Below are 1,132,177 nucleotides of genomic sequence, written 5' to 3'. Positions count from 1 at the left end.
GCGGTCCAACGTATGGGAATAAACTCAGCAATGCTTGTGAGAGAAAACACTATACGTGACAAACGGATTTTCCAGAACACGTTAATCTACAATATGTAAGACAACAAAATAATAAAAACTCGATATGATTCTGAGGTTTGGGTTTGTTTGACTGTGACTTTGGTTAAGAGAATTCTTGTTTTTTGTAGTCTTATATTGCTCTTATACCTTTTACCTTTTTCTAATATGATTTAAATATAAAATCTCGTCTAGCAAACAGCTGTTTACACTGATGCTGTTCAATGTACTCAACTGCAAAAACATAAAAGAAGAAACAGGAATGGGAGGTATTAAAAAAAATTCAGAGTGTAGAAACAAAAATAACAAGGAGTTAATTTTGTAACACTTCTTCTACCTGAAAAGCCTGCTTTCCACATGGAAAATGGCACAGTCATATACCCTGATTCTATATATTGTGCCCAGATTTCCATGCTGCACTCTATCTGCATCGGAGATGCACATGCAATGAAATGAACTAATGAGATTGGAAACATTGATGATGAAGTGCTAACAACCAATTCTTGACATTAAAAGGCAGTCTTAAATATCTGCGTGTGCATCTTGCTGCTCGGTTATTCTATAAAGCACAACGCCTAACTTCGATCACGTGTATCTGAAAAGTAGGAGCGGCCAGAAACATGTTGGGGGCGTTCCAAAAGTTGTGCACAGATTTACAGAATTTGCCTAAGTTGGGTGCCGGCATTTAACACCTGTTTCAACAGGCATAAGTATGGCACCCAAAACTTAGGTGCCGGATCCGCGCCAAACTCTATTCTATAAAGGGAATGCTTCTTTTATAGAATAGTGCTTAGCAGTCACATTTTTCAGTGCCGAATTTATGCAATTCCTTCCATAATGCATATAAGTACACACAAGACTGCATGTGCTTACGCATGCACCAAGCCTCGGTAATCCTTGGGGGCACAGTTTAATTGGAGCAGGGGCAGAGTTGGGATGTATGTGTGTATTACTCACGTACATACATACATAGAGCACAGTCCAACAAAGTAGGGAAGGGATGTAGGCCAACCAAATACATGTAGGACTCCACAGGTAGAATAAATAAATGTCTTTATTTTAAGAAAGCTGATAGATGGACTCAACAGGGTCCCGTGTTTTGGCAACAATATGCCTGCTTCAGGAGTCTTAAGTATCTGCTAAGTTTTCAATGTCTTTCTATAGTAATAAATAATTGTAAGCACCAACAGTTACAGTAGTTGATCCAAACTGCCACGCAAGACACCAAAGTGTGGCTCTGAAAGCACTTGTTGGACAGTACTGTCTCCGTAGGGTTCCTTCATTGTTTATCAAGTGCACGCATAGAGTACATACCTATGGCCTAATGGTTAGTGCAGTAGGTTGGGGATCTGGGGATCCAGATTCAATTGCCACTGTTGCATAGCAGTCAGCAGTGGGTTATGATCCTGGGAAACTGGGTTTAATTCCCTTGCAGCTCCATGTGACCCTGGGTAAGTCACTTAGCCCTCCATTGCCCCAGGTATATATACTACTTAAACTGTGAGCCATTAGGGACAGTGCAAGTACCTGTACAATTGTATGTAAACTGCCTTGATTCATGCTTAAAAGAGGCAGTATATCAAATTAATAAATAAAACTTTCATTTGAGCAAGTGAGAATTTGTGTGCCAGAGAGACAAGAATATTTCTTGCGAAGGGACATAAATGTCCATGTAGCCTTTATAAAATAAACACAGCACAGATGCCCTTGTGTTATTTTAAAAATCACCCCTTACATGGATATACTGTATGTAAAACAGGAGGAAAACACTTCCAGATTCAAAGACAAAAACTGAGGAAAACGTTGAAGTAAATGCAAATAATTGACTGTCAAAGAACACACAATAGGCCTACAGAAAAAAAACAACACCCCCCCCCCCCCCCCAAACATATCATTTTATTATCTCCCAGGCAGAGGGGACGGAGGATCAGATAGGCTTTTATGATAAGAGAGGGGGAGAAGTATTAGATGAGTATACCAGACTGAAATCAGTCAGGGAGAGATAGAGAAAAGGTCATGGCCCACAGTCATGAAATCAGATTTATGCTGTGCCTCAGAGATCGTGCGCAGTAGAGCAAAAAGTGAGAAAAACAAGAGGCTGCTTTTAGAAAGCTGGGTAAGAGGGAAGAGCTCATTATAGAATTATACCTGCATTATCAGCAGTAAGCAGCCCAGTAGAAAATAACAGAGAAAATGTCACATATCTCCACCACCACCTTAAATCCAAACATTAGCAATGAACACTTTATTTTCTCATAGTGCTGTATAGCTATTAACTTGACAATAAAGAGATTATGCCTGTTGCTCTTTAAGGCTCAGTGCACCCACATTCTTTCTGGCCCTTGAAGAGCAAATATCAGAGAAAACATGAAGAGCAGTTATCTGGAAGATATTAAGATGTTTGGAAGAACATGAAGAGATATTTGGGAGAATGGAAGGAAAGGCCACCACTGATGTTTTTAACACCCTCCTCTAACCAAAGATCTGCTTACTAAGATTGAGAGCTGGCTTTTTTTCGCCCCTGAAAGTCCACACTAAGGGGTCCTTTTACTATGCTCCGGTAATCACTAGCGCGTGCTCATCGCAGCTTGACAGGGCTTACCATGGGGCACGGTCAGGGCTTTTTTTGAGGGGGTACTGGGTACCGGCACCTTTTCCATTGTCTGCTAAAATTGACCCATGGACCCCAAGTTTTAAATGAAAGAGCTCAGGCTCTACACACCAATTTTGTCTTGTCGTAGATTCTGTGAATGGTTGCAGGGGACCTGGCTATTGTGGGGTGGGTCCATCAGCGATCACCCCACCCCTGAAGGATGGACTAGTATTTGAGTACCGACACCTTTTTTGCTAGAAACAAATGCACTGGGCATGGTACAAAACAGGTGGCAGTAAGGGCTCACTTGCTAATATTTGTTAATGGCCACATGCTAATTGCAACATTAGTACATGTCCAAGAAAGCAAATGGACAGACAATCTCCAAGATGCAATACAGGTAGCAAACTAGATTGATAGTAAAAAGGATCCATCAGCTGCAGACCCATAGGAGAGAGATTTTAATCAATAGGTGATACAAATGGATCACACCTTTTGGTTCTGAGACAGCCCCTGACGCAGCTGTTGAGGGGGTAAAACATGGCCGTGTCTGGTGTTTAAGTTTTTATATCTATATAAATAATTCTCACCTCAAACATTCTGAAGCTCACTCTGTGGCAGGGAAACACTGAAGCCCTGCACTGTTGGTAGGCTAGGCTGTCAGAACCACTCACTTTCACTCATGCACCACTCACTCTCACTCATAGACCCGCCCTCAGCCACGCCCCTTCCGGACATAATTCGCAACCCCAATGTTCTAAATGAAGCTGCAACTTCCTCTTGCATGGTGGTGTAGATCGAATGTGTCTTTTTCTCCATGAGTGTCAGCCCCGCCCTCGCGTCACAACGTGATGATGTCAGGGCGGGGCTATGACACTGCAAATCGCTCCCCCCTCCCTCCGTCCGACGTCAGCTGTCTTCACAACAAACCGGCCCACCGCAGCAACAGCAACAGCGATGCCCACCTCACACATCGCCGCCGCCACCCCCCCCCCCCCTCCGTCGTCAACTGTGTTAAAAAGGAAGCTGGCCACCGCACCGACAGCAGCAGCGGATGCACAGCTCACATATCGCCGCCCCTCCCGCCTCCCTCCATCCGACATCAGCTGTGTTGAAAAGGAAGTGCCCCACCGCTGCGACAGGAGGAGCGGATGCACAGCTCACACTTACCACCGCACCCCCCCCCCGGTTGACGCTCCTCCTCCCCCCCCCCCCGAGGCCGACGCAACTCCTCCCCCCACCCCCCGAGATCGACGCAGGCATCACTTTCAACTAATTCACCTGACTGAAGTCCTCCTGATTGTAAAAGAAGCACAGAAGAGCAGAGGGCAGGCTCACCTTCAGCCTTCCCTGCTCTCTCTGCACCCTGGCCAACAAGAAATGAGGGCGGGCGCTGAGACAGCAGGGTTAAGGCTGAAGGCGAGCCTGCCCTCTGCTCTTCTGTGCTTCTTTTACAATCAGGAGGACTTCAGTCAGGTGAATTAGTTGAAAGTGATGCCTGCGTTGACCTCGGGGGGGGGGGGGGGTAGGTGCATCGACCTTTGGGGGAGAAGGAGCGTCAACCTCGGGGGGGGGGGGGGGTAGGTGCATCGACCTTTGGGGGAGAAGGAGCGTCAACCTCGGGGGGGGGGGGGTGTAGGTGCATCGACCTTTGGGGGAGGAGGAGCGTCGACCTCAGGGGGAGGGGGAGGAGACAATATTAAAATTCCAGATTTATGTCCCTGTCTAAAAAGTTTAATTATTGCCCCCTTACCAGTTTGCTCAACATAGGTATAAAAATCGTTGTGAGAAGCTGGCAAAGGCATCACAAAGGGCTGTTAGGTTGCTCATGCTGTATATGAACAACAAATGAGAGGTCAAGATAAGTCAGCTAGAGAAGAAGTTAAATGAGCTGTATTAGTCTATAACATTCTGTGGAGCCTGCTGTCTTTAACAATCTGTATGCATTGGAAGGTCAATTAAATAAATTATTCCAAGTACAATTATAATAAAGCAAAGTAAGTTCACACTCTCCCACCTCACCAGACACCCCCCCCCTCAAACATCAAACACACTGCCCCCCCCTCTGAGTTCAATGCACCCTCTCTCATTTTCAGACACACACACCATCTGTCTCTGTGACACACATATACACACTCTCTGTATCAATCTCCTGGCCCATCATGCTCATATACACCCTTCAAAATTACTAATTATCAAGACATCAGATGTATCATCACCGTTCGTTAAACAACTAAACACATTACAGGAAAACCTTGCTATGCCCGTTTCATTTCAGTGAGAAACGGGCCTTTTTTCCTAGTATTGTCATAACATGGGACACTCTCAACAGGACTAGCCACCAAAGGGGTCCTTTTACTAAGGCGTGCTTATTTTTAGCCTTAGCACTAAGGCGTGCTTACATTTTAGCACGCGCTCAAAATAGGCATGCGCTAAAAGTTAGAGATGCCCATAGGAATACATTGGCATCTCTAATGTTTATCGCATGCTTTTTTTAGCGTGCGCTAAAAACATAAGTGCGCCTTAGTAGAAGACCCCCCTATAAGAGTGAAACTAATAAAATTAAGGAAGGCCAAGCGGCAATGATTAAAGAAAATATATTACTTCAAAGGAAAATAGAAAACCTAGAAAATCAACAAAGGATTAAAACTTTAAGGTTTATAAATTTTCCCAAAGTGCCTGCAGTGGCTCCATTGATAACTTTTAAGAAGTACCTTTCAGAAGTGCTAAAAATTTCAGAACAACTTTATCCTCCTGTTATTTAGCACCATATCTTAAGAAATGAACAGAACAAATATTGCCAAACATAGGAATTCCATTTGAGGAATTGAATTTAAATCTCTCACAAACTATAGAGGATGATTTATTAGGTATACAACCTGCCACCTTAATTGTGAACTTTGTCCTTCAGCCTGTCCGAGATTGGATTTTAAAGTCTTTCTTAAAACACCGACAGGAAGCTTTTCTGAATTGTAAAGTTAAAGTTTTTCCTGACATTTCTAGGCAAACACAAAAGAAGTGACAAGCCTTTCTGAAACTTCGTTCTCGGGTGCTTCAATTAGGTGGAACCTTTTGGCTTAATTTTCCCTGTAAATGTGTTGTAAAGTTTCAATCTGTTAAATATGGTTTTTTTGAAAGTGAACACTTGTTAGCCTTCCTGGACTCTAAACAGGACTCGACTACACTTCCCTCGTTGACAACTCCTATTATATCCACTCCGTAAAGAAATATACTCGGAGTACTTTCTATTCATTTTTCCTAAAAGTATCAGAAGATAAATCCTTGAATTGTGCCTTGCCCTAATTGTGGACTTAGTAGTAATTCTCATTGAAAATATGAATGTATATAACTATTTCCTGAAATGTAGAGATGATACTTCTTTCTGTACAAGTTCTCTTGTAAAATAAAAATTGGAAATTAAACAAAAAAAGAAGACCCCCTAAATTATGTTAACATCTCTTTCATTTAGCCATTGAACAAACTCATGCAATAAATCATCATTTCCTTGCCAGAACAGAACATCATCGATATACTGACGCCAGAGTTTAATATAAGACAAAAGGGTCTTTTAGAAAGGTAGCTTCAAAGTTAGCAACATACAGGTTCACCAAATCAGGTGCCACTGAAGCTCCCATTGCAGTATGTTTTATTTGTAAGTAATAATTGTTCTGAAAAATAAAATTCTCAGTAAGAGCATACTCAGCTAGTTCTACAATAAAGGACGTGGGGCTACGCAGATTGGATATGAATGACATAAGGATATTCTCAACTATCCTGAGTGCCTCTCAACGACTTTGAGGAATATTGGTGCACAAGGATTCCACATCTAGGGTCACCAAAATAATATCAGACAGATCCCCTTCATATTCATCTATAAGATTAATTATATTTGTGGAATACCTGACATATGATGGTATTTCCAGCACAAATGGTCTCAAAAATGTGCCCATGAAATCTAAAAGGGGCTCAGGAACAGACCCATTACCAGAGATGATAGGCCTCCTCGGTGGTTTTGTCAAAGATTTATATACTTTTGGTAATAGATAGATAGATATTGTCAGTATTGTAGGGTTTGTATGAATCAAAAATTTTCTCTCGCGGCTAGTTAGAAATTCTGCTGAATGTCCTATTTCTACCACACTTTTAATCTCATTACATAATATTTTAGTTGGGTGCTTTTCTAATTTCTGGTAATAACTGAAATCATTTATTTGCCTCATGACTCCCTGAATATAATCTGATCTGTTAAATACAACAATCCCACCCCCTTTATCTGCAGACGCTTTATCACAATATCACAGTTCTTGGACAGTGAGGAAATGGCCAAATATTCATCCTTCCTTAAATACATTCTATGTTTTCTAGATAAGTACATAAGTAATGCCACACTGGGAAAAGACCAAGGGTCCATCGAGCCCAGCATTCACGACAGCAGCCAATCCAGGCCAAGGGCACCTGGCAAGCTTCTAAATTTACAAACATTCTATACATGTTATTCCCGGAATTGTGGATTTTTCCCAAGCCCATTTAGTAGCGGTTTATGGACTTGTCCTTTAGGAAACCGTCTAACCCCTTTTTAAACTCTGCCAAGCTAACCGCCTTCACCACATTCTCCGGCAACGAATTCCAGAGTTTAATTATGCGTTGGGTGAAGAAAAATTTTCTCTGATTTGTTTTAAATTTACTACACTGTAGTTTCATCGCATGCCCCCTAGTCCTAGTATTTTTGGAAAGCGTGAACAGATGCTTCACATCCACCTGTTCCACTCCACTCATTATTTTATATACCTCTATCATGTCTCCCCTCAGCCGTCTCTTCTCCAAGCTGAAAAGCCCTAGCCTCCTTAGTCTTTCTTCATAGGGAAGTCGTCCCATCCCCGCTATGATTTTAGTCACCCTTCGCTGCACCTTTTCCAATTCCACTATATCATTCTTGAGATGCGGCAACCAGAATTGAACACAATATTCAAGGTGCAGTCGCACCATGGAGCGACATAACGTCAGTTATAACATCCTCACACCTGTTTCCATACCTTTCCTAACAATACCCAACAATCTATTCGCTTTCTGACCCGCAGAAGGTTTCAGTGTATTATCGACGACGACACCCAGATCCCTTTCTTGGTCCGTATTCCTAACGTGGAACCTTGGCATGACGTAGCTATAATTGGATTCGTTTTTCCCACATGCATCACCTTGCACCTGCTCACATTAAACGTCATCTGCCATTTAGCCGCCCAGTCTCTTAAGGTCCTTCTGTAATTTTTCACAATCCTGTCACGAGTTAACGACTTTGAATATCAGTTTGGTAATGTTTCTATTTTTATTTTGGCGTTTTTTATTTGACAGATGATGTTTTTATAAATGCTTATGTTTTTTATATTTATATGCATTTATATTTATTGTTGTAGACCGTCTGAAACTTGGCCAGGTTGAATCTAGTTTCTATAAAGTTACATTTGAGCAAACTTCTACTGTCTCGCCCTTCCTTGGACCAATGCTGCTGTTTGTACTGTCTGCTTGGATACTGCAGTGGGTTGTCTCCTGTTTTGTTTCTGTTGTTTTTGCCCACCAGATATGTGGCGCAAAGGAGCATACCATGCCGGACAGCCCAACGTCATCTGAACAAACTTATGGCACAGAGAGAATGATCAGGTGCCTCCTGCTTGTTAGTGTAATACATCACAAACTGATTGTCCATTTGAATGAGTACAGTTTGGTGAGACAGTCAATCTTTGAAAGCCTTTAGAGCGTCCCAAATCACTTAAAGCTCAAGGAGATTTATCTGAAGATCTGCTTCCTGGGCAGACCAAGCACCTTGAGTATAAAAAGCCTATGTACATGAGCTCTGCACCCCTAGGTAAGACACATCCATCATCAGCATTTTTTGCATCTGAAAAATTTGGAATGGAAGTCCCAGACTAAATTGGATAGAATGGTCTGCCACAACAGAGAGCGAGCGAGCTCTGGGAACACTCGGATGATATCCTCCAGACCTCCCCTGGCTGGGCACCACAGAGAAGCTAGGGTCCACTGAGCAGATCTCATGTGAAGAAGTGTCACGGGCATCACATAAACTGTGAATGCCATGTGTCCTAATAACCTCAACATCTGCCGAGCCATGACTGAGAGGTTCGAACCCGAGAAACCAGTGCGACTAGAGTGTCTGCTCTAGGCCCTGGGAGGAAGGTTTGAACTTTCTATGTATTGAGCAGTTGAATTCCATGTTGCTGGACAAAGTGCAAATGGGACTTGGGGTAATTGAACAATGAACTTAAAGAGCTATTGTTAGTAATTTGCAATTTATCTTTAAAATCAAGCATGGTACCGGAAGGGTGGCCAATGTAAGTCTGATTTTTAAAAAGGGTTCCAGAGATGATCTGGGAAATTACAGACTGGTGAGCCTGACGTCAGTGCCAAGCAAAATGGTAGAGTATTATAAAGAACAAAATTACAGAGCATATACATAAGCATGGATTAATGAGACAAAGCCAACATGTCAAGGGAAATCTTGCCTCACCAATCTACTGAATTTCTTTGAAGGGGTGAATAAGCATGTGGATAAAGGTGAGCCGTTTGATATTGTGTATCTGGATTTTCAAAATGCATTTGAGAAAGTACCTCATGAAAGACTCCTGATGAAATTAGAAAGTCATGGCATAGGAGGCAATGTCCTATTGTGGATTAAAAACTGGTTAAAAGATAGAAAACAGAGAGTAGAGTTAAATGGTCAGTATTCTCAGTGGGGTTCCACAGGAGTCTGTGCTGGGACCACTACTTTTTAACATATTTATAAATGATTTAGAGATGGGAATAACTAGTGAGGTAATTAAATTTGCTGATGACACAACGTTATTAAAAGTTGTTAAATCACAAGAGGATTGTGAAAACTTACAAGAGGACCTTAACAGTCTGGAATATTGGGCAGATGGAGGAAGACTTTTAATGTGAGCAAGTGCAAAGTGATGCATGTGGGAAAGAGGAACCCAAATCATAGTTAAGTGATGCAAGGTTCCATATTAGGCATCACCGCCTAGGAAAAGCATCTAAGTGTCACTGTTGATGACACATTGAAACCCTCTGCTCAATGTGCAGCAGCGGCTAAGAAAGCAAATAGAATGTTAGAAATTATTAGGAAAGGAATAGAAAACAAAACTTAGAATGTTGTAATGCCTTTGTATTGCTCCATGGTGAGATCACATCTCGAATACTATGTGAGGGTCTGGTTACCGCATCTCAAAAAGGATATAGTGGAATTAGAAAAGGTACAGAGAAGGGCGATGAAAATGATAAAGAGGATGGGACGACATCCCTATGAGGAAAGTCTAAAGTGGCTAGGGCTCTTCAGCTTGGATAAGTGACAGCTGAAGGGAAATATGACAGAGTTATTTAAAATACTGAGTTGAGTGGAACAGGTAGATGTGAACTGCTTGTTTACTCTTTCCAAAAATATTAGGACTAGGGGCACACAAAGAAGCTACTAAGTAGTAAATTTAAACAAATCGAAGAAAATATTTCTTCACTCAACGAGTAATAAAACTCTGGAATTCGTTGCCAGAGAATGTGGTAAAAGTAGTCAGCTTAGCAGGGTTTAAAAAAGGTTTGGATAATTTCCTAAAAGAAAAGTCGATAAGCTATTATTAAGATGAACTTGGTAAAATCCACCGAATATTCTAGGATAAGCAGCATAAAATCTGTTTTACTGTTCTGGGATCTTGCCAGGTACTTGTGACCTGGATTGGCCGTTGTTGGAAACAGAATACTGGGCTTGACAGACCTTTGGTCTGTCCCAGTATGGCAATGCTTATGTTCTTATGTTAAAATGAACACTTATAGCTCAAGCTCCCGAATAGTCCTCTGTATGGACTCCTGAGCATCATCCTTCAAAGTGCTGTTCACCAGTCAATCATCCAGATAAGGGAACACATGGATTTCCAGTCTGTATAGTGATGATACGATTACCACTAACTACCACTAGAGATTTGGTAAAGACCCTGGGAGCTGATGCAAGGCCAAAGGGAACACGTGGTACTGGAAGTGCTGTATTCCCAGTTGAAAACGCAGATACTTCCTGTGAGCTGGAAGTACTGGGATATGTGAGTAAGCATCCTTTAAGTCCAGAGAGCATGGGCAATTGCTTTCCTGAATCATGGGGAGAAGGGTGCCCAAGATAACCATCCTGAACTTTTCTTTGACCAGGAATTTGTTCAGGACCCTTAGGTCTAGGATGGCACATATCCCCCCTGTCTTCTGCACAAGGAAGTACCTGGAATAGAATCCCCGTCCTTCCTCCCCTGGTGGAATGGGCTTGACTGCATGGGCCTTCAGAAGGGCTGAGAGTTCCTCTGCAAGTACCTGCTCATGCTGACAGCTGAAATAATGAGCTCTCGGTGGACAATTTGGTGGCTTCTAATGCCAATACAGGGCGTAATCGTGACAGACTATTTGAAGAACCTATTGTTTGGAGGTTACAAGGTACCACCACCTTTCCTGGTAAAACTTCAGCCTCCCCTGACCACCAAGTCATCCAGAATGGTCACTTTTACAGTGACTATGCTCTGCTGGAACCAATCAAAAGCTTGTCCTTTGCTTCCACTGGGGAGCTGCTGGGGCCTTAGGCTCATGCTGTTGATGTGAACAAGTGTGCTGGGGTTGAGCCTGTTGAGGCAGTCGAGAAGAGGCGGTGTACCTACATCTCTGAGTAGTAGGCACCTCTCCTCGACTTGCCAAAAAACCTCCTAAAGAAGGAAGCAGATAAAGAAGGTGCCCACGGGAGACAGAATGGATGGTATCAGTATGTTTTTTGATCTAGTCATTAACCTCCTCCACCTTCTCTCCAAAAAGGTTATCCCCAGGCATGGGGCATCCACCAATCTCTGCTGAACCTCCAAGTCAAAAACACGCAACCATGATAGTCTGTGCATCGCTATACTCTGGGCAGAGATCCTGGAAACCACATCAAAAGTGTCGTAGGTGCCCCGGGCTAAGAACTTAAGACACGCCTTCTGCTGCTTGGCCAACTGGCAAAGTGATTTGGCCTGCACCAGGAGAGTGTGTGCCAAATCGAGCAGCTTGCGCACTTACAAGTACATGCTTGTGAAAAGCATGGAAAGACTGAATACGGGACACGAGCATAGAGGCCTGAAACATCTTATGCCCAAACAAGTCCAAGGTTCCAGCTTCCCTGCCCGGGGATGCCGGAAGCATACTCTCTAGAACTCTTGGCCATTTTGAGGGCAGATCCCACCATGAGGAAATGATGAGGCAACTGAGACTTATCAAACTCAGGGGTACTCTGAATCTGGTACATGGTGTCAATCCTTTTGGGAAGTACCAGAACAGAGGGGACTCCCAGTTCCGCACGAGAACATCCTGCAAGATCTTGTGAAGCAGGACCCTCACAGACTCTGTAGGAGAAGACTCATAGTCAAGGACATCTAGCACATTGGCCCTAGGCTTGTCCTCTACCTCCAAAGGAAATGGAATGGCAGCCACCATTTCCTTAACAAAAGAGGGGAAGGAAAGGCTCTTTGGAGGAGACTTCCTTCTTTCCAGCAGAGAGGAGGGTTTAGATGGAATGCCATAGGACTCATCCTCTGAGAAGTACTGTGGGTCCTCATCTGACTCCCATGAGAACTCATCATCAGTGTCAGCCAGAAGCTCCTCATGGGAAGGCTGAGATCGAGCCTGCCTCGACTTAAAGGAGCCATCTCCCCGAGCAAGGTGTGAGAGAAGTTGGCTCCCGCATCGACTACGTTGAAGCTTCTTCCATCAATGTTGAGGAAGTACCAGCTTGGGTGGCAGTTGATGCCGGGGCCGCACGCAACACTGGCATCAGAGAGGCCATACCGCAAGCTCAGGGCCAACGAGGCTGCAACAAGAGGCTTGGCAGGCACAAACACCCTCGATCCTGATGCACTCTGTTGAGTAAAGCCAGCCAGCAGCTCAGGGAGTAATCCCAAATGCACTCATCTAAGGCTGACGCCAGGAAAGGCTGAGGCATCAGTTCAGAGACAGTCTGCAGACTGCTGGGGTAGACAAGAGAGGCTGGTCCTGGCTGCAGGGACTCCAACACACCAGCACCTCCTGTATGGAGAGGGATAGTCCACCCAGCACCGACGCTTCTTGGAGGCCGAATCCCTTGACGCCCTGGAGCTCCCAGCAGCATGCGTCAAGGGGGATCGATACCAATGCTCCTTGGCCTTCGTCTGAAGTCATTCATCGAGGACCTTTTGTGCCAAAGAGAACGACATCAAATCCTTCCTGTTGCCTTGGGGTCGGACCCGGGTGCGATACAGGTCGGTACTGGGGGCTCTGCACATCAGTCGGCAACGAGGCAGGTGGAGACCCACTCAATGCACAACTGCTCCCAGTGTCAAAAGGTCTAGCCCCCGATGCTGATGCAATCCCTGACGTTGATGTCAATGTTGACATCAAGAATTCGGACCAGGCTCCAAAAATCTTCTCACGCTGAGCCTCTGTGGCCAACTAGGTCTTTTTTTTTCATACAAAGACACAGGACACAGTCGGAAGGGCTATGGTCAGACCGTAGACAATAAAGACACCAAGAATGAGTGTCTGTACCAGAGATGGTCCGATTACACCAGGTACAGCACAGTGAATGATACATACCTGTAGCAGGTGTTCTCCGAGGACAGCAGGCTGATTGTTCTCACGACTGGGTGACGTCCGCGGCAGCCCCCACCAACCGGAAGAAGCTTCGTGGGCGGTCCGCACGCAGGGCACGCCCACCGCGCATGCGCGGCCGTCTTCCCGCCCGTGCGCGACCGTTCCCGCCAGTTGAATGACAAGCAAAAAAGATGAAAACTCAACTCCAAAGGGGAGGAGGGAGGGTAGGTGAGAACAATCAGCCTGCTGTCCTCTGAGAACACCTGCTACAGGTATGTATCATTCACTTTCTCCGAGGACAAGCAGGCTGCTTGTTCTCATGACTGGGGTATCCCTAGCTCTCAGGCTCACTCAAAACAAGAACCCATGTCAATTGAACCTCGCAACGGTGAGGGTATAACAGAAATTGACCTACGAAGAACAACTAACTGAGAGTGCAGCCTGACCAGAATAAATTCAGGTCCTGGAGGGTGGAGTTGGATTTACACCCCAAACAGATTCTGCAGCACCGACTGCCCGAACCGACTGTCGCGTCGGGTATCCTGCTGGAGGCAGTAATGTGATGTGAATGTGTGGACAGATGACCACGTCGCAGCCTTGCAAATCTCTTCAATAGTGGCTGACTTCAAGTGAGCCACCGACGCTGCCATGGCTCTGACACTATGAGCCGTGACATGACCCTCAAGAGGCAGCCCAGCCTGGGCGTAAGTGAAGGAAATGCAATCTGCTAGCCAATTGGAGATGGTGCGTTTCCCGACAGCGACCCCTAGCCTGTTGGGGTCGAAAGAAACAAACAATTGGGCGGACTGTCTGTGGGGCTGTGTCCGCTCCAAGTAGAAGGCCAATGCTCTCTTGCAGTCCAATGTGTGCAACTACCGTTCTGCAGGGCGGGTATGAGGCCTGGGGAAGAATGTTGGCAAGACAATTGACTGGTTAAGATGGAACTCCGACACCACCTTCGGCAGGAACTTTGGGTGGGTGCGGAGCACTACTCTGTTGTGATGAAATTTGGTATATGGAGCATGAGCTACCAGGGCTTGAAGCTCACTGACCCTACGAGCTGAAGTAACTGCCACCAAGAAAATGACCTTCCAGGTCAAGTACTTCAGATGGCAGGTATTCAGTGGCTCAAAAGGAGGTTTCATCAGCTGGGTGAGGACGACGTTGAGATCCCATGACACTGTAGGAGGCTTGATAGGCGGCTTTCACAAAAGCAAGCCTCTCATGAATCGAACGACTAAAGGCTCTCCAGAGATGGCTTTACCTTCCACACGATAATGGTAAGCACTAATCGCACTAAGGTGATTCCTTACTGAGTTGGTCTTGAGGCCAGACTCTGATAACTGCAGAAGGTATTCAAGCAGGTTCTGTGCAGGGCAAGAACGAGGTTCTAGGGCCCTGCTCTCACACCAAACGACAAACCTCTTCCACTTGAAAAAGTAACTCTTTTTAGTGGAATCCTTCCTAGAGGCAAGCAAGACACGGGAGACACCCTCAGACAGACCCAACGCAGCGAAGTCTACGCCCTCAACATCCAGGCCGTGAGAGCCAGAGACTGAAAGTTGGGGTGCAGCAACGCTCCGTCGTTCTGCGAAATGAGAGTCGGAAAACACTCCAATCTCCACGGTTCTTCGGAGGACAACTCCAGAAGAAGAGGGAACCAGATCTGACGGGGCCAAAAGGGCGCAATCAGAATCATGGTGCCGCGGTCTTGCTTGAGCTTCAGTAAGGTCTTCCCCACCAAAGGTATGGGAGGATAAGCATACAGGAGGCCGGTCCCCCAATGAAGGAGAAAGGCATCCGACGCTAGCCTGCCGTGTGCCTGAAGTCTGGAACAGAACAGAGGCAGCTTGTGGTTGGTCTGAGAGGCGAAAAGGTCCACCGAGGGGGTGCCCCACTCTCGGAAGATCTTGCGTACCACTCTGGAATGGAGCGACCACTCGTGCGGTTGCATGACTCTGCTCAGTCTGTCGGCCAGACTGTTGTTTACACCTGCCAGGTATGTGACTTGGAGGAGCATGCCGAACTGGCAAGCCCAACGCCACATCCCGACGGCTTCCTGACACAAGGGGCGAGATCCGGTGCCCCCCTGCTTGTTGGTGTAATACATTGCAACCTGATTGTCTGTCCGAATTTGGATAATTTGGTAGGACAGCCGATCTCTGAAAGCCTTCAGTGCGTTCCAGATCGCTCGGAGCTCCAGGAGGTTGATCTGCAAATCCCTTTCCTGGAGGGACCACAGACCCTGGGTGTGAAGCCCATCGACATGAGCTCCCCACCCCAGGCGAGATGCATCCGTCGTCAGCACTTTCGTGGGCTGAGGAATTTGGAATGGACGTCCCAGGGTCAAATTGGTCCGAATGGTCCACCAGAGCAGTGAAGTGCGGCAGCTGGTGGAGAGGCGGATGACATCTTCTAGATTCCCGGTGGCTTGGAACCACTGGGAAGCTAGGGTCCATTGAGCAGATCTCATGTGAAGACGAGCCATGGGAGTCACATGAACTGTGGAGGCCATATGACCCAGAAGTCTCAGCATCTGCCGAGCTGTGACCTGCTGGGACGCTCTGGTCTGCGAAGCCAGGGACAGGAGGTTGTTGGCCCTCGCTTCGGGAAGGAAGGCCCGAGCCGTCTGGATATTCAGCAGAGCTCCTATGAATTCCAGAGACTGTGTTGGCTGGAGATGGGACTTTGGGTAATTTATCACAAACCCCAGCAGCTCCAGAAGTTGAATAGTGCACTGCATAGACCGGAGGGCTCCCGCCTCCGAGGTGTTCTTGACCAGCCAATCGTCGAGATATGGGAACACGTGCACTCCCAGCTTGCGTAGATACGCCGCTACCACCACGAGGCACTTTGTAAACACTCGTGGGGCAGAGGCGAGCCCAAAGGGCAGCACACAATACTGAAAGTGCCGTGCGCCCAGGCGGAATCTGAGATACTGTCTGTGAGCTGGCAGTATCGGGATGTGAATGTATGCGTCCTTTAAATCCAGGGAACATAGCCAATCGTTTTTCTGAATCATTGGCAGAAGGGTGCCCAAGGAAAGCATCCTGAACTTTTCTTTGACCAGGAATTTGTTCAGGTCTCTCAGGTCTAGGATGGGACGCATCCCCCCTGTTTTCTTTTCCACAAGGAAGTACCTGGAATAGAATCCCTGCCCTTCCTGCCCGGGTGGTACGGGCTCGACCGCATTGGTGCTGAGAAGGGCAGAGAGTTCCTCTGCAAGTATCCGCTTGTGATGGGAGCTGAAGGATTGAGCTCCCGGAGGACAATTTGGTGGCAGGGAGGCCAAATTCAGGGCGTATCCGCACCGCACTATTTGGAGAACCCACTGGTTGGAGGTTATGAGAGGCCACCTTTGGTGAAAAAATTTTAACCTCCCTCCGACCGGCAGATCGTCCGGTACGGACACTTTGAGGGCGGCTCCCGAGAGTCTGTCGATGCTTCTTCGACTTCTTGCGAAGCATGTCACCGGAGCTTCCCGGCACCGACGAGGAGGACGTAGAATCCAGCCGTCTCTTCCTCGGGGCCGAGGCCGAAGAGGGTTGGTCTCGGGGGGGCTGTACAGCAGGAGCCCTCAGGGTAGGGGGAGACCCACCCGAAGGCTCACCGCCACCAGCAGGGGAATGGACAGCCCTCACCTGCACTCCAGACGAAGCACCACCGTCCGACGACATCAGCAGACGAGGTCCCGGTACCACCGACGTCGATACAGTCGTCCGATGTCTCAGCGCCGATGCAGAGGGCCGATGCCTCGATGCACTCGATGCACTGGCAGCCGAGGAAGAAGGTCTGGATGCTGAAGACGTTGATGCACTCGATACCCCCGGTGCCGATGCCGACGAAGAGCCCGAGAACAAAATGTTCCACTGGGCTAACCTCGCTACCTGCGTCCGCTTTTGTAAAAGGGAACACAGACTACAGGCCTGAGGGCGGTGCCCAGCCCCCAGACACTGAAGACACGACGCGTGCCTGTCACTGAGCGAGATTACCCGGGCGCACTGGGTGCACTTCTTGAAGCCGCTGGAAGGCTTCGATGTCATGGGCGGAAAAATCACGCCGGCGAGATCAAAACTCGAAATGACGAAAATTGGCACCACTAAAATAGGGAGAAGAAAATTTCGACCGATGCCAAACTGAGGCCTACCCCGACGACGAAAGAAAACTTACCGGGGCGAAAAGCTCGAAATACGGGAAGGAAAAAACCAAACAGGCTCTTCCCGAACACTTTTTAAACTTTCTGAGAAGAAACGAGTCGAAAACGACGCGCGAGGTCAACTTTCCGGGGCACGAAAGGCGAAACACGACCGTACCGAGCGCGGACAAAAGAAGACTGGCCGGCACGAGCCGGTTCGGGCGGGAAGACGGCCGCGCATGCGCGGTGCGCATCGGCGCGCGAGGGCTAGCAAAGGCTTTTGCTAGTGAAGGTAAAATTATGTATCATACCTGATAATTTTCTTTCCATTAATCATAGCTGATCAATCCATAGACTGGTGGGTTGTGTCTATCTACCAGCAGGTGGAGATAGAGAGCAATCCTTTTGCCTCCCTATATGTGGTCATGTGCTGCCGGAAACTCCTCAGTATGTCGATATCCAAGCTCCATCCGCAGGACTCAGCACTTAGAGAATTACACCCACAAAGGGACACTCTGCCCAGCTCACCACCGCCGAAACGGGGGAGGGGAATTAACCCAGCTCATCCCCACACAAGTGGGGGAGGGGAATCCGTCCAGCTCATCCCCGCGGAGCGGGGGAGGGACACCACCCCGCCGATGCGGGGGGATCTGGCTTATCCTGCAACCGCAACCGCGGGAGGAGCTGACTGACCCTAACACCGCCGAAGCGGGAGGGGTACAAAGCTGCCCTACTGCCGCACGAAGCGGGAGGGAGCGCCGGCAGAATTTAAGTCTCAATCCAGCCCCGTAAAACGGAGGGGAGAGGAATGCAGCAGCTCACTGTAACACAAACTCGTCTCAACTCTTGAAGAATTAATTGAAAAACTTGAACACGAAGTCCTCCTGAACAGGAACTGAAGACTAAACTTGAACCTGAAATGCAACCAGAATATAAACAGTACAGATATCTGGGAGGGGCTATGGATTGATCAGCTATGATTAATGGAAAGAAAATTATCAGGTATGATACATAATTTTACCTTCCATATCATCATGCTGATCAATCCATAGACTGGTGGGATGTACCGAAGCAGTACTCACCCAGGGCGGGACATTGAAATCCCTGACCGCAACACTGAAGCTCCAAACCGGGCCTCCGCCCGAGCAGCCACAGTCAAGCGGTAATGCCTGGAGAAGGTATGGGCCGAAGCCCAAGTTGCCGCCTTGCAAATCTCTTCCAAGGAGACGGACCCGGCCTCTGCCATCGAGGCCGCCTGAGCTCTAGTGGAGTGAGCCTTCAGCTGGATAGGCGGCACCTTCCCCGCGGCCACATAAGCCGCTGCAATGGCTTCCTTGACCCATCTTGCCACTGTAGGCTTAGCAGCCTGCAGACCCTTACGAGAACCTGCAAACAGGACAAACAGATGATCCGATTTCCGGAAATCATTGGTCACTTCCAAGTATCTGATGATGACACGTCTCACATCCAGATATTTGAGAGCAGAGAATTCCTCTGGGTAGTCCTCCCTACGAAAGGAAGGGAGACAGAGCTGCTGATTCACATGGAAGTGAGAAACAATCTTGGGCAGGAAGGAAGGCACTGTGCGAATAGTCACTCCTGCCTCAGTGAACTGCAGAAAAGGCTCTCGACATGAGAGTGCCTGGAGCTCGGAAACTCTTCTGGCTGAAGTGATAGCCACCAAAAAGACTGCTTTCAACGTCAGGTCTTTCAGAGATGCCCTCGACAAGGGTTCAGAAGGTGGCTTCTGCAATGCTCTTAGCACCAGGTTGAGATTCCACGCAGGCACCACTGAGTGCAGAGGAGGGCGCAGGTGATTAACTCCCTTGAGAAAGCGCACCACATCTGGCTGCGAAGCCAGGGAAGCACCCTTCAGGCGGCCCCTGAAGCAAGCCAGAGCCGCTACCTGGACTTTAAGGGAACTGAGCGACAGGCCTTTCTCCAGACCTTCTTGCAGGAACGCCAACACTGAAGAAATTGGAGCAGTGAAGGGAGAAAGTGAGCCCGCTTCACACCACGCTGCAAAGATACGCCAAACCCTGGCGTAAGCAGTAGAAGTAGAGCGCTTCCTCGCTTCTCAGCATAGTGGCGATGACCTTGTCTGAGAAGCCCTTCTTTCTCAGATGCTGCCGCTCAAAATAGCCAGGCCGTAAGACCAAAGGGGGAGGGATCCTCCATCACCACGGGACCCTGATGTAACAGGCCCTGCTCCACTCGCAGCCGCAGAGGATCGTCGACTGAGAGCCTGATCAAGTCCGCATACCAGGGACGTCTGGGCCAGTCCGGACCCACCAGGATTATCCGGCCCGGATGCTTTGCCACCCGGTCTAGCACCCTGCCCAACATGGGCCAGGGCGGGAACACATAGAGAAGCTCTTGTGTCGGCCACTGTTGGAGAAGAGCATCTACTCCTAGGGATCGAGGGTCCCGTCCTCTGCTGAAAAAGCGCGGCAGTTGGCAATTGGCCGATGACGCCATCAGATCTAGGCTCGGCTGGCCCCAGCGCTTCGTGATGTCCAAGAACGCCTGAGCAGATAGCTGCCACTCTCCGGGCTCCAAGTTATGGCGACTGAGAAAGTCCGCCTTGACATTCATGACTCCGGCAATGTGGGCCACTGACAGCTGTTCCAGGTTCGCTTCCGCCCACTGGCATAGATTCATGGCCTCCTTGGCTAGAGGGGCGCTCTTGGTACCTCCCTGGCGGTTGACATAGGCCATAGCCATGGCATTGTCCGACAGGACCCGTACTGGCTTCAACGCCAGTACCGGGATGAACTCCAAAAGCGCCAACCGAATGGCTCTGAGTTCCAGGAGGTTGATAGACCACTTTGCCTCTGCAGGAGACCAGAGCCCCTGCGCTGTCCTTCCCAAGCAGTGGGCTCCCCAGCCCGACAAAGAGGCGTCCGTCGTGACGACAATCCACTCCGGGGTCACCAGAGGCATTCCTGCAGACAACTTGTCTGTCTGCAGCCACCAGCTCAGCGCCTTGCGCACTGCTGGGTCCAAGGGAAGGCGCACAGCATAATCCTCCGACATCGGAGTCCAGCGCTGCAGCAGAGAGTGTTGTAGTGGTCTCATATGAGCCCTGGCCCAGGGCACTACTTCCATCGTGGCCGTCATAGAGCCCAACAGCTGCACATAGTCCCAAGCCCGAAGAGGAGAGGCTACTAGGAACTGGTCCACCTGAGCCTGAAGTTTGACAATCCGATTGTCTGGCAGGAACACTCTGCCCACTTGGGTGTCGAATCGAACTCCCAGATACTCCAGGGACTGAGTCGGGCGCAGCTGGCTCTTCTCCCAGTTGATGATCCATCCCAGGGAGCTCAAAAGAGCAACTACCCGGTCCACAGCTTTGCCGCACTCTGCATAAGAGGGGGCTCGGATCAACCAGTCGTCCAGATAAGGATGGACTTGTACTCCTTCCTTTCGCAGGAAGGCCGCGATGACCACCATTACTTTGGAGAAGGTCCACGGAGCAGTAGCCAACCCGAAAGGGAGGGCTCTGAACTGGAAGTGTCGGCCCAGGACTGCAAAACGCAGAAAACGTTGATGAGGAGGCCAGATGGGAATATGCAGGTACGCTTCCTTGATGTCCAAGGAAGCCAAGAACTCTCCTGCCTTCACTGCCGCTATAACAGAGCGGAGAGTCTCCATGCGAAAGTGCCGCACTTTCAAGGCCCGATTGACCCCTTTGAGGTTGAGGATAGGCCGGACAGAACCTCCTTTCTTTGGTACCACAAAGTAAATGGAGTAACGTCCCTTGCCAATCTGATTTTCTGGCACCGGAACGACTGCACCCAGGCGGATCAGGTTGTCCAAGGTCTGCTGCACTGCCACAGCTTTGACCGGAGACTTGCAGGGAGAGAGTACAAACCCGTCTCTTAAGGGTCGGCAGAACTCTAACTTGTAGCCGTCTCTGATGACTTCCAGAACCCAAGCGTCTGAAGTTACCCTGGTCCACTCGCCCAGAAACGAGGACAGGCGTCCTCCAATCTGCACTGGGCCATGGACCAAGACCCCGTCATTGGGTACGAGACCCTGGGGGAGGACCGGAGGGCGTACCTCCGGGACGGCGGTCTCTGCGAAAGGAATGCTGCTTGGGGGAGAAGTTCCTTTTGAAGGAAGAGGGGCAGAGGAGCCCGATTTGCCCGGGCGGTACCGACGGGCTTCTTGAAACCGTCCTCTGGAGATACCGGGGCGAGCAATGGCCCGAGCCCTGACCTCTGGTAACCTCTTGCCCTTAGACGTGCAGAGATCGGTCACGATTTTGTCCAGCTCGACCCCAAAGAGCAGCTTGCCTTTAAAAGGCAACTTAGCCAGGCGGGACTTAGAGGCGTGGTCCGCAGACCAATGTTTCAGCCAAAGCCAGCGCCGCGCAGAGACTGTCTGAGCCATGCCTTTAGCCGAGGCTCTCAAGACATCATACAGTAAAGTCTGCCAAATAAGCCAAGCCCGATTCCAGGGCCGGCCAGTCAGCCCTCAAGGAAGGATCCGAGGGGGAAGCCCGCTGCACCAACGTCAGGCACGCCCTGGCCACATAGGAGCTGCAAACTGAGGCCTGCAAACTTAAGGCAGCCGCCTCGAAGGACGACCTTAAAGCCGCTTCCAATCTTCTGTCTTGGGCGTCCTTTAGTGCCGTGCCACCTTCCACCGGCAACGCCGTTTTCTTAGTCACCGCAGTGATTAAAGAATCCACGGTAGGCCAAACAAAGGCCTCACGCTCACTTTCAGGCAAAGGATAGAGGCGGGACATAGCCCTAGCCACTTTGAGGCTCGCTTCCGGGACATCCCATTGAGCCGAAATTAAGGTGTGCATGGCATCATGCACGTGGAAGGTTCTAGGCGGGCGCTTCGTCCCCAGCATAATGGCGGAGCCAACAGGGGCTGAGGGAGAGACGTCCTCCGGAGAGGAAATCTTCAAAATGCTCATGGCCTGCAATAACAGGTTGGGCAAATCCTCTGAGCGAAAGATCCGTGCTGCAGAGGGGTCATCCGCTCCATCCGAGCGGGAATCTGTCTCCTCCAAGGAATCCCCAAAGGACCGTTGGGAGAACTCAGATACGCTGCCCTCATCTACATCAGAGGAAACAGCGTCCTCTAAGGCCTGGGCATCCACCAGAGGGCGTTTACTTCCGGGGGCCTCAACCCCTTTATCGGACAAGGGAGAAGGGGCAGCGTTCTGCATAAGGAAGGCTTGATGCAGCAGCAAAATAAACTCGGGGGAGAAACCCCCCAAACTGTGCAATTCAGCAGCCTGGGCCACAGCCCTAGACGCACCCTCAACCGGCGCTCGCAAGAGCGGGGGAGAACCATGCTGCGCATCCAAGATGGCGTCCGGCGCGACACTCCGCGAAGGAGCCGCGCGGGAAGAACGGCGCTTAACTTTAGCCGCTTTTTTGCCGTCACCCAAATCAAGGGCGGCCATGGCATGAACGTCTCCCAGCTCAAGGGCGGCCCAAGAAGAAGCCGTCCGAGCAGAGTGGCCGGCCAAGATGGCGGAGGCGAGCAGCGGGGGATGGGCGTTTATGGCGGGAAAAACCGCCGCGCCGGAGGAAGACCCGGGACACTGACCGGCCTCCAAACTGACACCCAACAAGGGCGAATCAGACTTTAAAACCCCCGCATCCCCGCTAGAAGCGCACATGCGGTCCGGGGAGCGATTCTTCGCGCCCTCGCCCTCCGACGCCATAGGCCACGTGGAGATCAATCGGGGAACCCCCTGCCCGCTATAAAAAGGTAAAAATTACCTGCTTCTCGCTCCGAGCTGTAACGACCTGGTGTCCCAGTGAGTAGCTGCAATAAACGTTTAAATAAACGTCGAAATAAACGCCCTTAAGGACGTTCAAAATTTTTTTTTTTTTTTTTTTTTTAACGGAGCCAGCGGGAGGGGGGAGAAAAGGAGGGACCTGGCGCCACCAGGTTTGCACTTGCTCAAGAAGAGCCCTCAACCCCAGGCACTCAACAAAACCTAAAAATTAGGCTTGGAGGCCTAGCCAGAGCTACTGCTGTGTGTGACCACCACCTGCTGAGATAGAGAACATACTGAGGAGTTTCCGGCGGCAGCACATGACCACATATAGGGAGGCAAAAGGATTGCTCTCTATCTCCACCTGCTGGTAGATGGACACAACCCACCAGTCTATGGATTGATCAGCATGATGATATGGAAGATTCCGATTGGAGGGGCTGCCGTGGACGTCACCCATCAGTGAGAACAAGCAGCCTGCTTGTCCTCGGAGAATACATATCTTAATATCTACATTTAAGAAAAGGTATCAAATGCTAAAGAATAAAGTGACAAAAAAATGAAACTGCAAACTTCAGTATGTGTGTATGTATCTCTCTCTCTCTCTCTTTATATATATATACATACACACACACACACACACACATGTATGTATATATCTCTTAGGCAACTGAATTAAAATGGATTTTAAAAAAGTGTTAGTAGATGATGCCTACACCTCTATAGAGGCCTGCAGTCAGCCTCCTTCTCTTTTGCCTCTTCCCACTTGCCTGTAGCCCATCTGCCCTCTCTTTCTCTCTATCTCACACATATATCTTTCCCCCTTCCCTCCGAGAACTTGTTGATTTTGCCAGCTCATGAGATTGTGAAATGCAAGGTCAACAGGTTCTTCATGAACCTCAGGTTACTCCAACTGTCTGACTGCACAATTTGGAAGGCATGAGGGGGAGGGGGGAGGAAAACTAATAGACACAGAAGTAGTAGAGAGAAGGAATATGCTGGATCAGAGATAACAAGGGTGGCTCATCCAGAAGAGTGACATATACTGATGCAGGAATTACCACTATTGTTAGCAGAATCTGTGATACTTCAGGAGTCAAACACCACACACCAGAATGAGAGAGAAGTCTTCTTTATTTTCCAGCAAAGTAGAACATCAGCGCTAGACCTCTCCTTCTCTTCAGCTCTCTGTGTCTTATGTCTCTGTGTCTTAGCTCTTTCTCTCGTCTCTCTGTGTCTTGGCTCTCCTGTCTCCTTCTCTAACGTAAGCTGCTTCTGTTCTCATTTATATATGGTCCTAAAACCCCTCTAGCCCCCCTTTCTCACCAGATGGTAAGGAATAGATTGATTACCCTGTCTTGAACTAATTATCTCTATACATTTACTCAAAATATCAGTTACATAGGTTTCAGATATTTCCTAAACTGACCTACGACCTGGGGCCTCTCAAACTAGACAATGTGGCACCTATCTCCTGCATTTTATTATTATTAAATTCTCAGATTCCCAGTCATAGCTTAAAATACTAACCGGGCTCTGGCATTCATTAAGGGGCCAAGGGCCAAGGGGCCAGTCCTACACTTAACTATAATCCATCAAGGAAAAGAGTTGACTTTTCCTGACCTCTTTCACCTTTTAGCTTCATACACAGAACTAGCTAGGAATGTGGATAATTCAAACCAGATGATGACCTCTTAAACTGTAGGAAATCTCACTTGAAAAAGTCAGACAAAGATGTATTTTACAGGGAGAAAATAGAACTTATTAATTAAACAGAATAAAACATATTTTAAAATAAGCAGAAATCAGAATTCCTTATAAGACAGAATCTAAATTATCAAGAATCTCTAAACAGCATTTAGCCTAATCTTTTAAAACTGCCTGCTTGCTGATCCCCTCGAGACTGTCCAGTATGCCTTGCTAGAATGGCATCCAGATGTGGTTTATTATTATGCCCATGAACTAGCCTTAACAATCCATCACTCAAAAAGGGACAAAGAAAGTTTTATTTCTCACTGACCTTTCTAACCTCTAGTCTAGCAAAAGCTAGACATTTGAGTAATTAAAACCAGATGGCATTCTACCACTTTACAGGACTGAACCAAAGTTAACAGAATTAGCAAATTAATATGATTTCTCTGTCCAGGCTGCCTCAATACGACTCCAATAAATGAAATTGAAAGTCGATGAATGAGATTTTTCTCACAGTGCTTTCAATCTATAAATCTGAAATGGTGGTGAAGGCACTGAAGCCCAAGGAAGGGCTGCTGGCTATTCTTGTTGACAAGTAATACTTTCACATGCATTCATGGGTGACATGTTACATATTTTAGACTCAATTATTTGAAACACTTAATACTAAACCACATACAAACCTATGGAAACAATTCAACTGTATAAACTTTAACAATTATATGGGCTTGCATTGCTAACCAAAGAGCTCTAACATACAAAGGAAAAATCCTATCATACTTTCTAACTGAATACAACAATCTCAACACTGTGTTCTGCAATGTCTGCAATCTCTTCCGCAACAAATATGAGAATCCTGCATACACCACATTGCAATAATCCAACTGGCTAATAATTAAAGCTTGTACAACCACATTAAATTGATCAATTTCCAAACAATTCCTTACTCTTCTCAGGTGTCTCATGCCTAAGAAAATCTTGATAAGGCAGCAATCTGATTCTCAAATGACAGATAGAATCCAACACTATATTTAATACCTTCATCCATTTTCCCAGACAAAAATGAGACTTGTTGATAATTAGATTCTGATATAGTGATGTTTGTTGCTGAGAATATATCAGCATAAATTTTGCTTTCCATATTCTATTAGCAGGTATTTCTAAATTGTTCATACCTTATTTATATCAAATTGTGGAATAGTATTTCTTATTTTTTCAATTTTCCTCTTAAAAACATAGGGGCCCTTTTACCAAGCTGTGGGGAAAAGGGTCCTCAACTGGTGGAGGGGGCTGTTTTTCCCGTTCGCCAGGGCCCTTTTTACTGCAGCGGGTAAAAAAGCCCCCAGCACACATGGCCATGCGGTAAGAGAACTCTTACCGCATGGCCATGCGACAGAGAGCCCTTACCGCCACCCACTAAGGTGGCAATAAAGGCTCCAGCACTAACCCGGTGGTAACCGGGCAGTGAGTGGTGATTACCACTGGGTTACTGCAGCACAAGCAATTTCTGCGGGTTTTCCTTCACCCCTAGAAATGGCACCCGCTCAGGGCGGGACTACCACCAGCAGCTGCGTTGGGCCAGCAGTAGTCCCGAAAAAGCGAGCGGTAAGCCTGCATTGGGCTTACCGCCGCTGTCTAAAAGGGCCCCATAGTCAACTCTCCTGTTGATGGCTGGCCTTTATCCATAGATCTGAAGATTTAAAGTTCAAGGTTGCTTTTTACTACTACTACTATAAATCATTTCTATAGCACTACCAGTCGTACGCAGCGCTTTACAAATGCTTTTATTTGATTTCCGCTTAAGGCAGAACCATCAAAGCAGGTTACAATCAAAAATATTGTAATTCTTTATTATTGGATATCCAGGACAGCTCTATTCTGAGATTTACAATCAAAAATAATCAGTAGGAAGAAAGGAACTCTATTCCGTTAAAAGTAATAGGAGAGAGTACGGTAAGGGTGGGGGGGAGGAAGGGAAAGTTTTCATGTTCCACAGACCCCGGGGAGCGAAAACCTTCCAAGTCCAAAAACCAAATCATAAACTGAAGGCCAAGCGAAACAGATAGGTTTTCAGCATAGCTTCAAATTTAGGGCCCCTAAGCCATGCTGTAGGCATGCAAACTTTTTAGGGCACACTAAAAACAAACACACGCTAACGCTAGAGACACCCATAAATATATAATAGGTGTCTCTATTGTTAATGCATGCTAATTTTTAGCACTCGCTAAAAAGTTAGCACTCTTATATCGCGGCTTAGTAAACAGGGCCCTTGGGGAGCGTATCCTCCATGCACAATGATACCAGAAGAGCATTCCAAAAAGAGAGCTCTGTTACACTGAACATCAATTTGCTGAATGCACTCAGGGCACCTCACAGACCAAAAACACAGTCAACAAGTGTTGTTGACTAGAGCATAATGTCCTAGAAGGAGTATATGGTGTCAAACGAGAGAGTAAAAAGGTAAGGGAACCCGAATGTAAAATCTTGAAAATTAACAACAAAATTTGGAACATAATCCGATAAGTGAGCATATTTAGAAGTTTTTCTTAATTTAATTTCTCTGTACCAATTAATTTAGAGTAATAATTTTTCTTATTATCCTTTACTAAATTTTTATGGGGCCCTTTTACAATGATAAGGCTACCACAGCAATGGCACGTGGTGATCCGGCTCTACGAGCCCAGTAATAGTTCCGGCCCCCACTGTGTGCCATTTGCTCCCCGTACATATTTTTTTTTAGCATGAGCAGCAGGGGCCTTCAATTACCACATGGCCATTTCCACCCCCTGCCCGGAAATATCCTTTTACCAGGTAGCAGTGAAAGGGAGCCTCAGCATGAAGCAAACCTGTGTACCGCTGCTGCCGCAGGGATCATTTTACCACAGCTTGTTAAAAGGACCCCTATATTTGTTAATTTACATAGTAACATAGTAGATGACGGCAGAAAAAGACCTGCATGGTCCATCCAGTCTGCCCAACAAGATAAACTCATATGTGCTACTTTTTGTGTATACCCTACCTTGATTTGTTCCTGTCCTCTTCGGGGCACAGACTGTATAAATCTGCCCAGCACTATCCCCGCCTCCCACCACCGGCTCTGGCACAGACCGTATAAGTCTGCCCAGCGCTATCCCCGTCTCCCAACCACCAGTCCCGCCTCCCACCACTGGCTCTGGCACAGACCGTATAAGTCTGCCCAGCACTATCCCCGCCTCCCAACCATTTGTCTCCATTTTAACTTAGTTTACTCCATACTATGCTTTCGCCAAATACATTCTAAATTTTTATAATTTAATTAGATTAGAAGTAAAGTTTCATTAAACCAAGGTACATTTTTTTTGTCTTTTAATTATTCCTTTCCTGGAGCAATTTTATTCAATATTTGTATACTGCCTTCATGCCAAGTATTCCATTGTTGGTAGGGATCCCCTTCATGATTTGGCAATAACGAGTTGGCATGTTGCCAAAATAAAATGTTATCAGCTTTACCCCTGGTATGAACTAATTCACATATCAGATGATATAGAGTGGATGACATTCTCCTTTTTAAAGTAAATTCCAATTTATAATGACCTGACCATAACATGGGGTACCAATAAGAAGATGTTCCTACCCAGTTCTCTGAAGGACAATACGAAAATGAAAACAAATCTAATTGATGTCCTTTACTATGTGTAGGATTACTATTTGGTTGAATAAAATCTAATGAACTCATTAAAAAAGCCAATTCTTTAACATCTGGATTATCCTTCTGTTCTAAATGCAAGTTCAAATCTCCCAGTACAATTCAAAACTTAGAGTTTATAGTCTCATGTGCAATAAAATCATAGAAACAAAAATATTTCTGGTGAAGCAAAAATATATCAAAAGACCACCATCCTCAAAGGGTATCAAAATATCATGCAAACATGGTATCTTATCACAAACAACAAAAATAAAAAATCAAAAACAAGCTTTATTAATTTTTTATATTTCCCCAACAATTCCAAATGTCAGGAATATTCAAAACAAGGTATCATTTGTGATAAGATACCATCTTTTGCTTGATACAATAAAATCATAGAACACTGCACTATCAATTTTGAATACTAGGTAAGCTCCAGGGGAGAATGAGAGGGTGAGGAGAGAGATGGGTTTACTGTTGGGGACTGGGCTTTGAATCAGAGGGTGCCAGGTTTGCGTTGGGGGATGGACTGTTCTGATACCCCAGCCGGCTGTTGGTGCCACAGTTAGCACTGAGGCTGCGTTATATGCCAGTACCAATAGTGTGGAGGGCGTGCTCCATCAGCCCTGCCATGTAACACGGTGCCTTCTGTGATGTTTGGCCTTTGCAGTAAATGCAGGACAGATACAGGGCATGCTCCATGAATTTACCACACAGCCTTTGCACTTAATACAGAGTAATTTTGGTGTTAACTGTGCAGTAAGTGCAACATTTACCACGGTCTAGTAAAACAGCCCTCAGACTTTCTTTTTTTCTAGTACACAGGGTTTTAAGGACGCTGATCAAGCATACAATAACTAGCTCACAAGCAAATAACAGCTCTTGGTTCTATAAACTAGGAAAAGTGACACTTTCTCTATATGATTTTTTTCTGTCATTGCTTGAGTCACTATTGGAGTCAGAACTGGGCCAAAATCAGCAATATTTTAGATTTTCAAGATTTGGAACGTAAGCATATTATTGGAAATCCCTTGCTCTGCTGAGTGATATTGCTTAACTTATGGAAAAACTCTTTCTATTGCAGTTAAACATATTTTGCAAAACTGGAAATGCCTTGAAAATCTGAATATAAATACATGGTAGAATTATGCCTTACATACAGGTATGAAGCTACAAAGTGCAATATTTCCATGCAGTTTTGGAAAATATGGAAATCAATTGATCTAATAGTGTTGATCTGAGGTGCTTGGAGATTGAAATCTGTTAGTTTGAAATTTGTAACCCCTCTTCACAAAAGCAGGGACAGGGAAGAAGTAGGAAACTACAGATCAGTAAGCCTCACATCGATGATGGTAAAAATAATGAAGTTGCTGCGGAACGAAAAGATAGTTAACTTTCTAGAATCCAACGGGTTGCAGGATCCAAGACAACATGGTTTTACCAAAAAAAAATCCTGCCAAGCAAATCTGATTGATTTCTCTGACTGGGTGACCAAAGAACTGGATAACGAACATCCGCTAGATGTAATCTATTTGGATTTCATCAGGGTCTTTGATATCATTCTTCACAGAAGACTCATGAATAAGCTGAAAGGACTGATCTTAGAACCCAAAGTGGTGAACTGGTTGAATGACAGGCGACAGAGGGTGGTAGTAAATGGAATTTGTTCAAAGTAAAAGAAGGTGAGCAGTGGAGTGCTTCAGGGGTTGGTACCTAGGCCAATTCTGTTTAATATATTTGTGAAAGATATTGCTGAAGAGTTAGAAGGTAATTTTTTGCGGATGACACGAAGATTGCCACCAGAGTGGATACCCCAGAGGGAGTAGAAACCGTGAAAAGATCTCCAAAAATTAGAAGAATGGTCAAAGGTCTGGCAGTTAAAGTTTAATACGAAGAGGTGCAGAGTGATGCACTAGGGGTGCAGAAATCCAAAGGAGATGTATGAGATAGGAGGTGAGAGACTGAGAGACTGATAAGCACAGCTCAAGAAAGAGATCTTGGGGTGACGGTGTCTGAGAATCTCAAGATGACAAAATTTTGTGACAAGGCGGTGGCCATACCTTGCTAAAGATGTAAAAAGACTTAAAGTGGTTCAGAGAAAAGTGACGAAAATACAGGAAGATGGTAGAACTAGTTCTGGAGTGCCCCCTTGCTAGTCAGGTTTTCAGAATATCCACAACGAAATGTGCATGAAAGAGATTTGCACATAATGGAGGCAGTGTATGCAAACAAATCTCATACATATTTATTGTGAATATCCTGCAAACCTGACTGGCAAGGGGGCACTCCAGGACTGACTTGGGAAACACTGAATTAGAGGATGTGAATTTAAGTTGCAAGGGGGCTGACTGAGTAGTGTCAGGAAGTACTTTTGCACTGAGAGGGTGGTAGATACAATGAAGTTACTTAACTTTATCAGGTGTTTTCCAAGGACAGAAGGACAGGTATCCTTGCACTTGGGTGATGTCATCCTGATGGAGCCCGGTGCAGACACTGCCCAGCCCACAATAACTTTGCTTTTGTCAGCGGTCCCACCACGCATGAGCGAGTGCCTTCCCACCTAACACACAAGTGCAGGACCCTCAGTAACATAAAGTAGCTAAGACAGAATTCAACTCCAAGGGGAGGTGGGAGGGATGTAAGGATACCTCTCCTGCTGTCTTTGGAGAAAGCGAAGATACTTACCTGTAGCAAGTATTATCCAAGGACAGAAGGCTTCACATTCTCACAAGAGGGTAGAAGATCCGCGTCGCCCGGGAATCTGCACATTAGCCAGCAAAGAAAAACTTCCAGAGCCTTCTGGGGTGCGCATCACACCCCACCACGCATGCGCGGACAGCCTTCTTGCCTGCGTCTCCGCGCCTCCTCAGTTTAATACAATAGCATAAAAATGAAATAAATAACTAAGAAAGACAACTCCTGGGGGAGGTGGGCAGGATTGTGAGAATGTGAAGCCTGCTGTCGTCGAAGAATACCTGCTACAGGTAAGTATCTTCACTTTCTCCGAGGACAAGCAGGTTTACCATTCTCACAAGTGGGGAATCCCTAGCATCCAGGCTTACCCAAAACAACAAACACCGGTCAACTGGGCCTCGCAATGGTGAGGAATTAACAAAGATTAACCTGAACTAAAATACAACTAGATGAGGGTGCAGCCTGGAACAGAAAAAAACAGGCCTAGGAGGCTGGAGTTGGATTCTGGACCCCAAACACATTCTGCAATACTGACTGCCCAAACCGACTGTCACGTCGGATATCCTGCTCAAGGCAGTAGTGAGATCTGAATGTGTAGACTGAAGACCGCGCCGCAGCCTGCAAATCTCTTCAATGGAGGCTGACAGTGACGCAGCCATGGCTCTGACATTGTAAGCTGTGACATGACCCTCCAAAATCAGTCCAGCTTGGGCATAAGTGAAGGAAATGCAATCTGCTAGCCAAATGGAAATGGTGTGTTTACCGATGGCGACTCCTTTCCTGTTGGGATCAAAAAAACCAAACAACTGGGAGGACTGTCTGAAGGACTTTCTCCGCTCCATGTAAAAGTCCAACGCTCTCTTGCAGTCCAAGGTGTGGGCGTGAGGTCAGGGAAAGAATGTTGGCAAGACAATTGACTGGTTCAGATGGAACTCAGACACCACTTTCAGCAGGAACTTAGGGTGCATGCGGAGGACCATTCTGTTGTGATGAAACTTAGTGTAAGGTGCATCCACTACCAAGGCCTGAAGCTCACTGACCATACAAGCTGAAGTAACAACCACCAAGAAAATGACCTTTGCAGGTCAAGTACTTCAGATGGCAGGAATTCAGTAGCTCCAAAGGAGCTTTCATCAGCTGGGTGAGAACGATGTTGAGATCCCATGAACTGGTGGAGGTTTAAAGGAGAAGGGGTAGGACAGGTGGTTCTATCCAAAACCAAGGGAGACGTGTCAATTTCAAAACCTTTATTGAAGAACATTCAAATGACTCAATACAGCTGCCATGTTTTGGCGCAAAATGCGCCTGCATCAAGAGTCTTATGAATGAAGTCAATCACCTGGCATTTTATTACACAATATGATGCCAGGAGTAATGCTCAGTAAAAAAAACCCCAAAGGTTGGTGATAAGCAGTGGTGTGCTGGAGCCGGCTGTTAAATTTATTGGCATCTTGCGAGCCGGTTGTTAGGCAGTGCGAGCCGGCTCGCCTCTGCTCCCCCGCTCGTCCATCTTCTGTCTGCCCTCTGCAGCTCTGCTCCCCGATAGCCCTGTTTCCTCCCTGCGCCGCTGCCCTGCCTTTAAAAATTTTATTTTCCCTCGAGGCGCGCCGGCGTTGAAGCGAAGACAGCAGGCTCAGCTCATTTCCAGCCTTCGTTCCATTCCTTCGCATCATGGCTCCACCCTTGCGCAAAAGCGAATGCTACATACCTGTAGAAGGTATTCTCCAAGGACAGCAGGCTGATTGTTCTCACTGATGGGTGACGTCCACGGCAGCCCCTCCAATCGGAACACTTTACTAGCAAAGGCCTTTGCTAGTCCCCGCGCGCTCATGCGCACCGCGCATGCGCGGCCGTCTTCCCGCCCGAACCGGCTCGTGTTCGTCAGTCCCGTATGTAGCAAGACAAAACAAGGGAAGACACAACTCCAAAGGGGAGGCGGGCGGGTTTGTGAGAACAATCAGCCTGCTGTCCTCGGAGAATACCTTCTACAGGTATGTAGCATTCGCTTTCTCCGAGGACAAGCAGGCTGCTTGTTCTCACTGATGGGGTATCCCTAGCCCCCAGGCTCACTCAAAACAACAACCATGGTCAATTGGGCCTCGCAACGGCGAGGACATAACTGAGATTGACCTAAAAAATTTACCAACTAACTGAGAGTGCAGCCTGGAACAGAACAAACAGGGCCCTCGGGGGGTGGAGTTGGATCCTAAAGCCCAAACAGGTTCTGAAGAACTGACTGCCCGAACCGACTGTCGCGTCGGGTATCCTGCTGCAGGCAGTAATGAGATGTGAATGTGTGGACAGATGACCACGTCACAGCTTTGCAAATTTCTTCAATAGAGGCTGACTTCAAGTGGGCTACCGACGCTGCCATGGCTCTAACATTATGAGCCGTGACATGACCCTCAAGAGCCAGCCCAGCCTGGGCGTAAGTGAAGGAAATGCAATCTGCTAGCCAATTGGATATGGTGCGTTTCCCCACAGCCACTCCCCTCCTGTTGGGATCAAAAGAAACAAACAATTGGGCGGACTGTCTGTTGGGCTGTGTCCGCTCCAGATAGAAGGCCAATGCTCTTTTGCAGTCCAATGTGTGCAGCTGACGTTCAGCAGGGCAGGAATGAGGACGGGGAAAGAATGTTGGCAAGACAATTGACTGGTTCAGATGGAACTCCGACACAACCTTTGGCAAGAACTTAGGGTGAGTGCGGAGGACTACTCTGTTATGATGAAATTTGGTGTAAGGGGCCTGGGCTACCAGGGCCTGAAGCTCACTGACTCTACGAGCTGAAGTAACTGCCACCAAGAAAATGACCTTCCAGGTCAAGTACTTCAGATGGCAGGAATTCAGTGGCTCAAAAGGAGGTTTCATCAGCTGGGTGAGAACGACATTGAGATCCCATGACACTGTAGGAGGCTTGACAGGGGGCTTTGACAAAAGCAAACCTCTCATGAAGGGAACAACTAAAGGCTGTCCTGAGATCGGCTTACCTTCCACACGGTAATGGTATGCACTGATTGCACTAAGGTGAACCCTTACAGAGTTGGTCTTGAGACCAGACTCAGACAAGTGCAGAAGGTATTCAAGCAGGGTCTGTGTAGGACAAGAGCGAGGATCTAGGGCCTTGCTGTCACACCAGATGGCAAACCTCCTCCATAGAAAGAAGTAACTCCTCTTAGTGGAATCTTTCCTGGAAGCAAGCAAGATTCGGGAGACACCCTCTGACAGACCCAAAGAGGCAAAGTCTACGCTCTCAACATCCAGGCCGTGAGAGCCAGGGACCGGAGGTTGGGATGCAGAAGCACCCCTTCGTCCTGTGTGATGAGGGTCGGAAAAGACTCCAATCTCCACGGTTCTTCGGAGGACAACTCCAGAAAAAGGGGGAACCAGATCTGACGCGGCCAAAAAGGAGCAATCAGAATCATGGTGCCTCGGTTTTGCTTGAGTTTCAACAAAGTCTTCCCGACCAGAGGTATGGGAGGATAAGCATACAGCAGACCTTCCCCCCAGTCCAGGAGGAAGGCATCCGATGCGAGTCTGCCGTGGGCCTGAAGCCTGGAACAGAACTGAGGGACTTTGTGGTTGGCTCGAGATGCGAAGGGATCTACCAAGGGGGTGCCCCACACCTGGAAGATCTGTCGCACTACACGGGAATTGAGCGACCACTCGTGAGGTTGCATAATCCTGCTCAACCTGTCGGCCAGACTGTTGTTTACGCCTGCCAGATATGTGGCTTGGAGCACCATGCCGTGACGGCGAGCCCAGAGCCACATGCTGACGGCTTCCTGACACAGGGGGCGAGATCCGGTGCCCCCCTGCTTGTTGACGTAGTACATGGCAACCTGGTTGTCTGTCTGAATTTGGATAAGTTGGTGGGACAGCCGATCTCTGAAAGCCTTCAGAGCGTTCCAGATCGCTCGCAACTCCAGAAGATTGATCTGCAGATCGCGTTCCTGGAGGGACCAGCTTCCTTGGGTGTGAAGCCCATCGACATGAGCTCCCCATCCCAGGAGAGACGCATCCGTGGTCAGCACTTTTTGTGGCTGAGGAATTTGGAAAGGACGCCCCAGAGTCAAATTGGACCAAATCGTCCACCAATACAGGGATTTGAGAAAACTCGTGGACAGGTGGATCACGTCTTCTAGATCCCCAGCAGCCTGAAACCACTGGGAAGCTAGGGTCCATTGAGCAGATCTCATGTGAAGGCGGGCCATGGGAGTCACATGGACTGTGGAGGCCATGTGGCCCAGCAATCTCAACATCTGCCGAGCTGTGATCTGCTGCGATGCTCGCACCCGCGAGACGAGGGACAACAAGTTGTTGGCTCTCGCCTCTGGGAGGTAGGCGCGAGCCGTCCGAGAATCCAGCAGAGCTCCTATGAATTCGAGTTTCTGCACTGGGAGAAGATGGGACTTTGGATAATTTATCACAAACCCCAGTAGCTCCAGGAGGCGAATAGTCATCTGCATGGACTGCAGGGATCCTGCCTCGGATGTGTTCTTCACCAGCCAATCGTCGAGATATGGGAACACGTGCACCCCCAGCCTGCGAAGTGCCGCTGCTACTACAGCCAAGCACTTTGTGAACACCCTGGGCGCAGAGGCGAGCCCAAAGGGTAGCACACAGTACTGGAAGTGACGTGTGCCCAGCTGAAATCGCAGATACTGCCTGTGAGCTGGCAGTATCGGGATGTGTGTGTAGGCATCCTTTAAGTCCAGAGAGCATAGCCAATCGTTTTCCTGAATTATGGGAAGAAGGGTGCCCAGGGAAAGCATCCTGAACTTTTCTTTGACCAGATATTTGTTCAGGGCCCTTAGGTCTAGGATGGGACGCATCCCCCCTGTTTTCTTTTCCACAAGGAAGTACCTGGAATAGAATCCCAGTCCTTCTTGCCCGGATGGCACGGGCTCGACCGCATTGGCGCTGAGAAGGGCGGAGAGTTCCTCTGCAAGTACCTGCTTGTGCTGGAAGCTGTAAGACTGAGCTCCCTGTGGACAATTTGGAGGTTTTGAGGCCAAATTGAGGGTGTATCCTTTCCGGACTATTTGGAGAACCCACTGATCGGAGGTTATGAGAGGCCACCTTTGGTGAAAAGCTTTCAACCTCCCTCCGACTGGCAGGTCGCCCGGCACTGACACTTGGATGTCGGCTATGCTCTGCTGGAGCCAGTCAAAAGCTCGTCCCTTGCTTTTGCTGGGGAGCCGAGGGGCCTTGCTGAGGCGCACGCTGCTGACGAGAGCGAGCGCGCTGGGGCTTAGCCTGGGCCGCAGGCTGTCGAGAAGGAGGATTGTACCTACGCTTACCAGAAGAGTAGGGAACAGTCTTCCTTCCCCCGAAAAATCTTCTACCTGTAGAGGTAGATGCTGAAGGCTGCCGGCGGGAGAACTTGTCGAATGCGGTGTCCCGCTGGTGGAGCTGCTCTACCACCTGTTCGACCTTCTCTCCAAAAATATTATCCGCACGGCAAGGCGAGTCCGCAATCCGCTGCTGGATTCTATTCTCCAGGTTGGAGGCACGCAGCCATGAGAGTGTGCGCATCACCACACCTTGAGCAGCGGCCCTGGACGCAACATCAAAGGTGTCATACACCCCTCTTGCCAGGAATTTTCTGCACGCCTTCAGCTGCCTGACCACCTCCTGAAAAGGCTTGGCTTGCTCAGGGGGGAGCGCATCCACCAAGCCCGCCAACTGCCGCACATTGTTCCGCATGTGTATGCTCGTGTAGAGCTGGTAGGACTGAATTTTGGCCACGAGCATAGAAGAATGGTAGGCCTTCCTCCCAAAGGAGTCTAAGGTTCTAGAGTCCTTGCCCGGGGGTGCCGAAGCATGCTCCCTAGAACTCTTAGCCTTCTTTAGGACCAAATCCACAACTCCAGAGTCATGAGGCAACTGAGTGCGCATCAGCTCTGGGTCCCCATGGATCCGGTACTGGGACTCAATCTTCTTGGGAATGTGGGGATTAGTTAGAGGCTTGGTCCAGTTCGCCAGCAATGTCTTTTTGAGGACATGATGCATGGGTACTGTGGACGCTTCCTTAGGTGGAGAAGGATAGTCCAGGAGCTCAAACATTTCAGCCCTGCGCTCGTCCTCCACAACCACCGGGAAGGGGATGGCCGTAGACATCTCCCGGACAAAGGAAGCAAAAGACAGACTCTCGGGAGGAGAAAGCTGCCTCTCAGGAGAGGGAGTGGGATCGGAAGGAAGACATTCAGACTCTTCGTCAGAGAAATATCTGGGGTCTTCTTCCTCTTCCCACGAGGCCTCACCCTCGGTGTCAGACACAAGTTCACGGACCTGTGTCTGCAACCTCGCCCGACTCGACTCCGTGGAGCCACGTCCACGATGGGGGCGTCGAGAGGTAGACTCCCTCGCCCGCATCGGCGAAGCTCCCTCCGCCGACGTAGTCGGGGAGCCTTCCTGGGAGGCGACGGCAGCCAGTACCGCACGCGGCACCGACGCCGGAGACCTCACCTCGGGCGATGGACCAGCCGGCGCCACACTCGACGGTACCGGTGGCGCAAGCACCGCCGGTACCGGAGGGGTAGGGCGCAACAGCTCTCCCAGAATCTCCGGGAGAACGGCCCGGAGGCTCTCGTTCAGTGGCTGCAGAGAAAGGCATGGATGTCGATGCAGGCGTCGACGTCAGAACCTGTTCCGGGCGTGGAGGCTGTTCCGGGCTGTCCAGAGTGGAGCGCATCGACACCTCCTGGACAGAGGGTGAGCGGTCCTCTCGGTGCCGATGCCTACTGGGTGCCGACTCCCTCGGCAACCCAGAGCTCTCGGTGCCGACACGGGAAGGAGACCGGTGACGATGCTTCTTCGACTTCTTGGGACAAAGCATGTCACCGGAGCTTCCCGGCACCGACGAGGAGGACGTAGAATCCAACCGTCGCTTCCTCGGGGCCGAGGCCGAAGGAGGTCGGTCTCGGGGGGGCTGTACCGCAGGAGCCCTCAGGGTAGGGGGAGACCCACCCGAAGGCTCACCGCCACCAGCAGGGGAATGGACAGCCCTCACCTGCACTCCAGACGAAGCACCACCGTCCGACGACATCAGCCGACGCGGTCCCGGTACCACCGACGTCGATGCAGCTGTCCGATGTCTCAGCGCCGATGCAGAGGGCCGATGCCTCGATGCACTCGACGCACTGGCGGCCGAGGATGAAGCTCTGGACGCTGAAGACGTCGATGCACTCGATACCCCGGTGCCGATGCCGACGAAGAGCCCGAGAACAAAACGTTCCACTGGGCCAATCTCGCTACCTGAGTCCGCTTTTGCAAAAGGGAACACAGACTACAGGCCTGCGGGTGGTGCCCAGCCCCCAAGCACTGAAGACACGACGCGTGCCTGTCAATGAGCGAGATGACCCGGGCGCACTGGGTGCACTTCTTGAAGCCGCTGGAAGACTTCGATGTCATGGGTGGAAAAATCACGCCGGCGAGATCAAAAGTCGAAATGGCGGAAAAGGCACCCGAAAAACAAGGGGAAGAAAACTTCGACCCGAGGCCTAAAAGCGGCCTACCCCGGGGCGAAAAAGCTGGAAATAGCAGGGGGAAAAAAGACTAAAGAGTCTCTTTCCACACACAGAATGGATTTTTTTTTTTTTTTTTTAAAACAACACAAAGAACGCGCGAGGTCGACTTTGCAGGGCACGACACGGCGAAAACACGACCGTACCGAGCGCGGACAAAAGAAAACTGACGAACACGAGCCGGTTCGGGCGGGAAGACGGCCGCGCATGCGCGGTGCGCATGAGCGCGCGGGGACTAGCAAAGGCCTTTGCTAGTAAAGTGTTCCGATTGGAGGGGCTGCCGTGGACGTCACCCATCAGTGAGAACAAGCAGCCTGCTTGTCCTCGGAGAACAGGAAATACGTCAGGCGAGGGCGGAGCCATGATGCGAAGGAACGTAACGAAGGCTGGAACCGAGCTGAGCCTGCTGTCTTCGCTTCAATGCCAGCGCGCCTCGAGGGAAAATAAAATTTTTAAAGGCAGGGCGGCGGCTCAGGGAGGAAACAGGCAGGCTATCGGGGAGCAGAGCTGCAGAGGGCAGACGGATGATGGACGACCGGGGGAGTGGGGAGGGCTGGAAGAAGGCAGATGGAGGGGAGGAGGGCAGGGGGGAGATGAGGGTTGCTGGACATGGGGGGATGGCAGGGGGGAGAGGAGGGTTGCTGGACATGGGGGGATGCAGCCAGGGCAGGGGAGAGGAGGGTTGCTGGACATGGGTGGGTGGATTGGGTGGCAGAGGGAGAGGAGTGTTGCTGGACATGGGTGGGTGGATGGAGGGCAGGGGAAGGGAGGGTTGCTGGACATGGGTGTATGGAGCCAGGGCAGGAGAGAGGAGGGTCGTTGAACATGGGTGGATGGCAGAGGGAGAGGAGGGTTGCTGGACATGGGTGGGTAGATGGAGGGCAGGGGAAGGGAAGGTTGCTGGACATGGGTGGATGGAGCCAGGGCAGGGGAGAGGAGGGTCGCTGGACATGGGTGGATGGCAGGGGGAGAGGAGGGTTGCTGGACATGGGTGGGTGGATGGAGGGCAGGGGAAGGGAGGGTTGCTGGACATGGGTGGATGGAGCCAGGGCAGGGGAGAGGAGGGTTGCTGGACATGGGTGGATGGAGGGCAGGGGCGAGGAGTGTTGCTGGACATGGGTGGATGGCAGGGGGAGAGGAGGGTTGCTGGACTTGGGTGGATGGAGGGCAGGTGCGAGGAATGTTGCTGGACATGTGTGGATGGCAGGGGGAGAGGAGGGTTGCTGGACATGGGTGGATGGAGGGCAGGGCGGGAGAGGAGGGTCACTGGACATTGGTGGATGGAGGGGAGAGGAGGGTTGCTGGACATGGGTAGATGGAGGGCAGGGGGAGAGGAGGGTTGCTGGACATGGATGGAGGAGAGGGAAGGGAGAGAGAAGAAATGCTGGACATGGATGGAGGAGAGGGAAGAGTGAGGAAGGAGATGAGAAGAGGGAAAAGGAAGAGAGGAGAAAAACTGCACATGGATGAAGAAAATAGGCAGAAGCTGAGGACCAGAAATGAAGACAAAAGGAGGAAAGGAAAGAAATAAATGGAAAGGAAGCCCTGGAAATGGAGTTAAGAGGACAGATAGCAGCAGAATCGGATACTGGGCCAGCATGATCAGAAAAACAAAGTCACCAGACAACAAAGGTAGAAAAAATCATTTTATTTTCATTATAGTGTTTGGAATATGTCCACTGAGAATCAGGTGCTCAACATTAAAAGTTTATTTTTATTTACTTATTTATGGCATTTTATCACACATTAAACATGAATTATTGCCCCCCCCCCTCAGGCTCTCTCCCCGGCTATAGCCAGCTCTGCAATTTGGGGGGGGGCGCAGAGGTGGATGGGGGGGCGCAGAGGTGGACGAGGGGCGCAGAGGTGGACGGGGGGGGGGGGGGGGGCGCAGAGGTGGACGAGGGGCGCAGAGGTGGACGGGGGGGCACAGAGGTGGACCGGGGAGAGAGCCTGTTGTTAAACATTTACCAGCACACCACTGGCGATAAGCGTGCAGTCCAGTATGGAGTTCCTTTTTCAAATGACGCCAGGTGATTGACTTCATTCATAAGACTCCTGACGCAGGCGCATTTTGCATCGAAACATGGCAGCTGTGTCGAGTCATTTGAATGTTCTTCAAGAAAGGTTTTGAAATCGACATGTCTCCCTTGGTTTTGGATACAGCCACCTGTCCTACCCCCTTCTCCTTTATCTGAGTACTTTCGTAGGAATTACTGCACCTCCACTGTATGTGACTTTTTGCTCATTGGTGAAGGTTTGACAGGGGGCTTTGACAAAAGCAAACCTCTCATGAAGCGAACAACTAAAGGCGGTCCAGAGATAGGCCTACCTTCTACACATTGATGTTAAGCACTAATTGCACTATGGTGAACCCTTACGGAGTTGGTCAAGACCAGACTCTGATAAGCCTAGAAGGTATTCAAGCAAGGTCTGTGTAGGACAAGAAAGGGGATCTATGGCCTTGCTGTCACACCAGACGGCAAACCCCTCCATTTAAAAGAATAACACCTCTGAGTGGAATCTTTCCTGGAAGCCAGCAAGACCCGGGAGACACCCTCTGAAAGACCCAAGGAAGCAAATTCTAGGTTCTCAACATCTAGGATATGAAAGACAGAGACTGGAGGTTGGGATGTAGAAGAGACCCTTCATTTTTTGTGATGAGGGTTGGAAATCACTCCACGATTCCTCGGAGGACAATTCCAGAAGAAGAGGAAAACATATCTGCCGCGGCCAGAAGGGCACGATCAGAATCATGGTTCTGTGGTCTTGCTTGGGTTTCAACAAGGTCTTTCCCACTAGAGGTATGGGAGGATACACATACAGAAGGCCTGTCCCCCAATGAAGAAGGAAGGGGGCCTGAAACCTGGAACAGAACTGAGGGACTTTGTGATTCAGTTGACTGGCAAAAAGATCCACCGAGGGGGTGCCCCACACTCGGAAGATCTTGCGGGTTATGCCCATGTTCAGAGACCACTTGTGAGGCTGCATTATCCTGCTCAGTCTGTCGGCCAGGCCATTGTTTATGCCTGTCAGATAAGTGGTTTGGAGAAACATGCCATGACGGTGTGCCCAGAGCCACATCTGGATAGCCTCCTGACACAGAAGGCAAGATCCAGTGCCTCCCTGCTTGTTGGTGTAATACATCGCAACCTGATTGTCTGTCTGAATTAGGATAATTTGGTTAGACAGCTGATCCCTGAAAACCTTTAGAGCGTTCCAGATCACTCGGAGCTCCAGGAGATTGACCTGAAGATTCGTTTCTTAGATGGCCAAGCTCCTTGGGTGTGAAGCCCATCTACGTGAGCTCCCCACCCCAGGAGAGATGCATCCGTCGTCAGCACTTTTTGTGGCTGAGGAATTTGGAATGGTAGTCCCAAAGTCAGTTTGGACCAAATTGTCCACCATTGAAGAGAGCACACAAGCTCTGGGAGCACTTGGATGACATCCTCCAGACTTCCTGTGGCTTGATACCACTGAGAAGTCAGGGTCCATTGAGCAGATCTCATGTGAAGATGTGCCATGGGTATAACATATACAGTGGAAGCCATGTGACCCAACAATCTCAATATCTGCAGAGCTGTGACCTGCTGCGATGCCCGAACCTTGGACGCAAGGGAAGAAGGTTGTCTATACGTGCCTCTGGGAGGAGGCTCGGACATTCTTCATATCAAGCAGGGCTCCTATAAACTTCAATTGCTCAACTGGATGGAGATGGGACTTGGGGTAGTTCATTACAAACCGTAGAAGTTCAAGCACCCAAATAGGCATCCGCATTGACTTCTGAGCACTGTACTCCGAGGTGTTCTTCACCAAACAATTGTTGAGATAAGGGAACACATGCACTCCCAGCTTGCGTAGCGATGCTGCGACTACCACTAGACATTTTGTAAAGACCCTGGGAGCTGAAGCGAGGCCAAAGGGCAATATGCAATACTGAAAGTGATGTGTTCCTAGCCGAAATCGAAGATACTTCCTGTGAGCTGGAAGTATCGGGATATGAGTGTATGCATCCTTTAAGTCCAGAGAGAATAGCCAATCGTTTTCCTGAATCATGGGAAGAAGGGCCTTCGGGTCTAGGATGGGGCGCATCCTCCCTGTCTTTTTCTGCACAAGGAAGTACCTGGAATAGAATCCCTGCCCTTCTTCTCCTGGCGTAATGGGTTTGACCGCATGGGCCTTTAGAAGAGCGGAGAGTTCCTCTGTAAGTACCTGCTTGTGGTGATTGAATGGGCTCTCGGTGGGCAATTTGGGGGTTTAGATAACAAATTGAGGGTGTATCCTAACCGGACTATTTGAAGAACCCACTGGTCGGAAATTTCAACCTCCCTCCAACTGGCAAGTTGTTCAGCACAGACACTTTGACTGCAGCCTGTCAAAAGCTCATCCCTTCCTTTCCTGGGGAGCAGCAGGGGTCTTGGGCGCACGCTGTTGACAAGAACGAGCATGCTGGGGCTGAGCCTTAACAGGCTGGGGAGCCACAGGAGTGTACCTACCCGTAGTGCAGGAATAGGAAGAACTCCACAATCCACTAAAATACCTACTGGATGAAGAGGTGGTTGCAGAAGAAGTCTGGCGGGAGAGAGAAGACATAGCCTCTGTGTGCTTTTTGATTTGGTCAGCGACCTCTTCAACCTTCTCTCCAAAAAGATTATTCCCCCTACAAAGGGCATCCTCTATTCTCTGCTGGACTGAATGATCCAGGTTAGAAACACGCAGCCATGAGAGTCTGTGCATTGCTATACCTTGGGCAGAGATTCTGCATGCCATGTCAAAAGTGTTGTAAGTGACCCTGGCCAACAACTTGCGACACATCTTTTGCTGCTTGACCAGCTGGCAAAAAGGCTCAGCCTGCTCTGGAGGGAACGTGTCGACCAAGTCAGACAGCTGCCTCACCGAATTCCACAAGTAAACACTCATGAAGAGCTGGTAAGACTGAATACGGGTGATGAACATAACAGCCTAACACCTTTTCCTCCCAAAAGAGTCCACGTTCCTAGCTTCTCTGCCTGGGGGAACCGAGGCATAGTCCCTAGTACTCCTGGCTTTTTTGAGAGAAGAAGCCACCACATGGAGTTGTGGGGTAACTGAGACCTCACCAACCCAGGTTCCCTGTGGATCCGATATTGGGTATCAATTTTCTTGGGGACCACAGGGACAAACAGAGGGGAAGCCCAGTTCCGTACGAGGACTGCCTTGAGTACCTTGTAGAGAGGAGCCGTCACTGCCTCCTTAGGTGGAGAGGTGTAGTCCAGGACCTCGAGCATCTTGGCCCTGGGCTCATCCTCCACTTCTATGGGGAATGGAATGACCTGCGCCATTTCCCGTACAAAAGAGGTGAAAGAGAGACTCTCAGATGGAGACAGTCTCCTCTCAGGTGGAGGAAAAGGCTCAGAAGGTATCCAATAGGTCTCATCAGAGGAGAAGTACCTGGGATCCTCTTTGGTTCCCACGAGCGCTCTTCTTCAATATCGGACAGCGCTTCCCTCAGGGATGTCTGAGACCTGGCCCTTCTCGATGTGCAGGATCTATGTCCTCAGGATCGGTGTTGAGGAGTCAGCTCCCACCTTTACTCTGGTGAAGCTTCCTCCACTGACATCGAAGGAGAACTGACCTGGGTGGCAATAGACACTGGGGCCGCAAGTGGTGCCGGTGCCGGAGGCCACACCGCGGGCTGAGGGCCAGGCGGGGCTGCAGCAGATGGCACAGCAGGCGCAGGCACCCCCAATGCCAACGCACATCGCTGCATCAAGCCCTGCAACAGCTCTGGGAGCAAGGCCCGGATGCGTTCGTCGAGAGCTGCCATCGGTAAAGGCTGAGGGGCCAGTGTGGGCTCAGGTTGTCGAACCGTCTGGGATGTGGGAGCAGGATCTCGGCTGCTGGGAGACGCACACATCGGCACCTCTTGTATAGAGGGGGAGCGGTTCTCCCGGCGCCGACACATCTCGGGTGGTGAGTTTCTCGGCGCCCCAGAGCTCCTGGCACTGTGCATCGAAGGAGATAGGTGTCGGTGCTTCTTGGCCTTCACACAATGCACTTCATCCAAACTCCATGATGCCTCGGCGTCGGGTCTGATGATGGTCGGTCCCAGGGGGCCTGCATAGAAGTAGGCCTAGAGGCAGGTTGAGACCCACTCGACGCCTCACTGCTCCCTGTGTCCCAGGGTCTCACAGCAGCCATCCCAACCTCGACTCCCGACGCCAATGCTTCCTTCAATGCTCACGTCGCTGACCTTGATGTCAATGCTGACAACGAAGAACCAGACCAAGCTCCAAAAAGTTTTTTTTTTTGTTGAGCCTCTCAGGAAATTTGCATCCTTTTCTTCCTACGAAGACAAAGGACACAATTTGCTGGGCTATGGTCAGGCCCAAGGCACTGAATACAGTAAGTGTGTATCAGTACACAAGATGGCCCGGTTGTACTGGGAGCAACGTTTGAAGCCACTGGGAGTCTTCGATGACATGGAAGGGAAAATGGCTCTGGCAAAATCAAAAGTCGTGATTGTGCCTGAAAATGGAAAAAAGGCACAAAAAAGAAGAGACCCGTCCGAGCAGGCCTAAGTGGGGGCCCATACCGGAAAAAAAAAAAACAACTTAAATGCAGGCCAAAAAGAAACAAGGGGAACTAAGAGGATTTTTTTTTTTAAATAACGAAAAAAAAAACAAATAAACTGAAGAGAAAAAAAGGCACTGAAACATAATTAAGGCTCTTCCCGGGAATGTGCGCAACAACAAAAAGCGCAGCTGCTACCTCCCGCGGAAAGAAAGAAACTGAGGAGATGCAGAGACGCTGAAGGCGGGAAGGCTCTCTATGCACGTGGCACGTGCCCCAGAAGGCTCTGGAATTTTTTCTTTGCTGGCTAATGTGCCAATTCCCAGGCGACGCAGATTGTCTTCCTACTTGTGTGAATGGTAAGCCTGCTTGTCCTCGGAGAACACTTGCTACAGGTAAGTAACTTTGCTTTCTCTGAGGACATATGCAGGACAGATGTATCCTTACACTTGGGAATCCCTATCTCCCAGGCTCACCAAAAACAACAGTAGGATAACAGAGTCTTGAAATGGCAAGACTAACCTGAATCCAATTAACTTTATATACAAACTGATTGCAGAGATGCAGCCTGAGACAGAATAAAAAATGGTCCTAGGAGGGTGAAGTTGGATTCTGGGTATTCTGCTTAAGGCAGTAATGGGAGCGTGGACAGAAGACTGCGTTGCAGCTTTGCAGATCTCCTCAATGGAGGCTGACCTCAAGTGGGCTACCAAGGCAGCCATGGCTTGACATTGTGAGCCATGACATGGCCCTCAAGAGTCAGCCCAGCCTGGGCGTAAGAGAAGGAGATGCAATCTGCTAGCCAGTTGGACAAAGTGCGCTTACTGTTGACTGTTCCCTTCCTGTTTGGGATCAAAAGAAACAAAAAGCTGGATGGACTGTCTATGGGCTTTAGTCTGCTCCAGATAGAAGGCTAAGGCTTGCTTGCAATCCAAGGTGTGCAGTGCACTTTCACCAGGAAGGACATGCAGTTTGGGGAAGAATTGGCAGCATGATCAACTGTTTAAGATGGAACTATGACACCAATTTAGGAAGGAACTTTGGAAGTGTGCAAAGAACTACCTTTTTATGATGAAATTGTATGTAAAGTGAATAGGCTACTAGCGTTTGAAGCTCACTGACTCTGCAAGCTGAAGTGACCACCACCATAAACAGAACCTTCCTGGTCAGGTACTTCAGATGACAGTCTCAAAAGGAGCTCTCATCAGCTGGGTAAGGATAACGTTGAGATCCCATGACACAGTGGAAGGTTTGAGAGGGTGCTTTGTCAACATCAACCCTCTCATGAACCAACCAACAGAGATGGACTTGTCCCCTACATGGTGGTGATAAGCACTGATTGCAGAAATATGAACCTTTACAGAGTTGGTCTTTAAACCAGGCGTCAAGAGGTGTAGGAGGTATTCAAGCAATTTTTGTGTAGGACAAGTAAGTGGATCTATGGCCTTGCCCTCACACCAAACCTCCTCCACTTGAAAGTATAACACCTCTTAGCGGAATCTTTCCTGGAAGCCAGCAAGATTCTAGAGACACCCTCAAGCAGATCCAAAGACTGAAATTCTACAGTCTCAACATTCAGATCTTGATGGCTACGGTCTGGAGGTTGGGGTGTAGAAAAGACCCCTTGCTCTGTATGATGAGGGTCAGAAAACAGTTCAGCCTCCACTGTTCTTCAGAGGACAACTCCAGAAAAAGAGGGAACCAGATCTGCCTCAGCCAGAAAGGAATGATTAAGATCATGGCTCCCTGATCTTTCCTGAGTTTCAACAAAGTCTTCCCTATTAGAGGTATGGGAGGACACACATACAGGCGACTCTCTCCCCTATGTGGAGGACACTAGTCTGTCATGCAATCCGAGTCTGGAGCAGGACTGAGGGACTTTGTTGTTGAGTTGGGTGGCAAAGAGATCCACCAATGGGGTGCCCCACACTCATAAGATCTTGTGGGCTACGCCTATATTGAGAGACTACTCGTGCAGTTGAATGATCCTGCTCAGCCTGTCTGCCAGACAGTTGTCTTTTCTTGCCAGATATGTGGCTCTGAGCACAATGCAGTATTTGAGGGCCCATTGCCACATCCAGACCGCTTCCTGACACAAAGGGAAGGATCCTCTACCCCCCTGCTTGTTGACCTAGTAAATTGCAACCTGATTGTCCATTTGAATTACTATAATTTGGTTCACTGGCCAATCTTTGAAAACTCTTAGAGCATTCCATACTGCCACAATTCCAGGAGATTGATATGAAAAAGCACATCCTGGGTGGACCAAGTCCCCTGAGTGTGAAACCCATCTACATGAGCCCCCCCCTCGCTAGGTCGGATGCATCTGTGGTCAGCATCTTTTGGGGAGGTTGAATTTGGAAAGGCAGTCCCAGGGTCAAATTGGACCAAATTAGCCACCAGCAGAGAGAGTGCTTGAGCTGTGGTATGACCTTGATGACATCTGCTAGGTTCCCGGTGGCATGATGCCACTGAGAAGTTAGGGTTCATTGGCCCCTCCTGAAATGGAGGGGTACCAAGGGTGTAACAATTAATGTGGAGGCCATATGGCCTAGTAGTCTCAACATTTGCCAAGTTGTTACCTGCTAGAGTTGTGAACCTGGTCGACGACCACCAAGACAGCAGTCGCCTAATATTGAGGAAGAAAGGTTCAAGCGTACACTGTCTAGCAGAGCTCCTATGGTCTCCAACTGCTGAACAGGTTGCAGATGGGCCTTTGGGTAGGTGGCTACAAACCCAAGTAGCACCGACACCCGGATAGTTCTCTGCACTGATGATTGCACATCTTTCTGCAATGTACTCTCGACCAGTCAATAGCATGGAAACACATGCACTATCAGCCTGTGCAATGATGTGACTACTACAAGACATTTTGAAAATACACTGGGTGTGGATGCAAGGCCAAATGGCAGGATGTGTTACTGCTAGTGGTGTTTCCCTACTAGGAATCTGAGGTATTTCCGGTGACTGGGAAGTATCTGTATGTGGAAATGCATCCTTTAAGTCCAGAGAGCATTAAGATGGGAGGGGTTTATTCTCTTCTTTGTCAGGAATGGCTCAAAATCTAAACTCTTTTTTTCCATGTATTCTGGACATGCCCACATATTTGTTCATTTTGGAGGAGGATCATTCATTACCTTGAATTTTTCACGGGATCCATCATTCCAATATCAGCTTTGGGCTTTTTGTTGGACAAGCATGAGGTCTTTGTTAAGCAGAGCAGGGGTAGTCATTTATTATTATGTAAAGCAGCTCTCCTGGGTAAAAAAAAAAAAAAAAATAGTATGCTTAAGGTTTGGACTACCTCAGATTCCCTCTCCTTTTGGGGTTGGCATAATAGGTTGCATAATCTCATGTTACTGGAAAATCAAAAGATTGGTTTGTCTCAAAAGCACAAAAAGCAATTTTTATTAATTTGGGATTCCTATATCTATTCTCTTTCCCCTAGGGCTCAGAGTTTAGTGCTTAACACCTTATAAGGGGCTGGAACAGCTTGGGTGGCTGTGGGTTTTTTTTTTTTCTTGATTTTTTTTTTTTTTTGGTTAGGGAGGGGAGGTAGGGATGGTTGGTTGGAGTCCTTATTAAGAGAGCTTCTTATAGTTGAAAGATTTATTATCATGGTGAGAGGCTATAAGAAACAAAGCCTTTCATTGCTTGTTTAGAGACCCATTTGTTCGCCCTTCTGAAAATTAACATGTTTGAGGCTGCTAATTGCCTTAGTGACAACTCTTTGTTTTCTACTTCTGTACATGTTGTTAAGTGACTTGTTGTTGTTAATATCTCAATAAACAGATTTAAACATAAGTCCAGAGAGCATAGCCAATCGTTTTCCTGAATAATGGGGAGTAGGGTACCCAGAGAAACCATTCTGAACTTTTCTTTGACCAGATACAGTGGGGGAAATAAGTATTTGATCCCTTGCTGATTTTGTAAGTTTGCCCACTGACAAAGACATGAGCAGCCCATAATTGAAGGGTAGGTTATTGGTAACAGTGAGAGATAGCACATCACAAATTAAATCCGGAAAATCACATTGTGGAAAGTATATGAATTTATTTGCATTCTGCAGAGGGAAATAAGTATTTAATCCCTCTGGCAAACAAGACCTAATACTTGGTGGCAAAACCCTTGTTGGCAAGCACAGCGGTCAGACGTCTTCTGTAGTTGATGATGAGGTTTGCACACATGTCAGGAGGAATTTTGGTCCACTCCTCTTTGCAGATCATCTCTAAATCATTAAGAGTTCTGGGCTGTCGCTTGGCAACTCGCAGCTTCAGCTCCCTCCATAAGTTTTCAATGGGATTAAGGTCTGGTGACTGGCTAGGCCACTCCATGACCCTAATGTGCTTCTTCCTGAGCCACTCCTTTGTTGCCTTGGCTGTATGTTTTGGGTCATTGTCGTGCTGGAAGACCCAGCCACGACCCATTTTTAAGGCCCTGGCGGAGGGAAGGAGGTTGTCACTCAGAATTGTACGGTACATGGCCCCATCCATTCTCCCATTGATGCGGTGAAGTAGTCCTGTGCCCTTAGCAGAGAAACACCCCCAAAACATAACATTTCCACCTCCATGCTTGACAGTGGGGACGGTGTTCTTTGGGTCATAGGCAGCATTTCTCTTCCTCCAAACACGGCGAGTTGAGTTCATGCCAAAGAGCTCAATTTTTGTCTCATCTGACCACAGCACCTTCTCCCAATCACTCTCGGCATCATCCAGGTGTTCACTGGCAAACTTCAGACTGGCCGTCACATGTGCCTTCCGGAGCAGGGGGACCTTGCGGGCACTGCAGGATTGCAATCCGTTATGTCGTAATGTGTTACCAATGGTTTTCGTGGTGACAGTGGTCCCAGCTGCCTTGAGATCATTGACAAGTTCCCCCCTTGTAGTTGTAGGCTGATTTCTAACCTTCCTCATGATCAAGGATACCCCACGAGGTGAGATTTTGCGTGGAGCCCCAGATCTTTGTCGATTGACAGTCATTTTGTACTTCTTCCATTTTCTTACTATGGCACCAACAGTTGTCTCCTTCTCGCCCAGCGTCTTACTGATGGTTTTGTAGCCCATTCCAGCCTTGTGCAGGTGTATGATCTTGTCCCTGACATCCTTAGACAGCTCCTTGCTCTTGGCCATTTTGTAGAGGTTAGAGTCTGACTGATTCACTGAGTCTGTGGACAGGTGTCTTTCATACAGGTGACCATTGCCGACAGCTGTCTGTCATGCAGGTAACGAGTTGATTTGGAGCATCTACCTGGTCTGTAGGGGCCAGATCTCTTACTGGTTGGTGGGGGATCAAATACTTATTTCCCTCTGCAGAATGCAAATAAATTCATATACTTTCCACAATGTGATTTTCCGGATTTAATTTGTGATGTGCTATCTCTCACTGTTACCAATAACCTACCCTTCAATTATGGGCTGCTCATGTCTTTGTCAGTGGGCAAACTTACAAAATCAGCAAGGGATCAAATACTTATTTCCCCCACTGTATTTGTTCAGGACCATTAGGTCTAGGATGGGACAAAATTCCCCTGTCTTCTTGGCTACAAGAAAATACCTGGAATAGAATAACTGCCCTTTCTGTCCTGGTGGGAGGGCTTGACCGGATGGGCCTGGAGAAGGGCAGTGAGTTCCTCTTCAAGTATGAAAGCACATCCTGCGTGCACTATTTGGAGAACCCACTGGTCAGATGTTACAAGGGGCCACCTTTCTTGAAAAAAAATCAGCCTCCCCCCTACTGGCAGATCATCTGGGACGGATACTTTGATGGTGGCTATGCTCTCCTGAAGCCAGTCAAAAGCTCGTTCCTGCTTTTGACTCGGGTGCAGGTTGTGACTTCTGTAGAAGTTGCTGGCGGGCCCAAGGACATTGGGCCTGGGGCTGCTGCTGAGGATGGGTACAAGAAGATTAGTAGGAACTCCTTCGAGACCTGCTAGGGTACCTCTGAGTAGTGGAGGACACAGAAGGAGGCTGCTGGAAGAGGGACTGGATAGTATCAGTATGTTTCTTGATGAGGTCAACGAAAAGGTTATCTCTACGGCAAGGTACGTTTGCTAGCCTCTCCTGAACCGCAGGTTCAAGGTCTGAGACACACAGCCATGAGAATCTGCACAACCCCATACCCAAATTGGACACTCTGGATGCAATATGAAAAGTATCATATGCATCTGGACATAATATCAAAAGTATCATATGCACCCCTGTCCAGATATTTCTGACACTCCTGCTTTTTGCAAAAAAAAAAAAAAAAAAACAGCACAAAGGCCCTTTAAAAACAAAAGGGAACACAGTTCTTTCATTAAAATATCCTTTAATAATAGACTTTGATTGAAGAGAGACCCGACACGGGCCGTGTTTCGGTGCTACTGCACCTGCGTCAGGGGTCAAACCAATGACAAAGGAGGCTTCAACAAACTAATTTGTGTGCGTGTGCTTTGTACTGCGTTCCATTTGAAGGAACATATCACCAACCTTTGAACAGACTCAGCCTTTTGAAATTAGTTTGTACTTGGTTCCCTCTCTTTGTTGCATTACTCCTGCTTTTTGGCCAGCTGGCGAAGCTCAGAAGCCTGCTCCTGCGGGAGAGTTTCTGCAAAGTCTAGTACACTATAAACCAAGGATGGCTAGTAAAGGCTTATGTAGAGCTGGTAGTCCTGGATGCAGGAAACTAGCATCGAGGTCTTATTAAACTTCCTCCACAAAAAATCTAAGGTCCAGGTCTTCCTGTCCAGGGGTGCCAAGATATGAAACCTGGAACTTCTAGTCCTTTTGAGCGCAGATTTGACCACAGGGGAGTGGTGTGGCAACTGGACCTTCTCAAATCCTGGAACCTTCTGGATCCAATACATGGAATCCACCTTCTTTGGTACAACTTGCACAGAGAGGGGTCTCCCAGTTCTTCATCTGAGCATCCCAGAGAACCTTGTGCAGTGGAACTGTCACAGCATCTCTGGATAGAGAATCAAACTCCAGGACTTGGAATGACTCAGCTCTAGGTTTGTCCTCCGATTCTAACTTAAAGAGAATGGTATCCTCCATTTCCTTGACAAAACAGGTGAAGGAGAGGGGCTCAGGAAGAGACTTCCTCCTCTTATCAAGTAGGGACCTAGGGTATGCTATACAACCCCTCCTCTGAGATGTAGTCTAGCTCTTCCTCAGACTCCCATGACTGGTCTGTGTCAGACTCAGCAAAATATTTCTGAAGGGAATCTAGAGCCTGCGCCTGTCTCAGCTGTCTGGAAGGACATCCATGCCTCACGGTTAGGTGCCTAGGTGCATGCTTAGTTCTCGACTTTGAGGGAGATTCCTTTCCTCACGTCGAGTGTTCACATGTATGGGGCGGCACCAATATCAATGCCTCTCGAGATAAGGGGGTCAGAGACCATTCCACTGGTGAAGCATGGACCTCGGAGTCAAAGTGGAGGAGTGCTGACATGGGGGTCCCTTGGTGCCAAAGAGGATGAAGTTGAATCAGTGTCCTCGGTGTCAGGTCTAATTCAGATCTGGGGCTTACTACTAGCACCTGATGTCAAAGGAGGTAGAGACCTCCTTGATGCTGGTGCACTCAGGCCCCAAACACCCCACACACCAATTGTGCAGGTCAGATATCACCCAATTGCACTGGGTGCATCTTTTGAAGACACTGGAGGGTCTTCTGAGGCACAGCAAACTGCAGCTAAATCAAAAGGCTCAATGGTGAGGCCAAAAAGTGGCTTACCTTAAATTGAGCTTGGTGTTCCAGCCTAAGAGGGCCTCAGGAGCCGTGAAAAACTAGAAAACTGGAGTGGAGGAGTGGCCTAGTGGTTAGGGTGGTGGACATTGGTCCTGGGGAACTGAGGAACTGAGTTCGATTCCCACTTCAGGCACAGGCAGCTCCTTGTGACTCTGGGCAAGTCATTTAACCCTCCATTGCCCCATGTAAGCCGCATTGAGCCTGCCATGAGTGGGAAAGCACGGGGTACAAATGTAACAAAAAGAAAACCAAAAAAAATAAACTTAAAAGAGCCAAAAACACTAAGAAAAATATGAGGGAAGACAATAACTAAATGAGTTAAAATACCCACATGGGAAGGCACAACTATTCTGAGAAAAAGCACTGAAGAGATCAAAGAGACACAATCTCCTTGCTCTGTGAAAAAAACAAGACTGAGTGTCCTGTACTTGTACGCTGGTCAGGAAGGCACTCATGCATGCGTAGCCTCTTAAAGTTATAGTACACTGGGCAGTGTCTGCACCAGGCTCCATTGGGATTACATCACCCAAGTGTAGGATACATCTGTCCTGCTTGTCCTTGGAGAACTGGAATGCCTTCCCACGGGAGGTAGTGGAGATGAAAATGATAACAGAATTCAAAAAATGCATTGGATAAACTCAAAAGAATCCTGTATGGAAAGAATAGAACCAAACAAACTTAGCAGTGCTTAGATGGCAACCCCAGTAATTGGGAAACATAACCAGTGCTAAGCAGACATATATGGTCTGTGCCCTGATCATGGCTGAACAGATTTGGATGGGCTGGAGTGGGGCTTCAATGATAGCTTCAGTAGCTGGAGAACAAGGCCAGTGCTGGCCAGACTTCTACAGTCTGTGCCCTAAAAATGGCAAGGACAAAGCAAGATCATGTATGCATTTGTAGTATCACATCATACCTTATTCTGAGTTTATCTTGTTGGGCAGAATGGATGGACCGTACAGGTCTTTATTTGCCATTATCTACTATGTTACTATGTAGTTATGTGCAGAATGGCACTTCACAGTCTTAGGGGTTCTTTTACTAAGGCATGCTAGTGTTTTTAGCGCATGCTAATGATTAGGATGCGCTAAACCCTAGAGACGTCCATAGGAATATATGGGCATCTCTAGCGTTTAGTGCGTCCTAAAGCGAATGCTACATACCTGTAGAAGGTATTCTCCGAGGACAGCAGGCTAATTGTTCTCACTGATGGGTGACGTCCACGGCAGCCCCTCCAATCGGAATCTTCACTAGCAAAAGCCTTTGCTAGTCCTCGCGCGCCCATGCGCACCGCGCATGCGTGGCCGTCTTCCTGCCCGAAACCGGCTCGTGCCGGCCAGTCTCATATGTAGCAAGACAAAGAGAAGGGAAGACACAACTCCAAAGGGGAGGCGGGCGGGTTTGTGAGAACAATCAGCCTGCTGTCCTTGGAGAATACCTTCTACAGGTATGTAGCATTCGCTTTCTCTGAGGACAAGCAGGCTGCTTGTTCTCACTGATGGGGTATCCCTAGCCCCCAGGCTCACTCAAAACAACAAACATGGTCAATTGGGCCTCGCAACGGCGAGGACATAACTGAGATTGACCTAACAATTTATCCAACTAACTGAGAGAGCAGCCTGGAACAGAATAAACATGGGCCTAGGGGGGTGGAGTTGGATTCTAAACCCCGAACAGATTCTGAAGCACTGACTGCCCGAACCGACTGTTGCGTCGGGTATCCTGCTGCAGGCAGTAATGAGATGAGAATGTGTGGACAGATGACCACGTCGCAGCTTTGCAAATCTCTTCAATAGTGGCTGACTTCAGGTGGGCTACCGACGCTGCCATGGCTCTAACATTATGAGCCGTGACATGACCCTCAAGAGCCAGCCCAGCCTGGGCGTAAGTGAAGGAAATGCAATCTGCTAGCCAATTGGATATGGTGCGTTTCCCCACAGCCACTCCCCTCCTGTTGGGATCAAAAGAAACAAACAATTGGGCGGACTGTCTGTTGGGCTGTGTCCGCTCCAGATAGAAGGCCAATGCTCTTTTGCAGTCCAATGTGTGCAGCTGACGTTCAGCAGGGCAGGAATGAGGACGGGGAAAGAATGTTGGCAAGACAATTGACTGGTTCAGATGGAACTCCGACACAACCTTTGGCAAGAACTTAGGGTGAGTGCGGAGGACTACTCTGTTATGATGAAATTTGGTGTAAGGGGCCTGGGCTACCAGGGCCTGAAGCTCACTGACTCTACGAGCTGAAGTAACTGCCACCAAGAAAATGACCTTCCAGGTCAAGTACTTCAGATGGCAGGAGTTCAGTGGCTCAAAAGGAGGTTTCATCAGCTGGGTGAGAACGACATTGAGATCCCATGACACTGTAGGAGGCTTGACGGGGGGCTTTGACAAAAGCAAACCTCTCATGAAGCGAACAACTAAAGGCTGTCCTGAGATCAGCTTGCCTTCCACACGGTAATGGTATGCACTGATTGCACTAAGGTGGACCCTTACAGAGTTGGTCTTGAGACCAGACTCAGACAAGTGCAGAAGGTATTCAAGCAGGGTCTGTGTAGGACAAGAGCGAGGATCTAAGGCCTTGCTGTCACACCAGACGGCAAACCTCCTCCATAGAAAGAAGTAACTCCTCTTAGTGGAATCTTTCCTGGAAGCAAGCAAGATGCGGGAGACACCCTCGGACAGACCCAAAGAGGCAAAGTCTACGCTCTCAACATCCAGGCCGTGAGAGCCAGAGACCGGAGGTTGGGATGCAGAAGCACCCCTTCGTCCTGTGTGATGAGGGTCGAAAAACACTCCAATCTCCACGGTTCTTCGGAGGACAACTCCAGAAGAAGAGGGAACCAGATCTGACGCGGCCAAAAAGGAGCAATCAGAATCATGGTGCCTCGGTCTTGCTTGAGTTTCAACAAAGTCTTCCCCACCAGAGGTATGGGAGGATAAGCATACAGCAGACCCTCCCCCCAGTCCAGGAGGAAGGCATCTGATGCCAGTCTGCCGTGGGCCTGAAGCCTGGAACAGAACTGAGGGACTTTGTGGTTGGCTCGAGATGCAAAGGGATCTACCAAGGGGATGCCCCACACCTGGAAGATCTGTCGCACTACACGGGAATTGAGCGACCACTCGTGAGGTTGCATAATCCTGCTCAACCTGTCGGCCAGACTGTTGTTTACACCTGCCAGATATGTGGCTTGGAGCACCATGCCGTGACGGCGAGCCCAGAGCCACATGCTGACGGCTTCCTGACACAGGGGGCGAGATCCGGTGCCCCCCTGCTTGTTGATGTAATACATGGCAACCTGGTTGTCTGTCTGAATTTGGATAATTTGGTGGGACAGCCGATCTCTGAAAGCCTTCAGAGCGTTCCAGACCGCTCGTAACTCCAGAAGATTGATCTGCAGATCGCGTTCCTGGAGGGACCAGCTTCCTTGGGTGTGAAGCCCCTCGACATGAGCTCACCACCCCAGGAGAGACGCATCCGTGGTCAGCACTTTTTGTGGCTGAGGAATTTGGAAAGGACGCCCCAGAGTCAAATTGGACCAAATCGTCCACCAATACAGGGATTTGAGAAAACTCGTGGACAGGTGGATCACGTCTTCTAGATCCCCAGCAGCCTGAAACCACTGGGAAGCTAGGGTCCATTGAGCAGATCTCATGTGAAGGCGGGCCATGGGAGTCACATGAACTGTGGAGGCCATGTGGCCCAGCAATCTCAACATCTGCCGAGCTGTGATCTGCTGGGACGCTCGCACCCGCGAGACGAGGGACAACAAGTTGTTGGCTCTCTAGGAGATAGGCACGAGCCGTCCGAGAGTCCAGCAGAGCTCCTATAAATTCGAGTCTCTGCACTGGGAGAAGATGGGACTTTGGATAATTTATCACAAACCCCAGTAGCTCCAGGAGGCGAATAGTCATCTGCATGGACTGTAGAGCTCCTGCCTCGGATGTGTTCTTCACCAGCCAATCGTCGAGATAGGGGAACACGTGCACTCCCAGCCTGCGAAGCGCCGCTGCTACTACAGCCAAGCACTTCGTGAACACTCTGGGCGCAGAGGCGAGCCCAAAGGGTAGCACACAGTACTGGAAGTGACGTGTGCCCAGCTGAAATCGCAGATACTGTCTAAGAGCTGGCAGTATCGGGATGTGCGTGTAGGCGTCCTTCAAGTCCAATCGTTTTCATGAATCATAGGGAGAAGGGTGCCCAGGGAAAGCATCCTGAACTTTTCTTTGACCAGATATTTGTTCAGGGCCTTTAGGTCTAGGATGGGACGCATCCCCCCTGTTTTCTTTTCCACAAGGAAGTACCTGGAATAGAATCCCAGCCCTTCCTGCCCGGATGGCACGGGCTTGACCGCATTGGCGCTGAGAAGGGCGGAGAGTTCCTCTGCAAGTACCTGCTTGTGTTGGAAGCTGTAAGACTGAGCTCCCGGTGGACAATTTGGAGGTTTTGAGGCCAAATTGAGGGTGTATCCTTGCCGGACTATTTGAAGAACCCACTGATCGGAGGTTATGAGAGGCCACCTTTGGTGAAAAACTTTCAACCTCCCTCCGACTGGCAGGTCGCCCGGCACTGACACTTGGATGTCGGCTATGCTCTGCTGGAGCCAGTCAAAAGCTCGTCCCTTGCTTTTGCTGGGGAGCCGAGGGGCCTTGCTGAGGTGCACGCTGCTGACGAGAGCGAGCGCGCTGGGGCTTAGCCTGGGCCGCAGGCTCTCGAGAAGGAGGATTGTACCTACGCTTACCAGAAGAGTAGGGAACAGTCTTCCTTCCCCCCAAAAATCGTCTACCTGTAGAGGTAGAAGCTGAAGGCTGCCGGCGGGAGAACTTGTCGAAAGCGGTATCCCGCTGGTGGAGCTGCTCTACCACCTGTTCGACTTTCTCTCCAAAAATGTTATCCGCACGGCAAGGCGAGTCCGCAATCCGCTGCTGGATCCTATTCTCCAGGTCGGAGGCACGCAGCCATGAGAGTGTGCGCATCACCACACCTTGAGCAGCGGCCCTGGACGCAACATCAAAGGTGTCATACACCCCTCTGGCCAGGAATTTTCTGCACGCCTTCAGCTGCCTGACCACCTCCTGAAATGGCTTGGCTTGCTCAGGGGGGAGCTTGTCCACCAAGCCCGCCAACTGCCGCACATTGTTCCGCATGTGGATGCTCGTGTAGAGCTGGTAGGACTGGATTTTGGCCACGAGCATTGAAGAATGGTAGGCCTTCCTCCCAAAGGAGTCTAAGGTTCTAGAGTCCTTGCCCGGGGGCGCCGAAGCATGCTCCCTAGAACTCTTAGCCTTCTTTAGGGCCAAATCCACAACTCCAGAGTCGTGAGGCAACTGAGTGCGCATCAGCTCTGGGTCCCCATGGATCCGGTACTGGGACTCGATCTTCTTGGGAATGTGGGGATTACTTAGTGGCTTGGTCCAGTTCGCCAGCAATGTCTTTTTGAGGACATGATGCATGGGTACTGTGGACGCTTCCTTAGGTGGAGAAGGATAGTCCAGGAGCTCAAACATTTCAGCCCTGGGCTTGTCCTCCACAACCACCGGGAAGGGGATGGCCGTAGACATCTCCCGGACAAAGGCCGCAAAAGACAGACTCTCGGGAGGAGAAAGCTGCCTTTCAGGGGAGGGAGTGGGATCAGAATGAAGACCCTCAGACTCCTCGTCAGAGAAATATCTGATGTCCTCCTCCTCTTCCCACGAGGCCTCACCTTCGGTATCAGACACAAGTTCACGGACCTGTGTCTGAAGCCGTGCCCGGCTCGACTCCGTGGAACCTCGGCCACAGTGGGAGCGTCGAGAGGTAGACTCCCTCGCCCGCACCGGCGAAGCTCCCTCCGCCGACATAGTCGGGGAGCCTTCCTGGGAGGCGACCGCAGTCGGTACCGCACGCGGCACCGATGTCGGAGACCTCACCCCGGGCAAGGGGCCAGCCGGCGCCTCACTCGACGGTACCGGAGGCGCAAGCACCCCCGGTACCGGAGGGGAAGGGCGCAACAGCTCTCCCAGAATCTCTGGGAGAACGGCCCGGAGACTCTCGTGCAGAGCGGCTGTGGAGAAAGACGTGGAAGCCGATGCAGGTGTCGATGTCAGAGTCTGTTCCAGGCGTGGAGGCTGTTCCGGGCTGTCCATAGTGGAGCGCATCGACACCTCCTGAACAGAGGGTGAGCGGTCCTCTCGGTGCCGATGCCTACTGGGTGCCGACTCCCTCGGCGACCCAGAGCTCTCGGTGCCGATACGGGAAGGGGACCGGTGTCGATGCTTCTTCGACTTCTTGGGACGAAGCATGTCACCGGAGTTTCCCGGCACCGACGAGGAGGACGTAGAATCCAGCCGTCACTTCCTCGGGGCCGAGGCCGAAGAAGGTCGGTCTCAGGGGGGCTGTACTGCAGGAGCCCTCAGGGTAGGGGGAGACCCACCCGAAGGCTTACCGCCACCAGCAGGGGAATGGACAGCCCTCACCTGCACTCCAGTCGAAGCACCACCGTCCGACGACATCAGCAGAAGTGGAGGTCCCGGTACCACCGACGCCGACGCAGCCTTCCGATGTCTCGGCCCCGACGACGCAGAGGGTCGATGCCTCGATGCAGTCGCGGCCGAGGACGGAGGTCTAGACGCTGTCGACGTCGATGCACTCGAAACTCCCGATGCCGACAAAGAGCCCGAGAACAAAACGTTCCACTGGGCCAATCTCGCTACCTGAGTCCGCTTTTGTAAAAGGGCGCACAGACTACAGGCCTGCGGGCAGTGCCCAGCCCCCAGACACTGAAGACACGACGCGTGCCTGTCAGTGAGCGAGATTACCCGGGCGCACTGGGTGCACTTCTTGAAGCCGCTGGGAGACTTCCATGACATGGGCGGAAAAATCGCGCCAGCGAAATCAAAACTCGTAATTGCAGCAGGCACCAAAAAGAGGGGGAGAAAAAAATTCGACCCGAGGCTTGAAAAGGGCCTACCCCGAAGACGAAAGAAAACTTACCAGGGCAAAAACTGGAAATAGCGGAAAGGGAAAAAGACCGAAAAGGTCCTCTTCCGAAATCCTTTTTTTTTTTTTTAAACGCGAAAGTCAAAAAGAGACGCGCGAGGTCGACTTAAGGGGCGTGAACGGCGTAACACGACCGTACCGAGTGCGGACAAAAGAAGACTGTCTGGCACGAGCCGGTTTCGGGCGGGAAGACGGCCGCGCATGCGCGATGCGCATGGGCGCGCGAGGACTAGCAAAGGCTTTTGCTAGTGAAGATTCCGATTGGAGGGGCTGCCGTGGACGTCACCCATCAGTGAGAACAAGCAGCCTGCTTGTCCTCGGAGAATTATTAGCGCATGCTAAAAACACTAGCACACCTTAGTAAAAGATCCCTTTAGTTAGCACGTTGTACAAATTATTGTTGAATTTGTTTTCTCTGTGGAAAATTCAATAAAGAAGAATGAGCATAAGAGAAATAACAATACTCATATTTATTTAACACTGCTTTTATATAGCATCTTCACTAAAAGGATTTACACAGTATACATATATTACTATTCAATTATAATTGGTCTTCATTTTGTCTATTTTAAAAGGCTGAGCAGACTATGTTGGGATTTGAACTGGCAACCTATACTCTTGGAGCCTGATATTCAACCAGTGGTGATTAGCGTTGTGCTGACCGCTGGTGGCGTTATCCCTGGAAATTCAATGGTAGGCCAAGTCCGGGCTCTGGTATTGAATTTCCAGGCATACAAATTTGGTGAAACCATAGCAGATTAAGTGCGATATTCAGCACTTAACTGGCTAGGGCAAACTGCATAAAGATACCCTGGCCAGTTAGGTGCTGAATATTGATATTTAACCAGCCAAGTGCTGACTCATGGAACGGCCCCAAAGTAGCCATGTTCTAGTTGGGTGCTGACCAGACATTTTCAGCAGCACAATCCAGTTAAGTGCTGCTGAATATGACTGGTTAGCCTTGAACAAGTGATTTAACCGGCCAGGAGCCATTTCTAGATGTTTAAATTCTTTTGAATATCGACCCCTTAGAATAAGGAACTCTCATTTATCAATACAGAAACATCGAGATGTATCTGCCTTCAGATATTTGAACTACAAGTCCACAGATGTAGTGGGGCAAATCCAGATCTAAATCAAGGTTGATTTGGGGCAGTTTGCTACCCTATTTTCGAAAGAGAAGGACGCCCATCTTTCGACACAAATCGGAAGATGAGCGTCCTTCTCACAGGGTCATCCAAATCGGTATAATTGAAAGCCGATTTTGGACGTCCCCAACTGCTTTCCTTCGCAGGGACGGCCAAAGTTCACGGGGGCGTATCGGAGAAGTAGCGAAGGTGGGACTTGGGCGTGCCTAACACATGGCCGTCCTCGACCCATAATGGAAAAAAAAAAGAGCGTCCCTGACGAGACCTTGGACAACTTTAATTGGTCCTGTTTTTCTTATGACCAAGGCACAAAAAGGTGCCCGAACTGACCAGATGACCACCAGAGAGAATCAGGGATGACCTCCCCTTACTCACCCAGTGATCACTAACTCCCTCCCACCCTCAAAAATAAATCTTTAAAAATATTTTGTGCCAGCCTCAAATGTCATACTCAGGTCCATCACAGTAGTATGCAGGTCCCTGGAGCAGTTTTAGTGGGTGCAGTGCACTTCAGGCAGGCGGACCCAGGCCCATCCCCCCCCCCTACCTGTTACACTTGTGGTGGTAAATATGAGCCCTCCAAAACCCACCACAAACCCACTGTACCCACATCTAGGTGCCTCCCTTCACCTGTAAGGGCTATGGTAGTGGTGTACAGTTGTGGGTAGTGGGTTTTGGGGGGGGGGGGGTTGGGGGGGGCTCAGCACAGAAGGTAAGAGAGCTGTGTACCTGGGAGCATTTTATGAAGTCCACTGCAGTGCCCCCTAGGGTGCCCGGTTGGTGTCCTGGCATGTCAGGGGGACCAGTGAATTACGAATGCTGGCTCCTCCCACGACCAAAGGGCTTGCATTTGGTCGATTCTGAGATGGGCGTCCTTGGTTTCCATTATCGCTGAAAATCAGAAACGACCAAGTCTAGGGACGACCATCTCTAAAGACGACCTAAATTTCACGATTTGGGCATCCCCGACCATATTATCAAAACGAAAGATGGACGTCCATCTTGTTTCGATAATATGGGTTTCCCCGCCCTTCCATTGGGACAGTTTGCGAGGACATCCTCAGCAAAACTTGGGCATCCCTTTCGATTATTCCCCTCCACACCTTCTGCAATCCATATATACCAAAGTATAGTCCTAAGATGAAAATAGTGAAACACAAGTATGCTACAAGTCAAAACTTTCAAATCTATCTCATCTCCCTATTTCTTATCCTGTGCAGAAATAAAAATTTAAACTAAAATAAAGGACTTAACTTTCTACCAAATACAGGAAACATACTTTGCTCACATTTCCAAAGTTTTTCAGGAAAAAACCTTCATTATTTGAATGAGTTCCAGTTATCTACCTGGGGCTGGACTGGAGAATATGGACTTCCAGGGTCTCCACTCAGCAGAGTCTCACTGTTCATTTTAGTTTTCAAGCAGGAAATGTAACGACTGCAAAAATCCTTGCAGAGTTCATTTACCTTCTCCAACTCAAGTAGGTGAATTCGCAAAACCTGGATTGCTTTTACCATCTGGAAGAAAAGACACAAGAGCAAAGACATAAAAAGGGAGCAATGACTACATAGCATTTTCCATGCATATTTTCTTTATTAAGTTCCAGCACACACACTTTTCATGGTACACTTTTCATGAACCAATGAGCAAAGGGTATACAAACCTATCAGGCCAACATACACAAATCCGATGTACAAAAAAAAAAAAAAACTTACATAAGTATTGCTACACTGGAACAGACAAAGGTCCATCAAGCCCAGCATCCTGTTTCCAACAGTTGCCAATTCAGGTCACAAATACCTGGCAAGATCCCGAAAAAGTTCAAAACATTTTATGCTGTTTATCCCAGAAATAAGCAGTGGATTTTCCCCAAGTCAATTTAATAATGGTCTATGGACTTTTCCTTCAGGAAGTCATCCAGATCTTTTTTAAACCCCGCTACGCTAACCGCCTTTACCACATTCTCTTGCAACGAATTCCAGAGTTTAATTACACATTGAGTGAAGAAACATTTTCTCCAATTTGTATTAAAGTTACTACTTTGTACCTTCATCGCATGCCCCCTAGTCCTAATATTCTTAGAAAGAGTAAACAAACGATTCACGTCTACCCATTCTACTCCACTCATTATTTTATAGACCTCTATCACATCTCCCCTCAGCCGTCTTTTCTCCACGCTGAAGAGCCCTAGACGCTTCAACCTTTCCTCATAGGGAAGCCGTCACATCCCCTTTATCATTTTCGTCGTCCTTCTCTGTACCTTTTCTAATTCCACTATCTTTTTGAGATGCAGCGACCAGAATTGAACACAATATTTGAGGTGCAGTCGCACCATGGACTGATACAAAGGCATTATAACGTCCTCACTTTTGTTTTCCATTCCTTTCCTAATAAATACCTAACATTCTATTTGCTTTCTTGGCCGCCGCAGCACACTGAGCAGAGGGTCTCAGCGTATCATCAACAACGACAACAAGATCCCTTTCTTGGTCGGTGACTCCTAATGTGGAGCCTTGCATTACGTAGCTATAATTCAGGTTCCTCTTTCCCACATGCATCACTTTGCACTTGCTCACATTAAACGTCATCTGCCATTTAGACGCCCAGTCTCACAGTCTCATAAGGTCCTCTTGTAATTTTGCACAATCCTCTTGCGATTTAACAACTTTGAATAACTTTGTGGCATCAGCAAATTTAATTACCTCACTAGTTACTCCCGTCTCTAGATCAATTATAAATATACTAAAAAGCAGCGGTCCCAGCATAGACCCCTGAGGAACCCCACTATCTAACCTTCTCCATTGAGAATACTGATCATTTAACCCTACTCTCTGTTTCCTATCCTTTAACCAGTTTTTAATTCACAATAGGACACTACCTCCTATCCCATAACTCTCCAATTTCTTCTGGAGTCATTCATGAGGTACTTTGTGAAACGCCTTTTGAAAATCCAGATACACAATCAGGCTTATTTTCGAAAGAGAAGGGTGCCCATCTTCCAACACAAATTGGGAGATGGGCGTCCTTCTCTCAGGGTCGCCCAAATCGGCATAATCGAAAGCCAATTTTGGCCACCCTCAACTGCTTTCCGTCGCAGGGACGACCAAAGTTCATGGGGTGTGTCGGTAGCATAGCGAAGGCGGGACTGGGGCATGCCTAACACATGGGCATCTTCAGTCAATAATGGAAAAAAGAAGGGCGTCACTAACGAGCACTTGGCCGACTTTGCTTGGTCCATTTTATCTTGCGACCAAGCCTCAAAAAGGTGCCCGAACTGACCAGATGACCACAGAAGGGAATTGGGGATGACCTTGCCTTACTCCCCCAGTGGTCACCAACCCCTTCCCACCCTAAAAAAAAACTTACATTTTTTTTTTTTTTTTTTTTCTAGCCTCAAATGTTATACCCAGCTCCATGACAGCAGTATGCAGGTCCTTGGAGCAGTTTTAGTAGGTGCAGTGCATTTCAAGCAGGCGGACCCAGGCTCATCCCCGCCCCCTACCAGTTACACTTGTGGTGGTAAATGTGAGCCCTTCAAAACTCACCAGAAACCCACTGTACCCACATGTAGGTGCCCCCTTCACCCCTTAGGGCTATGGTAGTGGTGTACAGTTGTGGGGAGTGGGTTTGGGGGGGGGGGGTTGGAGGGCTCAGCACCCAAGGTAAGGGAGCTATGCACCTGGGAGCAATTTGTGAAGTCCACTGCAGTGCCCCCTAGGGTGCCCAGTTGGTGTCCTGGCATATGAGGGGGACCAGTGCACTATGAATGCTGGCTCCTCCCACGACCAAATGGCTTGGATTTGGTCATTTCTGAGATGGGCGTCCTTGGTTTCCATTATCGCCGAAAATCGGGGACAACCATCTCTAGGGATGACCATCTCTAAGGTCAACCTAAATGTGGAGATCTGGGCGTCCCTGACTGTATTATCGTAACGAAAGATGGCCGCCCATCTTGTTTCGATAATACGGGTTTCCCTGCCCCTTCACGGAAAGGAAAACTTGAGCGCCCCATTCAATTATGCCCCTCTAAATCAACCAGCTTGCCTTTATCCACATGTTTATTCACCCCTTCAAAGAAATGTAATAGACTTGCGAGGCAAGATTTCCCTTCACTAAATCCATGCTGGCTTTGTCTCATTAATCCATGCTTTTGAATATGCTCTGTAATTTTGTTCTTTATAATAGTCTCTACCATATTGCCTGGCACCGACATCAGAATTTCCCGGATCCTCTCTAGAACCTTTTTAAAATATTGGCATTACATGGGCTACCCTCCAATCTTCTGGTACCACACTTGATTGTAAAGATAAACTACATATTATTAACAATAGTTCCGCCAGTTCATTTTTCAATTCTGTCAGTACCATTCGGCCCAGGAGATTTGCTACTCTTCAATTTGTGAAATTGCTCCATTACATCCTCTAGGTTTATAGAGATTTAATTGTTTCTCCGACTCCTCAGCTTTGAATACCATTTCTGGCACCGGTATTTCTCTCAAATCCTCCTCGGTGAAGACCGAAGCAAAGAACTCATTTAATCTCTCCGCTATGGCTTTATCTTCCCTGATTGCCCCTTCTACCCTTCGGTCATCTAGTGGTGCAACCGATTCTTTTGCCGGCTTCTTGTTTTTTAATTTACCTAATAATTTTTTACTATGTGTTTTTGCGTCCAACGCAATCTTTTTTCCAAAGTCCCTCTTTGCCTTCCTTATCAGCGCTTTAAATTTGACTTGACATTCCTTATGCTTTTTCTAATTATTTTCAGTCGGTTCCTTCTTCCATTTTCTGAAAGATTTTCTTTTACCTCTTCCTTCAACTCCACTTTTTAAGCATGCCGGCTGTCGTTTGGACTTCCTCCCTCCTTTTTTTAATACACGGAATATATTTGGCCTGGGCTTCCAGGATGGTATTTTTGAACAGCATCCAAACCTGTTGAAAATTTTTGACCCTCGCAGCTGCTCCTCTAAGTTTGTTTTCACCGTTCTTCTCATTTTATCAAAGTCTCGTTTTTGAAAGTTAAACACTAACGTATTGGATTTCCTGTTTATACTTACTGCAAAGTTAATATCAAATCCGATCATATTATGATCACTGTTATCAAGTGGCCCCAAAACCATTACCTCCCATACCAGATCATGTGCTCCACTAAGGACTAGGTTTAGAATTTTTCCTTTTCTTGTTGGCTCCTGTACCAGCTGCTCCATAAAGAAGTCCTTGATTTCGTCAAGGAATTTTACCTCCCTAGCATGCCCTGATGTTAAATTTACCCAGTCAATATCGGGATAATTAAAATAACCCATTATTATTGTGTTGCCCAGTTTGTTAGCCTCCCCTAATTTCCAATAACATTTCTACATCTGTCTGTTCATCCTGGCCAAAAGACGGTAGTACACTCCTTTCTCTATCCTTTTCCCCAGATTGATCAATAGATAATGAAGGAATTAAACATTAAATATTTATTTTCTTAAAAAAAAACAACAATTATAAAATATGTTAAAAAAAACAGTATCACTAACAATAGTAAACTAAAACCTGACAAAGACCACATTTCAGCAAATGCCTATGTCAGGGGATCATAAAAGGGAATACTGGCACAAATAACAATCTTATTGCAAATGAACTAATCAGACAACTGTGAGTATTTATGACAGAAGATGATATGCAGAAGAACTTAACCCACAGCTAAAAGAAATACAAAATTAAATTAAGAACATAAAAATAGATGTACTGGGTCAGACCAGTATCCTGTTTCCAACAGTGGCCAATCCAAGTCACAAGTACCTGGTAGAAACCCAAATAGTAGCAACGTTCCATGATACTGATCCCAGGGCAAGCAGTGGCTTTCCCACATCTATCTCAATAGCACACGTTTCCTCCAGGAACTTGTCCAAACCTTTTTTAAACCCAGATATGCTAACAGCTATTACTATATCTTCTAGCAACGATTTCCAGGGCTTAATTATTAATTGAATGAAAAAAATATTTCCTCCTATTTGTTTTAAAAGTATTTCCATGTAATTTCATTGAGTGTCCCCAGTCTACTTTTTGAAAGTCTAAAAAATAAATTCACTTTTACCCATTCTACACCACACAGGATTTTGTAGACCTTCATCATATCTCCCCTCAGCCATCTCTTTTACGAGCTGAAGAGCTCTAACCTCTTTAGCTTTTCCTCATATGAGAGGAGTTCCATCCCCTTTATCATTTTGGTCACTCTTCTTTGAACCTTTTTTAATTCCGCTATATCTTTTTTGAGATATGGTGACCAGAACTGAACTCTCAAGGTGAGGTCACACCATGCAGCGTTACAGAGTCATTATGTTATTATTAGTCTTAATTACCATCCTTTTCCTAATAATTCCTAGCATCCTGTTTGCTTTTTTGGCTGCCGCGACATTCTGGGCAGATTTCAGCATATTGTCTACAATGACATCTAGATTTGTTTCTTGGGTGATGACTCCCAAGGTGGACCTTAGCATCAGGAACAAAATGAATGGTCAAAAATAAAACTAGAGACAAAAATGCAAAATCCAGTTAAGTGCTGCTGAATATGACTGGTTAGCCTTGAACAAGTGATTTAACCGGCCAGGAGCCATTTCTAGATGTTTAAATTCTTTTGAATATCGACCCCTTAGAATAAGGAACTCTCATTTATCAATACAGAAACATCGAGATGTATCTGCCTTCAGATATTTGGACTACAAGTCCACAGATGTAGTGGGGCAAATCCAGATCTGAATCAAGGTTGATTTGGGGCAGTTTGCTACCCTATTTTCGAAAGAGAAGGACGCCCATCTTTCGACACAAATCGGAAGATGGGCGTCCTTCTCACAGGGTCATCCAAATCGGTATAATCAAAAAGCCGATTTTGGACGTCCCCAACTGCTTTCCATCGCAGAGAAGACTAAAGTTCATGGGGGTGTGTTGGAGGCGTAGTGAAGGTGGGACTTGGACGTGCCTAACACATGGCCGTCCTCGACCCATAATAGAAAAAAAAAAGCGTCCCTGACGAGCACTTGGACAACTTTAACTGGTCCTGTTTTCTTACGACCAAGGCACAAAAAGGTGCCCGAACTGACCAGATGACCACCGGAGAGAATCGGGGATGACCTCCCCTTATTCCCCCAGTGGTCACTAACCCCCTCCCACCCTCAAATAAAATCTTTAAAAATATTTTGTGCCAGCCTCTATGCCAGCCTCAAATGTCATACTCAGGTCCATCACAGCAGTGTGCAGGTCCCTGGAGCAGTTTTAGTGGGTGCAGTGCACTTCAGGCAGGCGGACCCAGGCCCATTCCCCCCTCCCCCCCCCACCTGTTACACTTGTGGTGGTAAATGTGAGCCCTCCAAAACCCACCACAAACCCACTGTACTCACATCTAGGTGCCCCCCCCTTCACCCGTAAGGGCTATGGTAGTGGTATACAGTTGTGGGTAGTGGGTTTTTGGGAGGTTCAGCACACAAGGTAAGGGAGCTATGTACCTGGGAGCAATTTATGAAGTCCACTGCAGTGCCCCCTAGGGTGCCCGGTTGGTGTCCTGGCATGTCAGGGGTACCAGTGCACTACGAATGCTGGCTCCTCCCATGACCAAAGGGCTTGCATTTGGTCGTTTCTGAGATGGGCGTCCTTGGTTTCCATTATCGCCGAAAATCAGAAACGACCAAGTCTAGGGATGACCATCTCTAAGGACGACCTAAATTTCAAGATTTGGGCGTCCCCGACCGTATTATCGAAACGAAAGATGGATGTCCATCTTGTTTTGATAAAGCAAAGATACATACCTGTAGCAGGTATTCTCCGAGGACAGCAGGCTGATTGTTCTCACATGTGGGTCAACATCTGCGTCGGCCCGGGAATCAGACAGCTATTTTGCTAGCAACATATAAAAAAACCTTTCCAGAGTCTTGCGGCGCGTGAGCAGCACCCACCGCGCATGCGCGGCCATCTTTCCGCCCGTCGCGTGAGTGTTCCCGCTCAGTTTAATCAAAAAGCAAATAAACAACAAACAACAACTCCAAAAGGGAGGAGGGTGGGTTTGTGAGAACAATCAGCCTGCTGTCCTCGGAGAATACCTGCTACAGATATGTATCTTCGCTTTCTCCTAGGACAAGCAGGCTGCTTGTTCTCACATGTGGGGTATCCCTAGCAGCCAGGCTCACTCAAAACAATGAACATTGGTCAATTGGGCCTCGCAACAGCAAGGACATAGAAGAGATTAACCTGAAACCATAAACTACTAACTGAGAGTGCAGCCTGGAACAGAACAAAAATGGGTCTAGGGGGATGGAGTTGGATTCTAAACCCCAAACGGATTCTGCAGCACTGACTGCCCAAACCGACTGTCGCGTCAGGTATCCTACTGAAGGCAGTAGTGAGATGTGAATGTGTGGACTGATGACCACGTTGCAGCCTTGCAAATCTCCTCAATGGAGGCTGACTTTAAGTGAGCCACTGACGCAGCCATGATGCTAACATTATGAGTCGTGACACGGCCCTCCAGAGTCAGCCCAGCTTGGGCATAAGTGAAGGATATGCAATCTGCCAGCCAATTGGAGATTGTGCGTTTTCCGATGGCGACTCCCCTCCTGTTGGGATCAAAAGAGACAAACAACTGGGTGGACTGTCTAAAGGGCTTCATCCGCTCCACGTAAAAGGCCAATGCTCTCTTGCAGTCCAAGGTGTGCAAACTGCTTTTGGCAGGGCAGGTATGAGGACAGGGAAAGAATGTTGGCAAGACAATTAAATGCTTCAGATGGAACTCCAACACCACTTTTGGCAGGATGTTAGGGTGGTGCGGAGGACTACTCTGTTGTGATGAAACTTGATATAAGGTGCATGCACTAGCAAGGCCTGAAGCTCACTGACTCTACGAGCTGAAGTAACTGCCACCAAGAAAACAACCTTTCAGGTCAAGTACTTCAGATGGCAGGAATTCAGTGGTTCAAAAGGAGCTTTCATCAGCTGGGTGAGAACGACGTTGAGATCCCATGACACTGGTGGAGGTTTGACAGGGGGCTTTGACAAAAGCAAACCTCTCATGAAGCGAAAAACTAAAGGCTCTCCAGAGATAGGCTTACCCTCTACATGCCGATGATAAGCACTAATCGCACTAAGGTGAACTCTTACGGAGTTGGTCTTGAGACCAGACTCTGACAAGTGTAGAAGGTATTCGAGCAGGGTCTGTGTAGGACAAGAACGAGGATCTAGGGCCTTGTTGTCACACCAGACGGCAAACCTCCTCCATTTAAAAGAGTAACACCTCTTTGTGGAATCTTTCCTGGAAGCAAGCAAGACTCGGGAGACACCCTCTGAAAGACCCAAGGAGGCAAATTCTAAGCTCTCAACATCCAGGCCATGAGAGCCAGAGACTGGAGGTTGGGATGAAGAAGCGACCCCTCGCTCTGAGTGGTGAGGGTTGGAAAACAATTCAATCTCCACAGTTCTTCGGAGGACAACTCCAGAAGAAGAGAAAACCAAATCTGATGTGGCCAGAAAGGTGCTATCAGGATCATGGTTCCGCAGTCTTGCTTGAGTTTCAGCAAAGTCTTCCCTACTAGAGGTATGGGAAGATACGCATACAGAAGGCCTGTCCCCCAATGCAGGAGAAAGGCATCTGATGCTAGTCTGTCATGGACTGAAGACTGGAACAGAACTGAGGGACCTTGAGATTGATCTGAGTGGCAAAAAGATCCACCGAGGGGGTGCCCCACACTCGGAAGATCTTGTGGACTATGCCCATGTTTAGAGACCACTTGTGAGGTTGCATTATCCTGCTCAGTCTGTTGGCCAGACTGTTTTTTACACCTGCCAAATAAGTGGCTTGAAGAAACATGCCATGACAGCGTGCTCAAAGCCACATCTGAACTGCTTCCTGACACAGAGGGCGAGATCTGGTGCCCCCGTTTGTTGGTGTAATACATGGCAACCTGATTATCTGTCTGAATTAAGATGACTTGGTTGGACAGCCAATTTCTGAAAGCCTTTAGAGCGTTCCAGATCGCTCTTAATTCCAGGAGGTTGATCTGCAGACCTTTTTCCTGAAAGGACCAGGCTCCCTGAGTGTGGAGCCCATCTAAATGAGCTCCCCACCCCAGGAGAGATGCATCCGTCGTCAGCACTTTCTGTGGCTGAGGAACTTGGAATGGTCGCCCCCAAGGTCAAATTGGATTGAATCTTCCACCACTGAAGAGAATTCCGAAAGCTGGTGGACAGTTGGACTACATCTTCAAGATCCCCCGCAGCTTGAAACCACTGGGAAGCTAGGGTCCATTGAGCTGATCTCATTTGTAAACGTGCCATGGCAGTTACATGAACTGTAGAGGCCATGTGCCCCAGAAGTCTCAACATCTGCCAAGCCGTGACCTGCTGGGACGCTCGAACCATGGACACCAGGGACAGAAGGTTGTCCGCCCTTGCCTCAGGAAGGTAAGCTTGAGCTGTCTGAGTGTTCAACAGGGCTCCAATGCATTCCAATTTTTGGACTGGTGTGAGATGGGACTTGGGATAATTTATGACGAACCCCAGTAGCTCTAGCACCCGAATAGTCATTCGCATGAACTCAGAACACCCTCCTCCAACGTGCTCTTCAACAGCCAATCATTGAGATAAGGAAGCACATGCACTCCCAGTCTGCATAGCAACGCTGCGACTACAGCTAAGCATTTGGTGAACACTCTGGGCGCAGACGCCAGGCCAAAAGGCAATATACTGTACTAAAAGTGCTGTGTTCCTAACCAAAATCGAAGATACTTCCTGTGAGCTGGGAGTATTGAGATGTGGGTGTAAGCATCCTTTAAGTCCAGAGAGCATAGCCAATCAATTTCCTGAATCATGGGAAGAAGGGTGCCCAGGGAAACCATCCTGAACTTTTCTCGGATAAGAAATTTGTTCAGGGCCCTTAGGTCTAGGTTGGGACGCATCCCCCCTGTTTTCTTCTGCACAAGGAAGTACCTGGAATAGAATCCCAGCCTTTCTTCCCCTGGTGGAACGGGTTCGACCGCTTGGGCCTGTAGAAGGGCGGAGAGTTCCTCTGCAAGTACCTGTTTGTGCTGGGAACTAAGAATGAGCTCCCGGTGGACAATTTGGAGGTTTGGATTCCAGATTGAGGGTGTATCCTGACCGGACTATTTGAAGAACCCACCTGTTGGAGGTTATGAGAGGTCACCTTTGGTGAAAAAATATCAACTTCCCCCCGGCCCACAAGTCGTCCGGCACAGACACTTTTTCTGAGACTATGCTAAACTGAAGCCCGTCAAAAGCCCGTCCCTTGCTTTTGCTGGGGAGCTGCAGAGGTCTTAGATGCACGCTGTTGATGAGAACGAGTGCGCTGGGACTGAGCCTGGACAGGCTGCCGAGAAGCAGGAGTGTACCTACGCCTAGCATAGGAATAGGGAGCACTCCTCTTCCCTTCAAAAAACCTCTTAGATGAGGTGGTAGTAGCAGAAGACACCCGGCGGGAGAGAGAATACATAGCATCATTGTGCTTTTTGAGCTGGACAACTAGATCCTCTACTTTCTCATCAAAAAGGTTATCCCCCCAGCAAGGAACAACTGCCATCCGCTGCTGGACCGAATGATCCAGGTCAGAGACACGCAGCCATGAGAGTCTGCGCATCACTATACCTTGGGCAGCAATCCTGGATGCTACAACAAAAGTATCGAATGTACCCATGGTCAGGAACTTTTGACACACCTTCTGCTGCCTGGCGAAAAGGCTCGGCCTGCTCCGGAGGGAGCGCATCAACCAAGCTAGACAGTTGCCTGACCGAGTTCCGCAAGTGGGTGCGCGTGAAGAGCTGGATTTTGGAAGCGAGCATAGCAGCCTGATACATCTTCCTCCCAAAAAAGTCCAAGGTCCTAGATTCTCTGCCTGGGGGAGCTGAGGCATAGTCCCTAGTACTCTTAGCTCTTTTGAGAGCGGAGTCCACCACCATGGAATTGTGAGGTAGCTGAGACAACATCAATCCAGGTTCCCCGTGGATCCAATATTCGGATTCAGTTCTCTTCTGGATGACGGGATTAGACAGAGGTAACGACCAGTTTCGTATAAGGACTTCCTTGAGTACATTATGCAAAGGAGCCGTTGCAGCCTCTCTAGGTGGAGAAGGTTAATCCAGGACCTCGAGCATCTCAGCCCTGGGCTCATCCTCAACCTCCATAGGGAAGGGAAAAGCCGCAGCCATTTCCCGGACAAAGGAGGTAAAGAAGAGACTCTCCGGTGGAGACAGTCTCCTTTCTGGTGGAGGGTAAGGTTCAGAAGGAATCCCATAGGACTCGTCAGAAGAAAGGTACCTGGGATCCTCCTCTTCCTCCCATGAATGCTCATCTTCAGTAATGGACCAGACATCTCTCAGAGCAGTCCGAAACTGAGCCTGCCTCGACGCCGAGGAACAACGTCCTCGATGGCAATGCCAAGAAGTCGACGCCCGCATAGACTCTGGTAAAGTTTCCTCCACTGATGTCGAGGGAGAGTCGACCTGGGTGGCAGCTGACACCGATGCTGCAGGCGGCACTGAGGTCGGGGACCTCACCACAGGCGAAGGGCCAGATACCACTGTAGCAGAAGGTACGGAAGGCGCAAGCACCCCCGACACCGAAGCAGACTGGTGCAGTAAGCCTTCCAGAAGCTCTGGAAGCATGGCACTGATGCGCTCGTCGAGAACCGCCATCGGACATGGCTGTGGGGTCGGTACAGGAGCTGGTATCAGAATCTGTTGAGGCTCGGGAGCAGGTACCGGGCTGCTAGACTGACGCATCGGCACCTCCTGTATAGAGGGAGAGCGATCCTCTTGGCGCCAACGTTTCTCGGGTGCTGATTCCCTTGTCGCCCCGGAGCTCCCAGCACCGTGTGTCGAAGGAGAACGATGACAGTGCTTCTTCGCCTTCGCTCGACGTCTGTCATCTCGATGCGTCCCTCGATGTCCATGCCGACGAACTTGGTACCGATGTCAAGGTCTAAGGACCGGACTGAGCTCCCAAAAGCTTCTCTCGACGCTTGGGTCCATTTCTTCATGCGAAGACACAGACTACAAGCGGCTGGGCTGTGGTCAGGCCCAAGGCACTGGATACACCAAGCGTGGGTATCGGTCCCTGAGATAGTCCGGTTGCACCGAGTACAACGTTTGAAGCCGCTGGGTGTCTTCGATGACATGGAAGAAAAAACGGCTTCGGCGAAATCAAAAGACGCGATCGTGCCTGTTAAAAGAAAAAAGGCACAAAAAGAAGGGAGCAACCCGACTGCGAAGCTCGAAAAACAAAGGAAACTTAAAAAGGCAAAAAGAGTAAAGAAAACTATGGGAGTTATTTTTTTTTCTTTTTTAAACTATTGATTCTACTACAAGATAAGAAGAAGAGAAGAAAAGACAAAAAAGCAGTCAGAAAACTCTCTCCCGGGCCTGCGAGGAGCGGGGAAAAATCGACCGCACCTCACCGCGGAGAAAAAATAACTGAGTGGGAACACTCATGCGACGGGCGGGAAGACGGCCGCACATGCGTGGTGCGTGCTTCTCACGCGCCAGAAGACTCTGGAAAGGTTTTTTTTTAATATTTTGCTTGCAAAATAGCCGTCCAGTTCCCGGGCCAATGCGGACATCGACCCACATGTGAGAACAAGCAGCCTGCTTGTCCTCGTAGAATACAGGTTTCCCCGCCCTCCATCGGGACGTTTTGCGAGGACGTCCTCAGCAAAACTTGGGCGTCCATTTCGATTATGCCCCTCTAAGTAACCTGGAGTCAATGATCCCCACCAGCGAAAAGAAACACACCTGCATCCCAAATAAGAAACACAAGAGAAGCCCCATCTTAGATTAAAAAGATCTGGTGAGGAAAGAGATGTCTAGGTGTGCACTTGAAGGACGAGGGCAGTATTTTACAAAAGCTGTGGTGAAAGTGGAGACAAATGTAAAATACGTACGGCGTCAGAAACAGCTGGTCACGCCAGGAACTGCACTGAATGAAGGCGCTACTCCGGCGCCGAAGAACTAGATTTTCTTTGGCGGGGCCAGCAAACAACAAGGTATTTGAAGCGGCGGGGCGGGCGGCGACGGCGGGGGAGGGTTGGTGGCGGGAGAGAGGTTCAAGGGGATTGGTGGGGGGGGGGGTCGGCGGTGGTGGGAGGGGAGCTAAACAGTGCCCCCCCACCTAGGGCTGTGGCCCCCACTCCCCGCGAGGTCTGGCTACGCCCCTGGTCCTGGCACTGAATATTGACCGGAACCTGCATATTTGGGTTTTTTTTTAGCCCCCCATGATCACTCTCCCACTCCCTGATGCAGCCCCCCCCATTCACTCCAGTCACTTCCCCCAGCATGGGAAACACTGTTCCCTCTAAGCTGAGTGTCCTCCAACTGCATTGCTACCAGTACAGAGTGATGTGTTTTCAATCACTACAGACAGGCAGGTTCCCTGGAGTCCTGCAGAACTTGCCGGTCACTATTGAAAATGTGATAGTGAAACAGCACCCCCCCCCCCCCCCCCCACATACACACACACTCTAGTAGGACTGTAGATAGAGGACTCCTGCTCAGCTTGGAGAGAACAATGCCAAGAGAGTATAAGCCTCCCTTCCCCCTCTCCCAAGCATCCTCTCAACAACCCCTCCTCATCAGGCATACCTGATATCCATGGTGGTCCAGTGGGGGTGATGGAGGCAGGAGCAAAGCCCTCTTGCACCTGTCCCCCAAGAAATGGCTACCATGATCTCTCACGGCAGCTCTTGTTAGTACACTTGCCTCCATCACCCCCACTGGACCAGGTAAGCTGGGAGGGTGGGGGGGCTATCTGCACCGGGAGGGGTTCATACACTTGCAGGCTGGGGAGAGAGTGAATGGGAGGAGGGGGCGGCATTGGGATTGGTGGGTGGAACAGGGATCACGGGGTCTTAAAAAAAAGGTTATGCAGGTCCCAGCTGATATTCAGCCGGGACCTGAATATCTGTCTTATGTGGACCCCAGCTGAACACTAGCCGGGATAAGCTCCAGCAGCCAGTCCCACTGAATTTAGCACTTGATACTCAGTGTTGGTACCCACACATGGCCCAGCACTGAATATCCAGGCCTAATTTAGCCAGCCATGGTCAGTGTTTAAAAAATATCTACCCCATAGAGTGTTTATTTATTTACTCATTTATTGATTGTTAATTACTAACCGCCTTTATGAAGAGATTCACCCAAGGCAGTGTACAGCAGGTACAATTTAACACAAAACTTACAATTTTGTTAATAGCATAACAATAGTAAAATGACCAAATATAAACATAAATACAATAAATGAGGTAAACTTGAAAACAGCAAACTGAAGCCTAATAATAGAACTACCATGAAACAGTATCAAAAATATATACATTTAACAGCACTGAAAGTCAAATAATAGAGATATAATACGATGTCAGAACAATACTAATGAAACACTTAATAAACACGCATTAGAACATTCAAATAACATAAATATTATGCTAATGTTTTTCTACAATACAGCTTACCATGTAGCCAAGGGGCCAGGTGCAGATATATAGATGGGGATCAAGATGAGTGGTACAGTTGGGATAAATAGAAGGGTGGCTAAACTCAGGCAAGTTCTATGTACAATCAAACAAGATATAAGGAACTGGTCTAAGTTGCAGTGTGTGTAGCTAGCTAGTCCAGGTACAAAATGAATTTGTGGCTGGAGCAGGAAATGAGTCCTGTACATCAAAATGCCACAGCCCTATCCAACTAAGCATGCCAATGCTTAGCTTGTGAGATTCTTTGCATTGGTCTGAGACTAGCAGAGAAATGATTTGTGAGGCTCTGAAAACATATAGCAGGGCCCTCTAAAGGAACTAGCCCCAAATGCTGCAGAGGCAGAGAAAATAGCTGGCAGAGGAAGAAAGTGAGTATCAGCCCTACCAGCATCTATATCAGAACCTGGTTGGCTTTTGTTTAGTGATGCTAGTCAAGTATGAACATACATAAGAGGCTAGGCTGTGCACTGCATGCTTACACCAAGCAGCAAGGGCACATACCCTACAAAGGGTATACACAGTCATAAGTATAGCAAACCCTCACTTGAGGGGAAGGGAGCTGCCAATGTAACTAACATCAGCATCCAAATGAATGGCGGCATAGCATGTTGATTTGAATAATCACCATACTGCTTGGGATTATGACTCACCTAATCTGGGGTGCAACAGATCCTCCTCAAACCCTCAATTCACTATTATTCCACCCTTCTCCACCCCAATACCTACATTGAACCAGGGGCCAAAGAGTGACTTCCAGGATTGTATCCTCCATAGAGTGCTACAAGGTTAGTCAAAGCAAATGGTAAAAGATGGGAACATGGAATCTGGCCTAGATGTGTGCCCACAGCTATAGCACTATTCTTATCTTGTGCCTTTATTCCAAACTATCCATGTTGTGTCCATGCAGCCAAAGCAGCAACAAGAACACCATGGCATTTTGCAAACTCATCCTTCCACTGCTCCTCCACTCCCCTCCTCTCCACGTATGTCATCAGGGTACCCCTTGCACTCAATATTGCATTTAGAACCTGACCAAACATCATTGCTGCCCTGGCCACTACCTCTCACCTAATACATGGTTTGGCCACTCAACAACCAAGACAACCTGTAGGTGTTTCTCCCTTCAGTTCATATCAGGTATGGATTGTTATAAACCGGTGCTCTAGCTGTATCACCAAATAACACATTCTTTTATGCTCCAACAGCAGCAAGATCTGCCAGGAAACAAGAGGCAGGGGCCACCGAGAGAGTGGGCCGGGCCCGGGACAAGGCGGCCCCCCCCCCCCCCGAGATCGCTGCCGCTGCCCCCCCCCCCCCTCACAGGCCCCTGCACTATATGTAGATCCTTCAATAGGTAGTGTGTCATGATTTAGGCTCTACACCTTTTCTGATGTTTTGGTGCCACCTCAGGCCAAAACACAATATCTCCATTGCAAAACACTATACATAAACTTGTGCAAAAACCCACTCATAACCTTACCAAATCATAACAGCACTAATTCCAAGGACAGGACGAGCTACAACCTTATGTGTGGCAAGGCAGCACTATAATTACACCGGGCTCTAAAACACCAGTACACTACCTAATGAAAAACAAAACAAAAAGGGCTGCAAATACTACACACTAGCAGAATACTGCACCTTGATCACACATGAAAAACACATGACAACAGATATGACACAAGGAACTAGAAATAAAAAAAATATGAAGGCAAAATACTGAACTGGAAAGTTACCTCAAGAAGTCAGACTCAGCATGCAGCAATACTAGAAAAATTGAAACTTACATGACAAATATCACAGATACACATTTCCAACAGCTGACATATTCCAATTAATAAATTCTGAATAAAATACTTTTTTCTACCTTTGTTGACTGATCATTTAGTTTTTCTATTCACTTTGGTCCCAGTGTCTTCTGTTTTATGCAGTGTCTTCTTTCCATTTGATATTTTTTCTCTCACCATGTCCACCATCCTCCTGTGTCCTTATGAGTCCTGTCTACCATCTGTAGCCCTGTCCCTATCCTTCCTCCAGTTTCAGCATCTGCCCTGAAAGTGTTCCAATCCAACCCTTAAATTCAGCAATTTTCCCTCCATCCATATCCAGCATTTCTCCTCTCTCCCTTCTCCTCCATCCGTGTGCATCTCCTTCCTTTGTCTTTCTTTCCCTTCATCCTTGTCCAACATTTCTCCTCTCTTCCCTGCACTCCACTCCATCCATCCATGTCCAGCATTTCTCCTCTCTTCCCTCCCCTCCATCCATGTGCATCTCCTTCCTGACTTTCCTCTCCCCCATCCATCCATGTCCAGCAACTCTACATTCTCCCCTGGCCTCTCCTCTAGCCACCCATATCCAGTAAATTTCCTCTCTACCCTGCCCCCTCCATCCATGTTCAGCAATTCTCCTCTCTCCCTTGCCCTCGCCTGCGATCTCTTCTCCCCCCTGCCCTGCCCTCCTCTCCTGTCCAGCGATCTCTTCTCTCTCCCCCTGCCCTGCCCTCCTGTCCAGCGATCTTTTCTCTCTCCCCCCTGCCCTCCCCTCCTGTTCAGCGATCTCTCTCCCCCCTGCCCTCCCCTCCTCTCCAGCGATCTCTTCTCTCTCCCCCCTGCCCTCCCCTCCTGTTCAGCGATCTCTCTCCCCCCTGCCCTCCCCTCCTCTCCAGCGATCTCTTCTCTCCCCCTGCCCTGCCCTCCTGTCCAGTGATCTCTCTCCCCCCTGCCCTGCCCTCCCCTCCTGTCCAGGGAGCAGCAGAGTGAGTACATTTATAGGTTAGTAGAAGAAGTTTGAACAGGATGCGAAAACGGATAGGGAGCCAGTGAAGCGACTTGAGGAGAGGGGTAGTATGAGTAAAGCGAACCTGGCGGAAGACGAGACGGGCAGCAGAGTTTTGAACCGATTGGAGAGGGGAGAGGTGACTAAGTGGGAGGCCAGCAAGAAGCAGATTGCAGTAGTCTAAACGAGAGGTGACAAGGGTGTGGATGAGGGTTTTGGTAGAGTGCTCGGAAAGAAAGGGGCGGATTTTACGGATGTTGTAAAGAAAGAAACGACAGGCCTTGGCAATCTGCTGGATATGAGCAGAGAAGGAGAGAGAAGAGTCAAAGATGACCCCAAGGTTTCGAGCTGAGGAGACAGGGAGAATGAGAGAGCCATCAACAGAAATAGAAAATGGGGGGAGTGGGGAGGTGGGTTTGGGGGGGAAAAATGAGAAGCTCGGTTTTGGTCATATTTAATTTCAGGTGGCGTTGAGACATCCAGACAGCAATGTCAGACAAGCACGCTGAAACTTTGGTTTGGATGAAAGGTGAGATATCAGGGGTAGAAAGGTAGATTTGGGAGTCATCAGCATAGAGATGGTAGGAAAAGCCATGGGATGAGATTAATGAACCAAGGGAAGAAGTGTAGATAGAAAAGAGGAGGGGACCAAGAACAGAACCCTGAGGTATGCCGATAGGCAGAGGGTCAGAAGTAGAAGAGGATCCACCAGAGTGAACACTGAAGGTGCGGAGGGAGAGGTAGGAAGAGAACCAGGAAAGGACAGAGCCCTGGAATCCAAGTGAGGACAGGGTATCGAGGAGTATGCTGTGATCGACAGTGTCAAAAGCAGCGGAAAGATCAAGAAGGATGAGGATGGAATAGAGACCTCTGGATTTAGCCAGTAATAGGTCATTGGAGACTTTAGTAAGCGCAGTTTCGGTTGAGTGGAGAGGGTGAAAACCAGATTGTAGTGGGTCAAGAATAGCATGTGAGGAGAGAAAATCAAGGCAGCGGCGGTGAACAGCACGCTCAAGTAATTTGGAGAGAAAAGGGAAGGAGGGAGATGGGTCGGTAATTAGAGGGACAAGTAGGGTCGAGTGAAGGCTTCTTAAGGAGAGGTGTGACCTCAGCATGTTTAAAGGCAGCAGGGACAGCCGCAGTGGAAAGTGAGAGGTTGAGAATGTGACAGATAAAAGGAATAAGAGCAGGAGAGATGGCATTAAGAAGGTGGGTGGGAATGGGATCAGAGGAACAGGTGGTACATTTTGAGGAACTTAAAGTGTAAGAAATTAGCAAGGGCTCGAGATTTCCGCCAGAGGCATTCGGCGGAGCGGGTACAGGAACGTAGGTAGCGGATATTAGAAGTCAGCCAAGGTTGGGGTTTTGTACGCCTTACAGGGCGGGTCATCAAAGGTGCAAGAGTATCTAACGCAGAGGATAGAGTATTGTTGTAAGAAGAAACAGCCTCGTTGACAGACGTGGATGGTGCCACAGTAGAGAGGAGGTTTGAAACATGGGAGGATAGAGATGAAGGGTCAATATCGTGAAGATTCCTAGATAAATTAGATAAGATAGGACGGGACTGGGAGGGAGGAGATTTAAGTGTGAAAGTTATAAGATGGTGATCAGAGGAGGGAAGCTCAGAGGCAAGGAAACAAGAGGGTGAACAGTTGGAGGAGAAGATGAGATCAAGACACTGACCATTTTGATGAGTGGGGGAGGTGGAGCATAGTTGGAGATTAAAGGAGGGCGTTAAAGCGAGTAACTTGGAAATATAAGAGTTGGAAGGATCATTAGCAGGAATATTAAAGTCACCAAGGATAAGAGAGGGGGAGGAAGGATCATGGAAGAAGGCAAGCTAGGCGTCAAAGTCACTGAGAAAGGATGAAAGGGACTTATCAGGGGGACGATAAATGACCGCTATTCGAAGAGGCAGAGGTGAGAAAAGGCGGATAAAGTGGACTTCAAAGGAGGAAAAACAGTGAGATTGAGGTGGAAGAAGGGGTTGAAATCTGGAGGAGGGAGAGAGAAGTAGTCCAACACCGCCGCCACGGCCAGCAGGGCGAGGAGTATGTGAAAATAGATAACCGCCATGGCAGAGGGCTGCGACTGAAGCAGAGTCATCAGGGCAGAGCCAGGTTTCTGTTATGGCGAGCAGATGGAAGTGACGTGAGATGAAGAGGTCATGAACATATGGGAGTTTGTTGCAGATAGAGCGGGCATTCCGAAGGGCGCAAGAGAAGGGCAGAGAAGAGGAGGGGAGTAGAGGAATAGTGATGAGGTTAGAGAGGTCACGGTGAGATCTGTAGAGTTGGGATAATAGTTGGTGAGGAGGGCCAGGATTGGGATTGATGTCACCAGCTGAGAGTAAGAGAAGGAGTAAAAGAGAGCGGAGGAGAGTAGGAGAGGTGTGGCCATGAAGGTGTCGAAGGCGAGAGGTATTTAGGTGGAATAGGGAAGGCAAAATGGAAGGAAGAAAGAGATGAAGATTAAAAGCTAAGAGGGAGGAAGAGGGTAGGAGAGAAGGTGAGGTGATAAAGTCAATGGATGGGCAGTGAGTTCTTGTAGTGGAGAGAAGTAGGGGGTGAGGGAAAAGATTAGGAAGGGACAGGGCAAGGAAGAGAATGTGTATAGGGGCCATAGCGTGATTCAGAATTAGGTATAATTGGGTGGGGTCAGTAGTGACTGGGAGAAAATAGATGTAAAGAGAAAAATGCGCACGGCACCAAGAGCGGAGGCCCTGAGTGGATCGGAGTGGACCTGGGAGTCACCCCGGAGAAGGCTGTAAATGATATCCAGATGAGCTGCAAGTCCTTCACAGCACCTGGTGGGAGCGCTGGGCACCAAGAGCGGAGGCCCTGAGTGGATCGGAGTGGACCTGAGAGTCACCCCGGAGAAGGCTGTAAAGGATATGCAGATGAGCTGCAAGTCCTCCACAGCACCTGAAAGGCAGCCAGTGGTAGAGCTGGGCACCTCTCAGCTGAGGAAAAGGCTTACCAGGGGTTAAGCCGAAGCCAGCATTCCTCCCCCTGAGGGTTGCCCTCCAGAAGTCTGATTCCTCCATATCAGCCTCGAGAACATCAGACCCTAAGGCCTCTGGAGCTGCTCTCAACACTGGCAATGCTTTAGCACTGAGGAGGTCTCTGCCTGCCTCAACACTAAGCGCAAGTATCAGGCACATGGGTCGAGTGTCACGCTCCCACGCCTGTCACGAACAGTGAGCCCTTGGACCACTACCGACAGCCGGCAGTGGCAGGAGAACCCCTCAAACAGACAGCAAGACACAGACCAGACTGGAGCAGCTGGCCAGGAGTAGCAGCAGAGGCAACGAGCTGGACCAGGCCAAGCAGGAACCCAAATCTTCACCTGCGCTTAGCCACGATTCACTAGGAGTTGAGCCCCTGGCTGCAGGTGGCCGGCAGGACTTACCGGACAGGACTGGCCTGGAACAGAAGCACAGGCAGCGAGCAGGAGAAAAGTCCACGAAGCAAACAAGAGCAGGGGCAGGCAGCAGCAGAAGAATAAGCCAGTGAACAAGCCGGGTCCTGGGCAGGCAGCAGGCAGAAGAAAAACCAGTAAGCAAGCTGGGTCTGGGGCGGGCAGCAAGCCGAAGAATCAACCAGAAAACAGACAAGGTCTAGCTGACACAAAAAAGTAGCAAGGTAGCACTGCAACAAAACTCTTATAGAACAAACTCCACTGAGGACCTTTGTTGGAAGGCAAACTAGAAAGCCTCCAGGCGGCTAATAAAGGCAAACCACAAGGGTGGTCACCCGGTACGGGTACTGCTTAGTTCCAAAAAGTCCCAAGACAGACTGGAGGGCTGGAAGATACGGACCGGACCAGAGTAACCTCTGGAGCATGGGAACAGCAAGCAGTCAGTCCACGGCAGTCACCAGGTCTAGCCACCAGGTGGCAATATGAATGAGAGAAGGAAACATAGGCAATATCGTAACACGAGTTCACTCAGATCCAACGCTGAGGAAGCAACTGAATTCAGCGGTGTCCTCTCTGGTACCAAAGGACACCAATGCCAAGCACCGGCTAAAGAAAAAGAAGCATATGTAATGGTCCTCCTCGATGCATGGTGCCAGGAGCTCGGGGCATCAGGATCATTGACCATGAGAAGCGTCAGCGCTGTGAAGACTGCTCCTCCTCCATGGTAGTGGTGCTGACCTGCCAGTCTCCCTGAGGCTGGGATCCCACTCTTGATTTGACACCGTCTTCACAGGTTGTGGTCACACTGGCGCTCCCCTTCATCTTTACTGGTGCCTGCCCTTGAGGAACAGACCTGAGACTTGCTCCTGGAAGAATTGAGTTGTATCTTGGGCCTACATGATGCACAGTATCGAGGGCACCTGAATCAACTCTGGAGAAGTTCTAGCCTGTTCTGAAGTCCCATGCTTTGCCTGTCGGACAGTCTTCAATGTCAGTGCCTTGAAAGGCATTGGAGCTGGTGCCATCCGATGCAGCCACCCTGTCCAGCCCATCAGGGAAGTGCTCGTAGAGGAACTCTCCTCCCGTCTTGACGCCCATGTAGTTGAGCTCGTTCCACCAGGGGAAGAAGGGAAGGGATTCTATTCCTAGTACGTTCTTGTGTACAAGAAGATAGGGGGGAGGATTTCATCCCATTCTAGACCTAAGGGCCCTGAACAAGTATCTGGGTTAGCTCCTGCTTACATGAGCTCTCTTATTTCTTTATCATCAATAAATTTTCATTTTGATTCTGGAGAGTCTTTATTACTTCTTTTTCCTAACACCAAGAAGGGTAAATATAAAAAACCTTTTTGCTAGTACTTTTGCATATCAAGCCACTTCTCATTTGAATGGCCTTCTATTTAATATTAGAAGTCAGGTTAACTATGGCATTTTCTGGAAACTGCTGAAAACCTTTTTATTCAGAAAATATTTGATATCATTGTCTGTTGTTGACCTGTGGTTCCTGAGTTTGTACCTTAGGACCCGTGGTTTCGAGATCTTATTTTTATCTTTTCTGATTTGTGTAAATCTAATGTTTGATGTAAGATTTCCTGGGAATGTCCAGCCTTTTTGATTATGTAAGCCACAGTGAACTTGACAGGTATGTGTGGGGTATAAATAAACTGTGTAAAAAAAAAGTTGCGGATGGTTTACCTGGTTTTCCCCATGATTCAAACAAACGATTGGCTATGCTCTCTGGACTTAAAGGATGCTTACACCCACGTTCCCAAATCAAAGGGAAGTAGTATCTCAGATTTCGAGTAGGGTGGGGAGCCCATATAGATGGGCTTCACACTCAGGAAGTCTGGTCGTCTCAGGAGTCTGCTTTTCAAATCAACCTCTTGGAACTGTGGGCAACTGAAAGACTGACATACTAAACTGTGGTCAACAATCAGGTTGCCATGTACTACATGAACAAGCAGGGAAGTACGGGTTCCTAACCCTTGTGTCAGGAGGCCGTCGGGCTGTCGCACTGGGCTCTCAACCATGGCATTGTGTTTCGGGCCACTTACCTGGCAAGGAAAGACAACAGCATGTCAGACAGGCTGAGCAGAGTGATGCAACCACACAAGTGGTTTCTCAGCATGAGCACTGCTCATGAGATCTTCTGACAGTGAGGCACCCTCTCAGTGGATCTCTTTGCCACTCAACAAGGTCCCTCAGTTCTGTTCCAGACTCAAGAAGCACGGCAGATTAGCATTGGATGCTTTCCTCCTCAATTTATGGAAAAGTCTTCTGTCTGCACACCCTCCCATTCCTCTGATTAGGAAGACTTTGCTGAAACTCAAGCAGGATTGGGGGACCATGATCCTCATTGCACCATAGTGACCAAGACAGAAATGGTTCCCTCTACTTCTGGAGTTGTCCTTCGAAGAACCATGGAAACTGGACTGCTTTCAGACCCTCATCAAGCAGAATGAGCAAGCCCTTCTAAAACCCAGCCTCCAGTCCCTAGCCCTGACAGCCTGGATATTGACAGTGTAGAATCTGGCTCCTTGCAGCTGCCTGAGTCTGGTCTTCAGGATCCTGCTGGCTTACAGAAAAGATTCCACTAAGAGGTGTTATTCATTTAAGTGGAGGAGGTTTGCCATCTGGTGTGAGGGCAAGGCACTAGAATCCCTTTCTTGCCCTACACAAAAACTGCTTGAATAGCTCCTGTACTTGGTTTGAAAACCAACTCTGTAAGTGTTCACCTCAGTGCAATCGCTGCTTATCATCATGTGGGAGAGAAGCCCATTTCTGTACAGTTTCTAGTTGTTCGCTTCATGAGAGGTTTGCTGTTGACAAAGCTCCCCCATCAAACTTCCTACTGTGTCATGGGACCTCAAAGTCGTCCTTACCCAGCTGATGAAGTTTTTGAACCTGTCATCTGAAGTACCTGACCTGGAAGGTCTTTTTTTGGTAGTGGTCAATTCAGCTCACAAAGTCAGTGAGCTTGAGGTCCTAGTAGCTAATTTACCTACACAACATAGTAACATAGTAGATGACGGCAGGAAAAGACCTGCATGGTCCATCCAGTCTGCCCAACAAGATAAACTCATATGTGCTACTTTTGTGTATACCTTACCTTGATTTGTATCTGTCATTTTCAGGGCACAGACCGTATAAGTCTGCCCAGCACTATCCCTGCCTCCCAACCCCCAGCTCTGGGACAGACCGTATAAGTCTGCCCAGCAATATCCTCGCCTCCCAACCACCAGCCCCGCCTCCCACCACCGGCTCTGCCACCTAATCTCAGCTAAGCTTCTGAGGCTCCATTCCCTCGGAACAGGATTCCTTTATGCTTATCCCACGCATGTTTGAATTCCGTTACCGTTTTCCTCTCCACCACCTCCCGTGGGAGAGCATTCCAAAGCTTCCACCACTCTCTCCGTGAAAAAATACTTCCTGACATTTTTCTTGAGTCTGCCCCCCTTCAATCTTGTATCGTGCCCTCTAGGTCTACCGCCTTCCCATCTCCGGAAAAGGTTCGTTTGCGGATTAATACCTTTCAGATATTTGAACATCTGTATCATACCACCTCTGTTTCTCCTTTCCTCCAGGGTATACATGTTCAGGTCAGCAAGTCTCTCCTCATACGTCTTGTAACGCAAATCCCATACCATTCTCGTGGCTTTTCTTTGCACCGCTTCAATTCTTTTTACATCCTTAGCAAGATACAACCTCCAGAACTGAACACAATACTCCAGGTGTGGCCTCACCAACGACTTATACAGGGGCATTAAACCTCTTTTCTTCTGTTGGTCACTCCCCTCTCTATACAGCCTAGCAACCTTCTACTTACGGCCACTGCCTTGTCACACTGTTTTGTCGCCTTCAGATCCTCAGATACTATCACCCCAAGATCCCTCTCCCCGTCGGTACCTATCAGACAAGGTTTCATCATAAAACAGTAATACTCCACATACAAAGTTCCTTCATAAGGTGGTGTCAGAGTTCCATCTTAACCAGTCAATTGTTCTGCCAACATTCTTCCCAAAGCCTCATGCCCATCCTGGAGAAAGTGTACTGCACACCTTGGACTGCAAGCAAGCCTTGGTCTTCTATCTGGAGTGGAGAAAAGCCCATAAATAGTCCACCCAGCTTTTTGTATCTTTTGACCCAAACAGGACTGGTGCAGTCATTGGTAAACACACTGGGCCTGATATTCAGCCAGGGGGAGGCAGCCCGCATAAGTGTCGCGGTCAGCACTGACCCCAGATATTCAAAGCCTGGCCATTTCCACTGACTGGCATTGAATATCTGGTTTTATTTTAGGCCACCGGAACTTAACCAGTTAAGTTCCTAGCAGTTAAAGATAAGAATGCTATTTATATGGTCCTATTTAACTGCTTAACTCTGCACTGAATATCAGAACTCGCTATCTTCCTCTGAATATTAGTGGTTAGGTGGCTAAACATTATTTAACCGGCCAGGGTGCATCTCCTTTTCTTATGCCTAGGCTGATCTGACCCTAGAGGGTCATGTAATGGCCCATAATGTTAGGGCCATGGCCACATCAGTAGGTCACTTGAGGTCAGCCTCCACTGAGGAATTTGCAAGGCTGTGATGTGGTCTTCAGTCCACACATTCACATCCCATTACTGCCTTGAGCAGTTTGGCCAGACAATCCTCCTAGGCCCATTCTTTGCAGTTCTAGGCTACACCTTTAACAACAACAGGTATGTTTTTTAGTTCTTAGGTTTACTGGTTCTCATTGGCCTGGCTGTTGCAAGCCCTTATTGACCACTGTTTGTTGTTTTCAGTGAGCCTGGTAGCAAGGGATCCCCCACATGAGGGTTACCATATGGCTCCAGAAAAAGGAGGACAGACTGAGCCAGTCTAGGTTTCACTTCCATTGCTTTCAACGGACTGGATCAATGTGTCCTCCTTTTTCTGGAGCCATATGGTAACCCTACGCCCACATGTGAGAATCTAAATCCTGCTTGTCCTTGGAGAAAGCAAAGTTATTCACCTGTAGCAGATGTTTTCCAAGGACAGCAGAACTAGTAGTCTCACCAGAGGCGTAGCCAGGTTTTGATCTCAAGGGGAGCAGACTTTTACAAAATAGGCGCCAGATGTTGTCAGCTAGACAGCAGTGTCTGTGTTGTTGCTCAGGGGCTATGGCGGGCAATGATTAATACAGGCTGTCTCTGTTGCGTCCTGCCTACAAGGAAACAGTAAGTTACATCAGTAGGCAGGACGCAGAAGAGGTTCCTGGACTGGCCAGAGCAGGCAACCTGTCTTCTTAACTTCAAATAAAAATATTCAAATCGTGAGCATCACCTCAGGAATAGCACACTCAGTCCTTCCACTGCTTGACACCTTGTTTAAATCAGATGGGCTTTTGTTTGTGTGGTGGCTCTACAGGATATGAAGAACACTAGTCTTGAGCATTTTTATCTTGGGTGACCTTTGGTGGCCCTTGCCCCAGAGCCTAATTTCAAATAGGGCTAGACACTTTGTGAAATAACACAAACCCCTGCAAAAAGACACCCACAACCTATACTGAAAACTTACCACACCAAAACAGCCCTAACCCACCTATGAAAAGACAATGCTATAAATATTACAGTGGAACCTAGAGAAGTGTTTCCCTAGGTGGTCCTGGAGTACCCCCTTGCCATTCAGGTTTTCAGGCTATCCACAAATAATCTGCATGAAAAAGATTTGCATGTAATGGAGGCAGTATATGCAAATCAATGTCATGCATAATTATTGTGGATATCCTGAAAACCTGACTGGCAAGGGGGTACTCCAGGACTGCCCTAGAACACAAAACTTACCACACCATAACAGCCCTAAACCACCTATCAGAAGACAGTGCTATATATATTACACTGGGCTCTGGAGCACAAATATACCTACTATTGGGAAACTGGAACAAGCTGCACTGTTACTTATTCCTACACAGATACTACATGCTGGCAGAATCCTTCACCTCAGTCACACATGCAGAACATGGACAGACCCTCATCTATATAACATAAGAGTAGCCATACTGGGTCAGACCAATGGTCCATCTAGCCCAGTATGCTGTTTCCAATGTGGCCAACCCAGGTCACAAGCACCTGGCAGAAACCCAAATTGTGACAACATTCCATGCTACCAATCTAATGCAGAATAGGGAGCCACAACCCCACCCCCCCCCAAAAAAAAAAAAAAATTTGAAATAGAGACCCCCTGCCCAAAGAAGCCAGACTCTAAACAGTGCTATACTGGTTAAAAAAAAAAAGAGACAGAAATGCATTTTCTCCTGTACTTTGCAAAATAAAAATATAAAAAAATGTACATTTTATAAAGCAGGTACATCTCAGTGCTTACAAAGTATTAAATAAAAATAATTTTGTTCTACCTTTGTTGTCTGGGAATAGTCTTTTTTTCCATGTTCCATGAGTCAGCCTTACAAATTCTTTTCCAGATTTACCTTTCCATTTCTTCTCTCGCCTCTTTCTTCTTCCTTTCCTTCTCTACATCTGTCTCCAAGTGCACCATCATTTTTTCCTCTGCACCACTATTTGTCCTGTCCAGCATCTCCCTTCTGTGTCCCTTGTCCCTATCCTGCCCCCAAGTTCAGCATCTGCCCTTTCTGTGTCCCCATATCCCCCCCTTTTCAGCACAAGCCTACCTGGTCTCCTCACCTCCCCCTTTCTAGCATCTGCCGTCCTGGTGTCCCCACCTCTCACTTTTTCTAACATTGTCCTGTGTCCCCGTCTTCCCAGCATTACCCCTGTTACCATCTTCCCCCTTTCCCAGCATTACCTCTTTGTCCCCATCTCACCCCTTTTTCACCATTGACCCCATATCCCCCTTCCAGTGGTGCCCCTCTGTGTCCCTATCTCCCCCTCCCCTTTTCAGTAGTGCCTCTCTGTGTCCCTATCTCCTTCCCCTTTCCAGTAGTGCCCCTCTGTGTTCCTATCTCCTTCCCCCTTTCCAGTAGTGCCCTCTTTGTGTCCCTATCTCCTTCCCCCTTTCCAGTAGTGCCCCTCTGTGTCCCTATCTCCTTCCCCCTTTCCAGTAGTGCCAGTGTCCCTATCTCCTCCTCCTCCCCTTTCCTCCTTGCTTGCTTTGAACCGAACGGTGTGCGCGGGGGGGGGGGGGGGGTGAGTAAATTGGCTTCACCCTCTCTTCTGCCTGTCTCTCCCGTCTGCATGCTCACTTTTTATTTCCCGAAGCATTCTCCCTCCAGCACCGGCGATTCGCCGTCAGCCTGCCAGCGTCGGGGCTTCTTCTCCTCAAGCGCGTCCCACCTCTGCGGAAAACAGGAAGTTGCAGTAGGCAGGACGCGCCTGAGAAGAAGAAACCCTGACGCTGGCAGGCTGACGGCGAATCGCTGGTGCTGGAGGGAGAACGCTTCGGGAAATAAAAAGTGAAGTGACCTCGCGGATGGGAGAGCGCGGTCAGAAGAAATACGAAAAGAAAAATAAAATATTTATATTTATTGGGTTGAGGCCGCGCATAGGCGCCATTTTTTCTCATCAGCTGTTAGGGGAGCGACCGCTCCCCCTGCGCCCCACCTGGCTACGCTTCTGAGTCTCACATACCCTCCCACTTTCCCTTGGAGTTGCATTCTTTTTCTATTTGCTATTGGATCAGACTGGGGGTCCTGTGCCACTCCAACAGTCAAGAAGGCACTTATGCATGCCCACTAAAGGCTTCTTAAAGCTGATTCTGTCGATGGACACTTAGTTCCACATCTATGTGGACAATATGCAGCTACTCATACCCATTGAACCTGACTTTCCCAATGCCCTGAATTGGTTACCTGCTTAACAGACGTTCAAGGATCGGCTAAAAACAACAAGCTTTGCCTGAGCCCAAGTAAAACTGAGCTTCCATGGATCTTTAACACAAGTGAGCACATACCTGACACTGAAATCTCTTTTGGGAAATACAAACTCCCCCTCAAATCACAAGTCAAGAACCTTGGAATACAGCTAGACTCAACACTTATGTTGATTACCAAAATCCAAGCAACAGTTTATTAATGGGGCCGCATTGAGGATTTCTGAAGGTTCTGCAGGTTGTGCAGAATGTTGTTGCATATGTTCTTTTTGGGTTCTCACGATATTGTCATAGTACACCTATCTTGATAAAATTTCATTGGCTCCCTAATAAACAAATAATTATTTTTAAAATTTTACTTTTGGCCTTTAAAGTGTTGAATAATTTGATTTCACTTGTTCTCCCATCAACTTTATATATCTATCAACCAGTGAGAGCTTTGAGATCCTCCAGCTTTTTTCCATAAGTCTAATTACAGCCTTATCAGATTGTTAGACTGTTTAAGCTCCTGTTCGGTATGCAAGATCAAGCACAGATACACCTCTGGGTGTTTCTAAAAATTAAAACAAATATAAAAAACAAAAAACAAAATAGATAAAGCAATAACTAAGGAGGGTGGTAGGGTAAGTTAATGATTACAACAGTCACGAAATAGGGGCATATACAGAAATTGCTACTGAACCCCTGCGACCTATGAGACTTCCCTGCTTAAAGCAATACTATGCTGTCTGCATACGTTGATGAGTTCTACTGAGTTTTGTGAGGTATATATACCAAGTTACAGTAGAAGAGTGCCATTGCAGTAGATAGTCCAGCTTATAATCGAACGAGAATAACGCCCAAGTTCCGACCTAAATCGGGAGATGGGCGTTCTTCTCACAAAAACAAATAAAGCGGCATAATCGAAAGCCGAACTTTGGACGCTTTCAACTGCACTCCGTCGCGGATGCGGACAAAGTTGACGGGGGAGTGTCGGAGGCGTGGTGAAGGCGGAACTGGGGCGTGGTTATCACCCGAACAGAGATGGGCGCCCTTCGCCGATAATGGATGCGTTTGTAGCTAGAATTTAGGGCACTTTTCCTGGACCCTGTTTTTTGACGAATAAGGCCCCAAAAAGTGCCCTAAATGACCAGATGACCCCCAGAGGGAGTCGGGGATGACCTCCCCTGACTCCCCCAGTGGTCACTAACCCCCTCCCACCACAACAAATGATGTTTCACAACTTTTACTTTCACCCTCAAATGTCATACCCTCCTCCCAAGCAGCAGTATGCAGGTCCCTGGAACAGTTGTTAGGGGGTGCAGTGGACGTCAGGCAGGTGGACCCAGGCCCATCCCCCCCCTACCTGTTACAATTGTGCTGCTTAATGCTACTAGTCGTCCAACCCCCCCAAACCCCCTGTACCCACATGTAGGTGCCCCCCTTCACCGCTTAGGGCTATAGTACTGGTGTAGACTTGTGGGCAGTGGGTTTTGAGGGGGATTTGGGGGGCTCAACACCCAAGGGAAGGGTGCTATGCACCTGGGAGCTCTTTTACCTTTTTTTTTGTTTTTGTAAAAGTGCCCCCTAGGGTGCCCGGTTGGTGTCCTGGCATGTGAGGGGGACCAGTGCACTATGAATCCTGGCCCCTCCCACGAACAAATGCCTTGCATTTATTCGTTTTTGAGCTGGGCGATTTCATTTTCCATTATCGGTGAAAAGCAAAAACGCCCAGCTCACACCTTGGCGAATAAAGCATGGGCGTCTATTTTTTTTTAAAAATACGGTTCACTCCGCCCCTTCACGGACCCGTTCTCGGAGATTAACGCCCATGGAGATAGGCGTTTCTGGTCGATTATGCCCCTCAGTATGTCCTATAAATAAGCAGTGGATTTTCCTAAGCCCATCTTAATAATGGCTTATGGACTTTTCATTTAGGAAATTATCCAAACCTTTTTTTAAACCCTGCTAGGCCAACTGCTTTTACCACATTCATTGGCAACAAATTCCAGAGTTTGATTACACATTGAGTTAAGAAATATTTTCTCTGGTTTGTTTTAAATTTACTAAGTAGTTTATTGCTTGCCCCTAGTCCTAGTATTTTTGGAAAGAGTAAACAAGCGATTTACCTTTACCCATTCCACTCCACTCAGTATTTTATAGACCACTATCATATCTCCCCTCAACCAACTCTTCTTCAAGCTCAAGAGCCCTAGCCACTTTAGGTTTTCCTCATAGGGAAGTCATCTCATCCCCTTTATCATTTTTGTTGCCCTTCTCTGTACCTTTTCTAATTCCGCTATATCTTTTTTGAGATGCAGTGACCAGAACTATACACAGTATTCAAGGTGTGGTCACACCATGGAGTGATACAAAGGCATTATAACATTCTCATTTTTGTTTTCCATTTCTTTCTTAATCATTCCTAACATTCTATTTGCTTTCTTAGCTGCCACTACACATTAAGCAGAGGGTTTCAAACTTTTCAGAAGGTAGAGAGTCTGTTATACTGTGTACCAAGTTCCACATCTAGATGCTCATGTAAAGCAAGCAGACAGGACTGAATGTGTGATACACACATAGAGCCCTGATAAACCTTCCTCCAAAAAGACTCTAAGGTTCTACCATCTCACCGGGGGCAGGGGGAGAGGGCAAAGCATGGGTCCTAGAACTCTTAGATTTTTTGAGAGCAGATCTGACCACCATAGAATGGTGTGGCAGCTGCTGCTTTTCGAATATGAGGGCCTTTTGGACACTACATATACAGTCCACCTTCCTAGGCACAGGCTATACAAAAGAGGGGTCTCCCAATTCCTCATTCATGCAGAACGAAGGATGCCGTGCATGGGTACTGTCACAGCTTCCTTAGGGGGGCTCCTCATATCAAGGACGTCCAACATCTTCCCTGGGTTTGTCTTCAATCTCTAAATCAAATGGGGACTGATGCCAATGGATTGGACTTAGATGCACCAAAACGTTTCTTGCATAGGGCCTCTTCTTTTCTGGATTAGAACATAAAAACATAAGCATTGCCATACTGGGACAGACTGAAGGTCCATCAAGCCCAGTATCCTGTTTCCAACAGTGGCCAATCCAGGTCACATGTACCTGACAAGATGCCAAAACAAAATATGATAGAGATGTTTAAATACCTATGTGGCTTAAATGCACAACAGGCGAGACTCTTTCAATTAAAAGGAAGCTCTGAATGAGGGAGCATAGGATGAAGGTGAAAGGGGACAGACTCAGAAGTAACCAGAGGAAATATTTCTTCATGGAAAGGGTGATGAATTCATGGAATGGCCTCCTAGTGGAGGTGATGGAGACAAAAACAGTATCTGAATTCAAGAAAGCTTGGGACAAGTACATAGGATCTCTGAGTGAGTAAAAGGGAGAGTAGATGGCATGGATAAGCAGACTAGATAGGCCATATGGTCTTTATCTGCCATCATTTTTTAATGTTTCTATGTAAGTAAGAGCTGAGGACACGCTTGTCCCAGTACAACTTCATCACTGATGTCTTTGGAGACCTTTAGTACATCCTGCTCTCCTTTTGTATCTTAGTGGTCAATGTTTCCACATTATCCCTGTACCCTTACAATGCTTTAATATGAATTATAGGTTTCCTTGTGTTTCTGTTTCTAGTTTTCTCTCCCCTTATCAACCTATTTAGAATTGTACACCAGTTATACATTTTTAAACTATTTGTGGCATAACAAATAAAGTGAACTATGAACTGTGACTGCTCTGCTCTGTTCCCTGGAAAAACACAGCGGGCAGGAAGGTACACACGCAAGCACGGTAAGGCACTGCCACAGGCTTTAGAAAAATCCAGAATGCTGGCAGTGTCCATGCTGGAGCTCCATCAGTTGATCCAGCTTATTTTCGAAGGAGAAGGGCGCCCATCTTCCGACACAAATCAGGAGGTGGCCGCCCTTCTCCTAAGGGTGGCCAAATCGGCATAATCGAAAGCCGATTTTGGCCGTCCTCAACTGCTTTCCATCGCAGGGACAGCCAAAGTTTAAGGGGGCATGTCGGTAGTGTACCGAAGGTGGGACGGGGGCATGGTTAAGAGATGGCCGTCCTCGGCCGATAATGGAAAAAAGAAGGGCGTCCCTGACGAGCATTTGGCCGACTTTACTTGGTCCCTTTTTGTTCATGACCAAGCCTTGACAAGGTGCTCGAACTGACCAGATGACCACCAGAGGGAATCGGGGATCACCTCCCCTTACTCCCCCAGTGGTCACCAACCCCCTCCCACCCAAAAAAAAAAATTAAAAAACATTTTTTTGCCAGCCTCAAATGTCATACCCAGCTCCATCACAGCACTATGCAGGTCCTTGGAGCAGTTTTTAGTGGGTACTGCAGTGAACTTCAGGCAGACGGACCCAGGCCCATCCCCCCCCCCCCCCACCTGTGGTGGTAAATGGGAGCCCTCCAAAACCCACTGTACCCACATCTAGGTGCCCCCCATTACCCTTTAAGGGCTATGGTAGTGTTGTACAGTTGTGGGTAGTGGGTTTTGGGGAGCTCAGCACACAAGGTAAGGGAGCTATGCACCTGGGATCAATTTGTGAAGTCCACTGCAGTGCCCCCTAGGGTGCCCGGTTGGTGTCCTGGCATGTCAGGGGGACCAGTGCACTACAAATGCTGGCTCCTCCCATGACCAAATGGCTTGGATTTGGCCAGTTTTGAGATGGTCGTCCTTAGTTTCTATTATCGGCGAAAACCAATGGCGGCCATCTCTAAGGGCGGCCATCTCTAAGGTGGACCCAAATGTTGAGATTTGGCCGTCCCCGACCGTATTATCGAAATGAAAGATAGCTGCCCATCTTGTTTCGATAATACAGTCGTGGACGCCGCTTTACGGGGCCGTCCTTAGAGATGGGCGCCCTTATAGATGGCCGGCCCATTTCTATTATGCCCCTCGATATCACCTCTATGTGGCAAGTAGTGTCCTGGTTGTCCTTGGAGAAAGAGCTTATACGGAAAACAGGGGGACACAACTTTCCTTAGGTATGTTAGTGAGAAGAGGAAGAGTAAAAGCAGTATCATATGATTTAGAGGGAAAGGGGAGATCATGTACAGGTAGACAAGGAGAAAGAAGAACTGCAAAACTATGTATTTATGTTCAGCATTCTCTGTGGGAAAATCTGGAACAGGATCACAAAACTCCGTCAGAATTAAGACTGGAAATAGGATAGATCTCAAAGCATTCTCAGAAGACTGTTTTCATAAGGAGCTGCTAAAACTAAAAGTAGATAAGGCAATGGGATGGAATGAGATGGGAAGTAATACTGAAAAACTGAAAAATACTGACTACACAAAATTGCAGTCACAAAAAAATTAAAGGAAACTAACATGGCAAACAATCTAATTATTAAACCTAACAGGAATATGAACCACTATGCTACTAAAACTGAAAGCAGCCACATGAAAAGTACACTTCTTAAACCAAAAAAAAAAATAAATAAATAAAATCACACATACAAGCAAAATTACTTACCTGTAGCAGGTGTTCTCCGAGGACACCTGGCCAACTATTCACACAACTGGGTGATGTCATTCAACAGAGCTCTGTGTGGACGCTGTTCAGTGTACTGTCTGTTTAAGAAGCCTTTGGCAACAACCCACCAAGCATGCACAGGTGCCTTTCCACTCAACTTGTGAGCGACCAGCAATATAATAACATAGCTGGAAAAGACAACTCTAAGGGCAGGAGGGAGGGTTTGTGAGAATAACTGGCCTGCTGTCATCGCAGAACACCTGCTACAGCTGAGTAGTTTTGCTTTCTCTGAAGACAAGCAGGCCATAATATTCTCATAACTGGAAATTCCTAGCAACCTGGCTCGCTGAAAACAACAACGCTAAGACAACAGGGACTTGCAATAGCAAGACCTAAGAAACCAATCAATCTGAAACTATATACAGACTGGTTGTGAAGGTGAAGCCTGTAATTGAAATAACAGGTCTAGGAGGGTGGTATTCTGCTCAAGGCAGTAGTGAGATACGAATGTGTGGACTGCAGATCCCCTCAACAGAGGCCGACCTCAGGTGGGCTACCGACACAGCCATGGCTCTGACATTGTGAGCCGTGACATGGCCCTTCAGAGACAACCCAGCCTGGGCATAAGCAAAGGAGATACAATCTGTCAGCCAACTGGATAAAGCAAAGATACTTACCTGTAGCAGGCATTCTCTGAGGACAGCAGGCCTTCTAGTCTCACATGGGGGTAATGCACGTTACCCGCATGTGAGAATTATAGGTCTGCTTGCCCTCGGAGAATGTACATTTGCCAATAGCTATCCCCATCCTCTTTAGATCAAAAGAAGCAAAAAGCTGGGTGAACCGTCTATGGGCTTTAGTCCGCTCCAGATAGAAGGCCAAGGCTTGCTTGCAGTCCAAATTATGCAGCAAACTTTCGCCAGGGTGGACATGCAATTTTGGGAGGAATGTTGGCAGGATGATTGACTGATTAAGATGGAACTCCAACACCACCTTAGGAAGGAACTTGGGGTGCATGCAGAGAACTACTCTATTATGATGATATTTTCCATAAGGCGGATCCACTACTAGGACCTGAAGCTCACTGACCCTGCGAGCTGAAGTACCCATGTTTTATCATCCTCACCTTAGTAATTCCCTTCTCTCTTATTTGTCCTGTTTGTCTGTCCTAATTAGATTGTAAGTTCTGTTGAGCAGGGATTATCTCTTTATGTCCAGTGTACAGCGCTGCGTACGTCTAATAGTGCTATAGAAATGATAAGTAGTAGTAGTAGTAGAATGGTGGCCTCCATCTCCCTGACAAAACTAGTAAAGGAGAGAGCCTCAGATGGAGACTTCCTTTTCTCCTGCAGATGGGAGAGGTCCAAATATACGACATATGACTTCTCCTCCAAGAAGTAATCTGGCTGCTCCTCAGACTCCCATGATTGTTCCATCTCAGACTCATCAAAGCACTCTCTCTGAGAGTAGTGAGTCTGTACCTGCCTTGGTCTACTGGAGGATCACCCAGGCCTCAAAGGGCACCGAGGTACGGTTCTCTCACCTGACTCCGGAGAAGCTTCCTCCCCATACATCGAGTGAGTTACCCATTGAGGCAAAGGCAGCGGTGGCTTCTCTACAGGCAGGGCCCAGACCTCCAAGGAGGGTTCAGACTAGTGTATGCACTCTTAAATGCCATAGCAATGTGCTACCCGCCAGTCTTCCTTGAGCATGGACTGAACAAATCATCAAAGATAGGCATAGGAAAAGGATGGGCTAGAACCAGTGTGGAGACAGCCTGCAAATCCACTGGTACTGAATCGGAAGCAGGATCCTGGCTGAGTGGCAACTGCAGCATCAACACCTCCACAAGAAAGGAGGAATACTCCTCTTGACACAGACACCCCAGAGCTCCCAGTACCGTGCCTTGAGGGGGATCAATGTTTATACTTTTTAGGTTTGGGCAAATGTCGGGCATCAGGGTCCCTCAGTACCAATGAGAATGTCAAATCCCCATGCCTCCTCGGTGTCAGGTCCAACGCAGGGCAGTCCCAGGGAACTCCCCGGAGTTGAGGCAGAGGGAGACCTCCTTGATTCCAGAGCACTCCCAGTATCAGAGGCTGTTGCCATAGCCATTGGGGCCAATGCTGTCGATGCCAACATCAATGAACAGGACTTGGTGCCAAAAATCTTTTCATGCTAGTCTTCTCTGGCTCTCTGAGTACCTTTCTGCATGAGCAAGCAGCTATGAGTCCCAGAGATGACCCTGTTAGAGTGGGAACAGCGCTTGAAGTCACTGGGAACCTTCAGGGACATGAAGGGAAAAACAGCCAACGCAAAATCAAACAGCTCAAAGGTGGGGGGAGAAAAAGGCTGCTTGCCCCTGAAAAAGGTCGATGCTACCCGGCTGGAGCTCAGGCCTAAGAGGGCCACTGGAGCCGAGAAAGAAAGGAAAAAGAACTGGAAAAAAGAAAAATCACACTAAGGGCATCAGAAGAAGGGGAACAAAAAGAAATAAAAAAAGAAGGCAAAAATACCAGCAGGAAAGGCACCACAAAAATGTCAAAAGTTGACATGCTGAGGAGAGATTACAGACGAAACCTCTCAGCTCCACGGATAACTGACGACGCTGTTCCTGCACTCGCACATCGGGCAGCAAGGCATCCATGCATGTGCGGTGGGATGCTACCAAAGGTTTCTTAAAGAGATGACATCACCCAGTTGTGAGAACATTTTGACCTCCTTGTCCTCGGAGAAACAAAGAGAAAATTGTCTGTTGTGAGCTACAATGTAAAACTGGATGCAAGAACACCCAAATATGATCAGTCCAGCATGCTGGAAAGGAACAGAAAGCTTTACTTTCAACTTCTGTCCTGGGGCTCCATTGATTACACCATCTATCAATACCACTGGATATCCTGCTTGCCCTCTGAGAAACATAATAAAAGGAAAAAACACATTCACAAGTTTTCTAATACAAAAGGAACAGTCTTACTCACTAAACTATCCGTTTCAGGATCTTCACAGAAAAAGGGTTTGCCTTCCTTTTCTTGCTTCCTTACAAAGTTCTCAATATCTATATCAAAACTGGCAGAGGTGGTACATTCTGAACCTTGGGTAGATCCCTCACATTTTTCAAAAAGTAATGCTAATAAAGGAAAGAGAGGATGCCTGTGGAAAACAAAAACAAGAAGGGTAAATGCTTAAGTACATTTCAGAATCACTCTTAAACCTTTCAAATGTCTTTCAAGTTACAAAATATCAAATACTAATTAAGAAATGTATAATAATGCATTAATATTGCAATATATTAGAAAATATTTTATGAAGAAGCAGTTATACTATGAAATATTCTCAAATCTAATGAAACAAGTTAATTTATTCTTGATCCTCCCCTGATATTCCAAACCATTTAATCAGCCAGGAACAGCACCTGGTTGGTTAAATGGTACATAGCTGGCTATCCGGCGATATTCAGCAGGGGATAACTGGCTATATCCCGCTGAGTATTGCAGGTTAGCAGCTAGCCGAATATATCGGCCGATATAACTGGCTATCCGCCAATTTTTAAAGCTTGTTTAGCAGTCATATGTGGCCACGTGACAACATGGGATATCTGTTGCTGGTATAAAGATAACAGGCTAGGAATATCAGCTTAGCCAGTTATCTTTAAACTGTCCAAAAACAAACCGGATATTCAATGCCTGTAGGAGTTAGCTCCTCTGAAACTTGTGTAGGTTCATAGCTATCAACAGGATAAATTCTAACCATATATATACATATATATAGTATTTTGGTTAGAATTTATCCTGTTGATAGCTATGAACCTACACAAGTTTCAGAGGAGCTAACTCCTACAGGCATTGAATATCCGGTTTGTTTTTGGACAGTTTAAAGATAACTGGCTAAGCTGATATTCCTAGCCTGTTATCTTTATACCAGCAACAGATATCCCATGTTGTCACGTGGCCACATATGACTGCTAAACAAGCTTTAAAAATTGGCGGATAGCCAGTTATATCGGCCGATATATTCGGCTAGCTGCTAACCTGCAATACTCAGCGGGAGATAGCCATATATATATATATTAAAAAATATATATATAAACATGCACACAGTGGCCTGGTGGTTAGGGTGGTGGACTTTGGTCCAGGGGAACTGAGGAACTGAGTTCAATTCCCAGCACAGGCAGCTCCTTGTGACTCTGGGCAAGTTACTTAACCCTCCATTGCCTGCCGCATTGAGCCTGCCATGAGTGGGAAAGCGCGGGGTACAAATGTAACAAAAAAAAAAAATATATATATATATATATATATCAACAGCTTAAAGCAACATTTTGCATATGTTTAAAAATAACATGGAGGAAAAGATCACAAAAGTCCATAGTGCTTAGTGAAAATTAACAGAAACATTTTTAGCACTTATTGGACACTCACTTCATCATTGTGGAAAGAAGTAAATTGTTTTTGGATCTTGAAAAGGCAGGTCTTGAGGAGGATTTGAAAAAGATTAAAGACAAAGTATCAAAAACAGATTTTGACAGAGAGCAATGAGAAATTAAAACATCAGAAAACTAAAAATCAAAATTTGAACGGGATGAACAAGACTAAACAACCGAGTACATGTCTGGATGTACAAAGGTCAACGTAAAATCAATAATAATATAATTATCTCATCAAGTTTTATTTCAGACGGTTCTTTGCTTTTAAGCGGATTATCACTTGTTCCTGCTAACAGATTTGATCATTTCCAGTTTCAAATAGATCTAGAGCGTTTTGTCCGTAGGTTGCAATTGAAGATCTATTTTGACAAAATAGTCTATCATTGCTCCAGAGTATATCCTAAACTTACATGGATGCCCCCGATTCCTATAGATCCCATCGTGAGAATTTTTAAGGAAGTGGTGTCCCATGAGGTTAAAGCTATGTATTCTAAGAGTTATTTTGGTGGTAATCTGACCAGAGATGAAAGAAAATCTTTAACAGCATTACATCAGAATAAGAACATGCACACAAGGGCCTTTAAGACTGGGACAATGAATGAAAATTTATTCATAAAATGACACGACAAGGGCCGTGTTTCGGCGAGAGTCCGCCTACATCAGGGGTCAAAAACATCCCAAGTTTCTTGTTGTATCTTGCAGAATGATAGATAATGCCTGACAATACTACCGTTTTTTTTATAAGCGTCTACACAATCACAGAGAAAAACAACACGATTTTTTTTTGGTGGTAACTTTTTACCGACAATTTTTTCCAGTTCATCAAGTACCAAGATAGTGTTGGTCGTATTTACGCGACACTAAACATTTTTTGCTTCTGTTAAAAGAGATCGATATTCCACAGTCTATGAAGATTCTTCTTGTTACTTTCAACATGAAATCTCTGTATACGCCGGAGAGGTGTGACAGGCTCTGGGGTAAACAAATACAAGGTGATATTGTGTTAGGATAGGTTCATGTGGTAGGACCACATAAAAGACTCATTCAGCGGAAGAGTTGTGTAATGTCTATTACGATCTTTAGTGATGTGGTGTCACAGGGATCAGTCATTTATGTTGGATCAGTAGAGTATGCCTTTTTAAACAGGTGAGTTTTTAGTGTTTTTCTGAAGTGTAGGTGGTCGTATGTGGTTTTCAAGGCTTTTGGCTGTGTGTTCCACAGTTGTGCGCTGATGTATGATTTATATTTGAGTCCTTTGCATCGTGGGTAGTGCAGATTTAGGTACAAACGTGTTGATTTGGATGTATTTCTGGTTGGTAGGTCGATCAGGTCTGTCATGTATCCCGGTGCTTCACCGTAGATAATTTTATGAACCATAGTACAGATTTTGAAGGTGATTGGCAGTCAGTGAAGTTTTTCACTGAGGGGTTTTGTGCTTTCCGAAGATGAGTCTTGCTGCCGTGTTTGCACAGTCTGAAGTTTCTTTAAGGTTTGTTCTTTGCATCCCGCATAGATTCCATTGCAATAGTCTAGATGGCTTAGTACCATTAATTGTATCAGGTTGCGAAAGGTTTCCCTCGGGAAGAACTGTTTTACGTGTTTGAGTTTCCACACTGAGTAGAACATTTTCTTCGTTGTGGATTTTACTTGGCTCTCCAGTGTAAAGTTGCAGTCCATTGTAACACCGAGGATTTTCAGGCTGTCTGAAACGGGGAGGGTGTGATCTGTAGTGTTGATAGTTGTGGGGTTATGCGTATTGTATTGGGATAAAAGGATGAGACCATGTGTTTTTTTCTTAGTTGAGTTTTAATTGAAATGCATTTGCCCACGATTTCATGGTGTTCAGGCCGAGCTTGATTTCATTTGCGATTTCTGTCAAGATAGTTCTGTAAGGAATGTATATGGTGACATTGTCTGCATACATGAAAGGGTTAAGGCCTAGGTTGGATAAGGTCTTGGCTAGTGGGGTCATCATTTGGTTGAAGAGGATCAGCGATAGCGGTGATCCTTGTGGTACTCCGCAATCTGCTTTCCACGGTGATGATATGTTTGATTTTGATTTTACTTGGTATGTTCTTGTGGTTAGGAAACCCTTGATCCAGTTGTGTATGTTTCCACCAATTCCGAATTTGTCGAGTAATCTTATTAATATTATGGTTTACCATGTCGAATGCACTAGACAAGTCGAATTGGAGGAGGAGGATGTTGTTACCTGTTGCTATTTCCTGCTTGAATTTGGCTATTAGAGTGAGTAGTACTGTTTATGTGCTGTGTAAAGGGCGAAAACCTGACTGAGACTCGTGTAATATTGAGAATTTGTTTTAATCTGCATAGACATAACATGAAGAATGCTGGTGCCAGCTGGGTTCCTACCCCTGTGGGGCAGCACTTTACCAGACCAGAACACTGTACCAGTGATTTCATAGTAAGAATCCTGAAAGGTAACTTTAAAACAATACAGGAAAGTAAGACCTTTGAAGTCAGAATGATTGAATATTTTGACACTCAACAGACAGCTTAACAAGGACCTGGGTTTTCTAGCCCATTATAAACCATAAAGTTGTATTTCTCTGTTTATTACCCTCCTCTCACCTACCCACACCCATCCTGTTAGACTATCAATGAAATGCTTTGATGTCCTCTTGCATACCTCCTACCCACCCCCACCCTCCCACCCTGTCAGACTGTCAAAGTAATGCTTGGATGTTTCACTTATATATACTATCTGCTACCACATTTGCTTATTTCCGATCTGACGAAGAAGGGCAACCTTTGAAAGCTAATCAAGAAATGTATTAAGTTATGTCCAATAAAAAAGGTATCATCTTATTTTCTTTTCCATGTTTTATTTTGTTTGATTTCTATTGATAACCTTTAAGAGTGGACTAACACGGCTACCACACCTCTAAACTTTATTTGGAAACCTTCTGATAATTTACAAGTTCTCAGGTTTGAAGTAATTATAATATAAGTCTCATCTTCTGACCATTTTCAATTTTCAACAGTAGAAAGGTGTATTACATATCTTGATTATGTAATGTTGTAAGATCTCACTAAACTCCCATCATTTTACCCTATATTGTAATTATCCCTCTTGCTCAGTAGAATTTTTCTGCTTCATAACAATTTTATTGGTTGCTCTCTGCAGAGTATCCTGTTCTCCGTATGAGCCTCCTCATTCTCACTATCTACCTCACTTCACCCATGGTTGACATATTGTATTGGCATTGTTTTCAACTCATGTTAAGTCTTTTGCTGTCTTTTTTTCTCACTGTCGTATATGTTTATTGGGCACATCTGTTTTCATCAGGTTGTAATGCTCTCTCCATTTTAATATTATGGCGCAACTCCTTCATTTTTATCCACAAAAGTCAACACAAAACCATTGCTATGTCTTTTTATCTACTGCTTCTACATGAGAATTACCTCAACTAACATAAAAGGGTTAAACAATCCCATTAAGAGGAAGAAACTTTTAATCTATTTGCATAAATTAAATACAGATCTGGCTTTCATTCAGGAAACTCACCTTTTAGATTTTGATGTCAAACATCTTCATGATAAAAATTTCTCACTCTGCGCATACTCTGCTGCAGTTCATTAAAAAAACGGAGTAGCCATTCCCCACAAGAAATCTCTTCCAATTACCATCACTAAACAATCATTTGATGTTGAGGGTAGATGGGTCAAAGTGGATATTATGATCAATAACACTACAATCACTCTATTTAATGTTTACACCCCTAACAAAGATTCTCCTGAATTTTTCCATCAACTTGCCTCAGAAATCACAAGTTCTCATTCCAATCCCACAATTCTTGGTGGAGACTTTAATCAAACCCTAGATCCCCTCTTAGACAGGCAATCTTCCTGCCCATATAATCCAACCAAAGCAAGCCTTGTCATCTACTCTCTCAAAACCTCTTTGGGTTTAGTAGATATATGGAGACTGTTCAACCCCACAGAAAAAGACTTCATTTTTTTTTTCTCCTCTCCCCATTTAAGCTATCCCAGAATTGACAATTTTCTGATTTCCAAATCCATATTACCCTTTGTAACCAATTCCCAAATACATAGAAAAATTATCTCAGATCACACTGCTATTTCCTTAACTTTTACAGACATCTCTCCTCCCACAAAACCTGCAATGAGGAGATTTAACCCCACCCTACTACATAATGAATCATTTGTAGCATTATTAAAATAGTCTACTGAAGATTATTTCAATAATACCCCAATTTGTAACTCCCCCATTAACATATGGTAGGATGCCTACAAAGCCACCATTATAAGAAACTACTCTGCGGGTATACATAAAAAAAATGGATCTGCTAGAAAAAGAAATCAAATCTCTCGAAAAACAATATCTGAAAAATAATGATCATAATCAGTGGTGTGCTGGAGCCGGCTCTCAAGAGCTGGTTGTTAAATTTTTTGGCATCTTGCAAGCCGGTTGTTCTGTGAATGCAAACCAGCTTGCCTCTCCTCCCCCACACCCCGTGAGCTGCAGAGTCACAGACTCCCAGCACCAGCTCACCTGCCCACCCTCAGCTTCCCGACTGCCCTCCTTTCCTTCCTGCCGCCTCGCCTCCAGCCTTCCCTTCCCTCTCAGTGTCCCGCCCTCGCGGAAACAGGAAATACATCAGAAGAATGCGGGACATTGAGATGGAAGGGAAGGCTGGAGGTGAGCCGAGCCTGCTGCTGCTTTCAGTGCCGCCGCCACAACTTGAGGTAAAATAAAATATTTAAAGGCAGGGTGACGGCAGGAAGCAAAGGAGGGCTATCGGGGAGCTGAAGGCAGGCAGGTGAGCCAGCGCTGGGGTTGGAACTGGAACTCAGGGGCTGAAAAGGGGGGCAGGTGGAGGCTGGGGCGAGTCACTGCACATGGATGGAAGGGAAGGATAGGGGGCAAAGGAGAATCGCTGGATATGGATGTGAGAAGAGGCCGGGAAAGAGAAGAGAATTGCTGGACATGGATGGGAGGGAAGGATAGGGGCAGAGGAGAATCATTGGGCATGGATGGGAAGGGCGGACAGGGGAGAGAGGAGAGTTGCTGGACATGGATGGATGGAGGGGAGGGCAGGAGAAATGCTGGACCTGGATGGAGAAGAGGGAGGACAGGAAGGAGATGCACATGGATGGAGGGGAAGGGAGAGAGGAGAAATGCTGGACATGGATGGAGGGGAGGAAGGGAAGACAGAGGAAGCAGAAAGGCTGGACATGAATGGAGGGGAGGGAAGAAGATGCACATGGATTTAGGGGAGAGAGGAGAAATTCTGGACATGGATGGAGGGGAGGGCAGACAGAGGAAGGAGATGCACATGGATGTAGTGGAGGGGAGAGAGTTGAAATGCTGGACATGGATGGAGGGGAGGGAAGAGAGAGGAAGTGAGATGGAACATGGATGGAAGGATGGAGAGAGGAGAAATGCTGGGCATGGATCATGCACCACCAACACGCAGACAACTACAACAAAAGGAGACAAGGGTCCTACTAAAACAAAGGAACAACAACTAATCAAAATCAACACAACATCAAAAGTGGACCCTTACCAAATAATTCAAATAGGATACATAAACGCCAGATCAGTAGTCAACAAAACAACAATTATAACAGACTGGATCACAGCAGACAATCTTGACCTACTACTCATCAGCGAAACCTGGATCCAAGACCTCAAGGATCCCATAATTCTGGAACTCTGCCCCCCGGGCTACAAAATTACTCATTGGACAAGGAGAGAAAAAAGAGGCGGAGGACTAGCATTAATCTATAGATCCCACTTCAATGTAACAACAACAGCTGAGTCTATAACACCAGATCTTGAAATCGCCTCAGTCAGAATTAACCATACTAACCTGCTTGACAGCCTAAACATTGTCTTATTTTATAGACCACCAGGTAAATGGCAAGATTGTCATTCACATTTCATGGATTTCATATCGAACAACTGTGTTTCAAATCCCAATATACTTGTTATTGGAGACATAAATATACACCTCGAAGACCCTAAAGCAACAAATACACGTGAATGCAAAGACTTCCTACAACTATGGGACCTTAGCTGGCCCAATATGCAAGCCACCCATGTCAAAGGACACACAATTGACCTCATTACACATAAACTATCCTCAGACCTAAACCTTATACTAACAGATACAAAATGGTCGGACATACCATGGTCAGATCACTATAAACTAAACTCCACCCTACAGTGGAAGAAAAAAGGTATGCACCTCAAGCAAAAACCAACAACCTATACCACGAGAGGCCAAATTGATCCTCCAGCTCATTTTCGAAAGTGATCGCCGGCCATCTTCCGCCACAAATCGGGAGATGGCCGGCGATCTCGCAAAAGCGGCCAAATCGGTATAATCGAAAGCCGCTATTTTGACACCATTGCCGCTTTTCCATCGCAGAGCTGGCAAAAGTTCAAGGGGGCATGCTGGCAGCGACGCGAAGGCGGGACATGGGCGAGCATGGGCGGGGTTACGAAATGGTCGGCTTTAGCCCATATTGGGAAAAAAAAAACCCGACGATGAAGAGCATTTGGCCGCTTTTACTTGGTCCCTTTTTTTTCAGGTCCAAGCTTCAAAAAGGTGGCCGAACTGACCACATGACCACCGGAAGGAATCGGGGATGACCTCCCCGTACTCCCCCAGTGGTCACCAACCCCCTCCCAGCATAAAAAACAGGTTACAAATACTTTTTTGCCAGCCTGTATGCCAGCCTCAAATGCCATACCCACCTTCATGACAGCAGAATGTGTTCTGTCCTCCGACAGCCTTTGCCTGCTTGTGATGTGGCTCTGGGGTGAGTGTGGCACCTTTTCTGTTATTTGCACTGCAGAGTCACATCAGCAATGCATTGTGGTGGGTATAGGTATTGATAGTTGGTAGGCTCTGCTTTTCCCCCTGCTTACTGGGTCAGAGTGTGCCCTGTTTTGTTTCCTGTTGTAGTCCATGCGGTAGTGGCCATTTTTGTAAGACTGTTTTAGATCCCTTTCCTGTGTTACCCACGTCAGAGAACGTAGTTCTTACCTTGAATGGTGCTGAAAGAGGGCATTGTACACCACTGTGCCAGCTCTGACCTACTGCTAATCTTAGTACCAGGGGACTCTTTGCCAGTGGGGCACAACCTCTGATCTGCAGTTAACTGTGAGTAAACGTGGTTATTTCAAGAAAGGACTTTTTCAGAGAGATTAGTCTTCAGGTGTGAACTGGTGTGCCAAAGTTATACAGCAGCAATCAGTCCTAGAGGCTGTATGCAGGTCCCTGGAGCAGTTTTAGTGGGTGCAGTACATTTGTGGATAGTGGGTTTTGGGGGGAGGATTGGGGGGCTCAGCTCCCAAAGTAAGGGAGCTATGCACGTGGGAGCTTTTCTGAAGTCCACCGCAGTGACCCCTAGGGAGCCCGGTTGGTGTCCTGGCATGTCAGGGGGGCCAGTGCACTAAAAATGCTGGTTCCTCCCACGGCCAAATGCCTTGAATTTGGCCGGGGTTTGAGATGGCCGACATAACTTTCCATTATCGCTAAAAAACGAGGCTGGCCATCTCAAACCCCAGCCAAATCCAATGCATTTGGCTGGCCGGAACCGTATTATCGAAACAAAAGATGGCCGGCCATCTTTTTCAAAAATACGGGTCTGGCCAGCTGTTTGCGGCGCTGCCAAAATACATCGCCGGCCATGTATTTCGCCGGCGCCATTCGATTATTCCCCTCCCTGTAACATTCTGGCAGCAAATTTACAGCAATGATTGGATGACACAAACAGATTCCAAACATTACCTACTAAACTGGGATGACAAATGTAAGAACACATTAGACATAATTGCACCATTACGAACAAGAACTACACGTAGACAAAACTCAATACTTTGGTTTAACGAAGAACTGAAATCACTGAAAACACATGTTAGGAGACTCAAATGAGCATGGAAAAAAATGAAAGACGAATACACACTCAACGCATGGAAACAATTACAAAGAAAATACAAATACTCAATAAGACAAACCAAAAGAGCATACTACAAAACCAAAATAGGACCAGACCACAAAGATGCACATAAACTCTACCAACTTGTGAACAAGGTAATAGACACCACACCAATGACCACGGACGGCACAGACATCCCATAGGCAGACAACTTGGCCAAATACTTTAATGAGAAAATTATAAAACTGCAATCCACATTACCACTCAATACCACTGATCACGAAAAATTCATGGAATGCTTGGACCCAACCCCCGGTGAATACCCAGCAGATCAAACCTGGACTAACTTCGATCTGCTAACCGAAGAAAACATCACTCAAGCACTCAACAAATTCTGCAAAACCCATTCCAAATTGGATATCTGTCCCATCAACCTAATAAGGCTAGCCCCCCAATGCTTCATAACTGACCTTACATCACACATGAACTACATGTTGCAACAGGGACTCTTCCCCAAGGACAAAGGAAATATACTTCTTACCCCTATACCCAAAGACTTAAAGAAAAAAATTAAACGATACAACCAACTATCGACCAGTAGCATCAATTCCCCTGGTAGTTAAACTAATGGAAAGTATGGTAACCAAACAACTTACCAACTACTTAAACAAAGTCACTATACTACATGAATCACAGTCACTATTTCGATCCAACCATAGCACGGAAACAGTTCTAACCACTCTCATAACCAAATTTAAACAATTAATTGCAACAGGAAACAATGTGCTTCTCCTACAATTTGACATGTCCAGCACGTTCAATAAGGTCAGCCACCAAATACTCTCGAACATCCTGGATTACTTCGGGATTGGAGGAAACATACTTAGATGGTTCGAAGGCTTCCTAACAACAAGAACCTATCAAGTGATATCAAACTCAAAACATCAACTCCTTGGAAACCTGAATGTGGAGTTCCACAAGGATCACCGCTCTAACCAACTCTTTTTAACTTAATGATGATGCCATTAGCCAAATCGCTCTCCAACCAAGGACTCAACCCTTACATCTATGCAGACAATGTCACGATATACATCCCATTCAAACAAGATATAACTGAAATCACAAATGAAATCACACACAGCCTCCAAATAATGAACTCATGGGCGGACGAATTCCAACTAAAACTAAACGCAGAAAAAACACGTCTCATCTTATCCTCACAATACAATACAAACAAAACAAATACCATAAATACCCCAGACTACAACCTCTCGATCTCAGATAGTTTGAAAATTCTGGGAGTCACAATTGACCGAAATCACACACTCGAAGACCATGCGAAAAACACAGCAAAGAAAATGTTCTTCTCAATGTGGAAACTTAAAAGGATCAAACCTTTCTTCCCAAGAGAAGTATTCCGGAGCCTAGTACAATCAATGGTGCTAAGCCATCTAGATTACTGCAATGCCATCTATGCCGGATGCAAAGAACAAATCATTAAGAAGCTTCAAACTGCTCAAAATACAGCAGCTAGACTCAACTTTTGGGAAAGCGAAATACGAAAGCGCCAAACCCCTAAGAGAAAAGCTACACTGGTTCCCACTAAAAGAATTGCATTCAAAGTTTGTACCCTGGTCCATAAAATTGTTCACGGAGAAGCCCCGACCTACATGTCAGACTTATAGATTTGCCTACTAGGAACGCAAAAAGATCAGCACGTACATTCCTCAATCTCCACTACCCTAGCTGCAAAGGGCTAAAATATAAATCCACATATGCGACCAGCTTCTCATACATTTGTACCCAGCTATGGAACGCACTACCGAAAGCCATAAAAACAACGCAAGACCTAACCATCTTCCGAAGGCTACTGAAAACATCCTAAATACTAATAATAAGACTATACATGACCCAGACACAACCAAAATCTTCTCACTTGTCTGATTAACCTCTTTACTATTAGTGAACAAACAATATCACTTCAATCCTAATGTCGAACATGGTCTCTCCATAGTCGATGACCTAATGTATGTTATATTTCCAATCATCACTCAAGAACCTCTTCACTATGTATGTATGCACATGGTATATATATTGTGATAACCACAGTGTCTGCCCTTACTTGAGGAGGCCGCCAGAGGGCGCTCTCCCACTGAAAACCGGGAAAATGCCCAGTCTGGTCACTAGAGGGAGCTCCAGAGAGATAGCTGGGGGAGTGATAAGAGACTTCTAGGCCAGATCTTTCTGGAACCAGAGGGGCGAGGTCTCAAGAGGTGGGGAGGTTTATTGGACACCTCATAAATAGCTTCCTCTCAGTAGAGGAGGGAGTTTTGCCCGAGGGAGAGAAGATGGGAGCCTAGAGGCCGGAAGCCTGAACTGTGTGTCCCAGGGCTGAGGAGGAAGGACTGTGTGTCTGAGAAGCTGAAGCAGGCTGAAAGTCCTGGGGTAAGGGAAGACCCCAAAGTATGGAGGTTGGAACTGGGAAAGGTTTAAAGTGAACAAACAGCCGTGGGGTGGAGGATAGGACCGTAAGGTTAATGTGAGTAAAGAAGGTCCTATCCAGGGATGGAGGCTGTTATACCCTGAGACCCAGGTGTCCCACAGTAAATGGTCTCAGGGGAGTGAATTTGCAGTAAAAGAATAATAGTTGGAAAGCCAGGTTCCCACTAGACTGGAGCATAGTTCCAATAAACTGAATTTACATGTAATCAGCTAATCTGCATACTTCTGTAAGCAAAGGAATCCGCGCTATCTTCCAGAGAAGGGTGACCAGGGGGCCCCACCAGAAAAACTGGTAAGGTGGGTCGGTTACCAGGAGATACAGCGGGGAGACCGGGCCAGGACTGAAGGTTAATGAAGAGGTCACCCTGAGGGAAAGGGGAGGACCAAACATAGAGGCCCGAGTCAACGGCGACACAGAGAAGTTTGGTCTCAAGGTGGTTCCCTGAAGCAAAGGGCTGGTAAGGCTGGGCAGGAGCCACTAGAGGGCCACTGCACACTGGAGAGCACCCCTGCGGGCTTACAATATATATATATACATACCATGAACTGTTTCACGTATGATATGTTTCATCGATGTTACCATATATGTATGCACCTTAACGCAACTCCATTTGTAATTCTGTTACCCGGAAATGGCAACCGCCATGACGGCAAATGTAAGCCACATTGAGCCTGCAAATTGGTGGGAAAATGTGGGATACAAATGCTACAAATAAATAAATAAAATGGAGGGGGGGGGGGAAGGAAAAAAGCTGGACATGGATGGATGAGAGGAAAGAGAGAGGAAGGAGATGCATATGGATGGAGGGGAGAGAAGAAAGACGAAGTAGATGTCTTGCGAGGTCGCCCTTGAAAGTCTCGGCAGCCATTTTAAAGAAGATGCGGCAGGAGGAGGGTCAGCGCTAGCAGTGGGCAGGAAAGATTGGGGATATTTCCTGCCCCGAAGAATCCACAAGACCACCAGGGACGCTGCCTTCAGATATGCACTGGGAGTGGGACCCTTCGGCTCGGGGGAGCGGGGAGGAAGTCTGTAATAGGTAGGTGGGGTGGGGAGGATACTGTAAAAAAAAAAAGTTCAATTCTTCTGCATAGGGATGTACACATAACTTTTCATAGGTAGAGTAGTAATTTGTTATAAATCGTAATCAGTGTGTAATTTGGAGAGGCTGGTTATAGGGACACCTAACCCTGCTATTGGTGCAGAGATTTTTTTTTTCTCCTGGTAAAGGGCTTCTAAAACAGACATCATGTCATGGGAATCAGGTGCTCAACGTTCAGAGTTTCTATTTATTTACTTATTTATGGCATTTTATCCCACATTACACATGAATTAGATTGGAACCTGGGAGCATTTAAAAATAAAAATTCCCGGAGAGATTCTGAAGAACTGACTGCCCGAACCGACTGTCGCGTCGGGTATCCTGCTGCAGGCAGTAATGAGATGTGAATGTGTGGACAGATGACCACGTCGCAGCTTTGCAAATCTCTTCAATAGTGGCTCACTTCAAGTGGGCTACCGACGCTGCCATGGCTCTAACATTATGAGCCGTGACATGACCCTCAAGAGCCAGTCCAGCCTGGGCGTAAGTGAAGGAAATGCAATCTGCTAGCCAATTGGATATGGTGCGTTTTCCCACAGCCACTCCCCTCCTGCTGGGATCAAAAGAAACAAACAATTGGGCGGACTGTCTGTGGGGCTGTGTCCGCTCCAGATAGAAGGCCAATGCTCTCTTGCAGTCCAATGTGTGCAGCTGACGTTCAGCAGGGCAGGAATGAGGACGGGGAAAGAATGTTGGCAAGACAATTGACTGGTTCAGATGGAACTCCGACACAACCTTCGGCAAGAACTTAGGGTGAGTGCGGAGGACTACTCTGTTATGATGAAATTTGGTGTAAGGCCTCACCATCGGTGTCAGACACAAGTTCACGGACCTGTGTCTGCAACCGTGCCCGGCTCGACTCCGTGGAACCACGGCCACGGTGGGAGCGTCGAGAGGTAGACTCCCTCGCCCGCACCGGCGAAGCTCCCTCCGCCGACGTATTCGTGGAGCCTTCCTGGGAGGCTACCGCACTCGGTACCGCAAGCGGCACCGATGTCGGAGACCTCACCCCGGACAATGGGCCAGCCGGCGCCTCGCTCGACGGTACTGGTGGCGCAAGCACCCCCGGTACCGGAGGGGTAGGGCGCAATAGCTCTCCCAGGATCTCTGGGAGAACGGCCCGGAGGCTCTCGTGCAGAGCGGCTGTGGAAAAAGACATGGAAGCCGATGCAGGAGTCGATCTCAGAACCTGTTCCGGGCGTGGAGGCTGTTCCGGGCTGTCCAAAGGGGAGCGCATCGACACCTCTTGAACAGAGGGCGAGCGGTCCTCTCGGTGCCGATGCTTACTGAGTGCCGACTCCCTCGGCGACCCAGAGCTCTCGGTGCCGACACGGGAAGGGGACCAGTGACAATGCTTCTTCGATTTTTTTGGAACGAAGCACGTCACCGGAGCTTCCCGGCACCGACGAGGAGGACGTAGAATCCAGCCGTCGCTTCCTCGGGGCCGAGGCCGAAGAGGGTCGGTCTCGGGGGGGCTGTACCGCAGGAGCCCTCAGGGTAGGGGGAGACCCACCCGAAGGCTCACCGCCACCAGCAGGGGAATGGACAGCCCTCACCTGCACTCCAGACGAAGCACCACCGTCCGACGACATCAGCAGACGAGGAGGTCTCGATACCACTGACGCCAACGCAGCCCTCCGATGTCGCCCCGATGCAGAGGGCCGATGCCTCGATGCACTCGATGCAATCGGGGGCGAGGATGAAGGTCCGGGCGCCGACGATGTCGAAGCAGTCGATACTCCCGGTGCCGATGCCGACGAAGAGCCCGAGAACAGAACGTTCCACTGGGCTAACCTCGCTACCTGAGTCCGCTTTTGCAAAAGAGAACACAGACTACAGGCCTGAGGGCGGTGCCCAGCCCCCAGACACTGAAGACACGACGCGTGCCTGTCAGTGAGCGAGATTACCCGGGCGCACTGGGTGCACTTCTTGAAGCCGCTGGAAGACTTTGATGTCATGGGCGGAAAAATCACGCCGGCGAGATCAAAATTCGAAATGGCGAAAATGGCACCACAAAATAGGGGGAAGAAAAACTTCGACCGAGGCCTAAATAGGGCCTACCCCGACGACGAAAGAAAACTTACCGGGGCAAAAACTGGAAGTACGGGAAGGGAGAAAACCATAAAGGTCTTCTTCCGACACCTTTTTTTTTTTTTTTAAGAACGAAGTCGATAAACGACGCGCGAGGTCAACTTTAGGGCGCGAACGGCGAAGCACGACCATATCGAGCGCGGACAAAAGAAGACTGGCCGGCACGAGCCGGTTTGGGCGGGAAGACGGCCGCGCATGCGCGGTGCGCATCTGCGCGCGAGGACTAGCAAAGGACTTTGCTAGAAAGTGTTCCGATTGGAGGGGCTGCCGTGGACGTCACCCATCAGTGAGAACAAGCAGCCTGCTTGTCCTCGGAGAATGATTAATAACCTAGTTTCTTTTCAGGAATTATGTCAACAGTTTAATATCTTTCCAGAACATTTGGACTACTGGACTTAACTAGCTAAATCAATTGAACTACTTTATCCCTCTCCACAACACAGACAATGTACCTCGTCTAAATTCTCATCCTTTTGCCAAATCCTACTAATGGCTCCTATATCAGCATCTAAGGTTTACAAATATATAAAATCCCTTAAACAACAACACTGTTCTCACCTTATATCAGAATGGGAAAAAGAACTTAACATCTCCATAACTGCTTCTGAGACCGTCTCTCTCTGCAGCGCTACTTCAATCTGCCTACTTCACCATGCACAAATTTATTGGACTCCAGCTGAACTCTCTAAAATATCAAAGGATTCCTCAGAGTCCTGCTGGTCCTGTCAAAAAGACACTGGCTCATTATCTCATATGCTTTTTCATTGTACAAATTTGGTATCATATTGGTCTCAAGTATGGGGCATAATCAAATCTATATTTGCAATATCCGACAAACTTACCTATAAGATCATCATTCTACGCTATTCCACACCTGGCATTCCAATTTCCTCTGATTCTGCTAAACTGTTCAACTTGATGATCACACTTGCTATCCATATTTATTTATTTATTTATTTATTGTTTGCATTTGTATCCCACATTTTCCCACCTCTTTGCGGGCTCAGTGTGGCTTACAATAAGATATGAATAATAAAAATACATTTGTTACAACTTGGTTATGGGTTATATTGTACAAGTTATGCGAGATAATCGAATTATCATTAGGAATATCACAATGGGACATCAACATTGAGACATTGGGAGGAGACAATGGGAAGCTTAAGGGCAGTTTTAAGACACAAAGGCACATGGTGTACATATTTCTGTGAGTAAATGTATGAGTAATGTGGAAATATGGGGGATGAGAGATCATTTATTTATTTATTTATTTAATTGCATTTGTATCCCACATTTTCCCACCTATTTGCGGGCTCAGTGTGGCTTACAATACATTGTAAATGATGGAAGTACAATTTGTTACATTATGATTATGGGTTACATTGTGAATAGTTAAGGAAGACAGAGTCAGATCAATCACCTTTGGGGCGTAGAAGCTTAAGGATATGACGTTGGGGAATTATTATTATTATTATCCTTCACTGGAAAACAACTCAAATGTCTCCTTTTATGAATGGTGAGGCCATTATTTGTTTGTTTAGAAAATACGAGGAAATAATAGCCTTTAAAAGGGGATCCTTATCTACATTTCAGAAAATATGGTCACCACTTGATTCTTATTGCTTTTCTTCCTCATCTTCTAAACCCTTCTCTTAACCCTTTCTTTATCCCCTTCCCTTCTCACCTATACCCCTGATGTTGCTCCTCCCAACTCCTACTCCCATGCACTACTTGATTTATCTTGTGAAGTCTTATGGTTTATTGTGCTTTAATGTCATACAATTGTATCCCCACATTATCAGAAGTTATTTTCATGGTTTACTCTTTTCTTTATTGGTTCATTGTTTGAAAATTTATAAATAAAAATTATTTAAAAAAAAAAGAATGTATATGTAGTATCACATCATACCTTATACTATGAGTTTATCTTGTTTAGGAAGAGTGGATGGACCGTTCAGGTCTTTATCTACCATCATCTACTATGTTACCATGACATGTCAGGAAAAATAACTGAAGCAAAATCAAACGACTCAATTTTGGTCAGGTGTCCAAGGCCTAAATATGACCTAAACAGGCAGCGGAAAAGAAAAGAAAAATAATCTTAAAATGGCTGAAAAACCTTTCTAGGCAAATAAAAAAAAAGGAACAGTAAATGGTCCTTGCGCAACAGACGACAGGACTTAGACACTGGGTAGAAAAAAAACCTGCAAAAATCATGGAAACCAAATTTTGACATGAGCTCTAGGGAGCACAGAAAAGTTGCAACTGACTCACTCTGAGAAAAAAAAGTGACTGCCTAGGTCCTGCGCTACAGCAGCAGGCAGGAAGACGCATTCACAGTGCAACATTCTAAAATGTTTTTGTGAATAAGCAGTAAATGTTCCCATGCGGGCTCCATCAGATGATGTCACACCACATATATGGCTATTATATCCTGCTTATTCTTGGAGAAGTGGCAGTTACAAACTAAAAAAGCAAGTTACTTACCAGTAGCAGGTGTTCTCCAAGTACAGCAGGAATATATTCTCACATGTGGATGACATCATCCAAAGAGCCCGGTGCAGAAGCTGCCATAGTGAACTGTCACTTTAAACTTTAAGGCAGTACGCTCACTGTTCATGCGCGGGTGCCCTTCTACCTGATGCTTGAGCATGAGACCAGCAGTATAATACTAAAGCTAAGAAGACAACTCCCAGGGAAGGTGGGAGGGATGTGAGAATATGCCTACTGTCATCAGAGAACAGCACTGTGGTGTGAGGCTCTAACCTGCCTCTGGTAGCAGATTCCCAAATGGGGGTGAGTATGGGGTCTGTGCCAGAGCCAGTGGTGGGAGGCGGGACTGGTGGTTGGGAGGCGGGGATAGTGCTGGGCAGACTTATATGATCTGTGCCAGAGCCGGTGGTGGGAGGCGGGGCTGGTGGTTGAGGGGGCGGGGATAGTGCTGGGCAGACTTATACGGTCTGTGCCCTGAAAAAGACAAGTACAAATCAAGGTAAGGTATACACAAAATGTGGCACATGTGAGTTATCTTGTTGGGCAGACTGGATGGACCATGAAGGTCTTTTTCTGCCGCCATCTACTATGTTAGTATTATGTTACCTGCTACAGGTAAGTAACTTTGGTTTCTCAGAGGACAAGAAGGCATAATATTCTCACAAGCGAGACTCACTAGCTAGCTGCTAGGCTCAAAAATTTAATTATAATCTTGGCAACTAAGGAGAAAGTGAGCTTGGTAGAAAAAAGGGCTGGAGGGAAGAGTTAGCATTCAAGTAGTAAAAAAATCCAAATCATGGTTATCTGATGCTAGGGTCCACATTGGGGGTTAGCACTCAAGAAAAAGATCTGGGTATTGTCATAGATAAAACGCAGAAATCTTCTGTTGTGTGTGGTGGCAGCCAAAAAAGCAAACAGGATGCTAGGAATTATTAGGAAAGGGATGGTGAATAAGACCGAAAATACTATAATGCCTTTGTATCACTCCATGATGTGTCTGCACCTTGAGTACTGCATTCAGTTCTGGTCGCAGTATCTCAAAAAAGATATAGCGGAATTAGAAAAAAATCAAAGAGCGACCAAAATGATAAAGGGGATGGAATTCCTCTCGTATGAGGAAAGGCTAAAGAAGTTAGGGCTCTTCAGCTTGGAAAAGAGACGGATGAGGGGAGATATGACTGAGGTCTAGAAAAATCCTGAGTGGTGTAGAATGAGTAGAAGTAAATCGATTTTTTACTTGTTCCAAAAGTACAAAGACTAGGGGACACTCAAGAAAGTTACATGGAAATACTTTAAAACAAATAGGAGGAAATATTTTTTCACTCAACGAACAGTTAAGCTCTGGAACTCTTTGCCGGAGGATGTGGTAACAGCGGTTAGTGTATCTGGGTTTAAAAAATGGTTTGGACAAATTCCTGGAAGAAAGGTCGATAGTCTGCTATTGAGACAGACATGGGGAAGCAAATGGTTGCCCTACGATTTGTAGTATGGAGTGTTGCCACAATTTCGGCTTCTACCAGACACTTGTGACCTGGCTTGGCCACTCTTTCGAAAACAGGGTACTGGGCTAGATGGTCAAAAACAGCGAAGATGACACAAAAAAAACGAAAAAAAGGAAAAGAGAAAAAAACAAAAATAAACCAAAGAACAGTAGAGAAAAGAAATTTATAGAAAATGAAAAATACAAAATGTGCAAAAGGAAGAAGAAAAAAAATTATAAAAAATAAAATTGTGAATAAATTGTAAAAATCAAAAAGAATAAGACGACACAAGCAAAATGAAAAAAACTAAATAGATTTATTTAGGTGATATGACTCGACACAGCTGTGTTTCGGCCCAACTGGCCTGCGTCAGGAGTCTGTTACACCATGTATGTATTATCTGGTGATATCAGTCCTTGAAGAGGATTCAATTAAACGCACCTTTATTTAACAACACTCTACCTTTAAAAAGGCTGTGTGTACGGTCTGGCAAAAAAATCGTTATAGAAGACTCTGGTGCAGAAAATATATATATATCTCTCACTAGAATAGCTGTGAAACAGCTTGGTAGAGTGTTGTTAAATAAAGGTGCGTTTAATTGAATCCTCTTCAAGGACTGATATCACCAGATAATACATACATGGTGTAACAGACTCCTGACGCAGGCCAGTTGGGCCGAAACACAGCTGTGTCGAGTCATATCACCTAAATAAATCTATTTAGTTTTTTTCATTTTGCTTGTGTCGTCTTATTCTTTTTGATTTTTACAATTTATTCACAATTTTATTTTTTATAATTTTTTTTCTTCTTCCTTTTGCACATTTTGTATTTTTCATTTTCTATAAATTTCTTTTCTCTACTGTTCTTTGGTTTATTTTTGTTTTTTTCTCTTTTCCTTTTTTTCGTTTTTTTTGTGTCATCTTCGCTGTTTTTGACCATTGTTGTTTTTTGCGAAGACAGGTTTCTTCTGTATTTTTGACTGGGCTAGATGGACCATTGGTCTGACCCAGCAAGGCTACTCTTATGTTCTTATGTAAGATTTTGAAGGACTGCCTAGAATTCTGCTCCAGACAACAACGAGCAGTGAAGGTGTGGATAGCAGACCATGTTGCTGCCTTGCAAATTACTTCCATGGAGCAGAAATGGGCTACTGAAGCTACCATGGCTCTTACATTGTAAGCGGTGACACTGCCATGAAGGATCAGCCCAGCCCGAGCATACATGTAGGTGGCACAGAGGGGCATAATCGAAAGGGACACCCAAGTTTTCCTGGGGATGTCCTCGCAGGATGGCTCCAGCAAGGGACGGGGAAACCCGTATTATCAAAACAAGATGGGCGTCCATCTTTCGTTTCGATAATACAGTAGAGGATGCCCAAATCAGCAACTTTAGGTCGACCTTAGAGATGGTCGTCCCCAGGACTTGGTCATTTCTGATTTTCGGCAATAATGGTAAGCGAGGACGCCCATCTCAGAAACGACCAAATCCAAGCCATTTGGTCATAGAAGGAGCCAGCATTCGTAGTGCACTGGTCCCCCTGACATGCCAGGACACCAACCGGGCCCCCTAGGGGCACTGCAGTGGACTTCACAAATTGCTCCCAGGAACATACAGTGGGGGAAATAAGTATTTGATCCCTTGCTGATTTTGTAAGTTTGCCCACTGACAAAGACATGAGCAGCCCATAATTGAAGGGTAGGTTATTGGTAACAGTGAGAGATAGCACATCACAAATTAAATCCGGAAAATCACATTGTGGAAAGTATATGAATTTATTTGCATTCTGCAGAGGGAAATAAGTATTTAATCCCTCTGGCAAACAAGACCTAATACTTGGTGGCAAAACCCTTGTTGGCAAGCACAGCGGTCAGACGTCTTCTGTAGTTGATGATGAGGTTTGCACACATGTCAGGAGGAATTTTGGTCCACTCCTCTTTGCAGATCATCTCTAAATCATTAAGAGTTCTGGGCTGTCGCTTGGCAACTCGCAGCTTCAGCTCCCTCCATAAGTTTTCAATGGGATTAAGGTCTGGTGACTGGCTAGGCCACTCCATGACCCTAATGTGCTTCTTCCTGAGCCACTCCTTTGTTGCCTTGGCTGTATGTTTTGGGTCATTGTCGTGCTGGAAGACCCAGCCACGACCCATTTTTAAGGCCCTGGCGGAGGGAAGGAGGTTGTCACTCAGAATTGTACGGTACATGGCCCCATCCATTCTCCCATTGATGCGGTGAAGTAGTCCTGTGCCCTTAGCAGAGAAACACCCCCAAAACATAACATTTCCACCTCCATGCTTGACAGTGGGGACGGTGTTCTTTGGGTCATAGGCAGCATTTCTCTTCCTCCAAACACGGCGAGTTGAGTTCATGCCAAAGAGCTCAATTTTTGTCTCATCTGACCACAGCACCTTCTCCCAATCACTCTCGGCATCATCCAGGTGTTCACTGGCAAACTTCAGACGGGCCGTCACATGTGCCTTCCGGAGCAGGGGGACCTTGCGGGCACTGCAGGATTGCAATCCGTTATGTCGTAATGTGTTACCAATGGTTTTCGTGGTGACAGTGGTCCCAGCTGCCTTGAGATCATTGACAAGTTCCCCCCTTGTAGTTGTAGGCTGATTTCTAACCTTCCTCATGATCAAGGATACCCCACGAGGTGAGATTTTGCGTGGAGCCCCAGATCTTTGTCGATTGACAGTCATTTTGTACTTCTTCCATTTTCTTACTATGGCACCAACAGTTGTCTCCTTCTCGCCCAGCGTCTTACTGATGGTTTTGTAGCCCATTCCAGCCTTGTGCAGGTGTATGATCTTGTCCCTGACATCCTTAGACAGCTCCTTGCTCTTGGCCATTTTGTAGAGGTTAGAGTCTGACTGATTCACTGAGTCTGTGGACAGGTGTCTTTCATACAGGTGACCATTGCCGACAGCTGTCTGTCATGCAGGTAACGAGTTGATTTGGAGCATCTACCTGGTCTGTAGGGGCCAGATCTCTTACTGGTTGGTGGGGGATCAAATACTTATTTCCCTCTGCAGAATGCAAATAAATTCATATACTTTCCACAATGTGATTTTCCGGATTTAATTTGTGATGTGCTATCTCTCACTGTTACCAATAACCTACCCTTCAATTATGGGCTGCTCATGTCTTTGTCAGTGGGCAAACTTACAAAATCAGCAAGGGATCAAATACTTATTTCCCCCACTGTAGCTCCCTTACCTTCAGCCAGATGCACTAACTGAACGGAAAAAGCCCTTCCCTTACCGATCCCTTAGCGATTCGGAAAGGAACTGGCATGCATGAAGGAAATCGCATGCAAATGAACTGCTCGCTGTTAGCTCATTTGCACACGATTTCCTTCCTAAGGAGGGGAAGCCAGTGCATAGCAGCCAAGTGTTATGCGTGGCTGCTCTGCGCATGCCAAAGACGGCTTCATACATGCAGACAAGCTGCGTGTAAAATGAAGATACATACCTGTAGCAGGTATTCTCCGAGGACAGCAGGATGAATATTATCACTGATGGGTCATCGTCCGTGACAGCCCAGGAGACCGGAACCTCAAAACAAAAGAGAAGTCTCTGGAACGCTCCGTCACACGGCCCGAGCACATCGCACGAACAAGTTCCCGCCCGCAACACGAGCGCAAGTTCCCTAGTTTAATAAAAAACAAACCAGAAAAACAAGAACAACTCCAAGGGGAGGAGGGCAGGTATGTGAGAATATTCAGCCTGCTGTCCTCGGAGAATACCTGCTACAGGTATGTATCTTCATTTTCTCCGAGGACAAGCAGGCTGAATATTCTCACTGATGGGGTATCTCTAGCCCCCAGGCTCACTCAAAACAATGAACATTGGTCAATTGGACCTCGCAACGGCGAGGACATAACAGAGATTGACCTGAAAAGAAACACAACTAAATGAGAGTGCAGCCTGGAACAAAACAGAAATGGGCCTAAGAGGGTGGAGTTGGATTCTAAACCCCAAACAAATTCTGCAGCACCGACTGCCCAAACCGACTGTCACGTTGGGTATCCTGCTGAAGGCAATACTGAGATGTGAATGTGTGAAGACTACGTCACAGCCTTGCAAATCACTTCAATGGAGGCTAACCTCAAGTGAGCCACTGACACAGCCATGGCTCTAACATTATGAGCTGTGACATGGCCCTCCAGAGTCAGCCCAGCTTGGGCGTAAGTGAAGGAAATGCAATCTGCTAGCCAATTAGAGATGGTGCATTTTCCGATGGCAACTCCCCTCCTGTTGGGATTAAAAGAAACAAACAGCTGGGCAGACTGTCTGTAGGGCTTTGCCCGCTCCACGTAAAAGGTCAATGCTCTCTTACAGTCCAAGGTGTGCAACTTGTCTTCACCAGGGTGGGTATGAGGATGGGGAAAGAATGTTGGCAAGACAATTGACTGGTTCAGATGGAACTCTGACACCACCATCGGCAAGAACATAGGGTGAGTGCGGAGGACTACTCTGTTATGATGAAACTTGATATAAGGTGCATCCACTATCAGGGCTTGGAGCTCACTGACTCTACGAGCTGAAGGAACAGCCACCAAGAAAATGACCTTCCAGGTCAAGTACTTCAGATGGCAGGAACTCAGTGGCTCAAAAGGAGCTTTCATCAGCTGGGTGAGAACGACTTTGAGATCCTATGACACTGGTGAAGGTTTGACTGGGGGCTTTGACAAAAGCAAACCTCTCATGAAACGAACTACTAAAGGCTGTCCAGAGATAGGCTTACCCTCTACACGTTGATGATAAGCACTGATAGCACTAAGGTGAACCCTTACGGAGTTGGTTTTGAGACCAGGCTCTGACAAGTGTAGAAGGTATTCAAGCATGGTTCGTGTAGGACAAGAAAAAGGATCTAGGGCCTTGCTGTCACACCAGACAGCAAACCTCCTCCATTTGAAAGAATAACACTTTTTTGTGGAATCTTTCCTGGAAGCAAGCAAGACACCCTCTGAAAGACATAAAGAGGCAATTTCTAAGCTCTCAACATCCAGGCCGTGAGAGCCAGAGACTGGAGGTTGGGATGTAGAAGCGACCCCTCGTTCTGGGTGATGAGGGTTGGAAAACACTCCAATCTCCACGGTTCTTCAGAGGACAACTCCAGAAGAATAGGGAACCAGATCTGATGGGGCCAAAAAGGCGCAATCAGAATCATGGTTCCACGGTCTTGCTTGAGTTTCAGCAAAGTCTTCCCTACTAGAGGAATGGGAGGATAAGCATACAGAAGACCTGTCCCCCAATGAAGGAGAAAGGCATCTAACGTTAGTCTGTCGTGGGCCTGAAGTCTGGAACAGAATTGAGGGACTTTGTGATTGATCTGATGGCAAAAAGATCCACCGATAGGGTGCCCCACTCTCGAAAGATCTTGTGGGCAACGGCCATGCTTAGCAACCACTCGTGAGGTTGCATGATCCTGCTCAACCTGTCAGCCAGATACGTGGCTTCGAGAAATATGACAGGATGGTGCGCCCAAAGCCACATCCTGACGGCTTCCTGATACAGAGGGCGAGATCCAGTGCCCCCCTGTTTGTTGGTGTAATACATAGCAAACTGATTGTCTGTCTGAATTAGGATGATTTGATTGGACAGCCGATCTCTGAAAGCCTTGAGAGCGTTCTAGATCGCTCGTAATTCCAGGAGGTATATCTGAAGATCCTTTTCCTGAAAGGACCAAACTCCTTGAGTGTGAAGTCCATTCACATGGGCTCCCCACCCCAGGAGGGATGCATCCATCGTTAGCACTTTCTGCGGCTGAGGAATTTGGAATGGACGTCCCAAGGTCAGATTTGATCGAATGGTCCACCACTGAAGGGATCTGCAAAACTCGGTGGAGAAGGATCACATCCTCTAGATCCCCTGTGGACTGGCACCACTGGGAAGCTAGAGTCCATTGAGCTGATCTCATATGCAGGCGTGCCATGGGAGTTACATGAACTGTGAAAGCCATGTGTCCTAAGATTCTCAACATCTGCCGAGCTGTGATCTGTTGAGACGCTCGAGCCAACGACACTAGGGCCAAGAGATTGTCTGCCCTTGCCTGGGGAAGATAAGCTCGAGATGTCCTTGTGTCCAACAGAGCTCCAATGAACTCCAATTTCTGAACCGGGACAAGGTGGGACTTGGGATAATTGATTACAAACCCCAGAAGCTCTAGCAGTCGAATAGTCATCCTCAGGGACTGTAGAGCTCCTGCCTCCGAGGTGCTCTTTACCAGCCAATCATCGACATAAGGGAACACATGCACTCCCAGTTTGTGTAGTGATGCTGAGACAACTGCCAGGCACTTTGTGAAGACCCTGGGCGCAGATGCGAGGCCAAAGGGCAGTACACAGTACTGAAAGTGCTGAGATCCCAACCGAAACCGAAGATACTTCCTTGTGAGTTGGGAGTATCGAGATGTGTGTATAGGCATCCTTTAAGTCCAGAGAGCATAGCCAATCGTTTTCCTGAATCATGGGAAGAAGGGTGCCCAGGGAAACCATCCTGAACTTTTCTTGGACTAGGAATTTGTTCAGGGCCCTTAGGTCTAGGATGAGACGCATCTCCCCTGTTTTCTTTTGCACAAGTACCTGGAATAGAATCCCAGCCCTTCTTCCCCTGGTGGAACGGGTTCAACCGCATTGGCCTTTAGAAGGGTGGAGAGTTCCTCTGCAAATACCTGTTTGTGCTGGGAGCTGAAGGACTGAGCTCCTGGTGGGCAATTTGGAGGCCTGGATACCAGATTGAGAGTGTATCCTAACCGGACTATTTGAAGAACTCACCTAAGAGACCAGACATGGGCCGTGTTTCAGCGCAAAGGGCGCCTGCTTCAGGGGTCAAGGACGCTGTTCTGTAGTACGTAAAGTATCTAGGTCCAATGCCTCAAGTGATGAGAAAGTATCTCATAAAGGAGCGTGTCTGTAAAGGAGTTACATCCGCAATTTGAAGATAGAGCTCTGTAAGAAGCCTTCTTATCTCTTCTATCTATTTAGAATATCAGTTCTAAAAACCAGATATTACAGAGCTCTATCTTCAAATTGCGGCTGTAACTCCTTTACAGACACGCTTCTTTATGAGATACTTTCTCATCACCTGAGGCATCAGACCTAGATACTTTACGTACTACAGAACAGAGTCCTTGACCCCTGAGGCAGGCGCCCTTTGCGCCAAAACACTGCCCGTGTCAGGTCACTTGTCAATAAAGAACCATTGTTGTCTCAGTCTTGAAGGCTCAGTGTTACTTTTTCTGTTTATATACTCTTTATGTATGCTGTTCTATCCTCTATCTGTTTTGGAGGTTATAAGAGGCCACCTTTAGTGAAAAAATATCAACCTCCCTCCGCAGGATTAGAAAGAGGGCACGACCAACTCCGCATAAGCACTTCCCTGAGTGTATTATGCAGGGGGGCCATTGCAACCTCAGCAGGCGAAGAAGGATAATCCAAGACCTCGAGCATCTCGGCCCTGGGCTCATCCACAACCTCCATAGGGAATGGAATGTCTTTAGACATTTCCAATACAAAAGATGAGAAAGACTCAGATGGAGACATTCTACTTTCAATTGGCGGAGTAGGATCAGAGGGGACCCCACATGACTTTTCCTCCAAAAAGTATCTGGGGTCTTCCTCCTCTTCCCATGAGAACTCCTCATCGGTATCGGACAAAAGCTCTCTAAGAGCAGCCCGAGCCTGTCTTGACGTCGAGGATTGACAACCTCGTGGGGGGTGTCGAGAAGTTGACCCCTGCCTGGACTCTGGTGAAGCTTCCTCCACTGACGTCGAGGGGGAATCGACCCGGATGGCAGCCGACGCTGATACTGCAAGCAGTACCGAGGATGGGGACCTCACCACAGGCGATGGGCCAGATGCCACCTCCGCAGTCGTTACAGAAGGCGCAAGCAATCCCAACACCGAGGCAGACTGGCGCTGCAACCCTTCCAGAAGCTCCAGAAGAAGGGCCCTGATACGCTCATCGAGAGCTTCCATCAGAAAAGGCTGGGGGGGCCGGTGCAGGAGTCGGTTGCAGAATCTGAGGGGGCCCGAGAGCTGGTACCAGGCTGCCGGATGACCGATGCATCGGCACTTCTTGTATGGAGGGTGAGCGGTCCTCCCGGCACCGACGCTTCTCAGGTGCCGACTCCCTCGGCTCCCCGGAGCTCTCGGTACCGTGCATGGAAGGAGAACAATGACGGTGCTTCTTAGCCTTCGCTCGATGCCCATCATCGAGACTCCTCAGTACCGAAGAGGAGGACGTGGAATCCTCACGTCTCCTCGGGGCCGGGACTGACGAAGCTCAGTCCCGGGGGGCCTGCATAGCAGTAGGCCTCGAGACAGGTGGAGACTCGCTTGATGCCTCGCTGCTCCCAGCGCAGTGTGGTCTTTCAGCAGAAATTACCTGCACTCTCGATGTCAATGCTTCCCTCGACGTCGAAGCCACCGACCTCGTTACTCATGTCGATGCCGACGTCGAAGGGCTGGACCGCTCAGAAAAAAGTTTCTTGCGTTGCACCTCCCGAGCCACTTGGGTCCGTTTCTTCATCAAATTACACAGCTTACAGGCAGCTGGTAGATGGTCGGGCCCCAGGCACTGAAGACACCACACGTGGGGGTCGGATCCCGAGATGGTCCGGTTGCACCGAGTACAACGCTTGAAGCCACTGGGTATCCTCGATGACTGCAAAATTAAACGGCTCGATGGTGCCAAATAAAAGGCACAAAAAAGGAAAAAAATAGCCCGATCGAGAGGCCTAAAGGCAGCCACGATGAACAATAAGGAAACTTCAAAGGTTGGAAGAAAAACTAAGAAAATAAAGGAAAAAATGTTTTTTTGTTTTTTAAAATTTTTAGTTAAACACTGTAAAAAGTAAAATAAAAGAGGCAAAAAGAAGCAGTAAACACCCAAAAAAACAGATCTCCTGAGCCGAAAAAGGATCCCTATCGCGGATCAAAAAAACTAGGGAAATCACGCTTGTGTCGCGGGTGGGAACCCGTTTGCGCATGCGCGGTGTGCTTGGGCCGCGCGACAGAGCGATCCAGAGACTTCTCTTTTGTTTTGAGGTTCCGGTGAACTGGGCCATTGCAGACGACGACCCATTATTGAGAATATTCAGCCTGCTTGTCCTTGGAGAATAGCCGTCTACAACCTTAAATAAGTTGCCCTCTACAACCATAGAAAAACACAAGTCCAGGTGAAAACGTCCAAGTGCTCGTCAGGGATGTCTTTTTTTTTTTTTTTTTTTTTTAAGAGTATGGGTGAAGGACGTCCTTCGCTATGCCTCTGTCCTTGCGACGGGCAGTTGAGGGCGTCCAAAATGTGGATGTTTCTGTGAGGATATTCATGCCTTTGCTATGCCTCTGACACCCCCTTTATTTATTTATTTGGATTTTGGATCACAAGTAGCAGCAGTGGGATTTGAACCGGTCACCTCTGGATTGCAAGACCAGTGCTCTAACCACTAGGCCACTCCTCCATTCCACTCCCTTGAAATTTGGCCGTCCCTGTGGGGGGGAGGGCAGTTCAGGACGTCCAAAATGTTTGAATGAAGGACGTCCACGCCTTCGCTATGCCTCCACACACACCTCCCCTCCCAGGGACCTGCATACTACTGCGATGGACCTGAGTATGACATTTCAGGCTGGCAAAAAAAGTTTTTGAAGTTGCTTTTTTGAGGGTGGGAGGAGGTTAGTGACCATTGGGGGAGTCAGGGGAGGTCATCCCCGATTCCCTCCGGTGGTCATCTGGTCAGTTCGGACACCTTTTCACGGACTGGTTGAAAGAAAAAATGGACCAAGTAAAGTCAGCTAAGTGCTCGTCAGGGACGCCCTTCTTTTTTCCCATTATCGTTCGAGGACGCCCATCTGTTAGGCACGCCTCAGTCACACTTCCGACACGCCCCCTGGAACTTTGGTCATCCCCGCGACGGGAAGCAGTTGGGGACGCCCAAAATCGGCTTTCAATTATGTTGATTTGGGCGACCCTGAGAGAAAGACGCCCATCTCCCGATTTGTGTCGAAAGATGGGTGCCCTTCTTTTTCGAAAATAAGCCTGACAGTCAGCCAGCTAAGTCAAGACAGTACGTTTGGTGATGGGAATCCCTATTCTGATAGCGTTTAAGGATACAAAACGCTGGGAGAAATTCCTATGAGGTTTTGTACACTCCAGATAATAAGCTAGAGCATGCTTGCATTCTAAAGTATGCAATGCTGTTTCTCCAGAATGAGAGTGTGGCTTAGAGAAGAAGTCAGGAAGTACAATGGACTGATTGAGGTGGAACTCTGATACCACTTTAGTGTGGAATTTGGGGTTGGTTCAGAAAACAACCCTGTTGTGGTAAAACCTGGTGTAAGGTGGGTCTGCCACCAGGGCTTGAAGTTCACCTACTCTCCTATCAGAAGTAAGTGCTAGTAAGAAAAATACTTTAAACGTGAGGAACTTTAGAGAACAGGAATGGAGTGGCTCAAATTAAAGTTTCATGACAGCTGTGAAGATGACATTGAGATACAATACCACCGGAGGTGGTTTAATAGGAGGTTTGATATGAAATAAGCCTTTCATGAATCTCGTTCACACTGCTTTAAAAATTTACTTCTTTCATTTAGCATTTGGCTACCAGTGATGTCACCTTTCACAAAATCATTTGGGCAGTACCCTGCAGCGACGGAACAACAGAATATGTCTTTTATGATATATTTTGGGTTATGTTGTTTGATTTTATTTTGGGTGAATGATCTATGTTTCTCACATGCATGGAATGTTTGTTTTCTTTCCTATAATTTTATGGAGTTCTTTTAGATAGTATTTTGTTTTTATATTATATATTGCATATTGTAAATCATTCTGCCTTGCTTTGCAAATAGAGATGGTATAGGAAAAATAATAAATAATAAACAATAACTATCAAGGGATGAAATGAAATTGGCTTATTATCAATCCTAGAGTGAAAAGTGTTAGTGGCACTCAGGTGCACTCTGTGTTAGTTTTGAGGCCAGAATCAGAAAGATGGAGGAGGTATTCCATAAGGGTAGGAAGAGAGCACTTAGCAGGGTCAAGTGCTCTGGCTGTACACCAGATGGAAAATCTTCTCTACTTAAAACAGTAACATTTCTGCATAGAAGATTTCCTAGAGGCTAGGAGTATTCTAGAGACATAATCTGGAAGATTTAAGGAATATAAGTCTATGTCGTCAAAATCCAAGCAGTCAGGGCTAGAACGTGAGGGTCTGGATGGAGGAGGGACCCCTTGTTCTGTGTTATAAGGGTTGGAAAATGATCTAACCTCAATGTTTCCTTGCATGATAACTCTAGGAGAAGAGGGAACCAAATATGATATGGCCAGTAGGGAGCAGTTAGGATCATGGTTCCTTGGTCCGGATGTAGTTTGAGAACTGTTTTCCCAATTAGAGACAGTGGGGGAAAGAAGACCGTTCCCCAAGGGAGCAGGAAGGCATCTGGGGCTACATGGCTAGGAGAATGGATTCAGGAACAAAAGCGGGGAAGCTTGTTGTTCCGAGGAGAAGTGAATAGGTCTACTGCTGGGGTCTCCCACTCTTTGAATATTGGATGAGCCACAGGCATGCAGAGGGACCATTCGTGAGGCTGAAGAAATCTGCTCAATCTATTTGCCACAGAATTCTCTTTGCAGCTAGATAAAGCGAGGATACTTACCTGTAGCAGGTATTCTCCGAGAACAGCAGGCTTCACATTCTCACAAGTGGGTAGACGATCCCGCATTTCCCGGGTCGGTAGAATACCAAAGAAAAAGAACGAGAGCTTCCTGGAGCGCAAGCACCACTCCAACGCGCGTGCGTGAGCGCCTTCCCACCCTCTAGCACACAAGCAAAAACTGAAATAAAAAGTGAAAAAAAAAAAAACAACTCCAAGGGGAGGTGGGCGGGATTGTGAGAATGTGAAACCTACTGTCCTCAGAGAATACCTGCTATAGAAGTATCCTCGCTTTCTCCGAAGACAAGCAGACTTACAGTCTCACAAGTTGAGAATCCCTAGCATTCAGGCTCACCCAGAACAACAAACAGTGGTCAACTGGGCCTCGCAAAGGCGAGAACTTAACGCACATTAATCTGAAAAATATATACAACTAGATGAGGGTGCAACCCATAGGCGTAGTTTGACTGTTTCATTTGGGGGGGGCAAAGAATGGGCGGAGCATATTAGCATATCATTTGCATATATACATATGCAAATGAATATTTGCTAATGTGGAGGAAGGAATTGAATTTACAGGCAAAATATCACAGATGCACATTTCAAAAAGCTGACACATTTCAATTAATAAATTATGAATAAAATACTTTTATCTACCTTTGTTGTCTGATCATTTAGTTTTTCTATTCGCTTTGGTCCCAGTGTCTTCTGTTTTATTCAGTGTCTTCTTTCCAGTAGGCTTCCCTCTGCTCCCTACCCCTCGCAGTCCCATCCATCTCTTGCTCCTTCCCTCTGCTCCCCACCCCTCGCAGTCCCATCCATCTCTTGCTCCTTCCTTCTGCTCCCCACCCCTCGCAGTCCCATCCATCTCTTGCTCCTTCCCTCTGCTTCCCACCCCACCCAGTCCCATCCATCTCCTGCTCCTTCCCTCTGCTTCCCACCCCTCCCAGTCCCATCCATCTCCTGCTCCTTCCCTCTGCTTCCCACCCCTCCCAGTCCCATCCATCTCTTGCTCCTTCCCTCTGCTTCCCACCCCTCCCAGTCCCATTCATCTCCTGCTCCTTCCCTCTGCTTCCCACCCCTCCCAGTCCCATCCATCTCTTGCTCCTTCCCTCTGCTTCCCACCCCTCCCAGTCCCATTCATCTCCTGCTCCTTCCCTCTGCTTCCCACCCCTCCCAGTCCCATTCATCTCCTGCTCCTTCCCTCTGCTCCCCACCCCTCCCAGTCCCATTCATCTCCTGCTCCTTCCCTCTGCTCCCCACCCCTCCCAGTCCCATCCATCTTCCCTCTGCTCCCCACCCCCCCCCCCGCGAGGTCCAAGATGGTGACTCCGTTTACCCCCTCTCTTCCTCCCTCCCTCCCTCCCTCCCTCCGCCGCAGGCAACAGTCCAGCTTTTTCAGCGTTCCTGGCAGCGGTAGCAATGTACACGCTGCCTTCGGTCTGCCCCGGAAGCCTTCTCTTCAAGTTCCTGTTCCTACCTATGCGGGAACAGGAACTTGAAGAGAAGGCTTCGGGGCAGAGCCAAAGGCAGCGTGTACATCGCTACCGCTGCCAGGAACGCTGGAAAAGACTGCTGCCTGCGGCGGAGGGAGGGAGGGAGGAAGAGAGAGGGGTAGACGGACACGCTCCTCTCCGTCCGCTACTCCGCTTGGCTTCCCTGCCCTCTCTGTCTGCGTCCCGCCTTCCTCTGACGTCAGAGGAAGGCGGGACGCAGACAGAGAGCAGGAAAGCCAAGCGGATGGAGAGGAGCGCGTGCGTGCATGTGTTTTTTTTTTTTTTTAAACTAATGGCGCGGCGGCGCCTCATCGTCGTTTGGGGGGGCATTGCCCCCCCTCGTCCCCCCCAGTCTACGCCTATGGTGCAGCATGGAACAGAACAAAATGGGCCTAGGAGGGTGGAGTTGGATTCTAGACCCCAAACAGATTGTGCAACACTGACTGCCCAAACAGACTGTTGCATCGGGTATCCTGCTCAAGGCAGTAGTGAGATGTGAATATGTGGACTGAAGACGATGACGCAGATTTGCAAATCTCTTCAATGGAGGCCAACTTCAAGTGGGCTACCGACGCAGCCATAGCTCTAACATTATAAGCCATAACATGACCCTCCAAGGTCAGCCAGCTTGGGCATAAGAGAAGGAAATGCAATCTGCTAGCCAAATGGAAATGGTGCATTTACAGATGGCAACTCCCCTCCAGTTGGGATCAAAAGAAACAAACAACTGGGCAGACTGTCTGAAGGGCTTCATTCCGCTCCATGTAAAAGGCCAACATTCCCTTGCAGTCCAAGGTGTGCAAGCTGCTTTCACCAGGATGGGTGTGAGGACGGCGAAAGAATGTTGGCAAGACAATCGACTGGTTCAGATGGAACTCCGACACCACCTTCGGCAGGAACTTAGGGTGCGTGTGGAGGACTGCTCTGTTGTGATGAAACTTAGTATAAGGTGCATCCACTACTAAGGCCTGAAAGCTCACTGACCCTCCGAGCTGATATAACAGCCACCAAGAGAATGACCTTCCAGGTCAAGTACTTCAGATGGCAGGAACTCAGTGGCTCAAAAGGAGCTTTCATCAGCTGGGTGAGAATGACTTTGAGATCCCATGACACTAGCGGAGGTTTGACAGGGGGCTTTGACAAAAACAAACCTCTCATGAAGTGAACAACTAAAGGCTGTCCAGAGATAGGCTTACCTTCTACGCGCTGATGACAAGCACCAATTGCACTAAGGTGAACCCTTAAGGAGTTGGTCTTGAGACCAGATTCTGATAAGTGTAGAAAGTATTCAGGCAGGGTCTATATAGGACAAGAAAGGGGATCTATGGTCTTGCTGTCACACCAGACAGCAAACCTCCTCCATTTAAAAGAATAACACCTCTTAGTGGAATCTTTCTTGGAAGCCAGTAAGACCAGGAAGACACCCTCCAAAAGACCGAAAGGAAGCAAATTCTAGGCTCTCAGCTTCCAGGCCATGAGAGCCAGACACTGGAGGTTGGGATGTAGAAGGTAAAATTATGTATCATACCTGATAATTTTCTTTCCATTAATCATAGCTGATCAATCCATAGACTGGTGGGTTGTGTCCATCTACCAGCAGGTGGAGATAGAGAGCAATCCTTTTGCCTCCCTATATGTGGTCATGTGCTGCCGGAAACTCCTCAGTATGTCGATATCAAAGCTCCATCCGCAGGACTCAGCACTTAGAGAATTACACCCACAAAGGGACACTCTGCCCAGCTCACCACCGCGAAAACGGGGGAGGGGAATCAACCCAGCTCATCCCCACACAAGTGGGGGAGGGGAATCCGTCCAGCTCATCCCCGCGGAGCGGGGGAGGGACACCACACCCGCCGATGCGGGGGGATCTGGCTTATCCTGCAACCGCAACCGCGGGAAGAGCTGACTGACCCTAACACCGCCAAAGCGGGAGGGGTACAAAGCTGCCCTACAGCCGCACGAAGCGGGAGGGAGCGCCGGCAGAATTTAGGTCTCAATCCAGCCCCGTAAAACGGAGGGGAGAGGAATGCAGCAGCTCACTGTAACACAAAATCGTCTCAACTCCTGAAGAATCCAATTGAAAAAACTTGAACTCGAAGTCCTCCTGAACAGGAACTGAAGACTAAACTTGAACCTGAAATGCAACCAGAATATAAACAGTACAGATATCTGGGAGGGGCTATGGATTGATCAGCTATGATTAATGGAAAGAAAATTATCAGGTATGATACATAATTTTACCTTCCATATCATCATGCTGATCAATCCATAGACTGGTGGGATGTACCGAAGCAGTACTCACCCAGGGCGGGACATAGAAATCCCTGACCGCAATACTGAAGCTCCAAACCGGGCCTCCGCCCGAGCAGCCACAGTCAAGCGGTAATGACTGGAGAAGGTATGAGCCGATGCCCAAGTTGCCGCCTTACAAATCTCTTCCAAGGAGACGGACCCGGCCTCTGCCATCGAGGCCGCCTGTGCTCTAGTGGAGTGAGCCTTCAGCTGGATAGGCGGCACCTTCCCCGCGGCCACATAAGCCGCTGCAATGGTTTCCTTGACCCATCTAGCCACTGTAGGCTTGGATGCCTGCAGACCCTTACGAGGACCTGCGAACAGCACAAACAGATGATCCGACTTCCGGAAATCATTGGTCACTTCCAATATCTGATGATGACTCGTCTCACATCTAGATATTTGAGAGCAGAGTACTCCTCTGGGTAGTCCTCCCTACGAAAGGAGGGTAGACAGAGCTGCTGATTCACATGGAAACGAGAAACAATCTTGGGCAGGAAGGAAGGCACTGTGCGAATAGACACTCCTGCCTCAGTGAACTGCAGGAAGGGCTCTCGACATGAGAGTGCCTGGAGTTCGGAAACTCATCTGGCTGAAGTGATAGCCACCAAAAAGACTGCTTTCAACGTCAGGTCTTTCAGAGATGCCCTCAACAAGGGTTCAAAAGGCGGCTTCTGCAAGGCTCTTAGCACTAGATTGAGATTCCATGCAGGCACCACCGAGTGCAGAGGTGGGCGTAGGTGATTAACTCCCTTGAGAAAGCGCACCACATCTGGCTGCGAGGCCAGGGAAGCACCCTTCAGGCGACCCCTGAAGCAAGCCAGGGCCGCTACCTGGACTTTAAGGGAACTGAGCGACAGGCCTTTCTCCAGACCTTCTTGCAGGAACGCCAACACTGAAGAAATTGGAGCAGTGAAGGGAGAAAGAGAGCCTGCCTCACACCACGATGCAAAGGTACGCCAAACCCTGGCGTAAGCAGTAGAAGTAGAGCGCTTCCTCGCTCTCAGTATAGTGGCGATGACCTTGTCTGAGAAGCCCTTCTTCCTCAGACGCTGCCGCTCAATAGCCAGGCCGTAAGACCAAAGGGGGAAGGATCCTCCATCACCACGGGACCCTGATGCAACAGGCCCCGCTCCGTTGACAGCCGCAGAGGGCCGTCCACTGAGTGCCTGATCAAGTCCGCATACCAGGGATGTCTGGGCCAGTCCGGACCCACCAGGATTATCCGGCCCGGATGCTTTGCCACCCGGTCTAGCACCCTGCCCAACATGGGCTAGGGCAGGAACACATAGAGAAGCTCCTGTGTCGGCCACTGTTGGAGAAGAGCATCTACTCCCAGAGATCGAGGGTCCCGTCCTCTGCTGAAAAAGCGCGGCACTTGGCAATTGGCTGATGACGCCATCAGATCTAGGCTTGGCTGGCCCCAGCACTTCGTGATGTCCAAGAACGCCTGAGCAGACAGCTGCCACTCTCCGGGATCCAAGGTATGGCGACTGAGAAAGTCCGCCTTGACATTCATAACTCCCGCAATGTGGGCCACCGACAGCTGTTCCAGGTGTGTTTCCGCCCACTGGCATAGAATCATGGCCTCCTTGGCTAGAGGGGCGCTCTTGGTACCTCCCTGGTGATTGACATAGACCACAGCCGTAGCAGTGTCCGACAGGACCCGTACTGGCTTCAACGCCAGTACCGGGAGAAACTCCAAAAGCGCCAACCGAATGGCTCTGAGTTCCAGGAGGTTGATAGACCACTTTGCCTCTGCAGGAGACCAGAGCCCCTGCGCTGTCCTTCCCAAGCAGTGGGCTCCCCAGCCCGTCAAAGAGGCGTCCGTCGTGAAGACAACCCACTCCGGGGTCAAAAGAGGCATTCCTGTGGACAGCTTGTCTGGCCTCAGCCACCAGCTCAGCGCCTTGCGCACCGCTGGATCCAAGGGAAGGCGCACAGCGTAATCCTCCGACACTGGAGTCCATCGCTGCAGCAGAGAGTGCTGTAGAGGTCTCATATGGGCCCTGGCCCAGGGCACTACTTCCATCGTGGCCGTCATAGAGCCCAACAGCTGCACATAGTCCCAAGCCCGAAGAGGAGAGGCTACTAGGAACTTGTCCACCTGAGCCTGAAGCTTGACAATCCGATTGTCTGGCAGGAACACTCTGCCCACTCGGGTGTCGAAACGAACTCCCAGATACTCCAGGGACTGAGTCGGGCGCAGCTGGCTTTTCTCCCAGTTGATGATCCACCCCAGGGAGCTCAAAAGAGCAATCACCCGGTCTGAAGCTCTGCCGCACTCTGCGTAAGAGAGGGCTCGGATCAACCAGTCGTCCAGATAAGGATGGACTTGTACTCCTTCCTTTCGTAGGAAGGCCGCGATGACCACCATTACTTTGGAGAAGGTCCGCGGAGCAGTAGCCAACCCGAACGGGAGGGCTCTGAACCGGAAGTGTCGGCCCAGGACTGCAAAACGCAGAAAACGTTGATGAGGAGGCCAGATGGGAATATGCAAGTAAGCTTCCTTGATGTCCAAGGATGCCAGGAACTCCCCTGCCTTCACTAACAGAGCGGAGAGTCTCCATTCGGAAGTGTCGAACTTTCAAGGCCCGATTGACCCCTTTGAGGTCGAGGATAGGCCGTACAGAACCTCCTTTCTTTGGGACCACAAAGTAAATGGAGTATCGTCCCTTGCCAAGCTGATCTTCTGGCACCGGAACGACCGCACCCAGGCAGATCAGATTGTCTAAAGTCTGCTGCACTGCCACAGCTTTGACCGGAGACTTGCAGGGAGAGTGCACAAACCCGTCTCTTAAGGGTCGGCAGAACTCTAGCTTGTAGCCGTCTCTGATGACTTCCAGCACCCAAGCGTCTGAAGTTACCCTGGTCCACTCGCCCAAAAACGAGGATAGGCGTCCTCCAATCTGCTCTGAGCCATGGACCAGGGCCCCGTCATTGGGTACGAGACCCTGGGGGAGGACCGGAGGACGCACCTCCGGGACGGCGGTCTCTGCGAAAGGAATGCTGCTTGGGGGAGAAGTTCCTTTTGAAGGAAGAGGGGGCAGAGGAGCCCGACTTGCCCGGGCGATACCGACGGGCTTCCTGAAACCGTCCTTTGGAGGAACCGGGGCGGGCACCACTGGCCCGAGCCCTGACCTCCGGTAACCTCTTGCCCTTAGACATGCCGAGATCGGTCACAATCTTGTCTAGCTCGACCCCAGAGCAGCTTGCCTTTAAAAGGCAACTTAGCCAGGCGAGACTTAGAGGCGTGGTCAGCAGACCAATGCTTCAGCCAAAGCCAGCGCCGTGCAGAGATTGTCTGAGCCATACCTTTAGCCGAGGCTCTCAAGACATCATACAGCAAGTCTGCCAAGTAGGCCAAGCCCGATTCCAGGGCCGGCCAATCAGCCCTCAAGGAAGGATCCGAGGGGGAAGCCCGCTGCACAATCGTCAGGCACGCACTAGCCACATAGGAGCCACAAACTGAGGCCTGCAAACTTAAAGCAGCCGCCTCGAAGGACAACTTTAAAGCCACCTCCAATCTTCTGTCTTGGGCGTCCTTTAGGGCTGTGCCACCTTCCACCAGCAACGCCGTTTTCTTAGTCACCGCAGTGATTAAAGAATCCACGGTAGGCCAAAGAAAGGCCTCCCATTCACCTTCAGGCAGAGGATAGAGGCGGTACATAGCCCTAGCCACTTTAAGGCTCGCTTCTGGGGAATCCCATTGAGCCGAAATCAAGGTGTGCATGGCTTCATGCATGTGGAAGGTTCTAGGCGGGCGCTTCATCCCCAGCATAATGGCAGAGCCAGCAGAGGCTGAGGGAGAGACATCCTCCGGAGAGGAAATCTTCAAAATGCTCATGGCCTGCACTAACAGGTTGGGCAAATCCTCTGAGCGAAAGATCCGCGCTGCAGAGGGGTCATCCACTCCATCTGAGCGGGAATTCGTCTCCTCCAAGGAATCCCCAAAGGACCGTTGGGAGAACTCAGATACGCTGCCCTCATCTACATCAGAGGAGACAGAGTCCTCTAGGGCCTGGAAATCCACCCGAGGGCGTTTGCTTCCGGAGGCCTCAACTCCTTTATCAGACAGGGGAGCAGGGGCAGCATTTTGCATAAGAAAAGCCTGATGCAGCAGCAAAATGAACTCAGGGGAGAAACCCCCCAGACTGTGCACTTCTGCAGCCTGGGTCACGGCCCTTGACGCACCCTCAGCCGGCGCTCGCAAGAGCGGGGGAGAAACATGAAGTGCATCCAAAATGGCGTCCAGCGCGAAACTCCGAGGAGCCGCGCGGGAAGAACAGCGCTTAACTTTTGCCGCTTTCTTGCTGTCGCCCGAATCAAGGCCGACCATAGCATTAACGTCTCCCACCTCGAGGGCGGCCCAAGAAGAAGCCGTCCGAGCAGAGTGGCCGGCCAAATGGAGGGGGGCGAGCAGCGGAGGATGGGTGCTTATAGCGGGAAAAACCGCCACACCGGAGGAAGAACCGGGACACTGACTGGACTCCAAACTGACACCCAAAAAAGGTGATTCAGGCTTTGAAACCCCCGCATCCCCGCTAGACGTGCCCACGCGGTCCGGGGAGCGATTCTTCGCGCCCTCGCCCTCCGACGCCATAAGCCACGTGGAGACCGATCGGGGAACCCCCTGCCCGCTACAAAAGGCAAAAATTACCTGCTTCCCGCTCCGAGCTGTAACGAACTGGTGTCCCAGTGAGCAGCTGCAATAAACGCTGATATAAACGTTGAAATAAACACCCTTAAAGGACGTTCACATTTTTTTTTTTTTTTTTAACGGAGATAGCGAGAGGGGGGAGAAAAGGAGGGACCTGGTACCACCAGGTTTGCACTTGCTCAAGAAGAGCCCTCAACCCCAGGTACTCAACAAAACCTAAGGATTAGGCTTGGAGACCTAGCCAGAGCTGCTGCTGTGTGTGACCACCACCTGCTGAGATAGAGAACATACTGAGAAGTTTCCGGCAGCACATGACCACATATAGGGAGGCAAAAGGATTGCTCTCTATCTCCACCTGCTGGTAGATGGACACAACCCACCAGTCTATGGATTGATCAGCATGATGATATGGAAGCGACCCCTCGCTCTGTGTAATGAGGGCCGGAAAACACTCCAATCTCCACAGTTCTTCAGAGGACAATACCAGAAGAAGAGGGAACTAAATCTGTTGTGGCCAGTAGGGTAGGATCAGAATCATTGTTCCGCAGTCTTGCTTTAGTTTCAACAAAGTTTTTCCCACCAGAGGTATCGGAGGATACGCATACAGAAGACCTGTCCCACAATGAAGGAGAATTGCATCTGATGCTAGTCTGTCATGGGTCGGAAGCCTGGAACAGAACTGAGGGACCTAGTGATTGAGTTGTGGCAAAAAGATCCACCGAGGGTGTGCCCCATGCTTGGGAGGATCTTGCGGGCTACACCCATATTTAGAGACCACTCATGTGGTGGCATTATCCTGCTCAGCTTGTCGGCCATGTTGTTTATGACCGCCAGATATGTGGCTTGGAGAAATATGCCGTGACAGCGCACAGAAAGCCACATCTGGACAGCTTCCTGACACAGAGGGCGAGATCTGGTGCCCCCCTGCTTGTTGATGTAATACATTGCAACTTGATTGTCTGTTTGAATTTGAATAATTTGGTAGGACAGCCAGTCTCTGAAAGCCTTTAGAGCGTTCCAGATGGCTAGGAGATTGATCTGAAGACTTGTTTCCTGGAGGGACCAAGCTCCTTAGGTGTGAAGCCCATCTACATAAGCTCCCCAACCTAGGAGAGATGCATCCATTGTCAGCACCTTCTTTGGCTGAGGAATTTGGAATGGTAATCCCAAGGTCAAATTGGGTCAAATTGTCCACCATTGAAGAGAGTGCTCCAGCACCGGGGACATTTGGATGACATCCTCTAGGCTGCCCTGGCTTGAAACCACTGGGAAGCCAGGGTCCATTGAGCAGACCTCATGTGGATACTGTGATAAACACAAGACTGTCATAGCCTGAGGAGGCTGCCAGAGGGCGTTGTCCTAGGGAAAAAGTCTGGAAAATGCCCTGATCTGGTCAGTAGAGGGAGCCAAGAGGGGTACGTCCATGTATTAACCTGAAGGGACAGCTAGGGAGTGCTCATGGTATAGGACCGGCCCTTCCCTGAAGAGCCCACCAGGGGGAGCCCTCAGAGTAGGTGAGGGACAGGTGGAGATAGTTATGGGCCTGGACCTTTCTGGAATCAGGGGGAGAGGCCTAAAGAGGTGGGGAGGATTATTAGCAACCCTATAAATAGCCCCTCTAAGAAGAGAAAGGGGAGAGATGGGGACCTGAAGCCAGTTGGAGGAGATTCCTGGAAGATGGGAGAGAAGGCTCCCTCTAAAAGCCCAGAAAGTACTGACCTGGTAGGCCTTTTGGTAGAAACGAAACTGTGTATTATTGGAAGTTGAATGATATGCAGGAAAGGAGGAGATTCCTGGAAGTGAGAGAGAAGGATCCCTCTACAAACCAAGAAGGTGCTGACCTGGGATACCTTTTGGGGTAGAAATGAAACTATGTATTATTGAAAGTTGAATGAGATGCTGGAAACTGTGTCCACAGCCAGCAACCGGGTGCTAATAAAGAGTTATTGTTAATTTGCATCTGGTGTGGAGTGAATTTGCATATGGCTGAAACCTGAGAAACTCAAGTTATATTTCAAAGAAGGGTGACCAGGGGGCCCATCGGAGGAACCGGTAAGGTGGCCTGTTACCAGGGGCTACAGCTGGGCTGCAGGTCCACGAATGGGCATTAATGAAGAGGTCACCCCGAGTGAAAGAGGATCCCCAAACATAGAGACCAGATTTACAGGCATCACAGAGGAGCCTTGTTTCCAGGTTATTCCCCAAAGCAGAATGCTAGCGAACCTTGGCTGAGGACGGGGGAAGCTGGACAGGAGCCACAAGAGGGCCCTCAGCACATGAGGTACCCTGGGGGTTTACAAATGGCACTATCCCAGATGGGACCTTATTGTTGAATAACCACCTGAAGGCAAGGATATCAGAGGATCCCTGCTTCCCTTGGCAAGTTGAATACTGCTGTCTGAAAGCTGAAGCAGAGGCAGGGCCTCTTGGACCCAGGCAGTAATAGTATCCCCAAGAAAGTGTGCTGAAATGCCAACTGGCTAAAGTCCGGTTCAGGGAGAACCAAAGAACTCGTAGCGAAGCCTCAAGAGAGTGGAAAAGTCGTCAGAATCCAGAGAGAGTCTCCAGCGTGTGAGATAGTGGGATCTGTCGCATCCAAGAGGCAAGTCGGAGGAGTTCCAGACCAGACCAGACGAGTAGCCGGAGCGAGGTGGTGGTGTCCTGGAGGTTCCTGAAGCCCGTTGAGGGGGCCAACGCTGGCAAGGCGCATTACTCGCCTACCCAGGTAAAGGGTACCTAGGGGGGAGGCAAGGGAGGATCCCGTAAACGGAGAAGCACAGTTCCTGTAAAGTGGTAGAAAGGCTTGTTCTTGTGGGATTTCTGGTACGAGTTCCAAGAAGTAGCGCAAGTGTAGACCAGGGAAACAGGCAGTCCGCACTTGGATTCTTCTTTTGTGTTACAGGCTGCACCCAATCGGATGATCGAGGAGGACACGAAGCCATGGGAAGGCGGAGACAGCCCAGACCAGGCAAAAAAGTCCAGAGGCCAAAGAAGCTGGAGCTCAAGACACCAGCAGAAGGAATGGACATGGCAGACATGGACACCATGTTCCAGGTTTTGGGACTTGGAGGGGGACTTTGTCTAGAGACTGGTGGGACTATACTTAAGCCTGAAGGGGTGTCTGGGGAAGACAGGACCCCGAGTAGAAGAAAAAAGGTTGAGCCAGTATGTTACCAATGTGGGGAAATGGGCCATGTTGGAGAGTGGTGTCTGGCAGTATCCAGTTCAGAGGATGAACTGGGAGACGGAGGAAATGGGAAATCCTACAGTCAGTTGGTGGGGGTTACGTGACATGGCAAGCAAGAGGAAGCCCAAAGGCCATAGGAGTCAGGAGGTGACCCATTCCTTGGGGGCAGACTTCATGGTTAGGCTGGGAACCCAAGGGGAAAGAGGTGTCTGCAGGGAAGAGGGTCAGGAGGAACCTGCTGCAGGGGGAGCACCCAATGTCTCAGGGAGAGGGGGAGGCCACAAACCTGGAAAGTGCCAAGAGGGAGGGTCGGTGCCTGGACAAGGAAGAAAAAACCCAGTTGCAGGATAGTAGTAGTCCTGGTAAGAAGGGTAAACCCTCTAGGAAAGTGAAAGGGGGTATAGGCCCAGGTGAGAACTTCCCAGGTGAGAGGATGGAAAGTAGTCCTCATTGTTTAGGGGTAGAACCCAAGGAAGGGGAAGTAAAAGAACACTGTGAGCAGGGGTGTGAGAAAGCTGAAGAAAAAGTAGGCTGCCCGTGCCACGGTGAGGAATTGGCAGTGTTTCCATGTGGTGGGGAACCAGGGAGAGTTACCCCAAGGGAGAAATACTTGGAAACCCAGGGAGTAGAGGGTAGTAAATCTATCACCCTGGAAAGGGGATTAAAGGAATTTCCCAAAGATTGCCCTGAGTTTGGTGGGAAACTCTAGGAGGAATCCCAAAAAGAGAAGGTGAATCCACTATTAAAATCCCTTAAAGAAAGTATCTGGCGGGTAGAATGGGAGTTACAGACCCTATGTAAACCGGGAAAACCCCTTAGGCACTCGAAGCAATGTCTGAGGGAGGTCCTGGAACTAAATTGTTATGATTGGGGTCAGAACCCCTGTCAAACTTACCTCTTTCCTGGGGGTCAGCTTCTTAGCTGGCTTCTGTTTCTTTTGTCTGTCCTTTCTGAGCTGGCTCTGTCTCTCTGTGCTGGCAGCTTCCAGCAGCATGGGGTTAATTGTTTCACTTTACTACAGCTGTGTGGGTGGTCTGAGTTAGCTCTACCTCTCTTTGGGTGTACTGGCTTCAAGTGCTTCACAGTGTTGCATTGGTGTGGGTTGGGCCTCTCTGGGTCAGTGTGCTTTTGCCTAGGTCTAGGGAGTGTGACATCATCAGGGAGGGCCTTGATAAGGAAGTGGTGTTGTTTCCTTCAGAGCCTTTGCAACGGTGGGGTTTGCTTTAGGTAGGGTGGTGCAGTGTGCACTTTTGACTTTGTGTCTAGTTTCCCTGCTTGCTTTTGCTAAGGTCCAGGTTAGTGTTAGTGCAGTGTGCACTGGTGTTTGTGTGTTTAGCTTTCCTGCTTTTCCCTTGTGGTTCCCCTGCTTTTCCCTCTTGGTTTTGGAAGCATTGTTGTGTGTAGGGCTTTGGAAGCTCTGTTACTGTTAGAAGTACTTCAGGGTTTGGTGTTCTTAGGAACACTACAGATTTTGCTGTTAGAAGTACTTCTGGTGTTTGTGCTTTTGGGAGCATTGCAGTCTTTGCTGTTTGGGTTTTGGTGCTGTAGGAAGCACCTTGTTAGTTTTGTGTCTAGCTTGCTAGGGTAGTGCTTAGGAAGCTTGTTAGTTTTGTGTTTAGCTTGTTAGTGTAGTGCTTAGGAAGCACCTGTTCTGCGTAGGTATGTAGCTTCCCTGCTTTCCCTTGTAGTGTGTGGTAGCACTTTTGCTGTGTGTATAGTGCTTAGTAGCACCTGTGTTAGCTTTGTGTTTAGTTCCCTGCTCTGTTAGTTTAGGGCTTAGGAAGTCCCTTTGTTGAGCAGGGCTTAGGAGCTCCTGTTTAGTATAGGGCTTAGGAAGCCCTATGTCAGTTTACTATTAGGAACACTCCTGCTGGTTTAGGGCTTGGGAGCATGTAGATCAGTTTAGGTTTAGAAGTACTTCTGTTTCCAGTCCTGGTCCCTGTGTCATCCGGTATCCGGTAAGTCCTGCCGGCCACTCAAACCCAAGGACTCAACCCTTGGAAGGGTAGTGGCCAAGCGCAGGTGAAGCTGTACGGACCAGTCCAGAGTGCTCCTGTCCAGTGTGTTCCGGTCCGGTGTGTGTTCTAGTCTGGTGCGCTCCAGTCCAGTGTGTTCCGGTCCGGTGTGTGTTCCAGTCCTGTGTCCTCCAGTCCGGGGAATTGCAGTCCAGTGTTCCAGTCCTGTGTCTTCCAGTCCGGGGGATTCCAGTCCATGTGTTCCGGTTCACTGGGCAATACCTGCAGTCCCTGCCGGTGTGCTTGCCCAGTGTTGGTTGGTGGGTTTTGCCTGCTGCTGTCGCTCCTCGGCAGCAGCCCAAGGGCTCACATTTGCTCCAGAGCCCGGCCCTGCTGGCTCTGAACCTGAGAACCTGACATAAATAAGGGACTGATGGTAACTTTAGTGAGCAATATACAGCAGCAAGAGGAGTCCCATAAGGTAATGGAGAATAGTCTTAGGGAGACTGAACAGAAATGGGTCCTATTCGAGTCAGCTTGTAGGAAGGAAATGGCTGCTTCTGTGCAAGTCTTAGAGGCCAAACAGGCAGAGTCCCTTAAGCAGAAGAAAGACTGTGAGGCACTGCAGCCACGGTTAGGGCTGAGATGCTCACAGAATGTAAGCTTAGGGAGGAAAAGGAAGCAGAAGTAGCTCATCTTACAGCTACCCTGGAAGAGACCCAATTAGCAAAGCTGCAGTCCACATATGAGCAAGAGATAAGGGACCTCACAGACCAGTTGCAACAAGACCAGGAGCAGAGGGTAACCCTAGTTAAAGCTGAGTTCCAGAATGCTCACCAAGAATGGCATAAAGAGCAGGAGGCCCTAAGGGAAAGTATAAGGGAACAGCAAGCCTTGACTCTACTCCAGAAGTAAAGGGAAAATAAGCTTGTCACCTCTGTAAGGGCAGAATTAGAAGAAGCCAGGCAGGAGATAAAGCAAAAGGAGGTGGAGTTGGCCAAGATAAAGGAAATTATTAAGGAGATGGGCAAACAACAGCAAACAGCTGTAGGAGAGCTGAAGGGGAGTTTGACCCAGGTAAAGGCTTGGCTGGGAGAATTAAAGGGCCAACAGGAGATCCAGCTGAGGGAAGTACAGCAGTGGTATGATAAACTACTACTACTACTTATCATTTCTAAAGTGCTACTAGACGTACGCAGCGCTGTACACTTGAACATGAAGAGACAGTCCCTGCTCGACAGAGCTTACAATCTAATTAGGACAGACAAACAGGACAAACAAGAGATATGGGAATATTAAAGTGAGGATGATAAAATAAAGGTTCTGAACAAATGAATAAGGGTTAGGAGTTAAAAGCTGCATCAAAAAGGTGGGCTTTTAGCTTAGATTTGAAGACGGCCAGAGATGGAGCTTGACGTACCAGCTCAGGAAGTCTATTCCAGGCATATGGTGCAGCAAGATAAAAGGAACGGAGTCTGGAGTTAGCAGTGGAGGAGAAGGGTGTAGATAAGAGAGATTTACCCAGTGAACGGAGTTCCCGGGGAGGAATGTAGGGAGAGATGAAAGTGGAGAGGTACTGAGGAGCTGCAGAGTGAATGCACTTATAGGTCAATAAGAGGAGTTTGAACTGTGTGCGGAAACGGATAGGAAGCCAGTGAAGTGACTTGAGGAGAGGGCTAGTATGAGCATAATGACACTGGCGGAATATTAGTCGTGCAGCAGAATTTTGAACAGATTGAAGAGGAGAAAGATGGCTAAGTGATAAAGCTGTGGCAGAGTTAACCGTGGCATTGCAGCAGACCCAAGCTGAGGTCAGGGACCTGGAAAAGCTTAATGGGGAGAAGGTAATCCAAATAGAAGACCTACACAAGGTATATACCCAAAGGATAGAGGGGTTATTTGTGGAGATGCAGGAAGCACAGGGAAGGGTTGGATACCTGACCCAGAGTAAGCTGAAGTTAGAAACTCAGATAAAGGAACTGCAACAGGTTCAAGCTCAGGTGGTAGCTGAGTGGGCTGTAGAGAAACAGCAGGCCAAGGAAACCACAGAAAGGGCAGAAAGATGCAAGGAGGCCCTGGAAGAGAAGTGCAGGGTGTTGACCCTAGCAGTAGATGTCCTCTTCCAGGATGGTCAAGGAAGATTAATGGAGCTTCAGGAAGCAAAATCCTGCATTTTAGACCTCCAGCAAAAGCTCGAGGGAAAGAAGGACCCAGGAGGGGTTAAATTAAGTAAACTCCTGTCCATGAGTAGGAGTCATGATAGAGAGAATCAGAAGGGCCCTGTTAAAAGGGGGGTTAGACGGTTTCCTAAAGGACAAGTCTATAAACCACTACTAAATGGACTTGGGAAAAATCCACAATTCTGGGAATAACATGTATGGAGTGTTTGTGCGTTTGGGAGGCTTGCCAGGTGCCCTTGGCCTGGATTGGCCGCTGCCGTGGACAGGATGCTGGGCTCGATGGACCGTTGGTCTTTTCCCAGTGTGGCATTACTTATGCACTTATAAAACCACAGAGAGAGGGGCTGTAAGGTTTAAAGGGTTTAAGAGACCGCAGAAGAGCGAGCAGAAAAGGAAAAAGGCTGCCCAAGGGATGGATAGGAGATGCCTAGGAGTCTCAGGGAAAAGGAGACTTGAGACCCTATACCCAAACCACAAATACCAATCGGGGCCTAGTAGGCCAAGAAGTACAGCCCAGGGGTGTAGAAAGGAGAAGGGTAGGACTAGAAGTTCCCCTGATGTTATAGGAAAATTAGGCCTGAGGAAAATATGCCAGAAACCCATAGTTGGGTCAGGAAGGCGGGAGAAGAAATTAGGCACCGCGGCCTAGGGAGGCGTAAAAAGAAAGAATGTAGAATCCTTGAGCTTCAAGGGGTTACTGAGGAAGGCCCCCTAGAGATGATCAGAGCCTTTCTGTTAAGGCAGACCACAGGATATAAAGCCTTCTTGAGAATCCCTATCTTTGCTGTAGAAGGGGAAAGGACCCTCTTAAGAGATAGGAGAAAGAGTGAAACTGACCGAGGAATAAGTTAAGGGAGTCAGGAATTGCTGCTTCTCAAAGGATGAAAGACTAAAATATGTTTGAGGGAGCAGCAATATCTTAAGGGTGGGGGTATGTGATAAACACAGGACTGTCCTAGCCTGAGGAGGCCGCCAGAGGGCGCTGTCCCAGGGAAAAAGTCTGGAACCGGGTGCTAATAAAGAGTTATTGTTAATTTGCATCTGGTGTGGAGTGAATTTGCATATGGCTGAAAGCTGAGAAACCCAAGTTATATTCCAAAGAAGGGTGACCAGGGGGCCCATCAGAGGAACCGGTAAGGTGGCCTGTTACCAGGGGATACAGCTGGGCAGCAGGTCCATGAACAGGTGTTAATGAAGAGGTCACCCCAAGTGAAAGAGGAGCCCCAAACATAGAGACTAGATTTACAGGAGTCAAAGAGGAGCCTTGTTTCCGGGTTATTCCCCAAAGCAGCGTGCTAGCGAACCCTGGCTGAGGATGGGGAAAACTGGACAGGAACCACAAGAGGGTCCTCAGCACATGAGATACCCTGGGGGTTTACAATACGTGACATGGGAGTAACAGACTGTGGAAACCACGTGGCCCAGTAATCTCAACATCTGTTGAGCTGTGACCTTGGGCGCAAGGGAGAGAAGGGTATCCACATGTGTCTCTGGATGGTATGCCCAGACAGTCCTGGTATTGAGTAGAGTTCCTATGAATTCCAATTGCTAAGCCGGATGGAGATAAGATTTGGGGTAGTTTACAATGAACCCTAGTAGCTCCAGCACCTGAATAGTCATCCGCATGGACTTTCGAGCACCCTCCTCCCAGGTGCTCTTCACCAGCCAATCTTCGAGATAAAGGAACACATGAACTCCCAGTCTGCGTAGCAACGCTGCGACTACCGCTAGAGATTTTGTGAAAACTCTGGGGGCTGACGCGAGACCAAAAGACAACACGCAGTACTTAAAGTAATGTGTTCCCAGCCGAAATTGAAGATACTTCCTGTGGGCTGAAAGTATCGGGATGTGAAAGTATGCACCCTTCAGGCCCAGAGAGCATAGCCAATCGTTTTCCTAAATCATGGGAAGAAGGGTGCCCAGGGAAACCATCCTGAACTTTTCTCGTACTAGGAATTTGTTCAGGGCCCTTAGGTCTAGGATGGGATCCATCCCCCCTCCCGCCACTTTTTTTCTGCACAAGGAAGTACCTGGAATAGAATCCCTGCCCTTCTTTCCCTGGTGGAACGGGTTCGACCGCATGGGCCTTTAGAAGGGCGGTGAGTTCTTCTGGAACTGCCTGCCTGTGCTCAGAGCTGAAAGAATGAGCTCTCAGTGGGCAATTTGGAGGTTTGGAAAGCAAATTGAGGGCGTATCCGAGATGGACTATTTGAAAAACCCACTGGTCGGCGGTTATGAGAGGCCACCTTTGGTGAAAAGACATTAACCTCCCCCCAACTGGCAAGTCGTCTGGGATGGACACTTTGATTGGGGTATGCTCTGCTGGAGCCAATCAAAAGCTCAATCCTTGCTTTTGCTGGGGACCAGCAGGGGCCTTGGGTGCACACTGTTGACGGGAACAAGCGAGCTGGGGCTGAGCTTGAGCAGGCTGGTGAGCTGCAGGACTGTACCTACGGCTAGAATAGGAATAGGGGGCACTCCGTGACCTACCAAAATACCCCCTGGATGAGGAGGCAGCTGCAGAAGACGCCCAGTGGGAGAGAGAAGACATAGCATCAGTGTGCTTCTTGATCTGGTCAGCGACCTCTTTGACCTTCTCTCCAAAAAGATTATCCCTCCGGCAAGGGGCATCCACCATCCTCTGCTGGACTGAATGGTCCAGGTCAGAAACGCGCAGCCATGAATGTCTAAGCATTGCTATACCTTCAGCAGAAATTTTGGATGCCACGTCAAAAGTGTTGTAAGTGCCCCTGGCCAAGAACTTGCAACACACCTTCTGCTGCTTGACCAACTGGTGAATTGGCTCAGCCTGCTCTGGAGGGAGCACATCAACCAAGTCTGACAGCTGCCTCACCGAGTTCCGCAAGTAAATGCTCATGAAGAGCTGGTAAGACTGAATACGGGCGATGAGCATAGTGCCCTGATACATCTCTCTCCCAAAAGAGTCCAGGGTTCTAGGTTCTCTGCCTGGGGGAACTGAGGCATAGTCCTTAGTACTCCTGGCTCTCATGAGAGCGGCATCCGCCACCATGGAGTTGTGGGATAACTGAGACCACCAACCCAGGTTCCCCATGGATCCAATATTGATCCACAGGGACAGACGGAGGGGATGCCCAGTTCCTGACAAGGATTGCCCTAAATACCTCTTAGAGAGGAGCAGTTATTGCCTCCTTAGGTGAAGAGGTATAGTCCAGGACCTTGAGCATCTTGGCCCTGGGCTCGTTCACTACTTCTACAGAGAATGAAATGGCCTCAACCATTTCCCGCACAAGAGAAGTGAAGGAGAGACTCTCTGGTGCAGACAGTCTCCTCTAAGGTGGAGGGGAAGGTTCAGAAGGGATCCCATAGGACTCATTGGAGAAATACCTGAGATCCTCCTCTGATTCCCATGAGCATTCTTCTTCGGTATTGGACAGCACTTCCCTCAGGGATGTCCAAGACCAGGCCCGCCTCGACATCGAGGATAAATGTCCTCAGGAATGGTGTTGAGGAGTCGGATCCCGCCTTGACTCCGGCGAAGCTTCCTCCATTAACGAAGGGGTACCGGCCTGGGTGGCAATTGACACCTGGGCTTCTCGATATACACCTCTTCCCTTGGCTCGTTGATCTCATGTCATGGTTTCCAGTACCATCTCTATGCCGATGACACCCAGCTTTACCTCTCCACTCCCGACATCACAGTTGAAACCCAGGCCAAAGTTTCAGCCTGCCTTTCCGACATCGCTGCCTGGATGTCCAACCGGCATCTGAAACTGAACATGGCAAAGTCTGAGCTCCTTATCTTTCCACCCAAACCCTCTTCTCCTCTTCCCCCACTTTCCGTCTCTGTTGACAACACCCTCATCCTCCCCGTCTCTTCAGCACGCAATCTCGGAGTCATCTTCGATTCCTCCCTCTCCTTCTCTGCCCATATCCAACAGACAGCTAAGACCTGTCGCTTCTTCCTCTATAATATTAGCAAAATTCGCCCTTTCCTCTCTGAACAGACCACCCGCACCCTCGTCCACTCGCTCGTTACCTCTCGTCTTGACTATTGCAACCTTCTCCTTGCTGGCCTCCCGCTTAGCCACCTATCCCCCCTTCAATCTGTCCAAAATTCCGCCGCACGTCTTATCTACCGCGTGAACCGATACTCTCATATCACCCCCCTCCTCGGGTCGCTTCACTGGCTCCCAATCCACTACCGTATACAGTTCAAGCTTCTTCTATTGACCTTCAAGTGCACTCAATCTGCTGCCCATTACCTCTCTACCCTCCTCTCCCCGTATGTTCCCACCCGTAACCTCCGCTCTCAGGACAAATCACTCCTATCTGTACCCTTCTCCACCACCGCTAACTCCAGACTCCGCCCCTTCTGCCTCGCAGCACCTTATGCCTGGAACAGACTTCCTGAGCCCATACGCCATGCGCCCTCCCTGCCCATCTTCAAGTCCTTACTCAAGGCCCATCTCTTCTCCCTTGCTTTTGGCGCCTAACCACCTTCCCCATTCCTGTTACCTACACTGACTACGTAGTCTGTTACCGTTAGATTGTAAGCTCTCTTGAGCAGGGACTGTCCCTCCCCGTGTTTAAACTTGTACAGCGCTGCGTAACCCTGGCAGCGCTATAGAAATGCTAAGTAGTAGTAGTAGTAAGGGGTGCCAGCGTTGGAGGCCGCACCACGGCTGAGGGCCAGGCGGAGCAGCAGGAGCAGAAGGCATGGCAGGTGAAGAAACCCTGATGCCGATGAACATCACTGCATCAATCCCTCCAAAAGCTTAGGGAGCAAGGTCTGGATTCTCTCATCGAGAGCCACTATCTGTAAAGGCTGAGGGGCCGGTTGGAGCTCAGGTTGCCGAATTGCCTGGGGTGCGGGAGCAGGACCCCAGCTGCTGGGAGATGTATGCGTCAGCACCTCTTGAATGGAGAGGTAGCGATCCTCCCAGCATCGATGCTTCTCAGGTGCCGAGTCCCTCAGCATCCTAGAGCTCCCGACACCGTTCGTCGAAGGAGATCGGTGACAGTGCTTCTTGGCCTTCGCCTGATGCACCTCACCCAAGCTCCTCAGTGCCGAGGATGACATTGAATCTTCCCATCGCCTCAGGGTCAGGTCCAACGACGGACGGTCCAGGGGGCCTGCAAAGCAGGAGGCCTTGAGGCAGGTGGAGACCCACTCATTGCCACACTGCTCCCAGTGTCTTGGGGTCTCGCAGCAGCCATTCCTACCTTGACTTCAGATACTGGTGCCTCATTCAAGTCAACACCACTGACCTCAATGCTGACGTCGAAGAACCGGACCATGCTCCAAAAAGTTTCTCGCGTTGAGCCTCTCAGGAAATTTGAGTTCTCTTCTTCATACGAAGACAAAGGACACAATTTGCCGGGCTGTGGTTGGGCCCGAGGCACTGAATACACCAAGAATGTGTGTCAATACCCGAGATCAGGGGCGTAGGTTCGGGTGGGCCTGGGCCCACCCAATCTCAGCTCAGGCCCACCCAGTTTTGCGCCAGTGAAAAGTACACAGCAAAGTGGCAGCTGAACAGGCCACAGCCTTAGTTTCTGCCGTCGCAGTGGCAACCTGCTCAGCTGACGTCCCACGCACCTGCGTTTTGCCAGTCTCGGCAGCTCTTAACTTCCGGTCCTCCTCCTCCTCGGCCAGCGCTGCCTTCTATCCTACGCCACGGCCGTGCGTGCTGCCTCAGCCTCGTTCTTGCAACTCGCACTGAAATAAGCTCAGCTGCTGCATGCGCCGCAGCCACGCGGCACTGCCTGCTTCCCCGCGGTCCGCAATGCGCAGCACACGGCACGATGGTGCCGGCCGGGCCACACGTAGTGCCGCATAGGAAAGGCTGCTGTTGGCTTGGCTGTGTCGTGGGCTTCACTCCTTAGTCCACAGCTGTGCCTGCCGTCCACGTCTGAGTCTACTGTCTAGATGATTCAGTACCGGTTGGGTTAAACAGTGAGTCACTCGAATCTTCGATCACAGTCACAGAATCACTCCCCTGCGGCCCCACAACACAGTCTGAGTCAGCTACAGGAGCCAGGGTGCTATGCACCACATGACACGTGCAACTGCAAGCAGCTACACAGCACATCAGGTAATAAAATTTAAATACATTTTTTTTAATGTCATGTAATTTTTGTATTCAAAATGTTAGCTGATGGTGGTGGGCTTCTGGATGGGGGTGGGTTCTTCACTGCCTAGGGCAAAAAAGGTATATTTTAATCATTAAATATATCTCTTTTGCCCTAGGCAATGAGGAGCCCATTCCCACCCAGAAATTTACCAACAATATTACAATAAATTTTAATAGTGCTCAGTTAAATTTTTAAAAAGTTGTCTATTCCTCTCATTTTGGTGGGTTTTTGGGTGGTGATGGTCTCTGCAGTGCCCAGGTTAAAATTATAAAAAAAAAAAACTTTATATTTAATGTGGGTGGGGGCTCTGCTGTGCCCAGGACAATAAAAAGCAAAAGGTTTTATATTTAATGCTAATGTGTCTCAGGGTGGGGGAGATGACAGACTATGGGGGGATGGGTAGGGGGTAGGGTAGGGCTGACACTAGGCTACAGTGAGGGATGGAGGGTAGGGTAGAGAAGGGAAGGGCTGATGCTGGGCTATGGGGGTGGATGGGAGGTAGGAAGGGAGAGGTAGGGCTGATTCTGAACTATAGGTGTAGATGGGGTGGTAGGAAGGGAAAGGTAGAGCTGATGCCATGCTACAGGGAGGGATGAGGGGTAGGGAAGGGCTGATGCTAGGCTACAGGACAATTTAAAAGTTTTGGTCCTTTATGCTGTAATTGATGAAGGTTGATCTCTGTTCTGCATGTGAGAGATTCTTCTGGCATGTGACTTGTGTGGGTATCTATATCAGTCTGACTTGTCTGGCTTTTCCAGTAGGACACACATTGGTGTTGTGTATATTCACTGCTGCCTTTTTAAAGGTGCTGATATTGGTATTTGTGTGTTCAGAATTGGTGGTGTTAAGGTTTGCAACATAGGCTCCGAGTATTTATGTGGTTATGTTGATGCAGGATAGATGGGTAGATTATTTATTTAGAAATCCATCATCAAGTACACTCTAAGGCATTATTTAGGAGTATCCCAAGAAACACTACTCACACCTATATATACATAGTGCCCACCCATATTAGCTCTGGGCCCACCCAAAATATCAGATCTGGCTACGCCACTGCCCGAGATAGTCCAGCTGCACCAGGTACAACGTTTGAAGCTGCTGGGAATCTTTGGTGACATGATCCATATCTGGATTGCTTGTTGACAAAGATGGTAAAAACCTGTTCCTCCCTGTTTGTTTAGGTAACACATTGCAACCTGGTTGTCCATGTGAACGAGAATTATCTGATTGAGGGTGCGGTCTTGGAAAGTTTTGAGGGTGTTCCAGACCGCTCGCAATTCCAGGAGATTGATATGATATTTTTCTTGTGGGGACCAAAAACCTTGTGTATGAAGACCATCGATATGAACCCTCCAACCTACCATGGAGGCATCTGTGATGAGGACTTTGTGATGTGAAGGGGATGAAACAGAAGTACCCACGTGAAATTCTGGGGAACCAACTATCACTGTAGAGAGTGGCGTAGCTGTGAAGTAACTCAAATATGGGCTAAGAGCAACCCAGTGGCTTGAGACCACTGACAGGACAATGCTCACTAAGGTATTCGGAAGTGGAGCCAAGCCAATGATATTACATGGACTGTTGAACGAGCAGATAGAGCATTTGAACGTGCAGATACTTGGGTGGATCTGGACATATTGGTGGAGAGATGCATTAAGTTGTATGCTTTTGACCCTCAGTAGAGTACAGAAAAGCCTCGATGAACTGTAATGTCTGAACTGGTTGAAGATGATCTAGGAGACGTATGGTGGACAAAACTGAAGTCTGTACCAAATCTTGGGAGGCTGACTTGATTAACAAGTTGTCGAGGTAGGGGAAAGCGAAGTTTCTTACTTGAAGCAGGTATTCTCAGAGGACAGCAGGCTGAATATTCTCATGTGTGGGTGACATCACGTCGGCCCCGGAGTATTTTTAGCTAAAAATCGCCATAAGTCTCTTCTGGAGCGTTCCACCGCGCGTGGCGCTCGCACTGTGCATGCGCGCGCACGATTTCCCGCCCGCCGTGCGGTCACGCTCCTCAGCTGAATCCAACAGATGAAAAGACAGACAACTCCAAAAGGGGAGGTAGGAGGATTTGTGAGAATATCCAGCCTGCTGTCCTCGGAGAATACCTGCTTCAGGTAAGAAACTTCGCTTGCTCCGAGGACAAGCAGGCTGATATTCTCACGTGTGGGGTATCCCTAGCCCCCAGGCTCACTCAAAACAATAACCATTGGTCAATTGGACCTCGCAACGGCGAGGACATAACAAAGATTGACCTGAAACAAGAAACAGCTAACTGAGAATGCAGCCTGGAACAGAATAAAAATGGGCCTAGGAGGGCTGGAGTTGGATTCTAAACCCCAAACAGATTCTGCAGCACCGACTGCCCAAACCGACTGCCCAAGCCGTGACATGGCCCTCTAAAGTCAGCCCAGCTTGGGCATAAGTGAAGGAAATGCAATCTGCTAGCCAATTAGATATGGTGCGTTTCCCGACAGCAACTCCCCTCTTATTGGGATTAAAAGAAATAAACAACTGGGTGGACTGTCTGTGGGGGCTTCTCTGCTCCACGTAAAAGGCCAACGCTCTTTTGCAGTCCAAAGTGTGCAGCTTGCTTTCACCAGGACGGGTATGAGTATGGGGAAAGAATGTTGGCAAGACAATTGACTGGTTCAGATGGAACTCCGACACCACCTTCGGCAGGAACTTAGGGTGCGTGCGGAGGACTACTCTGTTATGATGAAATTTAAGATAAGGAGCATGAACCACTAGAGCCTGAAGCTACTGACCCTACGAGCTGAAGTAACAGCCACCAAGAAAATGACCTTCAAGATCAAGTACTTCAGATGGCAGGAATTCAGTGGCTTGAAAGGGGGTTTCATCAGCTGGGTGAGAACGACATTGAGATCCCATGACACTGGAGGAGGTTTGACCGGGGGCTTTGACAAAAGCAAACCTCTTACGAAGCGAACAACTAAAGGCTGTCCAGAGATAGGCTGACCTTCTACACGTTGATGATAAGCACTAATTGCACTAAGGTGAACTCTTACTGAGTTGGTCTTGAGATCAGACTCTGATAAGTGTAGAAGGTATTCAAGCAGGGTCTGTGTAGGACAAGAAAAAGAATCTAGGGCCTTGCTGTCACACCAGACAGCAAACCTCTTCCATTTAAAGGAGTAACACCTTTTAGTGGAATCTTTCCTGGAAGCAAGCAAGACCCGGGAGACACCCTCAGAAAGACCCAAGGAGGTGAATTCTAAGCTCTCAACATCCAGGCCGTGAGAGCCAGAGACTGGAGGTTGGGATGTAGAAGCACCCCCTCGTTCTGAGTAATGAGGGTTGGAAAACACTCCAATCTCCACGGTTCTTCGGAAGATAACTCCAGAAGAAGAGGGAACCAGATCTGACGGGGCCAAAAGGGCGCTATCAGAATCATGGTCCCTCGGTCTTGCTTGAGTTTCAGCAAAGTCTTCCCCACCAGAGGTATGGGAGGATACGCGTATAGAAGGCCTGTCCCCCAATGAAGGAGAAAGGCATCCGACGCTAGCCTGCCGTGGGCCTGTAGTCTGGAACAGAACTGAGGGACCTTGTGATTGAGTTGAGTGGCAAAAAGATCCACCGAGGGGATGCCCCACTCTCGGAAAATCTTTCTGGCTACAGCCATGTTCATCGACCACTCGTGAGGTTGCATTATCCTGCTCAACCTGTCGGCCAGACTGTTGTTTACGCCGGCTAGATAAATGGCTTGGAGAAGCATGCCGTGTTGGCGAGCCCAAAGCCACATCTGCACGGCTTCCTGACACAGAGGGCGAGATCCGGTGCCCCCTTGCTTGTTGAGGTAGTACATCGCAACCTGATTGTTTGAATTAGAATAATTTGGATGGATAAGCGATCTCTGAAAGCCTTTAGAGCGTTCCAGATCGCTCGCAACTACAGGAGGTTGATCTAAAGATGCTTTTCCTGAAGGGACCAAGCTCCTTGAGTATGAAGCCCATCTACATGCGCTCCCCACCCTAGGAGGGATGCATCCGTCGTCAGCACTTTTTGTGGCTGAGGAATTTGGAATGGGCGCCCCAAAACCAGATTGGATCGAATTGTCCACCACTGAAGGGAATTCCGAAAGTCGGTGGACAGCTGGATTACATCCTCTAGATCCCCCGTAGCTCAATACCACTGGGAAGCTAGGGTCCACTGAGCTGATCTCATGTGTAGACGTGCCATGGGAGTTACATGAACTGTGGAAGCCACATGCCCCAGAAGTCTCAACATCTGCCGAGCTGTGATCTGCTGAGACGCTTGAACCCTGGAGACCAGAGACAGAAGGTTGTCTGCTCTTGGCTCGGGAAGATAGGCACAAGCTGTCTTTGTGCACAACAGAGCCCCTATGAATTCCAATTTTTGAACTGGGCGGAGATGGGACTTTGGGTAATTGATTACAAACTCTAGTAGCTCCAGCATTTGAATAGTCATTCGCATGGACTGTAACGCTCCTGCCTGGGAGGTGCTCTTCACCAGCCAATTGTTGAGATAAGGGAGCACATGCACTCCCAGTCTGCGTAGTGATGCTGCAACAACTGCCAGGCACTTGGTAAATACCCTGGGCGCAGACACCAAGCCAAAAGCCAGCAGAAAGTGCTGCGTTCCCAGCCGAAACAGCAGATACTGCCTGTGAGCTGGAAGTATCGAGATGGGGAAGATAAGCTCGAGATGTCCTTGTGTCCAACAGAGCTCCAATGAACTCCAATTTCTGAACCAGGACAAGGTGGGACTTGGGATAATTGATTACAAACCCCAGAAGCTCTAGCAGTCGAATAGTCATCAAGCTCTAGCAGTCGAATAGTCATCCTCAGGGACTGTAGAGCTCCTGCCTCCGAGGTGCTCTTTACCAGCCAATCATCGACATAAGAGAACACATGCACTCCCAGTCTGTGTAGTGATGCTGCGACAACTGCCAGGCACTTTGTGAAGACCCTGGGCGCAGATGCGAGGTCAAAGGGCAGTACACAGTACTGAAAGTGCTGAGATCCCAACCGAAACCGAAGATACTTCCTGTGAGTTGGGAGTATCGAGATGTGTGTATAGGCATCCTTTAAGTCCAGAGAGCATAGTCAATCATTTTCCTAAATCATGGGAAGAAGGGTGCCCAGGGAAAGCATCCTGAACTTTTCTCGAACTAGATATTTGTTCAAGCCCCTTAGGTCTAGGAAGGGACGCATCCCTCCTGTTTTCTTTTCCACAAGGAAGTACCTGGAATAGAATCCCAGCCCTTCTTGCCCTGGTGTAACGGGCTCGACTGCATTGGCGCTGAGAAGGGCGGGGAGTTCCTCTGCGAGTACTTGCCTGTGCTGAGAGTTGAAGGACTGAGCTCTCCGTGGGCAATTTGGAGGTTTGGATTCCTGATTTAGGGTGTATCCTAACCGGACTATTTGAAGAACCCACCTGTCGGAGGTTACAAGAGGCCACCTTTGGTGAAAAAATTGTAACCTCTCCGACAGGCAGATCGTCCGGCACGGACACTTTGACAGCGGCTATGCTCAACTGGAGCCAGTCAAAAACCAGTCCCTGGTTTTTGCTGGGGAGCTGCAGGAGCCTGCTTCGGAGCACGCTGTTGACGAGAACAAGCGCGCTGTGGCAGAGCCTGAACCAGCTGTCGAGAAGCAGGTGTGTACCTACAGCCCCTAGAAGCGTAGTAAGCACTTCTCTTCCCTTTAAAAAACTTCCTAGATGAGGAAGTAGATGCAGAAGGCGCCCGGCGGGAGAGAGAATCCATAGCATTATAACGCTGATTGAGATGATCAATCAACTCTTCAACCGTCTCTCCAAAAAGATGATCCCCCCCAGCAACGGATATCCGCAATCTTCTGCTGAGTCCTTTCCTCCAGGTTAGAGGCACGCAGCCATGAGAGTCTGCGCATCACTATACCCATAGCAGAAAATCTGGATGTCACATCGCAAGTATCGTAAATGCCCCTGGACAGGAATTTGCGACACACCTTCTGCTGCCTGACCACTTGACGAAAAGGCTCGGCCTGCTCCGGCGGGAGCACGTCAACAAAGCTCTCAAGCTGCCTCACTGAGTTCCGCAAATGAATGCTCGTAAAGAGCTGGTACGATTGGATTTTGGATGCAAGTATGCCAGCCTGATACGCCTTTCTCCCAAAAGAGTCCAAGGTTCTATGCTCCCGCCCCGGGGGTGCCGAGGCGAAATTCCTAGAACTCTTGGCCCTTCTGAGAGTGGAATCCACCACCGCAGAATCATGAGGCAACCTCTGGTGCCGGACGCAAATGGTGCAGCACCGCTTCCATAAAACCAGGAAAAATAGCCTTGATGCGCTCATCTAGAGAAGTTGTCGAGGAAGGCTCCGGTGCCGGTGTGGGCTTCGGAGACAGAATCTGCAGAGGCTGGGGAGCCGGTACCGGGCTGCCAGACAACCGTCGTGTCGACACCTCCATCACAGAGGGAGAGCGATCCTCTCAGTGTCGACACTTCTCGGGTGCTGAATGCTTCAACGACCCGGAGCTCCCGGTACTGTGTCGAGAAGGAGAATGATGACGGTGCTTCTCCCGATGCCAATGCTGCCCTCGACATCGACGGTACCAAAGTCGACGTCGACGCCAAGGTACCGGACCCAAAAAGCTTTTCTCTCTGGGCCTCTCGAGAGAGCTGAGTGCGTTTTTTCATTTTTAGGCACAACTTACAGCTCTCCTGAAGATGGTCGGGCCCAAGGCACTGAAGGCACCAGGAGTGCGGATCAGTGCCAGAGATGGTCTGGTTGCAGCGGGCACAAGGTTTGAAGCCGCTGGACGTCTTTGATTACATTACGGGAAAAATAGCCTCCGCGAAATCAAAGGACGCGATTGTGTCAGAAAAACAGACACAAAACAAGGAAAAAATCCCGATCGAGAGATCTAAGAACGGTCGCAACGAAAAATAAAGGAAACTTATGAAATAGGACAAAAAAACTGGAAACTAAAGGAAAACTCTCTGGTTTTTTTTTTTTTGAAAGACACCCTCGACGAGGGAAAAACAAAGTTCACGAAGAAGTACAAAAGAAACTTCCACTCCGGAGGCCAGGAAACGCGAAGCCCTGAAACAGAAACTCCGTGTCTCCTCAGACGCGGAAAGGAAAACACTGAGGAGCGTGACCACGCGGTGGGCAGGAAATCGTGCGCACGCATGCGCAGTGCGAGCGCAATGCGCGGTGGCACGCTCCAGAAGAAACTTCTGGCAATTTTTAGCTAAAAATACTCCGGGGCCGACGTGACATCACCCACACATGAGAATATCAGCCTGTTTGCCCTCGGAGAAGATGTGTATACCCCACTTGTGTAACATTGCAGTTACCACTATCAGACATTTTGTGCAAGCCGAACAGTAAGACCTTGTAATGATAATGCAGAGTCCCACAGCAGAAGAACAGGAACCTCTTGTGGACCGTGAGAATAAGTATGTGAGTGTATGCCTATTTAGATATAGAGAGCAAAGCCAATCGTTGAGTTGGATCATGGGGAGAAGTGAGTAGGAATTTGTTGCACTCCCCCTGTCTTTTTTGAAATGAGAAAGTACCTGGATTAAAACCCTCGACCCTCTTCTGTGGAGGAACTGGTTCTATTGCATTCTGCTGGAGGAGGGCTGAGAGCTCCTCTTGAAGTACTATCTTCTGGAGGGAGTTGAAATGCAGACTCTCTCAGTGGATGGTCGGGAAGTTTTTTTCCCCCCTCAATGAAGAGCATAACCATGCTGGATAATTCATAGCACCCATCAGTCTGAGGTTATAAGTGGTGCCCTCTGCTGAAAGAGGATTAATTTGCCTCCTACCAGTAGACTGCTTTTTTTATTAGGCCGGCTACTTCCTCGTCTTTGTCCCCGAATAAGTTATCTCCTCAACAAGGGACATCTGCCAGATGCTCCTGGATGGCAGCTTCAAGGTCAGAAAATCTGAGCCAGGAAAGACATCTCATATTCCCAAGGCGGAAATGCAAGAAGAGACATCAAAGGAAAAAAAAGGCCTACCTTATTTGCAACAATCTAAAAGCTTCTGGTGAATCTTTGAGGAACTCATCAGCTTTTTCAGCAGGAAGGAAGTCTGCAAAGGAGACAGTACTCTGTATTAGAGACTTTAAGTAAACTATGAAATTAAGTTGATAATCTAATATGTGGTTTCTTAGCATACAGGCTTGAAGTGTTCTCTTGCCAAAAGAGTCTAATGTTCTAGCTTCACTGCCTGAAGGAGCAATAGCATGAGATCTTGCACTACGAGTACGCTTCAAAGCAGATTCCACAACTAAGGAATGATGGAGTAAGTGTGTTTTTTCAAACCAAGTGCATTTCTGTATCCTGTACATTGTGGGTCCTGTTTTGTCACCCAGGACACGTCCGAGACTGACTCTTCAAAATACTCCTCTTGGGAAGTACGTGGAAGAGAGTGTTGACTAGGGCATTGGCTGTGCATTGAAGTGCATCAAGGCAGACGAGTCTCCGATGCTGTAGAAAGTTCCTCTACTGACGTGAACGCATGCATCGGTTGGGTTCCTGGTGCCCCCGACAGTCGATGCCAAGCCGGTGTTCAGGACCTCTCCTGTGACTGTCTCTCCAATGTATCTACGGGCTGGGTTGAGCCTGGCGCAAGCACCCTGTAAGCCTGAATAGACTGAATATGCAGTAGCCCTGATAGCTCCTGTTTGAGAACAGCCCACATTTCCTTCTGTAGAGTAGGTGTTGGTGCCGGCTAAGAAAGGGATGCCTGAGGTACAGCACGAGCAGGCGTAGAAGATCTTGAGGACCTCAGAGGCTCTCGCTAAGAAATAAGTTGTAGAGAAGAAGAGTTATCACTGTGAGTTATCACTGTGGCATGGATGCTTCCCGTGCACTGAGAATGTCGATGCAGGGGAGGTGTTGGCAGAGTGCCTGGAGGGAGAACGATGGTGACGCTTCTTAGGTTTTTTTACGCTGCAGGCCCTCAATGCACATGGCATCGATGAGGAGGACGTAGATTCCTTATGCAGTCTCAACACCGAGTCCAATGTCGTACATTCCCGATGTTGTGTTGGTGTACCCAAAGTTGATGCAGGTTCCATGTCTAAAGCCTAATCTTCTGAAAAGCGAAGATACTTACCTGTAGCAGGTATTCTCCAAGGACAGCAGGCTGATTGTTCTCACATGTAGGTCGGTGTCCACGGTGGCCCCAGGAACGGAGATTTTCCAGCAAAATCTTCAAATCTTTGCGACAGCCGGTAGAGCGCATGGACGCACTGCGCATACATCTTTCCGCCCCCGCCTCAGTTAAATGAAAAGCAAATAAAACATAAAACAACAACTCCAAAGGGGAGGAGGGCGGGTTGGTGAGAACAATCAGCCTGCTGTCCTCGGAGAATACCTGCTACAGGTAAGTATCTTCGCTTTCTCCGAGGACAAGCAGGCTGCTTGTTCTGACATGTGGGGTATTCCTAGCCCCCAGGCTCACTCAAAACAACAAAGAAGGTCAACTGGACTTCGCAATGGTGAGGACATAACTGAGATTGACCTACGAAGTAACAACTAACTGAGAGTACAGCCTGGAACAGAACAAAAATGGGCCTAGGGGGTGGAGTTGGATTCTAGATCCCAAACAGATTCTTCAGCACCGACTGCCCAAACCGACTGTCGCGTCGGGAATTCTGCTGAAGGCAGTAATGAGATGGTAAAATTATGTCTTACCTGATAATTTTCTTTCCATTAGTCCCTCAGATCAATCCAGAGACTTGTGGGTTATGCCCCTCCTCTAGCAGGTTAGATGGAGAGAACTCAGAAGTTTGCTACAATAGAGCATGTGCAGCCAGCCTCACTTCGGTATAACGATACCAAAGCAGTAAGAAACATAGAACACTCTCCTGTCTCTGCAAAAGCAGCATAAACTTGGAAGAAACTCTCCGAGCTGCTATAACTTAGAAATGTAAATATAAACACACACTAACAGCCTTACCCGTCCAGAGACAAAGGAACGTGAACAGAACCGACTGAAATATACTGAATCCGATCAGAGATTACGAATGTGAATCCCAGGGAGGGGCTCTGGATTGATCTGAGGGACTAATGGAAAGAAAATTATCAGGTAAGACATAATTTCAACTTCCATAGCATCTCCAGATCAATCCAGAGACTTGTGGGATGTACCAAAGCAATCCTCATCAAGGGTGGGACCGGCCCACTCCGGCCGCCAACAAGCGCCTCTCGACGCACAACAGCATCAAGAAGGAAATGCTTAACAAAGGAATGCCAAGATGACCATGTCACCCTTAACAAATGTCCTCCAACGACACCAGCCGACACTCCACAAAAGAAGTGGCCTGAACCCTCTTGTAGAGTGCCCGAATGTGAATAGGGAAAGACTCCCCCAACAACAGGTAAGGCGACGCAATAGCCTCCCTAATCCACTGATCATGTTCGCTTAGAGGTCATGTTCGCTTTCTTATGACCTGCGAACAGCACAAAAAGATGATCTGACTTTCGAAACGAATTAGTCGCCTCCAAATAACACATCAGAGGTCTCCTAACATCTAAACCCCGTACAGCTCGAAAATTGTGAGGGAAATCCTCTTGCTTGAAGGATGGATGGCAATACCACTCCCTGGTTAACGTGAAAACGCGTGACTACCTTAGTAACCAAGGACGGCACCCTTCGAATTGTCACTCCCGCCTCCGAAAAAACTGAGAAAGGGGGCTCTGCATGAAAGGGCCTGAAGCTCAGACACCCGCATGGCTGAAGCCATTGCCACAAGAAACAGAGTCTTCAACTTGAAAACATTCAAGATCTTTACTCAGGGGCTCAAAAGGAGACCACTGAAACGCCCTAAGGACCAGGTTCAAATTCTAATCCGGCACCACCGGAACCCAAGGAGGTCTGAGATGCCCTACAGCCAGTTTCAAAGCCTGCTGCTCTAACCATTATGCTACTCCTCCACTCTACCGGCCCCTTAAGCCCAACCGGGCCGTCTTGGGCGGCTTCTGTACGAACTCAGAGCCCGAGGCAGCAGAGCCTCGAAAATGGCCGCCTCCTGATCCTCTCCCTCAGAGCGCAATAAAAACGCTTTGAGCAAAAGAGCACAAACTCCAGGGAAAATGCCCCCATAACAGCCTTTTCCGGGAGAGAAATCGAGCCTTCTCTGTCGGAGGGAGCCCCAGCAGATCTCGCCGCCGCATCCTGAGACCGCGGCGCTAGAGAGAAAATGGCGCCGGCAGATCAACCGTTCCAGTCACAGACTTTCCCACCAAGCGAGAAACGATCCCTTCTGGCACTGTGGTGCCCAACACGCAATCCCCTGAGCCGTACTAGGACTCACTACCGTCGCAGAACAAGACTCGCAGGCAAGCGACGTGCCACCGTGCCCCGCAGCGCGAGCCACGCTTAACGGACTCCGACGGAACGGACATAGCCCCAAAAGCCTTACGTTCTCCGCAGTCCCAGCCCTGCTCACGTTCCAATTAATCTGAACGGAGAATTGTTCCAAGCGCCAAGCAAGCCAAAATGAGGCTAGACAGGAGAATCGTTCCGTCTGGTTCTTTTTTTTTTTTTTTTTAAGAGACAGGAGAGGAATACAGCCAAAATCCTCAACAGAAATTAAGTAGGCTGACAGGGGGAGAAGGGAAGGGACCTGGCACCACCAGGTGTATCCCAGAATGTGCTCCAGCACCTCAACCTCATAGAAAGCTCAACACACCCGAGGGAACGAGATAGGAGCCTCAGGCCACAGAGCTGCACTTTATGCTCTCTTCTACCTGCTAGATAGAAAGAATACTGAAGTGAGGCTGGCTGCACATGCTCTATTGTAGCAAACTTCTGAGTTCTCTCTATCTAACCTGCTAGAGGAAGGGCATAACCCACAAGTCTCTGGATTGATCTGGGGACGCTATGGAAATGAATGTGTGGACTGATGACCACGTCGCAGCCTTGCAAATCTCTTCAATAGTGGCTGACTTCAAGTGGGCCACTGACGCTGCCATGGCTCTAACACTATGAGCTGTGACATGACCCTCAAGATTCAGCCCAGCCTGGGCGTAAGTGAAGGAAATGCAATCTGCTAGCCAACTGGAAATGTTGCAACTCCCCTACTATTGGGATCAAAAGAAACAAACATTTGGGTGGACTGTCTGAAGGAGCTTGTCCGCTCCACATAGAAGGCCAATGCTCTCTTGCAGTCCAATGTATGCAACTGACGATCAGCAGGGCGGGTATGAGGACAGGGAAAGAATGTTGGCAAGACAATTGACTGGTTAAGATGGAACTCCGACACCACCTTCGGCAAGAACTTAGGGTGCATACGGAGGACTACTCTGTTATGATGAAATTTAGTATAAGCAGCATGGGCTACCAAGGCTTGAAGCTCACTGACTCTACGAGCTGAAGAGCCACCAAGAAAATGACCTTCCAGGTCAAGTACTTCAGATGGCAGGAATCCAGTGGCTCAAAAGGAGGGTTCATCAGCTGGATGAGGACGACGTTGAGATCCAATGACACTGGTGGAGGTTTGACAGGGGGCTTTGTCAAAAGCAAACCTCTCATGAATCGAACAACCAAAGGCTGTCCAGAGATAGGCTTACCGTCTACACAATGATGAAAAGTACTAATTGCACACAGATGGACCCTTACGGTGTTGGTCTTGAGACCAGACTCTGATAAGTGTAGAAGGTATTCAAGCAGGGTCTGTGTAGGACAAGAGCGAGGGTCTAGGGCCTTACTGTCACACCAGATGGCAAACCTCCTCCATTTAAAAGAATAACACCTCTTCGTGGAATGTCTTCTGGAAGCAAGCAAGAGTCGGGAGACACCCTCAGAAAGACCCAAGGAGGCGGTCTATACTCTCAACATCCAGGCCGTGAGAGCCAGAGCCTGAAGGTTGGGATGCAGAAGCGCCCCCTCGTTCTGAGTGATGAGGGTTGGAAAACACTCCAATCTCCACGGTTCTTCGGAGGACAACTCCAGAAGTAGAGGGAACCAAATATGATGCGGCCAAAAGGGCGCAATCAGAATCATGGTTCCGCGATCTTGCTTGAGTTTCAGCAAAGTCTTCCCCACCAGAGGTATGGGAGGATATGCATACAGAAGGCTCAATGGAGAAGAAAGGCATCTGATGCTAGCCTGTCGTGGGCCTGAAGCCTAGAATAGAACTGAGGGATCTTGTGATTGATCTGAGTGGCAAAAAGATCCACCGAGGGGGTGCCCCACGCTCGGAAGATCTTGTGAACTACGCCCAAGTTGAGCGACCACTCGTGAGGTTGCATTATCCTGCTCAATCTGTCGGCCAGACTGTTGTTTACATCTGCCAGATACGTGGCCTGGAGAATCGTGCCATGACGGCAAGCCCAAAGCCACATCTGAATGGCTTCCCAAAACAGGGGGCGAGATCCGGTGCCCCCCTGCTTGTTGACTTAGTACATGGCAATCTGGTTGTCTGTCTAAATTTGAATAATTTGGTTGGACAGCCGATCTCTGAAAGCCTTTAGAGCATTCCAGATCGCTTGCAACTCCAGGAGATTGATCTGAAGACCTGATTCCTGGAGGGACCAAGCTCCCTGCATATGGAGACCATCTACATGAGCGCCCCACCCCAGGAGAGATGCATCCATGGTCAGCACTTTTTGAGGCTGAGGAATTTGGAAGGGACGTCCCAAGGTCAAATTGGACCGAATTATCCACCACTGAAGGGAATTGTGAAAGTCGGTGGACAGGTGGTTCACATCCTCTAGATTCCCTGCAGCCTGATACCACTGGGAAGCTAGGGTCCATTGAGCAGATCTCATGTGAAGGCGTGCCATGGGAATCACATGAACAGTGGAGGCCATGTGACCCAGAAGTCTCAACATCTGCCGAGCTGTGATCTGCTGAGACGCTCGGGCCCAGGAAACCAGGGACAGAAGATTGTTTGCCCTCGCCTCAGGAAGGTAGGCCCGAGCCGTCCGACAATCCAGCAGAGCTCCTATGAATTCTAGTTGTTGAACTGGAAGGAGATGGGACTTTGGGTAATTTATAACAAACCCGAGTAGCTCCAGGAGTGTGAGAGTCATCTGCATGGACTGTAGAGCTCCTGCCTCCGAGATGTTCTTTACCAGCCAATCGTCGAGGTAAGGGAACACATGCACTCCCAGTCTGCATAGCGACGCTGCAACCACTGCCAGGCATTTTGTAAAGACCCTGGGCGCAGACACGAGACCAAAGGGTAGCACACAATACTGAAAATGCTGTGTTCCCAGATGAAATCGAAGATACTTCCTGTGAGCGGGAAGTATCGGGATGTGTGTATAAGCATCCTTTAAGTCCAGAGAGCATAGCCAATCACTTTCCTGAATCATGGGAAAAAGGGTGCCCAGGGAAACTACCCTGAACTTTTCTCGGACCAGATATTTGTTCAGGGCCCTCAGGTCTAGGATGGGACGAATCCCCCATTTTCTTTTGCACAAGGAAGTACCTGGAATAGAATCCCAGCCCTTCTTGCCCTGGTGGAACGGGCTCGACCGCACTGGCGCTGAGTAGGGCGGTAAGTTCCTCTGCAAGTACCTGCCTGTGCTGGGAGCTGAAGGACTGAGCTCCCGGTGGACAATTTGGAGGTCTGGAGATCAAATTGAGGGAGTACCCTAACCGGACTATTTGAAGAACACACTGGCCGGTTATGAGAGGCCACCTTTGGTGAAAAAACTTTAACTCCCCCCCCCCCCCCCCCCGACCGGTAGATCGTCCGGCACAGGTACTCTGATAGCGGCTATGCTCAGCTGGATCCAGTCAAAAGCCCACCCCTTGCTTTTGCTGGGGAGCTGCAGGGGCCTGTCTGGGCGCACGTTGTTGACGCAAAATAGTGCGCTGGGGCTGAGCCTGAGAAGGCTGTTAGGACGGTGGATTGTACCTATGCTTATTGTAAGCATAGGGAGCACTCCTCCTTCCCCTGAAAAAACGTCTACCTGTTGAGGTAGATGCTGAAGGCGCACGGTGGGAGAGTTTGTCGAGGGCGGTTTCCCGCTGGTGGAGCTGCTCTACCACCTGCTCGACCTTCTCACCAAAAATATTATCCCGCCCGCAAGGAACATCCGCAAGCCGCTGCTGGGTCCGATTGTCCAGGTCAGAGGCACGCAGCCATGAGAGTCTGCACATCACTATATCTTGAGCAGCGGACCTGGATGCAACATCAAAAGTGTCATAAACACCCCTGGACAGGAATTTGCCACACGCCTGACCACCTCCTGAAAAGGCCTGGCTTGCTCTGGAGGGAGGTTATCCACCAAGTCCGCCAGTTGCTTAACATTGTTCCGCATGTGAATGCTCATGTAGAGCTGGTAAGACTGTATTTTGGACACGAGCATAGAGGACTGGTAGGCCTTCCTCCCAAAAGAGTCCAAAGTCCTAGCTTCTCGGCCCGGGGGCGCCGAGGCGAAATCCCTAGTACTTCTGGCTCTCTTGAGAGTGGAATCCACAACCGCAGAGTCGTGAGGTAACAGCGAACTCATCAACTCAGGTTCTCCATGGATCCGATACTGGGACTCCACTTTCTTGGGGATGGTGGGATTAGATAATGGTTTCATCCAATTCCTGAGCAATATCTCCTTAAGGACATTATGCAGAGGGGCAGAGGATGACTCCTTAGGTGGCGAAGGATAGTCCAGGACCTCGAGCATCTCAGTCCTGGGCTCGTTCTCAGTTACCACCGGGAAGGGAAAGCCCACAGACATTTCCCGGACAAATGACGAGAAGGAGAGGCTCTCCGGCGGAGAAAGCTTTCTCTCAGGTGAAGGGGTGGGATCAGAGGGAAGACCACAAGACTCCTCAGAAGAGAAATATCTGGGATCTTCTCCTTCATCCCAGGAGGCATCCTCCTCGGTATCGGACAATAGTTCTCGAACTGCAGTCCGAAACCGGGTCCGTCTCTATGCCGAGGAACCATGTCCTCGATGGCGATGCCAAGAAGTCAACTCCCATGCCGGCGGCGATGAAGTTTTCCTCCAACGACGTCGACGGGGAGTCAACCTGGGTGGCAGCCGAGGCTGATGCCGCAAGCGGTACCGGCGACGGGGATCTCACCACGGGCACGGAGCCAGCAGCCGCTTCCAACGATGGCACCGAGGGCGCAAGCACCCCCGGTGCCGAAGCAGGCGGACGGAGCAGCCCTTCCAGAAGGCCTGGAACAATGGCTTGGATGCTCTCATTGAGAGTCGCTGTCGAGGAAGGCCGTGGGGCTGGCACAGGAGTAGATGTCAGAATCTGTGGAGGCCTGGGAGGCGGTACCGGGCTGTCCGAAGAACGACGTACCGATACCTCTTGTATGGAGGGTGAGCGCTCCTCCCGGCGTCGACACTTTCCGGGTGCTGAATCCTTCGATGCCCCAGAGCTCCCGGTACTGTGCCTCGAAGGAGACTGGTGCCAATGCTTCTTCGCCTTCGCTCAAAGCACGTCATTGGTACTCCTCGGTATCGACGAGGACATGGAATCCACATGCCTCCTCGGGGTCGGGTCCGACATCGGTCAGTCCCGTTGGGCCTGCCCAGCAGGAGCCTTTGAGACAGGTGGAGACCCACCCGACGGCTCACTGCTCCCAGCTAAAGGTGAAGTTTGGACAGCCATTACCTGCGCTCCCGATGTCGATGCCATCCTCAGTGCCGAAATCGACGCCGCCGACCTCGGTACCACTGTCGATGTCGACGCCGAGGAATCAGTCGAAGCTCCAAAATAGACGGTCCCGAAGAGCTCTTCTCGACACCTGTGTCCACTTCTTTAAACTCAGACACAACTTACAAGCGTCTGGGCGATGGTCGGGCCCAAGGCAATGGATGCACCAGGACTGCGGGTCAGTGCTCGATAGACCGCTGGCACCGAGCACACTTTTTGAAGCCGCTGGGAGGCTTCGAGGACATCAGCGGAAAAATCGCGGCGGCAAAGTCAAACGGCTTGATCGTGCCAACGAAGGGCACAAAAAAGGAGAACCGCGGATGGGCGGCCAAAGAAGGCCGCAACAAAAATCGAAAGGAAACTTACCAGGGCAAGAGACTAGAAAAAAAAGGATTTTTTTTTTTAACTGGAAAAGAAAAACAAGAAAAAAAGACGACCTAAAACAAAAAAGAAAGCGATAAACGCCAGTGAAAGACGCCTAAGTTTAGTTTTTCCTGGGACCTAAGGGAGAGAGACCGAAAACAGCCACTCTCCACCGCGGAAAAGAAAAAACTGAGGCGGGAACAGACGTGCGCAGGCGGGAAGATGGCCGCGCATGCACAGTGCCACGCTCTACCAGCTGTCGCAAAAGTTTGAAGATTTTGCTGGAAAATCTCCATTCCTGGGGACACCGTGGACGCCAACCCACATGTGAGAAGAAGCAGCCTGCTTGTCCTCGGAGAATGCTCTATGCCAATGCAGAATCAAAAAGTTTTTCACACTGGACTCTGTGGGCTTAAGTGTCCTCGTCTGCATGCGCAGACAGAGGCCACACACTGTATGTCCAGACTTAAGCACTGAGCACACAGTTATGGGGGTCTGTGCCTGAAATGGTCTTACTGCATTTACACTTCTTAAAGCCACTCGGCACCCTCATTGACATGGAAGGAAAAACAGCTGACACGAGGTCAAAAGGCTCAATGGCCTGGAAAGCTCAAGTAGTCCATACTCGAAAATGGTCAGTGCTCCCCAGTCAAAAGAAGGAAAATGAAAAATAATTGGAAAAATCAATATATTGAACAAATTAATAAAGAAAACAAGAAAAATATGAGAAAAAATATCCCGAAAAGTGAAGGCACCAAAAAGGAAAAGTCTGATGCGCTGAGGAGAGATTAGAAACCCAACCTCTCAGCTCCACAGAAAACGCTAGACTGCTGGTCCCACACTCGAGAATTGGGTAGGAAGGCACCTGCACACTTAAGTTTTAAGGTGACAATGCACTGTGGCAGTATCTGCACCAGGCTCCGTGGATGGCGTCACCCACATGTGAAAATACTATGCTTGCTTGTCCCCGGAGAACAAGAGGTACAGTTGCACTGGACTTCCAAGAAGCTGGGTAGCCTACAAAATCTGATCATGGTTAAAACCAAAACATAAATTGCACATAAGGAAAACATCTGTTCTGGACAATAACCTAATTTTGGTAGCTGTGTGGATTATTATAAAACTTGGTATAAAAACATGGAAGGTGACATAGGCACAGGGTTAAGTATTGATCTTGTAAGAATCAAAGAGAAAGATGACAATGACTGAATGGCTTACAGTGGAAATGGAGGTGGTCAGCACCGAGACAGATTTTGTACATATTTGGGACATGTGTGGAGTACAATTATGCTGCCCTGCAATGGCAAAAGGAAGCAAGTACCTATTTTTACTGAAGCACTTGCTTCCTTTTGCCATTACAGGGTAGTATGGAAGGTCAAATGAAAAATAATGCTGGGGAAAGTGATTTTGGTATGTAGCAGATGGGACTTCAGATGTTCATCTTCCAAGACATAGAAAACCAGTAGAAATATCTTCACTAGGCAGACTGAATAGGCCCATTGTCTCTCTCTGCCATCATTTACTGTGTTGCTATGGTGCTTCCTGGGTTCCTCTATGAGCTTTTGAGCTTCTGCAATTATTTGACAAAACCTCAAGCTCATCACCAAATTGATAATCTCTTCTTGTATGGGAAAGGCTTTCATTTCAGTCATGTTTAGCAGAGCTTCTATGACTTGGGATAATAGTTTTTGCTCACTGATTCTCTGACACCTTCTTGAGATGTGCTTTTGACCAGCCAATCACACAGATAGGGAAATGTGCATCCCAATCTGGGTAGATGCACTGCAATACTGCTTTTCTATTACAAATCTGAGATATTTTCTGTGACGTGTGTGTATATCCTTGCTCATACTTCTACTCCCCTCATCCCTGCATTTCTACATTCCTATTTCTTTTATTACTCCGATAATACTCAATTGGTGATTAGAAGGTGGGGATAGTGCTGGGCAGACTTATACGGTCTTTGCCAGAGCCGGTGGTGGGAGGAGCGGCGGGTGGTTGGGAGGCAGGGATAGTGCTGGGCAGACTTATACGGTCTGTGCCAGAGCTGGTGGTGGGAGGCGGGGCTGGTGGTTGGGAGGCGGGGATAGTGCTGGGCAGACTTATACGGTCTGTGCCCTGAAAAAGACAGGTACAAATCAAGGTAAGGTATACACAAAAAATGGCACATGTGAGTTTATCTTGTTGGGCAGACTGGGTGGACCGTGCAGGTCTTTTTCTGCCGTCATCTACTATGTTACTATGTTAACGTATTTCTCTCCACCAATACTTTGTAATCCCAATTACTACGTAAGCCGTATTGAACCTGCTTTGAGTGGGAAAGCACGGAGTACAAATGTAATAAATAAATAAATCTATGGGGTTGTAAGCTTCCTTCATATTGAGGGAGAATAGCCAGATTAAAATACAAGCTCTAATGCTGACATGACGAAGTATATGGAGAATAGCAACTCTTGTTTGGCTTCTCTAAAGCCAAGATGCATTTCTATTCATTGCTCAAGAGGGGAAGAGGTTGAAACGTGAAAATATCTTTTCTCAGTGTAGTTTGTTTTATCTAGTCCTCAAATGGTCAGCATTATCAGTAAAGTAGTTCAGTCGCAACCTTAAGTTTACTACTACTTTTCTTCAAAATACTTGTTTCCCTTCTCCTCTACAAACCATTCTGCCATTTAAAATGTATCAAAATTACCTGTAAATTGCCTGCTTGTCTGCATCCATTGGATTCTGCGATTCCAAAGGCATTGAGCTGAGTCCCTCAGCATCAGTTCCTGGGCAGTTTGTATCGTCTTCAGTTTTTAAATCATTTATTACTTGCATCTATAGGAAAGAAAATTAAAATGTAATGGTACATCTAGAATAACTAATATGACTTCTGTTTTCCAAAAGAATACTGGTATTAGAAAAAGCCAGAAGATTGGTATGATTTATTAATTATTTTTTAAAAAACACATAAGGAATCAAGCAAAACTCATTTCAATGCCCTACAAGGCAGAATTCAAAAGGTCATTTCAAGATTTCGCTATTCTAAAAAGACAAATTTACTCACCTGTAGCAGGTGTTTTCCAAGGACAAATAGGATGAATATTCTTACTCTTGGGTGAGGTTATCCACGACAGCCCATGCAGGAATGCTCCCCATCATCTACTCTAAAAGCCAGGGCCATAGTAAGCTGTATTAGGCTACACAGGGCGCAAGAGAAGCCGTCCATTGGCTTTCCCTTGAGCTAACATCACCAAAGTGGGAGGCAGGAGCACACAGCATCAGTTGAGGGAATTACACACATGGAGGGGCATAATCGAAAGGGACGTCCAAGTTTTGTTGAGGACGTCCTCACAAAACATCCCGATAGAGGGGCGGGGAAGCCTGTATTATCGAAACAAGATGGACGTCCATTTTTCGTTTCGATAATACAGTCAGGGACGTCCAAATCTTGAAATTTTGGTCATCCCTAGACTTGGTCATTTCTGATTTTCGGTGATAATGGAAACCAAGGACGTCTCAGAAACAACCAAATGCAAGCCCTTTGGTCATGGGAGGAGCCAGCATTCGTAGTGCACTGGTACCCCTGACATGCCAGGACACCAACTGGGCACCCTAGGGGGCACTGAAGTGGACTTCATAAATTGCTCCCAGGAACATAGCTCCCTTACCTTGTCTGCTGAGCCCCCCCTAAAACCCACTACTCACAACTGTACACCACTACCATAGCCCTTATAGGTGAAGGGGGGCACCTAGATGTGGGTACAGTGTGTTTGTGGTGGGTTTTGGAGGGCTCGCTGTTTCCTCCACAAACATAACAGGTAGGGGGGGTATGGGCCTGGGTCTGCCTGCCTGAAGTGCACTGCACCTACTAAAACATGGACCTCAGTATGACATCTGAGGCTGGCAAAAAATATTTTTAAATATATTTTTTGAGGGTGGGAGAGGGTTAGTGACCACTGGGGGAGTAAGGGGAGGTCATCCCCGATTCTCTCCGGTGGTCCTCTGGTCATTTCGGGCACCTTTATGTGCCTTGGTCGTAAGAAAAACACGACCAGGTAAAGTCGTCCAAGTGCTCGTCAGGAACGTCCTAGTGTTAGGCACGCCCAAGTCACGCCTTCGCTACGCCTCTGATATGCCCCCTTGAACTCTGGCCATCCCTGCGACGGAAAGCAGTTGGGGGACGTCCAAAATCGGCTTTCGATTATACCGATTTGGAGAAGGACGTCCATCTTCCGATTTCTGTCGAAAGATGGGCGTCCTTCTCTTTTGAAAATGAGCCCAATAGTGCGTTTGGTGCATGTAATGCTCCTGCTAGAAGCTTTTGGAAGCACCTCACTGCACATGTGTGTGTCTTCCCACTTGTCACTATCGTATGGGACCATTTCAATCTAGAATGCATAGCTGATAAGAGTTCAATTCCAAGGGGAGGTGGGCAGGTAAGAATTTTCATATTACTGTCCTCAGAAAGAACACCTGCTACAGATCAGTAACTATTTTCTCTGAGCACAGGCAGGATGATAATATTCTTACTCTTGGGAATCCCTAGCTACTAGGCTGCTTGAACACAAAAAGGGAAAAATAATGAGGCCTGCAATAGACAAGGCCTAGAATATCTTAATCAACCTCACAGGTAACTCGTATCCTTTTTTTTTGTTGTTTGACAGACTAGAACAGAAAGAAAGGAGCACAAGGGTTTTTGAAAGATTGGAGCAGAAAGAAATGAGCATAGGGGAGTAGAGTTGGATTTTAGATCCCACAGAGATTATGAAAGATTGTCTGATCAAGCCATTTGTTATATTGGGAGTATGGAGCTAAACAGTAGTGAGATGTGAATATGTGGATAGTAGTCTGGATCCAAACAGTAGTGAGATGTGAATGTGTGGACTGAAGTCCACGTTGTGGCTCTACATATTTCCTCTATGGAGGCTGACCTCAAATGGGCTAGCAACACAGTAATTGCTCTGACACTGTGATCTGTAACATGACTCAGCCCAGCTTGGGCATAAATAAAGGAAATGCAGTTCGCTAGCCATTTTGAAAGAGTGTATTTCCTGATGGCAGCACCCATTGTTTGGGTCAAAGGAAACAAAAAGCTGGGTGAACTTTCTAAAGGCTTTTAAACTGCTTCAGCTAGAAAGTCAAGACTTTTGCAGTCCAAAGTGTGCAGTGTGCTTTCACCCTAATGGGTATGTGGTTTGGGGAAAAATGTTGTAGAGCCTGACCAATTAAGATGAAATTGTGACACTACCTTAGGAAGGAACTTAGGATGCATGCTAAACTCCATTCTATTGTTGTAAATCTTCATATAGGGTAGCTAATAGAGTCTGGAGCTTAAGTGACCACCACCAAAAATACTTCAAATGTCAAGTGGCTCAAAAGGAGCTTTCATCAGCTAAGTTAAAATGATGTTGAGTTCCTATGACACCGCAGGGGGCTGGATGGGAGGATTCATTAAAAGAAAGCCCCACATGAAGCGAACAAATAAAGGCTGAGCAGAGAGATGGGTGTGAAGATTTGAAGATTATACTTTAGTTGAAAGAGTTTCAAGTAGAAATGTGGGCACTGTAAAAACCATATTAAAAATTGTCTCTGGGAGTTCTGCTGAGTTGTTTGAATATTAGTTTCTGCTATGGCCTCTGAGGTCTTTTTCTCCCATCCAGGTATGGATGTCAGACATATATAGTTTAGTTGCACGAACTACAATATATCTTCATTTCAGGCTTGTATTTTTTTTTTAATGTAGAAGGGATCCCTTGATGAGAGTCAGGAAGCACTCCAGTTTTCACGGATCCTCAAAAGCTAACTCAAGAAGAGGGAACCATATCTGACTCAGCCAATAAAGAGTAATCAGGATCATAGTTCCCCAATCCTGCTTGAGTTTCAGGAGAGTCTTCATTATGAAAGGTATAGGAGGTTAGGCACACAGAAGAGCTGTCTCCCAATGGAGGAGAAAGGAATCCAAGGTTACTTTGCACTGAAAATCTAGTCTGGAGCAGCAGTAAGGCACTTTCTTGCTGAGGTGTGTGACAAAAAGATCTATCAAGGGGGTACACCACTCCTGAAAGATCTTCTGGGCTATGCCCATGTCCAAGGTCTGCTTGTGAGATTGTATAATTTGACTCATTCTGTCTGCAAGTCAGCTATCTTTCCATAGCAGTTAAGTGGCTCTGAGCATTGTTCCATGCAAGATGGTCCATTTCTACATCCTGACTTCTTCCTGACACAGGAAGTACAAATGTATGCCTCCATGCTCATTGACGTAGTAAATCACAACCTGATTGTTTGAATTAGAATAATTTGCTTCTACAATCGATCTCTACAAGCCCTTATAGCGTTACAGTTTGCTCTTTGCTCCATGAGATTTGTCTGATGCATGATCTCCTGAGCAGACCACAGATATTGGGTGTGGAACACATCTAAACGAGTTCCACAACCCAGTTAGATGTATCGGTTTTTTGGGTCTTTTGATCTTGAGGAATTGGGAAAAGCATACCCCTGGCCAGACTGTTGTGGGTTAATGATAAAGAAAGGGACTCTGTGAAAGGAGATGTGACAGATATTACACATCCTCCAGGTTTCCTCTGGCCTGTGATCACTGGGAAGACAGGGTCCACTGAGCCTACCTCAGATAAAGCCATGCCATGGAAAAAGAATAGAAAAAGGATCCAAATGAAAAAAATAAGAAGCAACATAAGCACACGTAAGTCAAATGTAAAGCATTAATAAAGAAAGCTAAAAGAGAATATGAAGAGAAACTTGCTACAGAGGCTAAAACTCATAGTAACAACTTTTTCAGGTATATTAGAAGCAGAAAGCCTGACAGGAAATCCATGGGAATGTTAGATCACGAAAGAGCAAAAGGGGAGCTCAGGGAGGACAAGGCCATAATGGAGAAACTGAATGAATTCTTTGTTTCTGTCTTTACGGAAGAAGATGTAAAAGATCTAACTGTACCAGAAACGATTTTCAAGGATGATGATGTGGGGAACTGCAAGAAATCTCAGTGAACTTGGAAGATATACTGAGCCAAATTGACAAATTAAAGAGTAGTAAATCACATGGACCGGACGGCAAGGGTAATTGCTGATCTGCTGTTAGTAATATGTAACCTGTCATTAAAATCATCTGTAGAACCTGGAGATTGGAGGGTGGCCAAAGTGATGCAGATTTTTTAAAAGGATTCTAGGGGTGATCCAGTAAATTACAGATTGGTAAGCCTGACGTCAGTGCTGGGCAAAATAGTAGAAACTATTATAAAGAATAGAATTAAAAAAACACATAGACAAACATGGTTTAATGGGACTGAGTCAGTATGGGTTCAGCCTAAGGAAGTCTTGCCTCACCAATTTGCTTTATTTCTTTGAAGGTATGAATAAACATGTGGATAAAGGTGAGCCGGTTGACGTAGTGTATCTAGATTTTCAGATAGCTTTTGATAAAGCTCCTCATGAGAGACTCCTGAGAAAATTAAAGAATCATGGGATAGGAGGCAAGGTTCTGGTGTGAATTAGGAATTGGTTATTGGACAGAAAACAGAGGGTAAGGTTAAATGGTCATTTCTCTCAATGGAGTAGGGTAAATAGTGGAGTGCCACAGGGACATGTATTGGGACCGGTTCTATTTAACATATTTAGAAATGATATGGAAATCGAAACACGAGTGAGGTGATGAAATTTGCAGATGATACAAAATTATTCAAGGTTGTTAAAACACGTGCGGACTGTGAAATACTGCAGGAAGACCTTAGGAAATTGGAAGACTGGGCATCCAAATAGCAGATGAAATTTAATGTGGCGAAAAGCAAGGTGATGCACACTGGAAAGAATAATCCGAATCATAGTTACCTGATGCTAGGGTCCACCTTGGGGGTCAGCACTCAAGAAAAAGATCTAGGTGTCATTGTAGATAATACGCTGAAGCCTGCTCAGTGTGCGGCAGCGGCCAATAAAGCTAACAGGATGCTAGGAATTATTAAGAAAGGGATGGTGTATAAGACTAAAAATACTATAATGCCCTTGTATCGCTCCATGGTGTGACCTCATCTTGAGTACTGTGTTCAGTTCTAGTCGCCGTATCTCAAAAAAGATATAGCAGAATTAGAAGAGGTTCAAAGAAGAGCGGCCAAAATGATAAAGGGGATGGAACTCCTCTCGTATGAGGAAAGGCTAAAGAGGTTAGGGCTCTTCAGCTTGGAAAAGAAGCGGATGAGGGGATATATGATATATATCATTGATAGGCCCAGAGCCCCAGAGGTCATGGATCTGGCTTTCTCGGGCAAGATAAACTCCAAAAATACCACTCCTGACACCACATGTGCTGCCCTGAGCAGGTGTTTCAGAGTGGGCCTGTGAAATAACACAGACAGACAGAGGTATATAAATGAAAATAAGTGGTTTATTAACTGAATACTAAGGCCTGTTACATCACAGGGCCAGGAACACAAGGTGAACACCTCTGTAATTCAGTAAATACAGTCTCAAGCAGGCCTCTGGCTGGTAGGTCCAAAACACAGTCTGTGTCTGGTGGGGCTGCCACACCCCAAACACAGCCTGTAAGTTCTCCGAGTTCCAGATCTGGCTCCAGCCAGACCTCAGAGTAAGTAAGGCTTGCTAGTCTCAAAACCAAGAAACAAAAGGTGACTTACCTCAGCAAGATCATGATCATTAGACATATGCAGGGGCTCCCATTCTTCTTTAACCTCAGTCTGACCCTGCCTTTTCTACTTCTTGGTTCTGACTGCACCCCTCCCGGCTCACACCCTCCCAGGGCGGGACCAGTGATCTTAAGGTGGCTCAGGCTATTTGAGGGATTATTCTTAAGGATGAGGGGTAGTGTTTTATAAATCCCATCACATACACAAAGGGAACATTAGATGCCAGCTGGTTCAATGAGAGCAGCACTGGATCTTTGTTAAATTCCACTGAACCCCAAGGGTTAACTTTATCTACATAAGTACATAGGTATTACCATACTGGGACAGACCAAAGGTCTATCAAGCCCAGCATCCTGTTTCCAACAGTGGCCAATCCAGGTTACAAAGACCTGGCAAGATCCCAAAAAACTACAAAACATTTTATACTACTTATCCCAGAAATAGTGGATTTTCCCCAAGTCCAATTTAATAATGGTTCATGGACTTTTCCTTTAGGAAGCCATCCAAACCTTTTTAAAACTCTGCTAACCGCTGTTGAATGGAAGGCTTTTTTCTGATTGTTTTGTTATTGGTACTTGGAACTAAGTAATGCCTCATGATTGGTTGATACGCCTGGAGAGGTGAAGCAGCATGCTGTTGTAATTTCTTAGCCCATGGGAGCCTCTCCTTACCCGCAGCCATCCTTGAGAGACGTGACAATGTGAACCAGGAGTTCGCAATTTGAATCCTCCTGACGCAGGTATATGTGAAACAGAGCTTCTGTTGAAGAATTTTAGGTCCCTGTATCAGGACTGAGTACAACTATTGGAAGATTTGGCTCCAATAAGTGACTGGAACATTGGCATCAAAAGAGCAGTAGAACATGATATGAACTGCCTGATATAAACTTTCACCATTCCTGGGAGGGGGGTTTGGTGTTTGAAAAGTCGATTAATGCAGCAATAATCTTCGTATGGCAGATTAAATTGCTATTCGCTTGGACAGTTTGTCTGTGGATTTTTTTTTCTGACCAGTGATGTATGTGCTGCGGTCTGTATTTCATAGGCCTGTCAGTTTTTTACCATGTCTTTTTTTTCCCACACTTTTTTATTTTTACAGCTTGTATAATAAATCCTCCCGGTTTCCTATTAAGGAAGTGGATTTCCACACAAAAAGTGTTACTGCTTATCTGTGAGCTAACAATTTTGATGTTCTCAGTATTTGAAATCACCCACTATTATTATATTATCCAGTTTGTTAGCGTCCCTAATTTCAGCTAACATTTCTACATCTGCCTGTTATTTTTGGCCAGGAGGATGGTAGAATAGTGGCGTAGCTACGTGGGGCCACGGGGGTCTGGGCCCCCATAGATTTGGCCCTGGACCCCCCTGCCGACGACCCTCTCGACCCCCCCTCCCACCTCCAACCCTCCCCAGCCACAGTTGGCTACCTTTGCTGGCGAGGGACCCCAACCCCCACCAGCCGAGGTCCTCTTCTTCCGGCGCAAGGCTTCGTTCTGTTTCTGTGAGTCTAACGGTGCAGGACATCAGACTCACAGAAACAGAATGAACTTGCGCCGGAAGAAGAGGACCTCAGCTGGCGGGGGTTGGGGTCCCCCGCCAGCAAAGGTAGCCGACGGTGGCGGCGGGGTAGGATTGTCGGCGGGAGGGGGGTCGAAAGGGTTGGTGGCAGGGGGGGGGGGATCAAAGTTGGTGGTGGCGGGGGGGGGGGGAGTCAAAAATGGTGGGGGGGGGGGGGGCTAAAATGTGCCCCCTCACCTCAGTCTCTAGACCCCCCTCCCGCCGAAGTCTGGCTATGCCCCTGTGGTAGAATACTCCTATCACTATCCTTTTCCCCTTTACACATGGAATTTCTATCCATAAGGATTCCAAGGTGTCTTGTGTCCTGCAGAATTTTTAATCTATTTAATTCAAGGCCTTCTTTAACATATTATTTATTTATTAGGATTTATTTACAGCCTTATTGAAGGAATTCACTCAAGATGGTGTACAGTAAGAATAAATCAATCATGAGCAACAGGCAATTACAGCAGTAAAAATATTCAAATAACAATACAAAGTACGGCATAGTATACTACTTACAATGTCAACACAATACGTAATAGAACATTTTAATTGATAGTAAAGGGCATAAGCAAAGATGGAACATATAGATAGGTAAGAGAGTAAGAAGAGTTAGAAAGTAAGGTGATTAATTTAAAGTTGACAATGAGGTCAGAGAGATGTTTAAATGTTATCTCAGCTAGGGTAGGAGTGGATAAACATATCCTGCTGCAGTATGTGCAGCACGTGTCACACCTTGTGTATGTGAGTGAGACTAACAAGTTAGTTACTTCTTCCATTGAAGGCCTGGTTGAAGAGCCAAGGATTCACCTTTTCACCTGCTTCATTAAGTAGAGATAGTCTTGTGCTAAGCAGAGCCTTACAGACAGTGCATTCCATAGTGTAGGAGCTACTCTGCAGAAGGCTTGCTTGCAGTTGTCACATCGTGTAATGTCTTTTAGAGAAGGTGTGGTTAGTAATAGTCCTTGAGAGGACATTAGTGTCCTTGGCAGTGTATAGAGAGGATCACCCTATTCTTCAGGTACTCAGGGCCAGATTGGAGGGTGGCCAATGTAACAGCAATGTAACGCCGATTTTTTAAAAAGGTTCCAGAGGAGATCCAGGAAATTATAGACCGGTGAGTCTGATGTCGATGCCAGGCAAAATGGTAGAGACTATTATTAAGAACAAAATTACAGAGCATATTCAAAAGCATGGATTAATGAGACAAAGTCAACATGGATTTAGTGAAGGGAAATCTTGAAGGTTGCGAGTGATGTGACCACATCACACCATTTTTGCAAATACTTCATTGGTACCAATACAATACAGGGCTAAATTTAAAACTCAATGTCTGATCTTCAAGGCCCTTAAAGGAAATAAGTACATAAGTACATAAGTACAAAATTACAGTGTTGCCATACTGGGAAAGGCCAAAGGTCCATCGAACCCAGCATCCTGTTTTCAACAGTGGCCAATCCAGGCAGTGGTGTGCTGGTAAATGTTTAACAACAGGCTCTCTCCCCAGTCCCCCTCTGCGCCCCCCCCCCGTCCCCCTCTACGCCCCCCCCCGTCCCCCTCTGTGCCCCCCCCAAATTGCAGAGCTGACTATAGCCGGGGAGAGAGCCTGGGGGGTGGGGGGGCAATGCATTATCCAGGAAAAAAAATTAAATGATCCCAGGTTCCAATCTAATTCATGTTTAATGTGGGATAAAATGCCATAAATAAGTAAATAAATATAAACTTTTAATGTTGAGTACCTGATTCTCAAAGTGAACATACTCCAAATACTATAATGAAAATAAAATGATTTTTTTTCTACCTTTGTTGTCTGGTGACTGTTTTTCTGATCAGGCTGGCCCGGTATCCGATTCTGCTTCTATCTGTCCTCTTAACTCCGTTTCCAGGGCTTCCTTACCATTTATTTCTTTCCATTTCTCCTTTCTTCTTCATTTCGGGTCCTCAGCTTCTGCCTATTTTCTTCATCCATGTACAGCTTTTCTCCTCTCTTCCTTTTCCCTCATCTCATCTCCTTCCTCACTCTTCTCTCCCCTCCATCCATGTCCAGCATTTCTTCTCTCTCCCCTCCTCTCCCCTGCCCTCCATCCACCCATGTCCAGTGACCCTCCTGTCCCCTGCCCTGCATGCACCTATACCTAGCGATCCTCCTGTCCCCTGCCCTGCATGCACCCATGTCCAGCAGTGTTCCCCTCCCCTGCCCTCCATCCACCCATATCCAGTGACCCTCCTGTCCCCTGCCCTGCCCACCATCCACCCATGTCCAGCAGTGACCCTCCTCTCCCCTGCCCTCCATCCACCCATGTCCAGTGACCCTCCTGTCCCCTGCCCTGCATGCACCTATACCCAGCGATCCTCCTGTCCCCTGCCCTGCATGCACCCATGTCCAGCAGTGACCCTTCTCTCCCCTGTCCTCCATCCACCCATGCCCAGCAGTGACCCTCCTCTCCCCTGCCCTCTATCCACCCATGCCCAGCAGTGACCCTTCTTTTCTCTGTCCTCCAACCACCCATGCCCAGCAGTGACCCTCCTCTCCTCTGCCCTCCATCCACCCATGCCCAGCAGTGACCCTTCTTTCCCCTGTCCTCCATCCACCCATGCCCAGCAGTGACCCTCCTCTCCCCTGCCCTCCATCCACCCATGCCCAGCAGTGACCCTCCTCTCCCCTGTCCTCCATCCACCCATGCCCAGCAGTGACCCTTCTTTTCTCTGTCCTCCAACCACCCATGCCCAGCAGTGACCCTCCTCTCCTCTGCCCTCCATCCACCCATGCCCAGCAGTGACCCTTCTTTCCCCTGTCCTCCATCCACCCATGCCCAGCAGTGACCCTCCTCTCCCCTGTCCTCCATCCACCCATGCCCAGCAGTGACCCTCCTCTCCCATGCCCTCCATCCACCAATGCCCAGGGACTCCCTTCTCTCCCCTGCCACCCCTCCCGCGTTGTTCACCGGCGACTTCTCCTCCCTCCCTCCGGATCCGTCCCTCACCGACCTGACTCTTCTAATTCTTCGGCAGGGCAGGCATTCTTGCCTGCCCGCTACCAGCACTGACTCTCCCCTGCCGGTTCGCGCTTCAAAATGGCCACCGAGACTTCAGTAGAAGTCTCGCGAGGCCGCCTCTGGAAGTCTCGGCAGCCATTTTTAAAGCGCAAACCGGCAGGGGAGAGTCAGCGCTGGTAGCGGGCAGGCAAGACTGCCTGCCCCGCCGAAGAATTAGAAGTCAGGTGAGGGACCGGATCAGGCGGGAGGGAGGGAGGAGAGCCGGCTCGCAGTGGGAAACAACCGGCTCGCAAGTCGGTACAAAATGTAACAACCGGCTCTTGCGAGCCGGTGCGAGCCGGCTCCAGCACACCACTGAATCCAGGTCACAAATACTCGGCAAGATCCCAAAAATGTACAAAACATTTTATACTGCTTATCCCAGAAATAGTGGATTTTCCCCAAGTTCATTTAATAACGGTCTATGGACTTTTCCTTTAGGAAGCCGTCCAAACCTTTTTTAAACTCCGCTAAGCTAACCGCCTTTACCACATTCTCTGGCAAAGAATTCCAGAGTTTAATTACACGTTGAGTGAAGAAAAGTTTTCTCCGATTTGTTTTAAATTTACTACATTATAGCTTCATCGCATGCCCCCTAGTCCTAGTATTTTTGGAAAGCGTGAACAGACGCTTCACATCTACCCGTTCAACTCCACTCATTATTTTATAGACCTCTATCTCCCCTCAGCCGCCTTTTCTCCAAGCTGAAGAGCCCTAGCCGCTTTAGCCTTTCCTCATAGGGAAGTCGTCCCATCCCCTTTATCATTTTCGTTGTCCTTCTCTGCACCTTTTCTAATTCCACTATATCTTTTTTGAGATGCGGCGACCAGAACTGAACACAATATTCGAGGTGCGGTTGCACCATGGAACGATACAAAGGCATTATAACATCCTCATTTTTGTTTTCCATTCCTTTCCTAATAATACCTAACATTCTATTTGCTTTCTTAGCCGCAGCAGCACACTGAGTAGAAGGTTTCAACGTATCATCAATGACGACACCTAGATCCCTTTCTTGGTCCATGGAACCTTGCATGACATAGCTATAATTCGGGTTCCTCTTTCCCACATGCATGACTTTGCACTTGCTCACATTAAACGTCATCTGCCATTTAGACGCCCAGTCTCCCAGTCTCGTAAGGTCCTCTTGTAATTTTTCACAATCCTCCCGTGATTTAACGACTTTGTATAACTTTGTGTCATCAGCAAATTTAATTACCTCACTAGTTACTCCCATCTCTAGGTCATTTATAAATATGCTAAAAAGCAGCGGTCCCAGCACAGAGCCCTGGGGAACCCCACTAACTACCCTTCTCCATTGAGAATACTGTCCTTTTAACCCTATTCTCTGTTTTCTATCTTTTAACCAGTTTTTAATCCACAATAGAACACTACCTCCTATCCAATGGCTCTCCAATTTCCTCTGCATTTTTTCATGACGTATTTTGTCAAATGCCTTCTGAAAATCCAGATGCACAATATCAACCGGCTCCCCTTTATCCACATGTTTGTTCACCCCTTCAAATAAATGTAGTAGATTGATGAGGCAAGATTTCCCTTCACTAAATCCATGTTGACTTTGTCTCATTAATCCATGCTTTTGAATATGCTCTGTAATTTTGTACTTATGTACTTATGTACTTATTTCCTTTAAGGGCCTTGAAGATCAGACATTGAGTTTTAAATTTAGCCCTGTATTGTATTGGTACCAATGAAGTATTTGCAAAAATGGTGTGATGTGGTCACATCACTCACAACCTTCTATGAATCTTGCGGCAGCATTCTAAATCAACTGGAGCTGTCTTCATCCAGGCGAGATTCCAGTTTCCATCCTTCGCGTTTAAGGATCAGAAGTTCTGCAGAAAACCAAGGTGAGCGTTTGTAAGTGGGGCATAAGACCTTTTTTAGAGGTGCCATTTTTCTCTACGGTCTTGGCAATGTGTGTATTTCCAATGTCAACCTATTCTGACACTGTAGTTGTCTTTTCATCCACATGTGGATAGTCCAAAGCCTCTAGAAAATTCTCAGTGGTCAGCTATTTTTTTTATCTCTGATCTTCCAAACTCTGGGAGGTGCCATTTGTTTCAGGTGTTCACTTAGGGAAAATTTAATTAGAAAATGGTCTGACCATGATACGGATGTTATTTCAATACTGTTATCCCAGAAATCTGGGATATCCACCCCTTTGTAGAATACCAGGTCTAGTATGTGACCCTTTTTGTGGGTTGGAGAATTGATCACCTGTGTAAATTCTAGTGCCGTCATCGTATCCAGAAAGACAGATGTGGTGGTATCTGGGGTTTCGATGTGTAGATTGAAATCTCCCATGATCTCCAGCCTGGAGTAAGTCAGGGTCACTTGAATAATCAGGTCTAGAAGTTTTTGCACAGATAATGTGTTGTTACAAGGTGCTCGGTATACCAAGAGCAGCCAGATTGGTTTCTCCTCTTCAAGTTGGATTAAATGAGATTCTGATTCATGTAGCTGGGGGATGGATATTCTGCACAGTTTGATTGTATCCTCAATCAAGACTGCTACCCTCTACCCCGTCTTCCTGGTCTTAGTTGATGTTGGATGTTGAAACCTGTTGGGCATAGTTCAGCCTGTGGTAAACTTTTCATCTAGCACTACCCCTCCACCAATTTGATCCACTATACAACTGTGATATAATTTGTACCCTGGTATGACAGTGTACCATCTAGCCCAGTATCCTATGATTCAGATTATTCTTCCCACTGTGCATCACTTTGCATTTGTCCACATTAAATTTCATCTGCCATTTGGATGCCCAGTCTTTCAATCTCCTAAGGTCTTCCTGCAATTTTCACAGTCAGCATGTGCTTTAACAACTTTGAATAGTTTTGTGTCGTCTGCAAATTTAATCACCTCACTTCACATTCCGATTTCCAGATCATTTATAAATATGTTAAATAGCACCGATCCAAGTACCCATCCCTGCAGCATTCTACTATTCAGTCTCTTCCATTGAGAAAAATGGTCATTTAACCCTATTCTCCATTTTCTAAGTTTCAACATTTTTTTATTGATGACATCACAAACAATACAGCCAACAGGCTCAGCATACATCAAGTTAGAAATAACACCAACGGTATAATAGCCAAATAAGGAGCTTGTCATCAAAAGTTTTAACATGTCACCCCCCCCCCCCCCCCGGCCCCACTCCCATAACCCAGCCCCTCGTACAGAACCTTAAACTTATCTAGAACAGAAATATCCCCTACAGCCCCTCCCCCCCAGACCACCCTGAAAATGAAATAACCAGCCACCTTTAACATATTTAACAGCACCTACCAAACACACACACACAAAAAAGGAGAGGTGTGCACACTGCCATTTTATATGTAGGCGCGTGAGGTCCAATTCCCCCAAACACAGTAAGTCTATCCTGAAAGAAGTCTCCTTGCACCACATACTAGAACACCCAAAATCAAATTTTGGTTAAGAATTAAGGGTTAAGCTCCTGACCCGATGTGGAAGGGACCGAATATACACAACATTTTTAGACGCTTGGGTGAACACTTTGCACACCGACGCTCTACAAGAATCAATGCATGCAGACGATTCCTCCAAGCCCAAAAGGAGGGAACCTCCTCCCCTACCCACACCTCTAGAATAATTCTCTTATCCAGTACTCCTGCTTTGCGGAGAAACAAAGCCTGTGAACGATTTTGGATGCAGAAAGTTTCATACTTATCTAACAAAAACCCCACAGGGGATAAGGGAACCACCCGGCCCAACAATTTAGTAATATAAATAGATATAACATTCCAAAAACTCCTAATCTTCGGACAACCCCAAAACAAAAGAAAAAAGAAATTTTGACCTTACCTGCACTTTTGACAAATTGGAGAATCTATCGCCCCCACCTTAAAGAGTTGTTCTTGCGTGAAATATGCTCTATGTAGCGTATGAAATTGACATTCCCTCAGCTCCACACTCACCGATATCTCTGGGATACGCTTAATAAGCTTATACAGATCTACGGATGTGCCTGAGAACCCCAGATCTCGACCCCACTTAGCACTCAGATCCCCAAATTTCTGAGGTGGTAAAATAGATTGCAATTCTTTATATAAACCAGACACTGACAGCCCTCCATCTCGAAACTTATCAAAAAACATCTGTAAACATATGCCCAGGGAAAACTGTAGGAGTATTTGCTGTGATCTCACCCACCCTGTGTGCAAATGAGAGCACCTTGTCAGCCAACATGGACGCTGCAACCTTTCACCTATATGTCTGACTACCAACTGTGCAGAAGTCAGCATTTCAGCTTGTAATAGATTTACTGAAGCCTGCACCACCTCCAAGGTCACTCTGTATCGGGGGAGAATGCATGTCCCTGAGGGAGAGAGAGAGAGAGAGAGCGTACGAGATAAGACGGACAAAGGAAGCTTCATACAGATGCTGGGAGTACATGGTGGGATTATTTCTGATTGGCTCCCAGAAAACGGATTGGTCTGAGAAGCGGGAACAGAAACAAGTTAGTTGCTGAAGAACCGAACAGAAGAAAAGAAGAGGAGAACACTTGCATTTCTGCAAGCACCTGATTTACTTGAGAGACTTACTGATAATACCTGGCAAAGCTTTTCCCCAGATTACAGCTGTCTACAGGATCTATACTGAGTCTGTATCATCTGTGGCTGATCAAGACAAGTGCATCACCTGAGCTTGTGGGACCTCGCTGAGACATTCGGCTGAGGTATCGGAAGGAATCTGATCTGGTGACCGGGACGGTGAGATCATAGTTTACTTCCTTCAGGCTGGGTTAGATAATTAGTCTGTGCTCGGACCCATCAGATGTGTGACGTCAGGATTTATGATCTCTAGTTGCTGTTAGCCTAGTATAAGATTTGTGTGGTAATCATTAGGATCTCGGTATTGTGTTTATCTGTCATTACAGATTTTAGCCAATAGGATAATCATAGTTATTCTCTATATTTTGGTATCATTGTACATGCAATCAGGAATTGCTGATGCTATAAGCTGATAAGAGTTTTCTATATTTTTGTATATAACGCTGTATAAATAAACTAATATATTCCATTGGTCTGTCCGTTATTTTCCATGCAGCTAAGGTTGGGCAGAGGCCACGCCCCCTAGACATAAGCGAGTACATAGGTAGGAATTGGCCTCTTACAAAATATATATATATAACCACCTACAAATTGGGGCTCTCGTCCGGGACGGTTGGTGCAAGAATAGCAGAAGTTAAAACTTTTCTGGGTCTTTTCAGAAAGCTGGTTTAACCCTCTGTTTCTTTTTGCACGAACTGCAGATTTACCCTAGCTGACGGCAGACCGTTGTTTATACAGCTGTGTTTTATTGCTGTAATTGGTTGACAGATTTATTACTCTGAGCTCCAAAAGAAAAAAACGGTTTCTCTAATTCTGTAAGGAAGGAAAACAGGGTGTGTTTAGTCTTTAACATGGCGACCGGCACGGTTGGCACATTGCCTGAAATTCTCCTGAGTGAACAGGAGAAGGGCGTGCTGAAAATATTACTGCCACTCTCTCATAGTAAGACGAAACCAACACCTCCTACAGTAGAGTCTGTACGTGCTTTATTTAGTAGCAGTTCACCGAATAGCTCAGAAGCATATGCTACGGTTTTAAATACAATTATAAAAGAGAAACAGCATTTGTCACAATGGATGCTTTGTGAACTGGGCGTGTCTCTTTTGGCAGTTAAAGACTCTTTGATGAATGAGATAAGAGAGGTATCTGCACCTCTAACAGATCGCATAGCGGAGTTGCAGTTAGATTTGTCCCAGACTAGGGAAACTGTCCAGGAGCGAGACAGCGAGTTAGCTGCATTACGAGTTGATTTAGAGACTGCCAAATCTGCTTTAGCAGGGACCAATGTAAGCCCCGCCCCACCTGACTCCTCTGAAGAGATTTGTACGGAGTGCCAGACACTGTATGATAAGTGTAAAACTTTGCAGTGTGACCTAACTGATTGTGAAGCACTTAATTACACATTAAAGCAAGAAATTGCCCAGTACCTCGTGTCTTTTGATTCGTTGCAAGAGAAATTTTCCCGTTTGACTGATGCATTACACAACCAGACTAGGGAAACAGATAAGTTGCAGACATTAAATCGGGAGCTAAAACAGGTCTCAGAAGGTGTTCAGAGTGAGTTGCGCAGGGAGCTAGTGACCACTCAAGAAGAATCTGTGTCTGTGTTTCAAGATTGGCACGCGACCTGGGGAATGGTCTGTGAGGTAGTCTGTGACAAGGATGTAACCATTCCAGGAAGAGTTCGGGATTTTTCCCTCAAGCTTCGCCTCGCTCAAGGACAACGTCTGCTGGATGATGTAGTGTTCTTTAACCCACATGCCCACTTTCGAGACCTTGGATTGGCAATTGGTGTTCTGCCATGTTTGGAGGTCACCGGTACCACCTTATACCTGTTGGTCACAAATCCACAGTCTGCTGAAGTGGAGCTATCTGCTGGAGATTCTGTTGGCTTTCTGGTTGGCCAGTCCTTCCATGATGTCGAGGTAAGTTTGCCTATCCTTGGCAGGCTGCCTTCTTCTTGGGACACCTGCCAGGGGGGGGAGACGACTGACAGTTGGTTTACCTCTCCCAGGGGCCTCGTATCTCTCGAGTTTGTTTGGCCCTATGATGCGACGTGTGCTCAGGTACAGGTGGAAGATGACTTCTTGTTTCTGTCCAGGGAAATGTCTGTACCTCAGAAGCCTCGAAGGGTGAATTCTGTGGAAACCTCAACCTTGCAGGAGGACATTGAAGAACAGGTGGAAATTTCATCCAACCAACCTTTCTCAGAGTTTGATGCTATGGTGAAAGAGCAAGTGGAACAGGCTGATGCTTGTGCTACTCACACAGAGAAGAGGAAGTTGACTCAGTTGTTGTACAATTACAAGGACCTTTTTGCTGTAGATTCGTATGACTGTGGACTTACGAACCTACATGTCACCAGAGTGCCTACGGAACCTGGTAGCAAGCCTGTCTTTGTGCGTCAGTATAAGATTCCATTGGCGTCCTATGAGTCTGTACAAGAGATTCTCAACACTTTGGAGACCAGGGGTATCATCAGACAATGCAACAGCACGTACAACTCCCCTCTGTGGCCCATCTTGAAAAAGAATAACAGCTGGAGAATCGCTCTGGATTACCGTCAGTTGAATAAGCGAGTACCCTTGTCCCGGTGGCCTATGGCTCCACTGGATCAGAACCTTGCAACCATCAGGGGGGCTAAGTATTTCACCAGCCTGGATTTGGCATCAGGGTTTTGGACAGTACCAGTCCATCCCACGATCAGCATAAACTGGCTTTTACGTTTGGGAAGAAGCAGTATACGTGGAACAGGACACCCTTTGGGTTTCTCAATTCACCTGCTGAATTCAACATTTTCCTACACAAAGCCCTACCAGATGCTGAAGCTCGAGGAACAGTGGTCTATGTGGATGACATTCTGATCAAGAGTCCTACCTTTCAGGAACACCTGGAGGAGATGGAGCATGTCTTCACACAGTTGGCAGATGCTGGAGCTAAACTGACTCTTGCCAAAGGACAATGGTGCAGGAAATCACTGAATTACTTAGGGTATGAAATTTCTGCTGAGGGTCTGCGACCCCAGAAGAAGCGAGTGCAGTCTTTACAACAGTTGAAACAGCCCACCAATATCACTGAACTTCGTTCCTTTCTAGGAATTTGCAACTACTCCAGACAGTTCATAGATGAGTATGCGGAGATCACCCGACCGTTGGTCAAGTTGTTGAAGAAAGATACACCTTGGGTCTGGGGGCCAGAACAGAAATCTGCTATGCAGGAGCTGAAAGACAAGCTTAGCTGCTTCCCATGCCTCGCATACCCCGAGGGAGGTCGTGAGTTCTACGTGGACTTGGGATATTCCCAACACTCTATGAGTGCTGTCCTATATCAGAAGTATGACACGGATAAGAGGGTAGTGGCGTATGCCAGTAAAGGACTAACGGATGTGGAGAGGAAGTATTCCGACTGTGAGAAAGCACTCCTGTCTACCGTTTGGGCTTTGCAACACTTCAGAAGTTACATCCAAGGTGAGAAGCTAATTGTGGAGACTTGCCACCAGCCCATCAGTTTCTTGGGTAGTGACCGAATTAAGACCGGTCGAGTGTCAAACAGCAAAATAGTCTCCTGGACATTGGCTCTTCAAGGCTGGCCTCTGGAGGTAAGGTATGCTCAGAAACATCGTAACGCAGTAGCCCAAGGTATGGCTGACCTACATGATTGTGCAGAACAGGATTCCATTGCAGGTATTCCCGAAGCAGATGTTCCCCCGCTAGAGAAAGAACCTCATCGACACCATCTGTATGATGAACAGACTTGTGCTACCATGCCTAAGGTCTATGTAGATGGTTGTGCTTACCGTCGTGATACAGTCAAGGAATTGGTTGCAGGAGTAGGAGTGGTATGGGATCCAACCAATCTTGAAAAGACCCTGAAGCACAGCTTGGGCTCGCGAACTAATCAGTACGCTGAGATTGTGGCAGCTCTGGTGGCGGTACAGTCTGCAATTCAGAAAGGAGTCCGACAGTTGGTCATATGTACGAATTCGGACTATGTGAGACAGAATTTTGTGTCCCATTTGCCCATCTGGAAGCAGAAAAATATGTTAAATTCCAAAGGAAAACCAGTACATCATGGAAACTTGATCCGGATTTTAGATCAACTGGTAAAGGACCATGACATGACCATCTATTGGAAGAAGGTCAAGGGTCATGCAAAAGTTGACAGTCCCGACAAGCTGGGAAACGACTTGGCCGATCACCTGGCCAAGGAGGGTGCGCTTACAGGAGAATTATGGCGACCCCCAGATGTGGAGACTGCGGCTGTCCATGCGGTCACCCGACGACAGGCGAAGCAGTCCAACGACACGCCGGTGGTCCAGTGGTGCAGGGAAGTCCCATCCTTTGATCTTGTCATGGCACAGAAATCCGACCCGGTGATCGGTAGATTTTATGAGTACATATGGAATCCGCAAGACTGTTCCCTGACGGACGAACACAAGCAAGATGAGGAAATGAGGATACTCTACGCCTCCCGAGAGAAGTTCAAACTTCACAAGGACCTGCTTATTCGGACGAGTAAGCATGGCATTGAGCAATGGGTGGTGCCTAAAGAATATCGAGGCATTATGTTGCAGCATGCCCATGACGAACCATGTGCTGGACATCGAGGGGAGAATATCACCTATGAGACCCTAAAGCAAGTAGCTTATTGGCCTCACATGCGACAGGATGTACAGTTGTACACGCGAGGGTGTTTGACCTGTTGTCGTTTCCAGCCATCTTCACCATCTCACCGAGCACCACTTAGGAAGAAGGGTATCGCCATGCCCTGGTCGGATATCCAGATTGATTGGGTTGGTCCTGTAGTTCGATCCACTCGTGGTAACAAGTACTTGCTCACGGTCACCTGCTTGTTCACCAAGTGGTTGGAGTGTCTGCCTGCACCCAACTGCACGGCAGAAACCACGGCTACCTTACTACTGAATCATGTGTTCAGCCGGTGGGGTTTGCCTATGCGAGTGGATTCAGACCAAGGTTCTCAGTTCACGGCGGAGGTGATTCAACATATGTGGAAGATGCTTGGAGTAAAGAGTAAGTTGCACATAGCTTACCGACCTCAATCTTCGGGACAGGTGGAAAGAGCTAATCGCACCATCGTGACCATTCTGAAGAAGTATGTGTCATCCTCAGGTAAGAATTGGGACATTGTTTTACCATTGGTCCTTATGGCGATTCGTTCCACACCCCACCGTTCCACCGGAGTGTCTCCTTTTGAGATGATGACAGGTAGGGAAATGACATTACCAATTCATTTGTTGTACAGGACTAATGATGTGAACTTGTCCAGTGCTACCTCCACTCATGAATATGTCACCCATTTGCGTAAGCATTTGCAAAGTGCCTTTGCCTTTGCTCAGAAAAATTTGGAAAGTAGCGCTAGAGGTAGAAAAGCCTATTATGATCAAGGGACTACCTCTAAAGAATACCAAATTGGCGACAAGGTATTCTACTTCAATTTTGCCAGAAACAAGGTTAAAGAAAGGAAGTTTCTGCCTAGTTGGCGTGGTCCATTCCCAATAGTGGAAAAAGCTTCACCTGTGGCTTACCAAATTTGCCTCAAGAAAAATACTAACGGTGAAGACACCCTTAAATGGGTCCACATCAATCAGTTGAGACCACGTCATCCCAGTCATTTGATTCCAGACGTATGTGTTGATGACACGAACTGTACTAACACCCCAACAGCATAGTCTGTTTTCTTTGTACCTTGCAGATGCAGAAAAGAACCCTGATGATCGTGTTCTTGATCTCCGTGCTGCTGGGATCGTGGTCCAAGATGATCGAACCTGGTCCCATGTCGGGAGTTGTTCTGCAAGATACCCCTGGCTTCCTGATTACCCAGTCCCAGATTGTTCCACAGAAAGTAGTTGTGTCCCTTGACCCAATGCATGTGCTACTGAAACATTTCAATATGAGTAACTTATCTCTGTCTGCTGTTACCCATTCCTGGTTTTTCAATTATATGCAAAATGCCCGTGCACAAGTGAAGAACATTTTGCATCAACTGGACAAAGTCATGGTACAACCTATGCAACCTTATAATTCCAGGTCCAGATCTAAGCGTTTTCTTGGTCTGGCCGGTGGTTTGATTTTTTCGGCCATTGGTTCACTTTTTGGTATTTCCATGTCTGTTGCCAACGTAGTTTCTGTCCAAAAGCTGCAGGCCAATATACAAGCCATCCAAGCAGACTTGAAAGCCATCGAGACCAAATTGGTAGTCCAACAGAGCCAACTTGTGGCCCAGGGTAAAACTATTGCTGATACGGTCACTCTTGTGAATTTACATACACATAAAATTAGTGCTAACACAGCTGATTTGTTGACAATTAAAGGTACCATGAATGAAGACCGTGTGTTTATACAACCTGTTAAGGACCTTATCCAGGATTTATTTAGGGAAGTAGATACCAGTGTTAGTAAGCTAATGCAGGGACAGATACCAACGTACCTAATACCATCTGATGTTGTTAAAGATGCCTTTGCCAAGGTTACCCGTTTGTCTATTGAACCTTTTCAAATTCAAATCGCATTTCATTTAGGTACTGCCTTTCCCCTTTATTTGGATATGGAGCGTATGGAAATTGCCTTCATCCTTAATTTGCCATTTATTATGCCTGAGAATGTATACCAGCTTAAACAAGTTGTAAATGTAGGTACTTGGCATGAGAATTTGTACCTTAATGTTGATACACCTAAGTATGTTGCTTACCAACAGGATGCTCCGCAACATTATTTGGTCCCTAACTTAGACCTTTGCCACAAAACTAAAGATGTTAATTGGCTATGCCCTGGTAAACCTTTCCTGAAAGACACAACAGAAGCTCTTTGTGGCTTGTCCACAGAGAATGTCCAAGAGAAGTGTAAGGTTACCGTGTCAAAATATGACGATTTTTCTGATACCACTGTAGCTGTACTGGATACGGTATGGTTAGTTAGCACACCTAGTACGGAACTTACTGTCACCTTTCAGAAGCATGATGTAATCAACCGTTACACTCTTCCTTGCAATGTTTGTGTGATCGCTGTACCCAAGTATGCTGTTGCCCATGTAGGAGGAGTTTCCCTGTTTTATCTTGACACAGACCCGGTTGTTTCTGAGTTGGAAGTGCTTGATGTATTTCGTGGACATCCTATTGACTTTGCTATGGACCTTATACCATTTTTACAGTCCAAAGACTCTCACACTGTTGAATTATCTGTTGACCATGAGACTCTCGAGGTTGCAGATTACAAACGTCGTTCATCTGATGTCACCCAGTTCCACATGTCCACTCACGTGGTCATCCCACTTTTGACCATCTCGTGGGTCATCATGCTCCTGTGTGCTGTAGTGTTTTGGAGAGACCTTCGTCATTTACGCTATCGCGTAAACACTTTGTCTCCTACGGCGATGAGATTGCAAGACTTTATGTAGTTACATCTGACCAGAGTTTTGCCAACAATTTATTCCGTTCACTTTTCTGTACTAATATGCTTTGCTTTGCATGATGTGATTTTCATGATCTATGTGATTATGGTTCATGATTTGTTTGATTAATTTTCATGTGTTAAGACTTTTAACTAACTGCACATGCAGGTTCTATTATTCAGTATTTTGCTGTATTAGCATTTGTGATTTCCTTGTGAACATTATTTTGCTTAATTGAACTGTTTGAAGAGCGTTAGTTTGCATTAGTTGAGATTTACTTTGAAACTTTTTGTAGTTTGACCATGAAGTTTGTACCTGAATCCTGACTGAACTGTCTGGCTTATTTTTGTAGTTAGGTTGGAGAAGGCCTTTACTCCTTTGCAGTAATTTCCATCTCCAAGGGGGGGAATCTGTAGGAGTATTTGCTGTGATCTCACCCACCCTGTGTGCAAATGAGAGCACCTTGTCAGCCAACATGGACGCTGCAACCTTTCACCTATATGTCTGACTACCAACTGTGCAGAAGTCAGCATTTCAGCTTGTAATAGATTTACTGAAGCCTGCACCACCTCCAAGGTCACTCTGTATCGGGGGAGAATGCATGTCCCTGAGGGAGAGAGAGAGAGAGAGAGCGTACGAGATAAGACGGACAAAGGAAGCTTCATACAGATGCTGGGAGTACATGGTGGGATTATTTCTGATTGGCTCCCAGAAAACGGATTGGTCTGAGAAGCGGGAACAGAAACAAGTTAGTTGCTGAAGAACCGAACAGAAGAAAAGAAGAGGAGAACACTTGCATTTCTGCAAGCACCTGATTTACCTGAGAGACTTACTGATAATACCTGGCAAAGCTTTTCCCCAGATTACAGCTGTCTACAGGATCTATACTGAGTCTGTATCATCTGTGGCTGATCAAGACAAGTGCATCACCTGAGCTTGTGGGACCTCGCTGAGACATTCGGCTGAGGTATCGGAAGGAATCTGATCTGGTGACCGGGACGGTGAGATCATAGTTTACTTCCTTCAGGCTGGGTTAGATAATTAGTCTGTGCTCAGACCCATCAGATGTGTGACGTCAGGATTTATGATCTCTAGTTGCTGTTAGCCTAGTATAAGATTTGTGTGGTAATCATTAGGATCTCGGTATTGTGTTTATCTGTCATTACAGATTTTAGCCAATAGGATAATCATAGTTATTCTCTATATTTTGGTATCATTGTACATGCAATCAGGAATTGCTGATGCTATAAGCTGATAAGAGTTTTCTATATTTTTGTATATAACGCTGTATAAATAAACTAATATATTCCATTGGTCTGTCCGTTATTTTCCATGCAGCTAAGGTTGGGCAGAGGCCACGCCCCCTAGACATAAGCGAGTACATAGGTAGGAATTGGCCTCTTACAAAATATATATATATAACCACCTACAAAACGATAAAGTGGACATATGGTGGAGGAGTGACCTAGTGGTTAGGGTGGTGGACTTTGGTCCTGGGGAACTGAGGAACTCAGTTCGATTCCCACTTCAGGCACAGGCAGCTCCCTGTGACTCTGGGCAAGTCACTTAACCCTCCATTGCCCCATGGAAGCCGCATTGAGCCTGCCATGAGTGGGAAAGCGCGGGGTACAAATGTAACAAAAATAAATAAAAAATAAATATCCAGGGAACGTATATAATGCCTAAACTGATTATATATTCAATGGCTATTTCAAAACAGTCTTCCAAAAAGTCCCACTTACTTACAAATGAAGGAAATTTTTCTGGGACCCAACTTACCACTCATTTGTCCACAATGTTCTTTCAAATAGCATATTTAACACCACACATTCCTTCTTCTTAGTGTCTTCACAACTAAACAATTTATTCACTTTTTGGGGACCTCAGCAGCGTTTACTGCCAAAAACATGTTAATATGGCAGTATCAATAACGCCAACCTCGTCATCGGTACACTCGATTACTGTAACTTGCATATACTTTTCTATTCTACTTTTACATAAATATATATTATTAAACTTATCTTCAACTATCAGATCCAGGGGCTCTGCTGCCCGACATGCATGTTTTGCTCGAGTACGAGCTGTCTAAAAAACCTCCCCTGCAAACAAAAGCAAAAAATCATGCACGAATTTCTCTCCCTGCTCCCAAAAATCACCCTTAACATCTTCAGCAGCACAGGATATTTTAAAATGCAATTTTACCCCATTCTCTTACCTAAGATCTAATCTAGCGCCAGCTCTGGCATTTAAACGCTTATTCAAAGATGGCGCCAGTGTTTTTTCACTCCCTTTAAATATCCTCATCATCAATGACGATTTGGTACCACCCCCTGACTCCTATAGGGCAGAGCAAAAAAACAACCTTCAAATCAGCGATGTCCAATCCAGCTTGGCATTTAAACCGGCTGGCATCACTGTCTGTAAAGTGAAAATATAGAACTGTTCCCTATAGTTTAATAGCTTTTTTATCGAACCACCCTCCACACCCGGCCTCACATGCTCAACAATCCTCCATCTAATATCCTCAACCGTATGATGATACTGCACCCAATGGTCTACCAGGGGTGCTTGGGCATTTTGAGTAGTGATCCTAGATTTATGTTCTGTCAATCGGATCTTAATGGGTCTAGTGCTCCTCCCAACATACACCAGTCCACAAGGACATACAATACTGTATACTACATTACTCGTGTCACAGGTCACCTCTCTCTAAGCTTCACAGTTTTCCCCTTCCCCGGGACCTCCCAAGATTGCCCCGTAATACTCATTTTACTCCACTGACAGTGCCCACATTCTACCTGACCCCCACCCAAATCACTCTCTCTAGATCTAAAAATAATTTTTGGAGACAAACGTTCTCCCACAGTTTTCCCTCTTGTGTAAGATATACGCGGGAACTCCTGAAAACAAGGGTACAGTTGCATAATATGCCAGTGAGTTCTAATGCTCCGCACCACCTTTTGACTCATCTCAGAAAAAGGGAGTATACACGTCAAGCATTCAATTTCAGCCTGCACCTCACTAGTCAAAACATGTTCTTGCAACAGCAGGGGACGCTGGGCATAGCGGGCATGTAGGTAAGCTTTTCTAATAGATGACTGGGGATACCTTCTAGAAGCAAAACGCTGTTTCAACTCCACAGCTTGATTTTTAAATTCTTGCAGGGAGGAGCACACCCATCGCACTCGCAAAAATTGACTAACAGGTAGATTGTACTTCAAATGATAAGGATGACAAAAACTCAATAGCCCTGAGTACGTTGGATCCTAATATTTCATTTACTATGTCAGCTAATCAAAGGGCTATTGAGTTTTTGGATCTGTGGATATACAAAAGTGGCAATGAACTTTTGACATCTTTGTATCATAAGCCTGTCAGCCGTAATACACTGCTACAGTTTGGGAGTTGTCATCCTTACCATTAGAAGTACAATCTACCTGTTAGCCAATTTTTGCGAGTCAGGGGGTGGTACCAAATCGTCATTGATGATGAGGATATTTAAAGGGAGTGAAAAAACACTGGCGCCATCTTTGAATAAGCGTTTAAATGTCAGATCTGGCGCTAGATTAGATCTTAGGTAAGAGAATGGGGTAAAATTGCGTTTTAAAATATCCTGTGCTGCTGAAGATGTTAAGGGTGATTTTTGGGAGCAGGGAGAGAAATTCATGCATGACCTTTTGCTTTTGTTTGCAGGGGAGGTCCTTGAGACAGCTCGTACTCGAGCGGGAGGTGGTGGAGAGGAAAACGGTAACGGAATTCAAACATGCGTGGGATAAACATAAAGGAATCCTGTTCAGAAGGAAAGGATCCTCAGGAGCTTAACCGAGATTGGATAGCAGAGCCGGTAGTGGGAGGCAGGGCTGGAGGTTGGGAGGCGGGGATAGTGCGGGGCAGACTTATACGGTCTGTGCCAGAGCCAGTGGTGGGAGGCGGGACTGGAGGTTGGGAGGCAGGGATAGCGCTAGGCAGACTTATACGGTCTGTGCCAGAGCCGGTGGTGGGAGGCGGGGATAGTGCTGGGCAGACTTATACGGTCTGTGCCAGAGCCGGTGGTTGGGAGGTGGGGCTGGTGGTTGGGAGGCGGGGCTAGTGCTGGGTAGACTTATACGGTCTGTGCCCTGAAGAGCACAGGTACAAATCAAAGTAGGGTATACACAAAAGTAGCACACATGAGTTGTCTTGTTGGGCAGACTGGATGGACCGTGCAGATCTTTTTCTGTCGTCATCTACTATGTTACTATGTTACTATGTAGCAGAGCCCCTGGATCTGATAGTTGAAGATAAGTTTAATAATATATATTTATGTAAAAGTAGAATAGAAAAGTATATGCAAGTGACAGTAATCAGGTGTACCGATGACAAGGTTGGTGTTATTGATACTGCCATATTAACATGTTTTTGGCAGTAAACGCTGCTGAGGTCCCCAAAAAGTGAATAAATTGTTTAGTTGTGAAGACACTAAGAAGAAGGAATGTGTGGTATTAAATATGCTATTTGAAAGAACATTGTGGACATATGAGTGATAAGTTGGGTCCCAGAAAAATTTCCTTCAACTGATTATATGCCATAAAATCCTTAGTCTCTACAAACCCCTGTTCGCGCAATATATTCCAAGAGAACATCCTACCTTGCCCATCCAACACACGTTGTAACAGAAAATAATCCCTCTCCGCCCATCGTCTAAAACTCACATTATCAAGCCCTGGTGAGAACTGCAAATTACCCAAAATCGGTAGCTGTTCTGAGATCTCAGGCTGGTCCCCCAAAAGTGGAATCAAATAACGCCACACCTGTCTCAATGACTGAAATATTACACTGCGGCGGACACTTGAGGGCAAACGGCCTGCGGGGGAATGCAAGAGGGAATGGACATGCCAAGGAGAATAAAAGTCCACCTCATATCTCCGCGGCGTATAACTATGCTCCTCCAATATCCAATCCCCCAGGTGTCGAAGAAGACAGGCGTAATTATATAAGCGCAAATTTGGAAGACCTAATCTTCCGTATCTCTAAGAACCAAGTAGATATTTAAAAGACAATTTCGGTTTCCGCCCGGCCCAGCAAAAATGAGACAGCAATTTTTTTCAACAACTTGAGGGGCAATAATTGAAGAACATACAACCACTTAGGAAATAATACCATATTAAAAATTGCAAAGGAACACGGTGGGATGGGTAAGAGGGGACGGGGACAGGGGAGGGGGCGGGGAAAGTGATGGGACATGCTGGGGGGTGGGGGGTGAGGGTGGTGTGTAAATACTATGTCACAGAAATAAATGTCAACTTACTCTCACACAAAACTTGTCTCAATCAGTCTTTGCCTGGCTCTGACCCCCAGGTGTGCACTCTGCTCTGCTATGTGGGTGGGAGGTGGAGGGGGCTCCTCATCCTGTTCATCTGGGGCCTGCTGCTGTGGTGGCTGTGGCTCTTCTGGGAGGGCCTGTCCTCTGCACATTGCCAAATTATGTAGCATGCAGAAGGCCAGGAATATATTTGCCACCTTTTGGGGGCTGTACAGGAGCTCCCCTCCAGAATGGTCCAGACATCAGAACCTGTTCTTAAGTTGTCCGAAGGTGCGCTCGATGATGCCATGGGTGGTCCGATGTCTATTGTTGTAGTTCTCCTCTGACCCTGTTTGTGGGTGCACTATGAGGGTCATGAGCCAACTCCGCTGTGGGTAGCCTCTGTCACCTTTTGGGGAGAAGCAGGATGAGAAAGATGAGTGTGTATTGTTTGGAGCGGGTACCTTGTGGAGGTGGGGGGGGGGGGGGGGGGGGGATAGTGGGTTGTGGAGTGAGCTAGAGGGAGACAGTGCTGAGGGGTGCCCGGTGAGGGAGGTATAGTTTGGGCAGATCCATGCTGCACTTACCTAGGAGCCATCCGCCGGTGATCTCCTCTTGGTCAAACCTGCGGAAGATTCCTCAGTGCTGCAATATATAGGCGTCATGGGTGGAACCTAGGTATCGGGCACACACGTCTAGAATCTCCCCCTGGGCATCACACACAACTTGCATATTGAGTGAATGGAATGCTTTCCTGTTCCTATAAGTGGCCTCTCGTGCCTGGGGGGGGGGGGGGGTCTGAGTGCGACATGTGTTCAGTCAGTGGCGCCTATGACCGAGGGAAAGCAAGCCATGTTGTTCTGCAGGGCCTGGGGGATGGTGGGGAAGGTGATGTACTCAGAGGTGTGGGTAAGGAAGGCATCAAGGAACTGGGTGAGGCAGTCAGAAATGGAAGCCTGGGTGAGACCCATGTTCACAGATAGGACAGATTGGAAACTCCCAGTGGCCAGAAAAGATAGAGAAGCAGTGATCTTTAGGTGCACAGGGATGGGGTTGTTGCTTCAGGTCCTGGGCTGCAGGAGGGGTTGGAGCTGGTCACAAAGGTGCTGAATGGCAGCCCTATCAAAGCGGTACCTAGTGAGATGCTGCAGGTCAGTGAGGTCTAGGAAACTGCTACAGGGCCTGAAAACTCTGGGGTATACATCCTGTGGTGCTGCCCCTCTTCCTCTAACATGTAAGCCACCTATGCATTTAGTGCCTCCATTTCCCCACACTACAGGTGCAATGCAGTGACACCAGTGCTCACCTCTCCCTACCAACTTGGTGAAACACAGCAGCAACAAACAGAAGTTGACAATGCAGTCACACACAGCAGAGCCACACTGCAAGCACTCTCTGACCCACTACAAACTCTCCTGCCACACCCTCTAGCCACTCACTCTCCAAGCAGCAAACAACAGTCTTCACAAACAGGCAGCAGCAGTACACAGGACAAAGAGACAAACAGAGACTACAAACAGGTAAGGGAATGAAATATGAACTTGGGGACAATGAATGGAGAGGGATAGGGAGAGGGGATGGGGGAGATAGAGGAAGGAGTAGTGCTGTCTGGGTTTGGGGGCTAGAAGGGTAGGGAAAGCTGAAAAGGTAAAACACAAATGAGGCAGGTGAGGGTGAAAATGTTCCAACTATGGCACACAAACAAAGGTAACAGGTACTCAACAAACTCTCAGCTTTCTCTCCCAACAACGCTCTCGCCACTCTCCACTGCACAAAAACGCTAATGGGTCTAAAGACGACTTCCCCCTTACCCTGGTCGCTTTTATTTCTAGGTCTAACTAAGGACGCCCATGTTCCAACCCATGCAAAACCATTTCGCTAGCCATTATATGCTGGGGGCGCCCATCTCGTAATGCCGCCCATAACACGCCCCTAACATGCCCCCTGTGGGGACAACCATAGATGGATGTCCTCACGCTGAGGACGCCCTTATGGCCCTGTTTCGATTATTGGATTTGGGCAACCTTCTTTCATGGGGACGCCCATGTGCCTTTTGCGTCGCTTTTTGGACGCCCTTCTCTTTCGAAAATGAGCCTGCAAATGGCCAAAAACTACATATGTTCTCTCTTCCTCCAAATTAATTACCTGTTCCTCTGATCCCCCTTCTCAGTTCTATCTCCCTTACTATCATCCCTTCCATCTGTCATATCCTCAATCTATCACTTTTTCCATTTGACAAGAAAAATCTATTGACATTTAATGACATGATCTTAATGTTCATTAATACTTAGTGCTTCATAAGATGCAGCATGTCCACCAATTCATGAACAGTCAGCAGCTTAAGTATAGCTTCTTCTCTAGCCCTATCAGACATCTGCAATAAGCAGTAAATGGTCAAAATGAAAAACTCTATCCATGAATTGGCAATATAAACAGAACACAGCCATGAGAGGCTCCTGAAGACTATCATGCTCTGGCTATATTTGACAGGTCTTTCAGATTTATGTAAACAAAGAGACCATATTTGGAATAACTTCACTCCTCTAAGCACCGAAATAATAGCTCACGCACTCAGAAAATTCTCCTCCGCCCACTGCCAACTAGACACCTGCCACAACTATATAATGAACCCCCCCCCCCCCCCCACCTAATCAATATGTCACAGAACTCACAGACCACCTTAATTATCTATTCAAAAGAGGCCTATTCCCACAGGACAGAAATATCCTACTAACTCCCATCCCAAAAGAGACAAAAAAAAAAAAAAAGAAGAAGACACCTTGAATTATAGACCGTTAGCATCCATACCCCTAACAACCAAATTGACAGAAGGCATAGTCGCCAAACAACTAACAGAATACCTCACTGATTTCAACATACTGCACAAATCTCAATCTGGCTTCAGACCTCAGCACAGTACAGAAACAATACTAACCACACTCCTGACTAGCTTTAAGCAGGAAATAGCAAAGGGTAAAAACATCCTCCTACTTCAATTTGACCTATCAAGCGCATTCGATATGGTTGACCACTACATACTACTGAGAATCCTCGACAAGATAGGATTTACAGAAAAAGTACTCTCCTGGATCAAGGGATTTCTGACATCCAGAACATACCAAGTCAAATCAAACTCAGATATATCTCCACCTCGGAAAGCAGAATGTGGAGAACCACAAGGATCACCGCTCTCATCTATATTATTCAACCTAATGATGACACCACTGGTTAAATCTCTATCCAAACAAGGCCTCAATCCATTTCTCTACGCAGATGACATCACCATCTATATTCCCTTCAAACAGAACCCCACAGAAATCACCAAGGAAATAATAAACAGCATGAACATCATGGAATCCTGGGAATCGGCATTCAAGTTAAAACTCAATAAAACCCAATGTCTCATTTTCTCGTCCCAATACAATAATGTTCCCCCCTCAGCAATTAATGCACAGGGTTCATCCCTCCCAATCTCAGACCACTTGAAAATCTTAGGAATAACAATTGACCACAACCTAAAGCTAGAAAGCCAAGCTAAGAACTCGACCAAGAAAATGTTCCACACTATGTGGAAGCTCAAACGTAATAAAACCTTACTTTCCCAGGGATTCATTCCGCAACATGATGCAAACCATGGTGCTAATCCATGTAGACTACTGCAATAGTATTTACGGAGGCTGCAACGATCAAATCATAAGAAAACTACAGACAGCACAAAACACGACTGCCAGACTCATCTTCGGAAAAACACACTTCAAAAGAGCGAAACCCCTCCTAAAAAGTTTACATTGGCTTCCTATTAACGTTCGCATAACATTCAAAATATGCACAATAGTCCACAGAATCATCTACGGACTTGCACCAGATTACATGACGGAACTTATCGATCTACCATTAAGAAACGTGACGAGAACAGTGAGAACCTACCTAACCCTTCACTTCCCCAATTACAAAGGTATAAAATACAAATCTTCATATGCCACCAGCCTCTCCTTTATAGGCACACAACTTTGGAACTCACTACCGAAAGACCTGAAACTCACAGAAAACAACCTACAATTCAGAAAAAAACTGAAAACACATCTTTTCAAGAAGTCTTTCCCCCCTGGATCTGCCTAATCCCACATCACCATACATCACGAAAAGTTCAGAAATGGAGGAGTGGCACAGGCGGTCGGTGGCCCAACAGTTTGGGGAGGCTAAAGGGGGTGGGGTTAGGGGTGGTGCCAGGGGTGGGGCTTACATCCATAATTGTCTGACAACACACAGAAAAAAAAATAGATAAAAGTAAAATAGTCACAATTAATACCTTATATTAAATTTAGATATTAGATATGTATAATATGTCAAAGAAAAAAAGCGGTTGCTCAAAGCATATATTAACCAATGTATACTATTCAAAAATGTTATCAATTATTAAACACTGCTATTTCCATCCATGGAAAATCCCAAAATGAAATGGTCACACTAGTGTAGTAACATCCGGCGACTAGACTTCACATCATAGGTGTCAATGATCTGCTCAGGGTTAATATCTCCAACAAGATCACTTTCAATGTTTAGTAAACATACAGCTGTCAGTCTTTCTTGATCCATTGTGGATCTCAGCCAGTTTCATACACATCTCATATGAAGGCAAAATACTGAACTGGAAAGTTACCTCAAGAAGTCAGACTCAGCATGCAGCAATACTAGAAAAATTAAAACTTAAATGCAAAATATCACAGATGCACCTTTGTTGTCTGAGCATTTAGTTTTTCTATTTGCTTTGGTCCCATTGTCTTCTGTTTTATGCAGTGTCTTCTGGAGGGCTGGGTCTTTGCCAGAAAACTTTATTTCACAATTTTCTTTTAACCATGTCAAATCTAAGAAAGGAGGATGCAGGAATCAAAGGCTTTAGGGATTAAACATATTTATTTCAGAGGTCGAAATACTTGTGGACATAGTGCTCTTCTTCCTCAAGTGGGAATGGCACCCCCTTTTGGCATCCTGTGTTGAAAGAATCTAAGATAGGAAATAGAGAATGACATGGAGCAAAGTTTGGCCCCATCCCCGCCTCCGTGGGTTCTGTCTCCGTCCCCATCCACTTGGGCTCTGTCTCCATCTGGGCACCGTCCCCGCAGGTTCTATCCCTGTCCCCGCCCCATCCCCACAGGCTCTGTCCTCATCTACAGAAGCCTCGAACACATGATTTTATATTTACATATTTTTATTAAAGTATTAAAAAAACAATATGCTGTGCAACTGTTGTTTATAAATCACAAATAGAAAACAATAATAAAAACTAGTAAATATAATAACCCCACCACCACCATCCTCAACCCTTCCAACCCCAACAATAGCTGACTTCTTCTACCCCAGGAGCCCTAATCCACCCTCTTAAAATGTCCAGGGGTACAAAATACAACCTGATCTGTATGCCCTAGCGGGGGAGAAATATGCCTTATGAAGCAGGATTCAGTCTAACTCTCCTGTCTTCCACAGTCCTTCCTGCAACAGACGATGTCTTCTCAGAAGATGTGCTGGTAGCAGGAATGCACAGGATCCCCCATGCAAATTTTGCCAGTTGTGGCCAGCATATTTGCTTGTTTTTCCAAAAAATCAAAATATATTTGTCTGTATCACTCTAATATAAATAACAGTCCAGTTCATTAACAGGCTTCAGAGCAGAGAATGACACAGGGACAAAGTCTGTCCAGGGCCACTGAGTGGGGGGGAGGCCCGGCGCTGGGATATCTCTCTCCTGCTCCTGACAGGCCCCAGTGATCCCATCCCGACAAGAGCAGGAAAGAGAAAACTCCAGCGCAGGGCCCCCCTCCAGCGGCTGCTTTTTCCCTCAGGCACATGCTTGGTTGAGACAAGAGAAAAAAGCAGGCATGGAGTGAAGAGCAGTGCTGGAGTCTTCCGCTGGCGGGGCCTCAGGATCCCCACCAGCGTCAAGGTTGGCAGCGGCGATCCTGGAGGGAGGGGAGTGGCGACGGCAATCTGGGGGAGGAAGCGGCGGCAGCAGCGGCCCTGCCCCAGGCCCAGCTCAGTCTCTCAGCGGCCCTGAGTCTGTCCCTGTCCCCACGAGCTCTGTCCCCATCCCCGCCCTGTGGGATCTGGCCCCATCCCCGCCCCATCCGCTCAGGCTCTGTCCCCATTCCCCGTCGTTACTGCTTTTCCCCGTCCCCGTGTCATTCTTTAATAGGAAATATAATCTGCTGCTACAGAGGATTCATGATGAAAAGAATCTAAGTCTAGAAAGTTCTCAAGCAGCAGTCTGTGAGACCACAGAGCGTGGGGAGGATTATATTAGCACATGTACATACTAAAGCTCAGAGTACATATTGAAAAGTAAAGAAACTGTCAGATCTTTAGGCAATGCAGAAGGAGGTTAATGCTAAACTTGCTGACCATTCAAAGCAAAAACAGATATTCTCATCTGGAATGGTCCAGATAGGGCCTCAGATCAGTTGAAAGTGGGTCATCTGGTTTTGATAGCAGAACTACAGTTAGAAGAATTTGGGGGTTGGTACACAAGCCATTAGGTGATTTGTAGCGGTGGGGAGAGGGGGGGAAGCTGAGGTCAAATTTGCAAGCCTGAGGAGCTTTACAGTATATCTATGGTATCTATTTTTCTTTTACTCCTGCATTAAGCCAAAGTACAGATGGGCTGTGTTGGTGGTGGTCAGGGTTGATAGCACTGACAGAAGTTACTGATCTGTGCTGATGGGACGGACACTTGCACTAGTAGAGCCACCATAAGAACAGAGTCAACCATGCAGGTCTGCACATACAGTACACTGCTTGGAAGTTTCAGTGCAGACTGGATTATGACTCATGTACTTTTAAAGGGGTTGTTTGCTTAAGCTCAGACCTGAAGAGGTCTGTGCTTTTGGCCTGGCAACCTCCAAGGAGCTTTTTAGCCATTGAACCAATTTCCAGGTCTGCTCCTTTGTGATTGGACTTTTGAAACCACTGCAGTGGCGTAGCTAGGGTAGTTGACACCCGGGGCAGGTCATTTTTTAACACCCCCCCCCCCCCCCCCGAAATCCAGTACTAGGCATACCGAGAATACAAAACACTCAAGACCTATAGAGCAATTCTACCATACCATAAGCAGTAATTTGTACGAGTCACACAAGGAAAAAGAAAGCATCTTAAACACTACAGTGAGCACTAGAACATCAATTCACCTATTGTAAAACGAAAACAGACAGATTAGTACAGATCGTCGATCCTGCACAGTCAATGCCAACCGAAAGCCATGTCTTTTTCACAAATACAGATATACCCTAATCCACTATAGAATGAGTAATCATAAACTTTCTATTTAGACAAAAATTAAACTGAACCCCCATGCCAGACTCTGCATACAATGCAACACCACAGAAACAGAAAATGTCCTCTAGTACTGTGCAAAATATAAAGACAGCAGATGTAAATTTGAAAAAACTAACAAATACCAATCACCACTTTACAAATTAACAAATAGAAATAAAACAAATAATATCATTTTATTGGACTAATACATTTAGCTTTCAGAGGCCAAAACCTCCTTCCTCAAGTCAATTCAGTATAGTACTGTTACAGTGTCCTATCCTGACCTGAGGAAGGGGGTTTTGTTCTCCGAAAGTAAAGCGAATGCTACATACCTGTAGAAGGTATTCTCCGAGGACAGCAGGCTGATTGTTCTCACTGATGGGTGACGTCCACGACAGCCCCTCCAATCGGAACTTCACTAGCAAAGGCCTTTGCTAGTCCTCGCGCGCCCATGCGCACCGCGCATGCACGGCTGTCTTCCCGCCCGAACTGGCTCGTGTTCGTCAGTCTCATATGTAGCAAGACAAAGACAAGGGAAGAAACAACTCCAAAGGGGAGGCGGGCGGGTTTGTGAGAACAATCAGCCTGCTGTCCTCGGAGAATACCTTCTACAGGTATGTAGCATTCGCTTTCTCCGAGGACAAGCAGGCTGCTTGTTCTCACTGATGGGGTATCCCTAGCCCCCAGGCTCACTCAAAACAACAAACATGGTCAATTGGGGCTCGCAACGGCGAGGACATAACTGAGATTGACCTAACAATTTATCCAACTAACTGAGAGTGTAGCCTGGAACAGAATAAAACATGGGCCTAGGGGGGTGGAGTTGGAACATAAACCCCGAACAGATTCTGAAGCACTGACTGCCCGAACCGACTGTCGCGTCGGGTATCCTGCTGCAGGCAGTAATGAGATGTGAATGTGTGGATAGATGACCACGTCGCAGCTTTGCAAATCTCTTCAATAGTGGCTGACTTCAAGTGGGCTACCGACGCTGCCATGGCTCTAACATTATGAGCCGTGACATGACCCTCAAGAGCCAGCCCAGCCTGGGCGTAAGTGAAGGAAATGCAATCTGCTAGCCAATTGGATATGGTGTGTTTCCCCACAGCCACTCCCCTCCTGTTGGGATCAAAAGAAACAAACAATTGGGCGGACTGTCTGTTGGGCTGTGTCTGCTCCAGATAGAAGGCCAATGCTCTTTTGCAGTCCAATGTGTGCAGCTGACGTTCAGCAGGGCAGGAATGAGGACGGGGGAAGAATGTTGGCAAGACAATCGACTGGTTCAGATGGAACTCCGACACAACCTTTGGCAAGAACTTAGGGTGAGTGCAGAGGACTACTCTGTTATGATGAAATTTGGTGTAAGGGGCCTGGGCTACCAGGGCCTGAAGCTCACTGACTCTACGAGCTGAAGTAACTGCCACCAAGAAAATGACCTTCCAGGTCAAGTACTTCAGATGGCAGAAATTCAGTGGCTCAAAAGGAGGTTTCATCAGCTGGGTGAGAACGACATTGAGATCCCATGACACTGTAGGAGGTTTGACAGGGGGCTTTGACAAAAGCAAACCTCTCATAAAGCGAACAACTAAAGGCTGTCCTGAGATCGGCTTACCTTCCACACGGTAATGGTATGCACTAATTGCACTAAGGTGAACCCTTACAGAGTTGGTCTTAAGACCAGACTCAGACAAGTGCAGAAGGTATTCAAGCAGGGTCTGTGTAGGACAAGAGCGAGGATCTAGAGCCTTGCTGTCACACCAGACGGCAAACCTCCTCCATAGAAAGAAGTAACTCCTCTTAGTGGAATCTTTCCTGGAAGCAAGCAAGATGCGGGAGGCACCCTCTGACAGGCCCAAAGAGGCAAAGTCTACGCTCTCAACATCCAGGCCGTGAGAGCCAGAGACCGGAGGTTGGGATGCAGAAGCGCCCCTTCGTCCTGTGTGATGAGGGTCGGAAAACACTCCAATCTCCACGGTTCTTCGGAGGACAACTCCAGAAGAAGAGGGAACCAGATCTGACGCGGCCAAAAAGGAGCAATCAAAATCATGGTGCCTCGGTCTTGCTTGAGTTTCAACAAAGTCTTCCCCACCAGAGGTATGGGAGGATAGGCATACAGCAGACCCTCCCCCCAGTCCAGGAGGAAGGCATCCGATGCCAGTCTGCCGTGGGCCTGAAGCCTGGAACAGAACTGAGGGACTTTGTGGTTGGCTCGAGATGCGAAGAGATCTACCAAGGGGGTGCCCCACACCTGGAAGATCTGTCGCACTACTCGGGAATTGAGCGACCACTCGTGAGGTTGCATAATCTTGCTCAACCTGTCGGCCAGACTGTTGTTTACGCCTGCCAGATATGTGGCTTGGAGCACCATGCCGTGACGGCGAGCCCAGAGCCACATGCTGACAGCTTCCTGACACAGGGGGCGAGATCCGGTGCCCCCCTGCTTGTTGATGTAATACATGGCAACCTGGTTGTCTGTCTGAATTTGGATAATTTGGTGGGACAGCCGATCTCTGAAAGCCTTCAGAGCGTTCCAGACCGCTCGCAACTCCAGAAGATTGATCTGCAGATCGCGTTCCTGGAGGGACCAGCTTCCCTGGGTGTGAAGCCCATCGACATGAGCTCCCCACCCCAGGAGAGACGCATCCGTAGTCAGCACTTTTTGTGGCTGAGGAATTTGGAAAGGACGTCCCAGAGTCAAATTGGACCAAATCGTCCACCAATACAGGGATTTGAGAAAACTCGTGGACAGGTGGATCACGTCTTCTAGATCCCCAGCAGCCTGAAACCACTGGGAAGCTAGGATCCATTGAGCAGATCTCATGTGAAGGCGGGCCATGGGAGTCACATGAACTGTGGAGGCCATGTGGCCCAGCAATCTCAACATCTGCCGAGCTGTGATCTGCTGGGACACTCGCACCAGCGAGACGAGGGACAACAAGTTGTTGGCTCTCGCCTCTGGGAGATAGGCACGAGCCGTCCGAGAATCCAGCAGAGCTCCTATGAATTCGAGTCTCTGTACTGGGAGAAGATGGGACTTTGGATAATTTATCACAAACCCCAGTAGCTCCAGGAGGCGAATAGTCATCTGCATGGACGGTAGAGCTCCTGCCTCGGATGTGTTCTTCACCAGCCAATCGTCGAGATATGGGAACACGTGCACCCCCAGCCTGCGAAGTGCCGCTGCTACTACAGCCAAGCACTTCGTGAACACTCTGGGCGCAGAGGTGAGCCCAAAGGGTAGCACACAGTACTGGAAGTGACGTGTGCCCAGATGAAATCACAGATACTGTCTGTGAGCTGGCAGTATCGGGATGTGCGTGTAGGCGTCCTTCAAGTCCACAGAGCATAGCCAATCGTTCCTGAATCATGGGGAGAAGGGTGCCCAGGGAAAGCATCCTGAACTTTTCCTTGACCAGATATTTGTTCAGGGCCCTTAGGTCTAGGATGGGACGCATCCCCCCTGTTTTCTTTTCCACAAGGAAGTACCTGGAATAGAATCCCAGCCCTTCTTGCCCAGATGGCACGGGCTCGACCGCATTGGCGTTGAGAAGGGCGGAGAGTTCCTCTGCAAGTACCTGCTTGTGCTGGAAGCTGTAAGACTGAGCACCCGGTGGACAAATTGGAGGTTTGGTGGCCAAATTGAGGGTGTATCCTTGCCGGACTATTTGAAGAACCCACTGATCAGAGGTTATGAGAGGCCACCTTTGGTGAAAAACTTTCAACCTCCCTCCGACCGGCAGATCGCCCGGCACTGACACTTGGATGTCGGCTATGCTCTGCTGGAGCCAGTCAAAAGCTCGTCCCTTGCTTTTGCTGGGGAGCCGAGGGGCCTTGCTGAGGCGCACGCTGCTGACGAGAGCGAGCGCACTGGGGCTTAGCCTGGGCCGCAGGCTGTCGAGAAGGAGGATTGTACCTACGCTTACCAGAAGAGTAGGGAACAGTCTTCCTTCCCCCATAAAAACGTCTACCTGTGGAGGTAGAAGCTGAAGGCTGCCGGCGGGAGAACTTGTCGAAAGCAGTATCCCGCTGGTGGAGCTGCTCTACCACCTGTTCGACCTTCTCTCCAAAAATATTGTCCGCACGGCAAGGCGAGTCCGCAATCCGCTGCTGGATCCTATTCTCCAGGTCGGAGGCACGCAGCCATGAGAGTCTGCGCATCACCACACCTTGAGCAGCGGCCCTGGACGCAACATCAAAGGTGTCATACACCCCTGTGGCCAGTAATTTTCTGCACGCCTTCAGCTGCCTGACCACCTCCTGAAATGGCTTGGCTTGCTCAGGAGGGAGCTTGTCCACCAAGCCCACCAACTGCCGCACATTGTTCCACATGTGTATGCTCGTGTAGAGCTGGTAAGACTGAATTTTGGCCACGAGCATAGATGAATGGTAGGCCTTCCTCCCAAAGGAGTCTAAGGTTCTAGAGTCTTTGCCCGGGGGCGCCGAAGCATGCTCCCTAGAACTCTTTGCCTTCTTTAGGGCCAAATCCACAACTCCAGAGTCGTGAGGCAACTGAGTGCGCATCAGCTCTGGGTCCCCATGGATCCGGTACTGGGACTCGATCTTCTTGGGAATGTGGGGATTAGTTAAAGGCTTGGTCCAGTTCGCCAGCAATGTCTTTTTTAGGACATGATGCATGGGTACTGTGGACGCTTCCTTAGGTGGAGAAGGAGAGTCCAGGAGCTCAAACATTTCAGTCCTGGGCTCGTCCTCCACGACCACCGGGAAGGGGATGGCCGTAGACATCTCCCGGACAAAGGCCGCAAAAGACAGACTCTCGGGAGGAGAAAGCTGCCTTTCAGGGGAGGGAGTGGGATCAGAAGGAAGGCCATCAGACTCCTCGTCAGAGAAATATCTGATGTCCTCCTCCTCCTCCCACGAGGCCTCACCATCGGTATCAGACACAAGTTCACGGACCTGTGTCTGAAGCCGTGCCCGGCTCGACTCCGTGGAACCACGGCCACGGTGGGAGCATCGAGAGGTAGACTCCCTCGCCCGCACCGGCGAAGCTCCCTCCGCCGACGTCGTTGGGGAGCCTTCCTGGGAGGCGACCGCAGTGTCGGAGACCTTACCCCAGGCAAAGGGCCAGCCGGCGCCTCACTCGACGGTACCGGTGGCACAAGCACCCCCGGTACCGGAGGGGAAGGGCGCAACAGCTCTCCTAGGATCTCTGGGAGAACGGCCCAGAGACTCTCGTGCAGAGCGGCTGTGGAGAAAGACATGGAAGCCGATGCAGGTGTTGATGTCAGAGTCTGTTCCGGGCGTGGAGGCTGTTCCGGGCTGTCCAAGGTGGAGCGCATCGACACCTCCTGAACAGAGGGTGATCGGTCCTCCCGGTGCCGATGCCTACTGGGTGCCGACTCCCTCGGCGACCCAGAGCTCTCGGTACCCACACGGGAAGGAGACCGGTGTCGATGCTTCTTTGACTTTTTCAAACGAAGCATGTCACCGGAGCTTCCCGGTACCGACGAGGAAGACGTAGAACCCAGCCGTCGCTTCCTCGGGGCCGAGGCCGAAGAAGGTCGGTCTCGGGGGGGGCTGTACCGCAGGAGCCCTCAGGGTAGGGGGAGACCCACCCGAAGGCTCACCGCCACCAGCAGGGGAATGGACAGCCCTCACCTGCACTCCAGTCGAAGCACCACCGTCCGACGACATCAGCACTAGTGGAGGTCCCGGAACCACCGACGTCGACGCAGCCTTCCGATGTCTCGGCCCCGACGACGCAGAGGGTCGATGCCTCGATGCACTCGATGCAGTCGCGGCCGAGGGCGGAGGTCTTGACGCTGTCGACGTCGACGCACTCGATACTCCCGGTGCCGATGCCAACGAAGAGCCCGAGAACAAAACGTTCCACTGGGCCAATCTCGCTACCTGAGTCCTTTTCTGTAAAAGGGCGCAAAAACTACAGGCCTGCGGGCGGTGCCCAGCCCCCAGACACTGAAGACACGACGCGTGCCTGTCAGTGAGCGAGATTACCCGGGCGCACTAGGTGCACTTCTTGAAGCCGCTGGGAGACTTCGATGACATGGGCGGAAAAATCACGCCGGCGAAATCAAAACTCGTAATTGCGGCAAGGCACTAAAAAGAGGGGGAGAAAAAATTCGACCCGAGGCCTCAAAAGGGCCTACCCCGAAGACGAAAGAAAACTTAACGGGGCAAAAACTGGAAATACAGGAAATGGAAAAAGACCGAAAGGCCTTCTTCCGAAATCCTTTTTTTTTTTTTAGTAGCGAAAAGTCAAAAAGACGCGCGAGGGTCAACTTAAGGGGCACGAACGGCGTAACACGACCGAACCGAGCGCGGACAAAAGAAGACTGACGAACACGAGCCGGTTCGGCCGGGAAGACAGCCGCGCATGCGCGGTGCGCATGGGCGCGCGAGGACTAGCAAAGGCCTTTGCTAGTGAAGTTCCGATTGGAGGGGCTGCCGTGGACGTCACCCATCAGTGAGAACAAGCAGCCTGCTTGTCCTCGGAGAAAATGTATTAAAATTAGTCCAATAAAAAGATTACCTTATTTACATGTTCTATTATAAACATTTATTAACACAGCTACAATACTACTTTATCCTAAAGCAAAAAAATAAAAATATATATTTAGAGTTCGTTGTCTCTGGTTTCTGCTTTCCTCATCTTTTCACTGTCTTCCTTCTATCCAGCATCTGTCTTCGCTCTCTCTCTGCCATCCAGTGTCTGCTCTCTCTCTCTGCCCCTTCCATCCACTGTCTGCCCTCTCTCCCTTCCATCCACTTCTGCCCCTTCCATGCACCATCTGCCCCAGTCTGCCATCTCTCTCTCCCCCTTCCATCAACATCTGCCCTCTATCTCTGCCCCTTCCATCCACCATTTGCCCCAGTCTGCCCTCTTTCTCTCTCCCCTTCCACCCACCATCTGCCCTTTCTCTCTGCCCCTTCAATCCGTCTGCCCTCCCTCTACCATCCATCCAGGGTCTGCCCTCCCTCACGCTCTCCCCTTCTATCCCCTCTCTCTCTGTCCCCTCTTTTCAGCCCCCTTATTCCACCTGCCCCTAGTTCCAGCCCCAGCCCACATCTCCCACCTGCCCCCCCTTTTCACTATCCAACCAGTCCCCAGCCCTTTTCTCCCATCAGTCCCAAGCTTCAGCCCCCAGCCACTTCTCCCTGTCCTCTTTTCAGCCCCTAGTTTCAACCCCAGCCCTTTTCTCTCACCAGTCCCAAGCTTCAGCCCCAGCCAGTTCTCCCTGTCCCCTTTAAAGCCCCTAGTCCCCACAGTTTCAGCCCCCTTCATCCACCACATGCCTTGCATCCCCCCTTTTCAGCCCCAGACCCATTCTCCCATCTGCCCCAGGCATGGACCCATTTTCCCTCCTGCCCCCTTGTCAGACCCCAGTTCCAGCTTCAGACCCCTTTTCCCATCTGAGCACCCCTCCCCCCTCCCCTCCCCTCCCCTCTCTGAGCACCCATCTGAGCTCCCCCACCCTCCCTAATCCCCTTTAAGCACCCCTCTGAGCTCCCCCACCCCTCCCCAATCCCCTTCTCCCCTCCTTGATGCTCTCCCACCCTCCCTAATCCCCTCCAAGCACCCCTCTGAGCTCCCCCAACCCTCCCCCACTCTTCCCCAATCCCCTTCTCCCCTCTCTGAGCTCCCCCACCCTCCCTAATCCCCTTTAAGCACCCCTCTGAGCTCCCCCACCACTCCCCAATCCCCTTCTCTCCTCTGAGTCCCCCCCCCCCGACCTGACAGCTGAGATCCATTCTCCTGCTGCTCCTACTCTGTCCTACTTTAAAATATTTTTTTTCGAAGCGCTGGAGAGTGGCAGGCAGCGCGCCTCGCGTCTGCCCTGCTAGTAAAGAAGATCTCGTCCACGTCGTCGTCCTTCCCACACTGAGTCCTGCCCGCCCTCGCGGTAATAGGAAGTTGCCACAGAGGGGGGCGGGACTCAATGTGGGAAGGGCGACGACGTCAGCGAGATCTTCTTTACTAGCAGGGCAGACGCGAGGCACGCTGCCTGCCACTCTCCGGTGCTTTAAAAAAATTTTTTAAGGCGGAGCAGCGGGAGCGGAGCACCCCCCCACCCGATGACACCCGGGGTGGACCGCCCCCACCGCCCCGCCCTTGCTACGCCACTGAACCACTGCACAGGATAGTGGATGGAAATTTGGTCAAGGAAGATCTAGAAAGAAGGGCAGAGTTAGCTAATATCTGCTCTCTTTCCCTCAGGTTAATAGCAGCCTCTTCTCCTCAAGATGGCTCTGAATCCAGATAGGGTGGTTCTTCTAGTCTCAGTGAGATAGGACCATAATGCTCACAATCAACTTCTCTATGCTTTGAACCAAGATCAATATCCACTCTAGCCCCTGGATTCTATAAACGGCGACTAAAGTTGAACATGCATATCAGTGCACGTAGCCAATTTGAACATGCAACTTAATTGCTTAACAAGCTAATCAGCAGCGATAATTGGTCATGAACAAGCAATTATCGGCAACTAATTTGAAATTATGCACACAACTTTAAAGCATATTCTGTAAAGCAGTGTGCATAAATTCTAACGTGTGGATCACAAAAGGGGCGTGGTCATAGGAGGGGCATGGGCAAGTCATGGGCGTTCCTAAAAATTACATGCACTGTTATAGAATACACCCAATCTGCTCCTAATTTAGGTGTGGGCATTTATACCAGGTTTTAGTTGGTATAAATAGTCATGCCTAAATTTTAGTTGCACGGACAGGTGCTACTGTATGTGTATTCTATAAACTGCGCCTAACTTTACGTAAAGTTTATAGAATAGCATTATGCACGTTTTTTTCCGGCACTGATTTTTAGACACCATTTATAGAATTTGGTCCCATATGCTTAATCTAGGTTTTGGATGCTTCCATCACACTATGGGCAGAGCAAGACTGGTTGGAATATATTCAAAAAGAACAAAATAATAAACTAATACAACATATCGTTTCTTTTTCTTGATAAATGATCAAAAACAATGTTGGAAAACGTTTGGAGGTTTAACTCTGAAGAATTACCAGGAAGGCATTGTTTTTGTGTTCATTTGTTAGAGTGGAAAAAACAAATCTAAGGAAACTGCTGGCACAGAAAGGGCCGTGCATGCTTAAAACTTCACACTTAACTAACTTAATCTTGCTTTCCAAAACTTATAATAGTTTAACCCCTCTGCATACTAAATATCTATCTCAAAATAAGAAAGCTAGATGGTATAAAGAATCTTAAATCACTTAAATGCCAGGTTTGCCACTTGGAACACAAATGGCACAAATCACAAGATTGGTCTCATCTTCCCACTTAAAAGGATTTAGCCAACTCCTATAAAAAAAATCAATAACAGCTGCTAAATTAGATTATTTCTCTAAAGAGATGGATGCTCCAAATTCTAAAACACTTTACAATATTTTTCATTCTTTTACCACACCTTCAAGAAAAAATATGGAATCATCACATCTGTCCTCTCAAGAGTTAGCTATTTTCTTTCAAAATAAGATCAATAAGCTACATATGTCTCTGCAATCACAACAGACAACATTATTGCACCCTCCTCATGAAATTCAATTCCAATGCTCTCTTCCTAGTACACTTTCAGCCTTTAACCTCCCATCTATAACAAACCACAGCCCCCTATGATTCAATCCCCACTAAATTATTGAAGAGTTGGGACTCATTTTTAAACCCCTTCCTCCATCATATCATTACTTTGATCCAACGTAGCTCAGTAACAACAGCATAAAAAACAGCTGTCCTCATATTAAAGATACCACAATCAGTGCCTCTCTAGTTTCCAACTATCGCCCTGTAGCGAATTTACCTATCACACCCAAAATATGTGAACGTTTTATTGTCTCTCATTTAAATGACCACTTGGATCAGACTAATGTTCTCCAAACTCAAATAGGTTTTTGTAAACACAGTAAAGAGTTAGCATTGACTGGATTAATTACCTACATTAAATCTAGACTCAATCAAGATAAAATAGTTACTTTCTTATCTTTAAACCTATCTACAGCATTTGATCTACTGGATCATGCCCTCCTTATACAGAGATTAGAAAATATAGGAATTAAGGGCATAGCTCTGAATTGGTTTTCATCTTAGGTTACAGGAGGAACATATATGGTACACTGGAACAATACTCAGTGTACTCCCTATTCTTTTATTTGTGGCATGCCACAAGACTCTTTACTATCGCCAATCCTGTTTAATATTTTATTTTTACTCCACTAATTCCACTTATTCAATCTTTAGACCTTACAGGTTTTGCTTATACAGATGACAAACAAATTTTGACTAGTACTGATCCTCAATGCCTTGGATATAAAAATTTTAAATTACAAACTAAACCTTGTAGAAGATTTGCTCTCTATATATAAATTAAAACTTAACCCAGAAAAAAAATAAAGGATTATTGTTCACACATAGAAGTCTGCCCAGCACCAGTTTTGCTTCCCAATTACCAGCGTCGCCACCCAATCTCCGCTAAGATTCCGTGGATCCATTCCTTCTAAACAGGATTCCTTTGTGTTTATCCCACGCATGTTTGAATTCCAGCACCATTTTCATCTCCACCACCTCCCGTGGGAGGGCATTCCACGTATCCACCACCCTCTCCATGAAAAAATACTTCCTGACATTACTCCCGAGTCCCTTCAATCTCAATTCATGTCCTCTAGTTCTACCACCTTCCCGTCTCCAGAAAAGATTTGTTTGCGGATTAATACCTTTCAAATATTTGAACGTCTGTATCATATCATCCCTGTTTCTCCTTTCCTCCAAAGTATACATGTTCAGGTCAGCAAGTCTCTCCTCGTACGGTTTGCAACGTAAATCCCATACCATTTTCGTAGCTTTTCTTTGCACCAATTCCAGTCTTTTACATCCTTAGCTAGATATGGCCTCCAAAACTGAACAAAATACTCCAAGTGGGGCCTCACCCACGACTTGTAGAGGGGCATCAACACCACCTTTCTTCTGCTGGTTATACCCCTCCTCTCTAAGCAGTCAGAATGGGTATTCCAATTGGACAATTCCTAAGAGTAAGGAAATTATGTGGCACACAGGAAAATTTCAAGAAAGAAGCAAAAGAATTATATAGTCTGTTCAGATCCAGAGGTTACCCTTCTAAAATAATCAAAAAGCCCTAAAAAGGGCATCCAGTACACATCAGCAATGGCTCTTAACACCTAAATGGCAGACTCCTCGTCCCTCCTTGCCGATTGATATATGCTACTCCTATGGCATTGTCTGACATTACTCGCACTGCTCGGCCTTCCAGGAGATGAAGAAACCACTGGAGCGCCAGACGAATTGCTCTGGTCTCTAACAGGTTGATGGAAAACAATGTCTCCTGATGAGACCAAAGCCCCTGAGAAAACTGCCCCTGACATTGAGCTCCCCAGCCGCTCAGACTGGCATCTGTTGTCACCACAGTCCAGCTGGGCTGATCCAGAGGCATACCTTTGGTCAAATTGGCCTCCCGAAGCCACCACCGTAGCTTGGAGCAAAAGTGGCAATCTTTGATGAAGAGAATCCCTCTGGGACGACCATCTCGACAGAAGTGACTTCTGCAGAGGCCGCATGTGCGCCCTGGCCCAGGGAGTCTCGATCGCCGCCGCCATGGAGCCTAAGATCTGTAAATAGTCTCTTGCAAACGGTCTCGAATTCTGTAAGAAGAGACAAATCTGAGCCTGTAAACTTGAGGACCCTGGCCTGCGGAAGAAGCATGCGGCCCTGCTCCGTGTCGAACCGGACTCCCAGATACTCTATCAACTGAGAAGGCTGAAGACGGCTCTTCTGTACATTGACTACCCAACCTAGGGACTGCAAGAATTCTACCACCCGAGCTGTAACCTGAACACTCTCGTGGTAAGACTTTGCCCGGATCAACCAATCATCTAAGTAAGGATGCACCAAAATGCCTTCCATTCGAGAGCCGCCGCTACAACAACCATGACCTTGGTAAACGTACGTGGAGCAGTCACAAGACCGAAAGGAAGGGCTCGAAACTGAAAATGCCGACCTAGAACAGCAAAACGCAGGAAACATTGATGGACGAATAGGAATATGGAAATAGGCTTCTGTAAGATCGAGAGAAGTCAGAAACTAGCCGGGCCTCACCGCAACAATGACGGATCGCAAAGTCTCCATTCGAAAAGAGGGCACCTTGAGGGCTCGATTGACCGCCTTGAGATCCAAAAGCGGACGAAAGGAACCCTCCTTCTTGGGAACTAGAAAGTAAATGGAGTAAAGGCCTTGACACTGTTCCGCCCAAGGGACTGGACAAATTGCTCGAAGGTCCAGAAGTCTGCGGAGAGTACTTCTGACGGCTCCGGCTTTGATGCAGAGAGTATCTATGATGGCTCCGGCTTTGATGCGAGAACGGCAAGGGGATTCTAGGAAAGCATCCAACAAAGGGTGAGCAAAATATAATGCGTACCCTTCTCGAATAACTTCCAATACCCACTGATCCGAAGTAATCTGGGCCCACCTCTCTTGAAATTGTGCCAATCGAGCGCCCACTGGGACTAGAGGCTGGGCCCGCACACTTTCATTGCTGAGAGCGGGAGGAGGAGGGAAGGGAACTCCCTGCCTCTCGACCTCCCCTACGACCTCCTCGAAAGGACTGAGTCCTTTGGAAAAATCTGGAGCATTGTCCCTGAAAAACTCTGGCCGGCTGAAAACGACGAAAATCACAGCCTCTACCACGAGCTGAGAAATTGCCACGACCAGACCCTCTCGGACGATCCTCTGGCAGCCTAGGGACCTTAGCCTCACCCAGGCTATTAACCAGCTTGTCCAATTCTTCTCCAAAAAGAAAAGAGCCCTTAAAGGGAAATTTACTAAGCTTTGACTTAGAAGCCACATCCGTCGACCAACCGCACAGTCACAGCGTACGACGAGCCGCAACAGCAAGAGCCAGACTTAGAAGAAGCCCGAAGCAAATCATAAAGAGCATCAGCCAAAAAAAATGAACCCATTTCCAGTTTCGCAACTTCATTATCAATAGCAGAGAGATCATCCGAAGAACGGTCCAACACCCGTTCCGACCAACGGAAACAGGCTCTTGCCACCAAGGACCCACAAATTGCAGCCTACACTGCCAGCGCCAAAACATCAAAAGAAGTTTTTAATAAGGTTTCAATACAGCGATCCTGGGGATCTCGCAGAGCCGTGCCACCATCTACCTGGACAGTATTCCGCTTAGTAACCGCGGAAACCACCGCATCAACTACAGGGAGGCGCAAAAGATCTTTATCTAAGTCCGGAACCGGATAAAGCCTGCCCATGGGCCTAGCAAGCTGAAAAGCCGAATCAGGAACCTCCCACTGAGCCTGAATAATATCTCTAATAACCTGATGCATGGGAAAAGACCTACCTGCTCTGCGAATCCCCTTAACCAGCAAATCCACCTTTCTGGGCTCGGTCACTGGAATATCGTGATCCTCAAAACGCAAAGTAAAAGAAACCTGTGAAATAAGCTCCTGAAGGTCATCTTTATGAAAACTTCTTACCACAGAAGAAACCTCCCCCACAGGAAGAGATTCTTCTCCATTTGCTGGCTGATCCAGGTCCTCAGAAAAATGCTCTTCAGGGAGCCAATCCTCCTCATCCAAGGATGGCTGCTCCTGCTCAGGGCCAAAAGAAGCATCCTGCTCTGTCTCCACAGATTGCCTTTTAATAGCCAAAGAAGAACCCTCCAGCGATCTCTTTCCTGGAAGGTCTACTGGAACCGATTTGTGCAACAAAAAGTCTTGGTACGTCTGTACCACAAACTCAGGAGGGAAACCTGCTTCCCCTGGAGACAAAATAGGATCTGGAGCAGCAGGCAGAGCAGGAAGAGAGGCCCAGGGCATAGCACTCGATGAGCTATCTAAAATAGCGGCGCTTCCCACCAAAATCGGGAGCGGGTGAGAGGAGGACGGGACCGCCAGCATAACGCTCAATTCGGTCCCCTCCCGGCGACGTTGCCGACACTACCGACAATTTTGCCACTCTTGCACCCTGCACCTCTAAAACCTCTGCTGCTGTGCAGAATTTGCAGACCCCGCTTGCCCCGAGGCCCCGACACTGACATATGGAGCACCGCCGAAGCTTCTCCAACATCGTAAAAACAGCTGATTCCCAAACCAAAACCAAAACCAAAACAGAAGCGCCCTTTAAAACAGCTATAACAGCGGAGCTGCCCTGCTTGTTTGAAATCCAGCCAGACACAGCTCTGCTACAAAACACAGACCAAAAGGCCCGGTTTTCTTTTTTTTTGTTAAAGCAGCTGCCTCTCCCTTTTTGCCTCTAAAGCACTTCCCACGAAGAGCTTGAGGGAAAAATTAGGTTCTTACCTTGGTATTTTTCTTTCCTTTAGTCACAGCAGATGAATCCATTAACTGATGGGTTGTATCCGCCTACCAGCAGGTGGAGATAGAGAACACTGAAAAACCACAATGACCCTTGGACAGCTAGCCCCAACTGCCTTCAGTATTTGAGATTTCCAAAGCAGAGTGAACCATAAAGGTATATTAACATAAACTTTCCTCACAGTGAACAAACACCCCAGAAAAGGCGCAATAACCATACAAAGGAGGGACGATCTCAACCTCCTGTAGTAGAACATCATGTAGAAATTCTGAGAACTGATTTCCAACTTCTCCCAATGAGATTTATATCTGCATGAAAGATCTGAACAAAAAACAAAGTCAGACAGGGAGGGATCATGGCTTCATCTGCTGTGACTAAAGGAAAGAAAATTACCAAGGTAAGAACCTAATTTTCCCTTCCTTGTCATCAGCAGCAGATTAATCCATTAACTGATGGGATGTACAAAAGCACTCCCTAAATAGGGTGGGAACAGGGCACACCGCGAGCAAGCACTTGTGCTCCAAAAATAGCATCCTGCTTCGCTGTAACATCCAGCCTGTAATGCTGGACAAATGAGAGCCGAGAAGCCCAAGTAGCCACACTACAGATCTCTTGAAGAAAGAGTGCACCCGTTTCAGCCCACGAAGAGGAAATCGCTCTCAGGGAATGCACCTTAAACGCTTCAGGCGGAGACCGACCTGAAAGCAGATATGCAGAAAAAATGACTTCCTTGAGCCAACGGGCTATAGTGGCCTTAGACGCCGGGCCTCCACGCCGAGGACATGACAACAAGACAAAAAGGCAATCAGAAGTCCTGAAGTCATTTGACATCTGTAGATACTGCAACAGCGCCCTGCGGACATCCAAAAGATGTAACTGCCCACAGCAGTCCGGGAACTCTTCCCTAGAAAAGGCAGGAAGAAAAATGGGCTGGTTCAGGTGAAACGCTGAAACCACCTTAGGCAGGAAGGAAGGCACTGTACATGTTACTCTGGACTCCGAAAATTGCAGAAAAGGGTCCCGACAGGACAGTGCCTGCAGCTCAGACACGCGTCTAGCCGATGTAATGGCCACCAAAAAGACTGTCTTGAGAGTCACATCCTTCTCCGAAGCTCGCTTAAGCGGCTCGAAGGGAGAACACTGGAGAGCCTTCAAAACCATCTCCAGGTTCCAGGCCGGACAGGGCAACCGGATGGGAGGACGGAGCCTAAGCACCCCTCTTAGAAATTGGGCAATGTCCGGATGAGAAGCAAGGGACAAACCAGCGACTTTCCCTCAATAGCATGATAATGCTGCCACTTGCACCCGCAGGGAATTGTAAGCCAGGCCTTTTTGTAAGCCCTCCTGCAAAAAGTCCAGCACGGTCGAGACTGTAGCCCGCGTAGGTGTGATCGCCTTTGAAACATCCCACGCCTCAAACTTTTGCCAGATCTGAGCATAAGCTGCGGAGGAGGATCGCTTGCGGGCCTGCAAGAGAGTGGAGATGACCTTGTTAGAGTAGCCCTTGTCTCTCAATTGCGCCCTCTCAATAGCCAGGCCGCAAGACCAAATTGGCAGGGATCCTCCATAGACACCGGACCCTGAACCAAAAGGTTCGGCACCAGGGGCAAATGAACAGGAGCGTCCACCAGCATCAGGCAGAGATCCGCATATCACGGATACCTTGGCCAATCTGGAGCGATGAGAATCACCAGACCTCGGTGCTGTCGAATCCGCAGTAGGATTCGCCCTATCAAGGGCCAAGGAGGGAACACATACAGGAGACCCGAGGGCCAGGGTTGAGCCAGAGCATCCAATCCCGCCGAGTGAGGACCTCTCCTTCTGCTGAAAAAGCGAGGAATTTGGCGTTTGCACTTGACACCATTAGATCCATTCCGGGAGTCCCCCATTTGGCACAAATCTGAAGAAAAACTTCTGCCAGTTCCCATTCTGCCGGGTCGATTTGGTGCCTGCTAAAAAAATCGGCTTGCATGTTGCTCTGACCTGCTATGTAAGCTGCCGACAGAAGCTGCAGGTGTAGCTCGGCCCAATAGCAAATCTGAGCAGCCTCCGCGGCCAGGGCCCTGCACTGAGTGCCTCCATGACGATTTATGTATGCCACCGCTGTCGTGTTGTCTGACAGGACCCGGACAGCAAGCCCCTTCAGAGTCTTTTGAAAGGCCATAAGAGCCTGGAATATCGCTCTCAAGCGATTGATGGACCACCCCGCTTCCACGGATGTCCACAGACCCTGAGCATAGCTTCCCTGGCAATGCGCTCCCCAGCCCAAAAGGCAGGCATCTGTTATCACCAGGCACCAAGAAGGAAGTGCAAGAGGCATTCCTTGGCGCAGCATCCTGTCGGAGAGCCACCCTTCCATACTGAGCCGGGCCGCAGGGAGCAACGTTAGTGTGCGTTAATATTCCTGGGACATCGGAGACCATTGTTGAAGCAGGGCAATCTGCAGAGGCCTCACATGCGCTCTCGCCCAAGGAACCACCTCCAAGGTAGCCGTCATCGACCCCAGCAGCTGGACAAAGTCCCAAGCTCGCAGGCGAGGCATCCGCAGGAGCAGACAGACCTGATTCTGAAGCTTGCACCGCCTTTGGTCAAGGAGAAAGACAAACCCTGAGGCCGTGTCGAACCGGACCCACAAATACTCGAGAGACTGAGAGGGGGTCAGGTGACTTTTGGGTATATTGACCACCCAGCCTAGCGCCTGCAGGACTGTAACCACTCTGGCTGTGGAAAGACGACTCTCGGTTGCCGAATCCGCTCTGATGAGCCAGTCGTCGAGATAAGAGTGAACTCTGACACCCTCTCGCCTGAGGCAGGCAGCTACGACCACCACTACCTTGGAAAAGGTACGGGGAGCTGTGGCTAGGCCAAAAGGCAAGGCCCAAAACTGGAAATGTTTTCCCAACACCGCAAAGCGGAAGAACCGCTGGTTTGGAGGCCAGATAAAAATGTGCAAATATGCTTCTTTTAGGTCCAGAGATGTGAGAAACTCTCCTGGCAGTACACCCGCAATGACGGAGCGCAGGGTTTCCATGCGAAAATGTCATACTCTGAGGGCCTCGTTGACTCTTCGTAAGTCGAGGATCGGTCTGAAAGACCCGCCTTTTCGAGGCACGACAAAATAAATGGACTAGCGGCCGCAGCCGCATTCGGCAGGAGGCACTGGGATCACCACTCCAAGGTGCGGCAAGACTTGTAAGGCCTCCTCTACCGCCGCACGTTTTACGGCAGTGCCGCATCGGGACTCCACAAACACATCTCATCGGGGCACCGAATGCCAGTCGGTAACCTTCTCTGATCAGGTCCAGGAACCACTGATCCGAGGTAATCTTGGTCCATTCCTCTAGAAAGAGGGAAAGAAGTCCTCCTATTGCAGGCATGGAGGAGTGGACCGGCATCCCATCACTGTGGAGGACGCCCCTGAACTCCTGGCCTTGAACTGGCCCCTGTGGAACATTTGTCTGAGCGAAAGAAGTTCCTCTGCTGAAAACGGGCACACTGAGAAAACCCAGCAGAGCGCCCCGGGCGATACCTGCGAGCTTCACGGAAGCAAGGTCTGGAAGAGGAGGGAAACACAGGACCCTTGGAAGAAGGCCTCGGCCTATCCTCAGGTAACCACTGGGGTTTAGAGTCCCCCAGTTCTTTCTCAATCTTCTCCAATTCCTTTCCAAATAACAGGAGGCCCCGAAAGGGTAACCTCACCAGCCTTTGCTTAGAAGCCATGTCAGCAACCCAATGTCGCAGCCAAAGAAGGCGGCGGGCAGACACCGCCACAGACATCTGATTAGCCGAAGCTCTGACCAGATCATAAAGGGCGTCAGCCAAAAATGACAGAGTCAACTCCATCCGCGGGGCAACCTCAGAAAGGGGGCCCGCACCCTCGGCGGGCTGTTCCACTGCCTGCTGTAGACAGGAAAGACATGCCCAGGCTGCATAGGAACTGCAAATAGACGCCCTCAAGGCAAGGCCCGCAATTTCAAAGGCGCACTTCAGCGCGGACTCCAGCCGCCGGTCCTGCATGTCTTTCAAAGCGACCCCTCCCTCTACTGGGAGAGTGGTCTTTTTTGTCACCGCCGTGACCAACGCATCCAGTTTAGGCATCCCCAAAGGGGCCAAGTGCTCCTCACTCAGAGGGTAAAGCTGACCCATAGCCCTGGTCACTTTCAAAGGCCCATCGGGGTCAGACCATTGAGCAGAAATAAGCTCTTGGATGGAGTCATGTACCGGAAAGGCCCGAGTAGGCTTCTTAGTACTCGCCATCCTAAGATTAACAGAGGAGGCCTCGCCTTCAGCAGGATCATCAATCGAGAGGGCCTGCAAGGCGTCAGTAATGACAGCTGGCAGCTCGTCGAGGTGGAAAATCCAGACCGCATTGGGATCATCCAAATCCAGTGGCAAACAGGCACCCTCCTCTGGATCATCCGTCCCTGAGGGTCTGCCAGACCCCTCAGACTCCCCACAGCCCGACCCTGGGGGGGGGGGGGGGGGAGGATATGCGCCACTTTCAGACGGGGAATTTACCCATCTATGTTTAGTGTGTTTCCAACGCTCGGGGGAGGAAATAACATCTGAAGCCATCCCTGGGGCCTCAACACCCGGAGAGAACCCAGGATGCAACGCAGTGTCAGACACCTGCAGCAGAGCTCTTTTAGCATGAAGGTTTTATGCATTAAAAGCACAAACTCAGGGGAGAAAATCTCACCCTGACCCTCCACCTCCTAATTAGGAGAAACGGATGTAGGAGCTCCTCTGGCAGCCTCTAAATGAGGCGTCCCCCTGCACTCAGACTCCTCCGCAACTGCGAGGGTCGAGACATGCGGCGCTTCCAAAATGGCGCCCGCTGCCAGCTCCACTGAGCGTCTAAGGAGCACGTTTTACACAGCCCCGCTGCTGATCTGCGTTTACCACAACGGGAGCAGCGCTTAACTCCCTCAGCAGCCATCGCTTGACTGGACGGAAATATGGCAATAAAATGGCGGCATCGCGCCAAAACGTACCCCGTTCGGAACGGCATCCGCGGGACCTCCCCAGAGGAGCTGGGCACCACCCTCACCTCAGAAGACCGAGTCAACGAGCTCCGGTCAAGCTGCACAGAACCAGAATCTCTGGAAAAAGCCTCAAAACAGCCACGCAGTAAAAGCGCGCTTTTTTTTTTTTTTTAATGCTGTGAGGAAAGTTGGAGGCAGGCAGCAACAGAGGGACTCCGGGAGGCGGGGGGAATGGGTAAGGCAGGGAAAGGGCAAATCTATATGCCTTTAAAGTGGGGACCACTAGCCACAACACCCCTGCTCAACTGGCAAAGCACAGGAGCCACCCGAGGCAGTCTGAAATCCAAGAGCTGATCAAGCTACATCCACACCTGCTGGGAGATAGAGAAATACTGAAGGCAGTTGGGGGCTAGCCGTCCAAGGGTCACTGTGATTTTTCAGTGTTCTCTATCTCCACCTGCTGGTAGGCGGATACAACCCATCAGTTAATGGATTCATCTGCTGCTGATGACAAGGAAGAAACCTTTAGCTTTCTTACTTTTTGGCTTCACACAACACCAAAAATAATCAGGGAGGCTAAGGGGGGAGGGACTCGGCCACCTGAGTGTGACACCCCCGAGGCAGAAAGAGACCCCCACAGGCCTCAGCCTCTGTAAACAGTTTTTTTTTCTAAGAGGCACAGAAATAATTATAACAAATTCTCTACCAGACAACCAAAAGAATATAGAATAGAGATAGAAAATGACACTGAAGGGCCCACCACCTTCCACCTGCTGGAAACTGAGATTACTGGATCTTTCTCTAGTTGACAAGGGCTCTTATTGGCTCACTAGAGTCACAGTTTTTTTCTCAGTCTCCATCTGCTGGAAGGCGTGCACAACCCATCAGCCACATTCTGGGCCGGTCCGGAGGGATGCTAAGGAATGTTGAGATTTGGGCGTCCCCAACCGTATTATCGAAACGAAAGATGGACGCCCATCTTGTTTTGATAATATGGGTTTCCCCGCCCCTTCACGAGGACGTCCTCAGGAAAACTTGGGTGCCCCATTCGATTATGCCCCTCTATGTCATATAGAGGGGCATTTTTGAAAAAAACGTCTAAATCAGAATTTGGACGTTTTACAAAGATATCCAAATTCCGAACAGGAAAAAAGGTCATTTTTGAAAAAGATGGACGTCTATCTTTTGTGTTCGAAAACACTATGGACTTCCTGTGATTTGCACATTTTTGTTTTTGGTCCATTTTCGAACAAAAAAAACGTCCAAATGCAAAACATCCAAAACAGAGGAGGAGTGGTTTAATGGTTAGTGCAGCGGGCTGTGATCCTGGCAACAGGGGTTCAATTCCCACTGCTGTTCTTTGTGACTTTGGGCAAGTCAAATGCACAATGGGCATTTTTGGATATGACATCTAAGCAGAGGCGTAGCCAGAAGGCAGTTTTTGAGTGGGCCAGTGGGCAGGTTGGGTGGGCATGCTTTTCCTCTTCCCTTCCCCCCCCCCCCCCCCTCCATGAACTTACAAAAATGAAATACTTTAGCTGGTGAAGATCTCTAGCCCACAGACCCCTGTTTAGAAAAGCACAGCAGTCAAAGGCACTGCTCCATGCTAGTGACACTGGCTTCGGCACCATAGGCATGCTCAGTTCTCATGCATGACATATTCCAATCATTAAACAGAAAATAACATTTTTTTTCTACCTTTGTTGTCTGGTCATGTTATTTTTCTAATCATGTTGTCCCAGTCTCTGGTTTCTGCATTCCTCTGTCTTCTCTTCTCTTAACTTTTTTTTTCCAATATCCTCAGTCCATTTGACCTTTCTTCTCTCTCCATGTCCACCATCCATCTCCCTTCTGTGTCCATGTCTTTATCCTCCCTCTGTGTTTTTGCTCTTATCCTCCCCCATGTCAAGCACCTCACCTTTGTGACCCTGCTCTTATCCTTCATGGCCATAATCTCCCCCTATTCCTTATCTCATGTCCAACATGTCCTGCATCCTGTCCTTCCTTGTGTTCAGATTCTTCTCCCATTCTTAGACTCATGTCCATCAACACCTCTCTGTGTCCAGTCCTTCCCTGCATCCATTCTTCCCCCCTCCGCCGTTCCTTCCCTCATTCCTTCACTTATCCAGCAACCCTTGTGAGCATTCATTCTGGGTATCCAAAATCTTCCACCATTCTTCCTTCATAACCAGCATGCCCTCTCTATGTCCTGTTTCTCCCTGTGTCCACCCTCCCCCCCCCATTCCTTCTCTTATGAGCAGCATTCTTTCCCTATATCCCCTACCCCCAATTCTGCATCTCCTCTATTTTCTGTCCTCCTCTGTGTCCTTTTTCCTCACCCCCAATCCAGCATGTCTTCTATTTTTCAGTCCTCCTCGGTGTCCTTCCTTATCCCAATTTTCCCCTTCTTGTTCTCTGGCACTCTCAAATCTTCCTGCCCCTACAGCAGCTCTCTCCCCTTCAACCGCCAACAACTCCTCACCACTAAACCCAACGATGCAGTCCTTGGAAGGCAGCGCAGGACCTCCCAGCCACGTCACGCTGATGACTCTGCGGTGTCTCACCCCTAAGACACAGATTTAGGGGAGGGACTCCCGCCCCTCCTGCCCTCTCAGGAACAGGAAGTCCGTGTCTTAGGGGTGAGACACCGCAGAGTCTTCAGTGTGACGTGGCTGAGAGGTCCTGCGCCGCCTTCCACAGACTACATCATTGCCGCGAGCCCTCGGATACCGTCGTTACTTCATCATTACCGCTACATGGATACCGGCGTCGTCGTTTTGGCAGCGATCCTCTCTCTCACCCCTGCCTTGCACTTTGTAGACGTGGCATCCTGCTCTGGAGCCCGCCCTCCGCCGCACTGATGCAACTTCTGTTTACACAGGGACATGGCAGAGAGAAGGCCCTGGAGCAGGACGCCACGTCTGTGAGTTGCTGCCAGGCAGCGCCAATAGTAAAGTGCAAGCGCCGCGGCAGGGGTGGGAGAGGGTGAGAAATGGATGTGTGTTTCTGGGTGGGCCCAAGGCAAAATTGGGTGGGCCCAGGCCCACCCAGGCCCACTCGTAGCTACGCCCCTGCATCTAAGTCTGAATTTGGACGTTTTTTTTATGAAACGTTCAAAATCAGAACAGGAAAGGTAATTTTCTATAAAAAAAAAAGGTCTATCTTTTTCTTTTGAAAGTGCTGTTTGGAAAAATGTTTTGTGATTTGGGGGAGTAAGGGGAGGTGATCCCCGAGTCCCTCCAGTGGTCATCTGGTCATTTGGGGTACTTATTGTGTGGAGTAGAGGAGTAGCCTAGTGGTTAGTGCAGCAGACTTTGATCCTGGGGAAGTGGGTTCAATTCCTACTGCAGCTATTCATTATAAAAACAGGTCTAGCTCAAAACGTCTGTTTTAGTCTTTGTTTTGTTCCATTATTGCTGAAAGACGTCCATCTTAGGAAAGCCCAAGTCCTGCCTTGAACACACCCATGGCACGCCCCCTTGAGATTTGGACGTCCTTCTGACGGACTTCAGAGAAAGACGTCCAAAATGAGATTTTGATAATACTGATTTGGACGTTTCTGTGAGATAAACGTCCAAATGCTGACTTACATCACTTTTTGGACATCTATCTCTTTTGAAAATGAGCCTGATAGTGGTATATCAAATAAAGATGAAACTTGTATAATTCTGGGTATACAGCGGGTATGAATGTGCCTGCTAGACATGTCATGAGGTACTTGAGGCAGGTGGGTGTAGTGAGGAAACATGGAAGTTCCCCACCCATGCATTCACATAATACCTTGCTTTGATCACAAACATAACAGAAGAAACATTGCTAAATACAAAGTACTGTATGCTATTTAATATCCCCCACTTGAATAATGCTGGGGTCTCTGCAGCTCCAACACCCTTACAGAAGAAAAAAAGACAGGGACTCAGTAGCCTCAACAATCCACCCACAATAAAAATGTTGGAGGCTCAGTGTACCAATCCTTGAGCAATTTGGGCCTCCATCTTCTACCTAGCACTAGTATCCTCCTAAGCTCCTCTTTTCCCTCTTGCCCCAGCTTCTTAACTCTTTTCTTTTGTCTCAGTTCACCTTTTCTTATGCTGTCCCACTATTCCCCAGTCACTTCTGCTCTCTCTTTTCCACTGCATCCGGCCTGTTCCTTTTACTTTCTTTCCCCTTGTTCCCAGTTCACCTCATTTTGCTCTTTCCCCTTGCCCTCCAGTCCCTAGCTACCCTTCCTCAGTCTTTTCCCTTGCTCCCAGCCCACTTTTTAGTGCTGTCCCGTCCCCTCTTCTCATGCATCACTTCTAGCTCCAACCAATTCTGATCTTGCTCTCTTCTCTTGTTCTGAGCCACCCCTTCTCTTGCTCTCTCCCTAGTCCCTCCTCCTCTTACTCTTTTTGCCTTGCATCTAATTTACCTCTGTCTCTAAGCAGTAGCAACTGAAACTGCTGTGACTCAGAGGTGATGTGCAGCCCTGGCACTTACTGCAGTAGAGGTCTGTAGGTGCAGTGGCAGCAATGGAAGCTGCCTGACTCTCTGCTGCATATGGTATCAGCTAAATGCAACGGTACAGAGTGGAAGTAGCAACTTGCAGAACTGCTTGGGGGCTGTAAATTGTGAATGGGGTTTCTAGTCAAAGCAAGGCCATATCCAAAATACATACCAGTTCATGTAGGCAGCTGGCACATAACTAGTTGATGTGCCCCTTCAAGACACCCAATTCTTCTGGCATTGCTGGCTGTTGTATCATACTAAAGATTTTTTTTTTAATTTCAGATTTAGCTACATAAGTGGCTGTGCAGGTTCCCACTGAGATTAGCATTGCAATCGTTGATAGGATCAGCTACTAGGGTTTGAAGGTACAGGGCCACACTTGTGACAGGAGTACCACAGAGTATGACGTTTGGGCTGCATCAGCCTCACAAGGTGAAAATGCTAGGATTAAATAATGGTAAGATGAAGGAAACATTGATTGCACATTACAGCAGCAGTTCAGCTGCATCAAACCCACAGGTTCATTCTGCAGCATGAAGCTGATGTTGGCCACAGACTTTATTGCACAGCAGGATTAGCAGGTTCTATTGGTAGCAATAGCCATACCCATGGTGAAAATTATTACCATGCAGCTCACAAATACAGTAGATGACCCCAGCCTAAGGTGGCAAAGAAAACCACTGCCTTGTAGGTAGGGAAAGGGGCTAGGAAGGGAGAAGAAAGAAACAAGTGGAAAAGGAAGAGATAGGTGAAAAGATGATAGGAGGATGTGAGAATGGGGTGGGGGGAGGGATGTTTCAACAGAATCTATAATATCTGAAGTCTACACTGTGATTCCTTCTACAACTACAATCCTCTGGACAGCTTATCCAGACCTGCTATTCTCAAAAACTGTTATGTTTTTAGGAGACAAGTGTTTGACCCAGTAGTTCCTCTGTTCTTTTCTGGCTCAGTCAGAAACAGTTCTGAAATTCTGCATGAGCCTTAATTCACAATTGCTCTAGGATTTTTTTCCCTTTTTGAGTAGATCCTCCTACTAGTCTGGTCATTGTTGCAATAGTCCTGAGGCTGGAAGCTATGCACTAGGGCTTCTTCTAGAACCCTGTATCATAGACTCTAAATCCTGATATCTATTGCCACCCTTAATGGTAACCATGACTATCCCCACCAGTGATTGTGAATGCTGCATCCACAGTATCCCTAACCTCATCAACTTAAAGAAAAGAATCCTTAATCCAGGCATCAAACCATGTACCCTCTGCAAAGCAGTTTGCTGCACTTCCATCGAACCATCCCAAAATTCTTAGTATGCATACCAAGAAAATATCCTTACCTGTTGGTCCTCTGGATAGTTGTCTATAGCTATTGTTTGTGTTGTCATCATGATTATAATCAAATAGTTAATGTCATGATTTAGAAAAACAGATTTTCTGTGGAAAAAGAGAAAGCAAACATATTTAAAAACCATGAAAAGAGAACAACTAGAATTTGAAACATAGAACCACTCAGAAACTAAGCTGCTTATCTGTTAACAGATATTCCATGAGGATAATCTATAACATCTGAAGGAGATCCAGAAGCTACAAAAACTTTCTAACATTCCCTATTAAAAAAGTGCAGGATATCCCACATCACAGTCTTGTGTGAAGTCCACCTCAGATATAAAGCTATAATTGGAGGTCAACTCAATAGGAATGAAAGGTTTTTGAGAGGACTGATTTTATTGCTGTCCTCATAGAACACTTTTTTACGTAAGCAACTTTGCCTTTTTAGAGAACAAGTAGGACATATACAGAAATTTCTAGTTACAGGCTGTCTTTAGAAAAAAATGGGGAAAATAACCATAACTAACCCAATAGGCAAAAGAACATGTTGGTTTTTTTTTATTAGAAACATCAATTTTAACATTTCTTTTTTTTAAACAAAGGTAACCCAGAAGTAATTTTAAAAATGAACCCTTGCTAGACAAATTGACCAAAACTACACTTATCCAAACGTTAAAATGATGTAAACATGTAGACAGAACTTCACATCTGAGCCTTACCATACCTTCCACAGAAACTGATCTCAGATGAAGCACCAAGAAAGGCTTTCATCTGAGTCATATCTAGCATAGCTCCTCTGAATTCCAATTTGGAGAATGGGCTCCAATAGGACTTAAAGTAATTTATCACAATTCCTAACAATTCCAATACGGACAATTTTGATCACAGATACTACTATGGCACCTTCCTGAGATGTGCCCTTGATTAGCCAGCTGTTAAACAGTATAAGCATCCTTTAAATCCAAGGAGTAAAGCCAGCCTCCTTTTTTCTTGGGAGCGAAACAAACTATGATGCTTAGGGAAACCATCTGCAACTTCTCCCTTACTAGGAACATTTTCAAGGTCATAATGTCTGGAATGGGACAAAGTCTTCAATTTTTCTCTAGGATCAGGAAATACTTTGAATAAAATCCCCACTCTCATTCCTGCAGTGGAATGAGGTTAATCATCTTGCCTTCTAAGAAGAAGAAGAGCTCCTTGATTAGTAGTTCCTGATGCTGAGAGGTGAACCCTGAACCTCTCAGTGAGCAATCTGGAGGGATTTCCAATAGATGGTTTTCTGTATCAATTTTATATAATACTGAACACCTTAGTTACTCTGAGCCAGCAGTTTATGTAAATCCCCAATCTTCCCCCTATATGAAGATTCTCCAGAACAGTTAAAGCGGTTACCCACCTACAGCAGCTGTTCTCCAAGGACAGCAGGACACATATGGTGATGCCATCTGATGGAGCTCAGCAGAGATGTTACCCAGCATGCCAGCACTTTTGAAGTCTTTTGCAGCACCATACCACACATGCACAGGTGCCTTCCTACCCAATGTGAATGCGCAGGACTCACAGTATAGTAGAAAAGCGTAAGGAATACAACTCCTAAGGGAGAAGGAAGGGTATTTAGCAATATGTGTCCTGCTGTCTGGGGAGAACACCTGCTACAGGTGAGTAACTTCACTTTCTCAGAGGACAAGCAGGACATAATTTGGAACAGAAAACAACAAATAAGACAAGAGGGACTTGCAGTAGACAAAGCCAACCAGGAATCAATTAACCTAGAACATATATACAAATTTGTTGTGTGGGTGCAGCCTGAAACTGAATAAAAATGGGCCTTGGAGGGTGGAGTTGGATTCTAGACCCCAAACAAATTTTCAGAACTGTTTGACCAAACCAACCGCTGAATCGGGAATCTTGCTCAAGGCAGTAGTGAGATGTGAATGTGTGGACTGAAGACCACATTGCAGCTTTGCAAATCTCCTCAATGGATGCTGACCTCAAGTGGGCTACCAACGCAGCCACGGTTCTGTCACTGTAAGCTGTGACATGACCCTCTGGAGTCGGTCCAATCTGGGCATAAGTAAAGGAGATGCGATCTGCTAGCCAACTGGATGAAGTACGTTTGCCAATGACTGCCCCCATCTTGTGGGGGTCAAAAGAAACAAAAAGCTAGTTGGACCATCTATGGGCTTTAGTCCACTCCAGATAGAAAGCCAAGGCTCTCTTGCAGTTCAAGATGTGCAGTGCACTTTTGCCTAGATGGGAATGATGTATTGGGAAGAATGCTAGCAGAACAACTAAGGTAAAAGTCCAACGCCATCTTCGTTGTTTGTTATAAACTACCCAAAGTCCCACCTCCTTTACTAGAGTTTTTATTTTTGTTACACTTGTACCCCACGCTTTCCCACTCATGGCAGGCTCAATGCGGCTTACATGAGGCAATGGAGGGTTAAGTGACTTGCCCAGAGTCACAAGGTGCTGCCTATGCCTGAAGTGGGAATTGAACTCAGTTCCCCAGGACCAAAGTCAACCACCCTAACCACTAGGCCATAAGATGTACAGAGATGAGCTTACTTGCCACACAGTGATGGTAAGCACCAATTGCACTGAGGTGAACCCTTATGGAGTTGGTCTTGAGGCCAGACTCAGAAAGGTATTTGTGAAGTGCAAGAAAGAGGATCTAAGGCCTTGCCCTCACACCAGATGGCAAAGATGATATGTAAGGGTGGTTGACTTTGGTCCTGGGGAACTGAGTTCAATTCCCACTTCAGGCATAGGCAGCTCCTTGTGACTCTGGGCAAGTCACTTAACCCTCCATTGCCCCATGTAAGCCGCATTGAGCCTGCCATGAGTGGGAAAGCGCGGGGTACAAATGTAACAAAAATAAAAACTCTAGTAAAGGAGGTGGGACTTTGGGTAGTTTATAACAAACTCTAATAGCTCCAACATCCAAATGTTTCTCTGCATTGTTTCCTAAGCTCCATCCTTGGACATGCTCTTAACCAGCCAATTATCTAAATAGGGAAACACGTGCATTCCTAGCCTGCATAGGCACACTGTGACTATGGCAAGGCAGTTAATAAAAACTCAGGGAGTGGACATGAGACCAAAGGGCAGTATGTAATACTGGTAGTGGTGTTTTCCTATTCAAAATCTGAGATACTCTCTGTGACAAGGACATTTTATTTATTTATTTAGGCGCATTTTTACCCCACATTTTCCCACATAAGCAGGCATAATGCAGCTTACACAAATTCAAGAGGATACAATACAATACAGAGAAGGCACAGATTCGGAGTGTGACAGGAGGGGAAGGAACATGGGATGGCACTGGTTAAACATTGGATTAGCCAGTGGAATAAGCCTTGTCGAATAAGAATGTTTTTAAGGACTTCTTGAACAGTTGATGGTCAACAAGCTCTTTGAGCTGTTTTGGCAGGACATTCCAGGATTTTGGACTGATGTAGGGGAAGGACGAAGCATAAAGGGTCTTGCATTTAATATTCCTGAAGGTGGGGTAATGTAAATTGAGGTAGGTTCTTGCAGATGCTAGGGCATTCCTAGATGGGAGATCGATTAAATGAAGCATGTATTCAGGGGCTTCCCCATATATGATCTTGTGTGTTAGTGAGCAGATCTTAAATATCTGGATGTGGCTATAAGAATTCTTAAATCCAGAGAGCAAAGAAGGCCAAGAGGGATTATGAAAAAAAAGATAGCATTAGAGGCAAAAAAACACAGCAAAAATGTTTTTCAGTATATTAAAAGCAGGAAGCCGGCAAAAGAATCGGTTGGGCCGCTGGATGACCGAGGGGTAAAAGGGGTGATCAAGGAAGATAAAGACGCAGCGGAGAGATTGAATGAATTCTTTGCTTCGGTCTTCACCGAGGAAGATTTGGGTGGGATACCGGTGTCGGAAATGGTATTTCAAGCGGACGAGTCGGAGAAACTTACTGACTTCACGGTAAACCTGGAGGACGTAATGGGACAGTACAGCAAACTGAAGAGTAGCAAATCTCCTGGACCGGATGGTATTCATCCTAGAGTACTGATAGAACTGAAAAATGAGCTTGCAGAGCTACTGTTAGTGATATGTAATTTATCCTTAAAATCGAGCGTGATACGGAAGATTGGAGGGTGGCCAATGTAACGCCAATTTTTAAAAAAGGTTCCAGGGGAGATCCGGGAAATTATAGACCGGTGAGTCTGACGTCGGTGCTGGGGAAAATGGTAGAGACTATAATCAAAAACAAAATTACAAAGCACATCCGAGCACATGGATTACTGAGACCAAATCAGTACGGCTTTTGTATGGGGAAATCTTGCCTGACCAATTTACTTCAATTCTTTGAAGGAGTAAACAAACATGTGGACAAAGGGGAGCCGATTGATATAGTGTATCTGGATTTTCAAAAGGCGTTTGACAAGGTACCTCATGAAAGGCTACAGAGAAAATTGGAGGGTCATGGGATAGGAGGAAATGTCCATGTCCTATTGTGGATTAAAAACTGGTTGAAGGAGAGGAAACAGAGAGTGGGGTTAAATGGGCAGTATTCACAATGGAGAAGGGTAGTTAGTGGGGTTCCTCAGGGGTCTGTGCTAGGACCGCTGCTTTTAACATATTTATAAATGATTTAGAGATGGGAGTAACTAGCGAGGTAATTAAATTTGCTGATGACACAAAGTTATTCAAAGTCGTTAACTCGCGACAGGATTGTGAAAAATTACAGAAGGACCTTACGAGACTGGGAGACTGGGCGGCTAAATGGCAGATGACGTTTAATGTGAGCAAGTGCAAGGTGATGCATGTGGGAAAAAAGAACCCAAATTATAGCTACGTCATGCAAGGTTCCACGTTAGGAGTTACGGACCAAGAAAGGGATCTGGGTGTCGTCGTCGATAATACACTGAAACCTTCTGCTCAGTGTGCTGCTGCAGCTAGGAAAGCGAATAGAATGTTGGGTATTATTAGGAAAGGAATGGAAAACAGGTGTGAGGATGTTATAATGCCGTTGTATCGCTCCATGGTGCGACCGCACCTTGAGTACTGTGTTCAATTCTGGTCGTCACATCTCAAGAAAGATATAGTAGAATTGGAAAAGGTGCAGCGAAGGGCGACTAAAATGATAGCGGGGATGGGACGACTTCCCTATGAAGAAAGACTAGGCTAGGGCTTTTCAGCTTGGAGAAGAGACGGCTGAGGGGAGACATGATAGAGGTATATAAAATAATGAGTGGAGTGGAATAGGTGGATGTGAAGCGTCTGTTCACGCTTTCCAAAAATACTAGGACTAGGGGGCATGCGATGAAACTACAGTGTAGTAAATTTAAAACAAATCGGAAAAAACTTTTCTTTGCCCAACGCATAATTAAACTCTGGAATTCGTTGTCGGAGAACGTGGTGAAGGCAGTTAGCTTAGCAGAGTTTAAAAAGGGGTTAGACGGTTTCCTAAAGGACAAGTCCATAAACCACTACTAAATGGACTTGGGAAAAATCCACAATTCCAGGAATAACATGTATAGAATGTTTGTACGTTTGGGAAGCTTGCCAGGTGCCCTTGGCCTGGATTGGCCGCTGTCATGGACAGGATGCTGGGCTCGATGGACCTTTGGTCTTTTCCCAGTGTGGCATTACTTATGTACTTATGCCTGAATAATGGAAAGAAGGGTGCCTAGGGAGACCATCTTGAACTTTTTATTGACCAGATATTTGATCAAGGACCTTAGGTCTAGGATGGGATAAAATCTTCCTGCCTTTGGGGGGACAAGGAAGAGAATTCCTTCCCTTTTTCCCCTGGTGGAACAGGATTGACCTCATGGGTCTTTAGAAGGGAAGAGCATTCTATGTAAATATTACCTGATGCTGAGAGCTGAGTTTTGACACTTTTGGTGGGCAATTTAGAGATGGACACCAATGAATAGTGTAACCCTCCTGGATTATTTGAAGTACCTACTGGTCTGAGAGTCAAAGAGGCCACCTTGTTTGGAAAAAATTCAGCCTCACTCAAACTGGTAGGCCGCCTGGGATGGGCACTTTTATGGTAGCTATAATCTGCTGAAGCCAATCAAAATCTCATCCCCTTCTTAGACTGGGGAGCTGGCTGAGATTTTTGGGCTTGATGCTGCTGAAGGCATTCTGGACTCTATGAACAAAGTGTCATCTTTGGCATAGGCTACGCAGTGAGCGGGGTCTTCATAATCAAGAATGTTCAACTTCTTGGCCCTGGGCTTGTCCTCAACCTCCAAATTAAATTAAATGATCTGAGCCATCTCCCTCAGAAAGCTGGCAAAGGAGTGCTCTCTGGGGGGAATTCCTCCTTTCCTGGGGTGGAGAGAGGTCTGAAGGCAAGCCAAGGGATCCCTCCTCTGAGAGCATCACTGGTTCCACCTCTGACTCCCAGCAACTCGGCAAGCTACTCTTCATGAATGTCCAAATCTGTGCCTGCCGCAGACCACTGAGCACAGACTCTGGGCTTGCATCCTCCCCAAAGGGCTGCAGAAGAGCTCTGGATTAGCCAATGCTGGCTCCGAAACCTACTGGGACATTAGCACTAATTAACACCTGACAGGCAGAGCATTGGTGTCACGGTTGCGGCCGTGCCCCAGGCCTATACTCACCTCTCCTCCCAATGACCAGGCCCTATGGCCGCTGTGGACTGCTTTTCCCCTGTTTCCCAATCATGTTCCAGAAATCATTCCAGTCCTATTCTGATGTTCCAGCATTCCAGCCTTACTCTGGTGTTCCTGTAGCCAAGCCTCGCTCTGGTGTTCCTGCTGCCAAGCCTCATTCTTAGTTGTGACATTATCAGTAAAGGCCCTTATAAGCACCTGGGAACTTTTATGCCTTGCCTTTGCAACAGAGATCTTCAGATGAGTTCTTGTCTGTGTGTGTTTGTTGCCATAGGCGGTCGGTGTCCCAACAGTTTGGGGAGGCTAAAGGGGGTGGGGTTAGGGGTGGTGCCAGGGGTGGGGCTTACATCCATAATTGTCTGACAACACACAGAAAAAAAAATAATTAAAATAGTCACAATTAATACCTTATATTAAATTTAGATATTAGATATGTATAATATGTCAAAGAAAAAAAGCAGTTGCTCAAAGCATATATTAACCAATGTATACTATTCAAAAATGTTATCAATTATTAAACACTGCTATTTCCATCCATGGAAAATCCCAAAATGAAATGATCCCATTAGTGAAGTAACATCCGGCGACTAGACTTCACATCACAGGTGTCAATGATCTGCTCATGGTTAATATCTCCAACAAGATCACTTTCAATGTTCAGTAAACATAAAGCTGTCAGTCTTTCTTGACCCATTGTGGATCTCAGCCAGTTTCATACACATCTCATATGAAGGCAAAATACTGAACTGGAAAATTACCTCAAGAAGTCAGACTCAGCATGCAACAATACTAGAAAAATTAAAACTTAAATGCAAAATATCACAGATGCACCTTTGTTGTCTGAGCATTTAGTTTTTCTATTTGCTTTGGTCCCAGTGTCTTCTGTTTTATGCAGTGTCTTCTTTCTATTTGATATTTTTTCTCTCACAATGTACACCATCCTCCTGTGTCCTTATGCGTCCTGTCTACCATCTGTAGCCCTGTCCCTATCCTTCAGTGTTCCGATACAGCTCTTAAATTCAGCAGTTTCCCCTCCATATATATCCAGCATTTCTCCTCACTCCCCTCCATCCATGTGCATCTACTTCCCTCCCCTCCATCCATGTCCAGCATTTCTCCTCTCTCCCTTCCCCTCCATCCGTGTGCATCTCCCTCCTTTGTCTTTCCTTCCCTCCATCCCTGTCCAGCATTTCTCCTCTCTTCCCTGCCCTCCACTCCATCCATGTCCAGATTTCTCCTCTCTTCCATCCCCTCCATCCATGTGCATCTCCTTCCTGTCTTCCCTCCCCTCCATCCATCCATGTACAGCACCTTCCCTCTTTCTCTCCTACCCTTTCATCCAGTGTCATCCCTCTTTCTTTCTTTCTTTCTTTCTTTCTTTCTTTCTTTCTCTATCCTTCTGTCCATTGTCTCCCTCTCCTTCTGTCCATTGTCTCCCTCTATCTCCCCTTCCTTCTAGACAATTCTCTCTCTCTCGACCCTTTTCCATTCAGCATGTCCTCTCTCTCACCATCCTTCCAGTGTCTTTCCTGTTTCCCTCTCTACCCTTCCATCCAGCATCTTCCCTCTTTCTGCCCCCTCCTTCCAGCATTTCCCTCTTTCTCCCTCCTTTCATTCAGCATTTCTCTGACAGCTAGGGTCTCCCCCAGTTTCTCCCCAGCTGCTTCTCTCTCTCTCCTGCCCATGTCCCCTCTTTCTCTCCCCATCTTTCCACTCATCTCTCTCTCTGTACCCCTCTTCCAACCAGAATCTTCTCTCTGGCTCTCCCCTGGTCTTTTCCATGTCTCCTCTTTCTCTCCCCATCTCTCTCTGATTCTCCTCTGCCCTTTTCCATGGCCCCTCTTTCTCTCCTCATCTCTCTGACTCTCCCCTGCTCTTTTCCATGTCCCTGGCTCTCCCCTGCTCTTTTCCATGGCCCCTCTTTCTCTCCCCATCTCTCTCTGACTCTCCCCTGCTCTTTTCCATGTCCCTGGCTCTCCCCTTCCCTTTTCCATGGCCCCTCTTTCTCTCCCCATCTCTCTGGCTCTCCCCTGCTCTTTTCCATTCTCTCTCTCCTCCAGCGTCCTCACTTCCTTACCATTTCCAGCCATGTTCTCTCCCTCCGGGCCTCTCTACAGCAGCACTGACACAAGAACAAAAAGAAGCGCGGGGCTGCAGCAGCCTTCAGGCATGCACTGTCAGCTCTTCCGGTCCTCTGCCCCCGGAATGGGAAATTGATGTCAGTGGGGGCAGAGGACGGCAGAGCTGACAGCGCATGCCTGAAGGCTGTTGCGGCCCCGCGCTTCTTTTTGTTCTTATGCTGGCTGCGGAGAGAAGCAGTGGCAGCAGTTAGTGCGGTGCTTGTTCCTGCCGCCGCTCAACAGAAGCAGCGGCAGCAGAATTCAGCAGGACTCAAGTCGGGGCTACATTTGGAGGAGGAGGCAGGTGGGGAAGGTCACAGCTGGGCTGGGGAGGCTTAGCCTCCCCAAGCCTCTTATATGGGGCACCTATGTTTGTTGCACTTCCAGCCTGCTTCCGCTTAGTCTCCGGTCTGTAATCTTGTTTCTGCTTCAGCTCTGCTTGTCTTTAGCTCCAGTTCCTTCCCTGTTTGTATTCTGTCTTGCCTGCTACAGCCCTGCTTTGTCTTTAGCTTTAGTTGCTGCCCTGCTTGTCCCAGTTCTGCTTATCTTCAGCTTTAGTTCCAGTCCTGCTTATTCCAGTCCGGCTTTTTCCAGTCCTGCCTGTCTTCAGCTTCGGTTCCAGTCCTGCTTGTTCCACTCTGGCCTGTTCCAGTCCTGCCTCTCTTATTTATGTATTTTATTTATTTATGTGCCATTTATACTCCACATTATCCCAAACAAGTTTGAGTTCAATGTGGCTTACAATAAACAGTATAGGATACATAACAAAGAATAATGCATAAGAAAGTAATTTGTTGTAAGAATCCAATTTTACAATACAATATCATAAACATACTGGGATAGCTATGGATTTTTAACATTTAGAAAATCTATTATGAATGAGAAATTGTACATGAAGCAAGTTATTGGTAAATAGAGTAATAACCAATTCAGGTAATAATTAATTGTTTGAGATATGGTTGTTCCTTGTGAGAGTTTGTTTGAACAGGAACAATTTGAGGAATTTGCGGAGTCTAGTATATTCCTGTATATATTTCTAATTTTGGATGATAAGGAGTTCCACCATTTGGTTCCTAGGTAAGTGAAGTCTGCAGAGTGGGCAGTTTTGTAGATCACTTTTTTGCAATTTAGGAGGTGAGGTCTGAGATAGTTTCTTGCCTCATATTTAGTGTTTCTTTGAGGTAAGTTTATTAATGGTACCATATAGTCTGGAACTGTGCCATTTAGTATTTGAAAGATAAAGGTACATAATTTGAAGGTGATTCTTGCTTTGATGGGAAGCCAGTGCAATTTGATGAATAAAGGGGAGGCACTTTCAAAACGAGAGATTTTATATATGAACCTTGCTGCAGTGTTTTGAGCTGTTTGGATTTTTTTCAACAGGTACTCTTTACAGCCAGCATATATGGCATTACAATAATCAAATTGGGATAATGTTAATGATTGTAGCAATAGTCTGAATATTTCTGATGAGAAATAGGGTCTGATCCTTTTTAGTTTCCAAACAGACCTGAAAGATTTTGTGATTACTGAGTAGAGAGGTGTGGTAGCCGTGTTATTGGACATGACTTAATACATTTCTTGATTAGCTTTCAAAGGTTGCCCTTCTTTGTCAGATCGGAAATAAGCAAATGTTGGTAGATGACAGTATATATGAGCGAAACATCAAAGCATTTCAGTGACAGTCTATATGTATGAAGAGAGGGGATGAGTGAAAACATCAAAGCATTTCAGTGACAGTCTAACAGGGGGGTGGATAGGTGAGAGGGAGACAGGAGAGCACTGCAATTTACAAAGCAATACAATTTTATGCTTTGTAATGGGCTTGTAAACCCAGATCTTTGTTAAGTCCTGTCTGGTGGGTGTCAAAATATTTAATCATTTTGACTTCAAAGGTCTTACGTTCCTGTATTGTTTTAAAGTTCTCTTTCAGGATCCTTACCATGAAATCACTGGTACAGTGTTCTGCTTTTGTAAAGTGCTGTCCCACAGGCGTGATATCTTTGTTTGTACTGGCACTTTTCAAATGATGTCTATGTAAATTAAATCTCTTCTTTAGCATTACTGAGGAAACTTGAATATCGAATGTTAAATGTTTGTCAATAATTATACCTAGAATTTTCAGATTATTGTCAATGGGGAATGAAGTGTTGCCAATTGTGAAACTGTTGTTTTGGACAAATAGGTTGAATTTCGTTTTTTCTTTATTTAGCTTTAGTTTGGATTCTGAGGCCCAGGTTTCCATCAAATTTAAGCCAAGTTTTGCCTTTTGTAAGATGTCTTTAATGTTCTTTTTGAAGGTTATGTATAAGGTAACATCGTCAGCATATACTGTATGAGAATCCTGCTGTTTCTAGTCTGTTGCCTAGTGGTGACATCATTATATTAAACAGAATGGGCGACAATGGAGAACCCTGAGGGACGCCACAGTCCGGTGACCAAGGACAGGATAAGGTTCCTTTCATTTTCACTTTGTAAGATCTTGACTTCAGGAATCCTTGAAACCATTTGTGGACTGTGCCACATATACCAAAGTTGTCTAGTATGTTTAGTAGGATATTATGATCTACTACATCGAATGCGCTAGACATTTCAAAATGCATTATTAAGCTCTAGACCCTATGCTAATTCTGAGATTTGATACTAAGGTAGTAAGGACAGTCTCAGTGCTACATCATGATCTGAAACCTGACTGCGATTTGTGTAGTAGGGAGAAATGTGAAAGGTAGTCCATAGTTTGTGCTGCTACTATTCCTTCCATCACCTTTATCATCAAAGGAATGGAGGCTACTGGTCTGTAGGTAGGTTGTTACATCAGTTATGGTTATTGAATTGTTTTTTGGTATTGGTGTTAGGATAAGAAAACCTTTATTATCAAGGAAAGTGCAGTGGAATAGTAGGAAGGAAATATGCTGCTGAAGCAGATTGATGAATATATTAAGAGCTTCCTTCATAAGGTAACTAGGACAAGGACCTAGTATGCATTGTGAACTTGAATATTTTAAGAGGTAATGTTTTACTGTGTCATTGGTTGGTAGTTGGAAGGAAGACCAGATTCTGTTGATGGCTATTCCTGAATGTGTGTCTGTTTTTTGTAAATATCTTGATGGTTGACTTTTAATTTGAGGACTCCTTCTCTGATTTTAACTACTTTTTGCTCGAAAAAAGTAGCCAGAGAAAGAAGTGACGTCACGAGGCTGAATGGCCGCCTGATTTACTAGCTCCGCACCTTCCCACCTTAAATCAGCGTAAATTGCAGTCTTCAGCCTTTCCCTTTTGAGCAAAAAGCAGCTGAAGGGAAGATTTTGAAGTCCCTCACAGAAATGAGTAAAAAAAGTAGCGGAATGCTAAGGGACGAGCGCCAAGCCACGTGCCAGCTGACGAAGGGTCTATCACAGCCTGCATCCCCCAAGTCGCGGAACACTCCAGGTGCAGATTCAGCGGCCCTTAGAGAACAGCGAGAGGACTCCGCCTCTACAACCGCTACCCCGTCGGAGATGCAGAAATGCTTCGAAGCGCTACGAGCGGAGATCTTGGCTTCGAAGGAGGAGATCTTAGAGCATGTAGACGCGCTGAGTGGCGATCTCTGTGAGCTTGGGGGTAGGGTTGAGGCCTTGGAAGAGAGAGCAGATGAGCAGACGAAAAAGAACGAGGCAGTGGACAGGAGACTGGCTAAAATGGCGGAGCAGGTGGAGGAACTACAATACCATTTGGATGATATTGAAAATAGAGTGTGCAGACAGAACCTCCGTTTTCGGGGGGTCCCAGAGAGCGGAGGCCTGGAAGACGTCCAAGAGGTGGTGCGTGCTATATGCACACAGCTCATGGGGGATGGCTTTGAAGCTGGAGCAATGGGCCTTGACAGAGCCCGTAGAGCGCTGGGGAAACCAAGAGACAACAGACCGCATGATATAGTGGTCAGATTCACAGCTTACGGGATTAAGGAGCAGATATGGCAGCAAGCGCGCCAGAATCCAGTGCTGGAATACAATGGAGCACGTGTCTCGATTTATCAAGACTTCTCTCAGTTTACATTGAATCAGAGGAGAGACATGAAACCTGTCATTGAGGTCCTGGCCAAAGAAAAGATACCCTACAGATGGGCCTTCCTGTTTGCTATCTGTTTCGAGATTCAAGGTGAGAGGGTCCGTTGCAGAAAGGTGGAGTCGGCGTGGAAACACTTGTTTGCAGCGGGGTTAACACCGACAGTGGCCCTTCCAACAGTGATGGCTCCCTCCACGAGAGTACGAACGCAGAGGTGTAAAAGAGTGGAGAAAACAACAAAGAAGAATGCGCCACAGACCTGAGGAGAAGATGCATTCTTTGGCGATGTCGATGCTGGGCCTCACAGCGTGCAGTACACAGCAATGAGGGACTTATGCCTGGAAAGAGCTGAAGAGACAATTCACTAGGGTTGGACTTTGCGGTGAGCAGTTGGGGGGTTGAAGGTAAAAGAAGGTGGGAGGTTGGGTGCGGGGCGGGTTGAGTTGGGGGTACGCCACTTGTTAGTATATTGATAAGACTGCATAATATTTGCTTGTTTGGCTGGTGGGGTTTCTTCTTCTATATTCCCAAGTAGTGTGGTAACACACTGGTTGGTGGGTGGTTAATAGCGGGAGGGGGAGGGGTTAGTAGGGGAGGTAGGCAGTGGGGAGAGGGGAGACTTAGGGACTCGACCATGTAGCTTAGCTAAACTGTATCGTGTAAAGAATAGTCAGGATGACAGATCTTAAATTTCTCACCTATAACATAAAAGGATTGAACTCGCCCTTTAAAAGACAAGCCCTGGGGCGAGAATTAAGCCTAACGCACCCACAGGTGGTTTTTCTGCAAGAAACTCACTTGCGCAGACGGCATGAAAGGCTCCTGACCACAAGGCAATACCTGCTGGTATGTTGTGCATCTGATACAAAGGGGGCTAAAAAAAGGGGTGTAGCAATCATGTTTCATAAAGATGTTAAGGTACAGGTACTACATGAGAAGCGGGAAGCAGAGGGGCGCTATCTTTTTGTACATGTAATGCTGGAACAGGAGGAATGCACACTAGCATGTGTCTATGCCCCTAATGAGAGGCAAGAACGCTTTTACCAGCGCCTTCAGAGGGAATTGCAGGCATTTGCAAGAGGCAAGGTGCTGGTGGCAGGAGATTTCAACGCGACTACGCAGCCCAGTCGAGATAGGTCCTCTCCTCCTACTACAAGCGATAACAGAGTCTCCCAAGCCTTGAAACATTTGGTGGAAGGGCTGGGACTATGCGATGTGTGGAGACAGAAACACCCGAGAGGTAGGGATTATACATATTACTCCCAGGTGCATTCCTCCTACTCAAGGCTGGACTATGTGTTTGTGGATAAATCCTTGTTGGGAGGGGGGAGTGACTCCTCTATAGGTCACATCACTATATCAGACCATGCACCGGTTTGGGCAAGTATTTCATCCCTAAGGGAAGAGGTGAGAGAACGAAGATGGTCCCTCAACAACTGTTTGTTACACGACCCAGGCATAGTCACTAGGTTTGTACCAATTTTGAAGGAATATTTTGACCTTTACGTAGATTCAGGCCCCACCTTAGGTACAGTCTGGGATGCCTTCAAGGCAGTAGCAAGGGGCCACTTCATCAAGTGGGCAAGTCAAAGGGCCAGAGTACGAAAGGAGCGATTGTCTAATTGCTTGGAGAGACTGGGGGTGCTGGAGTCTAGGTATAGGGCCACTGGCGCTGTGGCCGATTATCGTAGGCTCCAAAAGGTGCGGTTGGAGATGGCTGCGATGCATGAGGAGAGCCTGAAGTTTGTGCATGCACGTATGAAGCAGGTATACTATGAAAGCATTAATAAGCCGGGAAGGTTGTTGGCTAACAAGCTGCGGAAAATGAGGGTGGATAGGCAAATTCTGAGAATAAAAGACGATTCAGGAAACATGTTGAACGCCTCGAAGCAGATTCGGGAGCGATTTGCCCAATATTATGAATCGCTATATAGGGAGGATGCTGCTGTACAGACTGGGGAGATAGACAAATATCTGAAAGACAGAGGCATGTTGATGCTCACCGAGCAGCAGAAGAGGGATTTGGAGGCACCGGTGGGAGTGGACGAAGTGCTTCAGGTTACTAAAACTCTGCCAAATGGCAAGTCCCAGGGTATAGACGGATACACAAATGAGTTTTTCAAGACATTTGGGGGGGAGCTGGCTCCGTACCTGGCGATGGTAATAAATGCTGTGAGGGATGGGGCCAAACTCCCCCAATCCATGATGGAGGCGTGGGTGGCGGTCGTCCCAAAACCGGGTAAGGACAAGGTTGAATGTGCATCCTATCTCCCTATCTCGATACTCAATGCTGATGTCAAGATACTGGCGAAGGTGCTTGCTAATCGTCTGGGACGGGTGCTTCCAGACCTGATTCACCCAGATCAGGTTGGATTTGTAGCCAAAAGGCAAGCAGCGGATAACATACGTAGAACGTTGAACTTGCTGTACAGTGCAAAGGTGAAGGCCAAGCCTGTAGTGTTGTTAGGATTAGACGCGGAAAAGGCCTTCGACAGGGTCCATTGGGGCTATCTAGATAAGGTATTACATCGAGTCGGGATTGGCCAGTTTTATAGGTCCTGGATTCAGGCCTTATACTCGTCTCCCCAAGCCTGCGTGAGAATTAACGGTGGGAACTCGGGGAACTTCACGTTGGGAAGAGGAACTAGACAGGGGTGTCCACTGTCCCCTTTGTTATTTGCATTGGCGATGGAGCCCTTGGCCGAGGCTATTTGTGAAAATGTGGACATTACTGGAGTTCAGATAGGAGATAGGGAGCACAAAATTGCATTATTTGCAGATGATGTTCTCTTGTACATGACGAAGCCACTGGTCTCCCTCCCCAACTTGATGAGAGAGATAGAGGGATACGCTAGGATATCTGGTTACAAGTTGAATGCTAGCAAATCGGTTGGCATGGCGGTAGGTGTCCCAGAGGGGTTGATGGATACGCTGAAGACATCCTTTGCTTTTAAATGGGCTGAGCGAGATATAAGATACCTGGGGGTCTAGATTCCAAAAAAATTGTCTGAATTGTTTGATGTAAATTACCCAGGACTTAAGAGAGAGATAACAAGAGATTTAGATAGTTGGATGTCCCTGGGGCTCTCCTGGATGGGAAAGATTGCCACTATTAAGATGAATGTGTTGCCACGCCTTCTTTACCTGTTTCAAGTGATTCCAATGCGAATGTCCCGGGCTTATTTGTCGGGGTTGCAGGACAATATCATTAAGTTCATCTAGAACCAGAAGAGACCAAGGCTCTCCAGGGCGTTTTTATATAGGAGTAGACGGGAGGGAGGGCTGGGAGTTCCCAATCTCTATTGGTACTATTGTGCTGCACAGTCACGAGCTGCTGTGGAATGGTTTCGTAGAGAGGAGCATAAGCTATGGGTTCATATGGAGCAAAACATGGTGGGTTCCCGTAGGTTGGAACATTTAATGTGGGTGGATACACGTCAAAGAGGTCAGATAGACAAGTTCCCACCCACCGTACAGACCACATTTTATTATTGGGACCTAATGTTTGGGGAGCGTCAGCCACTTGTCTCTGCTTTAGCACCAACAGCGTATAACCCGGGGTTCCAGCCAGGGGTGAGAAATACTATATTTAGTAGATGGGCAAAAAACGGCTTGGACATGTGGGGGCAGTTGCATGTGGGAACAAATGTGACACCTTTTGAGACCCTAATGGAAGACTACAGTCTCCGGCGGGAAGATCATTATGCTTATGTGCAGACCCTGCATTATATGAGGGGTCCGGAATATGTTGAATGTATGAAGAGGGACGTACACCCCTTGGAGCACATATGTGTAGACTTTACGACGGTGCGTGGTATGATATCCTTTCTGTATGCCCATTTAACTGTCCGTCACAGACCCCCTCCAGTTCATAGGAAACAATGGGAGCGAGAACTAAATTTTACACTCACAGAAGCTGGGTGGCAGCAGCTTGAGAAAAGCCTATTGAAGTCCGCAAAATCAGTTGCATTGCAGGAAAATGCGATAAAAGTTTTTATAGATGGTATCTTACACCTGCCAGGTTGCATCATATGCTCCCATCAGTGTCGAGACTGTGCTGGAGGGAGTGTGGGGAGACTGGAACTATGGGACACATATGGTGGTCCTGTCGGAAGGCACAGGCGTACTGGAGGGGTGTTCAATCTCGGCTCCAGCATTGGGTGGGACGGTCTGTGCAATGGCATCCTCTGATCTTTGTGTTGGGAAGGAGGCCTGGTGGAATGCAGATGAACCAGTGGCTGCTGGTGAGGGGATCATTGCATGCAGCCCAAATTAACCTGGCTAAGCACTGGAAGGCAGTACGGGTTCCCTCGCTGACAGACTGGATCACGAAAGTGAGATATATATGTGAGATGGAAAGACTGACGGCGGTGAAAAGGAGAACATTGTATAAGTGGGAAAAAGTGTGGTTGCCATTCCTGACTAAATGTCCGTGACAGCAGTTGCACGGTCGAAGGGGGATAGATGAGGGGTGGGGGGATGGTAAATAATAAAATGGATAAAAAAGGAAGTACAAAATGTGCTAGCATTGGAATTGCTGACTCCATATGGGGTACTCTGTTGAATTCTTGACGATGTGGTTGGTTAATTCGAAACAAGATGTAACGAGTTGTTTTGAGTATGTTTGGTGCAATGTCAACAATGTTTAATAAAGACTTCTATAAATCAAAAAAGAAAAAAGTAGCCAGTTGCTCTGCTGTTGGTGGAGACTCTGTGGTTGTGGATATTTCTTTTGTGAATAGGCTTTTTATCAGATTGAAAAGTTTACTGGTATTAAGGAACTTACCACCAATTATTTTGCTATAGTATTGAGCTTTTGCAATTTTGATCTCATTTTTATATGTTTTGATGGCAATTTTCCAAGATAATTTGTTTTCATTTGATTTAGCCCATTTTCTTTCCAGTTTTCTACATTTTCTTTTCAAAAGAAGAATAGATTGATCAAACCAAGGTGAAATTTTCTGGGTTGGTTTGGATGTAAATTTGAGGGGAGCTATGTTATTTAAGACATTTTCACATAGGTCATCCCATTTAATCATGAAGTTGTTATTGTCTGCTTGAGGAAGAACAGGAGTATGCAAGACGTTAGACCAGAACGTTATGGTACTTATTTTTCCTCTAGTTTTGTGAGGAATCGTAGTACTTTTATTTTTCATTGATTTTGCATTTTCCCTCCAATAGAGGGAAAACTCGAATTTACTGTGATCTGACCAGGGTGTTTGAGTCCAAGTATGGTTACTTAGATGAAAGTTGTTGCTGTTCGCAAATTTATAAGCTAATAGGTCAATTAAGTGACCTTTATTGTGAGAGGTATGGCTGAATGGTTGTGTGAGTTGCCAGTAATTTAAAAAGACAAGTACATTTTTTGTATTACTGTCATTCTGATTATCTAGGTGTAAATTGTTGTCCCCTATTAGTAGGACATTATCAAATTTAATGCATATGTTAGATACAAATTCAGTGAAGATGTTTTCTGTTGATTGCCACCTCCCTGGTGGGCGGCAAAAAAGGATGATGCAGATAGGATCAGATAGTCAGTCAGTTAATTTTACAAGCAATTCTTTTGAGAGTAGGGGAATTAATATGAGATATCAGTTCAACTTTGAAAAATGATTTTTATATATTATGGCAATGTCTCCTCCTTTTTTTTCCCTTTTCTAGCTTGGTGAAGAATTTTGTAACTTGGGGGACATGGATCATCTTCCACATGTAACCAGCTTTCAGTAATCAATAGGAGGTCTAATTGTTCTTCTTCTAGCCATTCTCTGATCTGTGTTTTGTTTATTATAGATCTTACCTTAACATATCCTGTTGGGACTGGTGTAAATGAGAGTGAATTATGAGTGTTGCATTTAACATTTATAAGATGTTTTCTTGTTTAGAAAGGGTTATGTCTTGTTTCTGAGTAGGATCAGTGTTATTTGATTGATGTTGTGTGTATGATTTAGCTGATTACAATAACTGAATTTGTCATATTGTGTGTTATGGTTTCCTGCTTTAACTTTAAACCTGTTAGAAATAATGACTGGGATATTAAAGTAGGTTTCTAAAGAGATGGTGGGAGAACCAGTTAAAATTTGACATAGAATAGTAATACATAGCCAATGAACTGTGAATAACTGGAAGAACATTTTTTAGACTAGTGTGAAATAATGTCTGGGAGTAGACTTACTGCATATGATGAATTTAAGACAGATATTTGATAAAGATAAAGCAGGCGAAGAACTCAGGAGGCAGCACACATTTAAGTAATACAGTTAGTGATATCACTCAACAGTGTCTGGTTTAGAGTGAGGCCGCTTTTTCCCTGTTCTGTCTGAATGCTGGAAACTGCTCTCCCAATGTACAAAGGAGCAGACAGCAGACTTGGAGCAGGTGAAGAACTCAAGAGCAGCACACATTTAAATTTAAATAATACAGTTAGTGATGTCACCCACCAGTATCTGTTTTAAAGAGGCCGCTTTCTCCTTGTTCTGTCTGAGTGCTGGAAACTGCACAAAGGAGCAGAGGACTTAGAGCCAGTGGCATAGCTACGTGGGGCCAGGGGGGCCTGGGTCCCTGTAGATTTGGCCCTGGACCCCCCTGCCGACGACCCTCTCGACTCCCCCTCCCGCTGCCAACCCTCTCCCGCCGTGGGCTACCTTTGCTGGCGGGGGACCCCAATCCCCGCCAGCCGAGGAGGTCCTCTTCTTCCCGCGAAGGCTTCGATCTGTTTTTGACGTCCTGCATGTTGTACGTGCAGGACGTCAGACTCACAGAAACAGAATGAAACCTTGCCAGGCTTTGTTCTGTTTCTGAGTCTGGACGTCAGAAACAGAACGAAACCTTCGCAGGAAGAAGAGGACCTCCTCGGCTGGCGGGGATTGGGGTCCCCCGCCAGCAAAGGTAGGCGATGGCGGAGGAGGGTCGAGAGGGTTGTTGGCAGGGGTTGTCAAGGTTGGTGGCAACGGGGGGGGGGGGGTTGATAATGGCTGGGGGGGGTCGGCGGCTGGGGGGGCTAAACTGTACCCCCTCACCTCGGGCTCTGGACCCCCCTCCCGCCGAAGTCATGCTTGGAGCAGGTGACGAACTCAGGAGGCAGCACACATTTAAATTTAAATAATACAGTTAGTGATGTCACCCACCAGTATCTGGTTTAGAGAGGCCGCTTTCCCCCTGTTCTGTCTGAGTGCTGGAAACTGCTCTCCCAATGTACAAAGGAGCAGACAGAGGACTTGGAGCAAATGAAGAACTCAGGAGCAGCACACATCTTCAGCTTCAGAACAAGATGCATCAACCAAACATAAAAGAATCTAAAACGTAAAAGTGCTTACCGAATTTGAAAAAACGAAGAATGCACTAAAAACACACCTCAGAAATGTTCGGTACGGTATTCAAAAGTCAGATGCATGAAAGTTTCGCTAATGTGGTGCAATCCCCCGTAGTGGAGTAGGAAACACATGCGCACAGAAAGCACACGTTATCGGCATTAATCCACAATGTAAAAAAAAAAGGATCGGGAGGGGGCAAAGGCGCTCATCAGGAGCGTCCTTTATGGATGGCCTTGCCCCCCCGCCCCGCCCGAGGTCGCCGCTGCTCCCCGCTTCCCAAAAATCAAAACTTTAAGCTGCCCCCACCCCTCCTCCCTTCCTCTCTTCTCCTCTCTTCTCCCCAGCTCCGCCTCCCGCCATCCTCCGCCCCTGTGCCCCGCTGCCCCCTGAGGTCGTCGCCGCCATTCCCTCCCTCCACCGGGCCCCCCTTCCTCTTACCGGGCCCACGCAGCGCCTCTCACCTCTGTGTGAAGGCGCTGCACAGGCAAAAACTGCTGATCGCCTCTTCACGGAGTCTTCGGGCGTCCCTCCTTTAATCCTGGGCCCGCCCCCGTCTGACGTAAGTAACCTACGTAGGTTACTTACGTCAGATGGGGGCGGGCCCAGGAGGAAAGGAGGGACGCCCGAAGACTCCGTGAAGAGGCGATCAGCTGTTCTTCTTGCCCGTGCAGCGCCTTCACACAGAGGTGAGAGGCGCTGTGCAGGTCCGGTAAGAGGGAGGGGGGCCCAGTGGAGGGGGGGAGCGGCGGCGACGGCCTCAGGGGAGGAGGCGGGGCACGGGGGTGGAGGATGGCGGGAGGCAGAGCTGGGGAGAAGAGAGTTGAAGAGAGGAAGGGAGGGGGGCCGGGGCAGCTTAAAGTTTTGATTTTTGGGAAGCGGGGGGAAGCGGGGGGAAGCGGGGAGCAGCGGCAACCTCGGGCGGGGCGGGGGGGCCAAGGCCGTCCATAAAGGACGCTCATGATGAGCGCCTTTGACCCCTCCCGATCCTTTTTTTTTTAAATTTACATTTTGATTAATGCAGGGGGAGCAGGGAGCAGCGGCGACCTTGGGCGTCAATAAAGGACGCTCCAGACGCGCATTTTTGCCTCCTTCACGATTCTTTTTTTGTTTTTACATTTAACTTTTTAGCCGGGCAGCCCCAACGAGAGGTACAGACCTCTCGTTAGCTATCCGGTAGTTTTCCAGCGTTAGGGCAAGTGGAAAACTTTAGTGCATCTCATTTCAATAGGGTTTCTACATGAATTGCTCATCTGCATTCTGTTTTCGTTAGCTGCGTCATCGGAAAATGGCCTTTAATGCATGCCACGATTACAAATTTGTTTGGTATAGGGTCATTAAAGGCTCGTTTTGTTTAGTGCATCTGGCCCAGTTCCAGTCTTGCTTTTTCCAGTCCGGCTTGCTCCAGTCTTGCCTGTCTTCAGCTTCAGTTCCAGCCCTGCCTCTTCCAGTCCAGCCTATTCCGGTCCTGCCTGTTTTCAGCTTCAGCTCCAGTCCTGCTTGTTCCAGTCCTGCCTGTCTTCAGTTTCAGTTCCAGTCCTGCCTCTCTTCAGCTTCAGTTCCGGTCCTGTTTGTACCAGCCATGACCCTTGTTCGGGTGGTTTGACTGCTGCTGCCGGTTGCCGGCAGTGGCCCAAGGGCTCACTACTCCTGACTCTGTGACAGATTGCAAAGGCCATGAGCCACCTTGCAGAGGCTTCAGAATCACTCTCTTCAGCTTTCTCGTCATCATGAAGCCATCCAAAGTTTTGGAACAGATCCAGCAACGCATGGAGGCACTCATGGACCAGCTCTAGGAATGTATGGAGGCATTCCAGGACCACTACCTGAAATCAACAGTTTCTCAAGCTTTGATTCCTCTGAGGTCGGACCCAGTACTGGCAATAGCTCTTGTAATGTCAGGTATCGTCTTAAGGCACCACCGAGATATGACGGTGATCCCAAAGACAGTAGAGGATTTCTCAACCAGTGCAAAATAATTTTTGAGCTCTAAGCCCAAGACTTTCTTTCTGACAGAACCTGGATGGCTTATATTATTTCTCGATGGAAGGACAAAAAGAGCAGATCAATCAAAGAAAATAGTTTATTGAATGACAACCAAAAAACAAATCAGCCCGACACTGGCCGTGTTTCGCCCAACAGGGCTGCGCCAGGGGCTATAAAACAAATAGCATAACAATTAAAAACCACAATTAAAATAATAATAAAGATTATATATAGACTGACAAAATATGTAAACTGACAAAATATTTAAAAACTATATTACGTTACTAAAAAACAGTGTGTTAATACCCATGTATATAAAAATATGAAAATAGATGATATACATATCCTGATCCCCCAGAAACAACAGCATGTTGTCTGCAAAAAGATGTATTTTCTGCTCTGTAGTCTCCAACTGAATCCCCGCAATAGTAGCTGTTGTGCATAATTTAATGGTCAGGGGTTCTAAAGTAAGAACTAAAAGAAGCAGAGACAAAGGGCAATTCTCCCCAACAATGGGGGAAAAGTTGAGTGAATGAGTCCCATTTAATAACAGCTGGGCCTTGAGTGCCTTATATAACACCCGCAGCCAATGCAGAAAGTCCCCACCGATCCCAAATCGCCCCAACATTCAATGCATAGAATTCCAATTCACCCGATCAAAGAACTTTTCAGCATCCAAGCTGACTAGCTCCTCCTCCTCACCATGTATCCGAAGTGCCAACAGAGCCTGAATGATGTTGGTGAATGCGTACTGCCCCAGAAGAAAGCTGGTCTGATCTGCATGCACCAGTCTAGGGAGGATCAGGTTCAGCTGGGACACCAAAATTGAGGTGAAAATTTTAAGGTCTTGATTAATCAAAGAAATGAAAGGAACCCACTAACTCTGTATTCTTGCCCTGCTTAGGGAGAAGGACCTCGTGGGCCCTATTCTTTTAGAGTCCCATCATCCCAGTATTACTAAATTCCTTATATAAGGCACGTGAAGGGGCATAATCGAACGGAAATGTCTATCTCCATGGGCGTTTATCTCCGAGAACGGGTCCATGAAGGGGCGGACCGAACCCTATTTTCGAAAAACATGGACGTTTATCTTTTTTTGAGCTGGGCGTTTTTGTTTTTCAGCAATAATGGAAACCGAAAGCGCCCAGCTCAAAAACGAATAACTCCAAGACATTTATTCGTGGGAGGGGCCAGGATTCGTAGTGCACTGGTCCCCCTCACATGCCAGGACACCAACCGAGGCACCCTAGGGGGCACTTTTACAAAAAAAAAAAAAAAAAAGGGTAAAACAGCTCCCAGATGCATAGCACCCTTCCCTTGGGTGTTGAGCCCCCCAAATCCCCCTCAAAACCCACTGCCCACAAGTCTACACCATTACTATAGCCCTAAGGGGTGAAGGGGGGCACCTACATGTGGGTACAGTGGGTTTGGGGGGCGGTTTGGAGGGCTCCCATTTACCAGCACAAGTGTAACAGGTGGGGGGGGGGATGGGCCTGGGTCCACCTGCCTGAAGTCCACTGCACCCCCTAATAACTGCTCCAGTGACCTGCATACTGCTGCCAGGGAGGTGGGTATGACATTTGAGGGTGAAAATAAACAGTTGTGAAACGGCATATTTTGTGGTGGGAGGGGGTTTGTGACCACTGGGGGAGTCAGGGGAGGTCATCCCCAATTCCCTCCAGTGGTCATCTGGTCATTTAGGGCACTTTTAGGGGCCTTATTCGTGGAAAAACAGGGTCCAGGAAAAGTGCCCTAAATTCTCGCTAAAAACGCATATTTTTTTTCCATTATCGGCTAAAGGCGCCCATCTCTGATCGGCCGCTAGCCACGCCCCAGTTCCGCCTTCACCACGCCTTCGACACGCCCCCATCAACTTTGTCCGCATCCGCGATGGAGTGCAGTTGAAAACGTCCAAATTCGGCTTTTGATTATACCGCTTTATTCGTTTTTGTGAGATAAACGTCTATCTCCCGATTTGGGTCACAATATAGGCGTTTTTCTATTTCGATTATAAGCAGGATAGTGTGTCTGCCACCAAGTCGGCTATGAATTTATAAAACTGACTGACGAACCCGTCTGGGCCTGGTGCCTTAGCTGGTTTCAATTTCTTAATGGCTTGTTGAATTTCCCCCATTTCAATAGTGCACACCAGCAATGCCGCCTCTTGAGGTGTAATTTGAGGCAGCTCAAGATTTTGAAAAAGACATCCTACTGAGTCACATCCACCATATAGGTATTGGTAAAAATCCAAAAAAGCTCGAGCAATAGAAGGAGCATCATGTACAACAGCATCATTCAAGTGGATCCTGGTAATATTTTTGCATATTTTCAAGGGAAGAACTAGCTAACAGTTTACTTGTCATATTCCCCTATTTATATAGTTTGCATTTATATAATAATAAATTACAACTAGCTTTTTGATTTAAGGACATGTAGGTCACCCTTCTATGTACCTTTTCTAATGCCACTATATCTTTTTTGAGATGCGGCGACCAGAATTGAACACAATACTCGAGGTGCGGTCGCACAATGGAGCGATACAAAGGTATTATAACATCTTCATTTTTGTTTTCCATTCCTTTCCTAATAATACCTAACATTGTAGTTGCCTTAGCCGCAGCAGCACACTGAGCAGAAGGTTTCAATGTATCATCAACGACGACACCTAGATCCCTTTCTTGGTCCGTGACTCCTAACAAGGAACCTTGCATGATGCAGCTATAATTCGGGTTCCTCTTTCCCACATGCATGACTTTGCACTTGCTCACATTAAACGTCATCTGCCATTTAGACACCCAGTCTCCCAGTCTTGTAAGGTCCTCTTGTAATTTTTCACAATTCTCCTGCGATTTAACGACTTTGAATAACTTTGTGTCATCAGCAAATTTAATTACCTCACTAGTTACTCCCATCTCTAGGTCATTTATAAATATGTTAAAAAACAGCGATCCCAGCACAGATCCCTGGGGAAACCCACTAACTACCCTTCTCCATTGAGAATACTGACCATTTAACCCTACTCTCTGTTTTCTATCTTTTAACCAGTTTTTAATCCACAATAGAACACTACCTCCTATCCCATGACTTTCCAATTTCCTCTGGATTCTTTCATGAGGTATTATGTCAATTGCCTTTTGAAAATCCAGATACACAATATGAACCGGCTCACCTTTATCCACATGTTTGTTCGCCCTGTCAAAGAAATGTAGTAGATTGGTGAGGCAAGATTTCCCTTCACTAAATCCATGTTGACTTTGTCTCATTAATCCATGCTTTTGAATATGCTCTGTAATTTTGTTCTTAATAATAGTCTCTACCATTTTGCCCGGCACCGACATCAGACTCACCAGTCTATAATTTCCCGGATCTCCTCTGGAACCTTTTTTAAAAATCGGCGTTAAATTGGCCACCCTCCAATCTACCGGTACCACACTCGATTTTAAGGATAAATTACATATTATTAACAATAGCTCCGCAAGCTCATTTTTCAGTTCAATCAGTACTCTGGGATGAACACCATCCAGTCCAGGAGATTTGCTACTCTTCAGTTTGTACAACTGCCCCATTACATCCTCCAGGTTTACAGCTTCAAATACCATTTCTGGCACCAGTATCCCACCCAAATCTTCCTCGGTGAAGACCGAAGAAAAGAATTCATTTAATCTCCCCACTATGGCTTTGTCTTCCCTGATTGCCCCTTTTACTCCTTGGTCATCTAGCAGTCCAACTGATTCTTTTGCCAGCTTCCTGCTTTTAATATACCTAAAAAAGTTTTTACTATGTGTTTTTGCCTCCAACGCAATCTTTTTTTCAAAGTCCCTCTTAGCATTCCTTGTCAGCGCTTTGCATTTGACTTGACATTCCTTACGCTGTTTCTTATTATTTTCAGTCGGTTCAGTCTTCCATTTTCTCAAGGATTTTTTTTTAGCTCTAATAGCTTCCTTCACCTTACTTTTTAACCACGCCGGCTGTCGTTTGGTCTTCCGTCCTCCTTTTTTAATACGCGGAATATATTTGGCCTGCGCTTCCAGGATGGTGTTTTTGAACAGCATCCACGCCTGATGTAAATTTTTGACCCTCGCAGCCACTCCTCTTTTTTTCACCGTTCTTCTCATTTTATCATAGTCTCCTTTTTTTAAATGCTAACGTATTTGATTTCCTATGTATACTTACTTTAAAGCTAATATCAAATCCGATCATATTATGATCACTGTTATCAAGCGGCCCCAGCACCATTACCTCCCGCACCAGATCATGCGCTCCACTAAGGACTAGGTCTAGAAATTTTCCTTCTCTCGTCGGCTCCTGTACCAGCTGCGTCATAAAGCTGTCCTTGATTTCATCAAGGAATTTTACCTCCCTAGCATGCCCCGATGTTACATTTACCCAGTCAATATCGGGGTAATTGAAATCACCCATTATTATTGTGTTGTCCAGTTTGTTTGCTCCCTAATTTCCTTTAACATTTCTGCATCCGTATGTTCATCCTGGCCAGGCGGACGGTAGTATACTCCTATCAATATCCTTTTCCCCTTTACACATGGAATTTCAATCCACAGTGATTCCAAGAAGTGTTTTGTTTCTTGCAGAATTTTCGATCTATTTGATTCAAGGCTCTCGTTAATATACAGTGCTACCCCTCCACCAATTCGATCCACCCTATCACTACGATATAATTTGTACCCCGGTATGACAGTGTCCCACTGGCTATCCTCCTTCCACCATGTCTCAGCGATGCCTATTATATCTAATGTTTCATTTAGTGCAATATATGCTAACTCTCCCATCTTATTTCTTAGGCTCCTGGCATTCGCATATAGACATTTCAACCTATGTTTGTTGTTTCTATTTACATCATGCGCAATACTTGACAGTATTAATTTGCAATCTTTTGTCTGATTTTTATTTTTATTTAAGGACACCTGATCTACGGTCTCTTTTGCAACCTCACTATCAGGATACCCTATCTTCCCTGTTTCGGTGATATCTTTAAAAGATACCTTATCCCGAACCATTTGCTTTTGAGCGACTGTCGGCCTTCCGCCCCGTTTCTAGTTTAAAAGCTGCTCTATTTCCTTTTTAAATGCCGATGCCAGCAGCCTGGTCCCACCCTGGTTAAGGTGTAGCCCATCCTTTCGGAACAGGCTCCCCCTTCTCCAGAATGTTGCCCAGTTCCTAACAAATCTAAAACCCTCCTTCCTGCACCATTGTCTCGTCCACGCATTGAGACTCCGGAGCTCTGCCTGTCTCTTGGGCCCTGCACGTGGAACGGATAACATTTCAGAAAATGCTACCCTAGAGGATCTGGGTTTGAGCTTTCTAACTAAGAGCGTAAATTTGGCTTCTAGAATCTCTCTCCCACATTTTCCTATGTCATTGGTACCCACATGTACCAAGACAGCCGGCTCCTCCCCATCACTATCTAAAATCCTATCTAGGTGATGTGTGAGGTCTGCCACCTTCACACCAGGCAGGCAAGTCACCAGGCAATCCTCACGTCCACCAGCCACCCAGATATTTTCTGCCTCGCCTCACCCCATGCTTGGAATAAACTCCCTGAGCCCATTCGCCAGGCCCCCTCCCTGCCAATCTTCAAATCCTTGCTCAAAGCCCACCTCTTCAATGTCGCTTTCAGCACCTAACCACCATACCTCTATTCAGGAAATCTAGACTGCCCCAACTTGACATTTCGTCCTTTAGATTGTAAGCTCCTTCGAGCAGGGACTGTCCTTCTTTGTTAAACTGTACATCACTGCGTAACCCTAGTAGCGCTCTAGAAATGTTAGGTGATAGTAGTAGTAGATATCTATATGCCTAATGATCGAATCACCAACTACAACAACTGTCCTAACCTTTCCCTCCCAGGCAGCACTTGGAGACATATCCTCGGTGCGAAAGGACAATACATCCCCTGGTGGGCAGGTCCTGCCTACAGGAGTAGTTCCTACTTTACCAGGGTGATGTTCTCCTTCTAGGAGACCTCCTTCCTCCAAGATAGCACAGGGGCTACCAGACTGGAGGTGGGACTTCTCTACAACATCCCTGTAGGTCTCCTCTATGTACCTCTCTGTCTCCCTCAGCTACACCAAGTCTGCTACTCTAGCCTCAAGAGAATGGACACATTCTCTGAGAGCTAGGAGCTCTTTGCATCGGGCACACACATATCACATCTCACCAACTGGGAGATAATCATACATGTGACACTCAATGCAAAAGACTGGATAGCACCCCTCTCGCTGCTGGACTGCTGACTCCATCGTAGTGTTTTTGAGTTTTTCAATAATTTATAACTTGCTACAGTATTAAGGATATTAGCCTAATATAAAAGTGTCTTTTAGTTTATATAGTATATTGTATGATTTAGTGTTTCCTTCTTAGATGGCAATGAAATGTATTTAAAACTCTGTAATAGCACTCCTTGCTTGTTACCCTAATTAGAATAACTGGCTATAAATGAAGAGTTGTCCTAGGGATGGGCGGGTGGGAAGACTAAACTAGATCCTGCAATGCCTGCTACATTCTGTTAATGCTGTGGTGCAAAGTTTTTAAAACTAAGTAGAAAAGACTATGGAGATTAGTTGATAAAATTTGCTTTTTATATTTTTATTTTGCCTATCACTAACCTACAATTCCTCCTTTGAACCCCAATCTAAGTTCCCAAAGCACAAAGCAAAATTGTGTTCACTTACCAGAGAAATGTCCTCTTCTCTCGGAACTTCTCAGAAAGAAAGTTCAGTGGGACCTTTCCTCTTTATATAGTTTTGAATCTAAGGGGCCTTTTTTAAACAGGCTCTTTGAAGCTGACTCAGCAACCTATGCAAGTATTCTACTTCCCCACACCTTAATTAACACTTAATTGAGGTCGCTGGATGTGCTACCTCTACAGCAGCTAAGGAACAGAAAACAACTGCCTTTTAGAACAAGAGTTTTTAGCTGTTTAGTTTCTACCTCTAGAAAAGGTTTCAGTTTAAAACTATGCCTATTTCTAGAGAAAATTTCAGTTTAAAACTATGGGAAAAGGGTTTGTACACAATCAGCAGGTTAGCTGAGCCTGCTGCTGGTGTAGAACCTGAGCCAGGTTGGACAGCTCGTTCTTGTCTGGCGAGCTCATGGCTTCGGCTTACTGTTATGACTGGAGATGTGAGCCCTTGTGCCCCGACTGAGCATGGCGAAGATGGAGTGCACCGTACTCGGTCAGGCAGCCAGACAACCCCTAGCTTCATCTGCACTTAGCCACTATTCCCCAGGAGTTGAGCCCCTGCGTTCAAGCGGCCGGCAGGACTTCCGGAACCGGCGGGGTTGCAGAACCACCGACCAGACAGGTAGCCAACAGACACAGTCCAAGAGCCAGGAAAACAGTAGAGCTGAGAATAGTCCAAACACAGTCCAGGGTCAAAAGGCAGGCAGCAACACAACGCGTGGTCAGGAAACAAGCCAAGGTCGAAACACAGGAAACTCAGGAATCAGGTAAGGAACACGGATGCAGACCACAACCTCTGCGCAGCAGAAGCCGAAGCACTGAAGGGCTGGAGGCAGTGCCTTAAGTAGAGGAGGAATTAGGCTAAAGCATGTGCAGCTGAACCAAGATGGCTGCCCCCATCAGTAGAGCTCTAAGGACCAAATATGGGCTTCCTTCCTGTCCTCGTTAGTCCAAGATGGCTTCCTGGGATATGATCTATCCAAGATGGCTGTACCATTGCTCTAAGTCGGATGACGGCTGCCAGACTTAGGAAACCGAAACAGACCTTCCCAAGACCAATCCTCGTCCTAGCCAGGAGGAGCGTCGTACAGGTGAGGGACGTAATACTCTAACAGCATTTCAGTATGATGGCCAAACTTACTGATCGGCAAGGCTGTTACAGGGGTATGCAGAGAGTCCTTCTGTGTTCTCCAAGGTGCTTTCTCATGATTTGGCGGCATTTACTTCCTCATTGCCGGAAGATGTTACTCGTCTTTCTTATGTTTATGATTTGCTTCTCTCTACTCCCACAGCTGACTCTTGTATGTACTATACTCATAAGCTTCTTGATGTTTTACAGGACTGTGATTATAAGGTCAATCCAAAGAAAGCCCAAATTTGACAACGTAAATTTCATTTCTGGGTTTTCACATTGGATTGCAAGGTAAAACTAACTTGTTCATTTCAGGAGACTCTTTCCCAATTAAGCTATCCGAGGCTTCAGCAGTTACGAGACTTATTGGGACTCTTTAACTTTTGAAGATTGTGGATTCCTGCTTTTTCTACATGTACCCTACCTCTACGTAGGAATCCACATGGATCTCCTCCAAGTTCACTGATCTCTCAATTCTTCTTTTGGATTCTCCTTTTTTGTCCTTTGTCGGTATACCTTTATGTGCATCATCAAGATAATGGTTGGGCTGCGACTGGAGCCCAATTCCCTTCCTCTAACCCAGTGGCTTATTTTTCTGTTTTTTTTTTATTCCAGTGGAGCTTGCCTTTTCCCCCTATGAACAAGGATTGGTTGCAGCTTCTGCTGCCGTTCTTAAACTACAGGTGTCTCTGTTGTTCTTCATACTTCCCATGATGTTTCTTCTCTATTAGCTCATCCTCATTTTACCTTCGCTTCTTCATGTTTAGGTTCCTGTGTAGCAACTCTTCTGAAGTCTGCTGTAACCCTTGTTCCTATCCATAAATCTGATCCTTTCTCCTGGACCTTTTGGATTTTCCTTTATCCCCTCCTCCCCCACATCTTTGTGGAATCCAAACTCTTCCCCTTCCTTTTAATCTCATTTTATCCTCTGACCCCTTTCCTTCTGGTACTTTTTGGTTTACTGATGCTTCTTCATTGGATTCCACTGTTGGTTTTGCTTTCCTTCAATTTACCCAGAATGAACAGTTGCTTGCCTGTCATCAATGTCTCCTGCCCTCTGGATACTCTGTCCAGAAGGCGGAACTTGCCGCTGTGGCAGCTACCTTGTTGACTGCTCCTCTCAATGAACTAACTATTATTGCTGATTCTCATTATGTTGTTTCTTTCATTCATGAGCATTTGTGGAAGTGGAACAATTGTGGTTTTGTTTCTTCCTCTGGCTCCCCTATACAGGCTTTTCTTATTTGGTTCTTAATCCTTGAATCTCTTATTACTCATTCTGATTCTGGGCAGCCCACTGACATTTGTTGGCACCTGTCTCATACTGCTTCTACTACTTAGATAGCAAAAACAATGCTTTGGCTGATTTTGCTGCTAAGGATATTGTTTCTTATGCTTTGACTTCCTCCTCCACTATTTTTGTTTCCACTCATTCGACACCTTCCCCTCTGTCCACTTTTCCTTCCATACAGGATCTGCAATGTTTTGCTTCCACCGAAGAAACGGGTCACTGGGGGCAACCTGCACTTCTTCAGGCTGGTTTGGTCCTAATGATCTTCCTTGTTCTCCATTGGACTTTTTATTGCTCCTTTAGCATGAATACCACTACAGTTTCCACCACTCTGCTCAGGTGATGTTTGACTTGTTGTCTACTTTCCTATGGGCCCCAAACCTGAAGCAGCGCTGTCATTCTGTTGTTCAATCTTGTGCTGTCTGTACTACTTCTGTTCCCCGTAGGGGATCTATTATTCCTTCTGGTCACATACCTAAGCCTTCTGGCCCTTTTCTTGAATGGTATTGTGATTTTACTGATATGCAAGTTTCTTGTTCAGGCTATCAATAGCTTTTGGTGACAGTTTGTGCTTTTTATCAGTGGACTGAAGCTAAGCCATGCTGCTCTGAGTCCTCAGAAGTGATGGCACGCTTCCTGTTAATGACCTTGTTCCTCGCTTTGGTATTCCTCATTGTATTGTTACTGATAATGGAACCCACATTCGTAACACTCTTATGATTCTCCTTTCTGCAGATCTGCATTTTGATTTGTGATATGTATCTGTGTATTCGCCTACTTCAAATGGTTTAGTGGAGTGTTGTAATGGTCTACTGAAAACTAAACTTTTAACTGCATCTTTTTCTCAACCTTGGCTGACTGTCCTTCCTGCAGCACTGTATGCTTTGCGAATTTCTCCGCTCAGAGTTTCCAAATTGACTCCTTTTGAACTATGTACTGGGCGATTACTGACACTTCCGCCACTATCTCAATTTCCTATACCTCCCTGTAAGCCTGATGAAATGTCTGTTTTTGTTCGTAATTTACAGGTTTCAACACAACAGATTACAACACTCCGACAATCATCTACTACTCCTACTGTCATTTCCCCTTTGACCTATCGATATCAGTCTGGAGACCTGGAGGTGTATTTTCAAAGTACTTAGACTTACAAAGTTCCATAGTAACCTATGAAACTTTATAAGTCTAAGTGCTTTGAAAATACACCTCCTGATGTACCGCAAGAATTTTACACACAAACTTTGGACAGCTGCTGTGTATTCCGGACCCTTTTGCCTTGTGGCTATTACTCCTACAGCAGCTTTACTTAGCTGGCCTTCACCTACTGTTTCTTCAGGGACCTAGTTCACTTTGAACTTTGTTACCATGTTTTATTTGCCTTTTATTCTTTTTGTTCTTTTCCCTCCTCGTGTCCTTTTTGCTCAGTTTCCGCCTTCCTATCCCTCCTTTTCTCTTATTACACTCAATGCTACCCTTAATAGCATTAAGGAGATGGGATGGCGGTAGAACTAGAGGACATGAAATGAGGTTGAAGGGGGGCAGACTCGAGAAAAATGTCACAAAGTATTTTTTCACGGAGAGAGTGGTGGATACTTGGAATGCCCTCCCGTGGGAGGTGGTGGAGATGAAAACGGTAACGGAATTCAAAAATGCGTGGGATAAACATAAAGGAATTCTGTTCAGAAGGAATGGATCCTCAGAAGCTTAGAGGAGATTGGGTGGCAGCACCGGTGGTGGGAGGCGGGGCTAGTGCTGGGCAGACTTCTACGGACTGTGCCCTGAAAATGGCAGATACAAATCAAGGTTAGGTATACACATAAAGTAGCACATATGAGTTGGGCAGACTGTGTAGACCGTACAGGTTTTTCTCTGCCGTCATCTACTATGTTACTATGTAATATGTCCGCCTCCTCAGTTGCTTGGTCTTCTAATGCCTGGTATTATATGGTGTCCTCTGCTGTGCAAGTTACTCTTGTGTAGTGTGTGTGCACTCTTTCTTTGCTCTTACCGCTCTTTCCTTTGTTCTTTCTGAACCTCTTTCCATCCACGAAGTTTATTGTTTACTGCACGCTGGCACTTGCCATCGCATGCCCCAATACTTCCAAGTGCAGGTTGCTCAATGGACCACGCACAATTGTGAATGTGATTGTGGTCCAAATCCTTATGATATTATTCTTTCTTCCATCCATCCTTTCTACTCCCTCGCTGTTTGTTTCTTTTCCCTGTACGCAGACTCTCGTTGGAGATTCCCACAATGTATCCTCTTGCTATGCACGCAATGGTTCTGCCGTAGTACTCACTAAATTAAAATCTACTATATTTTGTACTTCCCTTGGTTTTCTTTCCTCCTATCTGTCAAACTCCTCACATTTACTCTTGGTTTGATAGCCAACTAATTACACTTACTCTAACTGAACTTTTCCTTAGCTGCATTAATCACCCTCTGCCTAATGCTTCCTTACCCCTTACACCTGTTTTTGTGGCTGACCCTCTTCTTTCAACCCCTCTTCTGTATTTCGTTCTCCAGCTCAGGCCAACATTTGGGATCTCTACTGTCCTGTGCCCAGATTGTTCCTTTTAATTCTTCTTGTTTTCTCTTTCCTTTCACGGATATTTTCTGGCAGTGTTCTACTTATTTATACCAATATATTCCCCGTAATGCTTCAGGCCTTTGTGCGCCTATCCACTTTTTTTCCCCTGTCGCTACCTTTCCTCTTTCAGATTTTCCTTTTACCTCTAAGCAGACTAAGCGGTTCAACTATTTTATTTCTACTGATGTTCCTAATGAATTTCGCTTGTTTTCTACCGCTGAAATTGGTGCTACTTCTTTCTTTGCTTCTGGGGTTCAAGCTGTTGCAAATGCAAAGTGGATTCAGAAATTTCATTATAATATGCTAAAATTTATTAATTTATCTACTGAAGATCTCAATGCCATCTCTAAGGAATTAGCTGCAAACACTCAAATGACTTTACAGAACCAAACTGCCCTTGACTATCTACTGGCTAGTCAGGGAGGGGGGTCTGTGCTCTTTTTATTTCAACCTGTTGTACTTCATTCTTCTGATGAGGGCAATTTAAAATTATTGCTGAACTTTATAAGCTTGAGTATCATATGCAAACAGCAGCCAACCCAGTTGACTTTTCAGCTGATGCCTGGTTTTCAGGCCTATTTTCTTGGTGATCTTATTTGAGTGCTACTTTTAAAAGCCTAATTTTTGCTGCATTTGGTTTTCTCTGTATTGCTCTCTTATTTTGTTGTGGTTTCTCATGTATTGTATCATGTTTCAAAAGATATGCTACTAAGGTCCTAATTGTTAATGGTCCATCCATTCCCCCTGAAACGCTTCCTTTGGTTTACACCACTTCTTTGTAATGCCTCCCTCACCTAGCCACGATTTTTTCCTTCTCCTGTGTTTTTATATTGTTTTATTACCCAGCTCCTTTATTCCCTGGCACTTAGCATGTTACTCTCTGAAGAACCCAGTCCCTCACCTTCTTGGGTGGAAGGCCTGAGCTTTGGTCGGGAGTTTTTCTGTCTTTTTCTGGTGCTTTTTCTCTTTTTGAAGCAACTATCGAGTTGTTTAATTTGGCCACTGAAAATAAAAATAAAGGAAACCAAAAAGTGGGGAAGAACCTAAAACACTACAGGAAGGGAGAAAAAACCCAGAAGGGCAAAACAAATAGAAGCAGGATAAAAATCTCGCAGAGAAGAAACAAAAAATTACTCAAAACGTTTATCACACACCATATGCTGTGAGGAGCCGCGAACGTGTTCTTGCCTTATGGCGGATGAGAATAGACTGCTGGTCCCATGCTTTCACAGCGGGTGGGATGGCACTTATGCATGTGCAATGGGAATGCTTGAGTGTGGCTCTTAAAGTTATATACACTGTTAAAGCATTCTGCACCAGGCGACCTGGATGATGTCACTCACATATGAGTATTAAATAGCCTGCTTGTTCTCGGAGAATTTTCATTTCACATATTTGTATTAGGAACTTTTTCTTCCAATTCTTTTTTCAGTTATATTTTTTTATGTTTTTATTTATGAAATTTTATATATTATATCCAATAATCCAAATTGAACAAAAATAGAATTAAAACAAATAATCAAATATCAGTCCACAACAGAAGGACCATGATTAAAGTGAATCAATATAGGAAAACACAAAAAATTCATATCACAAAGACAACAGAATGAATATAAGCAAGTCGGTTAAGGGCCAACTACGGGAACTGCCAAAAGATTCAGCAAGCTTTCTCTATAATAAAAAAAATAAATCCTGAAGCTGGTTAGGGGCAAGGAGAAGATCTTCCGTTATACTGTGTTTCATATTTTTTCTCTGTAAATAATATGTTTTAATTATTATTAATATGTACTCCTTATAGCTTATCAGTAAATACTAAGAGGTTTTGAACTAAAAGTCAGCTAATATAAGACGTGTTTCCAGAGTTCAAAAACCATTACTTATAACAGTCTAAGTCCTACGCTAAACAGTAGGAGACAGCGTGATTACTGATTCCTACACAGGTACTCAGTTGAAATTTGTCTGAATTAAAGGGGACTTGACTTGAAGTTAAAAAACACTGCCCTAATGTACCTGAATTTAACTCACCTAGAGCTACTGTAGGAGTGACGGCTGGATCTGGCCTGCATCGGTGCCGGATCAGGACTGATGGGACTACCTCAAGACCTGTGCATATTTAATCAAGGACTTTGGTTTCTTTATACTACAATTCAAACCAGAGCTTTTATAGAACTTTTATATTCTCTTGCACTGTACTGTAACTACAAACTGTCAGCTTCTGTTTGCAATATACCAAAAATGCTGGAATAACTGTTTCAGACAGGATGCAGGGCAGTAGATAATCGCTTGTAACATTTAGTAGCCAAGGCTTGTACACAAAACCAGCCTGCACGTAGTCGCTACATGAATAAAAGATAATCTGGGAGTGTAGCCACCCCCACCCTGCATCTCTGAGCCTTAAGCTCTATTGAGCCTTATAAACTCTGTGAAAGAAGCATTGTGGGATTATGTGTGTGTGTGTGTGAACGGGGAAATAAGTTTCGTTTTCCCTGCCAGTATCATTTCAGTGTTATGACGTGTGTATGTACTGTAAGAACTACAAGAACTACAAATGTTTACTGCGCATGACAACTGTGATGTATAAGGGGCCTAATGCGCAGGCCCAGAGGGGAGGTATAAATGTAAGTGTCAGCTGGTTTCTGACACACAGTATTCTGAGACGGAACTCAGTGCTGTACATTGCTAGCAATAAAGCTGTCTTGCTGGAACCAGTTGCCTCTTGTCTCCTGATTTACTCAGCTGAGGGTCCTGTTACATCTGGTGAGCCAGCCAGGAGTACATAGAGGGAAACGGATTATATTCTTTCCCCTCCCCCACCGCAGTTGGGTCGGGTGATCGCCCCCCTCCCCCCGAGCGGGTGGTGAGTGGCCACCGCTGAGTTCAGCGTCCACCTCCGAGGGAGGGCGGATAGACGCCGGCTGGCTGGCGGCGGGGCTGTGTGGGTCCAGCAAGACACCTTTCTAGAACTCAGGAGGAGAGCGCGCCAGCAGGCCACGTCCGAAGACGGCGGACAGGCGAGTACACTCTGGGTAGTGACCGACCCAGTAAAGGGTCGAAGAGAGGCTTGATCTCCCTCTTAGCCAGTGTCTAGTACGGACTAGGTCCCGAAACCCACTAGGCTCTGCGAAGGAACCGAACAGGAGGGTTTCTTGTGGCGTGTGAAAGTTGAGTGAGTGGGCCTGCAGTTTCGGATCGGGTGACCGCATTCCGGTCAGGCTGACTGTTGACCCTTTTGTGTCCGGTGGAGCGAGACCCCTTACTCCTCCACCATCTTTTTCCCCCTCTGTCTGTCTGCTATCCTTTGGCACTCAGGTTAGGATGGGCGGGGGTGGATCTACTCCGTTAGATTTAATGACTGAACACTTTAGCGAAGTGTTCGACCAAGAACAATGCAGTAGAGCCGGGATGATACAGCGATGTCAATTTATGTGGCCCGGTTTAGGGAGGTTTGTCGACTGGCCACCGGAGGGCTCATTCGAATATGAGAAAGTGGCTGCAGTTATGGATGTTGTTATAGTTGAGGGAAACCCAGGCTGTCCCGAGGATATCCCATATGTGGAGGGGTGGCTTAACGTGGTCCGGAACCCCTCCGGCCTGGGCCCAGCATAATGTGGAAAAGGCCGCCCTTATGGTATTAGGCCAGAGAAAGGGTCATAAGACCAAGTTGAAAGCCCAGGCCATGGCCAAGACTTTTAAATCCTCGGTTACCCTGGCCGTCACGAAGGCCATAGGAAACACCCCTACCAGTGTAGCCACACCCAGCACCACTAATACCCTCCCAAGACCCTCGAAGGATAGCCGAGATAAGGCCCAGGGCTCCCTAAATACTGGAAAGGGTCAGAAGGCCCCTATACTCAGTACGGCAGAGGTCTACGAGGAGGACCCGGTGCCACCTCCCTACAGTCCCATATACCCCAACCTCGCGAATTTGGCCGAGGGCCAGAGTACCGCCGGGGCCTCCGCCCCAGGGTCGGACGCTGAAGGAACTTCTGAAACTGAACCCGCAGCCCCCGGAACTTCCAGGAAAAGTCAGAGGGTTACAAAACTGGTAACTCGATTTCCCCAGTCGAGCCCGATAAGTACCCTCCCTCCAAGCCAACGAGCGGATGTCGCCGACCTGTTTCCAATCCGACAATCAACGACGTACACTCCGACCCCGGAAGGCCAGCCCATTGAATCAACAGTCTACACCCACGTTCCTTTCTCCAGTGCTGACCTGTATAACTGGAAAGTGCATGGACCTTCCTACGAACAAAAGCCTGAGCAACTTGTAGAACTGGTGGAGGGCATAATATACAGCTACAACCCGACCTGGGGTGATCTCAGACAATTGAGTGCCCACATCCTGACCACTGAAGAACGCCGCCTGCTACAACAGAATATGGAGGAAGCAGTCAGAAGAGCCCACCCAGACGAAGCGCAGATAGAAGATCGCATAAGAAGGGAGGTGCCCACCGCACGCCCCGATTGGGATTACCGGACTGAGGACGGTCAGAACCGCAACCGCCAATATCAGCAGGCCTATCTAACGGCCTTGCAAAAGGGAAAACAGAAAATAACTAATATGGGAAAGATCCACAACGTTGTCCAGCAGAAACATGAGAGCCCAGGGGATTTCCTAGAACGCCTTATGGAAGCATTTAGAAGACACAGCCCAATAAATCCCGAGGATCCAAAGAATGTCCCCACAGTGGTTATGAGTTTCGTTAGCCAGTCAGCGCCAGACATCCGGAAAAAAATTCAGAAGACCGAAGGATTTGAGGGGATGAGCATAAGCCAACTGAAGGCTATAGCTGATCGTGTGTTCGGATACCGCGACCAGGAAGAGAAATCTGAGGCCCGAAAAGAGGCAAGTAGACGGATGCGTGAAAATGCGGATGTGCTGGCTGCTGTGCTGGAGGAGCGCTTGGGGTCAAGGCCACGCAGCAGGGGAAGGGGCAGAAGGGGTAGGGGAACGAGGTCCCCTATAGGACGGAGCCAGTGCGCCAACTGCCGACAAGAAGGGCATTGGTGGGCGGATTGCCCGGAGAAGCCACGAGACCAAAACCGAGAGGCGGTGGATGACGACCGCCCAAGAGGCCCCAGACAGGGGCAACGAGGCCGAGGCCGGGGACACATCGAACAACAGGAGTGGCAGATGGCCATCGATGCGGCCCAGGGCTACTCCGCATGAAGTGACCGGGAGGGCAGAGTCCCCACTGACCCTCTGGTGGAAATCCAGATGGGGACACAACAAATGAGGGCCCTATTAGATACAGGGGCCCAACGATCTGTCATCACCACTGCCATAGCCCCTCCCACGAAAGAAACCATACCGATTGTGGGAGCCTCAGGAAAGTCCCTCACAGCCCCGCTCCTCAAGGAACGACACATTCAAGTCGGAGGAACGATGGTGTCCCACCAGTTCATACATATCCCTGAGTGTCCAGTCCCCCTGATTGGCCGGGACCTACTGTGTAAGCTCCAAGCCATCTTAAAATTCAAGGCTACGGGAGAAGTAGAAGCCCAGTTCGAAGGCCGACCAGTAACACTTGTCTGCCCTGTCCGAGAAGAATGGAGACTACACGCCCCCCTGATCGCAGGCCCTGACGACTGCCGCTATTGCCAGGATACCCCTTTCGCACAGCAGAGGAGAACCCTCATGGCCGGAGTGCCCAGCGTGTGGGCAGAATTGAACCCCGGAGGATTGGCGGTTAACGCCATCCCCATCTGGGTCAAACTCAAACCAAATGCCCAGATTGTCAACCAAGGACAGTACCACATCCCCTATGCAGCCCGACACAGTATGCAAACGCACCTACAGAAACTCCTTCAACAAGGGGTCCTTAAACCGGCCAGATCTGCCTGGAACACCCCATTGTTGCCCGTCAAGAAGCCAGGGACATCAGAGTACAGACCAGTCCAGGACCTGAGGAAGGTCAACAACCAGGTGGCTGACATAGTGGCCCTTGTACCCAACCCGTACTCCATTCTAGCCCAAGTGCCAGCCCAAACCAAGTGGTACAGTGTCATTGATCTGAAGGACGCCTTCTTTTCCATCCCTCTTGCTGCTGATAGTCAACAGTTGTTTGCCTTCAAGTGGGAAGACTTACAAACCGGGAGCAAGCAGCAATTCACGTGGACCCGGCTCCCTCAGGGGTTCAAGAACTCACCCACTCTCTTCGGAGATCAACTTGCCCAAGACCTGAAGTCCTACCAGTGCGAGTATGGGCCTGTCGTCCAGTATGTAGACGACCTGCTGGTGGCCCAGGAAACGTACACGGAGTGTGCAGAAGCTACCCTCTACCTCTTGAAAACCCTGGAAGCCCAAGGGTACCGAGCCAGCCGAAAGAAAGCCCAGATATGTGAGATCGAAGTCGAGTATCTGGGATTTCGCCTTCGAGAAGGAACCCGAAGGCTCGGTACACCCCGTACCCAAGCTATCCGCAACCAACCCATTCCTGCAAATAAGAAAGAATTGCATGCGCTACTAGGAGCAGCTGGATATTGCCGGATCTGGATCATTAATTTCGCTGTTTTGACCCAGGACTTATACACCAAGCTGAAGGGACCTGAGCTCGAGGGCCAAACCCTCCAGTGGGAGAAACACGAACTGAAGGCTCTTGCGGACCTCAAAGAGGCCCTCGTGGCCCCGCCAGCGCTCGGATTGCCAGATATGACTAAACCGTTCCACTTGTTTGTCGACGAGAAGAGGGGTTTGGCACTTGGGGTCCTCACCCAAACAGTTGGCACCTGGCAACGACCCATAGCATACCTTTCCAAGGGCATGGACAACGTGGCACGAGGGTGGCCGGGGTGTCTCCGAAGCATTGCGGCCGCATGTCTGTTAATACACGAGGCCAACAAACTCACCTTTGGCCAGACGCTCCTCGTGACAACGCCCATTCCATTCCATCCGTGGCCTGCTCGAGAGCCATGGACCCCGATGGATGACTAACTCCCGACTAGTCAAGTACCAAGCTCTCCTATGCGAGAATCCGGAGGTGCGAATCTAGGACACCACCAACCTAAACCCTGCTACCCTTCTCCTGGCTCCGGAACCACCACTCCATGACTGTGAAGAGGTAATGGCCACTGTACATTCTAGTAGACCCGACCTTAAAGACCAGCCCTGGCAGGGGGGAATCACTTTGTTCACCGACGGAAGTAGCCAAGTGATCGAAGGAATTCGGAGAGCTGGCTATGCCGTCGTATCCGAGGATCATGTGATCGAAGCAATGGCCCTGCCACCCGGAACATCAGCCCAGAAAGCCGAATTGATCGCCCTCACCAGGGCCCTCCTATGGGCAGAAGGGAAAATTGTGAACATTTATACTGATTCCAAATATGCTTTCCTCACCCTCCAGGTATACGGGGCCTTGAACAAAGAAAGAAGATTCTTAACAGCCGAGGGAAAAGGACTCGCAAACGCCACTGAGATCTGCCAACTACTCGAGGCTGTATGGAAGCCAAAGAAGGTAGCTGTGATGCACTGCAGGGCTCATACAGGCCGGACGGACCCCATTGCCCGGGGAAATCAGCGGGCGGATGATGCAGCCAAAAAGGCGAGTCAACTCCCTCATTCCTCTGACCCCGTGCTTTTTGTCCATCTCCCCACAGAGGCCCCCATCTATGCCCCACAAGAAACCGAATGGGCCCGGCAGGAGGGCCTGGAATCGCTCAATGGGTGGTGGCTACTACAGGATGGCCGAATATGGATACCCGAAGCCCTGGCCTGGACAGTGGTCAGGGAAGCCCACAACCGCACCCACCTGGGCAGAGACGCCTTGGGACGCCTGCTCGAGAAGACCTACTACATCAACAAACTATCCCTCTGGACCAAGAATGCTTCCAGTAGGTGCACAACTTGTGCCCGGAACAACCCGCGGACAGGACCAGGTCCTGCTCCCTGTAACATCCTCCGAGGCACCAGCCCATTTCAAGTCTGTCAAGTTGACTTCACGCACATGCCCCCGGCCCGGGGCTACAAAGCTATCCTTGTGGCAGTGTGTACGTACACCGGATGGATTGAAGCCATACCCACCAGGACGGAGATGGCTAAAGAAGTTACTTCCTTACTTATTCACCACATCCTGCCGAGATATGGCCTCCCCAAACAGATCAACTCTGATAACGGGCCTGCATTTGCCAGTGAGGTGACCCAGCAACTCAGTACTAGATTGGGCCTCAATTGGAAGCTGCATTGCGCCTGGAGACCCCAGAGCAGTGGGGCAGTGGAGAGAGCCAACCGATCCCTGAAGAACCAGCTAGCTAAACTATGCCAAGAAGCCAAAGCCAAATGGCCCGACTTGCTCCCACTAGCATTGCTGCACCTTAGGTGCACGCCCAAAGCTACTTGTCTCACCCCTTATGAAATGATGTACCCCAGGCCACCACCTCTGCCTTCCTTTCCCGACTCCTTGCAGATACAGGGTGAGAGTTCCCTAGTAAAACAGCTGAAGGCCTTACGCGATGTAGTGCAGGACATCCAACAGTACACTGAGAGTGTAGGCCCCTTAGTCCTTACTAGCCCTACACACCAGTTTCGGGTGGGAGATGAAGTGTGGGTGAAAGAATGGGACAAGTCTGATTGCTTGAAGCCCAAGTGGAAGGGGCCCTTCCTTGTCCTCCTAACCACCCCAACCGCTGTTAAAATTGCAGGCAGTCCAGCTTGGATACACTGGACCAGACTGAAGCCGGCTGCAAAAACCGACAGCCCACCCGGGAGGTGGACAGCCCATAGCCACCCAGACGCTCCGCTACGGCTAACCCTGAAGAAGCGGTGAACTACTTCCATGCCTAGCCAACAGCTCAGCCCCTGGACATTCTGTGCTCTAGGCTCACTGTTTATCGGAGCAGTCATCCTCAGCCTCGTCCTCTTCTTGCTGCAGTAACTCGAATACCTCTTCTCCTAACCATAATGCTCGGCCTGCTCCTCGTTCTCAACTCCTGCCCAGTCCCGGTGGAGATCACTCCCCTTAGCTCGAATTGTTCCGAGTGTCTGCGGCTGGTGCGTCATCGAACGGCTGAAGGATATAACCTTACCACCATGCTCATCCACCAGTCCCTTCCCCCGGAGAAGGGCTGTAACCCCATCGCTTCCTGCGTTATCATCACACCGGATGGCCCTATGCAACTTCACCGGTGCCTCATGAAAAACCTCACTATCTGCCACAGCCCAGTCAAGCCAAGGTATTACAATGTCACCCTTAGTGTGGGGTTGCCCCAGTACGTCATGTCTATGGGAGTCCAGGGAGACGGCATCTTGTATTACGTAAACTCTACCCTCGTTCTTGCAGGAGGTGCTCAAACCGTGGCCACCCTCATCTTTGATGTCTGTGTTGCTATGGACAAACACCCCTTGTCCCACAAGTGTGGAAGTAAAGCTTGGCGCAAGGCCTATGCAAATGATCACAAGTATGTTTGTCCCCCTTACTCTAGATGGAAGATATGGTTCTCCTTGGTCTTGGCTACCCTGTGCAGCGGACACCCGGACCTCAGGATGGGAAAGCGTGTGCGCTTATACGGGGGGCGGATACCCCGGGTGTACTGGTCTGGGTGAATTTCGCAGAGGTCCCGGCAACACTGTCCTCTTGGACTGGCCTATCAGAGAACATGGGGTCCCCTGGAGAGAAACCTGGGCGCTCGGCATCGATGGGGCCGGAATGGATCCGCTTACTTACATCACCATACGCCAGAGCCTCGATGCTAAGCCTCCCACGCATTACCAGACTACGATCGTGGGATTCCAGGAAGTTTATGATGAGATTGCCCGCGCTGAGCACGTGGCTACCCAGTTCCCTGTTTCACCCGAATCCCGGAACATGTTCCTGAACCTAGCCGAGAACATAGCCCTCTCCCTCGGGATTACTAACTGTTTTGTCTGTGGCGGCACGGATATGGGGGAGCAGTGGCCGTGGGAAGCTAAGGAGATTACCCAGCACATGTGGGATGCCCTAAATTTCACCAACATCACCTTTCCTCACCGACCCCGTCCATATGAGTGGGCGCTGAGAACGAATATCATTGGTACTCTGTGTGCCAGTCGGGCTCCCAGTAAACGATACTCAGTCCCAGTTGGCGACTCTGCCTGCACGGGAGTGACCCTATACAACGGCAGCTCAATCACCTGGTGGCACACAGATAACCAGTCTATGCCGACACCCTTATGGACTGTACCTACTCTGAACAACACATGGACACGTGGGGGTAACACCTCCATTCGGTGGATAGCCCCAGAAGGGTACTATTATATATGCGGTCGCAGGGTCTACGAACAGCTCCCTGCCCGCTGGTTTGGTACCTGCCTTCTGGGCACAGTACGACCCAGCTTCTTCCTCCTACCCCTTCAGGTGGGTGAAACGTTAGGCACCCTCTCTATGTCGAACAGGGGTATCGGAGTCGGAGGAAGCGGGTTGCACGAGGAACCAAAGTCCAGATAGGCGATTGGAAGGACACCGAATGGCCGCCGGAACGCATCGTCCATTACTACGGGCCAGCCACCTGGGCTGAAGATGGAACATATGGATACCGTACCCCCATCTATATGCTGAACCGTATCATTCGTTTGCAAGCAGTGCTCGAAATGCTCACGAATGACTCTGCAATGGCACTCAACATCTTGGCTAAACAAAACACTAAACTGATTACTGCAGTTTACCAGAACCGCCTAGCTCTTGATTACCTGCTGGCACAAGAGGGGGGGGTTTGCGGGAAGTTCAACCTCAGTAACTGCTGCCTGCAGATAGACGATCAAAGTCAGGTCATCAAAGAGATCACCGACCGTATGGTCAAGTTGGCCCATGTCCCTGTACAAACTTGGAACAGCGCTTGGGACTGGACGTCCTCCCTTACCGACTGGTTGCCCAGTTTAGGAGGACTAAAGGGCATCCTTGTCATGGTGGGCCTCTTCTTTTTGTCTTGTTTACTAATTCCCTTATCTCTTCCCTTCATTTTCAGATGTCTTTGCTCCACCATGGAGACCACTGCTGACCGCCGTGCTGCTGCTCATATCATGGCCCTACAGATCTACTCCCCCATCTCGGTAACCGACTTGGATGAGGCAGATATCTATTCCTCTGAGGAGACCTAAGGACCAACTCCCTTGTCACAGCAAAAGTCCGGCTACAAAGGGGGGGGGCTCCCCTAGGGACCCTCCATCTCAACCCTGGCGAAGCAACCAACAGCTGCGCAAGGGCCTAGGGTCCTCTTCTTGCCTCCTCATGCTAACTCTCCTTGTCTCTCTTCTTTTTCAGTACTCTTGAAGTTGATACTTTCCACCGCAGCGGATTTCAAGTATCAAAAGGGGGGAATTGTAGGAGTGACGGCTGGATCTGGCCTGCATCGGTGCCGGATCAGGACTGATGGGACTACCTCAAGACCTGTGCATATTTAATCAGGGACTTTGGTTTCTTTATACTACAGTTCAAACCAGAGCTTTTATAGAACTTTTATATTCTCTTGCACTGTACTGTAACTACAAACTGTCAGCTTCTGTTTGCAATATACCAAAAATGTTATTCCAGACAGGATGCAGGGCAGTAGATAATCGCTTGTAACATTTAGTACCAAGGCTTGTACACAAAACCAGCCTGCACGTAGTCGCTACATGAATAAAAGATAATCTGGGAGTGTAGCCACCCCCACCCTGCATCTCTGAGCCTTAAGCTCTATTGAGCCTTATAAACTCTGTGAAAGAAGCATTGTGGGATTATGTGTGTGTGTGTGTGTGAACGGGGAAATAAGTTTCGTTTTCCCTGCCAGTATCATTTCAGTGTTATGACGTGTGTATGTACTGTAAGAACTACAAGAACTACAAATGTTTACTGCGCATGACAACTGTGATGTATAAGGGGCCTAATGCGCAGGCCCAGAGGGGAGGTATAAATGTAAGTGTCAGCTGGTTTCTGACACACAGTATTCTGAGACGGAACTCAGTGCTGTACATTGCTAGCAATAAAGCTGTCTTGCTGGAACCAGTTGCCTCTTGTCTCCTGATTTACTCAGCTGAGGGTCCTGTTACACTACTACTGAAAAACTGAAGTTACTCACCTATAGCAGCTGTTCTCCAAGGGCACATTTTCTCACAAATGGGTGACGTCATCCAATGGATCCCGGTGCAGAGGACTTCCCAGCAACAGTTCTAGATACATTTGGAAGATTGCACCACACCACACATGTGCACCTTTCTGCCTGCTGAGTGGGGTCAGTCTATTATAAAGCTAATAGAATACAACTCCTATGGGAGGTGAGCGAGTATGTGAGAATGTGAGTACTGCTGTACTCAGAAAATACCTACTACAGGTTAGTAACTTTGCTTCCTCTGAGGACAAGTAGGACATAATTTCTCCCATATGGGAATCCCTAGCTACCAAGCTGTCCAAAACAAATAAAGGGGGAATACACAAGGCCTGCAACAGGTGGAGGCCAAGAATAGATTTTTTTTTTTGAACAGCCTGGAACAGAAAATAAATGGGTCTCGAAGGGGTGGAGTTGGATGCTAGACTCCAAAAAGATTCTGAAGGGCCAACTGACCAATCCTACTGCTGCATCAGGAGTCTTGCTCTAAGTAGTAGTAAGATGTGAATGTGTGGCCTGTTAACCATGTTGCAGCTATGTAAATCTCCTCTATGGAAGCTAATCTCAAATGAACTACTGACACAACCAAGGCTCTGACATTATGAGCTATGACCCTCCAGAGTCATCCTGGCCTGGGCATAAGTAAAGGAGATGTAGTCTGCTAGCCAATTGGATAGGATACATTTACCGATGGATGTCCCCATCCTATTAGGGTCAAAATAAACAAAAATCTGGGTAGACTTTCTATGGGCTTTAGTCCACTCCAGATAGAAGGCCAAGGCTCTCTTGCAGTCCAAAGTGTGCAATGTGCTTTCAACAGGATAACCATGGGATTTAGGGAAGAATACTGGCAGAACAACAGACTGGTTATGATGGAATTCTGACACAATCTTAGGAAGCAATTTAGGATGCATTTGAAGAACTACTCTGTTGTGATGAAATCTTGTGTAAAGTGGACAGGCTACTAGAGCCTTAAGTTCACTGACCCTGATGGCTGAAGTAACCACCATCAAGAATAAAATATTGCAGGGTCAAAAACATCAGGTGACAGTATCAAGTGGCTCAAATGGAGCTTCCAACAGCTGTGAAAGAACAACAAAAATTGAGATCCCATGACCCTGTGGAAGTTTTGGTTGGGGGCCTGAGCAACAACAAACCTCTCATGAATCAAAAAATAAAGGCTGTACAGAAATGGGCTTACATTCCACATGCTGACAGTAAGCTCCAATTGCACTGAGGTGAACCCTAACAGAGTTGGTCTTGAGGCCAGACTCTGCTGAATACAGAAAGTAATGAATTGATTTGCACTTTTCTGACCACTAACAAGTCAGTTATGACCCATGAACTGCATAGCTAAAACAGGCTCAAACTTAGAATTCCTATCTTTCTGTGCTTTCAGCTGAGAGCTAAGAATTCGAGGTCATACCAGCAAGGAGTGCTCTTCCCCTCCCCTGACAGAAATGGTGCCACCGACTCTAACTCAGCAAGGACACAAAGAATATGTAAACAGTTTGAGAGAGAGAAGATGTGTGGAGGTCGATAGACAAAACGATGATAAAGTCCTGGGTCTTGGGAAGATTCCTGTAGCAGAGTGGCGACTATAATCTCCTGTGAAAGAAACCTTGGATTTCTGTTTTTTTATAAACATTTAGATATTGTGTTCTGTATTCCATAACATTCAGATAGTATTTTTCCATTTTGTGTAAACAATAAAGTAAGACAGAAATCAGCTGAAATAAAACAGAAAATAGCTGAAATTGCAAGGTTGTATGATTTGGGAGGGAATTTCCATTGTGCAAAATAGTATATAAGTGGCTACTGTGTGGTATTTAGACAGAGGCTGAGATGATCAACTGAGTAACTCTTTACCACCGTGGTATCTCTCCCTAATTTGGTAAGTAATAAAGACTTTCCACTTCAAAGGAAGATAGTCTCTGTCTTCTCTGTTTCCTCTGTCCACTGTATCTTGGGGTGGGTGTAAGGAGGCAGAAACCCTATTTGCCTCACAGGTCCAAATGGTAAGTAGAAAGGAAAGTAGAAGGAATTCCCATATAATATAGCCGTTCCCTGAGACCAGGTAGTTATCAGCCTTTGTGGATACCAGGACAGCGAGGAGCTAGGCTCTCCAGGTCAACCTGTCTGAGCAGTGAGAAAAGCCAGAAAAGCAGGCAGTGCAGCCACTTGTGAACAGAATGGTTGAACATCCCTTCTACAGCCTGATCTGTTGCTGAATGGCTCTGAAATGTCATCTGACTTTCCAGTTATTACTGTTCTGTTTCTTTAGCACAGAGAGCTGCTTAACCTCAGCACTGGGTGGGCAAGCTGCTGATTTTATTTTTCCCCCTGAAAAACCAGAGGTCATACTGCATAAGGTCATCGTTAACAGTGTCCGGTTATTCACCAAGCAGTGTCTGCCCACCCGAGCTCTATGCATTATATTCCATTTTGTCCTAAAATCTGTCTGTCTTTCTCCAAACCCCAGCCCTCTTTTGTACATTCCGTCTGTGTAGGAGGGGTTATCCTGTACTCTTCCTGGATTTGGGCTTCAGCTGAATCATCTTCACATTAGACTACTGGTTTTTACAGCTTCATGTGCCCTCCTACAATATAAGCTATGTCTTTCTCCTGACTTTTAACAACACAGTGGTCTAAGTCTTTCTCCTTTTAACACCACACACTTTCCTAATATTGCAGTGTATTGGTATAGTCTTTCATTAGCTTCTGTGGAGTCATGTTGAATGATGATGGCATGGAGTTCTATCTCATGGCCATTTGGGGTATCTGTGAAATTGAGCAGTTGTCGAGAGCCTAGTTTTTAGTAAGTAGGCCAAAAATCTAACATTATTGGCATTATGTAAGCCACATTGAGCCTGCAAATAGGTGGGGAAAATGTGGGATACAAATGTAACAAATAAATAATTAGACCAGTCGCAGCAGAAGTGAGGGTGTGAATTGGAATGGTTAGTGAATTTTTTTTTTTTTTATGCCCTGTACCTCTGGAGAAATATAAACTGCATATAGATGTCAGAGAAGGGCTACCCTGTATTTGTTCACACCGGAGCTTGCAAAGGCCTCTCCGGTACTATAGCCACATTGAGCCTACAAATAGGTGGGAAAATGTAACAAATAAATAAATCAATCAAGGGGGGGGGGGGCCTTGGACTCCACTATAAACAGTATTCAAGCAGTTTTTCTGAGGACAGGAAAAAGGATCTAGGGCCCTGCCCTCACACCAAATAGCAAACCTTCTCCATTTAAAATTATATATCATATCTGAGTGGGTTCTTCTCTGGAAACAAGCAGGGGACACTTATAATTGTTAAGAGGTTAGTAGCTGACGTTCTCCATCCAAGCTGTGAGGGTCAGCATCTGTAGTTTGAGAAGCAGAAGCAACCCTCATTCTGAGTGATGAGGGCAGAGAACACTCGTCTCCACAGATATCTGGAGACTAACTCCAGAAGTAGAGAGAACTATTGCCTTGGCCAGTAGGCAGCAATGAAGATCATAGTTCCTCTCTCTTACTTGAGTTTAGAGACTTGCACGGGAACGGGGTTTGCGGGAATCCCGCAGAACCCGCGGGATTCCCGCAGGGACGGAAGCAGTTCTGCGGGGATCCCGTGGGGATGGAAGCAGTTCCTGTGGGGTTCCCGTGGAAGTGTATGCTGCACTTGCGCCAGCCTCTCACCTACCGAGTACCAAGTTCTTTGAGTGCTGTCTCCTCCTCCTCCTTACTTTAACAGCACAGTTGTGGAAAGCCTCCATTAAGGCGGTGGTAGAGATACAAATGGTGACAAAATTAAAAAAGGCATGGGATGAACACAGAGGATCTCTATTTAGAAAATGGAAATTATAAAAAACCTAAACTTAAATGGCTGCATGTGTGTGGATGTGTCGTGTGACACTTACATGGTGACTCTGGCTGTGATGAACTAGGGCCGATACCAGGAGACCTGTACGGTCTGTGTCTCATATATGGCAATCTGGTTTTGGATGGGCTGGAAAGGGTTTAGACAACAACTTTAGTGGCTGGAACATGAGGACAGTTCTGGACAGACTTTTACGGTCTGTGTCCCGCAAATGAGAAGATGAATAGGCTGGAGTGGGCTTTGAGGGCAACTCCAGCAATTGGAACATAAGGATAGGGCCAGGCAGACTTCTATGGTCTATGTCCCAGAAATGCCACAGAAAGACCATAATCATGTATATAATATCACAGTCATTGTTGATTTAATCATGAATTGATAAGGATTGTGACTAATGGGCAGACTGGATGGACCGATTCGGTTTTTATCTGCTGTTATTTACTATTACTATTAATCCTCTCTGCTTCCGGGCTGATGCGCAGACCTCAGCTCTGACATAAGCATGAGCATCAGATGTCACCTGACCTACTGGCGCAAGCATGTGCTGATCTCTTAGCACACAGTGCCAGTGAATCAGAGAAGCCTTATATGTGCGCACCAGAGTGTTCCAACTTCCATTCCTTCCTTGCCTGCAGTGCTGCGGCTCAAATAAGTACATAAGTAATGCCACACTGGGAAAAGACCAAGGGTCCATCGAGCCCAGCATCCTGTCCACGAGAGCAGCCAATCCAGGTCAAGGGAAACTGGCAAGCTTCCCAAACGTACAAGCATTCTATACATGTTATTCCTGGAATTGTGGATTTTTCCCGTCCATTTAGTAGTGGTTTATGGACTTGTCCTTTAGCAAACTCAGAGACTGAGAGAGCTGACAGGAATGTTTTTTAATGTACCATTAAATTCTTGTGGGTGAGGACAGGTTAAATTCTTGCGGGGACGGGTAAGATTCTACGTGGGGATGGGCGGGGTTGGGTTAGATTCCCCACGAGAACGGGCGGGGATGGGTTAGATTCCCTACTGGGATGAATGGGGACGGGTTGGATTTCTGTCCCCGTGCAACTCTCTACTTGAGTTTTAGCAAAGTTTTTGCTATTAGAGGTATGTGAAGATACACATACAGAAGACCTGTCCCCCAATAAAATAAGACAGCATACAAGACTAGTTTGCTAAGTATGAAGCCCATCTACATGAGGGTACCATGGATTTGGAATGGAAGTCAGTGTGTCAAATTGGATCAAACTGTCCACAAAAGAGACTCCTGCAGTGCAGAAGTGACATATATAACATCTGCTAGGTTTCCTGTGGTCTGTGACCATTGGAAAGCTAGGGTCTACTGGACTGATCTCAAATGGAGTCATAGGCGCCCCGTATAAGAGGCTTGGGGAGGCTTGCCCAGCTGTGACCTTCGCGGCGGCCCTGCCTGCCTCCCTCTCCAAACGTACTCCGAGACTCCCGACCACGAAATCTTCTGCTGCCACCGCTTCTATTGAGCAGCGCAGCGGCAGCCAGGAACAACACCTACGCTCATCCGCTGCCGGAGCCAGCATAGCATAAGAAGAAAAAGAAGCGGGGGGCCGCAGCAGCGTTCAGACATGTGCTGTCGGCTCTGCCGGTCTCTGCCCCGTGACGTCAATTTCCCGTTCCACGAGCAGAGGACTGGCAGAGCCGACAGCGCATGTCTGAATGCTGCTGCGGCCCCCCCCCCCCCCCGCTTCTTTTTCTTCTTCTGTCAGCGCTGCTGTAAAGAGGCCCGGACCGGAGGGAGAGAAGAGAACGTGTGGAAATGGTAGGAGGACAGAGAAGGAGAGCAGGGGAGAACCAGGGAACATGAACAAGAGCAGTGGACAGCCAGAAAGCGATAGGGAAAGAAAGAGGGGACATGGAAAAAAGCAGGGGATAACCAGAAAGAGGAGCCATGGAAAAGAGCAGGGGAGAGCCAGAGACATGGAAAAAAAGCAGGGGAGAGCCAGAAAGAGATGGGGAGAGAAAGAGGGGCCATGGAAAAGAGCAGGGGAGAGCCAGGGACATGGAAAAAAGCAGGGGAGAACCAGAAAGAGATGGGGAGAGAAAGAGGGGCCATGGAAAAGAGCAGGGGAGAGCCATGGACATGGAAAAATGCAGGGGAGAGCCAGAAAGAGATGGGGAGAGAAAGAGGGGCCATGGAAAAGAGCAGGGGGGAGCCAGGGACATGGAAAAAAGCAGGGGAGAGCCAGAAAGAGATGGGGAGAGAAAGAGGGGCCATGGAAAAGAGCAGGGGAGAGCCAGGGAAAAAAGCAGGGGAGAGCCAGAAAGAGATGGGGAGAGAAAGAGGGGCCATGGAAAAGAACAGGGGAGAGCCAGGAACATGGAAAAGAGCAGGGGAGAGCCAGAGAGAGATGGGGAGAGAAAGAGGGGACATGGGCAGGAGAGAGAGAGAGAAGCTGCTGGGGAGAAACTGGGGGAGACCCTAGCTGTCAGACTGAGAAATGCTGGCTGGATGAAAGGAGGGAGAAAGAGGAAAAATGCTGGAAGGAGGGAAGAAACTGGTAGGGAGGGAAAGAGGAAAGACACTGGAAGGATGGGGTGAGAGAGGACATGCTGAATGGAAAAGGGTCAAGAGAGAGAACTGTCTAGAAGGAAGGGGAGATAGAGGAAGACAATGGACGGAAGGATTGGGAGAGGATAATGGGTGGAAGGATGGAGAGAGAAAGAGGAATGACACTGGATGGAATGGTAGGAGAGAAGGAGGGAAAGTGCTGGACATGGATGGAGGGAATTGAACTATATGCACATGGATGGAGGGAGTGAGGAGAAATGCTGGATATGGATGGAGGGGAAACTGTTGAATTTAAGAGCTGGATCTGGATACTGAAGGATAGGGACAGGGCTACAGATGGTAGACAGGATGCATAAGGACACAGGAGGATGGTGGACATGGTGAGAGAAAAAATATCAAATGGAAAGAAGACACTGCATAAAACAGAAGACACTGGGACCAAAGCGAATAGAAAAACCAAATGATCAGACAACAAAGGTAGAAAAAAGTATTTTATTCAGAATTTATTAATTAGAATATGTCAGCTTTTGGAAATGTGCATCTGTGATATTTTGCATCTAAGTTTCAATTTTTCTAGTATTGCTGCATGCTGAGTCTGACTTCTTGAGGTAACTTTCCAGTTCAGTATTTTGCCTTCATATCTGTTGTGTCATGTGTTTTTCATGCGTGATCAAGGTGCAGTATCCTGCTAGCGTGTAGCATTTGCAGCCCTTTTTGTCTTGTTTTTTTTTACGAGGTAGTGTATTGGTGTTTTAGAGCCTGGTATAATTACAGTTCTGCCTTTCCACGCATAAGGTTGTGCTCGTCCTGTCCTTGGAATTAGTGCTGTTATGGTTTGGTAAGGTTATGAGTGTGTTTTTGCACAAGTTTGTGTATAGTGTTTTGCAGTAGAGAGATTGTATATTGGGCTTACTGAGGTGGCACCAAATCATCAGAAAGGGTTTTAGAGCCTAAATCATGAAACACTACCTCTTGAAGGATCTACATATAGCCGTTCATAAAAGGAGCTCATTGTGAACACTTTCCACCCTAAAAGGTTTTGTGGCTCTACATGAGAATTGTGATATTATGATCCCGTGTTTCATATTGTTGACGGTCTGCATTTTCCGTATGGGTGGTATATTGGTGTATTAGGTCTGCCCAGTGTAATATTTATGGTACAGTAAGGTTCTGAGTGTGTTTTTGCACAAATTTGTGCATAGTGTTTTGCAGTTGAGCAATTGTGGATAGTACATGCTTTGAGCAACCACTTTATTCTTTGACATATGATACATATTTAATATCTAAATTTAATAAAAGTTATTGTGACTTATTTTTACTTATTTTTTTTCTGTGTTGTCAGACAATTATGAATAGTTGCTGGGAAGTTCTCCCTACCAGGCTTCATCGGACATCATCACCCACAAGTTACAAATGATGTCCTGCTTGTCCTCAGAGAAAGGTGTGTGCTAGTAATAAAGGGTGTCCTTAATAATAGTAATTTAATGGCTTTTCATACTAGTATAAAGTTAAGATTTCAGTTTTAAATTCAGGAACTTATTACGACTTCACTTTTTCAATACATAGCAAATATTTCAATAAATGCTGCCACATACTTAGTGATGTTAACATTTCATGCTAAACTACACAGATCACTACAACGTCTTAAATTAAATGAGGCTGTAGAGTCCATCTGTATTTTGCTGTGAGGAAGGGACTACAGTATAAATGCTCCTTTAGACATCTATCGTATTTAAATTATAACATTTCTTGCATACTTAAAAGACAACGCACAACTCAGTGCTGGAATCCAATCTGATTCTGCCTGGCTATAAAGAAAACATCACGTATAAATAATCCTAACTCCTTTTTACCCTCACGCACTAATCCTAACACCGTGACCGGGCCTCTGGCCCCACCCTCAAAAGCTACTAATTTAGAGTCAGTCCGTGATGATCCCCTGCTATATTGATAGTCAGCCAACAGCTGCTCTGCACCTCCCTACCAAATCCAACCCCTCCTCTCCAACAATGATTTGTATACGCTCCCCTCTACTGCTGCGCGCGCCACCGCTCCCTCCCCCCTCGAAACGTGCGGTTTCCCCTCCCCCACCGCGCGCACCTTCTGTCTTCACAGAACGAACGGTTAATGACTCTGGAGGCTTTTCCAGAAATTTCCAACAGAAATGCAAATAAAGTAAAAAAAAAACGATATTTGAGTCTATAAGAAGCCTGTTAGCAAAGACGTAAACGGCCTACACTGCTTTCCGTCTCTATAACACCTTGACAATATTTTGGCTACTGTTTTGACTGATAGGGTACGAAAAAGAAGATTTTGAGTGACAGCTTACCTGAATGCCAATCTTCGTCACGCTGACAAGCGGCTGCAGCAATCGGGACCCGCAGTGGCGCGCCGCGTCAAGGCGTACAGCTGGCGATTCACGCTCCTCCTCAATATTCATCAAGAGGCGGGCTACTAAGTTTCCCCATAAAAAAACACGATATGAATATTCATAATGTGGGAGGGTTGGTTTAACTTGCGCATGCGTACATTTATTACAGTACTGGGCTGCGGGCGGCTGCCGCTGCGCTGCCTGTTAGAACGAAGTTTAATATATATATCTATCTGTACATGATGAAAGTATCAGTGTTGTCACAGTATGGTGTGGATATACAGAAACCTGCTATGACGCAGTGATTTTTGAATACAGCGGTAAACTCGAACAAGGGAAAACATATGGAATAGTGTGGCTCGTACTATTTTTTTACTGGGCGCCTAAGAGGTGTGCTGTGTTTTCAGCTATATGCATAGGAACCCCCACCCAACACACCAATTCTCCCCAGCGGGCGGGGCAATGGCTGCGCACAAGACATAGAAGAGTATCGATATCGAGCCCGGCTATCCTGCGAGGGGAGCGGCGCGCAGAGGCCGATTTTCTGGCCCTGTTCTCCGTGTACAGCCTCGACCTCTCGTGGTTCCCTCCTTTACGTGGTGGTGATGGCGTCTGTTGTCTGCAGAGCCCGAGAAGGGGAAGGGAACCATGACAGGAGCTAAGGCATAGAAACATGTGAAAATAAATGTTGGATCTGGCCACTGGAAAAACAGAAAGACCGAAGGATTAAAAGGAGAGGGAGGGGACTAAAAATACTGACAGGATTCATGGTGTTGGAATTACTACTACTATTTATCATTTCTATATCGCTACTAGACATACGCAGCGCTGTACACTTGAACATGAAGAGACAGTCCGTGCTCTACAGAGCTTGCAATCTAATTAGGACAGATAAACGGGACAACCGAGATAAGGGAATATTAAAGTGAGGATGATAAGGGTTCTGAACAAGTGAATAAGGGTAAAAGCAGCATCAAAAAGGTGGGCTTTTAGCTTAGATTTGAAGATGGCCAGGGATGGAGCTTGAGTACTTCCCCCTTCTCCTCCACTGCTAACTCCAGACTTCGTTCCTTTTATTTGCAGCACCTTATGCCTGGAACCGTCTTCCTGAACCCATCGCTCCATCTCTACCTGTTTTTAAATCTATGTTGAAAGCTCACCTTTTCACTACTGCCTTTGGCCCCTAACCGGTAATCATTTGCCCTCCTCCTTCCCTGTTCCTCTTTACCCTGTAATTCCCTTGCCCGTAATGTCTTGTCTGTCTGTTTTACTTAGATTGTAAGCTCTTTGAGCAGGGACTGTCTTTCTATGTCAAGTGTTCAGCGCTGCGTGCGGCTGGTAGTGCTATATAAATGTTAGTAGTAGTAGTAGAGTACTGGCTCAGGAAGTCTATTCCAGGCATATGGTGCAGTAAGATAAAAGGAACGGAGTCTGGAGTTAGCGGTGGAGAAGGGTGCAGATAAGAGAGATTTACCCAGTGAAGGGAGTTCCCAGGGAGGAATGTAGGGAGAGATGAGAGTGGAGAGGTACTGAGGAGCTGCAGAGTGAATGCACCTATAAGTCAGTAAGAGGAGTTTGAACTGTATGCGGAAACATATAGGAGGCCAGTGAAGTGACATGAGGAGAGGGCTAATATGAGCATAAGAGAAAGAAAATACAAAAAAAAAACAGGCTCAAACTATAGAGAACTACAGGATTGATGGGGCATCCAGGAAAGAGGGGCATCACCCAGAGGGCTCGAGTAGCTCTGAAACACTTAGGAACAGAAAAATTCCCAGCTGTGAGAAGACAGTAACTAGAGTTACTGGACTGTATGGAGTTTGAACTGTATGCGGAAACATATAGGAGGCCAGTGAAGTGACATGAGGAGAGGGCTAATATGAGCATAAGAGAAAGAAAATACAAAAAAAAAACAGGCTCAAACTATAGAGAACTACAGGATTGAAGGGGCATCCAGGAAAGAGGGGCATCACCCAGAGGGCTCGAGTAGCTCTGAAACACTTAGGAACAGAAAAATTCCCAGCTGTGAGAAGACAGTAACTAGAGTTACCATATGCTCCCTTTTAAGAGGACATGTCCAGGGCCAGTCTTAGAAAAATAGGCAGGCGATTCTCAAGATCCAGCACGGAATAGAAAAAAAGATGCGAATCGCCAATGTCAATGTTGAGAAAAATTATTTATTCACCACATTATTTAAAATAGGCCCGACATGGGTGCGTTTCGCCCTATTAAAGGGCTGCGTCAGGGGCTAGCATATAACAACCCAGTGGTGCAGTAAAACCAATTCCACCTACTGGACTAAAACAACTCCTCTCCTGAGAAGCAGCAGCAGCATTGCCATTGGTGATTCGCATCTTTTTTTCTATTCCGTGCAGGGCCAGTATTAGACAGGGACGGTCGCTTGGGGCTTTGCGGCGGCCTTAGCATCTCCCTCCTGCTCCCTGTGTCATGCCATCTCCTGTTCTCAATCTAACCACCTTCAGCTCTCCTACCCGCTCCCTTAGTTCCAGTTCGCAGCCTTCTGTCTTCTTTAATCTGGGCTGCTGGCAGCGTCAGTGAGGTAAGCAAGCTGCTTTTGGTGACCCGGAAACTTTCTCTGTGCTGCAATTTCCTGTCCTGCATAGGACTGCAACAGAGGGAGAGCTTCCAGGGCCGCCGAAGGCAGTGTGTTTACCTCACTGACACTGACAACGACAACAGCCAGGAAAATTGAAGAAGGCAGCGGTGCTGCAAGCTGGAACTAAGGGAGCAGGTAGGAGATAGCTGAAAGTGGTTAGATTTAGATGGCCGCTGAAGGCCATGATGTTGCGCTCCATTTTCCTGTTCGCTGCGCACCCCTTATCCCCTTACCCCAACAAAGCAAGCAAATCTGTGGGCTGCCACATCCTCGTCGTTCTTTTTTTGTTGGCAGCATTTTTAGTTGATCTCACTTATATTTTCAAACCTACCGGCTTGTGCAATATACGGATGTACACAGAGGAGATACTGGTTTCATCGGTTAGAGTAGTAATTTGTTCTACATTTTAAATCATTGTATCATTTGGAGGGGCTGGCTATAGGGACTCCCTGTATTAGTGCAGAGATGTTTTCACCTAGTAAAGGGCCACCACAACAGACATCATGTTATGAGAATCAGGTGCTTAACAATCAGACTTACTATTTATAAGTAAAATTTAAAAAGAAAAACATTAATTAGTTTGAGGCCCGGGAGCATTTAATATCTTTTTTTTTCCTGTGCCTACATCAAACGAAAAAGATGGCGTGTGGAAACTTGCTTCTTTTGCTTTGTGGAATGCAGTGGTATATTATAAAAAAAAAACACTTGCCTTTTTTTATTACTACTATTTCACAGAGAAGGTATTGAATAACGAGGGGTTTCCTTCATGCAGAACTCTCCAGAGTCAGTCTAAGGGGCCCTTTTACTAAGCCACGTGAGCGCCCATGCATGCCCAATGTGCATCAATTTTGAGTTACTGGCCGGCTACTGCGTGGCCTTGCAGTAATTTCATTTTTGATGTGCACCAGAAAATATTTTTATTTTCTGGCACGCAGGTGGTAATTGTCATTCTGCGCCCGTAGATCATTACCGCCCGGTTACCGTGTGAGACCATACCACTAGGTCATTGGTTTGTGGTAAGGTCTCAGCCCGAAAGTGGATGCGTGGAGATTTTCATTTTGCCGCATGTCCATTTTTGGCAAAAAATTTTAAAAAGGCATTTTTTACAGGTGCGTTGAAAAATGATTCTGCGCACACCCAAAATGCATCTACACTACTGCAGGCCATTTTTCAGCGCACCTTTGTAACAGGGCCCCTAAATATGCCAACACTGTCCAGTTCAGCATGCTATTAGCCGCCAAGTTCATGCAACGTTAATTATGTTCAGTGGAAAATAAATCTCTTGGCTCAGGCTGCTTACTATGTGAATATTCCATCACTGTTTCATTATTGCTACCAAGCATTACATATTAAGGGCATTTGTTTTAATTCTTTTATCCAGTCCTTACGTGCACATTGAAGAAAAGGATGCCGCCATTTTTGTAGAGAAGGCTAGACGATATTTAATATAAACAGTGTATTTACAATTTTTCTGCATAGCTCAATGGGCTATTGCAGGAAGCATTTCTTGATAAGCAATATACAAACCAGAATGAATGATTAAAACAAAGCAATGTAAAGCAAAGAAATCAGAATGCTATAGACAGACAAAGAAATTAGAATGCTCAAGGTAAATCGAAATGCTTAATACCTCTTTGTTTCACTCTGTTTTTATACCGTCCTTCTTTGGCATCTGACCAATTCTCTCATACAACATTCCTGTGCAAGTCTCTGAATACCACAAAGCTGTTAATCATGGGCAGAACATGCTACATCTGTTTTCCCTTATCGGCCCCCCTTTCTTGCCAGACTTTCTGGAGCCATGCCTTTGGCTAATGTGGGCCCCATCATGTCCCAGGAGGTTTTAGTGTTGAAACAGCTAGCTCTGCATGTTCTTTGAAGCATTCCACTTCTATTTTTTTTTATGCTTTTATTCAACATTTTTATGCTTTTATTCAACATCCTCCCTTTTGAGGACTGATTATTTCAGGCCTCAAACATCTGTTTCAGCTCCAGTCTGTTTCTTCACCTCCCTTCTAAATCTCCTCCCCCCTTGTTTGTGGCATTCAGTTTCTGCACGCTTTTTCAATATTTTTGGCTGACATATTAAAGTTCTATTTATTCTGAATTTCAGTTATCATTGTTATTTTAAAAACATCCTGGCACATCTTTGCAAACATGCTAATACATGTTGCATTAAACAGATTCAATTGTACTAGGGTACAAAATTTATATCTCTTGAGGTATATAATTTATAGGACAGTGAGCTTCATTAAAGGGAAGTGCACTGTCATTCATTCTTACTTTTCATTAGCTGATGTGGCATTAAAAATTACACAAATTAAAAGCATAATATTCATTGAATCAGTTGTTACAACATTCTGCGTGTAAGTGCACTTTATCGGGGGAATGTGTTCAGTTGTCATACTATTAATCAGACACCAAAATGATGTCTGTGGGTACTTGTCCATAAGCAAGGCTTGCTTATAAATAGTCTCATTTGTCCAATGAAGGTTTTCATCATCTCTTACACAGGTATTATTGGGATCACAGTCATGGTGCCCACTCAATTTTATCATTGTAGTTCCATATATCATAGCTGGCAAGGACAAGGATGTGGGCACATATGATACAATCAGTCAGATTCAACATCTTGGCCGCTGCAACAAGTCTATTATCATATGTGTTCATTGTCCATTAACAAACAACAACATCCCAATACCATCATGTTTCGGGACATGTTTGTTTATTCTTTGTCCATTTCAATATTATTAGTTCGTCGAATATCTGATAAGTGTATCCAAGAAGTATGACCTTCCAGACAGGCAGCGGTCTGAGTAAGGGCCGTGATAGCAAAAGGCCCTACATACACAGGATCCTTCCATGTTTTATGTGTAAAGTTCTTTCGTAGCACTAGGTCACCTACTTTAAAAGCACAAACATCATTAGTAGTTCCTGCCTGTGATACTACATTTGTTCGGATCATATCACTTGTCAGGTTCAACATAGGTTGTAGCTTTTGCCAGTACTGAGCTGTGCTATCAGTACTTGCTGTCTGCATCGGGAAGAAATGACGTCCTGTCTGAATTTGGAATGGGGTCAATTTAGTACGCCCATTAGGTTGGGCCCTTATAACCATCAAAGCTAATGGTAACAAATCAAGCCAGGTATATGGTTTACCTGCTGTTTCCTTGTTTAAAGCCTTCAGTAATACTCTCAATTTAGTTTTTAAAATACCATTGTAGCGTTCCACCAAACCATTGGAGGTGGGGCGATACACTGATACCTTTCTGTGTGTTAAACCCATAATCGTTTCCATTTCTTTCAAAACACTGTTATTAAAATGTGTCCCGTTATCAGAAATTATTCTAGATGGACACCCATGTCTTGGCATAATATGAGTTACCAGGCATTGTACCACTTCATGTGCTGTCTCCCTTTTACATGGAAATGCTTCTACCCACCTTGAAAAAGCATCCACCCAAACTAACAAATACCTTTTTCCCTGCACTGGAACAATCATATCGGTAAAATCAATATACCATTCTTTTGCTGGGCCTTCTGGTATTGGAAGTGTCCCAGGCGATATTTTAGGACCTCGTTTAGGTATGTTAATATTGCATACCATGCAATTTTGCACAACCTGTTGAATCAGGTTATCAATTTTTAAAGTCCAAAACCTTTGTTCAAACTGTTGTCTCATTGTTTCCTTATTCCAATGCATGGTTGCATGCCAACCAGCCAATACCTTAATCACCTGGCTCATTGGCATACAAGGTAATCCTTCTTCTGCATTAAACCATTCACTTCCCAATTTCATACATCCTCTCTTCAACCATTTTTCACTTTCCTGTCCCTCTGGCTGCCACATTTCAATCTTATCTACATTCGTAAGTGGCCCTTCCTGTGTCTGTCTAGTATTATACAAAATCTTTTCACTTTGCTTAACCACCTCCGTTGCTGCTGCATCAGCCATTGCATTACCTAGTGCCTCAAAGGTTGGCCTTTCAGTGTGGGCCGGGGTCCACACAACTGCAGTTTTTCTACCTTCACGTTCCCCTTTTGCCAAAATTTCAAACAGCAATTTCCAATATGTGTAATGTTGTAGATTTTTACCTGCACTGGTTATCATCCCCCTACGCTGCCATTTTAATATATGATACTGTAGTGAACTTGCAACGTAACCACTATCAGTATATATAGTAACATTTTGAGTCATATCAGTGTGTTGTAAGGCTGTAATAACGGCTAAAAGTTCAGCATGCTGTGCAGTATGATCAGGAGGGGTTTTATATTGTACTTGCATTATCTTTCTTAGATTCTCATCTACCTGCACGCAGGCAAAGCCTGCAACAGTCCTTTCACAAGCTCCATCTGTAAACCATATTAATCCATCAGATAAGGGTTCAAAAGTAAGACAGTGAAATGTAGGGATTTCTATAGTATCAATCTCACCCTCTTGATCGACAGGAAAAAGCAGATCTATCTTATTTCTCTGTTCTTTAGTTAATGGTATTATTCTTATATCTTGTCCTAAAAGTACTGCTTGATATTTTCCAAATCTAGTGGCTGTCAATGCTGTTTGGCTAGGGCTCAACAGCGTTTTAATCGTGTGGTTAGTATGTATTACAATAGGAACAAAAGGCATTTGTGCTCTCCATTTACCTACTGCAGCCACTATAGCTGTCAGTAACTTTGGTATCTCTTTCATTCCCTTTTCCACATGATTAAAAGAGCCTGATAAAAAAGCTACTGGTGCATTTACTTCATTGTTTTGATTAATCATAGCTGCCCAACTATTTCCCATGTCTTTTACCCACAAATTTACTGGGCAATCAGGTGCCACTAAGAAGGGTACCACAGCCTCCCTTGAACCGTGCGGTTGGCATTCCAATCGCACCAGAGTCGGTTCTGTTAGCCTTTTTCTTTGTTCTATCCCCGTAAATCCCACTGTTGTTCTATACTGATTTGAAAGCTTAACTCCCTGTGGTTTTGCACACAACACAGAGGTACTCGCCCCTGTATCTATCAAAAATCTCACAGGAGTTCCATATTTGCCAATTGTCAATGTAATAAAGGGTTCCCTTGTGTCTAATCTGAAAATCATTCCCTCCTCCTGACACTGGTCTGCTTCCAGTCAATAGCATTGGTCTGGAGTATTCTGCCAAGTTGGAAAAGCATTTACAGTACCCTGTCTCTGTACTGCAGCCCCTGGTCCCTGTGATTGCGTCACTGGCTGCTGTATTGCAGTCTGCGGGGCACTCACAGGCATCCCTATTACTTGTGGCATCAATCCTTGCTGCGTCTGCATTTGTACTTGGGGCATTCCTGCATTCTGATAACATTCTGAAGCATAGTGACCAAATTGCTGACATCCCCAACATTGTACATGTGCCCTCCTGTTAGGTGATAGTCCTGATCCTTGCATCCCTCGACTTCTACCCCTGCCTCTAACCATACCTCGTCCCCTTGGTTGGTACGGCCGGCTATATCCCGGTTGTACATAGTAAATGACCTGTGGAGGTGAGGCAGAGGGTGTTACCATTGTTTCCTGTTTTTTATTTCTATCCTGTTCCTTGCTTTCCAAATCCTTTAACTGCATAGTCATTAACTTAGAGGTTAATTTTGCCTGTTCTTTCTGTGGGGTCTCTATCAGTTTACGATGCACATTACTAAAATGCATCAATGTCTCTCTTATTTCTGGCCATGGCTTTGAGGACAGGGCAATGACAGCGTCTAAATTTTTACGCATATTATCAGGCAGTGTGGACATGAATAGGTGTAAAAATACTGCTACATTATGGTCCACATCTGCATCTTGCCCTGTTTGAGCCTTATACAAATTTATACATTTTGTTAAATGTGCCGAAAAATCAGTTTTAGGGTCCCATTTATTTGCTGTTATGGCTGAAAAATCAATCGGGGTTGGATACATCACATGCAGAGCTGCAGAAAGAGCAGCCTTAACATTCCCTGCATATACATCCACATCTGCAGTATGTGACGGCAGACGCCGATATCCACACTGCACTGCCAGTTGAGAAATACTAATACCTGACGCTGCACACAGGGCTTTAAAATCTCCAATAGTCAATTGAGTCCCTGCAGTTGCCTGTTCTATCCCATCTAACCACATACGAGCTCCTTTCACTATACTGGGAATTTTTGCAACTAAAGTTGTAACATCTACGGGGGTGTACGGTTTGTAATGGCGTACTCGATTGCCAGCTGCGTCTAAGCGCGTCATAACTGGCATATGTAAAGCACTACTATCTAAAGCACTGCAAATCTCCTGTTTACCTTCCTCTTCCACCTCTTCTTCAGCCTGTTTCATTTTGTAAAACCAATCGTCCCAGTACTCCAGCCCTGCTTTAATAAAGTCCAGGCTTCCCGCCTTGGGGCAATATTTATTTATTACGTTTGTCAAACTCTGTACGTCCTCATGTGAGGTAGGTCCTCCCTTATCACAGGGGAAAAGGAGGTTTTTAACTTCCAACAGGTTCTTAGTAGCTCCCCACCATTCTGCCCCATATTTAGTTTTATCCAATCTCACAAGTTCTGCAGCTACATAGGTTTCCTTAAAAATTGCCTTTGACGGTCTGGGTGTCAATTTGGGCGGTGTTTCCCTGATTTTAAACGTGGGTGTCTGAGGATCCACTCTAAAGGAAGGTTCAGGGGGTGACTCGGTACATAGCCGAAGCCGTCCCTCAATTTCAAATTGTGTTGCCAGCAGGGGCGTATCTGAACTGCGGCGGTAGGGGGGGCCAGGGCCAGAGAGGGGGGGCACATTATAGCCCCCCCCCCCGCCGCCGCCGCCGCCGCCGCCATTGCCGATCCCCCTCCCCCCAGCCGCTGCCATTGCTAACCCTCCCCCTCCGTTGCTCGCCTACCTTCGCTGGCGGGGGACCCCAACCCCCGCCAGCTGAGGTCCGCGTCCTCCTGCCGCTGCCGGCTGCCTTTGGTCCTTTCATTCTTCCATTGAAGCTGGCGCCGACGAAAAAGTTTCTTTTGAATCTGACGTCGCTGCACGTTGCACGTTGTACGTGCAGGACGTCAGACTCAGAAACAATTTCTGAGTCTGACGTCCTGCACGTACAACGTGCAGCGACGTCAGACTCAAAAGAAACTTTCGTTGGCGCCAGCTTCAATGGAAGAATTAAAGGACCAAAGGCAGCCGGCAGCGGCAGGAGGACGCGGACCTCGGCTGGCGGGGGTTGGGGTCCCCCGCCAGCGAAGGTAGGCGAGCAACGGAGGGGGAGGGTTGGCAGCGGTAGGGGGGTCCAGGGCGAAATCTGCGGGGGCCCAGGCCCCTGAGGCCCCACGCAGATACGCCCCTGGTTGCCAGGTCATATTGTTCTGATGTAATTAGGGTTTTCAAATCAGGGTAAGTGCCTGATTCTGCACTAGATTTTCCTTTTTCTTTCTGTCTCACCCGTTTTTTCTCCTTTTTCTGTTCCCTAGTCCCCACATCACTGTCCTCATTATCCCCTCCCTTTTCACTTTCTGACTCACTGGGGGGGGTCATCAAGAGCCGAATACCCAGCGCATGGCACAGGGCGCTTTGCCTTTGATTCCTTCATTTTATCAGTCGCCCTTAGGGGGCACAACGTGTCCCTGCTAGATTCATATGACGGGGGATTATTTCTTTCTGCCTCTTTTTGTATCCTATCTACATCAGCATGAAACAGATCTGCTGCTAAAGAAAATAAATTCCAAATTGTAAGATGCTTCTCTAAGCTTTTCTTCTTCTTTTTATTTTGTTGTAAGTATTCCAGGAGAGATAATAATTTTGGACGATCAAATGATCCATACTGAGACCAGTTTGCATCATATTTGATCCATTTCTCATGTATTTTTTCAATCTGTTTTTTTTCTAATGGGAATAATTCTATGACATGCTGCAAAGGGGAGCATTTTTTTGAACTATCTAAATCTAAATACATAGCATATACAGGAGGCTTTTCTTTCTTATCTGCCCCTTTCCCTTTCATTTTATTCTGACTATTACAATTTCTCCTATAGAGCCACAACCTACAAAAATATACTACTGCACCTAAACCAAGAAAATATACAAAACAGAAAACTACAAAGCTAAACAAATATACCAGTAATAAGGCCACAGTGTAAGCTTACTCACGCGTCTTCTTATTTCTCTTTTTAGCAAGCCCAGGAGTTATCACCTGTATGTCCACGTCAGTAGTTTGATCAATCCCACATCAGTGGAGCACAGAAATTAGGCTTAAACAACGCTTGCTCTCTCAAAATCCTGCAAAAAACTTCGTTAACAACAAACACTTAATTTGTTATTCGTCTGGCCTTCTCTTTTCCGTGTGCGGCCTACTCCTACTCCTGCTCCTGGCTGGCTCGCCACTTTGAAGAAAAGGATGCCGCCATTTTTGTAGAGAAGGCTAGACGATATTTAATATAAACAGTGTATTTACAATTTTTCTGCATAGCTCAATGGGCTATTGCAGGAAGCATTTCTTGATAAGCAATATACAAACCAGAATGAATGATTAAAACAAAGCAATGTAAAGCAAAGAAATCAGAATGCTATAGACAGACAAAGAAATTAGAATGCTCAAGGTAAATCGAAATGCTTAATACCTCTTTGTTTCACTCTGTTTTTATACCGTCCTTCTTTGGCATCTGACCAATTCTCTCATACAACATTCCTGTGCAAGTCTCTGAATACCACAAAGCTGTTAATCATGGGCAGAACATGCTACATCTGTTTTCCCTTATCGGCCCCCCTTTCTTGCCAGACTTTCTGGAGCCATGCCTTTGGCTAATGTGGGCCCCATCATGTCCCAGGAGGTTTTAGTGTTGAAACAGCTAGCTCTGCATGTTCTTTGAAGCATTCCACTTCTATTTTTTTTTATGCTTTTATTCAACATTTTTATGCTTTTATTCAACAACATGGTTTTGCTTTTTAAACCCAAAGGTTTCCTATGATAGCATTGCGCTTATTTGGATTAGTTTTTCTATACAAGTTTTTTTTTTCTTTATTTGAAATAAAAAATGTTAAAACATCATGTCAACAAGGGGTGGGGCAGGGGGCCCAGGGCCCTGCAGGTGCTAAGACCGGCCCTGTTTAGCACAGCTTTTTAGACATCAGGCTACAATTTTTAGCCGTATAGATTTTTTTTTTTGCTACGTTAGGCATATATTAATTAGTTAGGTTAATTCTTTCCTCACTTTCATGTTTTCAGACCACCTTTGTCCACTTTATAAAGATACATCAACAGAAACATCTGTGATTGCTCAATATTTTCATTGTCATTTCTCTTGTCAACTCTTAACTTGTATACTACTTTATTTTATCTTTCAAAATCACATTGCTTCATAAAATAAAATAAAAACAAATTACTTCAGAAGAGATCATGAGTTAGGTATATATTTTCCTAATTTTTGTGTTTTCAGACCACCTTTGCTTACCTTTTAAAGATACATCAATGGAAACAGCCACGATTGTTGATCATTTTAACTAAAAGATAATTCTCTTGTCAATTTTTAATTTGAACATCTGCATTAAGGATAGTTCTCTTGTCAATTTTCAAACCCACACATCATTTCATTTTGTCTTTCAAAATCATAATGTTTCATAAGATCTCACATTCATTTACTTTTAAAACATTGTTTACTTCAGAAGATATTTGTTTTATTTAATTTGTTCTAAGCATCTTAATAGTTGTTATATATTATATATTTTTTATTTCTTTCATTTGTCCTTCACAATAATTTGGGTCATTTTTTCAATTTTTTTTCAAAATTCCAGTCTATGCTTTAGATACTAGTATCTTATCCTGCTTATAATTGAAAGAGAAAAACGCCTATATTGTGACCCAAATCGGGAGATGGGCGTCTTTCTCCCGTGGGCGCCCAAATCGGTATAATCGAACGCCGATTTTGGCCGTTTCCAACTGCAATCTGTCACGGAAACGGGTAAAGTTGACGGGGCATGTCGGAGGCATGACGAAAGCGGAACTGGGGCATGGTTATCGGTCGAGGAGAGATGGGCGTCTTTAGCTAATAATCGAAAAAAAGGCGTTTTGACCGCGATTTTGGGTCACTTTTTTGGACCCTTTTTTTTCACCAACAGGTCCCAAAAAAGTGCCCCAACTGACCAGTTGACCACTGGAGGGAATCGGGGATGACCTCCCCAGACTCCCCCAGTGGTCACTAACCCCCTCCCACCAGAAAAAAACCCACTTTAAAAACTTTTTCCAGCCTCTATGCCAGCCTCAAATGCCGTACCCACCTCCATGATAGCAGAATGTGTTCTATCCTGTGACAGCCTTTCCCTGGTTCTGATGTGGCTCTTGGGTGAGTGTGACACCCTTTCTGTTATGCGCACTGCAGAGTCACATCAGCAATGCATTGTGGTGGGTGTAGGGTATTGGGCTCTGTGATTCCACTAGCTTGTGGCAAATGCTCACGATGTTGGTACTTGGTAGGCTCTACTCCCATGGTGCTTTTCCCCCTGCTTACTGGGTCAGAGTGTGCCCTGTTTTGTTTCCGGTAGTCCATGAGGTAGTGGCCATTTTTGTAAGCCAGTTTTAGATCCCTTTCACATGTTAGCCACGTTACAGAACTTAGTTCTTACCTTGAATGTGGCTGAAAGAGGGCATTGTACAGCATTCTGCCAGCTCTGACCTACTGCTCATCTCAGTACCAGGGAGACTCGTTGTCAGTGGGGCACAACCTCTGATCTGTAGTTAACTGTGAGTAAGCGTGCTTATTCTAATAAAGGACGTTTTCGGAGAGATTAGTCTTCAGGTGTCAACTGGTGTGCCAATGTTATATAGCAGCAACAAGTCCTAGAGGTCTGCGTGTATGCAGGTCCCTGGAGCACTTTTAGTGGGTACCGCAGTGCACTTCAGCCAGGTGGACCCAGGCCCATCCCCCCTACCTGTAACACTTGTGCTGGTAAATGGGAGGCCTCCAAAACTCACTGTACCCACATGTAGGTGCCCCCTTCACCCCTAAGAGCTATGGTAGTGTTGTACATTTGTGGGTAGTGGGTTTTGGGGGAGGGGGATTGGGGGCTCAGCACCCGTGGTAAGGGAGCTATGCATGTGGAAGCGTTGTCTGAAGTCCACCGCACTGACCTCTAGGGTGTCCAGTTGGTGTCCTGGCATGTCAGGGGGGCGAGTGTACTACGAATTGTGGCCCCTCCCACGACCAAATGGCTCGGATTAGGACGTTTTTGAGCTGGGCGTTTTTAGTTTTCATTATTGCTAGAAAAAACAAACACCCAGCTGAAAAACGTCCATTTTTTCAAAAATATGGTCTGTCCTGCCTCTTCACGTACCCATTTTCGGATACAGACGCCCATGGAGATAGGCGTTCACGTTGGATTATGCCCCTCTATGTAAGCCACATTGAGCCTGCAAATAGGTGGGAAAATGTGGGATACAAATGTAACAAATAAATAAATAAAAATAAAATCATATTTCTCGCCTGACACCTTTAGACTGCTAGCTCAATCCTTGGTTTTAACTCAGTTCGATTACTGCAATTCCATCTATGTTGGATGTAAGAAGGGTGCCCTAAAAAGGCTGCAAACGGCCCAAAATACTGCAGCTAGACTTGTCCACAAGGTATCGCATTTTGATAGAGCCCCACTTCATTATTAAACAAGCTGCACTAGTGCCATTAAAGCCAGGATTATTTTTAAATTATGTTTTATTGTTTTTCAAAGACTACCTTACACTTCAACTTCCAGATTGCAAGAGAGTGTGCTATGTCAGTTTACTCCGCAAACTTTAGATACTAATGTGCTAAATGGTGGAACTCACTGCCAACGGCAATTAAGGGTCAGCCTGATTACTTGGAGGGGCATTTTCGAAAGGGATGTCCAAGTTGGGATTTGGACGTCCTTGCAAAACGGCGAAATCCAGGGGCGGGAAAACATGTATTTTCGAAACAAGATGGACGTCCATCTTTCGTTTCGAAAATACCATCAAAGACATCCAAATCCTTAAATTTGGACATCCCTAGACATGGATGTTTCTGAATTTCGGCGATTTTCAAAACCAAAGACGTCCATGTCAAAAATGTCCTAATGCAAGCCATTTGGGCGTTTGAGGAGCCAGTATTTGTAATGCACTGGTCCCCCTGACATGCCAGGACAGCAACCAGGCTCCCTAGGGGGCACTGCAGTGGACTTCATAAAATGCTCCCAGAAACATAGCTCCCTTACCTTGTGTGCTGAGCCACCCCAAAACCCACTACTCACAACTCTATACCACTACCATTTGAAGACGGCCAGAGATGGAGCTTGACGTACCGGCTCAGGAAGTGTATTCCAGTGATATGGTGCAGCAAGATAAAAGGAACAGAGTCTGGAGTTAGCAGTGGAGAAGGGTGCAGATAAGAGAGATTTACCCAGTGAACAGAGTTCCCAGAGAGGAGTGTAGGGAGAAAGAAGAGTGAAGAGGTACTGAAGAACTGCAGAGTGAATGCACTTGTAAGTCAATAAGAGGAGTTTCAAATGCATACAGAAACGGAGAAGGAGCCAATTAAGTGACTTGAGGTGAAGGCTAATATGAGCATAACGACACTAGTGGAATATAAGTTGTGCAGCAGAATTTTGAACAGATTGAAGGGGAGAGAGATGGCTTACTGGGAGACCTGTGAGAAGCAAGTTGGCAATAGTCTATGAGAGAGATGATAAGAGTGTGGATAAGGGTTCTGGTAGTGTGCTCAGAAAGGAAAAGACGAATTTTGATGATATTTTAGAGAAAGAAACAACAGGTTTTAGCAGTCTGTTGAATATGTGTAGAGGAGAGAGAGGAGTCGAAGATGACCCCAAGGTTATGAGCTGATGAGACAGGGAGGATGAGAGCGTTATCCATAGAGACAGAGAACGGGGGCAGAGGAGAGGTTGGTTTAGGGGGAAAGATAAGCTCAGTCTTGGTCATGTTTAGTTTCAGATGACGGCAAGACATCCAGGCAGCAATGTCAGACAGGCAGGCTGAAACTTTGGCCTGGATGCCTGCTGAAATTTCTGGTGTGGAGAGGTAGATCTGGGAGTCATCAGCATAAAGGTGATACTGAAAACCATGGGACGAGATCAGAGCAGTGGTGTACCAAGGGGGTGGGGGCGGTCTGCCCCGGGTGCACGCCGCTGGGGGGGGGGTGCCGCGGCGCGCGCCTGTTGCCCTGTCTCAGTCCGAGTTCGCAATTTGCATGTGTTCACTGCTCCCTCTGAGTCTGCCCCCCCCCCCAAACCCACTACCCACAATGTACTGCACCCATTAAAATTGCTCCAGGGACCTGCATACAGCCTCTAGGACTTATTGCTGCTGTATAACTTTGGCACACCAGTTCACACCTGAAGACTAATCTCTCTGAAAAAGTCCTTTCTTGAAATAACCACGTTTACTCACAGTTAACTGCAGATCAGAGGTTGTGCCCCACTGGCAAAGAGTCCCTGGTACTAAGATTAGCAGTAGGTCAGAGCTGGCACAATGGTGTACAATGCCCTCTTAGGAATAGAATTGCACGCCAACTCCATAGATTCTATTCATCATAACTCCAACTTAATCCTGAAAACCCTTAAAGCTTTGCTGCATTCCTGGCATCCTCTACACTTGTCCTGGTGGGGCTGGCTTGAAACTATTAAAATGATGATATCTCCAAAAATTAATTATATCCTCAGTATGCTTCCGATCGTCTTCCCCCTTCCATTCTACTCACAAGTTGACAAATTATTATCTTCCTTTCTATGGTCAAATAAGCCTCCAAAAATTGCTTTGAGGAAACTTAAATGCACCAGGGAAAAAGGCGGAGTTTTATTTCCCGACTTCCTCACTTATCATAAATCTTACATTTCACAGCAGGGGTGCAGATGGTTCTTCCGCACTTCTGAATACAAGCCCATGTGGCTGCAATTGGAGGAGGCCATGGTAGCTCCTCTCACTTTACCGCTTCTTCTTACTGCTTCTTCATTTCCATCACATAGAGTTAATCAGATTATAGTCTCCACGGTCACATGTCTATTGGACCTCGACAAATTTCAAGCAATACCTTTCAGTAAGTCATCACATCAGTCACTTTGGTATAATCCGCATATCTTAATAAATAAGGCTCCATTCTTTTGGAAAGAGTGGATAGATAAGGGAGTCTTCTATCTGTCTGATATTATTAATGCTGATAATAGTTTTTGGTCCTTTTCTGAGGTGGTATCCAAATTTTCTCTACCTCCTACTATGTTCTTTCAATGGATGCAACTTACTGATAGTGTGAAGGCATCTGTTGAGCTGGCATCATTGTCATCTCAGCTGCCTTCTTTATTTGCCAACGCCCAGACACTAGTATTAGCTGGGCACACAGCTTCATCTATTTATAAAATTTTTATTAACGCAACACACAACTTCAATACTGCCCTTCAACATAATTGGCAGCTTGATACAGAGTCTGTGGTAGATGAAAATATGTGGTTCTGTTTCTGGTCTAAAGTTATGAAACCTCTTTCCTCTGCAGCGGTTTTGCAGTCTATGTTTTTTTTATATCATAAAACCAATTGGACTCCTCAAAAACTTGCTACTGCTGGCCTGAGCTCATCAGACAAATGTTGGCACTGTTCGCTGCAAGTGGGTACTTTCTCTCATATGTTATATGAGTGTCCTCCGATCTTTCAATTCTGGAAGGCTGTTTGGAATATTATACAAAAACTTTTGCCCATAACTGATGACCTGACTTATTCAATTGTAATTTTTAAGTCCGTTCATGCAACTTTTGATTTGACCTCCCCGCAATCAAAACTATTGGACATTCTCCTCACTACTGCTCAACGGCATATTTTGCAAAACTGGAAAAACGCACAGTTGCTGAATATTAATTTCTGGTGGAATACAGTCCTGCAGCATCAGAAGTTTGAGCTCGCCATGGCTGCAAAAAGTCGGATGATAGTATCTAAGAAAAAAATGTGGTCTATTTTGGACAACTACCTCCAAACTATTCAGGCCACACCTTAAACCAGTACAAAGGACTTATTTGTTAAACACCTGGATGCTTTCCCCTCCTTTTTTCTCTTCTTTCCTTTCTCTTTTTTCCTTTCCCACCTGTTGTGTTTCTTGCTTCCTATGTTTTTCCATCATTGTTTTCCTGTTATTTGTATTCTTGGAAATTAATAAAATATTTGGAGGAATTTGTCAACTGGATGCAGTAGTCCTGTTTGGCAAGTAAAAGAGCAGACTTGAAGGAGGCCAGCAAGAATTTTAAATGTATGAAGTCAGCATGGGCACGGGATTTCAGCCACAGCCGTTCAGCAGAGCAGGCACAGGAATGTAGGTATTGGATTCTAGAGGTCAGCCAAGGCTGGGGTTTGGTATGTCTTACAGAGTGGGAGGAGTGAAAGTATCCAGAGCAGAGGAGATAGTATAGGAAGAGACAGCCTCATTGACTTGGATAACATAGTGGTTGAGAAGAGAATTGAAACACTGGAGGACAAAGTAGAAGGGTTGATAGCCTGAAGATTCCTAAATGTATTGGTTGAGATTGGAAGGGACTGGTGGGGGGGGGGGGGGTGTTTAAGTGTGAAAGTTATCAGATGGTCAGAGAGGGGAAGATCTGAGGCGTGGAAAGTGGAGAGTGAGCAGTTGGAGAAGATAAGATCAAGACAGTGGCCATTCTGGTGAATAGGGGTAGCAGAGCAAAGCTGAAGAGTGAAAGAGGATGTTAAAGTGAGAAACTGAAAAGCATGAGTCAGAAGGATCATTAGCATGATTGTTAAAATCCCCAAGAATGAGGGAAGGAGATGAAGGTTCAAGAAAGAAGGAAAGCCAGGAGTCAAAGTTATTGAGAAAGGAAAAAAGGGACTTATCAGGGAGTCAATAAATGACTGCTACTCGGAGAGGCAGAGGAGTGAATGGACGGAGTGGACTTTGAAGGAAGAAAAGCAGCGAAACTGAGGTGGAAGAAGAGGTTGAAATCTACAGGAAGGTGAAAGTAGTAGCCCGACACCACCTCTGTAGCCCACAGGGCGAGGAGTATGGGAGAAAAGGTAACCTCCGTGAAACAAGGCCGCGGCTACCGCAAAGTCTTCAGGGCAAAGTTCAGTCTCAGGGCAAGTAGATTGAGAGTACAAGAGGGACCACATCAGCTCTCTCCAATCTGGCAGAACCTCTTTCATCTCAAAGATCTATTTAAAAAATCCTTAAGAGATTCTGCCAGAATTTCTCTGTGCTCCCTCAGTATCATGGGATGTATCCCACCCAGCCCCATAGCTTTGTCCACTTTCAGATTTTCAAGTTATTGCTTTCTTCCATAAATAGTGCAATATCCACTCCATTCCCAGATATACCCTGGGCAGCAGACCATGGTCCTCCCACAGGATTTTCTTCCTTGAACACTAAAGAGAATTATTTGTTTAGCACTTTTGGCTTTATCCTTATCACTCTCCACGTAGCTATTTTCAGAATATTTCATTCCTAGCTTTTCTTCTTTTTCCAATATATCTGAAAAATGTCTTATCACCTCTTTACATCTTTAGCCATTTTTCTTCTGCCTGTGCTTTTGCTAGCTGTATTTCCCTCTTTGCTTCTTCGAGCTTAATCCATTAATCTTTCCATGATCCTCTTGTTGAGTTCTTCTGTATTTCTTGAACACAACCTCTTTTCCCCTTAGTTTTAGGCCACTTATTTGGAGAAGTATATTGGCTTCCTGTTTCTGTCTCAGTGTAGAATGTGAAGCTAGAAGGCTTAAATTTCCCATCTCCACTGTGGTGATTTGAATAGAATACCCGCTTTCATCCCATAATCTAACCAATCACTTCACAATTCCTTCACTTTATTTCTGTCTGAACTGTTTGTTTATATCCAGCATGTCTGCCTGTGTAAAAACTGATTGTATCTGTGAAGCCCAATCCCCTACTTACCTTTTTTTGCTTTCGCTGGGTAACTGATCAGACAGTGCGTGCAGTTTCTTCATCAGTACTGCCTATCTGAATCTTCTCTGAGTCTAAAATGAAATCCTCTTTATCCTCAGAATCTGTAAGATTTCCTCTCCAAGTATCTGGGTCCCAATTTGGAGTACACATTATAGCCTTGACCTGCACAACACTGGCATATTTATACTTTGCCCCTTGTCTCAACTTGCAGCAAGCTAAAGTTGCATAGTTGTCTTCTAGCTCAGAAGTTCTCTGTGTGGTCGTTTCTAATACATATCTGGAGAGCATATTATTGTCTTCCAGGATCTGAATTTTTTTTTTCTAACTTGGAGATTTTATCCTGATGTAACCCAACACTCACCAACATTGTGAACAGCACTGAGGAGTAGCCATTCCAATTCCCCCATTCCATCTCTCTTATTTCCCTCATTATCCATTCAGAAAGTTTCTATAGCATCTTTAGCTCTAGTCCAGTAGGAGAAGCGTTTGCATCAAATTTGGGCTAGATCATTGGGCTTGCCCAGTTCCCCACAAGTTTGGTCACAGGGTTCCACTGTTCACAGTTAGACCACCCAAGCATGTGCTCCCCTTTCCTAATCTATCGCTTTGTACCCATCCTAAATTTAAACATGACTATATGTAGCAAACAGTTCTATAAGGATTAAAGAACTGCACAAGTAACAATAACAGAGACTCTAAAATAACTACATAAAAAACCCCAGGGTTCTCTAGCCAATCTTCAACAGTTAACACAGTTGTTACATTCAGAGCTGTAGTATTCACAGAGGTCTTTTAGAACATCTCAATTCTGACTCCATTTAATTTACACCGAAAGCAGCTACAGGGGCAGCATGGCTTAGTTCTTTTGCATTTTGTTTTGACGTGTGAATAAGCTACAAAGAAACACACACACAAGAATCAAATACAATTATACCTTTATTGTAATGCAGGAAATGTAAAATTATACCTTTATTGTAATGCAGGAAATGTAATCAGGCACAGAAACATATCACCCTGCAATCTTGTAACAGGTCAGGTTATAGTTTACAAGTGTCTTGCTGAATCCATGCAGAAGCTGCAGACTCTAGGCAAGGCAAGCAGGCATGGAAGGTCACACCGTCTGAGATCTGTGGAACATTTCTAATATGTGTGAAGATGTTTCTAACCTAAACAACCAAAAACTAGCACAATAATCTGCTTGAGGGGTGATGGCTGAAGCCCCCAATCAGAACTTGTGGACATACAAAAAGAACAAAAAAAAGTATTATATGTGGTTATAAGTAAGAAAGATGAGTACGTTTTTGCTCTCATAGTATGTCTCTCTTTCCCAAGCACCTCTGATATGAATAATATGCAACCATTGTGCATCCTAAGAAAGCTCTAAACTATGTGGAAAAATGAAAGTAAAAAAAAAGTCATGAGGCTAGTAAAAGAAATCATGCTATTAGTATAGGCATTGTAAACCTCGTGGGCCCAACTTCGATTAAAATAGACAGGATGGTTCTGTCCTGGATCAAGGGGAAACATGGCCATTTCAGTAACTTCAAATTTTTATGCTATGGTTTTACTAATAAATTTGATTTATTTGAACTTTTCTACTTTCTTTTGTGCTATTCCCTTATTTAATTCTTGTGTGCCACAGCACTAGCCTCTCCTTTCTTCTTTGTTGTTTAAATGTTCTCTACTTGGTCATTACAGATTGAGCTCTAGACTTCAATTACTGCAAAATACAGCTACAAAGTTGATAATGGGTGGGTGTAGATGAGAGAAAGCAACTTCTTTAAAGTTACATTGGCTACTTATAGAAGCCCAAGTTCTATTTAAGGTATTATAGTTTACTTTTAAAATCTTGCATGAGTAAATGGCAACCATGCCAATATGATCAATGTGCCATCCAGGTTCCTGCATGTGTCAGGAACTTGTAGGCTGAAGGTTCCTTCTTCAAAAGATACCGGCCCTAAAACTAATTTTGATAATATTTGTTAGCTATGGAGTTTCTTATTACAGGAGCGATTTATTTATGAGTAGATGACATTCTTGTACTCCAAGTTCATGACCCTGCATTTCTTAGCATTAAATCTTAGTTGCCAATTATTGGACCATTCTTCAAGCTTCGCTAGATCCTTCTTCATTTGATCCACATCCTCCAGGCTGGCTACCCTATTACAGAGTTTGGTATCATTGGCAAAGAAATTTAGGTCCTTGTTTACTAAGCTGCACTCTAGTGTCTCTTTGCGGGTGATACAAACTCTGTAATAAGGTAGACACTTTGGAAGGTGTGGATGGAAAGAAGGATCTAGCAAAGCTTGAAGAATGGTCCAATAATTGGAAACTAAGATTTAATGCTAATAAATGCAGGGTCATGCACTTGGGGTACAAGAATCCAAGGGAACAGTACATTAAAGGGGGTGAAGTGCTTCTGTGTACGAAAGAAGAGCGGGACTTGGGGGTGATTGTGTCCATTCAACGATTGTCTTATCTAAACATATGATTAAAGGTTTAATTTTCCCCTCTTCTTGAAGGCCCCTGGTACTTTTTGTTTTGCTTTTTGGACTTTCGTTTGTACTTTGCTCCCTCTCTTTGCTACACTAGAAATACTATCACAAGTCATAATTCTATAGATCAACCGGGCTGCAGTATTTTGAATGAGTTGTAATTTGTTAAATAACGTAGATGATAAACCCAGATATAAGATGTTACAATAGTCCAGATGAGGAAGGATCAACATTTGGACCAATTAGGCAAAAGAAAACTTATTAAAAGTACTTCTCACCAGTTGTACTTGTCTCACCCTGCAAAAGGTTTTCTGCCATAGATATTTATTTGGGCTTCAAACGATAGGGAAGAATCAAGGATGACACCTAGCATCCTAGATTCTTCCTCAACCGAAAACACATTACCTGAAGACAGAGTAATAGTATTAGGAATCTGAACATTACAGTTTCTGAACCACAAGATTTTAGTTTTATTAGTGTTAAACTTTAACTAATTACTCAAGGCCCAATGTTGAATTCGATCCATGCACGATATTAGGCTAACAGCAATATCAGCAGAGTCACACCATAAGCAGGCATAAAAATGTCATCTGTGTAAGACAGTAGCTCATTCATATGTAATTTAATGGAGCCCAATGATGACAAATTAAAAAGGAGCAGGCTCAATGGAGGGCCCTGAGGGACACCGGAACCAAAATTGAGAAACCATGTTGTTCTTTTGGACACAGTAAATTTGATTCTTCAAAAATTCACTAGACCAGTTAAAAACAGAGCTTGTTAAGCCAATCTCATTCAACTTTTGTAATAACAGATGATGTATGATCAACGGCATCAAAGGCCGTCAAGTTTCAAACTGTAGTAAAATAGACTGCTTGCCTTGGCTCAAAAATGTCTTAACATGAGGGGTCAAAACAAGCAATAATGATTCAGTGCAGTGACTGCAAAAGCTGAACTTTACTGAAAGCAGGAGCTAGTTGGCACTCATCAATTTCACATTAATCTTTTGGAAATCAGCTTAATACTAAGTATGGTCTGCCACAGATGAAGCTGCTGTTCTTGTAGAAGGCCATGAATAGGTATAACATCCATTACTTTTGGGGCTCTATAAAGTTTTCAAATTCAAAGACATCTGCATATGGTTCTGATTCTTGAGGAAAGAGGGAATGTGAATTCTTGCTATATGCTGTATGAACCTCAGCTAAGAGACATGTGCAATGTAATATGTTATATTCTGCCAAATCCTAATAAGGCCCAAAGCAAATGACAAAAAATTCCCAGCAAAAAGAATAAGTACATAAGTATTGCCACATTGGGACAGACCGAAGGTCTATCAAACCCAGTATCCTGTTTCCAACAGTGGCCAATCCAGGTCACAAATACCTGGCAAGATCCCAAAAAAGTACAAAACATTTTATACTGCTTATCCCAGAAATAGTGGATTTTCCCCAAGTCCATTTAATAATGGCCTGTGGACTTTTCCTTTAGGAAGCCGTCCAAACATTTTTAAAACTCTGCTAAGCTAACCGCCTTTACCACATTCTCTGGCAACAAATTCCAGAGTTTAATTACACGTTGAGTGATGAAACATTTTCTACGATATGTTTTAAATTTACTTTGTAGATTCATCGCATGCCCCCTAGTCCTAGTATTTTTGGAAAGAGTAAACAAGCGATTCACGTCTACTCGTTCCACTTCACTCAGTATTTTATAGACCTCTATCATATCTCCCCTCACCCGTCTTTTCTCCAAGCTGAAGAACCCTAGCCGCTTCTGCCTTTCCTCATAGGGAAATCTTCCCATCTCCTTTATCATTTTTGTTGCCCTTCTCTGTACCTTTTCTAATTCCACTATATGTTTTTTGAGATGCGGCGACCAGAATTGAACACAATATTCAAGGTGCGGTCACACCATGGACCGATACAAAGACATTATTATTTTTTTGTTATTTTTGTTACATTTGTACCCTGCGCTTTCCCACTCATGGCAGGCTCAATGCGGCTTACATGGGGCAATGGAGGGTTAAGTGACTTGCCCAGAGTCACAAGGAGCTGCCTGTGCCTGAAGTGGGAATCAAACTCAGTTCCTCAGTTCCCCAGGACCAAAGTCCACCACCCTAACCACTAGGCCACTCCTCCAAAGACATTATAACATCCTCATTTTTGTTTTCCATTCCTTTTCTAATAATACCTAACATTCTATTTGATTTCTTAGCCGTGGCTGCACGCTGAGCAGAGGGTTTCATCAACGATGATGCTGAGATCCCTTTCCCGGTCGATGACTCCTAATGTGGAACATTACACTACGTAGCTATAATTTTGGTTCCTCTTTCCCACATGCATCACTTTGCACTTGCTCACAATAAACGTCATCTGCCATTTAGATGCCCAGTCTCCCAGTCTCGGAAGGTCCTCTTGTAATTTTTCACAATCCTCTCACGATTTAACAACTTTGAATAACTTGTCATCAGCAAATTTAATTACCTCACTAGTTACTTCCATCTCTAGATCATTTATAACTACATTAAAAAGCAGCGGTCCCAGCACAAACCCCTAGGGAGCCCCACTATTTACCCTTCTACATTGAGAATACTTACCATCTTTTAACCAGTTTTTAATCCAAAATAGGATACTATCTCCTAGCCCATGACTTACCAATTTCCTCTGGAGTCCTTCATGAGGTACTTTGTCAAACGCCTTTCAAAATCCAGATACACAATATCGACCGGCTCACCTTTATCCACGTTTGCTCATCCCTTCAAAGAAATATAATAGATTGGTGAGGCAAGATTTCCCTTCACTATATCCATGTTGGCTTTGTCTCATTAATCTATCTTTTTGAATATGTTCTGTAATTTTGTTCTTTATAATAGTCTCTACCATTTTGCCCAGCACCAATGTCAGGCACACCGGTCTATAATTTCCCGTATCCCCTCTGGAACCTTTTTAAAATATCGGCGTTACATTGGCCACCCTCCAATTAACAGGTACCACGCTCGATTTTAAAGATAAATTACATATTACTAACAACAGTTCCGCAAGTTCATTTTTCAATTCTATCAGTACTCTGGGATGAATACCATCCAGTCCAGATTTGCTACTCTTCAATTTGTCAAATTGCCTCATTACAAGAGATTTCATTCAGTTTTTCTGACTCGTCAGCTTTGAATACCATTTCTGGCACTGGTATCTCCCAAATCTTCCTTGGTGAAAACCGAAGCAAAGAATTCATTTATCTCTCCGCTATGGCTTTCTCTTCCCTGATTGCCCCCAACTGGTTCTTTTGCCAGCTTCTTCCTTTTAATATACCTGAAAAATTTTGTTACTAGGTGGTTTTGCCTCCAACGCAATCTTTTTTTCAAAGTCCTGCTTTGCCTTCCTTATCAGCACTTTGCATTTGACTTGACATTCCTTATGCTATTTCTTATTATTTTCAGTCGGTTCCTTCTTCCATTTTCTGAAGGATTTTCTTTTAACTCTAATAGCTTGCTTCACCTCACTTTTTAACCGTGCTGGCTGTCGTTTGGTCTTCCTTCCTTCTTTTTTAATACACGGAATATATTTGGCCTGGGTTTCCAGGATGGTATTTTTGAACAGCATCCACGCCTGATGTAAATTTTTCACCTTTGCAGCCATTCCTCTAAGTTTTTTTTTTCACCGTTCTTCTCATTTTATCATAGTCTCCTTTTGAAAGTTAAAGCTAACGTATTGGATTTCCTGTGTGTACTTACTCCAAAGCCAATATCAAATCTGATCATATTATGATCACTGTTATCAAGTGGCCCCAGCACCATTACCTCCTGCACCAGATCATGCACTCCACTAAGGACTAGGTCTACAATTTTTCCTTCTCTTTTCGGCTCCTGTACCAGCTGCTCCACAAAGCAGTCCTTGATTTCGTCAAGGAATTTTACCTCCCTAGCATGCCCTGATGTTATATTTACCCAGTCAATACCGGGGTAATTGAAATCACTTGTTAGCCTCTCTAATTTCTGACAACATTTCTACATCCGCCTGTTCATCCTGGCCAGGTGGATGGTATTACACTCCTATCACTATTCTTTTCCCCTTAACACATAGAATTTCAATCCATAGATTCCAAAATGTGTTTTGTTTCCTGCAGAATTTTCCAATCTATTTGATTCTAGGCCCTCCTTAATATACAATGCTACCCCTCCACCAATTTGATCCACCCTATCACTACGATATAATTTGTACCCCAGTACAACAATGTCCCACTGGTTATCCTCCTTCCACCAGGTCTAAGAGATGCCTATTATATCTAATTTTTCATTTAGTGCAATATATTCTAACTCTCCCATCTTATTTCTTAGGCTTCTGGCATTTGCATATAGAACATTTCTTCCCTATGAAGAAAGATTAAGGAGGCTAGGGCTATTCAGCTTGGAGAAGAGACGGCTGAGGGGAGACATGATAGAGGCATATTACTACTACTACTACTATTTAGCATTTCTATAGCGCTACAAGGCATACGCAGCGCTGCACAAACATAGAAGAAAGACAGTCCCTGCTCAAAGAGCTTACAATCTAATAGACAAAAAAAAAAAAAATAAATAAATAATGAGTGGAGTGGAACAGGTGGATGTGAAGCGTCTGTTCACGCTTTCCAAAAATACTAGGAGGCATGCGATGAAACTACAGTATAGTAAATTTAAAACAAATCGGATAAACTTTTTCTTCACCCAACGTATAATTAAACTCTGGAATTCGTTGCCGGAGAAAGTGGTGAAGGCGGTTAGCTTAGCAGAGTTTAAAAAGGGGTTGGACAGTTTACTAAAGGACAAGTCCATAAACCGCTACTAAATGGACTTGGGGAAAAATCCACAATTCCAGGAATAACATGTATAGAATGTTTGTACGTTTGGGAAGCTTGCCAGGTGTCCTTGGCCTGGATTGGCCGCTGTCGTGGACAGGATGCTGGGCTCGATGGACCCTTGGTCTTTTCCCAGTGTGGCATTACTTATGTAACATTTCAAACTATGTTTGTTGTTCCTATTTACATTTTGCTCTGTAGTTGACAGTTGATGGACCTGAGCTCCAATGCTAACAACAAACCTGCACAACCTGACAGCAAACCAAACTATTCCTGTGACAAATGCTTGATGGTGATAGAAAATACAGTAATCACATATCAATAGATCAAGTCAATAAGAGATTTATTCAGAAAGGAAAATAATCCCACAAAATACTCAGCATTTATTTCCTAAAAGATCTTATATACCAGACACGCTAATTTAAGAAATACACTAGCATGTACTGGTAACTGGTGCAGGTGAATCAAGAAGGGGGGTCATACTATAAAACGTTTTCAAATGGAAGATCAATTTAGCTGCTGTATTTTGAATTAGCTGTAACTTAGAATAAAGCTTTTCAGAAATAGTTGCATAGAGACTCCTGCAATTATCTAAATGAGATTATTGCAATAGTCTGAATTGTCCTTATATAGGGACTCATTTCATCCTGGAGGAGACCAATCAGACAGAATCCCTGTACAAGGGAGAAGTGACCTAATGGTTAGTACAGCAGGCTTTGATCCTGGCAACCTGGGTTAAATTCCCACTGCAGCTCCTTGTAACCTTGGGCAAGTCACTTAACCCTCCATTGCCCCAGGTACAAAACTTAGATTGTGAGCCCTGTAAGGACAGAGAAAGTACCTGCATATAATGTGTACAGTGCTGCGCATGTCTAGTAGCGCTATAGAAATGATTAGTAGTAGTAGTACAATACTCAAGAGAGGACTCCATAAGAACATAAGAATAGCCAAACAGGATCAGACCAATGGTTCATCTAGCCCAGTATCCTATTTCTAACAGTAGCCAATCCAGGTCACAAGTACCTGGCAGAAACCTAAATAATAGCAACAGTCCATGCTACCAATCCAAGGGTAAGCAGTGACTTCTCCATGTCTTTCTCAATAGCAGACTACAGACCTTTCCTCCAGGAACTTTCCAAACCTTTTTTAAACCCAGATAAGCCAAGCGCTTTTACCGCATCCTCCAGCAATGAGTTCCAGAGCTTAACTATTTGTTGAGTGAAATAATATTTCCTCATATTTGTTTTGAAAGTATTTCCATATAACTTCATTGAGTGTGCCCTAGTCTTTGTACATTTCTTATATTTAAGAAAGTTTTTTTAAATATTTTGTAAAAATCTGCAACCATAATTTTATTGTGTATCCCTTAATCATAATATCACTTGAAAGAGTAAATAACTATAAATGACCCTAAGGAACTGTAGGGCTGCAGCCTGACCAGTCTTTTGTGTGCTTATGATGTCATTACCAAACCAACATGGATGGTACTGCAATATAGGTACTCTGGACTTGTTACACTGCACAATTATGAAAGAGACATTCCCTCTGTCGCTTCTTCCAAGCTAAAGAGTTCTAAGTTGTCTCTCTCCCTTGATTGTGAATGGTTGCTAGGATGGCTGGACTAAACTGATAACAGGAATATCAGAGACAAAAATCTGAGTGGCTACAATTGAAAGTTCATAATGCCACAGTCCAACAGTGGCTGGTTCCGATTGAGCTGGAAGCCAAAGGGAGGAGGAGGAAAGCTGCTAGATCAAACCCAGCACACCTTCAATCCCTCCACAAAATAAATGGAGGAGAGCATAAAAAAAATAAGACTTTCTGTTTAGGGTAAATTTAATCAAGCTGCACTTCTGATGGTTAACTCATAAGATACCCCATTATCAATTTTATTTAATTTTCTACAAACAGATATTCCAGTATTGTAATCGATTTATGTAAGGTCAGCATGTGCTTTACATACATTAATTTTTTCAGTATTTGTTTTATCAATGTCGTGGAGATGATCGCCCTGAAGATGGCTGAGGCTGACGAAGTTTTTCAAGCTGCACATCAAAATCCACAAAAGTGTACAACGTATAACTGTGATGCTGCATGTTCTTATAGATGGAATCATCCAGCGCCTGCTCAGCAGATTCTGAGGAAGAAAACAAAAAAATATTGCTTAGGGACAAAGCCAAATGTACATTTCATATTGTAAAGGTAATGTGTTAGACCTACAGCATTCTTGTTAAACAAGATGCTCTACCCTGATCACTAGGTCTGTACGTAAGAAAAAATCCAATATCTACTTTTAAGGATTGTTGCACCTTTTCAACAGTACTTAAAGGTGAGTTACATTCAGGTATAAAAGTCGTAGTCCAGAACTGCATCTTATGCTCATCTACATTGCTCCATTAAATGAGTATTAGAAGTGGTGGACCAATGGGACTGGCACATTATTTTTTATTTATATGAAGTCTTTATTGAACAGTAATATAATACAACGGAATCTAGCGTCAAGACAACAACATACAAATACAGAGATATCAGTTTAAACAAGAGTAATCTAACACTCTCAAGCTCTCTAATTATATCACCCGAAGGTTACTCTCAATTAACTTCATTGAGCTTTTAAAGTTTTTAAGGTTTGTAAAGTTTTCTAACTGGTGAGTTACCTCCCCCCCCCCCCAATCCCTCGTCCTCCCCCCTATCTTATCAACCCACAGAGGACCAGTCATCACCGTTTTTCTGCACAAATTCTATTATTGCTCACTATACACTTTTGGCACCAGTGATAAAGAAGTTCCATATCGAGTGCCATTTACTTTTCTGATGTCTTCGCTCCGCCCGGAGTCTCTCCATCTCGCACACGTCTTAGCTTATTGCACCACCTTGTAACCGAGGGAACTCTGTTTCCATTGACATGCAAGTACCACCCTCGCTGCGCCCGCTGCATGACTTACCAACTCTTGCTGACATGAGGTTAGGCCCCCCGCCCTTACAGAAAAAAGAAAAATCTCAGGAGCCCAAGCGATCTGACAGCCCAGCCAGAGCTGCAACCTACTATGAATCGCTTTCCAGTAGGCTCTAGCCTTAAGACAGCTCCACCACATGTGGCCCATTGTTCCCCGTTGACCACACCCCCTCCAACACAGACCAGAGGAGGTCGGATATATCCGTTGAAGACGGTCCAGAGTGAGGTACCACCGGTACAGCACTTTCACTGCATTCTCCCGTGACAGCACATGAGTGGACACTTTCGCTACTGCACATTCTATTTTCTCCCACTCCGCTTCCCCGAGGACTACACCAAGTTCATCTGCCCAGCTTTTCCTATGGTGGCTATAACTTAGGACCTGGGCACTGACACTTCTATACAAGCAGCCAATCAGACCTCGGGAAGTATGAAACTTTTCGCAAATTTCCTCCAGTGATAGCTTGACCCTCTGAATTACCAGTCCAACTGCTTTTGTTCTAAGGAAGTGAGATATTTGGGTGTATATAAAATCATCTACCTGCACCTCCGGATACCTTGTCTTCAATGCCTCAAGTGAAAGCAAGGTACCTTCTTCAAATAGTTGGCCCCAAGTTTTGACACCCTCCCTATACCACCTAGTGAAGGCCCCCTTTGTATTCCCTGGCAGGAACAGAGGATTGTACGCTATTGGTGATAGCCACGACAAAACGCATTGACCCGTAGGAAACAAACTGTCCCAGTAATGCAGCGTAACTCCAACCAACGGGCATGGCTCATCCCCCTATACTCTGAGTGACTTCGGAAGCCACATAAGTGCTGCTAACGGCGTGGCGCCAATGGAGTACTGCTCCAGTTGTACCCACTGCCTATCTGGATAGTCCTGGTACCATTCTACCGCAACCTTTCCCTGTGCAGCCCTGTAGTACCATGTGAGATTAGGAACCCCCAAACCACCCTTCTTCCTAGCCTGGTAAAGGAGTGTACGCGAGAGCCTAGGCCGCTTACCCGCCCAGATGAACCGCACTATACGATCCTGCAAGGAGGCAAGAAATCGCCTGGGCATCATCACAGGCAGCACTTGGAAAAAGTAAAGCAGACGAGGCAAAACGTTCATCTTAACAACTGCTATCCTGCCAAACCAAGATACCCCCAAATCCCCCCACCGCTCCAGGTCAACCGCGATGTCTCTAGCTAGATCTTTGTAGTTGGCCAAAAACAGGTCCGAGAGATCCGGGGTCAAGTTCACTCCCAAGTAGGTAATGTGCTTACTAGCCCACCGAAAGGAGTATGATGTTTTCAGAGACACCACCAGTTCCTCAGGAAGCATTACATTTAGGGCCTCTGACTTTGCCATGTTCACCTTAAATCCCGAGACCGCTGCATACTTGTCAATCATACTATTAAGTCTAGGGAATGTTGTCACCGGGCGAGTCACATACAACAGAACGTCGTCCGCAAAAAGGGCCATTTTGTGAGTTCTACCCTCCACTCTAGCCCCCGAGATCTCCGGATTCAACCGTACCCTAGAGGCAAAGGGTTCCATGACCATTGCGAATAAGAGGGGGGACAAAGGGCAGCCCTGCCGAGTACCTTTGGAAAGCGAAAACAGTTCCGGGTTACTGCCGTTGACCCTTACACAGGCTCTAGGAGAGCTGTAAAACGCCTGTATTCAGCCCCTAAAGGTCGCCCCAAATCCCATAGCCTCAAGTACCTGGTACATAAAGGGCCAATGGACCCTATCAAAAGTTTTTTCCGCGTCCAAGCTAAGCAGACAGAGTGGTTTCCGATTTCTCTTCGCAAGGTACATAAGATCAAGCGTCCGTCTAATATTATCCATCGCCTTACGATGGGACACAAATCCCACTTGATCTGGATGTATCAGGACTGGAAGCAAGGGTGCCAACCGACTTGCCAACACCTTAGCTAAGATTTTGACATCCGCGTTTAAAACCGATATTGGCCTGTAAGAACCACATTCAGTAAGATCCTTACCCGGCTTGGGTATGACTGCGATCCAGGCCTCCATCATTGAAGGAGGCAGCGCCCCACCAACTCCCACCTGGTTGAACAGGTCTGCTAGCAGCGGCGCCAGTTCTGGCGCAAACTGCTTATAGAACTCGTTAGGGAACCCATCTAATCCTGGAGACTTATAAGAAGGCATACCACAGATAGCCTTCTGGACTTCCAGTGGTGTAACCGGTGCATCCAACAGTGCTCTTTGCTGGTGAGTCAGAGATGAAAGGTCACTCTCTGCTAGATAATTCCAAATAGAATCTATAGTGGGATCGATCTCCTGTGTGTATAGAGTGTCTGGTAAAACTTTCCAAAGTGTTCACGTATTTGCTCTGCCTTACTAGCATCTCTCCCGTTCCATCCCGCACCTGTTTAATCATACGATCAACTTTCTGCCGACGTAACTGAATAGCAAGGAGACGACCGGCTTTGTTCGCAAACTCGTATGCCCCCACCTTATATTTCGCTTGCATCAAGCTAATTTGTTCAGAGTATATAGAGTCCAATAGCATTCTCTGCCTCCTCAGCTCCTGCCAGGTCTGCGAAGACCTACTTATCTTATGCTGGTCCGTGAATTTTTTCCAGACAAGCCGCTATCTGCTCCCTATCCTGCTTATAATCGAAAGAGAAAAACGCCTATATTGCGACCCAAATTGGCAGATGGGTGTCTTTCTCCCATGGGCGCCCAAATCGGTAAAATCGAAAGCCGATTTTGGGCGTTTCCAACTGCAATCCGTCGCGGAAACGGGTAAAGTTGACGGGGGTGTGTTGGAGGCATGGTGAAGGCGGAACTGGGGCATGGTTATCGGCCGAGGAGAGATGGGCGTCTTTAGCTGATAATAAAAAAAAAAAAAGGCGTTTTCACCGCAATTTTTGGTCACTTTTTTGGACCCTTTTTTTCACGAACAAGTCCCAAAAAAGTGCCCCAACTGCCCAGATGAGCACTGGAGGGATCGGGGATGACCTCCCCGGACTCCCCCAGTGGTCACTAACCCCCTCCCACCAAAATGAAAACCCACTTTAAAAACGTTTCAGCCTCTATGCCAGCCTCAAATGCCTTACCCACCTCCATGATAGCAGAATGTGTTCTATCCTGTGATAGCCTTTCCCTGGTTCTGATGTGGCTCTCGGGTGAGTGTGACACCTTTTCTGTTATGCGCACTGCAGAGTCACATCAGCAATGCATTGTGGTGGGTGTAGGGTATTGGGCTCCGTGATTCCACTAGCTTGTGGCAAATGCTCACAATGTTGGTAGTTGGTAGGCTCTGCTCCCATGGTGCTTTTCCCCCTGCTTACTGGGTCAGAGAGTGCCCTATTTTGTTTCCGGTAGTCCATGAGGTAGTGGCCATTTTTGTAAGCCAGTTTTAGATCCCTTTCACGTGTTAGCCACGTTACAGAACTTAGTTCTTACCTTGAATGTGGCTGAAAGAGGGCACTGTACAGCATTCTGCCAGCTCTGACCTACTGCTCATCTCAGTACCAGGGGGACTCGTTGCCAGTGGGGCACAACCTCTGATCTGCAGTTAACTGTGAGTAAGCGTGCTTATTCCAATAAAGGACGTTTTCGGAGAGATTAGTCTTCAGGTGTCAACTGGTGTGCCAATGTTATATAGCAACAACAAGTCCTAGAAGCCTGCATGTATGCAGGTCCCTGGAGCACTTTTAGTGGGTACCGCAGCGCACTTCAGCCAGGTGGACCCAGGCCCATCCCCCCCTACCTGTAACACTTGTGCTGGTAAATGGGAGGTCTCCAAAACCCACTGTACCCACATGTAGGTGCCCCATTCACCCCTAAGAGCTATGGTAGTGTTGTACATTTGTGGGTAGTGGGTTTTGGGGGAGGGGGGTTGGGGGCTCAGCACCCGTGGTAAGGGAGCTATGCATGTGGGAGCTGTTTCTGAAGTCCACCGCACTGACCTCTAGGGTGTCCAGTTGGTGTCCTGGCATATCATGGGGGGCGAGTGTACTACGAATCCTGGCCCCTCCCATGACCAAATGGCTCGGATTAGGACGTTTTTGAGCTGGGCGTTTTTAGTTTCCATTATCGCTAAAAAAAAACAAAGGCCCAGCTGAAAAACGTCCATTTTTTCAAAAATATGGTCTGTCCTGCCTCTTCACGTACCCGTTTTCAGACACAGACGCCCATGGAGATAGGCGTTCGCGTTCGATTATGCCCCTCTATGTATCCTAGCTCGCTTGCTAGCTAGTTGTAGGAAGTAGCCCCGGGATACTGCCTTCATAGCATCCCATACTATAGACAACCCTGGACCCGTACCAATGTTAAACTCAAGGTACTCCTTGAGCATTTTCCTGTAACCTTCCACCACCTCCCCTTCCTGTAGTAGACTAGTATTAAACACCCATCTTTTTTCTTTCACCTCTGCCCTTATGCTTGAGAGGGAAGCCCACACCGGAGCGTGATCCGATAGTGTCATACTTCCAATTCCCGCCTCGGGTTCTCTTTCCACCAAGTTTGCGTCCAAAAAGATGTAGTCAATGCGTGAGTAAGACTTATGTACTGGGGAGTAAAACGTGTAATCCCTTTCTGTCCCATGTGTCAGTCTCCACAGGACCAGTTTGCCCAGGGAAGCTGCCGATTCCAAAGCCTGTGACTCCTTTTTCCCCTCCACCCTTATGACCCCCGTACAGTCTAGACCAGGATGCATCACCGCGTTAAAGTCCCCTCCCTGTATTAAAGACCCTTTGACAAATGTAGCCAAAGAATTCCGGACCCTCACGAAAAACTCTTCCTGGCCACTATTTGGGGCATAAATCGATGCTACCGTTAAGGCCACGTGGTCCACTGTCGTGTACAAATATATAGCGCCCCCCAAGGTCCCTTTTGATATGCTCAACCTGTGCCACCACAGAAGAATGCAGCAATATCGCCACCCCTCTTTTTTTGGAGCCTTCTGCAGAGGCAATGCCCCCGAATAGCCTGGGCAGGAGAAAAGTCGCTCATATTTCTGACGCAAATGCGTCTCCTGTAATAGGACCACGTGTGGTCTAAGCCTTTGCAACTCTCTATAAAACCGCTGTCTCTTCTGAGGCATATTTAACCCCCTCACATTGTATGATAATATTTTCAAGTCCACACTCATCTCATTAAGCAAGTACAGCTCCTACCACTGCTGGCTTGTGCACAGTTAACTTCCCCTTTGTGATTGACCTCAGTTAGTCGTGATAATGCTAGTCCCCTGAAAGAACCACAGAAATGTCCCCTAGTATATCCAGCCCGCCTCCCTCCCCTACCACCCTTCCCCCCCTTAAGTTTCCACAAGCCCTTCACAGTCATACCCCCCACCAGACAGAACCCTAAGATCCTGAATGGGAAAACCCCCATCAGTGCCCCAACAGAAACCAAACGATTCCCCAAGCCTTTCTGCACACCCTGTTACCGCCCCCCACTACTTATACATTCACTCGATCCCAAACCCTCCACCCACCCACTGGATTCAAACCAGTCGCGTACCAACACAGCTTCTGGAAACTCCTGAGTGTAAAGAAAGGATTAATACACAAAGTCATTGTTATCACCACTGAGGTTATCATCAGCAACACACAGTCATATCAATCAAAGTCACAACTTGGTGCCTTGCTTCTTAGACTTCTGAGGGACTCTCCTCCATTTCTACAACTTATCTCTCATAGAAGGAGCTATGTCTCCCACGTGTACCGCCATTGATGTCAATCCAGCCTCTTGCATAAACCTCCACACTTCTGCAAGCCTGCGGAACCTGAGCTGCTTACCCTTAAACTCAAAGCAAATGGAAAAGTCCATCTGTAGGAGATCTTCTCCTTCTGCAAAATTTCCAGTGCTGGCCTCATTGCACGTCTCTGTGCTAACGTAAACAAAGACAGGTCCTGGTATACGGACACCCTTGCCTCGTATTCCACAAGTGGTTTTTGGCGCGCTTTAAGCCACACCTTCTCTTTAATCACATAGGAAGAAAATCTCACAATTATATCTCTAGGTCTATTGTCTTTAGGGTGTCCAAGTGCTCTGTGAGCCCTGTCGAACAAAGTTCCATCTTGCTCAAGTGATTCTCCCAGTATTTTCTCCCAGATTGATCTCGCAATCACAGGCACATCTTCCATGTTACCATTTTCAGGCACTCCATGGAATCTGAGATTTTGCCGTCTTCCGCGGTTTTCCAAGTCATCAATCTTATATTGTAATTCTTCGGTCTGCTTGCTCAGCTGCAGGTAACGGGCCTCTGCCGCGTCTGCTTTCTCAGCCTGTTCATCCATACGTTCCTCCAGTGTCTCAACTCTGCCTCCCAGCTCACGGAGGTCGAGGCTAATGGCGTCATCGTGCTTGAGAATTTCTTGCTTGGACGCCGTGATCTCTGTCCTTATCTCCTTCAAGCATTTAGCCAGTTCTTTGGATAAGGCAGCTTTCGGGGCAGCTCTCCGCACTTGATGCAGCCGATTCAGATCCCAATGAGTTCCCCGGGGCCGGCGACACATGTCTCGATCGGCTCTTTGCTGTCGCGTCGAGCTCCGCTCACCCTCTCGTGTCTGGGGCGCTGCTGTTTTACTCATCCTGTTCCCAAGATCAGCACTAGTCTCCAGAACCTTTTCCAGCACAAAAACGGGACTGGGCATCCACAATTGAAGCAATTTTAAAGCAGGAAAGCGCGGAGCTAAGGGCTCAAGCAACCATTCGGTTCCGTGACATCACTTCTGCCCCCGGGACTGGCACATTATTAATTTGTAACATATTCATAAGCAATACTGTACAGTGGTGGAAATAAGTATTTGATCCCTTGCTGATTTTGTAAGTTTGCCCACTGACAAAGACATGAGCAGCCCATAATTGAAGGGTAGGTTATTGGTAACAGTGAGAGATAGCACATCACAAATTAAATCCGGAAAATCACATTGTGGAAAGTATATGAATTTATTTGCATTCTGCAGAGGGAAATAAGTATTTGATCCCCCACCAACCAGTAAGAGATCTGGCCCCTACAGACCAGGTAGATGCTCCAAATCAACTCGTTACCTGCATGACAGACAGCTGTCGGCAATGGTCACCTGTATGAAAGACACCTGTCCACAGACTCAGTGAATCAGTCAGACTCTAACCTCTACAAAATGGCCAAGAGCAAGGAGCTGTCTAAGGATGTCAGGGACAAGATCATACACCTGCACAAGGCTGGAATGGGCTACAAAACCATCAGTAAGACGCTGGGCGAGAAGGAGACAACTGTTGGTGCCATAGTAAGAAAATGGAAGAAGTACAAAATGACTGTCAATTGACAAAGATCTGGGGCTCCACGCAAAATCTCACCTCGTGGGGTATCCTTGATCATGAGGAAGGTTAGAAATCAGCCTACAACTACAAGGGGGGAACTTGTCAATGATCTCAAGGCAGCTGGGACCACTGTCACCACGAAAACCATTGGTAACACATTACGACATAACGGATTGCAATCCTGCAGTGCCCGCAAGGTCCCCCTGCTCCGGAAGGCACATGTGATGGCCCGTCTGAAGTTTGCCAGTGAACACCTGGATGATGCCGAGAGTGATTGGGAGAAGGTGCTGTGGTCAGATGAGACAAAAATTGAGCTCTTTGGCATGAACTCAACTCGCCGTGTTTGGAGGAAGAGAAATGCTGCCTATGACCCAAAGAACACCATCCCCACTGTCAAGCATGGAGGTGGAAATGTTATGTTTTGGGGGTGTTTCTCTGCTAAGGGCACAGGACTACTTCACCGCATCAATGGGAGAATGGATGGGGCCATGTACCGTACAATTCTGAGTGACAATCTCCTTCCCTCCGCCAGGGCCTTAAAAATGGGTCGTGGCTGGGTCTTCCAGCACGACAATGACCCAAAACATACAGCCAAGGCAACAAAGGAGTGGCTCAGGAAGAAGCACATTAGGGTCATGGAGTGGCCTAGCCAGTCACCAGACCTTAATCCCATTGAAAACTTATGGAGGGAGCTGAAGCTGCGAGTTGCCAAGCGACAGCCCAGAACTCTTAATGATTTAGAGATGATCTGCAAAGAGGAGTGGACCAAAATTCCTCCTGACATGTGTGCAAACCTCATCATCAACTACAGAAGACGTCTGACCGCTGTGCTTGCCAACAAGGGTTTTGCCACCAAGTATTAGGTCTTGTTTGCCAGAGGGATTAAATACTTATTTCCCTCTGCAGAATGCAAATAAATTCATATACTTTCCACAATGTGATTTTCCGGATTTAATTTGTGATGTGCTATCTCTCACTGTTACCAATAACCTACCCTTCAATTATGGGCTGCTCATGTCTTTGTCAGTGGGCAAACTTACAAAATCAGCAAGGGATCAAATACTTATTTCCACCACTGTATAAGGACTATTAGGGAAGGATTGATGGATGATACCAAATTTTGGAAGGTATGAAAATATAGAGGTGGGATTTAGTAAAGCATAATCTATGGTCTACTAGAGCATAGCAGCTAATAGTTAAAACTATAAATATAAGGTCATGTATTTTGGTTGCAAAAACCTCAAGTGGTACAGTATAGGGGGATGAAGTCCTTCTGTATGTTCTTCTTTATTTCTTATGAACTGCAAAATACCCAGAAGAGTTCAGTGCAATTTACACATAATAAGAAAACTGGACATACTTGGAATTACAATAAAAATACATATGTATACATAACTCCACCTTAGAGGTAATTGTATCTGATGATTCTAAGGTAGTCAAATGCGTAGATAAGAAGTGATAGCAAAAGCCACCTGGATGCTTGAGTGGATAGGGAAAACAATGGGTATCAGGTGATTTGTCTCTAAGTCTTGGGTCAGACCACATTTGGAGTACTATGTACAATTATGCAGACTGTACCTCCAAAAGGATATAAACAGGATTAGTATTTAAAAAGTTATCAGTAATCTTCATCATAAAACATAAAGAAGACAAAGATCTAAACATGTATAAAGGGGAAATATGAAAGATATTTAAATACTTCAAGGTATAAATTCATAGGAAAGACAGTGCTGGAAGAAGGGATCATAGGATGAGAGTGAATGGGGACAGATGCAGGAACAGAAGGAAACATTTATTTATTTATTTATGCATGCGTGTATTCTTGTATCCCACTATTATCCAAGTTTCGGTTCAAAGTGGCTTACAATTGAGTGACGTTACAGTATTGTTTTTACAGTTTCTACTTAAGAGAACGTGTGTGGCTTGTGTGATTAAATGTAGAATTTTTTAAAAAGGTGTGCTTTGAGTTCTTTTCTGAAATGAAGATAGTTATAGATGCTTCTCATGGCTTTTAGTAACGAGTTCCACCATTTTGATCCCAGGTAGTTGAATCCTGAGGTACATGGTTCTGTACATTATGTTTCTGCAAATGGATAGGTGAAGAAGTAGGTAACTTCTGGTTTCTGGACTTGCGTTTCTTGATGATAGTTCTATCGTGTCTCCCATGTATTCTGGTGTCATTCTGAACAGTATTTTGAAAATGAGGGTGCTGGCTTTAAAGATTAGTCTTGCTTTGATTGGCAGCCAGTGTAGTGATTCGAGTAGTGGGGTAACTTTTTCATATTTTGACTTTTTAAAATTTGTATTTTTTTTATTTTTTGTTGCATTTGTACCCCGCGCTTTCCCACTCATGGCAGGCTCAATGCGGCTTACATATACAGGTACTTATTTGTACCTGGGGCAATGGAGGGTTAAGTGACTTGCCCAGAGTCACAAGGAGCTGCCTGTGCCTGAAGTGGGAACTGAACTCAGTTCCCCAGGACCAGAGTCCACTACCCTAACCACTAGGCCACTCCTCCACACAGTCTAGCTGCTGTGCTTTGGGTGGGCTGTAGTGATTTTATTGTGCTTTCCTTACACCTTATATATGCCACGTTGCAGTAGTCTAACTGAGATAGTATCGTTGATTGTACCAGTATCCAGATTGATTGTTTGGGAAAATAGTCTCTTATTCTTCTTAGTTTCCAAAGAGTTCTGAAGCATTATGTTGTTACAGCTGATATTAGATTGTCCACAGATAGGTGTTGGTCTAGAATGATTCTCTTTATTTTCAGTTGTGTTTCGATTTGGTACATTTGATTGTTGACTGTGAAATTTTGCTGGGCTGTGGTGTTGTGCGGGCTGCACAGGACTAGGACTTGTTTTTTTTCTCTGTTTAGTTTGAAAGTTGTTGCCCAGTTCTCCATAATGTCCTGGCCTGTTTTCACTTGGTCCAGTATTTCTGTGATACTGTTTTTGAATGGTATGTAGATGGTGACATCATCTGCGTATATGAACGCATTGAGGCCCATTATCTCCATTTTTCTGCCAAGTGGTGCCATCATTACATTGAACAGTATTGGTGATATTGGGGATCCCTGTGGAACCTCACATTCCGGGTTCCAAGAAGCTGATATTTATTTTTATTTATTTGTTGCATTTGTATCCCACCTTATCCCACCTCTTATCCGGTTCATCTTTAGAACGTGGATCTGGTTCTTACGAATCCATTGAACCATCTTGCCACTGTGCCGCATATTCCTCTGTTATCGAGTAGGGTCATTAGCGTTGTGTGGTCTACTAGGTCGAACGCACTTGACATGTCAAATTGTAGCAGTAGTATGTTCTGTCCTTGGTATATTAGGCTTCTGAACTTTATCATCATGGTGGTTACGACTGTCTCGGTGCTGTGTTGTGGTCTGAAACCTGATTGGGAGTTGTGACGTTTTGAGAATTGTGTTAGGTGTTCCATTAGTTGCTGTGCTACTAGTCCCTCCCATTGTTTTGGTCATTAGTTGTATTGAAGCCCACTGGTCTATAGTTTGTTGTATCATTGATCTTGCTGGTTGTGTTTTGGGGGATTTGTGTGATAACAAAGTTACATTTCTCTGTTGGAAACTGACCTTTGAAAACATGTATGCAATGTGATTGGTAAAGCATTTGCTGAACCATTCTGGTGGGTCTTTCATCATATAGTTTGGGCAGTTGTCTAGCATGAGTGTGCATGTGTTTATTTTGTCTTTACTGTTTTTAAGCTGCGTGTTTTGAAGGAGGACCATATCCTGTCTGCCGCAATGTGGGTGTCATTTGTTTCGCAGTGTAGTAAGAAGTCTAGTATGGATATTTGTGGGGTTTTTTTTAGGTCTGATCTTGTCTTTGTTATTTTTTGTTCAAAGTATTGTGCAAGCTCATCTGCTGTGGGTGGTGTTTCTGTTGCTGCTAGTACATCTTGGATATTTATTAGGTTATACATCATTTTGAATATTTTTTCCGTGTTGGTCTGTTCTGGGTTGATATAGGTGCTGTTGCTTTGCCTTTCTTTATGTTGGATATGTGCTTATGGCTTTTCTCCATGTGGTTTTCTTTGTGTTGGTTTTGGTTTTGGCTCATTTTCTTTCAAGTTTCCTGCATTGTTTTTTCATTTGTAATAGTTCTTCTGTGAACCAGGGTTGTGGTTGTTTTTGTTTTAAGTGGGGTAATTTCATTTAGTACATTTTTGCTTGTTTCATCCCATTTTCTCACGAAGTGGACGTCCTTGGGTATTATGTTGATGTATTCCTTCATCACGTTTGTCCAAGAGGGTTCGATTGTCCACCTTCCCTCTAGTTGTGTATGGCATACTGTTTTTTATATTCTTGCCATTTTCTTTCCACAGTAATGTGAACGTGAGCTTGCTGTGGTCTGTCCATGGTACTTCTTCCCATTTGTGGTTTTCTTGTAGGTGGTTGTTGTTTGTTGAGAATCTATGCACTAGAATGGGGTTGAGGTGTCTTGAGTTGTATTGAAATTCCATTGGTTTGGAAGTTCATTAGAGGTTTTGTGTTGGTGTCATTTTGTTTATCAAGGTGCAGGTTGATGTCTCCTATAAGTAGGATATTTGGTCGGTTTGTGTATATGTTTGATACGAAGTCCATGAAGTAATCTTGATCATTTGCACAGCTTCCTGGGGGGGGGGGGGGGGGGGGGGCAATAGAATAGTATGATGAATGTTTGATCAGCTAGTGTTTTGTCTGTGATTTTGCATGCCAGTATTTCAATAGCTGAGGTTATGTTTTTAGTGATAGGCTCCGCCTTAAAGCAAGATTTATATATTATTGCAACTCCACCACCCGTCTTTTTGGCTGTTTTAACGTGTATTGCTTTGTATTCCGTTGGGCAGAGTTCTTTTAGTGCTGGGCTGTTTTCGAGGTGTAGCCATGTTTCCATTATGAGTAGTAGTCCTAGTTGTTCAGTTTCTATCCAGTCTGAGTAATGTTGTCTTGTTTACTGCCGATCTTGCGTTTATGTATCCTATTGGTACTGGGGTGTATTTGTCATATTTGGTGTTGGTGTGTTTAATCATTTGTAGTTGTCTATGTGGTCTGTCAGTTTTGGCGTTGCAGTCTTGTTGGTTATTATTCTAATTTAGTTTGGTGTTGTTGGTTGCTAGTTTGGTCTCCGTTTTGTTGTGGTGGGTGTGATTAAGCTCTTCTAATTGTTGTTGAGAACGTCATCTGTCAGTGATGCGTACAGGAATTTTGTTCCAATTTTTTTGGCGTAGCAGCTGGTATCCCCATGATCCATATTATGATTATATGTAAGAATCCATATTCTTACGTTTGCCATTATGCCTGGTGGTTGGGTTCAAGGAGGTTTCTTTGCTTTGTTTGCAATATTTCCGTCTACCAGTCAGGTTTGATGTTGTCTGCCTTTCTTTTTTTTGTGAGGCATGCGTGTGTGTTTGGGACTTGGGGGATGTTTTTATTTGTATGCGTGTGTGAGATTATGGGGGCCTTGTCTACCTTTGTTTCTCCTCCTCTTCCCTGCGTGTTTTCCTTCTGGACTGTGTAGCTGTGTATCCACACTTTGGCTGGGGCTGTTCGGGAGCTGCTTTCGTTGTCTCTCTCCAGCTAATATTGATTTTCCTGTTGCTGAAAATCAGGTATGGCTTCGATAACTGGGACTTATTTGAGTAGTGGCACACTTATCGACTGAATAGATTTTAAGATCTTCTGGGACAGGGAAAATCCTACTATAAATAACTCACCCTGAATTACTACTGAGAAGGTACCAGCTAAATATAAATAAAATACAGCTGAGCAAGTGGGATGGCTGGGCAGACTGGATCAGTTTTATGACTATCTGCCATCATATATTTTTTTTGTTTGTATAACTATTTAGAATCGGGCAAAGCTTTGCTGCGTATTTTATACTGTTCTAGGGAAAGATATAAGGAAAGGGAAGAGAAGGGATTTTGAATTTAGCTCATAGCTTTTTCAGTAGTAGCTCAGGGTGAATTACATTCAGGGCATCAGGGCCGGTCTTAGCAAGTGCGGGGCCCTATGCAGACCAATTTGGTGGGGCCCCATCCTAGTCCCGCCCACTGTAGCCCCGCCCCCACCCTAGCTCAACCCCATTGATAAGATTATTCCATTTTAGAACATTTTTAATTAAATTTCAAATAAAGACAAATGAAGCTAAACTTGTACAAAAAAACTGATTGCAATAATAAGCACAATGCTATCATGAAACCTCCCCTCCCCAGAAATTATTCAGTTCAAATCCACTACAATTAGTAGTTCCAATTCTCATAACAAAGGAGAATAAAGGAAAAATATTAAGAAAAGATTCAGTACTTTCAAATTCCCCTATTACTCTGTAACCCATATATGCAATAAAATAAAATGAAATGAAAAGATATACAATAAAATTAAGTGATGTGTAAAATATAATGTACAATATAAAAACATATAGACCACCAAGGTATTAAAATTGTTTTAAAATATATACCACAACTCTCTGACTCAAGAAGACTCCGACTCTGTCTGTCATCCATAATTGTCTGACAACACACAGAAAAAAAATAAGTAAAAATAAAATAGACACAATTAATACGTTATACATCAATATACCAGCCATACGGAAAATGCAGACCGTCAACAATATGAAGCTAGCAAGGGATCATAATACCACAATTCTCATGTAGAGCCACAAAACACCCTTTTAGAGGTAGTGTGTCGTGATTTAGGCTCTACACCCTTTCTGATGTTTGGTGCCACCTTAGTAAGGCAACACACAATCTCTCCACTGCAAAACACTATACACAAACGTGCAAAAACACACTCATAACCTTAACAAACCATAAACAGCACTAATTCCAAGGACAGGACGAGCTACAACCTTATGCGTGGCGTGGAAAGCCAACTGTAATTACACCGGGCTCTAAAACACCAGTGCACAACCTAGTGAAAAAACAAAACAAAAAACAAAAAGGGCTGCAAACTATACGCTAGCAGAATACTGCACCTTTCTTGATCACACCTGAAAAACACATGAAGGCAAAATACTGAACTGAAAAGTTACCTCAAGAAGTCAGACTCAGCATGCAGCAATACTACAAAAATTAAAACTTACATGAAAAATATCACAGATGCACATTTCTAAAAACTATTCAAATTACAGCCCACCAGATAGAACAAATGTGGGGACTAAACTTCCATCCAATATCCTATTAGTGTCCCAAACATATATATTCACTGCAGGGTTTACAAATTTCTATAGTCATCCACGATTTACTCCAAATTATTTTCGGGGTTCATCAGATCTAACTGCCTCTCACATCCATCTGAACAGTTATGTTCTTTGCGTCACAAGCGCAATGGTGTGGTGCAAATCCTCATTGAATCCCCTTCTTATCATTCATATCACACTGTTTAATTTCCAAGTCGTATAATTTATGTAATCCAGCAAAAACAGTTTTTAATAATAAAATATGCCCAACATATCTCAGTGCTTAAACTTATCTTTAAATGACGGCAGCTTGTAAACGCTAGAGAACCCCCACCATTTCCAAAAACTGACATATTCCAATTAATAAATCCTGAATAAAATAGTTTTTTCTACCTTTGTTGTCTGGTGACTTTGTTTTTCTGATCATGCTGGCTCAGTATCCGATTGTGCTGCTATCTGTCCTCTTAACTCCGTTTCCAGGGCTTCCTTTCCATTTATTTCTTTACTTTCCGCCTTTCTTCTTCATTTCTTGCCCTACATCCGTAAGTAAAAGCTGGGTCCTCTGCAGACTTGCCTGTCCAGTGGATCCAGCTTCTGCCTATTTTCTATATCCATGTGCACTTTTTCTCCTCTCTTCCTTTTCTCTCACCTCATCTCCTTCCTCACTCTTCCCTTGCCTCCATCCATGTCCAGCATTTCTTCTCTCTCCTCCATCCACCCATGTCCAACGACCCTCCTGTCCCCCCTGCCATCCATCTATGTCCAGCAACCCCCCCATCCCCTCTGCCATCCACCTATGTCCAGAAACCCCCCTCCCCTTCCATCCACCCATGTCCAGCGACCCTCCTGTCCTCCCTGCCCGCCCCTGCCATCCACCTATGTCCAGAAACCCCCCTCCCCTGCCATCCACCCATGTCCAGTAACTCCCCCCCGTCCCCCATGCCCTCCACCCATGTCCAGCACGCGACTCTCCTCGTTTCCCTGCTCCCCCTCCCTCCAGGCACCTGAGCCCCCCTCCCGTCTGAGCCCCCCCCTCCCCGACCCGCCAAATGACCCTCTTCTGCTACCCGACCTGCGGCGATGCCTGCGTCTGACTAGAAGAAGAAAAACCGCTTCGCCGTTCGTCCATCGGCCGGCCTTCCCTCATGTCCCGCCCTCTGATGTAACTTCCGCAAGGGCGGGACATGAGGGAAGGCTGGCCGATGGACGAACTGCAAAGCGGTTTTTCTTCTTCTAGTCAGATGCAGGCATCGCCGCTTGGAGATTTTTAAAAAAATGTTGGGTCAGGTGAGGTGCAGGCCGGGTCGGGTAGCAGAAGAGGGTCATTTGGCCGGGGGGGGGGGGGGGCTCATACGGGAGGGGGGCTCAGGTGCCGGGAGGGAGGGGGAGCAGGGGAATGTGGAGAGTTGCGTCGTTTGACATGGGAGGAGGGCGGGCGAGCAGCGGCGGTCCGGCGGCGAGGCAGAGCTGAGGCGCGCCGCGCGGGGCCCCCTTAGGCGCGGGGCCCTATGCGGCCGCCTCGGTCACCTCTGCCTAAGACCGGCCCTGCAGGGCATATTTACTAAATCATGTAATCTATTTTAACCATGTAAAATGGTAGCAAGCTCTTACTGTCAGGAAACAAAGCAAAACTGTCACTGCTGGAAAAAGTGCTAATTTACTAAGAGAAAAGCCCTGAAATCTACTGTTCTCTACTTACTATCCCATATTATGAGATGGCATAGAGTTAAGAAAACAATTGTTTGAAAGTGCTAATGGTTTTAGTAATCTATGTAAATAAATGCAGTAGCTAGATTTAAGAGAGACTAATTAAGAGGTTTTTAGTGTGCTAATCAAGGCTGCCAAGAGAGGGGGGAGAGCAAAATTTCCCTGGGCCAGGCACCTTCAAGGCTTCTGGTGGAAGGCAGGCACACAGGCAGAAGGTTTTTTTTTCCCTCAGTCTGTCTCTCTCCTTCTCCTGTGTGCCAGGACCCCTGTTACTGTGTTAAAGCAGCTCTATCACCACAGGTCCTTCCTGCCTCCTCCTGTGTGAAGTACTTCCTGTTTCCACATTGGCAGAAGACGCAGCTGTTAGAAGTACCTGAGGTGGCAGAGCTATGTTAACAGGATATGCAGTAAGTGATGGGGGGGGGGGGGGGGGGCTGCTCTGTCCAGGGCCTGGTTTTGTCTCTCATCTGCCCTGGTGCCAACTGCAATCAGTTCTCTGAAATAGATCTATCAATCACTTATCTCTGCACAAGGCACATCTCTATTTTAACTCCATTAGCCAAGATCTTTTTCAAAGAATATCACTGAAAACACTTAAGGACACAAATGGTTCATCAAGCTCAATATTTTATCTTCAAACCGGGCAAGACCAAGTTGCTTAGAGAAAAGTATTCAACTGACCGTAATGGGGGTTCCATTATTTGTTCACATCCAGCTCCTAGTAATAAGAGGTAGTATTCTCAGGCCTACCTACCTAAAACTTCACTACATTGAGAAAACAAGTTAAGTCAAATACAGGGGTGGTGAAGAGGATGGCTATGGCAATACAAATTAACATGAACAAGTAACCTTACCTTACCTTTGCTCTTTCAAAATTATTCATGTCTATAAGTGAAGGGCAAGAGTAAATTATTCTAATTCTTAAGACATAGTTTTTATGATCATTGTATACACAAATATACATCAAATTATACAATGGACATTCTAAAAATCAGAGCTGCTTCCATCTGGACACCATAGGTGTATGATGAACTGAAGGATTCATGTTGCAAAGGTATCCATTTACAAAGGACAAAACATGAACTCTATATTTTAAAGTAAGGGTTTTCTGAGAGGGCCATTTCAAAAATCTAGTCTCAAGATTTTTCATTTTTGCTTTGTCCAAGGAATGCTATGTTTGGGCAGATTGTAATTTTATGTTAAATGGAAGATTTCTGTCTGTAGGTTTCTATATTATTTTACAGCACCATGTTAGATATTGTACAATCTGTGGGGAGCTTGGGGGATTCTGGACCCCTAATATTTGTATATGCAGAGCACTTCTCTGGATAATAAACATGGGTTACCTGTAAGATTTATTTTCATCCCCCATAATTATTCTGTGTGCTGTTTTCAAGCCTTGCTAACTAGATCAAGCTGCAAGGTGGCCTTGGACAGCCATGTGACCCCCACACTCCTACACTCTCTTCTGAACCCAAAAACATGTTTACGCACTCCCCCCCTGTTTTTTCTGTATTTTTGCTGACCAGTATTAGGGTCATATCTAGGACAAGATACTGTACAAGACAGCTTAAGAATTTTATTGTGAACTTTGTTACAAGTTTTCAGAAGTACATGCATATAGAATGGTCCAATGTAATTAAGATAACTTTAATGGATATTTAGACTTCTATTAATTCTTGGGTCAAGTTTTTCTGTTTCATACAGTTTGAAACCACATTGTAGCTGGATAGTGAAAAGGGGAAGTTAGGAACAGTTTGCTAACTTAACCACAAGGTCAGCTGGTATATAGTTTGGATATGTGATATAAAAAAAACTGCTGAAGTAGTATGAGGAGGTGGGATTAGAATTTGTGACAGAAGGTATGGCTTTGTTACTCAGAGACAGGTGGAGTGGTGTAACTGCTATTCTAAGAATTAGGGGTATGAACTGATAATTGATAGGATAAAAGTCATATGTGGGATTAGGAAAGTAGATGATTGGTTAGTGGGATGCGCTAAGATGGTAATTGGTTTCTGGGTTGTTGTATAATATATGCTAAATCTATTGTATAAAAATGAGGGAAACCTATGTAAGTTGGGCTTCCTTGCCCAAGGAACTCCATCTAAATTTGTTTTCTGTATCACTATAGCATCTGCTTGAGCAACTTTTTACTTGTTTCCTGAATAAACCTTTCTTTTTATTTCACTTCTGAGTAAGTATTAAGTGTTTTATTAGTATAAGAAACATATCCAAGAGTGTGTGTTTCTAGCAGTAATCAGTTGGGTTTTGGCTAAGGTGGGTGCAGACTCCAACAAATCTACTTGCATATTTTCTTCCAACATATAAACAGTTGAAAGGAACTTCTTAATCAGCTTGGTCTACTTAAAATATTTCAAATTTGGGAGGAAGTGACATCAGCTCCACAAATGGCAGCACGGAGCTGAGGCTCTGTAAGGGCTTGGCGATAAAAGTACAATAAAACCCTCTGCTTACTGTCTAAACCAACACTACATTAGCGTTCGTCACTACAAGTGGATGCCAAGAGAGGAGATGCAGTGCAGAGACAGCATCTCATAAACTTGTAAGTATTGGTGAACCATGTGGGGAGCACAGTAGCAACAAAATGGTGGCTCGCAGCTCTGAATCAGATAACGATCGTAGCACAGACACTGAATGTGGGAGCTATACAGGGCTGTGCATAGAACTGAAGATATGGATGAATATCAAAACTGAGATTCAGTTAATGAGACATGATTTAAAGAGTGGCACTTAAGCAGGTGGCCGATTTGGCAGGGCGCCACGAGGAACTGGAGGTATAGACTGAAGCTATAAAAGACACAGTGGAGGAAGTTTGGGAGCAGAAAAGAGTATTCAGCAAAGAGAAGCAAGACCTGTGGGACAGACTTGAGGACGCAAAGAACAGGACCTGCCACAGCAACATTAGTGTGCAAGGTGTTCCTGAGTAGGCAGTATATAAAAAGAGTGTGTTCAAGATAGGGGTATAGCCATGGGTGGGCCTACACCTACCCACTTTGGTCTCAGGCCCACCCAGCAGTGGTGCACACTTGACAGCACCAGCACTGGGGAGCAAATTAGGCTCCCACCATGTCTTGCATCCATAGGTGCCCGGTATAAGAGGCTTAGAGAGGCTAAGCCTCCCGCCTGCTGCAGCAGAATGGATCAGCTGTGGAGTCCAGCTGCTCTGAGGGGATTAAATTGTTGATTTACCTCCATCCTCACAGCAGGAGCTGCAGTGAAAGCCCTCTAGCAGTTGTAGAAATTGGTTTATGGTTTGTCTACCTTACTGCTGGGAAAGCAGGGGGGGGGGGGGGGGGTTGGCTGGAGGTGTCCTGGGTTGCCAGGGAGATATTTAAGGAGGATGACTTCCTGACCTGCACTGAGGACAGATAGCAGCAGAACGGATACTGGGCCAGCATGATCAGAAAAAGTCACCAGACAACAAAGGTAGAAAAGATATTTTATTTTCATTATAGTGTTTGGAATATGTCCACTTTGAGAATCAGGTGCTCAACATTAAAAGTTTATATTTATTTACTTATTTATGGCATTTTATCCCACATTAAACATGAATTAGGGTGTTTTGTGGTTCTACATGAGAATTGTGATGATATGATCCCTTGTTTCATATTGTTGACGGTCTGCATTTTCCGTATGGGTGGTATATTGGTGTATTAGGTCTGCCCAGTGTAATATTTATGGTACAGTAAGGTTCTGAATTTAATAAAAGGTATTGTGACTTTTATTTTTATTTATTTTTTCTGTGTGTTATCAGACAATTATGGATTTAAGCTCCATCCCTGGCCCCACCCCTAACCCCGCCCCCTTTAGCCTCCCCAAACTCTCTCTTTCTCTCCCTTAACAAGCTTCTGCCACCATCTTAAAAAAATAATAAAGCTTGTTTTTTGTTTGTGATAAGATACCATGTTTGCATGATATTTTGATACCCTTTGAGGATGGTGGTCTTTTGATATATTTTTGCTTCACCAGAAATATTTTTGTTTCTATGATTCTATTGCACATGAGACTATAAACTCTAAGTTTTGAATTGTACTGAGAGATTTGAACTTGCATTTAGAAAAGAAGGATAATCCAGATGTTAAAGAATTGGCTTCTTTAATGAGTTCATTAGATTTTATTCAACCAAATAGTAATCCTACACATAGTAAAGGACATCAATTAGATTTGTTTTCATTTTCGTATTGTCCTTCAGAGAACTGGGTAGTAACATCTTCTTATTGGTACCCCATGTTATGGTCAGGTCATTATAAATTGGAATTTACTCTAAAAAGGAGAGTGTCATCCACTCTATATCATCTGATATGTGAATTAGTTCATACCAGGGGTAAAGCTGATAACATTTTATTTTGGCAACATGCCAACTCGTTATTGCCAAATCATGAAGGGGATCCCTACCAACAATGGAATACTTGGCATGAAGGCAGTATACAAATATTGAATAAAATTGCTCCAGTAAAGGAAAAATTAAAAGACAAAAAAAAATGTACCTTGGTTTAATGAAACTTTACTTCTAATCTAATTAAATTATAAAATTTAGAATGTATTTGGCGAAAGCATAGTATGGAGTAAACTAAGTTAAAATGGAGACAAATGGTTGGGAGGCAGGGATAGTGCTGGGCAGACTTATACGGTCTGTGCCAGAGCCGGTGGTGGGAGGCGGGGATAGTGCTGGGCAGACTTATACGGTCTGTGCCAGAGCTGGTGGTGGGAGGTGGGACTGGTGGTTGGGAGGCGGGGACAGCACTGGGCAGACTTATACGGTCTGTGCCAGAGCCGGTGGTGGGAGGCGGGGATAGTGCTGGGCAGATTTATACGGTCTGTGCCCCGAAGAGGACAGGTACAAATCAAGGTAGGGTATACACAAAAAGTAGTACATATGAGTTTATCTTGTTGAGCAGACTGGATGGACCGTGCAGGTCTTTTTCTGCCGTCATCTATTATGTTACTATGTACCTTGTATCTATCTTGAAAGGGTTGCTGACAACAGCAGCGATTCTTACATGCTGCTGGCAGCTGAAAGCCTTCTCTCTGCCGTGATCCCCCCCCCCCCCCCAACTCTGATGCAACTTCCTGTTTACAGCCTAGGAGGAACGAAGCAGAGGGAAGGATTCTGGGTCAGCCAGCAGCATTCTAACACACTACCAGAAACCCTTTGAAGAAGACAGATGCTTGTTAAGATAGAAGACCAATACCTGGAACTTTCCATAGCAATGCTGAACAGGAGAGTGGGAAAATTGTTGGACATGAGAATGAGAGGGAAAGATGCTGCAGAGTGGTAGTGGAAGGGAAGATTGTTGCACATGGAGGTAGAGGGGAGGGAGAGAAAGATGCTGCGGGGGGGTGGGGGGTAGAAGAGAGGAATAATTGTTGGACATGAGGTGGAGGTGCTGCACGGGGGTGGGGTGGGGACAGAGGAAGAATTGTTGAATGTTGGGTAGGATAGGGTGGGGTAGGGAGAGGGAAGTAGAGATGCTGCCAGGGAGGAGTGAAGGATGAGAGAGGAAGAAATATGTCCAGTATCACTCTCTCTCTCCCTTGCACCCCAGGCCTAACATCTCTCTTCTCCACCCCCTCCCATGCATCTCCCTTGCCCTCCACCACCGTGTCCAACATCTCTCCCTCCCTCCCAGTTCCAACATTTCTTACAATCTCATCCTTCACCCCTCCAGTGCAGCCATCTCTCCCTCTCCCCATCCCACATCCAACAAGTCTCCCGCTTCCTTGTGCAACATCTCTCCCTCCCTCCTCCTCATGTTCAACAATTATCCCTCTCTAATATCCCCCCATGCAGCATCTCTCCTTCTCTCCCACCCCTCCACCTCATGCTCAACAATTTTCTCTCCTGCTCTCTCCCTGTTCAGCATATTTCCCCTGTCTCTCATCATGTCCAACAATTCTCCCTCTCCTGCTGTTCAGCATTTCTCTTGAAGGTCCCAGGTATGGAGCATTAATAAGTGCTCTGTCTTCTACATTAATAAGTGTCTGTCTTCAAAGGGTCACTGGCAGCAACTGTTACACGCTGCCAGCAGCTGAGCTAGAAGCCTCCCATTTGTTGTGCCCCCCCCCCCCCAAAAAAAAAAACCTCTGATGCAACTTACTATTTAGAGCCTGGGAGGAATGTGACAGAGGGAGAAGGCTTCCGAGTCAGCTGGCAGTGATCCTTACGTGAGTCTTCACAGTGGTATAACCAGACGGGCAATTTTGGGTGGGCCAGAACAAAATGTTTTCTCTACCTCCGCCATTCCTCTACCAGCACCTCCCAACTCAAAAAATAAATTCTAAAATGCACCTTGAGTATTGCATTCAATTTTGGATGCCGTATCTCAAAAAAAGATATAACGGAATTAGAAAAGCTTCAAAGAACAGTGACCAAAAGAAAGGCTGAAAGAGTTTAGGGCTCATCAGCTTGGAAGAGAAATGGTTGAGGGAAGATATGAGTGCTGTCTAAAAAATCCTGAGTGGTGTAGAATGAGTAGAAGTGAATTGATTTTTTACTCATTCCAAAAGTATAAAGACTAGGGGACACTCAAGGAAGTTATATGGAAATACTTTAAAAACAAATTGGAGGAAATATTTCTCCACTCAACAAATAGTTAAGCTCTGGAACTCTTTGCCGGAGGATGCAGTAACTGCAGTTAGTGTATCTGGGTTTAAAAAATATTTGGACATGTTCCTGGAGGAAAAGTCCATAGTCTGCTATTGAGACAGACATAGGGAAACTACTGCTTGCCCTGGGATTGGTAGTATGGAATGTTGCCACTATTTGGGTTTCTGCCAGGTACTTGTGACCTGGCTTGGCCACTGTTGGAAAACAGGACACTGGACTACATGGACCATTGATGTGGCCCAGTATATGTTCTTATGTCTACAAAATCCTGAGTGGTGTAAAACGAGTAGAAGCTACCATTGCTGGCACCCCACGCATGCTCAGTTGTCGGTGGCTGAAGGACACTTCTGCTCTCTGCCAAGCATAGTAGAAGGGAGTTTTGGCTGACTTCAGAAGATGTCCTTTGCTAGGTGGGACTTGGGGATGCTTATCAGCCACAGCAAGGGTGAGAGCTGGTGTTAGACATGCAAGGGCCAAGGGCAGAAAATAAAGAAGGCCATCCCAATTCCATTTCCTCCCTGCCCCCCCCATCTCCCCACATGCCATTAGTCACACTGACAGACCACCAAATACAGAACAAGGGATCACAAATTAGAAATAAAAATATTGAACTGAGAACATTGGCATGTACTGCAACAGTGGAGAAATAAAATGCACCTTGAGTATTGCGTTCAGTTCTGGTCGCCATATCTCAAAACGATATAGCAGAATTAGAAAAGGTTCAAAGAAGAGCGACCAAAATGATAAAGAGGATGGAACTCCTCTCGTACGAGGAAAGGCTACAGAGGTTAGACTCTTCAGCTTGGAAAAAAGAGATGGATGAGGGGAGATATGATTGAGGTCTACAAAATCCTGAGTGGTGTAGAACGAGTAGAAGTAAATCAATTTTTTTACTCATTCCAAAGACTAGGGGACAAAGAATCACAAGCATTGAAATCTTTGGCGTATTCACTTGGTGCTCTGGACCTGTGGAGACTGACACATAGAATGGAAAGGGACTACACTTATTATTCACATGTACATGAATCATACTCTCGCATTGACTATATCTTTCTGGACACCACTTTGGTAGAATGGGGCCCAGATGCTGGCATTGGCAGTATGACAATTTCAGACCACGCTCCAGTGTGGCTCACCCTGCCAAATATTTGACATGAAATTAAAGACAAACGATGGACCCTAAATACCAGTTTGTTGCAGGAGAGGGAGGTGGTGGAGGGTTACAGAAAGATGCTAGACGAATACTTGGAGTTAAATGTTGACTCTGGTCCCCCAATACATTTAGTGTGGGATGCTATGAAAGCGGTCTCCAGGGGGTACTTCTTGAAGTTGGCCAGTACGCGTTCAAAGGCGCGTAAGGCGCAGATAACAGCCTGTTTGATACAGATACACAAACTAGAGCAGCAACATAAGGTTAACAAATCACCACAGGTGTGGCAAGAGCTGTGTAAGGAGCGGTTGCGGCTGGACTCTATATACTCGGAGCAGCTAGCACTACTGTGAGCTAAACAGGGATTGAGGTACTATGAGTTTGCAAATAAAGCGGGGCGCCTTTTGGCAATGCGATTGCGTAGACACCGGGTGGATAGAATGATCAAACAAGTGAGAGACGCTAGGGGTGACCTACTGTGTAAAACTAATCAAATTCGTACACGATTCCGAGAGTTTTTCCAAGCCCTTTATGAACAGGAGATCAATCCCCCACAGGAATCTATTGAAACATACCTGCGAGACAGTGAGCTCTCTCCATTGTCTAAGCAGCATAGGGAATTGTTGGAACAGCCGGTCACTTCACAGGAGGTCCTGGAAGCCATAGGTGGTATGCCTATGGCTTTCCCAGCGAATTTTATAGGAAGTTTGCGCCCGAACTGGCTCCATTGCTTGCGGAATTGTTCAATCAAGTGAGGGTCGGGGGGACTTTGCCTCATACAATGCTTGAAGCCTGGATTGCAGTGATACCCAAGCCAGGTAAAGATCAGAGAGAGTGTGGCTCCCATAGACCTATATCTGTGCTAAATGCAGATGTTAAAATACTGGCAAAGGTGCTGGCAAACAGGTTGGCACCTTTGTTACCGACGCTAGTGCACCCTGATCAAGTAGGCTTCGTAGCTTACCGTAAGGCGATGGATAATGTCAGGCGCACGTTAGATCTCATGTATCTGGCAAAGAGAAATTGTAGACCCTTATGTCTTCTCAGCTTAGATGCTGAGAAGGCCTTTGACCGGGTCCACTAGTCCTTCATGTACAAAGTATTGGAGCGTATGGGATTTGGCATTAACTTTCGAGGGTGGATTCAGGCGTTTTATGACTCGCCAAGAGCATGTGTTAAAATTAATGGAGGTCATTCTGACTCATTTACATTGTATAGGGGCACAAGACATGGATGTCCCCTTTCCCCTCTATTATTTGCGCTGGTAATGGAGCCTTTTGCTTCTAGGATACGCCAAGATCCAGAGATCTCAGGGGTCCCGGTGGGAGGGAGAACACATAAAATAGCATTGTTTGCAGACGATGTCCTGCTCTATGTGACTAGACCCTTGTCAACATTCCCTAGACTTCTTCAACTTATTGAGGAATATGCTGCGGTGTCTGGATTTAAAGTTAACATGGCAAAATCTGAGGCTCTTAATGTTACAATGCCTGCTGAAACAGTAGCCGAGTTGAAGGCGTCTTTCCCATTTCGATGGGCTCGTCGACAGGTTAGATATTTGGGGGTAAACTTGACCTCGGATTTATTGGAGCTCTTTTCGGCTAACTATAAAGAGTTGGTTAAAATCATTGCTGCGGACATGGAGAGATGGGGTGAGCTTGAGACCTCCTGGTTTGGCCGGATAGCTATTATTAAGATGAATGTGCTGCCTCGTCTCCTATATTTATTCCAAGTGCTGCCTGTGATAATGCCCAGGCGATTTCTTGCCTCCCTACAAGATCGTGTTGTGCGCTTCGTCTGGGCAGGAAAATATCCAAGGTTGTCTCGTGCCCTGTTGTACCAAGATCGAAAAAAGGGAGGCTTGGGGGTTCCGAACCTCCATTGGTACTACCGGGCGGCGCAGGGGAAGGCAGCTATAGAATGGTACCAAGATTACCGAGACCGGCAGTGGGTACACATTGAACAACAATCTTTGGGGCCTATGCCGCTGGGGGCGCTTATGTGGCTGCCGCGGCCTTTTCGTCGTATGAAGGAGGGGGTGTGCTCTTCAGTGGTGGTTACCCTACATTACTGGGATAAATTGTTTCCAGGGGGCCGCTGTGTGCTCTCCCATCTGGCCCCAATTGCATACAACCCCTTATTCTTGCCTGGGACCACAAAAGGGGTCTTTACCAGATGGTATGGAGAAGGACTGCGCACATGGGGCCAGATGTTTGACGGCACTACCCTGCTTAGATGGGTGGCCCTTGCGGCGGACTTCCCTGGGGTAAATGAAGAGGAGTTTGTATACTGCCAATTGTCACATTTCCTCCGCACTGCGGCAGTGCGTCTGGTGATCCAGAAGGAAAAAACTCCCTTGGAGGTGATTTGTGAAAAATCTACCACTTCTTGTGGCTTGATTGGTAGCCTATATAGATGTGTCAGCGCACAGGTCCCGGTACATAGTACGCACAGGAGGGGCTGGGAAAGGGAACTGGGAGTGACATTGGGTGATCGGAGATGGGAGAGAATTGAGAGAGAAGTGATAGGTGTCTCCACATATGTACCACTCAAAGAGAATGCAGTAAAAGTACTATTCAGATGGTACCTAACGCTGGATCGCCTCGGGCGCATATTTCCGAGTTTGTCGGGCTTGTGCTGGAGGGGATGTGGTATGCGTGGCACCATGGGGCACATCTGGTGGACCTGCCGTAAGGTTAAAGCATTTTGGAGGGTGGTCCATATTAGGTTACAAAAGTGGTTGGGGTCTTCTATCCCGTGGGCCCCAGAGGTGTTCCTTTTCCCTACAAAAGTGGCTAGGTTACAGTCATGTCAACATCAGCTGCTAAAACAGGTGACAGGTGTAGCCCGTGTGGTAATTGCTCAACACTGGAAGCAAACAGGGATACCATCAGTTATGAAATGGCATAACAAACTGAAATATGTGTGTGAGATGGAAAGACTGTTGGCAGTACGAAAACATCAGATAAACAAATGGCAACTGGTTTGGAAGCTTTTACTGACGATGTCAACACTGTTTAGATTGTGAGTGCTGTATGTGAGTTTCGGGAACTCTGACATGACTCATCAGCTGGGTGGGTAGAGGGGGAGAGGGGAGGTTGGGGTAGGGAGGGTTTAGGGAAAGGAGGGGTTGTTAATTTTGAAAACTTTATAAATACTGAAGTTCTTAACAGATGTGTAAAGAAGCTATATAATGTTGCAGAGCTGTACTACATGGTATTAATGCTGCTTGAATTTTGATGTGATACTGTATTTACAGTTTGTTAAATGTTGCATGTTGTAATGAGTGCATTTTCAATAAAGACTTCTTATAAATAAATAAAAAAATAATAGTCTCTACCATTTTGCCCGGCACCGACATCAGGCTCACTGGTCTGTAATTTCCAGGATTACCTCTGGAATCCTTTTTAAAACCTGGCGTTATATTGGCCATGCTCCAATCTTCTGGTACCATGATTGATTTTAAAGATACATTACATATTACTAATAATAGCTCTGCAAGTTCATTTTAAAATTCTATCAGTACTCTGGGGTGTATATCATCCGGTCCAGGAGATTTGCTACTCTTCAATTTGTCAAATTGCTCCATTACATATTTCAGGTTTATACAGATTTTTGTCAGTTTCTCTGACTCAGCATTGAATAACATTTCTGGCACTGGTATCTCTCCACATCTTCCTCGGTGAACACTAAAGCAAAGAATTCATTTAATCTCTCCGTTATGGCCTTGTGTTCCCTAAGTGCCCCTTTTACGCTTTGGTCATCTAGTCGTTCAACTGATTCTTTTACTGGCTTCTTCCCCCCCCCCCCCCCCCCATCTTTTAGTTAGAATACCAACAAGCATGTTATACAATTAAAGCAATGATACAATAGTTTGTTGTTTTTATATTGTCACAATTCCAATCCACCCAACAAGATCCCCTCCCCTACCCCAAATTGAATACCAATGCAAGGACTGCAATTGTGGTGACTAACCAAAAAGGTAAACTGTTATAATAGCCTAATCCTTCATAGTGAAATATCTCGTCATCGCATACAGGATGTCCATATTTTTGAGAACTGCAGAAGGCGTCCATGCTTTTTAGCTGTGAACTTAGACATGAGGCAACAATAATCCACTTTGTTGAAGACCAGAGCCACAGATGATATAGTAGTTTGTTTCCAATGTTTTGACACCAAAATCCGAGCCACTGTATAAACGTGAGATAAGAATTGGTGAGTTGCCTTACATTCAACAGGCAGGTGTCCAGTTTAACGGTGGGAAGCCCTAGGATGCACTGAAGAATGGAGAGCAGCCCAAAAGTTGTGAATCTTGGGACATGTCCACCATATGTGCCAAAAGGTGCCTGGCCCCCCACATTGGCGCCAGCAACCTGTTGATCCAGTCTTAAAGATTTTTGACAATCTATGTGGGGTAAGGTACCAATGATATAGCATCTTATATCCATTTTCCACCACAGGTGTGGCAACTGAGATTCTCAACAGGTGTTTAAATATTTTTACCCATTGTGATAGTTCATAGGTAGACGATAACATCAAGTCCCACTTTTTTTTAATAGGGTAGTAGTGGTTGAGAGCTATGTAACAAAGCTTGATAGATTCTGGAGATCCCTCATCTGCGATACCTGAACGCAATGCACATTCAAGTTCCATTTCTACCAGCATTAACTCTGATTTAGTTCTACATAAAGTCTTTTATTATTTGTTGCATTTGTATCTTTTATTACATGTAATGATAAAAATCTCTAATAGACCATATTAATCTTTTAATATTTCAAAGGTAAAACATTCCCCCTCCTCCTTAAGTTGACCCAGCTCACGGAGGGAGGATGCTGTCCACCTTTGATATGTGGGGTCAGATTTGCCAGGAAGGAAACCTGAAGCGTACATGATGGGGGTTAAGTGGTATCGATGATCAGAAAACATTTGAGTTCTGAACCGCACCCAGGTCTCCAGCACTACCTGTCTGACCTCCTACCCGCAATGACATTCCACGTAACGCCGACAAGGGAAGCCAGGGAATGGCCCAAAAAGGAGTATCTCCCAAGTGTTGATCAATATATATCCATGGTTTGGAGACTCCCTTCTGCCATATTGCTACAGTTTGGAGTAAGGTTGCCTTATAATATAATGCAAAACTGGGGACCCCCATTCCACCATCTTAGATTGACAAAGGATATTCCAGTTTAGTCTTGGGGGTCTCTTATGCCAAATAAAGGCAAAAACCTTTCTAGTGAGGGATCTAAAGAACGAGTGTGGTATATTAATTGGCAAAGAGGGGCATTTTCAAACAGGGCCGGCCATCTCTAAGGGCGCCTATCTCCGAGGACGGTGCCGCAAAGGGGCGGGGCCAACCGTATTTTCAAACGAGATGGCCGGCCATCTTTCGTTTCGATAATATGGTTGGGGCCGGCCAAATGTCAGAGATGGCTGGGTTTGAGATGGCCAGCCTCGGTTTCCATTATCGGCAAAAACCAAGGCCGGCCATCTCAAACCCGGCCAAATCCAAAGCATTTGATCATGGGAGGTACCAGCATTTGTAGTGCACTGATCCCCCTGACATGCCAGGGCACCAACCGGGCACCCTAGGGGGCACTTCTAAAAAATAAAAAAAACCAACAACATTAAAATAGCTCCCAGGTGCATAGCTCCCTTACCTTGGGTGCTGAGCCCTCCAAATTACTACTACTACTTAGCATTTCTATAGCGCTGCCAGGGTTACGCAGCACTCTACAAGTTTAACGTGGGGAAGGACCGTCCCTGCTTGAGCCCTCCAAATCCCCCCCCAAAACCCACTCCCCACAACTCTACACCATTACCATAGCCCTTATGGGTGAAGGGGGGCATCTACGTGTGGGTAGAGTGGGTTTTGGGGGGCTCCCATTTACCACCACAAGTATAACAGGTAGGGGGGGGATGGGCCTGGGTCCATCTGCCTGAAGTGCACTGCACCCACTAAAAACTGCTCCAGGGACCTGCATACTGCTGTCAGGGAGCTGGGTATGACATTTGAGGCTGGCAAAAAAAGTTTTTAAAGTTGTTTTTTTGAGGGTGGGAAGGGGTTAGTGACCACTGGGGGAGTCAGGGGAGGTCATCCCCGATTCCCTCCGGTGGTCATCTGCTCAGTTCAGGCACCTTTTTGGGACTTGGACCTGAAAAAAAATGGACCAAGTAAAGTCGGCCAAATGCTCATCAGGGCCGGCTTGCTTTTTTCCATTATCGGGTGAAGCCGGCCATCTCGTACCACGCCCCCATCCCGCCTTCTGTACCCTGCTGACACGCCCCCATGAAGTTTGGCCGGCTCCACGATGGACTGCAGTTGAGGCTGGCCAAAATCGGCTTTCGATTATTCCAATTTCGCCAGCCTTGAGAGATGGCCGGCTATCTCCCGATTTGTGTCGGGATGGCCGGCCTTCTCTTTCAAAAATAAGCTGGAAAGCCATGAACAGATAAAGCAATCTGGGTAATAATGTCATCTTCACCGCTGCTATCTTCCCCACTCCATGACAAGCGTACACCACCCCATCTCTCCAATTCCATGAATAGTTCTTTTAATTTAGGTGGAAAATTCTCCTTAAATATTGTAGCTGCCTTTGGAGTTAAATTAACCCCCAGATATCTAATATAGCCTTTTGGCCCACTGGAACGGAAATTCCGCCTTTAGGGACAGCTGCATCTCTGGTGGAAGCCTGATAGGTAGTAACTTAGATTTCTGGAGATTGTTTTTAAATTCCGAAACTTTACTATACATTGTTAAACTATCCATGATCGCAGGAAGCGAGGCTTGTGGCTCGGCTAGTGTGAGAAGTACATCATCAGCAAAAATGATAATTCTAGTGTCTTGATCTCCCACCCAATCCCTTGTACTAATGGAGATTCTCGGACAAGACAGACAAGGGGCTCCACTGAGAGGGCAAATAGGAGTGGAGAAAGGGCACAGCCCTGTCGAGTGCCCCTAAATAGCTCAAAAGATGGGAGTATACATGCTATTGATTTTTAGCTGGGCTAGTGGGTAGTTATATAGGGTCTGTGTACGATGCAGAAAAGGCCCTGTAAATCCTACCCTTTTCAGGAGTGCAAAAAGATAGGGCCAGAGGTCCCTATCAAAGGCTTTCTCTGCATCCAACAACATAAACACCACCAGTTCAGCTTGAGTTTGTGCTCTATCAATCAAGTGAAGTGCCCTTCTAGTATTGTCAAAAGTTTATCTATTCTGAATAAAACCTACTTGATCAGCATGAATTAAATGTGGTAAAACCACTTGTAATTGTTTTGCTAAATCTTTGGTGAAGATTTTGTAATCAGTCCCTAAAAGTGAGATGGGCCGATAGGAGCCATATCTCTGTGGGTCCTTGTTAGGTTTAAGTAATAATGTAATGGCCAACGTCCACGATAGTGGCAGGGTTGTGTCGTCTGATATAGAGTTAAAGACTCTGACTAGTATTGGGGAGCAATTAAATTTTTATAACATTTACAGAAGCGGTTACTATATCCATCCAAGCCAGGCGTTTTCCCACTGGATAAGCCTTTAATCACCCAGAGGATTTCATCTATCCTAATAGGAGATGACAGTGTGTCCTGTTCTGCAGTGGTTAAGATTGGCATGTCCACCCTATCTAGAAATGATTGAATATCAATTAGCAAGAGTAACACTTCAGAAGTATAAAGCTGCTTCTAATATTGTACTAATTCCCTCTGAATATCAACCATCTAAGTACAAAGCTGCCCCAAAATATCTCTCACTGAATGAATCACATTGCGCTAGGATATTTGTTTCAGCTTGTAAGCCAGAAGCCAGCTCGCCTTGTTATTAAATTCATAATATTCCTGTTGTATGTGTTGTAACTGTTCCTGTGTTCTTTGTGTGCATCTGGTTTGCTGCGTTTCTTTTCCAGTTTTGGTGTGGCGTGTTTTGCGTGATCTTTCTGATTTGGCTGGCAGGCCGCTTTTGTTTCACTACATTCAATGTCCACATTGGAGTATAGATGCACTCCAAATAAGTATTAGTTATTTGCCCTCCCCTTGTTCCTTCCTTCTCACCCAGTACTTCCCTCACCTGTAACTGTCTTGTCTGTCTGTATTATTTAGATTGTAAGCTCTTTTGAGCAGGGACTCTCTTTGTGTCAGGTGTTCAGCGCTGCATGCGTCTGGTAGCGCTATACAAATGCTAATAATAATAATAATATAACATTAAGCTCCAGATCAGATAGTTGTATCCTAGCTTTGTGTAGTGCCGCCAGCTGTGTAGGGGTGGCCTGTTGATGTTTAGCTAAAGTATCCAAGTATGAATGTGTTTTCTGAGATCACGATCTTGTTGCTTAGTAGATTTATAAATATGCGCTTGTATGGAAATCAATTTCCCCCTCAGAACCACCTTCAGACTTTCCCATAAAATATCAGGCCCTACCTCAAGGGTATATCATTAAAGTGTAGGAATTCCTGCAACTCACCCTCAATGCGTTTGACATATATAGGAACATCCAACAGAGTGTCCAGGAACCTCTATCCCGTCCCCTAAGTGTGATGGTAATCGAGGCATGATCAGACCATGTTCGTGTATGAATGAAAGTTGCCTGTGTGTGGGAACAGATCCCCAGGCTTCCAATCCAGAGGTCTATACGGGAGTGTGAATCATGCGGTGCTGAATAATAAGTATAATCTCATTCCAGACCATGTGTGACCCTCCATATATCAACCAAACCCCAATGGTTAATAAAGCTCTGGAGCTTTTCCCTGTACGCCCTAGCATAAGAAACTATATTGGGGGAAGTGACGTCAGCTCAGGGAGATGGCAGCTTAATTGTAGAGCTCTGCTAGCTCCGGAGCGGAATTCTAACTTTACCCTCGCTAAATCGAGTGATCAATCCCCAAACAAAGCAGAAACTGCAAGTATGGCAGCTAGGAAAAAGCTGGCCAAATTTAAATACATGGAGGACGCACCGAATAAGAGCAAGGGAGCGGGCCTCCGGGCAGTGACACAAGGAGCCAAAATGGCGGCTGATGACACGGAATCCGACCCGGACCCTGAGGAGCCCATCGGTAGCGATGCAGAGCTCAGCAAGCACGATTTCACCCGGTGGTTCAAGGAGCTAAAGGCGGAAATGCTGGCGAACAAACAAAGCATTCATACGGCGGTAGCAGAACTCTGCGATGACATGCGGGAGATCGGCAATAGACTTGCAGAGACCGATGTAATCTTCGTTGCAAAGGAGTGCCCAAAGAGGACCAATATAAGGACTCAGTGAAAACTGTAAAAGAAATTTGTGCATTTCTGCTTCAACAGGATAACAATGATGGAAGCACTTCAGCAATGGAGGACACTGAGATAGAAAGAGCTCACAGAAGTCTGGGGCCCCAAAGAGGGGGAGTGCCCAGAGATATAGTGGCCTGCTTCCATCAATTTACAGTTAAGGAGCAGATCTGGAAAAAAGCAAGCAATCTGGGTGAAATAGACTGGAAAGCTGGAAAAATAAAAATATTTCAGGATCTGGCCAGAAAGACTTTACAGCGCCGGAGAGACTTTAAAGAAGTTACTACCTATCTGCAAAAGGCTGGATTGCGTTACAGGTGGTTGTACCCGTTTGGAATACAAATAACAGTGGGGAATAACACGCGCAGGCTTCAAACACATCAGGGAGCCTGGAAGGTTTTGCGTGAAATGGGATGCACGGATGTCCCGAGAGAGGACTCAGGGATGCCTCACTTGCAGCAGAGCCTGATCGCTAAGAAGCAGAATTGATGGCAGACGGTGGCTGGGAGGAAAGGCCGTCTCTCCCCTGGGGTGGAGAGAGCAGCGAGCGAAAATGGAGAAACAACCTGATCGGACCTGAACGTGAACATTCTATAATTTCTGGACAGTTGCTAGAAGGGGGGTGAGGCATACCAGATGGAAGTATAAAGGGGTTAGCGTTTGGGGAGATTTATGTATAAGGGGACGTAAGGGGGGGGGGGGGGGGAGTAACCATTAAAGTTTAAAGTTTGAGTTGCGGGTCTCTGGGGAGGGCGCACTTCCTAGAGGGCAAAACTGGGGGGGGGGGGGGGGGGGCGAAGGGACAAGCCAGTTGGTGGGGAGGCCTAGGGAACAAGGGAGGGGGGTTGAGGGTGGGATCGTGGAACGTTAATGGTTTAAACAGTCAGGGTAAATGGAGTATCATATTTAAAGAATTGCGTAGAATGAATTGGGATATAGCTATGTTACAAGAGACTCACATCAGGAAACAAGACGCCTCACTAATCCGAAATAAAGGTCTGGGAGAGGGCTATACACTGGCAGGTCCTAAAGGCAGTAAAACGGGAGGGCTAGTCATATATGTGAAGGATCATTTACAATTCACTAGGGAAGCAATATACAAAGATGATGAAGGGAGATGTTTAGCAATTAAGGGTAAGGTAAACAACCGTCCTATCACCTTAATAAATGTATATGCTCCTAATGCCGGTCAGGGAGGGTTTTATGACAAACTCAGAGCAGAACTGATTCCCTTTTTGGCGGGAGTGGTAATATTGGGGGGTGATTTTAATTACCCGATGGGAGAGATTGATCATTCAAAAGGAAGGATGGGAGTGGGTGGGAACCATATGCGGCAGCTACTCAAAATGATGAGGGAATTGGACCTGGTTGATGTATGGCGTATGCAACATCCGGGTCAAAAGCAATACACACACTACTCACATGCCCAAAGGACGTATGCTAGAATTGACGCGATCTGGTGTAGCAGAATAATATGGGGAGAAATTCAAATCACTGAGATCGAAAGTATACATGCATCAGACCACGCTCCGGTGTGGGTTTCTTTGAAAGGGCTGGGTACAAGGGGATTGGGAGCAGTCTGGCGTCTTAATGAATCTTTTCTGGACTGTGAGGCTCATTGTCAGGAAATCCGGGTAGCCATAAAAGACTATCTGGCTTTAAATTACAACGGGGAAGTATCTGAGGAGATTTTATGGGATGCCATGAAGGCAGTAACACGGGGACATCTTATTCGAAAGGGGGCATATAGGAAACGGGAGAGAGAGACATACGAGTTAGAGGTACGCCGGCAGTTGGTTAGACATGAAGCTCTACACCAAAGGGAAGGGGGAACACAACACTTAAAGGAACTTACAAAATGGAGAACAGAATTACAGATGAGACAGATGGAATTTCACAGGCGCTTAACGCAGCAGAAATTCTTTGAATTCAGTAATAAGGCGGGCACTATGATAGCGAGGAAACTACGGGAAAGACGGGTAAACAATACAATTACAAAAATAAAGGGCCCGAAGGATATTTTACATTATCGAGATGGGGAAATCAGAGAACAATTTGTGGATTATTATAAAAAGCTATACACCAGGAGTTCAAGAAACTATATTGGTGGTATTATCCAGTGTGGGGTTCAGAGTAAGATTGAAATCCCCTCCTATCAACAACTCCCCCTTTATACTTTTGGACAGTTTCATGGTCAGTTGATCACAGAATTCACCCTGTGCTTGATGGGGAGCACATATATTCAACAATGTATAAACAGACCCACCAATTTCTATTACCAACAGTATGTATCAACCCTCATCTGCCTTTTCGGAATAGATCACCCATGAGTGACCCTTTTTCAAGAGAATACCCACTCCAGCTGTCTTGGGGCGTACTCAACTAGAAAATAGATAGATCTGAGGATATGAACTATTATTAAGTAGGTATTCGTGTTTGGACAGCAAATGCATTTCTTGTACAAAAATAATATCACCCACCTGTGTTGCTTCCTTAAATAGCATTTTGCATTTGATGGGAGTTTTGAGACTCCGTACATTTAATGACATGCAAGTTATAAATGCCATGATATTATATCAGAGAGAATTAAATTTCCAAGATTGGAATGTAATTGGTTAAGTGTCACCATTTTCCCCATCCCCAGCTACATCTGAAAATCCCCCCACCTCCTCCCTGCAAAACATACAAAAGGTGGACCATAGTGGTCACGCTAGATAGTAAAGAAAGAGCGGCTGCCTATTGCATGCCCCACATTATACAAATTATGTGCTCCCTAGGAGCAGCTGCTGAATAGAAATTATTTACCCAGCCTATATTATAATCATGAAAAGTCACACAATTGCCTGAATATTTAACTGTCCAGTCGAGCCAATAAGTTGACGTCACACCTCCTTCCATCTCCCGGTGATTGCTCCAATCTCCAAGCTAGCAGATCAAGCATTGCCACTAGGTGGGAATTGTAATCCAGATTGTTGCCTGGTAAAGCGGCCTTTGCCACGTGCAATTCTTGCCTATCGCGGGCGTGTTGAACGCTCTCCTCCGGACTTGACAATCGAGGGATTCTCCCCTAATGTAGATGGTGGGGAATCTACCTCTGGTAGAAGGATGTGGGCTTCCTCCAATGTGCGTACCTACTGCAGCTTTCCCTCCATGTAGAAGGATAGGGTGAATGGGTGCTGTCATCGATATTTGATTTCCTTTTCTCGAAGATATTTAGTAAAATGTCTCAGTTCCGACCTCCATTTTAATGTTATTGTAGCCAAGTCCTGGTACAACTCTATTGGAAACGTTTCCCAATGTATAGGGGCAGACTTGCAGGCCTTGGTCAGCACCTGTTCTTTAATTTTGTATTCCAGAAAGCAGGCTATAATATCCCTGGGAACATTTGTTGTTGGATGAATAGCCACTCTGTGAGCCCACTCAATTTTAATCGATTCCATAGGTATCTCTTGGCCTTCCGAAGATAATAGCATACTTGTAATCTGTAAAGTCACCAGTTCGCTGTTGCGGTATTCAGCTTGTTCGGGTACACCCCGAATACATATGTTTGATCTGCGGCCATGGTTTTCTAGGTATTCCACTTTGTCTAATAGGAGAGTGTGGAGGGTCTGGTGTTCCCCCATTGTTGTTTCTAGCGATAGCAAGGTCTCTTGCTGATCTTCAATCCTGTTATCCACATCCTTGATGCGGAGGCCCAGTTCCAGAATCTCACCACGGAGATCGGTTGCCAGTGCAGTGCAGGAAGTTCCACTCAAACACCTTTAATATCGGTTCAAATCTCTTCCAGCAATTCGCAAAATTCACAGAGGGAGTTCTGTAGCCTCCTTCGCCCCATATTGTGATTGCTCATCGGTCTGTTCTAGAGAGCTGCACGGGAACGGGGTTTGCGGGAATCCCGCGGAACCCGCGGGATTCCCACAGGGACGGAAGCAGTTCTGCGGGGTTCCCGCGGGGATGGAAGCAGGTCCTGCAGGGTTCCCGCGGGGATGGAAGCAGTTCTGTGGGGTTCCTGTGGAAGTGTAAGCTGCACTGCATCAGCCTCTCATCTACCGAGTACCTTGAGTGCTGTCTCCTGCTCTTCCTCATTGCTTTAACAGCACAAATGTGGAAAGTCTTCCGCTAAGGAGGTGGTAGAGACACAAATGATGATGGAATTCAAAAAGACGTGGGATGAACACAGAGGATCTCTAATTAGAAAATGGAAGTTATAAAAATCCTAACCTTAAATGGCTGCATGTGTGTGGATGTGTCAAGTGACGCTTAGATGGCGAGTCTGGCTGTGATTAACTAGGGCCGATACCGGGCAGACTTGTATGGTCTGTGTCTAATATATGGCAGTCTGGTTTAGGATGGGCTAGAAAGGGCTTAAACAGCAACTTCAGTGGCTGGAACATAAGGACAGTGCTGGTCAGATTTTTACAGTCTGTATCCCACAAATGAGAAGACGAATAGACTGGAGTGGGCTTTAATGAGAACTCCAGCAGTTGGAACATAAGTATAGGGCCAGATAGACTTCTATGGTCTATGTTCCAGAAACACGAAAGAAAGTATATAACATCACACTCGTTGATTTAATCATGAATTGATCATGAGTGTGACTATTGGGCAGGCTAGATGGACCGTTCAGGTCTTTATTTGCTGTCACTTACTATGTTACAATTAATCCTCTTTGCTCCCGGGCTGATGTGCAGACCTCAGGTCTGACACCTGACCTACTGATGCCTGCATGTGGTGACCTCTCAGCACACAGTGCCAGAAATCAGAGACAAATCTTACATGTGCACACCAGAGTGTTCTAAGTTTCAGCTTCCATTCCGTCCTTGCCTACAGTGATGTGGCTCAAATCCAGAGAGAGACTGGGGGAGCTGACCAGAATTTTCTTTTATGTGCCATTAAATTCTTGCGGGGATGGGTGGGGATGGGTTAAATTCTTGCGGGGACGGGTTGTGATGGGTTAAATCTTTGCGGGGATGGGTGGGGATGGGTAAGATTCCAGTGGGGACGGGTGGGGATGGGTGAGATTTTAGCAGGGACGGGTGGGGATGGGTAAGATTTCTGTCCCCGTGCAACTCTCTAGTCTGTTCTGCTGCAGTGCCTGAAGGGCATGTTGAAGAAGACATCTTGTTTGCAGGAGTCTGTGATCGAATGGCAAATTCTTTTAAAGATTTACACGATGGTTGTTGCATTTTCCCCACCATGTAGCTTACAGATGAGTCGATGTTAATTGATGTTAGAGGATTAGTCTCAAATATCGCTGTTTTGGCTGGGTTTAGGCTATTTTTTGCCATGGGACATGTGGACCTGACTGATCATGCAGCCATTGCCGGATGTGGCATTGCCACTCTCTCCTGGCTTCTTTCTTCTAATATACCTAAAGAAGGTTTTTACTATGTGTTTTTGCCTCCAATGCAATCTTCTTTTCAAACTCTCTCTTTGCCTTCCTTATCAGTGCTTTGCATTTGACTTGTCATTCCTTATGCTGTTTCCTATTATTTTCAATTGGATTCTTCTTCTATTTTCTGAAGGATTATCTTTTAGCTCTAATAGCTTCCTTCACCTCACTTTTTAACTATGCTGGTTGTAATTTGGCCTTCCTTCCTCCTTTTTAAAATACATGAAATTATATCTGGTCTGGGCTTCCAGGATGGTATTTTTGAATAGCATCCATGCCTGATGTAAATTTTTTTTACTTTTGCTGCTGCTTCTCTTATGCTACTTTTTTGACTATTCTCATTCATCATAGTCTCCTTTTTCAAAGTTAAATGCTAACGTATTGGATTTCCTGTGTGCACTTACTCCAGAGATTAAATTAAATCTGATCTGTTATAATTAGGACTGTCCATCGATTAAAAGTTTTAATTGCATAAAGCAGCCCCCTCGCATTTCCTCCTGTACAGTGCAATATATGGATAGCACATGTAAATTCTCAAAACAGATATATTTCAATTACTAAACTAAAAATAAAATCGTTTATCTTACAGTTGTCTGGTGATTTTATCTTTCCAATTATCTTGTTCCCTGTCTCTGGTTCTGCTTCCCTGTGCTCTGAACTCTGCTTCCAGGGCCTCCTGTCTAGTATTCACTATTTCTTTTTATCTCCTCTTTCTCATCCTGCCTTATATTCATCTTTCACATTCAACGTTCATCCATTTTTTTCCTCCTTTTCAATTTTGTCTAGTTTCCATCTCCTCCATTCTCCCTTCCCTAGGCACCGTCACCTTCTGTCTCTCTCCCCTTCCCTTCCAAGGGCACAGTTTCCTCCTCTCTCTCTTCCCTTCTGTTCCTCTCCATGGGCACCGTCTACTGTCTCTCTTCTCTCCCCTTCCCTTCCCCTCCACAGGCACCATCTCTTCTCTCCCCTTCCATTTCTCTCCATGGGCACCGTCTCTTCCCTCCCCTCCACTCCACAATTACCATCTCCCTTTTTTCCATCACCTATATCCAGCATCTGTCCTTCTCAAACACATCTCTTTCTCTCTCTCCCAGAAAATCTTCCTATTTTTCTGAACCCTCCCCCCCTCATGATCCCCATTTTCCCAACAATTCCTCCTGTGCTTCTGAACCCTCATCCCTATGTTCCTTCCCCTCACCGCGGTCCCCATTCTCGCTCCCAACAACTCTTTCTGTGCTTCTGAACCCTCCCCCCCCCCCGCGGTCCCCATTCTCCCTCTTTTCCCCCAACAACGCTTCCTATGCTTTTGAACTCTCCTTGCCCCGTGGTCCCCATTTTCCCTCTTTCTCCCAACTCTTCCTGTGCTTCTGAACTCTCCCCCCGTCCCCCCCCCCCCCCCCCAGTCCCCATTCTCTCTCTACCAAATCTTTTGCTCCTGAACCCTCCCCCCCTCCCCCATTGGTCTGCATTCTGTGTTCTCTCTTTCCTTATACCTGTTCCTCTTGGCCCCTCCGTCTTGTCTTCAGCACTGCAGCACTGAAAGCATGCTGCTTCTTTCAGCTGCATGGAGCCTTCTCTCTATAGCAACAACCGGGAAACAGGAAGTTCTGTCAGAGGAGGTAGGACGCTAGAGAGGCTTCAGGCGTTATTAACGCTTTAAAATATGCAGCCCTAGTTATAATCACTGTTATCAAGTGGCCCCATCACCTTTACCTCCTGGATCAGATCATGCGCTTCACTAAGGACTAGGTCTAGAATTGTTCCACCTCTTGTTGGTTCCTGAACCAGCTACTCCATAAAGCAGTCCTTGATTTCATCAAGGAATTTTACGTCCCTAGTATGCCTTGATGTTACATTTACCCAGTCAATATCAGGGTAATTGAAATTACCCATTATTATTATGTTTCCCAGTTTGTTAGTCTCCCTAATTTTTGCTAATATTTTTGCATCTGCCTTTTCGTTTTGGACAAGTGGACGGTAGTACATTCCTATCACTATCCTTTTCCCCTTTACACATGAAATTTCTATCCCTAGGGATTCCAAGCTATGTTTTGTGTCCTCTATTTTTAGTCTATTCAATTCAAGACCCTTCTTTATGTGTAATGCTCCCCTCCACCAATTTGATCCACCCTATCACTGTGACCCAATTTGTACATTTCTTCCTCTCTCATCCCACTCTGCCCATTGTAGCATCTCTTTCTCCCTCGTCCTTTACCCCTCTAGTGTAGCATCTCTCCATACCTCATGTCCAACAATTATCCTGCTCTTCTACCACCCTGTGCAACATACCCCCTTTCTCTCCACTCCCATGCCCAACCATTTCCCCTCTCCCCTAACCCCCCCCCCCCCCCGGGGCTGCATTTTATCCTCATGTCCAACAATTCTCCATCTCTCCCGTTGTTCAGCATTGCTTTGGAAGGTCCCAGGTATGGCTCTTCCCCCTTTCTCCTTAACAAGTGAAGTTGTGTCAGATTTGGGGGGAGGATGCAGCAGAGGGAAAACTTCTGGGTCAGCCCCCAGCAGCATATAAGAATCGTTGCCTCTTCTGGCAACCCTCCCTCTCTCCCTGTTAAGGGAGAGCGGGAGATGCAAGACAGTGGTGGAAGCCTAGTTTGTTCTATAATGCCAGTGCTGTCAAGGGTGCATTGCTGCTGGGTGGGCCTTTGTTCAAAATGGGTGGGTCCAGGCTCACCTACATAGGTTACTTACGTCAGACGAGGGCGGGCCCAGGTCAGGAAAGGAGGGACGTCCTGAAGACTCGGTGACTATGTTCTTCTTGCCCGTGCAGCGCCTTCACTTAGAGGTGAGAGGCGCTGCGCGGGCCCGGTAAGGCGGAGGGGGGCGGGGCTGTGGGAGAAAGAAAGGAAGAGGAAGGGACGGGGCCGGGGCTGCTAAAGTTTGGATTTCTATGCTGCAGGGGGAAGCGGAGAGCAGCGGTGACCTCGGGCGGGGGGGGGGGGGGGCAAGGCCATCCATACAGGACGCTCCTGACGAGCGCCTTTGCCCCCTCCCGAAACACACGTGTTTGTGTTTTGGTTTTGTTGTTGTTTTGACGTTTGTGGCATGCGCAGAGCAGCCAGCATAACGCTTGGCTGCTCTGCGCATGCTTTAGGGGCCGATTACCGATGGGGATTACACCAGTTTAATGCATTGTACTTTACAATACCGCACCGAACACGTGCGACTTGTTTTTTTGGTGCATTCTTCATTTTTTCAAATTCGTTAAGGACTTTTACGTTTTAGATTTTTTTACGTTTGGTTGATGCATCTGGCCCTGAGTCTTTAGCTGACAGAACCTGGGGTTCCTCATGAGCTCGCATATTTATATTTTGAGTTGGGAGTTGCTAGGAGAGGGAGGCCAGGGGCAGAGAGAGAATTTTGTGCTCAATCACTTTTGGATCAAGCCCGCCCAAAAGTGGCTCGCTGGCTATGCCACTGGTTTAAGTAGTAAAACGACCTGCAGTCTATATGCTCAGTAGCCAGTCGGAGGGAATAACACCCCTGAAGTGAAGGTAAACAAATCACATAGGGCGCTGGGCCCAAGGAGAGAGAATCATCCAAAAGACATAATAGCATTCCTGCACGACTACAGCACCAAGGTATGGGTGATGGCAGTGGCAAGGCAAACAGGAGGTCAGTGGAAGAAATGTGGAGTTGTAATATTCCAGGATATATCACCTATAATGTTACAGCAGAGACAGGAATTAAGAGGAGTTACTCATTTCCTAATATCTGAAAATATTACACTATAAATGGGAGCACCCATTTGGTCTGCTCTTCATTGTGAAAGCCTGACACAGAGGGTTAAAACACCTGAAGAACTGTGGAGTGCATTCATGGAATTAAAAATGGAAAACATTCCAGAGGAGGTGCCAATGCAGTCATTTCCACTTCAAGATGGCATGCCTTTTGAGTGAGCAAGAGCATCAGAGAGCAGCAAGGCAAGAATCCACTTGAGCGGCAGAGATTGGCGAGTGATCTGGTGAACTCGATTACTGTTTAACAGTGTATAATAATGTATAAACTATACAAAGCTCTTGGTCATGCTAGAGGAATTTGGAGGACAAGCTGGGAGATAGAGTAATTGAATGAATAGTATAAATAGTAGAGTGATATTGGGGAAGGGATTACTAGAGTATGAAGAGGGGGGGGGGGTTCAAAACATTTGTAATAGTTGGCACTGGGTAAACTACCATCATGGAGAGGACCAATCAAAGATGGTATAGGGAAGTGGGGGGGGGGGGGGGGGGGGGGGGAAGAGGATACAGGAAGGAGAGTATAAGGCCTTGAGTATATGCCCGAGGAAAAATGGAAATTGTTTCAGCCAGTATTTAGTAAAGCTATTTTATCATGCAGCATGACCACATGACACCATCTTTAAAGGGACCTTGAATGTTAAAGGGTTGAACTCCCTACAGAAATGGTTTGCTTTTTAAAAGAATTGTATAGGCTGAGTGCCGCTTTCCTTCAGGAAACTCATTTTAATAAAAAGGGGAAGAAGTTGCTACACCACTTCCCACATATGAGCTTCAATTCCAAAAAGGAAGGGAAAATGAAAGGGAGAGTAGCCATCTTGGTTCATCACAATGCACCAATATAAATTAAAGAGGTAGCAAATGATACATACCTGTAGCAGGTGTTCTCCGAGGACAGGAGGCTGATTGTTCTCATGACTGGGTGATGTCCATGGCAGCCCCCTCCAACCGGAAAAAAGTCTTGTGGGAGGTCCCGCGTGGGGCATGCGCGGCCGTCTTCCCGCCCGTGTGCATCTTCCCACCCGTGTGCGACCGCTCCCGCTCAGTTAAGTAAAAAGCAAAGGAATAAGAAATAACTCCAAAGGGTAGGAGCAGTGGCGTAGGAAGGGGGGGGGGCGGTCCGCACCGGGTGCACGCCGCTGGGGGGTGTCGGCTCTGCGCTGGTGCACTGTCCTCTCTGCCCCGGAATAGGTTACTTCCTGTTCCGGGACAGAGAAAGCAGTGAACCAGCGCGGAGCCGACACACCCCAGCAACGTGCAGTTGGGGCGGATCGGCCCTCCCGCCTGTCCCTCGCCGCAGGTATGTGCTCCGGGGGGGGGGGGGGTGCGCCGTGCTGCACCCGGGGGGGGGGGGGGTGCAGCAGCAACCCGCCCCGGGTGTCAGCTCCCCTCGTTATGGCTCTGGGGAGGAGGGAGGGTAGGTGAGAACAATCAGCCTACTGTCCTCAGAGAACACCTGCTACAGGTATGTATCATTCGCTTTCTCCGAGGACAAGCAGGCTGCCTGTTCTCACGACTGGGGTATCCCTAGCTCCCAGACTCACTCAAAACAACAAAGAGGGTCAATTGGGCCTCGCAACGGCGAGGACATAACAGAAATTGACCTACGAAGAACAACTAACAGAGTGCAGCCTGAACAGAATAAAACTGGGCCTAAGAGGGTGGAGTTGGATTCTAAATCCCGAACAGATTCTGCAGCACCGACTGCCGCGTCGGGTATCCTGCTGGAGGCAGTAATGAGATGTGAATGTGTGGACTGAAGACCACGTCGCAGCCTTGCAAATCTTCATTAGTGGCTGACTTCAAGTGGGCCACTGACGCCGCCATGGCTCTAACACTGTGAGCCGTGACATGACCCTCCAGAGTCGGCCCAGCTTGGGCGTAAGTGAAGGAAATCCAATCTGCTAGCCTATTGGAGATGGTGCATTTCCCGACAGCGACCCCCTTCCTATTGGGGTCAAAAGAAACAAACAATTGGGCGGACTGTCTGTGTGGGCTTGTCCGCTCCAGGTAGAAGGCCAATGCTCTTTTGCAGTCCAATGTGTGCAACTGACATTCAGCAGGGCGGGTATGTGGACGGGGAAAGAATGTTGGCAAGACAATTGACTGGTTCAGATGGAACTCCGACACCACCTTTGGCAGGAACTTAGGGTGAGTGTGGAGGACCTACTCTGTTATGATGAAATTTGGTGTAGGGAGCATGGGCTACTAAGGCTTGAAGCTCACTGACCCTCCGAGCTGAAGTGACTGCCACCAAGAAAATGACCTTCCAAGTCAAGTACTTCAGATGGCAAGAAGCCAGCGGCTCAAAAGGAGGTTTCATCAGCTGGGTGAGAATGACGTTGAGATCCCATTACACTGTTGGAGATTTGACAGGGGACTTTGACAAAAGCAAACCTCTCATGAACTGAACTATCAAAGGCTGTCCAGAGATAGGCTTACCCTCTACACGAAGTGGTGAACTGGATTAAGAACTGGTTGACGGACAGACGCCAGAGGGTGGTGGGTAATGGAATTCGCTCAGAGGAGGGAAAGGTGAGTAGTGGAGTGCCTCAAGGATCGGTGCTGGGGCCGATTCTGTTCAATATATTTGTGAGTGACATTGCCGAAGGGTTAGAAGGTAAAGTTTGCCTATTTGCGGATGATACTAAGATTTGTAACAGAGTAGACACCCGGGAGGGAGTGGAAAACATGAAAAAGGATCTGAGGAAGCTAGAAGAATGGTCTAAGGTTTGGCAATTAAAATTCAATGCGAAGAATTGCAAAGTGATGCACTTAGGGAATAGAAATCCATGGGAGACATATGTGTTAGGCGGTGAGATTCTGATAGGTATGGACGGGAAGAGGGATCTTGGGGTGATAGTATCTGAGGATTTGAAGGCGACGAAACAGTGTGACAAGGCGGTGGCCGTAGCTAGAAGGTTGTTAGGCTGTATAGAGGTGTGACCAGCAGAAGAAAGGGGGTGTTGATGCCCCTGTATAAGTCGTTGGTGAGGCCCCACCTGGAGTATTTTGTGTTCAGTTTTGGAGGCTGTATCTTGAGAAGGATGTAAAAAGAATTGAAGCGGTGCAAAGAAAAGCTACGAGAATGGTATGGGATTTGCAATACAAGACGTATGAAGAGAGACTTGCTGACCTAAACATGTTTACTCTGGAGGAAAGGAGAAACAGGGGTGATATGATACAGACGTTCAAATATTTGAAAGGCATTAATCTGCAAACGAACCTTTTCCGGAGATACGAAGGCGGTAGAACAAGAGGACATGAAATGACATTGAAGGGGGGCAGACTCAAGAAAAATGTCAGGAAGTTTTTTTTCACGGAGAGTAGTGGATGCTTGGAATGCCCTCCTGCGGAAGGTGGTAGAAATGAAAACGGTAATGGAATTCAAACATGCGTGGGATAAACATAAAGGAATCCTGTTCAGAAGGAATGGATCCTCAGGAGCTTAGCCGAGATTGGGTGGCAGAGCCAGTGGTGGGAGGTGGGGCTGGTGATTGGGAGGTAGGGATAGTGCTGGGCAGTCTTATACGGTCTGTGCTAGAGCCGGTTGTGGGAGGCGGGGATAGTGCTGGGAGACTTATACGGTATGTGCCAGAGCCGGTGGTGGGAGGCGGGGATAGTGCTGGGCAGACTTATATGGTCTGTGCCAGAGCCGGTGGTGGGAGGCAGGACTGGTGGTTGGGAGGCGGGAATAGTGCTGGGCAGACTTATATGGTCTGTGCCCTGAAGAGGACAGGTACAAATCAAGGTAGGGTAAACACAAAAAATAGCACATATGAGTTTATCTTGTTGGGCAGACTGGATGGACCGTGCAGGTCTTTTTCTGCCGTCATCTACTATGCTACTAGGTTTACTATGATAATGGTAAGCACTAATCGCACTAAGATGGTTCCTTACTGAGTTGGTTTTGAGGCCAGACTCCGATAAGTATAGAAGGTATTCAAGCAGGGTCTGTGCAGGACAAGAATGAGGTTCTAGGGCCTTGCTGTCATACCAGACGACAAACCTCCTCCACTTGAAAAAGTAGCTCTTCTTAGTGGAATCTTTTCTGGAAGCAAGACTCGGGAGACACCCTCAGGCAGACCCAAGGCAGCGAAATCTACGCCCTCAACATCCAGGCCGTGAGAGCCAGAGCTGGAGGTTGAGATGCAGAAGTGCCCCCTCATTCCGAGTGTTGGAAAACACTCCAATCTCCACGGTTCTTCGGACGACAATTCCAGAAGAAGAGGGAACCAGATCTGACGGGGCCAAAAGGGCGCAATCAGAATCATGGTGCCGCGGTCTTGCTTGAGTTTCAGCAAAGTCTTCCTCACCAGAGGTATGGGAGGATACACGTACAGGAGCCCGCTCCCCAAATGCAGGAGGAAGGCATCCGACGCTAGCCTGTCGTGGGCCTGAAGCCTGGAACAGAACTGAGGCAGCTTGCAATTGTTCTGAGTGGCGAAAAGATCCACCGAGGGGGTGCCCCACTCCCGGAAGATCTTGCGTACCACACTCGAATTGAGCGACCATTCGTGTGGTTGCATGAGTCTGCTCAATCTGTCAGCCAGACAGTTGTTTATGCCTGCCAGGTACGTGGCTTGGAGAAGCATGCCATGCTGGCGAGCCCAGCGCCACAACCCGACGGCTTCCTGACACAGGGGGCGAGATCCGGTGCCCCCCTGCTTGTTGATGTAGTACATTGCAACCTGGTTGTCTGTCCGAATTTGGATTACTTGAAAGGACAGCCGATCTCTGAAAGCCTTCAGCATGTTCCAGACCGCTCTCAACTCCAGGAGGTTGATCTGCAGACCAGATTCCTGGAGGGACCACCGTTCTTGATTGTGAAGCCCATCGACATGGGCTCCCCACCCCAGGAGAGATGCATCCATCGTCAGCACTTTTTGCGGCTGAGGAATTTGGAATGGGCATCCCAAGATCAAATTAGAGAGAATCGTCCACCAGTGGAGTGAAGTGTGAAAACTGGCGGGCAGTCAGATTGCATCTTCTAGATTCCCTGTGGCCTGGTACCACTGGGAAGCTAGGGTCCATTGAGCTGGTCTCATGTGAAGACGTGCCATGGGGGTCACATGGATGGTAGAGGCCATATGGCCCAGGAGTCTCAACATCTGCCAAGCTGTGATCTGCTGGAACGCTCTGGCCTGGGAGGCAAGGGACAGAAGAGTCTGCGCTCTCGCCTCAGGGAGATAGGCATGAGCCGTCTGTGAATTCAGCAGGGCTCCAATGAATTTGAGGGACTGGACTGGGCATAGATGGGACTTTGGGTAGTTTATCACAAACCCCAGTAGCTCCAGAAGTTGAATAGTCCTTTGCATGGACTGTAGAGCTCCTGCCTCCAAGGTGCTCTTCACCAGCCAATCGTCGAGATAAGGGAACACATGCACCCCCAGCTTGCGTAGTGACACCGCCACTACCACTAGGCACTTCGTGAACACCCGTGGTGCGGAGGCGAGCCGAAAGGGCAGCACACAATACTGGAAATGTTGTGTCCCCAGACGGAATTGCAGATACTGTCTGTGAGCTAGCAGTATCGGGATGTGAGTATAAGCATCCTTTAAATCCAGGGAGCATAGCCAATCATCTTTCTGAATCATGGGGAGAAGGGTGTCCAAGGAAAGCATCCTGAACTTTTCTCGGACCAGATATTTGTTCAGGCCTCTCAGGTCTAGGATGGGACGCATCCCCCCCGTTTTCTTTTCTACAAGGAAGTACCTGGAATAGAATCCCAGCCCTTCTTGCCCTGGTGGTATTGGCTCGACCGCATTGGTGCTGAGAAGGGCGGAGAGTTCTTCTGCAAGTACCTGCCTGTGGTGGGAGCTGAAGGACTGAGCTCCCGGCAGGCAATTTGGCGGAGTGGAGGTCAAATTGAGGACACACCCGCACCGCACTCTTTGGAGAACCCACAGGTCGGAGGTTACGAGAGGCCACCTTTGGTGAAAAAATTTTAACCTCCCCCCGATCGGTAGATTGTCCAGCAAGGGCACTTTTATGGTGGCTATGCTCTCCCGGATCCAGTCAAAAGCCCGTCACTTGCTTTTGCTATGGAGGCGCAGGGGCCTGCTTGGTTGCAAGCTGTTGACGCGAACAAGCGCGCTGGGGTTGAGCCTGGGAAGGCTGTCGGGAAGGAGGATTGTACCTACGCTTGGAGTAAGTGTAAGGAGCAGTCTTCTTTCCCCTGAAAAATCGCCTACCTGAAGAGGTAGGTGCTGAAGGTGCCGGTGGGAGAGGTTGTCGAGGGCGGTTTCCCGCTGGTGAAGCTGTTCGACCAACTGCTCGACCTTCTCACCAAAAATATTATCCCCCCGGCAAGGGAAATCCGCCAGCCACTGCTGGGTCCGATTGTCCAGGTCAGAGGCGCGCAGCCATGAGAGTCTGCGCATCACTATACCTTGGGCAGCGGCCCTGGATGCAACATCACAAGTGTCATAAATACCCCTGGACAGGAATTTGCGACACGCCTTCAGCTGCCTGACCACCTCCTGAAAAGGCCTGGCCTGCTCCGGTGGGAGCTTGTCCACCAGGTCTGCCAGTTGCCACACATTATTCCGCATGTGAATGCTCGTGTAGAGCTGGTAAGACTAGATCTTGGTCACGATCATGGAGGAATGATAGGCCTTCCTCCCAAAAGAGTCCAGAGTGCGAGACTCACGCCCCGGGGGCGCCGAGACGGTATCCCTCGAACTCTTGGCTCTCCTGAGAGCAGAATCCACGACCGCAGAATCGTGTGGCAATTGAGTCCTCATCAACTCCGAGTCTGTGTGGACTCTATACTGGGACTCCGCTTTCTTCGGGATGGTGGGATTAGATAAAGGCTTCAGCCAGTTCCGCAGCAGTGTCTTCAGGACATTGTGCAGCGGAACTGTGGAAGACTCTTTAGGTGGTGATGGATAGTCGAGGACTTCGAGCATCTCAGCCCTCGGCTCGTCCACCGTAACCACAGGAAAGGGAATGCTCACAGACATGTCCCTCACAAAAGAGGCGAAGGAAAGGCTCTCAGGTGGGGAGAGTTTCCTTTTCGGTGAAGGAGTGGGGTCAGAGGGAAGACCACAGGATTCCTCGGACGAGAAATACCTGGAGTCCTCCTCCTCCTCCTCGGTGTTGGACATGAGTTCTCTGACTTCCGTCTGAAACCGGGCCCGTCTCGACTCAGAGGAACCATGTCCTCGATGATGGTGTCGAGAGGTGGATTCCCGCACCGGCGGGGACGAAGCTCCCTCCATCGACGTCGACTCCACCTGAGTGGCGGCCGAGACCGATGCCGCAAGTGGCACCGGTGTCGATGACCGCATCACAGGGCCAGAGCCAGCCGGTGCTTCCATCAACGGTGCCAAGGGCGCAAGCACTCCCGGCACTGGTAGAGACTGGCGCAGCAGCCCTTCCAGGATACCTGGAAGAATGGCTCGGAGGCGCTCGTCCGGAGTCTCTGTCAGGAAATGCTGAGGTGCCGGAGTCGGTGCTCGAATCTGCACGGGGCCAGGAGACGGTACCGGACTGCCCGACGACCGATGCATCGACACCTCCTGGCTGGAGGGGGAGTGGTCCTCCCGGCGCCGACGCTTCTCGGGTGCTGACTCTCGACGCCCCGGAGCTCCTGGTACCGTGTGAAGGGGGCGACCGATGACGATGCTTCTTAGCTAACTTCTTTCGATGCACGTCATCGGCACTCCGCGTACCGACGAGGAGGACGTGGAATCCACATGCCTCCTCGGGGTCGGGTCCGAAAGGGGTCGGTCCCGATGGCCCTATACAGCAGGAGCTGCCGAGGCAGGTGGAGGCCCACTCGGCTGCTCACTGCTTCCAGCGAAAGAAGGTCGTTGGGCTGGTACCACCTGTACTCCTGAGGTTCGATGCCATGTCCGGGGCCGAAGTCGACGCTGCCAGTGCCGATGCTGCCGATGTCCGGCGTAAGCTCCAAAAATAGCTTGCCTCGCTACCTGTGTCTGCTTCTTCAAGCAGAGACACAAGTTACACGCTTTGGGATTATGTTCAGGCCCGAGGCACTGAAGGCACCAAGCCGTGGGTGTCGGAAAGCGAGATCTGCCAGCTGCACCGACCACACTTTTTGAAGCCGCTGGGTATCCTCGATGTCATCGACGGAAAAATCGCGGCGGTGAGGTCAAAATCGGCGATGGTGGTGAGGAAAAGGCCACCAAGAGGAAATAAGGCGCGAACGCGAGGCCACAAGGCCGCGACGGTGGCGAAACAAATGAAGACGCTAAACTACGAAAAGGAAGGACTATTTTTTTGAAAAGAAGAAAAGGAGAAAGAAGGCGTGAACGGCGCCACAAAACAAAGAAAACGCGAACAAGCGCTACCGGTTTCCGAGGCTGACAACGGAGAGTGATGCAAAGCAGTCTCTTTCCAAGCGCAGAAAACAAAAAACTGAGTGAGAGCAGTCGCGCATGGGCAGGAAGACGGCCGCGCATGCGCGGTAGGCGTGCCCCGCGAGCGGGACCTCCCGCAAGACTTTTTTCCGGTTGGAAGGGGCTACCGTGGATGTCACCCAGTCGTGAGAACAAGCAGCCTGCTTGTCCTCGGAGAAGATTAAGGATGAGGTGGGCAGGCTGCTATTGCTCATGGAAAACTTAATGAGGAGGAAATTCCATTGTTGAACATTAATGCACCTAGCAATAACCTGTAAAATGAAACTGTAAACCGCTTAGGTCTAATCGGTATATAAATAAGTCATAAAATCACTCAAGGATATAAAATGGTTGATTTCTGGAGGGCACCCAAGTCTAACATGCATAGGTACACTTTCTATTCCACAGCACGACAGTTATTCTAGATGAGATGTTCTGCTGGGTAATCCACAATGCCTCAGAGGACAGGAAGGACTTTTTGGAGCCTGTCTTCTGAAGGATGAAAAGGTGCTGTTAGACCTGAGGGAGAGGGTGGTGTAGTATTTACTGTTGAACGACACTGGCAAGGTGGGGAATCATACTCTTTGGGAAGGTTTGAAAACAGTACACGAAGGAGGAGGGGCACAAAAACAGCAATAGGAACAAGAGGAAAGGTTATTGAAGGATATAAAATTGTTGGAAGGCAAACACAACCACCAGGAGTAATAAATTACAGAAAGCTGTAGAACAAAAAAAGAGCTGAGTTACAGATGTTAAAACTGGAGCAGGTGGAATACCATTTTGTGATTAACACAGCATATGTTTTTTTTTTATTGGGGGAAAAACCCGTCAGATTAATAGCTAGAAAACTGAAAAAGCAGCAACTGAGGAATATGATCTTGATGATACTGGGAGATGGGCATGAGTAGCTCTTCACAGGGAAAGGGTATTAAAAAATGTTTTCTGGAATTCTACCTAAAACTGTATAGTTGTGAAAATCAGATTAAAAAAACAACTCCCCCCCCCCGGCCTTACTTGAACACGATTGTCTACGATTCAGGGGGCGACGCAAGGGCTTTTGGATGGGGAAATTTCCCCTGGTGAGGTGGCAGCAGTAATTAAGGTCCCAGGTATTGATGGCTACCTAAATAACTTTTAAGATCTTTGTACAGTGGGGGAAATAAGTATTTGATCCCTTGCTGATTTTGTAAGTTTGCCCACTGACAAAGACATGAGCAGCCCATAATTGAAGGGTAGGTTATTGGTAACAGTGAGAGATAGCACATCACAAATTAAATCCGGAAAATCACATTGTGGAAAGTATATGAATTTATTTGCATTCTGCAGAGGGAAATAAGTATTTGATCCCTCTGGCAAACAAGACCTAATACTTGGTGGCAAAACCCTTGTTGGCAAGCACAGCGGTCAGACGTCTTCTGTAGTTGATGATGAGGTTTGCACACATGTCAGGAGGAATTTTGGTCCACTCCTCTTTGCAGATCATCTCTAAATCATTAAGAGTTCTGGGCTGTCGCTTGGCAACTCGCAGCTTCAGCTCCCTCCATAAGTTTTCAATGGGATTAAGGTCTGGTGACTGGCTAGGCCACTCCATGACCCTAATGTGCTTCTTCCTGAGCCACTCCTTTGTTGCCTTGGCTGTATGTTTTGGGTCATTGTCGTGCTGGAAGACCCAGCCACGACCCATTTTTAAGGCCCTGGCGGAGGGAAGGAGGTTGTCACTCAGAATTGTACGGTACATGGCCCCATCCATTCTCCCATTGATGCGGTGAAGTAGTCCTGTGCCCTTAGCAGAGAAACACCCCCAAAACATAACATTTCCACCTCCATGCTTGACAGTGGGGACGGTGTTCTTTGGGTCATAGGCAGCATTTCTCTTCCTCCAAACACGGCGAGTTGAGTTCATGCCAAAGAGCTCAATTTTTGTCTCATCTGACCACAGCACCTTCTCCCAATCACTCTCGGCATCATCCAGGTGTTCACTGGCAAACTTCAGACGGGCCGTCACATGTGCCTTCCGGAGCAGGGGGACCTTGCGGGCACTGCAGGATTGCAATCCGTTATGTCGTAATGTGTTACCAATGGTTTTCGTGGTGACAGTGGTCCCAGCTGCCTTGAGATCATTGACAAGTTCCCCCCTTGCAGTTGTAGGCTGATTTCTAACCTTCCTCATGATCAAGGATACCCCACGAGGTGAGATTTTGCGTGGAGCCCCAGATCTTTGTCGATTGACAGTCATTTTGTACTTCTTCCATTTTCTTACTATGGCACCAACAGTTGTCTCCTTCTCGCCCAGCGTCTTACTGATGGTTTTGTAGCCCATTCCAGCCTTGTGCAGGTGTATGATCTTGTCCCTGACATCCTTAGACAGCTCCTTGCTCTTGGCCATTTTGTAGAGGTTAGAGTCTGACTGATTCACTGAGTCTGTGGACAGGTGTCTTTCATACAGGTGACCATTGCCGACAGCTGTCTGTCATGCAGGTAACGAGTTGATTTGGAGCATCTACCTGGTCTGTAGGGGCCAGATCTCTTACTGGTTGGTGGGGGATCAAATACTTATTTCCCTCTGCAGAATGCAAATAAATTCATATACTTTCCACAATGTGATTTTCCGGATTTAATTTGTGATGTGCTATCTCTCACTGTTACCAATAACCTACCCTTCAATTATGGGCTGCTCATGTCTTTGTCAGTGGGCAAACTTACAAAATCAGCAAGGGATCAAATACTTATTTCCCCCACTGTAGATCAACTATCTCCACTACTGACAAGATATTATAACTCTGTATAAGAGCAAGAATAAATCTCACCAGCCAGAATACTGTGGGAATTACAATACCAGGAAGGGACAGCTCATGCTGTGACTTGTATCACTTATCAATACAGACTTAAAGATCTTGGCAAAAATTTTAACTCATAAGTTGGCTAAATTGCTACCTGCTGTAATAATTCCTAATCGGGCAGTGTTTGTTCCTGGCTGCTACATGATGGGCAATGTTAAAAGAGTGTTTAACTTAAAATGCGTGATGCACAAGGAGAACTGTCCAGCCATGCTGCTTGAAATGGATGCAGAGAAAGCCTTCAACAGGGTCAACTGGGATTTTGTGTTCAAGAAAGCAGGACCAGGCTTCTTGTCAATGGCTTTCCGCACTCTACTATAAGCTGCAGGCCTATTAAAAACAAACAAACAATGGAGGTTATACAAAGAGTTCCCCCATGTGGAGGGGTCAAAACAAGGGTGCTCCTTGTCACCCCTGCTCTTTGCATTGGTTTATGGAACCATTAGCATAGAGAATTGATGATTGTGGGGCTATTTCAGGAACAGTAATAGGAGGTAGTTCTCATAGGATTTACTTGTGACTCTGGGCAACTCACTTAACTCACCATTGCCCCAGGTATAAAAATAAATACCTGTATATAATACGTAAACTGCTTTGACTAACCATAGAAAAGTCCCATCCCCTTTCTCGTTCCCTTTTATTGTTTGCAGATGATATGACCATATCGCTATCATGACCCCACACTTCTCTCCCAGTAGTACTATGCAAACTGAATACTTATAGATATGTATCAGGCTTTAAAATGAATATTGATAAAACAGAAGCACTAAATGTTGATCCGAGAGATGACGGCCTGCTAAAAGTAAAGAATAATTTTACATTCAGGCGGGTGGGTGGCCATGTAAAGTATTTAGGAGTAAAGGTTCCTAGTGACCCAGGGTTTTTCATGTTAAATATTTGTCTCTAATAAATTAATACATTCTTCTCACTCTCCCTCCCACAAGTATGGTGTCTACCTGGCTAACCATCAGAGTTTGCCCAAGGAATTTTGGTACTCTAGCTGAACCTTCAGTCTTCCACCCCCCCCCCCCCCCCACCCACATCAAGGGGTGTCTCAAGGCCAGGGCCAGCCCATCCACTAAGCAGACTGCATCTTCCTAGAGCAGCATAATTTAGGCGCATAAACTACAACATGTCAGCTTCTTGAGTGATGTGAAAAAGATGTCAGCATCCTGATTTCCCCTATTGTCACAATGAATAGTTTCTGATCTTTAAACAAAATGTAATATTAAACAAAGGGAATCTCAGTAAACACAAACACAGTTTTTACATTAATACTACATTTATTTTTGGAACAAAGATATCCAACAACCATATCACTCATGTGAAAAAGTGCTCCCTTAATAACTAGTTGTACCACCTTAAATTTGATACCAGTCTTTCAAATTGCTGTTCAGGAATCTTAGCCTACCTTTCTTTGCAGAACAACTTGAATTCAGACATCTGTAGTTTTAGTGCATGAACTGCTTGTTTCAGGTCCTGCCACAACATCTCTATTGAGGCCAATACAAAATTTTAATGTTGTTTCTCCTCACCATTCAAATGTGGATTTGCTTTTGTGTTTTGGATACTTGTCTTGCTGATGCTTCAGTTTATGGACAGAAGACTGAATATTCTCCTTAAGAATTTTATGGTACAGTGTAGAATTGACAATTCATTTCAACAATGGTAAGTTTTCCAGGTCCCGAGGCAGCAAAACATCCCCACACCATCACACTACCATCACCATGTTGACTGATGGTATGATGTTCTAACAGGGGAATGCTTTATTTGCTTTATGCCAGGCATAATTGGAACTGTGTTGGCTAAAGAATTCCACTTTTGACTCATCTGTCCACAGAACATTATCCTAACACGGTTGGGATCATCCAGGTATGTTTTTGCAATCGTGAGATGAACATTGTTACTCTTGGATGGCAGCAGTTTCCACCTTGCTACTCTCCCATGAATCCCATTTTTTGTCCAGACTCTTTATTGTGGAATCTGGAAAACTGACCTTAGCTGAGGCAAGAGAAACCTGCAGTTCTTTGGGTGTTCTTTTGAGATGTTTTGTAACTTCCCAGATGAGTTTTTGCAGTACCCTTAGAGTAATTTTGGCAGGCCAGCCACTCCTGGGAAGATTGACCGCTGTTCTGTGGTTCAGTGGTGTTCCAGAGCTTTAGAAATGACTTTGTAACCCTTTCTAGACTATATATTTCAACAGCTTTCCCTCCCTCATCTCTTCTGTAATATTCTTTTGTGGGCGTAAAACAAATAGCACTCTTTTTGGGGCATTATTGGGGTAACATAGTAAATGACGGCAGATAAAGACCTGTATGGTCCATCCAGTCTGCTCAACAAGATAAACTCATTTTACATGGTATCTGATATTTTATACCAGAGTTTGATTTGTCCTTGCCATTCTCAGGGCACAGACCGTAGAAGTCTGCCCAGCACTGTTCTTGTACTAAGTTCTGAAGCTAACATTGAAACCCCTTAAAATTAAGTACTCCAGCCCATCCATATCTATTCAGTCATGATCAGGGCACAGACCGTAGAAGTCTGCCCAGCACTGGTTTCTCTTCCCAATTACCGTGGATCTATTCCTTCTAAACAGGATTCCTTTGTGTTTATCCCACGCATGTTTGAATTCCATTACCGTTTTCATCTCCACCACCTCCCATGGGAGGGCATTCCACATATCCACCACCCTCTCCATGAAAACATACTTCCTGACATTACTCCTGAGTCTGCCCCCCTTCAACCTCAATTCATGTCCTCGAATTCTACCGCCTTCTCGTCTCCGAAAAAGGTTAGTTTGTAGATTAACACCTTTCAAATATTTGAACAACTGTATCATGTCACCCCTGTTTCTTCTTTCCTCCAAGGTATACATGTTCAGGTCAGCAAGTCTCTCCTCATATGGTTTGCAACGCAAATCCCATACCATTTTTGTAGCTTTTCTTTGCAGCGCTTCGTCTTTTTACATCTTTAGCAAGATACGGCCTCCAAAACTGAGCACAATACTCCAAGTGGGGCCTCACCAACGACTTGTAGAGGGGCATCAACACCTCCTTTCTTCTGCTGGTTATACCCCTCCCTATGCAGCCTAGCATCCTTCTGGTCACGGCTGTCGCCTTGTCTCTTCACCTTTAGAGCTTCAGACACCAACACCCCAAGGTCTCTCTCCTCAGTCGAGCTTACTAGCCCTCCCCTCCTATCCAGTATCTCTCTTTTGGGTTTCTGCACCCCAAGTGCATCACTCTACACTTCTTGGCATGACAGTGTAAATTTATAACAAAAATGGGCTCCAAACAAGACTAACATTAGTAAGTACAGTGTCAAGAGTAAATATATCCCCTTTATCCCTAGATCCAAGCCCACTGCACCAAAATAATAAAAAGGAACTAACTCCACACCCAAATATTATAAAAATAGAGTATTATTTTATTTACAGTAGCAACAAATAATAAGGAAGACAGGAATAAAAACAAAGACAATCCTATTACAGAAATAGCTTGGAGTAAACACATGTAAATCCCTAGCTAGACTCTGAAGTACAAAGAGTCCCTATAAACCCCAGAGCAATATATACAAAGATACATGGCACATACGACCTGATGCTGTCCTTCAGATATCAGCGAATTCCTCAGATAACAGTCTGGTCCAACGCAGATTTTGCCCTCAGATGTGATGTTGACATACATGTTTGATCTCTGATAAGAGCTCCTTTTTATAGGAAAATTAGGAGCCTTATCTATACTGCTGACATACTTTCTGTCCTTGGATAATGTAAACAAGTCATGGTGACCAGATACTGTGGCTCCAAAATCCTGCATTGATGTTGATTACGATAACAGCCTGCTAGCATTGACGTCAATTCTTATAACAGCCCGCGTCAATGCTGATAACACTGTGACCATTATCATCAGCTTCTGCACAGTAAACAAGAGTTGTTGTGCTTCTCTTAAACTCTGCATTGTCTTAAAGGCTTTATAGATGAAATGTCTTGAGTTTGCATATTGTAATCATGTTGTTAATGCTGGATTATGACATGTATGTACGAGACCATATATGTTTCCATATAGTCACATGGACAGCTGGGCATAGTGCTCACAATAATGCTTGCATTGCTCCTACATTTGATTGTGGAATAGCATTCTTGTAGAAACTTTGTGGTGACTACTTTATTCTCGTGAGGAGGTACAATATATAGTGAGGTTCAGATTAAAAAAAGGTTGGCTGCAATCAAGCCTGGCTGTGTTCAACCTGCTGAATCTAATTATCAATTAAATTCGGTCAATTGGTTTGATTGAGCAACTAAAGGGGCAGTTACTTTTTCACATAGGTGATACTGATGTACCTTGTTCCTTAAATAAATGAAAAAATAATTTAAAAACTGTGTTGTGTTTACTCAGGTCCCCTTTGTTTAATATTACATTTTGTTTAAAGATCAGAAACCATTCAGTGTGTCATATATGCAATAAAAGGAAAAAAAATCAGGAGAGGTGGTGAAGGGGTGACTTACACATGGCTATATAGACGATCTTCATGGTTGGTATGGGGCATTGAGCACCTGTGTGTGCTCAAGACCTAATCGGGTCACACCTCCTCTGAAACACCAAGTTCGGAGGAGGCAGGAGCAAACAGGCTTTGAGCATGTGCAGATGCTCAAGGCCCTGCATCAGCTGAAATTCATCTTCTATAGATGCTGACTGCCATGTTGCCATTCGGAGAAAAGGAAGTAAGCTGCTTAGATACCTCACAGAGAAGAGGGGTTGGGAGAAGGAAGGAAAAAGATACTGGCAACTAAGTGGGGGGAGGGAAGTAGGGAAAGAGACAGATGCTGGACTCCATGTTGTTGTGGAAAGAAGGAAACAGATCCTAGAAATCACTGGTGGGGGGGGGGGGGGAGATATGCTGGAAATGGGGGAGGAGGGCTTTCAGTCATCCCTTCATTGGGGTGGGGGGGGGCACACATCTAAAGGTTTGCCAAGGACGTCAAAAACCCTTGGGTAGGCTCTAGTTTATTTATTTCCATAGCTTCTATACTACTAGGTGGTTTAGAACTTAATATCTATAATAAAACCAGAAAAAGTTTGAGACCTGTAAATTTTTCGCATGGCTTAAGCAGCTTATGGAAGTGTAAAATTTTCACTCTGCACAAATTCCCTGGAAGCATATTTGAAAGCCTGGCACTCTCTACATGAAACATCCTAGAACTATAAATCATCTAGTCAAACCTGTCTAAAGAAGGAACATTCAATAACAGTTGCAAGCCTTCTGTGGAATGAAAATACCTACTGTACTTACTGTAACTGTGTAAGTTGCCTTGAGCTAGGCTTTGGTAAAGAATGTAAATAAATCCAAAATCCAAATTCAGTTTGCACTTGGTTTCATCAGCCATTTACTGCTTAGTCCCTCACTTGATAAGGTCCTACTCTAATTCATCAGAAGCTTCTTTTGTTTTAATAACTTTGAATACTTCCGTGTTGTCTGCAAATTCGATCACCTCATTCGTTGCTCCATTTTCCAGACATTTAAGAATATGTTGAATAGTACTATCCTAGTACAGATCCATGGACACTTTGCTATTCTCCATTGGGAAAGTAGTTATCTAGTTCTAATCTATTTCTTTGCTTTAGGCAATATTTTGAAAAGAGAAGAGCGACCAGAGGTAAAAGCAAAATGTCACTGTCTACTTCAATGGAGAATGAGGAAATAGGATTCATCCAATTCTACTAAATGTGCAGAAAAAAAGTTAACTGCTTCTTGAGTTGGGGATACTCCTGGCCTGATATTCAAAAGCACTTGTCCCTGTAGCATCACATGCTACCTGGAGAAGTGCCGCTCACCATAGCCAGTCTACAGTTTTCATCGGCGTTATCTGGATAATTTTGCAGAAAAGTATTAAGAATCAGTGTGGTCTGTGGCGGAATGGGCAATTACCTGGATAGTAGTGATATTGTTTGAATAACTACCCAGACAAAGTGGGACACGAAAGTTGCAAACACTTAACAGAAAAATGGTGCTGAATATCACCATTATTGGGACAACTGTAGTATTCATCAGCATAGATGGTTATTCAACTTTGATAACCGGATAGTGGCTGGCACTGAATATCTGAGAATATATATGAATGCTGCAGGTGGCATTTAATAGAAACACTGATGGTGGAGTTTAAATACTGACCCCTCAAATTCTAAAGGTAACACTTGGTATTTTTTTCCTTTGTGTAAAGAACCTTAATGAAGTTCACAGACTTAAGGCTTTATAAATGTCTATTCTAAGAATGCAAGAAATAAAGCAAATATTGTTGATCCTAGTTAGAATACTATCTGTGCTAATCAGAATAAAGCACAGAAGAGAAGCAAAAACAAGGTATGTGCAATAGCATAATCATAAAGAATTCAAAAGCTTTGAAATTCTGAAAGAAAGATCTATTGTACATGAATATGTACCATGGATTGTGCTGTGCTCTTCCATCTGAGTGACAGTGTTCTCTGTAGTGCCACCTGCTTCTCTTTCAATAGCTGAACCCTCTGTAGTACTGAGTGCTTCTCTTTCAACGGCTGAACTCTCTGTAGTGCCATGTGAGTTCATCTCTACAGTAGTAGCATGTCTGATGCCCTTCTCCTGCTGAACAGCTGCAGCTTCTGTAATGTTGTCCTTCTCCTTTAGGATGGCTGCCTCCTGACCAATTTCTCTTGTGGTTTCAGGATTAATCACCACTGTGGAATCTTCAAAACTCTTTTCTTTATACACAAATAGATGCTTATTTCCCCTTCTCTCATCTGCTTTGGGTACATCTCTCCACAGTTTTGTTTCTGTTACTGAAACTGAAGGTGATAATGTGTCTTGAGTTACCAAAGTTGCTACAACTGATGGCTTAGCTGTGACTTCCGTCAGCTTGTTCCTTCCTGCCATCTGTGACTGTGCTTCTTTTTGTCTGGACAATGGGCCAGGCTTCATTATTTCACCATCTACTGGAGCTTTTTTATGGGTAGCAGGATAAGCCTGGTTTGTATGATCCTCTTGCATAATTTTTAAGCCTTCATCCACTGCATACATGGCCAGTTTTATTTTATTATTATTCTTCTTCAAAGAATAAAAGGGTTCACGGATTGGAAATTCTACTTTGGTTTTCTTAACACCCATTTCCATGGCGCTAATCTTGTCTTCTGAATCAGACTCAGAGTCTGATTCAGAGTCTGAACCAGAGCTGGAACTAGAGGACTCTCTCCATTTTTCCTCTCCTACAGTGCGTTTCTTACTTGATTGATTTCCTGTCATCACTGGGTTAGCACTTCCTTCATCCTGAGAAGCTGCTGCTTTTCGAGGAAATACTACATTGGATTTTTTGGACCAGAACATGCCAGTCTCTTCATCTGTTACCTTTATGGGTTTGTCCAGATTAGAAATAGTTATAGCTTCATCTTTAGTGCTAGAAGACAGCTTTGTAGGAAATTCAATAGATGTTTTGGTGGCCAGGGACTTGGCCTGATCCTCTGGTGCTACTACATCTAAGGAAAGGCATAAAAAGGAATGCTGTCACTTACACATTGTGGTTTTGTACTTCCTCACACTTGATTTATTCCATTCATTCATCCCAACTGCATTAAGAGTCTTTACAGCATGATATTAAAGATAATCTAAACCAAATCAGAATACAGAATTTTAAAAACAAAAAGGGGGTGGGGAGCATGCAAAATGGTCATGGAATTCTTTCCAACCCCTCTCTGCATGTTTGTAGCTGTGTTGTCTCTGTGCGTCTCTTTGACTTAAGAGGAGAGGGGAAAGAGGGTGGCTTACATGGTGCAGTACTCGCATATTCTGTTTTGGAAAGAACTATGTATTTATAAAATTTTATGTACTGCTTTTCTGGGTAGCCATTGAAAATGGTACAAAAAAATAAAACAAAATATTACACAAAATGGCAAAATATAATAAAAATATCAAAACATACAAACTAAAACAAATATTAATAGATACTAATAGTGCTTTCAGTGATCCATGGTAAATGACCCATCTCCCCTCCTGTAAATTAAAATTCCAAGCTGATAAGTTTTCCCAGAATAAATAGAGTTGATTCAGTACCTACCTCAAGCAGCAAAGAATTCCACAAACTTGGAGTTAAGTGAGAATGCAAAGTTCTTGACACCACATACCATTGTAAATGATCGAACAAATAAACTCAGGCTTTTGATCAAAAAGTATCTGAAGGCTGGGAACTATCAACTTAAACTGAGCAAGTTCTCTCACTGGTAACAAGTGAAGCTCAATTAAGAACAGTTCTAGTACACTCCCTTAATTTCATACCTGTCAATATTCTTGCTTCTGTATTTTGCACCATCTGCATTTACTTGTCATTTTGGGAGGCAATCCAACATAAAGACTATATAGTAATATTTCTTTAGGTTATTAGAAGCCCCATTTTAGGAAGTATACATGAGAGGATAGAGATGTCCACATCCGCCATTGGAGGCTGAAGGCATCATTTTACAATAGCAGTGGTGAATATGGAGGCCAATGTAAAATATGCATATCTCCACCTCCAACAACTTCGGGGGGGGGGGGGGGGGGGAAGAAACTCGTAAAGGCAATTTACACAAGAAATTACTTAAAGATAGCTGACAGATACATATGTAAGATGCCTCTAGATGGTGTATATAGTAACACATGTGAGCCACTGGAAGATAAGGACACATAGATCCTGGCAAGGTGGCTATCTATATGTGGAAAAGAGATGACAGGCCTATGGTGCTATCCACATGTATCTGTCACCATTTGTACCAGATACACATGTAGACCACATGTGTAGTTAGCACTGTGCCTACTTACCACCCCCCCCCCCCCGGTGCATGGCAAAGTTACATAGAAACATAAAAAAATGAAAGCAGATAAAGACCATATGGCCATTCATGCCATTTACTATCCCTTGTTCTCCTGTAGAGATCCTATGTATTTGTCCCAAGCTTTCTTGAATTCAGGTAAAGTTTTCATCTCCACCACCTCCACCGGGAGGCTGTTCCACGAATTCACCACCCTTTCTGTGAAGTAGTGTTTTCTCAGGTTACTTCTGAGTATATCGCCTTTCACTTTCATCCTATGCCCTGTCATTCCTGAGCTTCCTTTCAATTGAAATACTCACTGCCTGTGCATTTAAATATTTCTTATGTCTCTTATCAAATATCGAATCTCTTGTCTTTCTTCCAAAGTATACATATTGAGACCTTTAAATCTGTCCCTATAAGCTTTATGACAAAGACTACTGACCATGGGAATGGAGGAGTAGGCTAGTGGTTAGTGCAGTGGACTTTGATCCTGGGGAACTGAGTTCAATTCTCCCTGCAGCTCCTTGTGACTCTGGGCAAGTCACTTAACCCTCCATTGCCCCTGGTACAAAATAAGAACCTGAATATATGTAAACCGTTTTGAATGTAGTTGCAAAAACCTCAGAAAGGCAGTATATCAAGTCCCATTTCCCTTTCCCTTCCCTCTTTAGTAGCTGCCCTCTGAACCAACTCCATCCTGTTTATATCTTTTGGAAGGTGTGGTCTCCAGAATTGTACACAATATTTTAAACCAGGTCTCACCAGAGTCTTATAAAGGGGCATAATCACCTCCTTTTTCCTACTGACCATTCCTCCCCTTATGCACCCAAGCATCATTTTAGCTTTCACTGTTGACTTTTCTGCATGTTTGGCTACCTCAGGATCATTCCATACAATCATACCCAAGTTCCGCTCCTCTTTTGTGCACAAAAGTTCTTCAACCCATAAACTGTGTTTTGGGTTCTGCATTCCACAGTGGCCCTCTCATAGGCTCTCTTTAGAGAGCACTAACATGGCATGCACAGTGCTCTTCAAGGGTACACTACTGCAACCTGGGGGACAGTCCAGAGCATGCTGCAGCCAGGAAAGTCTGGAAATCAGTCTGGATGACCCTGGCCAGATAAGCTTAAACATGTTCCCCCATGCACTCACATTAAAGGTGCCACATACCCATATAGAAGAGGGATACCACCTACAGTGATGGCACATAGCCACCTGTCAGAAATGCTCTGCCATCTTGCATCAAATACAGTGCCATGGTGTCCCCGAGTATTGAATACCTCAAAGTACCAAAGCTGCACATGAAACTATATGGTCAGAGAACCATAAAACCATAGGCACAACCCACATGCAAATAACAGCCACACTGAATCTGCTATCTGGCATGAGCACTTAAGCAGGCAGGCCAGCCCTTCCTGAGTGTCCCTTACCTCAAAAAAGATTATATTACACATACCACAATCAGTGTGGCATAACAAATTAACGTATACTGCACTTAGCTTTATATAATGTTAAATAATATCCAAATAGCTGATGACAAGAGCAATTCCACCAGTAGGCAGGGTGAAGCATCCACTTCAGATGGCAAATTTTTGGAGGCAGCAGCAAATAACCTCCTCCCCCCAACATCCCAGTTTTTATGCAGCAGCCGCCATTGGTGTTGGAATAGCAGAATCAGGCCACTTTCTCCATCCTGTTCACCCCCCCCCCCAACACACATCTCTCTCTTTCCCTCCTGAGGTCTGGGTATCTCTCACTCTCCTCAGCCTTCAAACCTTGCTTCTGTGATCAGTAGCAGCAGTGATGAAAACAGGCTGTCACCAGCTAGCTAGTCCAGGGCTTACCCTCTGCCACCTTCGATGCAATTTCCTGTTTCTGGCAGAGTGGACAGTGGCAGAGCAACTGGAGGCAGCCTGCTTTCAGTGCTGACTACAAATCAAATTAAGCAAATTTAAAACACTACCCGGGGGGGGGGGGAGAGGGGGGGAGGGGGAAAAGAGAAAGGATACCAGGACCCGAGGGAAGGGGGTACACGAGGGAGAGAAGAGAAAGGGACACTTGATGGATTCCTAGGGAGGGGGGTAGGAGGAAGAGCTGTAGGACTTTTGGAGGGGGGCAGGAGGGAAGGAAAACAGATGGAGATATGTTGGCCCCGGGGAGGAATATAACAGTGAGAGAAGCTAGACAAGCAGAAGGAGGGAGCAGGATCACAAAGGGGAGATGCTGGAATTTAGGGGGTGGGGTGGGGGGGAGGGGGAGGGGTAGCGAGAGAAAGTCATGAAGGCTGATCCTGGCAGATGATAGAGTGGGAGGGGGTTTGATGGTAGGACTGAGAGGAGGGGGCAGATACTGGCAGGTGACAGTGGCAGAAGGGTTTGATGCTTGCAGAGTGAAAAGGAAGAGGAAAACAATGACTGTGGGGAGGGGGCAGAGGAAAGTTATTACTGGAAGGTGATGGAGGAGCAGAAGGATGGATGCTGGAGGCAAGGAGAAAGGAAAAACAAATGTTGGAGGAGTTAGGTAACCATATAGTGGAGAAGTGGATATGAGGGAAAGGCAGAGGCAACAGATACTGGAGTAAGGGAAAAAGAGGCAGAGGGCTATGAAGAGGGTGAAAGACAAGGGGACAGGCCACTGAAGGAAGTAAGGGTGGAAATGAGGAAGTAAAAGAGAGAATGTGAGCCTCTATAAACGAGTAAGACATAAGCAAGGAACTGGAGGTAGAGAGGGCATACATGACAGGTAAGGAACTGGGGCTGGTGATGGGATGAGAGGCAAGGGGCTGGACAGAGTATGAATGCAAAGGATAGAAATGGAGGACTAGGAAGTGGATGAAAGACAGGAATAGTCTGGCAAAGGAAGAATATGTAGAAACGGGAGGACTAGAAAGGAAAGCATAGGAAGTGGAGGAGGAGAAATACAATCTAGCCAAAAGTAGATAAAAAGACAGGCAAGAGAAATGAGGAAAAAAGATGAATCAGAAGGATTTATGTCTTTTTTGGAAACAGCTGGAAATCGAGCCGACACGGCCGTGTTTCGGCACAAAGGTTTGCCTCAGGGGTCAAGGAAATCTCAGTTGTTGTTTTGGAGATGTTTAACAACAAGGAAGTGAGTGTTGTTGAAATCCTAGTTGTAGCTTTCCTGCGATATCCTCAATGATTGAAAATGCTGGAACGCTGTAGTTTTCAAACTTGCAAAATTTTGTAGCGCAAAAAACTGCAAACATGGAGGGGAGGGGTAGGTAAGTTTGTTTTTGAACAAGATATTAAGAGGAGAATTCATCAAGCAGCATTATGGCCTTAATGCACCTTAATGGAATTAGTGCACGCTAAATGCTAAAATCCCACAGGTAAGGAATGGGCTGTTATCAACAGTCTCTCTACTGGGTCAGGTCCCAATATCTTAGAGAGCAGTCATTGTTCGACCCATTCTGAAAAAGCCGGTTCTGGATCCCCAAATTCCATCACACTATCGGCCTGTCTCCAATCTATATTTTCTTTCAAAACTGTTTGTGTACAATCATCTTTCCTTCTGTATTGAGACGTCTTTGGCTCTTTACATCGCTCCTTAGTGAGATCTATGCACATCTGGATAAACATCACATGTCTTGGCCATCTCACTTGACTTATCCTTGGCTTTTGACCTAGTAAATTATTCCCTCCTTCTGTTTCACCTTGCATCGTTGGGTTGCTAAGGTTTTGTGTACACTTGGGTTTCCTTCCTTTCTTTCTGGTCGTTCCTACCAGGTCGACACTTCTTGTCCCACTGCCTCTTCTCGCTCCCTGACTTGTGGGGTTCCACAGGGCTCAGTCTTGTTCCCCCTTCTCTTCAACTTATTCATCAGTCCTCTCGCTACCCTCATCCAATCATGCAGAATCTCTTTCCACTTTTAGGCTAAATGACATCCTTCTGCTCTTCCCAACCAACCCGTTTTCTCTATCCATCCAACCTCTTCAACAATGGCTTCTAAAACATCGCTTGGTCCTGAACAAGGACAAGAGATAGTAGCATGCTGATTTATTGGTGGGCCATCAGTTCCAACTAATCCTTTAAATCTTTTAGGAATATCCATAGTACCTGTCGACTCATTTTGTCACTTAGGTATTGTCCTAGACTCCCATTTAACTTTCTCTCAACAGGTGTCTAAACTTTGCAAATTGGGTTTCTTTACTCTCCGTCAGTTAAGAGTAGTTAGGAAATATTTCAATCATGACACATTCCATGCACTTACTTTGTCATTACTGATCTCTAGAATTGATTATTACAACATTGTTTAACTAGGCTCCCCACATTATGTACTAAAAATCTTCCATACTTTACAAAATACAGCAATCAAATTACTATGCTTTGCAAAGAGATCGGATCATGTTACCCCTTTTACTACAGAAATATCACTGGTTACCGATTGAACAAAGACTCGTACACAAGCTCTTTACTCTTACATTTAAGGCTTTTCAGACAGGATTACCACAATATCTTGCCACCCTCACTATCCCATACTACTACTACTACTTAACCCATGATTACTCCATTCGGTAAATGATTATCATCTGGTCCTTCCAAACCCTAAACATGCCACTTTAGAAGTCACCCAACAGCATACTTTTTTTATTTTACAGCCCCATTCTACTGAAACTCCCTTTCCCGAGATTTAAGTGCAGAATTATCATTTAAGAAATTTAAAGCGGCACTAAAGGCTTGGCTTTTCGGCCAAGCCTATATCATCTGTTAAGGCAGGATGGTGCAGCCTTTGCTGATTACCCTCTAATTGTCCCTGTCCCCCTTAATTTTTCACTCTCTCGGTTGTATGTGCACAAGAATGAATGATGATTTTTCTTTCCTACTGCACATTGTAGTTTCTTTTCTTACTTTCTGAAAATGTTTTACTCTTAGTATTGTAAACAGCTATCCATTAGTTAATTGTTAATTGAATAGCCTCAATTCGAGGTCCCCCCCGGGCTCAGGGCTCTCCATCTCTACGGAGGCCGCGCCATGCGGAGAATTCAAAATGGCTTCCACTGCCAGCTCTGAGCGGGAAGAATCATCGCTCGCCATGCTCGGGCCGTCTCTTACACCTGTACAGCATGATTTACAGAGCCCCGTTGCTGATTTGCGCTTGCCACACCGGGAACAGCGCTTTACATTCTCTGCAGCCATCGCCGAAAACGGCGGGAAAATTCAAAATGGCGGTTTCACGCCAAAAACGCCCCGATCGCGGGCCCACCCCAGAGGAGTTAGAAAACACTCTTACCTCACCGGACCGAGTATCACAGCTCTGGTCCCATAGAAGAATCAAAGGAAAACCTCTGTTCCAACTTTTTTTTTTTTTTTTTTAATGCTGTGAGGAAAGCAGAGGTAATAAGAACTCCGGAGGCTCAGATGAGTGGGAAAGGCAGGGAAAGGCGAACCAATGTGCCTGCATCCACTGAGTGGGAAAGGACAGGGAAAAGCAAGCTAATATGTCCACATCCACAGGGGCATGGGTAAGGTAGGGAAACGGCTAACCTATGTGCCTTCAAGGTGAAGCTGCTATAGCCTCTAACACCCCGGCTAACAACTGGCAAGCCAGGAGCCACCCCCAGGCAGATTTTTGATGGAGCTCAAAGAAGCTGCAGCCACCCTGCTTGGGGAGATAGAGAATACTGAAGAGGCAGTGGAGCTGGCTGGCCATGAGGCACTGTGAAAAGTTGAGTGCTCTCTATCTCCCCCTGCTGGTTGATGGACACAACCCATACGTAATGGCTTCATTTGCTTGATGACAAGGAATGCGGCTTTGTAAAAGCCCCCTAATTCCTTTAGAGTGCGTTAAGGGGATGCTGCTTTATGAATTTTCCCCCTCAGTTCCTTAAAGAAGTTAATCTTAAAATAATCCAGGATAAAACTGCTATTCATTGAAAATTAGAACTGGAAAATCATAATAGGTGTTTGAATTAGTGGATTTTAAACTTTATGCTCAACGAAATTTGGACTTGGGAAACTAATATTTTGGAAAGTACCAGGGGCGGATTTTACCATATGGGCAACCGGGCAATTTTAATACTCAGAATAAAATGGAAGGGAAAGGGGCAGATAAGAAAGAAAAGCCCCCTGTATATACTTTGTATTTAGATTTAGATAGTTCAAAAAAATGTACCCCTCTGCAGCATGTCATAGAATTATTCCCGTTAGAAAAAAAACAGATTGAAGAAACACATGAGAAATGGGTCAAATATGATGCAAAAGATTCTTTTTTGAGCTGGTCTCAGTATGGATCGTTTGATCGTCCAAAATTATTATCTCTCCTGAAATACATACAAGAAAATAAAAATAAGAAAAGTTTAGAGAAGCATCTTACAATTTGGAATTTATTTTCTGTAGCAGCAGATCTTTTTCATGCTGATGTAGATAGGATACAACAAGAGGCAGAAATGTATAAAAGAAATAATCCCCCGTCGTATGAATCTAGCAGGGACACGTTGTGCCCCCTAAGGGCGACTGATAAAATGAAGGAATCAAAGCCAAAGCGCCCTGTGCCATGCGCTGGGTATTCGGCTCTTGATGACCCCCCCAGTGATTCAGAAAGTGAAAAGGGAGGGGATAATGAGGACAGTGATGTGGGGACTAGGGAACAGAAAAGAGAAGCAAAACGAGTAAGAAAAAAAGAAAAGGGGAAAGGTAGCAGAGAGGAAGGCAAATATCCCGATTTGAAAACTCTGGCTACGTCTGAAATGTATGATTTGGCCACACGGTGTCATTGTTTGCCTATGTAGATGATATTCTACTGTCTGCTGAGACTGAAGCAGAATGCCTAGAATGGACTAGAAAATTATTTTTGTTATTAGGAGAGTTAGGATATAAATGTAACAAGGAGAAATGTGTTATAGCTCAGTCTACTGTCACCTTTTTAGGACAAAATGTTTCAGCAGAACATAAGGTCATTATACCGGAAGTTATATCTATTTTAAATGAAACCCCGGTACCGCAAACAGTTACCCAGTTACGTGCTGTTTTGGGAATGTTAAATTACTGCAGACAATGGATACCAAATTATACACAAAAAGTAATGAGACTTTATAAACATTTGAAACTGCCCGCAGCTACACCAAAGAATACACTAATTGTGTTGGAAGAACAGGATAAGATAGTACTGGCTAAGATTGTGAGGGATTTGTTATCCCCAGGACCTTTAGCAGTAATAGATATACAATCACCTGTGCATCTGTGGGTAAAAGACATGGGAAACAGTTGGGCAGCCATGATTAATCAAAATAATGAAGTAAATACACCAGTAGCTTTTTTATCAGGCTCTTTTAATCATGTGGAAAAGGGAATGAAAGAAATACCAAAGTTATTGACAGCTATTGTGGCAGCAGTAGGCAAATGGAGAGCACAAATGCCTTTTGTTCCTATTGTAATACATACTAACCACACGATTAAAACGCTGTTGAGCCCTAGCCAGACGGCATTGACAGCCACTAGATTTGGAAAATATCAAGCAGTACTTTTAGGACAAGATATAAGAATAATACCATTAACTAAAGAACAGAGAAATAAGATAGATCTGCTTTTTCCTGTCGATCTAGAGGGTGAGATCGATACTATAAAAATCCCTACATTTCACTGTCTTACTTTTGAACCCTTATCTGATGGGTTAATATGGTTTACAGATGGAGCTTGTGAAAGGACTGTTGCAGGCTTTGCCTGCGTGCAGGTAGATGAGAATCTAAGAAAGATAATGCAAGTACAATATAAAACCCCTCCTGACCATACTGCACAGCATGCTGAACTTTTGGCCGTTATTACGGCCTTACAACAAACTGATATGACTCAAAATGTCACCATATATACTGATAGTGGTTACGTTGCAAGTTCACTACAGTATCATATATTAAAATGGCAGCGTAGGGGGATGATAACCAGTGCAGGTAAAAATCTACAACATTACACATATTGGAAATTGCTGTTTGAAATTTTGGCAAGAAGGGAACGTGAAGGTAGAAAAACTGCAGTTGTGTGGACCCCGGCCCACACTGAAAGGCCAACCTTTGAGGCACTAGGTAATGCAATGGCTGATGCAGCAGCAACGGAGGTGGTTAAGCAAAGTGAAAAGATTTTGTATAATACTAGACAGACACAGGAAGGGCCACTTACGAATGTAGATAAGATTGAAATGTGGCAGCCAGAGGGACAGGAAAGTGAAAAATGGTTGAAGAAGGGATGTATGCAATTGGGAAGTGAATGGTTTAATGAGGAAGAAGGATTACCTTGCATGCCAATGAGCCAGGCGATTAAGGTATTGACTGGGTGGCATGCAACCATGCATTGGAACAGAGAAACAATGAAACAACAATTTGAGCAAAGATTTTGGACTTTGAAAATTGATAACTTGATTCAACAGGTTGTGCAAAATTGCATGGTATGCAATATTAACATACCTAAACGAGGTCCTAAAATATCACCTGGGACACTTCCAATACCAGAAGGCCCAGCAAAAGAATGGTATATTGATTTCACTGATATGATTGTTCCAGTGCAGGGAAAAAGGTATTTGTTAGTTTGGGTGGATGCTTTCTCAAGGTGGATAGAAGCATTTCCATGTAAAAGGGAGACAGCACATGAGGTGGTACAATGCCTGGTAACTCATATTATGCCAAGACATGGGTGTCCGTCTAGAATAATTTCTGATAACGGGACGCATTTCAATAACAGTATTTTGAAAGAAATGGAAACGATTATGGGTTTAACACACAGGAAAGTATCAGTGTATCGCCCCACCTCCAATGGTTTGGTAGAGCGCTACAATGGTATTTTAAAAACAAAATTGAGAGTCTTACTAAAATCTCTCAATAAAGAAATGGTGGGAAAATTATATACATGGCTTGATGTATTGCCATTAGCATTAATGACAATAAGGGCCCAACCTAATGGGCGTACAAAATTGACCCCATTCCAAATTCAGACAGGACGCCATTTCTTCCCGATGCAGACAGCAAGTACTGATAATACAGCTCAGTACTGGCAAAAGCTACAACCTATGTTGAACCTGACGAGTGATATGATCCGAACAAATGTAGTATCACAGGCAGGGACTACTAATGATGTTTGTGCTTTTAAAGTAGGTGATCTAGTACTACGAAAGAACTTTACACATAAAACGTGGAAGGATCCTGTGTATGTAGGGCCTTTTGCTATCACGGCCCTTACTCAGACCGCTGCCCGTCTGGAAGGTCATACTTCTTGGATACATTTATCAGATATTCGACGAACCAATAATATTGAAGTGGACAAAGAATAAACAAACATCATGTCCCTAAACATGATGGTATTGGGATGTTGTTGTTTTGTTGTTGTTTGTTAATGGACAATGAACACATATGAGAATAGACTTGTTACAGCGGCCAAGATGTTGAATTTGACTGATTGTATCATATGTGCCCACATCCTTGTCCTTGCCAGCCATGATATATGGGACTACAATGATAAAATCATGTCTGTTATCCCAATAATACCTGTGTAAAGGATGATGGAAACCTTCATTGGACAAATGAGACTATTCATAAGCAAGCCTTGCTTACGGACAAGTATCCACAGACATCATTTTGGTGTCTAATCAATAGTATGACAACTGAAAACATTCCCCCGATAAAGTGCAATTACACGCACAATGTTGTAACAGGTAATTGGTCTAGAGGAAGAAGTACAGTGATTGTAAATGTCACAGCCACCAGAGAAAAGTGTGGCAATAAAACAAGCTGCAATAAGACTTTAACTCAATGATATGTAACAACTGATTCAATGAATGTTAACACCTTGGAATATGCTTTTAATTTGTGTAATTTTTAATGCCACATCAGCTAATGGAAAATAAGAATGAATGACAGTGTATTCCCCTTTGATGAAGCTCACTGTCCTATAAATTATATACCTCAAGAGATATAAATTTTGTACCCTAGTACAATTGAATCTGTTTAATGCTGTGTAACATGTGTATTAGCATGTTTGCAAAGATGTGCCAGGATGCTTTTAAAATGACAATGGTAACTGAAATCAAGAATGAATAGAACTTTAATATGTCAGAAGAAAATATTGAAAGACGTATGATAAAGATGATGGAAAGACAGAGCTTGCAGGCATAGCATACCACAAATAATGAGGGGGTGGATTAGAAGAGGTGTGTATATGAATGTCCTATTTTCTAATCTCACAGACAAAAGGAAGCCAGTACCAGACCCAAAAAGAATACTTGCACGCACATAAGAAAGTGTGAGACCTGACAGGGCAGGTCTCAAGGGAGGATTGTAAGAAATATAAAGTGGAAAGAGTTGAAAAGTTCACAGCAGCAGGAAGTGCTGACAGTGATTAATGCAACCTCCCCCATGTCTTGAGAGAGAAAGAATGTGCTGAAGTATGGGCAAGGTGCCTGACTGTCTGTAAGAAAAGAAAAGGGAGCAATAAGGGGAAACAGATGTAGCATATGTTCTGCTTTAAATTAAGGATTTATGGTATGGTACAACCTGCATACAGCATGCACGTGATGTTAGGAGAAGATTATTCATAAAACAGTATATAAGCAGGGTAGAACAAAGAAGTAGTAAGCATTCTGACTCCTTTGCCTTAAGCATTCTGATTTCTTTGCTGTACATTGCTTTTTTAATCATTCATTCTGATCTCTTTGCTGTATATTGCTTGTTTGTGCAAATATGCTTCCAGTACAGATATGCTTCCTGAATACCCAATTGATGGTATTCAGTAAAATTGTAAACTAAAAAAGTGAATAAACTTTTTATATTAAATAGGAAATTCGTCTGGCCTTTTCTACAGAATAAATGATAGTATTTGATGGGAACATGTTGGAACATGATACGTCATAACAGGAAACAGAATATTCTGGAAAGATGCATATTCATTAGGTAATTATAATTAAGATAATGAAGAAAGAAAGAAAAAAGTATTTAAGAGGAAACAGAACTGAGGATGGCGAGCCTCATTGTGTCCACTAGGAGGTGGACATATTGACAGTTCCCAGTGAAAACTGTTTTTATTTGCTACATATTATACTCTATTGGGAGTTTATTTGTTACTATTTCAATAATTACTGATTGGCTTTTTTGACAATTTGAACAAACATTTATGATGTCTAATACTTATTTAGTAGCCAGAGTTTTTTCTTGCCTGGAATTCTGTCTGGGGAGTAAAAATTTACTCGAGGCCAAGAGATCTCCAGAAGGTTACTTCTGTCTCAGAGGCAAGACAGAAAGTGAGTTCTAAAAAAGGGAGGGAATATATGTTTCTTTAATACTAATTCCTGGTCTTTGTACTTTTTGAAAGAGTGAAAAATCAATTCACTTTTACCTGTTCTACACCACTCAGGATTTTGTAGACCTCAATCGTATCTCCCCTCAGCTGTCTCTTTTCCAAGCTGAAAAGTCCCATCTTCTTTAGCCTTTCCTCATATGGGAAGAGTTCCATCCCCTTTATGAATTTGGTCGCTCTTTGAACCTTTTCTAATTCCGCTATATTTTTTTTGAGATACGGTGAACAGAATTGAAAACAATGGAGCAATAAAGAGTCATTATAATATGCTTGGTCTTATTTTGAATCCCTTTCCTAATAATGCCTAGCATCCTGTTTGCTTTTTTGGCTGCCTCTGCACACTGAGCAGATTTCAGGATATTGTCTACAATGACACCTAGATCTTTTTTCTTGAGTGAACCCTAGCATCAGGTAACTGATTCAGATTATTCTTCCCAATGTGCATCACTTTGCATTTGTCCACATTAAATTTTATCTGCCATTTGGGTGACCAGTCTTCCAGTTTCCTAAGGTCTTCCTGCAATTTTTTACAATCTGTATGTGTTTTGACAACTGAATAGTTTTGTGTCATCTGCAACTTTAATCACATCACTCTCTTTCTGATGATTTCTAGATTGTTTATACATATGTTAAATAGCACCAGTTCCAGTACAGATGTCTGCAGCACTCCACTATTCACCCTCCTCCATTGAGAGAGATGGCCATTTAACCCTACCCTCTGTTTTCTGTTCAAAAACCAATTCCTAATCCACAGAAGGACATTGCCTCCTATCCCATGACTTTTTAATTTTCTCAAGAGTCTTTCATGTGGAACTTTGTCAAAAGTTTTCTGAAAATCTAGATACACTACATCAACCAGCTCAGCTTTATCCACACCTTGAACTAGGTGCACAATGCGGCATTGATGAAGGCTTATAAACAATGGAAAACACTTAGCTATTATTTATTATTTATTGCACTTGTATCCCACATTTTCCAACCTATTTGCAGGCTCAATGTGGCTTACAAAGACCTGTTATGGCATCGCCATTCCAGGTTAAATAATACAATTGGTGTTACAAAGAAGTCAGTGATTAATTGGGAATAATACAATTGGTGTTACAGGTTAAATAATACAATTGGTGTTACAAAGAAGTCAGTGAAGGCAGAGGGTTTGGTCAAGTGATTGTAGGAGGATACATTCTGAGTAAGTTGGGTAAGTGTTGTGTTGTAGTTAGTTAAGGGTTCTCGTGGTAAGCTTTGTTAAAGAGGTAAGTCTTCAGGGATTTGCGGAAGTTAGTTAATTCGTTGATCGATCTCAGGTGAGTTGGAAGTGAATTCCATATCTGCGTACTCATATAACAGAAGCTGATCGCATGTGATAGCGTATATTTTAGCACTTTACAGCTGGGGAAGTGTAGGTTTAGAAAGGTGCGGGAAGATCTTTTAGCATTTCTGGGTGGTAGGGGCTTCTCCGTAAATGATTTTATGAACAGTCGTGCAGATCTTGAATGCGATGCATTCTTTAAGTGGGAGCCAGTGTAATTTCTTTCTTAGGGGTTTTGCACTTTCATATTGTTTCCCAAATATGAGTCTAGCTTCGGTATTTTGGGCTGTTTGAAGTTTTTGGTGGTCTGTTCTTTACAGCCGGCAAAAAGTGCATTGCAATAATCCAGGTGACTTAGTACCATTGACTGTACCAGGTTCCGGAAAATGGCCCTTGGGAAGAAAGGTTTTACTCTTTTGAGTTTCCACACAGAATGGAACATTTTCTTAGTTGTGTTCTTCACGTGATTTTCAAGTGTGAGATTTCGGTCAATGGTGACTCCCAGAATTTTCAGGTTGTTTGAGACTGGGAGGGAAAAGTTTGGGGTGGTTATGGTGGTGAATTTATTTGTATTGTGTTGTGAGGTGATTATAAGACATTGTGTTTTTTCTGCATTGAGTTTTAATTGAAATGCGTCCGCCCAGGAGTGCATTACTTGGAAGCTTTGGTTGATTTCATTAATGATTTCCTTTAGGTCTTGTTTGAATGGGATGTAAATCGTGATGTCATCTGCATATACGTATGGGTTGAGCTTTTGATTGTCTAATAGTTTGGCTAGGGGTATCATCATCAGGTTAGAGAGGGTAAGTGAGAGGGGGGATCCTTGGGGAACACCGCATTTCGGTCTCCATGGGTCTGATGTCTCTGTGTTAGTTGTTACATGGTAGTATCTTGTTGTCAGGAATCCTCTAAACCAATTAAGAAGGTTACCTCCGATTCCGAAGTATTCCAGGATGTGTAATAGTATTCCATGGTTGACCATATTGAAGGCGCTGGACATGTCAAATTGTAGGAGAAGTATGTTATGGGCAGATGCGATTGTTTGTTTAAATTTATTCATTAAAGTTACTAGTACTGTTTCTGTGCTGTAGTTCGATCGAAATCCTGATTGTGAATCATGTAGAGTTGAGTGTTTATCTAGATGGTTAGTGAGTTGTTTCGTCACTACTCCTTCCATAAGTTTGGTTATGAGCGGGATAGATGCTACTGGGCGATAGTTGGTTAAGTCGCTTGTACTTTTCTTTGCATCTTTAGCTAGAGGAGTGAGTAGTATATTTCCTTTATCCTTTGGGAAGAGACCATTTTGTAGCATGTGGTTAAGGTAACTCGTGAGGTCTATTATGAATTGTTGCGGGGTGGATCTTATAAGAGCACTAGGAGCGATGTCTAGTTTGCATTGCAATTTGGCTTATTTTTTTGAGTGACTGAGAGATTTCTTCCATTGATAGTAATAGTAAGTCAGAGTTGGTCCATGATCGGTCTGCTGGGTATTCCCTGTGTATTGGGTCTAGACATTCAAGGAGGTCTGCATAATCAATTGTGTTGTTGGGTATCATAGTTCGTAGCTTTATGATTTTCTCTTTGAAGTAATTCGCAAGGTTGTTCGCTGATGGGGTATCATTGTAATTAGAGGTAATCGGTGTAGTATTGAGTAGTTTATTTACTAGTTGGAAGAGTTTGTGTGTATCCTTGTAGCCTAGTCCGATTTTAGTTTTATAGTATGATCTTTTGGTCTGTCTGATGGTGTATTTGTATTTTCTTTGTAGTTTTTTCCATTTGTTGAGTGCAGAGTTGTCTTTTTTCATTGTGGTATGCCTTGTTGAAGAGATAGGTCTTCAGTGATTTACGAAAGTTGATTAGACTGTAAATTATTTTAATATCTTTTGGCAATGCATTCCACAACTGCGTGCTCATATAGGCGAAGCTAGATGCATGTGTTAGTTTGTATTTTATTCCTTTACAGTTGGGGAAGTGAAGATTTAGGAATGTGCGTGCTGATCTTTTAGCATTTCTGGGTGGTAAATCAATTAGGTTTGTCATGTAGGCCGGAGCATCTCCGTGAATGATTTTATGAACCAGAGTACAGATCTTTAACGTAATACGATCTTTTAGTGGAAGCCAGTGTAACTTTTCTCTTAGGGGTTGTAGCTGGGTCCCCCTTCCAGGACCTAGCCGGGCTCGACCCTGCTTAGCTTCCTTCTTCACCCAACTGTTGCCTCACTCCACACCACCTTGGCCTGTTCTGGGAACTCAGCGCCAGACCCCCCTGAGAGCTTGCAGGACTTCCTCCTCTCTCTATTGTTTCCACAGAGGCTCAATCAAGGCAAAACGTTTATAGAAAAAAAAACTATTTTCTTGCTTCCATTCAGCATAGACACAAAAGGAAAACACCTTACTCCCAGGTTGTTAAGGTTTGCTGCCAAAGTCTCATTCAGGGTTTAAACAGTCCATATAACTTCACTTTAACCAAAATTACTTCTTTTAGGGAACAGTACATGATCAGAAAGAAAACACCATAGCGTAGGTTGCAGGCCCAGACCTTTCCAGTATGAAACAGTTTACACAGTATTTCTTACAGCACAGCTACACAGCTTTGGTCCCACCTGGTTAAGACTGGGGTTTCAATTGTGCCCAGCCCTCTTTCTCTCCCAGGGGCTGCACCTGTTTCCTCTTTAGTAGAGATCTCCCCCAGCGCCTCAGTCTCTCTCCTCTGGTCTTCCACCAGTCTCTCCAAGGCACAGCTAGCCACCCTCTTACAGCAGCTTTTCAGGTTTGAGCCAGAGCGCCAATCTCCATCTGTTCCTCCTCCAGTCCTTCAGTAACCTCCATTTTATCCTCCTCTTCAACTTCCCCCGCCCCCAACCTCTCCAGCTGGCCCTCATCACCTCCCTCAGAGACCATTTCCCAATCTTCTATCTCCTCCCCTATTTCTTACACAGCCGGGGGGGGGGGGGGGGGGAGAGGGATTCTGAGACTGGTAGTTCCTCCTCTTCTTCCTTAACCCGGCCAACCTCTCTGCCTCCGGTAGTGCAGCTTTCTGAATGTGGGTGTTGTGCACATGACGTTTGCCCCGTTGGGGTTCCCTGGCTGCCTGCATCCCCCTTCTGCGTGCCTTCCCGGATCCCCTTTCACCTACCCTCTCACAGGGTTTGGCACTTTCGTATTTTGTTTTACCAAATATGAGTCTGGCAGCTGTGTTTTGGGCCGTTTGAAGTTTCTTGATGAGTTGCTCTTTACAGCCTACATAAAGTGCATTGCAGTAGTCTAGATGACTTAGCACCATTGACTGTACTAGGTTACGAAAAATGTATCTGGGGAAGAAAGGTTTTATTCTTTTTAGTTTCCACATAGAATGGAACATCTTCCTTGTTGTATTCTTCACATGGTTTTCAAGTGTGAGATTTCGGTCAAAGGTAACTCCAAGAATTTTCAGGGTGTCTGACACGGGAAGGGAGAAGTTTGGTGTGGTTATGGTGGTGATTTTATTTATGTTATATTGAGATGTGAGTATAAGGAATGCATGATTTGGAAGCTGTGGTTGATGACGACATTAGTGATTTCCTTTAAGTCATGTTTGAACGGTATGTAAATCGTGACGTCATCTGCGTATATGTAAGGGTTGAGGCCTTGATTGGATAACGATTTAGACAGGGGTATCATCATTAGTTTAAAGAGGGTCGGCGAGAGTGAAGATCCTTGGGGTACACTGCATTCAGGTGACCATGAAGCTGACGTGATCGAATTAGATATCACCTGGTATGCTCTTGTGGTTAGAAATCCTCTGAACCAGTTAAGCACGTTACCTCGAACTCCGAAGTATTCAAGAATGTTTAATAATATTTTATGACTAACCATGTCGAATGCACTGGCCATGTTGTAGTATGTTGTTTCCTGTTGCAATTGTTTGTTTAAATTTAGTTAGAAGAGTGGTTAAAACTGTTTCGGTGCTGTGATTGGACCAAAATCCTGATTGAGATTCACGCAGAATTTTGTATTTATTTAGATAGTTAGTGAGTTGCTTGGTCATCATACTTTCCATTAATTTGGTTGCCAGAGGGATAGATGCTACTGGCCGATAGTTGGTTAAGTCACTTGTATTTTCCTTTGGGTCCTTAGGTATAGGGGTGAGTAGAATGTTTCTTTTTTCTTTTGGGAAGAGTCCATTTTGTAACGTATAGTTCAAATGTATCGTGAGGTCTTCTATAAATTGTTGAGGTGCGAGTTTTATAAGGTTGTTAGGGCATATGTCTAATTTGCATTGAGATTTGGTGAACCTTTTGATCGCTTGAGAGATGGTATCATCCAACAGTATGTCGAAATTAGTTCAGGTTCGATCAGCTGGATGTTCACCAGGTGTTGGGTCTAGACAATTGAGGAATTTTACGTAGTCGTTGGTATTACCTGGTAGCGACAGCATGGATTAATGAGACAAAGCCAACATGGATTAACTGAAGACAAATCTTGCCTCAACAATCTATTACATTTCTTTGAAGGGGTGAACAAACATGTGGATAAAGGTGAGCCGGCTGATATTGTATATCTGGATTTTCAAAAGGCATTTGACAAAGTACCTCATGAAAGACTCCAGAAGAAATTGGAGAGTCAAGGGATAGGAGGTAGTGTCCTATTATGGATTAAAAACTGGTTAAAGGAGAGAAAACAAGAGAGTAGGATTAAATGGTCAGTATTCTCAGTGGAGAAGGTAGATAGTGGGGTTCCTACTGAGACCGCTGCTTTTTTTTTAAAAATATAATCTTGTTTATTAACACCAATCTTGAATTAAGACTTTACAGTAGCAATGATTACAGCATTTTCAATAAAACAACAAATATACCAATTAACATATCCATTCTGTTTTGTTCTTCTTTTCTCCCTCTCCTATTCCCCTCCCCCCTCTACCCCTTCCTCCCTCTTCTCCCTCCCTCCCTACTTCCTCCTCCCCCCCTGCTTCAGGAGTTCAGCACTCTACTTCTTGTCACTGCTGTCAAAGTGTCCCAGAAAGGGGCCCATGTTTTACAATATTCATCCCCTTTTTTTGAGGCCAAGTCTGTGATTTTCTTTCGTTCCAATGAACACATGTGTATCATTAGGGAGTGCCACTGAGCCACCATGGGGCTTTCAGAAGTGAGCCAGACTTGCAATATTGCTTTTTTTTTCCCCCATCAGGACTGTCCTCTGCATGAATGCTTCCACGCCAACCGGTTTTTCTCCTTGCAAGGTGAATCTGTTGAATAGTTGCCTTGGGGAGTGGTGCCATTTTATTCTCCACATATCCGACACCAGCACCGCTACATTATTCCAAAACCTGTGTATCTTTTGGCAGGCCCAGAACAAGTGTCCTAGATGAGCATTTGCTAATCCACATTTTGGGCAGGAGTCTGTGTCTCTTAACGTTGCCCTATAGGCCCTGCATGGTGACACATATAGACATAGACACAGTGTGAACTTATATTGAGTCACCCACCAACTCACATTTTCTGTCAGTTTGTAAGTCCTCATGAGACTTGTTTCCAGTTGTTCTGCTTTAACCTCCACTCCCAGTTCCGCACTCCACTGCCGAGCCTCTCCACTAAAATCATATTTTTTGGTATGTTCTCGAAGGAGTGGAAGTATTTCAATGGTATCCAAAATTGCGCATCCAAGCCAAGATGGCGTTATATCTTTCCCATGTTTCCGAGCCTAGTGATGATCTGGGCAAGGATTGCACATAGTGTTGTAGTTGCAAGTATGCAAAGGTGTCTCTTTTGTTCAATTTGAACTCCTTACACAATTCTGACAGGAATTTCATTGTTCCTTGATCGGTTACTACATGATACACATAGCAAATTCCCAGTTTCTCCCATTCTTTAAAGGTTCTGGAAGTATTCCCCGCTGGGAATGCTGGGTTACCTCTGATGGGTAACAAGGGTGAGGCCGATTTGTTGTGGCCAAAAAACTTGTTTAGCCACCGCCACGTTTGCTGTAATGGCCGGAATATGGGGGTCACCGCCCCCAAGCTCATCTTATTGTCTGATGTTGCATGGAGCCAACTAGCAAAGTGCTGGTTCCGGAACCACTGAATTTCTGATTGCGAACTGGTGAAGTATTGTTTGTTCCGAAACCAGTCCAAGAGGTGACGCATAGAACTTGCTATTGAAAATAGCCGCAGCTCTAGGAGACCCAGACCTCCTTTGTCTCGTGGCAGCATAGTTCTTGTTATTGTCATTCTGGCTCGTTTGCCTTGCCACAAAAATTTATTAAGCTATTTGTGTAGCTATCGCTCGTCCTCTCCTCGCAAGTACATTGGCAGCATTTGAAACGTATAAATCCACAATGGGAACAGTATCATATTGTATAGTGCCATTCTCCCCATCAGAGATATGGGCAGTGCCTGCCAGTTATGTAGGGCCATCCCTGCTCGATTCTTCATTTTGTCCATGTTCAGGGAGTATAGTGTCGTTAAGTCAGCTGGTATTTGGACACCCAAATATGTCACTGCGTCCTGAGCCCATTGCAATGGAAAGGGGCCTGCCCATTCCATTTTTAACTCCAGTTCAGAGGGAAGGGCCATTGACTTCTGGGTGTTCAATGTAAACCCTGAATGAAATCCAAACTCATCAATTACTGATAATAACCTAGCCAGAGATGCCTGAGGGTGCACTAGGGTTAGGAATAGGTCATCGGCGAATGCCAAGACTTTCACTGTTTGTCCCAGGAGTTGTACCCTCACTATCTCAGGGTCTGTTTCTATTGTGCGCAGCAATGGCTCCAGATACAGCAGGAACAGCAACGGGGAGACTGGGCAGCCCTGTCTGGTACCTGTCTGTACCCTAAACTTGGGGGACTTTACTCCATTTACCAAAATCCTCGCAGTTGGGGAATCGTAAAGTGTTTTAATTGCTTTTAAAAACCTGTCCTCTATACCCACATATGATAGTACTTGCAACAAGTAGTCCCACCTCACTTTATCGAATGCTTTCTCCGCATCTAGGCTGACCATCAGCAATTGGGTCTCAGTATCCTGGCACTGTGCTATAGATAGAAGGATCTTATAGACAATTACCGAGTGCCTGCCTCTTACAAATCCAACCTGGTGTTCCCCTATCAAATCCAACATTTGGGGTGCTAGGCATTCCGCCAGTACTCGGGCCAATATTTTTAGGTCTATGTTAATAAGAGAAATTGGTCTATATGACTCTACTCGATCTGCAGGTTTGCCCGGCTTGGGAATCAATGTTATCAAAGCCTCATTTTCTCCCGGTGTGAGTGTGCCCCTTTGCACCACAGCTTCGTAATACTCAATAAGTGGTGCACTAAACTGGGCTGGCAAACGTTTGTGATATTCGGCCGAGAACCCGTCGGGTCCCGGTGCCGAGCTCAGAGGGACGGATTTAAGCACCTTCTGTATTCTCCTGGGCCTGCAGCGTAGATAGCCTTTCCCGCACTAGTGGGGATAGCTTAGGGATTCCAGAATCCTCCAGGTAAACATTAGCTGACTGCTCTTCTTGGCTTTCTCCCCTTGCATACATCTGAGCAAAGTGTTTGTGGAAGGCCTCTATTATCCCCTCTAGGCTTTTTATCCGGGGACCTACCATGCAGAGAATTGATGAAATCATTCTCTTTGGCGCCTGTGCATGTGCTACCCTGGCTAGTAATCTCCCCGTCTTGTTCCCAAATCTGTGGACGTGTATGCGCCTCACTAGTAACTGTTTTTGCGTCTGTTCATGAATTAAGGAGTTTAGGGCCACATTAGTTGCCATTAGAGCCTCCCGGTTCACTGCTGAGGGCTGTTGCAAGTATTTACTTTTTGTCCTCCTCAGTGCCTGCTCTAGGGTTATTATGCCCGCCGATATCCTTTTTTTCTGACACTCATATATATGCGATTATTCCCCCTCTTATTACTGCCTTTGAGGCTTCCCAGAATACCATTGGTGACGGGCTAGTTTCTGCATTTGTATCTACATATTGTTATCGCGTGCTCGAGGACCTTGGCAGACGGTCAGGATTCCTTCCCGGGAGCACTGGGTTCGCGAGTCCTTGGGCCACTACCGTGGAGCGGCAGTGGCAGGCAAGATCACCTTCAAGGTAGAGATGAGACAAAACTGGACCGGAACCCCGGACTGGAGTTCCACATAGGAATACAGGAATACACGGAACTGGAACGCACCGGACGGGTGCGCACTGGAGTGGAGCCCGCTGGACTGGAACACACTGGAGTGGCCCCACTGGACTGGAACATACAGGAGTGAAACCCGCTGGACTAGAACACACTGGAGCGGAACCCACGGGACCGGAACCCGCTGGACTGGAACACACTGGACCTAGGCTTCACCTACGCTTAACCACCTTTCCCCGAGGGTTGAGCCCTCAGGTTCGGGCGGCCGGCAGGACTTACAGAAAAAACAGAACTGGAACTTGCAAGCCGGAACAGCAGGAATGAGGATCCAGGAGTGCCCCCAGGCACCTAGGCGAAGGCAGGGCAGATAGGCAGGGAATGTCCGGGTTCCGGCAGTAGGCAGGTTAAACACAATGACTAGTAAACTGTACCCAAGCTAATAGGAACGCTATGCCCAAGCAACCCAGTCATACACAAGAAACATACTCTAAGCAACTCAGGAAAACTAGTAAAGCTATACACCAGCTAACAACCAAAGCTGTGCCCAAGCTAACAAGTCATACACTGGAAACATACACAGAGCAAACTCAGGAGAGTTAGTCAGGCTATACACCAGCTAACAACCAAAGCTGTGCCCAAGCTAACCAGTCATACACTGGAAACAAACACAGTGAACTAGCAAAGCTACACACAGGCTAACAAGCAAAGCTGTGCCCAAGCTAACAAGTCATACACTGGAAACAAACACAGTGAACTAGCAAAGCTATACACAGGCTAACAAGCAAAGCTGTGCCCAAGCTAACAAGTCCTACACTAGGAACATACACAGAGAACTAGCGAAGCTATACACAGGCTAACAAGCAAACTGTGCCCAAGCTATCTAGTCAAACATAGAAACTCACACAGAGCAAACACTGAAACAGTGTACAGAGCACTCTACACACCAGGGCCCTTAGACGAAATGCAAAGGCAAGGGCTGTAGTCTCTAAATGATTAATAAAGCCCTTCCACACCAGAGGCACAGCTGCAGCAATCACCTTGCATCCAAACAGAGGCTTGGCACACAGAGAAGTCAGCCCAGCGGGAGCCATCTTGGATACTGGCATAGAGGAGTCGGCGGCAGCCATCTTGGAAGAGGCATAGCCCACACAGGTGAGGTTCAGTAGGGCAATCAGCACACAGAGCCAGAGAGAAACTAAGACAGAGACAGACACAGAGACAAGCAGAAGCCAGCACAGCCACTGACTCCCAGAAACAGGGTAAGTCTGAGGGTGGTCATGGCCACAGCCGTGACAATTGTTCCCACTGCTCTTTAACATATTTGGGAAATTGCTCCTCTTTGTATAGGTACGAGGGAAATCTCCAGGAGTAGCCTGGTTCCCCCAGCATGTCATTTATCAGGTCCATCCAAACTAATGAGTGGTCCGACACTTCCGCAGGTCCTATCTCTGCTTGCTCAATTCTAAAGAACAATGACTGGTCTACCAGCACGTAATCTAGCTGTGACCACGTCTGGTGTACCTTCGATTGGTGTGTGTAGTCTGTGGTTGTCGGGTGCAGTAAGTGCCATGGATCTACTAAAAAAAATTTTTTTAATCTTTATTTTTGAAGTGTTTTCAATATATATCAGAACAGTACAAACACTGCTATTGTGTACATTAGTGATTATCATTGCTATAACATCATAATAATAGTACAATAACAAAATCTAGTGTACATCGCTGTTGTCCCCAAAACTATTCTTATATACTAACCACTTCCCCCTTTGCCTCTCTCTTCCCTTCTCCCCCCCTTCCCTCCCGTGGTTATCCAAGAGTACAGAAAGAAAAAAAAAAAAAGGAAAAGATCATCATACATTACAATTGTGACCGCTGTGACTCATATATATCCCACACTTTGTGATATTGGGCCAAGTTGCCTTTTCGAATAGCAGTCAATTTTGACATCAGGCGTACATTATCTAGCTTTAGCAGAACTCTTTGTATATCTGGGAGCATTAGAGTTTTCCAAGCTGCTGCAATCAAGAGCTTACTAGCCACAAACAACTGTGTGGCAAACCAGTGTATGTCTGGTTTAATTCCCTGCGGTTTAAAGTGCAGTAAACAACTATCTAATGCTACTGGATATGTCACCTCCATTGTTTTATTCAGATAGGTTACAATTTCCCTCCACAACTTTTTTACATTCCCACCAAATGTGCACCATATCCCCTTGTAGTCCGCAGTTCCTCCAGCAAAGTCCCAGCCCAGTCTTATACATTTTCATCAGGCGGTAGGGCGTATACCAGCTGTAGAGAATTTTATATCCATTTTCCATCATAGCACTCGAGGTGGAGGCCTGGAGCAGAGACTTAAACGCCCTACTCCATTGCTCAGGTTCACATGTCCCCCCTATTGCCGTCTCCCATTTGGCTGTGTAGTATACCACTGGGGTGTCTTGTAGCAGCAACGCTTTGTAAAGCCTGGAAAGTCCCCCTCGGCCTCCACCCCCCCATCATGCCCTGTTCCAATCGTGTTTCCGAAAGGTTGAGCTACTCCTCTGCTTTAAGTTTGATGAAGTCTTTCACCTGGAGATACTGGTATGCCTGCAGAGGAGAGAGCCCATGGATCTGGCATAGCTCCATATATGGGATCGTGTGTCCCTGTTCATGCATTTGTCCTAATTCGCATAAACCCATTGTATGTATGCCCCGTCCACTGACCCCGGACCAAAGTCTGGTGCAAATCTAAAATACATATGTGTAAAGTATTTACGGTCTGGGAAGAATTTTTCTCTTATTGTTCTCCATGTCTCCAAGGGTCAACGCAGGAGGGGTGGGCTACGTTTTATTAGGTCTCCTAATAATTGTTTGGGCGCCCACGGCCCTGCTTGCAGCGGGATCGTTCCCCACCACCCCCGTTCTAGTTCTCCGCCCAATTTGCACTCCCTCTGCAACCATATCGCTATGGTCCTTAGATGCACAGCCCGGTGGTATGTGTGCAGGCACGGAACTCCCATCCCACCTCTTTCCCTGGGCTGGTACATTACTTCTCTTCTCACCCGGGGTGGTTGTTTTCTCCAGATAAAAGCAAACATTTTCCTCTGTACACCCCTCAGGTACCCTTTTGGTAATGCTATTGGTAAGGCCATGAAAAGGTACAGTAGTTTGGGTAATAATATCATCTTAATTGCGTTAATCCACCTCATCCAGGATAAAGTTAGTCCTTCCCAACTCTCCATTTCATTAAACAGCTCCCGTGTCTTATCCGGAAAGTTAGTGGTGTATAGCTCGTCAAGACTACGTGTAAGCTTTATCCCTAGATATCTGATGTGATGCTTAGTCCACCTATAGGGGAACAGTGTCTTCAACTGTTGCATTTGATCCTCCGGGATATTTACATCTAGGGCCTCAGATTTGTCAAAATTTATTTTAAATCCTGACTCTGCTCCATAATTTTGAATTCTCTCTCCCAGCTTCGGGAGTGCCACTATAGGATCCTTCAAGGTTAGCAGAATGTCGTCTGCAAACATAAGAATCTTTGTTTCAAGCCCTCTCCATCTAAATCCTCTAATCTCCGGGTGTGCTCTTACCCGGATAGCCAAAGGCTCCATTACTAGAGCAAAGAGCAATTGGGACAGCATGCACCCCTATCGTGTCCTATGGAGTCTAAATGGTTGAGATAGTATCCCATTAACCCTTACTAAGGCTTGTGGCTTTGAGTAAATCAGTCTAAGCCAAGTGCTAAACCTTCCTGCAATTCCCATGCGGTCCAGAACTTTAGAAAGGAAAGGCCAGCTCACCCTGTCAAAAGCTTTTTCAGCATCTAATGACAGGATGCATAGAGGGGTCCCGCTGAGTTGTGCGTTCTGTGTTATGAAAAGGGCCCTTCGGATGTTGTCAAACGTCTGTCTGTTTTGGATAAACCCCGCCTGGTCTTCATGTATTAGTGTGGGTAGACATTTTTGTAAACGAGAAGCCAAAATCTTATAGTCTACTCCTAAGAGTGATATTGGTCTATAAGAGCTACATTGTAGGGGGTCTTTCCCTGGCTTGGGTATTACCACTATAGTAGCTAAGTTCCACGTTGGTGGGTAGCCCGCATTAGTTTCTATTGCATTAAATACCTTAAGAAGTAGCGGGGCCACCAGCCTACCGAATATTTTATAAAACCTGTTGGTAAAACCATCGGGCCCTGGTGCCTTGCCTGGGATAAGCTCTTTTATGGATTGTTCTATCTCCTCTAAGGTTATAGGCTCGGAGAGTGCCACTTGGCCTCAGTGGAGAGCCGGGATAGGTCCAATTCATCTATGAATTGTGTTTCAGCAGAATCTGACTGGGGAGCTTCCTGGGAGTATAACATCTCATAGAAGGTTTTAAAGGCTGATCTGATGTAATGTTCATCCGATCTAACCTTCCCCGTGTCATCCCTCAGGCTGCCAACCCCATTGCGTGTGGTTTGTTGTTTCAACTTGTAGGCCAGTAGGCGACTCGCCTTATTTCCGAATTCGAAGTGTGTCTGACGTGCCCTCAGCATCTGTTCAGCATATCAGCTAGTTCTAATTCTTGTAGTTGGCCTCTAATCCTATTTTTTTCCTCATCCTTAGCGGGTATATAGGTATCCCCCCTCTGTCCCCGTTGTTCTATCTGCTGTAATTCAGCCCTCAGTTTATGTTCCTCCGCTGTTCGTTTTTTCCAGCAGCTAGCACTTAGTGCAATAAGGTGGCCTCTCGGGACGGCTTTAAAGCCCTCCCAGACAATTGCCGACGAAACATCTCCCTTGTCATTAAAGTGAATATAGTCCGTGATGTGCTTTTCTATAATTGGGATATTATCCGGATTAGACAGAAGTGCATCATCTAGCCGCCAGGGTTGCTGTACCCTAGCTGACCCCCCTCTTTGCATATGGAGGAATACTGCTGAATGATCGGACCAGGTACATGGTATGATCTCAATCGAGTCTGTATGCCCTAAGAATGAGCCATCTCCCAACCACATGTCTATTCGTGATGAGGTCTTATGGACTGCTGAATAATAGGTATATTGCCTTTGTGTGGGGTGGGCCCCGCGCCAAAGGCCGGTAAGTTGCCAGCGCTCCATTAGCTCATGTAACTGTCGTCTATTTAGCTTTGCCTGTTGCCCCCCTGTGGTGGAATTGTCTACTTTTGGCTGCAACGTAATGTTGAAGTCCCCCCCTAGTAGGAGGGAGCCCTCCACGTGTGCTGTGAGCAGATTATTTATTTCTAAGTAAAAGTCCCCTTGATGTGTGTTGGGCCCGTATATATTCACCACCGTGTATCGTTGCCCCCCCCCCCCCCCCAGTGTCAGCACAAAGAGCAGATAATGGCCCCCTTTATCTCGAATTATCTTTTTAACCTCCCAGGGTTTAGAGTGATGTAAAGCTATCAGTACTCCCTTACTCTTAGTTCCCCCCAAAGATGAAGCATAATATATGGTTGGGTATTGCTTATGGTAGCAGAGCCGTTCGTACTTGGCCTTAAGATGGGTCTCTTGGATTAGCGCTATATCTATATGTTGGCGGCTTAGCTCTCTAAATAATAGTTGCCTTTTCCTTGGGGTGTTTAACCCCTTAACATTGAGCGATAACCATTTAGTGTCCGCCATAGGGTATAACTTTCGGCCACTGTCTCCTATGTCTCTGGTGTTGCCTCTGTCCTGCTATATATTCATCTATGTGTCTGGCCCACATATTAATTCGTCTATGTAGTGTCTCCTTTTAGTCTTTCAACCACACCGCCCCCTCCCCCCCCCCCATCCCCTTGTAACCCCAAAACTTTATGGTGTCCAGTGGAGAACCACTGGGCCCCTTTGTAAGAGGAAGTGAAATGTAGAACGTTTACCACTTCCCCTCAGTCTGAATGCCAACAGTGTGAACCAAACCAGTCAACTTATCTCATGTGTCCGTTTAGACTCTTCTGCAACATTTTAAAGCCTGGCCCCAGGCCTCTGAGGTTGCTATTCTCTGCTCAGTTCATCATCTCAGGTAATCTTCGCTGTCGACTGTTGCCTCTGCAGGCGCTTCGGCCCCTTCCCAACTCGCTTCCATTTCGGTGGAGCAGCTTGCAACGTCCTTCTTTGTTGTCGGTTGTCTTCTGCTGTATCTGTCACCATCCCAGCTTCTGGACATGTCACTCTCGCTTCCGCTATGGAGCGCACCTGGTGTTGCTTGCCATCTTTGAAGAAAACAAGTGCAAACAGGTGCCGCCATCAATATTTAATGTTTAGCTCTTGTAGCACTTTTGTGAAGGGGTGTAGCTCATTTCTCCTTTTTAAAGTCGTGGCAGCCAAGTCTTGATAAATTTCGATTTTGTATGAGTCTCAAGTGAAATCTGGCTGCTGACGGGACTTATGAAGTACTTGTTCTTTGATCTTATAACTGGCGAAACAAGCAATAATGTCCTTCGGCGCGTTATTTCGTGCTGGCCCTAGCGCTCTGTGCACTCGTTCTATCTGGATGGCTTTCTCTTCAATGTGTGTGCCACCTGCGCCCAATAGCTCCACCACCATTTTTTGGACTGCATCTTCACTATTTTGATACGTGGGTGTTTCTGGGAGACCCCGGAACCTCAAGTTGTTCCGGCGGCTCCTGTTTTCTAGATCTTCCAGTTTATTTTGTTATTGTTGTTGGATGGAGCAAATTTCCATTGCTTGTTGGTCTGCCTGCCCCAGAGCCTCCTCATGATGTTCCAGTTGTGTTTCCATCTCGTCTAGTCTCGATCCCAAATCTTGAATTTTGGCCCTGAGATCAGAGCCCAGCGTTGCCACTTCACTGCGCAGGGACTGCAAATTAGCGCTGATTTCCTGAAGCCACGTTTTCAGTTCCAAGGGGATCGCCGATCCAGGCATCATTTCGCCCCCTAGTTCGGGCTCTAAGTTTGACGGGCAATGCTCCGTTGGGCCTGGCGGCGTCTGCGTTCCCTCTAGGTCCGCCATTTTGCTCTTCTGAGGGTCTCCTCGTGGCGTGAAGGCAAACTGCGCCAATTGCGCCGGTGCCGGCTTCTGGCTCATCGATCACGAGGTCCGCTAGATGTGTGGCTGCAATCAGATTGCGATTTGGTTCACTCTCTCACGTTGGGTGCAATTTTTTCGCCGATTTTTGTGAGGAGTAAGCGGGAGCTCTCTGCTCAGACGTCCATACTTGTTAGATGACGTCACTTCCTCTCCGGATCTACTAAATTTAATAAGTTGCACAATGCCTGAAGACTATCCCTCCCTCCTCCAGCCGTACCCCTCCCCGACCTATCTAGTTGTGCGTCCATGACTTTATTAAAATCTCCTGCCCATACCCATGGTGCATCCGAGTGCTGGAGTCCCAAGGAGACTAGTGTTTGAAAAAAAGAGGACGAGTGAATGTTAGGAGCATATACTGCACACAGATAGAACCTTTGCCCCTGAATTTTGAGGTGGAGCAGCACCACTTTTCCTTCCCTATCTTTATAAATCAATTTTGAATGGCACGGGAGACCTGTTTTATCAATATGGCTTCTCCACATCTCTTAGTTCCAGAAGAAGAGTAATAGCATTCCCCAACCCATTTTTGCTTCAGCTTTTCGTGGTCTAGATCTGTTAATCTGGTCTCTTGTACACAAGCTATGGCCGCTTTATGATGCTTAAGCTGGTTTAGGATCTTAGTCCTCTTTATTGGGGACGATATGCCCGAGACATTCCAGAAGATTAATCTGATTGTAGATTTATGTTTCTAATTTGCCCTCCGTGCCACTCGTAACCTATCATTTTTAACCCCCAGGGGCCCAGCCCTTCCCCTATGGAGTTTGTTGCTCTTACGTGTCACCTTGCCCCTCGTGTTTCTATCTTTGTCTCTACCTCGTTCCTTCCTCCTCTGCCGGTCCTGAAGCTTCCCTCTCCCCCTTCTCCCCTCCCTCTTATTCCCCTTTTCTCCCCTTCTCTGCCCAGCCCTCCCCATTTCCCTTCTCTGCACTCCCCTGGCCAACTCTAGGCTCACCCCTCTCTCTCTCCGAGGGTTATGCCTAGTCGGGGTCTTTCACCTGGTGCTCTGGGGACCTTCCCCCCTTCCTTCAGTAAACGTACATCTACATTATGTCTTGATTTCCCTGTTCAACTTACAATATACAACTTGCTTGATTGTAACTTCAGTCCGCATCGCCGTACTCTCTTGAGTAGCTCTCTCAGACTGCTTCCAGACCTTTTAGCCACTTTTCCGCCTCTGGCGCTTCTGCAAATGTGTGCCAACGATTGAGGTGTTGAATCCACAATGTGGCCAGGAATTGCAGTGCAAAGCGCTATTTCTTTTCTACAAGTTGTGTACATATAGCTGAAAATGTCCGCCTCTTGGCGGCCAGCTCTGCCGAATAATCCTGGAAGATTCTGATTGTTTGCCCATCAAAGCGTGTTTCATCCCGTTTGCTTTTGTATAGGTTCAGCAGATGAGCTTTTTGAGTGTATCTATGAAATTTTGCTATGATTACTCGTGGCTTGGTGGCGTTTGGTCTCAGCAGGCCCACTCTGTCCATGGCTATCCCCCCTTGTCTGGCTGTCTCCGGGAAATGCACCAGTAGCCAGGTCTCCAGCGTCTTGGGCAACGATGCTTCAGCTATTGATTTGGGGAAGCCCACAAACCGTAGATTTTCCCGCTGCGCCCTATTCTCAAGTTCCTCCAGCTTGCCATGTTGGGCCTGCGTCATGGCCTCTAGTTGGTCTAGTTTTTCCTTGTACGCCTGCAACGTGTCTTCCATGTCCGATACCCAGCCCTCCAGTTCGTCGATGCAATTCTGCTGTTGATTGTGCTATGCTGGCTATTTGTTCCGAAAGCTGCAGGAGTCGAGGGTCCAGGGCTTTTACCATTGCTTCCGTGAGTTCCGCCATAAATTCCGCGGAGGTCGACCTGGGTGACGAGCTGGGCGCCACTTTGTCTTCCGCTTGCTTTGTTCGGTCAGCGCCTCTGCACGGCGGCTTTGCAGACATCAGCGACTGTAAGTTTGTCAGAAATTTCTCCATGCGTTCCTTTAACAGTCTAGTTAGTTTTCCTCCAAGCCAGGCTGACTAGGATCAAGATTTCAGGGTGCTGGAGTGGGTTCGGTCACAGCAGCAATCCGAGGTGCGTCCGCTGTCGTTCACAGCATTACGTGACCGCCCGGGACCGCTGCTTTTTAACATATTTATAAATGATCTAGAGATGGGAGTAACTAGTGAGGTAATTAAATTTGCTGATCACACAAAGTTATTCACAGTTGTTAAAGCGCAAGAGGACTGTGAAAAATTACCTTACAAGACTGGGAGACTGGGCGTCTAAGTGACAGATGGTGTTTAATGTGAGCAAGTGCAAAGTGATGCATATGAGAAAGAGAAACTCGAACTATAGCTACGTAAAGCAAAGATATTTACTTGTAGCAGGTATTCTCCGAGGACAGCAGGCTGATTATTCTTACACATGGGTCGGTGATCTGCGCCGGCCTGGGAATAGGCATAAAAATATAGCAAAAAGCAAAAGATTTGACAGAGCCTTCTGGCGTGCATGCAGCGGACTTCCTGCTTGTTGCATGAGCAAATACCTCAGATAAGTCCAAAAGCATAAACAAATAAACAACTCCAAGGGGAGGTGGGCGGGATTGTGAGAATAATTAGCCTGCTGTCCTCTGAGAATACCTGCTACAGGTAAGTATCTTCGCTTTCTCCGAGGACAAGCAGACTTGCTTATTCTAACAAGTGGGGAATCCCTAGCATCCAGGCTCACCCAAAGCTATAAACATTGGTCAACTGGGCCTTGCAACGGCGAGGACATAACAGATTAACCTGAAACTATATACAACTAGTTGAGAGTGCAGCCTGAAACAGAATAAAAACGGGCCTAGGTGGGTGAAGTTGGATTCTAAACCCCAAACAGATTCTACAGCACCGACTGCCCAAACCGACTGTCACGTCAGGTATCCTACTCAAGGAAGTAGTGTGATGTGAATGTGTGGACTGAAGCCCACGTCGTAGCTTTGCAAATCTATTCAATGGAGGCTGACTTTAAGTGAACCACCGACACAGCCATGGCTCTGACATTATGAGCTGTGACATGGCCCTCCAGAGTCAGCCCAGCTTGGGCATATGTGAAGGAAATGCAATCAGTTAGCCAACTGGAGGAGTGGCCTAGTGGTTAGGGTGGTGGACTTTGGTCCTGGGGAACTGAGTTCGATTCCCGGCACAGGCAGCTCCTTATGACTCTGGGCAAGTCACTTAACCCTCCATTGCCCCATTTAAGCCGCATTGAGCCTGCCATGAGTGGGAAAGCGTGGGGTATAAATGTAACAAAAAAAAAAACAACTGGAGATTGTGCGTTTTCCGATGGTGACTCCCCTCCTGTTAGAATCAAAAGAAAGGTAAAAATTATGTCTTACCTGATAATTTTCTTTCCATTAGTCCCTCAGATCAATCCAGAGACTTGTGGGTTATGTCCCTCCACTAGCAGGTTAGATAGAGAGAACACCGAAGTTCGCCCACAAGAGGGCATGTGCAGCCAGCTTAACTTCAGTATAAGATACCAAAGCAGTAAGAAATCATTTGAACAAGAGTTCACTCTCCTGCCTCTCGAAAAGAGCAAATAATCTGAAGGAAAACCCTCCATCTGCTACACAGTAACAACTGTTTTCCAAGAACTTGTTTAGTCCAAACTTCCAGACCAACAGAAGAACACGAACCTAAACAACATTAACTATATCAAAACTCTGCCATATACATCATACAGGATCTGCTAATGCGAACCCCAGGGAGGGCCTCTGGATTGATCTGACGGACTAATGGAAAGAAAATTATCAGGTAAGACATAATTTTACCTTCCATAGCGTCCCCAGATCAATCCAGAGACTTGTGGGATGTACCAAAGCAGTCCTCAAAAAGGGTGGGACCGCATGCTCCCTGAAGACAGTACCGAAGCGCCGAAAAACGCATCCCGACGCGCCGCAACATCAAGTCGGTAATGTCTAGCAAAAGTGTGTACTGAAGCCCAAGTAGCCACTCTACAAACCTCGTCCAATGGCACCAGCCAGTACTCCGCAACGGACGTAGCCTGAGCTCTAGTCGAATGCGCGCGAATCTGAAGAGGAATCGGTTTCCCCATGGAAAGATACGCAGAGCCGATCGCTTCCCTTAGCTTCAAAGGCTACAATCACTCGATGGCTATCTGTCCCTTTTTGTGTCCCGCAAACAGGACAAAGAGATGATCTGACTTCTGGAAGGAATTAGTAGCCTCTAAATATGCGAGAGCCCTTTGACATCCAAACAACGCAACTGACGAAAATCCTCCAGGTAATCTTCCCGCTTGAAGATTGGTAAATGCACTTCCTCATTAAGGTGAAAACGTGAAATCACCTTCGTCAGAAACGATGGACCCGTACGGACCGAGACCCCAGCTTCCGAAAAACGCAGAAAGGGATCCCTACATGACAGAGCCTGCAGCTCTGATACCTTTCTGGCCGAAGCCATGTCCACGAAAAACACCGTCTTCAACGTGAGATCCTTCAAAGACGTCTTACACAGAGGCTCAAATGGAGCACGCTGTAACGCCCTCAGTACTAGGTTCAAATTCCATTCCAGTACCACTGGCATCTGAGGGGGTCTAACATGACTAACGCCCCGGAGAAAACGAACTACATCCGGATGAGCGGCCAACGATCGACCACCTAAATGGCCTCGGAAACAGGCCAATGCTGCCACCTGTACCTTAAGAGAGCTCAAAGAGAGGGCCTACTCAAGCCCCTCTTGCAAGAAAGCTAAGACAGACACGAGATGAGTCGACTCTGGCGAAATGCCTGAGGACGAGCACCAAGCAACAAAAGTTCGCCAGACTCTAGTGTACACTGACGTAGATCGTTTGCGCGCCTGCATCGTCCCAATCACTGACTCAGAAAACCTTCTGCGTCTGAGCTGCGACCTCTCAATAGCCAAGCTGTAAGACCAAACGGAATGGGATCCTGCATGATCACTGGTCCCTGAATCAGAAGATCAGGAACATCCGGCAGCTGCAACAGTTCGTCTATCAACAGACTCACCAAATCCGCATACCAAGGACGCCTGGGTCAACCCGGAGCCACAAGAATGACCACTCCTGAATGCTGCACGATCCTGCTGATCACCCGACCGACCATGGGCCATGGAGGAAAGACATACATGAGATCCTGCGGCCCCCTTTGCAACAGCGCGTCTATTCCTTCGGACCCGAATTCCCTTCCCCTGCTGAAAAAGCGAGGAACTTTGGCAATGAAATAACGGGCCATTAGATCCACTACCGGCATCCTCCCGAGACGTGATCCGGCCGAATGCTACTGGAGAGAGCTCCCACTCCCCTGCATCCAACCGGTTCCGGCTGAGGAAATCCGCCTGCACATTCAGGACTCCCGCAATGTGAGCCGCTGACAAAAGAAAGAGACGCGGTTCTGCCCAGCGGCAAAGGGCAAGCGCCTCCGTTCACAACTGAGCGCTCTGAGTGCCCCCTTGGCGATTGACATAAGCTACTGCTATCGCATTGTTGCAAAGAACTCGTACCGACTGGTTCAGCACCAAAGTCTCGAAGGCTTGCAGCACCAGCCGAATCGCCCGCAATTCCAGAAGATTGATTGACAACCGAGCCTCCAACGGACTCCATACCCCCTGCATCGAATGACCCAGGCAATGAGCTCCCCAGCCAGACAGACTGACATCCATCGTGACCACCTGCCATTCCGGAGTGGCTAGGGGCATGCCGCGAAGCAGATTGACCGGCTGGAGCCACCAACGGATGGCAAACCGGGCCCGAGCCTCCCATGGGATCCAAACCACATAATCCTCCGATAACGAGAACCACCGGCTAAGAAGGGACCACTGCAACGGATGCATATGACTCCTGGCCCAAGGGACTACGTCCAATGTCGCTGCCATTGACCCTAGAACCTGAACATAGTCCCACGCCTTCGGAGCAGGTGCCTGAAGGAGTGAGGAAATCTGCCGCATGAGCTTCAACCAGCGCGGCTCCGGGAGAAACACTCTGCTCTGAGTGGTATCGAAGAGCACACCCAGATACTCCAAAGTCTGGGTCGGGACGAGATGACATTTCTGAATGTTGATCACCCAGCCCAGCAAACGCAGAAGATCCATGACTGACTGTGTAGCCCGGGTGCACTCCTCCCGAGACGGCACATGAATGAGCCAGTCGTCGACATAAGCATGAACTTGCACCCCTTTTGCGCGCAAGAAGGCTGCCACTACCACCATTACCTTGGAGAAGGTACGAGGTGCCATGGCCACACCAAAAGGCATGGCTCGGAACTGAAAATGTTGACCCAGCACTGAAAAAGCGTAGGAAACATTGATGGGGCGGCCAAATGGGGATGTGCAAGTACGCCTCCTTTAGATTGAGAGCTGACAAAAATTCTCCCGGTTGCACAGCCGCCAAGACGGATCGCAAAGTTTCCATCCTGAAATGCCTCACTTTGAGGGCTTTGTTGACCGCCTTGAGATCGAGAACTGGGCGACACCTCCCTTCCTTCTTTGGCACAACGAAGTAAATAGAGTAGCGACCCTGGCTGATTTCAGCCGAAGGCACCGGAATAACTGCCCCTAAGCGCAGTAATTCCGCCAGAGTCTCTTGTACCGCTGCTCTGTTTAGCGGAGACTTGCAAGGAGACTCTAAGAAGCTGTCTGACAGTGGACGGGTGAACTCCAACTTGTAGCCGTCCCGAATGATGTCCAGCACCCATTCGTCCGCAGTTACCCCGGCCCACTCCTTCCTGAACTGAGACAGCCGTCCCCCTATTGTCGGAAAGGAATGGACCAGGGCCCCATCATTGGGTTCCTCTGCTACCCTGTGGATTGCAAGGGGTTGAGATGGGCTGATGGCGGTCCGGCCGAAAGGGCTGCTGTCTCTGTTGAAACCGGGGCTTGGCAATCCCCCTGGATTTGCCAGGCCTATAACGCCTGGCCTCCTTGAAGTGAGGTCTGAAGGTCGTCGCCTGGGACTTACCTCTGTCCTCCGGCAAACGACCCTTGGTATCACCTAACTCCTTAACAATCTGAGCCAATTCCTCCCCAAAGAGAAGCCGACCCTTAAAAGGCAACAGCGCCAAACGGGATTTAGAGGCCACATCTGCAGCCCAGTGCTTGAGCCAAATCCATCTACAGGCCGATACCGCCAACGAAACTTCCTTAGCTGAAGCCCGGAGAATGTCATTAAGGACATCTGCCAGGTACGCCAAACCCGACTCCAACGCCGGAAGGCATTCAATTAGATCCTCAGTCGACGACGGCTTCTGTACACAGGAAAGACACGCTCTTGCCTATAAGAGTTTGGCCATGGCCCACGCCACCCTAAGGCTGGCCTCCGGCGAATCCCACTGGGCCTTAATGAGCACTTGCATGGCCTCACGAATATGAAAAGCTCTAGACAGAGCCCTAGTGCCCGACATGATAGAGGGCGCCCCCCCCCCCCCCCGACTGCGACGGGGGTTTGGGAGCAGAGATGTTTAATATCTCCATAGCCTTAGGAGATATTAAACATAGACGATGGGAGTTCCTCCCTACGAAAAAGCCTTGCCGCAGTAGGGTCATCACCCTCCCCCGCTGGCATCTCTTTGTCCTCCAGGGTCTCCTGAAGAGAATCCCCTGACAACTGAGCTTCATCAGAGTCCGAGTGAGCTGACCCCTCCGCTCCTGGGCTAAAGCCGTCAAAACGGGTCCGTTTGGGAACTTCATGAGAGAACTCAGCCCCAGAGTCATGCTGGGTCTCCAAAATGGGGTCCATCTCGCTACCCCCCCCCCCGGCTTCTTTTAACAAAAAGGCCTTGTGCGTAAGCAGCACAAATTCTGGAGAAAACGCTGTCGCATGCAGCGCTCCAGTAAGAGGATAGTCCGAGACTCCGCGTTCCAGGGCCGCAACAGCTGAGAGCTGTAAACCCCCCGCCACGTTCATCTGCGGCTGAGGTACAGACGGAGAAAAAATGGGGGCGGACGAGCCACGCGCTGCCACCAACAACGGCTTTCCCGCCAAGCGGGAATCGGCCGACTCTGCCGCCTCCCCCCTGCAGAGAGGTCTGTCTGTTCCGTCCGGGGCTTGCCCAAGGCCCTGGTACAGCTCTCACATGCCCCGGACACCGTCCAACGCGCCCTGCAGCGCGAACACCTTTTGATGGCTCCAAGACCGGCTCCCAGCCTAGCACTCACGTACCTCTGACCTGGAACTCTGAGGACTGAGAAAACACTGCTTGATGATGGGGGGGAATTAAAGATGGCGGACGCTGCTCGTTAATGCTCGCCGAGACTCTGCTGACTTCTGATCCTATTCTTTAATTTTTCTTGATCTGCTATGCCTCACACAAAAAGGAAAGGTTTGGTTAAAGGTTTACCGACTGCACCAAGAGCCACCCAAGCAGTTCAGCGGACCCTCGAAGAGTTTATGACGAGTACTCCACGGAACACTGAGGCGAGGAGCCCTGCTGTAGAAACGGCCGGAGGAGCGGCGGTTTTTCTGGGGCTTGAGACGACGCTTTCCTCGCCCGAACTGAACCCGCCCCCATGCCCAGCAGAACTCCGTCGGGAGGCGGAACCTTTAGAGGCGTCCGAAGTTGGCGTTGAGGAGGTTTTTGCGGTCGGAGCCACCCCCGGAGAAGCTGCTGAAAGAATTCATCTGGAGCCAAGAGCCCGCGTGGAGGTTTCCCTCGAGAGCATTTGGCATATGTTACAGAATCTACAGAAGACAACTTCGAAAGCTGCTCTTGATACGGCTTTGTTGGTGACTAAGGTAGACTCTTTACATGATTCTCTTGAAAAATTTAAGTTAGATTCTGAGAAGCAGAATACTGTGTTTCAACAAGAGCTTACCTCATTAAAGGAAACAACAGAGACTTTGATCAAGGATAAACTTATCATACATAACAAATTGGAACAAATTGAAAATTTCAACAGACGACTTAATCTGAGGATATTAAATTTTCCAATAAAGACAGAGCTGGGCCCAATGGAGTTATTTAAGAAATATTTAACTGAAATTCTCCATTATTCTTCTGATTGTATCCCTCCGATTAATAAAATATACTATCTCCCAATTCCCCGGAAAAATGAGGATCAACAGAGAATAAAGGTTCAACAGGATTTACAACTTACAGGATTACAGGATTTGACAGAATTTCTTGAGAACTCGTTGACTGAGATCCAATCTCGTGCTACTCTACTGGTATCCTTTATATTTGAACCTGATGTTAATTCCATTATGAAATTATTCTTTAAAAATTCTCAAAAATTATTTTACGGTGCGCGAGTATGGATTTACCCAGACGTTATAAAATCTACTCAAGAAAAGAGACGGAAGTTTTTAATATTGAGAGAGGATGTTAAAAAGTTAGGAGCCAGCTTTTTGCTGGCTTATCCTTGTAAATGTCTTATAAAATATCAGGATAATAAGTATACCTTCTTTGAGCCGGAACAGTTGAGAAGTTTTGTTGAATTGAAAAAGTTAGCCAAATGACTCCCTAGGATTAGGGCTCAATATAATGTTAATATATCCATGGTTTGGTCTAGGCCTTAATTTTCCTTAAACTTGATTGGTTTGAATTTCTCCTCAATTTTTCTGTTCCCCCTCTTCCATAATTGTGGTCTAAGAAAGGGAGATTTGTTATCTTTTTTCTTTTTCCTTTTTGTAAATTGCTTATTTGATTTTATACAGGACTTATCTCTCTGTATTACCTAAACAAGAATGTCTTGTATATTATTGTTTGAAATTATAAATAAATAAAAAAAAAAAAAAAAAAAAAAAAAGAGAAAACACTGCTTAACCTGCAGGGATTTGCGTTTGTGTCTCTGTCAATTTTTTTTTTCCAAGAGGCAGGAGAGAAACACCGACAGACGAATCCATAAGCAGCAGTAGGCTGGTGGGGGGAGACGGGTAGGGACCTGGCACCACCAGGTGTAACCCCATCGTGCGCAAAGCACTTCAACCCCAAATTAAGCTCAACAACCCCCAAGGGAATGGGATAGGAGCCAAATCACTGCAGAGCTGCACAGCACGTCTCTTCACCTGCTAGATAGAGAGAATACGGAAGTTAAGCTGGCTGCACATGCCCTCTTGTGGGCGAACTTTGGTGTTCTCTCTATCTAACCTACTAGTGAAGGGACATAACCCACAAGTCTCTGGATTGATCTGGGGACGCTATGGAACAAACAACTGGGCGAACTGTCTGAAGGGCTTCATCTGCTGCATGTAAGAGGCCAATGCTCTCTTGCAGTCCAAGGTGTGCAAACTGCTCTCATCAGGGTAGGCATGAGGTCGAGGAAAAAATGTTGGCAAGACAATTGATTGGTTCCGATGGAACTCTGACACCACCTTTAGGAGGAACTTAGGGTGTGCGTGCGGAGGACTACTCTGTTTTGATGAAATTTAAGGTAAGGAGCATGAACCACTAGAGCCTGAAGCTCACTGACCCTACGAACTGAAGTGACAGCCACCAAGAAAATGACCTTCCAAGGTCAAGTACTTCAAATGGCAGGAATTCAGTGGCTCAAAAAAAGCTTTCATCAGCTGGGTGAGAACGACGTTGATATCCCATGACACTGGCGGAGGTCTGACAGGGGGCTTTGACAAATTCAAACCTCTCATAAAGGGAACAACTAAAGGCTATCCAGAAATAGGCTTACCTTCTACACACTGATGATACACACTAATTATACTTAGGTGAACCCTTACGGAGTTGGTCTTGAGACCAGACTCTGACAAGTGTAGAAGGTATTCAACAAGGTTCTGTGTAGGACAACAGAGAGGATCTAGGGCCTTGCTGTCACACCAGATGGCAAACCTCCTCTGTCACACCAGATGGCAAACCTCCTCCACTTGAAAGAGTAACACCTCTTCGTGGAATCTTTTCTGGAAGCAAGCAAGACCCTGGAGACACCCTCCAAAAGACCCAAGGAAGCGAATTCTAGGCTCTCAACATTCAGGCTGTGAGAGCCAGAGACTGGAGATTGGGATGTAGAAGCGATCCCTCGTTATTATTATTTGTTGCATGGATGCATAGGTGGATTTGTATTTGAGTCCTTTGCTGCTTGGGTAGTGGAGGTTTAGGTATGATCGTGCTGATTTTATGGTGTTTCTGAGTGGTAGGTCAATGAGGTCTGTCATGTATCCTGGTGCCTCGCCGTAGATGATTTTGTGAACTGTCGTACAGATTTTGACTGCGATATGTTCCTTAATTGGAGGCCAGTGCAGTTTTTCTCGGAGTGGTTTGGCACTGTCAAAACGCGTTTTTCCATATATAAGCTGTGCTGCTGTGTTTTGGGCGGTTTGAAGTTTCTTTATGATTTGTTCTTTGCATCCCGCATAGATTCCGTTACAGTAGTCTAAGTGGCTTAGTACCATTGACTGTACCAGGTTGCGAAATATCTCTCTCGGGAAGAATGGTTTCACACGTTTTAGTATCCACATTGAGAGAAGCATTTTCTTTATGGTGAGTTTAGCTTGGGACTCTAGTTGGAGGTTTCGGTTGATTGTTACTCCGAGAATTTTCAGGCTGTCTGAAATAGGGAGGGTGTATCCTGGGGTGTTAATGTTTGTGGGTTTGTATGTGTTGTATTGGGATGAGATGATGAGACTGTGTTTTTTCTGTGTTGAGTTTTAGTTGGAATGCATTTGCCCATGAGTTCATGATGTTTAAGCTGAGCTTGATTTTATTGGTGATGTCTGCTAAATCATGCTTGCAGGGGATGTATAGTGTGACGTCATCAGCGTAAATGAATGGATTAAGGCCTTGTGTGGATAAGGCTTTGGCTAGTGGGACTATCATGAGGTTGAAAAGGATCGGTTATAGTGGTGATCCTTGTGGTACTCCACAGTCTGGTTACCAGGGTGATGATATGTTGGTGCTTGATTTCACTTGGTATGTTCTGGTGGTTAGAAAGCCCTTAATCCAGTTGAGAGTGTTACCACCAATTCCAAAATAGTCTAGGAGTCTTAGCAATATGTTATGGTTAACCATGTCGAACGCACTGGACATGTCAAATTGAAGGAGAATGCTTTTGCCTATTGCTACCTCCTGCTTGAATTTGGATAGGAGAGTGAGTAGTACTGTTTCGGTGCTATGTTGGGATCAGAATCCTGATTGTGACTCATGTAGTATAGTGAATTTGTTTATGTAGTCGTTGAGTTCTTTGGTCACCAGTACTTCCATAAGTTTGACTACTAATGGGATAGATGCTACTGGGCGGTAGTTGGTGATGTCATTTATTTTTTTCTTGGTGTCTTTTGGTATTGGGGTGAGCAGAATGTTGCCTTTTTCTTTAGGGAAAATACCCCGCTGAAGCATGAAATTTAGATGGGATGTGAGATCTGTTATGAAGCGGTAGGGGGCAGATTGTATTAGGTAGCTGGGACAGATGTCCAATTGACAGTGGCTTTTGGAATATTTTTTAATCGCCTGAGTAACTACGTCGGCACTGAGGACAGCGAAGTTTATCCATAATCGGTCCGCTGGGTATTCACCAAGGGTGGGGTCCAGCCCACTTATGAAGTTTTCTATATCTGTGTTGTCCAGAGGTAGGGTTTTGCGTAGATTAATAATTTTTTTGTTGAAATATTTAGCAAGGTTGTCTACAGATGGGATGTCAGTGTTGGTTGTGATGACCGGTGTTGTGTCTAGTAATTTATTCACGAGATAGTATAGTTTCTTCGTGTTGTTGTGGTCCGGCCTGATTTTGGTTTTGTAATATGACCTTTTGGTCTGTCTTATTGCCTTATTGCATATTTGTATTTCCTTTGTATCTGTTTCCATGCGTTGAGTGTGTGTTCGTCTTTTATTTTTTTACCATGCGCGTTCTAGTCTCCTTGATTTTGTTTTTAATTTTTTCAATTCTTCGTTGAACCATGGTATCGAGTTTTGTCTGCTTGAGGTTCTTGTTTGTAGGGGTGCTATTGCGTCTAGTATGTGTCTGCATCTTACTGAAATATAGTGAATGGAGTCCGTTTGTGTTGTCCAGTCGTTATTGTATATCTGTTGCCAGAAGGTATCCGGGTCTATTTGGCCTCTCGTTCTGGGCGATGAGAGTCGGAAAACACGCCAATCTCCACGGTTCTTCGGAGGACAATTCCAGAAGAAGAGGGAACCAAATCCGACGCGGCCAGTAGGACACAATTGGGATCATGGTTCCGCGGTCTTGCTTGAGTTTCAGAGAAAAGTCTTCCCTACTAGAGGTATGGGAGGATACGCATACAGAAGGCCTGTTTCTCAATGTAGGAGAAAGGCATCTGATGCTAGTCTGTTGTGGGCCTGAAGTCTGGAACAGAACTGAGGGACCTTGCAACTGACATGAGAGGCAAAAAGATCCACCGAGGGGGTGCCCCACGCTCAGAAGCTTGCGGGCAACGCCCATATTCAGCGACCACTCGTGAGGTTGCATTACCCTGCTCAGCCTGTCGGCCAGACTGTTGTTTACGCCAGCGAGATAAGTGGCTTGGAGAAACATACCTTGCATGCATGCCCAAAGCCACATCTGGACGGCTTCCTGACACAGAGGGCAAGATCCGGTGCCCCCCTGCTTGTTGGTGTAGTACATCGCAACCTGATTTGGTTGGACAGCCGATCTCTGAAAGCCTTCAGAGCGTTCCAGATCACTCGAAGTTCCAGGAGGTTGATCTGAAGACCTGTTTCCTGGAAGGATCAGGTTCCGAGTGTGAAGCCCATCTACATGAGCTTCCCTCCCTAGGAGGGATACATCCATCGGCAGCACTTTCTACGGCTGAGGATTTTGGAATGGTCATCTCATGGTCAAATTGGATCGGATTGTCCACCACTGAAGAGAGTTCCGAAAGTCGGTGTACAGTTGGATGACAACTTCTAGATTGCCTGCTGCTTAATACCACTGAGAAGCTAGGGTCCACTGAGCAGATCTCATATGTAGACATGCCATGGGTGTAACAAACTGTGGAGGTCATGTGCCCTAATAGTCTCAACATCTGCCGAGCCATGACCTGCTGAGACATTCGAACCATGGACATCAGGGACAGAAGGTTGTCTGCCCATGCCTCGGGGAGATAGGCTCGAGCCGTCCTCATCTCCAGCAGTGCTCCAATGAACTCCAATTTCTGAACAGGTGTGAGATGGGACTTTGTGTAATTTATTACAAACCCTAGTAGTTCCAGCACCTGAATAGTCATCCGCATAGACTCCAGAGCACCGTCCTCTGAGGTGCTCTTCACCAGCAACTCATCGAGATAAGGGAACACATGCATTCCCAGTCTGCATAGCAACGCTGCGATTACTGCTAGGCATTTTGTAAAAACTCTTGGAGCTGACGCTAGGCCAAACGGCAGTATGCGGTACTGAAAATGCTGCGTTCCCAGTCGAAACCAAAGATACTTCCTGTGAGCTGGAAAGTATCGGGATGCGAGTGTAAGCCTCCTTTAAGTCCAGAGAGCATAGCCAATCGTTTTCCTGAATCATTGGGAGAAGTGTGCCAAGGGGAACAATCCTGAACTTAGATCTAGGATGGGATGCACCCTCCCTGTTTTCTTTAGCACAAGGAAGTACCTGGAATAGAATCCCAGCCTTTCTTTTCCTGGTGGAACAGGTTCGACCACATGGGCCTTTAGAAGGGCAGAAGTTCCTCTACAAGTACCTGCCTGTGCTGGGAGCTGTACGAATGAGCTCCCGGTGGGCAATTTGGAGGTTTGGATTCCAGACTGAATGTGTATCCTAACCGGACTATTTGAAGAACCCATCGGTCAGAGGTTATGAGAGGCTACCGTTGGTGAAAAAACATTAAGCTCCCCCAAACTGGCAAGTCGTCTGGCACGGATACTGTTATTGTGGCTATGCTGTTCTGGAGCCGGTCAAAAGCCCATCCCCTGCTTTTGCTGGGGAGCAGCAGGGTCCAAGGCGCACGCTGTTGACGGGAATGAGCATGCTGAGTAGGCTGGTGGGATGCCGGAGTGTACCTATGCCTAGCACAGGAATAGGGAGCACTCTGCGACCCCCCCACAAAAAACCTCCTAGCTGAGAAGGATGTAGCAGAAGGCGCTCAGCGGGAGAGAGAAGCCATAGCATCTGTATGCCTTTTGATCTGGTCGACTAGGTCTTCTACCTTCTCTCTGAAACGGTTATACCCTCCCCCCCTCCCGGCAAGGTACATCCACCATCCTCTGCTGGACTGAATGGTCAGAGCCATGAGAGTCTGCACATCGCTATACCTTGAGAGAGATTCTGGATGCCACATCAAAAGTGTTGTATGCGCCCCTGGCCAGGAATTTATGACACGCCTTCTGCTCCCTGACCACCTAGCAAAAAGCTTCAGCCTGCTCCAGAGGGAGAGCATCAACCAAACTAGACAGCTGCCTCACTGAGTTCCGCAAGTGAATGCTCGTGAAGAACTGGTAACATTGGATACAGGCAGTAAGCATAGCGGCCTGATACGTCTTTTTCCCAAAAGAATCCAAGGTCCTAGCTTCTCTGCCTGGGGGCGCCGAGGCATAGTTTCTAGTACGCTTGGCTCTTTTGAGGGCGGAGTCCACCACCATGGAGTTATGGGGTAACTGAGACCTCATCAACCCAGGTTTTCCGTGGATCCAATACTGGGAATCAGTCTTCTAAGGAATCACGAAGCCAGACAGAGGGAATGACCAGTTTTGCATAAGGACTTCCCTGAGTACCTTATGCAAAGGAGCAGTTACTGCTTCCTTAGGTGGAGAAGTGTAGTTCAGGACCTCGAGCATCTCAGCCCTGGGCTCATCCTCCACTTCTGCAGGGAATGGAATGGCTTCAGTCATTTCCCGCACAAACAAGGAGACAGTCTCCTTTCAGGTGGAGGGGAAGGTTCAGAGGGAATCCCAGGACTCATTGGAGGGAAAAGTACCTGGGATTTTCAGTATTGGAAAGCACCTCTCTCAAGGGCCTCCGAGACTGAGCCTGTCTCGACGCCAAGGACCTACGGTCCTCATGGTGATGTCGAGGGACTGACGCCCGCATGGACTGCGTTGAAGCTTCCTCCACCGATGTCAATGGGGAGATGACCTGGATGACAGCCGGTACCAGAGCTGCGAGCGGCACCGAACTCGGGGACCTCACCACAGGCAGAAGGCCAGACAACGCTGCAGCAGACGGCACGGCAGGCGCAAGCACCCCTGATGCTGAAGCAGGTTGACACAGCAGTCCTTCCAGAAGCTCTGGAAGCAGGGCCCGGATGCGCTTGTCAAGAGCCGCCATCGGAGAAGGCTGCAGGGCTGGTGGAGAAGTCAGTGGAGAAGTCTGCTGAGGCTCAGGAGCAGGAACCGGACTGCTGAGAGGGCGACGCGTCAGCACCTCCTGTATGGAGGGGGAGCGGTCCTCCCTGTGCTGACGCTTCTTGGGTGCTGAATCCCTCGACGCCCCGGAGCTTCCGGCACCATGTGTTGAGGGGGAATGGTGTCGGTGCTTCTTAGCCTTCGCTCGATGCACCTCACCGAGGCACCTCAGTGCTGACGGGGACGACGTTGAATTCCCACGTGCCTCAGGGTTGGGTAGGTAGGTGGAGACCCACTCAATGTCTCACTGCTCTCAGCAGCCATGCCTACCTCCACTCCCGACATCGTTGCGTCCCTTGATTCTGCCGACCTCGGTTCCGATGATGATGTCGAAGGGCCGGACAGAGCCCTAAAAAATTTTTCTCTCTGGGCTTCTCGAGCTAGTTAAGTCCTTTTCTTCATACAAAGACAAAGGACACAACGAGCTGGGCTATGACTGGGCCCAAGGAACTGGATACACCAGAAATGTGTATCTGTACCCGAGATGGTGCGGCTGCACAGAGTACAGTGTTTGAAGACGCTGGGAGTCTTCGGTGACATGGAAGAGAAAATCGCACCGGCGAAATCAAACGGATCGATTGTGTTGAGAAAAAAAGGCACAAAACGGGAAACAAGGCCGTGCGGTCTAAAAGACGGCCGCTTGGCTCTGAAAATAGTGTGATCTGACTTTCATTCTGCTCTGCTGTTTCATTCTACTCTGCATATAGCGTGCTCTGTTTTAATCTGCAATATAGTGTGCTCTGTTTAATCTGCTCTGCCTGTTGTGATTTGATTGTTGTTTCTAACTGGTTTATTGATATCTGTAAATCTGAAAAGGAGATTTCAGATTTCAAAACTGCTAGCAAGTATTAGAACTTTTTTCCTTTCCTAACAGTGTGCTCCCCCTCCCCCACCCCATTCTCACCTGGTCCTTCTGCAGACATTTTAATTGCTTAGGAGGGGCTAAACTGAGCAGCCTAGTGGTCTTATCTCCTGGCTGAAGGAAACTCACACAGCTAAGACTTGTGCTGGCTAAATCCCTGGTTATCCCTATCCCTTGGCTGTGTTTTCTCTGGGCATCTCTTCCTTCTTTCCTTGTCTATCATTGTCACTGCATTTCTATTTTTCCTAAAAAAAAAAAAAAAAGGGGAAAAAAGAACCTCTTGGCTCTGAAAATAGTGTGATCTGACTTTCATTCTGCTCTGCTGTTTCATTCTACTCTGCATATAGTGTGCTCTGTTTTAATCTGCAATATAGTATGCTCTGTTTAATCTGCTCTGCCTGTTGTGATTTGATTGTTGTTTCTAACTGGTTTATTGATATCTGTAAATCTGAAAAGGAGATTTCAGATTTCAAAACTGCTAGCAAGTATTAGAACTTTTTTTCCTTTCCTGGAGATAGGTTTTAAAACAAACACATTCCACAGGTTTTAAACTTTAAGCCCCCCACCCCAAGACTGACACTTCCTAAATAAAATTCCTAACTATTCTACTTATTGCAAATTAACTCCACCCAAATTACAACTGCCTCTGGTTGCCTATGTATGGCTGAGGAGTAAAGTTAATTTTGCACAGTATTAACCCCATCATAGCATACCTGTTCATTCCCATTCCAACAAACAGGATGACTTTTATTCTCTGTAATAATTGTGGTGTTTCAGTTTCAAGGCCAATTATCTGGAGACTTAAGGCTTGTCCTGTCTGTCATCAGCTTGCTAGTTTAAAACAGGAGCTCAGTAAGGTAAAACAGGAATTAGATGCACTTAAAGCAGCTTCTAAGACTACACAAAACCATGCAACACAGAATCAAGCCAAATTCACACCACTGCCTCCAAGGATAAAACCACCTAGGAATAGATGGTTCACAGTAGGCTCAGGCAGACTTCGCTGTGTGCACCAGAAGCATCCGCCCTCACAAGTGTTGCCCCTACAGAATTCTTTTGTTCCATTACAGCATGGTGATGATCCTGAAAATAGAACTGAGGCAGAGGAGAAAGAAATGAAGTTGGACAAAAGGATATGAAGGTACCCAAAGAGAAAAGACAACCCCAAATCACAAATGTTGAAGCACATACCAGGAAATGTACATGGAAAGCGATGGCCACAAATGCTTGCAGTCTAAGCAATAAAGTTCATGACCTTCAAGCCCTGATTTTGGAGGCAGACTTATTGTTGCAATCACGGAGACGTGGCTAAATGGTTCGCATGAATGGGATGCAAACATACCAGGCTATAATCTGTTTAGGAAGGATAGAGAGAGTCGTAAAGGTGGAGGAGTAGCTCTATATGTGAGAAATTATATCACAGCGATCGAAATGACAGGGACCTGGGGAAAGGAGGAAGCGATATGGATCACCTTAAAAAGAGAGGATAGAACCTCTATACACGTGGGTGTTGTCTACAGACCTCCAAAACAATTGGAGGAAAGATAAAGACCTGATCGCAAATATTCAAAAGTTGGGAAACAAGAGAGAGGTGCTGTTGCTGGGAGATTTCAATCTGCCGGATGTAGATTGGAAGGTTCAGTCTGCGGAATCGGAAAGAAGTAGAGAGATCGCGGATGCTTTACAAAGCGGTTTGCTCAGACAAATGGTGACGGAACCCACGAGGGCGGGAGCGACACTGGATCTGGTGCTCACAAATGGGGATAGCGTGTCAAATATCCGTGTGGGTGCCCATCTGGGCAGCAGTGACCATCAAACGGTTTGGTTTGATATTACAGCTAAAATGGAGAGCGGCCACTCAAAACTCAAAGTTCTGGATTTCAAGCGTGCTGACTTTAGTAAAATGGGGGAATACCTGAGGAAGGAGATGATGGGCTGGGAGGAAATACGAGAAGTGGAAGGACAGTAGTCCAGGCTGAAAGAAGCTATAAATAGGGCCACGAACCTTTATGTAAGGAAAGTAAATAAAAGCAAGAGAAAAAGGAAACCGATAGGGTTCTCCAAGCAAGTGGCTGAGAAAATAAAGGCTAAAGAGTTGGAATTCCAGAAATACACAAAAACTAAAGAAAAGGAACACGAGGAGGAATACTGGATGAAACTGAAAGAAGCCAAGAGAGAGATACGTCTGGCAAAAGTGCAAGCGGAAGAACAAATGGCTAGAAATGTAAGGAGGGGTGACAAAAATTTCTTCAGGTACATAAGTGAAAGGAGAATGACTAAAAAGGGAATTGTGAGACTAAAAGATATTGCAAACCGCTATGTGGATAATGATGAAGGAAAAGCAAATTTGCTAAATAGATACTTTTGTTCTGTTTTCACAGAAGAAAATCCTGCAGAAGGACCGCGATGGACTGAAAAAAGTACAAATGAGATTGAAAGTGGATACAGCACCGTTCACGGAAGAGAGTGTGTATGAACAGCTTGAAAAGCTAAAGGTGGATAAAGCCATGGGACCAGATGGGATCCACCCCAGGATATTGAGGGAGCTCAGAGAGTTTCTGGCGGGTCCTCTTAAAGATTTGTTTAACATATCCTTGCAGACGGGAGAGGTTCCGAGGGATTGGAGAACGGCGGAGGTGGTCCCTCTTCACAAGAGTGGTGATAGGGAAGAAGCTGGAAACTACAGGCCGGTAAGCCTCACTTCGGTTATTGGAAAAGTAATGGAAGCGATGCTGAAGGAAAGGATAGTGAATTTCCCGGAAGCCAATAAGTTGCAATATCCGAGACAACATGGTTTTACCAAAGGGAAATCGTGCCAAACGAATCTCATTGAGTTCTTTGATTGGGTGACAGGAGAATTGAATCAGGGACGAGCTATGGACGTAATCTACTTAGATTTCAGCAAAGCTTTTGACACGGTTCCCCACAGGAGGCTCTTAAATAAACTGGATGGGCTGAAGATAGGACCCGAAGTGGTGAACTGGATTAGGAACTGGTTGACGAACAGAAGCCAGAGGGTGGTGGTGAATGGAATTCGCTCGGAGGAGGGAAAGGTGAGTAGTGGTGTGCCTCAGGGATCGGTGCTGGGACCGATTCTGTTCAATATATTTGTGAGTGGCATTGCCGAAGGGTTAGAAGGTAAAGTTTGCCTATTTGCAGATGATACTAAGATCTGTAACAGAGTGGACACCCGGGAGGGAGTGGAAAACATGAAAAAGGATCTGAGGAAGCTAGAAGAATGGTCTAAGGTTTGGCAATTAAAATTCAATGCGAAGAAATGCAAAGTGACGCACTTAGGGAATAGAAATCCTCGGGAGATGTATGTGTTAGGCGGGGAGAATCTGATAGGTACGGACGGGGAGAGGGATCTTGGGGTGATAGTATCTGAGGATCTGAAGGCGACGAAACAGTGTGACAAGGCGGTGGCTGTAGCTAGAAGGTTGTTAGGCTGTATAGAGAGAGGCGTGACCAGCAGAAGAAAGGACGTGTGGATGCCCCTGTATAAGTTGTTGGTGAGGCCCCACCTAGAGTATTGTGTTCAGTTTTGGAGGCCGTACCTTGCGAAGGATGTAAAAAGAATTGAAGCAGTGCAAATAAAAGCTACGAGAATGGTAAGGGATTTGCGTTACAAGACGTATGAGGAGAGACTTGATGACCTGAACATGTATACTCTGGAAGAAAGGAGAAACAGGGGTGATATGATACAGACGTTCAAATATTTGAAAAGTATTAATCCGCAAACGAACCTTTTCCGGAGATACGAAGGCGGTAGAACGAGAGGACATGAAATGAGATTGAAGGGGGGCAGACTCAAGAAAAATGTCAGGAAGTATTTTTTCACGGAGAGAGTAGTGGATGTTTGGAATGCCCTCCCGCGGGAGGTGGTGGAAATGAAAACGGTAACAGAATTCAAACATGCGTGGGATAAACATAAAGGAATCCTGTTCAGAAGGAATGGATCCTAAGGAGCTTAGCCTAGATTGGGTGGCAGAGCCAGTGGCGGGAGGCGGGGATAGTGCTGGGCAGACATATACGGTCTGTGCCCTGAAGAGGACAGGTACAAATCAAAGTAGGGTATACACAAAAAGTAGCACATATGAGTTTATCTTGTTGGGCAGACTGGATGGACCATGCAGGTCTTTTTCTGCCATCATTTACTATGTTAGCTATCGGAGGAAGTGACGTCACGAGACTAGATGGACGTCTGAGCTATTAGCTCTTGCCTTCCCTGCACATTATTTGCTCAATTCAGCTGCTATTGAGACCCACCTGTGATACAATTTCATCGGAGAGCTCAGTGACATACGAGGGCTTAAGATGAGTAAGCATTCGGCCTCGCAATCTCGCGAGGGGGAGTGCAGTTCGGCGCGAATGTCGGTGTAGGTACCGGCCCGCCACGTGTCATCAGCTCCGGATCCCTCGTCTGGCTTGGAATCGGCAACTTCACAGGTAGACCTAGAGCGCCCAAACTCAAAGCGAAGCAGCCCTAAGGCTTTGACTAAATATTTGGAAGAAATACGGGCGGAGATTTAAAGCATCTAAAATAAAAATCCTGGAACTTATGGATGCCCTCAGCTGTGACCTGCGAGAGCTGGGTGGCCGAGTCGAGAGCTTGGAAGAGCGGGTGGATGAACAGGCTGAGGGTCTCACAGTGATCGATTCCCGCATTCAAAAGCTAACAGCTCAGAATGAGGAACTCCTAAAATGGATGACCTGGAGAACCGTGGAAGGCGGAATAATTTACGGTTCCGCGGGGTGCCAGAGAATGATAATAAAGAAGATATGCCAGAGGTGGTACGCGTGCTATGTGGAAAAATCCTGGGAGAGACTTTAGAACCTGATGCCATAGAAACAGATTCGGCTCATAGGGCTCTTGGAGGTATGCTAGATAACAAGCCCAGAGACATTATTGTGAGATTTACTTCGTACGCCCTTAAAAATAAACTGTGGGTGAAAGCGCGCCAGATGCCTCCATTAGAATACAATGAAGCAACAGTTTCAGTATATCAGGATTTGTCACCGTTTACCTTGGCGCAAAGGAGAGAGATAAAGCCTGCTCTGGACATCTTATTAAAGGGAAAGATTGCGTACAGATGGTCATTCCCCTTTGCGCTTTGTTTTGCATTAAACGGAAAGCAGCATCGATGCCATAAGATGGAGGACGTCTGGAAGTTGTTGTGCGAGGCGGGTCTGACAACAGCGACTGCTCCCTCAGAAGCAATGGCCCTGGCAACGAGAGCACAGCTACAGAAGTGGAAACGAGTTCTAGGGAAGGAAAAGAAGAAGTGAGACTTGATCTGCTACTGGTTATAGGTTTACCGTTGTTGGGCCTGGGATTCGTTGGGCACAGCAACGGGCCTTTGAGTTGAAGATGACAATATGTTTATATGTGTAGCAGCTGATCTTAAAGGGGCTTGATTAGTTGATGGCAGATATTCTGTTATTCTCTAATTATGAGCGTGGAAATGTGCAGGGGGTAAGGAGTTGGTGGGAGGAGGGTCTATCTGGTGTACGGGGTGTTCTTCTTTCTCTTAATTATCCCATTCAGAGCCTTAGGCACTGTCTGGTGGGTGATTAGAGTGAGAGAGGGGGGTATTCTTAATTGGGTGGGTGTATAGTTTGGGGAGGGGAAGGATGATTGGGGGGGTAGTTAAAGCAACTTAGGGAGCTAGAAGGGGGGGAGGTAGGGACGGGGGGTTTAGGAAGAGGAGGGGGGGAGTGTGCAGGTTGGGAAGTAGGGGGTTCTGGGGGTAGGGAACGGTGGGGAGGGATCTCTCCAATGTTTATTTCACACATCAAGTATAGAGTATATGGCTGACTTTAAAATTTTAACATATAATGTAAAAGGCTTAAACACACCCTACAAGCGGCATGCCTTGTTTAAAGAACTGAGATTGGTTAAGCCCCAAGCAATATTTTTGCAGGAAACTAGAGAGTTGCACGGGGACAGAAATCTTACCCATCCCCGCCCGTCCCCGCTGGAATCTTACCCGTCCCCACCCATCCCCACTGGAATCTTACCTGTCCCCACCCATCCCCGCAAAAATTTAAACCATCCCAACCCATCCCCACAAGAATGTAACCCATGCCCACCCATCCCCATAAGAATTTAATGGTACATAAAAGAAAATTCCAGTCAGCTCCCTCAGTCTCTCTCTGGATTTGAGCCACAGCACTGTAGGCAAGGAAGGAATGGAAGTTGGAACTTGGAACACTCTGGTGCGCACATGTAAGATTTGTCTCTGATTCACTGGCAGTGTGTGCTGAGAGGTCGCCACATGCATGCGCCAGTAGGTCAGGTGACATCTGATTCTCGTGCCTGTGTCAGAGCTGAGGTCTGTGCACCAGCCTGGGAGCAAAGAGGATTAATAGTAACATAGTAAGTGACAGTAAATAGACCTGAACGGTCCATCCACTCTGCCCAATAGTCACACTCATGATCAATTCATCATTAAATCAACAAGTGTGATATTATATACTTGATTATGGTCTTTCTTTCGTGTTTCTGGAACAAAGACCACAGAAGTCTATCTGGCCCCATCCTTATGTTCCAACTGCTGGAGTTGCCATCGAAGCCCACTCCAGCCTATTCATGTTCTCATTTGTGGGACACAGACCATAAAAGTCTGTCCAGCACTGTCCTCATGTTCCAGCCACTGAAGTTACTGTCTAAGCCCTTTCTAGCCCATCCTACACCAGATTGCCATGTATGAGACACAGACCATACAAGTCTGCCAGGTATCAGCCCTAGTTCATCACAGCCAGAGTCGCCATCTAAGCGTCACTTGACACATCCACACACATGCAGCCATTTAAGGTTAGGTTTTTTATAACTTCCATTTTCTAATTAGAGATCCTTTGTGTTCATCCCATGCCTTTTTGAATTCCGTCATCATTTGTGACTCTACCACCTCCTTAATGGAAGGCTTTTCACATTTATGCTGTTAAAGCAAGGAGGAAGAGGAGGAGGAGGAGGAGACAGCACTCAAAGAAATTGGTATTCAGTAGATGAGAGGCTGGTGCAGGTGGAGCTTACAATTCCACGGGAAGCCCACAGAACTGGTTCCATCTCCGCGGGAACCCCGCAGGAACTGACTCCGTCCCCACGAGAACCCCGCAGAACAGCTTCCATCCCCGTGGGAACCCCGCAGGAACTGCCTCCGTCCCTGCGGGAATCCCGCGGGTTCCGCGGGATTCCCGCGGGGACGGAAGCCGTGCAGCTCTCTACAGGAAACCCACTTTCTCAAGAGGGCGGAGGGCTTACTGTGTTCTTCGCAGTATCCCTCTGCCTATTTTGCTTCTGATGCTCAAGGAGCAAAAAAGAGGGGGGTTACTATTATGTTCCATAGGGATGTGCAGGTTCAGTTTTTGCACTTGAAGAGAGACCCTGAAGGCAGTTTACTTGTTTTTGCACGTCCTTCTGGAGCAGGAGGAGTTTACCCTGGTGTGTGTTTATGCCCCAAATGAAAGACAGGAAAAAGTTTTTGACCGCCTTCAGAGGGAACTACAGAATTTTGTACGTGGAAAATTGATTGTAGCAGGGGACTTTAATGCTACTATGCAACCGGGAGTGGATAAATCGTTCATCCGGTTTCAATGGACTATAAGCTATCCAAGGCTTTGGGGAAATTTGTGGACTTGATGGGTCTGTATGACGCATGGCGCTCTGGCCACCAGAGGGTTAGAGATTTTACCTTCTACTCTCAAGTTCATTTATCTCATTCCCGATTGGACTATTTGCTACTAGATAAAACTCTGTCAGAGGGGGAAGGTGATTTTTTTATTGGGCATATAACTATTTCGGACCACGCTCCAGTCTGGGTCATTATTCCATCGTTGAGAGAGGAGGACAAAGATCGGAGGTGGTCACTTAATAATTGCTTGTTACATGATCCAGATATAGTTAAGAAATTTGTCCCCATTTTAAAGGAATATTTTGAGCTGAATCTTGAGTCGGGACCAACATTGGGAGTGGTGTAGGATGCCTTCAAGGCAGTAACCAGGGGATACTTTCTCAAATGTGCTAGCAAGCGAAACCGAGAACACAGAGTGCGATTGCAAACATATATGGAGAGACTGGGGACCCTGGAGGATGGATACAAGGCCACTGGGTCGGTGTCGGTCTTCCGGGAGCTTCAGGCGGTGCGGTTAGAAGTGGCTGCATTGCATGAGGAAAGTCTGAAATATGTACATGAGCATTTGAAGCAGATTCATTATGAATGCACTAATAAGCCTGGGCGTTTGCTGGTGACTAAACTGAGACAGATGAGAGCTGATAGACACATACTACGAGTGCATGACACGAGTGGAAGTCTAAATAGCTCCCCCCAAATTCGGGATTGCTTTGCACAGTTTTACAAGACATTATATAAGCAGGATGCCACTGTACAGGATTCTGAGATAGACACTTACTTAGCAGAAAGAGAGTTGCCGGGTCTGTCGGAGGGTCAGAGAGAGGCATTAGATGCTTTGGTGACCGTGGGGGAGGTATTAAAAGTAATTAAAGATTTGCCAGCAGGCAAAGTTCCTGGCTTAGATGGCTTGACAAATGAGTTTTATAAGACTTATGCACAGGAACTAGCTCCATACCTAGCTATGGTAATCAACTCAGTGCGGGAGGGGACACGTTTGCCGTTGTCAATGATGGAGGCGTGGCTGGATGTTATCCCTAAACCGGGAAAGAATAAAACTGTGTGTGCGTCCTATCGTCCGGTCTCTATTTTAAATATGGATGTTAAAATACTGGCAAAAGTGTTGGTTAACCGTCTGGCTCGGGTGCTTCCTACTCTGGATCATCTGGACCAGGTGGGCTTTGTGGCTAACCGGCAGGCCATGGATAACATCAGAAGGACGTTGGATTTACTATATGTTTCCCAAGTGAAAGAACTGCTGATGGTCGATGTTAGGGTTAGTCGTGGAAAAGGCCTTTGATAGGGTCCATTGGGGATACCTTGATAAGGTCCTGCATAAATTTGGTGTGGGTCCATTTTACACATCTTGGATTAGAGCCTTTTACACGTCCCCCAAAGCCTGCGTTAGAATTAATGGGGGTCACTCAGGCCTGTTTGAGTTGGAACATGGCACTAGACAGGGATGCCCGCTGTCGCACCTGCTTTTTGCCTTGGCCATGGAACTGCTAGCAGCGGCGATTCGGGATAACGTAGATATTACAGGGGTGAGCGTTGAGAGGAAAGGAATTTAAGATTGCGCTTTTTGCGGACGACATTCTTTTGTCTTTGACCAAACCCACAGGTATCTCTCCCAAATCTACTGAAGGAAATTGAGGATTACTCAGCTGTGTCCAGTTATAAGTTAAATGTGAGCAAGTCCATTGGGATGGCGGTGAGGATCCCACCTCCATTGCTGGATACCTTGAAGGCATATTTTGCCTTTAAGTGGTCCGCAAGGGACATTAGGTATTTATGGGTTCAGATCCCTTGGAGGCTATCAGAATTGTTTGCAATTAATTATCTGCTTCTACAGCAGGCAATTGGTAGGGATTTAGAGCGGTGGCATTCTATGGGTCTCTCTTGGCTTTGGAGGATCGCGGCGATTAAAATGAACATCCTACCTCGTTTACTGTATTTGTTTCAGGTACTCCCACTACATCTGCCAAGATCTTATATTTCTAGTTTGCAAGATAAATTAATTCACTTTATTTGGAACCACAAGAGACCAAGATTACCGCGAACCTTTCTGTATAAATCTAAGCGGGAAGGAGGGTTGGGGGTACCAAACCTTTTTTGGTATCACTGTGCAGCACAGTCGAGATCGGCCATGGAGTGGTTCCGGAGGGAGGACCACAAGTTGTGGGTGCATATTGAACAAGATCTAGTCGGGACTCATCCATTGGGTCATTTGTTGTGGCTCCCATCACGGTACAGAGGCGGGGTAGAGCGGTTTCCACCTAATGTGCAGGTTACATTCCACTATTGGGATTTGTTAACATTGATACGGAAGCCTGTGTTGTCTAGGCTTGCGCCCATGGGGGATCACCCCTTGTTTGAGCCGGGGATTGGTAACGTGGTACTTCAGCACTGGGCTTTGGGATTGGATCTATGGGGACAATTATACGAGGAGGACAAGTTGATCTCATTTGAACAACAGATGGACACTTATCGAATCCCTTGGCCGGATCATTATACCTATTAGCAATTGAAACACTTCTTGCAGTTTCCGGTTCATAAAGCAGCTTTGACTTGAGAGGTTACTTTATGGGAAGAGATGTGTGTGGATAATAGGAGTACAAGGGGAATGATATCAACGATATATAGTCATCTACTTCAGCGTCTCTGACCTTATACGCTACATAGGAAAAACTGGGAAAAAGAATTGGAATTTACTTTGTCGGAGGTATCCTGGGTGCACTTAGAAAAAAATCTTCTGAAATCTTCCATATCGGTTGCCTTGAAGGATAATGCGGTTAAGGTATTTTATAGGTGGTATCTTACACCGGTGCGCTTACACCACATGTTTAGTACGACATCAGATAGGTGCTGGAGAGGATGTGGAGGTTTGGGGACTATGGGCCATATTTAGTGGAAATGCCCTAAGGCCAGGGCATATTGGAGAGGCGTACAATCCCGGGCCCAAGTTTGGGTAGGTAGACCTGTGCAGTGGCATCCAGCAGTATTTTTGCTGGGGATGAGAGCAGCTGGCCTTACTGATACCCAGTTTGGGCTGCTTAAGGGAGTTTTGCATGCTGCTCGTATTAATCTGGCGCAGAATTGGAAGTCCGCTAAAGTTCCTTCAGTGGTGAGGTGGATATCAAAAGTTTGGTATATATGCGAAATGGAACGCTTGACTGCGGTGAAACAGAAAACATTGGCTAAGTGGGAGAGGGTGTGGGCTCCTTTTGTAAAGGCATGTTCTGTTTGAAAGGGTGTAGTGGAAATGCTCTGTGATTTGGACTTGGCTGAATGTTGGCGAGGGGTGGGGGGGGGGAGGAGTTAGTGGGAGGGGGATAGAGGGGATTGGAGGGGTGGAAGGGATGAGGGGGGTGATAGATGGGAAGGTTTATATGAATATCATAAAATGTAAAAGGTTCAAAAATTTTGAGGTTCACGGGGTACTTGTTGCAGCATTGATTATTCCTTTGGTGGCTGTATTGGTTTAATAAGTTACAGGTGAAAAGTTGGACTAAGTTATGTATCATGCTCTGTTGATATGTGGAGTGTTATCTCATTTTGTCAATGCTAAATAAAGACCTTTATAAATTAAAAAAAAAAAAAAAAAAAAAAGACGGCCGCTATCGAAAAAGGACAAAGAAAAATAAGGGGAAAAACCTTTTTTTTTTTTTTACAGAATAAAATGAAAATAAAATAAAATCAAGCGAAAGCACACATCAAAATGACGAAGGCTCTTTCCCGGGCGCCAAGAGAGGAGCCACAGAAAAAGCTGTTGCTCCTCACACAGAAGAAAAGAAACTGAGATAGGCGCTCATGCGATGGGTGGAAGTGAGTCCGCGCGTGCATGGTGTACCGCTGCACGCACTCCAGAAGGCTCTGGCAAATCTTTTGTGTTTTTGCTATATTTTTATGCGGCTCGCCGACCCATTTGTGAGAATATATCAGCCTGCTTGTCCTCAGAGAATGAAAGGTTCCACGTTAAGAGTCACCGATTAAGAAGGGATCTCGGCGTCATCACTGATGATACATTGAAACCCTATGCTCACTGTGCTGCGGAGGCTAAGAATTCAAATAGAATGTTAGGTATTATTAGGAAAGGAATGGAAAACAAAAGCGAGGACATTATAATGCCTTTGTATTGGTCCATAGTGCTACTGCACCTCGATTATTGTGTTCAATTCTGGTCACCGCATCTCAAAAAATATAGCAAATTAGAAAAGGTACAGAGAAGGGCAACGAAAGGCTGGGAAGACTTCCCTATGAGGAAAGGTTGAAGCAGCTAGGGCTCTTCAGCTTGGAGAAAAGACAGCTGAGGGAAGATACTAGTGGGAAAATGTGGGGTATAAATGTGTTAAATAAATAAATACGACAGCACCTTGAGTATGGTGTTCAATTCTGGTCGCTGTATCTCAAGAAAGATATAGTGGAATTGGAAAAGGTGCAGCGAAGGGCGACTAAAATGATAGCGGGGATGGGACGACTTCCCTATGAAGAAAGACTAAGGAGGCTAGGGCTTTTCAGCTTGGAGAAGAGACGGCTGTGGGGAGACATGATAGAGATATAAAATAATGAGTGGAGTGGAACATGTGGATGTGAAGCGTCTGTTCACGCTTTCCAGAAATACTAGGACTAGGGGCATGCGATGAAACTACAGTGTAGTAAATTTAAAACAAATCTGAGAAAAATTTTCTTCACCCAACGCGTAATTAAACTCTGGAATTCGTTGCCGGAGAATGTGGTGAAGGTGGTTAGCTTGGCAGAGTTTAAAAAAGGGTTAGACGGTTTCCTAAAGGACAAGTCCATAAACCGCTACTAAATGGACTTGGGAAAATTCCACAATTCCGGGAATAACATGTATAGAATGTTTGTATGTTTGGGAAGCTTGCCAGGTGCCCTTGGCCTGGATTGGCCGCTGTCGTGGACAGGATGCTGGGCTCAATGGACCCTTGGTCTTTTCCCAGTGTGGCATTACTTATGTACTTATATAGAGGTCTATAAAATAATGAGTGAAATGGAATGGGTAGATGTGACTCGTTTGTTTACTCTTTCCAAAAATACTAGGACTAGGGGGCATGTGATGAAGTTACAAAGTAGTAAATTTAAAATAGAATTCGTTGCCAGAGAATGTGGTAAAGGCAGTTAGCTTAGCGTGGATTGGGGAAAATCCACTGCTTATTTCTGGGATAAGCAGCATAACATATATTGAACTTTTTCGGGATCTTGCCAGGTATTTGTGACCTGGATTGGCCACAGTTGTAAAACAGGATGCTGGGCTTGATGGACCTTTAGTCTGACCCAGTGTGGCAATACTTATGTACTTATGTAGCTACGCTGCCTCTCTCCTTACATCGAGAAGGTAAATCTTATCCCAGTTGTGCATGTTGCTCTTGCCATCCTGCCCAACCTTTTTTAAGTTACCAGGGAGGGGAGGGGTCAGTAGACCACTAGGTCATTTGCTGGGAGGATGGGGGTGCAGTCCACTGGAACACCAGGGAATTTTGTCAGGGGAGTCTGGGGTCCACCACCATGGAATTTTGTCAGGGTTGCTGCTGGTGGGGGGACGGGAGGAGATAGGGAGAACAAGCAGGCAGCCTTTGCAGCTGCCTGCTTGCATTTCCTTCCTCTTCCAACAGTTCTAGAACAGCCGTAAAATGACACTCTGGGAAGAACGAGATTCCAAGATGGCCGCATGCTTATGCGACTAGCTGCAGCATTGTCTTACCTCACAATGCCTAAGAGACGTGGAAAGGCTGCTGCCCGAGCCCCCAGAATCTTTCCACGATGCCTGGACCGATGGATCGGTTTGTGCAGCTGCAGAGGGCTGGTGAAGAGATCGGGAGGAGATCGGGAGGCGTTAACAGCGTCTTTCGGGCTGGAAACAACATTGAGTCCCGATTAAAGAGCTCCACCTCCACAACCAACAGCAACGAGTTCCCCGCTCTTGGGAGCGACGGCGTCCTCCCAGGAAGGAGATTCGACATCGTTTTCGCTGGGGACCCAGATTCAACATTTTGGAGCTGGAGATAAGAGGTTAATACCTCTAGAAGAAACTTGTGTGCCTAAAGTGACAACGATTGGAGAGAATAAGGCTGAAGGAGAGATCATATTTCCTTCAGGACTCACTACCAAACCGCAGGAGGTAACATTAGATTCATTGTGGGACCTTATGTCCCAGTTGGGTCAAATGTTTCTTTCTCAAACAACCAAACTCAATTTATAAATGAGATACAGAGAGGCATATTTTCAAAGCACTTTGGGAGGCTAAGTTCCATAGGTTTCTATGGAACTTTGGGAGGCTAAGTGCTTTGAAAATATGCCTGATAGTAACATAGTAGATGACGGCAGAAAAAGACCTGCATGGTCCATCCAGTCTGCCCAACAAGATAAACTCATATGTGTATGCCTTACCTTGATTTGTACTTGCCTTTTTCAGGGCACAGACCGTACAAGTCTGCCCAGCAGTATTTCCCGCCTCCCAACCACCAGTCCCGCCTCCCATCACCGGCTCTGGCACGGACCGTATAAGTCTGCCCTCCACTATCCTCGCCTCCCAATCACCAACCTCTCTTCCCCCACCTGCTCCGCCACCCAATTTCGGCTAAGCTTCCGAGGATCCATTCCTGCTGTACAGGATTCCTTTATGCATATCCCACGCATGTTTGAATTCCGTTACCGTTTTCATCTCCACCAACTCCCGCGGGAGGGCATTCCAAGCATCCACCACCCTCTCCGTGAAAAAATACTTCCTGACATCTTTTTTGAGTCTGCCCCCCTTCAATCTCATTTCATGTCCTCTCGTTCTACCGCCTTCCCATCTCCGGAAAAGATTTTTTTGCGGATTAATGCCTTTCAAGTATTTGAACGTTTGTATCATATCACCCCTGTTCCTCCTTTCCTCCAGGGTATACATGTTCAGGTCAGCAAGTCTTTGGTCATACGTCTTGGAATGCAAATCTCATACCATTCTCGTAGCTTTTCTTTGAAGATTGAAAAAATGACACCTAGATTAGATATAGTGGAACAAGGAGTAAAGAAGTTGGAAAATATACAGTTTTCAATTGTGAAAGATGTTTCCAATTTAAGGCTGAAATCTGAAAATTTTGAGAACTATGTTAGGAGTCAAAATGTACGTTTTGTCAATTTTTCCTATATTCCTATGATAAAACCTGGAGATATGCTAAAAAGATATTTACTTGAAAAGTTATGTATACCTGAGTTAAAATTTCTTGAGGGTTTTTTATTTGCCTCAAAAATTACCAGAACAACAGCAGCAACAACAAGAAGTGAAGAGTTTGGATATTTCTGCTCTCTTAGAGACATCAGACACTCAACAGGCTACAGCGGCGACATTGGTTGCAACCATAGCCTTGGCTCCTGACAAACAATGGCTATTCCAGATGTTCTTTAAACACAGGGAGAAACCATTTCTTGGCCTGCGTGTTTCCTTATTCCCTGATTTCTCAAGAGAGACACAAAGGAAAAGGAAACAATTTCTCACAATGAAACCGGCAGTAATTCAAGCACGGGGTATTTTTTTTCTGAGGTACCCCTGCAAGTGTATAATAAGGTTTGGTACAACTAAATATACCTTTATGGATCCATCGCAGCTTTCAACACTAATCGCTTCCAAGAAAACAACTGGATCTCTATAAATAAAGTAACACCATTCCCATCGCAAAGCTATTTCTTTACTTTTTCCTGTTTTGTTACCTCCAGTTTGATTTTGGAATCCTTAAATAGAGGACTTGAGTGAAATTTGTTATATTTGGAAGATATAATTTAAGAATGTCAAAAATGATTTCTTTATATGCATCACTTTCTTTCAAGATTTTATGCTTGATAATAAATATTGTAAAACAATAAAAAAAAAATAAAAAAAAAAGAGTTAGGCACTCTGGAGCTGTACATCGCCCACAATGCTCATTTAAAATACTAATGAGCTCATTTGCATGGGGTTCCCAGTGGCTGTTAACAGCATACTTTAGAGCCATGGAAAACCCCTTTGTGCATTGCTTGCTAAATAACATTTGCTTTAGACTGGCTAGAACCAGTCTAAAGCAAACGTTAACAGCACGGTAAGCTCTGTGCATTGGGCCCAGAGTCTGGGTCTGTGATTAGCTGTTCTCCAGAAGGGAGAGGTGTCAGTGACTGGTGCCTGAAATACTAAAACAGAGCATTAACAGTACCACCTTACAGCACAAGTAATCGAATAGCCACACAGATAAAAATTCATTATGAATTTGCTACCCTGAGAGGAAAAAACAAGCAGTAGTTTATTATTTCAGCATGGAGAGATTCAAGTCTCTCAACACGCTAGATCTATAACCTAGGCACAGCTTCCATCTCTTATTCTCTTCAAGAGCATAATTAGAGGGAGGGAGGGAGGAATTCTGATCCTCCCAGCATGCCCTGAGGCAAACTAACTACAAAGCTCCAAAAGGCATTGAGAGCAAAACACAGGTGTTCATAATGGCTAATCACAGAAGACCACAGAAATGTAGGGATCTGATTCATATACATAACTTAAACATATAAATCTGTCACACACAGACAGCACAAACTGCCCCATGCAGTGGGGGTTGAACAACACCAATAAGAGTACTGTGTAATCTAGGAACTATGGATGGGCAGGAGGGAAGTCCAGTTATCCAGGATGCTATTGTTTTTGTAGGATTCAACACTATTACCAATGTTAGCAGGAGTTTTTGCACTCAATTGTTTTAATAAAGAATGCTCACAAAATTGTGAGCAAAAGCTTAGCTGAGCTGTGCACAAAGCCTTGCACACTTTATTGAAGCCTCTCAGTCAGTAAGTGCAGTGTTGTATAGTTAAGAGAACAATTAATGAAAAGCACATATTCTTTTGGACTCCTGTTTCCAAACTGGTGTCATAATTATTTAGATACCAGCCATCCAGTGTGTTTATTGTTAGAAGATATTAATTCAAATTATGCCATTTCATACATCAGTTTTTTTTCAGTATTGGACTGATGGCTCATCTTTACCTAGACAGAATTTTAGAATTATTATTAATTACTTTATACATAAGGAACAAACATCACAAACAATAAGAATTATTTTAACAGGATCATTACACTAATGAGCGGTTTTTTTTTTTTTTTTTGGGGGGGGGGGGGTTCCTGTTAACAATTTTAAGTAGTTTCCGGTTAGTCAATTCCCCATTCTCTCACAACAATCTGAGGATTCACCTCTGGAGATGAAATGGCTGGTAGGGTACAAGATTTATGGCTGCTTGAGCTCCTCTCCTCAGATTCTTTCCCTGCTTACTGGCTGCTACTACTACTACTACTTGACATTTCTAAAGCGCTACTAGGGCTGCTGACAGAGCCACCAAATGGATGAATACATAGGGTACCCATTTTGAAGGCTCTGAAATGCTGTGATCTAGATCACGAGTGAGCGAAAGACAAGCATAACAAGAAATCCAAAAAATACTGTAAGAAAGTGGAACTGTGCCCTTTTGACATCTCAAAGAAAAACTGAGAAGATTTAAGAAGTACTGGCACTCTTGATGTCACATATTTGTGTGGCTGACTCTTCCTGCTTGACAAAATTAGTATTTTATGATGAAGGTTAGACTAAATAGTAACTTTATATACTGATTTTCTGCCTACTCCAAGGCATCCTCCCTCTCTTGAATAACATAATAGCACTTCTTACTCTTTGTTGGCTCTTTCTTGGGATCCCCAGATTTAGTACAGAGCAACATAGATGCCGGTAAAACTTTAAGGCCCACTTCTTCCAGCTGTAAAACCTATAAAATGAAAATAAGGATAAGGACTTAAAACTGTATCGAAAAACTGTGCTAAGAAATGGATGTTATAAAAATGTACGAAAACAGAAAATTCTGAGTTATGGATGCTCTGGCAGCTATAATACCACTTCCCTTTCCATAGCCATTACATCGCAAAGTAGTTTCAGTAATATCTAAGGCTGGCCCTGCCCCTAGGCAGACTAGGAGGCATATTTTCAAAGCACTTAGCCTTCCAAAGTTCCATAGAAACCTATGGAACTTTGGAAGGCTAAGTGCTTTGAAAATATGCCTCTAGGTGTCCAGCTACTGCAGCAGAATTTGGATGGCAGTGGCACAAGAGAGAGACCCTCCTCCTCTTCCAAACCCCCACAATGGAGCAGTCACAAAAGCAGGTCTTAAAGAGTATGTGGCCTCAGAGCCCCAGAGAATGTCTACAGACAGTGAGTGAGGATGCCTGAATTTGGAAGAACATAAGGAGTGTCCCTGCTGAAAAGGCAGGTGACCTCACATCCAGTGCATAGGTGCCAGCTCTATGGAAGCTGTGGGTACCTAAGCACCCCAATATTCTCACCTGAACTCCCCTAGTTAGGAAAGAAGGCTGGTGTCTCCTAGGTTACAGCTCCTATTGGCAGACTGAAGAAAATCTGAACATCTGGCTAACAGGGGATGCACAGAAAAGCAGCAGTATGACAGGAGACAGCATGAGCCTATCTGGCCCATTCTATGGGCTGAAGCCAGTGGGCAGAGCTTGCCGCCATATTGTGTGACCCCAAACATTCGCAGATGCTATTGAAAACAATAGTAAACTTGTGAGGTTTATGACTGCCTATGTGGGTTTTTTTTGTTGTTTTTGACAGCTTTTTTATTTATTTGAAAGCTTTCTCCTCTAAGCTTTCTCCTTCCATTATGATCTTCCCAACTGGCTTCTCTTGTTTAAATGTGGATGAGCAAATTGTCGCCCTTCATACAGCTTTTTCTAATGTTTTAGACAAAGTTGCCCCCCTTTGTCCTAAAACTAATTCTCGCCGATGTCCAAGCAACCCTTGGTTCCACCCTGGCCTCATCCTAAAACACCAGCTATGAAAAGCTGAGCATTGCTGGAGAAAGTCCAATTGGCCTTCAGACCTTAACCACTATAGGTCCAAACTTAAGGAGTATAATCTTCAATTACAAAATGCCAAACAGAATTTTTTTCAACAACCGCATTTCTAAAGCATTAAATCCTTCCAGAGAGCTCTAATACTATTTATCAGAATTTGATCTCCTCGCCTCATGAATCCTCACAAGCTCAGATGCCCTCAGCAGAGATTCATTATTTTTCACTACCAAGATTTCAGATCTTATTACATCCCTCTTCTCTCCCTGCATAGTTGACCCTTCCTCTACCCCAGCTTCAATTGATCCCCACTCCCAGCTGCTCTTTCTCCATCCCCCCTTCCCAGCACCTCCTCCTGGTCCTCCTTTCTTCTCCAGACTCTAAGTTTCTCTTTCCAAAACCCTGTAATCTATGAAGGTCACATCCTGTAGTCTAGACCCCATTCCATCAGCCTGGTTAAAAGACTATTTTCTCAGTACTCTCCCAGAATTACTAACTCTTATTAATAGCCTTTCATCTGGTCAATTCCCTACCCTTTGGAAATCAGCAATAGTCTGTCCAATTCTGGAAAAAACAACCTTAGATCCTCAAGTACCTGCTCACTAATTGGCCTGTTTTAAATCGGTTTCCTTTCTAAGAAAAAAATTGGTTTCACTCACTACCTTCGTTGAGCCATCCCTTGCTCTTCATCCTAGACAATCTGGATTTTGTCCCCACTTAGCACAGAGACAGTTCTCATGGGTCTTCTCAGCGAAATTCATTCCCATTTAGACAAACACTATATTGTTCTGGCAGTCTCTCTTGATTGTTCAGCAGCTTTCGACCTAGTGGACCACCCTTCTCTCCTCTCTTGCCTTTCTTCGCTTGTTTTCACTGGAACAGTCTTAACCTGGTTTTCTTCTTTTCTCGCAGATCATTTATTCAAGGTTGTCAAACCCTCTTCAACCTCTATCATGTGGGGGTTCCTCAGTGTTCTATTCTTTCTCCCTTGCTCTTTAACCTTTTCTCAAGTCCTCTCACTACCCTTATCCAGTCCTTCGGAATCTCCCGTTATCTATAGGCAGATGATATTCTGTCGATTAGGCCTACTAACCCCTTCTCCATCCATAACTCCTCTTCAAGACTGTTTAAAATTCAGTATCAAATTGGCTCAGGGCCCGTAAACTTGTTCTTAATAGAAGACCGTAGCCTGCTGGTTCACAGGAGGCATTACCCCTCCAAATTTCCCATTACACTTATTTGTAACTCAAATCCACCACATAGAAACTTTGCTCGGCATCCTCCTGGATTTCCAATTGTCCTTTACAGCCCAGATTTCCTAACTCTGCAAATCCGTTTTTTTCACTCTCAGACAGTTAAGAACTATTTGATGATACTTGGATCATGATTCCTTACATGCTTTGATTCTTTCCTTATTCACCTCAAAGCAATTTCAATACAGTCCATCTGGGCTGCAGTCGACTCCAATTAAAAAATATTCAAACTTTACAGAACATTGCTATGAGACTCCTATGCAATTGTCCGTCCTTATGACCATCTCTCTCTTCACTCATCATTGGCTTCCTATAGAACAGCGTATTATTTTTAAGGTTCTTCTTCTTGCCTTCAAAGCCCTCCGTATTGGCTTACTGCTTTATCTCTCACTATCCATATTGCCACCCTCGTACAATGCATTCCCTCAATGACCATCATCTTTTCCTCCCAAACTCAAAACAAGCCACCCTAGAATCAACTAGACATTTTTCTTTGCAGCCCCAGCCTATGAAACTCCTTACCCCCTCCCATCAGAGCTGAATCATCATTGAAATACTTCAAGTCACTCCTTAAATTTTGGCTTTTCCAACAAGCCTTTTTCTCTTTTTAATGGACATTGCTCTTTCACTGTGAATAAAGCCTGAAGACCTAGTACTTGTTTATCTCTAAACTACTGTTGTCTTGTCTTTTGTTTGAAAATTGTAGTTCTTTTTCTACGTGTTCTAATGCTGTTATTTTTATTGTAAATTGCTGTGAACTACTTGCTGGAAATGGCCGTATAGAAAGTATCAATAAATAACAACAAATAAAATACTTAACCGAAAGTTTTTTTTTTTAACCTCTGGGGGGTCCTAGGGCATGAGCCACAGTCCACAGATGTTGGCACTCTGGAGCTGTGGGAGGCTCAGTTGTTGTAGGGGGCAGCCTTAAGAAAAGGCCCCGGCTCTGCCTGAGCCTTGGGGCCGAGTTGTAGGGAATCCCCTAGGGCCCCCAGAGGTAAAAAACAAAACAAAAATCCTTGGGTTACATATGGGAAGCTTTCAAATAAATAAAAAAATGTCAAAAAAAATCCCCCCCACATTTCCTATATAATAAAAAGCACCTCCAACGTTCTGAAGCTGACTGCGTGGCACTTAAACCTTGAGGCATTCGTGCTATCCATCTCATTAACTGACGTCAGTACTTCCTGGTACGTCACAAGCAGCTGTGACCAACTACAACATAGCAGCACGAGACACACCAACGGAATCCAAGAATATGTTATGTTGCGCCCCCCCAGCAAGCATCAGTCCGTGCCCAACGTCGGCGGTATCAAGACTGAGACGGTAATGGCGCCGCAACCACACCCCCTGAAATCAACTCGCCGTCTGCCTCACAAATGCCTTCCCACACACAACTATCCACTCTCCCAATGTCGCCGGCACCGCAAACAACCTCCCTCCAAGTCCACCCACCCCCTCACAAACCCCCTCCCACACACACACAATGACCCACTCTCCAAACGTCAACGATAAAGGCGCCGCAAACACACCTCCTGAAATCCACTTGCCGCCTCCCTAACAAACGCCCTCCCACACACAACTACCCACTCTGCCAACGTCTCCGGCACCGCAAACAACCTCCCTCCCAGTTACACCCCCCCCCCTGAAATCCACTCGCCGCCTCCCTCACAAATGCCCTCACACACACAAACTCTAAAATGGAAAATCAACATCTCTCTCACTCAGACACACACACACTCTGCCATGGAGAGACAGCATCTCTCTCTCACTAACACACACACTCCCCCCCCCCCCAACCCCCTTAATACACAAACTCTAACAAGGAAAATCAACCTCTCTCTCACTCAGACACACACACACTCCCCCCCCAAATTAAATACACAAGATCTACCACGGAGAATCAGCATCTCTCACTCACACCCATACACACAACCAAACTCCCCACCCCCCACACCAACATACACACACTCTGCCATGGAGAGACAGCATCTCTCTCACTCACACCCACCCACTCCCCCCCACCCCCCTTAATACATTCACACTCACTCCCCTCACCCCCCTTAATACACAAACTCTAACAAGGAAATTAAACATCTCTCTCTCTCTCAAACACCCACACACACAGCCCCCCCAACCCCCCCCCCACAAAAAAAACACAAACACACACTGATGTGGAACAACGCTACCCTCCCCCCCACCCCCAAAATGGTACCGCTGATTGGTCATGCAACTCACACTCCCCCCAACCACCCCCACAACATCATACACAAACTCTGCCATGTTGAATCTAGATCTCTGTGTCTCACTCACACACTACCCCCCTTCAAACTAAATACACAAGATCTACCACGGAAAATCAACATCTCTCACTCACACCCACACTCCCCACCCCCCACATCAACATACACACAATCTGCCATGCAACAATAACCACCCTCAAAGCCACACGCCACTTCCTGCCACTTCGCCAGCATGGCACACCACACCCCCCCTAGCGGAAACAGGAAATGAGGGCGGGACCAGAGCTGAGAGACAGAGACGGGCCAAGCCTGTACGCCATTTACCGATGCTGCTGCTGCTGCCACCATCCGCCGTCACCCAGACTAAGTGAGACTTCTAAAATTTGGAAGGAGGGGGGCTGGCAGTGGACGGGAGGGAGGGAGGCACGACGACCCTGGAACTGTGAGCGAGGGGGATCCTGGAACTAGAAGGGAGACCCTGAAAATCGGGGATCTGGGAGGAAGGGGGACCCTGACACTCAGGAGATACCTCGGGGCAGTTTGGGGGGGGTGGAGGGGTGAGCAGTGGCAGCATGGGGGGGGCATGGCATTGCAAAGAGGGCGGCAGGACAGGGGGCTGGCACTGGACCGGAGGAAGGGGAGGAAGGGGAGGGGGGACCCTGCCACACACTCTCATTCTCACACACACTCGCACCCAATCTCAATCTCTCTCTGTCACACACACACACACATTCACTCTCTCTCACACAGTCACTCTCACACACACTCCGAGGAAAACCTTGCTAGTGCCCGTTTCATTGTGTTCAGAAACGGGCTTTTTTCTAGTACAGTCATAAACCTCACAAGTCTGCTATTGTTTTCAATAGCATCTACGAATGCTTAGGGCCACACAGTACTGTGGCTGCATGGGGGAGATGGCTTCAACTTTCTCACATCATGTCGTCTCCTGTCATAAAACCACCTTGATAGGTCAGACTTCCTGCTTTTCGCCACCCATAGTGAAAACAAATGAAAATGCTTGTGTGTGTAGCAAAAGCAGAATTTACCAAGAAAACAAAGATTAACAAAGGAAAAATGCCTTACCTGATATTTCCTTTAATCTAACCAGACCAGTCCAGATCAATGGGTTATGTCCATCCACCAACAGAAGGAGACAGAGAAATAGTTCCACGTAATTCGGCCCCTTAAGGGTATCGTGCAGCCTAGAATGCTCAGTATTATGAATAGCCAAGCAATGGTGCTCTGTACTGACCCAAAGGGCAATCAAGGTAGACATTGAAGTCCCTCACACCCAGGAATAGAATACCAGGAAACTGTTGCGTGACCATGGCCCAACCATAGACCCCAATGAGGGGAGTGCTGAGAGTCTCAACACCGTGCGGCCTGCCCACTCTGACCTCCAGACCCCACCCCACTCCCCCAACCAGGGAATCAGGTCAAGGTACCCCTGAAAGAGAAGCTACCCTGAACAGCCATATCAAGGAGACACAAAGCAGAGGGAGATGATGCCCAACACTCAAAGCTGCGGTGAGGACAACTGCTATCATGCGCTCTAGCACAGAACCAGAGATCTAGAAATTTAAAACACAGAACCAGAACGACAAAAGAAAGGGTGGGCGTCTGGACTGGTCCGGTTGGATTAAAGGAAAGAAAATTATCAGGCAAGGAATAATTTTTCCTTTCTTGTCATCCACTAGACCAGCCCAATGGGATGTAACAAAGCAGTGTCCCCATCAGGGTGGGAAAAACTCAAGAACTAAGCTCCTGGGTGACCGACAGCGAAAGACTGGGAATCACCAGAGACACATCCCAAGAAGGGAAATGGCATCGAGAACTGAACTCCCCTGAGCTTCAAAACAGAAGAAGACTACTTTTAATTGGAGAGAGGAGAACTGAACCCCCCTGAGCTTCAAAACAGAAGAAGACTACTTTTAATTGGAGAGAGGAAATGGACTCAAAGAGCCGCATGCTCAGGACTCCAGAAAACCTGGGTGGTACAGCCAAAGAGCTCTAGGAATGAATGCACCAGGTGAGGGCACTGATGACAAAAAAAATGATGCTCGTCCCCAATGGCGACCAGACTTGTCAATACAGAAAACCAGGACAAACTGTGAAATGCAGGAAGAAAACTGGGATAAAACAGCTAGTGAAAAAAGGCCAAAACGCCCCCCCCCCCCCCAAGCAAAGATCAAAGACCGAAAGGCCTGCGAGGAACTAGGGCCATAAGGAATCAAGTGATACCCCCAGAGAAGGAAAACAGCCGTGTCCTAAGCAGGAAGCCATGGCATGCTCGAAAACAGATATGGCACACTGGCCAAACATCGGAAATGGAGACAGAGCCTACAGGCAGAGAAGAACATTGGCCCACAGTAAGCAAAAATATCTGCCTACCAGTCGAGCAAGGAGAAAATTTTCCCCAAACAACCTCCGGAAAAGAGAGACCGATAGGAATGCATCCCATTCTAAAAGATGGAGCTACAGCGAGCCCAGAGTTCACTGAAAAAATGCTTCATAGAAAACCAAAGACGGAGCAAAGCTCCCAAGGCCATAGCAGAGCCCCTAATAAAGAGGCCCCAGCAATGCTACAGAGGCAAGAGCAGGCCATCTCCCCCTGCCACAGAGATCTATACCAGAGTCCCCGAGGACGACAAAAGCCATGCTGGAAGGACTGCATAGAAAGCATGTCCTACGTCCAACTAAGAAAATCCAGTAAAGGAAGGGAGAAGTAGAAAAACCAAAGACAGATCCATTGCTGATGGAAACAACCTGGGAAGAGCCGGAGCCAGGCTCGATGGCTAAGCCGCAGAACCATCCGAAGACCAGAGCAGGAGCTAGGATCGACAGAGTTTAAAAAGGGGTTAGACGGTTTCCTAAAGGACAAGTCCATAAACCGCTACTAAATGAACTTGGGAAAAATCCACAATTCCAGGAATAACATGTATAGAATGTTTGTACGTTTGGGAAGCTTGCCAGGTGCCCTTGGCCTGGATTGGCCGCTGTCGTGGACAGGATGCTGGGCTCGATGGACCCTTGGTCTCTTCCCAGTGTGGCATTACTTATGTACTTATCAGCGCCGGAGACAGGTGAGCGAGCAAACTCAATCAAGTCCCCACTGACCAACCTGTTGAAAGGCACAATGAGAAGTGGAGCAAACTCCACTGCCCAATTTGACGGCCAGAGCCGGAGCTAGGCTAACCTTGTTGGAGAAGCTGCAGCAAGGTTCGATGGCCAGAGTCAGAACCAGATAAGGCCCAATGGCCAGAGTCCGAGATTGATGAGACCTAAAAGGCAGGTGAGGCTCGACGGCAGGAGCTAGGATCAACGGTCGGAGCCAGAGCAAGGCAACGCTCGATGGCCCAAGCTGGAGCTAGAAGAGACTTGATGGCCAGAGCCGTAGCCAAGCAATGCTTGACGGTCGAGGCTGGAGTTAGATTAGGCTAAGAAGGATGCAGCCGGGACCAAGGCCGGGCTCACCGCCTGATCTGGATCTAATGAAAACTCAGTGGTTGGTGCCTAAACTAACTGTGGCTCAATGGCTGGAGCAGAATCCAGTCGACACCCAACGGCCAGGGCCAGAGCTGAAGCTAGCCATGGCCCAAGAGCCACAGCCAGGCCAGTCGGAGCCATTCGAGGCTAGACAGCCAGGACCAGAGCCAATGCAATACGCCAGAGTCATTTGAGCTTTGACAGACGGAGACAGAAGCATATGAGGCTTGACGGTCAAAGCCAGAGCCCAATAAGGCTCAATAAATAGAAACAGAGCCAGGCCAGGCAGACAGAAGAAAGACTAGGTCAGACAGCAAAGCTAGTTGGGCAAAGGAAAAACCTGGCCAGGTGGCCATAATAAAAAAAAAACATGGCCAGGCAGAAAGAGGAAATGAGGCCAGGTGGACAGAGCAGGCGCCAGGCCAGGCAGCCAAAGCAGGAGGCACATCAGGTGGCAAGATCAAGAGCCAAAGCCAGATCAGGTGACCATAGCCGAAGCCAGGCCATGTAGTCACAAAAGAAACCAGACCAGGAGGTCAGGACCCGAGTCAGGCCATGCATCTAGAACAGGAGCTATGACAGGCAGTTAGAGCAAGAGCCAGGGCAGGTGGCCAGAGCAAGAGATAAGTGGGCTGGCTACAGACAGAGGAAGGCTTCACAGTCCGAACAGTGAGCCCATGGGCATGACTGAGACAAGACTCTGCGGCTACCAGGAGAGTGAGACTCTATGTTCGGAGTAGTAGATGAGCTGGAGCTAACGTCAAAGCCAAAGTTGGAGAGAGGGAGATTTTAGTACATGCCCCCAGCCCCACCCATTCTATATGGCTCCACCCCTGGCACACCTCAATCCCACGGCCATTTCAGAAAATATTTTATTTAATAGCCTAATACCCTTTTCAATTAGTTTTCAGAGGCCAAATCGTCCTGCTTCAGGTCGGGTCAGGACAGTATAATGCTGTTATGGTATCCTCTCCTGATATGAGGAAGAAAGTGCTGGTCTCTGAAGGCTAATCAAAAAGTTGTTAAAAATCAGTGAAAGGTATCACCTTATTTTCTATTTTGTGTTTTATTTGCATTTATTAACCTTCATTAACACAGCTACCATATTACTCTATCCTAAATTAGAAATAAAATTATTTTCTGTACCTTTGCTGTCTGGCCATTTACTTTTTCTAATTGTGTTGGTCATTACCTCTCGCCTTGACTACTGCAACTTACTCCTCACCGGCCTCCCCCTTAGCCATCTATCCCCCCTTCAATCCGTTCAGAACGCTGCCGCACGTCTTATATTCAGCTAGAACCGATATACTCATATCACCCTTCTCCTCAAGTCACTTCACTGGCTTCCAATCAGATACCGCATACAATTCAAGCTTCTCCTCCTTACCTACAAATGCACCAGGTCTGCGGCTCCTCACTACCCTCATTTTCCCCTATGTTCCCGCCCGTAACCTCCGCTCACAGGACAAATCCCTCCGTTCAGTACCCTTCTCCACCACTGCCAACTCCAGGCTCCGCTCATTCTGCCTTGCCTCACCCTATGCCTGGAACAATCTTCCTCAACCCCTACGCCAAGCCCCCTCCCTACCCATCTTCAAATCTCTGCTTAAAACTCACCTCTTCAATGCTGCTTTCGGCACCTAACCTTTCGAGAAATATAGTATGCCCTATCAGATTGACTCTACACTTGTCTTTTAGATTGTACACGTCTCTAGATTGTACACCTGTCTTTTAGATTGTAAGCTCCTTGAGCAGGGACTGTCCTTCCATGTTAAATTGTACAGTGCTGCGTAACCCTAGTAGCGCTTTAGAAATGTTAAGTAGTAGTAGTAGTAGGTCCCAGTCTCTTGATTCTGCTTTCCTTTGTCTTCTCTTAACTCTCTTGCCAGGGTTTCCTTTTTCTTTATTTTCTTCAATTTATTTTTCTGCCTCTCTCTCTGTCCAGATTTAATTCATTCTTACTATCCATTCTTTAATTTTCCTCTTTTTACTTTATCTACCTATGGCTTTTCATCTTTTCCTCGCTTATGTTCTCCTCTGCTGGAACTGCATGTATTTTTTTCACATATATCTCTCTTTTTAAAATATGTTCTCCTTAATATGTCCTTAAAAGCTTTCTTAGATGGTGTCTTCATACATATATTGTCAGACATTAGTGTTTCTCAAGTCCGGTCCTGGAGTACTCCTTGCCAGTCAGGTTTTTGCATATAATGGAACCATTGTATGCAAATCAAGTTCATGCGTATTCATTGTAGATATCCTGAAAACCTGACTGGCAAGGGGTACTCCATGATTGGACTTGGGAAACACTATCCTATATCATACATATGCATCCTGACCATAATGTAATTTTGTAGTCTCGTTTTCAGAGTGCATTTGCTTTCTTTCTGTATAGACACTCCGATTACCATGAGATCTTGAGGTTTTTCAATTTTTCTCTTCATTTTAAAAGATTCACAGTTTTTGTTTTATTACATATTCAGCTTTTCTTACTCTTTTTCATAAACACACTGCCTGCTGCCAGGTTTCATGTTTTTACTTTACAACAACTTTGTGTCTCCATATCCTTTAATGTTAACCACTCATTTTTTGTTGTATTTAAAAAGATAGATACTTTTTCATTTGAGCTTTGCTGGTACTTCTGGATTTGGACTCCATTACACTACTTCTTCTTAATTGATAATACATTTGGACAGGTTAGTTTTACCACAACTTCATCTGCATGAAATGCTACCCAGTGGTTTGCTAATATACACCTGTTTGGACATTCTGAGGGTTGTTTCTTAAGTTCACAAATATGCATACATCATTTTTTTGTGTGCTGAAGCACACAAAAACTATACATTTTTGCCATTGGACCTTTTAGTTCTATGTGGGGACTGTCTCTTCCATACATTTTCTCACAGTTTTTTTATATATACTTTCTATATTTTATGTCACATATATGTTCATATATTTATATTACATATGTTTTAACGGCTCCTTGTCTAAAGAGAACTTAAGTGGCATATTTAGTATTTATGTCTGCTTTTATGTTGGTCACTTTGGATAAATTATTATTTCCCATGCTGTTTTGTAATATATTTTATATAATTCCATTTTTAGAAGATATATGTTTCCTATTTTGTAAATATATTGCTGTCTTCATTTTATTTCTTTCTAGAGCATCTGTTGACCCCTGAAGCAGGCGGCTCTCCACCAAAACATAGCCATGTCGGATCCGTCTCACTGATGGTGCCTTGTCAAAGTTCAATTTTTACCTTTTTTTACATTGTTTGCTGGAAGTACCTTGGTCCACCCTACTTTTATTCTTTTGGGTATTTTTTACGTAGGGTTTATTTTCCCTTTCCTTTTGGTTTGTATTTTTTTTTTCTTTCAGAGAAGGTAGGACCAGCTCAGGAAGCAGCAACAGCAGGCAAAGAGCCACGGTCCCATGCACCTTTTATTATCACAGTTCCAGCAGAGGTGGCAACGTGAGGAGGAAAACAAAAGATTCGGTATGGCAGTGGGCAAGATGGGGGGGGGGTAGAGAGAGAGGGGGCAATACTGGTAGGGAGGAAGGCTGCAGGTCCAGCAGGCAGAGGTTTACTCTTTCCCAAGGCTCTTATACAAGGTGCCTATGCCTGGAAAAAGTTGTTTTTTACCTAAAGGAAAAGTCCATTAAAAAATTAGGGTTACCAGACGTTCCCGATTTCAGACCCCTTTCCCTGACTCTTCCTTGGCAACCATTTGTCCCACATTTGAGTAATGGGGACAGAGGTGCAGTAGAATTGTTTTGAATTGCCCCTCCTTTCAAGTGATCCATCATCTCCCACTCTTATCACTACCCACTGCAAGCGTCAGGCCCTCACTTCAAATCCAAACCTCTGCTTGTGCTCCTAGCTCCTTCCCTCCGGCCACAGGATTAGAAAGTATACAGCAGTGATGTTGTAGTTCTCCTGAGCCATGTTGTGTATCTGTCGTGTCCCGCTCACATGGCAACTGAAGTGTACTTTAGAGAAGTGGGACCCAGCAGAGATGTACTATCACAGCGCTGCACTTCCTAATGCTGTGACCGGAGGGAAGGAGCTGGGAGCTGTAAAGGGAAGTTTGAAAGGCCACACAGGGTAGGGAGGGGGGTTGAGGAAGGAGACAGAAAAAAAAATTCAAAATTCTGAACTAGAAGAGAGATAGAGAAAGATCTGAAGAAGGTTGAATTAGGAGGAAGAAAGTAGTGGGGATGGGTGGACTAAAAAGAAGAAACAAGAAAGCGGTGGAGATGGCTTACTGGAAGGACAGAGGTCAGAGAGAGAGGGGTAGATTTCTGGACTGAAAGGTGGGGGACAGAGAGAGTGCCAAAAATCATAATTTCTATTATAGAAAATTGCCATGGGAAGACCTCACACAGCCCCACCCATCTAGCCCCACCTAGGTGTCCCTGATTTCCAAGCCAAAAATCTGGTAACTATTAAAAAAAATGTTTTAGCCAGATGGCTGATCTTTCCCAATTTTAAGTAGCTGTGACCTGGACTGGCCACTTGTCAGAACAGGATGCTACAGTCAATGGATCTTAGACCTGCTCAGCATGGCTTTTCTGAATTAGGCAGATCTGAAAGGCCATTTTGGTGTTTACCTGTCAGGTAATTTTTATAAAAGTGCAACTAATCAGGCAAGGCACATATGTATTTTCCACTTGCTTTATAAAAGTCAACATGTTCTTATGTGTCTTTATAAAACAGTCTACCCAAAAGCTCCCACACTAAGCTACACCCGTGCCAACACAAGAGTAATTCCGTGACCATATGTGCTAATAAAAAAAACACACCTGCAGATCCTGCCCCCCTCCAAATACATCTATGTGTATATCACATACAAGCAGATGATTTGTTTTCTGTGTCTACTTGTATGCAACACGTACAACAAGAGTATTTTATACATTCTTACTTGAACAAGCAAAACTGTTCTTCTACATGACCAAGTACTACTACTACTATTTATCATTTCTATAGTGCTACAAGGCATAACTTATAAAATCATTCCCTTCTCTATTCCAAGGGGTGACCATGGACCAAATGCAATAGAGAAGAAAACAACGGTTTGCTTCCTTCTCCTACCCTCCCATTTCCAACAGGTAGCTTGGAAAAAAAGGGGCTGGGACAACAAATAGACCCACTTGTTTTCTGTACTAAATCGTCTTCTCTAGTGAAAGGTCTGTGCATTAACCGAGAGTTTTACCAATTACAGAATATTTGACAAGTTTTACCATATTTCCATTACATAGGCCCCAATGTATGTACAAATCTGAACTGCAACACTATGGCGTGGTGAATAAACAAAGACAAGTCAGGCAAATCTGGATAATTGCGAAAACGCTAAAAGGGCAAGGAGCTTCAAATAAATGTACGCGATCTAATAACAAAGTTCTAAAAACTGGCACAAGATTTCTAGCCTTTGCCAAAGACTCTACTTCCAATTTACACAAAATGACAGTGTTAATACAGTACGGTTTTATCAATAGCGGTTCGAGCACTACACTAATTACCTTGCCAAATTTAACCCAACCCGTTCTCCGGAGTAAGGAGGCCGCCATGCCTACTACTGTAGTGTACTGACACTGACACACACACGGCTTAAACGCAAGGACGAAACTCTATCACGCCTCCCACACGTGACAGGAAACAGGAAACCTAACTCCGGGCGGCTCTTCCTAAATGTGGAGCTATCGGAGCCAAGCGCGCCGGGTCTGTACTGCAGCATGGCAATGCTGGCGGTGTGCGGGGACGAAGTGGCTGTTAGTGTCGGCTGTATGCTCATAGCAGTATCCTTGCAGTAAGTGTGTATGTCTGGGGAGAGAAAGGATTAACTTCCATGGGCATGACTCCAAAAGACCGAGATATTTATTGGCAGTGGGCAAGAGGGGGGGGGGGAATACTGGCCATCTTCAAATCTAAGCTAAAAGCCCACCCTTTTGATGCTGCTTTCAACGCCTAACCCATATTTTATCATCCTCACTTTAATATTCCCTTATCTCTTGTTTGTCCTAATTAGATTGTAAGCTCTGTCGAGCAGGGACTGTCTCTTTATGTTCAAGCGTCAAGTCAAGTAGAGCTTTAGAAATGATAAGTAGTAGTTTTTCTCCTGGGGGTTGTGTACTTATATTTGTTAGGTGGTGATTCTGGGTGTGTTTGTATTAGGATGTGACTGTATTTAATAGTTTGGTTAAGATATGGAGCGTTGAGCTACGGTCTTCTTTTAAAAGCATAATCCGCAGCGCCGGTATCTTCATCTCCGTGGAAGTTTGAAGGCCTGTTTTCATAGGGAAACTCCCCAGGGTTTGTTTTGAAAGTATAACGGCAGGTTTGTAGTGTTTTTGTAGGTGATAGAATTATAGGAGCCAGCTCTGTGGGTGCCTAACCACCCTGAATATTGAGCAAACTCCTTGATTGGGTCCAGGAAGGTGTAATTTCCATTGGGTTTAGCACTCTCAATCATTTTGCAAAGTTGGCTCCTATGGATCGAATCCTTCCCTTGCATAGTATCTTTTATAGCCCTCTTTTTCTGACAGTCCTGTCATGTTGCATTTTGGGACCTACAGCACGGAATTTCAATGGGTATTTATTTTATCCCACATTTCCCCACCTATTTGCAGGCTCAATGTGGCTTACATAGTACCGTAGAGGTGTTCGCCATCTCCAGTAGAGAGACAGTTACAAGGAGTTCTTGTGGTCGATTAAGGTCAATGTGTTGTACACACATTAGGAATCTAGAGAGGAAGAGTTATGCAGGGTAGAATCAAGGACTCTAAATTCCACACTACTTTGGGGAGTAAGTTTACAAAACCAGGATTGGTCAAAAAGTCTCTCTCCTGAAACTGGCTAACTTAGCATCTCAGCCTTTGCTCACATTGGGGAGTGGAATAACAATTTTCAGAAGCCTTTTTAAGCTATTAAAAACCCATTTTCTGTTGGAAAACCTGAGAATTATGCCCTGACTGCATTGTTTTTCCCTATTAGAATACAGTGGTAGTATTATAAAGAGCTGGAGAAAAGCTGGCTGGCACTGACATTACCCATTTTCACATTCCGGTCTGAACTTGCCATTAGGTGGACTAGATATTAGCTAAAGGTGGCAAGATAGCAGAATCTTCTCTGCTCTTCTCCACCCTCTCCTCCTGTCCAGCGCTGCGTAAGTCTAGTAGCGCTATAGAAATGTTTAATAATAGTAGTAGTAGTCCTGTGTGCAACATCTAGTCTTTCTTTCTGGGCCAAGGCTGAAGTTGCAAGCAGATTCAGCACTAGTGTGAAGCTTTTAAACAGGTGCTGAAGTGCTGCTGCGTCTTGTCTCCCCCCCCCCCCCCCCCCGAACCCATGTGTCAGAGAGGGCAGGACGCAGCACCTCTTCAGCATGGGCCTCCGTTTAAAGGCCCTGCTTTAAAGTTTGGCTCTGGTCTGCGAAAAGGTAGGACAACAGTGGGGGGGGGGGGGGGCAAGGAAGGGGGAGATGCTCAATTGGGGGTAAGGAGTGGAAAGGGAGATGCTGGTCACTTGAGGGGAGGGTGGTGAAGGGGATGCTGGACTACAGGAGTGGAGCCCTCAATCTCCCTGAGTATGGTACACATGGATGAAGGCTCATTAAGGGCATCAGATACTTTTGGGCTGGCTCTGCTCATATTGCATGAGAACTGTGGACCCTTGCATTTTGTTTGTGATTATTTTATTGTTTAAGATCTATGTATTCTTATATGCTGTGTATGCTTATTAACTGTTTTTAGTTGCGTTCCTCTGAGGCAGCCCTTGTTTGGCGAAACATAGACCACATTGGGTATATCTACAATAATAATTTGCACCTCCAACGTTCTGAAGCTGACTCCATGGCAGACTGCAGTGAAGGGTTCATAAGGGTTCGTAACTCTGTCACCATCTCTCTCTGTCCTGCCCTTGCGTCAAAACGTGATGACGTCGAGGGCGGAACAGTGAGAGGGAAGGGAACGCTGCAGAGTTCCTAGGCAAAGGAACGTGACGTCACCAACATGAGGGACGTATCAGAGGCAAAGAAATGGTACGACAGCAGCACAAGGCAACCAACCAACGGCGGGGAACTCTGTATAGTTGCCAGCCCCTGCGCCTCCCTTCCTCTCTCTCTCTGCCCTCCAAGCACAACCTGTCCTCAGGCAGCCCCTCGCCTTCCTAAGTTCTGGCTGTATTTTCAAAATTCTTACCTTGCGGTGCAGCATCCACAGTGAAGGCGAGCGGCGCTTCAGACTGCCTTCGCATGTGTCTCAGCTCTGCCTCTGGTCCCGCCCTTCCAGAAACAGGAAATGAGGGCAGGACCAGAGGCAGAGCTGAGACACATGCGAAGGCAGTCTGAAGCGCCGCTCACCTTCACTGTGGACGCCGCACCCCAAGGTAAGAATTTTTAAAATACAGCCAGCACAGGAAGGCGAGAGGCTGCCGGAGGACAGGTCGTGCTTGGAGGGCAGAGTCAGAGAGAGAGGGAGGGGGCGTGGACCTCGTAGGGAGGGAGGGGAGGGAGGTCCTGGAACTCGAGGGAGGGAGGTGCGGGGGTGTGGAACTCGAATGAGAATGGGGGTCCTGGAACTCGAAGGGGAGGGAGGGGATCCTGGAACTCAAAGGGGAGGGGGCCCTGGAACTCGGAGGGCACACAGAGAGAGAGGTAGGGAGGGGGCCTGGAACTCAGAGGGGGGAGAGATGGAGGGAGGGGGGCCCTGGATATGGGTGGATGGAGGAGAGGCCAGGGGAGAATGCAGAGTTGATGCACATGTAGGGGGGGAGGGCAAGGGACAGAGGAGAATTGCTGCATCACAATGGATGGAGGGGGCAGGGGAGAGATGCTGCACATGGATGGATGAAGGAGGCAGGGCACAGAGGACGTTTGCTGCATATGGATGAATGCAGGGGAGAGAGCATAATTGGTGCACTCGACACAGACACACACACTCTCAATCACTCTCTCTCTCTCTCTCATACTCACTCTCTCTCACACATACCCTCTCCTAACAGTTCCCTTAAAAACATAATTGCCATTACAGGACAACCTTGCTAGCGCCCGTTTCATTTCTTTCAGAAACGGGCCTTTTTTTACTAGTTTTTTAATAAAGTATTTTGTTTTGGACTTTTCTCTGGGATCTGTTGTCTTTTGACTATAAACTTCTAAGGCAGTGCTTTTCAGTCTTTTTGTGGCCGTGACTCCATGATATAAAATTGTGTGATTCCCCTGCAGGTGCAGCAATGATGCACCTATAGAGAGCCCACTAAGGTCCTGACCCCATTTGGTTTCCTGACCTATAGTTTGGGAAGCTCTGCTGTAAGGCTTCAAGAATTACATAGTAACATTAAGTGACAGCAGATAGATACAGTATAGTTTTATAATCTATATATTCATCAATCTGCGTCCCTGGATGGTTGTCTGGCTGGGTTCGTAACCATATGCAAATGACGTATATGTAATCGGATCGCCTCCAGCCTTCCCTTCCATTTCAGTGTCCCGCCCTCACGGAAAGAAGAAATTACGTTAGAGGAGGGTGGGACACTGAGAGAGAAGGGAAGGCTGGAGGCGAGCCAAGCCTGCTGCTTTCACTGACTCTGCTGCAACTTCAGGTAAAATGGAAGGAAAGGAGGGCTGTTGTGGGAGAAGAGGGTGGGCAGATGAGGGCTGGGGTTGAACTGTAACTCGGGTGCTTAAAAGGGGGGCATGTGGGGGTGGGGCGAGTTGCTGGACATGAGGGGAGAATCGCTGGACATGGATGGGAGGGCAGGGGAGAATCGCTGGACATGGAGGGGAGGGCAGGGGAGAGACGAGAGACTTCCTAGGGCCCGCTTCATTTTTTGAGAAACGGACTTTTTTGGTTTGTTGATGCTATAAGTATGGCCCACATGGTTTGCCTAGAAAGATGGCTAGGGTTCTCATGTGACTGAGGGTTACACCCCCCTCCCCTTTAAAATCTTTAGGGTTGTAATTAATACCCAGTGCGGTCACCCCTCCTCCCCCACACACACAAACATAAGCCTTTTTTTTCTCTTTAAAGAGTGAATGTTATTTATGTTGTGGAAATGCCCTATACTTTTATTCCATCTTCACGCCATATAGGGAATATATGTGTTTATGCCATGGAATTTGGAATTCTGTCACTCGTTTTGATCCCACCACTTCCTGCAGAAGAACATTCCAGGCATCCACCACCCTCTCTGTGAAAAAATATTTCTTGATGTTGCTTTTAAGTTTCCCTCCTTGTAACTTAATTTCATGTCCTCTGCTTTTATCTATAGCCTATTTGTTTTTGGAAAAGGTGGTTTTGCTCCTTAATAACTTACAAGAATGTAAATGTCTGTATCCCCTCCCCATCCGTCCTCTCCTCCAGGGTATACATATTCAGATCTTCTCATTTGTCTTTTGGCACATATCCCGTACCATTTTGTTGTTTTCCTCTCAACAGCTTCAAGTGTTTTTACATTCTTTTCAATATACAGCCTCCAAAACTGAATAAGTTCCCCGAATTTAAGGCAGCCCTTAAGACTCATTTATTTAATGATGTGTTTGGAGACACCCATTGAGCATTCCCTGGGGCCGGGCACCTGTCAACTATATCCTGTTCTTGTGTTCTCTCTATCTCTTTCAAACTGTCTTTTCTTGGTACGAATAATGCTGTTCTTAGGTCTCTTTCCTGTTTGACACTGTAGTTCTTTTCTGTTAGATTTGTTTTATTGTGAACCACTATGCTGTATTTTATGAATAGACGTATATCAAATAAAATTAAACCATACGTACTCCATGTGGTTTCGCCAATACCTTGGACAGGGGCAGAAACTACATATTGTCAGTAGGCTGCAGGGTGACAAATGTGTCGCTGTCACCCTTCACTACCTCCATAATGTTCTGGCCATCTGTAGGTTACAACATCAGTTCTGTTCCTGGCCTGTTCTTTTGTCTGGCTTCCTATTTAAGATAAACACTGTGGACAGGAGGGACCCTGGGGCTACCATGGGATAGGGAACATGTTGCCCTTGTAGATAATAGTCTGTAGTGATGGGTCTAGAGGCCAACCAAAAATATTTTTTTGGTTTTAGCCAAAACCGAATCTGCGACCCAAATGTGCTGCTTAGTTTCGGCTGAAACCGAAGCTGGCCTTGCCCCTTAATCGGTTGCATCTGCCATGCCTTCTCCTCCTCTCTCCAAACAGTAAGGCCTTCACCACCTTCCACTTCCCTCCCCCCTAACATAGCCTACCTTAGAGTCCCTGGTAGTCTAGTGGCTAGTCGGAGTGATCCCCAGTCCCTCCTACCCATTCCGACTCTTCCATTGGCTGCTGCTCAAAATCACGGCAACCATTTTGAGAATGGAGTCAGCTTGGGCAAGAGTGACTACAGATTACTCCTGCTATGCCAACTCCATTCTCAAAGTGGCTGCTGCGCCTCCAGCAGCAGCCTCACGAGACTGTCACTGGCGTTTACAGTAGCCATTTTGACAGTGGAGACATCATGAGCAGGAGCAACTGGGAATCGTTCCTGCCATGACTTGCCACTAGACCATCAGGGACTCTAAGGTAGTTCTGGGGAGACCTGTGGGTGGGGTTGAGCCTCTTTGAGGGGATGGTGGGGGGTTGAACCTACTCTAGGGAAGAGGAAGGTAGGAGAGAGAGGGAGGGGTTGAGCCTGCTCCTGTTTGGGGGGGGGGTGGCACAGGTGGAAGCGCGCACACTGCACTGCGTGGAGTTTCAGGTTTATTCAAAAAATGCACCAGCATTTTTGCTTGAAACCAAAACCAGGCCAAATTTGGTTTTTGGGCTGATTTTGGTGCCGAATCCACATTTGAAATTCATTTGACCTCTAGCTTGTGTTACCCTACTGCTACGGTAGTAAGATGAGGTGGTAGTACTGATGGAAATAATAAAGGGCAGTATTCCCTCTAAGCTGGGTGGCTACATGGCTGCACACCTTTTTTATGAAAGCAGCTTCTTTATTGCAAAAGAACAACACATTAAACTAATACCATTATTTGGATAGCTAATGCTTAATTCCATCCCCCTTAAACAAACTATTAAAATCTCTATTATTAGTTACTGTGCTATACTTAGGGGGGGGGGGGATCAGTTTAAAAACTAATTCCTCACCCTAGACCATATATGCATTCAATTAAGGAAGATATTGCTCATCCTTGAAGAGAACAAGGCCAAAAATGGGTCCCAAATGGCCAGAAAACATATTGCCTTTTTCTCCCAGTCTCAATGCTGTTATTTGCTCCATTCTCAGTAGAAAGTGCATTTGATTTCACCATAAAATGAAAGTTGGGGGACCTGATACACACCTTTTTTTTCAAAAGTGCTACACAACAATTTTGGATTGCTGCCTAGCAAACTATGTGCTTGTTTATTAATCTTACCCGGCAGTGATTGATTATGCTTAGGGAAGCTGCTCTCCTCGGAGCCTGTCAACTCTGATCCCTTGGAAATTTCTTTGTCATATGGTATTCTGGGAATACTGGTTTCTTCAAAGCAGCCTATATACCCTTCTTGCTGCCAAGCCATGGTATTACTACAGCTCCCAGAAATCAATGGGGCCAGGCTGAGCATGCTTACAGAAAGGCTTTTTAGCAGCCGATGACACACATCCAGCACTTCTTCACCTTGAAGCTGCCTCACCAAAAGCGAGGGAGCTGTGGGCTGTTGAAGGTAGCGGTAAGAGAACATGCTCTCAATGCCTTCTTGCTGTTTTTCAGCAGAGACTGGACTAGGTGAAGTTCTGTTTAACAAATTTGTAGGACAGTTTTTTGGACATGCTGAAGTAGTCTGATTGGGGAGAGCACAGCGAGTAGCTGACTTTCTTTGAGCAAGTGGGCATACTGCATACTGACTAAGCTTATTCTGGGCCCAGGATGTCTACATGGTGCACTATTTCTCTGTTTTAATTTAGGAAGCCAGATGAGCTCAAGAGCACATGGTTAGTTTTGAAAATGTTTCCACTGGTTTTTTGTTTTTTTTTGATAGGATTATTTTATTAGACATAAAATGTTTTCCAGAATGAAGTTTGTTGTTTTCTCTCATAGAAATTAACCTAGTTTATCGCTGTTCTAATGAATATTTTTGTGGTGTGTGCATTTGTTTTATTGATTCATCCTGCATTAAAAGAACTAGCCTTGAGAGAACAGTGACAATTCAAGATGGCCAGGTGAGCTAACAAAATTTCTAGCAATTAACTACATCTTAATCTAGCTTCTAGTTGTTATTCTATCCCTATTCATTGCCTGAATGATTATCCATGGAAGTGTGGTTTGCAATGACTCATCTGCGCAGATCACTGAAAGATTTGCTTACCGCTCGCAGCACTTCAACTCCACTAAGATGGTGACACAGAACAGTTCCTCCAGCGATGCAATGGAATGGCGCGAGGTGGAAGAATAGCCAAATTCCCAGGGTGAGCAGGTGGAGAACTCTCATCCATGCCCTCATTACCTCTCGCCTTGACTACTGCAACCTTCTCCTCACTGGCCTCCCACTTAGCCATCTATCCCCACTTCAATCCATCCAGAATTCTGCGGCTCGTCTTATATTCCGCCTGAACCGATACACTCATATTACCCCCCTCCTCAGGTCTCTTCACTGGCTTCCGATCAGATACCGCATTCAGTTCAAGCTTCTCCTTCTCACCTACAAATGCACTCAGTCTGCAGCCCCTCATTACCTCTCCACCCTCATCTCCCCTTACGTTCCCGCCCGAAACCTCCGCTCACAGGACAAATCCCTCCTCTCAGCACCCTTCTCCACCACCGCCAACTCCAGGCTCCGCCCATTCTGCCTTGCCTCACCCTTTGCGTGGAATCAACTTCCTGTGGCCCTACGCCGGGCCCCCTCCCTGCCCATCTTCAGGTCCTTGCTCAAGGCCCACCTCTTCAATGTTGCCTTTGGCACCTAACCTTAGACTGCCCCAATTTGACTGCCACTACTTGATTGTCTGTACATTTGTCCATTAGATTGTAAGTTCTTCGAGCAGGGACTGTCCTATGTTATATTGTACAGCGCTGCGTAACCCTAGTAGCGCTTTAGAAATGTCAAATAGTAGTAGTAGTAGTTCCTCCAGCGATGCAATGGAATGGCGCGAGGTGGAAGAATAGCCAAATTCCCAGGGTGAGCAGGTGGAGTCACTTTTGTAATTTGAAAAGTGCAACCCCTTTGCTTATAAAGTTACACTGGCTCCCAATCAAAGGTAGAATAACATTCAAAGTATGTATATTTGTTTTCAAAACTCTATATGGCTTAACCCCTGATTATATGCAATCTTTAATTGATCTTCCCCTTTCCAACGCTGTCCCTGGTTCAAGAGATTATCTAACCCTCCACTATCCCAGTTGCAAAAATATGATATACAAGTCAATCTACATGTCAGAATTCTCATATCTCTGTACCAAATGGTGGAATTCCCTCCCAAAATTCATCAGATAGGAACCTAATTATTTGATATTCCGGACATACATTAAAGCCTCTCTGTGTTTCAGCAATTTCTCATGGATGATCATAATTAATTTAAACCCCTACATGTACAATTATTCAATTTCTTAGTTCCATTCTAATTGTTTTTGTACATGGATGACTATAAATTGTTAGTTTTTTGTGTATAGCATTCGTTTCCGTATTACATATTGTAATTACTCAATCATTTATTTTATTACTACTTAATGTTATACTACTATACTATCCCACTTCACTTTTTGTACTGTTAATCACAATAAGTTGTTAGCTACATTGAACCTGTTCTGTTGGGATAATGTGGGATATAAACAGTGCTTTTTTTGTGCCGGTACGCAACGGTACGGCGTACCGGCACCTTTTTTTTTTTTGCTCCCCCCGCCCCGTGAGTCCATGTCCCGCACGCAGTGCCAGCCCCCATTTCCGGCCGCTGCTGCTTCTCCTGTTGAGCAGCAGCGGCCGCTACACAAAGAAAAAGATTTTTAAAAAAATTGAAACCTGGCTGAAACGCGGCACCCCGGCACTGTAGACAGCCATTAGGCATTGGCTGTTGCCCCGCAGCCGCTCCTCCTCTTGCCTCTACGTCACTGCGCTCCTCCGGGGTCTTCCTCCAGGGGCAGTGACGTAGAGGCAAGAGGAGGAGCGGTTGCGGGGCAACAGCCAATGCCTAATGGCTGTCTACAGTGCCGGGGTGCCGCGTTTCAGCCAGGTTTCAATTTTTTTTAATCTTCTTTTTCTTTGTGTAGCGGCCGCTGCTGCTCAACAACAGGAGAAGCAGCAGCGGCCGGAAATAGGGGCTGGTGCCGCGTCGCGTCTTCGCGCCGTTCGCGCCAAACTTGGCAGGGAGAGGGAATCCAACAGAGGGAAGGATTGGGGAGAGAGAGAAAGAGGGAAACCAACAGAGGGAAGGATTGGGGAAAGAGGGAAAACAACAGAGGGAAGGATTTGGGAGAGAGAAAACAACAGAGGGAAGGATTGGGGAGAGAGAGAGAGAGAGGGAAAACAACAGAGGGAAGGATTGGGGAGAGAGAGAGGGAAAACAACAGAGGGAAGGATTGGGGAGAGAGAGAGAGAGAGGGAAAACAACAGAGGGAAGGATTGGGGAGAGAGAGAGGGAAAACAACAGAGGGAAGGATTGGGGAGAGAGAGAGAGAAGGAAAACAACAGAGGGAAGGATTGGGGAGAGAGAGAGAGAGAGGAAAAACAACAGAGGGAAGTTTTGGGGGGAGAGAGAGAGAGAGAGGGAAAACAACAGAGGGAAGGATTGGGGAGAGAGAGAAAGAGGGAAAACAACAGAGGGAAGGATTGGGGAAAGAGGGAAAACAACAGAGGGAAGGATTGGGGAAAGAGGGAACCAACAGAGGGAAGGATTGGGGGAGAGAGAGAAAGAGGGAAACCAACAGAGGGAAGGATTGGGGAGAGAGGGAAAGAGGGAAAACAGAGGGAAGGATTGGGGAGAGAGAAAGAGAGAGGGAAAACAACAGAGGGAAGGATTGGGGAGAGAGAGAAAGAGGGAAAACAACAGGGAAGGATTGGGGAGAGAGAGGGAAAAACAGATGGAAGGATGGGGAGAGAGAGGGAAAAACAGATGGAAGGATTGGGGAGAGGGGAAAACAGATGGAAGGATGGGGATAGAGAGAGAGGGGAAAACAGGGAAGGATTGGGGAGAGAGAGAAAGGGAAAACAACAGAGGGAAGGATTGGGGAGAGAGGGGAAAACAGATGGAAGGATGGGGATAGAGAGAGGGAAAACAGGGAAGGATTGGGGAGAGAGAGAAAGGGAAAACAACAGAGGGAAGGATTGGGGGAGAGAGAGAAAGAGGGAAAACAACAGAGGGAAGGATTGGGGAGAGAGAGAGAGAGGGAAAACAACAGAGGGAAGGATTGGGGAGAGAGAGAGAGAGAGGAAAACAACAGAGGGAAGGATTGGGGAGAGAGAGAGAGAGGGAAAACAACAGAGGGAAGGATTGGGGAGAGAGAGAGGGAAAACAACAGAGGGACGGATTGGGGAGAGAGAGAGAGGGAAACCAACAGAGGGAAGGATTGGGGAGAGAGAGAAAGAGGGAAACCAACAGAGGGAAGGATTGGGGAGAGAGGGAAACCAACAGAGGGAAGGATTGGGGAAAGAGAGAAAGAGGGAAAACAACAGAGAGAAGGATTGGGGAGAGAGAGAAAGAGGGAAAACAACAGAGGGAAGGATTGGGGGGGGGGGAGAGAGAGAGGGAAGACAACAGAGGGAAGGATTGGGGAGAGAGAGAAAGAGGGAAACCAACAGAGTGAAGGATTGGGGAAAGAGAGAAAGGGAAAACAACAGAGGGAAGGATTGGGGAAAGAGGGAAAACAACAGAGGGAAGGATTGGGGGAGAGAGAGAGAGAGGGAAAACAGAGGGAAGGATTGGTGAGAGAGAGAAAGAGGGAAACCAACAGAGGGAAGGATTGGGGGAGAGAGAGAAAGAGGGAAACCAACAGAGGGAAGGATTGGGGAGAGAGGGAAACCAACAGAGGGAAGGATTGGGGAGAGAGAGAAAGAGGGAAAACAGAGGGAAGGATTGGGGGGAGAGAGAGAGAGGGAAAACAACAGAGGGAAGGATTGGGGAGAGAGAGAAAGAGGGAAAACAACAGGGAAGGATTGGGGGAGAGAGAGGGAAAAACAGATGGAAGGATGGGGAGAGAGGGAAAAACAGATGGAAGGATTGGGGAGAGGGGAAAACAGATGGAAGGATGGGGATAGAGAGAGAGGGAAAACGGAAGGATTGGGGAGAGAGAGAAAGGGAAAACAACAGAGGGAAGGATTGGGGAGAGAGGGGAAAACAGATGGAAGGATTGGGGAGAGAGGGAAAAACAGATGGAAGGATTGGGGAAAGAGAGAGGGAAAACAGATGGAAGGATGGGGAGAGAGAGGGGGGAAAACAGATGGAAGGATGGGGAGAGAGAGAGGGAAGATGCTGGATGGAAGAATGCAGAAAGAAATAGGGGAGACACTGGAAGGATGAGGAGAGAAAGCAGAGCTGCTGGATGGAAAAGGGGAATAGAGAAAGACTGGAGAATAAGAGGAAGGGGCATGGGGAGAACAAGGGTGAGGAAAAGATGAAAAGCCACAGGTAGATGAAGGACATTAAAGAATGGATAGTAAGAATGAATTAAATCTGGACAGAGAGAGAGAGCCTGAAAAATATTGAAGAAAGCAAAGAAAAAGGAGACACAAATGGCACAGAAGAGTTAAGCGAAAAGAAAAGAAAGCAGAATCACAGAATGGGACCAATATGGAAAGAAAAACAGTCACCAGACAACAAAGGTAGAAAAAAATCATTTTATTTTCATTTTAGTGTTTGTAATTATGTCCAATTTGAGAATTTACATTGGCTGTCTTATTTTGCACTGGGTATACTGGAGCTGTAAGAGCTTACAGAGATTATTTATAATGAAATAAAATCACGTTATTTTTTTCTCCTATAGTACTATAATATTTTCAATGATGTCTGTTTATATGCGCCATGGCTGGTATAGGGGGTGTGGTTAATGTGGGTGTGGCTATCAGGGGTGGAGCCATATGTGGTGACCCCGCCCATAATGAGTACCGGCACCTTTTTTTCTACAAAAAAAAGCACTGGATATAAATAAATTCTGGCTGCCACAATGCTAAATTTATTGGTGCCTAATGCAGAGTGCTGTTAGAGATCAAGGTAGCCATTTTGGCAGCATTCCAATGAAGACTGCAATCTTAGATGTTCAGGCAGAACATAGAGCCTTGAATGTTTTCCACCTGGCCTCGTGGCATTGTCTGTCAGTTGTTCAAACAGTTCATAAACACTTTCTACTGTGAATGGTCCAATATCTACTCCATTCCCTTATATACCCTTAGCAGCCTGCTGCAATTTTTCTCCAGGATTTTCCTCTATGAACACACAACAGAAGTATTTGTTTAGCAAGCCCGCTTTTTCCTCATCACTCCATATAGAGGCAGTCAGCAGGTTTCAGTTATTCTAATTAGGATAGCAAGAAGGGAGTCTTCATTACAGAGTTTTAATTACATTTCATTACTTTCTGTGAAGCAAACACTAAAATAAATTGCACAATATACCAAATAATCTAAAGGACTTTAAATCAGGCATGGACATTGTTTAAAAATACCATCTTGGAAGCCAGACCAAATGCATTCCACATATTTACAAAAGCGGAAAGAGAAAACAGCCAGCATGGTTAAAAGGTGAAGTGAAAGAGGCTATTTGAGCCAAAAGAACATCCTTCAAAGAATGGAAAAAGTACTCAAATGAAGAAAGTAAGAAGCAACATAACTGGCGCGTTAGATGCAAAGAATTGATAAAGAAGGCTGAGACAGAATATGAAGAGAAACTTCCTGCAGAGGCAAAAACTCAGAGCAACAACTTCTTCAGATACACCAGAAGCAGAAAGCTTGTGAGAGAATCCGTGGGACTGTTTTAGATCATGAAGGAGCAAAAGGGGCACTCAGAGAGGACAAGGCCATAGCAAAGAGAATGAATGAGTTCTTTGTTTCAGTCTTTACAAGAGAAGATGTGTGAGATCTACCTGTACCGGAAATGGTTTTCAAGGGTGATGATGTGGAGGAACTGAAAAAAACTCTGTGAACCTGGAACACGTATTGAGGCAAATCAACAAATTGAAGAGTAGTAAATCGCCTGGAATGAATGGTATGCATCCAAAGGTACTGAAAGAACTTGAACATGAAATTGTTGATCTGCTGTTAGTCATCTGTAACCTGTCATTAAAATCGTCCATAGTACCTGAAGATTGCAGGGTGGCCAATGTAACACCAATTTTTAAAAAGGGTTCCAGGGGTGAGTTGGTAAATTACAGATTAGTAAGCCTGACATAAGTGCTGGTCAAAATAGTGGAAATGATTATAAAGAATCAAATTACCGAACACAGATAAACATGGTTTATTGGGACACAGCATGGATTCAGCCAAGGGAAGTCTTGCCTCACCAGTTTTCTTCATTTCTTTGAAGACATGAATAAACGTGGATAAAGGTGAGCCGGTTGATGTAGTGTATCTGGATTTTCAGAAAGCTTTTGACAAATTTTCCTGAAAATTAAAGAGTCATGGAATAGGAAGCAATGTTCTGTTGTGGATTAGGAATTGGTTATTAGACAGAAAACAGAGGGTGAGGTTAAATGACCATTTCTCTCAATGGGGGAGGGTGAATAGTGGAGTGCCTCAGGGAGCTGTACTCTGACTGGTGTTATTTAACTTTAATGATCTGGAAATTGTAATGACAAGTGAAGTGATTAAAGTCTCCTTTTACAAAGCTGCGGTAGTGATTCACGGTGCAGCAAATGCGACGAAGCCCATTCAATTCCTATGGGCTTCGTCACATTTGCTGTGCGGTAATCACTACCATGGCTTAGTAAAAGAAGCCCTAAATTTGCAGATGACACAAAACTATTCAAGGTTGTTAAAACACGTGCGGACTGTGAAAAATTACAGGAAGACCTTAGGAAACTAGAAGTCTGGGCATCCAAATGGCAGATGAAATTTAATGTAGACAGATGCAAAGTGATGCACATTGGGAAGAATAATCTGAATTATAGTTACTTTATGCTAGATTGGGGGGTCAGTACCCAAGAAAAAGGTCTAAATGTTGTAGACAGTACGCTGAACTCTTCTGTCCAGTGTGCGGTGGCTGCCAAACAAGCAAACAGGATGCTAGGAATAATTAGGAAAGGGATGGTAAATAAGACCAAGATTACTATAATGTCTCTCTATCGCTCCGTGGAGTGACCTCACCTTGAGTATTCAGTTCTGGTCGCCATATCTCAAAAAATATATAGCGGAATTAGAAGAGGTTCAAAGAGGAGCAACCAAAATAATAACGGGGGTGGAACTCCTGGAGCTGCATTGGACACTGGGGATGCATCAGCATTGAGGAGATCTATCCCTCTGCCTTGATATCAAATGTCAATAGGGTCTATCGGCAACAGGCATCCTCCAATCTCACTCTGAGGTCACACAAGGATTTGATGTCATCTTCATCAATGGCGAGGAATACTGATGTCAGGCAGAGGCCAAAAAATATAGGCATTGGTCCTCATTGAGATATGGCATCGGGAACTCCAGGGCATCAACCTTGTTTACCCAAGAAGCATCCAAGACCCTGGTCCAGATGCACCAGCCTCTACAGAGTCTGGCCCAGGCCTCCAATTTGACCTCTACGCTTGCTAGATTGTGGCTGCCCTGGCTGAGCCCCAGCCTTTACTGATGTGGACCTTGAGGAGCAGATCTCAGCCCAGTTACAGGGGGAGTTGAGGCACCTTCTCACCCAACATAAAGCAGAACATTGAGTACATTGATGTTGGCGCTCCAGCCCATCCCGGAGGGTCACGCAACATCTCTCCTCTGTTCCTCAATGTTGACGCGTAGAAGGATGTCTGAGTCAGCACTGGTGGAAATGGGTCATCTGGTGTGTTGCGGGAGGAAGTTTCCTCAGGGCACAAGAGGAAACCTGTCCCTCAGCACTCCCCATTCAGAGACTGACTAGAAGCCCAGTAGACCGAAGCCAGCACAATTTCCTGTTTCTCCATAGGAGTACTTCTTTGAGTCTGATTTGGACCACTCCTGGGAGTCTGATCAGGAGCTAGGATTCTTCTTGGAGGAGAGGTCCCTTGGCATTCCTTCAGACTCCTCTCTGCTTCATGAAAAGCGAAGATCTCCCCCTGAGGAACTCTTCTTTTACTGATTTTTGTATGGGAATAACTAAATTTCAGTTGAATGTCGAAGATGAGCCCGGGCCAAGGTGTTGGACATCCTTGACTTTGCTGCCCACCCTGAGGAAGCTGTGACTGTGTCCATGCGCAGTATCCTTAGGTCAGAACATATGAAGTCGTGGGGAGGCACCTCCCCTCTCAACAGCCCATTCATAAGAAGCTCAATTCTATGAATAGAGTCTAGAAGGCTCCCAGATTCGATAAGCTCCAGCTTCTGTACCACTCCTTGGTCACTGAATTTGCTCTCAAACAGCCAAGAGCTCCAAGACTCGCTCTTTGGTACCCTTGGGGAAGGATGCACAGATCTTGGAGTCTTTTGGGAAGAAAGTGTTTCAGAATACTATGCTGGCCTCCCACGCACATTCTTTCAAGCTCTTCATGAGCATGCACTTGCGGAACTTAGTGTGCTGTGTGGTAATATTTGCAGACACTGCCACTTTGCCCTTCCATGCTTAGATAGATGAGAAGAGGTTTCCTCTCAGTATCTAACTTCTCCATCAATATCACAGTTCTCAGCCTTGACGTCCAATGCAGTATTCCTGGGGCTTCCTGCTGTTGCTATCTATAAGCAATTTTGCATCTTGCAGCAGACAGACAAGCCCATTTTCCATTTATAGCGGTGTCCAGTACCCTCTTTCTAATATTCCATCAACATCAATTTTGGATTCCAGTCATCATCCCTCTGGTGCATTCCCAAATGGCAGTACATACCCTCTTCCCTGCACTGCCTCCAGTATCTTGTGGATGTGTTAGGGAATATTTTTTTTGTCCCAACTTCACTGGAGTTATGTGCCACCTAGTCAATAGTTTTAAACTATTCTTCCTAATTTTGGTCGTTATGGATATCTTATGTGCTTGCTGAATAATTTTCTCCAACCGCTTTTGTATAAACTCCTCTCTTTGTCATTCTATCATAAGCTTTTTAAAAACTCACAACTTAACTACTTTGTACAAGGATCAGGTCAGTCGCCTACTTCCTTTTCCTGCAACCCATAGCCTCTTCATGGGTGCCAGCCCTGCCCAAATTGTCTTTATTCCTATTCTCTTAGAAAGTGCACCACCTGCGTATAAGAAAAAAAAATCCTCCTCTCATCTTGTACTTTTCCTTTAATTCCTCAAATGTTTGTATTTTTCCACCCTCCACAGATTGGTAAACAGAATATGACCCTGCCCTTTTTTATCCTCAATAAGATGTTTCCTCCTCTTCTCCTTTATTATATTGCAAATGATGCAGTAGTGAGACATAGTTCCTGAACAATACTGCCCTCATAGTTGTCCTCCAGATGGGAATCCTATTACTATGCATATCTTGCCAATCTCCCTTTTCCATCCCTCCAACCCTTTAGCCAAGGAATGTACTTCAATGGGATTTTTCCCATTAGTACATGTTCTGTTTGCACATGTCGCTTATTATCTGGCCCACATTGCCAAACCCACATGTGACTCAAATGGGTGACATTATATTATAGGGACTCGCAAGACCCCTATCATGTTGTGTCACAGAATCACCCTTTCTGCCACCCTTGGGAGACTGTGCCTCCAGACAAATTTTAGTATCATCTGCCTCAGCCCCCCCCTTGAAATCTTAATAGGCAGAGTCTGAAATAAATGAAACATCTGTGCCAGAATGATCATCTTAACAGTTGCTGTTTGCCTCAGCCATGAAATATCCTGATCCCCCACTTCCTCTCTGTTGCTTAAATAGGGGTAGATAACATATAACATATCCAAAATGCTAGTGATAAACACCCCTACTTTAGTCCTTGAGAGATATGTACCTAAATGGGTAGTTCTTTCAATTTATCCAGCTCCTGGAGAAGTTTGATATTTAATGCTTCGGTTTTTGCCATATTAAATTTTAAACCTGAACACCCCCCTCCCCCTGCACCCATGATGCCTTGATTCCAGTAGCAGCACTGACAAGGGTGCCACATTGCCTATTAAGTGTCAATGCCACATCATCTATGAACAGATTAACCTAGGGTGCCACCTCACCAAATTCTACCCCCTGGTATGTCCCCCCCAACATTTCTGATGCTCAGGGCTAGGTGCTTCCTCACCAGCACAAGTAAAAGCAGGGAGCGTGGACACCTCTATTTGATCCCCCTTCCCAACAGGAAGGCCTCTGCATACACCCCATTCACCCTCACTTGTGCCGTAGGAACTACATATAATTTTTGCTATCCACCCATGAAATATTAGGCCCAGTCCCACCTTTTCTAACACTGCCTGGATAAACCCCTGTGAACCTGATCAAATGCTCAATGAAGTTACAAAGTAATACTTTTAAAATGAATAGGAGGAAAAAAAAGTTTCACTCAACAAGTTAAGATTTGGAACTCATTACCAGAGGATGTGGTAACAGCGGTTTGTGTATTTGGCTTTAAAAAGGGGGTTTGGACAAGTTCCTGGAGGAAAAGTCCATAGTCTCCTGTTGAGATAGAAATGGGAAAGCCACTGCTGTCCCCTGAGATTGGTAGCATGCAATCTTGCTACTATTTGGGATTCTGCCAGGTATTTCTGACCTGGATTGGCCACTGCTAGAAGCAGAATACTGGGCTAGATGGACCATCAGTCTGCCCCAGTATGGCTATTCTTATGCTTTCTCTGCTTCTAGTAATAGTATAAAAGCTGGAGTCTCCAGCCTTCTTCCTACCCATCCCACTTGCACTGCTTGCTTCACATTATCTGTTTGTCAATCCAAAGCATAAGAATAGCTATACTGGGTCAATCTAGCCCAGTATCCTGTTTCCAGCCGTGGCCAATTCAGGTCACAAGTACCTGGCAGAAACCCAAATAGTAGCAACATTCCTAGGGATTCCTACCAATCCTAGGGAAGCAGTGGCTTCTCCATTTCTATATCAATATCAGACTATGGAATTTTCCTCCAGGAACTTGTCCAAACCTTTTTTTTAAACCCAGATAAGCTAACCACTGTTACCATATCCTCAGGTGAGTTCCAGAGCTTAACTGTTCATTGTTAAAAATTATTTCCTCTTGTTTTTAAAAGTATTTCCATGTAACTTCTTCATTGAGTGTTCCCTGGTCTTTGTACTTTTTGAAAGAGAATTTTTTATTTTTTTATTTACTTCTTTTCATTCTGTACCATTCAGGATTTTGTAGACTTCAATCATATCTCCCCTCAGCCATCTCTTTTCCAAGCTAAAGAGCCCTAACAGTTCCATCCCACTTATCATTTTGGTCACTGTTCTTTGAACTTTTTCTAATTCTGCATCGAAAAGGGTTTGCCCAAAAAAGGCAACACTTTGGCAGTCTATTTTTCCAAAATTTTTGTCAGGATTCTGACATCAATATTCAGCAAGGATATGGGCCTCTAAGACCCACATTCCACTTTACTGTTTTGACCAAACCAGGCAAGGATAATCTTCGCCTCTGCCATCATCCTCTCCCTTGGGGGCCCAGGGCCCTTAATAAAGTACAGCCACACAGGGTTAAAAGTAAATAAGGTACTTTAGTGATGTACAGGGAAGGGATAGCCTGTTCTTTTCACAGGTGAGGGAGAAATAAACGAAAAAATAATTCAGCCTTTTTGATCTCAGGAATTCTTCCCATGGCCTGCTCCTTCAGATCGATAGCATGCACTAGTCTGTCTCTAAGAAACAGACTACTAACTAGAATCCGAAGGGAGAGGCAACTAATATACACAATACAAAAAGTCAGTCCCAGAAAAGAGAAAACAAGTATGTTGGATGCCTAAAGAAAAAAAATCTATATTATAATGTTTCTTGATAAAGGGCACAAAAGAGAGTACAGTATAGTCTGTACCTACAGCTGAGCATAAACTTCAGTGAGTCAGGCCACAAACGTTTGGAACTTACAGTGAAATAGGGACTAGTTGGAATTTCAGGCAAGTCTGCTCCTGTTTGCTTCTTATCCTCCGGTGCTTTCTGCTTGTTATTTTTGCCATATTTTATGAAGTTTGAAGACTGTTTACATTCAAAGATCATTGGGAGATATTATAACCCCATGGATTATTGGGTCCAAGTTGTATATGGATGCCTATTGAAAAAAATTTTTTTCTCAGTTTTTTTCAATTATAACTTCACTTTATCAGGTTGTTGCACTAAGGAAAATTAAGGGCTCCGTTTATAGAGAGTATCCCATGATGTATAGCGCTTTCTAGTGAGCCACTTTTGCGGCCTGTATCACTGAAGTTTATACTCAGCTGTAGGTACAGCCTATACCGAACTCTCTTTTGGGCCCTGTATCAAGAAGCATTATAATATAGATTTTTTTCTTTAGGCGTCCGATATACTTGTTTTCTTTTTTCTAGGATTGACTTTTTGTATTGTCTCAGAAACAGCGTAAACATCTCATCGAAGTTCTGAGAGAAGAGGATATTTCTCTGGTAAGTGAATGCTATTTTGCTTTGTGCTTTGGGAACTTAAAGATTGGGGTTTAAATGAGGAATTGTAGGTTAGTGTTAGGCAAAATAAAAATATAAAAAGCAATTTTATTAACTAATCTCCGTAGTCTTTTCCCACTTAGTTTTATAAACTTTGTACCACAGCATTAACAGAATCTAGCAGGTACTGCAGGATCTAGTTTAGTCTTCCCACCCACCCCTAGGACAACTCTTCATTTATAGTCAGTTATCGCAATTAGGGTAACAAGCAAGGTGTGCTCTTACAGAGTTTTAAATACATTTCATTACCATCTAAGAAGAAAACACTAAATAAATAATACAATATACTATATAAACTAAAATACACTTTTATATTAGGCTAATATCCTTAATACTATAAGGATGGGAGGCGGGGCTGGTGGTTGGGAGGTGGGGATAGTACTGGGCAGACTTATATGGTCTGTGCCCTGAAAAAGACAGGTACAAATCAAGGTAAGGTATACACAAAAACCAACACACATGAGTTTATCTTGTTGGGCAGACTGGATGGACCGTGCAGGTCTTTTTCTGCCGTCATTTACTATGTTACTATGTATCTCCAGCCTGGAGTCCTAGAGTTAAAGTTCTGTGCTTCAGTATTCAAACAGTCAGGCCTAACTTAGCCCTAAAGTCCAATGTTAGACATATTCACAGGATTCCAAGATAAACTTGGTCTACCTTAGCGGAGCTTCTGCAGCTTACAATTCTGTGGTGGAGGCATAGATGGAGGACCTCTCACGGCTTCCCTGTGTAATTTCTTTATTATTTGTTATACCACCCATCGGGATCTGAGCGGTTTACATGTATTTATAAAATGTTATAATATAGAAATGATGATAGGATTTCCATTAGGACAGTCCTCTGGCAGGACTGTTATATCCTGCCAGAGAGCTTTTAACTCTTACTCCCTCTGAGCCCCACCCTCCTGACTCAGCAAGCTACCTAAGCTATTCCCTTCCTTAAGGTATCTCAGTTCCAGCTTTGGTAAGGGAGTGTCCTTAAGGAGACCCTGCCTTGTATGATCCACTCCTCGAAGACTGTTAAACAATTTGGTTAAAAATGGTGTGAGCTTGTGGGCAAAAGCCTGATAAAAACCCACTGAAAATTCATCCGACCCTGGAGCCTTTTTCTTGGCTAGTCTCCCAACCATCTCCTCCACTTCCAAATCAGTCAAAGGTCATGAATTTGATATACTGTCTTTATGTGGGTACAACCAAAGTGGTTTACATATATTATATGCAGGTACTTTCTCTGTCTCTCTAGCGGGCTCGCAATCTTAAGTTTGAACTGGGGCAGTAAAGGGTTAAGTGACTTGCCCAGGGTCACAAGGAGCTGCAGTGGGAATTGAGCCCACTTTTCTAGGTTCTCAGCCCACTGCACTAACCATTAGGTTACTCCTCCAGTCCCTCCACTCACCCCCTCTTCTAACATCTCCCTTGTGGTTTTCTTGTTAATTGGGGCAGCTGTACTAGCTTTAAATATTTCCAGATTTATTCCCTAGTAATACAATCATCGACCCTGTACAATGTTTTATAAAAGGCACAAATCATTCCCCGATTTCCTTATCCTTTATACAGAAATGTATCCTCTCAATTTTAACCCACATAATTGCCACTAGTCCTTATAAGTACACTAGGAAAAAATGCCCGTTTCTGAGCGGAATGAAACGGGCGCTAGCAAGGGGCCCCCTCCCTCCGTCCCTCGAAGCTACTTGCCTTGTTCGCCCTCCCTCCGTCCCTCGAAGCTACTTGCCTTGTTCGCTTTGGGCCGTTTCGGCCCTCGAGTGTCAATAGCTCCGCCCTCAACGTCACGACGTTTTGACGCGTCATGACGTTTTGACGCGAGGGCGGTGCAGACACTCCAGGGCACACCGGATATCTCGGGCGCCTCAACTTCCGTGGAGGCTTCAGAACGTTGGGGTTGCCTTTTATAGATAAGTATTGCAATACTGGGAAAGACCAAAGGTCCATCGTGCCCAGCATCCTGTTTCCAACAGTGGCCAATCCAGGTCACAAATACCCGGCAAGATCCCAAAAATGTACAAAACATTTTATAGTGCTTATCCCAGAAATAGTGGATTTTCCCCAAGTTCATTTAATAACGGTCTATGGACTTTTCCTTTAGGAAGCCGTCCAAACCTTTTTAAAACTCCGCTAAGCTAATCGCCTTTACCACATTCTCTGGCAACGAATTCCAGAGTTTAATTACATGTTGAGTGAAGAAATATTTTCTCCGATTCATTTTAAATTTACTACATTGTAGCTTCCCTAGTCCTAGTATTTTTGGAAAGTGTGAACAGACGCTTCATATCTACCCGTTCAACTCCACTCATTATTTTATAGACCTTTATCATATCTCCCTTCATCCGCTTTTTCTCCAAGCTAAAGAGTCCTAGCCGCTTTAGCCTTTCCTCATAAGGAAGTCGTCCCATCCCTTTATCATTTTCGTTGCCCTTCACTGCACCTTTTCTAATTCCACTATATCTTTTTTGAGACGTGGCGACCAGAATTGAACACAATATTCAAGGTGTGGTCGCACCATGGAGCGATACTAAGGCATTATAACATCCTCATTTTTGTTTTCCATTCCTTTCCTAATAATACCTAACATTCTATTTGCTTTCTTTGCTGCAGAAGGTTTCAACGTATCATCAACGATGACACCTAGAGGCCTTTCTTGATGCGTGACTCCAAACGTGGAACCTTGTATGACGTAGCTATAATTCGGGTTCCTCTTTCCCACATGCATGACTTTGCACTTGCTCACATTAAACGTCATCTGCCATTTAGATGCCCAGTCTCGTAAGGTCCTCATAATTTTTCACAATCCTCCTGCGATTTAACGAGTTTGAATAACTTTGTGTCATCAGCAAATTTAATTACCTCACTAGTTACTCTCATCTGTAAGTCATTTATAAATATGTTAAAAAGCAGCGGTCCCAGCACAGAGCCCTTGTTTCTTCCTCAGCTTTTTGAACCAATAATCTTCCCAATTTATTGCCATACTCGAGACAAAACAAAAAGCACAAACAAATAAACCTGGTTCACCTGCCTCAGCTTGTTTCCCACCTCTTGTAGATTTCTCTAATTTGCTCATGATCTGTTTAGACCCCTGTACCTTATATTCCTCCTCCAACCTCTTAAATACTTCCCTGAGCTTCCTTTCCTTATCTAACTTCTCACACTTTCACCTTGCCTCCTCACTGAAAATCTTCCCCTCTTACTGCCTTCAACCACCCCCCCCACCCCCAGTGTCTCCATCCCTACCTCTCCTGTGTTATTGAAGCTTATCTAGGGTCCCAAAAAACAACAAGGCAAACGATCTGCAAAATCCAATATGGGAAAGAAAGCCAGCAGATCTCACAACAAAAAGATTTTATTGAAGATACCGTGTATGAACAAATCGTCCGACGCAGGCCGTGTTTCGCCCACCTAGGGCTGCGTCAGGGGCTACAATGAACAAATATATAATAATTATCATAGATCATAATAAATAAAATATAACACACGAGCATAATATATCAAATATATAAATTGACAAAAAACAATAAAATATGGAATATTACTAGGTATACATAGAGAGTATACTAGAATAATTACATGAATAAACGTATCGCTACGCACTGTCCAATATTAATAATATATATATACAGGTACATAAAAGAGCATATATAAGAAAATATATATATAGAAGTATATATAATGCAACAATTGTATGACTGTGCATATAAACATATATATATATATATATAAAAGCATAATAAAATCTGACATCACGTAACAGCAAAGCAAGGGCACTGGTATAGTTTACGAACTTCAATACTCTCTATACCTAGTAATATTCCATATTTTATTAATTTTTTTGTCAATTTATATATTTGATATATTATGCTCGTATATTTTATTTATTATGATCTATGATAATTATTATATATTCATTGTAGCCCCTGACGCAGCCCTAGGTGGGCGAAATACGGCCTGTGTCGGGCGATTTGTTCATACACCGTATCGTCAATAAAATCTTTTTGTTGTGACATTGATCTGCTGGCTTTCTTTCCGTTATTGAAGCTTATATCCAGGATTACTTAGAGGCAGATGCATCAACCAAACGTTAAAAAATCTAAATCGTTAAAGTCCCTAACGATTTAAAAAAAACGAAGAATGCACCAAAACAAAAAGTCACACATGCTCAGAATGGTATTGAAACATACAGTGTATCAAAGAATCACAATACACATCGGTAATCGGCCCCTAAATCATGCGCAGAGCAGCCAAGCGTTTTGCTGGCTGCTCTGCGCATGCTGCAAACGTCAAAACAAACAAACAAAAAAAAAGCCACAACACATACACGTGGCTACCCGGTCAGCAAAATACAAAAACAAAGGATCAGGAGGGGGCCTTGCCGCCGCTTCCCCCCCCCCCCCCACACGAAAAGCAAAATTCTAGCAGCCCCGGTCCCCCTCCCTTCCTGTTCTTCTGTTGTGCAAAAGCTAACTCCGCCTCCCGTCATTCTTCCACCCCGTGCCCCACCCCCGCTGCCCCCCCTGAGGTTGACTACACTGCTCCCCCCCTCCACCGAGACCCCCCTCCCTATTACCGACCCGAGCAGCGCCTCTCACCTCTTTCTGAAGCGTTGCACGGGCAGGAAGATCTGTTGTGTTGGTCGCAGAGTCTCCATGACGTCTCTTCTTCCCTGGCCTAGGCCTGCCTCCTTCTGACGTAGGTTACTTACATCAGAAGGAGGCGGGGCCTAGGCCAGGGAAGAAGAGACGTCATGGAGAGTCTGCGACCAACACAACAGATCTTCCTGCCCGTGCAGCGCTTCAGAAAGAGGTGAGAGGCGCTGCTCGGGTCGGTAATAGGGAGGGGGGTCTCGGTGGAGGGGGGGAGCAGTGTAGTCAACCTCAGGGGGGGCAGCGGGGGCGGGGCACGGGGCGGAAGAATGACAGGCGGCAGAGTTAGCTTTTGCAAAACAGAAGAACAGGAAGGGAGGGGGACCGGGGCTGCTAGAATTTCGCTTTCTCGTGGGGGGGGGGGGAAGTGGGGAGCAGTGGGGGGGGGCCATGGCCGTCCATACAGGACGCTCCTGATGAGCGCCCTTGCCCCCTCCCAATCCTTTTTTTATTTTTTTTATTTGATGTGTTTTCTGACACGTTTTCTTACAGCTCAAACACAGCTCTTTTGGACATATGTAGTGCAACGTCCTTTTGACCAATCACAGCGCGTTTAGCTCTGCTAATGTGCTGGGATTGGCTCAAAGTTTGTTTATTTTTTCACTTTACGATTTTTCCTGGCACAGAGCTGTCCTAACGAGAGGTCCAGACCTCTCGTTAGATTTCCTGCCTTTTTCCTGTGTAAAGGCAATCGGAAAAGGTTAGTGCATCTCGTTTCAATGGGGTTTTTACACTAATTGCTCATCTGCACTCCGTTTTCGTTAGCTGCTAGCTTCCTCGGTAAAAGCCCTTTGATGCATGCAGCGGCTCAAAATTTCCTCGTTGGAGGGTCGTTAGAGGCTCATTAAGCTTTGGTGCATCTGCCTCTTAGTCTTTCTCGCCTCATCCACTTTTTAAAATAAGTTCATCATTCATTTTCCAAAGTTTGACACCTCCCCCACTGAATTCCCATTTCCAAGTCTACCCAGATCAATGTGTGGTCTGACCATGCAATGCTTTCAGTCTGTATCTCAGTGACCATCTGGATACAACCTCTTTTCAGGAGCAGGTCATGTTCGCCACTCATTCATCAGTTAAAACTCTTCTAGAGTCTTTTTGTTCCCACCTAGCTCCTCCCGTACAATCCCTCACTCCTGGTTTCTGGTCCTTCTCTGGATTCAGCGTCCATTTGTAGCTTGTATGTAGCCTGAGAGTGACTTTCCTGGCTCCAGCAGGATCAGGAGTCTGGCTCTTCATTGGCTGGCCTGAGCTTTCATCCCTGATTTCTGATGCTGTCAGGGTGCTGAATATTGCGGATCCGAATGCGTCATTGGCCACTGAGGTGAATTTCAAAATGGCGAGTACTAGGAAGCCCTCTAAGGCTTTTCCAGTCCATAAGGCCATTCCTCATTTCTGCCCAGTGGACTGAGCCAGATGGCAGCCTTAAAGTTGATAGGGTGATGGCCCGTCTTTATCTGGTGGGAGCCTCTCAGCTGGACAATTTTTCTCTTCCAAGATTGGACGTCTTGGTGACGGCAGTCACCAAGAAAACCACCCTTCCAGTGAAGGAGGGGTAGCATTGAAAGGTATGCAAGATTGTCATCTTGAGGCATCGTTGAAGGACTCTTTTGAAAATGACTGATCTGTCGGAGTGGGAGCTTTCCAACTGGGCCTTCGCTCTCATAACCTTGACATGGGGTCTTTCTATTTTGGATCTGATGGCAAGAAAAGACAACACCATGCTCCTTCATTTCTTCACCTGGTGGAGGGACCCTGAGTCCTGTGAGTGGATGTTCTGCTGTGCTCTCACAGAGGCCAACCAACTCCCTCCTGTATGTTTCCCCCCCCCCCCCCCAGCCAATGGTTGGCAGGATGCTGAGACAGGTGGCATTCCATCCAGGTGATAAGCGGATCTCATTTGTCTTCTGTGGGACAAACCACTTTCTCTACCCTTGGAAGGGTTTTTTTTTCCCCATCAGGGGCCTGTTCTGATGGAAGATTAGTCTTGCTTTGGTCTTATGACCTGGCTATTGAGTGGTCATATTTGAGGAGGAAGGTTGATCACTAATCTTTTGCAAGTGAGGAAGCATTCCACCTCTACAGCCTATGCTAGATTTTGGAAAGTGTTCAAGTCCCTGGTGTGGTGAGCAGGGATATTCTCCCTTCTGCAGATTTTATCTTTTCTTCTGGACGCTTTCAAGAAAAACTTGGTCTTGAATTCCTTAAAGGTTCAAGTTGCGGCCTTGACATGTTATAGGGCAAGAGTGAACAATCCTTCATTGGCGGCCCATCCGGATTTGGGCAGATTCTTGAGAGGGGTTAATTGTTTACAACCCCTGCTTCGGCCTATCTGTTCCCAGTGGGATCTCAATTTGGTCCTACAATCCCTTCAGAGAGCTCTGTTTTGAGCCTGTTTGCAGTTGTACCCTGAAGGACCTTACTCTGAAAACTGTTTTTGGTTGCCATTGTGTCTGCACAGCGAATGTTAGAGATTCAGGCTCTCTTGTAGAGATCCCTTTCTTGTCTTTACAAAAAGTGGGAGGGGCTTTCCATTCATACTATTCCCTCTTTCCTTCCTAAGGTGATTTCTCCCCTTCATCTTAATCAGGCAGTGCTTCTCCTATCCTCTCACTGGTTGAAGGAGGCAGTTTTCTTCAGCTTATGTCTTGTCAGGGAAGTGCCCTCGGCGGTGTTTTGGAGCTCATTCTTTCAGGGGAGGGGGTGCCTGTTTGCTGAATGTTGTGCAGTTCCTTTGTAAATTTGTAGATCAGCTACATGGTCTTTGGTGCATACCTTCTCTAAGCACTACCAAATTGACATCGTGGATCAGATGGATGCCTCCTTTTTGGGCTTTGGTTTTGCTTGCGGGAGCTTCCAGTTCCCACCCTGTGTGAGGACTACTTTTGTACAACCCGTTCGTCCTGGGTTGATCTGTTGAAGGAAGGGAAAATTTATTATTTTTATTTTCTTTTATTTCACATGCTTAATATACCATATGGGACCTAGCCAAGGCTTCAATGTGGTCTACAAAAACAAATTAAAAACTAGGGTATAGTAAGAAAAAAGAGAAATGGAAGAGAGAAAAAGGGAGAAGGTATGGGTTGACACCATGGAGTGAGAAGGGGCGAGGGGAGGAAACAATGAAAGAGAGGGAGGAAGTTTATAGTGCCAGTTCAAAAGATGCAATGGTGGGTTGATCCCAAATCATCTGACATGGAAGCTCATTCCAGAGTTTAGGACCTAGATAGCTAAAAGCAGAATCTCAAGTAGTAATGAGATGGATAGAAGATGGCAGTGGTAAGGAAAGAAGATTATCGGCCGATCTAAGGCAACGTAAAGGTGAATAGGGAATAAGATATCTATTAAGATAGAGAGGGGCAGAAGGGAGCCTAGATTTATATACCAACAGTTCTTGCCTAGTTAATTTTCTTTCTTTTAGTTCAACAGATAACTCCAGGAACCAACTCGAGGCATTTCAGCTGGTTTGGTTCTTTGTTCTTAGTTTTTTAAAGACTTCTCTGTTTAGATGTTGTTCAGCACAGTTCACTGTTTGAACAATCGTCATGGTTTATGAGTCTGAGGAAGGAGACCTTTTTTGGCAGGTTGGTTTATGGCCTTACTCTTTCCCCCCTCCCCCCACTAATTTTATCAGAATACTGAGGTATGACACTGAGCACCAGATCAACTGTGTGTCCTCTCTGTCCACTTGCTGATAGACAGACATTACCCACTTATCCTAGATTGATCTGTTGCACTAAAGGAAAAAAAATTATCGGGTAAGAACTAATTTTCCCCTCCTTTTCTTCCCGTTGCTTTCTTATTGCTTTTCCCTTCCTTTTCTTCCCGTTGCTTTCTTATTGCTTTTCCCTTTGCATCTGGTCATGAAAGAATGAAGCATGGGTTGGCTGCAGGACTGCAGCTCCTTAAAACTGTGAAGCTCTGTTCAAAGCCCGCTGCTGCTGCTTGTGCTTATGTTGGGCAAGTCATTGAACCCTTCATTACCTCAGGTACAAACAGATTGTAAGCCTTTCCAACTACAGGAAATGAACTCCTGATTGTAATGCACCTTGAGCTACAGCTGAAAAAGGTTTGAGCTAAAATCCAAATTCTTTCCCTTCCTCTTCTCATTCATTATGTTACCACTGTACTTTATATAGCATAGATTATACTTCAATCTGAAGCAGTATTGGTGTCATTAGTGAAACATTGTTCATGCTTAATGATATGTGGTGCAAAGAAGGAAACTCTGGTCCTGATGCACAAAAACTCTGGCACTGTGGAGAACGGCACCGGAAAAACACAGTCTGAATTTCCGACCAATGCTCAACACTAACAGCATGCAAATAATATGCATGGTGTTAGTTTTGAGCATTGGTCAGTAAAAAGCTCCGAGCATTCCTGACGCATGCCCTTGAGAGCTGTGGTGGTTGAGCAGACCCCGACCTTGACCCCTTCCCCCCAAAATCTTTGAAGCCTCCCTGATGGTCCAGTAGACCCCCCCCCCCCCACCGCGCACAAAAAGATCCCTGGTGGTCCGAGCCCCTACCCCCCCCCCCCTCCATGCAAGTTCAAAAAACTCCATGGTGGTCTAGGGACACCCTCCTCCACGTACCTCTTGTGAGAATTGGAGGCAGGAGGGCAAGAACAACACCTACTCTGTCCTGCCTCTGGGCCTGCCCTTCTCAAAATGGCGGCACCCAGCCTCTGCTTGGTGCATCCTGGGATGAACTAGGAGGGGCTAAGCACCATATAAGGAATTTTTCCTTTTATATGGTGCTTAGCCAGTGCATCCCCGGATGCACCGGGCAGGAGCTTGGTGCTGCCATTTTGAGAAAGGTGGGCCCAGAGTCGGGAAGGAGTAGGCGTTGCTCCTGCCTTCAGCTCTCACAAGGGGTATGGTGAGGGGAGGGGGCACTAGACCACCACGGAGTTTGAGTTGAGAGGGGGGAGCTTGAGATGAAGTTTCTATTCATTGTGACGGGATCGGGTGGGGGGTCCGCTGGATCAGCAGGAAGGATTTTAACGTTTTTCTTTTTTGGGGGGGGGGGGGAGGGGGTTGGGGTCCGCTGGACCACCAGGGCGTTTTAAGGTTAGGGGGCTTCCAGATGGGGGAGCACTGGACCACCAGGGATACCGTGTAAAACTTAATGACCGCTCCAGACCTACTGTTAAGCTTTGCACCTTAAAGCTAGGTGCTCAGTGCATGGAAATGTCTGTGAATCTGTTGGAATTTCTTTTTAATACTGATGAGCTGCTTGTAATATATTTGTATAGAGCTGCTACAGGGAATGGTAACAGGGACGCAGAGCCCCTTTGTACATTAGATGCCAAATGACGTTTGCCTACAACCAATCTAAAACAAAAACCGTTGCAAGCACAGTAAGCTTTGTTCATGTGGCTCTCAGTGTTAAATGCATGGAGCTGCTCCTTTGTGAGGATGATGTGAACACACATATAATCAAAATGCAAGAAAATGTGCAATAAACTGACTTTAGCTAACACACTTTGGAGGGAAGGTGAGTAGGTTCATTGTAATATATAAGTGCTGAACGGAGGTGGGTGAGGTTCATCTGTGTGGTGAAGGAGGAGGGGATGCATCCTGTACTCAGAGTAACCTGTATAAAAAAGTATTTTAATGTATAAACCCTATGGGTACATATGACACTCACAAGTCAGTTTCCTAAGTTTTTATATCTGGACACTTGCACATCAAATATTCAGTTTACAGTAACAGAGCACAATTAGACATTTGAAGGATCAGGGAGTTGTCATAATCTCCTACAGCACTGGAAAAATTGTATGAACTAGGTTATCTACTTGTCTAAAATTTGGTATGTGGTTCATAAAATTTTTATAAGGACACAAAAAATTAAGGAAAAGAACTAAAAAAAATTTGATATTTTAAGGAAATAAAGCTGCTACTACTACTACTACTATTTAGCATTTCTATAGCGCTACAAGGCGTATGCAGCGCTGCACAAACATAGAAGAAGACAGTCCTTGCTCAAAGAGCTTACAATCTAATAGACAAAAAAAAAGCCTAGTAAAATAGCAGCAAAAAGATAAAATTTAAATGAAAATTTTCTGTGCTGCTTTAATTTTTGATTGGCTTTTTAAGTTTCAATTTTCTCCCTTCCTGATTATTGTGATTACAGGGGAAGTAATAGGAGGCCTTTCTTATATGACTGCAGCACTGTTGAAAGAAAGCCCTTGGACTATAAGAGGTAAGATTGAACTGCAGATTGTAGACATTTGTACTCTGACTTGCATTTGAGGATGTTGAGGATTAAATAGGACTTCTGTAGGGAGGTGCAGAAGAGAGCTTGCACTATACAGAAGAAAGCAGAACAGTCACACAGCTTAGGAAGAACGATAACTTTTACTGCTGGTATATTTGAATTTACTGACACAAAGGATTTTGGAAAATGGGAAGAATTTTTCATTAAAACAACTGTTCTAGATCTGGAAAGGAGCATGGTCAGTTATTGATGGAGGAGTGGCCTAGTGATTAGAGCACCGGTCTTGCAATCCAGAGGTGGCCGATTCAAATCCCACTGCTGCTCCTTGTGATCTTGGGCAAGTCACTTAACCCTCCATTGCCTCAGGTACAAACTTAGATTGTGAGCCCTCCTGGGACAGAGAAATATCCAGAGTACCTGAATGTAACTCACCTTGAGTTACTACTGAAAAAGGTGTGAGCAAAATCTAAATAAATGTGGAGAAAAAAACCTCAGTATTGCACTCTCAGCTATATGGTAAGCCATATTGTAGAAAATCTTTAGCATCATATCTATGATAGTTGAATGTTCTAATGCATGCTTATTAGGTGTATCATTAGTATTATGCTAACATTGTATTATATCTCTGGTATTTGAATTCCAGTACTGTTCAATGTGTATAACTTTGGTACTGTAGTTCTATTATTAGGTTTCAGTTTACTGTTTTCAAGTTTACCCTATTTAGGGGCCCTTTTACAAAGGCGCGTTAGGCTGTACGCAAGTTTAGCGCGTGCCAAAATGAGACTACTGCCAGGCTACTGAGCCCCCCCTCCCCCCCCCAGATGGTACGTGATAATTTCAGATTTGCCGCGCACCTGTGCCACCTGGAAATACTATTTTTTAATTTCCTACTGAGCATGGTATTTCCAGCGGTAATTGTCATTTGGCAGGCGCCAACTGGTTACTGCGCTTGTAATGCATGAGTCCTTACCGCTAGATCAGTAGGTGGCGTTAAGGGCTCAGGCCAGTATTAGGTGCGTGCCGATTTGTTTTACCACATGCCCTTTTCTCCCATTTTTTAAAAAGCCCTGTATTCCAGACACGGTAAAAACGGGCCTGGCGCACCCACACTATCGCAGGCCACTTTTTACAGCCCCCTTATTGTATTTAGTTTAGTCTTGGTTATTTTTCTATTGTTATGCTGTTTTACAAAATTGTAAGTTGTTTTTTTTTTGTTGTTAAACTGTACCTGCTGTACACCACTTTTTGTGAATCTCTTCATAAATGTGGTTAATAAATACCAGTCAATAAATAACTGTCAAAACCAGCAGCAAGTACTTTCATGTTGCCAGTGCTTATGCTGTTTCCTGTTTTTCTTCATTTGGATCCTTTTCCCATTTTTTGAAAGTTGTTCCTTTGGATTGTCACTTTCACTTCACCTTTTAGCCATGCTGGTTGTCTGGCCGGCCTGCCTTCTACCTTGTTTTAATATGTAGAATGGTATTTCTGAACAATGGCTATGCTTGATTTGAGCTTATAACTTTTGCAGCTGCGCCTTATAGCTTTTTTTTTTTTTTTTTTGTCAACTATTTTAACCTTCTGAAAATAATAATGTAGTACATTTCCTTAGTGTCTTCATTCCTGTTGTTGGCTCAAATTTGATCATGTTATGATCAGTATTGTCAAGTGGCCCAACACCATTATCTGAACTAAAAACACAGGTCAGAAGATTAGAAAGAGCATGGAGTAAGAAAAAAGATGAACACACACTCAAAAACTAGAAACAGCTACAAAGAAAATACAAATACACCATCAGACAAACTAAAAGAACGTATTACAAAAAAATAATAGGACCAAACTACAAGGACACACACAAACTCTTCTCACTCGTAAACAAACTACTAAATACTACACCGGTTACCTCTAATAATATAGACACCCCATCAGCAACCAACCTTGCAAAATACTTCAATGAAAAAATTATAAAACTCCGACTCATGATACCTACCAACACCACCAACTACACAAGCATTCTTGAATGTCTATACCCAAAATCTGGGGAATGCCCAGCAGATCGATCATGGACCAACTTCGACATAATAACACCAGATGAATTCTCACAATGGCTCAGAAAATACGCCAAGTCACAATGCAAATTAGACATTTGCCCTACGAGCCTAATAAGAGCCGCTCCCAAACAATTCAAAAAAGACCTCACGAATCATGTAAACCACAGGCTTCAAAATGGTCTCTTTCCTACGGATAAAGGAAACATCTTACTTACTCTGCTGCCAAAAGATGCCAAGAAAAGTACAATGGATTTGACCAACTATCGCCCAGTAGCATCTATTCTGCTAATAACCAAACTCATGGAGGGTATAGTAACGAAACAACTCACTGAATACCTAAATAAACATTCAATTCTGCATGAGTCTCAATCAGGATTCCGAACAAATCACAGCACTGAAACTGTACTAGTGTCCGCAATGAACTCATTCAAACAAGCAATTGCAACTGGGAACAACATACTCCTCCTCCTACAATTCGACATGTCCAGCGCCTTCGACATGGTTAATCATGAAATATTATTACATATACTAGAATACTTAGGAGTAGGAGGCACAGTTCTCAAATGGCTTAAAGGATTCCTGACCACAAGATCTTACCAAGTAACAACGAATGCGGACATATTTTTTTTTTGTTACATTTGTACCCCGCGCTTTCCCACTCATGGCAGGCTCAATGCGGCTTACATGGGGCAATGGAGGGTTAAGTAACTTGCTCAGAGTCACAAGGAGCTGCCTGTGCCTGAAGTGGGAATCGAACTCAGTTCCTCAGTTCCCCAGGACCAGAGTCCACCACCCTAACCACTAGGCCACTCCTCCACTGACCCCCGTGGTTACCTGTATGTGGAGTTCCCCAGGGATCCCCCCCTCTCACCAACTCTCTTCAACCTAGTGATGATACCTTTAGCCAACTTCTAGCCAATCAAAACCTCAACCCTTACATATAAGCAGACGATGTTACGATTTATATCCCGTTCAAACATGATCTAAACGAAATCACCAACGAGATCAACCAAAGCCTCCAAATCATGCACTCCTGGGTGGATGCATTCCAGCCATGGGCGTAGTTTGACTGTTTCATTTGAGGGGGGGGGCAAAGGATGGGGCGGAGCATATTAGCATATTCATTTGCATATATATATTCAAATGAATACACTAATATGGAGGAAGGAAGGAAGGGAAAAAGAGCTGGCTTTTTTTGGGAATAACCATAATGAATACGTATAAGATATCAAGCCAGCTCTTTCTCCCTTCCTTCTTTCTTTCCTCCTTACCCAGCACTCCCTCTTCCAACACACAATCTCTCCACTGCAAAACGCTATACGCAAACTTGTGCAAAAACACACTCATATCCTTACTAAACCATAACAGCACTAATTCCAAGGACAGGACGAGCTACAATCTTATGCGTGAAAAGGCAGAACTGTAATTACACCAGGCTCTAAAACACCAATACATTACCTTGTGAAAAAAAAGCAAAACAAACAGGGCTGCAAATACTACACGCTAGCAGAATACTGCACCTTGATCACACATGAAAAACACATGACAACAGACATGACACAAGGAACTAGAAATCAAAAATGTGAAGGCAAAATACTGAACTGGAAAGTTAACTCAAGAAGTCAGACTCAGCATGCAGCAATACCAGAAAAATTGAAACTTACATGCAAAATATCACAGATGCACATTTCCAAAAGCTGACATATTCTGAATAAAATGCTTTTTTCTACCTTTGTTGTCTGATCTATTTGCTTTGGTCCTAGTGTCTTCTGTTTTATGCAGTATCTTCTTTCCATTTGATATTTTTTCTCTCACCATGTCCACCATCCTCCTGTGTCTTTCTGCGTCCTGTCTACCATCTGTAGCCCTGTCCCTATCCTTCCTCGAGTTTCAGTATCTGCCCTCAACGTGTTCCAAACCAGCCCTTAAACTCAGCAGTTTCTCCTCCATCCATATCCAGCATTTCTCCTCACTCCCCTCCATCCATGTGCATCTACTTCCTCTGTCTTCCTTCTCCTCCATCCATGTCCAGCATTTCTCCTCTCTCCCTTTCCCTCCATCCATGTGGATCTCCTTCCTTTGTCTTTCCTTCCCTCCATCCTTGTCCAACATTTCTCCTCTCTTCCCTGCCCTCCACTCCATCGATGTCCAGCATTTCTCCTCTTCCCTCCCCTCCATCCGTGTGCACCTCCCTCCCTCCATCCATTCGTCCAGCAACTCTCCATTCTCACCTGCCATCTCCTCCATCCACCCATATCCAGCAAATGTCCTCTGTCCCCTGCCCCCTCCATTCATCCATCCATGTTCAGCAATTCTCCTCTCTTCCCTGACCTCCCCTCCATCCATCCATATCCAGCAACTCTCCATTCTCCCCTGCCCTCTCCTCCATCCATCTCCAGCAAATTTCCTCTCTCCCCTGTCCCCTCCATCAATCCCTGTTGTCCAGCAATTCTCCTCTCCCCCCTGCCCATCCTGTTTCTGTCCATCCCCCTCCCCCCCTCTCCCCCTTCGCAGCATCTCCCAGTCATCTGTAAAGAACGACAACGTGGATGCAGCAGCTCACAGGTTTGCTTGCTGTGTTTTAAGTGAACGGCGACGGCTATGCGGGAGAGTGGAAACAGTGATTTCAAATGTCTTCCTGGCTTACAGTGGACGAGAGAGGCTGGCTCACTTCCATTCCACTCCTGAAGCTGCAGCGATGGGCGGGCAGGCGGCGGTAGTAAAAGCAACAAGGAGGCAGGTTTGACTCCGTCCTTCACTTCCCTGCCCTCTCAGCGTCCCGCCTGCCCGAAAGGAAATGACATCAGAGGAAGGCGGAACGCAGAGGGCAGGGAAGCGAAGGACAGAGTCGAACCTGCCTCCTTGTTGCTTTTACTACCGTAGCGCTGCCGCTGCGACTTCGAGTAAAAGTCACTGTTCCAGTCGTCGTTTGGGGGGGAAATGCCCCTCTCGCACCCCCAGTCTGTGCCCATGTGTTTGCTGCCAGCCAACTGCCTGAATGCATGTGGCTGAGACACAGTTAAACTAAAAGGCTGTGCAGTGCAGGCTTACCGGCGCCTAGAAGACCGGCTATGATTGGAGGATCAGGACAAACTGGGTGGGCCCGGGCCCATCCAGGCCCACCCATAGCTACGCCCCTGGGTAGAACTAGAGGGCATGATATGAGATTGAAGGGGGGCAGACTCAAGAAAAATGTCAGGATAGTGCTGGGGAGGAGTCCGCTGTCTTGGTACATGTGGGTACCAATGACATAGGAAAATGTGGGAGAGAGGTTCTGGAAGCAAAATTTAGGCTCTTAGGTAGAAAGCTGAAATCCAGATCCTCCAGGGTAGCATTTTCTGAAATGCTACCTGTGCCACGCGCAGGGCCCAAGAGACAGGCAGAGCTCCAGAGTCTCAATGCGTGGATGAGACGATGGTGCAGGGAGGAGGGCTTTAGATTTGTTAGGAACTGGGCAACATTCTGGGGAAGGGGGAGCCTATTCCGAAAGGATGGGCTCCATCTTAACCAGAGTGGGACCAGGCTGCTGGCATCGGCGTTTAAGAAGGAGATAGAGCAGCTTTTAAACTAGAAATGGGGGGAAGGCCGACAGTCGCTCAAAAGAGCATGGTTCGGGATAAGGTATCTTTCAAAGATATCACCATAACAGGGAGGATAGAGTATCCTGATAGTGAGGTTGCAAAAGAGATTGTAGTAGATCGGGTATCTTTAAATAACAATAAAAATCAGACAAAAGATTGCCAGTTAATACTGTCAAGTACTAAGCATGATGTACTTAGGAACAACAAACATAGTTTGAAATGTCTATATGCGAATGCCAGGAGCCTAAGAAATAAGATGGGGGAGTTAGAATATATTGCACTAAATGAAAAATTAGATATAATAGGCATCTCTGAGACCTGGTGGAAGGAGGATAACCAGTGGGACACTGTCATACCGGGGTACAAATTATATCGTAGTGATAGGGTGAATCGGATTGGTGGAGGGGTAGCATTGTATATTAACGAGAGCCTTGAATCAAATAGATTGAAAATTCTGCAGGAAGCAAAACACTCCTTGGAATCACTGTGGATTGAAATTCCATGTGCAAAGGGGAAAAGGATAGTGATAGGAGTGTACTACCGTCCGCCTGGCCAGGACGAACAGACGGATGCGGAAATGTTAAAGGAAATCAGGGACGCAAACAAACTGGGCAACACAATAATAATGGGGGATTTCAATTACCCGCATATAGACTGGGTTAATGTAACATCTGTACACGTAAGGGACATAAGATTTCTTGATGAAATCAAGGACAGCTTCATGGAACAGCTAGTTCAGGAGCCGACAAGAGAAGGAAAAATACTAGACTTAGTCCTTAGTGGTGCTCATGATCTAGTGCAGGGGGTAACGATACGAGGGCCGCTTGATAACAGTGATCATAATATGATCGGTTTTGATATTGGCATTGAAGGAAGTGAAACTAGGAAATCAAGTACGCTAGCGTTTAACTATAGAAAAGGTGATTACGACAAAATGAGAAAAATGGTGAAAAAAAGACTGAAAGGAGCAGCTCGCAGAGTAAAAAACTTGCATCAGGCGTGGATGCTGTTTAAAAACACCATCCTGGAGGTTCAGGACAAATATATTCCACGTATTAGAAAAAAGGGAAAAAAGACTAAACGTCAGCCGGCGTGGCTAAACAGTAAGATAAAGGAAATCATTAGAGCCAAAAAACAATCCTTCAGAATGTGGAGAAGAGAACCAACTGAAAGTAACAGGATAGATCATAAGGAATGCCAAGCCAAATGCAAAGCGGAGATAAGGAGGGCAAAAAAGGACTTTGAGAAGAAATTAGCGTTGGAAGCAAAAATACATAGTAAAAACTTTTTTAGATACATTAAAAGCAGGAAACCGGCCAAAGAGTCGGTTGGGCCGCTGGACGAAAATGGTGTTAAAGGGGCGATCAAGGAGGACAAAGCCGTAGCGGAGAAATTAAATGAATTCTTTGCTTCGGTCTTCACCGAGGAGGATTTGGGGGGGACACCGGTGCCGGAAAGAATATTTGAAGCGGGGGAGTCGGAGAAACTAAACAAATTCTCTGTAACCTTGGAGGATGTAATGGGTCAGTTCAGCAAGCTGAAGAGTAGTAAATCACCGGGACCTGATGGTATTCATCCCAGAGTATTAATAGAACTAAAAAATGAACTTGCGGAGCTACTGTTAGAAATATGCAATCTGTCCCTAAAATCGAGTGTAATACCGGAAGACTGGAGGGTAGCCAATGTTACTCCGATTTTTAAGAAAGGTTCCAGAGGAGATCCGGGAAATTATAGACCGGTGAGTCTGACGTCGGTGCCGGGCAAGATGGTGGAGGCTATTATTAAGAATAAAATTGCAGAGCATATACAAAAACATGGACTGATGAGACAAAGTCAGCACGGATTTAGTGAAGGGAAGTCTTGCCTCACCAATCTAATGCATTTTTTTGAGGGGGTAAGCAAACATGTGGACAATGGGGAGCCGGTTGATATTGTATATCTGGATTTTCAGAAGGCGTTTGACAAAGTGCCGCACGAAAGACTCCTGAAGAAATTGCAGAGTCATGGAATCGGAGGTAGGGTATTATTATGGATTAAGAACTGGTTGAAAGATAGGAAGCAGAGAGTAGGATTGCGTGGCCAGTATTCTCAGTGGAGGAGGGTAGTTAGTGGGGTCCCGCAGGGGTCTGTGCTGGGTCCGTTGCTTTTTAATGTATTTATAAATGACCTAGAGATGGGAATAACTAGTGAGGTAATTAAATTCGCCGATGACACAAAATTATTCAGGGTCGTCAAGTCGCAGGAGGAATGTGAACGATTACAGGAGGACCTTGCGAGACTGGGAGAATGGGCGTGCAAGTGGCAGATGAAGTTCAATGTTGACAAGTGCAAAGTGATACATGTGGGTAAGAGGAACCCGAATTATAGCTACGTCTTGCAAGGTTCCGCGTTAGGAGTTACGGATCAAGAAAGGGATCTGGGTGTCGTCGTCGATGATACGCTGAAACCTTCTGCTCAGTGTGCTGCTGCGGCTAGGAAAGCGAATAGAATGTTGGGTGTTATTAGGAAGGGTATGGAGTCCAGGTGTGCGGATGTTATAATGCCGTTGTATCGCTCCATGGTGCGACCGCACCTGGAGTATTGTGTTCAGTACTGGTCTCCGTATCTCAAAAAAGATATAGTAGAATTGGAAAAGGTACAGCGAAGGGCGACGAAAATGATAGTGGGGATGGGACGACTTTCCTATGAAGAGAGGCTGAGAAGGCTAGGGCTTTTCAGCTTGGAGAAGAGACGGCTGAGGGGAGATATGATAGAAGTGTATAAAATAATGAGTGGAATGGATCGGGTGGATGTGAAGCGACTGTTCACGCTATCCAAAAATACTAGGACTAGAGGGCATGAGTTGAAGCTACAGTGTGGTAAATTTAAAACGAATCGGAGAAAATTTTTCTTCACCCAACGTGTAATTAGACTCTGGAATTCATTACCGGAGAACGTGGTACGGGCGGTTAGCTTGACGGAGTTTAAAAAGGGGTTAGATAGATTCCTAAAGGACAAGTCCATAGACCGCTATTAAATGGACTTGGAAAAATTCCGCATTTTTAGGTATAACTTGTCTGGAATGTTTTTACGTTTGGGGAGCGTGCCAGGTGCCCTTGACCTGGATTGGCCACTGTCGGTGACAGGATGCTGGGCTAGATGGACCTTTGGTCTTTCCCAGTATGGCACTACTTATGTACTTATGTACTTATGTACTTAAGTGGTGGATGCTTGGAATGCTCTCTCACGGGAGGTGGTGGAGATGAAAATGGTAACGGAATTCAAACATGCGTGGGATAAACATAAAGGAATCCTGTTCCGAGGGAATGGATCCTCAGAAGCTTAGCTGAGATTGGGTGGCAGACTTCTATGGTCTTGCCCTGAAAATGGTAGATACAAATCAAGGTCAGGTATACATATAAAGTAGCACATATGAGTTTATCTTGTTGGGCAGACTGGATGGACCGTGCAGGTCTTTTTCTGCCATCATCATCTACTATGTTCATGGTATAGTCAAAGCGGTTTACAAATATGTACTTTTTCTGCCCCTAGTGGGTTCACAATCTAAGACTTATTTATTTTTTTGGAGTACCTGGGGCAATGAAGATTAAGTGACTTGCCCAGGTTCCCAAGGAGTTGCAGTGGGAATCAAATCCAAGAGAATTTCATGCCAAACCAATTTAGAAGCCTCCAGTCCCATGCTTATCTGATGAAACCACTATTTGATCCAGTGGATTCCTTGTTGCTCCAAAATTCTAACCTAGAAAGTACTTTTTCAGTAGTCATTACATTGGCTAGAATAATTGATGAGCTTCAAATTTAGGTATCCACAGAAAAGCAGGAGACAACCTCTACGAAGAATCAAGGAGCAACACAAAATAGGGGGTGACACGATTCTCAAGATGGGAGTAACAGATGAAAGACTTTACTGAGGCACCAAAGAAAGACCCGACATGGGTCTATGTTTTGGCGATCTGGCCGCCTGCTTCAGGGGTCACTGTGAGGGGGGGTTTATAGAACACTGCCCCACCTTAAGAACACTGATCCCGCCCCGGGAGGAAGTGAGCCGGGACGGGTGGAATCAATAACTGGAAGTTTTTAAAAGACAGGGCCAGGCAGAAGGTTAAGGAAGCCCAGGGGAGAAATAACTGAAACCCAAGTCTATGCCTTTACTGAAGATGTTTAGCTGCTGTGACCTGGCTGAGGTAAGCCAACTTTGCTTCTTGTTAAGACTTGCAAGCCTTGCTGAGGTGTGGCTGGGGCCAGACCTGAGTCTCGGAAGATCTGAGATCTTACAGGCTGTGTTTGGGGTGGGGCAGGGCAGCCCCACCAGCCACAGACTGCTTGGCCTCCTAGTCAGAGGCCTACTCAAGACTTTTACTAAATGAGAGAAACTGTTGCATTTGAGGTAACAGGTCCCAGGGCTCAGGTGAATAAAACATTTCGTTTCACATTTGTATACCTTGTCTGGCTGAGTTATTCCCAGGCAGTGGCGTTCCTAGGGGGGCTGACACCCGGGGCTGATCGCTGATGCGCCCCGCCCCCCGGGTGCAGCGCACCCCCGGAACAGCGTGATGCCCCCCGATCCCCCGGCGAAAGAATCCCCCCCTGGGTGCACGCCGCTGGGGTGGGGGGGGGGGGGTGCCGCGCGCCTGCAGGCTCTTCGTTTTTATGCTCCCTCTGCCCCGGAAAAGGAAGTAACCTGTTCCAGGGCAGAGAGAGCATGAAAACGAAGAGCCGACAGGCGCGCGGCACCCCCCCTCCAGCGGCGTGCACCTGGGGCGGACCGCCCCCCCCCCTTGGTACGCCACTGTTCCCAGGGTCACCCCATAACCCTTGCTCGGGGTCTCACAGTCGCAAATAACACTGTGTTATAACAATTATATAAAAGTGGTGTGGCGGATATTGATGCTTCATTTGGGTTACTTGGCTCAGCGCACGGATCTTTTACTTTATAGTAGTGAATCCTGATTTCCTCCTGGCCTGGATGGGAGCCCCTTTCATTCCTGGGCTTCCAGTGGTCATGACCAGCTTTTATCATGTCCTGAGGGAGGATGGATCTTTGAAGTCTTTGGCTGACAAAGGGTTGGAGATTTGGGGACTGACTGCTTTTGCCTATTATCAACTGACTCATTATGTTGCTTCTTTACACAGGGAGAGTTTGTGCTCAGAGTAGCTGTTAAATTGTTTGACTTTTTTTAAGGCTGATCTTCCTGACCCTCTATCCCTTGCTGAACTCCACTGGGCATTTCAGGATCTTCTTTCTTTGGTGGATTACTCTATGGTGACCCAGAACTGGTTTTGTGAGTTGGGTCTCCGTCTCACGAACTCAAACTTTGTACCTTTGTTGAGTTGAGCACCTTCCATCACTGTAGTGCTGCCTTGCAGGAGTGTTATTCAGGATGCTTACCTGAGCATATTTCTCTCCAGATCATGCTTATCATGCTGGCCTTTTGTTGTCCCCTCGTCGTGTGAAATGTCAGACTGCGGGGGGCACCCTGGCGCATGCTTTCTGGAGCTGTCCAGCCATACAAGATTTTTGGTCCCAAGTGATTGGTTACTTAGGTTCTTTATTTGGGCGGTCTCTCCATCTTACTCTGGCGGGTATGTTATTTGGTGTATTTTGTTTTTTATTCCTGGCCTTTCGGTCAGGGGTGTTCATCCCTTCCTGGCTAAAGCTGGTTTCATTGGCAGAAAATTTGTATTGCAATGGTGGCCTTCCGCTTCCCCGCCCACGTTCTGGCATTGGAGAAATGCGCTCCATTCTTACGTGGCTTTAGAAGCCTGGCATGCTAGAGGTTCTTATAAACAACAAGAGATTTTTAGTCATTTGGGAGCCTTATTTGCTATCATTGCCCCATTGAGCTCGTAGTCTGATTGTTAACCAGCTATAATCTTGTTTTTTGTCCCTACCTTTTAGTTTGTTTTTTTGTTTGTTTTTGGCAGGTGGGGGGAGGGGGTTGGGAGGGTTCACCTGGTATTTGGTAATTGTGGGTTAACTTGTTAGCTGTTGCTTTCTTGTGATTTGTTCTTTTTGCTAACCTCAATAAAAATATTTCTAACTATAAATGCATACGTATAACACAAAAACACTTCACAGACAATTAAAAATGTATACAAAGATTATGTTAAGAACAATTAAATACAATATTAAAAGCATATTAGGAACAAGTGGTATAGTACTAAAACATGGACTGCATGCATAAAAAGAGGGTACTGCATTTATAAAAGCATGGACTGTATAAATATTGGTAATCATGGAGCCAAAAATATCAAAGATGAGATGAGCTCATGTATAAAACCAGAACATCAAGCAGTACAACAATATAAATAAGATGGTATGAGTAAACTGTACCTTAATGTAGAAACTATAATAGCTAAAGGTGCTGGTGCAGTGTGTCTCTATAAATGCACAAAACCACCCAAGTGGAATGTGTTAATAGGAGTATAAATCCACCTTCTGATGCCTCTGCTTAATATGTGGTACCTGATACAATGATGTGCACTAATGTTCATCAAAATACCAGTGTTGCTGCCAGCTGCAATAATGAAAAATGCCCTCATTAAGCATCATGAAAAAATACAGATTAGAACCAGCATTAGTCTTCAAAAGTAAGAGTTGTAAAGAACAGTAAAAAAATAAATTAAAAAACAGGTTAAGAAAATAACCTGTTAAAAGGTAACAGGTTAAAAAAGCATGTAGCTGGTTAAAACTGACAGCCCGTTAAAAGTGAAAAAAGCAGCTGTTAAAAACTTGCAAAACAAGGGTGGATAATAGTGTCCTAAATAAGCACATGAACTGCCTTAATGTGAAGAAACTTTGATGTTACATTTAAATTAAATCTGTTGAGAAAGTTCTATGAGAGCCGTTAAAACTGAAAAATGAGAATAACCGATTAAACTTACTGGCAGCAAACTTACCGGAGGGCACTGAAACCAGTTTGCCGCTTAGATTTAAAAAGAAAACGCCATCATCAAACGTAAAGGAGGAAGTGAGTGGGGACATATATTTAATAGCTAAATAATGAATGTCTACGAGCTTGAGTAGTGTATTGCTTTTGAACTATCATGCCGTACCTAAGTGTTATGTTATTTTAACTGCTTTCCGGTGCTACATAGCACCTGGGTGCGGAGTGACAGCTCACAAACAATATGCTACTCAAGCTCATAGATATTCATTATTTAGCTGTTAATGCATCATTGCATTGTGAGTTCAGCCTAATCTCTAAAGACACTGAGGTATAGACAGAGATATGGACATTTGGAAGCGGTGATTGAGAGACAACTGCAGGGGCAGGAGATTTATGACTCAGATAATTATAATTAGCTTCTACAACAACTGGGAGCAAGGTTTGGGAATACATCCTCCTTGGTCCCCTCTTCCTTCTGTGTCAGACTCTTTCTATTTGCTGTGATGTTATATTAACTACTTTATTAATGGCTGATAACCTAGAAGCAATACCGTTTTAGAGAAAGACAGCAAGGAAGAACTCAACTGATTGTGGGACTTGAGGTCAGGGAATGAAGGACACTTTACAAACACTAGAAAAATGAACTTCATGGTCTTAGTGACATGATATATATTTTCTTTATATTTCCTTTGGAATTATTGGAAATGTATACTTTCTAAATGCAAAAAAAAAAAAAGAGTATGGGCTGGAGTGTAGAACTAAATTAAATTCATAGTTTTTGCCTCCAGAGATGTGTATATTGTTTTGTTAAGTATCCTTGCTTGGAATCTTATCATCACTAAAATGTAATACGTGAATGTATCTTTCTCTTTAGAGAAGATGAGGTGTATGAAGTCCAGGGGAGTGACAGAATCCTTAGTGCAGCGTTCTCAGCCTCGGGAAATTATTTTGCTTTGACGGATGATAATAAGCGTTTGATTCTATTTTGCACTAAGCCATCATGGAAATGTTTAAGCATCAGGTGAGGAGCATTGGTATGTGATCGTTTTGTTTTTCAAAAATTGTGAAAAAATGTACAACATTAAAGAGTAGGAGTCCCCTGTGCATCTACTAATGAAATTACTATTAATACAAATTAATAAGGATTATTATTGTGATAGTTTGTTTTAGGGCTAAAATAGTAAAAAGGGTAAGCTGAGGAGGTTAGTCACCATATATATCAAGTCATAGGAACCAATTGTTTCTATCTTTCTCTTTTTTTTTTTTTCTTGTTGTTCAGAGTTCTCTATTGTTTAAAACTGCAATACGTTAATTCTTACAAATCAACTTAATAACAAGGCATTGTATAAAGTCTTCACATGCAAAAAAAATCCTTATTCCATGAGTAATATGTACCCAGTGACATAAAATGGATGTTAGCATATGCTATAATTCTTTATTCTTTCCACATAGAAACCATTTCTGTCTTGAATTCAGCATCTTTCTACGATTTGTTTTGGATTATCATTTTTGTCGCACTTCTCTGTACCTTTTCTATTTATGCTATATCTTGTTTGAGATGCGATGGCCAGAATTGCACACAGTATTCAAGGTGCAGTTGCAACGTGGAGCAATATAGAGGCGGCTTAGCATTCTCATTTTTGTTTTCCATTCCTTTCCTAATAATTCCTAAAATTCTATTTGCTTTCTTAGCTTCCACTGCACACTGAGCAGAGGGTTTCAACGTATCATCAACAATGACACCTGGATCTTTTTCTTGGGCAGTGATTCCTAATGGAACCTTGCATGACGTAGCTATAGTTTGGGTTTCTCTTTACCATATGCATCACTTTGTACTTGCTCACATTAAACATCATCTGCCATTTGGATGCCCAGTCTGTCTATTGCAATTTTTCACATTAAACGTCATCTGCCATTGGACTGCCCAGTCTCTCTCTTGCAATTTTTCACAATCTTCCTGCAATTTAACAATGTTGAATAACTTTGAGTCATCAGCACAGGTCTACAGTTTCTTGGGTCACCTCTGGAACCCTTTTTAAAAAATTGGAATTACATTGGCCACCCTCCAATCTTTCTGGTACCATGTTTGATTTTAAATATAAATTGCATATTACTAACAAAAGCTCTGCAAGTTCATTTTTCAATTCTGTAGTAATCTGGAATATATACCATCCGGTCCAGGTGATTGCTATTCTTCAGTTTGTCAAATTGCTCCGCTACATCTTCCAGATTTACAGAGATTTGTTTTTCTGACTCATCAGCATTGATTACCATTTCTGGTACTGGTATTTCTTCCATATCTTCCTCTGTGAAAACCAAAGCAAAGAAATTTCATATCTCCATTATAGCCTTGTCTTCTTTTACCCCTCGATCATCTAGGAGTTCAGCTGATTCTTTTACTTCTAATATACCTAAAAAAAAGTTTTTTAATATGTGTTTTTTGCCTCCAACACAATCTTATTTTCAAAGTCTCTTTACCTTCTTAATCAGCTCCTTGCATTTGAGTTGCCATTCCTTATGCTGTTTCCTATTATTTTCAGTTAGATCCTTCTTCCAACCAGATTTGCTGCAGCCTCTTCCTTTTTTTGAAGGAAATTGTTGAAGCTCTAATCTCTTCAAACTTCAATAACTGAAATAATAAATTCCTCCACTGTCATATTATATAGCTCAGGTCTCCACCAATTAGTCAAGGTATACTTTTTTGCTATAAGGAAAGCCTTCTTCAAAAATAATTTCTCTTCCTTCTGAAGATCGGAGGATTGACTGAAATCTTCAGATAATTACATGTCTGCTCCTAAATGGGCTACCAAATCAAAAAAATTTTATACGTATCCCACTACTCCATCCTCAAACTATTGGATTATATGGGTATGACTAAAACATATGGCTTAGTGATGCTCACTGCATTTCACGCATTTGCCTTTTATCTGGTATCCTAGATTGGTATGCACTTTATCCTGTAACTGAAATAGTAATGTTTCCAAAAAGGGTGAAAATGGAGGGGAAAGGGGGGTATGTTCCAGTGTTCCTAGCCCACCCCTACCACAACTTGAAAACTATTCAAAACTTGGCTATAAGCTTTGGGAGAAATCAATTATAAATAACAATCCCAAATCAAAAGAAAATGTTTGTCTCTTTAAATGATGGGGGCCCCAAAAGATTCCCATACCATTAGGGCATGAAGCTCATTTTTCCAGTACCAGAAACACAAGAGGTTAATCTCTAAGCCAGTCCAATCCAAGTTTCTAAGTTTACTAAAGACTTGCTATCCTGCCGTATAGCTTACAATCTAAGTGGATAGGAAGAAAGCAGCGAAAAGAATAAGTACAAGACAATTATTTTAAAGGGAAGGGGGTGGAACTACAAAACTGATAAAACAGCAGGTGGGGAAAAATATGAGGAGTGCTCCAGAGGAAATCAGGACTCAATCCGGGTCAGCAGTGCCAGTGAGAAAAATTATTAACTTAGCTAAGTATGCACTTCTTACAGAGTACATAGGCTTTACCCAGAAACAATTTTTCTCCCTCTCCCTGGCCTCCTAGAGAGGCAACTTTATTAAGAACAATCCCTTCAAACGAGAGCTGGAGGGGCTGTCCAAATAAGGGCTGTATATAAGTAAGCAATGAAAGCCAGAAGGCTTTAATTTTCTTACATTGCCAGAGGCCATGAGCCAACGAATTAGTACTCAAATGACATTTTGTTTGCATAGTGGCGTGTTTGCACAACCAGCTTTAAATGCCTGTTTCTGACAGAAGTATGCCCTATGAATTACCTTGAACTGACACGCCTGTAGTTCCCCACTATGTACCACCTCAGGTATAATATTTGGAACTTCCCTAAGGGCTTGAAGTCTAGGAGTCCATTATAGGAGTGTATTCTTTAGTGTGTTGGAGACTGAGTAACTTTATGAAACCAGCAAATCGAGACCTGACACAGGGCATCCCTTTCCAAAATTTCTTGGATTTGACATCCAAAGCGTAGGGATAAACTGTTGGAAAGATTAGTATGTATATAATCAAACTGCAAATAAGCATGCTGATCTGCCAGTCCACATGACATTCCTTGTTGCAAATCCTCAAACATCAACAACAGCCCATCTACCTGGAGCATATGTTCTACCAAATATAAGCCTTTTGATTGCCATCATCTGAAAACTACAATTTCCATACCCGGGCAAAATTCCGCATTTCCTATCGATGGCAAAAGTACAGTGACAGTAAGATCCTGATGCTAAACTCCAAGCAGATCTCTCCACACCAGCCAAAGTGGTCTCAGCAAGATATTTTTCCTGATGAGAGATTTGCATATAATGAAGGCAGTGTATGCAAATCAAGTTCATGCATATTCATTGTGGATATCCTGAAAACCTGACTGGCAAGGGGTACTCCAGGACTAGACTTGGAAAACACTGAGGTAGTTAATCTGGCATGTAAAAGATAATTAAGATACCACGGCTGAAAATATGCCCCCTCAAAAGTTATCTGTAAACTGGCTGGAATCTTAACACCTAGTCCTGCAAATGCCTTAAAATACAGGCATTCCCATCCTTCCTTGCTTCCAACTACCCAAAAGATAGTGCCACCTCATTTTAGATTTACTTCTTTCTCAACAGAACCCTCACCATCAGCTTCCACAAGGAGTTTAAATCCCAATGAAGCAGACTGAGAGGAAGAGACTGGAGGATGTATAACCGTGGGAATATAACTATATAACATAAACAAATTCTACCCATCAAAGATAATGGCAAGCTACTCCAATGGTCTAGTTGGGATTTTTTAATCCTATAACAATTTATCAATATTTAAGCTATATAAAGAAGCCATAACTATTGGTAACAATATACCTAAATAGCAAAATGAGCCTCTCATCCAGCATAATGGGAAAGAAGCACCCCAGGTTACCTGCAGTGAGTACGGCCACCCTAATGCTTCTGATTTTGCATAATTTAACTAAACCCCCTCCACCCCAAAAAAAAAAAAAATTCCCCATATTCTTGGAAGCTGTCAAGGAGAATAAGGGAGGTGTACAGTTCAATGAGGTACTAGCAAATCATCCGCAAAAGCAGCAATTTTAAAAGTATGTTGTCCAGTGTGAAATCCTTGAATCTCCAGATTGGACTGTATTTCCCAAATAAGGTCTAGAGATAATACAAACAGCAAGGGAGATAGTAGGAAACCCTGCCTAGTTCCCTCTTGAATCAAGAAGGAATCTGATATCATTCCATTAGCCTATACCTGGGCTTTGCGGTTAAAATATAATGCCTTTACTATCCTAAGAAAAACTTTCTCAGCCCATAAGCCATAATTTGCACCATGTAAGAACCCCCACACCACTCTATCAAAAGCCTTTTTGACATCAAAGCTAATGAGTAATGAGGGGGTTCTCCCAGGCTGTGCTTATTCCAAGGTGGCCAAAATTCTCATATTTCTAGGTAACTACCATACCACTTACAAACCCAACCTGCTGTTCTGCTATTAAGAGGGCAGCACCCAGGATAATCTGTTAGCTAGAATTTTTACCAGCAATTTGGCTTCATAAGTTAACAATGAAATGGGTCGATGATATTATATTATGTTGGGTTTTTTTTGTTACATTTGTACCCTGCGCTTTCCCACTCATGGCAGGCTCAATGCGGCTTACATTATTATAACATTTATATCCCACATTATCCCAAAAATAGGCTCCAGTTCAATGTGGTTTACAGATTAGATTATAGAAACAGAGTATAGAGTACAACAGTATTGAAATAGTATGCTAAAGTGGTTAAGAATTAGAGTATCTGTATATATTGATGGATTTATAATGAACTGCTAATTTTGTACATTCTATATATTTTCTTACTGTACACCCCCATGAGTGAACTCTTTCAAAAAGGCAATAAATAAATCCAAATAAATAAAATAAATACTGATAGTCACAATAAGAATAGAGACCTGGAATTGTCAGCTGTTTTTGCAGTATAGCCTAATAAGATGGATTTTGAAATGAATTTGAAAATTAAATGGTATTTCAGCAGTTTATGGAACTGTAAAAATAGTCTGGATAAGATCTAACAGATTTAGGAAGAGAGCTCCAACATTTGGTTCCAATGTAAGTGAAATCAGCAGATAGAACTGATTTGTTTGCTATGTTTTTAAAGTTTGGTGGACGAAGTAAAAGGGAGTCTCTGGCTTCAAGGGACGTTTTGCATATAAATCTCTCTATTAAAGGGTTCATATAATCTGGAGTCAGCCCATGAAGAATTTGATGTATGAAGGTACACAACTTGAATGAGATTCTGCCTTTAATGGGGAGCCAATGTAATTTCATAAAAAAGGAGGAAAGAAAGTTCTAAGGAATAGAACTTGGATCATACAAAGTTAATTTTTGGAGAAAACATCATGTTAATGGTTTTATCTTAACCCACCACGTGAGATTGAGTAGATGCCAAGTAGATGTTAGGGATTTTAGATGCTGGAGAATAGATTCACTATTAAACTGGATTCTTTCTACTAACATGGGAAATAAGTTTATACAAATATATTTTAATTTTTTAGGTGTCCAGTCAAGTCCGAAAGGTTTAAGTAAGTCAGAGTGGGCAAGAATGTTTAAAGGTAAAGCTTCTGTTTTGGACTGATTTATTTTATAACCAGAGAAAACAAAGAATTTAATTAGATTGAAGAGGTGAGGTAGACATTGAAACAGATCTCTAATGTAAAGTAGTTTGTCATCTGCATAAGGAGTTGATTTGTATAACTCATGTTGGGTGAGAAATTAGGTGGTTGATGTGAGAGACCAAGAATGTGAAGATAGAATCTAATGGCAATTAAGAGATGTTCAAGAGCTAAATTGTCCTTTATGCAGTTCTCTTGTCACCCAATCAAAGAAATCCAGATTCATTTGGCAAGATTTTCCTTTGGTAAAACAATGCTGCCTCAGATCTTGCAGCCTATTACATTCTATGAAGGTCACTATCCTTTACTTCAGCAGAGTTTCTGTACTCGGGCAGACTGAAGGTCCATCAAGCCCAGCATCCTGTTTCCAGCAGTAGCCAATCCAGGTCACAAGTACCTGGTAAGATCCCAAAACAATACAATACATTTTATGCTGCTTATTCTAGAAATTTAAGCAGTGGATTTTCCCCAAGTCCATTTTAATAATGGTCTATGGACTTTTCCTTTAGGAAGCCATCCAAACCTTTTTTAAAACCTGCTAAGCTAACTGCTTTTACTACATTCTCTGACAACGAATTCCAGAGTTTAATTACATGTTGAGTGAAGAAATATTTTCTCCGATTCATTTTAAATTTACTACTTTGTAGCTTCATTGCGTGCTCCCTAGTCTTAGTACTTTTGGAAAGAGTAAACAATTGATTCACGGCTACCCGTTCCATTCCACTCATCATTTTATAGACCTCTATCATATTTCCCCTCAGCCGTCTCTTTTCAAAGCCGAAGAGCCCTAGCCGCTTTAGCCTTTCCACAGAGGGAAGTCGTCCAAACCCCTTTATTGTTTTCGCCACCCTTCTCTGTACCTTTTCTAATTCCACCATATCTTTTTTTTGAGATGCGTTGACCAGAACTGCACACAATATTTGAGGTGCTGTCACACCATGGAGCAATACAAAGGCATTATAACGTGCTCATTTTTGTTTTCCATTCCTTTCCTAATAATACCTAACATTCTATTTGCTTTCTTAGCTGCTGCCACCACATACTGAGCAGAGGGTTTAAACATATGATCAATGACACTTAGATCCCTTTTCCGGTTGGTGACACCTAATGGAGCATTAATCTAGAAAAACAGGACTGGTAACCCTGAGTTGAAGGGTACTAAACTGGAGGGATTGAGCCTATCTGGAGCCTACTGAACTGTGCATGTAAGCATACGAAAAGAAAGCCAGGCCCCCATCACAAGTAGAACGTTTTGAGACAGAAAGACTAGGGTTTAAGGCCTTTAAAGACTAAATGAGATATATGGATTAAGAAGGATCCTATTAGACTTTTTGTGGATTACAAAAATTTTTGAATTTGAGTTGGTAAAAATAAGGCAGGAAAACCTGGACTTGCTCAGTTTAGAGTCCTGGATTAAACTGTATTCAGTGCATGTTGGTGCATTTAGAACTGTGACAGAGTGCCGATTGAAAGGTGGACCAGGACACCACACCTTTCAATCCCAGCTTTTGGATATCTTCGATCAGATATTTGTCTAGCTTCTCTATTTGTGCCAGAGGTCTGTAGATGACTCCTGTTTGGATACAGGTTCCATCTCTTTCCAGGATGAATCATATCACGTCCTCTTTTCCCCAGGTTCCCTGCACTTCAACTATTTTAATATTAGTCTTTCACATAAAGTGCCATTCCTCCACTACATCAGCCTGCCGTATCCTTCCTAAAAGATTATAACCCATTCTTAGGAGTCATTGAACCGTGTCTTTGGGATGGCAACAATATCCAAGTCTGCCTCAAAAATCAGAGTTTGCAAATCCTATCAATTCTAGACATAGTGGTATGTGAGCCCAGGATGGGTGTGTGGAATCCCTCTCCAAGAGACAGAGTATCCTCCAAGGTTCCATCAGTCCTGAACTTTTACAAAAATATACCAGCCCCCTGGATGCCTGATTACATCCCCCTCCACACCGATTATTACTATCATGCTATGTGGAGGCATTGCCCCCAAGAGAAACCATAGATCTGCCCTTAGCTGCGTCCAGCACTGATTAAAATTGCCAGCAAATGTTAGCAGGACACTAACTAGGACATACAAGGAACAATTCAACAAAGGGCGCTAAAAGCTTAAGTGTCCCTAATCTAAGTGCTAAAGTAGTATTCTATAGTAGCGCATTTGTGTGCCGAATGCATTATAGAATACTAGTATAAATCAGCAATTAGATGCCAAGATTTAAGTGCCACCACTTAGGCCAGCTCTATGGCAGGTGTAAATGTGAATGCCTAAATATAGCAGCTGGGCACCTAACTGACAGTATTCAATAGTGTGCGCTGAAATAGAACGCTCATGCCCCTCCCATGTGAATCCCTCCTTTGCAATTATGCACTAGAACACTTAAGTGCCCAGTTATAGAATAGTTCCTAAGTGCACTTAGGTGCCTAACCGGCTCCCCTGCCCCCCCCCCCCCACCCATTGTTGGTACTTAATTACCATTAACTTCTGTTTGAGCATCAAAGTTAGGCACCGGACATGGCATACTATAATGAATTACCACAATACTGCTTTGCCACCGTTTGAAAGAAGTCAGGACTATAGATATTAGGGGTATAAATATTTCTTAGCATTTTTTCCCCTTGTATAGTTATTTTAAGTAACATGTATTGCTCCAAGTGATCTCCCACAACCTTGTGAACTTGATACACTGCTGATTTACTGATTAGCACCAAAACAGGGTGAAGTAGAGGTCGACCAAATGAGGAGCCAGCTCAAGAGGTGGTGCTTGAAAATTCTTTTATTCAAAGCACCAGGACAAGGACCCAACACGGGCCGTGTTTCAGTGGATGGAACCGCATGCCTCAGGGGTCACACCAGTATTCTGTGTGAGCTAGAACAACTGGTTGTATGGCTGGTGCAAAGGTGCTGATAGAACAGTAGTATCAGCAGGATAAAAGATGCCTGTAAAACGCAGAGTGGCCAAGCAACTACCACTTATCAATGGAAAGAGCCTAGTGGTTAGAGTGTTGGACTTTGGTCCTGGGGAATTGGGTTCGATTCCCACTGCAGGCACAGGCAGCTCCTTGTGACTCTGGGCAAGTCACTTAACCCTCCATTGCCCCAGGTACAAATAAGTACCTAAGCCGCGTTGAGCCTGCCATGAGTGGGAAAGCGCGGGGTACAAATAAAAATAAATAAAAAATTAGTGATTAGCACCACCCACCATCCCTGCCTTGTTCTTGTCTGCAGAAGCTGACTAAACCTCCCCTGCCACAGCTTCTGGTGTTTTATATCAATTAGATTCATCTTCTAAAGGCAATCTATCTGGACCCCATGTTTTCTTAATACTTATAGGACTTTATAGTGCTTGATGGGCAAGCTTTATACCTGAAACATTCTAAAATGTGTGGATAGACATACATCCCTTTTTGTTATAGTCAACAGCTATAAAACTTCTGGCTTGTGTATTTCAGGACTGTGGTTAGAAGGTGCTCCTCTCTCACAATTACACATTCAGAAGACAGAATTTTAGTTGCAGATAAGTCTGGTGATGTGTATTCCTTCTCTATGGTCGAACTGCACAAGAAGGGCGAGCTGGAACTAGGCCACCTTTCCATGTTATTGGATGTGGTATGTATACTGTTGTCTGTAGTACATCTTTATCACCCTGCTGTAAAACCTGTTTGTTTTAATGGAATACCAGGATTCTTTGTGAACCTGTCTGTTTTATTCATCTTCCTTACTGCACAGGTCCATCTGATGCTTACCACCTCAGTTGCTCATTTCCAGGCAGGGTCACACAGGCTTTCATTCAGTCACTGGTTACTTTTGTTTTGGTTCTTGCAGGCTGTGAGTCCTGATGATAAATACATAATAACATCAGACCGTGATGAAAAGATTAGAGTCAGTTTGCTCAGAGCACCATACAACATTATATCTTTCTGCCTTGGCCATCGTGAGTAAGTACTTTGTGTTCTCCCACGTTCTGTCTTTTCTCCCTACCTTAAGGAAAGTACCTTTTGTATACAATGCGACTTGCTCTTATTGCCAATTAAGTAGTGAAGACAAATCCTACAACCGATTTTGGACTTGATTAGGACAGATGAGAAGGGCAGTAATATATAAAGAGTAGAGGAGTCTAGTGTTTTCCCAATGGAACTTTATATTTTTGTTTACCCAAAGTGGTAGAAAGAATAATCTCAGCAGAGCAGATTGGGTGGACTAATTGGTAACATAGTAAATGATTGCAGATAAAGATAGGCCATCCAGTCTGTCCAGCAAGATATCCAGGGCATCTCACCAATAAAAAGCTCTTGGAGGGTGCGATCCGGGCCTGGGAGCTCTCCCACCTGCTCCCGCTCTCCTAGCACGGCATCATGTGACCCCCTTGATCCCTCTGTTAAATAGCTGGGTACAAAATGGCACCAAGGCTCTCCATTGCTCAGACACCTTGAGGGAGTAATCTTGAAATAGTAACAACCTGGTACCTTTGTAATCCAAAGTACATGTTTTCTTAAACAACTCCAAAATTCGGGCTTTCACAGCATAGTTAAGATATCGAGCTATGAGTATTCACGGCTTTGCTCCCTCCTCTCTTCTGCTCCCGATGTGACGAGTTCTTTCCACGTGCGCCGGGCCCACCTCTGCGGGTAATCCCACTGTCTCAGGGATCCAGCACTCCGCTATCTCCTTCAGGTCTGTATCTTTGAGGGCTTCTGGCAAGCCAATTATGTGGATATTATTGCGCCTCCCTCTGTTCTCTTGATCTTCGACTCACTCTGCCATTTGCTTGTGCTGTTCTTCCAAGGCCCCCAATTGGTCCTCCAATGATTGAACGCGGTCCTCCAGGGCGGGTATGCGTTCCTGAGCCTGCTGCATGTGCACTGCGTGTCCCGCCACAGAGTCCTTCAGTTCCTCTAGGGAGGTATGCAGTTTGGCCAACTTCTTATCCAGCAAACTAGACATATGCCTTGCAAAAATGCTAATATTGTCCTTGGGGGCATGGGATGCTGGGGACTCTCGTTGTTGCATCGCTATCTTGCACGCTCCACTCACCACTTGCTCTTTCGCCGACTGCGCACTCCCGGCTCACAAAACCGCCTTAGAGTCGATCACTGTTTCTTCAGCTATGCATTTATTGCCTCAATTTATCAGAATCATTCCGTGATTTGTAATGGGGAGGGATATTTCCGACGACGGGAACGGAGCCGAGCTTGTAGGCGTCCGTTCAAGTCTCTGCCATCACATGACCCCGTAAATTTTTAATTGTAATTGTACATCTGGCAGAAAAGACCCCCTAGGGTATTGAGAGCCATTTTGTTTCATCTCCTCAGCACAAGGTCCCACCATTTATGAAATACACTTTACTATTTTGGTATTTGATTAAAAATAAAATTTTCATAGAAAGCCAGTGCTTCTTGCAGAGTGCTGTTCTCCCAGATTTGAACCAGGGAGCACTTATATGACTTGTAAAGCAGAGGGAGAATTACATCAGCTGGGACAGTTAAGGGAGGACAGAGGGTTCATATTTTTTGCAGAACTGCAGAAGGAATATGGAATAAGGAGGATTTTCAATATAGATAAATTGGAAACTATATTCAGCATAGGACTAGTGGAGAACTTAAACTAGAAGAAATGTTATTGGAAAAGGTGACCAAGGGAGGTAGTGGGAGATGGCAATCTCTCATATTTATCCAGCACTGTTGTCGCAGAAAAATCACATAGAAAACTATATTGTTAGATGGGAGACAGATATGGGGACCACTTATAAAATGAAATCATGGGAGAGAGGATTTGGGAGGCTACTCAAGGTATCCATAGAAAATGGTTATAAAATCTTATGTAGATGATACTATACATGAGCAGTTATTTAAAATGTATAAAACTGGTATGTATGCTTGTTGGAGTCTGTGTGGGCTAAGGGAGATTTGTTCCATATCTGGTGATTATTCCTGGAGAGGTAAAAATCGGGAGCAATAGGAATGCAGACCAAAGTTCTTGTGGAATAGAGTCCAAGCCCATTGTAGTCTAGCAGATTTAGCATGCAAAACGTAAGCCAATGTATGCAGGGCTATCACCTCTGCCTCATAGGCCACATCGCAAAATTCGGAGGTAAGGTATACCCAATCCCGAGCACACTGTAAATGACGAGATATCACATATGCCCTGACATCACGAAGACCCACCCCCTATCCCGTCACAATAACAGAAGCCGATGGAGAAAGGCCTGTGGTTTCCGTGTTCTCCACAAAAAGATGCAATGATTTTATTCCAAAAGGCCAAGTCCTAGGGTTTAAAAACAAGAGTAGCGGGTACAGCCATTTAGGCAAAAGGACCGTCTTTAGGAGCTGGACTCTACTCCACAATGACAACAGAAGGTCTTTCCATTTAGCACACATTTTTAGTTGCAGATAATAAAGGAGAACTGGGATGTTTTAATGATGTATTGTATCTCCCACACATGAAAGGGCTCATTCAAAAGTTCAGATCTTCCGGAATCACTGTCGGTAAGGGAAAAGTGTCCAAGAAATGAAAATTTAGAAGGCTCTGGATTAGAGAGCTGTACAGGAATGGAGTCTGTGGGAGTCCTGCAGTTACCTCAGGAGTCCCCCTAGGTCCACGAGAATCCTGCAGGGATGGATTATAAACAAGACTGTTTCCGACTTTCTGTCCCCTTTGCACTTCAGATCTCATTCTGGGGCTCCAATAGCTTCTCTCGTTCTGTGCCTTCATTCAGGGGCTCCAATAGGAGACATCATAATCAAAACTCATTATGAGTTATCACAAAGTGCTGGAGGTTGGAGGAGGAAGGAAGGCAGCAACAGGGCATGGTGGTTGGTAGATTGTGTACTGGGAGATTCTACTACTTCACTTTTATTTATTGATAACCATGAAGTTTGCTCCTATTTGCGTGGGTTTTTTAAAATTATGAACTACAGAAGTGGATGGTGTGGTAAATAAAGTTGCTTAACTCTTTCAATATTAGAGCCAAAAGTGGGAGTAATTTTTTGAGGGAATGCACTGTCAAATTTCTAGTACTCGTTGCTGTACTAGATGGTGCTAGTTGAGGAATAAAGATAACAGAGGGGTCAGTGCAAGAAGCACTTTACATCACTTTCAATAAGATGATCTGAAAAAAGAATTTCTGCGTTGAGTAGTAATAGCTTCTGTTTACCCCTTTTCTTGCAGAGGTGGGAGACCCAGGTGACTTTAACTGGCAGTACGACAAAACTAGTTTATAATGTAAGCACAATACCTTGGTCTTACTGAATGTAAATTTGGTTTCATGAGTAAAAAGCAGTCTCTAAAGTCTTGCTTTTTGTTCTATTAGGATCTGTGGGGGAAAGTTGCCCTGCTCCATTTTGTCATTTTTATCTCTTAAAATTTAACAATGTGCAACTACCAACCCTAAATTTGCAGCCTCTTTTCTGTATTTTCACCTGTGTCCAATTCGTTTTACTTAAGCTAGCATATTTTTATGGGAATGGGCAGGGACGGAGGAGATTTCTGCAGGGATGGGTGGGGATCAGTTGGATTCCAGTGGGGACGGGTGAAATTTCTGTCCCCATGCACCTCTACTCTGGCTCCAAAGAATCTTGAGTATAGAGTACTGTAGAATTTTTAAACATCTTGTTAATTACATGGTTCTCAGTGACTTTGATCCCAGCCTGGTCTTTCAAAATTGGAACAAAACGAGGTCCCATCGCATTGTGAACCAGAAGGGCCAAACGAGTACCAATGTGATTCCCATAGCAAAAAAATCAGTGGTGACTATCACGGAGGCTGTTAAGGGTTCGCTGGTGAATCAAACTATTCAGGGCCGTCTGTATTTGGTGAAACTCTTTTCTGTTCTCCACTGTCAAATTACAGGCCGAGTTGGGCCTGCAGCAATAATGTTTGCCTATTTATGTGCTTCTTGCAGGAGGCTAAATATGATGATGTTTCCCCTCTGAGAATTGTTGTCCCAGGTTCCCACAAAAGCCCTAGGGTAGTGCAATAGGTCTTATTTTTCATAATATACTCCTCCCATTTCTGGGATAAAAATTTTATAAAATCAGGATCATTCTGCAAATAATGCAGCATGTGCCATAATGGATGGGGCCGGGAGCATCAAATGAACAAGCGCATGATCCGAAATGCCCACCTGAGCAATATCAATTACTTCTACTTCTGGCAGACAACAGTATATAATCTAATCTGCTCTCTGAGAGATGAGCCTGCAAAACGTGTGTAAATGCTCGCTCCCCCAGATGGAGCATCTGCCAAATGTCTAACAAATCTAGACTTGGGCAAAGTAATTTACCCCCCCCCCCCCCCAAATTGGTTAGTAGTGCCTCTGTCCCAAGCAGCAGATGTTCTGTCAAGGACTGAATCTGTTATTGCATTAAAATCTCCATCAATCACCATCCCACAGTCCAGTAAGGACAGCAACAACTGCAAGAGAGATGGGAAGAAAGATCCATCAGGGATATTTGGTGTATATAGTGAAACCAAAATGTACAGGGTCCCATATAAACAGCAATGGAGAACTATCCAGCACCCCCTCTCATCATAACAGCACTTATGCTCCTCAAAGGATATCGCCTTATTGATCAAAATAGCCATTCCGACTTAATGGGAAACAGGGGCGGTTGAGTAGAAACTATGACCCACCCACTCTTTTCTGATGCTCTGCTGCTGTCAAATGAGTCTCCTGCAGTAAGGCCACTCTAGTTCCCCAGCAGCACAAGACCGCCAAGATCTTCTTGCGCCTAATGGAGGAATTAACCCCACAGACGTTCCAGGAAACAAAACTGAGGGCCATCATCTCCAGGGGATCAGTGTGCTTCCTCCCACCAAAAAATGCATCATCTGCCATTAATAACTACCCATATGTTTAGGATTCTCGGACGTCATTAACAGAACACAGATACCCACTCCCCCCCATGCCCCCTATTTCCCACAAATCCTATAGGTCCCTGCCCGTCCCCTCCTTCCCTCTACCCCCCACCCCCCATCAATAGAAAACAGAAGAAATTAGATACAGTCCCATACTATCAAATAAATACTGCACACAGTCAAGAGGCAGTATCCACGGGACTGGCACCAGCAGAATGCTGACGCTTAGCACAAGTGTGGTGGGTAGATACCCTGCACCAGCCGTGGGGCACCACTGTCAAGGTGGACATAGAAGAAAAAGCAGATTCTGGGGCCTTCCACCGTCCTGCGTGTCTTAGGCACTCCTGCGCTTCCTCCAGTGTTAACGCGTGATGAGAAAGGACAATCCAATTGGAAAAGGCCAGTGATAGCGGATACTCTCTTATTGAAGAACGTGGGTAAGAGGTTGAAAGTCCCTGCACTTTTGTAGAGTAAGCATGAACAGGTCCTGGAAGAGCGAAACGTCCACCCCATGGAAGGAAACCGGATCTTTCCTGTGCACTGCCCGGAAAATTCTGTCCTTCAGAGTATATGATTGAAAACAGGCCACGATGTCCTGGAGCTTGTTCTTTTTAGGGGGGCCCAGTGCTCTCATTCTACCACAATGTCGTCCATCCCTGCCAGGGCAAGGGAATTAAAGTCAGTGTCACACATCAGAATTTGATAACAAATAGCCTGGATGAGCTCCATACAGTTTTCCTCCCCCGGCAGCTCAGGGAGGCCCTGAAAGTGAAGATTTGATTGTCAGGCCCTGTTTTCCAAGTCATCAAGTAGCATAGTGCTCTTCTGTAGAATCCAGGTATTCAAAGAATGCTACTATTTGAGTAATATGAGTTTCAAACATAGTGTCCACATCCTCCTTGGGGGTGCCCAAATCCTCCAGGCCATTGCGCAAGTCCTGGATCAGTTCCCTCAGCTCATCTGCGCGGGTGGCAGCTTCCACCTGCAGAGTATCTTTCAATTCCTGCAACATCTGCCACAAATCATTTATTTATTAGGATCTATTTACCGCCTTTTTGAAGGAGTTCACTCAAGGCGGTGTACAGTAAGAATAGATCAAACATGAACAATAGGCAACTACAGCAGTAAAAATATTCGAAAACAATACAATGTATGGCACAGTATACTAGCAATGTCAACACAATGTGTAATAGAACATTATAATTGGTAGTGAAGGGTAAGGCAAAGTTGTAACATAGATGGGTAAGAAAGTAGGAAGAATTAGAAAGTAAGGTGACTGATTTGAAGAAAGTTGCACATGGAGGCGTGGATAAACATGTCCCGCTGCAGTATGTGCAGCCCGAGTCACTCCTTGTGTGTGTGAGTGAGACTAACAAGTTAGTTACTTCTTAGCCTAATGGTTAGTGCAGTAGACTTTGATCCTGGGGAACTGAGTTCAATTCCTACTTCATCTCCTTGTGACTCTGGGCAAGTCACTTAACCCTCCATTGCCCCTGGTACAAAATAAGTACCTGAATATATGTAAACCGCTTTGAATGTAGTTGCAACAACCTCAGAAAGGCGGTATATCAAGTCCCATTTCCCTTTCCCTTCAATTAAAGACTTGGTTGAACAGCCACCTGCTTCCTGAAGTAGAGAGAGTCTTGTGTTAAGCGGAGCCTATCAGGCAATGCATTCCAGAGTGTGGGGGCTATTCCGGAGAAGGCTCACTTGCGGGTATCATATCGTGTAATGTCTTTTGGAGAGGGTGTAGTTAGTGAAAGTCCTTGGTAGGACCTTAGTGTCCTTGGCGGTGTGTGGAGGATCATCCTATTCTTTAGATACTCGGGGCCATTTCGTTTCAGGGCCTTGAAGATCAGACATAGAGTTTTAAATTTAGCCCTATATTGTACTGGTAGCCAATGAAGTTTTTGCAAAATGGTGTGATGTGGTCACAATTTCTTGCAACCTTCTATGAGTCTTGCTGCTGCATTCTGAATCAACTGGAGCTGGTGGCCCTTTGTAGTCAGACCATTGTATAGTGCATTGTAGTAATCCAGTCTTGATGTTACCATGGCATGCACCACTGGGATAAGATTTACCTTCTCGATGTAAGGAGAGAGGCAGCGTAGCTGTCGCAAATAGTAGAAGCAGCTCTTGATGGTTGCTTTGATTTGGGGAATCAGAGTAAGTGTTGAATCTAGCTGTATTCCAAGGTTCCTGACTTGTGATTTGAGGGGGGAGTTCATACTTCCCAAAAGGGATTTTTTTTTTTGTTACATTTGTACCCCACGCTTTCCCACTCATGGCAGGTTCAATGCGGCTTACGTGAGGCAATGGAGGGTTAAGTGACTTGCCCAGAGTCACAAGGAGCTGCCTGTGCCTGATGTCAGGTATGTATCCACTTGTGTTAGGGACCCAGAGAAGCTCTGTTGTACTTGGGTTCAGGCAAAGTTTGTTGAGTTTAGCCCATTCTTGGATTGTGTTAGACAGGTAATCAATTTATTCAAGGCTGTAGGCAAGTCAGGTTCAATGGGTATGAGTAGCTGCACATCATCCGCATAGATGTAGAACTGAGTGTCCATTGACAGAATCAACTCAGCTAGTGGCTTGAGGTAGATATTGAACAGAATAGGTGACAGTATCGATCCTTGTGGTACCCGCAGGTCAGCGTCCATGGTGGTGATGAATTGTTGCCAAACATTATGGATTGTTGCCTGTCAGATAGGATCTGAACCAGGCAAGTACTGTTACATTGATACCTGTTTCTGTCAGTCGTGCTAGCAAGGTGTCATGATCCACAGTGTCAAAAGCTGCTGAGAAATCTAGCAGTACTAACATCAAGGCAAATCCCTTGTCTCAGTTTCTGTGAAGATCATCTATCAGGGATACGAGGACGTTTCTGTTCCATAACTGGGTCTGAATCCAGATTGACATGGATCTAGCCAGTTACTCTTTTCTAGCCATTCATCAAGTTGAACACAGACTGTTCTATGAGTTTCCCTAGAAACCGGATGTTGGATACTGGCCTGTAACTTTCAAGTTTGTCCTGGTCAAGGTTGTTTTTCTTCAGCAGAGAGTGAACCACTGCCCTTTTTTAATGTTGTTGGTAGTTGCCCATTATAAAGAGAGGTGTTCATAATTTTTGTGGTGCCTTCTATGAGGCCCATACTCTCCTGCTGCACTATCTTTGATGGGCAGGGATCGAGGGGACAGGTAGTTGGTCGAAGGTCTCTTAGGATTTTGTCAAGGGTCTCCTCTGTCTTTAGGTTAAGTGTTCCATCTGACTCTGTTTGGAGGGGGCGAGTTTGTGCACCCCTGGTTGACTGGTTGGGCACTGGGTGGGATTGCCTGTAAATCCTGGTGGAGACTTTTCATTTTGTTGGCAAAGTATGCAGAAAAATCATTGCAGTTCAGTGTAGACTGGGCAGGCTGGTTCTGTTGTGGGGGTTGCAGTAGGCTGTTTACTATACTGAGCAGCTGCTTGGTTGAATTGGCAGCCTGTGCAATGCATTGAGAGAAATGCTGTTTTTTGGTTGCTGTTAAGGCTTGGCGGTACTTTGCCATGTGCTTCCTGCAGTTTAGCCTGTCTTCATCCAGGTGAGATTTGCGCCATCTCCTTTCCAGTTTTCGTCCTTTGCGTTTAAGGATCCGAAGTTCTGGAGAAAACCAAGGTGAGCATTTGTGAGTGGGGCATAAGACCTTTTTTAGTGGTGCTGTTTTCTCTAAGGTCTTGGCTAAGTGTGTATTCCAGATGTCAACTTGTTCTGACAGTGTTGTCCTTTCATCTACATATGGATAGTCCAAGGCCTCTAGGAAATTCTCAGCGGTCAGCTTTTTTTGTTGTCTCTGATCTCCTTCCAAACTCTGGGAGGTGCCATTTGTTTCAGGTGGTCACTTAGGGAGAATTTAATTAGAAAATGGTCTGACCATGATAGGGGTGTTATTTCAATACTGTTATCCCAGAATTCTGGGATATCCACCCCTTTGTAGAATACCAGGTCTAGTATGTGACCCTTTTCGTGGGTTGGAGAATTGATCACCTGTGTATATCCTAGTGCTGTCATCATGTCCAGAAAGGCAGCTGTAGTGGTATCTGGGGTTTTGATGTGTAGATTGAAGTCTCCCATGATCACCAGCCTAGGGTAATTCAGGGTCACTTGAGTAATCAGGTCGAGTAGTTCTTGCACAGATAATGTGTTGTTACGAGGTGCTCTGTAAACCATGAGCAGCCAGATTGGTTTCTCCTCTTCAAGTTGGATTAAAAGAGATTCTGATCCATGTAGCTGGGGGATGGATATTCTGTGTAGTTCGATTGTATTTAGAATCAAGACTGCTACCCCTCCACCCTGTCTTCCAGGTCTTGGTTGATGTTGGATGTTGAAATCTGTTGGGTATAGTTCAGCCAGTGGTAAACCCCCACTTTCAACTAGCCAGGTTTCACTTATTCCTAGGATGTCAAGATGCTGTTCATTTATGGCATCATGGATCACCGAGGATTTCTTTGTAGCTGATCTGGCATTCACCAGTCCTATAGTTCCCAAAGGTGGTCTGGGGGTGCTGTGGGTAGCTTTAGTGTGACAATGAGGTGATCTTTTAAGTACTATTATGTAGGTGTTTGACCTCTTGCACTTTTGCCTTCTCCTTGGTTTGTTGGGGTTATGGCTTCCTCTCCCACACACCACTGGGATGCTTGCATAACACATTTTTGTGTCAGAAGCTAGTTAGGTAAAATGTCACTGGGTGGCACTGCAATCCACTCTTTGGAGTACACCCTGTAGATCAGCAGTCTTCCTAGTTGGCAATGCAGGGTTTAGGCTTTAATAGCTGGAAGAACAGACCTTTTTAAAGTTGTAAATTCAGACCAGTCCTGTGAGATCAAAGTCTTCCATCAACTAGAGAAACAAATGGCTGCACTTACCACTTCTATGTGAAATTCTTGGAGACAGTGCATAGGTTTCCTTTAGTTTTAAGAAATCTAAAAGATTCTAGAGGTAGATTATATAGTTAAAATAAATTTTTAACTCATGGATTGCAGGTATGAACTTTAGAGTTTCTGGTTCTGATATCCTTGGATGGTCCAATTGATGCAGGTTGCTGTAGGCTTTTTCTTTATTGTCCCAGAGGAAGGATAGATGTAAATAAGGATCCAGCTCCAATCTCAGAGCATGAGGAAAGTTATTTAGGGGAGATAAAATTTCCTTTCTCCAGCCAAAAGTAAATGGAAGAAGTTCCGAGTAAAGTTGAGGACTGGTGCCTCAACAGAGATTGAGCAGAAGTCAGTAAAAGTTTGGGTTGTAAATATGCAGAAAATAAGCAGAAAATGTAGTTATTTAATCTAAGTTGCAGAGCCTGATGTGAACCCAGCCGGTCCAGCCAGTCCTTATGCTTGTTTGGTAAGTTGGGTGAGTGACTCTTCTGAGACTTGATGCACTCCATCTGTCTTAGCAGGGAATGAGTCTCCATCTTCCAGCAGGGGTGCATATGGATTAAAGCAATGGTGCAGGAAAGAGGTCCGAAAACAATGGGGATGTGCTAATTACTCAGTAAAATCCAGGGGACACGATTGGAGCTTCAGGGTAATGCCACCATCACTCTGATGGCATCCTAGGTGATGTAAATTATAAAATCTAAATTTATTTCCGATGAATTGAGAGACTTTGTCTCGTATATGCATGTGGTGTTGGCATATCCAATACATTGTATTTGTAGATAGGATGTATGTATTACTACAGGAATGTTCTGTGGTTTATAGTAGTACATAGCTGTGGATACAGAGCTTGCTGCGCTGGCCTTATTTGTCTATGGAATAACTTTGCTGCAGATTCAATTGCACAATGGTAATCATGGTCTCTTTCTGTAGGTTTGTCAGTAGAATTCTTGTGCTGCCTACTGCTGGAAATGTGCTGTTATCAAGCTCAGGGGTCAGTATTCTTTTTGTTATGGTGTTCTAAGTAAGTAAGCTGAACTAACCAATTACTATCTATTTCAAATTGAGCTATTTCATTATATCAAAGAAGTTAAATGAAGACTGCAGTCAAAAGTATTTTGTTTTTTGTTTAATTACGATGAGGAGATAGTTGAAAAAGCACTTCACTTCAGCCTGTACCCATTTGTGGTAGGATAAGTTCATGAAAACCAAATGTTGACCAGTAATGACAACTTCCCTCAGTGGCAACTCCTGGGTTTGAGCCCTGCTGGAAGAATTGCTTTCATAGTGTCTCCCTGGAGGAGCCCTCCAAAACCTAAGAACTGATCTATAATTTCATCGGTCATACCTACAGAGAGATTTTGACTTTTGGATATTCATCCTGTCTCCTTTTAAACATGTCCATAGATGAAGTATGTCCACTGCTTTACTATGCAAAAAGCAAAAGACAGAGAGGGTCCAAAAGTACACAAAGTCAAGCAATGCAGAAACAAAGCACAAAAGGGCCCCAGAACTGGAACAATGATGCAATCTTTATTGGACTGGACCCATCATTGTCCCAGTTCTGGGGCCCTTTTGTGCTTTGTTTCTGCACTGCTTTACTACTGCATAATTGAATTTCCTTTCTCTAGAGATAATGCAACTTGTATTTCCTGGATATGTGGAGCTGTACTGTTTAGTCTGTTTGCTCAGTTGTAATAGATTTTTCTTTGGGGAGAGCATTCCAAAAATTGACTACCCTTCCTATGAAAAAATATTTCTAGATGTTGCCTTTGATGTTCCCTGTAGTTTCATATTATGCCCTCTACTTATAGGGCTTCTCCTAATTTGGAACTGGCTTGCTTGTTAATAATTCCTTTCAAGTATTTAAAAGTCTGTAGTATATTCCCTCTGTCTTTACTGTCATCTAGTGTATACATATTTAGGACCACCAGTAATCCTCTCATGTCTTCTAAGGAGAACCTGTTAATTTTTTCAAGAATTAAGGGACAGATGCAAAATACTATCTTTGGACTTCCAGACATCAAAACTTTATGGTTTATCTTATTTTGGTAAGCCAGGAGAGTCTTGGAAGTGTGGCAAAACTTATTTATCCATCTTTCTTTGCCTGTTTAATGTGCAGGACTCAACATTGAGGCTATGGAAGTATGAAGAGGGAAGAGAAATGCAGTGCTATGACCTGACCAGCTGCAGTCCCTCTACAGGAGAAAGCCTAGAGAAGGTACATTTTCTGAGTATCTATGAAGGATGGAGAAGCAGCATATATAAGCATCACCATACTGATACAGATGGGAAGGTCATCAGGCAGTGGCGTAGCCAGACTGCCAATTTTGGGTGGGCCTGAACCCAAAGTGGGTGGGCACAAAATTTTCTCTCTACCCCCCCTCCCCCAGCAAAATGTAGTCACACTCAGATACATTTGTCACACAGGGTAAAGTGCTGCTTTTCAGTGCATCAGATTTCAGACAATTTATTTAATAGCCTAACATCCTTTTCAGTGAGCTTTCAGAGGCCAAAACCTCCTGCCTCAGGTCAGTATAATGCTGTTACGGTATCCTCTCCTGACCTAAGGAAGGAAGTATTGGTCTCTGAAACTTTATTAACACCATATTACTTTATCCTAAATTAAAAATACAATTATTTTCTTTACCTTTGTTGTATGGCCATTTACTTTTTCTCATTGTGTTGCTCCCAGTCTCTAGATTCTGCTTTTCTTCGTTTTCGCTTAACTCTTCTGCCACGGTTTCCTGGCCATTTGTCATTTTTCTCTCCTTTTTCTTTGCTTTCTTCAATATTTTTCTGCCTCTCTCTGTCCAGATTTAATTCATTCTTACTATCCATTCTTTAATTTCCTTCATCTACTTATGGCTTTTCATCTTTTTCTCACCCTTGTTCTCCCCATGCCCCTTCCTGTTATTCTCCAGTCTTTCACTACTCTCCTTTTCCATCCAGCAGCTCTCTTCTTTCTCTCCCCATCCTTCCAGTAGTCTCCCCTCTTTCTTTCTGCATCCTTCCATCCAGTGTCACCTCTTTCTCCCTACCCTTCCAGCGTCTTCCCTCTTTCTCTCCCCATCCTTCCACCCATCTACCCTCTCTCCTGATCCTTCCATCTGTCTCTCTCTCCCTCCTTCTAACCAGTGTCTATCTCTCTACCCTTTTCTGTTCAGTGTCCCTTCTCTCTCCACATCCTTCCAGTCTCACCCCTTTCTCTCTGCATCCTTTCATCCATCTCCCCTCTTTCTCTCCCCATCCTTCCATCCAGTGTCTCTCTTCCTATCCGTTTTCCCTCTTTCTCTGCCATACTTCCATCCGTTTTCCCTCTTTCTCTGCCATCCTTCCATCCATTTTCCCTCTTTCTCTGTCATCCTTCCATCCATTTTCCCTCTTTCTCTGCCATCCTTCCATCCATTTTCCCTCTTTCTCTGTCATCCTTCCATCCATTTTCCCTCTTTCTCTGCCATCCTTCCATCCGTTTTCCCTCTTTCTCTGCCATCTTTCCATCCCTTTCCCTCTTTCTCTGCCATCCTCCCGTCTGTTTTCCCTCTTTCTCCCCAGTCCCCATCCTGCCATCCGATTCAGGCCCACCCGATTCAGGCCCGCCAGCCCCAGCTACAAAAAGAAGAAGCGCTCAGCTGATTGAGTTGAGCGCCGCCACCAACGCTAAAGACGAGAAAATGTTAAAAAAAAAAAGCGCGGCACCGCAGGCAGCCTCGAAGCATTGGCTGCTGGCTCTGCAGGCTCCTCCCGTCTCTTACGTCACTGCCCCTGCTTCGCTCCAGGGGCAGTGACGTAAGAGACGGGAGGAGCCTGCAGAGCCAGCAGCCAATGCTTCGAGGCTGCCTACGGTGCCGCGCTTTTTTTTTTTTTACATTTTTTCTCGTTAACGTTGGCGGCGGCGCTCAGCTCAGTCAGCTGAGCGCTTCTTCTTTTTGTAGCGCCGGCCCTGCTGCTCAACAGGAAAAGCAGCGGTGGCCGGCAATGGGAGCAATGGGAGTGGGCGGGCCAGAGCTGAAATTGGGTGGGCCTGGGCCCACCCAGGCCCACCCGTAGCTACGCCCCTGTCATCAGGCCTTTCATCATTTTGGTCACGCTTCTCTGTACTTTTTTTTTATTCTGCTATATCTTGAGCTGTAGTAACCAGAAATTCACATAATATTTGAGGTTCGGTTGCACCACGGAGTGGTGTAAAAGCATTATAATAATTTTTGTTTTGTTCTCCATCCCTTTCCAAATAATTCCTAACAATCTGTGTGCATTTTTAGTCGCTGCTGCACACTGAGCAGAGGGTTTCAGTCATCAACGATAACATTTAAATCCTTTTCCTGGGCAGTGACTCCAAATGTGGAACCTTGCATCATATGGCTATAGTTTGGTTTCTCTTCCCTATGTATATCAATCACTTAGCAGTTGCTCACGTTAAATGTCATCTGCCATTTGGATGCCCAGTCTCGTATGGTCCTCTTTCAATTTTTCACAATCCTCTTGTGATTTTTAACTGCTCTGAATAACTTTATGACATTGGCAAATTTGATCACCTCACTCATTATTCCTATTTCCAGATCATTTATACATTTGTTAAAAAGCAGCAATCCTAGCACAGATCTCTGGGGAACCCCACTATTTACCCTTCTCCATTGAGAATATTGACCAGTTAATCGTACTTTTTGTTGTCTATTGTTTAACAAGTTCTTAATCCACAATAGGAACTGGCTCACCTTTATCCTCATGTCTATTCACCCCTTCAAAGAAATATAGCAGATTGATGATGAGGCAAGATTTTCTTTGGCTGAATCCTTGTTGACTTTGTCCCATTAATCTATGCCTATGTATACATATTCAGTAATTTTGTTAGTTATAGTAGTGTCTACCATTTTGCCTCGTGCCAACATCAGGCTCACTGATCTATAATTTCCGCGGTCAGCTCTGGAAACTTTTTATAAAATTAGGGGGCCTTTTACTAAAGGTGCACTAGCATTTTTAGCTTGCACTAAACGCTAAGACACCCATGGGTGTCTCAGCATTTAGCACCAGCTGAGTTTTAGTGCACCTTAGCAAAAGACCCCCCCCCCCCCCCCCTTAGTGTTAGATTGGCCACCCTCCAATCTTCTGGTATTGTGCTTAATTGTAAATATAAATTAGAAATAGATGTGCAATTTCATTTTATAGTTCTAGCAGCACTCTGGGATGCATACCATTTGGTCCAGGTGATTTGCTACTCTTTAGTTTGTCAAATTGTCTCATTACGCTTTCGAGGTTTACAGAGATTTGTTTGTTCGTCTGACTTATCACCATTAAATACCATTTCTGGCACATGCATCGCCCTCACATCTTCCCTAGTAAAGACTGAAACAAAGAATTCATTTAGTCTCTCTCCTCTATGGCCTTGTCCTTCATTTATTCTCTCTCCTCTATGGTCTTGTCCTCCTGAGTGCCCCTTTTGCCCCTTGATCATCTTGCAGTCTGTGAGGGTAAAACCAGTAATCGCCACTAGGTGGGTAGTAGGATAGAGACTTGTGTAAAATAATTGTTTTGCACTCTGGGAGAATAATAAAACCACGCGTTCTATTTAGCTGACCTTGTTCTCTAACCCTCTAGATATATATATATATATAGATATAGATAAATATACCAATAAACTACAAAAACACACGTAACTGATCATAACAAAAAAAATTATTTTCAAGAAGAAAATATAAACTAAATGGAAACAAATAACTAGGATTTAAAAGTTTACATCTTAGTGTTTACAGTGTGACACAGAATAAAAGAAAATTCCTATTCAGATATAGAAAATAGTAGATAAATGTAATCAGTTGGATCAGCACACACTCTCTGCTGTAATCACCAGTTTCTTACAACCCCAGATGTTTCCCAGTCCTTTAGCAAAGTAAGTATATGATCTTCTAGGCAGCTGGCTTGTCAGGGAAGGGGTCCTTGTAATTTAGTGATATTCTCAGTATTCAGGATAGCAGTCTTGAGTGATCCTTAAGTGATTCCCGAGATTTCTTCAGCTTCCAGTTTCCCGTGCCTCTCCCTGATTGCATCTTTTATCCTCTGTCTTATCAGTGGTGACCTTTAAATCACAGTAACATCTTGATCTGTGATTGGGCTAAGTCTGATTTCTCAAGATACGCTAAATGCAAGAATGTATTTGACATCACTTATTCATTTCTTTGAAATTCCTGCACATCTCACTCAAATGCTTTCTTCAGTCACTTCCAGAGGTTATTTTGAGATGCCAAACAGCTGTGTTGGGCATGTTTTCTTGTATAAAGCAAAGCTGTAGTTTTTCAGGACAGAGTTCATAGCAGATTGCTTGTATCACAAAACCAGTGTGTGGATAACTTTATGGTAAAGGTCTGTGAAACACTGCACACACAGAGGGTCTACTCCCCACAGGTCCACTGATTCTTTTATCGGCTTCTTGATTATGATGTCTTTTTGCTTCCAAGATAAGCTTCTTTATAAAGTCTTTCTTTGCTTTCTTTATCGGTTCTTTGCATTTGACTTGCCATTCCTATATTGTTTCCTATTACCTTCAATCAGATACTTCTTCCATTTTCTATAGGATGTTCTTTTAGCTCTAATAGCCTCCTTCACCTAGGGTTACCATTTTGTGTCCTCTGAAAAAGAGGACACATGTCACGCCCCCGCCACGCCTCATGTCCCGCCCCTGCCACGCCCCCTTTGGGTCCTCGTTCCGCCCCTATTCCCCGCCCCCCCGTCACATAGTCCCCTCCCCCCCCCCCCCCCCCCCCCCCCGTCACATATCCCCACCTCACTTACTATCTAGCCCTGGTGGTCTAGTAGCGTCTTCTTTTCGGGGCAGGAAAGAGCCCCCTCTTTCCTGCCTGGAGCGCTGCCTGCCCTTGCCTGCTGCATCCTCCTCGGTCTGGCTGGGGATTCAAAATGGCCACCGAGAGTTGAAGCAGCCTCTCGAGAGTTCAACTCTCGGCGGCCATTTTGAATCCCCAGCCAGACCGAGAAGGATGATAGGGGAGGCAGCGCTCCGGGCAGGAAAGAGGGGGCTCTTTCCTGCCCCGAAGACGTCACTAGACCACCAGGGAACATGGTAAGGAAGGGGAGGGGACAGGAGACCAGACCCACGGCGCCGATCGCCCGCCCACCGCACGCACGCGCCTGCCCGCACCCGCGCCCACGTTTGTCCAGAAATCCGGACAAACGTGGGTGCGGGCAAAATCCGCCGGACGCCCCGGACATGCCCTCAAAAAGAGGACATGTCTGGGGAAATCCGGACGAATGGTAACCCTACCTTCACCTCACTTTTTAACTATACTGGCTGTCGGTTGTCTTTCCTTCTCTCTTTTTTTAATATGTGGAATATATCTGGCCTGTGCTTCCAGGATGGTATTTTTGAATAACATCTATGCCTGATATGAAGTCTTAACCTTTGCAGCTGCGCCTCTAATTTTTTTTTTTTTACTATTTTCCTCAATTTTTTTTTTTTAATTTATAGAAGTCTTTATTTAATTTTGAGAAACAGTGCAAGTGCAAATACATCTCAATGGCAAATAAAACACAAGTGTAAAATCCCCTCCCAGGGACTTTGAGCGAGCCTCAAAGACAGAAAGATAGTAAATTGTTTTCTCAGACAATAAAGTTCACAAACACATTACTTCAAGAATTTATACCAAGGTTCCCCCCCTCCCCCGTCTCCTCTCCCCTCCAGCCACAGGCTCTCAACACAAGCAATGTGACACAAAAGGTTCCCAGATGGCCTCCCATTTAGACAAAGTTTTATAACGTGTTGCCCACAATCTCTCCATTTCGCAAATGTACCATAGTTTATTTAACCACTTTACCAATGAAGGAACACTTACTTGGGAAGCGAGAGAGGCAAAAGGAACATACAAGCAAAAAATGCGCTTTCTAAAAATTTGGGGGTGTTATTTGGACGGGATGACTCATAGAGGGAGAAGTCGAATTCTTAATACTCTGTAATATTTTTTGGGTATCAATTGTGGTAACAGAAGACTCATCTATAGGTTAATAGGGGGGGAGGGGGGTCTTTTGACCAAGTTGTAATATGGGGTATATCATACAGCTGAGATCAAAGGGTAACAAATGAAAAACATAAGGCAGTGGAGGATGATATTATTTTACTTTATTATGTAAATGATTTTTTTTTTCTTCTGTCAACAATCTTACAATAGTATGTCAGCTTATCGGAAGGGAGGGATGGGGGGGGGGGGAATTATTACAAAATATTGTTGATGTCATACTTAATTGACTGAGATGTATATGTACTAATTTTGGTATATGTATAACGGTCTGCCATTATGTTAATATAATAAAAACGTTGAAACATACCAATGAAGGAACTTAAGGAGACTTCCAGGGAGCAGCCAGAGTGACCCTCGCAGCCGACATTGCATGCCTAACCAGCAGTGACTGAGATGTAGTAAGCCCAGGTGGTTTTTTTGGAAAAAGAAAAAAATTCAGGGGACCATTTGATAGGTTTAGAGAGCCACTTCTGAAGTCTGTATTGAATAGCTTTCCAGAAAGCATGAACCTTAACACATGAGCACCAAGAATGACCCATGGTACCCAGTTGCCCACATTCCCTCCAACACAATGGAGATGTCTTTGGAAACATGTGGTGCAGGCATGCTGGCGTCAAGTACCACCTATATAATACTTTTACAGCGTTCTCTTTAAAAGGGACTGAAATAGAAATTCTAGATAAGGCATGTTCCATAGAATTCCATTCATCCTCATCCATTGTCACGCCCAGCTCCCGACGCCAAAGCAAACGATGCTCAACAGGAGGCTTCACCAGTCTACGCTGATAATTATATAGGCATGTGATAAGACCCCGCGTTCCCCCAGAGTCTTCACACAAGTCCTCCAGAAAAGAAGCCTCTCTTGTCACCTTATCTCATTACCTCTCGCCTGGACTACTGCAACTTACTCCTCACCGGCCTCCCACTTAGCCATCTATCCCCCCTTCAATCTGTTCAGAACTCTGCTGCACGTCTCATATTCCGCCAGAACCGATATACTCATATCACCCCTCTCCTCAGGTCACTTCACTGGCTTCCGATCAGATACCGCATTCAATTCAAACTTCTCCTTCTTACCTACAAATGCACTCAGTCTGCTGCCCCTCACTATCTTTCTACCCTCATCTCCCCTTACATTCCCGCCCGTAACCTCCGTTCACAGGATAAATCCCTCCTCTCAGTACCCTTCTCCACCACCGCCAACTCCAGGCTCCGCTCATTCTGCCTCGTCTCACCCTATGCTTGGAACAATCTTCCTGAGCCCTTACGCCAAGCCCCCTCCCTGCCTGTCTTCAAGTCTTTGCTTAAAGCCCACCCCTTCAATGCTGCGTTCGGCACCTAACCCTTACCGTTCAGTGAATCTAGACTGCCCCAATTTGACTGCCCCTATCGGACCGACCGTTCACTTGTCTATTAGATTGTAAGCTCTTTGAGCAGGGACTGTCTCTCTTTGTTGGATTGTACAGCGCTGCGTAACCCTAGTAGCACTCTAGAAATGTTAAGTAGTAGTAGTAATGGCAGCTGAAGAAAGAAAGTGCTTCACTTGTGTATAAGCATAAAATTCCCTGGGCGAGAGAGCATATGTTTCAACCAGAGTATCAAATGAAATAAATACACCCTCGTCAAAAAATTGACCCCACGTCTCCAATTCCCTAGAAAACCAATCTGAAAAAGGCCCCGGGTCAAGACCAGGTGGAAAAAGGGGCTTATATGTTAACGGCGTAAATTTCGAGAGAACCAAATTAGACTTGGCAAATAAACTGTCCCAATAGTAAAAAGTGGTAAGTATCGAAGGGCAAACATCACTGCTAAAGGAACGATATCTCCGAGGAAGCCACATAGATGAACGCAAGGGGCACACTTCAGCAGAAACCTGTTCCAGACCAATCCACCTTTTCTGGAGACTCGCGTGGAAACATTCAATAGCAGCCCTAGCCTGAACTGCTTTGTAATAACAAAATACATTCGGTACCCCCAGACCACCCTCTTTATGGTCCCGATGGAGCACATTTTTAGAAAGCCGTGGCCACTTATTGGACCATATAAAGCAAAACAAGCGATTCTGGAGACCCGAAAGAAAATCACATGACAGGCGAAGAGGAAGAGCCTGAAAAACATACAGCAAGTGGGGAATGACATTCATTTTCAAAGTAGCAATCCTGCAGAACCAGGATAGCTCAAGGGAACCCCAGACCTCCAAGTCTTTGTACAGTTCCCACAAAAGGGGAAGGTAATTAGCCGAAAATAATTCAGAAAAATTCTTAGAGTAATCCCCAGGTACCTAATGCCCCGGGTAACCCATCGAAATGAAAAAGCCTGTTGTAAGGACATTAAAATCGGACCAGGAACACCAATGGCCATAGCCTCTGATGTAGTCATATTAAGCTTAAATCCGGAGACTGAAGAATATTGATCTAAGAGCTGGATTAAGTTAGGCATAGAAAGTAGCAGTTTAGTTAAGGAAAGTAAAATATCGTCGGCAAGCATTGCCAACTTGTATTCCTGGTCTCCAACCTCAACACCTGAAATATTGACATTAGAGCGAATAGCAAGAGGTTCCATAACTAAAGCAAAGAGCATGGGTGAAAGAGGACAACCTTGGCGAGTACCCCTAGACAAAGGGAGCATAGGAGAATTGCCCCCATTTATTCAAACGCAAGCTCTCGGGGAATTGTAGAGAGTCTTGAGTCCACCCCCTAAATTCCATTCCAAATCCCAAACGCTCCATAACACCAATCATAAAAGGCCAGTGAACACGGTCAAACATTTTTTCAGCATCTAACCCCAAGAGACACAAAGGAACATTAGATTTTTTTAGCTACGTGTAACACACTAATCATAATGCGAACATTGTCCTTGGCCTGCGTCTGAGGGACAAACCCTACCTGATCAGAGTGGATTAGTTTTGGAAGTACCTTTGCTAACCGATTCGCAAGGACCTTAGCTAAGATTTTGACATTGGAATTAAGGGTGGATATAGGACAGTATGAAGCACACTCAGTTCTATCCTTCCCAGGCATCGGAATCACTGCTGTCCAGGCCTCCATCATGGAGATAGGTAGAGCCTGTCCTCCCTGTATAACATTAAGAATTTCAACCAAAAGAGGGGCAAGCTCCCCTCTAAAGGCCCGATAAAAATCGTTTGGTAATCCATCCAAACCAGGAGCCTTCCCGGAAGGTAGCTCCTTTAGAACTTTAGCAACTTCCTCCACCTTAATAATGCCATCTAAGAAACTACTTTGTTCCGCTGACAGGGAAGGAAGATTCTGAGCTGCCAAGAAGGTCTCGATGGCCTCTGGCCGAATCTTAGAATCAGCAGAATATAATGACTGATAGAAGGACTGAAAGCGCTGTCGAATCAAGGAAGACTTAGTCAGCATCTCAGAATTCCCATCCCCAATCCTCAAAATAGTGCGCTCAAATCGTTGCTGTCTCAATTTAAGGGCCAAAGAACGACCAGGTTTATTATGATTTGAAATAATGAAGCTGTTTTTGTTGCTTCTGGATAAAGAGTAGCTGATCTGAATAGATATTATCTAATCTTAACCGGAGAGAGTGGATCCTCCTCATGACATTAAGGGAGGGAGAGGACTTATGAATGACCGCTAACTGAGATATTTGCAAAATACAGTCCGACACTTCCTGCCTTCTCGCCCTAGCCCGCGAGCTGGCCACCTTTAAAAAGACCCCCCGCGTCACGGCCTTTAAATCGTCCCAGACAAACCCCAAAGAGGGGCCCGAATTTAAATTAAAGTTGAGATATTCCCTCAAAATGGTTCGATACTTTGCTACAATCTTCAACAAGGACACATTCAAAGTCCACCTACTATCTGTGTCTTCCTCACATAAAGATGGCAACTGAACCCAAGCCGGGGAGTGATCCGAAATAGTCATGGGCCAATATCTGAAAGACAACCCCCCTGGATCAACTGAACATCCAACAACAAATAATCTATTCGAGAATAAGAATCATGTGGGTGAGAATAGAAAGAATAATCCCATACCCTAGGGTGATGTAATCGCCCCACGTCAGAGATGGCCAAGGCCCGGGCCAACTCAACAAGCGCCTTAGAGTTTGTAACATCAGACCCTGACACTACCCCTGACTTATCCAGAGATGGGTCAAAGCAAGAGTTGAAGTCACCACCCATTACCAGTTTACCATATTTATTTTATTTATTTTATTGTTTGCATTTGTATCCCACATTTTCCCACCTCTTTGCGGGCTCAGTGTGGCTTACAATAAGATATGAATACAGAGAATACAGTTGATACAATTTGGTTATGGGTTACATTGTACAAGTTATGCGAGATAATCAAATTATCATTAGGAATATCACAATGGGACATCAACAGGGAGACTTTGGGAGGAGATAATAGGAAGTTTAATGGTAGTGTTAAGACATTTAGGCACATGGTTTACCTATTCCTGTAAGTGTATGTATGAGTAATGTGGAATTGGGGGGAATGAGAGATCTTGAGTGGATGTGTGATGCATTGATGTAAGTGAGTGTAGACTCTATGTGTTTTGGTTTTTTCCGTAGATTGACTCAAACAAGTGGGTCTTCAGTAATCTGCGGAAGGATGCTTGTTCGTGGATCGCTCTTAAGTTGCATGGCAGTGAGTTCCAAAGCTGCGTGCTCGTGTGAGAAAAGGTTGACGCGTGTAGCGTCTTGTATTTCACGCCCTTGAAAGTAGGGAAATGGAGGTTGAGGTATGTTCGGGAAGATCTCCTAGCATTTCTGGGTGGTAGGTCAATCAACTCGGACATGTAGGCTGGGGCTTCGCCGTAGATGATCTTGTGGACTAGTGTGCATACCTTGAAGGTGATGCGTTCCTTCAGTGGAAGCCAGTGTAGTTTCTCTCGTAGTGGTGTTGCCCTTTCATATTTTGGTTTTCCGAAGATGAGTCTGGCTGCTGTGTTCTGGGCTGTTTGGAGTTTCCTTAGTGTTTGCTCTTTGCCGCCTGCGTATAATGAGTTGCAGTAATCCAGATGGCTGAGGACGAGGGATTGCACTAGGTTACGAAAGACGAATCTTGGGAAGAGTGGTCTTATCCTTTTCAGTTTCCACATGCAGTAGAACATCTTCTTAGTTGTGTTGTTTGCGTGGGTTTCCAGTGTTATGTGGCGGTCGATAGTGACTCCAAGGATTTTTAGCGTTTCTGAGATTGGAAGGTTTAGGTTTGGTGTGTTTATCGCGTTGAATTCGTTGGTGTTGTGTTGGGAGGTGAGTACCAGGCATTGAGTTTTTTCTGCATTTAATTTCAGACGGAATGTGTCTGCCCATGTGTTCATGATGTGTAGGCTTTGATTGATTTCGTTGGAGATTTCTTTGATGTCATGTTTGAAGGGGATATATATTGTCACATCATCAGCGTATATATGTGGATTGAGGTTATGGTTTGATAGGAGTTTTGCTAGGGGGATCATCATTAGGTTGAAAATAGTTGGTGAGAGGGGTGATCCTTGTGGAACTCCACATTCCGGTATCCATGCCTTGGACGTGGTTGAGTGTGATGTAACTTGATACGAGCGCAGGGTTAGGAACCCCTTGAACCAGCTTAGGACATTTCCTCCAATGCCGAAGTATTCAAGTATGTGTAGTAGGATTTCATGGTCGACCATGTCAAAGGCGCTTGACATGTCAAATTGTAGGAGGAGTATATTGTTCCCGGTTGCTATTATTTGCTTAAATTTGTTCATAAGGGTGACTAGTACTGTTTCTGTGCTATGGTTCGACCGGAATCCGGATTGGGCATCATGTAGTATTGAGTGTTTGTTTAGATAGTTTGTGAGTTGTTTGGTTACCATCCCTTCGGTTATCTTGGTTATTAGTGGTATGGATGCTACTGGTCTGTAGTTGGTAATTTCGCTCAGGTTTTTCTTTGTATCTTTTGGAATTGGGGTGAGTAAGATTTTTCCTTTTTCTTTTGGGAAGAGTCCATTTTGTAGCATGTAATTTACATGATTCGTTAGGTCAGTTGTGAATTGTTGAGGGGCTGATTTCATGAGGCTGTTTGGGCATGCGTCTAGTTTGCAGTTGGATTTGGCATATTTTTTGAGAGCTTTAGAGATGAGGTCTTCTGGTAGTGGTTCGAACTCGGTCCAGGTTCTGTCTGCTGGGTGTGCTCCTTCTTCTGGGTCCAGACAGTCTAGAAGAGTGGCGTATTCTATGGGACTGGCGGGTATTTTGTGTCGTAATAGTATGATTTTCTCCTTGAAGTACTTCGCAAGGTTGTCGACGTCTGGTATATTTTCACCGTTATTTGTAACTGGTGTGGTATCTAGCAATTTGTTCACAAGGCTGAAGAGTTTATGTGTGTCTTTGTAATTTGGTCCTATTATTGTTTTGTAGTGTTGTCTTTTTGTTTGTTTTATGGCGTATTTGTATTTTCTCCGAAGTATTTTCCAGTCGTTTAGTGTTTGTTCGTCTTTCTTTTTGTTCCAAGCTCGTTCTAGTTTCCTGACTTGTGTTTTAAGTTTTTTCAGCTCTTCGGTGAACCATGGGTTTGTTTTTTTCCTGTGTGATGTTCTAGTTTGGGTTGGGGCGATTTTGTCTAATGTTGTTGTACATAGCTCATCCCATTCTTGGAGGAATTCGATGGTGTCAGCGTTTGTTGTCCACTCGTACTGATAGATCTGTTGCCAGAATGTCGCAGAGTCTATTTTTCCTCTTGTTGTGTATGTTGTTCGCTCGGGTTTATTGGTCGTGTTTAAGTGTGTTTTTCGCCAGCAGAGAGTGACATTTGCTTTATGGTGGTCTGACCATAGTGTAGGTGTCCAATTTGTGTCCGTGATCATGATGGTTGAATCCGATTCGAATTTGTTCGTTATGATATCTAGTGTGTGTCCTTTTTTGTGAGTCGGTTGCATGTAAGGTGCTTGTAGATCCCAGAGTTTTAGGAATTCTTTGAACTCTCGTGTGCTTAATGAGGTGTCATCTTCTAGGTGTAAGTTGATGTCTCCTAGTATGAGGATGTTTGAGGAAGATACGCAGGAATTTGAGATGAAATCCATGAGTTGTGTTTGGGAGTCTTGCCATTTCCCTGGGGGTCTGTAGAATAGGATTGTGTTGAGGTGGCCTGTTAGATTTGGATGGTTTATTCTTGTCGATGCAATTTCGAGTTGTGGGGAGGTAGATTCACCCGTGATTGTGATGGTGAATTCGGGTTTGTAAATTATAGCTATTCCACCTCCTCTTTTTATTCCATTCCTTGTCCAGTGGGTGATTTTGTATTCTGGTGGGCATATTTCTAAGATGGCTGGATCTGTAGGACTATGGAGCCAGGTTTCTGTGATAAATAGGAGGTCTAGTTTATCTGCGATGATCCAGTCTAGTATGTCTACTGAGTTCCTTACTGCTGATCTTGCATTGATGTATCCTAGATGAATTGAGCGATATGGTTCCAAGGGAGGGTTTGACGTGTTTATTTTTATTAGTTGTCTGTTCCTTCGGTGGTTGAATTTGTTGCTGTTATTGTTTTCCTCATTTTGTCGATTGTGTTCGTTTCCGGAGGCTATTGCTCTTGATTGGTTGTTGTGTCTTTGGTTTGGTGGGTTGTTACAAGGTTGTGCATATGATTGGTGGGTTGGTGGTGAGTTATTATGGGTGCTGTTTGGGGCGTACATTGTGTCTGTGTGAGTGTTGTATGATTTGTGAGTAATGGGGTTGTTGTTGTCTGTGTTGTTTTGGTTTGTTAAGTTGTTCATAGGCTGTGCATGGAATTGGTGTGTTGTGGTTGGCTTGTTATCGATGCTCTTCAGGGTGGGCATTGTGTGTGTGTGAGTGCTGTGCAATTTGTGGGTTATGGTGTTATTGTTGTCTGGGTCATAGGTAATGTTTGCGTGAGAAAGTAGGGTGATGCAGAAAATGGTTAGGAGTGTTTTACTGGTATTCATATCAGTGTTTAAGGCGCTGTAGCAAGCAATCTGCAAGTTTACATTCAAAGCAAAGCAGGCCTGTAATTGCATTTAAGCTTGGCAACATTTCATGCTAATCATGCTTGGTTAATCAGAGCAAGCACGCCTGTATTTACAGTTAAAGCATAGCAGTGAGCGTTATATATGTTGATCCAATTATCTCATTGTGCAAGGTGGCTCATTTGTCTGGAGGTCTTCAGCAAGCAGAGTGAGATAATTACATCTAGGTTAAAGCTGTAGCAGTGCAAGTTACAATTTTTTTTTCTTTGTTTTACAGTTGAACAAGGCTGTTCGCTTACCTTGTATTTAGATCGAGGTAGGCAATAGCAATTAAATTATAGAAGGTAGTATTATTTGGCTAGGCAGTTTAGTTGCCTTCTATATACAATATTTAAGATAGTTAAAGCATCTGCATTAAATACTACTATTACTTAACATTCCCAGAGCGCCATAGAAGGTAGTATTATTTGGCTAGGTAGTTTAGTTGCCTTCTATATACAATATTTAAGATAATTAAAGCATCTGCATTAAATACTACTACTACTTAGCATTCCCAGAGCGCCACCGGGGTCTCGCAGCGCTGCACAAAACAAGCAAAGAAGGGCATAGCAGAAAGTGGTGCTTTTGTGGCATAGCAGCTCTTTACCTTCTATTTAGTGCTAGCAAGCAGAGTATAAGCTGTAAATCCTAGCTGACATCGTTGCATGCAGTGAGGCAAAGCAAGCAATTAGTTTTAGTAGTTTTTAGGTAGTTTTTTTGTCTTTACCACGTGGTCCTGGGTTCCCATGTGGTTCGTCTACTGTGAGAGGCAGTTAGTCTCCGTGAGTGTCTCCAATCGGCAGTCGTCCGTTGTGGCGTTCCCCAGCCGGTTAATTCTGCAGCGCTCGGCGTGTAGGGGGGGTAAGCGCGCCTCACGCCGCCTCGGAAATCTGTGGGTGCCTCGGTCGGGGCGATCGTCCGCTGCAGCGTTCTCCAATTCACCAGCCGGCTAGTGGGCCCCGCCGCGGCTCGGTGTCTGGCCGGAAGGAGAGTTCGGCGTGCTCTCGGTGATCCTCTGATCCCTCTCGTCTTGCGTTCCAGCTGGCCGTCGGCGCCGCGCGGCCTCAAGGCTGCTGGTCAATCGGCTCCTACGCCCGTGTTGGGACCCAGTGGGTCTGGGCTTGCGGTCCTGCGCCCGGCAGCCTCGCTCTCCAGAAGCTGCTCGGGGTCGCCAAACCAGACGCGACCCACCCCGCCGTCTCTCCGACGTTGGTCGCCTCCCGAGTCGCGGCTCGGGAAATCAGGGAGATCAGGTCCGGCGTCCGCCTCCGGTTCGGGCCCCCCGAATCGGTGAATCTGGGCACTTCGGAGCTAGGGTCTCAGCTCAGGTGCTGTCTGGACTCTTCCAGTCCGGTCAGGGGTGTCCGCTGGTGTCTGGATGACCTGGTAGGCTCGCTCGCTCCAGGCCTCGGTTGTCAGCGGGCTGATCAATCCATAGACTGGTGGGTTGTGTCCATCTACCAGCAGGTGAAGATAGAGAGCAAACTTTGGGTCTGATTGGCCAACTTTTCTGAGCTGGACAAAAAATTCCCCTTGCGATTCATTGGGCGCATAAACTACAACCAATGTAAATGCTATATCATTCAAGAAGACATGTTGAAGCAAAAACCTACCCACAGGGTCCCGTCGAATCTTCAGCACTTGAACCCGCAAGGAAGTGTGTAACAAAATTGCAACCCCCCGTTTCTTCGGTGCTTCAGCCACAGAGGCACAGTAGACATATGGATAATGATGATGAAATAAATATTTTTCATGAGCCTTCTTAATTGAGTCTCCTGCAAAAATATTATATGTGGTTTATGGTACTGCAGTTCTTTGAACAACTTTTGACGCTTCTGAGAAGAGTTTAGACCTTTAACATTGTACGTCAAAAACTTTAAATCTACACTCATTTAGACGTCATATTGTGTATAACCTGGGACCCAAGGAAGCCAAACATGATGAAGGGCAAGAGGAGACAAGAAGAGAAAAAAAAAACAACCCCTCCCCCCCCAAGTACCACCAGGGGCCAGGACCCCCCAGCATAAAGGAATCTCCCTCTCCCACCTGAGATCATTAGAAGAACACCCACTCAACCCCCAACAGCCCCTGAACTGCCCCCCAGTCTCCCCCCCCACCTAGCAAATATAATTCCTGCCTCCAACATTCAACCTATTCAACCCCATACCTCACTCAGCCCTTCTACAAACAACAAGTGCCTATTTATCCTCTAACTGGCATAAAACAAGAACATAATACTAAACAGTAGTACATGATGAACAAACAGATTACTATGTAAACCAGGGCTAATGCCCAGTCCCAGCAACAGCTCAGATGCCCACTGAAGCTTTCTTAGCTTTACTCTCTACACGTTTCCATTACTGAAGCTTGGCTCTCGCTAGGGCAGTTTTATCAGCTGGTGGGGCCTCCACCGTTGTCAGTCCTTCACCATGCAGAATCTTCCACACCTCTGCTAAGGAACGGAGCCTGTACCTCTTGCCCCCCGTTGTGAAGCACAGAGCAAACGGAAACGCCCAACAATAGGGGATCTTATTCTGCAGCAAGACATCCAATGCTGTTTTCATTAGCTGTCTTCTATTTAGTATATATTGGGACAGGTCTTGAAATACTGTAATTTTTGAGGCCGCCTTTAACATATAGTGCTTACCCCTCCACCAATTTGATCCACCCTATCACTGTGATATAATTTGCACACTGGAATGACAGTATCCTATTAGTTATCTTCCCTCCAGGTTACAAAGATGCCTATTTTACCTATCTTTTCAATTATTGCTATATATTCTAACTCTACCATTTTATTTTTTAGACTTCTAGTATTTGTATACAGACACTTCAGACTGGTTTTTATTCCTATTAACAACTTGCTTAGCAGTTGACAGTGATGATTTGCAGTCTTTCAAGTCTGTCTGCTTGTTTAAAGGCACCTACTCCTATGGCCCTTATTGCAACCTCACTATCAGAATGTTCTAATGTCCCTATTTTGGTGATATCCTTCCAAACCATGTGCTTTTGAGTGACTGTTGGCCTTCCTTCAGTTTCTAGTTTAAAAGCTGCTCTGTCTCCTTTTTAAATGCTGATGTCAGCAGCCTGGTTTCACCCTGCTTAAGGTAGGGCCCATCTTTGAAGAATAGGCTCCCCCTTCCCCAGAATGTTGCCCAGTTCTAACAAATTTGAACCCCACCTCTCTACACCGTTGTCTCATCTATGGATTGAAACGCTGGAGCTCTTACCTGTCTCTTGGGTCCTGCGTGTGAGATGGGGAGCACTTCTGAAAATGTTACCCTGGATGTTCTGGATTTCAGCTTTCTACCTAAGAGCAGTGGCGTAGCCAGACAGCCAATTTTGGGTGGGTCTGAGCCCAAAATGGGTGGGCACAAAGTTTTCTCTCTGCGCCCCCTCCCCCAGCACCTCCCAACTCAAAGTATAAATACTTTAGCTGATCAGGATCCCCAAGCTCTGTCTACTGAAGATTTCTCCAAGAAGGCCATCAATAGAAATCAAACAAAATAAAACATGGAAAAGAAAATAAGATGATACCTTTTTTTATTGGACATAACTTAATACATTTCTTGATTAGCTTTCGAAGGTCGCCCTTCTTCCTCAGATCGGAAATAAGCAAATGTGCTAGCTGACAGTGTATATAAGTGAAAACATTCAAGCATTACTATGACAGTCTGACAGGGTGGGAGGAGGGGGGTGGGTAGGAAGTATGCATGGGGACATCAAAGCATATCATTGATATTCTAACAGGATGGGTGTGGATAGGTGAGGGGTGGGGTGATCAACAGAGACATACAGCTTTATGGTTTATAATGGGCTAGGAACCCCAGATCCTTGTTAAGTCCTTTCTGTTGGGTGTTAAAATATTCAATCATTCTGACTTCAAAGGTCTTACGTTCTTGTATGGTTTTAAAGTTACCTTTCAGGATTCTCACTGTGAAGTCACTGGTACAGTGTCCTGGTCCTGTAAAATGTTGACCAGTAGGCGTGGTAACCCTACTGGCACCAGTATTGTTCATGTGATGTCTATGTAAATTGAATCTTGTCTTAAGCATCTGGCCTGTTTCTCCAATATAGCATCCTTCGTTACATTTTTTACACTGAATGATATATACCACATTGGAAGATGAGCAAGTGAAAGATCCCTTTATGTTGAATATCTTTCCTTTGTGGATGACTTTGGGGTCCTGTGAAATATTTTGCTGATGGGTGGGCCTGAGCTGAAAGTGGGTGGGCCCAGGGCCACCCATGGATAGGCCCCTTCCTGAGAGCCAAAATTTGGCTTCCAGAACCTCCCTCCCACACTTTGTCGTTGGTACCCACATGTACCAAAATAGGTGGCTGCTCCCGAGCACTGTGTAAAATCATATCTAGATGGAATGTGAGGTCCGCCACCTTTGCACTAGGTAGGCAAGTGATCAAGCAGTCTTATTGTCCACCACTCACCCAGCTATCTATATATCTGATTGCCTCTCCAGCTAAAATGATCATCTAATCCTTTTCTCCTGGGCAGAAGCCCCTGGAGAGACATTATTGGTGTGTAAAGCTATTGCATCCCCCTAGAGGGCAGATCCTAGCTGCAGGATCATTTCCTGCCTCTTCAAGGTGATGCTTTCCCTTCAGTTGAACTTTCTCCTCCATGGCAGCAGAGAGATTGACTGATTGGAGATGGGAATTCTTTACTATATCCCCTGTAGGCTTGCTCTGTTTACCTCTTTTCTGCCTCAACTCCTCCAAGTCTGATACTCTAGCCTCCAGGGATCTGACCTGATCACTAAGTGGTAGGAACTCTGTGCTGAGTACACACATATGACCTTTCACTAACTGGGAGACAATCAAACATGTGACACTCGGTGCAAAAGATGTTGGTCTACTGTCTGCATTTTAGTATTGGTGAGTTTTTAGTTAAGTTGCTAATGGAGTTAGGAGTATGTAAACTAAAATCCCCTAAAATTGCTTATGTGCTAGCTATGTTAATATTTTGTTTTTTTATTTATGGGTTTCCTCTGTAGACCTAAAAAGGGGGGAGAGGGAAATGGGACTTGATAATACCACCTTTCTGTGTTTTCTACAACTACATTCAAAGCGGTTTACATAGTATACACAGATACTTTTTTGTACGTGGGGCAATGGAGGGTTAAGTGACTTGCCCAGAGTCACAAGGAGCTGCAGTGGGAATCAAACCCAGTTCCCCAGGATCAAAGTCTGCTGCGCTAACCACTAGGCTACTTCTCCACTCCTAAAGACTGTATTGTTAAGAGCTAATTACTGGCTGATAGAGATGTCCTAATTAAATCTGCCAGCCTTCTAATTGGTTCAAAAGCCTATAGATAAAAGATCAGACTGCAACCTACTCCTCACTGGCCTCCCACTTTGCCACCTATCCCCCTTCAGTCCGTTCAGAACTCTGCTGCACGTCTTATCTTCCGCCTGGACCGATATACTCACATCATCCCTCTCCTCAAATCACTTCACTGGCTTCCGATCAGGTACCGCATACAGTTCAAGCTTCTCCTACTAACCTACAAATGCACTCGATCTGCAGCCCCTCCTTACCTCTCTAGCCTCATCTCCCCTTACGTTCCTACCCATAACCTCTGCTCTCAAGACAAATCCCACCTTTCAGTACCCTTCTCCACCACCGCCAACTCCAGGCTCCGCCCTTTCTGCCTCGCCTCACCCCATGCTTGGAATAAACTCCCTGAGCCCATATGCCAGGCCCCCTCCCTCCCCATCTTCAAATCCTTGCTCAAAGCCCACCTCTTCAATGTCGCCTTTGGCACCTAACCACTCTACCTCTATTCAAGAAATCTAGACTGCACCAACTTGTCATTTCGTCCTTTAGATTGTAAGCTCCTTTGAGCAGGGACTGTCCTTTTTGTTAAACTGTACAGCGCTGCGTAACCCTAGTAGCGCTCTAGAAATGTCAAGTAGTAGTAGTAGTAGTAGTAATTAACTCCTAAACAGGGGTTTCCTTTATCTACTAGCTGTGCTCTATTGTTGATGCTATGGTGAACTCTAAAACAGTAACTTTTAATGCTAGCCTATACCCTAAAACAGCTTATATATAAAACTGTAACAGAGACTTTAAATGCTTATTCCATAAACTGCCTTTGTTAAATAAGCAGAGTAACTTAAAAGAAAAAAACTGAAATTAGTTATTTAACTCGTTGTCTACCTTTTCCCAAGTTTAAATGCAATTTCTCAGAAGGTCAAATGCCAGTGAAGTTTTCTTCCTTTCTGGAAGTATTCTCATAGCACCTCTTCAGGGAAAAGGAGCTCTGCAATAATCAAGAACAGTATGTGAGATGTAGTGAATGACTTTAAAGGGTCAAAAACACATTCAATCTACTGGCCAATTCAGTTAATGATCTTTTAGTTTAGACTTCCAGCAGTTTCCATTAGTGGTGGTTATAGGAGATTGGATAGAGGAGATAGGGTCACAATGGTACACTTTCCATTTGCAATAAGATGACACATGACCCATTTTGTTTGGAACAAGGAATAAGCAGTAAGTTTGTAACTTTCCACATGAGAAGGCTCATTGATTTTAAAAGTTATAGGGGTGCAAGCCAGTGGGGCAATAAATGGCAGAGACGGTTTACTGTGAGCATATAGAGTAATTTTGTAAAGCTTTTTCACATGTAATGCTTGCTTTAAATACACAACAAGGCCTTTATTAAAATTGTGTGTCCTTATATGTGTATCAAAAATATGGGCATGGAAACGTGCTCATATACTTTTACATGATTTGCAGTATATGTGCATATTATATATTAAAAAAAAAGTATGTACAGATATAGAGAACATCTACAAATGTACACATTTTTCAGAGCAGGTGTAAACTTAAGCATGGGTATCTGTGATCTTTTGGAGGTGCATCTGGGGGCCTGTTTTATAAAGGAACATAGAAGCTTACATTGTCTATTTATTTTGACATTTATATCCCGTATTTTCCCAAACAATGTTTAGGTTCGATGCGGCTTACAGATACAAATATTTAGAAAAATACATAAAATATAATGCACCTTTTTGGACTTCTTGCATCAGTGCCTTTATTATAAAATTACCCCTATATCAGGTAGTGTGTTTGGAAAATTAGAATAAGTGCCATATGCTTACAAACCACCGTGCCAACAGATGCTGCTTGTAGTATGTAATAATATTAAAACAAGGACTATTTATATTCATAAAACAGTACAATATAATAAGTAGTGGTAAGCATACAAAGAATTTTTAAAAAGGAAAAGCAATATGATTTTTGTTGATAACCAACAAAATTAGTTTAATAATCAATCACAAAAAAATAAAAAATGCTCACCAAGGGAGGTCTACTGTAAAATCGAACAATGTAGAAACTATTCAGAATTTAGTCAGAGATGGGCACTTGGTAAGCAGCCTTATAGCCAAATAAGCTAAAATAACTAAAAGTAATAAACGATGGAGGATGAAACTGTAGAATTTCATGTGTTGAAAATTGTACAAAGAAACTAGGCTGTCTTATAACTAGTTTATGGGAAAAAAAATTGGCTATGTAGTGAATTTCCTTAGTGAATGTATACTACAGTCTAAACAGTACACGTAGGAGAAGGCCTGTTTAGTGGTTCTAGCCATAGTAGAGGATGAAATACTGGCATATAGGGGGTTCAACTCTGAATGTTCATTCTTTAAAAGGAAATGCAAATATTAAAATGGCCCAGCTTTTGATCTATATACATCAAAGGAGCATTGTAGGGAATTTTGGGAACTTGAATTTCTTCTACTTTGATTAGGATCCAAACAACTTCATTTATCCTCGTGGGATGGGTGACAGGGTGCTAACTTCTCCCCATGCACTTTGATTCTCAGTACCAAACAAAAGGCTATAAAGGCTCAGAAGTAAGATACATTTGGGGTAGGCCAAAGAGGCCAAGTTAGTTTACAGTTTTATAAATGGTTTCCACAGGTAACTTTTTTTTTTAGGTCATTAAATAAAATTTCTGTTTCAAAATGTCAACAAGCTTTGTTCTAAATTTTACCGTTGATTCACTATCAGAAGCAGGGTTATAAAGAGAGGAATAAAGTGGTGGTGTCTGTAGACCTGCCAGGTGCCTCACCGTGGTTATCTGGTCTCTCTACAGCTAAGTCATGTTCAGGCACCTTCCCAGAGCTGTTATTTCTGTGCTGTTAATTTCTGTATCAATAACTCCTTTGAGCTACACACACATGCTTTCTCAGGAAAAAAAAAATGGAAAATGCTAACACTTGTACAATTTTTATGTAGTCGCATTCTTTTTTCTTTTCACAGAAAATTGCAGTTTCCAGGATAATTTCCTGTTGCCCAGGGAATTTCGTTGCTGTTCTATGTGACAGGTATGGCTGGGAAGGGGAAGGTGAAATGAGAGCATAAAAGGAGAGAAAATTCAGAATGGAAATTTGAATTTGGGGTCTTTTATAGAAGGTTTGTTCTCATCCCCCGGATTCTATATATGATGCCTGAAGATCCACATGGAAACTGAGGCATAGTGAACTAGCTAATCAGTGCTGTTGGATGTTAACAATCGGTTATCAGCACTAATCGACATTAGATTTAAGCACAAAGTGTATTCTTTAACATGATGTGCCTAAAATTTAAGTCGCACAATTGAAAAGAGGGTGTGGCCACAGGCAGGGCATGGGCATTTCTAAAATCTATGTGCATTATTATAGAATACACCTGATCTGCACCTAAGTTAGGTGAAGGGATTTACTCCAAGTAAAACATGGCCTAAATGGATATGACCAGATTTAGTCATGTGGTGAGCCGCTTGGCTTATTCTGTATACTGTGCAGCAATTTAAGTCTATTCTATAAACATTAGGCATACTTTAGAGAGCAAGCCTAGTCATAATTTTTTTCTGTGCAGATTTTTCAGGTGCCTTATACAGAATCTAGCCTTGTATGTGTGAAGTAAACATCTTTTGTGAACCTAGCCCTTCTGCTTAAATACCTAAGCTATAAAAGTAAATTGAAGAAAAACCTGACATGGACCATGTTTAAGCAACTGCCTCTGCGAGGGGTCCAGTTTCTAGAAAAGAAATACTATCAATTTCATTCTTTTACAAAATTTAAATTTAACAAAATATGAATTCCTTTAAAAAGGTATTTGAAGTATCAAAAAACATAAATATTGTAAAAAAATAACAAAACATCAATGTTGTTGCTTATATCTCTAATTTATATGTTCACTTTAAGCACCATCTATAAAAATAAGAGGAATAATTGCCATGTGGTTGGTACATCACAACTTAGAATCACACCAGAAAGCTATTGCAAAAGGGCTCCCACAAAAAACGTTGGAACACTTTTACTAAGCTGCAGTAAAAAGTGGCCTTACTGCACCCTTATTTGGATTTTTCCTGCATGCTAAGGCCATTGGTACCACAACTGTACCACAACCGTTAAAATGGCCTTTTTTGTATTAATGGCCATGTGCTAATATTGCCATTAGTATGCAGCCATTAAAAATTTTTCACTGTAAGTGGTAAGGGCTCACATGATGTCTGTGCGCTAATCAGTTAGTGCACACAAATGCTGCTATACTAACTGGTTAGTGCAAAAGGCGCCTACTTTCTGCCCCTAGAAATGCCCCCCCTCTAAATAAATATATTTTTTCCCCCGTCATGCAGATTTGCCAGTTAGCGCATGACACTTGAGCGTGTCCCGCAGTATTCCATCTTAAGCTGCGCTAATGCAGCTTAGTAAATGTGCCCCTTAATGAAACAGGGGAGGGCTTAACTCCATGATCAAATTGCACCCTAAAATCTTTAGAGCTATAAAAGTGCTAAGGGAATGCCACTCGTGGTCATCAAATTAAAAAAGGGCTTTACATGGCACAGTGATTTCACAGCTACACTACACTGTCCTTAAAACCGACACAGTATTTTCAGAATGAAGCAAAAATCGCATCTAATTGAAAATTGACAATCAGGAATTGATTAAAAGGACTACAGAAGCCCTGCAGATAATTATAATGCCACAAATGACTTTGCGGTCCTCTTACTAAGGTGCACTAATAGATTTAGTGCACCCTAACAATTAGCATGCGCTAAATGATAAGACACCTATTCCTATGGGCGTCTTATCTTTTAGTGCACACTAATCTGTTAATGCGCCTTAGTAAAAGGACCCCTTAGTGCACACTAATTAGCATGCGCTAAATGATAAGCCATTATATTGCTGTGGGCATCTTATTTAGCGCACACTAATCATTAGCGCAGCTTAATAAAAAGACCCCTATATACCTTAAAAACAAGAAAACTGGACCACATGTATATATATATTTTTTAATTGCTTACAAACCCCCCTATTTACTAAGCTGTGCAGCAATACCGACACAGCCCATTCAAAGTGAGTGGGATGTCGGCATTAGCGCACCGGCAGCCACTAGCGTCGCTTAGTAAACAGGGGGAAAATGTGTAAAAGCACCCAAGTTGTGATGTTCAATGCTTATTATTAACAAGACCATGTGTAATGTATTTTATCAAAGGATGATTTTTACTCTACTGATCTTGTAAATCTATTAATTTACCTAAATCTTTTTCAATAATAAATTTTTAAAAGAAGACAGGCCTTGTAAAAAGAAGCAAATTCTTTCTGGAAAAGAAAGCAAATGGCATTCTCTATTTATACCGCAGCTATGTGTTTTTTCCGTATAGGGTATGCGGGATATTTGGAACTGAATATTTTGTGCACTTGGGTATATTTTGGAGTTAATGTTGCCTGATCTTTTGAGTGGGAACTTTTCTTTCTGTTTGTTTTTAAGAGTTTTTCTTCCCATTCTTTTTTCAGGCTTTTTATGGCCATTGATAGGACTCCATTGTGGGATTGAATGTTAAGTAAATGCAACTCCTGGGAGCTTTGAGGCCCATTTTTTCTTGAATACAAGTGTGTATTATCCAGTGCACTGAACATACACCGTTTTTGTGATTTTGTTTTTGGGGGGGGGGGGGGTATATGGGTTTAACATTAAATTAAATTTTATATTTATGTATTTCAGAATGAGGAAGAGAATAAAAAGTTTCTAGACAAGTTATACATTTGTTTTAGATGTTTTTGTTTTAATTGAGGGATCAATACATAGTTTTAAAATGTCTTTTATATTCCAAATACATATTAGCAGAATAGAAATTCGCAACATACACTGTAATTCTTCAGTATATTGCATCAGAGATCATGCCAACAAGTAAATTTTAAAAATAGTGAGCTGTATTCCCCACCCACCCCATCCCTATTTGAAGCTTGAGTGAATGATGGTGGTAGATGTCAACCCTGTCTATATCTATGTCTTCCATCTTTTTTTTCCACTTTAAATTTTTATTATAATAATTTTGTAACAATCAACTTTCATAAAGAGCACATCCTGCTCACTCGAGCCCACACAGGGGCTAACAATTTCTAGACTAATACAGCACACACAAGCTTATCATCTGGTTGAACTCCTCTACATTATTTGTTATAAAATTAGTCCCTTAACTTCCACACCCCAAATAGACTGTGCGCCAATAATATGCGCCACCTCCCCTCCCAACCCTCCAACCTCTTCCTGCCCCTTCATAATTTGAAAATGCCCCTTGGTTCTTTGAGGCATGCTCTCTTACCCCCCCCCCCTTGGCCCTCCCCCTCCAAGCCCATCAACATCCTCTAATTCTCCACCATCCTAAATGCGTAGTAATTGCTGTTGGAATGGAGCCCACTGTAGGGCTATTTCCCTGTGAGCCTCACTCTGCTGATCTCGGCCTGTGTATACAACTATGTCAAGATGGAGTCTGTGAACTAAGACCCTGCACTTCAGTGACCAAGCAGATTCAACTTTCTGTTTGTACCAGAGCTCTGCTTGTGGTAAATAACTGGCAGGTCTGGAAAAAACTCAAGGATATGCAGTGGGCTACCTGACCCTTGCACCTCCCTGATGAACTACAGGGGGTAAGGCCATGGTGCCAGCGAGTCTGATGAGAGACAGGAATGCATACCACAATGTAACAACTGGAAGATCCCCCCCCAAAAAAAAGTTTTTCTTGCTCAGGGAAGGAGCTGGACAAGATCCTGATTGGTTGCTGTCTGGTCACCTGGGAATCAGGGGCCAGAGAGCGAAAAAAACCCAGAAAGAGAAGTACAGGGAGGACAGACAGAAGAAGAAAGAAAAGAAGAAAGGGAGAATTTGTCTGGTTCTACTGGAAGAAGGGTAGCTGAAAAGAAGACCAGTGAGACCTGAAGTGGTCCACAACCTTGTGAACTGACCATCTGAAGAAAGTACCTGTTGGTTCAGCTCTACCGGCCAGAGAGACTGTAATCCTGCATGCTGCAGAGAGCCTGTGTTGTTTCCTAAGACGGGGACTCGCTGTGGAAAACAGCTGGAGTCTAAAAGGAAAAACCTGTGTCCACTTCATCTGAGAGACCACCTAGAGTCGGCTCGGTGAGGATTACAGAGATTTATTTCCTATAGTCGGGGATTAGCTAGTGGGTTCTTACCTCAGCAAAGGCGGTTTAGTCAGAACTTTGTGATCAGGAAGATGTGCTGCTAACTGTATTACTTCATGACCTAGTCAGTATTACTAATCAGGATTGTGTAATAACCTCGTAACCAGTGATATCAATGTTTTAGTTAGACAATACATTCTACAGTTGCTTATCAGCATAAGGGAGCTACAGTTGTACAGCTGAGCTGTAGTGTAGGGTGTATTATTCTATTTTCTTACCTATATAATAAATTAATATATTTCATAGCAGTGACTTTTATTCCAGGTCTCTCTAACAGAAGAAAAGTTCTGGTGTAGGCCCAGAACAGCCAGGTTCCTTTATAATATATAACCCCTGGACAGAGCTAGGAAGTTGGTTTAGCCAGACTCCTGTAAACGGAACCTGGGAATTGCTCATTGGGTAGCTTTGCCCAACAGAGTTATTCATCCTATAAATGCTTACACCACCCACCCTTAAGTCGCAGAACCCCCTCCCTGCGATAAGCCGTAAGGCGCTCCATTTGTATTAACTTACCCAATTTGCACTTCTAATCACCCAATGTCGGGGGGTCTACCTTCTTCCAATGCTGTGCTATAAGGCACTTGGCTGCTGCCAACCCCCATCACAGCCATTTGCTCTCCTCTCAAGAATCCCGCTCGTTAGGCAAACCCAAGAGGCATACCACAGGACTACACACCAATGATGATTCAGTCAATATTACTAACTACTACTAATAGCATTTGTATAGCGCTACCAGACGCACCCAGTGCTGAACACTTGACATAGAGAGACAGTCCCTGCTAACGCTTTCATAACGGCCTGCCAGAAGGGAACCACTCTTGGGCAGGTCCACCCTATATGTAGAAAAAAACCCAGCTGTGATTTACACCTCCAGCATATGTCTGATGTACCAGGGTACATCTTCTTCAATCTCTCAGGTGTGTAATACCTTCTGGATAGGACTTTATATGCATTTTCCTGCACCAAAACACAAACACATACCGAAGCTTTCTGAACCTCCCCACAAATAACTTCCCACGCCTGATCAGAAAAACGGCAATTTAAATCTTCCAGGCCCCCTGAAAACCAAATGGTCTGGGATCACATCCCCTAACAAATTATATATCACTGATATTGGTCTGGGCACCCTCCTCAACAAAAGCCACAAATTTTCCAGACTTTCTGTCTCCTGAGGGTTCTCCCCCCCCCCCCCCCCCCCCCAACCCAATGTCTCCACAAAATGTTGAATCTGTATAAAGGAAAAAATGCCCCCCCCCCCCGGGGGCAGGCCATACATGGAGCACAGCGTATGAAAACTCTTCACCCTCCCCCCCTGCAGCACAGCTCGGAAATTCAAAATACCCACATGTTCCCACCGCGCAAGTATGGCATTTTCTCTCCCTGCCCCAAATTTTGGCTCCCATCGCAAAGGCGCCAGTGTTGATACCCTAACAGTCTGTCCCCATGTCCTCCGCACTTCTCCCCACAATTCCACCAAATGCCTCACATATGGATTTTGTATCCCAGCGAAGATCACTCCCACTCCTTCAGTAGTCCACAAGTAAGAACTCATCGGGCTATATGACTGCTGCAACTGACTAGTGGGCTTGGTTATCCCCCTCTCCCAGTCCATGATCATCCACAGTTGGGCAGCAAAATCATATCCCTCAATATTGGGCACTGCTCTACCCCCCTCTCTCAGGAGGCCCCCCCCCCCACACACACAATACTCGTCCAGCCAAATGGGGATGCCTACCCTCCCATATAAACTGTGACAAAAAACCCTGCCATTGTTTGTGTCCGTCTCGGAACCGCCACTGACTGCGCCTGAAACAGAAATAACAATCTAGGCAGCACGTTCATCTTCACCACTGTCATACGCCCCCACCACGAAAGCCACAATCCCTTCCATCCGGACAACTCCACCCGAATTTGGTCTATTATCTTCCCATAATTAAGACTAGACACCATTCCCAAGTCCCTAGGAATCTGAATCCCCAAATACCGAATGTGGTGCTTGGCCCACTTGAACGCAAACAATGCTCTCAATCTACTTTTCTCCCCATGGGTCAAAGAAATCCCCAACAGCTCACTTTTATCCATGTTAACCCTTAGGCCAGCATATCATTCAAATTCCCTAAGAATCTCCAACACCGCAGGTAGTGTCTGCTCAGGATCCACCACATAAAGTAGCACATCATCTGCAAACAAAGCAATATGGTGTTCCATCCCCCCAACCCTAATACCCTGAAAATCTGGATGCCGATGTATCATTACTGCCAACGGTTCTATGTACAGTGAAAAGAGGAGGGGCGACAAGGGACATCCCTGCGTAGTCCCTCTACCTATTGGGAAAAAGGGTGTATACCCCCCATTAATATTAAGGCATGCCTTCGGAGCTGTATACAAGGCTGCCAGCCAAGCCCCGAAATTTTCTCCCAGGCCCATGCGATTCATCGCTTCTCACAAAAACCCACAGCTTACCCGGTCAAAGGCCTTCTTTGCGTCTGTAGCCAACAAAGCTGTACTAGACCGGGATCTTTGTGCCTCCCATATTAAATGGAGAGTACGCCTTATGTTATCCCCTACCTGCCTCTCTGGGATAAACCCAGATTGATCTATATGGATCAATTTCAGCAACACCCTAGCCAACCCGTTAGCCAACCCGTTAGCCAGGACCTTGGTTACTATCTTTGCATCCACATTCAGAAGTGAAATAGGCCTATAGGCACCACAAACCACGGGATCTTTCCCAGGCTTAGGCAGAACCGTTATCCCAGCCTCAGACATTGATGCCGGGAGCCCATTGCTCTCCAAAACTCCATTTCCCACCCACACCAATAAGTCTCCCAGCTCCTCCACAAAACATTTATAAAACCTCGCCGAGTATCCATCTAAACCTGGCGCCTTACCATTAGGGAGCCATTTTTGAAAGTAATGGAACCTGGTCCAAATACCGAGCTATATCTGCAGCCGGTGTATCCTCAGAAGCACTATATAAATCTTGATAGTATTTCACAAAACAATTTCCAATGTCTGAATTAGCATAGTGCCAACCTCCCCTATCATCTTTCATCTTTTCAATAAGAGAGCGCCCTCTCCTCGCCCGTAAATAACGGGCCAACATTGCACTTGATTTATTGGCAAACTCAAAATACTGCTGCTTTAGCTTGGTTCTTATAAAATCCACATCTGTAATTGTGCTATTTCCCCTCTCACTTGCTTAAGGTCTTCCCATACCTGCAGTGTAGGGCTTCTTTTATGTGGCTTTTCTAAGTGTAATAACCTCATCTGCAAAGTCAGCGAGTTCTGCCCTTTTTCCCTTTTCTTGTGCGACCCCCCCACTTAATCAAGGCACCCCTCACCACTACCTTCATTGCATCCCATAACACCCCATCAGTTACTTCCCCATTGTCATTAAAGCGACGGAACTGTTGAATAGTAAGCTTAATATCTTCCCGCACTTTCTCATCTCCAAGCAGTGACCCATTAAGTCTCCAGACTCCTTGTCGCCTGCATTGACCCAACCCAGTTAATTTAATCCACATTGGTGCATGATCAGAAACACAAATGGTCTCTATCTCAGCAGCCCCCACCATATGCCATCCATTGAGATGCACCCATAACCCATCTATCCGGGAATAAGTCTGCGCTGCATGTGAGTAAAAGGTGTAATTCCACTGCATCCCATGTAACAATCTCCAACAGTCCACCACCTCCAACCCGTTCAAGAATTGTAACAATGCTTTCCGCCCAGGGCCACTCTGCTGCCCTCCTCCTGTCGAATGATCTAGCCTTGCATCCAGGGCAATATTAAAATCCCCCCCCCCCCCCCCCCACCACGACCTGCCCTCCTACAAATCCCAAAATTTCTTATTTTAATGTTTGAGAGAATTCCCTCTGCCCCACATTCGGCACATAAATGTTAATCAATGTCAGCTCCTTGCCCTGCAACCACCCTCTGAGGGCCACACATTGCCCACTGGTATCTCAAAACACCTTTTTAATCACGAACCCACAAGTTTGTCTTATCAAAATGGCCACTCCCCCCCCCCCCCCCCCCCATCCTTTTTGATCCTATGCTCTGATGTACCACCACATCCCGAAAAGGCCAGCATGTAAGTATCTCTCAGTCTTAAGTGTGTTTCTTGCAAAAACATTACGTCCCACTTCAGCCTGCCCAACTCCTTAAATACTGCACTTCCCCTGATTATTTAGCCCGTTTACATTCCATGTACCCACCAATAAGGTCTCTCCCCTCCCCTTCCCCACAGGTGATCTCTGCCCTCCCCCCTGCTCCAAACCCACTCTCCTCTGCTCCAATGTATCCCCACCCCCCTCCCCTATCCTCCCCTTCCCTCTAGCTGATCTATCAGTAAATCAGCCATCCCACGAGGAATCAACGCATTCTCCCGGGACTTTAACCTCTCAAAATCTTATCCCTAACCCTCCTATCACCCTGCATTCACCCACATCCACTGCATTCATTCATCCCATACCCTTCTTCCCAAACTCCCTCCATCCCTCCACCCCCAAACTTGCATAACTCCCAAGGAAATTAAATCACTGCAGCTCCTTGTGACTGTGGGCAAGTCATTTAACCGTCCATTGCCCCAGGTACAAAATAAGTACCTGTATATATGTAAACCGCTTTGAATGTAGTTGCAAAATACCACAGAGAGGCAGTATATCAAGTCCCATTTCCCTTTTTTGAAATCAAGGAAAGGGAATCCTGGTGCTGCTGGTACTACCTCAAAGGTCACTGGGATGGCTTGGAAGACTAGAAGTGAGGTGCATACCTCTCACTGGCTTACTAAAGATGGCCTACCTCTCCATCAGCAAAAAGTGAAACCCATATGGCAGAAAGAGACCCTAGCGATGTGGAGTCTTCTGAGGAGGTTTTGGATGAGGGTTCATCTGGTTTCTCAAGGAGAGAGATCTCGCAGAGTAGGCCTAGCAACCTTTGTTGGTTGAACCTTCAGATATACATGTCTCTTTGGTGCTCTACAAGTTTGTTGGCTAACTGTGGACACTCTACTCTTTATTCATTAATTTCAGTGAATCCCAGTGGAAAGGAGTCTTTTAACTGTTTATAAATTTTGGTTTAGCACATTACAATGTTGATAGACTCGGAAGAAAAGTTTATTTGGAATATTAATAGAATAAGATTTGGAATTGATGATTCTCAGTTTGTACGTTCCTAATAGGCCAAACATGATTGACCTCTCTCCATTACTTTTTGCACTGGGGATGGAGCCATTTGGCAGAGAATCCAGGATAATCAGGATACTAAGGGGAATCCAAGTAGTTCTCCGAGGACAAGCAGGCTGCTTGTTCTCACGACTGGGTGACGTCCGCGGCAGCCCCCACCAACCGGAAGAAGCTTCGCGGGCGGTCCGCACGCAGGGCACGGCCACCGCGCATGCGCGGCTGCCTTCCCGCCCGTGCGCGACCGTTCCCGCCAGTTCCTTTTTTTCCGCGACTGGAGAGAGTCGTGCTTTCGCTGCTCTCTCTGTTCTCAGCCCCGGAAAAAACCGTCGCGTTTACGCGAACTTCTTTGTTTTATTTTATTTAGTTGCCGCGCGCTCCCCTTTTTCTTTCTTTTCAAAAAAAAAAAAAAAAAAGGAGCACGCGCTCCCAATTTCCCTCGTTTCTAGCGGGGGCGTCGCGTTGCGGCCTAGTGGCCGCACGGTCGATTTATTTTTTTGAGGTGTGATTATCGCCACCATCGACGACTTTAACTTCGCCGACGCGATTTTTCCGTCGATGTCCTCGAAGGTCCCGAGTGGATTTAAAAAGTGTGGTCGGTGCGGCCGGCCGATCTCGCAGACCGACACCCACGCTTGGTGCCTCCAGTGCCTCGGGCCGGAGCACAATATCAAGTCGTGTTCCCTGTGTCTTGGTCTCCGGAAACGGACTCAGGTTGCGAGGCAAGTTCTTTGGGACCGTCTTTTTGGAACTTGCGCCGGCCCGTCGACATCGACGGCATCGGTATCGACGGCCGGTTCTTCGGTACCGGTATCGATGCCTGAGAAATCGGCACCGATGGCATCGACCCCAGGAGCACAGGTCCCGTCGGCCCGCTGGTCCTCCGGTGAGGGTAGGGGTGAGAGACCGCGTGGGCAATCGGCCCCGGTCACTCCCTCGGCCCATGGCCCTCGGGACCGAACCCTGTCTGACCCGGTTCCTCGAGACCGAGGGGGATCGACCTCCTCCTCCTCTGCTCTACCTGGTGCCGATGACGGGCACCGCAAAAAGACAAAAAAGCACCGTCATCAATCGCCCTCGATGCACCAGGGTTCCGGTGCCGGCGAGGAATCGACGCCGAAGCGTCCTCGTCGAGAGGAGAGATCCCCTTCGGTTGTGGAGGTACCGACGCGTCAGGGTCCCAGCACTTCGGTGCGGTCTCCTGGACCCGAGCAGCTTCCGGCACCGACACCTCTACTGGCCCCACCGTCTTTCCTGGCAGCGGGCCTGGACGAGTGCCTCCGAGCCATCCTTCCGGGGATCCTGGAAGGGCTGATGCGCCAGGCTGTGCCGGCGCCGGGGGTGCTTGTGCCGTTGACTGAGGCGCCGGCGAGCTCTAGCCCGGTGCCGAGGCCGTCGACACCGCCGCCGCTTGCGGCGCCGGTCTCGACCGCCACGCAGGTGGAGTCCCCGTCGACGTCGATGGAGGGAGCTTCGTCCCCGCCGTCGCGGGAGTCCACCGCTCGACGACACCGAGGCCTCGGTGCCTCGACGTCGAGCCGAGCCCGGTTCCGGACTCAGGTACATGAGCTTATGTCCGATACCGAGGAAAAGGCCTCGTGGGGGGAAGAGGAGGACCCCAGATATTTCTCCTCAGAGGAGTCTGCGGGCCTCCCCTCTGACCCCACGCCTTCACCGGAGAGGAAGCTCTCACCCCCGGAGAGCCTCTCCTTTGCCTCCTTTGTAAGGGATATGTCTATCTGCATTCCCTTCCCCGTGGTCTCTGTGGATGAGCCGAGGGCTGAGATGCTCGAGGTCCTCGACTATCCATCACCACCTAGAGAGTCCTCCACGGTGCCGTTGCACAATGTCCTCAAAGAGACACTGCTTCGGAACTGGATGAGACCGCTATCTAATCCCACCATCCCCAAGAAGGCGGAATCCCAGTACAGAATCCACTCTGACCCAGAGTTAATGCGGCCCCAATTGCCCCATGACTCGGCGGTCGTGGATTCTGCGCTCAAGAGGGCACGGAGTTCGAGGGATACCGCCTCGGCGCCCCCGGGGCGGGAGTCTCGCACTCTGGACTCGTTTGGGAGGAAGGCCTATCAATCCTCCATGCTCGTGACCCGCATCCAGTCATACCAGCTCTATACGAGCATCCACATGCGGAACAATGTGAAGCAACTGGCGGACCTGGTCGATAAGCTCCCGCTGGAGCAGTCCAGGCCTTATCAGGAGGTGGTCAGGCAGCTGAAGGCGTGCAGAAAGTTCCTGTCCAGGGGTATCTATGACACCTGTGACGTGGCATCTCGTGCTGCGGCCCAAGGTATAGTGATGCGCAGACTCTCATGGCTGCGTGCCTCTGACCTGGACAACCGCACTCAGCAGAGACTGGCCGACGTCCCTTGCCGGGGGGGATAATATTTTCGGTGAGAAAGTCGAGCAGCTGGTGGACCAACTGCATCAGCGGGAAACCGCCCTCGACAAGCTCTCCCACCGGGCGCCTTCAGCATCCACCTCAACAGGTGGCCGTTTTTCCCGGGCCCGGCAGGCTGCACCCTATTCTTTTGCGAAGCGTAGGTACACCCAGCCGGCCCGAAGGCCTCGTCAGGCACAGGGACAGCCCCAGCGCGCTCGTTCTCGTCAACAGCGTGCGCCTAAGCAGCCCCCTGCGCCTCCACAGCAAAAGCCGGGGACGGGCTTTTGACTGGATCCACGGGAACATAGCCGCCCTCAAAGTGTCCGTGCCGGACGATCTACCGGTTGGAGGGAGGTTAAAATTTTTTCACCAAAGGTGGCCTCTCATAACCTCCGACCAGTGGGTTCTCCAAATAGTGCGGTGCGGATACGCCCTGAATTTGGCCTCCCTGCCACCAAATTGTCCTCCGGGAGCTCAATCCTTCAGCTCCCATCACAAGCAGGTACTTGCAGAGGAACTCTCCGCCCTTCTCAGCGCCAATGCGGTCGAGCCCGTACCACCTGGGCAGGAAGGGCAGGGATTCTATTCCAGGTACTTCCTTGTGGAAAAGAAAACAGGGGGGATGCGTCCCATCCTAGACCTGAGAGGCCTGAACAAATTCCTGGTCAAAGAAAAGTTCAGGATGCTTTCCTTGGGCACCCTTCTGCCAATGATTCAGAAAAACGATTGGCTATGTTCCCTGGATTTAAAGGACGCATACACTCACATCCCGATACTGCCAGCTCACAGACAGTATCTCAGATTCCGCCTGGGCGCACGGCACTTTCAGTATTGTGTGCTGCCCTTTGGGCTCGCCTCTGCCCCACGAGTGTTTACAAAGTGCCTCGTGGTGGTAGTGGCCTACCTACGCAAGCTGGGAGTGCACGTGTTCCCATATCTCGACGATTGGCTGGTCAAGAGCACCTCGGAGGCAGGAGCCCTCCGGTCTATGCAGTGCACTATTCATCTTCTGGAGCTGTTGGGGTTTGTGATAAATTACCCAAAGTCCCATCTCCAGCCAACACAGTCTCTGGAATTCATAGGAGCTCTGCTGAATACCCAGACAGCTCAGGCCTTCCTTACCGAAGCGAGGGCCAACAACCTCCTGTCCCTGGCTTCGCAGGCCAGAGCGTCTCAGCAGATCACAGCTCGGCAGATGTTGAGACTTCTGGGTCATATGGCCTCCACAGTTCATGTGACTCCCATGGCTCGTCTTCACATGAGATCTGCTCAATGGACCCTAGCTTCCCAGTGGTTTCAAGCCACCGGGAATCTAGAAGATGTCATCCGTCTCTCCACCAGCTGCCGCACTTCACTGCTCTGGTGGACCATCCGGACCAATTTGACCCTGGGACGTCCATTCCAAATTCCGCAGCCCACGAAAGTGCTGACGACGGATGCATCTCGCCTGGGATGGGGAGCTCATGTCGATGGGCTTCACACCCAGGGTCTGTGGTCCCTCCAGGAAAAGGATCTGCAGATCAACCTCCTGGAGCTCCGAGCGATCTGGAACGCACTGAAGGCTTTCAGAGACCGGCTGTCCTACCAAATTATTCAAATTCGGACAGACAATCAGGTTGCAATGTATTACACCAACAAGCAGGGGGGCACCGGATCTCGCCCCTTGTTTCAGGAAGCCGTCGGCATGTGGCGGTGGGCTTGCCAGTTCGGCATGCTCCTCCAAGCCACATACCTGGCAGGTGTAAACAACAGTCTGGCCGACAGACTGAGCAGAGTCATGCAACCGCACGAGTGGTCGCTTCATTCCAGAGTGGTACGCAAGATCTTCCGAGAGTGGGGCACCCCCTCGGTGGACCTTTTCGCCTCTCAGACCAACCATAAGCTGCCTCTGTTCTGTTCCAGACTACAGGCCCACGGCAGACTGGCGTCGGATGCCTTTCTCCTCCATTGGGGGACCGGCCTCCTGTATGCTTATCCTCCCATACCTTTGGTGGGGAAGACCTTACTGAAGCTCAAGCAAGACCACGGCACCATGATTCTGATAGCGCCCTTTTGGCCCCGTCAGATCTGGTTCCCTCTTCTTCTGGAGTTGTCCTCAGAAGAACCGTGGAGATTGGAGTGTTTTCCGACTCTCATCTCGCAGAACGATGGAGCGTTGCTGCACCCCAACCTTCAGTCCCTGGCTCTCACGGCCTGGATGTTGAGGGCGTAGACTTCACTGCGTTGGGTCTGTCTGAGGGTGTCTCCCGTGTCTTGCTTGCCTCTAGGAAGGATTCCACTAAAAAGAGTTACTTTTTCAAGTGGAGGAGGTTTGTCGTTTGGTGTGAGAGCAAGGCCCTAGAACCTCGTTCTTGCCCTGCACAGAACCTGCTTGAATACCTTTTGCACTTATCGGAGTCTGGCCTCAAGACCAACTCAGTAAGGAATCACCTTAGTGCGATTAGTGCTTACCATTATCGTGTGGAAGGTAAAGCCATCTCTGGAGAGCCTTTAGTCGTTCGATTCATGAGAGGCTTGCTTTTGTCAAAGCCCCCTATCAAGCCTCCTGCAGTGTCATGGGATCTCAATGTCGTCCTCACCCAGCTGATGAAACCTCCTTTTGAGCCACTGAATACCTGCCATCTGAAGTACTTGACCTGGAAGGTCATTTTATTGGTGGCAGTTACTTCAGCTCGTAGGGTCAGTGAGCTTCAAGCCCTAGTAGCTCATGCTCCATATACCAAATTTCATCACAACAGAGTAGTACTCCGCACTCACCCAAAGTTCCTGCCGAAGGTGGTGTCGGAGTTCCATCTTAACCAGTCAATTGTCTTGCCAACATTCTTCCCCAGGCCGCATACCCGCCCTGCTGAACGTCAGTTGCACACATTGGACTGCAAGAGAGCATTGGCCTTCTACTTGGAGCGGACACAGCCCCACAGACAGTCCGCCCAATTGTTTGTTTCTTTCGACCCTAACAGGCTAGGGGTCGCTGTCGGGAAACGCACCATCTCCAATTGGCTAGCAGATTGCATTTCCTTCACTTACGCCCAGGCTGGGCTGGCTCTTGAGGGTCATGTCACGGCTCATAGTGTTAGAGCCATGGCAGCGTCAGTGGCCCACTTGAAGTCAGCCACTATTGAAGAGATTTGCAAGGCTGCGACGTGGTCATCTGTCCACACATTCACATCACATTACTGCCTCCAGCAGGATACCCGACGCGACAGTCGGTTCGGGCAGTCGGTGCTGCAGAATCTGTTTGGGGTGTAAATCCAACTCCACCCTCCAGGACCCGAATTTATTCTGGTCAGGCTGCACTCTCAATTAGTTGTTCTTCGTAGGTCAATTTTCTGTTGTACCCTCGCCGTTGCGAGGTTCAATTGACCTGGGTTCTTGTTTTGAGTGAGCCTGAGAGCTAGGGATACCCCAGTCGTGAGAACAAGCAGCCTGCTTGTCCTCGGAGAAAGTGAATGATACATACCTGTAGCAGGTGTTCTCCGAGGACAGCAGGCTGATTGTTCTCACCTACCCTCCCTCCCTCCCCTTTGGAGTTGCGTTTTCATCTTTTGCTTGTCATTCAACTGGCGGGAACGGTCGCGCACGGGCGGGAAGGCGGCCGCGCATGCGCGGTGGGCGTGCCCTGCGTGCGGACCGCCCGCGAAGCTTCTTCCGGTTGGTGGGGGCTGCCGCGGACGTCACCCAGTCGTGAGAACAATCAGCCTGCTGTCCTCAGAGAACACCTGCTACAGGTATGTATCATTCACTGTAATGTAACACAATGGGGCTCCTTTTCAAAACAGAAAAACATCCAGAAAGCGGCACAAAGCAGCAGATGGACATTTTTTTTTGCCAAAACATCCAAATCGCTATTTTTGAAACCAATTTTTAAGATGTTTTTCTATGCAGCTTGTATGCAGTGCAAATCACAGTGAGGCATGTTGGGAGTGCGACTTGGGTGTTCCCAAAACTTGGACGTTTTTCTGCCATAATGGAACAAAACAAAAATGGCCAGGGGTAAAAGTTGGACATTTTGTTCTAGACATGTTTCTGTCATGACTACTCCCCCCCTCCTTTTACAAATCCGTGCAGTAATGCTGACACAGCCCATTCAGTAGTGCAGCTTTGAAAAAAAAAGGGGGGGGGGGAGATAAGTCACAAAAAGGTTCCCTAAATGACCACTGGATGGATTAAGGCATGACCCCCACTTTACTCCCCTAGTGGTCACTGACTCCTCCCACAAACCCCCCAAAAGATGTGAAAGAAACAGTACATACTGTTATGTATGATAGCTTCAGATGTTATGGGTAGATCTATTAGAACCACAGGCAGGTCCTTGCAGTAGCCTAGTGATCAATTCAGTACATATAAAGAAGCCCATAGCCCATTCTGTTACACGTGTAGTGGGAAGTGTGAGCTCTCCAAAACCCACCAAAAACCTACTGTAACCACATGTAGGTGACACCTGCAGCCATAAGGGCTATTGTAGCATACAGTTGGGTACAGCAGATTTTTGGTGGCTTTTGGAGGGCTCACCATACAATACAAGGGGGGTAATAGCATGATGGGTACCTGGGAGCTTTTATGTGAAGTCCACTGCGGTGCCCCCAATGGTGCCTCACTGTTCTGCTAGGGTGTTTGTGGCCAGTCTACTAAGAATGCTAGCCCCCCATACATCCAAATGGTTTGTTTTCGTGCGTTTTTCCTTGGGTTTTTATTTTTTCCCCGAAAATAGTCCCAAAAAATAGATGCACTGAGTACAAAAACATCTAGCAAATGGCCATTTTCAAAATAAAAAAATGAGATCTTTCTGTGGTTCAAAAATTGCTATGTTCGCCACTTCATTTTTGGAAATTTTCAGCAAAACGTCTAAAATCGGATTTAGATGTCATATCAAAAATGCCCCTCAAAATATCCCTATTTGCAGACGATATCATTTTATCTTTATTGCACCCCATGTCTCTTTGCCAGTGGTTCTGCAGGAGATGAAATCTTATGGGCTAGTTTTCTGGCTTTAAAGCTAATATTCCAAGTGGGTAGATAATCGGATAAAATATCTTGGAGTTAAGATTACAGCTAATTATTTAGATCTCTGTAAGGCTAATTTGTAGTCCACTGATCACTATCATTCAAAGAGATCTCAGAGAATGGAATAGGGGCTCATATTCCTGACTAGGTTGTATATCAATAATCAAGATGAATGTCCTACCTCAGTTGCTATACTTATTTCAGGCTTTGCCTATGCTGGTTCCTTTCAGTACATTTGCCCAATGGCAAAAATTGATCAATCAGTTTATTTGAGGGAGGGAGCATAGGCCACAAATTTCTGATTCTATTCTCACTAAACCTTGAGTGAATTCCTTCAAAAAGGCAGTAAATAAATTTTAATAAATAAAATAAATAAATTAGGAACTGGGGGGCTTGAGAGTCCCCGACTTGAAAAGATACAGTTTGTGACTCTCCCAAAACCTATACTAGTGTTGAGCAATTTTATTTAAAACAAATTTGGTTGGAGGGGGTACCATGGGACTCTTGAAATTCTTCATGGGTGTTGCCCTGGTTAACCCATTTACTAGGCATATTATGAGGTGTGGCAGAGTGATGGTCATCTAGGTGTCTGCCACTGGCTGTGCTCTTGGGAGGAGATCATCTGATCTTCAATGCACGGTTTGTGTCTTGGTCAAGAGCTGGGTTGCAGTTAGTGCATTAGATGTATTTGTGTGGGGAGTGGGGGGGCATTCAAAACCTTGTCAGATTTACAGCAGGAGTTTAACTTGGGGCAGAATACATTTTATAAATACTTGCAACTCCGACATTGTTTATATAATGTGGAAACAAAAAGAGATGTCACTCTACAATGTATCCAATAGAATTATGGGTTTTGAGACCCTTGACTTGGGAATTCATTTCTCAACTGAGTAAGATTGTAAGCCAATATGGGTTTAAAATATTTGTTAAAAGAAGAAAAAGACTTGAAGCAAACTTTTACGGACAAACGATGGGAGGAGATGTTCTATGGGTTAATAAATCTTCCATTTCAGTTAGGTTGAAGGAAAACTACTACTAATAATCATTTCTATAGCACTGTATACATTATATGCAGGTACATTCTCTGTCCCTAGTGGGCTCATAATGTAGGGTTTTCTTTGTTTCTTTCAGGGGCAATGGAGGGTTAAGTGACTTGCTTAGGATCTCAAGGAGCTGCAGTGGGAATTGAACCCAATTCCCTAGGATCTCATTCTGCTGCAGTAACCATTAGGCTACTCCTCCACTGCAGCTCAAAACTATTAATGCGATTCTATCTTACACCAAATAGGCTGGCTATATTTTCTTCTAAGTGTGATTCTTCTGCTGGAGGGGATGTGGCATAGTAGGGACATGTCTGCACTTGTGGTGGCAATGCCCGGTTATACACATTTTTTGGATGGCAATACAAGCAATTCTACCTTCAATATTTAGTGAGGCACACCAGTTTGCTGCTGAAATGTGCTTCTTAAATGTGAAACCTTCACAGATGGATCAGCAGTTATGGTATCGCTTTGGGGCTGCTCACCTGTGGCAAAAGGCGGGGTATAAATGATCTGAAATAAATTACATAGAGCTGCCATTTCTGCAAAGTGGACTATGAATACTCCTCTATCCATGACTAGATGGGACCAGAGACTTCCTATATAATAAAAAAGCACCTCCAACGTTCTGAAGCTGACTCCGTAAAGTGAAGCTTTGAAGGGTTCGTGCTCCTGCTGTATCCATCTCCTGAATTGACATCACGTACTTCCGTGTTAATCACAAACAGCAAAGACCAATCACTGGAAGGGAACGCTGCAGAGTTCCCAGGCAATGGAACGCGACGTCACACGCATGAGGGTGTTGTCCCTCCCTTCCAGTTCCAGGCCCCCTCCCTCCAAATTTTAAGTCATCTTCACTTACCAAGTTGGGGTTACGGTGGCTGTCAGCAGCGGTAAAAGGCGTGCAGGCTCGGCCCTTCTCTCTCTCTCAGCTCTGGTCCTGCCCTCATTTCCTCTTTCCGCAAGGGCGGGACCAGAGCTGAGAGAGAGAGAGAAGGGCCGAGCCTGCACAGCTTTTACCGCTGCTGCTGGCCGCCGTAAACCCGACTTGGTAAGTGAAGATGACTTCTAAAATTCTGAGGGAGGGGTGCTGGAACTGGAAGGGAAGGAGGAAGGGAGGGACGACGACCCTGGAACTCGGAGGGAGGGAGGGAGGGAACCTGAAACTCGGTCCCCTGGAACTCGGAGGGAGGGAGGAGCCTGAAACTCGGAGAGAGGGAGGGAGGGAACCTGAAACTCGGTCCCCTGGAACTCGGAGGGAGGGAGGGGATGACCCTGGAACTCGGACGGAGGGAGGGGGAGGATGACCCTGGAGCTCAGAGGGAGGGGGGGGCGACCCTAGAACTCGGAGGGAGGGGACGACGACCCTGGCACTCGGAGGGAGGGAGGACCCTGGAACTGGGAAGAAGGGAGGGGGGGGCCCATGGCACACACTCTCATTCTCACACACACCCTCTCTCTGTCACAGACACACTCACACCCAGTCTCACTCTCTCTCTGTCACATACTCGCACATTCACTGTCTCTCACACAGTCACTCTCACACACACGTTCTCAAACATACATACTCTGAGGAAAACCTTGCTAGCGCCCGTTTCATTTGTTTCAGAAACGGGCCTTTTTTACTAGTAGATATATAATATTCATGGAGAAACTCACAGTTTCAGTTCATAATAGCAGGAATCCTTTTGAACATTGTTGGGAATTATTGAAGACATATTTAGATGTGGATATTAGTGGGATGGGGGGTAGGGGAGGAGGGGGGTAAGTGTTGTGGGGATTCATGATATCTTATTCTTGAATTGGGCTTTCAATTTTTCAGTATAATATGGATGGTTCAGTATTGTATCTGGACCAAATAGAGGCGTAATTTACTTTCTTTGTTTATGTATACAACATTAATAAACACTCAAGTTAGAAAATATTAATATTATAGATGAATACAATCCATCATTAGGGAAGGATTGGATAAGTGCTGCTCAGTTCAGTTGAAATCAGAACAGAATCCCATTGAGTTGATCCTTATGCTGGTAGCATTTATGCTGTTTCTACATGGTAACCTAGCAGAATGTGAAAAATACAATATCTGTAGTCAAGATAAACAGAGAAAATTTCATTTTCATCCATATCTGTTCATCCATTCTTCTGTTTTCCTTTCCCCTACCAGTATTCCTATTGTTTATATGTTCCGGTTTGATGTAGTATCGGAGCAGCTGATACATATACAAACAATCTCACTGGAGCACAGAGGCTGGGACATCGCATTTGATACTTCATTGGGACTCTGGGTATTGCAGGAGGACAAAGACAAAATAATTATACTATACAGATTTGTGGAAGGACACTGGCAGGTAAGAAGCAAGATCCAGCTATTTGTGTTATATTTTATTTGGATGTTGTAATGCAACCTCTGTTTCAACAGAACTATTAATCTAGTGATAACTTGTCCATCTTAAAAATTTGTGTCTCTGAATGGGTTGATTTTGCTTGTAACATTACAAAAATTAATCTCATGTGGATTGGGAATGTTGAAAAAGATCTTCCTTAAATTGATAGTACTCTTATGAATGCTTGCATTGTGCCAATTAAGGCTTCCTACTGGAGCTCATAAGATATAACACTGTAATATACACACACACTGTTATTAAAAAAGAGACCTGGGGAAAACTGGCGGCTAGACTTCACTACTACTACTAATCATTTCTATAGCACTAGTAGACATACGCAGCGCTGTACACATTATATGCAGGTACTTTCTCTGTCTCTAGAGGGCTCACAATCTAAGTTTTCATACCTGGGGCAATGGGGAGGATTAAGTGACTTGCCCAAGATCACAAAGAGCTGCAGTGGGAATCAAATCCAGGTTGCCAGGATCAAAGCCTGCTGAACTAACCACTAGGCTTCTCCTCCATTCCAACTCTTAGAAACCCAACAAGCTGTCTTTGAAATAAAAGGTAGCAATCTTCTAGATAAGTGAGTGGGGATATTGAAGTGGGGTGGGAGGGAGAGAAGTCTCTTTAAAACCAGGAGAACAAACAGAGCCAGGGCTACCTGAGAGCAGAAACAAAACCAATGTTGCCATTTTTACAAGTCAAGGTAAGGCAAACCTGTTTTCGTTTGAGTATCATTTGTGTGAAAGAACTCTACCTATGGTACTAATTTGGTTAATGATAACTAATTTTGGGTTAATCCTTATCACTATTCTTCTTTATATTTGTACCAATTACTTACAAAGAATAGATTGTATATGTTTATAATACATTTTAAAAATCTATTCTACTACATAACCTTATAAAATAGGTCTCTTATACACATCTGCAAAATTTCTGGATCAATTGAGTAACTATTCATTTTCCATTTTTCATTCTCTATGTGGCTTTGCTGTTTAATCCAACCATTTACCTACTAAGCTGTTTATAGCTGTTTGGAAGACGTAATAGTGAATAAGATTGAAAATCTGTACCTCTAAATGTAGGGTTGTGTCGTTAAAAAGGAAAAGAAGATTAGAAGAGTTGGTATTGTAGTAATGGACATCTGATTGTTATAACATCATGGACTAAGGACAATTACATCATAGAAACTCACGGTTATTGGAGTGAATTAAAAGGACTTTGAAGGACACAGCAGTTGTTAATACAGGGATTTGGAAAGTTCCCTTTGGGGAGGGGACAGTTGAGTAAGAAGATTTGGTCAATTAAGTGGCTTAGTAGGTAAATGGTTGGATTAAACAGCAAAGCCACATAGAGAATGGCAAATGAATAGTTAATTGATCCAGAAATGTTGCAGATGTGTATAAGAGACCTATAAGTTATGTAGTAGTATTTTGTATATGTTTATAATAAAATAAAAAAAAAATCTGTTCTTTGTAAGTAATTGGTACTAATTTGGTTAAGTCAAGGAAAGAGAGTTCAAACTATTAGCTATGATGGAGGCGGTAGATGGGCTGGTTTGACAGAGAATCAAGCCCAGTATAAAAGATGATAAATGTCAGTAACTGAGGTAACACTGACAGCATCCTTGACAGGAGGCAGATTGGCTTTAGAACATAAGAATTAGCTATACTGGGTCAGACCAATGGTTCATCTGGCCCAGTATCCTGTTTCCAACAATAGCCAATTCATGTCCATTAACTACTGCTTTTGATTTGGTAGATCACTCCCTTCTGCTTGTTAAACTTTGCAGACATCGGTCTCTCTGGCACTGTACTTTATTGGCTCACTGCTTACTTGACTGAACGTACCTTCTCTATTACTCTTCCTTCTGCTATCGCTGCAGTTCATGCATGGAGTGTGCCACAGAGCTCTTTTCTTGTACCACTTTTATTTTTCCTTAGTCCTCTTACAACTGTTGTTCAGGATCAAGCAATTTCTGCCTGTTATTAAGCAATGTTTTTCTTTTTGCTCCTCTCCACCCTACTGCTCTTGACTCATCACATCTTCAAACATGCTTAGATTCCACAGCCTTTCAAGGTATCCACAATGAATCTGCATGAGATTAATTTGCATGTACTGCCTCCATTGTATGTAAATCTTAGGCAGATTGATTGTGGATATATTTGGAAACCAGACCTTGTTCTTGTGTCCCGAGGACTGGGTTGAGAACTCCTGGATTACTAGCAGGCAACTTAATCCATATATTGTTCTTTGCTTCTCCAGTAATACTTGGATTTTTTATTGACTAATCTCTTTCTTTCAAATCGTATGTATCATGTATTGTTACATTTTCTCTTTTGGGCATTGCATCAATTCAGATTGGTTTGGTTCTTTCTTGACAAACCAGCTCTGATATTGCTTCTGCATGCATACATTACCTCTAGGTTTGATTACTGTAAGATAGTTTATGCGGGACTTACTAATTCTCTTTTCAAATGGTGTCATTGTCTAAAACACTACAATCTGGATTCTGTGCCATGCAAAAATATTTGACCATGGGACTCCCTGCCAAATGGAACACCATTGGCTTCCATTTACCTCTCAGATTAAATTCAAGGTTCTAACTCTAGTCCATAAAGCAATCTACACAGGCCTACCTTTTTATTTATCTTTTCTCATTATTCCCTTTGCTTTACCAACTTCTTACATTCATCTAGTGAACTCTGGCTGTCCATATATCACCTGTATCCTTGCACATTTGGATTCTACCAGACCTAGTGCTTTCTGTTTCCTAGGTCCCACACTTTGGAATTCCATTCCATTAGCTCTTCAGTGTTTTTTTTTTTTTTTTTAATTTAATATAGGGAGGCAAGTTGAAGTCTCATCTTTTCACCAAGGTGTTTGATGGACCTTTATTGCAGAGAGACTCGGTAGTTTTTGGTTGGTCTTGTCTTTCATTTTGCTTATCACCTTTCTTGCTCATTTTTCCATTTTTTTACTGTCCTATTGAAAATGTTCCATTTCTGGCTTCCATTTTAGATTGCCAAATCCACTGTGAATCTTGCACACGCACACTGCAAAATCACTGTGCTCTTGTGAATGTGAAATCACTTGTGTTTAATATGAAGGTGAGGGGAAAACCTCATACTACTGTGGCTTGACTCGGTTAATTCAACCGGACAAAGCACACTGGTAAAAAAAAAAACCTCTCAATGTTAAACCTTCTAATTAATGTGTGAAACAAAGGAAAACACTTATCTGTGCTGCTCCGTTTCTGCTGGCAAGTCAGTCTCTCATTCAGTGAGGTCACGACGGACCCGTTTCGCACAGGCTTTTTCAAGAGCCCTCACTGTGAATAAACCATGAGAGCTGTGTTCCTATCGCCATGCTGGCTACCTCGCGATAGGAACACAGGTTTTTCCCCTCACCTTCATATTAAACACAAGTGAGTTCACATTTTCAATAGGACAGTAAAAAATGGAAAAATGAGCAAGAAAGGTGATAAGCAAAATGAAAGACAAGAACAACCAAAAACTACCGATTACTTTTTAACTGTGTGCTTTGAGCATTTTTTAGTAAAGTAATTTGTCCAGTTGAATTAACCGAGTCAAGCCACAGTAGTATGAGGTTTTTCCTCTCACTTTCATAATAAACATAAGTGATTTCACATTCACAAGAGCACAGTGATTTTGTAGTGTGCGTGTGCAAGATTCACAGTGGGTTTGGTTGTATAACAGATTACATACAAAGGTGAATCTGATTTACAGTTGTTCCATTTTAGATTGTACAGCACCTTGTTTATTTCTCAAGATAGGTGGTATAGTAAATAGAAATAAAAATGATGAGCATTGGTACTGTTAAGAGGTTTGGTAGTCCATAAAGATGTGGTTTGTTATAAATCAAATTCAACAAGTTGAGAGTTTGCCAATTTGTTTGAGGGAAGATTGCTAAGATTTTTGTGGTGTGCAGGCAGCTGAGCTCCAGTATGCTAAGTGATTTCTGGCTTCTTTTTTTTTCTGTATTTTTAACTGTTTGGTTTTGGTTTCAGATTTCTGATCTCTGTAATTACCTGTATTAGTTATTTTGAATTTGTTGCACATCTACTAAAAAAAAAAAAGATCTTTCTGCTCTGCATTCTTTTCAAGAATAGTCTTTTTGAACTGTCTCTCGCCTTCCTGCACTGCATTCTGTTGACCTAGTAAACAGTTGAAAATCTCTACTATATTTTTCCCCATTGACATTCAAAGATTTGCTTTCAGTCCAGACAAGGTCTACAGGCTCTACCCTCCTTATCCCTCAACCCACCCACACCAGGGCTGTGTTTTCTTATATTGACTTCCTAACAGCTAGATAATTACCTAATTGAAGATAATTGGCTATCTCTAACTTTTACATTTTAATATAACTGCTCTATATCAAACACAATATGCAAAATGACTATTGAATTAAGCTGCAATAAAAAAAAAGGGGCTCCCCAAAGATTCATAATGAAGACAAGTCACTACCGCCAGTTTTTTGTTTCACCTAAGGAGATCAAATATTTCCTGAAATCACATGGCAGAGATGGAGTTTCAGCAGCGACTGTGAGGAGGCTGGCGTCAAAATCCTTGTTCCAAGGAGGGAAGTGGAAGGTACTGCTGCAGAGACTTAGAGGGGCGGTAAACATAGGCCAAGGAGAATTGAGGCTTACTCAAGAAGAAACTTGACTCACAACCCAGAGAAAATTACCCAGAGTAGGGGCTCGTCAGGAGAAGATAGTTCCTCCAGCATGGAAGATTGCCCTGTCTTAGAACCGGAAGGACAAGCACGAGGAGATGGATCGGAGGCCGCAGTAGCTGTTCCCGGAGAGCTACAGACTCCATGATAATCTCACCTTATGTAGAGTGACGGCGGTTTTCAAATTAGTGACCTGTAGAGGTTGTGGTACTGTTGGGGTCACAAGCTGAATAAGATTTTTGTGGGGTAAAGTAATGAAGATAAGAGGCTGTTTTGCTGAATCCCCTTAGAACTGCTATTTAGTTGTCTTTACTTTCTGTAGTGTCTGCTAAGGTTCCTGAAGTGACGTTTTTGTTATCCTAGTAGAGAAGGGATATGAAACTTTATGCTGGCTGGAGGATGACAGGTTTTGTCAGGTTAACTAGAGAACCTGATGTGGTGTTATGTTGGGATGGGGAAGGGAGGGGTTTGATCGGTAAGAGGAGGGAGGATGATATAAAGTGCATGGATATGGATAACTGAGGGTAAAGAGAGCATGGCATCAGTATGAGACAGATGGGTGAGTGGGAAAATTATAGTGACTGTAAAATGGAGCATATTACATGCAGTGACTGATCTCTTTTAATGCCTGTGGGTCAAATAAAGTTTGTTTCTTTGGAATGTCAGGGGGTTAAATAGTGCAATCTGACCATGCTCTGCTGTTAGGTTCCTGGCAAAGGACAGGGGTTAAGGTTTCTAAGTATGCTTGGAGGGCTAATGTACAGCTATTAGCACAATTGGACATTCAGCATTGGTTACAGTCAGAGAGGGTCCAATATCTTTCTTTGAATGATACTGCAGAGGTCTCCCCTAACTCAGTGTGAGAGGTGAGGAAAGCTTACATGAGAGGGCTACTTATTCAAAAGGGAGCGACTGAAAAAAGAGAGGGAACAGCGTAAAGAGACCCTGTTTAGCTGAAATTGTCTCATTTCAGGCCGTTCACATGTGTACTGGGAATCCAGTAGTTCTGGGTAAGCTGACTAAAACAACAACAACTAGACTTGATACACACCACATGGAGTATTTGTTGGCGAGGGCAAAATGTCAGTACTTAGAACATAACAACAAATCAGGTAAACCTTTAGCTTGGCAGCTTAAAAAACGAAGCGAATCCAGGTGGGTCCATTCTTTAAAAAATTCAGAGGGCAGTGGTATCTTTTCCAACCAAGCCATAGCAGCTGAATTTAAAAAATTTTATGAACGATTATATACTTCTGAAAGTACTGCTTCAGAGTCAGATATGCATAGCTACCTTGACAGGTTATCTCTTCTTCAACACCCAGAAATGGATCAGTTGTGGCTAAATAAAGATATTGCCAGGGAGGAAGTGGAGGCAGCTATTAAGAGCTTAAAGCCGGCTAAAGCAGCAGGAGACAGTGGTTTTCTAGCAGAATATTATAAACCATTGGCCCCAGTTTTGGCCCCATTTCTAGCCAACTCAATTAAAGAGGGAATTCTGCTTCCTAATAGTATGTATAAAGCCAAGGTAGTAGTATTGCCTAAACCAGGGAAGGATGCCACGCTGTGTGCCAGGTGCCTTTTGAATACTGACATGAACATTTTTGATAAGATTTTAGCAGCGCGGTTGGACATATATCTGGCCAAATTGGTGCACTTTGATCAAACTGGGTTCATACATAGGAGATTGAGTGACCTCCGCACACTGTCCCCCAACAATCTAATAGCCCAGATCCAGCGAGATAAACTTCAAGCTATGTGTGTAGCAATCGATGCTGAAAAAGCTTTTGACAGGGTTGAGTGGGAATTTTTGTTTTTAGTAATTCAGAAGATGGGATTAGGAGGGCAAAACGGACTGTGGGTTAGATCCTTATGTGTTGCCCCCTCAAGTCGAATTATGGTTAATGGGGAAGAATTGGAGTCCTTTTTGCTGGGGAAGGCGCCAGGGCTGCCAGATGTTCCCACTTTTGTTTGCCTTAGCAATAGAGCCGCTGGCACAAGGAATTCAGCTTAACTCTAAGATTGAGCCAATTCGGGCAGGGCAGCAAGAACATAAAGTACTGCTTTATGCTGATGGTATTTTGCTTTTTGTTAAAAACTCTAGGACCTCGCTGGCCCCCTTGTTAACTGAATTAGAGGAGTACACTGCCTATTTGGAGTAGAAAATCAACAAAGACAAAACAGAGACCTTATTATTATTTCTAAAGCTGATAGTTACCTCCCATTTCAAATTAATACAAAAGGCTTTCACTATTTAGGAGTTAAGCTTTTGGGGAAGGTTCAAGATCTTTTTCAACTTAACTACTTACCATCTTATGCTGTCCTGAATGGATAGGATAGCAGTTATTAAAATGATGATCGTACCTAGATTTTTATTTTTATTCTCCTAGCCTCCCTTGTTGTTGCTTAGAGTTTTATTTCAGAAATGGGAAATGTTTGGGGTGGTAAGAGGTCCAAAATTAGCATAGCCAGATTGACTCGTACAAGGGAGGCTGGAGGGTTAAGCTTCCCAAATCTATGGCTCTACTATAAAGCTACAGGTCTAAAGGATCAGGACTGCCTAGCAGCAAGTGCTGGGTCGCCCTTGAACGGTACCTTAAGGCCCCCTATTCCATTCACAAATATGTGTGGAGGAGACAGTATGGGGAGTTAGGGGGGAGGTTCATGGGGCAAAGTTTGTACCCCGTGAATTAGGGGGGGTCTGAGTTGTTTTTGGATATCTTTTGAATAACATGTATTTTCACTGAATTTGATTTATCACACGTCACTTAATTTAGTGATTTATTCGCACTTTAATTTAGAGCCTTACTTAGAGTATTACATGATGTATAGAGCTCTTTAGTGAGCCGCTTTGGCAGCTAGACTCACTGAAATCTGTGCTTGGCTGCGGTGACAGTCTATACTGAACTCTCTCTTTGGCTTTTTACTACAAGGTATTGTTATTTGATGTGCGTGTGTGTTTTTCGATATCTATTATTTTTATGGAATTGACTTTTTTTGGTGCTACAAAAATTAGAAGCAGGGTGAAATACTCGGCAGGTAAGATTTAATGTGAAGAAAAGTAGAGTGATGCATTTGGAGTACCAAAATCCAAATGAGTTCTATGCAGTAGGAGGTGAGATACTAGGACAGGAACCTTAGGGTGATAGTGACTGAGGAACGCAAAGTTTAATGTTTAATATTTAATAGGTACTTGATATACCGCCTTTCCTAAGAAGGTCAAAGCGGTTTCCAAAATTACAATAAAAATATACAATAAGAAAAGAACTCCATTATATAACAGGAAAGACACATTCATCAAGAATCCTAATCCTACTACAAACCAGTGGCGTAGCCAGAAGTCAATTTTTGGGTGGGCCAACAGGTTGGATGGGTGGGCACTAGACAGTGGTTTGCTGGTAAATGTTTAACAACAGGCTCTCTCCCCGGTCCACCTCTGTGCCCCCCCCCCTCAAAATTGCAGAGCTGGCTATAGCCGGGGAGAGAGCCTGGGGTGGGAGGGAGGCAATGCATTACTCTCTCCAGGAAAAAAAAAAATTAAATGATCCAAGGTTCCAATCTAATTCATGTTTAATGTGGGATAATATGCCATAAATAAGTAAATAAATAAATATAAACTTTTAATGTTGAGCACCTGATTCTCAAAGTGGACATATTCCAAACACTATAATGAAAATAAAATGATTTTTTTTTCTACCTTTGTTGTCTGGTGACTTTGTTTTTCTGATCATGCTGGCCCAGTATCTGATTCTGCTGCTATCTGTCCTCTTAACTCCGTTTCCAGAGCTTCCTTTCCATTTATTTCTTTACTTTCCTCCTTTCTTCTTCATTTCTTGCTCTACATCCGTAAGTAAAAGCTGGGTCCTCTGCAGACTTGACTGTCCAGTGGATCCAGCTTCTGCCTATTTTCTCCATCCATGTGCTGTTTTTCTCCTCTCTTCCTTTTCCCTCATATATCCTTCCTCTCGCTTCCCTCCCCTCCATCCATGTCAGCATTTCTTCTCTCTCCCTTTCCCTCCATCCATGTGCATCTCCTTCTGTCTTCCCTTCCTTCCCCTCCATCCATGTCCAACAATTCTCTCCCTGCCCTCCCCTCCATCCACCCATGTCCAGCAACCATCCTCTCTCCACTGCCCTTCCTTCCATCCATGTCCAGCAACTCTCTTCTACCCTCTCCTCCATCCACCTATGTCCAACAACTCTCCTCTCCCCTGCCCTCCCCTCTATCCACCCATGTCCAGCAACTCCCCTGCCCTCCATTCATCTATCCATCCATATCCAGCAATTCTCCTCTCTCCCCTGCCCCCTCCATCCATCCATATCCAGAAATTCTCCTCTCTCCCCTGCCCTCCCCTCCATGTCCAGCAATTTCTCCTCTCTCCCTGGTCCTTGTCCTCCCATCCATGTCCATCGATGCTCCTCTCTCCCCTTTGACCACCTCCCTCTCATTCCCTCTCCAGCACTCCCATTCCCCCCTCTGTCTCTCCCTTACCCAGTCTCCTAAATTCCTCCCCCATCTTTCACCCCACTTCATTAGTCCCCCATTCCCCATACTCTGTACTTACCACCCCTCCCAGTCCCATCCATCTTCTGCTCCTTCCCTCAGCTCACTACCCCTCCCAGTCCCATCCTTCCCTCTGCTCACCACCCTCTGCTGAATAAAGAAGACAACGTGGATGCAGACAGCACAGCAGCTCACTGGTTTGCTTGCTGTGCTTTAAGTGAATGGCGACGGCTGCGCAGGGGAGTAGAAACAGAGATTTAAAAAAATGGCTTCCTTCTGTAGTTGCAGTGGCGAACTGGCGGGCGGCGGCACTAAAAGCATAAAGCAGCGAAGCTCTTCGATTCCGTCCTTCGCTTTCCGTTTCCTGCCCTCTCAGCGTCCCGCCTTCCTTTGATGTCATTTCCTTTCGGGCGGGCGCCAGGCCCACCCGTAGCTACGCCCCTGCTACAAACAAACAAAAGTTTCAACTAGGGAAGCCAACCCTACACCATCTTACAGAATACAACAACTGCTCAACCCGAAGAATCATTAAAGGCTAGATTTAAAAAATGAGTTTTAAGGAGAGTTTTAAAACAGGGAAATGAACGTTGAGCCCTTTATGTCTAAGCATAGATTATTCCAGAGCCAAGTGCTAGAAAATAAAAGGCTGCTGTCCTGGTAGTTTCATGACATGCTGCCTTGGGCAAAAGCAAAACCAAGCGATTAGAGTCCGAAGATCGAAGCATTCGGTTAGGGATATATGGAATAATGGCTGATGATAAGTAAGGGGATCTAGCTGCTTGCAAAATCTTGTAAATCCAATTTAAGAGACCTTGATTTTATCGATGTGGGAATAATCACATATATATCACAATTGGGAAATAATTGTGATATATATGCAAAATCTTGTAAGCATGAGGACTTTGAATTGTATCAGAAATTTTACTGGAAGCCAGTGAAGTTGTTTCAAAAAGGGGTAATATAGTCAAATCTCTTTATTTTACAAAGCAATCTGTCAGCCATATTTTATAAAGTCTGTGATCAGCAAATTCAGTTAGGGATATATGTAATAATTGCTGATGATAAGTAAGGAGGTTTAGCTGTATGTAAAATCTTGTAAGGATGAGGACTTTGGATTGTATCTGAAATTTTACTGGAAGCCAGTGAAGTTGTTTAAAAAAAGGGGTAATATGGTTGAATCTCTTTGCTTTAGGGAAAAAAAAATCTGGCAACCATATTTTGTAAAGTTTGTAATCAGCAAATTTGGAACTTAGGGAGACCATTATAAATTGAATTGCAGTAATCTAATTGTGATATAACATAGGCATGAATCAAAGCCTGTAAGGAAGTAGAATCAATACAGTGTGCAAATAAAATAAGTCGGTGGCCAAGGCCAGAAATATGCGTAGTTACATAGAGGAGGTATAACCAGTAGAAAGGAGGAGATGATTATGCTGCTGTACAAGTAGTTGATGAAACTGTGTTTAGTTGTGGAGGCCTTACTTGCCAAGGAGCAAAGCCTGTGTAGAGGACCTCAGAGGGAACAAATGAGGAGGATACCACACACCTCAACTTCATTTTGACCTCTGACACAGGCGCTTGTTGAAACATGGACTGTGTCGGGTTCTTCAATAAAATTGCTTCCTTGGCAGTTTGGCTCTGCTCATTTGTTCCGAGGACTTCTATACTGGCTTTGCTCCACGTCTGTTTGTGTTGCTATTTCCCTCCGATATGCTGGTTCTTATCTTGCCCCTAGGACATAAAGATTTGAATCTGTTCAGAGGAAAGCAACCAAAATGGTATGGGATCTCTCCATCAGTGTACATATGAAAAGAGACCTGAGTGTGTATCCCCTTGATGGTAGGGATAGTGAAGATATGATACAGACTTTTAAATACTTGAAAGATATAAATGAATAAAACTTTTCCAAAAATGAAGGGGCTATAGAACAAGAGGACAGGAAATGAAAGTGCAAGGGGCGGGGGGACTAAAAAACAACATTAGGAAAATACTTCTTCACAGAGAGAGTCTTAGATGCCTGGAGTGCTGTTCTGCAGGAGGTATTAAACATAAAAACTGTGAAGGAATTCAAAAAGGCGTTTGATATACACAGAGGATGGAATAAATGTATAGAGTATTTCCACACAAAGTAAAACAAAAATGATTCACACCGTCAAATATAGGGGTCATCTGGTTTCCTGGCCTTTGTTAGGGAGTCCTTAGATTTTCCCAGTATTTGTGCGGGAAGCCCAGTTGCAATGCATGGGGCCGGTGCCAGAAGATCAAAAACGTAGCTGTTTTGTGGAACTTCTAGGTGAAGGAGGTCATCTGGCTACCTGGCTGCTGTGAGGGAATCCTTGGAGTTTTCCCTGTGTTTATGCAGTAAGCCCGGTTGCTGTGTACCAGCCCACTGATGTCATCGGATGGGTCTGGTACTGGAAGATTAAAAGGATGCCTTTCTGTGGCATGTGGCTTCAGGTACATGCCTGAAGGAGCATGCAAGGCTTTTCTAGAGCACAAGCGGAGCCAAATAGAGGTTGAAGTTATCTAAAGAACTGTGAGTCAAAAGAAATAAAACTTTAAGGTTTATTAGCATGGGAAAACGTAAAGCAGAAGTTAAAAACAGCTGAGCAGTTATGTCAACAGAAGGTGGGTCCACTGATGAGCATGGGGCTCCTCTGAAAGGAGGGATACCTGGGACACCACTTGAGTTTGTGGGATAGGATTATCCCATCATTACCTGTCACTTTCTTGAGTTCTCCTGGGGTGGAAGTTTCCCTACATGTTTCCCCCTCCCTGTAGGGCTGTGATGCTTCTATTAATAATTAGATACCTGTGCCTATGTCTCTTTTGGCTCATTAGTTGTAAGAGACTGTGAATAGTGTATCATCTTCAGAAGTTTCCCTTCTTGACATGTGGAAAGTGGTTCAAAGGGTTTAGGAAATATTGAAGGGCTCGATTTCACAGCTTTGTGATTTTTCTCCGCATACTACCTTTAATCTGGAAACTGTCCTCCATCTTAATAAATTTAAAACTAGTTTTGGATCTCTTGAATCTTGATTTCAACATTACAAGCTGCTGGAATGACTAACTGGGATTAAGATCATCTTAGTTCTCCATAGACATCTGGAGATTTGGGAGGATTGTCTTAGAGCTACGAACGTAAGATTCTTGACTTTTCCAGTATATCATATGTTGGTTGCAAAGATACTCCCAAAGAAATATTTCACGGAAGTATTATAAATAACTCACAGAAAAGTTTTCTGATTTATTTTGGCTAAATTACCCTTCTCTCTTGAAGGAAATTAGTAAGGATTTGGAGAGGTGGGGGTCCATCGATCTTTCCTGGTTTGGTCGGATTGCCACCATAAAGATGAATGTTATGCCCCGATTGTTGTATCTTTTTCAGGTCTTGCCTGTACACCTGTTGCGTAAATTTCTTTTTGGTCTTTAGGATCGCCTTCTCCGCTTTATCTGGGCTAATAAAAGGGCAAGATTGCAGCGGTCTGTGTTGTATAGGGATCAGAAACAAAGGGGTTTAGGGGTTCCAAACGTGTTATGGTACTACAAGGCGGCACAAGCTTGCTCTGCCATTGAATAGTTTCATGCGAGTCCTCAGAAGAGGTGGATTGGATTGGAACAGTATTCGGTGGGTCCATGTCCCTTGCGTTCTCTAATGTGGCTTCCTAAGCGTTTTCGAGTGTTGGGGCGGGAGGTATGCTCTTCGATTCAAAACATATTTTACTATTGGGATGCTATGTTTGCCAAGCCCGACTTGATACTCTCCAAATTGACTCCAGTGATCTATAATCCTCTTTTTCTGCCTGGTCTTCATGCTGGGCCATTTAGGGCCTGGTTTAGGGCTGGCCTTGAGACCTGGGGCCATTTTTTTTGAGGATGAAGATTTTCTACCCTTTAATAGCTTAGTTGAGTCTTACGCGATATCACCCAAGGATATGTTTGCATATAGCTGAGGCATTTTTTGTCCTCAGCGGACATAAAGTCCAAAGTGTGTCGAGAGGATTCATTTCTAGAGGACGTGTGAGGACTCTAATGCCACAAAGGGTCTTATTACTTGCCTTTACTTGTACCAGCGTAAGAAAGCCAGAGGTTTGGGTGAATATAGAGCTAGTTGGAATAGAGAACTGGGCCTTAGTTTGGATGAGGAGGAGTGGACTTTGATGGAGAAAGCATTATCAAAAATTTCTATTTTTGTTCCGTTTAAGGAAAATGCGGTCAAGGTTTTTATAGGTGGTATTTGACACCTGTTCGCTTGAACCACATGTTCCCCTCAGTTTCCCCCTTATGTTGGCGGAATTGTGGACAGAGGGGCACGATGGGCCATATCTGGTGGTCCTGTGTCAAAGTCAGGGCATTTTGGAAGGCCGTTCAGTATCGCCTCCAAAGATGGATTGGTCGGCCTCTTAAATGGGCACCAGAATTTTTTCTTTTTCCTAAGAAACCTCCGGGCTTGACAACTTCACAATCTCTGCTGGTCAGATATGCAATGTTGGCGGCCAGGGTGACGTTGGCCGCGCAGTGGAGGTCTTCTTGTGTTCCCTCCTTGATAAAATGGGTCAATAAACTGTGGTATGTTTGTGAGATGGAAAGGCAATGGGCCATGTCTCATAAGACTCTGACAAAATGGGAAGCAATTTGGGAGCCCTTTGTTTCTAATTGTGCGTGATGAAGCGGACGGTGGTGGTGCGTAGGGGACCTCGTGTGTGTGTGTTTACTTTGGGGGGGGGGGGTGTTGTGTGGGGTTTTTTTTTTCTTCTTTGGATAGGTCTGGGGGAGATAGGGGGGTTTGGGATGGGGGTATTACTGTTTAAAATGTTTTTAAATAATTAGAAGTGTCTACGGGCCTTAATTGATATGGGGATGAAGGGGCATTGAATTGTGCGGTACCAGGTTGATTGTGTCCTGGTCTAATTTGTTGTTTATCATACGTTGTTTTATTTATGTGTGTTGTGAGATTCTTGCAATTTTCTATGAATTATTTATACCCATTGAATAAAGACTTCTAAAAATTAAAAAAAAAAAAAAAAACATAAGATGGGGTTGCATATGGGAATTTATCTTATATATCCAAAGTGGAAGTATCACAACTGGGAAGACTGGATAGGCCAATTTGGTCTTTATCTGATGTTATTTATTATGTAACTGTAAATAAATTTAGGTTATTTCTGAATCCATAAGAAATTTTCTTTATGCATCAGTATTTTTTTGTCTATTAGATTGTAAGCTCTTTGAGCAGGGACTGTCTTTCTTCTATGTTTGTGCAGCACTGCGTACGCCTTGTAGCGCTATAGAAATGCTAAATAGTAGTAGTAGTAGTAGTAGTATTCTAAACTGGTACAAACACAAAAAAAAAAGTCTACCCGGAGCCGCTGTTTAGAACAGGGCTTGACAAATCCTGAATGCCAGGTCACCATGGGACTAGATACCTTCTCATGGTACTTGGGATTTTTGTACCGCAGTTTTATTCCTGCCACTTCTGCTCCAAGAGCAGGAGCTATCCTCTCCTCTGCACCATACATCTATCAATGAGTGTGAGCAGCACAGCACAGGAAATTCTGCCTCTGGTCTCAGAGTTTCACAATACTAGTGTGAGTGTTTCTATACTATGCAGCTCATACTTGCTGTGAACCAAGCAATATGTAGGACAGAAACTCCTACTGGTGGCAGCAGCTGCCTTTTAGCATACTCCTAAGGTGAGGGACAAAGGTGGGAGGGGGGAGGTGGAGGGAGTACTTCAGTAGAGGGGGCCAGGAGGAATGTCTGGCTGTATCAGGCAGTGGCTGGGATGAATAACTGGCTAGTTCAGGGGTAGGCAACTCCGCCGCAGGCAGGTCAGGTTTTCAGGATATCCACAATGAATATGCAGAAGATAGATTTGCAAGCACTGCCTCCATGGTATGCAAATCTGTCTTATGCATATTCATTGTGGATATCCTGAAAACCTGACCTGCCTGCGGCTCTCGAGGACCAGAGTTGCCTACCCGTGGGCTGCTTGTGAGTGATTGGCAGCCTAGGTGGAGGTATAGCTGCCTAGATGGATAATTGGAGGGTGGCTGGCTTTCTGGTTGAAAAATTCTAGCTGGGGAAGGGCAGGTGGTGGGGGGGGGGGGGGGGGGGAAGGTGGCTGTCTAGATAGGAGTTGATTGGTGGAAGAGGTTGTGCTGCTTTGAACAGCAGAGACTGGTGGGAAAGAGAAGAATTTAGAGGGGAGACTAGGTGCAAAGGTGGGGAATTAAAGACAAAAAGAAATTGGGCTACAGCAGTGGTGTATTAAGGGACTACTTTATTGAGCCTTCTTTTCCCTTAGATATGTTTGGGATCAATGCAAAAAGGCTTACTGTAGAGCTGCACACTGCTTCTACTGCGAGCTGAAAAGTGTGCCATGCATAAAGCTAATGACATGCAAATTTTATGTTCACAAAACATGAGCAGTAATCAAGAAATGCCTGCTGGATGCATGCACAGAATGATAGCTGCATATATGCTGGCATTTTCATTTTTGTTCTGACATGTGCACAGTTTTACTGTTAACGCCCAGGTGTTTTAAAGTTGCAGATGCTATTCTGGCTGAAAATAAAAATGAGAAACAAGGCATTTAAATTGCAAAAAGGCATGAAATCTCTTGAGCAACCCTTCTATTCTGTCCTAGACCTTAAAAAAAAATGTTCATGTTATACGTGCATCCAAAAGCAACAGCTTCCTTCTGTACCTTGCTGTAGAATATTCCTATATATTTTAATGCAGTGTGTGGTCATGTCTTCTGCGCAAGTTAACACTGTGCTCAATCCTGGTCTGCATTGCTTGACTATTAACATGCACACACAGCCCACAGTAACCACTGCAGTTAGGCTTCCAGTAGCTTTCTGTATCGGCTTTAGAATTAGAAAACACCTTTTACAAATCAGGACCTACAGGAACTGTAGAAGCTTCCATCTCTTTCCCCCTTCTAGCTCCCCCCTGCTATGCACTTTGACTTTTGTGGAGATAGTAGAAGTTGAGGGGAGGGTGTGAAAACTGCTGGCTCCTACATTCAAAGAAAATGTGTTGGTCTGTTTTGTTGAGAAATTATCTCTCAGAACACAGCAAATTTGGTCTTAGCATTGTGGCTGCATTGGTTCCTGTTTGTAACTAAAGTAGCTTTTAGGATTACCCACTAGTTTGAGTGTGTGTGTGTGTGGGGGGGGGGGGGGGGGTGTCAAGTTTTGTTTTGTTTTTTTATTTTGTGATTCCTGTCTTACTCTTGGATTGTTTGTGTTTTTGTAGAATAGAATAATAGCATAATCCTTGCATGTAAATCCTTTGCTTCTGGTTCATTGAGAATCCTTAATTGTGCTCTAGAAACATTAATCAGTGTGTAGTGCAAATTAATTTAGTGTGCTTTTCTTTCTTAGAGTATTTGTGAAGATGAAGGATTAAAGAAAATATCTACTATCTTTCAGGAGCACTTGACCCCTTTACAGGGTAAGAAACAATAACTGCTGTCTCTTAACTACATTTTCATTCTCCTTGAAGTCATTGCGCTTTCTGTTCCCTCTTTGATGCTGGGAGCTTTTTTCCCCTCCTGTGGGATTAAAGGCTTTTTGTTTTTCTTTTCATTTTTGTACTGTTGAAGAGTTCTTTATTCTCGCTTACGATGCCTGAGGTAACACTGTGGTGCTAAAGTAACAATGAGGCTGGGCAGAGGGGTTTAGTGCTGATGTGGCACTGGGCAATGACAGGGGGCATTGGGACTGAGATAACAGGAAAAGTGGAGGATTTATTTTTATTTTAGAAATGTATAAACTGCAGTATCTTACAATTCTAGGCAGCTGTAATAAACATGCATTGTCAGATAAAACAAACTCCACATCAAAAGCACTTAAACACCAAAAACTGAATCATACATAGCAACTAATTATAATAGCTGCAAAAATCTATACAGCAAAGTGTGCTTATTACAATAGCATGACCTTTATAGAAGGATAAGCAAAGCCTTTCACAGCAAAAATTAGACATCAGCAAAAGTTTGTGCATACAAATGTGCCTTCAGACATTTTTTAATTGTATTATAGAATTGATCTTACGTAGATCCAATGAAAGAGTATTCCAAAGAGTTGCACCTTTTCACTACTGCCTTTGGCTCCTAACCACTACTCATTTGCCCTCCTCCTCTTTACCCATTAATTCCCTTGCCCGTTCTATGTCTTGTCTATCTGTTCTACCTAGATTGTAAGCTCTTTGAGCAGGGACTGTCTCTGTATGTCAAGTGTTCAGCGCTGCATGCGTCTGGTAGCGCTATACAAATGCTATTAGTAGTAGTAGTAGCACTCTCCACATAAAGAATTGAAGATTTGAGTCATTCAACTTCTTTTGTGAGAAGACGGGATATCAAGCAGTAATTTATCGGCAGATTTTAAGTCTTGTAGCGGTCCCTAAATTCTTAAGGAATTAGCTATTGCTAAGGGGTGCAGCGTCATTCAAAGCTTTATGAATTAAAGTCTTAAATTTCAGAGTGTAGATAGCTAGTGTAGTTCTTTCAAAACTGGAGATACATGAGTAAACTGGGACACATTAGCTAAAAGATGGGGTGCTGCATTTTGAGCTACTTGCAGGGCACATAGTTTGTATCCTGGTAAACCTATGTGCAATGAATTGCAATAATCAAGTAATGGACTAATTAAACATTGCACCACCATTCTAAAAAAACACCTTCTGAATGTTAGTACCTAGATGATACAAGGGGAAGGTAAGAATGTTGTGGGATCTCCTTGTTGACACTGGTGAAAGAACAGAATGCCTAAAATCATTTTTCCCCCCCTCAGAGCATCTCAGTGGAGAAAGTTTCTACAATGATCTTTACAAGAGCACCTATGATAATATGGCCACTTACTTGAGTAAGAAGAAAGAAAGACAAGAGCAGCTGAAGCAGCGCAAGAGAAAGCATCTCGGGGTAGATGAGCAAAGTAAAATACTGAGAACAGAAAGATCTTCATCATGTCTATAATCGGATTATTACAGAGAGGATCAAGAATAAACAGACTCTACAGCTAACCAAACCCTCTTTTGTGTGCTTCTTCCAAAAAGCCATAGTAGAGGTTTATGATAGTAAATTAGCTCTATGAGCTACATACACAGGCAATATGGTATGTCCCTACAGATTTCTCATGGGCACAGCTTGCAGCCTTGGAGATGGGAAAAGGTCATCAAAGAAATCGGTGAGATACTTGTCATGAAAGAGAGCTGTTAACTTTCTTGTACAGGCTATGTTCCATTGGAATGAGAAAATTTATAAGCAAAATATGTATCTGATTTAAAGTGTTTCGTACACCTTGTTAGTATTTACCTTCTATTAGGAACTAAAGAGAATTGAACAGTGATTGATCTATTTAACATCATATGCCTAAATAAAAATGTTGCAGTGCAGGACTCGTTCCTTATTACAGCCACTGTTCCCTGTAACGACTGAACTGTTATGAATGGCATTAGCCTCTCAGGACTTCTTACAGATACAAACACAGATGTGCACACAAGGAGGTTGGAAAGAATTCCATGAGCCAGGCTCTTCATTCTTTCTCTACTTTCTCTTCATTCATCCAGCTACTGGATGTTTAGAGCAGCTTAGAGGAAAAGGTAAGGGTAATACATTTGATATAGTGCCTTTCTGTAGTACAACCAACATGGTATACATATTATATATATATAGGTGCTGTTTTAATATAGGGTTCAGAGACCTCAAATCTGACTCCATCTCTAAATAGCACTAGTACTGGGGTAATCAAGAAGTTGTGAGGTTCTAAAAGGAATTGCCACTGAGAGAGACGTTAGTCCGCCTCTCAGCACTGGCAAGGAAAAGATACCAGCCTTATGACAAACTGGATTTAGGCCACAGGTTATACAGGTTATACAATGCAGTGAGAGATAGCCTGATACAGCAAAAGCATTTATACTTACAGCCTTCCATCATTAAGTGAAGCCCACAGATCATCATTTGGGATGAGGAGTTTATTTGCCAAGATACAAGTCAAATCAGTGATTGACAACAGGCACGTACAATCAATTAATTACAGGAATATAATAATCCAGTTGCAAACAGGTGTTAATTAGTTCCTAATCTTTTATCATTTCTTTTACCAATTAAAGGTTTTACAAGGGAAAGCAATTAAGTAATTTGTCAATTCTGCTGGTCACATTGGTTTCCCTTGGCGAGAGAGAGTGGCAACCCTTCTCTCTAGCTTAAACCAGGAAATACCCTGATTTTTATAGGTGCCCTCAGGATATGGATAATATGACAGTAGATATACCTGATTGGATCTATGCTAATGTCATGGTTACCACTGATTGGCTCATACTAATGAGTAGCTTTTATCTTGCTAACATGGTTTTGTCTTTAGCTCGCTTGACCACAAATCTTAAGCAAGACCCTGCATCCAGCTACACCTTTCCTTTCTCACACCATGGCTGATCACAATGTCACTCTGTCCTTTGGACCCCCACCCTTGTGTTTCCTGTTGTTCTCTGCAGTGCTCCAACACTGGGAGTTCAAGCAAGAGCCACACAGGCCTGTAAGTTTTTCCCTCATTTTAGAGCCTGAACCAAAGTCTAGGCAGGGGACCAAGGCTCATAGCTGTAGCATTTTTATACATCTCCCCCCTTTGAAGGCCTTTAGGAAAGGGCTTCAACACTATAGTGCTTTCTCTGTTCCTAGTGGGCTAGCAGTCTAAGTTTTGTACCTGAGGCAATGGAGGGTTAAGTGACTTTGAGGCAGCCTGGACAGAGAAATCATATTTGTTAATTCTGTTTAATTTTGGTTCAGTCCTGGAAAGTGGTAGAATGCCATCTGGGTTTAATTACTCAGAAGTCTAGCTTTTGCTAGACTAGAGGTTAGAAAGGTCAGCGAGAAATGAAACTTTCTTTGTCCCTTTTTGAGTGATGGATTGTTCATAGATATTATTTACCACATCTGGATGCCATTCTGAGCAAGGCATACTGGACAGTTTTGCAGGCAGTTTAAAAGATTAGACTGAACGCTGTTTAGAAGGAGATAGAGTAGATTTAAATAATTCTAGATGATTTAGATTTTGTCTTATAAGGAATTCTGATTTCTGCTTATTTTAAAATATGTTTTATTCTGTTTAATAAGTTCTATTTCTATGTAGAATATCTTTTCAATTCAGTGTTACATCTTTGTCTGACTTTTCAAGTGAGATTTGTCTGCAGTTTAAGAGGTCATCATCTGGTTTGAATTATCCACAGTCCTAGCTAGTTCTGTGTATGAAGCTAATAGGTGAAAGAGGTCAGGGAAAGTCAAGTCTTCTCCTTGATGGATTATAGCTAAGTGTAGGACTGGTCTTCTGAAAGTAATAACAAACCATGTCTGTGTGCCATTAAGCAAGACTGGCCCCTTGGCCCCTTGACCCCTTAATGAATGCCAGAGTCCAGTTAGCAGTTAGTATGAAGCTATAACTGGGAATCTGAGAATTTAATAATAATAAAATGCAGGAGATAGGTGCCACATTGTCTAGTTTGAGAGGCCCCAGGTCATAGGTCAGTTTAGGAAATATCTCAAACCTATGTAACTGATATTTTTGAGTAAATGTGTAGAGATAATTAGTTCAAGACAGGGTAATCCGTCTATTCTTTACCATCTGGTGAGAAAGGGGGGCTAGAAGGGTTTAGGACCCTATATAAATGGGAACAGAAGCAACTTACGTTAGAAGAGAAGGAGCTGAGACGAGAGAGACAACAGACAGGAGAAGACAGGAGACACAGAGAGAGCTCAGAAGAAGAGACACAGAAGGACAGGACACAGAGAGAGCTAGAGCTGATGTCCTACTTTGTTTGCTGGCAAATAAAGAAGACTTTTCTCTCATTCTGGTGTGTGGTGTTTGACTCCTGAAGTACCACAGATTCTGCTAACAATAGTGGTAATTCCTGCAACAACTTAACCAGGGTCACAAGGAGACAGAGAGAGAACATTGCTTCCCCTGTGTGAGCACTATTCTGTAAAAAAAAGGAAAAAAAAGCGATAGGGGCAATTTTGAACACAGCAGGGAAGAACGCCTTCACTGTCTACCAGCTGCCTCCCTCAGTACCTCTACTGGTGGTATTATGCACACTGAATACATTCCAGAGAATTATTTACCAAAAAATCAAAATAATGCATGCCAAAATAATACAACACATTAAACAGAACAGTATTTGCAGTATCCTGAAAATACATGCAGGTACTTTAACACTTGGCTCCCAGTCAGCCCTAGTTTCCCAGTCTAGCATCTTCCTGTCGGCCATGTGAACAGCACTGTGACAGAAATTTAGAGGTTACTGGCAACCATAAAATGCTTTACTTATCAATGTTTTTGGTAGGTTACCAAATGGCCACCAGGCTTCAGCTCTGCTAGCCTTTAGTTTACTGAGTTACCAAACATGTTTGGAATATGTATTTCCATTTCATCAAGCAGATCAATCCATAGACTGGTGGGTTGTGTCCATCTACCAGCAGGTGGAGATAGAGAGCAATCCTTTGCCTCCCTATATGTGGTCATGTGCTGCCGGAAACTCCTCAGTATGTTCTCTATCTCAGCAGGTGTGTGGTCTGGCTAGGTCTCCAAGCCTAATTGTTTAGGTTTCGTTGAGTACCTGGGGTTGAGCGCTCTTCGTGAGCAAGTGCAAACCTGGTGGTGCCAGGTCCCTCCTTTTCTCCCCCCTCCCGCTGGCTCCGTTTAAAAAAAAAAAAAAAAATTTTTTTTTAAACATTCAAAAAGGACGTCCATTTGCAGCTGCTCACTGGAACAAGTCGTCGCAGCTCGGAGCAAGAAGCAGGCAATTTTTACCTTTTACTAGTGGGCAGGGGGTTCCCCGAACGGTCTCCATGTGGCTATGGCCTCGGATGGCAAGGGCATGAAAAGATGCTCCCCGGAACGCGTTTGCGCGCCTAGCGGGGAAGCGGGGGGCTCAAAGGTAGAGTCGCCTTTTTTAGGCGCCCTTTCGAAGCCGGGAGAGTTCACCGTTTTTTTCTCCGGCACGGCGGCCTTTCCCGCCTTAGGCGCCCATCCCCCGCTGGCCGCCCTCCCGGTCTTGACTGGCCACGCGGCTCGGTCGGCTTCTTCTTGGGCCGCCCTCAGATGGGAGACGTTAACAGCTTGGTCGCCCTTGAATCGGGTTACAGTAAGAAGTCGGCGAAATTAAAACGCCCTTCTTCCCGCGCGGCTCCTCGGAGTTTCGCGCCGGACGCCATTTTGGACGCGCATCGCGCCTCTTCTCCGATCTTGGAATCGCAGGTTGAGAGCGCCTCTAGGGCCGCGGCGCAAGCTGCAGAAATGCACAGGCTAGGGGGTTTCTCCCCTGAGTTCATTTTGCTGCTGCATCAGGCCTTTCTTATGCAGAACGCTGCCCCCCACTCCCTTGTCTGATAAGAGTGAGGAGGCCTCTGTGCTCAAACGCCCTCGGGTGGATTTTCAGCCACTAGGGGACTCAGTCTCCTTGGATGTGGATGACGGCAGCGTGTCTGAGTTCTCCCAGAGATCCTTTGCGGACTCTATGGAAGAGACTGACCCTCGGATGGAGCGGATGACCCCTCCGCAGTGCGCCTTTTTCGCTCGGAGGATTTGCCTAACCTGCTAGGGCAGGCCTTGAGCATTTTGAAGATTGCCTCTCCGGAGGAAGGCCCGCTGTCAGCCTTGGCTGGCTCCGCCATTATGCTGGGAACGAAGCGCCCACCTAGAACCTTCCACGTGCATGAAGCTATGCAGGCCTTAATTTCGGCGCAATGGGATGCCCCGGAAGCAAGCCTGAAAGTAGCCAGGGCTATGTCCCGTCTGTACCCCCTGCCAGAGGGGGAACGGGAAACCTTTATCTGGCCCATGGTAGATTCCTTAATCACTGCTGTGACTAAGAAAACGGCACTACTGGTGGAAGGTGGCACTGCCCTGAAAGACGCTCAGGACAGGAGCATGGAGGCGGCCTTAAAGTCGTCCTTTGAGGCGGCCGCCCTGAGTCTGCAAGCCTCGGTTTGCGGCTCCTATGTGGCCAGGGCGTGCCTGACTGTTTTGCAGCGGGCTTCCCCCTCAGATCCTTCCTGGAGGGCGGAATGGCCGAACCTGGAGTCTGGCTTGGCCTACTTGGCAGACTTACTGTATGATGTTTTGAGAGCCTCGGCCAAAGGTATGGCCCAGACGGTCTCTGCGCGGCAGTGGCTCTGGCTTAAGCATTGGTCGGCTGACCATGCCTCTAAATCTCGCCTAGCCAAGTTGCCTTTTAAAGGCAAGCTGCTCTTTGGGGACGAGCTGGACAAGATCGTGACAGAGCTCAGCACGTCCAAGGGCAAGAGGTTGCCGGAGGTCAGGACTCGGGCCAGCAGTGCTCGCCCTGGTTCCTCCAAGGGCCGGTTCCAGGAAGCCCGTCGGTACCGCCCCAGCAAGTCGGGCTCCTCTGCCTCCGCTTCCTTCAAACGGAACTTCTCCCCCAAGCAGTATTCCTTTCGCAGGGACCGCCGACCCGGAGGTTCGTCCTCTGGCCCTCCCCCAGGGTCGCTTACCCAATGACGGGGACCTGGTCCATGGCACAGTGCAGATAGGAGGAAGGTTGTCCTCATTCCTGGGCGAGTGGACCAGGGTAACTTCAGATGCTTGGGTTCTGGAAGTCATCAGAGACGGCTACAAGCTGGAGTTCTGCCGGCCCTTGAGAGACGGGTTTGTAAACTCTCCCTGCAAGTCCCAGGTCAAGGCAGCTGCCGTACAGCAAACTTTGAACAATCTGATCTGCCTGGGCGCAGTGGTTCCGGTGCCAGTAGATCAACTTGGCAAGGGGCGTTACTCCATTTACTTTGTGGTGCCAAAGAAAGAAGGCTCTGTTCAACCTATTCTCGACCTCAAGGGAGTCAATTCGGCCTTGAAGGTGACTATCCGCTCCGTAATAGCTGCGGTGAAGAAAGGGGAATGCCTGGCATCCTTGGACATCAAGGAAGCTTACTTACATATTCCCATCTGGCCTCCTCATCAGCACTTCCTGCGCTTTGCAGTCCTGGGCTGACACTTCCAGTTCAGAGCCCTCCCTTTCGGGTTGGCCACTGCCCCGCGGACCTTCTCCAAAGTGATGGTGGTCATTGCGGCTTATCTCCGCAAGGAAGGAGTACAAGTCCATCCCTATATGGACGACTGGTTGATCCGAGCCCCCTCTTTTGCAGAGTGTGGGAAGGCTACGGACAGGGGGATTGCCCTTCTGAGCTCCCTGGGATGGGTCATCAACTGGGAGAAAAGTCAGCTGGGCCCGACTCAGTCCCTGGAGTACTTGGGAGTTCGATTCGACACCCTAGCGGGCAGAGTGTTCCTGCCAGACAACTGGAGCGCCAAGCTTCGGGCCCAGGTGGACCAGTTCCTATCAGCCTCCACTCTTCGAGCTTGGGACTATGTGCAGATCCTGGGCTCCATGACAGCCACGATGGAAGTAGTGCCCTGGGCCAGGGCCCATATGAGACCCCTACAGCACTCCCTGCTGCGGCGGTGGACTCCAGTCTTGGAGGATTACGCTGTACGCCTTCCTTTGGATCCAACGGTGCGCAAGGTGCTGGATTGGTGGCTGAGGCCAGACAAACTGTCCGCAGGAATGCCCCTCACAATCCCGGAGTGGGTGGTCGTCACGACGGACGCCTGCTTGACGGGCTGGGGAGCCCACTGCCTGGGGAGGACAGCGCAGGGCCTCTGGTCGCCTGCAGAGGCAAAACAGACTATCAACCTCCTGGAACTCCGAGCCATTCGGTTGGCGCTTCGGGAGTTTCTCCCGGTCCTGGTGCTGAGGCCAGTACGGGTCCTGTCCGACAGTGCCACGGCAGTGGCATATGTCAATCGCCAGGGAGGTACCAGGAGCGCTCCTCTAGCCAAGGAGGCCATGAAGCTATGCCTGTGGGCGGAAGCGAATCTGGAACAGCTGTCGGCGGCCCACATTGCGGAAGTCATGAATGTCAAGGTGGACTTTCTGAGTCGCCATACTCTGGATCCAGGAGAGTGGCAGCTGTCGGCTCGGGCGTTCTTGGACATCACGAGGCGCTGGGGCCCGCCGAGCCTGGATCTGATGGCGTCCTCGGCCAACTGTCAAGTGCCGCGGTTCTTCAGCAGAGGACAGGACCCTCGATCTCTGGGAGTCGATGCTCTTCTCCAGCAGTGGCCAACACAGGAGCTCCTCTACGTGTTCCCATGATGGCCAGAGTGCTAGGCCGGGTGGCAAAGCATCCGGGCCGGGTAATCCTGGTGGGTCCGGATTGGCCCAGACGTCCCTGGTATGCGGACTTAATCAGGCTTGCAGTGGACAGCCCTCTGAGGCTGCCAGCGGAGCAGGGTCCCATGGTGATGGAGGAGCCCTCCCCATTTGGTCTTACGGCCTGGCTCTTGAGCGGAAGCAGCTGAGGAAGAAGGGCTTCTCAGACAAGGTCATCGCCACTATGCTGAGAGCGAGGAAGCGCTCTACTTCTACTACTTACGCCAGGATTTGGCGTACCTTTACATCGTGGTGCAAGGCAGGCTCGCTATCGCCCTCCACTGCTCCAATATCGGCGGTGTTGGCGTTCCTGCAAGAGGGTCTGGAGAAGGGCCTGTCACTCAGTTCCCTGAAAGTCCAAGTGGCGGCTTTAGCTTGCTTCAGGAGCCGCCTGAAGGGCGCTTCCCTGGCGTCACAGCCAGATGTGGTGCGCTTTCTCAAAGGAGTTAATCACCTGCACCCCCCTCTGCACTCGACAGTGCCTACATGGAATCTCAATCTGGTGCTTCGGGCCTTGCAGAAGCCGCCCTTTGAGCCCTTGTCGAGGGCATCGCTGAAGGACCTGACGTTGAAAGCGTTGTTTTTGGTAGCCATCACGTCAGGCAGAAGAGTCTCTGAGATACAGGCACTCTCGGGTTGAGAGCCGTTCCTGCGGTTCACTGAGGCAGGAGTGTCGATTCGCCTAGTGCCTTCCTTTCTGCCCAAGATTTTCTCGCTTCCATGTGAATCAGCAGCTCTGTTTACCCTCCTTTCACAGGGAGGATTACCCAGAGGAGTACCCTGCTTTCAAATGTCTGGATGTGAGACGAGTCATCATCAGATACTTGGAAGTGACCAATGACTTCCGGAAGTCGGATCACCTGTTCATGCTGTTCGCAGGCCCTCGTAAGGGTCTGCAGGCATCTAAACCTACCGTGGCACGGTGGGTCAAAGAGACGATTGCAGCAGCTTATGTGGCTGTGGGGAAGATTCCGCCTATGCAGCTGAAGGCCCACTCTACTAGAGCACAAGCGGCATCAATGGCGGAGACCAGATCCGTCTCCTTGGAAGAGATTTGTAAAGCGGCAGCTTGGGCGTGGCTCATACCTTCTAAGCGGCATTACCGCTTGGATGTGGCTGCTCGGGCCGAGGCCCGGTTTGGAGCTTCCGTGTTGCGTTCAGGGATTTCCGTGTCCTGCCCTGGGGCAGTACTGCTTCGGTACATCCCACCAGTCTATGGATTGATCTGCTTGATGAAATGGAAGGTAAAATTATGTATCATACCTGATAATTTTCTTTCCATTAATCATAGCAGATCAATCCATAGTCCCCCCCCCCCCCCCCCAAAGATATCTGTATTGTTTGTTATTCTGGTTATAGTTCAGGTTCCAGTGTATTCTTCAGTTCCTGTTCAGGAGAACTTTGTGTTCAAGTTCTTTGAATTGGATTTTCCTCGAGTTGAAACGATTGTGTTACAGTGAGCTGCTGCATTCCTCTCCCCCCATTTCGGCGGTGGCTGGATTGGTAACTAAATTATGCCGGCGCTCCCTCCCGCTTCGACGGTGTTTGGGGTAAGCCAGCTCCTCCCGCTGTTGCGGTAGCAGGATCCCCCCGCATCGGCGGGTGTGGTGTCCCTCCCCCGCTCCGCGGGGATGAGCTGGACAGATTCCCCTCCCCCGCTTCGGTGGTGGTGAGCTGGGCAGAGTGTCCCTTTGTGGGTGTAATTCTCTAAGTGCTGTCCTGCGGATGGAGCTTTGATATCGACATACTGAGGAGTTTCCAGCAGCACATGCCCACATATAGGGAGGTAGAAGATTGCTCTCTATCTCCACCTGCTGGTAGATGGACACAACCCACCAGTCTATGGATTGATCTGCTATGATTAATTTTACCTTGGTTAGAGCTGCAGATTGAAAGCCAAGGTTCAAATCTTATTTCCAGTCCTTGAGATTTTGGACAAGCCACTTAAAATTCCACTGCCTCAGGTACAAATCTTAAATTGTAAGCTCTCTAAGGACAGGAAAATACGTATTGTACCTGAATGTAACTTGCCTTCAGCTACTGCTGAGAGAGATAAACTAAATCCCAAACTCTAGTACCAGGCATACTATAAAGTAATACAAAACACCACAAATGTCATTCTGGACCTACAGAGCAATTCTCTCTTACCATGATAGCAGTAACTTCCACAAGTCACATAACAAGGTCCTGCGTAGGAAAAGGCAACACCATAAACACTGCAGTGGGTACTAGAACATCAATACACCTACTGGGAAAACTAAACAAGACAGATTAGTACAGATTGATCCTACACAGTCAGTGCTAACAGAAAACCTAGTCTCTTTCACACATGCAGAACACAGACCCTCACCCAATGTAGAATAACTAGTCACAAAATAAAAACAGAAATATGTAGACTGTGCAGAAGCCAGGCTCTACATACTTTACAAAATCAGAGAGAAACAGTGATACATGTCTTCCTGTATTGTGCAAAATATAACGATAGCAGAAACAACTTAAAAACTAACATGTTCCATTCACTTCATTACAAATTAATAAATACAAAAAGAAAAATGGAAAATAAGATGATACCATTTTAATATATTTTTCAACTACCTTTCATAAGTCAAAACCTCCCTCTTCAGGTCAGAACCAGTATACTGTTGTTATGGTGTCCTGACCTGAGGAGAGAGGTTTTGGTCTAAAGCTAGTCAAAAATGTATTGCCTTATTTCCATTTTTATTTGCATGTATTATCCTTTATTTATTATCCTTTATTAACACAGTTCCACACTACTTTATCCTAAACTCAAAATAAAAACTTTTGGTTTTGCCTTTGACATCTGACCGTTTGCTTTTTCTCCAGTCTCTTGTTTCTGCCTTTTTCTGTCTTCTCTCAATTCTCTTGCCAGGGTTTCCTGTCCATTTGTCATTTTCTCTCTCTTCCTTTCGCTTGAATTTATTTATTTTTCTGCCTCTTTCTAGATTTATTTCATTCTTAATATCTAGTCTTCAATTTCCCTCTTTGTACTATGTCTGTTTATAGCTTTCCATCTCCTTCTCTCACCCAGGCTGTCCTGTTCCTCAGTCTTTCACAAAGTGATATTTTTTTTAATCCATCTAGCATCGCCCCTCTCTCTTTTTCCACCTAGCATCTCCCTTCTCTCTCCACCCCTCCTCTCCATCTGGTGTCTTTTCTTTCCCCTCCTATGTTCACCCTCAACCCCCCTCCCCCCATTACTCCCTAGCCTCTACAGTGCGAAACAGCATAAATCAAGTCGCAGGGCCTCAAACTGTACATGCAGCTGCTATCTCTGCCCTGGAGTGCATGGAGACTTGCAGACTAACCCCATGATGGCTGTGTTTTGTTACTGTTAGTGCTGGTCTGGAGAAGCAGCAGCAATGGCAGGGGTGGCAGTAATAGGGAGGTGAGAAGGTCCTGATGAGTTTGCTACACCGCAGTTTAAAAAAAAAAAAAGGGGGTAGGGAGTCATGTAGAGGGAACAGTGATTACAGCCAGGGCCGGTCTTAGGCAGAGGTGACCGAGGCAGCCGCATAGGGCCCCGCGCGGCGCGCCTCAGCTCTGCCTCGCCGCCGGACTGCCGCGGCTCGCCCGCCCTCCCTCCACCCATGTCAAATGACGGGACTCTCCGCGTTCCCCTGCTTCCCCTCCCTCCAGGCACCTGAGCCCCCCTCCCGTCCGAGCCCCCCCTCCCCGACCCGCCAAATGACCCTCTTCTGCCACCCGACCCGGCCAGCACCTCACCTGACCCAACATTTAAAAAAAAATCTTCAAGCGGCGATGCCTGCGTCTGACTAGAAGAAGAAAAACCGCTTCGCGGTTCGTCCATTGGCCGGCCTCAGGGTTGCCAGGTGGAAAATTTTTTTCCCACCCAAACCAGCCTAAATCCAGCCCAAAACCCACCCAAACTCAAACCCTGCCCCTGACACCCCCACCCCCGCTGTCATCGGCCCCGCCTCCCCCGTCATTGGCCCCGCCCAAAACATCACTAACCCCGCCCTCCGCGGCCGAAAAAACCGCCAAAAAACTGCCCAAAACACAAAAAAGAAGCCCAAAAAACCGCAACCCGCCGCGGGCAAAAATTTCCCGTGGCAGGTCTTCCCTCATGTCCCACCCTTGCGGAAGTTACATCAGAGGGCGGGACATGAAGGAAGGCCGGCCAATGGACGAGGACGAACCGCGAAGCGTTTTTTCTTCTTCTAGTCAGACGCAGGCATCGCCGCTTGAAGATTTTTTTTTTAAATGTTGGGTCAGGTGAGGTGCCGGCCGGGTCGGGTGGCAGAAGAGGGTCGTTTGGCGGGGAGGGAGGGGGGCTCAGGTGCCTGGAGGGGGAGCAGGGACACGAGTCTCGTGCTGGACAAGGGTGGAGGGCATGGAGGACGGGGGGGGGGGTTACTGGACATGGGTAGATGGCAGGGGAGGGGGGGTTGGACATAGGTGGATGGCAGTTGGCAGGGGGGACAGGAGGGTCGCTGGACATGGGTGGATGGCAGGGGCAGGGCCGGTCTTAGGCAGAGGCGGCCGCATAGGGCCCCGCGCCTAAGGGGGCCCCACGCGGCGCGCCTCAGCTCTGCCTCGCCGCCGGACTGCTGCTGCTCGCCCGCCCTCCACCCATGTCAAACGACGGGACTCTCCGCGTTCCCCTGCTTCCCCTCCCTCCAGGCACCTGAGCCCCCCTCCCGTCCGAGCCCCCCCTCCCCGACCTGCCAAACGACCCTCTTCTGCCACCCGACCCGGCCGGCACCTCACCTGACCCAACATTTTTAAAAAAATCTTCAAGCGGCGATGCCTGCGTCTGACTAGAAGAAAAACCGCTTCGCGGTTCGTCCATTGGCCGGCCTTCCCTCATGTCCCACCCTTGCAGAAGTTACATCAGAGGGCGAGACATGAGGGAAGGCCAGCCAATGGACGAGGACGAACCGCGAAGCGGTTTTTCTTCTTCTAGTCAGACGCAGGCATCGCCGCTTGAAGATTTTTTTTTAAATGTTGGGTCAGGTGAGGTGCCGGCCGGGTCGGGTGGCAGAAGAGGGTCGTTTGGCGGGGAGGGAGGGGGGCTCAGGTGCCTGGAGGGGGAGCAGGGAAACGAGTCTCGTGCTGGACAAGGGTGGAGGGCATGGGTAGATGGCAGGGGAGGGGGGGTTGGACATAGGTGGATGGCAGTTGGCAGGGGGGACAGGAGGGTCGCTGGACATGGTTGGATGGAGGGGAGGGGGTTTTTGGACATAGGTGGATGGCAGGGGCAGGCAGGGAGGACAGGAGGGTCACTGGACATGGGTGGATGGAGGGGAGGGGGGTTTTTGGACATAGGTGGATGGCAGGGGAGGGCAGGGGGGACAGGAGGGTCGCTGGACATGGGTGGATGGCAGGGGAGGGGGGTTTCTGGATATAGGTGGATGGCAGGGGGGACAGCAGGGTCACTGGACATGGGTGGATGGAGGGGAGTAGGGTTTCTGGACATGGGTAGATGGCAGGGAGGACAGGGGGGTCACTGGACGGGTGGAGGGCAGGGGAGGGGGATTTCTGAACATAGGTGGATGGCAGGGGCGGGCAGGGAGGACAGGAGGGTTGCTGGACATGGGTAGATGGCGGGGGGGGGTTGGACATAGGTGGATGGCAGTTGGCAGGGGGGACAGGAGGGTCGCTGGACATGGGTGGATGGCAGGGGCAGGGCCGGTCTTAGGCAGAGGCGGCCGCATAGGGCCCCGTGCCGCGCGCCTCAGCTCTGCTTCGCCGCCGGACTGCTGCTGCTCGCCCGCCCTCCACCCATGTCAAACTACGGGACTCTCCGCGTTCCCCTGCTTCCCCTCCCTCCAGGCACCTGAGCCCCCCTCCCGTCCGAGCCCCCCCTCCCCGACCCGCCAAACGACCCTCTTCTGCCACCCGACCCGGCCGGCACCTCACCTGACCCAACATTTAAAAAAAATTTTTCAAGCGGCGATGCCTGCGTCTGACTAGAAGAAGAAAAACCGCTTCGCGGTTCGTCCATTGGCCGGCCTTCCCTCATGTCCCACCCTTGCGGAAGTTACATCAGAGGGCGAGACATGAGGGAAGGCCGGCCAATGGACGAGGACGAACCGCGAAGCGGTTTTTCTTCTTCTAGTCAGACGCAGGCATCGCCCCTTGAAGATTTTTTTAAAAATGTTGGGTCAGGTGAGGTGCCGGCCGGGTCGGGTGGCAGAAGAGGGTCGTTTGGCGGGGAGGGAGGGGGGCTCAGGTGCCTGGAGGGGGAACAGGGAAACGAGTCTCGTGCTGGACAAGGGTGGAGGGCATGGGTAGATGGCAGGGGAGGGGGGGTTGGACATAGGTGGATGGCAGTTGGCAGGGGGTACAGGAGGGTCGCTGGACATGGGTGGATGGCAGGGGAGGGGGGTTTCTGGACATAGGTGGATGGCAGGGGGGACAGGAGGGTCACAGGACATGGTTGGATGGAGGGGAGGGGGGTTTTTGGACATAGGTGGATGGCAGGGGCGGGCAGGGAGGACAGGAGGGTCACTGGACATCGGTGGATGGCCGGGGAGGTGGGGTTTGGACATAGGTGGATGGCAGTTGGCAGGGGGGGGCAGGGGGGACAGGAGGGTCGCTGGACATGGGTGGATGGCAGGGGAGGGGGGTTTCTGGACATATGTGGATGGCAGGGGGGACAGGAGGGTCACTGGACATGGGTGCATGGAGGGGAGGGGGGTTTCTGGACATAGGTGGATGGCAGGGGTGGGCAGGGAGGACTGGAGGGTCACTGGACATGGGTGGATGGCAGGGGAGGGGGGTTTGGACATAAGTGGATGGCAGTTGGCAGGGGGGACAGGAGGGTCGCTGGACATGGGTGGATGGCAGGGGAGGGGGGTTTCTGGACATAGGTGGATGGCAGAGGGGACGGGGGGGTTGTTGGACATGGATGGCAGGGGGGACAGCAGGGTCACTGGACATGGGTGGATGGAGGGAAGGAGGGTTTCTGGACATGGGTTGATGGCAGGGAGGACAGGGGGGTCACTGGACATGGGTGGAGGGCAGGGGAGGGGGATTTCTGGACATAGGTGGATGGCAGGGGCGGGCAGGGAGGACAGGAGGGTTGCTGGACATGGGTGGATGGCAGGGGTGGGGGGTTTCTGGACATAGGTGGATGGCAAAGGGGATGGGGGGGTTGCTGGACATTAATGGATGGCAAGGGGGATAGGAGGGTTGCTGGACATTGGTGCATGGAGGAGAGAGAAGAAATGCTGGACATGGATGGAGGCGAGGGAAGAGTGAGGAAGGCAATGAGGTGAGGGAAAAGGAAGAGAGGAGAAAAAGTGCACATGGATATAGAAAATAGGCAGAAGCTGGATCCACTGGACAGTCAAGTCTGCAGAGGACCCAGCTTTTACTTACGGATGTAGGGCAAGAAATGAAGAAGAAAGGCGGAAAGTAAAGAAATAAATGGAAAGGAAGCCCTGGAAACGGAGTTAAGAGGACAGATAGCAGCACAATCGGATACTGAGCCAGCATGATCAGAAAAACGAAGTTACCAGACAACAAAGGTAGAAAAAACTATTTTATTCAGGATTTATTAATTGGAATATTTCAGTTTTTGGAAATGGTGGGGGTTCCCTAACGTTTACAAGCTGCCGTCATTTAAAGATAATTTTATGCACTGGGATACGTTGGGCATATTTTATTATTAAAAACAGTTTTGCTGGATTACATAAATTATACGACTTGGAAATTAAACAGTGTGATATGAATGATAAGAAGGGGATTCAATGAGGATTTGCACCACACCATTGCGCTTGTGACGCTAAGAACATAACTGTTCAGATGGATGTGAGAGGCAGTTAGATCTGATGAACCCCGAAAATAATTTGGAGTAAATCGTGGATGACTATAAAAATTTGTAAACCCTGCAGTGAATATATATGTTTGGGACACTAATAGGATATTGGATGGAAGTTTAGTCCCCACATTTGTTCTATCTGGTGGGCTGTAATTTGAATAGTTTTTGGAAATGTGCATCTGTGATATTTTTCAAGTAAGTTTCAATTTTTGTACTATTGCTGCATGCTGAGTCTGACTTCTTGAGGTAACTTTCCAGTTCAGTATTTTGCCTTCATGTGTTTTTCAGGTGTGATCAAGGAAGGTACAGTATTCTGCTAGCATATAGTTTGCAGCCCTTTTTGTTTGTTTTTTTTTCACTAGGTTGTGCACTGGTGTTTTAGAGCCCGGTGTAATTACAGTTGCCTTTCCACGCCACGCATAAGGTTGTAGCTCGTCCTGTCCTTGGAATTAGTGCTGTTTATGGTTTGTTAAGGTTATGAGTGTGTTTTTGCACAAGTTTGTGTACAGTGTTTTGCAGTGGAGAGATAGTGTGTTGGCCTTACTAAGGTGGCACCAAACATCAGAAAGGGTGTAGAGCCTAAATCATGACACACTACCTCTAAAAGGGTGATTTGTGGCTCTACATGAGAATTGTGGTATTATGATCCCTTGCTAGCTTCATATTGTTGACGGTCTGCATTTTCCGTATGGCTGGTATATTGGTGTATAAGGTATTAATTGTGTCTATTTTATTTTTACTTATTTTTTTTCTGTGTGTTGTCAGACAATTATAGATGACAGACAGAGTCGGAGTCTTCTTGAGTCAGAGAGTTGTGGTATATATTTTAAAACAATTTTAATACCTTGGTGGTCTATATGTTTTTATATTGTACATTATATTTTACACATCACTTAATTTTATTGTATATCTTTTCATTTCATTTTTATTTTATTGCATATATGGGTTACAGAGTAATAGGGGAATTTGAAAGTACTGAATCTTTTCTTAATATTTTTCCTTTATTCTCCTTTGTTATGAGAATTGGAACTACTAATTGTAGTGGACATGAACTGAATAATTTCTGGGGAGGGGAGGTTTCATGATAGCATTGTGCTTATTATTTCAATCAGTTTTTTTGTACAAGTTTAGCTTCATTTGTCGTTATTTGAAATTTCATTATAAAATGTTCTAAAAATGGAATAATCGTATCAATGGGGCGGAGCTAGGGTGGGGCGGGGCTACAGTGGGGCGGGGCTAGGATGGGGCCCCACCAAATTGGTCTGCATAGGGCCCCGCACTTGCTAAGACCGGCCCTGATTACAGCACCCTAATTTACAACATATCTGCCATCCTTGGTTTCCACCTGATTTCCATGATAAGCTCACTTCCCTGTGTACATGTTTACAATATGTTCTTTAAAGTAGCGAGATCAACACGACACTTCCAAGACACCATGGAGGCGAGTAATAACTAAAAATACTTTATTTAAAAATATTTAAAAACTTAGAAGACTTGACATGGAGCTATGTTTCAGCGAAAAACACTTGCTTCAGGAGGAGTCTGTTGTGTAAGCCAATGAACAGAGCATCATAGGCGAGGAAGCCAAATCAAGCATTTAGAAAGGCTAATGATAGGTGAATACACCAAACATAAGCTTAAAAAGACAATAAGGACTGTGAGACAGCATTTTTTGTTAAGCACTACTGCGGTTGACTCTTCTCACAGTCCTTATTGTCTTTTTAAGCTTATGCTTGGTGCATTCACATAACATTAGCCTTTCTAAAGGCTTGATTTGGCTTCCTCGCCTATGATGCTCCAGTCGTTGGCTTACACAACAAACATACTCCTAAAGCAGGCATTTTTCACTGAAACACGGCTCTGTGTCGAGTCTTTTGAGTTTTAAAATATTTTTTAATAAAGTATTTGTAGTTATTACTCGCCTCCATGGTGTCTTGGAAATGTCGTGTTGATCTCGTTACTTTTTTTTTTTTGTTCTTTTATCTTTATCCACGTAGCGGATCTAGTTTCTCCACCTTTGTTGGTTACAATATGTTCTTTGTAAGGATTATACAAACAATTTTCAGTTCATTTTTTAATCATTTTGGAGCTCTTCTTGATTTACTGATATTTTTCAATTTGATTAATGCATTTGTGTAAATTATTTTAACACAAACTTGATTTAATGCACACTGTAATTATCAAGTCATTCACATGTGCATCTCTAATATCCTATAAGTTGTCTTACTTTCCTCCAGAATAATTTCTCCCTCCCCTCCACCCTGTGTTCAACATTTCTCCCTCTCTTGCCACCTATCCCCTCTCTATGCAGCATGTCTCCCTCCCTTCCACCTCATATGCAAGATTTCTCCCTTTCTCATCCCTCCACCCCTTTGCTGCATATCTCCTTTCTTCCCCATGCAGCATCTTCTCCCCCATACAGCATCTTACCTCTCCCCACCACCATGCAGCATCTTTCCCCACGTTCCCTCTCCCTTGCAGCATCTGTCCCCCATGTTCCCTCCTCCTTGTGCAGCATCTTTCCCCCATCTTTCCTTCCCCATGCAGCATGGCCCCCATCTTCCCTCCCCCATGCCACATCTTTTGTCTTTTCTCACCCCGTGCAGCATCTGTCCCATCTTCCCTCCCTCCGTGCATCATCTTTCCCCTACCTTTCCTCACCCCGTGCAGCATCTATCATCTCCTTCCTTTCTCTTTCCTACCCCACCCACAAATTCTCCTTGTGCTTCTATGGGTTGCCAGCTGACAGCGGCATCGATTTCTACATGCTGCCTGCCGCTCAATGATCTCCTTGCAGCCGCTAAGCGCTAACCTGGAAGCCTCTCCTCTGATGCATCTTGACTGGGCAGAAACCAGAAGCTGCAGCAGAGGAGAGGTTTCGAGGTTAGCGCTTAGCGGCTGCAAGGAGGTTGTTGAGCAGCAGGTAGCATGTGGGAATCGCTGTGAGCCTGCAACCAGTGGAAGGCAGTAGCTACTTAAGGGACGCTGCTGGGTGGGTCTGACCCCAAACTGGCTACACCCCTGCTCCTTTCATCTGCTGGATATGCCCCTCTCTATATAGCCTAGCCTAGCATCCATCTGGCTATAGCCACCCACTTGTCCTATTATTTTGCCACCTTATGATCCTCTGACACTATCACCCCAAGGTCCCTCTCCTGGTCTGTGCTAGTTGACCTCTCACCCCCTACCAAGTACAACTCTTATGGGTTTCTACACCCTGGTGCATCATTCTACACTTCTTTGCATTACATTTTAACTGCCAAACAGACCATTCTTCTTATCGCTTTAGATCACTTCTCAAGTTGTCTACTCTATTGCAAAATTTTGTGTTGTCTGCAAAAAGGCACACTTTCCCTTCTAACTCTGCCTTTTCTTCCAGGGAACAATTTACATATCCAGCCCGCGTTGCTGTTCACTTCCCCTCTTAGTTCAATGATGTAAACATTTTTAAATGGTTACATTTCACTCACAGGGCTGCTGCCAGAGCAGAATATGTCAGAATGCTCTTCTCCTCTCTCAAAAGAATTTACTTCCGTCGGAGAGCTATCCTGCTTTTTAACATCCCTTTGACCAGAGTCCTTCCTCTCCTTCTGTAGGGGAGGGGGGGAGGGCGGGGAGGTTAGGACTTGTGAACCTTTACTGAATCACAGGACTCATGCTCACTGCCAGTACTGGATGTAAATTACAGTGGAGGTCCATAACGAGGGAGGGTGGGGGGAGTACAATCTTTGATGCCATATTCTGATGATGTAACCCTATTTGAGGTCCCAACCTACAGTCTGAAATCCATTGAAGTAGAGGGTTTATGTCTAAAGTGAGATTTAGAAATATTAAGATACAGAGCCTGTGATCTCTGTTGGATAGGAGGTTGGGGGTGGGGCATAATCCTTAGGGCCCAGATCATTGTCAGCCTGCCTATATCGAAACTCAAAGCACAGGGTACAATGAAAATGGCTGGTGAAGTGAGGAATGTAGAGAATGGATATTATGGGCTTGAGGTTTGTAGTAGTTTGAAGTAGAGAATAAGTTTGGGGTGAAACAGGTCCAGGAAGAGAAAGTATAGCAAAACCATACAGTGGCACCTCTAGATATGGTACCAATGGGAGGGGGGGGGGCACTAGGTATGGGGGTCATGTCAAAGGGGCATTTCTACATATTTAAATTTCCCCCCACTTTTAAGATTAGCATTATAAATGATAGCATCCTTCAACAAATTTTTCTGTGTGGAAGTGAAGTCTGGATTATCTACAGGATTTATTTATTTATTGCATTTGTATCCCACATTTTCCCACCTCTTTGCAGGCTCAATGTGGCTTACATTACAACATGAATAATGGAAATATATAAGAAATTATACATTTAGTATTGCATAAGATTGGTCAGAATTTCAAATATAAACCCTGAAGCCCCAGTTCTATAACACAAACTCCATGTTCCCCAACAATGGTGCAATCCCCCTTACAACTCATATTATCACCTCATGAACGGCACATGTTCTTTCCACTGTCGGCCACTTTCTTTAAAGCAGCTGGGTTTTTGTTTATATGGTGACTCTACAGGATGTGAAGACATTACTCCTGAATATTTTTATTCTGGGTGACAGTGAGGCATATTTTCAAAGCACTTTGGGAGGCTAAGTTCCATAGGTTTCTATGGAACTTTGGGAGGCTAAGTGCTTTGAAAATGAGCCTCAGTGTCCCAGAGCCTGCTTTCAAACAGGCCAGACACTTTGCAAAATAACAAAACATTGCAAAAAGATACTCAATACCTATATAGGAACAGCTTACCAAACAATAACAGCCCTATGGAGACAAAAATTGAAATGGAGACCTCATGAAAGCCAGACTGTATAAGCAGTGAAAATATGCAAAATGAAAAAATAGAAGAGATGTACATTTTCCCCAAGGTAGACACATTCCAATCTCCAATTCTTTAAAAGTATTATAAAATATATTGTTTCTGTTCTACGTTTGTTGTCTAGGCACTATTCTAACTGGGTCGATCCCAGCCTGTTCCGCTTTTTGTGTTGGTCTTAAATTCGTTTCCAGGTTTGCCTTTCTATTCTTTTCTCGCCTCTTGTCCTTCTTCCCTACCTTCTCTATAGCTGCCTGGCACTGATGTTTTTGTTTCTTTTTTCACCTTTCTCTTCTCTACCTCTACATCTAATTTTTATCACTCATTCTTTCTCTCACCCTCTAGTCCTTAGTCTCCTCCTCACTTCTCATCTACCTACCGGATTTTCTCATCTCCCTCTCCAGCAATCCCATTTCCTTCCCCAGTCTGCTATTCCCCACTATCTTTCACTCACTCCCTAGTCCTCAATTTCTATCCTCTATACCAGAGGTTTTCAACCCAATCCTCGGGACACACACAGCCAGTTGGGATTATCCTAAAAACTTCAACTGGCTGGATGTGCCCTGAGGAACTGGGTTGAAAACCTCTGCTCACTCTCTCAGCTCATTTACCCTCCACTGCCGCTCATTTCCTCACCAGCCTCTCACCATTCCTCTCTCCTTCCTTTGTCTCCAGATCATTCTGTTTTTTTTACCCGCTTGTCCCCACCTATTGCATCTCCTTGGCTATATTAATCCCATTTCCACCCTCACACAACCCCTTCAGAGACCTATAGTCTTCCTCTCTCATATCCTTCCAGACATGTGGAACACAGCCCCTGTTCAAATACAGGATAAGAGACCACAAACTAAAAGTACTAATATAAACAAAAATTAAACTGAAACCCTGAGATGCCGGACTGTGCATGCAGTGCAATACCAGAGATATAGAGAGAAATGCATTTCCTCCTGTACAGTGCAAAATAATGCCAGCAGATGTAACTTCTGACATAATTCGACCACTAACTAAACTGAAAATAAAATTATCTTCCTATCTTTGTTGTCTGGTGTTTTTATTAGTCTGATCGTCTTGTTCCCAGTCTGTGGTTCTGCTTCCCTCTGTCTGTGCAGTTAACTCTGTTTCCAGGGATTCCTGTCCATTTGCCATCTCTTTTCTTCTTCATTTCCTGCCCTACATCCATCTTTAGCACAGATCTTTCACTTTCAGCTTTTTAATTTTTCTGTCTCCTTCTCAAATCTATCTAGCTTTCCATTTCTTTCCTTCCATCCACATGCAGCATTTTCCTCTCTTCTCTTCCTTTCCATCCATATGCAGCATCCCCCCTCTTCTCTTCCCTTCTATTCTTGTGCAGCTTCTCCCTCTCTCTCCTGCACCCCATTCTCTTCTGCAGGTCTGGCATCTTTCCATAGCTCCAGTCCTCCCTTTCCCTCCTTCTCCCCTGCTATTTGCTCCCGTGGTTCCAATATCATCTCTCCTACCTCCCCTCCCCACAGGCCCTACAAATTTGCTGTGTGTGCCGGCCTTCTGAAAATCAAGATACACGATATCAAGCAGCTCACCCTTATCCATATGATTATTGGTGAGGCAAGATTTCCCTTGTCTAAATCCATGTTGGCTTTGTCCAGGGGTTCTCAACCCAGTCCTTGGGACACATCTAGCCAGTCAGGTTTTCAGGACACCCACAACGAATATGGATGAGATAGATCTGCATGCATTGCCTCCATTGTATGCAAATCTATCTCATGCATATTCACACTGGATATCCTGACAATCTCATTGGCTAGGTGTGTTCTGAGGACTGGGCTGAGAACCCCTGCTTTTCCATGCCTCTGTATATGCTCAGTAATTTTGTTCTTTATAATAATCTCTATCATTTTGCTCAACACTGACATCAAGCACACCAGTCTACAATTTCCTGGGTCAACCCATTTTAAGAATTGGTGCTACATTGGCCATCTTCTAAGCCAGCCTTTTTTTGAAAGTTTTGTGTATTATAGGGTCAGTAGAATGTAACCATGCAATTTTATTTTCACAACTTTGCTGTTTTTCATGTTCTACAGCCTAAAAACTGCAGGTACCTAAAGTGGGGTATGTGATTTGTGAGGTTAATTACTTTTTTATTGATATATAGTTCTCATTTTTAAATACATAATTAGACCACACGAGGCTGAAATTTTGCAGGATTATATGCAGTTGATATCCATCTAGTGGTATGAATAAATCACTTACCCCTCTATTGGTACCTTTTCGCTCAGCGGGTCACATTTGCATTATTGCATTTTAAGTCAGGTTAAGGGGCAAATAGTGCAACGTAAAGCCCTAACACAGCTTGATAACTTCCTTCCTTATTAATAGAAATTACAAAATCCAGGGAACAAGTTGTAACTTTTTTTTTACATTCATAATCCCATCCAAAGGGTTAATATTTATCTATATTGTAACCTCACCTACAGAGCAGTGACTGCATTTCTAATGTCCATCCAGTTTATTCCCAGTTAATGTCAGTTGCACATAATTATATCTTGGCTAGAACACAAACCTTCTTTTAAATTATCATAGTGATATGAGATCTGTCCTAAAAAAAACAAAACCCTGATGAATAGTTAGGGTTACTATATTTGCAGAGACAAAAAAAAAAAAGAGGACACAAAAATAAAAATGGTTGCTACCTTTGATAAAGAAATATTTAATTGTAGCAAATGTGTAATGGCTTTTAGTTCATGAATGCACATCAAACAGTGACTGACTCACTGTATAGCAGTGGACAATAATCTACTTTTCAAAAAACTTCTGAATTTGAGTTTGATTGAGACTGAGCCCAAGCAAACTTATCAGAAGAGCAGATATTCCTCAATAACTTTGGCAGCTGAGCTACATGTGAAAGTCTTTGCAAGACATATGCTTAAAGTTGTGTTGCACAAATAAAATTCCTTTGACAGATTTGCCCAGCAGAGAAACATTAGCAATATCTTTCTCTTTAGCACCTCCATGTGTCTAGACTGACTAATAGGCCAGAGCTGGTTTCTCTTATTATGGGGAGAGGTGTGTTGGTCATAGGAACCTAAAAGAAAAAGAGGATATTTTCCTAAAAATTAAAAAACCTGGAAGACATATTCCAAAAGGAGAGCATGCCCTCTTAAAAGAGGATGTATGGTAACCCTATGATCAGTGTTTCCTCAAGATGTGTTCTCTGCCTTCTTCATCCATGCCACCGTGGCCTCATACTTCTCCTCTATCTGCTCAGAGTGGCCGTGATTTCTTTTTTTAGAGGCTTGAATCTCTTAACACTGTGCTAAGGGCTCCCTCTATAGGCAGTGTGTTACTGTGCTGAGGAATAGAAGGGGGGTGACTGGAAATAGATGTGTGTTACAAAGCTGAGAATCAGAAATATGTGATTGGATATAGAGATGTTAAAAGGCTGAGATAGATAAAGTTCCTGAGATGTAAGTGGAGTTGAGGCTCAAATTGCCAGTTCATGCCTCCAACATTCATGGATGGAAGAACACAGCAAAATGAGAATAGTAAACAATGGACACTTTAATCAGTTTTCAAATGACTGCATCTGGCACCTGTTTATTCAGCTGGTATTATTAGTTAGCCCTAAAGGTAGGTTAGATTGGATTGGATTTATTAACTTTGACATACCGCTTAATACCAATGTTTTTAAAAGCGGTGTACAAAGAAAAAATTGAAATAACATAAAATCAATAATACAAACAGAACCCCCCCCCCCCCAATATAAATTTAAATAACATAAAATCATGATACAAACACAAACCCCTAAATATACAGATTGTCACAATAAAATTGTACCAAACAGAATAACAAAAATCTCAACAGAAATTAGAATCAAAAATCCAGGTTTTCAGTACTTTGTGCAAACCTAGATAACTTGTCATGCTGGTATAATTAATGAGCAACAAGTTCCATAAAGAAGGTCCCATATAGCTGAACGTTCTTTTCCTTGTAGAAGATAATTTGAGGTGACGGCAATTGTAATAAACAGCACTAAAAATAAAAATCGCTGAGAGATATTTTGGAATGTTCAAAAGAGCCTTTAAAACCAAGCACACTGTCTTAAAAACAATTCTGGCAGAAAAATAGAACCAGTGTAGTTCTTTTAATATAGGTGTCACATGATCAGTTCTTCCATTCACCACCAGATGTACTTCAGTATTTTGGACCAGCTGAAGCCTCTTCTGACTGGTTAAAGTAAGTCCCTGATACAGAGAATTACAATAATCAATTCTACGTGTAACAAAGGGTTGTATTAATTTAATCGAACTGGGCAGAGAAACTGTTGGGGCCATAGCTTCTGCAGTACTCCTATACCAGAGTAAGTAACCACTGGAGTTCCTCGTGTGCTTACTGAAGAATTTCTATGTGATAAAAATTACATGGTATTTTGGTTTTTGTAATCCCTGAATAGTGAGCAGCTTTCTAAAGAACAGTTACTGAGGTTAAAGTGCAAAAACATTTTTATATTTTCTGGCATAGTGCAAAACATGATCTTCTGCCTTCCTCGGTAGACTTGAGTCCAGGAGAATAAGTGTGCTTATATCATGGAGTCAATGTTCCTTATACCTGAAGAGAATTTACAGAATACAAGACAATATCAGAGAAACAGTGGAAATAATGGCAGGTAAAGATCAGAGGTCAATATTCAGCCTCCAGCAGTTAGCAATTTTTTAAGCACTGACTACCATGGGCATAATTAGCCCAAGATAGTCAATGCTGGGCCATTGGGCATTGACATTTAATATCTGGGCCTAATTTTGCATGTGTTGGTCACTGGAACTCATGCGGGTCTTGGCTATTATTCAGCTGGGATCTGCATAAGACGCTTATGCAAGCCCAGGCTGATTCTTGGCTGGGACCCACATAAGGAAAGCAGGTACCCTCACCACCTTCAATTCTCCCCTCCTTCCCCCCATGATCCCAATCCCCTTCTCTCTCAAACCTGCTGCTCTAAAGGCCTGACCAAGTCCCCCCAACCCACCCTCTACCCCCATAGGCTCCACTAGGACTACCTCTTCTATCCTAGTGGTCTTGGAGGAGACCTATAGGAAGGCATGATGCCCACTTGCTCCTGCCCGTCACGGTTTCTTTCTCAAAATGACTATTGTGACCTCTAGCGGCAGCCTTGTGGTACAGCCTGTCCTAAATTTATCCACTTAACTGGTCAATGATCTGAATGGGCTTTAGTCTTTCCTCAGACGAGAGGAGTTCCATCCCCTTTATCATTTTGGTCACTCTTATTTGAACCTTTTCTAATTCTGCTATATCTTTTTTGAGATATGGCCACCAGAACTGAACGCTGCTAATCATTAAGTACCAGCTCTTCCCATGGACTGTTCCAGCACTAACCAGATAGTGCAGGGGCAGCTAGAGCTGATATTCAGGGGTCAGCTTGATGTCATTTTCAGATTCAGGGACTGGCAGGGTCAGTAGCAGTGCAGACAGGACAATTTCCCTGTGTCTGTCTGCCTTCACTTAGTTATTATTGCTGGCACAAGTGCAGACCTGGGAGCGGAAAGGGAGACAGAATGGTGGTGATCGATCGGGTGGGGGTGGGTGGGAGAGACAGAGGTGATGCCTCCAATAATTGTATTAAAATTAATATGATGAGAGATCACGTGACGCTATGCTCAGAGGAAGACACTAGTGAGAGTCTCCCCGAGCCCCTAAGCAACTCCCAACTCTTTGCAAAGAATTCAAGCAGTACCTACCCCAGATTTTAGTGGTGATTGAAAGCTGAACAGCTGGTGTAGCTGGCGAGTGCTTTGGTGGAGAGATCATGGCGGCGACAGCGGCGAATAAAGACAAAACGAGAAGCAAAGCAGTGGAGGACAAAATGGTGGTGCCTCCGAGCCCAGCGACACCCGCGGTTTCTTGGAGGAATTGCTGGAGAGACGCTTGGCCCCACTGGACTCTAAGTTAGAGCGTCTGCACGCCCGAATGGAGGACTTCTCAAAAGAATGGGCGGCTTTACAAACCCGAACGGCAGAAGTGGAAGACAGGGTAGCCATGGTGGAGGGCGACCAGAGCACACAAAAACAGAAAGTGGTGGAACTGGAGGACCTAGAAAATAGGTCCAGACGAAACAACCTGAGGTTGGTGGGCATGCCAGAGTCGCTGCCGGATATGAACCTACAGGCCTTTTTGGAGAAGTGGCTAACTGAGGAGCTGCAGATTCCAGAGAGCAATGGCCCCCTGTGCATCAAAAGAGCACACAGAATAGGACCAAGGGCACAGGCACTACAGACTAAGAGGCAGATACACTAAACGTTTTTCATCGTTAAATGAGCCCTCGGGGAAGAATTTCCGATCCTTTCCATGCACTTAAGCCTATTTTCCGACGACAGTAGCAGCTAACGAAAACGGAATGGAGATGAGCAATTAGTGTGAAAACCCCATTGAAACGACATGCACTAACCTTTTCCGATTGCCTTTACGCAGGAAAAAGGCAGGAAAACTAACGAGAGGTCTGGACCTCTCGTTAGGACAGCTCCTTGGCAGGAAAAAGTGTTAAGTGAAAAAATAAACAAACTTTGAGCCAATCCCAGCGCATTAGCAGAGCTAAAAGCGCTGTGATTGGTCCAAAGGACCTCAGAAAACACATAAAAAAATAAAAATAAAAAAAGGATCGGGAGGGGGCAAGGGCGCTCATCAGGAGCGTCCTGTACGGACGGCCTTGCCCCCCCCCCCCGCCGCTGCTCCCCACTTTCCGCCGCTCCCCCCACCCCGAAAAAGCAAAATTGTAGCAGCCCCTGCCCCCCTCCCTTCCTCACTACTCTCAGCTCCGCCTCCCGACATCCTCCGTCTGTGCCCCGCCCCCTTTGGGGGTCGTCGCCGCCATTCCCCTTCTCCATCGGGCCCCCCTCCCTCTTACCGGGCCCGTGCAGCGCCTCTCTCCTCTGTCGGAAGGCGCTGCACGGGCAAGAAGAACGCTGAATCAGCTGATGCCTGCCTTCGATAGAGCGTCTTTCTCCTCCTGGGCCCGCCCCTTTCTGACGTCGGTAACCTACGTAGGTTACTGACGTCAGACAGGGGCGGGCCCAGGAGGAGAAAGACGCTCTATCGAAGGCAGGCATCAGCTGATTCAGCGTTCTTGCCCGTGCAGCGCCTTCCGACAGAGGAGAGAGGCGCTGCACGGGCCCGGTAAGAGGGAGGGGGGCCCGATGGAGAAGGGGAATGGCGGCGACGACCCCCAAAGGGGGCGGGGCACAGACGGAGGATGTCGGGAGGCGGAGCTGAGAGTAGTGAGGAAGGGAGGGGGGCAGGGGCTGCTACAATTTTGCTTTTTCGGGGTGGGGGGAGCGGCGGAAAGTGGGGAGCAGCGGCGGGGGGGGGGGGGCAAGGCCGTCCGTACAGGACGCTCCTGATGAGCGCCCTTGCCCCCTCCCGATCCTTTTTTTAGTTTTATTTTTTTATGTGTCAATTCAATTTGCCATGTGCTTGTGATTTGACTGTTTGTGGCATGCGCAGAGCAGCTAACATAACGCTTGGCTGCTCTGCGCATGATTTGGGGGCCGATTAACGATGTGTATTGTGATTCTTTGATACATTGTACGTTTCAATACCGATTCCAGCATGTGTGACTTTTTTTTTTGGTGCATTTTTCGTTATTTTAAAATCGTTAGGGACTTTAACGATTTAGATTTTTTTACGTTTGGTTGCTGCATCTGCCTCTAAGAGTGATTATCATGAGGATTCTCAACTTTGCTCAAAAACAGGATATACTATAAGCAATTATGTTTTCAAGACTACTCTGCAGGAGTGGCAGTGCAACGCAAAGCCTTTTCCCCCATTTGCTCAAAACTGTTTGCCCTTAAGATCAAGTTTGCCTTGGTGTACCCGGCCACTCTCAAAGTAACGGATGGAAGTGCGACTATATCATATACAGTGGTGGAGGAGGCTCGCAAATTTATGGCACGAGTAGAAGAAGATAAAGGAGAAAGATCAAGGAAGACTTGAGGGACTGATTAGCGGATGCCAAAAAGACAGCGGCGTTGGATTGAGGTTAAGAGAGAGACACTTTGTAAACCTATTGCTAAGGGGAGAACAGAAAGGGATGATGGCATATAAAAAAGGATACTGAATATGTGGAAAAATCTTCAAGGACTTGGGTGATGTAGTGGAATCGCAAGTAAAACCCCTTTATTGGGGAGCAACTGGATCAAGGGGCAGCAGGTTGGAGGATGCTTGATAAGGGATGTGAGTATATAATATGATTGAAGAAAGTGGGGAGCTGAAATAGAGGGGGAGGGGGTAAGTGACTAAGATGTGTGCATGTGGGGGTGGCTGAAAGTGTAAAGTAAATTTGGGGTTGGTGGGGGGCGTTTGAAGTGATTGTTTCCATGTGGGGAATAGGATGTTGGGGGCAGGGAGGGATAGAGATAAGGAGGGGAGGGTAAAGGAGATTAGGTATCGAAGATCATGGGGAACTTTAAAGATAATGGGAGTGGTGTTGGCAAGAAAGGGGGGGGAAGCTAGGCTGGACCGGAGGGTGGGCAGGGGACGGAGGCTGGGACGTCCCTTGCCAGTGCAGATTCAAAAAGCAGACAAAATGAAGCTGATCTATCCTTGGGTGATCTGGTAAAGTTAATAACATGGAAAGTGGGGGGGATATCTTCGCCAATTAAAAGGTCAAAAATTTTACAGCACATGAATAGACACAAAGTGGAAGTGGCTATGCTGCAGGAGACACATCTTAATGCAACTGAGCATGCTAAATTAAAAACCTGGTGGTAGGAGAATGCGTTGCAGCAAATGTGCAGGGGAAGAAAGGGAGAGTAGCGATTTTGTTTAAGAAAGCGGTGGCCGAAGAGATAAAGATCATAAGGGCAGATCCTGGGGGGCGGTTTATCTTGGTAAAAGCAGTCATTAATCAGCAAACAATCTATATGTGTAACATATATGCCCCCAACCAATGTGACAAGAAATTTTATAGTAGGGTGATTAGAGCTTTGATCCGAGGAATATGGGCCCTTGGTGGTAGGGGGGGGGACTTTAACGCAGTGTGGGATCCTGGGATGGACAAATCTAATTCGGGGGGCCACTGGCTGGATATTATGCTAACAAGGGATTGCTTCAGTTAACCAAGATGTTAGATCTTGTGGATGGCTTGGAGAGAGCTACACCCAACAGATAGGGACTATACCCAGGTAGCACGTGCACATGATACACAAGCCCGAATAGATTACCTGCTGATAAATAGAAGGGAGTTTAGTAAGGTGCGAAAATCGAATATAGGCCCCTACGCTATATTGGATCAAAGCAAATTAACATTCAGGTACAGAAGATAGTTTTCTATCGCCAGAGAGCTTACAACCTACAATCTAAACAGGAACCACATGTCTCCTCAAACTCACTTTCACTGGAAACTGGTTATTAAATACAAAGATAAACAGGAAGCTGATGCTCTTAGGAAGAAAGGGTTCTTTCTTGCTAGCAGAAAAACATGAACTAAGGCATACTGTGAACTGGCAGCTAGGAACTAGTGCACATCAGTCGTGTAGTCAGATCTTCAAATTTGGGAGGGGGGGGGTGTCTAAGCCTAAAGAGTGTGTGTGTGTGGAGCAAACAATTTTGCCCTGCTTCCTGCTCTCTGCCTCTGTCCTGTTATGCTTGCCCTTCATGACCTGAGCTGGTGGGGAACCACAAGACCTGCTGGCGGGAACAGATCTTTTATTGGTGGTCTAGCAGTTGGTGACATTTTCCATGGGCTACTGCTGTGTCAATCCCTCTCCCTCCCTCCCTCCGCACATGCTAACTTTTGGTGATAGGCCATCTCGGCTTCACCTCTCCTCCTGGTTGTTCACTTTTCATGCATGCCTGAAACTCAAACATGTGCAGCCGGGGGGGTGAGGCAGCAGCCCATACAGAGTGCCGCCAACTGCCAGCCCATTGATGGAAGACCTGTTCTGCTGGTGGGGCTTAGAGATCCTCACCAGACATAGCAACAGATGGTGCTGCAATGTGTGTGCATGTGGTGGTGAGGAGGGCTGAAGCCTAAGCCTCTAGAAATATTTTTTTTTAATTTTGAAAAAAGCTCTGGAAAATATCTGAACAGTGACATCATTCACTTGTATAACTGGCAATTCAGGGAAGTATCTGAACGGATATGTAATGGTGCTGAAATATATGAGGGGAAGAATGGCTATGGGTATACATTACAGGTTTGATATACAGGAGAGAGTGGCTGCACAGGAGGGGTGTGAACAGATTTTTTTTTTTTGTACTGTACTGGGACACAGGAGGAGTATCACTGGCTTTAGGAATGTGTCATTAGACAGATATTGGAGATGTATGGAATATATAGGAATATATTACTGTAGTGAGATTCAGGAAGGGGCTGAATGGCTATGGGATGTATTACTGTGCTGAAGCAGAGCTCGTTAAGTGACTCACTGTGTCTGCTGCATGGTTATGGGCCCATCAGAGCTCCACTCCTTCCTGATGAGACGCAACAAAAACTGAAAAAGAAACAAATAAATTAAGATCTACAGAGATAAATATCAGATTTCAAACTCTGATGCATTCTCAGTGTAAAGCTGAGATGTTGACAAACCACAGACTTTAACTCCAGGCAACCTGCATACAGATGAGTGTAATCTATGAACTCCAACTATCTACTTTGCTATCATAACTATCATAATGAGGGCTTTACTGAGGAGTGTGAATATGGGAAGAGGGCGGATTGCCAATGTATAGAATGTTGGGCAAAAGATGGTACGTGGAAAGGGAATAGCCTGAGCAGCCACAGGTTTCTTTAATGAGAAATGCAAAGAGAAAAGAAAGCATGTCAAGAGAAAAAACTGACAACTTCAGTGACAAAGGAGACTATAAAAACATATTTTTTGGCCACAACTTTTTAACGGCTGATGCAGTGGTGTAGCCAAGGGTAGGCCCGGGCCCACCCAGTAGCAGCATACCTATGATGTGGCTGGCAGGGATCCCCAAGCCCCATCAGTCAAAAACTTGCAGCAACTGTCCCTCCTGCACACCTTGTAAATAGCATATCTTCAGCTGCAGTGAGCAGCGACCAATACATACTGCTTGCACCAACCCCACAGCCTTCCCTCCGATGTATTTCTGCCTATGCAGAAACAGGAAGTTGCATCAGAGAGAAGGCTGTGGGGCCAACATGAGCAGTGTGTATTAGTTGTTGCTCGCTGCTGGTGAAAATCTGCTATTTATGAGGTATGCAGGGGAGGGTGGGATGTTTGAGAGACCATATGGCATGCAGGTGAGACAGGGAGAGATCAAATCACTTGTGGGACAAGGTGGAGTTCTTCTGCCCACCCATCTTGGGCACAGGCCCACCCAAAATTGGGTGTCTGGCTACGCCCCCGAGCTGATGATCAAATAATGATTAATTATTGGAAGGATTTTATGCCACCTTATAAAGGGCACAATATACGCAGGACGTGACATTCCTAGATGCTAATGCTCCAGGAATTGTTATTTCAACAGGGGGAGAAACCTGCTATAAGTGGATAGCTGAGCAGGAATGGGGATTGGGATGAGAAAGCAGACAATTCTGAAGCAACAGAAACAGTAAAACACAGCAACATTCTGCTCATTTACTTACCACCAAAGCACAGGCATCTGCCACTATTAACATGTAAAACACATTATTCCATCCATATGGGGATATGAGACCAGCTAAGAGAGGTCCCAGTGCAGCTCCTGCCAAGAGAAGAACATGTCCAACAAAGTGGAACAAAGTCACTACCAGGTCTTTGCTTTTGGAACCTGTCTTCCTTTATGTTTCAATCATTTTTATTAAGTGAACATAATCAGCTGTAACATTTCACATTACATAAGCAAGTTCCATAACAGCAATTGGCATATCACATTTTGTATTTTTATTGATATTAGTATTCCCCCCCCCCAAACTACTCCCCCTCCCCTCCCTGTTCCCTACCCCCCTTCCCTCCCCAAAGCCTCCCCCCCCCCCCCCCACACTTTTTTCCCTTATATATCCAATAACAAGCAGAGGTTACAGGAGCAGCAGCAACGGGGATTATAGGTTCAATATCTGGCTCTGGACCATTGGGGTCAAGGTTTCCCAAAAGGGTGCCCATCTGCATTCAAATTGTTGTCTTCTTATCCGTGGCTGGTTCCGCATTGCCAGATGTTCTGTATGTAAAAGTATAAGCATTTGAGTTCGCCAATATTGCAGTGATGGTGGTTTGTTCCCCAGCCACTCCTGCAGGATTGCTTTTTTTCGCTACTACTGTAGCTCTTTTTACAAAGTCTGTGAATCCCTTCGGCGTTGGCTTGCTTAGCCTTGGGTGTCCAAAAAGCAACTTTGGATCATATGTCCATCTTCAGGACCAGAGTTCTGTCACTACCTGTCTTCCTTTATATAAGAAGAGACTGTAGGAAGTGACAATTATATCTTTCTTGCCTATTCTGTCCTACCAAAGAAGTAGTACAAGCCACACAGACATACACAAATACACACACATAAAGAAGTGAGGGAAACTTGCACTGATGTTGCCTGTCTTATACTTGTTTTGGAGTAGGGTGTACATCTATTTATCTAATCAATATTCAGCTAGCAGTGTTCAGTACTTTTGTTAAGTGCTGACTGTGGCTGGCTAAATTAGCCCCGCATATTCAATGCCAAGCAATGTCCAGACACTGGCATTGAATATCTGAGTAAGACCAGACATGTAAGGGAGCCTCCTGTGCAGGTATCGTCTCAGGTGTGGACTCTGGGGGTACTGGTTGACTCTGCTTTTTCTTTCAGGCCACAGATTCAGCATCTGATTTGAACTTCATTTTTTAATTTGCATCTAAATAGGCTGTGTCGTCTGATTCCTATGGTGATTTTATGAGAGTTGTGGAAGCTATGGTGTTATCTGGTATTTATTGTAACAACATATATCTTGGATTGTCTGCAGCCTGTACCCAATCACTGCAAATTATACAGAATTCAGCAGTACACCTTTGTTTATTTAAAGTGATTATTGGGCTGGCTACTGACAACATTCAGGGTGAAATTTAAGTTGTTGATGTTGATTCATCATGTTTTATATCATGATATTACTGTGTATTTGAAGAATGCTAATGAGCGTTATGTTCCATTAAGACAATTGAAGTCTACGAATGCTGGAAAATGATTATACCTGCTATGAATCTATTTTGTCTGGATGTCACAAGGAGAGGGACCTTTTCGGTTGCTGGGTCTTTTGAATGGAATCACTTACCAGCTGAACTGAAACATGAGATTCATTTGTTGACATTCAAGCACAAGTTAAAGTGCCATTTGTACATAAGTACATAAGTAATGCCATCCTGGGAAAAGACCAAGGGTCCATCGAGCCCAGCATCTTGTCCACGACAGCGGCCAATCCAGGCCAAGGGCACCTGGCAAGCTTCCCAAACGTACAAACATTCTATACATGTTATTCCTGGGATTTTGGATTTTTCCAAGTCCATTTAGTAGCGGTTTATAGACTTGTCCTTTAGGAAACCGTCCAACCCCTTTTTAAACTCTGCTAAGCTAACCGCCTTCACCACATTTTCCGGCAATGAATTCCAGAGTTTAATTACACGTTGGGTGAAGAAATATTTTCTCCGATTTGTTTTAAATTTACTACACTGTAGTTTAATCGCATGCCCCCTAGTCCTAGTATTTTTGGAAAGCGTGAACAGATGCTTCACATCCACCTGTTCCACTCCACTCATTATTTTATATACCTCTATCATGTCTCCCCCTAGCCGTCTCTTCTGGCTTTTTTCACTTCTGCAGTTTCAACAGATTGCTGGTATTTTTGAACTTTTTTGAACATGCTGAGTATGGATTTTGTTGTAAGTCAACTTTTCTTTGTGTAGTATGTCTTTATGAGTTTTATGAGTGTATTTTGTACCTCGCCCTGGATAAGGCCAGGTTATAAATAATAAAATCTAATCGGTTTACACACTAATTCAAATATACGCAAAAAGAAACTACAATTAATGGATAGGATAGAGCAATGATAAAGAGGAGGGGTACAGGGATAGGGGGGAGCAACAGAAGCGGGAGGCAGGGAGATGTCTAGACTTACTCCAGTTACTGAAGGTGCTGCTGCATCATGCCCACTACTCCTGGGATCACAAGGGAGAAAATGAGAGTTTTGAGCAGTGATTTAAACTTTGGGTAAGACAACTCGTTACAGATAGAGAGACAGAATACTTTCCACAAGAAGGGGAAGAGGCAGAAGGCGGCACTCCGGTAGAAACAAATTGGGAGCAGAAGACTCAGGGGATAGAGAGGATGATCTGTCGCAAAATGAAAGGATCTGGCAGAAAAATAAGGTGAGATGTCTGAAGTGAGGTAGGGTGGTAAACCTGTGTGCATGATTTTGTGGATAAGGTAAGAATTTTGTGCTGTACTCTGGAGCAGGGTTACATGATCAAAGCAGTTGGCGTCTGCTAGGAGCCTAATAGATATATTTTGAACAACCTGGAGGTGCTTTTGGAGAACAGAGCCGAGTCCAGCATAGATTGAGTTACAATAGTCCAACCAGGTTGCTACTAAGGCATAGGAGGGTGGCACAGATACCAAACCAAGCGCATAAGATGTAGAACATTGAAACATGATTTTCTTGACAACAAAAACTTAGACTACCAACTTTCTTTCCAAGCCTAACAAAATTCCAAGATATTGGAAAGCATCTACAAGATTGATAGTGGGAGTAAGTGAAAGATGGAGGGGGCATCTTGTGATCCACAATGCAAGTGAAAGTAGCCAGTTAGAGACAGAGTTGAGACAGCACTAAGCAGAGAAGAGTATCTGGGTCTTGCAGGGAGACTAGAAGGATGTCGTCAGTATAGAAATAGCCTTTGGATGAGTAATCCTGAATAAAAGTAGCTAAGGGACTGAGAAAAATGTTGAATAGGAGAGGCACCAGAATAGAACCCTAGGGCACTCCGCAGCTGTGGGTGTGTGGAGGTGAAGTGGATAATGGGAGAGTGACAGAAAAGGAACAGCCTGAGACAAATGAGGAAAACCAGTGAAGGATAGTTTTTATAATATCCAACAGAGAGTCTGTGCAACAAGAAACTGTGGTCTACAAGACTGAACGGTGGAGAAGAGGGACGAAGAGAGGGAGAGGTGTTGGGCCTGGGGGTGGAGGGGAGGGAGGAATAATATTGCATATGGGGAACATAGGGAGACCAAAAGGAGATACTGGACATGGGGTAGGGAAGGAAGTCAAAAGGTACATGGACAACAGATGCTGGATCAAAACGGGAGGGGTTTAGGGAGATGCTGGACATGATGAGGACATACAGAACAAATGTGATCCACGACTTATCCACAGATTTTTATTTTATTATTTCTGATGTACCATTTAACTGTAATATGACTCTATAATAAACCTTTACATAAATGATATCAAAACATTACAAATCTGTGATATAATGTGCTCAGAAAACAAAAATGTGCCAAATGTGTCTGCAACAGACTGATTGTAATTTTGCACACACTATTTATTGTATTAAATGCCTATGGAATTATTATTATATTGGACACATGAAGTGTAAAATCAAATTAAGGATTGCTGAACATTTGAGCAACTTACGCGTACAAAAGAAGGATGCACCGCTTGTAGTCCTTTAGTTAAGTGACAAACATAAAATAGAGGATTTAAGATTTGTAGTATTGATGTGTGTACAATTAAAAAGAGAGGGTGATGCCAGGTCTTCCATTATAGGCAAATTAAAGATTATATCTTAAGGAAACTTCGAGGAGACATTCGTTTAGCTGAGACTCTCTCTTAGACAGAGAGCAACACATGGCAGTGGGGGGGCAAGGCTGTATTTCTCACCTCTATCAGGCCTTGCTTTTAATTTTTTATTTATTTATTTGTATCCCACATTATCCCACATGTGTCCCACATTATCCCACCTTTTTGCAGGCTCAATGTGGCTTACAATAATACATCATGAATAGTGAGAATACATGAGAAAGTATACATTTAGTATAACAGAAGGATTTTGGGTAACATGAATGGTAGAACATGATAGTACAATAGCAATCAATCATAGTAAGAAATATTTAAGAATTGTATAAGAATTATATAGAAAATGTGCATTTAGTAATAGTGAAAAAACATGATAGTGGTTTCGCAGTCAGATATTGTAAGGGCAGTTCTGGGTATGTGTACAGGAGTTCATATTTGTTGATCCTTGTTGAAGAGATGGGTCTTCAGTAGACTTCGGAAGTTGGCTTGTTCATAGATCGTTTTTAGGTTTCGCGGCAACGCATTCCAGAATTGTGTGCTCATGTAGGAAAAGGTTGACGCATGCGTTAGTTTGTATTTGAGACCTTTACAATTTGGGAAATGAAGATTAAGGAATGTACGGGATGATTTTTTAGCATTCCTGGGTGGTAAGTCTATTAGGTCTGAACAACCATGTACAATAATGAAGAAGAAAAGTAAAGAATCAACTGGCAATTCATCTGACCATACACTAAATTTATAGGTACGAGAGATGACGCCTCAAAAAGCCCCCGGTTAAATAATTTGAAAGCTCGCAGGGGCTGGGCTGCTTCATCATCGGCAACCACCTCTACAAATTTTTCTCTTATTGCTTTTTCCCTTACTTAGAAATTTCACCACACAAAACACTTAGCTTTCATTCCATCTGGGCTCTCAGGACGCTGAACACGACCATGACCAACGGTGGCCAGCGCCTCGCCACCTGCCCCAGGGCCAAATGGTCCGCGTCAATCTTAGCTCAAAGAATACTCAGCTTCAGCGGGCCGCATCATGTCAATGATTGCATGCATGTCAAGATTTGCATGCACTACCTCCTCAGCATGCTAACCTCTCTCATACTTATTCATTGTGGATCTCCAAAAAACCCGACTGGCTAGGAGTATTCCACTATTCTAGAGTCTTCTTCAAAGTGATGTCTCTGACCCTTAGCAGCAGTCTTGCGTACTACCATTAGGGGGTTCAACCTGCTATATAAGGTTTTTTTCTTCTCTTATATGACAACTTGAACCCCCTAGTCAAACCATTTTGAAGAAGGCAGCCACCAGAGCAGAAGCAAGTGGGAATCAATTCGACCCCTGGGCTGAGTCAGGGTTATTCAGGCATGCTGGCTCGCTAGAAGGTAGCTGATTTGTGTGGGGAGGAGTGCCAAGATTGTTTGTGTTGGGGGTGGGTTGCCAAAGCAAATTGGCTCAGGGTACCACAATTCCTTGAGCTGGCCCTGGGACTAGAGGCTGCTGCCCCTAAGTTATCCAGGCACCGGTCAATATTCAGTGCCTGTGCCCACACAGTTAACCAGGCACAGATAAGACTGCTTTTTTATGCAGTCTTATGTGCCCAGATAGCTAAGCAGGCACCAGCACTGAATATCGCTGGCACTCACATAACTTCCAGCTTCTCCCCAACTCCTGTCTGGTTTCAGGTTGGCTGGTTAAGTGCTGTCCAGCTGAGCACAAGTGGGCAGGAGCTCTTTAAATATATATCTATATAAAAACATAGATATACACCCTACCCCAAAACAGGTATAGCACAGTCAACATCAGTGCAAGTTTCCTCTCACATCCCAGGTTTTACCTCACATTCCACACAGCTCCACAGACAGAAAAAGGTACAACACAGGTAACAGCAGTTCAAGTTTCCTTCCCGTCTCCTCCTCTCTTCACACACTGCCCATGGTATATAGTTTTTTGAATATATGGCTCTTTCTTGGTTTACAAAGATACTCTTTAGAAGCTCGGTTTCATCTTCTTATTCAATGTTCAGGTTTTGTGTGGAGTCTAAAAATTGTTCATCCAATTGGAGACCAGCTCACTAGGACCTGATTGATGGTCAGTATCTTGCTTCTCAGATGTAGCTATATCTGTCTGCATTTACATTTTTCGGTATAGTCCCCTCAAAAGAAGGTAGTAACATAGCAACTCTGTTCTAGTAACTTACCCACAGAGCCTGTCCCATCAATAATAGCTGTTACAGTTGACAGCGCCTTTGCATTTCCCTTCAAACTTTTATGAGTACCCTAAGATAAAACAATGCAATGACTCAATATAATGCATGACACATAATAACTCAAATACTGAATGAGTCCTTTATAAACTGGAGAGAACATTGATATGAGATGTAACACTGGAACTTAAGAACATTTTTATGGTGTTTACAACCTTGAATGATGTGGCCCCTTACATTTGCGTAAAAAAGAGAGGATCAAAGTACACAGCACATAGCAGCAAAAATATAAAAATAAAAAAACCCAGCACAAAGAGCTTTCAAGTCTGGAGCAGATCAATATGCATTGTTCAAAGACCAGATACGAGGCATGTTTTGGCGTCATAGTGCCTGCATCTGGGGTCAATCTACAAATATAACAATAAAAATGTGATTTAATCACAGACATATTTTACAGAAAGTATAAACACTAAGGACATCTTATCAGCGGCTCCCAGTAAGGTAATGCCAACAAAGCCCATTCACTTTGAATGAGCTCCGTAGGCATTGCTGCACAGGAACTACTAATGCAGCTTGATAAGAGGCCCTAAATGTTGATGTGAGCAATGCATTTACAACATGCAAAGGTGACATGGAATGCATAAATATGTATAAAATTGGTGACTTGCATGAAAGGTGAAACCTTAATAAAACTCTATTAACAAAAGAGTCAGGAGATGCTCAGCCAAGTGGCAGAAAAAAATTACATATGTGATAAACTGATTTTTTTTTTTTTGGAAGAGCCTGAAGCCAAATAGTGACAAGAGATTAAAAAAAGGGTTTAATCCCACAGAGGTGATGTAAGCACAGTGCTTACCTATGATGCAACACAAACGATATATGAGCTATATGAAGAAAATCAAGTCATGAAAATGATAATATGTCCGCTCTTGAGAGTTAAAACACAAAAATAAAACATAAATGTAATATCACATCTGGAAAAAAAACATCCAAAGGACACAGTACAGCGTGATACAACATAAGATAATAGGATGAAATAGTCATGAATCGCCGATGCTAAACATGCAAATAGAGGCTTCTGATCTTGCGAGCAAGTGAATATTATAGAAATAAAACATATGTTGCATGCAATCATGCTTGAACAAAACAGTTGCAAACATGAACAGCAACAGTGTGTAGTCAAGATAAGCAGAGATCTGTGAAAAAGAAACATAACTCTAAAAGAATGATTCAAAAGAAGTTTAAGTAACTTAATTTCCAACTTTAACAAACTGAAACTGTTGCAAATATCAAAGGAAATCTAAGCAGCAGCAAGAGTGCACTGTAAATTCAGATCAGACTAAGGCAATCAAATCCTTGAGTCATGACACTAACACATGGCCATCCTGTTCTCTAGCCTGCTTCAATGTGTAATATACCATGGATAGTATATATAAAAAATAAAAAAGACTCGCCATAATAGGTTTTCCAAGTGCAATCAATGCAGATGTTTGAGCCGCACTGGCACCAAAGAGAATGATCAAACACATGCGCATATGAGCTATTTAAAAGGTAACGTGAAACTGAGGCTGAAGCCTAGCAAACTTCAATGAATACGACATGGATATATGACCACAACTGGATGTATAAAGCTGCAAAAAAACAATCAATCTGGGAGTCAAATTTATAGGCTAATGTTGCAGATAGCAAATGCAGAATGGGCCTGCACAAAAAACTGACAGAAATTGGAAAATGAATAAATAAATATATGTACAGGGCATAGTGCTGTTGGAAAGAAAAAGTAAATAAAACAGCCACACGAAACACACTATACTCATGATTTCTAGGTAATATCTGTGAATGTGATAAAGATGTATATGGGAATATTCAAAAATATATCTATTATGTGTGCAAAAAAGTGCTATAAATTTGTTATCACTAGAGATAGGCAGAACACATATTTTTAGTGCATGAAAATATATTAAAATGTGAGTATGTGAAATATATATGTCTATAATGGTTAAAAGCAATAGCGCTACAAAGCATACGCAGCGCTGCACAAACATAAGTGACTTGCCCAGAGTCACAAAGAGCTGCAGTGGGAATTGAACTCAGTTCCCCAGGATCAAAGTCCACTGCACTAACCACTAGGTACTCCTCCACTCCATATACACACACATACATACAATATATATCCATAGCTATCCCAGTACGTTTATGATACTGTATTTAAAATTGGATTCTTACAACAAAGTAATTTCTTATGCATTATTCTTTGTTATGTATCCTATACCGTTTATTGTAAGCCACATTGAACTGAAACTTGTTTGGGATAATGTGGGCTATAAATGTCACAAATAAATAAATAAATTTAAAAAAAAATATATATATACACACACACACACATATATATATATACATATATATATATATATATATATATACACACACACACAACATACACAAACAACAAACAATATTTAATACAATCTGTTAAATAATATCTGGAAAATAACATATATACGCACACAACATGCAAACATTGTGCCGGTTTTCTACATTCTACCGAAGATACATAAGACTTCAGTCAACCCTCTGTGGCGTCATATAGTATCTGGAAAAGGCTCGTTATTAGAGCCTCTTTCGATCTATATAGATACATACCTTCGACCATTGGTTCCCTTAGAGAGATCCTACATAAGGGATTCCACGCACTTTATGCAGCTGCTGGATGCATGGAAAACACCTCTAGAAGACATTATGCTAGTAACTTTGGATGTAGTTTCTCTTTATACATCCATTCCCAAGATGAAGACCTACAAATTATTGAGCTATCGCTAACAGATCGATATAGAGAGTAACTGACTTCATTTGTGGTGAAACTAGCAACAATAGCAATGAAGAAGAATTATTTCCAGTTTGATGGAAGAATCTTTCAGCAAGTCTCTGGGGTCGCCATGGGCGCTACCCTAGCACCTTCAGTGGCTAATCTTTTCATGTCACGTTTTGAAGAAAAGTATGTGTATCAATGTATTTTCTGGAAGCATGTCAAATTGTGGATTATGTTCATAGATGATGTGTTTCTGTTATGGCAAGCTGATAATACAACACTGAATAATTTTGTCCAATACTTAAATCAATGTCATCGAAACATCAGATTTACCTGCCAATATGATAAAAAAAGATCAATTACTTGGATGTGAGAGTGATTAAAGAAATCTCTTCATTCAAGACAACTGTATTTCGAAAAGAGACGGACGTGAACAAGCTACTACAGTATTCCAGCTGTCATCCGAGATTTTTTAAAGGACAGCTTACCGTTCTCACAGATGTTACGCTATCTACGTCTTTGTTCAGACGAACAAGATTTCCGATATAAAGCCAAGGATTTAAGTGAATGATTACAGCAGAGAGGATATCCGAAAAGAGTAGTTAAAACATACCTATCGGAGGGCAAAATATAACCATTGTGACTACTTGCTGCATCAAATTGAAAAATCACACCATGATGAGAATGAAATTATGACCTGCATCTTACGGTATACAAATGAAGCCAACAGGGTCTCTAAGATTATCAGAGATCATTGGGGCATTCTACAAATTCTAACGGTGTCTGCAGACACAGCGTAAGATTTGCATACAGTCTCTCTCCTGAAACCTTTGGGTCATAGACACTTTCTGTTTCTCAAATTCATCAAAGTTGTTGCATGGCCTCTGCAACAGGAAGAATTGTGAAAAGGGAAGGTTCTCCTTCAAACACCTATTATGGAAGCTCTCAAAATGCAGAAATTGATCCTTGTCAGTTGTTTTTCTAAACACGGTGGTATTAAAACCGTATGTATCCTTACTGATCCTCAAGTCCAAAAAGAAGATTTGAGTGGAGGAGTGGCCTAGTGGTTAGGATGGTGGACTTTGGTCCTGGGGAACTGAGGAACTGAGTTCGATTCCCACTTCAGGCACAGGCAGCTCCTTGTGACTCTGGGCAAGTCACTTAACCCTCCACTGCTCCATGTAAGCCGCATTGAGCCTGCCATGAGTGGGAAAGCGCGGGGTACAAATGTAACAAAAAAAAAGAAGATTTGCCTGACACCATGATGCATGGTGAATCTGAGGTTGGGATCTAATGAATTTGGCCATGTATAGAAACCTTGTAACCTCTTGGGGCTGCCTCTCCACAGCATTAGAGTATCATCAAAGTACTTTTTCCAGAAACAGACTTCTTCTTGAAATGAATGTTCATTCAAAAATAAAAATTCAAAGTGAACAATATACAAGATGGCAATATCAGGGGCAATGGTAGCCCCCATCACTGTACCTTTAACTTGTAAAAAAAGGTTCTAGAAACAAAACAAATTGTCCATGAGAGCCAAAGTAACCAACTGACTGATGAAAGCTGTAGGGACTATGAGGTTTTGGTCTGTCATTGAGAATTTGTAGAAGAATCTCAAGGACGGTCCTCAGGGATGTGGTGTACAGGGCCTCAATACTGAAAGTAACCAAAATCAAATCAGCTGTGTCATTATAAAAATCATTTAAAAGATTGATGATGTGTGAGAATTCTCGCAAAAAGGACTTCAACTGTGAGATAAAAGGCCTTAAAAAAGCATCTACGATGATTGATAGTGGTTCTAACAGAGAGCCCTTAGTCAACACAATAGGTCTTCCTGGGGGGTTAACAAGTATCTTATGAATCTTGGGGAGATATATATTATAGGTGTAATGGGCTGTTTAGTGAATAAAAAATCTTTTTCCTTTAGAGTCAGAAAACTAGAATCATACCCAAATTGCACCGTAAACTCAATTTCTTTTTTGATCTCATGTGCGTGATCATTCTGTTTGGCACCAATGCGGCGCAAAACTCTACACTGACTGCATTTGGAAAACCTGTTATGGTGAGTCTTTTAAATTATTTTCTTATATATAGTATCCATGGTATATTATACATTGAAGCAGGCTAGAGAACGGGATGGCTATTTTTTAGTGTCATGACTCAAGGACTTGGTTGCCTTAGTGCATTGTTTCTGATCTGGATTTACAATGCGCTCTGGCTGATACGAGGAGGGGCATAATCAAAAGGGATGTCCTCGTTTCGATTTGGATGTCCTCGCAGAACGTCCCGATCCAGGGGCGGGGAAATCTGTATTTTTGAAACAAGATGGACGTCCATCTTTTGTTTTGATAATACAGTCAGGGACGTCCAAATCCTGAAATTTGGTCGTCCCTAGACTTGGTCGTTTCTGATTTTCAGCAATAATAGAAACCAAGGACGTCCATCTCAGAAATGACCAAATGCAAGCCATTTGGTCGTGGGAGGAGCCAGCATTTCTAGTGCACTGGTCCCCCTGACATGCCAGGACACCAACCGGGCACCCTAGGGGGCACTGCAGTGGACTTCATAAATTGCTCCCAGGTACATAGCTCCCTTACCATGTGTGCTCAGCCCCCCAACCCCCCTCCAAAACTCACTACTCACAACTGTACACCACTACCATAGCCCTTATTGGTAAAGGGCGGCACCTAGATGTGGGTACAGTGGGTTTTGGAGGGCTCGCTGTTTCCTCCACAAACATAACAGGTAGGGGGGGATGGGGCTGGGTCCGCCTGCCTGAAGTGCACTGCACCCATCAAAACGGCTACAGGGACCTGCATACTGCTGTCATGGACCTGAGTATGACATCTGAGGCTGACAGGAAGTATTTTTAAAGATATTTTTTGAGGGTGGGAGGGAGTTAGTGACCACTGGGGGAGTAAGGGGAGGTCATCCCCGATTCTCTCCGGTGGTCATCTGGTCAGTTCAGGCACCTTTCCGTGGCTTGGTCGTAAGAAAAATACGACCAGGTAAAGTCGTCCAAGTGTTCGTCAGGGACGTCCTTGTTTATTTCGATTATGGGTTGAGGACGTCCAAGTGTTAGGCACACCCAAGTCCCGCATTCGCTATGCCTCCAACATGCCCCCTTGAACTTTGCCCATCCCTGCGACGGAAAGCAGTTGGGGACATCCAAAATCGGCTTTCGATTATACCGATTTGGATGACCCTGTGAGAAGGACGTCCATCTTCAAATTTGTGTCGAAAGATGGGCGTCCTTCTCTTTCGAAAATAAGCCCGATAGTTTCCTTTGATATTTGCAACAATTTCAGTTTATTGTGAGTTTTTTAAAATTGGAAATGAAGTTACTTAGGGACCCTTTCACTACGCTGTGTAGGTGTCTATGCACACCCAATGAGTGCCAATTCAGAACTACCACCTGGCTACCGTGTGGCCCAGGTGGTAATTTCATTTTTTATGCACGTCCATGTCACGGCTTTCACCCAGTCTCTGGAATTGTGAGCCCTTGGGCCACTGCCAAGGAGCGGCAGCGGCAGGCAAAATCACCCCAGCAGAAAGCAGTGCTGAACACAACAGGCAGGAGCCACAGAATATAACTGGAAAAGACTTTAATAGTAGACAGTATCCAGGAGCACAGCACGGTCAAAAGGCAGGCAGCAAAACACAGGTAATCAATAAACTAACCAGAATCTATAGACAGCCAGAAAGCAAAGTCAAAATCCAAGTCCAGGCAATGGTTCATAGGCAGGCAGCAGGCAATATCAAAGTCCAAATCCAGGCAACGGTTCATAGGCAGGCAGCAGGCAATAACAAAGTCCAGGTCCAGAAACAGGCAGGATCAAACACACAGGAAACTTACACAGCAGGAACTCCAACAAACCAACAGGAACTCAGGAATGACCTTTGATACCAAGGCAATGCAAGCAAGGTTCACAGAAGCTAATAAGCCCCTCAGCAGCTGACATTCAGCTGGAGTCATCATCAGCCAAGTAAGGTTGCTGTTCAAGGACAAACCAGTAGAGCAAGTCTGGCAACCCAGAAAATCCAGACCGGACTCACTGAAGTCTGGAACATGGAAGACAGCAGAAAACAGTCCATAGCAGCCACCCGTTCTGGCCACCAGAGGGCGAGGCAAGCACAGACGTAACAGTCCACTATGCGCACCGGAAAATATATTTTATTTTCTGGTGTGCAGCGCTTACCAGGTGGTAATCAGCATTGTATGCATGCTGACGATTACCACCCAGTTAACACGCGAGACCTTACCGCTATGTGAATGGGTGGCAGTAAGGTCTCAAGCCCAAAATGGATGCACACCAATTTTCATTTTGCCACAAGTCCATTTTTGGCCAAACAAAAAGGGCCTTTTTTACAGGTGCTCTAAAAAATGGATCTGTATGTGTCCAAAACACATACCTACACTAGCACAGGCCATTTTTCAGCACACCTTAGTAAAAGGACCCCTCAAACGTCTTTTGCATCATTCATTTAGAGTTATGCTTCGTTTTCACAGAGCTCCACTTTGTGTGTAGCACACTTATCTTGACTTTAAACTGGTGTTTTTAAAATCTGCAACAGTTTCATTCAAGTATGATTGTATGTGACGTATATTTTATTTCTATAATATTCACTTGCTTGCAAGATCAGACGCATCCATTTGCATGTTTAGCATCGGCAATTCATGAATATTTCATCCTATTATCTTATGTTGTGTCCTTTGGATAGTTTTGTTTCCAGATGTGATATTATATTTATGTTTTATTTTTGTATTTTAACTCTCAAGAGCGGACATATTAAATTTTTCATGACTTTTCTTCATATATCTCACACATCATTTATGTGTTGCATCATAGGTAAGCACTGTGCCTATGGGATTAAACCCGTTTATTTTTTCTCTAGTCACTATTTGGCTTCAGACTCTTAAAAAAAAAAAGAAATCACATATGGAATTTTTTTCTGCCGCTTGGCTGAGCACTTCCTGACCAACACTAGCCGCACAGACACTTTGTTAATAGAGTTTTATTAACGTTTCACCTTTCATGCAAGTTACCAATTTTATACATATTTATGCATTCCATGTCAGCTTTGCATGCTGTAAATGAATTGCTCATGTCAGCACTTAAGTGTTTACACTTTTTTTTATAATGACTGTGATTAAATCACATTTTTGTTATATTTGTAGATTGACACCCGACAGGTGCTGTGACGCTGACAGCCCGTGCCTGGTGTTTGAATAAAGCATAAGTACATACATAAGTACACAAGTATTTCCATACTGGGAAAGACCAAAGATCCATCAAGCCCAGCATCCTGTTTCCAACAGTGGCCAATCCAGGTCACAAAATCCTGGCAAGATCCCAAAAAACTACCAAACATTCTGTACTGGTAATCCCAGAAATAGTGGATTCTCTCCCAGTCCATTTAATAATGGTCTATGGACTTGGTCTGTTCCAGTCTTGAAAACCCTTTGTGTTGTTTTTCTGCTGCTGGCCCCTTATATTTGTCATCTTGTGATCAGTTATTTCTCAGGGAAACCCTTACAGTGTTCTTGGCTCTCCCTGTTGAAAGCTTCAGATGCAAATAAGTTACTAGAAACAAGGCACAGAGCCTTCTCATGAGCAGGACCAATTAGTTGGAATGCCATCCTTTATTAGCTTAGGTCAGTTTAAGAGTTGGCCATATTTTGCAAGTTGTGCAAAGCTGCACCCAGAGTTTAACAATTTGTTTTAGTCTAATTTATTCTGTTTAATTTCTAGGGTTAATTTGTGACTATGTTTTATGATATGATTGTTATTTATTATGATGTATATCCAATATGTGCATATGAGCTGTCTTCTGCTTTTCTAAAGGTTGGATCCAAAGCACTGCACCTTGACTCCCTAGTTTTACAATTAGTCAGGAGGCGACATATCCAAAGCACTCTCCAGTGCTTTCTATACATGAGACAGGTAATAATGTTTCTGTGATACTCCCATCCCTAGTAAGGATGATGCTTAGGAGATGACAGACTGTGAAAGTGTGATGCAGTAACTGTGACACAAAAGGGGGGATACAGATACATTCAAAACACGCCATATTGCCACAACTTCCTTTCTAATTTGTACAGGTTTAGTTTTTCTTTTAAAAAATGGCCCATCTCACCAGGTCTGCAGAGACGGCAGTTGTTATTAGGGAATAGGGGCCATTCACGAGAATGCCACAGATGATCAGCATTACTGTAAAGTGAAACAAATTAAATGAAAGGTACAGTACACTGTAACTACATGAAAATTCAAAGTTGCAATCAAAGTTGTTATAGGTAAGTAGAAGGTTGGACTGAAGAATCTTTGATCTCCTATCAGCCAAACTATGTAACCATATAAATCTGTAAAGAGTCATGTGGAATTCTAAAATGAGAGTTCTGCTTTTTGATTGGCCTACATTCACATTTTGATTCCATACTGTCACTGGATGGGATCAGTGGTGTGCTGGGGAATTTTTAACAACAGGCTCTCTCTTCGGGCATAGCCAGCTCTGCAATTTTTTGGGGGTGCGGAGGGGGCCAAGGTGGACGAAGGGAAAAACATCTCTCTCTCTCTCCTCCCTCCCCCCCCCATGCAGACATGCTAGGCATACCTTTGCTAGCAGGGATGACAAGCCCCACCAGCCAAATAAATGGACTGCTGCTGCTCCCCACTGCTTGTTTCGAGCTCTGAGCACCATGCCAGGAATTCTCACGCATACTTGCGCAAGAAGTCCTGGCATGCTGCTCAGATGCCAGAAACAAGCAGCGCGGAACAGCAGCAGTTCATTTATTTGGCTTGCGGGGCTCAGTATCCCTGCCAGCAAAGGTAAAGGAGTTCAGAGACAAAAAGGGTGGCCCATCTCAAAGCTGGAGAGTTACTACCGTTATTCTGGAGATTGAAGGTCAATGAGTGAGGGTTTTCTTGTGGGCTCCAGCCATGTCTAAAACCAGTTCTTGAAGATGCACATTCCAAAAACTGATTTCTACATCTAAAACTTAATTATTATTTTCTCATTTCCATCTTCCAAAATTCCAGACAGCAGATGCACAGATCAACAGGACCCAAAGCAGTCCAAAACATGTAAAGTCATAAACACATTTTATACCTAATTATTCAATCACACTTAGGATTCACCTTTGCGTTTAAAAAGCAAAACCATGTGCATTTGAGGACTGCATAAATGAATTGAAACAAAAGTTTAAATCAAATGCCCTTAATATGAAATTATTGGTAGCAATATGAAACAGTGATAGAATATTCACATAGCAAGCTGCCTGAGCCAACAGATTTATTTTCCAATCAACATAATTAACTTTGTATGAATTTGGCAGGTAATAGTGTGCTGAACTGGACAATGTTGGCACATTGAGACTGACTCTGGACAGAAGTTCTGAATGAGAGAAGCCCTTCCATCATTATTCAATACCTCTCTGTGAAATAGTAGTAATAAGAAAGGCAAGTGAATTTTTATAATATACCACTGCAATCCACAAAACAAAAGGAGCAAGTTCCCGTATGCCATCTTTCTTTTGATGTAGGTACATGGGGGAAAATTATTTATTTATTTTATTAGATTTACCGCCTTTTTGAAGAAATTTAATCAAGGCAGTGTACAGTAAGAATAAATCAAAAATAAGCAATATGATGTTAAATGTTAAATGCTCCTGGGTTTCAACCTAATTAATATCTATTTTTTAAATTGTACTTATAAATAGTAAGCCTGATTATTACGTACCTGATTCTCATAACATTATATCTGTTTTGGTGGCCCTTTACTAAGTGAAAACCTCTTTGCACGAATACAGGGAGTCCCTATAACCAGCTCCTCCCAATGAAACAATGATTTTAAATTTTGAAATTTAGAACAAATTAGTACGCTAACCGATGAAACCAATATGTCCTTTGTTTACATTCCTATGCTGCACAAGTCAGCATGTTTAAAAACATTTAAGTGAGATCAAATAAAAATGCTACCAACAATAAAGAATGACAATGTGGCTAGAGTAACTCACTTGCACCGCCTCGCCTCTTTTTGTTCTGTTGCATTTAATTTTTTAAGCAATACTGGCACACATTGGCAAGAACAGGCTGCTTCAGCCAATCCCAGGGGCCTCCCCTTCAGCCTATCCCGCCCCTGAGGGCTGAAGGCCCTGGGACTGGCTGAAGCAGCCTGTTAATGCTTACGTGTGACAGCACTGCTTAAAAAAAATTAACTGTGGCAAAAAGAAGAGGTAAGGAGGTGCGGGGAGAGGACAAAGAAAGCGAGTGCAGAGAGATGCTGCACGGGGAGGAGTGGGGTAAGAAGATGCACAAGCCACAGGGGAGGAGGACGACGACAACAATGACAATGATGCTGAGAAGCGACCTGCCACTCGAGTCCAAATTTTGGGAGCCGGTTGTTAAAGTAGCTACTAACAACCAGCTCCCCAAATTCTTAAGAAACTAAGAAACGGCTCTCACGAGCAGGCTCCAGCACACCACTGGATACGTCCTTCTGTAGTGTATAAAACAGGGTAATGTTTTAAACTATTTTTGTATGTGATACCACTTTTACAAGCTAAAATAGGTTCAAATGGATCTTATAGAATTAGGTCATGCCTAAAAGTATGCATGACACATATAGTAAGTATGAACAGGAGTAGGGCAGAGTCACAATTTACATGTGCATTTTATAAAATACACACATATGAACGTAAACTATGAGCTAACATTTACACCCGCTTGAGAGAAGGAGTGGGACTGAATTCCTTGAACACCTGTGAATTGTACCTTTGTGCTAAGCACGGCACAAGGCCAAATTCAGGAGCTGAGTCATGGCTTCCACCAGACCGAGTATCCTGCTGTTTTGCAATGCAAGGACACATTGGTCTAAAACTTGATATTAGGAGGGACTCGCAAGGAATTCTGCTTGAGCCCTGAAGAGGAGCCAATTCATCACCTCATCTGCACCCTGAAGTTGTGGACCGCAAAGGTGAGAGAAAGGGTTATTTCTTTATTGTTCAAGGTTTAGCCAGTTTCTGCTCTTTGTTGGCGAATGATTGGTTGGCTCAGGCATATGATCATTAGCCTAACCTAGCTGCTAAGTAGGTAATTTCTTCTCAGGATAAGATTGTAGTTTATTTCATTTATATCCCACATTATCCCAATAGATCAGGTTCAATGTGGCTAACAACTTACTGTGATTAACAGTACAAAAAGTGAAGAAGGATAGTATACATTAAGTAGTAATAACAAAGTAAATGAGTATTATATGTAATATGGAAATGAATGTTAGACGCAAAAAAAATAACAATTTATAGTCATCCATGTATAATAACGAGTATAATGGAACTGAGAAAATTAATAATTGTACAATTAGAGATTTAAATTAATTGTGACCCTCTGTGAGAAATTGCTTAAACAGAGAGGCTTTAAGGTATTTCTGGAATATCAAACAATTAGATTCCCATCTGATGAATTTTGGGAGGGAATTCCACCATTTGCTACAGAGGTAAGAGAATCCTGACATATACATTGATTTGTAGATCACATTTTTGCACGGAAGATAGTGGAGGGTTAGATAATCTCTTGAACCAGGAAGTTCTGTAATTACATATATATATATATTTTTAATGTAATCATCAGTATTTTGTGCTCAGTATATATTTTTGTACCTTGCTTGTCATAATTATTATTTTTATATATAATAAACAATATACATATTTCCACATGCCATCTTTTTCTTTTGATGTAGGCAAAGGGAAAAAAGATGTTAAATGACATCATTTAAGGATAACCTAGCTAGGACCCCACGGCCACTTTAGGTACTCTCATATCCATAGCCAAATGTGTCCAGTGTAATTGCTATCCGAGTGATGATCTGTCTCTAGTAGTGCCTACAGGTTCCGTCAGCATTTGTCTTAGCAGAGCACTTTGAAAGGCATCCATGATATCTCTACTTCTTTCCGATTCTACAGATGGAACTTTCCAAACTGCATCTGTCAGGTTGAAATCTCCCAGCAACATTACGGTCCCTTTGTTTCTCAACTTTTGGATATCTACACCCAGGTGTTTAAACAAGCTGCTCTATAGACAACTCCCCATCTTCTCTTTTCAAGGGCAATCCATATAGTTTCTTCCTTTCCCCAGGTCCCCTGTATTTCAGTCACTTTTATATCTCACATACAGAGCTACGCCTCCAACATTTTGACCTTCTCTATCCTTCCTGAATAGATTATAGCCTGGTATGTTTGTGTCTCGTTCATGGGATTTACTGACCCATGTCTCTGTGATAACAACAACAACAACAACAAACTCTGCCTTTAACATCAGGGCTTGCAGCTCATGAACTTTATTGTTTAGACTGCAAACATTTGTGGTCATCGCTTTCTAGATACATTTCAAAGGCAGTTTCATCTTCTATATAATTTTTTGTTTAGTTTCATCTTCTGCTGTGTTGCTCAGAAGTGAATTGCTAAGATTGTTTTCTTTACAACTGTCACATCTTTCCTTTTGCTGGGGGTGACTACCTGAAGTGGCATGCTTCCATATGCCACCCCACCTTCTAGTTTAAATACCTAGAAACATATTGTCTGAATTTCTCACCAAGGATTCTTTTTCCTCCCACAGAGGGATGCAGCCCATTTTTACACTACAGTCTTTTGTATTTCCATATATTCAATCATCCTTCTATGTACCTAAAACCTTCTTGATGACACCAGGCTTTGAACTATGTACTGAAGTTCTCAGTGTTTCACAAACTTTTCTCTTCTTTTCTATAGATAGGTAGTACTTCAGAAAAAGCTACAGTCTATACCAAAGTCTTTAACCTCTTTCCCAGCTCCTGGAAAGCTCTCTGCACTACAAGTGTGGTATTATTGGCCAGTTCATTTGTAAGGTGTCTGGTCCAGATGGATATTGAGCAGAGTTTTATAAATTATTACTGCCGGATATTGTGGAGCCCCTGACCGCTATGTTTAATATGATCATTACGGCTAAACAGCTGAGTGGGTCACTGAAGTCAGCGCGGATAGTAGTATTCCTCAAACCAGGGAAAGATCATTCATTACCAGAATTATACAGACCTATATCCTTGATCTGTTATGAAGCTAAATTACTAGCCACAGTTCTGTCCAACTGCTTAGCACAAGTGCTTCCATATCTTATTGCAGAACCCCAAGTGAGCTTCATATGGGAGCATAACGCACTGAAAAATATTCAAAAGATCTTAGCTACCCTAGAAGCTGTGCGGACCACAGGGGAACCTTCATTACTCATTAGCTTTGATGTTGAGAAAGCATTTTATAGGGTGTGCTAGGAGTTTATGTTTAAGGTCTTACGCAGATAAGGTATTGGAGGATCCTTTGGGGATGCTAGTCAGGCTTTATATCATAGTAACATAGACCTGAACAGTCTGTCCAGTCTGCCCAATAGTCCACACTCACTATCAACTCATAATGAAATCAACAATGAACATGATATTACATACTTGATTATGGTCTTTCTTTGGTGTTTTTGGGACATAGACCATAGAAGTCCGCCAGGCCCTGTCCTTATGTTCTAACTCCTGGAGTTGCTGTCGAAGCTCACTCCAGTCTATTTGTCTTCTAATTTGCAGGACACAGACCGTAAAAGTCTGTCCAGCACTGTCCTCATGATCCAGCCACTGAAGTTGCTGTCTAAGCTCTTTCCAGCCCATCCTAAACCAGATTGCCATATACAAGACACAGACGTACAAGTCTGCTCAGTATTGGCCCTAGTTCATCACAGTCGGAGTCACCATCTAAGCATCACTCGACACCATTGACACATCCATACACATGCAGCCATTTAAGTTTAGGTTTTTTATACCTTCCATTTTATAATTAGAGATAGAGATTCTCTGTGTTCATCTCATGCCTTTTTAAATTCTGTCACCGTTTTTGTCTCTACCACCTCTCTTAGAGGGTATTCCAAGCTTCAACCACCATGAAAAAGAATTTCTTGACATTACTCCTAAATCTACCACCCCACAACCTTAATTCATGTCCCTAGTTTTACCATGTTCCCTTCTCTGGAAAATAATTGTTTCTATATTAATACCTTTCAAGTATTTAAATGTCTGTATCATATCTCCTCTGTCCCTTCTTTCCTCTAGAGTATACATATTCAGGTCTTCCAGTCTTCTCATGTGTCTTTTGGTGCAAACCCCCTACCATTTTTGTCACCTTCCTCTGGACCGCTTCTAGTCTTTTTACATCCTTAGCAAGATAACTGCCTCCAAAACTGAAAACAATACTCCAGGTGGCATCAATACTTTCTAGCGACTTGTACAGGGGCATCAATACCTCCTTTCTTCTGCTGGTTACGCCTCTCTCGATGCAGCCTAGCATCCTTCTGGCTATGGCCACTGCCTTGGTCACACTGTTTTGTTACTTTAAGATCCTCGGACACCATCATTCCAAGGTCCCTCTCCCTGTCAGTGCTTATCAGCCTCTCACCTCCTAGAACATACAGCTCCCTTGTGGATGTCTAGTCCCCAAATGCATCACTCTGCATTTCTTTGCATTAAATTTAAGCTGCCAAATATTGGACCCTTCTTCTAACTTTTGCAGATCCTTTTTCATGTTTTCCACTCCCTTCGTGGTGTGCACTCTATTACAAATCTTGGTATCATCTGCAAAAAGGCAAACCTTATCTTTTAACCCTTCAGCAATGTCGCTCACAAATATTTTGAACAGAATCAGCCCCAGCACCGATCCTTGAGGCACTTCTATACTCACCTTTCTTTCTTCCGAGTGAATTCCATTGACCACCACCCTCTGACGTCTGTCTGTCAACCAGTTTCTAACCCAGTTCACCAGTTTGGGTCCTAACTTCAGCCTCTCAAGTTTATTTAAGAGCCTCCTATGAGGAACCATGTCAAAGGCTTTGTTGAAATCCAAGTAGATTACATCTAGTGCACATCTTTGATCCAATTCTCTGGTCGCTCAGTCAAAGAATTCAATCAAATTCATTTGGCATGATTTACCTTTGGAAAAACCATTTTGCCTCGGATCTTGTTACCCATTGAATTCCAGGAAATTCACTATCCTTTCCTTCAGCATTGCTTCCATTACTTTTCCAGTAACTGAAGTGAGGCTTACCAGCCTGTAGTTTCCTGCTTCTTCTCTGTCATCACTTTTGTGAAGAGGGACCACATCCGCTCTTCTCTAATCCCATGGAACCTCTCCCATCTCCAAGAACCTGCCAGAACCTCTCTAAGTTCTCTCAATATCCTGGGACCCATGGCTTTGTCCACCTTCAATTTTTCCAGTTGTTCATAAACACTTTCTTCCATGAATAGTGCGATATCCACTCCATTCTCATATATATCGTAGCCCACCGATTGCAGTCCTTCTCCAGGATATTCTTCCATGAACACAGAAGTATTTGTTTAGCACGTTCGCTTTTTCCTCATCGCTCTCTACATAACAGTCCACAGCATCTTTCAGTCTCACAATTCTATTTTTAGCCTTCCTCCTTTCACTAATATACCTGAAAAAATTCTTGTCTCCCCTCCTTACATTTCTAGCCATTTGTTCTTCTGCCTGTGCTTTTGCCAGATTTGTATCTGTCTTGGCTTCTTTCAGTTTCATCTGATATTCTATTCTGTGTTCCTTTTCTTGAATTTTCTGTATGTCCTGAATGCCAACTTTTTTGCCTTTATTATTTCAGCCACTTATATGGAGAACCATATTGGTTTCCTTTTTTTTCCCTTGCTTTTATTTACTCTCCTCACATAAAGGTCAGTAGCCATTTTTATAGCTCCTTTCAGCATGGACCACTGCCTTTCAACTTCTTATATTTCTTCCCTATTTTACTAAAGTCTGCATGTTTGAAATCATGTTTTGAGTGGCTACCCTCCCCTTTAGCTGTTCTATGAAACCAAACCAAACTGTTTGATGATCATTACTGCTGAGGTGGGCACCCACTCAGATATTAGAAAGAGTTTCCTCACTTGTGAGCACCAGATCCAGTGTCGCTCCTCCTCTCATGGGTTCCGTCACCATTTATCTGAGCAGAGCACTTTGAAAGGCATCCACAATCTCTCTACTTCATGCAACAAAAGCTATAGTATCAGTAAATGGAGTCACTTCTGAACCTTTCTCAATTTATAGGGGTACCAGGCAAGGCTGCCCATTGTCTCCACTGCTGTTCGCACTGACACTGGATCCACTAATTAGGGAAATCTTAGCTAATCCAGAAATCACTGGGGTTGAGATAGAACATACTGAATTTAAAATATCTGCTTTTGTGGATGACTTACTGCCGCACCTGTCCCACCCCATGGATTCTCTCCCAGTGCTTTTAGAAAGTTTTGATGAATATGGTGCATTTTCTGGCTTTAAACTCAATATGGATATGTTAGAGGGACTGGCTATGTCCACTTCCCTGCAGAGGCAATTAGTGGGAGACTTTCCATTAAAGTGGGCTAGTGAGGGCTTTAAATACTTGGGCATTTACTTACCAGCGAACCCTAGATCCCTATATGATGCCAACATATGACCATCCTATTGAGGAAGACTGCACAGCAACTACTTATTTGGAATAATCTATCATTATCACTTTATGGCTGCATAAACCTTTATTGTACGATCATGTTCCCCCGGAGGCTTTATGATCTAGACATATCCCCACGTGGGTGACAAAGCATGATTTATGGACATTGCACCAAGATTTAATACAATTTTGTTGGAAGGGGAAAATAAACCCTAAGATTAAACTAGACTTTTTGTTTGGAGACTGGGATACGAGTGAGTTAGGTGTTCCCAATCTCCAGAGCTATAATATAGCATGTTTATTATAACGCTTTAATGATTGGGTGAGGGGGTCGGAGGAATATACTCCCTGGACCATAGAACAAAACTTATTTTTGCCCTTACATCCCCATGCCACACAGCTTATAGAGTTCAGCACACAGACAAGAACGCGGCAGACCACCGGAGCTCACTCGCTGCCGGACGAAACACATGGGAGGTCAGCTCGAAAGACCAGCTCACAATTCTCCACCCAACCAGCATAACGACCTTATCCACGTAACTTCCCCACCCCAACCAGCAGTTCGCTACGCCGAGACATCACTCACCAACATCTACCAAGCATCTGACTGTGAGTAATCCATCCATCTCCAAACTGACACTAAAATGAATACTGTCAAAATATTCCTAGCAATCTACTCCCTTTCACTGATTCACCTAACACTATCTATCCCACTTGCTGAAAACAATATCATACCCATCATACAAAATCACAAAAGACTGATCAGACAATCTACACCCCACCAAACTGACAACCACCAAATTAAAGGAAGAACACCCAAATACGGACAATAGCAACAATACGGAAAAAAAGATCACAAAAAACACACACTACCCAAGGAACGACAACTAACAAAAATCCACACATCATCAAACTTAGCAGACCCATACCAAAATATCCAAGTGGGCTACATCAATGCTAAGTCCGCAGTCAACAAAACAACAACAATATCAGAGTGGATCACGTCAGAAAACCTTGACCTAATTTTCATCAATGAAACATGGATCCGTGATCAAAAGGACCCCATAATCCTCAACCTCTATCCTCCAGGATATAAAACAAATCACTGGACCAGAATGGAAAAGAGAGGAGGAGGCATAGCTCTAATCTATCGAGACCAATTATGTCTGATATTTTCCCTGTGTGTGTGTGTATGCTAATCCCCACACCCCCACCCCCACCCCCACTCCTTTCTTTTTCTATTTTACCAGTCTTTTAATCCAAACAAAGTACACTTACCTTCAGAATGCTATTCAGAATTCTTGACAAGGTTCTTGTTTCAGTATTCCTACTTCATGGAGAACTTTCTTAACCTCACTGTATTTCACAAAGGCATGGCATTTGTTCAGAGAGCATGCAGCTCTCCAAGCACAGTGTTTCTGCCTGTATAATGTCTGTTTTAGGAGTAAGAATGTTGCCAGGGTAGAGGTTTGGGGGAGTAGGGCTTTTGGCGTAGAAAGTGGTCAGCATTCTACCGTTTCAAAGTTTCCCACAGAAAGAAATGGGGATATTTTTTTGGAAGCCCATTCTCTGAAAACAGTGACATTCACAATTTTTCCTGCAAGTCATATCTGGTGCATTTCCTTTTACTTTTTTGGAGATTCATTGTGGCTAGAGACAGACAAACTGACAGACAGATGAACATTGATCCTTGATCCTTTTCACATAACTCCAACATTCCATTTGTTTGAAAGTATATAAAAAGAGGATGGGGTCATTTTGTAACAGAGTTTCCCCTAGTGGGTGAATTTTGCCTATTGTAAAATTTCAGTATTGATGGATTACAAGGATATGTAAAAATATGTCAAAGACCATACTCACCCACTGTGACTACAATTCCCATCTTACTGATTGTGGAGAACATGTATAACTGCAATAGGTTAAAAAAATAAATGTAACATACTGCAACAACCTCATAAATCTCTCTTGTACTCTGAAGTCATTATCCTGCTACCTCTTCCATCCTCCCAGACAGCTTGTCTATCCATCCATCTGCTTTGAGATCTCTACCTTTGTAGAGTGTTCTCCCTCTACTCTCCCTACCCTTTCCTGGCCTCAATCTTTTTCTTTTCCACGTTTGGTTTCTTAACTGTAACCTTTTTGCCCTAATCATTGGCAGGCTGCTGAAAGCATTTTAGGTGCCCTAGCCAGTGGTTTTCAAATCACAAGCCAGTCCAGTTTTCAGGATATCCCTAATGAATATGCATGAGACAGATATGCATGCCTGTCACCACCATTATATGCAAATATTTCTCTTATGCACTCCCTGAAATTCTGACTGGTTACCAGTACCCAGGACGGATGTGAGAACTACTGCTCCTAGGTGAACCAGCGTCCCTCAAATTAACTTTTAGGCTCATAGGCTTCTCCTTCACTGAGATTTTGATAAGCTCAACAATGAAAATCATCTTAATACCACCAATCCTAAAACAATCCTGTAAAATTCATAAAAAATGTAAAAGTATGAATGGATCATTGAGTTTGTGTGGCTGTCAGGATCTATAGTCTTGCCTTGACTGGAGCTCCCCTGCACCTCAGAAGCTGCCGCCCTAGGCAACTGCCTAGTCTGCCTAATGTTTGAGTTGGCCCTGGTCATTGGGTTCTCTCTTGCCTCATCATTTCATAGAGGTCTAACTCCTCCCAAACTGGTGATGGTTCTTAGCATCTTGGCTTCACGGTCATCATACTTTGTCAGGTTGCTGTGTTTACCCAAATGTTTATTTCCTGCCTTAAAATACCATAGAGCTATTTTAACCCTCACCCCACTTCCACTCTACGCACTCACTAGATTCTGTAAACTGTAAAGGTGTGACAACACTTACTGTAGGGGCAGCAAATAATAACATAATTGCACAGGTTGAAGCTCTTTTATGCAATTTATCCGATATCAGTCCAGCCAATATTCCACCTGTGTGAGAAAGGAAGAAGCACGATCAGGAAGAATTTAAATTTAAGCCCTAACAGAAACAGGAGAAAGCTCAAACAGCCCCAAGAAAGAAAGAAAGAAAGAAGACACTGCAATACTCACTTTTGCCTCCAACCTAAAGAAATGACTTTAAGCAGCATTTTCCTTGGACAAGCAGTTAAATTCTATGCAGATCATCAAATCTGGTAATCTATTTGTAAAAATGAACGTATCTAATTGCCTCTTACAAAGTCCACAGATTGACTCAGCTGTTTGTGAAGCTAAAGAGGAGTGAGGCTAGGGTCAGGCTATGGGGTGGGATGGAATGCAATGTTAAAATCCATAGTGTGGGGGCTAATACCTAAGTCAGCAGTAAAAAGGACAATGAGGCACTTTTGAGCACAGCAAGGAAGGTGTCCTTCACTGTGCGGCTCTGATGCAGCTTCATCAGCTGTCTCCCCAGTACCTCTGTTATTGACGGTAACATACACATGGAATATACTCCAGGAATTATGTGCCAAAAAAAACTAATTAATGCACCAAATTAATGTAGCATATTAAATGGAACAATATTTGCAGTATGCTGGAAAAACGTGTAAGTACTTATCTCTTAGGTCCCTAGTCCAGCGTCTTCCTGTTGGCCATGTGAACAGCTTTCTCATTCAGGTGCTGGTACCAGGATCTCCACTTCTCACAGATAAGAATTCTGATTTTTCTCATTCTCATCTTCATCACTGTCTAAATTGACTTTGTGTTCAATTAATCTGCTACCTATATTGTGTATTCTGTATTTACTGCTCACTTCTCCAAAGAGGGGAGGGGGGAGCCCCATCGTAAAACCTTTCTTCTGTCTTGCTGCTTTGCCTTTTCTTGCTATTTTTTTTTTTTTTTAGATAATTGTGCCTTGCTGTCATCTGTGTTTTGTTTTCAGTCCTAACTCTGTACTCAGGCCCTGGGCCCTGGGCATTTATAACTTGTTTTTTTGTCCTGATTAGAAGGGGTGGCATTTATAATGGCTGGATTATAGGATGCAACTAGCTACAGTTTTAGTTATGACATTTATAACTCTAATTTGCCTTATTAAAAGTGTGGGCACTTATATTGCTGGTTGTCAGGGTAAAAATAGCTGCATTTTTAAGAAAATAAAATGCAAACACTTCTGGCTCTCTGTTTCTCAGGACTGGGTTGACTTTTTTCTATTTGGAACTGGATTTACTTGTGATACAGGAGTTTAAGGACTAGATCAGTACAGTCTGTGAGCACATTTTTGTACATTTATAGCCCCTCCCTTCCCATCTTCTCCTACCCACCCCTAGGCTTCTTCTCCCTATACATAAAAACCAGGATACATTAAAAAGGAGATACAGCCGTTTTTAAACTAAACTGGGGTTTGGGGGGGGGGGGGGGGCGACAGCCAACAGTTGACCAGGAGCTCATGGTTTGGCGTAGCATCCTTGAAAGATACTACTGAAACAGGACATTTAGGTAATCCCAATACAGAGGTTTCAATAATGGTGAAAAAAAGTCAGCAATGTTTAAGAGGCGCACAGCAAAGCAGCGGTATGGGTACATAACCTAATTATCTGCAGCAAAATACTTAGCAAAAAGGAAGGTTTTTAAAGATTTACAAAATATTGTTGTCATGTGTTTTTCATTTGTGACTAAGATGCAGTATTCTACTAACATGTAGCATCTGTGTAGAGATATTGTTGTAGTCATGTTTGCTTTGTTTAATTTTTTTACTAGGTAGTGCATTGGTGTTTTTTGGCTCAGTATAATTTATTTATTTATTGCATTTGTACCCATAGGCGTAGTTTGACTGTTTCATTTGGGGGGGCAAAGAATGGGCGGAGCATATTAGCATATCATATGCAAATGAATATGCTAATATGGAGGAAGGAAATGAAATTTACAGGCAAAATATCACAGATGCACATTTCAAAAAGCTGACACATTTCAATTAATAAATTATGAATAAAATACTTTTATTTACCTTTGTTGTCTGATCATTTAGTTTTTCTATTCGCTTTGATCCCAGTGTCTTGTTTTATGCAGTGTCTTCTTTCCAGTAGGCTTCCCTCTGCTCCCCACCCTCCCAGTCCCATCCATCTCTTGCTCCTTCCCTCTGCTCCCCACCCCTCCCAGTCCCATCCATCTTCTGTTCCTTCCCTCTGCTCACCATCCCTCCGTCCCATCCATCTTCTGCTCCTTCCCTCTGCTGTGCCTGACCTCTCCCAATCCCATCCATCTCCTGGTCCATCCCTCTGCTCCCCACCCCTCGCAGTCCCATCCATCTCTTGCTCCTTCCCTCTGCTCCCCACCCCTCCCAATCCCATCCATCTTCTGTTCCTTCCCTCTGCTCACCATCCCTCGTCCCATCCATCTTCTGCTCCTTCCCTCTGCTGTGCCTGACCTCTCCCAATCCCATCCATCTCCTGGTCCATCCCTCTGCTCCCCACCCCTCGCAGTCCCATCCATCTCTTGCTCCTTCCCTCTGCTCCCCACCCCTCCCAGTCCCAACCATCTCTTGCTCCTTCCCTCTGCTCCCCACCCCTCCCAGTCCCATCCATCTTCTGTTCCTTCCCTCTGCTCACCATCCCTCCGTCCCATCCATCTTCCCTCTGCTCCCCCCCCCCCCGCGAGGTCCAAGATGGTGACTCCGTTTACCCCCTCTCTTCCTCCCTCCCTCCGGCGCAGGCAGCAGTCTTTTCCAGCGTTCCTGGCAGCGGTAGCGATGTACACGCTGCCTTCGGTCTGCCCCGGAAGCCTTCTCTTCAAGTTCCTGTTCCCACCTATGCGGGAACAGGAACTTGAAGAGAAGGCTTCGGGGCAGAGCCAAAGGCAGCGTGTACAACGCTACCGCTGCCAGGAACGCTGGAAAAGACTGCTGCCTGCGCCGGAGGGAGGGAGGAAGGAAGAGAGAGGAGTAGACGGACACGCTCCTCTCCGTCCGCTTGGCTTCCCTGCCCTCTCTGTCTGCGTCCCGCCCGAAAGGAAATGACGTCAGAGGAAGGCGGGACGCAGATAGAGAGGGCAGGGAAGCCAAGCGGACGGCGAGGAGCGCGTGCTTGCATGTGTTTTTTTTTTTAAAACTAATGGCGCGGCGGCGCCTCGCATCGTTTGGGGGGGCATTGCCCCCCCTCGCCCCCCCCCCAGTCTACGCCTATGTTTGTACCCCACATTTTCCCACCTCTTTGCAGGCTTAATGTGGCTTACCGTAATCATGACTAGTGGAAATATATTAGAAAATAGACATTTAGTGTTGCTGAAGGATCTTGGGCAACATGATAATGATAAGACATGATAGTAGTATAACAAGCAGAAATTGTAAGACAGTTCTGAATATATGTGGAGGAGTTGTGTATATTCACATTGGTTGATCTTTGTGGTATGCCTTGTCAAAGAGATGGGTCTTCAGTAGTTTGCGGAAGTTCATTAATTCATTAATATTTACAGTACTGCTTTTTCACACATCAGGCTGCAGATCATGTCTTGGAACTTAGTGCTATTATAGCATGGTAAGGTACTGAGCGTGTTTTTGCCCAAGTTTGTATATAATATTTTGCAGTGGAGGGACTGTGTTTTGGCCTTAATGAGGTGACATCAAAATGTAATATAATTTTAGTTTATCATCTCTCTCTCTCTGTCTCTATATATAGATACAGTGGTGTGCTGGAAAATGTTTAACAACAGGCTCTCTCCCTGGTCCACCTTTGCGCCCCCCCATCCACCTCTGCGCCCCCCCAAACTGCAGAGCTGGCTATAGCCGGGGAGAGAGCCTGGGGGGGGGGGCAATGCATTATTCCAGGAAAAAAAATTAAATGATCTCAGGTTCCAATCTAATTCATGTTTAATGTGGGATAAAATGCCAAAAATAATTAAATAAATATAAACTTTTAATGTTGAGCACCTGATTCTCAAAGTGGACATATTCCAAACACTATAATGAAAATAAAATGATTTTTTTCTACCTTTGTTGTCTGATGACATTGTTTTTCTGATCATGCTGGCTCAGTATCCGATTCTGTTGCTATCTGTCCTCTTAACTCCGTTTCCAGGGCTTCCTTTCCATTTATTTCTTTACTTTCCGCCTTTCTTCTTCATTTCTGGCCCTACATCTGTAAGTAAAAGCTGGGTCCTCCGCAGACTTGACTGTCCAGTGGACCCAGCTTCTGCCTATTTTCTTCATCCATGTGCAGTTTTTCTCCTCTCTTCCTTTTCCCTCTCATCTCCTTCCTCTCTCTTCCCTCCCCTCCATCCAGCCATTTCCAGCAACCCTCCTCTCCCCCTGCCCTCCCCCTGCCCTCCCCCTGCCCTCCCTCCAGCCATGTCTAGCAACCCTCCTCTCCCCCTGCCCTCCCCCTGCCCTCCCTCCAGCCATGTCTAGCAACCCTCCTCTCCCCCTGCCCTCCCCTCCCTCCAGCCATGTCCAGCAACCCTCCTCTCCCCCCCGCCCTCCCCTCCATCCACCCATGTCCAGCAACCATCCTCTCCCCCCTGCACCTCCCCTCCATCCACCCATACCCAGCGATTCTCTTCTCTCCGCTGCCCTCCCCTCCATCCACCCATGTCCAGCAACCCTCCTCTACCCCCTGCCCCCCCTCCAGCCACCCATACCCAGTGAGTCTCTTCTCTCCCCTGCCCCCCCTCCAGCCACCCATACCCAGCGATTCTCTTCTCTCCCCTGCCCCCCTCCAGCCACCCATGTCCAGCAACCCTCCTCTCCCCCTGCCCTCCCCCTGCTATCCCCTCCCTCCACCCATGTCCAGCAACCCTCCTCTCCCCCTCCCCTCCTCTCCAGCCACCCAGGTTGTCCAGTGGATGCTTCGGGACAGGCAGGAAAGATCCCCTGTCTTTCCTGCCCACTGCCGGTGCTGATTCTCCCGTGGCACTGCCGGATCGCTCTTCAAAATGGCCGCTGAGACTTACAAGGGCGGCCTCCGAGACTTCAGCAGAAGTCTCACGAGGCCGCCGCTGGAAGTCTCGGCGGCCATTTTTAAAGAGCAATCTGGCAGCGGGGGAGGGTCAGCGCCGACAGTGGGCAGGCTAGACTGGGGATCTTTCCTGCCTGCCCTGAAGCATCCACTGGACAACCAGTTGCCTTCTTCAGGTATGGGACCCTGTAGCGGGCGGGAGGGAGGAGAGCCGGCTCACCCTGAATAACAACCGGCTCGCAAAATTGTAAAAAATTTAACAACCAGCTCTTGCGAGCTGGTGCGAGCCGGCTCCAGCACACCACTGTATAGATATATCTATTGAAGTTTGCGATGTTCACTGTTTAATTTTTTGCCACTTTGTTCTTTGGCATTTGATATTTATAGACTCAGGTCCTATGCCCTGGCCCACCCACTTTAGCTTCCCCAAACAGCTGAGCCACCAATTGCCTATGATCTCAGGTATATGTAATTCCTAGCATTTTACCCTTTTATTCCGGGTCATTTGAAACATGAGAACTGGAATTTTCAGATCTTTTTGTGTACAAGAAAAAAGGCATTCCAGATGCAGAACAATCTGATTTAAGAGATATAGATCACTGATATGTTTTCCATAGTGCTCTACAATCAAGGACTAGGAAAGCTCTGATGTGCTCCGTCTTCATGAAGACTGCAGATATTTTAAAAACTACTTACCAAATATTCCTCCCACATCAAACAAAGTGGAAAGATCCCCAGCCTTCTTTGCATCAAGATGGTCTAAGGGGATAAAGAATGAACATTTTTTTACATTTTTTACAATGGAAACCAAAGATCAAATTTATATAAGATTTGATACATTTACTTTATATTTTTCAGCTAAAAAAATGTTACAATACCAAAGGGCTCATTTTTGAAAGAGAAAAACATCTAAATCAGTATTTTCAAAACCTATTTTCAACGTTTTTCTATGCTGTTCTTCTGGAGTGCATCCAAATCTCAATGGGGCGTGTCAGGGGTGTGTTAAGGGTGGGACATGGATGTTCCTAAGACTTGGACGTTTTTCAGCCAAAATGGAACAAAACCTAGGGCTGAATCTTCAATGTTTTGCTCTAGACCTGTTTTCACAAAGAAAAAAGGTGCCCTAAATGACTGCATTGTACAATCAGGTTTTAGAAAAGGCTACAGTACAGAAATGGTTTTAACGTCATTCTTGAGTGAAATTCATTCTAGATTAGAGCAAGGTTATATTGCACTGGTTGTTTCACTTGATCTGTTCGCAGCATTCGATCTGATAGATCATACTCTATTATTACAACGGCTAAAGGAAATTGGGATCTCAGGTACAATTTACAACTGGTATACTTCTTATCTTGAGAACCGTTCATTTAAAGTTATTCAAAATCAATCAATCCTATTTTAGCTGTTGTGGGGTACCACAAGGATCGGTGTTATCTCCTATGCTGCTCAATTTATATGTTAGTCCACTGTCACTACTTATTCAATCCTTAGGTATTAGTTCTTATTCATATGCTGATGACTTCCTTTTGATCCATTACGTTAAGGCAGTAAACATTGACCTAGCACCGATTCAAAATTGTCTTGAGGAGGTGGCCAATTGGCTGGTGAAGCATAAATTGGTATTAAATCCAGATAAAACCATAACTGCATGGATAACGGGCCCTGGGCCTATTCCATCTTTAACACCTACTCTGTTTGGTAAACAAATACCTACGGTACAGTCATTCAGATACCTAGGTATTATTATTGACTCTTCCCTATCTTTTAATTAGCAAATATCTGATCTGACAAAGAAATCTTTTTATCAACTGCGTAAACTACGCTCAATCCGAAATTCCATAAACAAATCTCCATTATGTACACTAACTTAAGCTTATATTTTATCACACTTGGACTATTGTAATATAGTCTATGCAGGTCTTTCAAAACTTAACGTAAAATGACTACAGACGATTCAATATACTGCAGCTCACATTATTTGTAGAGCTTCAAAATATGACAGAATTACTCCACTGTTATATCAATTGCACTGGCTTCCAATAGAAGCTAGGATAAAATTTTAAATTCTTACATTGACACAAAGCATTTTACTTATCTAGTCCATCGTATTTGTCTAATTTTACTATCCCTAACCCTTATTCATTTGTTCAGAACCCTTATTTTATCATCCTGACTTTAATATTCCCTTATTTATTTATTTATTTATTTATTTATTTCAGTACATTTATACCCCACCTTTTGCCACAGTGTTGCAGCCCCAAAGCGGCTTACAAAGAACCAATTAAATAAATATAATACAGGTACATTACAATAGTTAGAGCGGGAGAACAAGATAAGAGAGAACACTTCCTCTGTGACAAAATGGAGGTCATGGGGGAGTCACATGGCTGCAATCTCAGAAGACCTGGCCTGCAGATAAAGGACTGTAATTTCCATCACTGCTAATTAATTAACTTTAAGCATTACTACGCAGATCACATAAAAATTTCCAAAACAAAACAAGACATTGAAAATACAGCTTCCAAATAAATGGCTTTTTTGTTCTTTATTTGTCAGAGCCCGACCGCATGACCTTTGGCAGGCTTTAGGCATCCCTCGTCGTGTCTTCTGAAAGTTTGGGAGTCGTAAGTCCACACAGTGTCCACTCATTCCCCAGTGGTGTGGTTTGGAATCCAGTGCGGGAAGGGGAAACGACAGGTGATAACCCTGGCATTATCCTGCAGCTCTGTCTGAAGCTTCCTTTCCAAGGGCAGCATCATTTGAGGTACTCCAAAAATGACAACATTCATATACTGGGAAAAGCTGACCTTCCACAGATCCGATACGTAGAAACTGGCATTGTGATGTACTCCTTCTCTCCAGGCATGGTATCTTGAGTACAAGACCAACCAGGGATTTAGTTCATAGCCAACAGCTTGGAATCCTTCTTTGGCTGCTGCTATCACAATACGTCCATCGCCACTGCCAATGTCAACGACAGATCCACTTCTAGTGCGCAGCATTTTCAAAATATTTTCAATCTGAGTAGAATTTGCAGGTACAAAGGGCAGACAAACCCTTCTCAGTGCTGGGGTTACAAAGGGCATGGCAACAGCATAGACCTCTATCAGCGAACCTCCGACAACCCCAGTAACCACCAAGCCCCATGTTCTTCTCTTTGTGCCAGTGGTAGGTTTCAGATGGAAGTCGTCTTTTGGACAGCCTCCTTCCTCTGGTACTTTGGGCATCACTGCTGCAACCTGATGCTTGGGTCCACCTTGTGAGTGTAGAAAATAAACACAGTTATGCACCCTGGAGTAGAGTCAAAGGGCAAAGGCCATAAATTGTGAGGCCCAGGAACTTATGATCTGATATATCATCCTTATGGGCAAACAGGCCAATAGTAGATCTGCAGTTTCATTTTTTAGTTCCTTCAGTACTCTAGAATGAATATCATCCACTCCAGGTTATTTGCTACTCTTTAACTTGGTGAACCGATGACAGTGATTCTCAATCATCTACTTATCTCTTGTTTGTCTGTCCTAATTAGATTGTAAGCTCTGTCGAGCAGGGACTGTCTGTTCATGTTCAAGTGTACAGCACTGCGTACATCTAGTAGCGCTTTAGAAATGATAAGTAGTAGTAAGATGGGAATGTAAGAAACGCATTTTCAATGTCATTCAGCAGCCAAGTTGTTCATATGCTTTAAGCATGTTCTCTACTAGTTCAGCATAGTTTTAGGCTCGTCTGTTCCCAAGGAAGTTCTGCACTACTAGCAGAAATGCATCCCAAGCTGCAAGTTCCAGAGGGTTGAGTTTTATTCTGAATGTGTCATCATACATTAGTTTGTTGATTTTGGGGCCAAAATTCCGGCCTTTATTTTAGCCTCAGTTTTCAGTGTGCTAAACATCCCCTTCAAATACTGTAAACCATTTCCATCATGATAAAGTGCAATTACACAATTTTTTATTAAACCAAGTTTAATGTGAAGTGGTGGAAGATAAACTTGAAGTGGATCGACCAGTGATTTGTGTTGTATATTGTACCGACCAACTGTGTGCTCGACTCTGAGAGGCCACTGTCTCATTTTGTAATGATTTTTGTCATCACAACTGTTCCATAGGCATAAGAAACACATATGCTTTGTGTACCCTAACTGCAGGCCAAGCAGTGCTACCCATTTCAGGTCTGCACAAATATTCCATTTATGTTCAGAGTATTTGATCATTTTCAAAATTAACTCCACAGAAGCATGGGTCCACTGGAGCCGACTCTGTGGGTGCTTGAGCACCCCCAATATTGAGAAAATTCCTTGTATGTGTCTAGGGAGGGGTTATTTTCATTGGGCTTAACACCCCCAATAATTTTGAAAAGTTGGCTCCTATGCATGGGTCTCTTTCATTCCAACCCCATTAGCCAATGGAACAGATGGTTTTTCGATACCATTGAGCAACAAGACAGCTTTCAAACTCGTTGTGCTAGAGTCTATGAATAGCCTCCATTCATCGGGAACATGTGTACCGTCTAACTCCATCATAAGACCATTTACATCAGTAAAGAAACAGACATCGCTTTTTATTGCATAGTATGCAGCTAACTTGGTGTGTCGATGATGAAAGTGTGAAGTTGTGGTGCTTCGTTGTAGCAAATTCCATTCCCAAAGTCTAGAAGCTAGCAGTTCTGACTTTTCTTTAGATAATGACAGATCTCTTACCAGATCATCTAAATCTGATTGGCTCAGCAAGTGCGGCTGACCCTCCAGTTGTTCTGGATCAGGAAATACATCATGCCAATCAACATCTTCTTCATCAGGATCAGAAGCGTCAGTTTCAATTGCCGTTGCTGCTGCGGGAGGGGCAGGCACTAGATTCTCTACATCATGTGGTACTGGTTTAAGAGCAGACTCACAGTCAGGATACACAATTTGTGACTTGTTTCTCTTTGAATATCTGGCGATTTTAGTCATGCAAAAATAACAGTCTGAATGGTGATTTTTCTGCTCACACCAAACCATTGGCACTGGAAAAGCCATTCCTTTCCTTTTACCATTCAACCACTGCGTTAGCCCAGAGTAACACACAGTGCAAGAAACATGAGGTGCCCAGCTTTTATCTTGATCTCCAATTTGACAGTCAAAGTAATACTTGTAAGCAACGTGCACTCGCTTTGTCAGATTCTTGCGCTGATCAGTGTATTTGCCACATATGTAGCAGAAATTGTCCGGATCGTTAACACATTTTGCATCTATCCATCTTGCCTTATATACTTACTGCTGACATCAGCCAACAGACCTGTCTGAGCGTGTCCAGACAGGTCCAGGCATGTCAGTTGGAATATTTCCAATATATAATGCATTAATATTATAAGTGAATAGGCTTTGCATGTATAACCTAAAATCTAGACGTGCCAGGCAAATCCGGAGTTCATATTTGGAATCTGCTGGTTCAATTTAGTATAAATCACATGTTTTTCTCTCAGTAGCAAAATCATTGTTGCGTTGTGAGAAGATCTCTATTTACACAGAAAGGTCAGAGTGAGGAAGTTTCCTCATTCCTCTTACTGTGTAAACAGAGAACTTCTGTTGACGTACAATGCTCTCTTATATTTCCTTTAATAATATTTAGGGAATAGCTAAGAGTGCAAGAACCAGGAACTTCTGCCTTGTACATATTTATTTTGTAGCCTGCTACCTTCCAAAAATGCAGGCATTCTTTAATCACCTCAGATAAGGTTAGCTGTGGACTGGTTAAGCTTAATGTTATGTCATCTGGAAAAAGTAAAATCTTATGAGATTCCTCACAAATGGAAGAAAACATGTGAAGATACTATGGAAACATTAGGATGTGCTGACTGCATATGATTGTTTGCAGATCCGTACATTTGTTAAACCTTCTGATGATCAGGAATTTCCTTTGAGAGGAGGAAGTAATATTATCACCTGGGATGGGAGCTTGATCTGAGAGCTTTGTGGCACTCTTCCACAAAATAGGGATTTTCACTGGGCAAAAGGCAGAAAAAGAAAACCTACATGATGTGAATGTGACCTCCGATAATGCAGTGTGGCAGAGAAAAAGAAAGCAATTAACCTGCAGGAGTTCCCCTACTCTGCTGTAAGCTTTTTCTGGTGTGAAAGTTCCAAAATGGCAGGCAAAGAAAGCACAAGGCATAGAGCTGAGGAGTGACATGGGGGGACTCGCAGCCAGAGCAAGAACACATGAGCAGATTTCATTGAGCAAGATTTGGTACTTGCTCTGAAGCCTTATATGTCACAGAGAAGAAGTGAGAGCAGTCAGACACCGCAAATGTGGGCTGCTGCCTTGAGGACATCAAAACAAAGGTTGATGAATATGTGGAAGCCCTGACATCAATAGAAAGCCAGAAGAAAACATTTAAGTAAGGTGTGAGGCGGTTTATAGAACACTGCCCCTCACCCTTAAGAATAGTCTCTCAGATAGCCTGAGCCACCTTAAGAACACTAGACCCGCCCTGGGAGGAAATGAGCCGGGAACAGTGGGAAATATAAAGCACAGGGCTAGACTGAGGTTAAGGAGGCCCCGGGAAAGAAGAATTGAAGCCCCAGCATATGCCACTACAACTTATGTTTGATGATTGTGCCTAGCCACTTTTGTTTCCTGTTTGAGACTTGCAAGCCTTGCTCTGAGGTCTGGGTGTGAATAACCGAGAAGGGAGCCCCACCAGCCACAGACTGTGTTCTGGGCCTGCCAGCCAGAGGCCAGCTTAAGACTGTGCTTCTTGAACTACAGAGGCGTTTTACCTTGTGTTCATGTCCCTTTGATGTAATAGGCCTCAGGATTCAATTAAATAAACACTTGTCTTCATTTATATCCCTTTGTCTGGCTGTGTTATTTCACAGGCCTACCCTCAACCCTCACTCGGGGTATCACACAAGGCTAATAAAGAGTTAGCAGATAAAGTGAAGGATCTAGAAAAATGAAGCCTAAGATGCAATTTGAGATTCAGATGAGTGCCAGAAAATGATGAATATGTGGATTCTTTGGATGTGGTGCAGAAGATCACTAAGCTATTCTGGCTGCTGAGGAACATGGAGAACAGGAGGACTGTGCTGAGTTCAAGAGACCCCCACAGATCCCTAGGATCACCAAAACCTAATCTACTCAGAGATGATATAGCTTGTTTTCACAGCTACAGGCTCAATGAGAAGGAAGCAGCCAAAGTTCAATTGATAGGAGCATTGTTCTGGGAGCCACATTAAATTGAGGTGATTATAGCCATCTCCCCTGTCATATCATAGAAGGAAAAGGAATTTAAAGAGATTATATGAAAAACTGAGAGGGGAGAATGTGAGGTATAAATGGTTACACTTGTTTGGCCCGGCTTTTACAGTTAGACACACCATGTATTAAATAAAGCCAAGAAAGTATATTTTGAGCAGGGTAAATCAGGACAGACTATTCCTAGCAAGGCAAAAATCCCATTCCCTTAGGAGTAAAATAGCCAAAATTCATGAGATTTCTAACCCTACTCTGGTTTGTCTCAATGGTGACCCATCTGTGTGTGATTGGGATATCATTCATCTTCCCTAGAAGGATCTTGTCACAAAAGCATGTGTTTCAATAAGAACCCAAACTCTTCTCTCCTTCTTGTCTCAGCAATCCCTAGTTAGACACCTTGCTCCCCCCCACCCCCCGTCCCCAGTCACAACAGCCTTACAAGGCTCTCTTTGTGGTTAGGATTCTTCAAAGACCATTCAAGATCCCCCAATGGGAGAGCTCTTAATTAGCCCTCTGTCAATCTATGGCTAATTACCTTTGTGCTTAGAGCAGCAGGTTTGGATCCAGGAAAGCCAAGGTCCAATATTTCCCTCTGAGATCTCGGACAGCTCCCTAAAACTTCATAGCCTCTTGTACAAAACTAGAGGACCATGGTGACTTGGCTGTGTCTTACTCATTTGACAATGTATTTTCCCAGTGCAGAGCACAATGGCAGAATATTTCACACTAATAGAATAAGGCAACATGTATTTTAAATTGCAACCTGTCACTGGTTCAGGAACATAGCATCTGACAATAATCTGTGTGGGGATCAAGCCAAGGGCCTTCAATCTGATGGGTTTCTAATCAATAAGTCAAATGACAAAATGCTGTCAACTCTGCTATAGGACATCTTTCCCATCTTATAATTCTTTGGAGTTTCAAGATCATGTAGTCTTTCATACCCATAGAGGTCCTTATTACCCCAGGGACAATGGATCGACAAAAAAACTTAAAGGCAAATGTCATGAAAGCCTAGCCACCTGACTGGGGCTACCCCACGGACACATAGGTTTGCTTGTACCTGCCACTTGTGCTTTACACTATCACCCTCCTCCCACAGACCCAACACACAAACCACCAGGATTCTTAGTCAGTCCAGACAAGCAGAGGCGAAACTAAACATGTCTATTGTCATAAAAAATTAGAACAATGAACAGAAAAGTTGCAAATAGCAAACAGTAACAAGTGAAATATGGATCAATTATAACACTATCTAAACATTTGTTTACTATCTAAATAGTACCTGGGGAGATCAAGACATATAGCTGCTTATTAAATATAACTGTTCACAGATGGAAAAGTCAGTATTAACCAGTTGAATGATCTTGATGATATTGTGCTTTCTAGCAGCTTAAAGCTGTTCACAAGTTCAGCCGAACAAAAGCCGTAAAGACATTTAAATACAAGACACAATGTCTTAAATTTAACTCTATTCAGGACTGGGAACCAGTGTAACCTAGCCAACAAAAGGGGAAACTATTCGAATATCTAAATATCAACCTGGCCGCTGAATTCTGTATCATCTGTAACCTATTCATTTGTTTAACTGTAAGTCCTACATACAAATAATTGCCATTGGAGGGAAGAATCGAGAATTGTACTATAAAGTGTACAGATGAGAAATAAGAATGTATTAAGTGAAGTTGTTTAAGCTTATAATAAGTACAGTATTTTTTTTTTACCTGAGGTTCCATAGATAGTGAATAGTCAAGTATAACACCTAACACCTTAGATTCCTGATCTACTCAAAAGTTCATTAACTTTAATATGTTGAAGGTCATGGGTAGACATGTGATACTTGTGTGAAAACAACCTGTGAAATGATATTATAGATTAAATTTGGCAGTACACTTACCCACTTTTGTAATGTAGAAGGGAAGCCAGAAGAGGAAAGTATAATTCACCAGTTTAGCAAAAAGTAAGCAGAGAGAGAATTCCACAACGCCCTGGGGGAAAACAAAGCCAAAGTCACTTACGCTAATCTGTCACTTTACAATAAACCTTCCAATCTCAGGTCTTCTGCTTCATTATCCTTTAAATTTATGCTAATAGTTTCTATTACTTAATTCTCTCATATAGAAAGACAGATATACATGTGAGAGAATGAAAATGAAGCAGGCATACTCTGGCCGATATTCAGCTTGCTAACCGCTAATATTCAGCAGGAGATAGCTGACTATCGCCACTGAATATTCTCCATTAGCGCATAGTGATTAACCTGTTATATCGCGCAATATAACTGGATATCAGTACGTATAAAAGCGCTGGTCTGCTAAGTTTAGGGACCAAATGGGATTACCTGCTATAAATTTAATTGGCCAGCGCTGAATATTGACATAGCCAGTTAAGAGGGAACTGGCCAAAAACACTCTGATATTCAATGCTGGTCACCAGAAACAGCCCGGCATTGAATAACTGGGAGTCAGCGCCGATTGTGGCACTTTGGTGGGCTGCCTCCTGCATGCTGAATATCGGCTTCACTGAGCACAATTTTTAAAGGGATTTCCATAAGTCAATGGAGATTTACTTGTAGAGAATTCCTATTTGAAAAATGTCCCCATCTCTCAGCAGGTAAAAGTATGCACAGTATGATTATTTTTATCCACTGGAAAAGGTGATGAAGATAGGAATACCAAGGCAGGTGGAGGAAGAACAGGCACAGAGCATTCAATTTAAAAGCCCCTTATATAGTTATGGTGGATATATTTATTTGGTTGTTATTGGGATTTATTAACAGCCTTTATAAAGAGATTCCCCAAGGCAGCGTAAAACAGTACAGCTTGACCTAATGCTTACAATTTTCTTAACAGCATAACATAGGAAAATAATGAAACATAAGCAATCAGGTAAAAATGGAGATAGCAAATTGAATCCTAGTAATAGGACTAAGATGATGCAGTATCAGAGATAAACGCTTAATAGTGCTGTAAAACAATCATATAACAGAAAAACAGGTGTCAGCAGAATATGAATGATACCAAGAGACAATACAAAAATGGGCATACATTAAAACATTCATGGGTCGATATTCAGCCTGTGGCAGCTGACCGCCGAAGACAGAATTAGTCCCAGATATTCGTAAGAACATAAGAGTAGCCATATTGGGTCAGACCAATGGTCCATCTAGCCTAGTATCCTGTTTTTCAAATAGTGGCCAAGGCAGGTCACAAGTACCTGGCAGAAACCCAAATCATGGCAACACTCCATACTACAAATCCCAGGGCAAGCAGTTGCTTCCCATGTCTGTCTCAATAGAAGACTATGGACTTTTTCTCCAGGAACTTGTCCAAACCTTTTCCAAACCCAGATAAACTGACTGCTGTTACCACATCCTCAGGCAAAGTGTTCCAGAGCTTAACTATTCGTTTAGTGAAAAAAAATATTTTCTCCCATTTGTTTTAAAAGTATTTCTGTGTAACTTCCTCGAGTGTCCCCTAGTCTTTCCATTTTTCAAACGAGTAAAATATCAATGTACTTTTACTCATTCTACGCCACTCAGGATTTTGTAGACCTGGCATTGAATATCCTGGGCAAATTCCTCAAGTGCTAGCTGCCGGGTCTTATAGAGGTCCCAGCTGAATGTTGGCCTGGACCCACATAAGCAGATGTGCCCTCTTCTGATGCCCGCTCCTCCCCACCCCTCAGAAGCAAAAGAAGCCTCCCCCTTATGGATCCCCCTGCCTCCTCCCTCAATGGTAGTGGGTTACCTGCCAGTTTCCCTGGTGGTCCAGTGGGGAAATGGGCAGGAGCAATGCCAACTCATTCCTGACCATTGTGGCAACCTCCCTAAAATGACTGCTATGACCTCTGGCGTCAGCTTTGTGGTACTTCTAAATACCATGAGGCTGCCACTAGGTGGTGCAGCAGCCAATTTAGAGAGGCTGTTTCAATGGGCAGGAGCAAGTGGACATTGCTCCTGCCCAATTCCCCACTGGACTACCAGGGAAACAGGCAAGTAAGCCTGCTACCATTGGAAGGGGGCGGGAGTGAGCAGGCATGAGAATGGGGGGCTTGAAAGCATTTGGGGAGGAGGAAGAGAGTGCTTGCTGTGCTTCTGGGTGGGGGATCAGAAAAGGGAGTTCTGGAAATTTCTGGGGGGGGGGGGGGGGGTTGACAGGGAGAGAGGAGGATGACAGAAATTCAGGTCAGGATCTGGAAGTTAACCGGGCATCAGCTGATATTCAGACCAGTTCCCGGTTGACTTTACTGCATAAACTTAGGACAGTCTTTTTTCTGTCCTAACTTTAAGCAATTTCTCAGCCAGTTAGCAGACTGAAAATCTGTGCTAACCGGCTAGGGTTCTACACTGCCCTAACTCCACCCCCAGACTAGCTTGTTTTAGCATGGGCAATTAGAACGGGGTATTCAGCGGTACTGTCCTGGCCGTTTAATTCTCATTGAAAATCAACCCTTCAAACAACAGATATAATGCTAACACTTTCATACAATATAATGAAACATAATAATAATAAAATAATAATAAAAAAAATATAATGAAACATAATAGACAGTCAACAGGCAAGTGCAGTTGAGATATATAGATGGGATAAGACGGGTAGAACAAAGACATGGGATCAGTAGACGGGTGGTCAAAGTGAAGCCAAATTATATGTACAGTTGAATATGATATGAGGAACTGGTCTAAGTTACAGAGTGTAAGTGGATAGTCTCTTTTCTACCTACTTCAAAGCAGGTGCAAATGTATGTGCTAAATATGAGGCCTCATTCCCCCAGTTGGGTGTATTTTCATAAAGGTATCTTTCATGGGCCGAAAGATTTCAAGCTCCGTGTCATGTAGGCTTTTAAAACTTCCTTGTTGTTGGGGGGGGGGGGGGGGTTCGTTTTTTTTTTTTTTTTTAACTATAATTCTCTCACCTCTCTTTTTTTGAGTACTGTTTGGCATTCCTTTCCTTTTCAAACTTTGTCTTTTTTTTTTTTGGTATAGATATTATACATTGCTTTGTTAACCTTGTGAGGAAAGGCGCTTATTTAAGTCTTAATAAATCAAATCAAATCTATCTATCCCCAAACCAGTTCTGAGGACCCCACAGTCAGTCAGGTTTTCAAAACATCCACAGTGAATATGCATGACAGAGATCTGATTGTACCAGATCAATGTTTCCCCAGTTAGAACATAAGAAAATAAGAGTGGCCATACTTGATTAGACCAATGGTCCCTCTAGCCCAGTATCCTGTTTTCCAAACAGTGGCCAAGCCAGGTCACAAGTACCTGGCAGAAACCCAAATTGTGGCAACACTCCACACTACAAATCCCAGGGCAAGCAGCTGCTTACCACGTCTGCCTCAATAGCAGACTACGGACTTTTTCTCCAGGTATTTGTCAATACCTTTTTTAAACCCAGATACACTGACCACTGTTACCACATCCTCCGGCAAAGAGTTCCAAAGCTTAACTATTTGTTCAGTGAAAAAAAACTTTCCTCCTATTTGTTTTAAAAGTATTTCCACATAACTTCCTCGAGTGTCCCCTAGTCTTTGTAGTTTTGGAATGAGTAAAAAACTGATTTACTTCTACTCGTTCTACACCACTCAGGATTTTGAAGACCTCAATCATATCTCCCCTCATACGTCTCTTTGCCTAGCTGAAGATTCCTAAGCTCTTTAGCCTTTCCTAATACGAGAGCAGTTCCATCCCCTTTATTATTTTGGTCGGTTGTCTTTGAACCTTTTCTAATTTCACTACCAGGCTTATTTTTGAAACAGAAGGGCGCCCATCTTTCAACACAAATCGGGAGATGGGCGTCCTTCTCCCAGGGTCACCCAAATCCGCATAATCGAAAGCCAATTTTGGGCGTCCTCAACTGCTTTCCATCGCGGGGACAACCAAAGTTCCCAGGGGCATGTCGGAAGCATAGCGAAGGTGGGACTGGGGCACGCTTAACACATGGGCGTCCTCGACCGATAATGGAAAAAAGAAGGGTGTCCCTGACGAGCACTTGGCCGACTTTACTTGGTCCTTTTTTCCTTGCGACCAAGCCTCAAAAAGGTGCCCGAACTGACCAGATGACCACCGAAGGGAATCGGGGATGACATCCCCTTACTCCCCCAGTGGTCACTAACCCCCCTACCACCCTAAAAAAAACTTTTAAAATATTTTTTGCCAACCTCAAATGTCATACCCAGCTCCCTGGAGCAGTTTTAGTGGGTACTGCAGTGCACTTCAGGCAGGCAGACACAAGCCCACCCCCCCCCCCACCTGTTACTCTTGTGGTGGTAAATGTGAGCCCTTCAAAACCCACCAGAAACCCACTGTACTCACATGTAGGTGCCCCCCTTCACCACTTAGGGCTATGGTAGTGTTGTACAATTGTGGGGAGTGGGTTTTGGGGGACTCAGCACCCAAGGTAAGGGAGCTATGCACCTGGGAGCAATTTGTGAAGTCCACTGCAGTGCCCCGTAGGGTGCCTGTTTGGTGTCCTGGTATGTCAGGGGGACCAGTGCACTACGAATGCTGGCTCCTCCCACGACCAAAGGGCTTGTTTTTGGTCGTTTCTGAGATGGGTGTCCTCGGTTTCCATTATCGTTGAAAACCGGGGACGACCATCTCTAAGGACGACCATCTCTAAGGTCGACCTAAATGTTTTGGCGCCCCTGACCATATTATTGAAACGAAAGATGGACGCCCATCTTGTTTTGATAATACGGGTTTTCCCGCCCCTTCCCGAGGACGTCTTGCGAGGATGCCCTCAGGAAAACTTGGGTGCCCCATTCGATTATGCCCCTCTATATCGTTTTTGAGATATGGTGACCAGAACTGAATACAATACTGAATGTGTGGACGCACCATAGAGTGATACACAGACATTATGGTGTTTTCGGTCTTATTCACCCATCCCTTTCCTAATAATTTCTAGGCATCCTAATTGCTTTTTTGGCTGCCGCCGCACACTGAGCAGAAAATTTCAGCATATTATCTACAAGGACACCCAGATCTTTTTCTTGAGTGTTGACCCCCAAGGTGGACCCTAGCATCACAAAACTATGATTTGGATTATTCTTTCTAATGTGCATCACCTTGTATTTGTCCACATTAAATTTCAACTGCCATTTGGATGCTCAGTCTTCCAATTTCCTAAGGTCTTCCTGTAATATTTCACAGTCAGCACATGTTTTACAAAGCAATTCAAGGTTGTTATCATCTGCAAATCTGATCACATCACGTGTCGTTCCGATTTCCGTATCGTTTATAAATATGTTTAATAGTACCGGATCCAGTACAGATATCTGCAGCACTCCACTGTTCACTCTCCTCCATTGACAGAAACGACCATTTAACCCTACCCTCTGTTTTCTGTCCAATAACCAATTCCTAATCCACACCAAAACCTTGCCTCCTATCCCATGACTCTTTAATTTTCTCAGGAGTCTCTCATGAGGAACTTTATCAAAAACTTTCTGAAAATCTAAATATACTAAATCAACCAGCTCACCTTTATCCACATGTTTATTCACGCCTTCAAAGAAATGAAGCAAATTGGTGAGGCAAGACTTCCCTCAGCTAAACCCATGCTGACTCTGTCCCATTAAAAAATGTTTGTCTACGTGTTCTGTATTTTTATTCTTTATAATAGTTTCCACTATTTTGCCCGGCACTGATGTCAGGCTTACTGGTCTATAATTTCCTGGATCACCCCTAGAACCCTTTTAAAAAATCGGTGTCACATTGGCCACCCTCCAATCTTCAGGTACTACGGACGATTTTAATGACAGGTTACATATTACTAACAGCAGATCAGTAATTTCATACTCAAGTTCTTTGAGTATCCTTGAATGTATGCCAACCAGTCCAGGTGATTTACTACTCTTTAATTTGTCAATTTGGCTCAGTATGTCTTCCAGGTTCACCAAGATTTCTTTTAGTTCCTCTGCATCATCACCCTTGAAAATCAATTCCAACACAGGCAGATCTGTAACTTCTTCTTCCGTAAAGACAGAAGCAAAGTATTCATTCAGTTTCTCCGCTATGGCCTTGTCCTCCCTGAGCACCCCGTTTCCTTCTTCGTGACCTAACGGTCCCACGGATTCCCTCACAAGCTTTCTGCTTCTGATGTATCTGAAAAAGTTGTTACTGTTAGTTTTAGCCTCTGCGGCAAGTTTCTCTTCATATTCTCTTTTAGCCTTCTTTATTAATGCTTTGCATCTGACTTGCCAGTGCTTATGCTGCTTCTTATTTTCTTCATTTGGTTTCTTTTTCTATTCTTTGAAGGACAATCTTTTGGCTGTAATGGCCTCTTTTACTTCACCTTTTAACCATGCTGGCTGACATTTTCTCTTCTTTCCACCTTTGCAAATATATGAAATGCATCTGCACTGGGCTTCCAAAATGGTATTTTTGAATAACGTCCATGCCTGATTTAATGTCCTAACCTTTGCAGCTGATCTTTTTAGTTTCTATTTAACCATTTTCCTCATTTTATTATAGTAACCCTTTTGAAAATTAAATGCAGATACAATAGATTTCCTTTGCGAGTTCATCCCAGATAGTAGATCAAACTTGATCATGTTATGATCACTATTTCCCAGAGGACCCAACACCGCCATCTCACGCACTATGCCCTGTATGCCACCAAGGACCAGATCCAAAATGGTTCCCCCTCTCGTTGGTTCCTGCAGCAGCTGCTCCAAGAAGCAGTTGTTTATTACATCCAGAAATGTTATCTCCCTGGCACTCCCTGATTAACATTTATCCAGTCAATATTGGGTTAATTGAAATCACCCATTATTATAGCATTTCCCAATTTGCCAGCTTTCCTAATCTCTGTAAACATTTCTTCATCCATCTGTTCGTTCTGTCCTGATGGATGGTAGTACAGCCCTACAAGAATACTCCTTCCCTTCACACATGGAATTTCTGTCCATAGTGATTCCACGCTGCTATCTGTGTCATGTGAAATGTTTATTTTATTTGACTCAATTCCCTCTTTAACATATAGTGCAACCCCCGCCCCTCCAATTTGATACTCTCTATCATTGTGATACAATTTGTACCCTGTTAACACTGTGTCCCATTGATTATCCTCTTTTCACCAAGTCTCTGAGATGTCTATTATATCTACCTCATCATTTAGTGCTATATATTCTATATATTCTAATTCTCCCATCTTACTTTTTAGGCTTCTAGCATTTATATACAGGCACTTCAAATTGTGTTTTTTCCTTTGATCTACAAGTTGCTTAGAAGTTGAAGGGGATAATGCGCATCCTTTATCCTGCTCTCTCATTAAGCACTCTTGGCTTACTATCACCATTGTTGAAATGTCTCTACTGGGATTCTCTAAATGTCCTGTTTCAATAGCATCCTTCCAGAACCTCCCTCCCACATTTTCCTATGTCATTAGTACCCACATGTACCAAGACAGCCGGCTCCCCCCCCCCAGCACTATTTAAGATCCTGTCTAGGTGACTCTTGAGGCCCACCACCTTCGCACCAGGCAGGCAAGTCACCAGGTGATCCTCACGTCCACCAGCCACCCAGATATCTATAAGCCTAATCAGTGAATCACCAACTACAACAGCTGTCACAACCCTTCCCTCCTGGGCAGTTCTTGGAGACATATTCTCAGTGGAAGAGGATAGTACATCCTATTTCACCAGGGTGATGCTCTCCTTTTAGGAGACCTCCATTTTCCAAGGCAGCACAGGGGCTGCCAGACTGGAGGTGGGACTTCTCTACAACATCCCTGTAAGTCTCCTCTATATACCTCTTTGTCTCCCTCAGCTCCACTAAGTCTGCTACTCTAGCCTCAAGAGAACGGACCCGTTCTCTGAGAGCTAGGGAGCTCTTTGCATTGGGCACACACATATAACCGCTCACCAACTGGGAGATAATCATACATGTGACACTCAATGCAAAAGACTGGATAACATCCCTCTTACTGCTGGACTGCTGACTCCATCTAAGTATTTTTGAGTTTTTCAAGAATTTAAAACTTGCTAAGGTATTAAGGATATTAGCCTAATATAAAAATGTCTTTAGTTTATATGGTATATTGTGTGATTTATTTAGTGTTTCCTTCTTAGGAAGTATTGAAATTAAAACTCTGTAAGAACACTCCTCGCTTGTTATCCTACTTAAAATAACTGACAATATATGAACAGTTGTGCCAGGGGTGGGCGGGATGAGGTCTAAACTAGTGTCATGTTTTCAAGGCAGAAACTAGGTTCGTGAGCCCTTGGGCCGCTGCCAAGGGGCGGCAGCGGCAGGCAAAACCACTCCGCACCAGAGACAAGGCAGCACTCTGACAGGGACAGCTAGACTTCACCTGCACTTGACCGCCCTTCCCCAGGAGTTGAGCCCCTGGGTGTAGGCGGCCGGCAGGACTTACCAGACAGGGCACGCACAGGATACAACTAGGCTGAACAGGGACTGAGGGTCAGAAGGGAAAGGAATATACATGGGCAGCAAGGCAGGAAACAGGGCTAGGACTCACAGACAGACAATGGCAGGAAATGGACAGGCTTAAGGGTCAGGACTGAAAGCTGCAAAGCAGCCACTAAGAAAGGAAACACAGACAGGTAAGAGACAGAACTGAAAGCTGCCAGGCAGCCACTAAACAAGAGGCACAGACAACCAAGAACTAGACAGAGAAATACAAACAAGAAACAAGACTGGAAAACAAGCAATACAGTACAAGATAAACTACACAAAGACTAGACTAGAATCAGGCAAGAATCTCAGACAATAAACTGGACTAGGCAGAAGTGCACAGAGCACACCCACATACCAGGGACCTTAGACGATGCAAAGGCAAACACAGAAGTTTCTAGGTGATTAATAAAGCCCATCAGCACCTGAGGCTCAAGCTGCAGCAATCCCAAGGCAACTACGGGTGCTGTTCAGGCACAAACAAGAAAGACAAGTCTGGCAGCCTGGAAGATCCGGATCTGACTGGGCTGAAGCCTGGAATGGGTAGGGACAGCAAGACAGTCTATGGCAGCCACTGGTTCTGGCCACCAGAGGGCAAGGGGAGCACAAACCAAGAAGCAGGCAGAAAGCATACTGAAGCATAGAGAGGCTCAACATACACAGGTGCAGCACAGTGGAGGAATCAGAGCCATGATGGAAGCAGCCAGCACAAAGAGACAGAGCTAACTCAGGAAGACCAGACAAAAGCCAGTTTAGAAGCTGACCGCCAGAAATAAGGTAAGCCTGAGAGGGGTCACGACCACAGACGTGACAACTAGGTCCAGCAGTGCCTGCTAGAGGCTATCTGTTAATGCTGTGGTACAAAGTTCAAGTTTTAAAACTAGGGAGAAAAGAGTATGGAGATTAGTTGATAAAGTTTGCTTTTTTATATTTTTATTCTGCCTATCACTAACCAACAATTCCTCTTTTACACCCCAAAGCACAAGGTAAAATAACGTTCACTTACCAGAGAAATGTCCTGTTCTCTTAGAACTTCTCAGAAAGAAAGAAGAACTTCTCAGTTGGTCCTGGAGTACCCCCTTGAAAGTTAAGTTTTCAAGATATCTACAATGAATGTGCATGAAAGAGATTTGCATACAATGGAGGAAGTATATGAAAATCAATCTCATACATATTCATTTTGGACACTGCATTATATCTCCAATGTATGCACATTGATCTCATGCATATTCATTGTGGATATATTAAAAGCCAGATTGTGTGGTCTCCAGAACAGGTTTGAGAAGCCCTGACACACTGTATATGCACATACATACATACTTCATTACTGCAACATTTGTTGTATTAATCTGATTATTTCAATCTGTAGTCAAACACTTTGCAAACTAAAAAGAAACAAAACAAAATACCCCCCCCCCTGTTTATGGTGACCCCATAATTACAAAGATGGGACATTTCTATGGATAGGGGCTATTTGCAGGTTGGTAGGACTTTTTCTGTTTTCATTCAAAGCTATTGCCTCAGTTACAGCTTCTACCTCAGTGCAGACAGAAAATGTGATCCAAGGAGAGGGGCTGCTCCATGTGCGAAATGTATGCAGCTTGAATCCCTCACGAAAGAAGTGGAATAACAGAGAGGAAGTGGCAAGGTTGACAAGCATCTGCGAGAATGAGAAATCAATGAAATGCTTCATGAGGCATCACAGATCTCCAGCAGTGGGGAAGAAGCTGTACTGAAAGAGGACAACTGGACACAGATCATGAGATACTGCAGGATCAATACCATAACGCCTCCTGCTCTTGAACTGAAGAACTGGTATGCAGCCCTGGAAGTGGAGGAGGTGAGAGCATCCTAGTGACAGAAGAAAATGAAGCTAGAAATCCCCAAAGTTGCTGGATCAGTGACCAATAGGAAGTGAAAGGTAGAGGTGGTTGGTAGTTACCTTCTGATTGGTTGTTCCCTTCTGAGGGGTACAGAGGCATCCATTTGCAGACCAGACATGATGTCCCTAGAGGTATGCTATCTGCCAAGTGCCAAGGTTCAAGATGTTATGGAGAGCTTGCCAAGACTCATCAAGTCTAATGACTATTATCCAATGTTGCTCAACCATGTTGGTAAAAATGATACTGCTAGGTACCCCTCCAAATGTACCCCTCAAAAGTGACTTAATGGCTCTGCGAGAGAAGGTAATCAGACAGGTGCACAGGTGATGTTCTCATCAATCCTCCCTGTCGAGATAAAGGCCAAAGCAGAGAAGCTTCGTTGAGAGCATTTTAGCTTCCTGGATCATGGGATGATTTTCCAAGGGCAGCTGAGCAGAGATGGTATCCATATATCAAAGAAGGGAAGAAGTGCCTTCAGTGCTAGCTAAATTAAAGGTGAACAAAACGAGGGGCCTGATGGCATACATCCGAGGGTACTGAAGGAAGTTAGGGAAGTTCTGGCAGCTCCCCTGGCTGATCTTTTCAATGCATCTTTCGAGTCAGAAGTGGTTCTGGATAACTGGAGAAGGGAGGATGTGGTCCATCTCCACAAAAGTGAAAGTACAGAAGAGGTTGAGAACTACAGGCTGGTAAGTCTGACTTCTGTGGTAAGTAAATTAATTGAAACACTTTTAAAACAGAAAATAGTGAAGTTTCTGCAATCCATGGTTTTCAACCCAGTCCTCAGGGACATTCTATGGAGACATCTTGAAAACCCAGACTGGCTGGGTGTGCCCTGAGGACTGGATTGAAAACCCTGATAAGAGTATTGTTCTGTCCTGGAAAGGGTTACCAGATGCCTTCAGGTCATGGAGAAGGACAGAATGTCACAGCTCTGCCATGGCCCCACATCCTGGCTCACCTTGTTTTTCGATGGTTGGGTTCCTGACGTCTTTGGCCCGCTGGTATCCCCTTCTGCCTTGTTGACCCACTGGCATGGCCGTCTCTGGTGGCCCTGTGGCTTGCAGCTCTGTTCCCATGGTGTACTGCGGACACTAGCCTTCCTAGGCGCAGGCGCTCACAGGATGTACTTTTAAAGGGCCCACTGGCAGAACTTCTGGACATCTGCAGCAGCCATCATTTTTGGATCTGGGGTTATTTAAGGGAGTCCCTGACTTCCTTCAAGGCCCTCACAACAGGTTTCCAGGAGCTGTGCCTTGTCTAGCCTTGCCTCGTGTGTCTTCATGTTTCTGCTTTTACATGCCTCCAAGTTCCAGCCTTGCCTTCCATGTCTCCAAGTTCCAGCCTTGCCTTGCCTCGTCTCCGACACCAGTCCTGCCTTGTCTCCAGCTCCTGCTCAGCTTGTCCCCTGCCCCAGTCCTGTCTTGTCCTGTTTGGTCTTGTCTGGATCCAGTTTTTGCCTTGCCCCCTTGCCTTGTCTGGATCCAGTTCTTTCCCTGCTTGCCTTGTTCTGCCTTGCCTCATCTAGATCCAGTTCTAGCCTTGTCTGTCTTGTTCTACCTAGCCTTGTCTGCCTTGCCTAGTTCTAGCCTTGTCTTCAACCAAGTCCAGTTCAAGTTCTGTCTGCCTTGTCTTCTGCTATGCCTTGCCCGTTTCCAGGCAGAGTCTGCCTTGTCTAGTACTTTGCCTACTGCTGTGCCCAGCCTGTGTGACTCCCCTGCAGCTAGCTGGTTCCCAGCTATGGCCCAAGGGCTCACTTTCCCAGAGTCTGTGACACTGAACCAGTCTGGTAATGCAATAGAAGTAAAACCCAGACTGGCTCAGTGTGTCCTCAATGACCTGGATGCTAGAGCCAGACCCCTGGCCTGCCTTCCATGTACAATAGCACAAGTCAGAATAAAAAAACAACATTTTAAAATCATTTTTATTAATTAAATCATCAGACATCATTATGTAATTCTTCTTGGAAGGGGGCTGGCGCCAGGGAAAATTAACTATTTTTGACTTGGGGGCAGGCCCATATTTGAATCCTGGACCCTGGGTGATGTGACCGATGGGGATTGGGGCGGGTGTAGTGGGGCAGGATTAAATGCAGGTTATCATGTTGTTGAACACCACATGAAGCATCTGCTTGAAAGGGATTGGATTGGAGAAGGTCTTGTCATAAAGGGAGCGGAGGAGAAGAATTTTGTCACATAGATTTTGGCATCTGCTTGAAGGGGATTGGATAGGGGAAGATCTTATCATGGGGGGGGTGGGGAGAAGAATTTTTTCATGTGGATTTTGCAGACCCTAACCACTGATGTCTAGGAAGAGCAGGAGAGTGGTTTCTTTTTCAGAGTATTCAACTTGTGGAACTAGGGGAGAAGATAGAAAGGAAATTAAGCTAGGCTTGAGCACAGGGGCACGTGGCAAAAATAGGCCACCTGCCTGATAGTGTGTGTGTGTGTGTGTGTTCCTGTTCTTACAGGAAAGCTGACAAAACAAGAGGCATATTTTCAAAGCACTTAGCCTTCCAAAGTTCCATAGAAACTTATGGAACTTTGGAAGACGAAGTGCTTTGAAAATATGCCTCCAAGTCGCTCTCTCTCTTTCTGTCAGTAGTAGCTGGAACAGAGGAGGAAGAAAGAAAAATCTGGAACCTGACTACAATAGGCGGCCCATGGCTGTTAAAGTGAGGTAATTCTTCTTTACACTTCTCATAGGACAAAGCTGCCTAGCAAAGTTTTTTTTTCTCTGTCAATAGTAGCAGGAACTAGGGAGGGGGACAGACAATTCTGGAATCTGACCTCTGGCTGTTAGTGTAGTATGTCTTCTTTGCACTTCCCATAGAACAAAGCTGCCTACCCAAGTTGCTCTCTCTTTCTGTCAGTAGTAGCAGGAACTGGGCAGAGGGACAGACAGCTCTGGAATCTGACCGAAGTATGTCCTTGGCAGCAACCTGGCTGCTAAAGTGTAGTACGTTTTCTTTGCACTTCCCATAGAACAAAGCTGCCTACCAGAACTGGGGAGGGGGACAGACAATTCTGGAATCTGACCTTGGTGGCGACCTGGCTCATTGTTAAAGTGTAGTGAATCTTCTTTGCACTACTCATAGGACCAAGCTGCCTACCACAGTTTATCTGTTTCAGTGCTTGTAGTAATATAACTTTTCAACCCTCAAATATGTTTTCTAAGCATAAACGTGCAGCAATAGCAGAGTCATTATATTTTTATTTAAAAAAGAAAACAGGAAAAGGTTTGAAAAATATGTGATGATACAGAAAGTCAGAGTAGTCTACAGTGAGAAGATGAGTCATCAAGTAGTGAATCAGAAATCTTTGACAGTGATGATGATCAGAACCAAGACAGTGAGTATACAAATACATTATATACAGAAAACACTGACAGCGACCAGGCTACCATCAGTACCAACTCCTCACCAGGTCCAAGTGACATTTCTCAGACCAAAAAAGAAATTCTAACACAGCCTTTATTAAAACATTTTCCGTTAACAAAATATTCCAGTCCTGGAAACATTTCAACCCAGCTTGGTATAAACTTTACCCCTGGTTAGAGTACAGTGTTACAGAAAATGCAGTATTCTGTTTTGTTTGTTGTATGTTTGGTGGAAGAAGTAATAGTGAAAATGTATTTACACATAGGGGATACAATAACTGGAGAAAAGCAACTTCTAGTAATTCAGGACTAAAATTACATAATCGAAGCTCTGGACACAAAGACTGCATGGTGACGTGGGAAAACTTCAAACAGAAAAGAAAATCAAAAGTTGCCTCAGTCTTATATGTGATGCTCAAAGAGCTCATTAAAGGAAACAGACATTACATTGCAACTTTTGCAGAAGTACTATTATTAACAGCTACCCAAAAGAGATGATGGTGAGGAGATGTGAAGTGAGGGTGAGGGGCTGTACCATGAGCGTTATGAAGAGAGAGTGAGAGGCTGGACCATGGGAAAGGAGGAGAGGGGGTTTTGTAAAGAGAGAATGAGGTGCAGGACCATGTGGGTGGTGTGAAGTGATAGTGAAGTGCAGGTATAGAACCATAGGGGAATATGAAGAGAAGGTGAGGTGCAAGAAAAGGAGGAGGCAGTGAAGAGAGGGTGAGAGAGTGTGAACAGAAGGCAAGGAGATGGACCACAGGGAGGGGTGCATGGAGAGGGTGAGATTCTGGATCATGAGGTGGAGGGGGTGAAGAGAGGGTAGGGTTCTGGAAAGTGATATGTTGGACTATGGGGTGTGATTTGGAGGACTATGCTAGTCACGGGGCTGCTGAAGGAGGAGGGAGATGCTGGACTTGGGGAGAATAAGGATATAAACAGGGAATTACGAAAAAAAAGATAGCATCAGAGGCAAAAAAACATAGCAAACTTTTTTTAGGTATATTAAAAGCAGGAAGCCGGCAAAAGAATCGGTTGGGCTGCTGGATGACCGAGGGGTAAAAGGGGCGATTAAGGAAGATAAAGACGTAGTGGAGAGATTGAATGAATTCTTTGCTTCAGTCTTCACCGAGGAAGATTTGGGTGGGATACCAGTGTTGGAAATGGTATTTCAAGTGGACGAGTTGGAGAAACTTACTGACTTCACGGTAAACCTGGAGGACGTAATGGGGCAGTTCAGCAAACTGAAGAGTAGCAGATCTCCTGGACTGGATGGTATTCATCCTAGAGTACTGATAGAACTGAAAAATGAGCTTGCGGTACCGGAAGATTGGAGGGTGGCCGATGTAATGCTGATTTTTTAAAAAGATTCCAGGGGAGATCCGGGAAATTATAGACCGGTGAGTCTGACGTCGGTGCCGGGGAAAATGGTAGAGGCTATTATTAAAAACAAAATTACAGAGCACATCCAAGGACATGGATTACTGAGACCAAGTCAGCACGGCTTTTGTGTGGGGAAATCTTGCCTGACCAATTTACTTCAATTCTTTGAAGGAGTAAACAAACATGTGGACAAAGGGGAGCTGGTTGATATTGATCCACTCGCTAGCCCGCCCTCGGAGCACAGCTGATCACAACAGCCAGCTGGCTAAGTTGCTCGCGCTGTTCCGCCCTCCCGCCCCTCGCGCCGTGTCACTCACTCAGCCCTGCCCTCGGAACACAGCTGATCACAACAGCCAGCTGGCTAAGTTGCTCGCGCATGTTCCGCTCTCCCGCCGCTCGCTGTCAAAGCCCCGCCCTAGGAGCCCTGCCGTCCTTTGAGCCCTCCACTCGCTAGCCCCGCCCTCGGAGCACAGCTGATCACAACAGCCAGCTGGCTAAGTTGCTCACGCTGTTCCGCCCTCCTGCCGTGTCACTCACTCAGTTCCTCACGCTGCTCAACAAAAAAAAAAACGCCTGAATTTGTCTGTTTCATTTGTTTCTGAACAACAGACGCTGAGATACCACGCAGGGTGCCGCCAGACGTGAAAACCACCAGGAAAAGTGCAGCACAGCTCATCGCAACAACACTGTGAACTACAACGGACAGACCGACTGGCACCACTACGTCTACTGCAAGCTACCGACCTGTGTCTCTCAGTATCGTAAAAACTCATTATCAGAGTCAAACATACTCTCTCTCACACATTCACACTCTCTGTTTCTCACATAGTCACTATCACACATACTCACTTTCTGTCTCTCACAGACATACACTCAGTCTGTCAAAAACTCTGAATCTGTCTCAGGGTGCCAGAGTGTACACCCCCCCAAACAAAAAAAACAGCTGTATCTCACTCATACACAGTGTATCTCTGACTTAAACTCTCTGACAGACACTCAGTCTGTGAAACAGTCTCATTCTCTCTCTCTCACACACACACACAAACACATACTACTCCTACCCCCCATTTGGAGCTGTCTCTCACACATACTACACCCCATCCCCCCCACCCCCAATGGATCTGTATGACAATAATACATACACACACAATGTGTATCTCAGACTTCCACTCTCTGACACACACACACTGTTTCAAACACACTGATTCTCCCACTCTCTGTGTCACACATATTACACCCCCCAACCCCATTGCACATGTGTCTCACTGATACACACACACACAATGTGTATCTGTGTCTTCCACTCTCTGACAGATACTCAGACTGTCAAACACTCTGATTCTCTCTCTGTGTCACACAGTCTACAACCCCCACCCCCCCCTTTTAGCTGTTTACACCCCCCACCCCCATTTCACCTGTCTCTCACTCATACACACACAGACGCTGTGTTTCTCAGTCTTCAACTCTCTGACACACACTCAGTCTATGAAACAGTCTTACTCTCTCTCTCTGTCACACATACTAACCACCCCCCCCCCCAAACACATTGCAGCTGTCTCTCACTCATACATGCACACACAACAAGCAGGGTGCTGCCAAATGCGCAAACCACCAGGAAAAGTGCATCTCTGTCTTCAACTGTCTGAAACACACTCAGTCGGAGAAACCCCCCTCCCCACCATTGGACATGTGTCTCACTGATACACACACATACAATGACAATTATTCACAACACAATTAAAATAACAATCCCTTTCAAAACATTCATTCCAGGAAACAAATACCTTGCTAGCGCCCGTTTCATTGCTCTCAGAAACGGGCCTTTTTTCCTAGTACTTCATAAATGGGAAACAGTTTATAATATCATCCCCTTTATGACTATGATCATACAGAGAGCGTAACACATGTAAACTCACAGGAATTTTCAGGGCTCCAAGGAAGCTTATTGCCGATACTCCATTTCCACCTTCTCCATGCAGCACAATGATGTGGTTTGCTGGGATTACACCATTTTCATAGTTGTGCAAAAGACATTCAGTCTCTGAGTTCTGTTGATATAATGCCACAAAAAAAATTATATAAATATAGCGAGAAGTCCTAACACAATTTAACCAAGCACACTCTTATAGTACAGGATATGAGGTTTTTGTTCATGGGAGCTGCAAGTATTAAGGGGTGGATGGGAGGCTGCAGGTCAGTGACTAACGGGAAGCATAAACTGAACTCATATCATGCATTCTGGGGAAAGGGAATAGTCATTTAATGGAAACTGCTGAGGAGAAGGGCTATAGGCTAGTAACTATGTAAGGTGGGAGGGATCTGCAGATCAGTGTTTGTTGAAAGGGATGTGAATTATGTGGAGAAACATTTTTGATGACGTCTAAATCTGACTTTGGACGTATTGTGGAAAACACCCAAAATTCCAATAGCGAACATAGCCATTTTCAACCCTGAAAAACATCTCTCTTCTTTTCAAGAATGGCCATTTGCTAGATGCTGTTGTGCTCAATGCGTCTATCTTTTTGGACCATTTAAAAAAAAAAATCCAAGTGTAAAATGGATAAAATCAAGCCATTGGGATGTAGGAGGAGCCAGCTTTCCTAGTAGAATGGCCACACAGACTACTACTACTACTACTACTTAGCATTTCTATAGCGCTGCCAGGGTTACGCAGCGCTGTACAAGTTTAACATGGGGAAGGACAGTCCCTGCTCAAGAGAGCTTACAATCTGAAGGTTACAAACTATGTAGTCAGTGTAGGTATCATGAATTGGGAAGGTGGTCAGGCGCCAAAAGCAAGAGAGAAGAGATGGGCTTTGAGTAAGGACTTGAAAATAGGCAGGGAGGGCGCATGGCGTATTGGCTCGGGAAGTCTGTTCCAGGCATATGGTGATGCGAGGCAGAAGGGGCGGAGTCTGGAGTTAGCGGTGGTGGAGAAGGGTACAGATAGGAGTGATTTGTCCTGAGAGCGGAGGTTACAGGTGGGAACATACGGGGAGAGGAGGGTAGAGAGGTAATGGGGGGCTGCAGATTGAGTGCATTTGAAGGTTAATAGGAGAAGCTTGAACTGTATATGGTAGCGGATCGGGAGCCAGTGAAGTGACTTGAGGAGAGGGGTGATATGAGAGTATCGGTTCACGCGGTAGATAAGACGTGCGGCGGAATTTTGGACAGATTGAAGGGGGGATAGATGGTTAAGCGGGAGGCCAGTGAGAAGAAGGTTGCAATAGTCAAGACGAGAGGTAACGAGCGAGTGGACGAGGGTTCGGGTGGTCTGTTCAGAGAGGAATGGGCGAATTTTGCTAATATTATAGAGGAAGAAGCGACAGGTCTTAGCTGTCTGCTGGATATGGGCAGAGAAGGAGAGGGAGGAGTCGAAGATGACTCCGAGATTGCGGGCTGAAGAGACGGGGAGGATGAGGGTGTTGTCAACAGAGACGGAAAGTGGGGGAAGAGAAGAAGAGGGTTTGGGTGGAAAGACAAGGAGCTCAATCTTTGCCATGTTCAGTTTCAGATGCCGGTTGGACATCCAGGCAGCGATGTCTGAAAGGCAGGCCGAAACTTTGGCCTGGGTTTCGACCGTGATGTCGGAAGTGGAGAGATAAAGCTGGGTGTCATCCGCATAGAGATGGTACTGGAAACCATGTGATGAGATCAGCGAGCCCAGGGAAGAGGTGTAGATCGAGAAAAGAAGCGGTCCAAGGACAGATTCTTGAGGAACCCCAACAGAGAGCGGGATGGGGGTGGAAGGAGAGCCATTAGAATATACTCTGAAGGTGCGTTGGGAAAGATACGAAGAGAACCAGGAGAGGACGGAGCCCTGGAACCCGAATGAGGACAGTGTGTCAAGAAGTAAATTATTGACGGTGTCAAAGGCGGCAGATAGGTCGAGGAGGATGAGGATGGAATAGTGACCTTTGGATTTGGCAAGGAACAAGTCATTACAGACTTTAGAGAGTGCTGTTTCTGTCGAGTGTAGTGGGCGAAAGCCGGATTGAAGCGGATCGAGGACAGCCTGAGAGGAGAGAAAAATCAAGGCAGCGGCTGTGGACAGCGTGTTCAAGTAATTTGGAGAGGAAGGGTAGAAGAGAGATGGGGCGGTAGTTGGAGGGACAGGTGGGGTCTAGTGATGGTTTTTTGAGAAGTGGTGTGACTACAGCATGCTTGAAGGTGTCAGGGACAGTAGCAGTGGAGAGAGAGAGGTTGAGGATGTGACAGATTGAGGGGTTAACTGTAGGAGAGATGTTGTTAAGCAGATTGGTGGGAATAAGATCAGAGGAACAGGTGGTGCACTTAGAGGAAGAAAGAAGGTAAGCAGTTTCCTCTTCGGTGATCTCAGGGAAGGAGAAGGAGGCCAGGCTAGGTTGGTTGAGGGAGTGGGTTAAGAAGTCACAGGGAGGAGAAGGCTTGGAAGTGAATTCAAGGTTTAACTTCTGCACCTTATCGCGGAAGTAGTCAGCTAGTGTTTGAGGAGAGAGTGAGGGGGTGGGTGGGAGCGGAGGGTGGCGAAGAGGCGATGAGGGTTGGAGCCAAGAGAATTAGTTAATTGAGAATAATATTCCTGTTTGGCAAGGAATAGGGAGGACTGGAAGGAGGATAGCATGAATTTGTAATGGGTGAAGTCTGACAGGGTGCGAGATTTCCTCCAGAGTCATTCAGCAGATCGGGTGCAGGAGCGAAGGTAACGGATGCAAGGGGTTAACCAGGGCTGAGGATTAATGCGCTTAGTGAGGCGAGAGACAGATGGTGCTAGGGTATCCAGAGCAGTGGAGAGAATTTCATTGTAGGCAGAGACAGCCGTGTCGACAGATTCGGAAGACGAGATGGAAGGGAAGAGATTGGAGATGTGAGAGGATAGGGTAGGGGGGGGGGTCGACGGCCTGGAGATTCCTGAAGGCAGTGGTTATAGTTGGGCGAGGTTGAGGGGGAGGGTGATGAAGTGTGGGGGTGATTAGGTGATGATCTGAGATAGGAAGGACTGAGGTGCAGAAATTGGAAGGTAAGCAGGAAGAGAAGAGAACGAGGTCGAGACAATGGCCATTACGGTGAGTAGGGGTTGTAGAGCATAGTCGGAGGTTAAAGGAGGATGTCAGAGTGAGGAATTTAGAAGCGTAGGAGTTGGATGGGTCGTCAACGTGAATATTAAAATCACTAAGAATGAGGGATGGAGATGAGGGATCAAGAAAGACGGTGAGCCAAGCGTCAAAGTCAGTAAGGAAGGAAGGAAGAGAGGAGCTTATCAGGGGGGCGGTAGATGACTGCAACTCTGAGTGGTGTCGGGTAGAATAGCCAGATGGCATGAGTTTCGAAGAATGAGAAGCAGTGAGACTGTGGCAGGAGGAGGGGTTGGAAACTACAAGAGGTTGAGAGAAGAAACCATTTGCGTCCACTGCGTGCATCTGGGCGGGGAGTGTGGGAGAAAAGATATCCTCCATGGCATAGGGCTGCGATTGAGGCATTGTCGTTAGGGGTTATCCAAGTTTCAGTTAAAGCGAGCAGTTGAAGGGAACGGGAGATGAACAAGTCGTGGGTGAAGGAGAGTTTGTTGCATACTGAGTGGGCATTCCAAAGGGCACACGAGAAGGGGAGGGAAGCGGGGGGAGAAGGGGAATAGAGATGAGATTGGAGGCATTCTGGGATCGGTTACGTGGATATGGAGAGGAGAGGTGAGGGGGACCTGGATTGGGATTGATGTCACCTGCGGAAAGTAGGAGAAGGAGTAAGAGAGTGCGGAGGAGGGTGGGGGAGGAGGGTCGACGAAGATGACGAAGACGGGATGTGTTAAGGAGGAATGGGGATGGGTTAATGGTGGGGAGGAAGTGTAGAAGGTTGAGAGCTAGGAATGATGAGGGAGGCAGGAGAGCTGGGGAGGTGGTGGGGGGTTGGGGGAGGTAGGGGAGTAATGAGCAGGACAGGAGGGGACAAGGGTGGGCAATGAGTTCCTGAGGTAGACAGTGGAAGGGGAGGGGGGAAGAGGTTAGGAAGGAACAGGGCAATGAAGAGAATGTGTATAGGGGCCATATATAGGGGCTAAGGTGGATGCGGGTAGATGTGAAGTGGCTAAGGTGATAGGAGTAGAAGAGGAAGGCAGGAAGGCTAGGACTGGGACAGCAGGCAACAGCTAAGGCATAGGGAGTGATAGTGTTTAAAGGAATTCAATCAGCAGTTAAGATAGAGTAAAGGAATTCAGTCAGCAGTGTGAGGAATGGGTTGATAAGCAGAAGCGGAAGGGGAGAAAAGGGGCCCTGCTTCCATGTAGAGGGGAAGAGGGGAAAGAGGGTGACTACAGAAACTACCGATCCCAGAAGGCCGCGCAAAGTAAAGGGGGGGAAGAGAGGGGAAACTACAAGTCCCAGAAGCCTGAGTTGAGCAGGAGACAGGAGGTGGAGGACTTGCCTTCTCAGAGAAGCAAGGGGGAGGAGGCTGATTGGGAAATGAAGTCTGAGGAAGGGAATGAGGAACACCTGCTGGGGGAGGGAGGGGCTGAGCATATGGACTGGCAAGAGGGAGAAGGAGAGGAGGAACAAGAGGAGATGGATATCTCAGCTTTTGCTCGGGGCCAGGAGGGGACCAAAGGAAAGTAAGTCCTGGAAAACAGACTGTATGAGTGCTAACCCTGTGTGGGTGGTTGTCAGGAGTGAGGGCTGACAAATGAGGGAGGTGGGTCTCTAGGTTTAGCGGACAAGGAACTGCTAGAACCTAGGGGAACTCATACAGCAGCGGGAAAGTTTGCAACAAGATAGCATTTGAACTTGAGAACTGAACTTTGGATTAGAACTCTATAAGGGGGAGAGAAATGAACTGAAGGGGCCTGTGCCAGGAACAGGACCCGTATAGAAGCAGTGTTCACTTGGGAGCCTGGCTGGAGAGAAGCCAGGGAGCCGACAGACCTGGTTGCTGGCCTAAAACAGCTTTGCAGGCGTGATCTGCTAAAAGTAGATGACGGCCTCCACCTGAGGAAAAGAACTACTGTCCCGCAGGACAAAGGGGGAGGAAGGGGAGAACGGACACAGGGGGTCCCAGTAGACGGAACTGTTTTCTTTTGGCTACCCAAAGAGGAGTATCTTTTTCAGTAGCCCGCCAGTCCTGGAACTGATTGACGGACTTCAGGCGGGAGTGAACTCAGCAGAGGAAGCATGATCTGTGTTTGAATACCAGCAAGGAGGATTACTAGCAGTGCGGAGGTGATTCCCGGATCAGGGCAAGGAGGAGGCAACACCTCGAGCGGTGGACCAGTACCGAGGTGACAAGTGGTGGCAGTGGTGGGATCGATCGAGCCCAGGTTCCAGTGAGCCGAAAGCGGACGCGGAGGAGGGATTCGAGCAGGAGAGCTGGGGAGCTTAAACCCGAAAGCGGACAAACCTCCAGCTTCTGGTGGAGGGTCAAGGTGGTCAGGATGGATCCGAAGGAGATGTTTGCCTTTATGACGCACCAATTCCAAAAACAACAGGAGATGGCACATAAACTTATGGAGGAGTCGTTGGCGGCTTCCAGAGCTCAGCAGCAACCCCTTTTGGACCTATTTCAGGAATTCCTCTGAGGCGGAGGAAGAGGGCCGCTGCTGGGTGAGAGTGGTGCAACTTTACGGGGCGAAGGGCCAGCTGGACTGGTAGGGCATACGGGGGTGAACTGGCTACCGTGGGGAAAGTTGACTGATGCTGATAATATTGAAGATTATCTGGGGGCTTTTGAGAGGGTGGCGGTGGCAGCGGGATGGCCGCAGGAGCAGTGGACAATAAGGCTAGCTCCTGCGCTGTCGGGGGAGGCTTTAGCGGCTTTTCGGGCCCTACCTACTGGACATATAACAGATTACCCCAGTCTGAAAGCAGCTATTTTGGACAGGTTTGGGCTAAGCAAACATGCGTACAGGAGGAGGTTTCGGGAATTCAAGTGGGTGGAAGGGGAGACTCCAAGGGTGCTGGCTCAGAAATTAAGAGATTTGGCGGGGAAATGGTTAGAGCCAGAACGCCGGTCAATGCAGCAAATAATGGAAGAGCTAGTTCTGGAACAGTTCTTGGAGTCCTTGCCCAGAGGTCTGCAAGTAGATTTAATAAAAAGGGGCGGCGGGACCCTGGAGGAAGCAATTCAGAGTATGGAGTGCTTCCTCGAGTCGCAGCATTGTGCTCGCAAAGGGCCCCAGCAAGGGGGGGGGGGGTGGGTAGTCCTAAGGGTAGCAAGGTTCCTGAAGTAAAGGCCATGAGGAGTTGGGAGGGAAGTAAGGTGGACGAGAGAATGTGTTATCGTTGTGGGAGGAAGGGCCATGTGAAGAGAGACTGTTTTGTTAAATTGCAATTGGTGACCGGAGGGAGGAGGGGTGGCAGGCCGGAATTCTGCCAACAGGTGGAAGTGATGGGGGTGGAGGTGGAAGGACTGTTGGACTCCGGAGCGGATCAAACTATGCTGGCTCAGTCCTTGTGGGAACAGATCATGGTGAAAGGAGCAGGGAGAGTTGGGAGGAAGGGACAGGAGGTCACGATACAGTGTGTGCATGGGGCCGCTAGTAGATACCCGCTGCGGCATGTTAGGATAGTGGGTCCTTTGGGAGTGCATTGGGTCTGGGTGGCGGTTCTGCCTAGGTTGCCGCGAGCCCTTATTCTGGGAAGGGATTGGCCCCCATTTTCGCAGTATTTAAGAGAGAAAGAAGGTTTAGTGGTTACCCGGGCCCAGCGGAGGGGGGAGGGGGAGCAGGAGCAGGCTTTATCTCGGATATTTCCGTTTCAGATGGAGATACTGGGTACCCCGGGGAAAACCAGAGATACGGGGGGGCATAAGAAGACAGTTCAACGTCAAAGAGCTCTTTCTATGAAAGAACTGGAGCAGGAGACTGATTTCCCTGAGGCGGCAGGGGAGTTAAAAGAGCAATTCCCTTCTTTTGAGAGGGAACAGATGGCAGACCCCACTCTGCAATATGCCTGGGAGCGAGTAAGGGAGGGGGGCAGAAGGGCTCAGGGCCCTGGTTTTGTGGGGGATCAGGGACTTCTTTTCCGGGAAATTTCGGGAGAGGGGTTGGGGGAGGTACGGAGACAGTTAGTAGTGCCGCAGGGGTTTCGGAACCTACTGTTACGGTTGGCTCACGATCACCCTTTGGGGGGGCATAAAGGAGCCCAGAATACTGTCTCCCAGTTGTTAAGGCGCTTTTATTGGCCAGGTATATATAAAGAGGTTGAAAGATATTGTGAGTCTTGTCCTTTATGTCAGAAGGTATCAGAACAGGGTCCGGGGAGGGTACCTTTACATCCCTTGCCCCGAATAGGGGTCCCTCTGGGGCGGATTGCGATGGATATAATTGGTCCTATTCAAAAATCTACACGGGGGTTCTCTTATATTTTAGTGATTATGGATATGGCCACGCGTTTCCCTTGGGCAATTCCTTTACGTAGCATTTCTGCCAAAGTCATTGCTGCGGAACTGATTCGCATTTTTTGTGAAGTAGGGTTTCCGCGGGAGGTGCTCACTGATAGGGGGTCCAATTTTAGATCACAGACACTGGCCCAGGTATGGGAGGCTTTCGGTATTGTCCACATTTGTACGGCTGCCTATCATCCGCAGACCAATGGACTTGTAGAAAGATTTAATAAGACCTTGAAGACACTGCTTAGGAAGGGATTGGGCTCTCGTTTGGAGCAATGGGATCAGTTACTACCGTTTGTCCTGTATGTAACGAGAGAGTGTGTCCAGGCCTCCCTAGGGGTGTCCCCATTCGAGTTGTTCTTTGGTCGAGCTCCAAGGGGAGTCTTGGATATAGTGAAGGAGCGTTGGGTACCCCCGGAGCTAGAGGATAATACAGTGGTATCTTACCTGCATGATTTAAAGGGGCGTTTGAGGCGGTTGGGGGTCTACTCTAGAGACAAATTGCAGGCTGCCCAGCAATATCAGAAGGCTTCATATGATAAAAAAGCCCGGGAAAGGGAAGTTGGGATAGGGGATAAAGTGCTGATTATGGTCTCGGATAATCCGCACAAATTTAGTGGTAACTGGAGAGGACCTATGACGGTAACCAGGCGGTTGGGGCCCGTCACTTATGAGGTGAAGAATGAGCGGGGAAGAAAGCAGACGTATCATGTCAATTTGATCAAACCTTGGCATGCCAGAGAGGTATGTTGGGCCACTGCAGAGGACTTAGCGGAGGAGGATCTAGGTCCCCAGATATCTGAGATGGATTCCCAGGGGGAGTGGCAGGTAGGGGAGGCGTTAGAGGGGCACCAAAAGAAGCAAATAAGGGCTCTTTTGGGGGAATTTGAGGATGTGCTGACTCCTTGCCCAGGGGAAACGCGTCTGATTGTGCATGATATCCCTACTGGGGAAGGGAAGGTGGTAAGACAGAGGCCCTATAGGTTGTCTCCCATAAAGCAGCGGGAGGTGAATAGGCAAGTGAGGGAAATGTTGAAGTTTGGGGTGATTGAGGAATCACACAGCCCCTGGGCAAGCCCTGTCGTGCTAGTGCCCAAGTCTGACGGAACATGGCGTTTTTGTATTGATTTCCGTCAAGTAAATGCCCTCTCTACTCCGGATGCGTATCCGATGCCGAGGATAGAGGAATTACTGGATAGGCTAGGGTCAGCCCGGTTTTTGTCAACGTTGGACTTGACAAAGGGCTATTGGCAGATTCCGCTCTCTGCTGAAGCCAGGCCGAAAACAGCATTTTGTACTCCTCTCGGCCTGTTTCAGTTCAAGCGGATGCCATTTGGCTTGAATTCCGCTGCGGCGTCCTGCCAACGCCTGTTGGATCAGGTATTGAGACCGCATCAAGCTTATGCAGCAGCATATCTAGATGATGTCATTATTCATAGCCAGGGCTGGAGGTCCCATCTACTTCAGGTGGGGAAGGTATTGATGGCTTTTAGGGAAGCAGGGCTTACTCTTAACCCCCAGAAATGTTATTTTGCTCATAGGGAGGTGAAATATTTGGGCTATAAAGTGGGGAATGGACAGATAAGGCCATTACAGGGCAAGGTCGAAAGTATTCAACTGTTCCCCCGCCCTGAGTCCAAGAAACAGATGAGGGGATTTTTGGGGCTAGTGGGGTATTATCGAAGGTTCATTCCTCACTTTGCTACTTTGGCAGCTCCCCTGACTGAAATGTTAAAGAAAGATAAGCCCAATCGGTTAAGGTGGGGAGAAGCAGAGCAGGGGGCATTTGTGGCCCTTCGGCAAGCACTGTGTGAGGAACCAGTACTTAGGGCCATAGATTTTGACAGGGAATTTATCCTGCACACGGATACTTCTGGCACCGGGTTGGGGGCAGTGCTATCGCAGGTCTACGGGGAGGAGGAACACCCGGTGTTGTATTTGAGCAGAAAGTTGCTTCCTCATGAAACTAAGTATGCTACCATTGAGAGGGAATGTCTGGCAGTAAAATGGGCCATACAGAAATGCCAGTTTTATCTGGAGGGGCGGCCATTCAAGCTGTTTACAGATCATGCCCCTTTAAAGTGGTTAGCGCAGATGAAGGATAGCAATGCTAGGCTGACGAGGTGGTATCTGGCATTGCAACCCTTCCAATATCACATTGAACATAGGGCAGGGAAGTTGCTACCACATGTGGATGTTTTGAGTAGGGTTGCTAGCCCTGAAGGAGAAGGTAGGAGGAAGATGCGGGCTAGCAATCACTTAAGGGGGGGGTGTATGTGAGGAATGGGTTGATAAGCAGAAGCGGAAGGGGAGAAAAGGGGCCCTGCTTCCATGTAGAGGGGAAGAGGGGAAAGAGGGTGACTACAGAAACTACCGATCCCAGAAGGCCACGCAAAGTAAAGGGGGGGAAGAGAGGGGAAACTACAAGTCCCAGAAGCCTGAGCAGGAGACAGGAGGTGGAGGACTTGCCTTCTCAGAGAAGCAAGGGGGAGGAGGCTGATTGGGAAATGAAGTCTGAGGAAGGGAATGAGGAACACCTGCTGGGGGAGGGAGGGGCTGAGCATATGGACTGGCAAGAGGGAGAAGGAGAGGAGGAACAAGAGGAGATGGATATCTCAGCTTTTGCTCGGGGCCAGGAGGGGACCAAAGGAAAGTAAGTCCTGGAAAACAGACTGTATGAGTGCTAACCCTGTGTGGGTGGTTGTCAGGAGTGAGGGCTGACAAATGAGGGAGGTGGGTCTCTAGGTTTAGCGGACAAGGAACTGCTAGAACCTAGGGGAACTCATACAGCAGCGGGAAAGTTTGCAACAAGATAGCATTTGAACTTGAGAACTGAACTTTGGATTAGAACTCTATAAGGGGGAGAGAAATGAACTGAAGGGGCCTGTGCCAGGAACAGGACCCGTATAGAAGCAGTGTTCACTTGGGAGCCTGGCTGGAGAGAAGCCAGGGAGCCGATAGACCTGGTTGCTGGCCTAAAACAGCTTTGCAGGCGTGATCTGCTAAAAGTAGATGACGGCCTCCACCTGAGGAAAAGAACTACTGTCCCGCAGGACAAAGGGGGAGGAAGGGGAGAACGGACACAGGGGGTCCCAGTAGATGGAACTGTTTTCTTTTGGCTACCCAAAGAGGAGTATCTTTTTCAGTAGCCCGCCAGTCCTGGAACTGATTGACGGACTTCAGGCGGGAGTGAACTCAGCAGAGGAAGCATGATCTGTGTTTGAATACCAGCAAGGAGGATTACTAGCAGTGCGGAGGTGATTCCCGGATCAGGGCAAGGAGGAGGCAACACCTCGAGCGGTGGACCAGTACCGAGGTGACAGCAGTTAGAGTAGGTTTTCAGTATGCATCAGAAGTCAAGGTAACAACTTGAGGATTTAAACATTAGCATTAAAGCAGTTCAATCAACAATTAAAGTAGATTACAGTGAGATGCAGCTAAGCCTAAATGCTAACAATATTGCAGATTGTAAAGCGGCAATCCGTATTAAGCAGTCTTATCATCAAGCGGTATCATCATTAAGCAGTATCAACATTAAGCAGTATCAACATTTTAGCATATGAGATAAAAATCTTATTTATAGTCTGTGGTTCCCACAGGTTGGCTTAGTCTCTCCCAACTTTACGCAATCCTTATCTAGTACATTCAGAACAATGCATGCAAAACCTATGGGCTACTGCATGGAGGTTTAGTAGGCGTGAGTGGAAGTAAGTCTATCTAGTTCATTGTAAGCAGAAAGCCTGCTTGGTTTGTCCCTATTTCTACTACCCTAATCAACCGTTATTCAGTTCATTCAGAACCAGGGCATTTAGTCCTGTGAACTGTTGCAAGGGGGTTTAATAGGCTGTAGTGGGAGTCTATCTAGTTCATTGTAGGCAGAAGGCAATTCGGGTCCTTCCTGTTTCCCTGCTCCGTGTAGCCATCATCCCAGTACACTCAAAACAGAGCAAAACAAAGCAAAACACAGCAAAGCAAAGTAAGCAGAGTCACAGACAACCTAGCTGCAACAGCTTTCGGGTCCTTCCTGTTTTCACTGCTCCGTGTTTTCCTCATCCCAGTGCACTCAACACAAAGCAAAACAAAGCAAGATAAAGTAAGCAAAATCACAGGCAGCTTGTTTCCACTGCTCCGTGAAACCGTCATCCAGTGCACTCAGAAAAAAGCAAAACAAGCAAAATAGAGCAAGCAAAATCACCGGCAGCCTAGCAGCAACAGCTTTCATTGGGTCTCCTTTCTCCTCGTCTCGATCCAGCATCTCCCCAGCGACGAGTGTGTCTCGCACCAGTTCTCCGTTCCGGTCTGTCCAGGCTCTGGGTCCCAGCACTTCAGGCTCTTCAAGCAGCTCGGCGAGGCCCTCTGACACGGTCGGTGTCGTGCTGGGTTATGTCCAGATGGGTCTCCTGGCACTCTGGCCTGCCTGGAAGGCCTGTGGTCTAGTGTTCCGGCACGCAGCCGAGTGTGCAGTGTCTCCTTCCTCCTCTCCTCAATCTGCACGGTCGGCGGTCAGTACCCTCACACCTCCCACACCTCCTTGGCGCAGCGAGGTTCGGGCTGTCTTCCCGGTGCAGTGATCTCGGATCAAGGAGAGCAAATCCCGCGGTGGTCTCCCTCGAAGGCCGCCGGCAACCCACCAGAGCTGTGGGGCACCCTAGAGGGCACTGCAGTGAACTTAACATACAAGGTCCCAGGTACAATCTCACCATAACCCCCATATATTGTATGGTGAGCACTCCAAAGCCCACCAAAAACCTACTGTACCCAACTGTACACCACTATAATAGCCCTTATATGTCTGCAAGTGTCTCTTATATGTAGGTACAGTAGGTTTTTGGTGGTTTCTGGAAGGCTCACACTTTCCAGCACGTGTAACAGTTAAAGTGAGTTATGGGCCTGGGCCCCTCTCTCTTCAGTGCACTGCACCAGCCACTAGGCTACTCCAGGGACCTGCTTGCTTCTCTGATAAAATTGGCAGTAATATCTGAAGCCGTCAAAGAACCTGATATATATTGTTTCTTTCACATCTTTGGGGGATGGAAGGTGGTCAGTGACCACTGGGGAGAGTAAGGGGGGGATCAGTCCCTCCAGTGATCATTTGGTCATTTGGAGCATCTTTTTGTGACTTAGTCATTATTAAAACAAATCTAGCCCAAAACATCTAGGTTTTAGCCCTGGACATTTTTGCTTTCTTCCATTATGGCAGAAAAACGTTTAAGTGTTAGGAACGCCCAAATCCCTCCTCCAACATGCCCCTTTGTGATTTTGACACAGTTCTGATGAACTGCATTGAAAAATGTCTTAAATGAGTTTCGAAAATAGCGATTTGGATGTTTTGAGAAAGAAAACATGTCCAAATACCGCTTTGTGCTGCTTTTTGGATATTTTTCTGTTTTGAAAATGAGCCCCATAGTAACATAGTACATGACAGCAGATAAAAACCTGCACAGTCCATCAAGTTTGTCCAGCAAAGTGGTCAGCATCATATCACCACTCTAAGTAGGTTATACTCCTTTTATGATTAAGCACTTGTATCGTCAACAGGGAAGTTAGCAATTCGCCACCATACCAATCACATGTGGAAGCTCATTTTCAAAGCACAGAGACTTACAAAGTTCCATAAGTTAACTTGTTCGAAAAAGTATTTTCTAGAAAAATGTCTAAAAAGTGGCATAAAGCAGCATTTGGACATTTTCTCAAAAAATGTCAAAACCTATTTTTCAGATGTTTTTCTATGCTGTTCTTCTGCAGTGCGTCCAAATCTCAATGGGGCATGTGGAGGGAAATATATTGAGACGGGTTTCCATAAAGCAGCATCTAAAGATCGAGATCTCTTACTCAATTCAAGGCCTGATAGACTAGCACCAGACATAGTATGTACTCTGAAGTTTTCACATCTGGCAAGACAAATACAAAACTCCATAAGATGCCACTGGCACATCTTGGAAAAATACGATTGTTTTAAAGACAAGCGTTTAGTGGTTGCCTATTCACGAGAAAAAAAAATGAAAGAGTTCCTGGTCCCTTCAAGCCTACCAGAACATATTCCACAGAATATAAACAGTACTCCTCCAGGATATGGAAGATGTAGTGTTTGTGAACATGCCATGGAGATTTCTGAATTTTTAAATCCAAGCACAGGAAAGATATACAAATTAAGACAATGTTCGGATTGTACCACTCCTAATGTAATTTATGTTATAATATGTCCTTGTCCCAAAGCCTACATTGGAAAAACTAAGAGACCGGTCAAAACATGAATTATTGAACATTGTAGTTGCCTGAGAAGAGAAGTTGAATCTGCCCCTCTGGTCGCACATTGGAAGAAAATGGATCATTCACTATCAGATCTAAAGTTTTCAGTAATCAAAGTACTGAAAAACAATTGGCGCAGAAATATCACAGATAAAATGTTATTACAAGAAGAACAGAAACTAATTTTTACCTTACAGACATTAGAACCGTTGGGTCTAAATGTAGAGATTGAATATCAACATTTTTTGTGAATAACATCAGAAGTATTTTTATGGATTGTTTTTTTACATTCAGTGTTTCTATTATATTTATTAATTTTTATTATATATTTTAAAAAAATTTTGATTTATCATTATTAATTTTTTATATATGCTTTTTATAGCTATATTTTTATATATATTTGTTGATTACATATACATATATTTTTAAATATATTTTTATATTGTTTTTTTATATATTTTTTATTTTTTTTACTATTTTAATGTTTTTATTATTATTATTGTTTATTTGTATTTCCATTTTTTATTTTTTATTATTATTTTTTGTTTTCATATTTAATATTGTTTATAACTGATATGTTGATGTATCATTCATAAGTGCATGTACATAGTTTATTATTTTTTAATATTCCTGAATTATTTATATACCTAAGAAAATAAGAGAATGGAATTAATATATTTTTTTACAAATTTGTTCCTTTTTAGTTATTAGTTATGTATTGATGTATTATTGAACACTAGTAAAAAAGGCCCGTTTCTGACACAAATGAAACGGGCGCTAGCAAGGTTTTCCTCGGAGTGTGTATGTTTGGGAGAGTGTATGTGAGAGTGACTGTGTGAGAGACAGAGTGAAAGTGTGTGTGTGAGAGAGAGAGAGTGAGTCTGGGTGTGAGAGTGTTTGTGAGAGTGTGTGTGTGTGAGAATGAGAGTGTGTGCAAGTGTGTATGTGAGACACAGTGTGAGAGAGTGTGTGTGTGTGTGTGTGTGTGTGTGTGTGAGAGAGAGAGTGTGTGTGAGACACAGATTCTCTGTGAGAGTGAGTGTATGAGACTAAGCGAGTGTGTGAGTGACTGTGTGGCACATAGAGAGTGAATGTGATACATTGTGAGACAGAGTGTGTGAGAGTGAGAGTCAGAAAGACATTGTATATGAGAGAGAGAGTGTGAGCCTTGCCCTCCCAATTCATGCCCATCTGTCCCCTGCCCCCTCCATTCATCCTTATACAGCAATTCCCCTCTCTCTCTGAGCCCTGCCCTGCAATCCATATCCATCCATGCCCATCTGTCCCCTCCATTCATCCCTATCCAGCAATTCCCCTCTCTCCCTGAGCCCTGCCCTCCCAATCCATGCCCATCCATGCTCCTGTCACCTGCCCCCTCCATTTATCCCTATCCAGCAATTCCCCTCTCTCCCTGAGGCCTGTCCTGCAATCCATATCCATCCATGCCCATCTGTCCCCTCCATTCATCCCTATCCAGCAATTCCCCTCTCTCCCTGAGGCCTGTCCTGCAATCCATATCCATCCATGCCCATCTGTCCCCTCCATTCATCCCTATCCAGCAATTCCCCTCCCAATCCATGCCCATCCATGCTCCTCTGTTCCCTGCCCCCTCCATTCATCCATTTCCAGCAATTCCCCTCTCTCCCTGAGCCCTGCCATCTCAATCCATGCCCATCCATGCTTCTCTGTCCCCTGCCCCCTCCATTCATCCTTTTCCAGCAATTCCCCTCTCTCCCTTCCATGATCCCCCCTCGCATCCATGCTCTTCTGTCTCCCATGTCCCAGCCTGTCCCGCCCTCTTCTTCCCCCCCCCCTTCGCATCCTTGCTGTCGTTTCTCCTCTGCCCTCCCGCTCCCATTGTTCAACTGCCCACCCTCTTCTCTCCCCCCCAACATCCTTTTTTTTTTTTTTTTAATTTACCTCCGTGGCGGTGGTTCCGGCAGCGCAGCGTTAGGGAAGGAGGCGGCGCTCCCGACGTCTAGCCTTCCCTTCGCTGTGTTCCGCCTTCTTCTGACGTCATCCTTGACGTCAGAAGAAGGCGGAACACAGCGAAGGGAAGGCTAGAGACGTCGGGAGCGCCGCCTCCTTCCCTGACGCTGCGCTTTGTTTGTTTTTTTTTTCCGCCCTCGACGTCATGACGTTTGCCCTCGACGTCATGACGTTTGACGCGAGGGCGGGGCAGAGACGGCTGGCAGCCTGGCTGGCTTCACACCACGAATCCACGAACCCTTCAAGTAATGTTTGAGTGACTTCAGAACGTTGTCTTCAGAACGTTCACGGTGCGTTTTATTATATTAGATTTTTTATTTCCATTCGTATTTTTTCATTATATATATATATATATATATATATATATATATATATATATAGATAGATTTTATTAATATTTTTTTAACCTTTCATTTTTGGTGTCATTATTATTCTTTTAACAATGAATTAGTTCATCTTATAATTGAAGTTGCTTTTTATTGTTAATTTTCATTTTATTTTATGTCATATAGGCATTTTTATGTGAAAACATTATTTTACTTTTTATTTATTATTATTCTTTTACTATTTTTATTATTATTTTCATTATTAATTTTTTAAATATTTTATATTATATTTCTGAATTTCTACACATACGATTTTTGGATCTAAGCGTCCTGGGTCAAGCTCTAGCATTTTTTTAAAAAATGACATATGTTTCTCTGCAGTTTCCCTCCATTTTCCCAGCGTCCTTTGTACGTGATGTCCTACACCTGGAGTGTTAACAACTTATGATCTGAGCATGCTCAAAACGTTTTTTGGCACGCCTTTTCTTATTTAAATAACGGACTTTTTAGTCACACCCCTTTCCTTCATTGAAGTTATTGCTACACTACGGTGCTCTTCTCTGTTCTGAAAGGTAAGTTTTTTCATTTATTATACGATTATTCAAATATCTTTTTAATGGACTTTTTACTTCACCTTTTTATTTTACTTCACTTTTTTTTACATATATATGATATATTTAGACCAGTTTTTTTTAATAGTTTTTTTTAGAACCTGGTCCAATATAGACGTCTAGTTTTTGTCTCTTCTCTGGTTTTAGTTGATAATAGTTCTCATTTTTTTGCCTGTTCCTTCATTTCAAACATACGATAGGTATAATTTTCTTTACACATTTACACTCTTTACCTTAACCTCCATATAGTGAAGATACATACCTGTAGCAGGCATTCTCCGAGGACAGCAGGCTGATTATTCTCACGGATGGGTCGTCATTATCCGCGACGGCCCAGGAGACCGGCAAAATCTTGAGAGCAAAGAAAAAGTCTCTCGAACGCTGCATCACACAGGGAGAGCGCACCGCGCATGCACGAATGGCTTCCCACCCGCAACACGAGCGTGAGTCCCTCAGTTTAATAAAAAAGCAAACCAGAAAACTAAACAACTCCCAGGGAGGAGGGTGGGTATGTGAGAATAACCAGCCTGCTGTCCTCGGAGAATACCTGCTACAGGTATGTATCTTCACTTTCTCCGAGGACAAGCAGGCTGATTATTCTCACGGATGGGGTATCCCTAGCCCCCAGGCTCACTCAAAACAATGAACATTGGTCAATTGGGCCTCGCAACGGCGAGGACATAACATAGATTGACCTGAAAAGAAACACAACTACGTTTGAGTAAAGCCTGGAACAGAACAGAAATGGGCCTAGGAGGGTGGAGTTGGATTCTAAACCTCGAACAGATTCTGCAGCACCGACTGCCCAAACCGACTGTCGCGTCGGGTATCCTGCTGAAGGCAGATGTGAATGTGTGGACTGATGACTACGTAGCAGCTTTGCAAATCTCTTCAATAGAAGCTGACTTCAAGTGAACCACTGATGCAGCCATGGCTCTGACATTATGAGCCGTGACATGGCCCTCTAGAGTCAGATACTAATCTACACCACACTGGGGGATATTGCATATATTCGGGTACACAAATTGATCACATTAAACCCAACAGTACCCTTCAACAATTTATATCACATATTATTTAATCCCAATATCAAACCACATACACACACACACACACACACGTGTATATATATATATATATATATATATATATATATATATACATACACACACACACATATCAGGTACCCACGGAACTCACTCACACAAGCCTTTCATACCGCCATCCCTTAACAATGCTCATGTTATAACGTACTGATAATTTGCACATTGCATTAAACCAAAGTCCATAACTACTTTCATTAATGGGAAAAGTAACGCTATTAAACAGTCCCACTGTCAAGCACCAGTCTTAGATATCACCACAGCGCTAATGTCCTCTGTGCTGTAATGTATAAACATACATCCAAATGTTCTATCCGCTCCGTAGTGGAACTCAGCTCTTCACTTCACATTCCCATATAAGCAATGTCAGATATAAGCAGAGTCAGCCCATCTTGGGCATAAGTAAAGGATATGCAATCTGCTAGCCAATTAGAGATTGTAAGTTTTCCGATGGCGACTCCCCTCCTGTTGGGAGTGAAAGAAACAAACAACTGGGCGGACTGTCTATAGGGCTTTGTCCGCTCCACGTAAAAGGCCAATGCTCTCTTACAGTCCAAGGTGTGCAACTTGTCTTCACCAGGGCAGGTATGAGGACGGGGAAAAAATGTTGGTAAGACAATTGACTGGTTTAGATGGAACTCCCGACACCACCTTTGGCAAAAACTTAGGGTGAGTGCGGAGGACTACTCTGTTATGATGAAACTTGATATAAGGTGCATGCACTACCAGGGCTTGGATCTCACTGACTCTACGAGCTGAAGTAACAGCCACCAAGAAAATGACCTTCCAGGTCAGATAAGCACTAATTGCACTAAGGTGAACCCTTATGGAGTTGGTCTTGAGACCAGACTCTGACAAGTGTAGAAGGTATTCAAGCAGGGTCTGTGTAGGACAAGAAAAGGGATCTAGGGCCTTTCTGTCACACCAGACGGCAAACCTCCTCCATTTGAAAGACTAACACTTTTTTGTGGAATCTTTCCTGGAAGCAAGCAAGACTCGGGAGACACCCTCTGAAAGGCCCAAAGAGACAAACTCTAAGCTCTCAACCTCCAGGCCGTAAGAGCCAGAGACTGGAGGTTGGGATGTAGAAGCGACCCCTCGTTCTGGGTGATGAGGGTCGGAAAACACTCCAAACACCACGGTTGTTCGGAGGACAACTCCAGAAGAAGAGGGAACCAGATGTGATAGGGCCAAAAGGGTGCAATCAGAATTATGGTTCCACGGTCTTGCTTGAGTTTCAGCAAAGTCTTCCCTACTAGAGGTATGGGAGGATATGCATACAGAAGGCCTGTCCCCCAATGAAGGAGAAAGGCATCTGACGTCTGGAACAGAATTGAGGGACTTTGTGATTGATCTGAGTGGCAAAAAGATCCACTGAGGGGGTGCCCTGCGCTCGAATGTTCTTGTGGACTATGGTCGTGAGGTTGCATGATTCTGCTCAACCTGTCGGCCAGACTACGCCTGTTGTGGCCTGGAGAAACATGCCATGATGGTGCACCCAAAGCCACATCCAGACAGCTTCCTGACACAGAGGGCGAGATCCGGTGCCCCCCTGCTTGTTGGTGTAATACCTGATTGTCTGTCTGAATTAGAATAATTTGGTTGGACAGCAGATCTCTGAAAGCCTTGAGAGCGTTCCAGATCACTCGTAATTCCAGGAGGTTGATCTGAAGACCCTTTTCCTGAAAGGACCAAACTTCTTGAGTGTGAAGCCCATCTACATGAGCTCCCCACCCCAGAAGGGATGCATCCATCGTCAGCACTTTTTGTGGCTGAGGAATTTGGAATGAACGTCCCAAGGTCAGATTGGATCGAATAGTCCACCAGAGTAGAGAATTGCAAAAGTCGGTGGAAAAATGGATGACATCCTCTAGATCCCCTATGGCCTGGCTCCACTGGGAAGCTAGGGTCCATTGAGCTGATCTCATATGCAGGCGTGCCATGGGGGTTACACGAACCGTGGAAACCATGTGTCCTAAGAGTCTCAACATCTGCTGAGCTGTGATCTGTTGAGACGCTCGAGCCAGGGACACTAGGGCCAGGAGATTGTCTGCCCTTGTCTGAGGAAGATAAGCTCAAGACATCCGTGTGTCCAACAGCGCTCTGATGAATTCCAATTTCTGAACAGGGACAAAATGGGACTTGGGATAATTGATTACGAACCCCAGTAGCTCCAGCACTCAAATAGTCAACCGCATGGACTGTAGAGCTCCTGCCTCCGAGGTGCTCTTTACCAGCCAATCGTCAAGATAAGGGAAGACATGCATTCCCAGTCTGCGTAGAGATGCTGCGACAACTGCCAGGCACTTTGTGAAAACCCTGGGCGCAGATGCGAGGCCAAAGGGCAGTACACAGTACTGAAAGTGCCGAGTTCCCAACCGAAATTGAAGATACTTCCTGTGAGCTGGGAGTATCGAGATGTGAGTGTAGGCATCCTTTAAGTCCAGAGAGCATTGCCAATCATTTTCCTGAATCTTGGGAAGAAGAGTGCCTAGGGAAACCATCCTGAACTTTTCTCGGACAAGGAATTTGTTCAGGGCCCTTAGGTCTAGGATGGGACGCATCCCCCCTGTTTTCTTTTGCACAAGGAAGTACCTGGAATAGAATCCTAGCCCTTCTTCCCCTGGTGGAACGGGTTCGACCACACTGGCCTTTAGAAGGGCGGAGAGTTCCTCTGCAAGTACCTGCTTGTGCTGGGAGCTGAAGGACTGAGCTCCCGGTGGACAATTTGGAGGCATGGATTCTAGATTGAGAGTGTATCCTAACCAAACTATTTGAAGAACCCACCTGTCAGAGGTTATAAGAGGCCACCTTTGGTGAAAAAATATTAACCTCTCTCCGACCAGCAAGTCATCTGGCAAGGACACTTTTTGTGAGGCTATGCTGCACTGGAGCCAGCCAAAAGCCCGTCCCTTGCTTTTGCTGGGGAGCCGCAGGGGCCTTGGTCGCACGCCGTTGATGGGAACGAGCGCTCTGGGACTGAGCCTGGACAGGCTGCCGAGAAGCAGGAGTGTACCTACGCCTATTGTAGGAATAGGGAGCTCTCCTCTTCCCTCCAAAAAACCTCCTAGATGAGGAGGTGGCAGAAGATGCCCGGCGGGAGAGAGAATCCATAGCATCATGGTGCTTTTTGATCTGATTGACCATGTCCTCTACTTTTTCTCCAAAAAGATTATCCCCCCAGCAAGGAACATCGGCCATTCGCTGCTGGGTCTTATGTTCCAGGTCAGAGACACACAGCCATGAGAGTCTGCGCATTACTATACCTTGAGCAGCTACTCTGGATGCCACATCAAAAGTGTTGTAAGTACCCCTGGCCAGGAATTTGCAACATGCCTTCTGCTGCCTGACCACCTGGTGAAAAGGTTCGGTGAGCTTCGGAGGAAGGGCTTCGACCAAACTGGACAGTTGCCTCACCGAGTTCCGCAAGTGGATGCTCATGTACAACTGGTAAGTTTGGATCTTGGCGGCAAGCATAGCAGCCTGATACGTTTTCCTCCCAAAAGAATCCAAGGTCCTAGACTCTGCTTGGGGGCGTCAAGGCATAGTCCCTAGTACTCTTGGCTCTTCTGAGAGCAGAGTCCACCACCATTGAATCATGAGGTAGTTGGGCCTTCACCATTACTGGCTCTCCATGGACTCTATACTGGGACTTAGCTTTTTTGGGGACCACTGGATTAGATAGAGGGAACGACCAGTTTCGCATAAGAACTTCCCTGAGCGTGTTATGCAAGGGGGCTGTTGCAACCTCTGTGGGCGGAGAAGGATAGTCCAAGACCTCGAGCATCTCGGCCCTGGGCTCATTCACAACCTCCATAGAGAAAGGAATGTCCTTAGACATTTCCCGAACAGAGGAAAAGGAAAGACTCTCAGGTGGAGAAAATCTTCTTTCTATTGGCAGAGTAGGATCAGAGGGGACCCCATATGACCCTTCCTCCGAAAAGTATCTGGGATCTTCCTCTTCCTCCCACGAGCACTCAACATCAGTATCGGACAAGAGCTCTCTAAGAGCAGCCCGAACCTCAGCCTGTCTCGATGTCGAGAAACGACGACTTCTAGGGGAATACCGAGAAGTCAACCCCTGCCTGGACTGCGGCAAAGCTTCCTCCGCCGACGTCGAATTGACCCAGGTGGCGGCCGACGCCAATGTCGCAAGCGGCACCAAGGACAGGGACCTCACCACAGGCAAAGGCCCAGATGCCGCTTCAACAGTCGATGCAGGAGGCGCAAGCACCCCTGGCACTGACGCCGCCGATCTTGGTACCGATTTTGATGTCGACGTCAAAGGACCAGACCGATCAGCAAAAAGTCTTTCATGCTGAGCCTTCCAAGACACTTGGGTCTGTTTTTTCATTAGAGAGCACAGCTTACAAGCAGCTGGCAAATGTTCGGGCCCAAGTCACTGAAGACACCACGCGTGGGGGTCGGTACCCAAGATGGTCCTGTTGCACCGAGTACAACGCTTGAAGCTGCTGGGTGTCTTCGATGACTTGGGCAGAAAAACAGCGGCTGCAAAATTAAAAGATGCGCTTGTGCCAATAAAAAAGGCACAAAAAGAGAAAAATAACCCCAATCGCGCGGCCAAAAGAGGGCCGCAACGAAAAGAAAGAAAACTTACAACAGGTGAGAAAAGTAAGAGAATAAGGGACTTTTTTTTAGCTTTGAGTAGGAACTAAGCAAAAAACAAGGAAAAATGAAAAGAAAAAACTCACACGTGATCCCCTGGGCCGAGGGCAACAGCGAAGCAGAAGAAAACTCCGTGTTACCAGCGCCATAGAAAAAAAGCAACTGAGGGACTCACGCTCATGTCGCGGGCGGGAAGCCGTTTGCGCATGCGCGACGCACCATTCGAGAGACTTCTTTGCTCTCAAGATTTTGCCGGTCTCCTGAGCCGTCGCGGATGACGACCCATCCATGAGAATAATCAGCCTGCTTGTCCTCGGAGAATGAATACAAACTATATACATCTATGGTTAGTACCTTTATAGTGATTCAATTTGACATTCACTCTATAGTAGACACAACGTTTTCATGTATAAAAAAATATATGGTGGGTACATATATATGCATACACTTTAGATACAGAGGACCTGTTGGATTGTATTTTATACATTTTTTTATTTCACGTGCATTTGCTATTTAGGAAATTTACTCTTTAAAATGTCAGCCTTGTGTTTTATTTGTAGGAAGTTTATACCTTATATGAAAGTTTTTTGTAACAAACTATCGACTTTACACAATCAGCTATACATCATAAGGTTAGTAGATTTATTGGAACATACTGTATTATTTCTTAACCTTTGTTTTGTTTTCTTTTCTGTGTATAATATCTATTTGACAATTTGTTTTAAATATGGTTTATTATTTTGGTTATATAACACTATATATATATTGTTTTGTTCTCCTCTTTTTAATTTTTTTTCTTCTTTTAATTTGGATAGGTCCTCTTATGTGTTCATACGTAGTTATTATTGTGCAATATATAGTTGCTACATTTTTGTGACACATGTGTGTTTTTTATGCTTGCACACAACACCATTGTATCTTATTCAAATAATATTTTATTCACAACTTTTATTTTACATCATTTTTTATCCTATGAATTGTTGTACTAGTCAATTTATGTAACACATATATACATATATATACTTTTTTTAATTATGAGTTTTATAGTTATCTGTGTATATCTGTTGCATATAATATATTTTTATTATCATACGTCTATATGCTGTTATCATTTTATACATTTATTTGTGGATAAAGTAATATGGATTTGTTTGTTTATATATAAAAAATTATTATTTCTGTTGATGTTTTGATATATATGTTTTTAATTCCTATACGTTTTTATTACAAAGATATGTTTTTCTATCTATGGTATTAGGCATACTTTGATTATTTGTTTTTGTGTTTTTATAAATCTTATGTTTTAGACTCCTGAAGAAGGTGCGAGCTAGCGCCGAAACACAGGTGTTGAGTTATTGTCACTTCGCTTGCAATAAAGAATTGTTTCTTTATAGACATCTCCTCCGTTTTTTAGAAGAGACTACCTTTCCTAGGCCATGATTTTTGCCAACATTTTTAAATCCACATTCATTAAGGATATTGGTTTGTAGGAAGTCATATAATTAAGTTTTTTTTTACCAGATTTTGGAATAAGAGTAACTAAAGCCTAATTTGCCTCCAAAGGAAAAGTGTCTTTGACCAGCACCTGCGCAAAAAAAAAAAAAAGAATCCAACACCAGCATGACATGGGACTCCAACAATTGACACAATTCACCTGAGTACCATCAGGACCAATAGATTTATTCACTAAAAGGGAGCGAATCACCATTTTTATCTCTCCGTCCTTGATTAGAGCATTAAGCATGTCAAACTCTGCCTCCACGAGACAAGGAAGCTCCAAATTATCCAAGTTAAAATGCAGAAGGGCAGCACCCTCCAGCTGAGCAGAATAAAAGCTACTGAAAAACTTTCTGAACACAGTTGGCAATAGCCTTAGGACTGGTATGTAAATTTCCTTCACTAACAAAAATAGTTTATCGTTTTTGGGCCCAGCCAAGGATGTATCAGTTTAGACAAAAGGACACCAACTTTATTTCCATGGACATATATTTATAATAGTTATGTGCTTTCTTTGCTCTTTCGTGTAGCTTAGCTTTTAGTGTCTACTGTACCGCTAACAGGCTTTCTTTATTGGAATGTGTGGAGTGGCAGAACTATTGTCTACATTCCCTCGATAAGTCCTTTTCCAGAGTCAATATGGATTGATTTAATTCTCTTTGCCTATAGACGGCATAGGCTATAACATCACCTCGTAGCCCTGCTTTCCGATGCCCAGCCTTCACCAGACACCCCAAAAAAACAACTGCCAATTAAAACCAGAACCCAGATTTAGATACAAATGTAACAAATAAATAAAATAAAAATATCCAACCCCTGGATATAACTTGCAAACCTCATGCCAAGGACAACAAAATTGAACAGAACTTTGTACTCCACAGAGGTATTTAAGTGTCTCTCTCATATCTCCCCTATCCTGCCTTTCTTCCAAAATCTACATACTGAGATCTTTAGAATGATCCCATAGGCTTTACAACAAAGACCACTAACAATTTTAGTAAGCTGCCCTTTGGTCTGACTCTATCCTGTTTATATCTTTTTGAAGGTGCAGTCTCCAGAATTTTTCACAGTACTCTAAATGGAGTCTCACCAGAGACTTATACAGATACATTATAACCTCCTTTTTCTTGCTGGCCATTCCTCTTGTTATGCACCTAAGCATCCTTTTGGCTTTTGCCGTCATCTTTTCTACCTGTCTGGCCACCATAAGATCATAATATATGATCAAACCCAAGTCTTGCCTAACTTGTATTACTCCGACTTCCGGTGGGCCAGCATGGAGTTCAGACGTGCTTAAGGGAGCTTCGCTGTTCCTGTCCCACTAATCCCCTTTAGAATTGCAGAATACAAAATTAAACGCAGTGAGAAATACAGAGATCTAGTGGGATACATGGTCAAGACAAACCTAAGTCGAGTACCTCAGTTAAAGATCTGTATGCAGCTAAAGCAACTAAGGCCCCCACAAGACAATATGGCGGCCAGCGGTAAGGAAAGTGAAAGCCCCAGCCCTAACCTGGTTTCCTCGGGGCAATTAGCCACACCTTTGGATATATGTCAAAATGTTTTGCAAGAGATTCAGGCATCTAAGGCAGAAATAGCGGATTTAGTCGTGGCGCACTTGGAGGAAAAATTAACTGTGCTCAGCACCTGAGTAGAAGCAAATGGATCACGCTTTTTGGAGCTAGAGGATAAAATGGCAGGAGATCATCGTGAACAAGATCATTTGTTGCAATGGATGGAATACTTAAAGGATCAAGTGGAAGATCAAGAGAACCGTAGCACACGATCCAATATTAGGATCGTAGGGATAATGGAAGGGCTAGAAGGGATGAAAGCTGTGAAGTATGTGCACAACTTTTTGCTTGCCTGTTTCCCAGATCCTCCCTCCATACGAGATAAAGCAGGACCCGAATCTGAACTTACCGCTGCGGGCTCTGATTGCAGTGAGAGCTCTTTTGCAGGGGAAAGCTCCTCGAGTGCAGATGTGGAGGGCCAGGAGCAAGGCATACAGACTACAAGTGGGACTGAAAGCTTGGTTAAGTGTTTACCTGAAGTGCAATCTGTTCCATGAGGGTGTAAAGGCTTTCCCTTCTCACACCAGAGACTGGTGGTGGCACAGAGAGATTATTATTAACTGCTGCTTGAGTTTTTGACTTTATGCAAAATGACAGTACTTGCTGTGCACACCAAGTGTTGTTTTGTTGTACTATTTTTGCTTTCTTATTAGTGGCCTCTATAAGGTAATATGGTTTCTGAATACTAAGTTTGTTGCTTGCTCTGTTTGATGGGGTAAAAGAGTACGTGGTAAGGGGGAGGGATGTTGGGATTGTTTCAGGGAGGGAATAACTGGGAGGGAAATAAGGGGAAGGATAATGGAAGGGGAGGGGTGTTGGGTCGAGGTTGGGAATGAAGGGGTGGGGAAGAGGGAGAACTGAATATTTGCAAGGCTCAAAGGATGAGTGTGGGATCCATAAGATTTGGCTCCTGGAATGCCAGGAGCTTGAATAGCCTAGTTAAAAGGAAGCGCATTCTTGCTGTGTTAAAGAAAGAGTGTTCAGATATAGCACTGTTTAAGGAGACAAAACTTACCCTGGCAGAATTGCTTAAGCTAAAGGGAGGGGGATGGGGGAAATTTACTTTTCTTTGGGTGGGTCGAAAAGAAAGAGGAGTGGTTATTCTGATTTTAAAAAATTTACCTTTTTTATTGGCAAAAATGGGGACGGACTTGGCAGGTTGCTATGCATGGATTAAGGGTAGAATGGATGATGTAAATCTCTCTATTTTGAATGTGTATGCCCCGGTGGAGTCTAAAAAAACAATTTTTTGAGAAAACCTTTAAACACATCTTTCCTCCTGATAAATGTATAATGCTCACAGGGGGTTACTTTAATGGTACTTTGGGCCCGCTGGAATCCTCAACCGGGAGAGCCAGGGCGCAGTCTAAAGACAGTAGAGGCCTTCTACCTCTTCTGCACAGATGGGACCTGGTTAAGTTATGGTGGGCCCCAGGGGCGTAGCCAGATAACAGATTTTGGGTGGGCCTAGGCAAGAAGTGGGTGGGCACCAAATGTTCTCCCCCCCCCCCCCCCCCCCCCCCGAAGGATATCTCAGCTGGCAGGAAAATGCTTCTTTCCACCTTGGCAGTCTGCAGCAGGCATGAGCTTAAAACTGAACATACGCAGGTGCCACTATCATGGAGAATAGCATTTTCATTACCATCAGGGGGGAAGTCTTCAGCTGGTAGAGCTTGGGATCTCCACCAGCTACCACTGAACATGTGCTACTGTTGGGTGGGCCTGAGCCCTAAGTGGATGGGCCCTGGCCCACAATTTGTCATCCAGGGAATATACCTTTTACTCTGCACAGTATGATTCCTATTCTCGGTTGGATTATATGATAGGCACTGTCTCCCAAGTAGGAAATTGGTCTGATGTACAGATCTATCCTATACTGCAATCAGACCATGCATTGGTGGTGGGGAAGTGGCATAAGACCGGGGGGGGGGGGGGGCAGGGCTCCAAATGTACTTGGAGAGCCAATATGCAATTACTAGTGCAACCAGAGACTAAATGTTGGCTTCAGAAAGAGCGGCCTGCATATGAAGGACTCCCTGGTTCACAAAATTATCTATGGGGAAGCCCCGGGATACATGACAGACTTAATCGACCTACCAACTAGAACCACATCCGAATCAACACAATCATATCTAAATCTGCACTACCCAAGCTGCAAAGGCCTTAAATACAAATCAACCTACGCATCCAGTTTTTCCTACATCAGCACACAACTGTGGAATGCATTACCAAAAGCCTTAAAAACGATGTACCACCACCTAAACTTCCGGAAAGCTCTAAAAACTAACCTGTTCAAAAAGGCATAACCTACTGAACCAACTTAAATGCCTGATCTTGGCAACACAAAGAATTAAAGTACGTAATGGACCTAACACAACTCTACCTCTGTACGATTCCCTAATGTGACTGTGCCACATGAACTTTATCTTACCACAACATCACTTTGTATTTATTCACACCGGAGTCAGCAAACGCGTCTCCGGTGCTATGTAAACCACATTGAGCCTGTAAATAGGTGGTAAAATGTGGGATACAAATAAAATAAATTAATACAGTATAGGATGCCAGTAAAGTTTATATGTGAGGCTTACTTATACAAAAGGAAGCCAAGTTAAAGAGGGAGAGAAAGCAGCAAAAGACCACACTGTTAGTGGATACTGCATCCCTTCAGCAAGCTATTTAACCAACCAGAGGCATTTCTGGCTGGTTAAATCACTTTGAATATTGACCCCTTTATTATTTTTAGTTAAGGATAAAGTAGTGTGGTAACCTGTGTTAACCCATTAGTACTCAATGTTCCCATAATAAGTGACCATATGGGAACATTGGGCACTAATGGGTTAATAAAGGTTAAATGGAAACAGAAAATGGAAATAAGGTGACATCTTTTATTGGACTAATTTTAATACATTTTTAAACTTTCAGAAACCAAAACTACCTTCCTGAAATCAGGACAGGAAACCATAACAGCAGGAAGCTTACTGAAAAATGTATCGAGTTAGTTCAATAAATGATATTATATTTTCCCTTTTTTTTTGTTTTCTTTGTGTTTGTTAATTTATAAGGTAGTGGTTGGAATATGTCAGTTTTAAAAATTTACATCTGCTATCTTTGTTTTGCACAGTACAGTGGGACAGGCATCGCTGTTTCTCTTTCTCTGGTGTTGCACAATAAGCAGAGTCTGGCTTCTAGGGGGTTCAGTTTCATTTTTTTTTCTACATATTTCTATTTTTAGCCTGAGGTTACTTATTCTATAGTGGGTGATGGTCTAACTGGGTTCGTGGAAGAGAGATGTTTTTCTGTTAGCCTTGACCAGGGCTTTTTTTGAGGGGGTACTTGGGGGTACTGAGTACTGGCACCTTTTCCAGTATCTGCTAAAATTGACCCATGGACCCCAAGTTTTTTTTTTAATTGTTTATTTGTAATTTTATTGAAATATAATGCAGTTGAATAATACAACATCTGAACCAACCACAACTTAGGTTCACAATAATAAGCATAAAAGATACCGACAGATAACTGACATTTCTTTTATCGCAACATGCCCGTGCACCCCCCCCCCCCCTCACATCTACATCTAGGATTTTTGGGGAGCAGGTTCGGGGTGAGATGACCATAAAACATATGGGTCCCAAATTCGGTGATAGGCTAGTATATTACCTGTACGTAACGCTGTGAGTTTAGACAACAGATGGATATAATCCAGTTTGCGTAATATCACAGATATGCCAGGTAAAGAGTGCTGTTTCCATGCTACTGCCAATACTAATTTACTGGCCACAAACACTTACGTAACCAATTGGTGAGTGTTCAAGTTCACACCCTGCAGTTTAACATTCAAGAGACAGTGTTCCATTTTCTTGGGATAACTGATCTCAGTCAAACTAAACACAAATTTCAAAACTCTGGTCTAGAATTCTTGTGCAGAAGGGCAAGACCACCAGATGTGATACATATCTCCCTCCTCCCCATATTGGCACCAACATAAGGCTGATCCCACCTTGAACATTCTAACCAATATTTTGGGAGTATAGTACCAGCAATAAAGTATCAAGTTTTAATGAAAAAGCTCAGGCTCTACACACCAATTCTGCCTTGCCATAGATTCTATGACTGGCTGCAGGGGGTCTGGCTTTTGTGGCGTGGGCCCCTCAGTTATCACCACACCCCTGAAAGGTGGCCTAGCATTTGAGTACTGGCACCTTTTTTGCTAGAAAAAACGCACTGTGCAGGATTGATCCATACTAATCAGATTTGTTTAGCTTCCACTAGGTGTATTGATGTTCTAGTTGTAGGGAAAGTATTGGGTTAATCATTTTTTACATATACAGCTTTTGGACAAGAAACACTGTAGTTTGTTCTTAGGCATGCTTTTGGCTAGCTTATAACACATGTTTATCCAAGCTTAGAAGGTATGATACAGCTGCATGTAAATAAAAGTACAAGAATATACTAATTGTATGGGTCATAAAGTTCATCTAAAAGAAGGTTATGGGAAAATGAAAAGTAATGATGCAGGATGAGGTAAGACATGGAGAAATGTAGATGGGAAACTGGGCAGACCATATAAGGGAATAGATAATTGGACAAACAGGATAGGAATTGATCTAATGGTGAAAGAAGGTATATAATAACAAGGGAATTCATATACAGTTAGACAACAACCTCCTGTTTGTGTGTTGGATTTATTTCCTGTGTGCTGGATTAATCTCCTGGATGTTGTCTCCTTGCAAGTAATAAAGCTGCTTTAACTGCTTCAAGCCTGACTTGGTCTCGTGGTGTTCGTGAGTATTGGTAAGATTCTTTTAACACTAGTGCCCACTGCAACATTTACCATGCTACCTTTTCTTAGGAAGGTCCTTGCTGTGTGAATTGTGGAAGTTACTACTATTAGTATTAGATACTACTGCTCCCCAGTATCTCTCCACACTCGTCCTTCCCTACACCCCTTCCCGTGCACTCCGCTCCATGGATAAATCCTTCTTATCTGTTCCCTTCTCCACTACTGCCAACTCCAGACTTCGCGCCTTCTGTCTCGCTGCACCCTACGCCTGGAATAAACTTCCTGAGCCCCTACGTCTTGCCCCATCCTTGGCCACCTTTAAATCTAGACAAAAACCCCACCTCTTTAACATTGCTTTTGACTCCTAACCACTTGTAACCACTCGCCTCCACCTACCCTCCTCTCCTCCTTCCTGTACACATTAATTGATTTGATTACTTTATTTTTTTGTCTATTAGATTGTAAGCTCTTTGAGCAGGGACTGTCTTCTATGTTTGTGCAGCGCTGCGTACGCCTTGTAGCGCTATAGAAATGCTAAATAGTAGTAGTAGTAGTAGTAGTATTATGGTATGGCAGAATTGCTCTGTAGATCCTGAGTCACATTTTTGGTATTTTGTATTACTTAACAGCAGGGGCAGACTGACCATTAGAACAAGGCAGTACCTGAAGGCCCACAGCAGTAGGGGGCCCAATCTTCCCTAGCTTACATCTAATTTAATCAATTTTGATAGGTGGTTAGGGGCCCATGACCCTTATTACAGAGGGCCCAGATCGCTGTCAGTCCACCCCTACTTCACAGTATAACATGGTACTGGACTTTCGATTTGGATTTAGATTACACTTCTCAGTAGTAGTTCAAGGCAAGTTACATTTGGGTACACAAGGAATTTTCCTGTCCCTGTACAGCTTACAATCTAAGGGACCCTTTTACTAAAGCTTAGTGTGCGTTAACGGAATTAGGACGCATTAAATGTTAAGAAGCCCATAGGTATAAAATGCGCTTCTTAGCATTTAGCTCATGCTAAGCTTTAGTAAAAGGTCCCTAAGTTTTGTACCAGGAGCAATGGAGGTTTAAATGACTTGCTCAAGAACTCGAGGAGTGGCAGTGGATTTGAAACCTTCCTTCCCTGGTTCTTAGCCTGCTGCTCTAACCATTAGGTACAGCTAATTGTGGGGATGGTTGGGGATGGAATGGACCTTAGTGGGTATGGGTTAGATTCCGGGCAGGAATGGGTGAAATTTCTATCCCCTGCAACTTTCTATTCCAGTACCAGTGTGAATATCTCTGGTACTGGGATAAGTGCCAGCTGCCACACTATACCTAGATATTCAGCTTGTATCCAGGTATAGACTGCTGCTAAATATCCAGTTATAAAAGGTCTGTGGTGGCCAGTATCTATAAAAATGCAGAATACCGTGGGCTGAGTATTGATCTAGTTGTGTTTAACTTTGTTCCATGTAAAGGCTGTATCCGCTTCTGTTCACTTAGGGATCTACTGAAACACACAATTTAACCAGGGTGCCAAAACCTTTGCATATAGCTATATTCACTTTTTATGTGCTTCCTGTTGGTCTATATTTATTACATTCTAAGTTTCACAAAGCAGGAACTGTTAACTGTATATGTTTGTGAAGTGCTGCATATACTTAGTAGCACTATACAAATAATAAAGTAATAATAATTACCTGAAATTTTTTTGTCTCATTCTTTAACTGACTTTTGATTCCATTTGTACCATTCACATGTCTGTCTGATTTCTGAGAAACACAATTTTGTAAAGAAAAAAAAACATTTAGTTAAACGGATTACAACTGAACTCCAAATTCAGAACCTTCCTATAAGCAAAGAGCAGGTTTGTACATATTGTGATGTATGAGTCTTCCTCCTTGTCTCCCTGCTGTTTTCAAATCTTATTGCCAATGAAAATACTAATATAAAGGGAGAAGATTTTACCTAGATAGCTTGGTGTGTGTCCCTAGAAGGGCTGCAGCAGGAGAAGGGCAAGCAGAATTATGGAGAGGGCAGATTCCACAGGTTCTAAACCTTTCCATTCCCAGTTGTGCTTATAGTGATGTATTTCTCAGGACAGACACAGAACCCCTGGAAGGGAGAAACTTGGCATGGCCTCAGGAAGGGAGGTATTCCACACCTGTAGAGCTTTCCTGTAAGGCAAAGGACATGCCAGGACTTAGATCCAGCCTTTGCGCCTGACTCAGACCCAGATGCACTAAGTCTACGCTAAACGCCCTTCCCTTACCGATCCCCACTTGCCTGCCTGTCTTGAAGTGCCTGCCTGCCCACCAGCTAAACGTGATGTGATTGATGAGAGAGACCATGACTATGCAAATGGGTCGTGAAACAAAAAAAAATGTTTTCTGTCGGAGTTCAATTCTATTTCAAACTGGACCTTTAAAAAAATTGAGAAATCACTTTCTTATTTATTTATTTTTATTTATTGCATTTGTATCCCACATTTTCCCACCTATTTGCGGGTTCAGTGTGGCTTACAATACATTGTGAATGATGGAAATACAATTTGTTACAACTCGGTTATGGATTACATTGTGAGGAGTTATGCGAAAACAAAGTCAAAGTATCATTAAGGGAATAGAACAATGAAAAAGAACAATGGAACAATGGAAAGAAACAACGGGAAACTGATAGGGCAACTAAACAATAGTAGGAGAACATTCGGTATAACATTTTTCTGTGAGTAGAGGTATAAATGTGGTAAAATTATGGGGGATGGGAATTCAGAAGAGAATGTATTGTTGCATTACTAACAGTGTGTGTGGACTTCATGTGTTTTGATCCTTTCAATAAATTTTATCAAAGAGATGAGTTTTCTTGAAGAGATGGGCTTGTATTTCCTCTATCCCCTCCTCTTCAAGTGCTTCTGGAAGAGATAACTTCCTGCCCTTCAATGCCAGCACCAGATGAGAGCAAGAGGACACAAGGGAGATTTCCAGTGGGTACTGAGCAGCTCCTGAAGATCAGCTTCCTTGCACCAGCAGCCCAGCCAGGGATTAATGAGAGCTGCAGACCTCCCACTAGATTTTCCAAGGTAAAGGTAGGGATTGCTTTTGTGCATGGAGTCGGAAAACGGCTGTGCATCACCTTGCATGCACATTATAATAGTAATTAGTTCATTATAATAGCTTTGCATTCCGTTTCGTTATCTGCTACTGTGACAGGAAAATGGCTCGGAGAACCCCTTTATGCATGTCTCGTTTTACTACTTGCTTGCTAAACTGGCTAGAACTAGTTTAAAAACCACATTGCTGGCTCATTAGTGCATCTGGGCCTCAGTAAGCAGTAAACCCTGGGAGCCAAAGTGAGGTTTGGAAATGGGTGGGACCATTTCACTTGGGGAAGAGCTGAGGTAACAAGCCTTATAAAGGGATTTGAGAGAAGAGGAGGAGAGCAACCTGCCTAAGGCCAGGAGAGACTTTCCTCACAGAGAACCGGTTACAAGGAGTAAATGGACTACCTAACCCAGGGCAAGAGGACCCTAACCAGTAGTGCAGAGACTGTTTGTGGGGCAGACCTAGGATGTGGCTATTCAGTCATGTGTTCAGAGACTATTCCTGAGCAGTCCTGGCCTGTGGCTGGGAGACAGAACTGGTGTCCAGTCCTTACTGGGGAAATGTTGTCAGGTGACAGGCAGCCGGAACAGAGAAAGGGGTTCAGGGTCAGCCATGTAAAGGGTGCAGAGACTGTTACTGAGCAGCCCTAGCCTACAGGTTGTGTCCTGGAAATGCTGGTTCAAACGTATAAGAAATGTATGAACTGCTATGGACTTAAAATGCAAGCTGGGTTAGGGAAGAAAAGAGAAATCCCTCCTGTGCAGTTTCTGCATTCATTCTTTTGGGTTTATTTTTTCCTTTCAAATCCTGAAGCACGTTAGGGGGAATTGTGCTGTGTTTTGGAGACTGAACTTTGCTTATGGAATCTAATTCTTTGTGCTGAATAAAAGCTCTTTATGTAAGGTAAGAAGGAGGGGGGAATACAAAAGATGACTGTGATGTATATTTAACAAACATCCCCCCCCCCACTTAAATGTATGTTTGGCTGTTAATGAGCATGTTTGGGAGGGTAGGTAAAGGGACCAAGGGAAGATGTATAAACTATTGATGATGGACTTTATTGATGGGTACAAGTTGATATGTTAAATTACTTATAATGCCCAATGATAGATGTACTGGCAATGTTAAAATGTATATAATGTTGAATCATCAATAAAAACAGTTGAAAATAAAAAAAAAAAGCTCTTTATGTTTTGGAACCTGATTGCTATGTGAGTGTTTGAGCTGGAGCATTGGAAATCCTGGACCAAAGCAGGATCTGGATCAAGGGGATTTTTCCTGACCTCTTCCAAGGAAAGTGTAAGAGGGAATAGGCCTGGTGATACAGAACATGCCCCACCCTGGTGTGACATTACAATATGCTAAGAGCCCAAAGCAGACTGGAATTTGAGAAGTAAATTCTGGCACACTGTCCATCAGATATAAACTTTTGGGTGTATTTCTCAACACAATCATCCTATGGCATCATGAGGGTTATGATAGTCTCTCACTTTCTTTAAGGATATTTAACAAGAACACAGGTGAAGGTCTTCTGCATTTATGAAACACTTACTTAAGGAAGCTAGATTAACCAAATAAGCACAATTTTCTATAGACAGCAATATTGATCAAGCGCACAGAGCTCATAACTAGTGTAACGTTTTAAGCATCTATATCCCTTCCTGTACACAGTGGTCTCCTCAGTCCCTTCAGTTAGTTCTATAACTCAAAAATGAATGCAGCTCATGGCGGGGGGAGGGGTGCATTTTGTGCCTGATCAACTCTCCTCTCTATTAAAAACACCTATTACCCGAGTTGAGAAGCAATGCTTTTTCTGTTGACATTCAGGATTGAGTTAGGCACACAAATGGGTGACTCCTAAGTTTAAGATTGCTCATTTAGTTATAATTTGTCCATTCTCCTAGTCATAAAGAAAAATATGAGAGTTGCTAATATCACAAACCTAGGTTAGCACTGCTCGAATGGAATTCTCCAATTGTGGGCTGGTTCAAGTAGTACTACAAAGTGCAGGTATCAAGCAAGGGTCAAATCACTCCTCTATGGTTTATTTGATATACCACTATATCTGACATGCAGGTCACAGTGGTTTAAAATGTATTTAACAATGTATAGAAAAAAACTCCTTATATGACAGGAAAGAATCAACCAAGCACAACTTCAATCATATAACAAATATAATAAGAAAATAAAATCAACAGGTTAAAATATCAAACATATAAACGGCAAGTGATCGACTCACCTGCAAATGCGCAGTAGAGACTTCCCTCTCTGTCCCGCCCTCGCGTCAAGACATGATGACATCAGAGGGCGGAACAGAGAGGGAAATGGAGTCGGAGTCACTGTTGGACGCTGCCGCCTGCAAATGAACATCGCGCACACCAACCTCCACCCTCCACCCCCATCCCCGCCGCCGCTCCTGCCCTCCTCCGTATCGGGCCCCCTGCACTGACCTGACAGCGCCTCTCACCTCCATGTGGAAGCGCTGCAGGCAGCAGCAGAACGATCTGCTGCTGCCTGCAGTGCTTTCACACGGAGGTGAGAGGCGCTGTCAGGTCAGTGCAGGGGGCCAGGCACAGAGGGGGGAGGGAGCGGCGGTGAGGAGGGTAGCTGGAAATCTCGCCCGTTTTTAAGGGCTTAATGGCTAGTAAATAAAATAAAAGTAGACTAAAAAACTGTTTGCTGTATCTGATGCTCCAAACCCAAAATTCTGAATGTCTGCTGAAAAAAATGGGTTTGAAAACCAACTCAGACCTTAATGTAATTGGCAGTGAATTCCACAATGCTGGGCCTATACAGAAAAATGTTACAAATAGGACAACTACATAAAACAGTAACAATCATGGACACAAGCTATGCTGAACAGTCATATCAAAGTGCACGGAGAAGAGACGGCTGAGGGGAGATATGATAAGAGGTCTATAAGATAGTGGAGTGGAATGGGTAGACGTGAATCACTTGTCTGCTCTTTCCAAATATAATAGGACTAAGGGGCACTCAATGAAGCTACTAAGTAGTAAATTTAAAACAAACTAGAGAAAATATTTTTTCACTCAATGTACATAAGTACATAAGTAATGCCATACTGGGAAAAGACCAAAGGTCCATCAAGCCCAGCATCCTGTCCCCGACAGTGGCCAATCCAGGTCAAGGGCACCTGGCAAACTACCCAAATATACAAACATTTTATACATGTTATTCCCGAAATTGTGGATTTTTCCCCAAGTTCATTTAGTAGCGGTCTATGGACTTGTCCTTTAGGAAACCGTCTAACCCCTTTTTAAACTCTGCCAAGCTAGCCGCCTTCACTACTTTCTCCAGCAACGAATTCCAGACTTTAATTACACGTTGGGTGAAGAAATATTTTCTCCTATTTGTTTTAAATTTACTACACTGTAGTTTCATCGCATGCCCCTAGTCCTAGAATTTTTGGAAAGCGTGAACAGACGCTTCACGTCCACCTGTTCCACTCCACTCATTATTTTATATACCTCTATCATGTCTCTCCTCAGCCGTCTCTTCTCCAAGCTGAAAAGCCCTAGCCTCCTTAGTCTTTCTTCATAGGGAAGTCGTCCCATCCCCGCTATCATTTTCGTTGTCCTTCGCTGCACCTTTTCCAATTCTACTATATCTTTCTTGAGATTCGGCGACAAGAACTGAACACAATACTCAAGGTGTGGTCGCACCATGGAGCGATACAACAGCATTATAATATCCTCACACCTGTTCTCCATACCTTTCCTAATAATACCCAACATTCTATTCGCTTTCCTAGCTGCAGCAGCACACTGAGCAGAAGGTTTCAGTGTATTATCAACGACGACACCCAGATCCCTTTCTTGGTCAGTAACGCCTAATGTGGAACCTTGCATGACGTAGCTATAATTCGGGTTCTTTTTTCCCCACATGCATCACCTTACACTTGTTCACATTAAACGCCATCTGCCATTTAGCCGCCCAGTCTCCCAGTCTCGTAAAGTCCTTCTGTAATTTTTCACAATCCTCTCGCAAGTTAATGACTTTGAATAACTTTGTGTCATCAGCAAAGTGAATTACCTCGCTGGTTACTCCCATCTCTAAATTGTTTATAAATATATTAAAAAGCAGTGGTCCTAGCACTGACCCCTGAGGAACCCCACTAACTACCCTTCTCCACTGTGAATACTGCCCATTTAACCCCACTCTCTGTTTCCTATCCTTCAACCAGTTTTTAATCCACAATAGGACATTTCCTCCTATCCCATGACCCTCCAATTTTCTCTGTAGCCTTTCATGAGGTACCTTGTCAAACGCCTTTTGAAAATCCAGATACACAATGTCAACCGGCTCCCCTTTGTCCACGTTTGTTTACTCCTTCAAAGAATTGAAGTAAATTGGTCAGACAAGATTTCCCCACACTAAAGCCTTGCTGACTTGGTCTCCGTAATCCATGTCCTTGGATGTGCTCTGTAATTTTGTTTTTAATAATAGCCTCTACCATTTTCCCCGGCACCGTCGTCTGGAATTCATTGCCAGAGAATGTGGTAACAGCAGTTAGCTTAGCAGAGTTTAAAAAGTGTTTGGATAATTTCCTAAAAGAAAAGTCCATAAGCCATTATTAAGATGGACCAGTGGCGTAGCCAAGGGTGGGCTGGGGTGGGCCCAGGCCCACCCACTTTAGGTTCAGGCCCACCAAGTAGCAGCACACCTATAATGTGGCTGGCAGGGACCCCAAGCCCCAACAGCCAAAAACTCCCAACAACTGTTTGCTGCCGGTGAAAATCTGCTATTTAAAAGGTATAAGGGGGAGAGGGGGTGTTTGAAAGACCATATGGCATGCAGGCGAGAGAGGGAGAAACCAAATCACTTGTAGGACAAGGTGGAGTTCTGCCCACCCACCTTGGGTCCAGGCCCACCCAAACTTGGGTGTCTGGCTACGCCCCTGAGATGGACTTGGGAAAATCCACTGCTTATTTCTAGAAGCAGCATAAAATATGCTTTACTCTTTTGGGATCTTGCCAGGTACTTGTGTCTTGGATTGGCCACAGTTGGAAACAGGATACTGGGCTTGATGAAGCTTTGGTCTGTCCCAGTATGTAAGCAAATGTTGATAATGGAGCAATTATAATTAGTGTGCCATGATTTTTAGAGTGAACATCACTCCTTATATGCTCTTCTACCTATAGAGTCAAGGAAACAAAAGGAATACTACCAAACACCAGCAAGATACTTTATTAAAGGAACTATAAAACCCTACATGGCCATGTTTCAGCACATGCCTTCATCAGGGTTAGTATTTTTCAGGTTGTCTAGATTATTATATCCAGTGATGATGTGTTGTGGAGATATAAGAATAGATTTCTTAAAGCAGTTCCCTTACAATAGGTTATTTTTGAAGAGAAGTGAGTTCTCCTAATTGAATTCAAGGCTTTGGCACAGATAGTCTGTCTTGCACGTACAGGCGTAAATTCTCAGAAGGTTGCCAAAATGTAGGTTCTGGCAGAATGAACACTGTTAACAGCAAGGCCAGTCAAGGCGCAGGGACAGATGAGAGTTAGTATACGGAAGAAACCCAGCAGACCCCAAGTTTCAAAAGAAAAGTGCAGAAAAATATTCTTACCTTAAGGCTTCACAGGGCAGGCTCTGGGGAATAGTGTGCTGGCAGGCTGAGCAAAAGCTCTGTGGGGAAGGGAAAGAGGAAACACTAGTAGTTTACCTCAGCAGACAGAATAAGGAAGAAGCCAGAGCCTCTGGGAGAGGTAGTTCTAGATCTCTTTCCTCTAGAAGTGAGTAGCTGGCCTCATTAGCTCCGGAGACTGCTGTAGCAAGGGGGCATTGCTGCCAGCATCTGCAAGGGAGCAAGATGTATATTAGAAGCCTGAGAGATGAGCCTGGTGTATGAATGCTTAAACTGCAAGTGGAAGGCTGGAAGCAGGCTGTTCCCTTTGAAGTATAGGCTGCATGTCCCAGAGATAGTGGGAGACTTTGAAGCCAGTCAGGCCCTTTGCGGAGAGACATTATAACCACACAGAAAGGGAGGTCAAAAAGTAGGTATATTTTGGTCAGTTCCTTTGAGAGATGAGCCAGCTTTCTGAAGAGGGAAGATGGTAAGGAAAGTCTGGCCCTGGGAAGAAGAACAGACTGCCTCAAGACAAGGGAGACCAGTAGTCTCATATAAGGAGGTTTGGTTGAGAGCAGGAAATGGCAGGATGCCAAAAATGTGAAGCCACTTAGGTTAGTCTGTGTTTCCCTTCCCTGCGCAGCTGTCATTCTGCATATACTCAAAACAAAGCAAACAAACCTATGAGCTCCTGCATCCACCTTGTTGTTCTTTATTGTTGGTAGCATTTTTATTTATTTATTTATTTATTTGTATTTGTAACATTTATACCCCGCGCTTTCCCACTCATTAGCAGGTTCAATCTCACTTATATTTTCAAACATGCCAGCTTGTGCAACATACAGACGTACACAGAGGAAGTATAATAACGAAATAACTTTTCACAGGTAGAGTAATAATTTGTTATAAATTATTTGGAGGAGTTGGTAATAGGGACACCCTAGCATGTGTTATATTCGTGCAGAGATTTTTTTTTCTCCTGGTAAAGGACTACTAAAACAGACAACAAGTTACGAGAATCAGGTGCTCAACATTCAGAGTTTCTGTCTTTTATTTACTTATTTATGACATTTATATCCCACATTAAACATGAATTAGGTTGAAACCTGGGAACATTTAAAATCTTTTTTTTCCCTGTATGTAGATCAAAGGAGAAAGATGGTTTGTGGGAAATTGCTCCTTTTGTTTTATGGAATGCAATGGTATATTATAAAAATGAACTTAATATTGTTTATTACTACTATTTAAAAGAGAGATATTCAATAATGAGGGCATAGCTACATTCATGCAGATGTCCAGAGTCAGTCTAAATGTGCCAACATTTTCCAGTTCTGTGATATATAATTTCTTCTTCAAGTCATTTTACAACAGCATTTTCTCAGTTATTACCCAAATACAGACACAATTATAATGTTAATTAATAAGTTTTGGATGTTGCTGAATTATATTATTCTGTCTCACTGTATTTCCAGTTTTGGCATAGTATAAGTAGTCACAAGGACAAAATATAAGAAAATCAATGAACTGATTTAGGGGCTTATAGCCCATTTAGTTATGCTTAAACAAAATGAGAGATCTGCATGAAAGAAAATATTTACTTTTATTAATTTGTCTTGTGAAAACAACTTGTCCCTGAAACATGCTCAAAACAGACTAATCCATTTGTACAAAAGAGATGAGGTGAAGATATACCCCAATGAAAGGAGAGTTTAATTTTACTTCCAATCTTTAAAACACCAGGCTTTCCAAGGCAGATTACAGCAGTTAAGATGAACCCATCAGTAAACAGGATATCCTCACTGAAGTTTGGCCATATATTACTGTATTGTATAGAACAGTGTAGAAAAATAGGGTCACAGAAATCGGCATAATCGAAAGCCGATTTTGGGCACCCCCAAACTGCTTTCCGTCACGGGGCCGACCAAAGTTCACGGGGCGTGTCAGAGGCGTAGCAAAGGCGTGACTTGGGCGTGCCTAACACATGGGCGTCCTCGAACCATAATGAAAAAAAAAGGGCATCCCTGATGAGCATTTGGACGACTTTACCTGGTTCAGTTTTTCTTACCACCAAGGCACAAAAAGGTGCCTGAACTGACCAAATGACCACCAGAGGGAATCGGGGATGACCTCCCCTTATTCCCCCAGTGGTCATTAACCCCCTCCCACCCTCAAAAAAGAACTTTAAAAATATTTTGTGCCAGCTTCTATGCCAGCCTCAAATGTCATACTCAAGGACATCGCAGCAGTAAGCAGGTCCCTGGAGCAGTTTTAGTGGGTGCAGTGCACTTCAGGCAGGCGGACCGAGGCCCATCCCCCTCCCCACCTGTATACACTTGTGGTGGTAAATGTGAGCCCTCCAAAACCCACCACAAACCCACTGTACCCACATCTAGGTGTCACCCTTCACCCATAAGGGCTATGGTAGTGGTGTACAGTTGTGGGTAGTGGGTTTTGAGGGGCTCAGCACGCAAGGTAGGGGAGCTATGTACCTGAGAGCTTTTTCTGAAGTCCATTGCAGTGCCCCCTAGGATGCCCGGTGGTGTCCTGGCATGTCAGGGGGACCAGTGCAATGCTGGCTCCTCCCAAGACCAAAGGGCTTGCATTTGGTCGTTTCTGAGATGGGTGTCCTTAGTTTCCATTATCACTGAAAATCAGAAACGACTAAGGACAACCATCTCTAGGGACGACCTAAATGTCAAGATTTGGGTGTCCCCACTGTATTATTGAAACGAAAGATGGACGCCCATCTTGTTTTGATAATATGGGTTTTCCCGCCCCTTCGCCAGGACATCCTGCGAGGACATCCTCAGGAAAACTTGGGCGCCCCTTTCAATTATGCCCATCCACACCTTTTTACAGATGGACCACGCATAGACAGTCCATTATTTCTAATAATCTTTTACTATTGTTTTCAATATTGTTTGCTATTGTTTTGGGTGAACCAGTGTGGTGGCAATCTTCGACTACTGCCAGCAAGCTCCACCTACTGGCTCCAATCCATATAATGGGCTAGATAGCCTCATGCCATCTCCTGTTCTCAAGCTAACCTCCTTGGTTTTACAGTAAGGTAACTTTGGTTAGTTCCTTTGAGATGCAAAGTGGGTTGCCCTGAGCAGAGGGGGGGGGGGGCTGGAGGGAAAATGCAGACCCTGGGAGAAAAACGTGGACTGCATCAAAGAAAAGAAGAGTATCACAACAATATAATAATATCAAAAGCATAACAGTTATACAGATCCAATTCAAACTCTATACGTAACACTGAAAACCACTCAAGTACAGCTTGTATTACTCAAGATCTCTCTCAAAATAACTCAGTAGGTCACTTTTCATGGTTGAGGAAGTATAAATAGACATAAGGAAATGGAAGGCAAATACTGTATGTGAACATTAAAAAGTATGCTACTTACATTGTATGGTTTGAAATTGCACTTAAGGTCCCGAGGATCTGAAACCAAAAGAGTGCCAAGCATGTTAAATCCCAGATTTAGACATCTTGAAAGAGAAGCAAATAGATTGTACTGAATCTCTGCTGCACTGAGCCAGTTGTTCACCTGTAATTAGTGTTCTTTAAAAACAGCAGTTCATCACATAGATATGTTTGTTGCCAGGAGTAATGACATTTACAGAACTTTCTTATAAAGAATAAAAATCTTTACTCTACATTGGTCTTACCTTGAAGTAGCCCTGTATAGGTTCTGTTAGTTCTCATATAGGCAAGTTCTTGAAAGAAATAATACCTTTTTATTTTTATTTAGACTTCTAAAGAAAAAAAAAAGAGTTGGTTTCTGCAAATGATGAACAGCTGTCTTCAGTGAAGCAGAAATTGTCTTACCTGATAATTTTCTTTCCTTTAACCACAGTACATGAATCCAGAAACTTGTGGGTTGTAACCATCTATCAGCAAGTGGAGATAGAGAGCACCGAACTTTGCCTTATAGGATGGTATGCTCCTTGGTTAGTCAGTATTTCTCATAACAAGCAGAAGGAATATAAAGAGTCATAATAGATTCCCTTCCTCACAGAGCAGAAGCATGAGCAGTAGTAAACAGCAAAAACTTTTAACACCAAAATGAGCTATTACCTTAAACAGAGAAATGAACAAACCATGAGAACAGGGCACTGGAAGGGTGGGGTTCTGGATTCATCTGCTGCGGTTAAAGGAAAGAAAATTATCAGGTAAGACATCATTTCTCCTTCCTTAGCATCTGCAGCAGATAAATCCAGAGAGACTTGTGCGATGTAGAAAGGCAGTCCTCATATAGGGTGGGAATCTGAAACTACCGCAGAGAGCACCAAATGGCCAAAAGAAGAGTCTGCTCAAGCCACAACATCCAGATTTAATGCTTGGAAAAAGGATGCAACGATGACCAATTGCTGCTTTACATACACCTTTGAGGGAAAAAACAAACTCGTGATTCCACCCATGTAGTTTCTAGGCCCCTAGTAGAATGTGCTCAAAGAGAAGCCAGCAGCCACTTGCTGGAAAGAAGGTATGCAGGGGCAATATCCTCCTTAATCCAGTGGGAAAGTGACACTTTAGATGCTGCATTACTCTGATTCAAGCCTGAAAAAAAAAAAAAGAACAAAAAGACGATCAGACTACCTGAGAAACATTGGTAGCTTGCAAATACTCGACGAACATCATGGCAACGGAGCAAGTGAAAATCCGTCTTGCAATTCCCTTCCCTAAAAGAGGGCAGAAAAATAAGCTGGCTAAGATGAAAAGCTAAAACTACCCTGGGAAGACAAGAAGGAAAGGTATGAATACTCATTCCTGAATCTGAGAAAGGAAGGAATGGATCTCTGTCCAACCACGTGTGTAACAAGTTTCCACTCTGGACAAGGCCAATGAAGAGAAGGCTTAAGACGAGCCCCTTTCAAAAAATGAACCACATCTGGATAAGTAGTAAATCTGGAATCCAGAATCTAACCCCACTAATAGGCATGAACCACCACTTAAACCTTAAAGAGTTGTAAGTGAGCCCTTACTTAGACCATCATTCAAGAAGGCTAATATTCACCTCAAATTCACTACCAAGCCCTCTCCTCCTCCTCACCCTATAACCCACTCCCTCAACCAACCAACCCAGGCCTCCTTCTCCTCTTTTCCTGATATCACCGAAGAGGAAACCGCCCATCTTCTCTCCTCCTCGAAATGCACCACCTATCCCTCTGACCCCATCCCCACCAACTTACTTAACACCATCTCTCCTACTGTCACCCCCCCCCCCCCCCCCATCTGTCATATCCTCAACCTCTCTCTCTCCACTGCAACTGTCCCTGACACCTTCAAGCATGCTGTAGTCACACCACTCCTCAAAACACCATCACTAGACCCTACCTGTCCTTCCAACTACCGCCCCATCTCCCTCCTACCCTTCCTCTCCAAGATACTTGAACGCGCCGTTCACAGCCGCTGCCTTGATTTTCTCTCCTCTCATGCCATCCTCGATCTGCTGCAATCCAGTTTTCGCCCTCTACACTCGACAGAAACGGCACTCACTAAAGTCTGAAATGACCTGTTCCTTGCAAAATCCAAAGGTCCCTACTCCATCTTCATCCTCCTCAACTTATCCGCCGCTTTTGACACTGTCAATCATAATCTACTCCTTGCCGCACTATCCTCATTTGGATTCCAGGGCTCTGTCCTCTCCTGGTTCTCCTTATCTCTCCCACCTTCAGAGTACATTCTCATGGATCTTCCTCTACCCCCATCCCGCTCTCTGTTGGTTTTCCTCAGGGATCTGTCCTTGGATCCCTTCTTTTCTCAATCTACACCTCTTCCCTGGGCTCGCTGATCTCATCTCATGGTTTCCAGTATCATCTTTATGCTGATGACACCCAGCTTTCTCTCTCCACACCTGACATCACTGCGGAAACCCAGGCCAAAGTATCGGCCTGCTTATCCAACATTGCTGCCTGGATGTCCAACTGCCACCTGAAACTGAACATGGCCAAGACCAAACTCAATGTCTTTCCACCCAATCCCACTTCTCCTCTCCCTCCACTCTCTATTTCAGTGATAACACCCTCATCCTCCCCGTCTCATCTACCCGCAACCTCGGAGTCATCTTCGACTCCTCCCTCTCTGCCCATATCCAGCAGACAGCCAAGACCTGTCGCTTCTTTCTCTATAACATCAGCAAAATTTGCCCTTTCCTCTCTGAGCACACCACCCGTACTCTCATCCACTCTCTCATTACCTCTCGCCTTGACTACTGCAACCTACTCCTCACTGGCCTCCCACTTAACCATCTATCCCCCCTTCAATCCTTTCAGAACTCTGCTGCGCGTCTTATCTTCCGCCTAGACCGATATGCTCATATCACCCCTCTCCTCAAGTCACTTCACTGGCTTCCGATCAGGTACCGCACACAATTCAAGCTTCTCTTATTAACCTACAAATGCATTCAATCTGCAGCCCCTCATTACCTCTTTACCCTCATCTCCCCTTACGCTCCTACCCGTAACCTCCGCTCACAGGACAAATCCCTCCTCTCAGTACCCTTCTCCACCACCGCCAACTCCAGGCTCCTCCCTTTCTGCCTCACCTCACTCTATGCTTGGAATAAACTCCCTGAGCCCATATGCCAAGCCCCCTCCCTGCTCATCTTCAAATCCTTGCTCAAAGCCCACCTCTTCAATGTCGCTTTCGGCACCTAACCATTATTCATCTATTCAGGAAATCTAGACTGCCCCAATTTGATTGACTGTACTTTTTTGTCCTTTAGATTGTAAGCTCCTTCGAGCAGGGATTGTCCTCTGTGTTAAATTGTACAGCGCTGCGTAACCCTGGTAGCACTTTATAAATGTTAAGTAGTAGTAGTAGTAGTAGTAATATGTGTGGCAAAAAGGCCCAAAATGGAGACTACTATGCTTCAAAACTCGACAGACACAAGCATACATGACAGAAGTAAAGTTGCAATGATATTGTTAACATATCCTTTCCTTCTCCTAGGAAGGAAGTAGTTGGTATCTATCTTCACAAAGGCAATGGAGGATGAAAAGTCAAAACCTTCAATTCTGACGGGAGGCAGAGTTTGAAAAATAATACAACATGAACATGTGAACTAAACATATAGAGGAGTAGCCTAATGGTGAAAACAGTGGGTTGGAAATCTTAGAAGCCCAATTCAAATCCCTCTGTGGCTCCTTCTGATGCTGGGAAACTCACTTAACCCTCTATTGCCTCAAGTACCAATTTAGATTACAAGCCCTCCAGGCATTGGTTGTTGCCAATTATTCAGCATATTAAATATAAAGTGTTGGTCTTGGTGCATCATAAGTACATAAGCATCGCCATACTGGGACAGACCAAAGGTCCATCAAGCCCAGTATCCTGTTTCCAACAGTGGCCTATCCAGGTCACAAGTACCTGGCAAGATCCCAAACAGATTTTATGCTGCATAGGAGCCGACTCTGTGGGTGCTTGAGCACCCCCAATATTGAGCAAATTCCTTGTATGTGTCCAGGGAGGGGTTATTTCCATTAGGTTTAGCACCCCCAATAATTTTAAAATGTTGGCTCCTATGCTGCTTATCCCAGGTATAAGCAGTGGATTTTCCCATCTTAATAATGGTTTATGGACTTTTCTTCTTGGAAATTCATTAACTTTGTTTTAGCCAATGAGGAGCATATTGCTCTGGAGTTTCTATAGAAAGGGAACTTTTAACGTTAACATTTTAGTAGCAGACAAAGGATGTCTTAATCTAAGTTGAAGGAACATCTTTGTAAACCGACAGAGAATATCTAAATGAGGATGTAACAATGCTGGCTTTCTTCCACTTGACTTGCAGCTGTAGATCTGTTAGAGAAGATGTTGGAACTTGATGTGGAAAAGTGCCTTACAGCAGCAGAGGTCCTGGAGCACCCATACTTCGACCAACTGCGAGACCCAGATTTAACTGAAGAACCACCCTATAATGGCAAGGGCCAAGGGCAATGAGAAGCTTTCAGTGAACGAGTGGAAAAGTAAGGACTTTTCTCCTCTTAAGAACCCAGTGTTTTGTTCCTTGACCTCCCCCCCCCCCCCACCATACACACACACACCTCTTTGGCACTTCAGCCATCTCTTCTTTAGTACCATTGGTCTTATTTATTTGTTACATTTGTATCCCACATTTTCCCACATTTTTGCAGGCTCAATGTGGCTTACATGTTAACCATTAACGGCGTTAGCCGGTTCCGGTCTGAACAAATACAGTTTATGAATGAGTACAAGGTGATATTATCTTTCTTTCTTAGAAAGAGTGGTAGAATTCTCCCAGTGATGATGGAAGGAGGCAAAGATCATTAGTTATGGAGAAGTTAGGATAAATCCAGGAATGGTGTAAAACATGGGGCCAGGGCAGAAATGTGGAAGAGGCCCCAAAGTCCACCAGTCCACTGTATTTCCCTCAGTGTCAGGGTTTCAGGCCCAGAGCACTTGCCCTGCTTGCACCCCCCTCCCCCTATCCTAACACCAGCCCTGGGTAAATCCACAGATAAAATAGAATTTAAACTTGTGTTACTAAGTGTTAGGTTTGGGGTCATAAGAACCACAGGCCCCAGACCATTGATTTGCTTGTCTTTGTACTGGTTACTATTATCTGATATTCAGAAATTATTTAGGGGGCGTGGGTGGGTTTGTATTTGACATTGTTGTTCCATTTTGTGTTTATAACCCAGTGCCTTGGGGTGAATCAAACCATTTATGCTATTACCCCTTTGTATTTTAAACAAGTCCTCAAAGAGGGGCATAATCGAAAGGGACGTCCAGGTTTTGATGAGGATGTCCTCGCAAAACGTCCCCATCCAGGGGGACGTGGACGTCCATCTTTTGTTTCAATAATACGCTCAGGGACGCCCAAATCCTGAAATTTGGTCATCCTTAGAGATGGTCATCCCTAGACTTGGTCGTTTCTGATTTTTGGCGATAATGGAAACCAAGGACATCCATCTCAGAAACAACCAAATGCAAGCCATTTGGTCATGGGAGGAGCCAGCATTTGTAGTGCACTGGTCCCCCTCACATAGTAACATAGGAAATGACGGCAGATAAAGATGCCAGGACACCAACCGATCGGGCCCTAGGGGCACTGCAGAGGACTTCATAAATTGCTCCCAATAACATAGCTCCCTTACCTTGTGTGCTGAGCCCCCCAACCCCAGTACCCACAACTGTACACCATTACCATAGCCCTTATGGGTGAAGGGGGGCACCTGGATGTGGGTACAATGGGTTTGTGGTGGGTTTTGGAGGGCTCACTGTTTCCTTCACAAACATAATAGGTAGGGGGGGGGGGGCCTGGGTCCGCCTGCCTGAAATGCACTGCACCCACTAAAACTGCGATGGACCTGAGTATGACATCTGAGGCTCGCAATAAATATTTTTTTTTATGTTCAACGGTTTTTATTGATGTCAATACAAAGAAACACGTCCACAGTAGAAATACACTCAGATTCAAAGAGCAAGAAGCACTCAGTGAGGACAAAATAACACATTCCAATATCATTCTTTTAACATTTTATCTCCACCCCACCCCTCTATTTTATGTTTAACATTAAACATTGAGGACACTGTGCAACAGGCGACAGCGGAGCAGCCGCGGCTCACAGCACGCATTTCAGAGCTAGAAACGAAAATGGAAGACTCTGTGCTCTTTCTTCTTCCTGATGTCCTGCACATTCCTTTAAGTGAAAATAAGCATTCTCAGTTTCACTTAAAGGAGAGTGCACAGGACGTCAGGAGGAAGAAAGAGCAGGGCAGCGAACGCAGCACCAGAGACCGGCGCTGAAGAAGTCTTCAGCTTGCGAGGGTTGGGGACCCCCACCAGCAAAAGTATTTGCTGCTGTGGGGTGCGGCGGGGGGAGCAGTGAGGCGGTGTGGGGAGCGGCGAGGTGGGAAGGAGGTGAGGTGGGGGGGCGAGATGGCAGACTAAAATGTGCCCCCACTGCAAAGTCTGGCTACGCCCCTGATGCAAGGATTGCCAACTGGATGATAAAGGAAGTGGGCACTCTTGAGATGGTCTGTACAGCTTTTCCAAATATTGGTCAAAAGGATCAATACTTCATCCTGTGGTATATGTTGGTATAGAGCCCTTCGATATCAAAAGTGACCAGAATGATATTACTGGTACCTCCATCAAATCTGTGTAATAATGAAATGACATGGGATGCGTCACATACATATGACTTAACATGAGGGATGAATGGTCTGAGAATAGCATCTATGAATACAGACAATGGTTCAAGTAACGAACCAGTAAATGACACAATAAGTCTTCCTGGGGGCCTAGTAAGTGATTTATGGATTTTTGGTAGCATGTATATTATTGGCATTACTGGATATTTGACCATTTAAAACTCTCTCTCTCTTTTGGGGTTAAAAAACCAGATGTAAATCCAAAGTTGATCCAAAAATCAACTTCATTCTTCAATTGGACCCTCTTCTAGTAATTGATAGAAAGTATTATCCAACAATTGTTGTTCGACTTCATCCACATAACCTTGCATATTCTGAACAACAATGCCTCTTTCCTTTGTCTGCTGGTTTGATGGTGATATCTGTATTGTTTCTGAGGGACATCAACGCTTGCTTTTCTTCTCTAGAGAGATTATACAATATTCTCTTCTTTTTGTTCTCTAATCATGTCAGGACTCTAATTACACATTTGTGAAAAGCAACTATGAGTGGATCTGTGGGATCAGGGAGGACCCAACATGATTTTTTTTCTTCACAATAGCAATGTCTTACATAAGTACATAAGTAATGCCACACTGGGAAAAGACCAAGGGTCCATTGAGCCCAGCATCCTATCCACGACAGCGGCCAATCCAGGCAAAGGGCACCTGGCAAGCTTCCCAAATGTACAAACATTCTATACATGTTATTCCTGGAATTGTGGATTTTTCCCCAAGTCCATTTAGTAGCGGTTTATGGACTTGTCCTTTAGGAAACCGTCTAACCCATTTGTAAACTCTGCCAAGCTAACTGCAGTCACCACGTTCTCCGGCAACAAATTCCAGAGTTTAATTACGCGTTGGGTTTCTCCAATTTGTTTTAAATTTACTACACTGTAGTTTCATCGCATGCCCCCTAGTCCTAGTATTTTTGGAAAGCGTGAACAGACGCTTCACATCCACCTGTTCCACTCCACTCATTATTTTATATACCTCTATCATGTCTCCCCTCAGCCGTCTCTTCTCCAAGCTGAAAAGCCCTAGCCTCCTTAGTCTTTCTTCATAGGGAAGTCGTCCTACCCCGCTATCATTTTAGTCGCCCTTCACTGCACCTTTTCCAGTTCCACTATATCTTTCTTGAGATGAGGTGACCAGAATTGAACACAATACTCAAGGTGCGGTCGCACCATGGAGTGATACAACGGCATCCTCACACCTGTTTTCCATACCTTTCCTAATAATACCCAACATTCTATTCGCTTTCCTAGCCGCAGCAGCACACTGAGCAGAAGGTTTCAGTGTATTATCGACGACGACACCCAGATCCCTTTCTTGGTCCGTAACTCCTAATGTGGAACCTTGCATGACATAGCTATCATTCGGGTTCTTTTTTCCAACATGCATCACGTTGCACTTGCTCACATTAAACGTTATCTGCCATCTAGCCACCCAGTCTCCCAGTCTCATAAGGTGTCCTAGTCTCGTAAGGTCCTTCTGTAATTTTTCACAATCCTGTCGCGAGTTAACGACTTTGAATAACTTTGTGTCATCAGCAAATTTAATTACCTCGCTAGTTACTCCGATCTCTAAATCATTTATAAATATATTAAAAAGCAGCGGTCCTACCTTATGCCTTTGCCTATAGGTATTGTCATGGACCGCTGGTAATGTTGTTCTGCTCTTATATTTACGCTTATTTGCCATGGTGTGTTAATATTGTTTGTTTGATTTTGTGTTTTCTTTTATGTTGTATGTTTTGAAAAACTTTCAATTAAAATATGAAAAAAAAAGCAGCGGTCCTAGCACAGACCCCTGAGGAACCCCACTAACTACCCTTCTCCATTGTGATGCCCATTTAACCCCACTCTCTGTTTCCTATCCTTCAACCAGTTTTTAATCCACAATAGGACTTTTCCTCCAATCCCATGACCCTTCAATTTCCTCTGTAGCCTTTCATGAGGTACCTTGTCAAACGCCTTTTGAAAATCCAGATACACAACATCAACCGGCTCCCCTTTGTCCACGTTTGTTTACTCCTTCAAAGAATTGAAGTAAATTTGTCAGGCAAGATTTCCCTACACAAAAGCCGTGCTGACTTGGTCTCAGTAATCCATGTCCTTGGATGTGCTCTGTGATTTTGTTTTTAATAATAGCCTCTACCATTTTCCCCGGCACCGACGTCAGACTCACCGGTCTATAATTTCCCGGATCTCCCTGGAACCTTTTTTTTTAAAATGGGTGTTACATTGGCCACCCTCCAATCTTCATAGGGTACTGCTCATTTTGAAAAAAACTGTGTAATTTGAAGTTTCTTTTCAAGACGGAAGAGGTCAATTTTGTTTTGCAAAGGGTCAAACATTAGTTGGAACAAATTTAAGGCCTTATTGTAAGACACGTGACTGTGTATCTGTCAAAGCACTATCAGATAAATTGATTATTGGGATGTCACTAGATTGTCGTTCCATTGTTGATAACTGTTCCTTCTCCGTGGTCTGACATATTCCAATTAATAAATTCAGAATAAAATACTTATTTCTAACTTTTTTGTCTGAAAAACAAATAGAGAGGGCAATACAGCATACAAACAAGGTATACAAACAAAAAAAGCAACACTGGGCCTTCAAGACTAGGACAACAGGAGTACTTTATTGAAAGGTGACCCGACACAGGCCGTGTTTCGGCATCAAATGACGCCTGCCTCGAGGTCAAAATATGATTCTGTAATATATAAATCGTGCAGCTCAAGTGCCTCAACACATCAAAGTGCTATAATTCGGAGATGTTCGCCGCAGCGCAAAAAACCGCTCCTATGGAAGCTATCTCTTATGCATAAACAGCCGGCTGTTTATGCATAAGAGACGGCTTCCATAGGAGTGGTTTTTCGCGATGCGGCGAACATCTCCGAATTATAGCACTTTGATGTGTTGAGGCACTTGACCTGCACGATTTATATATTACAGAATCATATTTTGACCCCGAGGCAGGTGTCATTTGATGCCGAAACACGGCCTGTGTCGGGTCACCTTTCAATAAAGTACTCCTGTTCTCCTAGTCTTGAAGGCCCAGTGTTGCTTTTTTTGTTTGTATAACTTTGTAGTCTGAGAATTTTATATTTCTATTTGCTTTGGTCCTGGTGTCTCTTTTCTGATTTTTCTTCTTGTCTTTGCAGGGTCTCCTATCCATTTGGCATTGCTTCTCTCCCAAAGTCCACCATCCATCTCCCTCTTTGTCCCTATCTGTCTTATTAAGCATCTCCTCTCTGTGTCCGTGTCCCTGTCCCCGTCTCTTTCCCTTCCCCCACATTCTGCATCTGCCTTCTCAGTGACCTTATCCTCCCCTATATTTTTATTTATTTATTTATGCATTCTTGTATCCCACTGCTATCCAAAAACAGGTTTCAGTTCAAAGTGGCTTACAATTTACATTCTGGTTGAAGATTACAATGATGGTTTACAATAAGGAAGTGGAAAGGACATCGTTAGCTTATTTAGTTATAGAATTTTTTTGAAGAGGTAGGTTTTCAGATCTTTTCTGAATTGAAGATAGTTGGTGATGCTTTTTATGACCTTTGGTATTGAGTTCCACCATTTGGAACCCAGGTAACTAAATCCAGCCATGTGAATGTTTTTTTAAGTTATGTTTCTGCATTTGGGTAGGTGAAGAAGTAGGTAGCTTCAGATTTCTGGGCCTGCATTTCTTGGGGATAGTTCGATCATATCTAGCAAATATTCAGGAGACATACCAAATAGTATCTTGTAGATGACGGTGCTAGCTTTGAAGATTAATTTTGCCTTCATTGGCAGCCAGTATAGTTGTTTGAACAGTGGAGTAGCTCTTTCATATTTCAACTTCTTGAATATTAGCCTTGCTGCCGTGTTTTGGACAGTTTGCAGCGAATAGTATGTTTTCCTTGCACCCTACTGGGCTCATTTTTGAAATAGAAGGGCGCCCATTTTTTGACAAATCGGGAGATGGGCGTCCTCTCAGGGTTGCCCAAATCGGCATAACTGAAAGCTGATTTTGAGCGCCCTCAACTGCTTTCCATCACGGGGATGACCAAAGTTCCCGGGGGCGTGTCGGAAGCATAGTGAAGGCAGGACTGGGGCGTGCTTAACACATGGGCATCCTCGGCCGATAATGGAAAAAAGAAAGGCATCCCTGACAAACACTTGGCCGACTTTACTTGGTCCTTTTTTTTTTTATGACCAAGCCACAAAAATGTGCCCTAAATAACCAGATGACCACCAGAGGGAATCGGGGATGACCTCCCCATACTCCCCCAGTGGTCACTAACCCCCTCCCCACCCTAAACAAAATGTTAAAATATTTTTTTCCAGCCTCAAATATCATACCTAGCTCCCTGACAGCAGTATGCAGGTCCCTGGAGCAGTTTTAGTGGGTACTGCAGTGCACTTCAGGCAGGCGGACCCAGGCCCATCTCCACCTACCTGTTAAACTTGTGGTGGTAAATGTGAGCCCTCCAAAACCCACCAGAAACCAAATGTACCCACAGGTAGGTGCCCACCTTCATCCATAAGGGCTATGGTAGTGGTGTACAGTTGTGGGGAGTGGGTTTTGGGGGGCTCAGCACACAAGGTAAGGGAGCTATGCACCTGGGAGCTTTTTCTGAAGTCCACTGCAGTGCCCAGTTGGTGTCCTGGCATGTCAGGGGGACCAGTGCACTACGAATGCTGGCTCATCCCACAACCAAATGGCTTGCATTTGATCGTTTCTAAGATGGGCGTCCTCGGTTTCCATTATCGCTGAAAATCGGGGACGACCATCTCTAAGGTTGACCTAAATGTTGAGATTTGGGTGTCCTCGACCGTATTATCGAAACAAAAGATGGCCGCCCATCTTGTTTCTATAAAACCGGTTTCCCCGCCCCTTCACAGGGACGCCCTGCAAGGAAGCCCTCAGGAAAACTTGGGCGCCCCATTCGATTATGCCCTTCCATGTATACTGCATTATAGTTGTGATAGTATCATCGATAGTACTATTATCTGAAATGATTGTCAGAAAGGCGGTATATGAAGTCCCATTTCCCTTCTCAGTTTTCATAGTGTTCTGAAGCATTTTGATATTACTGCTATTTGACTGTCCAATGATGTTTAACAAGAATAATTTCCTGTATTTTTAGTTGTGTTTTGATTTTGTATGTGTGATGGTTGTTTGTGAAATTTTGGCGAGATGTGGGGTTGTGTGGGCTTGATAGAATCAGGCATTTGGTTTTGTTTCTCTTTAGTTTGAATTTGAAAGCTGCTGCCCAATTTTCCATAAGGTCCAGACCTGTTTTAATTTTGTCCAGTATTTCTGAGACATCGTTTTTAAAAGGTATGCAAATGGTGACATCATCTGTGTATATGAATGGGTTGAAGCCCATTAGTTCCATTTTTTGCCAACTGGAGCCATGCCTCACCAACAATTTTTAATAAGAAGCAGGAAAAAATAAATGCTGTTCATGTATTTTGTTTTGCTTAGAAGCTATTTTATTCAGAATTTGAGATGAGATGGCCTTGAGATGTTTCTAGCTCATGTCCCAAAGGCACCAAGTTATGCCCACTGGTTATGAGAGAGGTTTCTACAGGTGAAAGGCAATTCTGTAACCGAGCACATGCAATCATGTGTGCCATGCACACATAAGTGCACAGAAAAGTGTCACTTACCCACGTAAATGCACTATGTGCTAATCTCTAGGACTGCGTGTAACTGCGATGGTGGCATACATGTAAGCGGACCATGCAGGGGCAATGTGGGGAGTCTGCCACTCCTTCACACAACTTACAGACTACTGTATGTTTTGCACGTTGCATGTCACACTTAGACGTTCCCAATTATACCTGCAATTGACCGGGAATAAAGGGCGCATCTATACTTAGGCGCATCAGAGTGTTTATGCTAGTATTTAGTAATAGAATATTCAATAATAGAATCTGGCCACCCAGATGCTGTTATAGAACAGATGCTCCCTGCACAGCATTGGGACACGTACAAGGGAGTACCCAGTTATAGAATAGCCCTAGTGATGGGAGAATGCAATAAGAGGGGGATGTGATAGCCCCTTAGGGATGAATTTTATAAATCATACCTAAAAAATTGTTGCTGAAAACACTCCGCTTAAGTGCTATTCTATACGCCGCGCCTAAAGTTAGGTACGGGTTATGGAACAGAGCTTAAGCGCAGGAGTCACACAAAGTTAGGCATGCCCATTTGCACCAACGAAAATGTGGTGCAAAGCCCCCACCTAAATTTATTCTACAATTATGTAACTGGAATTCACGCCCATGCTCTGCTCCAAAATGCTCATGACCCTCCCATTTCCACGCCCCTTTTCCTGGATACATGCAAAATTTAGGAGCAGATCACGTGCCTATAATTACACACATACACGTTAACTGATTTCAATTAATGTCAATGGTTGCTCGTTTAAAACACAGTGATTGGCACAAATTGGTTTGTTATGCAATTAATTTGTGTGCGCAAATTGGGCACATTCCCAAATTTGAATGAACAATTTTTGCAAATTTTATAGAATTAGGGGGTTAAGGGCTTCTGCTGGCTACAAGGGATGAGAATGTATTAGAAATTATAGACACATAAATAAAAACACACTCTACTTACGTTCAATGAGGAAAAGAAAGCAAATTATCCCCATCACAGCAATGATAATACCAGGGACAACGAACGACAGACCCCAACAGGATGACACCCAATAGCCAGCAATTAGTGACCCTAAAATATTCCCCACAGAAGTGTGAGAGTTCCAGATTCCCATAATCAATCCTCGCCTGAAAGGAAAAAACAGTAAGACAGTTAATGGATACAAAAATGAAGGCAAGAATCAAAGGGCAAGGGTAGCCTATGAGAAAGAACTGGAGATCTGGGGCAAGGAGAGTTTCCATGTACATCGTTTCGGCACATACGTGCCTGCCTCAGGGGTGTCTTGGGAATATCAAATAAATCAAAACTGTCTTCAGTAATGTGAAACAGACACACATGGGCATGTTTCGCTAAATATTAAAATGCTAGGTCTTTAAAAAGACCATTTTTTAAAGGAGAACTGCTAATTGGTATGCGCTGATGGTGCATGCTCTAGATATTATCATTCTCCTAAAAAAACAGTCTTTTTAAAGACCTTTTCTAGCATTTTAACATTAGCAACACACACCCATGTGTGTGTGTTTCACATTACTGAAGACAGTTTCAATTTATTTGATATTCACAAGACACCCCTGAGGCAGGCACGTATGTGCCGAAACATGGTTCTGTGTCGAGTTGTGATTAAGAATCTTCATCATATGTTCCCTGGTCTGTTTTTGAAGTGCTTTGATCCACCTCCCACTTTTTCTTTTGCTGTGTATTTCTCCATGGGAGTTTGGTGTTCTTTCCACATCTGTGGATTATCTGAATATTTACCCCCATATCTATAACTTGGAAAAAAAAATACAGTTCACATTTCCTGTAACATAGTTCCCAATAAAGCATTCCCTTCTATCCTGGTTGACGCTTATCCAGGAGGGACAACATAAAGCAGAAAAGACTCCTAAAACATGTATCTCTTTGTTTCCCTAATTTCTCCACCTTTCCCCAGTTCCTACATTCAGACTCACACTAAACCCCAACATTCACACACAGTCCCCTCATGTCCCTCAAATAACTCCCCCCCCCCCCCGACAGTATGTAAGTACTTAAGTTACCCTTCTGCTTTCACTTATATATACTTTCATCTACCAACATTTGCTTATTTCCGATCTGACGAAGAAGGGCAACCTTCGAAAGCTAATCAAGAAATGTATTAAGTTATGTCCAATAAAAAAGGTATCATCTTATTTTCTTTTCCATGTTTTATTTTGTTTCTATTGATTACCTATAAAAGTGGACTAACACAGCTACCACACCTCTCTAAACTGAGTGAAGAAATATCTTCTCCGATTTGTTTTAAATTTACTACTTAGCAGCTTCATTGTGGGTCCCCTAGTCCTAGTATTTTTTTGAAAGAATAAACAAGCAATTCTGTCTTCCTGTTTCACTCCACTCAGTATTTTACAGACCTCTATCATATCTCCCCATCAGCTGTGTCTTCTCCAAGCTGAAGAGCCCTAGGTGCGTTAGCCTTTGTTCATAGGGACGTTGTCCCATTCCCTTTATCATTTTCATCGCCCTTCTCTGAGCCTATTCTAATTCTGCTACCTTTTTTGATATACGATGGCCGGAATTGCACACAGTAGTCAAGGTGCGGTCGCACCATGGAGTGATACAAAGGCATTATAACATTCTCATTTTTGTTTTCCATTGCTTTCCTAATAATTCCTAACATTCTATTTGCTTTCTTAGCTGCCACCGCACACTGAGCAGAGGGTTTCAACGTATCATTAATGATGACACCTAGATCCCTTTCCTGGTGGCGACTCCTAACATGGAACCTTGCATCACATAACTATGGTTTGGGTTCCTCTTTCCCACATACATCACTTTGCACTTGCTCACATTAAATGCCATCTGCCATTTGGATGCCTAGTTTCTCAGTTTCGTAATGTCCTCTTGCAATTTTACAACTCTGAATAACTGTGTCTTCAGCAAATTTAATTACCTCACTAGTTATTCCCATCTCTAGATCATTTATAAATATGTTTAAAAGCAGCAGTCCCAACACAGACCCCTGAGGAACCTCACTATCTACCCTTCTCCATTCAGAACACTAACCATTTAACCCTACTCTATGTTTCTACCTTTTAACCAGTTCTTAATCCACAATAGAACATTACCTCCTATCCCATGACTTTCAAATTTCCTCAGGGGTCTTTCATGAGTTACTTTGTCAAATGCCTTTCGAAAATCCAGATACATAATATTGACCAGCTCACCTTTATCCACATGTTTGTTCACCCCTTCAAAGAAATGTAGTAGACTAGTGAGGCAAGATTTCCCTTAACTAAATTCATGTTGGCTTTGTCTCATTAATCCATACTTTTGAATATGCTCTGTAATTTTGTTCTTATAATAGTTTCTATCATTTTGCCTGGCACCATGCATTTCCCCCTAACAAGAAACTACAGACCACTAAGTTAAAGTCAGTGCAGGGCAAAATGATATAAGCTATTATAAAGAACAAATTACTTAACATATAGATACTTTAATATGACAAAGCCAATATGGACTTAGTCTTTTGAAGGTGTGAATAAACGTCTAGATAAAGGTAACATGGAGGGGCATTTTCAAAACAACGTCCAAGTCAGAATTACGATGTCCTGCTTATAACATCCATAAAAACATCCTTCTCACAGCCATATTTGATCAGGAAAAACATTGGGATTTCCTGTTTGAAAATACATGAGAAGGATGTTCATGTACTCAAAATGTCCAAAACGAACAGCCATTTTCTGAAATGAAATGTCCAAAGTATGAACACCAAAAAATCAAGCACAAAAACGTTTGTCTGCCATCATTTGTACAAAAATGGCCACACAGATGTCCCTGCAGAGCAGAGGAGCAGCTTAGTGGTCAGTGCTGTGGACTTTAAACAACAGAATCCAGGTACAAGTCCCACCTTAATTTATTTATATGTTACTAGTAAAAAAGGCCCGTTTCGTTATAAAATGAAACGGGCACTAGCAAGGCAATCCCCCACCCTCCTTCGCTGTCTCGCTCTGTCCCCTCCGAGTTCCAGAGACCCCTCCCAGTTCAAGGCCGGCCTCCCACCCACCCATTTCAAGGCCCCCTCACGCCCCTCCCACCGAGTTCCAGACTCCCCCCTCCCTCTGATTTCAACACCCCCCCCTGTGTTACGGATCCATGGACCCCCCTTGCCGCAACCCCCCCGACCCCTTCTTCCCGATGAAAACACTCCCCGCCACCGTCGCGTACCTGTGCTGACGGGGGACCCCAACCCCCGACAGCCGAAGTTCTGTTTTCGTCTGTGCCGGCGTGTTGCTTGCTAATTAATCTGTTGAAGTTTCTGTGCGTGTGTCTGATGTCAGACGCACACACAGAAACTTGAACAGTACTACTACTACTACTACTATTCAGCATTTCTATAGCGCTACAAGGCGTTCGCAGCACTGCACAAACATAGAAGAAAGACAGTCCCTGCTCAAAGAGCTTACAATCTAATAGACAAAAAAAAAATAAAGTAAGCAAATCAAATCAATTAATGTGAACGGGAAGGAAGAGAGGAGGGTAGGTGGAGGCGAGTGGTTACAAGTGGTTACGAGTCAAAAGCAATCTTAAAGAGGTGGGCTTTCAGTCTAGATTTAAAGGTGGCCAAGGATGGGGCAAGACGTAGGGGCTCAGGAAGTTTATTCCAGGCGTAGGGTGCAGCGAGACAGAAGGCGCGAAGTCTGGAGTTGGCAGTAGTGGAGAAGGGAACAGATAAGAAGGATTTATCCATGGAGCGGAGTGCACGAGAAGGGGTGTAGGGAAGGACGAGTGTGGAGAGATACTGGGGAGCAGCAGAGTGAGTACATTTATAGGTTAGTAGAAGAAGTTTGAACAGGATGCGAAAACGGATAGGGAGCCAGTGAAGGGTCTTGAGGAGAGGGGTAGTATGAGTAAAGCGACCCTGGCGGAAGATGAGACGGGCAGCAGAGTTTTGAACCGACTGGAGAGGGGAGAGGTGACTAAGTGGGAGGCCAGCAAGAAGCAGATTGCAGTAGTCTAAACGAGAGGTGACAAGGGTATGGATGAGGGTTTTGGTAGAGTGCTCGGAAAGAAAGGGGCGGATTTTACGGATGTTGTAAAGAAAGAAACGACAGGTCTTGGCAATCTGCTGGATATGAGCAGAGAAGGAGAGAGAAGAGTCAAAGATGACCCCAAGGTTTCGAGCTGAGGAGACAGGGAGAATGAGAGAGCCATCAACAGAAATAGAAAATGGGGGGAGCAGGGAGGTGGGTTGGGGGGGGGGGGAAATGAGAAGCTCGGTATTGGTCATATTTAATTTCAGGTGGCGTTGAGACATCCAGACAGCAATGTCACACAAGCACGCTGAAACTTTGGTTTGGATGCAAGGTGAGATATCAGGGGTAGAAAGGTAGATTTGGGAGTCATCAGCTTAGAGATGGTAGGAAAAGCCATGGGATGAGATTAATGAACCAAGGGAAGAAGTGTAGATAGAAAAGAGGAGGGGACCAAGAACAGAACCCTGAGGTACGCCGACAGGCAGAGGGATAGAACAGCTGATCATTCATGAAGCAACACCCCGGCGCAGCCGAGAAGAGAACTTCGGCTGTCGGGGGTTGGGGTCCCCTGTCAGCACAGTTACGCGACGGTGGCGGGGGAGTGTTTTTGTCTGAAAGGGGGGTCCAGGGGTCCGTAACGCGGAGGGGTGGGGTGTTGAAATCGGAGGGAGGGCGGAGTCTGGAACTCGGTGAGAGGGGCGTGAGGGGCACACGTCATGATGATGCCTAGCAGACCACAGGAGCCACGGTCCCAGGCAGGACAGAACGTTGGAGGTGAGAATTATATATATAAGATTGTGAACCCTTCAGGAACAGATAAAAATCTTATTGTACTCAAAGGTACACCACTACAGTAGCCATCATGCTTGCAGGTGTCTTACAAATTAAGGTACAGTAGGTATTTCTATGTTCCAGGAGGGCTCATATATTTGTACAGAAATAAAAAAGAGTTAAAGTGGGAGTTACACCTGGGTCCCATTGTTCAAAGTCCACTGCACTGACCACTAGGCTACTTCTTACACTTGCTTGCTGCTCTATTAGGAATGACTATAATACCTGAAGCTGTCATAGATCCTGGTGTACAATGTCACTTTCACTTGATGGGGGGGGGGGGGGGAGGGGAGTCATGCCTTCATCCCTCCAGTGGTCAGCTGCTGAATCAGGGCAGCTTTCTATACTATGGACGTGACTGAAACAGGTCTAGATAAAAGTGTCCTCCATTTTTGCCTTGGATGTTTCTTCCCATTCCATTATTGCTGAGAGATTTTCTAATTTTGGGCTCATCCTAGTCCTGCCCAAAACAAGCCCCCTTCCTACTTGGATGAGCTATAGTGAAAAACATCAAAATTCTGCTTTTTGAAAATCACAAGATGGACATTTTTGGCAGATGGATTTTTTTGAGTCGCTTTTCAGACATCCATCTGCTTCAAAAATGAGAGCCAGAGTGTATCTGGATTTTCAGAAAGCATTTGATAAAGTCACTAATGAGAGACATTTGAGGAAATTACAAAGACATGGAACAGGAGGCATTGTCATATGGAGGGACTGAAATTAGATAACAGAGAGAAAGCAGAGAATAGGGTTAAATGGTCAAATTCCCCAAAGGAGAAAGGTGAATAGGGGAATACCCCAGTGATTTTGTATTGACACCAGTGCTTTTAACATATGTATAATTGACCTGAAAAAAGGGAACAATGAGTGAAGTGATCAGATTTGCAGATGACACAATACTATTTGAACCTGTTAAATCACAAGCAAATTATGAGAAGTTTCAGAAGAACCTTGCAACACTGGGAGACTGGACATCCAGACGGCAAATAAACTTTAATGTGAACAAGTGCAAAGTGATGTACGTTTATTATCATTTATTTAATGTTGATTGGTATACCGCTAAAAATGCGCAAGGTGCCACTAAGCAGTGTATAATAAATAGAACAGAAAGGAAAGGAAATACAATGTTTACAGGAAAGAGAGAAAACAGATTAAAGTAGAAGGGAAACAAGGCAAGTTAGGGGAATGGAGGAAGGGTATAGGAAAAGAATAACATTTAAAGAACAACAAATAACCCAAACTACAGCTACAGTACATGATGCTGGGTTCCATATTAGGACCACCACCCAGAAAAAGGATCTAGGTGCCTTCCCTTCTGTTCTGCATCAGTGGCCAAAAAACCAAACAAAAACACAAACAGAATGCTAAAGTAGAGGATATCATAACATTTTACGCCTAGCAAGTTGTGCACATAAATTCTAATTAATGCCAATTAGTGTTAAGTGGCAATACGACCAGATTTGCACATGCAATATCGATCGCGCTATATAGACTGGACTGAAAATTGCCACTCTCCTGGTAAGAGGAAACTCTGCCGAGAATCCATCCCCAGAATGCCTCAGCACTATCCATCCAGATTTTTAACAGTATTATTCAGATAATGCTGCAGAAAAACTGGGTACAGACTTGGATATCTAGGTAGGAACTGCTCCTAGCTGGATAGGTCTCACTGAATATCGATCCTTAAATTTTTATGTGTTAGTTTTGACTATGCTTTTGTTTTATTGTGTGTTTATTTTGTAAATATTCATTTGTTTACTGCCTTGATGTGCACTTTCAAAGACTGGTTAATAAACATTTCTGTAAACTGGTGGGTGTAAATTCTAATGCACACTGCCAAAAAAGGGGCATGACCATGGGCATGGAATGGGCGGATCGTGGGCATTCTGAAAATCTATGCACGTGGTTACAGAAAACACTTGCTTTGCGCCTAATTTAGGCACCAGTATTTGGCATAAATGGACGTACCTAGAGTTCAGCGCAGGCATGGCCGATAGGCGTATTCTATAAACTAGCTAAGCGTATTCTATAAACCGCGCTTAAATCTAGGTGTGGTGTACAGAACACGCCTAGGCGGAAATGTTTTCAGTGCCAATTTTTCAGGCACCATATATAGAAACTAGTCCTAAGTGGGTAATAGCCTCAATATTACCAGTACCCAGATAACTGTTGGAAGGCAAGATGTGCACAGATATTAGTCACTGGCTAACATCTGGCTACTGGTATAAAATAATTATAAGGGAAGAACAGCAGCAACAAACTCTCTCCAGTACAAGGGCATATTGTGAAGTAATGCAAAACCCTATAAAAGTCACTCAGGACCTATACAGAGCAAATCTACCATACCATAACACTATTTTCCAGGAGTCACAAAACAAGGACTCTACCTAGCAAAAGGCTGGCCCATATATGAAGGGCATTGCAGAAAAACCTGATAAATCACAAAAAAAAAAAAATCAAATTTTTGACAAAGGCCATTTTTTGTATTTTAGATTTTTTTCCAGTGAAAGTCATTATTCAAAAGTTTGTTGTTAACTTCGTTATATATTAAAGCAGTGTCAGAATAACAAAAATAATGTGAAGACTAACTTCTAAAGCTTCTTAACATATATTTTTGTCTAAATATTAACGTCTGATTAATAATGCAATAGTTGTGCTAATAAAAGCACAGTTTAGAAGAAGGCAGACCCCTTTAAGGGAATGCCGTACACAAACGGGCGGAAGGCCAGGGGAGCAAAGGAGGGAAGGGAGGGAGGGGCAGAAGAAGGAAGGGATAGACAGAGATACAGTTAGGGAAGAGGGCAGGTAAAAGGAAGGAAAGGGTTAAAAAGGAGAGAGACAGGGATGAAGAGGAGGGGCGTGAAGGATATAAATGACACAGGGAGGGAACAGGCAGCTCCCTTTCATCTAGCCAGTGCAGGAAGCAAGGCTGGCCCGTAGAGTACTGGGACTTGGTGTTGCGATCATTGCCTGAGACCACACGGAGAAGATACACAACAGCTTTCTTATCATTCATACATTACATGGAGGAGCAGGGGCTAACTGACATATTCAGTGTACATGCTTTGGTTAATTTTATTCTGTCCTCCCGTAGAGCAGGAGTTAGCAGAGCACGGATAACAACCACGATAGCGAGTATAAGTTTCTTCACAAAAGCAGTAGGTATAGACAACCCGACGAGAAAATTCTCCATTACGAGAATGATGAGGGGTTGGAACAAAGAGACAGTGACACAACTGGATAGCAGACACCCTATCACAATAGACGAGCTGACACACTTATTCCAGATGTTAGGTGAGATATGTCTCAGTGCGTACGAGACCCGCCTATTCAAATGCGCCTTCTCATTGGCATTCCATGGGGCACTAAGGATTAGCGAATTAGTAGCCAAATCCAAAACTGCGGGGTTGGACATGGGAATGCTGATTCAAGATGTGACTATGAGCGGCGATGCCACGATATAGTTATTAGGAAATCCAAAACGGACCAATTGGCCAAAGGAACCCACATTCTGTTAAGACGGATAGTGGGCGACCCAACATGTCCCGTTAGTAATCTGGAAGCATATTTGGGGGGGAAGGCCGCCCGCTCAGAGCTGGCTATTAGTGCATGAAAATCATACCCCATTAACGCGATTTCAATTTTCCAGAGTACTTCACATGTGTGTCCAGCGAGCAGGCATGCAGACTAGCGTATATAGTACACACTCCTTTAGAATTGGGGCGGCCTCCACAGCAGCAGCAAAGGGATTACCCATAGACAGAATCAAAGAGCTAGGGCGATGGAAGTCGAACGCTTACAAGCGCTACTTGTTAAGAGTCCCTCGCGGTTGCCCCATGTCCTGGCGACGGTATCCTGTATTAATTGTATAACATCCCACTTCACATGATTTACAGGTTGCCAGAACGAACAGAAGCGAATTTGGATATGCGGACACTCGTACGTTCACTGGACACATAAGAGGGCGGCTATCAGACCAGCCGGGGAGAACTTTGGTATGCATGACAGACAGGTATCAATTATATGGATAAGTATTAGGGGGATGACATGGGCACAACTAATGCCGAACTTACGCTGGAAGTTGCGGACCTTGCCGCCCCCAGATGCGTTAATAATACATGCGGGAGGCAACGATTTGGCACAGGTTAACAACATAGCACTCAGGAAGCACATACAAAGCGATTTTATGGAATTAGCCAGCTGGACGCCAAGGTTCCGCTTGGCGTAGTCGGATGTCATCCCACAACAAGTGTGGAGAGGGGCGAGATCCCACCAAGCAATAGATAGGACCAGGAGGAAACTCAATATATGGATGGTGAAATTCATGCACAGCTTGAGAGGGCATGTCATCACGCATGAGCTAATAACAGAGTCCTGTGATGGTATGTACAGAGCAGATGGGGACCATTTATCAGATGTAGCGCTAGACATTTTTAATGCAGATTTGCATGAATACATAGAGTAAATAATTTTTGTAAAAGGCCGCAGCCAGGGTCAGGGGGAGCCTGCGGCAAGTGAGGAGTCGCTACCGCAGGCAGTGGCGTAAAGTTACAGCAGTGATACGGTCACAGCGACGGGTACACAGCCGACGGACAGACAAAACGATAAGAAATGTGATACTGTTAAGTGAAACAGCTTAGTGTAAAGTTAAAATGTAAACAAGAGGCCTATGCCGCATGGTAGCTGAGTCACAGCTTGTCTTCTGGCTCAGGCGGCCAGGAGGCCCACATCATCAGATCAAGAGAGAGAGGCCGGGGTGCTTCCTTCAACGGGATGCACCGAAGAAAAGGATTGTGGGTGTGTCCTCTAACGGGATACACCTGGGAGACAATTGGTGCCGCAAGAGGCACTACAGCGGGAGAACAGGCTGCTCTAACGGCACGACCTATCGGACAAAGGAAGCTGTGTACCCATACATACATGTATATGTAATGTTACTAGTTATAATGTTAAGTATTAGAAATGATGTGTTATGTGTTAGATTAAGATTGTAAATGTTAATGCACCTGGCTGCGGCCAAATAAACTCCAAATGATATCTGAAATGGACTCCAGTATATATGACTAGTTAACAAGAAGTATGTATGAGTATGTGCCGACTGCCCGCGTTTATATCCTAAATTCATTCATACTTTGATGGCAGAAGTCTCTGTGAGCTTCAGGAATTAATTTCTCAACTAAACTCTGGCCCTCTGATAATCAGCTGATGTTATTCCTGAATATTCAACACTGGGCCCTGTCACCGGGCTTTGGCATTGAATATCCATTTCTTTTTTGTTAACCGGCTAAGTCAACATTCGGCCCTTGACCACATAAGCCAAACCACTTAAAAGATAGGACTGCTATTTATGTGTCCCCAATTTAAGCAGATTATTTATGCGGGGAGGGGCTGAATATTGGCACATAATTCAACTTGGCCCCTGAAATGCCTACGAGTTGATAATGAACAGCCCTAAGAAATAATATGACAGTAAGAAAATCTCAGCTTGTCCGTAAAGTGGACTTCTCAAGGTTTTTGCGCAACACCCTTCAAATGCAGTGGGTCCTTGAACATCAATACACCTAGTAGGAAAATTCAGCAGCTGGAATTATTACTCTTCCCTACACAGCCATTCAACATTAACAGAATACCTGGCCTTAGTCACACATGCTGAACACAGATTGATCCTGACCAAGAACAGAAGAAGTAACCACAATCAAAAATAGAAATATTTAGACAAAAATGAGACTGAAGCCCCAAGAAGCTGGACTCTGAATGCAGTTCTACATCAGAGCAATAGAAACAGTGATGCATTTCCAGAAGCGTAGCCAGGTTATGACGCCGGGGGGGGGGGGGGGGGGGGGGGAGCTGAGAGGCGCATGCGCACTGCATAGGAGCAATGGACCGCCTGAAAAATAGGTGCCGGTCCATGAGTAGTGGTCGCTCCCCTGGTGCCGTACCTAGCTAAACCTCTGTGAATTTCCTCTTCCATTGTGTAACATATAAAGATAGCAGATATAACTTGAAAAAAACTGACATATTCTAGATTGATCGATAGATAGATGGTCAGTAGTATAAACATCATACCAACCTCATGGTAGCTCACATGGTATATACCATACTACAGACACCTCCCTTTCAACCTCCACTCGCTGATGTAGTCGTGGTGCAAAATAAAACTCAATATCTAGCAGAAGCCAATGCACAATTGGCTGATACGACAGCGTTTAAAGAGTTACAGCAGGATTGTACAGCACACTTGCAACAGATTATACATGATATCACACAAGACGGTCTGGAACAAGGTTTTTTGACTAAAAAAAGAACACCAGTTTTTGAATAACAAAACTCCATTGATTCCAGTTTTATATCTGTTGCCCAAGGTACATAAAGATCTGCAGAATCCCCCTGGGAGACCAATTATGTCCTCCAGGGGGTCACTGCTAGAACCTCTTTCTATATATTTGGACTCTTTTTTAAACGATGCAGTACAACAGTGTCCATCCTATATTAAGGACACGACCCATTTTTTGAGGATCCTACGTGATATACAACTACCTACCACTCAGTGTATCATGGCAACATTTGATATCAAATCTTTATACACTGTAATTCCTCAGGAGGAGTTAATTGAAGTGGTCACTATAACTCTAGAAGACAGACAGAGGCCTCATGATGTTCCTACTGATTTTTTACTATCCCTGTTGAAATTAGCTCTATGTAAGAACTTTTTCAAATTTGGCGATCAACTGTACATGCAAACATCTGGGGTAGCTATGGGTGCTACATTTGCCCCTACCATGGCTAACCTATACATGGCAGCTTTTGAAAACAAATGGCTGTCCAGTTCACCTTATAGACAAAATATCGTAGTTTGGTGGCGTTACATAGACGACATTTTTGCATTATGGAATGGTACTATTATTGAGTTACAGAATTTTGTACAATGGCTGAATCGGTGTCATCCCAAAATCCAGTTTACGGCTACCTTCTCAGATACGGTGATTCATTTTCTTGACGTGGAAGTCAGTTTAACTCAGCAGGTGTTCACAACTAAAGTGTACACGAAATCCACGGACAGGAATACTATTCTAGAATACGGGAGCTGTCATCCCAAATCACTACGTGACAGTTTACCTTTTTCTCAATTCCTTCATTTCAAAAGAATCTGTACGGATGCTAGTGATTTTAAACAACAGGCGCATTCCTTTGGTACAAAACTGTTACATCGCAGTTATCCAAAAAGGGTCCTCAGACAAGCTTATACGAGGGCCAAATATAATAATAGAGATCTATTATTACAGAATGAGAAACGAGATATGCCTGTTGATCAAGTTATGACTTTTATCATGCGGTATGTGCCAGGTAGTGAGACGGCAGCTAAGATCATTAAACAACACTGGGACATAATGCGAGCTCACCCAGTCTTTGCACAATATTGCATGCGGACCGCTTTTTCCCCGTGCTCGTAATTTGAGCGAAATATTGAGTCCGGCTGATTTTTCAAATGTAGTTGGAGCTCCATGTATGATCAATGCAGGTCATTCAAAATGTAGGAAGACTGGCTGCAAAACATGTGATTTGACTATTGAAGCTGCTTCTTTTACACATAACGGTCAAACTTATCAGCTTAAACATCAAACGACCTGTTGTACGCCTCATGTCATTTATTACATCATTTGTCCATGTCAGAAGGTTTATATCGGGAAATCGAATAGGTCTCTCAATGCGAGGATGGTCGAGCATAGATCATGTTTAGCCGGCTGTAACATAGGGGCTCCGCTTGTACAACACTGTGTTAACAATCAACACTCCATGGAATCTCTGAGATGTATGGTTCTTGACAGTATTATACCCAATGCCCGTGGTGGGAACATTGACAGATTACTGTTGCAAAGAGAAACCCAGTGGATTTACCGTCTTGATACTATAGAACCAAATGGGTTAAATACATATCTCCACTGGAACTGTTTTCTTTAGATGTCTCTTTAAAGGTTTCCAGCTGATGATGACGTCATCCCAAAGAGGGAGGTGCTACAAGCTTTAAAACAATGCTGGCGCCATTTTTTTCTGACTCTTTGTCTGCTGGTGAAGTGAGATCTTCTGCTTTGTTTGAAACTCTGTTTTGATATTACAGACAGCATTACACAGCTAAGAGCATTCTTTTTGTGTTTATACAGGTATATGCAAGTTCCCTTGACAAAGCAAGGCACCGCGAAATAGGTTCCTGTCGGGGAGGGGGGGGGGGGGGGGGGGGGGGGGGGGGGGGAGACATTCACCAGCTCTTTAATGGAATGCTGACAAGTGAGATCTAAGTAATGCAGGACTGCTGAATCCACAGCATGAGCTACAGATAATAAAGCAGCAGGGGGTTTTTCAGCCAGATAAGTCAAAACATTGATCCTGCTTGACAAGTTTAAACATTGTTTCTGCACCTGTTTAAGCTCTGTATATAAGCTACAAACGATAGTGCAAAAAAATTACAAAAAAATTGATATAAACTAAAGAACTTTTTGTTATATAAGTACAGTTGAAATATGGATTAATTTATTGCAGAACACTTATTTTGAGGTGGTTGACAGCACTATCGGTGGTTGGGGGCAGTCGATGATTATAACTGAGTCACTAAAGCTGAGGCTTTAAGGAAGCACAAAAAAGAAGTGCCTGTGTGACAGTACGAGACATCCCCTTATTAAAGCATAAATAAGTTTGAGCTGCTCCACTGACAGTTTGTTGTGTATGGTTCAAATTACAAGTGGTGGAGGGTTGCCATTTTTTGCTATAATTTTTGATTAGTCTAGAAATAAGCAGTGGATTTTCCCCAAGTCCATTTGAATAATGGCTTATAGATTTTTCTTTTAGGAAGCTATCCAAACCTTTTTTTAAACCCCGCTAAGCTAACTGCTTTTACTACAATCTCTGGCAATGAATTCCAGAGTTTAATTACACATTGAATGAAGAAATATTCTCTCTGATTTGTTTTAAATTTACTACTTTGTAGCTTCATTGTGTGCACCCTAGTCCTAGTATATTTGGAAACAGCAAACAAGCGATTTACATCTACCCATTCCACTCCACTCATTATTTTATAGACCTCTATCATATCTCCCCACAGTCATCTTTTCTCCAAGCTGAAGAGCCCTAGCCGCTTTAGCCATTCCTCATAGGGAAGTCATCCCATCCCCTTTATCATTTTCGTCGCCCTTCTCTATACCTTTCCTAATTCCACTATATCTTTTTTGCGATGTGGTGACCAGAATTGCACACAATATTCGAGATGCGGTTGCACCATGGAGCGATACAAAGGCATTGTAATATTCTCATTTTTTCCACTCCTTTCCTAATAATACCTAACATTCTATTTGCTTTCTTAGCTGCTGCTGCTGCTGCACACTGAGCAGAGGGTTTCAACGTATCAGCAACGATGACGCCTAGATCCCTTTCCTGGTCAGTGACTTCTAACTGGGGACCCTTGCATTATGTAGCTATAGATCATGTTCCTCTTTCCCACATGCATCACTTTGCACTTGCACACATTAAACGTCATCTGCATTTGAATTCCCAGTCTCGTAAGGTCCTCTTGTAATTTTTCACAATCCTCTTGTGATTTAACAACTTTGAATAACTTTGTGTTGTCAGCAAATTTAATTACATCACTAGTTACTCCCAACTCTAGATCATTTATAAATATGTTAAAAAGCAGAAGTCCCAGCACAGACCCCTGGAGAACCCCACTATTTACCCTTCTCCACTGAGAATACTGACCATTTAACCCTACCCTCTGTTTTCTTTTAACCAGTTTTTAATCCACAATAGAACACTGCCTACTATCCCATAACTCTCCAATTTCCTTTGGAGTCTTTCATGAGGTACTTTGTCAAATGACTTTTGAAAATTCAGATACATTGACCACCTTATCTATCTGGATGCCCGAACTGAATATCCAGATTTAATTCAGCTGCAGCAGCCGGTGTTTAAAAAGAAACACTGACTGCATATTGATCTGACCTTTCATGAGAGGACATAAGATTATTGTTATACACTACCAGCAATGTGTATTGACATTACAAGTTAGGCACTGTGAAGCCTTATAAAATTATTTTTTTTACCTTTCTTTTCCAAACCAGTTACCAATGCAGGTCACCACACTAGGCCAACCTGTAGTTTGCACCAACCCATTCAGTATCTGAAAACAAAGATAATATACACAATAAAGTACTGTAGAGTTCCTATAGTAAAATCATGCCCAATCCCTGGTAATCTGGTGACAAGAGAGACAATATGAAGCTATTCGTCCACAAGGAATTAAGAAGATAATTTTCAAACTGCATGCATTGCTACAAATTCCTCAGGTACTTTTTCACATGTGGTCTTTGCAACAATTTTCAAAATGAAACTGCGCATGCTTTCATTTTAATAACTGTCAAAAGAAGTACCTGCACAGACTTGCACCTACTTTTTCTGCAAATATGAAACAATATGCATTATAGCAATAATTTCTCTACCACCACCCCTGGGAACACCTCTGCTAAATGTGCATCCGATACATTCCATATCTTATGAAAAATAGTCAGTTATATGGGTACCATTGTTCCGTATCTGCAAGATCCCAGGAGAGGTTATCATGAAAGAAGTTCTATTTGCATGCCTAGATGACCTGACATTCTCATCTCAGTAGCACAGTGTTCTGGAATATGGCAGCTGTAGTGTTCAGGACCCCTGTCATTTGACTGCTCAATCTCCCAAAATATTTGTTTGAATCAGCAGGACTGACATGGACTAAATGGAGATAGCTATCTGATAAACCATGGCACAGGAAATTGAGGCATCCCTTGAAGATCTAGTACTTCCCGCCACCACATCTTCGGTGTGAGTGTGCGCCTAATGATGCCGGCATCTACTGGCACTGCACACAACCCATGGCCCACTGCGGCAGGGATGCAAAAGGAACCAAGGCTGTCTGGGAGTCCCTTCCTTCAGTACCACGAGATAGGTTGGGGCACAGGGGCGCAGCCACCGTTACAGAGTTGATTGTATATTTACATTCAGATATGTTACTAAAACCTATGATGGATTGAAGGTCATTGGATTACACAGTTGGAACAATACATTGTTGGTAAATATTTTGTTCTTTCTATTTTTCATAATTTGATTCATAAGTATCAAATATCCTGAATAATTTGCTAAAATATTATAGACACTGGGGCTCATTTTTGAAACAGAAAAATGTACAAAAAGTGTCACAAAGCCATATTTGGATGCTTTTCATGCCAATACATTCAATCGGTATTTTTGAAACAAATTATTTAAACACTAGTAAAAAAAGGCCCATTTCTGAGAGCAATGAAACGGGTGCTAGCATGGTTTTCATCGGTAGTGTGTATGTTTGAGAGAGAGTGTGTGTGAGAGTGACTGTGTGAGAGAGACTGAGTGAATGTGCGAGTGTGTGTGACAGAGTGAGGCTGTCTGTGTGAGAGTGTGTGTGTGTGTGAGAAAGAATGTGAGTGTGCGTTTGATATATATAAACTTTGTGTGTGTGAGTGAGTGAGTGAGTGAGTGATTGATTGAGGGAGAGAGTGTGTGTGTTTGAAAGCGTGTGTGTGTGTTTCTGTGTATGTGTGAGTGTTTTACACAGGTGGTGCATTCCCCTCCCCCTACCGTGCCCCTCTTCTCCCCCCTCCTCTCACCGCCCCAGTCACCCTCCAAGTTCCAGGCCACCCTCCCCCCCTCAGAGTGAGTGTATGTGCTTGAAAGAGTGTGTGTGTGTATATGTGTGTGTTTTAAGCAGGTGGTGCATTCCCCTTCCCCTTCTGTGCTTCTCTTCCTCCCCCTCTGCTCACCGTCAACTTTCCAGTCTGCCCTCCCTCCCCCCTGCCCCCCTCTTCACCCCAAGCCCTCCTCCCTCCCTGTTCTTTGCTCCCAGGCACTGAATGCAGCATTCAGGCATTGATTGTGTGCTGTGCTGCTGCTCCTCTCTCCTTTTTCTGTCCCCGTAGGAGCGCAGGTACCAGGAAGTTGTTTTGAACTTCCTGTTCCTGCGCTCCAGGGCCAGTGAGAGGAGAGATGAGTGGCTGCAGAGCAGACAGCCAATGGCGGAAGGCTGCCTGCATTTCCGTTGTTTTTGTTTTTTTTCAAGATAAGCGGCGATGTTTGAGGGGGGAGGGTGGATATGGGAAGCGGCGACCTCAGGGGGTGGGGTTGAGAGGGGAAGCGGCGAACTCGAGGGGGGGTGCATAGCATAGGGGAAGCAGCGACCTCGCTCGCGGGCGGATGGAGAGGGGAAGCATCGAACTGGGGGAAGAGTGAAGAATGGAAGAGGCGACCTTGGGGGGGGTGGAGAGGGGAAGCGGCAACCTCGTGGGCGAGTGGAGAGGGCAGGGAAGCTGCGTACTTGAGGCGGGGGTGGAGAGAGGAAGTGAAGAACCTCATGGGGAGTGTAAACAGAGCTGGGCTTCCTTGATTCGTCGAGCGTCTTTGCTCCGCCCTCGACGTCATCACGTTGTGACGCGAGGGCGGGGCAGACACTGAAGGCCAAACCAGATATATCGAGCGCCTCAAGTTCCGGCTTGAGGCTTCATCGAACGTTGGAGGTGCCTTTTATATATATAGATTTTGATATGCTGTTCATATGTCCAAATCACAAGAGGGCATGTTGGAGGCATGAAAAGGGCTGGATTTAGGCATTACTAACACTTGGGATATTTTTTCCACCATAATGGAACAAAACAAAAACATCTAGACCTGTTTTTAGAATGAATAAAGCACCCTCTTTCTGACTTACAAGCGGCTGCCATTTAAACCAGGCACCCGGAAAAGCTGTTTCATCTCAGCCCTTGCTTCTGCCATCTCTGTGTGCTGCCTATTTTGCCTGCTGCACTTATGTGAAGTGAATGTGCTATTTTTAACCCTATCAAGTGCTGCTCTTCACATCAGGAGCATTTTCCAACTATTGCAGAACTGTGCAGGGGATGTGGGAGCTGGCTCCGCCCTCTGACATCACACATGGCTGCTATTTAATCCAGGTGCTCAGCACGCACAAGCCAAAGGTGCGCTGATTAGCGAGTTCCTCTGCACAGCGACTGAGCAGTGACTGTGCAGAGATATCCAATGTTATTATCGCTGGACGAGGGACTTTATGAAGGTGCTGCTGTTGAGTTTTTTAGGGAAATCTTGATGTGATATCTTTTGCGTTGTGATTGCTGTTTTCTGGTGCATTGGTATTCAATATCTGTAGTGCTGCCTTTTAAAAGAATCTGAATCAATAGGGGGAAACAGGGAAAGGGAGGGGGGATTGGGGAAAAGGACTACAAAGTGAAAACAGTAGGACCAATTTGTTTGCTGGTTGTTTAGAAGGGAATTATATGACTGATTGTACATACTGAATATTTGATGTTGACACAATGTACACTGTTTTCAATAAAAACCGTTGAAATATAAAAGAATCTGAATCAATATATTTATTGGTCCATCTATATATAATTTTTGGGGGGTATGGCAAGCTGGGAAAGGAAACATTCTAGCTCTACTCTCTATGGATTCCAAAAATACTAACAAGATTCTTGATGTTGACAGTAAGTTTAGTGCAAATTTGTCTACCATTCAACCACATCCCTATTTATCCTTCTAAATCCATCCTGACTTATTGTACATGCTTTCTTATTATTTAAATTATTTTATCACTGATTGTAAACTACATAGATATTTTATGCTATGCAGCGTATCAAGTGAAATAAACTTATTTATTTATGACATTTATATCCCGCCTTATCCCAAACAAGTTTGATTCAATGTGGCTAACAATAAACAGTAATAATACAATATTCAACTTCACTGCTATTGAATCAGGATTCAAAGCATGCCCAAGAGCTAACAATTACTAAAATGGACTTGGGAAAATCTACTACTTATTTCTAGGATAAGCAGCATAAAATCTATTTTATTGTTCTGGGATCTTGCCAGGTACTTGTGACCTAGATTGGCCACTCTTGGAAACATGATACTGGAATTGATGGACCTTTGGTCTGTCCCAGTATGGCAATCCTTGTGTTCTTATGTTGTTATATTCATACGGCTGTGGCCTTCTTTCAGATGTGGATCTCAGAGGGCAACGTACAGCAAGGCCAACTGCTCTCTGTTAGTTAATCACACAGTTCACAGGTGTGATGAGTTCAGTTCCCAACTTCTGAACACGATCAACGAAACAGTAGTCTTTAGAAACCAGCAGAAGCTGAATCTTTGGGGACAAATCTAATTTCTTCTGTAATGGGAAAGATCCTCTCTCAAGAGCTGATCTTATTTGGAAGGGTCACATATTTATTGTCATTTCTTCCCAGAAGCATCAGGTCACAGTGCAGGTCTCTGTCCCTGAGTGCATGCTACCTCCTGCTTCCACACACCTCAGAATCGAGTGCTTCTAGCACCTGTGTGAAACCTTGTTTAATCCCCCATTATATGGGTATTAATAAGTGGTGTTGGTTTCTTCCTGGAGTCATTAGGGGGAGTGTTAGATATGTCCATGGGTGGAAGGGAAGCCCAGCCCAAGGAGAGCATTGTGGAATAAGTTGCAAAGGGAAATGTTTCTTGCTTATGATTGACAGGGGAGGTGGAGTTTGAAGGTAATAAAAATTCCTGTTTGTTTGAGCACATGATCTTTGGTTGCTTTCACCCCCACTGGGATCCTAGGAGGAGAGAGGGTATCCTGGAAAGGCCAGATAATCTATGGCTGGCTTAAGGGGGAAGTTATTGTTAGCCAAAGGCAGTAACTGGTTGAAAGCCCAGCTCGAGAGTAGGAACAGGGAAAGAGCCTGTTCAAGGCCAGAGGAGCAGTGAATGTATTTTGAACTGAGCATACCACACAGGCTATGACTGATGAAATCTGATACAGATTTCAAATTTGTTTCAATTTGATACCAGAAAAACTCTGTACTACACTGGAAAGCCAAATTTTTGAAGAGAATATAAATATCATTTGATCATAGAACATTGTTAAAGTTTGGTTTTCCTTCTACATATGCCTTTGTGTTTATACGTGATAAAAAGAAGAAAGCCAAAGCAGTGTGAAAATGGTGAAGTCCCAAATTAGAAGAAGAACAAGTGAAAGGGCAGAGAAGGAACACAGAAACACACATCATCAAAACTTCCTTATTTTGATGAAAAATGAAGCAATATAGCTGAACACTGAAACTTAATTGCTGAAGCATGATAATTAAAGCACGCACCTTTCTCTAACTTACCTGAGCAGCCAAGTAGAACCATAGGTTGTGTATATTGCAAAAATAGCCCAGCCCAAAAAGAGCAGTGAATAATCCACTGGTCAACATTCCAAAGGTTAGATAATATCGAATGGGTACACGCTCTCCAATGATTCCACTGAAAAAGTAAAAAGAAGAGTCAGAAGCAGCATTTACAGAACCAAATCAGCAATACTGTCAGGCAGCCAAGTTTAGACATGTTTAAGGTACTTATAACACTCTGCCCTGACTCCACTTGTGAGTAAACTAGAGTCTTACATTAAGAGAAACAGAATCATAACTGAGAAGTATGTGGCTTGTGTAACAATGTTCAAAAGAAGGCAGAAAAGATCCTCACGGGTATCATAGTAACATAGTAACATAGTAGATGACGGCAGAAAAAGACCTGCACGGTCCATCTAGTCTGCCCACGATAAACTCATGTGTATACCTTACCTTGATTTGTACCTGTCTTTTTCAGGGCACAGACCATATAAGTCTGTGCAGCAGTATTTCCCGCCTCCCAACCACCAGTCCCGCCTCCCATCACCGGCTCCGGCACAGACCCCGTATAAGTCTGCCCTCCCCCATCCTAGCCTCTCAACCACCAACCCCTCTTCCCCCCGCCACCCAATTTCAGCTAAGCTTCTGTGGATCCAAACAAAAAAATGAGGTCCAAAAGAAAGGGAGTCCAAGGAATTCAGTTAAAGTCTATATTTATCACAAATAGATCATCCAACAAGTGGTCAACACTTCCTTAATAAACGTGCAGGATTCGACCCAGGCTGTGTTTTGGTGATAGTGCCTGCATCAGGAGCCCAAACACACTAATACGATGTAAAAAATAAAAAAAAAAAAGGACTTTGGAGCACAACATTAATGTTTTTAATTATGAAAACTAACTTATTTCAAACCTTGAATTTGCCAAAGTAGACCGTTTTCTTCAGCTATAAGCTAAGTGTTGTTTTCACATTTAGAAACATTGATGTTGTGCTTCGAAGTCTGAGTTGTTCTTTTTTTTAACACATTAGTGCATTTTGACTCCTGACGCAGACACCATCACCAAAACACGGCCCATGTTGAGTTGTGAATGTTTATTGACGAAGTGTTGACCACTTGTTGGATGAACTATTTGCAATAAATATTGACTTTTACTGGATTTGTCACTTTCAATGTATAACAATATATCAATGTTCTTCAAAGTACTAGGTCAAAGTACTTTTTTATTTGTTCACTGTACTTTTACTTAAGTGTTGAAACAAGATTTATTTTTACATTTACTTAAGTGAAAGTAAAGCAGTTATTGACTAATAAAATACTTTTTGAGTAAAAGCACCATGACTACAATGAATGCAACTACTGTAAACGTTTTTATTCCAACAACTTTATTGCTCCCATAATTCAATCCACTTTGCTTTTAGAAATATTGGGGTACATATTCAGCCAGCAGCAGTCAGCATTTTTTTAAATGCTGACTGTCGCCGGCTAGATTAGCCTCAGATATTCGGTTCTGGGCCATGTTCGGGCACTGGCACTGAATATTAGGTGCTAAATGTGGTCGAGCTAGCCACTGGAACTTATGCAGGCCCGGATGATTTTTAGCCAGGGCTCGAATAAGATAGTTATGTGGGCCCCAGCTGAATATAGGTGGGGACCCACATAACTGGATATTCAATTCCAAGTCCCCCTGGTCCCCCTCCTGGCCCCACAAATAGCCCCATCCATCCTATCACCTCACCCAGTCCATGAGACTCAATCAACAGCTTCCTTCCACCCTCACCCCATACCCCCCGCATCTACTTTTACTTCCTGGTGGTCCTAGTGGGGGGCATTGGGGGCAGGAGTGAAGCCCCCTTGCGGTTGCCAGTGGAATATGGTTGCTGTGACCTCACATGGCAGATCATGGTACTTATGTAGTACTGTGTGTCTTCCGTGAAAGGTTGTAGCATTGTAGAAGCCGTTTTCCACAGGCAGCTACAAGGAGCAGGAGCAAGGGGACTTACACCCCTAGGACCACCAGAGAGTGTTGATATTGTAAGTAGTATACTATCCAGCTTATTTTCGAAAGAGAAAGACGCCCACATTTCGACCCAAATCGGGAGATGGGCATCTTTCTCCCATGGGCGCCCAAATTGGTATAATCGAAAGCAGATTTTGGGCATCTTCAACTGCAATCTGTCGCAGAAACGGCCAATGTTGATGTGGGCATGTCGGAGGCGTAGTGAAGGCGGGACTGGGGCGTGTTTATCGGCCGAGGAGAGATGGGCGTCCTCAGCCAATAATCAAAAAAAGAAAGGCGTTTTTAGCGCGAATTTGGGTCACTTTTTTTGGACCCTTTTTTTCACGAACAAGTCCCAAAAAAGTGCCCTAAATGACCAGATGACCACCGGAGGGAATCGAGGATGACCACCCCTGACTCCCCCAGTGGTCACTAACCCCCTCCCACCCAAAAAAAAACAACTTTAAAAACTTTTTTTTCCAGCCTGTATGCCAGCCTCAAATGTCATACCCCAGCTCCATCACAGCAGTATGCAGGTCCCTGGAGCAGTTGTTAGTGGGTGCAGTGGACTTCAGCCAGGTGGACCCAGGCCCATCCCCCCCTACCTGTTACACTTGTGGTGGTAAATGGGAGCCCTCAAAACCGCCCCGCAAAACCCACTGTACCCACATCTAGGTGCCCCCCTTCAACCATAAGTGCTATGGTAATGGTGTAGAGTTGTGGGCAGTGAGTTTTGGGGGGGATTTGGGGGGCTCAGCACCCAAGGGAAGGGAGCTATGGACTTCAGAGGTAGTTTTTTTTTTTTTTTTTTTTTTTTTTTAACTGTTACAGGTGCCCCCTAGGGTGCCCGGTTGGTGTCCTGGCATGTGAGGGGGACCAGTGCACTACGAATCCTGGCCCCTCCCACGACCCAATGCGTTGGATTTGTTCGTTGTTGACCTGGGCGCCTTCGGTTTCCATTATCGCTGAAAAACGATACCACCCAGCTCAAATCCACACAAATCAGATGCACTTGACTGGCACAAGCCATATTATCGGAAAAAAGATGGACGCCCATTTTTTTCAAAAATACAGTTTGTCCCACCCCTTCACGTACCCATTCTCGGAGAAAGACGCCCATGGAGATGGGCGTTCGCGTTCAATTATGCCCCTCCACGCCATACTTTATATTGTGTATAATTATGGTACAGCCAGAGACCCCCCCACTGGAATGGTGGAGGGCTCTGTCATAGAGCTCAGGCCATTACAGACCTTGGCTGAGTCAGAAATCTGATGGCTGACATAACTGGGAGCTTACTGGAAAAGTATGGCCTAGTTTGTAGCCCAGATTGAGGCCTAAAAGTTAAGTCAATAGATATGGAAACAAAATGGAGGATTTCAACACAAAATGGAAGCCCGTATCTGTTACAAAGTGGAATTTTCTCTAATGTAAGTTAGAAAAACAAGTTGAGAAATAAGTGAGTCATAGCAGGTGCAAAGAAAATAGGGAACTAGCTGTTCCAGAGAGGAGGGAGACTTCCTGTGAGCAGGATTGTGGTCAGCTGGTGTGAGAAAGGAAAGGCGTAGCAAGATAGAAGCTACTCATTAGCATGAGCCAATCAGTGACAACCATGATATTGGCATAGATCCAATCAGGTATATCTACTGTCATATTACCCATATCCTGAGGGCACCTATAAAAATCCGGGTATTTCCTGGTTTGAGTTAGAGAGACAAGGGTTGGCACTCTCTCTCCAAGGGAAACCAATGTGTCCAGCAGAATTCACAAATTACCTAATTACTTTCCCTTGTAAAACCTCTAATTGGTAAAAGAAATTATAAAAGATTAGCACATAATTAACACCTGTTTGCAGCTTATTATATTCCTATAATTAATTGATTGTACATGCCTGTTGTCAATCACTGATTTGACTTATACCTTAGCAAATAAACTCCTCATTCCAAATGATGATCTGTGGGCTTCACTTAATGATCAAAGGCTGTAAGTATAAATGCATTGTATAACTTGTAATCTAAATCCAGTTTGTCATAAGGCTGGTATCTTTTCCTTAGACCTAACGTCTCCCTTAGAGGCAATAACTCCTTGAGTACCCCAGTACTAGTGCTATTTAGAGATGGAGTCAGATTTAAGGTCACTTCAGCCTTCTTGGGGGGCTCGGGGCCCCCCCAATTCTCGACATTGGTGACCCTCCGTTCGATTTAAACACGCCAGAATTTTTGTCAAAGTGGGGGTTGATTCTAGCTCTTGACTAAAATTCTGTTGTTTTATCTTCCAATTGATTGCTGTCCCTCATAGAGATCTGGGCTCCTTTCCTCTGTGTTGTACTTAAACCTCTGAGAGGTACTTAACCTCTACCTCTCTGATTCTGTTTCTGGCTACTTACACTAATATTGATTGCTCCCCATCCCTGTTAGAAACTGTCCTGATGTGTTTTTGTACACGATTTATTGTTTAAATCTTCTTTCTAGTTGTACGTTGGCTTCACATTTAAAACTGCGTAGTAAGTCTTGCTTCCTTATCTTTCTGTTACTGCCAGACTCTATGGGCACTCTTTTCCCCCCCCTTTTCCTTCCTGTCATACAGCTTTAAACCACACTTATTTCTATGCCTGCCTGCTTTGGAAACCCCCGTCTGAAACTTTCATGATATTATAAATCTCCGCTTGAGAAGTCCCGGTCTGTATTCCGTCTCTGTTCCCCGTAGCCACTTTAGCTGCACTTCCAGGTTTAATTTTCGCCGCATAGCATAATTTTTGGCTGAATTTATAGACTGCTGTTTTATTTTTGCTTTCTAAAACTGTTTCTGAGACTTTCAGAATTAAGATGCTTTATTTGGCAATCTAATCTGTTGCCCGGTTTCGTTAAAACTCAGAGACAGGGGTTTTTTGTTTGTTTTATGCTGCAAGAGACAGTTTGGTAGATCTTATCGTGTTCCACAATGTGGTTATGAAGTTTTAAAGGTTTGCTTAATACAGGAGTTCTCGATACTAAATCTTATCTCTATTTCTCCTGCGTAGTCCCTTTCCTTTTTTTACTGCGACATTTTTTCACTTCCCCTTTTCTCGCTTGGGCGTAAACTTTTTTCCTGTTGTACTCCTGTAGAGACTGTTTCTAAGATGCTCATTATTACTTGGCAACAGTTTCCGGTGCTTATTTCCTGTTTCACTGAATCTATTGCCAGTCTGTCAGCCTGATTTCAATTTGTTTCTACCTGGGATTTTTTTTCCCCCTACGTCCCTTACATTCTTACAAGTGGGTAGAGCCCCTGCCATTGCTGCCTGTATTTTATGGTTTCTGCATTTATCCCTTAGCTGGTGATTGTTTTAGCAGTTTTTTCAGCAGGTGCCTAGCCGTCCTTCATATTAACACTTTCTTCTCTTACTTACTCTCCTCCAGCACTGCCCCTCCCTTCCGTGATGGTTGCTCTGTCTCAGTCTCTAGTGGTTTTACACTCTTTTCCCCACTTTTTCCCCTTGCTATCCTTTATTTTAGTTTAAATAAGACTTGCTCACCATGCTGTTACAGGGCTTTCAAAATTTATTTTGTGTATATTTCATGGACTGCTTATTGATTGATATGTTAAATCCATTTCTCTGAGCTATCTGCCAGCGTTAAGTTTAGCTCCGCCTTATACAACTGCTTACTTATTGGTTCGCTATGGTTGTCTGTCAATATTTTTAATCCCACCCAGTTCCCTCTTTAGGCATGATACTTTTCTTTCAGACTTTCGTGCTTGAATTGCAGTGCTCCTTTTTGTATTTTGATTTGTGGCTGAAACTGCACAACTTTTTACTTGTTTATTTCTAATTACATTGTCTTTTTCACTCCTGGCATAACTGAACGAATGAATTTGTACTGCTTGCTTTTGCATTATAGGCTTCTTCACTGTCAGCTATCCCGTTCTAATGCTTTTGAGTTTCTTTCTTGTGATTTGTTGAGTGGAAAATATATTGTCTAGTGAATGATGAACGTGAAATTTTTCACATTTTTTGTTCTGGCTAATATGTTTCAACTAATGGCTCTTTTATGGTTGTACCATCCCCCAAGAGCTTACATGTGTTCAGTGTTACAAATCTTTCTTTCAATTTCCTTTTTTTTATTTTATTACATCTACTTTATTTTTACCACTTTTGCAGTTTGTTTCAGGGGCTCTTCCCTGGGATATGCTATATTTTTATTTTATTTTTATTTTTTTAATTATTTTCTTATATACCAGTGTCACGCTATAACCATTGGGTTCGATATCGATGCCTGGGGCTTACACCCATTGGAGGTGACCCTTCAATGGATGACGGTATCTCAATTAGTAGAAGCAGACTTCCATTCCATTTTCGGAGTGGCCTGCGGATTCGGCATTATTGCCCACATATGAGTTACCTAGTACAGATGAGCGTGGGAGCAATATAGAGACGTCTGACGCTTTTCGTTGCGAGTTTGGACTAGTTGACGAGGGCTTTTTAATATTTTTGGAGGGTTAGCTTTTAAACGAGAAGTTTCCTAACTTTTCAATGTTGTAGCATGGTTAGCTTTTAAACGAGAAGTTTCCTAACCACAAATTTTTGAGTGGGTTGTTGTACACGAGAAGTTCTCAAATCACAGGTCCCTTGGGGTGGTTAGTTGTACACGAGAAGTTCTCTAATCAGCGGAAACCCATTGGACCGCTGCTCTCCAACTCAGGACACCTTATTCGCTGGTTTTTTGAGTTCTTTTTGGGAGTGTTTGCAATGTCCCTTTTTGGGGGCTCTATCATGGGCTGGAGCTCATGGCCAAGTAACCTGGATAGCTCTTGGCAGGCAGGGAAACCGGGTTTCTTTATGCTTTTAGAAGCACACTCTGGGGAGTGGTTTTCATTAATTAGGGGTAGAGTAGTATAGATACATAATAGCTGACACCATTCACTTTTTGTACTTTTTTCTTAAACTCTCCTTTTCTCTTTGTGACTGTCATTTGTCTGTTAATTTAATCTGCGGTAAAAGCGTTGAGCTTCCCGCCAATTAGTAATTTTTATTTTGGGTCTCTATGTTGGAGTACATTAGCAGATGCGTGAGTATGATTGTGTTATGTCTCTGTATGTTCTACTATCAGGATCATCATCACATGTTTTTGTAAACTGTTAGCACATTCTCATTTCTAGGTCTACTTGCTATCCCTGAAGCTGCCTTTTGAACCACTGACCTTGTACCAGGTTCTAGATCTAATCAATATATATATTACTACCCTAATTCATTTTCCTATAGCATGTTACAGGTCTGGAACTTATTTGTAGACCACTTGCTCACTAGGTCCCGTTATTATATATATTGGGTGATGTTGCTCACTACCCATTATATCATATCTTCCTCTCCGCATCCAACACCAGATACTGGTGATCTGACATCTATTCAGATCTCTGGTAAGGACTTTCCGTCCAAAACGAACCTTTCTATTTTGCGGTTGACCTCCCTATACCGAGAGTTCGGAAGGGCATAGTGATCCCACCAACTGTCCTCTTTCTCAATTAATTTTCTGCGCTGGAGATTACATTGCACGAATCGTGAGTATATTTTCATTTATTGTATGTGTTGCTATTGAGCTTGCCGTTGTATACTTTCATAGCCTGTTAGATTAGCACTAATTTAAATGTTTTATTTTATCAAATTTAGGATTAAGATTTTGTCCTCAATACACAGGGACACCTCTGTATGTGGGACAATAACTGTGTATGTGTATGAGTGTGGTTTTCCTTTCCTTTTCTGTCTGTGTGCTCTGACTTGTAATTGGCTACTGGAATATTTATTTTTATGTCTTTTGTTTTGAAACCCTAAACAATTCCTTAACTGTGCACAATTCCAATGATTGGTTTTGAACTACATTTAGAAATATCTTGCTTCCTCTTCTGAGCTTTAAGTTTTCTACGTATCAGGATTAGGTTACTGTTTTAATTTTATGTCTATATGTTGCTGTGTGTCCTGTGATAAATGGCATATATTAAACCAGCTAGTTATTAAGGGATCATTTCTTTAGTTTTAAATTAGTGCTCTAAGGTTACCCCGCGAGATTGCCTATCAACTGCAGTGGTAGTAAATCTCAAAGGAGTGTTTTTTTTCAGGATTGTATGTTATTTCATTTGAGCAATGTTTGTTTGATTTGTGACGTAATGTTAAATATCTGATTGTTTTTGATTTCTGGTACATTGCTTTCACTAGAAATGCAAGCACTTTTTAGTTATAGTAGCTATAAATAGATTAAAGGTTTTCGATAATTTATCTTTGTTAGCTCCGGTACTCACATCCGGATTCTAAATCTGGATAAGACAGATATACCGGACATGACACTTATTCAGGTATCATATGACAGACTTTCTAGTAAAAGTGATCCACTTACAGTTTTAATTTTATAGGTGTGTGTCCGTGTATGTGTTCTTTGAAAATTACATAATTATTCCAGATATTTACTATAAAAGGTTCTATATTATATGCCATCTAAAACACTGTTTATTTGTGACGTTGTTTAAAATAACTAGTGCTGATGTTCACTTCCTGGCTTTTTATTGGGGATGTGTTCCGTAAGAATGTATTAAGTGTTTTAATTTTTTTTTTCCTTTTCACGTCTTATCTACAACTTTCAAACTTCCTTCCCTGCCTCTTAAAGATTTATAGTTTTAAGATATATTATTGTATAGAGTTCCAGCATTTTTGGTTCTCAATAGGGTTTAGAGATTAACCCTTGCATAACATAGCTGACTGGTAAATCAGAACTAAAGACTTTCAGGTTGCTATTATTTTAAAGTTATGTTCAGATAAGACTAGCTACAATTGCCAACTTCCTTTTTATTGAGAACCGTACCTCTGGAAGCAGATAAAGTAATAACCTTGTTTTCCTCTCCTGAAGTATTAATTCTATGAAGACTAATTACACCAGCATGAAGTATTAATATAAAAACTTCAACTTACAGTTTTGGTCCGATGTATAGCCCTATTTTCTGTCACCATTATATCCAATGCTTGTAGTGAGCAGTAAACTCAAATTAGACACAGGAAACACCGTTATTTCGTGATTTCCTTAGGACCGAATGACAGAGATTAACCCTTGTAGTTCTTATTTTCTCTAAAGTTCATCTTTACAAATGCTTTGGACTCAGTATATGATACAGGAATTCATTACGTGTTTCAGATTTTTAATAACTGGATGGGTTTTTCTGTGATTCTGTGTTATCCTTGCTACTTTGTTTAAAATTCAATTTAGAATGTAGGTTTACAAGCTGTTCCATTTATCATACTGGTCTATATGAACATATCATACTGGTCAATTTATGCATTTATTGCATTAATAAAAATTATTATATCCTTGATTTTTGAATTTTACTAAAATGTTTAAAGAAATGCTTCTACTTGTTTCCTACTTATAAAGCTGCTTCTCCTCTGTATTTAAAATATACTCTAAATTGTAAATTGATTCCTGGGAATATATAAGCTTATTTTTAGCTATCCCTCTGAATGTGAATCTTGATATGCTGTCATAATTTAGGGCCCAAATTGTGAAAGCATAGAAATGATCAAATTAGAATTTAATATAATTTTCATTTTCCAAATTGGCTGCGAACTATTACAGAGGACTATAGGTTATTGTCCTTCTCATTTGACCTATTTAAACCTTGTAAAGGTCACGTAGAAATATATAGAAATATATAGAAATATATAGTTTTTACATTTGCTAAGGTATAAATCAAATCAGTGATTGACAACAGGCATGTACAATCAATTAATTATAGGAATATAATAAGCTGCAAACAGGTGTTAATTATGTGCTAATCTTTTATAATTTCTTTTACCAATTAGAGGTTTTACAAGGGAAAGCAATTAGGTAATTTGTTAATTCTGCTGGACACATTGGTTTCCCTTGGAGAGAGAGTGCCAACCCTTGTCTCTCTAACTCAAACCAGGAAATACCCGGATTTTTATAGGTGCCCTCAGGATATGGGTAATATGACAGTAGATATACCTGATTGGATCTATGCCAATGTCATGGTTGTCACTGATTGGCTCATGCTAATGAGTAGCTTCTATCTTGCTACGCCTTTCCTTTCTCATTTCTGATATTGGCTTTTCTCTATCTCTCTAAATATCATATTAAAGGCTGTTGTATTTTCCTGGAGTAGACTCTGACTACAATGTTTCCTCAGACTCTGCTGACTTCCTGTGCCAGCAGCATCTAATCTACAGAGAAAAAAATTGTTTTCTACTTGTAACTTATGATTTTATATATTGAAACTACGCTCCACCTATTGGTGCCCCATGGAACTAGCAATGCATTCTTTGACTTTTCTTTCTAATGATCCTGTGCTAAGAATTAACTACTAGGCATTACTCGTATCTCATCTCTATTTATTAAGTCCTGTAGGTTGAGTGAAGACTGCAAATCCAATTCCTGACCTACCGCCTCTATTCCAGTTTGGTACTTGTGCTACAACTGACCTCTGGCAAGAAAAAGAAGCGCCACCTCCTCCAATGAGAATTTTCTTTTGTCCAGATGATGTCATTAATTTAGACCTTCTTGGTTAGGCTCTTAAATATTCTGCTGTATTAAATATTTTTGCAGGCTCATCTTTTCCAGAACTTACATGACACTTTACATATGAGCTCTCTCTTACAACAGACAGCGACCGTGATTCCAGAAGATACTTCCATCACCTGGACTAGTTAAGAGTTTTAAATTTCTGCACATTAGTCTTCTGCTTTGATTATGACTATTTCCTAAGCTACCCTTCTTTCTGAATCATCTAGCTCGTAAGTCCTGCTGGCCTCCTGCAACTGAGGGCCCAACCCTTGGTGAATGTTAGTCATCGCAGGTGAAGATTCCATACCTATTGGCGATAGATTTCAATGCATTGCCTGTGCCTTTTGACTATTTTTGTGCACCATATTCCTGACCCTCCATACCTCAATAACTTGAACAATCAACATCGTCTCTAAATTTTAATTTTTATTGTTTTTTTGGTACCCTTTTCTTTGTTACCAATCTGTCTTGCACACTATGCAAGCCAGAAGTGGGGATACATTCTGCAAATCCCAATTCCTAGTATTAAGACTGTCACTTCTACTGATTCCTTGCCCAAGTTGCTGTGAAAATCCAGCCCTGTTAGATCTTCCAGATCTCCGTCCAGATTCTTCAGTGCTTCCACCGCCTCAACCATGATCGATGAAAGAGAATTTAGAACTGATACTTAATTTGAGAATTACTGTTGCTGTTTATGGACATTATAGATTCATATTTTGTTTTAATTTCAGTTTAGCAGTAATCCTGTCTATATAATGAAAAGGTTTTATTTTTATTTTCCTATTATTTCCTTTATTGTTCTAAATGTTTTTCTAAGAGTTTCCCCGTTATTTCTGTTTATGTAATTTAAATTGAAGTTGATATTGCTCAGATACAAGGGTAACATCAAACCCTAATACTGACTATGATATTATAATGTAGGTGTAAACCCTGTTAGTATCAACCAGTTATGCAATTGTTTAACTTTGGTGTAGGCTTACTTAAGCTGCATGTCTTTCTGTAGGTTTGACTGAGCTCCAAGTGGGGTAGCTTGCTATCCACTTCTTTCTCACTACAGGTTTGAGTAGGTCTCAAGAGAGATGACATCAGGATTAAGGCCCAAGGGATTGGGTAATATAAAGGGAATTCCATATGCCCAAATAATATACCACCTGAGAATGAAGTTTCCTGTCTTTCACCATACCTTCTAGCAATTTGTAAGACCAAAACTCGCCCCCTCGTTTGATAGCTTGCCACCTTCTGGAATGGATGATGACAAGCTTGACGAGCTTTGTGTCACCCCTCCTCAGAGGGGGTGACAAGTGGGGAATGTATAATTATGGTACAGCCAGAGACCCCCCCACTGGAATGGTGGAGGGCTCTGTCATAGAGCTCAGGCCATTACAGACCTTGGCTGAGTCAGAAATCTGATGGCTGACATAACTGGGAGCTTACTGGAAAAGTATGGCCTAGTTTGTAGCCCAGATTGAGGCCTAAAAGTTAAGTCAATAGATATGGAAACAAAATGGAGGATTTCAACACAAAATGGAAGCCCGTATCTGTTACAAAGTGGAATTTTCTCTAATGTAAGTTAGAAAAACAAGTTGAGAAATAAGTGAGTCATAGCAGGTGCAAAGAAAATAGGGAACTAGCTGTTCCAGAGAGGAGGGAGACTTCCTGTGAGCAGGATTGTGGTCAGCTGGTGTGAGAAAGGAAAGGCGTAGCAAGATAGAAGCTACTCATTAGCATGAGCCAATCAGTGACAACCATGACATTGGCATAGATCCAATCAGGTATATCTACTGTCATATTACCCATATCCTGAGGGCACCTATAAAAATCCGGGTATTTCCTGGTTTGAGTTAGAGAGACAAGGGTTGGCACTCTCTCTCCAAGGGAAACCAATGTGTCCAGCAGAATTAACAAATTACCTAATTGCTTTCCCTTGTAAAACCTCTAATTGGTAAAAGAAATTATAAAAGATTAGCACATAATTAACACCTGTTTGCAGCTTATTATATTCCTATAATTAATTGATTGTACATGCCTGTTGTCAATCACTGATTTGACTTATACCTTAGCAAATAAACTCCTCATTCCAAATGATGATCTGTGGGCTTCACTTAATGATCAAAGGCTGTAAGTATAAATGCATTGTATAACTTGTAATCTAAATCCAGTTTGTCATAAGGCTGGTATCTTTTCCTTAGACCTAACGTCTCCCTTAGAGGCAATAACTCCTTGAGTACCCCAGTACTAGTGCTATTTAGAGATGGAGTCAGATTTAAGGTCACTCCAGCCTTCTTGGGGGGCTCGGGACCCCCCCAATTCTCGACAATTGTTATTTGAATATTTTTACTGCTGCAATTGTCTATTGCTTATGTTTGATTTATTCTTACTGTACATCGCCTTGAGTGAATTCTTTCAAAAAGGCAGTAAATAAATCCAAATAAATAAATAAATAAATAAATAAAAGTTAGGCCCAGGAGACCTACCCGAGACTGCAGGGGGTAGGGGTAATTTGGAAGGGAGAGGAAGCTGCTAATTCTCATGGGCTGGGGGGATGGGGTTTGGGGGGGACTTGGAATTGAAAACCCAGTTATGTGGGTCCCAGAATGGAATACAACTGGTCTGGACTTCAAAAATGATCCAGCTGATATGCAGAACGAGTGAACTAGCTAGCCACTGACCAGCTGTATCACTCATTTGCAGCTATCCAGTCATTTTCAGCAGCATTTAAACCATTTATCTTCCTCAAAAATTACCAATTAGCACCAAACTCAAATATGGCTAACTTGTGGGCATTCCAGGGGTGAGTTGGATTAACTGCCGAAATTCAGCCCCTCACCACATAAGTAAACTGCTTAAATCAGGCTGTATAAATAGCAGTCCTACCTTTAAGTGGTTTGGCTTATGGAGGTCAAGGGCTGAATATTGACTTAACCAGCTATGTGTTAGGTGGCTCAACCCCCCCCCCCCCCCCCCCCCAGATATTTAATCCCGAAGCCTGCTCAGTGAAATGCTAGTGCAGTAGTTTTCCTTGGTGTCCTCCCTCAGGGTATTGCCATGACCCCACTATCATTACCTCATACTAAATCCAAAGTTCAGTGACCCAATGCAGCGGAGTAGATGTTGAAAAGCACAGCTCCGCACTCACCTCTCAATAACCGGATTTGTAGCAGTGAAAACAGTGAAACTTTTTTTGTTAAACCAGCAAAACTCCTTTACTAATAGATTTACCATACTAGACGACTGTGGGGCAGCACAAAAGAGCAGCAATAACGACAAAAAGTACTCGGAAAGATTGGGAGAAGCCGCATGGAACGGAAAGTAAAATGGTGGATCAGAACACTTTGAAGGAAGGAACAGTGGGCTCGGCTTGGGTAGCTGAGATCACTGCGGAAGTCACGGCAGCAGTTGAAAATGCCCTTGATAAAAAGTTACAGCAGATACACGATCAGGCAGAAGAGGCCCATGAATGTTTGGACAGCATGAGCTTGGAACTAGACTCGTCCCTGCAGCTCACATCACAAGTGGAAGATCGCACAATGACATTGGAGGCTGCACGGGCAACATTGGAGCTGAAAGTGACAGATCTCAAATCTAAACTTGATGACTTGGAAAACCGAAGCAGAAGGAATAACTTAAGGCTAGTGGGCCTCCCAGATAAAAACCTCTTGAACTTTCTGGAAACGTGTCTTCCTCAGGCCCTTCAGTTTACTGAGCACATGCAACATTTCTGTTTGGAACGAACACACTGGGTGGGGATGACCAGACCAAACTTCACGCGTCCGAGAGTAGTAATATTTAAAAGCTTGAACTTGGAGAGACACGTGATGCTAGGCGAGGGGTAGGACGCCGCAAGACAGAGCTCTGAGGCCCCGATGTAAGATCGCCCCCCTAGCAGCTTAAATCGGCGAATTTGAAATCGGCAAAAGAAGGAAAGATAGACGAGATAGCCCAAACTAGCGAACGGCGGAATTTATAAGGTGGAAAAACATCAATATGTCCTCCAAGGCGCCGCGGAAGGACGGAACACGAGGGAGAACGGGAGAAAACAAAATGGCGGATCCCGGCCCCTCGGGGGAAACAGTAAGTTCCGCCTGGGCAAATGAAATTGCAATGGAGGTTTCGCAATTATTAGAATCCTCCGTAGACCTGAAACTGCAGAAAATCTCTGAGAAACTCGATGTTATGGACGAGAAATTAGAGGTTCTAAAAACTGATCTGACCGGATTCCAACAACGGCTATCGGAGCTGGAGGATAAAAATACCCAGCAGGAGGGTCAGTACAAAGAATGGCAACAAAGGATTACCCAGCTGGAATCAAAAGTGGATGATCTGGAAAATAGATCACGAAGAAACAATATCAGGCTGGTGGGGATCCCAGAGACTGTAAGGGAAGTAGATCTGCGGGCCGTGTTGGAAGCATGGTTGCCGAAGGTGCTTGAAGCGCAGGAGTTGATAAACAACTTAAAAATTGAAAGAGCACATCGGCTGGGTCAACTGAGACCCGAAGCGCAAAGACCTCGAGTGGTAATTTGTAAAATACTAAATTACCACCACAAACAGGAGATTTTGAGGTTATGGCGATCTCAGGGCATGGTGAATTATGATAAGCATAAGGTGTTATGCTTTCAAGACTTTTCGACGGCAGTGGCAGCACAGCGAAAGCAATTTGTAGGAGCATGCACTGAATTACATAACAGACGGATTAGGTTCGCACTGCTCTATCCAGCTAGACTGAGGGTCCAGCATGAAGGCCGGACACGTTTTTTCGACACTGCTAAGGAAGCATTGGAGTTTGCCAAGCAAATAAAAGGAGGCATGGAGCAGTCTGCTGAGGAGGGGGTGCACTGAAGAAGAAGCGGATACCATTGCAAGATCGAGGGATTAAGAACTTTCATACTGTTTTGCCGAAGAGGCAGAAGATATCCAAAGCAGTAGCGGGAGCAGAGCCTTGAGAGCGCTACTATTATTGTGAGACACTTAATATAATGGTTTAAGTTCCATATGAGTTGGGGATTTGTGGGGCAGTAAAAAGTTAAATATGCATAATAAGTTATATCAAGAGTTAGGATTGAGATTACAAGTGCAGGTTAATTGGAAAGGGACGCTTCAAATATGTTTAAGGGGGGTGGGAGTTTTCAAGATAAAAATGTTGTACTTTGAATGGTGTGTGTAAGAGGTCCCCCCGAATATGTTAGTGGGAGTAGAGAGTTGGTAAAATAACAGGGCTTAGGGGAGTGGGACCTGAACATTTCGATAAAGAGGAAGCTGCAGGGGGGAGGGGCAGGGCGTTAACGTGTCTGGTTCTTAGAGAACACAATGTGTAAAGTTTGGAAGAGGGAGAGGGAGGGGGGAGGGAGGGGGAGAGGGAACAATGGGTAGAGGAGAAGGGGTCCTTCAAATTGTTTTTTCATTTGAGATTTATTTGGTTTATGGACTATTATTTTAATGTTTCTTTTTCATTACTGGAAACGCGCGCTGGAGAACGGCAGGGGTGGTTATTTTGGATGAAGAGAGGGGTGCCTAAGGGCTGGGAGGTACGCCCTCTGATTAACAGGAAAAGGCTGAGACAATGGAAATGGATGCAGTGGAGTGATGGGGTCAGTTAAATTGTTATCATGGAATGTAGGGGGAGTTTCTTCGCCCATAAAACGGAAAAAAATTTTGCAGGCTTTGCAACGCCAGGCGGCCGATATAGTGTTTCTTCAGGAAACACATCTGACAACACAAGAGCATGATAAATTTCAGCAGGGCTGGGTGGGCGCGGTAGTGGGCGCTCCTGCACATAATAAAAAGGCGGGAGTATTGATACTAATTCGAAAGGGGCTGTCAATATCTATAAAAGCGGTTAAGAGGAGTGCAATGGGTAGATATGTCCTGATAGAGATGGAGATGGGGGGAACTCCTTACGTTCTTTGTAATATATATGCACCGAATGTATATGAAAAAAGTTTCTATAGAGAGCTGGTGGACCTGTTGACTCCATATCAGATGGGAAATGTGGTGCTGGGAGGAGACTTTAACATGGTATATGACCCAGAGCTGGATAAGACTAGCAAGGGAGGATTGGGGCCTCGGCATTATCAAAGGGGGCTACCATTCTTGTGCTCTACATTGGAATTGGTGGACACTTGGAGGGTGCTACACCCAGGCTGTAGGGATTATACTCATTTATCTCGGGCACACTCTTCACTATCTAGAATAGATTATATACTTATATCACGTCCTCTTTTTGCCAAAATAGTGGAGGCAGAAATTGGTCCGAGTGAAATCTCGGATCACTCCCCCATATGGACAAGGTTGGAACTGAGAGGGGACTGGAGTGGGTATAGAGGGTGGACCTTTCCATTTGAGCTGTATAAAGATGCGAAATTCCGGGAAATGTTACAGAGCAAATGGAAAGATTATGAATACAATAACAAAGAACATAAAGACCAATACGGGCTGTACTGGGAAACAGCAAAGGCAGTCCTGAGAGGAGAAATTATTAACTATAGGGCGTGGACACGGAAGCGAAGAGATAAAGAAATATTACGCTTAGAAAAAGAGGTCCGTACACACAGGCAGAAATATGGGGCTACACAAACAGAAGAACAGAAGTTAATATATTTGACAACCCAGAGAGATTTAAATGAGCTCCTACATGAGCGGGCTAAGAAGTCTATAATGTACTACAAATACCAGTTGTTCCAGTATGGGAACAAGGCAGGAACATTGCTGAGCCGATTGGCTAAAGGGAAAAAAGGGATGACTCGTTTACTACAAGTAAAGCGACAGGATGGCACAGTAGTCAGACGGGAAGAAGACATAGTAGAGAGTTTCCGCAGATACTATGCGGACCTGTATGGGGAGCCATCGGGGGTAATACCAGACAGCACATTGTTTTTGGAAAACATTGACATGCCACGGATATCAACGAAACAGGGGGAGATCTTAGACGCCCCTATTGAGGAAGGAGAGCTAATGTTGGCCCTGCAACAGAGTGAGATACATAAGGCACCAGGACCCGATGGCTTTAGTATAGCTTTTTATAAGATTTTACAGGAACAGGTGACTTTACCGTTATTAAATTTATTTAACTCTATGGCTAGTACCGCCAAGATTCCAGAGACTTTTAGACTAGCCAAAGTTATTGTCCTGCCTAAGCCTGGCAAGGATCCAGGGGACATGGGATCATATAGACCGATCTCCCTACTAAACTGTGATGCCAAACTGTATGCAAAAATTCTGGCAAATAGGTTGGCCCGAGTACTACCGGACTTGGTGGCCTCTCCACAAGTTGGGTTTGTGAAAGGTAGAGCGGCGGTGGGTAATATCAGAGCTCTTATTGCTTCCTTGGAGAAAGTGAAGGAGCAGCAAAGGCCTTCTTTGCTAATAAGTTTTGACGCGGAGAAGGCCTTTGACCGGGTGGTATGGCACTTCATATTTAGAGTATTGCAGAAAGTAGGTATTGGGGATTTTTTTAGGAAGGCGGTGGGGGCTCTCTACTCGGATCCCCAAGCGTATATGTGGATAAATGGGGTAGGGTCGCAACCGTTTTCGATAAGGAGGGGAGTGAGGCAAGGGTGTCCTCTCTCGCCGCTATTATTTGTATTGTCCTTAGACCCATTAATACGAGAGATTGAGTCCCACCCGGAGATAGTGGGGGTTACCTGGGGTTCTGTTGACTTTAAAATATCTGCATTCGCGGATGACCTATTAGTACATCTCACAGAACCCAAGAGGTCGCTAGGAGCCCTATTGGAATTGTTCCAAGAGTACGGAGACTTTACTGGTTTTAAAATAAACTATTCCAAATCTCTGGCACTCACAGATACAGATAATGTAAAAATGGAGTGGGGGAATGATTTCCCGTTGAAGTGGGCTAGGGAGAGCCTCAAATATTTGGGAGTACAGGTGGCCATGAACACAAAGGCTTTTTATGCTCTCAATTTTACTAGACTATTGGATAATATGAGACTCCGATTAAAGCACTGGGAGGCCTTGCCGCTAACGCTACACGGGAGGATCCAGTTGTTCCGCATGATGGAGTTCCCCCGATGGCTTTACACATTACAGGTTTTACCGTTACGATTAAAAAATAAAGACATTAAGCAGTTCCATAAATATTTAAGACAGTTTATTTGGGGGGGGAGAAAGCCTAAATTGCCTTTGGACATATTGGTAGGCCCCTGGAAATTAGGAGGTATAGGGCTCCCAGATATCAAAAAATATAATCAAGCGTGTTTGTTGAGGCATCTGGGGGACTGGTTATTGGATAAACAAGACTTTACCCCGTGGAAATTGGAACAGGTTCATTTCTTGCCATTTCACCCACATTATTTATTACATGAGGCGGAGAATAAATTACCAAAAAAATTTAAGGGAAGTTTGTTATTGGATCCGATGCGGGCGATTTGGCGGGATCTTAATAACTATTGGGGGTTGGAAGGAGATATGACGGATATAGTGCCACTACAGGGTAACCCAAACTTTTCACCTGGATCAGAGAACAGGGTGTTTCAAAGGTGGGCTTTACAGGGGATTACGAGGTTGGAACATGTATTGGGGACTAGAGGAGGGCTGTTAAATTTGGGTGCTTTAGGGGTGGGCTTTACTATTAGCCACACATTCGCTTACCAGCAATTAGCCCATTATATTAGATCATTAAATGCTGAAAAGCTGGCTAGTGGACATGGGAAAAAAATTAGGGAATTTTTCAAAACAATAACGGGGGAGCGGTTCACAGTATCGAGGCTGCATAAGGCTCTGTGGGCGATGTGCCCACAGAAAAAAACTGAAGCAATTACCGCACGTTGGGCACGAGAGATGCAGAAGCCCAGTTTAGCGCTGGATTATAACCAGCTGACATCTCGTATACCTGAGATCTCGATTAATGCGGCATTGCGGGAGTGTCAATATCGGATTTTATATCGAGCATATATGACCAAACTACAGGTATTTAAGATGGGAGGTGTGCCGGACCCACTATGCTCTAAATGCCGGCAACGTGACAGCACACTTTATCATGGCCTATGGGAATGCCCCGGTGTGCAAAGATTTTGGCATAATATAATACAATATCTGGAGGGGTTAGTGGACTCTCGAATTAATTGTTCTTTCATGGGGATCATCCTCGACAAACATGAGCTCTTTGTCCTCCAAAGAGGAAGCCAGAGGACACTGGTACGCAAAGCCTGCATGTTGGGGAAAAAATTGATTATGGCAGGGTGGTTGAGTGTGGACCCGCCAGAGTATTGGCATTGGAGAAACAAAATTCATGAGCTCTTAATGCATGAACGTAGGGCGGTAGGAACTTCCCCGAAGAAGAGAGCACAGTTCCTGGAGATCTGGAGACCTTACATTCAATCCCTGACGCAGAGTGCGCGAAGTTTAATACTGAATAGCTTATAAAAATTTTTTTTTTTTTTTTTTTTTTTCTCATCTTCGTCTTACTATGTAAGAGGGGCTTAGTTTATGATATGGTATATGGGGGAGGGAGGAGGGGGCTGGGAAGATGAGGGGGGAGAGTGGGAGAAATTGATAATCTATTGATGACGATAATTTAGAAATTTGAATGCAAGTCTAAGAAGATACTTCAACGCAAAATGTTGATTGTTGCGATTTTGTTAAGCAGTATATCATCAATTAAATTTGTAAGATATAACAATAGTAAATACCGCACAATATGAGATATAAGCTGAAGTAAGCATTTTATTTTTATTTTGCTGCTTATATAACAGTACAAAAGCAAACATTTTGGTTATAATGAAAGGGTTGAAGGGGAGGGAGGGAGAAAAGGATAAAATATTGATGATAGACTTTAATGATGTATAAATACAAGTATGATGTATCATTTAAAATGTCAAATTTAATGGCTGTGTTTAAAATGTTAACTCATCAATAAAAAACTGTTGAAATATAAAAGCTTGAACTTTCGGCATAAACAACAGATTTTAGCAGCCATTCGGAAAGGTAGACAACTAACTTACCAGGATCATACTGTTCTTTGCTTCCAAGATTACTCTCAGTTGGTACAACAGCAAAGGAGGGCCTTTATGCCGGTGTGCACGGAACTTCACACTAAAAAGATACACTTTGCTTTACTATATCCTGCTAAACTGCACATTAATCATGGTGGGCAACAACACCTATTTGAGAGGGCAGCAGATGCCCAGGAGTTTCTGAAAACGTTAAATAGCATGGTCAGCTGAGGACCATGAAGAGGACAGAGGATTATACGTCTTTGCTAAAGATTGATAACGACGGTCCTTGAACAGAGACTAACCTTTAGTTGCAACACTTCAGCAGTTGATTCTGGATGATTCGGAAGCATTTGGTATTAGGAGATAATGGATCCCGGATATAGACATGATCATTAGGAGATAATGGATCGTGGATATAGACATGATCATGGACCAAGATATGCTTAAAAGAGTGGGTGTTCTGGGCTTGCTTGACATGGGCAAGCTTGGTACAGCCTTTCGGATGGTCCACGGCAGAAGACCCGGGACCTATATATGTGAGAATCTAAGGTTAAAGTTTGTTTTTTTTTCTTTTTCGCTTTCACTGTATGTGGTATGAGCATGAGAGGAGGGGGACGGGGGTTAATGAGAGTGACGCTTCCCTCATGAGCTGGGGAGCAATGTTGTTTGTGTGGGTTTGGGCCTGGGTAGGAATGTGGATGTGGGGTGGGGGGGAGGGAAGGATTTGGGGGAAAGCTCGGTTACTGTATTGAAGTGTTATGGTTTTATAACTCAGTGCTAGGCAGTCTGCGGGAGGAATGCCAATATTCGAGGCTGAAGCGGGAGGTACTGGAGCTGGGCTGGTGTCTCTCCTGTGAATTGGGATTTTCCTATTATCAGTTAATTAGCTACTCTAAAGGTCATCCCTGGGATTGAAAATTTACTCCTGGAATGTGGGAGGTATTTCCTCACCCATTAAAAGAAAGGTAAAATTATGTATCAAACCTGATTTTAGTCGATATCAAAGCTCCATCCGCAGGAATCACCAAACATTACACCCACAAAGGGACACTCCGCCACCCAACCACCGCCAAAGCTGGGGGGGGCACCCACACCCGCCGATGCGGGGGGAACTGGCATTTCCTGCTACCGCAACCGTGGGAGGAGCTGGCTTAACCCATCACCGCCAAAGCGAGAGGGAAACAAAGCTACCCTACTACCGCACGAAGCGGGAGGGAGCACTAGCATAATTTAGCTATGAATCCAACCACCGTCGAAACGGGGGGAAAGAAGCAGCAGCTCACTGTAACACAAAGTCGTCCCAACTCTAGGGAAATCCAAGTGGAAGAACTTGAACTCGAAGTCCTCCTGAACGGGAACTGAAGTCTAAACTTGAACCTGAAATATAACTGAACCAGAACAAACAGTACAGATATCTGGGAGGGACTATGGATTGATCTGCTATGATTAATGGAAAGAAAATTATCAGGTATGATACATAATTTTACCTTCCATATCATCAAGCAGATCAATCCATAGACTGGTGGGATGTACCCAAGCAGTACTCACCCAGGGCGGGACATGGAAATCCCAGAACGCAACACTGAAGCTCCAAACTGGGCCTCGGCCCGTGCTGCCACGTCCAAGCGATAATGCCGTAAGAAGGTATGAACCGACGCCCAAGTCGCCGATTTGCAAATCTCCTCCAAGGAAACGGACCTGGACTCTGCCAATGAAGCCGCCTATGCTCTAGTAGAATGAGCCTTCAGCTGTATAGGCGGCAACTTCCCTGCGGCCACATAAGCTGCCGCAATCGTTTCCTTGACCCAATGTGCCACGGTAGGTTTAGATGCCTGCAGACCCCTACGGGGGCCCACGAACAGGTGATCAGACTTCCGGAAATCGTTGGTCACTTCCAAGTATCTGATGATAACTCATCTAACATCCAGGCATCTGAGAGCACGATACTCCTCTGGATAATCCTCCCTACGGAAGGAGGGTAGACAAAGCTGCTGATTCACATGGAAGCGAGAAACAATCTTGGGCAGGAAGGAAGGCACTGGGCGAATAGACACTCCTGCCTCTGTGAACCACAGGAATGGCTCTCTACACGAGAGTGCCTGGAGCTCGGAAACCCTCCTGGCTGAAGTGATTGCCACCAAAAAGACCGCTTTCAACGTCAGGTCCTTCAGAGACAGCCGCGATAATGGCTCAAAGGGCAGCTTCTGCAAGGCCTGCAGCACCAGATTGAGATTTCATGTAGGCACTATCAAGTGCAGAGGAGGGCATAGGTGATTAACCCCTTTGAGAAAACGCACCACATCTGGCTGAGAAGCCAGGGAAGCACCCTTCAGGCGACTCCTGAAGCAAGCTAGAGCCGCTACCTGGACCTTAAGAGAGCTGAGTGACAGGCCTTTCTCCAGACCTTCTTACAGGAACGCCAACACTGAAGCAATTGGCGCCGTGAAGGGCGACAGGGATCCTGCCTCGCACCATGATACAAAGGTACGCCATATCCTGGCGTAAGTAGAAGTAGAGAGCGCTTCCGTGCTCTCAGCAAAGTGGCGATGACCCTGTCTGAGAAGCCCTTCTTCTTCAGCCGCTTCCGCTCAAGAGCCAGGCCGTAAGACCAAAGGGGGAGGGATCCTCCATCACCACAGGACCCTGATGTAAGAGGCCCCGCTCTGCTGGAAGCCGCAGAGGACTGTCTAAGGAAAGCCGGATCAGGTCCGCATTCCAAGGGCGTCTGGGCCAGTCTGGACCCACCAGGATCACCTGGCCTGGGTGTTTCGCCTCCCGGCCGAGAATTCTGCCCAGCATAGGCCAAGGCGGGAACACGTAGAGAAGCTCCTGTACCAGCCACTGCTGGAGAAGAGCATCGACCCCCAGAGATCAAGGGTCCCATCCTCTGCTGAAGAACCGCGGTACTTGGCAATTGGCCGAGGTCACCATCAGATCCAAGGTCGGCATGCCCCAGCGCTTCGTGATCTCCAAGAACAACCGAGCAGACAGTTGCCACTCTCCGGGATCCAAGGTATGGCGACTGAGAAAGTCCGCCTCGACATTCAGTACTCCCGCAATGTGAACCGCCAACAGCTGGTCCAGATTCGCCTCTGCCCACTGGCATAACTTCATGGCCTCCCTGGCTAGGGGGGCGCTCCTGGTACCTCCCTGGCGATTGACATAGGCCACGGCCGTGGCATTGTCCGACAGGATTCGAACTGGTCTCGGTATCAGTACCTGAAGAAACGATTGAAGCGCCACCCGAATGGCCCGAAGTTCCAAGAGGTTGATGGACCACTTCGCCTCCACCGGCGACCATATCCCCTGCGCTGTCCTTCCCAGGCAGTGGGCTCCCCAGCCCGTCAAGCAGGCGTCTGTCGTAACGACAATCCACTCCGAGGACGTGAGAGGCATACTGGCTGACAACTTGTCTGACATCAGCCACCAACTTAGCGCCCTTCTCACCGCCGGGTCCAGGGGAAGGCGAACTGCGTAATCCTCCGAAACTGGAGACCAGCGCCGCAGAAGAGAGTGCTGTAGTGGCCTCATATGGGCCCTGGCCCAGGGCACTACCTCCATCGTGGCCGTCATGGAGCCCAACAGTTGCACATAATCCCAAGCCTGAGGAGGCTAGGAACCGGCCCACCTGGGCCTGAAGCTTGAGGCTCCGGTTGTCCGGCAAGAACACTCTGCCCACTTGGGTGTCAAACCGAACACCCAGATACTCCAGGGACTGAGTCGGGCGGAGCTGACTTTTCTCCCGGTTGATGATCCATCCCAAGGAGCTCAGAAGAGCAATGACCCTCTCCGTCGCTCTCCCACACTCCACAAAGGAGGGAGCTCGAATCAGCCAGTCGTCCAGGTAGGGATGGACTTGCACTCCTTCCTTGCGGAGATAAGCCATCACTTTGGAGAAGGTCCGCGGAGCCGTAGCCAACCCAAACGGGAGGGCTCTGAACTGGAAGTGCCGGCCCAGCACTGCAAAGTGCAGGAAGCGCTGATGAGGTGGCCAGATGGGAATGTGCAGATAAGCTTCCTTGATGTCCAAGGATGCCAGGAATTCTCCTTCTTGTACCACAGCAATCACGGAGCGGAGAGTCTCCATAAGGAAATGCCGTATTCGCAAGGCCCGATTGACTCCCTTGAGGTTGAGAATAGGCCGAGAAGAGCATCCTTTCTTTGGCACCACAAAGTAAATGGAGTAACGTCCTGTGCCACGCTGCTCTATGGGCACTGGGACCACCTCCCCAAGGCGGAGCAAGTTGTCCAGAGTCTGCTGAACTGCTGCCATTTTGAGGGGAGACTTGCAGGGAGAGTTCACGAACCCGTCTCTCAGGGGCCGGTAGAACTCCAACTTGTAGCCATCTCTGATGACTTCTAGAACCCAAGCGTCTGAAGTTACCCTGGTCCACTCACACAGAAAAGAGGACAGCCTTCCTCCTATCTGCTCTGGGCCATGGACCAGGGCCCCGTCATTGGATACGAGCCCTGGGGGAGGACCGGAGGAAGAACCTCGTGAGCGGCAGTCTCTGCAAAAGGAATGCTGCTTCGGGGAGAACCTCTGCTTGAAGGAGGAGAAGGAGCCCGACTTGCCCGGGCGATACCGACGGGCTTCTTGAAAATGGCCCTTAGAGGAACCAGGGCGAGCACTGCTGGCCCTTGCCTTGACCTCTTACCTTTAGAACTGCTGAGATCCGTCACGATCTTGTCCAGCTCATCCCCGAAGAGCAGCTTGCCCTTAAAAGGCAACTTGGCTAAGCGGGATTTGGAGGCATGGTCAGCTGACCAATGCTTAAGCCATAGCCATCGACGGGCAGAGACATACCTTTAGCCGAGGCTCTCAAAACATCATACAGCAAGTCTGCCAAGTAAGCCAAGCCCGACTCCAGGACCGGCCAATCCGCCCTCAAGGAAGGATCCGAGGGGGAGGCCCGCTGCACCACCGTCAGGCCACATAGGAGCCGCAAACCGAGGCCTGCAAACTCAAGGCAGCCGCTTCAAAGGCTAACCTTAAGGCCCAATTTCCTGTCCTGTGAATCCTTAAGGGCAGAGCCACCTTCCACCGGCAAAGCTGTCTTTTTTTGTCACAGCATTGATTAGAGAGTCCACTGCCGGCCAGCGCAAGGCCTCCTGTTCACCCTCTGGCAGAGGGTACAGACGAGTCATGGCCCTGGCTACCTTGAGGCTCGCCTCAGGAGAATCCCATTGAGCCGAAATTAGAGTTTTCATGGCTTCATGGATGTGGAAGGTCCTAGAAGGGCGCTTGGTTCCCAACATAATAGCGGAACCCACCGAGGCTGAAGGAGGGCCTTCCTCCATAGAGGAAATACTCAAGATGCTCATAGCTTGAACTAACAGGTTAGGCAATTCCTCTGAGCGAAAAAGCCGCGCTGCAGAGGAATCATCTCCCCCGTCAGGGCGAGGATCAGCCTCCTCCAAAGAATCCCCAAGGGACCTTTGGGAGAACTCAGAAATGCTGCCCTCATCTACATCAGAGGAGACAGAGTCCCCCAAGACCTGAAGATCCACCCGAAGCCTCTTCCCCCATATCTGACAGGGGAGCAGGAGCAGCGTTTTGCAGTTGAAAGGCCTGATGCAGCAACAAAATAAACTTGGGAGAGAAACCCCCCTGTTTGTGCACCTCTGCAACCTGGGCCACAGCCCTAGAGGAACTCTCAACCTCCACTCCATAGAGCGGGGGAGAGGCGTGCTGCACATCCAAAATGGCGTCCGGCGCTCACTCCACGAAGGAGCCGCGCGGGAAGCATGGCGCCTAAACTTCGCCATCTTCTTACCGCCGCCCAACTCAAAGGCGGCCATACCAGAGGCCGTCCGAGCTGCATGGGCGGCCGACGTCGGAAGGGCGGACATCGGGGGATGGGCGCCTAAGGCGGGAAAAGCCGCCGCCGCCCCAGCGGAGGAAAAACCAGCTAAATCAGCAAAGTCTGGAAGGGCGCCCAAAAACGGCTTCTCTGCCTCCGATCCCCGCACCTCCCCACTAGCCGCGCGATCGCGGTCCAGGGAGCGCTTTTTCGCGCCCTTACCATCCGATGCCATGATCCACGAGGGAAACGTTCGGGGAACCCCCTGCCCGCTAGGAAAAGGTAAAATTATCTGCTTCTTGCTCCGAGCTGCAACGAATTGTGTCCCAGTGAGCAGCTGCAAGTAAAATCTTTTCTGCTTCAAGATTGTTATGTTTTTGTTTTTTAACGGAGCCAGCGGGAGGGGGTAGAAAAGGAGGGACCTGGCACCACCAGGTTTGCACTTGCTCATGAAGAGCCCTCAACCCCAGGTACTCAACAAAGCCTAAGTAAATAGGCATGGAGACCAAGCCAGAGCTGCTGCGTGTGACCACACACCTGCTAGATAGAGAGAATACTGGGGATTTCCTGGTAGCACATGACCACATATAGAGAGGCAAAAGATTGCTCTCTATCTCCACCTGCTGGTAGATGGACACAACCCATCAGTCTATGGATTGATCTGCTTGATGATATGGAAGAAGAATTTGCAGAATCTAAAAAGGAGGGGGGCGGCTATAACCATGCTTCAAGAAACCCATCTAAATTCGGCTGAATATAATAAACTAAAAACATGGTGGGTTGGTGATATATTGGAGGAGCCAGCCTTGGGGAAAAAAGCAGGAGTGGTAATACTTTTTCACAAATCTTTGTACGTGGTTAAGCAACAGGTATATATAGACCCAGAGGGTAGATACATCATTGCTCAATTACTAATCGATGGCGTTCCCTTCCTTTTGGGTACGGTATACGCCCCTAATAACTAAATAGTAAAGCATTCTTCTGGAATCTTATTGGTAGAATACATCCCACCCCCAACTCTATTACGGTCATTGGAGGAGACTCCCACTCCCAGATTATCCCCAGTGATTTCTAGGTTACTGGAGGCCACACTCCCAGTGGTCCCTCAGTTCCCAGAAAGCACTCACAGACCCAACACGCAAACCACCAGGATTCTTTATCACTCCAGACAGGCAGAACGAACAAACAAATGTGTTTATTCTCAGAACTTGGAACAGTGGACAAAAAAAATGTGCAAATAGCAAACAGTAACAAGTAACTGAAAAAATGGATCATTAGAAAACTAACTAAACATTTGCTTACTTCCTAGAAAGTACTTGGGGAGATCGGGGTACATATCTGTTCACAGAGTATCAGCAAAGAGCTCACTCTCTCTCTTCTCCCGGGCTGAAACTGAAGCAACAGCCAGCATTTGTTAGACAATTTCACACTCCAGACCAATAAGAGCCCAGAACAGTCAAGTTTCAAATAAAAACTGGTTGCATCACTACAGGCACTTCCTATTATTTGTGTGCCAACTAAAAGAAAGAGAAGTCAGTCCTCTGTAACAGCTTTAAGCATAAACATGTACCATCTGTTTGCCAAATAGGGGAAATACACTTCAGAACATAATCAATGCAGGAAAATATACATTTTACAGGCTTTAAACACACCGTTTCTTCACAGGGGGGCTTACCGCTCGCCAGTGGCGTAGCAAGGGCGGGGCGGTGGGGGCGGTCCACTCCGGGTGTCACCAGAAAGGGGGGTGCCGCCGCTCCTGCTGCTCTTCTTCCTGGCACCCCCCGCACCAGCCCTTTAAAACTAAATTGCCGACGCGATAGCGAGCGCAGCACCTCGCGTGCAAGTAAAAGAAGCGGAACCGATCATCTCATTGGGCCTTCCCTCACTGTCCCGCCCTCCTCTGACGCAACTTCCTATTTCCTCTAGGGCGAGACAGTGAAGGAAGGCCCAATGAGATGATCGGATCCGCTTCTTTTACTTGCACACGAGGTGCTGCGCTCGCTATCACGTCGGCAATTTCTTTTTAAAGACCGGGTGGCAGGGAGATGACGAGGCAGGGTGAGGGTGGGGGACAGATGGGGTGAAGGTGGGGGGGACTCGGATAGCAGAAGGGACTGGGTGGGAGACAGATGATGGGGTGAGGGTGGGGGGCACTTGGATAGCAGAAGGGACTGGGTGGGAGACAGATGATGGGGTGAGGGTGGGGGGCATTTGGATAGCAGAAGGGACTGGGTGGGAGACAGATGGGGTGAGGGGGACTCGGATGGGCAGAAGGGACTGGGTGGGAGACAGATGGAGTGAGGGTGGGGGGCACTTGGATAGCAGAAGGGACTGGGTGGGAGACAGATGGGAGAAGGGGCATGGAGCTGGAACTGGGGTCTGAAAAGTGGGCAGGAGGGAGAATGGGGTCATGCCTGGGGCAGGGGTGGATGGGAGAATCAATGGATCTGGAACTAGGGGCAGCCGCAGGTGGGAACATGGGAGCCAAAAAGAGGGGGCAGTGAGAGAGGGGGGATAGATCCTGGATGGAATGGGGAGTGAGAGGGAGGGCAGACCCTGAATGGATGGGAGGGGGAAAGGGAGAGGGCAAATGGTGAATCGAAGGAGCAGAGAGAAAGGGCAGACAGTGGATAGAAGGGAGTGAGAGAGCAGACAGTGGATGGAAGGGGGCAGAGATAGAGGGCAAATGCTAGATGGAAAGGAGAGAGAGAGGGCAGATGGTGGATGGAAGGGGGAGAGAGAGATGGCAGACTGGGGCAGATGGTGGATGGAAGGGGCAGAAATAGAGGGCAGATGTGGATGGAAGGGACATTAGAGAGGGCAGACACTGGATGGCAGAGAGAGAGCGAAGACAGATGCTGGGTGGAAGGAAGACGGTGAAAAGAAGATGAGGAAAGCAGAAACCAAAGACGACAAACTGTAAATATATTTTTTTATTATTTTGCTTTAGGATATAATATTGTAGCTGTGTTAATAAATGTTTATAAATAGAACATGTAAATAAGGTAATCTTTTTATTGGACTAATTTTAATACATTTTGACTTAACTTTCAGAGAACAAAACCCCCTTCCTCAGATCAGGATAGGATACTGTAAAAGCACTATACTGTATTGACCTGAGGAAGGAGATTTTGGCCTCTGGAAGCTAAATGTATTAGTCCAATAAAATGGTATTATTTTATTTTCTGTATTTGTTTTATTTCTATTTGTTAATTTGTAAAGTGGTGATTGGTATTTGTTAAGTTTTTTCAAATTTACATCTGCTGTCTTTATATTTTGCACAGTACTAGGAGACATTTTCTGTTTCTGTGGTGTTGCATTGTATGCAGAGTCTGGCATCGGGGGTTCAGTTTAATTTTTGTCTAAATAGAAAGTTTATGATTACTTATTCTATAGTGGATTAGAGTTTATCTGTGTTTGTGAAAAAGACATGGCTTTCAGTTGGCATTGACTGTGCAGGATCGACGATCTGTACTATTCTGTCTGGTTTCGTTTTACAATAGGTGAATTGATGTTCTAGTGCTCACTGTAGTGCTTAAGATGCTTTCCTTTTCCTTGTGTGACTCGTAGAAATGACTGCTTATGGTATGGTATAATTGCTCTACAGGTCGTGAGTGCTTTGTATTCTCGGTATGCCTAGTACTGGATTTGGGGGGGGGTGGGGATGTTAAAAAATGACCAGCCCCGGGTGTCAACTACCCTAGCTACGCCACTACCGCTCGCTAAACTGGAAGTACCACCGGGCTATTGCAGCAGTGCAGTGGTAGTTCCCACCCCCAGCATGCGTCATTTCTGGTTCTACAAAAATATTTTTGTAGTGCTGGTGTTTATCCAGAGGTAATCAGCAGGTACCTGTGATCAAAGATTGGTCATTGTTGAAAACAGGATGATGGGCTAGAATGGATCTTTGGTCTGAGGCAGTATAGTAATTCTTAGGTTCTTATGCATTTATGTGGTTAAAGAAGAGTTCTTGAGGGAATGGCATATTTATCATAGCCACTAGGAGTCACTGCAGGATTCCAGGGTCTCCTTCCATGTGATTTTAAAAATACCTCATGCAGTTAAGTCATAGCAATTGTATTGACAGCTGAACGATGGGTTTATTCAACACAGAAATTTTGGAAAATTCTACGGTAAGCAAAACATTTTACCTTAAGTACATGCCGATAGCATATGCACAAAGGAAGGAATAATCCAATGCTCCTAACAATTGCTTGTAGTTATTCTTATCTGAAAAGAAGCCAACAATAAATCACACTTTCCTCCTCTTTATTTTCATGTTAACACAATCTCATTTCTAATTAGTTTCTCTGCTATTAGCTTTAACTCTCAAGAAGCAGGCTTTCCTACACTAGAATGAAAAAGTTTAGTGTGAAAAAGCCAATCATTGCCTGAGGTTTGCCCCACCTAGCAAGAGATCCAGACCCGTTATCAGTTGAGTTTGATTGTTTAAATCAAATTGCAGAAGGTTTGGGCAGCTTTGATTTTTTAAATATTCTGACTCTCAGCACCTAAATTTAGGTTCCTAATTTTAGGGGCCTCAAAAGGGGTGGGAGAGTGAAGTTAAGCAAATCATAGTGCAAGAGGTGGTGGTGTTGGGTCCCCTGGGAAACAGTGATCATAACATGATCAAGTTTGAGCAACTATCTGGGATGAACCCACAAAGGAAATCTACTGCAGCTGCATTTAATTTTCGAAAGGGCGACTGTAATAAAATGAGGAAAATGGTTAAAAAGAAACTAAAAGGACCAGCTGCAAAGGTTAGAACACTACATCAGGTGTGGAAATTATTCAAAAATACCATCTTGGAAGCCCAGTCCAGATGCATTCCACATATTTGAAAAGGTGGAACGAAGAGAAAATGTCAGCCAGCATGGTTAAAAGATGAAGTAAAAGAGGCCATTACAGCCAAAAGAATGTCCTTCAAAGAATGGAAAAAGGACCCAAACATAGAAAATAAGAAGCAACATAAGCACTGGCAAGTCAGATGCAAAGCATTAATAAAGAAGGCTAACAGAGAATATGAAGAGAAACTTCGCCAAAGAGGCTAAAAATCACACTAACAACTTTTTCAGGTACATCAGAAGCAGAAAGCCTGTGAGGGAATCCGTGGGACCGTTAGATCATGAAAGAGCAAAAAGGGCGCTCAGGGAGGCCAAGGCCATAGTGGAGAAACTGAATGAATTCTTTGCTTCTGTCTTAACAGAAGCAGATGTAAGAGATCTGCCTGTACTGAAAATGGTTTTCAAGAGTGATGATGCAGAGGAACTGAAAGAAATCTTTGTGAACCTGGAAGATGTACTGAACCAACCTGACAAATTAAAGAATAGTAAATCACCTGGACTGGATGGCATACATCCAAGGGTATTCAAAGAACTCAAGCATGAAATTGCTGATCTGCTGTTAGTAATATGTAACTTGTCATTAAGATCGTCCATAGTACCTGATGATTGGAGGGTGGCCAATGTGACGCCAATTGTTCACCAATTTGCTTAATTTCTTTGAAGGCGTGAATAGACATGTGGATAAAGGTGAGCCAGATGATGTAGTGTATCTAGATTTTCAGAAAGCTGTTGATAAATTTCCTCATGACAGACTCCTGAGAAAATTAAAGAGTCATGGGATAGGAGGAAAGGTTCTGGTGTGGATTAGGAATTGGTTATTGGACAGAAAACAGAAGGTAGGGTTAAATGGTCATTTTTCTCAATGGAGGAGGGTGAACAGTGGAGTGCTGCAGGAATCTGTACTGGGGCCGGTACTATTTAACATATTTATAAATGATATGAAAATCAGAACGAGTGAGGTGATCAAATTTGAAGATGATACAAAACTATTCAAGGTTGTTAAAACACGTGCGGACTGTGAAATATTGAAGGAAGACCTTAGGAAATTGGAAGACTGGGTGTCCAAATGGCAGATAACATTTAATGTGGACAAATGCAAGGTGATGCACATTGGAAAGAATAATCCGAATCACAGTTACCTGATGCTAGGGTCCACCTTGGAGGGTCAGCACTCAAGAAAAAGATCTGGATGTCGTTGTTGATAATACACTGAAATCTGCTCAGTATGTGGCGGCAGCCAAAAAAGCAAATAGGATGCTAGGAATTATTAGGAAAGGGATTGTGAATAAGACTGAAAACATTATAATGCCTTTGGATCACTCCACGGTGTGTCCGCATTTTGAGTACTGTGTTCAGTTCTGGTCGCTGTATTCCAAAAAAGATATAGTGGAATTAGAAAAGATTCAAAGAAGAGTGACCAAAATGATAATATGAATGGAACTGCTCTCGTATGAGGAAAGGCTAAAGAGGTTACAGCTCTTCAGCATGGCAAAGAGACGGATGGTGGGAGATATGATTGAGGTCTACAAAATCCTGAGTGGTGTAGAACGAATAGAAGTAAATCAATTTTTTACTTGTTCCAAAACTACAAAGACTAGGGGACACTAATTATGTGGAAATACTTTTAAAACAAATAGGAGGAAATATTTTTTCACTCAATGAATAGTTAAGCTCTGGAACTCTTTGTTTGAGGATTTGGTAACAGTGGTTAGCGTATCTTGGTTTAAAAAAGGTTTGGACAAATACCTGGAAAAAAAGTCCATAGTCTGCTATTGAGGCAGACAGTCATTGTGAGCAACTGCTTGCCCTGGGATTTGTAGTATGGAGTGTAGTCACGATTTGGGTTTCTGCCAGGTACTTGTGACCTGGCTTGGCCACTGTTTGGAAAAAAGGATACTGGGCTAGATGGACCATTGGTCTGACCCAGTATGGCTACTCTTATGTTCTTGTGTGCTGGTGGGGACTTACATTTTTTTAGGGATTGATTCCGTGGGGACTTATTTTTCAGTGGGGTGCTCTGGGATTATGGGACTTTTCCTCCCAGGGATGGGTGTAAGCTGGGAGGTTGTAGGCTGGGATGCTCTTCTGGCTTTATTAAATATGTGCCTTGTGTTTGGGGTTATCACCTTTTTGTGCTGTGTCTTAACGCTACATGGAATGTAGGGGGTATCCACTCCCCTATAAGAGAGAGAAGTCTCCTTTCTGGAATTTCTCACTTACCATAAAGCTTTCATCACACAACAATCCTTTTATTGGATACATGACAATTTGGATTGCTCTCCAGTTTGGCTATTAATTGAAAAGGAATTTTTTTCCCTTTTTCTATTTCCATAACTATTACTACTCAAATTACCATCAAGGATGATACAAAATGATATATTATCCTCTGTTTCGCTAAATAATATAGCTGCTTCAGGGGAATCTTTCAAAATAACAGCAATTCCAAGCCTTTAAAATATCTCTGTCTCCAAATCTTACTGGAACAGAAAATGGCGGACAGCTTCTATTTACCCGCTGAATGTTTATATACTCAGCGTCTGACATCATCTCACACTTATCCAATCAAACGGATCAATGATCAAAGAAACGCTTTCCACTCAATTGCAACATTTAAGCCCTTGGGTATGACAGTATGTAGATCAAATATCCAGCGTTGCTCCCTTTGTCTTAAGATCCGTCTGATGTCTCCCTTCCTTTCAGTTATTCTCATTTGCTCCAATACAATGCATTTCAGATCTGCAAATTGATGTTGATACTTCATGCAGTGCGATACCATGGGTTCATAGGTTTTACCAGCTATATTATTTAGCGAAACAGGGTTTTCCTGTCGGGACTTTTTGAATGTCAAGAGCACATTGGATAAGGCTGGACTTTTCAAGAATTCATGTATTGAGATAAGTACTCTTGCCAAGCTTGAATATATATGTAAATTGTGTCTCCTATGCATCTGCTTGTTGGGATTCATAGTAAAGTTTATGAGAAATTTAGTATGTGGAGTTTTTTTTTGAAGACCTATGACTGATAAGGCTTCCTCATTACACAAAAGGCTTGCCCTTTAAGAACGAGGAGTAGCCGAATGACCTGAGGTCTTTTTTTCTCCACTTTCTTGTGTTATCTACCAGTGTGTCCCTCAAACACGTTGCATAATAGGTAGGATAGTGAAATATTATTGATTGTAGATCCTACTCATTCCGGATAATTACAGTGCAAAGTTTGTATCCCAATGTATTAGGGGGTCTGAGTTGATTTCAGATAGCTATTGAATAACACATATATTTTTACTGAATTTGATTTATAACACATCACTTAATTTAGTGATTCATTCTGACTTAAATTTAGAGACTTATTTATAGAGAGTATTATATGATGTATAGAGCTCTCGGCTAGACTCACTGAAATCTGCGCTTGGCTATGGCGACAGCCTATACTGAACACTCTCTTTGGCTCTTTATTAGAAGGTACTGTTATTTGATGTGCATGTGTGTTTTCGAAAGATATCTGTTACATTGTTTTTATGGGATTGACTTTTTGGCGTGACATAGTAACATAGTAGATGACGGCAGAAAAAAGACCTACACGGTCCATCCGGTCTGCCCAACAAGATAACTCATATTTGCTGCTTTTTGTGTATACCCTACTTTGATTTGTACCTGTGCTCTTCAGGGCACAGACCGTATAAGTCTGCCCCGCACTATCCCCGCCTCCCAACCACCAGCCCCACCTCCCAACCACCGGCTCTGGCACAGACCGTATAAGTCTGCCCAGCACTATCCTCACCTCCCCACCACCAGCCCTGCCTCCCAACCACCGGCTCTGGCACAGACCGTACAAGTCTGTCCAGCACTATCCCCACCTCCCAACCACCAGTCCCGCTTCCCACCACCGGCTCTGGCACAGACCGTATAAGTCTGCCCAGCCCTATCCCCGCCTCCCAACCACCAGCCCCGCCTCCCGATCTTGACTAAGCTCCTGAGGATCCATTCCTTCGGCACAGGATTCCTTTATGCTTATCCCAAGCATGTTTGAATTCCGTTACCGTTTTCATTTCCACCACCTCCCGCGGGAGGGCATTCCAAGCATCCACTACTCTCTCCGTGAAAAAATACTTCCTGACATTTTTCTTGAGTCTGCCCCCCTTCAATCTCATTTCATGTCCTCTCGTTCTACCACCTTCCCATCTCCGTAAAAGGTTAGTTTGCGGATTAATACCTTTCAAATATTTGAACGTCTGTATCATATCACCCCTGTTTCTCCTTTCCTCCAGAGTATACATGTTTAGTTCAGCAAGTCTCTCCTCATACGTCTTGTAACGCAAATCCCATACCATTCTCATAGCTTTTCTTTGCACCGCTTCAATTCTTTTTACATCCTTAACAAGATACGGCCTCCAAAACTGAACACAATACTCCAGGTGGGGCCTCACCAACGACTTATACAGGGGCATCAACACCCCCTTTCTTCTGCTGGTCACACCTCTCTTTATACAGCCTAACAACCTTCTAGCTACTGCCACCGCCTTGTCACACTGTTTTGTCGCCTTCAAATCCTCAGATACTATCACCCCAAGATCCCTCTCTCCGCCCGTACCTATCAGACTCTCCCCGCCTAACACATACGTCTCCCGTGGATTTCTACTTCCTAAGTGCATCACTTTGCATTTCTTCACATTGAATTTTAATTGCCAAACCTTAGACCATTCTTCTAGCTTCCGTAGGTCCTTTTTCATGTTTTCCACTCCCTCCGGGGTATCCACTCTGTTACAGATCTTAGTATCATCCGCAAATAGGCAAACTTTACCTTCTAACCCTTCGGCAATGTCACTCACAAATATATTGAACAGAATCGGCCCCAGCACCGATCCTTGAGGCACTCCACTACTTACCTTTCGCTCCTCCGAGCGAATTCCATTCACCACCACCCTCTGGCGTCTGTCCGTCAACCAGTTCCTAATCTAGTTCACCACTTCGGGTCCTATCTTCAGCCCATCCAGTTTATTTAAGAGCCTCCTGTGGGGAACCGTGTCAAAAGCTTTGCTGAAATCTAAGTAGATTACGTCCATAGCTCGTCCCTGATTCAATTCTCCTGTCACCCAATCAAAGAACTCAATGAGGTTCATTTGGCACGATTTCCCTTTGGTAAATCCATGTTGTCTCGGATCTTGCAACTTATTGGCTTCCAGGAAATTCACTATCCTTTCCTTCAGCATCGCTTCCATTACTTTTCCAATAACCGAAGTGAAGCTTACCGGCCTGTAGTTTCCATTTTTCAGTTGTCTCTCCCCATGGATTCTAGTCAGTTTCAATATATATGATAGCATGGGTGAGTGTTGAAGTCCTGGACTTCTTGAAGGGCAATAAACAAAGAGTAGTGTGGCTTGAAGGACAAACATAAACCCTTCACTCAAGATAATAATTCAAACACAGCCATTCAGCCCTACCTTATGGGCTATAGAATAGTTGGAGCCCCTCATCTATTGCTGGCGGGATCTTGGAGCTTCCCTCATCTTCTCCCTGAGCTTCCCTTACTTCCACTTTCTCAAAGATTTTATCCTTCCTGATCTAGGCCACACCCTCCTGACTAGGCTTCCCCATCCTACCTCTGTTATGGTAGCCCAAGGAGGATGTGTCCTAAGGAGAACTAGGGTTCACCTAGCCCCTTCCTACAACAGGCTAGAAAAATGCTATTTATCAACTCTTGTAGCATGTAATACAAATAACTCACCGAAGGGTGGCCACCCACATGATGTCTCATAAGGCCTTGTAGAAGATTCTGTTCCAATGCCATATTCTGTGTTTCTGTAAGTTTTCTCAGTAGTGGGCTGAGAGCAATGCAATTCTCCCTAATCAACAGAAAAGACAACAAATGAAAATGAACTTCAGAGCTTTCTGGGGTAGCTGAATCCTGCATAAAATAAAATCGTACACAGACGGGAATTTAAAAAAAAAAAAAAAAACATTTACATGAATAAATGGCTATTTACCCAAATAAAAGTTTTTTTGAAAATTTCACACTCTTTATGGATAACTACACTTGTGTTGTTGCACAATAGCATAGCATTTATTCTTCTATTCCATGTATACCTAAAATCAGGTTCAAAGTGAATTACAATTTAAAGAGAATGGACAAAATTTCAAGAATTACAGAAAAAAAATTATAGAATTAAAACATTGCTTCCATTTAGATTTACTGACATTTGACACATTTTTGAAAAATACAATTTTTTAAAAAGATTTTCTAAATTTTCTGTAATCTGAAATTGATCTAAGCTGAGGTGGAGGAATTCTCCAAAGTTCTGTGGCCTAAAAAGAAAAAGAAGTTTTGAATAGTTTTGTTAGTTGTTTTTTTTTCCTCTACAGTTAGGGAAATTAAAGAAACTAACAAAACTCAATAAGTATGTCTTTGAGGGTAAAGGAAAGTAAAAAAGTTCATACGTATAAATTGATGCCTCACCTTGTAAATCTTAAAAAGAAAACCGTAGAACTTAACTAATATTCTCGCCTCAACTGGAAGCCAGTAAAGATGCATATAAAAAAGGAGAAATATGATCTGTTTTAGACACAGAAAATCAAATGAATAGCTGTATTTTATATTGTTTGAAGTTTGTTTTTGAATGGGTTTAGAACAATCTAAGAAAATAATATTACAATAATCAATTTGTAATAATAATGGGCCAATATTCAGCTAGTGGCAGATAGCACTTTTGCTGTCCGCTGCCAGTGTTAAACCCAGATATTCAATACCAGGCCGTTTCTGACAACCATTCAATATCTGGGTTTTTTTTTTTTTTTTTTAACCACTACAAAAGTTAACTGATTAACCCGTGTCGGGTCCTGTGGTTAAAGATCTCTTGATTGTTCCAATTCTGAACTCTTTTGTGCTTTTTTGTGTTGTCTTTGCTCGTTGTACTTACTGACCCTCTCTTTTTCTACCTGGTATATATAAGTGAGGGATGGCCTTCAGGAACTGGGATAAAATGTTGAGTTACTCAGAAGACCATCTATAGTGTCTCCTCCAAGAACCAGCAGTATTTGAAAATGAAGATGAAGATTGTCTGACAAATGGCACAACCTCATTGATTTGAAAAAGGAGGCCATAAGATTCCAATTATATTATGCTGCTCTTATACATTACTGTAGAGTCCAATGAATCCCTAGGGAGTTGAGAATCCAGAAGAAGCCTCAACTCTTTAGGGATGATAAAGTATTTGATAGGTGGTGTACAATTCTTAACAAGTGCTTGCTGGATCTTATGATCCTTTTGATAACATCTAAAGAAAAACTAGAAGTTATTAAAGATGATATTAATACTAGAGAGTCTGAAAGTGCAAGATCATAACTTTGAGACACACTTAATATCTTTGAACTCCAAACTGGAGAATTGTAAGAAAGATATAAAAAAATGAAATATGATAAATATAAACATGATGAGGAAGATTACAACAAAGGTAATATCTACTCCTGAGTGATACCTAGAAGACAGGCTCAAACCAGATGCAGGATTACACATAAAGACAAGAATATCCCAGAGAAAGAAGCTACGGATAAACAGGAGGGAACACCCAATACCACTTTATAAAGAGCCCAGAAAAGAACATGGAATGACTCCCTGCTCCACCCCTATCAATGATTCATCTGTTATTTATAGAAATATTGAAGGACCTTTGATTTTTTTTAGACAAGATTTGAGATACAGACCTGGCACTCCTCCAAGATGGCGGTTTGAACCTGTCGCTGGTCTCCATGCTCTTTACTTTTTTGGTCATGCCAAAATGCAGAGGGAAATCGGCTGCCGCGGTTCCCCCTTCCTGACCTACCTCTTTGTCGTTGGGTCCCTTGGATTCTTTTGTGCAGAGACCCGGAGTTCCAGGAGGGTCGGAGAGCGGCACGCTAGCAGCACCTGGAACGAGTAGAGGATCTGGGACGCCGCTTGTGCTGGACGTCACACTAAGCCCAGGAGGGTCGGAGAGCGGCACGCTAGCGGCGCCTGGAATGGAGGATCTGGGACGCCGCTTGTGCTGGACGTCACACTAAGCCTCGATCAACGAGCTCTCCCCCGCCCCCCAGGGCGTTACTTCTCCAGCGGCGGCAGCGGCTCCTCTGCAAGCAGGAAGTAATGCTGCAAAGGAGCCTCAGGGGAAAATTGAAGCTTTGCTGGAGAGCAAAGGAGCTGAGGATTTCCACAGCTCCCATTCAGCCCTGGAGACTGTTACCTCAATTGCGGGAGATCCTTTGATGGCAGAAAGCATGCAGGGATCTGAGTACTTTGAATGAGGGGGTACAGATATTAAACAAACACTTTTGCTTTTTTTGAGGAGAGACCAGCGGAGGTAATCCTGGAGAATTTATGGGTCTTAATTGTTAATCTAGGCAAGGCTTTATGTCCACAAATTCAAGTATTAGAGACCCGAATAAAAAAATTAGAAGGAACAGCTGAAAGCAGAAACTGAAAGGAAGGATATATCGATGAAAATTAAAAATCAGCTGGAATCCTCTGAGAAAATGCAAGAAACTCAAATAACGATTATTAAAGACCTTACTAACATGAGGAGGAAAATTGAAGCTTTAGAAAATTCCCAGAGGTCTAATAATTTAAGATTTTTGAATTTCCCTAGGGCAGTAACAATTGCCCCAAGGGAAATGTTAAAAAGGTATTTAAAAGAGACTCTTGGGATCCCAGACGATTCTATTCCACTGTTTGTTCAAGTTTATTATTTACCAAGTGGGATAACAGGGGCCTCTTATTCTATACAACAACCGGATCAGCCATTAGATGTCTCAGCGATATTAGAAACCTCAACTGTGGATCTTGTAACACCAGCAACTCTATTGGCAACTGCTGCTCTAACTCCAGACAAAATTTGGATTATGAAAATGTTCTTTAAAAATAGAGACAAAGAATTTATGGGTCTCAAAATACGTATATTTCCTGATTCCTTAATCTTCATTTCCCCAACTGCAAAGGTCTGAAATACAAATTAACACACGCCTCCACCTTCTCATATATGAGCACGCAACTCTGGAACGCGCTACCACGCTATTTGAAGGCAACCTATGAACTGACTAACTTCCGTAAACTACTAAAGACTCATCTCTTTGAAAAGATATACCACAAAGAATAAAATATGTAATATCTCCAAATACACCTACAAACGTTGTAACACGTCCATTGTTTCACAATGTCTCTTTTACACCAGTATATTCTATTCCTAATGTCTGATAATGTCTTCTGTAATACTACTATCTCGTATTCCTAATGTCTGTCAATGTCTTCTGTAATGCCACTATCTTGTACTTCATGACCATGTAACCCAAAATCGTTCTGTAAAACCAAATGTATATCTCTTGCTATTTCCATTATCCATGATATATTGTAAGTCACATTGAGCCTGCAAAGAGGTGGGAAAACGTGGGATACAAATACAATAAATAAATAAATGTCTCCAAGGAGACTCAAAAAAAGCATAGACAATTTTTGTTATTAAAACCAGGTGTGCTCCAGCTGGGAGCTACCTTCTATCTACGCTACACTTATAAATGTATTATCTGTTACCAGTCGGTCAAGTATGTGTTTTTCGAATCTTCACAACTTACAGATTTTCTTGTAACCAAAGGATCTATAGGATGATATATGTTAAGATTAATATTAACATATAAGAGCTTAATATGAGTAATGGAACTTTTTGTTAGACAGGCTCAATAATTTTCCTTAAATTTCTTTTGTTGTATAAATCCACATTGTTAATCTTGGATCACCAATTGAGGACTTGAGTGTACCTATTCTGATTTTTGATTATCCCAATTTCTTTTTTTTTTTTTTTTAATAAATTTCTAGATGTGGTACCTTTTCTGTTCAAGTGTAATACTTGGTAATTCTGTTCAGGAATTAGTAAAAAAACTTAAGATTGTACATTTATTTTGCTGATCAAATTTTACCAAATTTTGACAGCTCTTTGGTCAAACGTAAGTCTAGTTGGGTACCACCTGGCCCAACTGACCTTCTGATCACAACATTACACTAATGTGTATTGAGAGACATAACTTAATAAGAAAATAAGGATATTCTTCAACTTATCAAAAGAAGAAAATCTAAGCTAGCTATCAGAAACCTAAAGGAAAATAGAAACATCACAATAAAACCTACTGACAAAGGGGGAGGTATAGTCATTCTATATAAAAGCAGTACATCAACAGTTATCTGATGAGACTTTTTACTGTGTACTGGATGAGGGATTTGTGGATCAATTTTTGGGTCAATTTTGGTTACGATTCTGTTTTTTTGATATCAAAGGACTTCCTTTTAACAGACCATCCAGTAACACAAACAATATACATGTTAACAAAGATCCACAAATCCCTCAGAGATCCCCCAGGACAACCTATAGAGTCTGCTATAGGTTCTCTACTTGAACCGATTTCAGTTTTTTTGTTAATACATTCTTGAGGCCTTTCATTCCTCTGGTAAAATCCTATATTCGTGACTCCTCTCTTGTCATTAATTTGTTAAATGAATTTCATGGAAATTTAACAGACATCATTCTGGTTAGCTTCAATTTGGAAGCACTGTATACCAACTTACCTGAAGAACAGGCTCTAAGAATATTAACAGATGTTCTGAATGATAGCTCTGACAATATTAGAGTTCCTATTGTATTTATTATTATACAGTTAGCTTCATTAGCACTTAACGAAAAGATTTTCTGCTTCCAAGGCAGATTTTACAAGCAAACAAAAGGCACAGCAATGGGAGCCACAATGGCCCCTAACATTGCTATGTGGCTTTTTTAAAATATTAATTACTAGAATCTCATCTGTACCAAGAAGAGCTCAGATTCTGAAGGAGATATATAGGTGATGTGCTGATGTAGAGAGGAAATATTGACAAATTACATGAATTTTATTCCTGGTTAAACTCACTTGATGAGAATTTGTGATTTACTATGCATTATGATGACGCTCAGATCCCTTTTCTTGATATTGTGATCAAGAAGAGTACATCTGGATTTACTACAACTGTTTACAGAAAATCTATGAACAGGAATCACTTTCTATATTTTGAGAGCTTCCACAACCGTAATTTGAAAGAAAACCTCCCCTACTCTCAATTCCTTTAAGAAGACTGTGAAGTGACCACATCGAGTTCAATAAACAGGTGATGTCTATGGCCAAAATGTTTAGAGATAGAGGGTTCCCTTTATACTTTATCAAAAGTATAGAGAAGGCTAGGGATGCTGATAGGGAAAGTCTGTTGCCAATGTACGTAGATCGACCTAAGCCAGACACTGTTTGCAATCTAAGACTCAAATCCTCTGTCCATGTGATCTATGTGGGCAAAACTATCAGAAAGGTTAAAACAAGAATGACTAAGCACAGAAGCAATATCAAGAGAGGCAGCATAGCAGTCCCTTTGGTACAGCATTGTATTGATTATTCACACAGTTTTTCTGATCTCAAGTTTCTAGTGTTGAAGAAAGTCCAATTATCATGGCATGGAGGCAACATTAACAATATTTTACTGAGACAAGAACAGCCATATATCTGTGAGTTAAATACCATCTCCCCTGCAGGTCTGAATGCAGAATTAGATTTATCTGTGTTCCTATAAAACTATAAGCATAATCTTTGTTATTATATACAAAAATATCAGCAGGAATTGATCGTATCTTCCAAAGTGTGTGTATGTATGTATATATACATTTTTATAAAGGTCTTTTGTTATTTTTCTGTTCATTTTCTTTGTGACAAGACTATCAATGTTCATATAGGGTAGGTATTTTAATTTTAACTACACATTAAAGACTTCATGTGGGTTATGTTGGATTACTTTTATAATCTAAGATATTCTTTGTGCATGTATTAAGTTTTTGGAGAGACAATTATGTCCTATTTTTATTATCACTTAAGTCTCTGGACATTTGAATGCACGTAATACAAGACATTTCTGAATTTTGTAGTCAAGTCCATATTAACGGAGAATGGTTAATTCTTATTTTAAAGTTCAAGTTCAGTATTATATTGTTTCAATTCAATTGCTGCTTTGATTTAGTGTGAAGTTGAACTTGCTGTATATTGAATTTTGCTGAATTATTTTTACATTGTTTAAAGTTGTCTTTTAAAAAAATCTGCCTGAATGCCATCTTAACAGTTATTTTCAAGTCAGCCTGCCGGCAATCACATTAGTTTTTTGTTTCACCATTTTTCCTGCGCATTTTTTGGTGACATCATCCACCAGTGGAGCAGCCCATAGGGAACATTATATCAGCTGCTTTTTTACACAATTTGTTCTTTTTAGTGGTATTCACTAATGAACACAGACACGGTGCTCCAAAACGTGTTTCTAAGCTATGCCTGACTGGACTTTATGGTAAGCTGAATCGGTTTACACTAGTTTTATTCTCGGGCGGTTCATGTTTACAAATGCAGCACTGACTACAGAAGCCAAGTTACACTCTTGTACCCTGAGGCTCTCTCTTGGTAAGAGGGGTTTCATTTCACAAGATACAGCTGTTTGCATATAAGCTTTTGTGTTTTCACATGTTGCTTACCTGAGGAAGCATAGCCTGTTTGTTACAAAATTTATTGACATTTTTAACAAAACCATTTCTGACTAGACTGTTTCTTTGTGAAATACAGATTTAGTTATATGGAACTACACTATCCCCCTGTTTACTAAGCCATGCTAGCAGCTGCCGTGTGCTAATCCCGACACAGCCCATTCACTTTGAATGGGCTGTTTCAGCACTGTTGTGCAGCTTAGGAAACAGGGGGGTATAAGTCTTCCCATCTTTTGTTTTATTTATTTAGAGACATCCTGTTTTTCTAAGTGTTTTTTAAAGTCTGTCTAAGCTTTTAGATTGAGGTAATTCAATTTAGTAATGGTTTTAGCCTCTGCATGTTCATTAAATTCATTTACATTATGATGGTTTACATTTAAGCATTAATTTTTTTTTTTGTTAATGTTTAGTTACTGTTTTAATTCCTCACCCTCAATAACATATCTGTTCACATTGTTTTTAGCTTTCTTATATGAAGATAAATTATATTTGTGATTCATATGAGCAATACCAACTCCAATTGGTAAGACAGGCAGATTTTATCTTTAATTTTGATGCTCTTTTGATGTCACTTATGATGAACTTATGAAACTCACATTGGTTCTGTTATGTATTCATTTGCACATTTTACTCTGTATGAATTATTATCTTTATTTATGCAGCATATATAGCTTCTTATTTTGTAACACAACTCATTTTTTTGACACAGTGCATTAGTTCTGCGCACTCTCTTTGGAACACAGTACTGAGTACAAGTATTCATGATATTTATGTGATTTTTTACTTTTTAGATATAACTTTCCATTTTTAATGTATATTCTTTACTCTTTAATTCCATCAGCTCATCATATGTTTTTATGTAATACATTTTTAATATGGACAGTAGCTTATTATTTTATTAACTAGTAAAACAGGCCCGTTTCTGACGCAAATGAAACGGGCATTAGCAAGGTTGTCCTCAGAGTGTGTATGTTTGAGAGAGTGTGTGTGAGACAGACTGTGTGAGAGAGAGAGAGTCAATGTGCGAGTGTGTGTGTGTGACAGAGAGAGTGAGACTGGGTGCGAGTGTGTGTGTGAGAATGAGAATGTGTGTCATGGGCCCCCCTCCCTCCAAGTTCCAGGGTCGTCCCCCTCCCTCCCTCCGAGTTGCAGGGTCGCCCCCCCCTCTGAGTTGCAGGGTGCCCCCCCTCCGAGTTCCAGGGTCGCCCCCCTTCCTCTGTCCGAGTTCCAGGGTGGCCCCCCCTTCCTCCCTCTGATTTCCAGGGTCACCCCCCCTTCCTCCCTCCGAGTTCCAGGGTCACCCCTCCTCCCTCCCTCCGAGTTCCAGGGTCATCCCTCCAAGTTGCAGGGTCGCCCCCCTTCCTCCCTCCAAGTTGCAGGGTCATCCCCCCTTCCTCCCTCCGGGTTGCAGGGTCGCCCCCCTCCCTCCGGGTTGCAGGGTCACCCCTCCTTTCCTCCCTCCAAGTTCCAGGGTCACCCCCCCTTCCTCCCTCCAAGTTCCAGGGTCGGTCGCACCCCCCCCCCCCCCTCCCTCCAAGTTCCAGGGTCGCGTCCCTCCCTCCCTCCAAGTTCCAGGGTCACCGCGCCCCTCCCACCCCTCCCCGCTCCCTCCCCCTCCCTCCGAGTTTCAGGGTCCCCCTCCCTCCCTCCCAGTTCTAGGGTCGTCGTCCCTCCCTTCCTCTCTCCCTCCCAGTTCCAGCCGCCCTCGCTCCAAGTTTTAAAAATCATCTTCACAGGAAAGCAGCATTTAAAGACGTGCAGCCTCGGTCCTTCTCTCTGTGTTAGCTCTGGTCCCGCCCTCATTGCGGAAAGAGGAAATGATGGCAGGACCAGAGCTAACAGAAAGAGAAGGGCCAAGCCTGCACGCCTGATGGCGGCGACCTGGGGGGCGTGGTGTTGCGGCGAGGGCGGCAGGGGCGGGGCCTCGTGCAGTAGGTCAGTGCTGCGGCTGACGTTCCCGGAACTACGTGACGTTCAGTAGCCTTACAACAGAGCAGCGCACGAATGCCTCAGCCAGACAGCCATGCAGTCAGCTTCAGAACGTTGGAGGTGCGTTTTATTAGATAGGATATATACATTATTTGATTTATTTTTATAATGTATTTTTATGTTTCCTTTGTTAGACCCCTCATGTAGGCATTTATATGCTGAAACACGGTCCATGTTGTGTCCTTTTATTAAAGATCTCTTGATTGTTCCAGTCCTGAAGGCCTTTTTATATTTTTTTGTGTTATCTTTGTTCGTTGTACTTCTTGACCTTCTCTTCTGCTACCTAAAAATTCACGTAACCAATTTAAACAGTTCCAGATATCCCAATTCCATCCAGTGAAGGATATAGGAGATCAAATGCTGAGGTCAAGTTGCATTAGCAAAACTTTCTCACCCACTCCCCTATAATTTTATCTAGCAAAGATCCTACAATCGTCTGTTTGGAACAGAACGCAGATTGCGAACTGTGTAGCATATCATAGTGATCTAGGAACTGCATCAGTTGAGATACACCCTTTGCACTTGCATGCGAGAGAAGTTAGGCACATTGTTTATAGAATAGGGGCGTAAGTCTGTTATGCACATAATGTGAAATTAGCACCAACTAGCTTTTGTTAACACCAATTATTTACCACCAATTAATTATGTTATATGCGTAACTGACCTTATGCTATAACTGCACACCCAATCATGAGCCAAATGTTGGGTGCCATTTATAGAATTTTGGTGTAGATGACTAAGTATTACTCCCATATTGTACCTAGATTTTCAGAAGGCATGTGACAAAGCCCCTTTTGAGAAACTCCTCAGGAAATTTTAATTTTATTTTATTGCTTTTTACCATTTTAAACAGTGACATCTAAACTGTACAATTTTCACAGGTCTGCACGTCTTATAAATACTATACACAGACAGGTCCTCAGGAAATTTGTGGGACAGGATATCATGTTCTATTGAGGACTGAGAACCAGTTAACGTATGCACAAAATACAACTACATGGTCACTTTTCCCAATGGAGAAAGGTTAGGCACTAGGAACAGGCAAACTAGGCAGCTGCATAGGGTAGCACAATTTTAGGGGGTAACAATCTCTCCCACTCTCTCCTGTCTGTAGTCCAGCAACCCTCTGCCCATCCTCCTGCTCACAGTCTGGCATCTCTCCTTTTCACGATCCAGTAAGTCCCCCCTTTCACCTCGGTGTACCTCCAATCTTGTTTATTTCTAAATATCACCAACACTGGCAGGCAGTGATTCATAAATGCTGCCTGCAGGCACCCCAGAGAAGTTCCCTCTTACATCTTTTGCCCTGCCAGAAACAGGAAGTGGAACCAATGGAAGGGTCTGGAGAAGCTGCAGGCAGGCCGGCCGGCCTTCCCTCTGTGTCCCACCCTCACGGAAATAGGAAGTTACATCAAAGGGCGGGACACAGTGAGGGAAGGCCGGCCGACCAGGAGCGTAGCCACGGGCGGGCCTGGATGGGTCCAGGCCCAGCCACTTTCCCTCCAGGCCCGCCCGCCCACCCAACATCCTTTGCTGCTGTCACTGCCTTTTCCCGCGGCTCCGGGTACGGCAATCCAGGAGGCAGCGTTCAGCGTTGCCTAACTGCTCTGAAATAATTCTTCTTCTCCCAGGCTTCGCTGCATCGGTTTTTTCGCCCGTCGCACAGCGCTGCCATTCTCACAGGCAGCTCTGCTCCCCCCTCCCATGTCCATCTGGCCCTACGTAAACAGGAAGTGCATACAGAGGGGCGACGGGCGAAAAAACGATGCAGCGGAGCCTGGGAGAAGAAGAATTATTTCAGAGCAGTTAGGCAACGCTGAACGCTGCCTCCTGGATGGCCATACCTGGAACCGCGGGAAAAGGCAGCAACAGCAGCAAAGGATGTTGGGTGGGCGAGCCTGGAGGGAAAGTGGCTGAGAGCTGCTGGACATGATGGGAGGGAGAGGAGGAAGGGGCTGGAGAGCTTCTGGACATGGGAGGGAGAGTAGGAAGGGGCTGGAGATCTACTGGACAAGGGAGGAAGAGGAAGAAGGGACAGAGTTGCTGGACATGGGAGGGAGAGTAGGAAAGGGCTGGAGATCTGCTGGACAAGGGAGGAAGAGGAAGAAGGGACTGGAGGGAAGGGGCAGAGCTGCTGGACAAGGAGGAGGGGACTAGATGGAAGAGAGAGAGCTGCTGGACAGGAGGGAGAGGAGGAAGGGGCTGGAGATCTGCTGGACAAAGGAGGAAGAAGGGACTGGAGGGAAGGGAGAGAGCTGCTGGACATGGAAGGAAGAGGAGGAGGGGACTGGATGGAAGGGAGAGAGCTGCTGGATGTGGGAGGAGGAAGCGGGGGCTGGAGAGAAAGAGCAGTTGGATGTGGGAGGAAGAGGAGGAGGGGATCTGGATGGAAGGGAGAGAGTTGCTGGACGTGGGAGAAGGGGAAGGAAAACTGGAGGGAAGGGAGAGAACTGCTGGTACAGCACAAAGAGGGAGGGAAGGGAAACAGAGATACCAGACCACAGGAGATGAAGGAAAAGGGAACAAATACTAAACCTACAGCGTGAGGGAGGAAGGAAAGGAGGGTGGGCAGGCAGGGAATCAAGCAACCAAACCAGGTGCTGGAAAGGAGAGGGAGTGAGAGGGAGAGAAGCTGGATGGGGTAGGGTCAGAGAGGGTAGAGATATAATGGCACTGGGGACAAAGAGAGGGGAGAAGCTGGACAGAGAAATATAGGAACACAGAGTAAGGGAGATACTAAACATGGAGGAAGATAGAGGTACAGAGATGGAAGAAGATGGATAGTGGACATGGAGAGTAGAAATATCAAATGGACAGGAGACCTTGCTGAGTGAGTTAAGAGAAGACACAAGGATGTAGAAACCAGAGCCTGGGACCAACATGACTTTGAAAAATAAAATGAGCAGACAACTAAAGGTAGAAAAAAGAATTTTATTTTTCTATGTTGTGATTAGAATATGTCAGATTTGAAATGTACATCCTGCCAGAGCTGGTGTTAGAATATGGCTGGGGCCCAAGGCAGATATTTAGGAGGGGACCCCAAAGCTTACTAACACTAACAGGATGCACCTTCTTCAGCTTCCAGCTGGCCTGGGGTTCTCTCTGGCTAGGGGGGCAAACCCAGTTCCTGTCTCTTGCATGTGCTATCATATTTTGCACAGTATAGGAGAAAATGTATCTCTTTGTATTTCTCTGTGCTGTGCTAAATGCAAGGTCTGGGCTCTTGGGATTTTGATTTAATTTGTTTATGGTTTGTGGTAACTTATTCTGTATATGGCATTTGTGTTCTGTGTGTGTGACCAAAGTATTCTGTTAGCATCAATTTTCTATGTAGTATTCTATAGTACTTTGGCTTGTTCAGTTTTCTTCATAGTTGTATTGATATTTTAGGGCCCCACTGTAATATTTAGGGTACATTTGGGGGAAGCATATGTGTGTTGGCGGACCGTGGCTCAGTGGAGGATGAAGAGTGCACCCTCTTATATTTCCCCCAGCTCTCAATGTGGCCTGCAGCCACTGAGGCCAGCACTGCTACTCCCATTGAAGTTATTGGGAGTGGGGTAGGTGTGTGGTAGGAGTAGGGGCGTGGGCAGGGCATATCAGGTGGCAGGTGTTTCTCTAGTGCCTATCCATCCAACCTGTTGGCCCACCCAAAAATTGCCTTCTGGCTGCGCCACTGCGGCCGACGAGGCAATTTTTCTTCCTTTACACGCAGAGCAGACTCGAGGCGCTGTGCCGCCGCGTCATAGATTTTTTTAAAGGCTGGGTCAGGTGCCGGGTGGCAGGTGAAGAGGGTCATCTGGCGACAGAGCTGGTAGGCAGGGGGGGACTGGGGTGCCAGCGGAGCACCCCCCCCACCCGCTGACACCCAGGGCGGACCACCCCCACCGCCCCGCCTTTGGTACGCCACTGAGCAGCAATATTCCATGCTACAAATCCCAGGGCAAGCAGTTGCTTCCCCATGTCTGTCAATAGTAGACTATGGACTTTTCCTCCAGGAACTTATCCAAACCTTTTTTAAAGGAGTGGCCTAGTGGTTAGGGTGGTTAGGGTGGTGGACTTTGGTCCTGGGGAACTGAGGAACTGAGTTCGACTCCCGGCACAGGCAGCTCCTTGTGACTCTGGGCAAGTCACTTAACCCTCCATTGCCTGCCGCATTGAGCCTGCCATGAGTGGGAAAAAGTGCGGGGTACAAATGTAACAAAAATAAATATACACTAACCACTGTTACCACATCCTCTGGCAAAGAGTTACAGAGCTTAACTATTCATTGAGTGAAACAAATAATTTCCTCCTATTTGTTTTAAAAGTATTTCCATGTAATTTCCTTGACTGCCCCTAGTCTTTGCACTTTTGGAACGAGTAAAAAAATGGATTTACTTCTACTCGTTCTACATCACTCAGGATTTTGAAGACCCCAATAATATCTCCACTCATCCATCTCGTTTCCAAGCTGAAGAGCCCTAACCTCTTTAACCTTTCCTCATATGAAAAAAGAGTTCCACCCCCCTTTATCATTTTGGTCACTCTTATTTGAACCTTTTCTATTTCCGCTATATCTTTTTTGAGATATGGTGACCACAACTGAACACAGTACTGAAGGTGCGGTAACACCATGGAGCGATACAGAGACATTATAGTATTTTTGGTCTTATTCACCATCCCTTTCCTAATAATTCCTAGAATCCTGTTTGCTTTTTTGGCCACTGCTGCAGATTGAGCAGAAGAGTTCAGCGTATTATCAACAATGGCACCTAAATATTTTTATTGAGTGCTGATCCCCAAGGTGAACCCTAGCATCAGGTAACTATGATTCAGATTAATCTTTCCAATGTGCATCATCTTCCATTTGTCCATAATAAATGTCATCTGCCATTTGGATGCCGAGTCTTCCAATTTCCTATGGTCTTCCTTCAATATTTCACAGTCTGCACGTGTTTTAATAACCTTGAATAGTTTTGTGTCATCTGCAAATTTAATCACCTCACTCATCATTCCAATTTCCATATCATTTATAAATACACTAAATAGCATCGGCCCCAGTACTGATCCATACGGTACTCCACTGTTCACCCTCTTCCATTGAGAGAAATGACCATTTAATCCTACCCTCTGTTTTCTGTCCAATAACCAATTCCTAATCCACACCAGAACCTTGCCTCCTATCCCATGACTCTTTAATTTTTCCAGGAGTCTCTCATAAAGAACTTTATTAAAAGCTTTCTGAAAATCTCGATACACTACATCAACCGGCCCACCTTTATCCACATGTTTATTAACACTTTCAAAGAAATTAAGCAAAGTGGTGAGGCAAGACTTCCTTTGGCTGAACCCATGCTGACTCTGTCCCATTAAAGCATGTTTGTCTGTATGTTCTGTAATTTTATTCTTTTTAATAGTTTCCACTATTTTGCCCCCAATGGTCCTTGACCCCTCCCAACCCCCAAAAATATGGATAGAAAAATTACTCACCAGCCTCTATAACAGGTCTATCAGAGCAGCATGCAGGTCCCTGGAGTAGCAGAGTGGTCGTGCAGTGCACTCTAGACAGGTGGACCCAGGCCTATACCTCCCTCTACCCATTACATTTGTGGTGAAAAGTGTCAGCCATCCCAAAACTCACCCAAACCCTCCTGTACCCACATATAGGTGCCCCCTTCACCCATAAGGGCTATTGTAGTGGTGTGTAGTTGGGGGCAGTGGGTTTTGGGAGAGTTTAGGAGGGCTCAGAATACATGATAATGGGTTAATGGTGATATTTGTACCTGGGAGCATTTATATGAAGCCCAAAGCAGTAGCCTCTAGGGTGATATGTCTGTGGGACCAGTCTACTAAAATACTGGCCCTCCTACATCCTAAATGCTAGATTTCATGTTTTTAACTTGTGCAGTTTATTTTCTAAAACAGCCAAAAAAGGTAAACACACAAAGTCTTGTTCGAAATGGTATTTTCGAAGAAAAAAAAAAGACAGACATTTTTCTTTTTAAATAGGTATATTTCCTAGTCAGATTTGGTATGTTTAGTACAAAATGTCCATAGTCTGATTTAGACGCACTATCGAAAATGCTCCTCCACGTACTGTACCTGAATATAACTTGCTTTCAGCTACAACTGAACCACTGCTTTTGACTCCTAACTCACTTGTCCTGTCCTTTATCCTCACCTCTTTATTCCCTTACCCTTAATTGTTCTGTCTGTATTCCACCACCTCACCATCTCTCCTAGCTCTCAACCTTCAACACTTCCTTCCTGCCATTAGCCCATCCACATTCCTACTAAGCTCATCCCGTCTTCGTCGCCTTCGTCGCCCTACCTCCCCCACCCTCCTCCGCTCTCTCTTGCTCCTTCTCCTACTATCCGCCAGAGACATCAATCCCAATCCAGGCCCCCCACACATGCCCTCGTCTTATCTATGCAAACACTTCCGAGATATCTCCAATCTCATTTCTGTTCCCTGCTTTCCCCCTTCTTCCCTCCCCTTCTCGTGCGCCCTGTAGAATGCCCGCTCCATGTGCAACAAACTTTCCTTCACCCACAAGCTCATCTCCCGCTCCCTTCATCTGCTCGCCCTAACTGAAACCTGGCTCACCCCCAATGACTCGGCCTCAGTCACGGCCCTATGCCATGGAGGTTATCTTTTCTCCCACACTCCCCGCCCAGTCGGCCGCGGAGGAGGTGTCGGGTTACTACTCTCACCCGCCTGTAGTTTTCAACCCCTCCTCCTACCGCAATCTCACTGCTTCTCATCCTTTGAAGTTCACTCCATCCGTCTATTCTACCCGCTGCCACTCAGAATTGCAGTCATTTACCGCCCCCCTGATAAATCTCTCTCTTCCTTCCTCACTGACTTCGATGCCTGGCTTTCTGTTTTTCTTGATCCCTCATCTCCATCCCTCATTCTCAGAGACTTTTTTTTTTTTAATTTATGTATTATTAATATTATCCAATATTTTACAAGACAATCCTCTTGTTCAGGAAAAGTATGTAAAAATAATAAAACACACAGGAAAAAAAAAGGTGAAGGTTAAGCTTCATATTAACAGGAAAACTATACTCAAGTCCATACATGTGATCCAAGATTTCAGGAAAATACTAGAGACAAATTATCTAAAGGTTAATCAGAAAAAAGAAATTATACAAATACTGTTAAGTAGAGCAAACACTTGTAATTAACGCTTATCCATTTTCACTGAGGTTATGAGTGAAGATACATGAGACGGCTCTGTAAATACATATTTTTTTTCCTTAAACCTTATTATACACTTGCAGGGGTATCTTAAAAAGAAGGTACCCCCCAAGTGTAAAACTTCAGGCCTAAGGAGCAGGAATTGTTTCCTTCGTCGTCGTGTCTCCTTGGAGACATCAGGAAAAAGTAAAACTTTTAAACCCAAAAAGGGTTTATCTTTATTTCGGAAAAACAGACGAAAGATCCAATTCTTGTCTGGTAATAGTGCAACTGTAGCCACCAATGTAGCTGCAGTTGCTAATTCGGTATCAGAAGTCTCAAGCAAGAGAGAGACATTTATCGGAGCTTCAGGTTGAGAGGTTCCTTTCCCAGGGATATAGTAAACCATAGTCATTGGTGGTAAGTTCTGTTCAGGAATTAGTAAATTTTCACGCATATAGCGTTTCAACATATCCATAGGAGCAACATTTTGAAGTCTAGGAAAGTTGACAAATCTTAGGTTATGATTTTTAGTGTAATTATCAAAGGTTTCCATTTTATCTCTAAGACTCATCAAATCTTTCATCATAATAGGTTGTACCGTTTCAAGCTTCATAATTCTCTGATCCAAGTTTTCCCTGCGATCTCAAATATCGATCCATCGGACCAGGTAATGAGGGAGTTAGCGGGGAAGCCCTACCCGCTAGTCTCCCTCTTCGTTTCGGCATTTCTTTTTTTTTTTAGGAGCGTGAGTCGCAGCAACATAACAGCTTGCGGCCATCTTGGATATTCTCGGAGACTTTAACATACACGCTGATGACCCATCCGACTCTCACGCTTCTCAGTTCCTCACTCTAACATCTTCCTTCAACCTCCAGCTGTGCTCCACCACCCCTACTCACCAAAATGGCCATTGTCTTGAAGTCGTCCTCTCCATTTCCGGCTCACCCTCCAATTTCCACGCCTCAGCTCTTCCTCTTTCTGATCATCACCTGATCACCTTCACACTTCTTCACCCCCCCCAGCCCCGCCCAACATTAACCACTACTTCCAGGAATCTCCAGGCTATTGACCCTCCCACCTTATCCTCTAGTATTTCTAATCTCCTCCCCTCCATCATGTCCTCCGAGTTTGTCGATGAGGCTGTCTCCGCTTACAATGCCACTCTCTCCTCTGCTCTGGACACCCTCGCACCATCCATCTTCCGTCCCACAAGGTGTACTAATCCCCAGCCCTGGTTGACCCCTTGCATCCGTTACCTTCGCTCCTGCGCCCGATCTGCTGAACGCCTCTGGAGGAAATCTCGCAGCTATTCAGATTTCCTTCATTACAAATTCATGCTGTCCTCCTTCCAGTCCTCCCTATTCCTTGCCAAACAGGACTACTACACCCAATTGACCAATTCTCTCAGCTCCAAAACTCGTCGTCTCTTCGCCACCCTTAACTCCCTCCTCAAAATGCCCTCCACTCCCACCCACCCCTCACTCTCTCCTCAATCACTGGCTGACTACTTCCACGATAAGGTGCAAAAGATCAACCTTGAATTCACTACCAAGCCACCTCATCCCCTTCACCCTTCAACCCTCTCCCTCAACCAACCAACCAACTCTTTCTCCTCCTTTCCTGATATCACCGAGGAGGAAACCGCCCGCCTTCTTTCCTCCTCGAAATGCACAACTTGTTCCTCTGATCCCATCCCCACCAACTTACTTAACACCATCTCTCATACTGTCACCCCCTCCATCTGTCATATCCTCAACCTCTCTCTCTCCACTGCAACTGTCCCTGACACCTTCAAGCACGTCGTAGTCACACCTCTCCTCAAAAAACCATCTCTTGACCCTACCTGTCCCTCCAACTACCGCCCCATCTCCCTCCTACCCTTCCTCTCTAAAATACTTGAGCGCGCCATTCACAGCCGCTGCCTTGATTTTCTCTCCTCTCAGGCCATCCTCGATCCGCTTCAATCCAGTTTTCGCCCTCTACACTCGACAGAAACAGCACTCTCTAAAGTCTGTAATGACCTGTTCCTTGCCAAATCCAGAGGCTACTACTCCATCCTCATCCTCCTCGATCTACCCGCTGCTTTTGACATGGTCAATCATGATTTACTTCTTGCCACACTGTCCTCATTTGGGTTCCAGGGCTCTGTCCTCTCCTGGTTCTCCTCCTATCTCTCCCACCGCACCTTCAGAGTACACTCTCATGGATCTTCCTCCACCCCATCTCGCTCTCTGTTGGAGTTCCCCAGGTATCTGTCCTTGGACCCCTTCTTTTTTCAATCTACACCTCTTCCCTGGGCTCATTGATCTCATCTTATGGTTTCCAGTATTATCTTTATGCTGATGACACCCAGCTGTATCTCTCCACACCTGACATCACCGTGGAGACCCAGGCCAAGGTATCGGCCTGCTTATCCGACATTGCTGCATGGATGTCCACCCGCCACCTGAAACTGAACATGGCCAAGACCGAGCTTATCGTCTTTCCACCAAAACCCACTTCTCCTCTTCCTCCACTCTCGATCTCAGTTGATAACACCCTCATCCTCCCCGTCTCATCTGCCCGCAACCTCGGAGTAATCTTCGACTCCTCCCTCTCCTTCTCTGTGCATATCCAGCAGACAGCCAAGACCTGTTGCTTCTTCCTCTTTAACATCAGCAAAATTCGCCCTTTCCTCTCTGAGCACACCACCCGAACTTTCATCCACGCTCTCATTACCTCTCGCCTTGACTACTGCAACCAACTCCTCACTGGCCTCCCACTTAATCACCTATCCCCCCTTCAATCCGTTCAGAACTCTGCTGCACGTCTTATATTCCACCTGAACCGATATACTCATATCACCCCTCTCCTCAGGTCACTTCTCTGGCTTCCGATCAGATACCGCATACAGTTCAAGCTTCTCCTTCTTACCTACAAATGCACTCAGTCTGCAGCCCCTCATTACCTCTCTACCCTCATCTCCCCTTACGTTCCCGCCCGAAACCTCCGCTTGCACGTTGCTCTGACCTGCTATGTGAGCCGCGGACAGCAGCTCTAGGTGGCGCTCGGACCAGTCGCAGATCTGAGACGCCTCCGCAGCCAGGGCCCTGCACTGAGAGCCGCCCTGGCGATTGATATAGACCACTGCTGTTGTGTTGTCTAACAGAACTCGGACAGGACAACCCTTCAGCGTCCTGTGGAAGGCCAGAAGAGCCTGAAATATCGTTCTCAGTTCCAAGCGATTGATGGACCATCCCGCTTCTGCAAGTTCCACAGACCCTGAGCATAGCGTCCCCAGCAATGAGCTTCCCAGCCCGAAAGGCTGGCATCCGTTATCACCAGACACTAAAAAGGAAGAGCCAGTGGCATCCCCTGCCGCAGCCTGCTGTTGGAAAGTCACCAATCCATACTGTGCTGGGCCGCAGGAAGCCACCGTAGTCTGCGTAGGAATTCCTTGGAAATCGGAGATCATTGCTGAAGCAGAGCAAGCTGCAGCGGTCTCATGTGAGTTCTCGCCCAGGGAATCACCTCTATGGTGGCCGTCATCGATCCCAGGAGCTGAACAAAGTCCCAAGCTCGAGGGCGAGGCATCCGCAGGAACAGGCGGACCCGATTCTGAAGCTTCAGCCGCCTACTGTCGGGAAGAAAAACGAACCCCGAAGCCGTGTCAAACCGGACCCCCAAATACTCGAGAGACTGAGAGGGGGTCATATAACTTTTGGGCATATTGACTACCCAGCCCAGAGTCTGAAGAATTGTAACAACTCTGGCTGTGGCAAGTCGACTCATCTGCCGAATCCGCTCTGATGATCCAGTCATCGAGATAAGAGTGAACTCTGATACCCTCTCGCTTGAGAAAGGCAGCCACTACCACCATGACCTTGGAAAAAATCCGAGGGGCAGTCGCCAACCTGAAAGGCAAGGTGCGAAACTGGAAATGCTGGCTCAATACCACAAACCGGAGAAACCGCTGATGTGAATATGCCAGGTGGGAATATGCAAGTACGCTTCTTTGATGTCCAGAGACGTGAGAAACTCTCCTGGATGTACCGCCGCAATGACAGAGCACAGGGTTTCCATGCAGAAGTGTCGTACTCCTAAGGCCTCGTTGACTCTGTGTAAGTCGAGGATAGGTCTGAATGACCCACCTTTTCGAGGCACCACAAAATAGATGGAGTAGCGACCGCAGCCGCGTTCTGCGGGAAGAACCAGAACCACCGTTCCGAGCTTCAGCAACACCTGCAAGGTCTCGTATACTGCTGCCCGCTTGACGGCAGTGCCGCATCGGGACTTCAAAAACGCATCTCCTACTGGGACGGCAAATTCTAGCCGGTAACCTTCTCTGATCAGGTCTAGGACCCACTGATCCGAAGTAATCTTGGTCCACTCCTCGAAAAAGAGGGAGAGATGACCTCCTACTGCGGGAACCGACGAGTGGACCAGTGCCCCATCATTGTGGAGGACGCCCCTGAACTCCTGGACGTTGCCCGGACGCCGCCGCTCGTTTGTCCAAACGAAAGGAGTTCCTCTGCTGGAAACGGGTACGTTGACCAAACCCCACAGAGCGCCCCGGGTGATACCTGCGAGCTTCGCGAAAAAGTGGCATGGAAGAGGAGGGAAAAGAAGGACTTTTGGAAGAAGGCCTCGGCCTATCCTCAGGCAACCGTTGGCACTTAGAGTCCCCTAGGTCCTTAACAATCTTCTCCAAATCCTTACCAAATAAAAGAAGGCCCCGAAAGAGTAACCTCACCAGCCTTTGTTTAGAGGCCATGTCAGCCGCCCAATCCCGGAGTCAAAGAAGGTGGCGGGCAGCAACCGCCACAGACATCTGCTTAGCCGAAGCTCTGACCAGATCATAAAGGGCATCAGCCAAAAAAAAGACAGGGCAGACTCCATGCGCGGGCCGACCTCAGTGAGGGAAAGGCAGGCCCGGGCTGCATAGGAACTGCAAACAGCCGCCCATAAGGAAAGGCCCGAGATATCAAAGGACCGCTTCAGCGCAGATTCCAGCCGCCTGCATATCTTTCAAAGCGATCCCTCCCTCCACCAGGAGAGTAGTCTTTTTAGTCACAGCCGTGACTAAAGCACCCAAAGAGGGTCAACTAACTTTCCCTCAGGGGATAAAGGTGACACATAGCCCTGGCCACCTTCAAGGGACCCTCAGGGTCAGACCATTGAGCTGAAATAAGCTCTTGGATGGAAGCATGCATGAGAAAAGCCCGAGAAGGCTTCTTAGTGCTAGCCATCCGAGGATTAATAGAAGAGGCAGCGCCCTCGTCAGGATCTTCAATACAAAGGGCCTGTAAGGCATCAGAAATGAGAGCTGGCAGCTTGTCGCGGTGGAAAATCCGAACCGCTTTAGGGTCATCCAACTCCTATGGCAAGCAGCCACCCTCATCTGGATCATCAGTCCTTGAAGGCCTGCCAGACCCCTCAGACTCCCCGAAACTAGACCACGGGGGAGAACAGAGTGAAGAGTCCCCCTCAGACGGGGTAATCACTCGTCTATGCTTAGCATCAGCCAAAAGCTCAAGGGAAGAAATAAAGTCTCCAGCAGACGCTGGGCTATCAAGAACCGGAGGCAACCCAGACCGACAGGAATTGTCAGGAGCCTCAGGCAGTGCTCTTTTTAACATAAAAGCCTTATGCATCAGCAGCACAAATTCAGGAGAGAAAAACTCACCCTGTACATTCGCCCCCACATTGGGGGAAGAGGAGGCAAAAGCTCCTCTAGAAACATCGAAACGAGGTGTCCCCCTGCACTCAGACCCCTCCGCAACCGCGAGGTACGTGTCACGCGGCACCTCCCAACTCCGGCGGGCGGGAAGAATCACCGCCCACCATGCTTGTGCCAGCATTAGCATCTAGGCAGCATGTGCTGCAAAGCCCCACTGCTGATCTGCGTTTCCCACAGTGGGAGCAGCACTTATCTCCTTCAGCAGCCATCAAATACAGAAAACAAAATGGTGCCTTCACGCCAAAACTTACCCCGCACAGAGCACTGTCAGCGGGAACCTCCCCGGAGGAGCTAGGCACCACTCTCACCTCAGGAGACAGAGTCAAACGAGCTGCGGTGAAGCTGCACCGAACCAGGAGCTCAGGAGAAAGCATCTCTCTGTTTTTTTTTTTTTTTACTGTGAGGAAAGTTAGAGGCAGGCAGCCACAGAGGAACTCCGGGAGGAGGGGGAATGGGGTAAGGCAGAGACAGGGAAAACCAAGTATGCCTTTAAAGTGGGCACCACCAGCCACAACACCCCCTGCTCTACTGGCAAAGCACAGGAACCACCCCAGGCAGAAATCCAGGAGCTGAGGAGTGACGTCCACACCTCCTGGGAGCAGGGTTGCCAGCTGGGAAAAATATTCCCAGCCCAAAATGAGCCGTAAACCCGCCCAAAAAACACCCGTAGCCAATCCCCGTCTCCCGCGTCACCGAACCCCACCCCCCGCGTCGCTAACCCCGCCTCCCACGTCACTAGCCCCACCCCCTAAAAGGCTTCTATTGGTCCAATTTGGACCAATAGAAGCCCCGGAAAAGCTTCTATTGGACCGAATTGGACCAATAGAAGCCCCGGAAAAAAACGCCGAACTCGCACAGCGGCGACGGGAAAACCGCCCAAAAAACCGCATTACTCCCGCCGCCACTGGCGAAAACCTGCCCAATTGGGCGGTAAAACCGCCCACTTAGCAACAATGCCTGGGAGATAGAGAACACTGAAAGCACATGGTGTTCCAGGATGCCCAACCCCCTCTGCCTTCAGTATAACTCTATCTCCACCTGCTGGTAGGCAGATACAACCCATCAGTTAATGGATTAATCTGCTGTTGATGACAAGGAATACAAGTTGCGCGGGACCCGAATTCTGTCAACCTATGCGCAGATTACACAGGAACCTAGCTTCCCAGCCGGCCGGCAGGGAGCAGTCTTTGCAGTCTGGGCTCATCAAGGTCTTGTTAGATTTCGGGACCTAATGGAATTGGGGGAAATAAGGACTTTTGGGGAATTACTGGAGTCCCATGCCTTGCCTGCATCAGATTTCTATGCTTATTCACAAATTAAACATTCCATCCTTAAGCAAGGATGGTTGAAAACTGATCCAGACGAGACTGAGCACTTGGAGAGTCTGTGGGTCTCTATAGGCAGGATGGGGAGGGCTATATCCCTTTTATATCGTTATATAAGGGGAGATGATGCTGTTAAATATGCTTGCATGGGAACAAGATTTGGAATGCGAGTTAAGCATGGCAGAGTGGAATGCAATATGCCTGGAGGTGAAAAAAGCATCTATATGTGTTCTGATAAAAGAAAATGCATACAAGGTATTAAGTAGATGGTATTATACACCGGATTGGGTGAAGATTGTGTATCCTGATTCCAGCGATCAGTGCTGGAGATGTGGAAAGGCCATTGGCACCTTTTTTCATGTTTGCTGGTTATGTGCACCCCTTAAAAAATTTGGGTTGGAAGTGGCTCGTAATCTCACAATAATTCTGGACTCTGAGTTTCCCTGTGAACCTAAGTGATGTCTTCTGGGATGGGGAAACGGAAGAGGACTAAAATGGCAGCGACGTATAAAGCGCCTTTGTCTGGCGGCAGCAATTATTGCCTCTCACTGGAAGTCGAGGACTGGACCCACCAAACATAATTGGTTAACAAAAGTCAAACTGGTGGCCGAATTAGAGAAACTGACAGACCGTAGACTAGGGCGATTTGACCCAGAAGTGACAGAATGGTCACATCTGGATCATATATTAGATGCAGTGTGAATGTTATAATCATTAGAGTAATTTGCATTTGTGGGAAAATGTGGGGTAGAAACGAACTATAAATAAATAAATAAATAATAAAAAGGGTGGGGAGGGTATTCAGGAAGGAGGGTTTGGGACTGATGGGGGGGAAGTACTATTGGGGGAAGAGGGGATCGATGTTAGGGATAAAATGGGGATGGAGGGTGGGGTTCTAGCTAGTGAGCTTCTGTATTAGATCTGGAGGGGGACCTCTGTCTTATATTGTTTGTATTCGAACATTACACTAACGGTTAAGTGTTGTTAATCTATTCAAACCTTTCAATAAAATTTACAGTTAAAAAAGAAACAGGCACCGGGTCGATTCCTAGGGGAGCTCTCATGAGTGGTGGCTGTTTGCTGTTGCTGGACTTCAGGCACAGCTGCAAATGAAAGGCTGTGCAGCTGCATCTGCAGCCAGACCAGCACCGATTGGAGGGTCACAAAAGACTGTGTGGGCCTTGGCCCACCCATAGTTACACCTCTGGTTTGGAGGAAAGAAAGGTGAATAGTAAGTACTTCAAGGATCAGTACCAACAATACCAATGCAATACTTCCTGACCGCTGTTTTCCCAATGCTAAGGTTCAATGCGGTATACATTAATGGAAATAAAAATGAAATAAAGCAATAACAATCAGAACAATATCAGTAAGAAAATTAAGCCCAAACAAACGTTTTCAACATCTTACAAAACTTAAAATAATTTTGTTCAATTCGAATAATTAGTGGAAGAGAATTCCATTTACGGAAAATAATAACCAAGAAAATAGTGCTAATTATCCTCATAAGGTGTGATAAAATAAAGAAAACTTAGAAAAAAAAGCAAAAATAATGTAAAAAATATATACGGGGAAGGAATGAAATAAGGTAAACCCTGAAAAAGGTATTAAAAAAAAAAAATTCAGGCTATCTGTGAGAAATGGATAACAAAAGCATTCTTCTCTCCTCACTACGGAAAGAAGAAATATGCCTGTCCCGTGCTCTCAAGGCGAGTGGGAAGGCACTTGTATATGTGCGGTGGAGCTCATCTCACACTCAAAAACCTATTTTTAAGATTGTTACAAGCTCCGGACCAGAAACACGGTCCCGCTTCACCCATCTGTGAGAATTATAGGCCTGCTTGTCCTCGGAGAAATACCAATTACACTTGAAAATTTACCCCAGTATGATCAGAGAATTCTCAACATCATCAGAATGGTATAATTGTCTTTGTTTATTCTGTTTTCTGCTTTTTAATTGTTTCATTTTTGAAACACCTTGGACCTGAGTCACCAATTCTACATGAGTCTCAATCAGGATTTCGATCAGATCATAGTACTGAAACTGTACTAGTGTCGGCAATGAACACATTCAAAAAAACGATCGCAACCGGCAAGAACATACTCATACTACAATTCGACATGTCTAGTGCCTTCGACATGGTGAATCATGAAATACTATTACACCTACTAGAGTACTTCGGAATCGGAGGCCCAGTTCTCAAATGGTTTGAAGGATTCCTCACCACCAGATCCTACCAAGTAATAACGAGCACGGACAGATCGCCACCCTGGAAACCAGAATGCGGAGTTCCTCAAGGATCCCCCCCCTCTCACCAACTATCTTCAACCTAATGATGATACCATTAGCCAAACTCCTAGCCAATCAAAACCTCAACCCTTACATATATGCCGATGATGTTACGATCCAATTCCCGTTCAAAAGTGACTTAAATGAAATAACCAACGAGATCAACCAGAGCTTCCAGACCATGCACTCTTGGGCGGACTCATTCAAGTTAAAACTCAACGCAGAAAAAACTCAGTGTCTAGTTCTCACCTCCCAATACAATACAAACAACTACCCCACAATAACCAAACCCTACTGCACACTTCCTATCTCAGAAAATCTGAAAATCCTAGGAGTCACTATTGATCGAAACCTCACTCTCGACACCCACGCGAAGAATACGACGAAAAAAATGTTCCAATCGATGTGGAAACTCAAAAGAATAAAACCTTTTTTCCCAAGGAACATCTTCCGCACCCTAGTACAGTCATTGGTAATAAGCCACTTGGCCTACTGTAACGCTATGTACTCAGGTTGCAAAGAACAGACCATCAAAAAACTCCAAACAGCCCAGAACACCGCAGCCAGACTCATTTTTGGAACACCTAAATACGAAAGTGCGAAGCCCCTCAGAGAGAAACTGCACTGGCTCCCGCTCAAGGAACGAATCGAGTTCAAGATCTGCACGACTGTACACAAAATCATTCACGCAGAGGCCTCACTCTATATGTTAAACCTAGTGGACTTATCGCCCAGGAATGCCAAAAGATCGGCCCACAAATTCCTCAACCTGAATTTCAACCAGCTGTAAAGGAATGAAATACAAACAGGCTTATGCTACTACCTTTGCGTACAAAAGTACACAGTTGTGGAACGCACTACCCATGTCCCTAAAAACCATGACCAATCTAACCAGCTTTCGCAAAGCTTTGAAAACACATCTCTTCAACAGAGCCTACAAAAGTCACCCTCAATGAAACAAATCATTCCTTAAACCACCCAAGTACACCAAAACACCTCTCACATGACCTTACCTAACACTTTCTATATAAATTCCTCTCTCACCCCAGCTTATGATCGACTGTTTTCTTAAATCATGTAATAACGTTCTCATTTCCATACTCTGTAAGCCACATTGAGCCTGCAAAAAGGTGGGAAAATGTGGGGTACAAATACAATAAATAAAATTCTGTACCTAAGGGAAAAGATCTTGGCAAATCAAGCTCTTTATAAATTATTTTTGCAACACATATATAAACTGACAAATCAATAACATTTCTTTAATCTGAGAATGAATTGCTCTGCATTTCTTCCTTTCCTTTATCTTAATGTGCATGTATTTCTCTGTTCTCTCTCTTAGAAAGCAAAGAACAAAAAGGGTAGAGTACAAACAGTAACCACTATTTGTTTAACAATTTAGTGTGAAGGCACTAACCCAGTGGTTCCCAAACCTGTTCCTGGAGGCACTCCAGCCAGGCAGGGTTTCTAGGATATCCACAATGAACATTCATGAGAGATATATGCATGCACTGCCTCCACAGCATGCAAATCTCTCTCATGAATATTCATTGTGGATATCCTTAAAACCTGACTGGCTGGGGTGCCTCCAGGATCAGGTTTCAGAACCACTGTACTCTTTAACTCAGATTTTCTATTTCAGAATATACTTTCTTTGAATCAACAAATGTATTATTTACAGAGTAGACTCTACAAACACCTTACCTTTACTATGCTGATAGGTTTCCGAGACAGGTGGAAGGTGGTGTAGAGCAGGAAAGTCAGAACCAGGATGAAAGCTCGGTACCTGTCAGTTAAAGCAGTATATCAAGCCATGAATAAATAAATCTACAGCAAGGCTTACATGAAAATTAAATAACCATGGGATCAATATTTAACAGGGTTTAAAGTGGACAGGAAAGGCTGCTTCCTGCTGAAACCTCGCTCAGCAGGCTGTCCCTGGAAATTCAGCAGCAGTTAACCACACAATGCCACTGAACTTCCCCTCTGACTGAAATGGCACTATGTGGTTAGTGCGGAGCAGTCCGTGGGTTAAGTAAGGGACGAACCAGTAGTTATGCAGGAACAATCCATATTAAGTGCCGGTGCCCCCATAGCTAAGTGGGTACATAGAACCACACAAAAGGCAGTCCCCATTTAGCTATATGGGTGTCAGCCCTGAATACAACTTCAGCTACTGACCCATATACTTCAATAAAGATGCACAGATCTGGCTCCAGAATTGAACACCCGAGTTAGATTCAGCCAGCAGTTTTAAAACTGCTGACCGCCATGGGCTGATTACCAGGTGGTATATGCACATTCGAAACTCAAACCACAGTCTCACACCCACTTCACTGTGCTTCGTAGTGGAGAAAAAAAGCCTCAGTAACACCACCCAGCCAGCCCAAGAATATCAGACTATAAGGCACGGGCCCGGCGCACCATAATCTGGCTCAAAATAAGCTCCACAATAGCTTAGTGTTTCGGGGTTCATATGATAAGTTCATATATCCATAGATCACAGAATGCCACTGTACTTCATTCTTTACAATATTCTACTGTCTTACAGCTGCATATCACTTAGCTTATATGCACATTACCAGATAGCCCATGGGTAGCACTTCCATACAGAACATCTCAGCTCCATTTCTGAACCAGATGCCCAAGACTGGGCTGTCTAAAACTCAGAGCTATACAACAGTATCACTCACAGCACCTGGATTGATGAGTAGTTGTTGACATCCCTGAACAATGACAGTCATAACTGGCAAATTGTTAAGACTATTTTGAAAGTTATTTTATGGTGTATGAAAGAAAATCGGGGGGTGGGGGGAGATGCATAAAGCTCCACTGAAATGTAATGAAGTGGAATTTTATTTTAATAATAGAAAAAAAAAAAAAAAAAGAGTCCATATCTTCTCATCTTTTCTCTTCAAATTTGTCAACCTCACCACCACAAACAGCATTCCAGTTATGTCAGTGACTCTTGTCAGACAGATAAGATGATCCCTGACATTACCAATCTGTGGCTGGCAGGGGCTACCACAGTAACAGCAGCCATCTTCTTTCCCTTTTTGAGCTCAAACACATTATCCCCAATTATGTACCAGAGCCTGTACCTAAGCCTACAAGCAGCATTAGACAGCAGACTAGAAAAACCTGCTACCTCCTAATCCTGGGGAGGAATGAAACTATCATCAAAATCCAAAAACAGAAAGTCAAGTCAGCTATTGATTTAGCGGCCCTATTTCTAAGCAGCGCCAAAATGTGTCCTATGCTATCCCCAGTGCGGGTCTTTCCTGCACGCAAAGGCCACTTTTAGTGCTGCCGGTAAATGGCTGAATTTCCTATTACTGCAATAATAGTCACATGCTAATTTTTCCTTTAGTACATGGCTATTACTGAATGAGCATTTATCGACACCTATTTTGTAGGTGATAAGGACTCACGTGCTAACACTGCACTAATCAGTTAGCATGCAGCAATGTCCACCAATTAGCATAGCTGTGCCCACTCTCCACCCCCAAATACAGCACCAGCACTAAAAAGTAAATTGTTTTTTAGCACATGCATAGTCTACCGCAGGATGCCCGAGTGTGCCCCATGGTGGTGAATTTTAATGCATTGGTGCTTACCGCAGTTTAGTCAAAGGACCCCTTAGTCACTGTGATATTTCAAATTTGTTGACAAATTTTCATCCGGTGCTCAGTGGCTTAGGAAGGGGGGGTGGTGGGGCGGTCCGCCCCGGGTGCACGCCACTGGGGGGGGTGTTGGCTCGCTGGTTCCCTGCTCTTTCTGCACCAGAACAGGTTACTTCCTGTTCCGGGGCAGAGAAAGCAGGGAAGCAGCAGAGCCGACGCAGCTGTTTTCTCCTATTTGTGAAAGGCTGGTGGAAAAGAATTATAAATTTCAGTTGCAATACTCAGCGACTTTGAGAATTCTCTGAAATGGTCGCTGGCATTCTTATGATTCTCCGGAAGGAGTATCTGACTGGTTGAACACTGCAGACTCATGACAATCATGGCCATGTACAGCGACCAGTAGTGATGAGAAGAACAGGCGGCATCGCAGAGAGCATGTCCTGAGGGTCCTTTCTGAGAGACATTAAATGGGCTCATTTTCGAAAGAGAAGGACGCCCATCTTTCGACATAAATCGGAAGATGGACGTCCTTCTCACAGAAACGTCCAAATCAGTATAATCGAAAGCCGATTTTGGAAGTCCCCAACTGCACTCCGTCACAGGGACAGCCAAAGTTCAAGGGGGCGTGTTGAGGCGTAGCGAAGGCGGGACTTCGGCGTGCCTAACACTTGGACATCCTTGATCCATAATCAAAAAAGAAGGATGTCCCTGATGAGCACGTGGACATTTTATTACGACTAAGGCACAAAAAGGTGCCCGAAATGACCAGATGACCACCGGAGAGAATCGGGGATGACCTCCTGTTACTCCCCCAGTGGTCACTAACCCCCTCCCACCCTCAAAAAACATCTGTAAAAATATTTTGTGCCAGCCTCAGGTCCATGACAGCAGTATGCAGGTCCATGGAGCAGTTTTAGTGGGTGAGTGCACTTCAGACAGGCGGACCCAGCACCATCCCACCCCCCACCTGTTACGTTTGTGGAGGAAACAGCGAGCTCTCCAAAACCCACCACACCCACATCTAGGTGCTCCCTTCACCCGTAAGGGCTATGGTAGTGGTGTACAGTTGGGAGTAGTGGGGTTTGGGGGGGGGGGCTCAGCACACAAGGTAAGGGAGCTATGTGCCTGGGAGCAATTTATGAAGTCCACTGCAGTGCCCCCTAGGGTGCCTGGTTGATGTACTGGCTGTCAGGGGGACCAGTGCACTACAAATGCTGGCTCCTCCCACAACCAAATAGCTTGCATTTGGTCATTTCTGACATGGACGTCTTTGGTTTCAAAAATCGCTGAAAATCAGAAACGACCATGTCCAGGGACGTCCATCTCTAAGGACAACCAAATTTAAGGATTTGGATGTCCCTGACGGTATTTTCGAAACGAAAGATGGACTTTCATCTTGTTTCAAAAATATGGGTTTCCCCGCACCTGGATCGGGACGTTTTGCAAGGATGTCCCTTTCGAAAATGCCCCTCCACGTGTACTATAGCCTTGCTAGCCATTTTTTAATAACTTTTATTCTTTTGTGTTAATTATCGTTTTCTATTATAGACGCTATGGACTCAATCAATTATTTATTTCCCCCTGCTAATGTAGCACACTCCTATTTTCAGATGCTCATCTGGGGCTGGAGGGTATGCATTGGAAGTTTTCGAATGTACATTATTTCTTTGTGTTAAATAGCAGCCATTATCACAGATGTTGCAGGTGTGTGCGGTGGTGAGTGCAAGTGTTCCCCCCCTTTTCTGACCCACTAATGTGGCTTTTTTTCCGCATTTAGGTGCATATCTGGGGTTGGGGGGAGGCACTGGATGTTTTGGCATGAAAGTTGTTTCTTTGTGTCAAATATTCATTTAAAAAAACAAAAAAACAAAGAAACATTTTTTTTTCTCTCTCTCTCTCTTGAATTCAGAAGGAAAACCCTCCAATGCATATACACATGATCTTTTGACCCTTTGCACAGTTATGCGATGGGTCAAGTCTAGTTGGTTAGGTAGGGGGGTAGGGAGGGAGGGGGGTTGTTAGGTGGTTGGCAATGCGGATCTGGATGTTAATTGTGCTAAATAAAGGATTGTTTCATTTCTCCTTGGGGACTGCATGGGACAAAGGACTTCTGTGTGAAGGCTGGGCACTCAGGAGTTTTCTGTTTCAGCTTTAGTGATTCACACTGAGACATGGAATGGGGACCCTAACTAACCCTACAATTTCCTGGAATGTGTCTGACATCACTTCCCCCATGAAACATACTAAAATATTATCTGTGTTACGTAATAAAGTCTCTCTTGCGTGCCTTCAAGAAACTAAGTTGTTGAACACTGAGAATCTGAAGTTACGCCAGTGATAGGTGGGAGAGTGTTTCTTTTCTTCAGCTCAGGGGAGAAAGGGGGGGTGTAGCTATTCTTATTAATAAAAATTTGTAGTGGAATGGGAGATATCTTCTACTTCACTTGAACATTATAGGTCAAGAGGTTTTCCTACTTAATATATATGGGCCTAATGTTTATGATCCTGCTTTTTTTCAGCATGTGGTGCGGTTGGGTATTCAGCACTCCACAGCCCCTTGGATTATCCTGGGAGATTTTATTCAGGTTATGGATGGCCAACGAGACCATTCCTCCTCTCTGGCTGGTATGGCAGTGGGTAGAGGAAGGGGCCTGCCTTATTTATATAAAGTGTGATATTTAGTGGATCCTTGGCGTCTCTTAAATCCTGATGTCCAAGACTATACTCATCTTTCTCGTGCTCATGGCACCGGGTCCCGTCTTGACTACATTCTCATGGATGCCACTCTTTTCCCACAGATTATACATGCTGAGATTGGTCCCATGGAAGTTTTTGATCATTCCTTAATTTGGGTGGATATGGACTTAGGCTCATTGCGGCTTCTCTGGAATCAGTGGAGATTTTCCTCTTATTTGTTTAATGATACACACTTTTAGGATTATCTGCTTCAGAAATGCTCCAACCTGTCTCCTCACCTGATTTTATCATTCACCACTGTGGATTTTATACAAACTCATCACTAGGTAACTCCACCTGTACATGCCCCAGAATGTCCATTTTCAAGTGCCCAGCATAAAATTATCTGGATGAAGGGTCATGATTGGGGGGCTCTAGCTCTTGCATTTCATCACCTTTTCTTCAGGAGAGAACATCAGCCTTATTATTCTGGGTTCCCTTGGGTGAGGATGAAATTGAAGTACAAAAGGAAAGATTGTAAGTTCATATTTCAAGAAGTCTTGAGAAACTCCAAGTTCTTATGATGCATGTAGACCTGGACGGTAGTATGCTTCCTCAAGGAGATGGTGCCATTCTTCAAAGACAGTTTTAATAGCCAAATTCCCTGTCATAAAAACGATACTTTCTTATTGCCGCAATCGTCTTCCAGGAATGAAATGCATTTGGATGAAGGAGATTTCCCAGTGTCTTCTGATGGGAAAGTTTAGCACTGCCAAGTTTGTCAAGTACTGGTGCAAATGAGAAACCACTAGTTATATGCCAAGCTGGAAATACATGAATTCAATATGAGATCTAGTGAGGTGTTGAAAGGTGAATTTCTTAAGACAAAGAGCATCACAAGATATTCAAAATGCCCATACTGGGTGTGGAAGATATTCTCCACTCATCTCGCTTTTGTATGTAAATAAGATTGTAGGCTCCATGAAGGTCAAGCTTTGTGAATATCTGAACTGCTTGGAGATGTTCCAATGTTTCACTAATAAGTAGGAGTGGATTTTAATTCTGGACAGTCATGGCATTGAGCACACAATAATCTATCCATGGTCGGAGTGAGCTATCTTTTTTAGGCACAAAGAAAATTGGGCTCTCAGAGAGGTTGAGGGCCTGATAAATCCATTCTTCAGGTTCTCTTCAAGATATTTTCTTAACAACTTGAATTCTGACTCCGAGACTGAGTAAATTCTGCCCAAAGGGACTGTTGCCCTGGAATTGAAATGTGATATTCATATGGTTTGAGGGGTAAAGAATCCACAGCTTATATATTAAAAACCTCCCAATATTCTGAGTATTTCTCTGATATATGCCCTGTTTCCTCCTGGGTTGCCGCACATCCTTGGTTTTCAATAGCAGAATCCCTTAAATCATCCTGCTTCATTTACAGATTACAAACAAAAAAAGCACCACTGGGCCTTCAAGAAAGAGATAATAGCCGTCCTTTATTGTGAAGATGACCCAACACGGGCCGTGTTTCGGCGCACAAGCGCCTGCCTCAGGGGTCAAAATATATCTTCACAGTGTGTAAACAGGGATTTTCAAACAATCTTGATAATTTACCAGCAACCGCTAGACGTTCATTCGAGCAAGATAGACGCTGTCTGTATTTGAAAACCGCCAAAATACAGACAGCGTCTGGCTTGCTCGAATGAAAGTCTAGTGGTTGCTGGTAAATTATCAAGATATATTTAGACCCCTGAGGCAGGCGCTTGTGCACCGAAACACGGCCCGTGTTGGGTCATCTTCACAATAAAGACGGCTATTATCTCTTTCTTGAAGGCCGATGGTACTTTTTTTGTTTGTACTGTATGCTGTAATACCCTCTCTTTTGTGATTTCATTTAAAGATTAGACAGACGGTGCTCTTAGCAGAACATAGATGGGAAAATGATCGCATGAGTTTTGCACCGGATATGAGGCTCATGCCATTTCAACCAGGACATTCCCAGAATTATGGTGAAATGTGATGCATGGATTAAATTAGAGCATATCACTTTCTGGTAACCATGGTTCATAGTCACTAAGAGGTTCGGTCTCTAGAGTTACAGGGCCCAATGACAAGAGTAAGCCACGAAGACTAATTTCCACAGCTATTCATACTTTTTTCTTTTACCAAAACTTGATGCTGCTGCCAATGACAAGAGTAAGCCACGAAGACTAATTTCCACAGCTATTCATACTCTTTTCTTTTACCAAAACTTGATGCTGCTGGCAAAGGTAAGGTCCATGAAACATACTGAGTCTCCCAAGTTGATTGTGGTATGATGTGCTGGGAGTTCCTTGTCTTACCAGAGAGGGCAGATGAGGGTGACCGCATGAGCAGTTTGGGTACCCATCTTAAACCTTGAGTCTTAGAGGGAGGCTGTAGTAGAGGCCTTTCCAGTATCACCTATCCTTCTCCTGTACTGGTAGGCACTGTCCTATTGTACCCATTACCATGGGCTCCTCTAGAGGTTGTGGTCTCTCTCAGAACACAACTTTGCAGCTCAGATCAGTCCTATCCATATGTCTTTTCAGAACACATTCTAAGTGTCTTTCTGTACAGACACAAAGCCAGAACAGCTTCTCTAGGTGGAGCTGAAACTCTAGACATACCAGTTCATCTTTAACAGGAGCAATTAGGGCCCCACTGAAAGTGGGCTTGGAGTGCTGGCTCATTCCAAATCAAGATTATCAGCTTAGTATTGGAATTCTGAAGCACAATCTTACTGTTTAACAGTCCTGGCGAAGAGACATTATGTAGGTTTCAGCCATCTGAGCTTGATCCTGTTCACCAAAAACCTAAGAAAGAGAAGCCAGAAAGTATTCCAGGTTGTTCAGATCAATAGTGTTCTGTTCTAGCAAAGGGGTGGTCCGTTCCAGGGCTTTCTTTGTGAATAAGTTTACTTTGATGGAGTCAGACAGATACATATACTGATGAAATGGGAACCGAAGCCTGCATTGTTGTAGGAAACCACTCAACTCTTCCCAGGTACCATCAAACTTCTCTGGTAATGGTGTATGTAAGTTTGGGGGTAGGGCTGGAGGGCTTCTATCCTCTGCTGAAGGTTCCTAACCAGTCACCTAAAGGTTTTCTAAAGATGCTGCAAGGGTTTCCAAATCTCTGTGACAGATTCCATTTTTACCTAGCCCCCTGGTTCTGAGCTGTATAAGCTGTCAGAAGCTCCCCCGGGCAAGAGCAGAGATAGAGCAGCTAGGCTTAAGGCAGAGTGGAGCAGACAGGCATGGTGCAGAAACCAGGCATGAAGCAAGAACTAGGCACAAAGCACAGTAGAGTAGAACTCTCCACTAGGCTATAAAGAGGAGCTGGATAGCAGTAAATACAGGGCAGGTCAACAACGGAATGTTGTACAGTAAAAGCAAGGGTGTGTGTACTTCTGTCTGATCCAATGGACTCCTCCAGGGAGGGGGGGGGGGAGTTTCTTTCTACCACTGGAATTCATATTTCCTTGATCATGGGTTTACTTAGTTATTGGGATTTATTAATCACCTTGTAAGGGGTCTGGGAAAGATCCGACTGAAAGAGTGCTGAGTCAGGGGCTCGAGGAGAAGGTATTCTTAAGGAAGAGAAGGTAAAATTATGTATAATCATACCTGATAATTTTCTTTCCATTAATCATAGCTGATCAATCCATAGACTGGTGGGTTGTGTCCATCTACCAGCAGGTGGAGATAGAGAGCAAACTTTTGCCTCCCTATATGTGGTCATGTGCTGCCGGAAACTCCTCAGTATGTCGATATCAAAGCTCCATCCGCAGGACTCAGCACTTAGAGAATTACACCCACGAAGGGACACTCTGCCCAGCTCACCACCGCCGAAACGGGGGAGGGGAATTAACCCAGCTCATCCCCACACAAGTGGGGGAGGGGAATCCGTCCAGCTCATCCCAGCGGAGCGGGGGAGGGACACCACACCCGCCGATGCGGGGGGATCTGGCTTATCCTGCAACCGCAACCGCGGGAGGAGCTGACTGACCCTAACACCGCCGAAGCGGGAGGGTACAAAGCTGCCCTACAGCCGCACGAAGCGGGAGGGAGTGCCGGCAGAATTTTAAGTCTCAATCCAGCCCCGTAAAACGGAGGGGAGAGGAATGCAGCAGCTCACTGTAACACAAACTCGTCTTAACTCTTGAAGAATCCAAGTGAAAAAACTTGAACACGAAGTCTTTCTGAAGTAACTGAAGACTAAACTTGAACCTGAAATGCAACCAGAATAAAAACAGTACAGATATCTGGGAGGGGCTATGGATTGATCAGCTATGATTAATGGAAAGAAAATTATCAGGTATGATTATACATAATTTTACCTTCCATATCATCAAGCTGATCAATCCATAGACTGGTGGGATGTACCGAAGCAGTACTCACCCAGGGCGGGACAATGAAATCCCTGACCTCAACACCGAAGCTCCAAACCGGGCCTCCGCCCGTGCAGCCACAGTCAAACGGTAATGCTTGGAGAATGTATGAGCCGAAGCCCAAGTTGCCGCCTTGCATATCTCTTCCAAGGAGACGGATCCGGCCTCTGCCATCGAGGCCGCCTGAGCTCTCGTGGAGTGAGCCTTCAGCTGGATAGGCGGCACCTTCCCCGCGGCCACATAAGCCGCTGCAATGGCTTCCTTGACCCATCTTGCCACTGTAGGCTTAGCAGCCTGCAGACCCTTACGAGGACCTGCAAACAGGACAAACAGATGATCCGATTTCCGGAAATCATTGGTCACTTCCAAGTATCTGATGATGACTCGTCTCACATCCAGATATTTAAGAGCAGAGTACTCCTCTGGGTAGTCCTCCCTACGAAAGGAAGGGAGACAGAGCTGCTGATTCACATGGAAGCGAGAAACAATCTTGGGCAGGAAGGAAGGCACTGTGCGAATAGTCACTCCTGCCTCAGTGAACTGCAGAAAAGGCTCTCGACATGAGAGCGCCTGGAGCTCAAAAACTCTTCTGGCCGAAGTGATAGCCACCAAAAAGACTGCTTTCAACGTCAGGTCTTTCAGAGATGCCCTCGACAAGGGTTCAAAAGGCGGCTTCTGCAATGCTCTTAGTACCAGGTTGAGATTCCACGCAGGCACCACTGAGTGCAGAGGAGGGCGCAGGTGATTAACTCCCTTGAGAAAGCGCACCACATCTGGCTGCGAAGCCAGGGAAGCACCCTTCAGGCGGCCCCTGAAGCAAGCCAGAGCCGCTACCTGGACTTTAAGGGAACTGAGCGACAGGCCTTTCTCCAGACCTTCTTGCAGGAACGCCAGCACTGAAGAAATTGGAGCAGTGAAGGGAGAAAGTGAGCCTGCTTCACACCACGCTGCAAAGATACGCCAAACCCTGGCGTAAGCAGTAGAAGTAGAGCGCTTCCTCGCTCTCAGCATAGTGGCGATGACCTTGTCTGAGAAGCCCTTCTTCCTCAGACGCTGCCGCTCAATAGCCAGGCCGTAAGACCAAAGGGGGAGGGATCCTCCATCACCACGGGACCCTGATGTAACAGGCCCTGCTCCACTGGCAGCCGCAGAGGATCGTCGACTCAATCCGGACCCACCAGGATTACCCTGCCGGGATGCTTTGCCACCCGGTCTAGCACCCTGCCCAACATGGGCCAGGGCGGGAACACATAGAGAAGCTCTTGTGTCGGCCACTGTTAGAGAAGAGCATCTACTCCCAGGGATCGAGGGTCCCGTCCTCTGCTGAAAAAGCGCGGCACTTGGCAATTGGCCGATGACGCCATCAGATCTAGGCTCGGCTGGCCCCAGCGCTTCGTGATGTCCAAGAACGCCTGAGCAGATAGCTGCCACTCTCCGGGCTCCAAGGTATGGCGACTGAGAAAGTCCGCCTTGACATTCATGACTCCGGCAATGTGGGCCGCTGAAAGCTGCTCCAGGTTCGCTTCCGCCCACTGGCAAATATTCATAGCCTCCTTGGCTAGAGGGGCGCTCTTGGTACCTCCCTGGCGGTTGACATAGGCCACAGCCGTGGCATTGTCCGACAGGACCCGTACAGGCTTCAACACCAGTACCGGGATGAACTCCAAAAGCGCCAACCGAATGGCTCTGAGTTCCAGGAGGTTGATAGACCACTTTGCCTCTGCAGGAGACCATAGCCCCTGCGCTGTCCTTCCCAAGCAGTGGGCTCCCCAGCCCGACAACGAGGCGTCCGTCGTGACGACAATCCACTCTGGGGTCACCAGAGGCATTCCCGCAGACAACTTGTCTGTCTGCATCCACCAGCTCAGCGCCTTGCGCACTGCTGGGTCCAAGGGAAGGTGCACAGCATAATCCTCCGACATCGGAGTCCAGCGCTGCAGCAAAGAGTGTTGAAGTGGTCTCATATGAGCCCTGGCCCAGGGCACAACTTCCATCGTGGCCGTCATAGAGCCCAACAGCTGCACATAGTCCCAAGCCCGAAGGGGAGAGGCTACTAGGAACTGGTCCACCTGAGCCTGAAGTTTGACAATCCGATTGTCTGGCAGGAACACTCTGCCCACTTGGGTGTCGAATCGAACTCCCAGGTACTCCAGGGACTGAGTCGGGCGCAGCTGGCTCTTCTCCCAGTTGATGATCCATCCCAGGGAGCTCAAAAGAGCAACTACCCGGTCCACAGCTCTGCCGCACTCTGCATAAGAGGGGGCTCGGATCAACCAGTCGTCCAGATAAGGATGGACTTGTACCCCTTCCTTTCGTAGGAAGGCCGCGATGACCACCATTACTTTGGAAAAGGTCCACGGAGCAGTAGCCAACCCGAAAGGGAGGGCTCTGAACTGGAAGTGTCGTCCCAGGACTGCAAAACGCAGAAAGCGTTGATGAGGAGGCCAGATGGGAATATGTAGGTACGCTTCCTTGATGTCCAAGGATGCCAGGAACTCTCCTGCCTTCACTGCCGCTATAACAGAGCGGAGAGTCTCCATGCGAAAGTGCCGCACTTTCAAGGCCCGATTGACCCCTTTGAGGTCGAGGATAGGCCGGACAGAACCTCCTTTCTTTGGTACCACAAAGTAAATGGAGTAACGTCCCTTGCCAAGCTGACTTTCTGGCACCGGAACGACCGCGCCCAGGCGGATCAGATTGTCCAAGGTCTGCTGCACTGCCACAGCTTTGACCGGAGACTTGCAGGGAGAGAGTACAAACCCGTCTTTTAAGGGTCGGCAGAACTCTAGTTTGTAGCCGTCTCTGATGACTTCCAGCACCCACGCGTCTGAAGTTATTGTGGTCCACTCGCCCAGAAACGAGGACAGCCGTCCTCCAATCTGCACTGGGGCGTGGACCAAGACCCCGTCATTGGGTACGAGACCCTGGGGGAGGACCGGAGGGAGCACCTCCGGGACGGCGGTCTCTGCGAAAGGAATGCTGCTTGGGGGAGAAATTCCTCTTAAAGGAAGAGGGGGCAGAAAAACCCGACCTGCCCGGGCGGTACCGACGGGCTTCCTGAAACCGTCCTCTGGAGGTACCGGGACGAGCACTAGCCCGAGCCCTGACCTCTGGTAACTTCTTGCCCTTAGACGTGCCGAGATCGGTCACGATTTTGTCCAGCTCGACCCCAAAGAGCAGCTTGCATTTAAAAGGCAATCTAGCCAGGCGGGATTTAGAGGCGTGGTCAGCAGACCAATGTTTCAGCCAAAGCCACCGCCGCGCAGAGACTGTCTGAGCCATGCCTTTAGCTGAGGCTCTCAAGACATCATACAGCAAGTCTGCCAAATAGGCTAAGCCCGATTCCAGGGCCGGCCAATCAGCCCTCAAGGAATGATCCGAGGGGGAAGCCCGCTGTACCATAGTCAGGCACGCCCTGGCCACATAGGAGCCGCAAACTGAGGCCTGCAAATTTAAAGCAGCCGCCTCAAAGGACGACCTTAAGGCCGCCTCCAATCTTCTGTCTTGGGCGTCCTTTAGGGCTGTGCCACCTTCCACCGGCAACGCCGTTTTCTTAGTCACCGCAGTGATCAAAGAATCCACGGTAGGCCACAGATAGGCTCACGTTCACTCACAGCCAAAGGATAGAGGCGGGACATAGCCCTAGCCACTTTAAGGCTCGCTTCTGGGACATCCCATTGAGCCGAAATTAAGGTGTGCATGGCATCATGCACGTGGAAGGTTCTAGGCGGGCGCTTCGTCCCCAGCATAATGGCAGAGCCAACAGGGGCTGAGGGAGAGACGTCCTCCGGAGAGGAAATCTTCAAAGTGTCCATGGCCTGTAACAACAGGTTGGGCAAATCCTCTGGGCTAAAAAGCCGCGCTGCAGAGGGGTCATCCGCTCCATCCGAGCGGGGATCCGTCTCCTCCAAGGAATCCTCAAAGGACCGTTGGGAGACCTCAGACACGCTGCCCTCATCTACATCGGAGGAGACAAATTCCTCCAAGGCCTGGGAATCAACCCGAGGGCGTTTACCTCTGGGAACCTCAACCTCTTTACCAGACAAGGGAGCAGGGGCAGCGTTGTGCATGAGGAAGGCCTGATGCAGCAGCAAAACAAACTCGGAGGAGAAACCCCCCAGACTGTGCACTTCCGCAGCCTGGGCAACAGCCCTAGACGCACCCTCAACCGGCGCTCTCAATAGCGGGGGAGAGACATGCTGCGCATCCAAAATGGCGTCCGGCGCGAAACTCCGCGAAGGAGCCGCACGGGAAGAACGGCTCTTAACTTTAGCCGCTTCTGTGCCGTCGCCCAAATTAAGGGCGTTCATGGCATTAATGTCTCCAACCTCAAGGGCGGCCCAAGAAGAAGCCGTCCGAGCCGCGTGGCCGGCCAAGATGGCGGAGGCGAGGAGCGGGGGATGGGCGTTTATGGCGGGAAAAACCGCCACGCCGGAGGAAGGACCGGGACATTCATCGGTCACGAAACTGTCACCCGACAAGGGCGAATCAGGCTTTAAGACCCCCGCATCCCCTCTAGAAGCGCTCAAGCGACCCTTTGCGCCCTCGCCCTCCGACGCCATATGCCACGAGGAGAAGAATCGGGGAACCCCCTGCCCGCTATAAAAAGGTAAAAATTACCTGCTGTCCGCTCCGAGTTGTAACGACCTGGTGTCCCAGTGAGTAGCTGCAATAGACGCTTAAATAAACGTCGAGATAAACGCCTTTAAAGACGTTCAAAATTTTTTTTTTTTTTTTTTTTTAACGGAGCCAGCGGGAGGGGGGAGAAAAGGAGGGACCTGGCACCACCAGGTTTGCACTTGCTCAAAAGAGCCCTCAACCCCAGGCACTCAACAAAACCTAAAAATTAGGCTTGGAGGCCTAGCCAGAGCTGCTGCTGTGTGTGACCACCACCTGCTGAGATAGAGAACATACTGAGGAGTTTCCGGCAGCACATGACCACATATAGGGAGGCAAAAGTTTGCTCTCTATCTCCACCTGCTGGTAGATGGACACAACCCACCAGTCTATGGATTGATCAGCTTGATGATATGGAAAGGTTCACTCTCAGGTTCCTAGTACACATGAGATTCGCCCCCTAGTGGCTAAGAAACCGGTCAGAATATTGAGTAGGGGAAGGAACTACCATTCCCATAATGCATCACACCCTAGGCAAACCTTGCAGGGAGGGTGGGGAGGATGATTGGGAAATGGTCTCTGATCAGGGTGATGAGGAGCAGCTGTGGAAACCCTGTGGGGAGGAGGCTATGGAGTATGATAAGATGGAGGCAGTGGAGGGGCTGGAGGAGGAATGTATGGAGATTTCAGCTCTAGCACGGACCCAAGGGGGTAAAGTAAAAGGTTTCCTATCTGCTACTATAAGAAAAATGTTTAGGACTGGGGAAAGAAGGTTGATGCAGTGGGGAAGAAGCCTGTGGAGGATGTTAGCCTGATGTATTGCCTATGAGGAAAAGGAGCATTATGGAAGAAGGGGAGGTGGGGAGAAGTGAAATTAAAAACTGTCTTGTTGAGTGATTTGGGACTGTCAGAGGGAATGCACAGAGGGTGCAAATCTTGTGAAACTGACAAACTGCTGAGGAGTTAAGCAGCGTCAGAAGTAGTGGGACACTTATTAAGACTTCCTAAGGAAGTGAGCTGGACTATGTTAGAAAGGGGAACCTATAAGGGTGTGCCCTATCAGGCTTATTTTCGAAAGTGATCGACGGCCATTTCCCGACATAAATCTTGAGATGGCCGGCGATCTCTCAAAAGCGGCTTTTTTGACAGCATCGCCGCTTTCCAGTCGCCTTGCCGGCGAAAGTTCAAGGGTGCGTGCCGGCGGCTTAGTGAATGCAGGACATGGGCGGGCATGGGCATGGCTACCAGATGGCCGGCTTTCACGAATAATGGGGAAAAAAGCGGCGTTAATCAGTATTTCGCCAGGTTTACTTGGTCCTTTTATTTTCACAACCAAGCCTGAAAAAGGTGCCCCAACTGACCACTGGAGGGAATGGAGGATGACCTCCCCATACTCCCCCAGTGGTCAGCAACCCCCTCCCACACTAAAAAAAATACAAATCAAAACCTTTTTTTGCCAGCCTATATGCCAGCCTGAAATGTCATATCCAGCTCCCTGACAGCAGTATGCAAGTCCCTGGAGCAGTTTTTAATGGATGCAGTGCACTTCAGGCAGGCAGACCCACGTCCATCCCCCCTACCTGTTACATTTGTGGTGGTAAATGTTAAGCCCTACAAAGCCCCCCAAAACCCACTGTACCCACATGTAGGTGGCTATGGTAATGGTGTAGAGTTGTGGGGAGTGGGTTTGGGGGGGATTTGGGGGCTCAGCACCCAAGGGAAGGGAGCTATGCACCTGGGAGCTTTTTTTGTATTTTTAAAAATTTTTTAGAAGTGCCCCCTAGGGTGCCCGGTTGGTGTCCTGGCATGTCAGGGGGACCAGTGCACTACAAATGCTGGCTCCTCCCATGACCAAATACCTTGGATTTCGCCGGGTTTGAGATGGCCGGCATTTTTTTTCCATTATCGCTGAAAAACAAACCCGGCGAACTCTGGCATTTGGCCTGGCTAAACCGTGTTATCGGAAAAAAAAGATGCAGCCATCTTTTTCGATAATACGGTTCCGGCCAGCTGTTGCGCTGCCGCCAAAATAGATCGCCGGCGAACTATTTCGCCGGCGAAGTTCGATTATGCCCCTCCACGTGACCAAGGATTAAACCTAATAAACCTCCAAATTATAAGAAGCCTTGAATTGCTGTGCATTTTGTTGGAGCTTGATGTAAAATACTGAAGGGTGACTGCCATTCAGAAAGGGTGCCAGAGTCAGCGACTACAGAGCAAGGACCGGACGGTGGTTGGAGCCTTCTAGCCAATGGTGAAGCCAGGAAAGCTAAGCAGGAGCAGCCCAGATCGATCACTGGAAAGGGGACCTGGTGACAACCTTTATGAAGATATTCACTCAGTAGCATAGCCAGGTTGAGGGAACGGGGGGAGCGGAGAGCTGACGGCAAACGGCACCAGTGCGTATTTTAAACATGATAGATCACATGAAAAATAGGCGCTGGCACAAGTCCATTTGGGGGAGCGGCTGCTCCCCTGACGATCCATTTAGCTACGCCTCTGGAGTCATCCAAGGCGGTGTACAGGTACAATTTAACAATAGCCCCAAAACGTCCTACTGCAGCAGAAACTCATCTGCCTGAAATTCAAGACATTTCTAAGTACTTAATTTTTTCAACAGAATGGAACTTCAGCATGTTGAGCTTGTAAAAACATTGAGCACCTAATTAATGAAACTCCTTAAGTCATTGAGCCAACAGCTCAGTGGTGTCAAAGACTTTGTGAATGTGTCACAGTTGAAGGAGGACACTTTGAACACAAATTATGAGTTAACTAAAAAAAAAAACAACACTATTTTGTTTCAATAATATGGATTTCCCCGCCCCTGCCCCTTCGCAGGGACATCCTGCAAGGACGTCCTCAAGAAAACTTGGGCGCCCCATTCGATTATGCCCCTCAGAGTCACTCAACCATGTATTTTTCTGCTACTTGCTGTGTGTATGACCTCCTTGTCACAGACACACATAGAAATAACACATACACTTGCAAACACTGAGCACACACTCACACGCATGCATGCAAGGGGACTGAAAAGAATGCCTTCCTCGTGTGTTTAATCCCCCCGTCCTAAATACATCACCAGAAACACCTCATTTTAACCTGGCTAAGTATGCCATGAAAGCTGGCAAGTAGCTTTGAAAATTTTCCTCTAAAATCTCAGTAAAATATATCTTTAACCAACTTACAGCTGGTCTTGGGAGAAACGTATCAGACAGCTAATTCCAGGTGGGAGAGGAGCCATTTACTTGTGTCTTGAGGTAGCTCAGCACCTGAGCAGCTGCCACAAAATTGACTCGCACAGTCTAAATCTGGAAATAGAGGACTCTGGTTCAGAACCACATTGAACCCAGTGCAACATGGAATATTCTTTCCTGATGAGGTGGAAGATATGGAATTTGATGGCACGACTTCTCTTCTTTTTGTACTGTCACAAATATCTGCAAAAATAGAGAAACTTAATTATAGAAATAGGCAGGCACTCTGTGCTATGAAAAGATTAGAACTGCTGTGATGATATGAAAAAATTCTGGGTAATTATCTTGTGATGTTAGACTTTGAAGAGTCAGTTTCATTTGCTTAAAACTTAGACAATTTTTGATCTGTCTAATAAATAATTGTATTTGATGCAATATATTTCAGTGGTGCTTCCTGGTATATCCCTTTCCAGTATACACCCCACAATGTTCCTTAAAAAAGGATTTTAAAGCAGAGAATCCCTCATCTCGTGAAATTCTATAAATGGTATATAAAATAGCATCCAGAAATTTAGGCGTGCACCCAATTTGCATGTGCAATTTAACTGAACAAGCCAATTAGAGTTGATACTTGGGTGCTAATTATCAATTATCAGCACTAATCGGCATTAATTGAAATTTATGAGCCCATTTTTAGTTGCAGAGATCTGCACATAAAATGCAAAAAGGGGGCACGGCCACGGGAGGGTTATGGGTGAATCAGGATATTCCTACAATTTATGCATGCCATTACAGAACAACCGGGATCTGTGCCTAATTTAGAAGCAAAGATTTACACCAGAGTTTGCTTGGTGTAAATCCTCACATCTAAGTCAGGCGCCAATCCCAGTGCTAAGCGTATTCTATAAACGGCACCTAACTTCCAGCACCATTTTTAGAACAGCGCTTGGCACGCTATTTTTTCAGCACCAATATGGTCCATTAAGGGCATCAGGAAATGGTTTAACTTCTCACCCTGTTACTAGCATTGGAAGGCAAAACAAACCTGGCCCTGCTGTCAGTATACCAGAAATAGAAAGGACCTGCCACTTGACTTCCACTAACTGCGGGGCTGGTCATAATGGGATAGAGCGGTGAGGGAAACAAATATATAGTGTTATAGAAAAGCACTCTTCGAATTTTCCAAAGTAAGGGTCATATTTAGGATAAAAAGAAAACATTTTTTGTATCATCAGGGGCTTAGCTCATCTAGGATCTGATTTACTAAAGTTTTTCTTCCATCTGCTATCTGTGGGGGGGAAAAAAAGTTTAAGGAGGTCAATTTTCTAAGGTTTGAGTTTTCATAGCCTACTTCAGAAAAACAAGCCTAGTTTAGATGCTTAATTTTGGAAGGCCGACGCCCAAATAGGCATTTGTAAAAACTGACTGAATTACAGGCCTGCAATTAGGAACCTAGTTTCCCCTAAAAACTCAGTATGGCTAGGGGTGAGATCAGGTTAAGGAAAAAAAGTTGGGAACTTAGGGAGTAACTGTATAAGGACACCAATATTTTCAGTACTAATGAGGCAATTCTATAAAGATTAAGCACCCAAAACACCAGCTGGCAGTCATCACTTTAATACCCAAGCCGCAGAAGCCTAAGGATCGGGCAGAGTCCTACCACCCTACCTCTCTGACCAATGTAGATCTCAAGATATTATCTAAAATTCTTGCAACTTGCTTGGCAGCTCTATTACCTATGCTTATCTGTTTTGAATAGGAGGGATTTGTTACAGGACGTCAGTCCGTCCTTTTGGCTCTTACTCATTGCCAGGAGCTGGAGTTACCTGCCCTGGCATTGAGTTTAGATACCAAGAAGGCATCTGACCAAGTCAGTTGGATTTTTTTTGTTTACAGTGTTACCCAGATATGGTACAGGAAGTTGGTTTTTTAGGGCCATCCAGGCATTATATTCTCAACCTATGGATCAAATTTTAGTGAATGGGGGAAAACGTCTCCCTTTTTGATAGGGAGGGGGAACTAGGCAGGGGTGTCCTCTCTCTCCGCTCCTCTTTGTCCTTTCTCTTGAGCCTCTGCTACGGATTCTTAACTCTGATCCTCAGATTCCGGGGGTATTGATCCAAGGATATCAGGTCAAGGCCCTGGCTTTTAACGATCTGATGATCCTTTTGACCAATCCTCAGTGGGTGCTTCCCAACCTGTTGACTACCATTGAGGAATATGAAGTCTTATCAGGTTTTACATTGAATTTGGTGAAATCTAAGATGCTGCCTTTGCTAGCCACTGTATGAATGGATTGGGTGGGGCAGTTTCCCTTTCAGTGGGAAGAATATGCCTTGTGCTATCTGGGGGGGGGGGGGGGGGGGTTTATTTCCAAGGATATCAGTTCTCTTTATTTGCTTAATGTTGCACCACTATTGGAGGAAACCCATTTGAAGCTGCAGGTGTGGAGGCCATATCCCTTAATGCTGTGGGGTAGAACAGTGCTGTTTAATATGCTTTTGCCCTGAAGTGGTTGTATGTTTTTCAAATGTTGCCCCTGTTTCTGTACCATCAAGATGAAAAGCATTTACAGCAGTCAGCATTTACATTGGGCTCTGCAGCTTTATCTCTGGCAGGGTAAGAAGCTGAGGTTGTCAGTAGAGAAGCTGCAGATCCCGAAAGAACATGGAGACATGGGGCTGCTTAGTATATGTAGGTTGACTGTTGCATGTGGGAAGCAAAATAACGATTGGTACAGAGATACCCAGGATTTTTCTTTAACATCTCTAGAAATGGTGTTGGCCCCTAATATTCATTTTAGTTTTCTGCTTCATGCCACTCACGGGTTTCATCCAGGTATTTTTCAATGGCACCCAGTTCTGAAGGCGGGAAGGGTCAACTGGAGGTGGCTTTGCAAACAATATCATTACTCCTTTCAAATTACTCTTTCTTTCCATCTGTGATAATACTGCTTTTTTGCCAGGTGTGGGTACTACTGTTTTACATGCCTGGGCAGATAGGGGTATTAAATTCCTTTTACAGGTGGTAAATATAGCATTTTTGCAGATATTTCAATATCAGAAACTGTGAGAGTGTTCAGTCATGCATTTATATAGAAATCCTCACATGGTAGAAGGAACCAAAATGTTCTTTGATGATGAAAACAGTGTATAATTAGCCACAGATTACAATGCTTGATAGTTAGAGGTGAGAGTGAGTGGATACCAGTTAGAGGTGAGAGTGAGTGGATACCAGTGAGTAATAGGGAGATTTATTTACTACTAGTAAAAAAAGGCCCGTTTCTGACACAAATGAAATGGGCACTAGCAAGGTCTTCCTCGGAGTGTGTATGTTTGAGGGAGTGTCTGTGAGAGTGACTGTGTGTGAGAGAGAGAGTGAATGTGCGAGAGAGAGAGTGAGTCTGGGTGCAAGTGTGTCTGTGAGAGAGAGAGAGAGTGTGTGTGTGAGAATGAGAGTGTGTGCAAGTGCGTATGTGAGACACAGTGTGAGAGAGAGTGTGTGTTTCACACAGATAGTGTGTGTGCGAGAGATAGTGTGTGTGAGACACAGACTCTCTGTGAGACTGTGTATGAGACCAAGAGAGTGTGTGAGTGACTGTGTGACACATAGAGAGTGAATGTGATGCAGTGTGAGACATAAGAGTGTGTGAGAGACAGTGTGTGAGAGTGAGAGAGAGAAAGACTGACTGTGAGAGAGAGAGAAAGTGTGTGTATGTGACAGAGATACCTCCCCCCCCTCTCTGGTGTCAGGCCCCCTCCCTCCCTCCCTCCCTCCCTCTCTGGTGTCTGAGCATTACTGTGCAGGACGCTGAGCTCTGGCTGTGCTTCAAGGAACTGACCAATCCTATTTAATAGAATGCACCTCCAACATTCTGAAGCCGAGAAACCTCGTGTGGTTGGTCACTTCTGCTTGTGAGGAACCCGGAAGTACGTGATGTCAATTCAGGAGATGGATACAGAGAGCAAGAATGCCTCAGCCATGCAGTCAGCTTCAGAATGTTGGAGGTGTGCTTTATTATATAGGATATTTTAAAGGTATTTAATAAAGTTGTGATAAATAAAGTGAAATTTTGATGAGATTAAAGGGTGGTTACTGACAATGAATATATATGAGATCTGTTTGCATACAATAGAGGCAGTGCATGCAAATAGATCTCATGCAAATTCATTAGAAAAATCCTGAAAACCTGACTGGATTGCGGCCCTCAAGGACTAAGGCTTGACAACCCTGGTCTACAGTCCCAATTTTTGAAATCCTAATAAAATATAAAAAATCCTCCATATAAATTAAAATACCACAAAATATAATAATAGGGATCTTCTACTTCATCATCCAATAGTAAGAGAACAGGAGGAAAATATTTTGACAATGGTCATGAAATTTACTGAATCAAGCCCCTTTATCGCACGCATCATCAGAAACAGATGGGAAATATTGCACACAAATGCAATGTTTCAAAACAAATCATTGTGTATAGCTTTTTCCAGAGGCAGGAACTTGAAAGACATAAAGTCCAGTGGAAATGAGAGCTACACACAGAAAACGAGGACAATAACAGGACATTACAGGTGTGGTACCTGTTCAATATGTCGTTATACTTTACAAACAAAGATCTTCTATAATAAAATCACAGATAAAACGTTCAATCTCAAGTATTTCACCAATTGCCTATCGGAATACGTTATTTATTCTATAACGTGTCCGTGTCAAAAGGTTTATATAAGAATGACCACAAGGGCTCTGAGAACCAGGTTGTCAGAACATAAATCTAACATTAAATGTAAGGTCATGAAAGAGCCACTTGTGGAGCATTGCATAGAAATGGGACATGTTTTTGATGATTTGAAATGTTGTGCGATTGATAAAGTGGAGTCTTCTAACAGAGGTGGCAACAGAAAGCTGTTGTTACAAAGAAAGGAAGTGCAATGGATTTTTGAATTAAAATCGGTTGAACCGTGGGGCCTCAACAGCTCAATTGACTGGCATGTCTTCTTCTGAAACATCCAGTCGTGTGGTAGTTCACCTTTAAGAAGCAGTAGAAGGAGGAGTATATATATTTGAGGACTGTGGGCGTGTAACGTCGCAGACGCCATTTTGAACTTATTTCTGTGACTAGAGGCAAGTGTAACAAGGGTTGTTGCTTTAGCCAGTACGACTTCATTTTCTTGTGAATTTCATCAGTATGTTGTTTTCCAGATTTCGGATGCCTACCAGCAGGTTCCTGATGAAGCCGTGATTGAGTGAAACGGTGGTCCCGTCGAACCTTAAGTCATTTGCTGGACTCGCAATCTTGGAATTCCTAAGCTAAGTGTCTGTTTCAGATATAGAGGAAGTCTTAGCTATGTATTTAAGGAATTTACAAAGTGTAATAGATAGGAGTCTTTTGCTCTATGATAGAATCTGAGCACTGGATATATTGTGACTAACTCAGTAACCGTGTTTGAGACAAAGTGTCCAAAGGTTTCTGAGGGCTTTTTTCTTCTAACCTATAAGTTAAGTAGTACTAGAGAATTTGTGAAAGAATGAAGCTAAAGCCTGTATTATTTGTATTAGATTATCAATAGCTTAAATGTATGTATTAGCTGCATGTTAAAGGGGCATCTCTCTTAAGAAATAGTAGGGATAAGATCACCCCCCCCCCCCCACCAAGCCAAAAGTCCCTCTAGCATTCACCCCAAGTCAAAGCCTCATCCCTTAGCATTTTTAGCGCACACTACCTGTGTAGATACCTATAATATACCTATGAGTGTCTACACAGTTAGCATGCGCTAAAAACAATAGTGCGCCTTTGTAAACAGGGCCCCTAATAAGCAATGCTCCACCTAAGGACTGAGTTGATGTGAGCAAACGTTTTATTTGTGAGCAAAGAACTGAGTTGAGATGAGCAAAAATTTACTGTTACATTACTCTGTAAGCACTTTTTACATACTACTACTACTACTACTACTATTTAGCATTTCTATAGCGCTACAAGGCATACGCACACCCAGATGTGTACACACTCACAGGGAAGTTAGAAAAGAATTCCATGAGCTATGCTCTGCATGCTTTCTCTACTTGTTCACTTATGATTTAACTGTATATTTACAAGCTACTGGATGTTTAGCGCAGCTTAGAGGGAACACTGATCCTCCTGTATGAGCACCACTCTTAAAAAAAAAAAAAAAGGAACAAAACTATTATAAAGAATAAAATTATGGAACACAGACAAACATGGTTCAATAGGATTGAGTCAGCATGGGTTCAGCCAAGGGAAGTCTTGCTTCACCTATTTGCTTCTTTTCTTTGAAATAAACATGTGAATAAAGGTGAGCTAATTCATAAAGTGAATCTAGATTTTCAGAACGCTTTTGACAAAGTTCCTCATGAGAGACTCCTGACAAAATTAAAAAGTCATGGGATATGAGGTAATGTCCTTCTGCAGATTAGGAATTGGTTATTGGACAGAAAACAGAAAGTAGGGTTAAATGGCCATTTTTCTCAATGGAGGAGGTTGAATAGTGGAGTGCTGCAGGGATCTATACTGGGACCGGTGCTATTCAGCATTATTTGTAAATGATCTGGAAAACAGAGCAACGAGTGAGGTGATTAAATTTGCAGATGACACAAAACTATTCAAAGTTGTCAAAACACATGCAGATTGTGAAAAATTGCAGAAAGACATTAGGAAACTGGAAGACTGGGCATCCTAGTGGCAGATGGAAATTTAATGTGGACAAATGCAAAGTGATACACATTGGGAAAAATAATCCATGTCATAGCTACCACCTGATGCTGGGTTCCACCTTAGCAGTCAAATGCTCAAGAAAAAGATCTAAGGGTTATTGTAGACAATATGCTGAAATCTTCTGCCCAGTGTGCAGCGGTGGCCAAAAAAGCAAACAGGATGCTAGGAATTATTAGGAAAGGAATGCAAAATAAGACCAAGAATATTATAATGTCTCTATCGCTTCAAGGTACAACCTCACCTTGAGTATTGCGTTCAATTCTGGTCGCCGTATCTCAAAAAAATATATAGTGGAATTAGAAAAGGGTCAAAGAAGAGCAGCCAAAATTATAAAGGGGATGAAACTCTTCCCATTTGCACAAAGGCTAAAAAGGTTAGGCCTCTTCAGCTTGGAAGAGAGATGGCTGATGGGGGGATATGATTGAGGTCTACACAATCCTGAGTAGAGTAGAACAGGTAAAAGTGAATTGATTTTTCACCCTTTCAAAAAGTACAAATACCAGGGGACACTCAAGGAAATTACATGTAAATACTTTTAAAACAAACAGGAGGAAATATTTTTTCATTCAAAGAATAGTTAAACTCTGGAACTCCTTGCCAGAGGATGAGAATGGTAATTAGTGTATCTGGGTTTTTAAAACGTTTGGACAGGTTCCTGGAGGAAAAGTCCATAATCTGTTATTGAGATGGACATGGGGGAAGCCATTGCTTGCCCCAGAATTGATAGCATGGAATGTTGCTACTAATTGGGTTTCTACTAGGTACCTGTGACTTGGATTGGTCACTGTTGGAAGAAGGATACTGGGCTAGATGGACCATTAGTCTGACCAGTATGGCTATTTTTATGTGCTTATGTTCTTATGTTGAAAGAGCTGAAGGTGAGGAGGAGAGCTAAGAAAGGACAAAGGAAGAGGTGCTAGACTCTCGAGGGGGAGGGAGGCTAAAGTGGAGGTGCTGGACTGATAGGGAGCAGATGCTGAGGAAGTGGTGCTGGATAGGGGTGCAGAGGGAGAGGTGTTGGACTCGAGGGTGGGAGGGGAAGAGGTACTGGACAAGTGGGGGAGGGGCAGGAAGAGAAGGTAAAATGTGGGGCTATGAGGGGGGAAGATACCAGACTATGGGTGGGGAAGGGAGGGAGGGGGGGAGTGAGTGAGTAAGAGAGAGCTGCTGGACTGTAAAGGATGCAGGGAACAGAGGGGGAGAGATGGCTGGACCCACAGGAAACATGGCTACAGAAACCCCAATGTCATGCTCCTTCCTGGGTTTTGTAGGCCTTCACATTTTCGTCACCTTGAGATTCTCAGATGCCGTCAACCCAAGGTCCCTTTCCTGAGTTGTACTTATCAATCTCTCTCCTCCTATCTGATACATTTGTTCCCACACTGAGATTCCTGTTAAAGCACCACAGGATTTAAGACTTCCATAATGCCTTGCTCAAATATTCCTGCACTGTGAAAAAGTGGGGCCATTTCTACCATAAATTCTCAAACTGCAAATGAGATACTGTTAGAATCATACTACAGAGTACAAATCTTTTCCCCAGAAATCTTTCATCTGCACTGCAATTTCTACATGGGCGGGAGTTAACCTTTTCCTGCCCCAGAACAGAAATAACTTAAAAAAGAAAAAAACCTTTTTAACTTGTACTCCTGGGTGCTAATACCCACACCATCAAGGCTCCCTTTTATTTTATTTATTTACTGCCTTTTTGGAGGAATTCACTCAAGGCGGAGTACAGTAAGACTAGTTCAAACATGAGCAATAGGCAATTACAGCAGTAAAAATATTGAAATAACCAATACAAAGAATGGCATAGAGGCATATTTTCAAAGCACTTTGGGAGGCTAAGTTCCATAGGTTTCTATGGAACTTTGGGAGGCTAAGTGCTTTGAAAATATGCCTCATAGTATACTACTTACAATATCAACACAATATGTAATAGCACATTTTTATATTTTACCTAATAGCAAAACTTATAAAGGCTAGCTTATATTCCTTTCAAGCTGCCTTAGCCCTGTGCTTCTGATGCACTTTTCTCTATGAACAGCTTAATTGTAAGCCCTCCTCCCTCTATGCAAACAGAACATTTATTAGAAGAACAATTCACACCTCTCAGCCTTCCTCTATGTTTTTACCTTCTCTTCTCAGCTGCCTTTACGCCCAAGCCTTTTGTGTACTTTCCCTAGGATAGCTTAGTCCTTAGTCTTCTGCTCTTTGTGCAGACTACCTCTTAAAAAGCAGCTTGGTTCTCAGCCTTTTTAGCTTCTCATCAAGTCTCTCCATTTCTACCCTGTACCTGGAGCTTCTTAATATAAGGCTAGCTTTGTGCTCAGTCAGCTATGCTCCCTTCTATAGTTGGAGAGTAACTAATGACTAAACTGCTCAGCTGTGGTAAACAGCTTCTGTTACTACAACACCCAGGATGCCTATATGCATTTTCCAAGCTGGCTGCTTGACTAGCTTCCTGGTCATTGCTTCCTAACTGCCCCTCTTCCCAGAGCTTCTGCTTGTTCCAGCTCCATGTTTTTCCAGGACTCTGACAGCATGATTTCCTGGGTTAAGACAATTTTCTTGGTTTTGACTCTCTTTTCCTGGGAAATAAGGAAAACTGCTAGACTTTTCCTGTCTGTTCCCCGTTCCCTTCTCTTCTCACTCCACGACAGGGCTTCCCTGTCACAATAATTGTCTAGGTGGGAGAATTCTTGTATTTCCTATCATCGGAGATGCGCTGCTATCACCACTAGGTATTCTGTGAAAACTCAAAGCACTAAAGAGAGAGTGAAGAGCAATATTCTGTACTAACCATGTATCAGTCGTACGGTAAAGTGTAGGAGCTCTATAATTTGGATGAATTGATATATATCAGAGCTGCCAAGTTGCCGCTTCCAGGAGGGAAAGTTTTTGGCCAGTCCTGGATTTCTGCCAAACTCATCTTGGTGCATTATGGGACCTGCAGCTCTGACCTCAATGGACAGAATCATGGACTACAAATACTACACTGCTTTGGGATGCAAGTTTAAAACCAGAACCGGTCAAATTGTCTCCCTCCTGGAATGGGTAACTTGGCAGCTCTGATATATGTATATGCACCTTTGTGATCCAGTGAGTATTGGTAAACCCATGAATAGCTGCTAGTAAAAGCATTTTTAATCTGTCTTTGAAAAGGAACTAGTTGAGATCCCTGAGATCCAGGATGAAATGTATACCTCTAGGACTGTTTTGACTATTTTGGGTCTGAACTTCCTCTTGAAATAAATTTGTGTAGAGATTCTGCAACAGAACCAGCTGCAGAGGGCAATCTCGTGGAGTAGTGAGGAACTGGAGAATATCGGTAGGGCTATACTACCATCACCAAGCCATAACAAATAGATGATGAAATTAGAGAAGCTAATAAATTTGGCAACACTATAATTTAAATTATCCACTAATGCCTAGGAAATGGCAGGAAACCCCCCCCCCCCCAGAAAGTCACACAAAGCTGTCATTAATAGAGAGTTTAAAGTGAGTAATCCAAAACTCAGAGCTAAAGAGCCTATCAAAAAATGTAATAAGCTTACAAAAGATAGAGCAGGAACCTCAAAATCCCTGAGCTCATTTCACAAATAATGCCAGTGAGCAGAGTGTGGATAATGTCTTATCAACGGCACAACTGCTCCATACTATACAATTTTTTAAAAAAGGTTTTTTTCAAAATGTTTGATAAAAACTGTTATAAAGAGTCTGGAGAAAAAGATTTGACAAAAAAAAAGTGTAAGCCAAAAAAATTCCAGAATATTAACCACACTCAATGGCTTAGTTATCACAAATCTTCTATTTATCTCAGATTTGCTTCCATAGTATGTACATAACACAATGAACTGTTCACACACCAAAACTGATAATAGATTTGCAGCAGTTCACTTATTTGAATCAGAAATCAATATCCCATATAACAGGGGTCCTCAGATCCAGTTCTCTAGGTCCACAACCTAGCCTGGTTTTCAGAATTTTTACAATGAATATGTATGAGATCTATTTGCATTCAGTAGATCTCATACATATTCATTGTAGAAATCCTGAAAACCAAGCTAAGTTGTGGACCTTGAGGACCCTGTCATGTGGAGGGGCATTTTCGAAAGGGACGTCCAAGTTTTGATGAGGACATCCTTGCAAAATGTCCCGATCCAGGGGCAGGGAAACCTGTATTTTTGAAACAAGATGGACGTCCATCTTTCGTTTTGAAAATACCATCAGGGATGTCCAAATCCTTAAATTTCACCGCCCCTAGATTTGGACGTCCCTAGACATGGTTGTTTCTGATTTTCGGCGATTTTCGAAACCAAAGACATCCATGTCAGAAATGACCAAATGCAAGCCATTTGGTCGTGGGAGGAGCCAGCATTTGTAGTGCACTGGTCCCCCTGACATGCCAGGACACCAACCGGGCACCCTAGGGGGCACTGCAGTGGACATCATAAATTGCTCCCAGGTACATTGCTCCCTTATCTTGTGTGCTAAGCCCCCCCCCCCCCAAACCCACCACCCCCAACTGTACACCACTACCATAGCCCTTACGGGTGAAGGGGGGCACCTAGATGTGGGTACAGTGGGTTTCTGGTAGGTTTTGGAGGGCTCGCTGTTTCCTCCACAAACATAACAGGTCTGAAGTGCACTGCACCCACTAAAACTGCTCCATGGACCTGCATACTGCTGTCACGGACCTAAGTATGACATCTGAAGCTGGCATGACATATTTTTACAGATGTTTTTTGAGGGTTGGAGGGAGTTAGTGACCACTGGGGGAGTAATGGGAGGTCATCCCCGATTCTCTCCGGTGGTCATCTGGTCATTTCGGGCACCTTTTTGTGCCTTAGTCGTAAGAAAAACAGGTCCGGGTGAAAACGTCAAAGTGTTCGTCAGGGACGTCCTTGTTTTTTTCGATTATGGGTCAAGGACATTCAAGTGTTAGGCACGTCCAAGTCCCGCCTTCGCTACACCTCTGACACGCCCCCTTGAACTTTGGCCGTTCTTGCGAAGGAGTGCAGTTGGGGACGTCCTAAATCGGGCTTGGATTACACTGATTTGGATGTCCCTGGGAGAAGGACATCCATCTTCTGATTTATGTCGTAAGATGGACGTCATCCTTTCGAAAATTAGCCCAATAGTATCTCATGGCCACAAGATGCGCAGATTCCAGAGATTGCAGCATTTAACATCTGATGATGATTAGGATCCCCTGTTTTGCTGTTGCTTCATCAGAGGAGCTGACTGTCTGGCCAGCTGACACCAAAGGAAAGATTTTCAAAATGGCACCTGACTATAACAAGGATGCCAATAGTATATTTATGTTTATTCTAGGTTTGGTATACCGTCTTTCAGGGTGTGAATCAAGATGGTTTACAAATCTAAAAACAAAAGCCAAGATGAAAAAAGGAACCACGACAGGTAAAAGCAGGCTAGGAACTGTGTCTCCATCCAACCGCTACCACCTCAACTAGGGAGGGTCAGGAAATGATAAGGAAAAGAGATGGGCTTTCAGGGAAGCTCTACAACGGGGACAGAAAAGCAGGAGAGTGCATTCCAGAGAGATGGGGCAGTAAAGAAAAATGCAAAGTGCCTGGTTGATTCAAGTCTACAACAGCAGACAGGACGGACAGATAACTAATTACTAGTAGAGGAACATAAAGAGCGAGTTGGTCAGTAGGGAGCAATCAGAGGGGAAAGGTAAAAGGGAAGCCTGGAATAGATAACCCAATGTGTTAATGTCAGGATCTTGTGTTAGATTCTGAACGTGATTGGGAGCCAGTGACGGTTTTTTAGAAGAGGCGTGATATGGTCTGAATGGTATGCATGAGAAAGAAGACGTATTACAATGTTTTGTACAGCCTGCAGCTTCTTAAGAAGAATGAGAGGAAGGCCAGAGAGGACGATGTTACAATAAATGTAACTTGGAGGCTACCAATGCATACAGAAGACTAGCACAGGCGTTGACATCAAGGTAAGGACGGAGAGAGTGAATTGTGCATAGAGAACAGAAGCAAGACTTAACGACAGAGGAATCTGAGTGTTGAAAGAAAGGTTTGTTTTGAGGTTCACTCCTAGATATCTTATGGATTCTACCAAAGTGAGAACAGAACCCTGCAATGTAGGGATGATGGAAGGATGAAAAATGTGGCCTATGATCCACATTGCTAAAGATTTAGAGAGATTAAGGATCAGATGACTGATACAAAGCCAATGTTCTATAGAAATTAGTCATGACTGAAGAGAGGTGAACATAGCATACAAAAAGAAGCAAATCGCCAGGAAAATAAAATTTCAAAAAATGTCCAATTTATTCACCATTAAAACCAAGTGCACTTGAAGAATCTCAAGCAGTACTTTTAGGTTTGGAAATGTATTATGTAGCACCCCACAACAAATCTATGTGTACTGTTTGGTATTTAGAAAGATTTGAAGTATGAATTTTATATATATGTTGTTGCAGTTGCCTTTTGGTCAGGCAGAGGTCACCTTGAAACCAAGGCTTTCTGGTGGTACGAGGAGAGTGGCATAAATAAAGGAACCAATAAAAAGATAACTAGCATTTAAAGAGACAGGCACCATTATGGAATAAAAAATTAAAAGGGACAAGAAAACCTTTATTTATTAATGTAGTTATACCCCACATTATCCCACAAACATGCAGGCTCAATGTGGCTTACATAAACCGGAGAGAGAGAACTCCGGGTAATATCAGATACAAATGTGAATAGTAGAGTAGAAGGGCAAAAAAAAAAGGATACTTTACATATAACAGTACATAAGAATAGGACTAAACAGGATCCACGTATGCCAGCTGGCAGAGGCTATAGTCCTACATTGTTCCCGGAGAAAATGCTTTGGTAAACAGATGCGTTTTTAGTGCCTTGCAAAAGGTAAGGTAGTCTCTCTGACTGGTTATGTCTCTAGGAAGTGCCATAGTTCCATAGTTGCGCACCGATGAACGGAAAGTTTGACGCCTGAATAGATCCATGCTTACAGCCTTTCCAGCTGGGGTAGTGCAGGGTGAGATATAATCTTGAGGACTGGTCACCATTTCTGGCTGGCAAGTCAATCATATTCAGCATGTAACTTGGGACATCCCCGTTGATGATCTTGTGAACCATGGTGCAAATTTTGAATTCAATGCACTCCTTGATCGGAAGCCAGTGAAGTTTAGCAAGAAGAAGCTTCGCGCTGCCGAAACGGGCCTTATTGAAGACAAGTCTCGCTGCTGTATTTTGGACAGTCTGCAGTTTTCTCAAAACAAAGCCCTTACACCCTGCTAATGTACCATTGCAGTAGTCCGTATGACAAAGCATCAAAGATTGTACCATATTTCTAAAGAGTGGTCTCGGGAAGAGGCGGCGTACTCGCTTTAGCTTCCACAGCATGATGATCATCTTCTCGGCTTGTGCCTTCGCTTGACTTTCGAATGTTAAATAACGGTCAAATATTACTCCCCAAATTTTCAAACTTTCAGAGATAGGAAGGGTTAGACTATTGACCACAATAGAAGTGGGATGGATGTATTTGTGCTGGGATGTCAAAACAAGGTAGTGCGTTTTGTCTGCATTAACTTTGAGCTTGAAAGCGTTTGCCCAAGAGTCCATTACTTTCAGGACGTTTTCGACGGACTTAATAATCTCTGATACTGTTGTGTAGAATGGAATATATACTACAACATCATTGGCATAGATAAACGGATTTAGTCCCAAATGAGCTAATGTGTGTGCCAATGGTGTCATCATCAGGTTGAAAAGGATAGGCAACAGGGGAGAACCTTGAGGCACGCCACAATCTGCACTCCATGCTGTTGATAAGTGTGAATTCACTTTGACTTGATATGTTCGAAGCGTGAGAAAACCCCTCAGCCACTTGAGTACGGTGCCACCTACTCCCAATTCGTCTAGCAGTCTTTAAAGAATATGGTGATTGACCATATCAAATGCACTTGACATATCAAATTGGAGGAGCAGTATGTTCTTGCCGGTAGCAAGTTCCTGCCGGAGCTGCGTAAGTAGAGTGAGCAGTGCTGTTTCAGTGCTGTGGCTTGCACGGAAGCCTGACTGAGAATTTGCAAGCAGATTGAAATTTAGTATATACAGGGCCGTGTCTAGGGTCTCTGGTGCCCCCCTGCAGACTATCAGTTGGCGCCCCCCCCCCCCCCCGTCTAGCATAAAATACCATAAATAAGTAAATAAATATAAACTTTTAACGTTGAGCACCTGATTATCAAAGTGGACATATTCCAAACACTATAAAGAAAATAAAATGATTTTTTCTACCTTCTAGTACTAGGCATGCCGAGAATACAAAACACTCAGGACCTATACAGCAATTCTACCATACCATAAGCAGTCATTTCTACGAGTCACACAAGGAAAAGGAAAGCATCTTAAACACTACAGTGAGCACTAGAACATCAATTCACCTACTGTAAAACGAAACCAGACAGAATAGTGCAGATTGTTGATCCGGCACGGTCAATGCCAACTGAAAGCCATGTCTTTTTCACAAACACAGATACACCCTAATCCACTACAGAATAAGTAATCATAAACTTTCTATTTAGACAAAAATTAAACTGAACCCCCAAGATGCCAGACTCTGCATACAATGCAACACCACAGAAACAGAAAATGTCCCCTAGTACTGTGCAAAATATAAAGACAGCAGATGTAAATTTGAAAAAAACTAACAAATATCAATCACCACTTTACAAATTAACAAATAGAAATAAAACAAATATAGAAAATAAAATAATACCATTTTATTGGACTAATACATTTAGCTTTCAGAGGCCAAAACTTCCGTCCTCGCGGAAATAGGAAGTTACATCAGAGGGCGGGACACAGTGAAGGAAGGGCCGACGAGCAAATCGCTTTACAGCTGCAGCAGTGCAGAGCAGGGCAGAGGGAGCATCAGACGCGACTCAAGGCGCTTCACCGATTCTTTTTTTAAGGCTGGTCGGTACCGGGTGGCAGAAGAGGGTCGGTCTGTCCCTCGACGGAGCTGGTAGGCAGGTGGGGACTGTGACACCGGCGGGGCGGACCGCCCCGCCTTGGTACGAGGATGTTGGCTGGGCGGTATGGCGGGGCAGCACCGCAGCGGCGCCCTTGAAGGCAGGCACTCCCCTGCGGTGCTTACCCCACTTACCGTGTTGGCACGGCCCTGAGTATATAATCCGTGAGTTGACTGTGACCACACTTTTCATTAGCTTGACTAAAAGTGGAATGGATGCTACCGGCCTATAATTAGTCACACCGGCAACCTTTTTCTTGCAGTCTTTCGGTATGGGGGGTAAAAGAAGAAAAAATCGCTTCATCGGCCGGCCTTCCCACTCTGTCCCGCCCTCTGATGTAACTTCCGCAAGGGCGGGACAGAGTGGGAAGGCCAGCCAACGAAGCGATTTTTTCTTCTTTTACTCTCAGACGCGAGCAGTGGGCCTCCGCTTCGTAGAATTTTTTAAAATGCTGGGTCAGGTGCCGGCCAGGTTGGGTGGCAGGAGGGTCATCTGGCGGCATGGAGTAGCGGAGGGACCCTGTAGGTTAGCTCGGGGGAGGGAGGGAGGGAGGGAGGGAGGAGAGCCATCGGACCTTCAAAAAAGGTGCCGGTACGCCGTACCGGTGCGTACCGGCACAAAAAAAGCACTGCCTATTATCTATATATCTGCACTTGGCCCTTCAGTTACATAGAAATGCATTAGCATCATATTCATGCTATTTGAGGGATTCTTTTACAGAGCCGAGGTAAAAAGTGGCCTACATTTATGTGGGCACGTCTTTTGGGTGCACGCTGGGCAACTTTTTACTGTGGCTGGGAAAAAGGCCATTTTTTAATGGGCCAGGAAATAGAAATGCGCAAAAATTAAAACTACTGCATGCCTATTTACAGCCTGAGCCCTTACCGCCAGCCATTGACTTAGCAGTAAGGGCTCACACGCTACCCATGCAGTAACCATGCAGCGCACACCAACGTAGCCGAGCTGCTGATTACCGCCAGGAATGCCCCAGCGGTAGAAAATAGAAAAATATTTTCTACTGTGAGATTTGGTGCACACCAAACTCGAAATTACCGCCGGGTGCACTCACTACCCCGGCAGTAGTGTCAATTTGGTACACGCCACCTGCGCATTAGCTCTCCCGCAGCTTAAAAGGGCCCCTGAATGTTCTGTTGCGATGCTTATTAGGATTTTCATTGATACTATGCTGACATCGTATTATATCTATGTTATTTGAATATTCTTCCATGCTATCTATTATAGTACTAGCCGTTAAGCCCGTTAAAACGGGCGAGGTTTGGTATGTTTTATTTTGATGTGTAACTCCCTCCCTCCCTCCCAGTTCCAAGGCCCTCTGTCCCTCCCTCCCAGCTCCAAGGCCCCCCTCCGTCCCTCCCTCCCAGCTCCAAGGCCCCAGTCCCTCCCCTCTCCTCTCCCCTCCCAGCTCCAAGGCCCCCTGCCCTCCCTCCCAGTTCCAAGGGCCCCCTCCGTCCCTCCCTCCCAGCCAGCTCAAAGGCCCCCCTCTGTCCATCTCTCCCAGCTCCAAGGCCCCCCTCCTTCTGACCTCCCATGTCCAGCATCCTCCCTGCTTCCCTCCCAGCTCCAAGGCCCACCCTCCTCCCAGCCAGCTGCAAGGCTCCCCTCCATCCATCCCTCCCAGCTCCCCCTCCTTCTGAGACCTCCCATGTCCAGCATTTCTCCTGCCCTCCCCCCCCCAAGATCGTCGCCACCCCTCCCCCCCAAGGTCGCCGCTACCGCTACCCCCCCTCCACCCGGGCTGGGCCCTCTCTTCTCCATTGAACTTACAGCGCCGAAACCGCAGCAGGCAGATCAGCTCTCATCGGCCTTCCTTCCCTGCCTGTGTCCCGCCCTCGTGTGACGTAATGTCGGCGAGGGCAGGACACAGGCAGGAAAGGAAGGTCGATGGGAGCTGATCTGCCTGCTTCGGTTTCGGTGCTGTAAGTTAAATGGAGAAGAGAGGGCCCGGCCCGGGTGGATGGGGTCCGGCGGTGACGTCGGGGGGGGTGCGGTGGCGACCCCGGGGGGGGGGAGCGGTAGCGGCGACCTTGGGGGGGGGGGAGCAGTAGCGACCTCGGCGGTTCCCTCCTCAGCGCATTAGTTTCCCTCTCTGTTCCGTCATCACGTCTTGACGCGGGGGCGGGATAGAGAGGGAAGTCTCTACTGCGCATTTGCAAGTGAGTTGGTCACTTGCCATTTATATGTTTGATTGTTTGTATTGTACTGACATATTTCCAAGTTTACTTTATTTATTGTATTTATGTTTATATTTGGTCATTTTACTATTATGTTATTAACAAAATTATACGTTTTATGTCACACTGAACTTGCTGTACACTGCCTTGGGTGAATCTGTTCATAAAGGCAGTTAATAAATCCCTCAAAATAAACTGTATCATTTGTCAACATAAGTGGTGTTTTTCAATACAGAGGTATGAACGTTTTTTGATGTGCTGTGAAAGATTTTCTCCAAGGTATAGCTCATAATCTTGCTTTTGATTATGCTTGCTAAATTCTTGGAATGAGATTTGATTTCTAGCTTATTATTTATTTATGATTAAGTATTCATAATTGGTTAGATGTAGGTTATATTCTTTTTTCTTTAGATATACACTGTGTTAGAAGTATATTATAAGGATGTCCCTTGTCCTGGAGATGAACTATTTGCTGTCAAGTAAGTGGCCGGCCTAATTTAAAAAGCATTCTGAGATCCAAGATGGCGGAAAGAAGCTGACGCTGATCTCCGCGTTCCTTGATCAGCCTTGAGTGGCTTGGTTTGCTTCCTCGTTATGCCGAAACACAGAGGGAAATCGGCAGCCGCTGCTCCCCCAGGCCGACCTACTACTCTGCCTTCGGGTACATTAGATACCTTTCTGCGGAGATCCGGAGTTCAACAGAGGTCGGAGAATGGCACGCTTGCGACGCCTGGAATAGGTGGAAGCTCCGAGATGCCACTAGTGCATGACATCTCTCTAAGCCCCGACCTGCGTGCTCGTCCCCCACAGCCCCTGGGCTTCTTTCTCCGCCGGTGGCGGCGTCTCCTCTGCAACCAGGAAGTGTTTTAGCAGTGGAGCCACGGGGGAACATAATAAACTTGCCGGAGAATAAAAGTGTTGAAGGGAGTTTTAGCCCTTCTCTAGCCCAGAATATATAGATACATCTCTGTCTGCGGGAGTTCCTCTGAGTTTAACAGGAATGCAATCTGTAAGTACTTCTGCTGAAGAGCAACAGACTTTGAACACACTTGCGTTTCTAGAAGTTAAACCTACAGAAGTGACCCTGGAAAATTTATGGCTTTTGATAGTTAACTTAGGAAAAGTGGTATGTCCTCAAGTTCAAGTAATAGAATCCCGAGTAAAGAAACTAGAAGAAACAGTTGTAACCGCTGAAAATGAAAGGAAAGATATATCAAAAAATATAATAAACCAACTGGAACACATAGAAAAAATACAAGAGATACAAACAACTTTAACTAAAGACTGTATTAATATGAGAAGGAAGATTGAACTTCTGGAGAACTCCCAGAGGGCCAATAACTTGAGATTCTTGAATTTCCCTAGGACAATTACGATTGCTCCTAGGGAACTGTTGAATAAATATTTCAAAGAGTCCCTGGGGATGCCGGAGTATTCTCTTCCTCCTATAACTCAGGCCTATTATTTACCAACTAAGGCGCCTGGAAATTCTTCGGATCAACTGCTGGATGCCTCTGCCATACTAGAGGCTCCAACAGTTGAATTAGTTTCTCCAGCGACATTGCTGGTAACAGTTGCTTTTCCTCCGGACAAAATGTGGATTATGAGACAATTCTTTAAAAATAAATACAAAGAATTCATGGGATTAAAAATACGTATATTCCCTGATGTTTCTAAGGAAACACAAAGAAGACGTAGACAATTTTTGCTTCTAAAACCAGGTGTCCTTCAGTCGGGCGCTACCTTTTACCTACGTTATCCTTGCAAGTGTGTAATCTGTTACCAGTCAGTGAAGTATGTTTTTTATGAATCTCTACACCTTACAGAATTTCTTGTTGCCAGAAGATCTTGAGGATAATATTAACATAAATAGAGCTATAATTGAATTAGGAACTCTTTGTTTAGACAGGTTTAATAATTATTACTATATTTCTTTAAATATTCCACTTGTGTAACTCTTGGATCACAAAATAGAGGACTTGAGAGTACTTAAATCTGGTAAATTATAATTTTGAATTTATATGGATGTATTTGTTTTTCTTTTGATGAAGTACCTTTTCTGTTCAAGTTGAAATGCTTGATGAATAATGTAAAATTAAATTAAAAAAAAAAAAAGAAGTACATTATAACATAATGTTATGGAGGGATATTGTTCTTGCTGGGGGGGGGGGGGATTGGTTAGGGCAGTGGTGTGCTGAAGCAGGCTCTCACAGGCTCGCAAAAGCCAGTTGTTAAGTTTTTAAGAATTTTGGGAGCCGGTTGTTAAAGCAGGGCCCTCCATGGCTTCTTTAACAACTGGCTCCCAAAAGTGGGCTTGGGCCCCCTGCTGAATTATCTTTTACTTTGCTGGTGGGGATGCTGAGCCCTGCAAGCCAAGTAAATAGACTACTGCTGCTCCCTGCTCCTTGTTTCTAGCTCTGGGCAGCAGGCTGGGACTTCTTAAGCTGCCAGCAAAGGTATGCCTAGCGTGCCCGCACGAAGGGAGGGAGAAGAGAGAGGCAAGTGTTGCTTCCCCCCCCCCCCCCGCCCCGGCCACCCCTGGCCCTTCCATCTGCAGAGCTGGCTACATCCGAAGAAAGAGCCTGTTGTTAAAAATTTACCAGCACACCCCTGGGTTAGGGGGAAATTGACCTTGTTGATAATTATCCAGGGGGTAATTGGTGGGTTGAAACCGTCCGGTGGGAATTATCCTGGTGGGAACTCACCTAGAACCAACAGGGGCCACCCATGGAGTGAGTACTGGAGGAGCAACTGCTTATATTCCAGAAAACTTTACTTGGAACCATGAGACATTTATCCAGCATTGGAACCCTAGGTAGACGGCTTGATCCAAGATGGTATTGGTGAAATATTGTAGCCTTCAAGGACTCCAGACCCATTTCGATCAGGTATGTTAAATACAAAGAGAGTTAGTAACTGTGTTGAATCCTGCAGAAGGATTTGTTGGTATAATGAAAAGTAAAAAGCTATAGTGGACAGCTGTAAAAATGTTTTGCCTTTGTTATAATAATACTGTTAACCAACTTCTTTAAGTTCTATTGCAGTTCCCACCTAGACCCAGCAGATGGCAGTGCACAAGCATTGGTATTCAGTAAGGCTTAAGCCTTGTTCTGGTAACAATCTATCTATCTATCTATCAATATATATAAATGGCGAGTGTCATACTCACTCGCAAATGCGCAGTAGAGACCCTCTCTGCCCCGCCCCTGCGTCAATACGTGATGACGGAAGCGGAACAGAGAGGGTCTCTACTGCGCATTTGCGAGGGACACTGCCGTCGCTAACGCTTCCCCCACCCGGAGTCGCCACCGCCACCCACCTTCCACCCGGTCGGGCCCTCGCTCCGCTATTGAAACAGCGAGGGCACGCAGCACACAGCTCTGCTGAGCTGCCGTCGGCCTTCCTTCTTCTTCTCTGCCTGTGTCCCGCCCTCGACGACGTTACGTCACAAGAGGGCGGGACACAGGCAGAGAAGAAGGAAGGCCACGGCAGCTCAGCAGTAGAGCTGTGTGCTGCGTGCCCTCGCTGTTTCAATAGCGGAGCGAGGGCCCGACTGGGTGGAAGGTGGGTGGCGACGGCTCCGGGGGGGGGGGGCGAACTCGGTGGCGGGGCCTTTCAACCCCCTCCCCCTCCTTCCTATCCTAGCCCGTTTTTACGGGCTGAACGGCTAGTTGGGTTATAAATAAATCTTTGACATTCATGTTGAAGCATGGTGTTGAGTAGAACTAATGTACAATAAAATATCTTATGTGATCTTGTTCCCGATTCTATACAGTAATGTGATGTGTATATATAGATATATATAGATAGATAGATTTTTTTTTTTGTAGACATGGTTTTCTGGAATACCATATCACAGGGGTTTTTTTGTGTGTGAAAATATTACACAAAATGAAAAAAAAAAACCCAACAAAAAATGCTCTGAACCAAACTTTACTTTTCTTTTCTAGCTTGCCTCACTACCTGCTGTACAATTAATACATATCTACATCAGAATCCTCAGAACTTTTCTGAAGAGCCAATAAGATAAATTCAGGGTATAAAGGAGTAGGAGAGATGGTGCATGCTCCTTTGAGTATACCATCCACATACTTTCAAAATGATATTCTATAGCAGAGTGATAATTTAAATTCCAGGCCATGACCTACTGATCTGAACTAGAATGGATGAGTGACTGTAAGTATGTGGAGCATACCCTTATTCAGCCTCCTGGGTGTTTTTCAGTCCCGGCCCACGCCCAAAATAAATACATTATGTGCTCTCATACTCCATAGCACACACTAGACAGCCACCTAGGGTGACCCAAAGGTTAGGGCTTACAACTGCATGATGGAATCTTTATGTTTATTAAAAAGCTTGCTATATTGCCAATTTTGGCCATGGCCAAATCAAGACAATTTATATCATACAAATATCCAAACCAGAAAAGAACGCCATTGTCAAAAAACCGAAAGGCACATTCGCTACAAGCAAGAGACATTCACACAGACAATAGATTTGACAAATAGAGGCCTAGGATTTGACAAAGGCTGTTTGAAATAAATGAGTTTTCAAATTAGCTCTGAACCTTTTGTAAGAAGATGTGAAGCATAACTCCAGGGGCAAATTATTCCATGTGTAAAATGAATAAAAGAAACTGAATAAAAGGGAGGGGATAGTGTGGATCCTTGTGGTATTCCTCATGACTGGACTTACCACTGATTAGGTGGGATATCAAGTTCTTAATAAACTTAGAAACATCTGATCCTATTTGCACCTGTTGTGGACGCACAGATAAAAATGACTCAGACTGTGCTAATATTCATCCTCCCATCTTAATTTCCATTTATCCCTTTAAAAGGGAAAAATGAATATTGTATTGAAGGTAGCTATTATATTTGAAAAGAACAATCAAATATACATTATCCATTCCCAATAACACTGAACAAAACATAGAAATGAATAAAATCTCTGGATTATACTGCAGTTAAACACCATACTATACCCGTCCATCAAGAACAGAATATCCATCATGAAATTCTGCAACTAGGCACAAACAACTCATTCAGGAGTCCTTTTACTAAGGTGCGCTGTAAAATGGCCTGCGGTAGTGTAGATGCGTGTTTTGGGTGCGCACAGAATTGTTTTTTAGCACACCTACAAAAATGCCTTTTTTTGCTGAAAATGGATGTGCGGTAAAATGAAAATTGCCGCGTATCCATTTTGGGTCTGAGACCTTACCGCAAGCCATTGACCTAGCAGTAAGGTCTCACATGGTAACCGGGCGGTAATGGTCTACGCGCATCAAATTCCATTTGACGCACATTGCTGCCACGCGTCAGAAAATAAAAAATATTTTTCAGATGTGCGTAGTGGAGGCACGCCAAAATTGAAATTACCGCAAGGGCCACATGGTAACCAGGCGGTAATGCCAATTTGGTGCACGTTGGGCACGTGTAGGCACCTATGCAGCTTAGTAAAAGGGCCCCTCAATCACTTTCACCAAAAACAGGAGACTAGAGGTGGGACAATAATTGTTACAAGCTGTACCAGTGCTGGGACATTGCTCTCAGCAAAAGAAACATGTACTATACCTAAAAGAATATTTAAAACAGATCAATATCTATACACCTTGGTCAGAATTATTTTTAAATACCAACCACAATATTTAAATTCATTTTGTATATTTAGATCCGCTATCAAGATAGCAGGCAGTGATGCAGGTGGCAGCAGTAGAAGCACAGAGATGCAGATAGGGGGTTAGCAGAATACACTTGAACCAAGACTGCAAGCCTGGAGCAAGCGGGGCTGACAGTGACAGAGGAAGCAGCGACAGAAGCAGAGAGAGAGTCAGGGAACTGGGAAGTTTTACTCTCTTTTTACATTTTGTATGTAGGGCTAACAGAACCCACAGGAATAAAGAAATAGGCAGCCACAACTAAAGTGGTAATGGCGTGGGTATGTGTCACTTTAGTGGAACTGTCCTGTCAATCCACTTCCAAATCACATGGAAATTGAGGAAAGTTAGGAGTGGAAGAATACCCTAATGGTTAGAGGAGAAGGCTGAGAACCCTGAAAGCCCAATTCAAATTCCACTATAAATTCCACTGTGATTCCAGGCTAGTCACTCAATCCTCCATTGCCTCAGATACAAAGTTAGGGGTAAATATTCAGCTGGCAGCACTCCCACACATGGTCCAGCAATTTACCTTCTTCCCCCCACCCCCATACATGATCCAGCATTTTACCTTCTTCCTCCCCACCACTCCCACACCCACACATGGTCCAGCATTTTACCTCCCCCCCCCCCCCCCACATGGTCCAGCACTATACCCAGGGCCGTGCCAATACGGTAAGCGAGGTAAGCACTGCAGGGGGGCGCCGACCTCTGGAGGGCACCGGACCTCCTCTGTTCACTTGCAAAAATCTTTTACCTGTCATTGTGATTCTCCTTTCTCCCCTGCCCTTCCCCCTCTGCATCAGAAAGTGAAGGCAGCCCAGCAGTGCTGAGGTAGACACTTCTGCTGAAGTTGCTTAAAAGAATACAACGAGTTTCTATATATGTCCTTGGTGTATGAACAATTTCTCATTTGAACAGGCTTGGAGGGAGGTGTGCAAGTGAGACTGGGGAGAAATAAAAAATAAATAGTGTAATTGTTAAAATCTGTAAGTGGTTCAAAGTTTTTGTTTTTATTTCTGAGCATCATGTACACCGAGAGGAGGGCATGATGTGTGCATAATTATCAGGTATTCTGGGATAGCTACAGCTAAAAGCCATTTCATTGGCTGATGGTTTCAACAGTAGTTTCAAAGAGGAAGAGCTGGTAAGTGAAAATCTGATTGCTTTTTTTAAGTTTTAAAAGCATTTGCATTAAATCTAATTGCAGAATTCAGGTACTGGGAGTCTGTACTTGGTTGTCATATGCTCAGATTTGTTTAAATCATATGCAAATTAGTCCATTTTTGTGAGGTTCTCATTTGCATATTTATGGGTAAAAATTGATGGAAATGTTTACAGCCTTAATGTTAGGGCATGGCTTTGATCAAAACTGTGAAATTTGATCCAAAGACAAAGGGTTTATCTAGTGTTTTTCACTAAAAATTCCCATTACAGTGTCTGTATGTTAATCTGCATTCAAATAGAGCTCTCTGATTGGGTGATCAGCTCTTGTTAGAAATCTTCCCGGGAACAGAGTGAGAGCAGGTTTGGCCAAGAGAGACATGCAGCTGTGAGCTCCGTGTGTGTAAGGGGGGGGGGCACCAGAGACCCTAGGCATGGCCCTGACTATACCTTCATCCCCTCCCCCTGCACCCCTACACATGGTCCAGCATTTTACATCCCCTCCACACCCACACATAGTCCAGCATTATACCTTCTTCCTATCCCCCACAAAACCCCACAAAGGGTCCAGCATTTTACCGTCTCCCCCCCCCCCCTAAATAGTACCTTCTCTTCCTCCCATCCCCACAAATCTCTCTCCCTCCTGTCTAGCCGGAAACCAAGTATCTTCCCTTGTCTCTTCTGACCCCCCCCCCCCCCCACCCTCCCTGTGTACCTTTTAAAAGTTTTTTTGTCTCTAGTGGTTTGCGCAGCGAGCAGTTATTCAAACAGTCTGCTCATGGGAACCCCCAGCCTAAGCGGAAGCAGAAAGTTAAGTCAAAGAGAAGGCCCCGGGGTTGGCATGAGCAGGCTGTATGAATTGCTGCTTGGTGCCTCTCCATTGGCGATATGGCTTCCATATAGCATGAAAATGTCCCATATGATCATATTTCAAAGCAGTCAGCTTGGACATCAAATACAGATTATCAATTTTTAGCAACAAATGGTCTTTGGTGGGAGTTCCGGCTGTTGCCAAGCAGCTGCCATAAAAAAACGAGCTGCAGACACCACCATAGCTAACAATTTTCCCTTAGTGTCCTCCCATTAAGCTGGATAGTCATTAAGCAAATAACTAAGGATGGACAGAGGGCATGGAAGTCCTAATAATTCTTGAAGCATCTTAGAGACCATCTCCCAGTAAGGTTGGATTCTGGGGAATAGCCACCAAATGTGTGCAAAGGTACCTTCAATAATGCAGCCTCTCCAGCAAAATCCTGTCCCAGTACCAAATATCTTCTGTAGCCTAGCTAGAGTATAAAACCATTGGAATAACGTAACCATTTCAGTATAATCAGATGCAATAGTAACTCATGTGAGATGTTTATAGATTCTTTGCCATTGTACAACCAATAAAGAAACAACTATCTATGCCTCCCATCGTTTTTCATACAGCTGAACTACTGGCTTGCTAAATAACAGTTCTTGATATAACCTGGAAACTAACCCCGTTCCCACTCCCATATGAAAAATCTTAAGCAAAGCTTGATCTCCCCTTTCCCAGCGTGGGGGAACCTTTCTCCGCATAAAATCATGTAACTGCCCATAAAAGAATTGATCTCCTTCCCTCAACCCATACCTATCCCAAAGTACAGGAAAAGGAATCAAAGTGCCTTTAACCACCAACTGACCTAACGTCCTACAATCTTGCTTATCCCACCTATGAAAAGCTCCAGTGTGGGCTGGTGCATCAAACCCTGAGGCGTGTATTATTGGAGTAGCTGAAAAATACTGTTGCTTAGGGAAAAGAGACATCCAGATGGAGTACTAGAGAGCTAAAGTACAGGATGCCCCATAAGGGGCTTGTGTAGATCTAGTGTGCAACTCAGGCAAGCCAAGGTATATATTGCAACGGCATCTCTTGGAGAACCACTTGCTCCAACTGTACCCAGCGCTTACCTGGAAAAGTGTGCCATTCAAAAAGGGCTGTAAATTGGGATGCTCTATAGTAAGTGAGAAAATCCAGTACCCCCATCCAACCTTGTTCTCTAGTCACATATATACGACTCCTACATATTTTATATTTTTATAATTTTTATATTTTACTATTTATTTGTAATTATTATTTTGTCTTTGTTATTATTTTAATTGTATTGTAAGGACCCCTGAGGAAGGCTGACTGCCGAAATACGGCCCGTGTTGAGCTGGTCTACACTGGCATTTTTCATTGGAGAGTAAAACTGATGTTGTGGAGAATCTAACTTTTGGAGCTCTTGGAATCGTTTCTTCCCTTCCACTTTGTGACAGTTTGACTACAGTGTAAGGTTTTTTTTCCCCGTCTTTTGCTTTGATTTATCAGCAAGTAGCCCCATACTAGTGATTTAACTGGCCAGGAGCCCTCCCAAGACAGGAAAATGATTACAGTACTTGAAATGTAACTCACCTTGAGTTACAACTGAAAAAGACATGAGCTAAATCTAAAATCCTTTTCCTATCCTTTAGGATCACCAGCATTTCTGCTAAGTCTTGTGCTATGAATGATCTATATAAGTACATAAGTACATAAGTAGTGCCATACTGGGAAAGACCAAAGGTCCATCTAGCCCAGCATCCTGTCACCGACAGTGGCCAATCCAGGTCAAGGGCACCTGGCACGCTCCCCAAACGTAAAAACATTCCAGACAAGTTATACCTAAAAATGCGGAATTTTTCCAAGTCCATTTAATAGCCACTGAGAATATTTGTACATAAGTACATAAGTAATGTCATACTGGTGTAAACCCCCTAGTCGTGGAGCGGGTAATTACAATAATTAAAGAAATAAATATTTAGGAATGTCACAGTTTCAAATAGGGTTCCCAAATAAACTCCACGCAACCAAGGGATTTGACAAGAAAAAAATGTTAAATAGTTTATTAAATGGTAAAATAAATAGAAACACTTGTTGGTTATGTTCCTTAATGTTGGTACCAATTATTAAAGTTTGCTAGTATTGCACAATAATAGTGCAAGGTGTTAAATACTTTGTGATAGGTTACAAAGGCAATAAGATGTTCAAAACTACAATTACAATTACCAAGACCCCAACCCCACTGCTGTAATAAAATAAAACATCCCAAACATGTACACAACCCCAATTATTGTATTCAGATCCAAGATATTAGCATTGCTGCTCTCTTGCGTTGGGTACCTTGGTCTTCTCCACATCCACGTCTCCTCGGTTGGCGAGATCAGCTCACCGGCTCAGGAACTCCAGGATACCTACTGCTCTGACTCAAAGAACTCAAAAAAATGAAAATCCTGACTCTCTGTGCTCGGTGTGTGTGTGCTAACTTCAATCAGTATTTTCTTTGGCAAGGGACCTTGTGGGCTAACTAAATTCAAATAAAAAGATAAGCAGGGGAAATTCCTATCTAGCCCTCCCAAAACATGACCCCCTTTTTTTTTTACTCTGTTGTACACCCACCCGCTACTCACACTGATGGACTGCTAAACTAAATCTTTTAAAGGCAAGCCCTCAACTGTAGGCACTCACAGGGCTCGAGGCTTAGGCTGGGCAGCTCTTTCCCCAGGGCAGGCTCGCTTAGGTGCGGACACTCAAACTAGCAGGCTTCTGTGATGGATCCTCCTGAGGCAGACACTCATGCTGGCAGACACTCTAAAAAAAAGTTCCTTTGGAGTCTGGGCACTCAGTGCAGGGGGAGGGGGTGTCTCTCTCCTTGTGGGGCTTCTTTACAGGACAGGCAGTCACACGGCCGACTTTCTCCTCTCTGGACAGGCAATCACATGGCTGGCTTTTTCCTCTGAATCTCTGTCTGAAGAATGGCCTCTGTGGCTACTGCTACAGCTCCTCTTTTGCTCCCAGCTCACTCCAGACCCCCTTCTCCTCCTCCTCTGTTCCTGTCTGCTTTAGTGCCCGGCCCCTTACAGGACTCACCAGTTCTCTCTCTTCATCTGGGGCTCATCAGTGGGTTCCAGCCTGCAGCTCACTCCTGCTTGGGTTTGATCTTCTTCTCCTCCAGCCTGCAGCTGCCTCTTCTTGTCTGAGCATGCCCTTCTCTGACCCAGCTTGCACACTCCTGCCTGGATCCGATCTTCCCCTCTCAGAGCATGCTTTCAGCCTCCTCTCTTTGTCTGGGCTTGCCTTTCTTTCTCCCAGTTTGCACACTCCTGCCTGGATCCAATCGTCTACTCTCAGAGCATGCTTTCAGCCTCCTCTCTTTGTCTGGGCTTGCCTTTCTCCTTCCCAGGTTGCATCTGGACTCTTCTTTTCTTTGCTCCACCCTCCTGTCCCCTGGATTGGCTTGAAATTCACGCCAATCTATGGGTCAGACTGCCTCCTGCCACCTCACTGGTCCAAATTTGTGCCCTTTGGCAGATCCTGGCTCTCAAGATTGCCTTACATGCCCCTCAAGTTCCCAGCTCTCCCTGGGTTCTCAGACAATCAGAAGCCTTGTAACAAGTTTCCCTGCCCATTCTCCCACAGTTACAAACTCGTGGAATTTAAACACACCTCTGGCATCTATGGGCACCTGAGTTCTTAGTTTTCTAACAGTGCTGGAGCATTTTAAACACTTTAAACATTTTAACTAAAAGGTGTCAGTGCTGTTGCTGGGCTGCCCTGAGACCTCTGTACCTCCCTGTCCTCTGCAAGATGCCCCCCTCTCAGGAAAAAGGGGGATGACGACAAGGTAAAGGCTTCTTTTTTTCTATATTTACACTGGGAAAAGACCAAAGGTCCATCAAGCCCAGCATCCTGTCCCTGACAGCAGCCAATCCAGGTCAAGGACACTTGGCAAGCTACCTAAACGTACAAACATTTTATACATGTTATTCCCAAAACTGTGAATTTTTCCCAAGTCCATTTAGTAGCGGTCTATGGACTTGTCCTTTAGGAAACTGTCCAACCCCTTTTTAAACTCTGCCAAGCTAACCGTCTTCACTACGTTGTCCGCATTGGGTGAAGAAACATTTTCTCATATTTATTTTAAATGTACTACACTGTAGTTTCATCACATGCCCCCTAGTCCTAGTATTTTTGGAAAGCGTGAACAGACGCTTCACATCCAACTGTTCCACTCCACTCATTATTTTATATACCTCTATCATGTCTCCCCTCAGCCGTCTCTTCTCCAAGCTGAAAAGCCCTAGCCTCATTAGTCTTTCTTCATAGGAATGCTGAGTGGTGGGCAGGAAACGCTGGTGACTTTGGCCAGGTCTGATCAGAGTGCAAACCTGTGTGCCCAGTATTCTATAAACTGTGCACATAACTAGGAGACATGCCTATGTCCTGCCCATGTTCCAAAGAACAAAACAACAACAATCCCACTGTATTAAAGAATTTATCAATTACTGAAGGCTAGGAAAAAAGCCTCAAGAGGTGGATAGCTTTAAACATGATGTTTCTGTTCCCTCTTATTAATCACCCCAGGAGGAGTTGCAGGAGGACACTGGCACCCATAGCTGGCAGCCATTAATCTGTAAGCAGACACTGGCAGTAGTGAGTTTGAGCACTGAGGTGAATGAGGAACCTGGAAGGAGAAGTATTCCTGGATCAGAAGGTGGCAAAGAGGTAGAATCTTATGTTGTAATGCTCCCAGAGTCTCTGAGAAGCAAACCTGCAATTATGACACTAGATACAATTTGACTGGTAATTTCTGACTTGGCAAGGTTGATTCACCCTGTAGGAAATAGTTTGTCATCCCAACTTAAGGATCCTGGAGACAGGGCTGTGCATGTTAAAAATGATTATCAAGGGATTAAGTCTGACGTTGAAAAAATGGCAACTGTAGAGAAAAAGTGACTGAAATTCAGTCAGCTGAAGTAGATATTATAAAAGATGTGACTGTTGTTAGAGCCAGACTGGAGTTTCTGGAGGATATTCAAAGAAGTGCTAATTTGAGGACGATACATTTTCCCCGCAATGATAAGGACTCCCTGTCAAAAATGGAGAAACAATATTGTGTGGAAATACTTCAATTAACTGACAATCAGATTCAAAGTATGGCAAGGGCATATTTTCTGCCAACTAGGATACATGGGAGCTCTATGCCAGCCAGGGAGATAACTTTGGACTCTTTGGGTTCTCCTTCAATTTAATCGAGCCACACCAACTCTGTTATTTGCTTTAGGTAATAGCACTGATAGCCTTTTCTTAAAGTAGCGCCTAAGTAGGAAAGCTCTATCTATTTAGGGCTATTAAAATATAGAAAGATATAGATGCAGATACATAGGTAGATATATCCTGCTTTATCTAGGGAGATCCAGAAACACAGGAGGCAGTTTCTTTTGATGCACCTTGGACTTCTTCAACTAGGGACTATTTTCCATCTTAGATTCTCTGTGTACTTTCTTGGTAGCCAAAAGGGCTACAGGGATCCCCCCCCCCCCCCCCCCCCCCGAAGCAGTGAATGGAGTTGTATGTATTAGTTTTCTCTCCTTTCTAGCTTGCAAAGACATATATCTTTTTTTTCCTTTTTCTCTTCAATGATTGGATATTCTCTTAAATCGTGGATTAGAGCCAAATTGAATTGGAATTTGATTAATGATATATTTCCTTTTGAGTTTCTATTGTTTTATATTTCCATTTAGTTTGTTTGCCTTATTTTTACAAGTATATTGCTTGACCATTATGTACAATTACATAAATAAAGGTTAACAAAATCACAAGAGGATTGTGAGAAATTGCAAGAAGACCTTACAAGACTGGGAGACTGGGCATCCAAATGGCAGATACGATTTAATGTGAGCAAATGCAAAGTGATGCAGTGGGGAACAGCAACACAAACTATAGTTTGTGCAGTATGATGCACGGTTCCCCATTAGGAGTCACTACCCAGGAAAAGGATCTAGGGAAGAAAGCCTCCCCCAGTTTAGAATGATCTTGCAAACTATGGCTTTAAGCCAAGTAGATTATTACATATTGCTTTGTTGGGCCTGCTGGATACTCAACTGTGGCCAGTTCAGATAACTCAGAATGCAGATGCAAAATCAGTATTAGGAGGAAGCTCCACTGATCATGCTACCCCATTGAAGGCAAGAATTCATTTTAAGGTATTAATATTTTTAAAATCTGTATAGATTAGCCCCGGACTATCTTTAGGATACAATTTCATTGTACACTGCTACCAGGACATTATGTTCTACCCATGAAATTAGATTAAATATACCATCAGTATCTGTTTGTCAGAAATCGATTAGTAGGAAATGATCCTTGATAGTTAGTGGTCCCGCCTTATGTAATAAACTACCACATAACATTCAAGCTATTACTTGTTTTACTTTTAGAAGAGCAGTTACATGTTAACTCCTTGCACAATATCTAACAGGTATGAAAAATATGGAATGAAAATTTTATTGCAATCAGAGGTATGTCTCTTATTCTTTTTTTTTTTATCTGTGATCCGCCTTGAGCCGATTGATTAAGAAGAATATAAATTCCCAGATTAAATTAGATGTAATTTTCACCGCCACTGATGTATATTTTCTTGTTCCTTTTTAAAGGGACTTGCTCATATTGGCATCTATGGTATTAATGTAGCTGAGCACCACAGTCTCAACACAACAGAAGTGGGGCAGGGGTGCCCAACACAGACATGAACTCAACAAGGTTTAGTAGCACCCAAAGACAGGAGTAATGGGTACACCCTAGCAACCCCCACAGATCAGTACCTGGTATCATGCTTTTCTCACATACACCCTCCCCCTTTGATCTGCCATTGGCTGTGATACCTTGTATTGGACAACATAGCAACAAATCAAGAGATACTATCAACTTGCAGAAAGTCTCCTTTTCTACAAGAACAATACAGCTGCTAGAACTCTCTATTCCTTTCCCAATGGGAAGTTACTTACTTTGGAAAGCCATCTCTGTGCACTGCACAGTAGCAGGATTGAAAACCTAACAGAAACCTTTTACCTTGGTGAACCGGTAAATAGGCTGCACAGCCAGCAAGAATGGGCACATAATCAGGTTAGTGGTTACTCAGTGGCATAGCTATGGGGGTCCATGGGAGCCTTGGCCTCCCCACATTGGCTGTGGGACCCTAGCTTGGCTTGCAGGTGTCCCCAACCCCTGCCAGCTGAAGCCTTTGTCCAGCGTTGGTCTCCGGCTCCGCCACAACATTGCCGGCCCTGATGTCTCTTCCCCTCACGTCCAGCACTAGTGTTGCCAGATGGCAAATATTTTTCCAGCCCCAAAGCAGCTCAAATATAGCCCCATATTAATATATTAATGAGATCAATATGAATATTAATGATATATATATATATATATATATATATATATATATATATATATATATTAATAAGGTTGATAATATTGATATTGTAATCATCATAATCAGCAGGCTAAACATCATAATCATAAGCAGCATAATCATCAGGGAGTCCCTATAACCAGACCCTCAAAATGGCACAATGATTTACAATTTAAAACCAAGCACTACTCTGATGAAAAACCAATACTTCCTTTCTCTTTGTACATCCATATGTTGTACAAACCGGCAATGGCATGTGTACAGCATATGGATGGATGTACACAGCAAGATGAAATAAAAATGCTACCAACAAACCAACAGCATTTATTGCAGGCACCGCCCAGCCCTGGTTCTTTTCAGCGTTTCCATTTTCATTCACTCAACTGGTAGAGCAGAGAGAGCTGGAGGGGGCAGCGCAACAAAGGCAGCAGAGCACAGCCCCTAGTCCACCCACAGACTAGTAAGGGGAAGAACAGGAAAAGGTACAGAAAAGGGTGACAAAAAATAATGGGACTACTTCCCTATGAGGAAAGGCTAAAGTGGCTAGGGCTCTTCAGCTTGGAGAAAACATGATAGAGGTCTATAAAATGAGTGGAGTGGAACAGGTAGAATGTGAGTCGCTTGTTTACTCTTTCCAAAAATATTAGGACTAGGAGGCACGCACTGAAACTACAAAGTAGTAAATTTAAAACAAATCGGAGAAAATATTTCTTCACTCAGTGTGTAATTAAACTCTGGAATTCGTTGCCAGAGAATGTGGTGAAAGCAGTTAGCTTAGCGGGTTTTAACAAAGGTTTGGATGGCTTCCTAAAGGAAAAGTCCATAGATCATTATTAAAATGAACTTGGGGAAAATCCACTGCTTAATTCTAGGATAAGCAGCATAAAATGTATTGCACTCTTTTGGGATCTTGCCAGGTACTTGTAACCTGGATTGGCCACCGTTGGAAACAGGATTCTGGGCTTGATGGACCTTCAGTCTGTCCCAGTACGACAACACTTATGTACTTATGAGCAACTGTGGCACGACCCACTTATTTGGCTTGCCGCCCACTCTGCAGCACACACCACCAGACAGTATCCGATATAGTGAAAAAATCTTTCTTCCATCTAAGGAGGCTTCGATCAGTCAGAAATTCAATTAGTAAGGATTCTCTTAAAACATTGACATCTGCGTACATTACCTCACATTTAGATTACTGTAATATTATATACACAGGAATTACTCAAGCCAACTTAAAACGATTATAAAGAATACAAAATACAGCGGCACGTATGATTTGCAGGGCCCGGAGGAATGACAGAGTAACACCTTTACTGCATCGTCTGCATTGGCTTCCGGTTGAAGCAAGGGTCAAGTTTAAAATTCTCGTTTTGACTCACAAGGCTTTCCATACATTAAACCCTAATTACCTATGAAATCTGACAATTCCTTACACTGCTATGCAAACTCTTAGATCTCTAACAGATAATAGGTTAGTTATTCCCTCTCTCGCTAAGGCTAGATGGGAATCTACATGGAGATCGGCTTTTTTCTACCTGTCCCCTTCTCTTTGGAACGGCCTTCCAAAAGAGATCAGACTGGAGAATTCTTACATCCATTTTCGGAAACTCTTGAAAACCTTTTTCTTTATAAAACTTAGAATAAGAGATAAGGTCAAATAAAAGGGTAGCCTCACTGTATATTAAATATCCATTCTGGTTTGTACTATGTAGTTAATTCTGATTTGCTGTGCTTTCCTGTCATGAATGGAGTTCCTTGTCTGTCTATTTGTATATACAAATTGTATTTTTATATATGTAAACCGTTCTGGTTTGCAGTTGCAATAAGATATGGTATATAAACTGATATAAATAAATAAATAAATAAATAAAATAAAAAAATGGTGAAAATTTTTCCAACCCAATTTGTGGCCAAAGGAAGCCCAAAATAACACATTAATATGAATATTAATAATGTAAATATGAATTATTGTAATCAGCAGCATAATCATAGAATATTAATATTGTAATCATCATAACCACAATCAGCAGCATAATAATCATAATCATCAGCAGCATAAATCATAACCGTCATAATCAGCATCAGCATAATAATCAACAATAAAGAACGACAGCATGGACAGAGCAGCTCAGATTTGCTTGCTTTGTTTTGGGTGAACAGGGATGATGGCTGCATGGAGGAGAGAGAAATGGAGACTAACCCATCAACACTAAGAGCAAGTTTTTTTTTTTTTAATAGCTCCTCCTCCCTCCCTAGCAGTATAGTACACACATGTAACTAAGATTTTTTTTTTTGATCAGCCCCTCCTCCCTCCCCTGCCACTCATCTCTTAATACCTTGGCTGGTGGGGGTCCCCAACCCCCGCCAACTGAAGACTTCTCCTGCACCGATCTCCGGCATCACCGCATTGCCTGCCTTGCTCTCTCTTCCCCCTCACGTCCTGTACGCTCCTTTTAGTGAAACTCAATTTCACTAAAAGGAGCGTGCAGGACGTGAGGGGGAAGAAAGAGCAGGGCAGGCAATGTGGCGGCACTGGAGACTGGCGCTGGAGAAGGCTTCAGCTGGCGGGGGTTGAGGACCCCTGCCAGCAAAACCAGGGGCCCAGAGGAAATTTGAGGGAGCCCAGGCCCCCGTAGCCCCACGTAGCTATGCCACTGCCTCACACACAGCAAACTTTTTTTTGTTTAAAAGCTCCCCCTGCCCCGACCCTCAGGCTCACAGCAGCACCCCAGCAAATGTTCCACCTCACCAGCAGGTTTTTTTTTTGTTTGTTTGTTTGTTATACAGCTCAGGCTCCACTCCAGCTGCTTAGGCAGCATCATGCAAGGATTTTTCTTTTTAATTGTTTCACACAGCCACAGGCTGATTACAGCCCCACAGTCTGAGAGTCCCCTTGCAGCCCCACCACCTGCCCCGAGCCGCCCTTTCCCTGGACCCTGCTGCACTCACAGACACAGACAGCACTGCTCTCTCTGCTACAGCTCAGTGTTCCCATCCCAGTCGGAGTCCAGGCCGTGGCCCGCTGGTGCTGGTGACAAGTAGTCCGTCTCTGTGGCCATGGGCACTGCAGGACAAACTAGGCAGGTCCCGTCCGTCTCTCGTCCTCCACGGAGCGAACACAACATTTTAAGAAGAGGGCCATATCCCTGCTGGTGGTAAGTAGTGATCTCTTTCTCCGTCTCTGTGGGCATGGGCACTGCAGGGCAGGCTAGGCAGGTCCCGTCTCTAGTGTTGCCAGATGGAAAAAATTTGTCACGCCCAAAGCCAGCCCAAAACCGCACAAAGTCAATTTGCATGTGAATGATGTAATTAATAAATATTAATGAGGTCATTTGCATACAAATACCATCATTAAGCCCGCCTCCGTGGGGCTTCTACTGGCCGCGGGGAAAAAACCGCCGGCAGGGCAACAAGAAGCCACCCAAAATCCCACAACCCGCACGCGGCGTGAAAAAGCTGCAGCGGGTCGCGGAAAGGAGCCCAATTGGGCGGGAAAGCCACCTCAACTGGCAACACTGCCCGTCTCTAGTCCTCTGCGGAGTGAACACAACAATTTAAGAAGAGGGATAGATCTAGCCTTCCTCAGCCGAGAACAAGCAGAGTGCCCAACCCGCGGCCGTGGCAGTAAAAAGCACCCAACCGCCATGACCACGACACCAAAACAGCCCAAAAACCCACGGCCCGCGGACTTTCAAAAAATCCCACAGGGGGAGTGGGAAACCGTGGAACTGGCAACTTTGTCCAGCACGCTCGTTTTAGTGAAACTGAGCATGCACAAATGCTCAATTCCATTAAAATGAGCATGCCAGACTTGAGGGGAAGTGAGAGCTCCCTCTTCCCCTCACATCCAGCACGCTCATTTTAGTGAAACTGAGCATGCACACATGCCCAATTCCATTAAAACTTATGTGCCAGACGTAAGGGGAAGACAGAGCTGCTCAGTTTCCCTAAAACAAGTGTGCTGGATATGAAGGAAAGAGAGAGCAGGGCCAGCAATGTGGTGGCACTGCTGGAGACCAGCACTGGACAAAGGTTTCAGCTGGCGGGAGTTGGGGGCCCCTGCTAGCCAAGGTATGTGTGGCAGTGGCACTGCTGCTTCAGCTGGTGGAGGTTGGGGACCCCCGCCAACCAAGGTATGTACAGCGGTGGGTGGGGAGTGGCAGGGCGGTGGCGGACCAACAGACCAAAATGTGCGCCCCCCCCCCCCCACACACTTTGGGCTGTGGCCCCCTCCCACCTCGAGGTCTGGCTATGCCTGCAAATGCGTCCCAGGAGAGGGAAGATGGAAATTATAAGTGCCTCATATATGGGAAAAGAGAAGATGAGATCAGTATTTTCAGAGTCTCATAGGGTTGTGAGGAGAAGGTATTCATAGCTGCAGAAATCCCCTGATAATGCAGGAAGGGGAAACATAAGTATCCACAAGTGCCGTAGGTAAGGGATAGAAGGAGAAATCAGTACTTACTAATATCCTGGTGTTCTTCCTGCTGTCGGGTTGTAGTTGCTCCGCTTTCTGTGTTCTCAAATGGGAGTCAAGCAAGTGCCTGTGTAACTCTCTGGAGCAGTACTGGCAACTCTGTCTCACTTTTAAACACTAAATCTCAGTCTCACGCTGGTGTCTCTTTTTTGAGCCGGTATCTCGGCACTGGTACAGTAAGTCTCTTTCCTGTTTCCTCTTGCTAATGATCTAGAAGAATATTGACACAGTCACTCCTTTCAGTTTCTGTTGAATACTTCCTGCTCCTCAACATTTCTATTTCATCACCTTAAACCTCCACCCTCTCAGGATAACCATGCCCGTGCTGAAGCCACGCCCACTAAGCATATAACTCTGCCCCTGGTTGCTATGTCTGCTTTCTAGTCCTTATCTGTACCTGCATGTCTGATTAAATACATCTCTCCCATATGTTTGCCTGTCTTGTTTTGTTTTTAAAGACGACATATGAGATTTGCTATAAGCAGCAGGTGGATCTGCCTATGAAGCATCAGATATTGTGCATGTATGTATGTATATATGTGTATATTTTTTTTTCATTATTAAATTAGCTCAGAGATAACCAGTATGTGGGTGGTACTTCCTAATGTAGTAATCTGTACCCATCAATTATGTCCATTATTAGCAGAGCATTAGAAAAGAAAGCCATGTGATGAAACATCGGCTGACCTGCGAGGGGGCGACCCGAGGTCTGGAGCCCAGTTGTCCCGCAATTGTGCCGTGGTGATCCTTTTGAAGGGTTTCACCAGCGCGGCTCCCCGTTGGAGGCCATGGCCCAGGTCATGTTGGGTTGGCGTTCTCCGATGGCCATTTGCTGTTGGTTCTGTGGGACTGAGTGCAGCAGTTCATGCGTGGGATTTCACCGACGGCTTTGACTTGTCTTCCCTTGGTTTCGGGCACCGTGTGACAGCCGTTGGGGTGGAGAATGTTGGCGGATGTAGTTTTGCACGTGGATCCGGACACCATGAGATACTACTCAAACTAACATAAGTACATAAGTAATGCCACACTGGGAAAAGACCAAGGGTCCATCGAGCCCAGCATCCTGTCCACGACAGCGGCCAATCCAGGCCAAGGGCACCTGGCAAGCTTCCCAAACATACAAACATTCTATACATGTTATTCCTGGAATTGTGGATTTTTCCCAAGTCCATTTAGTAGTGGTTTATGGACTTGTCCTTTAGGAAACCGTCTAACCCCTTTTTAAACTCTGCCAAGCTAACCGCCTTCTCCGGCAACGAATTCCAGAGTTTAATTATGCGTTGGGTGAAGAAATATTTTCTCCGATTTGTTTTAAATTTACTACACTGTAATTTCATTGCATGCCCCCTAGTCCTAGTATTTTTGGAAAGCGTGAACAGACACTTCACATCCACCTGTTCCACTCCACTCATTATTTTATATACCTCTATCATGTCTCCCCTTAGCCATCTCTTCTCCAAGCTGAAAAGCCCTAGCCTCCATAGTCTTTCTTCATAGGGAAGTCATCCCATCCCTGCTATCATTTTCGTTGCCCTTCGCTGAACCTTTTCCAATTCTACTATATCTTTCTTGAGATGCGGCGACCAGAATTGAACACAATACTCAAGGTGTGGTCGCACCATGGAGCGATACAACAGCATTATAACATCCTCACACCTGTTTTCCATACGTTTCCTAATAATACCCAACATTCTATTCGCTTTCCTAGCCGCAGCAGAACACTGAGCAGAAGGTTTCAGTGTATTATCAACGACGACACCCAGATCCCTTTCTTGGTCCATAACTCCTAACGTGGAACCTTGCATGACGTAGCTATAATTCAGGTTCTTTTTTCCCACATGCATCACCTTGCACTTGCTCACATTAAACATCATCTGCCATTTAGCTGCCCAGTCTCCCAGTCTCATAAGGTCCTTCTGTAATTTTTCACAATCCTGTCGCAAGTTAACGACTTTGAATAACTTTGTGTCATCAGCAAATTTAATTACCTCGCTAGCTACTCCCATCTCTAAATCATTTATAAATATATTAAAAAGCAGTGGTCCTAGCACAGACCCCTGAGGAACCCCACTAACTACCCTTCTCCATTGTGAATACTGCCCATTTAACCCCACTCTCTGTGTCCTATCCTTCAACCAGTTTTTAATCCACAATAGGACATTTCCTCCTATCCTTTGACCCTCCAATTTCCTCTGTAGCCTTTCATGAGGTACCTTGTCAAACGCTTTTTGAAAATCCAGATACACAAAATCAACGGGCTCCCCTTTGTCCACATGTTTGTTTACTCCTTCAAAGAATTGAAGTAAATTGGTGAGGATTTCCCCACACAAAAGCCGTGCTGACTTGGTCTCAGTAATCCATGTCCTTGGGTGTGCTCTGTAATTCTGTTTTTGATAATAGCCTCTACCATTTTCCCCGGCACCGACGTCAGACTCACCGGTCTATAATTTCCCGGATCTCCCCTGGAACCTTTTTTAAAAATCGGCATTACATTGGCCACCTTCCAATCTTCCGGTACCATAAATCACCAGGAATCTGTAATCTTCAAAATTATGATTAACTTCCATTGAATGTTGAACAAGGGGCTTATCTATTACTTTCCTTTCAATCACACTTTAGTGTTCTATTAACTTCTTGTTAAGTGCTCTCTTTGTTTTTTTCCACATATAGAAGATTTCAGGGACACACAACCAAATACACTACCTTGTCTGTCTTACAGTTTGTAAAATATTTTAGCTCATATTTTTCATTAATGGAGGGATGACAAATATTTAGTCTTTAAATTCATGTTACACACTGAGGAGGTCCCACAAGAATAGTGCCCTAACAACTTCTGGATGCTACTAAGGGCCCTGTTTACTAAGCAGCGTTATAGGCGCGTTAACGGTTTTAACGTGTGTTAATCATGTACGTGCGTTAACCATGAACACGCCTATAATATCCTTATAGGCGCCTACATGGTTAGCGTGCATGCTAAGTGTAGACGTGCTAAAAATGCTAACGCACCTTAGTAAACAGAGCCCTAGATTTGTTCTGTGGGAGTGCAGATGGTGCAACAAATTCTTTAAATTACAATTCTTCTTATATGCCGCTAGTAATTCCCTATCATAGAAGAGAATTATTGAAAAGTAAAGGAAAAAAGAAGGACAATAGAATTGTCTGTACTTTAGATGAAACACTAGTATGTAGTTCAAAATATAGATGCATTCAGAAGTTGAGAGCTCCTCAGTGTGTAACATGAATTTAAAGATTAAATATTTCTATCATCCCTCCACTAATGAAAAATATGAACTAAAACATTTTACAAACTGTAAGACAGACAAGGTAGTATATCTGGCTGTGTCTGTGCCCCTGTAATCGTCTATATGTGTGGAAAGCAAAGAGAGCACAACAAGAGATTAATAGAACACAGAAGCCTGATTAAAAGGAAAGTAGTAGATAAGCCCTTTGTTCAGCATCCGGATGGAAGTTAATCATAAATTAGAAGATTACAAATCCCTGGTGATTTATAGACAGTATAAATAATAGGTAATGTCATCCATTGAACAGAGGAAAGCAAAGCACCAGCCGGGAGACTGTACTCTTATGACCCCAAACTACATCTTTAGGTGGAGTCTTTCAGAAATTGGGGCCTTTGTATAGAATATATGCTGACGACATTCAGATTTTTTTCCCCTGTAATTGACAAGGCTTGTGATCTCCCAAAAACTTTGACTGTGTATCTATTTATTATTTATTTAATTATTGCACTTGTATCCCACATTTTCCCACCTATTTGCAGGCTCAATGTGGCTTACAAAGGGAAGAAATACAATTGTTGTAGCAGAGAGATAAAAGAAGACAAGAGGATCTGGTTATGCAGCTGTACAGTGAGACATTCTGAGTAAAGGAGTGTAAAGGTTGTGTTCAAGTAGTTAAGGGTTCTCGTGGTAGGCTTTGCAAAAGAGATAGGTTTTCAAAGCTTTGTGGAAGTTGTTTAATTCGTGGATCGTTTTCAGTTGAGTTGGTAGTTCATTCCACATCTTCGTACTCTAGGAAAAGCTGGACGCATGTGTTAGTTTGTATTTGACCCCTTTACAGCTGGGGAAGTGTAGGTTGAGAAAGGTGCGGGAAGATCGTTTAGCATTTCTGGGTGGAAGGTCCACTAGGTCTAACATGTATGTCGGGGCATTTCCATGAATGATTTTATGAACAATTGTGTATATCTTGAACATGGTACGTTCTTTCAGTGGGAGCCAGTGTAGGTTCTTTCTTAGGGTTTTGCACTTTCATACTTAGTTTTCCCAAATATGAGTCTGGCTGCGGTATTCTGGGCCGTCTGGAGTTTCTTGATGGTCTGTTCTTTACAGCCAGCGTAGAGTAAGTTGTAATAGTCCAGATGACTTAGTACCAGGGATTGTACCAGGTTTCGAAAGATGGCCCTTGGGAAGAAAGGTTTTATTCTTTTGAGTTTCCACATGGAGTGGAACATCTTCTTCATTGTATTATTCACGTGGTTTTCAAGTGTGAGATTTCGGTCAATGGTGACTCCTAGAATTTTCAGGCCAGCAGTATGTTATTGCCCATTGCAGTTGTTTGTTTACATTTGTTCATTAGGGTTACTAGTACTGTTTCTGTGCTATGGTTCGATCGAAATCCTGATTGAGATTCATGCAAGATTGAGTGTTTGTTTAGGTGATTACTGAGTTGTTTCGTCACTGCACCTTCCATCAGTTTGGTTAATAGATGCAATCACTAAGTAAATGCAGCTCCATGTTCTGTTTTAAAACTTTGCCAAGACGGAAATTATATATGTTGGCCAATGTACTGAGGGCCAGATGCACTAAACTTAATGAGCCAGCAACGTGGTTTTTAAACTGGTTCTAGCCAGTTTAGTGCGCAAGTAGTAAACCGGGACATGCACAAAAGGGTTCTCCAAGCCATTTTCCTGTCACGGTAGCAGCTAAGGAAAACGAAATGCAAATGAGCTAATTACTATTATAATGTGAATGCGATGCACTATCGTTTCCGACCACATGCACCGTGGAAAACCTAATGGGAGGTCTGCACCTCTCGGGGCTGCTGTGAGCGGGACCCATGCAGAGGAGGATGCCCATCGCAAAAATCAGAAGAGAAAAACCATTCAAGTGCTTGTCAGGGACGTCCTTTCAAGTGCTAACACTTGGACGTCCTTCACTAAAAAAAAAAAAAGGATGTCCCTGACGAACACTTGGCCGTTTTTTTTTCTTCAGATTTTGTGACGGGCATCCTTTTTGGATATGTTTTTCTTACGTGCCCGAAATGACCACCGCCAGAGAGAATCGGGGATTGGGACGTTAAAGGATGTCCAAATCAAAACTATTTGGCGTCCCCTCCGATTATTTATTTATTTATAACATTTATACCCCACATTTTCCCACCCGTTGGCAGGCTCAATGTGGCTAACATCAGTCTGTAAAGGCAATCGCCAATCCGGTAAACAAACAAATGAACTATAGTAAGGTGAATAGGAAGGATAGTAATTACAAGGGACGAGGGAAAAGAGGGGAAGGGTAATAGAGTCCATTAGGTCCATAAATTAGTTGTATTCTAAGAATTATGGATTTGAGACGGGTCCATTAGGGTAAGCCTTTCCAAATAAGCGGGTCTTAAGAGATTTTCTGAAGTTCAGATGATCATGAATAGTTTTCACAGATTTAGGTAATGCATTCCATAGCTGAGTGCTAATAAAGGAGAAGGTAGAAGCGTAAGTGGATTTATACTTGAGACCATTACAGGTAGGATGATGGAGGTTTAAATATGAACGGGATGATCTGCAAGAATTCCTAGATGGCAGATTGATAAGAGTATCGTAACCTGGGGCTTCACCATAAAGAATTTTATAGACCAGGGTGCAAATTTTAAAAGTAATTCATTCCTTTACTGGAAGCCAGTGTAGTTTCTCACGAAGTGGTCTAGAACTCTCGAATTTTGATTTTCCATAGATTAATCTGGCCGCTGTATTCTAGGCTGTTTGGAATTTCATTAGAAGTTGGTCTTTGCATCCTGTGTATATTCCATTACAGTAGTCTAGGTGGCTTAATACTAGTGATTGAACTAGGTTATATCCGTTTTAGTTTCCATAGAGGGAAGCATATTTTTTTGGTGGTGGAGTTTGTTTGATTCACGAGTGATGTTATGATCAACAATTACACCAAGTATTTTTAGACTCTCAGAGACTGGAAGGGTAAGATCAGGTTGAGGGTTTGAACTTATTATAAGGAGAAGAGATGATAAGGCAATGAGTTTTCTCAGTATTAAGTTTTAATTTAAATGAATTTGCCCAAGTGACCATAGTGTGTAATCCAAGCTTAATTTCATTGGAGATTTCAGATAAAAATTTTCTAAAAGAAATATAGATAGTGACATCATCGGCATAGATGAACGGGTTAAGGCCAAGCTTGGATAGGGACTTGGTCAAAGGAATCAGCATTATGTTGAATAGTGTAGGGGAAAGAGGCGAGCCTCAGGGGACACCACAGTCAGCTTTCCATGGTGGTGATAATATTGAGTTGGATTTAACTTGGTAAGTTCTGGAGGTTAAAAAGCCCTTCAACCATTTTAATACATTTCTGCTAGTCCCGAAGTAATCTAGAAGTTTTAGAAGGATTTTATGTCTCACCATATCAAAAGCACTCGACATGTTGAATTGTAGAAGAAGAATGCTTTTTCCTAAAGCTATTTCCTGTTTGAAGTTGGACAAGAGCGTGATGAGCACAGTTTCAGTGCTATGAAGTGGGTGGAATCCCGACCGTGATTCATGCAAAATGGAGAACTTGTCCAGATATTCATTGAGCTGTTTGGTCACCATGCTCTCCATTAATTTTACAAAAAGTGAAATAGATGCAATTGGACGATAATTAGTGAGATCATTACTTCTTTTATTGGAGTCTTTGGGTATTGGGGTGAGTAAGATGTTTCCATGGTCCTCAGGGAAGAAACCATTTTCAAGCATGAAGTTGAAATGTTATGTAAGATCAGCAATAAAGCAGTTAGGGGCGCATATAAATAAGTAGTTAGGGCATATATCCAATTTGCAACAAGTACTGGAAAATCTGTGAATCTCCTGCGCAACAGATTCAATGGTTAGGGGTGAGAAGCTGGGCCAGTGACAGCTAAACGCGCTGTGATTGGCTGAGAGAGACCTGGAGGGGCATAATCAAAAGGGACATCCAAATAGTTTTGATTTGTACGTCCTCGTACATCCCGATCCCCGATTCTCTCCGGCGGTGGTCATTTCGGGCACATAAGAAAAACACGTCCAAAAAGGACACCCATCACAAAATCTGAAGAAAAAAAACGTCCAACTGCTCGTCAGGGATGTCCTTTTTTTTTGAGAGTGACATGTATGAAGTCGTCTTTGGCATGCGCAAAGCAGCCAGCATAACGATTGGCTGCTCTGCACATGCTCAGCTGGCCGACTGGCTTCCCCTCCTTAGGAAGGAAATCGCATGCAAATGAGCTAACAGCAAGCAGCTCATTTGCATGCGATTTCCTTCATGCATGCCCGTTTTTTGCCGATTCGCTAAGGGATCAGTAAGGGAAGGGCTATTTCCGTGGAGTTAGTGCATCTGGCTGTCAGTCTTCTTTGCCAAAGTCATTGAAATATCGAGGCACAGAATTGATAGTGAAAACTTCTTTTTCGGAATTTGGGAGTGATACTAGATTCAGAACTAATTTATCAAAAATAAAGTAGATCACATAATTGCAACATAATTTTTTCAACTTCATACTATTAGTAAATTGAAGAGTATGATTTTACCTTGTGATCTTAGAACAGTTGTGCAGAACCTAATAATATCTAGGCTAGACTTTTGTAATTCTTTTTATCTTGGCATGTCAGTAATAAGGACACAAGCTCTACAAGTTCTTCAAAATGCAGCAGCATGACTATTACCAATTTTAAAATATCGGAATATGTCACACCAACCTTGAAGAGCCTTTATTGGTGCTATGTCCCCGACCTGAACGCAAGCGGCGTCCTTGGGCTGCGCAGGGTCCAGTTGACACGCACACTTGACTGGCACAGCCCTGAGCCATGTGTGTGTAGTTCTTCTCTGGCTGCAGGCTCCTTGATTGCTTTGCTTCCATGCACCTGGCTCTGCTCTCTCTCTGTCTGGCTTCCAGGCTCCTTGATTGCTTTGCTTCCACCCACCTGGGTCTGCTCTTCCTCTGCCTGGCTTCCCTTGCTTCTATTCCGGTTCCTCCTTCCCCTGCTCTTGTCCTATGGCTGTGTCCCTTCTATTTATTTATTTATTTATTTAGTTGCATTTGTATCCCACATTTTCCCACCTATTTGCGGGCTCAGTGTGGCTTACAATACATTGTAAATAATGGAAATACAGTTTGTTACATTACGATTATGGTTACATTGTGAATAGTTAAGGAAGACAGAGTTATATCGGTCACCTTTGGGGCGTAGAAACTATAGGATATGTCGTTGGGGAATTACTACGGTGATCGAATAGTAACAAGAGAGTGATGGGTAGAGAGTTTTTATCTGTGGGTAGATTGTTGAGTGGGAGAGAGTTACGGGGAAGTGGAGTACGTGAGGTAATGTCTTGAGGCATTATTATGATGTATATGGGATTTATATGTTTTAATCCTTGCGGTATGTTTTTTCCAAGAGATAGGTCTTTAATCGTTTGCGGAAGTCTGTCAACTCATAGACCGCTCTCAGGCCGCGTGGCAGTGCGTTCCAAAGTTGCGTGCTCTTGTAGGTGAAGGTTGATGCATGTAGTGCTTTATACTTTATGCCTTTGCATTTTGGGAAGTGGAGGTTGAGGAAGGTTCTGGATGATTTTTTGGCATTTCTGGGTGGCAAGTCTACCAAGTCAGACATGTATGCAGGGGCTTCACCGTGAATGATTTTGTGCACTAGCGTGCATACTTTAAAGGTGACACGTTCCCTGAGTGGGAGCCAGTGTAGTTTCTCACATAATGGTGCTGCGTTTTCGTATTTTGGTTTTCCGAAGATGAGTCTGGCTGCTGTATTCTGGGCTGTCTGAAGTTTTCTCTTTATTTGTTCATTGCAGCCTGCGTATAATGAGTTGCAGTAATCCAGTTGGCTTAGTACGAGTGATTGTACCAGGTTGCGGAAGACAGATCTTGGAAAGAATGGTTTTATTCTTTTCAGCTTCCACATGGAGAAGAACATCTTTTTTGTTGTGTTGTTCGCGTGAGTCTCAAGTGTACGGTGGCGGTCGATTGTGACTCCAAGGATTTTTAAATTTTCAGAAATTGGCAAGTTTAGTTTAGGTGTGTTGATGGCGGTAAATTTTGTTGTGTTGTATTGGGAGGTTAGTATGAGGCATTGAGTTTTTTCTGCGTTCAATTTCAGTCGGAATGCATCTGCCCAGGTGTTCATGATATGTAGACTTTGGTTGATTTCGTTGGAGATTTCATTGATGTTATGTTTAAAAGGAATATATATCGTTACATCATCGGCATATATGTAAGGGTTAAGGTTATGGTTTGATAGAAGTTTTGCTAGTGGGGTCATCAGTAGGTTGAAAATTGTTGGTGAAAGGGGAGATCCTTGCGGTACTCCGCACTCAGGTGTCCATGCAGCAGATGTGGTTGAATTTGATGTGACTTGGTATGAGCGTGAGGTTAAGAACCCCTTGAACCAATTTAGGACATTGCCTCCGATGCCGAAATATTCAAGAATGTGTAATAGAATTCCGTGGTCAACCATGTCAAAGGCACTTGACATGTCAAATTGTAGGAGGAGTATATTAGAGCCTGTTGCGATCCGTTGCTTAAATTTGGTCAGTAGGGTAGTTAGTACTGTCTCTGTGCTGTGATTCGAACGGAATCCTGATTGGGCGTCATGCAGTATTGAGAACTTGTCGAGATAACTTGTGAGTTGTTTGGTTTCCACTCCTTCTGTTATTTTGGTTATTAGTGGTATGGATGCAACTGGTCTGTAGTTAGTTATTTCACTAGCGTTTTTCTTTGTATCTTTGGGTATTGAGGTGAGTAAGATTTTTCCTTTTTCTTTTGGGAAAAGTCCGTTTTGTAGCATGAAATTCAGGTGGTTCGTTAAGTCTAGTATGAATTGTTGAGGAGATGATTTCATGAGGTTGCTTGGGCAGATGTCTAGTTTGCATTGGGATTTGGCGAATCTATTAAGCGTTTTAAGGATGAGGTCTTCTGACAGTACTTCGAATTCGGTCCAGATCCTGTCTGCTGGGTATGTTCCGTCTTCAGGGTCTAGGTAGTTCAGGAATGTGGTGTATTCGGTAGGGCTGGTAGGTATTCTGAGTCGTAGTTGTATGATTTTCTCTTTGAAGTATTTCGCGAGGTCGTCGACCCCTAGTATTTCTTTGTTATTGTTTGTAACAGGTGTAGTGTCTAGCAGCTTATTTACAAGGTGGAAGAGTTTGTGCGTGTCTTTGTAATTTGGTCCAATCATAGTTTTATAGTGTAGTCTTTTCGTCTGTTTTATGGTGTATTTGTATTTCCTCCGGAGTGATTTCCATGCATTCAGTGTGGATTCATCTTTCTTTTTGTTCCAAGCGCGTTCTAGTTTTCTGACTTGCGTTTTGAGTTCTTTCAGCTCTTCAGTGAACCATGGATTTGATTTTTTCCTGTGGGACGTTCTGGTTTGGATTGGGGCAATTGTGTCTAATATTGTTTTACATATGTTATCCCATTCTTGGAGGAATTGTACGGTGTCTGTGTTTGCTGGCCATTCATTTTGGTAGACCTGTTGCCAGAATGTTGTGGGGTCTATTTTTCCTCTCGTAGTGTATGTTGTTCATTCGTTTTTGTTGACTGCGTTTCTGTGTGTTTTTCGCCAGAGGAGGGAGACATGTGCTTTATAGTGGTCTGTCCATGGTGTGGGTATCCATCTTGTGTCTGTAAGTAGGATAGTTGAGTCTAGGTCGAATTTGTGTGTAATGATGTCTAGTGTGTGTCCTTTTTCGTGTGTTGGTTGGGTGTTTGGAGCGTGTAAATCCCAGAGTTTCAGGAATTCTTTACATTCTAGTGTGTGTTTTGAAGTGTCGTCTTCAAGATGTAGGTTGATGTCTCCTATAATGAAGATATTGGAGGCCGAGACACATGTGTTCGAGATGAAGTCCATGAGTTGCGATTGGGAGTCTTTCCATTTTCCTGGTGGTCTGTAGAATAAAATTGTGTTGAGGTGTCCTTGTAGGTTCGGGTGATTGAATCTTATCGAGGCGATTTCGAGTTGTGGTGAGGTGGATTCACCAGTAGTTGTGATGGTGAACTCGGATTTGTAAATTATGGCTATTCCGCGACCTCTTTTTCCATTTCTTGTCCAGTGGGTGATTTTGTAATCTGGTGGGCATGTATTTTTGATGGCGGGGTCTGTGGGGCCATGAAACCATGTTTCCGTGATGAATAGAAGGTCTAGTTTTTCTGTGGTAGTCCAGTCTAGTATGTCTACGGAATTGCTTACCGCTGATCTTGCGTTGATGTATCCTATTCGGATTGAGCGGTATGGTTCTGTGGGGAGGTTAGATGTGTTTATTTTTATTAATTGTCTGTTTTCTCGGTGGTTGGATTTGTTGTTGTTGGTTTTCTTCTCCTTCTGTTGGTGGTGTTCGTAGATGGAGACGTTGCCTTTTGGTTGGTTATTGTTTTTTTGGTTTGGTGAGTTATTAGTAGGTTGTATATATAGTTGGTGTGTTATAGTTGGATTGCTGTAGAAGTTAGGGGTGGTCCATGCGTAATGAATTATAGGAATGAGATAGATTATTATCAGTAATTTGTTAGTGTTCATGTTGGGTTTATGTGGACGGTGTTTGGGGGAGTGTGGGTAGTGTTAGTGGTATCAGTAGTATTTGTAGAGGTGTTGGTCGGTGTTAGTGATATTTGTAGCATGTACTGGGAGTTATACAAGCGTGTTATAAGGCTGTAGACAGTTAAAGTTATTAGATGAGGCGTTTAGAGCATTAGAAGAGAGTCTTTCGGCATGCAGCAATCATCTAAAGTATATATCGCATTTAGTCATTTAAAGAGAGTCCTTCAGACAAGCTATGAAGCATCTTAGCAATAATACATTTAGATGAAGCATTTAGAGTAATTATAACATTTAAAGGGAGTCTTTCAGCATGCATAAGCATAGCTTCTGGGTAGAGCAGTCATTTAAAGAGAGTCCTTCAAACATGCTATGAATCAAATAGCGATTAGGCTTTTAGATGAAGCATTTAGAGTAGTTATAACATTGAGAAAAAGAAAAAAAAAAAAAAAGTCTGTCTGCCTGCAGAAGCATAACTTCTAGATAGAGCATCAGCTTATTTAAATTAGGTTTTAACAGGAGTTCAGGACTATAAAAGTAAGGCAAAAGCAGCTATGGAAAATAATCTTGGGTAGATTCAGCAGGTGCTCGGATCCTGGAGGGGTGATGGTGGTTGGTGGTGGTAGCCGTAATGGCGAATAACCTGTTTATTCCTATTTATTGTTTTCATTTCATTTCTACTTGCCTCGGGGTCCCAGATGCCATCCACGCCGTCGCTGAAGGGCCGCCGTCGGAGGTCTAAAAATGCAACCCTTAATCGTCCCGGTTTTAATTCCGTCGTTAGCTTCCTTATCTCGTCCTCCTGATGTTTCGCTCCAGCTGGTCGGTGAGCGGTCGAGGGTGTTTGCGGCTCTCGCCTCGATGGTTGGTGCCTCTCTAGTTCTTTCCTTTCTCGTGCGCTCGGGTTCCTTGTGGCCTGGTGTCCCGCGGCACGCCCGAGTCAGGAGCCGCTGCAGGTCCCGCTCAATTACTGTACCCCTGCTCACTCTTGGGTCCCGATGGGTTAGGCGCTGTGGTTTTTAGCCTAGGTGTGAGCTCCGATAGAGCGTCCGATCAGTTCGGTCGGGCCACGAGGTCGCGGGTCTTCTGCTCGGCCGGGCCACGAGGCATTCCGCCTCTGGGTTGTTCACTCGGCCGGCCGCCGCTGGATTTCCGCTGGGTCACGGGCTAGATGGGCCGCCCGCTGCGATCAGCCGTGGCTCGTCCTCCTATGTATGGTACCTGTGGGGTTGTCGCGGCCGTAATCCAGTTTTCCCTGCTCTGATCAGTGTTCGTCCTAGTCAGCGGCAGTGTCGGCCTCGGATCGATCACTCGTGCATGGGATCTGAGGGCTGATGTGGTCGCGGTTGCGGTTGTGCCCTCTACCAATCAGTTTAGAATTATCTCCGGTCCGTTCCGGACCAGTAGGGGGGTCACCCAGATGAATTATGTGGGCTTAATCCCTCGAGGTCTTAGGAGCTTGTTTCTGGGCTTCCTACCTGTCGGCCATCTTGCGTATATATTCTCCCTGCTGATGTCAGATACCAGCACTTTATCAGCTGAGCTGTCCCTAGACTCCTTGCTTCGGCTTCTACTTTGGTAGGCGTTACTTGCTCAGTAGTGTGCTTCTCCTCTACTTTGTTCTTCGTTGCTGAGTCTGCCTGTACCTAGATTACTCTCGTGTCTGCTGCCTGCCTACTGACCTTTGTAAATATTTTTATGGTGTATTTACCCTTCCCAATATAGTGGACCACCCACTGATACTTAGGAAGAAATGAACCACCCAAGGCTGCATCAGTTTGTCCTTTATTAAATATCTTATCAAGTACTTGTACAATTATCAGGTCATAGATATTTCACTGAGAGTACAGAATATTACTACATGACATTACCTCTATATCTGAGACTCCAAAGACTATGCAAGTAACATGTACAATCAATTGGTTATGGGAATATATTACCCCAGCTACACATAGGTGTTCTCTGGGTCTGAGTCTTTAATGTTTTGTTTTACTACTCAAAAGCCAATTAGTAGATATAAAAGACTCAAAGCAACTCATGAGAAAGCAATTGGATTACTTGCCAACTCAGATGCAATAGATTGGTTTCTCATGGGAGAGAGCAGCTTGGCTGGGTCAAAGGTATCAGCGGTGGCTGTCTTCTCTGGCTTGAAGTAGGAAATACACTCATTTTTATATGTCCATTCAGGATAGGAATAATATGACAGTAATCACATCTTATTGGATCTATGCTACTATAATGGTTAACACTGATTGGCTATGGTAATGAGTTGGTCAATATTTACTGGAAAGGTCAACAATAGACTAGCTCTTACTGGAAGACTAACCAGCTTATTTTTGAAGGAGATCGCCGGCCATCTTCTGACACAAATCGGGAGATGGCTGGCCATTTCCTGAACCCGGCCAAATCGGTATAATGGAAAGTCGATTTTGGCCGGCTTCAACTGCGTTCTGTTGCGGGGCCGGCGAAAGTTCAAGAGGGTGTGTTGGCATGGTAGCGAAGGTGGGACGGGGGCGTGGTTTGAGATGGCCAGCTTTGCCCGATAATGGAAAAAAGAAAGCTGACCTTAACGAGCATTTCGCCAGCTTCACTTGGTCCCTTTGTTTTCAAGACCAAGCTTCAAAGAGGTGCCCCAAATGACCAAATGACCACCGGGGGGAATTGGGGATGACCTCCCCTTACTCCCCCAGTGGTCACCAACCCCCTCCCACCCAAAAAAAAATTTTTTTAATATATATTTTTGCCAGCTTCTATGCCAGCCTCAAATGTCATACCCAGCTCCCTGACAGCAGTATGCAGGTCCCTGGAGCAGTATTTAGTGGGTGCAGTGCACCTCAGGCAGGTGGACCCAGGTCCATCCCCCCCTTCCTGTTACACTTGTGTTGGTAAATGTTGAGCTCTCGAACCCCCCCCCCAAAACCCACTGTACCCACATGTAGTTGCCCCCTTCACCCCTTAGGGCTATGGTAGTGGTGTATAGCTGTGAGGAGTGGGTTTTGGGGGGCTCAGCACCCAAGGTAAGGGAGCTTTGCACCTGGGACCAATTTGCGAAGTCCACTGTAGTGCCCCCTAGAGTGCCCGGTTGGTGCCCTGGCATGTGAGGGGGACCAGTGCACTATGAATCCTGGCCCCTCCCACGACCAAATGCCTTGGATTTGTTCGTTTTTGAGATGGGCACCATCGGTTTCCATTATTGGAGAAACAGAGGGCGCCCATCTCTAAATCCGGTGATCTCAGCATTTAGGTCGACCATCTTTAATGTTGACCTAAATGTTGAGATTTGGCCGGCCCCAACCGTATTATCGAAAAAAAAGATGGCCGGCCATCTTTTTCGAAAATACGGTTGGCTCCGCCCATTTACGGAGCCGGCCACAGAGATGGCCGGCGCCGTTCGATTATACCCCTCCAAGTCATCTTCCTGTGGAATTATCCAGTTCTGTCTTTCTGAACATCTGTTACCACCATATTGTCACATTCATGCAACTCTGCAAGTTAGACCCCCGCCCTTGCGGGTTTCTGCTTGCTCTGCAGTGTCCCAATAGCTCACAAGTCTTTGAGCAACACTGGAGTTCAAGTCAGAGTCACAGGCCTGTAAGTTTTTCTCTTATTTTGGATCCTGAACCAAAGTCAGGCCTGGGACCAAATAATAATAATATTCATATCCCCACTTGAAGTTCTGTGTAAACATGACCTTCACCAAATATGGTTAAGGTTAGTGCTCCTTGCTAACAACCTAGTCCTGCACCTAGGTGTTTGCTCTCACCTCAAAATCTTGAGCTAACTCTTAACTATCATGAGCTCAACAAACATATGATTAGTATTCTGATTGCAGGCTGTCTTGGGTTGCAGGTATCCAGAATCCCTAAGCAGGTTGGAATTCCTGGGCTTTACTTTACCCGTCATGGCCACCCAATCATGAGTACTAAGAAGCGGATAGTAAATAGGAGAGGCACTAATAAGGGGAATCTTTGTGTTTAAGATTGCCAATGGTGTAATTAAAAATAGGCTGAAGCAACCGTTAGGGTTTCCATCATAGAGCAAAATGGTAGCAACAATTTCTATGGGTAATTCCCATATACCTTTATAATTATAAAACTCCAAAGGAAGAGAACCTAAGAAAAAATTTATACTAAGAAGGGTCATACTATAGTTGAATATACTAAGATAGGTTACACTATAGCTAAATAATTGCATAGCTAAATGGCATTTAAACAGGGGTTTCAATGTCTATAGCATGTAAAACATCTTGCATTTGCAAATACATTGTAATATCTTGGTTAGTATTAAGGTTTGTTGTTATCCTTGTATAAGCAGTATCAGTTCGAATTCCATAAGCAGAAATAACATAAAATTGTTCAAGAAGCATCTAAATCAATGCTAAAAAGAAAGTACACAGAAAAGCAAGTCTAAAAACAATAAGGGTTCAGTTACAAGTGTCCATCTACAATGGAAACTGTGTCATTAGCAACATGAATTAGCTAAAAGGGAGTGAGAGGAAAATAAAATAGAATAGAACCTTTCCAATGTAAACAGAATTAATGTTAAACTAAAAATAAAACACAATATGAGCCCATAATGTCCATAAATTGCAATTGTGAATCTCAAATTATTTATCTCCTGATTTGCTTGATTTGCTTGGCTCTATTGTGCTGGAGGTTCTGGTTCTGAGATGTCTCCAGTTGTGATTCTGAGTCCTGTACTTTACTGAAGACTGTAATATCTTTTCAGTGAACCCAAGATATATGGTTCTCAAACTTGACTGTAGTAGAGGTCACAGCTTCAACTTTAAATGAGTATTCTTTCTATGGGCTAGGTCTCCTATTTTTAAGGACTTGGGGTTTGCAGAAACATCAGCACCCTAATCTTTATCTTTATCTTATATCCCCACTTCTGGCTTGCGAATTCTGAGGGAAGTAAGACAAAGATGTTATTACTTATTATAAATGGTCCTATAACACTGGGGAAGAGAGAGCACAGGATACAAATAGAAAAGGTCATAGTCAAAGTAGAAAAATAAAGTACAGAAAACTAAAGTCCATGGTTATTATGAAGAAAGGTCCATGTGACTGACGTATTTGCGGAAGTCAGTGTCGCTCTCTGGTATGGGGAAGGCGCTGTAGACACACAGTTGTGGTAGAGTGTACACAGACAGGGTCACACATGGAAATGGCATGCAGGTTCTGGAAAAGATGAATCTACAACAATACTCAAAAGAATAAAATAGTTAAAAGCAGAAGAAAAGAGGGCCTAAATTAAGACCTCCATTTCGACCCTATATTCTCACTAGGGGTGTTGGTGTAGCCAGGACAGCGGAATGGAACCGAGGCTGTGTATGAAGAGGCAGGAATAAGCAGAAATGGAATTACCAGACTTCACCTGCGCTGACCACCGTTCCCCAAAGGTTGAGCCCCTAGGTGCGGGTGGCCTGCAGGACTTACTGGATTGAGCTGGTAGACAAGTAATGTCGGAACAGATAGAAAACATTAAAACATAAATTAAGATTGTACCAAAAAGTAAGATTTCTGCAAAGAAGTGACAATTGAGTTCTAGACAAATGAATAGCTGGTATAACACAGAACAAGTGATGCTTAACAATCCAAAAGCCCATCTATATAGTTCCTGGTTTTGTTTTTTTATATAAACCGCACAGTCCATGTAAAAGCTATCAAGCCATGAAACATACTGCAGAGAATTAGAAGAATTAAGGACAAGCTTTGAACCCAATGTAAGATGTAAAAACTATAAATCCTAATGAGGCCTTCTTGGCTGACCTTTACAAGGTTCACATAGATCAGGCAAGAGATACAATAACCTATGGTCCTCTGTAATATTTCAGAGCCAATTTGGAAATTGGAGATTGTATTAAATATAAACCATATCCGTCCTATGCTTCCATGAATGGGGCACTCAAACATGAAAGCAAATCGGGATGGAGTGGGAAAGCAAAAACTAGCTTATGTATCCCTAAAAAAAATTAAGTTTCAAATTTGATACCTCCATTTGGGCTTAAATAACAATTGATAAGGAAGGTAACATTATTAAATATAGGGAGATCAGAGGAAGAGATGTTCCTAAGCAGCCTTCAGCAAGAGAAGTGCCCCTAAATTCAGCACAAAATAAAAGATATATTCACAAATAAATGTGCCTAGTGGAAAACACCTGCATAACAAATTAGTTTCATGTCATTTGAAATTATAAATGATGTAGATTTAGCACCAATTCTCCCACAGCAAAATATAGAAGCAAATTCAGTGAATAACTTAACACATTCATACCTATGTAAGAGGTTCAAAACCTTATCCTAGCACATAAAGTTACAAGTAGGTATGATAAAGAAAACAGACACACATATTTAAATCAAGCCATTCATATCAGGAAGTAAAATTAAACTGCGACACATTAGAGCAGGAATAAGGAAGAGGCAGGCTAATATTATGGTCAATAACTCAGGGATTCTAAAGAAGAATTAAAAATATTTTACAGGTTACAAAATAAAACATACTCTAAAAAGAATTTTCTGTATCTATAATAGGGGGATCAGAGAGAGAGAGAGATAGAGAGATAGAGAGAGAGAGAAAGATAGAGAGATGCATGTTCTTGTGTGTGTGTGTGAAGTTAGGAAAAAAAGTTACAAGGGTTAACTTTAAATTCTGTGTTGTCAACTACTCCCGGGGAAATGACGGGGTAATTTAGTTTCCTGTGTCTGCTGTGTTTGATCTGGGTCTGCTTCAGATGTGTAATGGGCGTGAGCATCGGGATGCCTGGAAAATACAATGTAAGTTTAAATTCTTATCAAAAATTTTTGCAGGTTTATACAATAGATGTAGAATTAATGCTCAAAAAGATTGAATTTGTTTTAAATGCATAGAGATTATGTGGAATGAAAAAGGAAGTTAATGCTTTGTTATCAGCTTTAGACATACAGCATACAGATAGAAAAGGGAAGTTGTAATTTTAAGTGCGTATGTATGTTGAATAGCCTAAAAAGATACTGTATTTTGTTTGGGGGCATTATAACGATGTATCTTTTATGTAGTAAAAGAGAAGACAAATGGCAAAGAAAGCAATTTAGAGCTAACTAAGCAGTTACCTAGAAACCTTGATCTAGTAACACCGATATATATATATATATATATATATATATATATATGTGTGTGTGTGTGTGTGTGTGTGTGTGTGTATAGCATGAAATTGATGAAATAAACACATAAAGTACTTCAGAAATCACATTGGCACAGCAAAGGTCTTTAGTGCAATGATTAGTTGCAGATAAGAATCTGTTCTCTTCCAGGGCCGTTGTCTGAAGAAGTCAACAGGACTTCAGGAAATATTGTGGTGAGAGACTGCATCAGAAAAGTTGCAATTAAACAAAAACTTAAGTAACAAATTTCTCTATCATACTGCACTAAAACCAATGGATATAAGTACAAATTACTACTACTACTATTTAGCATTTCTATAGCGCTACAAGGCATACGCAGCGCTGCACAAACATAGAAGAAAGACAGTCCCTGCTCAAAGAGCTTACAATCTAATAGATAAAAAATAAATAAAGTAAGCAAATCAAATCAATTAATGTGAACGGGAAGGAAGAGAGGAGGGTAGGTGGAGGCGAGTGATTACAAGTGGTTACGAGTCAAAAGCAATGTTAAAGAGATGGGCTTTCAGTCTAGATTTAAAGGTGGCCAAGGATGGGGCAAGACGTAGGGGCTCAGGAAGTTTATTCCAGGCGTAGGGTGCAGCGAGACAGAAGGCGCGAAGTCTGGAGTTGGCAGTAGTGGAGAAGGGAACAGATAAGAAGGATTTATCCATGGAGCGGAGTGCACAGGAAGGGGTGTAGGGATGGACGAGTGTGGAGAGATACTGGGGAGCAGCAGAGTGAGTACATTTATAGGTTAGTAGAAGAAGTTTGAACAGGATGCGAAAACGGATAGGGAGCCAGTGAAGGGTCTTGAGGAGAGGGGTAGTATGAGTAAAGCGACCCTGGCGGAAGATGAGATGGGCAGCAGAGTTTTGAACCGACTGGAGAGGGGAGAGGTGACTAAGTGGGAGGCCAGCAAGAAGCAGATTGCAGTAGTCTAAACGAGAGGTGACAAGGGTGTGGATGAGGGTTTTGGTAGAGTGCTCGGAAAGAAAGGGGCGGATTTTACAGATGTTGTAAAGAAAGAAACGACAGGTCTTGGCAATCTGCTGGATATGAGCAGAGAAGGAGAGAGAAGAGTCAAAGATGACCCCAAGGTTTTGAGCTGAGGAGACAGGGAGAATGAGAGAGCCATCAACAGAAATAGAAAACGGGGGGAGCGGGGAGGTGGGTTTGGGGGGGGAAATGAGAAGCTCAGTTTTGGTCATATTTAATTTCAGGTGGCGTTGAGACATCCAGACAGCAATGTCAGACAAGCACACTGAAACTTTGGTTTGGATGCAAGGTGAGATATCAGGGGTAGAAAGGTAGATTTGGAAGTCATCAGCATAAAGATGGTAGGAAAAGCCATGGGATGAGATTAATGAACCAAGGGAAGAAGTGTAGATAGAAAAGAGGAGGGGACCAAGAACAGAACCCTGAGGTACGCCGACAGGCAGAGGGATAGAAGTAGAAGAGGATCCACCAGAGTGAACACTAAAGGTGCGGAGGGAGAAGTAGGAAGAGAACCAGGAAAGGACAGAGCCCTGGAATCCAAGTGAAGACAGGGTATCGAGAAGTATGCTGTGATCGACAGTGTCAAAAGCAGCAGAAAGATCAAGAAGAATGAGGATGGAATATTGACCTCTGGATTTAGCCAGTAATAGGTCATTGGAGACTTTAGTAAGCGCAGTTTCGGTTGAGTGGAGAGGGCGAAAACCAGATTGTAGTGGGTCAAGAATAGCATGTGAGGAGAGAAAATCAAGGCAGCGGCAGTGAACAGCACGCTCAAGTAATTTGGAGAGAAAAGGAAGGAGGGAGATGGGTCGGTAATTAGAGGGACAAGTAGGGTCGAGTGAAGGCTTCTTAAGGAGAGGTGTGACCACAGCATGTTTAAAGGCAGCAGGGACAGTCGCAGTGGAAAGTGAGAGGTTGAGAATGTGACAGATAAAAGGAATAAGAGCAGGAGAGATGGCATTAAGAAGGTGGGTGGGAATGGGATCAGAGGAACAGGTAGTACATTTTGAGGAAGAAAGGAGAAGTGTAGTTTCCTCAATAGTAACTTTAGGAAAGGAGGAAAGGGAATGAGGGGAAGGAGAGAGAGGGGAACGGACTAGTGGAAGGAGAGGTGGTGAGGTAGAGAAAGCAAGGTTTATCTTTTGAACCTTGTTGTGAAAGAATTCAGCAAGGGTCTGAAGAGATAATGAAGGGGGAGTTGGGGGAGGGGGCACCTTGAGGAGAGAGTTCAATGTGGTGAAGAGAAGTCGAGGATTAGAGCCAAGAGAGTTGGTCAGTTGGATATAATAATCCTGTTTGGCACGTAAAAGAGCAGATTGGAAGGAGGTCAGCATGAACTTAAAGTGTAAGAAATCAGCAAGGGCCCAAGATTTCTGCCAGAGGCGTTCTGCGGAGCGGGTACAGGAACGTAGGTAGCGGATATTAGAAGTCAGCCAAGGTTGGGGTTTTGTACGCCTTACAGGGCGGGTCATCAAAGGTGCAAGAGTGTCTAAGGCAGAGGATAGACTATTGTTGTAAGAAGAAACAGCCTCGTTGACAGACGTGGATGGTGCCACAGTAGAGAGGAGGTTTGAAACATGGGAGGATAGAGATGAAGGGTCAATATCGTGAAAATTCCTAGATAAATTAGATAAGATAGGACGGGACTGGGAGGGAGGAGATTTAAGTGTGAAAGTTATAAGATGGTGATCAGAGGAGGGAAGATCAGAGGCAAGGAAACAAATCTTATCAGTATATGCATATAAAGTGTAATTTTAAATATAAAGTGCAAGGGCACTGCATGATATTAATTGCAAATCTGAACATAAAGCAGTTGTGTTAAATAGAAAAGGTTACAACCATGTATAACAAAGGAAACCAGGCAATCTATGTCAGGAAGCAAGAAACAGGAACTTGATAGTGAAATTGCTTTCTTGGCTGGCCAGGACAAGAAAGCTTTTTCCATTTTAGTTAAGAGAAAAAGAGACCTTTCTTCACTGTAACTTAAATAATTTCTCAGTAGTATAATGTGCATCTATAGCAGAATATTGAAACTCACAGATCTCACATACAGTCAGAAAGCCTTAGCTAAATACAATGACAACGTTAGACAATAACAGCATAAGACTTAGGCGATAATCTTCCCTAATATGGGAACAGAAAACCAAAACAAACAGTTAACAGACAACATAAATATAGAGGATCTTGTTTGCAAACATAAATGATGGAACAGGTTTTTTAATTCAATAGGACAGAGCACTCAATCTCTGCTTCCTTTCCATAAAAATACTGATTAGAAAATAATTCTTAATTGCAATGTATTATTTTATTTAAAAGTATTCTATATAGAATGAAATAACATAGCTAATCCAGAATTAAGGAAGAAAAAATATATATATACGCTTCTTGGAGATCCCTTATCTCTGCAGCTGATAATCAATCTCGTGGAGTTCAATGTACTAATTTAAAAATAAAGAAATTGTTTCTTAATAGTCAACTGGTGTAGCTATCCCATTTCTATAGGACACACATATACATATATTTATAGAATTAAAACTGTAATTTAATCCTTTTCAGTAGAGTATGTAACTGAATTCCCTCTAGCAGAAAGAGGAAGCATTTTTGAGAAAGAAAGAAATTTCACATAAGATTTTAAACCAGACAACTAAGAACTCTCACACTGGTTGGCAATATGAGAATTTAAATCTATAATTTAAGTTAAAAGTCATTTATTAAGAATTTGTACATGTTCATTGAGTTTTGGGAGTCTCAGCATATATAAGCAATTCGCATAGAATATTTAGATTAAAGGATTCAGGTATGGGCTAACAAAGGTCAGCCTATTTATTCCACTTAAACCAACCTGGTATTTTAAAAACACTGTTTCTAACAAATAAGTAGTGCAATGGGGCAGTAAACCCCCTGCCCCCTACACGATCAAATTTAAATAGGAGCCATGACAGGCCACTTAAGGTCCTTGTCATTTTTATTCCATTTCTTAAACCATTTCTCACAAATGCATGTGAGTTCCTTTTTCTCAGAAGGGAAACATTTTTAAAGTGTATCTAAAGGTGAGGTCATGATAATTAAAATAAATGTGACAGTGCGTGAGTAATGTGGTAGAATAACAGGTAATAAAAAGGGGGTACAACAATACTTCGGTACTAACTAAATATGCATAAAAGACAATAAAAATGTAGAATAAATTTTATAAAACTCCAAACAAATAAAGAGGAATCCAATAAGACCTATATGGAAATATAATGTTTGATTTCTTACAGAATATTTCTAAAAAGCAAGGAAAAGACCTCGCACTATTGTTTACTTGAATAAATTTTATACTCACAAGTCTTCAGGGAACTGGGACTAACTTGACCGGAAAATCCTCCACTCGGGAATAACTCGACCAGGGAGCCAAATACACTACTTTTTAGGGGTAATCCTCCAAAGCCAGGAATAACTCAACTGGCAACCGGGATTAGTCGACCGGTGGAGCTTGCAACGGGAGTGCACAGATCCCCCTTCAAGGATTCAGACGTCCTGCAAGAGAGCCTGAATAGAAGAGCGGTTGTCCTCGGGGCTTGTAGAGGGCCTCACGCCCGCTGGGGACAATGACCAATAAAACTATAACTTCAAAGGGGCACAGTTGTACTCCAGTTCTAAACCATCGGTTTCCATTATCGGAGAAACAGAGGGCGCCCATCTCTAAATCCGGCGATCTCAGCATTTAGGTTGACCATCTTTAATGTTGACCTAAATGTTGAGATTTGGCCGGCCCCAACCGTATTATAAAAAAAAAAGATGGCCGGCCATCTTTTTCGAAAATATGGTTGGCTCCGCCCATTTACGGAGCCAGCCACAGAGATGGCCGGCGCCATTCGATTATACCCCTCCAAGTCATCTTCCTGTGGAATTATCCAGTACTGCCTTTCTGAACATCTGTTACCACCATATTGCCACATTCATGCAACTCTGCAAGTTAGACCTCCACCCTTGCGGGTTTCTGCTTGCTCTGCAGTGTCCCAGTAGCTCACGAGCCTTTGAGCAACACTGGAGTTCAAGTCAGAGTCACAGGCCTGTAAGGTTTTCTCTCATTTTGGATCCTGAACCAAAGTCAGGCCTGGGACCAAATAATAATAATATTCACCTTGCCTGTACCTGGATTACTCTTGTGTCTGCTGCCTACCTACTGACTTTGCCTGTACCTGGATTACTCTCATGTCTGCTGCCTGCCTACTGACTATACCTGGATTACTCTTGTGTCTGCTGCCTGCCTACTGACCTTGCCTGTACCTGGATTACTCTTGTGTCTGCTGCCTGCCTACTGACCTTGCCTGTTTCTGGATTACTCTCATGTCTGCTGCATGCCTACTGACTCTGCCTGTACCTGAATCACTCTCTTGCCTGCTGCCTGTCTGGCCATCACGTTCATAACCCCACTTCCTGCTCCATCTCGTAAGCGCTGCAGGCCGCCCGCACCTAGGGGCTCAACCTCTGGGGAAGGGCGGTCAGTGCAGGTGAAACCTGGGGTTGTCTGGCCGCCAAGCAGAACCTGGTCCAAGTACTGGGCTCGGCAGCGCTTTACTTGGTACAAGATCTCACATGTCTGACAATTGGCTACCAATAAACTTTCAAATATTATTCAAAACTATAGCATTGATTCATCAATGAATATATGATGTTGTACCTCAGTAGTTCAGTGAAATATGCTTTGTTCTTTCCAGTGCTTAAAGGCTGCATTGTCCATTTGAAGCTGGTTTTTAGATTCCTCTTCCATTCCGATGATGTCATTGACATCACTGGAACTCAAACAAAATGGCCACCTGGAACGCATAATTTTTTATCTTTTCTTAATGCGATTTTGAGTGTTCCCAGTGGAGTTTTTGCAAGATTTTTAGCTATTCCACATGGGGAGAAGGTGTATTATAGGGATTTACCATTGGTTTTGAAATGCCTTTTGATTTTTAATGATCAATTCGTTTTTGCAGCTACAGTTTTAAAATTCCCTGTTTCCATGTAATTCAGGCACTTTTAGCTTTGAAATTATTTTTTTCCTAGCTGATGATTTTTTGTAGTGTCCTTTTGTCTCCTTTTAAAATTATTTTTGTGTGAGTAATCTTTGACCTATGACAGGCAGCTTAAAGCAACCTGTAAGTTCAGCTGTGTACTGAGTGATGCTGTTAGAGGAGGAGTCACTCTGTGAGTTGAAAGGTCTGCCTCTATCTCTGAGTTGCTGTGCTTCCCTTTACCTATAATTTACTTTGGTTGTTATATAATTTTTACTAATTTTTTGTTGTATATTTATACTGCCTGTAGGCTTGTCTGCCAATTTGTGATGCTGTATTTGGACTAACAACAGAAGACCCTAATAGGTATGTGTCCCTTTTATATGTTTTAGAATGTAAATCATTTTGTCAGTTTTGATGTTTTAAAACCCCTGCAAATTCATGAATGTGATGCCAGTTTTACATTAATCCTGTGGGTCTGACTAATTCTTTTGGACTAGATTCTATATAAGTGGCTAAAAAATTGGTGCCAAAAAAACCCTGTGCCTAGCGCTATTCTATAAACCTAACCTAAAGTTAGACGTGGTTTATAGAATATGCATAGCGCCCATTCCTGCGACTAAATTTATGCCATTTATGGCAACTAAAACCTGGCATGAAAGCATACATTTTAGGAATGCCCATGACCCATCTATGCCCCTCCCATGGCCATACCCCCCTTTTGAGATCCACGCTGTCTGATTTACATGCTTAATGAGCTATGTACATAAATCCTAATTAGTGCCAATTAGTACTGATAATTGCTTGTTAACATCCAATTATCGATGCTGATTGGCTTTTTACCCAATTAAGTTCCATGCACAAATTGGTTATGTGTGCTGATTTGCGCACGGAACTTTAGTTGCCGTTTATAGAATCTGGGGGTTTATGTTTAATAGCCTGTGTATTTATCTCCCGGATTCTATATAGCATGCCTGGCATTCTTTGCTGAAATCCAAGCATATTCTATAATAATGCATGTAATTTAATTGGCTTAACAAGCCAATCAGCATTGTTAACAGCACATTGGGGAGTGGCCAAGTGCCCGCTGAGCTGAGCGGCGCTCCTCTGTTGATTCCTCTGACCTTTTTCCTCTTTTTTCAACAATGCTGCATACAAACAGGAAAGGAATAGTGAGAGCTGCTCCCTTGCCATCTCTCTCTCTTCATCTCCTATACAGCAATGGATCGACCACTATGCTATTGGGACCACAGCAAGACAGACCGGGGTTGTAGGCTCTGCTGTGAGGCGGGAGGAAGGAAGTCCAGTTGCTTTGGAGCATAATACCACTCTGTCTCCCCTGGATCCATGTCAACTACCATGTCTGGCACAACAGGTGGAAACGCTGGAAGTTGTCCATATGTCGCAAGAATCGACGCAGGAGACCTCAAATGAGAGCGGTGTTCTGCCGCAGTAGCACCATAAAGTTGATTCATCAGGTAGAAGGGAAGAATCCCTTCAACCCACAACAGTTTCCCTTGAGTCTGTTTGGAAGGTGTTACTTGATATCTCTGCTACAGTGAAGAAACCATCTGAGGAGGTATCTTTTCTGGTTTCTAATATTGATAATTTAACTGCAGCAGTAGAAAAAAAAAAGTCTCCTTCACACGTTTCCAGAAAGTGCAAGGTGACATGTGGAGGGGCATAATCGAACGGGGGGGGGGGGGCGGGAGCGCCCAGGTTTTCCTGAGGACGTCCTCGCAGGACGTCCTCGCGAAGGGGCGGGGAAACCCGTATTATCGAAACAAGATGGGCATCCATCTTTCATTTTGATAATACGACTGGGGACGCCCAAATCTCAACATTTAGGTTGACCTTACAGATGGTCGTCCTTAGAGATGGTTTCCCCGGTTTTCAGCGATAATAGAAACCGAAGACGCCCATCTCAGAAACGACCAAATCCAAGCCATTTGGTCGTGGGAGGAGCCAGCATTTGTAGTGCACTGGTCCCCCTCACATGCCAGGACACCAACCGGGCACCCTAGGGGGCACTGCAGTGGACTTCAGAAATTGCTCCCAGGTGCATAGCTCCCTTACCTTGGGTGCTGAGCCCCCCAAAACCCACTCCACACAACTGTACAACACTACCATAGCCCTAAGGGGTGAAGGGGGGCACCTACATGTGGGTACAGTGAGTTTGTGGTGGGTTTTGATGGGCTCACATTTACCACCACAAGTGTAACAGGTAGGGGGGATGGGCCTGGGTCCGCCTGCCTGAAGTGCAGAGTAAGAGGAGGTCATCCCCAATTCCCTCCAATGGTCATCTGGTCAGTTAGGGCACCTTTTTGAGGCTTGGTCCAAGAAAAAATGGACCAAGTAAAGTCGGCCAAGTGCTCATCAGGGACGCCTTTCTTTTTTCCATTATTGGCTGAGGACGCCCATGTGTTAAGCATGCTCCAGTCCCGCCTTTGCTATGCTTCCAACACGCCCCCGTGAACTCTGGTCATCCCCGCGAAGGAAAGCAGTTGAGGATGCCCAAAATCAGCTTTCGATTATGCCGATTTGGGCGACCCTGGGAGAAGGACGCCCATCTCCCGATTTGTGTCGAAAGATGGGCGCTCTTCTCTTTTGAAAATAAGCCTGTTAGTCTCTCCAGGATTTTCAAAATGTGGTTTCAAAGGATAGATTAATACTACATAGAAAGATTGAACAACTTGAAAACTTCAATTGACTTTTGAACCTTAGGATTTTAAATTTCCCTTGAATTTCTGGGATACTACCACTAGATATGCTTAAAAAATATTTTATAGAACTTTTGCTGTTTTCTTCTGAAATGATTCTCCCTTTAAAGAGGGTTTTCTATGTGGATGTTTCCCAAGATCAGGACGAAGTGCTAGAGGAGCACCCTAAGAAAAAACAGTTGGACTTGGCAAATATTTCAGATATTCTTGAGGAATCAATATCAGAAACAACTTTGAGATCCACCTTGGTGACCTCATTTGTATTTGAACAAGATCTGAATAATGTGTTGAAGATCTATTTTTATCACTCACAGGTCCTTTTCTATGGACAAAAAGTGTGGATTTATCCAGATGTGACCCAAATGACTCAAGAATGTAGAAAGGCCTTCTTGGCATTTAGACAAGAAACTTTAAATCTTGTAGCTACTTTTAAGCTGATGTATCCATGTATATGTTTGGTGCAGTATGGGGGATTAAAATATGGGGGGGGGGGGGGGGGTTGCCCCTGAACATTTGAAATCCTTCCTAGAACTCAAGAAAATTGTTAAATAACTGAGTGGAGGAGTGGCCTAGTGGTTAGAGCACCAGTCTTGCAATCCAGAGGTGGCCAATTCAAATCCCACTGCTGCTCTTTGTGGTCTTGGGCAAGTCACTTAACCCTCCATTGCCTCAGGTACAAACTTAGATTGTGAGCCTTCCTGGGACAGAGAAATATCCAGATTACCTGAATGTAACTCACCTTGAGCTACTACTGAAAAAGGTGTGAGCAAAATCTAAATAAATAAATTATTGTATGGTGAATTTTGGAAAATTAGCACACAGACATTACTGACATCAATGTCAAAATCATCTTTTCACTACCATGGGAAAAAACTGCCCTGGGCATGTGCCACACCCATGCATTCACACTACAGCAGGCCACTTTTTCCCGCAGCTTGGTGACAGGGTCCACCACACACAGCATTCACTCAAATCACACACCATGCCCAGTACACCATTTCCTTAACAAGAAGTGACTGACTACTTTCCTGCATGGAAAAATTAGCATGTGAGAATAGAGCTCAATGCCACTCGCCAGTGAAACACACGGTACCCTAATGCAGCAGTATCAGTAGTGCAGGTCATATATGGAGTCCAACCTAGGTACCATGACTCCGCCCCTCCATGTGCTATCTCCTGCCTCCCTAATTTTGGCAGTAGCTTGTGCCAAAATCCACACTACGCATACCTGTATTTTTTTTATCATAGCTTAGTAAAAGGGTCCCTATATAAGTTAACCAATTAATCAAATACTCAGGAGGTTCAGAATATAGATATGCAGGACATTCGTCTAATGGACAGTGTGTTTTAGAAGGATGTTTGACTATTAAAACAATATCAGAATGCTGAAAAAAGATGACAAGCAACTATCAACTGGAATATCATATAATTCTAATTTTTTATTATTTTCTCCACAATACTGAGCATTACTTGATATTTGATGAAAAGACTGAAATATCACCTCAATTTTGTTAGAAAACTAGGAAGCAAGGTCCGTTGCTGATGGATGAGCAACACTGGAATACACATCTTCTGATGTTAAGAGGCTTTATTTCCACCACTTTAAAACAAACAAGCAAACAAACAATGCCCGATTTGGCCACGTTTCGCCTTCCTAGAGGCTGCATCAGGGGCTACAACTGTATGAAAAAGAATATTAAATCACGTGCACTCAATATATATATATATATCAATATTTACCTATAAAACCAATATAAGTTAACCATGTGTATATAACTTGTATGTGTATAAGTTATATATACATATATGTTAACCATAACAGATCATAAACCTTGTTACACATATAGGGGGGATTCTATATACAGTATGGTGCCTAAAAAGCCACATAGAAAACATTTCTATCTAAGTGTATTCTATAACCAGTGCCTAGATTTAGGCATGGTATATAGAATAGGCTTAGTTGACACCTCAGTGCCTAAATCTATGAGCCTCCATTTATACAAACAAAAAACATTGCATAAATCCCGGCGCGTAGATTTAGGCACAGAGGTCCATATTCTATAACACTGAGCGTAAATTTTAGAATGTCCACAAAACACCCATTTTCCTTCACATAACCACGCCCCCTTTTGCCTGTACACATTAAACTTTAGGTGCTGTGAATTACAGAATACATGCATAAATTTTAATTATTGTCAATTAGTGCTCATTATTGCTTAAGTTTTAAAAAAAATTTTGTTCATGTAAATTTAATTAAATTTACACATGCATATTACTTGTTACAGAAACACAGAAAGAAATATTCAACAACAGGAGAAAACCTCCCAGCTCAAAAAGGAAAACAATTAAATCTATACATGCAAATTACTTACATTTTCTTAGACCACTAGAATATAGGGGAGTACCCAGTACAGTTAGTTCCCCAACTACACACAGCCCTGAACTGATACTTTGACTTAATAAAGATATTTAACAAAAAAAAAAGAATATAGGGGAGTGGTACAAAAAGGAGAAGGAAATCCCATTAAGGAAACAAAAAAAAAAGTAAAGGCCATCTCTATCATATGCCCTCTCTACCACCTCTCTTCCAGTGTATACATGTTAAGGTTCATAAGCCTGTCTGTATATGTTTTTTGACAGAAACCACTTGCTAATTTTGTAGCTGCCCTCTGGACCGAATTGATCCTATTTATATCTTTCTGTAGGTGCGGTCTCCAGAATTGCACACAGTATTCTAAATGGGGCCTCACCAAAGACTTATACAAGGGCTGGTTGTCCCTCTCCTTATGCACCTGAGCATCCTTCTGGCTTTGACCATCGCCTTTTCTACCTGTTTGGCCACCTTAAGATCATCAGACACAATCACCCCCAAGTTGCGCTCTTCTTTCGTACACAGAAGCACTTCACTCCCTATATTGTACCATTCCCTTGGATTTTTGTAACCCAAGTGCATGACCCTGCATTTCTTAGCATTAAATCTTAGTTGCCAATTATTGGACTATTCTTCAAACATCGCTAGATCCTTCCTCCCTCATGCCGTCCACACCCTCTGGGGTGTCTACCCTATTACAGAGTTTGGTATCATCCATAAAGAGACAAACATTACCAGACAGACCTTCCGCAATATCACTTACAAAGATGTTAAAAAGAGCCAACCTGAGGACAAATCTCTGTGGTACACCACTGATAACATCCTTTTCCTTGGAGTAAGCTTCATTTACCACTACCCTCTGTCTCCTTCCATTTAACCAATTTTTAACCCATTCCAGTCACTTTAGGTCCCATTCCAAGGGCACTCAGTTTATTTATCAGTCACCTGTGCGGAAGTGTGTCAAAGGCTTTGCTAAAATCCAAGTACACCACATCTAGCGCCCCTCCTACATCCAAATGTTTGGTCACCCAGTCTAAAAAATCAATCAGCATTTACAGATGCTCACAATGAAACCTACTGCTGTATCCTATACCGAGTAAGGGCTATGTGGTCTGAGTCTTAATGAGGCACACTTTTAGTTATCCTAGTGTCATGTCCCCTGACTATTCAGAATGTGGGCATCTGAGGATAAGGCAGCCATCTTGGATGTAGGCATCTCCAGGATAGGGCAGCTATCTTGGAGCTGGGTGTCTTAGGTTGTGGCAGCCATCTTAGAGTTGGGCAGCTTCAGGAAGGAAGGCCATATTTGGACATAGGGCGCTCCTCTGATGGGGGCAGCTATCTTGTGACAGCTGCACATGCTTCAGCCTAATTCCTGCACTATTTAAAGCCCTGCCACCAGACCTTCCTTGCTTCGGCTTCTATTTGGTTTCCTGAGTAGTGGCAGTGCTTCTGATGTTTCTTCTGATTGCTACCTGGTCCTGACTTCTGCTGGTATCCTGACTACTCTGCTTGCTGCCTGCCCTGACTTCTGCTAGTATCCTGACTACTCTCTGCTCGCTGCCTGCCCTGACTTCTGCTGGTATCCTGACTACTCTCTGCTCGCTGCCTGCCCTGACTTCTGCTGGTATCCTGACTACTCTCTGCTCGCTGCCTGCCCTGACTTCTGCTGGTATCCTGACTACTCTCTGCTCGCTGCCTACCCTGACTTCCGCTGGTATCCTGACTACTCTCTGCTCGCTGCCTGCCCTGACTTCTGCTGGTATCCTGACTACTCTCAGCTGGGTGTCCACATCAAGCTCCGCCTCCACGCCACCTGCAGTCCGCAGTCCGCCAACCCCATGGTTCCGGAAGTCCTGTTGGCCGCCAGCACCTGGGGGCTCAACTCTCGGGGAATGGCGGTTGTTTGGCTGTCTGCTGGGGGCTGGTGTCTACCTTCACCTCAGCACTCCAGTTCACAACAGTAAGCCGAAGCCATGAGCTCGCCGACGCAACCCGAGATGAGAGATGTGGCGCAGATAATTCAGCAGCAGCAGGAACAATTAAATAGCCTGTCAGGGGCGCTCCGAGTTGTCTGCTCCCAGCTGGCTACATTCCAGGCGCAACGACATTGCGCCCCTGCAGTTTCCAGGCCTGCGGAGGCCTTTCCAGGACCCCGGTTTTCCGAACCTGCCCGGTTCGATGGCACCATAGCGAATTGCTGGGTGTTCCTGAACCAATGTATTATGTGTTTTGATATGCAGCCCGGGGCTTTCCCTTCGAAGAAGGTGAAGGTTGCATACATTATTTCTTTACTCACCGGTTCAGCCCTGGCCTGGGCGTCCCCTCTCTGTGAGCAACGGGACCCTCTCCTCTCCAATTTAGGAGAGTTTCTTCGCCAGTTTCGCCTGGTATTTGATGTTCCCGGGAGGCCATCTTCGTCCGCAGCCGAACTGCTGCGGATTCAGCAGGGTGATGGATCGGTAGGAACATATGCTGTCCAGTTCCGAATCCTAGCCACCAAGGTCCGTTGGAACCAGGAGGCCCTCTCTGCCATTTTCTGGCAGGGTCTACAGGGGGGGATTAAAGATGAACTGGCAGGGAGGGGCGTGTCAAGATGGCGGCCTGAATCTGCTGTGAACATATCCAGGAACGCTGTTGTTTGTTTCCTTGAATATGCCGCACACAAAAAGAAAAGGGACAACTAGAAGCCAATTGTCGCTGGCTAGAACATCTTCCCCGACACAGCAAACCCTGGAAAGGTTCCTGCAGAGCTTACCACACATGATCCTGGATTGGTGAGCCCGTTGCAAAGCTCTGACGAAGGAGCGCCGGGGCTTTCTGGGCTAGAGGTGTCCCTCACACCGCCGGAGCTGAACCCAGGGCCGTGCCAACATGGTAAGCGAGGTAAGCATGGCAGGAGGGCACCATCCTCTGGGGGGCACCCCGCCGCACCATGCTTACCTCGTCCTCTTCTCCCCAGATCCTTTTCCTTTTTTTTTTTTGTTTAAATTTACCTCTGTCCGGCGGCAGCGTAGCGTTAGTGAGAAGGAGGCGGCGCTCCCCTGCCCCGACGTGTCAGTCTTCCCTTCGCTCAGTTCCCGCCTTCTTCTGACATCATTTCTGACGTCAGAAGAAGGCGGGAACTGAGCGAAGGGAAGACTGACACGTCGGGGCGGGGGAGCGCCGCCTCCTTCTCACTAATGCTACGCTGCCGCCGGACAGAGGTAAATTTAAACAAAAAGAAAAGAATCTGGGGAGAAGAGGGCGGGTAGTGTAGTGATCGTTTTTTGGGGGGGCGGGGCCAACTGCAGGGGGGCGCCGGAGACCCTAGGCACGGCCCTGGCTGAACCTTCCTCCTTGCCCCACCAAAACTAGGGATGATGGGAGCCTGCTTGGTGCAGAAGGCGCTACAGGCGGGCAACCATTCGGCAAGTCATCTGTGGGAAAGGCTGGGGAAGACCAGGAGTCCGGGAGAACACAAGGAGAGATAACCTTAATGGCTGTCTGGAAAGCGGTCCAAGAATTGACTGTGGCTGTAATGAAATCTACAAACGAGTTTCACCAAATTGTGAGTAAAATAGAAAAGGTGGATGCCTCAATGGAACAAGTAAAAACAGACTTCGCAAATCAAGCTCAACAATTTAAAACAGAAATAAAAGATATTAAATCCTCAGTTGGAGCTTTAATTGAAGACAAATTTAAAATCCATCGTAAAATTGAGCAAATGGAAAACCATAATAGGCGTTTGAATTTGAGACTATTGAACTTTCCAAGATATTCTTTAGTAAACTCAAATGACCTATTTAAAATGTACCTACAAGAAATATTACAGATTCCTTCCTCTAATTTACCTCCTTGTAATAAGGATTATCATATTCCTCAAAAAAAGGATCTGGTTGTAAATTTATCGAGAAACGGTCAAAGGGATTTACAAGAACCTTAAAATTTGACTGCTTTCTTGGAAGATTCTACTTTTGAAATAACTGTTCGTGGAACTCTGATTGCTCTATTTGTTTTTGAACAAGATTTAAATCATATGTTAAAGTTATACTTTAAAAAATCCTCAAAATGTTTCATGGTCAAAAAATATGGATTTATCCGGATGTTGCTAAGTCAACATAGGAAAGGCGGAAGAAATTCCTAAATTTGCGAAATGAAACAAGGAATATTGGGGCTACATTTATGCTGGCATACCCCTGTAAATGTACAATAACATATTTTGGGAATAAGTATGTATTTCTAGAACCATCTCAGCTGCAGGCTTTCTAGGATCTGAAAAAAACTAAACAGCCAGTTAAGGGAACCAACAACAGTCAGCTAATAATATTAATTGGTTTTCAGGTTATGTCAATTTATTTAAAATAGTGATGATTTTTCTCCTTAATTTGCTTGTCGCCTCCTCTATTGTTTATTGAGGTCTAAGGAAGAGTGTATAATTAATTCCAGATTGATGATCAAGTCTGGTAATTAGCATTTGTTATTTCCTGTAATGTGATTTTCTCTGTATTTGCAAACAAGTAATATATGACTTGTGTTATAAAAAATTTAAATAAATAAATTTAAATATAAAAAGATGAACTGGCTTCCTGCCCCACTGGACACCTTGATCGCCCTGTGCCTTCGGGTGGATACTCGCTTTCAGGAGAGGGCTCGGGAGTGGGCCTCGCAGCGGACGCCTCCAAGGTCTGGTGGGCATGCTAGACGAATTCCATCGCCTGAGGCAGCAACTGGTACTCGGGCAGGGTCCTCCAAAGAACCCATGATGGTTGGACGGCAACGCCTTACCGAGGCCGAGACAGCCCACCGGCGATGCAATAAGCTATGCCTGTATTGCGGTGAGGCCAGACACTTCATTCAAGCCTGCTCTACTCAGCCGGGAAACGCTGGTTCCAAGACCCTGTGAGGGGGATGGTCTTGGGTCACTCCTCGCCCCTCCCCGACAATTTGATCACTGTTCCAGTTATCCTGTGGTGGCAGGAGTTTGTGGTGCACACCAGGGCCCTGCTGGATTCCGGAGCCGGGGGAAACTTTATTAGTGCTGAACTCCTAGAACATTTGGGACAACCTATAGGACCTTGCCAACCTGCTCTACAGGTAACATCCATCCAAGGAACGGTCCTACCACAGCCCATTACCCAGATCACCCCACCATTAGTGATGCAGGTGGGAGACCACCACCAGGAGGAGATTCAGCTTCTGATTCTACCCAGATCCATTCACCCACTCGTCCTAGGACTCCCCTGGTTACGACGTCATTCTCCCATCATTGATTGGGCAGTAGGGAGGATCAGCTGCTTGGGTACCCACTGCACTGGAGCCTGTCTGAAGGACGCAGAACCTCGCCGTCCAATCCATATGACTCTTCCAGGGGTTCCTCAGCCATGTAAGGCCTCATTACCCGAAGAATACCAGGATTTTGCTGATGTCTTTAACCCAGTGGAAGCGGACGCTTTGCCTCCTCACCGACCATTTGATTGTGCCATCAACTTGCTCCCCGACAAGATGCCCCCCAGAGGCAGACTGTACATGCTCTCCCGAGGGGAGTCCAAGACCATGCGGACCTACATCCAGGAGAACCGACAGAAGGGGTTTATTCAACCATCCTCATCCCCTGCAGGAGTGGGGTTCTTTTTTGTTAGTAAGAAGGACGTATCCCTTAGGCCGTGTATCGACTATCGAGGCCTGAATGCCATTACCGTCAAGAATCGGTATCCTTTGCCACTGATTCCCGAACTCTTTCATAGGCTCCAGGGGGCCAAGATCTTCACCAAGTTAGACCTGCGGGGAGCATACAATTTGGTCCGTATTCATCAGGGGGATGAGTGGAAGACCGCATTCAACACTCATGAGGGGCATTTGGAGTATCTAGTAATTTTTTTTTAATTTTTAATTTTAGTTACATTTGTACCCCGCACTTTCCCACTCATGGCAGGCTCAATGTGGCTTACATATACAGGTACTTATTTGTACCTGGGGCAATGGAGGGTTAAGTGACTTGCCCAGAGTCACAAAGAGCTGTGCCTGAAGTGGGAATCGAACTCAGTTCCTCAGTTCCCCAGGACCAGAGTCCACCACCCTAACCACTAGGCCACTCCTCCACTCATATGCCTTTCGGACTCTGTAATGCCCCTGCGGTCTTCCAGGACTTCATCAACTTTGTGTTTCAGGATCTTTTATATTCTTCAGTGATAGTCTACTTGGACGACATCCTGATCTTTTGCACCACACCCCAGGAGCACGTGTCCCATGTCCGCACAGTGTTCCAACGTTTGAGGCAACACCGGCTGTTTGCTAAGCTAAGCAAATGCGCCTTCCACCAGCAAGTTATAACCTTCCTCAGGTAGATTATCTCTCTAGAGGGACTCCAGATGGACCCCGACAAGTTGCAGGCTATCCGGGACTGGCCCGAACCCCAGGGGCTCAACGCGCTGCAACGGTTCCTGGGGTTCGCGAACTATTATCGGCAGTTTATTCAGCACTATTCTCAGGTTACTGCACCGTTGACCGCTCTCACCAGGAAAGGCGCTGATGTCTGAAATTGGTCACCTGAAGCTCATGAGGCCTTCTCCACCTTGAAGAGAGCGTTTGTCTCAGCACCCATTCTCCTCAGTCCCGACACCAGTAAACCATTCTTTGTAGAGGTGGATGCTTCCTCACTAGGGGCCGGTGCTGTCCTATCTCAGGTCTCCCCCACCAGTAAGCGACTCCCTTGCTTCTTCTTCTCCAGGAAATTCACTTCCGCGGAGCAGAACTACATAGTAGGGGACAGAGAACTCCTGGCCTTAAAACTTGCCCTCCAGGAATGAAGATACTTATTGGAGGGCGCGGAACACATGTTTACCGTGATCACCGATCACAGGAACTTGCTCTGTCTGTAAGATGCCAAAAGGCTGAATCCTCGTCAGGCACGCTGGTCGTTGTTCTTCGCCCGATTCCGCTTTCGATTGGTGTTCCAGCCCGCTGAGAAGAATACGCAAGCAGACACTCTCTCACAGGCTTTTGAAACACCGGAGGACCCTGAGGAACCTTACCCAATGTTGGATCCAGCTTGCGTGTCTATCATGCCTGCCGCGACCTCGACCGTGAAGACGTTTGTGCCTCCTGGGGGCCGAAGAAAAGTGATGCACTGGGCCCATTCTTCAGCTTTTGCAGGACACTTTGGCTTCCGTAAAACCCTGCACCTGATTTCCCGCCAGTATCAATGGCCTCATATGGCCCAGGATGTGCTACACTATGTCTCATCTTGTCCCACCTGTGCCCGGGTTAAATCTGCGGTAGTGCGACCGTGGGGGAAGCTACTGCCGGTGCCCGGGCAACCGTGGGAGGAACTCTCTATGGATTTTATCACAGATCTTCCGCACTCACAAGGACACACCATGATCTGGGTGGTGGTAGACTGGTTTTCGCGAATGGCGCATTTTGTCCCCCTGAAGGCGCTACCCTCGGCCGCCACCTTGGCATCTCAATTCATCCAGCACATTTTCCGGCTCCATGGACTACCAGCTCGGATTATCAGTGACCGAGGGTCACAATTCACCTTGAGGTTCTGGAGGGCCTTGTGCTCTGCCCTGGGGGTCACTACCCATTTTTCCTCCACCTACCATCCCCAGACCAATGGGATGGTGGAAAGGATCAACCAGACCCTCAAAACCTTTCTACGAGCTTTCACCAATGACCGGCAGGACAACTGGTCTCCACTCCTCCCCTGGGCAGAATTCGCCTACAATACTAGTCTGCACTTGGCCTCTAAGATGTCACCCTTCTTCGTGGTTTATGGCCGGCACTCACGGCTTCCTCCACCACTTCCCACAAACCAGACCATTCCTCAGCTGCAACAGACCCTTTCTGACATGTGAGGGACTTGGAAGAGGGTCCAACAGCAGTTACAGCAGGCGGCTGCCAAATACAAGCATTTTGCTGATCAGCAATGACGAACCGCACTGGTGTTCCAACCCAGTCAGAAGGTCTGGTTGAACACCAAGTATTTGAGACTTCGGCTGCCATCTCAAAAGTTCACCCCTCGGTTCATCGGGCCCTTTGCTGTGCAGTCTTGGATAGGCGCGGTCACTTATCGCCTATGCCTGCCCAGGACTCTATGCGTGCATAACGCCTTCAATGTTTCCCTCTTGAAACCATTCTTGAGGTCCCAATGGTATCCGCAGGAGAAGAGGAAGAGCATTCCCGAGTCTGAACCAGATCCCGAGTATGAAGTAGAGAAAATCTTGGACTCTAAGTTTCTGCGAGGGAGACTATTTTATCTCCTGTCCTTGAAACATTTTGGTCCAGAGGACAACTCATGGGAACCAGCAAGTCAGATCTATGCTCCTGACTTGCTACGGGACTTCCATGACCGGTATCCCTCTAAACCAGGCCCAGGGCAGAGGGGGAGGCATTAAGGGGAGGATACTGTCATGTCCCCTGACTATTCAGGATGTGGGCATCTGAGGATAGGGCAGCCATCTTGGATGTGGGCATCTCCAGACTAGGGCAGCCATCTTGGAACTGGGTGTCTTAGGTTGTGGCAGCCATCTTGGAGTTGGGCAGCTTCAGGAAGGAAGGCCATATTTGGATGTAGGGCATCTCCTCTGATGGGGGCAGCCATCTTGTGACAGCTGCACATGCTTGAGCCTAATTCCTGCACTATTTAAAGCCCTGCCACCAGTCCTTCCTTGCTTCGGCTTCTATTTGGTTTCCTGAGTAGTGGCAGTGCTTCTGATGTTTCTTCTGATTGCTACCTGGTCCTGACTTCTGCTGGTACCCTGACTACTCTCTGCTCGCTGCCTGCCCAGACTTCTGCTGGTATCCTAACTACTCTCTGCTTGCTGCCTGCCCAGACTTCTGCTGGTATCCTGACTACTTTCTGCTCGCTGCCTGCCCTGACTTCTGCTGGTATCCTGACTACTCTCGGCTGGGTGTCCACATCAAGCTTCGCCTCCACGCCACCTGCGGTCTGCAGTCCACCAACCCCATGATTCCGGAAGTCCTGTTGGCTGCCTGGGGGCTCAACTCCCAGAGAACGGCAGTCGCCACAGGTGAAGACTATGGGTTGTTCAGCTGTCCGCTGGGGGCTGGTGTCTACCTTCACCTCAGCACTCCAGCTGGACCCAAGGGCTCACTAGATTCCAGTTCGCGACACCTAGGGACTTCAGCTCAGACCCAGTATATAGTTAAAAGGCCCAGCCTTCCACAAAGTCATAGGAGCCGACTCTGTGGGTGCTGTGGGTGCTTGAGCACCCCCAATATAGAGAATATTCATTGAATGTGTCCAGGGAGGGGATATTTCCACTGGGCTTAGCACCCCCAATAATTTTGAAACATTGGCTCCTATGCCCAAAGTAACCTTCCTTCAATAACCTAAGAGGACAATTTTCCTGACAGATGAAAGGATAAAGCAGCAAAAGCTACATGCAAAGGCCTACAAGAAAATAGGCTAACCTAGAAAGGTCTAGGCCAGAGGTTCTCAACTTAGGCATGGGGACACACCTAATAAATCATTTGTTACAGGATACCTGCAATGAATATGCATGAGAGATTTGCATGCCCTACCTTCATGGTAGCCAAATATCTCTCATTCATATTTATTTGAGCTAGAAGAGAATACAGGCGTGTTAAGAAACACTAACCAGATGCTTCACTAGACTGTGGCTTTATATTCTATTCAAACTCTTGTAAAAACTCATATTAGAATGTATTGCATACAGGTGTAGTCTTTGAACTTCTGACTGTGGCCACATCTGCTAATGCTTACACCCTGAAGCTACAAAGTGCAATGTCTGTCTATATGTATTTTTAGATATTTCTACAGTATTAGGAAGCTGTTGAAAGCTTTGTGTCACTTCACCTTCTGGACAATGGAGGGCTAGACTAGTGGCATTGTTTTCCCCATAGGAAATTCACTCCCTGGTGAAATGGAAGCCACACAGTGATTTTGCCTGATCTGCAAAAACAGCCCTGTCTGCATGAAGCAAACCGTGGGGTACAATAAACACAAGAGATGAACAAAAAGCAGTGAAGCAAGTGATAATTGGCAGAAGATCTTTATTGCAATATCAACGACCCAATATGAACCGTGTTTCAGCTCTTAGGCCTGGTCATGGGTCTAAAATTAAAAGACATATAAACTACAATAAAACAGTGTAAACACGATAAAAAAACAAGATAATGGTACTAATCAATATACACATTACAAACATATGACAAATGGTACTGATCAATAAAAAATAATATAATAGAACATAACCATAAAATATATTGCAAAGAATATGTTAAAAAAGGAGAAGAAAAATGGTGTACCTGGTGAAGCAATAATGCAATGTACAATGGGATATTGTAAAGACAAACAGCTCTAGGTACTTGCCGTTATAGTAGGCTAGGATGGAGCCCCACCAAATTGGTCTGCACAGGGACCTGCACTTGCTAAGACCGGCCCTGAACGCGGCCAAGGACGGTCATTGCCAGAATTCTTAACTATGCTGACAAGGAGAAACGTCTGCAAGTGTTCCGGAAAAAAAAGGAGCTGGAGTTTGAAGGGAAAAAAATCCTATTGTTCCAGGACTATTCAGCTGCAGTATCGGAGCAGTGCAGGAAGATGGGGCAGCACTGCAAGAGGCTGTTTGAAAAAGGAGTGAAGTTTACGATGCTTTTTCCTGCAAAAGTAAGGATTTTACAGGACAACAAGGTGATATTCTTCACAGATCCAAAGGAACTTGGGATGTATGTGGAGCGTCTGCAGAACTGAGCTCTTGAGAGGTAGCAGCAGTTGATGGGACTGATCCAGCTGGCAGTGGACAAATGGCAGCGCTCTGTACCCTAAGCGAAGTTAAGATGGACGGAGAGAAGTATTTTGGATGGACAGAACACCTGAGACCTTTGGAGTTGGCAAGCAGGAGGTGTCTATCGAGAATGGATAGAAACAAGAACTGACTGGTTGTGCAGAGGTACTCCTGGAGCTGGGTAGCAGCTCTAATGGTCAAGAAGTGAAGGAACTCTCCTATGTATCTCTGTAATAATAATTAATTGGCATCAAACGCTGGGGAAGACCTGCTGCGACCGGATGGCTCAGTTTAAAAACTATGGTTTGCAAGTATTATTGCCTCTCATGTTTCATCTCATATTCTGCTTGTGTTTTGCCATGCGAAGGCAATCTCACTGCTATAAGTAGGAGTGGTGCTAATGTTTTAGTTCCAGTGATAAAGGTTCAGTTATGTGATGTTTCGCATTGACTTGGGGAATGAAGGAGGGGCGTACTGGGGAAGGGAAGTGGGAGGTGCCTAGGAGAGGAATATAAGAGAGTTCTTTTGGAAGGGGGGGTCTGGGTAGCTAATGGGGTCAGGGGAGTTGGTGCTGTTCAGGGGAGTGAGTGGGGCAGAGCGGATGAGGGTGTGGATGTGGGGGAGTCAGAGTAGGATGTATGGTTTGAGGAGGGTAGAAGGCAGGAGGAGAGGAGGCCTTCCTGGGGAGGGGGGAAGGGGTTGGGGGAGGGCTTGTCCACTGTACAGGAAGGGGAGACCACCATAGTAACTCATGCTGGATTGAGGAATGCCTGGGGGGTTTGGCTGGGAGACGCCTTAAGGGCAGCTACTGTGGAAACAATATTTAGTAGAAGTCTGTGGAGATCAATCTTGTATGGCTAGTCTGAAAGTTGTTTCCTTAAATGTAGACGGAGTTCACTCACCGATCAAACGATTTAAAATACTGCAGGCGCTGCGAAAACAACAAGCTGACGTTGCGCTGTTGCAAGAAACGCATTTAGGGAATGCTGAGCATGTCAAGTTACGTAGGGACTGGGTGGGGGAAGTGTACTATGCCTCTTATAATAGCCGACAAAGAGGAGTAGCAATATTAATAAAAAAGAACATGGCATTTGAAATGCATAGAATGTATCAGGACCTGGATGGCCGCTTTGTGATAGTGGGCGGGCCTCTTGCAGGGAAAGAAGGTGGCCTTATGTAGTATCTATGCGCCCAATATATATTCCCATAAGTTCTTTGCTCTGCTAGCTGCGAAGCTCATCACCTTTGATGACTATCCGCTAATATTGGGGGGAGACTTCAATATCACCAGTGGCCCACTAATAGACCGAAAACGGCCAGGTAAGTGAGTAGGGATCATGAGGGGAAGGGGGTGAATTTTCTAGTTAATGAACTGGGAGTGATCGACGTCTGGAGGCTTCTGCATTTAGAAGAAAAGGAATACATATTTTTTCTCACCCACATGGGGTCCATGCGCGCCTTTATTTATTTATTTATTTATTGCATTTGCATCCCACATTTTCCCACCTCTTTGCAGGCTCAATGTGGCTTACAATACATCATGAATGGTGGAATTATATAAGAAGATAGACATTTAGTATTACTTCTAAGCCAATCCCTGGTGAGAGTGACAGAACAAGCGGAGATTAGAGAGTCTGTCATCTCAAACCACGCTCCAGTATGGGTTCAAGTTAGGTGGGGAGAGAAAGCGGGGACGAATAGATGGTGTATGAATCCTGCTCTGTACCAAGACCCAGCCTTTTGTACGTATCTTAAGCAAGCATGGTTCGATTCTGTAGAGGAGAATAAAGATCAGCCGGTAAATGATAGAGTGTTCTGGGAAGCAGCGAAAGCAGTGGTGCACGGGAAGATGCTGGCGTATACTGCAGCCCTTAATAAAAAGAGGGATAAGGAGCTCCACACCTTATGCTGAAGGGAGCGAGGAGAGATCTTGTTCTTTCTCCCTCTGAGGCAAATAGGAAAGTGTATATGGAGGTGAGGAAGCAAATGCAGACAGTATTAGATGCTAGAGCGGTATACGATATTAGACTCTACAAATACCGTATGCATAGGTGGGGCAACAAAACTGGCAAACTCTTAGCGTCCCTGGTTAGGCAACAGAGTGGAAAGAGCTATATAGGCAAAATAAAGGATGCACAAGGTAAAGTCCAGGTGGGGAGGGAGGAGATACAGCAGGAGTTTGTCCATTTTTACTCTTCACTGTATGGGAAGGGCTCTTTTTCGGAGAAGAGTTGTGAGAGTTGTGAGAGTAGGTTGCCAATGTTGGCGGCGGAACAGGTGGCTGGTCTCAATGGGCCGATTAGGGGTCAGGAAGTGCAGAGAGTTATAAAACAGTTAAAACTAGCAAAAGCTCCTGGACCAGATGGACTGGGAACAGAGTTCTATAAGATCTTGCAGAATGAGATTGTTCCTTCGTTTGTGGCCATGTGCGAAGAAGTGTGTGAGTCGCAGAATATAGGCACAACTCTGAATCATGTGTACATCACGGTATATTACCTAAGCCGGGTAGGGATGCAGAGTTAGTGGGCTCCTACTGACCCATATCATTGTTGAACCAGGACATTAAAATCATGGCGGCAGTACTGGCGGCTGGGCTAGGCGAAATGGTGCCGCACCTGGTTCATAGCAATCAGGTGGGTTTTGTGAAGAGATGATTTGCGGCAGCCAGCATACTGAAGGTTAGCCAAATTTATTTGGAAGGTAGCAAGGAAGCTGGGGATAAGATTCTGGCTAGCTTAGATGCCGAAAAGGCCTTCGACAAAGTAGTGTGGGAGTATCTGTTTTGGGTGCTCCGAAAGTATGGGATCGTAGGAGACTTCTTGGAGTGGGTCCGAGGGCTATACAGTAATCCAACTGCCCAAATCATGATAAACGATATGCTAACACCTTTAGTGCGCTTGGGAGGAGGCATCAGGCAAGGGTGCCCACTGTCGCCTCTTTTGTTCATTCTTACCCTTGAACCGCTAGCGGCTAAAATCAGACAAGAGCCGAATCTGAAAGGTGTGCAGGTAGGAGGCAGGGAATACCGCATAAATATGTTCGCTGATGACATGTTGTTGCTAGTTGACAATGCATCGGCAGGTATTTTTCAAGTAATGGAGATTATTAAGAAGTTTGGACAGTTTTCATGTTTGAGCATCAATTATGGAAAATCTGAGGCGCTGCCGATTAGCAACCCCTGCGCCTGTGCATGGATGTCAGGTTTCCCGCTGGTGTGGGCTAGGGAGGGGATTAAATATTTGGGGGTATACTTGAGTGCGAACACAACGTGGGTGTACAAGAGAAATGTGGTGGACAGATTGGAAGCCATTAAGAAGCTCTGTTGGAAATGGAAAGATTTGCCAATTAGTTTTATGGGACAAGTGGCTTTAGTGAAAATGGTTTTGCTCCCTAAAATATTGTACCTACTCCAGATGGTGCCATTATGGGTTCATAGGAAAGAGGAAAGCCAGTACCGTAGCATAGTTATGTCCTTCATATGGCATGCGAAAAGGCCCAGAATCTCATTTGCTAAGTTTGCAATGGATAGAGCGAAGGGGGGTTTCCGGTTGCCTGATGTTAGGGCATATAATGTAGCAACGCTGATGCGCTGGATTCATGAGCTTCACTCTGGGGAGGAGTCCTTTTCACCGGTGGACTTCTGGAAGAGCTGGTGCGCTCCGCTGGACCTGTTTCGGCAAATGCTAGCAGTCGGGGAGGAGTTAAGATGAACCCATACCTGGCAGCAACGCGGAAGGCTTGGAAGTGGTGGAGAGAGTTGGGGGGAATAAGGGGGCAGCGGACCCATTCATGACCTTGACAGGAAACATGGACTTCCCGGCAGGTTTGGGAACAACTGTGTTTCGTGAATGGCGAATGAAAGGGTGTAGATATATAGGGGAGTTCCGACAAGTGGGAGAGCAAATATTCCCAACGTTTGAATAGATCAGGTGCGCATAGAATATCCCAGGTACCCAATTCTTTGCTTTTTTGCAAGGTAGAGACTACGTACTGTCTCTTGAGCGAAAGAACGGGGAACATGTGGTTTTTGGAAGACTGGATTCGGTGTTTCTACAGCTGCCGCCCACATTAAACAAGCTGTCACAGTGGCATCAGCTTATTCGGGATAACAGGAAAGCCCCATATCTTCAGCAATTAGCGAACAATTGGAGCAAAGACATACAGTGGTGGAAATAAGTATTTGATCCCTTGCTGATTTTGTAAGTTTGCCCACTGACAAAGACATGAGCAGCCCATAATTGAAGGGTAGGTTATTGGTAACAGTGAGAGATAGCACATCACAAATTAAATCCGGAAAATCACATTGTGGAAAGTATATGAATTTATTTGCATTCTGCAGAGGGAAATAAGTATTTAATCCCTCTGGCAAACAAGACCTAATACTTGGTGGCAAAACCCTTGTTGGCAAGCACAGCGGTCAGACGTCTTCTGTAGTTGATGATGAGGTTTGCACACATGTCAGGAGGAATTTTGGTCCACTCCTCTTTGCAGATCATCTCTAAATCATTAAGAGTTCTGGGCTGTCGCTTGGCAACTCGCAGCTTCAGCTCCCTCCATAAGTTTTCAATGGGATTAAGGTCTGGTGACTGGCTAGGCCACTCCATGACCCTAATGTGCTTCTTCCTGAGCCACTCCTTTGTTGCCTTGGCTGTATGTTTTGGGTCATTGTCGTGCTGGAAGACCCAGCCACGACCCATTTTTAAGGCCCTGGCGGAGGGAAGGAGGTTGTCACTCAGAATTGTACGGTACATGGCCCCATCCATTCTCCCATTGATGCGGTGAAGTAGTCCTGTGCCCTTAGCAGAGAAACACCCCCAAAACATAACATTTCCACCTCCATGCTTGACAGTGGGGACGGTGTTCTTTGGGTCATAGGCAGCATTTCTCTTCCTCCAAACACGGCGAGTTGAGTTCATGCCAAAGAGCTCAATTTTTGTCTCATCTGACCACAGCACCTTCTCCCAATCACTCTCGGCATCATCCAGGTGTTCACTGGCAAACTTCAGACGGGCCGTCACATGTGCCTTCCGGAGCAGGGGGACCTTGCGGGCACTGCAGGATTGCAATCCGTTATGTCGTAATGTGTTACCAATGGTTTTCGTGGTGACAGTGGTCCCAGCTGCCTTGAGATCATTGACAAGTTCCCCCCTTGTAGTTGTAGGCTGATTTCTAACCTTCCTCATGATCAAGGATACCCCACGAGGTGAGATTTTGCGTGGAGCCCCAGATCTTTGTCGATTGACAGTCATTTTGTACTTCTTCCATTTTCTTACTATGGCACCAACAGTTGTCTCCTTCTCGCCCAGCGTCTTACTGATGGTTTTGTAGCCCATTCCAGCCTTGTGCAGGTGTATGATCTTGTCCCTGACATCCTTAGACAGCTCCTTGCTCTTGGCCATTTTGTAGAGGTTAGAGTCTGACTGATTCACTGAGTCTGTGGACAGGTGTCTTTCATACAGGTGACCATTGCCGACAGCTGTCTGTCATGCAGGTAACGAGTTGATTTGGAGCATCTACCTGGTCTGTAGGGGCCAGATCTCTTACTGGTTGGTGGGGGATCAAATACTTATTTCCCTCTGCAGAATGCAAATAAATTCATATACTTTCCACAATGTGATTTTCCGGATTTAATTTGTGATGTGCTATCTCTCACTGTTACCAATAACCTACCCTTCAATTATGGGCTGCTCATGTCTTTGTCAGTGGGCAAACTTACAAAATCAGCAAGGGATCAAATACTTATTTCCACCACTGTAGGGGACACAGTGTCTGAGGAAGAGATGGGGAAGGTATTTGGGGAACTTAGCAGGGTTACACTGAACACGGCATTGCAGGATATCCAATTTCGTGTTCTGCACAGGGTGCACATTTCTAAAGCGAAAGGGAAAGTAATGGGGTTGTGGACTGATGATGTGTGTGTGAAGTGTGGAGCGCATGTGGGCACGTTACTGCATTCATTTATGGAACGTCCAAAGTTGGCTGAGCTCTGTAGGGGAGCTCTCAAACAGATAGAAAATATAGTGCAGGATGAATTTGAATGATCATACTCAGTTACTTATCTGGGCAGCTCTGTGAGTCTGCAGGAGCAGGGGTTAAATGAGGCCCAGTGCAAGTTCATATTAGTGGCCACCATATTGGTTAAAAAATGTATCCTGATGTCATGGGTGGACAGTTCCCCTCCTCAGATTAAAGTATGGACGAGCATGATGAGGGAAATGGCCAGCTGGGTGCTGGAGACAATTAAGCTTAATGCCTCTGCAAGACTGAGACAATACAGAGAAATGTGGGGCAGAATTCCTGATGCTGATATACTATTGCTGGACCCCTCGACTGATGTGCACGAAGGGTAGGATCCGCTACTCTGGTAAAGGGGAGACAGGTGAGGGTGGGGGTCTCCGCAGGAGAGTCCGCTGGAAACAGAATTGAGGTATCAATGTCAGCGGATGGGGGTGGGTGGTGAGAGGTATGGGGGACGTTTACAATATGGTTAAAAATAAAGTCATGGGTGTTTTGAGCAACTTGTTGTAAACTTGTTAGTAGCTCTTGGGCGCTGATGTAACTGCAGTTGTCCCTGTGTGGACTTGTAAATTGTTATGGTTTCAATGCATCAATGACTTAATAAAGAAACTTAAAAAAAAAAACAGGAGACAAAGAGGGGCATAATCGAATGGCGCCAGCCAAATAGCTGGCTGGCCATCTTCGGGGTCGGCGCTGTAAGTGGGCGGAGCCAACCGTATTTTCGAAAAAGATGGCGGCCATCTTTTTTTTCGCTAATACGGTTGGGCCCGGCCAAATGTCAGAGTTCGCCGGGTTTGAGATGGCCGGTATCAGTTTTCAGCCATAATGGAAAATAATGCCGGCGATCTCAAACCCGGTGAAATCCAAGGTATTTGGTTGTGGGAGGAGCCAGCATTTGTAGTGCACTGGCCCCCCTCACATGCCAGGACACCAACCAGGCACCCTAGGAGGCACTTCTAAAAAGTTTAAAAAAAATTGCTCCCAACTGCATAGCTCCCTTCCCTTGGGTGCTGAGCCCCCCCAAAACCCACTCCCCATAACTCTACATCATTACCATAGCCCTAAGGGGTGAAGGGGGGCACCTACATGTGGGTACAGTGGGTTTTGGGTGGGTTTTGGAGGGCTCCCATTTACCACCACAAGTGTAACAGGTGGGGTGGGGGTGGGCCTGGGTCCACCTGTCTGAAGTGCACTGCACCCACTAAAAACTGCTTCAGGGACTTGCATACTGCTATCAGGGAGCTGGGTATGACATTTCAGGCTGGCATAGAGGGGGAGTAAGGGGAGGTCATCCCCGATTCCCTCCAGTGGTCATTTGGTGAGTTGGGGCTCCTTTTTGAAGCTTGGTCGTGAAAAAAAAGGGATTTGTGTCGGAAGATGGCCGGCGATCACTTTAGAAAATGAGCTGGAAAGTGAGCCTATCGAGTCCATTAAATAAGCAGAAGCCAGTAGGTGGAGCTTGCCAGTAGTAGGCAAAGCTTGCCACGGTTTTAGTACACTCAAAACAACAGCAAAAGCTATTGAAAACAACAAAAGATTATTAGAGATAAGGGACTACCTATATGTGGTCCATCTGTAACAAGTCTAAAGCTGTTCCAGTTGGATAGGCAGTGCCTTAAAAGGTGGAGGGCAAACGTTTTGTGGGGGTTTTTTTTTTACTTATTGGACAGCTTTTTAATTTATTTGAAAGCTTCCCATATCTACATATAAATATTATGAAATAAAAGCTGAATATCACTAAAACAGCTTCAAATATTATGGTAGCAAAAGCAGTTATGATAAACTGTATTTTGTGCTCATTTTTTCTACACTGTTCTATACAATACAGATGGCCAAATTTCAGTGAGGATATCCTGTTTCCTGATGGGTTTATCTTAACTGTTGTTGTAATCTGCCTTAGGAAGCCTGGTGTTATAAAGATGGAATATATTGAAATTAAATATGTTGAAATTAAATGGGAAGTAAAATTAAATTCTCCTTTCATTGGGGCACATGGAATCACATAAGTAATGCCATACTGGGAAAAGACCAAAGGTCCATCGAGCCCAGCATCCTGTCCCCGACAGCGGCCAATCCAGGCCAAGGGCACCTGGCAAGCTACCCAAACATACAAACATTTTATACAAGTTATTCCCGAAATTGTGGATTTTTCCCAAGTCCATTTAGTAGCGGTCTATGGACTTGTCCCCCAGGAAACCATCCAACCCCTTTTTAAACTCTGCCAAGCCAACTGCTTTCACCATGTTCTCCGGCAACGAATTCCAGAATTTAATTAGGCGTTGGGGTGAAGTTTTATAGAAGTTGACATTTTAGATACACAAATGGATTATTCTGTTTTGAACATGTTTCAGGGGCAAGTGGTTTTATAAGTCAAAATAAAAATGAATATTTTGTTCCCTGCAGATCTCCTTTTTTTAAACATAACTAAATGGGCTATAAGCCCCTAATGCAGTCTATTGGTTTTCTTATATTTTGTTCTTGTGATGACTTATACTGTGCAAAAACCAAAAAATCTTACTCTATCTGGTCGATAATAAAAGCAGCTCATTGTGAACACTATCCACCCTAAAAGGCTGTTTTGTGGCTGTACATGAGGAATTGTGATATTGAATAAATAAGTGTATGTTTGTCTCCCTAGTCATGCATTCGTTTATACAATCCTTTCAAGAAAATCAGTTATTTGTTTAACTTATGAGTGGAACATAACTATAAAGGCATGGTATGGTCGCATTTTCAATATGGTAATACTAGGGCTTGCTTTCCTTGTGCATCACCATCCAGCTGGATAGGCAGTCTTAAAAGGTGACGGATAAAGGATTTTTTTTTTTTTACATTTAAGCAAAATCGGGTTCAATGTAGTTTACATTTGAAAATACAGTGAGGTAGAATTATAGAAATCAGTTATATCATGAGAGCAAATAGATGGATATGTCTGAAACATTTAACAAGTTAAGATTAGCATATATATCCAACTGGGCATTTAAAAATCTGTCCTTTAATGATACCGCATGCTCAGAAATCATAGTCATAAGTATTGCTCAAACATTATCACATGCACACACCAGAACAGGCATCTATCACATTGCAAAAGTAAACAACTTCTGCAGAGTATATCCAAAACTTAATTTTTATTTTCTCATTTCCATCTTCCAAAATTCTAGACAGCAGATGTATAGATCAGTAAGACCAAAAGCAGTCCAAAACAAGTAAAGTCAGAAACAACACAGTTTATACCTAACTAGTAAAAAAGGCCCATTTCTGGAATGAATGAAACGGGCGCTAGCAAGGTTTTCCTGGGAGTGTGTATGTTTGAGAGAGAGAGCCAGAGTGAATGTGCGGGTGTGTGACAGAGTGAGACTGTCTGTGTGACAGTGTGTGTGTGAGAATGAGAGTGTGTGACAGGGCCCCTCCCCTGTTCCTAATGCCCCTCACCCCGTTCCCTCCCCTCCTTTTCCTCCTCCTTCCCACACTTTGGGTTCCTTAAGGCTTTCAAAAGTCTATGTACCCCCGTGGCCCTAACGCCCAGTGTCCGGATACCCCACCACTTTCCTCCTCACCCCTCCCCCAAGATGTAATACTTTCACGTCCTTCATTTTTCTTTTAAAGTGTCCTATCTACCCTGTGTCTAAATGCCCGGCATTCAGATTGTGTTCCTCTCGTAAATTTTCATTTCTTTCATTCATTCAGAACTTTGCCCCCCTCCCCCCCGAACACTTTCGGTTCCTTCAGTCTTTTAAAACTCTGCTATGTTCCCTGTGTGCTAATGGCCAGCATTGAGATTGTTTTCCTGTCCCAAATTTGCATGTCTTTCAGTCGTTCACAACTCCCCCCCCCTTCTCCAGTTTAGCACTTTCGTTTCCTTCAGTCTTTTAAAACTCTCCTATCTACCCTGTGTCCTAATGGCCAGCATTCAGATTGTTTTCCTTTCCCAAATGTTCATGTCTTTCAGTCTTCAGAACTCCCCCTCCCCCCATTTAACACTTTCAGTTCTTTAAAACTCTCCTATCAACCCTGTGTCCTAATGGCCAGCACTCAGATTGTTTTGCTTTGCCAAATTGTCTGTCACTGATGTCACTGAGGTCAGTGCGTGCCTGCCTAGCAGACCACTTCCACGGTCCCAAGCACATCCTGTTGGAGGTGAGAATTATTATATAGGATTGTTTAACCAACTTTAGGATTCACGTTAAATGTGCCAACATTGTCCAGTTCAGCACACTATTAGCCGCCAAGTTCATACAAAGTTAATTATGTTCAATGGAAAATAAATCTGTTGGTTCAGGCTGCTTGCTATGTGAATATTCCATCATTGTTTCATTATTGATATCAAGTATTACATATTAAAAGGCATTTGCTGTAAATGTTGTTTTAATTTGTTTATCCAGTCCTTACATGCACATAGTTTTGCTTTTTAAACCCAATGATGAATCCTAAGGGTGGTTGAACAATCTCTCTATATAAAACGCACCTCCAACGTTCTAATGAAGCCTCTCTTAGCAAAGTGAAGGGGGTGAGATCGCATTGTGTCTGCCCCGCCCACGCGTCAAACGTGATGACGTCGAGGGCGGAGCAATGACACAACCAATCGCATCGCTCGGCAGCGAAGCGTCAGGGAAGGAGGCGGCGCTCTCGACGTCTAGCCTTCCCTTCGCTGTGTTCCGCCTTCTTCTGACGTCAAGGATGACGTCAAAAGAAGGCGGAACACAGCGAAGGGAAACCTAGACGTCGGGAGCACCGCCTCCTTCCCTGACGCTTCGCTGCCGGAACCGCCACGGAGGTAAATTTTAAAACAAGAAAAAAAAAATAAACACTCATGTTGGGGGGAGAGAAGAGGGTGGCCAGTAAAGTACAACAATGGGAGCGGGAGGGCAGGGGAGAAACGACAGCATGGATGCGAAGGGGGGGGGGAGAAGAGGGCGGCCCAGGCTGGCACATGGGAGAGAGAGGAGCATGGATGCGAGGGGGGGTCATGGAAGGGAGACAGGGGACTTGCTGGAAAAGGATGAATGGAGGCGGCAGGGGACAGAGGAGCATGGATGGCCATGGATTGGGAGGGCAGGGCTCAGGGAGAGAGGGCAATTGCTGGAAAGGGATGAATGGAGGGGGCAGGGGACAGAGGAGCATGGATGGGCATGGATTGGGAGGGCAGGACTCAGGGAGAGAGGGGAATTGCTGGATAGGGATGAATGGAGGGGACAGATGGGCATGGATGGATATGGATTGCAGGGCAGGCCTCAGGGAGAGAGGGGTATTGCTGGATAGGGATGAATGGAGGGGCCAGGTGACAAAGGAGCATGGATGGGCATGGATTGGAAGGGCAGGACTCAGGGAGAGGGGAATTGCTGGATAGGGATGAATGGAGGGGACAGATGGCCATGGATGCATATGGATTGCAGGGCAGGCCTCAGGGAGAGAGCGGAATTGCTGGATAGGGATGAATGGAGGGGCCAGGTGACAGAGGAGCATGGATTGGACTCACACTTTCACTCTGACTCTCAAACAGTCACTCTCACATACACTCTCCCAAACATACACACTCCGAGGAAAACCTTGCTAGCGCCCGTTTCATTTGTGTCAGAAACGGGCCTTTTTTACTAGTTAGGTATAAACTGTGTTGTTATTTTGTAGTTTGTTTTACTTTACTTGTTTTGGACTGCTTTGGGTCCTGCTGATCTATACATCTGCTGTCTGGAATGTTGGAAGATGGAAATAAGAAAATAAAAATTAAATTTTGGATGTACTCTGTAGAAGTTGTTTACTTTTGCAATGTTTGTATGGATACCTGTTCTGGTGTATGCATGTGCTAATATTTGAATAACTGTACTTATGGCTATGATTTCTGAATATGCGGCATCATTAGACAGACTTTTAAATGCCCAGCTGGGTATAGATGGTAATCTCATCTTTGTTAAATGTTTCAGACATATCCATCTATTTGCTCCCATGATATAACTGAATTCTATTATTCTGTCTCACTGTATTTTGAAATGTAAGCCACATTGAACCCGAGTTTGCTCGGGATAATGTGAGACAAAATGTGAAAAAAAATCTTTTATTCTCGACCTTTTAAGACACTGCCTATCCAGCTGGATGGTGATGCACAAGGAAAGCAAGTTTGGTCCAGTGAATACTAACTCAAAATAACATGTTCCATAGCTGGGCCCTAGCATTACCGTACTGAAAATGTGACCATACCATGCTCCTTTTATTATTGACCAGGTAGAAGAGATAAGAATTTTCAGTTTTTGCACAGTATAAGTCATCACAAGAACAAAATATAAGAAATCCAATGGACTACATTAGGTATTTATAGCCCATTTAGTTATGTTTAAACAAAATAGATCTGCAGGAAACAAAGTATTTATTTTTATTTTGACTTATAAAACCACTTGTCCCTGAAACATGCCTAAAAACAGAATCCAGTTGTGTATCTAAAATGTAATTTCCCTTAAAAAACAGATGAAGATGTGATTCCATGTGCCCCCCAAAAAGGAGAGTTTAATTTTACTTCCATTTAATTTCCATATATTCTTCCATCATCATCTTTATAACACCAGGCTTCAAAAGGCAGATTACAAAAACAGTTAAGATGAATCCTATCAGGAACAGAATATCCTCATTTGGCCATCTGTATTGTATAGAACAGTGTTGAAAAATGAGCACAAAATACAGAGTTTATAACCCCTTTTGCTATCAGCTATAATAATTTTTAAGCTGTTTTAGTGATATTCCATTTTTATTTCATGATATTTATATGTAGATATGGGAAGCTTTCAAAAGAAATTAAAAAGCTGTGAAATAAGTTAAAAAAAACACTTTTGTTCTCCAACTTTTAAGGTGGTGCCTATTTCACTGGAACATGTTTACTTTGTTTAGACTTTTTACAGATGGACCACATATAGGCAGTCACTTTTAACGTTAGCTATTGTTTTGGGTGAACTAAAATGGCGTCAAGCTCCGCCTACTGCTTGGAAGGTTCGCCTACTGCCTTCAGCTTCACTTCGTCTCCTGGTCATCCAGCCTTCTTCTTGATTATACCTCCGGCAAACACCAGAAATCCGATTACGATCTCGCCGTCCCAGTAAGTATTCTATCTATCCTTGATGGTAGCGTTAGTAGTTTCCATGGTGAGCAGCTAAGCGGTTGAAAGGATTGTGGGTAATGATCTCCAAGGTGACTGTAAACAGTTACAATGGCCTATAAGTATCTGTTTCTATGGAGACTAGAAGTACTACTACTGAGATATGCGTTCTGGTACTGGATCAGAAACAGCCAAACAAACGAGTTTCTACATTGAGAACCCGTATTCAGCTACCAGTCTTGTATTTATTTAGCCGACGGTCGCAATGTCAGATTTGGACTCAGAAGAGTTAGAAGAGGAAGCGGATAACGATTTGGGAGTAAGTAAGGGCACGGTGTAAAAACCGGATACAGCGGGATCCTCTCGGGATATTCCCGGATTCGATCGGCCTGATAGTGACGGGGGATGGCGGGCTTGAAACTGAAGAGAAGTGAGTAGATGACTTGGGGGGAGGGGGGGGGGGGGTCTTTTTTTTTTTTTTTTTTAATAAAGATTAGTTTGCGTTATCTGCAGCAGGGCCCATAGGAATAAAATGGGAGCTGCAGATAACTTGAGCTAACCTTTAGTAAAAGACACTCTCTATGACCTAATACACCCAACACGATAGCGGTTGCGGAGCCTTGTACTAACCAAGGCAAATTAATGGGAGCTCATAATGGCAGTGGATGGGGCTATTCAGGAGTCTCTAGTGACGACCAGGTTGTGGGCAGAGGGATTTACTAACTGGGGACTGGGTGGGGTCAGGTGGGGTGTAGGTGATCCTGATATTGAACAGGCGGAGGGAGCCCACCCACTGAGCCGAGTGACAGTGTCGTCATTATCGACTTGGTAGAGCAGCACATCTTTTCTCTCTTAACGCAGGGGTTTTGGCATCAGGTGGCAGGGCAGGGAGAAGAAAAGCTGTGTTGATGTTATTGGTAGAGGAGGATACATCGACAGGAGCAGAATGTGAATATGTAATGCGATGGTAAGGGGTGGGGGGGTTCTCTGCGCGGAACAAAACACACAGAAAGCCCACAGTCGCGCGTTCTGGAGTCTTATGCTAGTCTTCCTCCCAGGTTTCTTAGTAATGCTACTTCTCCAAAGACAAGCAGGCTGATATTCTCACAAGTGGGTGACGCCACGTCGGCCCCGGAGGATTTTAAAGCAAAATCTCAAAATCTCTTTACGGCGTTCCGACGCGCGAGCGATCGTACTGCGCATGTGCGCACACCTCTTCCCGCTCGCCGTGCGGACACGCCCCTCAGTTTTTCTTTTTCCGCGTCTGAGGAGACACGGAGTTCGTTAGGGCTTCGTGTTTTCTTCAGGTCTTCGGAGTTAAATCTCTTTTTTATTTTTTCATTTGTACTTTTCATGGACAGGCTCATTGTGGCTTATATATACAGGTATTTTTTGTGTACCTGAGGCAAGAAAGAATTTAAGTAATTGCCAGAGTCACAAGGGGCTGTGCCTGAACAAAGCATATAAGCTTTTCTTTTCTTTTTTCTTGATAGTGCTGGTATATTGTTATCTGTGGGCTCTCTCTAGCCAGCAAACTAAACAAGCCCACATTTTTATGATCCATTTATTAAAACTTTACAAACGGCTCTCCAGAGCTGTGACAGCCTGCTCCAGCACACCACTGTCTTTAAGCCCCATAAAAGGTGTATGTCACAGGAAAAACCAGGAACCTAAGCAGGTGCATCCCTGGTCAGCCACTGAATGGGCAACCTGGTGACACAAATATCAGTGGTGTAACCTTTGAAGTGAGTCTCCACCCGCCTCGGCGCCTCCTGCTCTGCAGGTCATTCGGGCGCATCGGAGGATGTGTCTTGGGCCGGATCATCTCCCTGTGAAGCGCAAGTAGTGTCTCAAAGAAACGAGACGTATTCTACTCTGCCAGGGATGCCCAAAGGAGATCATTCTGGAGTCCGACAGAGACCGATACACGCTGGGTATAGTTATGCATCGAATAGGTCTCCACCTGCCTCGGCGCCTCCTGCTTGGCAGGTCATTCGGGCGCATCGGCGGATGTGTCTTGGGCCGGATCATCTCCCTGTGAAGCGCAAGTAGTGTCTCAAAGTAACGAGACGTATTCTACTCTGCCAGGGATGCCCAAAGGAGATGCCCAGAGCTTTGCTCCCTCGGTTATGGAGGTATCCGGGCTTCAGACATCAGTCGGTGCCGAGAGCGTTGCTCCCTCTGTTATGGAGGTATCCTGGCATTGGACGTCGATGCACCGGTACGTCGGTACCAGGTATCATCGGTACCATGGGTCCCGTCGGCACCGGGTATCATCGGCACCATGGGTGCCATCGATGCCGAGTGTCATCGGTACCATGGGTGCTGTCGGTACCGGGTATCATCGGTGCCATGAGTGCCGTCGGTACCGAGTATCATCGGTGCCATGGGTACTGTCGGTACCGAATATCATCGGTGCGTCGGTACCGAGGAGTATCGATACCAGGAACATTGGTACCATGGTCGGTGTCATGGGTCCCGTCGGTACCGGGTATCATCGGTGCCATGAGTGCCGTCGGTACCGAGTATCATCGGTGCCATGGGTACTGTCGGTACCGAATATCATCGGTGCGTCGGTACCGAGGAGTATCGATACCAGGAACATTGGTACCATGGTCGGTGTCATGGGTCCCGTCGGTACCGGGTATCATCGGTACCATGGGTCCCGTCGGCACCGGGTATCATCGGTACCATGGGTGCCGTCGATGCCGAGTGTCATCGGTGTCATGGCTGCTGTCGGTACCGGGTATCATCGATGCCATGAGTGCCGTCGGTACCGAGTATCATCGGTGCCATGGGTACTGTCGGTACCGAATATCATCGGTGCGTCGGTACCGAGGAGTGTCGATGCCAACTACATTGGTACCATGGTCGGTGTCATGAGTCCCGTCGGTACCGGGTATCATCGGTACCATGGGTCCCGTCGGCACCGGGTATCATCGGTACCATGGGTGCCGTTGATGCCGAGTGTCATCGGTGCCATGGGTGCTGTCGGTACCGGGAATCATGGGCACCATCGGCACCAGGTATCATGGGCACCATCGACTATCGGTACCAGGTATCATCGCCCATCGGTACCGAGTATCATGACAGATATCATGACCAGGTACCATCGGTGCCATGGGTGCCATTGGTACCAGGTGTCATGAGCACCGTCGGTGCCAAGCGTACCATCGGTACCGTCGGTGCTTTTGGTGTCGGATATCAGGGGTACCATTGGTACCACATGTCATGGTTACCATCGGTACCAGGTATCATAGGTTCCATCGATACCAGATACCATGACTATCATCGGTACCAAGTACCAGTATCATCGGTACCGTCGGTGCCATGGTCTTGCAGTCTGGTTTCGATTCCCATTGCATTTCCAGACTTTGTCCTTGGCTTCGGGACCATGGGTACCATTGGATGCCATGGGTGCTACCGCCTCCTGCGGCATCTGGCTTTTCACCTGGTCTCCTTCACTGATGCTGCCTCTGGTATGGGTGTTCGCACCCTACTGGGGCAACTTCTCGACCCATAGTAGCCTCCATATCGGACGTGTTTGGATCTGAGCTGCTCTGTTTGAGTAGTTAGTTCAGTTCAATGATGGTCATCTGACATTACAGAGGAGATTGTGAATCCCAATGCCCAGATGCTAGAGGTCCTGGACTACTATCTTCACCTGAGTCTTCTGCACTCAGAACAGATAGGAGTTCTAAGAACTTACTTTGGCGCCCCCGGGGCCAGAGCATACATCCTTAGCCTCTTTTGGAGAATAGCGTACCAGGCTGGCATGATCGCATCCCAAATCAAGTCTTGTCAGATCTTTACGAGCATTTCCACCGGAGTAGGCTAGACCTTTTCACCAAGTGGTCAGGTAGCACACGGTGTGTCGCAGGTTCCTGTCCAAGGGCATTTTCGACACTTGTAATGTAACACCTAGATTTCTGCTCTAGGTACAGTGATGCGCAGACTCTCATGACTGTGTGCCTCTCTCCTGGAGGAGGAGACTCAGCAGAAAACTGTAGATATGCTGTACATACACTTCCTCATCTTGGAAGTTCTTTAGAGAGAGGAGTAGTTTTCCTTGTGCCTTAAGGGGTCGTACCTATACTCCTACTTCTCGACAGCCGGTTCGGGCTATGCCTCAGCACGCTCGTTCTAGTCAGCGACGTGCACCTAATCAGGCCCCTGCAGCTATTCCCCAGGAAACAGAGGGGTTTTTTGACTGGCTCCAATTCAGTATAGCCATTCTCAATCTGGAATCAAACCCTCCACATTGTTCATTGGAAGCTTAATCCTTTAGCTTCCATCAAAAGTGAGTACTTGCAGAGGAACTCTCTGTTTTTCTCAGCGCCAATGCAGTCGAGCCCGTTCCACCAGGGCAAGAAGGGTTGAGATTCTATTCCAGGTCTTTCTTTGTGGGTTGCGTCCCATCATAGACATAAGGGGCCTAAACAGATTTGGTTCAGGATGCTTTCCCTGGGCATCCTTCTTCCCATACTTCAGGAAAACGATTGGTTATGCTCTCTGGATTTACAGGATACTTATACTCTCTTTGCATCCAGAGTATGTTTTTTTCCTAGTGCCTGGCTGTTGTTGCAGCGTATCTTCATGGACTGGGAGTGCATGTGTTCCCTTAACACGATGATTGCCCGTCTCAACAGATTACAGCACAGTACATATTGAGACTTCTAGACACATGGCTTCCGCAGTTCATGTAACTCCCATGGCACTTTTGCACATGACATCCGCTCAGTGCATCCTAGCTTCCCAGTGGTATCAAGTTTAGGGTATCTAGAGGATGTAACCCGACTGTTCGCCAGTCTTCGGTATTCCCCTCAGAGGTGGTTAATTCTCTCTATTTTGATTCTGAGGCATCTTACTCAGTCAAAAGCTGCTGACGAAGGTTGCATCCCTCCTGGCTATCCAACCAAATTATTTTAATTCAACAAACAATCGGGTTGTGATGTACTCGATAACAAAGGAGTACTGGATCTTGCCCTCTGAGTTAGGATGCCATGCAGATGTAGCGGTAGGACCGCAATGCGGCATGTTTTCTCCAAGCCACTTATCTAATTGGCGTAAACAGCAGTCTGGCCGACAGGCTGAGCAGGATAATGCTACAGTTGAGCATGCCTATAGTTCGAAAGACCCCTCAGTGGATCTTTTTGCTACTTAGTCCAATCGCAAAGTCCCTCAGTTCTGTTCCAGGCTGCAGGTTCACGGCAGGCTACCATCGGATGCCTTTCTCCTTCTTTGGGAGACAGGTTTTCCGTATGCGTATCCTCCCATACATCTGGTGGAAAAGACTTTGCTGTTTCTCAAGCAAGATTGTGGAGCCATGATTCGGATTGCTCTTTTCTAGCTGCGTCAGATAGGATTCCCTCTTCTTCTGGAGTTGGAATGTTTTCCAGCTCTCATTACGCAGAACGAGGGGGCACTTCTACATCCCAACCTCCAATCTCTGGCTCACACGGTCTGGATGTTGAGAGTGGGGTTTCGTTGAGTTTCCAGAGTGTCTCCCGACTCTTGCTTGCTTTCAGAAAAGATTTCACAAAGAGGTGTTATTCTTTTTCATGGAAGAGGTTTGCCGTCTAGTGTGGCAGCAAGGCCCTAGATCCTGCATCTTGTCTTATACAGACCTTGCTTGAGTTCTTTCTACACCTGTCTGAGTCTGGTCTCAAGACCAACTCTGTCAGTATTCATCTTTGTGCACTAGTGCTTATCATCAACGTGTGAAAGGTCAGCCTTTAGCTGTCCACTTCACGAGAGGTTTATCTCTCCCCCAATATTGAGAGAATTCCTTGTATGTGTCTAGGGGAGATTATTTCTGTTGGGCTTAGCACCCACAATAATTTTGACAGTTGGCTCTTATGCTTCGGTCAGAGTTCCTATCACTCCTTATCCAGTATCTTGGGGTCCCAATGTCGTTTTCATCCAGCTGCTGCAAGCTCAATTCGGGCCACTGGATTCCTGCCATCTGAAGTATTGGACCTGGAAGGTCATTTTCCTTAGTGGCTGTTCCTCAACTCGTAAGGTCGCTGAGCTTCGGTCTCTAGTAGCTCAAGCGCCTTACCTTACTTCTCATCTTAACAGAGTAGTTCTCTGCATGCAGACAAAGCTCTTACTGGCGCTGGTATCAGAGTACCAGCTGATCCAGTCAGTTGTCTTGCCAACATTCTTTCTCCCTCATCTTGCAAACCCTGGCAAAAGCAAGCTCCGCACTTTTTGCGTGGAGCAGACGAGCTCCCTCGGACGGTCCGCCCAGTTGTTTATTTCTTTTAATGCCAGTTGCTGTCGGAAACTGCATAATTCCTTCTTGGATAGCAGAGTGCATCTCCTTCATTTTGTCCAAGCTGGACTGACTCTAGAAGGCCATGTCACGGCTCACAAAATTAGAGCCATGGCTAAGTCGGTGGCTCATCTAAGATCAGTCACTATTGAAGAGATCTGCAAAGCTGCGGTGTGGTCATCAGTCCACACATTTTCATCTTACTACTGCCTTCAGCAATAGCCGACTCGTCAGTCGGTTTGGGCAGTCGGGGCTGCAGAACTTCTTTGGGGTTTAGAATCCAACTCCAACCCTCCTAAGCCCATTTTTGTTCTGTTCCAGGCTACACTCATTTAGATATTTCTTCTTTTCAGGTCAATTTTATTCTGGCCTCGCCGTTGCGAGACTCAATTGACCACTGTTTGTTGTGTTGTGTAAGCCTGGAAGCTAGGGATACCCCACTTGTGAGAATATCAGCCTGCTTGTCTTTGGAGAAAGAGTAGTTACTTACCTGTAACAGGTGTTCTCCGAAGACAGCAGGCTGCATATTCTCACAAACCCTCCCACCTTCCCCTTTTGGAGTTGTCTCCTCCATCTTTTGGATTTAACTGAGGGGCGTGTCCGCACGGCGAGCGGGAAGAGGTGTGCGCACATGCGCAGTACGATCGCTCGCGCGTCGGAACGCCGTAAAGAGATTTTGAGATTTTGCTTTAAAATCCTCCGGGGCCGACGTGGCGTCACCCACTTGTGAGAATATGCAGCCTGCTGTCTTCGGAGAACACCTGTTACAGGTAAGTAACTACTCTTTATAGCTGTACTAGGCGCACGAAACGCCGATCCCAGGAATATCTGCTATAAATTAGAGCCGGTGCTAGGATCTGTGCCCCCCCCCCCCCCCCCCCCCCCCCCGGTCCCGTCCTCCATCTCATTTCTGTGTTCTCCCTCTCCGTACCCATTTTCAGCCCAGTGCCTTAAAAGCTGAAGAACAAATGTTGTTTGGTTTTGTTTTTTACTCGACATCTTTTTAATTTATTTGAAAGCTTCCCATATGTAGATATAAATATCATGAAATAAAATTGAGTAGCAGTAAAACTGCTTAAAATTATTGTAGCTGGTGGAAACTGCACTAATAAAGGCTGTATTTTGTGCTCCTTTTTCTACACTGTTCTATACAATACAGTAATATGTGGCCAAATTTAAGTGAGAATATCCTCTTTACTGATGAGTTCATCTTACCTATCTGCCTTGGGAAGCCTGGTGTTATAAAGATTGGAAGTAAAATTAAACTGTCCTTTCATTGGAGCACATGGAATCACATCTTCACCTCAACTCTTTTGTACAAATGGATTATGCTGTTTTTTTTTTTTTTTTATAACAAATGGATTATTCTGTTTTGAGCATGTTTCAGGGATAAATGGTTTTAAGAAGTCAAAATAATAAAAATAAATATTTTCTTTCATGCAGATCTCTCCTTTGCTTAAACATAACTAAATGGGCAATAAGCCCCTAATGCAGACCATTGGTTTTTTAATATTTTGTCCTTGTGATGACTTATACTGTGCCAACCCCCCCCCCCCAAGCGCCAAAGCAGTAATGCCGCCATCCCCCTCTCCCACTCACTACAACCCTCCCAAGCCAAGAAGACCTACCTTGATCCTTGAAGGCCACCCTGGTGGTGGTGTGGCCACTGCGGGGGCAGGAAAGAATCCCACTCTTTCGTGCCCTCTGCCGCTCCTCCATCTCCACTTTGCTCTTCTGTGGTGCGGGCAGCGCTGCCAGGTTTTCAACATGGCTGTGGAGACTTCGGCAGCAGTCTCGCAGCTGCAAAGGCCACTAAACCACCAGGGCGGCCTTGGGAAGGCTGTAATGTAGCGCAGGGTAAGCATGGCAGTTTCTGGCGCCTCTTGAATGTTGGCACCCCCTGCCATGCATACCCTGCTTACCGTGTTAGTGCCACAAAAAGTAATGCAGTATCAAAGGGCCGACATTTTTAAAAGGAGGAAGAGACGAGAGCAGAATACCTTACTTAATACTGGCCACCCTTGCAGAAACTGAGATCAAGTTTAAAGGGACAATACTTTTCATGTAAATATACATAAAAAATGATGGCATATAAAGACCATATGGCCTATCTAGTCTGCCCATCCCTATCATCTACTAACCCCTCCTTAGAAAGCCTGTGTGCTTGTCCCATGTGTTCTTGAATTCAGATACACTGTTCACCTCCACCACCACCCTTTCAGTAAAGACATATATTTTCTTAGATTACTTCAGAGCTGCCAAGTGGCTCAATTTTTGAGAGAGAAAGACTTTAATACACACCCCCACCCCATGCTATCCTGCCCTGGCCCTGCCCACACTACTACCTCATGGCTCCACCCTCTGCCTACCCCAATCCCACAGTCATTCCAGAAAATACCTTATTTTTATTTACACCAGAGAAAGCCTTAAGGAGGTTAGGGAACAGGATACAATGACATCAAACAGCTGAAGGCAATTAGGTTAGCCTCTGTTTCCCTCTCCATGCAGCCATCATCCCTGTTCACCCAAAACAAAGCAAGCAAACCTATGAGCTGCTCTATCCACTTTGTTCTTTTTTGTTGGTAGCATTTTTATTTGATTTCACTTATATTTTCAAACATGCTGGCTTGTGCAGCATACCGATCTACACAGAAATAGGTAATATTGGTTTTATCAGAGTAGCAATGAATTCCAAATTGTATATCATTGTGTCATTTGGAGGGGCTGGTAATAGGGACTCCCTATATTCATCCAGAGATGTTTTCACCTAGTAAGCGGCCACCAAAACAGACATCATGTTATGAGAATCAAGTGCTTTACAATAAGACTTACTATTTATAAGTACAATTTAAAAAAACAAAACAATAATTAGGTTGAAACCTGGCAGCATTTAACATCTTTTTTTTCCTGTGCCTACATCAAAATAAAAGATGGCATGTGGGAACTTCCTCCTTTTGTTTTGTGGAATGCAGTGGTATATTATAAAAATGCACTCGCTTTTTTTTTATTACTACTTTTCACAGGATGATATTGAATAATAAGGGAAGGGCTTCCTTCATACTCAAGTTCTGTCCAGAGTCAGTCTAAATGTACCAAAATTGTTCAGTTCAGCACATTATTACCTGCCAAGTTCATACAACGTTAATTATGTTCATTGAAAAATAAATCTGTTGGCCCATTAGTGCTACCAAGTATTACACATTAAGGGCATTGCTTTAAAGTTTATTTTAATTTGTTTAGTCAGTCCTTACATGCACATGGTTTTGATTTTTAAACCCAAAGGTGAATCCTAAGGGTGGTTTAACAATTAGGTATAAACTGTTTTGTTTCTAACTTTACTTTTTTTGGACTGCTTTGGGTCCTACTAATCTGTACATCTGCTGTCTAGAATTTTGGAACATAGAAATAAGATAATAAAAATTAAATTCTGAATGTAGTCTGTAGAAGTTGTTGTTTACTTTTGCAATGTGATAGATGCCTGTTCTGGAGTGTGCATATGATAATGTTTGAATAGCTGTCTATACTTATGGCTATGATTTCTGAACATGCGGCATCATTAAAGCAAAGACTTTTAAATGCCCAGTTGGGTATATGTGCTACTCTCAACTTTGTTAAATGTTTCAGACATATCCATCTACTTGCTCCCATGATATAACTGATTTCTATTATTCTATCTCACTGTATTTTCAAATGTAAGTCACATTGGACCCAAGTTTGCTCGGAATAATGTGCGATATAAATGTAAAAAAATAACAACCTTTATTCTCGACCTTTTAAGACACTGCCTATCCAGCAAGGATCGTGATTCACAAGGAAAGCAAGTTTGGTCCAGTGAAGACTAACTCAAAATAACCTGTTCTATTGCTGGGCCCTAGTATTACCGTATTGAAAATGCGAGCATACAACGCCTCTGTGGTTATGTACCAATACAAACTAAAACCAAAAACAATAAAACCCCACGGTTTAATGACGAATTGAAAATACTAAAAACAATAGTCAGACATCTCAAAAGAGTTTGGAGAAAAAAAATGAACAAATACTAAACACATGGAAAGAATCACAAAGAAAATACAAATATGAGATTAAAAAATCCAAACGGAATTACTGTAAAGAACAAATAGGAACTGACTACAAGGTCCTGAAGAAACTATATAATCTTTTGGACAATCTACTAGACACCAAACCAATTACCACACCAAATACAAACATTCCACCAGCGAATGACCTTGCCAAATATTTCAAAGAAAAAATTGTCAAACTACGCAAAACTATGTCTCAAGAAAACAACAACCTTGACAACTTCCTTGATGTACTAGACCCACACCCAGGAGAACACCCAGTAGATCGAACATGGTCAAACTTCACCCAGACCACAGATGAAACAGTTCTACAGGCAACACGCAAGCTCACAACCTTGTACTATCAACTGGACGCATGTCCCAACTATTTAATGAAATCGCCTCCTGACCATTTCATTGCAGACCTCACATCCTGCCTAAACTACATGTTCCAACATGGTATATTCCCCAAGGACAAAAGCAACATCATGCTCACACTGTTACCAAAAGACACAAAGAAGAAAACAAATGATATCACCAACTACTGTCCTGTAGCTTCCATCCCACTGACAACTAAACTGATGGAAGGCATTGTAGAAGCAACTCAATTAATACCTTGATAAATTCTCAATACTCCATGAATCACAATCTGGGTTCTGACCCCTTCATAGTACAGAAACTGTACTAGTTACTCTACTGGCTAAATTCAAACAGGAAATAGCACTAGGAAAAAACATTTTCCTACTCCAATTTGACATGTCGAGCGCATTTGAAATGGTAGATCACAACATACTACTGAGAATACTGAACAAGATAGGAATCGGAGGGAATATACTTAAATGGATCAAGGGGTTCTTAACAACAAGGTCATACCAGGTTAAGGCAAACTCAATCATCTCACCACCCTGGAAAGCTGAATGAGGAGTTCCACAGGGATTGCCTGTCTCACCCTTTCTATTCAACCTAATGATGACCCCCTTAGCCAAGTCCCTTTTCAACCAAAGACTTAACCCTTATCTCTATGTAGATGATGTCACAATATACATACCTTTCAGGTCAAATCCATCGAAATCGCCAACACAATAAGAAACAGCTTCAGTCTAATGGAAACTTGGGCATCCGCATTCAAACTGAAACTCAACAAAGAAAAAAACACACTGTCTTATTCTCTCTTCCTGACACAGCACAAATCACCCCACAACCCTAAATATCCTGGACTATACTCTTCCAACCTCAGACAATCTGAAAATACTCGGCATTATCATAAACAACAATCTAATTTTGGAAAACCAAGCCTCTGCCACCACAAAGAAAATGTTCCACACAATGTGGAAACTCAAACGTGTAAGACAATTCTTCCCAAGGGAAACATTTCGTAACATGATTCAAACAATGGTGTTATCTCATATCGATTACTACAAAGGTATATATGCAGGATATAAAGAACAAATTTTAATGAAACTTCAGACCGCCCAGAATACAGCAGCCAGGCTTATATACGGAAAATCTCGTTTTGAAAGTGCAAAAACCTCTTGAAAAACTGCACTGGCTACCAATCAAAGAACGCATTGCCTTCAAAATTTGCACTTTAGTTCACAGAATACTTCATGGTCTTGCACCGAACTACATGACTGGACTAATCGACCTACCAAAGAGAAACACACTTGAATCTGCACGAACGTATCTAAACCTTCACTTCCCCAGATGCAAAGGACTGAAGTATAAATCAACATATGCGTCCAGTTTCTCCTACATAGGCACACAGCTCTGGAACACATTACCAAAAGTCTTGAAAACCACGAGTAACCACCTAAATTATTGAAACCCCCCCCCCCCCCTAAAAACTCACCTTTTCAGAAAGGCATACCCCACAACCATCATAAACTCAGAACTATGAAACATAACAATTAACCAAGTAATGGATACCACCCAATCCCTCACCAAATCGATCCCACCCTTGCAACCCACATGGAGTAAACTGCCCAATCTTTAATTTGTACTATCCACTTTTTGTATTTGATCGCACTGGACTTATAAACAACCTCTCCGGAACTATGTAAGCCACATTGAACCTACTAAAAGGTGGGAAAATGTGGGATACAAATATAACAAATAAATAAAATAAAATGTACCACTAATAAGTTAAACAATTAACTGGCTTTCTTGAAAGGATTATATAACTTTTGGATGCATGACTAGAAACACAATATTCAATATCACAATTCCTCATGTACAGCCATAAAACAATTTTTAGGATGGATAGTGTTTACAATGAGCTCCTTTTATTATCGACCAGATAGAAGAGATAAGAATTTTCACTTTTGGCACAGTATAAGTAATCACAAGAAGAAAATATAAGAAAACTAATGGAGTGATTTAGGGGCTTATAGCCTATTTTAGTTATGTTTAAACAAAAGAGATCTGCATGAAACAAAATATTTATTTTTATTGTGATGTATTTATTTGTTACATTTGTATCCCACATTTTCCCACCTGTTTGCAGGCTCAATGTAGCTTACATTGTACCGTAGAGGTGTACGCCATCTCCGGTAGAGAAACAAATACAAGGACTTGATGTAGTCGGATAAGGTTCTGTGTTAGAGACACATTGGGAATCATAGAGAGGAAGAGTTATGTATAGTCTATTACAAGCTTTGGTTTCGTTGTGTTGCAGGGTTTAGGCACTTAAGTTGGGTCACAGGGGTATGCCTTTTTGAACAGGTTGGTTTTTAGTGATTTCCGGAAGTTTAGGTGGTCGTACATTGTTTTCACTGCTTTTGGTAGCACGCGTTCCACATTTGTGTGCTTTTGTAGGAGAAACTGGATGCATAAGTTGATTTGTATTTGAGTCCTTTGCAGCTTGGGTAGTGGAGATTTAGGTATGTTTGTGATGATCCGATTGTATTTCTTGTTGGTAGGTCTATGAAGTCTGTCATGTGTTTCGGGGCTTCACCGTAGATAATTTTATGGACCAAGGTGCAGATTTTGAATGCAATATGTTCTTTGATTGGTAGTCGGTGTAGTTTTTCTCGGAGGGGTTTGGCGCTTTCAAATCGCGTTTTTCCAAATATAAGCCTGGCTGCTGTGTTTTGAGCGGTCTGAAGTTTCTTTATGAGTTGTTCTGTGCATCCCGCGTAGATTCCATTGCAGTAGTCTGCGTGGCTTAGTACCATTGATTGTATCAAACTCCTGAATGTTTCCTTCGGGAAGAATGGTTTCACTCGTTTGAGTTTCCACATTGAGTGGAACATTTTCTTCGTTGTAAAGTTAACTTGGCTCTCAAGTGTCAGGTTGCGGTCGATAGTAACGACAAGGATTTTCAGGCTGTCTGAGATAGGGAGGGTGTAGTTTGGGGTGTTTATATTATTGGGTTTGTTCGTATTGTATTGAAATGAGAGGATGAGACAGTGTGTTTTATCTGTATTGAGGTTTAGTTGAATGCATTTGCCCATGAGTGCATGATGTTTAAGCTGAGCTTGATTTCCTTGGTGATTTCTGAGACAGGTCATGTTTGTAGGGTATGTATATTGTGACGTCATCTGCATAAATGAATGGGTAGAGGCCTTGGTTGGATAAGGACTTGGCTAGTGGTGTTATCATTAGGTTGAAGAGGGTCGGTGATAGTGGTGAGTGACCCTTGAGGTACTCCGCAGTCAGCTTTCCACGGTGATGATATGTTTGAATTTGATTTCATTTGGTATGTCCTAGTGGTTAGGAAACCTTTGATCCAACTAAGTATGTTTCCACCAATACCGAAGTAATCTAGGAGCCTTAGTAGTATTTTATGGTTTACCATGTCGAATGCACTGGACATGTCGAATTGAAGGAGAAGTATGCTATTGCCTGTTGCTATTTCCTGCTTGAATTGGTCAGGAGTGAAATGAGTACTGTTTCGGTGCTATGGAGGGGACGAAAACCTGATTGTGATTCATTTAAGATTGAGAATTTATTTATGTAATCACCGAGTTGTTTGGTTACCATGCTTTCCATCAATTTGACTGCTAGTGGGCGGTAGTTGGTGAGTTCATTTGTCTTTTTCTTTGTGTCTGTGGGAATTGGGGTGAGTAGGATGTTGCCATTTTCCTTAGAGAAGAGACCTTGTTCAAGTAAGTAATTTAGGTGGGATGTGAGGTCTGCTATGAAGTGGTCGGGGGCAGATTTTTTTTTTATATCAACAGTTTTTATTGATGATAATAAACATTGTGAACATAATCCATATTCAAACACTTCGTAAACATAAGAACAGGTCACAGTTGCGTGTATACATTGTAACTGCATCATCAATATTTTTCTAACACCCTTTTTCTCCCCCCCCCCCCCCCCCGTTAGCATCATCACATTAATCTTCTTACTTCATAGTGTCTAGTCTTTCCACTATTCCAATTATAACAATTTTGTTGGTGACACAGAAGAAAGGGGACCCCATTACAGTGGTCAACTTATAGCCATGCTTAGTAAACTCTTCATGTTAAATATCATACAGTGAACATATGCTTCCCTTTATATTCCCACTCCCCCCCTTGTCCTCCCTCCCTCTACCCTCCCCTACTGGACCTATTAACAGTTCAAAATCCTGCTTCTCCCAACTGATGTGAGGGTGTCCCAAAACGGGGACCATGTTTTACAAAATTGGTCTCCCCTTTTTGAAGCCAAGTCTCCCACTCTTTTCTTTTCCAGCATGCAACATTGCATCATAGCTCCTCTCCATTGCGGGACTCCAGGTGGCTCTGGTTGTAACCATAATTGTGTGATTGTTCGTTTGCCCATCAAGGTCGCCCTTTTCAAAAAAGCTTTGAGTCCCTCGGGTGACTTTCCTCGGATGTTGTAAACCTCAAAGAGTTGGCCTGGTGATGGGTGCCATTGTACTTTCCACATCTGCGACACATGTTGTCCCAGCGTTATCCAGAATTGGAACACCATTGTGCAGAACCAGAACATATGTCCCAAGGAGGCTCCCACATGTCCGCACTTTGGGCAGTCATCTGTAGCTCTGATTGTCGCTTTAAAGGCTCTATGTGGTGAGATATAGAGCCGTAAAATAAATTTGTAGTGCATTTCCTGCCATGCCGCGTTCTCTGTCATCTGGTATACACCTGTCAGGCACAGTTTTATTTGCTCAGAGTTGGGTTTCCATCTCAGTTCTTGGTGCCACTGCTGTGATACCCTTGTGTAATCTGAAGTCCCCTGCAAGTCTCGAAGGTGGCGATGGAAATAACGGAGTGGTACTTTTAATTGGGCCTCTAGGCCTAGTAGATCATTCATGGAGTCCCATATTTGCTGTGTAAGGTCTGTTGCAGGTAATGACCTAACATAGTGTTTAAGCTGTAGGTACTGAAAGTGGTCTTTCTGTCCCAGTCCAAATTCTTCACACAGGGCTCTAAAGGGTTTAATATTCCCCGTCTCAGACACCACCTGAAACAAATATTTAATGCCACAATTCTCCCATTTTTTAAACAAAGCGGATCCTCCCCCCTCTGGGAATGCTAAATTACCTTTAATAGGGAGCAGTGGAGTTACTGCTTTATTCCATTTAAACATCCTACCCAGCCATTTCCATATTTTACGCAGGGGATTTAAAATGTACCCATACTGTCCCAGCGGTAGGAGTTCCCTTGCTGGGGCATGGAGCCAATAAGCAAAGTCCATTGGGGCTATCAATGTGGTTTCCACACTTATGCAAGAGAAGAACTCTTTTGCCCGAAACCAATCTGATAGGTGCCGCAGGCCACATGCTATCGTTATAAGTTTTAAATCAAGCAGTCCTAATCCCCCTCCCGAACAAGGCTTCATAAGATTTTTCAAACCTGTGCGTGCCCGTTTACCCTGCCACAGGAATACAGTGAGGGTTTTATTGAGCCATCTCTCCTCTTTATATCCCAGTATGGCAGGGATCATCTGGAAGATGTACGTCCACCTCGGGAAGATGAACATATTATACATTGCGATTCTCCCTTTCAGGGATATGGGCAGACCCTGCCAACCATGTAGTATTTCCTGTGTTCTATTTTTTAATGGGCCTATGTTCTCTTTATACAAGTTCGCTAAATCTTTTGGAATGAAGACCCCCAAATACTTAAGGTTATCCTCGGCCCACTGAAAGGGGAATGAGTCATCCCACCCCTCCTTTACCTCCTCCTGAATCGGAAGGGCTAATGATTTATGTAGATTTAATTGTAAACCTGAATAGAACCCAAATTCATCTATGACTTCAAGTAATCGTGAAACTGAGGTTTTCGGTTGTGTAAGTGTAAGAAACATATCGTCTGCAAAAGCTAGCACTTTTATCAGTTGCCCATGAAGTGTTACTCCCCGTATGTCTTGGTCTAGCAGAATCGTTCGTAGAAGTGGCTCCAGATAGAGAAGGAACAGTATGGGGGATAATGGACATCCCTGCCTTGTGCCCCGTTCTACTCGGAAGGGCATAGATCTAGTACCATTAATTAGTATTTGTGCAGTGGTGTTATTATAGAGTGTCTGAATTGCTTTCAGAAACCAGCCACTCAGCCCAATGTGCTCGAGTACTTGAAACAGGTATTCTCCATTAACTTTATCAAAAGCTTTAGCCGCGTCTAGGCTAACTAATAATAAGGGGTCACCCGTAGCCTGTCCATAAGCCACTGTGAGTAATGCTTTCCGAACTTGTCTTACCGCCTGTCGGCCTTTGACAAATCCCACTTGGTGCTCTCCTATTAGGTATGGAATGTGGGCCGTCAGTCTGTTTGTTAGCACTCTAGATAAGATCTTAACATCTACATTGATGAGGGAAATGGGTCTATAGGATTCTACTTGATCTTTTGGTTTACCCGGCTTGGGGATTAATGTTATTAAGGCTTCATTCTCCCTTGATGAAAAGGATCCCCTAGTCACCACTGCCTCAAAGTAATCTACCAAGGCTCCACACAATTGAGGGGCCAGCATCCTATAGTACTCATTAGAGAAACCATCAAGACCTGGGGCTGAACCCAGTTGTAGGGATTTTAATACTTTAAAAACCTCTTGTGCTTCAAGTGGGGCTAGCAGTGCTTGGCGGGCTATTTCTGTTAATTGGGGCATTTTTGCATCTTCTAGGTAGTCTCGGGTCAGGGGACCCCGAACCCTATCTTTGGCGCTATACGTTTCTTTAAAGTATTCCTGGAATGTGTTAACTATGTCTTGTAATTTAGTTAGCTTGTCCCCCTTGGAATTCGTTATCATTGGGATAAATCTTTGGGAGGTTTGTGTTTTAGCCACTCTAGCTAGTAGTTTTCCTGATTTATTCCCAAAGCGTTGGAAGTTCAGCCGTCGAGCCATTAATTGCTTCGTGGCTTGCTCATGAATAAGAGAGTTGAGTGCTACCAGGGTTGCTGACATTAAATCCCTGTTGTCTGGTGTGGGATGTGTTATATATTTCCTCTTTGCTCTCCTATAGTCTGCTTCTAGGCGCAAAATGCCCGCCGCTAATCGTTTTTTCCTAGCACTTTGAAACGCTATTACTTCCCCTCTCATAACCGCTTTAGATGCTTCCCAGAATAATATAGATGAGTCACATGAAGAATAATTCGTGTCCTCATACAGTTTCCATTTTCCCAATAGGTGTTCTAAAAGGTGTTTGTCTCTGTAGAGATAGGCAGGGAATCTCCAGTGGTTAGTTGTTCTCCCTCCCCCCCTTAAGTCAAGTTCTACCCATATCATACTATGGTCTGAAATTTCCATAGGACCAATAACTGCCTGCTGGACTTTAAAGAACCAAGATTGTGATATGAGGATATAGTCGATTCTAGACCAAGACTGGTGGGCTTTTGACTGATGGGTATAATCTTTTGTAGTAGGGTGGAGAGAGCGCCACGGGTCAGTTAAATGCAAATGTTTACAGAGTGCTGGTATCCCCCTCCCCTTACTCACTCCTGGAACAGCCACGGGTGATGATCTATCCAAGGACGGGTCCTGCACCTGGTTGAAATCTCCCGCCCACACCCATGGAGCATCCGTGTATTGCAGCCCTAATGCTATTAAAGACTGAAAGAATCCTGGGTCATAGGAATTTGGAGCATATATCGCACACAAATAAAAGCTCTGACCTTGATAGTTAACACGAATTAACACTATACGTCCCTCTGAATCTTTGTGTATTAGGGCGGTGGTGCAAGGTAGCCCCTTACGTACTAGTATTGCAACTCCATTCTTCCTATTACCCGAGGAGGAGAAGTGGCTCTCACCCACCCACTGTTGACACAGTTTTCCATGTTCAATATCTGATAATTTTGTTTCTTGCAAACAGGCAAAATCTATATTATGTCGCCGTATCTGAGATAAGATCTTATATCTCTTCACTGGTGATGTGATGCCTGAAACATTCCACGACAAGATCTTTACTCCAGAGTGGCTAATGACTCTCCAGTCTTGGGGATACTATCAGTAATATTTCCTGATTTACCCCCGGGGGCCCAGCCTCTCCCCAGGAGCATGCATACTGCATTTGGAGACCAAGATTCAAATTTAGCTCTCCTGTAATCATAGGTACCAGTAGTATCCTCCCCCTTTACCCCACTAATTATCTTTCCAATTGTTCCCTTTAGTGTATCCCCCCCCACCCCTATCCCTCCCCTTATCCACAGGTCTACCCATTCTTCCCACTCCCCTTCTCCCAAGAAATGCCTTGAAAGGGCATTCCCCATCAAGGCCTAGTCACCATGTGCTGAGTGCCCCACTCCCCCCCCAGACATATCATTATTACCTTTAACCTTTGGCAATTGGATTTCTCAAAAAGTGTCATCAGACCTGGCAAAATGGTCTTATCAAGTACAGAGCCTGCTCACCACAGTTCTTTTGGAGCAAGTTCACGTTGGTGTTGCAGGTGCGTGCAGCTCCTGGTTAATAAATTGCGTCGCTGATTGTTTTGAGGTGAAGGATATCCATTTTCCATCTTTCATGATTTTCAAAGTCGCTGGGTACAGGAGCATAAACCGGGTATTTTTATCAATAAGTGAGGAGCAAATCGGATGGAATTTTCGTCTCCTCTCCTGTACACTAGCTGAATAATCCTGGAATATTCTTATTTGGCTGTCCGCGTATCTTAAAGTATCTCTTTTCTGTCGGTACCCCTGTAAAATCTCTTCTTTATGGAGATAATTGAGAACTTTTATTATGACCACTCTGGGTCTAGACCCCGGTTGACCCGGTCTCCCCAGTCTGTGGGCCCGTTCAATGCAAAGATGGCCTCTGCTGTCTGATATGGCAAATTCCTTAGAGAGCCATGTTTCCAGCACTGTGCCCAGGTTTTTGTCTGGTATGGTTTCAGGCAGGCCCACCAGTCTGAGGTTGCATCGCCTAGTTCTGTTCTCTAGTTCATCTAACTTCTCTGCTTGGATTGTTAGCTGTTGCTTTAAGTTAGATATATCCGGCTCGCGTTGCTGCCATGTGTCTTCCAGGTCTGATACTCGTTTTTCAACCTCTGCCGTTCTACTTGTTATTTCCGCCAGTGTGCCATCTATTTTCCCCAATCGGCCCTCTAATGCAGTGAAACGGGGTTCCAGTGCTGTTCCTACCGCTGTTACCAACTGTGCCAGCTGTCGGGCGGTAAATTCAGCCTCGCCTCGTGGGGATGCGGTCGCCATCTTGGAATTGCTGTTTGCCACGAGCAGCTTTTCTTTTTCGCTTTTCGAGCTTTTCCTTGTGCTTCCGGGCGGCATAGGAACGAGATATTGTTCCATGCACCTTCCTCCGTTCTTTTACAGAGTCCGATCGGTTTCTTTGAGTTTTTCTACGGCGGTTTAGGTCGGGGGCGAGCAGGGCACTCGGAGCAGCACAAAAACGCTGTTACTGCTTCCACCGCATCACGTGACTCCGGGGGCAGATTTTAATAGCTGGGGCATGCATCTAATTTGCAGTGAGTGTTGGAGAACTTATGGATCGCTTGGGTGACTGTTTCGGTGGTGAGGAGAGTGAAATTTGACCAGATTCGGTCCACTGGGAATTCTCCAGGGCTTGGGTCCAGACCGTCAATGATGTTTTCGATATCATTATTGTCGGGAGGAAGTGTGTTGCGTAGGTTTACAATTTTTTTCATTGAAATATTTAGCGAGTTTGTCTGCAGATGGGATGTCTGTGTTAGTAGTGGTGACCAATCTAACTTCCTTGGACTGCAGGGATGGGTATGAGGAAGTGTATCCAGCATCTATTTCCCCAAGGGGGGTAACCATGAAGAAGCCTCAGCCCCCTCAGCCCCTCTCTCCCACTTTGGACTTACATTCCCTTCAAAATTGCGGCACCAGTTAAATCACTGACAGAGATTCCCAAGCCCTGCCAGCCAAAAAGGTCCACTGCTTGAGCCCCTTATCGTGCTGTTTGAGCAGTGCGGAAGTCAGTGGCGTGCTTCTGCTGCCGGTGCAAGCAGTCCCACACACTCAGTTCAGGCACTTGAAAATGGAAAATAAGATGATACCTTTTTATTGGACTAACCTATTACATTTTCCAATTAGCTTTTAGAGGCCAAAACCTGTTATAGTATCCTCTCCTGACCTGAGTAAGGAAGAGTTGGTCTCTGAAAACTAGTGAAAAATGTATTAAAATTAGTCTAATATAAGGGCATCACCTTATTTTCCATTTTGTGTTTTATTTGTATTTATTAAGCTTTATAAACACAACTACCACATTACTTTATCCTAAATTAAAAATAAAAATTCTTTTTTCTACCTTTGTTGTCTGGCTATTTTCTTTTACTAATTCTGTTGGTCCCCAGTCTCTGGTTTCTGCTTTCCAATCTTCAGAACACTGTGGCACATATATTATGTAATGCAAAACAAAGAAATCATCCAGCTTATTTTCGAAAGAGAAAAATGCCTGCCTATAGTGCGACCTAAATCGGGAGATAGACGTTTGTCTTGCAAGGGCACCCAAATCGGTATAATCGAAAGCCGATTTTGGGCGTTTCCAAGTGCACTCCGTCGCGGAAACGAATAAAGTTGACGAGGGCGTGTCGGAGGCGTGTCGGAGGCGGAACTGGGGCGTGGTTATCAGCCGAGGAGAGATGGGCATCTCTAGCTGATAATAAAAAAAAAAGGCATTTTTACCGCGATTTTGGGTCACTTTTTTTGGACCCTTTTTTTTCACGAACAAGTTCCAAAAAAGTGCTCCAACTGCCCAGATGACTACTGGAGGGAATCGGGAATGACCTCCCCGGACTCCCTCAGTGGTCACTAACCCCCTCCCACCAAAAAAACCTCACTTTAAAAACTTTTTTTCCAGCCTGTATGCCAGCCTCAAATGCCGTACCCACCTCCATGACAGCAGAATGTGTTCGATCCTCTCACAGCCTTTCCCTGGGTCAGATGTGGCTCTCGGGTGCAGTACAGGGTCACATCAGCATTGCATTGTGTAGGGTATTGGGCTCCGTGATTTCATTAGCTTGTGTTACAGTCTCACGATGTTGGTAGTTGGTAGGTTCTTCTCCCATGGTGCTTTTCCCCCTGCCTATTGGGTCAGAGTGTGGCCTGTTGTGTTTCCTGTTGTAGTCCATGCGGTAGTGGCCATTTTTGTAAGCCAGTTTTAGTTCCCTTTCCTGTGTTAGCCACGTTAGACAACTTAGTTCTTCCCTTGAATGTGGCTGAAAGAGGGCATTGTACAGCATTCTGCCAGCTCTGACCTACTGCTCATCTCAGTACCAGGGAGACTCGTTGCCAGTGGGGCACAACCTCTGATCTGCAGTTAACTGTGAGTAAAGGCGGTTATTCCAATAAAGGACGTTTTCGGAGAGATTAGTCTTCAGGTGTCAACTGGTGTGCCAATGTTATATAGCAGCAACCAGTCCTAGAGGCCTGCGTGTATGCAGGTCCCTGGAGCACTTTTAGTGGGTACCACAGTGCACTTCAGCCAGGTGGCCCCAGGCCCATCCCCCCCCCCCCCGTAACACTTGTGCTGGTAGATGGGAGGCCTCCAAAACCCACTGTACCCACATGTAGGTGCCCCCTTCACCCCTAAGAGCTATGGTAGTGTTGTACATTTGTGGGTAGTGGGTTTTGGGGGAGGGGGGTTGGGAGCTCAGCACCCGTGGTAAGGGAGCGATGCATGTGGGAGCTTTTTCTGAAGTCCACCGCACTGACCTAGGGTGCCCAGTTGGTGTCCTGGCATATCAGGGGGGCCAGTGTACTACCAATCCTGGCCCCTCCCACGACCAAATGGCTCGGATTAGGACGTTTTTGAGCTGGGCGTTTTTAGTTTCCATTATCGCTAAAAAAAACCAAACGCCCTGCTCAAAAACATCCATTTTTTCAAAAATACGGTTCGGCCCGCCCCTTCACGGACCCGTTCTTGGAGATAAACGCCCATGGAGATAGGCGTTTCCTTTTGATTATGCCCCTCCACGTCACCTGCACTCCTTTTGTTTTTTGTTTTTTTTTAGAAAACTTCACCGGTTTCCAATAGAACAGAGGATTCAATTTAAAATTTTTTCTTTTAAGGCCCTTCATACTGGTCTACCAGACTATTTAGCTAGACTGACAATTCGTTACTCTCCCGCTCGACTACTCCGTTCAATAAACAATCACAGACTTATTCTCTCCGATTTGTCCCAAACGTATTGGGAATCCACAAAATAAAAGTACTTTTTACTTTCTGGCCCCCTTCTTGTGGAACAATTTATCTCTCTCATTAAGGGGTTTTTTACTAAGGTACGCTAGCATTTTTAGCTGGCACTAAATCTTAGACACCCATTACATTCCTATGGGCATCTCAGCATTTAGCACTAGCTGATTTTTAGCATGAGCTAAAAATGCTAGTGCACCTTAAAGACCCCCTAAGATCAGAAACTACATTTAGGGCCCTGGTTACTAAGCCGCACTAGCATTTTCAGCACGCGCTAAACGCTAGAGTTGCCCATATGTTGCTATGGTCGACTTAGCGTTTAGCACGTGCTAATCATTAGCACACTAAAAATGCTAATGCGCCTTTAGCACTGCTTAGTAAACAGGGCCCTTAGTAACTTCAAAATTGATCTCAAAACCCACCAATTTTCATTAATCATAAACTGATCTTGCAAATGTGCAAAGAATTCTTGCAGCTGGTCAGCCTGATAGCACAGCAGGATGTTTATTTTACTGATTTTATTTTTTTCTCTTCCTTTTTTTTCTTTTGTATGATTGCAGTGTGTGACTAGTAGATCCTTTCCTGTATTTTTTGGAGTTCCTTCTTCTAATTTTATTTGATTGTTCATCACTCTGATTTGCTTTGTAAAAAGGGCAATTTTATCAAATCACAATAAGCATAAACATTCTCTTAACTCTCTTGCCAGAGTTTCCTATCCATTTGTCATTTTTCTCTCATCTTTTTCTATCAGTTTTTTTCAATTTATTTTTCTGCCTCTCTGTCCAGATTTAATTCATTCTTACTATCCAGTCTTTAATTTCCCTCTTTTTACTTCATCTACTAGGGCTGGCTCAACCTATGGACTAAGTGAGGCACTGGCCCAGGGCATCGGTGATAAAGGGCGCCAAAATCCCAGTCCAGTCTACCTTAGGATAGATGCCAGACTGGGATTTTGGCACCCTTTATCATCAGTGCCCTGGGCCAGTGCCTCACCCGGTCAAGCAGGAGGAGGAAACGAGACAGAGGGGGAGATACTGGATCACAAGTGAAGGGGAGGGTGAAAGGAGAGAGACCAAATTGTAAAGGGGGGGGGGGGACCAATGCAAAAGTTGGTTTGTCACCACAGTCCCTTGAGCTGGCCTTGTTGTCTGCCTACAGCTTTTCATCTTTACCTCACCATGGTACTTCACCTTGGTTTTCCCCTATGCCCCTTCCGCTTATTCTCCAGTCTTTCGCTAATTTTATCCTTTCCATCCAGTATCTTCCCTCTTTCTCTCCCTTCCATTCAGTGTCTCCCCTCTTTCACGCCCCATCCTTCCATCCAGTGTCTACCCTCTTTCCTAATCCCTTTATCCAGTGTCTCCCTCCCCTTCCTCCATCCAGTGTCTCTCTCTCCCCATCCTTGCATCCAGCATCTTCTTTCTCCTTACCCTTCATCCAGTATCTTCTTTCCCCCCATTCTTCCATCTAGCATTTCTCCTTTCTCTTCTCATTCTTCATCTAGCGTTTTCCCTCTTTCTCTCCCCATCATTTTTTCTAGTGTATCCCCTCTTTCTCTCCCTACCCTTCCATCTGGAGTATCCCCTCTTTCTGTCCCTTTCCTTCTAACATCGCCCTTCTTTCTCTCTGTCCTTCCATCCATCCAGCATTTCCCCTCTGTCTCTCCCCATCTTTTCTCTCTCTCCCTTCTTCCATTCACCTTTTATCCATCATTTCTCCTCTTCCTCCCTTCCATCTGGTGTCTTTTCTCCATTGCTGCATCTCCTGACAATGAGCAGCAGTGGCAGCAAACTAAGAAGAAGCAGGTGCAGGGCCACAGTATTCAGGTGCACACTGTCAATTCTGCCAGTCCCCTGCCCCAGAACAGGAATTGACTTCAGAGGGGCAGAGGTCCGGCAGAGCTGACAGTGCATTGCTGAACTCTGTGGCCTGCACCTGCTTCTTGGTTTGCCACTGCTGCTGCTCGTTGGGAGAAGCAGCAGCGGTGGTGGCAGTGGCTCAGCAGGAGAATTTCCCGCTTTAGTGGGAGTGTGGGAGATGACCTATCAAAGCAGGAGACTTGGCAGGTCTATTACTCCTGAGTATATCCCCTTTCACTCTCCTATACCAGAGCTGCCTTTCAGTTGCAAGAAATTTGCCACTTGTGCATTTATGCTACTGAGGTATTTAAATGTCTCTATCACAGGGGTTCTAAACCCAGTCCTTGGGACACATACATACAGTCGAGATTTTAGGATATCCAAAGTGAATATGCATAAAATAGATTTGCATACAATGGAAGTAATGCAATCAAATTTATCTCAGACACTAAATACTTAAAGGGAATTCTCAAATCATACAATCATTATAAATCTCCCATATGAAATAACTATACCACAAACTCAGCGGTGCCACTCACTGATACATATCTCAAGTCAGTGAGAATTACACACCCACCTCTTCACTGGTATGTGGTGATAATTTTCATTATCCAATATTTTTCCTTTTTATATTATTATTGTTCAATTTATTTGAAATAATTTTTTATTGAAGCATGACAGCAGAAGAACACTGGCACAGATTACAGGTCATAAGTACCTTCTGACTCCCGCTGTCCATAATGAGAGATTCCAAGAGTGACTACACACATTTTCTCCCTTAAACCCACCCCCTCCTTCCCTCCCCCCACCTCTGTGCTGCATGGAAGCCAAACAGTCCTTCAATGTTATATCCGATTTCTAGCGGCAGGCTGCAAAGTAGAACCAAAGCGCTCCCAACAGTGGCAAAAACGTCTGCCTGAGGACGAGGAGGCATCCGAAAAAATCTGAGCCTCCATAGCCAGCAGAGAAGTCAATTGCGTCCGCCAAGACGAGAAAGCAGGGGTCGCAGGCTCCCTCCACTGTTGCAGAATAGTCTTTTTTGCCATCAGCTCCAGTCTCCTGAAGAAGTCCAAAAGGCGGGGAGGTATGGGTGTAGGTAATTGATAATCTTCAAACATAATCTGGAGATCCTTATGGAGGGTGCATCCCCACATTGCCTCTGACTCACGCAACACCTTTGCCCAAAAGCCCTGTATTCTGGGGCACATCCAGAACATATGACCCAACGAGGCCGGGGTACCCAGACATCTCGGGCACTCTTCCGAGCTCGCAAATCCTGCCTTGTGTGCCCGACGCGGCGAGATGTATGTAAAGTCTCAAAAGAAATTTGTACTGTAATTCCCACAGTTGGGCGTTGCAGGTGGTTTGATATATCTGGTGCAGGCAGGTTTGGATGTGCTGGCTGGACAGCTGTGTCAGCAAGTCTAAGTTCCAATTCTTAGCCAGCCGTGTATAATCCAACTCTGATGAAGACTCCTGCAGGTACTTATGATGAAAGGCTAAAGGCACCAAGTTCTGAGAGTTCAATGTGAGTGCTTCACTCAGTGTCTCCTGAACATCTTCGCACAAATCTTCCTAAGGCGGACTGTTCACATAATGCTGTAGTTGAAAATGAGCAAAAGAATCTGTGGGGGGCAATTGATAACGAGTGCGTAGCTCCTCAAAGGGCTGCAGTTTACCATCCTTCGTGAGCAACTGGGACAGGTACTGAATCCCCAGAGTCTTCTAGCGAGCAAATACCGGTGAATCCGTTCCTGCAGGAACGTCTGGGTTGTGTCTGATTGCCAAAAAGGGGGGTCACCGCTGCCGAGAAGTGGTGGCGTCTGCACAGCCATCTCCAAACTCTCATGCTACGTGGATAAACAGGTTAAAACGTAGCTTCGGTATTGTATGTATCTACCAACTGAAATGGGATCTGCAAAAAAGGTTAGGCTCCAGTCCAGATAAAGAAAAGTCATTTACATTTCTATACCAGTCATTAATATGTCTCATTGTGCAGGCTACTGTTAAGTGTCTCAAATTTAACAGCCCTAGTCCCCCATGTGATTTGGGCTTCTGCAGAATTTAAATGGGTAGTCGAGCTATCTTCCCCTGCCACAGATATACCTGCAACATTTTATTCAGTGCTCTTTCGTCCCTGACCCGCAAGAACAAGGGTAACATCTGGAAAACATACAAGTACTTCGGAGCCCAGATCATATTAAAGAGTGCTATGCGCCCCAGTAATGAGACTGGGTAGGCTTGCCACAGGCTAAGGGTCTTCTGGAGGGAAATCACCAAAGGGCGAATGTTGCAGGCATTTAGCGTGGACAGATTGTCTGGAATAATAACACCCAAATATTTAATCCAGCCGTCCGCCCAGGTAAACAGGAAGTTCCCTTGCCACGCATTTTGTATTGTTGGGGAGGAAGGAAGGGCCACAGATTTGCTAAAATTCAGTTTGATCCCCGAAAGAGCACCATACTCAGAGATCAATCGAATTAAATGAGGGATGGAGGCTTGAGGGTTAGTGAGAATAATAAATCATCTGCAAAAGTCATAACTTTGATCTCTTTATGCTGTATTGTGACCCCCCTCCAGTGCCACAGTGTTGCGTAGGGTTCCAAGAAGCGGTTCAAGTGTGAGAAGGAACAATAGGGGAGAAAGAGGACACCCTTGTCTAGTACCACGAAGGATGGGGAACGAGTCAGTGCGATGCCCATTAACTAGCAAGGCTGCTCTTGGGTCCGCATACAATGCCGACACTGCCCTAAAGTACCAGCCCGAAACCCCTAAATAAGTGAGGGTGTCAAATAAAAACTGCCAGTGTACCCTATCAAATGCACGCTCTGCATCTAAACCGGTCACCATCAGAGGTATTTCTTTCCATTGACAGAGGGAGAGGGCCAGCAATAACTAGCAGATATTACGACCAGACTGGCGCCATTTAACAAAGCCAACTTGGTCTGGGTGAATATATTCGGGCAGCCCCTCAGCCACCCTGTTAGCTAATATCTTAGATAGTATTTGGACGTCTACATTTATGAGTGAGATTGGGCGGGAGCTCCCGGGCAAATCCCTGGGATGGTCCGGCTTAGGCAGGAGGCAGATTAGTGCCGTGTTTTCATGTATCGGAAATCCCTGTGTTTCAATCACCTGTTCAAGATAGTCTACAAGGGGGCCCAATAAGAGTCTGCATCATCTTATAAAACTCTCCCGTGAAGCCATTAGGGCCTGGAGCCTAGTTCAATTTTAAGCCTTTAATCACTTTGTGCACTTCCTTAGCAGTGAGCGGTGCATTGAGAGCGTTCACAAAGTCTCCTGCAAATGTAGCCAACCCTGACTGCTCTAAATATGTTTGGATGTCGGGAGGTGCCGCCCCTGTCGTCTCAGGGCTAGCGTATAATTCCTGAAAATGAGTCACAAAAGTCTCCGCTATCTCTTGCAAATTAGATGTGAGTCTCCCTGAAGAGGTCTCCATGGTTCGTATGTGTCGGGGGCCCTCCCACTCCCTGACCACCTTAGTGAGCAGTGCACACTAAAGCACTTCACCCCCTATACTGTACCATTCCCTCAGATTTTTGCGACCCAAGTGCATGACCCTGCATTTTTTGGGATTAAACCTTAGTTGCCAAATATCGGTCAATTCCTCTAGCTTCGCTAGGTCCTTCGTCATGTCATTCACACCCTCCAGGGTGTCCACCCTGTTGCAGAGTTTAGTATCATCCGCAAAGAGACAAACCTTACCAGACAGCCCCTCCACAATATCGCTCACAAAGACGTTAAAAAGAGCCGGTCCTAGGACCGATCCCTTCGGTACTCCACTGATGACCTCCTTTTCTTCAGAGCAAGCTGCATTTACCACTACCCTCTGTCTCCTACCAGTCAACCAATTTTTAACCCAATCCGTTACTCTAGGTTCCATACCGAGGGCACTCAATTTATTTATCAGTCGCCTGTGCAGAACCGTGTCAAAGGTTTTGCTGAAATCCAAGTATACCACATCAAGCGCCCCTCCCACATCCAACTGTTTGGTCACCCAGTTGAAGAAGAAAGATTTGTCTGACACGACCTGCCACTAGTGAAGCCATGCTGCCTCGGGTCCCGCATTCCATGTAGTTCAAGAAAGCTCACAAGCCTCCTCTTTAGAAGCGTTTCCATTAGCTTACTCACCACCGAGGTCAGACTGACAGGTCTGTAATTCCCAACCTCCTTCTTACTTCCACTCTTGTGCAGAGTGTAACGTGCAAAGGCTAGCCTCCTTCCCCTTATCTTTTCAGCTACTACATTCGAGTACCAGAGAGGCCTTCTTTTTCTCTTACTTTTATGTAATTTTCTAACATAAAGGTTAGTTGCCTTTAATATAGCTCCTTTCAGTCTTGTCCATTGCTGTTCTACATCCTTCAGCTGTTCCCATCCCGCTAACTGTTCCTTCAGAAATTTGCACATCTCGGCAAAGTTAGTTCCTTTGAAATCCAGGACCTGCAATCTTGAAAGATTAACCTTGAATTCTAAACCAAGTCACCTCTATGTCTCCTTCCCTCAGTCCATTCTCTCAACCCTTCATCAACCCCTGCCTCCTTTTCTTCCTTTACTAAAATCACTGAAGAGGAAACCACATTTTCTTTCCTCCTCCAAACTGACCACCTGTTCCTCTGATCCTATTTCCACCCATCTACTTAGTACTATCTCTCCTACTTCATCCCTTCTATCTGTCATATCCTCAGTCTTTCACTTTCCACTGCAACTGTTCCTGATGCCTTCAAACATACTATAGTTACACCACTCCTCAAAAAAACTTCATTTGACCCAACCTGTCCTTCCAACTATCGTCCCATCTTTCTCCTTCCTTTCCTATCCAAGATACTGGAACGTGCTTGTTCATCGCCATTGTCTTGCTTTTCTTTCATCTGAAGCTATTTTTGATCCATTTCAATTTGGCTTTTGCTCTCTTCATTCAACTGAAACAGCCCTTGCTAAAGTCTCCAATGACCTGTTCCTGGCCAGATCTGCTGCTTTTAACGCTTTTGATCACCATCTACTCCTTGATACGCTATCCTCACTTGGATTTCAGTGCTCTGTTCTTTTCTGGTTTTCTTCTTATCTCTCCCATCAAATTTTTAGTGTATACTTTTATTGTATACTGTGGCAGATCCTCTTTCACTTCTATCCCACTATCAGTTGGTGTACCTCAGGGCTCTTGTCTTGTCTTGGGACATCTTCTTTTTTCCCATCTATACTTTCCTCAGAGTGGAGGAGTAGCCTAGTGGTTAATGCAGTGGACTTCAATCCTGGGAAACTGGGTTTGATTCCCATTGTAGCTCCTTGTGATTCTGGGCAAGTCACTTAACCCTCCATTGCACCAGGTACAAAATAACTACCTGTATATAATATGAAAACCACTTTGAATGTAGTTGCAAAAACCACAGAAATGTGGTATATCAAGTCCCATTCCCTCGTCCCCCCTCTTTGGTGCTCTGATCTCATCCCATGGTTTTCAGTATCACCTTTATGCAGATGACTCCCAGATCTACCTCTCCACACCAGAAATTTCAACAGGAATTCATACCCAAGTATCAGCCTGCCTGTCTGACATTGCTGCCTGGATGTCTCACTGCCATCAAAACTAAACATGACCAAGATTGAGCTTCTTATCTCTCCTCCTAAACCCACCTCTACTCTTCCCCCATTCTCTATTTCTGTGGATAACACTCTAATTCTCCGTGTCTCATCAGCTCGTAACCTTGTGGTTATCTTTGACTCCTCCCTCTCTTTCTCTGCACATATTCAACAGACTGCTAAAACCTGTTGTTTCTTTCTCTATAATATCACCAAAATTCATCCCTTCCTTTTTGAGCACACTACCAAAACCCTTATCCACACTCTTATCACCTCTTGCTTAAGACTTGCTTCTCACAGGTCTCCCACTAAGCCATCTCTCTCCCCTTCAATCTGTTCAAGATTCTGCTGCATGATTTATATTCCACCAGTGTTGCTGTGCTCATATTAGCCCTCTCCTCGTCACTTCATTGGCTCCCTATCTGTTTCTGCATACAGTTCAAACTCCTCTTATGGACTTACAAATGCATTCACTCTGCAGGTCCTCATTACCTCTCCACTATTATCTCTCCCTACACTCCTCCCTGGGAACTCCGTTCATTGGAGAAATCTCTCTTATCAATACCCATCTCCTCCACTTCTAACTCCAGACTCTGTTCCTTTTATCTTGCTGCACCATATGCCTGGAATAGACTTCCTGAGACAGTACATCAAGCTCCATCTCTGTCTTCAAATCTAGACTAAAAGCCCACCTTTTTGATGCTGCTTTTAACTCCTAACCCTTACTCACTTGTTCAATACCCATGTTTTATCATTTCCACCTTAGTAATTCCCTTATCCCTTATATGACCTGTTTGTCTGTCCTAATTAGATTGTAAGCTCTGTCAAGCAGAGACTGTCTCTTCAAGTCCAGTGTACAGTGCTGCGTATGTCTAGTAGTGCTATAGAAATGATAAGTAGTAGTAGTAGTCTACCGCCCTATATCAGAGTTCAGTTGTAAGGTTGATCATGAGCCCTTGAGCCTAGGCCGAGTCCTAGGACAGACCTAGGCTGAGGCCTAGGGCAGACCAAGCTCATGCTATACAGTAACAACGGGCTACAAAGCCCAGCACACTCAGGGAGACCAGCAAGCACCACCAGAAAGGGAAATAGACCACTCATACGGGCCACAAGGCCGAACTGGAACCCACATGTACAGAGTCCAAGTCTATGGGCTGCAAGGCCGAACTGGAACCCAATCACACACACAAGGGATGGGAAAAGAACAGCGGGAAGTCCTGGAAGGGACTTGCATTTGGGCTGCGCACACAGTGCCACACATAGACACCAACGAAAGGTCACCAGACTAGAGAGCTGCACGAGAACAGAAATCCAACCTGCCACCGCCCGTCCCCGCTGGAATCTAACCTGTCCCCATATGGAATCTAACCCGTCCCCGTCCGTTCCCATGGGGAATCTAACCCATCCCCACCTGTCTCCGCAAGAATTTAATGGTACATAAAAAGAATTCTTGTTGACTCTCTCAGTCTCTCGCTAGGTTCTAGCCGCGGCACTGCAGGCAAGGAAGGAACGGAAGTTGGAACACTCTGGTGCACACATGTAAGACTTCTCTGATTCACTGGCACTATGTGCTAAGAGATCGCCACATGCACAAGCCAGTAGATCAGGTGACATCTGATGCTCATGCCTATGTCAGAGCTGAGGTCTCTGCATCAGCCCGGGAGCAGAAAGGATTAATAGTAACATAGTAAATGACAGCAGATAAAAACTGGAATGGTCCATCCAGTCTGCCCAATAGTCACAATCATTATCAATTCATGATTTAATCAACAATGAATGTGATATTCCCACTGACAATTCTAAGTCCTAACTCCTCCTATCGACTGTACCCGCCTCACCACCGATTACATCAACCTTGTCATGCTCCCTTGTCCTATCCTCATGATCTTGTCTCTCCCCTTGAACTGTACCCTCCGTGAACTGTACCCTTTTGTAACATTGTAAGCCACATTGAGCCCGCTCTTGTGGGATAATGTGGGGTATAAATGAACCTAAATAAATAAATAAATAAATATAATATACTTGATTATGGTCTTTCTGTGATGTTTCTGGGACATAGACTATAGAAGTCTGCCTGGCCCTATCCTTATGTTCCAACTGCTGGAGTAGCTCTTGAAGCCCACTCCAGCCTATTCATCTTCTCATTTGTGGGACACAAACTGTAAAAGTCTGTCCAGCACTGTCCTCATGTTCCAGCCACTAAAGTTGCTGTCTAAGCCCTTTCCAGCCCATCCTAAACCAGATTGCCATATATGAGACACAGACCATACAGGTCTCCCGGTATCAGCCTTAGTTCATCACAGCCAGAGTCGCCATCTAAGTGTCACTCAACACATCCACACACATTAAGCCATTTAAGTTTAGGCAGGGCCACCGAGAGGTGGGGGGCAGGGGGGACAAAATTCCCTGGGTCTCCAAGGGGGTCCCGGCGCCAGGGTCAGGCCGCTGGTGTTGCAGTCCCCGGTCTCACCTGCCTGCCCTCGGCTCCATCTGCCACCGGGCCCCCTGCATTAAGATCGGCAGCGCCTTCGCTCTGTTTGTAAAGGCAGATCACCTCTCTTCGGGCCCTCCCTGTGTTCCTCCCTCACGGAAACCAGAAGTTACATCAGACGAGGGCGGGCCACAGTGAGGGAAGGCCCGAAGGGTAGCAATCTGCCTTTCCCAAACGGAGCTGAGGTGCTGCCGATTTTAATGCAGGGGGCCTGGTGGAGGACGGAGCTGAGGGCAGGCAGGTGAGACGGGGGGAGGGGGTGAGGGCATCAGCGGGTGGGGGTGGCCTTGCCCCGGGCCCGGCTTAGTCTCTGTGGCCCTGAGTTTAGGTTTTTTTATAACTTCCATTTTCTAATTAGAGATTCTCTGTGTTCATCCCATGCCTTTTTGAATTTTATCACCGTTTGTGTCTCTACCACCTCCTTAATGGAGACTTTCCACATCTGTGCTGCTAAAGCAAGGCAGAGGAGGAGGAGATAGCACTCAAAGAACTTGGTACTCGGTAGGAGAGAGGCTTGCAAGTGCAGCATACACTTCCACGGGAACCCCACAGGAACTGTTTCCGTCCCCAAGGGAACCCCGCAGGAACTGCTTCTGTCACCATGGGATCCCCACAGAACTGCTTCTGTCCCCACAGGAATTCCGTGGGTTCTGTGGGATTCCCGTAAACCCCGTTCCCATGCAGGTCTCTACACCAGACCAAACACACAGATACAGACAATAACCAGAATAAGGGAACTCACGCAGAGAGGCAACCCAAGCGGTGTCACACAGCTAAACGAAGGAGTGACCTACACAGGATCTAAACAAGAGCTACAGCAAGAACAGGGAAAAGGGAAACCACACAAAAGACAGCGAAACAACACAGCTATCCACAATCCGCAAACAGCAGGTAAAAGTAAAACAGACTACAGAAGAGAGACTGCTTCTAGTTATACAGCTCAGTCGAGGAGCAGTGCTCACAAGAAACAAACAACAGATACAGCAGGTAAAGGGTTTAAGCAGACTACAGAGAGAGACTGCTTCTAGGTATACAGGCCAGACAAGGAGCAGTGCTCACAAGAATCAAGTAACAGATACAGCAGGTAAAGGGTTAACAGGGAAATCCAAAGGAAGTAAGCTCATACCACGGACTCAGCCAGCACACACAGCAGGGAAGGGAAAGGCAAGGTACACAGTGAAGCAACGGACACCGAGAAGCTAAACACAGCTGCACAGCAGCTAAGTAATCAGAGAAGAAGCTGGCTGCAACAGACTCACAGAACAAACACAGACAAAGGGAATAATGGCAACCAAACAGAGAATTCACCCTGTGCCACAGGCACAGACTAAGCAGAAACAAGATAAGCTCACAAGTGAAGGAGATAACGCTAGAGCATCCTATGCAGGCAGAGGTATGTTTAAATAGGATCTGACATCTGACATCAGCTGCCTCAGATGTCAGCCCAATCCCTGACATGGCCATTCAGGAGCGAGACCTAGTCAGTACCCTGCCTGTCCCAGTAGGATCATAACATCACCCCCCCCCCTCAAGGGCCCCCTCTAACTCGGGTCCTGAGGAAAGAGTCTATGGAAACGTCAGACCAATACAGGAGCATGCACTTGACTAGCAGCTTCCAAGGAATTCTCCGCTGGTCCATACACTTTCCAAGAGATGAGATACTGAAGTTGCCCCCTGAGGCGTCGAGCATCAAGGATATCACAAACTTCATATTCCCTTGGGAGGCCGATATGGCTGGTCGAGAAGACAAAGCAGGCAAAGAGCCCTTTCTTAGGACCACTGGTTTAAGCAAAGATACTTGAAACATATTGTATACTTGCAAAGTAGGTGGCAATTTGAGCTGATAGCTGACTGGGTTGACTTGTCTTAAAATGGGATATGGGCCCACAAATCGCAGAGCAAATCGAATGGAAGGAGTCTTAAGTCGAAGATTGCGAGTGGACAGCCACACCAAATCACCAGGTTGGAACTGAAGCCCCAATCGTTTATGCTTGTCCACTTGATGTTTCATATGAGCAGTGGTTTGTTGAAGTGTCTTCTGGACCGATGACCCAATAGATTGGAGGGAGGTTATAGCTCTGGCTGCCGCTGGAACATCCAAGTTAGTTTTCAATGCAAAGGGAATGCATGGATGTCGTCAATCGGAATGCGTGGATGTCGTCCATAGACAATGTAAAATGGAGAGGACCCAGTGGCAGAGTTTACTTTGTAATTATGGGCAAATTCCACCCAAGGAACTAATTGACTCCAATCATCATGATGAGCAGTAACATACATTCACAGGAACTGTTTCAAACACTGATTAATATGTTCAGTTTGACTGTTAGATTGTGGGTGATATCCTGAGAAAAAATTCAACTTCACACCTAGAGCCCGATTCAAGGCTCGCCAAAACTTAGACACACATTGCATTCCATGATCTGAAGTGATAGATTCTGGTAGTCTGTGGAGATGGAAGATTGCCGTGATGAAATGTTGTGCCAGTTTCACAGCAGAAGGAAGGCAAGACATAAATACAAAGTGTGCCATTTTAGAAAACCGGTCTACTATCCCCCAGATGATTGTGTATCCTTCAGAAGATGGGAGGCCAGTAATGAAATCCATGGCTATATGGTCCGTGGTTTCTCAGGCACCAGTAGTGGCAGGAGGAGACCCTGGGGTCTCTGATGATCAGTCTTATGCTGGGCACAATCCAGGAAGGCAGTAACAAATTCTTGAATGTCACGGTCGAGTGTAAGCCACCAGTACTTCTACGAAATAAATCGCTTAGTCCCCAGGATACCAGGATGTCCTGCAATATGGGAGGCATGACCCCATCAAAGTATCTTCTCTCTCAAATGAGGAGGTACAAATATCATACCTGGGGGCACTGTGGCCACCATAGCTGAAATGATAGCAGCAGGTTCAATCACATGCTGCAGTTGTTCATCTTCAGGATCAGGATCCAAAGATCTTGAAAGAGCATCCGCCTCTATATTTTTTCCGCTGGGCAGTAAGTCAAGGAAAAATTGAAACAGGAGAAAAATAATGCCCAACGGGCCTGTCAGGGATTCAGTCTCCTCGCTTCATTTAGATAGACCAGGTTCTTGTGATCTGTGAACTAGGCCCTGCTGTTCCTTCTAGAGTCTATCTGTTAATGCTGTAGCAGAAAATTCCAGTTTTAAAGCTATGGGGGAAAGGATATGGAGACTACCTAATAAAAGGGTTCTTTTACTAAAGCTTAGCTTGAGTTATCTGCAGCAGGGCCCATAGCAATAAAATGGGCCCTGCTGTAGATAACTTGAGCTAAGCTTCAGTAAAAGACCCCCAAAGTTTGCTTCTTCTTGTTTTTTTTTTTTTTAATTCTGTGTTTATCAATAGCCAACAAATCCTCTTTTAAACCCAATCTTTAAGTTACCAAGCACAGAGCAAAGTAATGTCACCAGAGAAATGTCCTCTTCTCGCAGAACTTCTTAGAAAGAAAGTTGTGCGATCTTTCCTTTCTATATAGTTTGGATTCTAAGGAGACTGCTTCAAACAAGCCCTATGAAGCTAACCCAGTAATCAGATTGCCCTTAGTAATCTTTGCAAATATTCTACATCCTCACACCTTAATTAACACCGTATTCAGGTCAGAAGCAGTGCTACATCTCCAGCAGGCAAAGAACAGAAAATAACTTACTTTTAGGACAGTTTGAACCTTGCTACTATCCTTTCTAATACTCTTGGCTGCTAAGTTTCTACCTCAAGAGAAAGTTTCATGCTAAAAAGTATGGGGAAAAGGGTTGTACACTATGGAAACTAGTTAATAATGCTTGATTCTTTCTTTTATTTGTATTTCTTTTTCTAAGACTGAACTAGGCCCTGCTGTTCCTTCTACAGTCTGTCTATTAATGCTGTAGCAGAAAATTCTAGCTTTAAAACTATGGGGGAAAGGGTATGGACACTAGCTAATAAAGTTTGCTTTTTTTTTTTTTTAATTCTGTGTTTATCAATATCCTATAATTCCTCTTTAAACCCAATCTTTAAGTTACCAAGCAGTAAGCACAGAGCAAAGTAAAATCACTTACCAGAGAAATGTCCTCTTCAGAACTTCTCAGAAAGAAAGTTAAATGGGACCTTTCCTCTCTATATAATTTGGATTCTAAGGAGACTGCTTCAAACAAACCCTTTGGGGTCTCACCTGAGGCTTATGAAGAGGCACGGTCACCTCCTCTCCCTATGCACCCGAGCATTTTTCTGGTTTTTGCCATCATCTTTTCTATCTGTTTGGCCAGTTTAAGATCATCAGATATAATCACTCCCAAGTCCTGCTCTTCTTATATGCACAGAAGTTCTTCACCACCTATACCCTCAGGTATTATGCCCAAATGCATAATGCTGAATTTTTTAAACAAATCTTAGCTGCCAAAATCTAGACTATTCCTCAAGCTTCGCTGGATCCCTCATGTTATCCACACCATCAGGCATGTCTACTCTATTGCAGAATTTAATATCATCCACAAAGAGGCATATCTTAACAGCCCTTTCGCACTATCGCTTACAAAAATGTTAAAAAGAATTGGACCAAGAACTGATCCTTGTGGTACACCATTGGTAACTTCTCTTTCTTCAGAGTGAACTCCACTACCCCTTGTCACCTTCCACTTAACCAGTGCTAACCCAGTCTCTTTATGGCACATACTGAGGGCACTCAAGTTTATTTATGTCACTTATGTGGAATTGTGTCAAAGGCTTTGCTAAAATCTAAGTACACCACATCTGGCGCTTTCCCTCGATCTATCTGTCTGGTCACCTAGTCAAAGAAATTAATCAGATTTGTGTGACAAGACCTACCTCTAGTAAAACTATATCCACCCTCCTCCAGTCTTCTGAGGCTACTGCTGACTCTAAAGAAGCACTGAAAAGGAGTTCCTTCAGTACTTTTGGATGTATCCAATCCAGCCCCATTGTTTTATCTACCTTTAGTTTAGCTAGCTCCTCATGAACAGTCTGCTACACTACCATTGCTATATGTATTTGTCTTCTGTTGTCCTACCCCTGGCCCTTACATCTGTGAATACAGAACAGAAATATTTATTAAGAAATTCAGCTTTATTCTTAATCAGCTTTCTCCAGGAACAAGCAGGACAGCATATTAACACGTTTCCCCCAAAGCTGAGAAGATGCTTCACAGAGCCTCCCCAGTCATGATTCACATCTGTGGCATTCTTATTTCACACTTCAATCTCATTTTCTTTTGCGCTCTTGAGGCCAGTTCCTGCCGTTTGTCATTTTCCTTAGATTTTTTTTTCAGTACTTTAGGTTTCCTTTCACAGCACCATGACCCTCTTAGGCCGGAGTGCTCCAGACGGGATGATTGATATATATCTTCTTATATAATAATTCTCACCTTCAACATTCTAATGTGCCTGGGACCGTGGCTCCCTGGGAGATGGTCTGCTAGGCAGTTTAGAATGCACTGACATCAGTGATGTCACTGACAGCTGATTCCAAGGCAAGGGGAGGAGTACTCCTCCGCTGCCTGGGAAACAGCTCCCCTCGGCGCAACAACCAAGCTCCTGCCCTACAAAACCGTGAGCCAGGCAGGGGGAGGAGTAGGGAAACACGCTCACTCCTCCCCCTGCCTACGAATCAGCTCTCAGTGCCCCCCCTCTTGGCGCAACAACCAAGCACCGGCGCAACACCAAAACCCCTACCCCCCCTCGACTCATCACCCAAGACCCTCCCCCCAGCGCTTTACCAAAGCCCCTACCCCCCGCCCTAGCGGGCACATCAACCCCCTCGCCACCCGCAGCCACCCACTGCCCCTGCAGGAAGACCCTGGAGGAGCACAGCGACGTCAGAGGGGAGAGGAGGAGCGGCTGCAGAGACGACAGCCAATGCCAGATGGCTGTCTATGGAGCCGTGTTTCAGGTTTAAAATCTTTTTTTGGCTTTTTTCTTTTTGTACTGGCCGTTGCTACTCAACAGGAGACGCAGCAGTATTGGCGGCTGCGGGTGGCGAGGGGGTTGATGTGCCCAAAGGGGGGGTAGGGGCTTGGGTGATGCGCCGGGGCGGAGGGGCTTGGGTGATGCGCCGAGGGGGGAGGGGAGGGTCGCTGGACATGGGTGGCTGCAGGGGGGCAGGGAAGAGGGAGGTGAGGAGGGGGTCCTGAGACCAGATGGGTGGCTGCAGGGGAGACAGAAGGGACGCTGCAGGGGGGCAGGGGGAGAGGAGGGTCGCTGCACATGCATGGCTGCAGGGGGAGAGGAGGGTTGGTGGGGAGGGGGTTCTGAGACCAGATGGGTGGCTTCAGGGGGGCAGGGGGGACGCTGCGGGGGGGATTACCTTGCTAGCGCCCGTTTCATTGCCTACCAAAACAGGCCTTTTATACTAATATATATATATATATTTTTTTTTTTTTGGGGGGGGGAGGGGGTATTTTCCCTTTATTGAGCCATTTGATTGCAATTCAGCTATCTTCCTTCACAAAACCCAGAAAACTCCCAGTGGCTTTAAGTGATGCACCAAGTTTGGCAAGACCATTGAGGATTGATCCTTATAATTAGTGCTTCTATGAGATCTAAACCATGAAGCTTAACCCTTAAGAGTCAAGAGTAGTGCTGAACTATTTTTGGCATGGAAAACACTGGTCCATCGGCATTGGCATTGGCTCTGCCATTTTAGCATCTAGGGCTTTCGCCTTTTCCTTCACCAGTCTTGTAGATTTTGTCGACATACTACAGTGTTCCCACTACTCCCAAGCATCCCAGAGATCTGTAAGTGTTCACCAACTCTGCCACCCCTAATATCCTTAATTACTAGGACTGGATAGGTTGATGAGAGAGATGGGGCCTACAAGCAAAAGCAACCATTTTCTGCCATTGCTCATAACTTCACAAGACCCTAGTTTGTATAACTTTAAACAGAAAACTGATCCATTTAAAGCTACATGTTACTCATGTAACATGATGAGAATTGCAGCAGTGCAGAGCTGTATGAGTTCTCTATGCTGTTTTCAATTCATTCCAATATCAGTGTTCTATATTGCTGACTTCTTTTATAAAATCCAGGCAGCCAGCCAGTAGTGGGAAGCTGCCTGCATTTTACAGCAGCAAGTACTGTAGTCTTTGCAATTAGCACTTGCAGATAGGCAGCCTGGAGCCATATTTCTGTGGCCTTTTTATGAACTTTGCACCTGTCAGGAAGAAACCAGCCTGGCACCAGAAGCTTCCAGAAAAGGAGTAGAACTAGATAGAACAGTTGAGGGGTTCTGGAAGCTGGTAGAAAGCAGACGTGCCTTATTATCATAGGGAAAGGTCTGAAGGTACAGTATCCCCCTGTTGCAGGAATTACCACTATTGTTAGCAGAATCTGTGGTACTTCAGGAGTCAAACACCACACACCAGAATGAGAGAGAAATCTTCTTTATTTGCCAGCAAACAAAGTAGGACATCAGCACTAGGTCTCTTCTTCTCTTTCTCAGCTCTCTGGATCCTGCGTCTCCTGTCTGTCCTTCTCTTCTTCTAACGTAAGCTGCTTCTGCTCCCAGTTATATAGGGTCCTACACCTCTCTAGCCCCCCTTTCTCACCAGATGGTAAAGAATAGATTGATTACCCTGTCTTGAACTAATTATCTCTATACATTTACTCCAAAATATCAGTTACATAGGTTTGAGATATTTCCTAAACTGACCTGTGACCTGGGGCCTCTCAAACTAGACATTGTGGCACCTATCTCTTGCATTTTATTATTATTCACATAATCAGTTTCCCAATCAACTTCATACTAACTGGGTTCTGGCATTCATTAAGGGGTCAAAGGCCAATCTTGCTTAATGGCACACATACATGGTTTGTTATTACTTTCAGAAAACCAGTCCTTCATTTAGCTATAATTAATCAAGGAGAAGACTTGACTTTTCCTGACCTCTTTCACCTATTAGTTTCATACACAAAACTAGCTAGGACTGTGGATAATTCAAACCAGATGATGACCTCTTAAACTGCAGACAATCTCACTTGAAAAGTCAGCCACTGATGTAACACTGAATTGAAAATATATTCTACATAGAAATAGAACTTATTAATTACACAGAATAAAACATATTCTAAAATAAGCAGAAATCAGAATTCCTTATAAAACAAATTCTAACTCATCTAGAATTATCTATATCTAAACTATCTTCTTCTAACCAGCATTAGCCTAATCCTTTAAACTGCAGTATGCCTTGCTTGCTGATCCCCTCGAGATTGAATGGCCTCCAGATGTGGTAAATATAACAATCCATCACTCAAAAAGGGACAAAGAAAGTTTCATTTCTCTCTGACCTTTCTAACCTCTAGTCTGGCAAAAGCTAGACTTCTTGAGCAATTAAAACCAGATGGCATTCCTCCACTTTACAGGACTGAACCAAAGTTAAACACCAAATTAATATGATTTCTTTGCCCAGGCTGCCTCACCCCTTCTAAGTATATAAGCCCATTCCATGCCAGACAAATAGTCTTAGATTATGTATCCTGCCTCTGACTCTATATACCAAGGGAGACCCCTTCTGAAAGCCTGAGACAGATGCTCTGTGTGAAGTGACAGTCAGATAATATCCTCACAGGTTAGTCCCATCTAGGCACCTGATCACACTAAAGCTGGAGGCCAAGCATCAGATCCTATAGAAGGCTGTTGACTTGTGAAGCTATGGGGAACATTTGGACATTCTAAAGCCCCAAGGAAGGGGGGAGAGACAGACAGACAGACAGACAGGGATTACCTGCTTCTGCCATCCTGAGGTAGGTTTTAACTAAAGCAGGAGGGACAAGTGTGCTGATAACATCCAGCTTCTGTGTTTCAGTATCAGCATCTGGCAAAAAGAACTGATTAACATCTTTGTGCAGAAGCCACTAAGTTTGTCATCAGCTGGCCTACCTGTATGTGTTTACCATCTTTGAACACAGCACTGAAACAACAACAATTTAGGGAATGATGAGTGAGAAGTGATCTTCACCCATCTTGTCAACAGGTCAAACAAAGGAAAAAAGAACTGTTCTAACTATGCATACTACTGGAGGTGAAAGGAGATAACTTTGTATATAGTTAATATTTGTTACAAATGCAGTTGTATTCTGTACCCTCAGCAAATGAAGGACAGTGAAGGATTTCAGCTTCAGATAAAAAAAAAATGGTGTGGGCCATGTCATTGTGTAGAGTATAAAGTCTGGTGCATGTTTGCTCAGCCCGTCGGAGAAAATTCTGGTACCGGATCCGTCTCTCACTGAAGTAATAAATAAGAACTTGTACCGCTTCTCCCAGCTTTCCTAGGCATACATCAAGCAGCCGTCTAGGGTGTACCACAAGGGAGTTACACTCATCCTGCTGAATATCTCTGGGGGTAGACATTCAAAGTATTTTAAACGGCCAGGAGAAGCTCCTGGCCATTTAAATTGCTTTGTGCGGGGCTATCTGGGGATTTTCAACAGCACTTAATCGGTTAGTGCTGCCGAATATCCCCTCTAACCACCCATGCCAAAACCAGCTAATTTGTGGGTGGGCGGGAATTAAAGCAAAGTGGAAGCTTAGCTGGTTAGCAATGATTTTCAGTCTGCTAACTAGCTGAGCAATCACATAAAGTTAGGACAGAAAAAAGGCTGGCCTAACTTTATGCGGGGAGTTAACTGAATATCTGCCGATGCCCAGTTGGCACACAGCCCCCTTCCAGTTCTCCTCCCTCCTTCCACTATTCCCAGGTAAGACCCTCTTCCCAGTTCCCCCAGGTCTATACCTTATCCACCCCCCCCCCCCCTTGGGCCTACTTGAAATCCCTGGTGGTCCTGTGTGCACATTGGGGGCAGAAGTGAACCCATTCACTCTTGTACCTAGTGGCTGTCTCTAGAAAATGTCTGCCTCAACCTCTCACAGCAGCCTTGCTGTACTACCAAAGTGCCCAGCACTGAATATCTGGGGCTAATTCTGCCCATGGAGTCAGTGTTTAAAAGAATGCTGATTGCTGTGGGATGAATATAGATCAGTCTCTATTTAATTTGAGTTAAAATTGAAAAATAAAAAATGCTTAAGGTTTTGCATTTACTTTCTTTCACTATGTCAAAAAACCATTCTGGCTTCATTTTGCCATCCTATTTATTGTATCAGTTCCCCAAGCACTCTAAACATATCTGAGTGAGTTTTTGTTCAACATATAATGGATAAACAATCTTTATTTTAATAAAATACTTTCTTGTCTTTTCTATTAGGAATATGAAGGGGAGCGCAATGAAGCAGGAGAGCGACATGGACATGGCAAGGCAAGGTTACCCAACAGAGACACATATGAAGGGCAGTATGAAAATGGCAAAAGACATGGATTGGTAAGATAAAAACTAGTCCTAGCAAGAACTTTGTTATATATATATATATATATTTGCATTGGAGCTTATAATAGCAATGTACATTATAGGAGAAGTTCTATAAGGAGTTGCCTAGACAACAAGGCACATACTGCCAGATTCTTTATATCGCGCCTAGAGATCTGCGCTGAAATCCAAGCATTTTATATACAACATGTGTAACTTAATTGGCTTAACAAGCTAATCAGCATATTTAACAGCACTTAACAGGCAAGCATGAGCACTAATTTGGCAATAATTAGAATTTACGTGCACAACTCGCTAAGCGTATTCTGTAATGAACTGCACCTAAATCCTAAAACGCACAGTTCAAAAGGGCATGGTTATAGGCAGGAAAATGGGCATTTGTGGGCATTCCAAAATTTATGTGCATTGTTATAGAATATTGCCTAGTGTGCATAAATCTACGTGCCAGGATTTACATCACATTTTCATTGGAGTAAATGGATGCACGTAGTTTTAAGCACTGGATATCAACTAAGTATATTTTCCTTAGCGTCCCTCCGGACCAGCCCAGCGAGTGACTAATGGGTTGTGCATGTCTTCCAGCAGGTGGAGACTGAGAATTCTGACTCATGAGAGAGAGCCAATAAAAGCCCTTGCCCTGACTAGAAAGAACCAGCATCCTCAGTCTCCAGCAGGTGGAAGGTGGTGAACCCTTTTCAGTCTCTCAATTATTGCTTCTATCTTTCTTATTACCCCCCCCCCCCCCCCCAAAAAAAGTACTAGTTAGGTTTTCTTTCCTTCCTTCTGTGCACTGGTTTCTTAAGCTTGGTTCAGTGAGGCAGAAGTTCAAGGGGGTCTCTTTGTAGCTTCAGGGGTTTTACACCCGGGTGGCCGGGTCCCTCCCCCTCCTCCCTAGCCCTCCACGTTTGCTTTTTTGCGGGGTTCCCTCCGGGTGTTAATGCCCCGGGGATGGCTTCAGATGTTACTTCCTCCCCGAGCGTTGGAAACACGCTAAACATAGACGGGTAAATTCCCCATCTGAAAGTGGCGCATATCCTCCCCCCCCGGTCGGGCTGTGGGGAGTCTGAGGGATCTGGTAGGCCCTCAGGGACAGATGATCCAGAGGAGGGTGCCTGTTTGCCACTGTATTTGGATGATCCCAATGCGGTTCGGATTTTCCACCGCGACGAGCTGTCAGCTCTCATTGCTGACGCCTTGCAAGCCCTCTCGATTGATGATCCTGCTGAAGGTGAGGCCTCCTCTGTTAATCTTAGGATGGCAAGTACTAAGAAGCCTACGTGGGCCTTTCCTGTGCATGATTCCATCCAGGAGCTTATTTCAGCTCAATGGTCTGACCCCGATGGGCCTTTGAAAGTGGCCATGGCTATGGGTCAGCTTTACCCTCTGAGTGAAGTCCACTTGGCCCTTTTTGGGATACCTAAAGTGGACGCCTTAGTCACAGCTGTGACAAAAAAGACCACTCTCCCAGTAGAGGGAGGGGTCGCTTTGAAAGACATGCAGGACCGGTGGCTAGAATCCGCGTTGAAGCGGTCCTTTGAAATATCGGGCCTTGCCTTAAGGGCATCTATTTGCAGTTCCTATGCAGCCCGCGCCTGTCTTTCCTGGTTACAACAGGCGATGGAGCAGCCCCGCGGAGGGTGCGGGGTCCCTCTCTGAGGTTGCCCCGCGGATGGAGTCGGCCCTGTCATTTTTGGCTGACTCCCTTAATGATCTGGTCAGAGCTTCGGCTAAGCAGATGTCTGTGGCGGTTTCTGCCCGCCGCCTTGTTTGGCTGCGGCATTGGGCGGCTGACATGGCCTCTAAGCAAAGGCTGATGAAGTTACCCTTTCGGGGCCTCCTGTTTTTTGGAGAGGATTTGGAGAAGATTGTTAAAGACCTAGGGGATTCTAAGCCCAAGCGGTTACCTGCGGATAGGCCGAGGCCTTCTTCCAAGGGTCCTGTGTTTCCCTCCTCTTCCTGACCTCGCTTCCGTGAAGCTCGCAGGTATCGCCTGGGGCGCTCTGCTGGGTTTTCTCAACGTGCCCGTTTTCAACAGAGGAACTCCTTTCGCTTGGACAAGCGTTCCGCAGCGGACGGGTCGCGGCCAGGAGTTCAGGGGCGTGCTCCACAATGATGGGACGCCGGTCCACTCTATTCCTGCAGTAGGAGGACGTCTTTCCCTCTTTCTCGAGGAGTGGACCAAGATAACTTCGGATCAGTGGGTCCTGGATCTGATCAGAGAAGGTTACCGATTGGAATTCGGTGCCCCGTTGAGAGACGTGTTTTTGGAGTCCCGATGCGGCACTGCCGTCAAACGGGCGGCGGTAGAGGAGACCTTGCAAGTGATCCCGGTGCCTCCCGCCGAATGCGGCTGCGGTCACTATTCCATTTATTTTGTGGTCCCTCGAAAAGGCGGGTCTTTCAGACCGATCCTCGACTTTTGACAAGTAAACGAGGCCTTAAGAGTGAGACACTTCCACATGGAAACCCTGCGCTCCATCATTGCAGCGGTTCAGCCAGGAGAGTTTCTTACGTCTCTGGACCTCAAGGAAGCTTACATGCACATTCCTATTTGGCCCCCGCACCAGCAGTTCCTCCGGTTTGCGGTGTTGGGCCAGCATTTTCAGTTTCGGGCCTTGCCTTTCGGCCTAGCCACAGCTCCCCGTACCTTTTCCAAGGTAACGGTGGTGGTAGCTGCCTTTCTCAGGTGAGAGGGTATCAGAGTTCACCCTTATCTCGACGACTGGCTCATCAGAGCGGATTCGGCTGACGAAAGTCGTCTTGCCACAGCCAGAGGGGTGACAGTCCTGCAGACTCTGGGCTGGGTGGTCAATATACCCAAAAGTCACCTGACCCCCTCTCAGTCTCTCGAGTATTTGGGGGTCCGGTTCGACATGGCCTCGGGGTTTGTCTTTCTCCCCGACCACAGGAGGTGCAAGCTTCAGACTCAGGTCTGTCTGCTCCTGCGGATGCCTCGCCATCGAGCTTGGGACTTTGTCCAGCTGCTGGGGTCGATGACGGCCACCTTGGAGGTGGTTCCCTGGGCGAGAGTGCATATGAGGCCACTGCAGATTGCCCTGCTCCATCAATGGTCTCCGATTTCCCAGGAATATCAACGCAGACTAACGTGGCTCCCTGCGGCCCGGCACAGTATGGATTGGTGGCTCTCCGACAGGATGCTGCGACAAGGAATGCCACTCGCACTTCCTTCTTGATGCCTGGTGATAACAGATGCCAGCCTTTTGGGCTGGGGAGCGCATTGCCAGGGAAGCTATGATAAGGGTCAGTGGACACCCGTGGAAGCGGGGTGGTCCATCAATCGCTTGGAACTGAGAGTGATATTCCAGGCTCTTTTGGCCTTCCACAAGACTCTGAAGGGGCTTGCTGTCCGGGTTCTGTCAGATAACACGACAGCGGTGGCCTACATCAATCGTCAGGGCAGCACTCGGTGCAGGGCCCTGGTCGCGGAGGCCGCTCAGATTTGCCACTGGGCCGAGCTCCACCTGCAGCTTCTGTCAGCAGCTCACATAGCAGGTCAGAGCAATGTGCAAGCCGATTTTCTCAGCAGGCATCAAATTGACCCGGCGGAATGGGAACTGGCAGAAGTGTTTCTTCAGATTTGTGCCAAATGGAGGACTCCCAGAATGGATCTTATGGCGTCAAGTGCAAACGCCAAAGTCCCTCGCTTTTTCAGCAGACGGAGAGATCCTCGCTCAGCGGGGTTGGATGCACTGGCTTAACCCTGGCCCCTGGGCCTCCTGTATGTGTTCCCTCCTTGGCCCTTAATAGGGCGAGTCCTCCTGCGGATTCGACTACACCAAGGATTGGTGATTCTCATTGCTCCAGATTGGCCAAGGCATCTGTGGTATGCGGATCTCCGCCGGATGCTGGTGGAGGCTCCACTTCCTTTGCCTCGGGTTCTGAACCTGTTGGTTCAAGGCCCGGTGACTATGGAGGATCCCTGCCGATTTGGTCTTACAGCCAGGCTCTTGAGAGGGCGCAATTGAGAGATAAGGGCTACTCTAACAAGGTCATCACTCTCTTGCAGGCTTGCAAGCGGTCTACTTCCGCAGCCTATGCTCGGATATGGCGTAAGTTTGAGGAGTGGTGTGCCTCGAAAGAGGTCACACCCGCGTGGGCTACGGTCTCACTGGTCCTGGACTTTTTGCAGGATGGCTTACAAAAAGGCCTGGCTTACAATTCCCTTCGGGTGCAAGTGGCAGTGTTGGCATGCTACCGAGGGAAAGTCTCTGGCTTGTCCCTTGCTGCTGATCCGGACATTGCCCGATTTCTCAGAGGGGCACTTCAGCTCCGCCCTCCAGTGCGGTTGCCTTGTCCGGCCTGGAACCTGGGGCTGGTATTGAAGGCTCTCCAGCGTTCGCCTTTTGAGATGCTTAAGCGAGCGTCTGAGAAGGATGTGACTCTCAAGACAGTCTTTTTGGTGGCCATTACATCGGCTAGATGCATATCTGAGCTTCAGGCGCTTTCCTGTCGGGACCCTTTTCTGCAGTTCTCAGAGTCCAGGGTGACGGTACGTGCAGTGCCTTCCTTTTTGCCTAAGGTGATTTCAGCGTTTCACCTAAACCAGCCCATTTTTCTACCTTCCTTTTCTAGGGAGGACTTTCCGGATTCCTTTGGGCAATTACATCTTTTGGATGTCTGCAGGGCTCTGTTGCAGTATCTACAGATGTCAAATGACTTCAGGACTTCTGATCATCTTTTTGTCTTGTTGACAGGTCCTCGATGCGGGTGCCCAGCCTCTAAGGCCACTATAGCCCGTTGGCTCAGAGAAGTCATCTTTTCTGCATATCTGCTTTCAGGGCGGGCTCCCCCTGAAGCGTTTAAAGCGCATTCCACGAGAGCGATTTCCTCCTCGTGGGCTGAAACAGGTGTCCTTTCTCTTCAAGAGATCTGTCATGCAGCTACTTGGGCTTCTCAGCTCTCGTTTGTATGGCATTACAGGCTGGATGTGGCAGCGAAGCAGGACGCACATTTTGGAGCGCAGGTACTGGCTCGCGGAGTTGCCTGTTCCCACCCTATGTAGGGAGTGCTTTTGTACATCCCATCAGTTAATGGATTCATCTGCTGTTGATGACAAGGAAGGAAAAATTAAGTTCTTACCTTGGTAATTTTCTTTCCTTTAGTCACAGCAGATGAATCCATGATCCCTCCCTGTCTGACTTTGTGTTTTTGTTCAGTTGTTTCATGCAGATATTGTATCTCATCAGGAGGAGTTGATGAACAGTTTTTACAGTTTCTAGATGCTGTTTTATTGCAGGAGGTTGAGTTCGTCCCTCCTTTGTGTAGTTATTGCTCCGGTTCTGGCGCATTTGTTCGCTGTGAGGAAAGTTTATGTGATGTTACCTTTCTTATTCACTCTGCTTTGGAATTTTCAAATACTGAAGGCAGATGGGGCTAGCCGTCCAAGGGTCACTGTGGTTCTTCAGTGGTCTCTATCTCCCCCTGCTGGTAGGCGGATACAGCCCATCAGTTAATGGATTCATCTGCTGTGACTAAAGGAAAGAAAATTACCAAGTTAAGAACCTAATTTTCCCTTCTCTCCTGCCTACCAGTTCAGAATTTGTCATGCTTTTCTTCTTCAGAAGTCTGGTTCTCAGCCTAGAAGTAGTTTGGGGGATGGGCAGTTGTTACCATCTAAGAGGCCTAGGAGGTCTTGGAATTTAGAAACTGGCTTTGATTCTGATCCCGATCTAGAAATGCCCTCTTTGGAGCACTCAGATGTGGGTCAGGGAGATTTAGCAGAGGAGGTATCTTCTCAGATGGATTTGGGGGTAGACCCTCTTATTCCCTCAGTATTATGCATTTTCCATAAGGAAGACCTCCAAGAATTAATCTCCCAGGTATCCTCGACTTCGCGTTTTGATGAGGATGACACTACAGTGCCAGATGTCCTGCGCAAGTGGACCTCTTATTGAAAGGAATCCGTAAGCCTGGAAAAACTTTTCCCATGCACCAGGATATCAGAGATGTTATTCAGGCGCAGCGGGATGCTCCCGACACAGTGTTTAGACCAGCCAAGTTGATGGTGAGGCTTTATCCGGTCCCGGAAGTAGATAGAACTCTTCTAAGGCCTCCTGTGATAGATGCAGTGGTTTCGGCAGTCACCAAGCATACACGGTGCCTGTGGATGGGGGCACCGCTTTGAAGGATGTTCAGGATCGCCGTTTGGAGGCGTTACTAAAGAGTAACTTCGACGTGTCTGCCTTGGTGATGATGCAGGTGGCTATTTGTGGTTCCCTGTTAGCTAGGGCTTGCTTCTGATAGTCTGAAAGAGTTTTGGATCGGTCGTCAGATGATATGGCGGCCATTGACGCCAAAGTCGCGAAGCTGGAGATGGACTCTGCATTTCTAGCGGATGCTTTATATGATCTGTTAAGGGCCTTGGCCAAGTCTGTGGCCCTTTGCGTGGCTGCTAGGAGGTCTCTATGGCTCAAAGGTTGGGCGGCGGATGCTGCCTCTAAGTCAAAGCTCAGTGAGTTTCCCTTTAGAGGCTCTCTTTTGTTTGGTGATGACCTAGAAAATTTGATTTGCAGTCTAGGGAAAACTAAAGTGCCCAGACTTCCAGAAGATAGGCCTAGAGTGTTGGGTTGCGGTACGGTGTCTTCCCGAGGTCGAGGTAGAGATTTTCGTCGCTTCTGGTCAGGTAAGGCGGCCCCGGTGCATCGCTCCCGTGTTTTCCAAAGAAGTTAATCCTTTCGGGGGGCATGTAAAGGAATTAAAGACTCGGGCTCCTCGTTTCAGTCTCCTTCCCGCCCTGCCCAATGAGGGGGTCCAATCTCTGGTACCAGTCGGAGCGTGTTTGGCGTAGTTTTTCCAGAGGTGGACCCAGATTACCTCCGACCAGTGGGTACTAGAGGTTATTCGAGAAGGGTATGCCTTAGAGTTCATGCAACATCTTCCGGATGCATTTCTGGAGTCCCCCTGTTGGCCGAGCACCAAGGCGTCTATTGTCAGGAGCACTCTAGACTGGCTAGTTTCCCTTCAGGCTATTTGTCCCGTGCCCTCAGAAGAACTCCGGCAGGGTCGGTATTCCATTTACTTTGTGGTTCCCAAGAAAGAAGGTTCCTTCCGGCCAATCTTGGATCTCAAGGCGGTAAATCGAGCCCTCAAGGTCTCCATGCTCCATATGGAAACTCATTGTGGCAGTCCGGCTAGGAGAGTTCTTACAGCTTTGGATCTTACCGAGGCATATCTGCAAATTCCCATTCACCCCCAGCATCAACGGTTTCTCTGTTTTGCAATTATCGGTCAGCATTTCCAGATTTGAGCACTTCCCTTCAGCCTCAAGACAGCCCCTCTTGGACCTTCACCAAGGTGATGGTAGTGGTAGTGGTAGTGACGGCCCTTCGGCAGGAAGAGATATTAGTCCATCCGTATCTGGATGATTGGCTCATCCGGGCGAAGTCCTTCCAGAAGAGCTTGCAGAACACAAGCCGCGTGGTGCGTTTTCTGGAGTCCCTCGGTTGGGTAGTCAATGCACAGAAGAATCATCTTCAACCATCTCAGACCTTGGACTATCTGGGTGTGTGTTTCGACACTCGGCAGGGCCGAGTGTTTCTCACTCCGGCTCAGATCCTTAAGCTCCAGTCATTGATCCGGCAGTTCCTCCAAACATCTCTTCCTTCAGCACAGCTCTATCTCCAAGTCCTCAGTTCCATGGCAGCGACAATAGAGGCGGTTCTTTGGACCAGAGCTCACATGTGTTCCTTCTGTCCAGGTGGTCTCCTCAGACAGACTCCCTTTTGAAGAGATTGATTCTTGCGAAGCAGGAGCGCAGCAGCCTTCGTTGGTGGCTCAGGATACCAAATATGACCAGGGGAATGCCCTTAGATCCCCCGCAGTGGATTGTAGTCACGATGGATGCCAGTCTCAAAGGCTGGGTGGCTCATTTTCAGAGCCAGTATGCTCAGGGGCTGTGGTCGCAGGAAGATCTTGTCCATCAATCTTGTCCATCAATCTTTTGGAAACCAGAGCTATTCATCTGGCATTCCAAGTGTTTCTGCCACTACTCAAGGGTCAGCCAGTCCGCATAATGTCAGACAATGCGACGGCAGTGGCGTATGTCAACCATCAAGGGGGCACTAGAAGTCAACAGTTGGAACAGGAGGCGGCTCAGCTTATGAGCTGGGCAGAATTGCATCTACAAGCCTTGTCGGCGGCTCATGTAGCGAGAACGGAAAATATCCAGGTGGACTTTCTCAGTTGCAACACTGTAGATCCCGGGAAGTGGGCTCTCAGCGACACGGCGTTCCAGTCAGTAGTACGGTGCTGGGGGTTGCCAGTCAATGCGAAGGTGCCGAAGTTCTTCAGCCGTCGGAAGGATTCGAGGGCTCTGGGGATCGATGCCCTTCTTCAGTCTTGGCCATCAGGTCTCCTTTATGCTTTTCCTCATGGACTCTGTTGGGTCGTCTAATTCAAAAAGTGGAGGGTCACGAGGGTCGAGTGATTGTGATAGCTCCAGATTGGCCTCACTGCCCTTGGTACGCAGATCTTCAGAACCTCCTTCTAGAGTCCCCCCTCAAATTTCAAGAGGATCCCGGACTGTTGGTACAGGGTCCGGTAGCACATCCGGAGCCCGGTCGATTTTGTCTTACAGCTTGGCTCTTGAGCGGGCGCAGTTGTCTAAAAGAGGTTACTCGGCCAGTGTAGTGTCCACTATGCTGCGGTATCACCGTCGTTTCCACTTCTCTCAATTATATCTGACCCTGGAGAGTGTTTGAGGCATGGTGTAGTGAGTCCAAGGTCTCTCCCTTTCAGGCTTCAGTGGCACAGATTCTAGATTTTTTTGCAAAAGGGTTTGGAGAAAGGTTTAGCGTTATCCTCTCTCAAGGTCCAGATGGTGATCCTGTCCTGCTATAGGGGGCGGATACAGGGTAAATTGTTGGTGTCTCACCCGGATGTGCTTCGGTTCATACAGGGAGCGAGCCTTGTACGGCCACCCACTCGGGAAATTTTTCCTCTGTGGGATCTTAATCTAGTTTTGGCAGCACTGTCTCGTTCGCCGTTTGAGCCTTTGTCATCCTGTTCTTTGAAGGATTTGACTCTTAAGGTACTTTTTCTAGTCGCCATTGCTTCAGCACGGAGGGTTTCAGAGTTGCAGATGCTGTTGTGTAATCCCCCATTTCTGGAGTTTGCCTCAGACCGGGTGGTGTTGAGGCCAGTTCCTTCCTTTCTTCCTACAGTCTTGTCACGTATTCATGTTTCTCAGTCTGTTATTTTACCAGTTCTCGGTTCTTCTTCTGGGTCCGAAGAGCAGCGTCATCTCAAGTGCATGGACGTCCGGCGGGCACTGAAATGTTATTTGAAAGCTACTGTGGATTTTAGACAGACGGACCATTTATTTGTGCTTTTTGGGGGTTCCCAGAAGGGATTGGTGTTGTTGATTACATTTCTTCAGTTATGCCCAAGCTGGGCTGACTCTTGAGAGTCATGTCAAGGCTTATAATGTGCATCGGTAGCCCATTTGAGGTCAGCCTCTATAAAAGAGATTTCCAAGGCTGCAACGTGGTCTTCAGTCCACATATTTACATCTCACTATTGCCTTGAATGAGATACCCAACATGATGATCTGTTTGGACAGAATTTGTTTGGAGTCTAGAATCCAACTCCACCCTCCTAGGCCCATTTTGTTCTGTTCTAGGCTGCACTCTCACACAGTATGTGTATAGTTTCAGCTTAATTAATTTTCCTACTGTTGTTGTTTTCAGTGAGCCTGGTAGCTAGAGATTCCCACATGTGAGTATTAACTTGCCTACTTGTCCTTGGAGAAAGCAAAGATACTTACCTGTAGGACAGCAGGCCATTAATTCTCACATACACTCCCACCTCCCCTTGGAGTTGTTTTGTATTTCTTATTATACTGTACTGCTGGTCCCGCATTCTTGAGGCAGGCGGGAAGCACACGCGCATACATAGTGGGAATGCTAGCACATGGCTCTTAAAGTTATATACGCTATTATAGCATTCCACACTGGGTGACGTGGATGACTTCATCCACATGTGAGAATTAATGGCCTTCTGTCCTGGGAGTATACCTGTTATAGGTAAGCATCTTCTCTATCTCTGGTTCTCACTGAATCCTGGCTACCTGGTAATAAACATATTTTTTTTCTATATTTCTGCATTTTTTTGAAAGGCTAGACCCACTCACTTCTTAGGTGCAGAGAGTATAAATCTCTGTTATAAGCTTTTATTTATCAGGACTTTCATTGGAGCATTTACTTGGGGCATTTATCTGGATTTCATCTTAGGTTTCCTAAAACAACATCTGCAGCTCAGAGGTGTAGCTAGGTGGGTCGCCAGGGGAGTGTCTGCTTCCCCAAACAGACTGCCGATATCGCTGACGCCTTTTTTTCACACGATCTGTCACGTTTAAAATACTGGCGCCGTCAGCAGTCCGCTCCCCTTGCGCCCTTAACTTGGCTACGCTTCTGCTGTAGCTGTGTCCATCTGAATTCTGTGTTCCATATCATCAAGCTGATCAATCCATAGACTGGTGGGTTGTGTCCAACTACCAGCAGGTGGAGATAGAGAGCAAACTTTTGCCTCCCTATATGTGGTCATGTGCTGCCGGCAGTGTTGCCAGGTGGGCGGTTTTCCGCGACCCGCCGCGGGAAAATTTTGCCCGCGGCGGGTTGCGGTTTTTTGGGCTGCTTTTTGGCTTCAGGGCGGTTTTTTGGGCGGCTTTTTCGGCCGCGGTGGGCGGGGTTAGTGCCGTTTTTGGGAGGGGTTAGTGCCGTTTTTGGGCGGGGTTAGTGACGTGGGAGGCGGGGCCGATGACGTGGGAGGCGGGGCCGATGACGGGGGAGGCGGGGCCGATGACGGCGGGGGCGGGGTTGATGACGGCGGGGGCGGGGGTGATGACGCGGGGGGGGGGGTGTCAGGGGCGGGGTTTGAGTTTGGGCGGGTTTTGGGCTGGATTTTGGGCTCCTTTGGGCGGGAAAAAAATTTTCAACCTGGCAACCTTGGCTGCCGGAAACTCCTCAGTATGTTCTCTATCTCAGCAGGTGGTGGTCACACACAGCAGCAGCTCTGGCTAGGCCTCCAAGCCTAATTCTTAGGTTTTGTTGAGTGCCTGGGGTTGAGGGCTCTTTTGAGCAAGTGCAAACCTGGTGGTGCCAGGTCCCTCCTTTTCTCCCCCCTCCCGCTGGCTCCGTTAAAAAAAAAATAAAAAATTTTTGAACGTCGTTAAAGGCGTTTATTTCGACGTTTATTTAAACGTTTATTGCAGCTACTCACTGGGACACCAGGTCGTTACAGCTCGGAGCGGCAAGCAGGTAATTTTTACCTTTTTATAGCGGGCAGGGGGTTCCCCGATTCTTCTCCTCGTGGCATATGGCGTCGGAGGGCGAGGGCGCAAAGAGTCGCTCCCCGGATCGCTTGAGCGCTTCTAGAAGGGATGCGGGGGTTTTAAAGCCTGATTCGCCCTTGTTGGGTGACAGTTTCGTGACCGATGAATGTCCCGGTCCTTCCTGCGGCGTGGCGGTTTTTCCCGCCATAAACGCCCATCCCCCGCTCCTCGCCTCCGCCATCTTGGCCGGCCACGCGGCTCGGACGGCTTCTTCTTGGGCCGCCCTTGAGGTTGGAGACATTAATGCCATGAACGCCCTTAATTTGGGCGACGGCACAAAAGCGGCTAAAGTTAAGCGCCGTTCTTCCCGTGCGGCTCCTTCGCGGAGTGTCGCGCCGGACGCCATTTTGGATGCGCAGCATGTCTCTCCCCCGCTCTTGCGAGCGCCGGTTGAGAGTGCGTCTAGGGCTGTAGACCAGGCTGCGGAAGTGCACAGTCTGGGGGGTTTCTCCCCCGAGTTTGTTTTGCTGCTGCATCAGGCCTTCCTTATGCAAAACGCTGCCCCTGCTCCCTCGTCTGGTAAAGAGGTTGAGGTTACCAGAGGTAAACGCCCTCGGGTTGATTCCCAGGCCTTGGAGGACTTTGTCTCCTCCGATGTAGATGAGGGCAGCGTATCTGAGTTCTCCCAACGGTCCTTTGCGGATTCCTTGGAGGAGACGGATCCCCGCTCGGATGGAGCGGATGACCCCTCTGCAGCGCGGCTTTTTAGCTCAGAGGATTTGCCCAACCTGTTGATACAGGCCATGGACACTTTGAAGATTTCCTCTCCGGAGGACGTCTCTCCCTCAGCCCCTGTTGGCTCTGCCATTATGCTGGGGACGAAGCGCCCGCCTAGAACCTTCCACGTGCATGATGCCATGCACACCTTAATTTCGGCTCAATGGGATGTCCCTGAAGCGAGCCTTAAAGTGGCTAGGGCTATGTCCCGCCTCTATCCTTTGACTGAAAGTGAACGTGAGGCCTATCTGTGGCCTACCGTGGATTCTTTAATCACTGCGGTGACTAAGAAAACGGCGTTGCCGGTGGAAGGTGGCACGGCCCTAAAGGACGCCCAAGACAGAAGATTGGAGGCGGCCTTAAGGTCGTCCTTTGAGGCGGCTGCTTTAAGTTTGCAGGCCTCAGTTTGCGGCTCCTATGTGGCCAGGGCGTGCCTGACTATGGTGCAGCGGGCTTCCCCCTCGGATCATTCCTTGAGGGCTGATTGGCCGGCCCTGGAATCGGGCTTAGCCTATTTGGCAGACTTGCTGTATGATGTCTTGAGGGCCTCAGCTAAAGGCATGGCTCAGACAATCTCTGCGCGGCGGTGGCTTTGGCTGAAACATTGGTCTGCTGACCACGCCTCTAAATCCCGCCTGGCTAGATTGCCTTTTAAAGGCAAGCTGCTCTTTGGGGTCGAGCTGGACAAAATCGTGACCGATCTCGGCACGTCTAAGGGCAAGAAGTTACCAGAGGTCAGGGCTCGGGCTAGTACTCGTCCCGGTACCTCCAGAGGACGGTTTCAGGAAGCCCGTCGGTACCGCCCGGGCAGGTCGGGTTCCTCTGCCCCCTCTTCCTTTAAGAGGAATTTCTCCCCCAAGCAGCATTCCTTTCGCAGAGACCGCCGTCCCGGAGGTGCTCCCTCCGGTCCTCCCCCAGGGTCTCGTACCCAATGACGGGGCTTTGGTCCACGCCCCAGTGCAGATTGGAGGACGGCTGTCCTCGTTTCTGGGCGAGTGGACCACAATAACTTCAGACGCTTGGGTGCTGGAAGTCATCAGAGACGGCTACAAGCTAGAGTTCTGCCGACCCTTAAGAGACGGGTTTGTACTCTCTCCCTGCAAGTCTCCGGTCAAAGCTGTGGCAGTGCAGCAGACTTTGGACAATCTGATCCGCCTGGGTGCGGTCGTTCCGGTGCCAGAAAGTCAGCTTGGCAAGGGGCGTTACTCCATTTACTTTGTGGTACCAAAGAAAGGAGGTTCTGTCCGGCCTATCCTCGACCTCAAAGGGGTCAATCGGGCCTTGAAAGTGCGGCACTTTCGCATGGAGACTCTCCGCTCTGTTATAGCGGCAGTGAAGGCAGGGGAGTACCTGGCATCCTTGGACATCAAGGAAGCGTACTTGCATATTCCCATCTGGCCTCCTCATCAACGCTTTCTGCGTTTTGCAGTCCTGGGCCAGTTCAGAGCCCTCCCGTTCGGGTTGGCTACTGCTCCGCGGACCTTTTCCAAAGTAATGGTGGTCATCGCGGCCTTCCTGCGAAAGGAAGGAGTACAAGTCCATCCTTATCTGGACGACTGGTTGATCCGAGCCCCCTCTTATGCAGAGTGCGGCAAAGCTGTGGACCGGGTAGTTGCTCTTTTGAGCTCCCTGGGATGGATCATCAACTGGGAGAAAAGCCAGCTGCGCCCGACTCAGTCCCTGGAGTATCTGGGAGTTCGATTCGACACCCAAGTGGGCAGAGTGTTCCTGCCAGACAATCGGATTGTCAAGCTTCAGGCTCAGGTGGACCAGTTCCTAGTAGCCTCTCCTCTTCGGGCTTGGGACTATGTGCAGCTGTTGGGCTCTATGACGGCCACGATGGAAGTAGTGCCCTGGGCCAGGGCTCATATGAGACCACTACAACAATCTCTGCTGCAGCGCTGGACTCCGATGTCGGAGGATTATGCTGTGCGCCTTCCCTTGGACCCAGCAGTGCGCAAGGCGCTGTAATACATGGGATTGAAGGTCAGCTGGGGATGGAATGAGTGGAATGTTTTGGCTGTAATTATGTGTTGATATTCTCTGTTATGGGAAACAAGCTAGTTGTTTAAGGGATGCCAGCACCTTTGGGAAAGGCACCTTCAACCTGTGCAGGTCTGGGGGAGTTATTCTCTGTTATGGTGGTTGTTTAAGGGATGCCAGCACCTCTGGGAAAGGCACCTTCAACCTGTGCAGGTCTGGGGGAGTTATTCTCTGTTATGGTGGTTGTTTAAGGGATGCCAGCACATCTGGGAAAGGCACCTTCAACCTGTGCAAGTCTGGGGGAGTTATTCTCTGTTATGGGAAACAGGCTGGTTGTTTAAGGGATGCCAGCTTGTGCAAGTCTGGGAAAGGCACCTCTGTTTCACACTATAAAAGAGGCGAGAGCACCGGACTTGCTTTAGAAGCTTGCCTGAACGTAAGGGACGCCTGGTTCAGTGATGGTCCCTGCAATCTCTGAGGAAGAGCTAGTGCTTCCCTGGTGGTCTTCCCAGATGCTGACTGAATTGCGGGTGCTGTAAGTATCTTGGTGTATGTGTTCACATATGTATCACCAATAAAAGCGATATACCGCATATTGTGTCTGGTGGCTTTTGTGTTGTCATAAGCACAGCGCCCCCTAGTGTTACAATTTGGCGTAGTCGGCAGGATATCGCATTGTTGATACGGTGATCACATTTGTGAATATATACTTGGTTTATTGTTTTATTGTTTTGTGAATATGTTGAAGAAAGGAAAGAAGAGCAAATCTCATCAGGAGGCTGTGCAGGCACAGCTTCCGCAGCTGTTTGCAATTCCTGGATGGGATAAATACCCATATCAGGCATTGGCAACAGAATGGGCGACAGATACGGGGTTGAGTGAGAATTGGGAGGTATGTTTAGGAGAGGGAATGTGTGAGGATGTGTTGAAATGTTTACAAAATGCCCCTGTGGTTAAAGGGAAAGAATTAAGAACTGTGGGTCGGAGAGGGTGGATTTTGTTGTCGGCATATCGCCTGATGCACCAGCAGAATCTGTTATTACAACAGAAGCTGTTGGAATCACAGGCTGAGATTCTGACATTGAAAAGCGACTTGGTAATGTCACAGTGTCAGGGCAAATTGATGATGGATAAGTGTACGGGGTACCAGCAAATTGCTGAGCGGGCGGCGGTGCGAGTAGCGCAGTATAAGTATCGGAAAAGGAGAGGGCGTGTGAGTAAGGTAAAGGTTGCAAAGGTGATGGCTACTGCCACACAGAATCCTAATGGATGGGATCCTGAGACGTGGGATGGGGATATCTGGTCTTCCACACCCGAGAGTGAGTCAGGGGGTGAGGAAAGTGCTGCTCCGGAAATGAAGCCGATAATTCGGCGACGAGCACAGTTGGGTGGGGCAGCGCCAGTGCGCATGGATTTAGCAGAAGACTATACGCAACAAGAAATTCTCAATATCATGCAGCAATTCCAGCAGCGTCCAAATGAATCCCTTATTGCTTGGTGTGTAAGGCTGCATGATACTGGGGCAATGGGGATACGGATGGACAATGAGGACTGTTTGAAATTTATACCTTTATCTCGAGATGCTATAATTCAAAGTGCATTTCGGGAACATAGTTTAGCAATGCCTGATGGGAATGGATCAGAGGCTACTACTCTGATTGAGTTAGTGGGAACAGGGTGTCGTAGAAAGTACCCTTTAGAATCAGATTGGCCTGGGGATGACAAGCCCTGGTATACTTTGAAAGATTGTATCCAGCGATTAAAGGAAGAGGCAATGAAAGTGTGTATTGTCACAGGACAGATGGATACACTTACCCAAGTGCCTATGTCAGCGGCAATTAGAAACAAAGTAATTAAAGGGTCTCCTCCAATGTATAAACAAGTTATTTTGACTCTGTTGATGAATGAAACAGATAACCCGTTGGAGGGCATTATGGATAAAATCGAGCAATTAGGAGATTTGGGGGATTGGAGTCTGAAGCTGACAGATAGGAAAAATAATGAGGGGCAGAGAATTAGGGAAGGGCCGAAGGGGCAAGGTTCAGAGGTAGAACGAGTATCTCGTAAGGATATGTTTGCCGCTCTACTACAAGCGGGGGTGGCTCGGGAGAAAATAGATGGAATTCCCACTGGAGAGTTATGGCAGCAATATAAAAAATTAGGATTGGATAAGAGAGGGATGAAACCGGTTCGGAAAACCCGGACAGTGGGAAAAGAAAAACTTCCTTCAGCCCCACCTGTGGAGGGTCCGGACTATTCAGATTTGTATCATGAGGTCCGTACTCTCCTGCAGAGAATGACATTTCCATCCACTACTACTCTGCCCCCATCTAAAGCAGAAACCAATCCGTTTAGAGAGGATTGACTAGTACGGGGATGCAATGTAAAAATTGATCCACGTCCCTATATTGATGTTGTAATACAATGGAGTCCGGGAAATTTTCAACAAGTACGAGCTTTGATAGATACTGGAGCAGAAGCAACGATTATAGCTGGTAACCCTTCTAAGTTTAAAGGACCAAAGTGTAATATTGTAGGACTAGGGGGGAAGAGTATTCCTGCAGTGGAAACACAATTGGCTATGCAAATTGGGGATTTACAGCTCCAAAAGTATGCTGTAATGATTACCCCAGTGCCAGAATATATAATTGGTATGGATATTCTGAGAGGTTTAAAACTTACTATTGAAGGGGGAAGTTGGCAATTTGGAACGTCTCCCGCAGTTCCCCGGCGTTTGAAGTATATTTCCACTTATAATATTCACGCAGTATTAGTGGGAAAAATTGTTGATGAGCCTCTCACCATACCAGCCGCCACTCAATTAGTTGCACAAAAGCAATATCGGATTCCTGGTGGTATTGCAGAAATTACGCGAACAATACAGGAATTACAAGAGGTAGGGGTTATTGTCCCAGTTACTACCAAATGGAATAATCCAGTATGGCCAGTGAAGAAATCTGATGGATCCTGGCGGATGACAGTAGATTACTGTCAATTGAATAAGGTTACACCCCTGTTGCATGCTGCAGTCCCCGACATTGTAACTTTAATTGAGAACATACAAAATAGAAAAGGAAAATGGTATGCAGTGATAGATTTAGCAAATGCCTTCTTTACAATAGCCTTAAATGAGGAATTTTGGGAGCAATTTGCATTTACGTGGCAGGGAAGGCAGTACACTTTTACATGGTTGCCACAGGGATGGTTGAACAACCTGGTTACCTACATGGAAACAGAATGATTGGTATATTCATACTAAACTGGTTTGGGGATCACAGTTATGGCAAGAAATTAGTGAATTTCTGCAATCTACTTCTGCCTATGTCTATCATGTTGATGCACATGTTTCCCCTATAACCTCTGATCATATTTTAATCAGACAGCAGATTCCTTAGCTACCATTCACACGAATGTCATCACTGGAACAGATGATTCTACTATTCATCGGGGTGAAGAAGAGACTGGTATTGCAAGCTGGGCACATCAAAAATGTGGACATCTCGGAGAGCAAGCCCCTATTGTTGATAATTCCTGTCAATTCCTCCTCTTTTACTCAAATTTCTGATTTTGTGGGAGTCACTGAGCGAGGTACACAGGGATTTGGGTCTACTGGGAGGGGTGTGGGTGGTCGGGTATGGCATCAAGACCCTGCACACCCAGGTCCTCCTCAACCTGCTGAAATTATAGCCCGAGGGGAGGACAATACTGTTACAGTAGTTCAGCCAGGACAACAGAGTTGGACGAATGTTCCTGCTGATCATTGTTATTTAAGGGAATAGGATTTATATGTGTTTCTCCATTTCTTTCTGTTTCAGGGCATACTGTTTCTCTGTTTGGGTGGGGAACTCGATGCCCGTACTCCCGGCGAGCGGGTGCTGGGAGTGACCTCGCGTGTCCACTATTGGTGGAGCAACAAAAATAACTCAACCTTACAGCAAGATAATTATACATGTCATACTGCATGTCCGGTATTGAACGTAACTGCTTCCCAAGCTGTGTTTCATAAAACTGAACAGCGTTTTGTAGTCGTTTCATCCAGTTTTGTGAATGTGACTATCCATAATGCTACGTCCTGGGTTATGTGCATCCAGCCTATGGGATTCCGGGACCAGATATGGAGACTATGGAATCGGACACGCAAAATGCAGTTCCTCCAAACTTGTAACAGCTCTATAGTAAATATTACTTTGAATCGAACTGCTGAATGGATTTTCACTAATGCTACACCAATTGCAAACCGTTTTACACCCTGGATGGACTTCTTGCATGTGTTGCTTGCTGTTAGTAATATGACTAATCCTGCTCCACTGTCACGCATTCCCACTACATGCAAAAATATGTCTATGCAGTATAGAAAGACAGTATTAACTTACAATGTTACATTTCCACACTTGCCTCGCTGTACTAGGATACGGCGAGCATGGTATGATACTATTTTGGGGGGTGCGGGAACTGGACTGGGAATTCTGAATACTGTAGATACAGATACTCTGTTTAGTAAACTACACTATCTAGGTAAGGACTTGCATACTGAACTGAATATTTTAGCCAATTGGTTACCTGCCATTCCAGGAACAGGACAATTAATGGTGCCTGCGATAGCAGACATTAATAATTTATTAGCCCAAACTTTTAAGTTTGAAAATTATACTGACATTACTTTGACAAAAGCATTGAATTATACTTGGTGTTCATTACAGACGTTGTACGCTTTGCATCAGCGGGATAGAGTCCAGATGGCTCTACAATTGGGGATGCATACCCAGTTGCAGACCCTTTTCGCTGGATATATTCCGGTTGATGAGTGGTTGTTCCCACATTCAGAGAGTACAGTCTGTACTGATCGATTCTGTACAGGGGTTTTATCTTCATATAAGATTTTCCATACTCATATAGTATGTAAGTATTATATATCTCCAGTATTAGTGAATGTTTCTGGTATCGTAACCTTTTGGGCCCCGCATATGAATGGGGAGTATATAACTGTATATAATGAGACATATAAATTGGATATGTGTAATGAGCAGGGAAATCGCATGATTTGTCCTTTCCAGCCACCACAATTTGAACCTTGCTTATCCCCACGTTTTGGGGAATGTACATTTACTGTTTTCCCTGCCAACTATGAGTTCTTTGTAGAAATTAGTCCGCGGACATTATGTATTTCCACTGCTAATTTCACAACTTTGTCAAATAATACCTTCCTGACCGATCTGTCAGGAGTCAGTTCCTGTTTTACTAGTATATCAGTATTTTGGTGGAAAGGACAAAAGTATGTATTATATCCGGATTTATTTAATTCTGCTTTCATACAGTACAATTATACCTTCTTTACGGAGCCAATTTTAGCTGTAAATTATAGTAAGTTGACCCACATGTTGCATATATCCTCTCTTATTAATGAGTATATTCAAGGTGTGAATCACACCTTAAGAGTCATGCAAGTAGATGCTCAATTTGACAATCACACTGTTCGTATAGTGGCGGAAAATATTCGAAGTAAATTACATCATAATTGGTGGGATCCATTATTGGGACATTCTCCTAGTGCAGATGCTTTCCTAAAATGGATCACTCATCCTTTACTTGTAGTACTATTAGTTAGCATCCTGCTAGTGATTTGGAATTGTATTTTGACTTGTAAAATTTGGAAACGACCTACGGTGGTCCATAATACTATGTATACTTCTGTCTCCTCATAAGCAGAGAATATCAAGGGGTGGAATGTAATACATGGGATTGAAGGTCAGCTGGGGATGGAATGAGTGGAATGTTTTGGCTGTAATTATGTGTTGATATTCTCTGTTATGGGAAACAAGCTAGTTGTTTAAGGGATGCCAGCACCTTTGGGAAAGGCACCTTCAACCTGTGCAGGTCTGGGGGAGTTATTCTCTGTTATGGTGGTTGTTTAAGGGATGCCAGCACCTCTGGGAAAGGCACCTTCAACCTGTGCAGGTCTGGGGGAGTTATTCTCTGTTATGGTGGTTGTTTAAGGGATGCCAGCACATCTGGGAAAGGCACCTTCAACCTGTGCAAGTCTGGGGGAGTTATTCTCTGTTATGGGAAACAGGCTGGTTGTTTAAGGGATGCCAGCTTGTGCAAGTCTGGGAAAGGCACCTCTGTTTCACACTATAAAAGAGGCGAGAGCACCGGACTTGCTTTAGAAGCTTGCCTGAACGTAAGGGACGCCTGGTTCAGTGATGGTCCCTGCAATCTCTGAGGAAGAGCTAGTGCTTCCCTGGTGGTCTTCCCAGATGCTGACTGAATTGCGGGTGCTGTAAGTATCTTGGTGTATGTGTTCACATATGTATCACCAATAAAAGCGATATACCGCATATTGTGTCTGGTGGCTTTTGTGTTGTCATAAGCACAGCGCCCCCTAGTGTTACAGGCGCTGAGCTGGTGGATGCAGACAGACAAGTTGTCTGCGGGAATGCCTCTGGTGACCCCGGAGTGGATTGTCGTCACGACGGATGCCTCTTTGTCGGGCTGGGGAGCCCACTGCTTGGGAAGGACAGCGCAGGGGCTCTGGTCTCCTGCAGAGGCAAAGTGGTCTATCAACCTCCTGGAACTCAGAGCCATTCGGTTGGCGCTTTTGGAGTTCATCCCGGTACTGGTGTTGAAGCCGGTACGGGTCCTGTCGGACAATGCCACGGCTGTGGCCTATGTCAACCGCCAGGGAGGTACCAAGAGCGCCCCTCTAGCCAAGGAGGCTATGAATCTATGCCAGTGGGCAGAAGCGAACCTGGAGCAGCTGTCAGCGGCCCACATTGCCAGAGTCATGAATGTCAAGGCGGACTTTCTCAGTCGCCATACCTTGGAGCCCGGAGAGTGGCAGCTATCTGCTCAGGCGTTCTTGGACATCACGAAGCGCTGGGGCCAGCCGAGCCTAGATCTGATGGCGTCATCGGCCAATTGCCAAGTGCCGCGCTTTTTCAGCAGAGGACGGGACCCTCGATCCCTGGGAGTAGATGCTCTTCTCCAACAGTGGCCAACACAAGAGCTTCTCTATGTGTTCCCGCCCTGGCCCATGTTGGGCAGGGTGCTAGACTGGGTGGCAAAGCATCCCGGCAGGGTAATCCTGGTGGGTCCGGATTGGCCCAGACGTCCCTGGTATGCGGACTTGATCAGGCTCTCAGTCGACGATCCTCTGCGGCTGCCAGTGGAGCAGGGCCTGTTACATCAGGGTCCCGTGGTGATGGAGGATCCCTCCCCCTTTGGTCTTACGGCCTGGCTATTGAGCGGCAGCGTCTGAGAAAGAAGGGCTTCTCAGACAAGGTCATCGCCACTATGCTGAGAGCGAGGAAGCGCTCTACTTCTACTGCTTACGCCAGGGTTTGGCGTATATTTGCAGCGTGGTGTGAAGCAGGCTCACTTTCTCCCTTCACTGCTCCAATTTCTTCAGTGTTGGCGTTCCTGCAAGAAGGTCTGGAGAAAGGCCTGTCGCTCAGTTCCCTTAAAGTCCAGGTAGCGGCTCTGGCTTGCTTCAGGGGTCGCCTGAAGGGTGCTTCCCTGGCTTCGCAGCCAGATGTGGTGCGCTTTCTCAAGGGAGTTAATCACCTGCGCCCTCCTCTGCACTCAGTGGTGCCTGCGTGGAATCTCAACCTGGTGCTAAGAGCATTGCAGAAGCCGCCTTTTGAACCCTTGTCGAGGGCATCTCTGAAAGACCTGACGTTGAAAGCAGTCTTTTTGGTGGCTATCACTTCAGCCAGAAGAGTTTCCGAGCTCCAGGCGCTCTCATGTCGAGAGCCCTTTCTGCAGTTCACTGAGGCAGGAGTGACTATTCGCACAGTGCCTTCCTTCCTGCCCAAGATTGTTTCTTGCTTCCATGTGAATCAGCAGCTCTGTCTCCCTTCCTTTCGTAGGGAGGACTACCCAGAGGGGTACTCTGCTCTTAAATATCTGGATGTGAGACGAGTCATCATCAGATACTTGGAAGTGACCAATGAGTTCCGGAAATCGGATCATCTGTTTGTCCTGTTTGCAGGTCCTCGTAAGGGTCTGCAGGCTGCTAAGCCTACAGTGGCAAGATGGGTCAAGGAAGCCATTGCAGCGGCTTATGTGGCCGCGGGGAAGGTGCCGCCTATCCAGCTGAAGGCTCACTCCACTAGAGCTCAGGCGGCCTCGATGGCAGAGGCCGGGTCCGTCTCCTTGGAAGAGATATGCAAGGCGGCAACTTGGGCTTCGGCTCATACATTCTCCAAGCATTACCGCTTGACTGTGGCTGCATGGGCGGAGGCCCGGTTTGGAGCTTCAGTGTTGAGGTCAGGGATTTCAATGTCCCGCCCTGGGTGAGTACTGCTTCGGTACATCCCACCAGTCTATGGATTGATCAGCTTGATGATATGGAAGGTAAAATTATGTATCATACCTGATAATTTTCTTTCCATTAATCATAGCTGATCAATCCATAGTCCCTCCCAGATATCTGTACTGTTTTTATTCTGGTTGCATTTCAGGTTCAAGTTTAGTCTTCAGTTACTTCAGAAAGACTTCGTGTTCAAGATTTTTCACTTGGATTCTTCAAGAGTTGAGACGAGTTTGTGTTACAGTGAGCTGCTGCATTCCTCTCCCCTCCGTTTTACGGGGCTGGATTGAGATTTAAATTCTGCCGGCACTCCCTCCCGCTTCGTGCGGCTGTAGGGCAGCTTTGTACCCCTCCCGCTTCGGCGGTGTTAGGGTCAGTCAGCTCCTCCCGCGGTTGCGGTTGCAGGATAAGCCAGATCCCCCCGCATCGGCGGGTGTGGTGTCCCTCCCCCGCTCCGCGGGGATGAGCTGGACGGATTCCCCTCCCCCACTTGTGTGGGGATGAGCTGGGTTAATTCCCCTCCCCCGTTTCGGCGGTGGTGAGCTGGGCAGAGTGTCCCTTCGTGGGTGTAATTCTCTAAGTGCTGAGTCCTGCGGATGGAGCTTTGATATCGACATACTGAGGAGTTTCCGGCAGCACATGACCACATATAGGGAGGCAAAAGTTTGCTCTCTATCTCCACCTGCTGGTAGATGGACACAACCCACCAGTCTATGGATTGATCAGCTATGATTAATGGAAAGAAAATTATCAGGTATGATACATAATTTTACCATCTGTTTATCTAATTGTCTGCTGATGAGTAATCTGCCTGCTTGCTATGATTCCTGTCCACTGCTAATAAAAATATGACTATCTATTGGGTCAGTATTCAGCTAGTATTTGCCAGTGTTTTTTTGGCTGCCTTGGCAGTATCCACAGATATTCAATGCCGAGCCATGTCCGGGCAGTGACATTGAATATCTGGTTATACAGAACCAGATAACATTTATCCAGTTAAGTGAGATATTCAGCACTTAACCAGATAAGTTAAACCGGATAAAGATAAGACTGTGTCTTGTGTGATCCTATTTACACGGTTAATGTACAGTATGTGGTTAAGTGCTGAATATTGGCACTTAACCAGATAAGTGGTGACTTTGCCCCTGGACCACCCACAGATTAGCCGATTTGTGCTTGGGCGCTAACCAGATATATTTATCAGCACTATCTAGTTAAGTGCCCCTGAATATACCTATCCTGGACAAGCAATTTAAACATCCAGGAGCCTCTCATGGCCATTTAGGTCACTTTGAATATTGGCCCCATTATGTCTAGGGGAGTCTGAGAGATTTGCTCCTGAGTCATGCAAAGAACCATGAGCTGTGGCTGTATCTAGTCATCTGTGGCCCCAGCGGTGTAAAACAATGATATATGAGGAATAGTTGCATCAGGAAGGCAAGTTACTAGGCGATCATGATGACCACCTGATAACTACGGGGCCCTTTTACTAAGCTGCAGTAAGCACTAACGTGTGCATATTGCAGGTTAAAATGTACTACTGTGGGGCTGGGGTGCACTCAAGTATCCCATGGTAATTTTTGCGTGTGCACGCACTATCCATGTGCTAAAAATAACATTTATTTTTTAGCACTGGGTACATGTTTGAGGGTAGAAAGTGGGCACATGTATGCTAATCAGTTAGCACATGGGCATTGCTGCTAACTGATTAACTCAGGATTAGCATGTGAGCCCCTACTGCCTACAAAATATGTGTCGGTAAGTGCTCACATGCTAATGGGAAAATTAGCACGTTGCCATTAATGCAGAAATGTTAAAATCAGCCATTTATTGACTGTGCTAAAAGTGGCATTAGTGCGCAGGAAAGACGCATGCTGGGGATAGCACAGGCCACATTTTAGCGTTGCTTAGTAAAAAGGCCCCAGTAAGAAAACAAGATGGTAAATGGTCTACAAAATCCACTGTGGAATAGAAGACAGAATCAGACAATACAGGCTGCATCAAGGGCAATAGAAACTGTGACAATAAGCATAAAAGCAGATTAATAAAAAGTCCAATAAAATACATTTAAATCAATGAAAAGCTCAAAACATGTGTTCACGGATCAAAATAACATTATGTGCACCACCACTAAAATAATAGGACACAAACACAGAGAAGTAAAACCATAAATACATAGAGAATGGCTTACCCAGCTGGTGGTATTCTAAAAACTTCACACTATTCAAAAACCAAGGGAAGAGTGTCAGGTACTAAATCGGCGTATACAAATCAATGAACACACCACACTCTTCACTTGGGAATAACCCAAATTCATCAGAAGAAGGAAAAAAACCTCAGTGAGCCAAGACTAACTTAATTCAGTCCATCAATGACTTCAGTATAATCATAGGCTAAAAAAACCTCCTGTGGTTAGAAAATGATCTTTTTATAGATAATTTTCAATCAGTTTTATAAAACATTTTCTTAAGAATTCAAAAAGCACTTAGCTTCAAATTTCATAGGTTTCAAACTTCGTATGCTTCTGCCCAAAGACTCCAGTAACTTCCTTGTAACACACCTCAACCATCTGACAATGGCCAGCGTTTCAAATCTCTGCTTCAGGGATTTGTGGAACTTTATTAATTAGACTCAGATCATTCTGCTGAGCTAATTAGTTTATGCATATTTACATGTTTTTTTCAACATATACAGTAGGCTTTTGCAGCAAGTTTGTTTTTATTGTTTCAAACGGACCCAGGAAGAGACACATGTGAGTCAGGAAGTATACCTTGGTTTGTTTAGATTGTTTCATTGATGCAGCTGTCTGAAGTGGCACTATCACTAATTTTAGATCCACGACTCAGTGATATTTTATCGTCTTTGACAATGATCAGCATTGGTGAAGTTTTTAGATTAGCAGCAGCTGGATAAGCCATCGTCTATGTATTTATGGTTTAACTTCTCTCTGTTTGTGTCCTATTGTTTTAGTGCTACTGCACATATTTATTCACATTGTTTTAATTATTTATTGATTTTATTAAATATTGATTCACTTATATTTGAACGTTGTTTTGATATGTGAACATATGTTTTGAGCTTTTCATTGATTTAAATGTATTTTATTGGACTTTTTATTAATCTGCGTTTATGCTTATTGTCACAGTTTCTATTGCCCCTGATGCAGCCTGTATTGTTGGCAAAACATGACCATGTCAGGCACTCATTTATAAGTCCTGGGAGCTTTGAAACAACTTAATAAAGACTGCTTTTCTACAATAAGGTCTGCTTCTGTCTTCTATTCCATAGTAAAAGGGCCCCTACATTAACATTCCTAGTGATCATATCTCAGTAATTGTAGTCGTACCCCTAGTCTCCTGGACGTACATCCCTTAATATAATCACTGATATACTACAAGGTGAGGCAATGCAAGCAAAGAAGTGTTTAAGAAAAGAGTTGTGGATACTTACATTTGCTATCTCCTTTAATGTGTTACAGGGAGTCTACAGATTTAAAAATGGTGCTCGTTACATTGGAGAATATATCCATAACAAGAAATATGGACATGGTACCTTTATGTATCCAGATGGCTCAAAATATGAAGGTAGAGTGTTTTAAGGGTGTCAAACTTTTATTTTTACCTTTTGTAAATGATGTACTACAACATTTACCACGTTTTTCTACCCTCAAGCAGGATTGAATTGAACACAAAAGTACCATGATATCAACTGATTGTGCTGTGATAAAACAGTTCTGCTAGAGCTAGTATAAAGTTCTAAGCATCCATTCTCACACACAGTGGTGTCCTCAGTCCCTCAGAGTTGTTTTTCCACTCTGTCAAATGGATGCAGAAACAAAGATTTTTCACCTCTTTGTGTTCTGGCATTGTCTTCTAAAATAATGCCCCTGTCCACAGTATTTGAGAAAGATTCAGAACTTCAATATTAGCTTCAGATGTCTAACAGAGATAGGCAGTCAGTTGCAATGATATAGGGGGCCCCAATATTCAGACCGTGGGAGATAACTGGGCTGTCTCCCACAGTCTGCATTGAACCCAGATATTTAATGTCGAGCTGTTTCTGGTGATCGACATTGAATATCCAGGGTTTTTGGCTGGGTTTGAAGATAACTGGCTATGTTGATATTCAGACATAATAAAAAATACTCAATATTCAGACATAGCCAGTTGTTATCTTTAAACTGACCAAAGATGTACCAGGGTGTGACGTAGCCAAATATGACTGCCGAACCCGGTTTAAAAATCAGCGGATAGTCAGTTATATTGTTTGATATAACCAGTTATCTGCCAGCCAGTAAATGCAGATACTCAGCGGAGGATAGCCAGTTATCCCACACTGAATATCAGCAGATAACCGGTTAAACGCTATTTAACCGGTCAGCATCCATTCTGACCAGCCAAATAGTGCTAAATATCGGACGGAGGATTCTTTGTTCACATTTCCTGTGTCTTTGTATTTCATTACCAAATGAAAACAAGCAGAAAAACCACAACTTTTAGTGTTTTGTCATTTGCTGATAAGAGGGTACATTCTTTGAATAGAGGGCTCTCTTTTTCCCTGATAGTGGAACCACCACACATGCACAAACCATTGCACATTTACAAACTTGTCCATTCCTGTGTGCCCTATTGGGAGAAGAGTGTGTTCTCTTTTTCAAACAGTGTGCCCTCTTTCCACATTTCCAAAAGAGTATGCACTAATATTGAAAAATGGCAAAATGACAAAATGGGCAATAAAACACAACTAAAATTAAAATCCCTGTAAACGACATGGGAAACAACACAAAAGTTTATGGCTGCTCATCCCTAATTCCTAAAATATCTGGACTCAGACTATAATCAAGCTGACTGTAACAAAAGTGGAAAGATGTTTCCAAAAGTCTATAAGGACTTCTTGAACTCACTCTGCAATAATCTGCTTGCCCAGATATAGAAGAAGGAGGACATTGTCTGCCCAGAGATGTCTGACTCTGCACACTCCAGCACATTCTCCTCCATGAAAGTTGCCTGTACCTCCTTGTGCATTGATTTCAAGAGTCCTGCTACAAAGGAGCAGCTCCAGGGATCCTATAAATTGGCATGAACCTCCTTGGAGATTTTCAGGCACAAACTACATCTGTCTTCTAAATGCTCACATACACCTGAGGTTAAGGCATCCTGAAAGTTTCTTGTAAAGTGCTGGAGAAGCACAGATATCTTAGCACTGCCATCTCTCAAGGGGCTCCTCCTGAACGCACGCCTTTGCAGCTATCTCCTATACTGTCTGTGCCATTAAAGGGACTACCTGGACAGTAGCACTGACGAGCCATGTCTGTTGTCTGTGCAGTCAGTGTGACGCCTCTTCAGCTTAGATACACCAGTGCAATAGCACACCACAGATTGTGAACAGTCTTCTTTGATTCATTTTGCACATATAGAAGTTCAACACAAATGTCATTTTGCTTCCCTGTTGAAATGCAATCATCCCCTGTACAGTAGTCAACCATGCAGCCTCAGATGGCATCAGCTCTAGTACTAGATAGAGTAACCAATAAGTCTTCTACATCTGTGTTGCAGCCTTGGACATTTGTACTAAAGATGTTCAACAGATTACTGTAAGGATCTGCCATCTATTCAGTATCAACAGTCCAGCGTAATGTCATCTCAGTCAACAAGCATTAGTAGTGCACCGAAAAATGCTTGCTCATTTCAGGGTCCAATAGTCCCTCTATTATCTACTTCAGACTCTGAAAAACAAGGGGTCCATTGTCTACTTCCCTCCTCACCAAGCATAAAGCTTTCCCAAAGTGCCCTAAATAATCACCCAGGTTTGGATGACTCTATAGCAATGGTACTCACTTTTACACTGGGACACACCTAACAGAGGAGGCTCACATATGAGACACATTGCAGGCATGATTGTCATGGAGATAAATATAAACACATACTCTGCAGACACAAAAACCTCCCCCACCCCTAGCAATGTGTACAGAACAGAATTAGGCCATTTCCCCATAAAACTCACTGTACAAAATATTTTAATTCTGGTGTCATCTCAGTAGGCTTGTGCAATATTGCATTACCGGTAATACATCACTGTAGTTAATTACTTTTTCATAGTAATCATCAAGCTTGATAAACTTATTAACTATAGTAACAGCATTACTGTAGTTAATTACTTTTATCTCCATAATAATAACGGGATTTCAGATAATTATGTGCCTTACTATGGGCATACCCAGAGCATTCCCAGCTATCACTGTTAGTGTTAACTGCCACATCTTGACGAACCCTTCTGCCAGTGCGCTCACCTTCCCTGAGAGCCCTGGTGCCTTCCACATGTTCTGGTGGGGACAGCAAGGGATGGGGAAAACAGGAACCAACAGGAGCCAAGTGATGGGGAAGACTTAGTGATAGGACTTGCAACATGTAACGCCACTGGAAGAAAATTACCATTATTTTTTTAAAATTCTTTTTATTAACTTTTTCTTTACATAACATCCACATAGCTAAACATATATATCGCAAAACTTTCTCATATATATATCATCAACATCCCTCCACCCCCCTCCCCCCCTTCTAGGCATCTCAGGTATATATAGGGCTCCCCCTGCAATAGAGTATCCCCATTGTACATATGTCACCCAGTTAAACCTCGCCATTCCACATAGGAGGACCATGTTTTTGAGAATCTCACCAGGCCCCCTCGCCGTAGGGCTGTAAGTTTGTCCATTAAACATCAATAGTCCACTTTAGTCAATACTTGATCCACGGTGGGAGTCGCCGATTGCTTCCAATGTCTTGCAATTAGAATCCTGGCTGCAGTTACAATGTATGATAAGGGCCCATGACGTAAGCCATGTCCTTCCCTCGGCGGGATATTCAACAAGCATAGCCCAGGAGTTAGTGTAACCTCAGCTCCCAAGTCATTCTGCAGTCTCATCTGTAAGTCCTGCCAAAACTGCTGTATCACCGGACAGTCCCACCATACATGCCAAAATGTTCCTTCCGCCCCACAATTACGCCAGCAACTCGCCATTCCCGTTTTAAACATACGGGACAACCGACTAGGAGTCATATACCATTGGTACAGCATTTTATACCCATTTTCCAATAAAGGGGTAGCCACAGAAAATGACAGTAGTCGTTTAAATATCTTTTTCCAAGTTTCTGGTTCATATGTAGTACCCAATAGGGACTCCCATTTATTAATAAACGTATTTAATGGTTGGGACTTATGAAGTAAAGCTCTATAAATTCGGGAAATCCCTCCTTTACCTTCCCCAGATCTCATTGCCATTTCAAGCTCCGTGGCCACCAGAGACAGATCCTCTCTGGCTTTCTTCTGCACAAAATCTCTGATCTGCATATAATGAAACCTGTCCCTGTCCCCCAAACCAAATTCCTCTTTTAAAGTTTCAAATGAATGGCATTTCCCATCCTCCCATATCTGTCCCAGCAATCGCAAAGATGCCGCTGACCAATGCCCATACACCCCTTCTCTCCTCCCAGGAATAAAATCTGTGGCATGTATTATGGGCGTAGTCAGATGATATTTACGCCCCGGAAACCAGGCTGCTCTACATCTTGCCCATTCTTCTAGCGCCACCCTCATTGGACCCTTCAATCCTGTTATGAGTCCTCTCAGCAACTGTAGGGGAAGCCACGCCACCGCCCATATGGGCACCCCCTTCATCTCCCACTGCGCCGCGTAAGTCCACAACTTATTCAGACCCCTCTGCACCGTGGCCAGCATTTGAAATAGAGCAGCTCTATAATAAAGCCCAAAGTTGGGTACCCCCATGCCCCCATCATTTCTTAATTGATATAGTATTCTACGATTCACTCGGGGTGGCCTTTTGCGCCAAATAAAGGCGAACATTTTTTTGTTAAGTGTGTGAAAGAAGGTATGTGGCACAGAGACAGGCACAGCCATAAATAAGTAAAGTACCTTGGGGAGCATTGTCATCTTTACCGCTGCTATTCTGCCCATCCATGACATTTGCAGCCCCCCCCCCCCCCAACTCTCTAGTTCTTGCAGGAGTTCCCGCATTTTAGGGACAAAGTTCTCCTGGAATAGATCCCCCGTATCTGGTGTTAAATTAACCCCCAAATATCTAATGTATTTAGGAGACCATTGAAAAGGGAAGTGAGATTGTAATTCCTCTTGTAACCCTGCAGGGCACTGTATTGGCATGAGTTCTGATTTTTGAATGTTAATCTTGAGACCTGCGACTTGTCCATACCCCTGAAGTATCTTCATCACTGCTCTCAGTGAGAGTTCAGGTTGTGAAAATGTAAGCAGGACATCATCAGCATAAAGCATAATTTTAGTTTCTTGCCGTCCTATTCGGATGCCCTGCACCTCTGGGTCTTTTCTAACCAAGATTGCCAGAGGCTCCATAGCTAGTGCGAACAGTAGCGGGGATAGGGCACACCCATGCCTAGTACCTCTAAACAATTCAAATGAGTCAGTGTATGTGCCATTAATCCGCAACTGAGACATAGGGTGACGATAGAGCGCCATGACCCAATATAAGTATTGCCCACTGATGCCTACTTTCTTCAACAATTCAAACAAATAGGGCCACAGCACTCTATCGAATGCCTTCTCAGCATCCAGTGAGAGAAAGATCGCCTGTTGTCCCACCTGTTTGATTCTGTCCAATATATATTGTGCTCGTCTCGTGTTGTGAAAAGTTTGCCTATTTGCTATAAATCCCGCTTGGTCCTCATGGACCAGGCGGGGCAACACCTTTGCAACCGGTCAGCCAAGATTGTGGTTAGGATTTTATAATCGGTTCCCAGTAAAGATATGGGCCGATATGAGCCACAGCTTTGTGGGTCTTTATGCGGCTTAAGGAGTAATACCGCGGTGGATAAACGCCACGACCATGGGAGCATAGAGTCAAGCTGAATATCATTGAACACTTTAAGCAAGATGGGTGCTAAGATAGAATTAAGGCATTTATAGAATCTATTGCTATACCCATCTGCACCCGGGGCTTTTCCCCTAGGTAAACCCTTGATTGCTAAGGTCACTTCCTCTAGTGTTATGGGTGCTGATAGCAATTCTTGCACCGCCCCTCTCAGGCTAGGAATGTCTACTGTGTCCAGAAAATTCTGTATATCTTCCTCTGCCACCTGCCCCTCTGGTCGATAGAGCTTCTGATAGTAATCAACAAATATTCTCTGAATTTCTTCTATTTGATCCCAGATCTGCCCATCTTCCGTTCTCACTCTACCGATGGCCTTACGTCCCCTAAGCTGTTGTAATTTATAGGCTAATAATTTACTCGCTTTATTATTAAACTCATAGTATTCCTGTTGTGTCTGCTGCATTTGTTCCTTAATGACTTTAAGTTCCAAATCCAGTAATTGTACTTTGGACCTATGTAGTTCCTCTTGCTGTCTGGCCGTAGCCTGGCCGTGTTTAACTAATGTTTCTAGGTGTTGTACTGTATTGTCTAAAAGCTGTTTCTTTCTCCCTATGGTCTTTCCCTAAATATGCTTGCAATGCTATCATTTTCCCTCTAATCACCACCTTTAAGCTTTCCCAGAGTATCTCTGGGGTAATTCCCGGTGTATCATTAAACTGTAGAACTCCATAATTTCTTTTTCAATTCTTTGTACATTTTGTGGGTCATCCAATAACCCATCAGGGAATTGCCAACTTCTAGATCTTGTACTCCTTGGAAATCCCCTCAAGGGATTCAGAAATTGGAGTAGTTTATCCCGTTCTGGCTGAGCATATCCAGCCATCCCGGTCGAATTATCCATCACGGGCTCTATCGTCAGATTGAAATCCCCACCTACCAATATCTCCCCCTGCACACATCGCCCGAGGTGGTTGCCAAGGGTGACATAGAAATCTCCCTGGGCGTGATTTGGAGCATATATGTTAACTAATGTATAAGGTTGCCCCCCGAGGGACAGAACCACAATCACAAATCTACCCCCAGTATCCCTTTTAACCGCCTGTACTTCCCAGCTGCAACCTTGCCTAAAAAGGATCCCCACAACCCGCTGTTTTATTTTGTTGTCGATTAGAAGCTAAATATTGGTGAGGATATCCCACATTATATAATAAATGTTCATGTCTGGGCAGCAGATGTGTCTCCTGTACAAACAGTATACCTGCTCCCACCCTCTTCGCCTCCCTAAATAGCCTCCTACGTTTGATACGGGAATTAAGGCCCCTTGTATTGAGGGATAAACAGGTTAGTTCTATCATGGGGGTTTACAATCAACCAGTAGCTTCTATCCCACTCACAACAAAATTGATGGAACGCATAGTGACGAAACAACTCACAGAATACCTGACCAAACACTCAATTCTACACGAGTCTCAATCAGGATTTCGATCAAATCATAGTACTGAAACTGTACTAGTGTTGGCAATAAACACATTCAAAAAAACGATCGCAACCAGCAAGAACATACTCATACTACAATTCGACATGTCTAGTGCCTTCGACATGGTGGATCATGAAATACTATTACACCTACTAGAGTACTTTGGAATCGGAGGCCCAGTTCTCAAATGGTTTGAAGGATTCCTACCACCAGATCCTACCAAGTAACAACGAACACGGACAGATCGCCACCTTGGAGACCAGAATGCGGAGTTCCTCAAGGATCCCCCCTCTCTCCAACTATCTTCAACCTAATGATGATACCATTAGCCAAACTCCTAGCCATGCAAAACCTTAACCCTTACATATATGCCGATGACGTTACGATCTATATCCCGTTCAAAAGTGACTTAAACGAAATAACCAACAAGATCAACCAGAGTTTCCAGACCATGCACTCTTGGGCGAACTCATTTAAGCTAAAACTCAACGCAGAAAAAACTCAGTGTCTAGTTCTCACCTCCCAATACAATACAAACAAATACCCCACAATAACCACACCCTACTGCACACTTCCTATCTCAGAAAATCTGAAAATCCTTGGAGTCACTATTGATCAAAACCTCACTCTCGACACCCACGCAAAGAACACAATGAAAAAAATGTACCAATCGATGTGGAAACTCAAAAGAATAAAACCTTTTTTCCCAAGAAACATTTTCCGCACCCTAGTACAGTCATTGGTACTAAGCCACTTGGACTACTGTAACGCTCTATACGCAGGCTGCAAAGAACAGACCATCAAAAAACTCCAAACAGCCCAGAACACCGCAGCCAGACTCATTTTTGGAACACCTAAATACGAAAGTGTGAAACCCCTCATAGAGAAACTGCATTGGTTCCAGCTCAAGGAATGAATTGAGTTCAAGATCTGCATGACTGTACACAAAATCATTCACGCAGATGCCCCACTCTATATGCTAAACTTAGTGGACTTACCGCCCAAGAATGCCAAAAGATCGGCCCGCAAATTCCTCAACCTGAACTTTTCCAGCTGTAAAGGAGTGAAGTACAAACAGGCTTATGCTACCACCTTTGAGTACAAAAGTACACAGTTTTGGAACACACTACTCATGGCCCTAAAAACCATGACCAATCTAACCAGCTTTCGCAAAGCTTTGAAAACACATCTCTTCAACAGAGATGACAAAAGTCACCCTCATTGAAACAAATCATTCCCTAAACCACCCAAGTACACCAAAACACCTCTTTCACGACCTTACCTAACACCTTCTACCTAAATTCCTCTTTCACCTCAGCTTATGATCGACTGTTTTCTTATATCTTGTAATGACGTTCTCATTTCCATACTCTGTAAGCCACATTGAGCCTGCAAAAAGGTGGGAAAATGTGGGGTACAAATACAATAAATAATAATAATAACCTCCCTATTCGACTTCCCGAGAGTCTTACTCTGCCTCCAGCATATATGTAAAGGAAGAAACCCCCCCTGAGATACCCCTTTTCCCCATTCCCCCCACATCCCCCCTCCTCCCCCCCTATCTAACCGATGGGCCAACTTTATCCCACCTCTGAAAGTAGAGAACGGTGACCAACCACATGCCCAACAGTGCACACAACCTCCCCATATATTCATATATAACCACATACTGTCCATAATCCCTCCGCACACTTACCCACCCTCGCAAAAGCAACATCCAATTCTTATGTATTACCACTACACCAGTCCCAGTATTCAAGTCATATTGTTCTGTGAGGGTGTCAACTTCTTGTCTGATTGCTGTCTGGTAAGGCGCCCTTTGCCTCTCGCCACTCTTGCCAAGCGCTGTCGGGCCGGCCGAGATGTCGAATCCAGACTGCTGCGCTCTTCCGTGCCCCCCACGGGAGCCTCCACCTCTGGCCATGTGGTGCGTGCTTCATCCACATTTAAAATCCGGTTCCATTTTCCTTCTTGGTTGTAGGCCAAAGCAAATGGGTGCTGCCACCTGTATACGATTCCTTTGTCCCGCAGGTATCTGGTGAAGTTCTTCTTCTCCGCTCGTCGTTTTAATGTGGCCAGGGCCAAATCTTGGTATAGTTCAATAGGGAATGTATCCCATTGCAGAGCTTCCTTTTTGCAGAGTATCGCTTCTTTTACCTTATAGTCTGAGAAACAGGCAATAATGTCTCGTGGTGTATTAGCTCACATCCTCGCCATTACTCTATGAGCTGATCCACTTTAATTGATTCATGGGCCACCTCTTGTCCGTCCTCGGACAGCAGCATGCTCACGATTTGCTGGGTGACCCTTTCGCAATCCAAGTATTCTGCCTGTTCTGGAACCCCTCGAATGCGGATGTTAGATCTCCTTCCCCGATTTTCCAAATCTTCAGTCTTCTCCTCCAGCGATCTACATACCGCTTGCTCCTTCAATGTATGTTCTACCTTTTACTACTACTACAAATCATTTGCTGCTGCATTCTGAATCAACTGGAGCTGGTGCAGACCCTTTGTAGTCAGACCATTGTATAGTGTATTGCAGTAATCTAGTCTTGATGTTACCATGGCATGCACAACTGGGATAAGATTTACCTTCTCAATGTAAGGAGAGATGGTAGTAACTCCTATGGTAGTTTATTAGCGAGAGTCTGGTAGAGGTGCAATGGGAGGGAGGGAGCAAACTGTGCTCTGTCCTGAGAAGTTGTTCTGTAGTGACATCAAACCAAAACCCATTCTGGAAAGGAATTTCACTCATCCACCATCCACCAGGCCAAGCCAAGCAAGACCTGTACATGCAACCCAACTGGCAGAGGACGGCAATATGCACAGACTGATGATCATAGCAAGAGCGATGGAGCTAGGAAATTAAGCTGCCATCTCCATAGCTCCATAGAGTGCCCCCTCTACATAAGAACATAAGTATTGCTATACTGGGTCGGACCAAAGGTCAATCAAGCCCAGTATCCTTTTTCCAACAGTGGCCAATCCAGGTCACAAGTACCAAGCAAGATCCCAAAAGAGTGAAAACAATGTATCTCATTGATAAATGTCACCTTTCCTGTCAGTGCCTGAGTAGTGATTGACTCAGTCATATGTTCAAAGCACTTAGACTTGCAAAGTTCCATAGTAACATATGGAACTTTGTAAGTCTAGGTTCTTTGAAAATAAGCCACTTAGGCACTGACAGGAAGGGTGTGACTTAAAAAAAACAAAAGCTGTGGGCAAGCATGCTGCAGCATTTCGTAGGGACCCCTCCTGTTCCGTCCCAATCCCCAAACAACTCTGGCATCTAGTGGCATCTACCCGACCCCTCCCTCCCAAAACGAAGAATCCCTGGTGTCTTGGGCAACAACACCCTCCATCCCCAACCAAAAAAAAAATTTCCAGTGTCCAGGCCCTTGCCTCGTCCCCCACCCTGCATACTTTTTAAAATTCTCTGATACATATATAAATTGAGCCTACTTTCACTTTCCACACAGGAAGGTTTGAATGTACCCTTTGTGTATGTGTGCAGTTCTTACAGCAGCATGTTTCTTATTTTAGGAGAATGGATGGATGATCAAAAACAGGGCCATGGAATTTATTTATATAACAATGGAGATACCTATAATGGAGAGTGGTTGAATAATCAAAGGTTTGTATTTGCATAATTGATATGTTCTGTCATCCTCTGTTTCTTCTTGCCAGATTATTGAATATTCATTTCTGGGAATGATAGTTAATTGGTTAGTTATTACTTTATTTCTCAATCTGTTGTACACAAAGCACTTTATATAGTTTTAGAATGAATTCAGGGGCTGCGAGGAGTAAGGAATCTGTGTGTGTGTGTGGGGGGGGGGGGGGGATTTAAGGTAAATCAAGGGAGGGATGAAATGGCTTAGAGGAAAAATGATTGTTTACAAGGGGAGAATAATTTGCATTTGAGTGTTATAGTTATAGCTGATGCCTTGAAGAAAAAACTGGGTTCCAGAGGTGTTATTTCTGTGTTGTGGTAGATAATTAAATAAAAAGTTTTAAAAAACATATTGAGGAATTTTATAGCCAGTTTCATTCCTCTTTTATATCCTACCGCAAGGAGAAACTTTACTTGTACATCACAGGATCTTCCCCAGCTCACCTCTTCCATTCCTGTGTTCTGTCTTCATAGTCTTCCAGTGCTCCATCTCCATAGCCTTCCCACTGGCTGGATTCTACTCACAATCTCTGCTGCTAGTTACACTGGAAGCAGGCAGGGAGCAGGCTTGCTTAAATTAAAATATTCAGACATGTTAGTCATTCATGTAGGTTCAGGACATTAATTCAAAAATCAGATGAAGCCAGAAAAAAACCAGGTAGTTGTAAATTCTAGCTTCCAAAGTCCTGAATACACCCCACAGCCCCCTGTCCCAAATATTTACACCCAAAATATATGAGTAATTTGTCTTAAAATGGCCCTGCCCACGGCAACAGATAATTAGTAATATGTTACATAGCTTTTGTCAGTTACTTTGCACATTTTGATAGGTTGACTCAGCTAATCAGACTTCATTTCTGGTTTAAGCCCTATCTTAGCCCCACCTACTTCTTGCCTTAGCCATGCACACTTTTGCCCACTCTCTGCATCTTTTGATGATGTCACAAGAAATGGTCATGAGCCAAAACATAATAGAAACTCCCCTAATCATGCCTCCTTTCATGTCTTCAAGATGGTGGCCTCGGAGTGTCCACTATATGGAGGCCACCATCTTTGTCTAAGCAAAAAAGCACACAAGGGCCTTCAAGACTGGGACAATCATAAATTGTTTATTTAAAGGGGTACTTTTTAATAAGCAATTTATGATTGTCCCAGTCTTGAAGGCTCTTGTGTGCTTTTTTGCTTTACTGTGGTTGGTGTACTTTTGATCCCTCTTTGTCTTTTGCACCATCTTTGTCTGCCATCTTAATATCATTTCTAGGTTAAGCCATGTGACAAAAAGTGACATCACAAATATGTCTGCCTCCATGTTGTGGTCTTTTTTAAACATTTAGCAGCAGACATCAGTTATTAAAACAGTGAGAGCAGATGTACAGTGCACTCCATTTAAGTGCATGTCGGATAAGCGCATGCTCTGTTTAACTGCATGCCGTACTTCGGTCCCGTTTTTGGCACCATCAATTTCTATGGGGACAGACTTTGGTTTAGCGCACCACTGATAAGTGCAAGATTCGCTTATATTCATGGGTCAAGACCGCTCCTCTGCAGGAAAGACTCCACATAAGCGTGCGCATGGAATATGGAAGCCGATTGGCGCGTGACAACCAACGAGATTTCAAATTTACTGCCTCTTTAACTGCCACAGGCATAATAAGCAAAAGAATGCTGTTAGAGCGTGCACCAGGGTCATCGTCGTCATCATCGAGGCGGAACTGTAAGACTTTAACACTGGCTGAACGAATAGAAGTTCTTAAAAAATTAGAAAACAAACAAAGTCAAGCATCTATTGCTAAAGAATATGGTGTCAATCCCAGCCAAATTTCACGTGTCTTGAAGCAGAAAGACCAGCTTCTGGAAGACTAGCAAAACAATACAAATCCACAATGGAAACGGAAACGGGCGGGAAACTCTGAGGAGGTTGAAGATGCTCTTCTTCGGTGGTTTTATCAAGTCAGGAGCAGACAGTTTCCTGTTAGTGGTCCACTGCTTATGGAGAAAGCTAACCAGCTAGCTGAAAGTCTTGGACTAACTGAATTCAAAGCCACTGTTGGATGGTTGGAAAGATGGAAGGAGAGGAACAGCATAAAATTCAAGAAACAGCATGGTGAGAAACAAGACACTGATGACTTTGGTGCTGAAAATTGGGTTGTTTCAGTTCTTCCTACCATCTTGAACGAGTTTGCACCTCGTGACATTTTCAATGCTGACGAAAACGATCTCTACTGGCGAGCAATTCCTGATGGAACACTTGCATTCAAACATGCCGAAACTACTGGAGGTAAAACATCAAAGGACCGACTGACAATCCTCCTTTGCTGCAATATGGATGGGAGTGAGAAGTTGGAACCCCTCGTCATTGGAAAGAGCAAACAGCCCTGTTGCTTCAAGAAAGTTAAGTGACTTCCTGTATCATACGAGGCTAACGCAAATTTATGGATGACTGGGGAAATTTGGAAGCAGTGGCTAAAAAGTTAGACACTAGAATGCGGGCACAAAAGCGTCAGATTTTGCTGCTTTGTGATAATTGTGCTGCACACAGGGATGATGTCAGGCTGTCTAATGTCAAGGTGGTCTTCCTGCCACCAAACACTACCTCTCTGATCCAACCTCTGGATCAGGGCATAATAGCCAATTTCAAACAACATTCTTGGCCTTATTTCTTGATTTCATTATCCAGTTCTTCTTACAGCTACTGACAAAAGATCTACTTTTCTCAATAATAAGTAGCATCAGATCAAATAAACACTTGTTCAAGATCTTATTCCATTTATTTGTAAATGCTGGATCATCTCTGAAAGTCTGCGCTTCTTTAGGGTGTTCTGCCTTCTAGCCAGATGTGTTTGCAAATTTTAATGAGTACCAGTTAACATCAATAATTGGTTATTGGCACCCAATTATTGATGGCTAAGAGCTCATTAGCCAATTTAATTTGCATGTACATCTCAGCAGCGTGCTGAAATTTGGGCACCATATATAGAATCCTGGGGATAGTGTGCGCAGATGGCAAAACTAACGCAAAACGCTTTAGCGCATTCCACATTAGGCCATTTTTGCTGCATTAGGTGTGTATTAGCGTTTAATGTGGCTTAGTAAAAGGGCCCCTTAGATTGTAAGCCCAACTGTGTGTTTATGTAACTTTCCTTCAACTACTATTAAAAAGGCATGAGCTAAATCCACATAAAAGGATAATGTGTAGATCCTAGGTAAGAAAGTGTTGAGAGTTCTGGGTGTCTGTCCCAATAGTGAGTCCTTGGGCCATCAGCTCAAAAGCAATGAGGTGGTCTAAGGTTTGGCAATTAAAATTCAATGCGAAGAAATGCAAAATGATGCACTTAGGGTGTAGAAATCCAAGGAGATGTATGTGTTAGGCGGTGAGAGTCTGATATGTACGGATGGGGAGAGGGATCTTGGGGTGATTGTATCTGAGGATCTGAAGGCGACGAAACAGTGTGACAAGGCGATGGCCATAGCTAGAAGGTTGCTAGGCTGTATAGAGAGAGGTGTGACCAGCAGAAGAAAAGAGGTTTTAATGCCCCTGTATAAGTCGTTGGTGAGGCCCCACCTGGAGTATTGTGTTCAGTTTTGGAGGCCGTATCTGGCTAAGGATGTAAAAAGAATTGAAGCGGTGCAAAGAAAAGCTACGAGAATGGTATGGGATTTGCGTTACAAGACGTATGAGGAGAGACTTGCTGACCTGAACATGTATACCCTGGAGGAAAGGAGAAACAGGGGTGATATGATACAGACGTTCAAATATTTGAAAGGTATTAATCCGCAAATGAACCTTTTCCGTAGATGGGAAGGCAGTAGAACTAGAGGACATGAAATGAGATTGAAGGGGGGCAGACTCAAGAAAAATGTCAGGAAGTATTTTTTCACGGAGAGAGTGGTGGATACTTAGAATGCCCTCCCGCGGGAGGTGGTGGAGATGAAAACAGTAATGGAATTCAAAAATGTGTGGGATAAACATAAAGGAATCCTGTTCAGAAGGAATGGATCCTCAGAAGCTTAGCGGAGATTGGGTGGAAGAGCCGGTGGGGGGAGGCGGGGCAGACTTCTACGGTCTGTGCCCTGAAAATGGCAGAAATAAATCAAGGTCAGGTATACACAAAAAGTAGCACATATGAGTTTATCTTGTTGGGCAGACTAGATGGACTGTGCAGATCTTTTTCTGCTGTCATCTACTATGTTACTATCCAGCTCATTTTCGAAGGAGATCGCCGGCCATCTTCCGACACAAATCGGGAGATGGCCGGCCATCTCCTAAACCCGGCCAAATCGGTATAATCGAAAGCCGATTTTGGCCGGCGCCAACTGCTTTCCGTCGCGGAGCCGGCCAAACTTCAAGGGGGCGTTGCGGTAGGGTAGAGAAGGCGGGATGGTGGTGGGATGGGGCGGGACGGGGGCGTGCTTTGAGATGGCCAGCTTCACCTGATAATGGAAAAAAGAAAGCCGGCCTTGACGAGCATTTCGCCAGCTTCACTTGGTCCCTTTTTTTTCAGGTCCAAGTCCCAAAAAAGTGCCCAAACTGACCAGATGACCACCAGAGGGAATCGGGGATCACGTAGATAATTGACGTCAGAGGCGGGCGGACACAGGAAGAAGAAGGAGACATTGGAGGAGACAGAAGAGCTCAAGAACAGCTGATCCATCCTGTGCAGCGCCTTCAAACATAGGTGAGAGGCGCTGCACCGGCCATTATGGTGGGGGGGGGTCCGGTGGTGGGGGAGCGGCGGGGACGAAATCGGGGGGGGGGGCGGGGCACGGAGGTGGAGGAGGGCAGGAGGCGGAGCATTGCCGACTGAAGAAGAGAGAGACAGGAAGGGAGGGGGAGCCCAGCAACTGCAAAGGTTTCATTTTTAAAAGCTTTTATTTCACAAGGAGCAGCGGGGACTTTGGGGGGGGGGGGGGCAAGGCAAGGCCGTCCATACAGGATGCTGCTGATGAGCGCCTTTGCCCCCTCCCGATCCTTTTTTAATTTAGTTTCCTTTTTTATTTTAGGCACAGGGAAGCAGGGAGCCACTTTTCTTTTAAAACATGCCAGCAATTTGGTTTTTCATCGTGCAGGGGGCAGTGGGGAGATGACAGCTCAGGCTTTAACGACAGGTCTGAGCTGACGTTAAATTTCTGGCGGTAAGTGAATCGTTGCTATCATCGGTATGGCTAGTGCATTCCGAATTGTCTACATTTCAATGGTAGTTTCTCATTTGCATTCCAGTTTCGTTAGCTGCTACTGTTGTCGAAAAATAGGCTTTAGTGCATGGAAAGGATAGGAAATTCTTCCTTAAGGGCTCATTTAACGATGAAAAACGTTTAGTGCATCTGGGCCTAAGTACTGTGGATTTTGAACTGTGGGGAAAACAAACCTTCTTTTGTGTGGGAGAGGGGAAAGTAAGCTACAGTGGTTTTTTTTCTTCCTTTTTGTGGGCTGAGGCCCACAGAACTGTATGTTTTGAACTGTTTGCAGAAACCCCGTGGGGGTGGACAAGATACAGGGATTCTTTTTGGGGTGTGAAGTTGGACTACAGAGGAACCTATCTGTGGGGACTGTTAATTTGGCTTCAACTGATTTGTGCAGCAGCTGGAAGGGGACGTGGTTGTGTTTCTGCTGTACCTAGGCCCTGAGAGAAAAGCAGGAGCAACTGTTTGAAGGGCTGCAGGATTCCTTTTGCAAGTTACTGAACTGTGAATCCCTGACAATAAAGGAACTTGGTGACTTTTACCTTTTTGAAGTTTATTTTCTTTGAGCCCTGCCCTGTGGACTGCAGTGGGCCGGGAGGCTGAGTGGCCAGGGTGGAGGCAAGATCCCGAAGACCCTCGGGCGGAGGGAAGGATCTTTCACAATCTCCAATTATGGACTTGAGTGTCTTATAATTTTGAAAGCGTAAAGAATTATTTGCCCTTTCTATGTATTTTCCTTGTAACAGTTCCTAGTTAATTGACACTTTCTTAAACAAGAGGTTTCTTGTTCATATTGACTAAATGAATAAATAATAAAATAAAATAAAAAAAAAAAGAAAATTGATGTTTATTAACTGTTCACCTTTTCCCTCATTTTGTAGAGTGTGCCAAAAGTTAGGCACCAATTTGGTGCTTCCGTACTACAACAGCAGTTCCCTACCAAAAAAGGGTTGAAACAGTAGATTTGCACCTAAGTGCACTTAGATGCTATTATGTAACTTGGCAACTAAGTGTTCTAGCATGCGACTACAAAGGGGCATTCGATGGGAGGGGCATGGGCAGGCCAAGGGCACATCACCAAGCAACACACACAACTTCTAGAGTGCTGTCAGTTGTGCAGGAAGGATGCCACATGTCGGCATGTGCATTTATGCCTGCTATTGATATGGTGTATGTGGGTATGCCTAAATACTGGTACACAATTGCCGATTTATTCTAGTAATGGATTTGGTGCCCAGATTTGCCAGTATTTGCTTAGCATGCAGAATTTTGATGCCCAGTTTTTAGAACCAAACTATTCATTTTTAACTGGGTGGGGGGAGGGGGGGGATTAGGAAGCTGGAGAGATAATGGGTGAGAAGGGGTTCCCTCACCCAGAAATTCACTTGTAGTTACGATACAGGTCGCAGCTAGCTACAAAAAGATTGATAAGCATTGATATCATAGGTGTTGCTACAGGGTGGTGTGCCACCCCAACAAAATGGCATGTCACCCCAATTTTAGCTGGCATCTTCTATCCTCCCCCCCACCAGGTCTGGTATCTTTCCCTCTTCCTCTCCCCCTCCCTGTGGCATGGCCGGGGCCTCCTCTCTATTCCCATCCTCCTCCTCTCTCCCCCCCACGGCAGTCCTCCAACCTTTGGTACAATTCCAGCAGTGTCAGTCATTCAGGTAGGCCACTGCCAGCCGGCTCCAGAGGTGTTCTCTATGCTGTGTCCTGCCTACTCTGATGCAACTTCCTTTTCCTGCGTAGGCAGGACGCAGCACAGAGAACAGTTTTCCAGTCAGCTAGCGGTAGCTTGAATAGCTGACACTGCCAACAATTCACCAAATAATTGGAAGAAGGGTGGGGGTGGAAGAAGGAAATAGAGAGGAGGTGCCGGCCACACTGCACTATGCTAGAGGAGCAGGGAAGATAAAGATGCTGAATTCACGAGCGGCCAGACAGGGGGCGAGAAACAGAAATGTCTGATCACAGGGTTGGGGTCGGGTTAGAGAGAGATGCTGGATATAGTGGGTGCAGTGGATTGTGGGGAGAACAGAAAGATCAGATGAAGGGGTGGGAAGAGAGCAGAGAGATGCTGGTGCCACTAAGGTAAGGAAAGATAGAAAGATAGATACTGGGATGGTAAGGGGTGAGCAGAGGAAAAAGAGAGACTGAAAAGGGGGAGGGGAGGGGGAGAGAGAAAGAGAGATACTTGACTGTTGGGAGTGGGCCATGGAATGGAAGGTGCAGGAGAACAGAAAGAGAGGGGGAGAAGCTAGTCACAAGGCAGGACACAGAGAGGTAATTCTGAATACAGGGGAAGGGTTATGGGGACAAAGATAATAGGTGCTGAACATGGGGGAGGGATAGGGACAGAGGGGAGATGTTGGGACTGGTAGGGCACAAAGGCAATGATGGTGCATACGGAGAGAGAAGAAATGTCAAATGGATCAGAAACCCTGGAAAGAGGAGAAGATAGATGGGACTCAGTGGTGGGGGGTAGGGGAACAGAGAAGAAGATGGACGGAACACAGAGGTAGGGGGTAGGAGAATAGAGCTAATAAACTATGGATGGGACACAGGGGTGGGGGTGGGGAGGTAAGGGAACAGAGCAGATAATGGATTGCACCCAGAAGTGGGGGTTAGAGTAACAGAGCAGAAGATGGATGGGACATGGTGATTGTGTGGGAGAGTTTTTTTTGGAGGGGGGGGAGGGAAGAGCAGGGAATAATGGATGGGAGAGATGGAAAGGGGATTTTGAGGGGATAGGGAAGACCTGGCAATTGGTAGGTATGAGTGGGAGGTGTTGATGGGTTGGGAATATGGGTTAAATGGAGGGTAAGAGAGAGAGGAGAAAATGTGGTGAAAGGTTGAGATGCAAATGACCTGGAAGACAGGAGAGAGGATGAAAGACATTGAAAAGGGATGGGAGTTCTGGGAAGGGATATGAGATGAAGGGGATGGGTCTCTGAAGGGTTTGAATGAGAAGTGAAATGGGGTTAAAATAATGGTGAAAGGCAATAGGAGATGGGGTAGAGGATAAGAGATAGAATGGCCTGGAGGCAAGGGAAGGAAAAAGACAGGGATGTAGCTAGACCGGTGAGGGGATGAGAGGCAGTGGAGGGTACGTGAGGGTTGAGAGGGTGAGCACCGAGGATGGAAATGAGGACTAGGGAGTGGGTGAAAGATGGGAGAGTGATAGTAAACTAGGGAAGGAAGAGGGACAGACAGGGCAATGGGAGTACTGGAAAGGGGATGAGAGGGAGATGGGAAAATCTAGTATGTAGATGAGAACTGAAAAGGAAGCAACTAAGAAGAGGGTGAGAGAAAGGGAGAATGAAGGTAAAATCAAATGGACATATATAAATGCAGGGAAGAAAAAACTGGGAAAAACATGAAAAGAGAGATCAGTGGCAGAAAGATGTAGAGAAGAAATGGAAAGGCAAACCTGGAAAATAATTTTAAGAGAAGACTGACACAAGGATAATGGAAAAGAATGGGATCAGCCCAATCAGAAAAATAAAAAGCTTAGACAACAACGGTAAAAAAATATATATTATTTTATACTTTGTAAGGATTGGGATGTGTCCACTTTGGGAAATGTACATCTTTTCTGTTTTTGTATTTAGCAGAGTACAAGACAAAATACATTTGTTTCTCTTTTACCAGTATTGCCCTACCTATAGAGTCTGTCTTTCTTGGGCGGGGAAGTTTGTTTCAGTTTTTGTGCCCCTTTATTGTGGTCCCCTATGGTGTAGATCCATCTGTGTTCTGCATGTGCGACTGAGGTGAAGGATTCTGTTATCATGTGGTGTCTGTGTAGGAATTTGTAACAGTCCAGAGCTTATTCTAGCTTTCCATCAGTAGGTATATTGGTGCTGTAGTACCCACTATAATATTTATAACACTGTCATTTCATAGGTAGATTAGGGCTCTTATGGTTTTTTAAGTTTGCTATGTAGGTTTTGAATGTGTCCTTTCAGGGTTTTTTGTTATTTTGAAAAGTGTCTGGCCCTATTTGAAAACTGGCCCTTGGTAACCAAAATAAAAATGTTCAAGACTAATGGTCTCCACATCCTATAGAGTCACCACACAAACAAAATCCCATCTGACTGACAGTGTAAGGAGTGTCTGCTGATCCTGATGTGAATTACAATCTGAATATTTATTTGTGTAGCTGTTATAAGAGGCTTAGCTCCATTGTTGGGGAATATGGAGTATGTGATATAGAATTAGAAGTGCAGAGTTTATATTGAGATTCTCCAAGGACAAGCAGGCCATAATTCTCACAGTTGGGTAATGCGTTCCCTGGTCCAGAGATTCGGATAAGCTTTAACAGAGCTTTTGTGCAGTGTGAAGCACGCTCCACCACACACGTGTGAGTGCCTTCCCACTTGCCGCGAGAGCGCAGTTACCGCAGTTCTTTTTTACTGCGGTGGGGAGTGGCTGCATTTTGTGGATGCACTTCACAGCACGGTCTGAAAAGAGCTTTTTTTGTGCCTTTCAGTGTTTTTCGCTGTGAGTTTTGTGTGCCCGTATTCAGATTTCCTTTCTCCGTCTTCCCTTATTGTTTAGTTTATTTTTTCCCCAATTTTAAGTTTCCTTAAAATTCCTTAGGCCTTGACTTCGGCTGGGTTTTCCTGTTCTTTTTTCTCTGGTGCCTTGCCCCTTTGTCTTGCACCATCACTTTATTTAATTTGGCTGCAGATGTTTTTCTGTCCATGTCCACTCAAGTTCCCAGTGGCTTCAAGCGCTGTACCTAGTGCAATTGGACCATTTCTGACAAGGATACTCATTCTTGGTGTCTTCAGTGTTTAGGGCCTGTGTCCTCTGTCTTTGGATTAAGAAGTGGACTCAGATTTCCACAGAGGCTCAATGTAAGAAGATTTTTGGATCAAGGTCCGATTCGTTGGCATCGAGGTCTGTGGCATCAGCATCGACGTTGAGTACTTCATTGGGAGCATTGGTACATATGGCTGCTGTTAGGCTTGTAGACACTGGGAGCAGTGGTGTGAGTGGGTCTCCATCTGTCTCCTGCACAGGGCCTACAGAACCGTCTGGCATCGGACCCAACCCCGAGGTGACGTGAGGATTTGACATTGCCCTCGTCAACACCGAGGGGCCTTGATATTGAGTTTTGGGCGAAGGCCAAGATGCATCAGCATTGATCATTCTTGATGCGTTGTGCCGGGTGCTCCAGGACATCGAGGGATTTGGCATCTGAGAAGCATCAGCACCAGGAGGACTGCACCTCCTCTATTCAGGAGGTGACAATGCATTGGTCTCCCAGCAACCAGGACCCAGCTCCCGTCTCGGCCCCAACAGTTCTGCAGCCTATCTCTGAGCCGGCACCACAGCCTTTCACAGTGTCAGCACTCAATGAGCGCATCCAGTCCTTGCTCCCCAAGCTGCTAGATGGCCTCTTGCAATGGTGTGCATTAGCATCAGGGGTGCTTGTGCCTGCCCTGCCTCTTGTTGCATCCCTGCTTGGCCCTCAGCCTGCAGTGCAGCCTCCAATGCCAGTGTCACATATGGCCCCAGTGCTGACTGCCACTCAAGTCTGCACTCCCTCAATGTCGGTGGAGGAAGCTTCGCCAGAGTCGAGGTGGGAGCCGACTTCTTGATGCCTTACTCAAGGTCATGTTTCCTCTCAGTAGAGGCAGGCTTGGTCTCAGCCCTCCCATGAGGAGGTTTTGACTGATACCGATGAGGAGCACTCATGGGAGTTGGAGGAAGATCCACGGTACTTTTGGAGGATGAGTCCTATGGCATCCCCTCTGAACCCTCCCCTCCACTTGAAAGGAGAAAATCCCCTCTGGAGAACATTTCTTTTCCCTCTTTTGTGAAGGAAATGGCTAAGGCCAAGATGGACAAGCCCAGGGCCAAGATGCTTGAGGTCCTGGACTATGAGTCTCTTCCTAGGGAGGCTGTGGCTATCCCTCTCCACATGGTACTCCAGGAAGTTCTCATTCAGAATCGGGAGTCCCAGTACTGCCCAAGAAGATCAACACCATGTTCCGGATCCACAGCACACCTGGATTTGATAATCTCCAGTTGCCTCATCATTCCATGGTGGTGGAATCCGCCCTCAAAAGAGCCATGAGTTCTATAGACTATGCTTCGGTGACCCAGGCAGAGAAGCTAGGACCTTGGACTCTTTGCGGAGGAAGATGTTTCAGACCTCTATACTCGTGTCATTCATTCAGTCATACCAGCTGTTCATGAGCGTCTACTTGCGAGACTTGGTGCGCAAGATGCCGGACTTGGCACACTCTTTCCCACCAGAGCAGGCCAAGTCACTGTGCCAGTTGGCTAAGGAGCAGAAGGTGTGTTGTAAGTTCTTGGCCAGGGGTGCATACGACACTTTTGATGTGGCATCTAGGATCTCTGCTCAGAGTATAGCAATGCGCAGACTTTCATGGCTGCATGTTTCTGACTTGGAGTCGACTGTTTAGCATGCGGGGGGGGGGGGGGGGGAGGATAACCTTTTTGGCAAGAAGGTTGAGGAGGTCGCTGGCCAAATCAAGAGGCATACTGATACCATCTCTTTTCTCTCCTGCCGGTCACCTTCTACAAATAGATATGCCCTAAATTGGAATCGGAAACCTCCAAATTGCCCACCGAGAGCTCATTACTTCAGCTCTCAGCATGAACAGGTACTTGCAGAGGAACTCTCAGCCCTTCTGAAGGCCCATGCCATCTAGCCAGTTCCACCAGGGAATGAAGGGCTGGGATTCTATTCCAGGTACTTCCTTGTGCAGAAGAAGACAGGGGTAATGCGTCCTATCCTAGACCTAAGGGCCCTGAACAAATTTCTGGTCAAATAAAAGTTCGGGACAGTTTCCCTGGGCACCCCATGATTCAGGAAAATGATTAGCTATGCTTTCTAGACTTAAAGGATGCATATACACACATCCCAAAACTTCCAGCCCACTGGAAATATCTATGATTGTGGCTTGGAGCACATCACTTCCATTACCGCATGTTGCCCTTTGGCCTCACATCAGCTCCCAGGGTTTTTACCAAATGTCTAGTGGTAGTCACAGTGTCGCTATGCAGACTTGGAGTCTATGTGTTCCCTTATCTAGATGATTGGCTGGTGAAGAGCACATCGGAGGACGGTGCTCGGGGGTCCATGCAGAGGACTATTCAGGTGCTAGAGCTACTGGGGTTCATTTTAAACTACCACAAGTCCCATCTTCACTCTGTCCAGCAATTGGAATTTGTTGGAACCCTGCTCAATACAAAGAAGGTTTGAGCCTTTCTTTCAGGACCCAGAGCAGACACTCTAGTTGCACTGGTCTCTCAGGTCTGAGCCTCTCAGCAAGACATGGCTTGGAAAACGTTGAGTTTGTTGGGCCACATGGCATCCACAGTTTATGTGACACCCATGACATGCCTTCACATGAGATCAGCCCAATGGACCCTGGCCTCTCAGTTGTGCCAAGCCACGGGAGGTCTGGAAGATGGCATTCGAGTGACCTCGGAGCTTGCTTGATCTCTGTTGTGGTGGACCATTCGGTCCCATTTGACTCCAGGACTTCCATTCCAAATTCCTCAGCCGCAAAAAGTACTGATGATGGATGCATCTCTCCTGGGTTGGGGAGCTCATGTGAAGGGGCTTCACATTCAAGGTGCTTGGTCCGCTCAGGAAACAGATCTCCAGATCAATCTCCTGGAGCTTTGGGTGATCTGGAACACTCCAAAGACTTTCAGAGATTGGCTGTCTTACCAAACAAAAGGAATCTGGGTAGAACTACAATATTAATAGAAAATGTGGAGAAGGAGGGACAAACAATAATGGGGGGAGGGGGAGAAACTGTGTACTCTTTCAAATGGACAATCAGGTTGCCATATATTACACCAACTAGCAAGGGAGCACTGGATCACACCATCTGTGTCAGGAGGCCGTCAGGATGTGGCATTGGACTCGCCAGCATGGCATATTCCTTCGAGCCACTTACCTGGCGTTCAAAAACAACAGTCTGGCCAACAGACTGAGCAGGGTTATTCAACCACACAAATGGTCTGTCCACATGGGCGTTGCCCATGAGATCTTCTGAGCCTGGGGCACCCCCTCAGTGGATCTCTTTGCCATTCACATGAATCACAAAGTCCCTAAGTTCTGTTCCAGGCTTCAGGCCCATGACAGACTAGTGTCAGATGCCTTCCTCTTTAATTGGGGGACAGGCCTTCTGTATGCGTATCATCCCATTCCTCTTGTGGGGAAGACTTTGCTGAAACTCATGCAAGACCACGGGACCATGATTCTGATTGTGCCTTACTGGCTTTGGAAGATCTGGTTCCCTCTTCTTCTCCTCCAAAGAACCGTGGAGAATGGAGTGTTTTCTGACCCTCATTACACAGAAAGAGGGATCTCTTCTGCATCTCAACCTTCAGTCTCTGGCCCTCACAGCCTGGATGTTGAGAGACTAGAATTTGCTTCCTTGGGTCTTTCAGAGGGTGTCTCCCAGGTCTTGCTGACTTCCAGGAAAGATTCCACTAAGAGGTGTTACTCTTTTAAATGGAGGAGATTTGCCATCGTGCTGTGGAGACGAGGCCCTAGATCCTATTTCTTGCCCTGCACAGACCTTGCTCGAATACCTTCTATACCTATACAAGTCTGGTCTCAAGACCAACTCTGTAAGGGTTCACCTGAGTGCAATTTGTGCTTATCAACGTGTAGAAGGTAAGCCCATCGCTGGACAGCCTCTAGTTGTTCGCTTCATGAGAGGTTTACTTTTGTCAAAGCCGCTTGTCAAACCTCCCCCTGTGTCATGGGACCTCCATGTCATTCTCATCCAGCTGATGAAAGCTCCATTTGAGCCACTGAATTCCTGCCATACAAGTGCTTGATCTAGAAGGTCATTTTCTTGGTGGTTGTTACTTCAGCTCGTAGGGTCAGTGAGCTTCAGGCTCTAGTAGTGGATGCACCTTATACTAAGTTTCATCACAACAGAGTAGTCCTCTGCATTCACCCTAAGTTCCTGCCAAAGGTTGTGTCAGAGTTCCATCTGAACCAGTCGATTGTCTTGCCAACATTCTTTTCCTGACCTCATGCCCATCCTGGTGAGAGCACCTTGCACACCTTGTACTGCAAGCAAGCATTGGCCTATTACATGGAGCGGATTAGGTCCCACAGACAGTCCGCCCAACTTTTTGTTTCTTTTTATCCCAACAAGATGGGGTCACCATCGGCAAATGCACAACCTCTAATTGTCTGGTATTTATTTATTTATTTAATTTGTAGCATGTGTATCGCACATTTTCCCACCCATTTGCAGGCTCAATGTGGCTTACATTTGCCGTTATGGCGATTGCCATTTCCGGACTTTAGATATGCACATGATTTTCCAATCAAGTGCGTACATACGTGGTAGAAGAATGCATTGTGTGCTTGCGTACTTGTTAACACGTGGTTTTGCCATTTCCGGACTTTAGATATGCACATGATTTTCCAATCAAGTGCGTATGTATGTGGTAGAAGAATACGTGGAGGGGCATAATCGAACGGAAACGCCTATCTCCATGGGCGTTTATCTCCAAGAACGGGTCCGTGAAGGGGCGGGCCGAACCAAATTTTCGAAAAAAATGGACGTTTTTGAGCTGGGCGTTTGTTTTTTTTTAGCGATAATGGAAACTAAAAACGCCCAGCTCAAAAACGTCCTAATCCGAGCCATTTGGTCGTGGGAGGGGCCACGATTCGTAGTACACTGGCCCCCCCTGATATGCCAAGACACCAACTGGGCACCCTAGGTCAGTGCGGTGGACTTCAGAAAAAGTTCCCACATGCATCGCTCCCTTACCATGGCTGCTGAGCTCCCAACCCCCCTCCCCCAAAACCCACTACCCACAAATGTACAACACTACCATAGCTCTTAGGGGTGAAGGGGGCACCTACATGTGGGTACGGTGGGTTTTGGAGGCCTCCCATTTACCAGCACAAGTGTTACAGGTGGGGGGGGGGATGGGCCTGGGGCCACCTGGCTGAAGTGCACTGCGGTACCCACTAAAAGTGCTCCAGGGACCTGCATACACGCAGGCCTCTAGGACTGGTTGCTGCTATATAACATTGGCACACCAGTTGACACCTGAAGACTAATCTCTCCGAAAACGTCCTTTATTGGAATAACCGCCTTTACTCACAGTTAACTGCAGATCAGAGGTTGTGCCCCACTGGCAACGAGTCTCCCTGGTACTGAGATGAGCAGTAGGTCAGAGCTGGCAGAATGCTGTACAATGCCCTCTTTCAGCCACATTCAAGGTAAGAACTAAGTTGTCTAACGTGGCTAACACAGGAAAGGGAACTAAAACTGGCTTACAAAAATGGCCACTACCGCATGGACTACAACAGGAAACACAACAGGGCACACTCTGACCCAGTAGGCAGGGGGAAAAGCACCATGGGAGAAGAGCCTACCAACTACCAACATCGTGAGACTGTAACACAAGCTAATGAAATCACGGAGCCCAATACCCTACACCCACCACAATGCAATGCTGATGTGACCCTGTAGTGCACCCGAGAGCCACATCTGACCCAGGGAAAGGCTGTGAGAGGATCGAACACATTCTGCTGTCATGGAGGTGGGTATGGCATTTGAGGCTGGCATACAGGCTGGGAAAAAAGTTTTAAAAGTGAGGTTTTTTTGGTGGGAGGGGGTTAGTGACCACTGGGGGAGTCCGGGGAGGTCATCCCCGATTCCCTCCAGTGGTCATCTGGGCAGTTGGGGCACTTTTTTGGGACTTGTTCGTGAAAAAAAAGGGTCCAAAAAAAGTGACCCAAAATTGCGGTAAAAACGCCTTTTTTTTCTTTCGATTATCAGCTAAAGACACCCATCTCTCCTTGGCTGATAACCACGCCCCAGTTCCGCCTCCGACACGCCTCCGACACGCCCCCATAAACTTTATTCGTTTCCGCGACGGAGTGCAGTTGGAAACGCCCAAAATCAGCTTTCGATTATACCGATTTGGGCGCCTTTGCGAGACAAACGTCTATCTCCCGATTTAGGTCGCACTATAGGCGTTTTTCTCTTCCGAAAATAAGCTGGTTAGTGGTCTTGTGTAGGCGTCGGCTTTATGTAGTTGCTTTATGTAGATTGCATTTCTTATGCCCAGGCTGGACTTACCTTAGCGGGTCATGTCAAGGCTCACAATGTCAGAGCTTCATCTCATGAGATCTATTCAGCTACTGTTAAATCCCACTGCTATCAATGTCTTAATTCACTCATTGGTTATTTCACAACTCGATTACTGTAACTCGCTCTATCTAGGTCTTCGGATTAAAGAGCAACACGGTCTACAATTAGTACAAAATACTGCCATAAGAGTCCTCTATCACCTTAAGAAATTCAAACATATTACTTCTCATCTCAAATCTTTGCATTGGCTTCCTGTTTCTTATCACATTACTTATAAAATCCTCCTACTTGTTTACAAAACTCTTGCGGTTTCTGAACCTTTTTATCTTTTGAGATACCTTACCTTATACTTACAAACTTGTGCTCTAAGATCATCGCAACTCAATCTCCTCTCCACTCCATCTCACAGAGAAATCTTTCATGAATACAGCAGACATACAGTGTTTGCCTTCCAAGGATCTAAGCTATAGAACTCTCTGCCATCTCTCTATTTCATGACACATATACCTAATTTTATTTCAGATAAGGTCACTTTACTTGATCAATAGTTTCTCCCCCGCCCCCACCTTTTCTATTAATATTGTAGTTCTACCTAGATTCCTTTTGTTTCATGTAAGTTATGTATATTGTTTTTCTTTTATTCTCTTTTTTTTTTCAGACTGTATACCACCTAGATAGCTTGCTCTGTTAGGCGGGATAGAAAGAAAGTTTTAATAATAAACTAAAACTGCGTCGGTAGCCCACTTGCGGTCAGCTTCCATTGAAGAAATTTGCAAGGCTGCGACATGGTCTTCAGTCCATATATTCATATCTCATTACTGCCTTGAGCAGAATACCTGACACAACAGTTGGTTCGGGCAGACAGTGTTGCAGAATCTGTTTGGGGTCTAGAATCCAACTCCATCTCCCTAGGCCCGTTTTATTCTGTTCCAGGCTGCACTGTCACTCAATTTGTATATAGTTTCAGGATAATCTGAGTACTGTCCTCACCATTGCGAGGCCCAGTTAACCACTGTTCGTTGTTTTCGGTGAGCCTGGATGCTAGGGATACCCCAATTGTGAGAATTATTACCTGCTTGTCCTTGGAGAAGTCTTATATTCTCACAAACCCTCCCGCCTCCCCTTGGAGTTGTCTCCTCTTTTTTATTTGTATGCTGTAGTATTTCACTGTGGTAACTATGCTCTCACAGCGGGCAGGAGGGCACTCATGCATGCGTGGTGGAGCATACCTCGTGCTCCACAAAAGCTCTGTTAAAGCTTGTCAGAAGCTCCGGATCAGGCAATGCGGGATTACATTACCCAATTGTGAGAATTTAAGGCCTGCTGTCCTCGGAAAATACCTGCTACATGTAAGTATCTTCGCTTTCTGTCCAGTCCTGTAGAGGATCCAGATTTCACACTACACAAAAGAATTTATTGAATGATGCTATCAATTATAATCGGTGCTTTTTTTGTAGGAAAAAAGGTGCCGGTACTCATACCGTGCCAACCTTAAGGGCGGGGTCACTATCTATGGCTCCGCCCCCATAGTAGCCACACCCCCACATTAGCCACATCCATTTTACTAGCCATGGAGCATATCAAAATGTAGCATTGAAAATAGTACACAAGTCCATAGGCCCAAAACAAGAACCCTGAAGACTGATTATAAACTAATAAAAATGTAGACAAAAAAATCAGCTACAACCTTATGCGTGGAAAGGCAGCACTATAATTACACCGGGCTCTAAAACACCAGTACACAACCTAGTGAAACAAACAAAAACAAAAAGGGCTGCAAATACTACATGCTAGCAGAATACTGCATCTTAATCACGCATGAAAAACACATGACACAACAGATATGAAGGCAAAATACTGAACTGGAAAGTTACCTCAAGAAGTCAGACTCAGCATGCAGCAATACTAGAAAAATTGAAACTTACATGCAAAATATCACAGATGCACATTTCCAAAAGCCGACGTATTCCAATTAATAAATTCTGAATAAAATACTTTTTTCTACCTTTGTTGTCTGATCATTTAGTTTTTCTATTCGCTTTGGTCCCAGTGTCTTCTGTTTTATGCAGTGTCTTCATTCCATTTGATATTTTTTCTCTCACCATGTCCACCATCCTCCTGTGTCCTTATGTGTCCTGTCTACCACCTGTAGCCTATCCCTATCCTTTCTCCAGTTACAACATCTGCCCTCAAAGTGTTTCAATCCAGCCCTTAAATTCAGCAATTTCCATTCCTTCTATATCCAGCATTTCTCCTCACTCCCCTCCCCTCATGTGCATCTACTTCCTCTGTCTTCCCTCCCCTCCATCCATGACCATCATTTCTCCTCTCTCCCTTCCACTCCATCCGTGTGCATCTCCTTCCTTTGTCTTTCCTTCTCTCCATCCTTGTCCAACATTTCTCCTCTCTTCCCTGCCCTCCACTCCATCCATGTCCAGCATTTCTCCTCCCTTCCCTCCCCTCCATCCATGTGCATCTCCTTCCTGACTTCCCTCCCCTCCATCCATCCATCCATGTCCAGCAATTCTCCTCTCTCCCTTGCCCTCCCCTCCATCCATCCATGTCCAGCGATCTCTTCTCTCCTCCTGCCCTCCCCTCCATCCATCCATGTCCAGCAATCTCTTCTCTCTCCCTGCCCTCCCCTTCTCTCCCCCTGCCCTCCCCTCCATCCAACCATGGCCAGCAATTCTCCTCTCTCCCCTGCCCTCCCCTCCATCCATCCATGGCCAGCAATTCTCCTCTCTCCCCTGCCCTCCCCTCCATCCAACCATGGCCAGCAATTCTCCTCTTTCCCCTGTCCTCCCCTCCATCCATCCATGGCCAGCAATTCTCCTCTCTTCCCTGCCCTCCCCTCCCCTCCTCTCCAGCGATCTCTTTTCTCTCCATCTGCCCTCCCCTTCGCTCCATGTCCAGCGATCTGTTCTCTCCCCCTGCCATCCCCTCCTCTCCAGCGATCTTTTCTCTCCCCTGCCCTCCCCTCCTTTCCAGCGATTTCTTCTCTTCCCCATGCCTCCCCTCCCCTCCCCTCCATGTCCAGCGATTCTCCCTGCCCTCCCTCAGCTCCCCGACAGCCCTCTCTGTTCTTTCCTCCCCCCCCAAGCATTTAACCTTTTTACTGTCCGTGGCAGCGACGTCAGTAAAGAAGAAGGCACTGCAGGCTCACCGCCAGCTTCTCCCTTCCCTCTTCACACAGTGTCCCGCCCTCATGGAAACAGGAAATGCATCATCGGAGAAGGTGGGACACTGTGTGAAGAGGGAAGGGAGAAGCTGGAGGCAAGCCTGCAGTGCTTTCTTCTTTACTGACGTTGCTGCCACGGACAGTAAAAGGATTAAACGCTTGGGAGGGAAGCAATGCAGCTGAGTCAGGCTGCCAGGGAGGGGAGGGAGGAGGAACGCTGAGTCGGGCTGCCGGTCGGGGAGGGGGAGGGGAGGAGGAATGGAGCTGAGTCGGGCTGCCGGTCGGGGACTGAGTTGGGAGGGAAGGAGACCTGTGCCTGTGGGGTAGAGAATAAAAAGGTGCCGGTACGCCATACCGTTGCATACCGGCACAAAAAAAGCACTGATTATAATGGTAGTTTTACCTGGTATCTGAAACTAGCTGGAGAGAGAGGCTTTATTTATGCACAGAAAGTCATTGTGTCCTATTTAACTAATTTAAAAATGGCGGTGGAGAGGGGATGGGTGTGTGATGTGGAGGGCATGATGTGCAGAAATATTGCTTTGGCTTGCCCCCCTCCATACTTGCCCCCTTGTTGCCACCCCAAATATTACTGTCTGGAGACGCCACTGATTTATATATTGTATTACTATGTTCATTTATTCTTTAATATGACTATGGATGTACAGGGTTGTATAGAAATTAGGACGTTAAAATTTAAGCAACTGCTTAACGAGGGACCGATGCTCAAAGCCACATGCAGATAGGCCCACAACGCAACAGCATTGCAAAAAATAGCACTGCAATGCTTGAAGCAAATATTTAAATTTTATGGGGGTTGGTGGGGAAGGAACACACCTAACACATGCACACAAAGGTTCTGTGATAACTGTGGTTCTTGTGTGCATGCCTAGAAAAAAATGAAACTGTTAGCACACATTGGCACTTATTCTTCAGCTCCTAAATATGATCATCAGATTTCTGTGAATGATTTTGATTATTGTTTAGTAAATGACAAGAATTTCACAGCTAACATTCAACAAAATCAAATTTGTAAGCACTACAAAAAAGTTTGTAATGTCTTTCATTTCTTCAGACATGGACAAGGTATATACACCTATGCAGCCACTGGTTCGAAATACATGGGAACCTGGATAAATGGAAAACAGGATGGACCGGGAGAACTTGTTCATCTAAACCACAAGTACCAGGGCACATTTGTTAGTAACAGTGTAAGTAGGTTGGAACATCCTGGGATCAGAGGTATCTTTGTTTTCTTTGGATCTCTTTTAAGCAGTTATCAGCTTCTCATCTCCCTGGATTCACACAGCGCTTCAGAGTTGAGTGTAACCACTAACCACTGTATTCTCTGTTCAGATAAAAGAACAGAGAAATGACAGCAAAGACCAAATGGCCTATCCAGTTTGCCCATCCATAACAACTATTAATCTCTTCAATTCCTTTTAGAGATCCACTTGCTTTTTCAGATATAGTCCTTGTCTCCATCATCTCCACTGGGAGGCTTACATATACACACCCTTTCTGTAAATAAAGAAATATTCCCTTAGATAAAAGGGGCCCATATGGGGACTGAACCCATGACCTTGACATTGTTAGTTCTACTCCCTAATTGTTGTAATGAAAGTAATTCTACATTGTCATTTTAACATATTGTTTTAAATTATTAGCAAATCTTAACTGCTAAGATCAGACAGATATGAATAGTTTGTTTTTTTCTGTTCTGCTTTATAACACCTAATTAAAATTTGTTACAGTATTACATTTTCTTGTGCATGGTATGTTTTGTTGTTATGTAGTGTTCACGTTCTGTGTGTATATGTATATATACAGCTTAGAGCAGAGATATTCACTATTTTTCAGGCATGGGTCAGTTTATCAAAAAAATACTTGGCAAGAGAGCCAAACCATCACTGGACAAGGTGCAGATACCCTGTCAACCACCACCATCCTGTTTCTACCCTATTCCCTTCAAGCTGGCTGTCCATCCCTTTCCAGTTTTTTAAGACCCCCTATACTTTCTCTGGAGGCTTGTTTGTGGTGCCATCTTTTGAACAGCTATTCTGTTTTCTTCTAGCAGCCCATAGCTCACAGTAAATTTGAACTACATGGTGCTCTTTCAGCCTTGTGAGAATAGAGCTGCGTGTTACAGATGTTAAACAGAACAACGGCTATGGAGGAATGCCAACAGCAAGTGTGAGAAAAAGGTGGGGGGAGTGGTTTATTGGGGAAAGAATCAGGGGCCACACTAAGGGGATCTTCTACAAAGGCACACTACTGATTTTAGCACATGTTAAAACTTCACATGCACTAATCGCTAAGATGCCCATAGGAATATAATGGGCATCTTAGCATTTGGCCTTGTCCCCAGGCCTTGCAGTGAAGAATGCCGACTTAGAGTGAACACCTCTAGTAACTCCTCTATCCTCAGAGTAGACTCAATTTACCACTCCCCTCTGTTGCCTCCTACTCAGTTTCTAAAACAGTCATTTTATGAACCATACCACGGGCATCCTGTTTGTTTGAGTTGTCTATGTGAAACAGTATCAGACCTTGCTGAAATCTAAATACACCACATCTAGTGCTTGACATAACCTGGTACAATCAATGGTGCTCAGTCATCTAGACTACTGCAATGCACTCTATGCCGGCTGTAAAGAGCAAATAATCAAGAAACTTCAGACAGCCCAGAACACTGCAGCTGGACTCATTCGGTAAAACAAAATATGAGAATGCTAAACTCCTACGAGAAAAACTACACTGACTCCCACTTAAAGAATGCATCACGTTCAAAATATGCTCCCTAGTTCACAAAATCATTCACGGAGATGCACCAGCCTAAATGTCAGACCTGATCAACTTACCATCCAGGAATGCCAAAAGAAAAGATCATCCCGCACATTCCTTAATCTACACTTCCCTAACTGCAAAGGTCTGAAATACAAACTAACGCATGCGTCAAACTTTACCTACCTGAGCACACAGTACTGGAATGCACTACTGCGCAACTTAAGGATGATTCACGATTTAACCAACTACCGCAAACTACTGAAAACTCATCTCTTTGATAAGGCGTACCACAAAGATCAACAAATGTGAACGACACCTGCCTGCAATATTACTATCAGGTTTTTCTCTTCTTCTTTTCATTGTCATGTTGCCCAAGATTCTTCTGTAACACTAAATACCTATTTTACAATGTATTTCCACATTGAGCCTGCAAAGAGGTGGGAAAATGTGGGCTACAAATGCAATAAATAAATAAAAAATAAGTAAATAAACTAACTCTCTGGTAATCCAGTAAAAGAAGTTAATCATATTTGTCTGACAAGACAAATCACATTTGACTCACACTCTGTAATTTATTAGATTCCAGGAAATGTTGCAGAAATTGGGGTTAAAATATTTTGGTCTACATATTCAAAATGATTTAAATGGCCAGGAGAGGCTCCTGGCCATTTAAATCACCTGTCCAGAGCTAACTGGGCATTTTCAGCGGCACTGAACTGGATAGTGCCACTGAAAATGCCCAGTTAGCCCTTAAGCTGAAACTGGCTATTTTGGGGGCATTCCAGGGGCAGAGTCAGCACTTAACCAGTCAAGATAACTGCATAAATATGACCACATAAAACACAATCCTATCTTTATGTGGTTCTTCATAGCTGGTTATGTGCCAAGTATCACACTTAACCAGCTATGTTTTAGCTGGCTCCCTATACCCAGAAATCAGTGCCAGAACCTGAACATGACCTGCCTTTGAATTTCTAGGTGCAATGCTGGCAGCAGTCAGCAAAATGCTGATTGCTACTGGCTGAGTATCGGGCTCTTCATATAGGCAGATGGCATTCACATAATTTTTTCCTATTCAGTATTCCTTGGAAGATGCATATGAATTCTTGCAACCTGTTTAGATAAGATGGCACAGTGGATGAGGACATACTTTCTTAAATTGAACACAAATAAGACTGATTTTGTGGGTAGGGCGGAAGGGGCATCCTATTAGAGAGTTGCACGGGGACAGAAATCTTACCCATCCCCGCCCGTCCCCGCTGGAATCTTACCCGTCCCCACCCATCCCCACTGGAATCTTACCCGTCCCCACCCATCCCCGCAAAAATTTAAACCATCCCAACCCATCCCCACCCGTCCCCGCAAGAATTTAACCCATCCCCACCCATCCCCGTAAGAATGTAACCCATGCCCACCCATCCCCATAAGAATTTAATGGTACATAAAAGAAAATTCCAGTCAGCTCCCTCAGTCTCTCTCTGGATTTGAGCCACAGCACTGTAGGCAAGGAAGGAATGGAAGTTGGAACTTGGAACACTCTGGTGCGCACATGTAAGATTTGTCTCTGATTCACTGGCAGTGTGTGCTGAGAGGTCGCCACATGCACGCGCCAGTAGGTCAGGTGACATCTGATTCTCGTGCCTGTGTCAGAGCTGAGGTCTGTGCACCAGCCTGGGAGCAAAGAGGATTAATAGTAACATAGTAAGTGACAGTAAATAGACCTGAACGGTCCATCCACTCTGCCCAATAGTCACACTCATGATCAATTCATCATTAAATCAACAAGTGTGATATTATATACTTGATTATGGTCTTTCTTTCGTGTTTCTGGAACAAAGACCACAGAAGTCTATCTGGCCCCATCCTTATGTTCCAACTGCTGGAGTTGCCATCGAAGCCCACTCCAGCCTATTCATGTTCTCATTTGTGGGACACAGACCATAAAAGTCTGTCCAGCACTGTCCTCATGTTCCAGCCACTGAAGTTACTGTCTAAGCCCTTTCCAGCCCATCCTACACCAGATTGCCATGTATGAGACACAGACCATACAAGTCTGCCAGGTATCAGCCCTAGTTCATCACAGCCAGAGTCGCCATCTAAGCGTCACTTGACACATCCACACACATGCAGCCATTTAAGGTTAGGTTTTTTATAACTTCCATTTTCTAATTAGAGATCCTTTGTGTTCATCCCATGCCTTTTTGAATTCCGTCATCATTTGTGACTCTACCACCTCCTTAATGGAAGACTTTTCACATTTATGCTGTTAAAGCAAGGAGGAAGAGGAGGAGGAGGAGGAGACAGCACTCAAAGAAATTGGTATTCGGTAGATGAGAGGCTGGTGCAGGTGGAGCTTACAATTCCACGGGAAGCCCACAGAACTGGTTCCATCCCCGCGGGAACCCCGCAGGAACTGACTCCGTCCCCACGGGAACCCCGCAGAACAGCTTCCATCCCCGTGAGAACCCCGCAGGAACTGCCTCCGTCCCTGTTCCGCGGGATTCCCGCGGGGACGGAAGCCGTGCAGCTCTCTACATCCTATCCCTAAAAAGGATCCTATTATTGGAGACAAGGAAATACAGTTACAATTAGTGTTATGATCGTGGTCAGAACCCCTCTCAAACTTACCTTTTTCCTGGGGGTCAGCTTCTTAGCTGGCTTCTGTTTCTTTTTTTTTTTTTTTTTTTTTTTATTAGTAATTTTTTATTGTTAACCATTCAAGATACATTGACATTTAAACAGTATCATAAAGCTATTACATAGTTAATCCCCCCTATTTCCCCACCTTGTATATTCCCTCCCCCTAGACTCGTGGTGTTTGATCTTGCTCCTGTAATTGTTCATATAGCGTCCATATTTTCGTGAAGGTCATCATAGTCCCTCTTCGTAATGCCGTTAGCTTTGACATTTGGTAGAGGAAATCCACTTTTTGCGTCACCGTCTGCAATGTAGGCATTTCCACTTGCTTCCACGCCCTGGCTAATGCAATTTTGGCCGCTGCAAAGTATTGGGTTGCTAGTCTGTGTTGCCAGCTAGGGATTGATACCGGCCGGAAGTGGAGTAGACATTGTTCTGCCCTATTTGGATAGGGCTTTTGGATTACTTTACTGACCAAATCCACCACTTTCGCCCAGTATACTTTTGCTTTCGGGCATTCCCACCATATATGAAGGAATGTGCCCCTTTGACCACACTCCCGCCAGCATTGTCCCGTCAGTCCCGGATATATTTTTTGCAGTTTAACAGGGGTGTAGTACCACCAATACAACATTTTGAACCCATTTTCATTTACTGATTGTGCTAAAGAAGATCTGAGCAAATATTTATAATTCCTCACCCATACCTCCTTAGGATAAGAGTATTGCAGCGCCTTATCCCATCTCGCATGGTAAAATACCTGAGGATCTGTACGGCTCAATAGGGCTAGATAGATACGAGTGATACTACCCTTTCCGCCCCCCCTGCCTATTGCTGATTCCAGGGCTGTTTCAGCTAGCTCTAATTCTTCTTGTGCTCGCCTCTTAACAAAGTTCCGAAGGCTGCAGTAGTAGGCCAGGTCCCTTTCCTCTAGCCCATATTCCTCTTGCAGATTTGCAAAACTAACCCACTCTCCCTCCTTCCAAACCTGTCCCAATGTACGCAATCCCGCTTTAGCCCATGTATCGAATATCTTTTCTGACCCTCCCATTGGGAATCCCTTCGCCCATCTGATCGCTGTTTGTCTATAATAGTTTCTCTCCGGGAACATTTGTTTCCTAATCTGATACCATGTCATAAGTGGGTGTTTCAGTGCCAGAGGCGTCTGTTTTATGATATGCGCTAGTTCTCCCCCTGGTATCCATAGAATATCTTCAATCTCACGCCTATGTAGCCATGCCCTCTCCCAATGCAACCATTTCTTTGAGGCCCCGGGGGCCCACTCCGCCAACACTCTTAGTTGGGCTGCTTGATAATAAAGAAAAAAATTGGGAACTCCCATGCCTCCTCGCTCATAGGGTTGACACATCATCGCTCGTCGCACCCTCGGTGGACGTTTCCTCCAGATATACACAAATATTTTGCGATTCAGCTTATCAAAAAAGGAGGCCGGAATTGGGAGAGGTAGTGCCAGAAAGAGATATAGTAATTTGGGAAGCAGCATCATCTTAACAGCGTGTATACGGCCCTTCCAAGTAATATTAAGGCCCTCCCAACCATCAAGTTCTTTAAATAACTCCTCTGTTTTACCAGGGAAGTTAGCAAGAAAAAGGTCCTCCACCTTTGGTGTGATCTGTATGCCTAAATACCTAATGGATTTTTGCGCCCAAACAAATGGGAAAGCTGCACGAAGACCCGGCAGATCTCCTGTTGCTACTGTAAGGTTAAGAAATACAGATTTAGCTAGATTTGGTTTAAAGCCGGATAACTGTCCATAGTGTGTCATATGTTCTATTACCCTCTTTACTGAAATTTCAGGTTGTGCTAATGTCAATAAAATATCATCGGCAAAAAGCATAAGTTTATGTTCTCTCCATCCTCTCACTATCCCTCTAACCTCCTTATCTTTCCTCACCAGACATGCCAATGGCTCTATATATAAGGCAAAAAGGAGTGGAGATACCGCACATCCCTGTCGAGTCCCTCGCCCTAGGTTAAACGTTTTAGTATATGCTCCGTTAATTTTTAATGTGGCTAAAGGGCCTTTGTATAGGAGTTGGAGCCAGACTAAGTATCTCCCTGTAATACCTACTCGCCGTAATACCGCAAATAAAAATGTCCAGTCCACGCGATCAAACGCTTTCTCAGCATCAATTGAAAGCAAAACTGCTGGCGTCTGATCATCCCTTACTTGTTGGAGGACATGCATTAGACATCTAATATTATCGAATGTTTGACGTCCAGCTATAAATCCCGCCTGATCTGCATGTATTATGTGCGGCATTTGTTCTTGTAACCTACGGGCTAATATTTTTGTAAAGATTTTATAATCCACATTAAGGAGTGAAATCGGCCTATAGGAGCTACAGAGCTGGGGATCTTTCCCTGGTTTTGCTATTAAAGTCACCCCTGCTAATCTCCACGAAGGAGGGAGTTCCTGGGCACCTTCCAGCGTATTAAATAGTTGTAACAGCACCGGAGCCAGGTGCTTCGCAAACAATTTGTAAAATTTTGTGGGAAATCCATCAGGGCCTGGGGCCTTGCCATTCGCAAGGTCCGCTATCGCCCAGTTGACATCTTCGAGCGTTATGGGGGCAGATAAAGATTCAGACTCTCTGCTTCCTATTTGGGGAATATCCACCTCCTGTAAATATTGTTCAATTACTGCTGTTTCTGATGTCTGTTCTGCCTCATACAGTGTCTTATAATAATCTAGAAAAGTGTCCTGAATTTGCTCTGTCTGAGTGACATATTCTCCCGTTTGATTCTGAATGCCCCCAATGTAATTACGCTGGGCCTGCTTTTTAAGCTTATTAGCCAGCAGCCTACCCGCTTTGTCTCCAAATTCAAAGTGCTCCTGCTGCACCTTTTGTAATTGTGCGGCTAAGTCTGCTAATTGAAGTTCATTAAGCTTTAGTCTCAACTGATGTAGTTTCTCCCATCCTTTAGTGTCCGCTGGCTTCTCTTTATGCTCCTGTTCTATTCTCCGCAGTTCCTCCCTAAGGTTATTCTCCTGTTCTGTGCGGGTTTTAATAATGTGGGCCCGTAAGGCGATCAAGTGCCCACGAATCACAACCTTCAATCCCTCCCACAGACTAGCCGGTTGGATTTCTCCCGTGTCATTGTATTCTAGATATTCTACAATATATTTTTCTATCACTGGGACATTTTTCATGTCATTTAGGATAGCCTCATCCAGTCTCCAATATCTGGGGCCTATAAATTTGGAGCCAGCTCGAATTACTAGTATCACTGGAGAGTGGTCAGACCATGTTCGTGGTTCAATAGCTAGCTTCTGTACCTTATTTGCTAGGGCCCCCTCACCTAGCCAACAGTCTATTCTAGAATAGGAGTGATATTTGGAGGAATAGTATGTGTAATCTTTCTTAGACCCCTGATTCGCCCTCCACAGGTCTATCAATCCCCATCGGGCCATAAATCCTTTTAACAATTTCCTATCAGCTTTAGCATATGGAGCTTGGCCCGTGGAGTTGTCTAGTGGCGGGTGTATAGTCACATTGAAGTCTCCCCCTACCAGCAATATACCCTGTTGGTGGCGCTGTAATACCTGTTCTATCTGTTCTATATGTGGGCCTTGTCCCTGATTTGGGGCATATACGTTAAGTATAGTGTATTGGATATTGTATAGGGAGACCACCATCAATAGAAACCTACCCTCTTTATCAGTTATATTCTTTAGCACCTGCCACGGATGTGTCCCAGCTAACGCTATCATCACTCCTCTCTTTTTTGGGGTAGCTGCACATGACGAGAAACACATTATAGGGTATCGCTTGTGGTATACTAACTTCTCATAGCCTTTTTTAAGATGTGTCTCTTGCAAGAGAACTACATCCGCTTTTAGGCGCTGCATCTCTTTAAACATTAACTTGCGCTTCATAGGTGAATTAAGCCCCCTCACATTCATAGTTACACACGTGATCATTTTATCTGCCATTTCTAATCATACATCTTGTGATACAACCACCACTTAGTCTCCCCCTCCCTCCCCCCTATCCCCTTCCCCCCTCCCCACCCAACCTGAAACCATAACCAACAAGTCCCTCTCACCCGAAGGGACATGTCTTTGGAGTTGTGACTCAATGTCCCGATATCTTCGCCAGTTTGCTAAATATGTCTGGCCCTCGAACTGGAGATAATCTTCGTATCATTGCCGTTATATATCCAACCAGGAAAAGTTGCAGTCTTTGTAATCCATAGGAAAACTCTAAATCAGTTGGGCTTTTCCTCTATAGTTGTATGCCCCGATACTTGCCGTCTCAGGCGTCCACGCCCCTGAGAGACCCGCTGCCATTTGGATTTGTAGCTCTTTGATGGGTCTTTTATTGACTGTGATCGTCCTGTTTCCGCCGACGATTCCGGGTCCATATAATCTTGAGCCTCATCGATTGATATTACTCTTCGCTGTTTGCCTTCTCGGTAGAATACTAGGGCAAACGGGTGCTGCCATTTGTATTTAATGCCATCTGCTCGCAGATGTTCTGTCAGCGGGCGCAATGCTCTCCTGCGTTTGAGCGTTGTAGCTGATATGTCGTGAAATAATTCTATAGGGTATGTTTCCCAGATAATGGGCCCGCTCGCCCTCGCCTTATGCATGACCTCTTCTTTAGTCTTAAATTCTGTGAAACATGCCACAATATCCTTGGGCACATTAGCTTTACGTGAGCCCAACGCCCGGTGTGCCCGCTCTATTCGGATGGTTTCGGGGGCCACAACCTGCTCCGGCGTGGACAGAAGATGGGCTGCCATTGCCTGCACCACTTGCTCACTGTTATTATACTCCGGTAACTCGGGGAGGCCTCTTATCCTGATGTTTGCCCGTCTGCTCCTGTTCTCGAGGTCTTCCACCTTGTCAGTGAGAAACCGTACCTCTGATTGCTGTTCCAGCAGTTGCCTCTCAACCGTCTTTATAGAGTCCGCTTGTTCTTCTAGGCCAGCCTCAGTCTCATTGACTCTGTTTCCCAGCTCTTTTATCTCTCCCCGCAGGTCTGCCCCCAACTGTGCAAATTCTCTGCGCATTTCTTTCATCTCTGATTTTATATCCTGGAACCATGTTCGCAGCTGGTCCCATTTATCCGGCTGCATATCTCCATCTCCTTCTTCCCCGTTGTCTTTAGGGTCCGCTGATGCGCCTGGCCTCATGGCGCTCACGTTCGCGCCCTTTTCCGCGGCCTGTGTTTCTGGCGCCTGTTCTCGCTGTTGAAATGCAAAGGCGTTTAAATTCGTCGTTTTAAGCTTGGAGTTCGACATCGTTAGGTCCGCGATCTTTCGTCTCGCTTCTGGTGCTCTTAGAATCCACCCGAAGGCTCAGACAGCAATATTTTATCTCCTTTTTAAGCTGGCTATCGGGAGCTCCGCTTTCAAGCTGCCATTGCGGAGCGTGACGTCACTTCCCCCGGCTTCTGTTTCTTTTGTCTGTCCTTTCTGAGCTAGCTCTCTCTCGCTATGCTGGCAGCTTCTAGCAGCATGACTCTAATTGTTTCACTTTACTACAGCTGTGTGTGTGGACTGAGTTAGCTCTACCTCTCTTTGGGTGTACTGGCTTCAAGAGCTTCACGGTGCTGCATTGGTGTGGGTTGGGCCTCTCGGGGTTTCAGTGTGCTGTCTGCCTGGCTCTAGGGAGTGTGACATCATCTGGGAGGGCCTTGATAAGGAAGTGGTGTTCTTCCCTTCAGGGCCTTTGCAACGTTTGCTTTAGGTAGGGTGGTGCAGTGTGCACTTCTGACTTTGGGTCTAGTTTCCCTGCTTGCTTTTGCTAAAAGTCCAGGTTAGTGTTAGTGCAATGTGCACTGGTGACTGTGTGTTTAGCATTCCTCCTTTTCCCTTGTGGTTCCCCTGCATTTCCCTCTTGGTGCTTTGGTAGCATTGCTGTGTGTAGGGCTTTGGAAGTTCTGTTGCTGATAGAAGTACTTCAGGGTTTGGTGTTGTTAGGAACACTGCAGATTTGGCTGTTAGAAGTACTTCTGGTGTTTGTGCTGTTGGGAGCAGTGCAGTCTTTGCTGTTTGTGTTTGGTGCTTTGGAAGCACTTTTGGCTTACGTGTTTAGCTTCCCTGTTTTTCCCTTGTGGCTCCCCTGTCTTCCCTTTTAGTGCTAGGAGCTCTTCTGGTTGTTTGGTGCGTGGGGGCACCTTAGATAGTTTAGAGTTGTAGAGCTGCTGTAGCTTGGTGTTTTGGAAGCACCTTTATTAGCTTTGTGTTTAGCTTCCCTGCCTTCCCTTGTAACTCCCCTGCTTTTCCTTTTGGTGCTGTGAGAAGCACTCCTGTTAGGTCAGTGCCTAGGGGCACTCCTGTTAGTATAGGACTTAGGAAGTCCTTGTGTTAGGTTACTGTTAGGAACACTTCTGTTGGTTTAGGGCTTGGGAGCAATTAGGTCAGTTTAGGATTTAGGAGTACTTCTGTTTCCAGTCCTGGTCCCTGTGTCATCCGGTTTCCGGTAAGTCCTGCCGGCCACTCAAACCCAAGGGCTCAACCCTTGGGGGGGGCAGTGGCTAAGCGCAGGTGAAGCTGTACGGACCAGTCCAGTGTGTTCCAGTCCGGTGTGCTCCAGTCCAGTGTGTATTCCAGTCCGGTGTGTGCCAGTCCAGTGTTCCAGTCCTGTGTCCTCCAGTCCAGGGGATTCCAGTCCTTGTGTTCCGGCTCGCTGGGTGGTGCCTGCAGTCCTTGCCGATGCCAGTGTGCTTGCCCAGTGTTGGTTGGTGGGTTTTGCCTGCTGCTGTTGCGCCTCATCAGCAGCCCAAAGGCTCACATTTGCTCCAGAGCCCGGCCCCGCGGGCTCTGAGCCTGAGAACCTGACAATTAGACATTTGAAGTTTAGGAATTCTGATTGACTCATTGTTATTTCTGCCAGAGATTAACCTGATTATTAATTTTTTTTTTAAACTGAGATTACCACAACATATTTGAGATACTAAACAAATGCACTATCATCTTTGTTAGCAGCATTAATTTACTCACCACCAAGGTCAAACTAACTGGTCTATAGTTCCCAGTAAAATTACCAGACATCCCTGATTTCAGACCCATGACCCTGACCTTTCTATTTGGCTAACTTCTATCCCCAATTTTAATAATAGGGGAGGGGTGTTGTATTGAAGTTTGGCATGGTATTGCCCATACCCACCTCCTCTCCTGTGGTATGCCTCTTGTCATCCCTCCAGGGTTTTCCTTTCTTCTGAAACTTCTCTTCATATCTTCTTCCTGTTTGCTTTGATGCCAGCATTAAAAAGAATAAGGATGCACTGTAGGATGCTGCAAGTCTCTACCACATCCCGCTCCTATGGTAATGTCACGAAATGCCTAGCCACCCTCCTGGGGTTACCCCGCAACTGCTTAGAGGGCCTGTCCCCAGCACAGCTCAGGTCCGCCTGCATCTGCTGCCTGTACTCTACACTGGCACCCTTCTCCCACTGACTGGGTCACAACCACCTCTGGGCGAGTCTCCTCCCAAATTGTCGCCAGTGATTTCTAGTATAGTGGAGGACACACTCCCAGTGGTCCCATAGTTCCCAGGAAGCACTCACAGACCCAACACACAAACCACCAGGATTCTTTATCAGTCCAGACAAAGAGGCAATAAACTGAAACTTTTTATTGTCTTAAAAATTGAGCAATGAACAAAAAATGTGCAATCAGCAATTAGCACTAACTAAACATTTGTTTAATTTCTAGAAAATGAGAAGATCAGGACGTATACTTCACCGAGCCTCAGCAAAGAGATCTGTCTCTCTTTTCTCCCTGGCTAAGACTGAACAAAGCCAGTACACTTCAAATGAAAATGAGCTCCTGGGCCAATCAGAGCACAGAACAAGAAAATTTCAAAAATATATTTATTTATTTATGACATTTATATCCCACAGTATTCCCACCCAAGGGCAGGCTCAATGTGGCGTACAATAGTTAATATGCAACAATAGTATAAAATACAAGGTCACAAGAGGGAGAAAGAAATAACTGAGGAGGAAAGGAAGATATGGGAGGTGATAAATTATCACTCTAATCCAACGGAATAGGTAGAATCTATTATCAACAAAAATTATATATCTCTTTCTACCTTATATACAATCTGTTAGCAAGCAACTATGGCTGCCCCTGGGCAATGCAATTTCAAACAATCACAAAATGTGGAGAGAAAAAAAAAAAAGACATCAGGTATTACAGCGACACCTCTTTGTCAAAGGACAAGCCTTTTGTATAATGAGGGAACTGTGTCAATCATGTGTCTTCAAAAAAACTCCACAACACTCTTTGCCACTGGCTTAACCATGTGCTATACAAACATTTGTAAAGGAGACTTAAATAATCAAATCTAAATTCAAAAGGCTTGGAAGGAGTACTTATCTTGGCTGAAGAATTATCCTGCTTTATGGACCCAGCCTCGCATCCACTGTACTCCTCGCTTAAATAAAGTCCCGACAGGGTTGCCCTGTTTCGCTACGATATAGCTGCTTCAGGGGAATATTCATGTGTATGAAAAAAATCCAAGCTTCTAACTTCTCGCCGTCTCCACTTTACTCTGGTTCAAAACATGGCGGACGGTCTCTCCGCTTTCACAATCTGTTCATATACTCAGCGTCTGACGTCACCCGAGAATGCTCCAATCACCCGGACTATTCGTCAGAGAAACGCTTTCCATTCGATAGCTACATTTTAGGTGATAAATTATCACAGAGAGAGCCGTGGGTTAAAAGGGCGTTGCACCAGAAGGGTCCACGACATATGCTCTGCCAAATAGGAACATCTTGAGTTGCTTCTTAAAGGTCGGGTGATCAGGAGTGAATTTAACTTCTCGAGGCAGCCTGTTCCACAATTGAGTGCTGAGATAAGGGAAAGAGAAACCATAGATGGTCTTATATTTGAGGCCACAAGGAGCCGGGTAGTGGAGATTGAGGTGCAAGCGGGCCGACCGTCGGGAATTCCTGGGCGGCAGGTTAATGAGAGAGTCCATATAGGAAAGGGCTTCTCCATAGATGATTTTGTGCACCAATGCGCAGGTCTTGAACGCGATGCGGCCCTTCACAGGAAGCCAATGCAGCCGCTCACAAAGTGGTTTCGAACTTTCAAATCTCAATTTGCCGAAGATGAGTCGAGCTGTTGTATTCTGAGCGGTTTGTAATTTTTTTAGGAGCAGGTTTGTGCATCCCCCGTAGATACTGTTGAAATAATCAAGACGGCTAATTACCAGGGACTGGACTAGATTGCGGAATATGTCTTGAGGGAAGAAAGGCTTGATACACTTAAGCCTCCAAAGAGAGTAGAACATTTGCTTGACTGTAGAATTCATATGCTGCTCCAATGTCAAAGATCTGTCAACCAGGACTCCCAAGATTTTTAGGGATGCCGAGATAGGCAGGATGAGCTCCTTGCTTCCTGTTTGTGTTTAACTAAAGAGAAAACATTCTTTTTCTCCAAGGACAAACAGGCTGGTTCATTCTCACAAGTGGGTCGACGATCTGCGTCGGCCTGGGAACTGGCATAATACACAGCAAAAAATTTGTTAGAGCCTTCAGACAAGCGCTCTGCGTTCGATTGCACATGCGCGGAGTGCTTTCCTACGCACCATGCAGCCGCACTCCTCAGTTCTCTTTTTTCCGCACAAAGAGCAGCAGATTTTTCTGTGCTCCTTCTTCACCCGGGAACGAGCCTTCAGTGCCTTTTTTTGGCATTTTTCACCCTTTTTTCTCTTTATTCTGTTTATTTCTTCTAAAAAAAAAAAAAGCTTCCTTTTATTTTTCCCTACATTAGTTTTGGCCCACGTCGAGTTTTCTTTCTTTTTTCGTCGCAGCCAAAGTTAGCCTTGCTCAGTCAAGTTTCTTCTCCCTTCGTGCCTTTTTTTCTGGCACAATCGTGTTTTTTATTTCGCCAGAGCTGTCTTCCCTTCCATGTCATCGAAGACTCCCAGTGGCTTCAAACGTACTCGGAGCAGCCGGACCATCTCAGGCACAGATACCCATTCCTGGTGTATCCAGTACCTTGAGCCCGACCATAGCCTGGCAAGTTGTCTCCTCTGTCTTCGTATGAAAAAAAGGACACAAATTGTTTGAGAGGCTCAGAGAGAAAACCTTTTTGGAGCCCGGTCCGGTCCTTCAACGTCGGCATCGACATTGAGATTGGCGGAATCGACGTCGGCATCGAGGGAAGCATTGACGTCAGGAGTGGAGGTAGGGATGGCTTAGAGACCCCGACACACTGGGAGCAGTGAGGCATCGAGTGGGTCTCCACCTGTCTTGAGGCCTCCTGCTGTGCAGGCCCCCCGGGACCGACCATTGTTGGACCCGACACCGAGGCATCGTGAGGATTCTCTAAAGGTGGACAAAGCCATGGGACCGGACGGGATCCACCCCAGGATATTGAGGGAGCTCAGAGAGGTTCTGGCTGGTCCTCTTAAAGATTTGTTTATAGTTCAACATTTTATTGATGATAGTTCAAATATTGTTAACATGCTCGTAATATAACATATTACAGAACCAAACCTTCCATACAATGAAAAACAGATTTCATATCATCAACATTTTTAACATTTTCTTCCCCCCCGCCCCTCCAAACTCCCACAACCCCTCCCCCCCACCCATTCTTCTGGGCAACTGGTTTTTATTTATACTGTAACAGCCCATGCAACTTATGTACTTATCCCCTCCAACGATCATATGGTCTGATATCGTAAAGAATGACTGAAATGTATCCCCATCTGTCTTATGGTCTGGAATTCCTTCAATTATTTAATCCAGAGGCCAAACCGTAGGCCTTGTCTCTTATAGCCTCCCGTTCTCCAGTCAGACCCTTCCTATTGAGGTCCAATTTGAGTCAGTAACACTGTCATATGAGATATATAATTCAGTTACATAACACCAACAGTAACCCATCATCAATATACCGTTAATCCCTTTTCATTGTCTTCCTCCTCTACTTACTAACTAGTCTTAAGTCCTTTAACTTATAAGCAACAGCCTCCCCTTCCCTTTAACTACCCCTCTATCCAGTGGCTCCACTTCCCCCCCCCCCCCTCTTTACTGGACTCCTGACCTCCTCCTTTACCGTTATTCCTTTATTCCATACCTAACGGTCTTATTCGTGACTACGAGAAAGTATTTAGTACTAAACTCCTGGCTCGGTGGGGTAAAGCTTGAATATAGGAGTCCCATACCAATAAAAATTGTTGTTTTCATCTAAATGTGAGTCTGGCATATTGTGCCTCCAACAACATTAAGTTATGTAATCTACTTCTCCACTGCCAAAAGGAGGGAGCCAAGTCGCTAGTCCATACCCCCAGGATAACTCTCTTACCCAGCATTCCGGCCTTCCGGAGAAAACTCTTAAAGTGTCTAGGTTGTGATCCAAAATCTTCAAATCGGTCTAAGAGCAATCCCATTGCGGATAATTCGATGTGCCTTCCTCCCAAGCTCCCTAAATAGTCCACTATGTCCACTCAAAATTTCCGAACCAAAGGACAATTCCAAAAGGCATGTATAAAAGAGTTATTTCCTGTCTTACATTTTTTACAAATTGGGGTCTCTATTCCTCCTGCTTTGAAGAGCCGCTCTTGTGTAAAGTACGCTCTATGTAGCATCCGAAAATTGCAATCCTGTAACTCTGCACTCACCGATCCCGATGGTATCCTACCCACTAATTGGTTTAGCTTAATCACTGCCCCCTGGATATCTAAATCCTTCTTCCACTTGTCTTGTAATGCCGTTTTCTCTGGAGGGTTTTGTATATCCTCCAATGCTTTTTTCAGAGTCGACACCAAAACTCCACGATCTTGAACGGGTTCAAAAAAATTTTTTAATCTCTGCCTAAGGGGGAATCCCTCTGCTTGTATGGGCATTGTTTTAATATAATTTTGTGCCTGCCTATATGCAAACATATCTTTCCTCTCTACCTTCCCGGATTGTAATAATGTCTCCCATGGAATAAGTTTCTGTTCCTCATCCAATAGATCTCCAGCATATCTAATCCCAGCTTGTGCCCATCGCCTAAAGGTCTGATTCTCCATCCCCGGGGTAAACTCTACATTACCAACCAACAGCAGTAAATCTGATTGTTGGTCATTTCCTTTCAATAAGGGAATCAATTATTTCCATGTTGACCTAAGCGATTTCAGAAGGAGACCTGACCTTTGTTCCTCTGGGATCCGCGTCCTTGGACACTGGACCAAAGATAAAATATTCCACTTACCATATAAAATTTTTTCCAGTGCTCTAGGTGTGTATTGCTGAGTGTCTAGCATCCAGTCTCCCAGATGCCGCAAGAGGCAGGCCCAATTGTAACTCCGCATATCCAGAATTCCCAGTCCTCCTTGTCTCCAACCTCCAACTAAATATTTAAATGGAGTTCGAGGTATTTTTCCCCTGCCAGCAAAAATAGGATACCATTTTATAAAGCTCATCTACTTCCCTCTTTAGTAGTCTAAGGGGCAAGGTTTGCAACATATAAAGCCACCTGGGAAACAAAATCATATGAAACAACTGAATACGTCCATACAGCGTAATTGGCAACAAGTGCCAATTAGTTAAGGATTGTTTCGTCTGATCCAAGAGACTTCTTACATTAAGATCCTGTATCAAAACCGTTTTATAGGGCAGTTTGATTCTTAAATATTGGAAATAGCGATTAGCCCATTTTAAAGGAAAGTTACCTTCCCATCTTCTTCGTATCAAGCTGTTAGTAGGCAATGCCAGAGATTTATCCAAATTCAACTTAAACCCAGAGAAATCCCCAAATTCTTCAAAACTCTCCATCAACACGTGCAGGGAATCCTTGGGTTCAGTCAAATGGACTAACAAGTCATCGGCAAAAGCCGATATCTTAAATTCTTGGTCTCCCATTTTAACCCCTTTAATCTCCGGGTTCATCACAATCGGGGCCTGGAGCCTTTCCTAACGTCCCTTGTTGTATCACTTGAATCACTTCATCTTCTGTAATTTCTTGATTCAATTTATTACAACCTGCTTCTTTTAAACTTGGTAATACCTGTCCCTCTAGATAGGCCCGACTCTCTAAAATATCCTAGGATGGGCGTGTATAAAGCTCCTGATAATATTTTTGGAAAGTAGCAGCTATTTCCCCATCTGTTCGGACCATGCGGCCCTCTGTTGTCTGAAGTTGCAGAACCTTTTGCCTTCCCATTTTCTTTTTAACCAGACCAGCTAACATTCTCCCTTGTTTGTTCCCATGTAGGTATAATTTATATTTATAGTACTGCAACGACTTAACCGCCCTAGCATGCAGCTGGGTGTTTAAAGCAGCCTGCAAAGCTAGAAGGTTCATTTTGTTTTGCGTGGAGGGTCTATCTGCCCATTGTCTTCTGGCCTCTCCTACTTGTCTATTTAATCGCACAATGGCTTTATCTCTCATCTTTTTTTTATGACTCGTATAGGCTACTATTACCCCCCTTAATACTGCCTTCGCAGTATCCCAAAAAAAGTATGGGGTCATCTCTATGTACTTCGTTATGTATCTGATATGCCTGCCACTGCTTCCCTAGATGCTCCTGAAACTCTCTATCGTGGATCAAATATGTTGGGAATTGCCACTGGAACTGCTGCCCCTGTCCAAATTGGTCCCTCAAGGTCCACCAGATATAGGCGTGATCTGAAACCCCATAGGGACCGATACCCGCATCCTGAACTCTCGTAAACAAGGAGCTTGAGAGGAGCCAATAATCTATGCGGGCCTGCGAGGAGTGAGCTCTAGACATATGGGTGTAATCTTTTTCATTCGGATGAAGCAAACGCCATACATTTATCAAGTCCAAAGCCTCACATAGCATTGGTATCCCCTTCCGAAATGTCCTCTCATCAGCCCTCTGACCTTTTGAGGAATCCATACCAGGATCACTGACCGTGTTCAAATCACCTCCCAGAATCAACGGAATCCCCTCATGCTGAGCTAGGGCGTGGACCAGCGACCTGAAGAATGTTTGATTATATACGTTGGGTGCATAAATGTTTGCCAACACAAATGGTTGTTGGTTAATTAGCACTTTACCTATAACATATCTCCCATCTGCCGCCTGCCAGCATTCTTTAACTTGTACATCTAATGTTTTACGGAATAATATCAGTACCCCTGCTTTACCATTTTGGGCTGGGGCCTCCATCAGTGACCCAACCCACCATCTTTTGAATTTAGCATGCTCCACTGATGTAAGGTGTGTTTCTTGTAAAAAGCTAATATCTGCTTTTTGTCTGTTTAATAATTGTAAGATTTTTTGATGTTTTATTGGTGATTTTACTCTTCCCACATTCCAGGATATAAATTTCAACGGGTTCATCCTTCCCCTTTCAAATTCCAGTATTTCTCAACTAACAATTCCTCCACTATCAGGAGAGTCGACCCAGCCTCCAATCCTCCGTTGTTACCTCCATCAGTCACCAGTGTTTTATAGTACGCCATGTCCAGCCTCCTCTTAGGGAGACGCAGAGCCACTCCCACCGTCCCTCCCGTTCCCCCCCCCTCTTTAAAATCCCTCCCTCTCCAGTTATTCCCCCCTTAGTATCCCTTAGTCCTTCAAACCACCCCCTTTGAGGTGTGCCTGTCCACAGCATTCTGCGGTTGGCGTCTCCTCTTCGATCACCCTCAGAGAGGAGCCCCCCCCCTCCAGAACAGCTTATTCTCTGACCATCATTGCTTCCACTGTCTAATCTACGGAGTGATATATTTAACTATAACTCAGTGTGTCAACCACCCCCGTCTGTGGTTGTATTCTATGGCAGCCAATGTAATATATCCCTTTGTTGTATATGTAATTAACCACACATTACTTAACCATTTCCTATCCAATCATCTATTACAGTAAAACTTTCCATGCTTCTGCACTCATTCACAGCATGACTTACATTCATCTTCCCCATTCAATTACCGCTACGCTTCCCCCATTCTTCATCCTTACATGTTCTTTAAGTCCACCATACCGTTCTTCCATATGGCTCTCTCCACTCCATCTCCATACAGCCCCTAGGCCCCCAATTGCGGGCTTCCTAGTTATTCCATTATCAAGTTATTATAGATATCCAACCCATTTCAGTCAGCAGGGATCAAATGATTCTTCTCATCATGTTCAGCTCGTGGTTCCTTTCCTGCTTGCATGCTTATCTGTCCGCTCTTTATCTCCATATGAACTGAAAGGTGGGGTATAAAACGAGTCTCTCCAATCCCTAGTCTTTTTCCAAAAGTCCTTTGGGGACTCTGATATCTGTTCCGGGCTTTCACTGCTTGCATATCAATCTCCAGTCTCCACTCTTATCCCATTGACACTGTGTCGTGGCTCATCTCACCAAAGCCTGGGGTAGTCTATTTGCCAAAAATGAACTTAATTTAGATCCTTTAAATAGTTAACATCCAAGAGTCGTCACCTGTATCGAGTTCCTGCTTCTTGCTCTCGATCTCAGGCCTGTGCTATTTTTCAGCTCTCTCCCTTTGCTGCAGTGCATGATTATTTAGAAATGCTCGTGCCGCTTCGGGTGACTCCAAAAAGGTTGCTTTCCCATCCGTAAAGACTTTTAGGCGGGCTGGATATAACAATGCAAATTGCACTTGTCTCTGATGTAAGGCTGAGCAAATGGGTGAGTATGCCTTCCTTAGTTGCGATACTCTAGTGGAAAAGTCTTGGAAACATAGAACAGACTTGTTTTCATACTGCAGCGGGCTTTTTGCTCGGATTGCTTTTAAAAGTTCCATCTTGTGAGCATAGTTCAACAGCTTAATGATAACCACTCTGGGTTTGGCGTCGCCGCTCCGTTTCAGGCCTAACCTATGGGCCCATTCAATCCTGAGTGGTCCGTTTGCTGACTGCACGTGAAGCTTGGTCCGCAGCCACTCCTCCAGGAACGGACGCAACTCCGCATCTGTGATAGTTTCAGGTATGCCCACTAACCGGAGGTTTGCTCTTCTTGACCTATTTTCCAAGTCATCTAGTTTGTTTTCTAGGTCTGTGAGCTTTGCGGTCATGCCTCCTTGTCAGTATCCATTTTCTGGACGTGGTCTTCAAGATCGGAAATTCGCTGACACGAGGCTGTGAACTCTCCCATAAGTGCTCCCATCTTACCATCCAGCTTTTCCAGTTTATCTGATAAGTTTTGAAATTTGGCATCCAACAATGTATTTAGCGCCTGGGTGACTTCAGTAATAATCTCGGCCACCCACGCGGAGCTGACTGAGGTCGAGCTTTCTTCTTCTACTGCCGCCATTTTGTGTACCCCCGCTGTTTTCAGCTTTTCTCCTTGTTTTCTTGGCGTTCTTGTTGCCATCTATTTTTCGCTCTCGTTTCAGCTGCTCGTTCAGTTGATCTGGCTGCCCTAACTAAGGCGATGGTCACAATCTTATTTTTCCGCTTTAATAGCTGTTCTTTCAGTTGAGGGACAGGAGCTCCTCTTCTCCACGTCTGCTCTTCAGCGTGGCATCACGTGACCTCTTAAAGATTTGTTTAATAAATCCTTGGAGACGGGAGAGGTTCCGTGGGATTGGAGAACAGCGGATGTGGTCCCTCTTCACAAAAGTGGTGATAGGGAAGAAGCTGGAAACTACAGGCCGGTAAGCCTCACTTCGGTTATTGGAAAAGTAATGGAAGCGATGCTGAAGGAAAGGATAGTGAATTTCCTGGAAGCCAATAAGTTGTAAGATCCGAGACAACATGGTTTTACCAAAGGTAAATCATGCCAAACGAATCTCATTGAATTTTTTGACCGGGTGACCGGAGAATTGAATCATGGACGTGCTGTAGACGTAATCTATTTAGATTTCTGCAAAGCTTTTGAGACGGTTCCCCACAGGAGGCTCTTGAATAAACTTGACAGGCTGAAGATAGGACCCGATGTGGTGAACTGGATTAGGAACTGGTTGACAGACAGACACCAGAGGGTGGTGGCTAATGGAATTCGCTCTGATGAGGGAAAGGTGAGCAGTGGAGTGCCTCAGGGATTGGTGCTGGGGCCGATTCTGTTCAATATATTTGTGAGTGACATTGCCGAAGGGTTAGAAGGTAAAGTTTGCCTTTTTGTGAATGATACTAAGATTTGTAACAGAGTGGACACCCAGGAGGGAGTGGAAAACATGAAAAAGGATCTGCAGAAGCTAGAAGAATGGTCTAAGGTTTGGCAATTAAAATTAATTGCGAAGAAATGCAAAGTGATGCACTTAGGGAATAGAAATCCACGGGAGATGTATGTGTTAGGCGGTGAGAGACTGATATGTACAGACAGGGAGAGGGATCTTGGGGTGATAGTATCTGAGGATCTGAAGGTGACAAAACAGTGTGACAAGGCGGTGGCCATAGCTAGAAGGTTGCTAGGCTGTATAGAGAGAGGTGTGACAAGCAGAAGAAAGGAGGTGTTGATGCCCCTGTATAAGTCGTTGGTGAGGTCCCACCTGGAGTATTGTGTTCAGTTTTGGAGGCCGTATCTTGCTAAGGATGTAAAAAGAATTGAAGCGGTGCAAAGAAAAGCTACGAGAATGGTATGGGATTTGCGTTACAAAACATATGAGGAGAGACTTGCTGACCTGAACATGTATACCCTGGAGGAAAGGAGAAACAGGGGTGATATGATACAAACGTTCAAATATTTGAAAGGTATTAATCCGCAAACGAACCTTTTCTGTAGATGGGAAGGCGGCAGAACTAGAGGACATGAAATGAGATTGAAGGTGGGCAGACTCAAGAAAAATGTCAGGAAGTATTTTTTCACGGAGAGAGTGGTAGATACTTGGAATGCCCTCCCGCGGGAGGTGGTGGAGATGAAAACAGCAACGGAATTCAAAAATGCGTGGGATAAACATAAAGGAATCCTGTTCAGAAGGAATGGATCCTCAGAAGCTTAGCGAAGATTGGGTAGCAGAGCCAGTGGTGGGAGGCGGGGCTAGTGGTTGGGAGGCGGGGCTAGTGCTGGGCAGACTTCTACGGTCTGTGCCCTGAAAATGGCACATACAAATCAAAGTCAGGTATACACATAAATTAGCACATATGAGTTTATCTTGTTGGGCAGACTGGATGGACCATACAGGTCTTTCTCTGCCATCATCTACTATGTTACGTCATCCTCGTCGGCACGAGGAGTCTCGGTGAGGTGCATTGAGCGAAGGCTAAGAAGCGCCGACACCAATCTCCTTTGAAGCATGGTGCCCAGAGCTCCGGGACGTCAAGGGATCCGGCTCCCGAGAAGCGTCAGTGCCGAGAGGACCTCTCTCCCTCTATTCAAGAGGTGCCAATGTGCACATCTTCCAGCAGCCAAGATCCTGCTCCCACATCCCAGGAGGTTTGGCAACCTGAGCCCACACCGGTCCCACAGCCTGTACTGATGGCGGCTCTCGATGAGCGACTTCGGGCCTTGCTCCTAGAGCTGTTGGAGGCCTTTATGCAGCGATGTGCATTGGCATTGGGGGTGCCTGTGCCTACCATGCCTTCCACTGCAGCCCCGCCTGGCCTCCAGCCCGCGATGCGGCCTCCGACTCTGGCGCCGCTTGCTGTTCTGGTGTTGACTGCCACCCAGGCTGGTTCTCCTTCGACATCGGTGGAGGAAGCTTCACCGGAGTCCAGGCATAAACCGACCTCTCGATGCCGTTCTTGAGGCCATGGGTCTTCGACGTCGAGGCGGACCTGGTCTCGGGCTTCCCTGAGGGAAGTGTTATCTGACACCGAGGAGAAGCGTTTGTGGGAGTCTGAGGAGTATCCCAGGTACTTTTCCTCCGTGAGTCTTTTGTGATTCCTTCATAACCTTCTCCACTTGTGAGATGGCTATCACCACCTGAGAGGCTCTCTTTCACCTTGTTTGTGCGGGAAATGGCTGAGGCCATACCCTTCCCAGTAGAACTGGAGGATGAGCCCAGGACTAAGATGCTCGAGATCCTGGACTACACCTCTCTACCTAAGGAAGCAGTGATGGCCCCCCTGCATGAAGTACTGAAGGTAGTCCTCATGCAGAACTGGGTGTCCCCTCTGTCCCTGTAGTCCCTAAGAAAATTGACACCAAGTATTGGATCCATGGGGAACCTGGGTTGGCGAGGTCTCAGTTACCCCACAACTCCATGGTGGTGGATGCCACTCTCAAGAGGGCCAAGAGTGTTTTGGCTTCCCCAGGCAGAGAAGCAAGAACCTTGGACTCTTTTGGAAGGAAAATGTATCAGGCTGCGATGCTCGTTGCCTGTATTCAAATCATACCAGCTCTTCACGAGCATCTACTTTGACTGGCTCCAGCAGAACTTAACCACCATAAAAGTGTCCGTGCCAGACGACTTACCGGTTGGGGGGAGGTTAAAAGTTTTTCACCAAAGGTAGCCTCTCATAACTTCCAACCGGTGGGTTCTTCAAATAGTTCGGCTAGGATACACCCTCAATTTGAAATCCAAACCTCCAAGTTGCCCAAATTGCTCATTCATTCAGCTCTCAGCACAAGCAGGTGCATGCAGAGGATTTCTCCGCCCTTCTAAAGGCCCATGCGGTCAAACCCGTTCTACCAGGGGAAGTGCAGGGATTCTATTCCAGGTACTTCCTTGTGCAGGAAAAGACGGGGATGTGTCCCATCCTAGACCTAATCGCCCTGAATAAATTCCTAGTTTGAGAAAAGTTCAGGATGGTTTCCCTGGGCACCCTTCTTCCCATGATTCAGAAAAACGATTAGCTATGCTCTCTGGACTTGAAGGATGCATATACACATATCCCGATACTTCCAGCTCACAGGACTTATCTTCAGTTTTGGCTGGGAACACATCAATTTCAGTACCGCGTGTTGCCTTTTGGCCTCACGTCAGCTCCCAGGGTATTTACCAAATGTCAAGCAGTAGTTGCAGCGTTGCTATGTGGACTGGGAGTGCATGTGTTCCCTTATCTCAACGATTGGCTGGTAAAGAGCACCTCAGATGATGGTGCTTGGGAGTCCATGCGGAAGACTGTTCAGGTGCTCAAGCTACTAGGGTTCGTAATAAATTACTCCAAGTACCATTTCTCCCCTGTCTAGTAATTGGAATCCATAGGAGTCCTGCTCGATACGCGGACTGTTCGAGCCTATCTTCCAGAGGCGTCTGCGGACAACCTTCTGTCCCTTGCGTCCAAGGTTCAGACATCGCAGCAAGTCACAGCTTGGCAGATGTTGAGGTTGTTGGGCCACATGGCGTCCATAGTATATATTACACCCATGGCATGTCTTCACATGAGATCTTTTGGGCTAAGAATTTGCAGATAAGGTGACCATATCTGAAGAAAAAGCTTCCTATGCCTAGGTGATTGTCTCGCCTCTCTGGCTTCCCAAGACACCAGAAGGTGCACCTGGTTCCACCAGTGCCAAAAGGCAGGGGCCTCCAGACAAGTCCAATATTGTAAGACACATTTCAGCTTCCTGCATATCAGACTCTAATTCCAGAGTTTAATTACGCATTGAGTGAAGAAATATTTTCTGCTATTTGTTTTAAATTTACTACTTTCTAGCTTCATTGCTTGCCCCCTAGTCCTAGTATATTGGAAAGAGTAAAGAAGTGATTCACGTCTACCTGTTCCACCCCACTCATTATTTTATAGACCTCTATCATATCTCCCATTCTCCGTCTTTTCTCCAAGCTGAAGAGCCCTAGCCACTTTAGCCTTTCCTCATAGGGAAGTCATCCCATCTCTTTTATCATTTTCATGGCAGCATCAGAGAGAGAATGGCCAGGAGTACTCTAAGTAACCAATGTATGGGCCTGATGCTGCGGACCTACCCTGAACCTAGGGACCAGGATGAGCTCACAGTAAGCAGAAATATTCATAACTTCAGAATAAAATCTGGTGACAATGATGTCATACAAAAGAATCAGGGGGGCTCTTGATTGGAATTAGGTAGCCCAGAGGAGGGCAGTACAGAAGACAAGAGAAATGAGGAGGATAAAGTGAGGGTTCCAATGGAATTGAGAACCCTCGAGCAGATCCTGGGAGTTCGCTCTAAGCTCCGTACTGCAAACAACAGCATGCTTTTTGAGGATGACCTACCCATAACTATAGAAGAGAAGAGAGAGTGGGCTGACAGACAGAGTCTTTTAATAGAGAAGATTTTCACCCTATCCGAATTGTGGATGCCCCACAAGGAGCTGTGGAGAGCCGAGAAGTGTATACCTCCCCTCTGCGGGGAGCAGTCGGGATCCTGGTTGAACTGGATGATGGACCCCAGGAGTTGGGGCAACCACACTGACCAGTGTGGCACTGGAATGGAGAAGAAGTGCTCAAGTATGGGTGCTGATAGCAAAGACAGGTGCCTGTAATCAGGTACTCCAGATGGTTTGAGCCTTTGGGGGATGGGATCCCCCCCATCCAGGTGGTTTCCATTGGACTAAATATCCCTCTAATGGGGAAGCAGACAGTTGTGACCATTGGTGTGGTAGGGCCCAATGGTTGCCAAAATTACTTTGCACTGCTCATGTGTGAATGCAAGGAGAATGGCATGATTGAGCTGGTAGGATGCTTATGGTACTGGGACAGTCTCAGGGACTTCTAGCTGTCAGGGGAGCCCCGGGTGCCCTAGGGAGTGTTAGCCCTCAACCGCTCACTGCAGTGGCCCGAGTAGTGGCAGGTGATCAACCTGGTATAGATTAACTGGGGAGGGGGTATGTGAGTCAGTGAGGGGCACAGTGCAGACGCACAGTGCAGATGTCCCTAGATAGGCTCCCTTAGGGGGAGTTGCAGTTCAGCACCTGGAGGTGTGTGTGGGGGGGGGGGGGGGAATGGCAAATGTGAGAGATGCTGGAGTGTAGAAGAAGGGGAGGGGAGAGACAGGCAGACAGAGATGCCAAAACCTGATTATGGAACAAAGAAGGGAAATGGTAACAATGGAGGGGAGGGGAAGAGAGGGGAAAAGAAGGGAAGGGAAGAATGGTGCCCTTAGAGGGGAAGGGAGGGGAGAAGGTACCTATGGAGGAGAGGGGAAGGGAAGGGAAGAGAGAAGGGAGGAGATGGTACCCATGGATGAGGGGAAGGGAAGAGAACAAAACTATACAGATTTGAGAAGGAAGGACAATAGAAGAAAGTTGAATGTGAAAGATGTATATAAGGCAGGAAGTGAACAAGAAAGGAGGATAGAAAAGAAATAATGACTAGGAGTCCCTGGAAACAGAGTTCAGAGCACAGAGAGAAGCAGAACAAGGGAACAAGATGATTAGAAAAAAATCACTAGACGACAAAGGTAAAAAAAAAAAAAAAAGATTTCATTTTACTTTTGAGAATTTACATCTGCAGTTTATATTTTGCACTGTACAGGTGGAAATGTAAGGGGGACGCTTTAAGTGATTAATTATGTGATTTAAAATTGTACTTGATGTGCATATATTATTAATCTTGGTTGGAAGACATGGATGGTGACATGTATATTTGATTAAGTATAAACTTAGAAGAACCAAAGAAAAATATGAAGCCTGAAATAGCCTACCAGCTGAATGGTAACATGTGGGGCAGATGTAAAGGTCAATGGTAGGAGAAGGGTTGAACGGTTTGGTAAAAAGCATTGAAGAAGGAGTCAGTTGGTATACATTTAAGTGTGAGAATTTATATTCTCATCTTCTCAAATTGCTGGAACACCAGAGATGGGCAGACTGAATGGACTAATTGACTCTTATATGCTGTCATAAATTTATCTAAATTGTATTTTTATACAGGATGAATAGATTTTTCCTTTCTAGATCTAACAAATGTGCAGTAAAGTCAAAATTATTCAGCAAAATTTCTACTTAGCATGTATGTTACTTTCCTTTTTTGTCAGTGACATCTTTAACTTACTTGATTTGTAAATAAGCATATTGTTACTTTTTATTTGCAGCCCCTGGGACCAGGAAAGTATGTGTTTGACATTGGATGTGAGCAGCATGGTGCTTATGTAAAGACAGAACAGGTAACCAGAAGACCGGGTTGCATCAAATTAAATTTCAAGACAGGGGCCAAGGTCCCCCTTCCCCCAAGTTTCAGTGTGTGTGTGTGTTTGTCCAGTATCTCCACCCTGTGTGGTCCAGTATCTTTCTCCCCCTTCTTCCTTGCTGTCTGGCATCTCTTTCCTTTCCCTTCTCTCCCTCCTTCCCCCTTGCACTGCAGTCCTCTGACCTTACAGCAATGTCAGCTATCAAGGCAGCCTTGTCTCCTACCAGTCCCGGAAGCTTTTCCTTTGCACAACTTCCTGTTCCTGCATAGGCAGGATGCTGCAGAGGGAAAGCTTTTAGTGCCAACAGGAGACAAGGCTGTCTTGATGGCTGACATGCCAAAAGATCGGAGGACTGCAGCTTGGGGGGAGGAGGAAGAGAAGGGAAAGTGTCAGACCTGTGAGTTCTTGTACCAAGTAGAGCGCTGCCGAGCCTGGTACTCGGACCAGGTTCTGCTTGGCGGCCAGACAACCCCGGGTTTCATCTGCGCTGACCAACGTTCCTCAGAGGTTGAGCCCCTAGGTGCGGGCGGCCTGCAGGGCTTATGAGATAGAGCAGAAAGCGGGGTGATGAACGTGACGGCCAGACAGGCAGCAGGCAAGAAAGTGATCCAAGTACAGGCAGAGTCAGTAGGCAGGCAGCAGGTCAAGAGAGTAATCCAGGTACAGGCAGAGTCAGTAGGCAGGCAGCAGACACGAGAGTAATCCAGGTACAGGCAAGGTCAGGAGGCAGGCAGCAGACACGAGAGTAATCCAGGTACAGGCAGAGTCAGTAGGCAGGCAGCAGACACGAGAGTAATCCAGGTACAGGCAAGGTCAGTAGGCAGGCAGCAGACACGAGAGTAATCCAGGTACAGGCAGAGTCAGCAACGAAGAACAACGTAGAGAAGCACACTACTGAACAAGTAACACCTACCAAAGCAACACCTACCAAAGTAGAAGCCAAAGCAAGGAGTCTAGGAAGAGCTCAGCTGATAAAGTGCTGGCGTCTGACATCAGCAGGGAGAAGGGGCACAGCCATAGGACAAGAGCAGGGGAAGGAGGAACCGGAAGACCAATAGGAGAGAAGCAAGGGAAGCCAGGCAGAGAGAGAGCAGAGCCAGGTACATGGAAGCAAAGCAATCAAGGAGCCTGCAGGCAGAGAAGAACTACACACACATGGCTCAGGGCTGTGCCAGTCAAGTGTGCGGGTCGACGGGACCCTGCGCAGCTCGAGGACACCACTTGCATTGAGGTAGGGGACATGACAGAAAGCGATGCCAGATCATGGGAAGGAGGGAAGGGAGAGATATACTGGACTGCAGAGGGAGTTGGGGGTTGTGGAAGAGAGAAGGAATGATGCTGCACCTGCAGGTTGGGTGGAGGAGGAAAGGAAGTGAAGAAGCAATGCCAGATTGGGGAGGAAGGGGTGGAGGGAGATGCCAAATTGGGGGGGGGGGGGATAGAGATGCCAGGTCGCAGCATGTGGATGGGAGAGAGGGAAAGAGAGATTGAATGAGAGATGTGGAACAGAGGAGGAAAGACACTAGATCCATGGAGGAAGAGAGAGAGAGAGAGAAAGATGCTTGGATAGGGGTGAGCAGAGGGAGAACAGCAGGAGAGGAGGGAGAGAGAGAGATGCTGTACTATTGGGAGGGGACAAGGGAGAGATGCTGGCCCTGGGGTGGGGGTGGGAGTCTGAGAAAGGGAAGAGGAGGAAAGAAGATGAATACAGAAAGGCTGAGGACCACAGGAGGAGGGACCTGGACATAGAGGGAATGATAGTGGACATGGACAAAGAAGAAATGAACAGCAGCCTTGGAAAGTGCAAAAAATGGATGGGACTGGTGGAAAGAGGGGAACAGAGTAGAAAATGGATGAGACTGTGGGTGGGGTAGTGAAGAGGAACAGAGTGATGGATAACACTAGGGGGTGACGGAAAGAGGAACAGAGTAGGAGTAGAAGATGGATGGCACTGAGGGGAGAGGAAGAACAAAGCAGATGACTAAGACTTGGGGGGAATAGAGCAGAAGATGACTGGGTGGTTAAATGGGAGAGTGTTGGAAGGCAGAGCAGGGAATTATGGATGGGAAAGATGGAGTAGTAATATTGAGGGGATAGTGAGTACTTGACAGTTGGTAGGTATGAGTGGGGGGTATGTTGATGGGTTGGGAGAATAAGTGAGAGTGTGAAATGGGGTAAGAGAAAGGGGATGAAGTGTGGGGAAAGGTTGAGACATAATGTGAATGACCTGGAAGGATGGAGAGACAATGAGGGACATTGAAAAAGAATGGGGTATTATGGAGGGATGTGAGAGGAAGAAAATAGGTTTCTGAAGGGGTTGAGTGAAGGCAGAAATGGGATTAAAAATGTTTTTTTTAAAAGGAAATTGATTGTGTAGAGGGTAAGAGAAGAATAGCCTGGAGGCAATGAAAGGAAAAAGACAGGGATGGAGCTGATGCTGGTGAGGAGATGAGAGGTAGCGAGTGTAGATGAGGACTGAGAGGGTGAGTAGAGATGATGGAAATGAAGGGATAGGAGACAAACAGAGGGCGCAATAGGAGTGCCAGAGAGGGGATTAGAGGGAAATAGTAAAAGCTATTAGGTCGATGAGACATCAGAATTAGAAAGGGAAAATGTGGGTAAAGTCAAATGGGGGATATAAAGCAGAGAAGATAAGTGAAATAAAAAAAAACATAAAAAGAAAGATCAGCACCAGACAGATGTAGAGAAGGAAAGGAAAAAGACAAGAGGAGAAAGAAGAAATGGAAAGGCAAACCTAGCAAAGAATTTAGAAGATTGACACAAGGAAAGTTTAGTTTAGTTTATTATTTTTATTCCACCTTTATCCAAGATGGATTCCAGCAAAAATGTACATAATCATACAAACATACATAAAGATTAATACACAAATTTTCAGAACAGCTATTATACCCCTGATGCAGACATTTGCCGAAACATGGGATCAGCCCAATTAGAAAAATCAAATACCCAGATAATAAAGGGGGAGAGAAGGAAAGATAGTTTACATAGGAGGAGTAGAGTGACAGAAGGGAGTTGCTGGATCAGGATGGGCGGAAGTACTGACAAAGGATGAGGAAGATGCTGGCTTAGAGGAAGAGAAAAGAGAGAGGAGGTGCTAAATCAGGTAGGGAGGAAAAAGAGATATGGATTGATGCTAGACATGAGTATAGGGAGAAGGAAAATACTGGACATAGGTTGTAGGAAGACAGAGGGGAGATGTTGGACATGGGGAGGGAGTAAGAAGACAAAAAGGGGGTGCTGGACAGGGATGGGGATAAAGAGGGGGTATACTAGACATGGGAGGAATAGGGAGGCTGACACAGAAGGGGAACGGAACACAGAATGATGCTGGATACAAGAGGAAGTAGGGTGATGGAGAGAGATGCTGGACTGAGGTGAGGGAAAGAGGATTGGAAAATTAGGTTCTTACCATGATAATTTTCTTTCCTTTAGTTATAGCAGATGAAGCCATTACGTATGGGTTGTGTCCATAAACCAGCAGGGGGAGATAGAGAGCACTCAATTTTTCACAGTGCCTCATGGCCAGCTAGCTCCACTGCCTCTTCAGTATTTGAAGCTTCCAAAGCAGAATGGCAAACCACAATGGGAATAACATGAACTTTCCTCACAGCGAACGATGGCCCCTTAACAAGGGCATAAATTCCAAAAAAGGAGGGAATGAACTCATCCTCCTGGAGGGAATAAACTCGTCCTCCACTTTGTATAAACGGAGGGAATACTTGCATCCTCCTGGAGGGAATAAACTCATCCTCCCAAAACATGAACTGAAGGGAATGAACTCATCCTCCTATAACTGTAACAAGAATCCTGAAGACTGTTTTCCGACTCCCCAAGGAAGGAATATAACTTCAGGAAACAAGAACAGCACCTAAAATCAGAATCACTGCAATACAGAATCATACAGGGAGGGCTCATGGCTTCATCTGCTATGACTAAAGGAAAGAAAATTATCATGGTAAGAACCTAATTTTCCCTTCCTTGTCATCAAGCAGATGAAGCCATTACGTATGAGATGTAACAAAGCAATCCCTAATAGGGTGGGAACAAGCCACACTATGCACTAGCACCCAGGGCCGTGCCAACACGGTAAGCGAGGTAAGCATGGCAGGGGGCCGCCGCACCATGCTCACCTCGCTCGCCCTCCCGCTCCCATTGTTCAACTACTGCCCGCCCTCTTCTCCCCCCCCCCCCAACATCCCTTTTCTTTTTTTTTCTTTTTAAATTTACCTCCGTGGTGGTCCAGCAGCGCAGCGTCAGTGAAGGAGGCAGCGCTCCCGACGTCTCTAGCCTTCCCTTCGCTGTGTTCTGCCTTCTTCTGACGTCAAGGAAATGACGTCAGAAGAAGGCGGACCACAGCGAAGGGAAGGCTAGAGACGTCGGGAGGCGAGCGCCGCGTCCTTCACTGACGCTGCGCTGCTGGACCGCCACGGAGGTAAATTTAAAAAGAAAAATCAAGAAAAGGGATGTTGGTGGGAGAGAAGAGGGCGGGCAGTAGTTGAACAATGGGAGCGGGAGGGCAGGGGAGAGACGAGCATGGATGCGAAGGGGGAGGGGAGAAGAGGGCGGGCCAGGCCAACTGGGACATGATGGGAGCGGGAGGACAGAGGAGAGAGGAGCATAGATGCGAGGTGGGGGGGTCATGGAAGGGAGAGAGGGGAATTGCTGGATAGGGATTAATGGAGGGTGACAGAGGAGCATGGATGGGAGGGGCAGGGCTCAGGGAGAGAGGGGAATTGCTGGATAGGGAATTAGGGATGAATGGAGGGCACAGAGGAGCATGGATGGGAGGGCAGGGCTCAGGGAGAGAGGGGAATTGCTGGAAAGGGATGAATGGAGGGGGCAGGGGACAAAGGAGCATGGATGGGCATGGATTGGGAGGGCAGGGCTCAGGGAGAGAGGGGAATTGCTGGATAGGGATGAATGGAGGGGACAGATGAGCATGGATGGATATGGATTGCAGGGCAGGGCTCAGGGAGAGAGGGGAATTGCTGGATAGGGATGAATGGAGGGGGCAGGGGACAGATGGGCATGGATGAATATGGATTGCAGGGCAGGGCTCAGGGAGAGAGGGGAATTGCTGGATAGGGATGAATGGAGGGGGCAGGGGACAGAGGAGCATGGATGGGAGGGCAGGGCTCAGGGAGAGAGGAGAAATTGCTGGACATAGAGGGGAGGGAAGAGAGATGAAGGAGATGAGGGAAAAGGAAGAGAGGAGAAAAACTGCACATGGATGAAGAAAATAGGCAGAAGCTGAGGACCAGAAATGAAGAAGAAAGGAGGAAAGGAAAGAAATAAATGGAAAGGAAGCCCTGGAACGGAGTTAAGAGGACAGATAGCAGCAGAATCAGATACTGGGCCAGCATGATCAGAAAAGAAAGTCACCAGACAACAAAGGTAGAAAAAAATCATTTTATTTTCATTTTAGTGTTTGGAATATGTCCACTTTGAGAATTTACATCTGCTATCTTATTTTGCAATGTATAGCAATTTGTTTCTAAGAATATTGCTGACAATTCCTGTCAGTATGGCAAGTGGTGAGCGATCATTTTCACGGGGGGGGGGGGGGGGGGGGGGGCGCCGCCGCTGCCAACTGATAGTCTGCAGGTGGGGCGCCAACTGATAGTCTGCAGGGGGGCGCCAGAGACCCTAGGCACGGCCCTGCTAGTACCTGTGCTCCAAAACGCGCATCCCTCCTGGCAGCCACATCCAGCCTGTAATGTCGGGCGAAAGAGAGCTTAGAAGCCCATGTTGCAGCACTGCAAATCTCATGAAGAGATAGTGCTCCAGTTTCCGCCCAGGAAGAGGAAATCGCTCTTGTGGAATGTGCCTTAAAGGCTTCAGGCGGAGCCCAGCCAGACAGCAGATATGCTGAAAAGATAGCTTCTTTGAGCCAATGGGCAATAGTGGCTTTAGACGCTGAAGACCCTCTGCGAGGACCTGCAAACAGCACAAAAAGATGATCTGAGGTCCTGAAAGAATTTGTAATTCGCAGATACTGCAACAGAGTCCTGCGCACATCCAAAAGGTGCAACTGCCCAATTGAATCTGGAAACTCCTCCTCAACAAAGGAGGGAAGAAAAACAGGCTGGTTTAGGTGAAACGCTGAATCCACCTTAGGCATGAAGGAAGGCACGGTCTGAACCGTGACCCCCGACTCTGAGAATTGCAGAAAAGGGTCTCTACAGGACAGCGCCTGGAGCTCTGACACCCGTCTCGCTGAGGTAATGGCCACTAAAAAGACGGCCTTCAGTGTCAAATCTTTCTCTGATGCACGCCGAAGCGGTTCAAAGGGAGCCCCCTGAAGGGCCTTCAATACTAACCCCAGGTTCCAAGCTGGACAAGGTGCCCGCATGGGAGGACGGAGCTGAAGCACCCCTCTAAGAAACCGTGCCACATCTGGATGAGCAGCTAAGGACATGCCTTCAACCTTGCCACGCAGGGAGGCCAGTGCTGCCACTTGCACCCGCAGGGAATTATAGGCCAAGCCTTTGTGTACACCATCCTGCAAAAAGTCCAGAATCGGCGAGACAGAAGCCCGCAACGGAGAAAGCGCTCTTGAAACACACCAGACTTCAAACTGGCGCCAAATCCTGGCATAAGCCACGGAAGTGGAGTGCTTACGGGCCTGCAGGAGAGTGGAAATTACCTTATTTGAGTAGCCTTTATCTCTCAATTGCGCCCTCTCAATCGCCATGCCATAAGACCAAAGCGGCAGGCGTCCTCCATGGCCACCGGACTCTGTGACAACAGGTGCGGAACCAGAGGTAATGGAAAGGGAGCCTCCAACAGCATCTGTCGGAGGTCCGCATACCAAGGCCTCCTGGGCCAATCCGGGGCGATGAGCACCACTTCTCCTGGATGCAGCCGAATCCGCAGGAGCACTCGCCCTATCAAGGGCCACGGAGGGAAGACATACAGCAAGCCCAGGGGCCAGGGTTGAGCCAAGGCATCCAACCCGGCAGAGCGAGGATCCCTCCGTCTGCTGAAGAAGCACGGGACTTTGGCATTGGAACTGGTCACCATAAGATCCATCACTGGCTTGCCCCATTTGGCACATATCTGCAGGAATACATCGTCTGCTAGTTCCCACTCCGCTGGATTGATCTGATGCCTGCTTAGATAGTCAGCTTGCACGTTGCTCTGACCTGCAATGTGAGCTGCTGACAGGGACTGTAGATGCAGCTCGGCCCAGTGGCAAATTTGTTCGGCCTGTGCGGCTAGAGCTCTGCACTGAGTGCCGCCTTGTCGATTTATGTACGCCACTGCTGTCATGTTGTCCGACATCACTCGGACAGCCAATCCTTCCAGGGTCACTTGAAAGGCCAGAAGAGCCAGAAACACCGCTTTCAACTCCAGGCGGTTGATAGACCACTCTGACTCGTCGAGCGTCCACAGACTCTGGGCATGCTTCCCCTGGCAATGTGCGCCCCAGCCCTTCAGGCTGGCAACTGTCACCACTAGGCACCAATCGGGGAGCACCAGCAGCATTCCCCGCCGCAACATGCTGTCTGAGAGCCACCACTCCATACTGAGGCGGGCCGCAGGGAGCCAAGAAAGTCTGCACTGATAATCCTGAGATACTGGAGACCATTGTTGAAGTAGAGAATACTGTAGAGGTCTCAGGTGCGCTCTCGCCCATGGCAACACTTCCAAGGTGGTCGTCATCAATCCCAACAGCTGGACAATGTCCCAAGCTCGCGGGCGGGGCATCCTCAGGAGCAGACGGACCTGATTCTGAAGCTTGCACCGCCTTTGCTCGGGAAGAAACACATAGCCCGAGGCTGTGTTGAACCTGGCCCCCAAATATTCTAGAGATTGCGAGGGGCAGTGGCGTAGCCAGACCTGAGATTTTGGGTGGGCCCAGAGCTAATATGGGTGGGCATGCACTGTCTATATAAGTATGAGCAGTGTCTCTTGGGATCCTACAAAATAATGCCTTAGAATTCACTTGATGATGGATTTCTAAGTAGTCTGCCCAAAAGCTGCCCTGCATCAGTATAACCACATACATACTTAATGGAAAAATTTGATATTTTTAAATATAATTACATTATCCCACAATCGCTCCACTGCAAAATGTTATACACAAACTTGTGCAAAAACACACTCATATCCTTACTAAACCATAACAGCACTAATTCCAAGGACAGGACGAGCTACAGCCTTATGCTTGAAAAGGCAGAACTGTAATTACACTAGGCTCTAAAACACCAATACACTACCTCGTGAAAAAAAAAAAGCAAAACAAAAAGGGCTGCAAATACTACACGCTATCAGAATACTGCACCTTGATCACACATGAACAACACATGACACAAGGAACTAGAAATCAAAAAATATGAAGGCAAAATACTGAACTGGAAAGTTAACTCAAGAAGTCAGACTCAGCATGCAGCAATACCAGAAAAATTGAAACTTACATGCAAAATATCACAGATGTACATTTCCAAAAGCTGACACATTCCAATTAATAAATTCTGAATAAAATACTTTTTTCTACCTTTGTTGTCTGATCTATTCGCTTTGGTCCCAGTGTCTTCTGTTTCATGCAGTGTCTTCTTTCCATCTGATATTTTTTCTCTCACCATGTCCACCATCCTCTTGTGTCCTTATGTGTCCTGTCTACCATCTGTAGCCCTGTTCCTATCCTTCCTCAACTCAGCAGTTTTCCCTCCATCCATGTCCAGCATTTCTCCTCACTCCCCTCCAACCATGAGCATCTCCTTCCTTTGTCTTTCCTTCCCTCCATCCTTGTCCAACATTTTCCTCTGTTCCCTGCCCTCCACTCCATCCACGTCCAGCATTTCTCCTCTCTTCCCTCCCCTCCATCCATGCGCATCTCCTCCCTGACTTTTCTCCCCTCCCTCCATCCAGCAACTCTCCATTCTCCCCTGCCCTCTCCTTCATCCACCCATATCCAGCAAATGTCGTCTGTCCCCTGCCCCCTCCATTCATCCATCCATGTTCAGCAAGTCTCCTCTTTCCTTTCCCCTGCCCTCCCCTCCATCCATCCATGTCCAGCAAGTCTCCTCTTTCCTTTCCCCTGCCCTCCCCTCCATCCATCCATGTCCAGCAACTCTCCATTCTTTCCTGCCCTCTCCTCCATCCATCCATATCCAGCAAATTTCCTCTCTCCTGCCCTCTCCTCCATCCACCCATATCCAGCAAATTTCCTCTCTCCCCTTTCCCCTCCATCCATGCATGCCCAGCAATTCTCCTCCTTCCCCTGCCCTCCGCTCCATGTCCAGCAACTCTCCATTCCCCTGCCTTCTCCTCCATCCTCCAGCAAATTTCATCTCTCCCCTTTCCCCTCCATCCATGCCCAGCAATTCTCCTCCTTCCCCTGCCCTCCGCCATGTCCAGCAACTCTCCATTCCCCTGCCTTCTCCTCCATCCAACTCCAGCAAATTTCCTCTCTCCCCTTCCCCTCCATCCATTCCCAGCAATTCTCCTCCTTCCCCTGCCCTCCGCCATGTCCAGCAACTCTCCATTCCCCTGCCTTCTCCTCCATCCATCTTCAGCAAATTTCCTCTCTCCCCTGTCCCCTCTAGCAATCCCTGTTGTCCAGCAATTCTCCTCTCTCCCCTGCCCATCCTGTTTCTATCCATCCCCTTCCCCATTCTATCCAGCATCTCCCTCCCCCTCTCTCCCCCTTCACAGGTTTGCCTGCTTTAACTTGCCTGAACGGCGACGGCTGCGCAGGGGAGTGGAATAGATAGGCTGCTGGCTCACTTCCACTCCACAAGTCGCAGCGGTGAACGGGCGGCCCTAAAAGCAGCAAGCAACCAGGCTCATCGACTCCGTCCTTCCTTCGCTTCCTGCCCTCTCTGTGTGCGTCCCGCCTTCCTCTGATGTCATTTCCTTTCGAGCGGGCGGGACGCTGAGAGGGCAGGAAGCGAAGGAAGGACGGAGTCGACGAGCCTGGTTGCTTGCTGCTTTTAGGGCCATCCGTTCGCCGCTGCGGGTAAGAAAAAAATAACATCAGAGCTGCGATTGGCTCGCAGACTAGGACTGGGTGGGCCTGAGCCAAGAATGGGTGGGCCTGGGCCCACCCAGGCCCACCCGTAGCTACGCCCCTGGCGAGGGGGTCAGGTAACTTTTGGCCATATTGACGACCCAGCCCAGAGATTGAAGGACTGAAACCACTCTGGCTGTAGCTAGATGACTCTCTTTTTCTGAGTCTGCTCTGATGAGCCAGTCGTCTAGGTACGGGTGAACCCGGATACCCTCTCGCCTGAGAAAGGCAGCTACTACCACCATTACCTTGGAGAAGGTTCAGGGAGCTGTGGCGAGGCCAAAAGGCAAGGCCTGAAACTGGAAATGTTTTCCCAACACCGCAAACCGCAGAAACTTCTGGTGCGGGGGCCAAATTGGTATGTGCAAGTAAGATTCTTTCAGGTCCAGAGACGTGAGAAACTCTCCTGGCTGTACCGCCGCAATGACGGAGCGCAGGGTTTCCATGTGAAAATGCCGCACTGTTAAGGACTTGTTTAGCTCTTTTAAGTCCAAGATCGGGCAAAAAGACCCACCTTTTCGTGGCACCACAAAGTAAATGGAGTAGCGGCCTAGACCTTGTTCGGCGGGAGACACCGGGGTCACAGCCCCTATCCGGCACAGACTGTGCAAAGTCTCCTCTACCGCCGCCCGTTTGGCGGCAGAACTGCATTGGGACTCCGCAAACACGTCTCTCACCGGGGCATCGAATTCTATTCGGTATCTGTCTCTGATCAGGTCCAACACCCACTGATCTGCGGAGATTTTGGCCCACTCCTCGAAAAAGAGGGAAAGTCTTCCTCCGATGACAGGAAACGAGGAGGGGACCGGCGCACCATCATTGAGAGGGTCGCCCCTGAAGTCCAGGCCTTGAACCAGCAGCTGCGGAACGTTTGTCAGAGCGAAAGGAGTTTCTCTTCTGAAAGCGGGCACGCGAAGTGAACCCAGCTGCACGTCCCGGGCGGTACCTTCTAGCTTCATGGAAGCGAGGTCTGTAAGAGGAGCGGACCGCCTGACCCCTAGAGGAAGGCTTCGGCCTATCTTCGGGCAAGCGCTGAGGTTTGGAATCCCCCAGGCCTTTAACAATGTTTTCCAGCTCCTCACCAAACAGGAGAAGGCCTTGAAACGGCAACTTCACCAACCTTTGCTTAGAGGCCATGTCCGCCGCCCAATGTCGTAGCCAAAGAGTGCAGCGAGCCGCCACTGCTACAGCCATTTGTTTAGCCGAAGCTCTGACCATATAACAAAGAGCATCAGCCAAAAAGGACAAGGCCGACTCCATCCGCGGAGCCACTTCAGATAAGGTTTCCACTCCATCACCGGGCTGTTCCACTGCCTGCTGTAACCAAGCCAGGCAGGCTCTAGCAGCATAACAACTGCATGCAGACGCCCGAACAGTGAGACCTGCCAAATCAAAGGATCGCTTCAGAGCTGAATCAAGCCTGCGGTCTTGAATATCCTTCAGGGCAACACCTCCTTCAACAGGGAGGGTAGTTCTCTTTGTCACAGCCGTGACCAGGGCATCCACTTTAGGCATTGCAAAGCGAGCCAAATGTTCCTCACTCAGAGGGTATAATTGCCCCATAGCCCTGGCAACCTTCAAAGGTCCCTCAGGGTCAGCCCATTGAGCCGAAATAAGCTCTTGGATGGAGTCATGCAAATGAAAGGCTCGATCAGGCTTTCTGGTACTAGCCATCCTTGGATTAACAGAGGAGGCTGTTCCACTCCCAGGATCTTCAATCGAGAGGGCTTGTAAGGCATCTGAAATAAGCGCTGGCAGCTCCTCGCGGTGGAAAATCCTCACCGCAGATGGATCATCAAGCTCCTGTGGCAATTCTGCACCCGACTCTGGCTCCTCAGCCCAAGAAGTTCTGCCAGACCCCTCAGAATCCTCATAGCCTGACCACAGGGGGAAAAGGGGGGTGCGCCACACTCAGAAGGGGAATTAGCCCTTCTGCGTTTATCAGGAGGATAAGAAACAGGCAAAGCCAACTCCAAAAGGCCAGGATCCACCGGGGGGGCAGGAAGAGCTCTTTTAAGCATGTACGCCCTATGCCCTATGCAGCATTAAAACAAAATCAGGGGAGAAAAACGGTCCCTGACCGCCCAGATCCTGCCCAGGGCTATCAGCTCTATTATTAGCTTCACTCAGAGGACACCCCCCCCCCCCGGATTCAGGGCTCTCCGTCGCAACGGAGGCCGCGCCATGTGGAAAATCCAAAATGGCGTCCACTGCCAGCTCAGAGCGCAAAAGATCGCCGCTCGCCATGCTCGGGCCGGCTCTACCGTCTGTACAGTACGAATTACAGAGCCCCGCTGCTGATTTGTGCTTGCCACATTTAGAACAGCGCTTTACAGTCTCCGCAGCCATCGCCGAAAACGGCGGAAAAATTCAAAAATGGCGGTTCACACCAAAAACGTCCCGATCACGGGCCCACCCCGGAGGAGTCAGAAAACACTCTTACCTCACTAGACCGAGTATCACAGCTCCGGTCCTGCAGAAGAATCTCAAGAAAAAAAACCTCTTTTCCAAGATTGCTGCGCTAAAGCGCGACTTTAATTAATTAATTATTTATTTATTTTTTAACGCTGTGAGGAAAGCAGAGGCAAAAAAGGTAAATAAAAATACTCCGGAGGCTCAGATAAGTGGGAAAGGCAGGGAAAAGCGAACCAATGTGCCTGCATCCACTGAGTGGGAAAGGACAGGGAAAAGCAAGCTAATATGTCCACATCCACGGGGGCATGGGTATGGCAGGGAAAGGGCTGGCCTATGTGCCTTCAAAGTGAAGCTGCTATAGCCTCTAACACCCCGGCTAACAACTGGCAAGCCAGGAGCCACCCCCAGGCAGATTTTTGATGGAGCTCGAAGAAGCTGCAGCCACCCTGCTTGGGGAGATAGAGAATACTGAAGAGGCAGTGGAGCTAGCTGGCCATGAGGCACTGTGAAAAATTGAGTGCTCTCTATCTCCCCCTGCTGGTTGATGGACACAACCCATATGTAATGGCTTCATCTGCTTGATGACAAGGAAGTACTGGATCAAGGGGGAAAGAGAGAGAAGATGCTGGTCAGAAGAGTGAAAATAAAGGGTGCTGTACAGAGGGGAGAGAGAGAAAGAGAAGTTACTGGAAGAGAGGGAAGAGTTATCCAAAAAACTGAGGACTAATAGGATGAGGAGGACTGGGATGAACGAGGTGGAAAGTTGAAGGTATATGTAGAAAAAATAAAGACTGAAGACTGAATAGTAAGAAAGAATAAAGTGTGAGAAGATAAAGAGTCAGAAAAATAAATGGAAGAAAGCTGAAAGAAAAAGATCAAAGTCAAAGATAAATGCTGTTTCTATTTCTCTTTCTCTTTAGTGTTGCGTTGCATGCAGTATGTGACTTCTTGGAGTTTAAGTTGAATTTGTGTTTACGTATTCATATTTCAAGTTTTGAGCACTTATTCTGTACTTTCTCCAAGGACAAGCAGGCCAATATTCTCACAATTGGGTAACGCGATGTCACGTTGCCCGGTCCGGAGCTTATATCAAGCTTTTCATAGAGCTCTTTTGGAGTGCGAGACACGCTCCAGTGCATGTGCTCGAGTACCTTCCCACTCACCATGTGAATGTGGGACCAACAGTCTATTTTTTTCCACAGTGAGGAGAGGACACATTTTTTAACCTCTCTTCTCCCAACTGCCAGTTCGGTTCTTATCAGAGTTTCTTTTTGTGCCTTTTTGTTTTTCTTTTCTTCACTTATGTGCCCCGTTCAATTGTTTATCTTTTTCTTTAATTTTTCTCTCCTTTACTGCAGCTCCATAGGTGTATTTAGGCCTGAGCTCCGATGGGGTACATAAGTACATTGGGGTACATAAGTACATAAGTATTGCCACACTGAGACAGACCAAAGGTCCATCAAGCCCAGCATCCTGTTTCCAACAGTGGCCAGTCCAGGTCACAAATACCTGACAAAATCCCGAAAAAGTTCAATACATTTTATGCTGCTTATCCCAGAAATAAGCAGTGGATTTTCCCCAAGTCAATTTAATAATGGTCTATGAACTTTTCCTTTAGGAAGCCGTCCAGACCTTTTTTAAACTTTGCTAAGCTAACCGCCTTTACCACATTCTCTGGCAACGAATTCCAGAGTTTAATTACATGTTGAGTGAAGAAACATTTTCTCCGATTTGTGTTAAATTTACTACTTTGTAGCTTCATCGCATGCTCCCTAGTCCTAGTATTTTTGGAAAGAGTAAACAAATGATTCATGTCTACCCGTTCCACTCCACTCATTATTTTATAGACCTCTATCATATCTCCCTTCAGCCATCTTTTCTCCAAGCTGAAGAGCCCTAGCCACTTTAGCCTTTCCTCATAGGGAAGTCGTCCCATCCCCTTTATCATTTTTGTCGCCCTTCTCTGTACCATTTCTAACTCCACTATATCTTTTTAGAGATGCGGCGACCAGAATTGAACACAATATTTGAGGTGCAGTCGCACCATGTACCAATACAAAGGCATTATAACGTCCTCACGTTTGTTTGCCATTCCTTTCCTAATAATACCTAAAATTCTATTTGCTTTCTTAGTCGTCGCAGCACAATGAGCAGAAGGTTTCAACGTATCATCAACAACGACGCTGAGATCCCTTTCTTGGTCGGTGACTCCTAATGTGGAACCTTGCATTACGTAGCTATAGTTTGGGTTCCTTTTTCCCACATGCGTCACTTTGCATTTGCTCACATTAAACGTCATCTGCAATTTAGACGCCCAGTCTCCCAGTCTCGTAAGGTTCTCTTGTAATTTTTCACAATCCTCTTGCGATTTAACAACTTTGAATAACTTTGTGTCATCAGCAAATGTAATTACCTCACTAGTTACTCCCATCTCTAGATCATTTATAAATATGTTTAAAAGCAGCGGTCACAGTAAGAACCCCACTATCTACCTTCTCCACTATCCTTTAACCAGTTTTTAATCCATAATAGGACACTACCTTCTATCCCATGATTCTCCAATTTCTTCTGGAGTCATTCATGAGGTACTTTGTCAAACGCCTCTTGAAAATCCAGATACACAATATCAACTGGCTCACCTTTCTCCACATGCTTGTTCACCCCTTCAAAGAAGTGTAATAGATTGGTGAGACAAGATTTCCCTTCACTAAATCCATGTTGGCTTTGTCACACTAATCCATGTAATTTTGTTCCTTATAATAATCTCTACCATTTTGCCCAGTACCGACATCAGGCTCACCGGTTTATAAAGTGAAGATACATACCTGTAGCAGGTATTCTCCGAGGACAGTAGGCTGATTGTTCTCACGATTGGGTCGTCGTCCACGACATCCCAGGAAACTGGCAAACTTGCATAGTAACAAAGAACTCTTGAGAACACTCCGTCGCGTGGTCAGAACACACCGCACATGCGCGAACAGCTTCCCGCCCGCAACGTGAGCGTGCCCTCCTCAGTTGAATAGAAAGTAAAATAGAGAACTGAAGCAACTCCAAAGGGGAGAAAGGTGGGTTTGTAAGAACAATCAGCCTGCTGTCCTCGGAGAATACCTGCTACAGGTATGTATCTTCACTTTCTCCGAGGACAAGCAGGCTGCTTGTTCTCACGATTGGGGTATCTATCCCTAGCCCCCAGGCTCACTCAAAACAAGAAACATTGGTCAATTGGGCCTCACAACGGCGAGGACATAGCATAGATTGACATGAAAAGAAACACAACTAAGTGAGAGTGCAGCCTAGAACAGAACATAAATGGGCCTAGGAGGGTGGAGTTGGATTCTAAACCCCGAACAGATTCTGCAGCACCGACTGCCCAAACTGACTGTCACGTCGGGTATCCTGCTGAAGGCAGTAGTGAGATGTGAATGTGTGGACTGATGACCACGTTGTAGCCTTGCAAATCTCTTCAATAGAGGCTGACTTCAAGTGAGGCACTGACGCAGCCATGGCTCTGACATTATGAGCCGTGACATGGCCCTCTAGAGTCAGCCCAGCTTGGGCATAAGTCAAGGATATGCAATCTGCTAGCCAATTAGAGATTGTGCGTTTTCTGATGGCAACTCCCCTCCTATTAGGATTGAAAGAAACAAACAATTGGGCAGACTGTCTGTAGGGCTTTGTCCGCTCCACGTAAAAGGCCAATGCTCTCTTACAGTCCAAGGTGTGCAACTTGTCTTCACCAGGGCGGGTATGAGGACGGGGAAAAATGTTGGCAAGACAATTGACTGGTTCAGATGGAACTCCAACACCACCTTCATCAAGAACTTAGGGTGAGTGCGGAGGACTACTCTGTTATGATGAAACTTGATATAAGTTGCATGCAGTACCAGGGCTTGGAGCTCACTGACTCTACAAGCTGAAGTAACAGCCACCAAGAAAATGACCTTGGTCAAGTACTTCAGATGGCAGGAATTCAGTGGCTCAAAAGGAGCTTACATCAGCTGGGTGAGAACGACGTTGAGATCCCATGACACTGGTGGAGGTTTGACAGGGGGCTTTGACAAAAGCAAACCTCTCATGAAGTGAACAACTAAAGGCTGTCCAGAGATAGGCTTACCCTTTACATGTTGATGATAAGCACTAATTGCACTAAGGTGAACTCTTACGGAGTTGGTCTTGAGACCAGACTCTGATAAGTGTTGAAAGTATTCAAGCAGAGTCCGTGTAGGACAAGAAAATCGATCTAGGGCCTTGCTGTCACACCAGACGTCAAACCTCCTCCATTTGAAAGAATAACACTTTTTCGTGAAATCTTTCCTGGAAGCAAGCAAGACTTGGGAGACACCCTCCGAAAGACCTAAGGAGGCAATTTCTAAGCTCTCAACATCCAGGCCGTGAGAGCCAGAGACTGGAGGTTGGGATGCAGAAGCAACCCCTCGTTCTGTGTGATGAGGGTCGGAAAACAGTCCAATCTCTAGGGTTCTTTGGAGGACAACTCCAGAAGAAGAGGGAACCAAATCTGACGGGGCCAAGAAGGCGCAATCAGAATCATGGTTCCGCGGTCTTGCTTGAGTTTCAGCAAAGTCTTCCCTACTATAGGTATGGGAGGATGTGCATACAGAAGGACTGTTCCCCAATGTAGGAGAAAGGCATCTGACGCTAGTCTGTCATGGGCCTGAAGTCTGGAACAGAACTGAGGGACTTTGTGATGGATCTGAGTGGCAAAAAGATCCACCGAGGGGGTGCCCCATGCTTGGAAGATCTTGTGGACAACGCCCACGTTTAGCAACCACTCGTGAGGTTGCATGATCCTGCTCAACCTGTCGGCCAGACTGTTGTTTAGGCCTGCCAGATATGTGGCTTGGAGAAACATTCCATGACGGCACGCCCAAAGCCACATCCGGACAGCTTCCTGACACAGAGGGTGAGATCCGGTGCCCCTCTGCTTGTTGGTGTAATACATCGCAACCTGATTGTATGTCTGGATTAGAATGATTTGATTGGACAGCTGATCTCTGAAAGCCTTGAGAACGTTCCAGATGACTCGTAATTCTAGGAAGTTGATCTGAAGACCTGTTTCCCGGAAGGACCAGGCTCCTTGAGTGTGAAGTCCATCTACATGAGCTCCCCACCCCAGGAGGGATGCATCCATTGTCAGCACTTTTTGTGGCTGAGGAATTTAGAATGGACGTCCCAAAGTCAAATTGGATCGAATGGTCCACCACTGAAGGGAACTGCAAAAGTCGGTAGAGAGATATATCCCCTGTGGCTTGGCACCACTGAGAAGCTAGGGTCCATTGAGCTGATCTCATATGTTGGCGTGCCATGGGAGTTACATGAACTGTGGAAGCCATATGCCCTAAGAGTCTCAACATCTGCCGAGCTGCTGAGACGCTCGAGCCAAGGACACTAGGGCCAGAAGATTGTCCGCCCTTGCCTGGGGCAGGTAAGCTCCAGACGTCCGTGTGTCCAACAGAGCTCTGATGAACTCCAATTTTTGAACTGGGACAGGATGGGACTTGGGATAATTGATCACAAACCCCAGTAGTTCTAGCACTTGAATAGTCATCCGCATGGACTGTAGAGCGCCTGCTGCCAAGGAGCTCTTCACCAGCCAATCGTCAAGATAAGGGAACATATGCACTCCCAGTCTGCGTAGCGATGCTGCGACACCTGCCAGGCACTTTGTGAAAACCCTGGGCGCAGACGCAAGGCCAAAGGGCAGTACACAGTACCAGGGCCGTGCCAACACGGTAAGCGAGGTAAGCATGGCAGGGGGGCGCTTCCCTCTGGGGGGCGCCGCCGCACCATGCTCACCTCGCTCGCCCTCCCCCCAACATCCCTTTTCTTTTTTTTTCCTTTTTAAATGTACCTCCGTAGCAGTTCCGGCAGCGCAGCGTCAGTGAAGGAGGCGGCGCTCCCGACGTCGCTAGCCTTCCCTTCGCTGTGTTCCGCCTTCTTCTGACGTCAAGGAAATGACATCAGAAGAAGGTGGAACACAACGAAGGGAAGGCTAGCGACGTCGGGAGCGCCGCCTCCTTCACTGACGCTGCCGGAACCGCTACGGAGGTAAATTTAAAAAGAAAAAAAAAGAAAAGGGATGTTGGGGGGAGAGAAGAGGGCTGGCAGTTGAACAACGGGAGCGGGAGGGCAGGGGAGAGACGAGAGCATGGATGCGAGGGGGGGTCATGGAAGGGAGAGAGGGGAATTGCTGGAAAAGGATGAATGGAGGGGGCAGGGGACAGAGGAGCATGGATGGGCATGGATTGGGAGGGCAGGGCTCAGGGAGAGAGGGGAATTGCTGGAAAGGGATGAATGGAGGGGGCAGGGGACAGAGGAGCATGGATGAGCATGGATTGGGAGGGCAGGGCTCAGGGAGAGAGGGGAATTGCTGGAAAAGGATGAATGGAGGGGGCAGGGGACAGAGGAGCATGGATGGGCATGGATTGGGAGGGCAGGGCTCAGGGAGAGAGGGGAATTGCTGGAAAGGGTTGAATGGAGGGGGCAGGGGACAGAGGAGCATGGATGGGCATGGATTGGGAGGGCAGGGCTCAGGGAGAGAGGGGAATTGCTGGAAAGGGATGAATGGAGGGGGCAGGGGACAGAGGAGCATGGATGGGCATGGATTGGAAGGGCAGGGCTCAGGGAGAGAGGGGAATTGCTGGAAAGGGATGAATGGAGGGGGCAGGGGACAGAGGAGCATGGATGGGCATGGATTGGGAGGGCAGGGCTCAGGGAGAGAGGGTAATTGCTGGAAAGGGATGAATGGAGGGGACAGAGGAGCTTGGGAGGGCAGGGCTCAGGGAGAGAGGGGAATTGCTGGAAAGGGATGAATGGAGGGGGCAGGGGACAGTGGAGCATGGATGGGCATGGATTGGGAGGGCAGGGAGAGAGGGGAATTGCTGGAAAGGGATGAATGGAGGGGGCGGGGGACAGAGGAGCATGGATGGGAGGGCAGGGCTCAGGGAGAGAGGAGAAATTGCTGGACATAGAGGGGAGGGAAGAAAGATGAAGGAGATGAAATGAGGGGAAAGGAAGAGAGGAGAAAAACTGCACATGGATGAACAAAATAGGCAGAAGCTGAGGACCAGAAATGAAGAAGAAAGGAGGAAAGGAAAGAAATAAATGGAAAGGAAGCCCTGGAAACTGAGTTAAGAGGACAGATAGCAGCAGAATCAGATACTGGGCCAGCATGATCAGAAAAAGAAAGTCACCAGACAACAAAGGTAGAAAAAAATCATTTTATTTTCACTTTAGTGTTTGGAATATGTCCACTTTGAGAATTTACATCTGCTATCTTATTTTGCAATGTATAGCAATCTGTTTCTAAGAATATTGCTGACAATTCCTGTCAGTGTGGCAAGTGGGGAGCGATCATTTTCACGGGGGGGGGGGGGGGGGGGGCGCCGCCGCCGCCAACTGATAGTCTGCGGGGGGGGGGGGGGGGGCGCCAACTGATAGTCTGCAGGGGGGCGCCAGTGACCCTAGGCACAGCCCTGCACAGTACTGAAAGTTCTGAGTTCCCAACCAGAATCGAAGATACTTCCTGTGAGCTGGGAGTATCGAGATGTGGGTATAGGCATCCTTCAAGTCCAGAGAGCATAGCCAATCCGTTTCTTGAATCAAGGGAAGAAGGGTGCCCAGGGAAACCATCCTGAACTTTTCTCGGACTAGGAAATTGTTCAGGGCCCTTAGGTCTAGGATGGGACACATCCCCCCTGTTTTCTTTCGCACAAGGAAGTACCTGGAATAGAATCCCAGCCCTTCTTCCCCTGGTGGAACGGGTTCGACCGCATTGGCGTTTAGAAGGGCGGAGAGTTCCTCTGCAAGTACGTGCTTGTGCTGGGAGCTGAAAGACTGAGCTCCTGGTGGACAATTTGGAGGTATGGATTCCAGATTGAGAGTGTATCCTAACTGGACTATTTGAAGAACCCACCGGTCGGAGGTTATAAGAGGCCACCTTTGGTGAAAAAATATCAACCTCCCTCCAACCGGCAAGTTGTCCGGCACGGACACTTTTTGTGAGGCTATGCTGCACTGGAGCCAGTCAAAAGCCCGTCCCTTTCTTTTACTGGGGAGCCGCAGGGGTCTTAGGCGCACACCATTAACGAGAACAAGCGTGCTGTGACTGAGCCTGAAGAGGCTGCCGAAAAGCAGGAGTGTACCAACGCCTATTGTAGGAATAGGAAGCACTCCTCTTCCCTCTAAAAAACCTCCTAGATGAGGAGGTGGTAGCAGAGGACACCCAGCAGGAGAGAGAATCCATAGCATCATGGTGCTTTTTGATCTGATCGACCATGTCCTCTACTTTTTTTCCAAAAAGGTTATCCCCCCGGCAAGGAGCATTCGCCATTCGCTGCTGGGTCTTATGATCCAGGTCAGAAACACGCAGCCATGAGAGTCTGCGCATTACTATACCTTGAGCAGCTACTTGAGATGCTACATCAAAAGTGTCGTAAGTACCCCTGGCCAGAAATTTACGACACACCTTCTGCTGTCTGACCACCTGGTGAAAAGGTTTGGCAAGCTCCAGAGGAAGTGCTTCAACCAAACTAGACAGTTGCCTCGCCAAGTTCTGCAAGTGTATGCTCGTGTAGAGCTGGTAAATTTGAATCTTGGCTGCGAGCATAGCGGCCTGATACGTTTTCCTCCCAAAAGAATCCAAGGTCCTAGACTCTCTGCCTGGGGGCGCCGAGGCATAGTCCCTAGTACTCTTGGCTCTTCTGAGAGCAGAGTCCACCATCATGGAATCATAAGGCAGTTGAGACTTCACCATTACAGGCTCTCCATGGATTCTGTATTGAGATTCAGCTTTCTTGGGGACCACTGGATTAGAAACAAGGAATGACCTGTTTCGCATAAGAACTTCCCTGAGTGTGTTATGCAAGGGAGCCGTTACAACCTCTGTAGGTGGAGAAGGATAATCCAAGACCTCGAGCATCTCAGCCCTGGGCTCACAACCTCCATAGGGAAGGGAATATCCTTAGACATTTCCCGAACAAAGGAGGAAAAAGAAAGACTCTCAGGTGAAGACAACCTTCTTTCAATTGGCGGAGTAGGATCAGAGGTAACCCCATAAGACTCTTCTTCAGAAAAGTATCTGGGATCCTCCTCTTCCTCCCACGAGCGCTCTTCGTTGGTATCGGACAAAAGCTCTCTAAGAGCAGCCCGAACCCGAGCCTGTCTCAACGTTGAGGAACGATGACCTCAAGGGGGATATCGAGAAGTCGACTCCTGCCTGGACTGCGGCGAAGCTTCCTCCTCCGACGTCGAGGGAGAATCGACCTGGGTGGCAGCCGACGCCGATGCCGCAAACGGCACCAAGGACGGGGACCTCACCACAGGCGAAGGCCCAGATGCCGCTTCCACAGTCGATGCAGAAGGCGCAAGCACCTCTGGCACTGAAGTAGACTGGTGCAGCAATCCCTCCAGAAGCTTTGGAAGAAGGGCCCTGATGCGCTCGTTGAGAGCCTCCATCGGAAAAGGCTGTGGGGCCTGTGTAGGAGCCGGTGGCAAAATCTGAGGGGGCTCAAGAGTCGGTACCAGGCTGCCAGAAGACCGACGCATTGGCACCTCCTGTATAGAGGGTGAGCGGTCCTCTCGGCGCCAACACTTCTCGGGTGCCGAATCCCTCGGCTCCCCGGAGCTCTCGGTACCGTGCATGGAAGGAGATCGATGACGGTGCTTCTTAGCCTTCGCTCAACGCCCGTCATTGAGACTCGGTACCAAAGAGGAGGACGTGGAATCCTCACGCCTCCTCGGGGCCGGGGGCTTGCATAGCAGTAGGCCTCGAGACAGGTGGAGACCCGCTCGATGTCTCGCTGCTCCCAGCGCGATGTGGTCTTTCAGCAGCCATTACCTGCGCTCTTGAAGTCAATGCTTCCCTCAACATCGATGCTGATGCCACCGACCTCGGTACTGATGTCGATGCCAACGTCGAAGGACCGGACCGATCAGCAAAATGTTTCTCCCGTTGAGCCTCCCGAGACACTTGGGTCCACTTCTTCATTAAAGGACACAGCTTACAAGCAGCTGGAAGATGTTTGGGCACAAGGCACTGGAGACACCATGAATTGGGGTTGGTACCTGAGATGGTCCAGTTGCACCGAGTACAACGCTTGAAGCCGCTGGGAGTCCTCGATGACATGGACGGAAAAACAGTGGCTGCAAAATTAACAGACTCGATTGTGCCAATTTAAAAATGCACAAAAAAAGAGAAAAAAGGGAAAATTAACCCCGACCGTGCGGCCTAATGAGGGCCGCGACGAAAAGAAAGAAAACTTAAAATTAGTGAGAAAACTAAGGACTAAAACTACGCTTTAAAAAAAAAAAAATATTTACACAAAAAGGGAAAAACTAACACGCGATCTCCTGGGCCGAAGGCAATACATAGCTAAAAAAAAGCTCCGTGTTACCACAGCCACAGAAAAAATGTAACTGGGGAGGGCATGCTCGTGTCGCGGGCGGGAAGCCGTTCGCGCATGCGCGGTGTGTTCTGACCATGCAACGGAGCGTTCTCGAGAGTTCTTTGTTGCTATGCAAGTTTGCCGGTCTCCTGGGCCGTCTCGGTTGACGACCCAATCATGAGAACAAGCAGCCTGCTTGTCCTCGGAGAATTTCCCGGATCCCCTCTGGAAGGGTTTTTCCCTTCTTTTTTCTCTTTTGCTTTGTTCTCTTTCGGCTCCATCGAGTCTCTCCTTTATCTGTCGGGAGCCACTCTTGCTATCTCTACATACCCCTTCTAACTGTGTTCTGTGTCTTCAGATTCAAGCCAGAACCCAGTTACTGAGAGTGGCTCACAGGGAACTTTCTTTGGCGCAGTCCGAGGCCTTGACGTTGGCATTGGCATCAATGTTTATGGTGTCGGTGTCGACATCAGCGGTTGCATTGGCACCTACCTCATCATTGGCCACTATCCAGCTTATAATCGAAAGAGAAAAACACCTATATTTCGACCCAAATCGGGAGATGGGCGTTTTTCTCACAAAGACGCCCAAATCGGTATAATCGAAAGCAGATTTTGGTCGTTTCTAACTGCACTCCGTCACGGAAACGAATAAAGTTGACGGGGGCGTGTTGGAGGCGGAACTGGGGCGTGGTTATCAGCTGAGGAGAGATGGGCGTCTGTAACTGATGATCGAAAAAAAAAAAGGTGTTTGTACTGCGATTTTGGGTCACTTTTTTTGGACCCTTTTTTTTTCACGAACAAGTCCCAAAAAAGTGCCCCAACTGCCCAGATGACCACTGGAGGGAAGCGGGGATGACGTTCCCGGACTCCCCCAGTGGTCACTAACTCCCTCCCACCAAAAAAAACCCCACTTTAAAAGTTTTTTTCCCAGCCTGTATGCCAGCCTCAAATGCCACCTCCATGACAGCAGAATGTGTTCGATCCTCTCACAGCCTTTCCCTGGGTCAGATGTGGCTCTCGGGTGCACTACAGGGTCACATCAGCATTGCATTGTGGTGGGTGTAGGGTATTGGGCTCCGTGATTTCATTAGCTTGTGTTACAGTCTCACGATGTTGGTAGTTGGTAGGCTCTTCTCCCATGGTGCTTTTCCCCCTGCCTACTTGGTCAGAGTGTGCCCTGTTGTGTTTCCTGTTGTAGTCCATGCGGTAGTGGCCATTTTTGTAAGCCAGTTTTAGTTCCCTTTCCTGTGTTTGCCACGTTAGACAACTTAGTTCTTACCTTGAATGTGGCTGAAAGAGGGCATTGTACAGCATTCTGCCAGCTCTGACCTACTGCTCATCTCAGTACCAGGGAGACTCGTTGCCAGTGGGGCACAACCTCTGATCTGCAGTTAACTGTGAGTAAAGGCGGTTATTCCAATAAAGGACGTTTTCGGAGAGATTAGTCTTCAGGTGTCAACTGGTGTGCCAATGTTATACAGCAGCAACCAGTCCTAGAGGCCTGCGTGTATGCAGGTCCCTGGAGCACTTTTAGTGGGTACCGCAGTGCACTTCAGCCAGGTGGCCCCAGGCCCATCCCCCCCCACCTGTAACACTTGTGCTGGTAAATGGGAGGCCTCCAAAACCCACTGTACCCACATGTAGGTGCCCCCTTCACCCCTAAGAGCTATGGTAGTGTTGTACATTTGTGGGTAGTGGGTTTTAGGGGAGGGGGGTTGGGAGCTCAGCAGCCGTGGTAAGGGAGCTATGCATGTGGGAGCTTTTTCTGAAGTCCACCGCACTGACCTAGGGTGCCCAGTTGGTGTCCTGGCATATCAGGGGGGCCAGTGTACTACGAATCCTGGCCCCTTCCACGACCAAATGGCTCGGATTAGGACGTTTTTGAGCTAGGCGTTTTTAGTTTCCATTATCGCTAAAAAAAACAAACGCCCAGCTCAAAAATGTCCGTTTTTTCAAAAATATGATTCGTACCGCCCCTTCACGGACCCGTTCTCGGAGATAAACGCCCATGGAGATAGGCGTTTGCGTTTGAGTATGCCCCTCCATGTGAGTCCCTGGGCCTGACAGTTTATGGCACCAGCTTGGGGTGTGAGGCATCTCTTTGTCCTTGTCAGTGCCCAGGACTCGATGCGGATACCATGCACCACTGTCAGTGCCAAGGAAAGTCGGTATGGAGCATCGTGTTGATACTGAGGACCATAGCTACTAAGGATCGTTGGTGTCGAGGATCAATGTCAGATTTTTGGCCATATGAGCTTCGATGATCGGCGTCGGTCTCCTTTGGTGCCTCCGAGGTACTGCAGCATTGCTGAAGTGTCTCAATACCAAGAAACCTTCCAGTTACTACTGCTGCAGGAGTCTTGGAGCACCAGGACCCTGCTCCTTGAAGCCTGGCCACCTTGGAGTGCATCGGCATTAACAGTGCTTGCGCTAGCCATGCTTCTGGCCTCTGGAGCTAACGCAGGTCCCAGCCAATATTCAGCCAGGATCTGCATAAGATACTTATGCGAGTCCTGGCTGAATATAGGCCAGAACCTGCATAAGAAATTCATGCCCAGATCCATATCCCCTTCCCACCCCTCCAGATTGAAAGAACCCACCCCAGCCTGATCCCCTGATCATGCCTACCACCCACCCTCCAAAGTTACAGCAAGATAGGTCTGGGCCCCTACCTCATCAATACTGAGTGGGCATGAGCAATACCCACCTGCTCCTACCCAGGTCCTAGGCAGTTACAAAATGGCTGCCGCAACCTCTAGCAGCAGTACTATGAGTACTTTGGATACCGTGGTACTTGGCATACCATGATGCTGTCACTAGAGGTCATGGCAGCCATTTTGTTGCAGCCTCAGAAATGGGCAGCAGCAAGTGGGCATCGTTCCTGCCCATTTACCATTGGACTACCAGAGATTCGTCAAGGTAGGGCTGGGGAGGGGGTCCAGTAGGGGCCCAGATCTACCTTGTTTTATCTTCAGAGGATGGGTGAGGAGTGATCAGGCCAACGGGGCAGCTGGAGCCACTACCCAGAAGGTAAATGGGCACCAGACGATATTCAGACTGATGCCCGGTTAACTTCACCGCATAAAATTAGAATAGCCTTTTTTTTCTTTCCTAAATTTATGTGGTTTCCTACCTGGATTAGCAGGCTGAATATCACCGCTAACTGGCTAGATTCCACCCTTACCCTCATTGGTTAGGGGTTGGTTGTTAGGCAATATTCAGCGGCACTGTCCGGTTAAGTACCACTGAATATTGCCACTTAGCCCTGGACAAGCGATTTAAACAGTGAGAAGCCTCTCCTGGCCATTTAAATCATTTTGAATATCGAGCCTAAATAGTTTTTATTAAATTAGGTCCAAGCTTAATACTAGAAGATCACTTTTAGATAGAAGATCACTTCTGATGCCTGTGACAGAGAGTATTCCTGTGATGTATTAATTCTGATGTCTATGAGTTATTAAACTGTTGCAGGAATTACCACTATTGTTAGCAGAATCTGTGGTACTTCAGGAGTCAAACACCACACACCAAAATGAGAGAGAAGTCTTCTTTATTTGCCAGCAAACAAAGTAGGACATCAGCACTAGGTCTCTTCTTCTCTTTCTCAGCCCTCTGGATCCTGCGTCTCCTGTCTGTCCTTCTCTCCTTCTGACGTAAGCTGCTTCTGCTCTCAGTTATATAGGGTCCTAAGCCCTTCTGGCCCCCCTTTCTCACCAGATGGTAAAGAATAGATTGATTACCCTGTCTTGAATTAATTATCTCTATACATTTACTCCAAAATATCAGTTACATAGGTTTGAGATATTTCCTAAACTGACCTATGACCTGGGGCACCTATCTCTTGCATTTTATTATTATTAAATTCTTAGGTTCCCAGCTAACTTCATACTAACTGCTAACTGGACTCTGGCATTCATTAAGGGGTCAAGGGGCCAATCTTGCTTAATGGCACACATACATTTATTACTTTCAGAATACCAGTCCTATACTTAGCTATAATTAATCAAGACTTTCCCTGACCTCTTTCACCTATTAGCTTCCTACACAGAACTCGCTAGGACTGTGGATAATTCAAACCAGATGATGACCTCTTAAACTGCAGACAATCTCACTTGAAAAGTCAGTCAAAGATGTAACACTGAATTGAAAAGATATTCTACATAGAAATAGAACTTATTAATTACACAGAATAAAACATATTCTAAAATAAGCAGAAATCAGAATTCCTTATAAGACAAAATCTAAATAATCAAGAATATCTAAATCTAAACTATCTTCTTCTAACCAGCATTAGCCTAATCCTTTAATCTGCCTGCAAAACTGTCCAGTATGCCTTGCTTATAATGGCCTCCAGATGTGGTAAATAATTACTTCTCTCTGACCTTTCTAACCTCTAGTCTAGCAAAAGCTAGACATTTGAGTAAATTAAACCCAGATGGCATTCCTCCACTTTACAGGACTGAACCAAACTTTAAACAGAATTAACAAATATAATTTCTCTGCCCAGGCTGCCTCATTCCCCCCTTTGAGACTAAAATCAGCTTATGCAGAGATAAGTCTCACAACTCAAACTCTGGGGATTATAGTGATCCCAACTCCATACCTCCTCCTGGGGCATAACTTCTAGGAATAGGCTTGTGAATCACCATTACCCTACTCGTTAAGGTCCGACGGCATACTGCCGAAGCACATGAGGCCAAGAAACAAAACAACAATCCTGCTAAAACTAAGACTATTAGGGAAATGAACAAGGGACGTATCCATGAGGTCAATGACCACCACCAGGAGGTAAGGTCTAATCCTCCTCGGTAATCCTCCACATTAAGGCTAGCCAACTGTAGGACTTTATCCATGGCATGCCTAACTACATGCGTCCTATTTATGACAATAGTACAGCACTCTGAAGAATTGAGCACTGTGCAGAGGCCACCCTGGGCTGCAAAGAGGTAGTCAAGGCCCATACGGTTATACCGAGAAACTACACTTAATTCATTAATTTGATCCTGTAATGCATTGACTACCACGTTCAGCTCATGGACTAAAACATGGAGTAGGGACTGAAGTCGCCGGGTAGCCATGCCTAGTTCAGTAATACCCGCTACCGGGCCCCCAATTGGAATCCAAGCCGTGGCAGAAAGGGCCACAAGTCTCTTTTTAGTCAGAGGATAAGTAGAGTTGATGTACTGGAGGGCTAATTCAATCGCCTCATCCTCTGTGGCAACGGAGGAAGGTAAGGACAAGGCCTCTCGCTTAGAGCAGTGCGGGGATGGTGGCCTGAGAAGAGGAATAACTTTAGGAAAATAATTCAAGGTTACCAATACACAAAAATCATACGTGGGGGGAAGAATCATGTGGAGGACATTATCACAGAGCCAGTAATGACCAAGGAGAGGGTGAGGGAAATTCCCAATAAATGTTGGCTCAGGCTGGACAAGGTACTTAGGATGCCCATAATGCGAGCCCCTATCCCAGGGGGAACGAAGACAGGAACAGCTGGGACATCTGTGGTATAAGGAGAAAATCGGGAACACACAATACAAGGGGAAGTAATCTTTGCCTGGCTAATTAGTTCCTGGACAGAGTGTAGCCAAAGGTTGGAGCGAGTTAGGGTATTAGGAACAAGGAGGCAAGGAGTAGAAAACAACAAAAGCACCCAAACTACTAACATTTTCTTTCTTCCTAATCTAAAACAAATACAGCAAACTAATCAAGCAATAATATTCCAACAGTCTGTGCTAGTCACAGATTACTCTAATATAATGTTCTCAGTCTTTGAGTTCTTATACCAGTTGGGATAGACCCTCAACTGACAAGGATCAAGCTCTCAAATTCCAGGAAAGCCAGAATCAAGCAAGAAAGAGTCTCAGTATGAAGCCGAAGTCCAGCAGCTCCTGTGGTATGCAGTTGACCCTTCTTTTCAGCTAGTAGATTCTTTGGTTCGGGTCAAGCGCAACTTCAATGGCTTCGCTGGATCACTTTCTGCTCTCCACTGTTTAGGCTCCGTCTGATCCGTGCTGGGCTCAGTCTGGTCAGCAGACTTGATTCGAGACCAATGGACCCATGGAGTTATCCCTGCGACCTTCACAGCTGTAGGGGTAGAAAGCAAAACAGTAAAAGGTCCTTTCCACCGGGGCCCCAAAGGCTGGAGCCTCCAGTCTTTCACCCAAACTCTATCCCCTGGCAGGAAGGAATGTACCTGAGCCTGGAAGGGGACAGGGTTTATTTCTCGCACATAAGACTGAAGCTCAGAAATTATCCGGCCCAAGAGGGCTACCTGCTCCTGCACCTGGGCAGACCCTAAAGTCCCTATGTCTCCCTTAATTCCCTGCAAAATGGCTGGGGGCTTCCCATACACAATTTCAAAGGGAGAGAGGGCCGTTCCTTTAGTTGGGGTGCATCGGAGGCGGAAGAGGGCTAGTGGTAGTGCCTGTGGCCATTTCAGTTGGGTTTCCTGACAAATCTTTGCTAGGCTATTTTTCAAGGTTCTGTTTGCCCGCTCAACCTGCCCTGAACTCTGGGGACGGTAGGCACAATGCAATTTCCAGGTAATGCGCAATGCGCGGGACAGGGCCTGAAGTGTGGCTTCAACAAAGGCGGGACCATTATCTGAGCCTATGGCAAGGGGCAGTCCATACCTGGGGATGACATCCCTAAGGAGGGCTCGAGCTACTTCTGTGGCTTTCTCAGTGACTGTAGGGTATGCTTCCACCCACCCAGAGAAAGTGCAGACCATGACCAAAAGGTATCGGAGCCTACCGCTCCTGGGCATTTCTGTGAAGTCTATGACTAGGGACTCAAAGGGTGTTAGTCCTCTGGACTGAACTCCTGGTGGAATACGGGGTCACTGACGAGCATTATTCTGGGCACAGAGAGTACATCGAGCAGAGGCAGTGGCAACCAGACTATCCAATCCTTCCAGCACCACTACTCGACTGAGTAGGCGGGCTAGTGCTGTTTTCCCTAAGTGTGACAGGTCATGAGCTTGAGACACTACCGGCCAAGCTAGGTGGCGTGGCACCAGAACTCTGGTATCAGGGAGATGTAACCAGCCATCAGGTCTCCTTACTGCCCCTTCTTCTTGAGCCCATTTCTCTTCCGTTTGGGTGTACATAGGCGTCCATTCTTGCAGTCGAATCTGGAACAGGGGGGTCACAGTACCTGCTGGGGGTCCTCGAGCAGCTTCCTTGGCCACCCGATCAGCATGGCGGTTCCCTCGGGCCACTGGAGTATCTGTCCTTTGGTGTCCCCTGCAGTGAATGACAGCTACCTTTTTAGGGGCCCAAACGGCCTCTAGCAACTGAAGTATTTCAGGTCCATACTTAACAGGTTGGCCTGCGGCATTTATGAGTCCCTTTTCCTTATACAAAGCTCCATGAGCGTGTAGAGTTGTGAAGGCATACTTGGAATCAGTATAAATGTTGGTCACCAGTCCTGCTGCTAGCTCCAGAGCTCGTATGAGGGCCACAAGTTCTGCTTTCTGGGCTGAAGTTCCTCAGGGCAGGGCTCTTGCTTCTATCACCTTGTCCTCTGTCACCACAGCATAGCCTGCCAATCGCTTGGAGTTCTCCACGTAACTACTTCCATCTGTGAAATAAATTACATCTGGGTCCCTCCAAGGAACATCTTTAAGATCTGGTCGACTGGAATACACTTCATCCATGGTTTGGATACAGTCATGATCCGGTGGTCCCTTAGATGCTGGCAAAAGAGTGGCGGGATTGAATGTAGCCACTGTTTCCAGGTGTATCCGTGGATTCTCACACAAGCTGGCTTGGTACTTAACCATGCGGCTATTTGTAAACCAGTGGTTGCCCTTGTACTCCATGAGGGTGAGAACTGCGTGGGGGACTTTAACAACCAGTTCTTGCCCCAAGGTCAACTTGTCAGCTTCCTGGACCAGTAAGGCTGTTGCTGCAATGGCCCTCAGGCAGGCTGGCCATCCTTTAGCCACTCCATCCAGCTGTTTAGACAGGTATGCAACAGGCCTCTGCCAGGATCCCATCATCTGGGTCAGCACACCCAGAGCAACCCCCTGTCGCTCGTGGACATACAGTGAGAAAGGTTTCTCCACATCAGGAAGGCCTAACGCAGGGGCTTGGAGTAGGGCTTTCTTTATGGCGATGAAGGATTGTTGAGCAATAGGTCCCCATTCAAATGGTTCCTTTTCACCCCCCTTTGTGGCCTGGTAAAGGGGTTTCGCCATCAGTGCAAAATTCGGAATCCAAATTCTGCAGAATCCAGCTGCTCCCAGAAATTTCCTAACTTCCCTTCTGGACTTGGGTTGGGGAATTGCAGCAACTGCTTGCTTCCTACTGACATCCAGTCTCCGACTTCCCTGGGAAATGCAGAAGCCCAGATACTTCACTTCTGACTGACAGAGTTGGGCCTTCGAGGGTGAGACCTTATAGCCCGCATCCAAGAGTAACTCCAGCAATTCTCTGGTAGCCTCGAAACACTCTTCCTGGGTCACTGCTGCAATCAGGAGGTCATCTACATACTGGAGTAAAACTCGCCTGGAAGGCTCAGATTTAAAAGTCTTAAGGTCTTGTCCTAGGGCAGTCCCAAAAATGGTGGGGGAGTTCTTGAACCCCTGTGGCAGACGGGTCCATGTATACTGAAGCTTCCGTCCTGTTACTGGGTTTTCCCATTGAAAGGCGAAAAGCAGTTGACTGGCGGGGGCCACCCGAATACAAAAGAAGGCATCTTTTAGGTCCAGTGTCGTGAAATGGGTAGCTCCAGAAGGTATCAATCCCAGCAGGACATATGGATTGGGCACTACAGGGTGTAATGAAATAGTGGATTTGTTGACCACTCGTAAGTCTTGGACTGGCCGGTAGTCCTCAGTCCCCGGCTTCTGAACTGGCAACAGTGGTGTATTCCATGGAGACTGGCAAGGTCGAATAATTCCATGGGATAACAGACGATTCAGATGTGCTTGAATCCCTTCCAGAGCCTTTCGGGGAATTGGGTATTGGCGAAGATGGATTGGCCGGGCACTTGAAAATAAGTCTACATGAACAGGAGGAATATTTCGGGCCAACCCTGGGGGATTATCTTCTGCCCATACCCCATTGACCTGGAAGCTGTCAGCCAGGGGTAGGTCAACTTGGCCATGCGACTGATGCAGCCGCCATTCTTCTTCAAGGGGGCAGCAGAAACTCAATATGCCCTTAGGGCTGGATGTCGGGGGCCGAAAGGAGACTGAAGTCTGGCCATCAGAGTCAAAGGAAATTTGGGCCCTAAGCTTGGACAGCAGGTCCCAGCCTAACAAAGGGATTGGACAGTCTGGCATATACAGGAATTCATGAGTGACTGTGTGTGAGCCTAATTGGCATCTACGGGTTGTCAGGAAGGGCCTCCGGTTCTGCACCCCCGTGGCTCCCACCACTCGGACAGTTTTTCCAGACACAGGCGCTAATCGCTCCGTCACAACAGAGTGTTCAGCTCCTGTATCAATCATGAATGGAATTGAGCGGCTCCCTATGGTTAGCTTGACCATGGGTTCCTGGGAGCCCAGTTTGTAGGAACCCGGTCTGTCCTAGTCATCCCATTCTGCCATCTCGGCTATCCCAATGATGTCAGATTCAGAAGGCTCATACCTTCCCTCTCGAACTCGGCCTCGGCTTCCTCGATCTCCTGGTCCCCTTCTCAGTCCCTGGTGCCTCTGGGGGCATTCATCTTTCCAGTGCCCTCTTTCCTTGCAGTAGGTGCACTGATCCCTCTCCAATCGTGGTCTGGGATTCTCCCCTCGTGGCCGGGATTGATTGAAGGAATCTCGGGGCCGGGCTGGCGGTCCGGGGTCCCACTTTGGCTTCCCATTGGCTAGAGGTCGACCTCGGTTAAGAGTGGAATTAGTAATGGCTGCCGCCAAGAGGTCGGCCTTCTTCTGCATCTTCCGGTCAGCCTCTCGGCGCATCTCCTGATCCCTATTAACGAAAACCTTTGTTGCGATCTCAATTAGCTGGGTGGTATTCATCCCTGCGAATCCCTCCTGACGCTGCAGCTTCTTCCGGATATCTGGCATACTCTGGGCCACCAATGCACTATTCACCATTCTCTAGTTTTCTAGTGCCTCAGGGTCAAATGGGGTGTATGTTCTGTAGGCTTCAATTAGTCGCTCTAAAAAGGCCCCAGGGGATTCAGCTGCCCCTTGGAGAATTTCAGAGACCTTTGCCAGATTAATGGGCCTCTTTATGCCTTTCTTCATACCTTCCAGCAAGTCCCGGCAATAGCCAGACAACAGTTCATAGTGCTGCCCATTATTTGGATCCCAAGCTGGAGCTGCGCGAGGGAACCGAGTTCTAACCCATTCCTCTAGGTCCTGTGTCCCCTCGGGGGCACGTGCTCGCGTGATGGCCTCAGCATTTTGTAAAATCTTCCGCCTCTCCTCAGTTGTGAAGAGGGTCAGGAGAAGTTGTTGACAATCAGTCCAGTTTGGGTTATGGGTGGCCATAATACTAGCCACTAGGTCCACCACTGCCTGAGGCTTTTCAGTATAAGAGGGGTAATGCATCTTCCAATTCAGGAGATTGGTGGTTGTGAAGGGTACATACTGGTAGGCCTGTGCCTGTATAACCTGACCCTGATTATTAGGATCAGGTCAAGTGGTGGTTACCTGTCGGAGTGGCAGAGCTCTCGAGGAGGTGGGAATGGAACCTGAGGTAGAGCTAGGAGCTACCCCCTTATCATGCTCAAGGGTGATTGCAGCGGGTCTAACCCATTCAGGGGAGGTGTGTTGAACCCCTGAGGGATGGGGAGGGGTACTCATAGACTGAGGTGATTCAGTCCATTGAAAGGGATGCTGGGCCCCTGATGAGTGGGTAGGGGTACTAGAGGGAAAGGCTGGGCTGTCGGGAGTTGAGGAGTCAGGGAGTGGAGCCCAAAGCGGGTCTTGGGAGGGTAACAGGGAAGAATGTGGCAGAGGAGGGTAGATGCTGGGTGAAAAGTCCAACCTAGGATGTGGCGGGGTTTGCACAGAAGGGGAGGAACTATCCGGGGAAGCCTGTGCTGGAGAGGCTTGGGCTGGACGCCATGGATCTCTGGGGGTGGAACGGAACCCCAACAATGGGCCATAAGGTGGTGGCTCAAGATCCGAGGGGTCATCAGAGAGTATGGGTTTCTCGGACAGGGTAGGGGCGGAAGCCACCGATTGGGTGGTAGGCTTCCTGGGACTCTTTCCCTCCTCCAGTTTAGATTTTCTAATAATCTTTCTTTGAACGCGGCCCAGCATGAACTTTACTGGGGATCCCATCTAAGTTTTCAACCAAGAGGGAGGGTCAGTAACAAGGCTGTCCCAGGAATCTATATAGGGGAGTTGTTCAGAATATTCTGGTTCTCCTACAACTATGCTGTAGACCTTCTGGATTACTTCAATATCTAAGCTGCCACCAGGGGGCCACCCCACTCCCATAGATGGCCACTCAACTTCACACAAGGTTCTTAGAGTACTTAAGCTTAAAGTCTGTCCATAATCATTAACTAAAAATCCTTTCTTAAAATTCTTAAGCATACAATCTAGGGGAGTACTAGTTTGTCTAGATGATGTCCCTCCCATAATGCTTACAGTTACAACACACAGAAAGGAAGGGAAATTTTTGGAAGTGTGGTATGGGATCCACACTCCCGAGACACAAGGTAAACAAACAACAATCGCTTCCTTCCGTCGCTGGCCAGTTGAACTCGCGTTAACTGGAACCGCAGCTATAAGAAGTCCACACTCATTTAATCATTCATGCATCACACACATACTGTACAAAAAATCCCACCCAACAATTTCAGATTTCTCAGATACAGGTAAGCTCTGGCGGTTTCCCTGCTAGTCCCCACTAGACTAGAAGGTACTAAGGCCTTCGCTGAGAGTTGATCAGACTCCCCTTCCCTCAACTTTTGAGGGGCTGGTTTACAGTTTCCTAGCTAGGATTACAATACAGAATACATACCCGGCCAATGTTCCTCAGTCAGTTGGGTGCCAGAAATTGATGCAGGGTTCAGGATCCCACTTCTGACACCAAGAATTGTTGCAGGAATTACCACTATTGTTAGCAGAATCTGTGGTACTTCAGGAGTCAAACACCACACACCAAAATGAGAGAGAAGTCTTCTTTATTTGCCAGCAAACAAAGTAGGACATCAGCACTAGGTCTCTTCTTCTCTTTCTCAGCCCTCTGGATCCTGCGTCTCCTGTCTGTCCTTCTCTCCTTCTGACGTAAGCTGCTTCTGCTCTCAGTTATATAGGGTCCTAAGCCCTTCTGGCACCCCTTTCTCACCAGATGGTAAAGAATAGATTGATTACCCTGTCTTGAATTAATTATCTCTATACATTTACTCAAAAATATCAGTTACATAGGTTTGAGATATTTCCTAAACTGACCTATGACCTGGGGCCTCTCACACTAGACAATGTGGCACCTATCTCTTGCATTTTATTATTATTAAATTCTTAGGTTCCCAGCTAACTTCATACTAACTGCTAACTGGACTCTGGCATTCATTAAGGGGTCAAGGGGCCAATCTTGCTTAATGGCACACATACATTTATTACTTTCAGAATACCAGTCCTATACTTAGCTATAATTAATCAAGACTTTCCCTGACCTCTTTCACCTATTAGCTTCCTACACAGAACTCGCTAGGACTGTGGATAATTCAAACCAGATGATGACCTCTTAAACTGCAGACAATCTCACTTGAAAAGTCAGTCAAAGATGTAACACTGAATTGAAAAGATATTCTACATAGAAATAGAACTTATTAATTACACAGAATAAAACATATTCTAAAATAAGCAGAAATCAGAATTCCTTATAAGACAAAATCTAAATAATCAAGAATATCTAAATCTAAACTATCTTCTTCTAACCAGCATTAGCCTAATCTTTTAATCTGCCTGCAAAACTGTCCAGTATGCCTTGCTTATAATGGCCTCCAGATGTGGTAAATAATTACTTCTCTCTGACCTTTCTAACCTCTAGTCTAGCAAAAGCTAGACATTTGAGTAAATTAAACCCAGATGGCATTCCTCCACTTTACAGGACTGAACCAAACTTTAAACAGAATTAACAAATATAATTTCTCTGCCCAGGCTGCCTCAAAACTATGAGTGCATCATTCACATTGGAGTTTTTTTTTCCAGGAAAGAGAGGAAGAAGAGGAAGAACAGTTGTCAGTGTCCGTTCCAAAATGGAAAGCTGAGAAAATTACTGGCTTAACACAGATGTCACAAATTCAACAACCACCTGCAGGTAAAAATCTATTTTGGAACTTTACAAACTCTTAATACATAAAATTAGAGCTGAACTTTAACTGAATATCGAGCAGGATTTGCATCAGTGGCATAGCCAGACCTAACATTTTGGGTGGGCCCAGAGCTAATATGGGTGGGCACTGTGTATATAGGTGTGAGTAGTGTTTCTTGCTACAAAATAATGCATTAGAATGCACTTGATGATGGATTTCTAAATAGTATGCCCAGCATCAACATATGGAAAAACCAATATTTTAAAATATAGTTTACACTGTTGCACATCTTAAACTTGACCAGGCGTAAGTCTACTATAATGGCAAACATATCAACACACGACAGGATCCTACAGTATAATTTCAGAAATGATATCCTTCAAACTTTGCTTCCCTACCCCTTCATCCAACGCTGTAGCTCGGCATCAGCCCTTCTCATCTCTACTCTACCCCCCCCCCCCCCACATCCCAGCATCAGCCAGACTCATATTTGGAAAAGCGAAATATGAAAGCGCCAGTCCCCTTAGAAACAAATTACATTGGCTCCCACTAACAGTCCGAATTACATTCAAAATCTGCACCCTGGCTCATAAATTCATCCATAGAGAGGCCCCGACGTATATTTCAGACCTTATAGACATACCAGCAAGAAACACAAAAAGTTCTTCACGTACTTTTTTAAACCTCCATTACCCTAACTGTAAGGGACTTAAATACAAATCATTATATGCATCCAGCTTCTACATCTGCACGCAACGTTGGAATGCATTGCCGATTGCCTTAAAAACAACGCACAGTCTGACAGCCTTCCGGGGGTCCCGCCGCCGTGGTCTGTCTCTTTCCTGTTCCTGTATGCCGGGACTGGGTTATCACGTTAACGCCATCACCCGGGTCCTGACAGGAGCAGGAGAGACATAGATCTCAGCACCGGCCCCCCCTTGGAGGCTGGGCCTGGGGAATTTTGTCACCCCCCCCCCCCCCCAGCAGCCCTGGGCAGGGCATGGGAGTGTCCAACATATCATACACAATTTTGTAAACTATGTGCTAAAGTGCCGTGTTGAGGCTCATGCACTGACATGGTATAAGTGGATGCACCTAAATACAGGTCCATAATGCCAGCTTATGCTAATATTCTATCATAGAATCCTGGTACCCAGACGGCCTAATGGAATTTGTGCTCCCACCTACATGGAAAGATCAGTTGAAAATTGAAATGATTTACTCTACATGCTTCAGTCTATTTAAACGTAATAATACTAAGCCACTCTCCCTGCCATCTCCCCTCCTATGCCGGAGAGAGACAGAACCCCAGTCCGTCTGACCTGATCCCTCCCCCACATCCACAACCTGCTTTTTCACTGCTGGTATCACAAAGGCTCTGGTTCTGGGTACATTCTTTGCAGCACAGGAAAAAAGAAAACATGTGAAGGCAGCCCTTGCACTGCTGATTGAAAGTAAATCACTGCCCACATGGAATTGAAATAAAACATTTCAAGTTGCAATTAGCTGTTGAGTTCATTGCCCTGATCAGCCAGAGAGCAGAGTTAACAGTGTCATGCAAATGTGCTCTCTCACCTCTGTGCCGCAGCTCCGACATGTCTGTGACCCAGGAACCCAGCTCTGCTGCAGAGACTGTAGCTGCCTCTGCTCCTCCAGCACAGGTGACACCAAGAATTTGTGGCCATTCTTTCTCTCCCTCCAGCCCTGTGCTGCCTGGTATCATCCCCTCCCCCTAGTCTTCCAATCTCTCGAGTCCCCGCAGCTTCATTGAGAAAGCAGTACAAACACTGCTTTAGACCTGTCCTTGCCTGGAAGCCCTTCTCTCTCCTACAACTTCCCACCTACACGGGAACAGGAAGGGAAGTTGAAGGAGAAAGAAAGGCTTCTCGGGGCAGGTCTAAAGCAGCGTGTGTACTGCTTTCTCCTGACGCGACCGGGAGATTTGAAGGCTCGGGGGACGGGGGGGGGGGGGCCATACCTGGTGCCGCATGCTGGAGAAGAGCTGCTCTTTTGGCTGCGGGGCTAAAGGCTGGCTTGCACTGATTGGAGGAGAAGGAAAACTGGGTGGGACTAAGCTGAGATTGGGTGGGCCTGGGCCCACCCAGGCCCACCCGTAGCTACGCCCCTGATTTGCATATGCTCCAGTGGTCACTGCATGCTTGATTACATAGTAATGTTGTGGGTTCGAATCCCACTTCTGACACCAAGAATTGTTGCAGGAATTACCACTATTGTTAGCAGACTCTGTGGTACTTCAGGAGTCAAACAGCACACACCAGAATGAGAGAGAAATCTTCTTTATTTGCCAGCAAACAAAGTAGAACATCAGCACTAAGTCTCTTCTTCTCTTTCTCAGCTCTCTGGATCTGATGGCTTCTGTCTCAGCTCCTTCTCTTCTTCTTAGCTCTCTCCTTCTCCCTTCTGATGTAAGCTGCTTCTGCTCTCAGTTATATACTATTCCTAAACCCCTCTAGCCCCCCTTACTTTCCAGATGGTAAAGAATAGATTGATTACCCTGCCTTGAACTAATCACCTCTACACATATGTTCAAAATATCAGTTACATAGGTTCCAGACATTTCCTAACTGACCTATGACCTGGGCCTCTCAGACTAGACAATGTGGCAGCTATCTCTGTATTATTCACATAATCCCAGTCATAGCTTAAACTGGGTTCTGGCATTCATTAAGGGGTCAAGGGACCAATCTTTGCTTAATGGCATACAGATATGGTTTGTTATTACTTTCAGGACCATTCCTACACTTAGCTATTCATCAAGAAACAAAGTTGACTTTTCCTGACCTTTTTCACCTAGCTAGGACTGTGGATAATTCAAACCAGATGATCTATTTAAACTTGCAGAGATATCACTTGAAAGGTCAGACAAAGTTGAATTGAAAAGATATTCTACATAGAAATAGAACTTATTAATTACACAGAATAAAACATATTCTAAAATAAACAGAAATCAAAATTCCTTATAAGACAAAATCTAACTCATCTAGAATTATTTAAAATCTACTCTATTTTGGACTTCCGGTGACGTCACGGACCTGAATGGTTGCCTGAGCCCTTAGCTCCGCGCTTACCCGCTTAAAAAACGCTTCATTTGCGGTCATCCAGTCCTACAAAAGTGGTGGGACCGGTCTCTGAAGACGCGACGAGGTCTCGAGCACAAATTGAGCAAAACACCAGCTTCCCAGTCGAGAGAAGGAGAGCGGAGCTCGACGAGACAAGGGGCGAAAAACCGCTCGAGGCGCGTGTCGCCCGATCCGGGAAACTCTTCCGGCTCTGAATCAGCTGCCTCTAGCGCCGAGGTGCGTAGAACTGCCCTAAGCGCCGTAGTACCCAAAGAGCTGGCCAAATGTCTCAAGGAGATCAGGGCAGAGATCAAGGCCTCTAAACAAGAAATTCTCGACCACGTGGACGCCATTAGCCTCGATCTCCGTGAACTAGGGGGCAGGGTCGAGACGCTGGAAGAGCGCATGGACGAACAAATCGAGAGAGTAGAGGCGGCAGAGGCCCGTTCTACAAAACTAAATGAACAGTCTGAAGAACTGCAATATAAACTAGACGACCTGGAAAATCGCGGGAGACGTCAAAATCTTAGATTTCGTGGAGTCCCCGAAAATGGCAACATGGAAGATGTGCCCACGCTTGTGCGATCGATATGTGAGAAGTTACTGGGAGAGCAATTGGAGTCGGCAGAGCTCATATTTGATCGGGCTCACAGAGCTCTCAGGAAACCAACAAACAATAGACCCAGAGACATAGTGGTGAGATTTTCATCTTATATGCTTAAAGAAAAAATATGGCAAAAAGCGCGCCAAAATCCGCCAGTGGAATATAATGAGGCAAGAGTCTCCGTCTACCAGGACTTATCCCTGTTTACATTAACACAGAGGCGAGCGATGAGACCCGGGCTGGAAATTTTGCAGAAGGAGAAGATATCATATAGGTGGAACTTTCCCTTTGCCCTGAGCGTGGAATTTAAAGGCAAGCAGCACCGGTTTCGTCGTCTGGATGAGGTGTGGAAGTTCTTGCATGAAGCTGGTTTGACCACCCAGGCTGTACCTGCAGGGGACATGGCTCCTGCAACTCGAGAAAAATTGCAGCAGTGGAAGAGAGTGCCTCAAAAATCCAAGAAGCAAGACGCTAAGCGGCGAACCTGACTGATATGACATTGTGTTGTTGGTAATGTTAAATCTGTTTCCAGGCTCTGCCTATGTTACTGCTTTAAGTCGTAATGTGGGAGTTGAACTGGTATGAATAGGGGATGTATTCAAGAGGGAGGGGAGCAGAAGGGGGACTGGACGACGGTAAAATCAGACGGGGGGGGCGGAATGTTGTGAGGGTTTGGGGGAACATTTGGTGTTTGTTGGGGCACGTTGAGGAGTCCTCCCACTCAGGACCTTAAGGTTCTGGCTGGTGGGTGAAGTTTATGGGGCTGGGCCTAAGGGGATTACAGGGGAAGAGGGTTGAGAGGGGAGGGTGGGAGATTGGCTACAATAGGTGGAGGGGGCAGGTCACTACTGGGAAAAATGGGTACAAAGTAATATGGCACTTTGCAGAGCTGTCGAGAAGGGCAGTGGCCGACAAGCTTTTTCACAGCATACTAGGATGGGTACTGACTTAAAGATTCTTTCCTATAATGTGAAAGGCCTGAACATGCCACAGAAAAGACAAAAGCTCTATAAAGAGTTGAGGCAGTTAGGGCCTCATGTGGTTCTCCTTCAGGAGACACATCTGGCGGGCAGATATGAAAGACTTCTCTCCCACTCGGAATACCCAGTGGCGTATTTCGCCTCTGCAGCGGGATCAAAGAAAGCTGGAGTGGCGATCCTAATTCAGGCTACAGTGGGCGCACAGGTGATCAAAGTAAAAAGGGACATGGGAGGCCGTTATATTTTTTTGCATATAAAAATTGACCAAGTAGATCTCACACTAGCGTCCATTTATGCGCCTAACACGGGGCAGGCGGAGTTCCTGGAAAGGGTTAAAAACTCTCTGGCCATTTTTGCGCAGGGTTCTCTGGTAATAGGAGGGGATTTCAATACTGTGATGAACCCCGGACTTGACCGATCAGGCCCCAATAGAAACGAAGGGCAGAGGGATTCCCTGGCTTTAAGATCTTTAGCAAACTCCTTGGGTACGGTGGATATGTGGAGAGTAAAATATCAGAGGGTGCGAGATTATACATTCTATTCCGCAGTGCATAAAACCTATTCCCGCATTGATTATCTATTCTTGGATGCCACTCTGGTGGAACGGGGACCTGACGCAGGGATTGGAAGTGTGACCCTGTCGGATCACGCCCCAATATGGGTTACTTTGCCAACTATTAGGGCTGAAAATAAAGATAGAAGATGGACAATGAATGTGGGTCTTCTACAGGAGGGGGAAGTGGTGGCAGGATATAAACAAATGCTGAAAGAGTATCTTGAGTTTAACTTGGAATCGGGACCCTCGCTCAGCATTGTTTGGGATGCCATGAAGGCGGTATCCCGGGGCTACTTTCTTCAAGTAGCCAGTAAAAAATCAAAAGCCCGTAAAGCGCAGATAGCAAAATGTATGGAGAGTATCCGTCAGCTGGAGGAACAGCATAAGGCAAATGGGTCAGAGCGGGTTCTGAGTGAGCTTAGCGATCAGAGAGCGTGGCTAGATTCTGTATATTCTGAGCAACTTAGTATGCTACAAAACAAGAACAGGGTGAATTCCTATGAGCATGCCAACAAGGTGGGGCGTCTCCTTGCTATAAGGTTGCGCAGACAAAAAGTTGACCGGGCTATTTTAAAGATACGGGATTCGGGAGGGGGTGAGCTAGGTACATCTGAGCAAATACGAAAAAGATTTGGGGAATTCTATCAGGATTTGTACACTCAGGAGATTAGCCCTTCCCTGGAATCCATAGATCAATATATCAGGGATAGTGAACTACCTTCTCTGAGCCCCCAACAACAGGCATTACTAAATGAAATGGTTACTCCCAAAGAAATTCAGGAGGCGATCAGTAGTTTGCCATTGAGTAAATCGCCTGGCTTAGATGGGTTGCCTAATGAGTTCTATAGGAAGTTCACCCCCGAGCTATCTCCGCTCTTAGCAGACTTGTTTAATCAAGTTGGGAAAGGGGGATCACTACCTCAGTCAATGATGGAAGCGTGGATAGCTGTATTACCCAAGCCGGGCAAAGATCATTTTGATTGCGGATCTTATAGACCCATATCGGTATTAAATACTGATGTCAAAATACTGGCTAAGGTTTTGGCCAATCGCCTGGCCCCAATCCTTCCAGTTCTTATACATCCAGACCAAGTGGGCTTTGTATCTTATCGCAAAGCGATGGATAATATTAGAAGGGTGGTTGATATTATGTACTTGGCAAAATTAAATAAGAAGCCGCTTTGTCTCTTAAGCCTTGACGCGGAAAAAGCCTTTGACCGGGTCCACTGGCCCTTTATGTATGGAGTAATGGAGAACATGGGGTTTGGAACACAGTTTTGTAGGTGGATACAGGCCTTTTATGAGTCCCCAAGGGCTTGTGTTCGGATAAATGGTGGAAATTCCGAGCTATTCACGCTGCATAGAGGGACTAGGCAGGGTTGTCCCCTGTCGCCCTTGCTGTTTGCATTGGTGATGGAGCCCTTTGCGGCCCAGATGAGGTTGGACCCTAATATTTCAGGAGCTAAAATAGCAGATAGAACCCATAAAATGGCCCTCTTTGCAGACGATGTGCTGCTGTTTGTTACTCGACCTCAATCCACTCTCCCACATCTTGAGCAGATGATAAGAGAATATTCTGCAGTATCGGGATTCAGGATCAACATGGCAAAATCAGAGGCTCTGAACGTAACACTCACTGATGAGGTGGTGGAGTCCTTAAAGATTTCATCCCCGTTTAGTTGGGCCCCCAAACAGATTAGGTACTTGGGGGTGATGCTTACAAGGGAAATGTCGGAACTCTTTAATGCAAATTATAAGGGTTTGGGTAAAACCATCATGGATGATCTGGAGAGATGGGGAGAGCTGGGAACTTTGTGGTTCGGTAGAATAGCCATCCTTAAAATGAACATATTGCCCAGATTGTTGTACCTCTTTCAGACGCTGCCTGTGATAATGCCCAGGCGATTCTTGGCTACTCTGCAAGATAGGTTGGTGAGATTCGTCTGGGCAGGAAAACGACCGCGGTTGGCGCGATCGCTATTATATAAGGAAAGGAAGAAGGGGGGGTTGGGGGTACCCAATCTTACTTGGTACTATAAGGCAGCACAAGGGAAAGCAGCACTTGAATGGTACCAAGATTATCCAGATCGCCAATGGGTGCATATTGAACAACATTCGATGGGTGATCAGCCACTGAGTGCCATAATGTGGCTACCACGGTCTTTTAGAAATCTGGCTGAACGAGCTTGCCCCTCCATAGCTGTTACACTTCATTATTGGGATAGTTTGTTTCCTAAGAGACAATGTGTATTGACCAGGTACACTCCAATTGCATTTAATCCCTTATTCTTACCTGGCACAGTAAAGGGGATTTTCACTAAATGGCATGAATTGGGTGTGAGAACATGGGGCCAGCTGTTTGAGGCGGATTCCCTGTTGCCCTTTAATGCACTGCGGGATAGTTATCCAGGGGTAGAGGGTGATGAGTTTGCCTATTGCCAGTTGGCATCCCTTCTCAAGAGTAAGGCGGTGCGAGAGGTAATGCAGCGTAAGAAAATTGACCTGGAGGAGATATGTGAGAAGTTTGAATCTTCCCGGGGCTTGATAGGTTCCTTGTACCGTATCATAGGTAATCAGGCTTCCGGTTGTGGAAAGCACAGGGGTGTTTGGGAGCGGGAACTGGGTGTGCAGTTGGGAGAGTCCGAGTGGGAGAGAATAGAAAAAGCAGTGATGAGGGTATCAGTTCATGTTCCTCTGCAAGAGAACGCTGTCAAAGTATTATATCGATGGTACCTTACGCCGGCCCGTCTGCGGAGGATCTTTCCGTCCTCTTCGGACCTGTGCTGGAGAAGGTGTGGCCACAAAGGTACAATGGGACATATTTGGTGGAGCTGTATCAAAATTCGGGCATTTTGGAAAGCTGTACATTCTAGGCTACAGCACTGGCTGGGGTGTGTAGTGCCATGGGTCCCTGAGGTGTTCTTGTTCTCAGCTAGGACTGCAGGCCTACTGTCGCATCAGCAGACCCTAGTTCAACATGCGGTTGGCACAGCAAGGGTCGTTGTGGCGGCACACTGGCGAAAGGAGGGGGTTCCATCTTTATCTCGATGGCTTAATAAGTTGAGATATGTTCGGGAAATGGAGAGACTAGTGGCTGAGCGTAAACAACAAATGGTTAAATGGCGTTTAGTTTGGGAGACCGTCCCCTTTGACGCTCTATAAATCTAGTTGCCATAGGCATAGAATGCCATGAGGGGCAGTGCCCAGTAGTGTCCACCTAGAGGGAGGGGGATGGGAGGATGGGTGGAGAAATCTTTGTTTTCTTGAAAATTGGATAAAAATGTGAAGTTTATTGCTGGTGACATAGTTATATTGAAACAATTGAATGTAATCTTATAAGCTGTATGGTTAGAATCCTGTATTAGAATAAGCATGTTGTATTTTTTTTTAGTTTTTGTGGTTCCATTGTGCTGTTTCAATGGTTAATAAAGACTTCTTGCAAATAAAAAAAAAAAAATCTACTCTATTTTCTTCTAACCAACATTAGCCTAATCTTTTAAAAACTATCTTCTAACACTGTTTGCTTATTGATCCCTCGAGATTATCCACTATGCCCAATAGCCTTCAGATGTGGTAAATAATTACTTCTCCCTGACCTTTCTAACCTCTTAGTCTAACAAAAGCTAGACATTCTTGAGCAATTAAACCCAGATAACATTCCTCACTTGCAGGGTGAAAAGTTAAAATAGAATTAACAATTTCTCTTTGCCCAAGCTGCCTCAGTAACATGGTAAGTGACAGCAGATAAAGACCTGAATGGTCCATCCAGTCTGCCCAATAGTCATTCATTAATTATCAATTAAAGATTAAATCAACAATGAACATGATATTATATACTTGATCATAGTCTTTCTTAGGGTTACCATTTTGTGTCCTCTGAAAAAGAGGACACATGTCACGCCCCCTCCCCCGCCACGCCTCATGCCCCGCCCCTGCCCTGCCCCCTTCAGGTCTTCGTTCCGCCCCTATTCCCCGCCCCCCCGTCACATAGTCCCCTCCCCCCCTCTCACATACCCCCCCCCTCACTTACTATCTAGCCCTGGTGGTCTAGTAGCGTCTTCTCTTAGGGGCAGGAAAGAGCCCCCTCTTTCCTGCCCGGAGCGCTGCCTGCCCTTGCCTGCTGCATCCTCCTCGGTCTGGCTGGGGATTCAAAATGGCCACCGAGAGTTGAAGCGGCCTCGCGAGAGTTCAACTCTCGGCGGCCATTTTGAATCCCCAGCCAGACCGAGGAGGATGATAGACAGCGAGGCAGCGCTCCGGGCAGGAAAGAGGGGGCTCTTTCCTGCCCCGAAGAGACGTCACTAGACCACCAGGGAACATGGTAAGGAAGGGGAGGGGACGGGAGACCAGACCCACGGCGCCGATCGCCCGCCCACACGCGCCTGCCCGCACCCACGTTTGTCCAGAAATCCGGACAAACGTGGGTGCAGGCAAAATCCACCGGACGCCCCGGACATGCCCTCAAAAAGAGGACATGTCCGGGGAAATCCGGACGAATGGTAACCCTAGTCTTTCTGATCATAGAAGTCCCCTCAGCTCTGTGCTTATGTTCCAACTACTGGAATTGCCATCAAAACCCACTCCAGCCTATCCGAATCTGTCTTGTCAATTGTGGGACACAGACCGTTAAAGCCTGACCAGCAGTGTCCTCACATGCCAAATTATTGGAGTTTCGGCTGAAGCACTCTACAGCCCATCCTAAACCAGATTGCTATATACGGGACTCAGACCATACAAGCCAGCCCAGCACTGGCCTTAGTTGATACAGCCAGAGTTGCCATCTAAGTACCATTTGACATTCAAACACATATGCAACCTTTTAAGTTTTGGGGTTTTTTATACCATTCATTTTCTAATTAGAGATCCTCTGTGTTAATCCCATGCCTTTTTGAATTCCACCACAGTTTGTTTCTCCACCACCTCCCTCGGTAGGGCATTCCAGACATCAACCAGCTTTTCCGTGAAGAATAATTGTCTGACTTTACTCCTAAGTCTGCCACCCCACAACCTCATGTTCTTTAGTTTTACCATTTTCCCTTCTCTGGAAAATATTTATTTCTATATTAATTCCTTTCAAGTATTTAAACGTCTGTATCATATCTCACCTGTCCCTCCTCTCCTCTTGGGTATACATATTCAAGTCTTCCTGTCTCTTCTCATATATCTCCCCATATCATTTTTGTTGCCTCCTTCTGGACCACTTCAAGTCTTCTTACGTCTTTAGCAAGATACAGCCTCCAAAACTGAACACAATACTCTAAGTGAGGCCTCACCAACAGGGGTATCAACACCTCCTTTCTTCTGCTGGTTACACCTCTCTCCATACAGCCTAGCATCCTTCTGGCTACGGCCACTGCATTGTCGCACTGTTTTGTCGTCTCCTGATTGTCAGATACTATCACCCTAAGATCCCTCTCCCTGTCTGTGCATATCAGCCTCTCACACCTAACACATACATCTCCCTTGGATTTCTAATCCCTAAGTGCATCACTTTGCATTGAACTTTAATTGCCAAACATTAGACCATTCTTCTTTTGCAGATCCTTTTTCATGTTTTCCACTCCCTCCAGGGTGTCCACTCTGTTACAAATCTTGGTATCATTCACACAAGGCAAACCTTACCTTCTAAACCTTTGGCAATGTCGCTCACAAATATATTGAACAGAATTGACCCCAGCACCGATCCTTGAGGCACTCACCTTTCTTTCCTTTGAGTGAACTCCATTAACCACCACCTTCTGGCGTCTGTCAACCAGTTCAAGTAGAGAGGTGTGGTAGCCGTGTTAGTCCACTCTTAAAGGTTATCAATAGAAATCAAACAAAATAAAACATGGAAAAGAAAATAAGATGATACTTTTTTTATTGGACATAACTTAATACATTTCTTGATTAGCTTTCGAAGGTTGCCCTTCTTCCTCAGCTCGGAAATAAGCAAATGAGGTAGCAGATAGTATATATGAGAGAAACATCAAAGCATTACTTTGATTGTCTGACAGAGTGGGAGGGTGGGGGTATGCATGGGGACATCAAAGCATTTAATTGATATTCTAACAGAATGGGTGTTGGTAGGTGAGAGGAGGGTAATAAACAGAGAAATAAAGCTGTATTTCTCTTTTTATTACCCTCCTCTCACCTACCAACACCCATTCTGTTAGAATATCAATGAAATGCTTTGATGTACCCATGCATACCCCCACCCTCCCACTCTGTCAGACAGTCAAAGTAATGCTTTGCTGTTTCTCTCATATATACTATCTGCTACCTCATTTGCTTATTTCCGATCTGAGGAAGAAGGGCAACCTTCGAAAGCTAATCAAGAAATGTATTAAGTTATGTCCAATAAAAAAGGTATCTTATTTTCTTTTCCATGTTTTATTTTGTTTGATTTCTATTGATAATCCAGTTCACCACTTTGGATCCTAACTTCAGCCTGCCTGTCAAGTTTATTCAAGAGCCTCCTATGAGGAACCGTGTCAAAGGCTTTGCTGAAATTCAAGTAGATTACATCTAGTGCACGTCCTTGATCCAGTTCTCTGGTTACCCAGTTAAAGAATTCAATCAGATTCATTTAGCACAATTTACCTTTGGTAAAACCATGTTGTCTCGTATCTTGTAACCTACTGGATTCCCGGAAATTCACTATCCTTTCCTTCAGCATCACTTCCATTACTTTTCCAATAACCGAAGTGAGGCTTTCCAGCTTCTTCTCTGTCAACACTTTTGTGAAGAGGCACCACATCCACTGTTCCCAATCCCACAGAACCTCCCCCGTCTCCAAGATTTATTAAACAAATCTTTAAGTGGACCCGCCAGAACCTCTCTGAGCTCCCTCAATATCCTAGGATGGATCCTGTCCAGACCCCAGATTTTCAGTGCTGATGAATATCCAAAGCTACTTCTGCCTGTGGCTGTCAGCATTTAAAAAAAACACTAATTGCTAAGGGCTGAATGTCGACTGGTATGTTTTTAAAGCTTTAAAAAATTTTAGATAAGACATTTCCAGATGAATGTAGAAAGGAAGATTTATACATAGGAAATGAGCTGTAACACTGAAACTACAATGTCAGGCTTCATCAGATCATACTTGTACTTTAGAACGAAGGGCACAGGTGAGCCTATAAGGAATGAGAAGTTTAAAGAGAAAAAGTGGACAACCAGAATAAAATGATTGGTGCACCAACATGAGAATCTTAAAAGGGATATGATAAACAATTTGGAGCCAGTGTTCAATACTGAGAAGTGGTGTGATTATTAAATTTTTTACACCATAAAGAAGTTTAATGGAAGTATTTTGAATAAGTTGAAGCCTTCTAATTTGGGTAAGCCTGGAAAAGAGAGTTACAATAGTCTAGACATGATAGAATTAATAAATGAATCACAAGATGAAGTGCAGATTATTTCAAGAAAGGACAAATGGTATGTAATTGGTATGTAATTGCCTAAGAATGAAAAAAGTTTTTTTTCACTAGCAGTTTAATGGAGTCCTTAGGAAGAAGAATATTCCCTTTAATAGTAGGTACAAGGGTTCCTTGCTGAAACATGCACCAAGTAAATATGACACCTTCTGTCTTATCTGGAATCAACTTCAGATGGCAATAAGATCAAGCTTATCAGATAGCAAGGAAAGAAATTCCAATGTAGGTAGGTCAGATGGGACCAATATTTGGATGTCATCCTACTATATAAATGAAGAGTGACTGACGTGCCACACATGCGCAGAACAGCGCACCTGCATGTGCGGCAGGTCACAAAATTCTCCCTACACTATTAGAAGCAGTAAGCGGCACTTAGAGGCCTTAGTCCTAACCACACCCACATCCTACGCCCGCAGCACTTTTACAACGCGAACAAAGGGGACAGAAAGCCAGTTACCAACCGCCCCAGCGGCTGGGATCGCCGGCCTGCCCCGCCGAGGTCGCTACCGCTCCCCCCTGAGGTCGCCGCCGGCCCCCCTCCACCCGGGCCCTCTCCGTTGAACTTATAGCACTTCACCTCCGAAAGCGCAGCAGGCAGCAGCAGATCACCTCCCTTCGGCCTTCCTTCCCTCCCTGTGTCCCGCCCTCACCAAAGTTACGTCACACGAGGGTGGCACACAGGGAGGGAAGGAAGCCCGAAGGGAGATGATCTGCCGGTGTCTGCTGCACTTTCGGAGGTGAAGCGCTGTAAGTTCAACGGAGAGGGCCGGCAGCGATCTCGGGGGAGGGGGGGAGTGGCGGCGACCTCGGGGGGAGGGGCGGTGGCGAACTCGGAGGGAGGGAAGGGGCCTGAAACTGGGTGGGTGGGAGGGAGGGGGGCCTGGAACTCAGAGGGAGGGAGGGAGGGAGGGCCTAGAACTTGGAGAGAGGGAGGGCCTGGAACTTGGAAAGGGGGAGGGGGCCTGGAACAGGGACGGAGGGGCCTGGAACTTGGAGGGAAGGAGGAAGGGAGGGGGGCCTGGAACTCGGAGGGAGGAAGGCCTGGAACTCGGAGGCTCTCTCAATTCACTCTCACTCACTCTCTCTTTCACACAGACACACACACACTTTGTCTCTATCGCTCTCTGAACTCACTTTCACACTCTCTCTCTCTCTTTCACATAGACACACACACACTCTCTCTCTCTCAGTCACACACACACACACACACACAGAGCGGGACAGCGATGCCGGGAATGGATCCCAAGCACGTCGCTCACACACACCACACATACAGTGAACTCATTGAAGTCCAACAATAACACACCATACCCCATATAGGTTACAGGAAGATGTATGGGGGAGGGGGGGCAGGCGACTCAAAAACGAGCCCTGCTTTGCTGCCTCAAACAACTCTGTCTCTCTCTCTCTCTGAACTCACTCTCAAACACTCTCTTCTCCCTCTTTCACACAGACACACACACACTTTGTCTCTATCTCTCTCTGAACTCACTTTCACACTCTCTCTCTCTTTCACACAGACACACACACTCTCTCTCTCTCTCTCTCTCTCTCTCTCTCTCTCTCTCTCTCTCTGTCACACACACACAGAGCGGGACAGCGACGCCGGGAATGGATCCCAGGCACGTCGCTCACACACACCACACATACAGTGAACTCATTGAAGTCCAACAATAACGCACCATACCCCATATAGGTTACAGGAAGATGTATGGGGGAGGGGGCAGGCAACTCAAAAACGAGCCCTGCTTTGCTGCCTCAATCAACTCTGCCTCTCTCTCTCTCTGAACTCACTCTCACACACTCTCTTCTCTCTCTTTCACACAGACACATACACACTTTGTGTCTATCTCTCTCTGAACTCACTTTTTTTTTATTTGTACCCCGCGCTTTCCCACTCATGGCAGGCTCAATGCGGCTTAGGTACTTATTTGTATCGGGGGCAATGGAGAGTTAAGTGACTTGCCCAGAGTCACAAAGAGCTGCCTGTGCATGCAGTGGGAATCGAACCCAGTTCCCCAGGACCAAAGTCCACCACTCTAACCACTAGGCCACTCCTCCAGTTTTCATCTATTGATTAATAGTACTTAAAAATAGTCCTAAGAATTTAAACGTTTCAGGATGAGACTCTTTTATTTTAAAGAAGAATTGAATATCATTGGTATATATCTGATATTCCACCCCAAGCCCTCCTAACAACACACAAAGTGGTCATAAAAATAAATTAAATAGTGTAACAAGGCAGATCATTGTAGCACCCCACAGTTCATCTGAAAAAAAATGAAGAACGAGCTTGACCTCTTGAAACACAAAATTGACGTGCATTCAAAACTGAAGAGAACCACTGCATTTGGAGGAGTGGCTGTCCATTGTACTGCCTACTGGTGCCTTAAGGGACACTCAGATGGCATACACCTGGATCTACTGTAAGCAATACCTCCTACACCGTTGCACTCATACTGTGGGCACATATGTGGAATGAGTACATGTGTACTTCTGGTAGTACTGCTGAGCTAGGATGTGCCTTTGTAGGATGTGGCTAGCTCACATGCACCATGTGCACAGGTTCTAACCTCTTTCCTTCTCCCTTTCCAAAACCCAGTGCAATGTTTCTGTGAGTAAGTGTAGCACCTATATCCATGGCCCATCTGATATAGCACACAATGCTCATGTCATCAGGTTTCATATAAGGTAAAGATCTCACACTTAGAAACATAGAAAACAGAGGAAAATATAGGCAGATAAAGACCATATGACCTAACAAGTCTGCCCATCCATGCCATCTACTCTCCCTATCACTCCCTTAATAATAAGTACTTGTCCCACGCTCTCTTGAGTTCAGATACTGTTTTTGTCTCCACTTCCAACGGGATGCCGTTCCATGAATTCATCACCCTTTCTGTGAAGAGGTATTTCCTCAAGTTACTTCTGAATCTATCTTCTTTCACCTTCATCCCTTTGCCCCCTCATTCCAGAGCATCCTTTCAATTGAAAGAGACTCACCTCCAGTGCATTTATGTTGCATAGGTATTTAAATGTCTCTATCATATCTCCCCTCTCCTGCCTTTCTTCCATTTTGAGATCTTTAAGTCTGTCCCCATACTCTTTATGACAAAGATCACTGACCATTTTAGTAGCCGCCCTTTGGACCAACTCCATCCTGCTTATATGTTTTTGAAGGTGCGGACTCCAGAATTGTACACAATATTCTTACCAGAGTCTTATACAGGGGCATCATCACCTCCTTTTTCCTACTGACCATTCCTCTCCCTATGCACCTAATCATCCTGTGTTTCACCATCACCATCACCTTTTCTACCTCTTTGGCTAACTTAAGATCATCACAATATGATCAAACCCAAGTCCTGCTCCTCTTTTGTGCACAAAAGTTCTTCACCCCCTAAAGTGTACTGTTCCCTCGGGTTTTTGCCGTCCAAATGCATGACCCTGCATTTTTCAGCATTAAGTCTAAGCTGCTGTATTCGTTATTTATTAATTTCATTTTAATTTACTTCTGATTTATGGATGTATATATTTGTACTGTGAAGTTTTAAATGATATATTTATTATTTTAAAGTATTATTTGTCATTATTTATAGTTTTAACCCTGATTTAGATATTTTCAAAACATAGCCATATTTCTGATTTCTGAATAAAGTGTTTGTGGATTTGTATCCTGGTTCCAAAGAATGTATTTAAGCCGTCAATTAGCATGATTGTTTAAGTAGAAATATAATCCTGCATAGTCATGTTTTAATATTTTATCTTTTACCACAGCACTTGTCTTTTCTTAACTGAACTTTTCTGCTCTTTCTGTTTTTGAGACAGATGGAACAAATGAGCCACAATCCATAGACTTGGAGGAAAAGACAGAAGTTTTAGAAACAAAGGAATCAACATCTGTTTTACCTGATGCAGTTCCTGTTTTACCGGATGCAGTTCCTATTTTACCGGATGCAGTTCCTGTTTTACCGGATGCAGTTCCTGATACAGGAGAATTACATTCTGAATTACTAGATGCAGTTTCCCAACCTCAGATATTATCTCTTGAGACACCAGCTGTGGTTGAAGAGGATTCCTTGCCTGATACTGAGACAGTTGAAAAGTGAGTTAAGAAAGTTTTTATGAAAACAAAAGGTGGTGTTTCTCCGAGGACAAGCAGGCTGCTTGTTCTCACGACTGGGTGACGTCCGCGGCAGCCCCCACCAACCGGAAAAAAGCTTCGCGGGACGGTCGGCACGCAGGGCACGCCCACCGCGCATGCGCGGCCGTCTTCCCGCCCGTGCGCGACCGCTCACGCCAGTTCCTTTTTTTCCGCGCCTGGAGAGAGTCGTGCTTTGCCGCTCTCTCTACTTCAGCCGCCGGATTCTTGTGATCGCGTATACGCGGATCGCGCTTCGTTTAATTAATTTCCTTTTAGTATTTTTCTGTTACAAAAAAAAAAAAGAAAAGAAAAAGACTGCGCGTGTGGAGCACGCGCTCCCCTTTTCCCTCGCTTCCAGCGGGGACGCCTCGTTGCGGCCTAGTGGCCGCTCGGTCGGCTAGTTTTTTCGTGGTGTGATTTTAGCCACCATTGCCGACTTTGACTTCGCCGACGCGATTTTTCCGTCGATGTCCTCGAAGGTCCCGAGTGGATTTAAAAAGTGTGGTCGCTGCGGCCGGCCGATCTCGCAGACCGACACCCACGCTTGGTGCCTCCAGTGCCTCGGGCCGGAGCACAATCTCAAGTCGTGTGCGCTGTGTCTCGGTCTCCGGAAACGGACTCAGGTTGCGAGGCAAGTTCTGCGGGACCGTCTTTTTGGAACTTGCGCCGGCCCCTCGACGTCGACCTCGACGGCATCGGTATCGAAGGCCGGATCTTCGGTACCGGTATCGATGCCCGAGACATCGGCACCGATGGCAGCGACCCCAGGAGAACAGGTCCCGTCGGCCCGCCGGTCCGCCGGTGAGAGTGGGGTTGAGAGGCCGCGTGGGCTGTCGGCCCCGGTCACTCCCTCAGCTCGTGAGCCACGGGACCGAACCCTGTCGGACCCGGTACCTCGAGACCGAGGGGGATCGACCTCCTCCTCCTCCATGCCCTCCGGCGCCGGTGACGTGCACCGGAAAAAGGACAAGAAGCGCCGTCACCGGGAGCCCTCGGTGCACCCTGAAGGGGAGTCGACGCCGAAGCGTCATCGTAGAGAGGAGAGATCTCCGTCGGTGGTGGAGGTACCGACGCGTCGGGGTTCCGGCACCTCGGTGCCGTCTCCTGGCCCCCAGCAGCTTCTGGCACCGACACCCTTACCGGCCCCACCGCCTTTCCCGGCAGCGGGCCTGGACGAGTGCCTCAGAGCCATCCTTCCGGGGATCCTGGAAGGGCTGATGCGCCAGGCTGTGCCGGCGTCGGGGGTGCTTGCGCCCCCGGCGCCGATGACTGTGGCGCCGGCGAGCTCTAGCCCGGCGCCGGGGCTGTCGACACCGCCGCCGCTTGCGGTGCCGGTCTCGACCGCCACGCAGGTGGAGTCCCCGTCGACGTCGATGGAGGGAGCTCCGTCCCCGCCGGCGCGGGAGTCCACCGCTCGACGACACCGAGGCCTCGGTGCCTCGACGTCGAGCCGGGCCCGGTACCGGACTCAGCTACATGAGCTAATGTCCGATACCGAGGATGAGGACTCGTGGGGGGAAGAGGAAGACCCGAGATATTTCTCCTCAGAGGAGTCTACGGGCCTTCCCTCGGACCCCACGCCGTCACCGGAGAGGAAGCTCTCACCTCCTGAGAGTCTCTCCTTTGCCTCCTTTGTGCGGGATATGTCCATAAGCATTCCCTTTCCCGTGGTCTCTGTGGAAGAGCCGAGGGCCGAGATGCTCGAGGTCCTCGACTATCCATCACCACCTAGAGAGTCCTCCACGGTACCGCTGCACAATGTCCTGAAGGAGACGCTGCTTCGGAACTGGGTGCGACCACTAACTAACCCCACCATTCCCAAGAAAGCAGAGTCCCAGTACAGGATCCACTCTGACCCAGAGCTCATGCGGCCCCAGTTGCCCCATGACTCAGCGGTCGTGGATTCTGCTCTCAAGAGGGCACGGAGTTCGAGGGATACCGCCTCGGCGCCCCCGGGGCGGGAGTCTCGCACTCTGGACTCATTTGGGAGGAAGGCCTACCAATCCTCCATGCTCGTGACCCGCATCCAATCTTACCTGCTCTATATGAGCATCCACATGCGGACCAATGTGCAACAGCTGGCGGACCTGGTCGATAAGCTCCCGCCGGAGCAGTCCAGGCCTTATCAGGAGGTGGTCAGGCAGCTGAAGGCGTGCAGAAAGTTCCTGTCCAGGGGGATTTTTGACACCTGTGACGTGGCATCTCGTGCTGCGGCCCAAGGTATAGTGATGCGCAGGCTCTCATGGCTGCGTGCCTCTGACCTGGACAACCGCACCCAGCAGAGACTGGCTGACGTCCCTTGCCGGGGGGATAATATTTTTGGCGAGAAGGTCGAGCAGATGGTTGACCAACTGCATCAGCGGGAAACCGCTCTCGACAAGCTCTCCCACCGGGCGCCTTCAGCACCCGCCCCCGCGGGCGGGCGTTTTTTCCCGGGCCCGGCAGGCTGCACCCTATTCTTTTGCGAAGCGTAGGTACAACCAGCCGGCCCGAAGGCCTCGTCAGGCACAGGGACAGCCCCAGCGCGCTCGTTCCCGTCAACAGCGTGCGCCTAAGCAGCCCCCTGCGCCTCCACAGCAAAAGCCGGGGACGGGCTTTTGACTGGATCCATGGGAACATAGCCGCCCTACAAGTGTCCGTACCGGACGACCTGCCGGTCGGAGGGAGGTTAAAATTTTTTCACCAAAGGTGGCCTCTCATAACCTCCGACCAGTGGGTTCTCCAAATAGTGCGGTACGGATACGCCCTGAATTTGGCCTCCCTGCCTCCAAATTGTCCTCCGGGAGCTCAGTCTTTCAGCTCCCATCACAAGCAGGTACTTGCAGAGGAACTCTCCGCCCTTCTCAGCGCCAATGCGGTCGAGCCCGTACCACCCGGGCAGGAAGGGCAGGGATTCTATTCCAGGTACTTCCTTGTGGAAAAGAAAACAGGGGGGATGCATCCCATCCTAGACCTGAGAGGCCTGAACAAATTCCTGGTCAAAGAAAAGTTCAGGATGCTTTCCTTGGGCACCCTTCTGCCAATGATTCAGAAAAACGATTGGCTATGTTCCCTGGATTTAAAGGACGCATACACTCACATCCCGATACTGCCAGCTCACAGACAGTATCTCAGATTCCGCCTGGGCGCACGGCACTTTCAGTATTGTGTGCTGCCCTTTGGGCTCGCCTCTGCCCCACGAGTGTTTACAAAGTGCCTCGTGGTGGTAGCGGCCTACCTACGCAAGCTGGGAGTGCACGTGTTCCCTTATCTCGACGATTGGCTGGTCAAGAACACCTCGGAGGCAGGAGCCCTCCGGTCCATGCAGTGCACTATTCAACTTCTGGAGCTGCTGGGGTTTGTGATAAATTACCCAAAGTCCCATCTCCAGCCAACTCAGTCTCTGGAATTCATAGGAGCGCTGCTGAATTCCCAGATGGCTCAGGCCTACCTTCCCGAAGCGAGGGCCACCAATCTCTTGGCCCTGGCTTCGCGGACCAGAGCGTCTCAGCAGATCACAGCTCGGCAGATGTTGAGACTTCTGGGTCATATGGCCTCCACAGTTCATGTGAGTCCCATGGCTCGTCTTCATATGAGATCTGCTCAATGGACCCTAGCTTCCCAGTGGTTCCAAGCCACCGGGAATCTAGAGGATGTCATCCGCCTCTCCACCAGTTGCCGCACTTCACTGCTCTGGTGGACCATACGGACCAATTTGACCCTGGGACGTCCATTCCAAATTCCGCAGCCCACGAAAGTGCTGACGACGGATGCATCTCGCCTGGGGTGGGGAGCCCATGTCGATGGGCTTCACACCCAGGGTCTGTGGTCCCTCCAGGAAAAGGATCTGCAGATCAACCTCCTGGAGCTCCGAGCGATCTGGAACGCACTGAAGGCTTTCAGAGATCGGCTGTCCTGCCAAATTATCCAAATTCGGACAGACAATCAGGTTGCAATGTATTACGTCAACAAGCAGGGGGGCACCGGATCTCGCCCCCTGTGTCAGGAAGCCGTCGGTATGTGGCGTTGGGCGTGTCGGTTCGGCATGCTTCTCCAAGCCACGTACCTGGCAGGCGTAAACAACAGTCTGGCCGACAGACTGAGCAGAGTCATGCAACCGCACGAGTGGTCGCTCCATTCCAGAGTGGTACGCAAGATCTTCCGAGAGTGGGGCACCCCCTCGGTGGATCTTTTCGCCTCTCAGACCAACCACAAGCTGCCTCTGTTCTGTTCCAGACTTCAGACACACGGCAGGCTAGCGTCAGATGCCTTTCTCCTTCATTGGGGGACCGGCCTCCTGTATGCTTATCCTCCCATACCTTTGGTGGGGAAGACCTTACTGAAGCTCAAGCAAGACCGCGGCACCATGATTCTGATAGCGCCCTTTTGGCCCCGTCAGATCTGGTTCCCTCTTCTTCTGGAGTTGTCCTCAGAAGAACCGTGGAGATTGGAGTGTTTTCCGACTCTCATTTCGCAGAACGACGGAGCGTTGCTGCACCCCAACCTTCAATCCCTGGCTCTCACGGCCTGGATGTTGAGGGCGTAGACTTCGCTGCGTTGGGTCTGTCTGAGGGTGTCTCCCGGGTCTTGCTTGCCTCTAGGAAGGATTCCACTAAAAAGAGTTATTTTTTCAAGTGGAGGAGGTTTGTCGTTTGGTGTGAGAGCAAGGCCCTAGAACCTCGTTCTTGCCCTGCACAGAACCTGCTTGAATACCTTCTACACTTATCAGAGTCTGGCCTCAAGACCAACTCAGTAAGGAATCACCTTAGTGCGATTAGTGCTTACCATTATCGTGTGGAAGGTAAAGCCATCTCTGGAGAGCCTTTAGTCGTTCGATTCATGAGAGGCTTGCTTTTGTCAAAGCCCCCTATCAAGCCTCCTACTGTGTCATGGGATCTCAACGTCGTCCTCACCCAGCTGATGAAACCTCCTTTTGAGCCACTGAATACCTGCCATCTGAAGTACTTGACCTGGAAGGTCATTTTCTTGGTGGCAGTTACTTCAGCTCGTAGGGTCAGTGAGCTTCAAGCCCTAGTAGCTCATGCTCCATATACTAAATTTCATCACAACAGAGTAGTGCTCCGCACTCACCCAAAGTTCCTGCCGAAGGTGGTGTCGGAGTTCCATCTTAACCAGTCAATTGTCTTGCCAACATTCTTCCCCAGGCCGCATACCCGCCCTGCTGAACGTCAGTTGCACACATTGGACTGCAAGAGAGCATTGGCCTTCTACTTGGAGCGGACACAGCCCAACAGACAGTCCGCCCAATTGTTTATTTCTTTCGACCCTAACAGGCTAGGGGTCGCTGTCGGGAAACGCACCATCTCCAATTGGCTAGCAGATTGCATTTCCTTCACTTACGCCCAGGCTGGGCTGACTCTTGAGGGTCATGTCACGGCTCATAGTGTCAGAGCCATGGCAGCGTCAGTGGCCCACTTGAAGTCAGCCACTATTGAAGAGATTTGCAAGGCTGCGACGTGGTCATCTGTCCACACATTCACATCACATTACTGCCTCCAGCAGGATACCCGACGCGACAGTCGGTTCGGGCAGTCGGTGCTGCAGAATCTGTTTGGGGTGTAAATCCAACTCCACCCTCCAGGACCCGAATTTATTCTGGTCAGGCTGCACTCTCAGTTAGTTGTTCTTCGTAGGTCAATTCCTGTTGTTTCCTCGCCGTTGCGAGGTTCCATTGACCTGGGTTCTTGTTTTGAGTGAGCCTGAGAGCTAGGGATACCCCAGTCGTGAGAACAAGCAGCCTGCTTGTCCTCGGAGAAAGGGTATGATACATACCTGTAGCAGTTGTTCTCCGAGGACAGCAGGCTGATTGTTCTCACCTACCCTCCCTCCTCCCCTTTGGAGTTGTGTGTTTCATCTTTTGCTAGTTATTCAACTGGCGGGAGCGGTCGCGCACGGGCGGGAAGACGGCCGCGCATGCGCGGTGGGCGTGCCCTGCGTGCCGACCGTCCCGCGAAGCTTTTTTCCGGTTGGTGGGGGCTGCCGCGGACGTCACCCAGTCGTGAGAACAATCAGCCTGCTGTCCTCGGAGAACAACTGCTACAGGTATGTATCATACCCTTTATTTGTATATCTATACATAGGAACTTGGGAAATGAGAAACCATCATCTTCCTATCTAAACTGTAAGCCATAATTCAATGGGGGCAATAATCAGCTGGTGGCGGTCAGGGGGACGGGGGGGGGGGGGGGCGCAGAGGGGGACCGGGGAGAGAGCCTGTTGTTAAACATTTACCAGCACACCACTGTTCCCAGGTAACTCCCAGCTCTGCCCTGACACCATCCCCAGATCACCTTGACACTAACCAGATAGTGCCATGGTGGTCTCCACTGTTCCCTCTATACTGAGCGGGAGTCCTCTATCTTCAGTCCTGCCAGAGGAGGGGTGCTGTTTCACTATCACATGTTCAATAATGAGGCACAGGCAAGCTCTGCAGGACTCCAGGGAATTTGCCTGTCCTTAGCCATTGAAAACATAATACTGATGCACTACCAACCATTGGCAGCAATGCAGCAGGAGAACTTAGAGGGAACAGTGGTGGTCTCCCCAACTTTTCAGCAGCAGATAACCAGATAGTGCCACAGAGAATCCATGAAATATCTAGACAGCTGGAGATAATTGGGTAGGAGCCTCTCCTGTCTGGTTATTTCCTGCTGAATAGTGGCAACAACATTTCTATCTAATATGAACTGGGGGAATACAGTTCAGAAACATTTTACTAAGGTGCGCTAATGGATTTAGCATGCACTAATTATTAGCGTGCGCTAAATGATAAGAAGCCCTATGAGCATCTTATCATTTAGCATTGGCTAAATCTGTTAGCGTACCTTAGTAAAAGGACCCCTTTATTTGAAATCTTTTTATTAATATAAATCATGGAATGCAGAACATGTACATTATAAATGGTCAAAAAATAATTTATGTTTAAATCATTTTTATTGGTTATCAGAAACATTACCAAAATCCATATTCAACATGCTAATAACATTGTTACTTTCTTCCCTTCCTCCACCCAATTTCCCAACCCCCTCCACCCTCCCTTACTTAGAGCAATTCTACCACACAGTCATAAATTAAGTCGTGCATCTTTAATTAAGGATTTTACTGTTCGCTGCTGGCTGTAATGTGTCCCAGAATCGACTCCATGTCTGTTGTAGGCGCCTGCCTTCTATGGAAGCAAGGTCTCTAACTCCACATCTCTCCATTTTCAGCAGCTCAATCATGTGTGTTCTCCACTGACTCAGAGAGGGTCCTCCCAGTTCTCTCCAGCATAATAGTATAATCTTCTTCCCCGTTAAAACTGTCCTCTGCAGAAAACTCCGAAATCCAGGCAGAGTGGGCCTTGCATACTTGCACACATTAAACAAAATCAGCGGCTGAAGTGACACTCTCCGATCCCAGCACTTTCTGACTTCCCTCAACAACCGTGTCCAGAAGCAGAGCACCCGCGGGCATGACCAAAACATATGTCCCAGCGTTGCCGGATCTTTTTTACACTTCGGACATGCCCCTAAGGCTCCAAATCCAGCCCGATGCGCCCTGTAGGGTGACACATACATTTGTAATGCAAATTTATATTGCAATTCCCAACATCGTATAAATGGAGAATTATGCATTATAGACAGTAGAAAACTCTGAAACAAGTTCTCGGTCACCTCAACCTCCAACTCTGTGGACCACATCTGTGCCCACCTCTTATAGTCCAGATCCTCAGTGGTGTCTTGTAAGTATCTGTGGTGGAATCGTAGGGGAACAGTATTCTGGGAGCCCAGCGTGAGGGCAGTGTTAAGCGTGTCTTGCACATCCTCGCAGAGATTAATCCAGCCCAATAAGGAAGCATAATGCTGCACCTGTATATTCGCAAAAAGGTCCGAAGATGGCAATGAGAACTCCTGTTGTAGTGCTGCAAAAACTCTCATCTTAACCTTCTTCATTAAGCAACTGATACAGATAGTGGATTCCCATCATTTGCCAGCGGGCGAACATCCGCAACGATGTGCCAGCCGGAAAGTCTGGGTTCCGATATAATGACAAAAAGGGGGTAGTCGCTGCTGAGAAACCATGTCTTTTACACAGCCATCTCCAAGCTGCTCTAGCAGATAGGACAAGTGGATTCTTGCAAATCTCCACTTCTGATTTCTTCTTCATCGTGTGCAGCAACCAACTTAGGTGTGTGTTAGGAGAGACAGAAGACTCTACCAGAGTCGCTGAAAAGTTGTGATTCCCTGTTAGCCAATCTCGCATATGCCTCATAGAACATGATATTGTTAAGTACCTAATATTCAGCAATCCCATTCCCCCATGTGCCTTGGGCTTTTGCAGGGTTCTCATAGGGAGTCGAGGACGCCTGCCCCTCCAAAGGAACCTCTGTACAATCTGATGTAACACCCGCTCCTCCCTCTGCCTCAAAAACAGCAGTAGCATTTGGAATAAATATAACCACCGCGGAGCCACCATCATATTAAACAGCGCAATGCGTCCTGATAAGGAAAGCGGGCAGGCTCCCCAGAGTTGTAGAGTGCACCTGGTCTCAGTCAATAATGGTAAAACATTCATCTTGTACAACAGTGACAAATCAGTCGGAACAATGACCCCCAAATATTTCAACTGTTCATCTGCCCATTTTAGTGGGACTTGTCCCCGCCAGTCTCCCTGAACCTCAGCACCCAGTGGTAATGCCAATGATTTAGAGAGGTTTAATTTAAAACCCGTAAGCTCCCCATATCTGGCAATCGTGTGAAGAAGGCACTCTAATGAGGGCTGAGGTGTGTCTAACATTATTAATACATCGTCTGCATATGCAAGGATTTTTAGTATATGTTCCCGTATCTGCACCCCCTGAATGTTCTCCGTTGCCCTGACTTCACATAGCAAGGGTTCCACGGAAACCAAAAACAGTAGCGGTGACAACGGGCAACCCTGACGGGTCCCTTGCCCTATTGTGAACTCACCTGTCCTAACCCCATTAACCAATATCCTGGCTCTTGGCAATGTGTAAAATGCCATAATTGCCTGTAAATACCAGCCTTGCACTCCTACCCCACGCAAAATTTCAAACATAAATGGCCAGAGCACTCTGTCGAAGGCTCGCTCCGCATCTAAACTAATTACCATCCTTCTGGTTCCCTCTCTAGAAGCCTGCATCATGGCCACTATTAGTTTCCGTACGTTAAGTACCGACTGGCGCCCTCTTACAAACCCTGCTTGATCGTCCTGAATAATCTGTGGCAGAACAGGGACCAACCTATCCGCCAAAACATGGGATAGTATTTTAATGTCCACATTTATCAGAGATATAGGCCAATAAGAGCCTGGCTGTAACAAGTCACATCCTAAGTATTAAGCTAATCAAGGCTGCGTTCGCATATGGGGGGAAAACCTCATCCTCTGCAACTGAGTTATATAAATCTAACAGCAGGCCTAGCAGCTGATTGTGGAGTATTTTATAGAACTCCCCAGAGTACCCGTCTGGGCCCAGCGCCGAATGTAGCTGCAGCACCTTAATGGCGCGCTGAAGTTCTTTTGCCGTTAGCGGTGCGTTAAGAGATTCTACCACCTCTGCAAGAAGTTTCGGCATGCCCGATTTATTCAGGTACTCTCGTATAGAAGCAGAAATTTGCTTGTTACACCACTACATATGATAACCCACTACTATCTGACCAACTAGAAGCTTTATCGCCTTTCTCTCCCTCTTCCCCCATATATAAGGTTTCAAAATGCACTTTAAAAACCTTCGCAATCTCTTCCAGGTTAGTAGTAATCCCTCCTGTGCACGTTTTTACCACCGATATGAAGTGAGGCCTACGGGCCCCTTTCACTAATCTCACTAACTGCCCACCTATTTTATCTCCATGTTTATGAAATCTGTATTTTCTGTATACAAGGGAGTGAGCCATGCGTTCATGTAACAGACTATTCAGCACTATTCCGGCCGCCATAAGGGAGTCAAACAAGGCTGGTGTAGGTGTACTAATATATTTCTTCTTCGCCTCTCTGAACTGTTGTTCCAAAGCTATAACCCCCTGCGCAATACAATTTCGTTTGCTCACATATGCGATTATGTCTTCCCTTAGTACCACTTAGCAGCTGACCAGAATAGGTCCGGATCCTCTAAGTGTTGCTAATTAAATGCAGAATACGCTTCCCATTTAGAGTGCAAATACTTAGTAAATTCTGTGGAGGAGAACAGATATGCTGGGAAGTTCCAACTCAAAGATTGCTTAAAGTAAGATTGCACCTCCATATCTATCCAGATTAGCGCATGGTCCGAAATCTCTTCCGGCCCTATGGTTGCAGCCAAAACCTGGGGGAACAACTCTTGAGATGTGAGAATATAGTCCAGCTGTGACTGTGTACGATGCGCCCTAGATGTATGCGTGTAATCCCTTTCATCTAGGTGCAGCAACCTCCACGGGTCCACCAGACCTGACGATTTGCAAAAAGATTCCAATATCGTCACGTCTGGCGGAGCCCCCATTCTCTTGGCCCCTGATCTATCCATTTACAAATCATTTACCTGATTCATATCTCCCGCTATCGCCACCGGCAGATTCGCATATTGTTGACACTTAGCAAGGAGACCTGAGTAGAAGCCTTTTCCCATCGTTACTGGTGCATAAACCACCACCAGCATCATCTCTTTACCTTGAAGATTGATTTGAACACCTACATACCTCCCCTCTCTATCCTTGAACCTGAGTTTAGCTTGACAGGCTAAGGTCTTGTGGAGTAAGATTGCCACCCCCCCTCTTCTACCCGTCGCTGGTGAACAATACATCTCCCCCACCCATTGCCGCTTTAGCTTCTCATGCTCTTCTGACGAGAGCCACGTCTCCTGGAGACAAGCTATATGAGCCCCATGACGCTTTAAAGCCGCTAAAATGTTCATGCGTTTGATTGGAGAGGTTATCCCACAAACATTCCATGAGACCAGGTGCACTCCTCGCCCCAAAGATCTAGCCAGGATTCCAATGGAGGTATCCACGCAACATTCTGCTTGTAAGCTCCCCCAGGGCGCCCAGCTTCCCCCCGGGGTATCTTTATCTCACAGCACATCCCCTAAGATCTCTCTGCCTGTACCAAGCATTATGCACATTTTCAAAGAGTCTCCCATTTTCTTCACAGTGGCGTACCAAGGGGGTGGGGGTGGTCCGCCCCGGGTGCATGCCGCTGGGGGGGTGCTGCGCGCCGGTCAGCTTCCTTCGTTTCCATGCTCCCTCTGCCCCGGAACAGGAAGTAACCTGTTCCGGGGCAGAGGGACATGGAAACGAAGGAAGCTGACCGACGCGCGGCACCCCCCCAGCGGCGTGCACCCTGGGGGGGGGGGGTTCTTTGGCTGGGGGGGGTCGCACTGCACTGGGGTGGGGGGCGCTGCACCCGGGGGCAGGGTGCATCAGCGATCCACCCCGGGTGTCAGCCCCCCTAGGAACGCCACTGTTTCTTCATAAATTGCTCTCTCTTCCATTAACCAAACTGCACATTCCCCTCAAACCTCCTCCCCTTCCCACCCTCTCCCACTCTCCCATAGCCCTTCCTGTCACTCCTTCCCCCTACTCCACCAACCCATTCTACAATAGGTTTAGAGCCACCTCCATGCTTGAGGTCCCCCTTCCTCTGAAGCAGCCAGAATTCTACACAAATCCCAAAAGTAGTATTAAACATAACAGATTTACCTCCCTTTGGCAGATGCAAACTCCCTATTCTTACACAGACAGTCCTCAGCCACTTGGGCTATCAGAGTTTTCGTCTCTTCGGTTGTTCTCAAGTCCTTTCATAAAAGCAGACGCCTCTGCTACGTTGTCATAGGTTTTCCAGCAGCCTTCATGCTTGATCTTTAAAACCGCAGAATAAAGCAGCATAAATTGTGTCTGAAGCTCATGTAAACGCCGACAAATCGGGGTATATTGCTTCCTGCGGTCCTGCAGTTGTGCCGAATAGTCTTGAAATATTCGTATTGTATGCCGATCGCATTTAGTCATCTCTCTCTTCATCCTGTACCCACGCAGGATCTCCATTTTATGAATATATTTGTGCACCTTCAGGATTACTGCTCGGGGTGTCTGTCGGCCATCTTGTGTTCGCCCCATGCGGTGCGCCCGTTCAAGGCACAAAGGCCCTGCGTGATCCGACAATGCAAACTCTGACATTAACCATTTTTCCAGCACAGTCCCCAGCACTCTGTCTCCCACCGATTCTGGCAGACCTATAATCCGCAGATTAGCTCTCCTGGATCTATTTTCAAGTCATCTATCTTTGCTGACATCGCGTCGATCGTGGAGGCCATCTGCTGCATACGTTGAGCAGCCAGGGAGGCAGTATCTTCAAGTTCTAATACTCTGCGCTCGAGTTCACCAGTTTTCTGCTTAGTCTCTGCCAGTAAAGTCTCTATGTTTGTAATTTGACAGGTTAGCCAGTCCCACTTCGTCGCCATCACTTTCTCTACGGCCGTTGTTAACTGGGATAATTGCTCTGCCAAGAATATCGGCCCCTCTGTCACCTGTTTACTTTCGGTATTGCTGTCTGCTCCTCGGGGTTTGTCTTTCTCCCGCTTCGTTCCCCTGCTGGTCATATTTTTCGCAGGGGTCTCCAGAAATTTGTCCATCAGCAGGTAATCCGAGGGAGAAGTAAATCTCAATTCTTTGTCGTTCTATAGGGATTTATATAGAAATAGAATGCGTTGGGGCCCCAGAGAGCAGGAGAACAAGTCTCACTCTCTCTACAGCATCACGTGACTCCCTGGTCAAAAAATAATTTAAATATAATGAAAGGTTTCATCAAAATGAAAGAACTTAGGAGTCCTTTTACCAAGCAGTGTTAAAAGGATCCCTGCGGGGGGGCAAGATGGCATCCGAATAGGAAGTGTGTGAGAGTGCTCCTCGGACTCACCTCATTCTTGCTGAGATATTGCCTAAATAACAGTTTCTAATGCCCAAGAGGAGGGGAAGACAGAGGGTTAACCCTGCTCCCTCTGCGAGACCAGAGCTGGGACCGATGGATCGTTTCGCTATCTGAGGAGAGTTGGCTGGGCAAAATGCGTCATTGCAGGGAGGAGCGGCGGAAGGTGAACCGCTCTCCCTGCTTGAAGGGGACATCACACTGAGCCCAGAGGAGCGGAGTCCACCGGCGATGCTGGCAATGCAGCCAGTTGGATGCCCCAGATCACTCAGACCTGATGAGGAGATGATCAGTCTCGGAGCAGGGGCAGCCGACGAGGAGATGATCGGTCTCGGAAGCAGGGGCAGACGAAGGCAGTGGATTGCCAAGTGGAGGCAGTGCAGGGAGGCACTGAGAGAAACATTGTCGGAGATCTGGGAGTCAGAACGAAGGAGGTGAAAGTTTTGAGCAGTGGAGGAGTCCAGGAGAATCAAATTTCAGCAAAGGTTTTAACGGTGAAGAAAACAGAAAGAATTACCCTTGAAAATATTTGGGATGCCTTGGTGAGTCTTGAAAATTCTTTTACACAGAAAATTACTTCCATGTTAACAGTTACTCAAACGCTCCCGGCTAAAGTGACAGAATTGGAAACACAAATGATACTGACTTATTCCTTTGAAAAAGAAATTAAGAGTGAAACTAATAAAATTAAGGAAGGCCAAGCAGCAATGATTAAAGAAAATATATTACTTCAAAGGAAAATAGAAAACCTAGAAAATCAACAAAGGATTAAAACTTTAAGGTTTATAAATTTTCCCAAAGTGCCTGCAGTGGCTCCATTGATAACTTTTAAGAAGTACCTTTCAGAAGTGCTAAAAATTCAGAACAACTTTATCCTCCTGTTTCTAAAATATATTATTTAGCACCATATCTTAAGAAATCAACAGAACAAATATTGCCAAACATAGGAATTCCATTTGAGGAATTGAATTTAAATCACTCACAAACTATAGAGGATGATTTATTAGGTGTACAACCTGCCACCTAAATTGTGGACTTTGTCCTTCAGCCTGACCGAGATTGGATTTTAAAGTCTTTTTTCAAACACCGACAGGAAGCTTTTCTGAATTGTAAAGTTAAAAGTTTTTCCTGACATTTCTAGGCAAACACAAAAGAGGCGACAATCCTTTCTGAAACTTCATTCTCGGGTCCTTCAGTTAGGTGGAACCTTTTGGCTTAATTTTCCCTGTAAATGTATTGTAAAGTTTCAATCTGTTAAATATGTTTTTTTTGAAAGTGAACACTTGTTAGCCTTCCTGGACTCTAAACAGGACTCGACTACACTTCCCTCGTTGACAACTCCTATTATATCCACTCCGTAAAGAAATATACTTGGAGTACTTTCTATTCATTTTTCCTAAAAGTATCAGAAGATAAATCCTTGAATTGTGCCTTGCCCTAATTGTGGACTTTAGTAGTAATTCTCATTGAAAATATGAATGTATATAACTATTTCCTGAAATGTAGAGATGATACTTCTTACTGTACAAGTTCTCTTGTAAAATAAAAATTGGAAATTAAAAAAAAAAAGGATCCCTGCGAGTTTTCTGTGCACCGAGGCCCCCCCTGATAAAAGGGAATTTCCAGATGGGGAAGGAAATGGCTGTGTGGTAAGTGAAACCATTTCCTGGTGCAGTCCTTATGCCTCCTAAATCCTGCGGAACCTGATGGTAATTGGACAGTATGCGGCACTGCCCAATTACCACCAGGCGTGCCCCTGGCCCTAGGAAACTTTCTAGTGCCCGAATTTGCACATGACAAGAGTCAGAACTCAAATTGCTGCACGCCAAGCTGGAGCTACCTCTACCTCCCTTTTGTAAAAGAGCCCTGTAATACTGTTCACATTGTTAACTTTTGCAATCCACTTATCTAGCTAATAGCATAGGAGCAAGGGTTTGTTCTCTGAGGACAAGCAGGCCATCGGTATTCTCATATGTAGATTATGAGGCTTATTTTCAAAGCACTTAGCCTCCCAAAGTTCCATAGAAACATATGGAACTTAGCCTCCCAAAGTGCTTTGAAAATATGCCTCTATGTCATCCGATGGAGTGCAATGCGGATGCTGCCTAGCGCTTTATAGCTGCATCATCCCACTGCACATGTATGGGTGCCTTCCCACCCGACACATGACCACATGTTCCATAGTCTGTTTTTTTCTGTGGAGTTCAGAGGTCACTTCATTGTAGTCTTTTTTTTTCAGCACGTATTAATAGATAGTTTTCAGTGCCATCCCTTGCTGGGTTTTCCTTGATTTCTATCATTTTCTTCATAGTTTTTAGTTTCAGTACCTTCCCCTTTATTTTATTACATTTTTGGCTTTTCAAGTTTGTTTTCTTTTTCGCATGGCTCTGTAGGACCCTTTTAGGCCTGAGCACCAACCTCAATTTGAGCCCTGCCCATTTTTGACGCTAAAAATTGAGAAATTTAATTTAGCCACAATTCTTTTCTTGATGTCTAAGACCCCCAGTGGCTTCAAAAGGTGCGCCCAATGCAATCAGGTGATTTCTGTCATGGACCTGAACAGTTGGTACATCAGGTGCTTTGAGCCTGACCACCAGCCCGATTTTTGTTTGTTTACAAATGCAGCTGAGGTCACAGAGGGCACATCAGGTCCAGCAGGAGAAACCTTTTGGCTCCTCGAAGGCCGGTCCATCAAAATCAGCATCAGAAGCATTGACCTCGATGGCTTCCCCCCAGTCTTCTACTACTGGGAGAGCACCGGCATCAAGGAGGTCTCCACCTCCCTCAACATTGGGCGCAGATAGTAAGCCCCAGGAGTGGTCAGCATTAGACCCGACACTAAGGATGGGTACGTGTTTGACATCATCTTTATCGGTGCCGAGGGACCGCAATGCTGAGCATTGAGGGAAACCAAAGAAGCACAAGCATTGGTCCCCTTTGAAGCATGGTGCTGTTAGCACCAGGCCATTGGCATCGCTGGTACCCAAAAAGCCCCAGCACCGAGAGGATAGCTCTCCCTCTTTGGCAAAGGTGTCGGTGTGCCAGTCTTCGAGCACAGGTAAGAAAACAAGAAGGCAACCAGTCTACAAAATCCAATGTGGAACAGAAGAAAAGAGCAGACCTTATTGTAGGAAAGCAGTCCTTAATGAGTTGTTTCAAAGCTCCCAGAACTTACGAACGAGTGCCTGGCATGGCCATGCTTTGCCAGAAGTGCAGGTACCGCTCCAAACAGCTGCATAAAAAAGTAATTAAAAAAAAACATTTAAAAAACAGAGATATACTTGCTGACTCACATGTGTCTCTTCCAGGGTCCATTTGAATCCATAAAAATAAACTTTCTATGATAGCCTACCTTATAAGCTGAGACCATGTAAATATGCATGAACAAAATGAGAACAAAAACAAGTTCTGACCCCTAAGAACAAACAAAATTACTGTCACCAAGATCTCAAAATTGTGACAAATAAACTAAAACAGCTTTAAATAGGTCCATGGTAATACAGTCAACTTAAAAATCCATCAGGAGGAAATGGTGCTCAAAACAAAGCGGTCAAAATTCATCCAGACGTGTTTGCCAATACATAATGGCCAAAAATTGCAGAAGAAAAGTTGAAAAAGAACCTCAAAACAGCTTAGAACTTTTAAAAACATGGTGGAATGAATTGAGACCGATTCCATGCATTCCAGTGAGACCATCGATGTGTACCAACCATGGAAGAAGCCTCAGCAACTTAAAATTGTCTTTAAAACTGTGAGGAACCTCAAAAAACATAATAAAAACAATGGGGAACATCTGAAAACATTTCAAAATCATAAAAACTAATGTCAGCACCTCCATAAAATGTCACAAAATGAATGTAAAAATCTTGATGTAAAAATAAGGTATGTCATCTTCTTAAAACCAAAAACAGGGGTTCCTGGACCAATTGGAACCATAAAAAGGAAAAGGCTCTAGATGTTACTGTTTTCTTCCCTTTTCTATCAAGGTATTTGATGTCTTACCTTTCTGAGGGTAATTAATGATGACTTTGGGGCTTTTCTCACCCATCTCCAGCAAATTTACTTTAAAGCCCTCTTTAGTACTTTAGCCAGTCTGTTACTAAAGAGAAAGGGAAATGGGACTTGATATACTGCCTTTCTGAGGTTTTTGCAACTACATTCAATTCAAAGCCAGAAGCGTAGCTAGGTGGGGCGCAGGGGGAGCGGTCGCTCCCCCAAACGGAGTTTTTTAAAAAATGGCGCCTATGCAGGTCTCAACCGGCGGGGCCGGTACACTGCAGCCTGGATTTATTTTTTTAATTTGCCATTACTTTCTCCCCTCCGTTTCCCACCCTCACCCCACCATGTTCCCACCACCACTTTCTGTTCTCCCTCATCCACCCCATCCCGTCCCGTCATCAAGCAAGCCATAATGTTTAACAGCCCCTACCTGCACTCCTGCAGCAATAACATGCTGCCTGTTTGAGCCGGCGTCCAATCCTTCCCTCTGCTTGCTGCATGTCCCGCCCTCGCGTAACAGGAAGTAGTAGTACTCGTGTGAAGCCAGAGACGCTGCTGCTGCGGATCTAACGCCTTACCAGCTCAGGCAGCATGTTATCGCTGCAGGGACCGCTCAACAGAACGGGCAGGCTTGACAGCAGTGTTGCCAGGTGGGCAGTTTTACCGCCCAATTGGGCGGTTTTCCGCGACCCGTCGCGGGAAATTTTTGCCTGCGGCGGGTCACGGTTTTTTGGGCTTCTTTTTTTTCTTTTCCGCGGTTTTTCGGGCGGTTTTTTTTCGGCCGCGGGGGGCGGGGTTAGTGACGTTTTGGGCGGGGTTAGTGACGTTTTGGGCGGGGCCGATGACGGGGAGGCGGGGCCGGTGACGGCGGGGGGTGGGGGTGTCAGGGGCGGGGTTTGAGTTTGGGCGGGTTTTGGGCTGTTTTTACGCTAGATTGGGTGGGAAAAAAATTTTCCACCTGGCAACACTGCTTGACAGTCCGGGGGTGGCGGCGGGCGAGGAGAGAGAGAGGGGAAACTGAGGGTTCTGGACTCGGGGAGGGGGAAACAGAGTGTGCTGGACTTGGGGAGGGTGATTGATGGCAGTGGAGAGAGAGAGAGAGGGAAAACAGGGTGCTGGACTGGCAGGGGGATTGAAGGCAAGGAGGTTAGATAAAACAGGAGTTAGGGTGAGGCTATCTAGCCTTTTGACCCAAATCAATAACAAAAACTGATTATTAGAAATAAGGGACTGCCTATGCATGGCCCATCTATAAAACATTTAAGCTGTTCTAGTTGGATAGGCAGTGCCTTAAAAGGTGGAGGACAAAACATATTTTTTAAATTTTTTTTACTTATTTGACAGCTTTTTAATTTATTTGAAAGTTTCCCATATGTAGACATAAATATCATGAAATAACTAAATATCACTAAAACAGCTTACAAAATTATTGTAGCTGGTAAAAACAGCACTAGTAAACTCTGTATTTTGTGATAATTTTTCTATATAATACAGATGGCCACATTTCAGTGAGGATATCCTGTTTCCTGATGGATTCAATTTTATGTTAACTATTGTAATCTGCTTTGGGAAGCCTGGTGTTATAAAGATGGAAAGCAGGAAGAGGAAGATGGCGGACCATAGGAGGAGGAGGAGGGAGAGAGTGAGTAAGAGAGTGAGTAAGAGAAGGGGAGAGATATGATGCTGGACCTACAGGAGATGCAGCTACACAAACCCTGATGGCTTGGTTCCTTCCTGGATTGTGTACACTTAGCAGGCTTTCACTTCTTGTGTGCAGTTTGCTGTCTATACAACCTGGAAGGCACATGGCATTGGGGATTTCTGTAGCCATGTCTCCTGGCACAATAAGGAGGAAAGGGGGAGAAAGGGGACAAGGAATTGCTGGTCTGTAGGGGTGGAGGGGAGAGGGAATAGGGAAATACTGGACCATAGTGGTGGAGAAGGGTTGGGGGGGACAAGGAGATGCTGGGCTACAAGGGAATAAGAAGGGAGAGGGAGGGAAGCTGGTGGCATGGTAGAACAATGGAGGTTCTCAAGGAGAGATGAGTGAGAGGAGGATGGTAAGTACAGAGGGTAGAATTGTATAATGTGGAGTGGGTGAAAAAGAAGGGAATATAAGGCTATGGAAGGAGTGAGACAGGAGAGGTAGGGGTGAGAGAAGATGGAAAGTTGATAGGTACTGGTAAGTGAAATATAGGTGAAGGACTGAAGAGTGAGAAGATAAAATCTGATGGGAGAGACAGAAAACAGTGAAAGGAAATGTGTCAGAGACAGATAAAGTGAGGAAATAGAAGATAAAAGAGAAATAAGGACAAATGGACTGCACCCACTGGAAAGAGAGCAGAAGACAGAGAGGAAAACAGAAAAGAAGAAACTGGGACCAACATGCTTGAAAAAATAAAATACCCAGACAACAAAGGTAGAAAAAAGTGTTTTATTTTGAATTTATTTGGTGGAATATTTTAGCTTTGGGAAATGTGCATCACAGATGTCTTTTGTAATTTTTTTTTTTTTCAGTACAAGAGAAAATACATTTGTGTTTTCATTTTGCCTATGTTGTGGAACATGCCTAGTTTGAATTCTTGGGGTTCCCAGTTCAATTTTTATCTTTATATTTCTAATTTGTGATCCCTTGTTCTGTATTTGGTTTGTGACCAAGGTGTGGTATTCTGTGGGCAAGTAGTTTCTGCGTAGAACTGTTTAGCAGTCTCACTTGTTCTGTTTTACCAGTAGTAGATGCATTGGTGTTCTAGGGCTCTGTGTAATATTTATAGTACTAGCTTTTCATAGGTGGATTAGGATTGATATGGTGTGGTAAGTTTTCTGTATAGGTTTTAGTGCCTTTTTGCAGGGTTTTGTGTTATTTGTGTTATTTCATAAACTGTCTGGCTCTATTTGAAAGTAGGCTCTGGAGCAAGGGCTGCCTTTGGCGGCCCTTGTCACCAAAAATAAAAATGCTCAGGACTAATGGGCTCCACATCCTGTAGAGTCACCACACAAACAAAAGCCCATCTGATTTAAACAGTTTCTACTAGTGGAAGGAGTGTTCCTGAGGTGATGGCCACAATTAAGAAGACAGGTTGCCTGCTCTGGCCAGTCCCGGGACCTCTGCTACCTCCTGCCTCCTAATGTAACTTCCAGTTTCCTTGTAGGTGGGATGCAGCAGGCAGCCTGTGTTAATCATTGCTGGCCACAGTCACTGCACCTGAGCGACAATACCGGCACTGCCGCCTGTCCGACACTGACTAGCGCCAAATTAACAAAAGTTTGCTCCCCCTGATGTCAAAACCTGGCTACGCCTCTGTTCAAAGCGGTTAACATATATTCAACCTGAAGGCTGTAAGGTTTAGTAGAAGTGGTCTGCTTTGTATAGCTGCCAGAAAGAATGCTGCCTGTGAAGATAGCCGGGATATAAAGGGCCCATTTCAAAGTTTGGGAACTTTATAATTTGCGAGGCAGGGGATTTATCCTAGAGTTGAAGGGAACCATGCCTCTGAAGACTGTGGTGAACAGGAGCATTTTTGTTTGTGTGGACTGAGATGTTCGCTGCCAAGCACTGGTGGCTTGGCACTAGATGCATACAAATATATATTTTTCCACTTTCTGTTTTAGTTTATTTTTTGTCTTCCCTGGAATGAGTGTGGACACTGACCTAAAAGTGTGATATTTGTCCTATGGGAGCCCTAAAGCCCTGTAAGTCTGTTAAAAACCTGGCCTTGAATCCTGCAGTGTTAATCTACCTGCTGATACCCTGGCTATGTTTTATTCGAGTTTTCTGTGCTGGCGGCTGCTGCTCCTCTTGAACCTCTTTCCCTTCCTTTCCTGCACCACCCTAGGCATGACAGTACCTCCAGGACTCTCCCCGGTCCTAGCGACCTCCAGTTATACCTCCCCTTTCTGGCTCCCTTTAGAGACTCACCCAGCCCTTCTCCCTGGACATTTTAGGGGTACAGCGCCCTCTAAGGGCCTACCCAGGGTAGGACAGCCTCTTCCTTCTTACAATAAATGGGAACACACTTGGAGTATACACATGCAACACACCTTCTTCAGAACAGATGTGAATTTGTTTATGGCACTTTCATGTTAATGGGCCAGATGCATTATCACTTCCAGCAGGAACATCTGGCACTGCAGCATGAGCAAACCCAACATCAGGCCTGCATTACTGCCTCCCTGCAACGCTCACATAACATCTTGTTCCCAGGACTTTTGCAGAAGCTGGACAATCACCAGGGTGGAGAAATGACATGCACAGGGAAGTACATCGGACATTAGGCCTTTGAGAAGAAGCACACAGGTGGAGAAAGGGAGGGGAAGGGATCTAAATGCTTCTGTTGAATCACTGTATCTGCATTTTTTTGGTTTGTTGTTATCACTTTTATTAAATATCTCACCTGTTTCACATCTGTTGTATCAATCTCTTTCTTGTGACATTGTCAGCAGCTGTTGCCACCTGCCTGGGGTAGAAAGGAACTTCATCTGTTGAGGCAAACCTCCTGGTAGGGTCTTCTTCAGGATGAGCTAGCTCTTTTTGGGTGGTGATATTGTGAGGGCTGCACAGGAGCTCACCTATGGTTCTGTCAAGACACCTGAAGTGCCTCTTCAGGAGTTCGAAGGTTCGCTCTATAACAAACCTGGTCTGCTAAAGGGTCCGGTCGTATCACTCTTCCTGAGGCATTCTGGTCTGTCTCAAGGATGTTATGAGCTTGATCTTGAGGGGATAGCTCCTGTCACCTAGCACACATTAACAAAAGTAAAGCATTTTTTTGTTACATTTGTACCCCACGCTTTCCCACTCATGGCAGGCTCAATGTGGCTTACATGGGGCAATGGAGGGTTAAGTGACTTGCCCAGAGTCACAAGGAGCTGCCTGTGCCTGAAGTGGGAATCGAACTCAGTTCCTCAGTTCCCCAGGACCAAAGTCCACCACCCTATTCACTAGGCCACTCCTCAGTAAACAGTGCCCGAAGTTAGGCATCAAGAAGATCTGCACTAAACTAGTACTCTCCAAAGGATGCTCTGCACAGAGCATCCTTTGCAGAATACTAACTTAGTGCGATTTTTGCAGCTAATTTTGAGCACTAGATCTATGCCTGCTAAAACCTGGTGTAATGCTGGCACCCAATTTAGGCGCAGAATTGACAATAACATCAAGCTTAAATCCTGGATCGCCCCTGACCAGCTCATACCTCCCCCATGCTCATGCCCTTTGCAGTTGCAAACGACAGAAGTTAGGTGCTCAGTTTATAGAATAGGGGTGTCAAGTCTCTCGAGACTTGTATAGCTGTTTCTTAAGAGTTATTTAGCTATAAATCTCAGTATCTTGAAGTATAAACCCCTAGCACATCAACACACCTAAATCTCTTGTTCTTTTTTGAAGTTCCTTTATTGAATAACATAGATGATTACTCACAGTTATATGTTCATAAGCACAAAGGAACCCTGTAGTTTCATGAGCTGTATCAGTGAAGAGAAGGTAGACGTTTAAGTGGGATCAGCTCATTGCAGCGATAAGAAAAGTAGTTCCACAGATAGAGGCAGCTCAGAGTTAGGTGTTTGGGAATGCAGTACCCTCTTCTAGGAGGGTATTTTCAGGGTGAAAAGACTAGTGCTTTTCCAGAGCTACAACAGGATCATTGCTTTGTCCTGGAGCAAAATGGATACTGTCATCCTCATGGACATGGGGGGCGGAGCTAGAAGCTCATACAGACTCAGAGAAGAAAGAGTAGAAAGGCCAATAGGGACAAAGCCTGCCCTCGAGTGGCAAGGGCGGCTCTAGGGGGCAGCCCCTGATTGGAGGAAAAGGTCATACCTGGCTGACCTCTCAGGACAGAGATAGCAAGAATGGCCAGGGAGTGCTGGCACGTAAACAAAGAAGCCAAGCTTGGCTGAGACAGAGGAGTGATCAAAGCAGCATCACAACCAGTAGTAACGGATCTTATACAGACAAGCAAGTGGGGTTGCGTTGTCTGTGAACTACATTACACACAATGCATTGCTCACACACATATCCTAGCAGTGAAGACTGCAGCAGTAAAGATCTTTAGAAGTAAGAATAGCAGTGAAGGCATTAACACATTTCAGGGTCACATTATAACCAGTGCCAGGCTGTCAGGGGACAGAACAAGGGGTGTAAATCAGTTATGTACGCAACTGCTAATTAGTGGCAGCTGGTGCTTGTTAAGGCCAATTTTTGGTATTTATATCCAATTAAGTGCCAATTTCGCACCAATTATCTAACTATGTTATGTGCTTAACTAACCCTGTTCTATAGCTGGGCGTTCAATTGGGCACCTACCTTAAGTCCCATTTATAGAATGTGGAGGTAAGTGCAAACCCTCTTCATTTACTGCTGGAGACGTTCACAGTATTTTGAGAGAAGCAGCCATACAGTTAACATGATGCAATAGTTGCTACCATGAGTTACTGGCATTGCTGGTAACCCTATTTGCAGTTGGCTACATTTCTAGGAGTGTAACTAACTGCCAGGGTTGGATTTAGACATGGTGGAGCCCAGAACATAAATTAAGGAGGGTGCCCCTGATCCCTCTCCCCCCCCCCCCCCCCCCCCCCCCCCGATTTCCCCACCTACATTGTGACTACACAGTCGGGGCATCTCTTACCCTTCTCCTCACCTTGCGGTCTTCTTTAAAATGTTTATTTCCCTTCTCAGAGGGGTCCCAGCATGGCAGCCATCCTCACAGGCTGTCTGCAGCTGCCTCAAAGCTTGCCCTTTCTGCTGCGATCCACCCAGGCGGAAACAGGAAATCGGCAGAGAGGGAAAGCTTCGATACAGCCACAGGCAGCTTGTGAGAATGGCTGCTGCGCTGGGGCCCTTCTGAGAAGGGAAATACATTTCTAAAGAAGATTTGGAAGGGGAGAGAAGATGGACTGTGGTGGGGAGAAGGAGAAGAGATGCCTGTACCGTGGGGTCCCCTGGAGCTGTGGGGTCCAGGGCAATTGCCCTGTTTGCCCCCCCCCCCTTAACGCCAGCCCTGCTAACCGCATTGTACTATATGCATTAGCAGTTAATGCTCAGTAATGACCATTGTGTTAACTACAAGGTGCAATTTTTACCCATTCTCCGAGGACAAGCAGGCTGCTTGTTCTCACTGATGGGTGACGTCCACGGCAGCCCCTCCAATCGGAATCTTCACTAGCAAAAGCCTTTGCTAGCCCTCACGCGCCGATGCGCACCGCGCATGCGCGGCCATCTTCCCGCCCGAAACCGGCTCGTGCCGGCCAGTCTTCTTTTGTCCGCGCTCGGTACGGTCGTGTTTCGCCGTTCGTGCCCCGGAAAGTTGACCTCGCGCGTCGTTTTCGACTCGTTTCTTCAGAGAAAGTTTGAGAAGTGTTTCGGGAAGATACTTTTTGGTTTTTCCCTTCCCGTATTTCGAGCTTTTCGCCCCGGTAAGTTTTCTTTCGTTGTCGGGGTAGGCCTTAGTTAGGCCTCGGTCGAAATTTTCTTCTCCCTATTTTTGTGGTGCCAATTTTTGCCATTTCGAGTTTTGATCTCGCTGGCGTGATTTTTCCGCCCATGACATCGAAGCCTTCCAGCGGCTTCAAGAAGTGCACCCAGTGCGCCCGGGTAATCTCGCTCACCGACAGGCACGTGTCGTGTCTTCAGTGTCTGGGGGCTGGGCACCGCCCTCAGGCCTGTAGTCTGTGTTCCCTTTTACAAAAGCGGACTCAGGTAGCGAGGTTAGCCCAGTGGAACATTTTGTTCTCGGGCCCTTCGTCGGCATCGGCACCGGGGGTATCGAGTGCATCGACGTCTCCAGCGTCCAGACCTTCATCCTCGGCTGCCAGTGCATCGAGTGTATCGAGGCATCGACCCTCTGCATCGGCGCTGAGACATCGGACGACTGTATCGACGTCGGTGGTACCGGGACCTCGTCTGCTGATGTCGTCGGACGGGGGTGCTTCGTCTGGAGTGCAGGTGAGGGCTGTCCATTCCCCTGCTGGTGGCGGTGAGCCTTCGGGTGGGTCTCCCCCTACCCTGAGGGCTCCTGCGGTACAGCCCCCCCGAGACCGACCCTCTTCGGTCTCGGCCCCGAGGAAGAGACGGTTGGATTCTACGTCCTCCTCGTCGGTGCCGGGAAGCGCCGGTGACGTGCTTCGCTCCAAAAAATCGAAGAAGCATCGACACCGGTCCCCTTCCCGTGTCGGCACCGAGAGCTCTGGGTCGCCGAGGGAGTCGGCACCCAGCAGGCATCGGCACCGAGAGGACCGCTCACCCTCTGTCCAAGAGGTGTCGATGCGCTCCACTCTGGACAGCCCGGAACAGCCTCCACGCCCGGAACAGACTCTGACATCGACGCCTGCATCGACCTCCATGCCTTTTTCTGCAGCCGCTCTGAACGAGAGCCTCAGGGCCGTTCTCCCTGAGATCCTGGGAGAGCTGTTGCGCCCTACCCCTCCGGTACCGGGGGTGCTTGCGCCACCGGTACCGTCGAGCGAGGCGCCGGCTGGTCCATCGCCCGGGGTGAGGTCTCCGGCGTCGGTGCCGCGTGCGGTACCGACTGCGGTCGCCTCCCAGGAAGGCTCCCCAACTACGTCGGTGGAGGGAGCTTCGCCGGTGCGGGCGAGGGAGTCTACCTCTCGACGCTCCCACCGTGGCCGTGGTTCCACGGAGTCGAGCCGGGCACGGTTGCAGACACAGGTTCGTGAACTTGTGTCTGACACCGAGGGTGAGGCCTCGTGGGAAGAAGAGGAAGACATCAGATATTTCTCTGACGAGGAGTCTGAGGGTCTTCCTTCTGATCCCACTCCCTCTCCTGAAAGACAGCTTTCTCCTCCCGAGAGTCTGTTTTTCGCTTCCTTTGTCCGGGAGATGTCTATGGCCTTCCCCTTCCCGGTGGTTTTGGAGGACGAGCCCAGGGCTGAAATGTTTGAGCTCCTGGACTATCCTTCTCCACCTAAGGAAGCGTCCACAGTACCCATGCACCATGTCCTAAAAAAGACATTGCTGGCGAACTGGACCAAGCCTTTAACTAACCCCCACATTCCCAAGAAGATTGAGTCCCAGTACCGGATCCATGGGGACCCAGAGCTGATGCGCACTCAGTTGCCTCACGACTCTGGAGTTGTGGATTTGGCCCTAAAGAAGGCCAAGAGTTCTAGGGAGCATGCTTCGGCGCCCCCGGGCAAGGACTCTAGAACCTTGGACTCCTTTGGGAGGAAGGCCTACCATTCTTCTATGCTCGTGGCCAAAATTCAGTCCTACCAGCTCTACACGAGCATACACATGCGGAACAATGTGCGGCAGTTGGCGGGCTTGGTGGATGCGCTCCCCCCTGAGCAAGCCAAGCCTTTTCAGGAGGTGGTCAGGCAGCTGAAGGCGTGCAGAAAATTCCTGGCCAGAGGGGTGTATGACACCTTTGATGTTGCGTCCAGGGCCGCTGCTCAAGGTGTGGTGATGCGCAGACTCTCATGGCTGCGTGCCTCCGACCTGGAGAATAGAATCCAGCAGCGGATTGCGGACTCGCCTTGCCGTGCGGATAATATTTTTGGAGAGAAAGTCGAACAGGTGGTAGAGCAGCTCCACCAGCGGGACACCGCATTCGACAAGTTCTCCCGCCGGCAGCCTTCAGCCTCTACCTCTACAGGTAGAAGATTTTTTGGGGGAAGGAAGACTGTTCCCTACTCTTCTGGTAAGCGTAGGTACAATCCTCCTTCTCGACAGCCTGCGGCCCAGGCTAAGCCCCAGCGCGCTCGCTCTCGTCAGCAGCGTGCGCCTCAGCAAGGCCCCTCGGCTCCCCAGCAAAAGCAAGGGACGAGCTTTTGACTGGCTCCAGCAGAGCATAGCCGACATCCAAGTGTCAGTGCCGGGCGACCTGCCAGTCGGAGGGAGGTTGAAAGCTTTTCACCAAAGGTGGCCTCTCATATCCTCCGATCAGTGGGTTCTTCAAATAGTCCAGCAAGGATACACCCTCAATTTGGCCTCAAAACCTCCAAATTGTCCACCGGGAGCTCAGTCTTACAGCTTCCAGCACAAGCAGGTACTTGCAGAGGAACTCTCCGCCCTTCTCAGCGCCAATGCGGTCGAGCCAGTGCCATCCGGGCAGGAAGGGCTGGGATTCTATTCCAGGTACTTCCTTGTGGAAAAGAAAACAGGGGGGATGCATCCCATCCTAGACCTAAGGGCCCTGAACAAATATCTGGTCAAAGAAAAGTTCAGGATGCTTTCCCTGGGCACCCTTCTTCCCATGATTCAGGAAAACGATTGGCTATGCTCTCTGGACTTAAAGGATGCCTACACACACATCCCGATACTGCCAGCTCACAGGCAGTATCTGTGATTTCAGCTAGGCACACGTCACTTCCAGTACTGTGTGCTACCCTTTGGGCTCGCCTCTGCACCCAGGGTGTTCACAAAGTGCTTGGCTGTAGTAGCAGCGGCACTTCGCAGGCTGGGGGTGCACGTGTTCCCATATCTCGACGATTGGCTGGTGAAGAACACATCCGAGGCAGGAGCCCTGCAGTCCATGCAGATGACTATTCGCCTCCTGGAGCTACTCCCAGTGCAGAAACTCGAATTCATAGGAGCTCTGCTGGATTCTCGGACGGCTCGCGCCTATCTCCCAGAGGCGAGAGCCAACAACTTGTTGTCCCTCGTCTCGCGGGTGCGAGCGTCACAGCAGATCACAGCTCGGCAGATGTTGAGATTGCTGGGCCACATGGCCTCCACAGTTCATGTGACTCCCATGGCCCGCCTTCACATGAGATCTGCCCAATGGACCCTAGCTTCCCAGTGGTTTCAGGCTGCTGGGGATCTAGAAGACGTGATCCACCTGTCCACGAGTTTTCTCAAATCCCTGTATTGGTGGACGATTTGGTCCAATTTGACTCTGGGACGTCCTTTCCAAATTCCTCAGCCACAAAAAATGCTGACCACGGATGCGTCTCTCCTGGGATGGGGAGCTCATGTCGATGGGCTTCACACCCAAGGAAGCTGGTCCCTCCAGGAACGCGATCTGCAGATCAATCTTCTGGAGTTGCGAGCGATCTGGAACGCTCTGAAGGCTTTCAGAGATCGGCTGTCCCACCAAATTATCCAAATTCAGACAGACAACCAGGTTGCCATGTACTACGTCAACAAGCAGGGGGGCACCGGATCTTGCCCCCTGTGTCAGGAAGCCGTCAGCATGTGGCTCTGGGCTCGCCGTCACGGCATGGTGCTCCAAGCCACATATCTGGCAGGCGTAAACAACAGTCTGGCCGACAGGTTGAGCAGGATTATGCAACCTCACGAGTGGTCGCTCAATTCCCGTGTAGTGCGACAGATCTTCCAGGTGTGGGGCACCCCCTTGGTAGACCTTTTCGCATCTCGAGCCAACCACAAAGTCCCTCAGTTCTGTTCCAGGCTTCAGGCCCACGGCAGACTGGCATCGGATGCCTTCCTCCTGGACTGGGGGGAGGGTCTGCTGTATGCTTATCCTCCCATACCTCTGGTGGGGAAGACTTTGTTGAAACTCAAGCAAGACCGAGGCACCATGATTCTGATTGCTCCTTTTTGGCCGCGTCAGATCTGGTTCCCTCTTCTTCTGGAGTTGTCCTCCGAAGAACCGTGGAGATTGGAGTGTTTTCCGACCCTCATCACGCAGGACGAAGGGGCGCTTCTGCATCCCAACCTCCGGTCCCTGGCTCTCAAGGCCTGGATGTTGAGAGCGTAGACTTTGCCTCTTTGGGTCTGTCAGAGGGTGTCTCCCGCATCTTGCTTGCTTCCAGGAAAGATTCCACTAAGAGGAGTTACTTCTTTCTGTGGAGGAGGTTTGCCATCTGGTGTGACAGCAAGGCCCTAGATCCTCGCTCTTGTCCTACACAGACCCTGCTTGAATACCTTCTGCACTTGTCTGAGTCCGGTCTCAAGACCAACTCTGTAAGGGTTCACCTTAGTGCAATCAGTGCATACCATTACCGTGTGGAAGGTAAGCCGATCTCAGGACAGCCTTTAGTTGTTCGCTTCATGAGAGGTTTGCTTTTGTCAAAGCCCCCTGTCAAGCCTCCTACAGTGTCATGGGATCTCAATGTCATTCTCACCCAGCTGATGAAACCTCCTTTTGAGCCACTGAATTCCTGCCATCTGAAGTACTTGACCTGGAAGGTCATTTTCTTGGTGGCAGTTACTTCAGCTCGTAGAGTCAGTGAGCTTCAGGCCCTGGTAGCCCAGGCCGCTTACACCAAATTTCATCATAACAGAGTAGTCCTCCGCACTCACCCTAAGTTCTTGCCAAAGGTTGTGTCGGAGTTCCATCTGAACCAGTCAATTGTCTTGCCAACATTCTTTCCCCGTCCTCATTCCTGCCCTGCTGAACGTCAGCTGCACACATTGGACTGCAAGAGAGCATTGGCCTTCTATCTGGAGCGGACACAGCCCAACAGACAGTCCGCCCAATTGTTTGTTTCTTTTGATCCCAACAGGAGGGGAGTGGCTGTAGGAAAACGCACCATATCTAATTGGCTAGCAGATTGCATTTCCTTCACTTACGCCCAGGCTGGGCTGGCTCTTGAGGGTCATGTCACGGCTCATAATGTTAGAGCCATGGCAGCGTCGGTAGCCCACTTGAAGTCAGCCACTATTGAAGAGATTTGCAAAGCTGCGACGTGGTCATCTGTCCACACATTCACATCTCATTACTGCCTGCAGCAGGATACCCGACGCGACAGTCGGTTCGGGCAGTCAGTGCTTCAGAATCTGTTCGGGGTTTAGAATCCAACTCCACCCCCCTAGGCCCATGTTTGTTCTGTTCCAGGCTGCACTCTCAGTTAGTTGGTAAATTTTTTAGGTCAATCTCAGTTATGTCCTCGCCGTTGCGAGGCCCAATTGACCATGGTTGTTGTTTTGAGTGAGCCTGGGGGCTAGGGATACCCCATCAGTGAGAACAAGCAGCCTGCTTGTCCTCGGAGAAAGCGAATGCTACATACCTGTAGAAGGTATTCTCCGAGGACAGCAGGCTGATTGTTCTCACAAACCCGCCCGCCTTCCCTTTGGAGTTGTGTCTTCCCTTTTCTTTGTCTTGCTACATATGAGACTGGCCGGCACGAGCCGGTTTCGGGCAGGAAGACGGCCGCGCATGCGCGGTGCGCATCGGCGCGCGAGGGCTAGCAAAGGCTTTTGCTAGTGAAGATTCCGATTGGAGGGGCTGCCGTGGACGTCACCCATCAGTGAGAACAATCAGCCTGCTGTCCTCGGAGAATACCTTCTACAGGTATGTAGCATTCGCTTTACCTGCCCATGCTCGGCCCTCAATAGAATTTTCACCTTAAATGTTTAATGTGTCAGTTGGTGCATGTTAAAAGCCATGCTAAAAATGCAAGGATCAAATCATAAAGAAACTTCAGACCGCCCAAAATACAGCAGCCTGGCTTATATTTGGAAAAACATGTTTTGACAGCGCCAAACCACTCAGAGAACCACGGCGAGGCACCAGGATACATGACAGACCTCATCGACCTGCCAACCAGAAACTCCACAGAATCTGCACGATCATATCTAAACCTCCACTATCCAAGCAGGAAAGGACTCAAATACAAATCCACCTATGCAACCAGCTTTTCCTACCTAAGCACACAACTATGGAACGCATTGCCAAAAGTAGTAAAAACTACGCTTGACCACCTAAATTTTTGGAAAGCACTAAAGACAGACCTGTTCAGAAGAGCATACCCCACTGACCCAACATAAAAATACCGGTCACTTGCAACACAACATAACCAAAGACTGCAACGGACATTCCCTCTCTAAGTTCCCCCCAACTGTTTCCTACCATACATATACCTCATTATACCACAATATCACTTTGATTCATTCATACTATGTATTTGTTCAAACTGTAATCAGCTAACACCATTAACGGTTATATGTAAGCCACATTGAGCCTGCAAAAGGTGGGAAAATGTAACAAATAATAATAATATTGCAGATTAGTAAATAGGTTCCTTAAGTAATGTTTAGTTAGGAACTATAATAAAGCATTGCATTTGTCAGATTAAAAAATCCTTTGTGTTTTCATATTATATAATCTCCAGTTGATGTCTTTTTTACTCAACAGAAATGATTGATTAAAATGAAAAACAAAAGCAAGGAGACAGTGACGAACCAGAAAAGCAGAAGTCTGAGAAGACCACATCTCATAATGGAGAGTTGTATCATGGATGCTAGCAGTACTAATACTTTGGACAAACTAGCTTAGCTCTGACCTTTTCCAGTGTTTGGTATCTCTGATTAAAAGGTTTATTTTGGGGACAATGACTATATGTGGTGTGTTGTTTGGTATTTAGAATTTAACACAGATAAATTTGAATTAATTTTTATATTTATGTATTGACTATACCAAAACACTTGCTATTGTAAATCATAAAAAACTAATAGAAAATGTGTAGAGCTGGTAGGCCTAAATTTCAAGTTAATCATACATTTTTTTATTGGAATCAAAGAGCTAAAGTCAGAAAATAAGCAGGAAATGCACAGCACATGGTCATAAAGGGGCCCTGAGGCCATATGATGAGCCTATTCTATTATAAAACTAGGCACCCAGGTTCCAGTATATAATACTACCTTAATGTGGTACTGATATTTTTAGTGCAAAAAACAGAAGTAACAAATCTTTGCAAAAATGTAAACAGAAACAAACGAGCGAAGATGACTAAAAATTTAATTCAAAAGGACGACGCTCCAGGTAAAAATCCAATCAAAAAACAATTTTAATGGTCGATAGACAAAAATAAAAACAAATATAAAAAGTACAATGGGATGGTCGATCTGCAAGACTCGACACAGCTGTGTTTCGGCCTATCGGGCCTGCATCAGGAGTCTTTTCACTATCAGAAAAGTCACTTCTTATATTTTTCACCATCTAATGTGACAAATTTTGTTTTCGTCTCTCAAAGATAAATCTTATAGTTGTACTGCAGCGTCTCTTTGATCAACTTCTTAAAATTCTCTTGTATAATGTTATCTCCTCTCAGGACTACTTTCGAGGCAGACCAAAACAAGGTGGGATCCGCCTGTGCATGTTCTCTATTATTAAACGCATAGTCACCCCATTTACTCGTCAGATATTTTTGAAAAGAGGGCTCCATATACAGGTATGCGGGATATCTCCATCCTGCCCCCCCCCCCCAACTCTATCCCCGGGTGCCTCAAGGTCCAGCCATACCAAAGCGTGGTCTGATATCTCTTCTGGTCCAATATGGGTTGCCCATATCTGCGAAAACATGGATCGCTCTACCAGGATATAATCTAGTCGCGCTAGGGTACTGTGCGCACGTGATCTATGTGTATAATCCTTCTCGCCAGGGTGCAGTGCCCGCCACGCGTCTACCAAATTTCGTGTTCTCCCAAGCATTTTCAATTCCTGATGCAGGCCCGAAAGGCCAAAACACAGCTGTGTCGAGTTTTGCACATCGACCATCCCATTGTACTTTTTATATATTTTTATTTTTGTCTATCGACCACTAATATTGTTTTTTTGATTGGATTTTTACCTGGAGCATCATCCTTTTTAATTAATTTTTTTGTCATCTTCGCTGTTTTGTTTCTATTGATATTTTTAGGCAATTGCAGTTACATTAGCCCTAAATGTAAGTTATATGTATAAGTGGGAGCCCCACCTATGTCCCACCCAAGCTTCATCCCTACCTAAGCCCCCTTGCAAATACATACTATGTAAGTGGGTATTTGCAAAATAGCACTTAGCCACTCTGCTAGCACATATATGTGCACATAACATGGATATATTATTATTAATATTATTAACATTTGTATAGCGCTGCCAGATGCACGCAGCACTCAACATCCAACATAGAGAGAGACAGTCCCTGCTCAAAAGAGCTTACAATCTAAAAAAGTGCAATGGGTGCGTAAATGTAAGCATTCAGCTTACATAATTGTCCGTCATTGAGATAACTTTATAAACCTTTTTCCACAGTAAAGCCTAGTTTAGACATGGAAAAGGGCTCTTATCAAATTGGGGGATGGGTGGTATAAACACATGAAAACTAGGCATACAGAAAATGTGCCCCTGTTTTTATGCAATCTGCATGTAGGTATTTCCAGGGGTGTGGTTGCAATATTTGCATATATTATATAAACTATGTGTGTACACACGTAGAAAGCATGTACAAATTTACACAATCTTTGGAGCAGGTGTAGGTGCCCTGTTGAAAGCTTTTTGTGAGTAACTTTATAGTATGCATATTTCCCCTACTTTTATTCAATTTTTAACCTTGGAAGTTCTGGAAGAAAGAATAAACCAGTGGCGTAGCCAGACCTGAAATTTTGGGTGGGCTCAGAGCTAATATGGGTGGGCACTATGTATGAGTAGTGTTTCTTGGGATAGTACAAAATAATGCCTTAGAATGCACTTGATAATGGATTTCTAAGTAGTCTGCCCAACAGCTGCCCTGCATCAACATAAACCACATACATACTTAATGGGGAAATAACAATATTTTTAAATATAGTTACATTATGCCATATCAAACTTGACCAGATAAAAGTCTACTACAATGCAAATACGTCAACACACATAACAGGATCCTGCAGTATGATTACAGCAGTGGCACATACTTTGCTTTATAAAAAATGTAAATGCCTGATTAAGCAAAACAGGTAAAATACCTTTGAAGTCCTTTCCCCTTCCTTTGACACCCAGAAAAAAACTGCCTACACCCATAGCTTCGCCCCTGGATGGCAGAAACTAAGGCTGTGGCTGTTCAGCTGCTATAAAAATGGGTGGGCCTGAGCTGAGATTGGATAGGCCTGGGCCCACCCAGGCCCACCCGTAGCTACGCCCCTGGAATAAACATCAATGGCATAAATTATATAACATTCAACATGCTAAAGGTACAGTTCTAAAAAGAAAAAAGTATGTTTTCTCCAAAGATAGGGCTGAAAAAGTAAGAGGAAAAAGATTAGCATTCAAAAATTACAAAGGATCTCTAAAAGAAGAGGACAAAGAAGAATATCTGATAAAGCTGAAAAAAGCAGGGCAAGTTGTTAGGCTGGTAAAGGTGAAAGAACAAAGGAAAAAGAGATAAGAAGATAAAGTTTCAAGGTGTCATGTTTTATTAATATTTGATTTACCGCCCTTTATGATTCAGAGTGGTTTACAACAATAAAAATAAAAAAAGAAAGAAATGAAATACAATATATCTTAGGAAAGAAGATAAGTAGCCTGGCGCTGACTCCTCTCACTAATGGACTAAGTAGGAGGGGGATCATAATTGGAAAGCATCTCTAAAGAGAAAAGTTTTAAGATTACAAGATTATTTTCAAGGTACTTCAAT

The 1,132,177-nt window shown here is 45.6% G+C and overlaps 6 protein-coding genes and 1 long non-coding RNA gene across 12 annotated transcripts in view; 2 read left to right on the top strand and 5 right to left on the bottom strand.

Moving 5' to 3' along the window:
• PKNOX1 (PBX/knotted 1 homeobox 1) overlaps window positions 1-286,269 on the bottom strand; it is a 591,440-nt gene extending 305,171 nt beyond the window's left edge. The window contains exons 1-5 of the mRNA XM_030203790.1: window positions 286,191-286,269; window positions 231,625-231,721; window positions 171,350-171,477; window positions 99,101-99,272; window positions 62,488-62,658 (exon numbers count right to left, since the gene is read on the bottom strand). Coding sequence (XP_030059650.1) covers window positions 62,488-62,658; window positions 99,101-99,272; window positions 171,350-171,477; window positions 231,625-231,675 — 522 coding nt within the window. The 5' untranslated portion in view covers window positions 231,676-231,721; window positions 286,191-286,269. The remainder of the gene's footprint in view (window positions 1-62,487; window positions 62,659-99,100; window positions 99,273-171,349; window positions 171,478-231,624; window positions 231,722-286,190) is intronic.
• A 28,641-nt stretch (window positions 286,270-314,910) lies between these two features.
• On the bottom strand, window positions 314,911-454,307 carry NDUFV3 (NADH:ubiquinone oxidoreductase subunit V3). The gene is made up of 4 exons (XM_030203785.1): window positions 454,168-454,307; window positions 440,475-440,568; window positions 375,993-377,054; window positions 314,911-315,187 (listed from the first exon to the last, which is right to left on the bottom strand). The coding sequence occupies exons 1-4, from the start codon at window positions 454,213-454,215 to the stop codon at window positions 315,039-315,041; spliced, it is 1,353 nt and encodes a 450-aa protein (XP_030059645.1). The 5' UTR covers window positions 454,216-454,307; the 3' UTR covers window positions 314,911-315,038.
• Window positions 397,761-409,057, bottom strand: LOC115470539. The gene is made up of 3 exons (XR_003942216.1): window positions 408,948-409,057; window positions 401,812-401,814; window positions 397,761-397,772 (listed from the first exon to the last, which is right to left on the bottom strand). It is a non-coding gene; the product is annotated as an uncharacterized LOC115470539 (long non-coding RNA).
• WDR4 (WD repeat domain 4) lies at window positions 454,300-581,203 on the top strand. Of its 3 annotated transcripts, XM_030203786.1 has the most exons (11): window positions 454,300-454,454; window positions 485,056-485,124; window positions 498,533-498,679; window positions 507,774-507,930; window positions 508,147-508,259; window positions 519,020-519,080; window positions 520,209-520,307; window positions 542,358-542,422; window positions 562,368-562,551; window positions 579,181-579,250; window positions 580,591-581,203. In XM_030203786.1, exons 1-11 carry the CDS (start codon window positions 454,381-454,383, stop codon window positions 580,770-580,772), a joined length of 1,221 nt encoding a protein of 406 aa, XP_030059646.1. In that variant the 5' UTR covers window positions 454,300-454,380; the 3' UTR covers window positions 580,773-581,203. The 3 variants fall into 3 exon arrangements, with proteins under 3 accessions (XP_030059646.1, XP_030059647.1, XP_030059648.1); XM_030203787.1 differs by lacking the exon at window positions 485,056-485,124; XM_030203788.1 differs by lacking the exon at window positions 498,533-498,679.
• Window positions 581,204-603,887: 22,684 nt separating this feature from the next.
• SLC37A1 (solute carrier family 37 member 1) lies at window positions 603,888-864,202 on the bottom strand. Of its 2 annotated transcripts, XM_030203782.1 has the most exons (20): window positions 863,942-864,202; window positions 826,464-826,715; window positions 809,656-809,737; window positions 782,635-782,752; window positions 776,221-776,299; window positions 745,782-745,917; window positions 740,658-740,734; window positions 725,687-725,853; window positions 712,312-712,349; window positions 701,908-701,979; window positions 670,029-670,160; window positions 652,937-653,027; window positions 644,504-644,566; window positions 638,791-638,876; window positions 637,790-637,838; window positions 627,567-627,640; window positions 618,614-618,692; window positions 612,274-612,371; window positions 611,091-611,155; window positions 603,888-605,261 (listed from the first exon to the last, which is right to left on the bottom strand). In XM_030203782.1, exons 2-20 carry the CDS (start codon window positions 826,517-826,519, stop codon window positions 605,246-605,248), a joined length of 1,578 nt encoding a protein of 525 aa, XP_030059642.1. In that variant the 5' UTR covers window positions 826,520-826,715; window positions 863,942-864,202; the 3' UTR covers window positions 603,888-605,245. The 2 variants fall into 2 exon arrangements, with proteins under 2 accessions (XP_030059642.1, XP_030059643.1); XM_030203783.1 differs by lacking the exon at window positions 701,908-701,979.
• LOC115470535 (ATP synthase subunit C lysine N-methyltransferase-like) lies at window positions 646,244-647,125 on the bottom strand. The gene has a single exon (XM_030203784.1). The coding sequence runs from the start codon at window positions 647,032-647,034 to the stop codon at window positions 646,453-646,455; it is 582 nt and encodes a 193-aa protein (XP_030059644.1). The 5' UTR covers window positions 647,035-647,125; the 3' UTR covers window positions 646,244-646,452.
• An 18,253-nt stretch (window positions 864,203-882,455) lies between the features above and the next one.
• RSPH1 (radial spoke head component 1) lies at window positions 882,456-1,129,128 on the top strand. Of its 3 annotated transcripts, none has more exons than XM_030203781.1 (9): window positions 882,456-882,516; window positions 960,852-960,965; window positions 986,808-986,913; window positions 997,206-997,296; window positions 1,017,896-1,018,031; window positions 1,045,029-1,045,100; window positions 1,081,113-1,081,221; window positions 1,097,680-1,097,956; window positions 1,128,940-1,129,128. In XM_030203781.1, exons 1-9 carry the CDS (start codon window positions 882,481-882,483, stop codon window positions 1,128,947-1,128,949), a joined length of 951 nt encoding a protein of 316 aa, XP_030059641.1. In that variant the 5' UTR covers window positions 882,456-882,480; the 3' UTR covers window positions 1,128,950-1,129,128. The 3 variants fall into 3 exon arrangements, with proteins under 3 accessions (XP_030059641.1, XP_030059639.1, XP_030059640.1); XM_030203779.1 differs by lacking the exon at window positions 882,456-882,516 and adding an exon at window positions 917,949-918,123; XM_030203780.1 differs by lacking the exon at window positions 882,456-882,516 and adding an exon at window positions 917,949-918,123 and having other exon boundaries at window positions 1,097,680-1,097,960.
• Window positions 1,129,129-1,132,177: the final 3,049 nt, after the last annotated feature.

The sequence above is a fragment of the Microcaecilia unicolor genome, chromosome 5 (genome assembly GCF_901765095.1).
Source record: "Microcaecilia unicolor chromosome 5, aMicUni1.1, whole genome shotgun sequence".
Classification (NCBI taxonomy): Eukaryota; Metazoa; Chordata; class Amphibia; order Gymnophiona; family Siphonopidae; genus Microcaecilia; species Microcaecilia unicolor.
The sequence above is the reverse complement of the archived record's forward strand: the minus strand, read 5'-3'. Positions and strand labels throughout refer to the sequence as shown.

What these genes read in the sequence shown, in the direction of transcription:
- NDUFV3 (XM_030203785.1), bottom strand. Translation starts at nt 454,215, where the DNA reads ATGGCGGCCTCCTTACTCCGGAGAACGGGTTGGGTTAAATTTGGCAAG. An exon ending in GTTGGGTTAAATTTGGCAAG is followed by an intron (nt 440,569 to 454,167) that starts GTAATTAGTGTA and finishes TTCATTTTATAG; the next exon opens with GTTTTACAGCTGGAAGAAGT. An exon ending in AGAGCACAGCACAATCCATG is followed by an intron (nt 315,188 to 375,992) that starts GTACATATTCAT and finishes TTTCTTCCTCAG; the next exon opens with AATCTGCTGAGCAGGCGCTG.
- LOC115470535 (XM_030203784.1), bottom strand. Translation starts at nt 647,034, where the DNA reads ATGCCCAAAGTACCAGAGGAAGGAGGCTGTCCAAAAGACGACTTCCAT.
- RSPH1 (XM_030203779.1), top strand. Translation starts at nt 918,070, where the DNA reads ATGTCAGATTTGGACTCAGAAGAGTTAGAAGAGGAAGCGGATAACGAT. An exon ending in AAGCGGATAACGATTTGGGA is followed by an intron (nt 918,124 to 960,851) that starts GTAAGTAAGGGC and finishes CTTTTCTATTAG; the next exon opens with GAATATGAAGGGGAGCGCAA. An exon ending in CTTATGTAAAGACAGAACAG is followed by an intron (nt 1,045,101 to 1,081,112) that starts GTAACCAGAAGA and finishes TTTTTTTTCCAG; the next exon opens with GAAAGAGAGGAAGAAGAGGA.
- WDR4 (XM_030203786.1), top strand. Translation starts at nt 454,381, where the DNA reads ATGGCAATGCTGGCGGTGTGCGGGGACGAAGTGGCTGTTAGTGTCGGC. An exon ending in AAGCCCTTGGACTATAAGAG is followed by an intron (nt 485,125 to 498,532) that starts GTAAGATTGAAC and finishes CTTTCTCTTTAG; the next exon opens with AGAAGATGAGGTGTATGAAG. An exon ending in CAGGAGAAAGCCTAGAGAAG is followed by an intron (nt 520,308 to 542,357) that starts GTACATTTTCTG and finishes TTCTTTTCACAG; the next exon opens with AAAATTGCAGTTTCCAGGAT.
- SLC37A1 (XM_030203782.1), bottom strand. Translation starts at nt 826,519, where the DNA reads ATGGCTCCTCTCCCACCTGGAATTAGCTGTCTGATACGTTTCTCCCAA. An exon ending in GCAATTTCAAACCATACAAT is followed by an intron (nt 701,980 to 712,311) that starts GTAAGTAGCATA and finishes TGTGTTTCTCAG; the next exon opens with AAATCAGACAGACATGTGAA. An exon ending in ATGAGACAAAAAAATTTCAG is followed by an intron (nt 670,161 to 701,907) that starts GTAATTATTATT and finishes TTATATCAACAG; the next exon opens with AACTCAGAGACTGAATGTCT.